A 978,224-nucleotide genomic window follows, 5' to 3' on the forward strand; every position below is an offset into this window, starting at 1 on the left:
TAGAGACATGAGTCTTTCAGTGAAGTTTTTGAAGAAATGCGCTCAACGATATACATTTGTATTAGAAACATATATTAGAGATTGAATAGCCTTGTGTAGCAAGTATTTGAGCGGCACTCATCTTTAGGGACGACTGTTCTGGCCGAAACGTCAACGCACAACGCAATCTACTTGAAATCGGATTTATATCAATATATGAGCTGCAACCTAACACTTCTAGATGGCGAATTTATAGACTACTTCTACTTTTTTGAACCCTTGGGAAATTAATGAGAAATCTCATTTTGTGCGCCATTTAGTGCTGGGATTACCGCCGCGGTCAATTTTATTTGCTAATAGTACAAAAAACTAAAAATAAGAGTACAAAAAACTAAAATTCAAATTTCTCAAATGACAGTACACGTAAATTACTCACAACTATAAAAAATTGCAAAAAAAACTATTTCGGTAAAATATGGGTTGCAACCACCGAGAACTGACATACAAAGTAAAGCTTTCAATGCGAGTAAGAAATAAAACTGTCGTTTTGAATTGCCACAAACAAGTAGCAACTTTCGACCAGCAAACGCTAAATGTATCTTGCGTGCAAACTTGAATGCAAAGGTGGTTCACGCATGCAAACCTGTATGCGATGGTGATTTTCAACGTATTTTCATTTAAATGTTTACACATGTTTTTTCGGGATAGTTTGTTCTGGCTTATGTCTCTTCTCTGTATTATAACCTTTTGGACTTTTTAGAAGATTGTATATAAATATCAAGTGCTGTCATCGGGGGCTACTTTACGCCAAAATTGGAGAACGATATTTGAGCTTGCCTTTAAACTGTTAGATTATTTTATGACTAAAGTAAAACATTGAACCACAGAATGTTTTGCTTTTGTTAAAAAACAAGATGAAATATTCACTACAAACTCAAATATTGTTGTCTAATTTTGATGGTGGTATCGAATACTTTACTCATATCATCTATATTATTTGATGTTGAAACAATCCGCGAGATAAATTTTGAAGAAATTTGATTATGGAATCTACAAAAATAATAACTTTTAGCGGTAGTGTTTCCAAATAGGCAATATTCGCAGTTTAAAATTAAAAGAGCATTCTTATCATAACACATGTATTTTTTGTGAAAATCTAATTCCATTGCATTCCCCAGACATTTTACACAAAAAGCACCTAAAACTTTATATACTTTGAGTCAATCCCGAGATATTCCGGCTTAAAGCCAAAGTTTCGCATTTTTCGTTATATTTCAGTAACCAAGCAGAATTTACAAATTCTGAAAACAACACTTTGTAGTGATTTTCCAATTGAGTAACGTGTCATATCTAATTCAGTTTACCTCAAAATGGAATTTTGTTATAAGATAGCACAACAGCGACGATATGGTATATATTGACTAATACCGTGCTGCGCACCGTTTTTAGGGATTTTTCTAGTTTTTGCCGGCTTACCTATAGATAAAGAAAGATGAAAAATTATTAGATGTGCTTCCCAGCCGGATTTTGAAAATATAAGTATATATAAGATTTGCCCCCACCGGATTTTAAGAATATAAGTAAAAAGAAGAAAGCTGTTTCTTTCATTAATACTCCAACAGGAGCCACTTTCACAAGTCTCTTGAAATTTTTGCAATTTCTATAGTTTCATTGAATTACAATGTTTTATTTCTATAAAATGTATTAAACAGTTTTATTTCTTACATGGGTGCGTTTCGAATTCGTCCCATCCGAAACCGACACTAACTTTTTGTCGGAATAGATTAGCGCCGGCTTGACGCAAATCCCTAAAACTAAAACACAAAAAATATAGTATAAAGTTTTATTTGTTTTCTATTGCATTGAGTTTTATTTATTTAAACTTTTTTTTAAAGGATGTCCCGCATCAAATTGCATCACGGAAAAACGCTGTAGAAAATAACCCATTCGGTATTTTCTCTTAAAATTTTGGGTAGAAGTAGTTTAGAGTGTATTGTTTACACTGTATTTTTATCGCTTTCAGTTTTTCGAAAATTGGAAAAATTACGTTTCGGAAATTGGAAAAAGCAAGGCCGCGAATTCATTTTGTGCAAGCATCTGGAAAATCTTCATTTCTCTCATCGGGACTTCGGAAAATCACTCGGAATCTTGCAGTCAACTTCGAGTCGTGTAATTAAACGTTACTGCCAAACTCTGAGCATCGAATGGAAGGAGAAATGCGGTAAGAATGGATGTTCTATTCGTTATCAGGATCACAAGCGTGTAGTGAAAGCATTTAAGCCGAATCCCAATGCTTCGGTCAAAAAGTTTAATCTTTCCAAGTCTTTCGTTCAGAGAGTTCATAGAAACTGCATACGTACAAAGGGCAGAAGGCTCCAAATCTTGACGAACGGCAAAATACAAAGGGAAAGTGACGGGCCTGGAAACTGTATACCCTAAAGGTAAGGAAGCCTTATTGTCTCATCATGGATGATTAGACTTACGTCAAAGCGTATTTCCGGCAACTTCCGCGACTACTGCTCTTCATCGCCCAGCACAAGTTAGTTCCGGAGGAAATAAGGAAGCTGAAATTTTCAAAGTTTGCCAATAAATACATGATTTGGTAAGCTATCTGCTCATGTGGCCAGCGGAATGCGCCGTTCGTGATTACCGAGACAGAAGCGTCTGCTTCCGGATCTAGTTTCGTGCCACTATTCAAATGTTGTCCTGGAGTGGTACGAAGCCAAGGAGTCACTTTCGTTCCCAAGGACACAACCCTCCCGCCCACGCACTGGAATTAAGGGCCATCGAAAAATACAAAATCAATTATGAAGCAGGCATTACGGAAGCATCCTAAAGAGGTCAAGTCTGAGGAAGATATGAAGAAAAAGTGTGTTTCCGTACAGAAGAGGCTGCAGTCAGATGTTGTACAGAACCTAATGAGTGAAGTTAAGCGTAAGGTGCGAGCGTACGATTATGGTATTGGAGTTGAATGAAATAAATATGCTTATAGGTTATATTTTATTGTCTGAACGTTTGAAAGGGATCGGTCCACTAGGTAATTTTATAATGCGTTTTATCCAATGGTCAAAAAGTGCCAAAAAAGCCATTTTAAACAATTTTTGAGTGTTTATCAAAGAGAAAGAAAAAAAAAAATAAACAAGAATCAGGAAACGAAGAAATTGCCCAACTATTCTTATTTGGGTATAAAGCGAGTAATTTCAGGGTTTTCCATCAAATAATTTGGCTCTTTCTGACACTTTTTGATTATTGTGCTGATTTTTTACAAACTAAGCTGGCACAGACAAAATTTTAATAAATAAAACTCAATACAATAGACAACAAATACATTTTTTCCTATATTTTATCGCAATGAAACATAAAACATCGTTAAATCAATAAAACTGTGAAAATTGCTATATTCTGAAGTATGAGTAAAAATCCCCTTAATTGGGAAAGTATCTTGAAATCTCAACGTAGGGGCTAGATATTTTATACAGAGAATGTGAAATAAATCGGTTAAGTAGTTTTTGAATAGCAATTAACACTGTAAATCGTTTTTTTTTTCAAAGATCGGTACGTCACCGAGTAACTTGTCGATAGTTTTGTATAGAAAAAATCCGAATGTGTTTGAAATGATACATTATAATGTACAACGAGCTAATCAGTTCGCTTCACCAAAATTGAAAAAAAAATCGCAAAAATGTGTTTTTTTACACTGAAACCCTTAACCGCTGCCCCACCCCCTTAACTTTAACAAGAGGTATATATTGTATCCATCTAAAAAAATGAGTACCAAGGAAAAATGAGTTTCATGCATTTAAGGGTTAATGAAAGAAACAGATTAAATTTCTTTGCAAAAGAAATATTTTTGGTGCGGAGAGGCACAATGCCTAACTCTAAAGCGTTTTGGATTCTTCTCATCAATAACTAGCACAAGCTTGGTGCGAGTTAGAGGATACATCTAAACTATCATCAAAATTAGCACTAGTTAGACGCTCAATCCTAAATCCAAAAAGTCATACATACGTCTAACTAGTGCTAATTTTGGTGCTAGTTTAGATTTAACATCTAACTGCCACCAAGATAGTGCTAGTTACTGATTAGAAGAATCCGACACGCTAAAAAACTAAGTTTAAATTTGTTGATTTTGCGTAAATTTTCAAAATTCGGTTAGGGAGGGCATTATCGCACGAAAAACTTTGTTTGGACCACTCTAATGTATATCAGAACGTCCTCTTTGGTTTAACACAGGCCACATTGAAAAAGACTAGTCTGAAGATGGGACAGGCTCTGATGATATTATGCAAAAGTGTCAACAAACGATTGGAGCTAGTAAATGTTTAATTACCGAAAAAACATCGAAAATACAGAGTAGCGTTTAAATACAGTCTTCCGGGCATAGTTTTGTTTGAAAATTTTACAGCTCGTGCTCTACAGATAGGCACGTCTCTAATGGTGTCTTTTGAATAGATTCTTTATACTTCGCTTAGTAAATGCGTCTTTCGCTAATTTCGTCAATTGTATCAAGTTAGTTATGTCAAGTTTTAATAGCTCTGAAATTTAGTCAACTATGTTCGACGTCTGTTGTGTGTTTTTTTTTATATGCGACATCTGGTCATAAACATCAAAAGTTAAAATAAAAACATTTACCTATATAAGCATTTATTCTCTTAGCGTTTTTCTGTTATCATAAAAAATCTGTTCTATAATAATGCTCACTTTACTATACACAACTACATATGCTATTTTCGACGAGTAGGAAAGCGTAGACGTGAACTAAACTTGCGTAATATGAAATCAAATCCATTTTCGTTTTTGTTTTGTAAATGTGATTATCAATTAAACCTCATTTCGAAAGCTAGCTTTGTGCCTATTTTTATTCGATATAAGTTATGAAATATGAGCTATAAAAGAGTTATGTGATTATACGTGACTGCTTATCCTTAGCAATTGGTTATGAATTTAGTTCATGTATGAGTCATGACTAGAATTCAACGGCAATGGAGTTTTTATGCATTTTGAATGATCGACATGGTACATTTCCTCGGTCTCATACTTCGTTTCAGTTTGTTTCACTCCGATCTATGTGGATATTCAAGTTCTTGTATATGAGTATTACAGTTTTAAAGAACTACCTGTCTATGGTTTCATCGAGAATCTTTATGTGGGCTGAAGAAAAACGGCTCTGTGAAGCTCATGAACAATGTGAAAGCTTGTGGTTTGTTCAAGATCAACAGATGGTGTTCACAAGTGTCTTACAGAACGTCTATCGACAACCCACCGTTGATAGAACTCCGTAGTTCAAGTCCGGTCCGTGCATGATAATGGGGTAGTGATTTGATTAATTTTGGTTGCGCTTATATATGTTTGTGTATTCCATCCAACCAACTAATGTGTTTATTTGTTCATTATTATCTATTTAGCGAAAAAACTAGTGAACTGGTAAGAGAAAATGCCTTGACCTATATGTACGTACTGCTGTTGTTGTTATTTACTTACGATGCGGATGCACGGAGGATGTTCTAGGGGACCGGTGCTATTCGGATGATAACAAGGTTGTGATATTGGTTGGCTTTGTGTCGATTCCTAGTTAGGCGCCAAAATAGCGCAATGATTTAAATATCGGTCATATGGATGGCGCCGGTGTGACCATTGCCAAGCAGCAGTCGTTTGTCATTATCCACGCCGGGTGGTGATTGTCCGGCATTTCGCGAATAGTAATCTGGATCACCGTAACTGCTATCTTCTTCTAGGATTTTCTCCAATAAAATTTCTCCGGATGCTCCTAACACTGGACGGGGGGAGATGGAGAGAAAAAAATAGGTCAATAGTCTCGCCAACAACACCAATTACAGCGAACGTAGAACACTTGGTCGAACTAAATTTAATAGAAACACATTGAGAGTTTTTATATCAATTTTATTTTATTTACGCAAGATGAGCGGAAAAAGTAATCGAAATGACATTGCAGTGCAAATAAGGATTTAAAACCAAACGTACAGATCGAAACCATATACAACTTTTCATTATGGTGTGCATTTTAATTCGCGAAACGCCCACAGAGTTTTCTTAGAAACACTCTGGAAAGCTGAATAAAAAATTATAATATATTAGTAACACGGATGAGCTTTAGATAATCCTTAAGCCACAACTAAGGATCGGAAAACTAGAACAGAACGTTTATAGGCAAAAACAACTTCAAGCTGCATAACGATTCACCCAAGGATGAAAGGAAAGAACAACAGTCATACTGTGGAACGTGATCACAGACCGGAACTCATACCTAAACTTGATCGGCATTGTTTTACACTTAGGCGAGAAATGTTAATGTTCCTTTGATGTCATCACTTTCCTATTACAGCATCGATTTATATAACTTTTACGAAACATTCACTCGATTCGAACAATAATTTCAGAGTTAAAATTTTTCAACCCACTTATAGTTACTTTGTACTCTCTGGTTGTGATTGCTTTCGTCAATGTTTACTGCATTAGCGGTTAGTAGTTTAGCATTCTTTGGTTATTGTTACTGCGGTTGGACGATTAGAACGAGACGATACGAGTAACGTGGTGGTAATATCACATCAATATCTCAAGGTGTGGTTTATAGCTCATGAGGGGTATGACAGACACTGTGGACACTGAGGTAGAGAGAAAGAAGAGGTAGGAAAAAATCAAGAAAAGAAAAATTGAAAGCTTGGGATAATACAAAAGGGTTAACGTGACAAATAAGATGAGATATCATCAATCCGACTTATGAGTATTTTTGAAACGTGTAAGTTGGTGTGAACAATGAGATTAGCAACATAAAGATAAGATTTGTAAAATAAAATAAATTGAAAGTTATTAAATGAGTTGAAACAAAATCAGGAAAGCGGAATTAAAATTTTATCGATGGTATAATCACGGATAACAGACATTTAGGCTAGGACAAAATTTTCCCTTCCCTTGCTCTCCCTGTAAAAACTTTCTAATTGATAAACGCTGGAAATCAATGTTTCACTATTGCAATCTACGCAACTGTTTGCTACACGTGTTTGACAGCTGCGCTCCAACTACATCTTCTAACCATTAGACACATAGGTCACGATACTTAATGTGCTTCTGCTTCTGTCCGAGCCAGTGCAAAGCGAACGAAAAAAAAACAGTTACTTTTGTGCATTGTCTGAAGAACAAAGGATACCGTTACTTTTATTCTTGTGTGATAATATATCATAATGACTGAGTCTCATCAACAAAACCTGATTATTCGGCCTAATAACAGTCAATGGCCACTAACTTCAGGTCTTTTCGCATAAGACCGAGTATTCGTGATGTGGAACATCTGCTGAAGGTGAAAATGCAGCTTTGATTTTCATAAGTAAATGAAAATGCAGCTTGTTTTTGACAACGCTAAAATCAAGATTCCTATATACATGGGTAATGGAAATATTGAAGTCAAATTATATGATTTGGCTCCACTTACTTGCAAAGTGGCAATCAAAAAATTCATGTCGTATTTCAGAGAAGTGGAATCTATTACGGAAGACACATGGAGAAACTGCTTCCCAGGTATGGTATGTTGTGGTGAGAATGCGGGTAGACCAACCCATTCCCTCCTACCTTACCCTGTAGTACAAAACAGAAGGGGGTGATACTATTACACAGCGAACTCTTTGTACATACTAAGGACAAACAAATACGTTCCAGTTCTGTGAACAAACGGCACATTACGGACAACCCTGCCCAGAAACCACTGGAGAAAGCACACCTGCAAAAAGAAATCCCAACACCTAGGCACCAATATTTTTTCCTGCACCACAAACGATTGCCAAGTTTGTGGCTGTTGTTTAGGCAATAATGACAACTACAGAAGCTGCGTCAAGTACTTCAAATTCAGCAGCTAATACCACCAGTGAAGAAGCTACCACCAAAGATGGAGGGTCGCACTCGTGAACCGCAAGGGCAAGAAGCCAGGAAGAACATCTGATCACGAGTATCAAGGAAGTAATCAGGATTATGATAAGGACGTAAACGACAACGAGAAAGACATGGATGACCTCGAATATTGGCAAGAAGACTAATATGTTCCCTCCTCGAAAAAATATCTCCGCTCGCACTGGTAAGTCGCACGCAGGGGATATTACAGGCTCTAAAAAATTAAAACGTATTTTTACTCTTAACATCTTGCAAATATATAAAAAACCCAAGGCTCCTCTGAGCTAACGTTTTGAGCAGTGTTAAATAAACGTACTGCAAAAAATACATTGCATCGATCACTGTGCTACTTACAAACGCTTACCAAACGTGTTTCAGACATCTAGTGTATTCAAGATGTCAGTAGCGGGTATTTACATATCGAATCGAGCCTAAACGTCTGTTATATGTGGTATAATGCTCATAATTCCTGAATTTCAGAAGTAATCATTAACTCTTCTTTATTAAAAATTATTAATGATCAGGCATGAAGTGGTCTTTGTCATAATTCGTGAGTAGCAGCACAATATTTGTAATAAACTAATGCATAAAAAGTGATGCATTAGAGATGAACATTTTATATCCGCAGTAAAGTTTCTAACACTCAAATAAATACTTGTATCATACTTTGTAGTTTTTCGTGCGATAATGCTCCAATTGGATTTTGAAAATATAAGTAAAAACAAGAAATTTAAGCTGTTTCAATCATTGAAATTCCAACTGGAACCACTAAATAGTGAGGCTTGTAAAACCCAACCTACAAAGCCGATCTAGTAGTAGTTCATTGTAATCTCGAAATCATTAAAACCTTTCTCCCGAGTCATAATTTCATTGTTACGGATAGTTGCAGCATAGCTTAGGCGTAGCGCTCGTTGAATCTTTATAACACCGTGTAACCCTTGTATGGTGTAGTAGGCAAAAAAAAATCGACTTTTTTATCCGCTTGTTAGTATTGAATCTCTAGAATAGTCTCCCGACATCTCGGTGGCCACGCTGAACTTCTTTTGTTTTGAACAGCCATGCATTACTCCTGCATTTTTGCAATAAAACACGCAGATTTCAATCTATCAGCAACAATTTTCGAAAAACTGACAGCGATCAAAATACAGTGTGAACAATACACTCTAAACCTCTTCTATCCAAATTTGCAAGAGAAAATACCCAATGCGTCCTTTTCTACAGCGTTTTTTCCGTGATGCAATTTGATGTGGGACACCCTTTAATAGCGTTTTTCTCGAAACCACGTTTTTCAAATTGGCGAACACGATAACTAATCGACGAATTGACTTGTTTTTTATGAGAATGCACAATATGTATAGCCTGCCGATGAACCACAGAAAACCGAATAATTCCCCCCCCCTATTATTTTAAAGAAAAGCGAATTTTACAGTAAAATATGACATTTTTCGGTTTTCATGGAGCCATGTTTAACAAAGAATTAATATTTGGAAATTAAAGCTTGTAATGCCAAATGATTTAAAAATGCATGGAACATCGAGATCTGATGTCAAAGCAAAAAGTTAGGTGCTGAAAAAAAAATTATCTATAATTTTAAATAAAGCTATGAAAAATGTTTTGGGGACATTTTTAAAATAAAAGTTGTCCTTGATTTCTTGAATGTTTTTGACCATCGATTTTTTATAACGAACTTTCAAATTACCCTAGTAGCTTTTGCCATATCAAAATATAAGCCCCATATTCGTACAACTAATGTCGATTGAATTGGGTCCACAGGCCGTGGTGCATCTCAAGGCGACCAACGAGCACCGACAGCAACACCATGCACCACGTCTCTGCGGCAATAGCGAGAAATATGCGCAATGAAACGCATGACGAATTTCACGCAAAATCGTGGCAGCACCCTCTCAGCTTTTATTGAATCTTTCTGTACATGAAGACTTTGTCACAAAAAGCCACTTTGCATACTTTGTTTTTCCCAAAAATGATCTAGACTGTCTTTTGAAAAGGGTCAAACTTTTTTTTACCAATTTTTTTCAAATGGCTGTAGTATAAAAATGACAAATCCTACAAAAAATTTTTTTTTGAGGAGTGATTTTCACAAAATCAGTCCAATTTCGAATAAAAATATTAAAAAAAATTTCATCCACTCCTATACTGAAAAAAATTAATTTTAAAAGTTTAAAGTCGATTTACAAAAAAAACATTTTTGATTTGAATGAAATTTTGATAGGTTTGTTCGCTACCTACCGTCAATAAATCAAATTGGGCAAATTGAAGGAAAAAAGTAATTTCAAAAAAACGTTTCCTTGGCCAAACAGAACTTTTTTTCAGTGTATTGTTATCGAAAACTAAACCAATGGAAGTCATAATCATTTCAGAATAAAATTTCCCAACTGCTAGTTGCCTGATTCATGCAAAAGGTATCAGTAACGAATTTTGTATATATTCATAACAAACTTGAATGTAAACTTTGAAACTTAAACTTGAACTTAAAAGAGTAAGAATTCAAAAAGTTTAAAGTTTAGAATTTCAAGTTTAGAATTTTCAGTTTAAACTTTTAAGTTTCGAATTTCAAGTTTCTGGTTTCAAAATTCAAGCTTTAAATTTCAAGTTTCCAGTTTCAAGTTTCAAGTTTCAAGTTTCAAGTTTCAAGTTTCAAGTTTCTAGTTTCAAGTTTCAAGTTTCTAGTTTCAAGTTTCAAGTTTCAAGTTTCAAGTTTCAAGTTTCAAGTTTCAAGTTTCAAGTTTCAAGTTTCAAGTTTCAAGTTTCAAGTTTCAAGTTTCAAGTTTCAAGTTTTAAGTTTCAAGTTTCAAGTTTCAAGTTTCAAGTTTCAAGTTTCAAGTTTCAAGTTTCAAGTTTCAAGTTTCAAGTTTCAAGTTTCAAGTTTCAAGTTTCAAGTTTCAAGTTTCAAGTTTCAAGTTTCAAGTTTCAAGTTTCAAGTTTCAAGTTTCAAGTTTCAAGTTTCAAGTTTCAAGTTTCAAGTTTCAAGTTTCAAGTTTCAAGTTTCAAGTTTCAAGTTTCAAGTTTCAAGTTTCAAGTTTCAAGTTTCAAGTTTCAAGTTTCAAGTTTCAAGTTTCAAGTTTCAAGTTTCAAGTTTCAAGTTTCAAGTTTCAAGTTTCAAGTTTCAAGTTTCAAGTTTCAAGTTTCAAGTTTCAAGTTTCAAGTTTCAAGTTTCAAGTTTCAAGTTTCAAGTTTCAAGTTTCAAGTTTCAAGTTTCAAGTTTCAAGTTTCAAGTTTCAAGTTTCAAGTTTCAAGTTTCAAGTTTCAAGTTTCAAGTTTCAAGTTTCAAGTTTCAAGTTTCAAGTTTCAAGTTTCAAGTTTCAAGTTTCAAGTTTCAAGTTTCAAGTTTCAAGTTTCAAGTTTCAAGTTTCAAGTTTCAAGTTTCAAGTTTCAAGTTTCAAGTTTCAAGTTTCAAGTTTCAAGTTTCAAGTTTCAAGTTTCAAGTTTCAAGTTTCAAGTTTCAAGTTTCAAGTTTCAAGTTTCAAGTTTCAAGTTTCAAGTTTCAAGTTTCAAGTTTCAAGTTTCAAGTTTCAAGTTTCAAGTTTCAAGTTTCAAGTTTCAAGTTTCAAGTTTCAAGTTTCAAGTTTCAAGTTTCAAGTTTCAAGTTTCAAGTTTCAAGTTTCAAGTTTCAAGTTTCAAGTTTCAAGTTTCAAGTTTCAAGTTTCAAGTTTCAAGTTTCAAGTTTCAAGTTTCAAGTTTCAAGTTTCAAGTTTCAAGTTTCAAGTTTCAAGTTTCAAGTTTCAAGTTTCAAGTTTCAAGTTTCAAGTTTCAAGTTTCAAGTTTCAAGTTTCAAGTTTCAAGTTTCAAGTTTCAAGTTTCAAGTTTCAAGTTTCAAGTTTCAAGTTTCAAGTTTCAAGTTTCAAGTTTCAAGTTTCAAGTTTCAAGTTTCAAGTTTCAAGTTTCAAGTTTCAAGTTTCAAGTTTCAAGTTTCAAGTTTCAAGTTTCAAGTTTCAAGTTTCAAGTTTCAAGTTTCAAGTTTCAAGTTTCAAGTTTCAAGTTTCAAGTTTCAAGTTTCAAGTTTCAAGTTTCAAGTTTCAAGTTTCAAGTTTCAAGTTTCAAGTTTCAAGTTTCAAGTTTCAAGTTTCAAGTTTCAAGTTTCAAGTTTCAAGTTTCAAGTTTCAAGTTTCAAGTTTCAAGTTTCAAGTTTCAAGTTTCAAGTTTCAAGTTTCAAGTTTCAAGTTTCAAGTTTCAAGTTTCAAGTTTCAAGTTTCAAGTTTCAAGTTTCAAGTTTCAAGTTTCAAGTTTCAAGTTTCAAGTTTCAAGTTTCAAGTTTCAAGTTTCAAGTTTCAAGTTTCAAGTTTCAAGTTTCAAGTTTCAAGTTTCAAGTTTCAAGTTTCAAGTTTCAAGTTTCAAGTTTCAAGTTTCAAGTTTCAAGTTTCAAGTTTCAAGTTTCAAGTTTCAAGTTTCAAGTTTCAAGTTTCAAGTTTCAAGTTTCAAGTTTCAAGTTTCAAGTTTCAAGTTTCAAGTTTCAAGTTTCAAGTTTCAAGTTTCAAGTTTCAAGTTTCAAGTTTCAAGTTTCAAGTTTCAAGTTTCAAGTTTCAAGTTTCAAGTTTCAAGTTTCAAGTTTCAAGTTTCAAGTTTCAAGTTTCAAGTTTCAAGTTTCAAGTTTCAAGTTTCAAGTTTCAAGTTTCAAGTTTCAAGTTTCAAGTTTCAAGTTTCAAGTTTCAAGTTTCAAGTTTCAAGTTTCAAGTTTCAAGTTTCAAGTTTCAAGTTTCAAGTTTCAAGTTTCAAGTTTCAAGTTTCAAGTTTCAAGTTTCAAGTTTCAAGTTTCAAGTTTCAAGTTTCAAGTTTCAAGTTTCATGTTTCAAGTTTCAAGTTTCAAGTTTCAAGTTTCAAGTTTCAAGTTTCAAGTTTCAAGTTTCAAGTTTCAAGTTTCAAGTTTCAAGTTTCAAGTTTCAAGTTTCAAGTTTCAAGTTTCAAGTTTCAAGTTTCAAGGTTCAAGTTTCAAGTTTCAAGTTATTTCAAAAAAACGTTTCCTTGTCCAAACATAATTTTTTTCAGTGTATTTTTATCGAAAACTAAACCAATTGAAGTCATAATCATTTCAGAATAAAATTTCCCAACTGCTAGTTGCCTGATATATGCAAAAAGTATCAGTAACGAATTTTGTATATATTCATAACAAACTTGAATGTAAACTTTGAAACTGAAACATAAACTTAAAAGATTAAGAATTCAAAAAGTAAAAAGTTTAAAGCACAGACTAACAGACATAACACTATGAGGGCATTCCCTCAAAAAACATCGATCCGACAATTTTCCCAGAACACTAGCTCCACCTTTTATTCACAGTCCCAAACACTCATTTACTGGTGGGTTACCCCTCAAGTTTGGGAACAATTTTTCACTAGTGGTCTATCCCCCATATGCTTGTTCATATGCCAGTGGCGCCATACTTTCAAATGTGGTCACAGTCCCAACAACAAGTATATTTAAAATGACCGTTAAAGCGGGCGAAGCTTTGTTTTTGAGTGTTATGTCTGTTAGTCTGTGTTTAAAGTTTAGAATTTCAAATTGATAATTTTAAGTCCAAAGTTTCAAGTTGAAGGTTTCAAGTTTCTAGTTGCAAGTTTCAAGTTTCTAGTTGCAAGTTTCAAGTTTCAAGTTTCACGTTTCAAGTTTCAAGTTTCAAGTTTCAAGTTTCAGGTTTCAAGTTTCAAGTTTCAAGATTCAAGTTTCAAGTTTCAAGTTTCAAATTTCAAGTTTCAAGTTTCAAGTTTCAAGTTTCAAGTTTCAAGTTTCAAGTTTCAAGTTTCAAGTTTCAAGTTTCAAGTTTCAAGTTTCAAGTTTCAAGTTTCAAGTTTCAAGTTTCAAGTTTCAAGTTTCAAGTTTCAAGTTTCAAGTTTCAAGTTTCAAGTTTCAAGTTTCAAGTTTCAAGTTTCAAGTTTCAAGTTTCAAGTTTCAAGTTTCAAGTTTCAAGTTTCAAGTTTCAAGTTTCAAGTTTCAAGTTTCAAGTTTCAAGTTTCAAGTTTCAAGTTTCAAGTTTCAAGTTTCAAGTTTCAAGTTTCAAGTTTCAAGTTTCAAGTTTCAAGTTTCAAGTTTCAAGTTTCAAGTTTCAAGTTTCAAGTTTCAAGTTTCAAGTTTCAAGTTTCAAGTTTCAAGTTTCAAGTTTCAAGTTTCAAGTTTCAAGTTTCAAGTTTCAAGTTTCAAGTTTCAAGTTTCAAGTTTCAAGTTTCAAGTTTCAAGTTTCAAGTTTCAAGTTTCAAGTTTCAAGTTTCAAGTTTCAAGTTTCAAGTTTCAAGTTTCAAGTTTCAAGTTTCAAGTTTCAAGTTTCAAGTTTCAAGTTTCAAGTTTCAAGTTTCAAGTTTCAAGTTTCAAGTTTCAAGTTTCAAGTTTCAAGTTTCAAGTTTCAAGTTTCAAGTTTCAAGTTTCAAGTTTCAAGTTTCAAGTTTCAAGTTTCAAGTTTCAAGTTTCAAGTTTCAAGTTTCAAGTTTCAAGTTTCAAGTTTCAAGTTTCAAGTTTCAAGTTTCAAGTTTCAAGTTTCAAGTTTCAACTTTCAACTTTCAACTTTCAACTTTCAACTTTCAACTTTCAACTTTCAACTTTCAACTTTCAACTTTCAACTTTCAACTTTCAACTTTCAACTTTCAACTTTCAACTTTCAACTTTCAACTTTCAACTTTCAACTTTCAACTTTCAACTTTCAACTTTCAACTTTCAACTTTCAACTTTCAACTTTCAACTTTCAACTTTCAACTTTCAACTTTCAACTTTCAACTTTCAACTTTCAACTTTCAACTTTCAACTTTCAACTTTCAACTTTCAACTTTCAACTTTCAACTTTCAACTTTCAACTTTCAACTTTCAACTTTCAACTTTCAACTTTCAACTTTCAACTTTCAACTTTCAACTTTCAACTTTCAACTTTCAACTTTCAACTTTCAACTTTCAACTTTCAACTTTCAACTTTCAACTTTCAACTTTCAACTTTCAACTTTCAACTTTCAACTTTCAACTTTCAACTTTCAACTTTCAACTTTCAACTTTCAACTTTCAACTTTCAAGTTTCAAGTTTCAAGTTTCAAGTTTCAAGTTTCAAGTTGCAAGCTTCAAGTTTCAAGTTTCAAGTTTCAAGTTTCAAGTTTCAAGTTTCAAGTTTCAAGTTTCAAGTTTCAAGTTTCAAGTTTCAAGTTTCAAGTTTCAAGTTTCAAGTTTCAAGTTTCAAGTTTCATGTTTCAAGTTTCAAGTTTCAAGTTTCAAGTTTCAAGTTTCAAGTTTCAAGTTTCATGTTTCAAGTTTCAAGTTTCAAGTTTCAAGTTTCAAGTTTCAAGTTTCAAATTTCAAGTTTCAAGGTTTAGCCTGGTAACGCACATACTGTGCACACTTCGCTTGATTGTATGGTTAGAGCTATATTTCTATGTTGGACACTAGGATCTCCGAATCAACTATTTTAATTTGTTTCCATTTTGTTATAAATTAGTTCCTGCTACATTTTTATTAAAAACAAATAGTACAAGTATCATTGCAAATTTTTCAAAAATACGCAAATTCTAATTTCATTTTTCACCCAAGACAAAATGCCCCAAAACAAAAGGATGGTATGCCCTAAAATTTTTTATCTTGCTGAAAAAACGTCACACATTGTATGAAACCACGATTTACTTAAAAAAAGCAGTATTACCGTTATTCATAATACAAAATACGCCGGCCGCGTCCGAATACATATCTTCTGAGAAAGGAAGAAATGTTAGTCCGATACATGTCGCCGATGGAGATCGAGGAATCCTCTGCATCTCCACATGTATCACGGGAAGGGGAGAGTAGTTAGTAAGTGTGCGAATAGCGTTATAATGTAATAATTACTCTGGGCAGCCGGCTGCCGAGAATTTGGGAAACTTATCATTTGTCGTATTAATGCGAATGACCAAATAAGCAAGTCCGGGTAGCTGACTATGAAGAGCATTGCTTATATTTTAATGAATCGGTAACGTTCACTTTTCTATCACGCGACGAATTTTTCGTGTTTTCTTTCGAGTCGGTGCTGATATCACATTGCGATCGTTTGAATAAAATACGGAATTTTATACAAGAGGCATTTGTACGCGTCTCAATTTCTTCGTATGCCAGATACTATTCTCTTGAATAGGATTCCCCACGCGTTTTAAGGGAGGGGGCTGTAATAGTTTCAGAGTAAAATCACTTTTTTGCGATTTTTTTAGAACTTTGCATGAAGCGAATTGATCAAAACTTTTGTACATTATAGTGAATCATTTCAATAACAGTCTGTAATTTTTTACGGGAAAATATCGACAAACGACTCGATGACGAAGCTTTTTCTAGAACGTCTCTGAAAAAACATGAGTTGCGGTGTTACCTGCCATTTAAAAACTACTTAACCGATTCCTTTCAACCTTTGCATACACATTCTATGTAAAAAATACTTAATCCCTACGTTGAGTTTTTGAGATATTTTTTCAACTAAGAGGTTTTTTACTCATTTTTATTTAACATTTCTATTTTTCACAAAAATCCATGTATGGTATATTGTACACTTTGTTGTTGTTTTAGAAATTAATGAGGCATATTGACTGAATCAGTGTTACCACGAATACAAGTTTATATTGTAAGATTTTTCGAATTTTGAAATATGTAGGACATAGAATTTGATAGAAAACAAATTGGAACATATTTTAGTAACCGGAAATCGGAAAGGAAAGGAATTTATCAAATTCTTTATATACCACAAGCCCTTAAAAGGGCCGATATAAAATGTTTGCATTCGACCGGTGCAACAGAATACGAACCGAATAATTCACAAACATGCTACATATTCTTTATATATGAGCCAAGATCGTAGATAAGATACGGGAAGTATTCTACTAAAAACATGTTTCGTCACGTTCTAGTCCCCTTTACCGTATGTTACATAATGTAACATTTGGTCAAATTACTTTACGTATTTTATAAATGGTCCTTTACCAACTTACCACTATTTTTGAATTTCCTCAAAACAATTATATAGTGTGAAAATTTATTAACAAAATTACACTGTCACGAACAAACATAGTACTCGTTTCCCTTAAATTTTAAAGTTTTATCGTCGAATTTATTCACATAATGATAGTTTAACAATGTATTTGTATAATTGATAAGATTGCTGCGAAAAGGTTGTCGTAGTAGTGACAAACAGAGCTGTAAATTTTCAATAGCTTCGTTTGAGCTTGAAGGGGGAATAAGTCTCAAATCATGCCATACTATGCTCAAACTGCAGTTATTAGTTGCATCATTCATTCAAACAGCTACGCCGCTCAATCATTTTCCATTCATTTCAAATTTCATTGGCCCTGTGAATATTTCTCTTGTGGGGTACGTACTGACCATGTTTTTCAAGCAAAACTGTCAAAACTGTCTTGAACATACTTCATACTGTTCATGCTAAACATATTCACATTTTACATAAACTGGCCATCATAGAGCAGATGATGGCTTTGGCTGGTGAATGAAAATGCATCAATTTGAAATGAAGTTTTGTCATGAAAATTTCACCAACTTGAAACTGAATGACTGAGAGAGGCTGTGAAATTTGAATCATGGTTGCGGTAGATTCAACTGAAAGCTGGTATTTGAAAATGACAATTCGCATCACTGGTGACAATATTCAATCGCGTTTTAAATATTCTACAACGAATTTCCCGTAACCCGCCGCAAGGTAAGGTAAGGCAGCAGAGGGTTAAGGCGGATCCCGTAAAAAACGGAAAGATGCAAGCCTTCATTCATTGTCTCATAGATAAAAACTAATTTGCATTTATTTATATACCTTCATTCCGCCAATCAACACATAGAGTAAAGAGCCTCTTTTGGCCCTATTGAGTAGGGTGCAGCACTATTTCACTAATTACACGGCCAACAATCGAAGGAATTCGTATAATTGGCAACAAAGTCTTTGCTTCTTTCTTAAGAACCAACATAATAGCAAAAATAGCCTAAGAATCGAATACCACAATCATCCCTCTATCACTACCGACTGGACCTGACCTGAGAGATTCACTTTACGTTCAATCAATATCGTTATCTTTCAGCCGTAGCTGGTAAGAAGTATGTCAACATACACTATATCTTCCGACTGAACCATCGCACGAGTAATATTTTCTCCGGTTAAAATAATGTTTTCATAGACTTAACACGGTGTTACTGTATTCATGACGGATAAGTGCCAGTGCAAGGACGTAATTAAGAAATACGTGCAAACTTGCAAAACATATACCGATTAATAAGCATTTTGACTATTTTCCGCTTCATATTCCATAAAAGAAACATATACTGACGAAACAACAACAAGAAAATTAGGAAGTAGTAAATTGGGTTAGGGAAAAAACTTGCCTGATTCCCACTGGATTAATATATGTAATTGAACAATGTGAAATGTGAATCCATTCGATTTCCTGGTTTTTACAAAGCGTATCCTGCATATTTAGAGGGTAGGTGGATATTGTTTTCAAATTACCAGAATCAATCAAAAGGGAAAATAAAAATTCGATGAAACCATCAATTTGTAGAAATGACAAACAGACAATTTTAAAACTGGCGGACATTCAAATGGAATAATATAAAACGTACCAACAGATGCATGACAAAGCAGCCAAAACTTAAACTGATTTATGTTTGTGTGGCTTGATTTGTTTTATGATGAGTGTTATAATACACGAATTGTCGATTGAAAATGGCTTTTCGATGAGAATGGATGTAGGAAGAGCGACATGAAATGCTTCAAGTGGTATTTTGCCTCTAAAGTTATCGTTCATACGGGTAAAGTCGTTTCCATTAGCATAATGCAAAGGAGTGTCTGTTCTGGTGGAATTCTGTCAGTGCCAGTGCCACAGGTGAAACAAATCGAATTGAACAGGATTTGTTAGGTTTAGGTTAGCTGAGACAGCAAGCATTGAACACCTCTGACATTAATTTGGCATGTTGTATTTAGGATCAAATTCAAGGCTTTGTTGGAGCAGTCGTTAGGTGAGCGTTGGTATCGGTGTTGAATTTCTAAAAAGCTCATCAAAGTATGGTATATAATTTTAAGATTGGCTCATCTCACCAATAACTAAAATAAAGGAATTTCCTCTTTTTATTCCATTTGGTATAGAATTAACAAAAAAGTGTTTTCACATATTTATGAATCCTCTAAATACTAAATAATCTAGAATTCTTGTGCAATTAATTATGTTTCATTACTGCTATTATTTTCCGACGCCCGAATAGAAAATGTTGCATTGAAGTGAGTTTATACATGCACCACTTACAATACAAAGTTACAGCTCTTTAGAAGCAAAAATGCAAGAAACGCTAATCGTGCTGTGTTTATATACATGTATAAAAGTAAAAAGAAATAATTATCCTTTTCATTAATCCCCTGTCCAAGGAGGAAATTTTTATCGTTTCTCGAATGCCATTAGTGGTTGATCTTCACTTTTCTAATATCAGAACGGCGCAAAATGTATAAAGTAAGATGCCACGAAAGCATAATAATATCAGACTGAAACCGAACGGAAAATTGAAAAAGCTTGAATGACATGTGCCATGGTGAAAAGATTAGGAAACAGTTCAAAGTATAATAAATGAAATTGATGCGTCCTAGAGAATGTGATGGAATGCAACCGTAATGTGTGTATGTACAGGTATCATCTAAAAAATAGTTTACTACAAAAGGGACGAAATGAATGGACGAGTAGATGTGACGGGGGGTTTATTAATTCTACGTAACATGTGATAACCATACCTCCCGAAGGTGTTGTTGGAGTCGCCCCTTCGCTGCTAGTTGGCGTTAGAAGAATGTTCGAGTTTGATAGATCGTCTAGACCTCTGTCGGCAGCACCTTTCTGTATTTGCATAGCCTTGCGGTGATGGCGTGTCGTAAGGCCACCAGTCTCGACATCACGCTCCAATCGATGACCTATTTTCGATCAAAAAAAGAATAAGAGAAGATACATTATTGTGGATGTAAAAACGCCAGTTTTGAGGCAAAAGCTAGTCATCGCGGAATTCATCCTTGTCATTTTAAACAATTGGCGGGCATTTTTATTAACAACATATTTAATATAACCTCACATAATATCGAATTAAATTAATTTATGCGGAATGAATCTGTAACGCAAAAAGTCATCTTCGTGAAATTGAATTATTCATACCGAGCCAGGATGGACTCTGTCTTATTCATCTCATTAGTCTGGTGTTTTCAGTTAATCAGGGCCGGCAGAATGCGTGGGTAGTATGGGTAGTACCAGAGTCGGAAAAAGTTTTTTTCATTTGCCAAAATCAGGCGAAACTAACGAAAGAACGAAGCTTCTTTCCATACCACTAGCACTTTGCGAAATCGAAAATGAGACAACGGGCTAGGACAAAGCAAGCATGTAGCAGAGCGTTTTCATTATTCTCTCTGCACGCTCGTTTTCGCTTTGAGATTCAGAATGATATTGGTAACTTAGATATTGACCTTACTGCTGGAGAAACGAAAATACACTAGCAATGATATTTATTTGTCGATGCTCGATTCTGTAGATTTGCGAGCTAATGATGGTATTGCAAGACGGAAGCCTGATCGGTGTGCATTTTTCTCATTTTAACTATGTTCTAGTTGCATTGTTAGATGCACATTGCATTAATTTCATTTAATGAATGAGAATCGCAAAATAACAGCATGCATCAAAACGAAATTGCAACTTCAAATTGTCATAGGAAAAAATTCATTGAAATTGTCGCGAATATCATGCAGTAAGATAGATCGGTTTTCAGAATGAAGACAAAACCATGGCATTTCGTTCTAAAACCAGTTGAGGTGCGATGTATATGGAAACAATATCAATAAATCTTTGCTATGATTCGGATTTAACAAACGACAACTTCAATAGCTGGTGCCGAGAAAATCCGATAGAAATAGAAGCACTCCTCAATATTGTTTTCTCGGCCATGGCGAATAATGTTAAAAATGTGCAAGATCTACGTCGAAAGTAAACAAGGTTTTACACAATGCAAATGTGTAAAACCTAAGAAAATAATAGGACTGAAATATAGAGATAGAAAATAATAGGACTGAAATATAGAGATACTTGGAGTTTTGGATGTCCTATGTGGACTTTCCGAAACCAGGAGCCACTTTCTTCGGTTTTGTAGTAGCCCACATCCAGAGACACTTTCAGGCCTTTCCGAGGAAAATTAGGGGAAAAAATGATTCTCCTCTTTCGAACACTTATAGGCAGAAGATGTTCCTTCGACGGGATTGTCAGAATGTCGCTCTTCAGTGAACAAGGAAGCGTAGAAATTAGTCGTGGCCGCTGCTTTCTTTAACATTTCTTCCAAGCGTTTCTCAAAAGAATGCTTTAGTTTTCCCCCTATAATTAATGTGCGGGATATGTCGACAGTTCATTCGGAGTCTTTCCACAGAAGAAAAAGTTTACTTGGTCCTCCGCATTTTTCATACCGTACTTAGTTACTACAATGGGCTCATTGTTTGCAACGACGGCAGTTCATGTCCCGTGGTACAAAAGGGTGAACAAGTAGACGATCCCCGTTCAAAGGAACAAATTTTGTAAAAACAAATCCGACGAAAGGCTCGAAATGAAGCTGATGGAAAATAAGTTTTCTTATACTTCTCGATTTTTGCTGAACGCAATTGCTTGCATACCAGAACTTTCACTGACTGACGCTCAGGAATTTGGAAGAAACCACCCGCCTATTTCGCAATTATGGCCCTTCTCGGAAACTACACCACCAATCTCTACTTTCCAGGCGGGTACATAGACGAAATAAATTTTCGTACACGGTCGAGTGTTGTTTGGTTAGATCACGTGATATATCGATGCTGTTAAAAGGCTTGCTTTTGGTCCGGAAGTAGACCATCCAGGGGCCGGTTGTATTAGATAGAATTTGTATCGAAAATGAGACTTATCGGCATTATTATTGCCATCGAAGAAATAGTCAAATCGACCTCCACAAAGCCTGAAAGGATGTCGGTCGTCGGAGATACTTTCCCATTAGTCAACACTATCATGCGGGCTTCAGTACTCGCGAAAGGAAGGTTACTTAGCAAGGGAACATTTGTAGTATTTGTATTCAACAAACACATTTTCGCTGAGAAGTCGGACATACAGCCCTGTTAATAAAGGGTGTTTCCAAATAGCCACCAGATATTATGAGGGAATTTTCATTTACACACGCCATATCAGAACTTTCATCAGTCCGTAGAGAAATCAACGGCGAATCTTGCTACCCACTCGGGAAAAAGGTGTTCTGCCGGCCCTGCAGGTAATCTATATACAATGCTCAAAAATTAAATCTACATTATTAAAATCGCTAAATAATATTTTGAAATTATGGCCATATGGTTCTCGAACTCGTTTCAATGGGTTTCAATCATGTCAATCATGTGTATTTCTCTCGTCTACCTTGATAGCACAGTGCTGAATGTAAACTCAATTTGCACACAAAACCAGTATTACGTTGCACTATGCTACATTTCTCCTTAGTGGAGAAAAATTTAGGCAAAAACTATTTTTTCTCCAATTGGGAGAAAATTGTTTAACCATCTTTACGCGTGAAGAGCACAAATTTTATAACTAAATTAGTTGTGGAATTTGCGTCTCGACTTCGTCTCATCAGAATCCGACACTAACTTAGTGTTTTCGTCAATGCAGCGCGAGTGGAACGAATGAGAGTTCAACATGTGTGTACGAGGGGTGACTGCATGGTATAATTTTCTTTGTAAGCTATGTTGTGAGTTTTTCGTAGTCAAACAATTTTGATAGTCAGAAATTCTCGCTTCGTTCGATTCGCGTTTTTGGATTATTGTGAACGTTTTTTTCTGGAAAACTGCAGAGTAGTTCATTATAACCGGGAACAGACCTATTTAAACTATGTTTAGCTGAATCTGTTTTTGTTGATTGTTACTCCGAGGTCCGGATTTCAGTAAACATACTAGTATTTTTCACAAAGTTGAAGGTTTTATTGAAAAGAACGTATTTCGTTTCTTCGTGTTTATTCTGAGGGAACGAAATGCGTGTCTTAATTTTGACTAGATATGCATTGGAATATTACAATTATAGTCGAATATTTATGAGTGAATGTCATTGCCAATGACCATTAATCAAAATTTATTGGAAAGTTCAAGTAAAGTTATCAGTTGTTCATAATTAGCATAGAGATATGCATATCTTTGTTAACTTTCGTTGACTACCGCTTGAGACCGGAGTTGGAAAACGGTGATGGTCAGTAACAGCAAATGTCTGCAAATAGATGAGCAAATTTTTGGCGATGCCTCGTATGATCCCGGCAGTCCACATTTATGCAATTACAAATACAAATATCATTCGAAAACTTGATTGGTTTTTAACCAATCAAATTTTCGAAAGCAAAGTGGGGACTGATGTAGCATGTACCTAATTGACACGAAAAGTATAGCTTTTAATGTTTGTTCAAAACAATCAAACCAAGAGATTTCTAATTTACATAAGTATAACTTCAACATGAATCTAAAAAACTGAAGAAAATTTCGAAATCACAATTTTTGAGGTTTTCTAGAAATTGTGTTTTTGGGATAAAATTTTGACTTTAACGTGCTTAATAGCTTAATATAATCGGCTTTAGTCAAATGGTAGGCTCATATAGAAGAGAATTATATTCTGAATAGAACAAATCTTGATTAGTTCCAATCCAAACTGGAAAAAATATTAAAAAAAAAACGTGAAGACACCGAGTGGATCAATGGCATTCCCTACGACCACGTTTGTCCGCGCACTAGCATATTTCTGTGGCACTTCTCTCCTTCTATATCTTCGAAAATATTCTGTCAGGCCCGTGCGCAAGAGGGGAAGGGGGGGGAGGTCAGGGGCTCAAACCGCCTCCATGAGGGTTTTGAATTACTTGTTAAAATTTATTATCTTCCTGTTCAGGAAAAAAATATACTGCAAACCGTTTTGACACATAAAATGTCATTTAAGTTCGGTCACTCTAGAAACAAGCCAATGAAGAAACTAAGGACGAGACTTTGCGAGGGTGGCTGGGAAGGGATATATGTCAAGTTGGACGGCTTCTCTGAAGAATCGGTTCACGTTTCGACAAGCTACGATATTAGCAACAGTAGTGAGTAGACAGCAGATGTCAGTATGCGGGCTAGCAACGGCAGCTAAGAAGGAAAAACACGATGATTATTCCGTTGGAGTTGCAGCGAAATGGATCGCGAAAATGGACATCGGTGTAGGGTGAAATACCGCTGCCGAGAAGTTCTCAGTACCAGGTAGCAGATAAATAAGAACGACTAGCACCAAGAAGGATAAGAAGTCCGGTGAAGGTGGTTGTAAACAGATGCAAATCCTTATGGTCGACACCTCTGGATCGGTTCATGTCTCAACAGGTGACGATGTTTGCAGTGGACCTGAGCAGATCAGATATATCGCGAAGGTTGGATAGCAAGTAAGGAAAAGTAGCTATGTACATAATAACAAGAACACAATCCCTACTAAAGCAGTAACGGTTGTCCCGGATGGATAAGGATTGCGAGATACAAGAAGTTTAGGTTTAGTCGGTCGGTTTAACAAATACTACAAACAAATTCGAATCCACCACTAGCCAGCAGGCAGCGCACGGTGGTCGGAAATGTCAAAAACGTGAACTTAATTCACTACAGGCCAAACCATCGAATATATTCACAGGGTATCTTTGGACGAATTGTTCGTAAGAATATTCCCCACATTCTGATAAAAAATAAGTTGAGGCATGGCTTACTATGATTGAACTAGAAATATTAATTTTTTATACTGACGAGGTAGAAAGTTTGTGTCTTCGACGAAGTTTTAGAAATGCTAATAATGAAGAATTTTGTTGAACAACTTGAACTTGTAGGACAACCCCCTTAAATTTCGTTTTTTAATATAACTTTTTTCAATGTGACTTTTCGTGCAAACGATGTTCTAGACAAATGTTGAGGTATTAAAACCATATAATATTGTTGAAGACTGCATGTAAAAATTAAATTATTGTTGAAGACTGCATGTAAAAATATGGTTGAAGACTGTATGTAAAATTTTTACCTGAAATTGAAATCGGCGGCGCGGCGCACCTCTTGTAAAAATACTCATTCGTTTTAAAATTATTGAAGAATTCTAAATTTTAATACCCCAATTTCAGCTGCCTATAAGAGAGAAAGGTGCAAACTAAAATGGGCGAGCAGGCACTATTTTCAATGTTCAGACTACGCTTAATAAAGGTAAGAAGCAGCAGCGGATTTAGAAAAAAAATTCGGAGGGGGTCCGAAATTTCGATTTTAAAATGTTCATTGTAAAATACGTAATATGTAATACCCTCATTTAATTAACATCAGTTTTGGAGGTCTAATCTAGTTTGGAATGGTTTTGAGTTTAGAACGGATTTAAAATAGAAACAATTTCAAAATTTCTCAAGAAGTTAAAAAATTTCGGGGAGGGGGGGGGGGTTCCGGACCCCCAGGACCCTCCCCTTGGTTCCGCCACTGGTAAGAAGGTTTGATGCGTGGGACTCTACACACAAAAAATAATGAAATTTAAACGACATGTAAATCAATACGAATGTAAACATACAAAGATTGAATCAAAACTTTGAAAATTACGCTAAAATCAATGCACTCAATTGGAGCATTAAAAATCATACAATTTTACACTTTCATTCGTGTAATATTACATGTCATTCATTTACAGCAATAAACGTGTAAAAAATACATTGAAGTGCATTGGTTTTTCGTTCGAAGAAACTGTAATTTTCAATCCACGTGTAGTATTATAATAAAATTCGTTGAAGAAAGCACGACAAGTCGTGTGGACCTTTGGTGAAACTTAATTTTACATTTATATTCATGCTCCAAGTATGTGAATGAAAATAAACTTAAAATTACAAAGTATTTGTTTCTGTGTAGAACCCTATGAATAGGGTAAGCTCACTTTGTAATGTTTTTTTTTTTACTTTTTCCATATAAAAATCAACGAAAACAATTTTTTTCGAATTTTTTCGTAAAATTTTGCAATTAATGTTTTAACATTCTTTTGTAAGCATTAAATTCATTATGACATGTGTATTTGAGTAAATATCAGTTTGGGATAGCCAATGATATAAAAAAACTCCATATTTTTGCTCCCTCGTTTATAAAATCGGAAATAATTGCGTATAAATGAAAATCATTCTTGCAATGAATATCGAACTAATAATTACTAAAATCTACGAAAAAATGCAAAAAAAAAATGTTTTGCTGATATTTGTAAGGAAAATGTCAAAAAATATAATAAAGTAGCTTACCTTTCAAAGGATTCTAGAGTGGCACGAATCAAACTTTCTTGTTTTTATTGTGCATAGTCTAGACATTGAAAAAAAGTGCCTGCTCGTACATTTTGGTTTGCACCTTTCTTTCTTTTACGTTGTTGAAGTTGGCGTAAAAAATGTTAAAATCAATAACTTTGAAAGGAATGAGTATTTTTACTGACAGTCTTCAATAATATTATGTGGTTTTAATCCTTTCATGCCCCACTTTTTTCTCATGCATGTATGGTTTCAAAACTATTTTTTCTTGAAAACGGTGGGGTCAAGAAACACGAAAAGCCTTTTTTCATAAAGATAGCTGCTTCCCTCGCAGTGCTAGAAGCTGCTCAATTTTTACCTTACAATGCTAAATACAATTCTTGTAGAATATTTACAATAGTCCAATTGCGTGGAAAATGTAGCCAAAGGCAGTCTAAATTGATAAGTTTTATCAATTTTCAATAATATTGCAACATAACGAATATATATGAAAAAATCATTTTACGTCGTCAACATAAACTATTCCTGGCAGCACTGCTCCATCGGGATCCAATCAGACTAATTGCAATAGCTTCAGTTCTAGGGCTGGTCATTGAAACTATTAATACTCAAATGAAAGTCAATAGTCACAATTTATTAGCCTTTCTCCTCTTGAAATCACTTTGAACATCGTCAACCTAATCCCGGCCATCTGTCATATACCATTCGACTCAGTTCGTCGAATTCGGCAAATGTCAGTGTGTGTGCGTATGTATGTGTGGGTGTGTGTATGTATGTATGTATGTATGTGACCAAAAATATGCACATCGGTTACTCGGAGATGGCTGAACCGATTTCATCAAACTTAGTCTCAAATGAAAGGTACAACGTTCCCATAGGTTGCTATTGAATTCCATTAAATTCCGAGCTCCGGTTCCGGAGCTACGGGTTTAAGAGTGCGGACACACAGCAAATTCACATTTTTGTCTTTCTCCTATAGAAAGGTTATGCAATCACTCTGAACATCGTCAACCTAATCCCGGCCAATTTTTTTTACTTACATAGGTTTTCTCTATTTTAACAGGGTCGTAGTTAGGGGGATTCGGTGAGGGGCACCCCCCACATCTTTCACCACCCTTCCCTAAACCGCCCTTCCCTCATCAAGTACCCCTCCAGGCGATTAAAATTTTCTAATTCCTCTATAATAAACTTTCCTAGTGGGTCTGAAAAACCTGTGAAAAAATTGGTTTGAAATGATTTTGAGTTGAGCGACTAATTTAAAATTTCTTAACAAGTTGAATTTTTTTGGCGGAGTCCAAACCCCCGAGCCCTCCTCCTGGATCCGCCGTTGGTTTCAAGTGTTTCTGTGTCGACATATAGCAACTCAAGTTCGTAGCTGTCGATTCATTATACGTATGTGTAAACCGCACTGAATATCTAATAGACAGTTCCACCATTATATTATACATAACCAGCCATGGAATCGTAGTTTGGATAAATGAGAAAAGCACAATTGCACCACTAGGTGGATTGAAACGGGTTTTGGGGTTTCCGATCACTATGCAGCGGTGTCTTTTGATGACTCCTTCTCGATAAAAAACATTTACCCAATTTGTTGAGCTGAGTCGTTTGGCTCATAAGACTGGGTCCAAGCCTCTGAAAAAATCTTTAAAGTTTGAGGGTTTCTGTACGTTTCATTTAACCCATTCATGCCCATGTTTTTTGTGAACAACAACGTTTTTAAACAGCTATAACTTTTGATTGTGACAAGATTTGCTCACAAAAACAAGTAAGGCTAATAAATGTGACTATTGGCTTTCATTTGAGTATTAACAGTTACAAGAATCAGCTCTAGAACTGAAGTTATTGCAATTAGTCTGATTGAACTCCGATGGAGCAGTGCTGCCAGGGACCGTTTACGTTGACGACGGAAAATGAATTTTTCATATAACTTCGTTATGTTGCAATATTGGTGAAAACTGATAAAACTTATCAATTTAGACTATTTTTGGCTACGTTTTCCACGTAGTTGGACTATTGTAAATATTATAGAAAAATTTTAGTGAGCATTGAAAGGTAAAAATTGAGCTGCTTCTATCACTGCAAGGAAAGCACCTACCTTTATGAAAAAAGGTTTTTCGAGTTTCTTGACCCCACCGTTTTAAAGGAAAAATAGTGTTGAAACCCTGCATGCACTAGAAAAAATTTGGGCATGAAAGGGTTAAAATAAACGTTAAAAAATCAAAACCCTCCCCTTGAGAATTTTCTGCGCACAGGCCTGTCTGAAATTGTTATGTGTATTCTTGAATCGGCTATCTATTGATGTAGACAATAAAAAACCCTGTTGAGGAATATATTTCACTGCTTAACTTGTTGATTCAGTGGCCGTTATGTTCCTTGCTTGAAGTTTGAATTAGAGCGTGTCTACCCTGTCACAATAGAATACGATACGCGTCGTCGCTTCGTGGTTCATTGAAGTAAAAACAAATGCACAGACAGTAGATAAACTTACCCGATCTCGATCGTGTGAGCTGCCGTTGGACATAATCTTCGAGGTCCTGTTCCTCTCGATTGCTTATCACACAGTTTAATATGATGAAAAAAAGTCCGAGACCAATGGCGAATAGTCCCGTGCATACTAGTTCGTTCCACCAGGATCCTTTTCCTGCAATTAAGTGTCAATGCGATAAACATACATAATCATAATAACTCGAGTTTAGATTGATTTCTAGTCTGATTTATGGTAAAATGCGTTACTGTAGAGACTTGCAAAATTAAAAACTAACGTATAACTCGGTATTTTTTATGCTTATGTATGTCAAAGATTATAATCGATTCAAACAAGTAGTTGCATTGTGTCGAAATTTATGGAGATGATTGTAGTTTGTAATCGCTGCCAAAACCAACTATTAGGCATAAATTCATTTGGCATACGCGCGTAAGATATATGTACATTAGGCATAATAGACGTTAGTCATAAATACATTGAGCATAATGAACGTTTGGCATAATGATCGTTAAAAATAAATAACCTTCAGCAAAATAGACATTAGACATAAAATATCACATTTCTGCGTAGATATCGTCGTATGTTAAAACTTGCGCTTCGGTAGAAGTCCTTGTGAATTCTAATTATCGTGCATTATGTCTAACGTACATTACGTCTAACGTCGCGTTCCTGTTTATAACTAAGATTAATCAATTTGGTAGTGATGATATAAGGCATGTCTAAGGTCTGTGCAACTATAATTTAGTACTTACCCAGCAAATGCCACGATTGCGTTGGTTGGTTCGTTAAATTGGTCGGAAAAAATCCAGCCCCTAGTAAAAAGATTCCGAATACTACGAATACGACTCCTATGTGCATCATACCAATGGTCGTGACTACCTGTGAATTGATGTCAAATGAAAGGATGAGAAGAAAGCAAACTCAAAGCGTCAATCCTAACTTTTCCCGGCATAACGAATAAACAACTTCCCACTCTACGCGGTCGTGCCAAGCTATCAAATCATCCGTCATCCGTGATTTCCCTGCAGTCACTATCTGCAGTACACGCTCAATTCACACGCATGAAATAGCAAGCATGATGACAACCGATGTGGCAGTAGTGACGTGTAGCACCATCACTCCCCGAATGGATTCGCAATGATTGAGATTAGCACGGGCGTTCTGAGTCCAATTTATCCTGCAACCCTCGGATGGTACTTACTTTTGTATCTAAAATACTTTGATCCTGGACGTGCACTTTGTGCGGGTGGAAACTTCGTCGCGTCGAACCATGGGGCGAATGCGTATCGCCACTCTCCGAGCTCTGTATACTGTAGCGGCGTTCGCGGGCTTTCCGCTGGACGTCCCTTCGCTTCCGCTGGCGCTTGATGGCCAGCGCCGAATGAATACCGACCGCGTGCATGTTGACGGGAGATGGTTCACGTGTCGATTATGCTGTTAAGAAATGGAGAAGGTAGACAGAAGTAGAGCAGTTGTTGAGCTGTGCTGGTAGATTAACAAAAGTGAGGTAATGAGGCACATAAAGAATATCTGAATGTTTTCAGATTCAGAAATGAATGGAATAAAATAAAATAAATAAAATAAAGGAAATAATAAAATGGATAAAATAAATGAATTTAGTAACATGAATAAAATTAATTAAATCTATAAAATAAACAGAATGAATTAGAAAAAATGAACAGTGAGATCAATGACTTGAAATATAGAGATCGGAAAACTGGAAGGTCATTAGGACAAGGCTTAACATCTTATCTTTTGCTGGTAGATAGACCTGTCCTTCTATACAATGAAAATCGACGGTGAACAAGATTATGTATTTAAATTTAGTTCGTTGTTCAAAACGGATAAAATAAACAAAACGAATAAAATCCATGAATTAAATAAACATAAAAATGGATATACGTTATGAAATTTAACACAAAAATGCTTAAAGTAAAGCAATTAAATGATTTAGGGGAATTTGAGAACCATTGTTTCAGAAAGCTCTGGACTGTTTGAGAAAATCCCATTATTTGCAGAATGTCCAATACATACAAAACCCTTTCTAGTTTGCCATTTTCTGTTTTTACCTTTTCGTTGGGTAGAGGATATGTTATTATCTTTAACCCGATGTGGTGAAGAGTTCATGGTATTTTATAGTTTTGTGTTGCGATTGTATTGTCTTACAATTCCCCTGCCTTTCATTTCTCCCTTTCCTGTCCCATCAGAAGAATGATTGAGTCAATTTACTATGATTATTAAGGGGGTCTTCTACTCTCATGATTTCAAAAAATCGATTTTTTTTTGTTTAATTTCAATCTATATGTATCTGAGAATATTCCACAGAAAGGATTTGGTGAAAATCATATTCCTTGGCATGTTTCTGGAAACCGAAAGGTACCCATCTCCGGCCGTTTCTAAGATACTGAGCGCCGCGCACCACGATGGCGCTTGTCTATGGAAAAATCATTGTTTAATGAATTCACCGATCCATTCTTGACGGTTTATGTATATGTGAGCGTCTGTAAATGGTTTCTTCTTTTTTTTTGACGAGATTATCGTACGGAAGAAAGAAAGCGTCGGACATGTTAAGAAGCGTATGGGAACGAGATTACGAAAACTGAAGAAAGAATACAAAAGGGTGGTCGAGAGGGATTTGCAAAATGTCAATTTGTTCCATTTTTATGGCTCATAATAGGCAAAAAAATAACGTAAATATTCGAGATTTTTCGTCTAAACATAGCCAACATGACTATGATTATAAAAAATATGAGTTTTCTGATTTCGGATTACCCAATTCGCCAAAACTTTACTTAATCAGGACCCATGCAGTTTCAACATCAATGTCATGAATGAAGTTTCAAGGTCGCGAGATATTTTTCTTCTCATCTTCAAAAGTAAAATTGGAAAGTCAAAGCATGTATCTTCAAAATAAAAGAAAAGTTTTTGAATCCATTGAGTAGATGCTTTACAATTTTAATCTGGTAAGTCACAGCTGTCGATTGACGGCCTATGTATTTTCTTTGCTGTGGTGTGTGCAATGGTGGGGTCCTGATAGCCCAGTACGCCCATTTAGCACAAAAGTGGTGAGCGTCTCGAAAATATCTGTGTAAAATCGTTATGTCACCTCTGTTTTTCAGAGATGGCTGAACCAATTTGCACAAACTTAATCTCCAATGAAAGGTACAACCTATCCATCTGCTGTTGTATTTTTCGTTGATCGGAATTCCGGTACCGGAGGTACGAGTTAAAGAGCACGATCACACAATAAATTCCTATATGACCTGGTAACACCATGATGTCCAAATGATACAAAATGATGTTAAAATGTATACAACATTGCTTGAAATTCTAGATCACTAATGACCAATTGAAGAAGATTTGACCACATTGGCCGCCTATGATGGTTCTTGATGCCTATGGTGACCTTTCCAAATTGCCAAGCTAAGGTCGCATCTATTTCTTAGCGAATTCAGGAGCGATTCTTATAAACTTGATTTCAATTGAAAGATTTGACTGCTATTGAACTTTGTTCATATCTGATTATTGGTTCCGTAGTTATAGTACGGTCACAGGAATTTTTCATAAAAACCGTTACAACCATAATACCTCAGAGGCTCAAAATCTATTGAAATGGACATCAAATTACTTCGATTCGTAAATTTAGATCACTGATGGCCAACCAAAGATTCTTTGAAATTGTCGATCATTATCGACAATTCGAGAAGTCCCGGGTCTCGAGCAGATTCCCAAATTACAGTCTTGTCGGTTATTCGGTGATGACTTAAACGATTTTCAAAAACCAAGTATCAAATGAAAGGCGGTTGGGTGCACCACCCAGCAACCCTTCTTCGCCCCAGGGCCGTCGAGAGCCGCGCCGGGCCCCGGGGTTCGAAGTACTGACGGGCCGTACCATATATGACTTCTTATTTCAACATCGATTAGAGGTACGATACAAATGCAACCGTTTCAATTAAATTATTTTTTATGAAAATTGTTTATTTGATACGATACGATTCAATGCGTTAGCTTACCAGAGTCGTCAGTATTTTAAATAAGTAATAGATGAAAAAAATAAAAATAATAAAGGAATATTTGTTTGTGGCTGGCCATTAGAATGGCTTGCGTCCGATTTGCCATTGCAATTGGAAACCTTTTTTGCGACATTGCCATACAGTCCATATCGCCATCGTTCATGCTCCCTTGACGCACGTTAATGCTACCATCGTTAATGCTGCTCAGAATCCGAGCTTAGAAAAATTGACATCCCTTCGTGAGCTTGAAAGAGAAATAAAATTCTATTTATACCCGCCGCTATGAATCGAAGGTTTGTTTGTTTTCCTCGTCCGTCCAGAGACAAAAGACGCTTTGGCCACATTGCGGCGCAAAGACAGTGTTTCAAGACCAATGAGGTTGCAACGATCTTCGTATCTGGGCAGATTGTAGGGATCGCTCCAAGGCAGGTGGCGCAGCGCAAAACGCACAGATTTACGCTCAATACTCTCGATGCGTTGAACGCTGTTCTTGTAGAAAGGAGCCCAAACAACGGCGGCGTATTCCAGTGTGGAACGAACGAGCGAGCAGTACAACGTTTTTAAGCACTGTACGTTAGTGAAATGCTTAGTAACCCTAAAAATAACTCTTAGATTACGCGAAGCCTTAGACGAGATAAAAGCAATGTGATCCTTAAATGTAAGTTTTGAATCCAAAAGAACCACTAAATCTTTCACTGTAGTTTCTCTTTTTAATTTGTTTTGCAAGATAGTGTAGTCGAATGTTACGATGGAGCGTTTTCGTGCAAACGTAATCACAGAACACTTCGAGGCATTCAAAACCATCCTGTTAGTCATGCACCAATTAGCGAAAATGTCTAACTGAGATTGCAAAAACAAAGCATCAGAGTAACTTTTAACTATATGGAATAACTTATAATCATCGGCATAAGACACCTTGAAGAACTTAATCAATGAATCCAGATCGTTTATGTATAGAAGGAAAATATAAGGACCGATATGGCTGCCTTGAGGTACGCCGGACGTTACGTCGAAGGATGAGGATAAATGATTCCCGATTTTAACAGACATTTTACGGGCTGACAAGTAAGATCGAAGCCATTCCAAAAAACTGCCGCAGAAACCGAGACGTTCCAGTTTCGCAATCGTAATTTGATGGTTGATTTTATTGAAGGCGGCCGACAGATCGGTGTATATTGCATCAGCCTGCAATCGATCCTGTAGCGAGCGAGCGATAAATGAGGTGTAGGCTACTAAATTAGTGCAAGTAGATCGCCTGGGAATGAAACCGTGTTGAGTTTCTGAGATGTAGCTAGAACAACAATGTGTCAAAAATTCGAGAACGATGAGCTCCAATAATTTCGATAGTGCACATAAAGATGCGATTCCTCGGTAATTGGGAACTTCGCTTTTGGATCCTTTTTTATAAACCGGAAAAACGTAAGATGATTTCCAGATGGTAGGAAACACTCCGGAACTTAACGACATATTGAAAACGACGGACAGAGGTAGGCAAAGCGACGACGAGCATTTTTTAATGATAGATGATGGGATTCCGTCAGGTCCAGGAGTGTTAGAACACTTGAGTTTTGTGCAAGCTTTTTGTACAATATCGGAAGATATCGTGAAATGAGGTCCGATACTAGTCCTACGGGGAAAGTTGTCGGCTGCTGCGGAGACTTGTTGATTATTAAGAGTATCGTTGGTAAAAACACTGCTGAATTGTTGGCGAAACAACTCACAGATGTCCGGCAATGAAGTCGCTTCTAAATCACCCACCCAGCGACATAGAAGTGGGTAAACCTGATTCATGCCTCTGTTCATGCCAAAACTGTAATGCCAAAACTTTTTTGGATTGTTACGAAGGTGGCTCTGAATACGATGAAGGTAGGAATTGAAGAGAGACTTATTAAGTCTCTTGTAACAATGATTTAAGAAGATTCTGATTCTTTAGCATATCGGTTCGGTATTTCGAAAACTTTTTTAGAGCTGACCTTTTGATCGATTTAAACTTTTTTAGTGTACGATTCGACTATGGAGGATATTCACAGCCATGATTGAGTTTTTTAGGAGTAAACTGGTCGATAGCATAAATCAGTAAGTTCGAAACAATTTTAGCCGCTGCGTTTGCATCAAATTGTGGCAAGATTTCATTCCAATTTATACGAGACAAGAAAAGGTGCATTCCTCGAAAATCTGTCTTGCGATAGGCATATGTCAGTTTCTCAGTGGTATCTTCGAATGTACAAGGTACACATTTTCGGAGAAAACAATGAAGAGCAGGGTGGTGTTGGCATAGTTTAACGAGAGGAGCTGGAGCACGACAAACGGCAAAGTGATCGGAGAGCTCCTGGCTTCCAAAGCAAAGATCCAAAATACAGTTGTTGTCATTAGTGACGTCAAATAGTTGAACTAGCCCCGCGGTGCTGTAACCGTCGAGTAGCTGAGTGATACACGTGTTAGTTGATGAGTGTGATGAGTCTGGGTACAGAAATGATGTATTATTGCGAACCCAATTAATGCCGCTAAAGTTGAAGTAGTTGATTGTAATATATTTGCAGTGTCGACAGAAACAATAAATTTCATCAATTAAATTAAAATAAATTTAATTCAGTTAAAAATGCGGGCCCCCAAAACAGACCCGGGCCCCAGGGTAGTTGCCCCCCCCTGACCCCCCTCTCGTCGGGCCTGTTCGCCCCACCATTTCGGAGTCTCGTTGGCCACATATACCACCATAAGAGGCTTCGGTAGTCCCGGGAAATTACTAAACTTACATTAGTTTCTCGGAAATGGTTGGCCCGATTTTCACAAAATTAGTCTCAAGTGAAAAGGATTTTATACCATAGACTGTTCGTACGGATCGGTTATATGGTTCTGGAAATATGTGCGGAAATATGTCACATATGAAATTCTTATATAAACCGAAACGAAAAATTTGTTTCTAAACGGGGCACATGAAATTTCAAAAATCGAATTCGTATTTTTGTTGCCAAATGTCTTTAAAATGCGTGAAACGCACAGATGCGTAACTACTACCAAATCCTTGCCAAAATAGCAAAAAATGATTTTTTGTGTTCTTACCATTTTTTTTCGAGAAAATAAAAAAAAAATAAAAAATAGGTTTTTCGGATGATAATTTAGGTATTTCGAAAAATAGGGTTTTCGAATGATAATTTTTGTATGTGAGCATTTGAAAATGGTCAATTTTTAATGGCTTTTTAACGTTTTGCCTTTCTCATATAAAGAAAGGCTATGCAATCACTGTAAAAATCGACTTTTTACCCGAGGCCCGGAGGGCCGAGTGTCATACACCATTCGATTCAGTTCGTCGAGATCGGCAAATGTCTGTGTGTGTGTATGTATGTGTGTGTATGTGTGTGTGTCATTTAAACTCACAATTTTCTCAGAGATGGCTGAACCGATTTTCGCAAACTTAGTTTCATCTGAAAGGTGCAATGCTCCCATAAGCTGCTATTGAATTTTTAGTTGATCCGACTTCCGGTTCCGGAGTTACGGGTTGAAGAGTGCGGTCACACAGCAAATTTCTATATAAACTGGTACCACCATGATGTTCAAATGATGTAAAACATATTAAAATTGATGTAACATTACTCTAGTTTGCGGGTCTGGATCACTAATGATCAATCAAAGCAGCTTTGACCACATTAGCCACCTATGACGGTTCATAAAGCCCCCGGGGAACCCGCCAAGTTCCTAAGCTAATATCACACCCATTCCCCAACGAATTCTCTACCTATTTTTACAAACTTGATTTCAAATGAAAGATACAGTAATACCATTGACTGCTGCTGAATTTCATTCGGTTCTGGCTCTTGCTTCTGGAGTTACAGGGGTGTTAGTAAAGATACACTGGAATTTCCCATATAAATCGGTGCAATCGTAATACCTCAGAGGCTAAAAACTATTGAAATGGTCACCAAATTACTACTAATCGCAGATCTAGATCACTGATTGCCAATCAAACATTCTTTGAATATATTGTCCACTATCGACGATTCCGGAAGTCCGGAATTCCGGGCATATTCCACAATTAAAGTCACATCGATTCTTCGGTGATGACTGAACCGATTTTCTCAAACCAATTCTCAAATGGAAGGCAAAATATGCAGTTGAGTATTGCGTCGCCGCCCCTCCCCCCGCCTTGCCCTTACACCTCCCTCCTTCATCACTCCCCTTCCCTTGGACCACCCTCACGCCCGTACTTCCTTCATCCACCCCATATACCGAAATAAGATGAAGGATTTCTGACGCATCCTCCACTCCCACTCTACTAACCCCCCATTCCCTCCACTTTCAAACCCATTCCACCAACATTTCAAAATATAATCACATGAAGATAACATTGAACTCATGCTGATTAAGCTAATTAAATATTATTCTTTTGCCTTTCTAATATAGAAAGGTTATGCAATTGCTCCAAAAACCGACTTTCTAACAGAGGCCCGGAGGGCCGAGTCTCATATAACATTCGACTCGGTTCGCCGATATCGCAAAATATCTGTGTGTATGTATGTGTGTATGTATGTGTGTATGTATGTATGTATGTATGTATGTATGTATGTATGTATGTATGTATGTATGTATGTATGTATGTATGTATGTATGTATGTATGTATGTATGTATGTATGTATGTATGTATGTATGTATGAATGTATGTATGTATGTATGTATGTATGTATGTATGTATGTGCGTGTATGTGCAGATTTGTTAACAAAATGTCCACATCGGTTTCTCGGAGATGGCTGAACCGATTTTTACAAACTAAGATTTAAATGAAAGGTATAATATTCCCATAGGTTGCTATTGAATTTCATTTTCAACCGACATCTTGTTCCGGATTACGGGTTGAAGAGTATGGTTACAAAACAAAATTTGCTGATTTGTCCACATCGGTTTCTCGGAACTTTCTGAACCGATTTTGACAAATTTTAAATGAAAGGTCCATGCAAGTGTTGAATTTTAGTTCTGGTTCCTGAATTACTGGGTGATACGTACGATCACGCAGCAAATCCCGATTCTAACGAATTCTGCGAAGAATGTAAAAAGGCGAAATTTTTTCCAAAATATAATCACAACTGTTGAATTTGTAGATCTAGGTCACCAACAGTCATTCAAAGTCTCTTTGGCCACACTGGCCACCATCGACGGATCCGGAAGCATCCAAATTTAGAATAACGGTTATATTGGTTTCTCGAAAATGGCTAGACCGATTTGATCAACTTAGTCTCAAATGAAAGGTTTTGCGTCCCAGGAAACTGATATTAAATTCCATCTCCATCCGACTTCCGGCTCCGGAGTTACGGGTTGTGGAGTGCGATCACATAGAAAACTCCGATTCAAACCGTTACCGCGATGAATGCAAAAAGGTGCTCTTATTTATACTTACCAAGTGTAATAAGAATGAAAGACATTTCCATAATGTTATATTGTATGAACCAGCTATTAAACCATAGTTTGGAGAAATGAGAAAGGCACAATTGCACCTCTAGGTGGATTAAAACAGGTTTTTTTTATTCATTTCGTTTATTTGATAGGCACAAATGCGTTAGCTTGGCAGTGCCAAATTCTTTTGTTTTACATTTTGGATATCTTAAAACTTACAATGTTGAAATATATTTTTTTAATAAAAGAGAGAAATTTTACAGCTATTTTAAGACTACACACCAAAAAAATCTGAATTTTATCGTTGACGTAAATCCAAACTTGCCACAATTTAACAAACCGTAATTGACGAAATGACGAAATATAACCGTGTTCTATTTAATTTTACATCAAAAATGTACTTTCCATGCACAATGCCATAAATTTACACCCTTCAACATTTTAAACAAACACCATATGTGAAGTAAAATTACGTGACTGGTAAAATTCAACGACATGTAAAATTAAAATCTAACGTAAAACTGTGTCATTTTTGATGCTCGTATATGTCATGGTCAGGAGACGTAAATTTACACGATTTTTTCTAGGTGTGTAGAAATAAAATTCTATATACAAGAGAGGGGCCAAAGATTCTTTTTTATGAAAAATTTTAAAACAAGGAATTCAGTTTGATATACAAGTAGTTTTTTACGAAATATTTTACAGTTATCTTAAAACTAACAATATAGTTTGGTACAAAAAAGAGGGAACAAATATCTATTAGAAATTTCAGAGATGTCTTAAAACTAGGGATACAATTCTATTTACAAGATGGAGGACAATAGTTTCAACAAAGAGTAAAAATTACAGCTATCTTGAAACTAGGAATACAGAATACAAATTTGATTTTTTTTAACGAAGATGCTTGGTCAAGATATTCAGAGGGGGGCTTATTTCCACATCAGTGTATAAGCAGTTGTATCAAGGACAGGGGAGAGAAGGCGTATATGATGACTGGGAGAGAAGAGCAAAACTTGCAACTTTCGGGCAAACAGAAGATCAGCGAAACAAATTAGCACCTCAGTCTAGTAGGTCGGATTGGCGGATGGTATACTTCGGACCCGCGGGGAATCCTTCAAGAGTCATCGGACCTCGAGTCGCTCCCCCTTAGGTTTCCGTAGTGGTAAGGGCGACGGCGGTTACATAGTTGCACTCTGGAGCTGATCGGTTCCACAAGGCAGGAGGAAACTTCTAAAAACGAGAAATAAAAGAGAGGGGCTAAATTGGGATATTTATCGTTTTTATGAAAGTATAAATAAGGGACATATAGGGGAAATCGCGAATTGCCAGAATATCACGAACTGGAACATTGGGCGGTCTACCTGGGGCTCGAAGGGAATTCTTTAACTGAGACCTGGTGTCACAATACCCGGCGCACACCCAGACAACGTGCTCGATGTCGTGATAGCCCTCGTCACAAGCGCACAGACTGCTCTCTGCAAGCCCAATACGCCGCAAATGCGCATCCAATATGTAGTGGTTGGACATAAGTCGGGACATTACACGTATGAAATCTCGACCCACATCCATCCCCCCGAACCAAGGTTTGCCAACTGTTGAGTGTCCTCTGACGACATATACTAAAAAATTCTTCGAAGCAGATTGGTCTTTCGTATATGTCACCATCTAATGGCCACCTTTGCTAAAGAGTCGGCATTTTCATTGCCCGGGATAGAGCAATGAGAGGGGACCCAAACAAAGGTAATCTGGTAAGATTTTTCAGATAACTTGCACAGAGACTCCTGTATCTTCCCCAGAAAATACGGGAATTGCTTTTTAGGCTTCACTGTCTGTCCGACTGTTCGAAATGATGAAGTAGTGATCTGTGGGCAATGTGTCGATGATCCCAAGCGCTTACTGAATAGCGGCTAATTCGGCGACGTAAACTGAAGCAGGATCATCGAGCTTGAATGAAGCGGTGACATTATCATTGAAGATACCGAAGCCAGTGGACCCATCGAGATTTGATCCGTCGGTGTAAAACATTTTGTCGCACTCGACTTCTCGGAATTTATTATAAAATAAATTGGGGATCACTTGCGGGCGTATATGGTCCGGGATTCCACGAATCTCTTCTTTCATTGATGTGTCGAAGAACACAGTAGAATCAGAAGTATCTAGGAGACGGACGCGGTTGGGATTATACGAAGAAAGATTGATGCTCTGTGCCATGTAGTCGAAGTACAAGGTCATAAATCGGGTTTGAGAATTAAGCTCGACTGGCCTCTCGAAGTTTTCAATCACCAACGGGTTCAAGATGTCGCATCGGATGAGTAATCGATATGAGAGCTCCCAAAATCGATTTTTCAGCGGTAGAACGCCTGCCAGCACTTCGAGACTCATCGTATGGGTCGAGTGCATACAACCCAAGGCAATGCGCAAGCAACGATACTGGATTCTCTCCAGTTTGATGAAGTGTATGTTCGCAGCGGAGCGGAAACAGAAACACCCGTACTCCATCACGGACAATATCGTTGTTTGGTATAACCTGATCAGGTCTCCTGGGTGGGCACCCCACCATGTTCCAGTTATTGCCCGGAGAAAATTGATCCTCTGTTGGCATTTTTGTTTCAGATACCTAATGTGACATCCCCAGGTACCTTTAGAGTCGAACCAGACCCCGAGATATTTAAATGTGAAAACCTGATTGATCGTTACACCCATTAATAGAATCTGGAGTTGCGCCGGCTCACGCTTCCTAGAAAAGACAACCAATTCAGTTTTCTCCGTGGAGAACTCGATTCCCAGCTGGAGAGCCCAAGCAGACAAATTGTCCAAAGTATCTTGCAATGGTCCTTGCAAATCGGCAGCTTTGGGCCCTGTAACAGAGACCACCCCGTCGTCTGCAAGTTGCCTTAGCGTTCATGAATTGACAAGACAATCGTCAATGTCATTCACGTAAAAATTGTAGAGCAGGGGACTTAAACATGAGCCCTGGGGAAGACCCATGTAGCTAAATCGCGATGTTGTTAAATCGCCATGCGAAAAGTGCATGTGCTTTTCAGACAACAGGTTTAGCAAAAATTTATTTAAAATCGGTGAAAGACCATGCTGGTGCAGCTTCTCTGACAGAATGTTGATAGAAACTGAGTCAAAAGCCCCCTTAATATCCAAGAAGACTGATGCCATCTGCTCTTTGCTAGCATAGGCCATTTGGATTTCTGTAGAAACAACGCAAGGCAATCGTTCGTCTCTTTGCCTTTGCGGAAGCCAAATTGTGTATCTGACAGTAAGCCATTTGCTTCGACCCAATTGTCGAGGCGAAACAACATCATTTTCTCGAACAACTTCCGAATACAGGACGGCATTGCAATCGGTCGGTACGATTTGTGGTCGGAGGGTGGTTTTTCTGGTTTTTGGATGGCGATGACCTTCACTTGCCTCCATTCATGAGGGACAATATTACCCTCAAGAAACTTGTTAAAGCGCCTTTTTGCAGTGTCAGGCAGATTCTTCAACAAGTTGAATTTGATTCTGTCTAACCCTGGGGCATTATTGTTGCATGACAAGAGAGCAAGTGAGAACTCCACCATCGAAAAAGGTGTTTCGTTCGCGGTATCGGGATTAGACGCGGCGCGGCACGTTTTCTGTACAGGGACAGAGTCCGAACAGATCTTCTTGGCGAAAGCGAATATCCAACGGTTTGAATATTCCACGTTCTCGTTGGTACTGTTTCTGTTACGCATACGTCGAGCCGTACCCCAAAGAGTGCTCATCGGTGTTTCTCTCGTTAACCCGTCGACCAACCGGCGCCAATAGCTGCGTTTTTTGGCTTTCATTAGACTCTTCATTCGCCTTTCCAACAACGCGTACTGTTGATAGCTAGCGGGCAACCCGTCTTCCCGGAAGGCCTTATATGCAATGGACTTCTCCGCATACAGCTCTGAGCACTCTTTATCCCACCACAGGGTGGGAAACCGTCCATGGGTATTCGCGCTGGGTACTGGTTTAGTCTGAGCTTGATTGGCACTGTCGAGAATCAAGCCAGCCAAAAACCTGTACTCTTCCTCCGGAGGAAGTTCTTGAGTGGATTCGATTTTAACGGATATCGCGGTCGCGTAACTCTTCCAATCAATGTTCCGTGTGAGGTCATACGAGACATTGATAGTTTCTGATGGTCTTGAACCGTTAGCAATTGAAATCACGATAGGTAGATGATCGCTACCGTGGGGGATCAGGGATCACCTTCCACCTGCAATCTAACTGTAGCGATGTTGAGCATAGCGATAAATCCAACGCGCTTGCGCGTGCTGGTGGTGTAGGAATCCGCGTCATTTCTCCCGTGTTTAAGATGGTCATGTTGAAATTGTCGCAAAGATCTTGGATTAATGTTGATCTATTATCATCATGAAGACAGCCCCATACCGTACCGTGCGAGTTAAAGTCTCCCAGAACTAGCCGCGGTGCCGGTAAGGATTCCATGATATTACAAAGCGTTCGGTGCCCTACCGAGGCTCTGGGAGGAATGCAGATGGAAGCAATGCTTTGTCTTTGCCTTTGATTAGAACTTGACAAGCGACAATTTCAATGCCTGGTGTCGAAGGGAGGTTAATTCGGTTGAAAGAATAGCACTTTTTAATCCCCAAAAGTACTCCTCCGTAAGGGTTTTCTCGATCCAGACGAATTATATTAAAGTCGTGGAAGTTGAGATTTATATCGGAAGTTAACCAAGTTTCACATAATGCGAAAACATCACATTTTAAACTGTTTAGTAAAAATTTGAAGGAATCGATTTTCGGGAGGATACTTCTGCTGTTCCACTGTAGAACAGTGATCGAAACGGTGACCATCGAAGGATGCGATCGCTGCAAAAAGGGGCCATTTAGTAGTCAACTGCTTCAAAAATGTTTGCACTCTAGGGAGAAAACGTATCAGAAGGCTTTTAGGAGGATCAGTAACATTGAAAGCTGTGAAAATTAAGTCCACGATGTCAGAAAATTTCATTAGTCCATTGCTGGACTGAGTGTCTGTTTGAAAAAGAGGGACACTTGGGCTTTTTAACTTTGAATTATATTATTCCACAATTTTTCATATCGCTCAAAAACTAAGTATACTATGTTACTATGTTTTAATTGCCGCAAGGTTCTACTGTATCGATTTTGTTGGCTATTTTCGGCAAATTTGAGACTAAGAGAAACGAAAGCAATGAAATTGAAAGACGGATAGGTATTCTAGAGCGAATCAGTTATAAACTTAGAACGGAAAACTAGAACTAGGCAGGCTCATATGGGCATGATCGAAAGGAAATGTGAAGAATTCTTTGCCTTCTGCAGAGTAGGAGTTGGGCGTTGCACCAAAGTCTACCGCATGGTCTATGGTAGAATATAACTCATCATCACGTTTTACCGCCGACGCCGGCATATCTAATTGTAAATCTAATAAACAACCCGTTAAAGCAGGTGTCCCTCAAGGATCAAGTTTCGCTCCAATCCTATATAAAAATTTTACCTCTGATCTTCAAAATCCACCCGCAGGATGTAAAAAGTCACTTTTTTGTGATGATACTAGCATATCTAGTACAGGAATCATCTACAGTCGACTGCAACGAAGCTTGAATATTTTCATTGATTACCTGCTAAAATGTATTTGGCCAGATCGTTCGATTTCATATAAAAAATCAAAATGTTATCAAACATCGATCCTAAAAGATCAGATGAAAAAAATACGACAATTTTGTTCGATGAACGAAATGAAATCGTGCAACTGGCGAAATATTTGTGCTATACATAAACATTTAGTAAATAACGAAACATTTCGTTTCATTCACGAAAAATAGAACTGCCTACCACGATAAATTTTGTGCAATGTACACTTCACTGTACTGTGAATTTACGAAAATTTTCGTAAATGTTTTTAGGTCGTGAAATGAACGAACCAAACTATTTATAGTACACAAAAATGCTGGTCTTAGCGGATTAACCTATTCGTAAAGAGATTTACGAATACATTCGTTCAACGATATGTTTTTTGAGCATAATTAATTTGAAGATTTTTCGGAAAAAATGGTTCATATTACGAAAGCTGCTCGTAAATATTAGACAGACTTTCGTATATTTCATCGAATAATTCGTTTGATTAATGAAACAGATTCTTAATAAGCCTACGATAGTCGTTTCGTGAACTTTACGAAAGATTCGTATTACAAATGAAAACGTTTCCATAGAACTACAAATGATTCATCATGTGTACGGAAGAATCGTATATTTTACGAAAGCTTTTCATACGAGACTTATTCGTAGCACATTTACAAATATATTATCTCAGTGAAAGCATCGTAATTATTATTACCACTTAATTGATGGAAGAATTCGACTGTAACGTACTCAAACAGGTATTAATTTCGACTACGCAATCTCATATGGATTGAAAAACGAATTTTGTTCTGATTACTCCGACGATGTAGGGTAAGCATCATCCTCAGGGGACATTGAATATTTACGAAAAATTGTTTTTACATACATTAAACAACATTTCACTGCTTAGCCGAAATTAAGACCTGTTTATTATCACTTAACAACGTATGGTGATAGATTGTTTTACAAACTACTATAATGCAAAAAGCAGCTATAGCTTCAAAGTTGTATGTTTTTCCGCAAATATGATGTGTTCACAAGGTGCGTACTATATTTTGTATGTACAGAGAGCTAAAGTTTAGTCTTCCGGAAGTCGGATAGAGCTCATTAATACTTCAGGAGTGAATAATTCAGCCTGTTTTACTCTTTTGTGTTGTGTAACGATTTAACAGTTCCCTGCATTTTCTTCTCCCTTTTCCGTTCCAATAGGAAAAATGGTGTGATGAGACGACATGGCAAGGCACAAATTTCTGAATTACGAGAGAAACGTGCAGATTGAGTCAATTTATTCCGATTCATATTTTCTAATACTAATACTTCTAATACTTCTAATCTATATCAAATAATATAGCAAAACTATGTTTTGCGATCAGAGCTGCTAATTTCCGACATGTTTGTTTGAACTTTAAGGAGGAACTCGATCTCAAATCAGGCGCACTAGGTTCAAAAAGTCGTTGTTAGTTGTATCATTCATTCAAGCAGCCGAGCCACTCCATCATTTTCCATTTATTTTCAATTTCAATGGCCCTGCATATATCTCTATTGAGATACTGACAAGGTTCTTCAAGCAAAACTACTCTTAACCTACTTCATACTGTTCATGTATGCTTGAAATTGCTAAACATTTAACCTAAACCGTAAAGGCGCAAATGACGTCTTTGGTTGGTGATTGAAAAGCCGAATTTCGCGCCAACTCAAACAAATGTTGGCAGCACCCTCTCAGATTTTAATGAAACTATCTGTACATGAAGACTTTGTCACAAAAAGCCACTTTGCATATTTTGTTTTTCCAAAAATAATCTAGACTGTCTTTTGAAAAGGGCCAAACTTTTTTTTACCAATTTTTTTCAAATGGCTATAGTCTAAAAATGACCAATCCTACAAAAAAATGTTGTAGGAGTGGTTTTCACAAAATTAGGCAAAATTTCGAATACAAATATTGAAAAAATTCTTCATTGACTCCTACACTAAAAAAAAAATCGATTTTAAAAATTTAAAGTCGATTTACAAAAAAAACATTTTTGATTTGGATGAAATTTTGTTCCAAGATAGATAATTATGTTCCCTACCTACCGTCAAAAATTCAAGGTGGGCACTTTTGAGGAAAAAAGTTATTTGAAAAAAACTTTGCCTTGTCCAAACTGAATTTGTTTTCTTCAGTGTATTTTTATCGAAAACTAAACCAATGAAAGTCATGATCATCTCAGAATCCATTTTCCCAGCTGCTAGTTATCTGATACATGCAAAAAGTATCAGTAACGAATTTGGTATATATTCATAACAAACTTTGAATGAAGACTGGAAGATTGGAAGATCAGAAGACAGGAAGATTGGAAGGCTAAAGACTGGAAGACTGGAAAACCAGAAGACTGGAAGACAAGAAGACTGGAAGACTTGAAGACTGCAGTTCATTTATTCCTCTCAAAAGTGACAAATTTTATGAAACAATTGACAAACTTTTCTAAAATTTATTTTATAAGAAATACTTATAAGAAAAACTTTGCAAGCTTGTGTAGATTCCAGTCAAAGTATGAGAATCGCAGAATGGCATTTTGTTGCAGCATCCCATTGAAAAGGACCCTGTGATGCTATTGCTGGAACTCTCAAGCGAATGGCAAAAAAGCTAGTCTTGCTCGCGACTATGGAAATACCATAACAAGTCCCCAAGAGTTATATAACTGGACAGTCGAACAAACTAATAAAAATATCACAAAATTAAATTTCTGCTACATATTCACTGAACAGCACAACAAAATGTCAGAGGAACTCTGAGAGCTGTATAATAACGCCAAAACAATATCTGGAACATAAAAATTCCACAGTTTTGTGCCTATTCCTGGGGGCAAAGTAGAGACGAATGGTATTCTAGTTCAGAAGATGAACCGCACATACTTTCCTTGTATAGAAATAATACAAAATAGCATGTATGAAGTTAGTTTTAAGACAAATGCATAATATACAAATAAATAAATAATTATGTAAAATTCAATACATAATGTTGTGGTGGTTATTTCTTTCTCTAATTCTTCCTCAGCACTAAACAAGAAAATAAAAAAGTAATAATGGAATATTTGTTTAACGACACAAACTTTTTTAAATGGGATTCTTGATTAAGGGGTTACATACCTTTTATTGATAAAAATGTCAAGAAAGTTTGAATTTACGTAAAGAAATAAAGGAATGATTTCACTATAATATTATAATATTTTGGTAGTACACTGAAACCTCCATTTACGAACCAAACCGGAGGCTCGTAAACTGAATTAGTTCGTTAAAAAAGTGTTCGTTATTTGGAATTTAGTTCGTAAAAAAAGTTTGCTTCACATTCTTATTAATATTCGTTGGTTGAGCAATATTCTGGATAACCCTAACAATATGGGTATTTTTGGAACAGGATTGACAAGTAGATGCTGAAAATGGACAATAGGAACTGTTTTGAAATCCAAAGTGGCGACTTCCGGTTGAGCAATATTCTTGATAACGCTAACAATATGGGTATTTTTGGAATGGGCTTGCCAAGTAGATGCTAAAAATGGACAATTGGAACCTTTTCCAAGTTCAATATGATGATTGCCGGTTGAGCAATATTCATGATAACGAACAATATGGGTTCTGTTTCCGTCATGCACTCGTCAACCCCATCCCGAATATACCGTTGAGGTTATAGATGCGAATTCGATATACGAATATTGTTGAGGTTATAGAAAATTTACCTAAACCGGAAGTCGCCATATTGGATTCCAAAACGGCTCAAGACATCGATTTCCGTCATGCACTCGTCAACCCCATTCCTAAAATACCCAACTTATATTAGTAACAATTAATTAAGAATATATAAGTATATAACTTCATGCTGTAATGTACGAACTCAAACTTTCCAAAAACGAGTTCGTTATTTCGAATTTAGTTCGTAAAAAAGTTACGTAAATGGAATATTACGTAAAAAAAGAGTTCGTAAATGGAGGTTTCAGTGTACTTTTTTCAATACAATAAACAAGCATAAGATTATAAAAATAAATTGATAATAGGCGGCGTTATGGCTTTTTTCCCTCGAAACCCTTTTTTATTTAAGAGGTTTGCGGTCATCACGATTGGAGACCTAAAAACCCAAAACTCATTTTTTTATTAGTATATGAGTATTCCTCGTACCTTAACGATTAGTTGAATAAATAATATTTTTTTCCTGCATTCGAGAACGTTTTTAGTAAAAAAATCGCTGTTTTATGCTCTAAAAATTGTATTAAAAAATTCTCATCCATTAAACAAAAATTTATGAATAAAAAAGGAATTAATTACGATCAATTGAAAAAAACAAGAAAATTGATTGAATAGTTTTTCGGCAATCGTGATCACGGAAAAACCAGTTTTAGTAAAACGACATTTCTAGAAAATCGAGTTTAAAATTTCAAATTACCACTGCTCTTGGTAGAGGAAGCGCGCTTGGAAGCGCTGTAACTTTCGACTTATTTCTTGGATTTTTATAAAAATTTGGGAAACCATTCGCAAGGATTTGTACTTTCAGATAAAGTAATAAAATCGATTTCATGAAAAATGAAAAAGTAGTTAACCCCTTAATAAAAATATGCTTAGTTGCTAAATCAGACAATATCTTCTCACAAACTGAGATTCTGAGATGATCATGACTTTCATTGGTTTAGTTTTCGATGAAAATACACTGAAGAAAAAAAAATCAGTTGGGACAAGAAAAAGTTTTTTTCAAATAACTTTTTTTCCTCAAAAGTGCCCAACTTGAATTTTTGACGGTAGGTAGGGAACATAATTATCTATATTGGAACAAAATTTCATCCAAATCAAAAATGGTTTTTTTTTGTAAATCGACTTTAAATTTTTAAAATCGATTTTTTTTCAGTGTAGGAGTCAATGAAGAATTTTTTCAATATTTGTATTCGAAATTTTGACTAATTTTGTGAAAACCACTCCTACAACATTTTTTTGAAGGATTTGTCATTTTTAGATTACAGCCATTTGAAAAAAATTGGGAAAAAAGTTTGGCCCTTTTCAAAAGACAGTCTAGATCATTTTGGAAAAACAAAATATGCAAAGTGGCTTTTTGTGACAAAGTCTTCATGTACAGATAGTTTCATTAGAATCTGAGGGGGTGCTGCCAACTCTGAATACGATTTGGCGCGAAATTCGTCAAAAGCATCAATTAGAAATAAACGAGATTGGTTTTGGCATGAAAAATTTATCGGGCGGCTTTGAATTTGAATCTTGGGTGGGGATTCTTGGGATTCAACGGAAAGTTATCATTTGAGAATGAAAATTCGCATTACATACTGTTCGCGATACCTTATCTCAGATGAGGCGGACATAGCGTAGTAAGTAAATCGATTGACTTGTGGGCCGCTCACATGAGTTCGATCCCCAACCCCGCACATTGGGTTAGGGCACATAAAGATTTTGCCACAGAGATTAACCCGATAAAAGAGGCGAATGAATCAAACGGTAAAACCCATTATAGAGGTTTATAATATAAATAAAAAAAACCTTATGTCAGATGATTGATGCCAAGGAGCTTCCCATAAAAATGTGTTACTTTTAGCTACAATTTTTTCACTTACATTTTGAATTGGCATATAGTGCCAATTGGTGATTCAAGAAAATAAGTGTAAAATCATTGCAATCACTTGATACAAAATGTAAAAATCACCCACTGATAAATCTTCATGTGATAATGATTCATTTGACGAACCAGTTATCAGTGGCTTTTGACAGGAAGCTAATTGTTTTGTATTAATGCTCCAATTGCGATAAGCTGCAATCAGTTCCAAACTGTCACCGTATAAAAGCCACTAATTGGAAGCGCTAGATATCATTCAACAGTAAAAATCCTATCGATTAAATTATTTTGCTCTCCGAACCTCTTCAAACTAAAAATATGAAACTCACAGTTACTTTCGCCGTTATTGCATTGGCTGGCTGTGCCTTTGCAGGTCCTGTCGCCGTCAAGGACAACAACATTGGAGATATTGTGAACGTAGGAATCAACGTACAGGCAGACATCAAAACCGAAATCGACACCACCATCGTTAATGTGTTGGTCGCTTTGCTTACCAAGATTGGCAACCTGGATGTAGGTGCACCTGAATCGAACGTGAACGGAACGAAACCTGGACCGCCCCAACCCATGCCGTCGCCGCTGCCAGGTGTGGACGTTTTGAAGACTCTCGAGAGTTTGAAGGGCCTTGCCGCACTTGGAGAACAACCCAAGGAGGAGACGGAGAAAAATTTCAGCGAACAGGCTGAGAAGTTTATTCAGAAATTTTTGAATAAGAATTAAAGGTTCTGAGCAGTTCTCTGTGTCCTTTCGCACCTGATGCATTATTATCCAACACGTACCTGATTTCATAGTATATTAAACAAAATCTGAAGTTTGTATATAGTACAGTAATAGAAAACAAATATAACGTTTCACAAACACCACATTGTACACTTCTTACTGTTTAACGTAAGGACATTACATGTTTCGGCATGTGAGATAATATCATTGCGTGTATCATCCAATCTAAGTTTCTTAAAGTGAGCATAATATTTTTATGTTCTCAAATGTAAATTCACCTAAATTGCGAAACTTCATCCATATGCGTGTTGCAAGATGATAAGTTCAAAGATCATTTCAACTGTGTGAGTAGTGCATTTATATACGGTATCATATAACTGCACATTGAATCGCGCTTCGTGACACGAGCTTCCGAGTCGACAACTGGATAAAAAAACGTGCGTTTCAGTTGGAAAAAGTTGCTCTTTCTTAGACGTGACAAGAGAGCTAGACCAAAGGCAAGCATGAATGCCGGAGCAATAACAAACTGGAAAAGTCGTATCAAATCCTAGGCATGCGCCGTTTTAGAAAAGCATTTTTCTACTTCATACCAATAAACTAGGGTTATGAGCATATTTTGGTTCTGCTGGGAAAGATGCCGCACTATTTGCGGTAATTACTTGGGATGCATATAAACTGAATTCAATAACTTTGCTTCGTTTCTAAGAATCAGTATAATAACAAACATAGCCACAAAATGGAGAAGTTTAGCATAACAAAAATACGAATCGACTGCCCCAATTTTCATATTATTTTTGTCAATGCATTGAAGAAAGATAGCAGACGCTGCCCTAACCAATGATTTGAAATGGCCAAGGTTATAATGGGGATAGAGTGAAACTAAGCTTATTACCCGAAATGTGTGAATCTAAATCATAAAACGAAGAAACAAAGCTTATGCGAACATGTACAACAACGATTGCGGTGGTGAATGGATGATGAAACTTTTGTGGCAGCAAGAGCTAAAAACATGGAACAATGTGCACGTGCATTATGACTCACTATAGCATAGTGGTAATGGGGGTCCGACAATGTCGGTAAGCACCCAATCTCTCAAATGACCACGTTATTTTGTTTTAGTATATTTTAAGGTGCACACAAGTTTATTAAACAATTGTTTTTTCCCGTTCCTATTGACTATGCATACTATATCCGGCTAGGTTGAAATGTGGCGTTCGTTTCCACTGCGTTGGACGTTATGTTGGATGTAGAGCTATAGGACACGAAACATTCTGAATTGCTGTTTCAGTAGATAGAAATGCAATTAATTTTGTTGGTATTTTGAAATGCATTACAAATGATCTGCCCCTAGTTTTGAGCAAAAAATATGAATAGGTTTTTGGAAAAAAAAGTGTACTGTTGGGATAGGGGTGACATCAATTGGGTGAGTTAAGACTTGTGGGTCGCTGTTGCTATCAGAAACTCAACAAAAACATTAACAAACTATATCTTGCTTTGCTACTTGTTAAAATTTTCTGTTATTTTAACTACTAACAAGACCAACTCTATAACGTAAATGTTACAAAAATTGCATTCTGCCATAATCTTGTTATTTCGTTTCGGTCGGGGCTTAGATGGGGGTATATTTGTAATTGAATACGAATGTCTGGGATTACTCGAGATATTCCAATAACATTGTTATCACATAAGCAAAGCCACGGCACTACAATCCCTTTACGACATTTTTGCTTGGACATACTTCGCAGTCAATATTTAAAGCATTGTAAACAGGGGCGCAGCCACTTAATGGTTGCGCCACTGTTTACAATGCTTTAAATTTAAAATCTAATTTTTTAAATTAGAATTTTAAAAATATTTTGCGCAATACAAAATATTTTTAAAAAATATACCGCGAAGAATAATACCGCCAATGCCTCTTATAAGTAAATCGTTCAGGCTTGAGATATTACTATTACTGTTTGCTTCCCATTAGCTAGCTCAGACACCGCCAAAATTTGGTGGTGTATAATACTATGGGGAAGCATATTGAAGTCTGCCCTCAAAGCAGATGCTACCGGCAAATCTCACCGTTGATGGAATTAACATATGGGTCATTCCACGTCAAATTTACAATAAAATTTTTAATTCCTTCCAAAATGTTTTCTTGCATTCTTTAGCGTAAAATGATTGATGCGTATTTTTTGTTTTGGCTGAATTTGATATTTTTCCTAGTTATTAGTATTTGAACTTTTGAAGTTAATAAAATTGAACATTTTTCTATCGATAACTCGGAAGCGTTTCGACATATAGAAAAAATATGAAATAAAAAAAGTTTTGTTTTCAAATGAGATTACCGAATAAAATCACAATTTTTTTTAACTTATGAAATTTGCAACTATTTGAAACAAATTGATTTTTTTTAAGTTGGACCATTTTTTTTACTTATTATTTTCTTTAGATATTAAGAATCATGTTGAAAAGATTGTGTAACAATTTGGGTGTTGATATCAAAATACTTTGCGATCTATTACAATTATAAACTTAAAACAAGACTAAGACACTAAATGATCGGCCCGTTATACTTAAAATATCTCGAGTACCATTCTGAAATTTTCATGTAATATTTTTAATAGAGTCTTAAATTTGCAGAATGCGAGTCATTCCACGTCAGATCCACAACTAAAATTTTAGTTACCTCCAATTCTTTTTGCATTCTTTGACTAAAAATTATTGACACGAATTTTTGCCTTGGCTGAATTTACTATATTTTAGTCACGAGTTTTTGAATTTTATTAAAATAAAATCTTAAGTTCTATAACTTTAAGGGGTTATACACAAAGTTGTGGCGTAAAAGTGAACTAAGTTCGTGATTTTTTTAAAGCGTTTTATGCAAATTTTATTTGAAAAAGCGAGAGACAGTTCGTTAGTAGCACTATCGAAGATAGAAAAAACAAGTTGAATTTAAAAAAATATCCAAGGTTGTCGGAGTTATGGCCCATCACCCCCTTGAACGGATCCTTTTGCCAAAAAAAATTTTTTTCCTGCATAAAAAACATGTTGACCAAAAAATTTAGTTTTGTGGTGTTCAAAATTTTAAACGAAAATTCATTGCAAAGAATCGAAATTTTTTTTGGTGGAAAAGGAACCATTCAAGTACATGAGAAAATAAATGCAAACAATTGGAAAACAAGTTTTTGAAAATCGGATGACTAGTTTTTGAGATATCACGTTCATCGCAACGGTACTTTTCAAAAAAAACTCTATTCCGAGATAATTGCGTTTGAAGTTTGGTGTTAACTTCATTCGTGGCAGAACCATCGCACTGCAAACTACTGTAATTTAAAATCTAGCTCTCCGATCTGGATGAAATTCCGCACAGATATTTTCAAAAGTATGTACTTGCAGAATATTACATAGAAAAAATTCGATTTTTTGAGTTTCCACTTTGTATATAACCTTAATAAAATTGAACATTTTTCAATCTCTGATAACTCAGAAACTATTAGATTTGTGGAAAAAAGCATTAAACAATAAAAGTAGCGTTTTTGCATGATCTCACCGGATTTTTTTGTAATATTTGTTTTTGTTGTGTAACTTATGTGTTCTGCAAATATTAACAGCAAATAAAAATTTTTTGGGCAGCTCAAAAAAATTTTTTTTTTTAACTTTATCGATTAATTTATAATTATATCGAGAAGATCTTGTGAAAATTTCAGAATCGAACTTGAAGTATTTTACGAGATATTTTAATTATAACAGGCCTATCACAAGGCGTTCAGTGTAAAATTGCCTTGTTTATGTTTATAATTGTAATATCTCGCAAAGTATTTTGATATTCACTACCAAATTTTTACACAATATTTTCAATGTTGTAAGCTCATTTGAAAACGCAACTTTTTTTATTTATAATATTTTTTCCATATATCGAAACGCTTCCGAGTTATCAATGATTGAAGAATGTTCAATTTTATAAACTTCAAAAATTAAAATACTAATAATTAGAAAAAAATATCATACTAAGCCAAAACAAAAAATACGTGTTAATTATTTTTAGCTAAAGAATGCAACAAAAATTATGGATGGAATTAAAATTTTGGTTGTAAATCTGTTGTGGAATGACCCATATATTCCTTGTTTGAGGACATAGCTTGTCTCAGTGTGTCTGGAAAGGTGCATAGTCACCGGTCTTGTTCTGCCGCTTTTTATATCGAGGAATGAAATATGTAGTTTTCCATAATAAGTCTGATGGAGACGCGTGGTAGTATTTGATTACCTAGGGTGTGTAATAGAGTGATAAGAAAAAAATGACCCCTATCGGCCCACCCCTGATTCAATTCCTAGCCACGCCATGAATATTTGCTACAAATTTGAAGCAAAACGTCACAAGTCTAGCTACCGGACCAACGTGCCTGAAGTTTGTATGGGATTTTTCGACAATTCACGTGGAGAAAAACCATTAGCTTGCATTTTCGCCGCCAGGTGGCACTGTATGCATCGTGTTATCACTGTAAGTGAAACTAAGAAAGATAATTTAATTGTCTACAATTTTGTCGAAGACTGCTAGTCAATCTGGTTTTGTTGAAAGAAGTTATTCAACTTTTAACGAAGTGATGTCTGAGTCAGTTTTGCATGGGGCCTATCAATGCATGGTTGTGTATCAGTACTTGATTCCCACGAACTGTACATTTTTGTGAAATAATGGTTAGGTTTAGCTCAATAGCATATTCAGAAGAATTATAGTAAATAATACGAGTCATGTTTTGCTTAAAAGATTTTAGTTCCACATGTGGCCGCATAGAGGGCGCCAATACTAACTTTTAAACGAAGAGAGATAGAAATTTGGAGTCCTCTACAAAGTTGTAGAACAAGCATTTTTCAATATATCTTTCGAACATATTGATGTTCTATCTCTCTTCTAAGAAAAGTTAGTAGTGGCGCCCTCTATGCGGTCACACGAGGAACTAAACTTTTTTAAGGAAAACAAAGCTCGTGTTATGTACTGCAATTCTTCTGAACGTACTATTGAGCTAAACCTAACCATTATTTCACAAAAATGTATAGTTCGTGGGAATCGAGTACTGATACACAACCATGCATTGATAAGCCCCATGCAAAACTGACTCAGACATAACTTCGCTAAAAATTTAAAAACTTCTTTTAACAAAGCCAGATTGACTAGCAGTCTTCGACAAAGTTGTAGACAATTAAAATACCTTTCTTAGTTTCACTTATAGTGATAACACGATGCATACAGTGCCACCTTGCGGCGAAAATGCAAGCTAGTGGTTTATCTCCACGTAAATTGTCGAAAAATCCCATACAAACTTCAGGCACGTTGGTCCGGTAGCTAGACTTGTCCGATTTGCTTCAAATTTGTAGCAAATACTCCTGGTGTGGCTAGGAATCGAATCAGGGGTGGGCCGATTGAGTTTTCAAAAATTTATTATTTTTCTGGGCAGTCTAGTGTGTAAAAATCAAAATTATCATCAATTGAAGTTTGTTTAAAAAATCAGTTTCCAAATTAGCTATGTGGCAATAACCGAACAGAAATGAGTTGGGTTATGAAAAGCACGGAATGCTAGAATGAAGACTAGTTTATGATGTGAAATTCTAGCCAAATCGTCTTGGAGCACGACACGGTTATCTAGATGAGTTTATTGTCGCGACTTCCAGAAGGTTATTTCAATACGCGTGTTATAAATTATGACATCACATCAAGTGCAGTTTGCTATTGTATTTCTTCTAGACGATTAATATTGTGATGCTCACTAAATCATAACAGTCTAATGGACTTGTCGTTTTCGCTAAAACTCGCAAAGTTGAGCAATTTACATATTTTACTTGTGACTCATAATGACAAATTATAGTCTTTCTTTAGAGAGAAAAGATTATTATGCAAATATAATTCGCATAGCATCAACGCATCACAACGCACTAAAGCAGATGTTTAACCAGAGTGTTGGGGCAAGGACAAATTGTCCTAACTTTAAGAGTATAGTGCTTGGATGCCTCCTTGGGTGCATATGTCGGATCTTGTTCAACTCAACGCTTTCTCTAGAATGCATGATCCATCCACCTAGATTTATCGTATTGGACAAAAGTAGTTATTTCTGTGTGTCTGTTTTAGGCGTCTAGAGGCTGAAAGGTGCATTCAAAGTTTTTCGATAAAGGATTTCGAAGAAAATTCAAATGCGTCATAATATTCAGATATATACAAATTAGGACCGATTTCCTCATCCTTGTTTAACTTTTGAACCAGGCTTGTGGCTGCGATCCATTCACTCTCGCTTAACTTTTAAGCTGCAATATATCCCGTATGTATAAAATGCACAACGCCATTTTTCCAGCATTTATAATGTCCAGCGGAGCATGAGCATTGCATACACACAGTACATTTTGTGGTTAAAAAAAGAAATCATTAGAAAATTGAATTTTCGTGATGTATTTTTAACCAATTTTCAATCTATGGGTGTTTTTTATTTCGATTATAGAGGCTTTAACCTTATGGTCATTCGCATAATAGGTGTTGTAATTTGTAGGATTTGTTGGAAAACAGTGGAGATATTGTACTACAAATTAGCGTCCCGACTAATTTTGAGGCTTGATGCTAGGAGTGCTAGGAGCATTTCATCCCAGTAACCTAGAACCAAAGGAGTGACAGTGAGTGAAGAATTTAACTGCCGTATAATTTTGAATCGTCCTATCTTTGTACGCTCTCCAGTTTGCCTGACCGCTTTAAAATTTGTGTCACATACCATATGTACTACAAACATTAATATTTACAAGAAAAATTGTAGTCGAACGTTAGCAATTTTCCAGGATTCCTACATGCATTGGCTGTTTATGTGTAGACTAGACTAGACATGCCAGGAGTGTTAAGAGCATTTCATTTCCTCAGTTCATTTATTTGATAGGACACAGAGCTTGACAGTGCCAACTTCATTGCATTAAATTTTAACAATTTTGAAGCTAGACCCCTTCAATTTAAAAATATTTAAATGTGAAATTATGTTTCTTGTTAAAATTAAGGGGAACAACTATGCCGCTAACTGAAATCTTGGAATATAGTTTGATATACTAAAGATATTAAATGATTTTTTTAGACTAAGGGGAGATAAACAATTTTATCGACCAAGAATACAGTTTGGCATTTTTTTTAACAACACAGAGTGAATTGAGCAATTAAAGTCAGCAAAAGCTGTAAATTTTACCATAAATGGTGCCTGTTGTTACGAAAATCCCATTTCGCGTTGCATTGTTACAAATTGCCTGCCAAACAAGCCACAAAAGCAAAGGTAATTCGTGGTACTACATTCCGTAGAGGGACTTGACCTTCCTTATCGACACTCAAACACACGACGACTGGCCAGTTCCGTGCCCAAACCGCCAGAACAAAAATAAGTCACACCCAATGTCAACCGATCTATGAATCTTTTTAGCACTTTTGTGATTAAGAAAGTTCCAAATTATACATGTGAGTGTAGACATTTTTTCACGTGGCTATACGTGGTGCACTTCCAAAAAATTACACAATTTTATGCCATTCGTAGAACATAAACAATGCACATAAAATTTAAAACCAGTTATAAGTGTTTCGTGGTCGCCCTTTACTATGAATGTCATGCAGACACGTCATTCATTCTTCATAAGCAATTATTGTTAAAGAGCAGATAATTTTTCACATCAACGAGTAGCCCGACCTGACACTGCTCCATCGTTTTCGCCACATTAATTATTATAACTGTTGGACTGGAGCGATGACGGTGACATTGCACGATGCAATCAGCACTCCAGGGAGTGTACTCACGGAATTCTAAAAATAATTAATATTTGAAAAAATGTGACGTTCTGCATAGTTTTAACTAAAGAGACAAGAACGACAAAGAGACCCCATGTTGCGTTTGAATTTCGAATTCAGCTTTAAGCGCCAGCCCTTCTACCATGGAAGGCGTCTCTGTCAGACAGGCAGCATCACTGATCAAAACAACAATGAAATGAGAATTTTGATCGAATCATTAAATACTAAATTTGAACACGAAATGTCGATTTTTTAAACTGTATGCATAGCGCCAAAAACAATTGTTTGTTTGGGGCTTTATAGCTATAACGTCTCTTGATTATTCTAGTCTTTTTAGTTTTAACAACTGAACAGCGGTTCATCGAAAAAAACACCGGAGCGCCTCGCCAACTTTCAGGTGCCAGGCAAAGTATTATGGGGGATCACAGCACCACAGGACACAATTCAAACCACACGTTTTAATGACAGTCAAAAGCCAGATGACAGATTTTTGCTTCAAGGTATGGAATTGTTGTCCAGCTGCGCGACAAAGTAGTTTTTTATGTTTGAACGAACAAACTGCCTATGGAGAAAGCTCTACTCACAGGTTAAAATGCAAAAAATAAGGGGAGGTGTCATTCTTTCCCCTAGAGAATGAACAACATTTTCGCTGTGACCAATTTATGTCCCCCGCGTTGACACACTCAGACGCCTTTGTCTCATAACCAAAGGCACTAGAATGCTATAAATTTGCCATACAACTAGAGGTATTATACGGTCGTCTCCACGCTGAAGTCATCAAGTTCCCCTTTGTGGGCGAACTTTAGTGGAGAGCGCTTCCCGCAAAAGCAGCTCACGGGGTGGATACGGTTAGTGCAGTTTGTCGTTTGCCTAAGACGAGCTGTGAATTATACCATTGTTATGGGTGGAATACGCTTCGTACTGGAAAATGTTCCAGTTTGAGAGCAATTTAGGTTAGACCTATGACTATTATAGAGTCTTGAACCCATTTTCACCTTGTGTCTATTGTCATCCTACCAATTGACACCACCAGCAACGCATCGCGTATAGTAGGATGAAAATAGAGGCCCACGGTTTGGTTCCAAACTGTGAGTTATTATTTCTAAGGAATAATTTCTTTGAGTGATATTTTTTTATTTTTTATTGTGGAGGTTTTAACTTTAGAGTCATTTGCCTCTTTTCCGGGGTAGAGAAATCTTATTAGAAACATCTCTAACCCTATGTGCGGGGTTGGGAATCGAACCCAGGTGAGTTGCGTACAAGGCAATCGATTTACCAACTACGCTATGCCCGTCCCCTTTGGGTGATCTATTTACTAGATGTTTGAAATAAAAACAAATGCAAAATTTACTCCCAATAGATTAACAAATTGGATAAAACCAAATCAATGCATTCATAGAGAGTACAACATCTAAATTTTTAAAGTTGGAGTTGTGTGTTTCGCAATCATCTCATCAGAAACTAGCACCAACTTGGGACCAGTTATACGATAAACCCAAATTGGCAACAGTTAAACACTAAATCCAAACAGTCGCTCAACTTGTGTAAACGCCTAAATCAACTGGCTGGTCTCGAGCGATGGCATAAGTCTCGACAGTAGAGTTGTGTTTTGTTTCCTTTCCGTCAATTCACACTGGACACTCAGAAGTATTTATACGTAGGCCACTAAACAGCGATATGCAGTTTTTTTGCTTGTGTTGTCAAAGTGACGGCTAAGACCATGTGGTCCATCTTGCCAATGTGCAGTTTGTATGGGATACCCTTCTCTTTTTTTTGCGCTCTCATTCGCCTCTTCGTGGGCTGTGACTAGAGCAGAGAATTGGCACGATATTAAATTTACATACAGCAAAGCAATTGAGAGAATTTTAGCGGAGAGAATTGTACGTGGAGTTTTGTGTGTGATCACTAGAGTCCCCTGTCATACGCCATTTTCCAGCACAGCACTTTTTAAGTTCCAAATTACTGTATAAATCTTGAGGACGATTGATTGCTCCCGGATTTGCGCATTGCGCGTAAAATGTAAGGATTGTTTTTATAAAAATGTTTTTATATTTTAAGGCCAGGTTCTTCCAAAAAACCCTTTTGTTTAAATTCCATCTATTGTTCCAAAAATATTTCAAAATTAAACTTTTTACATATAATAGTACATATATTGAACAACTTTAAAACATTTTTTAATTTTTTTTTATTATGGTAGCTCTGAAAACACCTGCTCAAACTCGTCCGATTTGTTTGGTGAGTGTCATCATTTCTTGAAAACGAATCATCAGGAAAGCAAAAAGCAAAAGAGTTTCAAATTCAGTATTGTAAAAACTTTTCGCAGTCCGTTTGCTTTTGCGCGACTCAAACTAAAAATATTTTATTTTAGTAACAAGTAAACCAAACCCTTAAATCTACTTACAATAATTTTCACGGGTTATTCTACTGATAACAAGGTTATGTCTCTCCTTACGCAGTGTACCACCAATAGCAATCTATTTGCCCTATCTTAATCGCCTCGCACGAGGATCTTATGGGATATTGGCCACACGACAAATCACTTGTTGCTAAAGCTGGAATTAATTGGTGTTAACACTGTTCGATGGAATTCACAGAACACTTTCTTAAATATAATTATTACCTTGAATAATTCAATTTGTAGATTAGCACTAAACACGTTAGATGTAGCAATCAATGCAGATTAATTTCACTTTTGTTTACATCTAGGTTTTCTCTTACATCTAATGATTTCTGTTGATGCAACGCCTTATTTAGAGGCTGACTTTTTAATGAAGCAACGATTCTAGAGATCGAGGGGCTAGATCGTACCTATCTTAACACCCCGACCCGTATTGCCTATCCATGGTTGGCCTTACTATCATTTAGAACATCCAGAAGAGCCACCTTGATCACTGGTCGTTGTAATGTTCCATTATTAGTTAGCACGTCAACTTTACGTACCTGGCCGTCTAGTCCTGGGTAGGTCTTTATTATACGGCCTCGCAACCAACCGTTTCGTACAGTTTCGTCTACCACAATCACTAAATCACCTTCCTGCAATGATTTTTGTTCCGAAAACCACTTGGTTCTTCTGGCGATAGTTGGAAGATAAGCTTGAACCCAACGCTTCCAAAATTGGTTGAGTAGATGCTGTAAGAGTTTCCAGTTTGTTCTCAGGCAGATTGATTCATGTGCTGGAGATCTATTCGTGTTGGAGGCTCCGCCCGAGCTCATTAGGAGGAAGTTGTTCGGGGTTACTACTTCCTGCTCTGGCGTCTCCAAAGGTACAAATGTAAGCGGATGTGAGTTGACGATCATCTCTGCTTCCGATAAAAGCGTTGTTAGTCCCTCGTCGTCCAACTTGTCACGATGGGACAGTACTTTGAGGGCCTCCTTCACTGAGCGAACCTTTCTTTCCCATGCGCCACCCATGTGAGGGGCTGATGGCGGATTGAAGTGCCATTCTGTTTCAGCATTGGTAAATGCTGCGGCTATCGAACGGTTAATTGTTTTAATCTCTTCAGACAGTTCTCTCGCTGCACCTCGGAAATTGGTGCCATTGTCGCTGAAGATCTGTTGAGGTGTCCCTCTTCTAGCGATGAACCTTCGGATAGCCATTTTGCAAGACTCCGCAGATAATGAATGCACCACCTCCACATGAATGGCACGCACTGTGAGGCAGGTGAACAGTGCCACCCAGCGCTTATGGTTGCTTCTTCCTCGTTTCACTAGTAACGGTCCAAAGTAGTCCAATCCAACAAATGTGAATGGACGAACATACGGAGTGACTCGTACCTGTGGGAGTGGCGCCATCCTTGGCTCGATCGGCTTAGCTCGGTATACACGGCACCACATACACTTCTTCACGATCTTGTTCACGACTGACCGTAGTTTAGGAACGTGGAATTTCTGTTGCATTTCGTTCATCACTGTACTTTTGTTAGCATGACCGTATCGTTGATGAAATCGTAGAATGAGCAATTCCGTTACATGGCTCTGCCTAGGTAAAATCACCGGATTTCGGAAGTTAAAACAGTAGTATGCGGCCTTCGGATCTATGCGACTTTCCATTCTGATGATGCCATCTTCATCTAAGAACGGAGATAAACCTTTTAGTGGGCTAGTCTTACCAAGGCGTAAACGCTGGGCAATCGGCAAATCAGCATTTTGTTTCAGTACCGCAATTTCCGTCTCAAAAGCTTCAGCTTGCACCATTCTCCACAAACTTTTCTCTGCAACTATATAATCGTGCTGAGTTAGTGAAACGCTCCGTGATACTGGTAACGCTCTGTCGTGTGAACGACATTTTCTCGCAAAATGATGTAAATACGCAAGTCGTTTCAAGAGATCTTCAAAACGAGAAAACTTAGAAAACTCGACCAATTCTCGGTTTGACGTTCGCCTATGTACGTGAAGGTTTCGTAGTTCCTCCGTCGCCTCATTTAGATCAAGCTTTCTCGAAGGCCAGTTTGTTTCTGGCAAATATAAAAAATCAGGCCCACGGAACCAAATGTTCTGAGCATCGAAACTTGGTCCGCTTCCCCACTTTGTTGCATGATCGGCAATATTCATCTTAGTTGGTACCCAATTCCATTCCTCAATCGTTGTTTCGGCAAGTATCTCTGCGATTCTGAAGGCTACGTATTGACGATATTTACGAGGGTCTGCCTTGAGCCACGATAAAACAGTCGTCGAGTCTGTCCATAGAAACCGTTGCTGAATAGGTAAATTGTGATTTTCTGTTATTGTTTTCATCAGCCGAATTCCCAACACTGCGGCGTTTAGTTCATTTCTGGGAATTGTCTGCGGTTGTAGGGGAGTAACCTTGGCTTTGGAAGCTACCAGTATACATCTTGGGGTGTTACCATCTATGATACGAAAGTATGCAACGCAACAGTACGCCAGCTCACTTGCATCTACGAACACATGGAGTTGCAGTGACTGATAACTTTGTTGTCCATAATTAGGAAAATAGCATCTGGGTATTCTCACACGATCTAGTTCTGGTGCAAGTTTTACCCACCGCTGCCAGTTTGTGAAATCGTTCTCTTTAATAGGTTCATCCCATTTGATTCCTGATCTCCACACATCCTGTATGATAATCTTTCCGTGAATTGTATAGGTGGCAATTAGTCCTAGCGGATCAAACAGGCTCATGACAACTTGTAAAATTTGCCTCTTGGTTGGAATAATTTCGCCCGTTAGTAAAGGTTGTAGATCTGATCTAAACTGTGCGGCGAACACGAAGACATCTTCGTCCGGAATCCACATTATACCTAGCACTCGTTCTGCTACTGTTGTTTTTTCTGCTGAAAAGCTTTTTACAGCATTCGTCGTCTCTACACCGACCCGTCTCAGAACCTGATCTGAATTAGATTGCCAATTCCGGATTTCGAAACCAGCTTTACTGTGTACTGTACGCACATCCACTGCTAACTTTGCCGCCTCTTCGATGGTGTCTCTGCTGTCCAGGTAGTCATCCACATATGTGTTATTGATGATGGCAGTCGCTGCTTCAGGATACCGTTCTGAAAAATCTCGGGCATTTGTGTTTTTTACATATTGCGCTGAGCACGGAGAACAGCTTGCCCCAAACGTAGCCACATCCATGATGTAGATCTCGGGCGTGGAATGTTCATCGCTGCGCCACAGAAACCTTTGTGAGTGCCGATCTTCTTCTCGAATCTGTAGCTGATGAAACATTTGGCGAATATCGCCCGCAATAGCGTACTGCCTTTGTCGGAACCGACATAAAACAGATAAGAGCGGAGTCAAAAGATCCGGTCCTTTTAGCAGCTTGGAGTTAAGCGAAATTCCATTAACTGTTGCAGCTGCGTCCCATACGACACGTATCTTGTTTGGCTTACGAGGGTTACAGACTACTCCCAAAGGCAAATACCACACACGTTGGTGGTCTGTGTTGCCTAGTTCTTCTGTGGTCGCTTTGTGAGCATACCCTAGTTCTTCATACTCAGCAATCTGGTCAGTCACTGCCTTCTGCAAGTTCGAATCTAAACGTAGCCGGCGTTCTAAGCATTTGAGCCTACGCACTGCCATCGGGTAACTATTTGGAAACACTACTTTATCAGTCTTCCAGAGCAATCCTGTCTCGAATCGGCCAGATTCCGTCCTCCTTGTTGTTTCCTGCAAAATCTTGCGGGCGCGTTGATCCTCCGTCGACTCCGGTACGGCCAACGTAGTGACTCCCAAATCTTCCAGGGCAAAGTAATCTTTCACCAAATCATGAAGTTTTCGATCATCAGAGCAGTTACAGACATGAATCATGACTCTGTCGTGTCCCGCTGTTTCGTGCCGACCTCCAAACACAGTCCATCCCAATCGTGTCTTAATAGCTACCGGTTCTTCGTCTCGCCTGTCTCTCTTATTAAGAGGTAACTTAAGCCTCGCATTGTCAACTCCTATCAGGATTCTCGGTGCAGCCTCGAAGTAGCTTTGGATAGGGAGACCTCTCAGGAACGCAAATCGTTTGGATAGTTCTTGATAATCCAGATTTTGCTTCGGGAGACATAGATTGTCTACTGTTCGAACATTTTGCAGAGTATATTTAGATTGACGATCAACTCCAGATATGGTTAATTGCACTCTTTTTGAAGACGACTCTTTCCTGCTTACATTGCTAGTCCATTGGAGACAAAGTGAGCTTTCAACTCCTTCCAATCCTAATTCATCAGCGAGACCATTCTCCAGCAGCGTTAGATCCGATCCATCGTCCAGAAACGCGAATGTAGAAACAGATCTTTCGTTGTTATGTAGTATTACCGGGATAATTTTAAAAAGTGAAGAAGGTAGATTATGGCAATGTGCCGATAAAACCGCTGGAGCTTGTTGAATATTTTCTTCATCTGCTTTCGAAGTTTCTGAATGCAGTAGTTTATGATGTGGCTCTGTGCAACCGTGTACACCACATGGTTGCTTAGTTCTACAAGGCCACTTACCATGTCCGCTTAGACAACGCCTACACAATTCATTTTGCTCCACAAACTTAAGTCGTTCAAGAAGAGTAAACTTGAAGAATTTGTCACAGTTCCGGATTCTGTGATCAGTGCACTGACACGCTAGACATGGTCTCCTCTCTCTATTTTGGTTTGAATAGGTAGCTGTTAGTTTCTCGCCTGGCTCTGAGCCATGTTCATTATCGGTAGAATGAGTGTTGACAAAGCCATCCTTCTCTTTCTTTAAACTGCGACGGGAGCTGCCGTCGGCATGACCATAGTCCGTTGGTAAACTGACCTGACAGGCAGCTATTTTGATCGACGACGCATAATCACTGAATGCTCTTAATGAAGCATCGGAAATGCGCTGACAATGAAGCCCCCACTCCAAGCGCATACTAGGTGGTAACTTTCCTACTAGCTCCATTAGCAGCATCGGATTGGAGAGATGGGCTTGTAAATTGGACGCCTCGATGTATGTAACTAGGTTTCGCACCTCTCTCCCGAATGTGACTAGCGTTTCAAGTTTGTTTACGTTCGGAGAAGGAGCGGAACGTATTCTTGAAAGCAAGCAATGAAGCAGTTGCTCCGGTCGGCCGCATTCGTCTCTAAGTGTGTCAATTATTTCCGGGATTGCTGATGGAAGAGTGAGGATACTCTGGACCTTCTCTCTCGCACTTCCTATTAGGCTTTTCTGTAGCCTCGCGAGGTTTTCATCAGGCTGTATTCCACACATAGCCGTAGTTGATTCAAATGAGCTTAAAAACATTGGCCACTCTAAAGGATCACCCGAGAATTTAGGCAACTCTTTGCTGACAACGTAGCGTGCTGCAAGCTGTTGCGGACTGATGAGACCGTCTGTTGGCCATACGGTATGCGACGGTGGAATGTGTGCTGGGGCAGATTGTTGAGGCACTGGACAGTACTCCGACGGGTTTGATGGTGGTATTGGCTGTTGCACTATAAATGATGGATTCGGTCTAATATTCATTTCTGTGGGATGATATTGATTATTGGGCATCACCGGTGGTTGCCGCCTATGCATATGTTCAGGTGCGAGTTCGGGTATAGATGAAATAAAATGTCGCTGCGCTCCGTCCGATTGCGCATTTGAGGGAAAGGATACGCCCTTTGGGACCGACCCTGATGGTGGCGCTATGACTGCGTGGGAAGGCCACATAAGATATGATGGCGGAAGACAAGCTGCTGATTGTTGTAGTGTAACCGGGATATATTGTCGTTGATTTGGCATCATTATAGGCGGGTCGATTGTGTCTTTAACATCAGGCAACGACGGAAGTGTTGTTACCATCGGTATCATTGGAGGAAGCATGGGCTTCGATAAACCGAATGAAGTACTGAGTTGAAATGGCTGATTTCGAACCTGAGGCATCGGTGGCATATGAGCTTGATTCAACTGCAATGAGCCAGATTCTTGAATTATTTGATGTTGTTGGGCAGCCGAAGGGACCATCTGTGGGCGAATCGGTATCGTACCGACTGTATAAATAGGCTGTGACACTGGAGCGGTGTAGCCTAGAGAGTATTGTCCGCCGGGAAAGAGTGGTCTTGGAGCTATTCCTGCTGCTACCGAGGACGCGATAGGCGTGGAAGTACTGGCAACTGGTTGGGTAGCTTTTCCATGTTCTGGGTTTTGCTCGTTTACCCAGTGGTGCACGTCAACTTGGCTTCGCCGGCTTCTGAAACTCCTCAGACTTCCTCCTTCCTTTTCTGCCTCAGCCTCAATCTCTAACTGATGTTTCTGGGCTAGGAATTCTCGGTCCTTCTGGGCCTGTTGGTCCTCCAAGGCTTTCTTCTCCTCTAACTGTTTTAATCGTAACTGAGCACTTGTTGATCTGATCGATGTGATCGAGCCACAGAATGTCGAACAGTTATTACAGCTCCATGAACGGTTGGCAACTGATCCCGTCACACCGGCGCAGCTAAAGTGCCACCATGTGTTACATCTGTCGCAAGCAACCATATTTTCAATGTGATCCGGACGGTCACATCCTTTGCAGTTATAGGCTACTTGCTGCATTGTACCATTGCTAGAATGCATGGTGGTATTGTTTGCTCCTGGGGCGCTCATAACTTGTTATTTTTGAGTTTGTAAAAACTTTTCGCAGTCCGTTTGCTTTTGCGCGACTCAAACTAAAAATATTTTATTTTAGTAACAAGTAAACCAAACCCTTAAATCTACTTACAATAATTTTCACGGGTTATTCTACTGATAACAAGGTTATGTCTCTCCTTACGCAGTGTACCACCAATAGCAATCTATTTGCCCTATCTTAATCGCCTCGCACGAGGATCTTATGGGATATTGGCCACACGACAAATCACTTGTTGCTAAAGCTGGAATTAATTGGTGTTAACACTGTTCGATGGAATTCACAGAACACTTTCTTAAATATAATTATTACCTTGAATAATTCAATTTGTAGATTAGCACTAAACACGTTAGATGTAGCAATCAATGCAGATTAATTTCACTTTTGTTTACATCTAGGTTTTCTCTTACATCTAATGATTTCTGTTGATGCAACGCCTTATTTAGAGGCTGACTTTTTAATGAAGCAACGATTCTAGAGATCGAGGGGCTAGATCGTACCTATCTTAACAAGTATCGAATTGGCTCTGGTCGGTACAACAATGAAACATTTCCACCGAGAAAAAAAACAAAATGGCAGACTTTTTAATTTTCGACCCTTTTTTGAATTTAAAAAAAAAATTAAAAAGTCTGTCATTTTGTTTTTTCTCGGTGGAAATGTTTCATTGTTGTATCGACCATAGACAATTCGATACTGAATATGAAATTCTTCTGCTTTTTGCTTTCAGATGATTCTTTTTCAAGAGATGCTGACACTCACCAAACAAATCGGACGAGTTTGAGCAGGTGTTTCCAGAGGCGCCATGATAAAAAAATGTTTTTAAGTAGTTTAATATACCGTAAAACGGGGGAACATTGATCAATTTTTTACAGTTTTTCGAATAACTTTCTTCAGGTAGGGCAGCTGACCCAATAGTTGTGATAGCAGCTATAGTTGTGATAGTGATGAAAATTGGTTGTTTTTGATCATTTAAATAACGTAAAGGCATGAATATCAGTTTGTAAAATTCATATTTCTAGTATTACTTAGAATACTCCAAGAATTAATGCAGTAATAGTAAAATCCAATAAAATGCTTTTTCTTTGCGGACTACAATACGACGGTAGCGCGCTAACTATTTCGCTAGCAGGAGTAGTTTTTTTTATGCTTATAGCTAAGTGAAAACTAAACCGATCGTGCATATGTTTACTTATACTTTTTAATAAGAAGTTAAACTGTACTTTCAAATATCTAACGGTATTGTTTTGACTAGTGTTTCGAATAAAAACGTGTATTACAACTATTGGGTCTGGGTAACCTACCATGTCGGTATAATTGTAATAGTAGAGCTAGTGTTTTGCTAAGTATATAACTAAGTGAAAATAAAACCCAACATGCATATTTTTACATATGCATTTTAATGCTAAGTTAACCTGTACTTTCCGATATCAAAAGGTGTAGTTTTGGCTATTTTTTCGCATATAACGTGTATTACACCTACTGGGTCAATAGGTCTGCCATGTCGGTATAGTTGTAATAGTAGTAGATTTTTTTCTAACTGCAAAACTAAGGAAAAACAAAACACAGCATGTATATTTTTACATATGCATATAAATCAGTTAAACTGCACTTTCCAGTATCAAAAAATATAGTTTTGGCTATATGTTCTCATAAAAACGTGTAGCACAACTATTGTATCAAATCAGCCTGCGATGTTGGTATAGTTGCGTTACCTGTTCCATTAGTTGTACTACCATATCCGTTCATCCCAAACTGGTACGAATAGATGTTTTCTTTCCACTACTGCTCACATATTCTTATTCTGGCTCAATTTTTAATCGCCAGCTCTCTCAGTCCAGCTACCACTGATATGAGAGATAAATTCACTTGACACTTGTGTTTCTTTCTATTTTCTACATACATAGATTGGGAATAAACAACATCTTTTTTCCATCCAATATATTGGGATTGTTTTACGAGTTTGACAACGTCAAAGAAACAACAAATTACGAAAATTACGTTCAATGGAAAAAATTAAAATAAGTACGCAGGTAGCCAGTTGTTAAACTGATTAATAATAGTTGTCCTCGTTTATTATTTTTACTCTATATGACTTTTAACCAACAACAAAAAAGCACATTTAACAGGCCGACAAAGTTACTCGGGTACCCGCCAATTAAAAGGTTAAATAATATAGCGGTTTTAGCCGATTTGGACACTTTTGAGTATTTTGAATTGAGAATCTCATCATCTTTCAGATTCTGTGAAAATGAAGCTGACGAATTTGAATGATTCTCGAGAATTCGAAATCCTCCTTCAGCCCTGGTCCCGGTATTGTGACACTACCCAAGCAACATATTTTGTAGTAAAAGAATATTAACAACTAATAATGAAACCAAATCACGTGTAATAATCTAGCCGGGTGAACATGATGTCAACTGTTTCGTCACCAAAAAAGCCCCAAGGCGGAGTCTATTTGTAACATATCATGAAAACGTACGCTGTATTGCAAATCAATTTTGCCATCTAGTTTCAAATCGAGTTCAATTATGTATGGAAAATTTTCGGTGTTGGAATAATGCGATGTTATTTTGGCATGATAATTTGGAATATTTGAAAGCAAATATTTTGCTCTTCTGTACTTAAATTTCACCGGCGCATCTAGATTTACAATGAATTTTTCAATTTTACGTTTACATTTTCAATGCGCCCTCAAATAAAATCAGAAATGGATGAGAATATAACAAGAATATATATATATATATATATATATATATATATATATATATATATATATATATATATATATATATATATATATATATATATATATATATATATATATATATATATATATATATATATATATATATATATATATATATATATATATATATATATATATATATATATATATATATATATATATATATATATATATATATATATATATATATATATATATATATATAGCGCTCCAGGCAAATGACGCAGTTTTCGATTGCGCCTACCAATATACAATTCGAATATGGTGCGTAATTTATGAAAGCATCATGGCCGCCTTCTCGTTGTGGTTAATTCGTTGACAGAAGAAAAACAACGAATACAGATGCGTCGATAACGCCATCTCGTTGTTGCAAATTTGTTTTGTTAAAGTGTTGGCAAGTATTTCACAAGTTCCCAAGTGTTTTGTTCTTTATATGATACTTATTGCAAACAAACACAGACAGCTGCTATTCACTATAGCATTCAGTTACTTTCAACTAACAGTTACCAAACATTATAAGCTCCACTTACTGAATATCGTTTAGAATCGAAGTGGTAAAATGGAAAATAATTCTTTTAGTCAACAAACCCACTTTTTACGGTTTGATTAGTAGCAACAGACTTGTTTGTAGTCTATTACCAACAAACCACTATCTGAAAAAATGGTTTTATACTTGTTTACAACTGATATTCAACCAAATAGACTAAATTTTTTTTGTAGACTTGTTACATATGTTGCTTGGGTAGTTATGAATTTCAGTGGAATACTGGCAAAATGGGTATCAAAATTGTTGCAATTGTTTTAGATATCTGTTATTCATCGTTACGGGACCATGACACTTTGACCTCTGAACGGGCACCCACGGCCCCACGAAATGTTCGTTTCGGAATCAAATCACCAAATGATTTCAGGACCCTAAGATGCAGTCTTCTGAGGCTATTCCATGAATTTTGATATCCATATTGCCAGTATCCTATTGAAATTCACAAATGATCTTCCAATACCGGAACATTCCTCCGAAACATCCGAAATCCCTGCAAGCAGGGTAATTCATCTGATTCATTTTCACAGAATCTAAAAGTAGATAAGTTTTTGGCTACCCGACTACCCTTATTGACCTGTTACGGGGTAAAAAAATCTAGAAATCCTTCCTCAGACCCCCGTTTTCCACTTCATCAATTTTATTCCCCAAAAAGCTAAACTTGAGGATGTTCTAAGATGTCACTAAATACCAATCCCCAGCTTGGAGAAGAACACTGGAGTTTCACGATTTAAATATGAAAAGGTACCTGGGTACCCTATATATTCTATTAAACTATTAGAATTTGATAATGTTTAATGTTCGAATCATTATATTTGTTCAAATGGTACGAAATAACCCATGTGGATGAGCCAAAACAGATACTACAACTATAGGAACATAGACTTACAACTATAGAAACACTATCACAACTATTGGGTCATACACAGCGTTTCCAATTTTTAACATTTTGCAAAAAGTAGAGGTTTAACTTACATGTACGGATTTTTTTTAGCTGTAGAATTGAAAGCTGTATCATATAAATACAAATACAGAGCATATGTCAGAAAATCTGAGTAAGTTTACTTATAAAATTGCTTAGGCGTTGGCATAGTTCATCAACTAATGGGTCATCTCCCCTATACGTAACTGTTTGCATTTTTAAAACAAGTACTGGTACCCATAGATTGAAAACGTCCAAATTGCTTGGTAATTTATTTCGTTTTAGTGTCAAACTAAAATGTGTTTGCATTTTTTTTAGAAAATCAATTAAAAATCATTCTGAAATTTTAGAGGTTGAGCATATATATTGTTATATTTAGAAAGATGAGCTCTATCGGTTTATGAAATAAAAGGAGAATTTTATTCTTCAATTGACGCTTGTCATAGTCGTGTTTCGCTATATCTCAGTAACCCAGCAGAATTTCAAAATTGTGAAAACGCTACATGGTAGAGATTTCAAAATTCAGTAACATCTAACTCAGTTTACCCCAAAATGGCGTTTGTCATGAGACAGACACAACAGCGCCGATATGATAAATGATGCCAGAATGATTCTATCTCATTGTTAGCTGAATTAAATTGGATTTCCCGACTACGCCAATGTAATTCAGAAAATCATTTTGAAAAATTCTTTCGCAGACACAAAGTTTTTGCAATGTTCATGTTCTTAGATATTTAGGATAGAAGTTTTGGTGTTGGTGGTATAGTTTCGACTTCAATAATTAAAGGGTGGACATTCAAACAAGTGTAACCGATCCTCTTTAATAATTGTGCAAAAAGCACCTAATGCTTGATATTTTTTTTGATGAAGTACAATGACTTAGACATGGGCGCTATTTTGCAAAATGTTTGTTAAGGTTTCATCTATAAAATCAAAATTTTCGAGTGTAAGGTGTCAAAAATGGCGTCCAAAATGGGGGCTTCAGCAAAGAGTCTTTTGAAAACTGACCTCATTTGCGGGCACAATACAGATCGCGTCTACAAGCAGAAAACCAAAGTGATTAGATTTCATAGAGGCGTCCGAACCTAAAATCATGAAAAAATTCGTTATAGAATTTTGTTTTTGGCGGCCGCTTGAAAATAAGTTTTCCATTTTCGTATGATTTTTCCACTCCGGATGTAAAAAATCGTTAATGGGGAAAATATTGCGATTTTTTAGGTACAGCGCAAGAAAATGTTGTCTTCTTTTAGGCTGGTAAAACGCGAAGTTAATTGGTTGATGGTTCAAAAACGAGAATGCTCGCATATTCAAAAAATCTTGTTTCGAGAAAGCCGCCATTTTGGACGCCATTTTTGACACCTTGCACTAGAAAATTTTGATTTCATAAATGCAACCTAATAAACATTTTTTCAGGATAGCGCACATATCTAAGTCATTTTACTTCTTCAAAAAATTATCAAACATTAGTTACTTTTTGCACAATTATATAAGAGGACCCCCTTAATAAGTTTATAATAAACAAATAATCGTGAGTGTTTTATTAATATTTAAAATAAAAAAAACGAGCGTTCTTCTGTTCACCTTTAAAAAATTGGAAAGCGCGATTATTCGACTTTGAATATCAATCCTCTAATTCTCATCAAGTTAATCAGAACCCGTTTTATTGCAAGACATCACGCAGGACAAGGGGTTTGCTTAGAAACACAAATAGTGCTTTCGTCTTTAAACCAGCGTCAATCTAGCGCTAGCTTAGCTCTGTCTGCTTAGTTAATGTCGGATTCTGATGAGACGAAGTCGAAACGCAAATTCCATATCTAATTTAATGTATTCAGCGTTGGGAATCGAACTTAAGTCGAATGCATACCAAGTGAACATCTTCAATAACTACACACCCTATTGCACTCCTTTTTTATGAAATTTTACGCGTCATGCACTTTTTCTAAAAGACATTATTTTTGTAACTGAATTAACGTTCAGTTCACAAAATTGCATTCCTCTTTTCCTGATGTGTTGAGCGGCAATATTTTTTTCCGGGGAAAAAGGCGATCGTTATTCCTAGAAGTCGACGAACGACTAATTATCACCGTTATGATGATGTACAAGATGGCATGAAGACACAAAGAACTTTATTAAAAGTTCAACCATGAACAAATTTGCATGTCTCCGGAGTGCAGAGTAATTAGCTGTGACTGTAGAGTTTAATTGGATGATTTAATAGACGCGATTTAACATTCATTCATGTTTAGCGTACGTAAAAGTTATTTCAACTGGACCATGAGTGATGTAATTGCATCCTTAGCCATTATTTATCAGGACATCGTGGGGTCATTACCAAGTTTACAATTATAAGGATACTAATCAAATATGGCCCCTACTTCTAACGAGTGCTGCTGTGACCGTGCGTTTCTGTCATTTTATTTCCAAATTTGTACAAGAGAGAGAGAGAGAAAGCTGCTGAAACTTTTGATATCTGCAAAATCCTTATTTTCCCCCAATCGAATTTATGTTCTTTATTTCCTTCACCAACAAGGCTCTTGGCCCAAATGGTGGTAAAACTAATTACATTTCAAAATAGCCAATATTTTCGCTTTTATCGAATTCCGCGTCCGGTTGAAGACAAAGGCCGTCGCCACACTGTTAAAAGTTCGCTGGAGTCCGGTAACAGCGCTCTGGCAACCAAAGTTGGTTCTCCTCAACGGAACTCGCAGAAGAGAGTTATTACGTAGAGCTCGAACGCGGGCTTGAAGATCCAGGCGTCCGAGGATTGTAGGGCAATCCACTCTGGCGGAGAGTAAGTCCGAGACGAACAGGGCTCGAGAGCAGTCCCTCCGAATGCTGAGTGTATCGAGATGTATTGACTGGTAACGGTTTTCATAGCTCGGCAGTTCGAATCTGTTTCGCCATGGGAGATGTCGAAGGGCGAAGCGTATGAACCGGCGTTGGACAGCCTCGATTCTGTCAATCCCGTTTTGGTAGTACGGATTCCAAATAGCAGAACAATATTCTAACGTTGAGCGCACCAACGCGCAATAAAGCGATTTAAGACAGTATACGTCCCTGAAGTATTTCACTATTCGGAAGATTAATCCAAGCTGTCTTGATGCCTTATCTACGATGTATGAAGTGTATGGTTTGAACGTTAGTGCCGAATCCATAATGACTCCGAGATCCTTGATGTGAGAGTGTCTTGCTCGAGTCGAACAAATGGTAGTTAAACTGAGTTGGATGGCATTTTGGGATGCCAGATGTAGCGAAGAGTGGTGCAGATAGACAGTCCTTAATGCTGATTTGGAGTTGCCTTCCATCGAGGTAGGAACGAAACCAGCGCAGAAGTTGTCCATGAATACCGAGTTTGTCCAGCTTCGCTAATGCGATGTCATGGTTGTTTTTGTCGAAGGCCGCAGATAGATCCATGTAAATAGCATCGTTTTGTTTGGAGTACAAATGATGTGAACGAGAGCAGGTTGGTCGTTTTTGATCGTTTAGGCATAAAACCGTGTTGGTCGTCTGTAACGTAGTGTTTGTAATGAAAGAAAATAGGGTCTAAAAGAATCAGCTCGAATAGTTTCGATACGGCACTTAAACACGAGATTCCCCGATAGTTATCAATGTTCGATTTGTTTCCTTTTTTATGAACTGGAAACATGTGTGCTGCTTTCCAGCAGGAAGGAAATGTTCCAGTAGTGAGTGATAGCTCGAAGACTTGCCGAAGCACAGTGGGGCCGGGCCGGCCAAAACCTCCAAAATTTATTGCCGATTTTCACACCTTTTATATTTTTTTCTAAATGTACATTACCTAAAGCTGTATTCGCCTAAAGTTTTGAGTCAATCGATTGAAAAATATAAGTGCTATATTTTTTTGAACCGTGCAAGGTCTTGAAAATCTGCAAGAATTTGAATGACAAAAAGTTTTTGTTCATTCTAATTCATCTCGCTCCAATTGGTACTACAACGTTAATTTAACAACACATATAGGCGTTTCTAATAGAAAATCATCTCAGGAATTCAATGGTGTATTTCGATTTGAGAGTGTGTAAGAGTATTTAAAAAGTTACCAATAAAATCATTATAACTATGTTGTTTAACGCGGACTTCTTTACATTCAGAGTGTCATCTCTTTATCGGTAAAACCGTGTTGAAGGATCTCATCTAGTACAACTGACTTAGAATTTTATCTAGTTTTCAAAAATCATAGTGCCATCTTGCGCCGTTGTGCGCCGAAGGTTGATATTTGGACATTTGTAAAATTAGTTTTTTCGTGGAGACGCATGGTATTTTTTGATTTCATGTAGTTTTGCATTATTATTCACCGGTGAATTTCTTTTCTGAACACTGCTTGTAAATTCAGGGTTTGGGGCGATATCCTTGATATAAATATAAGTATGCCTTAACCGTCTTCCAACTATGACTCTTGTTTCTACATTTTCACAGTTATTTACAGTATAGAAAAAATCAAATAAATACAAGCCAACGAGGCAAACTAAATACAACTATTATTATATCTTCCCATGAATCCTATCTCTTTGATAGGTATTGGTCGTTAGCTTTACTGGTGACCGATGTAAAGTAAACACGTGAGTGTGAGAAGTGTTCTTTTTACCCCATTTGGTTAGTTATTGGCCAGTAATGAAACATTTATTTTCAAGTGCAAACTCTCTATTGAAGCTATCACAATCAACAATCAGATTCAAAATCTCCCTCAATAATTCACTTTCAAATTTGTGAGAGTTTCATGCAAAAACGCTCACGCCTCCATTTCAAAGCATACACATACAGTGCAAAGTATAGGCAGGAATATAGTAAAAATGCTCAGGATGTTTTTGTACGCAAAACCAAGTCAGTACTCACAAGGAGAGATATTCATATCATCATTGGAATTGAAAATCAATGGAAAAGTATTTAGCGGCTTAGCTGCAGTATGCATCGTATGAGAAACTGTGAATAGAGCATAGTAGAGCATGATTTGAGATCTTCATCAAAATCAAATAAACCTGTCATCTTTTAATAGCTTTGGCGATAACTATAAATAAATAAACCAATAAAAATTTAAGGCATTCTATCAAACACCTTGAGATATGCTATCTTTTATAACTATTCTAAACGCATACGTTTATAAATAAGTAAAAAAGAGCTATGAAGGGATTATTTTTTCTACGATGGTATTCACATTGCACTGAAGATCTACAAACAAATTTATAAAATTACATCATTTTTTATTCACCAGATTTCGATAAATTGGAACCACCCTATCTAACTCGTTACTAAGGACTACCCAAGAAAATCAAAATGTTTCTGTTCACTTACGAAGTATCTGTTTTAAGAAGTTAATAAAATTCACTTTCGCAAAATTAAAAAAAAAATCTTTTAGAACCACCCTAGGATGTCTAATTTTCATTTTAGCGTCCTAATTTAATCAAAATCGAGTTCAGCGAACCAAAATTACCCTTAGATGATATTTTCAGACATTTTAAACTACTTTTGAGGTTTTGTCCAGCTTTTGTATGGAGTGGATCCACTGTGCGAAGTGGTTCAAGAAGCCCGCTGATGCACTTTTGGACAAAAATCGAGGGAACGCCTTCTGGCCCCGGGGAACTAGATACTTTTGGAATTTGGTACAAGAATAGTAGCATTAATGACAGAAATTCGGTTAATGGCTCGTCCTAGAGAAGGAGTTAAATTGGCGGCGGAAGCGACTTGTTGTGGTGGAAGGCGTTTGTTGGAAAAACGCTTGAAAATTTGTCGGAGAATAGTTGGCAAATTTCCTTAGTGTCGGTGGCCATTAAACGTCATACAAGATGGTAAACCGGATTCTTTTCGCTGCTCGTTCACATACTTCCAGAACGACTTGGGCTGAGTTGACGCGCGACGTTTCCCTGGTGTCTAAAAAAGGCGCGTCTGCTTTGCTGTTGGTATTCGTGTTTGAGTTGAAAGTAGTGGTTTCGTAATGCAAGTGTTTTATGTTTCGAGAATTTTTTAAATGTTTTTAATCGTCTTAGGACGGCTAATTGCCAGGGAAGGTGTTGATCGGTACTAATTGTTCGTTTTGGCACATTTCGAAGTAGGTAGCCACATCAGAGAACATAGCGTAGTGGGTAAATAGATTGCCTTGCACACAGCTCACCTGGGTTCGATTCCCAACCCCACATATAGGGTTAGAGATTTATGCAAAGGGGCCGTTCATATACCACGTGGACAGAAATACCTTTGTTTTGACCTCCGTGGACAAGCGTGGACAACCTCTGTACACCGCTCCCGGTTCTGTGAGCTTTTTAACACCCATCTCAATTAACCATTTATCTCCTGTTTCCGCAAACCGTTAAGCTTGTCGCGATCGACTCTGATTGTCCTCGGCGGTGGGCCTTTCTTACTCAACGGGCTAAATGGTAGGTGTCGAGATCGGTCCGATGATTCCAGATGGAGAGTCACATGTCCTACAAACTCATGGCTACTGTGGGAAACACTTTGTGCTACTCGCATGAAGATGACTAACTGAGTACCGAGGTGTGGAAAATGTTGTGGGCGAAAAAACGAAAAATCACAACAGAAAATCCTCGATTTTTTATATTATTTCCACAAACCAGCACAAAATTATGCAGGAGACTGTCACAGTGAACAAATACCATCGACCTCAATGGTAATTTGACGAGTTGATCACACACATAGAACACACTGAATAATCAAAACAAGTGCAGTACGTTTGTTAACACGGACTAAAAAATAACGGTAAATATTTATGCTAAATTAAATCGGCAGGAGAAGTACTGAAATTCACAGCAGTTAAATCAACAAGAAATTTCTTGAAAATCAACAAATGTTACACTGAAATCACATTTCAAATTCGTAGAAATCTACAGAAAATTAATTGGAAATAAAAAAAATGCCTCGCGCGCAGATACCATATTAGTTTAAATTATCAAGAAAAATTATCAACAAATAAAACATTTAAATCAACAAAAATTGTTTCAAATCAAATGAAAGAATTTGAATTTTGAATTTGAGATAAAAAATTCATCTTCACTAAAAGATGTAGCATTTTTTGTCTGTCCACTGAAAACCCAACTAACAATTTATTAGTATTTGGGATGATAAAAAACAACTAATTCAAATTAGCAAATGAAGCATTTTTTTGTCTCTCTGTCCTCGATTCTGAGCTGAATATTCGTTCTCCGTGCAGTTTTAATTCTCCGGCTTTGAATGCAGTTAGTTTTGCAACCAGACAAAACGAATTCTATTAGGAATGGCTCCTTATCGCGGCAAGGTAATTTCGATTCTTTTTGTTACGATTGAACATTGAAAAAGATTTTTTAATTTGATTTTTTCATTTCTTGAATATTAAATTCCAAAACATCTTCAATTAATATTAAACTAACAATTGTCAATATCAACTCACAGTCTATTGGGTATCATTAAAAATATCAATAGTTATTAAACTACTTTTCTTGTTCGTTCCAAAACACATATGTTGCACAGTTATTTCAAAATTCTCGCGAAATTTTCACGGCACGTATGAAACTCTCAAATGTATAATCGATTTCTCTCACAATATTGTGCTCTCCCACCATAGATTAATGTTCTCTCGCTCAGGAAAATCACCTCATACTAGCGACCAGGAGCTTTCCGTAGTTTTTCGTTCCTCTGAAAGACAACACAAAGCTAAACAGAGGCATCGCGGCATTCCAAATTACATGTTTATTGACCTAATTATTGCTTTAATTCGAGCACATTGAGGTAAAATTGATCATAAGTAAATGCGTAATTGCTCGTTTGTCCCATGGAAAGGGGTGAACGAATAAATATAAATTGCTCGAATCTTTCTGTAATAAGCTCAACATACAAAGAAATATTACTAGGATTGCATTTTCATTGGTCATCACAAACCTGCTAAGTAAATCGACAGCAGCTACTCCCAGCGATGATCTTGTGATTTATATGGTTTAATCCAAATATGGCTTAGGAACACTAACGCACTATGCAAAGTTCATTCCTTTATGTTCTGCGATTGGCAGACCCAATTGAAATTTTTTTTTCTTTCAACCTTTTAATATAATACTGAATATCACCATTTATTATACACCATTATAAAAACTCATTTTCCGCTTAAAAAAACTCGGAAACCGGAGATATACAATCTCTTCACATTTTACAGCTTTGAATGTATAGGAAACACAAAAGCACCGCCTATATATGTTTATCCGTATTTAACACTTTAAACGACTTTCTTTAAAGTTTTTTCAAATAATTTTCCGGGCGTACATCCTTGCTATACACATTTTTTCTTCAATTTAATACTTTGGAGCTAACTTTTATGTTGGTTTCACTACGCCGACATCGAAGTAATACTAATAAAGGAAGAAAAATCACGGTAACCTAATTTCTTGTGCCTGCAGTGACTCAAGGAGTTCTACGCGCGATTCACTACTTCACACATCAAATGAATTTCACCGTATTTCTATTGTATGCACACTACATAAAAAATTGCTGTTCTAAAACCAGCTTTCACATCCCAAAAACTTTGCGAAAAAAATGCGTTTCACTTTCTGCTTGATATCCTTTCTTCAACATCCACTAGTGTAGAACGAACGTTTCAAGTCAGCTTTTCCATGCTCGCGTTATCCCTCCTGGGCTGAACCGTGACGAATGAGTAGCGGTGCAGAATCTGTGCTCCTTTTGGGGTGGACGTCAACACCAATACTGCGAAATGTTCGAAAAGCTCACTCGAAGAGTGCTTTCATGAATTTTTTTCTAGAAGTCTAATGTGCAATTCTCGCATTTTTCCTCCTTTATTCAGTGGGATCAGGAGCCTTTCGGCATGAAATTCTCGCGATTGTTGTTTATTCATAAAAGAGAGATTTAATAGATGCAACATATCGCTCTCAGTTTCCATGCGAACAGTCCAAGTCAAGACATTTTTTTTATATATAGTAGAGTAGAAAATGTAGGTATAATGTAGGTATAATTAATCTTTTAATCTTCTCCTGCGACTTTGCGCGGGATAACAATCACCAGGTTTCGAGAACAATTTTGTTTTTATTAGAAAACCGATGCTGCACGAAAGCTGCTGGCAATTGAGTTTCGAAATGTTAACCGCTTGATCACTCGATCCCATCCCAACCACTCAATTGTGTTGATGCGGCATGTGGAAAATGAGAGAGCAAAACAAAACGAAAATTAAACGAAAGTCATAGGTACGTGAGAGGGCAACTATTGTAGAGAGGAAGGATTACTAAAGAGACGGTAATTTTCTGATGAAATGGAAATTCGAAAACGTGCAACTTTCCATGAAAGCTCAAATACTATGAAGCTTTTTATCAAGACGAATGATTTAGATGGTAGTGGCCGTCGATTTAAATTTAACGCTTGATTTGCCGGCCACCCCCATCTCCGTCGGGGGAAAGATTAAGGATAGGGTAGACGGGTAGTGTTGATGTTTTACCTACTTAACGGAAGGACAATGACTCATCAGACTCTCCCATAGATATTGTTAACACCGCTGGGTAGTGGATAAACACAAATGGGGTTTCCCTCGGTCTAATTTGATTGACATGAGCAACGACAGTAGTGTTGGAAAACGAAGGTGAAGAAAAGATAGAAAACAAATAAAATATAGACGACAGGTGGTGGAAGATTATAATTTCGGATTGTTTAGAGGGAAAGTATTGCGGATAGAAAAGTGTGAAATATTTCAGAAGTTTAATTAATTCAGATATTCAGAGCACTGTGAGTAAAATTTAAATGAATTCTTATTCGATTAATTAAAAATAAGGTAGGTATTTACAATAATACTTACCTGCAGCACCGTGATTCTAACCTAAAAATAGATAGAAGAAGCTGTTGAAGGTTCGGACAAAACAGCACCGCAGTGAAAGACTAGATCTGTAGTCCGTCAAGGGTGTGCAAGAGCAGGGTTAAACCACTTATTGTAAGTTTAGTCGGGTAGGAAACTGATGTTTGAAAATATTAATCGTGAAATATATGTACAGTTTGAGCTGCACGTAAGTGGCTGCTACAGAAATTTGGAAAAAAAATCGATCCGAACAGATATCGTGAACTTGAAAGTTTAGAAGGGTACAAGTACGGTCGCGTGGCTTAAGCGGTTTTCGCGATGTTCGCGGACTTGGCGCCTTTTTTGTTCTTAATCTGACGCATCGAGCGGAATTCACGCGAATGCAATTTTCAGCTTTTAATTTATCAGAGTCTCTCCTAACATGTTCATTTTACATTTTGTTCAAGACGTATATTATTAACTTTTACTCCGATCACTTTGAAGCAACTTTAATAGCTCAAAGAAACGAGTTATGAAAATTAATTTGAGACTCCATTACACCGCTTTATGACTATTCAGGGTGATTACGAATAATAGGTTTCAGTTTTTTTTGACATTAAGATTGATTTAAAAATGTTGAAATATTTTTAGGGCATATTATTGGTGCATCCAACGTTCTGTGATTACTTTTCATTTGGATTCAACTATAAAGCTCTTACATATTCACAATCCATTCGCTGTTTTTTGATCGGTGAAGTGATCCTAGTGGTTGGTTATTTAAGCTTCTCACAGCAATCTGTTCATAAAGTGTTCATCTTGAAACCCTGTCTAAACTGTTTGAAGTTTGGTGTCTTCTCGAAATTGGTGGAAAAAGGAGCGAATTAATTCTGCCCAAAAGTAATATAATCATGACATAGTCGGGTATGAGAATCGCAAAAGAATTGAAAATAGCCAAAACCACTGTCTATGCACCTCTGAAACTTTTAAATGTACGTCTATTTCCTGGAGGATAATCAAGGCGACGGGTGTGGTTGTGGTTAGCAAACTCTGTGCTGTACAGTTCGGTATATGCACATTTGGAACGGTTTCAGAGCCGGATCATAAAGCAAATCATTACGGTTAAAATGTGGGCCCAAAAATTGTATGATCAGGTGCTTCACAAATCAAACGGATGCTTCCTTATGGACGTAAATGTATACTTGTTTTAAAGGTAGCTTTGCCAGTACGTTGTTGATCTGGCAGGAAATCTGCAGCTGTCGCCGGAAGACTGAGATGTTCATGGCAACCAACCAGAGTTTAAATCTGGCGTTTGTTTTCACGAGAATCAGATTATCGCACATATTTTTCTTCCCTGGTAGGCATATCGTCCATATGTCTGTTCAAGAAAGAGAAAATTTTAAACCCTGCAACAAGCGATAAAGGTTAGATTCTTTAGAAATATGGCACATTCAAATGCGTGGATTTGCTTAACCTTTCCTTCAATCGAATAATTTTCTAAGGATGAAAAAAGGTTTATTTTGCGAAAATAACCGAAAAGTCGTCATTTTGAAGAAATTCACGAACATTTGTGTTGATGTCGCTCTTCATCCGTCGCACACCTTTTTCAGTCACGGGTTTTGCATGCCGATTTCGCCAATTCATCATCGGATCAATGTCGCTTGAGACTGTGCTCTTCATCTTCAAATTCCGCTTCATTTTCGCTCAATACTTCGCTATTGGATCAAGCTGGGCACAATTTGGTGGATATTGATATTTTGGGATGAGCTGGACTTCATTGTCGTATCATTTAGCACGTCCTTGCTGTAATGTCAGCTTGTTAAGTCTGTCCGAAACGTAACGGACCATCTTAGGACTTAATTAAGGAAGGGTTCGTTTGTTGAGGAATCTTTTGAATTCATTATGTTATCTGTCACAAAAACGCTGGTTTTCTTGCCACAGGAACAAATCCCTTGCCAAGTCATATTTTTTTTCGTGAACTTATCCGCGAAAAGTTCGAGCCAAGGAATTTTATTGACATCGGCTATCGCATAGTTTTATCAGCAATCAAAACACAACAATCGAGTTGATATTCCAAGGCTTGATTTGCACTTAATGGCTATGTGCATACTTTTAAAAGCTTTAAAGATCTCAACATAATGCAATCATTAGTAGAAACTTTTAAGGAATCTAATCCAAGTTTTTCATATTCTTTCGTCGTGTCTATTTATCTTTCAATATAAAATCTCTTTTATAAAATTTCGGAAGAAATAGAAGGGAAAATTTTTGGGCGTTAGTAACTTTCATTGTACTGAACGGAATTACATTATATTTCACACTAATCAGTAGGAAAACTGTTCACCAATTTTGTATTAAATTTCGAAGTATGTATAAATTCTATGAATAACGCAACAATTTTCGAAAATCACGAGAAAACCCTATAGTTTGATAGCATGTTTCAGGCAAAGCCGTCAATGTGGCGCACCTAAGAGACTGAATCATGTATTTTTGTGCTTAGTGCTTCATTAGTCAGTCGAATGAGAAGCATGTGGATTACGGTGACAATAAAAGTGCCATTTTTGAAAAAAAAAACTGATGTACACCCTCGTTCTAAATTATGAAAAATGAGCGAATCCCTCCCCCAACGAGCTCAAAGTTTGCATTGGATTTTTGGCCAAAATGTAAAAACCTACTTGCAGTTCATCAAATCGCCGCTAGAGGTAGTTGTAAACATCCTAACAGGGACCTAGGAAGGAGGTTAGTTTTGAAGATATGCCGAACAAGTTTTTCGAAAACTGTAAGACAATCTCACCACTCGTTACAGAGTCATTAACGTTTAAAGTTTAATAGCGCTGCTTAACTTTCGCAAAGGGCGTACTCCGCTTATCTCATGTATGTGAACCACGTATAGGGGTAGGGCAAAGTTAGGAAATCCCATACATCTCTGAAACGACGAGACATAGAATGTTATGATGTTCCTCAAAGTTGTAAAGGCGTAAATGGACTTTAAGTTTTCACTTGCAAGTTTCGGGATTTCCCCGCGTGGTGATTGTAGTGAGCCAAACAATTTAATGGGAATACTTCTATCTGTACAACGAAGATAGACGGCCTTGTTCTGCGCGGCGTGTGACGTGAGGTGACTAAACTCGGCTCACTACACGTGACTTTTTTCACTCGATTCTTAGAGTCGACACGGGTGATGTGAGATTCTCCATTGCGGTTAAATGGGCGTCTCACATCACTCGAAGTGACTTCAGAATTGGGTGAGAAAAGTCACGTAGAGTGAGGTGAGATTGGTCGTCTCACGTCACACGCCGCGCAGAATAGGGCCGAGAGTATTTTGATGTTCTACGAAGTTGTAAAGTACTAAAAAACTTTCTTCTCTCATCTGGAAAAGGCGAAGTTTGGCCGCGTGGTGGCGCCTGTAGCATATTAAAATGGCTTTCGAATCTCGTTCAGATATTCCATTATGCCACATTTATCTGGCACAGTCAGAGTTTTTGAAAGTTCCTGACAAAAAGGCAAACCTTTCATTAAAAACTGAACTGTACGAACACTGACGAAGTTGGCGAGACGTCGGCGAAATACGTATAATAATCATATATTACTTCTGTCAACTATCCTGTTAATTTTCTATCTTGGTGGAGAGCAATGGTTAGATTTACCCTCTGTCGCTTGCTGATCATTCCATCTGCCTTCTCCTTCACTTTCGTTTGTGTCCATGTCGTCGTCGTTAGAGCATCGATTTTCGCTGTCACATGTTTGGTGATAGGTTTATAAAATATTGGCTTGAGAATACTGTGGAATATTATTTGTCTGGCATTTATTTTTGGTCGGCTGTCTGTGGTGTATCAGTAGAACATCATGGAGAACTACCGGGTGCGCCATCTGGCTGTATCCTATTTCAACATTGAACAACTCCGCCATTTCCCAGCAGATTAACTTTCGCAAAGGGCGTAACACAATTCTGAAACGTCATTTAGTGCCATTTTAGCTTTGAGTCGATTTACACCAAAAGAGCTCGCTGAAATCGTAGCGCTTTAAATTGAAAACGATCGTTCAATAGTGAAAGCTGTGCGTGCTTATCGTAAAAAATGTGGCAGGCATTCGGCGCCTACAAACAAGACAATCCGTAATTTGGTGAAGAATTTCTTTGAGTACGGATCCGTTGCAACTCCCTAGATTCCTGTTTTCAACAAGACGAAGCATCTTGCCACACCGCTGCCGCTACAATCAAGTTCTTGCAGAGCAATTTCCCAGGACGCGTTGTCTCAAAAAATGGTGATTTGGAATGGCATCCTCGTTCTCCGGATTTAACGATACCAGACTTTTTTTTCTGTGGGGTTAATTTAAAAGTAAAGTTTATTCTAGCAAACGTAAGATCCTTGACGAACTCAAAGCTAATATACGAGCTGAAATTGCTGCGAATAAGCCCGTATGTCATGCAAAATGCCCGTTAAAGAGCTTCTTTTTGTGTATCAAATGGGGGTGGTCATTTCATCGACGTTGTATTCTAAACCTGGTTTATAATGCATGGCATAAAATATCGTAAAAAAACTTGTTTACTTGTGAAAATCGGCTGAAAAATGGCGGAGTTGTTCAATGTTGATAAAGGATACATCCAGCTGGCGCACCCTGTAGTGGTTCATTTCTTTGCACCCTTCTCGACATCCGTTCACACCTGTTCAGTAATAGGGGACACGTTATTCAATTGTGCCCAGGGACCCCAAGTGGTCTTAGGACGGCCAGTTAGTTTTGTTCGATGTAACCAATTCAATATGAAGTCAAAGCAAGCGAGTTCACCTTGATAGTCGGTCGAGTGTAGTTCGAATTTAATATTGATTTAACAAATACTTCTACTCCATGCTTCTTCGATGGTGATAATCTAACATTAAAACGCCGAAAATTCCAGTCCCAACGGCTACATACGGAACTGAACAAATAACACTCGAATACTGTTAAATCCCCTCGAAAAGTGATCCATTTATTAAATTCATCGTACTTGTAACTTGTTAAGCCCGAATTCGTTCAAAGATTTGCTTTGTTCTATCCTAAGTTAAAAAAACTAAATTTTATCTTTTTTGTTACGAGAATTAAGATCTTATAAACACAAAAAAACGAATCACGATGATTTCACTCTAACAGAACTTATAGTGTGAACCTTTAGGAGTAGTGCTATAAAAATCAATCCGGCGACGATAAAAAAAAATCACAATTTGGTTTTGTCGAACACGTCCTGAATACTAACTAATCACATTATCTCGTGCGCACGTGCAGAAAATTCACTGTGTATCATGTACTGGGCATTGAAAACATCTACTATTCTGCAATCGCAAAACATCTCAAAACTTTCCTATCTTACCTTTCAAACTACATACAATAAAATATAGCTTTTACATCGCAATAAATAATTAGCGGTGTTTTTTCGTAGTTTTAATACTTTGATCTCTTTTTGTAGAAAAATGTATCCTATCAAAATATAACGTGCGTATTCTAATCATACATCTGGAATTAATCCAGCCAGCTCAATACTTAAGTACACTTATTACGACTACTAATTGCTACTTACTATCGTCTTCTTCATTAATATATGAATAAGTACGGAACGGTGCAGTGAATATCCTTTTTTTAAGCTTAGTAAATCTATTTAAGCCACTTCTTTACTTTTTAACATCGACTCTGCCTCCCTCACTTTGAACGACGCAGAACTTGGACTCTTGATTAGATGCTCGGTCACCGTGCTGTGATGAATGGAAGCTGGATTGCTCGGTGCTGTTACAGGAGTGCGCTTTTTCCCTTTCGTACCGGCGAAATACGCTTCGATTTCCGCCAGAGATTTCCCATGCGTTTCCGGCAGGAATATGAGAGCGAAAAGAAAACCAATCGCTGATACAGCAGCAAACATCCACTGGACCGCGTAGGAGCCTCCAAGCAAATCCGTCATTGATCTAGCAACGAAGGGAATCATGTAGAAAAAATGATAGGATTTCAGGGTGAAGATAGATAGTTTACCTGTAGCTTTGCACTGCCAAAAACATCAAAGTATTAGCCATCGAGTAGGAAAGTGAATGGCCTATTCCTCTGATCTCGGTGGGGAATAACTCTGCAGTCATGGTCCATGGAATTGTCAGCAGTCCCACCATGGACGCACAAACATACAACAGCAGGCATAGGACTGGAATCCAGGTCAATGTAGTGGTTCCGTCTTTTATCCACAATGTGAATAGGCCAGAGGTGAACATACAAGCTGCCATCCCAGTTGTAGATACCATCACCAGCTGCCTTCGTGGGAATTTTTTAAGAAGCCATGCATTTAGCAGAGACATCGTGAACCGTGTCAATCCGACGAAAATGGAAGCCGTGTACGCATTGACCTCGGTGCCAACATCCTTGATGAAAGTAACGGCGAAGAATAGGGTAATGTAAATACCACTGAACTGTTGGATCAGGAAGAACCAGAATAGGATGATCATCGGTTTGTAACCGGTTGGTTTGAGGAAGCCACGGAACTTTGATTTGTTAGCACCAATAGTTTTTTCCGCTTCTTGAATTTTGGCTTCGCGTTCCTTCAGCAATGCGTTAAGGTGCATCTCGGATAGAGTTTGATTCTAAAATTTGGGAAAAACATAGGTAAATATCTACACAACTGGTGCGCGGATCTTCGTTACTTACTGTGTGCTCAGGTTGGGGATAGTTTTTGTAGAGAAACTTAAGCGATCGAGCGGCATCATCAATGCGTCCTTTGGAAACCAGCCAAACAGGAGATTCTGGTACGAATAATTGAATTAACAGTACAGGAACGATCGTGTATATGATATTGATCCAAGATACCAGTCGCCAGTTTAAGTATGCACCCTTGGCGTACGCGATCACCATACCTGAAACAATAAAGATGGTTAACATAATGAATTGCTCACTTCATTAAATACTAAGAGAAACGAAAGCAATGAAATTGAAAGACGGATAGGTATTCTAGAGTGAATCAGTTATAAGCTTAGAACGAAAACTAGGACTAGGCAGGCTCATATGGACATAATCGAAAGGAAATGAGAAGAATGCTTTGCCTTTTGCTGGTAGGAGTTGGACGTTACACCCAAGTCTATTTCATGATCGTTGATAGAACATAACTCATGATAACATGATGATGAGTTATGTTCTATCAAGGACCATGTGGTAGACTTGGGTGGAACATCCAATCCTTTACATTTATTTAGTATGAAATGTGAACGTCTTGAGAATCGTTAAATACTTCCGCTTGAGCTTGAGCTTGTGCGACCACCCCTGGCTGCTACTCCGTTATCGATCTGGACTAGATGAATTTCACAGAGAATAAGTAGATAATTATGCTTGGGAGAAGCGAAACATCTTTCAGTGTGCAACTCCTGGCAATCCTAAAGTATTGATCAATACCGGCGCCGGCCAGGCCCGAACGTAGATCGCGGAAGGAAAGGGAAGGAATGGTTAGTCCGATACTTGCTTTTGCTAGAGGCCGTATATCCCAAGTAGCACGCTTTGTTACTGTATAGTATTTATAACTCTCTTGGTAACAACTATGTTATGGAAAAAGCGCACTTTGTTTGTATGTTGTGCAACATGTTCCTAAATGCAGCAAAATAATGACAATAGCTGTGCCATTTGTCGAGCATTGGGTAGTTGGACAGTTCTGTTTTAGGGTGGAATGGCAAACAAAGAGGCATTTGCAACTTGTCAGACTGTTTGTGCAAGTTAGCAAAGTTTCTGATTAGTTTCACAACTGTTATTGATGTTTGCATACTTAACACTATTACCCTGCTCTATAGTTACATAGTTGTACAATCAGTTTAAAAACCCGTAGAAATTCTTTTCAAAAAATATCCAACAATAAAAAATATTGTGTAGCAGATGTGCAACATTTAAAACTTTCAACAAGTTGCAATTGCTACTTGGGATACTATTACGCACCTCACAAGTATCACAGGAGGAGGATATTTTTGTTAGTAAGAGTATAGAAGTTGGATCACTTCTTCTTTACCGACGCCAGAGAGGTGACTTCACAATCTGGACTAGATGATATTGATCCACCAAACTCATAGACCTGGGACCAACGGTTTTTCTTCCCTTCCGAAGGAAGACGTGACCACAGATTTTTTCACCTCTGAAAAATCTCAACGACCCCGGCTGGAATTGAATCCAGGCAAATTGGAATGAGTGGCGGTCACGCTCACCACTCAACCACCGGCGCCGTCTCGTTAAATACTTCCGCTTGAGCACTACGAAAACTCGAATAAGATGCCCCAATTGTCGCACTACCATTTTAGCCAATTCGTAGAATATAGATAGCAGATGCTACTTAAACCAACGGCTTCAAATTAGTAGGGTAATGATAGATACATGGCGGAAATAGGATGATTACATCAGGTAAGATAATGTGTGTTCTAATTTTTCACTGGAAGTTTTGGATTCTAGAGCCAGTTGCTCAGTTTGCTTCCTCATCTCGTACAGTTCAGAAGTCAAAAAGCGAACCAATTGCCAGCAGTAAACAAACAAAAACTACTACCCCTGCCCGCTCTAATGTAACATATAGACTCAGCAAAGTTCTTCTGCCCCTCACTGCGAGTGAAATAAGTGAGACACAAAATAAATTTCACCCATTACGGGTGAACAGAATCGCGATAGACTTTTCGCAGACCCTTCTTAGACCCACAAAGTGCGAGGTGCAACAGTTGATCGAGATGACAATGGAATTTGTTCTTACAGAAGTTTCACACATCCAGCTACACCAGACGAGACAAGTAGTACTATTAACATTCAACTGCTTAGCCGAGGCAGAAAGCTTCGTAGCAAAGAACAACATGAAAAACACCGTCGATTATGAAAACGTCAAAAGAACCAAGATCCCCATTTATATGGACCTTGATCTTCGGGAAAGCCGCCTCCACGATCTAGCACCGCGCACCAGTACGGATTATATTAGGGACCATCCATGTACCAGGCGTACAATTTAGGAGAGGGTAGGGGTCACGAGAAAGTCCACGTTTGTCCATGGTGAGGAGGGTGGGGGTATGGGGAATGTCCAAATGGACTTTTTATTATATTTTTTGCTCATTACCAAGAAAGAAAATTAATACAAGAAGCGGAAACCCGAGCAAAGTCAAACATCAAAATTACAGCAAGTAGGCATCATATTTTGATATCAGCCATCAAATTGAAATCTTATTTTGATATCGGTTTAAACTTTTTCATAGATGACATCATATTTTGATCTCATTTTCCTTCGCACTTAAAAAAAATATTGTTTCTATATCTTTGGCAAACATCAAATTGATTACTTATTTTGTTTTTATTGAAATATTTCAACATCTTAACGAGTTTTCAATTTGCTTTCACTGATAGCATAAATAGTTTTCTATTTGATGTCGTAGGACAATGTTTCTGCCTTCGATTTTGATCTTTTAACCGTTAAAACGACCAAAACTATTGCAACCTGAATCAATTGCTACTACATCACAACATCAAGTTTAGTTGTCAATTTGATATCAGGCTCTGCTCGGGAACAGTGCGCCTAGAATAAACGTCAACAATAATAATAATTGTTTTTTTATATTATTGAAAGATTATGAATTGTAATTTATTTCCTTGAATTGTATATTATGACCCTTGAGGTAAATATACAGACAGGCAGACATACAGTTGCTCTCGGCGATACCCAGTGGTGCAAATTTTCATTTTCAAATGCCAACTTTCAGCTCAATCAAACCCAACCATGATTCAAATTCAAAGCCTCCCTTAATCATTCACTTTCAAGTTGGTGGGATTTTCATAACCAAACCGTACGTTTTCATTTCAAATTGATGCTTTTTCATTCACCGACCAAAGTTGACATCTGCTCTGTAGGGGCCAGTTTACGTTAAATAATGACATATTTTGCGTTTTCAAGCTTACATAAACAGTAGGAAGTATGTTCAGAGTAGTTTGGCTTGAAACGCCTAGTCAATATCCCAGTACAGAGATATTCACAGGGTCAATGAAATCGAAAATGAATGGAAAATGATTGAGCAGCTTGGCTGTTTGAATGAATGATGTAAACGAAAAACTGTGAATTGAACATAGTAGGGCATGATTTGAGATTTGTTCTTCCTTCAAGTTCAAAACAACCAGGGGAACATTTCCAGCTCTGGCGATACCACACGTATAATATGAATATGAACTATATGAAAAAGCTATTACCTCACTACTAGGAGGATTATATGATGATCTGTTTATGCGACGTGACCACCCCCCCAGGACCTGCTGCGAGTTGGGGAGTCTTACGAACTGGACGGCGGCTTTGGGCTAATAGGCGTGCTACTCTGCTCCTTGAGTAAGAAATGATGACCATTTAGTTGGTAGTACTAGATTCGGATAGACCATTCCCGATCCGGCTTCCAGGATGGATAGTACCGACCCTAGCATGGCCTCCTTGCTTGCATATAACCATGTGATCACAAGAAGCGACTACGTATAACGAGTGGACATAAAAAAGAATGTGATTGGAGAGGTACGCGGAGCAAAGGAAGACGCGATTGCGTTTGCAAGGAGTGGTAAGCTGCAGAGATCACAAGTTGCGCCACCAGTAGCTAGTAACGCCTTAGTACAGAGTAAGCCACGAGGAAACCAAAGGGAGTTAGGTTACTGAGTCGAGTGTTTATCCCGAGATCAAATAGTGACACCACCCAGAATGACTCACATCTTGAGAAGTTGTGCGGAAGTGAGGAATAAGATCGACGAGCTGTATGGGTTCGTGAAGGACAAGCACAATGTGCACACTAAGGTGAAGCAGCTTGTGACGAGTACTAAATCGACCGTAACAGCAGCTGGACGCGGGCAGAAGGCGCTCTTGATGAGAGCTGAATCAGCCGAAAAAGCTTTATTGGAAAGCATATAATACGTGACGGCAGAAACTGAGGTTACATACTCGGTCGAAGAAAGAGTGACGGAGACGCTATGGGATCAAGAGGACCAGGAAAAGCAGAATAGCGAGCTGGAGGGCACCAGCGACCAGATGAACGTTGGAAAAGACCGTGACTGGTGCATCGTGGGAAGCCAGCGGAACGGAAACAAATGGATTAAAAGAAGAAGGAACAAGAGAAGAAGGAGAAACGCATGCCTCCTATGGAGAGGTGCAAGAGCGATGCACTGATCATCGAAGCAAACGGTAAGACGTCCTACGTCACTCTCCTAAAAAGTGAGAGAGAATCCAGAGCTGAAGGAATTGGAAGAGAATGTTGTCAAAACGAGGCGCATTCAGAAAGGCGAGATGATCTTCGAGCTGAGGATGGATCCTTCCGTCAAGAGCTTACTGTGAGCTCGTTGTTAAATATCTTGGGCAGCAAACATGAGAGCCCAGTCGCAGGAAGCGGTAGTCGAGTGCAAGGGTCTAGACGAGATAACACTCGTAGAAGAACTGAGGGGTGCACTGATCGATCAGTGTAAACTAGATGTACCGGCGACTGTTCGGATTTGGAAATCGTATGGAGACACTCAAACGGCGGCGATTCGACTACCAGTGGCCGTTGTCAACAAGCTGGCGGAGACCGGCAAGATAAAAGGCGGATGGTCGGTGTGCTCGCTGAGAGTCGTTCCACGAGTTACCAAGTAGATGGAGCGATGCTTCAGGTGCTTGGACCTCGGATATCAGGCGAGGAATTGCAAAGGACCGGACAGGTCGGCAACAGAAACGAAGTTGCAATTATTGCAGAGCCATATCGTGTTTCTCCCGATAACAGAAACTGGGGGGTGGATAGCGCAGGAATGGCGACAATCCAAGTGATGAGCGGTTTCCCTGCCCAAGATTTGGTGGATAGCATATAGTATTTGTCTGTAGTTGTTATGTCTCCCCCCGATGGACACCAGAGCAGTAAAATCGAATGTTAGATGCACTAACCGACTCGTTAGTCCGACGAACACCGGTTGTTATAGGAGGAAATTTTAACGCTAGGACCGTGGAGTGGGGTAGCAGGGTGACTAACGCAACCGGTTACAGTCTGTTGTAAGACTTGGCAAAAATGGATGTAAGACTGTGCAACGAAGGTTCCGCTAGCACATTCCGTGAAGACGGTCGGGAATCCATCATCAACATAACATTCTGCCGTCCTTCGCTGATGGATAACATGAATTGGCGAGTTAGTGAGCAGTACACACATAATGACCACCAAGCGATCCCCTACACCATTGGTCGGTGGAATTATACTGAAACGCGGAGAGTGACTGGCGAGTGAAAGTGGAAAATAAAGCACTTCAACAAGGACCTTTTGTAAAGGCACTTCGTGTTGACAGCCTCACTCTAATTCCGAATGCCGTTGAGCTGTCGGAAATAGTAGCGAGAGCATGTGATGTAACAATGCCGAGGAACATGAAACTAAGCAACTGCCGGCGTCTGGCGTACTGCTGTAACGAGCATCTCAGCATCCTCAGGGCTGGCTGCCTTAAAACCAGAAGTCGCATTCAGAGAGCGAGATCTGAGGCAGTGAGAGAAGAGTGTAAGGTGACATTCCGAGCGGCTAGGGCCGCTTTTAAATGCGAGATACTGCTCAGCAAGTCCATCTGCTACAAAATTTGTGTAGAGAAGAAGATACCAACCCCTGGGGTTGCGCTTATCGTGTCGTGAAGGTCAAGATCAAGAGTCAAACGACGCCAGCTGAAATGTGTGCTGACAAACTGAAAATTATCTTGGCGGTTCTTTTCTTGAAGCACGACCTAACTGCTTGGCCGCCTACAGCGTACGTTGATGTAGACGGTGGAAATGCCGTTGACAATCGAGTCTCCAATGACGAGCCCCTTATAGTGACGAAAGAGCTGAAAGCGAAAAAAAGCTCCCGCACTGATAGAATATATTCGTAAATCGCTATGCATTAGTTTCGTATAGATAATTTTCATAAAATATACGAATTTTTCGTACATATAATGAATCGTTCGTAGTTCTTATGAAACTCATTTATATTTTATTACGAGTTTTTCGTGAAACCCACGAAACGACTTTCGTTGGCTTATTACGAAACAGCTTCGTTCGGCAAACGAATTGTTCGCTGCTATATACGAATATCTTTATAATATTTACAGCCCGGGGACAACTTGACAGATAGTGCTTGTTTCATATATGTACCACTAATTTGATGGTGGCGCTAGTATGCCTTCTCCGTACGAGTACCACGAACAACGAAACGAAATAGTTTCAAGAGAAAAGCTTGTTTCGTTACGTGTGTTATGAACGCCGTCAATGCAGCAAGAACAACATTTAGAAAAAGCGTATTCCAATATGTGGATAAAGAAAACAATTATTAGAGAATAAATTTATCCCTAACTGGAAACTGTCAGCAAGGTACATAAATCTTATTATAAATTTAACTGGAAGTCGTTGTTTTTTTTGGTTTTATTGTTGTGTGAAGTGTGTAATCGGTAAATCATTTGTGCTTTTTGCCCGAGAAATATGAATGAAAATCATTTTGGCCAATGAAAGTAAATCATAAAGCCTAACAATTCGTGAACATATGACATCTTGTTTCAAATTAATTAAGAACGTCAAGAATTCTAGAATGTTGTTTGGGAATATAAACGAAATATGTAGGATTTTCTACACAGTTAGCAAAATTTGTGCGCTTTCACCAGAATTCTGGCAGCAAACCGGTAGTGCCCGGTTTTAGCAAGAATGCTGCCAGGAATATACAATTATGTTCGACTCTTGCCAGAGTTTTGTTCGACTTTTGCAATAATTCTGTCTAAAAGATTTTGCGATGGTTTTGGTACGAATCCCTTCAGAATTCATTTCGCATATTACTCAGCTCCAGCCCGACAGAAAACTAATTGAACGGCGTCTACCGGAGAATTTCATGTTGGTTCGATTCTGAAGATTTTTGGAAATTTCAATATAAGTGGAAGTGGCTCGATTTTGAAACCCATCTTCTTGTATTTCTGAAAATCGATTTAGTTTTCTTGGATTATTTAGATCCAAAATGTAATCTATGTTTCTGTTAAGGTATGCACAGCTTCTAATTTGAACAGCGAAATAAATTTGGTGATAGAAATGCTTAAATTGTTCATTTTTTACAGATATAGAAAACAATAGATGGGATGCGCCTTTTTTAAATTTTGTTCCATTCGAGCCGCCATGACATCACCAAATCACCACAAAATTTGCTTATGAGTTCAATATATGGGAGCTGTCAAGTTGTCCCCGGGCTGAATATTTACGAGCACCATTCGTCGAACCGTTAACGTCAACAGAGTTTCAATAGAGGTAGAATATGGAGTCATTGTTACTATACGTCAGATAATTGTTGATGTTCACGAAGGTCTCGATCCGGCTATTTAGTAGCCGTATCCGTGTCCGCCGGTTTCAGGAAGTGTTTCTAAACCCCTTCCGCTTCTAGTTGATCCAGAATCCGGAGCAGTACGGATTCAGTTGAGCCATCGCTCGATGGTTGTGCATGAATAATTTTGAGTTTTTCTCTGCCGGAGCAATGTAAAAGAATATGCTATTAAATACGAAAACTTCTCTTAGATGAACGAAATGAATTCGTGCGACCAACGAAATTGTTCGTAATATACATAGACGTTTATTAAAATAAACAAAACATTTCGTTGCATTCACGAAAATTAATGTAGTTTTAACGACAGCATTCGTGCAATGTACACTAAATAAGTAAAATTTACGAAAACTTTCGTTCATCAAGCGACCATTTCTTCATATCGCAATAAAATCGATTTTGCCAGATCTGTTTTTTTAACTAAAAAAATCGGTGTTGTCAAACATCGATCCCAAAAGATCGAATGAAAAAATAAGAAGATAATAAATACGAAAACTTTTCTAAGATGAACGAAATGAATTCGTGCGACCAACGAAGTCGTTCGTAATATACACAAACATTTATTGAAATAAACGAATGATTTCATTTCATTCACGAAAAATAATGTCGTTATCAACGATTACATTCGTGCAAAGTAACCTAAATAAGTAAAATTCACGAAAATTTTCGTTCATCAAGCGGCCATTTCTTCGTACCACAGTAAAATCGATTTGGCCACTTTTAAATAAAAAAAATCGATGTTGTCAAACATCGATCCCAAATGATTGACTGAAAACAATAAGAGGCTAATAATACGAAAAATTTTCTAATATGTACAAAATGAATTCGTGCGACCAACGAAATCGCTTGTAATTTACAGAACTGTTTATTAAAATAAACGAAACATTTCGTTTCATTCCCGAAAAATAATGCCGTTTTCAACAATAACATTCATGTAATGTACACTAAATATGTAAAATTTATGAAAACTTTCGTTCATCAAGCGGCCATTACTTCACAACACAATCTTTTTAGTCCTCAATAGAAGGGAGCAGGTTGAATTAAAATCGATTTTGCCAGATCGATCCTTTTAGTTAATTGAAAAAATCGTTGTTGTCAAACATCGATCCTAAAATATCGATTGAAAAAATAATATGCTAATGAATACGAAAACTTTCCTAAGATGAACGAAACGAAATCGTGCGACCAACGAAATCGTTCATCATATACATAAACATTTATTAAAATACACGAAACATTTCGTTTCGTTCATGAAAAATAATGTCGTTATCAACGATTATATTCGTGCAATGTAAACTAAATAAGTAAAATTTACGAAAACTTTCGTTCATCAAGCGGCCATTTCTTCGTACCATCAATAAAATCGATTTGGCCACATCGATTTTTTCAAATAAAAAAAATCTATGTTGTCAAACATCGATCCCAAAAGATCGACTGAAAACAATAAGAGGATAATTAATACGAACACTTTTCTAAGATAAACGAAATTAATTCGTGCGACCAACGAAATCGTTCGTAATATACACACACGTTTATTAAAATAAACAAAACATTTCGTTTCATTCACGAAAAATAATGTCGTTATCAACGATAACATTCGTGCAGTATACATTAAACGTGTAAAATTTACGAAAGATTTCGTTCACCAAGCGGCCATTCTTGTTCATGAAATGAACGAAACCTACTATGTAGAATGCACGAAAATACTTCGTTGCAGGAAACGACGAATGAATTCGTGTATTGTATGATCGATTTCATTATATTTACGAATTTATATTATCAGTGCGGTCCGGAAGGTAACCTCCACGTGGCGCTGAAGACCGCGCTCCTGGCGTTCCGGACATGTTCAGGATAGTTCTGCAGAAATGCTTGAACGAAAGCTACTTCCTGGATATACAGAAGATTTAGAAGTTACTGTTGCTGTCAAAGCCAGGAAAGGGATCTCGACGGTAGCCACCATCCGCACAATCATTGCTAGTGCGGAGAAACCATCGAAGCAAAAGAGAAGGGATAATCGTTACTGACTCGTGGTAACTATCGACGTGAAGAATGCGTTCACAAATCACAGCACCAGCTGGATTGCTATCACTGTACGGCTGCACAGAATGCGGGTCCTGGATTATTTGGGCAAGGTTCTGAAAAATTACTTTCAGAACCGAGTACAGGTCGAGGAGACCAACATGGAGCAGAGGTCGATAAGGGTCATGGCGGAAGTACCTCAACCTGTCGAATATAATGCACGACGGAGTGTTAACACTGAAACTACACAACGGAGTTGAGATTGTCGGTTTTGTAGATGATGCTGTACTGATGATAACCAGCGAGACCGTTGAGGAAATAGGGATGTTGACGGTAGAGACAATAGGTACAGTGGAGGTCTGTGGAAAGCAACTAGCGGAGAAATACAAAAAATGCAAGCAGACTTGTTTGCCAAGTGGCAGTAAGAGAAAGACAACGCGGAGAAAGGAAGGTAGGATTACCAACTCATAATCAAAGTATACGCGTGGGTGCATAGGAAGCATGGAGAGGTTCCGCTTTCACTTGACGCAGTTCTTGTCCAGGCACGGGTGCTTCCGGAAGTGTCTAAACCTGTATCGGTTTGGGCATGCTTTGTCACCTTTTTGCCCGGAGTGTGTGACCGTGCAAGAGACACTGGAACACGTGACTTTCAAATGCTTTAGATTAGAAGAAATTCGAAGTAACAATCGACAATATCGTCGGAGAGATGTGCCACGATGAGCATATCTGGGATGCTCTCAACAGAATAGTGTCGAGTATACTTTCCGAGTTTTAGAACAAGGGGCGAAGGAGTCAAGTAGCGCCGTCAGCTAGAAAGTCGCCGGGAAACCACAAATCGGTTTAAGGAAGCAGATGAGGTCCATCGCCAAGGACCAGTTAAGTAGTACGTGACGTAGCACAGGGTTTAGATTGTCGGGCGCCAGCGAACCGGATGTCAGGCTCCACCGGAATCGCCGGACCGACCTCGACACCCTAGCGGGTAGCTCGTGACTAGGCCAGATCCACCGATGGGAACTTGAACGAGTAGATCGCGTCAACAACGGGTCCTCGGGCGGTAGTGAACCGGGAGCTACGCCCCATCCGGAATCGCTGGACAGACCACGACACCTACTGGCTGGCCTGTTGAGTAGGCTAGGTCCGCCGGGGACTAGATCGAGACGAAGTGTATAGCTAAATGGCTCACGTAAACGAGTATCGGTATCGGGAAAAATTCACTATCGGGGAATTCGCCGTGGAACCATCAGATTATATCGCGACAAATTTGGAAGCTAATTGGCTCACTAAACAGACATTGGTAACTAGAGGAATTTCGCCGCCGGGGAATTTCGAGTTGGTGTAGGGTAGTTTAAACGCCGGAAAGTATTCGAGTAAACCTGGATAAAATTGGGAGCTAAATGGAAGCGGATAGCGTCTCGGAAGAAATTTCTCCATCAGGGAACTCTCAGTCGGAGTAGGGTGAGTTCACCGCCGGTTAGATCGTGATAAAGCTAGAAACTGGGTGGCTCACGGAAATAGGAGCTAAAGCTAAATGGAACCAAAAATTAAACGGCTTACTGAGATCAATTGGAGAACAAGAGAATAGTCGAGAGTTAAATGGCTCAAATATCGAGACATTTCATGGAGCAAATGAGGCTCCGAGATAGCTGCGGAAAAGTCGCGAGTAAAAGAAGGAGGTGCGATGAAAGCACAACGAATCCCCTCACGGTGTAATATCTTGATGTAGTTCCGTGGCGGAGAAAGATGAAAAATAGTACGGTGTGTTATTAGTGGTTAGACAAGAAAGTGAGTCCCACACGGTGCCAATGCACTACAGACCATGTTCGTTGAACTGAGTCAAATGGAATATGAGACGTGTTCTTCCGGGCCTCGGTTAATAAGTCGAAGTTTGGAGCGATAACATAACCTTTCAATATGAGAAAGGCAAAACGACATTCAATTCGTGTCTACCGCGCTGAGTGAAATTTTTCGTTTGTTTGCCTTGTCATTCCTTCGTTCGGTGCAGCGCATTCATTCAGGTATTTTCAGTTCAAATACAACTTCAGTTGCAAACTGAATTTCGTTTCTATGCTGGCTCTGAGAGGGATTAACGACAAAAAATTCAACATAGGGTAAAGGCCTATTTTAACCATACTGATGTTGGTTCCCCACTAATTCATTAATTACTCAGCCTACAATCAATGGAATGCGTACAAATTGGCATCAACAGCTTTGCTTCGTTTTTAAGAAATGTGATAAAAACACAAATGCGCTGAAAACGGCGAAATTCTCGAGTTTGTGCGCAACGAAAACGCGAATCGATTGTCCCTATTGTTGCGCTACCATTTGACTCAATGCGTAGAACAAAGATGGCAGACACTACTCTAACCAATGGCTTCAACTGGGTAGGGTGATAATAGAAACATGGCGAAAATAGGCTCATCACCCTACATATATTACGCAGTTCACTTTAGCTAGAAAATGTAAATAAAGCTACATTCCACCTACAATTTATCCACGTATATTAAATGAATGCCTTGGTTGAAGAAAGAATTTATTTGTCTTCTGTATTGAAAGGTTCGATTCTGCGCAAAATGTCAGTCAGATTAATCAGAGAGGCATTGAAACTAAATTTCGTTCCAAGTTTCGATAAATTTCGCACCACTGACATAGGAGTAAAAGGGCATATCACAATAGTCCTAAAATGGTGACGCACACTCGAAAACATGTTGGTGACCCTTTATCCCATCATTTCAGTCGTTACATTCTAGATCCATTAGATCAGCTTCAGTATCACTAGTTGTATAGCTGAAAATCCAACTCGGTTTACCTCACTTTACCGGTGAAAACAAACTTGTTCCGAAACTAATTCATTTCATGTGTTAAATGATACTTCAATAGGGTTTGAAATTACAAACCTATACGGAATACATGCTTTTATTTTTTAAGCACCATTTTCGTTACTCTCTTCTGTTTCTCGGGCTATAATTTTATACTTCCATAATCCAGGAAAGTTGAACATTGCCAAGAAATAGAAACTCGGCTCAAGACAGTACAGACTTCCTTTCGGTCGTGCGTGTATGAGCCTGTATAGTTTATTTTCTGTTCCATGTCTATGACTGATTCATTTCTTTGGTTTTGCTTCATCATTAATTTGCCGAAAAAATAATAAACCTAAATGATAAAATATTTCAGAAGTTTCCAAATACTTACCCAATGATGCAATAGTCGGTCCCGACGATATCAATGACCCACGCATATCAGGACGCGAAACTTCGGTAATGTACACGATAGCCGGGCTCGTCCCTATGGCACAGGCGAAACCGGTCAGCACTCGGCCGACCATGATCCAGAAGAAACTGTCGGCCAATGCAATGGCAATCCAGCCAACGATGCACGGGATCGCCGCCAGCTTGATGGTGTTCAAACGGCCCAGATACTCCATCAACACACCGGCAAACAGCGAACCGATCGGGACCATAATTACAATGATCGATGCAATCCATGATGATTGTGCTTTCGTGACTACCACGTCGCTATCTGGGTCCTCCAGCTGGGGAATCAGGATCGCGGAGTACGCTAGCGAAATGCCGATAACGATGTGGAAGGCTGCGGCGATGATTGCTGAAAAAATCTGTGGCAATGCGGACCTCGTATTGGTTTCATATTTGCTAAGCGATCGACAACTGGAGATGACTTCACGAAATGCATTCTCTGTATTCTGCTCACTATTTTCTCTGTCAACAGGGAGTAGAAAAGATTAAGTCAATTAGTGTACAAGTCGTTGAACATATGTTGGAGTGAAAATTGCTTGAAATAATGACCGGTAATGAAAATTATTATGATAATGACGACGATGATGATGATGATGATAACAGTCGTTCGCCAACCGACCTAACCTAATCAATTGAAAGTGAACCAGACCGGCTTGTGCGAGCCACAGCAGTTGAACTAGGTCGAGAATAGGAAACTGTGGAAAGCTTGATTGCGAAAATGTACGACCGGTTAGGTGTAATCGGCCGAGCACAACGCCAATCACCTGTCGGTTGTAAATGGGACTCGGAAAACTGGATGAATTAGTATCAGTGTAGGTTGTACCTGCTATACGAGGTCACTTCAAGTTCAATGCCATTCAGGTGCAACAGTCGTAGATCTTCAGGGAGCAGTGTAATTATTTGTCATAATGCCGTTATGGTCGAAACCTTCGCGGTACGAGTTTGGGTGTGTCAAGAGTAATTATCGGCAGTAATCAGCTGGTTGAATGTTCAACAGCCCTGAATCTAGAAAGCTGCTGGGCTCGATTTTCAAAAGTTCAGGGTAACTGAAACAGTCTTTTGAAGATTACCTGAAATTTTACGCAATCGATTGATTTCAGAGCTCTGTTCCTAGATAAAACTTATCGAAACTAATGGATTTTTTAACAGCAGTTTTGTTTCTAGACCAACTCTAGGAATCAGCATGTCAATATTTTGTTAAAGGTAAATGTGCGTGTCAATATTTTGTTAAAGGAAAACAAGTTTTATTAACACGGATTTCAAAAACAGTACAGTAGTAAAACAAAAATCGAAGTCGTTCAAAAGAAAAGTGAAGTTAATATCGCTACATCGTATTACATCTCTCGTAAGCCGGGTATTTATACCGATTAAAGGTAGTCAAAATTTTTCTGGTTAACGCAGGCGTAATTTTAGGTAACATAGTAAGGATTAGCTCAAATATTAATTTAATATCTTACCACAAACATTAAATAAAAGGCTTTTTGGGTATTTTTAAAGTTATATTAAAGCGGCTTGTTGCATGCTGAATCTACATAAATACACGTCGAATGTCATACATGGAGGTATGCAAATAGTCCATTGACACATGACTTATATCCAACGTAGACAGAAAATACGCCGACTATACGCCATATTTGCAGAATAGTTAATCGTTACCTTCTAATGATTTCAAAAGGGTTGTATCACACTGTAACAGAAATGGGCTTCCTATCTTAATCGGTAGTCATACAAATACCAGTCACATTAATTTGAACAGATCAGATGTCCATTTGAGAGACTATGAATTGATGAAATACTTAGATAGCACGAATTTGCATATATAGAGTAGAATGGGATCAAATAGGTATGGGGGTACAATAGGTATAGGGCATTATCTTTGCTATGTTACTGCAGAAGTCGCTCATATTGTGTGAATTAAATACACGGTAGAGAAAATCGTCGATGACTGTCATTTCGGCTGTTACCGTGGATCAGCTGTATCAGTTACGGCGTCATTTATATTTTCGCGTGTTGTTCTGCGAAAACGCATTGTCTTTTGTCCTCTGTACACGGAAAAAATTCCGTTCATAAATTCATGAACAAGAGATCATGATTTCGTGAACTGAACGATTTACAAAAATCGTGACCAAATTCCTGAAATTATTTCATATTTTCATATTTATTGATTCAAATACTTGTAGAGTAAGAGTATTCTCTTATAAATTACTACAATTGGTGAAAATGTTGTTCAAACCACAAATAATGAATTTAAATAATCAAACAAAAAAAATAATTAAACTAATACTAATAAAAAAAATTTTTGTATGCTGTCCAGTTCCCCAGCCTACTGCTCATCCCAATCCATTTAATTTCCTCCACTCAACCAGTTCAAGCACTCACGATAGAATCTTGCTGTAGATAAAATAGTGTGAATATTAGCAGGCAGCTGATTCCATAGAATTATTGCACGAACGAAGAAGGTACTACCGTAATGAGAGGAGTTATGCTGCGGTACAACATAGTGTCTTACTCTAGCGCTCCTAAATGGCCGTAGTTTTTCAAGCAGATAGTTGGGACCCAGGTGGATAATTTTGAATAAGGTAATACAGCATCTTAGTTTAAAGAATTCATAAAAAGAGCAGCCTAAAAGCTGCTGTTGTAAATGTGTAACTCTGGCGTACCTTGATAAATTAAAGACCCATCGTATGCAGTGATTCAAGGCAATACGCAAACGATCCAAAATACCAGCAGATGCGTTCAAAATCAATTCAAGCCCATAGGAAAAGTGTGGCCTCAAGAGAGCATTAAAGAGCTTGATTTTAGATGATACTGGTAACATACCCGCCGTTAGTCGTAAATGACGAAGTCCAGCATAAATTTTTCCGCATTGAGAATTTACTTGAGAGTCCCACTCTAAATTATTTTGAAATATTATTCCGAGATTTGGTGCTTTGTCAACGTATTCGATTATATCGTTATTTATTATTAGATTAGGTGGTTGCATGCGTATTTGTCGTCTAGATATAAACATAGCTTTCGTTTTAGATGGATTTATGGGAAGAAGATTTCTAGATGACCATTGCGAAATATTTCTTAAATCATTGTTTATTAGACGAGCCATTTCCTCTAAAGATGCATCAATTGAACAGAGGTACAATTGAACATCATCTGCGAACATGTGGATCATGCAGACTTTAAGTACTAATGGAAGATCATTAATGAATAATGAGAACAACAGCGAACCGAGTACTGATCCTTGGGGTACACCTGACAAAATACTAATGGGAGCAGAAACATTACCTTCGATATCAACAACTTGGGTACGACTACTTAAGTACGAATTGATTAGGGAAACAGCCTCACGGCAGAATCCAAATTGATGAGATAATTTTTTCAGTAGCTTGACATGCGAGACCCTGTCAAAAGCTTTTGAAAAATCAATGACAATTTTTATCAATTATTTATCAATTTTTATCAATGACCTCGTGTATATCATCATGCACCTTAAGCAGAGAAGAGGTTGTGCTGTGCCCAGACCGAAAACCAGATTGGTAAGGACTGAGCAGATTGAATCGATGAACATATTCTTGGATCTGACATTTAAGGATCTTTTCAAATGCTTTCGACAAAGAGCATAAGATGCTGATTGGACGCAGATTATTCAAACTTGTATTTGCAGGCGTTTTCCGAATTGGAATGACTTTTGCAGTTTTCCATGCTCGTGGAAAACTGGAGGTTGAAATAATTAAATTAAACAGGTAGGACATTGGTCTTATTATAAAGGGTAAGATCAGCTTAATGAACTTCAAAGGAACACCATCCATACCAATAGCGTTAGATGAAATTGACAAAATTGCATTTGAAATATCCAATTCAGAACATGGGGAAAAACGAAAACCGTCAGAATTTAGTGGAGGGATCGTAGGTAACTCAGGATCAATCGTAAAATTTTCACCAAAAAACGCATTCACTTCATCACTGGTATTTGGCATTTTTACGCTAATATTAGACTTAGTGGCTACATTCAGATGTTTAAGTTTCCTCCAAAGCTCTTTACTAGAGTTAGTAGCCCCTAAGTTATTGTCCAAAAACTTTTGCTTTGCTTTGTTTATCAAGCTGGTTACTCGGTTACGAAGCCTTTTGAACTGATTATGATCAGATTCATTTCTAGTGAAAGTCCAAAGCCGGTACGCAATGTCTCTATTAATCATGGCATTCTGTATTTCATGGTTGAACCACAACGTATTGCGACTAGGCCGTATCTGTTGCAAAGGAACGAAATTTTCAAAAAGATTGACTATGTGTACATTCATATGACAGATGCTTACATAATCATCAAGTAATGCCACATTCATAACCGCTCGTGGTATATCGGCAATACCTTGTCCTGCTCGTGCAATATTTATCTGATCAACCGACATTGAGGAACAAAAACAAGGTCAACAATGAGAGCATGAACCGGGGAAATAGAATGGAGGAAGGGAATGGAGAGAGCACCAAATTGAGGAACCAAACAGCATAAGTTTCAAAAGATTTCGTTAATATTATACTCATCTAAATGTGGTTTTCGATCACTTATTCAATTGAAGATAGCAAAATGCAACAATGATTGCTTCGGCGATGATGGCGTAGAAGGGCAACAGGAATAACAGCAACTTAGCACCAACAGCAACTCGGCAGCAACAGCAACAGCTTAATCGATCCATCAAGGTTCGGCGATGTATGACTTTTAGGAGGGATGATATCAAGGATAACTTAAAGGAACGGAATCATGGACACACTAAGGAAGGAATAAACGATTTTCATAGGAAAGGGCGGTTTTAAATTTTTTTGACGCGATCCAACGATGCTCGACTTTTAGGAAGAAAGATAACAAGGATAACTATAGGAACGGAATGATGGGAATATAAATGAAGGAATATACGAATTTCTTAGGAAAGGGTATTAACTACTTTCACGGTGTTTGCTCCATCCGTACTCCACTAATTGGTCCACATGGTAAATCGGCAGCGCAGGAACATCGTCACGCGGCTTCACAAAAACAATTCCATCCTTGGTAAAAACATGATGAATTCTCCCAGTATGTTTCAGCTTTAAGGCAATCCCTTTGGTATGACGAGCAGATTCGGAGAGATTTTCATTGAGGAAGACACGCTTGTCCACATCGTATCCAAGTTGGTTCAGATTCAAATTCTTCTTTGCGATGTAGCGGTGAAAAAAATCATCTCGTGATGCTCTGAAGGCAAACTGGATCAGAATCGGTGGTGTCGCACCCGCAACAATAGGTGCTCGAGCCAATCGCTTGGTGTAAACAAGAGGAACATCAGCATCGCCGTATCCAAGAGCCGCAGTAATCTTCTGCATCACAATGGCTATGTTCTCCGTGGGCTGGTATGGTAACCCAGTGAGAATAAGGTCGTTTGATTTTGGCAACCTGCTAACAGCATCATTATTTTTATACACATCCAGTTCCATTCTCGCATGCGAATCATTTATCCGATTGATATCACGGGCATAATCGGCCTCCAGTTGGTGCACCTCATCACGCAGAGTAGCAATTTCACAAACAATGGTATTATTGCTGGACTCGATCTTCTTTTCAATTTTCCTATTACCGTCGTCGATCATCTGTTGTATCCGCACCAGCAGACTGTCGAAGTTTTGCACTGGATCGTCGCTCTTATCCAAGTCGTCCCTCGAGCGCTTTGTATTTTGGTTCTCACCTCTGGAACCAGTTGATGGAGCAAGTGTAGATTTGCTCATCTTAGTAGTCAAAGCACGAGTCAGTGTTCTGTTTGTGTTCATCTAGTGAGTGGTCGGGGTAGTGTTGGAGCGTTTATGAGTAGCAGGAGAACACAATTGCGGTATGAAGCCAATATGGAGTACACTTTTGAAGGCGCACTTTTGAAGGCGATTTATTTTCACTAGCGTTGATAATGTTCTTGTACTCCACACTATCCGGGTAGATTTTCACTTAATGAGTTCAAAAATCGAAGGGTAGCGTTGCTTGAGAATATATTACTAGCCAACAATCTTCGTTGAATCGCGACCACGAACAACTCACATACTACCACTACTACTACCACTCATGATGGATGTGAATTGTGAAATTGTGAATAATAAGCCTCGTATTCATGAAACTATTTGTGTTTTTAAAAAATTAGTTCACCCCATGTCGGTACATTCGAATGTTTGGTTGGATTACTGTTGTTGTTCCCTAGACATGTTTAGTTTTTGTTATGATTCGTGTTCATAATTTGGGAATACACAGCCGACAGTCAAACGATGTTCATGATTTCAGGAGTTTATTCTCGATTTTTGTGATTTTTCATCACGCTACCGGGCTATTTTATTCATGAGTTTACTATCGGATTTTTCTGTCAGACTGGCAGGATTTCAGGATCATAGTCGCGCATTTCGTGATTTTTATTCACGTTATCGTCATATTTTAGTCATGAATAGAATAATTCATGTTCATGATCTCAAGATCTTGGTCACGATTTTTGATATTTTAATCACAAGTAAGGTGGTTTATGTTCATTATTTCAGGAACTTTGTCATTATTTTCGTGATTTCTATTTACGTCGACGTGATATTTTAGTAACGAGTAGAGATTTATGTTTATTTGTGTTCTTGATTTCAGGATTTTAGTTTTAGTTTAGTTAGATTTTTGACATTTTTGTCACGAAGTGTGGTTTATGTTCATGATTTCAAGATCTTAGTTACGATTATCGTAATTTCTGTTCACGTTATCCTGATATTTTATTATAGAGCTTACTTTTCAATTTGACAGGTGGCGTAATGTGACTCATGTTCAGGATATCAGCAGTTTTATTCTATTTTATTCCAACTCGATTTGTGGTTCTCAACGCAGCTTTTGTTTGATGTCAAGACATCACACTGAACCTTATCAAATGAATAACGGTGTTCGAGGCACTAATAGTTTTCTTATATCTACTATTCATACCTATTATTGGCCGCTAGCAGCTGTTCATTTCATAAAAAAGTGCATGGACCAAAAATGATTTCACGAATATTACCTCAAATTTCATTACCATTCATTTCATTACCATGTTGCATGAAATTGAAAATGATAAGGAATATATTTTAAATATTACAAGCACACAAAATAAATCGTAAATCATGTACTATGAATCATGAACTAATTCACGAATCCATGAATAATATTTCATAATTTTGTGAACTATTTGACGAGCACGAATTATCAAACGTATACTAGAAATCATGAACCAATTCACGAATACATGAATAATATTTTATGAATTCGTGAACTGTTTCACGATCACGAATGGTAAGTCGTAACTTTTATGTTAAGTTTCATGAAACAGTTCACGAATACCTGAGCAATATTTGATGATTTTGTGAACTATTTCACGAGCATGAATGGTAAGTCGTGACTATTATACTAGGATTCATGAACCAGTTCACGAATACATGAAACATATTTAATAATTTTGTGAACTATTTCACGAGCACGGATATTGGATCGTGCTTAATATATTAGGAATTATGAATTAGCTCACGAGGATTGAAGGGATTCATGAATAAAATTCCGAGTTTTATGAACTAGTTCACAAATGTTTTGATTTTGTGAGCTAATGTTCCTAAATCTATGAACAACATCACGAGTTAACCTTTGGTTTTATGAATAATATTCATAAAGTTGTGAACTAGCTCACGTACAGCAAATCGATTTGGTAGTGACATGGCGGAAACCGTGACTGAAGTTTTCAAAACAAAAACAAATATTTTGTCTACACGTTGTTGGCTACACAGTGCAGAGAAAACTTGAAGAACACATACCAACGTCTCCATGCTCCCGCATGTGATCGCTGCTACAATGATGTGAAGTTTATATAGCTCATTCGAACAGCTACCCATCATGTGTCGCTATGGCCTATGGTATAAGTAGGCGTTTTAACGAGTAGATGTTTGTCGGTTCGGGTTCAGATGCTACCGGCTAGCTTTTTTTTCTAATAAGGCTTAGTTCCCAACACAAACATACATTATAAACAGCGGGAAAGTGGTACAAAGCAAAAGGCGTCAATGTCGATACTGAAATATCGGCGCGGCAGCGGGGAGCCAAACGATATTATCTCACTCATAGTTAGTGTGAATCGTATATATGTCATTTTACTACTCAGCGAGTACATGTCGTCATGGTACGGGTTGTAAAGAGGTGTTTTAGCGAATAGATGTTTGTCGGCTCTAATCTAGGAATCTGACGGTCGGATTTTGTACTATAAGTTTCAGATCTTGAGCTAATTATAGCAGCGGAGAAAAGAATTGAACAAAATAAAATGCAGTGCAGTACAGCAGCAACGACGAGATTACCTGTGATGGATGGGAGGGCGGGGGTTATGTAAGGTGTAAGGTGGAGAAGAAAGGGAATCTTTTGTGAAATTCGTAAGCAGCAATTTGATACGAAACCAAATACTAAAAACGGGTGTGTGTGTTATCGATTTTTTTCCTGAACGTTGCATTCGTCTCGAACTAGTTCACGGATCCATGAATAATATTTCTTAATTTTGTGAACTATTAGACGAGCACGCATTGTCAGTCGTAAACTAGGGGTCATGAACCAATTCACGAATGCATGAATAATATTTTATGATTTCGTGAACTATTTCACGATCACGAATGGTAAGTCGTGACTATTATGTTGGGTATCATGAATCAGTTCACGAATACATGAACAATATTTCATGATTTTGTGAACTATTTCACGAGCATGAATGGATAATGGATCGTGACTAATATATTAGGAATCATGAATTAGTTCACAAATACACGATCAATATTTGAAGATTTTGTGAACTATTTCACGAGCATCAATGGTAAGTCGTGACTACCCAAGTAACAATTGAAGTTTTATAGCATGCTATAAGTGCAATCTAAGTTTTATGAGTAGCTATAAAACTACCATAACACCTCAATTGTTACTAAGGTATTATACTAGGATTCATGAACGAGTTCACGAATACATGAAAAATATTTTATAATTTTGTGAACTATTTCACGAGTACGGATATTGGATCGTGACTAATATATTAGGAATCATGAATTAGTTCACGAGGATTGAAGGGATTCATGAATAAAATTCCGAGTTTTGTGAACTAGTTCACAAGAAAATATCCAGAATGTTTTGATTTTGTGAACTAATGTTCCTAAATCTATGAACATCATGAGTTAACCTTCGGTTTTATGAATATTATTCATAAAGTTGTGAACTAGTTCACGTACAGAAAATCGATTTGGTAGTGACATGGCGGAAACCGTGACTGAAATTCACAAAACAAAAACAAATGTTTCCACTAATAAAAGCGTTATGCGGGCATTACTGAAGGGAAATTGAACATAATTATAAAATACATGATTTTTGTTCATGGTCCTGTTTTCGTAACGTAAAAACGTGATTGTTCCAGAATTCATGGAACAATTTTTTTTCCGCGTACAGTACATTTGTGTTGGTTTTTCAATATTTTTGTTCTTGAAAAAAATACGGGCAATAACATGAAACATACGCTTGGGGGCACTATAGGTCATACTGATGGTCTCACAGCTCATCAACCACGGGAACCGGAATGAAAAACTTCGAAGAAGTGATTCGCAAGTACAAAGCCAGACGCAGCTATCGACACATGTTTTTTAACATATCCTACATGATTTTTCACATCATTTGCCACTTTCTATTTTCTTACCTCAACGACTTAAATTTAATTTTTAAATAATCTGCAGTATTAATACTCTTCAAATAAAAGCTGAACCGGTGATTTTTCAGGCGTGTACAATGTTTAATTTACCCTCGAATATAGTGAGTGACATATTGTACCCCCATATTTTAAAAACATCGAAAAAGGCACCTTCGCCTTATTGGATTTAGCTTGAAAAATATTTATCCAGCATAAAACCAGTATTGCCAAAACGTTGTCAGATGTATAACCTTTCGAACGAGTGCTTGTTTGTCAAAATCAGTGCAAAAATACCATCGCACGAGCTCACCAAAGAAAACTGACCCATTTGACCCTACTCTATGCAGAACACACTACTCTGATTCATGCTGAACGAGCCCGAACCGTCGTTATCTGATCAATTCGGCGCTAGCTTAGTCCTGTCACTAAGTTACTGTCGGATTCTGATGAGACGAAGTCGAAACGGAAATTCCATAATTAATGTACTTTTTATCATATAAAAATTGGATTGAAAAGAGAAACCAAATGTAAAGCAAAGTCTTTGTATTATATCGGAGAGCGGAACTTCTGTATCAGACTACAACTCGAACATACGACGAATGACTTATGAGACCAATTTTTCAATTAGTTGGACAATCTAGACAGTTTACAGAGCTTCAGCAATTAAAAATTCTCTTGCTGAATTCCTTCGGCACTCCAAGTGTATCAGATGTCATTAGCGGCTCTGTTCTCATAGTCACGTTACCTAGTGACTGGAAAAACTAGACTTTGCATGGATCCAACTCTCTCAACGTTTTGCTGTTAATACAATCAAAAAAATTTGAGTTTTGAAACAATGTATTCCAGCGCCTTCTGAAATTCCTTGTGCATCAAAACAGAAAATAGACATTTTTCAAGTGCTTGCAGTACTTCAAATGCAAAGCATTCACCACACCTTTATTTCACGTGTCTACCGAACCGCAATGAGCTATGTTAAATAAACTGATTATAAAAATGTGTCAATACCGTCTATATTTGCCAAGTTTGACTCGATTTGATTTGATTTGATACATTGGATTCAAAATATTTTTAATGTCAGTCCAATGCACTAAAAATATTCCACACGTTTCGTTGAAGTGTTCAAACTTCAAGTACCCTTGAGATCCAATGCTCTCCAAACACGACTGTTTCAAGTGCTTTTCTATCGGATTCCATGAGCTGCACACAAAAATGAGATGCCCAGACGTACAAAATAAGTCGCCGCTGGGTGACTAACATGAACTATACAGCATGAGTGGTAATTCCGGTCAGTGTTTTAAAGCGTGTATAGTTTCGAAGAGTAATTATAATTAATCAACTTAATATATTGTGCATACTTCTAGGTGCGTGTAAAATATAACATTTTGCTATTAGCTAGTAGTGTCTACAAATATAAAATAACTAGCTAATACCCATCGCGCGTTGCTGCGACTTTCAATGAAATATGAGGAAAACACAATTTGTTCCGAAGCGCCATCTGGCGGGCAGATAATCTCCAACTAATAGCACACAAACACGCCCCATACCAAATACCTACTTTGTGCAAATTTTTACGAAAATCGGTTTAGCCGTTTGGGAGTCTATAAATCATATACATACAAACTTTGACTTTTTTATATATATATATATATATATATATATATATATATATATATATATATATATATATATATATATATATATATATATATATATATATATATATATATATATATATATATATATATATATATATATATATATATATATATATAGATATATATATATATATATATATATATATATATATATATATATATATATATATATATATATATATATATATATATATATATATATATATATATATATATATATATATATATATATATATATATATATATAGATAGATAGATATGAACACATTTTATTTAATATACCATCATATATAAATGGTCATCTGAACGATGACTCCTACTGTATTCAGTTCCTATGTAATATTTCGTTAATGCTTGGAATACTGAGGCATCGGTGGGTAAGTTTGGCTGCCCATGAAAACCTACAAGGGCTACAATGCTACATGATAGACAAACTAGAAAATACCAATAAGCTAACTGTAGAAACTTTAAACAACAGTTGGTGGAAAGGCATCGAAAACCTTGAGACATACGTGCTAGCTGTAATGCTTTTCAACTACGCTGCGACTGGTAATTGAAGCAAAGGGAGAATGTTTTGAACTAGGCTTAAACAAAACAAAAAGTGCAGATGTACCAAACAGAATTTAAATTATTCATACCAGCTTCTCATTTTTATGACTATATAAATTCTTTATTGACAGGAATGTCCACTAGGGTGTCCCAAAATGACATCATGTTAAAAAAGTCATCGGGCTCACTTCTTAAATGAAAGGTTAGGGTATTGGGACCATTTTCTTCTTCGGAGTGAGTTTGCTAAAACGCTTCCTACTGGTGGCGACTTTTGATTTTTTGAAAAATGGGCCGATTTTGGATAAAATTTCAAATTTATGCCTGTTGAAGTGGTCCTGAACTGTCTTAGATTTTTTTCAGCATTTTTTTATTTTTCTGGAGATCCAAACGGAGAAGTTTGGTTAGTTAGTTTGTACAAATTTGGAATTATAAGAGCGGCAGGGCCATTAAAACTTAGTAAAAAGTGAAATTTTTGGTGTTTTTCAGTATTTTTTCTTCAAAACTGGGTATCTACAAAATTTTAAAAGTACAGAAAACACTTTATATAGTTGAGCCGAATTCAGGGGCGTAATTTTGCTGAAGAAAGTGTATTGCTACGGCCAATGGGGTATAAGTTATTTACGTTTTTGTTAAATAACCTTTTGACATTTTATGATATTCACAAAAAATAACACTGTTCTACAAAATACAACAACTTAAGTAGGCTTAGTCCGCATATTATTTTTCGGAAAATGGAAGGAAAATGATGAAAAATGGCGTTTTTCGCTTGTCTCTAGTACATCAGAATCGGTTTTTATGAGCATTTGACGATTTTTTTAAAAAATATTTTCTATACTAATAGCCACCTAGCGGGTTTGAAAATCACTAAAATTAAACAAATATGTCGAGTTAATGACAATGAATTGATTAACGTACTTACATTTTGTATATAAAGTCTTATTTTCATGTTAGGAACTTTGAAGCGGAGAAAAATGCAGAAGAGTGAGGTGAGTGTTGAAAAACTGATATTTACTGTTTAGATCACATAATTCCGAAATAGTCAAATTCGGGGCAAATATCCTCGAAAAAGTTTTACAACAGAATACTGCGTATCTTCTGATACAATCGTTTTGTTGAAGATGCCTCCTAGAAGTAATTATGGAGAATTAACTCTTCAAAAAATAATTAGAGACTTGGCGTCATTAGCAAAGTTATTATTTTTATAATTTAAGTTACAAAAAAAATCATCAGATGCTCATTAAACCTCGTCCTGACATACTAAAGACGTACAGAAAACGTAATTTTTCATGATTTTCCTTCTATTTTTCGAAAAATAATGTGTGGTCAAAGCACATTTGAACTGATTTACTTTTTGGAACAGCATTATTTTTGATAAATTGCTAAAAATGTCAAAGGTTATCTAACAAAAACTTAAATAACTCATACCCCATTAGCCATAGCTGTACATTTTCTTCAGCAAAATTACGCCCCTGAATTCGGCTCAACTATATAAAGTGTTTTCTGTAATTTTAAAATTTTGTAGATACCCAGTTTTGAAGAAAAAATACTGAAAAACACCAAAAAATTCACTTTTTACTAAGTTTTAATGGCCCTGCCGCTCTTATAATTCCAAATTTGTACAAACTAACTAACCAAACTTCTCCGTTTGGATCTCCAGAAAAATAAAAAAATGCTGAAAAAAATCTAAGACAGTTCAGGACCACTTCAACAGGCATAAATTTGAAATTTTATCCAAAATCGGCCCATTTTTCAAAAAATCAAAAGTCGCCACCAGTAGGAAGCGTTTTAGCAAACTCACTCCGAAGAAGAAAATGGTCCCAATACCCTAACCTTTCATTTAAGAAGTGAGCCCGATGACTTTTTTAACATGATGTCATTTTGGGACACCCTAATGTCCACCAACCTTGTGTATTAACAATTGATACCCTATCCACTCGACGAAACATTTCGAGGGCCATTTTTGTTAGATAAGTTCATTCGTCGAGTTAATGCTCCACATTTTTTCCAAAATAGGCTCGGTTTGAGTTTTACGATTAAGGTTTTTATCCAAGATTTTCACTCTCATAGAAATAAAGGGCCGCTCATGTGCAAAACACATAAAATTGAAGTGTTTTGTAATTACATACAATGATTGTCCGCCAAGATGTCTGAGTCTCAAGTGATGGGCGTATGAATTGGTTGAGGTTTTTTTATTTTACCGCAGTTTCACGTATGAAACACTTAACAAAAACGTGCGGTAAATTTCAGTGCATCTTTTGCGTACAATAATATATAAAAAGTAACGCTGCATGTCTTTAGCTGCCGCAACTATGACATGGAAGGAAAAAGTGAATCTTTACCACAAATGCCATCTATAGCATAACTGAAAGTCACCACACTTCCATTATGGACACGTTCCGTGCCATTGCATTCATAATTTTATCAGGCGTTCAGTTGGTACACGACATAGCATTAAAATTGACACCTACTCATCACAAACAAATAATACCACGTATTGGCGAACGACAGCTTTCTCAAAGTGCCGGTTGTGAAATGTCGACAGTGAATATTATTCTTGCATTGCACAAGCAATGTGAGGTAGTTTATCAATCTATCATTTGTCACGTGCTTTAAGTCCCAATGTCTGATAAGAGCCATCGAAACAAATATTGTGCCTATCGCTTGTCGGGGCAAAAAAATCGCTATATATCAATCAAAACCAGACCTATCCAGGTTGGTATTTTCTATCCATGAGCCGCACTACGATACCTACTTGTTCGGACAAGATTGTATATGGTTTGCTTTCGTATAGGATCAAGGTTAACGATAACGTCTTCTAGCCGTACGGACTATCAAATATATCAATTATCACCATAATAATGGATTATCTGCTGCATTTCTGTTTCTTGTATCCAACTGGAACTCGAAAAACAATTCGTGAGTCGACAGGAATTATCACTTTCATTCTATAGGGCACTACAGGCGTGCATGACGTGAACGCCTGCTGTAAATTGCTCAAAGTGGTCAGTCAGTCAATCATTTGCTTTCGATCTCCATAAACGGCCCATGTTTACACCGGTGGCCGTAGATCACAAAGCTACACGATACCAATGTACATTTATTTCGTTTTAAAAGATACAAACGTCTGACACCGGGCAGAGCCATCGTGGTGATGTCAAGGTCAAACGCAGTGCGGAGTGCAACGGCTTTCGTTGAAGACGTTTCGTTATGGTATGTAAATGAGAGATAATCAGGACCATCTTCAGATCAATGGAGAAAACTTTTTCAAGGTTGCGAGAATGGTAGTGGCAGGAAGCCGAAAAAAACCTATAATATTTTACGTATTTGTGTTACTATGTTTTTAATCGCCGCAAGGTTCTACTGTATCGATTTTGTGGGCTATTTTCGGCAAATTTAAGACGAATAGGTATTCTAGAGCGAATCAGCTGGTGTCGACGGCAAAACATGATGATGTGTCATGTTCTATCAATGACCATGCGATAGACTTGGGTGCAACGCCCAACTCCTACTTAGCAGAAGGCAAAGAATTCTTCACATTTCCTTTCAATCGTGTCCATATGATCCTGCCTAGTTTTAGTTTTCCGTTCTAAGTTTATAACTGATTCGTTTTAGAATACCTACCCGTCTTTCAATTTCATTGCTTTCGTTTCTCTTAGTCTTAAATTTGCCGAAAATAGCCAACAAAATCGATACAGCATTTAACGTATTTTCATTTCATCCATAATTTCTATACTCGTTTCAAATACATCTGAACTAGTTTATTAAACTATTATTATTATTAAGGAGCAACTGAGAAAGTGTCGAAAATTGGCCATCTTGGAAAACGAAAAAAAAGCAACGATGTGAGAAAAAACTTCATTTTTCGTTTTCAAAGATGGCCGCTTTTTGGGGCGTTCTCAGTAGAACCTTGACGGGAAATGACGGGTTGGTAAAATGCCCTTTGCTCCGTTCCTATTAGACGTATATCGCTGCCTCTCGTTGTGTCCCTCAAGTAATGTGAAACATATTACCCAATGTGTTTTTATGTCAAAACATTTCACCCTGTGCTGTGGGCGATATTGTATTCGAGCATACTAAGTAAATTTTGAACATTTTGTGTTATTTATCGTGATTCCCCGAATGATTATATTTTTCGATAGTGCGTGACAAGACTATTTGTATATATTACACCTATTCAGAAACAAAAGTTATTTTTTGAATACTTTTCTATAAAATATGCAGTTGGGGTAAATTGGCGGAGACGCTCGCGGGGCATGTTGTCGGTACTATTTACAGTGCAAAAATAGTCATCAAATATTATTGTTTCTGGAATTCACTACAAAGTAAGAAAATCTTTTACTTGTGTAGACCGTCGATTGCTTCAGTCAATCGCCTGAAGAATTTCGAAAATTTGCTCCTGAATATGGAGCACGCGCCGTAGTCAAAAAGCCGGCGTATTTTTTTCGAGAATTGTCCTGATTTTATCCAGCGTACGGTTCAGATATGTGCGGGCGTAGGGACTTAACAATCGCGCGTATCATCGCGAAAAGCTCGAGCATTTGTACGTTAACATGTTCAATCGCGTCGGCGTTTGTATGTCGCGTGTGTCTGCGTGTATAAATTCGATTTTAAACCGTGTGCCCATTCGCATATTCGCATGTGAATCTGATTTTCGCTGTACGGTTCAGATGCTAGAAGAAAGTGAGTTCTCCCATATCACTAGATCTCCCGGTAATGTCACCATGGAACGTGTTGTCCAGTGGATACGAGCGTCAGGTTTTATTGGTCCAAATGAAGGCATGGACCTACGCTGCTAGGGCCCAAAATAGGGACTTCCGCGCGTAACCGATTCATGATCGCGCGAATAGGGGCGTTTGTAGGTTCACTCTTGAGACCGCGATTGTAAATTTATAAGTGTGTGTATGAGCACGAAGAGCTCGAATACTTGTATGTTAACGTTTTTGTCGTATGTGCTAGCGTGTATGTTACTTCGCGTGCATAAATTCGAATTTGTAAACGTGTGGCCATTTGCATATTCACGTGTGCTCTTGAACGATTGTGCGCGGACCATGAATCTGATACTAAATTTTAGATGAAAGGTTTAGTTTTCAGTGTATGGTTCCGATGCTAAAAGAGAGTAAGTTTCTCCATGTCACAAGAATCATGTCATCATGGAACGAGTTGTCTAGTGAATATGAGCATCATTTTTTATTGGTCCAACTGAATGCATGAACCTAGGCTGCTAAGACAGAAGGTAAAGATTTCCGAAGGCGATCGACACATAATCGCGCGAACATGGGCTTTTGTAGGCAGTGCTGAGCTCCATCACGGTACTGATGGCAAACCTACTAGCCATAAGAGAATGAAAAGGTTAGCAGTTAAAACAGTAAGCAATGCTTATTGAGTTACGGTTCTCACTCCAATGAATTGACAACAGTAAGCCGGCTTTCTTCTGAATCTCTCACTCATTGTAAACATTACTAAGAGGAATAAAAACTGATCATTATTTTATTTACAATATAAATACGGTTATGACGGTCATCTTATTACAAACAACAAGCTAATATTAACAAACAGGCAGTTTCACTCAAATAGCTTTGCATAAAAGAAACAGAATGGTGGAGGAAAAATCAAAAAAGCCCCGCATGCAGCCTGAATACAATAGACTGATAATATTTCGTTTAACATACCAACACAAAACAAATAGTACTCAAACTGTCTATCACTTCAATGCGCTCTCTCTCGCAAGGCTTCTGCGAGAGATAGTCAACTGAAACACTATGCGAAGAAAATAGAAATGAAATAACTGTCATTTTTGTGGTGATATGGTTATTTCGTATTTACCGTCACAATTCAAAGACCATCATGAGATTGCACAGCACTGTTTTTGGGTTGTTGCTACGGACCACGCTTACTATTTTATTAGTACTAAAACATTCACTTAATCACTGGAGTGGGTTCATGTGTACGAGGCCGCGGGCTTTGGAGTGCGAGTATGATCGCGAAAGTCTAAAGTGTTTGTATGTTAACGTGCTAAATGCTAGAAGAGAGTCAGATTCTCCATATGATTGGTTCCCGGTCATGTTGCATCATTAAACGTGTTGTCTAGTGAATATGAGCGTCACTTTTTATTGATTCAACTAAAGACATGGACCTATGCTACTAGAGCCGAGCGCAAGGAGTTTTTGGACGTGACCGATTCATGATCGCGCGAACATATGTGTTCGTAGGTCCGCGCTTGATATCGCGTTTATGAGTTTAAAAGTGCTGAAACACTCACTCAATCATCGGGGTGTTTTCATGTTTGTGAGATCGCGGGCGTAGTTGTGCAATGACGAAGCTCAAGCGTTTTGTGTTAACGTGTTTGTCGCGTCTGCTAGCGGGGTATACCTTTTCGCGTGGATACATTCGATATTATAACCGTGTGGTCATTCACATATTCGCGTGACCATGGATCTGATGCTTAATTTTCAATGCGCGGTTCAGATACTAGAAGAGAGTTTTCCTCATATCACGCACTGATAATATAAATTCGTAAATATTATGAAATTGAACCTGAAATACACGAATTCATTCGTCGTTTTCTGCAACGAAGTATTTTCGTGCATTGTAAATAGTAGGTTTCGTTTATTCCATGAACAAGAATGGCCGCTTGGTGAACGAAAGCTTTCGTAAATTTTACATATTTGGTATAAACTGCACGAATGTTATTGTTGATATCGACATTATTTTTCGTGAATGAAACGAAATGTTTTGTTTATTTTAATAAACCTTTGTGTATATTACGACCGATTTCGTTGGTTTCACGGATTCATTTCGTTCATCATAGAAAAGTTTTCGTATTTATTAGCATATTTTTTTCATTCGATCTTTTGGGATCGATGTTTGACAACACCGATTTTTTTGAATTTAAAAATATCGATCTGGCCAAATCGATTTTATTGTGGTATGAAGAAATGGTTGTTTGATGAACGAAAGTTTTCGGAAATGCTACTTATTTAGTGTACATTGAACGAATGTTATCGTTGATAGCGACATTATTTTTCGTGAATGAAGCGAATAGTTTCGTTTATGTATATTACGAACGATTTCGTTGGTCACACGAATTCATTTCGTTCATCTTAGAAAAGTTTTCGTATTCATTGGAATATTATTTTTTTAATCGATCTTTTAGGATCGATTTATGACAATAACGATTTTTAAACTAAAAGGATCGATCTGGCAAAATCGATTTTATTTCAACCTGCTCGCCTCTATAGAGGACTAGAAAGTTTGTGGTGTGAAGTAATGGCCGCTTGATGAACGAAAGTTTTCGTAAATTTTACTTATTTAGATTTCGTTTGTCTCACGAATTAATTTCGTTCGTCTTAGAAAAGTTTTCGTATTCATTAGCATATTTTATTTCATTCGATCTTTTGGGATCGATATTTGACAACACCGATTTTTTATTTAAAAAACCGATCTGGCTGAATCGATTTGGTATGAAGAAATGGCCGCTTGATGAACGAAAGTTTTCGTAATATTTACTTCTTTAGTGTACATTGCACGATTATTGTCGTTGATAACGACATCATTTTGGTAAATGAAACGAAATGATTCGTTTATTTTAATAAATGTGTGCGTATAATACGGACGATTTTGTTGGTTGCACGAATTCATTTCGTTTATCTTAGAAACGTTTCCGCATTCATTACCATATTTTTTCATTTGTTCTTTTAGGATCCCAACAATGATCCATGACAACAACGATTTTTTTAACTGGCGAGATCGATTTTATTTCAACCTGCTCACTTCTATTGAGGACTAGAAAGATTGTGGTGTGAAGTAATGGCCACTTGATGTACGAAAGTTTTCGTGAATTTTACAAATTTAGTGTGTTATTGTTATTGTTGAAAACAGCAATATTTTTCCGGAATGAAACGAAATGTTTCATTTATTTTAATAAACGGTTGTGTATATTACGAACGATTTTGTTGGTCGCACGAATTCATTTCGTTCATCTTAGAAAAGTTTTCGTGTTTAATTGCATATTATTTTTACATGGCTCCAGCAGAGAAAAACTCAAACTTCTTCATACAAAACCAACGAGCAGTTCGCGATGGCCCAACTGGATCCATTCTGCTCCGGATTATGGATCAACTGGAAGCGAAAGAGGTTCAGGAAATCTTCCTGAAACCGGAGGACACGGATACGGTTACTAAATAGTCAGACCGAGATCGTCGTGATGATCAACAATTATTGACCCATATTCTACCTCTTTTTTGACGTTGACGATTTGACGAATGATGCTCGTAAATATTACGAAGACTTTCGTATATAGCAGTGAACAATTCGTTTGCCCAATTAAGCCGTTTCGTAATAAGCCAACGAAAGTCGTTTCGTGGTTTTCACGAAAAACTCGTAATAAAAAATAAAAGTGTTTCAATTGAACTACGAATGATTCATCATATGTACGAACAAATTCGTATATTTTATGAAAATTGTCTGTACGAATCTAAATCGCAGCGATTTACGAATATATTCTATCAGTTTTCCGTCGCTATGGAACGTGTTGTTTAGTGAATGTGAGCGAAGTGATCGATTCATGATCGCGCGGACGGGTGGGTTAATGCTTGAGACCGCGTTTATAAATTTACAGGTGCTAAAACGTTCATTTCATTATCCGGGTGTTTTAATGTTGGCGAAAGCGGGTGCGTAAGTATAAGTGGGTGATTACAATTACATGTTCGCGTTTGTGGCCAGCATTGTTGCTATCGCGAAGTCCACGTGCGTTTGTACATTTGAAATGAGAAAAATTGTGATGCAATACTCTGCTATGCTGACCGGGAATGGATGATTCGCGTGTGTCGGTAAATTAGTCGTACCTTAATTTATCCAATCCGATCTTCCCGAATGAGTTGAATCGAATGCACGAATTGAACACCGGAAAAAGTGACTAACGAATCCTAGGAAAGATTACCCACTGTTCTATCATATACGCCAGTTCTGCATCCATTCCCCGAGAAAGCTTTCACAAATACTTAGACGAAAACATACACAGATAGACATTAGGGTGGGACAAAAAATGGAATCCAGCTCCGAGCAACTTTTCAGGTACCATTTGGGTCCTAGAACAACTGTGCAAATTCTTAGCTCGATCCTTGAAACTATATTTTTGCGCCCACTGTTTAAAGTTTACATGGGATTTTGTATGGAAAAACTAACTTTCACAAAATAATTCCTCCGGAAGTCGCCCATTGCTTCCTAAAAATAAATCGTTATGTGGCTTTTATGGGAAATTTAACAAAGAAACAAAGTCTCGAAAACCACAAAACGATCTGACGCTTGAGAAAAAAGTTATTAAGCAGAAACCGATTGATGCTCTGACGATTGATAAAATACTCATTTTTTCTAGCACCACTACTGGGCTGTCCAATTAAATGCAATTTTGTTTTGATCTTCTCTTAATGTGTTTAAATCATTTATCTATGCTGTTTGGCCACTTCGCAAGGGTTTTGGGGGATAAATTGAGGCTTCTTTTGTACATTATAAGAGAAAGTTAAAATTTTTGTATATTATTCGACCGTCAGCAGCAGTGATGCTATGAAAAGTGAAATTTTCATCAATCTTCAGGGCATCAATCGGTTTTTGCTTAATAACTTTTTCTACAAGCATCAGATCGTTTCGTGGTCTTCTAGACTTTGTTTCTTTGACAAATTTCCTAAAAAAATCAGGCACCTATTTATTTTTAGGAGATAACGGGCGACTCTTGGAAGAATTATTTTGCAAAAGTAGATTTCCCCATACGAAATCCTATGTAAACTTTAAACCGTGGGCGCAAAAATATAGTGTCACCGACCGAACTAAAAAATTGCAGAGTTGTTCTGGGAGCTAAATGGGACCTAAAAAGTTACTCGGAGCGAAATTTTATTTTTTTTCGTATAACTCTAATAGACATACGTCTAGCACATAACGATTACACACTAGTACCAAACCTTATTACAGTGAAGACCCGTTTTTATCAGACCCGTGGTGAATTTTAGGCTGATAAAACAAGGATATTGACGAAATCGAGACATATATTTGTCTTTCTTTTTAAGAAACCAAAGTTCTTAAAATATTCTTCTTTAGATATAGCCTCATAACCCTTTCTGATTATTTAGTTTAAATTTACCTTAAAGTTGTAAAATAAAAAAAAATTACATTTTTGGGATCTCTAAGATAAGAAAAATATGCTCAAGAAAGGATGTACTCGAATTCAACTTGGTTCATCTGCTAGAGCTCATCAAATTACCAACTATTAATTTTCATATGAGGCTGACAAAATCGGGTCAAAAAGCTGATATAATCGGGGGCTGATAACATCGGGTGCTGATAAAATCTGGTTTTCACTGTACTAAATTAACACTAATGGGCTTCAACTGTAAGGCTTTCTTTGAACATGTATAAGAATTGAACGTTTGATAGTATGTCTGGGAAAAATTGTGTACTGCTTTGCCACCGGCCATATATGTATTCAAGTATAAAATAAGGATACATGTCATTCGTTTTCGAGCTCTCCATCGAGACAGAGGTTGTTTTTTCTAGTCCGTAGTGCTGTGTGAGGCGATAAAGAATAGTTTTAATCCGCATTCAAGGTTATTTTGCCAGTTCGGTTCGGTCCTCAGTCTTTTGTTCGCGTGTGAGGATTAAACAATAGCCAGCTGTATAAGCTGGATCGGTTCGTCGTTGGACACCAGTTTAAAGCTAAGTGGTTTTTGTCTTTTGTAACACATTTATTGCTTTCTTCCGTCTGCGCGGGCGCTGACCCCGTGCGTTGACGTTTTCTATGGTTCCCTCTCCGGATGGTCAAATGGAAGTTGAATCGGGTTCAACTTCTAAGGCTCCCCCCCGGCCCAAATGCTATCCAGAACTCTCAACTGGTCCATTTGTGGTCTTCTTTCGGCCCAAGACTAAATCACTGAATCTTCTTCAGATTTCTAGAGACCTGACGGAACGGTTCTCGGCTGTGACCGAAATTTCAAAGGTCCGCTCGGACAAGATAAGGGTGTTGCTAGCCAACTCAAAGCAGGCAAACGATATTGCTTGCTGTGAGCACTTTACGCGGGATTATAACGTGTATATTCCGGCTGTAAGAGTACAATCCGAAGGCGTCGTAACCGATGAGAGTTTGACGTGCGAGGATCTGCTGAAGTACGGGGTTGGCCGATTCAGAGACCGCTTACTTCAGCCAGTTAAAATACTTGAGTGCAAACGTTTGCACTCAGTAGTAGTTGCGGGGGATGGTTCAAAAACGTACCCCCAATCAAACTCTTATCGGGTGACCTTCGCTGGTACCGCTTTGCCAAATTTCGTCCTCTTGCACAAGGTTCGTCTGCCTGTGCGTCTGTTTGTGCCGCGGGTCATGAATTGCACAAAGTGTAAACAACTGGGTCACACAGCCACCCATTGTAGCAACAAGGCCCGCTGTGGAAAATGCGGGGAGAATCATCTAGATGATTCGTGCAGTAGGCAAGCCGAAAAGTGTCCTTACTGTGCGGAGAGTCTGCATGATATCTCGGCATGTCCCGCGTACAAACTACGCGGGGATAAACTGAAACGTTCCCTTGCGGGACGATCCAAACATTCTTTCGCAGAAATGTTAAAGAATGCTACGCCACCATCCTCAGCAAACATCTATACTCACTTGCCTCCTGACGAGGGCGAGGCTGGTAACCCACAAGAGGGAACATCTACTAGGGTGCCTAGAATTTATAGGAAGAGGAGGAACACTTCCTCTCGTAAAGTTCCTTGTAAAGGCCAGAAGGTGTCCCTTGAGGGGGCTCCGAAAGTCACATCTATTGGAAGTGTTGCAACCAAACCGAAGCAATTAGCTCCTGGTCTCGGAGGATTAAGCTCAGAGAAGGAGTTCCCAGCACTTCCAGGAACATCAAAAATCCCAAGTGTTCCTTTGTTTCAGTTCGAGAGTAATCACAGCACTGGAATTATAAAACTCTCGGACATAGTGGACTGGATAATAAAAACTTTCAATATTACTGATCCTATTAAAAGTCTTATGTTAGCTTTTCTCCCTACAGTGAGAACATTTTTGGAGCAGTTGACTGCTAAATGGCCCCTCCTCTCAGCGATTGTATCCTTCGATGGCTAACTCATCGAACGAGGTCACGGATTTGATCACTGTTCTACAGTGGAATTGCAGAAGTATCATCCCGAAAATCGATTCCTTCAAAATTTTAATAAATAATTTGAGTTGCGATGCATTTGCATTATGTGAAACTTGGTTAACTTCCGACATAGAACTCAACTTCCACGACTTTAATATTATTCGCCTGGATCGAGACACCCCCTATGGAGGAGTGCTTTTGGGGATCAAAAAGTGCTATTCCTTCTACAGAATTAACCTTCCCTCGATAACAGGTATTGAAGTTGTCGCTTGTCAAGTAACAACCAAAGGCAAAAGCCTTTGCATAGCTTCCATATATATTCCCCCCAACACCGCGGTTGGGCACCGACGGCTACAAGACATCTTAGAATCCCTGCCAGCACCGCGACTAGTTTTAGGAGACTTTAACTCTCACGGTACAGCATGGGGTTGCCTCTATGATGATAACCGGTCTTCCTTAATTCAGGATCTTTGCGATAACTTCAATTTGACAATTTTAAACACGAGTGAAATGACACGGATTCCTGCTCCTCCAGCGCGCCCGAGCGTCTTAGACTTGTCCCTTTGCTCAACATCGCTGCGGTTAAATTGCACGTGGAAGGTAATTCCTGATCCCCACGGCAGCGACCATCTGCCGATTGTAGTCTCAATCAATAACGGTTCAAGGCCATTGAAATCAATCAATATTTCGTATGACCTCACACGAAATATCGATTGGAAGAGCTATGCTGCCGCGATATCCGACAACATCGAATCTACCCAAGAACTTCCTCCGGAGGAAGAGTACAGCTTTTTGGCTGGCTTGATTCTCGACAGCGCGAATCAAGCTCAGACTAGGCCAGTACCCGGCGCGAACATACAAAAACGTTCTCCCAATCCCTGGTGGGATAAAGAGTGCTCAGACGTGTACGCAGAGAAGGCCGCCGCGTTTAAGACCTTCCGGAACGACGGGTTACCCGCTAGTTTTCTACAGTACGCGACGTTAGACAAGCGAATGAAGAGTTTGATGAAAGCCAAAAAACGCGATTATTGGCGCCGGTTCGTCGACGGATTAACGAGGGAAACATCGATGAGCACTCTTTGGGGAACAGCCCGACGTATGCGAAATCGAAACAGTACTAATGAGAGCGTGGAATATTCAAACCGTTGGATATTCGATTTCGCCAAGAAGGTTTGTCCGGATTCCGCCCCGGCACAGAAGATTTACCGCGCCGCGTCTCCTCACGATAGCGCGAACGAAACACCTTTTTCGATGGTGGAGTTCTCACTTGCTCTCTTGTCGTGTAACAATAAAGCTCCGGGGCCAGACAGAATCAAATTCAACTTGTTGAAGAATCTGCCTGACTCTGCCAAGAGACGCTTGTTGAACTTATTTAATAAGTTTCTCGAGGCTAACATTGTCCCACTCGATTGGAGACAAGTGAAGGTCATCGCCATCCAAAAACCAGGAAAACCAGCCTCCGACCACAATTCGTACCGTCCGATCGCAATGCTATCCTGTATCCGGAAGTTGTTCGAGAAAATGATCCTATCCCGCCTCGACAATTGGGTCGAAGCAAATGGCTTACTGTCAGATACACAATTTGGCTTTCGCAAAGGCAAAGGGACGAACGATTGTCTTGCGTTGCTCTCAACTGAAATTCAAATGGCCTATGCTAGCAAAGAGCAGATGGCATCAGTGTTCCTAGATATTAAGGGGGCTTTTGATTCAGTTTCGATCAACATTCTTTCAGAGAAGCTGCACCAGCATGGTCTTTCAGCGACTTTAAACAACTTTTTACTAAACTTGTTGTCGGAAAAGCACATGCATTTTTCGCATGGTGACTTATCGACATCACGATTTAGCTACATGGGCCTTCCCCAGGGCTCATGTCTAAGCCCCCTTTTATACAATTTCTATGTCAACGACATTGATGAATGTCTTGACAATTCCTGCACGTTAAGGCAACTTGCAGACGATGGCGTGGTGTCTGTTACGGGACCCAAAGCTGTCGATCTACAAGGACCATTACAGAATACCCTGGACAATTTGTCTGCTTGGGCTATTAAGCTGGGTATCGAATTCTCCACGGAGAAAACTGAGCTAGTTGTATTTTCAAGGAAGCGTGAACCAGCACAAGTACAGCTTCTATTAATGGGTCAAACTATCGCTCAGGTCTTCACAGTAAAATATCTAGGGGTCTGGTTCGACTCGAAAGGTACTTGGGGATGCCATATTCGGTATCTGAAACAGAAATGCCAACAAAGGATCAACTTTCTTCGTACAATAACCGGAACATGGTGGGGTGCCCACCCAGGAGACCTAATTAGGTTGTATCAAACAACGATACTGTCGGTAATGGAATACGGATGCTTCTGCTTTCGCTCCGCCGCGAACATACATTTCATCAAACTCGAAAGAATTCAGTATCGTTGTTTGCGTATCGCCTTAGGGTGCATGCAGTCGACCCATACGATGAGTCTCGAAGTGCTGTCGGGCGTTCTCCCGTTGAAAAATCGATTTTGGGAACTCTCATATCGATTGCTCATTCGATGCGATATCTTGAACCCGGTCGTGATTGAAAATTTCGAAAGGCTTGTTGAGCTCAATTCTCAGACCCGTTTCATGTCCCTGTACTTTGACTACATGGCGCAGAATATTAACCCTTCTTCTTACAATCCCAACCGTGTGCATTTCATAAATACTTCTGAATCTACTGTTTTCTTCGACACATCCATGAAAGACGAGATTAGTGGAATTCCGGACCACATACGCCCACAAGTGGTTCCAAACATTTTTTATAATAAATTCCGAGAAGTCGACTGTTCTAAGATGTTTTATACTGACGGATCAAACCTCGAAGGATCCACTGGCTTCGGTATTTTCAATCAAAAGTTCACCGCCTCCTACAAACTCAGTGACCCTGCTTCAGTTTACGCCGCAGAACTAGCTGCCATTCAGTATACCCTTGGAGTCATTGAAACATTACCCGCAGACCATTACTTCATCGTTTCGGATAGCCTCAGTTCCATTGACGCTATTCGCTCGATGAAACAAGGCAAGCACTCCTCGTATTTTTTGGGGAAAATACGGGAGCTACTGAGTGCTTTATCTGACAACTCTTTCCAGATTACCTTGGTATGGGTCCCTTCTCATTGCTCCATTCCGGGCAATGAGAAGGCAGACTCCTTAGCTAAGGTGGGTGCCTTAGAAGGAGACGTTTACGAAAGACCAATTTGCTTCAGCGAATTTTTCAGTATTACTCATCAGAGAACCCTCGAAAGTTGGCAAACTTCGTGGAGCAGTGGAGAGCTGGGAAGGTGGCTACATTCGATAATCCCTAAGGTATCGACGAAACCTTGGTTCAGGGGATGGATGTGGGTCGTGACTTCATTCGTGTGATGTCCCGACTCATGGCAAACCATTACACGCTGGATGCACATCTCCGGCGTATTGGGCTCGTGGATAGTGGTATCTGCGCTTGTGGCGACGGCTATCACGACATCGAGCACATTGTCTGGGCGTGCACCGAGTACAGTTCCGCTAGGTCTCGGCTAATGGATACCCTGCGGGCCCGAGGAAGACCAACCAACGTCCCGGTTCGAGATGTGCTGGCAAGCCGCGATGTTCTCTATATGTCCCTTATATACACCTTTGTGAAAACCATCAATATTCAAGTCTAACTGCCCCTTGTTATCTCCTTATCATTCTCAGAACGCTCTTCCACCTGTATCAAACCATCTGTATCGAATGAGCCAACAAACACGGGACCTACGGTACGAACATAACACGCTTAACTCGAAATGTAGCCGATCCACATCTGAGCCGTACTACGAAATCGTCTGGAAAAACCCCTGCCATCTTGAGGAGGACCACCCGGCGTCCCAGTACATGATTCCCCTGATGAAGGCCACCCGAGTTTGTAATCCATCCGTTGATCTCACGATGCCTGAAACTGAAATAATTTTCTCTCCCTGCCATCTTTGTCTACCCTCCCTCCCCTGACTCTTATACCCAGAAGTAACACCCCTACCCCCCCCCCCCCCAATATCATCACGAAGCATTTAGCTCTTCTTGTCTCTTCTAGTTTTAACTATTATATTATATAATCTCGTTGAAATTGCCTGACTCTACTACCCACAAAAATAACTATAATTACGAATCTTTACAAAATTCAATCATGCCCTCTAGTTATGCCTAGTTTTAAGTTAGTCGTAAAAAATTGTCCCCCTTAATTAAACATTATTTGCTCCAATAATCTCACTGATAAAAATGTCAAACCATATTGCCACAAAAACTAAATGACCCCCCTAATCTTACGAAAACAATATTATCCCCTTGTGTAGATATATAAGATAGCTATAAAATCGCATTAGTTTCATTTTAAAAAAATCAATATGTAATCCCCTAGTTTTAAGCAATTTAAAATGTAAAACAAAACAAAATTGGCACCTTTAAGCTAACGCAACGTGCCTTATCAAATAAACGATTTGAATAAAAAAAAAAAGGATACATGTCGATTTATTTGATTATCAAAATTCAAATTATGCAAGATGATTGTTGAAAAAACAATTGATCAAGCGGAATCGCTCTTTCTAAAAATTGGCTGTAGTTTTTTCATAACGTAGTTTAGTTGCGTGCCCCAGCACAGTGTGGTAATGTGACAAAAAATCACAGCCACTTTTTCAAAACTTGCATACAGTTAGTTCGGTAGTTTTTTCAGCCACTATTGGCATAATTTGAATCATTTTGATATAATAAATCGACTGATATTCTTCCTTAAGAGCTTTGAAAGAGATTTATATCGATAAACTGGAGGCAAAGCTGAACATATCTTTTACCATTAAGCTGAGGAACCGTGTTGCAAACACGGCCCACAGCGCAAGTCAATCCACGTCGACCGGCCAGTCGGCCACGCCAGCGTGCACAGGCTAATGGCTGATCGTTAGTTTGAGCTGGCTCAAAGTATGCAAAAAACACAACACATAAAAAAGGCATATGGGTCCTCCCGGTGTCCTCGATGCACCACTAACCAGGCGTAATGCAATCTTAATTGAAATTGTCTGTTAGAGGTTCTTTAAAACTGATGCACGACTTTGCTTGATGATAATTGCAATACCGCCGAATCCATCGACCTAGGGGAGGGGAAAAACATATTTGAAAAGATTTGTTTCAAAAGAGAAAGTAAAAGGAGCCTCTAATCATTACATACAGCAAGCTTATCTTATTTTTTCTTTAATCCGTTATAAATGTGAATATTTATACCTTGATAAATTTTGAACGACACCAGATACAGCAATGGAATATTTACACATCATACTTTATAATCAAAGCGTTAAGATTTTTCGCTAATAAGTTGCATATAGCTGCGTCTAGCAAAATATATTACCATTGATTTGTCATAACAAATTTTGTTCAGAATAAGTTTTTTTGAAAATTTGTTATCAAGCAATCCGTCAATGAACGTAGCTTCCATATTTTATCGTGACCATCTACCTCATTGCATTCAAGTCGTCGTTACAGTTCGGTCGCGTTTCCATTTGCGCCGTTTAAAGTTTAACCGTGCGTGTTTTAATTTGTATTGTTTTCATTTATCATTGCTACGTAAGTAAAACATGCCGTGCGCGATTAATAATTGTACAGTGAGTGACGACAAACATGTGTGGTACTGCCATGGATCATGCGGGAAAAAATTCCACGCTGCATGCGTTGGTGCTCAGAGGAATCATGAGCAAAGAATACTAACATACATGCTGCCAATATGCTACGAGTGCCAGAAGCGTCTCGTGATGGAGTTAAATTTCGATAAACTGTACAGACAACAACAAGAAGTCATCAACCTCAACAAGCTAGTTATGGAGTCGAATCACAAACTCACATCCACATTTAGCAACTTCAATGTCCGAGATGGATTTGAATGTATCGAAATGCTCTTAAACGAGTTGAAAGGCGAAATTAAAACAACTGCAGCTAATCATAATAACGCGGTTGCACACATAGCCAAAACCTCGGAGTTGTGGAATGAGCTGGCTGCTTCCAACAAAACTGGCAAAACTGATGTCGTTGCCACAAAAAATCACTTAACATCATTATTCGACATATCGATGAAAGCTACGAAAAACAACATCGCAGCCTATGTCAATGAACTGACCACCGATATGACACGCGAGTTGAAACAAATTTGTTCAGAAATTGAAAAGGTCAGCAGCGTGATAACTGACATGGCTAACAACTGTTCGGCTCAGAATATGAGTTATGTAAACCCAATATTCACGGATGATATTATCGATGAGTTAAAGCAAATTTCTAGTGCAGTAAACTCACTGGAACAAAAGACTGCTGCTTCACCCGCAACAGATTCCTCCCCTAGTTTAGAGGCTGAGATGTCCGTCGAGGCAGCCAGTAACTCAGGCTGGCGTTTCCTTGGCGACTCTAAGGTATGGAAGGCTGATTGGTCCGAATACGACGCACGTAAATTGCGTCGTCTCAATCAACAAAAAGCGGAGGAGAAAGCAAGAATAAAGAAGAAACGGAATAAACAGAGGCCTGCTAATGCACTTGACACCACCCGTAACAGTAATAATAATACTAAGCGTCGCAAGAATCACGGTTACAAGCACCACACAAGTTTCGACAAAAATAACGGATGTAATTACAACCACAGCAGATTTGCGTACCACGATAACAAACGCCGCGACATCGACAATCTTCCGTTGGATAGAGAGCTACTGGCTGAGGCAAAGAAACGTTTTTCGAGGCCACCTTCAACTTCGTTCAGACCTACCATTGCATTCCAGAGAGGTGATGTTTTAAACCCGTGCCCTACCGACCAACCTAGCACCTCACATCGAACAGCTGCTGCCACACCTATGTACCCCTCCGGAATTGACGCCTGTCAGTGTTTTTGCCGCTATCGACGCGCTCATTAGAGCAAGATAATAATGAATTGACAAATCATATTGCGATTCAAGATTTAGAAGAGGTAGAGCTAGGTCTAATTAATTCCCATTCAACTAACACTTCTCCTAGAGAATCTCAGTCAAGAACAGAAATCTTGGTCTATTGCCAAAACTTTAACCGCATGAAAAGTGCAGCTAAGATGAATGTGATTCAAAACAAAATATTAGGTTGTCATTATTCCGTAATTTTAGCAACTGAGACTAGTTGGGACGAAACAGTGAGAAGTGAAGAAGTTTTCGGGAGCAATTACAATGTATTTAGGGATGACCGTGATTGTCATGTATCTGGTAAGAAGTCAGGAGGGGGCGCTTTGATTGCGATTTCAGCAAAACTAAATGCAGAAGTTATCAAAACTATAAAATCAAAAGAATTCGAGCATGTGTGGGTGAAAGTACATGTTAAAGACGAAACTCACGTTTTCGCTTCGGTGTATTTTCCTCCAAATTTTGCTCGAAAAACGACTTACGAAAAGTTTTATCATGCTGCTGAATGCATTATTAATAGTCTTTCCCCGCACGTAAAAGTTCACATATATGGCGATTTCAATCAACGCGGTATTGATTTCATACCAGATGCTGATAATGAGAGCATCCTACTTCCTGTTGTAGGGGAAAATGAAACTTTGCAGTTCATTTGCGATAAATCTGCCAGTTTAGGACTTAATCAAATAAATCACATAAGAAATCAGCGACATTGCTATTTAGATTTATTAATGACGAATATAGACGAAGACTTCTGTGTAACGGAATCACTTACTCCCTTATGGAAGAATGAAGCATATCATACAGCCATTGAGTTTTCTATATTCTTGCATGTTAACGACAGACCTGGTGATAGTGAATTTGAGGAGGTATTTGATTACGAGTCCGCTAACTATGAAAGCTTGAGGCAAAAAATTAATGCAATAAACTGGCAAATGATTTTAAGAAATGAAGAAAATGTTGAAGCTGCCGTAGACATCTTCTACAAAATATTATTTGAAGTCATTCACGAAGATATACCTTTGAAAAGAAGAAGGCGTCACTATAACTCAAAACATCCCATCTGGTTTAATAGAGAAATCAAAAATTTAAAAAATCGTAAGCAGAAAGCACACAAAATCTACAAAAAATACAACAGCGAAGATAACTTAACAAACTATTTAAATCTATGCGATCAATTGAACCTTGCCATTGATATCGCGTTTGAAGAATACAATGCAAGAACAGAACGCAATATAAAAACTTGCCCAAAAAACTTCTTTAATTACGTAAAAACTAAAATAAAATCGGATTATTTCCCAACAGAAATGCATCTTGATGGAAAGGTAGGCGATAACTCAGAGGAAATCTGCAATCTTTTTGCAACATTCTTCCAGGAAGTTTACACTACATTTTCAGAGAAGGATCGAGAGCGTGAATACTTTTCATTCCTCCCAGAACTTTCAAGAGATATTAACATTAAACAGATAAAAGTACATACAATCATGGATGCCTTAAAAAACTTGGATAGCTCTAAAAGCCCTGGACCTGATGGCGTTCCACCGGTGTTTTTAAAAACTTTGTCAATAGAACTAACCGCTCCTTTATTTTGGCTTTTTAACATGTCTCTAGAATCAGGTTGTTTTCCTAAAACATGGAAAAGCTCTTTCCTAGTTCCAATTTTCAAAAATGGTAAAAAATCCGATGTGCGTAACTATCGTGGAATAGCTATCATCTCGTGCATTCCCAAGATTTTCGAGGCGATTGTTAATGAAAATTTATTCCACCAAATCAAGAACAGAATTACCCATGTGCAACATGGATTTTTCAAAGGGCGTTCTACAAGTACAAACCTGCTCGAATTCATTAACTACACATTAACAGCAATGGATAACGGAAACCACGTTGAAGCTCTTTATACAGATTTTAGCAAAGCATTTGATCGCATCGACATACCCATGCTACTTTTTAAATTAGAAAAAATGGGGTTTGAGCCAGGACTTCTTACATGGGTACAATCATATCTTACAAATCGTGAACAAGCTGTTAGATTTAAAGGGATAAAATCAATCCCAATTCAAGTTACATCAGGAGTCCCTCAAGGGTCTCATTTGGGCCCGCTATTCTTTATTTTATTTGTTAACGACATTTCCTTCATTCTAAAAAATGTAAAAGTTCATATATATGCTGATGATATGAAACTGTTTCTAGAAATAAGAAATGGTGAAGACTTTCAGACATTTCAAAACGAAGTAAATATATTTTATACATGGTGTAATAAAAGCCTGCTGAAACTGAATGTAAAAAAATGTAATTCCATAACATTGAGTAGAAAGAATAATATACAGAACAATAGAATCTTATTGGGAAATCAACAAGTAGAAAAGTGTGACAGAATAAGAGATCTAGGAGTTATTATAGATTCCAAAATAACATTCATAGATCATTATAACACAATAATTAACAAAGCAAACAGCACACTAGGTTTTATTAAACGCTTCAGCTATAATTTCCAAGATCCCTACACAATAAAAACATTATATGTAGCCTATGTGCGTTCAACACTAGAATATTGTAGCATAGTTTGGTCGCCTTTTTCAGCAACGCATGCAAACCGGATAGAATCAGTACAAAAGCAGTTTTTGATGTTCGCTCTTCGTAAACTAGGTTGGACTGGACTACATTTGCCATCTTATGAAGCACGGTGCATGCTAATTGACATTCAAACCTTGAAAGATCGTCGTGAATTTTCTATGGTATCATTTGTAAACGACATTGTATCACATCGTATTGATTCAATCGAACTTTTATCGAAACTAAATTTTTATGCTCCTTCTCGACAACTACGTAACCGCAGCATCTTTTGTACAATTCGCCATCGCACTAATTATGCCAAGTTTGGCCCTTTAAACCAAATGATGAATATTTACAACAAACATTGCGAAAGCATTGACTTCACTATGTCGAAAACAAAACTTAAGCAGCAGTTTAAAGTAAACCAAAATTTCAACTAGTGTTAAGTTAGTTTAATAATTATTGTAAGAAACCGGTCTACATCTGATTGACGACTTGAAATAAATAAATATCATGTGTGAAAGGGATAATAGTTTTAAAACGGACTCTCTTCATAGCTGTTACGATCATCGGATTATGCAAATTAGAATTTAGAATTGTATTTTGTTGTATATTTTCTTCAATAAAAATGATTCAACATACGCTAAAGCTTAGTATAATTTCATTCTATATAGTACATTAGCATTAAGTTAAAACATGCCATTAATCGTATATAAGCGGTTCATGCGGGTGATGCCATATCGTCGCTGTTGTGCTATCTTATGACAAGCGCCATTTAGCACTTTTCGAGAAAAACGATTTTTAAAGTTTGAGATTGAATATCTTAAAATTTATAAATGTTAGAAGCTTTTCGGAGAAGGCATTCGATGCTTCTATCTTTTCTGAAGTAAACTCTCGATTTGTGCGAAGATCGGTTGACTATATTTACAGTTTTTGCTTAAAATGTAAACCAAAGTCGCTCACATACGTGTCATAAGTGTGTTTTGATGATAAAATATGTATGACGTGTCACAAATGTGTACAGAAGATTTCATATAAAAATGAATTATAACTGATTCGTAAAATTATGCGTTATAGATCACTATGTCCAATATCATACTTTTCCATGCGATAGCAGCAATATCAGGTTACAAAATGATGGTATTAGAACACAAAGTTTTTCCAATTTTCCTCCTTTATTCAGGAAAAACAATAAACAAAAATTGGTTTCATTGACAATTTAGAGACAATGTATATCAAACAATGTTATTGTTGACAGGTGACTAGACGAAACAAATGTTCTTCTTGCATAATTCATCACTACATTTCGGTATACTTTCCAAAACAATTGGAAATCTCAAAAGGAAATTTGTTCAATAATCATGAATATATAAGCCAACCATTCCTAGAAAAAAACTATGGTAGGAAAAGTTTTGCTCCCGAGACAAGAACCTAGCTAATGGTTATGGTTGATCTGCATAGGAATTACCTATGTCATCAGAGACATCTGTTGGCTTGCTATAAGCTTTTCGGCTTATAGCAAGCCAACAAACCTAGAATGTTGTCTCTTTTTTCTTTGTCATAAGATAGCACAACTCGATCACTCGAGAAATTGGCGCTCGTCATAATCGTGTTTCGCTATATCTCAGTAACCTTAGTAACTTAGTAACATGGCATATCTAACTCAGTTCACCCCAAAATGGCGTTTGTCATAAGATAGCACAACAGCGACGATATAGCATCATTAAAATGTGTTTAATAAGTAAAATTCTTTAACTCTATCCAATTATTCAACCAAATACATAATTTTATAACGTAATTTGGGCTGATACATATTTGTTCAAGGTATATGTTTGAATGTTATTAAGAAAAGCATAGAAAGAACAGCTCATGTTAAAAAGAAGGAAAAATCCAGATAATTAGTAACTACAAATATCGAAAATACAAGAATAAATAAACATGATTAAATTTAAGACAAATAAAACCCATTCGTTACTAATTAAGTCATATTTACGAATGCTCCAATACATTTAACCAGTCAACTAATATTTTCGAAAAAATGACATTCGGTCTAACGTCATTCGACCAAATGATATTCAACCAAATGACATTCGGTCAACTGACTCTTTCGGCCAATTGGCATTCAGCCAATCGACCGTTTTCGATTAAATGGTAGTCGGTCTAACGATATTCGGCCAAATGGCATTAGGCCAAATAACCGGACACCTAGGAAAACATTACAGGTACACGATACAAACATCTTTATAATAAAACACCAACTGATTGAAATGGGGGGAGGCACGAGCCACTGTTTCAAAATAATATTCATGTAGGTCAAGCTATTTTGACTATGCGATAAATAATTTTAAAACGGTTGTGATAAGAAATGTATAACCGCAAAGGAGAGAGAAGTGCCGATTTTTGTCCAGAAATTTTCATAAACAGGAAGCTAATACCTCCACGTTGACTCTTAAAATCAATTCGTTCATATATTATGATGGTCCAAAGGGTGAAATCAGGGTAGCACAAAGCAATATATGGCACGAGGGAAACAAATAAAGCGAATTTGACTGGTTTTACATGTAATTCACATGAATGGTTAAGTTCCCGGTTGTCAAGAATTTATTGATATTTATTCCCCTACGGCATTTACCACCTTTCACTGAATGCCATATTAACCTAGTCGATAAAAATGTATTTTGTAATTTGAGCATTTGTAGCTAAATAGAGCAAACGTGATACCACTGTGCATACATGACCAACGAAAGAAATGATTCACTCAATCTCGTAGTACAAGATCGATAATTTGTCGATTTTTCTTCTCACTTAATTGGAATACTTATTTGTATCTCTAAATACTGTTGAGCCTTCAACACAAACTTTTAACTCTCGAATTATTGATTCTTTCTAACATCTGTTTTCATCGCCACTCGAGCATTAAAATACTTCCGGATTGCTGCGGCTAATGGGTTGTTGTGCTGAATTTTAAGTTGTGCGATTTAATACACACAATTTAATGCGTTGTGTATATGTACATATCTAGCTAGAGCCTAGCCTAGTGGCAACGACCCGTCGGCTGTGCTCTTGAAAAACATTTATTCGGTCATCGATAGGTATGACATCATTGATGACGAGCGAGTGTTTCATTGTGAATGTGTAATGCTATTTTATACCCGATACACCGAACCAACGGACGCCTTTGGGGGGATTGCTTGGATGTTTTGTTGTGTCTCAACACAATAAAATAAAAAAAAAAACATCCACTGCAAAATCTAACTACTCAGAGACTAACCAACGTTATAAAATTCGACGTCAATGAGCAAGAAAATATGAAAATAATATTATGCTTCGATCGTCTTCCACCCAGCTGAGTCTGCCGGTTTTTGTCGGCGGTAACTGATCCTATCCAGTGACATTTTTTATGTTTTTGTCCTATTCTGCTTTATCCAAAATTATTGTTTTTGCGGAAGTTTGCTGAAAATTTAAATTATGCTAATCGCTTTTCAATGTCGAATGTGTCCAATCGGTGAAAAAAATGATGATACAAAGGTAAACAATTTTTTGTTGATTCGGTTGATTCTCTCAAGGTGATTATGCTCTTTTTCCAAGGAGGCACGCGTTGTTTTAGACGATTTCAGCGCAGTAGAACGCATGCGTCAGCATTTTCGTGGTGTAAACTACTGTTGCTTGTTTCTCTCAGCAAATCATGCCGTTGCTTGGCTGCGTTGATAAACAAAACGAAAACTGCAGCCAATCAGTAATTTGACGACGCATTAATGATGCAATTGAAATTAAGATTTTTTGCCACTAGCGTATCGAAGAACTTGAACTTTGATGCTTATAGAAAACGAAAATAAACACCCTTGGTCTGCACAACGCACAATTCTTCAATAAATCGATGGGTTGCACTGGGTGTATAACTGGTTGCCTAAAAAAATGAAAAAATTCTAATAATCCTATTCAAAAAGAACAATTTTAGAACAATGAAATAAGATATAATAAAGAGGTGAGTATATATACGAAGGCTGGTTGAAAATTGACACTAGTTAACTTTCAGTAAATAAATAATTCGTATGTAGGACACACTACCGATTCTACGTACATGTCGCGAACATTATTATGATAAATACATATACTAGAAATATGAACAATAATGTTTATTACTGATGGTAGATAGGATGAATAAAATGAAACATACTAAATTAATAAAAACGTATGTTAAAAATTAGAAAACATAGAATTCAAGAGATTAATTGGGAACTTTTGTTTTTTCGGCATAAAAACAGGAACCCAATGCATCAATGCATAGTTTAGCGACAATTAGCGCGGTTTGTCTAACGAAAGATAATAATGTCACCATTCTCGCAATGAATAAAATGAAATATAGTGACGACCCGTTTTTATCAGCCCCTTGGTGAATTTTAGGCTGATAAAATCGAGACATTGATAAAATCGGGACATATATTTTTCTTTCCGAAGCTCTTAAAATATTCTTCTTTGGTCCTTTCCTGATTACTTAGCTTAAACTTCCCTTAATTTTTTTGCATATTTCGGAGCTCTAAGATAAGAAAAATATGCTCAAGAAGGGATTTGTTCGGATTTAATTTGGTTCGACTGCTAGAGCCCATCAAACTACCAACTATCAATTTTCATATGAAGCTGATAAAATCGGGTCAAAAAGCTGATAAAATCGGCGGCTGATAAAATCGAGTGCTGGTAAAATCGGGTCTTCACTGCATGATGATTTGAGATTTTCGGTAAAGGTTTCAAATTTCAAAAATCGATTATGTATACCACGCTTTAACGTTGCCGGGAAACACTGACGATTGATCATGCAAAGCAAAACAAATCGGTATCTAAAGTGGAACTCTGGCCGTGATTTGGCCAAAGAACTCACTGTGGCCTACACTCCAGCTTTGTGAATTTGTTTGTGAGAAGGTTGCCAGTCGTAGTACAAGCATGACAACAAAACGTGGTTGCTCAAAACTATACCAGGAAGCAGTACAAGCATGTTCTGACCAAGTATAACGCAGGAATTTAAATGCACGTAATAATGGACTTTGGACAAATCCTCGGTCTAACAATTTGAACAAAACTATGAATATTAGTGAATTTCACTTGTATTCTTATCATATTCATTTTTTAGTTACTGCAATTTGCATACAAACTTGTTGTCAGTTTTCACTCCATGCATTTCGTCACAGTATCGGCTTATTTTCTATAATTTAGAAAAATACTATTTTTCGCTCTTTGAGAAAAATGTGCATCGGACAGCAATTGAATAATAATCGTACCGAGAGTTTAAAAGCTTTGTAACTATGTTGTATAATATTTCAAAATACATAGTTTGAAATGACTAATAAAATCAATTCTATCAAATAATAGCTACATCATCTAGACAACCCAACAAGTTAATGCGTGCAAGTTAACAAATTCTATCATTTAACTACACACTATTTAAAAATCGATACATTATAAACGTTATTGGCATACACTGGGACCATTAAATCTTCATTTGCGAAAATTTACTTTTATTTAGTTTAAAATTTCGGCCATTTTGCAACCGCCATTTTGAATTTTGAAAATCTGACATCAAAATCGTAATCTGCGCCCCAAAAAACTGCGGTATGTATCTTTGTAGGTATATCGAAACCATTTTCGACTTTTGGCCAGGTTTTTAGGGAAATCCGCCACTGTGCGTAGGTCTGCGTGATTTGTTCTTTATTTTGTTGATATAGTAAATGTCAGAAATAATTACGATCATGAATACTATTTTTAAAAGGACAAAAGTTTGCCGGGTCAGCTAGTTTTCTATACAAACAAAACATCAATTATTAACATTTATTCATATCTTCTGCATAATTTGGTCTGGAAACAATCGATGAGACGCATTTTGAAGAAAATTGGTCAAGGAATCTAGTAAAAATTGTAATTTTTGTTGCAGTGTTGCCAAACATCCAATATTTGCAGTTTAAGAGGAAAACTGCATTTTTCTCGCAATACATGCGTTTTTCTTTTGAAAATTATTGTGCGATTGTATTCCTCCGACACTTTTACACATAAAAACATCTAATACTTCAATATAACTTAAACCAATCCCAAGATACAGTGATTTAAAAAAAAATCCACCATTTCTCATCATGTTTCTCGCTATATCTGTAACGAAGTGAAATTTGGAAATTATAAAAACGCTTTATTGTAGAGATTTTTCAGACAAACAATGTTGTATATCTAATTCAGTTTACCCCAAAATGACGTTTGTCATAAAATTGCACAACATGGACGATATATTGTTTTTTCGATGTTTCAGACCATATCACATTGCCTTTACCATTAATAACATAACAAGGTATGGTAGCTGTGAGAGGCCATCAGGATACGGGTACGATTCAAACGATTTGGACAGGGAGAGTGGAAATGCCAAATTTCATTTGCTAACATTTCTTGGACAAAAGGTGAGCTCTTCTCGCCAAATATTGGGAATAATATTCACTACGGTGGTTTTCTTTGCGATTGACTCATTAGATCTAGTCATTTTAAAAAGACTCTCAAACATTTGAGAACCATTGGAATAAAACAGTTGTTTTGCTACAATAGATTGTAGCACCACATCATACAGCATACGGGTCATTCCACTTCAGATTTACAACCAAATTTTTAATTTCTTTCAATTTTTTTCTTGCAAATTTACAGGTAAAAATAATAACGTATTTTTTGTTTTCGATGAAAATGAAATTTTTCAAGTTATTAGTTTTTGAACTTTTGAAAGTAATAACTCGGAAATGATTCGATATGGGGAAAAATAAATAAAGAAAAGTTGTGCTTCCAAATAAGCTTACAGAAAAAATTCTAATAAGCTTGCAGAAAAAATTAATATTGCGTAAAAAATTCACTAAGAGTTTAGTATAAAATTACCTTGTTTTAAGTTTATAATTGTAATATATCGCAAAGTATCCACTCCCAAATGATTACACAATCTTTTTACATAATTCTTAATATTTATTGAAAATGATCAGTAAAACAATTGGTCCAACTTCAAAACACCACAATTTGTTTCTAATAATTGCAGATTTCGTAAGTTATATAACAAAAAAAATGTGAATTTTTTCCGCAAGCTCATTAGAAAACGCAACTTTTTTTATTTTATGTTTTTTTTATACATCGAATATTTCCGGGTGATTGAAAAATGTTCAATTTCATAAACTTCAAAAACTAATAACTTCAACTTCAGCCAAAACAAAAAAAAATACGTGTCAATTATTTTTAGCTAAAGGATGCAAGAAAAAATTTTGGAGGGAGATTTTGGTTGTAAATCTGACGTGAAATGATCCATATATAAATTGTATTATTTGAATGATATTTGCTAATTTAGTAGGTAATGTGAGGCATTTTATGCAAATACACTTTTCCTCTGATTGTACCATCACACATAAAAATAGTTCTGCTAGAACGCCTTAACCAAGTTATTTATTCTCGTTTGTGTTAAATGCACGATCACGTAGATATTCAAAACAGACTTGCAAAGAGCGAGCCATCCGACGCCGTTTCAGTAAAAATTGTGCACATGTTATAAATTATAATGTCGATACTCTAACAATGCATGCCAGGAAGTTTCTACATTTAAATCATTCCGAAAGAATTCAGTACCAAAGCACAAGCATTTATGCGCGTCAAGGGAAAATTTAAATCATGCTCAGCCTGTCTGTCGCCAAGAACGGTGACGATAGTGCATATAATTTTAGTTTACATAATCGCTTTTATTTCAGGGCGAGGGCCATTGAAAAGGGAAAACGATACCTCGTGTAGTAGGAAGGCGCACACGCTTTGTTTGGGAAGATGCTACTCAATCACATTTTTCGTCAATTTCATTGTATTTTATTCACCTTTTTTCCATACAGTTACTGATGTCGCTCCTTACGCTGGGAAGCAGTCCACCAAGAAGCAATGGGTCACACTTACAGAACACACTATCTTGTAGCCCTTTTTGAACCACTTTATAATTATTTTTTCCTAGGCACTGAAGTTCTGGACTGCGTCGATACGCATATCGCATAAACGCCTACTGTTCGTCCGCTGCCAGTTGTTATCGAAGAAAAATGCGCAATGGTACAATTATCACTGCACTTACAGTCGAGCTGATGCTGTTTCTGGTGGTGTGGTTATTTTTCTCCACACAGTGCAGTGCACAGGGAAATGATGACGGTGATGCTTCCTGGCTATCGACCAACAGCTGTTTGCTTACACTGCCACTACTATTCAAGTGCATCGGGCTAACGATATGGGAAAGACGGGGAATGTGCGCTGGCCTTTTGGGGTTGCTCAAATAGTGCATTCGAAAATCAATACTCTATTTAATCATATGATTGAAGGTCAGTTGAACATCCCTATTTATCTTTCTACACTTTTCAAGAAATTTCAGAGTGCAGATCTTAGACTCACTCTGCCCCAACCGGTTCAAATACAATTAACCCATCTCGCACACCATAGCAACACTTGAAGCAAGCTGGAAGGAAACGGAGAAATTTACATAAACGAATGTAAAGTAGATTGTCCTGGATGAAAGTCATCCCGTAGCTGGGTTTCTTGTCGTGCCCGTAATAGTTTTCATCACACGAGGCAGATAGAAAAATAAATAGAATCTCATCATTGGCAGCACCAACAGGCCGGCCAAACGAAGCAAAGATCGAACTGCGTAACGATATTGCTACAGTGTATCTCCAGAGGTTTCACGTTTCACCGAGAACGATGCCCAACTGACAAAATGTTTGTTTAATTTTCCGCTGGAAGAAATTTTCCTCCCACGCGACTCATAATGACTGTTCCTGACTACCGATGTGCGCGACGGCTGTGAAGGTACCCGAGCGACTGAGAGCGCCTTTCGTGTTGGATTTTCTTGATGTTGCAATGGAAATGGAAAGCTAGTACAGTATTGACTAGTGTATTTTAGTAGAAGTGAGTTGAATTATACGGCTGCATTCAATTGCCAAAATGTTCATTCGCATGCAATTGGGAAAATACATGGTTATAATCATAGGCGACTGCAGCCTGTTGGGAACGGGTTTTTTGATATTTTGTTAGGATTTACAGTATTTAAATAAATATGTCCTTGTTTTGTGCTTCCTTACTTCAACTTATTTTTTTTATTTCTCGTAACCTAAAATTTGCATAACCCTCCGGAGATAGTGAAAATGGTTCATTGAACTAGCAGTCGCTAGTGAAGACGATTTCGCTGGTTTTTCAGAGCGACGTGCACTCAGTGGCGCTAGCTCGAGTACCGAAAGCATAACAAACGCGTTTGAGTCTCAATCGTAAAAGTTGGTATGATGTTAAAACAATGTTTATAGGGTAAACGAGCCCGTATTCATCTCACTAGTCAGGATGTCACACTTTTTCGTTTGTCACTCGGTTTACAGTGATTTCCTTGTTTCGTTCTTACGAAGCAATAATATAAAAAAATTGGGTTGGAAAATGAAAAATTCTCGCATTTGAGTGAAACAAAAAGTTGAGTTCAACGCGCCCTTATTCAGATTGGACCTAATGCGTTGAATAGAGATAGCATACACTGCTCTAACTAATGTATTCAATTGCGGTGGATTAATACAGGAGCTAAGGGCACAGTTACCCTGCGATTGCGATTGTCCTACTGGAGCTGTAGAGCTAGGGTCTCGGAAGGGCTCCCCTTTAGAAGCACTTACTACAATTGCAGACGAGATGGGAAATGTGACCCACCTGCGTCACCTGCTTAAGGCCAATTGCAGCGGGCCGTGCTTCAGAATGTGATATTCATTGTACGGTTCAGATATGTGCGGGTGTAGGGACTTCACGATTGCGTGAATCATCTCGAATGGCTTGAGCGTTTGTGCGTTAACGTGTTCGATCGCGTGGGCGTTTGTATGTCGCATGTGCTAGCGTGTATATAAATTCGCATGTATAAATTCGATTTAGTAACCGTTTGTCTATTCGCATATTCGCGTGTGTTCTTGGATGATCGCGCGCAGACCGTGAATGTGATACTTAATTTTCAGTGTACGGTTCAGATGCTAAAAGAGAGTGAGTTCTTTCATATCACTAGTGTTCTGCGCCATGTTGCCATGAAACGAGTTGTCTAGTGAAGATGAGTGTCATTTTTTTATCCAAAATACGTCCTAGGCTGCAAAAACCGAAGTAAGAAACTTCCGGACGTGACCGATGCATTATTGCGTGAACGTTTGTAGGTGTTTGTAGGTTTCCACGAATATAGGCGTTTGTGGGCCGCGATTATAAGTTTATTAATGCTAAAACACTTATTCAATCACCGGAGTGTTTCATGTTTGCGAGACCGCGGGCTTTTCTGTGCGTGGATCATCGCGAAGGTCTTAAGCGTTCTTATGATATTGTGCTGAATTCTAGAAGAGAGTGAGATTCTCCGTTTCACTAGAGTTCCCGATAATATCGCCATGGAACTGTGTTTTCTAGTGAATATGAGCGTCATTTTTTTATTGATCCAACTGAAGGAATGATTCTAGGCTGATAGGATCGAGGGTATAGACTTTCGGACGTGACCGATCCATGATCGCGCCGGTTAATGCTTATGACCGGTTTAAAGGTGATAAAACGTTCACTTGTTCATCGATTTCAAATCGGCATATGACACAATCGATCGAGATCAGCTATGGCAGATAATGCACGAGTACGGTTTCCCGGATAAGCTAACACGATTAGTCAAAGCGACGATGGATCGGGTGATGTGCGTTGTTCGAGTATCAGGGACACTCTCGAGTCCCTTTGAATGTCGAAGAGGGTTACGGCAAGGTGATGGTCTATCGTGCCTGCTGTTCAACGTTGCGTTGGAAGGTGTAATAAGGAGAGCGGAGATAGACACGAGTGGTACGATCTACAGGAAGTCTGTCCAGCTTCTTGGCTTCCCCAACGACATTGACATAATGGCACGGAACTTTGAGGCCATGTCGCAAACGTACATCAGACTGAAAGCTGAAGCCAGCAGGATTGGACTTGCCATCAACGTTTCGAAGACAAAATACATGAGAGTAAGAGTTCTAGAGACGACCATGTGAACCTCCCATCCCGGGTTCGGATTGACGATGACGAAATCGAGATGGTCGACGAATTCGTGTATTTGGGCTCACTGGTAACCGCCGATAATGATACTAACAGAGAAATTCAGAGACGGATCTTGGCGGGAAATCGTGCCTACATTGGACTCCGGAGGACGCTTCAGTCAAGCAAAATTCGCCGCCGCACGAAGTTGATTATCTACGAGACGCTGATTAGACCGGTGGTCCTCTACGGCCACGAGACCTGGACTATGCTCGTGGAGGACCAATGCGCCCTTGGAATTTTCGAGCGAGAGGTGTTGCGTACCATCTATGGTGGCGTGCAAATGGAAGACGGAACGTGGTGCAGGCGAATGAAGCATGAGTTGCATCAGCTGCTGGAAGAACCATCCATCGCGCATACCGCAAAAATAGGACATTTGCGGTGGGCTGGACACATCGTAACAATGTCGGACGACGACCTGGTGAAGATGGTTCTTGAGGGCGACCCTACAGGAACAAGAAAACGGGGCACACAGCGAGCACGGTTGATAGACCAGATAGAGGAAGACCTGCGGACCCTTCGAAGACCGCAAGGGTGGCGACAAGCAGCAATGGACCGAGTGGAGTGGAGACGGCTTCTGCATACAGCAAGAGAATGGTTAGGTAAGTAAAACGTTCACTTAATTGCCGGGCTGTCATAATGTTGACGGGATCATAAATAAACGGGCGTAAGTATGTGTGGATAATTGCAATTGCATGTTCACGTTTGTGATCAAGTTTGTGTTATCGCGAAGGCCACGAATGCTTGTTGCTTGTACATTTGAAATTAGAGAGATTATGAGTTTATTGTATTAGTGAGTTTTAGTATGAATACTCATTATTGCCCAACTTATTTTTCATGCGTAACAAAAATTGAGTTTTCCGATCGGAAAAAAATGATGTGGTCATTCCAGTAAAATTATTTTTGTAGACAAAGTAGCTGATATAAAAAGGAGCAACTTGTGAAAATTTCAGATTAATCGATTAATTGGTTCCTGAGATATCGTGATCGCCGCGAAAGAATTGTTCACAAGATACAACTCCGAGGTAATCGAGTTTTGCTGTCGCTGCAGCGAGTCAACGGTCCAGCGCATCAAACACTACGCATCGCCTACGAGTGGTCAATGGGTAGCGGTCTATGAATAACTGTAACTCAAGTTGTAGAATTCCCATCTTAATCAAATTTTGAGAAAACTTTCATCAGCGAATATCTAATTTACAAAAATTCGATTTTTCTAATCCTGACAAATATGTGTATCTCTTCAAGGGAAAATTGAAGAAAACAAAACATAATCACCGGTTTAACCACTTCTCTAAACTTATTCTGCAGGAGTATAGGAACAATATTAACTCATTGATAATGCCTGTTTTGCGTTATTGCTTGAGTAATCGGAGTTATTCTTAGCACTTAAAATATATAGTAGGTTAGGCAATAATGGGTTAAGACATAGTAATAAAAAGAAAAATAGCATTCCGCATAAAGAAAAAAAACAGATGCAAAGAGATTAAGTAAAAGTGTATGAATTTGTCGATAATATTGTTGGTACACATTAGTAGTGCAAATGGAAACTACTTGAAGTACAGTAAAAACAGGCTAATGAAGTCGAAGAAAAGTACACATGAAAAAAGCAATCCAACTACTTGAACTCGTCTAAATGCCAGCAAATGATATTGAATTTACGACTATTGAATTCTGTTAGAATTTTATCATGGTATGTCAACTGGGAATGTATGATTTACGTGCGCAGGCGAACTAATAGTACCCTAATTTAGCTAAACCAATCTTCCCGAATGAATCGAATCAAATGCACGAACACCGGAAAAAATGATTTGTTGGTCGGTAGGATTACCTATTATTCCAGTTCCACATCCATCCCCTGACCGAGCTGTCACAAATACTACTATGACTATGACTAGCACATAACAATTGTACACTAGTACTAAAAACTACAGTTATTACCACACTAACACTAATAGGCTTCTATTCTACTTCTACATTTCTTTAATTAAGCGACAGAAGATAAAAGTCGCAAGGACAGAACATGCTTCGTAAAACCCGTTTCAAATATATTAGAATATAAAAACCGGATATAAACTTCAAGCATAAAAATCGGACTGGGAAATTACTCTGCAAGAATCGAATAAAAACCAGTGAAAAAACCGGAAAAAATATATCCGATTCTTACAAAGTAGTTTTTGTTAGCCGACCTTTAATCTTGAACATCAAGATATACGGATGCTCTTACGAACGATTTATTTATTTTTAAACGATTTTTATACTGTAGCGATTCTTATACTGAAGAATTTCTGTCCGATTTTTATGCTTGAAGTTTATTTCCGATTTTTATATTCTAATATGTTTGAAACGGGTTTTGCGAAGCATGTTCTATCCTTGCGACTTTTATTTTCGGTCGCTCAATTAGCCTGTGCAAGATGGTGAACTCGACCGATAAATCGACACACAATGACCCCCACTGCAAGCCGTGTCCATCAATACTGTCATTAAGCTATAAAACAATGTTTGCAAACACGGCCCACAACAAAAGGGAATCCATATCGACACCACTATCGAGGCATAATGCAATAATCAACTTAAAGCAATTGGCTGTCAGAGGTTCTTCAAAACTGATGCACGAAATACGCTTGATGACGTTTGTATTAATGTCAAACCCAAAACCTATTTTAATCCACCTAGCGGTGCATTTGTGCTTTTCTCAATCATGAATCACGAGAATGTGTGCGTTGTTTATATTCATTAAAAACTTTTTTAATGCATATATTACATTTTATTATTATACAACACATGACAACTATATACAAGAAAATAAATCATTATTCGAGTTCTAAAATTTTGAAAAAGAAAAAACAGCCATGGTAATATTGAACTGAAAAAAGGTGCGAAATCGGCAAAGTCCCAAAAAGTCGATTTTCATAAAAAAAAATTTTCGAGATAACATAAAATCTCGACGTTTCATGCATTTTAAAAATGTTTGGCATCAAAAATACGAATTCGATTTCTGAAATTTGATGGGGTCCCCCCCTTGAAAAAAAATTAGAGTTCCGACTTATATGGGAATTTCATATGTGACCGGACGATTTAGTCTATATTTCCGGACCCATATAAGCGATCCGTACGAAATTTTATAGACATCTGTGGGGATATTATAGCTATCATTTGGGACTAAGTTTGTGAAAATCGGCCCAACCATTTTCGGGAAACTGATGTGAGTTCGAAAATTTTGAAAGATGGCCGCTTTTCCCGGGCACTTCCGGAACCGTCTATGGTGGTCAATGTAGTCAACGAAAGTTTGGTTGGCCGTCGGTGACCTAGAACAGCAAATTTAAGTTGTTTGAGAGACATTTTAGCTAAATTTTTACCTTTTTTGCTTTCATCGGAATATCGGTTTGAATCACAATTTGCTATGTGATCGCACGCCACAACCTGTAACTCCGGAACCGGAAGTCGGATCGGGATGAAATTAAATAGCCATTTACGGGTACGCAATACCTTTCATTTGAGGCCAAGTTTAGTCGAATCGGTCTAGCCATCTCCGAGAAACCGATGTGACTGTTATTCTGAATTTAGATACTTCCGCCGGGGCTTCCGGAACCGATGATGGTGGCCAATGTGGCCAAATAGACTTTGAATGGATGTTAGTGACCTAATACTACAAATCGAAGCAGTTGTGGTCATATTTTGGAAAAAAAAATTCACCTTTATACATTCATTGCAGAATTTATTAAAATCGACATTTTCTGCGTGTTCGTACTGATCACCCTGTAATTCCGGAACCGGAAGTCGGATCCATTAGAAATTCAATAGCAGCCTATGGGAACGTTGCACCTTTCATTTGAGACTAAGTTTGTCAAAATCGGTTCAGCCATCTCTGAGAAAAATGAGTGACATTTTTGGTCACATACACACATACGCACATACATACACATACATACATACACACATACATACACACACAGACATTTGCCGAACTCGACGAACTGAATCGAATGGTATATGTCACTCGGCCCTCCGGGTCTCCGTTAAAAAGTCGGTTTTCAGAGCAATTGCAATACTTTTCTATTGAGAAAGGCAAAAAAGAATAAAAAGCCGATTTTCAGAACAATTTCTATATCTGTCTATCAAGAATGGCTACAAATGCGATTTTATCCACTCTGAAAAAAAATTCTATTCCTTAAGGCAGCGGTTCTCAACCTTTTTCGTATCACGAACCCCTTAGAAATCACCCTGGGTTGCTGCGGACCCCCCACGGATATTCATCGATTTTGTATGCTATCAATATGTTATGTTCAGTTTTTTAGGAAATAAGATTTGAAATTTCAATATGCACTCAGAAAATATATTTTTTCTCGCGAACACCAGGTTGAGAATCACTGCCTTAAGGCAAAACAGAATCAAATATAAACATCGATTTACCCACTATAACTTACCCTGTCAAAAAAAAATGCGGACGAACATGGTCAGGCGATATAAAAAGTTTGACGTTTAACTCAACTCGCCTGTGCTAATTGCCCCTAGGAACAAATGCAATTTGCGAATGCGATTTAAAGGCAATTTCAATACTTAGACAAATTTTCTGGCGGCTGAAATGGACTTGGTTGTTTTTTTGCGTTTTTCAAACATGGCGGTTCATGTTTGGCTTAGGCTTAAAATTGTTTTTGAACAATTGGTGTGTTCTCACTTGTATTTTGTTTGTCTAGTGCACTTCATTTAGCCAACGAATGTAGAAAATTGTGGAATCGTGTGTAAGTATAGTAGAACAAGATCTCTGACATAAAGTCTTAATGAACGTCAGATTGTGATAAGTTTTAGTGTGCAATGCCAACTTCACCTTTGATTCTTCCTATAAGTTGGTGCTGATTACCTAATATACTGGTAAGTATATGTGAGTAGATAATGAATCCGAAAATAGGTATTATTTTTAATTTTCATATTAGGCAATTAAGGGCGATTAAATGGCGCGTTTCCTGGGCGATTTAAGGGCGGGTTGGGCGGCAAAAAAATGACACCGGTAAATCGCCCAAATGTTGCATTTGAAATAGCCCCCTAATTGCTAGCAATTTGCTGGCAAATTGAAGGGCAATTAGCGCATCCGAGTTGGCGAATAGCCCCCGTGAGCCAGCAACTTGCCCTTTTTGACTGGGTAGTGACATAACTAAGCTAGCGGCGGATTGACGCCAAAAACGGAGACACTAATGGTGTTCCTGAGAAAACTCCAAGTCATGCGGGATGTCTCGCAAGAAAAGGAGTTCGTTTTCAAGCCGATGAAAACTAGTGAAATCGAAACGTTTGGTTTGACTCAGCAAACCAATACAAGATGCACTATGCTATATTACTCCTTAGTGGAGAACAATTTTGGTTAAAACTAATTTCTCTACACTCAGGAGAAAGTTAAAGTTAAAATAACATTTCCGTGTTGAGGGCAAAAAACTAGTTATGTAATTTGCGTCTCATCAGAATCCGGTACTAATTTAGTGACAAGTCTAATCAAGCGCCAGATTTCTTGCGGGGCATCACGCTTGATTGAGGGTTTGCTCAGAAACACCTTTAATGTCTCCGTTTTTTTTAGCTAGCGCCAATCCAGCGCTAGCTTAGTCCTGTCACTAAGTCAGTGTCGGATTCTGATAAGACGCAGTCGAAGCGCAAAAATTCAATATAATGTTAACAATTTATCGGATAATCCCACCACAACTATTGGTACATCAACACTAATTACGTTCGATTTTCCAATCTCTCTTCTTCAGTAATAGGTTATACAATCAATCAATTTCTTCTAGGCAATCAATGTATTTGCTAGATCTCATCTTCCACTGCAATCAACATTTCATCGTTGTTGTGCTATCTTATGACAAGCGCCATTTAGCACATTTCGAGAAAAACGATTTTTAAAGTTTGACATTGAATATCGTGAACCTTATAAATGGTATAAAAATTTCAAAGAAGACGTTTGATGCTTCTATCTATTCTATATTAATGTCTCAAATATTACGAAAATCGGTTGACTATGTTGCGAGTTTTTACTATAAATGTAAACAAAAGTCGCGCTCACGCGTGTCATAGGTGTGTATTGATGACAAAGTTTGTATGGCGTGTCATAATCGTGCATGGAAAATTTTCCATAGAAAAAAATCATCATTTATTAACTTTTATTCATATCTTTGGCTTCATTTTGTCTATAAGCAATCGGTGAAATGCATTTTGAAGGAAATGAGTCAGGGATTCTAGGAAAAATAGTTATTTTTGGTTATAGTGCTACCGAATATGCTATATTTCCAGTTTAAAACTTAAACTGCATTTTTCTCACAATTCGTGTATTTTTGTTACATAGTTTTACATATAAAAACATATTATGCATCAAAATAACTTGAGCCAATCCCCAGACACAGTCATTTGAACCAAAAACTAAAAATTTCTCAGCACGTTTCTCGCTATATCTCATTAACCAAGCAGAATATCAAAATTCTGAAAAGGCCACTTTGTAAAGATTTTTTGGACAAGTGATATGGCGTATCTAACTCAGTTTACCCCAAAATGACATTTGTCATAAGATAGCATAACAGCGACGATTTGTGCTTGTAATAATCAATCTTGCGGATTCCACCTTGAAACGTGAAAGTCATAAAAATACTCAACAGTATTCAGATCCCTAGAACAAATAGATATCGAACTAGCATCTATCAAAATATCCAAAAAAAAATTTAGGGAACCATAAACAAACCGGTGACGTTTACAATGTATTACGTATCAAACAGGGAAACCGGTTTTAATCGTTTCTATCGTATTGAGCAAAATAAACAAAGCTTACATTTGGCGATTATCCATCATTATAGACGCACGGCGTTACCATCGAATGGTCGGTGTCTGGAAATGTAGCCGGAAGATATGGTTTCTATTCGTGGGTAATACAGTTCCTCACATGTGGTCGATCCAGTCGATCAATATTTTTGTTTGCTAATAATATTTCCACATAACCTTGACAGTGAAGCGCTGAATATCGGCACTTGAGCGAGGCCAAAATAGTGCCGGATGTGGAGTGCCAATAAATCATGAACGTGGGAGGATAGTTATTTTTACCTATGTAGAGTGGTGCTCGAAAAACGTTCGGTTTTCATTTCGTTTAGTTTATTATGATATTAAGTCGCTCATTGCAGTAATATCCGTATACGCGTTGACGTCATATCATCTTTTAGATACATTACCTAATGCAAACATACTATGTGAGCTAAAAATCCACGATTTTAACATTATTTAAGAATAGTGTTTTTACACACTATTCGGTATCTACACAGGAATAGCTGAATACCATTGAATTGTGAGGTTTATATTGTTTGCATCCTGTGCTGTGGGTCATAAATAAGAAGTTGGACGACGTCCATGATAAGCATGCTATCACAATTATTCGGAATGCACGAGGCAGCTGATATCGATTAATTGAAAAATTGTTCTACACGCGCTCCTCACGCTAGCAATTTAACTTGACGTGTTTCGAAGCTACAGTTTCTGACCCTTGCTTAGAACAATTAACGTTAGTAACTATCAAATCTTCATGCCGCAGTGCGCGCAATGTAAGTAGGTTTACTGCGGTGGCCTATGATTTCAATTGTCGTTTTCATTCTACTATCTACACGAACTAGTTGCCAGCCTGTCCGATATTGCTCTATACTCAAATATTATGTAAATTTGCAGCTACCGTGCAGTGTAGTGTCTTTGATCGATTCCACTGTTCCTTGTTCTTCAAGTTTCAGCGTGCGCAACTACTATGCATCTTGTGTAGGGGAGAGTTGGTACGCTTGATCCCACTTTTGTTTTTTTCTAATAATTTTTCGACGAAATAAAAACTTTAATTGCAAAATTCGCAATCATGTAGTCAATTCGAATTGTAAGAGCTATGAATAATGTGTAAATACGAATACTATGTCCTGTCGGTAATATGAACAGTTTTGAAAATCATGTCATAGCGAGGTTTTTGTGAAAACGTGTGGTAATTTGATCCTCCGCCTTCTAGGGTTAAAGAAACAAAGCACACTATGACCTATAGACATGAAAGTTCAGCTAACCACCTGTCCTGCCAAATTAACTAATGATACAACCTTTTTAGATGCACCACATACTTTAACCACAGTAGAAAGTCAAGACGGTATTTACGGTAAATCAGGGCTGTTTAATTGGCTTTGTCAACTTTCAATAACTTATACCATGATTTGTTCACGGAAAAAACATTTTAGATCAATTAATAGTGCCCGGTACTTTATGAAAATGATGTTTTTCTATTTCTATACATTTCGAAAGTGTTTGAGAGAACTAATGATAGGGATCAAGAATATCCAGTGTTACAGGGATCAAAGTTTCAGATACCTGTTGTATAAGGTGAACAAAATTTAAATTTTTTTGTGCGCGTTGTAATTTTTTTTTAAAAAAACGTGTTTTTTCTAGACAAAAGCCCTTAGAAAGTAATCGTAAATGAAAATATTCATAAATAATTAGTTCGACTTTCTCATACAACTGCTCAAAAAAATTGTAAAAAGATCTTCGAGATGGATTTAAACACATATTTTCTAAAATATATCATAACTTTTCCAAATCAAATGTGATACATCAGATTTGTTTTTTAAACATCATAAACGAGCAAATACTTCATTTTCTTTTTATATTGTGATAACTTTATTCGTATAGATTATGAGATATGGCCAGGGAATCAAATATCCCCAAAGATCAAATGTCCTCACTCTCCCCTACAATGTAGCGACTAATGCACACTACAGTGTGTCTCACATTTATATGTTTACCATTTTTTATATGATTACACGGTGCATTGGAATTAAAAAAAAATGAATGTAGAGTAGAATGGGATCAAATAGGCATGGGGCTAGAGTAGGTATAGAGCATTATATTGGTCGCGCGTGTTGCGTGAATTAGATATTCTGGTTGCAGTTGAAGATCGAAATAGTGAACTTGCGCCTTTCAGTTTTCTCCTATTTTGAGATTGTGCAACTAAAGCGCAACTGGTGTAGATGATGCGCAAGTTGATTCTCTAACATGTACACAAGATGCGCATTAGTTGCCCACTCTGCAAATAGGGAAAAAAGCGAAAGGCGCAAGTTCAATATTTCGATTTTCAACTGCAACCAGAATACCTGGTAGAGAACATCACTGACAACTGTCATTTTGGCTGTTACCGTGGATCAGCTGTATTAGTTACGGCGTCATTCATTTTTTCGCGTGTTGTTCTGCGAAAACGCATTGTCTTTCGTCCTCAGTACAGTACATTTAATCAACGTAAAACATGTCAAGAGAACTTATTTTTATGGAAAAAATTAATGCTGAGCACGAGTTTAGTGCAATTTTTTCGATATATTTTAACATCTGCAAAAATATTTCAAGTACATAATAAATCTACATCTACAAATTCATTGACTGGAAGCTTGATTCTGTAAACGATTTGTTAAAATTCTACTTTGAACAAATCGTTCACAGAAACAAGCTAAAACATATACATAAGTTGTTGAATTCTCGAAACGAATTAATATTTCTCATATAAATTAATGTAAACCTGAAAATTTCAATAAATTAGATTCACGATAAACAATTTCAAATGACTAAAGACCCCCTGTTACACGGTATTCTCAAATACATATCTGAACACAGCTGACGATGCATGTATTCAGCAATTATAAACTTGAACTTGACTAAATGCAAGATATGATGTAAGAGAGAGGAATAGACTCCATATAGTCTATGTGAACGACATACATATCAATTTTAAAAATGACAAATTGCTTGTAGTCCGATATTATCGCTGAAGATGTGACAAATTGCGGTTGCATTTATTTTCGTTTTAATTTGTTCACGCAGCATTTTTCCAGTGCATCCCATTGGTCATATGGTACAACATTTACAACGTGACAAGCTAAAGTATCACCCACGGCCCATGGATAAGTTGAAGAAAGAAATCTCCGAGTAGGTAATTGTCAACCAATGAAGGACAAAGTGATTTCATGTTTCTTGCTGCCTTCGACATGAAACACCCATATTACCAGTTCGCGGTTGATCTGGTACAAACAGGCGTGAACCAGCTAAATCGGTCTCGGGCGGAATCGCAGTCTACCATATAGGTTGTAATTGAATTGATTTTCCGCCTCGCCTCAAGCTATGGCTAAGTTAGTACAGGTATTTGACCCAACGTGCATGCAAATCTGAAGCAAACGGTCCCTTACCGGATTGGTTTCTATATTTATACTCGCTGTATGTACTTACCGCTGATGCAGACTCAAAACGCTGGAACCGATACTGAAAAGAGTAAAGCGAAAAGAAAGTACTTAATATTGTGATTTACCAGAAAAGCCATCATTGTTATTTACTACTACGGTTCGTGTAACTTGGCCCCATTTTGTGCCATTGACATTGAATACTTGTTGGTGGGTTCAAACAGAGCCAGCCAGACTGCCGCCAAGTGTGTCATACTTCCGTGGATGCATTTTTACCCAACCATTTCTAACCTTGATCCGAAAAAAGCAGAAATATTCACGGGTTTTTTATGGAAACGAATTGCATTCGTCGTATCCTTGTGTATTTTAGGCTCGATTGAAGTAAATTAAGTTTACATTTTCCGATACACCTAATGTTAATTAAAATTGTCGACTAATTGATGTTATGTGATTACGATAAGTAGCAAAAGTTGTGTACATTACACCCAGAAAATTCTGTTTTGCCATCAAGAACTAAAAAAAGCAAATGCGGATGACGTAATTATCATGCTGCCACTGCTGGGTGAATCACCACCATGTGCAGTCCACAAACCACATTCAGCTGTGCGGGAAGACTGAAAAGTGGCAGTCCAAGATCGAGCATCCTGATAATCTGCAACTCATTCGGTGTAAACTCGGAACACCAACAAATCACTGTATGTAGTTCATTCTTTGCTCGCACATGTGGGTATATTATATGATTGCGTTCGTTCCACATCTTTGGTTGTCTGCAAAAGAATTTCAAAAGCCGCTATCTAGGATAGTCTTTTGTATCATTTTCTCGAGTATCCGTTTTGCTGCATTCAACCATAAAAGTGATTGAAAACAAAGCTATTAATCATTCCAAACACGAGTTTTTTACTATATTTTATTGCCTTTGAGAAGCCATCATCTTCGAATGAATTCAACCAGTACAAAATCTCACGTGCGTTTGCAGAAAGCCGTGCCGTTTTAACTGCCTGACAGTTTAATTGTGATTCCCCTATCAAAAAATATATCTTCAGTCGACGAATAAGGGTGCGGAGAATAATTCAGTTTGAGATTTGATAACCTATATTTTGAGGTTGCATTAGCATCAGGACAGAGAACGCAAGGAAGCAAACTAGTTTTACGTGGCATCAAAATCGATTTTCTTCGCACAAATAAAATCTAGAACGCAGTTCAAAATAAATAGGAGGGTACGCATGTGACCCGAATTCGACGTAGAACTTACGCACATAGTTTTGTTTGATCTTTACGGGGAGAATACCCAACCAGCCTTTTCGATGGTATATCCAAGTTGCAACTAAATAATACGTGTTCATGTCCCACTGTAAATATCGCACAAAATGCACAAAATCGGCATAATATGCGTACCAGACTGGACTATTTTAATGATTATAAGCGAAGATTGGCACCATTATGTAATCATATTTCATCTTCAAGTAGAGAAACATTAATCCGATAAACATACGCTATATATGCAGCAATCTCATTTCAAAAATATGAGATAAGTCGTAAGTACCTTCTCGAAATCGGTTTTCTTATGTGTTGTGATATGTTAAGTCATATCTAACTTTTTGAAGTCATTGTGATGTGTATCGAAATCGTACATATGTTTATGTTGCTGACTATTCCTGCATATAGAAGCGACCAGAACGACTTTATTAAGTTGATAATCTGACATTAATCGAAGTAAAATACGATCTTATGTAAACAAAAATATGATTTTGAATGAATTGAATGTTTGTAGCTATATGAAGGTAGGCGATCTATAATCAACACTGATCAAACATGATTTAATTGGTACATCAATGCGATTCTGAATCAAATATCGTATCATGTTTCTAGTAATATTCCATTACAAATCAAATTCTGCTGACTAAATTTGATTGTCGTAACATTTTTGACACTGTAAACATCATTACGAATCATTTTCTGCATTGTCGTACGATGGTTGGTTCACTGGGTACACTCTATATTTTCATACAGATGAATGAATAAACTTCAATTTATATGTAAACAAAGATTTTTATGTTTTTGGCATGACATACGGGAGATAGATTTCCGGCCATTCACCCCTTCCAAAAAAACCGCATTGGGGGAAAATGCTGCACAGCCCCATCATCTTGTCATGAAATTACTCGAAAAAATTAATTATTTTTTGTGATTCATTACTTATGTTAAAAATCCCATTTAACAAGATCTCGATTCATCTCTTTATTGCATCAAGAAAAATTCTCGAAATGTGTCTATTTTTTCGTGCTCTACAGTGGTGTAATCCCTTAAGTGTTTTTGCGTTTCGGGCTCTTGAAAAAGTGATTTTGATTTATATTTTACTAAATAATTCGAAACTTTGCAATCTGTTGGTGGGTTCCACGAAACAGCTGCTTACTTTTGAATCAAGCTAAACGGTTAAAATAGAGTTGTTAGTCCAATGGCGATTTCTTATCTTTTCAGGACAGGACTTCTATTTCCACTTATGTTAATCTATCGTAACTGCTAAATGAATCATTAAAGTATCTATTAGAAAAAAGAAGAAAACTCAGCAATCTTATTTTAAAGTGCTGACTTAATAAAATACGACTCGAGAAACGAATTATGAAAAACTCCATAAATCAAGAAAAAAATAAAATTCAACAAAGAAAACCATCCATAGTACTTTTTCGCATTCATCTTTGACTAACTTTCCCCATTAAATAAGTTTTTTCCAGTTTTTTAGAATTTCGTCAGAGAAATTCTATATTCTTCATATAATCTAGAGTTTTCATTGTTTTCAATTTTTTCTCTTTTTCTGTTGTTTCATATTTTAATTTTTCTGCATTTTTATTGTTTCTTTTTCCGATTCATCTATGGTTTTTTCTTCCTATTTTTTTCATTTATTCTTATTGAACATTTTTCATACATATTTTGCTCCACATTTTTTTCAAAATTCGTCAATTTTTTTTATCTGTTCATTGTTTCAATCTATCTATCTTTCTGTTTTATTTTTTTCTTCATCCATTTCTTCAATTGATTTCTTTAAATGTATTTGATTTATTTCATAAAACTTCTATTGCTTTTTCCTATTACAGTAGGATTCCGTTTTTGGCAACAATTTTATTTTTTCAGTTGCCAAAACCGGAACCGTGCCAAAAATGGAACCTGATTTTTGAAGTTTAGATTTTGAATTTACGATTTCAAAAATGTTTCAAGGATTTTTATTCATATGTGAAATAGAATGAAATGAAAGAAAAATATAAGAAAATTCAATTTTATTCATGTTTTTATCAAATTCAGACGTCGTACGATGGGGCAGAATGCTACTTTCGACACCCAAAACCTCTAGCACCCTGGGTACATATCGTGGAGGATTGGTGTCTTTAGCAAAATATCTTAGATGAAAATGATAATTATTTTGACAATTTAGGTTTTGATCTAGATAAGTAGAAACTGATTAGTTCTATCTTTTGACAGAGGTGTTCTATCAAAAAACTTTCCTCGACAAAGTTGTTTGTTTGATATTTTTAACGTATGTACTGAAGACATTTATACTTTATAACTTACTAGCTGATACCCATCGCGCGTTGCTGCGACTTTCAACGAAATAGGAGGAAAACACAATTTGTTCCAAAGTGCCATCTGGCGGGCAGATAATCCCCAACTAATAGCACACAAACACGCCCCATAACAAATACCTACTGTGTATACATTTTTACGGAAATCGTTTAAGCCGTTTGGGAGTCTATAAATCATATACATACAAACTTTGACTTTTATATATATAGATAGATAGATAGAAGATAGATAGATAGATAGATAGATAGATAGATAGATAGATAGATGTAGATGGAACTACATGACATTTAAAAAAAAATACTCGAGAAAATGAATTTTAACATTTTTTATGAAAAATAATAAATGTTTTATATCTACATCTTCGAAAAAAGTTTCAAAATGTGTTATCATGACATTCGCTCCTGGGATTGTTATCTTTTCTTTCGTGAATATTAATGAACAATTTTGTTTAAAAAACAAAGCTCTTTTAAAAAATAAATAAATTTTGTCTACTACTATAACTACCAATCGTCGATCTATCAGATGGCATTGATAGATTGAAAATCAAATTACAATGTTTGAAGATAGGTTTGAAGAAAACCTGTAAAAATCACTTTGAACTATCCAAACAAAAGGGATTAAAACATCAGTGCTGTGGTGAAAATGTGCTCCAATAAAAGTTCAAAAATCTCTAGAACAATGCATTGCAGAAATTAACACATCAAAAGATAATATAAGCAACCCTATTTTCCAAGAGCCACGCTACCTTAAATCTTAAAACAAATCATAACAAATGAACCTTTATAGATAGCCTTGTTTATTCAGTAAACTTGCTTTAACTCATTTGTGTTATTAAATTGTAGGGCATACCGCAGGAAAACTTCACACATCTAAACAGTCGATACTGTGAACACCTCAACCACAAGGACCACCCTAATTCCATTCATTTGAAAAACTCGCCAAAAAAAAACTAACAAATTAGCTAAAGACATTAAAAGGAAACCAAGCTATTTGGAGACCATCAGTTTTGTATTCCTAAATACGGCTTTGGGAAGCACCATGGTCAGCTTTCGATATGTACTGAAAATTTAGTGCCAAGTTTTGTGTTGACGTCGTAATAATACAAAGATAGAGAGGCTCGCAATGTTACCACAGAGAACAGACATATAAGCTAGAACAAATTTTCCCGAAAAACCTGTGTAATCATTTAAATGAAAATACGTTGAAAATCACCCTCGCATACAGGTTCGCATGCGTGAGTCACCATTGTATCCAAGTTTGCACACAAGCCCCGTATAGCGATTGCTGGCTGATCGAAGCGCCGGTATGTCAGTTGTCAGTGATGTTACTAAGGTTCTACTGAAAATTTTCTCCCGAACTAGTCTTATTACGCAGTGTAGCGCATTCCTCTGTACTTGACTCATAAAGGGCACAGGCTCTGGGTCTTACTATAAAAAATAATTCCGGCAGACACTAGTCACACTGCTACCAGTTATAATATACTTAAAAAATACATTTCTATACTTATAGCGATCATTAAATAAAACACGTATAGTGTAAAATATAGTTAACCCTTAAATGCATAACACTGTTTTAAAACAACATTCGAAAAGCATTTTAAAATTATCACAGTAATGTATTGAAACTATGAGACAATTTTAACATAATTTGGAAAAAAATATTAGTATTCCCTTTGAGGGTTAATATGACTCCCATTTTTGGAAATAAAGTCAAATGTGAAGTCAATTGATACAAAAAAAATATCTATTGCACATTTTAAAAAGACTTATTATGTACAACAAGAATGTTGCCAAAAATGGAACCCGTTTGTTGCCAAAATCGGAGTGTGCCAAAATGGGAGCATGCCAAAAACGGAACGTGCCAAAAACGGCATCTTACTATATATTTATATTTTCCCTTACACTTTTTTAAATATTTTATCTATCCGCCATTTTTTCCATATTTTTCATTTTTAAGTTTCTCTGATAATCAAAAAAAAATCATCTATTTTTTTCGCTTTAATTTTTTATGTTATGAATTTTTCTCTTCTCCATTTATTGGTTTTGAAATTTATTCTTTTTTGATTTTTAATATTTTCCCATTTTTTATTGCTATGATCTATTACTTTTGGCATTTTCCTTTTACGCCATTCAAACAATTTTGAATTTCCTTCTTTTTGTTCATTTTATCATTTGAACATTTCTCCTGTTATTTTATTTTGATCTACTTGCGTTTTTTGCATGTTTTCTGATTTCTATTTCACCAAATTTATTTTTTTTTCTTCGTTTGCATTATATATTCCTTTACTTTTCTTCATTGTAATATTCATGTTTCCCCAATTCCTTTAGCATTTTCATTTTACCCATTTAAATTATTTTGATGTTGCATGTTTTCTATGATATTACTTTTGTCTATTTTTGAGCTATTTGCACTTGTTCCTGTTTTCTTCTTCAATCTATTCCGTCCAATTTTTCCCATTTATTTCAATTTCTTTTATTCTATTGCGCTTGAACAAGAATAAGAATTCTAAATTAGTTCATTCCATTTACTCCATTCTTGTTCTTTATCATATCTTCTATTTTATAACCTTATAACATTTGAAAAATTTTAGTCGTAGAATTGTTACAATCGAATGGATCAAATGGACCCTTGAAAGTTGCACCGTTGAAGTCTGCGAGAAAAGACAGAATCATTCCAGAACTTTACTTTAACGAGGATATGAATAATTCAAACATGTGTTCAAGGTAGCTTTCACACGTAGTCCTACAACAGGATAAATACCATTAGTGTGACGGGCAATAATTGTAAAATTCAGAAATATGCTCTAGTCGCGTTACATATAATGAGGCAAAGAGCAGCAGACCGATCGGCCTGAGATCCTTTCTTCTCAAATCAGTGGAAGCGAGGCTAGTCTACTACCATTCCGTTATACAATGTTGTATATAGAATTGAACAAGCTTTTTTGCAGAAGCAATCAAGTTTAGCAGTTTTCTTGACGCTGAAGGTGTTTCTGACATGTCTTTAGAATCCATTTCGGAAGCAACACGAGGTCATACAGTATCTTTATATATCATGAATTGAATACAGGCGATGCTTAGCAACCGACGTCCGCGTGCTCATCGTTAAGGCAAGTAGAGAACAGCAAACTGAGTGGTGGTGCTGTCACCACTTTCATGCAATCATGTTGGATTGTTGGGGAAATTTAATGAGCTTCCCGAGCAAACGAAAAGCCCATAATACCCACATGGTCATGGGGTTTGGCATGAGTGTTTGAAATGGGTTCAAACCATGAAAACACCATCACCATGATCCGGTAGATCCCATATAAAATACCATATGTTGGTGTATTTATGGGTTATTGAGACCATTTTATGGTGTCTTTATGGTTGTGAATTTTGTCACGGACCATATTTAAGGTCTTTTCAAGGGGCTATGTGGTGTTTGAACCCATGAGTATTTCGCTCGGGTTGGCTTTTCGATGTATGTTTAAGCCATTTCTTAATTCTTTTGACATTCTAGAAAAAAGAACTATTTTCAAAAATCATGTCTAATCCAAAGCTTTAACCCACCAAAGTTTAATATTTAAACATTTCTTATTGTGCAGGTAAAATTTTAACTAATCAACAATTCAGCTTAAGTTTCCATGAACCTGCATACTACATGAGCGTTTGTGTTTGTTGTGATAATTTAAAGGATAACTAATTGTGCGAATTATATACACGACAATCGAAGGTCTCAAATAGAACTAGTCTCCACATATTTTATATATAATCGACATATCTGAAGTGCAGGAAACGATGCAGCGAATCAAATAAAAATCTATAAAACTGAATTGCTTTGAAAACTCCATAAAAGTGCGATTTCGCTGATAAAAATGCGCTGTTACATTGAGTTGTCCTGGCGAAAGAGAAGCTCTTATTATTTGATTGATAATAAATGTGTAATAGATACCAGAACGGTTCAGGGTGAAAGCGCATTTTATTCCGCACTTATATTGTGCCACCACTAGGAAACTACTTTTTAAACCCAAGCAAAACGATTTGCGGAAAGAAGTTTAATGGATACCATTAAAATAAAAAAAAAAACGTTGTCAGCTGTATTGTCAATTATTGCCTCCAGTGTATCAAATTGGGTGCCTTTTGTCAAATAAACATACTGAATAAAAAAAGAATATGATACTCTAACTTACCTTAAAGGATCCATTTCTGCTTATTTCCACTCTCCGAGAAATGTCCCCCTACTCCGACTCAAGACAGTAGCAATGCTCAATTAATCAATATTGAGTAGCCTGTTTTGGTACTGCCAAAACGTACCACCCGGCTGTTGAAGCAGAAATACCACCTGTTGATAACAGACAATACGCTTAGCCTAATCAATTTGAGGGGTCGCTGTTTTCCCTGGAACACTGTTTGTGCTTCTTCCCACCAGCAAGCAATTACTTTCTTTTTTTCGCAACCGTGCGCCTCCGTTACACGTGGTTTCAACGATTCACATAAAATCACTTCAACCTTCAACGAAACTACCACCAATCACATGGTAAGGAAACAAAACGCAACTCCCACTGTTGCAGTCGGGTGCAATATCTTTGCCGTCCTTTTTCGATGTGACGGATCAAACTTAGCGTAACGGTATCTGCTTAAATCTTCAACATCCGGTGGGATATTTCGTTAGCCCAGCACTGAACGCGTACAATTCTTAATTTCTACGCAATGCAAAAAAGACGGGTCACTACCACTAGCTCCTACTGTACTTTGATTGACTTCCGTTTCAACCCGAGTTAAATTCCACGAAAATCTAGCGCTCCGAAGAGTCCAACCATCTCAGCTGAACTTTTGCAATGTACTGAGTACGACAAAGCCAGCACGCGACAAACAAAGCGCGATAGAACTGACTGCCGACGACAACGATGACTATCAGTCGATGATGGTGGTGACGGGATCGGTGTGCTACAATGCCAGCATTATTTAAGCTACCATCGTTCGGTTAGTAGGTAACTGAACGATTTTATGGTAGGCGCGAAGCTGCATGTTTTTGGCGGGTAGAAGTTTACACCTTGCTAAGGAGTCCACAACGTTTTTACATATACTAGGTATATAAATAATGTTAAATTGTGCTATTATGTTACATGTTCATGTTCTTCATTCGCTTATGGGGCATTTCCACAGAAATTCCCTAAGTATACCTATCATGGATTCCATATTGTTGATTCAAGCGCAGAACAAATAAGCAATCTTTCTATTTGGTGCTGATACGTCGATTCTTTGTTAACAATATTGAGTATATTCATGTATTTAAATGTACTAAATTTCCGATGATACGATATAACATATTTACTATCAACAACTATCACCGTCGCCGCACGTGAACTTTTGCCGATACGCGAGCCAGCATGTGCACTAGTACACTTGCGCAGCAATGGTATTGACATTGTTGGTAATAAAGCATTGCTAACGAAGACAATGGTTATTCTTCTTAACGATATATAGACCTAAACAAGTCTAAACACATTAGCTGTAAGAAAGGAGAAACCGAAATTTTATGCTCTATACAAATACAACATAAAATCTCGATTTATTGGTGAAAACAAAATAAAGATGCATTGAAATATTTCAGACCATGCGCTGAAACATGTACGAATGAACATTTGCGGCTTTAATGAATACAGCACAAATCAATTTTACAGTGTAGGTGAAGTGTCAAAGTCGCGCCATCGCAAGGCAAGGGTGCCAGGTCTGCTGATATGTATGTTTATAAGCAGATTGTTGAACAGACAGACCGCCGATTTTTCAAAATTTTCCGATTTTTGCCCTAATTCGGATCCTACCAATCCTCGATAGCTTTACAAATGTAATATTGAATGGCGTCACTATTGCATTGCATCTTTTCATTTTAGAGGGGCAGGCATAGTGTGTTCGATTCCCAACCCGGATGGTAAGATTTTTTTCTAGAGAGATTTTTCTAATCCTAAAAACAAACGACCATAAAAGTATAAAACCTACAATATCGAAATAAAAAAAACTTTGGTGTTTACTCTGTTGTTCGACACAATCGGTTAAAGTCAGCCAACATCCTTATCTTTAAATCTAGAATTTGTCAATAGAAAGCATCTTAATAAGTCCAGCTGGAATCCTGGCTGGTTTTAGTTAGTATTTCGGATCTAGTAACACAACCTATTCTAATTAGAATCGGTGCTGTCACTGGAGCCGGATACTAACTAGAGCTAGCCAGAATTCCGTTTCATTTTCCGAAGAAATTTAATGTGGTCGTTTTCCACCCAATCGGTTGGGATCACTTTGTCAGTTTGACATAATGAAAAAAAACATTAACTAGCAAAACGTTTTGGGGTTTCAGTTTTCATTCATTCATGGTGTTAGTGTTGGTTACGATAGAATGACTTCATGTTACTTTCATAGTTAAAGATCCTGTTCGTTCTAGCAAATACAAATTTGTATTTGGTTCTAGTAATCGCTGTCTCACAACAAATTAGGTTTTTGATTCAAGACATTTTCTTAACTTTTGCATCAACTTTTGCGGCCATTTATTTGAATAAACGGCTAATATGCATTTTCATTCAATTTTATTTCTTTGATCTTCATCTTTTCTGTATCGATTTTTTAGGCCATTTTCGGCAAATTTAATATTAAGAGATACGAAAGCTCTAAAATTGAAAGACGGATAAATATGCTATAGAGAATCAATTATAAACGTAGAACGGAAAACTAGAACTAGACTAGCCCGTATTGACACGATCGAAAACAAATGTGAAGAATGCTGATAGGAGTCATGCGTTTCACCCGAGTTAGCTCCATGGTTGATGAGAGATAACTCATTGTCATGTTTTGCCACCGACAACGGCAAAAGAATCTTCACAAATTCTCTCCTCCAAAGCATCAAGCCATGTGCGCAAGCATTAGAAATGCGAGGGTATGGAATTTTTCGTACCCGGGCCTGACCCGAGCACGAATATTGTTTTTGCTAGTTTGGCCGAATCTGACCCCGACACGTACCCCGAAAAAAATCCAAACCCGAAACCGACCTATACTGCCCATACTCGCATATTAGTCCCATATGATTGTCCATCATTTTTGAGTTATCGTCACAAACAATGCTTATTATTACTATACTTCGGAAATCAAAGGAAAAATGATGAGTTTGATCGGCGAAATGCGAAAAAAATATCAAACCATGTGTGTCACATATAAAAAGTACTCATATGTTATTTCCAAAGAAAAAAGTTTTTTTTCGTTGTAATAATAAAGTATTTTTGTATTACGGCGTTTATGTATTAATACAGTTATTGTACTGTAATTTAACAGCAATTTATATTTAGAAAATCAGGCTTTTTGTTAATTATGCTTAACAGGCAAGTTTCTCCAGAAGAATTTCTGCTTCTCTCTTATAAGTGGTAAAATTACACCATTCAGCGCATCTTTTCGAGTATTCTCCAGACCAACTATGTGTTTCTGATACTTCAGCGTGCTTTCAAAGCAGAATCCTTCAGCGGTAACAAGCTTTAGTTGCTTTTTGGAAAACAACATACAGTTTTCCAATAGTCCATCGTCAGAGACAGTACCGTTGTACTGCAATCCCAAACTTCCTTTTCGCACAATTATCCGCCTGATTTGGTCAATGTACGGGCGATTTTTGCATTGGTTCAATGTATATTGGCTGACACTAAACGTTGCTTGGAAGAAATTTTCCGCTTGCATGTCCAAAACATCAACATTTTTCTTCGCTATTGAAACAGTATTAATAAATTCCGGGAAAGTAACTGGCGGATTTTTACGCATTGCCTTTTCTACAGCAGCATGGAAAGAATCGGCTGCCATAAATGTATGTCCGGATTCAAAAAATTTGAGGACTATTTCTTGCACATGAACTGACTTGGAGTTGATTAACAGAACCAAATGAAGGAATAGACCCCAATTTTTATTCTGAGCCGCGCAATTATCCACCAAGAAAGTAATTCTGCGTAGACTATCGAGGTGCCTAATACCCGATTAAAACAGCTGATGATATCATTTGCTGATCTGCCTGCAACTGCTTCATTCCACAGGCATGCTATGATATCGTTATATCTAGCGTAGTTTCCAACTGGAGCAAATGACTCATTAAACGCTAAAAGACGTTGTGAAAAACAATGGTCTTGAAACCTTCGAGGCGCGGCAGCTGGATAACTTTTAAAGAAAAAAGTTATAAAAACTTTTGATATCTACAGACGAATCAAATGATGCAAACCTTCTGTAGATCAACAGCCAGCACTATTTCGTTCGGCCTTACTATATCGCTATCCGTGCGATATGCATCACGTGACTGCTTTGCAAACGCCAAATGCTTCACGTACCTTTCACAAACAGAACAACCAGATATCGAATCTCCATCGTTGTGACCAGAATTATTTCTATGTTGCGTGGCTATAGTACACGTTTCACATTCCTCATGCCCAAGCTTTACGAGTGAAATGTGAAGTTGTTTCAATATCCTCTGCAAAAGAATGTGTAACTAACCCTCAACATAGGGTGCGCATCTTGATATTGGTCGTACATTTCTTTTACTGTTAGGTCCGATGGCAAATAAAGCCTGTTCGGAGCATGTTCACGGCGGTAATGCGAAATCGTCGGATTATACAAAAATATATGTGCTTTTACAGCATCCTTTTTATCGGTGTTCCTCTGGTATTTACCTCGCTTTTTAGACCTAACTAACCCATTCTTATCTGATTCAAGACACCGATATATTATATTTCTGTGAATAAAAATTATCTAAATAATGAAATAAACATCTATAAGAACTATTTTACCCGCAGTCTTTTCCATAGCCAATAGTGTTCAAAAAAATTTTCTGCAAATTGCAGCTTACGAAGATCGATCAGTTTATGAAAATTTTTGCTTCTTTTTTTAATGGGCACCCGATGAACCCTTTCGCGGATAAAAGTAGTCTGTCCGAAGTAGTCCAGCTTCCAAAAAGCTCGATGGATAGTTGTGCGATCGTTTTTCGATATTATATTGGTACATTCCTTCCGGCATTCACAAAGGACGAGCTTTGGCGGATGCAAAATACGACGGTTCTTCAAGACACCAGCCTGACGGTGTTCTTATTTTGTTATTCTGCGTTTTCTTCTACGTACCTCTCCAAAATAGCTTCCTTCCGAATCAATCGATTCACTAGTAGTGCTTGCATTGTCCATCGAAAGATCGTCGCCGTCTGAAAAAGTTCCGTGTATTTCTCTGTCATCAACCTGACTAAAAGTGCCAAGCATGGAAATTTCCGGGAACTTCTCCCAAGTGTTGATCGAATCGAATCCACCAAAATCCGAATCTGAACTAGCTTCACTACCAGATCCACTTTCGTACACTTTAATTGCGTCAAGAGCTGACATACTTAAAGAAGTTGTTATTATTTACACCAGATATTTTAAAATCAAAGCACGTGCAATGTGCCAACGGACGAGAAAAATTAAGCATACTAGATGTGAGACTGATATGCGGGTACATTTGAGTTCGTCAACAGAAGTACCCGCATATGAGTCCTATCTAGTTTTATCAATGATTTAACAAAAAAAGTAATTTTAATTATATTTCACTATGAAAGAAGTGCATAGGTCTCAATTGAAGTATATAGTACAATAGCATAAAGATTTACTTCTGAGAAGTGTGAAAAAAAGAAAAGTAATGCAAAAGCATAAATTCGCCTTTTTCTCGCCATGGTGATTTTTCATATGGGACTGATATGCGAGTATGGGCAGTATACCTGCATTAAAAATCTTAAACGCTATATACAACCTTAACCCGAAAATGTAGGGGAGTTCAAGCCTAGTTGGCAGTGTTTATTTTTATCTCTTTGATTCAGGGTTTAACCTTTAATCTCTTTATCTTCTATAAATCGTGCACTATCGAAAAAATAATCAATCATGTAATACATTAAACCTCACGGTAAATTAAAATTTTTAAAATTAAGAGAATTATTAGAGGATTATTTTATGACTGATAATGTGACGTGACGTTACAACGCGTCACAAATTAGAACTTTCAACGTATTTCAATTAAAGTCAAATCATCAAATTCTAGCATATGCAGTTTATGTTGATTGAATCTTTCATAAAATTTTGTCTACTTTCCGAATATGTAATAAGTTTTGATGTGGGCCTTTATTTGATAAAGTTAAAACATATTTGTCGCATGAAGATTCGTCAAATCGTTGTAAACGTCACGAAAGAGCATCATTTAACTTTATATCCATTTTGTGACAAAGGGAATGGTAGCAGTTGTGCGACGTAGATGCGATTAAGCTTAAAGTTTTTGACGGCCCCTTGTAATATACTGATTCAACAGAACAATTTTATGTTATCCAAATGCCCAGGAAAATATACCAAATAAATCAGAGCGGTCTCTGCCAGAAAATTTCGTGACTGAGAGGGCTTTGACGCCTTCAACGCAACGCAAAATACATTCTAAATTTCATACATTTCAAATTTGAATGCAAGAAAATTCATTTAATATAGTTGATTTTTTAAAATACATCATAAGTAATCGCCGCACTAGGGGCAGATCACTCTAGGAATGTATAACAAATTTGCATCAACTTAGAAAAGATGCATTTAATTTCCATTTTTGCATCAACTTTGCACTCCCTCGCAGAAAAAATTACTTAACAATCGTTCTACGCTGATCCACTTTGTTCGATGTTTTATTGAATGTAGGGCTGTTTTTGTAGGGTTTTGACGTCACGACACGACACGCAACGTAAAATACATTGCAAGCAACGCAAAATGCATTACGAATTTCTATTTTGATGGAAAGAAATGCATTTCATTTCGTTGATTTTTAAAAATACATCACAAGTGATCTGCCACTAGTCGCCGCATCATAAGTGATCACCGCGGTGATCGCCTGAAAAATCAGCGAAACTAAATGCATTTCATTCCATTAAAATAGAAATTCATAATGTCGCGTGCATTGTATTTTGCGTTGCGTGTACACACAGAAAAAAAAAATTGGTGAAAGTAAGAGTGTTCCGCTCTTAGTAAAAAACAACCAACGCCAACTATTAGGTTGAAAGTAAAACTTTTAAATTTATCAAGAATAATAATCAAAGTAAAAGTTTTCCTTTTATGCAAATGAAGAATAGTACTCAAAACAAAAGTTTTATATTTAAACTAAGAGTATGCGTTGGTTGTTTTTGCTAAGAGTGAAAAACTTTTATTTTTGCCAACATTTTTTTCTGTGTGTAGGACGTCAAAAAACTAGCCCTACATTCAACAAAATTTCGAACAAAGTGGATCAGCGTATGGCGTTTGTTAAACAAACTTTTCTGCGAGGGAGTGTAAAGTGATTGCAAAAATGGAAATTAAATCTATTTTTTCTAATTTGATGCAAATTTGTTATACATTCTTAGAGTGATCTGCCCCTAGAATCTGCCCCTAACCTTCACTTCTAGTCCGTAAATTGCCAATGGTAAACAAACCGGGTTTATTTGAAAATGATTTCAAATTTCGCGAAAATTTTACTAATTTCAGATAATTATGATTATTATTGATATTCCAATAGTTTAACGTAGAAAAACTCTAATAAGAAAACTGCGGAGAGAAAAACAGCATTTTTGGCAACGTATGCCCCGGCATTGTATGGCAACACGTCCAATGTTATAAGGATAGGCAATGTTCGATTGGATTCGTTTTTTGACAGCTAAACGCGAATCCAATCGATCCAAAATGGAGTCTCCGCAGTTCTCTTTCTAGAGTTTTTCTAGTTTAACGGCCAATTTCTTCACTTGTATGAAAACCGGTTTTGGTTGAAAACCGGTTTTCGGCTAATTGGCCAACACTGGATGAAAACTGGTTTTCAGCGAAAACCGGTTTTCATCCAGTGAAGAAATTGGCCGTCTATTTGAAGAAATTGGCCGTCTATTTGTATTCTTACAAAACATTACAATTTTCTGGTTTCCCTGTTCACCTATTTGCGAATGTTTGCGGATACACCATTTCAAAAAAGCAGTTCATAAAAATTCACATTTATTTTGCAGGGGCTGGCATCCCTGTTGCAAGTGAACTAAACTGAGTTTTACAAGATGACGACACGAATGAACTCATGATGAATGAAGTTCATGTTTGACAATTCTCGGTGGTTTGTTTACTTTGTCAGTTGCGTGAGTTCGAGGGCAACGGGTGCTCATCTGTTGCATTTGCACTCACGTAACTCCCATGTAAACAAACCACCGAGAATTGTCAAACGAAGTTCATCCGGCTCATTTTGTTGGGTTATGTCGGTTGGTGTAAAACCTAACTTTACCAAACAAACCAGAGATGCCAGATTTGCAGACAAGTCTGCAAATTCGCAGACTTTTAATTTAAGCTGCAGATTTTTTCGATGACGCAGATATTTGCAGATTTTTTAGTTTGGTTGCAGATATTTGAAGATTTTTGAATATAAAGGCTTTTGGTTACACTAGCTTTCCTGACATTTTTTGTTCTTTCCAGACTTTTAAAATTATTATTGCAGACATTTGAAAAAAGTACCTGGCATCTCTGAAACAAACATAACCTTATAAAACGTAAAACGTCGAAGAGGTGGTAGGTTCTTGTTTTCCGCTAAGCTGCTCTTCCGATAGTTTTCCGTATGGTTTTTTCCTGTTTTACTGGAAAATTGGTTAGAAATCAACACCTTTGAACGTTTCCAGGTAAGAATACATATTTTTTATACAAAGCCGAAACCATTTCATGATCTTTGTTACGTTAGTTATTTTTTGATCGCTTATGTTTGAAACTCTACCATCGTAATGCGTGTCTGCTACTTTCGTTGCTCAATAAATAATAATTCATTATTAGTTATCAACTTATCAGAATTATTCTACGTTTTGATTAAATGGAAGTTTTCCAGAAAATTTTCACCTCGGTTACCATGGTTTCTTAAGGTAACACTTTATTGTTGCAGATTCACCTAGGAAACGATGGCCGAATTGGACAAGATTGAAGTCCGGGATATAACCCGTATCGAACGTATTGGTGCCCATTCGCACATCCGGGGTCTAGGGTTGGACGATGTTCTCGAGGCTCGTGCTGTTTCACAGGGAATGGTAGGTCAGAAGGAAGCTCGCCGTGCCGCTGGAATCGTAGTGCAGATGGTTCGTGAAGGAAAGATTGCAGGTCGGTGCATTTTGCTGGCTGGGGAACCAAGTACGGGAAAGACCGCGATTGCCGTCGGGATGGCACAAGTAACTATTATGAAACTTCGTTTGTATTGGAATTTATTCAAACATTTGTTTTTCAGGCTCTTGGTAACGAAACTCCTTTCACCAGCATGTCTGGCTCGGAGATCTATTCGCTTGAGATGAATAAAACGGAGGCACTTTCCCAGGCGCTGCGCAAAAGTATAGGGGTGCGCATCAAAGAAGAAACGGAAATAATCGAAGGCGAAGTTGTGGAAATTCAGATTGACCGACCTGCTACCGGAACTGGGCAGAAAGTGGGCAAAGTGACCATAAAAACAACAGATATGGAAACCAACTACGATTTGGGTAACAAGATTATCGAATGCTTCATGAAAGAAAAAATTCAAGCAGGTGATGTCATTACTATCGACAAGGCCTCTGGTAAAGTTAGCAGGTTAGGAAGAAGTTTTACCAGAGCAAGAGATTATGACGCTACTGGAGCGCAAACTAGATTTGTTCAATGTCCCGAAGGAGAGCTTCAAAAGAGAAAAGAGGTGGTACATACCGTGACCTTGCACGAGATAGATGTAATCAACAGCAGAACGCACGGGTTCCTGGCTTTGTTCGCTGGCGATACCGGTGAAATTAAACAGGAAGTTCGCGATCAAATCAACAGTAAAGTCATGGAATGGCGTGAAGAAGGCAAAGCTGAAATTAATCCAGGAGTACTATTTATTGACGAAGCCCACATGCTGGACATTGAATGTTTTTCATATCTTAACAGAGCTCTGGAAAGTGATATGGCCCCAGTAGTCGTGATGGCCACTAACCGTGGAATCACAAAGATTCGCGGAACAAACTATCGCAGTCCGCACGGAATTCCGATCGATTTGTTAGACAGAATGATAATTATAAGAACGGTTCCGTACACCGCAAAGGAGGTCAAGGATATTCTTAAGATTCGATGCGAAGAGGAAGATTGTCAAATTAAAGACGATGCTTTGATGGTGTTGGGTCGCATCGCTACTGAAACTAGTCTTCGCTATGCCATACAGTCTATTACGACAGCACACTTGGTGAGTAAACGACGCAAAGCTGGAGAGATCACAGTGGAAGACATCCGGAAAGTTTATTCACTATTTCTGGACGAGAAACGCTCAAGTCAGATTATGAAAGAGTATCAGGATGAGTATATGTTCTACGATGATGGATTGGCAAAATCAGACCAGGCTATGGAGACGAACTAGTTTGTAAGGTGAGTTAAACTACGTGCTTAAAGACATATTCCATGATTGCTTCATAAAAACCTACTTATTCAAACGCGCTGATCAATATAAGAAGTTGATAAACCAAACGGTGTTTAGCAGCGACCAAAAACTTAGTCCGAAACGCCATGCACCACTAGGTTTTACTCATAATCGATTCAGCACAAATTTTTAATTTTCTTGACTTTTTTGTTTTTATTCTCGTAAAATCAGTACGAACAATTTTTCATACCTACTAAAGTTAATTGATACGAACGACTGATTCGTCGTGGAAGGTGCACGCTATCTTTAATGATACGAGTTATTCAACAATGATAATGTTAGATAATAGTATATCATCCAAAGTCAACGTTGCCAAGCTAGAAAATATTGCTAATGACTGCTTGTTTGATTCTAAATGGTGTTCTAGACCACAAAATGTCTTAACGCTATACATCAATACTAGGATTCATACTATCATTCTACTAGCTTCTAGGTACACGTTTCTAGGATTTTTCATACACATTACGAAATTACCATTTCTACGTAGTTTATGGTATGTTGGACACAAAAATTCTATTATTGACCCTCAAAATGCGGTGCAAAAATTTAGTTCTTATTTGGATAAATGTGCCTATCAACCTGTAATAGTTCAACTAGATTTAATGAAAAATGGAAAACATTGAGCAAAACTAACAAAAACAATTCTTTTGTTACATCAAGTAACTGAATCGATGTTTCGAAGAAAAAAGTCTCTTTGGAGGGCATTATCGTTGCGTTCTATTATAAATAGGATTTAACCTACTGCAATAGCAGTAGAACCGAGCGCTGAATGCGCCCTGGAATCTGTCGAAGCTCCTCGTACATTTCGTTCCGCAGAAAACGATTTATCGAGTACAGCACTATTTGCTATCATTCGCACGCCACCGGTTTCGGCCCCCGGCCGGAAGCTACCTTGCACACTTCGCCGAACAAGTCCTTCAGGATGGAAGCTTGTCGCCCCTGCTGTCCATCGAGGGTGATGGTTGGAATAAATGAGACAGCCGGGCGCAGTGCGTGTGTAGCTTCGCCATGCAGCTTGAGCAATTCCGCCCCGTGAGGGCTGTCATAGCATTTCTGGATTGATTCAATTTCAACGGAGTATTCCTTGGCACAGCGATAGAAAGCGTCCTTCGGTATCATATTATCACGAATCATGCACGCAACCATGTTTAGGCGCGTTCTGGCATCGTGGACAGCTTCGACGACGCACGCGTGAATGATGTTGGACTCGCACTCAATCGGCCCATGCTGACAATCGAAAGCTAGGGAACCATCCGAATTCGTACTGGTCTGTAAAATAAATTGCATTAGTAAAGCTACTATTTAATTATGTAATGGTTATCATAGTTTTTTTTATTGAGCTTGAAACTGACGTCTAAATCCATCTACAGCCACTTTTTAGGAAAATAATTTGGACTCAAAGTTCGTAAAAATTAGACTGAAAATCTTGTTCAAACCCGTAAAAATATATAAAAACTTCTCCCAGTTCTAAAAAGAATCTCAAATTGAGGTGACGCTGCACCAATCACATTAGGCTCTGTACCGGTGCGCAATCAGCTCAATTGTTGTTGTAATTTAATAGCCATAAATAAAAGTGTGACGTTTGACTAATTTAATAATCGCTCTAGCTCACAATGTGCTACCACGCGTTTTATGACCCTAGCAGTTATTCAACCTGCCAACCAAATGATATTTGAAGACATACCGTAGCTTTGCCGTAGGGCACGAATTGGATTTCTATTAGGCTTGGGGCACGCACAAACGTTGGATGTAGTTGCTTAAGTATGAAATTTTTAGAATCTGGACAGAGTGCTTCGTAAAACACCATGACATATACGGGAGCATCAGATGGCCGCAGCATTGTTTCATCCTGAAATGTGGAAAGCCAATTGATTATTGATTACTTATACATATGATTATGAACATCATCCAGTCTGCCGTACCTGTATCTCATTTGTCGTGCCCGGTGAATTTGAGAAACTTTTGTAAAGAAGTATCAGTACAATCATAAAAATAAGCAAATAGATGATTCGCATCAAACGTTTTTGATACATTTTACGTGTTTTCAAGACTAGAATTGGTTACAGAGAAATGGAATCGCACTGAGCTGAATTCGTTTTCGATTTATTACTGCCTAACTAAACGTTTTACGATGTACTCAGTTTCGATGGATGTTCATAATTATTGTTGATTTGGCACTTGCAGCTATTTTGTGAAACGCAAACAGTTTTCAGCGTAGTTGCAATAACAGCTATTGATCAGTCACTGGGAATGTAAAACGCCATAAATAGCACATCACAATATTCACGTTATTTGCGTTTTCTGCTAATTAAAACAAAATAAATTTACGATTAAGTCCAACCAGACGTTCTGCAGGCTCCTGAACAATTTTAAGTCTTGGATAGATATCTATTGAACGATTAATCTGGAAAGATAAGGAACATCTACTAACACTCCTTATCAAATTGTGTAGTGCTGTTTTACCTCGAATTCAATACGTTTCGCTTTACGGCGCTCTGGAACTAGCTAGATAGAGATTGCAGCTTGCGAAACCCTGGAAGTGCGAAAGAGATACATGATGTGTCACTTTTGTTTTGACGTCGCGACGAGGATCATGACATTTATGTCAAACAGCAAAGTGACATTGCATCAAACACGGAGAAATTACAAATGCCAAAAGCAGAAGGAAGTTTATGCTTTTAACATTCTAATTTCTAAAAATTGTGATGCAAAAAAAACAAATCTAATTTTTATGTGAAATGGCCATGTCTTATTCATAAAACGTATGTGTCATATAAAATGATATGTGAATAAATTTATTTATTAATATTTAAAATATTTTTAGAACTACCAACCTGATTTTGATCCCTACATATTTTGGATCCTTGTAATGCAGGCGTGTAGAGTGTGGTTGACCGGGTTGGCTCACGCCAAGGGTGCCAAACTTAGAAGGGGGGGGGGGCGTGAAGAAGGGATTCCAATGTTGTTTTATAAAATAAGGCATGATAAGAGTGCCTGCTGGGAATGTCAGTTCCAGTTCTACATTGATACTCGCACCCTAATAAAAAAAATATTTTACGCGAATTTTAACTTATATAGTCCAACGATTCCATATATTGTTTAGATACCCTGAACAGGTTGTTAGGCTCTTGAATCATAAGATGTTTATTAGCGTATATGACATAAAACGCTCTATGAACATGCCCTAGCACTAAATTATTGGACAACTTGAACATTATTTTAGGGCGCATAATTTATTTTTATGCACCAACTACTAAACTTTTTTTGATAAGTAAAAAGTAGATACAGTCGTGATTCGCTGGTTGGACACTTTTTAACTGGACCACTTTTTAGTTGCACCTCCGCTAGTTGGACCATTGTTCAACTAAAAAGCATCTGAACGCCAAACTCTCGTGTCAAATTTACTTTGACAATCAATTTGACAATATTTAGAGATGTGAACAGATGCATTTACACTGCCAACTCTCCTTTGGAGAGTTTTTGACATTTGCCAGTCGGTCCAACTAGCGTATCAAATTCGGTAGTTGGACAAGGCTGTGGCCCAACCAGCGAATCACGACAGCATAACTTTTTAAAGAAGGAAGCTATAGGTTCAGTATATTAAGACAAACTGTATTTTTTTCAAAATATCTGAAAGTACTTCCAAAGATAGGGGCAGATCTTAGGGGCAGATCACTCTAAGAATGTAAAACAAATTTGCATCAAATTAAAAAAATGCATTTAATTTCCATTTTTGCATCAACTTTGCACTCCCTCACAGAAAAGTTTGTTTAACAAACGTCCTACGCTGATCCACTTTGTTCGACGTTTTGCCCCTAGGGCAGATCTGAATTTTTAAAAATCAACGAAATTAAATGCATTTCTTTCCATCAAAATAGAAATTCGTAAAGGATTTTGCATTGCGTGAAATGTATTTTGCGTTGTGTGTTAGACGTCAAAACCCTACAAAAAATCAGCCCTTCATTCAACAAAATATCGAACAAAGTGGATCAGCGTAGTACGATTGTTTAACAATCTTTTCTGCGAGGGGGTGCAAAGTTGATGCAAAAATGGAAATTAAATGCATTTTTTTCTAATTTGATGCCCCTAGTTCCAAATTCATTTTAATGAAAAATCATTTTTTGGTACATTTCTTGTGAAATGAAAAGTACAAGACATAGAATTTCAGTGACTTCGCCCAAAATTCTCAAAATTTGTTTGTCTTCAATTTTGTGGAAGACTGCGAAACTCTATCTCGAACCATTAAAAAGTTAGGCTTCTGATTTTTATAAATTTAGAACCACCCTATCCACTATTTAAAATAATACAATAGTTTTGCAAATACAGTCGTGATTCGCTGGTTGGGCCACAGCCTTGTCCAACTAATGAATTTGATTCGCTAGTTGAACCGACTGACAAATGTCAAAAACTTCAAAGGAGATGTTGGCAGTGTATATGCATCTGTTCACATCTCTAAATATTATCAGCTTGATTGTCAAAGTAAATTTGACACAAGATTTCAGATGCTTTTTAGTTGGATAATGGTCCAACTAGCGGAGGTCCAACTAAAACGCGGTCCAGTTAAAAAATGTCCAACCAGCGAATCACGACTGTATCAAAATTTTATCATGAAAACGAAACTGTATCTTATATATTGCCTACCATGAAATTAATTTAAACATACTTCCAAGGGTCAATTCATGAAAAACCAAATTTTTAATATAACTTTTACAGTTTTCATTTTTTTAACATATCATGTAGATGTTTTTCTAAGTTTTTGAAGACAAACATTTTCTTCTAATACATCAAAACTCTAGCTTCTATTATTCAAAAGATATAAGTACACGCAAAACAAAGTTTATTTACGAGTACTTACGGATGACTATGATGAAGCTTGAGCTCAAATTCCAGAGAGAATTCAACTAGTCTGGTTTATGGTCATCCCAAAAGAGTCAATTACATCGATCGTTTGTCATACCAATATTAAAATTTAATTTTAAACTTACCACTAGACTTTCCAGCAATGTTTTCCGGACATGTGATTGTGGGATGATAAATTATATTTATTTTGTAGAAAATTCGTTCTCACAATAAAATAAGCAATACAAATTGCAACGGAAAACAAAAACAAGTTGATTGGATCGAAATGGCGCACGTCAAGATTCCCTTGACATTTAGAAGTACTATGTTTCTAGTATATTTAAACGGAAATCATAGTCAGCTGAAATTTGTCGGTAATTGATGTATAGTCCTTTTTCCTATTAAGTGGTTGTGTTGACTTAATTTTTCATTATTTTTACCATTTTGAATCATAGTAAATTTGAAAACGGATTTATTGTAATGTTTACAAGAATATTATTTTCTGTGTACTTGTAATATCCAAAATAGATGTTTTGAAATTTTAAATATACCGTATTCGCCTTTTGTGCCCCATTATACCACGAATCATGACCTCCCTCTCCTAGGTTGAGGAGTTTGACGGTATTGCAAACATCATCAAGCATATTTGTGCATCAGTTTAAAGAACCTCTGAGAGACAATTGCTTTAAGATGGTTATTGCATTACGCCTCGATAGTGGCGCATCGAGGAGACCGAGAGAGCTTATGGGCCTTTTTATGTTTTGTGTTTCTTTATACTCTGCGCCAGCCCATACTAACACTCAACCACTAGCCTGTGCACGCTAGCGCGGCCGGCTGGCGGGTCGAAGTGGATTGACTTTTGCTGTGAGCCGTGTTTGATGACATTGTTTCACAGTTTAATGGTAGTGTTGGTGGTCAGGGCTCTCAGTGGGGGTCATTGTGTATCAATTTATCGGTCGACTTCTTCATCGTGTACAAGCAAATTAAATTAATTTAGTAATCAAATTAATTTAATAAATACATAAGTAGAAACCTATTAGTTGTCGTTTTGTAATAATTGTAGTTTTTAGTCCTAGTGTGCAATTGTTATGTGCTAGCCGTATGTCTATCTGTGCATGTGTTCGTTTGAGTGTTTGTGACAGTTGTCAGGGAATGGATGCTGAACTGGTGTATATGATAGAATAGTGGCTAATACTTCCAATGTTCAATTTGTGCATTCGATTCTGTTCATTCGGGAAAGTCGGATTGGATAAATTAAGGTACAATTAATTTACCGACGCACGCATTTCCGGTCAGCATAGCATGATGATCTACTTCATTAGTCTGTTTCTTTTGTACCTCTATTAGTTTGCTTTTCCATTACTCATGTATACCAAAATAGTATCGGTCAATTTATAAACTTCTAATCAATTTCTTTGCATCTTTTTTCATTATTTGGCAGCGAATGATTCCTTTTATTAGTATATCTATACTATACTCTATCTATACCTATATAGGTACAAACATACAAACGCTCGTACCCTTCGTGATAACACAAACCAGGTCACAAACGCAACCATGTAATTTCAATCATCTACACATGCTTACACCCGTAATTTCGCCAACAATAAAGCACCCCGGTAGTTAAGTAAACACTGCTGCACCTAAAAACTTACAAACGCTGTCTCAAGCATTAACTCGCGCTATCGTGAAATGGTCTTGTCCGGAAGTTTAACCTCGGTCGTACACCGACGTGAAATAACTATTGAAATCCATAAGAATCGCTTATGACTTTGCGTCACAGGTATCTCATATGAAAATCATAAGTTTGTCTTATGATTTGGCGAAGAAAATGGCCATCTAGCCACTTACGGATTTCATAAGATATACTTATAAAATTCCTAGAACGTTCTTATGATCTTCATGCAAGTATGCTTATATTAATCATCGTGTTCAAATATAAATTATAAAAGAGATTTCTTGTGAAGTTCATGAATGTTATGCGCCTGATATAATAAATCTCGACAAACATGTCAAATGGTCCTAAGTGCAAATGAGAGCCTCTCTTTGTTTACTTTCTCTTTAGATTATTACGGCGTCAGCACAAAACTTTTCAATATTGTTTGAGGATCTATCGAAAAACGCTGATTTCGACTAGCATATTATGCTAAGAGTTAATGAACAAACATATAAACGGATTAGTTATTAGCGAAAGAGAAAGTAAACAAAGAGAAACTGTCATTTTCACTTAGGACCATTTGACATGTTTGGCTAGAAATAAGAAAACATTTTTTATTCATTTTTTCATGTCTTCTTTTAAATTTTAAAAATAACTATAATTACCCTTATATTCAAAAGTCTCCAATTGGAAAAAGATTACGTATTGGGAAGCTAGATGTTTCCAGGTGGGCTCACAATTGGCCAATAACCTACGGTAGAAACTTCTGTTATTGCACAACATTGAAGAGATACTGTAAAATATTAACAAAAAAAATTGAGGCAATAATCATTTAACAAAAAAATACTTACATTTTTTTAAAGCAGAGCACCATATCAAAACTAAATCCAACAATGTTTTCTTGACTTATGGCATTTTCACAATAATATTTTTATAATAATCTTAGGACACATGTATGAATTTTATAATCCAAACGTTAATTCTATTTGATTCAAACCGCTTAAAATTCATGTGAAGAAGAAATGCTATTATTATCACGCGCACACATACCTTCTATGTGTCAACTGTATAATCTATGTATGCAAACACATAAGTTGTATGTGCATATTGTTATAGAATGGGGTTTTATGTGCCTAATAGTTATGAAATGTGAATGTAAGATTAATATTTCTTGTAAATACACACATTAGGTTTATGTGCCAGCAAATAGTGTCTATATGCCTCCGTTAATTGCAAAAATCTATGTGTAAAATCAATAGGCATAACGTTTACTTTTTTTTGAGTGTGCTTATGTAATGCATAAGCATCTAATGGAATCAAAATTATACAGGGTCATAAGTCGAAACTTATAAAATTCTTAAGTTCTTTTTCCTCGGTGTATGGGAAAACTGACCCGGTCAAACCATTCGGAATTTTATTCGGAATCCTGAATGGAGTCATTATGGATTCCAAATCAAATGCAACAACCGATTCTGAGCCGGAATCGGTTGTTGAATTTCATTTGGAATCCATAATGACTCCATTCAGAAATCCGAACCGGTTCCGGAATGAGTTTAACTGGGGACTCTCTTCTACCACAGACCTACCAGACATGACACTGAGAACAGTTAATTGAATAAAACGTGATTATCATTTCAAATTTAAATGTGCATTGTACTCTATCGCCGCCTCGTGGCGATTATTTTAACTGTATCATCTGTCTGACACATTTGCTAATTTGACATGACGGTACATTGGTGTGCGTAAGTAGTTATTATGGACAAATCAACCTAACAGCAAATATCCATTAAACGGAAGTCAGCCTAGACCTTTAAATTTGTGTTTCGAAATGAACGAATTCAAGGAAAGGTACCCAGTTAAGCTCAGCCGGTTCGTACTCCGGCTCCAGTGACACAACCGATTCTAGTTAGAATCGGTTGTGTCACTGGAGCCAGAATACGAACTGGAACCAGCCAGAATTCCAGTTCATTTACGGCTGAACTTTACTGGGTAGATGTTTCTTTACGGGCAACTGCACTATGTGAGGAAACTGAGCAATGGGTGGTTATCTTTAACAGAGCAAGCGATGAGGACAATGATCTGTGCTGTGATGTGGACTGTTCCCCACAAGTTAGTTGCTGAAGATACTGGAAAGTCCTTTTCTTAACTGAAATGAAATTGAAGAATTTTTTCCACACAATGAAATTTGTTGTTTATTATTGTATTATCATCTGGATCTCTCATTTGATGGCCAGCAGAAAAACATGCTGAATTCATTGTGAACTCTTTGCAGTGCATTTTGTTGTCCACTGCTTCCTGCACATATTGCTCCTCTAACCATTCTCTTAATTTTTCTCTAACTCACAGAAAGCACCTAAAAGTCTTGATTTCAAGACGAACGGTACCATCAATTGTAGATCCCCAGTTTATTCTTGCTTTTTCCTAACGAAGTTCATTTGACACAAGGATAATTTGGCACAATAACGACAACAAGAAAACGCGGACGCTTGACGGTGTGTGTTTGGGTATTTTTGTCAATCATGTCATACGGTTGCACGTCTCTTGCGTTGAGCACGAGTTATGGGCATGATAATCTAACCTTTGAAAATGCCGTTAAATTTTTGCAACACTTTGGTGACCTCGAGTGTCATGTCTGGTAGGTCTGTGATGCACGGTCCCCGTGCGATCATCCAAGAACACACGCGAATATGCAGAAAGCACACGGTTATAAAATAGCATTCATACACGTTAGCACACGCGACATACAAACGCACACGCGATCGAATACGCTAACTTACAAATGCTCGAGCCCTTCGCGATAATACTCGCGATCGCGAAGTCTCTACACCCGCTCATGTATGAACCGTACAATGAATATCACATTCAGAATCACGGCCCGCTGCAATTGGCCTTAAGCAGTGTTTTATTAGGCGACATTGCCTGTCTCGTCTGCAATTGTAGTGTCTGATTCTGACGGGGAGCCCTTCCGAGAATCTAGCACTACAGCTCCAGTAGGACAACACTCGAAAAGAAATATATGCCTCGAATCATAACCTCATAGGCAGTTGACGTGACGAATGAAAAAAATTTAGTCACGTAAATAAAAAAAAACAAAAAATAGGTAGCTGAAAAATAATTATATTTATTAAGCTGAAAAATAATTATCTTTTATTTTATTTATTTATATCATCTTTTATTTTTTCGAGGATAATAGATATGTGATGTGCCACCACGAAACAAATTATTCTCCTTGAAATAATCTTTGAAGTTGTTTGAAGATTACTTCAGTTTTAAATCAGTATCGCAAAAGCTATTAGAATAAAACAGCTAACCTTTGATTTTAAATTTGTTGTAAAATTAAAAGTATGGTAGATAGAGTTTACATGTCTTCGGCAAACTTATGCGGTTCCTGCCTAGGGTGCGGCGCTGAAAACCAAGCGGAACCGCGAATAGCTGAACAGGGCGTTCCGGCTGATGGCCGTACGAGTCGCGAGAACGTACAGAACAATATCGTCGGAGGCAGTGTGCGCTATCACCGGGATGACCCTGGCGGAAGATATCGAGTGCTTCAAATAGAGAAACACCAGAAACATGAGGAGGATGGTGAAATTCGTTTCGATGGCGAGGTGGAAGGTTGAACTACCGGTTCATCCCAAACCTGTCGACGTGGGTCAATGGAAGGCACGGAGAGGTGAACTTCCACCTGAGACGGCTCCTGTCAGGCCACAGTTGTGTCAGGAAGTATCTTCATAGGTTCGGACACGCAACGTAACTGGTGTGGCCAGAGTGTAAGAACGTAGAGGATACACCGGAGCATGTGGTCTTCGAATGCCCGAGGTTCGAAGCTACACGCAGGGAGATGCTAAGCGGTAGGACCCCGATCAGGAGAAAATAACTGGCCAATAACCCGAGCATACTATTTTCTGGTATCATACCAAAACCTGGTATTAATTGATTATTAATACCTCTTTGAGGTATTAAACGGGTATTGAAGAAACATTTTCCAATACCTGCCTAATACCTCAATAAGGTATAATACTTTATTTTAGTATTATTTATGTATTCCAGTGATTTTTACAAATTCCAAATCAATACCTTATTGAATACCTCCATACAGTGAATTTTGTTATTGGAAGGTTGAAAAGGTTTTGTTATTATTCAGGTATTATAATAACTCGTTTTATTATCAACTAGTTATTCGTAGTATATGTCTCAGTTATTATTTTCAGGTATTTTACCTCTTATTCAAGCCTCCTCAAAACCTTATTGTGGTGTACAAGTATTGGGTACAGTATACCTGAATTTAGTATTCCGAAGTTATTTTCTTCTGCTCGGGACAGGACATCAACCCGGATAATGTCAACAGAAAGGCACGTGGAAAACAGTCAACAGAGTGGTATCGCACATCATGACCGATTTACAGCGGAAATGGTATGATGAACAGCGACCAAGAGTATCGCGAGAGCAATCACAGCCGAGAAACACCGCCGGAGCAGGCTAAATCCACCCCGTAGACTGCGACAGTGCACCGGGTATGGGTTGTCGGGGTGCCAGCGAAGCGGGCGTCACGCTCCACCCGGAATCGCCGGATCGCCCAAGAGAAATATAGCGAAAACCAAAGAAGAATCGGTATCGGGAGAACTTCTTTCGACGGGGAATTTTCCGTCGACGTAAGCTATATTCACCGCCGGGGACTAGACTGCGTCCACCGGAATCGCAGAAGTGACTTCGGTACCTGACTGGTTGGCTCAGTTCGGGAAAACTTCTCTCGCCGGGGAACTCTCCGTCGGAGTAGGCCAGGTTCGTCAACAAGTCGAGAGCTCGGCGAGGAAGCGGTGCTAAATGGCTCGAGAAGAGAACCAAACGGCCTAAAGGAGTTACGATGCTAAAGGACACCGGCTAGGGAACCAAAATGCTCAAGATGTTGCGGTGCTGAATATGTCTCAAGAGAGTCGAAGAGCTCTGTAAATTAGAGAATCTGGAGTTTGCCGCCCAGCTTGTCCTAGTAGGGAAAGAAAACTAATTTTTGTTCCACAGCTAGTTTCCTAGTGCCACAAAGAAATTGCCACTTTGTGTAGATGGTCGAAAACTGGCAGTGTGTCGAGAAGTGGTTCTGTAATCCTACTGAAGGAACTATCTACTAAGTAGTTGGATTAGAGTTGGTGCTATGCTCATGAAAAACCACTTCCTGGAAGTAATGCCGTGAGGTAGCGCCAGATTTTGGGCAAGAGTAGTTGTTTTAGCGGGTCGGCTGCCAAAACCCGTTTCCTGAGTTGTTGGTTTTTGTACATTTTTTCCTGCTTTGAACATTTGAACGCACATACACCATTTTTCCAAATGTTTACAAATTCTGGCTTAATTCCAAACTTTGGCAGATTAGGCTTAAACAAGGTTTTGCGACAAACCTCATTAGACAGATTAGTATGGCGCTGGATAGTTAAAAATCAAGCGTCAAAATAGTCGTAGACATCCGACTTGTTTGTGACGTTGGCTGGATTGAGACAGGGCGATGGATTCTCTAATCGAGTGTTTAACATAGCGTTCGAATGTGCTATACGAAGTTCGGATGTACAAAGAAACGGAATCATCACATGATCTCACATGCTTTTTGGCTTCGCGAATGACATCGACATCATTGGCCAAGAATAGGATGGTAGCGTAGTCAGCTGAAGTCCCGTAGCCTACAGACACGCACAAAACTTACTGTATACAAATTGCTGATACTCCCTGTTGCTCTGCACGGCCATGGGTATTGTATCAAGGACTCCATCGAGTGCTCGGTGTGTTTAAGAAAAGAATGCTGCATTCAATACTGGGCGGCATAGTAGATAATTAAGAATGGCGCAGACGCATCAATATGAGCTGTATCAAGTATACGAACATTGCATTGTAATTTATTAGGGCTTTAACCTCGATGGGACATTCGCCCATAGTATACAAACATGCTAACATCAGAAGGCCGAAAAAATACAGCAAGCTACAGTACGTTGGACATGTATCACTAATGCCAGAAGAGATATCAGACAACGGTGTTCTCAGCAGAGAACCTTAAGCACGTCGTTTTTTGGAGTATCTAGATTGTTTGACCACGGTGTTGATGATTTTTCTAAACTCAAGGTATTAATTTATAGTTGTTCCACATTGCAAACTAATGGGCAATGAAATTTATTTGAAAGCTATCATTTCTGTGTTTATTTGCCCCATTTTGATATCGCCACATTGTTCACTAGTAGGCATAAGTAATAATTACTATTGTGACTTAAACTGGACAACGGGTGGATGAGAGCAAAAACAAAGAGTACCTATCGAGATAATTTTACCTCGATTTCTACACTTCTTTTGAAAGTTGTAGTAGGCAGCTTAACCACCACTAAGTTAAGGAACCTCTATAATAATACTTTCGGCCACTACCCAGAAAATTAAAACAGGAACATAATTTTTATTAAACGTTATATCGTTTTATTTCTGATATTTTTTCTTCTTTTTCCATATTTCAAAAAGAGTACATTTTCGCTTATACAATCTTCTTTTATACAAATGAATAGCTAATTGTGTTTTTCTTTGAAATTTCTTTACTTTCATTCGCAGGCGATGACAGGCTTAATTTCCATTCAATCTATTCAAGTTTTGATAGATCGAAATCTACTTTTTACATTGTCGAACACTCCTCAAGATAGTTGTTCAGTGACGTTCGATTTGAAACAACCATGGAAATAGGGTTGCGAGCCTAGCCTTAACCTGTGCTGTTGTATATCTCGCTCTTTCTCGCACTTGTGCAACTTTTTCGTTCTGTTAGACAAAAACATTTTTTTTACTGAAGACTTGAATTGCTTTTCGGGAAAAATATGTTCATATTAGGAAGTAACCTACTCGGGAGATCAGAGAAAAGCAGGACAGACAATGACCAACTCTTTCTCTGGCCTCGCAGAGGCTAAAGGCTTACAAAATTATTAAGGTTTCAATTTATCTACTTTACAAATAAATTATTCGTTTGCGTTGGCTTAACTAAATGCTTTAATAATAGTAATATAATTGCTGTTGCTGCTGACTTGTCGTGAACGGACAAAACATTCGAATTAGGAATTTACGGTAGTTGATTAAAACAATTAAAAAAATATTTAAAAAAAACAGATGGCGTAGTTGGTTGCGTGTCGCGTTTACAAAGTGGAGGAAGTCAAATTTTAAACTATGTTCTATGCGTTGGAAAAAATCATTTAGGAATCATTCAGCGTCTAAATTTACACGTTTTATGCTAAATTAAATTAAAAAGTGAATCTACAGAATACACTTCAATTCCAATAAAATAGTTAAGATTTTCAATTTTTTTTTGCGCATCTGTAGACCGATATCCATTTTTATATCAAATTAAATTTAGCTTATACAATAGCATTTAGACCTCTGTCTCTGCTAGCTTATAGATTAATCATTTCTTACTATTTAGATAACGAATGCAGCTTTTAATTAGTTTCCAAAAAATCGATCATCTCTTTTAATTTTTGCGTACATATTTGTCTATTTAATTAATGATATAGTTTTATGAAAATGGAGTTTTTGTTCGTTTTTACAGTTTTTGTTCACACGATTGGTTGAAGCTTTTGGGTTTTGTGTTCCACTCTCACTCAATTGCTTAACGGCAAATTGATGTAGCAAGAAACTGACTCTTTTGTTTTTGAATTCCTACTATTACCATTTATACCTAGTCCGGATAAACAAAAATAATACACGAAATAATTATTCTTGCGAGCTATAAAAATTGCTTCGTTTTCTTCGTCTATAAAACATGGGCACATCTGTTACTGCAGCAGTACAATGGTAATTAACTTAACTCCAGTGCTTAGTACTTATTGAAATAAACTTACTCGGTAGTAAAATGGATCGCTTTTCAAATTTTAAAGGGAAAACCTAGAGAAGAGTTTTTGCTTGCTAAAATGATACTGCCGGTTGTTGACCTAAGCTTTGCTTGGAACTGAACACAATGTTTGCCACTGCCTTTTCTTTACAGATAATATGCGTAATTTGCTGCTTGTAAAAAATGATGCCTTACTTAAAGTACAACAAGCCTAATCATAGCTAACTTTTCCATCATTCACCACTAAGTTAAATGTTGTTTTTATCATGCCAGCTTTGACTCTTCGTTTGTTTTTCTATTTAGCCTTAAACATGTTCGTTGATTTTGATTTTTTAGTTCTAACCTCAAATACCTAAGACAAAAATTAGGAAAAATGTCTCCAAAATGGTTAATTCTTCGATTCGCGCGCCAAACGGGCTCTTGGAGACATTCACGGAAAATACTAAATAACAAATTTGTGACATAGTTCGATGATAAGGGTGACATCTATTGAGCGTGTACTTTGATATAAAATGTCTGCTTTATGCACAGTTACAAGACTTTGACCATCTGCCAGCTGCTGCTTTGCCATCTATTTCCCATATGCGCAGACACTCGATAGACCGGGAAAAGAAGCTCCGATCGACGATATCTATTTACATTTGATCGTTGATGTAAGCTCCGAAGCTGCCTAATCCACCGGAGGCAGCGGTCGCGACCACACTGTTACCATTTGTCATTCCTCCCCCTAGTCCAGTCCCAAAACTTGCCAGGGCACTGAAACTGCTACTTCCACTACCCCCTCCGATTCCCGATCCACTACTGCCTCCACCCCCGCCATGATAGGATGTTGCCGCGGCTGGCGTTTGGTTATAATTGTTATAACCGTAGTACAACAAGTTTCATTCGAACGGTGTGTTGAACATGTGAATGTTCAGATCTTCGAAGGAGGTTGCCCCGCTCTGATCTAGCATCTGCAGCATATCGGACAGCTCATGTCCCTGACCTGGATGCTGTCCGGGATGGTGCCCCGGGTGGTGCACCTGGTGCGGATGATGCTGACCTCCAGAAGCATGGTGCGGATGGTGTGGATGATGCTGCGGATGAGCCGCATGATGGCCGTGGTGTTGTTGACTGTGGCCATGCTGCAGGGCGGAATGATGTTGCTGCATATGTTGAGCGTGCTCCGGAGGCATGTCCTGCGGCTGACCGATGTGTGCCGCCGCCGTACCGACCGAACTGTTACTATTGCTACCACCTCCTACTGGACCACCACCTCCACCACTACTGCTGCTGGTCTGCATCGGTTCCGGTGCGGGCGGGTGGTGAGCCTGCCAGCCGCTCCAGATGGCTGTGTAAGAAAAAGTAAGAAAAAAAAATGTCAACCTCGAGCCCATCGTCGGATTAGGTTCATTTTTTGCTTTAGAAGTCCAATATGGCAAGAAAATAAGGTGTCTGTCGTAGTACCGTACCACGTTCCCATCTACGAGAAGGCAATCCTTTTTTCGTTACTTCAAAAAAACGAACCGGATGCTAAATCAGAAACTAGTGACCAAACCACGCGTTTGGAACTTGCACAATCAGGTTTTTTTTCCTAAGTATTAACCATGCCTGGTTATGTACGACGGAACGAACTTAAGGATGGATTTGGAGTAGGGCGAACATTGCACAGAATCTGGCAAGAAATTTGCAACTGTGGTTAGAAAACCAAAAAATTAAAATACCTCAACATTGACTATTTAACGTTTTCTGCTGATTTATTAAGGGTGACCAAAGCAGACCAGTAAACGGTCGTAAGAATACTAAAGCACCCCTCCCTCTCACCCTGGCAAAATTTGTCAACGAAAAAAATCGCTGGGTGACTGGTCGCTAAAATGTCGGCAGAAATGCAACAATGGAAAAAGAAATCACGATTTTCATGGTTTGTTTTATAGGATGTTAGCTTGAACAAAAAGGCAGTCTAACAGAAGACAGAAATTCATAAAAATGGGTTCATACCAAGGTTCAAAACCCTACAAGAATGGAAAAAAAATCATTCGACCGTATCGGATACCACGATCCAGTTGTAGAGACTTACATGTAAATAAAATTCAATCCCAGGATCTGTCATGATACAAATCCATATATCCACATTATGATTTATTATCACACACGATAGAAAAAGAACATACTGATGATAACCAATATTACAATCGCCAACAGCATAGGTGTAAAAACATCACAATCCCACATTTCATTTTCTTGAGCAGTGCGCAATGGACATACTGGGGGAGCAGTCGCCGGGACTTCCGGGCTATGCGGATAACAGAACTGGCATCGATCTGGATCACAGTTCCCGCTGCTTTGTATCATACGGGAACTGGAAACGAATTGATACAGTGAGATAAAAATAAACCAATGGCATGAGGCAAAACACCCGAGTCAAATTGCGACAAACTTACCGGAGCCAGGTTGTGCGGAGGACGGCGTGTACGTCGATGTCTGGCGAGATCCGGTCGCACTGAGCTGAGTGTACGTGGGCCCGGTCGGGGACCGATTCGGGCTGAGTTCACTGTACTGGTAACCTTCGGTAACGGGTTGAGGCTGCAATATATGCTATGTTAAAATTCCGTGTGCGTTTAATGACAGATTGTGAAATGATTACCTGTCGTAGCGACCAGGCAGTCGCAGCAGGCGTTGGCGAGGTGTTGTTTGTTCTGGAAATGTGCCCCAGCGAACCGGAAGCACCTGGAGTACCAGGGGAACCGTATCTGCAATGAGCAGGAAAAGTATTGGAATGATGAACCGAGTGCGTTACGTTTTGAACAGATGTACTTACTGAATAGGAGAGGGCGTTGGATTATAGCTATATTGCACCGGGTTATGCGCACTGTCGGGCCGCTGGATTGAGGCATTAGCTACCACGGCGGCCGCGGCTGACGCTGATGGCGGTTGAGATGGCAAGTGTGAAATCAAGTTGTGAGGATTGTATATACTACTAGAGGGTGTCGTTTCGCGTCTACTTGGCATCGAGTAGTCCAGACCAGGAGCCTGATAGGAAACAGGAGCATCAACGGGATCTGTAGGACCCACGGCGTCGTGACTGGAGTGCAGGGACCTTAAAGGAAATGGCAAAGGTCAACAATGAACATAGTTACGATAATGATTGTTTAGCAAGGGGATACTCACTTTGCCGAACTGTTGGTACACACGACATACTCGATGTCATCCGTGTACGGATTCAGAAAGGCATAGGCTTGCGTTCGCATCCACACCCATTCCTTGTTTTTCGCCCGGAACCTGTACATCACCGAAAACATCTGACCTTTCTGCTTTAGCACTAGAAGTAGAACCAAAGTTTGTTAGTTGTACCAGATTACTTTAGAGCGCAGTAGCAATACTTACCTTGCTCAAAATTTTCCTTCATATGCGCGATGTCATCCGGATGGAAGAAATCGTAGCAACTTTTGTTGAGTAGGTCCACCGGTTGATAGCCGAGCACTCCAATCACTCGCTGATCCACAAAGGTGAACTTCCCGCACATCGCGTGCCGCGTGATAAACTCGTTCGGGTTATTGGCGTTCAGGTCGTTGGCCGTGGTCGAGGAGGTAATCTGTAGCCGCGCAATCGCCACCAAACAGCAGTGGGTGTTGTGCAGGTCGTCGTCTTGGCCTCGGTCAATCGTTACACCTGGAAACATATCTAAATTGACGGATCATAATCACAGGTTCCGGTTTGATTCAAAATGGAATTTTTCAGAAATAAGCTAACTGCAATATTCAGATATTTTTTTCAACGAACCAAACAAGGACAGTAGAGTGAACAGAGAGCTGTTTACTTACCAGTCGGTGGCCAGTTCTTGATGTAGCCCGTACAGTGCATCACTGCGTAGTTATGCCCATCGGGTGATGGTCCTAGGGAGTTTTTCCTTCGTAACCTATTCAGATGCCCCAAGGCCATGGCCTCCGGTGACACGGGACCGATTCGCATCCGGCAGATGAAACCTCGCCTCGATCCCATACATAATCTCATTGATGCTGCTTGAAAAGAAGTAGAGAAAATTTTTATTATTATAAAAATGTTTGCTTCAGTGAGGTAGGTTTGATTAAGAAACAAAAACACCTACATTGATGACCTTCCTTTTTCACGGTGCCCGTTTTGAGATCCAATATCCGCCCGCTGTTTGCCGGTTCTTGCGTCGAGAGTTGCTCCCGCACCTTTTCGATGTCGTCCGGATGTATGTGGTCGAAAAAGCTCCCACTGTACCACTCGTTTTGGGAGTAGTTCAGCACCGGTGTTACCGAATCGGACACGTAAATGACACGGCCCGTATCACAGCTCGCCTGCGAGAGAAATAGAATCGGGAAATCATGAGTTATACTAGAGTTCTATATTCTAAGCTGGAGTAGGACAGCATCCTTCTTTGATTAGAAGATTGCATTACTTTCCTATCCGAAAACAACTTCCAACTGTAGATATTGTCAGACTTCGTCTTCAACTTCGGATTTAATGACGAATGAGTATCTTGCCTTACCCTGTCAAGCGGGGTTCTGATAGGGTTGATTTTCTTTCCCTAGCTATTCGTGGGAACAAAACGGAAAACACTAAGAACACTGTTAACAACAGTTTGGAAGAAGACTGCGGCGATGGAGGCGGAAGAAGAGCTGCTGAATAGTGGCTCGTTAGAGGATGCACTTCGTCCGTTCCCATCTCTCCAGCTAGAGACGAGGATCGGACAGTGGCCAAGGAGGACACAGACCAGTTCGGCGGAGCAACCGGTGGTTCGGAGGGCTCAGAGAATAAATCAGCCGATAGAAATCAAGGGGCAGAATTAAGACCGACACAATAGCTGTGGGAAGGCGCTTCATTGGAAGCCATTGAAGCATCGCAGATTCCATAAACAAGCGCAGTACAGCGGGTATATTCCAGACAGTATAGACATTCTCCGACTGGTGCAAAATCAGAATGACAATTCCTGCACAGAACGCTCGTGCACGGTCCCCAAAATGGTAGAGCTCCTGTTGGCGGTAGATGAAGCTTCAATGAAACTAAAAACCTCCCAACACAACCAGTTGAACTACGTATTCGGAAAGGCTAGAATGGGCCAGCTGAAAAGTGCCCGGTCTTCTGAGGGTGGCACAACGCGAAACACTTCACGGTGGACTTCTGATCATAGCAAGCCGGTAGCAACGGCAACGAGCGCATCGGTGACAGCCCGTCTCACAAGCTATACACCAAAGCACCCGACCGTACGCGGCTCACGAACTGATACGAAAGAAGAAGATCGAAAACCCCAAGTAGGCGAAGGTGCGCAAACGGAGAGAACCGAGCACATATTGGACCAAAGAAGGCCACTGGCATCCAAGTGAACCTTCATTACGCAAAATGTGCCACAAGCATCCTTGCCCGGAGGTTCACCAAAGATCGCCTAGACATCGCTATTATACAGGAGCCGTGCGGAAATAAACATAAAATCTTTAGTTTAAATTCCTCAGCTCACAAGTTAGTAAATTCTAAAGGCCAGCCAATTCCAAGAGCTGTAGATTTGGTAAACGGAACAATAAAGTTCTCTCTAATTACAGGATTCATTCAACGAGACGTCGCTACAGTGGAGGCAGCAATGGCTAGGGGAAAGCAGGAGATTGTGATCGCATCTGCCTATTTCCCTGGCAATGCGGCCACAACACCACCTTCTGAAATCGATGCCCTCATAAAGTACTGTAGAAGCATAAACAAGCGCGTTATCATTGGATGTGATGGCCCAATGCACATCACACAATATGGTGTAGCACGGATATAAATACCAGAGGTGAGTACCTACTAGAAGATTACCTTTCGTCAAATGTTGTCAATGTATTTAGCAAGGGATTTGAACCTACATTTATGAACGCAGTTAGGAACGAAGTACTGGACCTCACATTATGCAGTGCTCAAATATCGGAATAGCTAAAGAGTTCAAACATTTCTAACGAACCTATGTTAATTTCGTTTTACGATCAGCGTCGTTGTAGGTTCGCTCGGAACAGCAGAAGGCGGCATTCGAGGTGTAGTTAGTGAGTTTGACATAAGCAAGTCAGGTTTTTCTGTGCGTTGCAGTCCCGGTCGGTCGAAAGAGACCAGCAGCATTTTTACCCAGCAGCGGAAAATCAACAGCAGCGGCAGTGAGGAGGATTATACTTTCATTAGTTCATATACGAAGATTCGAATTTCTTGGTAGATGCATCTAGGTCACTCTGTCACTTAGGGTCTGCTGGCTGGGAAGATATAAAAACTCAAGTAGTGGGTAAAGCCCTACTTACAAATTGAGCTAATCCAATGTAACATAAAAATGAAAACTTTCCTTTTTAATTAAACTGATCAATCAATATTTTTTAGTAAGAGCAAACATTTTTGTCAATAAATCCAACACAAATCTACATTTTTGTTGTTTGGCGGTTAGTTTCGATTATTCTCCTCAAAAAGTTCGATAAAAGTCATATGTATCTTTCCCATTGTTTTTCATTATAAGCGTGTTTAAATTGAATTGTGAAATATCAATATATCTCCTTTTGGTTCAAAGATGTTTCTGAACAAAATTACCCCGAAACTTAAGAAGGGAAATTTGTAATAGAAATACTTCAAAAATTCCCGAGAAACTTCACCAGAACTGCCAAATGTTTTCTCGTTTAACAGTACATCAAAATTTTCCACTGCGAAAGTTTCTAAATGATTAACTCCGAGTTCAAGATCTACGTATTGTGCTTGTTTTAATAATTTTCTACGAGCGTAATCTATTTCATTCTGATATTTATGGAAAGGGCATCCAAACATTCAAAAATATACGGGTGAGTGCGAAATATTACGAAAAAACCCGCATCCGAAATCAATTGTTTTAGGTATCCGACCCGATCCTTACCCTGCGATAACAAAACACGAACGGAGGGGGGGGGGGTTCGGGTCAGGTATCGGGTAAAAATACCCGTACCCTCGCCCATCTTTACTAAAAAAAACTAACAATGTGCGAGATTTGTGAAAATATCGGTAATTTTCTAGAGGTCGTTCGCCTTCAAAAAGCCCTATAAAACAATCACACACATGGCCTAGGGCTAGTTAAAAAGGCGATGGTTATCTCATTGGCAATAGTGAAAAATTGGATGTTCTAATGAACACCGAGTCGGTTGTGAAAGACGAGAATTCGACATGTCAGGATCGTGATGGACTCCGTCCTAGCAGGGCTTGTGAGGCGTCACAGAAACTGGCTTGGCCGATTTTCACACCATTTCTAATTAGATGAGCTGTTAACACCTTCGAACCCTACAAATTCCCCGGCCCTGAAAATATTCTCCAATATTTAAAAAATCGGCAGACATAATTCTTCCGGATCTACTAAACATCCTGATATTCAGTCTTATGCTTGGGCACACACCTATAAACTGGAGAAAGACCAATATTTGTTCCAAAAATAGATAAAAAAAGAGTTGACACTACCTAAACAAAGTACCAGTTTGCATATCAAAAGGGCAAATCTACGGAAACAGCCTCACATATCTTAGTGACACTTATTGAGAAAACCCACCCACTGCGTTTTTTTGACACCGAAGGTGCTTTTGATAATACGTCCTACATATCATACCCCAAGGCACTGGTAAAAAGGGGAGTGGAAAAATGGATAGGGGACTGGATTCTTGCAATGCTCAAGAGTCGAGAAATCACAACAACGTTGGGAGACACGAAAGTAATTCTAACAGCCAATAGAAGCTGTCCCCAGGGAGCTGCTAGCTTATTCCTGTCACTAAGTTAGTGTCGCATTCTGATAAAACGAAGTCGAAACACAAATCTTATAACTAATTTAGTTATGGTGGTTTTAAACAATTTTCTTCCTATTGGTGTAAAATAGTTTTTACTTAAAATGTTTGTCCACTAAGAAGAAATAGAGCATAGTGCTAAACTTTCAGCTTTGGGCAAGAGACCAACTACTAAGCGACTGGTGCAACGTAATAGGCGCTCGACAAGCTAAGAAATTCATACATCCAAATTCAACAAATGCCAAAAAACTAATGGATCTAAAAGTAAAAGACTTACATATAATCACAGACCTAGTTACAGGACATTGTCCTGGCAAGTATCACCTGAAAAAATGGCAGAAGTCAAGATGACATTTGTCAATTCTGTGACTACGAGCCCTAGAGCTCGGAACATATTCTCTACCATTGTGCAGCATTATTTCTTCAAAGGAAGTGAAACTTCGGAAGGCATCTTAGGATGCCTCGCGAGGTATGGCATACCTGTACCAAACGGATCCTTAGCTACATTAAAAATATAGTGTCCGATTGGGACGACACATATGGACAAACAAACAACTCGCTTCGTACCAAATTGCATTCAGGCAATTTGTAACATGTAGAGAATACAAGGGCAGCCACAAAAGATAACCTGAATAGTGGTCACAGTGGCAAAGTTTCCCCTAACAAAAAAATCTTGCTTCTTACCTTAACCTTCCGGAAGTCGCGCAAGTGCACTGAGTGCACGCTGCTCTGAAAATCTAGCGAAATCGTCTTAGCGCACCAGCGGCTGCGCGTTCAGTGGGCGATTTGCGCGACTTCCGGAGGGTTAATAATAACACAATAAACTTACCACAAATAGAAATCCATCTGCAGCTTCCAGAATCAGGTGCTTTAGCTCCTGATCGGTAAGAAACGAAGGTTTATAGGATCCATCGGTATTGGTATTTCCGGTTCCTGGAAGCAAAAAACAAAGTGGCAATGATTAGAACCATATTTTTCCTCAATTATGGGTAGGTATACATTTTTTCAATATCAAGCAACAACTCTATACGCAGTTTTATTTGTAATTATATGCTGAACAGATTTCCAGGTGTTCAAAGCTATGCTGTGTATCGTTATCATAAATAAATCGTAGTGCAGTCCGTGTTCCTGAACAATTGGATTAAATCCTTCAGGCATCATGTAAAACACAAATGCGCCATAGACTATGACTCATAGCCTTTAAGTACTAATTTCAATAAATTTATATATCTTACAAGCTCAGTTGGAGACAGCCGCTATGATTCCATTTTAATTAACATATTGGTTATATCAGCTTTAAGTGGAATTTCTACGTAATTCGAAAATCATGTAATACTTTCAAGTTATTTTTAGCACGAAATAGAAATAGAATAGCATTTTTAGCACGAAATAGAAATTTTAATACTTTCAAGTTATTTTTAGCACGTAACCAATTTCACCGTCAAACAAAATGAAATAGAAGGTGTAAACATGTATTGATTTTGAGTGTGTTGGCTATGGAAATAAAACATCTACAAAATCGACCAATAGAAACGAAGCTTACAAGCACGTTGTGCAAATAAGTATGGCGATCCAACCCGCGAAATATTGACATCACTGACCTATTGGAATGATGTAAGGTACCAATTGTTTTCTACTTAACATCTTCCTCTTCTTTCGAAGAAAAAAAGATAACTTAAACTAAGACAAATGTGGCCACCTTTACTTCTTGACCGTGAAAGAGGTGGTCATCTTGATTACCAGCAGTGAAAACATTTAAGTTGATATCTTACCATTTTCAGAATACCATAAACAACCAAATCAAAATGAAAACGTGGAAGAACTCGTCGGTGAAATCGCCAAAACCTTTAGTTAAACAGATAAAAAATAAAATATTCGTGAGCGCGTCTATCAACTTTTGTCTTGTTGGTTTGTTTTTTTTTGACAATTAGCGTAACATGTACGCATTGTGTTGTTCAGAAAAGTATGTACTATTGGTAAAAAACTGAAATAAACCAATTGTTTTACAATTTTTTTATTTATTGGTTGCGCGGAGTCCTACGACGCGCTTCCCCTACAAATACCCCCCTTTTTTACACGAAGTGAATGAATTTAACGCAACAACGGCAGTATCAGAAGAATGAATGAATGACGGACAAATAAACAATCCGAAACAAATAATGACAAGCTCATAAGTTCATTCAAATTCATCATCACTTGGAATGGTAGGAAATCATGGGAACCGAACCGAAATTTTGTGCAATGTCAATCATATGCATCGTCAGCTAATATAAGTTGATGACAATGTACGTATTTTTGCGCATTGTTCCTTCATGCAGATTACTCAGCTCTAGTGAATTTAGTTCCTACCAAGTCAACCCGTTACCGATCTTCGATAGTCGTGCAACTGCAATAAAATAAATCTTGGAAACACCAGCCAGGTAGGTAGGTACCTAATGAATGTTTGGAACAGTTTCCACTAGGTAAACCTTGGTCGATACAATCTACCACGTGTCGGCTCGTGCTGGTAACTTAACGATTGGTGACGCGAGAAACGCCACCTGGAAACGAAATATGACGCTAATTGCGCCTGAAAAAATGTCCGCTTCGATTGCAGCAGTGGGAATGTGTCACTGCAGATCCGTTCCAAATCATATAAAGCAGTGGTTTTCAACCAGGGGGTAAATTAGACTATTGTAGGGGGTGAATCATGCGGGATAAATGTTAACATATTCTAAAATTCCTGTTTACGTTTACTGATGGCGATTTCGCTTGAACCTGAAACTGAGTCAGGTTCTAACCCCAACCGCTGTCAGTTCATACATTTTGACAGTACTTGGGGTTAGGAACTGACTCAGTTTCGCCTCAAACAAAAGCCACATGAAACTGTCCAGGAACAGGTTTCCAATTGGAAAGTTATGGTTTTCATCCAATTGCAAATCATTTGATTCTGACAGGGTGGGTAATGATGGTATGTAATTTTCATAAAGGGGTACAACATGGGGATCTATATTCGGAAAGGGGTACATGGAATGAAAAAGGTTGAAAACCACTGATATAAAGCGTTTTTCAAAGATGTAGCACTTTCCATAGGCGGCTTCAGCCTGTTGGCAAAGGGAGGGGAAACGTCTTTCTGACAAAAAATGGGTTTTTAAAATTTTGTTGGCGATAAAGAGATTTGGTTGTCTATTCAGTCAATTTTCATACAATAATCCAATATTTCCCAAATTTTCATTGCGAACCATTGAAAATTGAACAAATCACACAATCTCCGGAAGTACCATGAAAAAACTCAACATAACTCAAGACCTGCTGGACCAAATGTTATAAAAATTTTGCGCAGCACTTTTTCAAATGCATGCGCCAGGTAGCGACAAAATTATCATTATTATTTTTACAATACCATTTTATTTGGATAAACACTGTGCAAAATTTCGAAACGATTGGTCCAATACATAACTCAATTATAATTTATACCGCAAAACAAGTTTCTTTTTTGTGAGGCGCCTCCGGAGATTCACTGTCATTCGTTAAATTTTCAATATTTACAAGGAACATTCGAAAAAAAAGAATGATCTATATTGATCTTTGTCCGTTTTTAGATATTTGGTGATCAATTCAGTCGCTCGGTACCTTCAAAGTACTGTGAATAATCCTATCAGGACTGCATTCTAGAGAATCGAGTATATACCCCTCCCCCTGAAGCCGCCAATGGTACGTTTAGTTCCCGATGGGAAGGAGCTTCGGAGTGGAGGTGCAAAGCGCAATCCTCGACCCAGCGGCGACAACAACGACGACATCAACGACGGTTGGCAAAAGATAAACAAAAGCATGATTTCAACTGCAGACTACAAAAAAAATCTGCTGCTACTGCTACTCCTATGTACAGTGCCGTTGTTGCTACATCGGTTTTCCTGCTGTGTAATTATGCAGATAGAGTTCCGTTGTTGCCATTCCCCTGCTCACCGGTTATGACTGCTGCATGGAAGTACAAGTTAGACCCGCTACCGGAGCCTAAAATCGTTTGTCCCTGCTCTCCGCAGGAATGTGTAATTGAAGGGACAACATTGAGCAAAGAGAATAAATCACCCTTTTGCTGATTGTGGATAGAGGAATTGTGTTATTCTTTAGCTTGAAACATTTAAATTTGCATACGTTTTGTTATCATAGGCTAACTTTATTGAGCAGTTAATCGAGAAAATGCTATGTTCGCTGCACTTCGGGATACATTTTAGACTGATGGTTTTAACAAATTGTAGAGTGCGAAAACATTTGAACAGACCAAGATTAGAAAGATTAGACATCTTTCAGAAGATGGGTCTTGTTTCGAAATTTCGGAATTGAAGTAGCGTCGTATTTTGAGCGGGCTTAACAGCCGTAATGACTTTTTTGCATTATTACCACAGAGAACAGACATATAGGCTAGAACAAACTTATCCGAAAACCTGTATAGGCATTTAAATAAAAATACGTTGAAAATTACCATCGCATACAGGTTTGCATGCGTGTTGTATCCAAGTTTGCATGCAAGACGTATAAAGCGATTGCTGGCCGATCATAGCGCTGCCTAGTTTCTACTTGATGACCTTTCAAAACGACAGTTTTATTTCTTACACGCATTGAAAACTTTACTTGGATGTGAGTTATCAGTGGTTGTTGCGGCGCGACGCTATTCTTGACCGCACCCCAGCCTACAATTTCATTTTGGTCTGTCGCATTAGTTAAAACCAACTTGCAAATTTGTGTGCGTGTATAGTGTATAGCAGAAGCAAAATTTGCAATGATGTATAGGATTAAGTGTAAAGCATCTTAGAATAAAATTGCTCAGTTCAAAGCCGATATCCGCCATGGGCGGTAGACTGTTTCACTCGTCGTTTTCTTAGGAATTCCTGATGGCATTCTCCCGTCTTCATCACCACAACGTAGGGACTAATTGCTGGCGCGATCATAATGGTGCCGTGACCAGGATCAACAGGGAAGTGAATCGATAATGCGCACCAGGAGTCCTGTACGACTAGCCGAAGCAGAAAGGTTGCGTTTTAGTCATCACGAAAATAAAGCCCTCATCATACAGCGGCCATCGACAAAATTCGCAGTCAGTCAAGAAAGGTTACATCAGCGCTATTTTGTAAGCTGTACGATAAATGCAGGTGAAATGTATTTAATCCACGACCGTAGTGGATGCCTCGGAGCACGGCCTTCCACTCATCGAAACTTGTTTCATCCATAGGAGCGCAGTATAACACCGTAGCATTGCTCTCCATTCACGACTCATCTAAACTGGTGTTCATCATCCATCGTAATCTAACCTTCAAATCGTCGGAGCACAGTCCTCCACTATTTGGAGCCAAGTCATCCATCCACCGGAGCATAGCCCTCCATCAAGCGGAGCCTAGTTTATCATCCACCGGAGTGCAGTCCTCCCTCAACCGGAATCCAGTCCTCCAACACGACTCACCTGTCAGATCAGTTTAGCAATATCCTACTAGGAACGCAAGTCTCGGACTCTATGCAGTCAGACTTGGGATGCCTCGTGCGCATCAGCGAGCAACCACCGTATACCGCGTCGTCTCTTAGCGTCAGGATGTGTGCAAGTTATTCTGATTAGTGTTCTACTTTTCCATTCGCTTCTAACGAGCTACACTGCATCAGTAAGCTGTTCAATCATGATACTCACCTTCATTCATCCTGGAGAAAGTTCCACCAAAAGGTATACCTGTGTAACGACTTTGCAGAGTACTCATTTCGGCAGCAAAAGTATTCATCAGGACAATCAACAAAACCTTAAATCATTTAGCATAGTCATAGCAACCACCGGCAGTAGGCAATCAAACTATCAATTTCAGAAACGTCAACAATTGCCGACAGAAGTGAACCAGAGCCACAATTGCAAAATCTTTAAGCCGGATGGCGTCCATGACCTCCGTATCGAAAACAATGGAAATGTATGCTGTGATATAGGTATTAGGATACTAGTGATAAGGTGATATAAAACCGTCGGTTTTGGCGGGGGAGTATGTTGCGGCGCGACGCTATTCTTGACCGCACCCCAGCCTACAATTTCATTTTGGTCTGTCGCATTAGTTAAAACCAACTTGCAAATTTGTGTGCGAGTATTAGTGTATAGCAGAAGCAAAATTTGCAATGATGTATAGGATTAAGTGTAAAGCATCTTAGAATAAAATTGCTCAGTTCAAAGCCGATATCCGCCATGGGCGGTAGACTGTTTCACTCGTCGTTTTCTTAGGAACTCCTGATGGCATTCTCCCGTCTTCATCACCACAACATAGGGACTAATTGCTGGCGCGATCAGTGGTATTATATGAATCCTAGCATTTCGATCCTAATATATATTCTAGTTTAACTGAAGTTTTGGATAGTCAGTTCGAATTGGATAAGGACTATTCTTTGGAGAAATGCAAAAATAGCTATAATTAACTATTTTTTTGCCGAAACATAAAACTTATTGCACATGTGGTGTGCTATAAAATTTTTGCCGGTTGTCACGGTAAAGATAGATACGTCTACCTTTATCAGGACACATGTTAGTGAACTCGGGTGATTCGTAGTTATTCTGCCTAAGCTCGACCCTCATTAACAGAAGGCAAAAATTAAGCCCGTACGATATTAAGCCTGTTCTAATGACCCTGCCACTTCTAGTTTTCCGATCTGTTTACTTCACATCCTTGCTCTCACTTGAGTACTATGGCTCTAAGTTTCATAACTTTGCCTATCCAGTAATCTCTAGCTAATTGAATGTCGTTAAAACGTAAAAAAGAAAATGTGACTAACATAGTCGAAATAAAAAAAAGGAAAAATATAAAATTTCTATTGTTACTAAGGGAGTAGACTATTGATCGACTCAAAAAAATTGAGATTTCTGGATATTTTGATTATCAAAAGGCAAGCGTTCAAGTGATGAATAATCATACGAAAACTCATAGCTATGGCTATGATATATACTTATAGTTAAGCCACAGTGAACAGACAGGCAAGCTAGAACAAAATATTTTGGAAAACCTGTGTAGACATTCGAAAAAAAAACACGTTACAAATCACCATCGCACTCAATTTAGTAAACGTGAATAACCATTGCATCCAAGTTTGCACGCAAGATCCGTATACCGATTGCTGGAAATCTGCTGGTTGATCGTAGCACCGACTAGTTACAAGTTGTTACTTGCTGCTGTCATTGAAAAACGACAACTTGCACACATTGAAAACTTGACTTGTTTGTCAGTTATCACTAGTTAAGCTACTCGCAATTGATTTCTACGGAGTTGCTTTTCGCAACATAAAAGTGTTGAATCGATTTCCGAAGGTATGGTTAAATGATGTTGTCAATGAAAGGAATAATTTACGGATCCAGAAAATTTATTTTGATTTGATTACAGTCAGTTTATTGAATCATCTACAGTACGCCATTGTAGCCAGTTTTGTTTGGGGGTGGATGTTAGTGTAATTTGCTGTATTTCTCAGAAAATGCTAAAAACCTTAAAACCCAAAGAATAAATATAGAACTGCTCTTTAAAGAGACAACGACCTTCTCTCATATGTTAGTTAACTCGAAAAACATATTCTCAGATGATAAACTGAGGTATAGAAATATGTATTCAGTAAATAATGTTTTAAATCAAAAAGCAGATTTTTTTGTAAAAACCTGTTTTAATCCACCTAGCGGTGCAATTATGCCTTTCTCATTTCTCTAAACTATGGCACGGAGGCTTTTTATGTTCAACATAATTGTCGAAATGTCCATTACATTCTTCTTTGCACTTATACACAATGGCATGCCAGCCACGAACTTGATGAGCTACGTGTCGACGGTGAAACACTTGAAACAAAAAAATATCATACTCCATTAGCCTAATCAGCATTAGATCAATGTTATCTGCTTGCTAACTCATTTTGTCATGCGGGGGTGGGTATGTGAGGAGGGCGAAAGTCCCATGAACGAACGACTCCCCAGCTTAAATTGGTATGCTTTGTGATATAAAGGTGGTTTAAAGATGATGGATTTGAAAGGGAGGGGTATGAGGGCTGGATGGGGTGGTGGTCTGAGGGGTGATTTAAGGAGATTTTTGAAGGAGGGGAGTGAACAGTAGAGGGGGGGGGGGTAAACCATCAACTACGCCCCTGTTAAAATCCAGAAATCTTACGCGAGTAGAAAAAAAAAATTGGCCGGGATTAGGTTGACGTTTTTCAGAGTGATTGCATAACCTTTCTATATGAGAAAGGCAAAAATGTGCCAAAATCCAAAAAAGTGAATCGTCGTCAAATTTTTTTTCGAGTTTGCATCAAATCTCGACGTTTCATGCACCTTGAACACAATTAGCATCAAAAATAAAAATTCTATTTTTAATTTTTCCTATAGTTTATATGAGAAATTTCTGTGTGGCCGCACTCTGAAACCCGTAATTCCGGAACCAGAATTCCGATCGATCCAAAATTCAATTGCAGCCGATTGGAAGCACCTTTCATTTGAGACTAAGTTTGGGCAAATCGGTCCAGCCATCTCTGAGAAAAATGAGTGACATTATTTCCGATCTCGACGAACTGAGTCGAATGGGATATGACACTCGGCCCTCCGGGCCGGGATTAGGTTGACGTTTTTCAGAGTGATTGCATAACCTTTCTATATGAGAAAGGCAAAACATATCAATATATCAGCAATATTCCTGCTTCTATCCTGCGAAGACAACAGTCATGAAAAGTTCGCAAAACAACCAGTACCTTGTTAATTGAATGTCATTAGAACATATAAAAAGGACAATTATAAAGTTTATACAATTCAATTCCACCATACAATATTGAAGCGATACGATTCAACGGTACAGTGTGTAATTATATCGTACACCACAAAAATCTATTTCTGCGGCCCAAATTTAAATTAAATCTAGTTAGTGTGCGAAAACATTTGAACAGACCAAATCCTGAGATAAGCCAGTGAAGAGAAAGCGGACAGCAGCGCACAGTGTTCCAGAATGCAAATTTAGCAGGAATTTTGAAATTTTGCTAAAACTAAACAACTTAGCCTTTTTAAGTCTTTGGAAAAGTTTTCGTATATTGTGAGCGCCTTCTTTTTGTTAAAACAACAGTTAGGGTGGTTGTAATTTTACCAAGATCAAAAAATTTACTTTTTAATCATTCTAGCTAGAGCCTTCAGCGAAGTTGTAGAACAACAAATTTTGGAAAAGTTTGCTGAAGACATGTAAGCTCTATCTATTATACTTTTTTATTTTAAAACAAATTTAAAGACGGAGGTTAGGGTATTTCTTAGAAAAACTGTTCTATTCAAATAAATTTTGCGGGATTGATTTAAAACTGAAGTAGTCTTCAGTCAACTTTAAGATTGCTTTAAGGCGAATAATTTGTTTCATGGCACCACATATCTAACTATTTTTGTTGAAAAGTTATGAGCACTTTTTCGCCAAAAATGGTTTTTTTGGAATAACAATATCACTCATTGGGGCAAACAAAAGATAATTCTGTTTCAATCATAAATAAGGTCATGATTAGGGTTATAATTGGGCAAAAAATGGTGAACAAGAATTTTTTTTTAAAATTTCATAAAATTGATTCAATAAAATCTATTTTTGATAAATTAAGTGCTTATATCTTCTGAATAATAGAAGCTAGAGTTTTGATGTATTAGAGTAAAATGTTCGTCTTTAAAAACATTGAAAAACATCTGAAGAATAGGATGGAGAAAAATGAAAACTGAAAAAGTTAGATTCAAAATTTGATTTTTCATGATTTGACTCTTTGTAATATGTTTAAATTACTTTTACGGTGGACAATACAAAAACTATAGATTCGTTTTCAAGATAAAATACTGCACTTTACAATACTTTTCTATTTTTTAAAATAGTTTTTTTTAAATCAGAAAATTAACTTTTTAATGGCTCGAGATAGTTCGCTATTTTTCAGAAAATTGAAGAAAATAAAATTTTAAAAAACTTTGTCGAAGACACTGAAACTCTATGTCGTGTATTTTTCACTTTACTAGAAATTTACCAAAAAAAAAAATTATGGTGTATCTTAAAAAATGGTTTTCTTTGTATAACTTTTGCAGTTTTGATTTTTCATTAAGATCACTTAAGAAATACTTTCAGTTACTTTAAAGGAGAATAATTTGTCTTAATATACTGAACCTCTAGCTTCACTCGTTAGAAAGTTATATACACTTTTTTACTAAAAATAAACTATTTTTTGAATAAATATTGCAAGATATAAAAAAATAACGCGTTTGTAATTTTTTGGTGATCTATACTACAAAGCATTCTATTTCATATGACAGCAACGGTATTTAATATTAAGTGCCCTAATCGAAGATAATGCTATTTGAAAAAGTTATATTTTTTATATAAAAGTTCTCATAACTTTGAAACGAAAAAAGTTTAACAGTTCGTGTTTTAAAGCAAACTATGCGCCCTAAAATAATCTTCAAGTTGTCCAAAGGGTAATTTAGTGTAAAATAAAAACTACAAACGTTATAGAAATAAAATCGTTTTTTAAGGAACACCTTAAAGCTTACGTTTGAATTTTTCGGGCAACGGAAAGTATAAAAGCTAGAGCTGAAGCTAAAGTTGCTCTACAACTTCATCGAAGACAGTCAAGCTCTATCTCGAATCGTTAAAAAGTTCAATTTTAAATATAAATTAGAACCACCCTAGCATCTGTTTAAACAAAAAGAAGGGCCTTGCAAAGTACAGTAACTTTGCCAAACATGTTGTAAGACTAATTTATTTAATTTTAGCAAAAAGTTGAAATTCCTGCAAAATTCACATTCTGGACCACTGTGCAATGGATGCGCTGGAAACTCTTTTAGAGCCATATTTTCAGGTAATTGTTAGTATATCAACCAAAATAGAATAAATAACTAAATTTGGATGTTTAACGCGTTTAAAAATAGCATATAGGGGAGATCGCGGATAGCCAGCACATCTCGACCTGGAACGAAGCCGAAGCCGTTTAGCGGAGATCTGGCACCGAAATACTGGGTGCACGACCAGACAGCATGTTTATTGTCGCAGAGACCACTCTCCATGACTCCAATACACCGAAGATGCACATCCAACGTGTAAACATTGAACATGACCCGAGATATCACCCGAATGTAGTTGCGACCATCCATTCCCTTGAACCACGATTTGTTGATACTTTTGGGATTCTTAAACTTTCATTGTTTCACGAAATTTGCCGAAATTTAAGCGTCCTCAGACAATAAATACTGTCGTTGAAGCTGAACGATCTTTCATCCATATCACTTTCTTATGACTAAGTGTCCGTCTTCGCATTACCCGAAATAGAGCACAGTGAAAGAACCCAAACTAAGGTACGGAGAGCCTCCATGTAACTGTAATGATGTGAGAATGGTCGTTGATCCGTAACTATAAAACCATCAGTTTTGTAAGGAAAATGTTGCAGCACAGACGCTTTTACGTTCGCCCTTACAACTACTGTCACAATAATTAGCATATAAGCGATGCATAGCTGTCATCATCTCACGAACGTCACAGTTATGCGTTATGCATACTGGAATGCTTAGCGCAAGCATCTTTGCTGTCAAATAAATTCCTGTGTTTAAAGAACAATCATTACGCTTACATTCAGTGTTAACTTTTCATCGCGAAACGTCGATTATTTGAATGTGTATCTACATGGATTGTCGCGGAAAAAAGTATTCTTGGCGGAAAAAAGTATTCTTCCGATTAAATGTTGATTCGAATGTACAACGTAGGGCCTAGTTACCAGACGAAACATTGTTTCTCTCGTTAATCCGTCGACGAACCGGCGCCAATATCCACGTTTTTCAACTTTCAACAAGTTTTTCATTCGCGTTTCTAACATCGCGTTTATTTGGAATTATTCGGATGATCTGACGTTTAAACAGCCTTCTTTATATGACATTTTCGCGTTCAATTCTGAGCTCTCTTTCTCTCTCTCTCTCTGTCCCACAGCGGAGTGGGAGCCGTCCACGGGCGCTCTCGTCGGGTACTCGTTGCGTCTACATATCGTGGGAGTTGTAGTCTTCTAGAACCAGCGGCGGTGCGAGTAGGGTTTAGTTTCAGACCGGCTTCGGTGGGATGTATATAGAAGCAATGCGAAAATATTTGCCTTTGATTTAGACGTCATAACTCATAAGCGATAACTTCAATACATGGTACCGAGCCAGAGTTTATTTGTTTGAAAGTATAGCATATTATGATCCCCAAAAAACACTCCTCCATAGTGTTTTCTCAGTCCTGGCGAATAATGTTAAAATTGTGGAAGTTAACATCAACGTCGGAAGTTAACAGTTAACTGTAAATTGTTTATTAAATGTTTCAAAGAATCGATGATACTTCTGCAAACAGTGATCAAATCCGTGGCTTTTCTCGATAAATTATTTATCGAAGGATACGATCGTTCAGGGAGGGTCATTTAGTATAAAACTATTTGAAAAATGCTCTCATTGTTGAAGGTTTTTGATATCCAATTCACGATATCATGTAATTGTTGAATCTATGGCTGAAATGTAGGGACACTTGCGGTGTTTGATGTCCCATGTGAAAATTTCTGCTAGGTTCTAAGATTTTCGAGACCAGGAACTATTTATTTCGGTTTTATAACAGCATTTCCTCGAGTAATTATATTTCAAGACCCATAATCTTTAGAGATTTACGAGGAAGCTTAGGAGAGGAAATATTTTCCTTCTTTAGAAAATTTATAGGCACATGTTGAAAATTTTCTCTTAATGGGATTGTTAGACACGCGCTCTGTATTGAACAAGGGAGCGTAGAAATTTCTTCTCGGATCGGTCCTTAAATTAATGCCCTAGTTTTACACGGGATGCTTCGTGAGATCACGCGGAGTCTCCCCACAGTAGGAATCATTTTTCAACCTGTACCTTATTTCTATGATGGGTTGCTGTATGGTCCAATTGTTTGCAACGGTGGCAGTTCATGTGCCGCGCCACAAAAAGGCGAACTGCTAGACGAACCCAGTTTAAAAGAACAAAGTTTGGAAGAAGTGAAAGGGTAACAATGAGGCTAATGAAAAATACGTTGTTTTCATACACTCCTCGATTTGTTGAACGCAATCTTTGCAATTAAGGCCGAAGTCAGAGACTACACCATCAATCTCTACTTCCCGGGCGGGTATGTATACAAGATACTTCTTCGTAAAACACTCGCAGCGAGAAATCATATTTACCTGATCAAGGTCGCTCACAGATAATCTACGTTCATCTGTTCGGACCATAGCGATATCGGTCACGGCCGTGTATTATTCAGTGAGATCATGCGATGAATCGATGGTGTTAAATCCCGATCAGAATGAAATAACAAGATTATAACAGAACCCAATTTTTGTAACATATTGTGTTATAAATTAGGTCTCGTGAGTTAGTTAGTTAGTAAAGTGCGAGATATAGTTTTGAAATATTTCTGTAATGTGTTTCTGATCGGGATGGTTTACCTCTAGTCCGAAAGCAGACTATCTAGGGGCCGGTTGTGCTCCATCGTCTCGGTCGAGATCAAACACGTTTATGACGATTTCATTCGAACAAACGCTTTGCGAGTAATTTTATGTGTCTGTAATGCAAGCGTGCATATTGCGAAATTGCGACTAATTTCTAGTAATACATAGCCCCCAACCTATGCTAATCTTGCTACCCACTCGAGTTAAAAGTGTTACGCCGGTCCTGCCCAAAACCCCCTTTGACTATGCCACTGACAGTGAGACATTTTACATTTTTGTTGGAAATATTGATTGATGAATTCATATGGTTTAATAGTTAAGAATACTTCTATAATCCAATTTTTATACTAATTTAAAAATACCATCAGGCATCCAATTCGGGTCGTTGTGCACCTGTAGAAGGAGTCGCTCTGTTCATGTTCATGGTAGCACAGATAAAGGGCGAACACGAAATTATTGCGACACCGAAAATGTCATGCCAATTTTCTTATAATGTTTAAAATCAAACCAAAATTTTAGGGTAGTTTTATACATATATTTACTTCAAAAATCAAAAGAAAAGTTAATCGATGGAGCCTTGAGTGTAAAATTGAACCCATTTTCGCTTGATGCGCCTCCATCAAAGTCTTTACAGTGTCATCCGGTACCAGTTTCTCAGTTTTTTTTCCATTTTCTTAACATGTCCTTCTCGTCTTTGACTGTCTTCTTTCTCTTCCGAAGTTCCCGCTTCATCATTGCCCAGTACTGCTCCACCGGGCGTAGCTCCGGACAGTTTGGCGGATTCATGTGCTTTGGAACAAAATGGGCAGAATTGGCCTCATACCACTCCAAGACACTTTTAGAATAGTGGCATGATGCCAAATCTGGCCAAAATAGCGGAGCTTCGTCGTGCTGCTGCAAGAACGGCAAAAGGCGCTTCTCGAGGCACTTAGATTTGTAGATCTCGCCATTTACTGTGCCCTTTGTCACGAAAGGCTCACTCCTCAGTCAGCTGATGACCTGCCAAATGAGATATTTGGAGGCGAACTTCGACATTTTCTTCTTCTTAAATTTGTCGTCCACATAGAACTTGCTCTTGCCGGTGAAAAACTCCAACCCCGGAATTTTCTTAAAATCGGCTTTTATATACGTTTCGTCGTCCATCACACAGCAGCCATATTTTGTCAGCATCTTCTCGTAGAGCTTCCGTGCCCGAGTTATAGCCGTCGATTGTTGCCGCTCATCGCGGTTTGGGAAGTTCTGTACTTTGTATGTATGTAGTCCAGCTCTCTTCTTTGCATTCTGGACGTAGCTCTACGACATGCCGATCTTTTTAGCCAAATCACGGCTTGAGACGTTGGGATTTGCTTTAATCATCCGCTTCACCTTTCCCTCCGTCTTTTTGTTCTCCGGTCCCGGTTTTCTTCCAGCTCCTTTGCCGTGGTCCAACGTCAACCGCTCCTGGAACCGCTTCAACACTCTGGAGACGGTTGAATGGTGAATGTTCAACATTTTTCCCAACTGCCGGTGCGACAGGTCAGGAAATTCCAGGTGTTTGGAAAGAATTTGTTCTCTCGACTCGCGTTGGTTCACCTCCATTTTCGTTGAATCGAAAAACACGACTTCGAGTTTGACAGCATGTAAACAATACACATCAATGAGAAAGTGTGCAAAATTTGGTTGATTTTTACCCAATGGTAAAAAAGTTATGCCCTGTTGAATGTGTCGCAATAATTTCGTGTTCTCCCTTTAGTAGTAAAATATTGTTAGTTCATATCTGCCTTAATTCCACTATTTTACTTGTACTGGTATATCATCGATTGTTCATACTGAAAATAACAAAGAATCCTGCAGTAGTTACTTGGAGAATGATGGATTGTGTAGCGACCATATAACTTACAAGCAAAATATGTATTTAAATGAGTTAAACTGCTAGAGTTAATACTTATATAAGAAAAGCAAGCAACAAAATTCGAATATTCACTAATCTCGGATGCCAAAAGTTGACAATCAAACGTAAACATAAATATGAAACTAATGAAAAGTTTTCTGTTCAAATTTATTGACACACATGTCTCAAAAGGGGTTTAGTAACTGACAGGAAATCCTGTTCCAATAGATGTTTATTTATGGAACGACTGCTAGCATTGCTTTGCAGTGGCAACTTTTCCTAGAATTTCTCCGCCGTCCACCTTTTCGGTTTCGTCACAGTGTGAACAACACCAAACCACGCGTTCGATTGACCCGTTCGCGTTTGCTGTTTGTCATAAAATCATTGTGAATGCCATCGGTCGGCCAAAGCCACGACGATGACTATGACACCAGGAGGAGTGCCAAGTGTCACCAAGTGAGCTGTTGGCCAACGGTCTATTCTGTCGCAGTGAAGGGCACTTTATTCATCGCCCAGAATGGCTCCGGTCCATTCACTTAGCTCAGAGATTTTATCCTGACCCAAGCCAGAGCAATGCGTACTGCTTGGTATATATTTTTATTATTATTATTGTCATATTGTTATGTAAATTAAAATTGTAGGAACGCTAAACGTCGTTTATTTTTATGTTACTGTCGTCTTCTTTAACTTGGTGCTCGGCAGCTTCCCGATGAATACAGAAAAAAAAGTCAGAATGGAGAGCAATCTAATTTTCCATATCCTTCTCTGACGTACGCCAAGCGTTGGGGCACAGAACGTCGGATTGCGTTCGTAATCGATCGGCTGTATCGAAAGTGTCTTTTAAAGTGTCACTTTCTTCCCGCATCTGCCTTTCAGATAGGAACGATAAAACTTTTAGTAATGTGCATCGGTATCAGCACCTACCAACAAGTGTGCCTTGTATTGTGACATGAACATTGAGCAAAAAGCGGAATCTAAAAGTGCCGGGAAATGGCTTGCTATAACACTAAAGCCATTATGAAACGGGACGACTATTACGGAGCGTATCTTTAGTCGCGAATGAAAATTTAAATTTTCCAATTATCTGTGAAGAAAGATCAGTAGCCCGATTTGTGCTATTCTGGCTGGAATTTTAGCTTTTTATTCATGTTTATTTCCCGTCGGCCTATTACCAACGCCAGAGATGTTACTCTACCGTCTAGACCCTAGATATCGGTTAATCAACCTGGACCTGACTAAACGGCTTTACTTCACTTCCGAAAGAAACCGTTACCACAGATTTTTCACCGCAAAAATTAAAACGACCTCGTCTGGGATTGAACCCAGACCCACTGGGGTGAGAAGCGATCACGCCCTTCCGCTCAACCCGTGGTCGACTTCAGCTTTTTGTTTAATCTCGAAGAAAATAAATTATTACAGAAAACTGATTCCAATGATAAAGAAACTATAACTCTTCAGTATTATAAAAAGTACACGTATTGATCTATTCATTGAAAAATTGAGAGCTGTGATTGATGTCATTCTTTATCACAATTCACAACAACGTGACAGTTTCGACGAAAACACTTTCAACATTGACCGAGGGAAGATATATTTCTCAGCAAATTATCGATTGATTCCTAACGAAGTGAATCGAATGGAGACGAAACAATAAAAAATCAAGCACATACGCCGCAATGTGAGCATAAATAAAGATGTCAGCGTTCTGTAATTAACAATATAATAGAGATTTCGATACATGACATGAATATCTAACTAAACACACTCAACAATAATAATAATCCCTGACACCGAGCTCAGTCGAGCCACAATAGCTCGCCTCGAATGGAGCTAGGGGAGAATGGTTCCAACAGGACATCTCTAAATTTTTCGTTAATGAATATTCTGAACTCAAGGGAAAAATAATCCACTTCTACAGTGATTGGCAATCGAAATTCTTCGGACGAGCGATACATGCAGGCTCGATCTCCTCTATGCAGCTAGCTAGCAACAACCAACAACGAACAACAATAGCAGAGCAGTGACTAATAAATAATTTTAATAAAGCAAAAGCTTCACCCCGGCTTCATTCAACCCCTACCCGGGTGTTGTGGGGTGGCGGATGATAATCGCAAACCAGCAGCCCCCAAACACCGTAATAATAGCTATAAGCCATAAATAATCAATGTATCAATATGTATATTAGCCGGTATATTGTTTCCATTCCGTATCGTTGTCTCGGATCTTTCCGAGACAAGCGCTTCGGCAGGATCCTGATGCCAATGAGCGCACGACACACTGCACCGATGGGGTGGGGAGCGTTTGTGCTCAGGGAACTGGCGACAGTGCGATATCGTTTCGGTTTGGAGATTGTTGAAAATGTAGTGGCAAATAACTGCAGTAAGTATTGGCAATTAGAGTGGTGCGAAATTGTTTTTTTTTGTTAGCAGAAAATGACTTGCACGGAAAAATACGTTATCAAATTTATGAACAATTTGCTATAAATTATGTGTCTTTTCTCGTTACGAAAGCGAAACCGTGGACAAGATACATGAATTTGAAAATTGGGTTAAATTTGTTCTTATTATGTTTATACAACATTCGTGTATTCCCAACAAACAACGATAGCTGAACAAACTTATACCTGAGAATAAGCTGAACAAGAGCTGTTTAAGCAATAATTCAGATAAATTGTTGTAAGTTCATCCGAATTGGTTCGGTTTTTTACGCCGACTTTTACATTCTTATATAATTTAAAGGGGTTTAAAGAAGCATGGTCCGTGCTTCCGATTGTTCTTTTCTTTAACCCAATTCGGGTTGTAGGAATTTACGAATTGTTCACTGTGAAAAGCATCTATGAATGTTTTACAAATGATTGGTTTAGATAAAATAAACTTTAGATTGCTTATTTTTCCTTTGGGTGAATGACCCATCGAGTTTAAAGCCCAAATAAACAATACAATTCAATACAATTATTTTTCCCAATTCTCCTGAATTTTATTTAACATCGAGAGACTAAATATTTTTTACCTTCAGGTATTATTCAAATTTAACACATACAATAACACAAGAATCTCCACATAGGAACCGAACCGGGAGTTCTTGAATTGAATTAGTACTGAAAAAAAGTATTCGTTATTTGGGATTTAGCTCGAAAAAAGAAGCTCGTCTCACATTCTTATTACTACTCGTTTCGTCGAATCAGTTCACAAAATTCAATGACTATATCATAACATGGATATTTATGGAACAGAATTGACGTATAGACATTGAAAATGGATTTTTGGCACCATTTGGAGATCGAAGATGGTGACTTCCGATCCTGGATAACCATAGTAATATAAGTATTTTTGGATAACCCGAACAATATAGTTATTTTTGGAACGGGCTTGACGAGTAGATGATGAAAATAAATTTTTGGAACCATTCTGAAATCCAAGATGGCGGCGAAATATTCTATAATCATAACCATAAGAGAATTTTTGAAACAGGCTTGATGAGTAGATGACGAAAATCGATGAGTGATGCCATTTTTAAGGTTTAAGTTTTCTATGACCATATCGCTATATCCTTCCTTTGTACAATTTGTAATCATATTTGTAGAAATTTATTCATCTAACATTTATTGCCTTAATAAAATCAACTATCATGCTAGTTGATTGAATGCGTCTTCGAAATCCAGATGCTGTGAGATTAAAATCAAATATTTCGGAGAACTCGTTGAACCTCCGAAGCGACGAAAGGACTGTTGGCAGCAATGTCCGTTGGTCTCATTTCAGGAAAAAGCATAACTCGTTGGCGAAGAGTGTGAGGTGGCGCATGGAGATGCATTTGTGCTAGTAGCTCCTAAACATCGTATTCACTCAGCAGTGTTTTGCCCAGAAAGACTGCATGCGATGTCATTCTCCGTGTCTCGAGCAAACGAAAAGCCCATAATTCTCCCATGATCTTGGTCCAAATTCACCCCCGCTGCATGGTGTTTTGAAATTGTTTGGAATTGGTTCAACCCATGACAATACCATTCGAAAACCATATTATGGTGTATTTATGGGTTTCAAAGACCATTTTATGGTGCTTTGATGATTGTAAAATTTGACGTGGACCATGTTCATGATATTTTTATGGGGTTGTATGGTGTTTGAAGCCATGAGAATTTGCTCGGGGTGCATGCATAACAAACGACAGCGATCTTCATACCGTGGTAGGTTTTGTGGATTCCTCCATGGCAAAAAACGCAGTGCGTACCTGACAAACCGTCTCTGAACACCTTCGATCTTCCAAAGAGCATGGAAAGTATTGCAAACGACATTGTCAAATTCTATTCACTCAACTCGAGTGCTTTCAGAATTGTGCTCCAATTTTCAAAAGACGCTTGCGTCTTCGTTATCAGCAGAACTTTGATGCGTTAGGTGCAACAGCTTTAATTGAAACGTTTTCTCAAATTGTGGAAAAATAAACCTGTAATTAAACAGATGCACCCGAATGGCGAAACTTGCAATCAAATAGACCATGTCCTGGTAGACGGCCGAAACTTATCGGATGTTATAGATGTGAGGACCTTCAGAGGACAAAACATCAACTCTGATCACTATCTCGTTGTCAGTAAGATTCGAGCACGGTTATCAACCGTAGCGAACTCGAGAACTCAGCGACCGTTGCCTTTCAATATCCAGCGCTTCTCAGTAGAAGGTGTGACGGACGAGTACCGCCAGAAGCTTGATGAGCGGATAAGGGGAATCAACGTAGACGACAACCTCAACAATCCGTGGGAGTCAATCCACGGAGCGGTGAGCACAGCAGCGCGAGAAGTAATAGGTACTGCTCAGAGACGACCCAGAAACGGTTGGTTCGATGAGGAGTGTTAGAGAGTGGCGGATGAGAAAAATGCTGCCATAAGCCAGATGTTAGTGTCTGGTACCCGGCAGAACAGAGAGCGGTATAAGAAAGCAAGAGGAGCCGAAAAAAAATTCACCGAAGAAAGAAAAAGCAGTATGAGGAGAACGTCATTACTGAGGCACAAAACAGTATGGAACAAATTTTATGAAACTGTCAATGGCGTACGGAGAAAAACAGCGCCGTCTCCCGTCATGTGCAATGACCGTGAAGGTAACTTGCTGACATAAAACTATGGTAGCAGCCAGGTGGAGAGAGCACTTCGAGAAATTGTTGAATGGAGAGAATGTTAGCGCGTCAACGATCAGAATAAGGATAAGTGACGATGGACAAGCTGTGGAGCCTCCGACACTAGAACAGGTGAAAAAGGCAATCAAAGAGCTGAAAACTGTAAGGCTGCTGGAAAGGACGAGCTCCCGGTCGAACTTTTCAAACACGGTAGTGAGCAGCTGCACGAAATACTTCACCGTACTCTTTTGAAGGTATGGGAAGAAGAAGACCCAAGTAGCAATTGCAACTTGTTGAAAGTTTTAAATGTTGCACAACTGCTACACAATATTTTTTATTGTTGGATATATTTGAAAAGAATTTCCACGGGTTTTTAAACTGATTGTGCAACTATGTAACTATAGAGCTGGCCAATAGTGTTAAGTATGCAAACATCAATAACAGTTGTGAAACTAATCAGAAACTTTTCTAACTTGCACAAACAGTCTAACAAGTTGCAAATGCCTCTTTGTTTGTCATTCCACCCTAAAACAGAACTGTCCAACTACCCAGTGCTCGACAAATGGCACAGCTATTGTTTTCATTATTTTGCTGCAATTAGGAACATGTTGCACAACATACAAACAATGTGCGCTTTTTCCATAACATAGTTGTTACCACGGGAGTTACAAATAAGTAACAGTAACAAAGCGTGCTACTTGGGGAACTACCTGCTGACTGGCTAGAGGCTTCATTTATCATTAGAACATGGTTTTCCGACGAAAATGATTAGGCTGATTCGTGCAACGCTGGATGGATCGAAATCAAGTGTTCGGGTTGCGGATGAGATTTCGACGTCCTTCGTAACCTTAGACGGATTGAAGTAGGGTGATGCGCTGTCAAACTTGCTGTTCAACATTGCTCTTGAAGGTGCCATCAGGAGAGCAAGCGTGCAAAGGAACGGTACCATCGTCACTCGGTCGCATATGCTCCTAGGATTTGCGGACGATATTGATATCATTGGAATCGACCGCCGAGCCGTGGAAGAGGCATTCGTGCCTTTGATAAAATTGAAGTAGTGGAAGAATTTATGTACCTTGGAACTCTAGTGACGTGCGATAATGATGTTACCCGCGAGGTGAAAAGGCGTCTTGCAGCTGAGAATAGGGCTATTACGGACTTCGTAGCCAGTTGAAGTTCCGTACTTTGCAGACGATGACAAAATTCGCGTTGTACAAGACATTGATAGTTCTGGTTGCCTTGTACGGCCATGAAACGTAGACGTTAAAGGAAGTTGATCGTAGAGCGTTCGGTGTCTTCGATCGTAAGATGTTGCGAACAATACACGGCGGTAAAGAAGAAAATGGCATCTGGCGGCGTCGCATGAATCACGAGTTATACCAAGTATATAAAGGAGTGGATATTGTCAAGCTAATAAAAAACGGCAGGCTGCGGTGGGCTGGTCATGTGGAATGAATGCCGGAAGAACGACAGGCGAAGATAATATTCAGTAGAGAACCGGGAAGAGGCCGACGACTCCGTGGCAGGCCGCGTACACGATGGCTGTTTGCAGTGGAAGCGGACCTAAAAGCACTTACTGTCCAGGGTGACTGGAAGAGATTGGCCCAGGACCGGATCCAGTGGAGGAGAATTATTCACTCGGCGTAGATTCAACAAAGCGAATTGTTGCCCATCAAGTATCAAGTAAGATGATTAAAACAGGAAAAAAATCTGTGATAAATTTCCAAAAAATCTGTGAAAAATCACAATATTTCCATTTTTCACAAAATTGTGAAAAAAATCTGCGACAGTACAGAAAAATCTATGAATATGGTAACTGGTTGCTAGTTGTTTTGATGATGTCATCAATGACACATTTAACAAATTTTACGTAAATTAGAAGATAGTAGTAATCAGTGTTAAGTGATTTTCTTTCCATTTGTGGACAATTTTTTTAAATTAAATTCTGGGTAGTTTATTTTAATTGATTAAATCATTTAATATATATTTTAATTCTTTTGATCACCAAGAATCTTTCCTGGCCGCCCTCTGACTGAACCGTTTCTGTGCATCTACAAATCGCTTGCTAAATCAGTAGCTTTAGTGTAAATTTCGTCATTCTATTCGTTCGAATATTCCAACAATATTTTCCACTCATTTCGATTTAGCGTCTTCTATACTTTGCAAACGTGTAGTTTAGAATGTTTTGCATTTTCTAGCTCCGTCTACGACTGCGATATTCGGTTAGCTTATAAAAACTTTGAATTATTGAGTATCCGTTGTTGTAACGAGAGTAATTGTAAATAAATAATAAAAATCAAATTCTACATGAATAATCCGTCGATGTGCTGTAGCCTTTCCTGTGACAAAGAACATGATTTTAGGATTTTACCCAAGTAACAATTGAAGTTTTATAGCACGCTACAACAGGGGCGGCGAAACACTTTACGCCCGAGTGTGTAGAAAGAATAGGGTGAGGGGTCTATTAGTAAGGATTGATTCCATTTTCGCAATGCACACGCTTACATTACATTCACATTAAATCACGTTCGTTTATGCAAATGGAATTGTGGTACATCAATGTTTTCAAATGTGTGTAGTGCGAGATACATGCGTTGCGCATCTAAATTTTTTGAAATGGTTCAAAATTTCGTGTGGGTAATTACCCACTCGGTTATTTTCGAGTGGGTAGTACTACCCATACTACCCACGCTTTCCGCCGGCCCTGCGCTACAAGTGCAATCTAAGTTTTATGAGTGGCTATAAAACTAGCATAAAACTTCAATTGTTACTAGGGTAGTTTCTATTGTCTTACATTTGGAATTGTTTTCATAAGGAACTTCTTAAAATTTCATCAGACCAAAGAAAGAAAGAATTATGCAATAATTTTCAAGTCACTCCCGGAACAAAATTCTGGGTACGGGCTTTATTCTTTACTAATATGAAATATTCTGCAATTAATGAATTGGCTTATAATAATGTAATTTTTTCATCAAGCTGTGTAAGGATAGACCTGCTGCAGGGTTTTGTTGTAATGCTCATGTTTCACGTTATTCCTTATGAAATAGTAAACTTATTTTTCATAAATTAGAATAATAGAATAGGGCGAATTGTCTAAAAATCTTTAAAATCGTGACTATCATCGATTCAAATGTAACTTTACACGTTCCACCGGCATGGAGGACTAAATATTTTACAGTCAATTTTGTCATTTTGATTCAAGAGCATTTTTAAAAGAGCGTAGAAATTTCTGCATGCAACATTTTCAAAAAAAATCTTCGATTACTGTATTTTCTACAGCAAAACTATCCAAGAAAGAGTTATAAAAAATGAATACTTCTGCGCAAAAATATATACAAAAAATAAAAATAGTTACATTTCTAGATAAAAGTTATGTTAACATATTGAAAATCTATGCTTTAATTTTTTTCTTGGGGCGGGCATAGCGTAGTTGATAAATCGATTACCTTGTATGCAGTTCACCTGGGTTCGAATCCCAACCCCGCACATAGGGTTAGAGATTTTTCTTAAGAGACACGTTTTCAAATTTCATACTAATTGACAAAAAACCGTATTTTTATTACAGTATATGATTTTAAATGTCATTTCAAATCAAAATAATTTGAATGGAAATCTTCTAAAATGTGATAGTTTTTACGATATTTAATATTAACTACGGAATTTATATTTTGACTTCGTCTCATCAGATTGCGACACTAACTTAGTGCCAGGAATTATCTAGCGGCGAATAGTTCCAAAAACGAGATACTAGTGTTCCTGAGCAAACTCCTGTTTTTGACATTTTGTATTTCATAAACTATAGCAGATATTTTCGTTCATAAACTATAGCAGATATTTTCGACATCTTTTAGTAGGAGTGTAATGATTATTATCCATAGTGTTATCCAAATACCACACTTTGTTCCACTATCATGGTCATTTGCAGTAACCGTTCCGCAGTGATACTACATTGAACCGGAGAGGCCATCGAAAAGAGCTGTATAATCATGTATGCTACTCGTAAGCCCTGCGCGAAATCATCACTGCAAAGTGTTTTGCAAAAAAATGATTTATTTCCAGAGATAAAGTACATTTCATTTACGTATTCCGAGTCACTTACTCTGTATGAAGAAAACCCGGTGAACGCTCCTGCGGCAGACGCGGCTACCTGAATTCGTAGCTAGATTAATTTGTCTGTACAAGCCCAACGACGACCACGACGACGACGACGACCTTATCAATTTCTATCTCATCTTCTCGCGGTCGTGTCTTCATTGCCAACAGTAGGGAGTAGGGATTTCAAACGCCCAAACATTGCTGATGTAACGGAAGATGATAGCGGGTGGATGCCGAGCGAGAGGAAGAAAGTGGAAATTTTTCATAACGTCTCAGACGAAACGGAGAGTTCCAAAACAACAGGAACAAAACAATCACCTCTACCGGGGTGGTAGCGAGCGGTGAAAAAGGTGATGAAGATGATTATCGTCCGTTGAAATCTCGTCGAATATGACGAGGTTGTCGGGTCCATTGGGCTTGAGCTGGTATCGCTATATCTATATAGTATAGTGGAAAGATGAAATTGGAGAAACTGAAAACGATCTGACACATAATTTTCATTAAAAAGCGATAAAACGATAGTGTCGACTCGGGTTTCTCCTTCCATTGAACTGTTGTAGGTTGGATTGTTGTAGCCATGATGTCGAGATGAGGTGAGAAACAGAGGAAGGAAATAAATTATTATTTCAATCTACAGATTCGTTATTACTTCTTGGCCCCTTTTTTCTCGGTATCAACAGTTGAAGTTCTCAACTACTGTGTACTGATGTTTACTTTATCACTGTATTTCTTTGGACATTTGTGAGTGAATCTGACAATATTTTCAATAGTTAGCCACGCAGCTGCACTCGACAAAAGCTCCACGCGAACATCTTCCAAACCGGAAAAACGGTCAGGTTCCTGATCGCTTTGAACCAACTCCCCACATCTATCCGTGTTGCTGATCAAACAAAGAAATGCGCTGATAAATTTAACCCATAAAGAGCACACAGAACCCGTTGACAAGTAAATGAAACGCTCGGTAATTTTATTTCATTTTTTATATCTCTCCAGAAGCTACTTTACGCCTCCCGGCTAGCTCGGCACTGCCGCAGAGGCCTCCAAAGGAACATTTTTATTATTTATGATAATTTGAAAATTATTCCAAAACCCCCGAACCCGCGACTTTGAATCTCGTTTATAAAATGTATTCCGCACTTTCTTATCGTCTTCCCATTCATAACCGTGCTGGACGCCTGTCTGCCCCGTACCGAGCCTGGGCCAGGGACAAATCCCGGCGCGAATGGAAAACGATGATCTGGACGAAAGAACATCTCCATATCTTTATTTCTTATTCAACGCTTCGGTTTCCGTGGGTCGAGCCGGAAGGTTGCCCACCGTGAGCCCCACTATAGCCAACCAGCAATACACTTATGCATCAGGAACAACCAGTAGCAAAGCGAACCGTTTTTCTGCTGCTATGCCTCGGCGGAGTTCTGCTTACCCCCTCCTGCCTGCCCCGGTCGGACGGACCAACACAAAAAAGCGAGATATCAGATTTTGATTAATATTTAAATAATTCCTACATCTTGTGTTTTTGCTTCTGTGGTAGTTTTGCTCACCAGAGGCGGCAATTGTGCAGAGGCTAAACTCGCAAAAAAAACAGTCGAGACGATTCATCCAGACCAAGCAAGCAAGGGGCAATCGGAGTGATCAGCAACAAGCCTAACAATGCTCTGGAACAAAACAATGGAGCATTTTGTAAGCGAGAAGAGGGGGAGTGAAAATGCAAATTAATGTAGTTATTTTCGGAATGCTTGTTTACAAGCTGAAAAATGTGAATATCTACCGATAAATCGTTGATTTTTTAGAAGATTTCTTGTTTCGCTTCCATGTCGAAAATTTATTGATTGTGTTTTACATTTGTTTGGATACATACGAGTACTAACGAGAGTGGGAATGCTGTAGTATTAAATTTCAGCCGATTACTTTGGACATAATTGCCTTGAAATAGTTTTTGATGGAAATGACTCCTTGTGTTGAAGCCATCAGTTAGGTGGTCAACTGTAAAAAAAAATCGAGATGGATTCAAATCGCTTCCGGAGCTTCAAAGGCTTGAAAAATTATCCCGAGAAGTTTAATTTTCTTTTCCTTGATACTTAAAGTAGATACATAGTCTGCTTGGCGACCTGTAGCTAGGAGTCTTTGGGAGATGTACAGAGTAGCAAATTCTGAATCGCTGAGCTTTTGTAGTCTTTGGTAAGTTGCCAATGAAACTGTAAGGTCCTGCACATGTTCTAGACAATGAGGCAGATTCCATTGAAAAACACCGCTAGTAAACGGAAATGAAAGTTCAACACTGACGTCGCTAGATCGAGCATAAGTCAACTGCATAATGCACTTTTATTATCTATAAATGATTGATAATCCAACTCAAAACGATAAGTTTATATTTAAAGAATATATGTGCAAAATTTGTGCGGTGTGTTCCAATTTTTTTTATTTATTTATTAACAGATTAAGGCCGAAGTGGCCTGTGCCGTATACATTAGATTCCTCCATTCCACTCGATCCATGGCCGCGCGTCGCCAGCCACGCAGTCTGCGAAGGGTCCGCAAATCGTCTTCCACCTGGTCGATCCATCGTGCTCGCTGCGCGTCACGTCTTCTTGTACCGGTCGGATTGCAATTGAGAACCTTTTCACCGGGCTATTGTCCGACATTCTGGCTACGTGCCCGGCCCACCGTAGTCGTCCGATTTTCGCGGTATGACAGATGGGCGGCTCCCCCAACAGCTGATGCAACTCATGGTTCATTCGCCATCTCCATGTGCCGTCTTCCATCTGCACTCCACCGTAGATGGTACGCAGCACTTTCCGTTCGAAGACACCAAGTGCGCGTTGGTCCTCCACGAGGATGGTCCAGGTCTCGTGCCCGTAGAGAACTACCGGTCTAATCAGCGTCTTGTAGATGGCCAACTTCGTACGACGGCGAACTGTGTTCGACCGAAGTGTCTTGCGGAGGCCAAAGTAAGCACGATTTCCTGCCACGATGCGTCTACGAATCTCTCTGCTGGTATCATTGTCGGCGGTCACCAGTGAGCCCAAGTACACGAACTCTTCAACCATCTCGATTTCGTCGCCACCGATGCAAACTCGAAGCGTGCGGTTCTCATTCTCTTCTCGTGAACCTCTTCCTATCATGTACTTTGTCTTCGACGTGTTGATGGCAAGTCCGACGCGCTTGGCTTCTCTTTTCAGTCTGATGTAGGCTTCCTTCATCTTCTCAAAGTTTCGTGCAATAATATCAACGTCATCGGCGAAGCCAAGTAGCTGAACGGACTTTGTGAAAATCGTACCACTCGTGTCGATCCCTGCTCTTCTTATTACACCTTCCAGCGCGATGTTGAATAACAGACACGAGAGACCATCACCTTGCCGTAACCCTCTGCGTGATTCGAAGGGACTCGAGAGCGTCCCTGAGACACGTACTACGCACATCACCCGATCCATCGTCGCCTTCACTAATCGCGTCAGTTTGTCCGGGAATCCGTACTCGTGCATAATCTGCCATAGCTGATCTGTGTTCCAAATACCTCACATGTTTTACCTTACATGTTTTACCTTTCAGGGAATCTATAGCCTGAATAAAATAATATATTCAACATTTTGATACGATTTATGGTTGATGAAGAAGAAGGCAGCTAGGAACCGAAAAAATGTTATTTTTACGATTTTTTTAGGGTAACTATTTGGAATTTTCAATCTGAAGTAACCACATTCAGGATATCATTTGAAAGTATTTACTTCTTTGAAAATTGAAAGCTGTTTTCCAAACTCAAGTCTCCCTCAACTTTTTTTTGATATCTATCTATCTATCTATCTTCCTCGACATGATACTGTACAGTGATTATATCACAGAGACTTGGGATACGATTATTTTCTTTTTAGCAACATTGTGATCATTTTTAGTACTTAACTTGGCGACCTTTATTATCCATTGCCATGGTCAAATAATATACAATGTGGGTTAAGGCCCAGTTCTCTCTGGAAGCACCCTTCTTTTATTGCTATATTTTAAATTAGATCCATGCTAACACTCACTAACATAAATTGCTTATTCTCTCATATACAATCACAATCTCTCATTCCGAACGTACAAACGTGGCCTTCGCGACAACACAAACCTGGTCACAAACACGAACGCCCGCGATCTCGATAACATTCAAACACTCCAGTAATTAAGTGAACGTTTGCACCTAAAATTTACTAACGCAGTCTCAAGCATCAACCCACGTTCGCGCAATCATGAATCGGTCACGTCCGGAAGTCTCTGCCCTTGATCCTAGCAGCCCAAACTCAATCCTTAAGTTATACCAATAGAAATAAAAACTAGACAAGACGTCTATGCGCGATAATTGAAGAACACGCGAACATGCGAATGGCCACACGCTTATAAAAATAATGTGTCCCCGCGAAGTTACATATACACTAGCACACGCGACAAAAACGGCAACATACAATCGCTCGAGTCCTTCGCGATCATCCACGCATAACCACACCCACGATCTCGCAAACAGGGTAACACCCCGGTGACTAAGCGAACGGTTTAGCACGTATAAATTCACAAACGCGGTCTCAGGAGTGAAACTCCAAATGCCCGTGTTCGCGCGATCATGAATTGGTTTCATCCGGAAACCCCTATTCTCGGCCTTCAGGTGGACCAATCAAAAAGATGATGCTCATATCCACTAAACTACCCGTTCCATGGCGACATAAAAATCGAATTTATGCACACGAAGTCATATACACGCAACAAACAAACATACAAATGCTTGAGCCCTTCGCGATCATCCACGCAACCTACACCCGCGCTCTCGCAGACATGATGATATCCCGGTGATAATATGAACGTCTCAGCACTTATAAACATTCAAACGCGGTCTCAAGCGTGAACCTACAGTCCCCCGCACTCGCGCGATCATGAATCGGTCACGTCCGGAAGTCTCTATCCTCGATTCCAGTAGTTCAGGTCCATGCCTTCAATTGAATCAACTAAAAAGAAAGCTCTCATATCCACTGGACAACATGTTCCTTGGCGACATGACCGGGAACTCTAGTGATATGGAGTCACTCACTCCCTGTCAGAATGTGATCCGTACACCGAAAACTAAATATCAGAATGACGGTCCGCGTGGCCATCCAAAAACACACGCGAATATGTGAATGGCACCAGGGTTACAAAATCAAATTTAATCACGCAAAGTCACATAGCACACGCGACGAACACGTCAACATACGAAGGCTTTAGCTCTTTGCGATCATCTACGCACACTTACGTCCGCGATCGCGCAAACTTTATAACACTCCGGTCACAATGTGAACGTTTTAGTACTTACGAAGTTGCAAACGCGGTTTTTCAAACGCTATTCCGCAAACGCGTGCGATCATGAATCGGTCACGTCCGGAAATCTTTACCCTCCATTCTGGCAACTTAGGTCCATACATTCAGTTATACCAATCAAAAAATAAAGCTCATATCCACTAGATAACACGTTCCATGGCGACATGACTGGGAACTCTAGTGATATGGAAGAACCCACTTTGTTCTGAACCATACACGAAAAATTAAGTATCAGATTCTTGGTCCGCGCGCGCTCATTCTAGAACACACGCGAATATGCGAAAGGCAAACGGTTTTAATATAGAATTTATACACGCAAAGTTACCTACACGGCAGCACACGCGACATACAAATGCACAGGCGATCGAACATGTTAACGTATAAATGCTCGAGCCCTTCGCGATGATACACGCGATCGCGAAGTCCCGCGAAGTACAATAAATATCACATTCAGAAACACGGCCCGCTGCAATTGGCCTAAAGCAGTGTTTTAGTGGGCGCCATTACTTGTCTCGTCTGCAATTGTAGTGTGTGATTGCGATGGGGAGCCCTTTCGAAAACCTAACTCTACAGATGCAGTTGGACAACTCTCGAAAAAAAGATATTCTACATATCTATCTATCTATCTATCTATCTACCTTCTATATATAAAAGTCAATGTTTGTATGTATATGATTTATGGGCTCCCGAACGGCTTAACCGAATTTATATGTAGTAGACAATTGTTATGGAGCGTGTTTGTATGTTATTTTTTGGGGATCATCTACCCGCCAGATGGCGCTTCGGACCAAATTGTGTTTTACTCCTGTTATGTATTATATTCTAAGACATTTGACGTAAAAAATGAAATCGATTTTTGAAATTTCGAATTCGAATTTTTGCATAAGGACTTTTTTCGATGTGCTAAAACTTTTGAGGTGTGTCTGGTTTGAAAATTCTAGATTACCATAAATATTGACACCCTAATAGTTTTCCACTGTTAGTTTTACGATTTTTCTTCCTTGCCAATTTGATTGATCTTTGCTTCAAAAACTTCTATAGTCGGGTAAACGTCCGCCATTTTGTCAAAAATAGCTATTTTCAAAATTGGCCGTAACATCTAGTGCGTTAAAGGTAATATTTAATTATATTTGTGGTATTTCAGCTTTCGATAATTTCTGAGGAAACGCCAGTAGCTACCGATTACACAGATGTTAGTATGTCGCTCCAAAAAATACCACAACTTCGACAATTTTTGATTTTTTGCAATTAAAATAATAAAATAAACTAATTTATTTAAAACTTAAACTTAGACAATTTTTGATCTCTTGAAATACAATAATTAAACATTTTTTGAATGTTTATATTTTGTTTCAGACAGTTAACCTTGAAAAATCACAAAACTGATTTCATCTCAAACTCCTTGATGCCGATTCTCCGAATTTCGTTATTGTTAGGGGTAACTTTGTCATTTCGACCACTTTGATAGACTATTTTTAAATATTTCATCTGTTTTCTCCCTTCTCAGCTTATAGTCATATCTCAACTTCTCAAAATTCATCTCAAACCAATCGTCTCCATTATCTCACCGTCCACTTCACACATCTTCTCACATCTCTAATATCTCATGTCTCACTTTATAGATCACACTTCTCGTAACATCCTTTATTTCGAACTCGCGTCGCTTTCCATATTTAGCTTGAGCTTTTGCGATAACCACTGGCTGCCCGTTCCCCAGAACATAAAATACCGAAGCTTTTCCCCCAGAAATATAATTTCCCAGAAAGTACCAAATCCCAGAAAACTTTTGCCAGAAAGTACCAACACTCAGAAATTTTTTTGGGCAAAAATTTCATTTTCGTAAATAAATTTGTACTAAATTCTGAAATTTGGCCAACATGTACGTTTATATTACATAAAGAAATGTAATAATACTGCTAATGGCTAATGCTGCTAGTATTGCACTCTTCGAAGGGAGAAAAATGGCCAATATTCTGAATAAGATTATTGATTTCCATCAAGATTTTTTCCCATTTCAAAGCAATATGGGTGCTTTTTGCATCTTACCAAAAATGTCTGGGAACTGGTTATATCCGGGGAATGAACTTCTGGATATTGGTTCATTAGGGGTAATGATTTTCTGGAAAAGGGTACATTGTGGAATATTGTTTTCTAGGAATTGGTGCTTTTGAGGGAATGGTTTTCCGGAGAACATTTCTTTCTGAGGAAAAAAATCTTGGCGCTTTAGTTTCTGAGAAATTATTTTCGAGGGAAAGTGCCCCCTCATGATGAGAATATGATATAATTTTGAGCGGCCTGAAATAAGCATTGACTGTACCGAAAAACTTACTGTGTATGATAGACATACTATCAATTTCAAGCGTACGTACTGTATATGAACAGTACGGTTTATCACGAATAGATAAGAAAAATGATCAGCATTAATTTATTAATTCCGGAGTAAGATAATAGTGATATTAACCGCTTAGTGGACCCTGAGGATACACACGCGTGTTTTAAGCTAATTACTAGAATAAGATTGAAGACAAAACAAGAACGAGAAGAAACTAATTTTAAATAAAAATGTGCTTAAGCCAGCAAATGCAGATGTAGGAAATAATGAAGGAGCTTCTATTGTATTGTCGCAATTGTATAGTGCACGTTCAGCTCTAAAGTATATGAAAGTATTCATTACAATAAGGAAAATTACTATAATGAACTTGATTTAACGTGCCGCCAAATGGTTTTCGCTTCTTCTCGCGAACTGACAATTCTCAATCCTCATGCATGATTCAACAATCATCAATGCACTCAGACACGACCATGCGTATTCCTCATGCACATTTAGTTCCCTAGTTGATCAAATAAACACTAAACAACCAAAGAAATTAGTTAGCTCAGTCAAAAAAAATATCAGCTCGATTGGCATCACCTGATGGATATCTGTTCCCTTAGTTTTATAGTGGCCACCACTTGGCACGTTTATCCAAATTTCTACCACTTCCAGAAATGTCCGTTTGAGGACCGCAGTTCTATTGATCTAATTAAGGCAAAAATGGTCAGATTAAATAGATAGGGGACCGATGCTATTAAGACCGTGGGGATAATTCAGACCCCCTCGATTTTTTGGAAAATCGTAAGACTTCCTGACTGTCGTACATATTTGCGGAAGTGCCATTCTCAAACATTAATTTTGAGAGATAAATTTCATTCTTCAGTTTTTTAGAAAGGAGATACAACGTGTTTCATTTGTTTTCCATCCTCAAAACTCATTCTTGTGGTAAAACCGTGATTAAGGTAACAAATTAAAGTGAAAAAATAACAGGTAAGTATTTTGGAAAGCTTGAGTCTCTTATTTTATGGAAAGATTTTCGTTTGGACGAAAACATAGATATTTTCAAGACGCTCACCACTTTTGTGCAGTATGAGCGTACTGGGCTATTCGGACCACCTATTTCATCAACCACTGTTCAGTGGCTTGCGACTGCGCACAAAATTGCAAATACCACAGCAAAGAAAATGCATGATGCGTCAATCGACAGCTGTGAGTACCCAGATTAATTTTTTTCAACACAATTAATTTTTTGTTTGCTACTTAAGGAGTTTCCCCTATAACGATTTCATAGGTACACACAGTCTTCCCATTGCTCATTGTAAAAGGATGGGAAAACGTAGAGTTTTGCAAAACGTAGCCTAGCGCTGCCATGGAGTTGTGTAAATCGATTTTTATGGCACCAAAATGTAGCTGAGATTTCAAACTAACACTTAGAACCAGGGTTGCGAGCGGCACCGGTAAACTACATAGTTTCCGATACATTTACACTACAGCCCACTACAGCGACGCATCACTACTGCTCCTGCCAGAACGGTAGCCAAACCGAGTACACTTTTCCGTACAGCAGTAAAATACATTTTTGTTTTGCTGCTGTACTCCGACGGATCGGTACGAGTGTGGCGCAGTAAAGTTTGCCCTCTCGTTTTGTACACAGTTCTCTGCACATTCAAAGAGAGAGGGCCGCACACGAAAGCGTTGATGCCGGTCGTGGCTTAAATGAACCGCATTCATTGTCGTTGTTTGTGATTAAAAATATTAAATAGATTAAAAATATTAAAAAGTTTAAAATAAGGAAAGAGAAGCTGTACCACTGTACTAGGGGTAGCATTTTTGTTGTAATGTTACTGCTTTGCACACAGGCTACCGTACAACGCTTGGTGTCCTGCTGTAGCGAACCACAGCAGCGTTGTATGACAAAGGAGAATGTAGGCAAAAATATTATTGCCGTAGTCGTATTGCATCTATACACGGAAAAGGGCGATTTGCTTAGGTAGGCCCGAATAGCCCCGGGTTCTCCTATGATTTGTCAATTGAAGGAAAATACTCATGACTCTTGTGGGAATCTTATGTAATGTAAGGAGCTGATTAAAAATTAAAAGGACATGATAGAGCCACCTTCAAACGGGTCAGGTGTATTCGTGTAACTTTCTTGAAGCTCAGGGGTCGATACAGAAAAAAATTTTGCAGGGGGTCTCAAATTTCGATTTTTAAATGTTCATTACAATATGTAATAACGTCATTTAATTAAAATCAGTTTTGGTGGTCGAATCTGGTTTGTAATGATTTTGAGCTTAAAATGAATCTAAAATTGAAAATAATTCAAAAATTCTCAACAAGCTAAAAAAATCGGGGTATCCGCCACTGTTGAAGTTACAAGCTTAAAGTACGTCGCTTTTGCCATATTTTGCAGAGATTTAAACACATATTTAGGTTCAGAAAAAAGCAGTTAAAGTATTACAGAAGTTTTTTATTCTGATAATCTGACTCGATTTAGAAGATTATAGATGTTAGGGTTCCTAGCACCGACTATTTTTTGCGAGAACGGACGCTATGGCACTGGAGCCAGAGCTGCTAATTGGTGCCAAGTTTGTATGAACTTGAAGAAGGAACCTATTTTATATCATGTCCTACTATGCTCAAGTCGCGGTTGTTGGTTGCACCATTCATCCATATAACCTTGCCGCTCAATCATTTCCATTTAAATTGCCGATTTCAAAAAATCAATTGTCGATGTGAATATCTGTCCGTTGAGGTAAGAACTCGGTTTTTTCGAAACTTACTTCACGATGCTCATGTATGATCGAAATTGCTAAACATGTCAACATTTAACCTAACCTGGCCACTACACAGCAGGTGACGGTTTGGGTTGGTGAATCAAGAGGTATCGATTTGAAATGAAAGCGTTCGCTTTTGCATAAAAATCCCGCCAACTCGAAAGTGAATGATTGAGGAAGGTTTTGAATTTTAATTGTAGTTATGGTAGATTCAACTGGAAGAAAATTATTGCCACTTTTCTGAGGTATCAATTGAAAACAATTACTGACTATTCGCCTTTGCGGAAATTACCAAACTGAATTGAGTGCATATAGTGTACTAGCATGATTGACGAAAGGTAGTATGTTGATAAAACATAAATACGAATTTGCAGTATTGAAACATTCAAGATATCTTTCAATTACAAGTACGATAGCATCACTCAAAGACGGATCAACAACTTTTTTTTCCCGACAGCAATCCGAAGAAGCATGACCAGAACAAACGACACATCCAGCCAATTTGGATGCAAGATCCTTCGGCAACGATAGCGGTCACGAGCGCTGTTCACTTTTCGAAACCCTCATGCGGATGACAAATCACAGACTCAACTTTGCCGTAGTATGTACATCATTGCTGCAGCAGTTGTCACAACTTGGGCACCCGAAAGAAACAAACTTAGTCTCAGATAGCGGATCTCGCCACGGTTCAAAAGTGGGAGTGTGAAGAGCGAAAATAAAAACTTCCGAAGCACTTGTCAACCCAGGTTTTGACACTTTATGCAGCCAGCGAGTGGTAGTTGTTTGCGCGACGCTTACCTCAAGGGGAATAAAAAAACAGCGAAAATTGTGAAATAGTTCTGAATTTTTAAATGTTTTAACTGTTTAGGTGTGTGTAAAGATTACCTAGTACCAAAATAAATCGACTTAAATAGCACAATCCCTGTATGTAGTCGGAAATTTATGCCTCCAGTTGAAAATTTAACTCTATAATTGACGAGGTCTTGTTCCACGTTCCATTCAAAAGAGTAAATCATCGTCGGAAAGAAATAGTGCGGAACTTGTCCCTTTAATAGCGCTTTGTTTTGGCATCTGATGCTGGGTTAAACATTTAAATGCACACACTGTAAACAGTCTGTCAGGCTGCTAACTCACTGTATTCACACAAAAAAAAATTGTCTCATCTACACATCGACACTTTGGAATTATTTCTGAAGATTATATTGCTATTGTCAAGTATGTAATATTTCACTGGAGGATCATAGGCACAGTCAAAAAATATCAATTTTGTCGATGACATAATTCCAAACGTACTTCACGAAATGACGCATCAGTACCAGAGTTAAAAATATTCAATTTCATTGAATGAAAATTGATCATATTCAGCCGCATTCATTTTCAATATTCAGTGACGCAGCTGAAAACGTCAAACGAACAAACCGCCCATTCATCCATGCAGATTTTCATTCGTCACCGATTATTACACGAAGCAGCCGTGCAGCACCGAATCGAACACATCAAAGTAGGCCCTGGCAAAATGTAAGCGATGATGATCATTGTTTCATATGCTTTACCGGCATTTGAAAACATTTTCCTATATAATTAGTGAAATGAATATATTGTACGATATTCAACTGAATGAATAACATAGATATTTGAATGAATATTTTTTCTATTCACCGCGAGTCGCATCAGGTTCATTTTCAACCGTCAACAAAGAGCTTCGATTATTTTTAACTCTGATCAGTACTACAGTTAAAACTTCACATGAATAAGGGCGAATGACGCATCGAGGTTAAAGCCCCAAGAAACAGTACAATACAGTACTTCACATGAAAATACAGAAAATGTTTTTGTATGTATAAAGTAACATTAATGGTTCGCGAAATTTCATCGTTTCCAAAAATTAATGCAAAGCTAAAAATATATCACTTTTGACGCTTGTATATGTCAGGTTTTAGGACACTCAATTTCACATGATTTTTTTCTAAGTGTGTACTTATTCCTTCCACCAGCCAACACCCCCAAAAGCCTTACCCTAATTTAGTCATTTCAGAGCCCGCACCTGGGGCCAGACAAAGCCATCAAACAACCGGCGGCATACTGCCCTGTCATTTTGATCCTCTTGATATGATTATACCTGTATCTGCAATATTCTACGCGGCTTACAACCATTGCACCCGTGAGTTTTTATGTTGCGTCCGTGGTGCGACAATGTGTCACATAAATTAAACTTCACACCTCTCCCATTTGATGTGAACCTAACTTGAGCTACGCACCTCTTTTTACATTATCATTATTTTGTTCATATGTCCTCAGTTCGCTAATTTGCATAAACACCCCCATCTTCAGTTAACCGCTACCGGCTGATCGTATGCACGAAATGTATTTGACGCAAACCTACTCGTATGAGTTAGCAGATTGAGGGTACATTTAAATCAAATTACATGCAACATTCGCTCGGTCACCCCAATTTTCCCCTTTTGTGGTTTTGCATCCGTCCAGCTAAGAAGTAAATACGCATTTTTTTCCTTGTCTCAGTTATCTGGAAACGGACCGTGAGGGTTATGTGGGATAAAATGCTCATTTGTTTTGTTTTTCAAACGTATTGAATGACGCTTCCGTCCAAAGAAGTAATACTGTAATTTTCACTTACCGGTGCTCGCCATTTTCGAAAGGGTTTGAAAATCTCTACGATCTTGCGGCAAGTCATTATAGCGCTTGTGTTTAATGTATTTATAATACTCGATGCATGCGTTCAGCTCAGCTTTCTCAGCACATCATTTGGAGACTATCAGAGAAAAACAGTGCTTCACCATGCGGGGAAAGCCCAGCCATGCCAGAAAGAGAAAATTGCTCAGAAATAATTAAAATAATACATGTTGGGAATATTAAATAAGGTTTAATTTAATAAAATGACCATTAAAGCTCGGGTCTATTGTGGTTGGTGGGCAGGAGTTAACCGTCCAACGAAGCATACCGATATCCTATGTGCTTGCTTGCTTTGTGGCTTACAGCCGAGAAGTCATTTAAACTCATGTGGAGTTGGGGGAGAAGGGTGTACCATAGGGTTTTTTTGGGAGGTGGAGACAGTAAATCAGTAAAAACCGCTGCGCTGTTGGACGGTAATCAAGCGGGACAAGAGACAAACGAAAAAAAAAGTACAGTAATCTTGCCCCTGAACGCGCGGTTTATTCGGCTTGATGTTTTTTTCCTTATTCTTTTGAGGCTTGGCCCTCGAACATCAGGGCGTAGCATATAGACGCGCATAAATCTACGGGGATTGTTTTTTTTGGGAACCACAATGACAATGGCCGTAAATAACGACACCGTATACGGGAGGACACATAAATTACATAGAATATGTAAATAATTTCGTATGTGATTTAATTGAATTAAATCTTCCCGCAGTACTGTTACTGCTGGCGTCAGCTTACTTTTTACGGGGATGAAGAAACCTATACTCTTTCTGTTATAGCGTATCCTGGTCGGTCATAGGCTGAATGAGTTTCTTGTGTTATTTCTAAGCTATTGTATTACTTAAGGTGAAAAATGCACAACTTTTTCACAAAACGCGATATTCTATTACTGATAGAACGTTAATCGTCGATCTAAATGCTGGACGGCAAAATGTTTGCACACAAATTATTTGCTGATGGTCAAGCAACCATAATACAACGGCATATTTCATAAATCTTTACTATTAGTCAAAGCATGCTATACACTTAGACCACGACAGTAACATATGAAAATCAGATCTCAGTATTATAGAAGATATGACTTTTGCAAACAAGGTATTAAGGGGTTATATACCTTTTTGTGTGAAAAATGTCAAGAAAGTTTGAATTTACGTAAAGGCATAAAGAAATGATTTCATTACATCAAACTTATAATATTTTGGTAGTACATTTTTCATTGAAATAAACAAGGATAAGTTTACAAAAATATATTTATAAATGACGGAGTTATGGCTTTTCCCCCGAAACAATTTTATATTTAAGAGGTTTGCGATGATCACGATTGAAGACCAATAGATCAACTAAAATCCCAAAACTCAAAAATTTTTATTAGTATATGAGTATTTGTCGTACCTTAACGAATAGTTGAATAAATAATATTTTTTTTCTAAAAAATCGCTGTTTTAAGCTCTATAAATTGTATTAAAAAATTCTCATCCACAAATCAAAAAATGTGCATAAAAAAGGAATCGTTCAAGTGCGAGAAAAATTAATTACGTTCAATTGAAAAAAAAAAATGAAGAAAATCGGGTGAGTGGTTTTGTGGCAATCGTGATCACGGAAAAATCATTTTTTGAAAAACGACATTTCGAGATAATCGAGTTTAAAATTTCATGTTACCACCACCACTGGTAGACGATGCGCGCTTGGAAGCGCTGTAACTTTCGATCTATTTCTCGGAACTCTATAAAAAATTGGGAAAATATTCTCAAGAAGTTGTACTTTCAGATAAAGTAATAAACAAATTTCGATTTTTTGAAAAATGAAAAAGTATGTAACCCCTTAAGTTCATCATTAGGAATACATTGAGAAGTGAAGTGAGGTTGGGTAATGAGCTTATTTTGGCACCATTGGGGAGAGCGGCGCACTATTTTTCGAACAACTTTAAAAGAAGTTGTACTACCTATAATCTTTCTCAGAATAAAGTATCAGTGTAATGTTTCTTAAACATCTATATAATGTTTATTTTGCAGAATTGTCAGCATAAATGGAAATAAATGTTCTATTCTGTGCATCTATTCTCACCTCAACGAGCCAATTATCGCCTCCTGGGCGTGCCAATTTTTACCTCATCGAAAAACAATCTAGTTGAAACCAGCCCGAGGACAACTTGACAGCTCCCATATATTGGAATCATAAGCAAATTTTGTGGTGATTTGGTGATGTCATGGCGGCTCGAATGGAGCAAAAATTGAAAAAGGCTCATCCCATTTACTATTTTCCGTATCTAACAAATAAACAATTTAAGCATTTCTTTCACCAAATTTATTTCGCTGTTTATGTTAGAAACTGTCCTCATTCCCCCATACCCAAACAGAAACATAGATTCCATTTGGAATTTAAAACATCCAAAAGAAAATAAATCGATTTTCGGAAATGCAAGAAGATGACTTTCAAAATTAAGCCACTACCACTTATATTGGAATTTCCAAAAATCTTCCGAAACTAATCAACATCTTCTAAGGCATGAAATCCTCCGGTAGAGCCGAGTAAAATGCCAGAATATTTCTGAAGGGCACCATACCAAAACCATCGCAACATCTTCCGGACAGAATTATTGCAAAAGTCGAACAAAACTCTGGCCGCAGGTGAACAAAATTTTATATTCCTAGCAGCATTCTTGCTGAAACCGAGCACTACCAGTTTGCTGCCAGAATTCTTATAAAAGCACACAAATTTTATTCAAACCCAATTTTGCTAAATGTGTGGAAAATCCTACATATATTGTTTATTCTCCCGATCAAGATACTAGAATTCTTGACGTTCGTAATGAACTTGAAACAAGATGTCACAGGTTCACGAATTGTTAAGCTTGGTGATTTACTTTCATTGGCCAAAATGTTTTTCATTTATATTTCATTTATAACACTAATGATTTACCGATTACAAACTTCACACAACAAGAAAACCAAAACATTTTTAGGAAGGAGGAGAGCCGTTTGCTAAAAACAACGACTTCCAGCTAAATTTATAATGAGATTTATGTAACTTTGCTGACGGTTTCCAATCAGGGATAAATTTATCCTCTAATAATAGTTTTCTTTATCAACATTTTGGAATTCGCTTTTTTCTAAATGTTGTTCTAGCAGCATTGACGGCGTTCATAACACACGTAACGAAACACGCTTTTCTCTTGAAACTTTTTCGTGTCGTTGTTCGTGGTACTCGTACAGAGAAGGCATACTAGCGCCACCATCAAATCGGTGGTACATATATGAAACAAGCACTATCTGTCAAGTTGTCCCTGGGTTCGTTGAAACGCAATGCCTTATATTCTATATTATTTGCGTCGATTCTAACTAGGTATCTAAATCATGGGCGCTAACGTGTGATTTTTTTTATTTCAATTATAGAAGTTTTAACATTAAGGTCATTCGCCTCCTCGGGTTAGAAAAATCTCTTAGCAAAAATTTCTAACCCTATGTGCGGGGTCGGGACTCGATCCCAGGTACGCTGCGTACAAGGCAATCGATTTACCAATACGCTACGTCCACTCCCACGTGTGATTTGTAAAACGAATCATTCTGCTTTTTCTACCGATCAAAACAAACGTAAATATCACGCACGTGAAAGAGCCTCATCAGCTGTTAGTAGAAGAACGCCCAGGATTGTGTTCGCAGGAAATAACCATGCGAAGGTTAACAACTGGCATAACAAGTTTCACATCGCACATTGCTTTGTGATTGTGATAGTGTGTCGGACAAAACATGGCGATAATATGAATCCTCGTATTTAATAATAACCTATTATAACACTAGGCCTATCCTAGTGTTTAACGAGTGCCTTTAAAGTGTAAAAAGGTTTTCCAGCTAAAATAAAGGTGCAATGTTTAATATATTTGTGCCGGAATAACGAGATATGAGGCGGTAAATGCTGAATTGTAAGTGTTTATTTTATTAAATGCTGTTGCGTCATGCATTTTTTCTGTAATTTACTTATTGGTCTTAAAAAGCCACCAATCTAAAAAAGGGCGGCAGTAAGCTATTTTCGTCCGAATCTCACCTATTTGTATAAGGTGATTCATCAATAATGCTATCTTTGAAAATGAACCACCTTGATTATGCTACTTTATTGCAAATAAGTAGTAATATTCATTTTATTGTCCTCAAAATTGCATATATTTTGTCGTAGATAGTTTTAAATGTTCATTGATTCGATAAAATTGTGCCATTTCTTTGGATTGAGCCACCTAGTCAATAAATTATTCGTTATCAAACCAACTAGGGTACTAATCCACAGGGCATTAAATGCGTAGGGGATACGCATGGTATTGTCTGAGAGGAATGATGATTGTTTCACCATATATGAGGGTTGAAAATTAACAATTCGCGAGAAGGATCGAAAACCAGTTACTAATTACGTAGTAGTACGCACGACTTGTAACAAAAGCAAGTGTCGGACTACCTTTCCTTCCCTTTGCTGTTACGATCTACGTTCAGGCCTGGCTGGTGCCGGCATTGATCAATAAACTACTTGGGATTACCAGAAGTTATACATTGAAGTATGTTTTGTTACTCCCTGGTATTATCGCCTCTGTGCAGTTTCGGCAAGTCCCAATGAATAATGGAGTAGTAACCAGGGGCGGTCGCACAAGCTCAAGCTCAAAAGCTTCCCATCTAAAAAGTATACAACTTATATCCATTGTTTTAGATCCACTACACGGAAATACATATGTTTCCAAATGTGAATAAATTGCCATGAATTCTGGAATAATCATGAAACACAACTGTGAATAAAATTGTGTTCAATTTTTATTCCGTAACGCCTTTATTTATGGAGATACACTCAGGTTTTTTTTTACGCGGGGGATACAGGCCGCGTAAATGAAAACCGCCGTACTCCCCTGACATCGCCCCTTCAGATTTTTACTTGCATCGATCTATGCAGTCTGCGCTTTCTGGAGAAAACATCGAAATGTGGCTAGAAAATTGGATCAAATCGAAAGATTCAGATTTTTTCTACAAAGGAATCCATTTATTGCCTGAAAGATGGGCGAAAGTTGTCGCATCTAATGGGGAATATTTTGCATAAAATTACTTTTTTTTATATTATTTTCTATTTGATTATATTGTTTTGTTTGCATTACATTTCTAATTTAGTATATTGGGTGTTCAGCCAGAAGTGGTGACTTTTCATCCCTATTGTTTACATGATTCAGATAATTATTATTAAGACATAATATGCTTTCGCAGTTAAATATTTTTTTTGAGTAGGAAGTTTTGTCTTAAATTACTTAAATTACTTTGTAAGCATATGTTCAAATAAATAACAAACTTGAAGAAAAAAGGCGGGAACTTATTCCACTATCCAATATTATTATAATATTTATTTATTTATTTATTTATTTATTTATTTATTTATTTATTTATTTATTTATTTATTTATTTATTTATTTATTTATTTATTTATTTATTTATTTATTTATTTACTAATTGGATCTTTTCATCTGACCTGCATTGATCTCCATGAAGGATTATTAAGTGGCGACAAGCGCATCTGAAGATGATCTTGAAAGCAATCTTTGAATGCGCATAAAAACAAAAATCATCTTTTCAAACATTACAAAAGTTTTAATTACACATTAAATAATATTACAACAACACTACAGAACATATTAAAATTACATATTATTACACATTCGGTACGCTGAAAATCGAACCTCAAAGAGTTGGATAGTCCCAAGCTTCTGAGGGGAATATTAATCCTCCGGAAGTCGCGCTTATGGCCCACTGAATGAGCAGCCGTTGGTGCCCTAAGACGATTTCGCTAGATTATCAGAGCAGCGTGCACTCAGTGCACTAGTGCGACTGCCGGAAGGTTAATCTTATTTTTTAGAGAATATCTGGGGCATTTGATCAGTCAGTAGTTTTTCTATGGAAATATGGAGAATATCCTTATCGCGCAAATAGCAACGACCAATGTATGGTAGCAGCTCCGTCAGATTGCGCCACGGAAACGATCTTAGAGCAAAACGGATAAATTCTGTTAGTCCAAACGATCTTATAAGGACACCGGATAGATGATGAAATCCAAGAATAAACCAAACAAGCAAAAAATACAGGGTTCACAAAGAATACTTTTGAACCGAGGCTTCTATTCGCTTTCGTTATGACATGGGAGTATTGATTTCTTAATGACAATTGTGAGTATAGAAGAACTTGAAGGTCTCTGACGACGGATACTCCCTCGAGTGGGTCCCCAGAAACAGTATAGTTTCAGAGTATTGTTTTTTTTTTTGTGTGAGTGTAAAAAATCACAGCGCAATTAGATGCACAAAATAGTAAACCAATTGCGATAACACTAATCGTAGAAATTATCTATGTGTTGCGGTAGATCAACACAATTTGTTATGGACCGTGAGAAACAATTTAAGATCGTTAGCATATATAAGGATACATTCTGGCGAAATCGCGTAGGACACGTCATTGAAGAACAGCGAGAACAGTAAAGGTCCTAGGTTGCTTCCTAGAGGCAAACCCGAAATGATTATAAAACTGTATGCATAATTATTTTCCAGTTTCACATATAGTGCATGAACTATGAGAAATGACTTAAGCCATCTAGTGAAAGCAGTGAATTATGACCAAGACCTCCATCAAACCCTATTAGAAATTAGTTGTACAAGAAGATCAAATGTTCAGAACACAGTGCACGTAGATTGTGGTGCTAACCACGCTTCCCGCTCATGGAGAAACGAAGGAATTTATTTGACCCTCACTCCCATGAATCTACGTGCTTTATGAAAAGCCCGCTCTAATGTTTCGTGATTTGCAGGTTGAAGTGCAAAATTCGATGACAACAAAGTAAACATTCATCCAAACCGTCATCAAAAATTGAACACCCAACGTGTCCTTTCCGTATATCGATTGCGATACGTGCGGGGAGTAAAAAACCATGAAAAACGAGAAGATTGATAGAGTTAAATGATCGTGAAACAACGATAGGCGTATACAGAACGAGAGAAAAAGCGGCGCGTGTGTGCGAAATTCCCTACCAGTGAACAGGCGCAGCATGAATCTCGAATATCAAAGAGATCGAAGACCTACCAATTCACAAAAAGTACAAGCACTCAAAACTCTCAACCAGTGACGCCGAAGATGGTTCATAACTCAGTCAGGAGCAGTGACTGTTCTGTTACTCGATGCGTTCATCAAATTTGGCTCGTTACCCCACGTATTGTTCCTGGCTATACACGCTTTCACACGTGTGTCACATTTGCAAGCTTTTCATATATTAAGATGTCACTTTGGCTAACCCCTTTGTCCGGCGCCACTCTCATCATTCCCGTTGTGACATCACGGTTATGTATTAAGTGCAGGTACACTGCTGACTGCAAAAAAAAAATAAAATGAACGAACTGGGACGCGAGACATTTGTCAAATACAATTTATTCGATTTATTGATCACAGCTCCGATATGAATTTGCACGACGAAGACGGCGTTGACAGACGCGACAGCAGCTGGTGGAAGGTTCTGTCTGTTTACCCTGCTGATTGATGTGTTGAAGGAGAAATCGCAATTCAAGAGTGAATTTCAATGAGCGCGAAGCAACCTTTTTCTTAGCTTCGCTATTAAACGAATTGCGTGCGTGAAACCTACGAGGCAATGAACGGAAATTAACTACCTGGAAGCGAAATTGATATATTCTTTTGCTAAATTACTTTGAAAGGTACTACTGTTTGGTTTCACAGCAACAAGTGTAAATCGGACACAGAGTGTGTATAATTTAGCTCTCGAATAGTCAATGTTGGGTATCATGAGCAGCCAGCGAGCGGGAAGGGATCACATGAAGGCTGTGGTGGGCGGAATGGCAGATGTGTTGATGAAATAAACACTCAATTAGATTCAATAAAAAAAAAAACAGGTAGCCGCCGCAATCCGAAACGAACGGATAAGTGCAATCAAAAACTAATGCTCTGTAGCTCGGAACGCTGAACGGCACACTCAACTAGATGCATTTAGGGTTGAGGTGGTATTGTTCGTTCTGTCATTAACAGGCAGTGATGGACATTCATCAGTTTCTGAATTCGAAAAAAATATACAAATCGATCACAATACTATATTATAAGATAGGTAAAACAGAGCAATGCTCATCATGGTGGAGTATAATATGATAACTCCAACTATTTGTTGACTTCTAATTTCCAGATCAGCTTTTTCGAAAAAGGTCGTGATTGTGTGCTGCTACCTTTTACAGCGTAGAGATCGGATATAAGTGCTCACTGAACCGAGAAAAAAATCTTTCACTCTGCCAGACGCTCGGCAACATAAGCGGACGAAGGGTTCCGTTCAATTCACAGAGGTATTCAATTATCAGTTTGTAGGAACTCGTTAATTCGCCAACTTTACTGCTACTGGTGTTCGGTCTGAAACCAATCTTTTCAACAAATCGTCAGAACGTAGAAGATTTACACATCGAAATGATATTCCTCGAAACATCGTAATCAAGTTATCGTTTTAATGGTTGCGTCTATCATTATGCCTCCTTCCTACTATATTCAATGAATAATGCCTACAAATTCTATCCTCCGGGTGTAGGAATCACCAAGGCTATACGATCACAAAGAAACATACGTATGCCTTCTGAGAAAAAAGGCGTGTTTCTCTATCAATCAATTGGCTGTGATCGGTAAAGCACCTCCCTGTATCAGTCACCATACTGTGACTGGTGTTGTACGTTGCATCCGGATCTCGCGTCGCTGCCAGTAACGCGGAAATGGGTGATGATTTGACAGGATTTTCCCAATTCGGCTCGAAAGTAAAATAAATCCCTTCCGTACTAATCCGGCTTGGACGACTCATCATCCGCTTGTTCGAATGAGGGTTCCTTCAGTCGAAAGTTGAAATGACATGAGTTTAATACTCAGTCTATGGAAGCAATGTGGGTTTCTCGCTATATTTCATCCTTCCCGTTGAAGTTTTTTAAAAATTAGTGTGCATACCTATATTACCGACTCAACACTACGAGTTATATGCTACTAGGATTAAGAAGATGCTACTTAATGGATTGTTATAAAAACACAGATTACTATCAAAATTTGGTCAAACAAGTATGCGTGTAAATTGATTAACTTTTTTGTTTAAAAAATCAACTTATTTGTCTGTTTGATGTCCTATTAGTATGAATACAGAAAAAGTGTTCAGATAAGCCTCCGGTTGACCGAATCCGATTTGCCGGAACATTCGTAGATCTCCTGTCATCATATTGCCTTATAAGACTTCTCACTTCCAACAGTTTTTCGTCTGCAATATTCCACTTGATATTCATCTACTCTACAGAGCTCTGACCTATTGGGAGAGCTCTCGTCTTTGAGCACTATCTGAACGTTGTTGGAAGAATACCACTCCATGGTGTTTTTCCCGCAATGGCAGGTTGCCGAATCCACTTCCTGACACTCGCTCACGTAAATTGTCTGGTTTGCGGTTCCGGTTGCAATGAAAGTATCGATTATCAAGCCACAGGTACATATCGCTTGCAAAACCAGAAATTTCTTAGCGAACTTCGACTGTTTCATATGCTTGAAAATGTCTGCCACTTTTCCACATATGGTCACCGTAAAAAGGCCGAGGAAGCTGCTTGAAGTATACCTTGAAGTAGATTTCGTCACCCATTACCACGCAATCGAACTTCGTCAACATCGTCGTGTACAGCTTTTGGAATCCTGTTATGGCTGTCTTGCTTTATTTATCGTTGCAATTTGATGTCAGTACCTTCTTACAACCCGTCCGGACAATTTTTAGTTCGATGATCGGTTGTAACTTTTCTGCTATATCGCTGAGGGAAAGGTTGGGATCCCGCTTAAAACTACTGGTCACTCTATTCCGTCGTGACTGCAATTTTTGTCTTTTGATTTTCCCCGATCTATACTACCTGACAAATGTTTCTCGAACACTTTTATTGCGTTTAGTATTTAGTTTTCGATGTCGGATTGAAAGACAAAAATATATATTTTAGGGTCACAGCTGAAAAATCCCTTGGAATATCATTAGATTCTATTCACATTTAATAAATAGTAAGGCTGGAAGCCTTCGTTTAGAAGACTTACTCGCACAGTTGACTAACTTGAACTGTATCTTTTGCCTAGATCACACCAGGATTGGATATTGCATACTTTAACAACTTTCTTCTCAGCACTTTGTCTGTTTTACCACTTTGCTGAACCGTTGACCGCTTATAACAAGTCAAACTGCATCATGGAAAAAACGCTGTAGAAAACGCCCCATTGGGTATTTTCTCTTGAAAATTAGGGTAGAAGTAATTTAGAGTGCATTGTTCACACTGCATTTATGTCGCTGTCAGTTTTTCGAAAATTAGAAAACGTCGCGAACTAATTTTACGGAAGCACCTGGAAAATTCTCAAGTCTCTCATCGAGACGTAGGAAAACAACTTGGAATCTTGCAGTCAACGGTGAGTCACGTGATAAACCGTTACTACCAAACTCTGATCATGTCGAACGAAAGGAGAAGTGCGGTCAGAATGGATGTTCTATTAGTGATCAGGATCAAAGGCGTGTAGTGGAAGGGTTTAAGCGGAATCCCAATGGTTCGGCAAGGGAAGTGGCCAAAAAGTCGATTCTGTTCAAGTCTTTCGTTCAGAGAGCCAAGGACCGGGAGGGACTGCATACGCAAAAAGTGCAGAAGGTTCCAAATCGTGATGAACGGCAAAATACGGTGGGAAAGTCACGGGCTCGGAAACTGTACTCCCAGATGTTGACGAAGGCTCTTTGTCTTATCATGGACGATGAGACTTACATCAAGGCGGACTTTCGACAGCTTCCGGGGCTACTGTTCTTCACCACCCAGCACAAGTTTGATGTTCAGGAGGAAGTAAGAAAACAGAAACTTTCAAAGTTTGCCAATAAATATACGATTTAGCGAGCGATCTGCTCATGTGGCAAACCGAGTGCGCCGTTCGTGAGTAGTGGGACTGTAAACGGGAAAATCTAATTCAAGGAGTGTCTACAGAAGCGTCTGCTTCCTCTGCTGAAGTAACACGTGGGCCCTACTATCTTTTGGCTGAATCTAGCCTCGTGCCACTATTTAAATGTTGTCCTGGAGCGGTACGAAGCCAACTGGATTACTTTCGATCCTAAGGACATGAAACCCCCTCTCCCCAATGAAGGCCCATCGAAAATTACTAGGCAAATATGAAGCAGGCACTACGGAAGCATCGCAAGGAGGTCAAATCTGAGGAAGACATGAAGAAAAAGTGGGTTTCCGTATAGAAGAAGCTGCAGCCAGATGTTATACAGAGCCTAATGAGTGGAGTTAAGCGTAAGGTGCGAGCGGTTATGGTATTGAGTTTGAAAAAAATAAATATGCCAAAATCTTACAAATGGGTTCTATTTTTTGTCTGAAAGTTTTAAAAGGATCGGTTCACTAGATAATTTTCTACAGCATTTTTCCGTGATGTAATTTGATTTGGGGCACCCTGAAACAACGTTTGTTACACTAACATTCCTTTCCTTCCCCGATGACTGTAACGAGGTGGTCAACGCCGTTATTGGCATTTTAAAGCATATTAAAAAACGTCCACATTGAGGATGGATAGTTACTCCCAGTTCCCATTCCTTGGTTTTCTGTGCAATTTTGCTTGTTTTGGTCTATCACAACTACAAATTTAACGGTCATCGAGCTTATGCTCATGCTCATGCTCACCACTCGTAACGATATTGCTCGTTTTTATGAATGACTCCGTTATAGCGAATTATTTATAACTTCTTTAATATTATCCTGACAAGTTCAGTATGTTCGGTAAAAAGGTTTGTATTGTCAAAATGGACAACCTTTTATATTTCAACATTGCACAGTGGTTTTTTTTCGCCAAAATCATGCGATCTATTAACCCTTTCATGTCCAACTTTTTTCTAGTGCAGCTAGGATTTCATATCTATTTTTTCTTGAAAGCGGTGGGATCAAGAAACACGAAAATTCATTTTTCATAAAGATAGGTGCTTCCTTCGCAGTGCTAGAAGCTGCTCAATTTTTACCTTCCAATACTCTATACAATGTTTACAATAGTTCACTTATGTGGAAAACGTAACCAAAGGCACTCTAAATTGATAAGTTTTATGAGTTAATATTATTGAACAATAACGAAGATATGTGAAAAAATCATTTTTCGTCGTAAACGTAAACTGTCCCTGGCAGCACTGCTCCATTGGAATCCAATCAGACTAATTGCAATAACTTCAGTTCTAGAGCTGATCCTTGTAACTGTTAGTACCTAAATTAAAGGCAATATTCACGTTTATTATCCTTACTTGTGAGCAAATCTTGCCTCAATCAAAAGTTGTAGCTATTTAAAAACGTTGTTGTCCACAAACAACATGGGCATGAATGGGTTAATTACGCCTAAATCGTTAAATTAGGATCAATGACGTCTTCGGAGGAATTTATCGACACTGTAAGCCCTTTCATATGGTGTTGTTATTTTAATGATTAATCTCCCTAAAAGTGAGATATAATTACCAACTTTCTTGCAAGTGCCTATATCAAAATTAGGCAAAGTTGTAGAGCAAGCCTTTGCCAATAACTTTGCTGAAGACACTAAGTCTTTATCTTTGGTATCTTCGACATTATGGCTGGCTGTTTGTGGATGATCCCATTGAAGCCAAATCAATAATATAACGGGAAACGGCTGAGTTTACTTCAATAGGGTTTAGTACTACTCGTCAAAAATAGCAAGGTTTATCATTTGCTGCTAAGATTTTCGTGATTAACCCTCCTATAAGTGAGATTTTTCAACTATTTTTTTACTGAAAGATATGGTCTAACGTCTTTGGAAAAGTTGTGAAGATTGCTTTTACGAATATCTTTGCTGAATTCAAGAAGTCTCTTCTTTTAATGATTATGAGTTATGGCTCGTTATCTTGGGAATTTTTTTTTTTAGATATCTGTTTTATTATTATTCCTACGGGTTTCATATATTCTACGAAGTTATTCGTCAATCGCCAAAATACACATTTTTTATTAACGCATAATTTTTCTTATCTCAAGTATTTTCGGAGATATTTGACATTTTTTGAAAAGCAATAGTTTTTTTTAAAATCCTCTATAACTCTACTGGAGACAACGATAGACAAGTGAATTCTATTGAATTTCATAGTCTTGATGTAGCATTTCTAATTCCAATTAATGCTGGCTGCCCGTTTTTGCTAGTTCAAAAGTTATTGCTTTTCAAACTTCTGCTAATTTTACCAAAAAATGGTAATTTTGGTAACTTCTAAGTCGCAAGAGATTGACCAATGATCTCTTCTGAAAAGATATGTATCTTAATAAGACGAACAACTTTTTTGAACATGCTGAAGCTCCATCTTCGATATTTAAGAAGTTATGTTGAATAAAAGCGTTTAAGGTGTCGTTTACAAACAACTTCGAGTGTACTATAAATAGAGATTTTTGGTCTTTAGTAAAAATGTTCGCTAAAACAAGTTTTTTGACACTTCTGAATACTTTATCTTGTTTTTCATACTTTGAAATTTTTTGTTTTGCGAATATCTCACTTCAAGGGGGATTAATCACTATAACTATATCGTCGAAATAAAGGTCTTGGATCATCATAAAACATCCCAGAAGACATCATTACTGTACGCTTTACTGTTTTCGAGTGAATAATTTTTCGCACGTTTTTGGCGAAAAAACCACTGTGCATTGGTTTATTTCGTGTATTTTCGAAGCAATCCGGCAATTTTTCGAAAATATGGCAATACAAATTCAAGTTGAACCTGCGCAGTATCTACTTATCAAATATAGTAAGGTTTGTCATATAATACGATTAATATCCTGTTTTAGCGATTAATCCTCCTAGAAGTGAGATTTTTCAATTGGATTTCTATAGGAAGATGAGGCAAAGTTATGGAGATTGTTTTCCAGAATATCTTTGCTAAATACCCCAAGTCTCTTTTTTAATACTTAAGCTGTTACATATTTGGGTGATCCCTAAAAATTATTCATTTTAAATACCTGTTCAAATATTATTCTTAGTTTGAGATGTTTGATAAAGTTGTCCCAATCGTCTAAATACACAACTTTCATAAATTATATATCTTCCTATCTCGAGTATTTTCATAGAAATTGAACATTTGAGTTTTATTGTAATAATATACCGCTGAATTGACTTTTATTGTAATAATATACCGCATCAAATTACAACTGGAACTCTCTGTCCGTTTTTTCCATTCCAAACTTATTACTATTGAAACATCAGCTATTTATCCAATCAGTTTGAAGACACAACAGAAAGATTGATGGACTTTTCTGTAAATATATGTACTTTGGTACGATGAACAGCTGCTTAGAATATTTTGTTATTTATTTATTAAGGCTTTAACCTCGAGGGTCATTCGCTGTTTTTAAAACAATAAATATTTAAAAGATACAATTCGATTTACAATTCAGAGTAGATAAAGAAAGATATATAAATCGAAAAGTATTTCTGTCGACAATACTGGGCGCACTGCTTTCCTCTTCTTATGTTAATTTTCTTTCTTGGTGAAGAGCAATGGTCAGGTTTACCCTCTACCGCTTGCTGATCATTCCGTCTGCCTTCTCTCTCGCTCGTGTTTATGTCCATGTCGTCGTTGTCGCAAGAGCTTTGATTTTCGCTGTTACTTGTTTGATACTTTTTGTGTTTTCGAGTGGCTCTAGTATAGCCGTCTTCTTTCTTGTTTATTTCTTTTCTAGGTGTGTTAACTATTGACATAGGGATACTTTTTGGCTGGCCGTCTGTGGTGTATCAGCGGATGCGGAAGGCTGGTTGATGGTGTTGGTTGTAGTAGATGAATTTTCTTTAGATGTTTTGGTGCATGTCTTACCGTATTGTGCCGTTTGATTACAGAATTGGCACGTATGCGTCTGGCCAGGGTATGTGCACAGGGATCTATGTATGTATGTAGTTAATGCCTTGAGATGATCTCGGAGGCAGAGCTCAAAAAATTGATATCCCTGCGTGAACTTAAAGGCGTGATGAATGAAATGTTTGGTTCGTTTCCCTCGTCATTCGTTCTCCCGACACAGCGTATTCAGGTTCGGATATGTTCGGCTTCAGAATTAAACTGAATTTTGTTTCTATGCTAGCTGTGAGGGGGATTATTGAGCAAAATTGCACCAGATATAGATTACGCAGTTCACTTATGTTCGAAATTGTAGAAGATGCCAACTTCTGCTTTGAAGCTGTCCACATAATAACAAATGATTGGTTTGGTTGATGAAGGAATTTATGTTTCCTTTGCACTCAAGCATTCGATTATGTGTAAATTTCAGTCAGTTGGAAAGTTCTTGAATGAGGGAGGCGGTGAATCTGAATGTTGGTTTCGGCAAATATGTGCAGAAATAGGTAACTTATTTTGAATTTTCGCAGCACTGCTCGGAAGTCTAGTAAGACTGTATAGGTTGGTTCAACCACATTCGCACCACAGAACACCGTCGGGAATGCCAGCGAAAAAGTTTCTCCAAGTGTAGTTTGTGATGGATTCCACTTCTTCATACTTCAACATGAATCTTTTAATATAATCAGTACTAGTACGAGGTGCCAAATCGTATAGGCGAATTTCAGTTTGATCAAGTCCATATACACGGGTAACTTGATTTTGACATTTTCATATTCGATGTACTGTTGCATATTGTTCTTCGTCACAAAGTTTTCTGCCTTGGCTAAGCAGTTGAACGCTGTTAGTACTATATATCGCACATGATGTAACTGTATGTGTGAAGCTTCTGTAAGAACAAGTTCCATTTTCACGTTGATCAACTGTTCCACTTCACGCACTGTAGGTTTAAGACATATCTGCGAAAATCAATCGCGATTGTGTTCTCTCAGAATGGGTTAAAATTATTTTGTGATTCACTCATTTTACTCGCAGTTGGAGCAACGGAACTTTGCTGTGTCTATATGCTCCTCGTACACGTTAGAGCGGCGCCGCGCGGATAGTATTTTTTGTTTGTTTGCTGTTCGCTTTTTGACTTCTGTTCTGTACGAGATGAGGAAGCAGAATACTCTTAGAATACTCTGAAACTTTATGTGCGATATTTAAGAAGGCACGCTTAATTTTTTAAACTGTCATTCTCAAAGAAACACCTATAACTTCTTGAGTATTACAAATAGAGACTTTTGGTCTTCAGTAAAGATATTCGCAAAAGAAACTCTACAACATTTCCGAAGTCATCATCTTATTTTCCACACTTAAAAAACTTGTAACAAATATATCACTTCAAGGGAGTTAATTACTGTGACTTTATCAACAAAATGAAGGTCGGATCATCATAAAACATCCCAGAAAACATCATTGTTGCACACCTTACCGTTTTCGCAATAATAATTTAACGCACGTTTTGGCAAAAAACACTGTGGAACGACGTGATTTGTCCAAGTATTCGCTACTCTCTACGTATGAACCGTTCTAGAAAAGCAGTAATAAGAAAAGCGAATTTTTTTTTGAAAGGTGAATAAGATATTTTGTGTCAGGATGGCGTCCCCTCTTTTTGCCCTCCTCCTTTATCAACGGGCTGGAACCGCCTATGAGTAAGACATAAACAAACCGAACGAAGACAATGGACCTAACGCACGATGTTGACCGCGAATAAAGATTCAGCTCCGTTTAGCGCAAAGGCTGTGTAGAAACGAATGAAAAGTTATGTTGAAAGAATGAAAATAAATATAAACGTTATTTACCGGATGCCACCAAATGTGTACCTGAGTGGAATTTCTAATGACACTCATTCATTGAAAGAAAGCCTACCGAGCGCAAGCTGCCGGTCGTCCATTCGATATGTGTCATATGGTAACCAGCGCCTCTAGTGCCGTTTCCAAGGATCGAATGTCATCGCATCAGATCATATGAAAAACAAATGGGCATATAGCGTTACATTGAATATTCACTCGATTGATAGGGTCCTCCGAATAGATCGGATTTTACGTGGTCAAAATTGTTCATCTAACGAAAATGTTCTCTCTCAAACCTAACCCTAATTGTCGCATTATAATTACATAATTATCATAACCTGTTCATCTCCTAGAAACTTTCTAACGACTTGCCGCTTAACAGAGATTTCTGCTCAACCCCCACACGGAGCTTTCATTCTTTACTGTTATGTATTGCTGAAATTTACACAAACCACTGGAATTAACCGCCACAACGTCGTGCTTCCTTCTTGAGTCGGTTTTCCAATCCACCTCGCCACCTATACAGCCCCCCTCCAATCCTACGCTGATGGAAGATAAATGATTATGATACACCTTTTTGCGATGATCCCCGCCTTCTTCGCGCCTTCCACCACCAAAGGTTGCTCCGTTTTTCGGCTGTGCTGAGAACCGAACCACTTTGGCCTTTGTTTCCCAAGATTTTTACGTACGGTTGCCGCCCCCCAACCTTCTGCCGCGAATTCGTCTATCTACACGTAGAGCGAGTTTATGTAAACAACACCCGCCGCTAGTGAGAGAATCGCGTGCAAATCCCCCCAAAACCCAGCATTTTCCCGGTCTCTGTACGTTCTTCGTACTCACAAACATTAATCTGCTGCAGCAATGTTGTGATAATGCTTTGCACCTTAGCTTTGGATCTGGCTGCTACTAGCGGAACAGGTAGCAGCGAACGGAGAACGTCCCCACACACACACACCCGTACCGATTTACATATGTGCATCACTGGGAAAATTTTAGGGAGACATAAATACGCTCGTAAAGTAGAAAATCACCGCCGGGGATTTTACGCTATCTAGCTTAAGAGCTGAGAAAAGTTTGTTTGTGGCGCTCCGGCGATGGTGTCTTCCGTAGGAAATTTGAGATATTGTGGAGCTTTTAGAATGAGCATGAAATTACGAGTAGAGTTACCGAAGCAACTAAATACATTGGAATTTTGACTATTTGCCGAATATACTATACATTTGGGCTGCAGGGAGTATCAGCATAAATAATTGAAAATTATAGTTCTCGATTTTGGCGTAAGTGCCTTTGTAGTTTTGTAGTCATCACATTTTTGTCTATCGATCATATAAAAATTTCATTATTCTAGATGGCTTTACCCAACACATCGCATTTATTAAAATCAAATGCAGGGGCGGGCATAGCCTAGCTCACCTGAATTCGAATCCCAACCGCCCATATAGGGTTAGAGATTTTTCTAGAGATTTCTCTAGCCCGAAAAAGAGGCGAATGACCTTAAGATTAAAAACTCTGCAAGCGAAGCAAAAAATCGAATACAAATAACTCAAAATTATTATGAATACATATATACTTGAAGTCGTAGGCCTTTGCGTACTTTGGACACTTCAAAGAAGGGGAACAATAAGTCATATAATACAAATATGGTAAGCCCTAGATGGCTACCCTGTGCAGTTACGAAAGTCAGCGAACCAGTGTCTTAAATTCTGATGGAGAGTTCACCATCAGTTTGGTTATTTTGTGACGAATTTTTGAAACTTGACAATATTTATACGATAATCGGAATTCAGATGGAATTAGTGTCCAGCTAGTGGCACAAAAATCCAACTGCATCTAATTAAAGTCTGTACTTTATACATAAATACGAAGCTTTATCCAATTCTGTTTCGAAAGGGAGAATCAGCAAGTATAAAAATGTTTGCTGCAATATGGCAAAAAATCATAAACTCAGAGGATTAATTAAGCGATATGAGAAATAATTGAAAATACTGCTTCAACTATGCTTTCAGAATATCCACTTCTAGCCGTCTATCACTCAACTATTTCCACCAACCAATAACCCCTCCCAATGGATTCATCAACGAATTAACATGCTAATGTGTGTATTTTGCGTGAGACTATACAGAATACACAAACTGGGGGGCAAAAGATGTAGCACACGTAACTTTTAAATTCCTATCGCGGGAGCGATATCAGTATCATAACATAACTCCAGAATATACTCGACACAAACTCGCATTAAGTATGAAACATTCTAACACACCCTGGTACCGGTGCCTGGCTGCACACCGTTCGACAACGACGACGACGACGATGATCTGGCTGATGGTGATGGTACCCGATACGATACCGTACCTGGTCGGAAAGTTTGCCGAAAAGATTTTCGTCATTACCGTGTCTCACTGGCAGTTCAGAGTAGAACAGAGTGGTACCCGGGCGGATGTGGACCAGAAGGCGGGGGCGAGTAGCGGAGCATACACTCATAAGTAAATTTTCACCCCGTACGTGTTCGATATCGCTGGGAAATATTTTAAGCTTTCTTCTTGATACGATCGTACGGAGCTCATAAATACAGTTGTTTCTGGATTCATGGGGACACATTCTTGGCTTGTTTCTTGGCGGGGGTTTGTAATGCTGAGCTGAATTTGGAAACTTTATTCCGGGACATGCTTGAGCAACAATATAAGGCAACAACGTACCACGGCTTTTGGGAATAAACTAATCGCCTTTTAAGAGCAGCATCAAGTTATCCAATATGCGTTAATCAACTATAATATACATACGAAATAGGGTTCTGGAAACAGCAACGATTGGTATCTTAATGGGAAATATCTAGAATTAATGGCTTAGAAAAATAATTGAATCACAGTTTCAATGGAAGAAAGTATTGATGTTGTTATTGTTGTCATTTTTAATCCTGAAGATTAAGACGTAGACCGTCGAAACGTTGATATAGGATTCATTGAACATAAAATTGTAAATAACGCGTAACGCAAAACGCCATCTATTAATATAAAAATATTAAGTGACCGTAGATTAAATTATATATTAAGTTGAATTCATACGGAAAGAAATGTTCCCATAATCGTGGAAAGTGCCAAGAATTCTTGAACGATTCCGATTTTACGTTACGAAAATAAGACCATGAGCAAAAATCATGGCTTTTGTAATCATGTTCAGTTTCCCTACAGTAACGCCAGCATAACGCTTTTATTAGTGGATATATCTGTTTTTGTTTTGTTATCTTCAGTCTTGGTTTCCGCCCTGTCATTATCCAATCGATTTTTTGTACATGAACTAGTTCACAACTTTATGAACATTATTCAGAAATCTAAAGGTTAACTGGTGAATTCAGTCATCGATTTAGGAACATTATTCACTGCCCGACTATACGAAATGAACTCATGATCTGATTTTCGTAGTTGTGAATTAGTTCACAAAATCAAAAGTCTGGATATTTTCTCGTGAACTGTTTAACGAAACTTGACGCTTTATTCATGAAGCCTTTCAATCCTCGTGAACTAATTCATGATTCCAAATATATTAATCACGATTCAATATCCGTGCTCGTGAGATAGTTCACAAAATCATAAAACATCATTTATGTATTCGCCAATCGTTTCATGATTCCTAGTATCCGTGCCCGTGAAATAGTTCAAGGAATCATAAAATACTATTCATGTATTCGTGAAATAGTTCAAAGAATCATAAAATATTATTCATGTATTCGTGAACTGATTCATGATTCCTAGTACAATAGCCTCGACATACGAATCGTGCTTGTGAAATAGTTCACAAAATCATGAAAAATAATTCATGCATTCGTGAACTGGTTCATGATTTCTAGTACATGATCTATCTTGTGGTATTTAGCAGACACTTCTGCACGAAAAAAAATGTACACTGAAAAAAATGTGTCATTTTTCACAAAAACAAAAATTTATGATAAAAATTCAAATTGCTGAAAAACCCATTTTTTCTAATTTTTTATATTTTGTCAACAAAAACCTAAGGAGAAAAGAAATATTTTGAAAGTAATTTCATGATGGAGAAATTATCAGAAAATTACCTCGATGCCAATGGGAAAGTTACAGGAAATGTTATGGGCCTTACAAAAAACTAATTGCTGTTGATGGAGAAACGAGAATAACTTCTGAAAAGGTCGTAATAAAACAAAATAATTGTCTTGTTAAAACAAAATTTTAAATTTCTCGAGAGCTACTACATTTCAGAAAATTTTTGTTATAAGAATTTTAATTAAAATGGCGTTTAGAATCATATTCAAAAATAGAATTCTACTTTTGACTGCAAATAGGATGAATTATAAAATTTTGTCAAAAGTTGTTGTTAGGAAAACTTTTTTATTTAAAGCTTCTCCATGCTCCAAATACACTGAAAAAGCTTCTTTTATGTCTGTAAAACGTTAAACATTAGACTTTTGACAATTTATGATAGGGAAACGCGAATAACTTTTAAAAAGGACATAATTACATGAATTAATTGTTTTTGTTGGGGCAAAATTCCAAATATCTCGAAAACTGTCGCATTTTGGAAGATATTTGTTCAATGCATTTTGATTTAAAATGATACTTAGAATTATACTCTGTAATAAAACTACAATTGTATGTCAATTAGTATGAAATTTAAAAACATTTATAAAGTTATTGTTGGAAAAACTTTTTTGCTGATAATTTCTCCATCATAAAATCGCATTCAAAATGTTACTTTTCTCTTCAGGTTTTTGTTGACAAAATATAAAAAATTAGAAAAAATGGTTTTTTTTGCAATTTGAAATTTTATCATGAATTTTTGTTTTTGTGAAAAATGACACAAAATTTTTTTCAGTGTATATTTTTTTCGTGCAGAAGTATTCATTCCCTGTAACTCGTTCTCAGATAGTTTTACTGTATAAAATAGTGTAATCGAACAATTTTTTTTTAAATATTGCGCGTAGAGACGTCTACGCCCTTTTAAAAAATTGCGCTTAAGTCAAAATAATCTTATTGACTGTGGAAAATGTTTAGTCTTCCATGCCGGTTAAACCTGTAAAGCTTTATCGAAATCTAAGATGGTCGGTCACGATTTTAGAGATCTTCGGACGGATCTTCGTGGAATTCCTCATTACAACTGCTGATATCATGAATATGACTAACATCACTCCACGTGTTAAATTCGAAACTAAGCTCAAGCATAAAATATCAATACATATAAATTACGAAAATCGTGACAAAGATCATGATTTTTTTGTGAGAGTTGTCCTACTGAAGCTGTAGAGCTAGTTTCTCGGAAGGGCTCCCCGTCAGAATCACACACTACAATTGCAGACGAGACAGGCAATGGCGCCCACTAAAACACTGCTTAAGGCCAATTGCAGCGGGCCGTGATTCTGAATGTGATTTTCATTGTACGGTTCAGATGTGTGCGGGCATAGAGACTTCGCGATCGCGTGTGTCATCGCGAAGGGCTCGAGCATTTGTACGTTAACGTGTTCGATCGTGTGTGCGGTTGTATGTTGCGTGTGCTAACGTGTATGTAACTTTGCGTGTATAAATTCTATTTTATAACCGTGTGCCTTTCGCATATTCGAGTGTGTTCTTGGATAATCCCACGCGGCCCGTGAGTCTAATACTTGTTTTTGGTATACTGCTAAGATGCTAAAAGAATGTGAGATCTTCCATATCACTAGAGTGCCCGGTGATGTCGCCATGGAACGTGTTGTCTAGTGGATATGACCTTTATTTTTTTTGGTCCTACTGAATGTATGGACCTAAGTTATTAGGACAGAGAGTAATGGTTTCCGGATGTGACCGATTCATGAGCGCGCGAAAACGGACGTTTGTAGGTTCGTGTTTGAGAGTGTTTGAAACTTCGTGAGTGCTAAAACGTTCTCCTTATTACCGGGGTGTTATTAAGTATGCGCGATCGCGAACGTAGGTGTGCGTTGTAAATCGCGAAGGGCTTAAGCGTTCGTACGTTAACGTGTTTGTCACGTGTGCTCGCGTTCATGTTAATTCGCGTGTACAAGACTGGATTTTGTAACCGTGTGGCATTTCCTATATACGCGTGCGTTCTTGGATGGTCACGCGGACCTTCATTCTGATAGTTTTTGGTGTACAATTCACATTCTAACAGGGAGTAAGTTACCCCATATCACTAAAGTCCTCGGTCATGTCGCCATGTAACGTGGTGTCCAGTGGATATGAGAGCTTTCTTTTTTTATTGATCCAACTGAAGGCATGGACCTAGTCTGCTGATATCAAGGATGGAAACATCCGGAAGTGACCGATTCATGATCGTGTGACTGCGGGAGTTTTTAGGTTCACGCTTGAGACCGCGTTTGAAAATTTATAGGGCTCAAGCATTTGTATATTAACGTGTTTGTCACGTGTATGTAACTTCGCGTGTATAACTTCGATTTTATAATGACTTAGTGTGTATTTTTGTTTGATCGCGCGCGGACCGTGAATCTGATGCTTAATTTTTAGTGTATGGTACAGATGGTAGTCCGTTTCCCTATGGGGAAACTTGAGTTCCAGGTCATGTCACCATGGAACGTGTTACTTAGCGAATATGAGCGTCACTTTTTTGATTGGTTCAACTGAAGGCATTCGTCCAGACTGATAAAACTTTCGGATGTGACCGTTTCATGATCGTGCGAGTGGTGGGTTAATGTTTGAGACCGCATTTGGAATTTTGACGTTTACTTAACTACCGGGATGTTTTCATGTAGGCGAAATCGCGGGCGTAAGTATGTGGATTATTGCAATTGCATGGTCGCGTTTGTGGCCAGGTTTGTGTTATCGCGAAGGCCACGAGCGTTTGTACCTATATGAGTATAGATAGCGTGTAGTAGAGATATACTAATACAAGGAATCATAACATGCTGAATAAAGAAAAAAGATGCAAAGAGCTTGACTAGAAGTGTATAAATTGAACAATACTATTTTGGTATAGATAAATAATGGAAAAGCAAACTAATAGATGTACAAAAGAAACAGACTAATGAAGTAGATCAGAAAAACATATGTAACATGCAATCAAACTCGTCTAAATGCAGCAAATGTTGCATATTTATCATTAACGACTTTCATCATGCTATGCTGGCCTGGAATGGATGACTCACGTGCGTCGGTAAATTTATTTTACCCTAATTTATCCAACCCGACATTCCCGAATGAATAGAACCAAATGCTCAGATTGGTCACCAGAAGCATTAGCCACTATTCTATCATATACGTCAGTTCTGCATCAATTCCCTGACCCAACTGTCACAAATACTCAGACGAATACATACATAGATAGACATACGACTAGCACATAACAGTTGTACACTAGTACGAAAAACTACGATTATCACAAAGCTACAACTAATAGGTTTCTACTTATTCTACTTTATTAAACTAATTTAATTATGACGAAGTCGACCGATAAATGGACACACAATGACTCTCTCCGTGAGCTCCGTCCACGAATACCACCAATAGAACAATATTTGCAAACATGGCACACAGCAAAAGTCAATCTACGTCCATCCGCCAGTCGACCACGACACCGCGCATAGCCCAGTGATTTAGCGTTGACATGCGCAGGTGCAGAGTATGAAGAAACATGTAACATAAAAATGGCGCATAAGCCCTCTCGGTCTCCTCGATGCACCACTATCGAGGCGTAATGCAGTACCCATCTTAAAGCAATTGATGCTTGATGATGTTTGCAATACCGTCAAATCCCTAAACCTAGGGGAGGGAAATATATTTAGAAGAGGATGCTAAAAAATAACAAATCATTAAGGGGTGAGCAATGCTCACTAAGCATGGTGTAGTTCGTAAGTGCGCAGCTCATCTGAGTTCGATATCCAACCCCGCATATAGGCTTAGATTTGTTTCTAAACCGTTTAGAAGAACCACCAGGATTTATCTATTCAATAAACAATGAAATTCAAAGGATTTACCACCTTATTTTAACTACCTCTTTTGTTACAAATAAACATCAAATGATGTTATAATTTTGTAATGTTGCAGGATGTATTTTGGCTTCCTCCGCATAAGGTTTAATTTCAAAGGTACCAATATCATTCACAATCTCAAGACGAAAACAAATATGCGCAGGGGAATAAATAAAATACTCTATTCTGATTTTACACGTATGCTTTGTCTTAGGCCGTTGTTTCATTTTCAGTTTCACAAAGTTGTGGTTATATGAACAGTAGCGTCGTTTTTTCGTCATTTTCGCCGGGTTTTGGCATATGAAAAAGGAATTTCTCAACTTTGCATGCGACCTTAAGACCCACCTGCAAAACTGGAAAAAATAAATATGCTAATGTCTCAATTCTGTCAAGCCCATAGAATACATCGTTCGGAAAAAATTTGATTAGTTATTGTTCATTATCTTAATGTAAACCCAAATTTAATGTTTAGAAAGGCTTGTGGCTACCTAAATTATAAAAAAAAAAACGATTGAACCAAGAATAGCCAAATTGCGACCTGCCAAAATCAAGGCATTACTGGTTTAACTTGATTTTTCAACAAAAACATTAATTTTCCTTTTTAAATTCCAAATGCCCCTTACATACTGCTCATGTTAGTTGAGAAAATTCTGACTAGTGGATTGGCGGCCTCGGTTAGTGGGGGAGACCAATGTTGCCCCCGCGCGAAAATTATTTATCTTTCTTATTATTATTGCCATTATGCAAGAGAGAGAAGAGGACAGACATCCAGACAATTCAACGCAACAGCCAGGATAAGCCAATTCGACTACTCATTGCTACTGCAAAGCACAGCAAACGACAGAAGCCTTATTGCAGCTAACAGCAGCAGCAGCAGTCAGCAAAAGGAAAAAGAGTTATTATTTATTTGCCATTTCTCCTGCCTGCCAAATGTGCCTTTTTGCATACTCTTAGCGCCGCGGCCGGCCACTTGGTTCCTTCGGTACTCTGAAGCGTTTTGATAGCAAGCGACCGTCGTCGGCATGGTCCTTGCTGCGCGGTTCTCGTTGGGCCACAAGATTTATGATGTTTCTCGCATTATAATAATTTTAATATATAAATAATTTTATGAAATTATTTCTACTAGATTGGAATTTTATACTTGCTCCCTGTTCTGGTGGTGATGATTGGTGGAGGAAGGGGGAAGGAAAATCATAAAGTCGCGCCATAGGCAGTGCTATTTTTCCACTCGAATGAGGCCAACTGGTGGGAATGAATGATAGCCGCCATGATGGGATGGTAAATCAAAATTGAACTATTTTATTATGAACAACAATAAATTAGCAGAGCATAGGTGAGAATGGCATGAGTAAAAAGGGGGCAGATAAAACAGTGGTGTCTAAATGAGTGAAAACATAAATAGAGAAAGAGCATCAGTCTCAACTAAACCAAGCTATTATAAATTAAAATTGGTTAATGAGTGACAATAATAATATTAATAATCTACAACTTTACAATTCGTGTATCTTGACTTCGAATTGAATTGCATTTACCTCAATCAATCTGGTTATATTTGAAGATCGATTTTCTTGTGAAAACTGACTGTATGACGATCATCATAACGATTGATGAACCAAAGAAAAACAAATTAGCTAAACTCCCAAACATTCACATTTGTCATCTGCAAAGAACTAATGGACTGCTGAAACTCTTCAGCTCGGAAAAAGCAAGAGCGTGGTGTCATTCTGCACTCATAGAAGGGCCATTTACACTCAACAGTTCTGTGCACGGTTTAAGTGTTTTTAGGCTTGCCTTCAACGGATAACGGCACCACTTGGTGGTTCGCAATCAGTGGAGCGAGTACGCATTTTTAATGCGGTGCAAAAATGGCACCCAGCGTGCGCAGGGAATGTCGTCCACCAATGTGTAAAGTGGCGCGAGTGAATGATTAATAACCTTATTTACATAATGAGTAAATAATAATAAGTTCTTTCGCTCGTGTCTTTCTTGGATGAGGTTCCAGCCGTTTTTTTTCGGAAATTGATGAGTAAATTAGCGAGAGGAAGAGAGAGAAGCTAGGGGAACGGTAATGGTCTTATCTTGCCCACTTTGATGGTCATAATCCATAAATTAATTGACTCTTTCTTGTTGAATGATGAACGATCCTGGAAAAACCCTAGCACTGAATATTAAAAGACAAAAACAAATAACAAATTTTTAAAGACTTCAACATTAATTCTTATTTTACAGAACTAAACCACATCAAGCCTTTTCCGCTAAATTGTGATTATAAGATTGTTGCAAAGAATGATATACAGTTATTAGACAAAATGATCGAGAAATATAAAATTTTGTTAAAATTTAAATTGTAGCTTAGTACAAACCGAGCCTGTTTGTAGATTTCTCGAAGTGTCTGGTGATTACTAAAAATACTTCTAACGTTTCAATTCTGTGTTCTCATTTAAAAAAAATTCTGCAGAGATAGTTTCCCAGTTTTTAAATGTGAATAACTTCCATTAAACCGAACGAAATCGCAGTATTTGTGAACTATCTGATCGGAAATATGTGCACGCGATTTGTGTTCAATTTCGCAAAATGTACAACTAATATAAATAAAGCAAAACCGAAAATGACGAGGAAAATGCGAAATTTGCAAGCCTATTATAGCCAGAGCCGTTAAATGGGACCATCTATGCCAAACGAATATGTTAACTGTATTGTTCGGACGGTACAATAAGCGGTAGACGCGATGGATTTTCGACAACGTTGGTATTTGCACATTTTCGCACCTAAGTAACTCAATCTATACCTCTCATTCTGCCACATTTTTAAATTATAGAAGTTACCACAATAACATTGACGGTGCCGGTGATTGAGTGGTAAGCGTGACCGCCACTCATTCCAGTTGGCCTGGGTTCAATTCCAGCCGAGGTCGTTGAGATTTTTCTGAGGTGAAAAAATCTGTGGTCACGTCTTCCTTCGGAAGGGAAGTAAAGCCGTTGGTCCCCGGTCCATGAAATTGATGGATCGATATCTAGTCCAGGTAGTTGGAATCACCTCTCTGACGTCGGTAAAGAAGAAGTCTTACTAACAAAAATATCCTCCTCCCGTGATACTTGTGGAGTGCGCAGTAGTATATACGGCCTTCAGCAAAAGCAAGTATCGGACTAACCATTCCTTCCTTTTCCTTTCGCGATCTCCGATCGGGCCTGGCCGGCGCCGGTATTGATCGAAAACGCTATAGGATTACCAGGAGTTGCACATTGAAAGATGTTTCGCTACTCCCAAGCATAATTATCTACTGATTCCCTGTGGAACTTCAGCTAGTCCCGATGGATAACGGAGTAGCAGCTAGGGGTAGTCGCACAAGCTCAAGCTATAGAAGTTACCACAAAAACATAATCATGTAACTAAAACGAATGTAAGTCAACTTTTAATTATTTGGAGGTCGTTGTCACTTTTGCCAGATTTTGCCAGACATTTTTACTTGAACTTTTCTTTCAAAGATAGCCGCAACCTTGTGTACACGAACGAGTATGCATGATGAGCTTATCACTGAGACATCTGACAACATGTCTCTGTAGGTGTTTCAGAAGCACGGGCGGACTGAACCGGATTTATACGTACTGAAGGGTTGGAGATTTTGGTGAGCGAGGAGATTGTGTTAGATCACTTTCAGTTTGTTTCAAAAAGTTGCGAAGCCAATCTGTAGTCAACCCATGGGTGATGCCATCTGACCAAGATAAAGAACTGATCGGTTTTTGTTGTTATCACAGGTTTGCAACCATTAGTTTCTGTTCATTGCCATTTAGCGTCTTCTACACCTTGTCTAGAATACCTAACATTCTCTAGCTTCATCAGGGATTGTAATATTCGGTTAACTCTTGAATACTTTTGCATATCTATTGTTTTAACTATTGTAACTAGTAAATAAATAATAAAAATAAAAAAATCGGCGATATTCTTGTGACTGCGAACATATTTTTTGGATAATTGTTTCTAATGTTAGAATCGTTTTAATTAGGAAATGTTTTCCTTCCCTTTTAAAGTTTTAGTGACTATCTCCAGTCATCAGAATTAATACATTATTGCATTTATTTTTAAGCCCCTTCTGAAACAAAATCCTAGCCACGGACCTGCTTCGGTCTCGCTTCACGGTATTATGAATGATAGTTTTATTCACTTACGCACTTCTGAAAAAGTTGTTCAAACATTGTGTTACCTGTAATGAAAAAGAAGAAAAAGTCCGTTAATAAATTATTATATTTGAAAAAAGTTGGCTAGTTGTACATGTTAAGGATTAACTCTTTTTTCGATGATTTAATTTTGAAATATTTATTTTATTCCAAACACCCATACTTGTCTGGTAAGCTCATCTAGTCTAGATGGCTTCAACCAAATTTTCGTCGAATGCATTTCAATAATTGTCATTTGAAGACTTTTCCGAATAGATACTTTTATCATGACTCAACAATTTTGTATGAGTCGAATTTCTGAAATCTTTATGATTTTTTTTGACAATGCCATTCACGTAAAAATTGTTGGGAAGAGTCTACTATAGAAACTGAGTCAAATACCCCCTTAATATCTAACAAAACGGATGCCATTTGTCGAAAGCAGTGCAAAGCAATCATACATCCCTTTACTTTTTCGGCATCCGAATTCTGTATCTGACAGTAAGCGATTCGCGTCGACCCAATTGTCTAAATCATTTTCTCGAAGACTTCTGAATTTCAATCGACCGATACGAGTTGTGATCGGAGGCTGATTTTCCTGGTTTTGCCTCCAAGGGTAAGGAATAATGTTACCCTTTAGGAACATGTTGATTAAAGACTACAAGCGATTATTATGCTGAGCCAGGTGCATTTCTCAGCAAGCTGAAATTGGTTCTGTCTGGTCCGGAGGTGATCTTGTTGCATGGTATGAGAGCAAGTGAAAACTCTCCCATCGGGTCGTTTCGTTCGCGGTTTCGTGGGATGGCGCAACGAAATAAGATTTCCGTTTCGGAACAAAGTCTGGCAGACCTTCATTGCGAAATCGAATATCCAGCTGTTTGAATATACCACGCTTTCGTTAGTATGCTCAAGAGAGTGCTCATCGATGTTTTTCTCCTAAGACCGTCGACAAACCGGTGCATGTAGCCTTTTTTCGGTTTTCTTAGGTTTTTCTGTATCTTTTCAGACGCCATGTATTTCTCGTAATCGTCGATTTTTCTGTTTTTCTCGAATGCTTTATATTTACACACGAGGTATGCTGTCTCCTTGTAATTGTTTATTCGCCTACGCTTGAATCACGACATCGAGAATCAAGTCAGCGAGGTGTCTGTGTTCTTCTTCCGGGGAAGTTCTTCCACCGTATCGATTGCTTCGACTAACGCGGTCGCGTAGTTCTTTCAGTTAATGTTTTGTTTGAGGTCGGACGACACATTGATTGGTTCCAACGATCTTGAGTCAGCGGCTATTGCAATCACGATCAGCAGGTGGTCACTACCGTGGGAATCTGATATTACCTTCCACTTGCAATCTAACTGTAGCGGGGTCGAGCATGTTGAGCGCACTTGGTTGCACTGTTGGTTTAGTAATCTATGACGTTTCCCATGTGTTCAAAAGTGCCATATTGCAGTCACAAAGATCTTAAATTGTCGAAGGTCGATTATCTCCACAGTGGCAACGCTATCCTGCACCGTGCTAGTTGAAGTCTCCGAGAAGCAGCTTCGATGAGATCATGCCGGTGAGATTTTGGTATTCCATCACAGCCTTAGGAAAAATGTAAAAGGCAGCAATGTAAGATCTCTGTGTTTGATAGTGGCTTGACAAGCGACTACTTCAATTAGTTGTGGAATTTGCCACTCGACTTCATTTCATCAGTATCCGGCACTAACTTAGTTAACAGGCTTCACGCGCGAAGATTGTTGTCAACATTTTTCTCTTTAATGTAGAAAAAATAGTTTTGACTAAAATTGTTCTCCACTAAGGAGAAATATAGCATAGGACAACTTCAATGCCTGGCGCCGAGGAAAAGTGGATTCGATTGAAGGAATAGCACCCTTTGATCTCCAAATAATCCCACTCCATTGGAGACTACTCGACCCAGACGTAAAATGTTAAAAACGTGGAGTTTGAAGTTGATATTAGTAGTGAGCCACGTTTCACACAGGAAAAATGCATCACAAATATGACAATGATAGCAAGAATTTGAATGAATCATTTTCGGGGATATTGGAAACACGAATCTGGTCAGAGTTTTAAAGAGCAATTGAAGAAGTATTTAATTCCCCTGTAAAACAGTGACCAGATTCGTGTTTCCGATTGGAAAGCTAGCCATTGAATGATAGGATCGTTACTATGAGGGGCCACTGTTAGGTCAGTGTTGGTAGGAACAGTAATCAGTAAACTTTTCAGAGGATCAGTAACGTTGAAAACTGCGAATATCCAATCCACGGTGTCAGAAAATTCAAGTTATCCCATTTTGAGCTGAGTTTCTGATAGTAAATCAGGAGCCAGTGGGATTTTCCCCCTTATACCAGGATCCGTTTTGTAGTAGCACTTTTTATTGATGTATGGTTTTTATTTGGTACCCTTGTTCGGATAAGCTTGGGCTGCTACGAGGAAACTCAGGTTAAGTCAGATATGGTCCCAGCGCTTTCTAAGCGGGGCCGAAGAATGCCCCTCGCGAGGGTCGTTTGAGGTCATTGTCAGTTGGCAAGACAGTGCACAGGTTTTCGAAGGTAAGAGGACGAGCTCTTTTAAGCGGTTCTACATAAGACCGCATGAAGCGATATTTGGCAGATCATATCAGTTTACCCACGCGTAATTAGTACATTGGGTATGTCGAAAGTTCATGCGGATTCTCGCCACAGTAAACACATTTGACAGCGGTTTTCCTGCAATCAGCGTCCGAATGACTTTCCCCAAGTATACCGTTTATTGCTACACTAGGTGGCCATAAGATCTAATTTCTTGGAAAAATTCATGGGCAGCGGTACAAACAGGCCTACAAACCAACAAATCCTTTTCACTTCATCGTGCCTCTGTAGATCGAAGGTTATGCGAAACCAGTCTGACGGGTATCATTTCACATCTTCGATAAACATTGAGTATAGTTGCTTGTACTTCAATACCTTACCTGATTGAAGGACAAATTTCTTAATATGGTCAACTCCCTCCTTTATCAGATCATCGACGTTCAAATCCGTGTTGCTAGCTACACCGTCAATCTTCACATTGCGAGAAGGAATGTAGACGCGTTACTCAAAATTACATTTTACTGCTTGTTTCAAGTTAGTGACGGCTACGCGTTATTTATCTGACTGAACCATTTCCATTTTAATCACAGCTGTTCAACGGTTTATTTTTTAGCTTAAAATATACCACCTAATAACTAGAGCATCCATTTTGGTAGATCTTGATACATCTTGTATCTCGTTGCACATCCTCACAAACCATCTCATCTTCCGAATATTACCAGCTATCCCCGGGTTTCAAATTTCGAAAAAAAAGTTTATTGAAGGAAAAATATAAAAAAAGAAAAAAGAAATGCGCCATCCACTATGCGTATGCTGCGTGGCTTTGACAAGGTTGGGTTGTTAATAATGCCACCGATGTCGCAAGAGTGAATTGTGCCAAAAGTCGCACAGATAGAATATCACTCAGTACTTTACTATAGCGTCTGCTAAAGACGAATTTCGCGCTAAATCGTATTCAGAGTTGGCAGCACCCTCCCAGATTTTAATGAAACTTTCTGTACATGAAGACTTTGTCACAAAAAGACACTTTGCATACTTTTATTATTTTTTTTTCAAAAATGAGCTAGAAAAGGGTCAAACTTTTTTTACCGAATTTTTTCAAATGGCTATAGTCTAAAAATAACAAATCCTACAAAAAAATGTTGTTAGAGTGATATTTACAAAATTAGTCAAATTATTGGCTAAAAATATTGAAACTGGAGACTCGAAGACTGGAAGACTGGAAGACTAGAAGACTATAAGGCTAGAAGACTAGAAGACTAGAAGACTAGAAGACTATAAGGCTAGAAGACTAGAAGACTAGAAGACTAGAAGACTAGAAGACTAGAAGACTAGAAGACTAGAAGTCTGGAAGACTGGAAGACTGGAAGACTGGAAGACTGGAAGACTAGAAGACTAGAAGAGTAGAAGACTAGAAGACTAGAAAACTAGAAGACTAGAAGACTAGAAGACTAGAAGACTAGAAGACTAGAAGACTAGAAGACTAGAAGACTAGAAGACTAGAAGACTAGAAGACTAGAAGACTAGAAGACTAGAAGACTAGAAGACTAGAAGACTAGAAGACTAGAAGACTAGAAGACTAGAAAACTAGAAGACTAGAAGACTAGAACACTGGACGACTGAACGACTGGACGACTGGATGACTGGACGACTGGACGATTGGACGACTGGACGACTGAACAACTGGACGACTGGACGACTGGAATTCTAGAAGACTAGAAGACTGGAAGATTGGAAGACTGAAAGACTGAAAGACTGAAAGACTGAAAGACTGAATGACTGAAAGACTGAAAGACTGAAAGACTGAAAGACTGAAAGACTGAAAGACTGAAAGACTGAAAGACTGAAAGACTGAAAGACTGAAAGACTGAAAGACTGAAAGACTGAAAGACTGAAAGACTGAAAGACTGAAAGACTGAAAGACTGAAAGACTGAAAGACTGAAAGACTGAAAGACTGAAAGACTGAAAGACTGAAAGACTGAAAGACTGAAAAACTGAAAGACTGAAAGACTGAAAGACTGAAAGACTGAAAGACTGAAAAACTGAAAGACTGAAAAACTGAAAGACTGAAAGACTGAAAGACTGAAAGACTGAAAGACTGAAAGACTGAAAGACTGAAAGACTGAAAGACTGAAGGACTGAAAGACTGAAAGACTGAAAGACTGAAAGACTGAAAGATTGAAAGACTGAAAGACTGAAAGACTGAAAGACTGAAAGACTGAAAGACTGAAAGACTGAAAGACTGAAAGACTGAAAGACTGAAAGACTGAAAGACTGAAAGACTGAAAGACTGAAAGACTGAAAGACTGAAAGACTGAAAGACTGAAAGACTGAAAGACTGAAAGACTGAAAGACTGAAAGACTGAAAGACTGAAAGACTGAAAGACTGAAAGACTGAAAGACTGAAAGACTGAAAGACTGAAAGACTAGAAGACTGAAAAACTGAAAGACTGAAAGACTGAAAGACTGAAAGACTGAAAGACTGAAAAACTGAAAGACTGAAAGACTGAAAGACTGAAAGACTGAAAGACTGAAAGACTGAAAGACTGAAAGGCTGAAAGACTGAAAGACTGAAAGACTGAAAGACTGAAAGACTGAAAGACTGAAAGACTGGAAGACTGGAAGACTGGAAGACTGGAAGACTGGAAGACTGGAAGACTGGAAGACTGGAAGACTGGAAGACTGGAAGACTGGAAGACTGGAAGACTGGAAGACTGGAAGACTGAAAGACTGAAAGACTGGAAGACTGAAAGACTGGAAGACTGGAAACCTGGAAACCTGGAAGACTGGAAGACTGAAAAACTGGAAGACTGGAAAATCGGAAAACTGGAAGACTGGAAAACTGGAAGACTGGAATACTGGAAAACTGGAAGACTGGAAGACTGAAAAAAATGGTCAAAAAACTTTGATTCTTTTCAAAAGACATTCTAGACCATTTTGGGACCATTCATAAATGACGTAGCATTATATGGGGGAGCTTTGTATTTTGTGATGATGTGTGACGACAGGGGGGTAGGGGCTCATGTCATGCTACGTAGCTTTTTTAAAGAGGAATAACTAACATCGTTTTTTCATTTTTTTAAATTTACGGTGACAAGGGGTGGGAAGAGTTATCGTCAAGCTACGTAATTACTAGGGGGTATTTAGAGGTTTGTGACGAAATGCTACGATGGAGGTGTTAAAAATCACACGAAAAATGCTACGTCATTTATGGATGATCTCTTTTGCAAAAAAAAATAAAGTGTGGAAAGTGGCTTTTCGTGACAAAATTCTCATGTACAGAAAGTTTCATTAAAATCTGAGAGGGTACTGCCAACATTTGTTCGAATTGACGCGAAATTCGTCTAAAGTAAGAACCTTCACACAGTCGAGAAAAAAACCGCAGCGAAGCGAACAAATGGCCCTTCATACTCCGACCAAAGCTCAGTTACGAATGAAGCTTCACTCTAGTTCTGTCGTTTTATTGCTCAAAATTCCTACTTATTATAATACTGTGTGTAGGTTATTTATTTAAAACGTAGAAGGCAGCAGTGTGAACCGCTAAAACGTAAAATAAACGAATAAAGCAGACACAGTGAAATTGTCAAATCGTGCATATGCAATAGTAATCGAAATAAAGTACTGCTTAGAATTTGTGCAAGGTAATTACACTATTTTGATTTGTGGAAATAATACAGTTCGTAGAACGAGTAAACAACGTGATTTGTCATATATCGAATATATAATAAAACAGCCTTTAAGAACAAGTTTCTAGTTAAAAAACACTTTCAGCCAAATAGCATGACGGCGACGGTGTTTGAGTGGTAAGCATGGCCGTCACTCATTCCAGTTGGCCTGGGTTCAATTCCAGCCGGGGTCGTTGAGATTTTTCTGAGGTGAAAAAATCTGAAGTCACCAGGCATTGCATTTATCGCTCATATGAGTAAATGCGTCCGAATAATTTGCTACTGCGCCAATAAAAACTCACATTTTCACACGAAAAGTTGTTGGCACTCACACAACTTCTCCGGATAAATACAACGTGTTATTTCTCCGGATAAATAAAACCGCCGGAGAATGAGCGAATGAGTTTATCACGGTATCCTTTTTGCGCTCGCTGCCGTGCTGTCGCTATTCCAGAACACGAAAAAACAAGTCTATCGTACTTCTTTGCCGCTTTTCTTTTAAATTAAGTGTATATTTTGACGCTTTTATTGATGTCCACGAAATTAAAATATTATCACCTTCTCCGGTGAGAAGGAAAAAATCAAATAAATTTTATCCGGAAAATTATTCTCACGCTATTTGTGGAGACGGAGAATTTTGCGACTCATTTTATCTCGGAAAAGGTGGGCGTCGGATAAGCTTCTTCTCGCGTGAGTGAGAGAGAATTACAATGCCTGGTAGTCACGTTTTCCTTGGGAAGGAAGTACCCAGCAAACCAGCAATCGTATATAAAAGTTTACAATAAATTACAAATAATGACAGACTAAATCAAAATTACAAATAGTGCAAGTAAAAATTATGTTTTGTTGTAAAACGTTCACATAAAATGCAAATCTGTGATCGAAATACAATGTTGACTTGAAGTTATTAGTCCACTACAACATAAAACAAAATTGTACATGCGGAATAATAAAGACAATTTTGAAACATTGTATAGAAATTAATTTGCAATTGGATTAAACTGCAAAATCGTTCAAAAAATAGTCACCTCCTTATAGCACTTCGCAAATCTCTGCCAGACTAGTTCAATATTTGAGCAATAAAAATGGCTTGAGCACAGAATGTACGTTGTGATTTGACAGGTATAGAACGTATCATTGGAGTGCCATATTTAGGATGGATTATGGTATTTTTAGATCGTAATCACAAAGCGATAAAAATGATCAAATATAATCGTTGCTTGACAGTGTATAAATAGATAAGCACATAGCGGCTATGCTGGGAATACGAAGATCTCAGGTTCGAAACTGGAAATAAATTCGTAACAGGCAATTTTAATAATTGATGTTCCTGTAACTCCAACCTCACCCATGAAAAACATATCTACCAGTGTGGGCGTAACTGTGTCTTATAACAGAATTATAGAAATTTCATCCTGATTTTTTATTTTCATAATATGATTTAAAAAAAAATACTTCTTGTTACCACATTGGGGACCTTAAGCTGCATAAACCTTCATGTGTGATTGTAAAGTTGATCATATATAAACTCAAAATGATAAGCTAAATGATTGTATAATGCTTCTGATGAGATCAAAATTCGTCGTAAATCACTTAGTTCTACTATACCGATTTGTTGTACGTATATGGCCTCCACTTTTGTTCACATAGAAGAGATCTGTGCATTTTATACAATCAATTCATATCGTTGAAGAGTACAGTTAATCAAATTGAAACTTATTAAAGTGAATCAAAATGTTGGCTGGGTAAAGCCGTTGGTCCCCGGTCCATGAGTTGATGGATCGATATCTAGTCCAGATAGTGGAGTCACCTCTCTGGCGTCGGTAAAGAAGAAGTAAAATCCAACTTCTATATTTACTAACAAATTTCCTGGCCAATTGATACTCATTGGCCAATGGTGTTAACCAAAATGACACCGTCCAGATTATATCGAAAATTTGCTTGCGTCAGGAACGTGGAAATTTATCGAAATAGTTAATATTTTGATAGAAATGATACAACCAACATTTGAAAATAATGTAAACTCGAAGGAGCTGCTCATGTTCAAAAGTTTAAAAACAGCTCATGTTCAAAGGAAGGAAACGACGGTATTCAGCATTATGAAATTCGTAGATAATATTCGGAGTAATGGATCATTCGGGGCAATGAGTAATCCGATGTGATGGAATTCGGTGTAATGGGGCAATTTAAACTTTTCTAACCATGATGCCAACAAAGACGCCCTTGTTCTGAGAATGTGCGGAGTTCTATTTGATACCTTGCTGTAATCATCACAATAAGAAATACAATACCAATTCATCCGTATTCTAATCGAACACGAAACGCGAAATCCAATCCGTCAGTCAGATTCAAGGAACTACCCTTCCCACCATGGGAAGCACGCTAGTCAACCCTCTCCATGGGAGGATAAAAAATAGAAAATAGTAGACCCTCGAAGCGTAGCGACGAATTGTCGAGCCGAGTGGAATCCGAATCGGTGTTGTACACCTGGAAGCAAATGTGCTGAGGCAGCCCCAACCGGATCGTCGGCGGCAAGTAAATCGACAACCACCAAGTTGATTACTATTAATAAATTCGCTTTCGTTTCTGGAAGTGATTAAAAGTAAACAAATCCTCTCCGCGTGCTCATTAGTAGTTAATGCGCGGCTCGTCATCCGTCGTTTTGAGCTTCGAAGGGGGACCACCGCGACGCGGAGAGCTGCGATAGATGAAGGCAGGTAGGTGCTCGACCTTAGCTCGGAACTCCAAATACTCCAGGAAAAGCTCGCCGCGAGACTTCACTCCCGAGATGTTCAATTAGTTGGCGCTAATGTGTTAATTTGCGAGGCCCGGTTAAGATATGGGCTCGTGGGTTATTAGAGCAGCAAATTGAATTTAAGGGAAAATAACGCCTTGTCAGGCTATGCTGCCATGGTGCCGGTCGTCGGTGGCCACTGACTGTAGCGACGACGCATGGGGAGACGGCGGAGGCGGTAAGCGTGTCTTATCTTGGGAACAACATAATCGCGGGTAGCTAGCTTGGCTGTGTGGCATAGCTGGCAAAGGGGATTCGGCATCATTTGTCAAGTTGTTTAGTAGACTAAACATGGTCATATTGATAGGGTGTCGGTGCATGATACTAGGTAATGATTGACGGCCGTGTTTGATACGATAAGTGATTCGATTGTGTTCACATAGGAATACCATATATGAATTACCGGCTAATGGAAAGTCGTTAGTGATAATCGAAAATCACTTGAGCGTAACGAGCGCCCTTTTTTGCCGTGATGAATGGTATTCAACATGAATGGTTGGATGACAATGTCCGACTAATTGTTTGTTTTGTGGTTTATTGATATATTTTCCCACCATAGAAATTGATTAATTGATTGTTTTGACTTCTTTTGACTCGTTCCTGATCTAACCATGTAATCTTTCACGGCTTGAAGCTGATCATAACGCAGAAAAATTTGTCGTAACACTATCCCAACTAATAACTGTGAAAACGAAATTAATTATTCTGATTACTCTAAATCCAGATCGCGACAAGCTTTGGTATTGACTAGAATATTAAATTCAAATTGTCATTCGTCAAAAACATAAACGCCGTCTGCCGTGTTCTATTTAAGACATTTCCGGTTGACCTCTTCAAAAATTCTCCACTTCACAAGCGATGTCGGTCATCCATCAAGAACTCACATAGACCTACCAAAATATACCTTTGCCTTCCTATACTTTAGAAAAAATATATTCTAATGGTACATAACGTCACTTATGGCTCCATATAAACGTTCACGTTCCAATTAAGGCTCAACGTTTGTTTTGCGTAGAATTATTATTAACTGACGATTTCTCGCCGCGCTCGTCCCTTCGTATATACATATCTGCATCAAATGCTTGATTCTAGCCCCAAAGTCGTAAACTCCGAATGGCTGCGCACACGGTGGTAGTCCTCCAAATGCAAGACGGTAATTTATTTAATTATCCGCGTTAACAGTTTGCATTCGTTTATGTACTATTGCGCGCTCGCAACAAGAACTTTTGCATGGAAATGAACTTTTATTGGAATTGCAGATTACGGACCGAAATCTCGTTATATTAAATTAAAACATAATAATTAGAGAGCTGTAAAAATTTTAGTACTGATCATTTGGTTGGTTTATAGACCGAGCTGCGCTACCGGGAAAATGGATAGTGATCAGGATCGTGCTTTTATTAAGCAATGAAAGAGTAAAAAAAATAAAACAAACAAAAAGCAATTTATCGAGGAGAATTTGTGTGAATTTTTGCATATCAATTGAGTAGCATATTACAATGCATAAAACATAAACCCATTAAAAAATGCAATGTGATATCGGTTGCGAACATTAAACTTTGAATGATTTATGCTATGTTAAGCATTCCTCCGTTTACAATTTGAAATCATCTGCTGTCGTTTGCGAAATACGATGGGTCACGCAATGGCATGATCACTCTTTTACTGCAACTATTTAAGGGTGCTCCCGTTTAGGCACTCATTTTAATGTGTTTTGTTGTTGTTGAGGAGGTCGCTGCATGTTTACTTTTCGCTCGTTGAGCAGCAGGAACTTGAATGGTGTACATTCATTGAATAATATGGAAGCCGGAGGAAGTGCTGATATAAACTGGCTTGGAGTGCTGATCAGATGTTATGACAAGTACAGATTTGTGTGGAAAAGTACAGAGGGGTGTAGGTCTCTTAATTGTCAACAAAGACTTTATTTGGTAGTTCAGGTAGTGTAACACATTTCTCGAGAAAGTGTTTTCTGGCTATGAAATGCTTTATGACGTACCAATGGATTGTGTTTCGATTTCGTTTCGTCAGTATTTGACACTAACTTGGAACGGGATAGATGATCGCTCAAATTTCTCCGTAAAGAATAATGTAGCGTATGAAAATTAGTGGGGTATAAATTTTACCATTGAAATGGGATCTCTCTAGACAACTCCAAATAAAAATAATTACGAAGCGAACGAGCTTACATACGGTTGAAAGTTTACTAACATAAACAAATACATTAACAACGGCTTATTAGCCGAATCATGTTTCCAACTGTATGACCTTATTAGAATTAGAAGTTCTTTGCTAGCGGGACCTGGTAAGTTTTTCTATTCCGTTCTCTGACGCGATGTTATCTATTGTAAAGAGCCTTTATTCACACTATTGCTATTACCTCACATGCGGTCTTTTTTTGGAATTCTGTCGGACTGATCAACCACTGACTGATTTGTTCCAGCATCGAGCCATCTGTGCAGCGTCCTGAGTAGTGTTCCCAGTTTTTTTTACTTCCACTAAATAAACATTCCAAAGCACGAGTACTAGGGTCGCGGTAGTAGAATATATGGTTTCCGGACTCTATCAGGAATCAGAATATATTGGCTTATATGACGCATTCCCCGTATGTTATCGGAGACTTGTACCATGCCGTGTCTTCCCATCATATCCGTGATCGGAATGAAAGGAGAAGGAGCAAGTCGTATTGGAAGGGTGGGAAAAACGGCAACACAAAAACAAACAGCAGGTAAGTTAAACTCACAAATAGTTCAAATCGCCTGCGAGAAAGACTAAAGCTCTTTACCGCACTGGATTGAAAACTTTAGTATGTTGCTAACTTTCAATCGCCTAAACACAGCTTCGTATATGTAAGGAAAGCCGAAAACTCGAAATTGTAATTGCGTTGCTGCTGGGTAGTGACATATCTGGTGATATAAGGTTCCGTAGTCGGATTCATATGAGAATGATTTCGCTAGCTGAATAGTAGCCACGTCATCATTGAGTTTGCAGTGGCCGCTTAAAGAACTGATCAGCATGCGCCAGTGTTGTTTCGAAAAGTGTAAGAGGTTTTTCGAAATCACTAGGCACGCTTTTGTTTGATGACAAGTTTGTAGATTGCGCCAATAGTTGCAGTGCTCGATGGAAGCGCAAGACCGAATATTTTTTTATGCAACTTGTTGAAATAGGCAAGACCAACACAGTCAATCTATGGGCCTGCTCTGGTCAATTCGTAGACTCATTCATTACCAGTATTATAGGAGTGTCCGGGCACCCAAAAGAGGTTGATAGTATTGTCGATGCTAATTTAACTTGTCGACAGCACTTAATGAGTGTTGCAAAGAAAAGATTCAAAGATTCTTCCGGTACAGAGTCCAGTAATCAGAATTTGGTAATCGTCAGTCAGCTCACAGGTAGCAAATCCAAGCTCATTGAGTTTCCTCAACAAGCTGCCGGCAATCAGGTTCCATAGCAAAGGTGACAGAACGCCACCCTGATGACAACCACGGCTACTCCACTTCCTTGTCTCTGCCTGTTTCAAAGACGAGCAAAGAATGCGGTTACTAAGCATTGCGTTTATCCAACTCGAGATGTATGCAGATACTCTATGATCGCGCGTCGCCTCCAGAATAGAATGCAAGAACACATTGTCACAAGCACACTCGATATCTTGGAATACACCCAAGCAAGATTGTTTGAGCGAAAAGGCCTGTTCAAAGCTGTAAACAACATCGCGAAGCAGAGGAATCGTGGATTTCCCACAGTAGCATTTTGTGCAGTGAATATTACACTAAGCTAACGTTTCTGATGTGATGATCGATTATCCGTTCCAAAACTTAAAAAAAAAAGAACTTGGACTTAAAACTCTTGGCTTCTTCATAGCTTGAGCACCCCATTTGGGAATAAATCTAACAGTTATTTGACGCAATGCTGTCGAGATACACCCGTTAGCAAGACTGGTAGGTACAATCTGTTTCAAGACATGTTTGAGAATTACAAATTTCTTTTATAGCAGCATAGAAAAGATTTCATTTTCTACGATTTCATGTTGAAGGGAACTCAATTTTGAAGCGAAAAAACATTGATTTGCTCTAAACGGTCAATAACTTTCTTTGCAAATCTGAAAGAGCTCAGCTTAGCTTAGTTGACGTCCCGTGAGTTCCCCGTAATTGATCAAAGCCTGTTGAGATTGCCAATAGAACCAATTGTATGATACTTGGGAGTAGTACATCATACTCAACGTGCAACCTAAAGCAACTAAGATTATAGTATGATCAATAGAGTGACAGGAAAACAATGACCCCTATCGGCCCACCCCTGATTCGATTCCTAGTCCCACCAGGAGTACTTGCACCAAATTTGAAGTAAATCGGACAAGTCTAGCTACATGACCAACGTGCCTGAAGTTTGTATAAGATTATTCGACAATTTACATGGAGAAAACCTACTAGCTCGCATTTTTGCCACTAGGTATCACTGTATGCATCGTATTATCACTGTAAGTGAAAATAAGAAAGATAATTTAATTGTCTACAACTTTGCCGAAGACTGCTAGTGGATTCGGCTTTGTTAAAAGAAATTATTATACTTTTAGTGAAGTGGTATCTGAGTCAGTTTTGCATGGGGCCTAGCAGTGCATGGTTGTGTATCAGAATTCGATTCGCACGAACTAAACATTTTTGTGAAATAACAGTAAGATTTAGCTCTATAGTATGTTCAGAAGAATTGTAGTAAATAATACAAGTCATGTTTTGGTTAGAACATTTTAGTTCCACATTTTACCGCATAGGGGGCGCCAACACTAACTTTTCAACGAAAAGAGATAGAAATTAGGCGTCTTCCACAAAGTTGTAGAACAGGCATTTTGCAATTATCTTCTGAACATCTTGATATTATATATCTATTCTATGAAAAAATTGTGTTGGCGCTCTCTATGCGGTCACAATTGGAACTAAAATTTTCCAACCAAAGCATAGCTCGTAATATAATTCTTCTGAATATACTACTGAGCTAAACCAAACGATTATTTCACAAAAATGTATAGTTCGTGGGAATCGAGTACTGATACACAACCATGCACTGCTAGGCCCCATGCAAAACTGACTCAGACATCACTTCATTAAAAGTTTAATAACATCTTTTAACAAAACCGAATTCACTAGCAGTCTTCCACGAAGTAGTACAATTAAATTATTTTTCTTATTTTCACTTACAGTGATAATACGATGCATACAGTGCAACCTAGCGGCAAAAATGCGAGTTAGTGCGTTTTCTCTACGTAAATTGTCGAAAAATCCTAGGCAAACTTCAGGCACGTTGGTCCGGTAGCTGGACTTGTCCGATTTGCTTCAAATTTGATGCAAGTACTCCTGGTGGGACTAGGAATCGAGTCAGGGGTGGGTCGATTCAGTTTTCAAAAATACATTATTTTCCTGGACAGTCTAATGATGAATAACGTAGATGGCCACGCCCATGCAGGTCAATTTTGGGATGGGAAGGAATGTTAGTTCAACACTTGTGATCATTATGAGGAATCCTCTGCATCATCCACAAGTGTCGCAGGATAGAATTGGTGTTAGTAGGTAGGGAGATGAGTCAGGATATATCTTGGTAGCTATTGTTATTTAGCTAAGTACTCACGCGATTTGTCTTTTCAATTTAGATCAAAGTTTTCAGGTGTGCGACCTCCAGTAGAAATATGAATGCCGTTCGAATAGGCATTTTAATAATTATTCTTCCGCGGGGCGTTACATAAAAGGATAAAGCCCCGTGGAATATAATAGAGGTATATTCAACTATAGACAATATGAACTTAGCAATATGTACGAAGTCGCTCGCGATAAATTTCTGAGAATTCGAAACGAGCAATTTGAACTCCGAACAGCTTGCCATTGGGAGTATTGCTTGTTATTAAAACTTCAATGATTATTTCCAAAGTTTGCAGTACAAAGAAAGCGTACAAAAAGCAGATATAAAAGATATCCCAAATGAATGTGAAGAAATTCACTACGAAATGTTAATGACAAGTTGGCATCTCCACTCTCCCTATCAGACACGTATCCATCATTGGGTTGAATGACAAATTGACAAGGGCTCTTGATCCATTGGCGGCCCAGAAGAAGAATGGATGGGAGAAGAACAGTACTGGCAAAGACCGACTATCATGTGAACGGTTCAAACTCGAAAGAGTGACGCAGAGTACTGCACTAGATGGGTTTGAAGAAAGGGCCAGAAGTGTGATTTTGCGCAGTTTTAGCTTCCCTGTGGTTTCTGACAGAGTAAAGTTCAAAAATGTTGAAATTTTTCCACTGTTTAGAAAAGCAAAAATAGAACAGAGCTGCTGTCAGACCTTCATGATACCTCAAGAAGTCACTTTTGCAGGTATTCGTCAATGTAGATTTGATGACAGACAGTTCCAAATTTAATAAAAAAGGCTTATTTTGACACATCTACAGATCGCTTGACACACATTTTTTTTGTGCAATTCGGCAGCTTCATCTTAAGCTAATTCAATAAATTTCCTACATGAAAGTTTACTTTTGTTTAGCACGGTTTTTAAACCAAAGCTGTGAAAGTTATACCTTGGCGTGGAAGAGCCGGTATATTAATATGCATGTTACTTAGTGTAGAATTTAACTTCATCCTTTACGGCTATTGTACAACCGTCAGAAGAAACCTGAAACGTTGGTGCACAAGCGGGAATAGCGAATCAGAAAAGGTGACTATATGTCGGTGATTCACTAAATACAGAATAGACAAAGGCTATGATGCAAAACCTTTAGGTTCGTCCAGGTTAAGTCTTCTGTACGGAGCAATACCTTAACCGAGGAACTCCTAGCATGTTGTCAGTCGCCTCTTACGACATACGCGCAAGTTCCCAGTGTTTCTAGTCTTGACTTAAATAGCCCGCCGGACACCACACGGTTTACTTTCTTTGCCAATTTGTTGGTCGTGCGCTCGTATACCTATTTGGCACTCCTATGTGTTCAGCTCTATACCTTGTATGATGAAAATGCTTTACACCGAGTTCTAGAACTTATATTCTTAGATAGATAGATCTGTTGATATAAGCAATAAAATATCGATTTCGATTTCTTTCAACCTTGTAAATCAAACTATCACTTAAATTACAATGCAAAAATAAAACTATTAGCTTAATTTACAAAATATCATAAAATATATCAAATTGGGTTGTCACATCCATAAGTCTTTATGAAAAAGTAAATCTTGAACAACGTTTTCCTAGACTTTTTCATGAGACCTATAAGAATTTATAGGCGAAATATGAGACAGAAGGTCGAATGAATTTTTTTTCCATTGCTTGGCTTGCTGCATCTAGTTCGGGCAGAAGTAGAAAACTGATTGATTAATGAACTGTTATGTGTCGTGAACAAAGTAAAGTTCCTGACACATTTTTAATTATTATCTCGTAATGTTTAATACATTTAAGGCCAAGAAAATAAGAGGGAATTCATCGCACAGTTTTGTGATATACATCCAAGACGAATCATCAGGAGCGTAAATGCATCTGTTTTTTCGCTCTTGAACTGCGAGAGAGAAAAGGTACCAAACTTCTCCATGCTTGTCCCACTTGTGATCGCTGCTGCAATGATGAGAAATTTCAATAGCTCATTCCAACAACTAGTAATCAAGTGTCGTTATGGCCTAGGGTGTAGATTGACCGTTAAATGAGTACATGTTTGTCGGTTCTAGTCCTGATATTAACCATAAGATCTTGTTTCTAGTATGAATTAGTCCTAAACAAATACATATAAATGAGATATTGATAACAATGGATAGATAGAAAAATTCAAAAAGCGTCGATAACATAAAAAAACAGCATAAGGGCCAGCGACGGGGAGGCAAACGAAATCATCACACTCATCGTGACTGTGAAGCTTATGTATGACATTTTACAACTCCAATAGTGTATGTCGTCATTGCACGGTTAGTAACGAGGTAAACCTTTGCGACGCGAATTTTTTCTTCATTGTTAATGCCGTTATTTTTAGCTTTATATAGGTTTTCGAGGACGCTGATTCTGATTCTGACGTCAAAAATGTAAAATTCAAAATGGCTGATTCAATATGGCGACTGTGCTTGGCTAAATTTCATCTTTTTTAATGTTGGCCTAGAACGTCTAACAACCCGAGCAAACGGAAAGTCCATAATACCTCATGCTCATGGGGCTTGACATGGATGTTTAAAATGGTTTCAACCCATGAAAACACCATTACCATGGCCCGGTAGGTCCCATATAAAACACTATATGTTGGTGTTTTTATGGGTTATTGAGACCATTTTATGGCGCCTTGATGGTTGGGAATTTTAGCACGGACCATGTTTAAGGTCTTTTCAAGGGGCTGTGTTGTGTTTGAACCCATGAGTGTTTGCTCGGGAAGGGGGTTTTCGGAGCTGCTGATTCTGATTCTGAAGTCGAAAATGTAAAATTCAAAATGGTGGATCCAGTATGGCGAACCCCTTGAATCGAGTTGTAAACTGACTGGAACAAAATTTGCCAATTTCGTAAAAAAATGATTGCCATTTTGAAGGCGCCATTTTGAATTTTCAAATTCTAAAATAATAATCGTAATTAGCGACCCCAAAAACTCGCGTAAATCGAATTTTATGCTCATTGTAACAAAATTAGCAAATTTCGTGAAAAATGGCTGCCATCGTGTAGCCGCCATTTTGAATTTTCAAATTCTGATATCAGAATGGTAATCAGCGACCTCAAAAACCACATAATCTTTTTTATGCTGGTTGAGAAGTTATCCCTGTCTCTCAGGATCTTTTATAGACCAACATAATAATAAACTCCATTTTGGCATATATTGATTTTTTTCGAAAAAATTGATCTACGACAAATTCCGCAAAAAATCTATTATTTAGTTCAATCTTTGAGATACTTGCACAACAATTTTTAGATCTCTAGTACTTTTAGTTCAGGTCCAGCCGAATTTATTGTAAAAAAACGAGATTTTCGAGTTATTACTGTTTATAACTAATAAGTAATTAACAAATTCACATAGTCTTGTGTGCTAGTTATACTCCTTACATCCCTAAGAGTTGATTAAAAGAAAGAATTCGTATTTAGATGTAAACGCTAACTATAAATCCAAAAAAAAAACTTAGAAGAAGAAGGTGGAACGTATACGTCCCACTGCGTCGCAAAAGGTTAACGAATAGATGTTTGTCGGTTCTAATCTAGGAATATGATCACCGGATTTTTTTTAAAGTAGAATACTTCTAACGTATCAATAAAGGGGCGTTTCAAAACTTTCACCTTATTTTTTATTTCTTTTTTTATTCCTCTGCCGTTATACTGTATGAAAAAATAGATTTTTTCGCTATCTGATTGGAGGGATGTACAATAATTTTGTAACTAATTTCGAAGAATGTACAATTAGTGCAAATATCGGAAATAATGGTTTTTGTGAAGGCAGTAAATATCTGCATCATGATTGGTCCGTACTATTCGACCGAGCGAGCTAGCGTTGTTAGCACAGCCCCTTTGTCGTCAAATGAACTGCGACACACGTATAAGATATGATCTAGAAGAAAAAATCATCAGTTTGCTTTTTGACGCCGTAGGGGCGGCAACTGCAATGTCCGTGAAACGTAGATCGCTCGATGGTTAGCCAGAGTTGACAATATGAGGGATTAGGCTCCTGAGAGACTCAATCAAATACGTGAAAATACAAATAGAAGTGCCGCGTATCCGAATCATTCGATGCTTGCCTGCCAAACGAGCAACATCATGACTATAACGTCCGGACGGTACAATAAGCGGTTAAACATTATTAGCCGTGTTCGAATTTCGGTTAAACACTGTTAACTGTGTTCGAACATGCAATAATAATTTATTGTTATGATTGTGTGGGCGTGAAAAAAAAGCTTAGACGGTTTGTAGGCACAGTCGGATCTCATACTACGCGAATTTCTACTACGCGGATTCCTACAGCGCCGTATCCACCTAGTAGGAATCCCATAGCTTATGTCATTCTAACTATTTGGGGCTGTAGTCGAATATTTCGTCAGCGTTAACATTTAGCGCCATACTTTCTTTGGCAAAATTGGATATCCATTTAGTTGAGAACTGTGCCGCCAGAAGTGCTTTAAAAAGAGAGTAAATTAATCGAAACTCTCGTCGTAAATGTGACTGTCATTGAATGGGTTTAACATAAAATATATCATTGATTACCTTGAAAGGTGATGTCTCAAGGAGATTTGTCCAGAACGTCAAGTGCATCTGGATAGTGGCAATAACTCGGAATTGTCCCACTAGGCGGCACTAGTACGAATGCAAATGTTCAACTAATGTAAAAATCATTCTTTATCTCAATAACGAGAATATTTAGAGGGGTACTGTCTTCAGTAAAGTTGCTCGAGAAATCAAAGACTACCAGATCGTGAGATTAGTTTGGAATACTCTACTTATGTGGCGCTAGTGAGTGTACCAGCTTACAGCACATTATAGAAAATGATACATCTCAAACGTCTAATAACATAGAAAGATTTTTGTTTTCGGAGGGCTACGCGATTTTAATCAAATCGAATTGAAATACAATCGCCAGGCGGCGCTAGTGAACATGTACTATTTTTCAAAACCTATAACTCGAGATCATGATAATTTACAAGTGTGGTGTCTTCGGTAATATTCTTCCGCGGGTCGAGTGCTGCATGACGGCGAATAGATAATTTCAGAATTCTGCCTAGTGGCACTATGGAGAATACAACTTCAAGTACATGTTAGGTAATGTTTTATTTCGTTTAATAATTTAATAATTTAGTAAAATAACGTTTTCAGTAAAGTTTCTGAGGAATACAAGGGCTGATTGAAAATATAATTATTAAATTGTATATTACCCGCTAGGCGACGCTAGTAAGCATAGTTGTCTGAATAAAAACATCCAAGCAGGTAAAAATACATATCGCTTGAAAACAAACACATTCATGTAACTCTGTTATATCTTTAATTGCAATTGTGAAAAATTTAATGGCGAAATTTTCCTTCCATTGCATTGCTAGGACATTTGCATATTTCGGATTCGAAATTTCCAATTACCAAATTAATCTCCCCACAGCAATCTACAGCCAGCGAACCGTTACGCGCCGTCCGCCGCGTTTTTGCCAATCCCAACCGAACCTCCAGCACCGTGTGACTATTCTTTGCACACAAACCCTACCGTTCCGTAAACCACTTAACCACTTAATAACTAATATGAGAAAAGAGCAGGCAGCGAAAAAAAACACACACCACACAAAAATTAATATACGATCAACGTGAGGCGCCTTCTGTGCTCATTGCATTATGCAAGCTTCGACTGTTCTTGGGAAGCGTCGGCAAGCCGACTAGAATTAAGTACCGAATAAAAAAGCGATTTAAACGCAAGTGCAAAGCAATAATTGAACCTGGTAAAAGAAAAAAGGCAGTAGCGGCAGCAAGAGGAAAGGTTTTTAAAATTTTACCCATTTTAAAACGAATTAAATTATGACTAACTCAAAACGGTACTCAATCGATGAGAGCGTCTAGATATGGCCGATGGAGCCCCGTTAAAGTGATCCTGATATATGGAACAATTACTGCCTGACGAGAAAAATACAACCGCTACGCGAAACGCAAAAACAACAAATGCACTATTTTGCGGAGTTATTATGCACTTTTATTCCAGGCCCTTCTCCTGTCTTGCACCCAAGCTACAGTAACTACCACTGGAAACACTGTGCCAACAAGCAGCCGACCCAGCAGCGGCGCAAAAAAGCTGAATAATTTATTTATGCTCACATCCGTCGAAAATATTTATGTTCACTCTCGTGTAGGTTTGCCAAACGGCGTGCGGAGGCCCCCGCGTGCGCTTTATAAAACCTACTATTAATGATGTGCACCTCTCCCTGGACACCGAAAGGGCCAACAAGGTTCTGCTGCGAAAAAAAAAAAAATGCACCGCACCGAGCTATTATTAATGCATTCAATACCTGGACGCCTAACGCCTCTGCACGGTGATGCCGTTCCGTTCCTGCGAAAAGTGGTTTCCCAAACCAATCTTCGGATCCTGTAAGTACACTCAAATGTCGAAACCAGAATTTGACCGTCCAGCTTGAGTTCCTGATATTGAATCATTAAAAAAGTTTATAATAACATTAGCATTTAACGATATAGGCGCGAAGCCTATCGATTACTGGCGATTCTGCTCAAAGGATCAAATATCACCTGTTGTGAACCTTTGGGTAACATGATTCCGGACGAAACGGTCCTCTAGCGAAAAAATGCAACAATCTACCTTCTTCGTAGGCCAGCATTACACATTCCCTTGCCGAGGACCAACGAAAGGGTTCTTTTTGGTTTAGCAGGTCCTGTCGTAGTACTAGTTGGCTGGCGAACGGAATGTGATAATGCCGTGTAAACTAACAATTATCCTGCGGCCAGAATTAACCTGACCCGGTAGCGGAGAAGCAGGTGGGGCAAGCTCCGCGCTGACTGAGCCGAGAAAAGCGCAACCAGCGAATGTTTATCGTCGAGGTCGGTTTTCCCGGAAAATTTGCGCCTTATTGAGGCGATTCACGAAGCCTAGCACAACTATCGGCGGTCATTCGTCGAGAAGGTTTGCTTGGGGCCTGCGGGGTTTTGCAACTGGTGGCTGCTAGGGAATAATTTCGTTCTAATACATAGCTCACTAAATCAACAAGCGGTCTAACAGGTGTAGTAGAGTCGGGCGCGTGAGAGTATTCTAAACTCAATTTATATCGGGGTGGTAGTGTGAGTAAATCTATGAAGCAATCTACGAATTCCATCATTGCCATCTTGATGCATGGGAATTAAAGGGACAATAATTTATATGAAAAGAAAATTTCACAACTTTCCAAATCAGGAAAAAATGACGTCCAAATTTGGGCGAAATCGTTAATCCTAACCCCTCCCCCAAAGAGCTTAAAATTCGTATCGGATTTTTAACCAAAATGTATGGGGAAACACTAGCAGTTCACAAAATCGTCGCTAGAGGTCACTGTAAACATCCTAACACGGACCTAGGAAAGAAGTAAACTTTTGAAGATATGCCGAACAACTTTGTCGAAGCCTGCAAGACAATCTAACCAACCGTTAAAGAGGTAGTAACGTTTAAAGTTGAATACTGCTGCTTAACATTCGCAAAGGGCGTAATCCGCTTATCTCGTGTATGTGAACTACGTGTAAGGGTAAAGTAGAATTTGGAAAAAAAACTCACATATCTTTGAAACGACAAAAGATAGAATGTCAAAATGTTCCATACACTTGTAGAGGAATAAACGGTCTTTCAGTTTTCATTTGAAAGCTTCAGAATTTCCACGCATTGTGGCCGTAGTGAGCCAGGCAATTTGAATGGAATAATCCTATCTGCACAACGGCGACAGATTGAGCAGTTTGATGTTCTACGGAATTGTAGAGTACCAAAAAAAACTCTTCCTTATTTGATCCTATTGAAAAATACAAAATTTGTCCGCATGGCATCGGTGAGCAAAATTAAGGTAATACGCCTATTGTACAATGTTAAGAGATATCGCAATTTGATGTTCGACGAAGTCGTAGTCGTCGTGTCTCGTTAAAAAATGGAATGGTGGTGGGTATGGAGCTAAACAAAGCACTTGCAGAGAATTTCTGTTACAAGCAAATTGACAGTTTACGTCGTGTTAAAAGAGCAGCTATTGGAGACATATCGTTGATGACTTGTCTACCGAAACATCAATGAGTACTCTTTGGAACACAGACAGAAGAATTCAGAATCGAAACGTAATTAATGGTAGGGATGAATTCTCGAATGGTTGGGTGTTTCAAGTTTGTCCAGATTCTGATTCATCCTTGACAATGATGGAATTTTCAGTTAAACTCTTCCCATACAACAATACAGCTGTTCGCACACGAGGCGACAGGACACACGCCCTAAAAATATTCACTGTGCATTCTGTTCTACCTATTCCAACACTGTTTCGGTTACCGCATTGGAATATCTTGAACAAATTCCTTAAAGAATATTATTGTGGCGTGTGTCCTGTCGCCTCGTGCTCCGGGTCCAGGTCCGAACAAAAATTAATTTAACTTGATGAAAACTCTGTCTGACTTACCTTACAAAAAGACGCTAGTTGAATGTATTCAACAGGTTTCTTGAACAGAATATTGTATCGTGTAACTGTAGACAAGCGAAAGTTATCGCTATTTCCAAACCAGGAAACAGCCGCCGATCATAACTCGTATCGTCCGACTGAAATTGCGATTGTTGGAGAAAATTATCCTACGAAGTCTCGACAATTTGTTTGTGGCGAACGGCTTGCTATCAGATACCTAGTTTGCTTTCTGGAGAACAACAGGAACGAAGCACTACTCTCATCAAAAATCTAGCTCATTTACGCAAGAAAAGACGAAATAGCGTCTGAGTTCTCAAGCATAAAAGGGACAATGACTCAGTTTCCATTGATGTCCTTTCGGAGACGCTACGTCAGTGTGGGCTTTACCCAAATATGTTATTACGAGAGTTGTCCTACTGGAGGTGTAGAGCTCGGAAGGGCTACCCGTCAGAATCACTCACTACAACTGCAGATGAGACGGGAAATGTCACCCACAAAAACACTGCTTAAGGCCAATTTCAGTGGGCCGTGATACTGAATGTGATACTCATTGTTCGGTTTTAGATATGTGCGGGCGTAGATACTTCACGATCGCGTGTATTATCGCGAAGAGCTCGAGCGTTCGTACGTTAACGTGTTGGATCACGTGGCCGTTTAGATGTCGCGTGTGCTAGCATGTATGCAACTTCGGGTGTATAAATTCGATTTTATAACCGAGTGTCTATTCGCATATTCGCACGTGTTCTTTTTTCGGTGTACGGTTCAGATGCTAGAAGAAAGTTATTTCTTCAATATCACTAGAGATCCCGGTCATGTCACCATGGAACGTGTTGTCTACTGTATATGAGCGTCATTTTGATTGGTCCAACTGAAGGCATGGATCTATGCTGCTAGGGCCGCGTAGTGACTTCCACACGTAACCCATCCACGATCGCGCGAACACGGGCGTTTGTCGGTCCACTTTTGAGACCACGTTTATAAGATTACAAGTGTTAAAACATTCACTTAATCACCGGGGTGTTTCTATAATTGGAAGGTCGCGAGCTTGGTGTGGGTGGGTGATTTTGATGATCTTAAGCGGCCTTGTTAACGTGCTGCATGCTAGAAAAGAGGAAGATTCCTCATATAACTACAGTTTCGCTCATGCTGCCATGGAACGTGTTGACTAGTGAATATAAGCGTCTTTTTTCTGATTGGTCCAACTGAAGGCATGAGTCTAGGCTGCTAGGACCGAGGGTAGGGTCTTCCGGATGTGACCAATTCATGATCGCGTGAACACGGTCGTTTGTAAATCCACTCTTGAGACGGCGTGTGTAAATTTATAAGTGCTAAAACGTTCACTTTGTCACCGGGGTCCTTTCATGTTTCGTGGGCGTAGGTGTGCGTAGATGATCACGAAAGGCCCGAGCGTTTGTGTGTTAACGTGTTTGTCACTTATGCTAGCGTGTATGAAACTTCACGTGCATAAATTCGATTATTTAACCGTGTAACCATTTGCATATTTTCATGTATTCTTGAATGATCGCGCGCGTACCGTGAATCTGATACTTAATTTTTAGTGTATGGTACAGTTAGAGCTTCCATTTCCCGGCGATTTTCAGCTTCCCGGGATTCGGGAAATAAATAATAAATTTCCCGGGAAATCCCGAGATCCCGGGAATACAGAAGAACAATAAAAAGGTGAAGGATTTTCTTGAAAACAATAGAATAAATTGAAAAGTTTTCAAACCCATTTGATTGCATGTATATCTGCCCTAAAAGCAGTTGCCAGAAGATGGCGATTTGGTGTCCTACACATCATTCAATCATTTCATAACTCGTCAATAAGTTTACGCAACATTAACTTCTTTCGATGATTTTTCTTGGCTATATGTTATAACTTAAATTTTGGTAATTGCGATTACGATTGAGCGCATATACTATACGCAGTTGCTGGAGTTACTATCCAAAATTGGAATTCGTTGTTCTGATATGATGGAATGTGATCAATTTAATGCAAAGCACCTTCTTTGATAATCTGGAATGAAAAGATTGAGCTGCTTCAGGGTAGGGTTCCGATGAAATGAGAAAATGTGATATATGGAATCCATTTCCGTCACAGTAGGATCACAATCATTCCGAATTAAGTGTGAATCAAAATCAAGCAGATAATGGACGAACTGTGCAGCGATGGATAAAACCTACCATCGATTTCTCGTTACGGGCGAGTATCTGAATTGCTTGATCGTATCCCTTTAAAAATACTGATACGCATGATATTGGACAGATACAGCGTTATGTATTTCTTTTCATACATCCAAAAATTTACAGATATTGCAGTTACGGTATAACAAATTAGACGGAATATGCATTCGATGAACCGACCAAACAGTTTTGCAGACGTTCTAGAAACATTGCTTATTTTAAATAGCGTTTGCGTTAAGCATGATATCACTACAATCCATCCCAAGTTTTGAAAGAAACACTCATCGATTTTTTAAGAAAGTACCGCCATTTCCATAACTAATTTGATTGCAAGCCCTTTCATTCAAGATCTAATTATTAAAATAAACTATTAAATGAACTGTTAAAAAATGTCAATCGGCTTATCGGTTGCAGAGATATAGTGCGCTTCACTAACGCTACTGTAAGGAAATGCTTCGATACAACGGCCGGCAAATTAATCCATTTTTGCATGAAAATATCAACATTTTTAGCAGTGTTTTGAGTAAGGCTTGGACTATATACCTAAAAAATCATGAAAACATATCAGCGAACCTAAAGATATATAGTCCATTGAACTGCAAATCAGTTAGAAAAGCATTCACTACTCACTCTAAACGATTGTCGGGAAAGATATTTCCTACAGAATTTCTTTCGCAGAACCTAAGCCTTTTGGTATAAATTAAAAATCTTTTTTCCCGGGAATCCCGAATCCCGGGAATGAGGAAACACAATTTCCCGGGAATCGGGAATCCCGGGAAATTCAAAAATCCCGGGATTTTCGGGAAATACATTCCCGGGATGGAAGCTCTAGTCTTAACAAACTGAATACTAGAATACATTTCCTCCATATCACAAAAGTTCCCGCTCATGTCGCCATAAGCATGTGTTGTCAAGTTAATATGAGCGTCGTTTTTTGATTGGTCCAACTGAAGGCATGGATCTAGGCTGCTATGACCGAGGGTAGACTTCCGAACGATTCATGATCGCGCGATAGGTGGGTTAATGTTTGAGACCAAGTTTGTACATTTATAAGTACTGAAACGTTCAGACAGTTGCCGGTGTATTTTAATGCTGGCGATTTTAGTAAGCACGTGCGGATAAATGCAATTGCATGTTCGCGTTTGAGACCAGGTTTGTATCATCGCGAAGGCCACGAGCGTTTTTACATTTAGGATGTGAAAAATTGTGTGTGTAGATGAGAGAATATGCACTTGATTGTATTAGTGAGTGCTAGTATGAATCTAGTTTAAGTTATAGTAATTGAAGCAAACCTAGCAGTGTATGAATTGATCGGTATTATTTATAGTATACATATGTAGTGGAAAAGCAAACTAATAGAAGTACAATAAAAACAGACTAATGAAGTAGAAGACAACAACACATGTAACATGCTATCGCTTGAACTCGTTTAAATGCTAACAAATAATATTTATTTGCCATTAACGATAATTGCGTCCTATTATAATTTTATCATATTATGCTGACCTGGACCTTAATTTATCCAAAACGACCTTCCCGAATGAATCGAATCGAATGCACGAATTGAGTATCGGAAAAAAGTGACCAACGAATCCTAGGAAGGATTACCCTCTATTCTATCACATACGTCAGTTTAGCATCCATTCCCTGACCCAGCTCAAACAAATACTTAGACGAACCCATACACAGATAGACATACGACTAGAACATAACAATTGTACCGTAGTACTAAAATCTACAATTATTAAAAAACAACCACTAAAAGGCTTCTACTTTTACATTTCTGTAATTAGCCTGTGTACGATGACGAATCCGACCGATAAATCGATACACAATAACCTCTTATTATCCACCAACACTGTCATTAAACTGTGGAACAATGTTTTCAAACACCACATCAAAAGCCAATCCACGTCGACCCGCCAGTCGGCAGCGTCAGCGCGCAAAGGATAATGGTTGATCGTTAGTTAGGGCTGGTGAGTATGAAAAAACAGATCATAACAAAGGCGAATAAGCTCTCTCGGTCTCTTCGATGCACCACTATCGTAGCGTAATGCAAAAACCATCTTAAATTGTCTGTCAGAGCACTGATGCACGAAATATGCTTGATGATGTTTGCAATACTGTCAAACCCCATCCTTGGGGAGAACACTTCCTTAGGAAAAGTTGATGAACTTTTAAAGATGTGATGTCTGAGTCAGTATTTGCATGGGACCTAGCAGCACATGGTGGCGAATCAGTAATCGATTCCCAGGAACTTTGTTTTCCCCGAAATAGTAACTGGGTTTAGTACATGATATGAGTCATCTTTTGAGTACAAAATTTTAGTTCCATATTTCACCGTATAGATGGCGCGAACATCAACTTTTAAAGGAAGAGAGATAAAATATGGACATGTTCACAAGAATTACAGGGATAGGCTTGTTCTACAACTTTGTAGAGAACTGCTAATTTCTATCTTTTTCCGTTGGCATACGTACATTAGGTATACTGGACGTTAAGCATAAAGGGCCCATTGTCCATTCTGTCCATAATTCACAAAAATATAAGGGTAATCGCCGAACGCAATTATGCCTAACGTATTTATGCCTAATGTCGCGCAACCACTCTACACCCAGGTTGGGAAGGATGGAACTTTGGCAGAACTTCCAAAAGTTGGGACTGGTCGACAGTACAAAAAAAATCACTGCGGGATCGGAATCATCTGAGTGTAAGAAGAAATGTCTGCAAACTAGCTGGATAGCCTCATTTGACATATCTAGCAGATCCACAAATCCGAATGCAATAATGATCCTCATTACCGCCTAACAAAACTCTCTCGTATTCTGTTTAGCATACTGTGCCCATTTGCTGAATCGTTTGTCCGCATATTTCGAGAAGGACAATCAACGACGGACCAGATATTCTAAATAAACACCGAGAATGCAACTTTCGGATTAATGGTTTGTTTGTGGATTTTAAGGTAGCGCACGATGCAGTGAAACGAAATGAACTTTGACAGATAATGCTTTCAAACAAAATGGATTAAGCAAGCCAAAGACCTGTAGAAGCGCTAAATGAGTTTAATTCATGCATACAAATAGCCGGATGGACTCGTATGTGGAGTTAGATGGCTTGAAGCAGGACGATGCACTCTCCAATCTATGCAAAGGAGCCAGTGGCGGATTCAGAAAATATTTCGGGAGGGGTCCGAAATTTCGATTTTAAAATGAATATTGTAAAATACGCAATACGTAAAAACCTCATTTAATGAATTATAATATTGGTGGTCCAATTTGGTTTGAAAAGATTTTTTGTTTTGAAACTAATATAAAATTCAAACTAATTTAAAATTTCTCTACAAGTTGAAAATTTTCGAGATGGCTCCGGGTCCCTAGGACCCTCCCCCTGGATCCGCCTCTTAAAGGAGCGAAACCATCATCACAGGATATCACATACTACTTGCCTTCTCAAACGATATCGGGATCATTGACGTTGAACGCAGAGCAGTGGCAGAGGCATTTGTGCCTTTTGAAAGGGTAGCTGGGAGAATCGAATTGACTACAGATTCTGACCAGACAAAGTACAGAAAAAGAGGCAGTCCGAACGATATAGAAACACTTATTAAGCTCATCAAAAAAAATCTGAAAAGTTTATATCGGCCAAATGAAATTCAATTGGAATTGAAAATATGTAAAAAACTTCTTTCTCCTAGCACCCGATGACAAAGCACACTCTCCCAGCTTTCCTCGCTGCCATTAGCTTATTAGCTGTGGTCACAGTAGAACAAAGCAAAACCTAAACACATATTTTATGTCCTATTTACATTAGCAATCTCGTATTTTTTTCCTACTCTCGCCACACTTCACCGCTATCGTAAGCCGTCCGTGGAAACTCATTTTCCGCATCGAAATGGCGGTCTCTAACCCGAAGAAGTCCACATTGGAGCACCATTCCAGGCTGCAGTTAAATTATTCAAATTGACCATTTCCAGTGTTAGTTTTTCCCTCCATCTCACACCGCTCTTCTCTGCATTGTCCAGGGTGGGGGGTACCGTGCATATTACAGTCCTGCTGCAGAAGGAGGACGAGGTCTGCATCCCCGTCCAACGCAGCCTGCCAATTTCTCCTAATTTAGCGTCTTTATTACGTTCAACTTTCTTTATGAACAGTACGATCGTTGTATTTTAATCCTGCAGGGGCCACAATGCCGCCGCAACAAGGAAAAGGCACTAGATTATATAATTCATGCCGGAGCATTGGAGTGCGGATGGTTGTGCGATGCATTTCATCAGCCTACGCTGGAGCGGAAAATAATTGAATTTCACTATTTGCATAAATCTGAATTTCTAATTTCTCCATCGGGCTCTAGTCTGCTCTCATCCTGAGTATGGATCCGTTCGTGCTGTCGCGTCTTATCAATCTTGAAGATTGCTTGCCAGAACGAACCATCATTAGACGTAGTAGTAGCCGAGCTGCAAGGGGTTGAACCACTTGGCCATCCAAAAGAAAAGTCACCCCATATTGGAATGTGACAAAATCAACAAAACAGACTCTAACGAACTGGCTGACTGACTGACTGACAGCAGTTTGAAGCAGCAGCTCCAAAGATGATTGTTTATGATGTGATCATTTGTTTTGTGACGGAGATAAAATTGGATTAAATTTGCATAACTCATTTGTCAGGGATTTTTATACCATCGGCAGCAACATCAGCTCAATCGGGACGATGGAAGAAAATGAGAATGACTCAATCGTTCCGCTCCGGGTCCGAGATTTCCGATGCAGGGATTTACTCACCCTCACTCGCTTGCATCATGTACGGCAGTGCTGCAGGGCGGATGTGAGAGCCATCGGGTCATCGGGAAAAATCGACAGAAGGAAAGTCATGCGTGCATACACAATTGATGAAATGAGATTGAATATTTAAACGTTTCATTTTCACTCAGTTGGCTGCATTTTTGTCCTTCTGGGTTTATCTCCCCCTCTCTGCTTCCTTCAGCAGGTTCATAAACGGGCAGAAGTCGAGAAGTTCGAGTCAAACGGAATGCAATGAAATTTACATCAGCTTCATTGGAACTGGGGAATGTTGGCTCTGTTCCTTATTTTTTTTTGCCCTACCCTGGCGGGCTTCCATGGATCCGGAGAAGATCGTCCTTCTTCTTGTCGCAGTACGGGGGGAAGCATCACGAGAGCATAAATTACCCAGATGACTAGGAATAGGCTCTTGGGATGGATATTGAAACGAGCAACGATTCCGTCTTCTATGAGCAATTTATCAGCAGCTGATAGGAATGTTTGCTCATCCGGAAATGCGATGTGAACAGGTAGAAGAAGGCAGAGCACTTGAGATTATTGAAAAAAGAAAACGAAAAAGTGGGTAATACATTTTATTCCGATCGAAAGTGAACTTCGTTTTTTCGTTGGGAGGTACGTTTGAATAAGAGTCAAAGTTAATATGTTTTCAGACTTTACTGCAATAAGTTAGCATTTCCTAACAAATTCTAAGGTATCACCCGTATAGCTACTTAATTATTAAAATGCCACATTTAAAAAACGATGATTTTTACCGAATTTGTTCTAAAACGGTTGTATTTAGGAAGTTATATTCCATGATCTATCTTAGACATATATTAAATTGGGCATCTTTTGGACAAGATTCTCTTTCTGAAACGTTTTAATAGCTTTTTTTATTATTGAATGTTTTTCTGGAAATAGAGATCTCATTTTTAACTTTTCGAAAAAAATCTCGCGTTTTCTTTTCAGTGTATATTCTATAGATTACATTTTGTGATTTTCTATAACTTCTTCTAAGCGCCATTTTATTACAACTAGTAAAGTCATGAATGTTCGAAAAGCATTCTCTTTTCTAAAGTTGTTCTTGAGCCGAAAACTGGAAAACATAAATGTATGAACGGAACCAAGAATACAGAAACAAAAAAGTCGTAACACCGTCGCGGTTGTCTTTTGGTATTACAGTATCCGTCCATCTGTTCGCGAGGCGGAACGTTTGTTGACAGTAAAAATAAAACTCTGTTTAGAACGTGTTGGATGTCTTTTCAGTAAAGCAATGTACCAATCGCTATTATTTTTCCGGCCAATAACCCCGCAGGTTGACTCCTAGGCATACCGCATATTCAAAGCAAAATTTTGACAATATTTCGACAAAAGCCCGAAGTAGATATTGCTTTTATTGTCGAGAAACATAAGAGAAAGATTCTCTGATGTTGGCGTGCATTCTAGAACTAAAAATAATTGATGACTTTAAAAATGTATAGCGATAATCACCATCAAATTTCCCCGCAAAACGTTGAACTAAAGAAAATTTACTTATTACGCGCCCGTATAACCCACATATAGGAGAAAATATTTTTTACATTACTTGAAGTACACAACGATAAACATCGCCACATGGCTAATTTGAATTAAGAGAAAAGGCCCCATAAACTTACACTTGCTCACCAACGCATAAGGCTTGCTGTATCAATTCAAAAAGTATGTTAATGCAAATACCGGTGATCACTTTATGACAATCATCTGCGAAACCATATGTCGGAAACCCAAGCTCATTAGGTTTCTTCAACAAACCATCGGCGACAAGGTTCCATAGAGGTGGTGACAGCATTAGGACATTAGCAGGCATTCAGTTTCTTTATCTATACTTGTCTTAACGATGAGCACTGATGTCGGTTGCTAAGCATCACGTGTATCCAGTTCGTGATACATGAAGGCACCCCATGACCTCGTGCTGCTTCTTAAATGAATTCGAAAGACACTTTGTCAAAAGCACCTTCAATATCAAGAAAAACCACCAGCAATTCTAATCGAACTGACATGAAAAAACCGTCTATTTCGAAAGTAACTTATTCAATCTGACAGTCTCGTTGAGACTGGAGACACTTGAGGTAAGGCTGTTCCAACCACTTGGCTCAGAGATGACGATATCTAGTGAGGAGTTTAAATGATCAAAGACGATGTACTTATGATCAGATAATAACGGTTCGAGCTCGTTGGTTAAGAGCCAGTTTCCCATCTCATGCGTAATACTGTCAGAGCAGGAAGTTACATCTAACAGCTCTTCCCTATCAGATCGTGCAAATGATGGACGATTTCTCGCATTAAGTGTATGCAGATTTGAACTACTTAAGTACACGGTTTTGCGTGCACGACTTTTGAAATTAACGTGGTTCTTATCGCACGGTTTTATCGAAAATATGCAAAACACTTGAAGAGTGAGCCATCCATCAACTCGGCATCTCTCAAATTTATATTTGAACCGCTCAAAACTATGTATTGGGCATTTATATCTCTATCGATTATGAGTGGAAACTCATTTTTGCCATAGTATGATACAACCCTTTAAAAATCATCAGAAGGTGATGATTTATTATGCGGCAAATATGCCGAACAATAGACGCATTTCCTGTTTATGTTATCAAGAATCATATGGACTGTTGCACAAATATCGCGAGCTGTGAGGTCGGATTATTTTGTTGGAGACGAACCACTGCGACCAGTGAGTCGAATATAAGACATGCGTCAATAGCACTATTCACAAGTACACATGCACGATGCATTTGCAATTTGAAAATGAATATTACGTAATATTTCCTGATTTTGTGAACTATTTCTTAAGCACGAATGGTAAGTTGTGATTAATATACTAAGAATCATGAACTGGTTCACGAATACATAAAAATATTCCACGACTATTTCACGAGCACGAATGGTGAAATGTGATTAGTACACTAAGTAATGTGAGATGGCGTTTGGTCGCGGGTTTCTTACAATAATATTTTATTGCGTCTATCATCTACGTTTCGATAGTAAAACGCAATCGTTGGTGTCGGTCGCAGAAAAATAGTTTTTCGAGTTTTCATTTTCGCGATATCCAAAGTTCCCTACAAACCCGTTCATTTCGCGCGCGACAGCTGAAAGTGCAGTGGATGCAGAAAAAGTCCTGATTCAGCAGGTGAAAACGGCAAAAACTTTCTAAAAGATCCAGAAAGTAAGAAGAATGGTAAAGTGCGTGAACATAAATTTGGTGCCTTCATCTTTAGGGCAAAAAAGAAGATGGAGGCATAGACCTCCGAAACGTAGGTAATAGAAGCAATAAAATATTATTGTGAGAAACCCGTGACCAAACGCCATCTCTCATTATTGAAGACAAAGGAACACGAACCAGTTCACGAATACATAAATATCATTTTATGATTTTGTGAACTATTTCACGAGCACGATTTCGAAAATTTTACAAGTTTTGGTAATTTTTATAAAATTTGGTGAATTTGACAAAATTTCGTATTATTTACAAAATTGGTCTACATTATAAAAAAGTTGTGTTCGATATTATTTATTGACTGAAAAGCTGAATATACCCCTCTGTATCGTCTACTACATTTCGTAACTTGCGCAAAATTTCGTAAATTGCACCAAATTTCGTAAATTGTCCAAAATTTCATTAATCGTTCACAATTTCGTTAATTTTTCTAAATATAAATTGCTGAGAAATTTAAAAATTGCGCAAAACTACGAAAATTGTTCATTTGTTCCAACTTCGTAAATTTTACAGGATTTCATAAATTGTTCACAATTTCTCAAATTATACATAATTTTGGAAATTGTCCATTCGATCCAATATTTTGCAAATTTTGCAAAATTTCGTGAATTGCACAAAATATTGTTGATTTTACCAAATTGCGTTAATTTTTCAAATCTTCGTATATGTTACAAAATTTCGTAAATGTTACAAATGTTTGTAAATTTTACAAATTTTAGTAGCTTTTTGCAAAGATTTGTAAAATTTCATAAATTTTCGTAATTTTCATAAAATTTAAATTATTTTACAAACCTTCGTAAATTTTACAATTTGTCGCAAATTTTGCAAAATTCAGTAAATCCTACAAATCTTTGTAAATTTTACAAAATTGCGAAGATTTGTGAAATTTCGGATAATATTGCCGATTTTCGTATTTTTTATAAAATTTTACAAATCTTTGAAAATTTTACAAAATTTTGAAGATTTTACAAAAATTTGTAAAATTTTGAATAATTTCGTGAATTTTACCAATTTTCGTGATTTTTATAAAATATAGTAATTGTTACAAAATTTCGCAAATTTAACAATTTTTTGTAAATTTTACCAAATTTTGCCAATTTTACAAAATTTTGTCGCTTTACAAAATTTCGTAAATTTTCGTACTCTTCATTAAATTTAAAATTTTAACCTCGTAAATTTCACAATTTTTTGCGAATTTTACAAAATTTCGTAAATAGTACAAATCTTCGCAAATTTGCAAAATTTCGTATATTTCACAAATATTTGTGAAATTTTGAATAATTTTGAAAATTTTACCATTTTTTGTAATTTTCATAAAATATAGTAAATATGACAAAATTTCGAAAATTAATCTTATAAATCAAATTTCGTAGATTTCACAAAGATTTGTAAAATTTTGGATGGTTTCGAAAATTTTACTGATTTTCGTAAATTTTATAAAATATGTTTACCAAAATTTGGCAATTTTACAAAATTTGTCGCTTTACAAAATTTTGTTAATTTTTACAATTTTTTGCAATTTTTACCAAATTCTGCCAATTTTACAAGATTTCGTCGCTTCACAAAATTTTGTAAATTTTCGTAATCTTCATAAAATTTAAAATTTTGCAAAACTTCGTAAATTTTACAATTTCATGCAAATTTTACAAAATTTCGTAAATCGTACAAATCTATGTAAATTTTACGAAATTTCGGAGATTTTACAAATATTTGTGAAATTTTGGATAATTTTGAAAAATTTACCATTTTTTGTAATTTTTATAAAATATAGTAAATAAGACAAAATTTCGTAAACTTACCAAATCTTACAAATCAAACTTCGTAGATTTTACAAAGATTTGTAAAATTTTGGATAATTTCGTAAATTTTACTAATTTTCGCAAAATTTTATAAAATATGGTAGATGTTACAAATTTTGTAAATTTACCCAATTTTTGCAATTTTTCAAAATTTCGTCGCTTGACAAAATTTCGCAAATTTAACAATTTTTTGCAAATTTCACAAAATTTCGTAGATTTTAAAAATTTGTGAAATTTTGGATAATTTCGTAAATTTTACCAATTTACGTAATTTTTATAAGATATAGTAAATACAGTAATGTTTCGATTATATCACTATGCGTTTATATCAATACTCGTTTATATCACCCTCGAATATATTCACGCTTTTTGAAAAACAGATAAGGCACACTACGTTTTGATCCAATTAAGATATATGTTGTGTCCTGGCACTTTTAGGGTTTTTTTACAATTGGTTTGCTTATTTACATATAGGGTAATGGAACTATTATTAGGTTTCGGACTATTTCGTTAAGGGTTTATATATGATGAGGTCGGTCAAAAAGTAGAACTTTTTTATTCTTTTATCTTAAAGTATAGATTCTTAAGAAAGTATCTGAAATTTTTATAGAGGTATAAATAGTAGAAGCAAAGTTATAGTGCTGTTTATCTTGTTCCTTTAAGTGAAGACAGGGCGTGGCGCGAAACTTTAAACGTGAATAATCTCGAAATCATGTTTTACCAAGACGTTGTTGCAATGACTAGGATTGCCGAAATATTCTTCGACCGATTTCAATTTTAGTTTTCTCGTAACTTATTTGCCGTGTCCTTAAGGGACCGTCTGGAGGGACCGTTTGGTGTAGCAGGTAAACAAATCGACTTCTTTTTTAAATTGTTAGTTATCCGCAAGAAAATCTAACAAAATAATGAGAAAAACAAATTACGCAAGATATGGTAGGTATGCCTAGATATGCATTTTCTCTTGAATCGATGTGAATACTTTTCTTTTGAAAGGACAACATCAACAATTGGCAATGGGACTATTTCTATGGATGTTAAAACAACGAGAACTGAATCGTAATCTCTTCGAATACACTGATTTTAATAGTCAAGATATTTGTCCAAAAGCTTAATGTGGCAGATTCCTTCAAGTTTTGGGTGGTTCAAATATTTTAAGAAACGGTATGTGCTACGTAAGGTGAAGCTGTGTGGGGAAAAATTATCCACTGATGCCATACCGTTTTACCCAATGCGTTGAACAAAGATGGCAGACGCTGCCAACGGTTTCAAATGGGTAGTGTGATTATAGAAGCATGGCCAAAATAGGCCCATTACCCTACTATGATTTATTCTTTTGACTAATTTGACCTTTTCATTACTTTTTGTTTATAGAAATACATGGATTAATGCTTGAATGTAATTTTTGGGTTTGTTTTGAATATATCACGCTTCAAATATATCACGCTAAAATACAGACCGACCGTGATATAATCGAAACATTACTGTATGACAAAATTTCATAAATTCACAAATTGTAAAATTTTAGGATAATTGCGTAAATTTTACCAATTTTCGTAATTTATATAAAATATAGTAAATTTTACAAAATTTCGTAAATTTATCAAATTTTGCCAATTTTACAAAATTTCGTCGTTTTACAAAATTTCGTAAATTGTTCAAAATATTGTAAATTGTTTAAATCATTGTGAACTGTTCAAAATTTAGTAAATTATTCTAAATTTTGTAAATTGTGCAGCATATCGTTAACTTTAGAAAATTTCGTAAATTGCGCAATATTTCGTAAATTCCACAAAATTTTGTAATTTGTCCAAAATTTCATAAATTTTCCGAATTTTCGTAAATTGTCCAATAAATTGTACAAAATTTCATAAATAGTACAACATTTCGAAAAATGGTACAATATATCGTAACATGAACAAAATTTCGTAAACTGTACAGAAATCTGTGAACTGTACGAAATTTCATAAACTGTACAAAATTTTGTTAATTTAAAAACGATTGGTCCAGTAGATGAGTTATGATGTACACCGTATAACATGTTTTGGATGAGACACCCAGTTTTTAGTTACATCAAAATATAAAGCCTGTTTGGAGCCTTTGAATCGACATAATCAATATGGTCCTTAAATGTCAACATGAGGTGAAATATGAAACCGTACCAAACTAGTTTGTGATATTATAAAAGTGTAAGAATGTAATTATAGTCGTTCTATTTAAGCACCTATCGTTCGTGAAAAATATTTAAACGGCTTAATAGAATCTGGTAACCTAAACTATAGTCGTCAACATTGGAAAAATTACAGCATTAGAGCGAAAAGTTAACATCGTCCAAGTAGAGTAGGAATATGTACGGTCTTAAGTGACTACCTTGTGGTTCACTGGAGCTAACGGAGAAGTAGACCAAAGTATGGGTACCAATTTCAACAGTAATTGTAATGACCGTAATGGCAGTAATAAACGGAGCCATTAGTACAAAACCTGATCAGTTTAAACTGGTGTAAGTGTAATAGCAGTCGGTGGAAAATTGTTAGTTATTTAGGAACAAATCTATGAATTCAGAGATACAGAAAGTGCAATCGTGTTTCATTGGATGCTATCAGGTCCAAATTTAGTCGAGATCTTTAAATATTTCAGTGGAGTTTAATATATGTGGTCCAATAGTTAAAATGTAGGAAAATTTAGAATCAACGTGTCAAATATGTTTGAGTCTAGACAATCACTAATATAGACGATACAAATTATGAACGGAAAAATACATAAATGTCAGGCGAGTAGTTTTATTTTCACCGGTATTCTTTAAAATGGCAAACAAGTCGCTGTGATGTATTGGTACTCGTTTCTCCATAATATAACGACATTTAAAATGTTTCTTTTCTCCTCAGGTTATTTCAATAAAAGCCAAAAAATTAAAAAAAGGGTTTTCTTGTAAATTAACTTTTTTTACGAAATTTTTTTAGCGTTTATTTTTTTGCACAAAAGTTTTTATTTGTTGTAGCTTTTTCTCAGATAGTTTTGCTGTACAAAATACGCTATTGAAACAATATTTTTTTGAAAATGCTACAGCCTTTCAAAAAATTGCTCTTGAGTCAAAATAATCTCATTGACTGTGAGAAATGTTTAGTCTCTCATGCCTCATGAAAAGAGAAAAGTTTCATTAGACTCGAAGAAGGTCGGTCGCGATTTTAATAATTTTCGGACGAATTTTCGTGGGATTCCTCAGCTTAAATCTGGTTACCCACCCCGATGTAACCCGTTGTTTAAAGAAAAAATGACGCCTTCATTATACAAACCGCCATTATTGTTAATTTATTCCTATGTACATAATTCCTTTCACAGGTGCCCACTTTAAGGAACATGTCCCAGTTTTATTGTACAAATTTACATATGTACAGGAACTCCATCATAGCTACCGGCAAATGACGGAGAGAAAGTGCAGCAATGATAATGAGAAACAGAGCAAATAAAAACGTAAACATGGTTCTACAAATATGCTACCGATTCGCCTTCACCGGAGGAAAGATTAAGTTGCAACCGAATCGGTTGGCAGTGGAATTATCCGAAAAAGAAGGGGGGAAATTGCGAACTGCAGGTTTTAATGTGTTCTTGTTAATTTAAATTTTGTGACGCTGTAAATTATTTTATAGCAGTAGCCAGCGGCGGTTCTCGATTTTCTTTCTGTAAGACATTCAGCATTTGACTGGAAGAAAAATTGTTGATTGCTTTAGTGGTTAATATTTGTTCTGTACTTAGGAAGGGGTAGAGAGTTGGGTCCTGGCCAAAAAACGTCTGTTAACACAAAAGGTGAACAATCGGTAACGGGCAATTAATGAGTGTTATTTGGCTTTTGCTTTATTTAAGGATCAACGGCTTAGGACAAACTTTCATCAATACTCTCATAACTTTAATCTTTACCTAGAAGATCAGTACCGTATCGATCCTATTGTGATTGAACTACTTATTGATTTTTATCATTCCGCACACACGAATGGCCGAAAGCAACTCTCGACAAACATATGATTACGGCCTAAAAGCCAACTGTCAAAATCCACTTTGAATGGAAATTCCAGACAAACCGTTACTAGTCAAACACAGTTCACAACAGTTTATGAAAGAGAAAACTTTTCTCTTTCATTTACTACCAACATCTGTGATTGGCGTGTAACGGTTTGTCCGGATTTTCCATTCAAAGTGGATTTTGACAGTTGGCTTTTAGGCCGTAATCATATGTTTGTCGAGAACTAATGGTAATGACACAGTTAAGCTAGCAGAAATCGATCTCGTTTTTAAGTTCATAACTGATGCTCTCTAGAATACCTATCCGTCTTTAAATTTTGTTTCTTTTAGTGTTAAATTTAGCGAACATTGCCAACAAAACGTTACCATTTGCATGTGATTTATTTCGATACACCATCAATAACAAACTTAAAACCTCTTCCATTTGGCCATCAAAATCGTGTCCGCACAATTCTGCTTAAATATTTAAGATATGACGGTCATATCGCCAAATATAAAACTCCTTCTCTGTCCAGATCCCGGAAAGAAGCTTTTACACGCCTTGTCACACACACACAAGATAAATTCCCGGGGAAAAAAGTGCGACCGAACATAATGTTTACACTTTTTCGCCAACCATCACTCGGTGCGGCGACGGTGGCCGTGGCGGCACGGCGACAAGCGTAACGTCGGTCGGTCGCTTGTTTTAAGATTTTATACGAGTTTTACGTCTCACTTTATCAAATTACCGAATCCACAAACGATCCGGGTTTTTGCAGTGCAATTCGTTAACGTAGCTTTTGCCAACTGATGATGCCTTGCGTTGTCCCTTTTGTGGGATTAGTGGTGGATGGGGGTCTCAAATAAAATAATGCGACACTATTTTTTTCATTTCGATTCCGACAGCAGCCTGCCTGGCAGGGCCTCCTGTCATCCTCCGGGGAACGACGCAACGTCTTATCTGGCCCCACGTTGGATTCCCATTTGTAAATAAAACATTTGCCCCACCCCAGAATGAGACATTTCACTTTCGGATCAGTTTTACGAATGTTTTATGAACTCTTACTTATTCTGATTTCGAGCGTTATTTACGGCGCGGGTATTTGCCGTAGTATCGTACGTCGTCGTCTTGCCTTCCTTGCTCCGTTGATGAGGGTTTTACTGCCTCAAGCGGACCCCCTAAACAGCAGCCTCCACTAGGCAGTGGCTGCGCAGAGATGAATGACATAACCATTACTCCGGGGTTATGATGTGATAAATCTAAATTTGACTGTTTGAATTTTATGCATGGCTATGGGATGGGGTCGGAATGGTTCGATACGGTAGCTTTAGTTTAAGTTGTAGAGTGTCAACGAAAACTTTGTCACCGATGTTGGAGCAGCGCATTTTAAGTGATCGTTGCAATTATTGCGCATTGCCTGTACAACTAAACGATTGCTGTTAAGTAAAGAATTATACCAGTTTTAGGGTTGCATTAGAGGACTGATCTTAATTAATTGGTCAAAAGTACTGTTTACAATTTTCAACGCAAAGCTGCAAGAAACAACATGTCTAAAGCCGCCGAAAGCGTGGCGGCGATAAGCTGAGCTGAAACTGGCCTGACACTAGGATGCGAGAAATCTGCTAACAGCAAATTAAAGGCTTCCTGTCAAAGTAGATACCAGCAGGTCGTAGCGAACTGCAGACTTATACTTTGACAAGTACCCTTCGACATGCTGCAATTCCTCGAATCTCGTATCCTAGTGTCAGTGTCAACTCCAGCGGTAGAAAACAAACAGTTGGGATTCAGTTTACTTTCTTTTGAGTCTTCTGTCTGAGCTGGAGCTACAACCGAATAAAGTAAATGACAACTAGCAGCTTCTCAGTCTATTGTGCACGGTCGCAAAAACAAAGGGGCCTTTGTTCTTGCTGTCATGGGTGGAGTTGATGAAAAAGCGCTGCAACGATCGAATACCGCTATCGTTGACTTCAAATTGTATGCTATATGACCGAGCCTTCGTGAGGTGGAAAAATTTCTGAAGGTGAAAATAAAGTATAGTCTTACATAAGTCGCAATGATCCAGTTCCATCACCTACGCTATTCAGTAATATCATGCAACACATTAGCCCAAGCAGACGTTTTACAGAGCAACCGAAAACACGTGGTTCAATGTGACAGCGTAGAAGTTAGTATTCTCGTGTATATAGAAGATTATTAAATAGAGGTTGGACTACACGATCTATTACGTACTTGCATCAAGTTAATAAGAAATAAAGGAATTTTACTTTTTTTAATTGAGATTTTTTGGCACGTTATTTTTTTAAATTGCTTGATTGCGCTTCAAAAGCGTCTTCAAATTTTGAAAGTGTATATCAGAATAGACTATTCGGTCAAGCTAACTTTCCGCAGTTATAGTGGATGATCTATTAGTGATCAGGATCACAAGTGTGTAGTGAAAGCGTTTAAGCGGAAATCCAATGCTTCGGTCAGTGATGTGGCCAAAAAGTTGAATCTGTCCAAGTCTTTCGTTCAGAGAGCCAAAAACTGGGTGGGACTGCATACATACAGAAAACAGAAGGCTCCAAATCGTGACGAACGGTGAAATACGCTGGGAAAATCACTGTACACCCAGATGCTGGCGAAAGCTCATTGTCTCATCATGGATGATGAGACTTACGTGAAGGCGGACTTCTAGCAGCTTCCGTGGTTACTGTTCTTCCCCGCCCAGCACGAAGTTTGATGTTCCGGAGAAGGAGCAAGAACTTACAAAGTTTGTCAAATAAATACATGATTTGGTAAGCGATCTGCTCATATGGCAAAAGGAGTGCGCCGTTCGTGACTCCCGAACAAGACTACATAACAAAAAGATTTCAAAACTATATCTCGTGTTGTTTCTGGTTATAATTTTTTGTTACACTGATAGAATATATTCGTAAATCGCTAGGAATTAGATTTGTACAGAAAATTTTCATAAAATATACGAATTTTTCGTACATATAATAAATCGTTCGTAGTTCTACTGAAACACTTTTATTTTTTATTACGAGTTTTTCGTGAAAACACGAAAGGACTTTCGTTGGCTTATTACGAAACGCCTTCATTTAGCAAACGAATTCTTCGCTGCTATATACGAAAGTTTTTATAACATTTACGAGCATTATTCGTCAAACCGTTAACGTCAACAGAGGTTCAATGGAGGTAGAATATGGAGTCATTGTTGCTATACGTCAGATAATTGTTGATCATCACGACGGTCTCGGTCTGACTATTTAGTAGCCGTATCCGCATCCGTAGATTTCCTGAACCTCTTTCGGTTGATCCAGAATCCGGAGCAGTACGGATTCAGTTGAGCCATCGCGAACTGCTCGTTGGTTTTGTATGAATAAGTTTGAGTTTTTCTCTGCAGGAGCAATGTCAAAATAATAGGCTATTAAATGCGAAAAATTCTCTTAGATGAACGAAATGAATTCGTGCGACCAACGAGATTGTTCGTAATATACACAAACGTTTATTAAAATAAACAAAACATTTCGTTTCATTCACGAAAAATAATGTCGTTTTCAACGAATACATTCGTGCAATGTACACTAAACAAGTACAATTTATGAAAACCTTCGTTCATCAAGCGGTCATTTCTTCATACCACAAAAAATCGATTTTGCCAGATCTGTTTCCTTAATTAAAAAGAATCGGTGTTGTCAAACAAAGATTCCAAAAGATCGACTGAAAACAATAAGAGACTAATAAATACGAAAACTTTTTCTAAGATAAACGAAATAAATTCGTGCGACCAACGAAATCGTTCATCTTATACAAAAACATTTATCATCAACGAATTATTTCGTTTCATTCACGATAAATAATGTCGTTATCAACGATAACATTCCAATGTTCATCAAGCGGCTATTACTACACACCACAATCTTTCCCCAATAGAGGTGAACAGGTTGAAATAAAATCGATTTTGCCAGATCGATCCTTTTAGTCAGTTAAAAAAATCGTTGGTGTTAAACATCGATCTTAACTCATCGATTGAAAAAATAAAATGCTAATGAATACGAAAACTTTCCTAAGATGAACGAAATAAGTTCGTGTGAGCAATGAAATCTTTCGTAATATACAAAAACGTTTATTAAAATAAACGAAACATTTCGTTTCATCCACGAAAAATAATGTCGTTATAAACGATTACATTCGTGCAATGTAAACTAAATAAGTAAAATTTATTAAATTCGTTCATCAAGCGGCCATTTCTTCGTACCAAAATAAAATCGATTTGGCCACATCGATTGTTTTAAATTAAAAAAAATCGATGTTGTCAAACATCGATCCCAAAAGATCGACTGAAAACAAGAGGCTAATAAATAGGCAAACTTTACTAAAATAAACGAAATGAATTCGTGCGACCAACGAAATCGTTTGTAATATACACACACGTTTGTTAAAATAAACAAAACATTTCGTTTCATTCACGAAAAATAATGTCGTTATCAACGATAACATTCGTGCAGTGTACATTAAATGTGTAACATTTACGAAAGCTTTCGTTCAGCAAGCGGCTATTCTTGTACATGATATGAACGAAACCTTCTATTTACAATGCACGAAAATAATTCATTGCAGAAAACGACGAATGAATTCGTGCATTACATGATCGATTTCATTATATTTACGAATTTATATTATCAGTGTATATTAATTACTAACGAGACCAAATTTATAACATAGCTTACTACGTAAATTGCGTCCTATTACAATTGTGTTACTGCATTCTGATCGGGAAACGGGGAGATCTACCTCAAGGAGTGTCTACAGAAGTGTCTGTTTACTCTGTTGAAGCAACACGAGGGCTCTACGATCATCTGGTCGGATCTAGCTTCGTGCCGCTATTCAAATGTTGTCCTGGAGTAGTATGAAGCCAACGGGGTCACTTTCGTACCCAAAGACATGAATCCCTCCCCCCCCCCCCCCCCACAACAACGCACCGAAACTAAGGCAAAAATACTGGGCAATTATGAAGCAGGCATTTCGGAAGCATTCCAATGAGGTCAAATCTGAGGAAGGCAAGAAGAAAAAATGGGTTTCCGTACAGAAGAAACTGCAGCCAGATGTTGTACAGAACCTAATGAGTGGAGTTAAGCGATTAATAACTCTTCGTAATAAAGTGCTTTGAAAATCTAGTGAAATCGTCTTAGGGCACAAGCGGGTGCTCGTTCAGTGAGCCATTTGGGCGACTTCCGATGGGTGAAACAAAGTTGTACGCAATAAAATTATCTTTGGGTGGGATTTCTCCACTAAAATTGTCGTATCACATACAAACTGCAAGTAAGTTGGTCCAGTAGCTAGCACTAGGAACCTACTTAAGGGTAGGCCGTTTAGAGTAGTATTTTTCTTGTCACTCTACTGTACACCCATCAAGGACATATTTCTTCGTACTAGTACTGCAATCAAACGACACACCATGGAAAACCTTGTGCGGTAGATATTGAGGAACACGCATCACAACCGGTTTCACATTTATCTATTGTAAACAAATTCAGAATTGAGCCTTTAATAGATCGTCTGAACCACAAACGATTGCCAAATTTGTGACTTTTGCTCAGGGCAGATCATATTGAAAACAGCGTCCAGCACCCCCAAATCATCAGCCAGTACGAATTCAGATATCTGGAAAAATTAGTATTAACGATGGCAGCAGTGAGATGAAAAGGTGTGTTGCGGCTGTGAATAAGACTTTCTATCGCTTGCACTAGCTAAAGTCCCGTGGGCGCTGATAGAAGCAAAATATCGAATATTTGATGAGTTTGAGAGAATTCTGCGTTCAGTATTCGGCGGCACAGTAGAAATTCAAGAATGGTGTATATGCACGAGTCACGTGCGATACCAAGTGTATAAACATGTTGACATCGGACGGCTGCTAGTATACGACATACTACAGCGGGCTGGATATGTAGCGCGAATGCCGTAGAAGAGACCAGTTGAAACTAGATTCAGCAGAGAATCTAGAAGAGGTCGTCGACACTAGCTGGCTGTGCGCAATCAAGAAAGATGAGCATGCGACGGTTGATCGGAAAATGGCGGCCCAAGATCGGGTAATCTGGACGTCTGTGATGCATTCGGTAATGATTCTGAACAGTCAGATTGTTCGGCCACGTTGATACCGAAAAACCCAATTATTGCGTTATACCGATTAATAGTGACTAACTTTATTATTGCACATTACTGAAAATTTGACTATAAAACTTTTTTCTCGGTGATTAATGTTTTGAAAAATGGTAAAGTCTATTTTTGAGTGTTGTGTTAAAATGTTGAAATGTTGTACAGTCACTATTTTCTATTCTATTATATTCTAATCCTTACATAGCCAGTATTGAAAAGCATCCTGAAAAACACTGCAGTTATATTTTAGTGTTTTTCTTGTTAACATTAACATTTGAAGCATATTATGTGTAATATGCCGCAAATATTGAAACGGCCAGGCCTACTGTGCAGAGTTTGTGTTTAATGATGTTTCAAAATTATACGGCAATTAAATTATTCATTTAATGAATAATCTAGCTAACGAAACCTTTTGAATCTTGAAGCAGGAAGAAACGAGGACAACCGTACCGACCGTTTCAGTTAATGAAATGTCGTACAGTCACTGCCAAAAGCTTTTTTGAGTCTTTGTCACGGAATGATGTCCAGTGAAGTATATTTTGAAGTGTCATGTCATGTTTCAAAGTGAAGACAAATAACTTTCCAGGATAAAGTTTCCCGTTCGGTAGGATAAATTAAACGATAGAGCTGAGTTTTGTCAGTTCCAACTTATCTAGATTAAAACCGTCATATTATACCGAATTTGTTTGTCAAAGAGATCAAACCTGACAGAATACATAACCCAGTTCTGTTCGTCAAAAGTAGCTTTCTTTATATGTTATACGAAGTCGTTGAAAAACCCTAACTCAGAAATTGAACTGAATCGATATTTGTAAAATGTGCTTGATGTTGACAAACTGAGAAGAATTGTTATTAATTTGTTCCATTGATGCGATTAGGATGGCTCAGATCGTTTCAATCTCGAAATTAAGATCTCAACTAATGTGCTCAGCTCTAAATATAAACGTGGAACGGTTTAAATTACTGGAAAGCGCCAGTTACGTCACCTATTGTACCTAACGTCAGCCCGCTGCATAGCAAATGATGACCGTGAGGGCAGCCTGAGGAAACTCAAGTAAATAGAGTACTTAAAGCATTACATTGTTTGTAGGTTCCGTGATTATTGTTTAGCATAAAGCAAAGCTTCCAGTTTCGTGCGCGGGGGGAGGGGAGGGAAAGTCGTTACGCGACAGACCGTATGACACATTGGGTGTGAAATCTATTCAGCCCCGTAATGCAGCCCTCAAACTGGTCGCACAAAAATTTGCATAATGGTTTTAGTGTTGCGGAGGTAAATTGGAGGAGAAAGCTGTGACGCACTCTATTTTATGAGTGGCAGAAAATTGAATTAGGAATTAGGTTAATGCGCTGGTCGGTCCAGGAAACGATCACCTTGAATCTGATTATAAAGGAATACATACAGTGTAGCGACTAGGAGAGACGAATTTAACTTATGGTAAAAGTAATCAATCACTGCCTAGTTGAGTAAGTTAGTGATATGAAAGCGAGATTTTCACAGTTTTTGGAACAAAGCAAAATATTTCAACCTATACAGTCAATTATGATTTGAATTAGGATTGTTCCATTATGTTGAACCAAATTAGAATATCACGAATGTCAATCTAAATATTTACATCACGCATATTGTTAGACTGAAAGCAATTAACGCGAAGTTATATTTTTGACTTTATGGATATTGGATTCTCGATACCAATCGGTTATTTTTATATCAATTCGTTCTGGCGCACCTTTTGCAGAAGAAGGATAGAATTTAATGAAATACTGAAATTAATGATTCCTTTCTCTATTTGGTATATATTTTCACACAAAAACATACAAATTTGTGTGGGTAAAACAGGAACAATGAACATATTCTACATAAGGTTTGTGGATCCCATTTCTTTTGATTGAATTTATAATTAATGAATAGGAAAAATGTTTTATATCAAATTTCAATGACAAAAACTCCGTTAAAATACATGTTCAACCTTACTAGCCACAGTAACACCACCATCCATCCATAACGACGAATGCAAAAAATATAACAACAGTTTTTTTTCTACCAAGTCATCCATCCAATCAGTGTTGTCTCGAAATAGAATCCATGGAGCAGAAATCAATTTAAAAAATCTCCCTTATCAGCAATAAATCTTACGCCGGAGGAAGATTGGAAGGAAACGACCTCGAGCAGAGCAACAAAAAAGCACCCGTTTTCGTTCGCATCGACAACAAAGCTTACCCCCCCCCTCCAGCTCGTTCCAGTTCCGGTCGCTGTAAACTACACACTTATCGAAAATAATACACAGCTACTTCTATGTTTATATGCTTCGCTCGATTTGATCGAATGTAGTTTTACTCTATTTTTCCCACTTTCTTTGGTGTTCTCCGTAGGGACACGACTGGGAGCTTTTTCCGACAAGGGGGGCTCTTCAACCCGGGCACTGGTACAGGAGAGACGAGGGTTAAAATCTTTTCTTTCTTTTCTCCTTACAACAAGTCCTCTGAAGTCTTCCGTTTAACTATCGATTGAAGGAAAACGACTAGTCAGGCGAAAAGATAATTTATTCACTGAATTCCTCTAACTATACATATGTAGATGAAGACGGGAGGGTCCGCTGGCAGGCTTTGTCAGGTGAAAAATTCTTCTTAGTTGTCAATGGGGTTGGAAGTAAAAAAAATGTCTTCCACGGGCATTTGTTCGCGTTGCGCTAGAGGTACCTTACCTTTACCACGTGGTGTTAGTGGTAACCTAGGCAAAGGTAACAACTAGTTTCGTCGAGAGCGAGGAAATATGTTTGTTTGAGTTAGAAACTCAAGCTTAATACTATGTTTTATCAAATTTGTAAAACAGCTTGGGTTACGGATTTGTTTAAGCTTTAAGGGATTTTACTTATTTGACAACACAATTATTGCATTGATTAAATTTAACCAAAGACTCTCGAGGTTTCGTGGGATAGTCCAACATTTTGGCAAAATGTCCCGCGTCAAATGCCCCACATCATTTTAAACTATAAAAATGTACTGCGATTTAAAATAGGTGGTAATTTAAATTTATAATTTGTTTTCAGAATTGTATTATCTTTAAACTCGAATTACGCTACTTACATGACTAAATTGATTGCTTTAAGTACGTGAATCTTAAAACCAATATTAATTGGCAGGTGGGGGATAAATCAGCAATGTTTTGGATAGCACATAGTACAGATAAATAGGTTCAAAACAAACAAGTTTTTCATTATCATATCTATAAAAATCAATGTTTGTATGTATGTGTCAAAATTTATACATAGTAGACATTTGTTATGGAGCGTGTTTGTGTGCTATCGGTTGCGGATTATCTGCCCGCCAGATGGCGCTTCGGAACAAATTGTGTTTTACTCATATTTCGTTGAAAGTCGCAGCAACGCGCGATGGGTTGACACTAGTTATTCATAACAATCAGCGATGCCAGATTTACAGACAAATCTGTATTTTATAGACTTTTGACAGTCACTTAGAGACATTCTACCAGATCCAGACATCTACAGACTTTTGAAACAGTAATAGACTGTTTAGCAAAATTACACGCTAAAATAGAATACGCTTTTTTCAAGGTTTATATTATTAACTATATTATGTTTTCAATCTACCACGTTCTAATGTAACTAGGCCCTACAGAACTATCTACAGACTTCTACAGAGATTTTAAATATTATTTTACAAACATTTCACGAAAATATGTAGCATCCTTATAACAATTCAAATATGGTTGCATCAATAATTCATAAAATCATATTTTTTTGTCTATTTTAACGTGTGTAAAAAATGAACATCCCGTGATTGCGCTCCAATAATGTGGTTTGGCGATAGGGGCAAATCATCAAAAACAGTCTGAGTAAATATCGATACTGCGCACCGACATACGATTATGAATCTTTCATACTTTTAATTATTGATGGTGACCGATTTGGATTAATTGTGTGTTGCAGAACAATTTCCATTCATTCCCAGATGATATATTTTTTGATGAGTTGTTCTTCTTTTTTGGTTTATTTATATATTTATATTGTTGATACGGCTTAATACGGTAGCATAACGGAGCCGTGGGACTTTTTTGATTTATACAATTTTGTACAAAAATAAAAGTTAGTTATCAAAATGCTGGTCCATCGGGGACCCTATTCTAACAGTCACTAGGTGACGTGTTTGTGATAATAGGTCCCCGGGTCCTGTTGACACAGCTTGCTGGTCTGTGTTGAGTTTCTCTTCTTTGACAATGAACCATTCACTGCGTTGTCTGCCGCAACTTGAGGGTCATTCATTTTCTCTTGCTTTTTCGTTCACGTCCATGTCACCATCAGTAATGCATTAATGTTGCTCACGGTCGGATGTTCTCATTTGTTTTTTGTGCTTACGGATCACTGTTTTCGATCGGTCTTTATAGACATCTGATTCTTTTTTGGTGGTTTTCGTTGTTGGTTTGGAAGTATTTGGTGTAACGTTTCGTTGTAACTTCACTGTTCGTAACGTCAATTGCTTTAGTAGTACTGGGCCCGATCGTTGTTGAATAAGTGTCTGTTGATGCGCGATCCACAGTCGTTGGTTTAACAACCGGTTGTGGTTTAGCATACGTCGACTGTGTACCGATCTTGGTCCTAACAGCTGGGATTCCTTTAGCAGCCTTCAAGCAAGGTTTACCGTGGTGTAGCGGTTGATTATAGAACTGGCACGTAGGAATCCACTCTGGGAGCGTGACCAATCTTCCTTGTGATTTGCATTGAATAGTCAGATATGAGGGGGTAGGTTTTGTCGGAAGCATTCTCATCACACGAACTCCATTGCAGAGACCTGGGAAGAAACTCCTCCGAGTATCTTCCCTAACGGTTTCCACTTCACCGTATTTTGAAATGAGTTGTTTGATAGCGGCGGGCTTAGTACGCGCTGCCAGGTTATGTAGCTTAACTTCAATATTGTCTATTGTTTGTTATTGTCTATGTATGTTGGGATGCTGTATAAAATGTCATTACATTCGACAACGTGTTTCAAGTTGTTCTGCGCAGCAAAGGGTTCTGCTTGGTTAATGTTTTGAACATAATCAGTACCTCATGACGTAGATGGTGGAATTGCATACCCGATCAGAAATTGACATCAAAATTATATCAAAATAAGATATTATATCACGGCAAAATATATATCTCAGCTTGGTATAAAATATAGCTGGATAGTTGTTAAAATATCAAGTTTTTATACCAAGAAAATGTATCGGTTATATCATATTATATCTCAATCTATTTTAGTATAAAGTATGTTGGTTATATCTTGGTTTGATAAAAGAATTGCACCACACAGACGGATATTTAAGATATTTTATATCTAAATGAGTAAATATATCTGAAAATATCAGAATTATGTCACAAAAATCCATTTTTTAAATTATCTTTAATGGATAAATCAAATATTTTCTTGTGTAAAATAATTCATTATTCTCATTAGTACTAGTGGTCGGTGTTAAGTCCGACCGGACTAAGTCGCAAAACATCAAAAAATGAGATAATGATAGCACTGTATAAAGAATTTCTTCAGCTAAATTCGACTTTCTACAGATTTGAAATATGTAACAATAAGCAAGAGTTCTGACAAAAATATGTTTTCATTTATAATGTAAAGGATGCTGCGATGAAAACTTTAAACTCGGTGTTCTCGAAATCAATAAATTGTCACTTAGTCCGGTCTGACTAAACACCGACCGAGTATCTCCCTAACATGTGTATTTACTTTCCCTGTGTTACTAATTTTATTTTTTATTACCATCGAATTTACTTGTTAGAACTCGCAGTTAGCTCAGCATATCATTTTAAAATTTGTTCATTTGTTTTTTTCTGAAAGCGTTCCTGTTTTTCACATCACATCCTTTATAGTTTTAAAATGCTTTTTTCTATTCTTTCGTATGTTCTTCTCTCTTTTAATCTTCTTTAATGGTTTACCTGTACTTGATATAGGTTTTGCTTCCATTCCTCTTCAAGGCTGTCCGAGTGTTGCTCTTTCGGCTTGTCATATGCCGAAACCCATCTAATCAAATCTTTAAAACTACTTGTTGCTTCGTGGCACTCCATCGAAACATTTTCTCTGTTGTGATCTGTAATCAGCGAGTAACTTTACAAAACGTACATTTTCTTATGTATTTACATTCAAACATATTACAAGACAAGACCACTAGTAATGCGATTTGGAGCCAGTTCTTGGGAAGATCCATCACTGGTGGCATTGTTATAGCTCTGCCAAACTGTCTTGGAAATATAATATTTTATTGTACTTACTATGTTGAAAATACACGATATGGTTGATATAAATAATATATATTGTTTGATATCATTATTGACGAATCAAAACATGATATATTTTTTTAAATCTTAATTCGTTCCAAACGACATATATCAAAATTATATGATTATTTGACATAAATATCAAATCGAGAAATAATTTTGATATATTCTTGATATGGTTTTCTGATCGGGATAGCATTCACTTCTGCTATGTTGAGTTTCGTGTTCACCTTCAACAATTGCTCCACTTTAGGAATCGTATTTCGAAAAGTCACCAGAAACGCAATTCGACCCAATAGGGGAATAAACTGGCTTGGCATTGCAACTCATTGTTTGTTCACGTTTTACACCTTAGGTAGTAGGAATCGAATTTTGCTTTTGCAATTAGACAAAGCGGTGCACGGGTAAATTTGATTGCCTGCCCTGCTGCTATAGCAGCGGAGCGATTTTCAGCTTCTGAACTGTGCAAGATGAGAAAGCCAACTGATGATGAGTTTTCCTTTCTCTGGAATATTACACAGCTATAGCTATAGTATTAAAGTAGTTACTATATATGTTATATTGTTTATCCTATTCATATTTCAAGTATACTTACATCAATTACTCTAGTAGATTTAGGCAAATCAATTTATTTGGGCTTACCTAGAAAGAGAAGAAATAAAAATAAATTATGATTTGAATAATGCTGACATTATTGATGTAGTAGCAGAATCGGGTGGGTGGAGCATAGCTGGTACCCCAGCAATCAACGAAAGCTGAACAAGCCTTTATTTAGAGGGAACAAGCTGAACAAAAACTGAACAAGCCATTATCCAGCATAATTTTTTGCGTGGGTTCGGATCTGCACACAAAGTTTTTTAAGATTTTTTTCAGCCCAAAAAAAGAGGCGAATGAGCCCGTAAAATGAAGCGAAGGCTAACAATTTCTATAATCAAAACAGGAAGTGGGATAGCGTTAATGTCTCCATGGTTGTAGGGGTTCTATACTTGATAGAGAAGCGCTTTTTTATTTTAGCAAATTAGTTGTCTGAACTAAAGGCCGTGTGGTGGAGTAAATTACTTCCATTAGATCCCAAAAGAGTTTTACATAAAATCACCATAATTCTCTTGGTCTCATCCAAAAAGCCACTCCAAGAAAAAATACCAGTTCTTCTCGCCCAGAGATGTAAGAGAGTTAGATTATTAACTAGTTGCAATTTTCAGATTAGGAATCGGCGTTTCAGTCTTTCGTAATAAAAAAAACTGCGAAATATTCTCTTCTTCCTACGTTTCGATCCTTATTAGACCTTTCTCAAGCAATCGAAATTTTGTTGATCCCTAGTCGGTTGGTTATTGCTAAACGCATAGTCATCAATATCTGCTGAACTCTTCCCTAAAGAGAATATTGATTTAAATCCATTTTATGCGTTAACGGCACAAAACCCTACTATAAATTAGATTGGTACCGTAAACCGGGGTGAGATTGGTCACTTTTCGAAGCAATCATTACATATTTTTGGACGCAACACATTTTTTTTTTTCAAGTATAATATTTTTAAACCATGTACTGATGTACATGTACATGGAGAACAAGCTTGGATGGTTTTACCTAAAATTGTCAGCTTACAGCATTTTTTTCCAAAAATGATTTCAAGTTCGTTTTCGTGTTTCGGGGTGACTTTGATAACCTGCATGTTCACCCACATTAAGTTATTGATGTCAATGTTTTTCATTCAAATGTTTGATTAAACTAATTCTGAAAAGATACTCATTGTTAAATAGATGCTAATTGGTATTATACAAAGTATTTCAATGTACTGTAAAATTCGAGTAACCAAAATTCGTATAATTTGTGTCCAACTAGAAGAAAAGATCCCGAAAACCTTTAAAACTGCTAAAATTGTTTTGTTTCAGTGTTTTATCAATGTACAAAAAGTTTCATCCATTTTAACACGTTTGAATATTGAACAATAAAAAAATGTTACGAATTTTAGCTTAAAATAATTTGAAATAATTGCCATCTAGTTCCACAAGAAATGTATTAAAAATAAACAAACTCTTAAAACTAAATTTAGTATATCCCAATCTAAAGGAAAATAAAAACTCGCTTGTACCTAATTTATTACTCTTGCTCAAATCTGAGATTTGTTTTATAAAAAATAGACACTTTACGAAGCTTTGTAAAAATCAGGTAAAGCCAAATTTCGGTTTTTTGTATTTTTTGTACCCAAAAACCGAACAATATACTAAAAAAGTACAACAAATCAGTATTTCATAAGTTTAGAGTAAAAATCATTTCAAATTAAAATGATTCGGTAGACTATTCTGGTTTAGTAAGCGATCGAAGTCACCCCGGTTTACGACATCTGGTAGCAAAAGCCAGGAATCGATCCACTAGCTTCCTACTTTTATATCGTAAATAGCGACAAAAACAGGATTCACTTTTACATTTCCTGCATGTTTTAGACTTTCTAATTTTTTGTTTTAATTTAGTAAATTATTTTTTATTATTTTTCTTATCTATTCATAATAAACCTGTTTGCTTCTCATTCTAGTAGTTAGAATAATAATTAACGACGTGCGCGTGAAATTGCTAGATTAGGTGGTCATACAAAGTATGAAATATTTTTAGTACAGTGCATATTTTGGACCGCTCAAAATTATTTCATATTCTCGTCTCGAGTACAGTCGATAACTTTTAGTTGTAGTCTCAGTTTGATTATTACTCCCAATTGTTTTCGGAGTTTTTTAGTGCTTTTCCTTTTGCTAGTTTGTCTTCTGTAAAAATCATATTTGAATTGGGTATGTTTGTAGATATTTTCTTGCCGTTACTCCTGATGGCCGGACCAAAAACTCCCAAAATCTTGAATCGCGCGCGAATTGCTGCACCATTTTTAAAACGAATCCTTACCTTACTAACAATCTCTCTCCCTCCGTGACAATTGTGAAGTGCGCAGTAGTATATACAGCATCTAACAAAAGCAAGTGTTGGACGTTCGGTCTGGCCGGCGCTGGCATTGAACAATAAACAACTTGGGACTACCAGAAGATCTACATTGGGGGAGGATTTGTTACTCCCAGGCATTATAATCTATTGTTTCAGCTTTGCCCGCTCGACAGAGTTGCAACCAGGGGTGGTCACATACATACACACACGTACACATTTTCCGATCATGATAAACTGGATCGAATGGTACATGAGCTAGTGTCAAAAGTTGTGCGTAAAGGGCACAATATCCACTTTCTCTTTTGAGAATAAATATTTCATAGTTCCAAGCGTTTGATTTTCTAGCCAAACAACAAGAGTTCGTTTTCGCTTTCTCATAAGCAAACCAGAGCTCCCGCTTAATTTCCACGGGACAGTTCTCAGCACTAGCTAGTTGCTTTAGTTGCTCACTTGTGCCGTGCGAAAGGAATTAGTGTCTTACTAGTGCTAATTTGGGTACTAGTTTAGATAGATCGTTTAACATGGCCCCAAGCTTGTGCTTTTTACTGACGAGATTAAGTTGAAACACAAATCCAACTAAATTTAAGTATACAAACATAATATAAACAAAAATAGCTTACAGAAGAAATTTCATTTTGAAGTATTGTTCAGTTCTGCGACACTGTGCAACTGTACACTGCGCAAAATATTCTAAATAAGGCCACTGCTGCAGAAGAGATCTTCACGCGTTTTGACCAATCAGAAAATATAGAATTTCAAAATAGAAGATGCATGAAAACCACCCAACTCAGTCTTCTTGCCGAATACATCATCTTTAAAGCTATCTTGGAATTTGCGATCAAGTGTTCTTTCTTGCCTATTGCACTTACGCGTGTATACCTACCGTCATTGTTATTAGCTTCCTTGCTGGAGAGGCTGGCTTTTGATTTGGAGATGCTGGACGCTGCAAAGTTGTTGCATAGTATCTAGCGCTTAATTTGATGGTTTCGTATCATTTCTACATGCAGTCGCTAGGGCGGCGCTGTTATCAAACTTTTGAATGGTACTAGATAGAAAGATGGTGTCTACGACCAAGTTGTAGATTGGGTAATTATAAGTATATCTTGTAAAGATACTAACTTCGTAGGTCCTACAAATTTTGAAATATGGCGCATTTTTGAATATATGATCTGTAAGATAATTTTTAATCCAAAACATGCTTTTAAAAAATGGAAATGGAAACTTCTGTTTTGAAATGAACATTGTACAATACGTGATACGTAAAACCTGACTTAATGAAAATCAGTGAAAAAAATAGATCCAAATAATTTTGAGTTTGAGACCAATTTAAAACAGAAACTAATTCTAAACTTCTCAACTCGTTGAAAATTCTCGGAGGAGGGGTGCGGACTCCCAGACAGAGTTACCACATTCACAGATTTTGCTGTAAAATCACAGATTAATTTTAAAATCTTTGGTCATAGATTCTGTTCTACAGATGACAGTTCTTCTAAATGAGACCACTGCTGCAGATGAGATATTAACTCGTTTTGACCAATCAGAAAATACAGAATTTTAAAATAGAAGATGCACACCATTTATTTATTGTTGCGCATGAGAACCACCCAACTCAATCTTCTTGCCGATCAGGTCATCTTTAAAGCTGTCGTGGTATTCGCGATCAAGTGTTCTTTCTTGCCTGTTGCACTTACGCGTGTATACCCACCGTCATTGTTATTATAGCTTCCTCGCTGGAGAGGCTGGCTTTTGATTTGGGGATGCTGGACGCTGCAAAGTTGTTGCATAGCATCTAGCGCTTAGTTTGATGGTTTCGTAGCATTTCTACATGCAGTCGCTAGGGCGGCGATGTTATCAATTTTTGAATGGTACTAGATAGAAAGATGGTGTCTACGACGAAGTTGTAGGTTGGGTAATTGTAAGTATATCTTCTAAAGATACTAACTTCGTAGGTCCAACAAATTTTGAAATATGGCGCATTTTTCAATGTATGATCTGTATCTGAGTTGGAAACCAATTTAAAACTAAAAATAATTCTAAACTTCTCAACACGTTGAAAATCCTCGGAGGAGGGGTGCGGACTCCCAGGCAGGGTTACCACCAGAGTTAAAAACAATTGAAGCTCTTTTTGACGGCTGAAAATGAACCTGATGCGACTCGCGGTGAATAGAAAAAAATATTCATTCAAATATCCATGTTATTCATTCAGTTGAATATCGTGCAATCAATTCATTTCACTTATTATCTAGGACAATGATTTCAAATGCCGGTAAAGCATATGAAATAAGAATCATCATCGCTTACATTGATTTATTTTAACATTTAACAGCTTACACAGATTTATTTTAACATCTTTGGTCAAAGATTCTGTTGTACAGATGAAATATTTTTGGCATTTTGACGAAAATTTCACAGATTTCCACAAATTTTTAGAAATTTTCTTATTTTTCAGATTTTTTGGAAAATATGCACAGATATTCACAGATTTTCTGCTGTTTTAGGTATCACAGATGTTCAAAAGATTTTTTTTGACTGAAACAGATTTCTTTGTGGTATCTCTGCTCCCTGGGCGCATCCCCTAGATCAGCCCCTGAAAAATATTATCAGTTTTAATAGACATAATTTATTTACGAAATAGTCATATTTGGTGTAGCAGAGGTTGCACTCGATTGGGAGATGAGCATAATATAGCATAAGATCGTTGAATGTTTTGGTAACATTTTTGAGTACAAATCGAAGGAAAAATACTGCATTTTCGGGCTTTACTGTTAACGGACAAGGTAAGCAGAACAGCTGCATATAAAGAAGAAATGACCCAGGAATGGAAGAATTATATAACTAACCTCGAAAGTTAAAATAAGAACTTTAAACTACTTTTTCATTTCAATATTTCTATATGGAATCCGTAACAACAAGTCCAATCAACGAGTAGAATCTATGGCATCAAGTATTGGAAGACACGTAGTCAGATAAATTTTCGAACATTTTTCAAAGAAAACATGTATTTCGCTGACTCTTAACAAATTTATATCTCATTTGATTTGAACAAATCAATCAGACAATGTTGAAGACAACGGTGACGTTAAAACAATTTCTGTTATATTAGGAGCCTTGTCTTAAGAAAAAAAAAAAAGAAACTGGTATTTTAATTCTTGTCCATGGAGATCGAGATGAGCGAGTCGCAGAAGCAAGAAGTGGTGTGCCGGCCAAATACGGTAGCTGTTGACCCAGTCATTTCGCATAGGACCGACCATTCATGATAAGGAACTTTTGCTCAAGCTTACGCCTCTATCAAGTTCTACTATGTCATATATTTAGTCCTGATAACGTTCAAAAATTGACCAAGGTGATATCATTAATTTAGCATAATAACATAAAATACGGGATTGTGTGTGACAACGCTATAATCAAGATTCTCATATACATATATGGACGATGAGCACATCGAGGTTTGACTACAAGATCTGGTACCACTTACTTGCACAGTAGTCATTAAAGCATTCATAATAAATTTGGGAGAAATAAGTTCCATTACGAAGGATACATGTAGGAACTACTTCTCAGTATTTGAAATCTAGAGAAAATTTTCAATAGGACGTAAGTAACATTGAGAGCCTCTCTTTGTTTACTTTCTCTTTCGTTTATTACGACGCCATTACAACACTTTGCACTAATTTTCCAGTACATATCGAAAGCCGACGGTTTTTACTAGAATATTATGCAAAGAGTAGAGTAGTAAATGTTGAAATGGCCGAGTAATGAACAGAAGGGAAAGACCCCAAAGAGAATCTCTTATTGTTACTTACGTCCTATTGAAAATTTTCTCTAGAAATAGCGTTTTTGTGGTGAGTGGACCAACCCATTTCCGCCTACCTGCTACTGTAACACTAACCAAAATGCGAGAGCACCATTACAATATGATTTTTTTCTACATATCAAAGAAGAATTAATACGAGCTAGTTCTGTTAAAAGAAGGTATACTACGGACTACTCTGCTCAGAATCCGCGAGGAAAGCCTGTCTACGGAAATAAATTCATGTCCACAGTCAGTCAATTCATTAAAATTATGCATAATTTTTTAAGCCCCTCTCGAAACAAAATTCTGACTACGGGCCTAGAGGCAATGCAAAACCAGAACCTTTGTTCTTAAAAATCCATCCGATGATTACTTTTATCAGCAAACATCCCAACTAGACACTGTTCTAATCTGTACTATTTAGCTTAACATGTCACAACCGCACAATCACCAACGATATTACTACCGACGGATGTACAGATACGACAACACGCGGCCAAACGGTAGTTATGGGCTCAGTCTATGGGGACACTAACGTCCCCACACACCGCACCATAATCTGCTGTTGCAACATGCGATAGGAAATAGCTTTTACATCGATCCACTTCGGCTGATAACATCCAACACCGATATGGTTCGCTCTATACCTAATCCCGGTAATGGGAATCCTTTTGCGATGAACCGTGTGGGTGTGTGTGCTTTGGTGGTGCTGGTGGCGCGGCGGTACGACCGACGTCTAGCAGCGATAAAGGCTATTCCGGCTCAACCATCCATAACAGGTGGTGTTCGGTATCCTTTGCCATCGCCGATGGCCAGTTTAACCTTTATCTCTTGGTTGGCCATACCACTCACTGTACAGGAGCTCTTTTGTACTACGCTAAAGAATGGTTATACGAACAATTCTCCATTCTGTACAGATGAACCCAAAACGATTCCTTTGTACAGGATGCGTATATACACGTTGCACGATATAATCACTGACCGCTCTGTTGCCTTCCTTGGGCAGAATAATAGTACTGCACCGCCACCCACCGCCACATACACACACGCCCTTCTATTGTAATGTATCCCAGGATGAATAGCTCCAAAGTAAAACGGAGACAAAACACATTTTGCTAGAAAGGATCATTTTTCACAGCTTTTTTTTTCTTCTCATTCTTTTCGGACGCCTCCCGGTCGTCGGTCGTAGTGTCTGATTCGCCCCCTCGCAATACCGTCCCAGTCCACCTTCTTCGCACCCGCAACCTGGGCACTAATAATGGTTTAATAAAAATGGAAAGAAGGCAATCTACTATACACGCGGTGAACCAGTAGCCAGTTGTATGGGATTGGAGAAAAGACGAGTGATACCAATAAAAAGGACCATCCTTTGCTGGGCTGGGAAACGAACAACCGGCGAGCTGTTGTACGCCTCCGGCCAAGAGAAAGTGTGTGATATTACAGGCTTGGTCCGGGGCAACCATGTTGGAGAAGATAAGAACTAAACTTTTCGTATGTGTGCGCTCGGAACGACTTGCCCCGAAAGAAAGACACTCTCGCAAGACTACTGACTAGCTTTGGTTGGTGGAATAAAAATAGCTGTAGGATACCCCATACCGCAAGAGCGTAGAAATGGATCCGAACGCCGGTGGTCCTAATGGAAAGGATTACGAGCGCAGCATGGACGGCGCGGAAAGCCGGCAGCATAAGCTCTGTGGATGTCTTTTGATATCATAAATCTTGGTGCTGTTAGATCCACATGACACCTATCGGGCAGTTTGAGAAATGTTTTGCTAGGCGTTTGCTTTGGCGTGTTGAAACGGGAGGGGGTATGCGGTGTGGTAGCGGATCTTAGCAAAACAGTTCTCTGCGAATGAAAGCAGCTTCAACTTGTTTCGAAAATGATTCAAACGAAACAAAATAAGATTTTCGCGACAGGCGCCGAATCCTCTTCATTGGTACCATTTCAACTGTGAATCACCTAGCCATAAATCTATGAATCAATGTATATTTGTCATGTTTTTCAAGAGCGACCGTACTATAGATCTAGCATGATTTTATTGCAATTCGATTCCTCGTTTGTTGCAATTAAGTTGCCTTTGGTGTAATTTATTCTCAAATTGTCTGTCTGTAAATTTAAAGAATTAATCTTGAGCAGTTTTAAACTTCCAACAATTGTTACCATAACAGTGTCTGATCTTCTTTCGGATCAAAGATATTCCGCTAAGTACTTTAAAGATTGCGAAAGAACTGACGCAAAAATATTCAGTCGTGACAGCTACTTCAAAAGTCTGCCCAGATAAATACAGAATAGCGATATTCTGCCTAAAACAAGCACGTGACATTACTGATGACAAACTTTCTACGGCGGACTACCGCATCTACATGCCCACTCACAACGTTGAGATCTACGGTGTAGTCAGCGGTTCGAGTTTTCAATGCGGAGATCTTCGAAGCACTGGGAGTGTCTCGAATGATCTTTGTTGGGACTGCTTTGCGCTTAATTACATCTTCTTCAACAAGGATCATCTGCATGTTCAGTTGCTTGTACAGCGCGTCTTGCATTGCATTATTACTTTAAATACAGGTCAATGGACCATTGTGCGACAATTATGCCGAGATTGCATTGCAAATGCCAAAAAGTGTACCTGTTATGGGGAGAGTCTACATGATTTATTAGCATGCACCGGGGACCACTACTTCCCGCGCAATCTGAAGGTTTCCTTTAGACATCACTCTAAGTACTCTTTTGCAGGAATACTAAAAAGAGATTCGCCACTCACCATGACAAATCATTATACTCCCTTGGCTTAGGGAGAGTGTATCACTGACATCATTTACTGCTCCTTAAAACTATAGGCAAGCAAACAGCTTCTGGTCTTGGAAATTTGAAATCAAACAAGTAGTTTCCAGCGCTTCCAGAGACACAAAAATCTTAAGCGACGTTTCAACAAGCGACGTTTCAACAAGCGACGTTTCAGCTTAGTACAGCTCTGATTGGGACTGGATCGGTCACCGACAACTTTGTGATATTGCTGAATTCCTGGCGTCACCAAGGCGATTTTAATTCTACAATCCTAGTTACAGCTTTACAGAGGTCTGTTCCACTTATGCACCTTGGGTCTCAGTCTCATGGAATTTTCGTTTTTGACAGTGCACTACACCGGTGTAGTCGGTGCTACACTCAACCAGACTTGGGTGTAATCAGTCTATCTCTTTCTCGAATAAAAATGAACTGACCTACCGTCACGCCATTCGTTCTCGATACAAGGAAATATAAGCAAATTAGAAATATTTCTTTCACACTCTATTTCTATCACTAAATCTTACGCAACTCGCCACGCTTCGTCAAGCGTATTCGACTGTTTTAATATTCATTCGTTAGATACAAGTATAAAATCAGCTGAACAGAATAATGGTTAATGTAGAGAAGTGGAGCACTCAATGAAGGATAAAACGAGAATATAAAGTTCATACAATTCAATTCCACCACATACGGAATGTTGTACTGATGTCATTGAAGGGTAACGGGGCAACAGAAAGCTTTATTTTACGTAATAACATGAAACACTTTGTTGATTTTAGCGATATTAGAGTAAACATCCCTGTGTACATTGAAGATAATGCAGTCGAGATACGACTGAACGATCTGTCACCGGAAACACCAGATGTTGCTATTTCCAAGGTTATTTCGCAATATGGAGAAGTTCCCTCTGTTAACCCTTTCATGTCCAACGTTCTTCTATCATATATAGGATTCCAAAACTAAATATCTCTTACTGCAGTAAAATTTCAGATTATTCAACTGATACTAAACGAACGCAGCCAATCAGTTTGCTATGGCTGCATTCAAATTTAATTTGCAATTGAACTGATGTTTAGTTCATGGTTTTTCATTCACCGTCGCTGTCAAATGAGTCGCAGTTCATATTCAACTTCCTTCCGATTCCGATACTGCCGAATGATAAGATACCGGTTTCAATTGACCAATCAAATTAGATTGGGGTAAACAGTCGAACTGGTCCAAAGTCCAATGTGACATGTAACGGAAATTGATGATTAGTCATTCCTAAATCCAAGATGACGGCAATAATAATATCATTTGAAAGGGGCGGGTCAAGAGAAACCCGAAATTGATGTTTGATGCCATTTTGAGATCAAAGATGGCGACTTCCGATTACCACAAGACGATGAAAATCACCATTAAATGGGTGTTATTTAAAAGGTGGTTGTTATAAAATCACGGGAATTGACGATAGAAGCCAATTTAAAATACAATATGGCGATCTCTGGCAACCATCAAAAAAATGACATCCATCATCAATATGCCTGTCATTTGAAAGGGACTGCTCAATATGAAACAGTAATTAATAATTGATTACATTTTTTTAATTCAAGCTCCGTTCAACACCGTCAATATGGGTGTCATTTGAAAGGAGGTGGTCAGCACAAGCCGAAAATTGTTCAGTGAGGCCATTTTGGTATCCAAGATGGCGGATTCTGGTAACCAGAACAAGTGAAAATCATAGTAAATATGAGCGTCATTTGAAAAGGGCTGTTCGGTAGATGGCGATAATTGATGATTGAGGCCATTTATCCATCTGAGATGGCGGTTTCCGGTTACCACAGAACAGTGAAAATCATCATCAATATGGGAATCACTTGGAAAGGGCTAGTCAGTAGACACCCGAAATTGATTACTGAGGCCTTTTTGAAATCCGAAGTTTAGTTAACACAAAACTGGGAAAACCTCCATCAATATGGGTATCATTTAAAAGGGACAGGTCCGCAGATGATCGAAATTGATAATTGAGGCCATTTTAAAATCCAAGACAGCGGATTTCGGCTACCACAAAACTGTGAAAACCTACATCGGATTTCGGCTACCACAAAACTGTGAAAACTTCCATCAAGACGGGTGTGATTTGAAATGTAATAGTCAGAAGATTACTGAAATGGATGAAGCTAATTTCAAATCTAAAATGACGACTTTCGCATTTAGTAACTTTCGAAAACCTTATAAATCAATGAGGTTCTTTTGAAAGGGGAAGAGCGCAGATGATGAAAATCGGTGTTTAAAGCCAATTGACTATTGAATGTCAAGATGATGACTTCCGCTCATAATTCGTAAACGTTTAGTCCTCAACAACTATTTTGATGTAACCATTCTGATTACGTTCAAATCAGTACATGCATATGTTCATTGGTAAATTTTGCTTCATCTCGCAATTATATAAAATATGAAAATACTAATTACAAGCATAACTCGAACCGAATAAAAACTTAGGGAAATGTTCAGAAGTCAGATGCACGTCAGATACTCATACTCGAAAAATAATGGCAAACTATGATATTTACATATTTCTACCAAAGACCTTCTCTTCAACTTATTTTCAAATGATAATGTGGTACAATATGGTAACCAAAAGATTGTCAAATAGCGAATTTCCGTCAACTACGTATCATCCGATTTCAAGCGACACCCATATTATTGAGCGCTCTAAAGTTTTGTAGGAATCGAAATTTGCCAATTTAGAGTTCAAGTGCTAACAACTCCCTTGTAAGAACATGAAAGTTGATTAATACCTCAAGTGTTTCGTGGTTATCAAATGTTTAATATCATAACGGCCGAATATACCATTTTTTGTTATCTACTCAAGTTTACCCTTTCGTATGACACCCATATTGGTAATAGTTTTTATAGTTTTGTTGTAGTGGTCATCTTGGTTTTCAAAATGTCGTCAATCATCAAATTTAATCACCTACCGGCTACTACCTTTCATACTACACCAATATTGACTATGGTTTATTCTATTTGTGATAACCGGAAGCCTCCGTCGCGTCAATCATCAATTTCCATTACCTACGCACTACCACATTCTATATGGCGCCCTATTGTTGGTGATTTTAACTGTTTGGTGGTAGCCGGCAGTCACCAATTTGCTTTTCAAAATGGCGCCAATCACCAATTTTCATCGCCTACTGACCACCACCTTTCAAATGACATCCATGTTGGTTATTATTTTTGATTTGGAAACCGTAAGTCTCTAGCTAGGTTTTCAAAATGACACCAATCATCGATTTCCATCACTTACTGACTACCACCTTTCATATGGTACCCATATCGTTAATGGTTTTTGCTGTCCTGTGGTAACCGGAAGTCTTCATCTAGGGTTTTCAAATTGGTGTCAATCAGCAATTTCCATCATCTACTGACTACCACCTTTCATATTACACCTATATTGATGATAGTCTTCATGATTTCGTAGCACCTGGAAGTTGTCATCTCGGTTTTCAAAATGGTCTTAATCAACAACTTTCTTTCATATTAATAAACTTGCCAACAAAATGGCGTCATCACATTCAAAAAAATAAACTACATGATATACAGCATCCAAAATTAACTCTACCCTGTGTACATTTAGTACCTTGGCTTTTCATTTGGATGTGGTTCATTGGAATGGTCCACCTTCATAAGCTGAGACAGTGCTAATGTGAGGTTGGTTTGCAATTGAAACTAAACAGGTAAAAAATCAAGTGACCAGAAACTGTTATTCAATTTGAACTCAATATTATTGCGAGTGAACTCCGAATGACTCAAATGAAAACGGTAGAAGTCAACTGATATACTGGCGGTAAGCTTATAGTGAATGACTCGCAGTTTTACTTTCAACTTTTTCAACTAATTTCGTTTGAAATTGACATTTTACTGCACTGACCCTTAATACTAAACCACGAAAATCTACTTTGCTTAATATAGATGCTAAACTCCTGAGGGTCAACACTCCATTCCTTCTGTCGTGACCCTGCAACTTGGATTTGTCTATTCTCAGACCATGCTGTGTACTTATGACAATCAGTCTCCCTTGTGTTAATATTATAAACAATCTGCCTACTATCGCGTCGGTATACCAAAGGCATGGTATGGATAAAAGCATATACACCAGGGGCGTCATCAGGTGATGCTGAAAACGCTTCACCGTTGCGGACAAACAAATTTAAATAAACGTCAAAAGTTTGTCCAATTTTTTTCATTTTAAAAATTTTATTGAAAATCACTAAAAATTTCTCCAAAAAAATTCAATTCGATTCAAACTAGTTTGAATTTAGGACAATTTCTCAGAGCACACGAGCCAAACACTTTTAAAATACTTGTTTCATAACATTTGGATTTAATAACTATGAATTACGAAAGATGATTTACAACTTTCTCCGTAGTGCAATCGTTTGGTTGGCAAAGCTAAATCATGTGCAAGGTGAAACCTCAGAGAAGGAGATAACCGTCGTCTGTTCTCCATGTGAGGAGCAGCTCCAAATAGTGTCTGTCCTGAAATGGGCGACTGAAGGAGTAATGCCGTGCCTCATCAACTATATCCAAGATGGCAGCATCATCATGGGACTAAGAGTCGCAGTTGTGTTTGAGAGAAGAATTCTGCCTTCAATAGAAAACGGCACAGTAGAAAATGGCACAGACGCATGAACTACAAGCTGTTCCAATTATACAAACATGTGACACCGAAAAACTGACAAAAGACAACAGACTACAGTGTACTGAACATGTAGTGCGAATGCCGAAAGAAAGACTAGTTAAAGTTACCTTTTACAAAAAAGCCGGAAGATGTCGTCGACTTAGGAGCAGACTCCGCAATTCGGAATGTTGGATCTATGTAGTTTTACATCTTTGAATGGTTGAATCATTGCAATTTGGCATTTTGGAGGCTTTTCACATTTATAGTTTTGGATCATTGGAACTATGAATGTCTTAGATGTCTCAAAACTTGAACTTTGAATCGTTGAATCGTTCAATCTTTGAATCCGTGAATCTTTGAATCTTTGAATCTCTGAGTCATTGAATTCTTGAGTCATTGAATCTTTGAATCTTTGACTCATTGAATCTTTAGATCTTTGAACTTTGAATCTTTGAATACGTGAATCTTTTAATCCGTGAATCTTTGAATCTTTGAATCTCTGAATCTTTGAATCTTTGAATCTTTGAATCATTGAATCATTGAATCTTTGAATGTTTGAATGTTTGAATGTTTGAATGTTTGAATGTTTGAATGTTTGAATGTTTGAATGTTTGAATGTTTGAATGTTTGAATGTTTGAATGTTTGAATGTTTGAATGTTTGAATGTTTGAATGTTTGAATGTTTGAATCCTTGAATCTTTGAATCTTTGAATCTTTGAATCTTTGAATCTTTGAATCTTTGAATCTTTGAATCTTTGAATCTTTGAATCTTTGAATCTTTGAATCTTTGAATCTTTGAATCTTTGAATCTTTGAATCTTTGAATCTTTGAATCTTTGAATCTTTGAATCTTTGAATCTTTGAATCTTTGAATCTTTGAATCTTTGAATCTTTGAATCTTTGAATCTTTGAATCTTTGAATCTTTGAATGTTTGAATGTTTGAATGTTTGAATGTTTGAATGTTTGAATGTTTGAATGTTTGAATGTTTGAATGTTTGAATGTTTGAATGTTTGAATGTTTGAATGTTTGAATGTTTGAATGTTTGAATGTTTGAATGTTTGAATGTTTGAATGTTTGAATGTTTGAATGTTTGAATGTTAGAATGTTAGAATGTTAGAATGTTTGAATGTTTGAATGTTTGAATGTTTGAATGTTTGAATGTTTGAATGTTTGAATGTTTGAATGTTTGAATCTTTGAATCTTTGAATCTTTGAATCTTTGAATCTTTGAATCTTTGAATCTTTGAATCTTTGAATCTTTGAATCTTTGAATCTTTGAATCTTTGAATCTTTGAATCTTTGAATCTTTGAATCTTTGAAGCTTTGAATCTTTGAATCTTTGAATCTTTGAATCTTTGAATCTTTGAATCTTTGAATCTTTGAATCTTCGAATCTTCGAATCTTTGAATCTTTGAATCTTTGAATCTTTGAATCTTTGAATCTTTGAATCTTTGAATCTTTGAATCTTTGAATCTTTGAATCTTTGAATCTTTGAATCTTTGAATCTTTGAATCTTTGAATCTTTGAATCTTTGAATCTTTGAATCTTTGAATCTTTGAATCTTTGAATCTTTGAATCTTTGAATCTTTGAATCTTTGAATCTTTGAATCTTTGAATCTTTGAATCTTTGAATCTTTGAATCTTTGAATCTTTGAATCTTTGAATCTTTGAATCTTTGAATCTTTGAATCTTTGAATCTTTGAATCTTTGAATCTTTGAATCTTTGAATCTTTGAATCTTTGAATCTTTGAATCTTTGAATCTTTGAATCTTTGAATCTTTGAATCTTTGAATCTTTGAATCTTTGAATCTTTGAATCTTTGAATCTTTGAATCTTTGAATCTTTGAATCTTTGAATCTTTGAATCTTTGAATCTTTGAATCTTTGAATCTTTGAATCTTTGAATCTTTGAATCTTTGAATCTTTGAATCTTTGAATCTTTGAATCTTTGAATCTTTGAATCTTTGAATCTTTGAATCTTTGAATCTTTGAATCTTTGAATCTTTGAATCTTTGAATCTTTGAATCTTTGAATCTTTGAATCTTTGAATCTTTGAATCTTTGAATCTTTGAATCTTTGAATCTTTGAATCTTTGAATCTTTGAATCTTTGAATCTTTGAATCCTTGAATCTTTGAATCTTTGAATCTTTGAATCTTTGAATCTTTGAATCTTTGAATCTTTGAATCTTTGAATCTTTGAATCTTTGAATCTTTGAATCTTTGAATCTTTGAATCTCAAAAAATGAGTTTTTATCCGAGCTCAAAAAATTAGGTAATACAACACACCACGCTATGAACAGAGAATCTGCAAGCTGCAAGTCAAAACCCTTACTTCCAAAACATAGTTCATTCCATACGATTCGAAAATTTCGTCCACGCTATAATAGCATCCCAAACTTCAATCGGTCCATTCCCCCAAACTGCAAAGATTAATAACATACCATAATGCATTAATTTCGCGCCTCGGCTCTTCGCTTCGCGCCTTCGGCAAATATTTTAGAAATTTAATTACTCAAATGCCTAAGCACTGTTTTGCTGCCTGTGGCCCACATCCACCGGAGCACAACATTAAAATACTCTGGCGCAATTTTATTTATTCCTCCTCCAACAAAACATTCCTGGCCGCATCCCAATCGGGCCGGAAAACATAGCAGGATAGCAAACCGCCCAACCCAGCTCCGCTCAGCCCACAGGGTAGCAGCGCAGGTCAGGGACTGTGCCTCCGGTTTATGTAAGTGTGTGTAGGTGTATACCGTTCCGTCCGTCTACCACGGTTCGAAGTTTGGTCGAGCAAGAAGTGAAAATTAAAAATAAAATACTTGAAATCTTTCCGTCCATCTTTAACATTCCGGGCGGGAGTTGTTTGGCACTCTGTGTCTATGTGTTGTACTGCAGACCGATTCTACTGGTGGAAAATGCTAGCAACGAATGCTGTCCTCACCGGTCTTCGTATAGCTCTATCTCTCTTTAATGTAAATTATGTTGAATTCGAAATGTGTTCTGAGCATCCGAGACTGGCTTCGTTTGCCGGTGGTGAAGCTCCGTGTACCCAGGCCAAGCCAGGCAAACCGAGCGATGGTCATAAATCATTTGTGGGGGAATTTTTTATTATTTTTCTATGTCCTTCGTCTTTTTTTTTGGAAGAGAGTTGTGCGATCCTTGTTCCGTTCGGAAGCAAATCTACTGAGCTGGTGCTACTTTTCTGCGGGTCCGTATTTTCCAGTTGAACGAGGAGTTGCTTTCCTCACTTCTGGATCGGGTGAGCGCTGGTCGCAGAGTTACCAGCCAGGACAGAAAATGGTTTCTTAAGAAATACTACTATTTTGATGCTGTTTGTATATCACCATCGAATGCTGTTGGCAACATTGATGCTTAGGGATGGGACAGTCGTTGGAGTAGGGGACGGAAAAAGATAAAAATAAAATTATGATAAATGAAGGTACACTAATGGTCACATTTAATGATTTCTCCTTTTCGGCTCAAAGGATAACCCTGTGTGTGTGCTTGTGCAAAGACGAAACGTTGATGTACTACCGCAACCCTTGAAGTCACACGCTGGACATCCGCAAGTTAATCCAAGAAACATCCCCTCTGCCTTCGCCCACGGTTGGACACATCTCACACTGCAATCAATGTAATGGGTTTCGAAGAAGGAAAAAAAAACCTCAACCGTATTTTCCTGAGTTTGTTTGTGTTTCCTGTCACCACCCTATATCCCACACCCCATCGAGACACCCACGCACATACATATTTGGGAATAGCTCTGCCAAGTCAAGTCGGTTAGAGGAAGATTGATGAAATATTTGCCATTTTCTAGAATTTACTGCTTTCGCCATCCGGCATCGAATCGCTTCGACGTTTGCCCTGACCATAGCTCGCTGCTCGTGGACACACGACCAGAAACCGTAAATAAACAATCGCTTTTCTTTGGGAAAACAATTAACTTACTTAATGACATTTTCTACTTCCTTTGCTATCTAGCTATTTTCACCTCGTTTTTCCCCCATGCCGAACGCGTTCGGTTCGGTTCGTACGCAGAAATTAATTTGCCCAGAAATGCGCTTCCTGTACAAGCATCATCCGGTGTATCCTCTGCTATAATGAAGGAGGGTTCACAATTCGGCGCCCAGTGAGTCAACGGTCGACGGTTTAATGATTAAGATGGTATAAATTGCTTTCATTTCTTCGGTTTTTTTCCTTCTTCTGATGAACTACAACAGTCGGCGCGGTGTGGTCGACTGGAAAAGTTTTCCGCATTGTTCGTGCGCTACTGTCAGATCCGGTACAGTGCGGTGTCATTTCAGTCGTTGAATTATGTCAATTGGAATCAGGTAATTAAATTTGCGATCTCTAGTCCGCACAAGTTGTTTAATTACTTGAGAGAATCGGATTGTCAATGTGTCGTATGGGTCGGAGAATATTTGAGAAATAAATGATTCGCCAACATTTTTTAAAGGTTTTTCCGCAGTTCCATTTGAAGTGCACTGAAGCTTGAGTCGGTTTGAATGCGGAAAAGTAATGTATTTCAAACTAGTGTCTCCAGTGAGATATTTCCAGTAAATACATGTTCGTTTTCCCAGAGAAATTTTCTACAGAACTCCTATCTGGCAAGGGATTTGCAGACGTAGGCAGAAAGAGATTTGCTATTAACAATATTATATATACGAAGTAGCAAAAGGAAAAGTGACTGAAAAAACGAATTCTTTATGTCCTTCGCACTGCTTCAAAATTGGCAACCCCGGCCAAATTTCATATACCATTCGACTCAATGAGACGAGTCCGGAAAATACCAATTTGTGATTTGTTTAGTAAGGTTTAAAAATCTTCAAAAGCTTGGCTTGTAGCGAATTGGCACTGTTTAGGACTCACGTTTTTGCCTAACCATACACTCTTTCAGGAATCAGAATATATTGGCTCGACTGGCACGTTCCCCATGTTGTCCAGATATTTGTGCCTTGCCATGTCATCTTATCACTTTCCTGGTGAAAAGGGAAAGGGAGATGAAAGCAAAATGAAAGGGAACTGGAAAATGACAGCACAATATAATCACAACACAAAACAGTAAACAACCTGAATTTTTTACTTCCGAAGGAATAATGACTATAGCTCTTTTCCACACTGGGTTAGAAACAACAGTACACCCTTGAGTAAAAGCTCCCTGTACAATCATATATGAAGAAACAAAAAAATCCGTATACGCAATTGCATTAGTGCAGAGCAGTTACATATTAAATCATATGAAGTCGCGTAATCGGATTCACAAAGATCACACGAATAATGCTCAGCGAGTAGAATAGTAGTCACGTGATAATTGAGTTTGCAATGTTTAGTCAATGCCCAGTTCCTTGACATTTTCGAACTGACGTCCGACAGAAAAGTTTTTGTTTGAACGCAAGTTTGCCAGCTACGCCAATGGTTGGCATGTTCGGATGCAGCCCAACAGCGAATCTTGTGCTATATTCAACTTATCAACAGTGGTTCTAGACTAACAAAGTCAGTCACAGGGCCCGCTCTATCCAATTCAACCGCCAATTCATTTCCAGTAATACGAGAATGACTGTATACTCATAAAAGATAGATAGCATTCGAAATGCTAAGTTCTTCGATTTAAGTTCAGCATGGGACTACTAATTTCGATCTCTAATCTGGCGAACTAAGTGCTTTTGGGAATGCCTAACTGTCAGTGTAAAAATAAATTCTTTTACCGCAAATTCCTTGTTGAGGTGTCGATAATACGCGACATAGTATCGCGAAGATTTCTGCTGGGAACACAATACAGTATCTACCAAGCGAATGGGTTTGGTATAATCTCATTTCACGATAATAGACTCCGGGACCGCCCTCCAACAAATAACCGTCAGTCTAAAATACTACAAATTCATCAAGTTGTCGCTCTACACAGCCATTCCTCGCGAGGAGGAATTCTCACATTGAAAGTTTTTAAAAGTTATCAGGAATCAGTAGCGACTGGCTCAAATGGCACGTTCCTCATGTTGATCGGAGATTTGTGTCTTGCCATGATTTGTCTTTTCGTCATTTCCCTGATGGGCAGGATTGGTGAAGTAGTAAGTTTAGGGATAAAGAAAATAACGTCCCAGAGAACATAGACAATACGGAAGTATGTTTCATTCCCCAGGAAATAAAAGACACCTCGATTTGCGGATATATGAACACCCCCCAAAGGATATTGAGATGATAGATCGAAAACAACAACAAAGAGATATTGTCATTCAAATTCGGCTTAAACCGATTTAGGTTTATAAACTATCGTCGTGACATTTGAAAGCCATAGTTCAGTTTACAACGTTTTTTTGCTAGAAATTCCAGCAAACGATCGTTGATACTGCAAAAATACTGCTGTATTTTCTCTGTAAGCGACTTGATTCTCAGAACCTCCCATCAAACTGCCCACGAACCAGGATTATTTAACTCTAGCCTTATCAAAACATCAGTACTCTTCAAACATACCGTGGGATTCCACGGAATGCAAAGGAATACCTTATTCTAGTGAAGATTATATGGTTTGTAAAACGGAAGTCCCCTGCATTCTCGCTTATCTCCTCCAATTTCTATTTCAGCCAGGTACAGCTTTATTCGTTATCCGGAGAGAACCAAACAATACCATACCTAGCCAAACTCACTGAAACTGGGGAAAAATGAGTTCGGAGGGATTGAAAGGAGACACATGTGAAAATCTTTTAACAGATCATCCTTCAGCGCAATCGAAAAGTGACCTTTCTCCAACCTTGCTTGCACTCGATAAATATTGAAACTCGAAGACTCTATAAAATCAGTCGAAGCATTGTTGAAGAGAGCACCTCTCTGGTTGTGCTTCTTTTCATTAATTTTGAACAATTTTTTCCTATTTTAAGGTATTAGAAGGAGCACGTCTCTCGCAACTACCAGTATTAACACCTGATGTTGTGGGAAATGGCTCAATTTTCGATTCCCCGAAAATATAAAAAGGATCTACACGCATCAACCGTTTTATCAATACGATCAATACAATCTAGCAAAGTCCAGAGAGTTACATCTAACGCCTCTTCTCTGCCAGGTCGTGCAAATGTTGGATGATTTGCTACATTAAGTATGTGCAAATTTGTGCTGCTTAAACAGTCCAACCATTAGGTGCCTATCAAATTGATATCTGAGCTGCCTCAAATTATGTGGTGGGTATTTGCATCTCTACCGATTATGCGTGGAAACCCATTTCTGCCACAGTATGTTACAATCCATTTGAAATCATCAGAAGGTGTTGATTCATTATGCGGCGAATATGCCGAACAATAGAAGTAATTCCTGTTTATGTTATCAACAGTCACATTGACTATGACAGCACAAATATCACGAGTTTGAGGTCGGATAAAAGATATGCGTCGATAGCACTATTCACAAGTTTACATGCACGTGGCATTCAGCGTGGATTTATCATGCCATTTTGTTGTAAGCTACGAAGACGGGATTAAGTAGCTTTCCAACATAGAAGTTTCCTTCATGGAAATACCGTTCTTGAACCTATGAAAACTTTTGCTTCAGTTTCCTCAACAAACCATCGGCGACAAAGTTCCATATAAGTGGTGACAGCACACCACCTAGCGGGCATCCGCAGACATTTGGTTTCCTGATCTCCACTTGTCTTAACGACGAGCACAGATGTCGGTTGCTAAGCATTGCATGTACCCAGTTCGTGATATATGAAGGTACTCCATGACCTCGTGCTGCTTCCAAAATGGATTCGAAAGACACTTTGTCAAAAGCACCTCCAATATCACGAAAAACTCCTAAGCTAGATTGCTTTTGCGAAAAAGCTTTTTCAATGTTGTAGACAGCATTGTGAAACAGGGTGGTAATAGACAAGCTAACATCCCAAATGTAGTGGTCGATTAAACGTTCCACTGATTTGAGAAGGAAGGCGGTCAGACTGATCGGTCTTTGCCTCCTCATAGGTAAGGCTGCCAACTTTGGGAATGAATTTTAAAATTATCTCACGCCACGCTAATGGTTGGAAGACCACAAACTAGAACTTTTTATTCAAAATATACTTGAAGTATTCATATACTCTTTGAAGCAGAACAGGAAGAATTCAATTTTGCCGGAGACTTATGCGGAGCAAAACTTTCAATAGCCCATTTCATCGATTCGGTTGTCACAATTCCATGCGCAAATGCCCAAGATTCAGAACTACTTGAAAAAAGCTCAGGGGAAGTAGTCACAACATGCAGTGCCTAGGAATCCACAGAAGCGGACGATTCCTTATACCAAGAGGAGAAACCAACAAATTAATCCTTGAAAGACAGTCAACATTGTTCAACAACACATCGAAAAAGCAAATTCTTTGCAGGAAAGTGCGACTAGACTCGAGCGTTGGCAAATCTACCAACATGCAACTATTATTATTCGGTGGGAGAGGAATAGGGTCGTTCCAAGGCAGTCTTCTTAGAGCGAATTACGTATAAAGCTTCTTTGAACGCGCTCCAACCGGTTGCTTTGAACGAAGTTGTATGGTGCCTATACTTGTAACGCATACTTCAAGATACTCCGGACCAGTGCGCAGTATATTGATTTTAGCGCGTAGAAATCCACAAAATCATCAGTGTTTCGTTTGAGAAAGCCCAATGTTGTAAAAGCCTTCGCCGTTGTTGCGGTGATGTGGTCGGCGAAACGAAGTTTTCTGTCCAATAATACTTCGAAATCACGGATAGAATCCACCCTTCCGACGACGCAGACTTGGAGGGTATATTCGCAACGCCTTGGAACTGTCGAGCGTCCAAGACTTATCACCTCACCTTTATCGACGTTGATCTACATGCCTTTCAGCGAGCACCACTCCTCAATACTGTCTATATCCTTTTGGAGCGCAGCAGAATCGAGTCCCGAAGCAATTGAACGAAAGATTTTCAGACTTTATGCAAGTACAGAGATCGTTGATGAATAAGATAAAAATAAGTGGCCCTAGGTGACATCCTTGAGGACGTTTCAAAGACGCTTAAGCATGTGTTGCCAAGTCTAACAAAAGTTGATCGTTTAGAAAGGTAAGATTGTAGCCACCTGGTGACCCAAGAAGGAAATCCTAGTCGCTGCAGTTTCATAATAGCAATATTGTGCGGCACCTTGTCGAGGGCTTTAGCGATATCAAAATATATTGCATCAACTGGCTGACGCTATTCGACAGCTGGAACAAGAAAACTTGTGTACGTCATGGCCGAGCGTTTTTTTCTAAATCCGTGCGGACGTTCATCAATTATGTCGGAAGATGCAGCGTACAACGTATTGTAAACAAACTTTTCCATAAGTTAAGTCAGACAATTCAGAAGCGAGATCCCTCTGTAGTTTTTTATATAATGAGCGTTTCCAGCCTTACTAAACCGAACTAAACCAGCTTCTTTTCATACACTTGGGAAAACATTTTCCGTGATCGAGCGCTTAAAAACAATGCTTACTGGCGCTCGGGCGCAATGTTTTACGAACAAAAGAGGCAAGCAATCCGGACTCAACCCTTTCAACGGATCAGCGCTGGACGAAGCTCTCAAAACATCGGCATCGTTTACGTTAAGGCGGGGGAGGCTGATATTAAAAGTTGACAATGTTTCAAGGTAGTTTTGCGTTTGGTGGACAGGGGGGTGGAAAATACATCTCGGAATCTGCAAATAGATCCACCGACTTGGCTGAGGACTGTGAGCATTTGCCTCGAAGATAGTCATTTTCAGGAATACCGTCGGAACGTCTTTTGCTATTTATAAACTTCCAGAATGTCAAGGGATTAATTCACAGGCTGCATTGGACTTGGTTAAGATGCTTACTGAAAGCACTGTTACGGGCAGTTTCGTATTGCAGTTCAATTAGTAGACGACTAGTTTTGTTGATGTTAGTCGTAAATATCGCTTTCGTTGTTTCCGGAGCACGTTGCGTAGCCGACCAAGCTAGGCGTTCCACCATGGATACTATTTTTCTACTGACACGATTTTTTGGTAACATTACGGCGAAGAATTCGGCCTCGTGGAACGCTGCAACTGCCTGATCTACGTCCAGCATATCCTGCCAATTGACTGCATCAATGGCTGTTGAGATTTCATCGAGGTTGCATCGAGTACAGCGTTGACAATGTTCCAGATTAATATGGAATCTTCCAGATTTTTCCAAACTAAACTGATATTCGTCCAAGCCAGACATTTCGCCAGCTTTTTTAAATTTTGCCAAATTTTCCAGATATTCTGAATTCTGCGATACACCCCAGCGGAGATGACATTATGCCAGATTTTTTTTGGAAGAGTCAGAGTTTTTTGAAGTTTGCAGCAAAAAAGACCAACCATTTGAATTTTAGGAGTTGGAAATCTGGGTCATATTTTCCCAAACAAAAATCGATCAATACACGTTCTATGAAGACCAAAATGTATGTCGAATATCAATGACTTTGAGGTCGCTGTAAAGTGACAGATTTTGTCAGACATTTTCGTCAGATGTTGTTAGAAAAATTGTGGAAACCCTGATCGAGTAAAATTGCTGTTGAGGTCGTTATTGTTTGTATTATAAATGTCGCCAGAACGCGTGTCAAATCTTAAAACGAAGGGCTTATGGTAAGGGTCTACCTCGAGTATAGATATCGGAGGTTCAATCAGTTCGAACACTTTCCTGTCATTGACGAATGCTAGATCGAATGTCCATTCACTTTGCTAACAGAGCAGATTTGATAGAAACCATCAGCGACCAGCGTTTCTGTGGTGACCGTCTCTTGCTCCGATGTCGCATCTTCAAGGATGTAGTAATTAAACTTATCATCGAAAGACCACCGCATATGAGAGAGATTGTAATCACCTACAATATCTACATTATCTCGCCTACTGGCTTTGTCAGTAATGCTCTGGACAAAGAAGAGGAGAACATTATACAAGTCAGGATCACTATTGGAACTCAGATAAATGAAACGAAATGAAACGACCTGGCAGTGAAACACGTACGACAACATGTTCCAAGCATTCACATGCAGGTATTTTTAGTATATTCCCAGTTAGATGTTTATTTATTGTAATAATAACACTACATCCGCGCCCTAGATCACTGGTTAAAGAATTGCGATCGCATCTATAAATTGCGTAATTCGTCATTAGCTCGGAGTTTAATATATCACGCGTAGCCGTAGGTGAGATCAATAATGTCAAAGTCGCAGGAGATAAGAGCAAGCAATAAGGTCTGAGTTTTTGTTTTCATTCCGCGTACGTTTTGGTAGTAGACGGATAGGAAATCAGGTGTTGTATTCGATAAGCGACTTCAATTAGTACTGCATAATAGGCGTCTACATACGGGGAACGTGTCATTCAAGCCAATATATTCTGATTCCTGATTCGTTCAAATAATGGAAGATTGCACGAACGTATTGAACCCTAGCGAACTCATGTAAAGCAAAATACTCGCGTGCGAAGGGAGTTCAAAAGGCGCCCTCCGAAAGCAGGGCCGGGAGGACTAAGTTGGACGCTGGCTGATAGCACGACTGAATCGGAGCGCTCGGAGGCTTCCGTCATACTGTATAAAAAGGTGTCCCGGTGATGGCAGCGCAACATGGATTGGTTGAAGCAACCGCAGTGGTGAATATGAATTGAAGCTTCGTTCAAAGAATGTACCCAGTGACGTGCAGCAAACCAAAAGGTTTTCAGGGATCGGGTGGCCATTTAAAGCAAAATACGCTTCTGAGAAGGGAGTTCGGAAGACTGGTAACACGACTGCATCGGAGCTCTCGGGGGTTCTTCGTGGAGGTCCCAGTTCGTAGATTTGGGATTACGATATGTGACGATAACTAGCGAGACGTTTAATTGATCAAAGATGATGTACTTATGAACGTATAACGACGGCTGGAGTTCGATTTGTCAACTCACGCGAAATCCAGTCAGAGCAGAAAGTTACATCTACCACCTCTTCCTTGCCAGATCGTGCAAGTTTTGGGCGATTTCCTACATTAAGTTCAAGCAGATTTGTACTATTTATGTATTTCAACAATTCAGTGCCTTGACTCACATGGTCTCTAGGCTGGTTTTGTTCGGAAATAGATAACAGACCTACAACTACAATTTGATGGGGATTTAAACCTGAGTATAATAAAGGAACTCAAGCTAAACCCTGTCTTGACCACAGTTCAAGATATAATGGAGGCTAAACCGAACCTCGACATCCCGCATGAGATCCACATAGTGGATCGTTATATGTGAGATGCACGGGGTCACGTATTACCTCAAGGTACAATATCATTCTATACGGATGCTTCTAAAATGGGTAAACTGACCGATTCGAGTCTTCGGATCAAAAATTAAAGAAGCGGGAATGGGAAAGTGGCCTACAGTTTCTATACCTGTTCGGATGTCTGTTGGAAGCGAAACTACAGACATACAAAAATCACAATATTCACAGACAGCCAAGCAGCATTGTTGACAATAAAGTGATTGAAATGTAAGTCTCAACTTGTTTATGAATGCATCACAACTAAACAACAACTGTCAACCTGGAATAAAGTAATGATATTCTGGGTACCTGGCCACAATTAGCCAGATGTGGTTTATCAAACATGTTGTGGACCAGACCCATTTCTAGGCATATCTACCTGTGCCATCAAACTAAACGACTGACCTACTCACGTCAAGCTAAGAAATTCATACAACCAGATACAATGAGTGCCAAAAAAGCTAATGCATCTAAAACGAAAAGACTTACGTCTAATCGATCGCAGGTCTATTTATAAAACATTGTCCTGCTAAGTACCAGGCAAAAGTCAAAATGACATTTGTCAATTCTGTAACTTGGTTTGGAATAACTTGGGAGGTTGAAATAACAAACAAACAACTCGCTTCCAACTACAATGGATTCGGACAATTTGTAACATATAGAACAAACAGAAGCAACTACAAAAGATAACATGAATAGTGGTCGCAGTGGCAAAGTTTCCCCTAACAAAAAATTACTGTGACGTTTGTAAACATTCTCTGAAATATCGGAATGTATACGAAAATCCGAAGAAATATGCAAATTAAAAAAAAAAAAAATGCCGCTGTCATCTGTATAAAGAGTAAAATTTGTTAAGTAAATACCTGTTAACACACAAACATGTGAACGTGGCAACCCCGGCTGGAAGCGCAAAATCAAAACCGCAACGAATGTGTACCGCCACGGGGAATTAATTTGATGCTAAAATAATAATAGACCACCTCACACACAGTAGCGTAAACATCGAAGCGTAGAGGCGCAAAAACTGCTCATCATTTGAATTTATATCCCCCCATTAATCTTTCCCAGACGCAGCTCAGGACCCCGAAAATGCCAACGAAGATATCAACGATCGTTCGTTGGATAACACCGAACTTAAGACCAGAAGCTATATAGCGACCTTATTCAGAGCCCGGTGCTGATGATGATAGTGGATCTCAATCTAACCGGTATGCCCTTCGGCATTTCGGGACCTTCGGCGACCTTCACAAGTGGGTGAGGAATCGTTCGAATTATGGCGCTACTACCTTGCAGCAGTAGAAGAATGGGGTGCTGTCAATTGATTAAATTATTATGATGGGAAACGGTAAAGTTACTGCAGTAAAACTTGTGAGACACACAAACGCGAGTATCGCCCAGACAAAGTCGTTATTTTAACTGGTGTAGAGATAACGATAATAATTAGAAAAAGAGTTTCTTCTATCGTAGGAAGGCAATATGCCCTGTACCATCGCTACCGCACCCCGGGTTATAGGAGCCGCGTAGTTATAAATTCTTCGCTAATTATTTGAATAAATTATCCATTTCTTATCCCTCTTTCGAGGGCGCGTCTGTACTGGTCTGGGGCGGGAGGATGTCTCCTGGCAAAAAAATAAAAGTTCAGCCCCACACTTTGCAAGATGATAGGGGACGCGCGGGCGGCAGCAGAGTATACCCCAGAGCACTGCGAAGTCAGAGGATAAAGTTATCGTCAAGCTGAGAGTGGAGCTAGCTATAGATCCGGAGGAACGAGCCGACCTACAACATTCATCTGCACATTTTAATTTCATAAAATTCACCAACATACCGAACCATAGCAACAAGGACAGAACGGAAAGTTCCGAGAAGGGGCAAAAATAAATTATGTGAAAATAAATAACAAAAGTTTTTCTCATTTTCACCTCTACTTCGGAAGGCCCAGCCCCGAAACTGGAAAGCTTTTTTTTCTTGAAGAGTACTAGGCTAAAAAGCGACACAGAGTGCTTTGGGAGTGATAGCGAAATACTTTCGACGGGTTGCAGTCACAACAAATTTCATTTTCGCCCTCCTGACGAAAAAAAAACACATAACATAACTTTTCCACCCTGACTCCCACTGGGGAGTGGGAAACATAAAAAAAAAAACAAGTGGAACGGAAAAAGAATGCAGTAAAGTCTTCGGTCACTGCTCGTATACGGACGACGATGTACATATTTTTTGTTATAATCACAATAATTTTATTGCAGCATTTCTGTATAATTACAGTTTTTTATGTGCCGCATCATCACTCCACTACTGGCACCGCCCCGCTGGTACTGGTACCATCAGATCCATCAGCCCCAGTCGTCCGCAATCGTTTCGTTTTGGCCTACTGACTAGAACTGAATAAAGCACAAGTTTGTACAAGGTCGATAAGAATAATAGAACAGCGTGAGGTGACCGGTGACAGTGTTTGGTCATTACAGCTCGTAAAAAAAACCAGCGCAAAACAAGACCGCGTGGTTCACCATTAGCTAATGGGTAATTTCACTTAGCCGAACGAAGGTGATCGCGGGTGATAATCAGTCCGAAAGTATCTGGCTCGGATATATGGTGGTGTGTCTGTGGTGAGGATGATTCGATAAGTCGATTACTTTCCCTGTGGAAAAGAAATACGATCAAAAATTATCCTCAATTGATCGTTCGATGAAGACGTTTGGAGAGTTATTACGATTCTTTTTTTGCCAAAATAAGAAACAAGTCTAATTTAATCGAAGCCAATTCGTGAATCTCTTCGTTTTTCGTTCTCACTTAATAGACTAGAAAAAGCCGAAGAAATAAAGTTCTAAAAGTTCGTTTGATTTCCAGAATTTTTGTACCGCTATTCAATGTGTTCTTTTCTCGACAGAGCTATAGGTTTCATCAGGAGGGTTTCTTATTTCTTCGGGAGTGAAGAATTCAGACGACTAACTCTATGTGTTATGTTTTGATTGTCTTGTTGTATCACTTCACTTCCCAAACCTCTACTACTTTTTCTTCTCCCATTTCCTGCAAAAACAACATAACAAAGCACAAATCTACGAAGGTTGTGGGGAACGTGCCAACTGAACCAGTTTTGTCGGTTGTACTGTGGAGTCACTTTTTTATATCACGATTATTGAGGTTATTGAGTAACCTGGGAAAAGGACGGTTTCGCTACATAATCTGGATCATTTAACAGGTTGTGACATTAGAGCATCTCATCTCCATGCTAGGTGCGGCTCTAAACAACGTTTGTTCCGTAACTGGCGGCTGAAGGAAAAATGCAGTGTCTCGTCAGCTATATCCAGTCCCATCATGAGGCAAGGCGGAATGCCGAATAAACAACCAAATAACCCCGAAACAAATTATAATGGATAGAGTATGGAACAATCGGTGAATGTCTAACGGAAACTAATTGGAACTACTGCAAATGCTAGAAAAATATTGGAAGTCGTCATACCTACTGCAAAGAGTGAAATGAAGCGATCGCAGTCTTTCAGGAAGTTCCATGGTGCGGCACAGGAGAATGAAAGTTCCACGCAATACTAACTGCGGGTATCTCGTCCAAGTACCATATCTACTGCAATGAACGTCTAGATAAGCCTTACGGAGAGTGTCCAAAACATAACGTAAGACTCATCATCAGGTACACAAATGCACTGTCAATTCTGTCGGCCAGTTATTGGCATGAAGAGCTTCCACTCAACCACCAACGACTAGGTCCTAAAGTTGACAACTATCGCCGCAGCCAGAACATTGCTGCCTGTAGCATCTATTTTGCACGGAAAATTATTCGAAGCATGCATGGAAACACCCGAATAGTGGGACTTGCTTGCAAATCGATCATGTTTTGATAAACGGTAGATATTTCTCCGAAGTCATCTATGTCAGAAGCTTCCGAGGACCGAACGTCGACTTTGACCATTATCTAGTGATGTGTAAGATAAAGGGTAAGACTGTCCAGCATAATTGGTTCCAGGCGTGAGAGAACCATGCTACTAAACATTCAGCGGATGTCGACTGAGCGTGTGGCCGGGAAATATGCCCGAAAGTTCAATGAACGAATCAAGGATCGGTTAACAAGAGATAACTTGAACGTAGGATGCTAGCAGGTCAACGAGATGGTCAGTATAATAGCCACAGAAGTGCTGGGAAACCAGTGAAATTGCTGGTTTGATGTTAAGTGTCAAAAGGCGACAGACTAGAAAAAACCAGGCAAGAAAATGTAAGCTTGCAGCGGCTAAACGTCAGAAAACGAAACGGCGAGTTGACGCCAGCCGAGAAAAAACTTCATCGACGAAAGAAACCTGAGCAGGAGTGGCTACCCGGTGGAAGGAGCATTTTGAGTTCTCTTTGAACAGAAAAATGACTAATGAAGGCACAATGGATGATGGACAAGCTGTGGATCCACCCACGATAGACGAAGTGCGGCAGGCCAATCGAGAGTTGAAAAACGGTAAGGCCGTTGGGCTGTGGTATCCTAACCGAACTTCTAAAGCTCGGTAGTGACCGGCCGTACGAAGCAATTCACTGCATGATCGGGATGCTCTGGGTGGAAGAATATCTTCGGACTGCATAGATGGCTTCAGATTGGTGGGTTCATGTCTTTCTGCACAAAATCCACAGAATTAGCCGCACACCACCCTTGCACAATTTTTGGAGTAGTGGGCAGTAAACCAAATCGGTCTAAAACAACAGTTTTTGATCGTACTGTGTTAAAAACGACAAAAACCATTTTTAGATGGATTCAGATTTCATCATACTTCGTTGATCAAGATAACAGAATATTTTCGGACTGGTTGGATAACCTCATATCCCCTTTTCTCAAGAATGGCCTAAGATTCGAGTGCATTTAATATCGAGGCATAACGATGCCTAAAAGCTACTCTCTAGAGTTCTGTTTAGCAGACTAGGCCCTTTGGCTGAAACCCTTGTTGGCGAAAACCACAGCGAGCTCTACAGATGTTCACCGTTCACCCAGCGATACATCCTGGATAAGTTCTAGGAATAAAAGCGTTAAATACACTAGGTATTGTAGATAATGGAGAAAGATGCAGACGCATGAACCACGAATTGTACAAAGTACACAAACATGTTTATATCCGAGGCCTGATAAAACACGGTAGACGACAATGGGCTGGATATGTAGTGCGAATACCGGAAAAGGTGTTAGCTAAAGTTATACTCAACAGAGAACCAGGAAGAGATCGTTCAAGAATATTGGAGATTGGCGAGATCGAGTAACCTGGAACTCTGAAAATACATTCGGCCATGATGATGGTGATGAAGTACTACAATTACTTCGCTGAATTTCTGTTTCAACAGATTTCGCAGCCTATTATAGGAGCGTACAGGGTAATTGGGGGGCCAAGTGCGAGGGTTTTGACGCTGAGAATTCTTCATGTTTGGGACTCGAATAGGGGATGAGAATAGGGCTGGATTTAGTATTGCTCCCAATTTTTGTGGTCATGACCATAAGCCGAAACTATTTGTTCGGCGAAATATCTCATTTGACGAAATTATCCATTTGGCGAAATGGGGATCGACTAAATGACCCGCTTCTGGAAAAAAAAACAAATCTTGGGCTTTAAGCAACTAATTGAAATGGTTTTAAGCAACGAAGTCAGCTGTGCCTGATCTAGCCAAATCGTCTACCAATGCATTGCCAGTAATTACCAGAAAGATTCAAAACAAGCATTTGAAATGCTGAGCTCTTTAAATTGAGCTCGAAACGCTATTTAAAAAAAAAACTGGCTAACCAAGTGCTTTGAGGGCAACCTGATTGGCAGCAAAATAAATTCTACCCTGCACTCTAACGGGTGTATGCTACCCCGAAACGCTAAAATTCCCGTTTGAAATAACTGTGCAGTGTCTACCAAGTAAATGAGATTGCTCTAATCTCATTTCATGACAGTAGACACCAGCATCGGTAAAGGTATGCCAATATTGATCTAACATTTTTTCTTTTGCTCCGATCTATGGTTTGAGTCCCCATGATTTTTCGAAAGCTCGTTTGCATGGACTGAAGTATATAGACATATTGAGTTTTGTATCTAGAATAACTCCAACGTACTTCACTTAATCTGCGACATAATTACAGGGTCAAAGAACTGTACCGGACGAGATTGTATTTGAATTAGCAGATAATCTATCAAAAAGAGACCAACAAGACATGAGATTTGCTGCAACAAATCAAAAAGTCTGGTAAGCAAATACCATGAACCAGAGCCACATTCGAAAATTCAAGGTAATCTAGATTCGTCAACAAGCCAACGACGACAATTTTGCATAAAAGTGGTGACAGTGACCTTGAAGGCATCCGCAGCCAATCAAGTTCTTACTTCTCTATTTATCTTCAATATAAGCACAGATGTAAATTGCCAAGCACTTGGTATATCCAGGTGGTATGGGACCATTCATAAATTTTAGAGGGGAGGGGGTACGATAAGTTGTGACATGTTGTGACATAGGGGGGAGGGGGAGTTAGATCGTTACGTAACATGTTTTCACCGAAGAAAAAAAAATTCTAGGAATCTGTTACGTAATAGCCCTAGTAACAATTGAGGTTTTATGGTAGTTTTATAGCCACTCATAAAACTTAGATTGCACTTGTAGCGTGCTATAAAACTTAAATTGTTACTTGGGAGGGGAGAGGGGATGGAGAATTTTGTGACAATTTGTTACATGGGGGGAGAGGGGAGTCAATTTTGGGCAATTTTTGCGTTACGTAATTTATGAATGGTCCCTTATATATACAGGTACTCATGATACGGGTGCTCACCGAAGATAACATCCCGAATGTGTGGTCGATTAAGCTTCCCAATGATTTGAGAGGAGATTAGACTTATCGGTCTAAAGTTGTATGCCTTCTTGCAGATAACTGGAACACATTTTTCAATTATTTCTCACAACTCCAAAATGTGTTTGAAGCAGCCATGGATAGAGAGGGAGAGGGGCTAGGGGATAAACCGAGATACACAACGACTTTCTACAAAACGTGTCTCTCGTGAACACGCTAGAATAAGTTTAAACAAGTTGATGGGAATGTTGAAGAAGGTATTAGACGTAGAAGACTAAGCAGACTCCAAAAATCAACACTTCCTCGCTAGTGATTTAAGTTTCGATCAACTCACACACGGAACTTAATGTTGTAACAATTAGCAGCATGTTAGCCGCTCTCTATGATAACCAATTGATGCAAATGTATATACGACGCGGTGAAACAGTAGTGAGACATTCATAGATTGTTTCGAAGAGCGACTAAAATGTTGCGACTGGTTGCATTTCCCAGATATTCAACACGTAACGAAGCATTGTCTCCCGTTCTTTTCTTTTTGGTGTTCATTATGGAGAGAAACGATTGGAAATTAGATAGAAAAGACGAAAAAGAATAAATCATGGGAATTGACCCAAGAGCGTTTCTTTCAATATAAGATCGTTCGAGATTGCACTCCGATGCTCTGATGTCGGTTCAATTAAAGCGACATTTTTGAAAGCTCTTCGTATAAAGCCTTATTTTTTAAAGTCTTCGCAATTCGTACGACTTTGGTGCGTTACAAAATTATAGCTTTCCGAAGAGGCCGAACATGACTTTTTTTTGAAGGTGTGAAAAAACAAGAGTTATATGGGCGTGCATAGCGTAGTTGCTAAATCGATTGCCTTGTACGGAGCTCACTTGAGTTCGATTCCCAACCATGCACATCGGGTTAATTTTTTTTGAAGATATGATTCTAACTCGAATAATATGTGAATGACAATAAGTTTAAAACCTTTATAATAAGGAGCAAATTATTTTTATTCAAAAAAACAATTTTTTTGAGAATTTGTTTAATAAAATGCATTCTAAAATTTTCCTCGCTCCCAGTTTTGAAATTAATCAACACTTAAAAAGTATAGTGATCATTTCAGATCTCAACAGCATCGAAAGTGTTCAATAGTTCCAGATCTGAATAATACTATTTATATAAGAATATAGAATAGAATAAGTTTAGGGTTACGACGAAAAATTCCAAGGTAAAAACGCGTCCATCCTAGAATCGGGTAATGTGCGATAAATATCTGCGAGCTTGATACGACTACTCGATGGCATGTAAATCATATGATAGCAAATTAAGCAGCCAAAAGGAACTGAAAGTGGCTCACAAATTCACCAATATTGTAAAAGTTTGACATGAATGGGTAAAATTTTATCAATTTGAAGACAGATTAAGCAAGTCTCCTTTGCAAAAGAGAAGAACGAGCCATAGTGACACGATGTGTTCTCGTCCATATGTCGGAAGCGAATGATGCTGAAATGATTATGCTCAACCATATTTATAGTTTCGTGTCAATTTGTTAATGAGTCTATTGAACTATTTAACAAGTTTTACGTACATTTTGAAGTAACAATACATGCTTTCATGATCACTGTTATGCATAATTTTTTTTCTGATAGAGTACAACGCATAATGGAAAATATGAGCATTTCTTTGTTTTGCTATCTTCAACAATTTCGGAATTAAACTATTTTTAATTATATTCACGCATACAAAATCATCAAAAGTTCTACACAAAGACAGTTCACAGCTAAATCTGGGCCCAGTTGTAAGAATATTACTTAGCCAAACTACTGGTAAATTCGATTATTTTTTTTTTATTTTTGACCAATACATGTAAAACTGCAAATGGTAAGCATTGTTTGGACAAGAGCTTTCAGTTTTCAAGATGGCGTCGTCTGAGTCAGTATGTAGAAAAGCTATCTTTCACAAATGTTTAGTAAATCACAAATTCGCTATAAAACATACTGCTTCGAAAAATTTAAGTACTTTTTGGACCCGAATTTTACACTGCAACTAGTCAAATTGATGCTCCTGAACAACTAAAACGCAAATACAAAGCAGAATTTTTTGAAAAGTATCTTATCTGGCAAGCTATATGTTCTTGTAGTCTGAAATTTCAGACATTCGTAACAATGGATACCGGAAAAATTTATGAACAGCAGTGTTTCAAAAATCGATTGTTGCCTTTTCGAATTAAAATGCAACTAAAACATTGTCCTGGCCAAATTTAGCCAACTGCCATTACGCTAAGGACACGATTGCTTCATATGAGCTGAATCATATTGTATGTGTCTTTAAGGATTGTAAACCAACAACTTTGAGAAGCTTGGTGGGGAAGTATCATCGACCCCAGAATTTTGTTTCCAACGTCTTAGTGCTTTTTCGGTGTGAACGGTCTTCATTCGAACAATTTCAAGTACTTGGCGGTTTCCTTTAGCAGATTCAATCATTGAAATTTATATATTGAGCACCACGCAAATGTCCAATTCTGAAAAAAAAAATTGTCAAATATGTCCGAATCAAATCTAATCAAATCAAGCCCTAACGGTTTTATAAGACACTTTAAAGGCTAAAAAGCTATAGTTCATATAATGGCTAGTCTACAAAATTTTCTATTCGTTAGTTCAATGATATAATCTGCACAAAATTCACAGATCTAGCCGCATACCACTCTTGCACGATTTTAGAGTAGTGGAAGCAACTATGCTATATTTCTCCTTATTGAAGAAAATTTAGGTAAAAGACTAGTTTTAAGAAAAAATGTTGTAAATGGCATTTGCGCGTAAAGAGCACAAAACCTATAAATAAATTAGTTATTGGAGAGGCGTTTCGAGTTTCCCTTTTCTTGCGGGACATCACGCAGGACTAGGGCTTTGATCAGAAACAAAAAATGTGTTTTCATTTTTTGGAGCTAGCGTCAATCAGGCACTAGCTTAGTTCTGTCACTAAGTTAGTGTCGGATTCTGATGAGAGGAACTCGAAACGCATCTCCAATAACTAATTTAGTAGAAAAGGAGCCAAATGGATCTAAAACAACGGTTTTAGACCCATTTGGCCCCAACGTTCGTGCAGTCTTAATAACAGCAAAATCTACCTTTAGAGGGATTCATTTTTATAAATCTCAGCGTTTATGGTGCTGGTTTACTACGTTTACCACGAGTACATATGGCCTGCCAAATCAGGTACTTCGAAGCGAATTTCGACAGTTTCTTCCATTTAAAACGGTCACCCACAGCCAACTTATCCTAGCACTTCAAATAATCTTGTTCGACCAACTGCTTAAAATCCGCTGTGACGTATGCCTCATCATCAACGACGTGTAGAGTAGAGTTTCCGGATGCGCGTTTTAGCATATCTCTGCTGGCGTTCGTCCCGATTTGAGAAGATTGTGATTCTAACTTATCCAGGTGTACTATCATGAGGTTCTCATGGTAAAGAGGAACAAATCTGTCTTTGCCGGGAGACATGTTGGTAGACTTGAGTGATTCGTAGTAACACTGTCTAAGCTCGACTCCTGCCAGCAGAAGACTAAAGATTAGTCTTTTAGGATTTTAAGCCTGTTTATAATGACCGTGCCACTTCTAGTTTTCCTATCTGTGTATTTCACACCTTTGTGCCTTATGGAAATTCGAGTTTTCTCGTTCGTTTTCCGAGGTTTTAAGAAAAAGTAGTGTAACGATTCACCACACTTCATGTTATGCTCGCATATCGGTGAAATTATCGGCTCAGCCTTTATGTAGTTTTATTTTTAAATTTTAAAAATCATGAAGTTGATTAAGCTCAAATTCCCGTCATGTTACAGAACTGTTAATAGTGGCAAGACGCCAGGTTAGGCTAACAAAAAAGTTTAACTGTTTCACCACATCCATAAATCGTCCGCCAGATCAGAAAATTCTGGTCAAATGTTGATATCCCTTTCTCTTGTATCTATTCTTAGACGGTAAATCCAGCCAAGGCTAAACATATTCCTGTCCAGGGAGTTGTCCTAAGTTTCGTCATCCATAACGATACAACAAGATTTAAAGGGGCAACTTCGGGTAGAGTTTTGTGGGACAGGTTTTTGGCTTCGACACTTTTCCGCTCAACCCGATTTGGTGTCACCTTGCAAACAGGTAGTCTAGAACATCTGGCATTATCTAACGACATTAGGGATTGGCCTAATCAGTTGACTTTAAACTCTTAAATATCCATCTAATTACTTTTTTTTGATTATAGAGGTTTTAACCTTAAGGTCATTCGCCTCTTCGGGTTAGAAAAATCTCTTATGAAAAATTTCTAACCATATGTGCGGGGTCGGGACTCGAACCCAGGTGCGCTGCGTACAAGGCAATCGATTTACCAATACGCTACGCCCACCCCCCCAATCTAATTACTTTGTTTTGGAATCGATTCACTATTAACCTTTGAAAATGTCGTTCAGTTTTCGGTGACTATCAGTTCATTTATTCAATGAATTTCTATGCCCTTCTCGAAATAAAATTATGTCCTCGAATCAACTATAATTTTATGGCAGTTCTATAGCCATTTATAATATAATTAATTCATTTTTTGGGTTTTTTTTTTCTTAAGTGCTAATACCTTACTTAAGTCTTTTTTGGCGATATCAAACGACGAAAACAGATGAGTTATACGAAAGCAATTATCTGACAAAAAATTCCCTCCTGGAGGCAGGATTCGAACCTGCAACCCTTGGGACTCTGGCCTAATGCACAAACTATTATACTTTCACGGCACTATGATGACGTCCCAGGAAAAACACATGATTATCGCATATCTCTATTAACTGGTTACAGACCAGAAATCGACAGTCTCCATTAGCTTCATCATCCACCGTAGTACGATGGATAATGAACAAATATCAGACATCAGACGATAACAAACACCCCGTCCTTGGTATCTAGCTGGTGGCAGCGGTTGTTTGTGATATTACTCTAGAGACAATGCGGTAATCATGTATTCTTCCTGGGACGTCATCATAGCCCAGGGATAGCATAAGGGTTTGTCCATTTGGTTGGAGTCCCAAGGGTTGCAGGTTCGAATCCTGTCTCCGCGAGGAATTTTCTCAATTTTTTTTAACTTACCATTTCGATCAGTTTTTTCAGTTGAATACCACCAAAAAATCATTTACAAAACAAATACAAGTATTTACTGAGAAAGCACATGTAGCGGTCTTTAAAACTTCAGTTGTTACTCGGGTGGATACGGGCCTGGCTTGAAGAATCCATATCATCTTTTAAGTAAAACTAGAATTAATTTATCTTCTCGGAGACTTATGCTGAGCAAAGCTTCCAACTGCCACTGTGGTAGATTCGGTTGTCACGACTCTACAAGGAAATCCCAGGGAATCAAAACTATCTGACAAGAAATCAGGACAGTCGTCAGTTACAGCTCCGCACTATCGCAATAACTCTAAACGGTATCTTGAGATTTACGAATCTGTAATCGTATTGCTTAATCCGGCCATAAAACTGCTACTTATATACATACAAATACATTATGTGATGCAGGCACAAAGAAATTTGATTGCATCAACCAGTTTTATTACCGTCCAACCGGGATTTAGATTAGATGCACAGATTTCTGTCTCTGTCATCAAACTTGTCTAGTTTTATGATCCCCCGCTTTTCACCATTCTCTTCCAGCCATGAAATAGAGGGTAAAAACACGCAAAAACTTTTGTTTTTTCATTTTCCGGAGAAATTACTTTTTTCTCCGGCATCCCTCTAGCATCTCTAGGAACGCGAAAAAAAAACCATCATACCGAAGCGTAAATAAACTTTAACCAGATTATCATAATTCTTTCGGATGCCGGCGTCAAAAGACTGTCAAAGTCGTTAAAAATTGTCACTCTACACCATCAGGATGACGCGGGGTCTGTTTATGACTGCGCGCGGTCGTCACAATTATGGCGTTGATTATTATTATTCGCTCGGTGGTTTGAGCTCCGAGAAGGTCCGACCGAGCAAGAGCAGATTTGCGCCGCATGAATTAAGGACACAGACAAAGAAAAAAATCACAAACAACACTTACCTCTTAACGCCTTCATGTGCGCCACCGCCATCCGCAGAATCGTCAGCTTGTCCGGCTTCCGGGCCAGGGCACTACAGGTTGGGACCATGTCCGACAGTTCCGTGATGTAGGCGGTCATTTTGTTTCGCCTCCGCCGCTCGATCTCGCAGTGGTTTTCTCTACTGCAAAAGGGGATAATAAAATATGACCTGCGTTACAAAACAGTAAGTGCTGGGGGTGCAATGTGCGATTGTTTTTTGTTTTGTAAATATTTTGTTTAAGTGGGATAGTGCTAGTATGGAGGGTGTTTTGAGTTGAAAAATAATTATATTTGTAATTGTTTATCAGAATTAAAATTGAGCAAAACTGAAGATTCAATTGTATCGTAAAAGCGCAGTTCCACGGCTTACAAAACCCTTGCAACAATTAATGATTTTGAACACGTTTCAACTACATAGTTTCATTGTTTTATAAAAGCATTTAATAACCCTCAATCATCGAAGGAAATTCCCCAAAGGAAGCTGCCTCAACTGGAATGCCTTGAACTGCTCAACGCCCCACAATTCGACAGACAATCAATTGCGCAAAACTGGTCGCTCTGGGCAATTCATCGTCCTACGGCCTGTACCACACAATTCGCTCCCTAATTAACCTGCATAACTCAATAATTTTATTCGATTGCGTGTCACACCTTTCCGATAGTGAAACGAAGTCGTTTTTTTTGTACTTCATATGTACCAACCGCAAGCATCAAGCGCAAACAGCTCCCGCGAAGGCACAATGGATACTTCCTGGCGTGTGTGCATATGGTCGGGTCGATTGTAAATTCTCCGTTTTGATTGTTTCGATTGCGAAATCGTTTTCCCGCCAAAGGCAACCCCTTTGTCAAGAAACGGAAAACGGAAAAATGCTTCCATGAGACAATATCGATGACGGCTCTCGTTCTGCACATTCATGTATTTTTTTATGCGAAATCAATCCTTTCCCAGCTTTATTTTATCTACTATCTCGGTTCGCTTCTCCGCGCGCGCGCTTCTTTTCAAATCGTTCCGCAATAAAAAATAAAGTAAAATAACAATAATAATAATTGTTATTATTATTACGATACACTGCGGTCTTTTTGATATCGGTTGCCCACGCCCCCAACCCTTCTCTTTCGAACCACTTTCTGCGCGAGATTACGTCATTTCTGTGCTTTATTTTCCCACATACAGAACGTTGCTTTTTCCTTCTTCCGCCGAGCTGAATCAAGCTAGAAGGTTCCTTTACCCTTGCGCTTGCAGTTTTCCCTCTTATTTTTTACGATTATGAATTCCTCTATATTTATGATTCATTTCGGGCTCTTGCCCCACACACACAGCCCTTACGGGGCACTGGAACCCTTTTCCATTCCATCATCAGGTGCTCGGGCAAAAAGCCCCCAGACCCAACGAATCACTTTAGATTCAATTTCCCCCGTTGTGCCGGTGGGTCCGTAATGGAGCCAACGGGGGGACGCCCTTTTGAACCCATCTCAATTTCTTCCCCCTGGATAACACAACCCAGAGAGAGAGGGCAGGATATTTATAGGTATGTCGAGACGAAGTTACGGTTAGGAAATTAAGTTCAATTTATGGTCATTATGTTTACAGAACAATCACTGGCTGGATGGCTGGCTGGTTGCGCATGGCCACAGCTCGGTTTAGGTTAGGCCGGCGAGAGTTTGCGCAAATTATGATGTTCGCACATTTTAACATCGAACTAATGTGTCGGTGATTGTTGGGTGTCGCGCTGCTGGTTTTGTGGGGAAATTTTTTTTTTTGTTCATCAATATTATCATGCGTTGTATCATTATCTTTTATTTAACTGACTCTTGGGGACAAGCTTGTTTGGATCATGAAAAAGCAGTGTAGGCATTAATGTTGATTTGGCATAATGGTCATTTGGTATAATGGTCATTTGGCACAATGATCGTTTGGCAAAATGGAATTTGTGTGCAATACTTATGCGGTTCTATAACATTCACCGGCATGTCATTCGCTCAAAAATCATTTACCCGAATAACGTTCGCCCGAAAACCATTTACCCGAATGGACCATTTACCCGAATGCCATAAATCCGAATAGACAACTCGTTCGAATGTTATTAACCCGAATACCGCATTCACTCAAACATAGCATAAAATCAAATGCAACGGGAGGTAACCCTATGCTTAGAAGACCATTTTCAATTGTTACAATTCCAACAAGTTCTCATCGCAGAGTCTGGGTATTAAGGGGTTACATATCTTTTTGAGAGAAAAATGTCAAGAAAGTTTGAATTTACGTAAAGGCATAAAGCAATAATTTCATTACATCAAACTTATAGTATTTTGGTAGTACATTTTTCAGTGAAATAAACAAGCATAAGTTTGTAAAAATATATTGACAATTGGCGGAGTTATGAGTTTTTCCCTGAAACCCTTTTAAATTCAAGAAGTTTGCGGTGATCACGATTGATCACGATAAATTACTAAAATTCCAAAGATGAATAAATCATATTTTTTTCCTGCATTCCTAAAAAATCACTGTTTTAATCTCTAAAAATTGTATTAAAAAATTTTTATCTAAAAACCAAAAGTAGGGTGATGAGCCTATTTGCGCCATGTTTCTATTATCACCCTACCCATTTGAAGCCGTTGGTTAGAGCAGTGTCTGCCATCTTTGTTCAACGTATTAAGTCAAATGGTAGCGCAACAATAGGGGCATTCGATTCGAGTTTTCATTGTGCTCAAACACGAGAATTGTACTGTTTTCAACGCATTTTTGTTGTTATATTGGTTCTTAACAACAAAGCAAAGCGGTTGATGTCAATTTTTACGCATTCCGTTGATTGTAAGGCAAGAAATTACCGATTTATTGAGACACCTTGCTTAGTATGGTGAAAATAGGCTCATCACCCTATATGCCAAAAAAAGAAATCTTTAAGGTACGAGAAAAATTAGTTACGATCAATTGAAAAAAAAAATTGAAGAAAATTAGTTGTGTAGTTTTTCAGCAAACGTAATCACGAAAAATCGATTTTTAGAGAAACGACATTTCGAGAAAATCGTGTTAAAATATTTAAATTACCACTGCTCTTGGTAGACGACGAAGCGCGCTTGGAAGCACTGTAACTTTCAATCTATTTCTCGGATCTCTATAAAAAATTGGGAATACATTCTCAAGGAGTTTTACTTTCAGATAATGTAATAAAAAAATTCAATTTTTTGAAAAATAAAAAGGTATATAACCCCTTAAGCACATCATCATCATCGTCATCATCATCGTGGTCTGCTGTGATTTTCCAGTTGCTGTCGGCTGAGAGCAAAAGATCACACCGTCGTCCGTGGAATAACATTCGTTCGCGGCATCGACATCAACAGCTGTTTGCCACAAACATAAGAGTCGATTCTTTCTTTCAAACATGAGCAGTTCTTTGAATTGGTCTACCAAACAGCCCTCGCAAGTAAACTGGCAATCCACTCGTTTGCACGGTTTACTCAAACTTAGGGGTTGCTTGCTTCTATCAAACAAGTGCAATTCTTTGAATGTGCATACCAAATAAGTTCGCAAGCAAACTGTTGATCTGGTAGTTTACCCGGTTTATTTAAACATATGGTTTGATTCTTCTTTCAAACATGAGCAGCTCTTTGAATCTATATACCAAATAGCCTTTAGCTTTGTCGCATTACTGAGACAATATGCGATAATCATGTGTTCTTCCTGGGACACCATCATCGGCTAGGGGTAGCATAAAGGTTTGTGCATTGGGCCGGAGTCCCAAAGGTTGAAGGTTCGAATCCTGCCTCTGGGTGGATATTTCTTTCACATAATTGCTATCGTTCAGCTTACCATTTCTATTTGTTTTCCTCGTGAAGATATCACCAAAAAAGTCTTTAAAAAGTTTTCGCATGAGCTTACCGGCAAAAAAATAATTTATGTATTCTGCCAATAATATAAGCCAATAGAATTTCTTTAAAGTTAGTCCAAATTTTTTTTTGGCTTTTTTAATCATGTTAAAAATTTTGGAGTGGACCTCAAAATACTATGAGAGATATTACAATTATAACATTAAAACAAGACAATTTTACGCCAAATGCCCTGTAATAAGCCAAATATAATTAAAATATCTTGTGAAGTACTTTGAAATCCAGTCTGAAATGTTTACACAATCTTCTCAATATAATTATACATGTTTTAAAAAAAATTGAACAATTATTTTTGGCACAACTTTAAAAAAAAATTAAATTGCTTCTAACATTTGCAGAATACAGAACATAAATAGCAAAAACAACTATTACAAATCTTTTTTAGTGAGATTATGCGAAAACGAAACTTTTATTATGTAATATTTTTTGCAAACATCGAATAGTTTCCAAATTATCAGTGATTGTAAATGTTTAATTTTGTACAATTCAAGAACTCATAGCTCAAAAAATACGTCATATTCAGCGAAATTAAAAAAATACAGGCCAATTATTTTTAGCTATAGAACGGAAGGAAAAAAATTGGGAGGAATTAAAATTTTGGTTGTAAATTTTGCGTGGAATAACCCGTATTCTGTGAACGTAAGAACAAATAAAAAATTTCGAAGCTCAGCTATTTTTTGGAAACATTTTTTAATTATATTGAGAAGATTCAGAATGGAGTTCGAAGTACTTTACGAGATATTTCAATTATAAATAGCCTATCACTGGGCGTTAAGAGTAAAAGTTCCTTTTTACTGCTTAAAAATTGTAATATCTCGCAAAGGATTTTGAGATCCACTCTAATTTTTTTACAAATCTTTTCAATATTTAACATATTAAAAAATAAGAGAAGAAAATTTGATCCAGCTTAAAAAAATAATTTTTCGTATAATAAGAATACATAGCTTATATAACAAAAACAAACTTGTTTTATTTAACTGTTATTTATTCCATTTTATAAACTTCAAAAGTTAAAATACTCATAACTTTAAAACAATATAATATTCATTAACCCACGAAATATATACATTACTATTACTAATTTTGCTTATACGAAAAAAACGTACACAATAACAATAGGACTAACAGTAGTGATTTGGTGCTTTCGTTCAATCGGATGTCAATTGCTGCCAAATCACATATTGGTCAATGAAATATAATTAATTCAATGTTGTAACCAGTAGTCACATTTTAGTCGCTTGCTATGGTTTCCAATTAAGGTGCATGTCAGTTTGAGTACGGCGGGACAACCAATAAACATCGAAAGGCAATCACCGAAGCGACTAAAATGGTGTGACTGGTTGAATCTATAAGTCAATACATAGGTTTCATGTATTGACTTATAGATATAGATTTCATGTCTTCAGTATGTGACAGTCTTTCGTTCTTTTTTGTTTTGTTGTGAAATACAATGAGAGCGATGTACAGGCATCACGAAGAAAAGGGAGGAAAGAATCAATTGGAATCGACTCAAGGTCACCATTTCTATCTTTTCTATAGGAGTGTTTTGGAATTGCGCTCTGATCGTCTCTGACATCAGAGGTGTCATCAACGAAATCAGTCTGTGATATTTTTAATTCGTAAGTTCAGTGACATAAAAACTATCAATTTCGCGAAAAAATAAGCTCTATAGAGAAATCTGAATATTGCAAAAAAAAAGAAATAAATAGTTGTTCGCATCTGTCTGACAACATTGCCGAACATATTATGTGAAAGTACACGAAAACTTTAATGTAAAAAAGCAAAGAAAAGCCTCGATACTACGTCATTTGGCGCAGCTTGACCTTCTGTTTCAACAGGCTTCGCAGCCAATTCTCAATGTAAAGGACAATTGGACAGCTAGTGAATTCAAGGAAATGTTCTCTTCTACAACCTTCTCGAAGACACTCATGCGCATTTTGTTTAAAAGTTAGATTTTCTAGACCCTAGTATGATCAATTTCTTAAAAAAGGAATATCGCCAAAAGGTGGCACTGTTATCACACACAAACATTGTAGAACATGTATATGCGCAAATATGAATACTTTTAGCTCTATCCAATTAAGTTCCTCAAAAGCATGTTTTGCTCCACTGTGCAGCGCCGCCGTCGTAAAGAAAAGTCTAATCGGCATAAGAAACGTGGGCACGAGGTGGAAGGACCATTTTGAGTTACTATTGAACGGACAAACGAGTAGAGAAGAAACGATCAGAATGAGGAATGTAATATGATGGACAAGCTGTGGACATACTCACGCTTAATGGAGTGCAAAAGTCAATTTTGAGGGCTAAAAAACTGTAAAAAAAAGTCGGGAAGGACAGAATTTCAACCGAATTTCTAAAAGTCAAGAGTGACCGGCTATACGAAGCAATCCACTGCGTGACTGGAAGGATCTATGTGAAAAAATTGCCTTCGCATTGGCTGAATGGTATATGCCTGGGCACCTTATCTACAAAAAGAGTCACAAAATGGAGGGTAAAAGTTATCGAGGCATAACGAACCCCAATACAGCCTATTAGGAACGCCTTTTGGTTAAATCCTTTATCGGTTAATACCAAAGCCGGCTTTGAGAAAGACGATCAGCAACAGACTGGATGTTCAGTCTGCGACAAATTCTGGATAAATCCCGGGAACTTTTGGAATTATCCTCTTATTTTTGATTTCAAGGCGACGTATGGTTCAGTGAAACCAATTGAACTGTAGAAAATAATGCATGAAATAGCCTTCCGAGCAGTGTTTAAAATGTTGGACTTCCGTCAAGTGTTAGAATCTGTGGAGATGAAATTGAAACGCAAACCCCTGGGCTTATATAATTAGGTTTTGTACCTTAGACACATAAAGAGTTTTTCCACAAATTATACTTTTGAAAATGAAAATTGCATACACTCAGGTTTTTTTTTACGCGGGGGATACGAGCCGCGTAAATGAAAACCGCGTAAATGAAAACCGCGTAAATTTCAAAATCCGCGTAAATGAAAACCGCGTAAATTTCAAAATCCGCGTAAATGAAAACCGCGTAAATTTCAAAATCCGCGTAAATGAAAACCGCGTAAATTTCAAAATCCGCGTAAATGAAAACCGCGTAAATTTCAAAATCCGCGTAAATGAAGACCACTTAAATTTAAGAATCCGCGATAAAGGGAACCTCATTGATGGATACCGCGTAAATTCCAAAATCCGCGTAAATGAAAACCGCGTAAATTTCAAAAACCGCGTAAATGAAAACCGCGTAAATTTCAAAATCCGCGTAAATGAAAACCGCGTAAATTTCAAAATCCACGTAAATGAAAACCGCGTAAATTTCAAAATCCGCGTAAAAAAAACCGCGTAAAAAAATACCGCGCAAAAAAAAACCGCGTAAAAAAAACTTGAGTGTATTTCCGATGATCTTATTAAGGTGATTCATACGCTGCTGAATGGATCAAAATCAAGCTTCAAAGCAGCCGGAGAACCACCGAACTTTCAAAAAACGAACGACAAAGCGTCGATCACAGACTAGTGGAAGAGACAATCGGATCCACTACAAATTTTGAGAAGATAAAGTACATGGTTACTGAAAGAGAGCAAGGTAGTCCGAGCCATCCAAGGGGAAATTATTGGGGTACAGTATGAGGTAAAAACAAGTATTGCAGTTACGAATATGACTTTTTACGGTTTGCATAGTCATATAAACTACCGTAGCCAAAAACACAAAACTTGCTCCATTCAAATTGCTGATACTCCCTGTTTCTCTGGATGTTGGCGTTGAAGGAAGCAGACTGTGGAGTGTACGGTATGTTTGAGAGTAGAATTCTGCGTTCAATACACGATGTCACACTAGAAAATGGAGAATGGTGGAGACGCATGATCCACGAGCTGTGCTAAATATACGAACTTGCTACCATCGATTGATATTGATATAGTGGAGACCCGTTTTATGAATGATGTACAATTGATATACAATTCATGAAAGAAACAAATATAATCGAATATTATTGCTGTCGTCTATCCTGAGTTCACTGCTTTCCGCACCTTGCATTAATTAATTATTAATTAATTAATTAAATTAAATTAATCTTTTAATTAATCATTCTCGGAGGTGAGCAATGGCCAGGTTCGCCCTCTGCTGCTTACTGATCGTTCTGTCTGCCTTCCCCCTTGCTCGTGTTTGCGTCTATGTCGTCGTCGCTGGAGCAGCTTTGATTTTCGCTGTTAGACATTTGGTGTATTTTTGTGTTTTAGAGTGGCTCTGGTACAGACAACTTCTTTTTATATTTATTACTTCCCTAGGTATGTTAGCTATGTTTGGGGATACCGTGGAATATTGTTAGTACGGCATTTGTTTTTTGGCTGTCTGTGCAGATGTCAGATGTCGAAGGTTTGTTTGTTAGTGTTGATTGTAGAAGATTAAATTTCTTTAGTTGTTTCGGCGCATGGTTTACCGTAGAGTTTCGTAGAGTTACAGAACTAGAACGCGGGCGTCTGCCCAGGAAAGGTGCATAGCATTCTTTGGATGTAATTAAAACCATGAGCTAATCTTCCCTCAAGTAAGTCATGTAAGAAGTAACAGGTCCATACTTTGTGACATGAATCTTTTAATACAATCCGTGCTAGTGCCCAGATCGTGTATGCGAATTTCCGACGGATCCTTGTCCATATAAACGGAGATCTTGATTTTAACCTTTTCATATTCAGCGTCGTGATGCAAATTGTTCTTCTCTACGAAGGCAAAGGAATGGAACTTATTAGTACTACTTGTATCGTATGATGTAGCTGTATGCGTTAAACTTCTGTAAGAACAAGTTCCATTTTCGCCATGATCAACTGTTTCGCCTCGCACACTGAAGGTCTACGTAAAGTCAATCACGATTGTGATCACCCGTAATGGGCGAAATTTATTTGTGATTCACGCATTACACTCGCTGTTGGAAGCAACGAGACATTGATGTATCTATAAGTTACACGTACACGGTGGAGCGGAGCGGCGCGGGTATGATTTTTTGTTTGTATTATTTACATTACTGATTGTCCATAAATGTCCAGTCTAATTTAGTTCCAAGAATATTGAAGTGCTTAATGCAAAACAAGTTAACCAAACATTTTAATGATTTCTACCTAATTCGATTTACGGGCAAATGACCTTGAAGGTTCAAGTCCCAAAAAACAAGCAAATTCCACCTGTATTTGACAAATTTCGTTCAATCGTCCATTTCACAAACATGCATACCCCTCATTTTGTATGTGTGCGTGTAGAATAAAGCCTTCATTTTAATTTTGAGATTTATTCTTTATTTTTCAAAATGGCGCTCAAACAGGAGGAGCAACACATCAAAATTTCGCTCGTGCATCGCGAAAATTTGCACTAAATCGCCCGCCGGATTAGCGAGATCGTTAAGTGCCAAAATCATTTATCACTAAGTCATAAAAGTGTTCGGGGAACGTATGTCGACAGCAAGAAAGCCTGGATCGGGAAATACTCAAATTTCGGAAGTCACAGTGACTATAGCCAATGGTTTCCATAAACTATTCGTGGAAGATGAAAACAATATATAAATGTTCAAATTTTCAATTCTGCCACAACGCCTCTTATGTATACCCTAAGTGTACTGAAAACTTTACCCCTTTTTCTCGAAACCATATTTTTGAGCTACCCGGAAATAGAACTTGAACAAATGATTTTTGAACGTTTTGAAATTTTCACAGTATATTAGAAATTGCTTTCTCCAGCGACGTACGCAGGATTTTAGTTTTTTATTGCTTAATTTTTTTTAAATAAGCAATTTTGTGTCGATTTCATGACATTTTTCCACTCATCAAAAGTACATTATTTTGTGAAAAATCAAAATATCGAAAAAATGCGTGCATCGCTTCCTATTGTTATAAGGAATCAGAAAAACATTAGTTTTTGGCTCTAGGTCAAAAACTATGGGAGATAGACTTCCGCCATCTTGTATTGAAATAATTTGAAAAAGTTATTTTTTGTGATTCCTTACTTATTTTATAAATCCCAATTAACAAGATCTCGATTCATCTCTTCATTGCGTCAAGGAAAAATCCCGAAATATGTCCATTTTTGCGTGTTCTACAGTAGTGTAACCCCTTAACGAAGTTCGATTGCGTGGTAACGGACGACGAAACCTACATCCAGGTAGACGGTCTCCTGGGCAGAAATTTTATACAGCAAACCGGAAGGGCCGAATGTTAGTCATTTCCATGTATATAAAATTGTCGAAGATCGCTAAGAAATATCTGGTTTGCCAAGCGTTCTGTACCTGGGGCTTTTCATTACAACCTACTTCCAATAAGTAGATTTTTTGTAAGACCAGGATATCCTAAATGTTAAACAGGAGCTTTGAAAAGCCGTTTCAGGGTTCTTTTAGTAAATTTGTTGTAAACAGAGCAGCTTTACTTGTTATATTTCTTCTTAGTGGAGAAACATTTTAAGTAAAAACTATTTATTCTCCATTAAGGTGGATATTATTTAAAACCATTTTTGCGCGTGAAGAGCACAAAAGCTCCCAAGTAGCAATTCTGATTTTATAGCACACTACAAGTGCATTCAAAGTTTTAAGAAGGGCCTCAAGAGTGTCATAAAACCTCAATGATTACTAGGGTTATAACCAAATTAGTTATGGAATTTGAGTTTCGACTTCGTCTCATAAGAATCCGACGCTAATTTAGTGACATGACTTAGCTATCGCCGGATTGACGCTAGCTCCAAAAAAACGAAAACACGAATTGTGTTTCTGAGCAAACTCCTAGTGTTTTCGTTTTTTGGAACTCGCGTCAATCCGGCGCTAGCTTAGTCATGTCACTAAGTTGGTGTCGGATTCTGATGAGACGAAATCGAAACGCCAATTCCATAACTAATATAACGGCTTTATGCATTCAGTATTTGGAAAAGATTTTTAAGAACCAGTTAATGACTGTACACTACAAATTCTGCACCACATAGCTATCGGTTTGCTTACTGAATAGAAAAGCCTTGATACCTAATAGTGTAACGAATTTCGATCTTCTATTTCGAAATACTTCGCAGCTAATTATATGGCAAAAATATCTATTTCACTTCACCAGCTATCGACCTGACTTGCAAACAAATCGGAACGTACCACAATAACTAGCTACCGAATGGTAAATCAATTATGATCACCAAACGAGCCAACCAACCGCCGAAGCCGAACGCCCCAAAAATGCAAATCATGCTGCTCCACATTATGTGTGTTGGCGTTTTTCGAAAATTAATTAAATTAAGTATCAGCGTTTCTTCCTTCGCAATCTTATACCCGTAGGGATTCGACCATGAAGAAAGAGAAAAAAACGACGAACCCAGAGAGAGAAAGGCCCGAAAAGCCCGGCAGGAATGCTGCACAAATATTCGCCTGCATTTAATAACACATAAATAATTATGCTCTTTCTGGCCTCTTCATCTCCTTCTCACGACACAATGCTTCACGTCCGACGACGGTGCGATGGAGTTTAAGGTCTGTAGACCGTTTTCAGCACACGTCCCACCACCGCCGCCGCCACATAGCGCTGCGCAATGACCGGACTACTCTTCGAGGGCTTCACTTGATCCGCACAAGGATGGTTAAGCAAGCCCCGCGACCGGCGCGGTGGCGATCATCGAAAGTGCTCGCAATTTTGCGCCTTACTTGTCCAGTTTGAGTTCACCACACGAGAGACGTAATACTAAATTGCGAATTTTAACATTGTATTACACCTCTCCTACCCCACTGGTTCCTCCAAGGAACGGGAGAGATCGCGGATTGTTGGGTGTAGTTTCGAACGTTCTTAAATCTGAAGTCAAATGTTTTACACACTAATAATGAAGAGAGGGCAAAAGGCGGTGTAAAATTGAATCAGATTTCGTTTCGTCCCGGGGAGGCCTTGTTTATTTTCTCGGCAATTTGATCTCTCGGAGGTTGAAGAAATTGGAATATCTTACATTTAGGATCGTGTGACTTGAGACTGGAGTGGTTCAAGTGCACGTCACCGGAGAATCACACACCAATCAACAAGGTTTTCGTCCTAATCCAAGCTTGTCGAAAATCTATTACATGTTCATTTTCAAGGAAATAATTACTGCCTGCAATCAACCTGATCTATGAAGAAGATGAGCCAAGTCAGCAAAGAAGGAAAATTAAACAAGATCAGCGAGCGTAGAAAGCCGGTCGGTCCCGCGGTCGCTTCCAGCAGCACATGAATCTCCGCACCAAGTTGCCTTTCTTCGGGGAGCGAAACTGAAGAAGTTGTAATAACCAATAAGGTTCGCTTCGTCCATGCGCAGCGGGCTATCCGCCGGTAGGTAGATTGGGTGAGCTCGCGCGCGCACATACGGGAAAATTTATTGTATTTGCCCGGAGGCAGCTCGTGCTCGTAATGCCGTGAGAATTTCGCTGCTTACGCGACTTACACTGCGGTGATGGTGCTGTCTGTGGTAGTTATTTTCTTTTTTTTCTCGTTTCGAGTTCCTTCTGCCTGAATTACAGTCAGCCGGTAGAGGGCGGGAATAGTAACCCGAGATGAAATCAGTATCATTCATCGATAATTTTAGTCTGATATTCTGTTTTGCTATGACGTACATATTTGAAACATCAAACATAATAATTGAAAAAAATAAAATGGTTATTTGACACTGCCTAATGCGTTAATTTGACGGAGCCGTGATTTTCTTATATATTTGCAATACGTTAAAAAACCTGTTATTATTCTGTCAGAACCCGCGACATTCAATTACGAGTGGAGATCATTTTTCAAAAAAATTTTTGTTTCGGTAATCGCTTGTAACTGTGCAAACAAAAGAAATAGAAACTTGATCGTTTCGGCAAAACTATGCCTTTACAAAAAAATCTAAAAACCTCTAGAACAAAGTATTTGCAAAAAATTGACGCAACAAAAATATTAATGGAAACCATTTTTTCAAGTACCACCCTATCTTAAATATTTAAAAAATCATGACGCATGAACTATTAGAGATAACCATATGGTTTATTCAGCAAACTTGCTTTAATATAATTGTTTTATAACTTTGTAGAACATTACGTAGCATAATTTCCCAGCATTATTTAAAAAGTTGATACTTTGAACACACGAACCATAAGGACCACCCTAACTTAACTAATGCAAAAACAAATCGACGAAAAAGTTCTAAGCAATTTTGCCGTAGACACCATGGGCGCAGACAGTTTTGTCTTCCTATATACGACTTTGGAACCATAGTGAAATGCACACAAGATAAAAGTTGTTTTGTCGTATACTTTGTGCTGGCTTGAGCAGAGGCAGAAAGCACACTTAGTATCGTAACTGATGTCTTTGGTGAATGGAAACAGACTGAGCAGTTTTGGTTATGATACCTGGCTACTCGTAATGGATATTCATATAGTAAGACATCACAGTTAAAAAAGTAAAACTTTCTAATAGATCCACAAAAAAATCGACGTTATATGCATTTCTACGCAAATTGGCATAAAAAATACCAACTCGTTTTTTTTTTAAATATAAAAAGGTAATTTTTCAAAAGTGATTGAACTTGAATTTTCAAGGTGCTAAAACTATTGTACAATACCCGTTTTTACAATTCAGGATAACAATTCTTATTGACACCCTAGTAAACATACCTTCACATTGCCAGCTCGGGATCAATCCTGAACCACTAGATCCAATTTCGTTGTACTTATGGAAATGTTGCTGATTCGGCAGCCTTTCATTTAGTAAGTACCGTTGTAACATTCGCCATTTCATGTAAAGTAAAGAAATGTTGTCCCCGGCGGCGCTGACCGTTATCATGCAATTAGATTGCTCAGGTTGGAACTTTTGAAAAATCTTTGCGAAATGAGAGTCAGAAAAAATGATAGAAATGTACGGTCAAAGGATAAATGGCAAAATGCGAACGCAATTTTACTCAACACAGTGGCTGTTGATGTTAAATATTGTTAAATCCGCCTTTCTATTCGAACAGTGGAACACTTATTGAAGCTGTAAATGTAATTATAGCTTTCAGAAGTCACTTTCACACAGCTTCATCATATACGACATTCTGTTTTAATGACGTTTAATAGTAGAGTATAGGATTTTTTTCGGTAAAATATTTATATTTTGCAATATCAATACACTGACAAAATCGGAACAAATATTTTTCTTTCCTTATAAAAATCAACGTTTCTCGATATTCTTTCTTAGCTCCGAGACTTAACCTCACAACCATTCCTTGTTAATTTGACGACCCACAATGAAAAATAAAAACCACTTTTAATTCACCTAGTGGTGCAAGGAAGTATGATAGGAATTTGATGGGCTAGGAATAGGAAGCTTGGTGTGATATGTGGGGGTAGCCCCTCGTTACACACCACCACATCAATTTGCCACTCCGGAATTAGGTTGACGATTTTCAGAGGAATGACAAACTGTGGCAAATCAAGTAAATTTTTCCTAATTTTTTTTCAGAGTTATATTAAATTTCGACTTTTTACGAACTTTAAAGACATTTGGTATCAAAATTACAAATTCGATTTTTAAATTTTCATTTAACCCCCTCTTTGAACATTTTCCAGGTTCTGATTATATGGCATCAAGAACCGTCGTAGGTGGCAAATGTAATCAACGCGACTCTGGTTAGTCGTTATTGACCTGGAATGACAAATCTAAGCTAGTTATTTTGCACCCATTTTAATAAAATTTTAATCTTTGATAGCATAGTGGTTCCAGTTTATATGAAAAACTGTTATGTATCCACACTCTTCAACCCGTAACTCCGGAACCGGAAGTCCAATCGATAAAAAATTCAATAGCATTCGATGGGAAGGTTGTACCTATCATTTTAAACTAAAGTTGTGTAAATTTCCAACCATCTCCGACAAACAGAGGTAATTTTGTTTGACACATACACATATACATACACTTATACATCTATACACATACAAACAGACATTTTCCTATCACAACGAACCGTTGAATGGTATGACAATCGGCCCTACGGGCCGGGATTGTGTTTATGGTTTTCAGAGTGATGTATAACCTCTCTACATTAGAAAGGCAACAAACATTTTGTTTCGGTTTTCCATATTTGAATTGTTAAAATGTGTAAAATGTTCTCAAGACAGGATTCACAAGAATTTCGCTTGGTTGATCAGGTAAAGTGCCAGGAGGAAGATATACGATTTTTTACACAACATCGGAGAAGAAATATGACGTTTCGAAATATTGTGAAATGTTCTGTGCTTAAACTGATTGAATAAACAGTTCTCGATTTTATCACCCAAAATTGCTAGCACTACATATCAGAGACTCAACATGGCTTGACGTCCAACCAATCAACTGTATAGGCTTGGATTTATTGGTTCTTTTCTGAATTGGTCTCATACTTGACAGGTCCCTAAACGACAGAAAAAAGAGTGAACCCTAAATCCACTTTCGCAGTCAGCTCTGGAGTTCCTCAGGGTAGTCATCTGGGATCCTTTATATTTCTGCTCTACCTTAACGAACTAAACTTTGCAAAAGATTATTTAAAATCATCTTTCGCCGATTATTTCAAACTATAACACCTAGTTAAAATAAATATAAATATAAATATAAATAAAAATATAAATATAAATATAAATATAAATATAAATATAAATATAAATATAAATATAAATATAAATATAAATATAAATATAAATATAAATATAAATATAAATATAAATATAAATATAAATATAAATATAAATATAAATATAAATATAAATATAAATATAAATATAAATATAAATATAAATATAAATATAAATATAAATATAAATATAAATATAAATATAAATATAAATATAAATATAAATATAAATATAAATATAAATATAAATATAAATATAAATATAAATATAAATATAAATATAAATATAAATATAAATATAAATATAAATATAAATATAAATATAAATATAAATATAAATATAAATATAAATATAAATATAAATATAAATATAAATATAAATATAAATATAAATATAAATATAAATATAAATATAAATATAAATATAAATATAAATATAAATATAAATATAAATATAAATATAAATATAAATATAAATATAAATATAAATATAAATATAAATATAAATATAAATATAAATATAAATATAAATATAAATATAAATATAAATATAAATATAAATATAAATATAAATATAAATATAAATATAAATATAAATATAAATATAAATATAAATATAAATATAAATATAAATATAAATATAAATATAAATATAAATATAGATATAAATATAAATATAAATACATAAATATAAAAACTCTGAAGAAGCAGGAATCCTACAGTAACAGTTGAATTTGTTTTCAGTCTGGTGTAAGGTAAATAGTATGGTATTAAACGCTTCAAAGTGTTCCGTCATATCTTTCACCCGCAGACGCGCAGTAATTACATACAGCATTTCGCACACTGTTCTCAAGTGAGAAGGTTCTGTGAAGGATTCTAGAGTTATTCTAGTTCGCAAGCTTAGCTCTAAGGATCATATAAAATATGTTATTTCTAAGACATCAAAACTTTTAGGATTCATTTTTCGCGTTACTAAAAATTTCGTCGATATTCATTATCTAAAGGCGCTGTATTGCGCCTTAGGCTGCCAATCAAAATCACTCACTACAATTGCAAGCGAGATGGGAAATGACACCCACTAAAACACTGCTTAACCAATTGCAGCGAACCGTGACTGACTGTGATATTATGTGTATGGTTCAGATGTGAGGACGTGGAGATGTCATGATCGTGTGGAAACGAGCGTTTATATATTATACGGCTCAGATGTGAGGACGTGGAGATGCCATGATCGTGTAGGAACGAGTGTTTATATATATTAGTCCTTAAGATCACGTTTATAAATTTACAAATGCTGAAACGTTCACTTAATCATCAGGGCGTTTTCAAGTTTTCGAGATCACTTTGTGTGTCTGGATAATCACGAAGGGGTTGAGCGTTTGTATGTTACCATTTTTGAGTGCGTGGGCGTGTGTAAGACGCAACTACTAGCTTATATGAAAATCCAACCGCTCGGCCATTTACATATTCAAGTGGGTTCTTGAATGTTCATGAGGACTGCGAGTCTGATGTTTAATTGTGTGCGTGTGTGTACGATTAACATTATAAAGGAAAATTCTCACATATCACTAAAGTTGCGGACCAATATCGTCCTGATACTTATTATCTAGTGTATATGAGTGCAATTTTATTGAGTTTGGTCCAACTGAAGACATGGACCTAGGCTTCTAGGACCGAGGATAGGGGCTTCCGGCAGAGACCGATTCAGGTGCGCGTGGGAGCTCTCGGGGCATTCTAATGTTTGCGCGGGGTGTACACCATTAGACATACATACATACATAATGGACGTTAGGCCCAAATTATGATGTTGATGTATCTCTTAAAGAAACTCATTTTTCGATGGGAATGGCGTCAACTGGTAAGAGCGTGAACATTTGCACTTTTTTGGATCTTGTAGAATTACGGTGGAAGCTGGTTAAATTTTATCAGTATTTTTTTATAAACTTGAAAAAATGTTCAAATAAAAGAAGCAGATCTAACTTCAAACATTGGGAAATTTATTTGTATTTAGCTACGGACAAACACATACGTTTTTATTAGTGCTCATATACACTTATTACCATTGTGCCAGAAGAAAATATTCACCTTGAAAAACAGCTCATGAAATAAAGAATGACCAATTATATTAATGTTTATTCAACGAATATATAAATAATTTGTTGTAGCCGAACCAGCTTAACCCTTTATAAGGCTGTGGCAACTATATTGCCACCTTTTCGTTTCGATCATAACGCAGGAATATGAAGTGAGAAGTGTTTCAATCTTATGGAATCTACTTGTTAGGAGTCTGGCAACTCTTCTTATTACTATTTATTGAGATACAGTGGAAAGTGTCAGATTGGCGAAGAGTTTTTTGAGAAAAATATGGCGATTTTCTTTTGGACAATAAAATCAGCTCGATTTTGAAAAAATACTCTAGACCGTATAAGTTGGTGATGCAAATTTGTAAAAATAACTATTTTTAATCCGAAAATTTGGTTTAAGGATGGTAAAAATTGCAAAGAAAAAATAAAATGAATAAATGAACGTCTGTAATCTGTGGTCTCATTTTTCAACTTATCCTCAGACTCCAGGGGTTATTTACTGTTAATCTGGTAATAACCAGTAACCCACCTTAATTTCTTTCCGAATTTCTGATCCAGCTCAATTTATCTATATATTTGAAAATTCATTAAACATTACGAAGATTGATTTTTCCTAACGGGCTTTGAATAGTATATTTTCAAAACAGCTTTTATTATGAAATAAATGTAAATAGTTCTAAACTAAGTGAAAGAACCGTGTTTCTATTAATATAACATTCATTAATAGCCTCAAACTCTGGACCTTATAAAGGGTTAAAGTTAGTCACTAAAATATAAACAATTTTTGTTTTGTTCGTTATTGTGTATTATTCATCAAAATTCGATTACGGGTGTATCGCTAATACTAGGCTTTAACTATACACTAAATTCGAGCAAGCAATGCAATAACACGGAAAAAATGGAAAAACAATCTTTTCAAGGGTTAAAAACTCTCCACGATTTTGTTGAACTTACAGTCTCTTGTTGAAAATATGGGAGTGCCCGAAAAAAACGAGGCTCAGGTTAATTTTTTTGTTAATTGTGCTTTTCGTCCATTATGGCAAACGCACATTATGCCAATCGTCCATTATGCCTAACATACTTATGTCTAACGTCACGCTCCCTTGGCGAGATAGCGGGCATAGGTTTGCGTGGATGATTGCAATTGTATATTCGCGTTTGTGACCAGGGTTGTATTTTCGCGCAAATATCGAGCGATTGTATTTTAACCAGCCCCCTGCTAGGCAGCCATTTTGTCCTAGCCAACATCTGCCTTTGTTCAAATCAAAACAACCCAATGCTATTGCACAGGCGACACGGGCCTAGATGCGGCTAGGCCCACATATGTTGACTACTGACAAAGTCTGTATATCTCCATAGAGGATGACAGGAGTGACACCCTCCTGATTTTATCGGGTTTGATCATCGCGAGGGCCTGTGTGTATCGCGTGTGTGTATCTTTGCGTATATAAATTCGCTTGTATGACCTTGCAACCGCTTGTATATTGGTGTGCTTTATCATTTTCGCAGGAACCGCGGTTTGGAGTGTACGGCTCACATCTGGAAGGGAGCGAATTTCCCCATATCCGGTCATGGCGCCTGAGACTTCTGATGTATTCGTGGTATGCACGGATGACTGAGATTGCAGGTATGCATGCGTGACCAGAATTGAATTATCGTGAAGGATACGAGTGATTCTATGTTATCCTGTTTGATCGCGTGAATGTTTTTATGTCACTTATACGATACATGTATAACTTCACGTGTTTAAATTCGCGTACATAACTGTATAGCCGTTTGCATATTCGTAAGAGCTTTAGATTCTGATGCTCAATTTTGTGTATACGGCTCAGCTTAGGGAAGAAAGTGAACTATTACACTCACTGGAGTCCTGAACTACGGAGTTTTGAGATTTGTTGTCTTGTTGCATATCTGAGAGTGGGAGCTCCTAGACGAACTGGACTCATGAGCGCGCATTTGTACGTTGACACGTGAGACCGCGTCTATAAAGTCGTAAGTGCTACCACGCCGACTTAATCACAGGGACGATTATATCATCACGACATCGTTGGCGTACGTATGCGTTAATGATCGCGTTTGCGACTGGGTTTGTATTGTCGTGAAAGACTCGAGCATTTGTATGTTATTTCGCGTTTCAGATTTCGCGTATGCTAATCCGTGTATATAACAGACGTCTCTAAACGTCCAATGAAGGTCCTTTGTAGGACCAACGTTCAACGAAGTCCTTGAGCATGCGTTAATTATTCGACCCGTGTTGGACAATCTTGAGACATTTTTTTTTTGTATTTCCCAGTAGGTCCTCTTGGAGATAGGTATTTTCTAATCACAATCAAACAAGTAACTTTTCTATTTTTTTGCTGGAACGCATTTTCCAAAAAATAGAACTGATCTGGTTCAGTTATTATTTATCTAGATCAAGAACCATGTTGTCAAAATAATACTTAATTAACCCAACATATTTTGACACCAAACCTCTAGGATATATTCATACCGCTAGAAGTTTTGTTCCTCGAAAGAAGTATCTAAAAGGGCAACTTCGTTCGTACCTAAAAGGGCAACTTCGTTGACGAATGTAATCACACCGGGAGGGAAATAATGGTTATATCAAACTAATTACGATTGTTGTTTCATATAAATACTACCCTCCTGTGCCCGGTTTCCTTGAATTTTGTACACTACCCTTTCCGAGAGTACACTATTGGGAAAGAGTATAATCATTGGTCTGCCAAAGCTCTTAAAGTAAGAAAAGCATAAAATACTGTAATACTCAAAGCATCGAGGCAATTAAGCCCAACAAGATGCCAATTATGATCCCTGCTAGACAGAACATCAGTTGCGGAAATCCGCGACCGAACAGTTATGAAATAAAACATCAAATACCTAGTTATTAACCCCCAGCAAGGTCCAGTGCCAAGGATACACACCACGTTCATCGAAGAAGTGGCAGTTAAATTGTGTCCCTGTTGGATTACATCAGCACTTACTTTATGGATATGTGGGGGGACGGATCAAACTTATACGGAAACAGGGGCACGACGCCGGAAGAGGAAATTTAAAAAGGATGTTCATTGATGTGTCTCTCATACTTAGTCTGGTGTGTGTGTGTGGTTGTGACTCTAGAGTACGCTAGCAAAAGGCTGATGATTATGATGATGATGATGATGTGCTCAAAACGTGTCAGTAACCGACTGACTGAGTTCGGAACGATCCAACCCCTCGTTTGCGAATCCGTTTCCTCCCACCCGTTTCGCAAATGTATGCCGAGTATTAAGGAAGTAGATCCTCTTATAATAGCTTTTACTGTGACTACGTGTGTCGTTCGCCGGTATGTGTATGTGTGTGTATGGATCAAGAACGATGTTATGGTCTCTTCACAATCAAACTTTTCCGTAATGAGTTTGCTTCCAGATTAATTGAAAGTAAAGATAAATAAAGAAATTAGTATGCATTGTCGTGGCTCTTTTCACTCTACCTGTCCCTGTAGGCAGCATCGGACGACAAAGAAAAGGGAGGAAGTGACCCAAATTTCCTGCCCTCTTCCGGCAGCAACTGCCTCAACAACAGCAGCAGCAGCAGAGGCAGTCAAAAATAATCGTTGTCATTAATTTATGGCCACTTTCGAGGCCTGGCACTGCACCGGAATACATGAATCAGAACTTAGACCTCGTGTCGTGAACCACCATCGCCCACCCGTCAAATCAATTACTACCGGTAGTGACCACTGGTCACATCAGCTACTAGGCACACACTTACGGGAAGAGGGTTGATGGTGGCAGAGGTTCCAAACATGCCAGCGAGTGTGATTATGGTAATCACTGCGATATGCATTTCTGGGACTTGTTCTTGTTGCATGTGTAGTGTGCACGGGTGCTGGCTGCACCACACAACCACCACAGCCGGCGATGGTGACGCGCTGACCGACCTCGTCCTACCGACCGGGCGGCGGTGATCCTTACACGGACAAGCGTTGCATGCGAGGGTATTTATTTTTCACCTCGTTCTCCAGGATCCATGCCATCGCTGTACCAACCTACAGGTAGTAGCGTTCCTCATGATGGGCTAGGAAAAATAACAAATAGTTGCACTATGCGGAAGGAGCAGGGGGTTCCGTTTGTTGCTGACGGAAAGCGCAACAATGCAATCAAATCGGGATTGCAGCAGGTGGGGGTTAGAAACTCTGAGATCGAGGGGTGCTTCAATTTTTATTTATACCATCCCGAAATGTCAATCGAAGTAAGTTATATTTCTTTCTATTTTTTTACAAGAAACGAACGTGCAAATTACACTCCAAGTTATTCCCAATGGAATTTAAACGACAGGGACGCCGACAGGGGGAGAGGGGGTGGTACGGTATGTTGTGTTTATTTTATCCCCCGTTGTAATGGATCAACGGATTATATGCTCCGCACCAAGAATCTCAAAAAACACTCCAGTGTGATTTTCCGCACCGTGTTTGTTTACTGTGGAGCAGATCAATGTTCGCTTGGGTTATCCTTCACAGCGAGAGTGGCTAGTGCTTTTAGATTATTTGCGGATATTGTACAACTCGAAGTTCTATACCCACCAAAATCAACAAAACTTCAAAAATGCGTAAAAAATATGTTATGTTTCCTCCTACTGCTAAGAGATATCTAAGATATAAAACAGAGCATTCGTATAAAATGCTGTCGAGTAATCACTTTGATTCGAAATTCTGACTGATTACAGCGCATACCCATGTGTCTCTGGAAGTCTATCCCCTGGTCAGCAAAAAGCCTCCTGGTCAAAGTACCACCAGAGGCGGCAACCCTATCTCTATTTAAGAGCTCAATTGGCCAAATCGGTCATCCAAAACTCTTGATATACTGATCGAATACGATAACTCTAACATTTTAATAAAAGTTTTAAAAAATCCATAATTTGCTGTTCATTGCTACAAAATCCATAAGTAAAATTATATTCCGATACGAGATGCTACCTAAAGTTTTTGTCTAAACTAATGGAACATGCGTATTGGCCAATGTATTATACTTTAACGTATTTGCCAAATAATTCAAATTTGCGTCGATACACAACTTTTTAGACAATTTTTTTTTTGAGAACAGAAAATATTGGGTTTTCATTTATTGTATAATAGTTATCATTATTTGTAATTGATTGATGTACAAAAATATGTACTATTTCAAAAGGACAAAAATGCAAATATAACATTACTAGTATACATTTTTTCTTAAATCTTATCATGATTTTTTTATGAAACACGAAAATCAATTTTTTTTCAAGGACCGCATTTAGGTTTTCACTTTTCAGAATGTTTGTTTTTCGTTTCACTTTCATTAAAAAATCATAACTTTGATAGTTGCCAATTGTACCATTACTAGATACTTGCTTAATGAACTTTGCGTATAATTTCAATAGCTATGAACCCATCTTTCGCCAAAATCTCGAATTCTTCAACATGTTAAAGTAAATAACAAGTAAAAGATATTGAAGAAAATTCTACAACATTTGATTTGAGTGTTTGGTGCAATCGGATAATAAAAGCTTGAAATTCATGCGAAATCTCGAAAATAATCGAGAATTTAAAACTCGGAAACGCCTCCAGGAAAAAAGTGAAGAATGATCATGTTCGTTTGGTCAAAAGTCATCGGAAAGTCGGATCCGTGTTTTGCTATTTTTTCTATTTTTTTATTATTATATGGATTTTTTTATCCTGTTAATTTTTTTTGCGCATCTGAAATTTTTATTTTTTGTATAACTGTAATTTTTACATTCTACCATTTTAACCTATTTTCCATTGTTACAATATTTTCATTTAATTCATCCTTGCATTTCTTTTTCATTTTTGCATATGTTCATTTTCTTTACTACCACTTACTTAAATTTATTGTATTTTCTTTGTTACTCATTTTTTGCAATTTTACGAAGGAATTTTTTTTTCTATTGTTCATATTTTAATCCCCTGCTTCAATCATTTTTTAAATTTGTCTGTTTACTCCATTCTCTTTTTATTTTTTCTCCATTTTTTGCATTTCTACAAGCATTTTTACTCTTAAATTCTTACAAATTTGTCATATTGTTCCTTTATTTACCTTATTCGATTTTTTCCACGTTTTCGAGTTTTTAGCTTTCCAATTTTCTGTAGTTTTATTTTTTCCATTGATAAATGAATATCATTTTGTATTTTTTTAGATAATTGTCGTAAGCTTTCTTTTTGTGCATTATAATTATTACTTTATTATTTCCATTTAACTTCTTTTGAAAGTATTTTTTCCATTGTCCATTTTTCTAAATGTTTACTCTATCTTCCTTTTATCTTTATTCTGCCTTTTACCTATTTTACCATATTTTTATTTTATCCATCCCTACACTTTCTTCATTTTTGCATTTGTTCAATTTCTATTACTGCAAATTACTTTAATCAATAGTCATTTCTTTGTTAGTCCATTTTTGCAATTTTTCAAACGAATTCTACGTTTCTTATTTTATTTTTTGTATTGTTTCTTATTTTAATACCCTGTCCTTTTATTTGCTTCTTTTGTCACTTCAACCAATTTTTTATATTCGTCTTCTTGCTCCATTTATTCTTATCACACCGGTGTTCTTTTTACATTTTTGTTAATTTCATGCAAATTTGTCTTATTGTTCCACTATTTACCTTTCTCTTATTTTGTTTGTACATTTTCTAGTTTTTAGCTTTCCAATTTTTTGTAGTTTTATTTTTCCCATTGCTGAATGAATATCACTTTGTTTATTTTTTTAGATTTTAGTCTTAAGCTTTCATTTCGTTCATTATTATTTCCTTATTTTTCCATTTAAACTATACCATTTTTTACTTTATCTTTTTTTCAATTTTACTAAAAATCGTTTGATTTATCTTTTTTGCCATTATTCGCACTTTACCTTCATTTTGTGTTTAGTCCGTTGTTTCAATTTATTTGCAATTTAATGTCTTATGTGTTTTCCATTCCATTATTTATTTAAGTTTAATGCATTTTTTTCATTTCTTCTTTTAATCTTCTCCATTTTATGTGTTGTGAACCCTTTTTATTTTTCTACTATTTTTTGTTTTCCATTTTGTCCGTTTGCTATTTATTTCTTGTTCAATCCATTCCTTTAAAATTTATTTATTATTTCGTCTTTTCATGATTACAATTTGCCATTTTTATCTAATTTGTCAAACTTTTCAGCTGCGTCCATTTTTCATTTTGCATGTTAATTTTATTTTTATCTTTTAAAGCTATTTAATTTATGCATTTTTTACGTTTTAAAGCTATTTCAACTGCTTTAAATATTAATTCTTCTTAATGTTAAATATTTTATACTATTTTTCGATTAATAGAGTTTTTCAGTTTATGCATTTTTCTATTAATGCTTGTATTATTTTTAGTAGTTTTTTTCTTAATTTTTATGGATTATAAAAATATTCCTATATTGACCGATTTTTTATTATTTTCACCACATGTTCAATAATTTTCAACTTCTTAAATCTTGGCAATTTGTCTAGTTTCCTGTTTTTTCATAATTTTTTTACCGTTTCTGTTTCGATTTTTCAAAATTGTACATTTTTGGACAATTGACTTTGGATAGTTTTCTTAATTTTATTTTTTGTGCATTCTTTCAATATTCAGTTTTACCATTGTTTTAATTTTTCTTTTTCCATTGATCTCCATTTAAATATTTTAAATTTTTGAAATTACTACATTTTTTATCTCTCCTTTTCTCCACTTTTACTAATATTTTTTCCGTATTTTCAGTTCTTTAGTTTTTTTGTTTTATTCATTTTGGTGTTTATATATTTTTTCTCTACTTCTAGTTAGTCCTCCTTTTGTATGTATGTTCTCATTATTTTTTAACCTATTTCATTTTGATTCTTTGTACTTTTTACTATTTTTATATTTATACAAAAAATCAGCTAGAATAAGCAACAAATAAAACGCATTATTTTCACAGAATGTCAATCTATTAGACTCTTTGACCGATCAGGCCAAAAGACGAAACCATCGCACAGTGGCCCAGACGCAGGAATTCCGAGATTTTACTAAAACTAAACCACTTAACCCTACTATGTCTTTGGAAAAATTTTCTTAGTTTGTGAGCCCCTTCTTTTTGTTAAAACATATGTTTGGGTGGTTCTAATTTTATCAAGATAAAAATTTTACTTTTTAATCTTTCTAGATAGAGCCAAACGACCTTTAGTGAATTTGTAAGTCGACAAATTTTAGAAAAGTTTGCTGAAGACATTTAAGTTCTATCTGCCAAGTTTCTCATTTTACACCAATTTTAAAATCAAAGCTTAGAGCCTTTCTTAGAAAAAACTGTTTTATTTAAATGACTTTTACGATATTATGCTATATATTACGATATTGATTTGTAGTCTTCAGACAACTTTAAGATTGTTTTAAGGTAAATAATTTATTTTATGGCAATACATATCTAACTATTATCGTTTAAAAGTTATGAGCGCTTTTTCGCCAAAAATAGGGATTCTTTGGAATACCAATATCACCCTTTGGGGCACACTTAAGATAATTCTCCGAGCAACACCAGATGTTGACTAGCAGTTTCAGCAACATAATTCGTTACATAAAGGTATATGGCAACCATTATTGCGCTGGTTTAGCAACCCAAAAAGCGGACGTGTAAAAGCCTTTGTTTATGCAACTAATCGCTGTCGTTTCTTGTTACAAGTGCTGCTTGGGTCTTATCCAACTACATATAAGGTCATAACTGAGCAAAATAACGGCGAGCACAATTTTTTTTAAGATTTCTCAAAATTTATTTCAAAAGCTCAATTTTTAATAATATAAGTACTTATACCTTTTGAATAATAGAAGCTAGAGCTTTAATGTATTGATGTATTGGAAGAAAAAAAAACTCTGAAAAACATCTAAAAAAAACTCTGAAAAACATCTAAAGGATATGGTAGAAAAAAATCAAAAGTTCAAAACATTTCATAGAAATTTGATGTTTCATGAATTGCCCCTTGGCAGTATGTTTAAATTACTTTCACAGTAGACAATATAAGTGATATAGCTTGGTTTTCATGATAAAATTTTGCACTTTACAAGACTTTTCTATTATTTTAAATAGCGGGTAGGGTGGTTCTAAATTGATTAAAGTTAGAAAATTAACTTTTAAATGGTTCCTGATAAAGTTTCGCAGTATTGAAGAAAATCAAATCTTAAAAAACCTTGTCGAAGACACTGGAACTCTATGCCTTGCTCTCTTCATTGTACAAGAAATGTACCAAAACATGTGGGTGTTTTTTAAGAAAGTGGTTTTATTTGTAAAACTTTGTTTAGATTTTTTATTAAGATGACTTTAGAAATACTTCCATATATATTAAAGGAGAATAGATTGATTATACTGAACCTTCTTTTGTTTGGATGATACACACTTTTTACTAAAAATGAACTATTTTTTGAGTAAATATTGCAAGATATACAAAAATATCATATTTTTCATTTTTTGGGTAATATATACTACAAAAATGATATTTCATATGACAGTAATGGCATTTAATGTTAAGTGTCCTAATCGAAGGTAATGCTATTTGAAAAAGTTATATTTTTATGTAAAAATTTTCATAACTTTGAAACGAAACGAGTTTAGTAATTGGTGTTTATAATAAATTATGTGCCCTAAAATTATCTTCAAGTTGTCCAAACGGTACTTAAGTGTACAAACAATTACAAAAGTTATAGAAATAAAACCGTTTTTAAAGAACACCCAAGAGCATGCAATAGGATTTTTTGTGCAATGGAAAGAATAAAAGATAGAGCTTGCGTATCTTCATTTTTTTCTTAAATTTTTCTAAAATGTGTTGATCTATAACTTCATCGAAGGCAGTAAAGCTCTATTTCGAAGTTCAAAAAGTTTAATTTCAAATTTTGCTAAAATAAGAACCACCCTAGCTTCTGTTTAAACGAAAAGTAGGGCCTTGTAAAGCACAATAACTCAATCCTAAACATATTGCAAGGCTAAGTAATTTAGTTTTAGCAAAAAGTTAAAGTTCTTGCTAAATTTACATTCTGGACCACTGTGTATTTAGGTCCGGAATAAACTAATGCAAAACCCCAACCTGGATATTTATGACAAATTGACAAAAATGGATCTTTTGAAAGTCACCCAAAATTTCGAAGAGGTATTTATAATTATTTTTTCCTTTTTTATTTCGACTATGTTAGTAACATTTTCTTTTTTACATTTTAACGACATTCAATTAGCTAGAGATTACTGGGTTGGGAAAGTTATGAAAATTCTAGCCATAGTACTCAAGTAAGAGCAAGGATGTGAAGTATACAGATCGGAAAACTAGAAGTGGCAGTGTCATTAGAACAGGCTTAATATCCTACGGGCTTAACTTTTGTCTTCTGCTAATGAGGGTCGAGCTTAGGCAGCATAACTAGGAATCACTCGAGTTCACAGCATGTCTCCTGGAAATGACCCTGCCACTTCTAGTTTTCCGATCTGTATTCTTCACATCCTTGCTCTTACTTGGGTACTATGGCTCTAATTTTCATAACTTTCCCTACCCAGTAATATCTAGCTAATTGAATGTCGTTAAAATGTAAAAAAGAAAATGTGACTAACATAGTCGAAATAAAAAAGGAAAAAAAGAAAAAGGAACTGATGGGAATCCATCGGCAGCGGTGGGTAGCCGCTGTAGACACAGCAACCACCTTACACGATGTACCAAACCCACTACAACTGGAAGCGCAGTGACAATAGTCTAATAAAAATCTATCCCGGTATTTATAATAATCCAATGTATTAACAGCTCTACGTTTATTCTGACATTGATACTACAAACAATAAGAGTAAAAAACTGGTGCACAACTATAAAACTTCAGTATATCATACGTAATATTCGTGAACTCAAATGGATTTCAAACTTCAACTTTTTGGTACTTGGGCAATATACAGTAGTGGAGGCCCGTACGATAGACACTCCTGGTCCGTATTTTCTCTCTACGGCCCTGATAAGCGATAATAACTGTTGCTTACACTTCTTGCAAAAATCGCCCTAATAATTAATTCAGTTCCTTCAATTGAATGAGTCCCACGAAAATATTAATAAAAATTTATTCCATTTAGCCTCTTTACAAACTCGTTCTCATCAGACCAATAAAAGCATTGATTTTTTTGCAACTTTGTTGCTGACACTTTACATCCGAGATTATTAGTATAATCTGCCACTTAACATTCAAATGCCCCTTACACCGCTATCTAAACTGACCATTCGTTAAAAACTGCAGTCAAATGAGTGGTAGTTTCCTTTCTTGAACCCATCGCTGGAACCACTAACAATGGCGCATTATCGTGCGCGCGGGGGTAGCACAAGCAGCCAGCAGTAGTAACAAGAGACTTTACGAACTGCAAACACACAAACACATACGTGTTAGCCGTGGTCGGCTCGTGTGTTACAGAGTTGCCGGCCGGCGGAATGTTTACACCGCTGCCTGCCATCGTATGCACTGTTTTTGTTGTTGCATGGCACATGCATGTCCGTTTCGAATTCACCAGCCGGCCAGTTCCCTGGGCAAAAGGTTGCATTCATTGCAGGGTGGATTTTCAATGGCAATTGTCGAGCATTGGTGTTTGATTACTTCCAACCAACCAGCAAACTCACGCCCACCGCTCCGATCCGGGGGACCCGGGGACCACGAAAGCAGCACTGCCTGCCTACCTCCAGGTCAGGCTGGTGAGTGATTTCGCCCGAGATGCGATTTGTGGTGCTTTTTTGAATAATGGATATTTCATGTTACCTTATGCAAATCACACGTATTAGCCGCCTTTCGGTGATTATGTACGACCGGAATAAATCCGATGGGACGCTTTTATGAACAAAGTGTAACATTCTGGCTCTATGAACATAGTTTCAGCAGTGAAACAAGCGTTCCGGGCCTGGAACGGAAGGGTTCAATATCGTAAGCACGGATTGGCATCGCTAATCCGCAATCATAAAAAAGGTAATGAATTGCTAGACCAGTTCTGCCTATTTTTTTCGATTTCTAGTTCAAATCTGGACCTCAATCTAATGATTGGAGGTCATCAGATGTCAATTGCCCCACACGAATTCCGTCAGTATAGATCACCGAGCAGCGAAGTCTGCTGGCACACACGCCCGTATCTCTCGCTTTCGAAGTGACCAGGACTCGGCAGAAAACATACTTGCCGCGTGACGGCAGGTCACTTCCAAAACAATCAATTACAAGTCTCGTTTCGCCAATTGACACCCGATTGGTGGGGGGAACGGTACCTCGGAGCAGTAGGCCCGCCGAAGACCATATTGGTGGAAAGGGGGCAAGCTTAAGCTCCAGTTCGAAATGAGCCATCAAGTGGAGCTTGCACGCGAGCTATTTTCTCTGACTGATGTGTACTCCAAAGTAGTGGAGGTAGCGGCGGCGGCGACGGCGTTGGTGGGTTGTAGCACGTGATGGAGGGAACCCAGAGGAAAGCAATTAACTGTAATGCACCGGTGATTAATGCTAATAGGATCGTCCATTACAATCCATTGTCTGACGGATGACGACGACGGTGCAGGACAAACGGTTGGCTGCGAATATATTCGGTTGGGTACAGCAGAAGCGTGCGCTCAATTTCGGGAGGGTGATGTCTTCTAGAAGTCGGATCTATTGAATTTTTTGTTGGGTTGGATTGAAAGGTGTTAAAATGTTTCCTCGGCGTAGAAGCAAAAGCTGTATAGCCTACAGTTTTTCAAAAAATAAAATAATAATAATAAACCCTGCACAGATCATAATGTTGTTTGGCTAAAAGATGACAAGAATGACTGAAATAATTGAAGGAATATTATCATATTTTGGCTCCAGAACATTAATCGTGAAAACTTGATGAATAATATCCATAATTTTACTCTGTAAACAATAGATTCAAGCATTTAAAAATATTCAATTCTCTCCAACTTGATGTTTAGTGGGTAGCTATCAAAATTCACTTTGAGAGGAAATCGCGAACCAATCATTCGCCGAAGGGATATTTTGGACGAACCGCTGTTGATAGCCCTTTCGTTGATTGCTGTGAACTGTGCATAACCAACAGTGAATTTCCATCAACGCATATTTTGACAATTGTCTTTTAACTCATAATTCTAATTAGTCGAGAATTATTGAAAAGCATGAGAAAGTTCTACACAGAGCTGGGGTGAAATGCACCTTTGCATTTGTACGGTGACTCTCGGATCGTCAAGACGATCTTCCCAGTTCGTGTAGTGTAACGCTATAAAAAATAGTGCTAATTCGCTTTCAAGGTTATTTTGTGCGTTTTTCGCTTCTTCGAGGTTTTGTCACTTTTTATTCCTCGTTTGGGTGTGTACCTTAACCGTTATTCGACCAGAAGAGCAGTAGCAGTGTTTCGTTTCTTGTAAGCTTCTTGGATACCGCTATTCAAGGTAAGTGTCGCTATAATATTACATTCCCTACTTTTGTCTCTCCTGTAAACTTGCACCGAGCAATAGGCCCGTAAAAATAATAGGTCGCCAGAAAGCGAAATGGAAGTAGAAATATAATCGACTTCCCGACTGAAGTTATACCCATCCTCCTCAACCGGGCCCATCATGATCATTTTCCGGGTCCCAAAATAATGTTTTTTAAATCTATTACAGATTTTTCATGTTCTGACGGAATGATATTCGGTTGTAATATTGTTGGCTACGGGCTTTTGAGGAAGAAGTACAGAGTATTGGTACCAACTAACCAGGTTGAAATAGATGGAGTCGTTTCCGAATAGAGTTTGAATTGCGCGGATCTGCTGACACAATGGGTTGGCTGTTTTAAAAATCCCAGGCTTCAGCCAGAAAAGATACTGGACGGCAAACGTTTGAGATCAGTATTAGTCGCAACTAACGGGAAGAGGACATTTCGTCTCCTAAGCCTTCTTGTTAAGGCCAGAAGGTGCAAAACAGAAGCGAGTAGCTCCTGGTCTCAGCAACATGAGCTCAAAAAAGGATTTCCCAGCACTTCCAGGGACACCAAAAACTCCAAGTGTCCCCATATCTCAGCCAGAGTAAGAAAACAGTGCTCTGATATTGTGGACTGCATCTTAATTAGCTTTTTCTCCGTAGTCCTTCCAGCGGTTGTATTTTTTTATGGCTAATTCATTTAACGAGGTCATGGATTTGATCACTGTTTTACAGTGGAATTGCAGAATCATCATTCTGAAAATTGATTCCTTGAAAAAAATAATAAATAATTTGCAATGCGATGCATTTGCATTATATGAAACATGGAGGAGTACTTTTGGGGATCAAAGTGCTATTTTTTCAATCGAATCAACTGCCCCTCGACACCAACCGTTGAAGTTCGCGCTTGCCAAACTAGAATCAAAGGCAAAGACCTTTGCATTGCTTCCACCTACATTTCCCATAGAGCTTCTGTTGACCACCGACGGTTTTGCGATATTGCGATACTTCTCCCCGCACCGAGGCTAGTTTTTAGTGATTTTAACTCCTACGGTACGGCATGGTGTTACCATCATGACAGTAATCGATCTCCCTCACTTGAACAACAACTGCGACAACTTCGATATGACTATTTTTAATACCGGAGACATGTTTTGGTTGTAGTTGACATTAAGTTTTTGAAAGTTTCCGCGTGCGGTAGTCCATTGTATGCAGTTTCTTCACAGAACTGGGACTGACGCAGAAATGTTATCGAGATATCTTGAAAGTTCGCCCAGATGATCTCGCAATTGTGTTTTTTTTTGTCTAAAGCAAGCAAATGACGTTACTGGTGGCAAGTCTTTTATGAAGGGCTACCGCGTCTACATGCCCGCTCACAAAGTTGAGATCAACGGTGTGGTCATTGATTCGAGTTTGTTGGATTTTTCGTAGATTTACTGAGGCACGGAATTGGCTGTTTCAAGGACCCCTTGTCTCAATGATCGAAGAGTTTGCATGGCACTCGCACTAGACGGGACTAAATCGTATGTTTCTTCAAACTCTTATTGGGTGACCTGTGACGAGACAACTTCGCATTTAATTACGTCTATTTCGATAAGGATCGTCTGCCTGTTTACCTGTTTGTAATGCTTGTAAATGGTCCATTGTAGCAATAAGACTCTGTGTGATAATTGCGTAGAAAATCGCGAGGATGACTCATGCATTGGGAATTCCTGTTATGGTGGGAATCCATGTGATCTATTGCAATACCCTGCGTACAAACGGTGCTCGAGAAATCTGAAGCGTCCCTAATAAATATCTTATGATTCAAGAGTCTAACGACCTATTCAGGGTTTCATCCAAACAATATGTAGAATCGTAGGACTATATAGGGTAAAGTTCGTGTATAATATTTTTTATAAGGGGTACCTTTATAAGACGCTCTCAACACTGCAGAAATACTAAAAAGAGCTACGACATTCACCACGACAAACCATTATACTCTCTTTATTTCTCTCTCTAACGATCCTCATGCGGTTGCATCTTTTCTTGCTCAAAAAAAATATAAACAGATGAGAGTCCTTGTAAAGGCAGTAATTTTTCTTTGGAGAAGCCGCTGAATATAAGGAGTGGAACGAATCCATAAGTTGAGATAACAACCCCAAATCCAACCACCTCTAAATGACAGCACCCTAAGAAGAAAATGATTATTGCTGAGCAATAATGCCAATAAAAATACATTAATATTAAATAAAAAGCTGTTGACTGCCAACGAAGGCCAAACAGAAAAGGGAAGAGAGCTTATAACCGCAAACCATTCAAAAAGGGGCAGGTCATCCGCGTACCAAGAGTAATCAAAGAGTAATTAAAAGCAAAGTTAGAAGCGCATAAAGTTTAATTAGAAACTCCCTAACCCGCTGCCATGTTGCCAGCATGGCAGAGCATAGACGCAATCAGGCAGGCAAGCAAGCTAGCAATAAAGCAGCAGCTGTTCGGTTGGTGGTAAAACTTTTTCCCGTATCCCAAAAATCCTGACAGTTATCCGGAAATAATTTCTTCCATTTCGATATCCCTATTCGCAAAAGGCCTTTTAAATTACCCTTGCTCAGGCTCAACCAGTCGGTGCGACCATTGGTCATTGACACGAACCGGGTTTTTTCAGTTTTTGTTTTGGTAGGCATCACCCGCTGTTATCCTCGCTCGAACCATTTTCGTGAGGCATCAGACACATTCATTATAATACCGCAGCCAACTTTCGGGGCAACTCTGCTAGGGAGAACCGCTTTTGCTGCATTTTTATCAGTTTAACGTTTGGCCACGGTGGCGGTTTGAGACTTGCGCCGGAAAGGTGCGATGGCTATACGTTCGTTAAATTTTATTCGTCTTCGCGTAAGCTGTTCCTTTGATCTAGTAGCATAGAATTTAGTCAAGAGTATTTGCAGTGAACCAAGCACATTTAATCCCATCCACCCTCTAGTAGCATCAATCGTCGCCATATACACAAGCGCAGCAAAACTGGATCATCCAAACCGACGACGTTTACCAGCAGGCGGTCATACACGCTCATCTCCCCGCCACCGCCCTAACCAGCCGCCTGAAGAAAGAATCCTCGAACGCTCTTCTCGTGCATTCTGCAACCATAGCTTTCAAAGCTCAGCAACACTTCTCACTATCATATCATCGAGCTCCTTACTCAGAACAGAACAGAACCTGAGCATCGGCAGAAGTACAACTCAGGAGCCATCGCATAGCACACAAGGAAGCAGCAGGCACAAAAAAAGTGCATCAGCAATGTTCTCTTCCGAAAACGGTTCCGCGAAACCGTACCCGTACCGCGCCTGTATCCTGCTGCACTCGGGGGGTTCCCATCGGAAGAGGCACATACTTATTGTTATTGTTATATGTACTTGCAGCGCGCGGTCCTCTACGCCGCGCCAGCCTATACATATATATGTGTGTTGTCTAGATGCATTTGTGCTACTCTGGCAATCCTCCCGCGTTGATCGTGGGAAAACTTCATTCCTTCGCTGCGCGCCACACGCCCTGGAGTTTTGTGCTTACGCTGCTGGCTGGCTGACTGGCTGATGATTTGGTTCAGCAACGACGAACATCTTTCGGGACCTTGTGGGGATGCCTACTGATGACGATGATGATGCTGATGATGATGATCATGGTTCTCTCTTGGGGTGTTTTTGTTGTTGCTATCTGCTTCAGCCTGATGCTGGAAGCCTACGTCTGAAGTTAGCTTCAGTTACAGCGTGTATAGAACTGGTATGTGTAGCGCACTCTCGGAAGATGCTCGCAGCGTAAGAATATGTACGTACATACAGCAGCAGCAGTAGCCGAAGTAGTTGCGGGGTGAGGATTTTGCATAAAAGAAAAGCAATCGAAGCCAGCAAGTACGAAAACAAAAGAATCTAATGCAATCCTGGGATCAGCGTTCCAACGCCGTTGGTCGGGGGTGTAACGTGTGGTGGGTTTGCTATGTGGCTACGACAGAAGGAGTCTGAGCTACTTGACGCTATTGCGCCAGAAACGGTGGAGTTGCTGGAACAATTTTGTGTGAGGGGGATCCACCGTGTATTTCTATTTTTTGAGAACTGTCGCACCAATTTCACTGCCTATATTTATAGATGCGGATGATGGAAAACTTTACAACAAAAGTTCATTCCAGAAAATGCAATCTTTTGTTTATTTTCTGATGATTTTCGAAAAATTTGACACTTTTGGATATTTTTCTAATTTATTTTGTAAAAATTTGCTACACTTTTCTGATAATTTTCCAAAAGTTTGTTATCAATTTTCTGACTATTTTTGCGATAATCTAGCAATCATGTAGAAATTTTCTCTGACATTTTCGGTAAATTTTCTAACGAATTTCGGACAATTTTTTAAAAGTTATAGTTTTTTTTTAAAAATCTTGTGACTTTTTTAATAAAATTCTGACAATTACCTCAGTTCAGAGTCGTAACCAAGGGATCAAGCAAAATATGCTGGAATGAAGAAAAACGTTCATGGATTGCGGATTGCATTTCGATTTAGCGTCATCAGTATCTGGAACCGACTTGGCACCAGATAAACGCTAAACCTGAAAGTTTAACGCACCTAACTTGTGTTGAATTAGCTTGAGTGAGATACTGAAAGCACATAAGTTCTGATTTGTTTATGAAACAGAGAAGATACCTTGTGTTAAGTCGGTACCAAATACAGAAGTGACGAAGTCGAAACTCAATATATGACTTACTTAGATACAGACATTGTGGCATTCACGGGCAAAATAGTTTTCACTCAATTTTCTTCCTTGGGAATAAATTAGCATAAAAAGTATGGGCGATATTGTTACTCGTGACTGTTTGCTATCAATGTTTTGCAATGCTGAAACATACTGTTGAAGCATCATGGGAAACTTTGAAAAACTTAAGGAATATATTAAGCTTCAAAACCGTGTTATTACCACGAATCGCTATAGATTAGCTTCGCGAACTGAAACTATCCTAACATAACTCAATCTGCTCTCCCACCAAAATCTCAAACTAACCCCCGCCTTTACGTAGGCACAGTTAAGCCCGCCCGTGCTTTCGAAATACCTACAGAAGCATGTTTTCAAATGCGTTAGTGATAAAAACGCATCACATATATCCGACTACAGTATAGGTAGACCCTACGTATTTCCAAACCGTTGAATCTAATTTTTTATTTTGAATCCCATTATTTCAAAATTAAATCAAATAGAACAATAAACTAGTATGTGAGATTTGCAGAACCTACAGACAAATTCCCTCATTTAAGTAAGAAACAAAAAACAATGACGGGGTTGTGTTCAGGACACGACCATGGTGACATTAAAACTTTAAAACTAATCGATTTGAATGAATCAACTATCTCTTGATATTAGTCGATTACAATTAGCAATTGTTTCGATGAATCGAAAAATGGCACCATTTGGCTGATCCAGCCAGCAAAAATAGGTCTGTTTCGTAATATTCAAAACGAGCAACATCTTTATTGAGGACTGTGGTGTAGAAGTACACACTCGTTAAAAGAAAAATATTCAGCTCTCCCACGAAATATGAAATCTTATTATCCAATTTTTTTAGTAATGTTCTAATGAACTTAGGTAAACCATCTTTAGATTAAGTATTTCTTATTCGATTAATGGCAAATAAAGTTAGTTAACAAATTACAGTGTTATTACCGTGCAAATCTAAAACTTTGACCATTTTGGAACTAAACCGCATCCAATTTGAAACAAATACATTGAACTTAGTACGGCGTTTTATTGTATATAATTGTTTCAATGCGGAACTAGAACTGAAACTTTCAATCCCTAGTTTGGTTTTATAATTTCAAATAGTTTTGTTTTGGAATTTAAATTAATGTACGCCGCCGTTCTATATGTTGTTTAAATTGAAATATGTTCAAAACTGTGTCATTACCTTTAGGTTTCATGCCACGAATTGCTATAGATTAGCTTCGCCACTTTCTACCACCAAAGTGAAACTGTCCTAACATAACACAATCTGCTCTACCACCAAAATCTCAAACGAATCACCGCTTTCACATAGGCACAAATCCAATTGAGTCCGCTCGTGTTTTCGAAATACCTATAAAAGCACGTTTTCAGAAGCCTTAGTGATAATAAACGCATCACGTATATCCGAAATATGAATCGTGTGTGCCAATAAGCTCATTACCCTGCGTATCTGCAAACCACCAAAAATCTTTTGGCATTAGAATCACTCCCGCGTCGTCAACTTAATGTACACACACAAACATAACAATAAAATAATTTGTCCCAACGCAAAACCCATAAGCAGCGCACACACGTCGCACCCTGCAGCGTTGAACTCAATCCGAACCTACTCTATCAACCCACTTGGCAAATCATCGGGCATACACGACTTGCACCTATCGTATTTCTATATTCTCGTAGGTAAGCAAAGATTTCAAACGCACAGCAGAGTGAAGAGCACACGATAAACTTTGCATACAACGAGGAAACGGGAACAAGTGGTATGGACACCCGAAAAATTTGTACACAGCTTAACTGTGTGCGGGTTAATGTCATCACTGACGAAAATCCAAAACGTCTACCGCTTATTATACCGTTCGGATGTTATAATCGCGATGTAGTTCGCTTCGCATGCGAGCAACAAATGATCGATACAGATACACGGCACCTCTATTTATAACTGTTCGTATTTGATTAAGCCACTTAGGTGTTTCCTATTGACGGCTCGGCCTGAAAAGGCTGCTTCATGAATGGTAATTTTCCCATTTTTGTGATCTTTTCAATTTTATCGATTTTCAATAGACTAACTTTATTGTGCTGATATTATATTACCTATCTAGTAATAGCGAAGTTAAGACTGTGCAAACCTTACATAGTTTCGTTACATAGAAGAAATGTAAGATTTTATAATGACACCTAGCCACAGATAGTGGAATACGATATTTTTAATGTCAAAAAGATCTGAAAATTATTTTGAATTTTTGGAAACAATTATTTTATGACAAATTTCTAATAATTTTCTATTACAGGAATATGGTCTGACAATAATCACACTACTGACAGAAAATGAACAAAATATGGGCGTAAATTGACCTGCAATCATCAGAATCTCGCAATGATCCTATTGGAATCAGAACTTCTTTGCTGAAGGAACATCATCCGTGACAAGCCCGTGCGCAGAAGTAATATTTTTTTGTACTTAATGTACGAATTCAAAACGTTATTCCTAACTAATCCTAACTAGCGCCAATTTAGTGCTGGTTTAGATTTATCTAACTAGCATTCAGTTGGTGTTAATTACTGACGAGGAGAATGCGAAACACTAAAAAACCCTTTTTCAAATTTTTTTGAAAGCATGTCTTCACAATTTTTATAAACTTTTAGAAATTTTCGAAAAATTACCAAAAAACCTTAAAAAAATTGCCAAAAATTTAGGATAATTACTAAATAACCAGAAAAATTGTCAGAAAATTGACAGCGAATTTTTGAAAAATTGTCAGAAAATTTCCAGAATGTTTTTAGAAAATTCTCATCAAATTTTTAGAAAAATGTTATAAATTATGAAACCTAGAAAAGTATTATGGTAACATAAATTTGAAAAATATCAGAAAAGTGTAAAAAATTGTCGTAAATATTCAGAAAATTAACAAAAAAATGCAAAAAAAATTCTGGAATGAATTTTTGTCGTGCTAAAAATTCTTATTTTTTCCGAGCGCATTATTCAATTCGTGCACCCCTAAAACAGGACCGTCTCAAGACCACTCGGAGTACTGGTCACTATTGTACTGAGAGCCCCCTTCAAAAAAAAATAATAAATGAATATGAAAACCTTTTATGCTAAGCAAAATTTGTTTATAATCGCTTTCACAGTTAAGTTTCAGAATGACTCGAATCTATAAATATAGGCTGTACATATAACTTATTTAAAAACCAATCCTGTAGGACAACCGGAATAGAAAAGACATCAAATGTATCATGTTGTGTCTCATAATTTGCTGTAACGTTTGTTCGCAAATAGGTTTTGCAATTGAACATTTTTTGGTAGCCTCCGATGATTACGGCGTCATTGTAAATCATCCGATTATTATGGCGTAATTGTAAAACTTTTCGCTATGTTTCCAGTACAAATCGAAAGACGACGGTTTTGTCTTGTGTATTATGCAAAGAGTAAATGTAAACACGACCGAACTGTTAACAGAAGAAAATCCCTCATTGTTAGGTTGAATGGAATTTTGTTCCCGCATTTTTTTAAAATTCCAAGTTTAGCAGGAAACTCGTACCAACGCATTTTTATAAAACAAAAGATAGGTTAGTTGGTCACGGATTTCTGGCAAAAATATATCTTTTGCGTCAAATGGTCAACGTTTCGAAGGAACATTCCGTCATCTCCAGGGCAGTGCTCTAAAGACGAAATCCGTGACCTAAAAGGCCATCTTTTATTTCGCTCAATTCTATTATTTACTTTTTTACGTTTTAACGACATTCAATTACCTAGAGATTACTGGGTAAGGAAAGTTATGAAACTTAGAGCCATAGTACTCAAGTGAGAGCAAGGATGTGAAGTAAACAGATCGGAAAACTAGAAGTGGCAGGGTCATTAGAACAGGCTTAATATCGTACGGGCTTAATCTTTGCCTTCTGTTAATGAGGGTCGAGCTTAAGCAGAATGACTACAAATCAGCCGAGTTCACTAACATGTGTCCTGATAAAGGTAGACGTATCTATCTTTACCGTGACAACCGGCAAGATTATTTACATTCTTTTGTTTCAACAGCAAAATAACGCTTGTGTGTGGCACATTTTAATTCCGGCATACCTAGAAGACAATATTGGGAGGTACACAAGGATGGATTGTTTGTTGTTATATCAATTAATGTGTTCCATCCTATGCTTATAGCAGACTCCATTTGTAGTACCAGATGAATGATTTTTCTTTTGCTGCGGAATCAATTCTTTTCCTAAGATCAAATGGTCTTTCAAGAGGAAGAATACAAGTATATAAAGATTGTATTGGAAAATATTCTACATTAGCAACAATGATATGTATTTTCAATGGTATGAAAGAATCTGGCAAAAGTGGTAAGCGATACCCATGTTCGATTTGTTGCGAACAAGGCGATAGAAGGCGGTGTTTGAAACGTCGTGCAATCAATCCTTTCCCTGATAACAAAATACTTTTCTTTTCAATTAATGCAAGGGATTTATGTTTGAGGTGTAGTGTGGTTTTATTACTATCCTTTGTGAAGGGTCCTCTTCCACAAAGTTTCGTTTTTTTTCCTAAATCTATTTAGGCTATCAGATAAAAAAGGATAATTTTTTGCGGATATTTTACGACCGGGCGAAAGAATAAAATGACATAAATGACCTGCGTTAAGCCAAACCGAACTAAGCGCCATATTTTTCCCTGGTATTGCCATATATTTAATGCCAAAATCCATTTTTCAAAATTTACCATTATCATAGAAAGATTAACGGTACTTAATTGCTCTCAATTTACTGTTAGAGTTCTCAGATATAAATTGATGTAGGTGTTTCCAGTGCTACATTGGATGCAATAGCAATTTTTGGCAGGTACCTCAAAATGACGTTTGGTCCTGTTTGGCTTAACACAGACCAAATGCGACCTTTAGTAAATTGCAAGAATTTTTAATATAGAATGGAACAAAAAATTGCGTTTCTTCACTAGAAAAATCACCTTTTTCCGAATGCAAGGTCATGATGCACAGTTCCGCAGCAGACGCTAAAGCGCCTTCAAACTACTTGCAAACAACGAATGATGGCGCATGCAAATATTCAGTAGACCAATACTTGTTACATCACAACATTTCGGTCGTAAAAACCTCCCTCACCCCCCAAAAATTGCGCAGTGCACTGAGTGAACAAAACTCTGGAATTCGGGAGAAATCCTATCAGTTTCAGGCGGTCGCCTAAATGTAGATAATGACGCGACTGCCAGAAAGTTGCCAAAATACATAGATTTCCAAATAAATAAAAATCTAGCATTGACTTCTATTCATGTTATTTGCTTAATAACATTCTAAATAATGTTCGAAGAAGATCTATAGTTTTACGTTTTTCTTAGAGTTCAGCATGGATTTCAGGATGTATATTTTGACGACTTTGATCAATTAATCAAATAATATATTGTAAATGATATAATACATTTTCGAAGACGTCGAGAATTTTGTTAGTTAATTAACTAACAAAATTCTCTACGTCTTCAAAAATATATTATAAAAATAGCATTTATATTTGACCGAAAAAATATTTTTTTTAATAAAAGTTTACCAGTTTAGGACATCACTATAGAAACTTGAAAAACAATTTGAACCAAATACCCCTCCGAACCACATTGCTGGCTACGCCAGAGGCACCGTCTCTAGTAGCAGTAAAGGGAATCTTCTACCCACTTATGTTGCTCTTCTCCTTATGCATAAAACAGATGAGTCTGTATGCATAATGATTTTTAAACAGTCATTCAAGCCAAGTCTTTGATGCTGGAGACTGGGTGAGATATCCCAACAGCATTAATACCACCGTTTCGGATTACCCAAAAGGTACATTTGTTTAAATTTCATTCTCTTATCAATCACGTCCAATGTTTATATCAATGCGACTGTTCTAAACGGGTGGCTTTTAAGCTTCTACAGACAAATAGAGCTCGTCTCCCGTCTCGTCACATGGGAATTCCTTAGAACGCAGCACTCTTAAATGCTTTCATTGGCGCAGTCATTAGCCGGCGATCGCATCAAATCCGCTTAACCGCAGTCCGGTTGAATGATTTCGTTCACTTTCCCATATGGTGTGTTTGATTGAAAGCCGATCACATTTTACTTTTCGGCGTTCGAGCGCTCAGCAACAATCTTTCACTTTAAATCATTCCCCTCCCCTTTCACATTAGACTTGCGTGGAAAAATACACGAAACCCGTCCACACATACCGCCATATGATCCACAAAACCAACCGAGGCGCGCACGGGGAAGGAAAACAACGTGTGAGAGATTTTTTGCGCTGCTGCCTAGTCGGATTGCGGTCCGAAAAAGGAAAGTTCAACCGATCAATACAGGGAACACGGTGCGCGAACGCATCAATACCTACCCCAAAACAGTTATGGGCGTGGAACATAGAAAAGTCATCAACAATAACACTTCACACAGGTCAGATCGCACACGCAGCCGGCCGACCGCCCGTATATTGGCCATGATTTAGCCCAATTTCTCCGCGATTCATTGAACGGGATCGCAGCTGAAGCTGCTGCCGATGACAGAGCGATCTCAACGAACTTGAGAACGTCGGTCGTACCTACGTATATGAAGGAGGAGTTCTGCCGTTCCTTTCCAAAGGTAGACGAAGATGATGGAATGTTATGAGACGATGCTAATCGCTTGAACTCGGTTGATAGTGCGATGACGATGTGAAACTCGTCCACGACGGAGAACTTGATGAGTTGGATATGTATCAAGAATGTGGATTATGGTAGGAGTGTGTAAATGTCTGATTGCAATTTGCTTTATTGGGGTCAACTTGTTAGGGGGACAGAACTCTGCGATTTAAAAAAAAAAGATTTTTGACATTCCGAAAAAGCTATTATATGTGGAAGATCGCGTGTGAGAATAGAAACCTTATTAGTATGCGTGTAGAATAAATATGGTATGCTTCATCTCGGTTGGATTAATATAGAACTTTTATTGAACTACAAAAGAAAAATATAACTCGATCCAACTGATAATCGTGATACGAATCATGCAATAATTGTTGGAAAAATTAACGAAAATTGTTGGAAAAATTAATGAAAACAGCTTTTGAGAAAGTCTTCAACAATAATGCCTACGACTCGATTCAAGGTACCACTGGATCACAGAGAATAGAGTTGTCTACTGTCGAATGTATTTCTGAACTGTTGTGTTGCCGACTGTGACAGCTTCGATGTTAGGTGAGACCACTGAAACCTCTCCTCAAAGAGGAGTGCTGTCACCCTTTCTATGGTCCCTAGGTAATGGACGGCTTCCTCAACGAACTGGAATGTTTGGGATTTGAGGTAATGGGTTACAGAGATCATACTTTTATTATTGTTAAGGACAACAACGAATCTACTATTTCGAACCGCATTCAAACTGCTCTAAGCGTAACATGACGATGGTGTATCTTTGCACAAATCTTCACATCTCAAAGCAGAAGATTAGAGAATTCTGCGCCTTACCTATACTAGCGGTAATCACTGACCTATCAGCTCTTGGTGGAACCAGAATGAGCTCTGCGACCAATGGAAAATGATTTCCAGACCCTACAGAGATCAGAGGAAACTTCCCGCAAGATATTAGCGTTTTTTTAGGAACGCCATAGGCTGTTATTGTATTTCATTTGGATCGGAGTTTAGATACCGGAGCTAGGGGTTGAAAGATGCAGTCACGCAGAAAAACACATATTTTCAGGGAATCGTCATTTCTCGTTTGCTTTAATTATTACTGGAGTCTGTACATCACTACTGGAATCTGTAATCTGCAAAAAAATCAAAAGTAACAGTATCTTTCGAATTTAAATATCTCTGAATCTGAAAATTTGTTGCTTGATCTTTATACGAAACCCATTCCGATTAATTATTAATAAACCATATTTTCAAAATATACACATGGGTTCATCGCCGGCGGTAAGACATGATGATTAGTTATGTACTATCAAAGACCATGCGGTAGATTTGGGTGCAACGTTCAACTCCTACTTAGCAGAAGGCAAAGGACTCTTCACATTTCCTTTCGATCATGTCCATATGAGTCTACCTTGTCCAAGTTTTCCGTTCTAAGTTTATAACCGATTCGCTCTAGAATACCTACCCGTCTTTCAATTTCATGGATTTCGTTTCTCTTAGTCTTAAATTTGCCGAAAATAACCAACAAAATTGATACAGTAGAACCTTGCGGCTATTGAAATATAGTAACATAATCAATTACATCCTGTAGTATTTTAGTGAACAAAATTAATTTCGGCGTATCGAAGCATTTTCGAAAAAAATATGGAGCATAAAATCCAGGACGGAAAAACGCAGAAATTAGGTGGTATTTTTCTAACTGAACTCCACTTCACCATTGTAGTTCGACACTAAATACAAACAGTCTCACGACATATATGACGCCAAAAGCAACTGGCTAGTCCCGATTTTGATAAAGAACGATAACTTATTACCCTTGAAAAAGGCCATACTCAGTGGCCGAAACGTCGTTTTTAGTGTTTTGAAAATTTTCCGATTTTGCCTTGTTTCATTTTTTGAATATATTTTACTCTATCCATTTTTCTACTTTTTTCCATGTTCTCATTTCTTATTTGAGACTGTTAAATGTTTTGTTCTTATATCTTCTTTGCTTAAATTTTGTCTTCTTTTTAATACTGTGTTTTCTTCATTTGTCTCTTTCGTTTTCCAATTTATATTTATTTTATTCTTGTATCCCCTTGACATTTATTTTTCACATTTGTTCTATTTTTTCCATTTTTTTTGTTCCTTCATGTTAAATATTTCATTTTTGCTTAAATGGACCTCTTGTGCATATTAAACAATTCATTCAATTTTTCCGTGCTTTCCATGTGATTTTTTGGTCTAATTTCCTTTCTTCATTTTTTCCTTTTGCATTATCTAATTTCCATCTTTGATGTTTTGCAACTCTCTTTTTAATTTTCGGTTTCTTTCAATTGTTTCTTTACCAATTTATTTTCGCCTTTTATCTGTTAGTCTATTTCAGTTTTTTCAATTTTTTTTTCATTGCCTGTTTTTTTATTTTGTCCATTTCGATTTCGCTTATATATTTTTAAATTATGGTAAGCAATTTATCTGTTTCTTGAATTCATTAAATTTAGATTTTTTCCATTTAAAATTATTCATGCTCTAAATTTTCCTATTTCCTCTGTTTATTGCGTTTAGTCATTTGTTTAGTCTGTCCCATTTTTATTTTATTGGTCTTTTTTCTTTTTTTTCATTTTGGTTTAGTCCATTTCTTGTGTTTAATCCTATTTCATACTTTTTTTCTAATCTGTCTACTATTCCGCTTTTGCCAATCAAAATTTTTCTATTTTTTTGTTTCTTTCCTTCAAGTTTCATATTTTTTCTTTATTTCAATTCCTTCTATATTTTCTTTTTTCCGCTTACTTTATATTGTAAATATATTCAGTTATGTCCTTCTCTCTTTTGGTTTAGCTGTTTCCATTTGTTTTGTTTTATTTCATTTTTCTTGAAGTTCTGGTATATTTTTATGTACAATCCATCATTTCCATTCGAATCAGTTGATATTGTGTCAATTCGTTTTTTTAATTTTTGAAACCGTTTTCTATGCCTTTAATTTTTGTAATTTCTTGGTCTCGTTTTCATTCTCCTTTTTTCCTTTTCGTAGTTACTTCTTTCCAGTTTTGATATATATCACCTTTTCTTGTTTATTGTTGGTTTATTCTACTTTTCTCTTTACCTCATTACTTATCTGAGACTCCTAAATGTTTTTGTTCTTATATCTTCGTTACTTAAATGTCTTATTTTTAATTCTGTGTTTTCTTCATTTGTCTCTTTCGTTTTCCAATTTATACTTGTTTTTTTCGGTATCCCCTTGACATTTATTTTTCAAATTTATTCTATTTTTTCATTTTTTTGTTCCTTGATATCAAATATTTCATTTTTGCTTAAATGGACTTCTTGTGCATATTTTTCCGTGCTTTCCATGTGATTTTTCGGTCTAATTTCCTTTCTTCATTTTTCCTTTTGCATTATCTAATTTCCATTTTTGATATTTAGCAACTTTTCTTTTTAATTTTCGGTTTCTTTCAATTGTTTCTTTACCAATTTATTTTCGCCTTTTATCTGTTAGTCTATTTCAGTTTTTTTTTCATTTTTTTTTCATTGCCTGTTTTTTTATTTTGTCCATTTTCTGTCGATTTCGCCTATATTTTTTTTAAATTCTGGTAAGCAATTTTTCTGTTTCTTGAATTCATTAAATTTAGATTTGTTTCCATTTAAAATTATTCATGCTCTTAATTTTCCTATTTCCTCTGTTTATTGCGTTTAGTCATTTGTTTAGTCTGTCCCATTTTTATTTTATTGGTCTTTTTTCATTTTTCTATTTGGTTTACTCCATTTTTTGTGTTTAATCCTATTTCATACTTTTCATACTTACATACATACTTTTTTTCTAATCTGTCTACTACTTCGTTTTTGCCAATCAAAAATTTTCCACTTCTTTGTTTCTTTCCTTCCGGTTTAATATTCTTTCTTTATTTCAATTCTCTCTATTTCTTTTCTTTTTTTACCACGTACTTTATATTTAAATTATATTCAGTTAGTTATTTATTTTGTTTTATTTCATTTTTCTTGAAGTTCTGGTATATTTTTATGCACAATCCATCATTTCCATTCGAATCAGTTGATATTGTGTCAATTCGTCTTTTTTTTATTTTTGCAACCGTTTTCTACACCTTTAATTTTTGTAATTTTTGGGTCTCGTTTTCATTCTCCTATTTTCCTTTCCGTAGTTACTTTTTTCCAGTTTTGATATATATATATATATATATATATATATATATATATATATATATATATATATATATGTATATATATATATATATATATATATATATATATATATATATATATATATATATATATATATATATATATATATATATATATATATATATATATATATATATATATATATATATATATATATATATATATATATATATATATATATATATATATATATATATATATATATATATATATATATATATATATATATCATCTTTTCTTGTTTATTGTTAGTTTATTCTACTTTTCTCTTTACCAATTTCTTTTCGCCTTTTATCCGTTAGTCCATTTCAACCTTTTTAATTTTTTCCCACTGTCTTTGTTTTTTTATTTTGTCCATTTTAGTCGATTTCGCTTTTATTTTCTTTACATTTTTACATTTTTGTTAAATTTTCATTGTTTTTTCGTATTTTTATTCTGTTTATTGCTATATTTCTTTCCTTCCAGTTTCATATTTCTATTTTTAAATATCTTCTCCTTTTTTCATTTAGTCTATATTTTAATAATGTCCAATTGTGTCCTTTTCTCTTTTAGTTTAGTTGTTTGCATTGATTTTGTTTTATTTTATGTTCTTACATTTCACGTATACTTTTATAGACATTCGAATCAGTTGTTATATTGATTCAATTAGTTTTTTTTTCATTTTTGCAACATTTTTGTAATTTGTTTCTCCAGTTTTTTCTCCTATTTTTCTTTCTGCAGGTTCTTCGTTTCATTTTTGATATATTTTAACTTTTTCTTTCTAATTTTCGGTTTCTTTTATTTTTCTCTTTATTCTTTTTTTCCGTTAGTTGAGTTAAATTTTTGAAATTATTTTTTCATTATTTTTTATTTTTTTCCATTTTTAGTAAATTTTGCTTTAATATCTTTATTCTTTTCTGTTGTTTAAAATATGCAATTTTCTATTACCTGAATTCATCTAATTTTATTATTATTTTTTAAATTTTGTGTAATTCATGTTTTTCATTTCCCCATTACTTCTATTTATTTTGTTATTTACCCAGTTATCTGTCCCATTGTTTATTTGATTGCACTTTTTGAGCTCGAATTTTCTTTGTCTAGAAAATATAGGTTAGATTCGGTAGCCGGCTTTCCAGAGCTTGAAAAAAAAACTCGAAAACTAAACAAGATCTTTTCTTTTTAGAGTGACCATATATAAGAAGACTAACTAAACAAGATAACAAACTATACTTTACAGGTCGCCTTGCTTGCGAAATCTAGACCTTATAACTTTCAACTTCATGACATCTATGGAAAAGTCGGTTGAGCCATCATCCTTCCGTTAAGTAGATGAAGCATCAACACTTCCCATCAACCCGCTGACAATGGAGGTTATCATGCTATTGAGGTTATAATATTCTTTTAATATTAAGTCAGAATTAACGCCGTCTAGAAACATTGCCCTCAAATTATTTAAATTAAATTTATCTTAGTTCATCCAACTTTCAACAAATTTCCACCACATTCCAAGTCGGAAACTATGATGGCGCCCAGTGAACCAATCAAAGAGCTGTTATTATGATCGCTTTGATAAACCTCCAACAATCCATAAAGACACACACACAAAATAAATCCTCCTCAGACAATTCCCATTAAAAGTTCAATTATCAACCGGCATCTCCGGACTCTATATAATGCCCTACTCATCAGCGGTAACTAAAAACCAATATTCCCATGGATTGGAAACCGATCCCGACACACACCAGCCCTCGGTGCCAACTGTGCCAACAAAAGCCTCGATAGAAAAGAGTAGCCGAACCATTTCTTTTCCAATTCTCTGTTTTTATTAACTCTGGCCAGCCAGCAGCGGAATGACGCAAAAAAGCTTCATCTACTACTCGTCGCTCGATACGTACACGAACTATACGTACACATAGGACAGTGATTTTGCTCCAGTAACGTGAGCAGTAAAACCCGGTCCCAGTTGAAAACCAGCAACGCATAAACTTGTGCAAGCCGTCGATCGGTCATAGAGTTGGTGGTATGCGGCGGAAGGGGGAGAAATTTCTTTTATTTTTTTTTATTTGAAACTTCAGTCACGACTAAATTGTAACCAGTCAGCAAGCGCAGGCCAAAGCCGCGGAGCGGCGCGAGAATCTCTCGGTCATTGCCAAACAAAACGAACGAACGGATGGACGGACAAACGACGACGAAGTGCCGAGAGGTGCCTTTAAGCTGCAGAAGCAGGACTTTAGTTTGTGTACTGATAGTGAATTCCGGGGTACAAATAAAGTGTATTGGCTGGCTGCGCAGTTTGACCCCTTCAGTCGTGGGTTTTGGATGCACTTTTTGCTACTAAATTACTTTTTCATTTTTTTACGGATCGTTGAAATGTAGCTAATGCTCATAATTGGGAACACATCTCTTGGAAAAAAATTCGAAGACTTCGTCTATAAATAGCGCAGAAGATGCCATCACTATACAAGGATAGTGATAATACTTTTTGAACTAAATTATTCAAAAATACGTACAAAAACTAGGTGTGAGCTTCTAAAGATACTAGCAAGCTACAGAAAGACACTGCAGGGTTATCGGCACATGCTCAGATTGCAAACATGGCGACATTGACTGTTCCCCGAGAACAAATAGCAAACAAACAAATGTGCAATAATCGTAAAACCAATGAGTACAGACATTTTACATATTTTATACCCATATATTAAAAAAACAAAAGCCATCATAATAAAAGAAAACACATTCAACTCGAACCATGCTCGGTTGGAAGCAGCAGCAGCAGCAGTGAACGATGGGAAAATTGTATGCTCCAGAAAGTAGAATTCATGACCCGCGAGAGTCCCCCCTCCGCCTGTACCCAAGCAGCACATGTAGGATCGGTTGAAGTAAATCAATTCTGGTCTGTATTGTTGCGCTGCAGCAGTACGGCAGGCAGACCCACCCTCCGCTCGACGAGTTCAAGACAAGCGAGCGCAACTTTTTAAAACAAAATAAAAAGATTTCATAAAATATTGTGCTTAATCTTTTTACAATATTTATACAGCAATCTGCTCGTTCCCTTCCATCCAGTCGACTGGGCTAAAGCAGAGGAGACATCCAGAATGAATGAGGAACCGACCGAACCGTGTGGTTGGTTGGTTGGTTGAGGAACCGATTCCCATTTAGCGGAATCATTTCGAATAGCACCACCCGGGCGCACATACGCTGAGTACTTACACCCCCATATAAAGTACCTACTTGTAGAGGGGAAAAAAGACCGAGCCATAAAACCAGTGAGTGCAATTTACTTTCAAAGTAACATAAATTTCCACCACCCCCAAACCCGGGTCCGGTCCGATTTACCGCCCCGATTTACTCGCGTGCATTCTATTCTAGCTGCTCTACAGTGTAATAGTGAAAGAAAGAATCATTGAAAACTTTCCCATATTTTTCCCAGGATTCCCACCATTTGTCTTCCCGTACGGACTCCGGTTGTACTAGTCTTAAAAGCGCGGTCCAGGTTCGGGTGGCAGCGCGGTCGGTGGATGAAAAGATTTGCCCCCATCTCTTTGTTTCCCTTTGTGTTCTAGGTTTTGGATTTTATTTCAATTTTCCTCTCCGGATCCTGGGCCTGGAAAACGACGACGACACACGGTGCTATGGCGTATCTCTGCACCGTTAAATACTATAAATCACCTCGTTGCTAGGTTGTTGGGTGAATCGTCGGTATACGTAGTGGTGTTGAATAGATACAACCGGAACTAATATATTGATAGGATTGTCTTACTAGTTGGAAAGATTTTTATTATTAAATGGGGCCAATTGTGGTAGCAAATGAACTCAAGAGGAAACTGTGTTCAATCAGTTGGACCTGTCATGACGTTGGTACCATTTAGAGTTTGGTGGCTTTTTAGTCACTACAGCGACTTTATTCATCGTAGCGAGAAACTCTTTTTTTTATTTTGATTATAGAGGTTTTAGGTTAGCCTTTTCGGTTTAAAAATTTCAAGAAAAATCTCCAACCCTATGTGAGGGGTTGGGTCTTGAACCCAGGTGAGCTGCGGACATAGCGAGAAACTAATTTAGTTATGGAATTCGCGGAAATTGCGTCTCATCAGAATCCGACACTAACTTAGTGACAGAACTAAGGTAGTGCCGGATCGAAGCATACAAAAACAAAAACACTATTTGTGTTACTGAGTAAACCCCTAATCCTGCGTGATGTCCCGCACGAAAAGGAGTTCTCAATAGACTGATGAGAATTAAATGAGGTCGAAAGTTTGTTTGGCTTAGCAAGGCAATGTAATAATATATAGGGTAATTTGGGGAAAGATGCCGCACATTTCTTAAAATGAAGTAATCCTTATCTATTCATTCAATGTGATTACACTGGTTTACAGTATTTCTGAACTAAATAAGCTAGTGGTCATTTTCAATGTGAAATCGTGTGCTGAATTCGAAAATGAGGTCAAAAAAATTTACAATAGAACAGTTTTCGATTTACAGTGAAAAAAAGAATTTCACCAATAAAATTAAAAGTACGTTCAGTAAAATCCAAATATCTTCGGTTGTAGTGCATCGATATGAAAGATTATTATATTTAATTAAAGGTAACTGAATGCACTTTCGATCTTTAGAACATTTTGTTTTAAAACGACTACTGGTTCTGACGTTATTTACGAATATATTAAACTTTTTCTTAATTTTTCGTCGTTTTTTGAAGAAAAATGAGTGTGCGATCAATATTTTCGGCAAGATAAAGTAATCCTAAAAATGATATTTTTATGGGAAATCAAAGCCTAATTGCTAATAACCAATGAAAATAAGCACTTGTTAGTTTAAATCCGATGAAAATTGCGAAAGTTATTAATTTTTTGTAAAATGGCAATTTTTGTGTTTCTCTGGGTCAACTTATTCAACCGTCTCGATTCCAATTTTTTCTAAGGCTTGTTTAATAATATATGAGGGACTCTCTGTCAGAATTCTGTTAAACAAGTAAATGGAAGAATTTTGAAAGAATTTGAATTTAAATTTAAATTAATTTAAAGACTTCTGATAACAATAATTTCAGGCTCAGTGGAGCAATGTCATCAAAAATTCGGCATTAAAAAATACGAATAATATTTACATGTACAGAATCGTATATGTACAAAATACGTTGTAAACTGCACGCTCCGCAAAGCCTTGATACACACATCGGAAGCTTATGACTGCAAAATGCTAAATTCGGGCTCTAGCTTCACGAATGATGACTTATCCACCTATTTCGTCACGTTTTGGTCTACTAACAATTTATTTTACGCTATTAAAACGTCTAGATGTTTATGATTTGAAATTATATTGGATTCATATTGGCTTCTATGATGTACCGATTTTACTGTACTGGTTCACAAAACTTCAACATACTACAATATATTGCGTATAACATCTAAGTGCAATTACAAAATATTTTACGTTCTTCTAATCATTATTAAGTTCAGATTTTGAGATTTTAAACCTAAAATAAGTCTTGTTCGATGTCCTACATAGTTTCAAAACACGTTTTACAAATTATTAATTTTATAATACTTGACGTATGTAGTATCACATATTTTTACGGATTCGTATAGTTTGTATTAACATTGTACAAAACCCAATTGAGCAGCTAACGTTTCAAAATACGAATTTTATAACATGTGTGGGTTTAGTTTACAACGAATTTTATATCATAAGAGTTATATTTTATGTAATACACTTGTAAATTGTACACACAGTATAGCATGCCAATCATTCGATGACTTATAATTTCATGGAGCCTGAAATTATTGTTATCAGGAGTCTTTAATCATTTGGATAAACGAGTTCGAATATTACCCCACAATAAATTCTTTCAAAATTCTACCATTTACTTGTTTAACAGAATTCTGACAAAGAGTCCCTCATATATTATTAAACCAGCCCCAGAAAAAATTGGAATCGAGAAACACAAAAATTGCCATTTTACAGAAAATTGAATAACTTTCGCTATTTTAACCGGATTTAAACTAACAAGTGCTTATTTTCATTGGTTATTAGCAGGCTTTAATTTCCTATAAAAATATAATTTTTAGGATTGCTTTATCTTGCCGAAAATATTGATCACACACTCATTTTTCTTCAAAAAATGACGAAAAATTCAGAAAAAGTTCAATAGATTCGTAAATGACGTCAGAACCAGTAGTCGCTATAAAATAAAATTTTCTAACGATCGAAAGTGCATTCAGTTACCTTTAATTGAACATAATAATATTTCATATCGATGCACTATAACCGAAGATATTTGGATTTTACTGAACATACTTTTAATTTTAAAGGTAAAATTCATTTTTTCACTTTAACTCGAAAACTGTTCTACTGTAAATTTTTTGGACCTCATTTTCGGGTTCAGCACGCAATTTTACATCAGAAATGGTGTTCGAATATTGAAGTTCAGATTTTATTTTTATTTTGTAAAATAGTGTTATTAGCGCCGAATTCGATTTTGACATAATTATTCCTTCCAGATGGTCATGGAGTGGATTTTGTGCATGATGTTGGGGATTGGTAGGTACTTGAGCCGAGGACGGGGAGAGTGGGGGGGGGGGGGATTTTTTTTTGCTATCAATTTGGCATACGTATTTCTTCCATTAAGAATATTGGCACGATTAATAGTTTCGGATCCTGAAGGACAGTGAGGGTTTCTGAAGCAATATCTATCATATATCAATTGATATGAAAATCTAAAATTTTATTGCATTTAGGCTTACCAGCACATAAATGGCATGGCAAAAAATTATTTGATAGAGAACTTTTACGTGAATGACAATGTACAGTGGTCCAGAATACAAATTTAGCAGGAATTTTGAGATTTTACTAAAACTAAACAACTTAGCCTTATTCAGTCTTTGGAGAAGTTTTCGTAGTTTATGAGCCCCCTCTTTTTGTTAAAACAACAGTTAGTGTGGTTCTAATTTTACCAAGATCAAAAAATTAACTTTTTAATGATTCTAGCTAGAGCCAAACGACCTTCAGCGAAGTTGTAGAACGACAAATTTTGGAAAAGTTTGCTGAAGACATGTAAACTCTATCTGTCATACTTTTTATTTTACAACAAATTTAAAGTCGGAGCTTAGGGTGTTTCTTCGAAATACAGCTTTATTCCAATAACTTTTGCTGTATTCATTTAAAACTGAAGTAGTCTTCAGACAACTTTAAGATTGTTTCAAGGCGAATAATTTGTTTCATGGCACCATATATCTAGCTATTTCCGTTGAAAAATTATGAGCACTATATTGCCAAAAATGGGGTTGTTTGGAATAACAATATCACTCATTTAGGGCAAATAAAAGATAATTCTTTTTAAACTATAAATAAGGTCATTATTAGAGTTATAATTGAGCAAAATATGGCGAAAACGATATTTTTTAAAATTTCATAAAATTGATTTAATAAAATCTATTTTTGAAATATTAAGTGCTTATATCTTCTGAACAATAAAAGCTAGAGTTTTGATGTATTAGAAGAAAATGTTTGTCTTCAAAAACTCTGAAAAACATCTGAAGGATAGGTTGGAAGAAAATGAAAACTGAAAAAGTTATATTAAAAATTTAGTTTTTCATGAATTGACTCTTTGTAATGTGATTAAATTACTTTTACGGTGAAAGATATAAAAATGTAGTTTCGTTTTCATGATAAAATATTGCACTTTACATTACTTTTCTATTATTTTAAATAGTGGGTAGGGTGGTTCTAAATTTTCAAATTCAATTCAGAAAATTAACTGTTTATTGGTTCGAGATAGAACTTTGTCGAAGACACTAAAACTCTATGTCGTATACTTTTCATTTTACAAGAAATTTACCAAAAAAATTTAGGGTGTTTCTTAAAAAATGGTTTTCTTTGTATAACTTTTGCAGTTTTGATTTTTCATTAAGATCACTTTAGAAATACTTTCAGATATTTTGAAGGAGAACAATTGGTCCTAATATATTGAACCTCTAGCTTCGCTCGTTAGAAAGTTATATATACTTTTTACTAAAAATAAACTATTTTTTGAGTAAATATTGCAAGATATAAAAAAATATCGTATTTGCCATTTTTGGTGATCTATAGTACAAAGCATGCTTTTTTCCATGAAAGCAACGGTATTTAATGTTCAGTGCCTGAATCGAAGATAATTCTATTTGAAAAAGTTATATTTTTTATATAAAAGTTCTTATAACTTTAAAACGAAAAAAGTTAAGTAGTTGGTGTTTTAAAGCAAATTATGCGCCCTAAAATAATCTTCAAGTTGTCTAAAGGGTACTTTAGCGTAATATAAAAGCTTCAAAAGTTATAGAAATAAAACCGTTTTTTAAGGAACACCCTAAAGCTTACATTTGAATTTCTCGTGGAAAATATAAAAGCTAGAGCTTGCATGTCTTCAGCAAATTTGTCCAAAATGTGTTGCTCTACAACTTCATCGAAGACAGTAAAGCTCTGCCTCAAACCGTTTAAAAGTTCTATTTTAAATACACTCAGGTTTTTTTTACGCGGGGGATACGAGCCGCGTAAATGAAAACCGCGTAAATGAAAACCGCGTAAATTTCAAAATCCGCGTAAATGAAAACCGCGTAAATTTCAAAATCCGCGTAAATGAAAACCGCGTAAATTTCAAAATCCGCGTAAATGAAAACCGCGTAAATTTCAAAATCCGCGTAAATGAAAACCGCGTAAATTTCAAAATCCGCGTAAATGAAGACCACTTAAATTTAAGAATCCGCGATAAAGGGAACCTCATTGATGGATACCGCGTAAATTCCAAAATCCGCGTAAATGAAAACCGCGTAAATTTCAAAAACCGCGTAAATGAAAACCGCGTAAATTTCAAAAACCGCGTAAATGAAAACCGCGTAAATTTCAAAATCCGCGTAAATGAAAACCGCGTAAATTTCAAAATCCGCGTAAAAAAAACCGCGTAAAAAAATACCGCGCAAAAAAAACCGCGTAAAAAAAACTTGAGTGTATTGCCAAATTTAGAACCACCCTAGCATAGGTTTAAAAAAAAAGAAGGGCCTTGCAAATTACAACAACTTTGCCAAACATGTTGTAAGGCTAAGTCATTTAATTTTAGCAAAAAGTTTAAATTCCTGCTAAATTCGTATTCTGTATGATGAATTGTATGAATTAGTCGAAACTTAAATTAGGTTGAAAATTGAATTGAAAATTGCAATTGCGATCGCTTCTGAAGTAGACTCAACATTGCTGGATGATGGACGAACATCTCTGCCCTAAATAGCCACTAAATCTTGCGCTTACGGAAAATGCTACTTATTATATCAATTAAAAATCGGGTATAAGAAAAGTTCTGAAAGAATGCAACATTGTTTTATAGGACAAATTCATGATGACACACAAATGGTACCAATCGAATATTTGGTAGCGTGGTCGGCGATCTTCACCAAATTTTGCTCATTGCTCCACACCTACTGATGAAATCAGTTCTTCCTTAAGTGGGTAGGTATTTTTGATGAGAAAATATTGCTCTCGCAATTTTTTTTTGCGGTGCCGAGACTATTCAGTCAATAATGCAAGATTTGAGCATAATTTTTCAATATTTTGCGGTGAAAATTCCTAGATTTTTACCGCAAAATATTGAAAATTACAGTGAATTTTCAGGAGACATGGATGTACACCGTAACTCAAAATCTACTAAACCAAATTGTTTGAAATTTTTCATCGTTGTTCTTCTCATCATTACATCATTAATTATTATTTTTACAAATTGCTTTTTTTTGACGAAAATTACATTTTAACTTCAGAATGCTACGAAAAATTCTAATATGCAAAAAAATAAAATCTTCGATAAATACCTGGGGTTGTGCAAAAGAACTGTGCAAACCTTGAAAACGATTGGTCCGATATATTTTGAGTCATTATGCGCAAAACAAGTTTTCAACGAGACGCCTCCGGAGATTCGCGAGTGCGCGAGGGATCAAACTGCTACTGAAAACTGCGAACTATCAAAACACATGTATTTCAAGTGATAGAGATTGTACTCTCATAGACAGGCCAGTTGAAATAACCAGTCTATGAGAAGAATTTATGAGAAGGATGTTGTGTTCGCAGTGCGGTTCGAATTCAGTTTGTAGTGCCATAAACAATAAAGGAGCAGATGTACTGCTACCATGAATTCGAATGATACCAACGGATTTTCAACGATTGCAAGTAGGAAAACCGACCAATTTATTTAATTATGCTCCAGTTGGTCAAACCAAGAACATTGTCAATCCACGAGAAATGCTATAAGTTTCTTCTTTGTAATAAAAAATATTTGTAAAATAACAAATATTTTTTTATTACAAAGAAGAAACTATATTTAATTATAGGTATATTTAAGCTTTTTCGATTAGTTAGTTCCGATGGGTGTAGCAAAGCGCACCAGATTACAGCTAGTCTTCAATTAAAAAAATCGATGTTGTCAAACATCGATTTTGTTCGGTGAACGAAAATAAAATCGTGCGACTAACGAACTCCAACAATATTCGTACTATATACAAACGATTAGTAAAAGAACAAAGCATTTCGCTTCTTTCACAAAAAAATATCAAGACGCCTATTTTTCAGTTAGTGGTATGAACGAAACCAACTATTTACAATGTACGAAAATGCTTTGTTGCAGTAAACGACGAATGAATTCGTGCATTGTATGATCTGTATTGTTCTATTTACGAATTTTTTTTTTAGTGGAGTTAGAAAAATCTCTAACTTTTTGAGCGGAGTTGGTAATCGAACCCAGGAGAGCTGGGTACCAGGCAATCGATCAACCAACTACGCTATGCCCTCAGACTGTATTGGTCATAAGAATCTAAATATGTCAGCTACCGATGAGACGAAGTCGAAACACAGAGCTCCGACTTATTGAAATATTAAGGTCTTATGCTCTCATGTATAAATTTGGTTCATTCCATTTTGATTTCTAGGGAGAAACTTCAAAGAATTTTAAACCCTTCAACCCACTATCGCCTAACATGTATCAACTGATTCGCGTATTTTTATCATTACTTGCAATCTTCATCAGTCAAAATGAAAGGCTTCATAAGACATTGCTTAATTAAATCACAAAAACCAATTAACAGTTTCTGACCTAACAGTTCTACCCTGATTTACTCCTGGCGCCAACAGAGATATGATCTAAAATCCAAAAAGCTCTGACCGATGCCACCAACAGTAGCTGAAAAAGATGATTTACGAACAAAACCGACCGACAGAGAAAAAAAAATATTATAAAGTAGAAACAAAACATTTAAATACATACACCTCCGGGCAAAGAGACCAGGTTTCTCGGAATTCCAGCCCCGCCTTAGGAGCTCCCTGTGTTTCTGACCTACTAATTTGCCACCCTTTTTTCCACTTCAGACTCCAACACACTCGGGAGAAGAAAAAAAAACCTAAAGAGCTAGGGATCTATCTAATATCATTATTAGTTATTAAATATTGTTATTCCTTCGTCCGCCTTTATCCTCCCTCAACTCGAGAGAGCTCAGCAATAATAGGCCGGCCGTAAGACAACAATGACAGCGGTACAAGAGAATCAGCCGAAAAAAAAATTTCTGAAAAAGAAACAAACCGAAACAATCCCCGAATTCAAATGAATGAACGAATGAATGGAAAATGACACAAGAGTAGACGGGGAAAAAGGCCCATATTTATATTAAATTGGATCAAACAATTATCTGTAATTTAGTAATTTTGTGATGTTTTGTTCGGTGCGGCTGCAAACGGCGGTTCCGCGGTTTCAGTTCCACCCTTTCCTGCTGCTTGTTTGCGTTGTTTTCGTATGTGATACCGGCACGTTCGGTGAAATCGATACACTCCGCCACTTAGAAGCGGTCGACCGTATGTTATGGTGAACTGAGAGGTCGAGGTGCTTTGAAAAGGTTTTATTTGTGTTTAGAACAAAAATGACCACCGAGTATAGCTATACCTTCGACCCTACTTCTAAATACAACAAAGTTGATTCCCCTATTATGACCAACAACTGGCCGACAGTCGAAAATACGACCAAAATGACCCAAAGTTTTGGACAGTATGTTTCCGAGTCTAAAGTATATTGCAGAGGCGCTGGACGAGCCATTTTTCAAACGCTCGTTGGTTGGTCGTTTTTTTGTCCGGCAGCTTCTATCTCCGCGCCTGGCTCCCAAATGTTGACTGATGGGTTGGTTGGCGCGCAAACGAAGGCGGAGACGGGGCGACCCCGAAAAAAAACCACCGGCGGCCTCTAAAAGGTTTCTAATCCCTGACAATTTGTTGTGATTATCGTTATTATTATGAGTGGTTCATTTTTTTTCGTCTTTCTCTACACCATCATCGTCTAGCTTTAACCAGCCAGCCGGCGGAGCACAGTGATTGCATAGGTAGCTTCTCTGATGCTGATCCGGCTGGTGGCAGAGTTGTTTTTTTTTGTTACTTGCGGTTATTATTTGTCATTGCCATCCGGTGCCATTGTTGCTGTTGCTGAGCGGTATAAAATGATTCATGTTTTGTTTGTGTAATTAATAAGGTAAATTTTGGCAACCAAAGCTTAAAGAAGTGGGGGACAAGTAAGTGCCTACAAAGTTCTAATCGACAAATATACACTAGCCGGCAAAAGCGGGATCAATAGATATTGCAACACACATACTAAATCTTCCAATACCCCACGTAAACATTAATTCAGGATGCTGTATTTCGTGATCCTTTTTATCTATATACGTGCATTCTTCAGCAAAGTTGTTCAGAAGTCCTATGGGGTCCGGAAGGTGCACATATTGATTTGATTCAAAATTCCACTACTACATGCTACTAGTGTGTATATGAAGTTGTATAATTTTAACTTGTTTCAATTCCTCTTCCCAACCACCTCTCCCAATCACAATCTATGTCTTCGGCAAAGTTGTTTAAAATATTATGTCCATCCGGATAGCAATCATGAAAACAATCATTTGTCGGAGCTCTGTCGTCGCCACGTGGCGCTACTGTATTACTAGGATAATTAGTATATTCCTTGTTTGGACGTGTCTTTGTTTTTTTCTTATTTGACCGGAACGGTGAGAATGAAGAAACGGTGAAAATTCATCTTCATTGGAAACACTGAGAAAAGTCCTCCTATGTCCTCAAGCAGGAATCGAACCTGCGATCTCCCAGTCTCTAGTTGGGTGCGTTAAGCACTCCGCCATCGAGGAACTGTGATGATACCATCACATGTTCCCAACAGTTTCGTGACCACCACCGCAGCCATCACCCTCCTAATTGACCCATCGACCCCCAATGTCTACTACAAGCAGATCGTCACCTCTCCCTCTCATTAGTTTTGAACAAACATCCTTAAAAACATTAAAATTTATGTTTATATTCATGCAAGACGTATGACTTTTTGGATTTAGTGTCAATTTTGGTACTAGTTTAGATTTAGCATCTAACTGGTACCAAGAAGGTGCTAGTTACTGATGAGGAGAATCTGAAACGCTAAATACTAACTCAGTTAGGTATTGTGCGCCTTCGCACTAAAACTGGGCCATTCCAAGAAATTTTTATTTTTTGCATAAAAATTTGTTGTTAATGTCCATGTGGAATATGATCTGTTTGAAAAAGAAATCTGTCACCAAGCAGAGCTAGTGCATATGTAGAATTATGCACGTTTTAAATTGAATTGTCTGATGATTCTCACTACATAGACCATTTTTGTCTTCAGCGAAGTTGATTAAAAGGACATGGCCGTATGAGTAGTTATCTGTTTGATTAGAAGCTCTGTCAGGGATGCCATTATATCAGATTTATTTGACGATTTTCAGACAAAAAGGCAAACCTCTCATTCTGACAGATTTTTTTATAAGAGAAATTGCTACACACAAATTAAAATATAACTAAAACGATAGTATACATTTTGGAAATTTGAAATATATTTTCCCAAGTTTCAGAAAAATCGATTTTGTGAAATCTAAAATGTATGTCAAAATTTGATGGTATAGATGTCGCTGTGAAGCGACAGATTTGGCCAGACATTTTAAGTTGAAGTGCCATCTTTGAAAAATAATGGAAACCCTGTTTGTCACTACGTGGCGCTGAGTGCATTTGGAATAGTGCATCTGAAATAGTGCATTTTGAATTTGTTTTATATGGTGATCATGAGCACCCATAATAACTGTGTCTTCAGCGAAGTAACGATTTTATAAAGATTGAACAACTGCTTCGCACACCGTGGCCATGCTGTTGATGCCCTACATCGAAGTTCTGTGGTCGCATTTTTTTTACTTCGCAATCCAAGGTCATTTACATAGCCCCGACGTGGAAAAGTATTTTCAAACAGCATGTAAAGGACGAACACGAAATTATTGCGACACCGAAAATGTCATGCCAATTTTCTTATAATGTTTAAAATCAAACCAAAATTTTAGGGTAGTTTTATACATATATTTACTTCAAAAATCAAAAGAAAAGTTAATCGAGCCTTGAGTGTAAAATTGAACGCATTTTCGCTTGATGCCCTCCATCAAAGTCTTTACAGTGTCATCCGGTACCAGTTTCTCAATTTTTTTTTCCATATTCTTAACATGTCCTTCTCGTCTTTGACTGTCTTCTTGCTCTTCCGAAGTTCCCGCTTCATCATTGCCCAGTACTGCTCCACCGGGCGCAGCTCCGGACAGTTTGGCGGATTCATGTCCTTTGGAACAAAATGGACAGAATTGGCCTCATACCACTCCAAGACACTTTTAGAATAGTGGCATGATGCCAAATCTGGCCAAAATAGCGGAGCTTCGTCGTGCTGCTGCAAGAAATTGCAAAAGGCGCTTCTCGAGGCACTCAGATTTGTAGATCTCGCCATTTACTGTGCCCTTTATCACGAAAGGCTCACTCCTCGGTCCGCAAGAGCAGATGGCCTGCCAAATGAGATATTTGGAGGCGAACTTCGACATTTTCTTCTTCTTAAATTTGTCGTCCACATAGAACTTGCTCTTGCCGGTGAAAAACTCCAACCCCGGAATTTGCTTAAAATCGGCTTTTATATACGTTCGGTCATCTATCACACAGCAGCCATATTTTGTCAGCACCATTTCGTAGAGCTTCCGTGCCCGAGTTTTAGCCGTCGATTGTTGCCGCTCATCGCGGTTTGGGAAGTTTTGTACCTTGTATGTATGTAGTCCAGCTCTCTTCTTTGCATTCTGGACGTAGCTCTGCGACATGCCGATCTTTTTAGCCAAAGCACGGCTTGAGACGTTGGGATTTGCTTTAATCATCTGCTTCACCTTTCCCCCTCTTTTTGTTCTCCGGTCCCGGTTTTCTTCCAGCTCCTTTGCCGTGATCCAACGTCAACCGCTCCTGGAACCGCTTCAACACTCTGGAGACGGTTGAATGGTGAATGTTCAACATTTTCCCAACTGCCGGTGCTACAGGTCAGGAAATTCCAGGTGTTTGGAAAGAATTTGTTCTGTCGACTCGCATTGGTTCACCTCCATTTTCGTTGAATCGAAAAACACGACTTCGAGTTTGACAGCATGTAAACAATACACATCAATGAGAAAGTGTGCAAAATTTGGTTGATTTTTACCCAATGGTAAACAAGTTATGCCCTGTTGAATGTGTCGCAATAATTTCGTGTTCGCCCTTTATGCCTGAAGCTTGGTATCCGGTTCGTTTAAGTGTCTCAACCAAAAATTGATCCGAAGTATAGCTCCATGCCAATGGTTGTAGGGATTAAAATATGTCAGCCGCAAACGGTGTAGTACAGGTTTTGGCCTTACTATGTCAAAGAGAAATTCATTTAAAGCAGTGGACGTTTGATTTTTTGTAAATCGTGGAACTTAAATGATGGTCAAGCGCTTAATACCCCTTTCAGGAATAGCTCTAGGCTGTTGTGCAATTAATACAGGTGATGGGATCTATAGTGCTCAGGCCTATAGTCAGGATTTTGTTTCGGGAAAGGTTTTAAACATTTAATGTATAAATCTTTTAATACTGATGACTTAAGATAGTCACTAGAAACTAAACTAAATTTTGAAAAGTTCTCAATGAAAACAATTCCAAATATAAGAGAATAGAAACTAAAAATCCTAAATACCTGTTTTTTGTCACAAGAAAGGCTATGGTACATCGAAGCTTTAATTATGTTGAATTTGATTTTTATTATTTATTTACAAGTTACAATTTATTCTCATTCTAAACTACACATTTAAAAGGTTTAACCCACACATTTAAAAAGTTTTAGATGAAGTTAAATCGAAATGAGTAGAAAAATATCTATTAAATGTTCGAACGAAGAGAATGTCGAAATTTGCACGAAATATTGATTTAGCAAGCGATTTGTAGATGCGCAGAAACAGTTCCCTTCTATTTTCTTCATCTGCCGTACTGCAACTATTACCAGTTCTAAGGCATCATGCTAACACATTTTTATATATTCTTTTTAAATTAAACTATTTTCCAGACTGGTCTTGGCCGGGCAGATCAGAGCCCCAGCCCGGAAGGATTCTTGGTGGTCAATAGCATCAAAGTGTATATTTGAATGAATTGATCAACTAAAGGACACAACTCAGAATTTAAACTATTATAGAAAATTGCCCAGAAATTGGCTACAAATCGAAAGAAAATCACTTAACAGTGATTACTGATAGCTTCTAATTTACGTAAAATTTGTTAAACGTATCATTGATGGCACCACCAAAATAACTAGAAACTATAAATATGCATAAGCTCAATAATTTTAGCAACTCTTGCTTCCGACACATGGAAGGGAATGCATCGCACTGACTTCCCCTTTGTGGAAGAGTAAGTAAGGTGTAAAGCCAACTGTCTATGATGATTTCGGTTACACTTTCTAAGTCAATTCGTCACTTAGTTAAATAATATTGACACAGTTTTTCGAATAAAATTGATTTGCTCTGATTTTTTTTTTCACAATTGCCATAAATATTGCAAGACAAAGCTGTAGTGTCTGTTTGATTATAGGTTTTTTTTGCCACAATTTGAGAAACAGTTTCAATTAAATCAGTTGCACCTAACGCCTCAAAGTCCTACGGATAAGGAAGACGAAACCGTCTTCCGAAAATGAGAGGATCAGAGCGCAATTCCAAAAACACTTGAGTTGAGTTTATAGAAAAGATGGAAGAAGTGCTCTTGAGTCGATTTCAATTGATTGGCTCATTTTACGTGATTTTTGATCATTTCTCTCATTTTATTGCACAACGAACACAAATAATACAAAAGACTGTCATATACTGAAAACATGAAATAAAAACAGTAATGCACAATTGACTTATAGAATCAACTAGTTACAACATTTTAGTTGCTCTCCATGATTGTCTACCGGTGCACAGTGGTCCAGGAAGCGAAATTAGCGGGAAACAATTGTTCAGGCATTCATCTTTAGGTTTAGAGATTTGGTGTCTTAGAAACATTTATTGTGCGTGACAAACTGCATCTTTTGGCTGAAACGGTTTTAGGGTGGTCCTTAAAATGTCAAAGTTGTAGACATACATTCAAATTCTAGTTCAGACAGAATGATACTTTATTCTACAATATTCTAGAACAATCAATTCTGAGCAACTTTGTTTAAGATTCTTACTTTGTATCTCAAACCGTTTTCATTTTATAGTCAGTTCCATATCATAACTTAGGGTGTCTCTCAAAAAAGCAGTTTTCTCCTTACCGATTTTTAATGTCATTTTTCTCATAAAACTACTCTTCAGCGTACTTTTAGAGCATGATCAGATGCAACTTTTGCTGAAGGAAGAAATTTTATCTTGTCTGGTTCAAAAGTTATATATAATTTTCTCTTAAAAATACGCCCTTTTCAAATGTCGATATCTTTAAAGGAGGCAAACAAAAATTGTCAAATTTGATTGCATTTGAAAGGCTGTACTTTTGTCTACAATATATTGAAAAATTGGAGAACACTTTTTTGTTTTCCTCAAATAAATCAAATTTAAGTAAAAGCATTTTTGCGTATAATCCTACAGCGCTCATGTTAAAAGGTATTAGTTTTATTGCGGATTCTGTGAATTCTTATCAAGACTTTTCAAGGATCACATACATTTGCAGACTTTTCATATTGCAGATAGGGTAATGACCCTTTGTTGGGCCCACTCGTTAGGGTGGCGCACTATATCATCAATAACTCGACCTATTTACAATCGTTGAAATGCATATGAATTTTGATCAATGTGTTAGGGTCAATATATTTGCTTTATTCCTGAGAATCAGTATATTAAATAACTTGTATACGAGTGCAATAGAAACTAGAATCGCTTTTCTCTTACTTCCACCCTTCCACGCCACCAACAAACATAATGGAGGCATCGAAAATGCAAATATACACTGCAGTATTTTACTTGCGTATCCCCTACATAAAGACGCCTAACTGCACAGTATGTAAAATAATTAAAGACACCCTCGTTCTTTTCTATTTAATCCAATTACTTTGATCATACCTATTAATTTTTGTAGTAGAGGATTAGTTTGATGATTTAAAAACCACAATAAGCGCGTCTTTTACAGATGGCAGCTAGTGTGCGTAATACTGGAAATCGTTACCAAACATCTTAGCTGCAATGAGTCGAACTCTCATCAGTTCCCCATTTGATAACCAAAATCATGCTTAGTTCCTGGGTTTCAATATTGTACTTGATGTACTCAATTAAGGGCTTTGCAGAGTGGTCTAATGAATCTACGACAGTCGTTTTAATGTCCTTGAACGATTCTCTTATTTCATTTAAAAATATTAAAAACTATTTTAAATTATTTCTTGCGTTTGTATAACAGAAGAATATTAGACTTTTTTTACTTAAACAATGTTATATGAAGGTCAAATTTGTTTTTTGTTTGAAGTTAGTAAATTACAGATCTTGATACTGCTACCCAGTTAAACTCATTCCGGAACCGGCTCGGATTCCTGAATGGAGTCATTATGGATTCCAACTCAAATGAAACAACCGATTCCGACTCAATCGGTTTCAGAAGTTGGAAGTTGAGTTGGAAGAACGAAATCGCTTGTAAATGTGTGTAGATTTTCGGAAATCTTGGCAATAATTGGAAGTAAATTATAGGTCGAGTCATTGGTGATCGGTGGTCATTACCCTATCTGCAAATTTGTTTTAGACAAAAGTACAGACTTTCAAAAGCAATCAAAATTGTCAATTTTCAATTGTCCACTTTTGAGATATCGACATTTGAAAAGGGCGTATTTTTAAGTGAAATATATGTATAACTTTTTAACGAGACAAGATAAAATTTTTCTTCCTTCAGTAAAAGTTGCATCTAATCAAGCTCTAAAAGTATGCTGAAGAGTACTTTTATGAGAAAAATCACATAAAAAAACTGAACGGAGAAAACAGCTTTTTTGAGAGACACCCTAAATTATGATATAGAATTCACTATAAAATGAAAACGGTTTAAGATACAAAGTTAGCATGTTCAATAAAGTTGCTCAGAATTGATTGTTCTAGAATATTGCAGAAGAAAGTATCATTCTGTCTGAACTAGAATTTGAAATAATGTCTACAACTTTGACATTTTAAGGACCACCCTGAAACCGTTTCAGCCAAAAGATGCAGTTTGTCACGCACAATAAATGTTTCTAAGACATCAAATCTCTAACCCTAAAAATGAATGCGTGAACAATTTTTTCCCGCTAATTTCGCATCCTGGACCACTGTGCGGTGTCTGTTCGCTGATTCGTCACATTGATTTCAAACATATTATTATTTCAATTGGAATCCACAGAAAGCGACTAAAATGCTGCTGCTGGTAGCAACATTAGGTTCATTATGATTGGTTGACTAATGTGTGATTTATCAATTCCCGATCAGAATGAAGTAACAAGATTATAACAGAACACAATTTCTGTAACATATATTGTTATAAATTTGGTCTCGTTAGTAGTTAAAATAACAGAAATTTATAACAAGTAACAATGCGAGATATAGTTTTGAAATATTTCTGTTATGTGTTTCTGTTTGGGTTGACATCCAATGGAAAGTAAGGACAAAATCACGACGGTTAGTACTACCACTATTGTCTCCATATCAGCAAATTTAGTAATATACGAATGTATATAATTCGTGGGTATATGAACATCTCGGTAAAGCCGCTGTTTTACTCCTTTTTGGCTTGTTTACTTTTACAGGTTTTTCTTACTTATTGTTCGATTGTTAAATGCATCAATGTTTTCCGGATCCAAATTTAAATGTTTTTGCCAAGCAGGCTTGAGTGAGACGCCTGGTGTTTATACAACGCGTATACATGTAGCCTATTACAGATATGCAATTTGCGTATTATTTAAAAACTTATCATTTAAATAACTATCTTTATTCTGGACAATATCTAGCATAATATTTCAGATTTGCTAAACGTGGCAATCATCAGCAATAAAGTCTCATTTTATAGAGTTTACGTGCTCAGTATCCTATAAAACTTTTACTTTTTTATTATAAAATTAAATAATTATTTGATTCGGTTCAACGCCATCGAGAACCGTGCGTCTTTTATAAATTTCCATGGTGCAAACAATATAAATAATACAACGTTAATGGTTGTCCAACAGATCTCGTGCAAGCAACTAGCGATTGCGCGTGGAGACCTGTTTACAAGGCTGGGAAATATTTTGCCTAACCAACAGTGTCTTAGTGGTCATTCATTTCAATCTCGAACACTTGTCATGTCATCATCATGGTTACTGCCATGTTCATGTTCGCGAACGTCTGATTTCATTCTTATCACTTGCTCTTACGGGACAGGACTATTTTCTCAACAGATTTTCTCTATGATGGTGCTAGTTGTTGATTTTGATATACTTGATGCAACTTTTGCCGCCAATATTACCTGAACAGCAGCCACAAATTTAGCAATTGTTTGTGATTCAGGTGATGGTATTAGAGGGATTCCATGAGAAACCGGCCAACCACAAAATATGTCCATCGTCGATTCGAACGAAACTTTGAAGTTGTGTTTGGTTTATGAATCCCCATGATTTTCTTGGCGTAGACATTTCTACGTGCAATAATTTCAAAAAATTTATGATCGACTACTGTATTTTATACAGCAAAACTTTCTGAAAAGGATTTACATGGAATGAACATTTCTGTACGAAAAAAATATACACTTAAAAAAATATTGTGTCATTTTTCACAAAAATCAAAAAAAAAATGTTAAAGCAAAAAACATTTTTTCTATTTTTCTATATATTGTCAACAAAAATCTAAAGTGAAAAGAAACATTTTGAATGTGATTGTATGATGGAGAACTTTTCAGTAAAAAAGTTTTTCCAGCAATAACTTTATACATGTTTTTAAATTTCATACTGAATGACATACAAAACTGTAATTTTATTACAGAATGTAATTCTAAGTACCGTTTTAAATTAAAATGCTTTTAACGAAAAAGTTCCAAAATGCGATAGTTTTCGAGATATTCGGAATTTTTCCCACCAAAATAGTTAATACGTGTGATTATGATCTTTTTAGAAGTTATTCGCGTTACCCCATCATAAAATGTCAAAAATTTTATGTTTATCGTTTTAAAGACGCAAAAGAAACTTTTTCAGCATATTTCGATCATGAAGAGCCTTTCAATAAAAAAATTTTCTTGCAACAATTTTTGACATATTTTTATAATTCATACTATTTGCAGTAAAAAATGCAATTTTCATTTCGAATATGATTCTAAACTACATTTTAAATCAAAATGCTGAACGGTATCAGCAGTGAATGCCTGATATGGTAGAACTCGATAAAGGCGACTTCCGTAAGCATAACCTCCATTTACACCCTCAGCAAATGTTTCACATCACGATAATCTTATGCATCTTATGCGAAAAGACCGGAAGTCAATAGCTTCTGTATTTGGCTGGAGCACCATCTCTTGCTTCTGCGGCTCACTCATCTCGACAGATCACCACACCAAGAATGAAAGTAACAGTTTCTTTTGTTTTTCCAACGAGTCATACAATGTGAAAGGAACTGTTTTTGTCACACTCAGCATACTGAGTAGGTATCGTGGCCGGTGTCTTTGGTGCTTGGAAATAGCAATCTTCCTCAACATTCTCTCATTAATTTGCTCAAACCAAACAAGATACAAATTTCTGAAGAGTCAACGAAAACATGTTTTTTTCTTAGATTCATTTCTAAAAAGTTTCTCCTCCTCTTCCGTACATGCCTCCCCCGAAGTTGCAATCTGGTAACCCAACACCTCAAACGTTACATTCGCGGGAACCGGCCGGCAAGTAAACCTAAAACAGAAATAATTACTTCTAATCCCCGCAACAGCAGCCCCTCTAGGCAGACAATTATTTTCAATCATCCCTCTCCGCCGGACGTGGCTCATCCAACCGGGGTGACGGCTTATTAAAATCCGACAAATAATAAAGGAACGAAAGGAAGAAAAAAAGCGAACCATTTCCTCTACTTCTGCAGAATTACTACTACTACTGCTCCAGAATCTCATCCGAAACCCGTCAAAGTCAAAGGATGAACTTTTTTTTTCTAACTATAGGTGTCTTCAAAAATCTGTCAATAATTTCTGTTCGACTCGATGATTATCTTATTATATTTTTTATTTCATTCTGTGCGAGTCGGTGTCGGTTTGTCTTCCTGTGGCAGCGATCTCTGCCGGGCAGAAGTTCAAAAAAAAGTAACCGAAAGGTAGGTGATGGCTGATATTGTGGCGAAAAACTGCCCCTTCCCATCCCTCCTGGCACACAAGTCGCGCGCCAGTTTGCGTCGTCTGTGTCCGTTGTCTGCTGGTACGAATCGAATGTCAAAACCATTCAAAATTCGATCAACTCTGATTGATTGATTTGTTTTCCGCGGGTGTACCGGTACCGGACGGGGACGGGGCTTTGAGGTAAGCGTCCAAGCGTAGCCCTTGCTGCGGAGCTGCTCCGAAAGGATAATTGACGGGAAAGAAATTATAATAAACACTGGTCCAAACTGTTACTGGTATTTTGTTTTCGGTTGTTATTGGAAGGAACCAAATTGGCCCGTTGGCTAAACGAAGAACAGAAGAAGAAAACCCAGCGAGACAAAAGGCTTGATTTCATGCTAATTATTGTCGGGCTGTTCCACCTCGCTCTGTGTGTGCATACCTACCCACCAGTAACCCACCCAATTGATTGGTAATACTCGGGCGGGATCCTTCTTCCGAATTGTTTTCGGACCAATGCAGTGCTCATTGAGCCGAAGGCGATACTTGTCAGATTGAGGGGGTCAATAATTTTTCAATCAAGGGGCGTCTCGCATTAATTCGATCAGTGCCAGCAGTGCGTAGCAATTGAAGTACCGATAATTACTACTACTGATTGAAGTATCGGTCAGAGTCGCAGGAGGAGGAGGGGCTGTCGATTGTAGGGTAGTTGCAGCGGTCTGACTATCGGTTTCTGCTGTAATAGCCTCGTTTTGACAACCGATACTCATTGCAAAATTGAGTGTTCCGGGAAAATTACTGCCGGGCAAAATTGGGGCAAATTCGTTGTCACCTGGTAGTTTGGTAAATTTGTTTGTTTTTGATGTTGTTTTATAGCCCAGCAATTGACTGGTTATCTCGATGAATTACAATAAAGGATTGAAATTTTTTTTGATGGAGGTGCTGTTTTCTTCTTTGTCTTTGCACACGTCAAAGTATCAACCATCAATGCAACGGCAATAATACGTTCGCATTAAAATTTCCTCCACCGAATTCCACATCCTGAATTCCCGACCATGCACCAGCTATTTAAATTGCGTTCCCCAGCGGTCATTAAATTCAAATAAATCTCGCTTAATAAAATTGATGTAATTACCGCTCGGTCACTCAACCGCGCGCTTTCCTGCTTTCCTCGAAGCAATTTCCGAACGGCAGTTGGACGAGGAATCTGCTGCTGATGGATAATTTAAAATGACCTCTCTGGTATCGCGCGGCAAGCCAGCCAGCCGACAACCGTCATCAATCCATCACAAATCATCGCGGAATCAGTCTGCAACATGTCAGCTACCACAGGTACTACCTGACAGGCTGACGCGGCGTTCCTTATGGTTCAGCTGACGTTCAGCGCGGTGAGTAGGAGCAGCTACAGGACAGCAGAAGGCGAAGAAAAAAAGGAGCAAAATTACATCCTAACCGTTCCGCCAGTCCACTACCGCTCCGAAGGCCACCACAGCACATTGAAGTGATCCGCGCAGGCGGCAGAGCAATGTCGCGCCACCGAAGCCAATTTGATCCCAGGCACTTTAAAAAGTTAAATCAGAACAACAAAAAACTATGTTTTACAGCTCCTGGCTGAATGCTTCCTCGAGGAAGCGGTGGCAGTACATAGTAGCAGAAGCAGCAGCAGCACCAACAGCGGGTACAATGTTTACATGTTGTTCTCTTCGTTTTGTTGCAATCCAACCAACCGACGGAGATGGCATCGAACCCTCGCGGGAGTTGAGTAGCGGGTCTCCTCTACAGTATGTATAGGAATCTTCGCTGGAAGTAGGTGGATGGCGGCGGGGGCGATGGAAGGGCAGACCTCTGTAAATGACATTTAATTTAAAATCAATCAATAACAGCCAGTTCGAAAAAAAAATGAAGAGGAACCGCAAGCACGAGCAAATGCAGCGGAGCAATAAAAACCATCGATGAGCCGGGACAAAAACCAAGTGTTTATTCTCGTATAAACACAAGCGGCTCGTCGTTTTGTATCGTCGTTGCTTTTTTGTCTCCTCTCTGCATCATGAGCACGATCTTGGAGGTGGACTGGCCTACATATGACGACGACGACGAGTAGGAAGCTGCGGGACAGGGATTTGGAATAAATGTTTTCCAATTGCCATGCAAATTGAAGAATGTCGACTGCATCGGCGTTGCTGAGTGGTGCTGAAAAATATACTAAATGAATTAACTATTATTCCGTGAAACTATTAGAATCGATGCGAGATTGAACGATTTTTCGTTGAATTGAAGAAGTTCACAAATTCACACTGTTTCGCACGTTCAGGGCCTTCAATTAGCTCTACGGGGGTTGATCTTGTTGAAAATCATGGCACAGATCGCTTTGAAACAGGTTGCCCAAAGACGTTGATTGAATACGAAAATAACAGCAGTTTCAAGTTGCTGCCTTGTGAATTTCGTCACAGTTTGAATGAAGTTTCCAAATCAAATAATCCGAGCAAAAAAGATCATATAATCATGAATGAAGACGCTTCCTCCAAAGCACACAATCAATGATGGTATCAATTCGTCCAAGGGTTTTTTTTCATTACTTCCATGTGAACACTACATAGCAGACGTTCAACACGGTTTTATACCTAATCGACAACGACCCACTCACAGTGGGAAAAAGTATGAAAAACCGCTACTTTACTCATTAGCTTTAAAAAAAAGATTCCGTGCGGTTCTTTAGAACGTATTCTTTATTTTAAAAAATATCAGAAAAATTAGTCGCACACAGTCACAAATTTATTAATCCCCTCTCACCTAGTACGTAACGTATTAGATTTTTTTGAAATTTTGGTTTATTGAATTACGTTCTACCCCGCCCTCACAACAAGGTCCCTGAGTTTATCTCCAAGACTGGCTGTATAACTTGAAAGAAAGCCTCATGCGGTTGATAAACATTAACATTGCTTATGTAAAAATGTTCCAAGGACCGATATACGACTTTTCTAGATAAAAATTTGAAGTTAATTTTTTCTCACAATACGCATGTTTAAATTTTTAAAATTCTACTGTCATCGTATTCCCCAGGCATTTTTACATAAAAAACACTTATAATCTCAATATAATTTGAAACAATCACTATTTACACGCGGTGTATTTGGTAAAACAAATTTATTCGAAAAAATTCGACATCGCTAAAACTTTCTGCATGTGATAGAATGGGCTTTTCCTTTTCATTTGAAAGTAAAATTACGGTTGTCACGGTAAAGATGGACAAGTCTGTCTATGCCAGAAGACATGCTGGTGAACTCGGGTGATTCCTAGTTGTGCTGCCTAAGCTCGACTCTCATCAGCAGAAGACAAAAGTTAAGCCCGTAAGATATTAAACCTGTTCTAATGACCCTGTCACTTCTAGTTTCCCATCTGTATACTGTATACTGTATGTATCACATCCTTGCTCTCACTTGAGTAATATGGCTCTAATTTTCATAACTTTCCCTACCCATTAATCTATAGCTAATGTAATGTCGTTAAAATGTAAAAAGTAAAATTAAAATATTCTGTCGGGGGCTCCTGAACCACTTTTTATTTTAATTTTTTTTGCTTGAAAACTTAGGTTTTTCAATCATTGAAACTGGTTCACATTTTTGCCACTAGGTAGTACTGTACTGCCGTTCTACGCATAATTGTTCCATTGTAGACATTCAAATATTACCAAAAGTAAGAATCTGATAGACAATTTCATTGTCTACAACTTTGTTGAAAACTACAATTTGATTTTAAATCGCCAGAAAAAACTATCAAAATTTTATCAATGTTTCCAGATTCGCTCGGGGCTAAGTACTGATTAAGAAGTCGATTTCCAAAAACATTTTCCTTTGTAAAAAAATGACTTGTCGTATTTTAACAGAGGAATCTGAGTACTGACAAAGTCCCACCTTAAAGCGGAAAAAACCAAAATTCCAGATTCCACCGGTTTTTGTGCACCTATGATATCTTATTACCAAGGCGATATAGAGAAGAGTAGCTAAAATTTGAACGAAATTAGTACTCTTTTTCTGTCACAGATATATTTGTTTCTTTTTTATTTCTTCACTCATTTTGGAGTATGCTTGATGTAATTTTGAATCAACCTCCTTTCTCGTCAGCATCTTGTGACTATTTGGCTTAAATTTAAACTTTATATTTGATCAAACTCGATTAGATATTCAGTCATTTGATTTGGTTTCGATAGAGAATCCTGATTGACAGTTTCATGAAGAATAGAAAAATAATTCGATGAGATTTATTTGTTAACTTTGGTAACTTTTGGGATAAATTCAAGGACTTCTGTGCATCGAACGATACTGTTGCCAGGTACATTTACTCAAATCACACGTTGTTTCAAAAGGAACAAATTTCACATAACTTAGGAAAAAGGTGCCAAAGCCTACTGTTATTATTTTCTTTGAGAAGAAATTCCGGAATCGCTATACACTGAACAGAAATCGCAATAGTAAATGAGATATAAAGGTTTTGTCTATTGTACGAAGATAGCGATCTCAATAAAAAAGTAAATATAGAAAGTATTCCCTTAACCCGAAAGACGTGTTACTGTTACTGTCTCCAGATTCTGAACTGAACTGGCAACTCTGTTTTCTTCATATGTGATATTTGCTCTTATCCCACATTATGAGGGAAATCTTCAATAAACAGACTTACATTACTTTGAGAATTTACTGAATGTACGTTCCTGCCTGACATTTTCTTCTTTGTTTTCTATTGAGATCCGTGTTCAGCGAGTAGCGACTCCGGAATTTCTTCTTCAAGGAAATTTTAAAACTTGGTTTTGTTTCTTTTTCCTAAAATTATGTGAAACAAGTTTGATTTGGAAATAAAACGCAATTTTAGGGCAGAGGCATCTATAAATTCTGATGAAATGAATCTACCCCAAAAGATAAAAAACATGGATCCAAAACGAGCTTTTTTCTCTTTCAATCATCCTCTTTTAATGTTGAGAAAGACAAACAGGATTCTCAATCTAAAGTTGCAATGAAATTCGTCGTTTATAACAATGACTCGAATTGTCTACTTTAGTTCATTCAAATCTAAATTTTTTAATTAGAGCCAATTTTTTGATTCGTGTATTTTACCAGGCAGGCTGGATCAAGAAGAAAGGTCATTCTAGATTACATTAACTATCTCTTAGAGCTAGAAAAGAAATAAAAAGGCAAGAATACATGATAAAATCCGTTACTACAAGATGAGAATATCGAATAAATTTGGTCAGCACCTTTCCACACCACCTTGTTCATAAAATGTCATTAGCGACCAAGAACCGGAGAAATCTGAAAATATATTTTTTCTGCTGAGAATAGGACTTTGTAAATATTGGAATTTATCAGAATATACTGTTCATTTAAACCCAACATTTTTTTGTAAGTCCTTGTTAATCAACTTCCTAATCAATAGGCCTCGTGCACATCTAAAAACTGAAATTTTTATTGCTTTCTACGAAATTGTAGACAATGAGATTGTTCATCAGATTTTCACTTTTAGTATTTTTTGAATGTCTATTTCATTAAAAAACTTAAGTTTTCAAACAAAAAAACTTTATAATAAAAAGTTGTTCTGGACACCCCGACCGATTATTTTGCCTTTAGTTTTAAATGAAAGGGAAAATATCGTGAAGTTTTACAGATGCCGAATTTTTTTTATTATAGTTGTTCGACAAAGACACCGTGTACAGCGTTTTGAAGGGAAAAACTCATTTTCCCATATAAAATTCCACATTTAGAAAAATTTCGAAAGGGTCATAAAAACCGACCCTCATCTGCTAGAGGCAAACCAAAAACGTAGGCTTTCATCATTTATTGTCTACTTCACGACAAATTTTGTGTGAACTTTGTATAGGGGAACTTGGGGAGACTTGACCAAGCGCAAGATCCCTATTATTGGCTATGACGTGTTCTATTAGGTTCATAAATTTAAATTGAAATTTAAAAATAACTTTGCACATTATATTTAAATGACTTTTGAATGGTTGAAAACTTTCTTAGGGATTTACGCAGGTTTTGCTGAAAACTTGGTCAAGTTTCGCCATGTTCCCCTACTCAAAGTTTTTTTGTCTTTGTGAGCTTGAGATTTAAAATGAGAAATATGGGTTTTATTGTTTCAAAACGGTCTATCTCAGGGTAGGCTCAAATTATATTGAGATTATAAGTGTTTTATGTAAAAATGTCTGAGGAACACGCTGACATTAGAATTTTCAAAATTAAAGTATATGTAATGCGAGAAAAATAACATTTTTATTTTTAACTGGAAATATCACATAATTGGCAGCATTACCGCTAAAAGCTAATATTTTTCCTAGACTGAACAATTTCCTATATAATATAATATAATATATATATATATATAATATAATCAAAAGAATTCAAGGGTCTTGGCAGTTCGTCAAACGGGAGGGGTGGCTCAGTTGACACAAAAATTTGGATTTTTATATTTTGGCCCTAGATGAACAATTCTTCCAAAATTGGTACAAATCCGTGAAGGTCCATTACATGTGCCTTGATCACTTTGCGCGGAATGATCATAGTTATAGTGATTGATCCCCTTGAAATAAGATATTTGCTACAATTTTTTCAAAACATGAAAAAGACGATGAAATCTTTAGAAATGTTAAAGAATTTGTTTTTGTGAACATCTTTACTAAAGACCAAAAATCTCTCTTTTTAGTACACTCGAAGTTGTTTACCGTTGTTTGTGAATGACCCCTTTAAAACTTTTTTTCAATATAACTTCTTAAATATCGTAGGTAAAGCTTCAGCATGTTCCAGAAAGTGGTTCGTCTTATCAAGATGATACATATCGTTCCAGAAGAGATCATCGTTCTATCCTTGCGATTTAGAAGTTATTGTGTAATTTTTGGTAAACGGGCAAAAAACGGGCAACCAGCTCTAGTTGCAATTGGAAATGTTACATCAACACCATAAAACTCAATAGAGTTCACTTGTTTCTTGTTGTCTTCAGTAGAGTTATAGATGATTTAAAAAAAACTTTTGCTTTTCAAAAAACGTCCAATACCTTCGAAAAAACTCGAGATAAGAAAAATTATTTGTTAATAAAAATTATGTATTTTGACGATTCAAACAACATCGTAGAATATATAAAATCCGTAATTGAAAAGATATTTAAAAGAAATATTTTTGGAGGTCATCCAAATATAACGAGCTGTAACTTCTTAAGTATTTAAAAAAAGACTTCGTGTATTCTGCAAAAAGTTTCCAAAGAAGTTAACTCATTTCATTTATCAAAAAAATTAGTTGAGAAATCTCACTTATAGGAGAATTAATCACAAAAATCATAGCAGCAAATGACAATTAAAACTTAACTTTGGTGAGATGTTTTATCAATTGGTTATTTACATTACACTGTCAATTATCAACAATAATAGTATTGATTGTGTAAGGACAAAGATTAGAATTCAATTGCTAGCCCTGAGTGCAGTCATGATGCATCGGTTATGTTCCAGATATTAGCCACCTGTCTTTTTGCCTTCAGTTTGTTTATTTGATTCGGCCCAATGCGTTCGTGCCATTTTTTTTTGTATATTTTTTTTAATTTCTTGAAACTAATTTGAATTTATCAATTATTAGACTTTAAACTAACTAGGCAATCATTTATTTGGGACTTAATGTGTATTAGATAAATTGAAGGACTAAAATACTTGTTACCATCTTTTAAATAAGATTTGAGTTGAATAAGCTAGAAGAAAAAAAACCCAAATATGATTTTTCTAAGAGAGATCTATTGTGCATGGAAAAGACATTGCAATAGTGTTTATACTTATTTATAAAGGTTTTAACCGCATGGGTCATTCAACTTTTTCAGAAACTATTTGGGTACATTGCTGCAAAAGATTGTTGCAATTCAGAAAACAAAACAAAAGAAAAACAGAATTTATTGCGATCGGACTGTTGCGCGTGACCTTCTCGGGGGCAACTCGTTATTACCATTATTCCTTTTACTTTTTGTTGCTTGTAAGTTGTTCTGTCTGCCCTCTCCCTCGTCCTCGTTCATGTCGTTGTCGCTAGAGTAGGTGTAGTTTTCAAGTCCCAAGTTCATATGTCCCAGGTTCTTACGTCCCAGGTTCTCACTATTGGTTTTCCTATGCCTGATTCTCCGATGGGCTCCCTGTCAGAATCATTCACTACAGACGACACGGGAAATTTCACCCACCAAAACACTGTTAAAAATCAATTTGCAGGCCGTTTAGTAAATTACCGAGCCGTTTTTTATGTTTTGTTCGAGGTCGCAGGCGTAGGTGTGCATGGATGATCGCGATTGTATGTTCGCTTTTGTAATCCGGCTTGCCTCGTCGCAAAGGATTCGAGCGTTTGTATGTCGTGTGTGTGTAATTCGGCGCGAACAAATTCGTTTGTAGAGCCATAAGAACGTTTGCATATTCGCGTAGGGTCTTGAATGTTCGTGCGGACCGCGATTCTTATGTTTAATTGTGAGTGCACGCTTCAGAACCTAGAAGAGAGTGAGTTACCCCATATCACCAGAGTATCCGGGGCCCTGAAATTTGGCGTCTCAAAGGCATAGGATGCTAAAACCGATGGAAGATGCTTCTGGGTGTGTGGGAATGGGCGTTTGCATAATCGCATTTATTAGGCATACCTGAATGATTACTAATGGCAAGAAAAAAATAACCACCAACAGGCTACACCTGAGTCGATTCCTAGTCCCACCAGGACTTCAAATTTGAGACAAATCGATCAAGTCTAGCTACCGAATCAATGTGTTCGAAGTTTGTATATTTAGAGCTATATTAGTAGATGATATGCGTCATCTTTTAACTACAAAATTTTAGTTCCAAATTTTACCACATTGTAGGCGCTAAAACTAACTTTTAAAGGAAAAGAGATATAATTTGGAAACATCAACAAGAAGCACTGGTGAACGTGTTTTACCATAACTTTGTAGAACACACCAACTTTTCATCTCTTTCCGTTGAAATATTAGTGTTGGCGTCCTTTATTAGAGGAAATGTGGAGCTAAAATTTTGGAGTTAAAGTTTTTTAAACCCTCCGGAACTCAAACTCAACGATTATTCCACAAAAAAAAAGTTTGTGGGAGTGGACTACTGATTCATCACCGTGTGCTGTTAGGCCCCATTCAAAACTAACTCAAACATCACTTCGTTTAACCCTCCGGAAGTCGCGCAAATGGCTTACTTAACGAGCAGCCGCTGGTGCGCTAAGACGATTTCGCTAGATTTTCAGAGAAGTGTGCACTCAGTGCACTAGCGCGACTTCCGGAAGGTTAAAGTTTGATAACTTCTTCTAGGAAAGTTTGGTTGATATTCAGACTTCGACAAACTTGTAGGCAATAAAATGATCTCTTTTATTTTCACATTCAGTGATAATCTGATGTACACAGTGGCACCTGGCGGTGAAAACGCAAGTTAATGCGCTTACTAATTGTAGAAAAATCCCATAAAAACTACGAACACATTGATCCATTAGTTAGACACGTCCGATTTGATTCAAATTTGGCGCATTCCTCGTGGGACTAGCAATCGACCGGGGATGGTACTATAAATCGACTCTGGAATTGGTTCGTTTGCTTTCGATCACACCTGGTTTGAATAAACGTTAAAAGCTCGGGCGTTTGTATGAGAAACTATCACGGAATCGTAGTTTGCATAAAAGAGAAAAGCAGAATTACATCACTAAGTCGTTAAAAACAGATTGATTTCTTATTTTTATTTTAGTTGGACTAATTACTCTAGAATCACCAATAATCAATATAGAGAATTTGAAATGTAGCTCAGCTGGATTCTCAACCCTGCACATAAAGAGGCGAAAGACCCTAAGCTTTACATTAGAGGAAAAAAGAAAAGGCTCTTGCATATCTATGTCTATGTTTCAATTCGATTAAGGGGAGGTTCGCATTCAAATAGCATAGCATATACGATTGCACAAATCGTGGGTGGCTGTACAATGATCAGCTAATATTTACCAAGATATCCACCATATCGTGTCGCAAGAAAAAACATTTGGGATTAACGCTTTTTCTTCATAGTGGAACAAGCATCACAGTGTACACCTGGCCACGTCCTTACAATCGTCGAGGAAGGGAAGGAATGTTAGTTCAACATCTACTTGCGAAAGTGCAGGGAACCCATACTACTTTCATAGAAGTTTCAGGAATAGGAGTTTTTGTTAGTAGGGCAGGTTATTTTTGAGGAGCTTATACGACAACATTTCAGTGCAAAATTGATATAACTTACCTCGTTTAGCCCGTATTTATTATAAAAAATTAATTGGGTAAAATATATAACATTGAAAAAATAATATTAAACAATTGCACCTGCTCTCAATTAATTAGGGCGCAAGTATTCCCCTTCATCATCAGTGAAATCGTTGCATGAACTAGTCATTTATAGATGGCGCTACGCTGAACGAGCGGGTGTACTTTTGGCGGCTAGATTCACGCGCATGCATTCAAAGTTATCAGAATGTGACAATAAAATCACTACATAAAATCTCTCTATTTTCACGCTATTCACACCTATTAACACGTAATATATAGAAGAAATGACTATGTGAATGATTGACTTCGATTTTCCGTCAAACACATTATATAATATTGGAAAACTTTGGAAAATATTACACGAACAGGAAGACACGTCCGACCGGTTCGACAGTGCTGCCACTTCTCCGATTAAGGGGAGGTTCGCATTCAAATGACCAAAAAATAAGCAAAATTTTGAATTGTTGTTGGCTAATGAAAAAACATAGAAGGAAATAGAATTCAAATAAGCAGTTCGTTTACAAATTTGTTCAAGGCAAAAAAAACATAATGGCGCCTGTGGTGACGTTCTGTCAGTTCTGTGCACGTGAAATTCTAAAACTGCGTACAGTTTACTGCCTTATCATCGATCTGAAACACAAAACTATTAATATGGCTCTACAGTAAACTAAATTTATTGCAGGAATGACCTAAGAACGGGTAAAAACTTTAAATTTGACGAAATGGTGCGATCTCAAACTTTCAGATCGATTTTTTAGTCCTTTTTTCTACTTAAGGGTCTCGCTAAAAATAGTGAACACAAAGAATTTGTAGATATTATAGGTCATTCCTCCAATGAAAAATGTTTAATCTTTAGAGAGGTCAAAAGATGAAGTCTTTAAATTGAACCGTTTTAAAATGAGATTGTACGCAGGTTTGAAAAATCATGTTTTGAAATAAACACGTATAAAGTTTTGAAAATACTTTAGATTAATTATTCATTGTAGAATGTCAATATTTTGTAACAATTACATGGAATTATGGGTTTTGGACGCTGACTACTAATCTGAAGTCAGTATTTCGAAATTCAAAATGGCCGATCCAATATGGCGAATCTCCATAAGAAAAATAAATGGTTTGAAGACAAAATCGAAAATCGGTTTTGTGATTTATAAACACGGATTTGAGTTAATATGAATCAAAATAAAAAAGGCTATTCCAGTATGGCGGACTAAAATGAGACTAACAATTTTAACCAAAATTTTTCGTTTTTTGCCATTTTTTGTGGTTTTCCATAACTCATGATTGGTCTGCGGTGTCTTTACAGATCATGCCGTGAAATACTTTCTCGAGACCTGCACACATGTACACTGCAACGCAAATCATTCTGGGAACGTGCCATGAAATGGTTTCTACCTGAGGCGCCCAGAACGTCCCAAGGCAGCCAGGATGCCGCTTCGGACAATGGCTTGTAGAAACTTTTTTGATGCGCGGATAGACAAACTCGTTTAACACAATATAGTAGACACTCATACATTTTTGAAAATATTGAATAAGAACTTCCTTATAAAGTTCAACTGAGGAAACTTTGAAAAAGCGGCCATCTTGAAAAACTAAAAAGCAGTTTTTTCTCACACAGTTGGACAAATCTTCATGAAAATGAATCAGTAATACTCGCCCAATGCACCGAATACATTGATTCATGTTCATTAAGATTTTCCTAATGGTGTGAGAAAAAAAAGAAAAAACTTTTTCCTTTTTCAAGATGGCCGCTTACTGAGGCATTCTCAGTTGAACCTTAACTCGAAACAAAAATTATCATTTGCAAAGTTTCTTTGAAGCGACCACGATATCGCAGAAACCAGTTTAGAATATTTTCAATAAATCAACAATAAAGATCCGTCCATCGAATTCTTCGCACGCAACTCACCAGTGCGTGCGGAGATTTGTTTCAGTGGGTAGGAGCATTTTGAGCGTCACCTGAGAGCCTGAGGGCCCTTCGATCTGCTGCATTGATGTCATTTTCGTCCATACTGTCTTCACTGCTGCTGTCTTTAAGGTTGTTAATTTTTTTTTGGTTTGCGGATTACGGTAGCGAAACCATTTTCCTCGTTTCTTATCTTGTTGTTGACGGAGTCGTTTGTTCTTTCAGATGGGGTTGCTGTAGTGCCATATTAAGCGTTGCTGTAGTGCCAATTAAGCGTTCATTGATGGTGCAACGTGTGTTGGTAGTTGGACAACAATTTGTGAATTAATTGAAGATAATGAGACCACTGTATTTGTTTTAGTTGTTGGAGGCGTTTTTCCTTTGGTAGTCCAGCACAGGGTTCCCCATGTAGCAGATTATTTGCAGTAGTGGTAAGTGGGAGACTGATTTACATAAGTACACAGCGTATTCTGGGCACAGGTAGAGCCAGGTTGCAGGGTCACGAAGGAGGGAATAGGGTGCTTCAGCCGCATTCTAAGTACGCGAAAACCGTTGGTAATGGCTGGGAAAAAGTTCCTACACTTTTCATCTCTTATGGGAAGAACGACTACGTATTACGACATGAATTTGCGAATAGCGCTATCGGTTGTGTGCGGGGACAAATCATGTACTCGTACCCCGATTGCGTTATCTTCATAATACACGGGATCTTCACTCTAACATTTTCACACTCACCCTATGTTGTGAGTGGAAATGAATTGTTCGGTTAAGAGATGACTTTTGAATCCTATCAGTACAACATGACGTACATGGTGAAACTGAATAGAAAGAACATCAGTTTGCTTGGGACACATTGTATCTCTCAGTAAGCGCTCCATTTCTCGTATGGGTGGTCTAACTTTTGAAACACGAAAATCAGTACGGCTTTTAACTTTTGAACCACAAAAATCCACTACACATGTAACGAGAACGGTTAATGTTTAATTCTCCGGTTTGCTATTTGTGACTTCGCTGGATGGAACCAGACTGACAATTCATTAGTTGGGCAATACAGGTATACCTCGATTTAACATACTCACGATTTAACATACCCTCGATTTAACATATTTCGATTTAACGTAATTTTTGCCTCGATTTAACATACATGCAAAAAATTTTAATTTTTTTTCATTATCAATGTTATTAAAACGAAAGGTTAAGAATCAATATCAATTTTATTCTATGATCCGCTTCCAATGCTTAAAGAAACATAATTTATTTTCGTTTTTTCTCTAGATTATGTTTAAGATACTGAGATACAAAAACATTCTTATTTTGATACCGCACAACAAAATGAATACATAGTTTTATGATAATAGTTTTATGGGTTTTTATGTGTAAGCTAAAAATAGATAACTGGAACGATATGGTTGATAGAATGTATAGGGCGGTGACGAGATATTGGCGGACGGTGAGTCCCACTAATAGGCATTGGGGCTGTAGCGGTTATTACGAAACTGTTTGTAATGTAATTTGTAATGAAGTCATGGCAGTTCCTCGATGGTGGAGTGGTTAACGCACCCAACTAGAGCTTGAAAGGACGTAAGCTCGATTCCTGCTTAAGATAATATCTTTTCTCAGGCTATATTGAACAGGTGAATTTCTCAGTGAATGTGGACATTTTTCAAAAAAACTTCGCTATGGATCGACTCCTCTTGCAAAAAAATACAATAGACGATAATGGTGGAAGATACAAGTCTTCCTTCAATGTAGGACTCCTGGTAAGCTCACGGTGTTTATTTATCAATACCGGTGCCGGTCATTACGTAATGTAAATAGAGGAAGCACACAAAAGCAATGTTAGTCCGACACTGATTATGATTATATTCTTTTTATATTACTGCGTATTCTGTATATCTGTATATATTACTCTCAACAACTGCAACGGGTAGAGAATGGTCGTTAGTAAAGATTGGGATTCGAATAAACTGTACTGGCATTTGCGTACGATTCAAGATGATCGAAGACTCTGGATACATGGTCCCCAGGAGTACCATAATAAAGGCTCACGTTTAAATAGAAATCTAGGAGATGGATCCAATAAATGAAAAAGGAGATAGATCCAATAAAATGAAGAGAAGATTTCTGTCTTTGTCGCCTTTTACAATGTGGGAGCAGGAAAGCAGTGGATCAATTCTTGGCTTTAGCCATTACATGCTACGCGGCTACTTTGGAGATCGATAATAGTGACATCAACATTCTAGCGAATTCCACCTCCACGTACATAAGGATTAAACAAAAATTTTAAATATTTTTTTGTATTGTAATTAAAATGTATCTGTCGTGTACAAAATGATTTAATCAAACTTTTTCTTTAAGGAGAACTACAGCGCTACAATGGCTCGATTTGGTTGTTTTTTCAGCCAGTAGAACTCCTGAGCTTACAAAACTTCGTGACTAGTCGTTTGCTCGTGAACTCAAGTAGTGTTCTCTTTATGAATTCTGCGATTATCTGACGGACAGGTTTGTCTACCTAGATAAAGATGAGACAAAATAGAAACACAAATTTTCTTACTTACTAAAGTTAGGCATTGTGCTCTTCATGCACACAATGGTTAATCACTTTGTTGATGTTAGAAAGAATCTAGTGAAAAAAATTAACTAATACTGCTAATAACACTATTCCTATAAGTTATCCTGAATTCTGAGAAAAATTTGCGACGAACTTTATAATATAAATATCTGTTAGAATTGGCGAATACTTGGCAAGGTTAAGATAAATATATTGTTTATGTTCAGAAGAGCAATCTAATTGTTAAATTATGAATGTGGCTTCTATGTCACTGTTAGGTGGATACAATCAGTAATATCCTCGTAAATATTTCGTATGATGAACAAAAAAAATAATTCTATTCGAAAACAAATATTTCTTTTGTGTTTCGATTTAACATAAAATTCGATTTAACGTACATTATTGAATCGGAAAATGTATGTTAAATCGAGGTATACCTGTATTGGGTTGCTATGAAAAACTTTCCAGAACTAAATGGGAATAGGGAAAATACGGGTCATTTGTCGTCGATGCTAAATCTTTCCTATTCAGGGCTCGAACATACGGCAACTGATTTATGAAACCAACAGCACCTATCCTCCAGTGCCACCAAACCAAATTGCGAAAGAGCATGAGAGACACATTAATACAAAGTTCATAAAGAAAGGTGATCGAAATTCTTACCAAACAATGCGCATAAAAAAATCACAAGTGTTACAGCCAAAACATAAGCAACACGTATCGGACACAGATCCGTTCGAAAACAATCCGCAATAACTATAAATATAAATCAAACGAAATTTTATTCACTTCTAGATATGTTCGAAGTATAATTACAGCAATGTTAACAATATTGTTTTATAAAACAATCAACGAATACCTTGGCGCTGCTCGATGGCACAAACCAAGATTTTTACCGCCTCGCTTTCCCAAGCCAGTAGTAGTTCCCATCCAGATATGGCGTAAGGCTTCAGGACATGGGCTGTTGCCGCAGCCGCCGCCGCCATGAACCGGCCAGCGCGGCGGCGTTGTTGTGCGTGTGTGGGACAGAGCAAAAACATTTTCCCGCTTCTTGCTTGAATTCCACCAGCAACGGCATTGTTGTAAAGCATCATTTAATTCGTTGTGATTAATGCTGAAACATTTCTTCTTTCACTGCAATTCCTCAAAACAAAACAACGAACCAGAAAATTCCCCCCCTTTTTGTAAATCGACCAGGAGCAGAGAAGTAGAGGGCGCCGCCGCAGCTTTACTTGGCCTTCGGGGGATCTCTCAAAAAAAAATCGAACGAACGAAAACATAGCGATAATGATGATGAGGTTCAGCACTGCGCGTCTTGCACCAGATCCCGGTACGAATCCTCCGCCGCAAACTTGGGGCAAAGTGTCTTCATCAGTGCAAAACGCACATAAGTACTTCGGCATCATTATGTTTTGATTTTTTCGCACACATTTTGTGCTTTTTTTGTTGGTTGGCATCCATAAGCTCGAATCGAGCACAGGACAACCACCAACCACGAGGAGTTTGGTGCTGCCGGAAAAAAATAAATAAAATGCGGGCCAGGTTGAGGATCCGTACCAGGAACGTTCTGCCGGGCGGAATATTTGCCTCGTTCAGGCGCGCAGAACCGGGAGAGATAAAACACATGCCCTATAATTGCTCGGAAATGTTTGTAATTAAAGAATTCCTTGCTGTTTATTTTTTTTGTTTGGTTTTCGTTAGCAGATGCCGAACTATTGTTTGTTGGATGGGAAGGCTGTTCGCCTGCCGTGGGATCTCATACTGCAGTGTACATTGAATCCAATCAATATCAAATCAACTCGACTGCTGTCTAGGTCGTAAACAATTTTGACTGCGGAATCAAGTTTGGGCAGATTATTTTCGGGTTCGTGTATGACTGTACAACCGATTCGTTATTCCCCCGTTAATCCCAAGCGATTATCGCTTACTTTAGTGATTTTTGTTTTGCCCATTATACCACAGCAATGAAAGCCAAGGATTGGATTAAACAGTGAAAGGGACATAACTGACAGGCGTATCAAAACTTACCGCTCGTTCGAAATATTTTTTTTTTCGAATGTTGGAGGACTCAAGCTTGAGCGTATTTTATTACTAGACTTTATTGGCTTTGAAAACCCCTTCGTTTGCCAATGACACCCACTCTGCTAAACGTAAATATAACTTATTTCGCTCCATTTGTGTTTCATTCCGGCACTACTAGGGGCCCAATTTACGTCGTCTGGCGTACTGCGGTAGCAAGTCTGCTGCGTCTGTTGGAAACGAACCGGAATGATTGATTGCCCGGTAGTCGCCATCAGTCACCATCCGATGCACGTTTAACACTAGAACAAATTACAATCGTGTAGGAAGTGAGGTGTTGAAGAACTATTCTCCATCCCTGTTTCATTTTTTCTACCATCCAGAAAGGTTTTCATCTCTACTAAGATTGCTCGAGTCCTAATACTTCACTAGGAACCCACTCTGATTCATAGCAAAATGCTTGTATTTTAATTAGACGTCTTTATACTAATTTATTCTCCTACCCATTTAGTATTTTAGAGAAGGACACCAAGACAGTTTAAACGATGTTGATCTTGACGTGAAGAATAAAAGATAAGTGACCTTCATAATGTAGCAGGCGAGGAGAAAAATGTTTCTCCGCCACGAAAGAAGGACTGCACGTGCAATAGAAAGTTGCGTGCACGAGACACAACGTACAATCAATAATATATGTTTTAATTTATAGTTTTTGCCTTAATCATAGATTTGTGCAATCTACACTACGAAAATCGACTTTCTAACCGTGGCCCGGACGGACGGCCAAATCTTATATACCATTCAACTAACTTAATCGAGATCGGCAAATGTCTGTATGTTTGTAGTGTTTTATAATATCATTCTCTTTTCTCAGAGATAGCTCATTTGCAAAAAATAACGATAAAGGCTGCTATTGAAATATTTGTTAATCGGACTTTCGGTTCTGGAGCTACGAACTCAAGAGAGCATTATGATGGTAAATTAACAAGCGCAAAGTTAATACATGTTAATAAATTTCTAATTCAATTCTTTTCCTTTATGTACTCGTCCTGGTTTGCTGATAACTATGTAATACGGGACAAGAATACTTTTAAAAGATTTTAGACTTGCCTGTACGACTCATACGGACGGTATAAACCAGCAATTCGCCATCTTGCCTCTGTTCCGCCATCGTCGCTTGGAACTGCGAGAAAAATCCTTCCAGTGTACACAGACAAAAGTTCTCCTTTCGGAGCTCGTGTCAAATGAAAGATGTTGCAGCTATCCTACCAGCAGCAGTAGCGATAATCTAATCTCGTTCTGCCAGCAGAGTAGGCAATTAGGCATAGCAGTGAAGGAATTCGGTCAGAAACATTCCTTTTATATCACGCGATTAAATGTGTAGGGAGCTTATGAGTGTAGAGATGTGGTCTGTGTTGGGGATAGTCTTGCGCAAATTTGTTTTCCTTATACTTTAAAGATTTACGGATTTTCAACAGTGTGCTAAAAAACAACAATTTCATAACAATTTTTTACTGGCAATTTCTGAAACGATTAGTGTTCGAATCATGGAAATCCATAAACAATTAACAAAACGTAAGCGAAAACTTTACCTGTTTTATTACATTCTCACAATGTTTTACAATAATACGGATTTTCCAATAGTGTACAGTTAAAATACCAATTTAAAGTTTCAATCAATTTTTAAGTCGGACTTTTCTGAATCGATTGAAATTTAGAAGAAATTCATCAACAATTAACAGTCGTTTAAAACATTTTCGCGGATCGTACATCGAAATACCTTATTTAGCAGGCAATTTGCACCTGTGGTAAGCAAAGTAATTTTTTGTCATCATCAATCGTTGCAATTTACAAAACGGAAAATCTGTCGTCTGTCAATGTTTGGGCAATATAGCGAAAAACCTCTATTTAGCCACATTTAACTTTTTGTTACTATTCCAAGAGCGTGCTGGAATGATATGTGGCTAAGCCTCTACTGTTTGTTCCCAAGGACATGAATGCGTTGCGTTGTGACGATGATTTTGGCGGATTGCACACTGACTTCATCATGTTTGACTGCTGATTATCTAATAAGAGTTGCTTAGGAAATGGTAAGTAGGAATTCATACCAATCCGACCCATATTAAAACCTCAACAGCATGATAGCCATCATTGCCGGCCGCCCCCATCTCCATCGTTCACGGGGAAGGATAAAGGATAAGGTAGACAGGAAGTGTTGATGCTCCACCTACTTAACGGAAGGACGACGATTCATCAGACTCTTCCATAGGTGTCGCGGAGTTGGTAGTTTGGAAGGGTATCAGGTCTAGGATTCGCTCCAAGCAAGCGATGCGACCTGTAAAGCATATTTTATTAGGTAGTAGTTTAGTTAGTCTTCGAGTGCACGATCACTCGAAAAAGATATCTTGTTTAGTTTTTGGTTCTTTTTAAACTCTGGGCAGCCGGCTATCGAGAGTATACCATGTTCCCTAAACAAAAGCAATTTGAACTCCACACAGCCGACCGTGGGAGTATTGCCTAGAAAAGCTAGTCTTATCTGCGTAATGGGCCGGATCACTATTTATTGCAACAGTCTTTGGACAGAATTCGTTACTTCTTCTCTACGATAAATTTGTTGGATAAATTTATTGGATTGAAAACTACCGAGTGATAACACATTATACAGGCAAAAATAGCGCGAGATGTTATAAATCAAGGAAAGTATTTCTTATTTTCCATATCGGATTGTTTGTGGAATACAAGTATACGAGCGATAATAACGAACACTGAAGGGAAATATAAAGGACTGTTAACCTGATGCACGGGCTTGTTAGCAATAACGGAGCTTGAAATTAGGTTCATAAAAACAGACGCGGCGAATTTTCAATACGTATTGACCCGTGTTCATAGATACTAGCCAGATTAGTCGTATTGGGGCTAAGTTCCGATCAACTATTCATTTTTACGGCAATGTTTTCTCGACTAGATCTGTTCGCACCCTCTCATTCTGCTACTATTTGCAGAAGGCTGATAACACCCAGTCGTCGCTGGTCTAAGGACCAAATGTCATCAATAGAATGTTTTGCGTTGTGATTTTTATCTAAGTCAACTGTAGTTAGCATCTTTTACCAAAGCCAAACCTCATATCTACACTCTCGGTTGAAATAAAGCACATGAAATACATCACAACTACAGGCCCGTCTGTCAAAACGTCACAGTAAAATGTGCCATCACATATGTAGAAGAGCATAATAGCAAAAGTGATCGGCAAAATGTAATAAAATAATAATTATCAATTATCTCCCTATTATCTTCGCGAAAAACATGTAATATGCTTGTACGATCCTGCAATGAGTAAATGCAGACGTGGTAGTAGAATAAATAGCCTTCTGTGTGCTTTACTTAAATAAATTTAGAAGTTCCAAGGAAATTTTTGCACGCGATTTTCTCCGTTTGACGTTTTTGTGAGATATGATGTAATGAAAAAAAGCTCTAGACTTGACCTAATGAAGAATAATCAGCATAAAAATATCACACGCAAACCCTAAAGCATGCACCGTTTGTTCCACACCAAAAGCGGAAAACTCTCGACGCCACCAATACATTTTACTGCCTGTATATAATGGATACACACCATAAAGCCACTGATCTCTGCTTGTGTAGGATCCGCTGTCTCTGCTGCCCGCTGTCTGCCCTACTCACACAACATACCATTGTCACCCGGCTTGCACCAAAATAGCGCATCAGAACGACAGTAAACAAAATGAAAAAAGACATGCAAAAAGTTTGTCCACAATACCATTATCAGTTATCACAACAGAGCAACCAGAGTACAAAATTTGATTTGATCTGCTTTAAGGAAGAACACAAACATCGTTTGTTCCCAAGGACATGAATGCACCGAATTAGTCCAATCGAAAGTTATTGGGCCATGTTAAAGTGAGTACTTAGATAGATCAAGGAGAAAGTAGAGTGCTAATGACAAGATTAGGAGAGGGAAAAAATGCTCCATACGCTTTAAATTATCAGAATCACGGCTAGCTACAATTGTCCTTAAACAGTGTTTTAGTCGGTGACATTTCTCGTCTGGTTTGCAATTGTAGCTAACCCTCCGGAAGTCGCGCTAATGGCTCACTGAACGAGCAGCCGCTGGTGCGCTAAGACGATTTCGCTAGATTTTCAGTAAAATTTTAATACAACCATTACGCCTAAGATGGACCCCATAATTAAGGCATTCGCGTGGTTTTCTAGCACCCTTGGCGAAATCTCAGTTTTGTACCCTTCCCGACTAGGAGAAAAAAACTGAGCTATAATCCGAGCATACTATTTTCTGGTATCATACCAAAACCCAGTATTAATTGATTATTAGGGGGCATCTGGTGTAAAGTGCTCAAACCGAAAGTTATTTTGTTATGCGATTTTGAAGGCAAGGCAACAATGGTTGTTTTGTTTAATGTTAAGTTTTATTTATACATTCATTGTATATGAAAAAATAAGCTTTTCAGCCATGCAGAGCCATCATTTGACGCCAGGTATTTGAAGGCGACAGAGGGAGCATCTATCCCCAAAGATTACATACTAAGGTGCCATCGAATATTATAACCACTTATAACCTAAACCGTGAAAAAACATCAAAGGACGTACAAAAATCGATTTCGTATTTTTGATGTCAAGTGTTTTAGAATGTCATAAAATGTCAAGGTTTAGTGTCACTTGCACAAAAAATATTTAACGATTGCCTTTAGGAGATATTTTGAGTTGACTTGAGCCTTGGGTTTGTAATGTAACTTTGTCTTAGAAATAAATAATAAAAGTAAGTCCCAGAAAGACAAGTTTTACATAAATATTTTTTTCGAGATTACTGCCGATCAATATTCTGATTTCTGAGACAATTGGCATCAAAAAAACATTCGATTTTTAAAATTTCAAAGGGTTGTCAGTACTTACGGGTGACAACTTTTGAACTTCGATCGTTTTGTGCGACCCCTTAGTCAATTTTGGCAACGGTGACTTTTTCGAGGTGGAAAAACTTTTCAGGTGTGGCCAGTTTAAAAATTCATGATGACTAAAAACTCTACTGTATAAAAAGATTAGTACACTAAGAAGTCAATTTTTAGAATAAAGGGCGAACACGAAATTATTGCGACACCGAAAATGTCATGCCAATTTTCTTATATTGTTTAAAATCAAACTAAAATTTTAGAGTAGTTTTATGCATATATTTACTTCAAAAATCAAAAGAAAAGTTAATCGATGGAGCCTTGAGTGTAAAATTGAATGCATTTTCGCTTGATGCCCTCCATCAAAGTCTTTACAGTGTCATTCGGTACCAGTATCTCAGTTTTTTCGATTTTCTTAACATGTCCTTCTCGTCTTTGACTGTCTTCTTGCTCTTCCAAAGTTGCTTCATCATTGCCCAGTACTGCTCCACCGGGCGCAGCTCTGGACAGTTTGGCGGATTCATGTCCTTTCTAACAAAATGGACAGAATTGGCCTCATACCACTCCAGGACACTTTTAGAATAGTGGCATGATGCCAAATCTGGCCAAAATAGCGGAGCTTCGTCGTGCTACTGCAAGAACGGCAAAAGGCGCTTCTCGAGGCACTCAGATTTGTAGATCTCGCCATTTACTGTGCTCTTTGTCACGAAAGGCTCACTCCTCAGTCCGCAAGAGCAGATGGCCTGCCAAATGAGATATTTGGAGGCGAACTTCGACATTTTCTTCTTCTTAAATTTGTCGTCCACATAGAACTTGCTCTTGCCGGTGAAAAACTCCAACCCCGGAATTTGCTTAAAATCGGCTTTTATATACGTTTCGTCGTCCATCACACAGCAGCCATATTTTGTCAGCATCTTCTCGTAGAGATTCCGTGCCCGAGTTTTAGCCATCAATTGTTGCCGCTCATCGCGGTTTGGGAAGTTCTGTACCTTGTATGTATGTAGTCTTTTCTTTGCATTCTGGACGTAGCTCTGCGACATGCCGATCTTTTTAGCCAAATCACGGCTTGAGACGTTGGGATTTGCTTTAATCATCCGCTTCACCTTTCCCTCTGTCTTTTTGTTCTCCGGTCCCGGTTTTCTTCCAGCTCCTTTGCCGTGGTCCAACGTCAACCGCTCCTGGAACCGCTTCAACACTCTGGAGACGGTTGAATGGTGAATGTTCAACATTTTTCCCAACTGCCAAGTCAGGAAATCCCAGGTGTTTGGAAAGAATTTGTTCTCTCGACTCGCGTTGGTTCACCTCCATTTTCGTTGAATCGAAAAACACGACTTCGAGTTTGACAGCATGTAAACAATACACATCAATGAGAAAGTGTGCAAAATTTGGTTGATTTTTATCCAATGGTAAAAAAGTTATGCCATGTTGTCGTGTGTCGCAATAATTTCGTGTTCGCCCTTTACGTTGGTTGGCGGATTGTTGCCTGCATACCAAAAAATAATGAAATTTAAACGACATGTAAATCAATACGAATGTAAACATACAAAGATTGAACCAAATATTTGATTGAAAATTACGTTAAAATCAATTGGAGCATCAAACAGCATCGTGTAATATTACATGTCATTAATTTTTAAGCAGTATTCAAGTAAAAATACATTGAAGTGCATTGGTTTTTCGTTTAAAGTAACTGTAACTTTCAATCCACGTGTAAAATTATAATAAAATTCAAGAAAGCACGACAACGCGTGTGTATTTGTGGTGGAACTTAATTTTACATTTATATTCATGCTCCAAATATGTGCATGAAAATAAACTTAAAATTACAAAATATGTTTTTCTGTGTGGTACATATTATTAGATTTGAATTACCAGTCAAACTGCCGTCACGACATTTCGATTATGTCGCAGACATTACTCATCTTTGTGGTACACACGTACAAGTACTTTGAAGGAAATCGGTGGCACTCACACAGAAAAAATATTATGTAATTTTAAGTTTATTTTCATGCACATATTTGGAGCATGAATATAAATGTAAAAGTAAGTTCCCCACAAATACACACGATTTGACGTGCTTTCTTCAACGAATTTTATTATAATTTTACACGTGGATTGAAAATTACAGTTTCATTAAACGGATAACCAATGCACTTCAATGTATTTTTACTCGAATATTGCTGTAAAATGAATGAAATGTAATATTACACGAATGAAAGTGTAAAATTATAAGCTTTTTGATGCTCCAATTGCATTGATTTTAACGTTATTTTAAAGCATATTTTTTTATTCAAGCTTTGTATGCTTAAATTGATTTACATGTCGTTTAAATTTCATTATTTTTTGGTGTGAAATCGTGCATCAGATAACTGACCATACTTTCGCTTTACTATCCTCTGACTTATCTTTCAGTTTATTCTATTTCCCCTAAATTCTGGCTCTCCCTTCGTATTCTTTAAATTATCATTTTGCGCAGAGTTCCAGGTCCGTACATAAATATACTCTTCTGATGGTAGAAAGGATGTCAGACAAGTTTCGTCATCAAAGACTCCGACTTCCCGTTTAAAATCATACATAGCGAACTCCTTGACTACCATGTCTACATGCCGGCTGATAAAGTTGAAGGTGACGGTGTAGTTCCCGATTTGAGTTTATCGTGCATGGTGCTGAATGGTGTGTCCCTTTACAAACAGTTGGAGACATAACGAAGCCGCTCGGTATGAAACGAAATTTTGTCTGGTGATGCAAGAAACGATTGGAAATGAAGCATCTGGACGTCCAGAATCGAAATGGCCTTGTTCTAAAGGGTAAAGGGATTGGTTAAAGCTGTGATCACTAAAATACGTCACAATCCTGCCAGACCCATGAACCTAGTAAATAAGAACTACAATGTATCACGCAAAACGATCCTAATTAAGGTGAAAAGAGACCTTGGTTTGTTTCCATAAAAAGTCCAATAACATCAGCTTATTTCTGAGGCAACGAAAAAAATAGGCTGGAAAGATGCAAAATGCTAAAAAGTTGGTTCGCAGATCATCATAACGTCATCGTTATCTATTCGAATGAGAAATTATACGATGTAAGCCGCAAATTGAGCTATCAAAACGATAGGGTACTGGTTGATTTTGATTCCATTAGTCTCAGCGATAAATGTATTGGACAATAAAACCGGATTCAGTTATGATATGAGCTGCAGTAGCTTCAAATGGTAAAAAATCTCCTGTTTTTCCGATTCCGGATGGCATGAAAATCAACCAGTACGTCTACTTGGAGTTTTTTTGAAGGAGACGAATTACTGCGAGGTTACACAGCAGAATGTTTTGCCATGGAATGAAAAGAAGTTTTCATATGTTGAAATTTGCTTTACCCGCAGCACCTGCACAGGTGGTAAAAGTGGTACAAACATGGTGCCACCATAATTTTAAGCATGTTTGGATAAAGGAAATGGCCTCCTTCATATCTGAATGGCAACCCCCTCGACTATGCAATATAGAGTATTGTTGAGAGAGTCGCCAATGCTAAACCAATACGTAAAAAGAAAGCTCCAATGACTGCAATTGAAAAATCATGGAACAATATTCCAGAAGAAACCGTGCGAGACACCTGTTCCAGTGTCACTAGAAGATTAAGACAAAAGACTCCCATTTCGAATAAGTTTAAAGTAAATAATTCTGAACTATGCAAGAAATATTTTTCCAAAGTTTCCGATTTTTTTTAATAAAATAAATAAAATATTCAAAAATCTTTACAGGACGGTTTTATGGAGCCACCTTGTATAAAGATACCTTCAAAATTTGAAAGTAAATGATAAAAATTCTTCGCCGCTACCGGTTCGCTCAATTCGAGTAATATTTTTTTAAAAGACGATCAGTTCGAGATTGTTTCTGACCACGAGAGAGTATTATTTTTATTGTGGAGGGTTTGAGAACGCTTTAGGCTGCTTCAAAAGTCGATGCTTTGAAAAATTTCATAGTTGCCTTAATAACTATTGTGCACTCGTCCAGCTTTTGATAGATGAATTATTACATGCAATTTTCTAGTACGACAAAGATATCATAAAATCAAAAATTTGTGCTCTCCTTCGAAATGGAAGTATTGCCGTTTGGTACCAATCCATGCGTTTATGGGCCGAATTCTAGGAGCCAAAGGGTGGAATCACTTCTCCAGTGTCAGAGATAGTCAGTACGGACATAGGGCGACAGAAAATAAGCAAGAATAGGGATAATGAAATTACCCGTTTCCAGGACGTTTTCTTATTGCCATCGACAAAAGGAAGCATTTCTTGGTATCTTAAATGATACCATAGAAAATTCTGACCAGTCCTTCTCCGCCGCTCAATTTCCGCTCCAGTCCTTCTCCGCCGCTCCATATTTCCAATTTCTCTCCCCAAACAGTTTCGGTTCGTGTTTCGGTGAAAGGTGAAAATCATGTTTTCCCCTGGTAAGCATAGCCACTCGACCATATAGAGAAACGATTTTCGAATATCACAATATCCATATAATTGTTGGTTTTAATTGAATTTGTTCCACCAACTGTACTGTACATATTGCGTTCCGACATGACGATGGTCAAATTTTGCCACAAACATCAAACCTCTCGAGGATGTGGAGGAAACCGCGTCCCAAAGGGATTCCTCTCATCATGTTGCAATTGTTTTAAAATGTTTCAAAATGTTTCAGCTTAACGCTAATTGGTAGGTAAGGCGCAATTTCTTCACTTGTTGTTGCATTATTTTATTTTCTCCGGGACCTCACCGTTCGGACACTGCATTTACTCTGTTTCATGGGTTCGACGGACCACAGCAACTATTGCGTCGTCGTTCTTGGCCGAGACAGAGAGAGATAGAAAGTGGTTAATTTACTTTAATGTTTAGTTACATTCTGATCACCTGGACGCTCTGGTCGATGCCTCGGGGAAAAAGTGCTGGGGAAGATAACAGCGAGAGACAGAGAGCATAATTTGTTGGTAAAACTTGTCGAAACTATGCTGCTATTTGGGCTGGTGTGCTTATTGTCTGCTGTTGTCTGCGCTTGCTTGGTTCAGCCTGGCCGGGCATCAAGAACTGCTACACGGAATAACGGTACAGGAAGTCTTAATGATCCGGCAAGCAAAGTAAACGGTAGCTTTACGCTCTACTGGCACGGTTCCGGAATCGGTAATTATCACATATTGCGGCTAATGGTTGGCAGAACTAAAAGTGCATGGCCCCGCAAATCTTCCCGCTCCCGACGGAAAGGGGTGCACGGCGATCCGGGAAGGCTGCTATTGGAGTCTATTTTAAAACGATTGAGGAAGGATGTTTCGATCATGTTTTGGTTTTAGGCATCAATTTTTCAAAATTGAATAGACAAACAATAGATATGTATCTGCAACATATTCAACCTTTCAATTTTTGTTGAAAAATATAAGAAATTTTGACAAAATATGACAAAAACTGTTAAAAAAATTCTCATGAAAAGTAAAATATGTATGGAAATTAATAACTCACAACACCGACACTCAGTAGAATGAAAATTGATCTTTGTTTTGCTCAGTTTTCCTCCTTATAGAAACAATTACAGATTCTAGCGTATTCTACCAGAATCAAGGTGCAGCGAAACAGACACATTCCGCGAAAAATCAATTCAGCTCACCTGGCAAAGCGCTCCTTGTCTTGAACGTTGTCCTCTTCCATTCTGTTGTATTTGTTACCACTGGCACTCTCCTCATCAGATCTGAAAGTGAAGCGAGAAGGCAAAATATTGATTAGACAAAAGCGGTTTTCAGGATACACACATATATACACATTCTATCAGCGGGGTGGGAAGAAACGGATCCTGAACGGGGGAAGCGGGATCGATTATTCCACTTGCAGGGTGTTGGGGCGTGAGATCACTTCGGGGCTCGGACGTGTGCTGCAGACTAAGAACAACCGACCGGTCGGTTGCAGAAGCACCAGCAAGCAAGTGTTTTTGTGTGTGTCATCCTCGAACAGGATGGCGGCGGTTGCTGACCTACATTTCAGTTTGCAACCACCAAATGAGTTCAGTCAACACACCCGTTTCGATCAACCACCGGGTGGTGCAGACCGACCGATGGCGTATAAATAAACAATATAATAACAGTACGGGAACAGACACAAGCGAAGAAGTCCCCGTGTCCCTCACGCTCACGGTCACGCTCGTTCATTCAAGCAGCCGGTTCTTGTGTAAAAGTGCAGTGAAGCAAATCCGGTGGTGATTTTTAACCCACTCCACCGGCGACGACGGCAGCAGAGGCACCGGCAAAGGGCAGCTTAAACGCGCGCCGGTCGAGTACGTGGCAGACCTGAGCGGAAAGTCAAAACCGAGCCAATTGAGAGTCGGAACAGCTTAGACTGGCATTGCCGGAGGACGACGAGGAGGAGGCGGCCGCGGCAGGGAGAAATTTGCCAGTTGAGGAAAACGGACATTTTGAAGAGTCTGAAGGGATGCCTGAGAATGGAATCGATGGGGGAGACGGCGTTGGATGGAAAAAGATGCGGGAAAACAGCAGCCTCGTAGCGTCACACTAGACTAGTCACGCTTGCTAGTCACCCAGGAGAAACTCTTCCGCCCTCGTCATCAGCATCTCGATCACAACCGGGCAATAACAACGGTTAGCACGCATCGTGGTCTGCATGGAAGTCATGAACACAAACACGCCGTCGTTCTGGATGTCACTTGTTTGGCGGAACGGTACAATACCGGTCAAGGTCGAGGGTGGATGAGTAGTAAACGATGTTCTTTTGTCCGAATTTTGAGATTGGAACGTGACGTTCAAAAAATGATTTTTTTTCATATACCTGACAGCACCATTGGGGATTGGTTTTCATCTTTCATCGTTTACAATAAGATATCACAACTATATGCTGGGTTCAGGTTGGGTAGCAATTTTTTACTCGATGTCGACGTTTTTTTTCTCGTTCAGGACATCATTATGAAGGTAGGTAATGAAATAAAAAATAAATATCAAGAAGTTTAGCCCAACAACGATCTGTTGCTTGGATTTTTATGTAAACTGCTTTTGTCTCTTTTTATTACACTATGCTGTGACATTTGAGGGGAGATTCTCATTCAAAATATTCAAAAATTTGATTTTTGTTTCTTCGCATTTATTGAAAGGTATAAGTGTCTACTATACTGTGTTAAATGTTTTTTTTTAATTTGTGCAACAAAAAAGTTTCTGCAGGCCATTGTTCGAAGCGACGTTCTAGCCGCCATGGGACGCTCTCGGCGCGAGACGTGCGCCACAGGTAAAAACCTTTTCATGGCATTATGTACGTTCCTAGAATGCTTCACGTTGCACTGTACATCGGGGTTACCATATTCACAGATTTTTCTGTAATGTCCTAGATTTTTTCACAATTTTTGATCAGGATCATTGATAATGTCACAGATTTTTTCACAATTTTTGATCATAGATTTCTTTTTAGACCATTACTCCATTAAATTTAGTTAACTTTAGAGCCTTATCATTAGCTTTGTGTTTCTGATCGATCCTGAGGCAGGCACTACGCAGTTTTGGAATTCTTTGCTCACCTAACCTTAGACAGAACCTCACCACGGGAGCCATTTTGTATTTTTCAATTAGAAAAAAAATTGAAATTGAAGACGAGAATATAAGCTTTTCGAAACCTAAAACTTTTTCCTTCAGTGGTTTTTCATTGGCCCACAAAAAATTCCAAATATTGCTTACTTTATGGTCATTTCAAAGAGAACCTCCCCCTTAATCAGAATTTTTTTATTTTTTGCAGGAAACGGGAAAAAAATTCCGCATTTTCAAATTAACTTTTTTATTGCGAAAATGCATTATTCTGTTAGTAGTTCATTGACTCATGTTGTCTAGAAAAAATAAGAATTTCGTGAGGGGGGGGGGATAATGAAGGTACCTGGTGTCCAAAATTGGGTAATCCATCTTTCGTTTTAGAGTTATGATTTCATTGGTAAAGTTGTTGCATAGCATCAAGTGCTTTATTTGATCATTTCATATTAGTTCGGAATTCAGTCGCTAGGGCGCTGTCGCCGTTATCAACTTTTTTAATGGAACGAGATATAACGATGGTATCTACGACAAAGTTGTACGTTACGTCACTATAAGTATATCTTCTAAAGATACTAACTTTGTAAACCCTACAATTTTTGGAATATGGAGCATTTTTGGAAAACATCTATAAGTTAAATTTTTACCCAAAAGATACTCTAACTGAAAACATAGAGCACCTATAAAGTATGCGTCTTCAGAAGATATATTTAAAAAAATAGGACCTATAACTTTCTCGAATACACCATAGCTTTATTGAAAAAGTTGATAACAGCGCCGACCTAGCGACTGAATCTCGAACTAGTATGATGCAACCAAATAAAGCGCTAGGTACCATACAGCAACTTTTCAGAAGACACCATTACTCCGGAACGAAAGATAATAATTGACACCACGGTTTTGGTTTTCTCCCATAGAAAGGCTATGCAATCACTCTGAAAATCGACTTTTTAAACGAGACCCGGGGGGCTAAGTCTCATATACCATTCGACTTAGTTCGTCAAGTTCGGCAAATGTCTGTGTGTGTATGTCTGCATGTATGTATGTGTCCAACAAATCCACCTCGGTTACTCGGAGATGGCCGAACCAATTTTATCAAACTTAGTGTCAAATGAAAGGTACAACGTTCCTATAAGCTGCTATTGAATTTCATTCAACTCAGACTTCCGGTTCCGGAATTACGGGTTGAAGATGGCGGTCACGCATGAAATTCCCATATAAATCGGAATCAACATGTTATCTAAAAGATGCAAGACTCCATAAAATGTGTTCTAAATTGCATGGATTTATAGCATCAGCACGTTGATGCCCACTCAAATCCAACTTGGACCACTCTGGGCATCTTCGGCGGAACCGGAAGCTTAGGTAAAGTGGTAGAGTTCCTGTATTGAATTCACATCTGCTTCTCAGAAATGTCTTATTCGACGTTCACAAATCTAGTCTCAAATGAAATGACTGCTATTACATTCCATTGGAATCGGAGTTTTGGTTCCTGTGTTACGGGTTGAAGTATGCGATCACATGCGAATTTACCATATAAACCGGTATAATCATAATATCTAAATGATGCAAAACTAATTGAAATGAGTTCTAAATTGCTTGAAATTGTTAGTCCAGATCACTAATTGCAAATCAATGTCTCTTTAACCACATTGATCCTAACGGCTTCAGGAGATTCGAGGAAAGTTAGTTCCGAAATTAGATTCACACCTGTTTTTCATATATTGCTGACTAGATTCTTATAATCATAGACTTAAATGAAGGGTATACACCTCACATTGATTGCTGCCGAATTTCATTTGATCAAAGTATTGGTTCCGAAGTTACGAGTAATAGATTCCACTAACAAGAAAATTCCCCATATAAACCTTTTTGTCTTTCTGTTATAGATAGGTTATACAATTACTCTCAAAATCGACTTTTTAACAGAGACCGGAAGGGCCGAAACTTTTATACCATTCGATTCACTTTGTCGAGTTCAGCAAATGTGTGTGAGCGTATGTGACCAACAATCGCACATCGGTTACTAGGAGATGACCGAACCGATTTTCTCAAATGTAGTCTGAAATGAAAGGCATAAGTTGCTATTGGATTTAATTCTGTTACTCCCCCACGTATCGCACAACCATTCACTCGAAGCCACCCCCGCCACCCATCAAACCCCCTCAGATCCCTCAACATAACACTCCCCATTAGACTACCACCCTATCCCACCTCCGATAACTTTCCCATTTCCATCGCCTTCATTCACATGGTATACCAAAATAAGCTGGGCTGTGGGTTGTAGTTTTTTCAGTCCCCTCACACAACATGCGAAAATAAGCTAGCAGGAAGACACCATTGAACTAATGCTGATTAAGCTAATTAAGTATGATATATTCTTTGTCTGAAGTCGACAAATAGCTCAACAAGTTCGTGGATATCGAGCCAATGTATACAAGTGTTCTAAGAATGTAAAAGACATTTCCATAATTATATTGAACATAACCTGCCATGGAATCATTGATTGTAGAAATGAGAAAGACACAATTGCACCACTAGGTGGATAAAAAAAGGATTCATTCATTTTCCGACCGGCATGTACCGTTTTTCTCTTGATCTCATATTTCTCCGGCAACTTTCAATGTAGAGACATGACACTTCCACTGGAATTTTCGAAAAAAAATATGCTAAACAATATACGTTCGTGCGAGAAATATATATTTGATAGAATATGGCCATAAATAGCAAGAATGTGAGCGGAACTCACCTTCAGAAAGGATTGTTTTGAGCCGAAACGTCAACATACAACTCAATCCAACTAAAATCAGTATTATATCGATTTCACCGAAATATATGAGCTGCAACATAACATTTACAGACTTTTTCTTAAAACTTCTGAAAACGAACGAGAAAACTGGAACTTCCATTAGACATAAGGTGGGGTTACCCCCTTTTCGATGCCAGTTAGTACACGGTCAACTTCAACTGCTAATAGCAGAAAATCTGTAAATTGTTTTCAAATTTTTCAAAAAAAATGTGGGTTATCCTCTTTGGACGCCAGCCATTCATTTATTAACAATAAGGTACCTAAAATTGTTTAACAACTGTTTAAAAAAATTGATTACTCAAAAATGTGAAAATGCGGAAATGATTTGGGAAGCCATTTGTGTATTTGGCACATTGAGCATACAATTGATTTCTATCGGAAATCTTAACGACACCAACATGCTGTCAGTTAGACGAACTACCGAAATTAACATCAAATAGGCGTCAGTTATACACTAAATCCAAACAGTCCACACAACATGTGTGAATGCCTAAAGCAACTGGCTGCTACCGAGTGATGTCCCGGTTAGCCAAGCACTGATGCTCTTGGTCACTGACGAGTATAGGGAAACGAACTGTTTATAGCACGATGGACAAACGCCTGCAAGTATGCAACCTGTATTTTTTCCATAGGAAAAAATGGATTCATCAATTTGCACATAAGGGCATAAGACCTAACTTTGAAAAGTTAAATTTTAATGTTTCGTGTTCCACTCGTCAGTAACTGACACTAAATTCCCTTAACTGACATCAATATGGTGTTATGAAGGGGTTTACCGCATTAGGCATAAATACGTTAGGCATACGGACGTTTGGCATAAGTACGTTTGGCATAATGGACGTTAGGCATAAAGACGTTAGACATAATGAACATTGGGCATAATATATGTTAGACATAATGGACGTTAGGCATAAGTGATCATGTAACACTTAGAGGGACTTATTTTTCGGTGGTGATGGCCTCGGGTGGTACGAGCCTGTATGTTTCGTTTTTTTTGACGATGTAGAATTACACTCAACCAATAAATCACTTTGATTAAAGGATTATTCACATAAATGAATAAATTTCACCTTTCGAAAGACATCACGTGGTTCTTGTAAACCACATCTGACATCCTATAGAACCTATCTGATTAGGTAGGTAAATCAATTGCCTTGTACGCAGCGCACCTGGGTTCGAGTCCCGACCCCACACATAGTGTTAAAAAAAATTCATAAGAGATTTTTATAACCCGAAGAGGCGAATGACTTTAAGGTTAAAACCTCTACAATCGAAAAAAAAAAAACAATCTGATTGAGCTTGAGCTTGTGCGAACACCCCTGGCTGCTACTTCAATATCGATCTGGACTAGCTGAAGTTGCACAGGGAATCAGTAGATAATTATGCTTGGGGGTAGCGAAACATCTTTCAATGTGGAACTCCTAGTAATCCTAAACTGTTTTATTGATCAATACCGGCGCCGGTTAGGCCCGAACGTAGATTGCGGAAGGAAAGAGAAGGAATGGTTAGTCCGATACTTGCCTTTGCTAGAGGCCGTATATACTACTGCGCACTCCACAAATATCACGGGAGGAGGATATTTGTTAGTAAGCATAGAAGTTGGATTCTATTTCTTCTTGACCGGCGCCAGAGAGGTGACTCCATTATCTGGGGACGAGATATCGATCCATCAACTCATGAACCGGGGACCAACGGCTTTACTTCCCTCCCGAAGGACGTGACCACAGATTTTTTCACCTCAGAAAAATCTCAACGACTTCGGCTGGAATTGAACCCAGGACAACTGGAATGAGTGGCGGTCACGCTTACCACTCAACCACCGGCGCCTGCTGCTCACTCCACAAGTATCACGGGAGGAGGATATTCGTTAGTAAGTATAGAAGTTGGATTCTACTTCTGCATTACCGATGCCAGAGAGGTGACTCCACTCTATCTGAACTGGATATGGATCCATCAACTAATGAACCGGTGACCAACGGCTTTACTTCCCTTCCGAAGGAAGACTTCACCACATATTCTTTCATCACAGAAAAATCTAAACGACCTTGGCTGGGACTGAACCCAGACCAACAGGAATGAGCGGCGTTCACACTTACCACTCAACCATCGGCGCCGTCTAATATCCTGTAGAACCTATCTGATTTACACATAACCCGTAAGTGATGCGACGATGAATCGTGAAACGCAGTTCAAGTGAATTTGAAAGCAGTGAAATATATTCCAATCTGGTAAATTTATCAACGTAAGTTTTGCTTTTTGTTCAATTCTACGATGGTGGAAATTGATGTTTTTTTGGATTTCGGAGATTCTTACTTGTGTGGATTTGATAGAGTACAAAACATCAGGGGCAGCTTCAATATTGTAAATCTTAAGGTAAAAAGTACCATATAAGATAATTTGTTTCTAAACCACCTTGAACGATAAATTTAGCATCTTAATAAATTGATAAAATCAGAATAATCCGTGTTATATTTAGAATGGAAAATATTCGAAAATGCTTAAATTGAGACGGCTATGATAAACCTAAAATCTATGATATCATGTGATTGTTACGTTTAGGTTCACATATCGTCGCTGTTGTGCTATCTTATGACAAGCGCCATTTAGCACATTTCTAGAAAAACGATTTTTAAAGGTTGAGATTGAATATCTTGAAACTTATAAATGGTACAAACAATCCAGAGAATACAATTGATGCTTCTATCTATTCTGTATTAATCTCTCCAATATTACGGAGATCGGTTGACTATGTTGTGAGTTTATACAATAAATGTAAACAAAAGTCGCACTCACACTTGTCGTAGGTGTGTATTGATGACAAAATTTGTATGGCGTGTCATAACCGTGCATGGAAAATTTTCCATAGAAAAAAATCACCAATTATTAACTTTTATTCATATATTTGGCTTCATTTGGTCTATAAACAATCGGTGAGATGTATTTTGAAGGAAATGAGTCAGGGAATCTAGAAAAAATAGTTATTTTTGGTTACAGTGTTCCCAAACATGCTATATTTCCAGTTGAAAACTTAAACTGAATTTTTCTCACAATTCGAGAATTTTTCGTTTGAAAATGATTATGCCATTGTGTTTCTCAGATAATTTTACACATAAAAACATCTTATGCATCAAGATAACTTGGGCCAATCCCCAGACACAGTCATCAGAAACAAAAAATTAAAAATTTTCTCAGCTCATTTCTCACTATATCTCAGTAACTAAGCTGAATATCAAAATTCTGAAAACGCCACTTTGCAGAGATTTTTTTGACAAGTGATGTGGCATATCTTACTCAGTTTACCCCAAAATGGCGTTTGTCATAATATAGCACAACAGCGACGAAATTTGTCACATTCTGCTCCATATAATTTTTACGTGAATTTAGGTTAGTAAGTATGTTAAAACATGTAATTTGTACCTGGAGAGTCACTCTCCATATTTTACGATGCCATCCGGTATTATTTACGTGAGTGAGGTGGATGAAATCTATGAAATAGCATGCTATATTTTTTCAAGGTGCTCAGCGAGCTGATCAAACTCGATCAAAATTTTGTTTTGCTGTATATACTTGAAGAACTGTTTGCTCAAATAAAGCAAGCAAACCGGATTCTTAGCATGCGAAAATTCGGCTAATTTCACGACACATAACCGATAAAATATAGATGACTAAAATAGACTTAACACTCTTGATTAAAATATATCTTATTTGTATTAAGATACGAATAACGCACATTACCTTAGATTAGTTCTTACACACATGGATGGTGCAATTGTCCAAAAAGAAAATATATGCCTTGAAGAACAGCTCATGAAAGAAAGAATGATGCATTTTATTGCTCATTCAATGAATACACGAATATTGTTGCTTCCATATTGATTATCTCCAATACTATTCAGTTAAATGATTATAGTTATAGTTAAATAGATAAGGTATCGTCACAAACAAAACATTTGTAGCTTAAGGCTGATACTGTCCGCAACACTCCAAGCTTCCATAGGTTCCAAAACTTATTTTTTTCGTTATTTTGCTTTATTTTTCAATATTTGGATACAATTGTATTGGAAATACATCTAATTGGCTTGAAAGTGCTTGAACCAAAACTGTTCACTTAAATGAAGAAAGCATCCAGCTCATCCACGTAAGAAGTAAAAATAATCATTCTATTTTATTTTTCATTTTGCAGTCTCTTGTTGAAGTTATACGAAGGCATGTCATAGCAAAGCGAAGATTTTTTCTAGATCGAAGAAACGAGCGTAAGGTTAAAATCTAAACAATAAAGAAAGCTTTGCGAAAACTTTAACGTTTTTGTGAATTAGGAATAATTCGTCGATTATGCCTAACGTACATAAATACGTTAGGCATAATTAACGTTAGGCATAATGGACGATTGGCCTAACGTATGTATGTCAAACGTATTTATGCCTAACGTCGCGCACCCGTAGGAAGCTATTTTGATCCAAGAGCAATTCTTAAAAGAGCGTAGAAGTTATTAAATACAGTGCTTTCGAAAAAAAAGTCGATTACCATGTTTTATACAGCAAAACTATTTGAGAACGAGTTACATGGAATAAATACTTCTGCATGATAAAAATATGCACTGAATAATATGCTGTGTCATATTTTACAAAAATAAAAATATAGGTATGTTAAAAATTTAAATTGTAAAAAAACAGTCTTTAATTTTTTTTATTTTGTAAACAAAAACCCAAAGAGAAAAGAAACATTTAGAGTGTGAATGTATGATGGAGAATTTATCAGTAAAATTGTTTTCTGAAGATAACTTTATACATGTTTATAAATTGGCATCTCAAATCAAAATGCATTTAAAAAAAATATTCCAAAATGCAATAGTTGACGAAATAGTTGGAATTTCGCTACAACAAAATAAAATAATTTTAAAAGTTATTCGCGTTTCGCCATCATAAACTATCAACAATCAAATAATTATCTTAAAAAACTCAAGAAAAACTTTTTTAGTAAATTTGGATCAAAGAGAAGTTTTCAATTGAAAAGCTTTCCTTAAAACAACTTTCAACATATTTTTATAATTCATGCGCATACTGCTAAACTTGAATATTGATTCCATATTGCATCATTTTACAACCATGATTGAGGTCAAAATATCGATTCATACACAATATTGTTTTTCGTCAGTGAAATCTCTTTCGGAAAACAATCATTCTATTAAAACTAAATTTGGCTAAACGTCACATTAGGCGAAATGATCTTCGGCGAAACGATATTCAGCGAAATAACCCAGATCCGTAAAATAAATGATAACGATGCCATTTTAAATATTTCCCTAATATTTTGTATATTTCACAAAGTCATTCGAACGGGGAACGGCAACCCACCGGGTAAGCTAGATTGATTCCAATGTGGTATTGATCGGTAGATTAGAACGAGTCAAAGGTGGTGCCGAATGCCAACGGGAATGGATCTTCAACGCTTTTTGCAATCGTGCACACAAACAGCAAAGTTGGCGCGAGTAATTCAGTCGGTTGCTTGTGCCACCTCTAATTATCGCTTACCACACACAAGTCACCCTGCCGCCGTTTGCCCGGGGGCAATGATGTGTATCTTTTTCGCACTGTTTAATTCAATAGAAAAAAAATACACTTAGTTGGAATCAGTTACGCAATGGCCTCCCCTCGTTTTTTTGTTCATTTTACGATGCCGGTGCGGTTTTTTTTATATGTTCGCAATATTTGAAATTTAAAGGAAAAGCAAACACTTGCTAGTGAGCCTTCCAGTTCTCCGCCCTTTTGCTGCTTCTGATTCTGCTCAATTAACCAATTAATCATTAGAAAGTTTGTTTTGCGCGGTAGCTAAGGTCTACCGGTCGACCGGCTGGCAACCCGCCTCTAGCGTTCTCTGGCTGCCGTGGTCGGTGTGTAAATTGCGCGGTGATAGAACTGACCAGGCCAGCGTGTGTTATTATTCAATTTGGTTTGACCAACGTGGCGGCTAATTTGGGTTCGACGTTGGCAATTGTTGGCCAATCCTAGTTGCTTTTGGGTGGTGTAAATACTATTGCAGGTGTGCAGTAACTTCAGAAGTTGATGCAAACCTTTTCCGGTTCATTATTCACAACCCGTCGCATTTAAGTACAACACAGGATAGTGTTGTGAATCACGAAATTCAGAACTGAAAAAAGTTTCCATCAACCTTTGATCGTATCACACATAGACAACATCATTTTTTCCACCCAGAAGCTCTTAGGATTGGCCATTCGGTCAACAATTGACGTCTATCCAGATAGCCGCCACATTGGCGAAAACAAATGGAATAATAGAACCGGATATGAACACGGAAATTGCAATATGGATTGGATATCTAGCATTTCTCTTTCAGGTTAGACTTTTCCTGCTAGTGAAAGAAACCACAAGGCAGACACTTATGTGTTTAAAGAATTATGAGTAAACCGATTTCAGAAAGCATTTCAATTTTGCTGTAGTACGTTATAGCCAAATAAAGCAAATGTCATTGAAGAACACGGAAAAAAGCAAAGGTCCTAGATTGCTTCCTTCTGAAGCTAGGCAAATTCATAAACAGGAAACATAATGATTTAAACCATTCAATAAAACAAAAATGATACGTTCAATCGATCGATCTTTCACGGCAGCAGGGTATGATCGGCACAAGTTATAGTTGGTAATTTAGCCCCGTCGTACGCTAACGCTCACAGCTGTGAACTCTGGGTTGATGTTTCTGTCCTCGAAGCATAAGTTCTCTTCTGCTTGAACTCTCACCAAGCGGTCTCGATTACTGACTGATGAATTGATGCAATTATTTGAAATTGGTTCCCCTCGAGTCTGCTCGCGTCCCGTTCTTCGCCTATCATCTGGACAGTCCTTCTGCTCTCAATTTTCCCAACAATATTTGCACCTTCCGTTCGAACGTGAACGCGCGCATACGCGTGGAAAATAGAATGAATTATTGACGGCCGGCATTTATGACCACAAGTTTAGTTTCCCCCATTACCAGAACTCTCTAACGAGCTGAATATATTACTGATTAATGTGTATAGTTTGCTGCTTGTTCATCTGACCAACTGTATAATTGTGATTTTAGCCCTCGATTCTAGCCCGGCAGGCGGTTCTCGCCCGAACAGACAGAGTCAGTCGGAATCGTTCCAGGTACGGTAATGATATAAGCATAGTAACAAACCCTACTGCGAGTAAACGAGAAAGAGAGCGAGATAGAGAAGGCGCGCACCCGTACATTTAAAGGATGAGTCGGATGTTTTACTTTGACGGTCGCACCGTAAGCTCTGTTGGTACCCGTACCCAGCCTAGCATAACTAAATTTAACGGACTGTTAGACGCTCAGCACCATCGCAGCTAAGCTAAGCTGGACTTGGAGTTTTGGCCCTGCTTGAGTGCTGCGCGATAATGGCAAAGCAAATTGGTTGGACGAACCATAAAAAAACCAGCAACTAGCCAGCTTGGTGGAAAGGTCGTCCCGAGCTATAATTTTTTTTTGGGGGGTACCAAACTAACTCGCCGGATGATGAACGATGTGATGAGTAGACATGTTTTAATTAGAGCGTTTTCACGGCGCGTTTCATTTCTGGTTGTAAAACTTCTACTTAATAATTCAGTGGGCTGTGCCGCTGATTGCGGGAGTTTATGGTGTGATTCTTAGAGGTCAGTGAGGGAAAGCTTCGTCTCGGCGGTAGGCGTAGCATCAATTTTTAATATAATGCTAGATTTAATTCAAACGGGAGCTACGAAATGGTATCATAGTGGCAATAGTTATCAGGAAGTAGGAAGTGATGGATGTTTTAATGTCGCTGCTGTAGGTTTTGATTCGAATCGCACACATTTTTATTGTTAACCTAACCGCTAAATCCAACGAAGCGTAAAGGTTCAATTTTCTATAAAAATAAAATATACTCCGATAGATTGACGGGTTTCACAGTATTGCGAACATCATCAAGCATATTTCGTGCATCAGTTTTAATGAACCTCTGATAGACAATTACGCCTCGAAAGTGGGGCACCAAGGAGGCCGAGAGGGTTTATGGACCTTTTAAATGCTTTGTGTTTTTTCATACTTTGCACCAGCCCAAACTAACGGTCAACCATGTATGCATCGTATTGTCACTGTAAGTGAAAATAAGAAAGATAATCAAATTTATCTATAACTTTGTTGAAGACTGTCAATCCAGCTACGTTAAAATAAGTTATTAAACTTTTAACGAAGTTAAAAGTTAAAGCCAGTTAGAACTCGTGTTACCTCCATGGTTAAATTTGACTGCTAATAGCAAAAACGCTTTTAATCCACCTAACAGTGTGATGAGACATTTCTTATAACTCTTATCACTCTCTTCGGATATTATATCGTTTGAGAACATTTAGAACTTGATGCTTCGCGATGTTTTTGATAACACATACTACATGGGATAGTGGCAGGACTCAGAGAATCGCTCAAATCAGCATAGGACAACATCAGTGCTAGAAATCTCAAACCAAATCAATGGGAAGGCGAAAAAATGGCCCATAAAATAGACATACAAACGAATTATTGTTAATGCTCTGTTAATAAAATATCTAAATTCCTAAATCAATGCATTGTGGTGGGAAAACTGATTTTTCTAAAGGGGTTATGTATATTGTACTGAGCCAAAAAAAAGTCGAATTTTTTTTTAATCGATTTGAAGTTTATACTTTACTCAAATTTCCAACGCGACTGAGAATTAAGAAATCAACGCTTTTTCTGGAAAAAATCCACCATTCAAAGAAAATCAACAGTGCATATTTCCAGACTTGGTTTTATTTCCGATTTAAGAACTATTGTGTTTTTTACATCCTAGATTGCATGATTCAGTGATCAAAACCCAAAACTTCATGAAGTATTTGAAATTATTAAATTAAAATTTGTGTTTGCTATTGAAATTGACAAAATGATTGTATATATAGTATATAGTCGCTTTGGCGATTGTTTACTTTTTCGGTCCCACCTATCAGCATTGAACTATCGCCCTTACGTTTTTTTACAATACCAATTTTACAATTGGTGGGGGTTTGGTGAAAATCGATCTTAATGTCTAAACGGCATAATTCCGAAACCGTAATTTTTGAAGTTTTAAAATTTAAAGTTTTAAATTATTCAGAATTATTTTTTCAGAAAATAGTAACAGAGCAAAAAAGTACCAAAGTCCAAAAAATCAACTTTTGTCAAACGTTATTTTTTCGAGTTTACATCAAATGTCAATGTTTCATGCATTATAATTTTTCATTTCAGTTTATATGAGAATTTGCTGTGTGATTGCACTCTTCAACTCGTAACTCCGGAACCGGAAGTCCAATCAATAAAAAGTTCAATAGCAGCCGATGGGAAGATTGTACCTTTCATTTGAGACTAACTTTGTGCAAATCGATCCAGCCATCTCTGATTAACAGAGGTCACATTTTTTCCCACATACACTCATACACACACAGACATTTTCCGATCTCGACGAACTGAGTCGATTAGCATATGACACTCGGCCCTCCCGGTCGGGATTAGATCGACGAATTTTAGAGTGAATGAGAAAGGCAAAAACATTTTTAGCAAATGTTGAAATTTATGCATTTTTTGGTGAGCAGTTCTATGTTTCATAGACATTAAATCAATTTTAGCTTCGCTTCCTATTAAATAAAGACCCTTATTGCAGTACATCTCTACAAAAAACGAGATTAATTTGAGGATTATGATTAATTACAGAACTCTGGAATTTTCTATTGGAATGTTTTCAGGCAGGAATTTGATATTGATGCTATTAGACAACTGTGAAATCAAGACCAAGAGATCAGTTACATATCAGGACCCCATTCCGACAATTTATCAAAAGTCCTCATGATGTTTACAACAACAGGTTATCAATCTACGGATCAGATAATTGTTATTGTAATATTGAATTAAATCAGTCTGCATCAATAAATTTTCAACTTCAATCCAATATTTTTTTTGGGTGTTGTGGGGGGGGGGGGGGGGGTTGTATGGTGTTAAACCACAAAATCTTCTCTTGGCTACGCCGTTGCTTGGAGTTATTTATTTCGCTTTTCATTTTCCGATATGTTTCAGATCGCTCTGATGGTTATAAGTTAGAAAAATTGCAGTCAGAAGGTTCGCACAAATGAACATTTTTTTACTGATAAGTTATCAAGTTCCTTCCAGACAACTTGGAAGTGTTCGGTGATTATTTCTAGCGGTTGTAGATAGTAAAATGAAATACAAAATTCGTTTTATCGAAATAATGTTTGGCTTATTTCAATGGATTATTACTATATTGAACAATAAATAGGCGACAAAGAGTAATCAACAAACAACAAGCCATAACTTTTAAAGTATTCAAAATAGATGTTTGAAGTCTTCAGTAAAGTTATTCGCAAAAGTAAGAGCTACAAATTTGCTGAAGGCATCATTTCGATATAATCACTTCCAAAAAAATTTGTGAAAATATCTCACTCATAGGGGGATTAATCAGCAAAAGCACAATACTAAAAGAAAGGGCATATTGCCTCCATTAAATTCTCCGAAGATACTATTGACCTAAAATAAGCCGTTTTGGCGTTAATAATAGATTACATGTTTTTGGTCATATTTCTGGCTATGGGAAATGATAAAAATCTTTCGTACGCATTTAATGTTAAATATCTCTATTGATAATAGTCCGATTTCAACAATCTATAGCTTGTACGAAAGGTATTCGTTAAAGCTGTCTAAAAACATATAAATTGTTAATCTATATTGTCAATTTCGGCAGATAATTTAAAAAAAACTGCAAAAAACCCCATTTTTGCGCATTCAAACATTCATATCTTGGAAACTAAACATCAGAATCAAAAAAAAAAATTAATAGCGTTCATACTGTTTTTTAGTTCTTTCATTTAAAATTGGTTTGGATAAGATCGGTTCAACCATTGCTGAGAAACACGAATGAGAATTTGTCCGTTACATACACACACACAGACATTGTCCCAAATCGTCGAGCTGAGTCAATTGGTATATAAGACTCGGCCCTCCGGGCCTCGGAAAAAATCTTGAAAGTTTGAGCGAATTCTATACATTTCTTTTATAAGAAATGTAACAATATGAAAATTGTTTTAAAATATCGCAAATGACAGTACACGTGGATTATCAAGAACTGTTAAAAAATGTGAAAAAGTCAATTTCTGAAAAAATGTCGGTTAGCTCCTTTTGGAATAAAGTACGTAAAAATTGTTTAACGACTATTTAAAAAAAATCTGGAATAGATCAGTAAAATAACGTTGACTTTTCAGTTGGCTGTTCTAAAAACTTATAATCTGGCAAGCCATTTGTGTGTGTGTGTGGCACATTGAGCATACCATTGATTTCTATCGGCAATATTAACGACACCAATTTGCTGCCAGTTAGACGATGTACCACAACTAACACCAAATTGGCGTCCAAACAGTTCACACAACATGTGTGAACGCCTAAAGCAACTGGCTGCTACCGAGTGATGTCCCGGTTAGCCAAGCACTGAAGCTCTTGGTCGCTGACGAGTGTAGGGAAAGGAACTGTCTTTTGTTATGAGAGCCAAACATCTGCGAGTATGCAACCTGTCTTTTATCCCAAAGGAATACAAACTTGATTCACATGGGGGTGGGCGTAGCGTATTGGTAAATCGATTGCCTTGTACGAAGCGCACCTGAATTCGAGTCCCGACCCCGCACATAGGGTTAGAAATTTTTCATAAGAGATTTTTCTAACCCGAAGAGGCGAATGACCTTAAGGTTAAAACCTCTTCAATTGAAATAAAAAAAACTTGATTCGCCAATTTGCGCATAATTCCACAAGACCCAACTTTGGAAAGTTGGATTTTACTGGTTCGTGTTCCACTCGTTAGTAACTCACATCAACTCCTATTAACTGACGCCAATTTGTTATTTCGACTCAAGAGCAATTTTTAAAAGGGCGTAGAAGTTGTTACACGTTATTACAAATGTTGTGTCATATATTACAAAATGAAAATAAAAATTTAAATTGTAAAAACCCATATTTTAAATTTTAAACATAAAGCAAAAAGAAACATTTTGAGTGTGAATGTATGATGGAGAATTCATTAGTAAAAAAGTTTTTCCAACGATAACGATTTATTAAGTCGGTGTTAAGTCAGACCGGACTAAGTGACAAAATAATGATTTCGAGAAAAACGAGTTTAAAGTTTGAATAGCAGAATCCTTTAAACTTTTAACGAAGTGATATCTGAGTCAGTTTTGCATGAGGCCTGTGTCAGTTTTGCATGGTTGTTTATCAGTACTCGATTCCCACAAACCAAACAATTTTATGAAATAATTGTTAGGTTTAGCTCAATATCATCTTCAGCAGAATTATAGTAAATAAGACGAGTCATATTTTGGTAAGAAAATTTTAGTTTCACATGTTATCGCGTAGAGAGCACCAACACTTACTATTAAACAGAAAGATAGAAATTAGATGTCTTCTACAAAGTTGTAGAACGTTAACGTACAAATGCTCGCGCCTTTCGCGATGATACACGCGATCGCGAATCACCGATGCCTGCACATATCTGAACCATACATACACATTCAGTATAAAGGCCCGCTGTAACTGGCCGTAAGCATTGTTTTAGTAGGCGACATTGCCTGCAATTGTAGTAAGTGACTCTGACGGGGAACCCTTCCGAGAACGTAGCTTTACAGTTCCAGTAGGACAACTCTCGAAAAAAATATAAATTAGTTTATAGAAACGTTTTGTCTAAGTTGTTTCAAGTAAATAAAAGACAGAAAAATAGGCATTTTAATGCCCTAGGACCGTTTCAAAAAATAAACAAGATGATGCAAAAAAACTGCATTATGTTTGACGAATTTCGCGCCAACGCGAACAAATGTTGGCAGCACCCTCTCAGATTTTAATGAAAGTTTCTGTACATAAGAACTTTGTTATAAAAAGCCGCTTTGCTTACTTTGTTTTTTCAAAAATGATCTAGACTGTCTTTTGAAAAGGGCCAAACTGTTTTTACCATTTTTTTTTTCAAATGGCTATAGTCTAAAAATGACTAATCCTACAAAAATGTTGTAGGAGTTATTTTCACAAAATTAGTCAAATTTTTGAACAAAAATATTGAAAAAAATTCATAATTGACTCCTACACTGAAAAAAATCGATTTTAAAAATTTAAAGTCGATTTACAAAAAAACCCATTTTTGATTTAGATGAAATTTTGTTCCCAGATAGGTAATTATGTTCCCTACTTACCGTCAAAAATTCAAGTTGGGCACTTTCAAGGAAAAAAAGTTATTTGAAAAAAACTTTTCTTTGTCCAAACTTTTTTCAGTGTATTTTTATTCTAATTCAGAAGATTAACCAAACGTACTTTCCTTGTATAGAAATAATACATGCATGAAGATAGTTTTCAAACAAATGTTATATATAAAAATAAATAAAGAATTATGTTCAATGCAATACATAATGTTGTGCTGGCTATTTCGTTCCCTGATCCTTCCTCAGAACTAAACAAGAATATAAAGAAGGAATAATGGAATATTTGTTTAATGACATAAACTCTTTTTAAGTCTTTTCAATGGGATTCTTGATTAAGGGGTTATACATACCTTTTTGTGATAAAAATGTCAAGAAAGTTTGAATTTACGTAAAGGCATAAAGCAATGATTTCATTACATCAAACTTAGTATTGGTAGCACATTTTTCAGCGAAATAAACAAGCATAAGTTTTTTTAAAATATATTGATAATTGGCGAAGTTATGGCTTTTTTTTAATTTAAGAGGTTTGCGCTTTTCACGATATAAGACCAATAGATCATCTAAAATCCGAAAACTTAAAAAAATCCATTAGTATACGCGTATTCCTCGTATCTTAACGATTAGTTGAATAAATAATATTTTTTTCCTGCATTGTAGAACGTTTTTAGTAAAAAATCTCTGTTTTAAACTCTAAAAATTGTATTATCCATGAAAAACAATTTTTTTTTCGAGAGTTCGTCAGAATCACATACTACAATTTGCAGACGAGACAGGCAATGGCGCCCACTAAAACGCTGCATTAGGCCAATTGTAGCGGGCCGTGATTCTGAATGTGATATTCATTGTACGCTTCAGATATGCGCGGGCGTAGGGACTGTATCATCGCGAAGGGCTCGAGCATTTGTACATTAACGTGTTCGATCGCGTGTGCGTTTGTATGTCGCGTGTGCTAACGTGTATGTAACTTCGCGTGTATGAATTCTATTTTATAACCGTGTGCCTTTCGCATATTCGCGTGTATTCTTGGATAATCGCGCGCGGACCGTGAATCTAATACTTTAATTTTTGGTGTACTGCTAAGATGCTAAAAGAGTGTGAGATCTTCCATTTCACAAGAGTGCCCGGTGACGTCGCCATGGAACGCGCTGTCTAGTGGATATTTGCTTTATTTTTTGATTGGTCCCACTGAATGTATGGACGTAAGTGAATGTATGGGACAGAGAGTGATGGTTTCAGGACGTGACAGATTCATGAGCGCGCGAAAACGGACGTTTGTAGGTTCGTGCTTGAGACAGCGTTTGAAACTTCGTGAGTGCGAAAACGTTCTCCTTATTACCGGGATGTTACTAAGTTTGCGCGATCGCGAACGTAGGTGTGCGTTGTTAATCGCGAAGGGCTTAAGCGTTCGTATGTTAACGTGTTTGTCACGTGTGCTCGCGTTCATGTGACTTCGCGTGTATAAGACTGGATTTTGTAACCCTGTGGTATTTCCTATACGCGTGCGTTCTTGGATGGTCACGCGGACCTTCATTCTGATAGTTTTTGGTGTACAATTCACATTCTGACAGGGAGTAAGTTACCCCATATCACTAGAGTCCTCGGTCATGTCGCCATGTAACGTGGTGTCCAGTGGATATGAGAGCTTTCTTTTTTTAATTGATCCAATTGAAGGCATGGACTTAGTCTGCTGATATCAAGGATAGAAACATCCGGAAGTGACCGATTCATGTTCGTGCGACCGCGAGAGTTTTTACGTTCACGATTGAGACCGCGTTTGAAAATTTATAGGAGCTGAGACATTTACTTTATCACCGGGATGTTACCATGTTTACGAGATCGCGGGTGTAGATGCCGGGGATGGTCGCGAAGGGCTCAAGCATTTGTATATTAACGTGATTGTCACGTGTATGTGACTTCGCGTGTATAATTTTGATTTTTTAATGATGTAGCGTGTATTCTTGTTTGATCGCGCGAGGACCGTGAATCCGATGCTTAATTTTTAGTGTATGGTACAGATGGTAGTCCGTTTCCCCATATCACTTGAGTTCCAGGTCACGTCACCATGGAACGTGTTGTTTAGTGAACATGAGCGTCACTTTTTTGATTGGTTTAACTGAAGGCATTAGTCCAAACTTGGAAAACTTTCGGACGTGACCGTTTTATGATCGCGCGAGTGGTGGGTTAATGTTTGAGATTGCGTTTGGAAGTTTAAAGATGCTACGTTTACTTAACTACCGAGGTGTTTTCATGTAGGCCAAATCGCGGGCGTAAGTATATGTGGATTATTGCAATTACATGGTCGCGTTTGTGACCAGGTTTGTGTTATCGCGAAGCCCACGAGCGTTTGTACCTATGAGTATAGATAGCGTATAGTAGAGATATACTAATAAAAGGAATCATAACATGCCGAATAAAGAAAAAAAAGATGCAAACAGCTTGACTAGAAGTGTATAAATTGAACGATACTATTTTGGTATACATAAATAATGAAAAAGCAAACTAATAGATGTACCAAAGAAACAGACTAATGAAGTAGAATAGAAAAACACATGTAACATGCAATCAAACTCGCCTAAATGTAGCAAATGTTGTATATTTATCATTAACGACAATTGCATGCTGTTAGACTTTCATCATGCTATGCTGGCCGGGAATGGATGACTAACATGCGTCGGTAAATTTATTTTACCTTAATTTATCCAACCCGATTTTCCCGAATGAATAGAGCCAAATGCTCAGATTGATCACCAGAAGTATTAGCCACCATTCTATCATATACGTCAGTTCTGCATCCATTCCCTGATCCAACTGTCACAAATACTCAGACGAATACATACATAGATAGAGATACGACTAGCACATAACAGTTGTACACTGGTACTAAAAACTACAATTATTACAACACAACACAACTAATAGGGTTCAACTGTTATTTTTTTTAATGCGCCTGTGCACGTTGACGAGGTCGACCGATAAATCGGCACACAATGACTCCCACTGCAAGCCGTGCTCAAAAAGACAGCCGTTGAGCTGTTGAACAATGTCTGCAAATACAGCCCACAGAAAAAGTCAATCCCGACCGACCCGCCCATCGGCCACGCCGGTGTGCACAGGCTCTTAGCTGACTGTTAGTTTGGGCTGGTGCAGAGTATGAAATAACACAAAACATAAAAAAGGCCCATAAGCCCTCTTGGTCTCCTCGATGCACCACTATCGAGGCGTAATGCAATAATCATCTTAAAGCAGTTGTCTGCTCAAATATGCTTGAAGATGTTTGCAATACCGTCAACCTAGGAGAGGGTCTTATCCATGAAAAAAAAATTATGCATAAAAAAGGAATCGTTAAAGTACGAGAAAAATTATTCACGATCAATTGAAAAAAAAAAAAATAAGAAAATCGATTGAGTAGTTTGTCGGCACTCGTGATCACGGAAAACCCATTTTTAGTAAAACGACATATCGAGATAATCGAGTTTAAAATTTCAAATCAGCACTGCTCTTGGTAGACGAAGCGCGCTTGGAAGCGCTGTAACTTTCGATCTATTTCTCGGATCTCTATAAAAATTAGGGAAGATATTCTCAAAGAATTTTACTTTCAGATATCTTCTCAAAAATTGAGTTTTATTGGATTCTGAGACGATTATGACTTTCATTGGTTTAGTTTGGACAAGGAAAAGTTTTTTTCAAATAACTTTTTTTCCTTGAAAGTGCCCAACTTGAATTTTTGACGGTAGGTAAGGAACATAATTACCTATCTCGGAACAAAATTTCATCCAAATCATAAATGATTTTTTTGTAAATCGACTGTAAATTTTTCTAATCGATTTTTTCAGTGTAGGAGTCAATGAAGATTTTTTTCAATATTTTTATTCAAAAATTTGACTAGTTTTGTAAAAATCATTCCTACAACATTTTTTTGTAGGATTTGTCATTTTTAGACTATAGCCATTTGAAAAAAAAATTGATAAAAAAAAGTTTGGCCCTTTTCAAAAGACAGTCTAGATCATTTTTGGAAAAACAAAGTATGCAAAGTCGTTTTTTGTGACAAAGTCTTCATGTGCAGAACATTTCATTAAATCTGAGATGGAGCTCTAACTCTGAATACGATTTGGCGCGAAATTCGTCGTTTTTATTGCAAAAACTAGACGCAAAAAAGATTAAAAAACTCTGAAACTCAGTTATAAAGTCGAGTTTAAGTTTATTCACGTCAGCTTCAAATATTTAACATCTTCCACGGCGTCATTTTGACAAAATATTTGTTGAGTTATTTTTACGATTCGGTTTTGGCACTATTCTTAATACGTGAAATTACGTTTTAATCTAATGCATTTTTCGCATGCCAGTCCAAATAGTAACAGTGAAAAGTGAAGGTCCCCACTCGGGGACCCTGGGCACTACGAGCCTAATGCCAGCTACCTCCTCGGATCCCACAGTTCCAAGAAGCTTCACCTCCATCCACCGCCACCAGTGATTAATGGCTTGCAAACTGTCATGATTAATTCCTACCTCGGACTACTGTCAGGTTACGACCGGAGCATTTGTTTGTACCTTCTTTGTTTTCGCTCATTAAATTAGCACATTTGTACAAAAACCAGTACACTGGGAAATTGCTACCACAAATATCATAAGCGCCGCCGACCGCTGCCTGCGAAAGATGCACCTCGGTGGAGAAAAATACGCGCGTGTGTATCTGCTTATGTACACAAACACGCGGTTTATATTCATAATTGATGCAGTTCTCCATAACCTCTCCCAGTTCCAGGGAAAGAGTCGCAATAAGACGGAAAGTCAGTGCGAGCAGCCTAATAAGAGCGCTACCGACTACCGAACGAGCCGCGCGCGCGTTTGTTGCCGCCGCCGCCGCCGCCGCCGCCGCCGTCGGTTGTCTTTGCCGTCGTCGTTGTCGTCGTCGCCATCAATCACCATAACTAGCAGTTTCCTTTTTCGTTAACCTTGTCCTTTTACTGTACGGCGGGCGATACCGCCAAAGTACAGCCGAGTGAAGTGCATCTTCTTTGGTTTCATTTCAGGTTGCGCGAATGCAATCAGGATGGTTCTCGCTTTTTTTCCGCGGGTGCGCCTCGCGCTTCAAATTTACCGCTGGCCGGCCAGTAGGTGTAAGATCGGTGCGCCGTTTTGTCAGTTATTCATTCATATTCATGGACATACATTGGGATTCACACAAGCGGGTTCGATTTAGGTTCCTGGTAAGGAAAGGTCGCTTCTGAACTTTCGTTTGAACCGTGGACGATGGCGCCTGCCACAATTAGCACTGTTCATTTGATATTTTTGCAGTCGGTGTTTGAAACGATTCGTTCATCAATCTACCAGATCAACAACTCATTACTCGCCGCCTTCCAGATTCCCAACGACGTTTCGGCGAACTGAGCATAAAAATCGTTGTAACTACCTGATGATGGAATCGTGACTCTATTCATTCAATAAAACAGCAATAAACTGACAAACCTGTCAGCGCAGTAAGCAGTTATCTACCCTGCTTCTTAATGGTACCATATGACACTCTTTCCGCCCAATGAAACCCGCGATTATTTAAGTGTCGGCAGCCGGCGATGGAATGATACTTTCACATTCCGTCAGCAGTAGCAGCAGCAGTAGCAGCGTCAGTGGGGCCCAGCCAGCAGCGGTAATTACCCTTTGTTTAATATCTCACCGACGCTGGAGCATTTGTTCATCCGCCGAAAATAACACACAAAAAACACCAACTCCACTCCAGAGGTAAGCATATTTTCCTTGGCGGCAAGCATTCGTTTAAAACGCTGTTCCGCCCAATCGTGGTCCTGAATTCGAAATTAGCGGTGTTGGGCTTTCGGCTTGGCGGTCTCGGTTGGCTCCGAAAACCGGTACAGTACCGGTCGGTCGGTTGGTAGGTTGGTTGGTTAATCGGACGTATCCACTCTCATCACACTGACTGATTCGACATGGTAGACTGCTGGTGCCTTGTTCGTCTTGTGAGATTGGTCCTCATGTGAGGGTCCACGTTCGGTTAGTTCTAGGATATCCAACGGTACGTACAGTGGCGAAGTGAGTGGGTTAGCTGGAGGGTTACAGGGCCGTTTAAGGCCCACTCGGGGACCCTGGGCACTACTGAGCTTAAGTGTCCTTTTAATTCAACAGGTATAAACTGCTAAACTGCTGTAGAGTAGGATGGTCAAAATGATCTCCAGCGCCACGGAGCCATTTGTACTCCATGCCAACGTAAGATTTGTTTTTAATCCGAATCAATCAACTATGGCGAAATTATAAATATATATATATATATATATATATATATATATATATATATATATATATATATATATATATATATATATATATATATATATATATATATATATATATATATATATATATATATATATATATATATATATATATATATATATATATATATATATATATATATATATATATATATATATATATATATATATATATATATATATATATATATATATATATATATATATATATATATATATATATATATATATATATATATATATATATATATATATATATATATATATATATATGTATATATATGGAGAAAATCAGATTTCAGATTTTATATTTCCATCACTAGATGTAATTGTAAATATTCTAGTACTGAAGAAAAACGCAAGATGATTTGAGTAAATTCTAAAAAGTTACTCGCTAGAAAAAGCTTACCGAACCTTAAAAAAGCGCACTAATGTTTATAATTTTTCGAATACTTCATGTTCACTATTTCACAACAAACTATTTCTAACCTAACTAACTAATAAAACATGTTAATGCCACGAAACAGCACTAAGAGTACCACAGTTACATTGGTTCGTTCAAAGTTGTTCTCAATTCCATGATGTTTCTGATATAATGAAATTGGATAAAGTCGATTTCTAATTTTGGAAAAAGCCACATTTTTTCCTTAAATCAATATTCCACTTCGTTTACTGATGGTTGACATCAATCGAAATTATCTTGAATCCAAGCACACAAGTCGCCTTCGTCAATGTTTGATGTTCGCATTCCTTACTGCAGGATAAGAACCCACGCTTCTTTGACACATTGTCTCATTTTGCATTTTTACAAGTCAAAATGTTCAATATCTGATTAGTAGATAAAGTTTGTTTAAAAATACTTTCATAACGAAACATCGAAATTACTCGAACCCATTAATATAAACGGTACAATTCATTCCAAAACCAAAAATACATCGATAATATACCGTTTCGCTCGTCATTTATTCGTAAACTGAATTTAGCAACACAAAACTAAGTTTTGAAATTTAAAAATAATTTTTTTGGACCGCACTAAAATGTTCTGCTTGTGTTACTCATATTTTGATTAGAAACACCCCACAGTACAAGAAAGTTCGAAAAAATGTTTTTCGCTGCAAAAATATTGGGCCCAATTGGAAAAAATTGTACACAAAATGTAGATCACCAAATGTCCGAGATCTCTCAAATATCGTTAAAGGCACGCACATTTGTCTTGTCTCTTTTAATCAGATTTCGGACAAAGGTAGGGTGGATTAATGTAAACATTTTCGCCGACACTTTTACAAGGGCAAGAATCATTTTTTTTTGGATTTTACGAACAAAAGTAACGTTGTTGGTTTTGTACCAGTCTAAGACGGCATACTGAAAGAAACCAAATCTGGCCGAGAAAGTTTTCATGCTACATCAAGAAGTGCAGTAGTCATTTTTGGCGACTTCCATGTAAATTTGCCCGTTGATGGTCCCAGATGTGATATAGAACTGAATATTTGCCACATCCGCGGATCGCTTGCCAAATAAGGATTTTGTAGCGGATTTTGAACTCTTCTTCTTTCGCATCATGCATATACGTTCTGTATACGCAACATCGGAGCGCTGAAATCTTGATTTGCTTTATAAAATGAGCGGAAGAAGTGGAATAATATAAAATAAGTCATAATATGTGTGCCATTTGAAGACAAACACTCAATTATTGTCCGAAAGTCGAACTGACAAAGAAACACCAAGGAGATGCAAAATTGCGACTCAACCAAAGGCGCCAGAAAACAACGCCACGGCCCTGTCAGTCCCATTCATATTTATACTAAACAAAAAACGTTCGAGAATGAAAGTGGATAAAAAAAAATTAATAACGAACGGAAATGTTTACTCAAAGGCTTCACACTAAAAAAATAACGAAAATTATTGCAACCTTGAATCTCTGATTTAAATGTTGAACCAGTAGACGTTTTGCTGTTTCTGGAAGCGCTGAAAACTCCGCGTTTGATCACAAATTTCTAAAACCACAGACTGCTTCAGCTTTGTGTCAACGCTTCCCCGAGCTGATGTATTTGGGGCCTCTCAAGAGAATAAATTTAGCCTTCACAAGATGTCTCATCTGCCTCTAGTTTTCAGAAGCACTAACACGGGGATCGTCAGAATTAAACTCTTTCTAAACCAAGAGAGCATAATGATTTTTGCTGGAGAATAGAATAGTTTTCTTTAGTATTTCTACAAAAGAGCGTTTAAGGCGTATTTTAGGGGAACGCATCAGATTAGCCGGGCGCTATTTGTCCGCGGGCATGGTGTCTCCCCCGAATGTGGACACTCCTTACAATAGGGAAATCAAGGGGCATTGAAACACTTAATTTCGTGCAAGTAGGTACACATCGGTAACCACACCGTCGATCTCAACTTTATGAACTGGCATGTAGGCGCGGTAATCCTACATAAAATAATTGTCGCCAGCAATGTGAATTGCTTGTTTCAAACAGGCTATTACAAATCTGAGATTATCTGGACGAACTTTCGAGATATCTGCTACTTAAGGAAAGATTTTTGATCCGAAAGCACATCAGATATGATCCGACGGAGTTCAATGTGTAGGATTTTAAACGGGAAATCGGAGTTTTAGATAACGAATCTTGTTCGCGGGTTGTATTCTATTAGGGAATATTAGGGAATCGTCTGCTCAGTAATCTGATCTGCAATACTCCATCTGCTGTTTTCAACCACCTCGCGTCAACTGATTTCACAAAGTACGAAAAAATGCTCCGCCTATCGCCTTCAAACCCTGCAATGATGATATTCCAAACAAATCTTGGTAGCGAATTTATATTAAAAATTTCATAAAACTCCATGTTAGTACTCCATAATGATGGCTTTATCTGAAACAGGCTGGAAAATTTGGGTTTTCCACATTCCTTTCGAAAGGCTTTCTGAAAATTGGTTACCGTGTTTTTATAAATAAAATTGTTGTTTTATTATACTTCGAATTTGAATAAAAATTTATCGAAATTTCTCCGACCGATGCGTCAATTCTGCTCAATTTTATATCGATCTATCTCGCCCTCTGTTCACATTGTATGAGAAAAAATAACCAAGCTTCTTACGTGATTACTTATAACTCCTAATTCACGAAAAAAGTTGGTCATATGTAATTGTTTTACTTTTAATTTTACACATTGCAAAAATACAATAGACTCATGGCTCAGTTAAGCTCATTGAGCCGTGTCAAATTAATTCATGTAGGGGGTGGGCGTAGCGTAGTCGGTAAATTGATTGCTTTGTACGCAGCGCATATGGGTTCGAGTCCCGACCCCGCACATAGGGTTAGAAATTTTTCATAAGAGATTTTTCTAACCCGAAGAGGCGAATGACCTTAAGGTTAAAACCTCTATAATCAAAAAAATGATTCTAGCGATTTTGGGCAGTCGGGAGGTGAAAGAAAGAAGTTAAGTAAATGGAAAATGACAACACAATACAATAACAACACAAAACAGTAAACGGTTTGGATTCTTCACTCTCGATGGAATAACAATGAACCCTACTGATAAATATGAAGGCCGTGGGTTAGGAACAATAACATATCCTGGAGTTTTAGCTTCCTGTTCACAGGCTCGTATATGCATGGTAAACCAAAAATCCGGACACGCAATTGCATTACTCCAAGACAGTTACTAATTACATTAATGGTTTGAAGTACTGTAATCGGATTCACAAAGATCACACGAATAATACTCAGCACACTGCATAGTAGTCATATGATAGTTGAGTTTGCAATATCCATTCAGTGTCCGTTCTAGAATACTGCAATTATGCTTGAAATATTGCAAAAAAATCTTTGATATTTGCGAGCTACTATGCGGCAGAAAAGTTTTTGTTAGCAAACTACGTCAACGAACAGTGGTTTTTACCAAATTCGTGGGATTTATAAATTACGCCTGAATCGTTGAATTTGGGTCAATAACGCTTTTGAAGCAGTTTGTGGACATTACAAGCTCTTTTGCATGGTGTTATGGTTATAATGATCAATATCCCCAAAAGTGAGATATATTTTCAACTTTCTTATAACCACGTATACAATTAAGATTCTGTCATCGATAAAGTTGTAGAGAAAGATTTTGCCAACAACTTTGATGAAGGCACCCGAAGGTCTTTATCTTTAATATCTTTAACATTTTTGCTTATGGTTCGTTAATGACCCCTTAACCCAATTCTTTTTTTTTGAGTTGTCCTACTGGAGCTGTAGAGCTCGGTTCTTTGAAGGGCTCCCGGTCAGAATCACATACTACAATTTGCAGACCAGACAGGCAATGGCGCCCAATAAAACACAGCTTTAGGCCAATTGTAGCGGGCCGAGATTCTGAATGTGATATTCATTGTACGGTTCAGGTATGTGCGGGCGTAGGGACTCGCGATCGCGTGTATCATCGCGAAGGGCGATGTTAAGGTGTTCGATCGCGTGTGCGTTTGTATGTCGTGTGTGCTAACGTGTATGTAGCTTCGCGTGTATAAATTCTATTTTATAAAGGTGTGCTTTTCGCATATTCGCGTGTGTTCTTGGATAATCGCACGCGGACCGTGAATCTTATACTTTATTTTTAGTGTACGGCAAAGATGCTAAAAGAGAGTGAGATCATCCATATCACTAGAGTTCCCTGTTATGTCGCCATGGAACGTGTTGTCTACTGGATGAGCTTTATTTTTGGATTGGTCCTACTGAATGTATGGACCTAAGGACCGAGAGTAATGATTTCCGGTCGTGACCGATTCATGAGCCCGCGAAAACGGACGTTTGTAGGTTCGCGTTTGAGACAGCGTTTGAAACTTCGTAAGTGCTAAAACGTTCTCCTTATTACCGGGGTGTTACTAAGTTTGAGCGATCGCGAACGTAAGTACGCGTTGTTAATCACGAAGAGCTTAAGCGTTCGTATATTAACGTGTTTGTCACGTGTGCTCGCGTTCATGTGACTTCGCGTGCACAAGACTGGATTTTGTAACCGTGTGACCATTCCTACATACGCGAGCGTTCTTGGATGGTCACGCGGACCTTCATTCAGATAGTTAGTTTTCGGTGTACAATTCACATTCTGACAGGGAGTAAGTTACTCCATATCACTAGAGTCCTCGATCATGTCGCCATGTAACGTGGTGTTCAGTGGATATGAGAGCTTTCTTTTTTAATTGATCCAATTGAAGGCATGGACCTAATTTGCTGATATCAAGGATAAAAACATCCGGAAGTGACCGATTCATGATCGTGCGACCGCGGGAGATTTGAGTTTCACGCTTTAGAACGCGTTTGAAAATTTATAGGAGTTGAGGCATTCACTTTATTACCGAGATGTTATCACGTTTACGAGATCGCGGGTACAGGTGCCGTGGATGATCGCGAAGGGCTCAAGCATTTGTATATTAACGTGTTTGTCACGTGTGACTTCGCGTGTATAATTTCGATTTTATAATGATGTAGTGTGTATTCTTGTTTGATCGCGCGCGAACCGTGAGTTTGATGCTTAATTGCTTTAACGCTGATGCACGCAATATACCTGATGATGCTTGCAATACCGTCCAACCCCTCAACCTTTGGAGGAGATTTTTCATACTTTAAGAAATTTATAACAAATATCTTACTTCAAGGGGCATCAACCACTATAACTATATCACCAAAATAAAGGTCTATGATCATCATAAAACATGCCAGAAGATATCATTGCTGTATGCATTTCTGTTTTCAAATTCAAAATTTTCCGCACGTTTTTGGCGAAAAAAAAACAGTGCGCAACGGTAGGAAAATACATTATGCCACCGAATCACATTCAATTGGGAAAATATTGAGCAATTGTCAAGAGAAAGTTTAACAGAAGTGATAATGTGATGGGGAAGGCGTCGGCAATGAAGAGAAGGTAGGATCAACTGGCCGCTGAAGTTGACAAGCCGACTGTGCAAATTTTGATGCGAGGAATCAAAACTTTACATTAAAGAATTATCTGACAGCGCGCCTTCGAAATTCGTGTTGGCATGTGATTTATGAATATTAGAAAAAACTAGATCTGTTCTATAGACAAACTTCTTACGTTTCAGTTTACCAAAGGTTCCCTTTTGGCAGAATAAAAAAAGTTTTTAAAACAACTTAACAGCAGTAAACCATCTGCACTTTTCCCGCGCAATTTCTTATCTAGTTCCACGCTGAAACTTCATTTCCTGCAAACCCGCCCGCTACGCCACTGAACTCAACCGAAACTGACCCCGAAAACACTATTGCTTTTGCTTTCCTGGTGAAACAAACCAGCGTGGATCATGTCAGCAGCTTCCTCTCTCTACGCTATTGTTGCGCTGTATTTTCCACACCGACACGGTAGAATAATACAGCGTACACGGGACGTGCCTTTATTCGTAAACACACGTACCCGGGCGAAAGTAGCCTTCATAATGCTCTGCGGCGAAGAAGAAGGAACTCATCAACACCGTCATTAGACCGCGCAGTCAGTCCGAACCGGCACCGCACCGACGGGCGGCGGCAGCGGCTGCCTCAACCGGCACTGACAGGAAGGACTGACTGGTCCGAGGAGAAAGAATCCGCCGAAAAATGTTTCCTCGCTTATTAGCCTTTTTCTTCCAGTGCAGCGTGTATTGAACCAACCATTTGGTCAATTTTCCCTTTTTCCACGACCGCAAGCAACTGCGCCCACTTTGCGGTGGCGGGCGTGCTCCTTTGCCCGGATCGGACGGTACGGGAGGAGAATCGGTCGACGTTTCTCCGGTCGCTTTTCGAGGTTAGTAATTACATTTTAAGCCGATTGTTATTATTTATACTACAATTAATTTGCTTTGACTTATGTGTGCAGTCAGTCGGTTGGCCGGTGGTTGCTTTGGTGGTCACTCGAGCGCTGGATTCGCTAAATAAGACTCGCTATCCATCATCACAAGTCCGGAGCAGCAGCAACAGCAGCGACGGAGTGTTGAAGTTACTCTCTACAATGTTGTGTTGATGATAGGCACGTTCTCATTTGTCATCGGAGAGAATGAGGTCAGACACGTTCTTGGGAAGGCGGTCAGTAGTTGGACACACCGGGAGAAAATGAAGTTTTCCTATGATTTACTTTGGAACTGCAGCTGGATGAGATATCGAGGTTCGTTGGATGAATCACCGAAGGTTATTTTAAGCGCACATGTAATGCGTAAGCGAGTTATCCAGGAACTTCAAAATCAGTTTGGCCATTTGATGCTTGACGCTTCATTCAATTTGTCAACCCTGCTGCCATGGGCAAATTTGTCACATTACAGCATTCAGCTTCAACCTTCAATCATGTTGCATCCACCAATTTACCTCCATTCAGGTCCCATAACTCCCGGAGCGCTTACAAATTAAATTCCATCCGTCCAATTAACTTTAACGGATCGCAAATTGGTTTATTATTCACATTTTGTCGATATTTATTATCATTACATGTGCGGTCAATTCCACCGAGTGAGCGACGGCGAAATCGGGTTGCTCACGTCCACCGTATGCCGCAGCAGCACCAGCAGCAGCCGCCGAGTGGGAACCACGTCATTTGTAATTTGTAATTTTGTGCAATTTTTGTAAATGCATAATCGTTGCAATTGCTGCACAGCGGCTGCGACAGATGATGATGATGATGATGACGACGACGTCCGACGACGGCGACGACAATGATGGACCCATATTTACCGTGTATGTCATTCGCGTATTTAGGCTTCCCGCACAGAGACCATTTGGTGCAAATCTCTTTTTTTTGTTGCGTGCCCCAACCCCACCACCAAATACAACCGGGGGGTCTATAACTGATGATCACGAGATAATTTGTCCGCGGCTTGAATTATTGTCTTCGATCGTTTTTGTTATTTTGCTAACTCACGCGCATTTTCGCATAGCATCCGCGGACCCCTCGAAATTTTGCAAATAATCCAGTTCCGCTTGAAGGTCCCGCGGTGCTCTGATGGCCGAATAATGGTGCGAAATAATGTCATATTGTAATAATAATTATTAAAATATTTCGCACATGTAATCAGTTCTGTTCGGGTGCCGGCGCGAACGTAAAAAATAACACCCGAAATTGGAAGATAATAATAATGAAAACAAGTGGCCCCCATCGACCCGACCACCATCGTCGAGTTGCATCGTACCGTGGCTTACGCAAAAGTTGGCTCAACTGAGTCACGTCGTCGAAATATTCACGCGATGTTCTGAGTGGGTGAATTCAGGAAATTGGCCAGTACCCACGACTGTCTGCTAGCTGTGAGTTTTCCTGGATCTAACACGTGTCCATTTTGACAGTAATTAGACTGGTGGAAGCCCCGGCGGGAAGGCTTTCGTAGCTGTTGTAGGTATTATTAGATTTTACCCGCGCCGGAATAATAATCGTTGTCGGGAAATTGGAAATAGACAAGATTGAACCGATTCTCCCACAAACGACGCGCATCAGCAGTTCCCACTCGCTCATCCCCGTCCGCACCGAACTACCCATCAACAGTAACCAATTTCTTTCATTTCACTTAGCTCGCACATTTCGTCGGATGAGATGTGGGATTTTGTGCTGTTTCGGGGGAATTTTCCCTTCCTCCTGTTCCCCTCCTCGAACGGACTTCGCAGTGTGCATGTATCGAGAGTTAGACGTTCCCGGAGAATGGCACGGAACGATCAACCGAAAGGACCTTATGGGATTCCACTGCCGGCGTAACTATCCGAACCGAATCGGGTGAAATCGAAATTTGTACCAATGAACTCCAGGTCCAGTATTAGCCGACGACGGAGATGCAATTATGCTTTATCTCTGCCGTTCGTCTTGGACCCCACTTTGCGGTGGAACACTTACTCGCATCACATGTATTTTTCCTTCTATTATTTCGAAACGGTTCTGCTTGTTTTTTTGTGCTCTCCCGTCCACTGCGAGCAGCTTGAAATCGATTCCGAGATATCATCATTTTTATTAGTGATTATCTGTCTATATGTGAGATGTTTCTTTTGACGGCTCGGAGGCCATCGGTCGCTGCCTGGGATCTCGGGAACTGTGCTCTGCTGTCATTCTGCTGGCTGCACAGTGTGCGGCGGTGGTCACTCGTTTCCGAGGAACATAATTATGAATTATTTTCGCTGTGTTGGCTTTCGATTTGCGGGGAAATTGGATGTGTTTCTATGCTGGGTTGCGATTTGGTTTCATAAGATTGGTGGCAAGGGTCTGCGGCTATTCTTTCGAAATGACCCAATCTGTTCTCCGGCTTCGGATCAAACTGCAGCCTGATGGAAAAATTTAAATCTTTGAAAAACGTATATAGCGAGCACCTATACTAGTAAACTACACTCGTGTAAAACTCCAATCGTATCCTCCCGTACAATTATTGAAGTTCAGTACTTCTACCCGAGTTACAACAAAGTAAACGATAACTAGCTTGAATTGTCTCAAGAACAGAGGAACCGTTACTCTTACTTTTGCCGCCATGGGTGAAGTAAACGAAAAAGTGCTGTTCCGACTCAATATCGCGGTTGTGGATTTCAAACATTGTGGAATATTTACTGAAGGTAAAAATCTAGATTAGATTTATGGAAGTCACCTTTATCCAGCTTCATCATCTACGGCACACAGCAGTACTGATATCATTAAACATGCTAAACGCAGAAAGTTTCGTTTTGCAGAACAACTCGAAACAAGTGGTTGAATGTAGCTGCGTTGGAATTAAGTTGGTATGAGAGAGATGACAAAATAGAGGAACGACTAAACGACCTGGCACTGAATATTCGCCAAGTAACAATTGTAAAATTCATGTCGCATTACGAAGAAGTGGAATTCGTCACGCCTAACTCTTGGATGAACTTTTTCTCAAATATATCCAACAGTGGGGATGCGGATATATCTTGAGGTTGGGATGCGGATGGAGAGCTATTACTGTTATATCAGTACAAAATGCGCTAACCACGCATCAAGACCTGATTCCTACATGCCAGTTCGGTAATCAGATGGAAAATCATGGAAAATCCTGCGCCGAAGTTTCAAAACAAAATTCGTCTACTACAATTTCTTTATTCTACTCGTCAATAACTGACACCAACTTGGGGCCCATTAGACGATAAATCCAAACTAACACCAAATTATGCCCTCATGCATCATCATTCAATTTTTATTTCGTTTAGGGAGTAAAAACAATATTGCATAGTCCCAGGTATAAGATCCCGGACCCAAAAGACAAGAGTTCGTTTTCGCGTTCTCGTCAGTAAACAAAAGTTTCTGTGCTTGGCTATCCGAGACATTACGAGACTTGGGTGTTCACATACGTTATGTGAACTGCTTGGATTTAGTACCAAACTCGTGCAAGTTTGGATTTGTCGTCTAACTGGTTCTAAGTTAGCGTCAGTTACTGACGAACAGAATACGCAAAACAAAAATCAAAAACTATTCTCTCCAAAAAGGCAGTATCAACTGTTTTTTCAACATTTAAGTGTTACATAGTCTGATTATGGATAATGCCATGGGATAGCCAAGGGGGAAGGAATAAGATGTGCCAGACGCATTCGCACCACCTGATTTCCTTGGAAATGCCTGGGAAGAAATTTGTCCAAGCATCACTCGTAACGGATTTCATTTCTCTAAATTTCGACAGAATAGTTGCAATACTCTCGGAATACAAGGTGCCAGATCGTGCTGCCGTACTTCGATTGTGTCATCTACTAAGCGTTATTATGATGGCCAAAATGGTACTTCAAGTCCTGGCTAATGAAGTTTTCTGCTACGGCTGACTAATTAACGGGGGCGTCTCGTGTAGCGGGTAAAAAATCGGCTTAGTTCGTATTGAGCCTCTAGAATAGTCTCCCTCAATCTCGGTGGTCACACCGAACTTCTTTTATTTTAAACAGCCATGCATTCCACGCGCGTATTTGCTATAACACAGGCGGATTTCAATCTACATATCGGCAACAATTTTCGAAAAACTGAGCGATAAAAATACAGTGTAAACAATATTCTGTTCTATTCTTATCTAACCCTTACACAGTCAGTATTGAAAAGCATTCTGGAGCATTTAGTGTTTTTCTTGTCAACATTAATATGGACAAAGCATGTTATAATATGTTGCAGATTTGGGTTTAAAGATGTTTCAATATTATTCGGCAATTGAATTATTCATTTCATGAACAATTTAACCAACGAATCGTTTTGAAACTTGAATGAGGATTAAACGAGGACAACCGCACCGACCGTTTCAGGTTGTAGGGGGTTGGGTTAAAGCGTTGGGAGTGACTGGGAGGTTAATGTCACTACTTTGGTCCTTTTGGATGGGACATAGGTATTTACACCTTGCCTTGGCTAATGAGCCTAGGTTAAATCGTCTTTTCTCGCTCTGATAAAAATACAGTGTAAACAATACACTCTAAACTACTCATACCCAAATTTTCAAGAAAAAACACCTAGTGGGTTATTTTCTACCGCGTTTTTCCCGTGATGCAATTTGATGTTGGACACCCTTTAATAACATTTTTTTCTCGAAACCGCGTGGCGTGGCGAACATGATAACTCAAAAACTAATCAACAAATTGGCTTGATTTTTTTACGAGAATGCACAATATGTGTAGCCTGTCGATGAGCCACAGAAAACTTAATAAATTTTTTTTCTTCCTACTATTTTGAAGTAAAGTGAGTGTTTCGACATTTCTTATAAAAGAAATGTATAGAATTCGCTTTTTTCGTACTCAATGAACGCATAAATAAATCTTAACATTACACAAAAAATCCAAAAATCGTGAAACAAAAAAAAACTTTCGGCTTAAGCACTATACCAGAAGCCCCCTAAAACGTTTCCGGAACTGCACTCCGCACGTGGTGAAGCTGTACTTGGGTGACTTCCAAAAGCTTAAGCTCATGTTCAGTAACTGTCCCACAACATGGTTCCACCCTAACTTTTCGTAAAGTCAATCACAATCCCACAAGGTAACTTTTTACTTCTACGCATCTATCAAGTTCACAGTCGTGGGGCAACAATACGTTAACCCAGTTTATAACAGTAGATAAACAACAAATCAATACATAAACTGATCGTTTGCTATATTGATAACTATATTTAGTCTATACTTCGAGAACGATGAGAAGGTAGACTGATTTCCTGTTCTTTTAATTTTCGCGCATATAACAAGGCTTAACAAAAGCGGCTCAAGTGATCAGTTGATGTTGTTTCATTTGTGGTTTTTATATATAATTTTCTGTAGTGTATCGTCTTGTTACAAAACTAGCACGTAGGAGTCTGTATTTCATATGTACACAGTGTAATTTGAGAATTTTTAACGCTTCCTATTTTTAATTAAAAGTGCTGGTAAGAAGAAGTAAGTTTAGTCAAACTCATTCTTACAAACCAGGTTGAAATTTTTTACTATTGTTAACAGAAATAGACGGTATTTTACCTACTACGACCAGCATAACAAAAGTGTGCATGAAATGTAACGTTTTTTTGCTACCCGTCTTTTCACAAGATAAAATCCGATTTCATTTTTTTGCGGTATAATATGAGATCATATTTTCGAACCGAAAATAAAATGTGGAATAATCAGCATCTTTTTTTTCAAAGTTGTCCTACTGGAGCTGTAGAGCTAGGGTCTCGTCAGGGCTCCCCGTCAGAATCACTCACAACAATTACAGACGAGACGGGAAATGTCACCGACTAAAACACAGCTTAAGGCCAATTGCTTCAGGCTGTGATTCTGAATGTGATATCCATTGTATGGTTCAGTTATATGCGGTCGTAGGGACTTCGCGATCGCGTGTATCATCGCGAAGGGCTCAAGCGTTTGTACGTTAACATGCTCGATCGTATGGGCGATTGTATGTCTCGTGTGCTATCGTGTATGTGACTTTGCGTATAAAAATTTGATTTTTTTTAACCAGGTGTCCATTCGCATATCCGCGTGTGTTCTTGGATGATCTGGTGCGGATCGTGTATCTGATACTTAATTTTCAGTGTACGGTTCAGATGATAGAAGAAAGTGATTTCTTACATATCACTAAAGATCCGGCCATGTCGCCATGGAACGTGTTGTCTAGTGGATATGAACGTAATTTATTTGATTGACCCAACTGAAGGCAACCTGGGCTGCTAGAGCCGAGAGCAGGGACTTCCGGGCGAAACAGATTTATGATCGCGCGAACGTTGAAGGTCCACTCTTAAAACCGCGTTTTCATCAATGCTGAAACGTCACTTAGTCACCGGTATATTATTCTGTTTGCGAGATCGCGGGAGTAGGTGTGCGTGGATGATCGCGAAGGATTCGAGCGCTTGTATGTTAACGTGTTCGTCGCTTGCGCTAGCGAGTATATAGCTCCGCGCTCATAAATTCGATTTTATAACCGTTTGCATTCTTTTAAGATTACGTGCATTCTTTTAAGATTACGCACGGACCGTGAATCTGATGCTCATTTTTAGTGTTTGGTTCAGATGCTAAAAGTGACTAAGTTTCCCCATATCACTAGAGCTCCCGGCCATGTCGCCGTGGAACAAGTTGTCTAGTGAATATGAGCGTCACTTTTTTATTGGTCCAACCGAAGGCATAGACCTAGGCTGCTAAGACCGAAGGAGAAGATTTCTGGACGTGACTGATGCTTTATCGCTCGAACAAGGGCTTTTGTAGCTTTAATAGTGCTAAAACATTCACCTAATAACTGGAGTGTTTTCATGTTTGCATGATCGCGGGCTTTGGTGTGCGTGGATGATCGCGAAAATCTTAAGCGTTTGTATGTTAACGTGCCAAATGCTAGAAAAGAGGTAAAAGTTACAGATATCTAAAGTTCCCGGTCATGTCGCCATGAAACATGTTGTTCAGTGCATGTGAGTGTCATTTTTTCGATTTGTCCAACTGCATGGACCTATGCTACTAAGGCCCAGGGTAAGCAACTTTCGAGTGTGACTAATTTATGATCGCGCAAACACATGTGTTTGTAGGTCCACGCTTGAGACCGCGTTTATGAGTTTATAAGTGCTAAAACGTTCACTTAATCGCCGAGGTGTTTTCATGTTTGTGCGAGGATGAAGCGCAAGCGTTGGTATGTTAACGTGTTTCTCGCGTCTGCTAGTATGTATGTGGCTTCGCGTGGATAAATTCGATTTTATAACACTGTGGCCATTCGCATATTCCCGTGTGTTCTTGAATAATCGCGCGGAACGTGAATCTGATGATTAATTTTCAGTGTATGATTTAGGTACTAGAAGAGAGTTCCCCCATATCACTAGAGTTCCTGATCATGTCGCCATGGAACGTGTTGTCTAGTGAATATGAGCGTAATTTTTTATTGGTCCGACTGAAGGCATGAGTCTAGGCTGCTAGTACTTCCGGACGTGACTGATTCACGATGGCGCGAGCGTTGGGTTTATGCTTGAGACCGCGATGGTAAATTTATAAGTGCTAAAACGTTCACTTAATTGTGTGGAGTGTTCTAATGTAGGCGAGATGCCAGCAAATAATACTTATTTAACATTAATGACAATTGCATTCTGTTAAAATTTTATCATGCTATGCTGACCGAGAATGGATTATTCAGGTGCGTCGCCAAATTAATCGTATCTTAGTTTATCCAATCCGATCTTTCGAATGAATAGAGCCGAATGAAAGAATTAAACACCAGCAAAAAATGACCAATGAATCTTAGAAAGGGTTACCCACTAATCTATCATATACGCCAGTTCTCAATCCCTTTCCTTACCTAACTGTCACAAATACTCAGACGAACAGAAGAACAAAAAACACTAGCACATGACTATTGAACACTAATACTAAAATCTACAATTATTACAACACAGCCACTGATAGGATTCTAAATTTTCCTTTTTTACTGTGCATGATGACGAAGACTATCAGTCAACACACAAAGACCGCCATTGCGAGCCTTGTCCACAAACACTGGCATTAAGCCGTTGAACAATGTTTGTAAACACGGTCCACATCAAAAGTCAATGCACGGGAACCCGCCAGTCAGCCATGCCCGCACGCACAGGCTTGTGGTTGGTCGTTAATTGGCACTAGTGCAGAGTGTGAAATAAACAAAACATAAAAAAGATCCATAAACACTCTCCGTTTCTTCGATGCACCACTATCGAAACGTAATGCAATAACCATCATAAAGCAGTTGTCTGCCAGAGGTTCTTTAAAACTGATGCACGAATATGCTTGGTAATGTTTGTAATACCGCCAATCCCGTCAACCTAGGGGAGAGGACCTTCACTTATGAAGCTAAACATAAAATAACAACCGTTGACGAATATCCTATTCCCCCAAAAAACTTACAAATACCCGTATCCCTTTAAAGAGGTTATGTCAGAAACAAAAACTTTTAGAATTGGGCATAGTGATAGAATCCTGGCCATTTTGCATCGTGTTCCTTCTACTTGAAAAAAAAAACATTATGCGGTCACAGTCACTCAAGTTTGTTCTTTGTCGAACAGGGATAGAATTCATTGAATTCACTCTTGATTCATGCTGGAACAACATACATCGGGGTGAGTTATTGGCGCAAACATGATTCGTTTTACAATTCTCGTGCATGATTGTCAATACGAAGTCTACATCTCCATCAACACGAACACAAAATTTACTCGTGTAAATGAGCCAGCCCAGTTCATAAAAATTAAACCCTTCACGTCGGTACGTCTATTTCTAGCCGACTGGCAGCCGTCGGCCGTTCATTGTAAACTACAACGGCAACAACAGCTGCCTGAGCAGCCTTTGACAAGTGAACATTTTATTAGCAAGTATTATGATTTACACACGTCGCCGACGATTAAGCCGAACGAGAACGGTCGTTCGGTCGGATCGAGTCGAGCCGAGCAAGCCAAGCCGTCAAGCCGCACCAACGTCGAGGCACAACAAAAAACTATCCCCCACAATTGCACGCTTCACGGTCAGCGTCCGGCACGGTGTGTCGGAAGGATCCGGACCCTACTTCTTCCGAGTCAACGAGAAAAAAATGCAGCAACACCTCAGTATATGCCGTAGATGCCCATATCTCATCCGGAGCAGATCGCTATGGCAGCAAAGGCGACTGAGACTCGGGCTCGGAGGATAATTACTGCAGACAATAACAGCATTTTTCTCCTCTGTTGAACATTCAAATAAACGCATAAAAGTCTGGAAATAGGAAGGGGAGTTTTTTGCTGCTCACAGGTTCAATCGGTGCCTCTTACCCCCCGTTGACCAGGCAGGGCGTGTGCAACTCGGCACACTTTGGAAAATCTCGCGCAACCGAGTGTCTTGGTGAAAAAAAAAACCGGAAGATATCGGCACAATAAAACCTTAATGAGTTAATAGTTGACTCCGCCCACCCGCTTGGCGTGCCCTTAATCGATTTGACGAGTAAGGGGCGCATATAACACATGTTTCCGAGAGAATGCGTCTCTACACCGCTGCTGCTGCTGAAGCTGCTGGTGGTCATCGAAGAGCTGCACACAAAAAAGTGACGGATCATGAAAATTGAGTTCAATCTCAGCAGCACATGATTGACAGTGTGGGAACTTGAGCTGAGCTACCGCCGCTGCCGTCGTCGCCTTAATCGCTAACGAAAGTGCCATGGGAGTGGGTCGCATTTCCGCACGAATTCTGTGTCAGTCACCGGCCGCATCCGCCGTGCTGCTACCGTTACCCCACCGCTTACCCCATACTACGGTCAGTCAACATAAACGAGCAAACGAGCTACGTCAGAGTATCGTCTTTTATGTAGTCTGTCGAAGAAGAGAAGTCGCACACGTTTGTATTGCTGGTCTAAAAACGGTTGAAGGTACAGTTAATTCGGTATGTGCCTCACTGCTGGAGAGCTGATTTCCACACAAATGCACTCCGGTCGGGTTTGCTCGAGTCGAGAGTGCGGTTTTTGAATACAAAATAAGACCTCTGGGATTGTGGACAGTGGTAGGAGCTGTTCAGCACGCAACAGCAGCGGCTTCTAATACGTATTTAGGCGACGTATGTCAGCCTAGGACTTAACCGATGCGTTTTGTTTTTGGCTGGAGAGAAACAAACCGGGGTGGCGCTTGTATGGGTACTGACTGCGCTCATCAGTTGCCAATCGGACGCTGGAAAAGGGGCAAAGGCTTCACTTATCGTCCAACATAATCCATCACTATAAGCTAAAAGAAAACCTTGGATTGATGTGATGGTAATAAGGTTATACTTTATGTGGAAATTCAATACTCAATGGCATGCTTCCATCGCAACAATAATTGATGAAGCGCTGTATCACAGGAATGATATTTACGGAACCCATATTGTTCACCCAACAGAATACCATCACTATCCACATAACCCACCAATTGTTCTTTAACGACCGTCTCTAAAAGTCTAAATAACCTTGATAAGCGGTATGATCCATGAAATTCTCAAAAATGTTGTCACGTACCAATTGATTTGGGCAGCCAGCTGCCGAATATTTCGGATGGATTTATTATTTGGTGTATAAGTTCGAAAATTCTCGCTTCGCAAAATATACGCCTTAGCTCCAGACAGCCAACTGTCGGGAGCGTTGCTAACATTTACTATATTTGAATATTTTTCAAACGACAAGTGAAGAACATTATTATGTTTTCGGTCCTTAATTCGTCAATGGTCCATGCAGCAACATTTTCGCTCTCGTAGTCATCGATCCTGCAAAAAGTTTAAACAAATGATTTGTGCTCCGGTGCTCGAATTGAGGTTCGATGATCATTCAACAGGGCGGTGGAGTGCACTGGAATAGCATGTCCGAGGAAAAGTGCAAAAATCATGAACAAATGACACTTTTGTTCACAAGAACAATGCCAATTCACTTCACCACCCGCATAACCATATTAAATACTGCTATTTTTCACACAGTTGCTATTCCTGCAAAACTCAAAAATGATCAGATGATCTAAATCTGATCATCAATCTATCAATGTACTGTAAAATCCGCGTAACCAAAATTCGCATAATTTGTGTCCAACTAGAATAAAAGATTCTGAAAACCTTTAGAATTGCTGAAATTGTTTTGTTTCAGTGTTTTATCAATGTACAAAAAGTTTCATACATTTTAACACGTTGGAATATTGAACAATAAAAAAAATGTTACGAATTTTAGCTAAAAATAATTTGAAATAATTGCCAACTAGTTTCACAAAAAATGTATTAAAAATAAACAAACGCTTAAAACTAAATTTAGCATATCCCAATCTAAAGAAAAATAAAAACTCGCTTGTAATTTATTAATCTTGCTCAAATCTGAGATTTATTTGTTGTATAAAAATAGGCACTTTACGAAGCTTCCTAAAAATCAGGTAAAGTCAAATTTCGGTTTTTTTTTTATTTTTTGTACCCAAAAACCGAAATATATACTAAAAAAGTACAACAAATCAGTATTTCAAAAGTTTAGAGTAAAAATCATTCCAAATTAAAATGATTCGATAGACTATTCTGGTTTAATAAGCGATCTACAAAAAAAGTTTCGAGTGATCAAAGTCACCCCAGTTTACGGTACTCAATATTACAAGGAATGTTATTATAGAGAAGCAAGATTTAACATGCCGTTAATTGGTAACTCGTTCCTTCTCGCGAGTTGTCCATTTGCAACCAGCATACGTGATTCAAAAGTCATCATTACACTCAGTAACGACCATGCGTATTGCCCACGCACATAGAAAGAAATTAGGTGCATAACTAGAGTGGCTCATTTTCAGTGTTGTGCTGATGAATCACTTCATAAAAATAGGTGATGAGGAATGCGGACGAAAATAGCTAGCAACCACCTAAAATTGATTGCCGAAAGTTTTGGCAACAAAACGGTAGCAACTTTGAACTGAATAAATGCAATTTGTTTCTATCACGAGTATTTTTTAAATAATAGATTGGTTTGTTTTGCTACGATTCGTTTTTGTTTTGGTGACACATATTCTAAGGCACCCTGTAATTAACCAATATGAAATGACCAAATAAGATCACAAAATGATCATCTAAAACAATACGTTTGGGAACGCCATATCGTTCCACACTGTGCAAACAGCATTGTTTCCTGCCAGCTTATAGTCCATGTTATTTTAATAGACCGAAGATTTATCTGCATTTCCGCATGCATCCCGGGAAAGAGAATGTTTTAAAAAGTAAGGAAGTTGTGGGCAACTCGCCATTTTTGACGTATGCGTTCTCTACTAGCATTGTGAAACTTTGCACAGCGTCACATCTTACAATAAGCTAGTTTTTGAGTGCACCATGCACCGAATATATCTGTTCTCAGTTTATTTGCTGAGAACAGTCTTGAAAAATCAGTCGGTAAATGATTTTCCAAATTTCAGCGATTGGTTTTTCCCAATGCGAATTTTGTTATCCCGTGTTTATTGCTCTAGGCAGTCGGTTGCCGAGAATTCTTGAATGATTTGAAAAAAACGAAGTATTAATACTAAAAATAAATAAATCGATCTCCCAATGCACATCACAGATATTAAGTTTCAAGTTAAGTTTCAAACTAATAGATAAGTTAACAATTACACACAGTATCTCGGCGCTATTAGACGACTCATTATTTGTGTCCTCTAGGGACATATTCTCACAGACACCTCACTTAGTTACGTTCAGACTTAATGTATTAAGTACAAAAAATTCTTTTTTTGTATATTCCTTGTTTGGACGTGAGTCTTTGTTTTTTCCTTTCTTAAGGATTTTTTATGAACGTGTCCACTGGAAAACAGACAGAGAAAGAATGACCGGTGAAAATTCACCTTCATTGGAAACACTGAGAAAAGATATGTCCTCAAGCAGGAATCGAACCTGCGATCTCCCAGTCGCTAGTTGGTTGCGTTAACCACTCCGCCATCGAGGAACTGTGATGATGCCATCACATGTTCCCCACAGTTTTTGTGATCACCGCCGCAACATCCAATGCCTCCTAACTGACCCATCGACCCCCAATGTCTCCTATAAGCAGATCGTCACCTCTCCCTCTCACCGATCGGACCAAATCTCTCTCGTTATCTATTTTTAGGTCCAGTGGATTGCGCTCAAGGATTGAAAAAAAAAATTTAATTTTTTTTATAATTATTAAATTTATTTAGGCTCAAATGCGGTAGCTCGACGAGGTCGATTGTTCGTTTTTTACAATAAATAAAAAAAAACAACTAAGTTACCTTTTTTGTCTCGTTCGGACGCAGCTTTCTGCTGCGTGTTGAGATCCTTTTTCTAGGGGGCGAAATATTGCCAGTGTTGTCCACTGCAATTTGAGGTTCGATCCGTTTGTCTTCTTTCGCATTGTCGTTCATGTCCATGTCCTCATCCGTACTACTTTCCTGCTGCTCGCGGTCAGATGTTCCAGTTTGTGTCTTACTCTTATTGGTCGTTATTGTATGTTCGTATTTTTCGGCATTCGTTTCGTTGTTATTGTTGCTGGTTGTTGGTGTTTGACGTGAGTCTTCGTTTTTGCCTTTCTTAAGGATTTTTTTTTTGGTTTTTGACGTAAGTGCCAATACCTTATTTAGGACTTTTTTGGTGGTATCCAACGGGGAAAATACATCAAAATGGCGAGTTAAACGAAAGCAACTATGTTAACTAAATCCCCCAGAAGGCAGAACTTGAACCTGCAACCCTTGGGACACCGGACCAATGCATAAACACTTATGCTATCCCTAGGATATGATGACGTCCCAGGAAGAACACATTATCAAATTGGCGACCGTGATCGTACCCTGCTTCTAAAGCGAGATCACACATAATCGCAGCTCCCGTGAAACCTCTGTTAACTGGGCAAGGGACCACCTACATTAGCTCTGTCACCCCACCGAAGTACGATGGATAATGAGCTAAAATTAGACACCAGACTATAACTAAAACCCGGCCCTTGCTATCTAGCGGGGAAATTATATAGATCAAATATGTTGGGTGGCAGCTGCGATTTTGTGTGTGATCTCATTTTAGATGCAACGTACGATAACTGTCGCCAATGCGATAATCATGTGTTCTTCCCGGGACGTCGTCATAGCCCATGGATAGCATAAGAGTTTGTGCATTAGGCCGGAGTCCCAAGCGTTGCAAATTCGAATCCTGCCTCTGAGGGGTTTTTTCACATAGTTGCTTTCGATTATCTCACCATTTCGATCTGTTTTCCACGTGGGATACGACCAAAAAAGTGTATATATAGTAACTAGATGAGTTGATTGGGAAAATAGTAGAGCCTCAGGGGTTCAAATGTAAGTTTTAAAAATAGTACTTTTTGAAGGAGCATCTACACAAATACAAGTAGTCGCTACACGGAAACAAATCCTATCGTTTTCATGAATAAAAAATCATGAAACCAAAAATTTTGTCATCCTTAGAAATCATGAATGTGGTTCATCATATCATAATGAAAAAGACGAATATCACGTACTATAACAAGCACTGCCATGATTACTGATCATGGTTGCTACTTGTGTAACACATACCGGCAATGTTTGCCATGTGAGAGCCTGGTTGCCGATATTTAGGGGTATTCAATCAACTGTTTCCCTTCAGGACATCATATTGAATGAGTCAAATTGAACAAATGCAGTCCGAGTCTTTGCGAGACGATTAGAAAAAAATTAAAGTCGCTCCAATAAAAAAAACTCTGAGTCTTTCCCAATGAACAAAGAACTTTAAAATCACGTAAATAAAGCAAGTTTGAGTTCATTAACTATAATTGGTTTCTAGGCCCAAACCAAAGTTTATAATCGGAACTGGCCATTGGCGTTTATTCGAGGCTAAGTGGATTTGGACACAGTTGTTATACTATGACGATCAATATTACAATCCTGTTTTAAAGCAGCTCACAAGCTAATATGTTTTGAACATAGGCAACTTATCGTGAATTTTTAGCACTAATTTACGGAAAAAAATATTTAAAAATTACGAAAGTTCTCCTCATGGTGTTTTGTGTTATTTAGAAGTGAAAATTTTCTCGCATGCCAAATAAGAAGCCATAAGCCATATGTTCCCGAACCAGTCAACGGAGTAAAAATAGCAACAGTATTTAGGTTATCTCTATCCTATGCTGGTGATGCAGAAGTTAAGGCATTGATCTCACAAGGCCCTTCATTTAGGAAATATTACCAGTACGATCAGCACTAAACCGCAGTTGTCCAATTGCGCGTTAGAAATCGGTTGCGAAAGCTGACAATGACGATTGTTTATAATGGCCCATTTCCCAATTAACTTGAAAATCAAGCGAGTATTGCTTTTTTGTGTGCAGACTATTTAATAAGCACATTAGGATCTCAATAGTGACAGGTTTGTTTAAACACGAAGAACTATTCTAAAATGTTCGAACAGCAGCTATTCGTTGCATCATGCATTATTTATCATACAATGCATCAATACTGCAGCTCAATCATTTTCAACATAGCGATTTTAAAATCTATTCTCTAGGGTTCTAACACGGTTTTTGAGCAAAAACCCAGGTGAATGAATAAATTTCGATTTGAAATTAAGGCTTTTGCATGAAAACTGCCAATTTAATAATAGTAATTTTGAGAGGTTAATTATTTTAGTAAATAAATTATAATTGGATTGATAAATCCATAATTTATTTTCAATTTCATAAAATAAATTGACAATTTTCAGAAAATTAATTCATGAAATTATACTCGCCGACAAAAAAAGAGTAACGCATATACTGCGTTACGGACAAATAGTTCATGATATGATGCACAGAAATCATGGTGTATTTTCATAGCATGAAAAAACACTATATTCCGAAAATCATGAGTCAGTTTTCTCATTTCGAGGAACGGATTTCCTCCCGTGTACGCCCTGAGAAGTTTGCACTTGCACTTAAGAACTTACCTTAATTTATTTACTGAAATACCGAAGTAAAAAGAAGCAAAATTAACAAAAAACAAATTCTATGCGTTTAGTTCTTCTTCTTTTATTAGGTTATTGCTCCGCCCATTTTTCGATTTATTGGGATTACTGGATAAGCTAGCGACTCTCATTGGTCCATCGAATACTTGTTCATGTGTACATAGATCATTCCGGTAATAGAAAAAAATCACTATTTATAGTATTTGGGTTGCTTGTTTATATGCTTTCAATGTAAGCAGATAAGTCCAAACAAATGCTTTCAAAAACTTTGTATAGCGCTGTCACTTCAGTGAACGTAGGAAATATTTAATTGAATCAAAAAATGCGTTTCATGTTCGTAAGAATTGTATTTAATTAAGGAAAAATTCTTTCAGTGGGCAAAATTCCAAAAATCGCTCGTTCATTTTGTAGAATATAAACTTGTTGTTGCATAGAAGCTCAATACTTTTCGGATGAAAGATTATATTTATTTGAGTGTCAATGAATTGATAATGGCTGCAATTTCCGTTTTATTATGAATAAATATATTTTTTGTTCTGAAATTCCTATAAGCACACATTAGTTTTGCTAACACTCTTCGTGCTCTATTCACATGAACCGCGAAAATATTTCATTTTCTCGTGTTTTTGTTGTAAACATGTTGATGAAGACTATATAGAGCTTGGTATGAAGCGATGATTTAACAAAATTTTCAAGAAAAGCTTTTAGGCCGGAATTTTTTAATGCTATACATATGAGCATGCATTTTAGAGAACGGCACAAATATATGATTTGGCAAGCGATCTGCTCATGTAGCAAACGGAGTGCGCTGTTCGTGACTATCGGAACTGTAAACAGGGAGATCTACCGCGAGGTGTATACAGAAGCGTCTGCTCACTCTGTTGCAGCAACCCGAAAAACATGATTTGGCAAGCGATCTGTTCATGTGGCAAACGGAGTGCGCCGTTCGTGACCATCGGGACTGTAAGCGGGGATATCTATCTCGAGGGATGTCTACAGAAGCGTCTGTTCACTCTGTTGAAGCAACCCGAAATACATGATTTGGCAAGCGATCTGCTCGTGTGGTAAACGGAGTGCATCGTTCGTGACTATCGGGACTGGAAAAAGGGAGATCTACCTCAAGGAGTGTCTACAGAAGCGTCGGCCGGAGCTAGCTTCATGCCACTATTCAAATGTTATCCTGCAGTGGTACGAAGCCAACGGGGTTACCTTCGAACCCAAGGACATAAAAAACGCACCGGAACTAAGGCCCATCGAAAAATACTGAGCAATTATGAACCAGCCACTACCGAAGCATCCCAAAGAGGTCGAATCTGAGGAAGACATGAAGAAAACGTGGGTTTCCGTACAGGAGAAGCTGCAGCCAGATGTTGTACAGAAGCTAATGAGTGAAGTTAAGCGTTAGGTGCGAACGTACGCTTATGGTATTTAAATTGAAGGAAATAGATATGCCAAAAGCATACTGATGGGTTTTATTTTATCGTCCAAAAGCTCAAAAAGGATCGGTCCACTAGTTAATTTTCAACAGCGTTATTTCCGCGATGTTATTTGATGTGGGACACCCTTTAGATATAGATGAGTGATAAATTCGGCTACATGTAAAATAAAAAAATAATTTTCCAAATTCTGGGTAGCCAATGTTAAATTTACAGAATACATAAGATGTACAACTTTAATAGTTGTTAAGTAATTGACCATTTTTGTTGACTCTGGGCAGTCTTGCCTTATTTTTTAACATGTCGTAATTCTGATTTAAATCATAGTTTTTGCACAGAACTAAGTTTCTTACTATCTGGTACTCGAATGTCGACAATTTAATTATTGTTTTCAAACGCTTACGTGGATTGCTTTGAAAGGGTGTACCCCATTAGGCATAAATACGTTAGGTATATGGATGTTTGGTATACGTACGTTAGGCATAACGGCCGTTAGGCATAATGTACGATTGGCTTAATGGACGTTAGACATAAATTATTACGTTGAAGTATGACTTTTTAAATATTTGGATACATTTGTATTTGTATTTCAAAATTTTGATCAATTTGTATTGGTAATACATCCAATAGGCTTGAAATATATAGTGAGCCGATAATTATTGCGACACTTTCAAACATGCATAACTTTTTGACCGAAGTTAACCAAATGTTGCCCAGGTTCTTTTTAGAGTGTATTGTTTATATTCGTTCAATTGCGCAGATGTCAGTGAGATTCCAGTAGAGATTGAAGACAGTTCGCGAAAGGAGTTTGTTCATTATTAAGCTCCCTTAAATAAAAAGGGCAGTCCGAATGCTTGGTATGGGAAAACTCAGCTTGCGTTAATTTCTCGACGTGCAACCGATACATTGCACGTGACTAACATAGGCTTATTTTAAAATCAATTTCATTTGCATCAATGAACGGATAATGCCCATTAACTTAGATTATTTCGTACGTACATGCATGGTGCAGTTATCCAAGAAGAAAATATATGCCCTTAAGAACAGCTCATGAACGAAAGAATGATGCATTTGCAGCTTTTGAATTGATTATCTCCTATATGATTATATTCTTGAGGCCATCAAAAGAATTACGGGAACTGTCTGATACAAGTGAGAGTTTTTTTCGTGTACTGTGACGAGTTACCGAAACAAAAAAGGAATCGTCACAAACGTAACGTCCGTACTCTATTGCTGAAGCTGTTCATAACAGTGCAAGTTTCCGTAGGTTCCAAAACTGAATGTTTGTTCATTATTCTGCTTAATTTTTCAATATTTGGATACAATTTTATTGATAATACCACCAATAGGCTTGAAATGTGCTTAAATAAAAACTATTCAATTAAATGAAGAAATAATTCAACTCATCAATGGAAAGAATAGAAGAAAAATCAACCCTTGTAAGGAATAAATATCACACATGTTGTTTTTCTTTTGCAGTCTCTTGTTATAATTAATTGTATAAATCAAAGTATAAGGTTGAAATCTCTACAATATAGAAAGCCTTGCGATTATTCTTATTTTTGTGAATTATGCCTATCGTCCATTATGCCTAACGTACATTATGTCTAACGTACTTATGCCTAACGTATCTATGCTTGACGTCGCGTATCCGTTTTGAAACCTAAAAAGTACTCATTATATAGTGAGTCGATAATTATTGCGACACTTTCAAACATGCATAACTTTTTGAAAGAAATTAACCAAATGTTGCCTAGGTTCTCTTTAGAGTGTATTGTTTATATTCGTTCAATTGCGCAGATGTCAGTGAGATTCCAGTCGAAATTGAAGACAGTTCGCGAAAGGAGTTTGTTCATCCACCTGCGAAATTCTGGGTTGTGTATGGCGCCTTAGGGAAACTGACGGATATAAATCATTCGACCAGCTCAAAGGTCCTCCAAAGGTTCCAGGAACGGATGACAGTGGACCACAAGCTAGCAGTTGGATGAAAGCCGTGAACGAAGCTCGAAAGAGCGCTGATTGATTGAAAGTACAAGGTACTTCCCACATCGGGACCAACGCTATCAGAGTGTTGTCGAAACACGCACCCGCAAACTCTAAATGACGCCTCTAACGAAATACCGGTGCTGTGTCATTAATGAAGAGGCTTACAACATTTTAAGCAGTTGCCTGGGCAGGAATATGTTACGAGAAAGGACAAATTTGCTGTGGATGACCGTTACAAACGGAAGCTGTGAAAAAATCCCCCCAAGGGTAGGATTCGATCCTGCAACCCTTGGGACTCCGGCCCAATGCATAAACGCTTCTGCTATCCCTGGGCAATGATGACGTCCCAAGAAGAACAAATGAATATTGTATTTGCGACAGTGATCGTACCCTGCCTCTAAAGCGAGATCACACACAGTGTTGACGAAACACGCGCCCGGGAACTCTACATGACACTGCTAACGAAATACCAGTGCTACGTCATTGATGAAGAGCCTTATATCAAAGTGGTTTTTAAGTAGTTGTTTATACAAGAATATGTCACGGGTAAGGACACATTTGCTGTGGATGACCGTTAGAGACGGAAAAAGCTTTCGAAAATCGGTTCGAAGTACCTGATTTGGCAAGCCATATGCACTTGTGACAAACGTAGTGAACTATTTGCGACCAAACGCACCGTGAACAGTGCGATTTACAAAACAGAGTGGAAATCCAAGAACTGCTTTTGCCGGTTTATCAAGATCATTTCGATTTGAAATTACTTCGTAGCTATGCTTAATTCATCCAAATAAATTTTATTTGCAAATAATACAAAATGTCTAAAAATGTATTTATTTCATAAAACTTCTCAGCTTACAGACAATGCGACAACCGTTCAAAACAAATTGAAATTAGTAATTTTGTTTAATGTTTTCGATTTGCAATTACTTCATTATCACATCAATCTTCAGTACAGTAAGATTCCGTTTTTGGCATGTTCCATTTTTGGCAACAAAAAAGTTCCGTTTTTGACAACAGATGGGTTCCGTTTTTGGCAACATTGTTGTTGTACATATTAAATGTTTTAAAAAAATCCTATACACATTTTGTTGTAATAATTGATATCACTTTTGACTTTATTTCCAAACATGGGAGTCATATTTATTATATTTGATGGGAGCGGGCATAGAAAATAAAATTGATTTTCTTCTATCATTTCATTCCATATCACACATTCTTACATAATTGATGTTCTTGTAACATTTATGATGTTTTGACAACTGAAAAAATATATTGTTGCCATAAACGGAATCCTACTGTATTACAAAGATATAATCTTAAATGTTTAATTGATGGTCAATTTCACTGAATACCAAAAGCAATTGATTGATACCAAACAAATACATTACAAAACAGTATGACACTTTACAACACTTGAGACATCGAATTAGCACCGCTTCCAGAGGACCTTTCGCCTGCTACCTACCTGTAATCCAAACAAGCGGAGCAACTAACAACCATCCAACTGCCCTAATCGTCTCCGTCTGTGTCCGTGTGCGCTTTGTTTGCCATTGTTATGATATTGTTATTCCTACGCAAACAACTTCATACCTCTAGGTTTCTGACGTTGGTTGTGTGTGACGCTAAATCTGCCATGCGTTTGTAATAATTTCTCCCAGACCCCAGCCCAGACACGGCTCGTCACGCATCACGGCGCGCTGCTGCTGGTCAATCGGTGAGTGAGCTTTGAGTGTGAACCGAGTACATGACACAGGCAATGTATCACCTTTGGCAGCACGAGGCGAAACTGCGAAAGACAACCTGCCAGAACTGCACTACAACCGGTCTAGTTCCCTGCGTTTAGGCTGTCATATTCGTTGCAGGGATAGGGGAGTAGGGTAATGCCGTCAGCTCAATACAAGCCGGAGCCACGATGGACGACCAAATGGACAGATTGGGTGACGACTAGCAGTCTGACACGTCACTTAGATAGGCGCCCGCACAGGGCAGCGGGTGCGGGGTGCCGACTAGTTGTGATACTTGTATCGTATGTGCGAATGCAAACATGCACGGATGAATGCAGCATGCATTCATGTTGTCATGATGATAGCAATAGTTATCGTTTGTTCGCTCGGCATGCGATATGGTTTAACGCGGATCGGCAAAATACAAACCGTGGTGCGTCCAGTGATCGGCGGGCATTGTGGCGAACAGTGTTATTATGGGAACGATTTCAGTGGCTATCTGTCCTTCCGAAGGAACACAATGTATTAGAATAGTTGGTTCCTTGAGGGATGGGTGAACAGTATTTAAATCGCTTGTTTTTATAATTCACAATGTTTGAGGACTCATATCACTTGTTTATACACCGGAGTTTAGCTTATATAATATGAACTGTTCTAAAATCCTTTTTCAAATCCCAGATAGTATCTACCAGCCCCTCGAATCCTTGAGAACAAACGCTCCTGCCCGAACGTTTGATACAATGCAATCCATGTTGGAGCGGGCGGTACCTGGCAATGGATAGGACCTAACATGGTCATTTTACAAACAGCAAACCAAACAACCGTATCGAATGAACCCACCCGGCCTGGGACGTTAACACCGTCATTGGGAACAGGTTCCGTCCGAAAGGTACACTCACAAATCCTATAGACGTGATAATAGCGTTGATTGAGGACTCATTAAAAATGAATAGCAATGTTGTTGCTGAATCGGAATCAAAACGAACATTCGAAGTTTATATAGCGATTACCACTGGGACGACCTCTGCCGACAAACGGGGGAGATGCAATGTTGATATCGACGAGAGCTGTCCCTTCGGGGGATAACATCGGGTCTGCCATTGTCCCGTATCCCGACCGCGTTGTTTGCCAGTGGATAAAAGCTGTGTTTAGAAGCGAACGATGCAGTGAATATTTCCGGCCCTGATTGCACACTGTGCTCCGAAAAGGATAACAGGTGTCACTCTCAGCGGTCGATCGCAAAATGTTCCCAATACACAGAACACCGCTCAGGGGTCCGTTTCAGCCTGACTCATCAATATTTGTTTATTTACGAACCATCAAAGTCTGACAAATTGGATGAATTTAAATGATTAAAGAGCAACTTCCATCCCCCAGTCGAGAAGTTCTTGTTCCCCCTTCGACAATGACAAGGTAGAAAAACCTTCGCCGCTACCGCACACAGAATAAGTGACTCGGGAGAAAATCCAATAAATATTAGCATAATTTCAGAAATCCCTCCTCAGCTAAGACGAGCTCAAGAGACCTGACGTATAAAAATGGGAAGAAGCAAAAAAACTAAAAGAAAAGGTGAGCTGCTTCGTCTGTCAGTCTCTTCATATAACTTTTACTCTGCCTCTCCTTACATTCGGTGGGCTGCCTCTTTATATGTTGTGGATTTCCAGCAGTAAATATGATTTATGATGCCGTTCTTTACCCGCCTTCTTTTCGCACCTTTTTTTTATCTCGACATCCCCGGGATTGAATGGGACACCCGAGAGCGAACCGTCACTTGCTTATTATACGTCACTTAGCGTAGACGTCGTTCTTGACAAAATGTGAAAAGGAGTAACAAAGCTAAAGGAGGGAGATTTTAAAAGAGATTTTTCACTCCTACCCCAGATCAGACGTGTGGTGCAGCGCCTCCAGGAGTTTGTCAGTGCCAACGGCAAAAACTGCTGCGCCCCTCTTTAACAAGTTCTGCATTGTTGCGTTGCGTCTCGTCGGGGCGATTCGTCGTGGTACCTGCGGCCAAGTGTAGGTGGTGTCCGGAGGGTGTCGTCGGGCGGACGGTCAGTCTCACACACGGTGCGGTGCGGTGGTGTGTGCTGGATGAGATTTATTAGATGGTGCTTTAAATTGTACGATCCACATTACTTGTCGGACCATACAGCAGGCTCTCTCGTCGCCCGCTGTTTGCCTGTACCGACCGTCGCGACGTACACGAGCAGATTCGTGTCTCGTTGAGGAGAGCGATTCTTTTGCTTCGGAACCCGCAAATGAAGTCTGCTAGTACAGACAGAGCACAGAAGAGAATGATAGGTGACTCAGACAGGATCCCGAAATTACGCCTGCAAATCGACCAAGCAAGAGACAATGCCAACCGAAGGGCAATGGGGTGCTTCGTAACGATGGGGACACATTGCTCTGGAGATCTCTTCCAAGGTGATAGAGGTGTGGTTTAGAAAAAAAATCGCATTTCTAAAATTTAAATTAATATTTGATGGAAACAAAATTAGTAAAAAACTTTCATTCGTACTGACGTCGATTGACTTCAAGCTGCTACAGCGTTTCCCAAGTTAGCTTAGTCCTGTCACTAAGTTAGTGTCGGATTCTGATGAGACAAAGCCGAAACGCAAATTCCATAACTAATTTTGTTTCCCAAGTACATATTTCAAACTGGGCTCCACCCTAGCGACACACAATTCCGGCAAGATTTTAGCATTCCGGGCTCGTTGTTTGTTCTACCTAGTATCTAGTTAGTGTGAGGCGCATATGAAGCTTATAAAACGGGATTCATAATCTGAGTCATAGTTTGGTCAGTTCCCCTTCAATCGTTCTTAGCTGCTACAGGAGATCAAGAAAGAGAAAGAAACGGAGGAGATCGAGATAGACAATAAATACTGCAAGAAGACGACCAAAAATGTAAAATAAGCTATGAATATTTTTAGGAAACTATGTAAATTTACAGTAGCGCCAGTTTTTTTGCAGAAATAAAACCATTGAATTAGAAATTAGAACAAAAATATGGGTGGGTAATGTTAGAGACATAACCGCAATGAAGTAGAACACACTTAAGTTTTTTCCTAATTCCTTCTAACTTGTGCCGTAAATTGCCTTTGGAAACTAGAAATAACAATCTATTGCACTATCGCATTCAGTGTTCTGGAATATGCAAGTTCATTAAAACAATGAACATTTTCTCCAGGACGATATTTGCAAGGAATGCACGTATTTTGATATCAATATTATTTACTGCAAAAAACCTTGAACTGAATCACTCCAAAACGTGTCCTTCGGTCATTACTTGACTCGAAATTATTTTGCCAGATCGATCGAATCTGAGTGTAGTATGCTGAATACTCTTTATTCAGAACATAGTTCGCAATGTGTTTTAAAACTGTTCGAAAAACTAAATCAAATCGCTCTGCTGGAGACGTGATCATTTTCATTACAATTCCACTTTGAAACTCCTATATAAATAGCCACGCTACTAAATTTGCTCTAAGCAATTTGATCGGTATAAAAACAAAGGTTTGCAGGCCTATGACAAAAATAAAAACCATTCTTGGTCACTGCTCTAACATAACTCAATCTCCTCACCCACTAAAATTTCTAACTAACCCGCGCTTTTAAGTAAGCAAAGTCCACCCGTACTTTGAAAATACCTACAGAAGTATGTTATCAGATACCTTAGTGATAAAAACGCATCACGTATATCCGATATATGAAACTTATGTGCCAATAGGTTCATTACCCTAGGTAACTACAAACCGCCAAAAGAATTCTGACATGAGATTTAGTTTTTTGCCAACGCTAACAACCTAACCACCAGCACATACACGCCGCATCCAACAGTGTGCTGAACTCAATCCAAACCCACCCTACCAACCCATTTTGCAAATCATCGAGTGTACACGACTCGGACCGTACCATAGCATTTTTTTACTCGTGCGTTTAGAATAGTGCGAACAATAAGAACAGCAAAGAAACGAGTACAATTTCGAACACGGTTAACGGCGCTTAACCACTTATTGCATCGTCAGGACGTTATAGTCATGGTGTTGCTCGTTTGGTAGACGAGCGACGAATTATTCCAACCCACGTATCTGATTGAGTCTTTCAGGTGCCACATCCCCCTATATTGACGGCTCTGGCTAAACAAACAAGCGATCTGCGTTTAAAGGGCAACTGCAATCATGCTGTTGCTGCTACGGCTTCAAAAAGCCAATCGATTATTTTCTTCTAGACCATGACTTATACGTGAGTCGCAGTTCATTCGACGACAAAGGGATCGTGCTTATAACACTAGCTCGTTTCGTCGAATAACACGGACTAATCATGCTGCAGACATTGCACAAAATCCATTATTTCCGTTCTTCACACTAATTGTACATTCCACAGGATTAGTTAAAATTTTTAAACGGGGCCCCTGTACTGAAACGTTACAAGTATTCTATTTCGCAAATTAATCTTGAACACACCCATGTTAGAAAACCCGTGCCTGCATGCTCCCGGACAAAACTTTTTGGCTACAGATTGTTTTCTGAGCTTTTTCTTTTATTTTTTTTTTCAAATTTGCATTATTACAAAACTTACTGATTTTTTTCTAACCCAAAACACGGGAGTTTTGGTTTGTTTAAAGCATAACTGCATCGTCCGGACGCTATAGTCATGATGTTGCTCGTTTGGTAGACGAGCGACGAATTATTCCAACGGACATGCGGCACCTCCATTCATAACCTTGCCAAATTTTCGTATTTTGAGTTGTGTCAGGTGATAGCCAAAGGGATACAAAAATAAATTATTTTTTAATTTTATGTTTCAGATGAATTGCATGAGCGGAATCCTGTCAACCGTGTTAAAAGTTCAACAATAAACGATTCGAACTCAAAAATCTCATCCCATTCGCCTTAATGATGCTCCTGCCATCCATCTTGAAAAAAGATGTTAAAAAGCGTTACTTGTAGAGAACCCCTTTAACTTAGGGAAACAGTCACTTAAAGCTAAAAGAATATTACTCCATATCGTGTTTCCAAAAAAGGGTAAATCGACAACTAAAACAGGTCTCGGCTTGCCAAGATGTTAAAAACTGAAACGTTCTGTGATGCTACTCGGGCCTGCAGTGAATTTTCCAAAACGGCAAGTTGAGTATTTGCGGTTGTTCTCAGGGTTGCGTTCTTTCATGGAATCTGGCTGCCGATGGCTTGGTGAGGAAATTCAATGAGCTTGGATTTCCAACCTACTGGATTGCTGACGTGTAACAAATACTTATTACTGGACTTTGAATCGGAACAATCTTTGACTTAAGATTCAACTAAGAAATCCTTAAAAACTAAAAAAAGCAGTTTTTACCCACACAGCTTGCAAAACCTAATATGGAACTACCCAGCAACAACGAAATTGCGAATTCAGCTGCCCTTACATAGACGAAACTGTGTTTGGCTGACTGGAACTTAGTAACATACTGAAGTTTTTAATCCAGTGCATGCACCTTGTTTTGTGCTTTATCATTTATTCCACCCTTCTGATTCTATTTTTTAATTTTTTTTTTTATTTCGATTATAGAGGTTTTAATCTTAAGCTCATTCGCCTCTTCGGGTTAGAAAAATCTCTTATGAAAAATTTCTAACCCTATGTGCGGGGTCGGGACTCGAACCCAGGTGGGCTGCGTACGAGGCAATCGATTTACCAACTACGCTACGCCCACCCCCACCTGCTGATTCTACTTCCTCCCTCATCTTTCTCCTTTCCTTTCGCTCAGGCAAAACGATGAAAAGACACGGCAAGGCACAACTACACACGGGAAACGTGCCATATGAGCCAATGTATTCTGATTCCTGATGGCAGGCCTCGGTTTGCTAAGATGTCAATAACTGGAACGTTCGGTGGTCTTCCTTGGGCCCGCAGGGAGTCTTCTAAAAGAAACCTAGCATCACGATGGTCAGTACACCACCAAACAACGTGCTCTATGTATTGGTAACTCTCGCGACAAGGGCAAATGTTACATGAATAAAATTCAATCACTTGAAACATGCTTTCGTTGATATCTTTGAGATCATGGAATGTAGCCACTGTCCCTGATCTTCGTTGATCTATTAGGTTTGGCAATTGTTGAGCGATCTCTGAAGAGATATACTAAAATATTGAAAGCGATAAGTCAATAGAAACATAACCTTCCAAAGCGCCCATTTGAGAGAGAGAGAGAGAGAGAGAGAGAGAGAGCGTCCGCATTCTCGTTTTCTGGAATTGAAGAATGAGTAGGAACCCATACCATGGTCAATTGATGTGATTTCCCCGCCAAAGAACTGAGAAATTCCAGTATATTCCCTAAGAAATACGGGGAGTGCTTGGCGACCTTCATTAAACGAGAAGACTCAATTTTTGCAGGTTTTCGAAAATTTCAATAACCACTGAATTCATCCCAGAATCGTATTTTAACGAAATTACACCCACTAGTACTTCATCTAGTTTCATCGTATGGGTCAAATGCATGGGATCTGTGACAGAAACCACGCCATCATCAGCATGTTGTCTTAGTGTACATGTCGTTGACGTAGAAATTGTACAAAAGAGTTAAAACATGAGCCTTGTAGAAGACCCATGTTGCTCATTCGAGAAGATTAGTTGAATAGCCACGAGAAAGGTTCATCAGTTTCCTGGTAAAACATTATATAAATAGTTAAGAATTGATGAAAGGCCGTGTTGAAGAAGATTATCCGAGAACATCAGTTGATACGTCATCGAAAGCCCTTTCATGTCTAAGTCTATGTCATTCGAATTTCCAATGAACGGCTCGCAAGACAATCGTTCCTTTCCCTTGCCCGAATAATAAGCCGATCGACTCAAACCAATTATCGCGGCCAGGTAAGAATTTTCGAATACAGGAAAACATTTCAATCGGTCGATACGATTTGTGGACGGAGGCGAGTTTTATCGGTGTATGGATAGCAAATTGTCTCCAATCATGTGAACAATGTTTTGCACAAGAAATCTATTGAACCAATTCAATAAGTTGAACTTTATTCTGTCTAGTCCAGGAGCCTTATTCTTGGATAATTGGAGTGCAACTTACAATTCCAACATCGAAACAGGTGAGTCAATTGCGTATTCTCCCGACGATACGTCGCGCACAATTTTCTGTGTAGGAACATAGTCCGGACGAAATAAAAATCTTGTCCGGTTAAACATGTTTCGCTTTTGTTCCAATTTATTATAACAGTGTTTCATAGAGAGCTCATCAATGTTTCTCTCTTTAAACCTTTGACAAACCGGTGTCAATAATCGCCTTTTTCTCGCTCGAAGCAAGTTTTTAAATTTGTGTCTGAAGCCGTAAACTGCTAAACTTCCCTTTCCCCGATCGGTCTCTACTTCTTCCCTTTCCCCTGAATATAAGTTTCATCTCTCGTTTACACCACGTGTTATCCTCGTGCCTAAATGGCCGAGGGCGAAATAACATTGGATGGGAATGATATTCCCATGGATTTACCGGATAAACCCGAAAATACTCCCTCCCCTGATTCCCCCAGTCTTCCCCGTATTAAAACATACCCAGCGAGTTCAAATGGACACTGGGTGGTGTATTTCCGGCCCAACACCAAATCGCCCAATATTCTAGAAATATCACGGAGCTGACTGCTAACTACCCGTCCGTAGCTCAGATAACACGTGTTCGAGCTAATAAGATACGCGTTATAGTAAATGACCTCGACCAGGCAAACCAGATTGCTCGCAGCGAGCGTTTTACGAAGCAATTCAAAGTGTACGTGCCTTGTAGGGTTGTGGAGATCGATGGGGTCGTCGCCGAACCGGGTCTAAAGTGCGAAGACCTGTTGAAGTACGGGGTTGGCTGCTTTAAGAACCCTTCACTTCAAATTCCTTTGCTCTTTTGGCTGGCGTTGAACAAGAATCTGACGACCCACAAGAGGGAACATCATTGGTTAACCCAGGGGAATCCAGGAAGAGGAGAAATCTAGCCTCCCCTACATTGCCTCGTAAGGGTGCCAAGGTGTCGTCCACTCAGAGTGCGCCAACTACAATCAATAAATCCAACGGAAGTGATGCACAAAAGCCGAAGCAATTTGCTCCAGGACTTGGAAATATTAATTCTAACAAGGAGTACCCACCACTTCCGGGGACACCAACAACCCCAAGTGTTCCCTTTTTTCAAACAGATACTCAGTCCAGTAGCTGACTAATGAAATTTTCTGACATAGTGGACTTAATTTTCACAGCTTTCAATGTTACTGATCCTCTTAAAAGCCTTCTGATACGTTTTCTCCCAATGGTGCAAACATTTTTGAAGCAGTTGACTACTAAATGGCCCCTCCTTGCAGCGATCGTATCCTTCGATGGCTAAGTCATCGAACGAGGTCACCGATTCGATCACTGTTCTACAGTGGAACAGCAGAAGTATCCTCCCGAAAATCGATTCCTTTAAATTTTTACTAAATAGTTTAAGGGGCCATGCATAAATGACGTAGCATTTTGGGGGGTAGGGCGGGTATACTAAATTTGTGACGAAGTGTGACGAGGGGGAGGGTAGGGTCAAAAGTTGTGCAACGTAGCATTGAATTTAAAACCCATTGTTTAGAGAAAATAATTTAATGATCCTCCAATCCCAAGAGAAATGAATTTAAATAAATAAGTTACTTTTGATGCGGTTTTTCATGAGGTAAATTTTACGATTCGCGGAATTACAAGTTCACAAAAATACGAAAAGATTTTGTATGCGGATTTAACTTGCTACATTAGTTAGTTAATGTTGCTAACTAGTAGACTTAGTTTGGAAGCTGAATTAAAATTTCACTTCGGATTCAACCAAACAAAATTTAGTAATTTAGATGAACGTATGCTTCTTAGAATCATTGGTAGCTGCAGGATTGTGAACTGAGAGAACTTTTCTTTATGCTCCCCTTGACATATAAAATTCAAAACAAAACTATCAACACAAAATTTGTGATGAAATGGGCTTATTTTGCACGCAATTTGCTGTTATAATGAAAATGTTGATAAAAGTCGTCAAACATTTTGAAAGGACATGTATTTAAAATAATTGAAAAACATGTAATTTTTTTCATCACCCGGGTGCTTTGCATGGGACGGGGGGAGGGGGTAGGTAAATGCTACGTTATTTACGAGGGGGAGGTTAGAATTTTGTGACCAAATGCTACGAGGGGGGAGGGAGGCGTCAAAAATCTCCGAAAAAAAGCTACGTCATTTGTGTACGGCCCCTAAAATGTGATGCTTTCGCATTATGTGAAACTTGATTAACTTCCGATATAAATCTCAACTTCCACGACTTTAATATAATTCGTCTGGATCGAGAAAACCCCTATGGAGGAGTACTTTTGGGGATCAAAAAGTGCTATTCTTTCAACCGAATTAACCTCCCTTCGACACCAGGCATTGAAATTGTCGCTTGTCAAGTTTTAATCAAAGGTAAAGACCTTTGCATTGCTTCCATCTACATTCCTCCTAGAGCCTCGGTAGGGCACCGAACGCTTTATAATATCACGGAATCCTTACTGGCACCGCGGCTAGTTCTGGGAGACTTTAACTCGCACGGTACGGTATGGGGCTGTCTCCATGATGATAATAGATCAACATTAATCCAAGATCTTTGCGATAATTTCAACATGACCATCTTAAACACGTGAAAAACGACGCGGATTACTACACCACCAGCACGCGCAAGCGCGTTGGATTTATCGCTTTGTTCGACATCGCTACAGTTAGATTGCATGTGATCCCTGATCCCCACGGTAGCGATCATTTGTCTATCGTGATTTCAATTGCTAACGGTTCAAGACCACCGGAAACAATCAATGTCTCGTATGACCTCACACGGAACATTGATTGGAAGAGTTATGCGACCGCGATATCCGTTAAAATCGAATCCACTCAAGAACTTCCTCCGGAGGAAGAGTACAGGTTTTTGGCTGGCTTGATTCTCGACAGTGCGAATCAAGCTCAGACTAAACCAGTACCCAGCGCGAATACCCATGGACGGTCTCCCGCCCTGTGGTGGGATAAAAAGTGCTCAGAGCTGTACGCGGAAAAGTCCACTGCATATAAGGCCTTCCGGGAAGACGGGTTACCCGCTAGCTATCAACAGTACGCGTCGTTAGAAAGGCGAATGAAGAGTCTAATGAAAGCCAAAAAACGCAGTTATTGGCGCCGGTTCGTCGACGGGTTAACGAGAGAAACAGCGACGATCACTCTTTGGGGTACGGCTCGACGTATGCGTAACCGAAACAGTACCAACGAGAACGTGGAATATTCAAACCGTTGGATATTCGCTTCCGCCAAGAAGATCTGTCCGGACTCTGTCCCGGTACAGAAAACGTGCCACGCCGCGTCTCCTCCCGATACCGCGAACGAAACACCGTTTTCGATGGTGGAGTTCTCACTTGCTCTCTTGTCATGCAACAATAACGCCCCAGGGTTAGACAGAATCAAATCCAACTTGCTGAAGAATCTGCCTGATACTGCAAAAAGGCGCTTGTTGAATTTATTTAACAAGTTTCTTGAGGGTAACATTGTCCCTCATGAATGGAGGCAAGTGAAGGTCATCGCCATCCAAAAACCAGGAAAACCAGCCTCCGATCACAACTCGTATCGGCCGATTGCAATGCTGTCCTGTATTCGGAAGTTGTTCGAGAAAATGATCTTGTTTCACCTCGACAATTGGGTTGAAGAAAATGGCTTACTGTCAGATACACAATTTGGCTTCCGCAAAGGCAAAAGGACAAACGATTGCCTTGCGTTGCTTTCTATAGAAATCCAAATGGCCTATGCTAATAAAGAGCAGATGGCATCAGTCTTCTTGGATATTAAAGGGGCTTTTGACCCAGTTTCTATCAACATTCTGTCAGAGAAGCTGCACCAGGATGGTCTTTCACCAATTTTAAATAACTTTTTGCTAAACCTGTTGTCTGAAAAGCACATGCACTTTTCGCATGGCGATTTAACAACATCGCGATTTAGCAACATTGGTCTTCCCCAGGGCTCATGTCTAAGTCCCCTACTCTACAATTTTTACGTGAATGACATTGACGATTGTCTTGCCAATTCATGCACGCTAAGGCAACTTGCAGACGACGGGGTGGTCTTTGTTACAGGGCCCAAAGCTGCCGACCTGCAAGGACCATTACAAAATACTTTGGACAATTTGTCTGCTTGGGCTCTTCACCTGGGTATCGAGTTCTCCACGGAGAAAACTGAGTTGGTTGTTTTTTCTAGGAAGCGTGAGCCGGTGCAACTCCAGCTTCTATTAATGGGTGCAACGATCAATCAGGTTTTCACATTTAAATATCTCGGGGTCTGGTTCGACTCTAAAGGTACCTGGGGATGTCACATTAGGTATCTGAAACAGAAATGCCAACAAAGGATCAATTTTCTCCGGACAATAACTGGAACATGGTGGGGTGCCCACCCAGGAGACCTGATCAGGTTGTACCAAACAACGATATTGTCGGTGATGGAGTACGGGTGTTTCTGTTTCCGCTCCGCTGCGAACATACACTTCATCAAACTGGAGAGAATCCAGTATCGTTGCTTGCGCATTGCCTTGGGTTGCATGCACTCGACCCATATGATGAGTCTCGAAGTGCTGGCGGGCGTTCTCCCGCTAAAAAATCGATTTTGGGAACTCTCATATCGATTGCTCATCCGATGCGACATTCTGAACCCGTTGATGATTGAAAACTTCGAGATGCTCGTCGAGCTTAATTCTCAAACCCGATTTATGTCCTTGTACTTCGACTACATGGCACAGAGCATTAATCCTTCTTCGTACAATCTCAACCGTGTCCGTTTCCTAGATACTTCTGATTCTACTGTATTCTTCGACACATCCATGAAGGAAGAGATTCATGGAATCCCGGACTATATACGCCCGCAAGTGATCCCCAATATATTTTATAATAAATTCCGAGAAGTCGACTGTGACAAAATGTTCTACACTGACGGATCAAATCTCGATGGGTCTACTGGCTTCGGTATCTTCAACAATACTATCACCGCTTCATTCAAGCTCAATGATCCCGCTTCAGTTTACGTCGCAGAGTTAGCTGCAATTCAGTACACCCTTGGGATCATCGACACTCTGCCCACAGACCACTACTTCATCATTTCGGACAGCCTCAGCTCTATCGAGGCTCTTCGTTCGATGAAGCCCAGCTCCTTTCAATTCCTCTTATCTCATTCATCCCCAGTTTTAGTGAGTTTTACTAAGTATGCCATTGTTTGGTTCTCTCCGCATAACGAACAAAGCTTTACCTGGTTGAAATAGAAATTGGTGGAGATAAGCGAGAAGGCAGGGGATTTCCGTTTTATTGTCGAACCATATAGCCTTCACTAGAATAAGGTATTCCTTTACATTTAGAGTTCCATAATCCTGGTTCGTGGGCAGTTTGCAGGGAAGTTCTGATAACCAAATCGCTTACGCTTTTTGCAGTATCGACGACCGCTCTCTGGAATTTCTAGCGAAAAAGGGTTATAAACTGAACTATGGCTTTCAAATGTCACGACGATAGTTCATAAACCTATATCGGTTTAATTCGAATTTAAATGACAGTATCTCTTCGGGGGTGTTGTCGTTCTGTTATCTCAATATCCCCACGGGGGTGTTGATATATCCGCTCATCGAGAAATGTCCTTATTCCCTTGGGAGTGAAGAATACTTCCGTATTGTCTATGTTCCCTAACCTTACCACTTCCCCAATCTTGCCCATCAGGGAAAAGACGAAAAGACAAATCATTGCAAGGCACAAATCTCCGATCAACACGGGGAACGTGCCATTTGAGCCAGTCGCTACTGATTCCTGATGACTGACTGTAAAAAATTTGCCAATTTCGTAAAAAAAAATATTTCAAGTGTTAGTACTTGTATTAAAACAATTACATTTACTTAATTTCAAGATAGTTATTCGATTTTTTTTGAAAAGGTGAGGGAGCATTGCCTCGTTTTACGCTATATTGTTTTTCTATGTATATGTACTAGTTCCGTTTATCTCTCTACGAGTATGAGCGGTAGTCGCTACTTGCGAGTTCCGAGGATCAATTCTAGCCAAAGAATAATAACAAAAAGGGTACCCAAAAGATAAACTTGCCCGAAACAAGCACACTGCAAAAACAAGCTGGTCCAGGATAAGCTCCGGGACGTTTCGAAGGTTCCTAAATTCAACTTGTCAGATCGTTCTCGGTCAATGCATACGGACTGGCCTCGATCGTTCTGAAATAAACGTCGCACCACGTGCGAGTTAAGGGCCTCGCAAAGCCCCAGTGTCATCGTACTACAACCTTACAGTCATCCTCGTTGTCCTCGCCGAACGAACGCGATCAGATAACGCCAACATGAAGTGTAGAGGTCAATTGCACCACATAAAGCGAGCCATGCTTACCTGAAAATAAAACAGAGAAGGAGAGAAAAAAACCAATTAGAACCTTTTGTTTGCCACTGAAAGATCAGCTTAAGTAAATGATTAGCACCGCGGAACGGAAGCTGACTGGTAAGCTTCCAAGCAAACACACGCTACCACGTTAGTGCCAGCCCATAGCCAATGGAAACTGGATCAAACAGCAGCGCGAACTTGCTAATAGACGAACACATGTGTCAACATGAGCACCCAGTGACTGATGAGTGTGGTGTTTGTTTAAAATATCTCACCCCGAAAAATCACAAATAAATAACAAATTTCGTCGGATCCCCGAGTACGCGAAGCACCAAGAGATCAGGCTAGAACCCTCTTCTCAGTTCCAGCACGGCCCCGGCGGGCACAGGGACAGGATTAATGTTGGATAAATATTATTGTTTGTTCGTTTCTTCAAGTTTTGTTCACACAGTGCGCGTTCCACTGTTTATGACTGCAAGGCGCGGGTTCATAAAAGCGCAGCCACCACAGCACTTCAACTATTGCAATGAATGCCGAATAACATTGAAAACACCCGGTAGCAAGATAAAATAAAAAGAGTCAGCGACACGGAATGACCGCCAGTAGCCACGATCGGATGTTGGAGGGGCCACTCACACATACGCACTCAAATAACGACAGATCAAATATTGATTTTGACAATTACTGTTTGCAGAAGTCCAATCGTTATGTCGGAAACCCTCTCTCTCCCTGTGTCATTCGATGTGGGTGTGTGTTTGTATACGGATGAATAACGTACGCAGACATACATGCAAACAAAAGCCGATAAATGCGAACACGAGCAAAGCAATGCAATGGGGCAATTGAGATCGTGTGTTGTTTTATGAGCTACCGTTTTATTGCTTTGTACGGTTGCTCGGCTGGTGTTTACTTAGACTGGGGAAAATATTAAACGGCTGTCGCAGCTAGTACTAATGGAGCTGTGATTTTACGATTGTTTCAAGCTCACACCAAGTATTCAAATGTGGATCAGCGCTTGAACTTGGTAGATTTAGACTTCAACCTGATTTCTTTGCGCACAATGATGAAGTTTCTGAAGCGGTTCCCATTCCCGTCTATATGTAGTCTTAAAACAAGTACTAACGCTCATTCTTCACTGTTTAACAACGAACATTACCGGAAAAAATGCGTAAAATTAGTATCGTAATGAAGCGAAGATAAACGATCAAATCAAGATTAATGTCTTCCCATTACAGACACTTCATGCGTTCAGTTCATACATGTTGTCGAGTACACACACCCAATCGGAGAAGGGGAGTGGGTCAACAAATGTATGCCTTCACAACTTTATCGCCGAACGTCGAAAAACTCAGCCAACAGCAGTGCCATCGTTTGTAAGAGCCTTATACCAAAAGTGGATCCCAAATGAACACATGTATTTATGACAAATGTTTCATTATCATAAAAATAATATTTGTTAGGCTTTTTTCTCCGAGCGCACATATTGTGAACGGTCTCTACTCCATATGTACACATATATGTACGGTGTCGGTGCGTAACGAATTCGTTCTGAGAGTTCCTCCAACAGCCTGCGTCGTCCTCGTCGGTACATTTCCCGAACGGAGGGAGTCAGTCCGCGAAAGAGCAGCAATACAACATATTTTCGCACCGCAAGATGAGCCGACGAGCAAGCCAACAGCGTGTGTGCCGTGTGTTGTTTGTGCGGATTCTGATGCGGTAACAAGATTATTCCAAGGAAGAAACAAATAATGATTGTCAAAATCGATGATAAACAACCGCGCTACGATCTTAATAGAGTGTCAGGCCGCCCTTCGCTGCCTGGGAGCAAATTATGTTCCAGAGGGGGAGGCGCACCCGGTGCCGCAGGGGAAACAGCGGCGGACATGGCAAGGATGACGATGATATATAGACAGCGGGATGAAGGCTGCTTGCTGGCTGCTCTGTGCGCAGCCTTTAGCCACTGACTGAACGGAGCGGCGAACGTCGGGATATGGTCCGGCCAACCAAGACCAAGGAGCGATGCTACGGCGAGAGAGATATTTCTTCGCAAATTATATCGGATAATTTATACTGTTGCATGTGTATTCGTATTTTCACATTTTCCCCCTTTAAGGATGGTTTGTGGATGCTACTATCATAACCACCGCCGCCACCAGCACCGTCAACAGCCACCCGCGGAAACCATCATCGTCGTTTTGAGCGCCGGCCTTGGTTGTTTTTCACCGGCATTCTTTTTGCCTGTAGCACTGTTACGAAATAGAACAATATTATGCGGAAGTTCAGCTTGAAGTTATGTCATTTGTTAAGGAAATCTAAGACAGTGAAAAATTAAAATAGTTTATAAGGGCTTCAAATTTTCTTATTTTAACAGTTTTTTATATGCAATATTAAAAATTAGATTTGAATGTTTCGTGTTCCACTCGTCAGTAACTGACACCAACTTGCTGCCATTTAGACAGTATATCCAAACTAACACCAAAGCTCTGGGTCGCTGACGAGTATAGGGAAACAAACTGTCTTTTGAAATGAGAGCTAAACGCCTGCGAGTATGCAACATTTTTTCTCAAAGGAATATTGTGTTGTGTTTGGATTTAGTGTCTAACTGGCGCTAATTTTGGTGTTAGTTTAGATCTGTCGTCAAACTGGCAGAAAGTTAGTGTCAGTTACTGACGAGTAGAACACGAAACATTCCAATCCAACTTTTCTACGATAGGACTTGTGCCCTCATGCGCAAATTGATTTATCTAATTGTTTTCCTTTGCGAAAAAATGTTTCATCCTCGCAGCCGCTTCGCTCTTATGACAAAAGACAGTTTGTTTCCCTATACTCGTCATCAACTCGGAGCTTCTGTGCGTGGTTAACCGGGACATCATTCAGTACGATCCAGTTGCTTTAGGCGCTCACACATTTTGTGTAAACTGTTTGGATTTAGTGTCTAACTGGCGCCAATTTCGTTAGTTTGGATATATCGTTTAACTGACAGCACGTTGATGTCAGTTACTGACAGCACGTTGATGTCAGTTACTGACGAGTGGAATACAAAACATGAAATCCAGTTTTTTCTAGCGTTCACAAGATACAATCAACCATATTTTTTCATTGACTAACATTTTTTAGCACCGGATTCATCGTTAATTCAAAAAAAATCTCTCACTTTTGTGTAGATTTCCGCTCATCAACCGGCGCAAATCTTCTTCAGTCAACAATTATTCACTCGATAAATGTCGCTAGTGACTGCTTCCTTCACATTTAGTTTATGTTTCATTATCGTCCAATATTTGTCAATGCCTGAAATGGTAGCTGGTTAGATCTGGCCAAAAGTAATTGGACCATTATGGGACTTAATGAAAGCTGAAATCCCTTAGTTGAGGAATTCTTTTGTATTCTTCCACATTCATAGTCTTATATGCCACAAAAAAGCTCGTTTTCTTGCCTCAAAAACAGATGCCTTGCCAAACCATTTTTTTTTTCGAAAACGTATATGCAAAAACCAAATTGAATCTGCCAGGAACCTTGAACCTCGGGATTTGTTTAAAGACGGCTTTCGCACAGATTTCATCGTCGATCAAAACACATCCATCGATTTTCGCCAGCACCCGGTAGCAAAGCATACGGACACTGTTTGTTGTTTGAGGCTTCGGTTGTGTTATTTATTTACTCGGTAAAATTCCACCAAGATTCAATCAGAAATCTTTAATATTGTGACTGGCCATCTTATATTCAGATGAAATTTTAGACTTTTTACCAGTACGGGAGGTTAACCTTTACAGTACCATGTCAAAATTTTCCGGACAATTTTATTTTAGTTTTGCTCTCATTTCGTCAATTTTTGGTCGATTTGAATTAGAGGATCTGGAATTTAGGCCAGTTTCTGTGTCTTCATTAGCGTTTGAATCCGTTGGCCAGTTCCGAAATGATTCGGAATCCCCGTGGGGTATATCCTGCATTCAAGTGGAGAGACGGACGAGTTTTAAAGAAACATCTTATAAAAGATTTTTTTCGAATTGTCCTATATATGACTATTTTCCATAGATCTTTCATAATGGACATGAATTGGACCAATCTTGGCCACCGGAAAACTATTCCCGGAGAACCTTAGAAAATTTATATACTTTTTTATCATTATTTTGACTCATAGATTTATACGAAATACGAAGTTCTTCAATCTTGAATATCATTTGAAAGGGGGTGGTCAGTAGAAAATAGTAATAAATTTTTGACGCCATTTTGGACACCAAGATGGTGGTTGCAAATAACCACAAAACAGTGAAAACCCTCATCAATACGGATCTCAATTGAATGCGAGTAATGAGTAGAAAACTGAAAATGATTATTGATGCAATTTTGAAAACCAAGATGGCGGCTTCCGGTCATCACCAAATAGTAAAAACCATCATCACTAATTATGTCATTATAAAGCGGCTGGTCAGCAGAAGACGGAAAATGGTGATTGACATTTTGAAAACTAAAATGGCCGCTTCCGTGTACAACAAAACAGTGAAAACCATCATCAGTATAAGTGTCATTTGAAAGGGGATAGTCAGCAGAACATTGCAATTGATTATTGATGCAAATTTGAAACCCAAGATGGCAGCTTCCAACAATCACAAAACAGTTAAAACCATCATCAATAATAGTGCAATTGTAAAGCGGGTTGTCAGCAGAAAACGGAAAATGGTGATTGATGTCATTTCGAAAATCAAGATGGCGGTTTTTCTGTTACCACAAAACAGTGAAAACCATCATCAATATGGGTATCATTTGAATGCGGGTGATCAAAGGATAGAAATGGACCATTGTGGCTATTTTGAAAAACAAGATGGCATCTTCTGATAAGGCATGTATGTTGCCGCGCAGCCGCATGTAATTTTTAACATACGCTGACGTCGAGCGTTAGGCCGGAGGCGCGTCGCCTAAACTTTTTTCCACGTCGATTATTTACGAACTCGATATTACCAATATTCTTGCTTTTACCAAAACAAGACAAACTACTATGATATAAGTTCACTCAGTTTCCGATTACACACTTTTCATCTGTTGGATTTATATTGAAGACAACGCACGGAATTTTTTCTCCAATTCGTGACTAAAATGCTATAAACTCTAATTAACTTTTAAGTGAGGAAGACAGGACCATGAACAAAAATCATTTGTTTTATAATTGTGTTCAATTTCCTTTTGTGACGTTTGTCTAATGCTTTTATTTGTAGAGATTATCAGTTTTTTAGTGAATTTCATTTCAGAAAAGTCATTACTAAATCGTTTTTCCATGTTCACAACTAGTTTACAACTTTATGAATATTACTGGTAACCTAAGTTTTATTTCCTATTTCCTATTCTCTCTGGACAACCCTATTCCAGCACATGGAGTTTGAAAACGCACTTCATGTATCCCAGTAAATGGTTGGCAAAGCTGTATTATCGTGCAATATGAGGCTAATCTATGTCGCCATTCACCTCTGATACAGAATTCCCATACCTTCACGTTTAAGACCACATAGTAATAAAACGTTCACCTTATTACCGAGACACAAACGTACAAAAAAATTCACAAAAAAATCTTTTTTTGAGGGTGGTCTAACTGGAGCTGTAGAACTTGGAGACAGAATCAATTGCTACAATTGCGGACGAGATGGGAAATGTCACTCGCTAAAACACTACATAAGACCAATGGCAGCGAACCGTGACTCTGACTGTGATATTGAGTGTACGGTTCAGATACGGGGGCATGAAAACTCCATGATTGCGTGGAAACGAGCGTTTGTATGTTTACGTTTGAGACCACGTTTATGAATTTATAAGTTCAGTGGCGTTCACCAAATCACCGAGGCGTTTCCATGTTTGTGAGATCACAGGCGTAGTTGTGCGTGAATTATCGGGAAAAGCTCGAGCATTTGTATGTTAATGTGTTTGACTGCGTGGACGTTCGTATGACGCGTGTGTTATTTGAAAATTCGCGTATATAAATGCGATTATGTAACTGTGTGGCCATTTGGCCGTGAGTCTGATGTTCAATTTTGAATGCACGGCTCAGATGTTAGATGAAAGTGAGTTCCCCCATATCATCATAATTCCCGCATGCCCTCAAACTTGTTGCCTATTGTACGTGAGCATATTTTTTTAAATTGTCCTACTCAAGGTATGGACTAGGCTTCTAGGATCGACGGTAGGGGCTTCCGGTAGTAACCGATTCAGGTTCGCGTGGGAACACGAGTTTGCATAATTTCACTTGAGACGGCGTTTATAAATTCTTAGTTGTTAAAAGGCTCACTTAATCACAGGTCCATTTTTATATTTGCAAAATCGTAGGCCAAGGTTTGCGTAGACTATCGCAATTGCATGTTCGCGTTTGTGAATTATTGCACAGAGTTCGGGCGATTGTATGTTGACGGGTTTGATTGCGAGTGTGGTTTGATCACCGTAGCGTTTTATATACGCGATATCGCGTGCGTAAGTGTGCGCGATTTACTTTACCGTTAAGGGCACACGCATTTCTATGTTAACGAATTTGATCGCATAGCCGTTTTTATTTTGCGTATTACCATTAAATAACTTGTTTGAATTCGTTTACATAACCGAGTAGCAGTTTGTACATGCGCAGGGGCTTTCGAATGTTCGTACGGGTTGTCATTATGATGTTTGATTTTGATTCTACGGTTGAGATGAAAAAAGAAAGTAAGCTCCCTCATCTCACTGGAGTCTATGACGCCCTGACACTTGTGGTCAAGTGTATATAAATTCCGTATTTTAGAGAAAGGAGCTCCCGACGAGTAGGATTGATGATTGCACGAAAGTCGGCGTTTGATGGCGATTGAGACCGCGTTTGTGCAAATACTAATACGTTAATGTACATGCTAATACGTTAACTTTATCTCCGGGACGTTTATATGATTACAAGATCGTGAGTGTGAATGATCGCGTTTGAGACCACCGTTGTACTTTCGCGAAAAACACGGGCATTTGAATGTTAGTGGCGCGGGAAGCTTAAGCTAAATAATCAGGAAAGGTTATGATGCTATATCTAGAGACTAAAGAAGAATATTTTAAGAGCTTCGGTTTCTTAAAAAGAAAGAAAAATAATTGTCTCGAATTTATCAGCCTAAAATTCACCAAGGGGCTGATAAAAACAGGTCTTCACTGTATTCACACAATCGGGCCACATTTTTTCTTCTTTTTTATTAACCGAAGCTGTTGAAATATTCTTTTACACTCCCTAGATGGAACCCCATAACCCTTTTTGATTATTTTTTATATTAGAGATCCGAAATATGCAAAAATAAAAGGGTAATTTAAACTAAGTAATCAGATACGGTTATGAGGCTATATCTAAAGGATCTATAGGAGAATATTTTAAGAGTTTCAGTATTTTTTCAAAAGAAAGAAAAATATATGTCCCGATTTTGTCCGTTTTATCAGCCTAAGGTTCACCAAGGTGTTGATAAAAACGGGTTTTAACTGAATTTTCATAAAATCATATTTTCCGCTATTTGAAAATCTAATACAATGTTCGGGTAATTAGCGAAGAGTCGATAAATTATAGAAACATTAACAATTAACGTCCAATTTCTAACACTGTACCTAACTGGGTAAATTTTGAAAACGATTATTATTATTAAAATACAAAAGACAAAACCATCGATACGAAACATTCATTTTTTGCAGCATGAGTCAGTTAATCACGAATTCATTTTCCTACCACTAACAGGTTTATTCGCGAAACTTTACAACAAGAATCGGTAGTTTTTTATCAGTGCCACCGTCTCTCAGCGAAGATATGTTCCCCAAACCGACAGTGACGATTTGTTAACACTGCTGGTGGCAGCGATGGTGTCGGTGGTGAACCGGAGTAGTCCTTGAATCCCAAAGCATCCACCAAATGAACAGTGTGAAACATCTGCAACTGTTCTCAAAGGGTGCTTCGTTCCATCGCGCTAGAACACTTGCGAAAGCAACGATTCATCAGAGCAGAGAATATCGTTCCCCTGGCCCGTCCGACCGTCCGTCTGTCCTTTCGTAGTCAGCCGAATCCGTGTGCTGCTACGGACGTCATACATTTTCTCTCACTCTTCCGTTTATCCCGTTCTTTTCCACAAGGAAAAAGGTAGTGCAAAATAACGGCCTCGAACCAAGACGAAAAAAAGCATTTTTCAGAGAAGAGAAATAGTATGTACCTTCTGCTAGACACAGCTAGCTACCAAATCGGTAGGTTTAGAAGAAGACTTTCCAAGCGCGCGAGGGTGGAATTGATTTATGCTTTTTATTGTAGATATATATGCTTCGCTTATAATGTATATCATTCGGGTTTTCTTTCCTTCGCTCGTGTACCACCTATACGCTTGTTTTCGCTTCCTCAAGGAGCTACCAATGTTTTGGTGTGCCTCCTTTACCAACCTGAAAATGATGTTCGGTTGGTTGGAAGGGCGCGCTTTCGCTTACTATCATTGCTGCTGTCGTTGTTCGACGAGAGGCCGGATGAATCAGGACGCGAACGAAACCGATAAAGATCGATAGCGAAAGCGAGCGAAGAAGTGGGAAATATTCTTGAAATAATATTGGAAAGATGTTATTCGACGTACCTATACGCTGCTTGGGCTGGCAGGGAAAATATGTTTTTGGGGGAGAAACCGGCTGGCAGCTAACCATCTGACAGAGAAATGTCTATCATTTATTGCGCTATACCGGGACGACGAAAGGGAGCTGTAACGAATAATTTGGAATCTAATAAAATATACCGTTCGAAGCGAGGTGATGTGGTTTTGAACTGGAGGTATATAAGAGAATCTAGTTTTTTCACAGCTCAGTTTATCGCCAGCTTAACTGCCAACGCCCAGGTACCGAAATATTTTCCGGATTACTTCGAACCTCGCTCATATCTAACAGAACAAAACAGCAATTAATTTAAAATTACCATCGGTCATGTCTAAACCCACTATATACTCCCCACCCCCTCACATTCCCCTTACTATTCCTAAGCAGGAGGAGCCCACAATAAAATGGGAAGAATTCAAATATTCAAATTAGTTCCCCGCGCGCGTAAGCCACCGCAGTCGGTGCCATTACTCCTACGAAGCCATTCCAGTTTCGGAAGCCGCTCGACTGTCAAAGTAATGACAGTTGTCTCCCGATGCAACCAAATCACCATCCCTCTCCAACAGTACCAGTGTAGTGTAATGGAAGCCATATCCACACTCACACACATATACTATAGCTGCTGATGATGATGTTTCTGCCGTGACCCGCTCGCCGTTTGTTTATTATGCAGCTCACACATTGGCAATAAAAACTTTTTTGTAGGTATTTTACAATTTTGTATTTGAAATTCAAATTATTCCGAATGAACCTAGAAAGTGCGCCCGCAGGCCGGCAGTCAAAGTCAGAATGTTGTCCTGGCTGCCCAGCAATGGGCTGTGCGTAAGCCAGCCAGTCACCGGTATGCCCCTCGGGATTTCAGCTAAATTTCCATACTTGACTGATGCATTGGACGGTACACTGTGGGATACAGTGAATCCGGTGTTATTCAAAGCTCAATTGAAGCCTAATCAAGTAATAAGCTAAATAGTAATTGTATTTATTCATGGTAGTTTTATCATTGAGTAACTGCGTCTATATAGTTTTGTCACTACTTTTGCCAAGTAAATTTTGTCTTTAATTACTGATAGTCATTGAAACAAAAATTTTCAGTTATATCAAAACATTATTGATTCAGGCGATACGCGCTTACCAATTACACCGCATTGATGTAGTAAACGAAAACTGCACGAAAGCGTTTTGAGAACCCATTCAACATTCTTAGCGATGTTCAAATGGAGAAGGATCACACAGGCGCATCTGCTGGGAAACTTCAAAATTCCTTAGCATATATAAACTACAAAAAAAAATCCTATTTTTCAATTACACAAATAATTCATAGCGCCTTGAACAAATTCCTAGACTTGGCAAAGACAATTTCTTGGCATTTTAACAATGATCAATTGATAGCTAAATTATTGAAGCACAATCTAAAGCAGATTAATTTTAGGACATTTATAATATAGCGTAACGACTTAAGAAAAAAAGCCTGAGTTTGAAATACAAAATGCTTATCCTTACTGAATTTTATAACCGATTATCGTTCACGTCCATTTTGGTTAAAAAAAACTTTTAAAATCTGTGAAAACGACGCACACAATTGAAAGAAAAAGGTGAAAAATCAAAAGTAAAAATTAAAAAAATAACAAGCAAAAAATTAAAAATAAAAGGAAAAAAGTAAAATATAAAACGTAAAAGTAAAAAGTAAAAAAAAGCAAAACGTAAAAAAAGTACAAAGTAAAATTTACAAAAAAAACAGTAACGGTAAAACAATAAAAGTAAATATCTACAAGTAAAAAGATAAAATAAAAAAATAGTAGAAAAGAAAAAATAGGCAGTATAAAGCAAAAAATAGAAAGCTAAAAATAATTTGTAAAAAGTGAGAAACAAAACGTAAAATATAAAAAGCAAAAAGGAAACCGTGAAAATTAAACAGTAAAAAATTAAAAGAAAAAAGTAAAAACTGAAAAAATGGTAAAAAGTTAAATGTGGAAAGTAAAAAGTAAAATATAAAAAATGAAAAGTGAAAAAAAAATGAAAATTAAAAAGTAAGATGTAGAAAGCAACAAGTGAGAAGTAAAAAGCTGAAAGTAAAAAGTAAAAAATAGAAAGTAATAAGTAAAATAAAAAATAAAATGTTATAAGCAAAAATTTAAATATAAAGAAAAATAAGTACAAAACAAAAAGGTAAAAAGTAAAAAAACAAAAAATAATAGATAAAAAGTAAAAAAAAGTAAAAGGTAAAACTTACAATGTAAAGAGAAATAAGTACAAAACAAAAAGGTAAACTGTAAACAGTTAAAAGAAAAAAATAATTAAGAGTAAGAGTAAAACGTGATAAATAAAAGGTAAAAAATAAAAATGAAAAGTAAAATATAAAAAGTAAACAGTAAAAAGTAAGAAGTGAAAAGTACAAAGTAAAAGGTAAAATGGAAAAAATAAAAAGTAAAAAGTTGAAACCAAAAATTAAAAAGTAAATAGTTAAAAATAAAAATTAGTGAGATGAAACATTTCTTATACATGTCACCGTTGGGTCATTCATGTGATTGCAGAACTCATGGAAAGTAGGCCCCCCACTAGAGGTAGGATAAACATAGTTGCTAGTCCCACACGAATAGCTCCTCGAATAAACTGATTAAATTGTAGAATATCAATGAAACTAATGAAATTTAAAAAAATAAAGCAAAAGTGTAAAAAACATCAAATGCATTAAATGAGGAAAAAGATCCACGCAAATCGAATGTATAAAATGAATAAATTAGGATACTCAAGTGAAAAATTTGAAAACTTCAGAAAAAGTTGCAAAATTTATAACTTAAATTAAATTTACAAATTAGATAAAATGAACAAAAGAGATGACTAAACAAAATTAATAATATTAATTAATTAATAATTAAATATTATTAAATAAATTAAATGGATTAAATAAATTTTAAAAAATTAAATAAATTGAATGACTAATTGAACCCAATGAATCAATGGCCTAATGAACTGAATGAATTAAAATAATTAAAAAACATGAATAACATTAAAAAAATCAATCAAATAAATAAAATTAATAAAATCAACAAAAATAATGCAATAAGTAAAATAAATTATATGGATGAATTGAATTATTTAATAAATAATAAAACTAAAAAAATAAGGTTACTAAGAAAAATAAGTCATAAAAACAATAAATTTATTAAAATTGATCAACTTAGTGAAATGAACGATTAAAATGAATCAAAACATTAATATGTGAATTAATAAAAGAATTGAAAAAGGGATTTAAACAAGAAAACGAAAGTGAATAAAATGAATAAATAAATTAATAAAATAATAAAAAATATGAAATTAGTGAAATCCACAAAATCAATAAAGATAATATAATGAATATAAAAGAAAAATGAATAAAATGATTTAAGTTAATAAAAGTAATAAAAGTAGTGAAATGCAAAATGAATGAAAAGGATAAAATTAATCCAACAAATAAAATGAAAAAAATGAAATACACGAATAAAAATTTAAAAAAATTCAATAATATATAATTAAATAATTAAAATTAAAATAATCAAAAAATGAACAGAATAAATAAAAAATGAATCGTATTACCAAAATTTATAGAAAAGAAGAAATTAAACAGAATAAAATGATTAAATTGAAAAGTTGAACAATATTAAAACAGCAATAAGATTAATAGAATAAAATAGTTTTTGTCAAAATAATACTCTGGCTGAAATGTTCAAAATGAATCAATGAAAAAATTAGTAAGATTATTAAAATAAAGAAACAGAATATAATGTATGACCTGAAAAAGTTAAAGTTGATTGCATAAAATGGAACCAATGAATAAAATAAGTTAAATGCATGAAATGAATAAACTGATCAGAATGAGTCCAAAGAATGAAAGGAATACAATAGATGAAATAAAAAAAGTAAATAAAAAAATAAAAGGAAAACTGAATGAAACGAATTATTTAAATAAAATGATCATGTATTTAAAATTAGTGCAAAATGCAAAATGGATAAAATAAAATATCCGAAAAAAATCCATAATATTAATAAATGGAAGAAATGAATAAACGAAATGAAATTTGAAATAAAAAAGATTTAAACAAAGTAAGTGAATGACACGAATACGACGAAGATGAGAACCATTGTTTCAGAAAGCTCTGAAATGATGTTCATGAAAATCCCATTATTTGAAAAATTGGTTTTTAATGTACATACACAAATTTGGCTAATTTTTTAGTGACAAAACGGGGACATTCTCAAAATCAGGAAACAAGAAACAAAAAACTAAAAACAAGAAACAAGATGCAAGATGCAAGATGCAAGATGCAAGATGCAAGATGCAAGATGCAAGAAGCAAGAAGCAAGAAGCAAGAAACAAGAAACAAGAAACAAGAAACAAGAAACAAGAAACAAGAAACAAGAAACAAGAAACAAGAAACAAGAAACAAGAAACAAGAAACAAGAAACAAGAAACAAGAGAAACAAGAAACAAGAAACAAGAAACAAGAAACAAGAAACAAGAAACAAGAAACAAGAAACAAGAAACAAGAAACAAGAAACAAGAAACAAGAAACAAGAAACAAGAAACAAGAAACAAGAAACAAGAAACAAGAAACAAGAAACAAGAAACAAGAAACAAGAAACAAGAAACAAGAAACAAGAAACAAGAAACAAGAAACAAGAAACAAGAAACAAGAAACAAGAAACAAGAAACAAGAAACAAGAAACAAGAAACAAGAAACAAGAAACAAGAAACAAGAAACAAGAAACAAGAAACAAGAAACAAGAAACAAGAAACAAGAAACAAGAAACAAGAAACAAGAAACAAGAAACAAGAAACAAGAAACAAGAAACAAGAAACAAGAAACAAGAAACAAGAAACAAGAAACAAGAAACAAGAAACAAGAAACAAGAAACAAGAAACAAGAAACAAGAAACAAGAAACAAGAAACAAGAAACAAGAAACAAGAAACAAGAAACAAGAAACAAGAAACAAGAAACAAGAAACAAGAAACAAGAAACAAGAAACAAGAAACAAGAAACAAGAAACAAGAAACAAGAAACAAGAAACAAGAAACAAGAAACAAGAAACAAGAAACAAGAAACAAGAAACAAGAAACAAGAAACAAGAAACAAGAAACAAGAAACAAGAAACAAGAAACAAGAAACAAGAAACAAGAAACAAGAAACAAGAAACTAGAAACTAGAAACAAGAAACAAGAAACAAGAAACAAGAAACAAGAAACAAGAAACAAGAAACAAGAAACAAGAAACAAGAAACAAGAAACAAGAAACAAGAAACAAGAAACAAGAAACAAGAAACAAGAAACAAGAAACAAGAAACAAGAAACAAGAAACAAGAAACAAGAAACAAGAAACAAGAAACAAGAAACAAGAAACAAGGAACAAGACACAAGACACAAGAAACAAAAAACAAGAAACAAGAAACTAGAAACAATGAAACAAAGAAACAAGAAACAAGAAACCAAAAAAATAAAAACAAGAAAACAGAAACAAGAAACAATAGGTAAAATGAGCGAAGTAAAAAGAAAGAAAGGAAAGGAAGAAAGACGTAATCGGAAGAATAAACGGAAAAGGTAAAAAAGAAAAATGTAAATAACAAGAAAAACAATACGAACACAGAGAACGAAACAGAAGAAATATGAGATAGGAAAGAAGACAATAACAAAGAGTGTAGAAGAAGAATGGGATAGAAGAAAAGTGAAAAAGATAAAAGAAAAAAAAATGAAGAAAGAAGGAAAAAAGCAGGAAAAACGAAGAAAAGTAATGAGAAATTAAGAAAGAGGAAATAAAACGACAAAAAAGAAGAGGAAAAATGAAAGAAGAAAGACAAAAAAGAAGAAAAACGAAAGAAAAAGGAACGAAGAAAAGATTAAATTATAGAGAAGGAATGATAAAGTAGAAAAATACACTTAAAAGAACTAAGAATAGAAGAAATTATAAAGAATCAAGAAGAATGAAACTAAAAAGATAGTGGAAATAGGAAATGAAAGAAGAAAGAGTAACAAAAAAGGAGAAATGAGAGCAAAGAATGAAAAAAAGAAAGGAAAAACGAGAAAGTAGAAAAACGGAGAGACAGAGATAGACGGAAGAAAAAGGTATGGAGATAGAAGGAAAGTAAAGGAAAAAAGACGAATGAAAAAAGGAGAAAGGAAAACGGAAAAAAACAAGAAAGAAAAAGAAAGGCGATAGAAAAGGGAAAAAGAAAGATGAAAGATGTTAAAAAGAAAGTAAAAAGTAGAACAAAAAATGTAGAAAGGAGAAAGAAGGAAGAAGAGCGAAGAAAGATAAAGTAGACATAAAATAGTATTTTTCTAAAGGGGAAGGGGAAATGAAGAAGGAAGAAGAAATAAGCGTAGAAGAAATAATAATAGTAGAAAAATTACAACAATGGAACAAAGAAGATAATGAAAATAGGAAAAAAACAGAAGAAAGTATAAAGTAGAAAGAAGAAAAGAAAAAGAAAAAGTGAATCAAAAAGAAACCTCAGATTGCTTACGTTGAAATTTGGATTGCAGAAATTTCAGATCACAAATCATTCTCAGCCCACAGTACGCTGGCGGTCAACCGGTGTTTATCGTCAAATCTGACAGCGGAATCCGTCCCCCATTCGGCGCTCAATCGAACGTGGCACCCACACCCCATTGGAACACCAATCGCTGTCATCAAAGCTGCTGCTATTATTGCTGATGCCATTCCGTTTCCTATCCAATACGAGGTCATGTAAATTGGCAATGATTTAAATGAATTTATTTGTAAACACGTCCCACATTTTACAGGCCACGCTCCGTGTTAGTGCGGCCGCAGCCGACCAGCAACAACAATTACGGACCATTTCGAATTGGCGGCCGTTGCAATTTGACAAGCTTCCTCGGATCTGTATTGCGATTTTACTGTAATTAGTGTCCTCGGTATGTAGCTGACCGGTGCGATTGGGTGGTGTAATCAGTTGACCCCACCACCACCAACATCACTAAACTACTGATGACGGACTTGTGAGCGGACAAGAGCACAACACACTACATAGCAAGGGAGCTGGTAATGGGACTAATGGGAATTAGTATTCAATTCAGGTAGGTACGCTTGGACTATTGGAAGCCCGGACCAGCCAGCAACCACCCATCAATGATTCATGGATATTCATGATTTTTGTTTTGTTTTGGAATGTGCGTGAAAGATTAGTCACGATGGCGACTTTCTGCCAGCAGGAGCCACCCGTTGCCTAACTGGCCAGCTCACATGGGGGTACGCTTGAACAATCAAGAAAACAACCGTTTCTTCAAAACTCTTGCGGTGCTCTACACTTTTGGTACCTACATACTTACACGTTGTACAATCGATATCACGGTCAGCAGTTTGGTGCCGTAGCAGCGCGCGGCCGCGTAATTTTCGGCTAATCAAATAATTAATTAATTACTTATTCATTGCTTGCTCTCGTGCAATCCACTGATTTAGTCACCGCCCAACACCCATATTGCCAACTAATTTCGACTAAATACGAGGCGACCGCACTGAGGTTTGCCCAACATGGGGTGAAAACTATAGTACAAGCGCCATGCACACGGTCTTTAGCGCGTAATCGAAAGTGTACGGTCCACCGAAGCAGCCGGTAGCTAGCTAGTTATGTGGTATGTGTATCCGATTACAAATTGAAGGGAAAGATTAGACAAACGGCTTTGCTAATTTACATCGGGGCTTTGTCCGAGAATTCCGGATTTAGCGCACCGACACGTCATCGGTTCGGTTGGTCGGAGTTGTAAGTGGATTACCCACAGAAATCGTACCGCAGCCACAAAACATGGGAAACCTGACCTGGTGAAGTAATGCTGTGTGACATCAGATTTACCACCGCCCCGCCCCATACCACCTCCGCCGATTGACACCCCAGGGCGCCAGACGCTCTAATCAGATCCAAATTTAAAGTCCCGGTCATAGCCTCTCGTTTCCACCAGCAGTGTGATGGGGACAGGAAAATTAGGACAGCCGGGGTGGTGGTTATGTACCTAGTAGGAGGAACAGGTGAATGTAGAAAGAACGATAAAATTCAAACAATATGCTAAAATTAGTTGATTCCCAGGAATCCTTGTTGCGCTTTGTAACCTAGACCGATTGCGTGGCGTTAGGAAGTGTGGTGTGACGGGTGGAAGGGAGACGGGCTGTTTGTTAAAGTTGACTACCCTTTCGTGTGTATGTGGTTGTGCAAATTGAAGCAATGTTCTGCTGACCCTCGCCGGGCAACGGAAAACGCGCCGGTTGGGATTGTAGCTGGAGAATTTGCGATAAGTACTGCGAGGAAAAACTGGGTAGAGCTCTAAGCTGGTTCAGTTAATTATATTACAACTAATGGCGTATTACAGATTTACAGTACGGTGACCACAAATCTTGATTTTTTGCAGCATTGCAGCGATAGGTGTCACTTGTGTCAAATACCTTCAAAACTAGTGTATGATTTGCAATGCAGTAGCAATTTTGATTGTTGGAGAAGAGTCACTGTGCAAGAAAAGTCGTGCGGATACTGAAATCTGTCCATTACTATTGGTAACCTTTTGCAGGCAATCTCAACCGTCCTCCCGGCCAAAGGTTTTCGATCTACCGTCTACTATGCGGCGCTAGAGAGCGTACAAGTCTCCAGTGCATGAAAGAGTGTAACTTAGTGTAAAACCAATTTTACAATAAGGAGACAATTTTATAAAGGTTAGCAAAGTTGTATTACTGTGTAACATGCGTCCACACTATGTCGCCATTCACCTATGATACAGAACTCCTATTCCTTACATCCCCGCGTTTTTGCTCGAACCCGGGGCTGGGTCGGGTTCTGGCCCAGACCACTGGCATTTGTGTATCCGTCATACACATTAAAATTTTCGGTACTGTTAATACTTATTTTAGACCGCTCAAAACCATTTCATATTTTTTTTTACAAATATAATCGAGTTTTCCATTGTAGCTTTGGTTTATTTACTACACTCGGTTGATTTTTTCGTGACTACTCCGTTTTTTCCTCTTGTTAGTATTCCTTCGGTCAAAAATATTTGTAAAAAATCCAACTGAGCATGTTTTAAGACATTTTCTCGCTATTTAATGCGAAGTTCAAGTTCAAGCTTAACGAGAAAATTTTGTAAACGGTCATTGAAGTATAAATAAAAGGTAACACTTCGGCCAGCTGTCCGAAGCTCAAGTTGCACTAATGAAGTTTTCGGAAATCTGTCGCGAACGACTTCGTGCATGTAGCTAAGATCATATTGTCTACAAAGACATATCACCTGATCATATCCCTTTTCTACTATCACAATTCCTTTCCCGTGATGCTCGTGGAGATGCGGAGGTAGTCTCGGTATCTATCAACAGTGAGTGTCGAACTAACATTCCTTCCCTTCCTCGGTAGAACAGTATTGGTCGTGGCCGGCGTCGTTATTGACCATTTTTATGAAAGTTTTAAGTCATTTGATCAATCACGAAGTGCAACTACGGGCAGTCTACTTAAGCTAAGCTATGCTAAGCTAATTAGGAGGAAATAATTGTGAAACCACATTTGCGCGTAAAGGGCACAAAACCTATAATTTAATTACTGTCGACTTCGTCTCATCAGAGTACGACACTAACTTAGTGACAGGACTAAGCTAGTACCAGATTCACACTAGCTCCAACAAACCAAAGACACAACTTGTGTTCCTGAACAAGCCCCTAGCTGTTCGTGATGTCCCACAAGAAAAGGAGTTTATTTTAAGCTGATGAGAACTAGTGAAATCGAAACATTTGCTTTGGCTTAGTTAGTGTCGGGTACTGATGAGACGAAGTCGACACGCAAATTCAATAACTTTAGCCCTTTACACGCAAATAGGGTTTTACCCAATTTTCTCCTTGAAATTGAAATTGATTTTCACCCAAATTTTTCTCCTCGGGGGAAAATTTAGCAGTGCATCGCTTAACCCATTCATGCCCATGTTGTTTGTGGACAACGTTTTTAAACAGCTATAACTTTTGATTGAGCCTAGATTTGCTCACAAAAACAAGTAAGGCTAATAAATGTGACTATTGCCTTTCATATGAGTATTAACACTTACAAGGATCAGCCCTAGAACTGAAGTTATTGAAATTAGTCTGATTGGATTCCGGTGAAGCAGTGCTGCCAGGCACAGTTTACGTTGATGGCGGAAAATGAATTTTTCATATATCTTCGTTATGATGCAATATTATTAATAACTGATAAAACTTATCAATTTAGACTGTCTTTGGCTACGTTTTCCACGCAAGTGAACTATTGTAAATATTCTAGGAGAGTTGTACTGAGCATTGGAAGGTAAAAATTGAGCATCTTCTGCGAGGGAAGCACCTATCTTTATGAAAAAAGGCTTTTCGTGGTTCTTGCCCCAATCGTTTTCACGGAAAAATAGTTCTGACACCCTACTTGCACTAGAAAAAAGTTGGGCATGAAAGGGTTAACTAGAGGTTTACTCAGGAACAAAAGTTGAGTTGTGTCCCCGTTCTTTGGAGTTAGTGGCAAACCGGCGCTAGTTTAGTCCTGTCACTAAGTTAGTGTCGGATTCTGAAGAGACGAAGTCGAAACGCAAATACCGTAACTAATTTATTAAGTTTTGCTTTTTTGTGTTTCGAATTCATCTCGTCAGTAACTAGCACCATCTGGGTGTCTAGCTAGACGATGTATCTAAACTAGTACCCAAATTAGCACTAGTTAGACACTAATTGTGTTACTGACGAGATGAATTCAAAACACAAAAAAGCAAAACTTAATTTATATTAGGTCTTGTGCCCTTAATGCGCAAAACGGTTTAGTCCAATTTTATTGCATAACTAATTTATATTTTAAAAGTCTACTCATTTGGGAAGTTAGTTTTTGGTAAAATTCTTGAGGAGGGACACATTTTTTTTTTTTTTTTTTTTCGAGAGTTGTCCTACTGGAGCTGTAGAGCTAGGTTCTCGGAAGGGCTCCCCGTCAGAATCACATACTACAATTTGCAGACGAGACAGGCAATGTCGCCCAATAAAACACTGCAATAGGCCAATTGTAGCGGGCCGTGATTCTGAATGTGATATTCTTTGTACGGTTTAGGCATGTGCGGGCGTAGGGACTCGGAATCGCGTGTATCATCGCGAAGGGCTCGAATATTTGTACGTTATTGTGCTCGATCGCGTGTGCGTTTGTATGTCGCGTGTGCTAACGTGTAACTTCGCGTGCATAAATTCTATTTCATAACCGTGTGCCTTTCGCATATTCGCGTGTGTTCTAGAATGATCGCGCGCGGACCGTGAATCTGATACTTAATTTTTTGTGTACGGTTCAGATTCCAGAAGGAAGTGGGCTCTTCCATATCATTAGAGATCCCAAACATGTCGTCGTAGAACGCGTGGTCTAGTGGATATGAGCTTTATTTTTTTTGTTGATTGGTCCAACTGAATGTATGGACCTAAATTGCTAGAATAAAGGTTAAAGATTTCCGGTCGTGACCGATTCATAATCGCGCATTTGCGGGTTTGCGTTTGAGATCGCGTTTGTAACTTCGTAAGTACTAAAACGTTCACACAATTGCCGCAGTGTTATCAAGTTTACGCGATCGCGGGCATAGGTGTGTGTAGATGATCGCGAAGGGCTTAAGCGTTCGTATGTTGACGTGTTTGTCCCGTGTGCTCGCGTGTATGTGACTTCGCGTGTATAAATTCGATTTTGAAACCCTGCGGCGATTTATATATTCGCGGACCGTCATTCTGATCTTTAGTTTTCGGTGTACGGATCACATTCTGACAGGGAGAGTGTTACCCCATATCACTAGAGTTTCCGGTCATGTCGCCATGGAACGTTTTGTCTAGTGGATATGGTAGTTATTTTTCAATTTTATTATTTTTTTAATAATTAACAAGGACCTAGATTGTTTGTACCGAGGATAGATACTTCCGGACGATCCCGATTCATGATGGCGCGAGCGCGGGAGTTTGTAGGTTGACACTTGAGATCGTGTTGGTAAGTTTGAGTGCTGAGATTTTCACCTTATCACCGGGGTGTAATCATGTTTGCGAGTTCGTAGGCTGCTTGGAAAATCGCGAGGGGCTCTAACGTTTGTGCGCTGACGTGATTTTGTAACGTGTGTTCTTGAATGGTTGCGCGAACAGTGAGTCTGATATTAAATTTTCAGTGCGCGGTTTGAATTCTGGCAGAGAGTGGGATCGTTTGTATCGATAGGGTTCCCTGTCATGTCGCCATGAGACGTGTTGTCTAATAGGTATGGGCGTATTTTCTTAATTGGTCCAGCTGAAGGCATGGACCTAGGCTTCTAGGATCAAGGATAGACTTTCGGACGTGACCGATTCGTAATCGCGTGCACGATGGCATTTTTGTAGGTTCCCGCTGAGACCGCGTTTGAGAATGTGTGAGTGTTAAGACGTTCACTATCACCATCGTTGTTGATTCAGCTGAAGGCGGGTGTAGAATGGCAGTATAGGACTCGAAAAGAAGAAATAAAAGACAATATATGAGAGACGTAATAGATTAGATAGGTACAAGATACAGCTGAAGTTATGATCATCACATGAGACATACATTAGTACTTCAAACACTACTAATACTTGAATAGCCAATCACCACACATAGCACATCCTTTCTCAATTATCTATTTGTTACTGGTTGATTGTTGGTTATGAGCTGGTGAATAGAGGAAAGGTATAGAACAGACAAAAGGCTCATATCAGCCCTCCCGGCCTCCTCGACACACCACTATCGAGGCGTATTGTAATCAACATCTTGAAGCGGGCTTCTTATATAAATCAAATCCTCAGTAGTCATAATGTTTGGTGGATTATTAACATGAGAACTAATTAACCTCTAGTAGTAGAACTTGGTGCAAATAAAAACTAAAAAGAGCGAAGGTTCTTATATTTAGATAACTCTATTGAATATATTGTGGCTTGATGATGTTTACAATACCGTCAATCCCATCAACCTGCGAGAGGGAAATTCTTGAGGAGGGACACATTATAACATTATTATTGATTCTAACATTTTGGTCTACAGTTATCATTATCATCATAAACATCGTAGCCGAACAATCGAAATGCTCCGAACCATGCCAGAATTTTAGATTACCAGGTTATTCGACCATGGGCCGCCGTTATCCAGTTTCCTAGAATGCTAGCCGAATGCTCATCAGAACCAGTGAGTGTGAAATCTGCCTCGCAGTCTCACGTTCTTTACTAACTTACTTTACTTTCCGGCATTCACGCTACATGTCCAGCCCACTACACAGACTGCAAAATGAGCAGGAATTTATTTTTTTTACTAAAGCTAAATAACTTATTATGTTTTTGAGAAAGTTTTCGTATTTTGTAAGCCCCTTTCTTTTGTTCAAACATCAATTAGGGTGGTTTTAATATAACCAAGTTAAAAAAATACTTTTTGACTATTCTCGATTCAGTGAAATTGTAAACAACTGATTTGAAGATCAGAACCGTGGCATAGTCTTCAAGTGCCCTTGGATGGGTTTTAGTTCGCACCCTCTTGTTGATTACTTTCACTTTCTTTTCAATCAGACTTTCGAACAATAATTTAGTGTGTACATGGAAATGGCACAATTTCTTTATTTTGATAATAGAGGTTATAATAGAGGTTAATCTTAGTGTCATTCGCCTCTTTTTTCGCGTTAGAAAAAACTCTTTAGAAAAATTTCCAAGCCCTATGCACGAGGTTGGGAATCGAACTCAGGTGAACAGCGTACAAGGCAATCGATTTACCCGCTCGCTGAATAGAAAGCGTATCCTGACTTCTTTTACGACTTAACCTCACATGGTTTATAAGCCAGATTAAGATTTCAGCGCTCTCCTCCCAAAGCTGGCGGCCAGACTTCCCATGCACATAGTCAAGTTTGTACCAATGTACAAAATTTCGTGCACGCATTCAACCTCAAACATGCATCGTCGCGATGTACAGGTTCGCCTCGAACATCGAACTCAAGCAGAAGGATGTGCAAACTCTAGTTCAAACATCCGTGTACGTACACCGGGTGCGTACACGAGAACGATTCTCACAAGGCAAAAAGAGTCAACGCTAGTGATGATGAAAGTGAAAAAGAGAAAACTGGTGCCACGAACTTGTGTGTATGTACGTACATGGGGTTCGGTTGTGCAGGCGAACATGTGCACGTGTTTAGGTACGAAATAGCGTATTCGAGTTCGTACACAAAATCTGGGTGCAATATGAGCACAGAATCTGAGCGAACATTGTGTACTATGTTCATTTGGGAAGACTGCTGAGTTTAACGGTTTATTGGGCAAACGATGTAGTTAAAAATTACACCCGCCTCTATCATAGAACTATCTGAAGAATTTATTTGAATATTTATTCCTTTACCAACGGTTATAATTGTTTCCGATAGTTGTAAATTTGTTAAAAAACCAAAAAAATCTGATTTAAAAAAAATTGATCAAAGTTTACTCGAGTTAGATTGTCGCTCATTTGCTGTAAATTCCTGTCGCAAATCTTGAACTCTATCTGATCGAAGACGAGGATCTGTTTAGGAGCTTATATATCAAGATTCTTAAATTGAGAAGACAAGTTCTGAGTTCTGGTTGGTGAGTTATTGATTACAGTGCGCATCGTTTAATTTGCGTTTCCAGTCCAAGTTCCGACACGACATTCCGATTTTTTCCCAGACATTAGTGAACATGCGAATGAAACAAAGATACTTGTTCGATCTATTGCCGATCAAAGTTTTTACACATTCTTCGTGCCAGTTGCCAAGAAAATCGACAGCATTCAGTCATACATTGGGTGAAGGTAGGTGACCACATTTTTGCTTCACTTCTGATTAGTCCTTCTATTTATTATATCTCCCGTAGTTACTGTCTGCTCCTTCGTTTTCCGAGCTCGGGAGCATATATAAATAAAAAAAACCTTTAACCCATTCATGCCCATGTTGTTTGTGGACAACAATGTTTTTAAGCAACTATAACTTTTGATTGAGGCAAGATTTGCTCACAACAACAAGTAAGGCTAATAAATCTGACTATTGGCTTTCATTTGAGTATTAACAGTTACAAGGATCAGCTCTAGAACTGAAGTTATTGTAATTAGTCTGATTGAACTCCGATGGAGCAGTGCTGCCAGGGACAGTTTACGTTGACGACGGAAAATGAATTTTTCATATAACTTTGTTATGTTGCAATATTAGTGAAAACTGATAAAACTTATCAATTTATACTAATTTTAGCTACGTTTTCCACGCAGTTGGACTATTGTAAATATTCTAGGAAAATTGTAGTGAGCATTGGACGGCAAAAATTGAGCAGCTTCTAACACTTCGAGGAAAGGACCTACCTTTATGAAAAAAGGTTTTTCGAGTTTCTTGACCTCACCGTTTTCAAGAAAAAATAGTTTTGAAACACTTCATGCACTAGAAAAAATGGGGCATGAAAGGGTTAAAGACTCAGATGATGGTCAAATGGATGTCGAACAAGATACGTCACAAAAGACTTTAACTTCCCGTTTAAATTCAAATACATTGAACTCGGTCGGACCATAGCTAATCTTCTTTTTGATCAAAGATAATCTACTAAATATTCTAAACATTGCGAAAAAAACTGACGCAGAAATATTCAGCCGTAACAGATATATTGAAAGTTCGCCCAGCTGATATCAGAATTGTGGTACTCTGTCTAAAGCAAGCAAATTACGTTCCTGACGACAAGTCTTTTATGAAGAACTACCGCGTCTACATGCCTGCTCACAAAGTTAAGATCGACGGTGTTGTCATGGATTCGAGTTTGTCAGATTTCGCGTAAGTCTACAGAAGCACGGGGTTGGCAGTGTCAAGGACCCTTTGTTTCAGTAAGCACTAGACTGGACCAAATCGTGTGTCCCTTCAAGCTCGTACCGATTGACCTTTGACAAGACTATTTTGCATTTAATTACGTTTTCTTCGACAAGGATCGTCTGCCTGTTTGTACCGCGCGTAGTAACAAGGTTCGGTGCGATAATTGCGCAGAGAATCATGAGGATGACTCTTGCATTGCATGACCTCCTCTGTCGAAAAAATCCGTAAACCATGCGGACTGTGTGCCAGACCGTGGCGAACGATTGCGCTTAGTTGCAGAATGGTGTACGGATTTTTTCCTCAGAGTTGATCAGCTTAGATGTGCCTATTATGGGGAGAGTCCACGTGATCAATTATCATGCCCCGTATACAAACGGTACCCGAGAAATCTGTAGCGTACCCTTAAAAGATGCTTTGTGTCAACGGTAGTATTTAAAAATAGGTACGACATTCACCATGACAAAGCATTACTCTCTATCTCTCTCTTTCACATTCTGTCCTCTTTTCTCTCTCTCATTTTTTCTTTCTCTTTCTCTCTTTTTCGTTCTCTCTCTTTCTCATTCTCTCTTTCTCATTTTCTCTCTTTCTTTCTTTCTTTCGTTATCTCTCTCTTTCTCTCTCTCTCTCTTTGACGACCTTTATGCGGAAGCATGTTTTTTTGTTCCTAAAAACCAGACTTCCCAAATGAACATCGTACACAATGTTCGCTCTGGTTCTGTGCCCATGTGAGTTTACATTTTGTGTATGAACTGAAAGACGCTATTTCCTACTTAAACACGTGTACATGTTCGCCTGAACAACCGAACCCCATGTACGTAAACGGTGTGCGTACACATAGGTTCGTGGCACCAGTTTTCTCTTTCTTACTCTCATCATCACTAGCGTTAACTCTTTTTGCCCTGTGCAAATCCTTCTCGTGTGCGTACCCGATGTACATACACAGATGTTTGAACTAGAGTTTGTACAACGTTCGCTTGGGTTCGATGTTCGAGGTGAACCTGTACATCGTGATGAAGAAAGTTTGAGGTTGAACGCGTGCACGAAACTTTGTACACAGGTACAAACTTGACGATGTGCATGGGAAGTCTGCTACAAACAAAAGGTAGACGAAATTCCTTGTAAAGGCCTTCATCTTTCATTGGTGACCTCTTACACAAAAACCGAAACGAACCGCTCCTGGTCTTAGAAATTTCGCATCAAACTGGATGTTTTCAAAACCAGCTTCTGCCAATGTAACTACTTTGAGAGTGTGCTGGGACGGTATGAAGCTTCCACCGAACCATACACGTCCAACCAAAACCTATTGAGCCACGATGGACTAACTGTTTGAGGATATGTTTCGACGTCCCAATCTCAGGAAATGATTTAACAACGGACGTTTCGGCGGTATGTATTGCTTCTAGATACCTCTACTTATTTCTTTGTCTATGGGTCCACGTCAGATTTACACCTCATTTTTTCTCGCACTCTAGTAAAAAAATCGATGCGTTTTTTTCCATTTGATATATTTTTTTAAAAAGCTCCGATTTATTATCTATTGAAGTTATAAGTTATGGCATTCTTCAATTAATGATTCTTCTTTATAATTCAATGCTGTTTTCGTTTACTCTCTAATGCAGCTTTGGCTTCTCTAAGTATTAATATTTTACTTGAATTATTCCAAAAAAAGACAGACTAGCTAGCATTTAAAACCAAACTAGATAGAAGGTAATATTTCTAATTTCTAACTAATGGTGCAACGTTAAAGCGTCTAGAAAAGCATCGAATTTTTTTAATGTCTATGACAATTCGTAAACTATTCGATCTTATTTTAAAAATAAATGTGACCTTTGCGTATGGACTCATCGGAAAATTTAATGATTTTTTTGGAAATAATAATAATGAAATGCAGTTACATTAAATAATCTAGAATTTTAATAAGGACGTATAGTCTTCTTCGATGTTCATATTTGTCTGATGTGAACACTTAAAATGTTTTATGGTGGAAGGAAACTGCATATTATTATTATTATAGTGACATTCCACCGACACATCTGTCTTAATAGGTCGTCTTCAAAAGCCAGTAAACAATGCTGTACGAAAGAAGAATCTGTCGAAAATCTGACAAAAATACTTGTTTGGCAAGCGATCTGCAAACTCAATGTAATAAAGCAGCCTTTCATTACATCTGGGACCGGCGGGGCACATATACATGGCCAATTGCAGCTAAAAGCTACTTGTACTCTTCGTGAGGTCTCACGAAGACCCAGATTTGGGAACTTTCCACTATTCTATTTTTGTATTGTATGTTTACATCAATTCAATTCAATTCTCCTCGATCAATTAAAATTTTCAAATCTTTCGGCTTTCCGCTCTGGCTCTCACTGTTAACCCATCCACTAAGCGAAGGAAAGCAACAGTTTTTCCACATAGTTGAAACGCTGATATCCGACCACAATCAACATGCAGTACATTTTCCCTGCGTCCATCCCATAGGGAAAATACGTACCTACTAGTCTGCAGCGACACCATCGCCATCATTAGCCAGCCGCCAGTCTGACCAAATGGCCCCCAAAAGTACAACCACAGCAACGGGCAACGGTGAGCCGTTCACTATCCAAGCGAACCGCACCCCTTATGACCAATATACAAATTTATTTCCTGATCCCATTCATTTTCCTAATACCCGGAATCGTTTTCGGCGTCTACCGTCCGTCGGACGGTTAGACCACCTTCGGTTGGGACGAGATGGCAAAAATACCCAGGAGTATCGGGTTAAATGAAAAAGGATAAACTCACTTACATTGTACACCTCGTATTCGTTACCTACGTTCCGTCCGTTCTCTGTGCGGATCAGAAGGTTCGCTGCCGCACAAGCAAAACAGTGAGTAGGGGACGCTAGGAAAAGGGTATACAATGGTGCTGTGATGTAATAACACACCGACCGACAATCGGTCGCGCACAAGGATCATCGGGGGAGGCGAGTTCAAGGCTACTCTGTCGTGCTGGTTCATCGATGGCAGCGTAACAACAATAGCTGTTCCTGCTGGTTGCCAACGTGGAACCACGTTGTGCGACGACGCGCACCGCAGTGAGCCAACGAAAAAGTTCTCATAAAACCGGAACCGAAATCAATTTCTCATAGCCTTCGTGGGAGCAAACTAAGCGAACCCGGCGTACTCGTCTGAGCGTTGTTTTATTTCCTTCCGGTTGTTTGGCTAGCACTTTAGCACCGCATAAATTCACTCCTAATCCCTGAACACACGCGTACGCACGCAACCTCTGGGACCGGTTCGATGATGTCTTTATTGTTTGGTTCTACGAACCTTCCAATCCATTCGATCCATCGAACCCTGACAAATGACCCGTATATCAATGTTTTTCCTCGGTAACAATGGCTTTTGGGCCGCCGTTCTTCGAATGTTTACTTTCTTTATCTCCATTGAGTTCTTCAACTCCCTCTCCTTCTACTACCAACGCAGAAATCGTACGTTACATATATCAACGCACTCGCAGCATCAATTCAATAAACTTTTCAGCGCGGCTAAAGAGGCCATAATTTGTGACAGCGGAGGTCCGGGATTTTCCCCGGCCCAACGAAGCATCGTAAGCAGTAAGGATACAGTCGTATAAATCTTTTATTTCATCGCGTATTTTTTCACCCGCCTGAACCGCCGCCGTTTGCCGTCCGGTTGGGTGAAATGATCAATTTGGAGATGTTTATCACTATCATTCGGCGAGTTACTGCCGAAAACAGAGAGCCATATAAAGATCAGAATGGGGGTGAACAAGGGAGATTTGAAGATCTGTCATAATAATCACGACTACCTACTACTGCCGCAGCCAGCGTTCTCCACCCTACACGCATATAAAATGGACACATCGAAGTGCGTGCCATTTTTATGGGTCGAAAATAAGTGTTATGACATATTGACATGTTAAATATTTAGACCACTCTTTGGCCGTGCGAGCGCACGCCCCCCCCCCCCCCCTTCCCAACCAACGAACTCGTCCTTCCTGGTGGACCGGTTTTACGACTAGGACTTTTGAGATGATGCGATGATTTGTGCGAGGGTTATTGAAAATAAAAATAAAGAGCTACAAAATGTCACAGACAACCAGCGATGTGGTTCGCTTGGATGAGGTGGGGGCAGGTTGGAGTGGGATGCAGAATTTGACACTGCTACATTATCTCTACGAGAAAAACGAACGCAGTCATCAATTTTTTACTGCTGTCAATCCTTCGTGTATGATTTTCAAGCGATATACAGACAAATGGAATGGGTATATGGAATGATGGCTACCTGGTTGGTCGTAAAAAACTGGGTATGTATTTTAACATTGGATTGCCAAGAAGTGTTACACATAAGAGTCCCATATGGATTTTTGTCGAAAATAAGTTATCTGTTGGATTGTATTCTGTATCATCACTGAATCACAATGCACAAATAAGATTACCATGTTTGTTTACAAAATATCGGAAAAATACCAAACTTTGGTTGTCCCATTCATAAACCTCAATAAAAATGTAAATCTTGAACAGTGTTTTTTCGGCTTATAGTTTTTCAATATGGGACTCTTATGCTTTTATGGGCAGTGTATCTTTTGCAGTTTTGTCATCATGTTTGGATACCTTTCTTCGTTCGGAATCATTCAACGGAGGATTGATTACAATGCCCACAAATGACAAGGATAAGCCGTACAAATTACAGTGACGACCAGTTTTTATCAGCCCCATGTTGTATTATATGCGGACAAATTCGAAAAACATTTTTTATCTTTTTAAGAACACCAGTATAGTTGAAATATTTTTCCCTTATTCCAAAATTTAACCTCATAACCATTTCCTATTGTTTTGTGTTAACTCGCTTTTCAAAAAATTAAAATAAAAACCCTTTCGACATTTTAGCATATTTTCCATCCGTGGGACAATAAAATAAACCATGGATATGAAAATGCAATAAAAAGATAGTTTGAAATATGATAGTTTAAAAATCAAAAAAAAAATATTATTCCTGTCCACACTGCAAACATATCACGAACCTAAACATTGTTCCATAATATTTAAATGTAGCTTTCAGATGATTCTATAATATATTAAGAATCAGAAAGCTACATTTAAATATGTTTATAACCTTCAAGTTTTGAGAATTCTAAAGCGTACAAATATCACCCGTTTTAAATCCATCAAATTCCTCTCAATAACAAACAAAAAGCAAAACTGCTCCCCCCTCATGTATCAATTTTAATGAAAATTCAATTGATCCCGGGAAATCACGCAGGGCTAGGGGTTCGCTCAGAAACACAAATATTGTTTTCATTTGTGGAGCTAACACCAATTCGGCGCTAGCTTATTCCTGGCCCTTAGTTAGTTTCGGATTCTGATGAGACGAAGTCGAAACGGTAATCCCATATTTTTTTAGAAAGAAACCTAATAAAATTAACAGGTTAATAGTTCGCATGCAAGATTTCAAACCGACACTAAAAATATTTTCTGATCGGAATACGAATAAATGACGGCTTACTTTGGTTTCTTGACGGTTCAACCATGTTTATGTAATCTAGAAAATCATCCTGAAAATACTACTCAATAAATTTCTGCAATCAACTTGTCCATTCTATCTGAAAATCGTAATAATATTTCTAGAAAAGATCCTAGCAACTTACTGTTTTCGGTAAAGTTGTCAACTACATTATGGACAAAGATTTAATAGGATTGGTTTTTAAATTTGAGTGAAAAAGTGATTTTAATGTGAATTAATTTCTCTCCTACTAATTTCCATACAACTGTAAATGGTCGTCAAACAGCGAGATAACATGGTTCTCATGAGTCTCCTACCTCAAGCCTCCACGCGAGTCTAAGTCTACTGTTGATACTAGGCCTTAGACCGGCAACAACTGGGTGCCGATAGTAGCAGAATGAGTGGGTGCGAACGGGTGAAAAGGTGATCGAAGACCAGTCCCAATATGACTTCAATCGATGATCACGGGTCAATAGCAACCCAAGATTAGCCGCGTCTGAATTTTTAATCTAATTTCAAGTTTAGTTATTGCTAACGATCCCATGAATTAGGTAATTAATTTCTTGTATTTCAGAGGAGTCCACAGCATATAAGGTCTTCCGGGATGACAGGTTACCTGCTAGCTAACGGCAGTACGTGTCGTTAGAAACGCGAATGAAGAGTCCAACGAACGCCAAAAAACGCACTTATTGGCGCAGGTTCGTCGACGAGTTAACGAGAGAAATAGCGATAAGCACCCTTTGGGATACGGCTCGATGTGTGCGTAACCGAAACAGTACCAACGAGAACGTGGAAGATTCAAGCCGCTGAAAATTCGCTTTCGCCACGAAGATCTGTCCGGACTCGGTCCCAGTACATAAAACGTATCGCGCCGCACCTCATCACGATACCGCGAACGAAACACCGTTTTCGATGGTGGAGTCCTCACTCACTCTCTTGCCATGTAACAATAACGCCCCGGGATTATACAGAATCAAATTCAATTTGCTGAAGAATCTGCCTGACGCTGTGAAGAGGCGCTTGTCGAATTTATTTCACAAGTTCATCGAGGGTAGCATTGTCCCTCATGACTGTAGGCAAGTGAAAGTCATCGCCATTTCAAAACCAAGAAAACCAGCCTCCGACCACAACTCGTACTGACCAATTGCAATGCTTTCCTCAATGCGGAAGTTGTTCGAGAAAATTATCTTGTTTCGCCTCGACAATTGGGTTTGAGGCAAATGACTTACTGTCAGATACACAATTTGGCTTCCGCAAAGGTAAAGGGACGAACAATTTCCTTGCGGTACTCTCTACAGAAATCCAAATGGCCTGTGCTAGCAAAGAGCAGACGACATCAGTTTTCTTGAATATTGAGGGGGCTTTTGACTCAGTTTCTATCAACGTTCTATCAGAGAAGCTGCACCAGCATAGTCTTTCACCGATTTTAAACAATTTTTTACTAAACCTGATGTCTCAAAAGCACATGCATTTTTCGAATGGCGATTTAACAACATCGCGATTTAGCTACACGGGTCTTCCCCAGAGCTCATGACTAAGTCCTCTACAATTTTTATGTGAATGACATTGACAATTGTCTTGCCAATTCAGGCACGCTAAGGTAACTTGCAGACGACGGGGTTGTCTCTGTTACAGGGCCCAAAGCTGCCGATTTGCAAGGACCATTGTAAGATACTGTTGTATGGGAGTGTCAGTGAGTCGGGGCCTTTCGTTAAGTATGTACCACATCAACACGTCCTTTCTATTATCGGAAAAGATGGTTGTAGACTGCTATGGTGACTCTCAGGCCAACTTCTAGCTTGGACTGGGAATTGATATTCCCATAAATTGTTCCTCAAGTAGTCTGTGTGGGAATGAGAGTCATCAGTCTGCAATCTACAAAGTATACCGTGCTACAAACTTTAAACGTATGTAATGCGAAAATCCAGGAAGCAACCAATCGCTCCCAAAATTTTCAAATTTGTAATTTGGGACCACAGAGCGAACACAAAAAAGCACTCAAGTGATCAGATTGCTTCAAAATTCGTTCCTAACTTGATTTGGCGAAGGGGACACACAAAGTTATGCATTTGCTTTATCTCGGTTTTTCGGGCAAGTTCATATCTTTAACAAACTTGTTTAAAAGGCAATGCCTGTGCTGGAGATAATCATTTTGATTTGGAGTTATTCCGCCGCATGGTACTAGTTTCTTCGTGAGGTAATACATTTTGTAATTTGTTCTCGAATGCTAGCCACAAGGAAAGTGTTTGTGTTAAAATGGCATTGGGAATGAGAATGAGAATCGGAAAATTAAAAAAAAAAGCGGACAACGGAAATAGCGATGTGTATGGGAATAGGAACTAAAATTACAATGGGAATACGAATGGAAATGGAAACAGTAATGGAAATGGGGCTGACAATGGGAATGAGAATGAGTAAATGAATTTCTAGTAGAATACAAATGGAGATGAGAATGAGACTGGAAATGGGTAAGAAAATGAGAATTAGAATGGGAATTGAAATAGTAATTAGGAGACTGGGAATAATAAAGGAATGGCAATGGGATATACACTGGGAATGGAAATGGGCATAAGGGCATAAGAATAAAAAAATTGAAACAGGCTGGGAATAGAAATGGAATTGGAAACTGGACTAGGAATTGGTATGAAAATGAAAATGTGAAGTTGAATGCAAATGGAAGACATAGACATAGAAAAAAAAAATGGTGATGAGAATTGAGATGCGAGTAAAAAAAATACGGACAGGAACATTAGAGTGACAGGAAAAAAATGACCTCTATCGGCCCACCCCTGATTAAATTCCTAGTCCCACCAGGAGTACTTGCATCAAATTTGAAGCAAATCAGACAAGTCTAGCTACCGGACCAACGTGCCTGAAGTTTGTATGGGATTTTTCGACAATTCACATGGAGAAAACCCACTAACTCGCATTTTTGCCGCTAGGTGGCATTGTATGTATCGTATTATCACTTTAAGTAAAAATAAGAAAGATAACTTAATTGTCCACAACTTTGCCGAAGACTGCTAATGAATTCGGCTTTGTTAAAAGAAGTTATTAAACTTTTAGTGAAGTGATGTTTGAGTCAGTTTTGCATGGGGCCTAGCAGTGCATGGTTGTGTACCAGTACTCGATTCGCGCGAATTAAACATTTTTGTGAAATGGGAATGGAAATTGGATAGAGTAACAATGGTATTGGGAAAAGAAATGGAAATAGGAATTTAGAAAACAAAGGAAAATGGAAAAAGTTAGAAAAGGGATTGAGAATTGCATTGAAATGGGGATGATGACAGAAACGAGAATTAAAATGGGTATCAGAATGCGAATGGGATTCAGAATAAAAACGGAAATGAAATTTTTTTTTTCCATGCGCAAATGGAAATGAAAATGGGAATAGGAAAGAAAATAAAAATAAACATTAGTAAGAGAATGGACAGGAGATGGAGATGGTGATAGGATCTGGAAATGGAAACAGATATTGGGAATAAAGATAAGAATGAGAATTGAAGCGGGAATGGTAATTTTTATTGAAAACAGGAAGGAGAATGAGATTGAGGAATAAAATGAGAATAGGGATGCGAATGAAAATGGGAATATGGTAGAACATAATGGGCCCGAAAATGGGTATATGAATGAAAATAGAAATGTAAATATAAGGCCATTACAAATATTTTTTAAAAATTATGTCACCCCCCCCCCCCCCCTTCAAAATCGCTGAAAAAAATCAGGGGGCAAATAATTTTTTTAAATTAACCAGAATTCAAAAAATTGACACGTTTTATAGAACAACAATAGCTTCCATAGAGTTTTGCTTTTCGTAACTGAAAACTATTATGGTAGTTTTAGAAATTACCATCCCATGATAATTTTTATTTTGACCATTCTCGGGTAAATGTGAAGTTTAAAAGAGATCATCGATCCAGTCCAACACCAAATGAAACGTTTGCTGGTCGCGGAAGGAAGGACCCATCTGTGTATTATCAAACAAACATCCCGAGCAGAGTCTGATAACAAATTGAGAACTAAACTTGATGTTGTGATGTAGTAGGGAATGATTGCTCAGGTTGTTATCATTTTGGTCGTTTTAACGGTTAAAAGATCAAAATCGAAAGCAGAAAAATTGCACTATGACATCAAACAGAAAACTATTCATGCTATCAGTGAAAGCAAATTGAAAACTCATTGAGATGGTGAAATATTTCATTGATAACAAAATAAGTAATCAATTTGATGAAATAGAAACAAACATTATTTTGTAAAAATGTAAGCACATCAAAATGAGATCAAAATATGATGTTATATCTGAAAAAGTTTAAACTGATATCAAAATAAGATTTCAATTTGATGCTTGATATCAAAATATGTTGTCTATTTGCTGTAATTTTGATGTTGCACTTTGCTCGGGATCTCATGGAAAGGCTAATACAGACCGACTTCTGAATCGATTCCATTTTAAACGCAACAGTCGATAGAGACATAATCGATCGTTGCATTCGAAAATAATTTCGATAAGGAAACAATCTGAATTCAAATCAAACTCCTGGAGATTTATATGTGGTTCAATATTCAATATACATGAGCTTTACCGAAAGGTTTTTGACATTTAAAAATTTCATATGGGATCGTAGTATTCATACCGTATATCCGCAGCCATATGTGCGATTCTCATGAACTTGATCAGATCAAAATCTGCTACTAAACCTTCCATTTAAGGCTAAGCTTGTGAAAATCGAATAAGCCGTTTTCCAAGAACTCGAAGAGACATTAATTCTGAAATATTCCAAGAACCAGAAACATGCGAAATTTTCGAGATAGACGCTGGAATCAAAAGAACTTTGTCTGGCCATCAGCGATCAAGAATGCTCTAGCAAAGCTAAATATAAATCTTACAAATAATGGTATCATCGGCACTTACCGCAGGAAGAACCGGGAATCCATTATCGATGTCAATTTTTGTAGCCTTGGAGTAACCGGAAAGATGGACTGAAAAGTGTGCGAGGATATATCCACAGCGACCACCAAGCGATTTGGTACAGCATTGATAACAGGACTATGAACTACACATGTATATGAATATGTAGGAGATATATAAACGAGAAAACTAGAAGTGGCAGGGTCATTAGAACAGGCTTAATATCGTGCGGGCTTAATTTTTGCCTTCTGATAATGAGGGTCGAGCTTAGGCAGAATAACTACGAATCACCCGAGTTCACTATCATGTGTCCTTGATAAAGGTAGACGTATCTTACTCAAGTACTATGGCTCTAAGTTTCATAACTTTCCCTACCCAGTAATCTCTAGCTAATTGAATGTCGTTAAAACGTAAAAAAAGAAAATGTGACTAACATAGTCGAAATAAAAAAAAGGAAAAAAGAAAAAGAAACTGATGGGAATCCATCGGCAGCGGTGGGTAGCCGCTGTAGACACAGCCATTGCCTTACACAACGTAGCAAACCCGCCACGACTGTAAGAACAGTGACAATAGTCTAATAAAAATCTATCCCGGCATTCAAAAGGCATACAGAGATGAACAGCAGCAATCATCATTCAGATTGATGCTAATCGTCGACAGGTTTTCAGTGGTGATCTTGCGTGGCTTAATTTTTGCCGGTTGTCACGGTAAAGATAGATACGTCTACCTTTATCAAGGACACATGATAGTGAACTCGGGTGATTCGTAGTTATTCTGCCTAAGCTCGACCCTCATTATCAGAAGGCAAAAATTAAGCCCGCACGATATTAAGCCTGTTCTAATGACCCTGCCACTTCTAGTTTCCCGATCTGTTTACTTCATATATAAACGAGTGAAGATGGAAAACAGCGATTTTTCACAGGAACGTGTCCGTCGAAGAACTTGAATTTGAGGGTATCCTTTTCAACCTAAATGCGAACGAGTTCACGGCACTACTAACAAGGGCGTATAACGCGACCATACCAAGGGATGGGAAACCGAAACGGTCGCCGGGTGCAATACGACGATTATCGATCTACGTATAAGTTGCCTCCGAGCTTGAAGAAGAAGTCGGAGATCACTTCGGTTTCTCATCTCGCTCAATTTAGAAGCTAGAAATCGCTCCGCTGCAATAGCAGGGCAAGTAATCAAATTTATCCGCGCGACGCTTGACAAAAATTGATTCCTTCTGCCTAGTGTGTGATACGTGAACAAACAATGAGTGATAATGCCAAGCAAAAGTATATCACGATGCGGGCAAACTGTGTTGCTGTTGACTACACGAAATATCCGGTAATAACATCAATTCATGAAGGGGAGCAAATGTTGAAGGTGAACTTGAAGTTCAACGTAGCTTGCGGTACTTTATGTGGTGCAATTCCACCATTTACGTCGTGCGGTACTGAATATGTTAAAAAATATTAGTCAATCAGAATCATTCGCCTCCCAGAACAACATGAAACACATCATCGAATGTAATAACATTTTATACAGTATCCCAACGTATATAGATGTTGACAGCATTGAAATAAAGATACATGACCTGGCACCACGTACTAGTTCCTTCGCTTTCAAACAAATCCTGTCAAAATACGGAGAGGTGAATAGTGTTAAGGAAGATAGTTGGAGGAACTACTTCCCAAGACTCCGCAACGGAGTTCGTGTGGTGAGAATGCGTCCGACAAAACCTATTCCCTCTTACTTGACTTTCACATGCAAATCACCTCATGGTGTTGAATATTCTCAACGAACACTAGTCACGCACCCAGGACAGATTCCTACCTGTCAATATTGTAATCATCCGCTACACCACGGGAAACCTTGCGCAGAGACTGCTAAAGAAATTCCACCTGATACGACCAAAGCCGGTATACAATCATCGTATGTTAAACCACAACCAGTTGGTAAACCAAAGACTGCAGACCGGAAATTCACAAACACTCAACAACGATCGGCCCCAGTACCACTAAACCAACTGCCATTACCAACATCGAAGTAACAACGATTACAGCAAATGTTTCCAAACCAACAACCAACACCACCAATAAGGAATCTAATACCGATGAAGAAGGATTTACAATAGCGACCCGTAAGCACAAACAACAAATAAGAACATCCGACGATGAGCAAGATGAATGCAGTACCGATGATGACATGGACGTAAACGAAAACGCGAGAGAAGACGGACCAAATGACCCCCAAGGAGCGCTCCACGGCTCAGTTGTGCTCACGCATTGTGCCGTGTCAAATATATTTAAAATTAAAAAAGAAGTCAGAAAGCTCTAGGGAAGCGAGCTGCAAGAACCGCTCTCAACAAAGCAGTCAAGCTGTACAAGAAAGCCTTGCCACAAAGCCAACCCGAATTTCCTTAGGAGAGACCTACAAAGTTGGCATAACAAAGATAAAAGGCTCAGTTGCACCACCTGAAAGGTGCCCGGAAAAGATGGAGGTCACCATCGAAAGGTTTTCCCCCACAACATGAATCTATTTACGCTGTACAGTGAGGAGGATGATCACAAAGATGAAGATCGATTTACCAACAAACAGCTTATCGAGATGGCGAAAGCCATAAAAGTGAAGCGATACATAAGAGCCCGGATATGTTCAAAACGATCCGATAATTGGAAGCGACAAAAGCTGATGTTGCTTCCGATGCCGGGACAACATGGAAATCTTTCAGCGTAGTCAATATATCCCTTGGTAATGTTAGAGAGAAGGAGTAATCCTGAACAAGCTAACGAAGTACGCGGACCGTGAGAACGGCATCTCATGTAATTCGGCTTCCTTATAGACAGGTCTACAGTGAAATCCATCCAAACGGTTGTGGGAGCTGTGGAGACAGCAGAGATAAGGATATCTTTTTTGCGTGGTGGTTCCCTTAGGTGTGAAGAATGCTTCAATAGTACTAGCTGGGAAGCAATCGCCTATTCGCTGTACAGCATGAGTAACTCTGCAGGATATTATAGAGCTACTTTCAGTACCGAACACTGATCTACGAGACAGATAAGGGGGAATCACAACTACAACTGACGTTCCTCGACTCGACGCTGTGGAACGCAGTGTACGATGGAGTATTGAAGCTGAACCTTCCCAGAGATATAACGATTTTCGGCTTCACGGATGATGTGGTGTTCCAAGTAATCGGACAATCGCTAGAAGAGGAGACACTCGACACGGAGACGATTGCCCATCATAAAACAGAGTTGGTGATGACTAGCAGCCGAAAGACAGCGCGGTCGGAAAATATATCATCGACTTGAACTTTTAAAGTCACGACGATTATGTTAAGGGGAAGGCTGTGAGAGCAACCACAGCTTTGCTTGAGGCGCCAGTGTACTGGGCACCACGAACCAGCGGAAATCGCTGGACCGAAGCATGTGAGCAGACTAGTTTCACCGTCAGGGACAAGATCGAGTAGGTCGAGTGAAGCACCAGCGGTGGGTCGTCGAGTTTTCAACGAACCGGAAGCAGCGAACCAGAAGCTACGCTCCATCCGGTATCGCCGAACCGTCCTCGCCAAGTACTGGTTGGCCCTTTGAGTAGGATTTATGGACTATGCGAGTAGATTGCGACAAAACTGGGAGCTAAATGACTCGCGCAACAGGCATCGGTATCGGGAGAACTTCCGACGAGGAATTGAGATGGCTCGCGAAAACAGGAAGTAAATGGTTCACAGAAACGGGTGCCAAATGGCTAACGGAAGTTCACCACTGCGATTAGCCGGATATGTGTTCGGAGCTAAACCGCTCTAATGTATCATTTTGTCTTAAGACTGAATCAGTCTCCCCACGATATTAACGCTTCGATGCAGTCTCGTGGAACAAAAGGAAGGAAGAAAAGTGAGGACTGTTAGTAGTGGTTAGGCACAAAAGTGAGTCCCACCTAGGGCCAATGCAGTTTTGAAGCTATTTAACCATACTATAAAACATACAGACATTTTCAGATATCGACGAACTGAATCTAGTGGTATATGACACTCGACACTCCGGGTGTAGCTTAAAAAGTCGAGTTTCAGAGTGATTGCACAGTCTTCCTTATATGAAAAACCTTTGACCGATTTTCATGCCTTGTGTGTACAGTCGGTCCTTGTGCCGCCACAACGGAACGAAAACTATTCAAGCTACCAAAAGTTAATACCTTAATGTACTCTTAAATGTTTACATTAAGTTCATAGAGAACTTTCAAGCTTTTATTGGGAATTTAGAAATTGCACTGTTCGGAAAATTATTTAAAACGAAAACTTTAGCATCCCTTTCCTATGTGAACTTTTGATTGATTCAGTAATGTTTGCTTGAATTTTTCTAGTAAAACAAATAGCTCAACCCCGCTATACGAAATCACCCTGCGGAAACGTCCACGAGAACAATCGAAAGAAAATGTAAAAAAAAAAATTGTGTTTATTAAAATAAATATTTATTTTTTGTTTGCCCCCCCCCTTCAGAAAAAAATTTATACTTGGACATAATTTTTAAAAAAGATTTGTAATGGCCTAATTAGAAATAGAAATCAAAATGGAAATGAAGATGGAAAAATAAATAAAATTGGCGATGAAATTGGAAATAGGAATAAAACTAAAAATTTAAATACAAATGCAAACGAAATAGTTATGGGAAAGGGACGTGCATAGCGTAGCTGGTAAATCGATTACCTATACGCTGCTCACCTGTGTTCGATCCCCAATGCATGCAGGGTTAGAGATTTTTGCAACCCGAAAATAAGCCAATGGACCTAAAGTTAAAACCTCTAGAATCGAAATAAAAAATATTAAAATAGAATTAGAAATAGAGATGAGAATAAAATAAAGGATAAGCGTGGAAACGGAAATGGGAATGAGAATATGAATGGGAATGCGTGTCTATTTACCACGTTTTCAGACCGGTTGAAACCTTGTCGTGTTCGACAAAATGTCGGACGTTGTTCTGATTAATGAAACTTTCTGCTCCGACTCAACTCATTGAACGTTATCGGAACAGCACTGCGTACGTATTGGATTTGAACATGGGATACGTCTGCAAGTTTAATTTCCGTGTTTACCTTTAGTAGCTATTCCAACATGCAAATCGTAGGCCTAACGTGAGTTTTTTTCAAGTCAATCACAGTGGGAAAACGATTCACAAGGACATTCTATTCTACTGTGAATTAATTTCACTTCACACGATACCGTACTGATTGTACAGTGGATAAGCAACAAAGCATACCATTTGTTTCACAAGATATACAGTTCAGGACCCTATGGAAAATCCACCCCGTTGACTTCTTTTAACAAAGCTGGGGTGATTTGCAGTCTTCGGCAGAGTTGTAAGAAATAAAATTATCTCTCTCATTCACACTAGGTGTAATACTTTGATGGCCATAGTACCACCTAGTTGCGCAAATGCGTATAAGAGAGTTTTCTTCATGTACATTATCGAACAATCTCATACAAGCTTCAAGCTTCCAAACCAGTAGCTAGACTTGTACGATTTGGTTCAAATTTTTGGAAGGCACTCCTGATGAGACTAGGTATCGACTTGAAGTTGAACCATTTCGAAATTCAGCATTCGAAATTCAGCATTCTAAATTCAACATATTCTCTCTATCCTATCTTTTTTCCTTCCCCGTGAACAATGATGCTGTTGAGGCATTTATAAGGTTGGGATTTGTAGTCACTCGCTGATTATTGTATCCCAAATTCTGATGTGCTTATGTACTAGCGGATCCAGGGGTAGACAGGGGGTACGAGTCCCCCGTCTACACAACCAAAAAGTGTTCTAGTAGAAAAGCGTCTGCATACAATGGTTTGGCAATTAAATGCTTTTGCTAATCGTTAAGAAAGTTGTTTGCTTGGATTATTGTACCACTTATTGCACCAATACCGTAGATTAATAGAACAAACAGCAATGGTCCTAAGTGGCTTCCTTGAGGAACATATTAAGTAAATCGAGCTAATATTGTACTCACTCTAACGACAGGCGAGTCATTTCAAAAGAAAGGGGATAACAATCAACTGTTCAATAACTGAAGAACCTCTAGTTCCTGGCGTAACCGTTGCGACATTGTTTTTAGAACATAAATAACAGGCATCTCAGTCGTAGTTCATACGATGAGGTAACACTAATTCTAGCGTAGTGATTGATTTCTAGGACTGTATGATTTGTAAAACTCCTCTCCCCTTTGGTGAGGGCTGGATCCCCCGTTGAGTACGTTACAATGCCTTACACATCATTACGCACAAGGTGCGTCATATGTTGCGATAAGCAAAGACCTATAACCATCCCAAATCATAGGGCATAACATCTGAGGGTGGTAATTCGTCGTAATGCTCGGCGCCATATAAGCCTCCTAGATTTTATGATTTAGTGGTTTATGAGGACTGTGTTAGAATATCTAAAAAAGTTATGATGAAGTCCAAAATCCCCGGATAAAATGACCATACAATAGCCTAGAGGTATGGTGCCATAATCAAGTAACTTTTAAGTATGACACCAGCTATTTTCTGTCCAGTTCACATCGAAAGAGAGGAGAAATTTTCGCATCTAAAATTTGTCGAGATTATCAATTTTACAATAGATCATATCAAATTGCTATCACGGCACCTCCGCAATCATACGTATCGCGTGAATGCGCGTAGCTGTATCTGCATATGGGTCCGTATATAGACTTCTAACGGCATTTCACATTAAGTTTTTATGCTCCTAGACATAGGGTTTTATAATTTTTTTTAATCAAGGAACAAACTGGAAATCTACAATACATACAGGTGAGTGTTACGATGATCATGATAATCACTAAAACTCTCTAATTCACAAGCGAGTCGATATATCGAGCAACGATATGTTTGCTTTGCAAGGCTAGGTTGTGGGTGATCCAATGTAGCTTCCTTCCCTTTTCGAATGAGAGAAATCCGCTGATCTGATACAAACTATTTCGTGACGCATGGAACACGGAACACTAGAACGGGATTCACCAGAACATATCACTTCGATCCCGACGACCTTGTCGTGCAGAATGGACTCTAAAGCAGCTGCCAAAAACAGACACTCCAGCTAAAAAACTTTGAATCGTCTATTCAATAAAATAAGTCACACCACCCCGCCGAACAAGTATCGCCGTCAGGCGTGTTAAATTATGGGAAAAGCGGCTGTAGTCAGGCAACTTTGGCCTCGGGGGTACCATAATGTAATAACAACGGCATGCATGCGTGCGTGTATGGTGGCAATTGAACTACGGGATGGATCGATGGATGTGTGTGCCCCGATATGCTGGGATAGGGCACGACTACAGGCAAGATTGCGCTCGGAGGGCGCTGCAGCACGATATAAACAGAATTAATTTCGCCAATCACAACCGATATTGTTGTTGTAGGGCTGTTACATGCGTGGTGTAGCGGCACTTGTCGCGAGCTGTTCCGCCCTTACTTTTCACCGTTTGCTGTAGAAGGGATGGGCGTGATTTTTGACGCTTCGATTGATTCCGATCATGGTGTATGCGTGTTGTGGGGTGGTAAAATTTTATGGCGTAAACAATAAAAGAATCCGCTGGATTCTGTTATTTATAGTTTCTCTGTAAAAATGTGACTTTGCGCCAAATTGTAATCATTTCTGGATATTTATTCAACCGAGAACGAACGATTTCATTGTTTTGTTGTGACAAGATTCAGCAACCTGTGCAACCACTGAAACGTTGGCCGAACCCGACATTAAATATTCCGGAGTCTTTTCCCCGGTGACCAAACGACCACCCTATATACTGCATGATTTATGCGAAGAATTTAAATAAAGCTGGCCAGGCTGAACTGGGCTGGGTTGATCGATTGTAATCTGACTGCCGATGGTGTCCGTTATAATGAGGGATGATTACGTTGATTTCCATTGTCACACAACTGGGCGCGCAATTAGCTGTTGTAACAACCGGACCGGACTTAGCTAACCGATGCTGGTGGCGGCGATGGCGTTACTGGTTTGATCAGACAGGTTGATAACAGTGACCGATAGTCGCTGCACGTTTATGAAACGGACGGTTGACATACTTGACAGTGCACATACTCACCACACCAGCCATAGATGTCACACTACTATTAGGACAGCAGTAATATAACTATTTATTCCACATATTGTAATTCTTCAAGCAACAAATATGGCTTCTACCTTGTTTCCGATTTAACAATAGATATAGTCTCGTTAATAACACCGAAAGGTGCCAGTCCACCGGACCGATCACCTCTCAGTGTGATTATATTGATAAGTAATAAAAAAGCGAGCAAATGTAGGCATATTAATAATGCTATTGAAGGGGAAAAAGCCTGTGAGTAGCCAACCGCTACATCGAATTGGTAGGGGCTATTGAAGGTGATGCGCATCAACGGTGGTGGTGAGCGGTCGGTCGGCAACGATGATGACGTTGATAATACAGCCGATATGTAAATTGGGTTGGATATTCAATTATTGGATTTCTATGTAAATGTTTCAATTTTGTGGAATAATTACAGTATGCAAATTATGCAGTGTTCGTTTGCGGCCGACATTGCGTCCAAGTCAAGTTGGCTGATGTGTTGTCTTTTTTGGAGCAGCTTGCTTTTTCGTTCGGTATATGGAATCGCAATATTTGCGGGAAGGTGTTCCAAACTTGACACATTTTCTGGCAGGATGGCAGAGGTATGTTGGCAAGTTCTCGAATCGGACTCAGCGACTGGGGGTACTCGTTCTAGTTTCTTCAGCAGGTTAACACCTTTTTCCTCACACGGAAAAAAACCACTTGTATTTTCGTAGTTTTTTAACATAATAGAGCATTATTACGAAAATCGCGATGACCGTGCCATACCTCTCCGCAGCCGAAAAGGACAATGAAATAGAATGTAGTGGTCAGAGCAGGAATCAGAGGCAGGTAAGATATGGATTTCAGACAAGTGTGAGGACAAAAGTGAGGACAACATGGAACGATGTCCCCAGCGAATTCGAGTTTATTTTCAACAATAAATTCGCCTGCAAAAAGCTGCTGATCTGGAAAGAGATTTGCAGCAGCGGACTCAAAACTAAGCTTCTCATCGAAACGATGGACTAGAAGTTGTATAAACAAGAGTGCCCAGATAAATGAAAACTACAATTCATTAAAGTTCACAACGGTCCACTGCAGTTCTGTTCAAATTTTGTAAGCTTGCTCTTCAACCGGGGTGAGCTGCAATAAGGTGGATTTCGTGGACAAAAGTGCACGGATAAAAAAATTCTCGAAGGCCCCCCTTCATATATTGACAAATGTCAACGTAAACTCGGATGCCAAATTTCACTTCATTTGGACATTTTTTGACTCCGTCCACTTCAAATGAAGTTTTTTCTATTATCACCATTGAAAAATATGAGAGAAAAATACATTAAATGCTATAACTTTTGAACTAGCTTTCAGATAAAAATATCTTATACAACCTTAGTATTTAATTGGAAAATTACGGTAATGTGAGGTTTTTGATTCTCAAAATCCTCCATTTTAATACTATTTCTGCTCTATGCCTCACATTATACATTTTTCGTATTTCTTCTAATGTGAAAAGATCTCAAATGGAATACGAGATGTTGGGGTTCTAAGGCATTTGGTCATATGATATCAAATTTTATCGTTTTTTCTGTGCGTTCCGTATATGTTGCATCCATAAAATGAGAAAATTATGCTTAAGAAATGATTTACTCGAATATCTTGGTTCGTCAGTTAGAGGCCATCAAATATGGTGCCACGAAGAAACTTGTATTGGGTTCGGCCATTAGGCCGAAGCTCACTAGGCCGAAGGCAAGTCGGTCGAATGGACATTTGGCCGAGTAGGCATTAAGCAGAATGGACTTTCGGCCAAATGGATACTAGCCCGAATGGACATTAGTTCGAAAAGACATTAGGCCGAAGGGACATTAGGTCGAAGGCATATTGGGCCCAAGGTACATTAGGCCAAAGGGATATTAGGCCAAAGGGATATTAGGCCAAAGGGACAACTGGTCGAAAGGACATTAAACCGAATGGTCATTAGATAAATATACATTAGACCGAATGAAAATTAGGCCGAATGGATATTAGGCCGACTGAACATTAGGCCGAATGGACAATAAGGTATATGGGCATTAGGCCGAGGGCCAAAAAACCGATTATTTAACAAAGGAAGAAATTCGTTTTATTTTCTGTACGTATAATGTTATTCAAATTGTCTTTATCTACGCTGTGCCAACTTCCAATAGTAACAAACTAGTGCGAATTTGACACGAAAACTTGGTGACTTTTTATTCGGTTCCGATTGTGATCGCTTGTGTTGCATCGTACAAACGCCACGATTTGTACTCAGCTTCTTTTAAAGGTAAAGCTAATCAAATATTACGACGTCATTAAAACGCTTGCAAACACATTTCTCTACACACCCGGACCTTTCCGCCAGTGAGTTGTCGCTTTTCAATACAGCGTTTCAATAATAAAATTTATTAAAATAATCCTTCTTTTTATCATGAGCTGTTCTTTCAAATTGTGTAGAATGTAAAAAATTCTACGATGCAATTTGACCCATACGATAATTAACAGCTCTATGATTTCTGAATATCTGGAAGAATTAAAAACGACATTCTTTTGAATTTATTCTTCTGGGCCATTGATTTCTACACTGCTTGGGTCTTGCGGCGAAGCTAGTGTAATGCCACTTTGCCGCATAATCGAGATGAAGAATTCGTAGCGGCGTGAAGCCGTAGCCATAATGTTTATTCCATTACGTCAGTAACAAAAAATCAAAAGAATGAACAACATAGCACCACAAACATTTTTTCTCGGAATCCTAGCAGCAGTCGTAATCACACCAATATCAATAAATCAACACCTTTTGAAACTCCTTGAACAACAAATTTGATCGATTTCAGTAAGCTGACAAAATTGGGTGTAGACAAAAAATTTGGTCACCACTGTAGTAACTACCAAACAAATACGAAATCATTCGAAACATTTTTTTAGCAGCATTATTTATCATTATTCATCAACATGACACTGTTGCTAGATCGCAGACATTATACCATCAGGTGTCAGCACGGATACTGCCCGGTTTGATCAATTTGGACGAATCTGCACACTTAATTTTTTCTGTCGAATCTCAGCTTTTTTCCATTGTTTTGCCGAAATCTCAACAGCTGAGATCTCAGTAAACATTTTTTTGCTGAGATCGCAGTAAAAGTGACATTTGATAGCTGAGACTCGGATTATATTTCATCGAAAATCAGCTTACAAATCTGATTTTACTGAGATATCAGTTGTAAAATTTTCTGACCACACGGTTGTTGGGAAATTGCCGATACGAATTGAGTGCGTAGTGCGGATTGAAGTATACACATACAAGTCTTAAGATTTTAGATACACCAAACACTTGATAAAGTTGACCTTGAGATATTGTTAACTAAGCTTGCCAAACCAGAAAATTCTAGTAGAATCTGCTACTGACTTCAATTGTACATTGTAGACCGTTATTCATGGTAGTACACTAGACCCAATACTCTTCTCGCTGCTTGTGAATGATGATGGTTTTCGTTGTAAGGCTGATTTTCTCCACTTTCGCCATTGAAATATTTCTCGTTATGCGGAAATAATCCAAATAATATTCAAGAATTACAAAGAATTCCGTGATCGTTTGTGTTTCAAAGCATTTTATTTCACATTTAGCAAATCAATCCGCTGAAACAAAACATAGAATATTAAGACCATGGGTTCTCGCAAGGGCTCCCTGTTAGAATCTCTCACTACAATTGCAGACGAGGCGGAAAATGTCACCTAACAAAAAACCCTTTAAGGTCAATTGAAGCGGATCGTGATTCTGATTGTGATATTGAATGTACGGTAGATGTGCGACGGTAGGGACTTTACGATCGCGTGGGAATTGCCGTATATTTGATCGCGTTTGAGACCGCGTTGATCAGATTATAAGTTCTATAGTGTTCACTAAACCATTGGGGCGTTTTTGTGTTTGCGAAATCTTGAGCGTTATGCGTAGAAGATCGCAATGTGCGTTTTTTTGGTATAACAGCAAAGACTCGAAGATCGCGTATAAGCAAATTCGCGTGTATAATTTCGTGTTTGTAATCGTGTGATTATAAAGTAGAAGCTTCCGGACGTGGCCGATTCATGATCGCGCAGCATAATAGCATTTGTAACGCTATCAATCTCTGTACAGTAATAGCACAATATTTTGCCTCTTCGACGTAATACCAGTATTATATTAGAATATAGGGCTAAACGGCTCTTTAAGACTGCCCTAGATTCAAATCTGAAAATCAAAAATAGATATTAGGCTACGTTATAATGCTTATTGGTTTCTTGGGAATATCGTTCGGACTGCCTCGTTCTCTACTTGATACCATGTCTTGGTTATAGTGAGCTCAATTCTCACAATCTCGCGCCACTCATCCACTGCTCTGCGACCAACGTCGTTCGAGAAGTTCGTCCATCTGGGCTTGTGGACTCATGTTTGAGACCGCATTTGTAAATTTATGAGTTTTTTGTCATCGTGAGCGTGCATAATAGCGAAGGCCTCAAGCGTTTGTATGTAAGCGGGTTGTTCGTCGGTATAAATACGATTTTGCATAATCGCGGTGGTCTTGACTGGTCGCGCCGATCGTGAACACGACACTTAATTTTCAGTGTGCGCTTAAGAGTGAGTTCCTTCGTATCACCCAATCATGTCGAGGAACGTTTTCTGGTGTATATGAGCGTCATTTTTCATTGGTCCAACTGAATTCATGGGCCTAGACCGAGGCTATAGATTGCCGGACGTGATCAATACATGGTCGCGCAAACACCAGCTTTTGTACATTCACGTTGGAGAGATCGTTTGTAAATTTATAAGTGATAAACGATTCACATTATCACCGGGATGTTGTCATGTTTGGGAGATTGTGCGCATAGGTATTTGTAGGTGATCACTATGGGCTGCCAAAGATCATCTGGTATATTGTCATCTTCGGAAGTCCTCCAAGTTTAAAAGAGCCGCAAATCAGGGCTCATCGCCAAGCCCATGGAACCTCCAGAGGGAACTTGGCCCTAAGCCTAATTTGTACATTATTTCAACCATGGCATAAGTGGGTAATAAAGGTCGTCAAATTGAGTACTAAATTTGATAACAATGTAGCTTAACTAATGATATAGTAATCGTAGCCTAAGTTTCTATGTGTGTTTCTATAAGCACTGTAGTGCTGCTTTAGTGGAAAATACCCCGGATCACGTCAAGGTACAGTATCTTGATGAGGGATATGCATGCATACTTCAAGGATCTTTAAAGCATGTATGCTTTACATATACGTTTAGTGCTATTGTAGAGCAAATATAAAGCCAATATAATGCTAAAGCGTTGCTGTGGATAGATTCGTTATGCATTCGGTATATTTCAATGCGTTCGAACATATGCATTTGCCGTGTGAATGACGAGGTAAGGTAATTTTCGTAAAACATTATTCATGCCGTGTGAGAAACAAATTCCGTTAAAATTAAAAATATTCATCACATATCATTAGACGAGAGTCAATTACAGTTATAAACTGTATTTGCATTTTCCTCCTTTTTGTTCATCATACCGAAAAGGAATTGCAAGAAAGCGTTGCAAAAACATTGAGGAACAGCCAATTGAAGTTTTCTAATAGAATGAGTAAAGCCGATAGCAGGCTTTCTAATTTGACAATTCTTTATTGGCGTTATACAATAGCATTAATAATGCAGAAAACAAGATCTATGGCTCGAGTGATTAAAAAGTACAAGGAAACTCTCACAATGGCCCGTCAAGTGCAAACCAAGCGTCGGAGTGAAACCGTTCATCGTCAACTGCGATTCAGTCGAATTCGGTCATTCGAAAAATCAAGGCTGATCCTAACATATCTGATTGTGATTTGTACTGTGCGTAGAATACGTCACTGAGAAGAGTATAAATGTTTCTGGGAAAGTAAACAGCCCTGCTAAAGTCTCAAACAACAAACACTGGCCAGAAGCCGACCGTACGATTAGGCACTAGCAGATGTCGATGTGTTTATACAAAAGCTAATTTCAACCAAATCTCATGATTCGAATTCTTCAAGCCTTCCACTGCTCCTATCAAATTCGAGCTTGTTTTCGCGGATAAGTCCGCGAAAAAATATGTTCTGGCAAGCGATTTGTTCCTGCAACAAGAAAGTTAACGTATGTGTGACGGATAAACCTATGAATTCGAAATGCCTCAACAAACGGATGTTACTCTTCAATAAATCCCGTGATGGTTGTTTTGACCAGATCTAGCCAACTGTCATTACTACAAGGCCGTGTTCCAGTGGTACAACGACAATGAAGTCCAATTCATACCAAAAGAGCTGAATCCACGGTTTCGTCCAACAGAGAACTATTGAGCGATAATGAACCGGAAACGGAAGATGAAGGAGGTAGTCACTAGCGACATGGGATGAAGAATTTTTTCATCCTTGGAAAGATTTTTCGATTGAAAGAATGATTTTAAAAATATAAGCAATTGAAAATGCCCAGTTCTCCAATGATCGGACCTTTATGCAGAGGAGATATTGGCGTTACATTGTTTCCAGATTTTGACGGAGTTGCCAGCCTTTTTCAAATATTCATATACTTTGCTTAAAACGATCTTAAAAATATGACCATAAAGAATCTTACGCAATTTCGAACACGTCTCACTAGCCTCTGACGTTTTGCGTTGTATCACACTACATAGAAATTTTTGAAGATCACATGAATCTGATTTTAAAGTTCAGACACTGTATGTAATTTATATTAATTTTAGGTACCAGCTGATGTGTTCGCGGAGTAATTCGGGGAATTTGATGGACTTCGCCTGGCAAACGAAATCTTGCTGCTTCACATACAATCGGGATTCATCCCGCTGTTTGGCGCGAAGTGAAGGCAGTTTTAACTCCTGAAACCCGGTTCCTTCAGTTACCCGTTACAATACATACAGATATTCTACAATCTCGACGAACTGAGTCGATTTGTATAAGAAACCCAGCCCTCTAGTCCTCGGTTAAAAAGTTGAAATTTCGAGCGATTGCATAACTTTTCTATATGAGAAAGGTAAAAAGTTTCAGAGAATGTCATGTGTAACCGCACCCTCATAACTCATAACTCCGGGACCAGAACCCCGATTTAAATGAAATTCGATAGCAGGTAATAAGGACTATACCATTGATTTGAGCTTAAGTTTGTGAAAATCGAGTTAGCCATTCCGGAGAAAGAGGTGTGTATTTGATTCAAAGATCATAGGTAGCCAAAGGGGTTTAAACAGGGTTTGATTGGGCGTCCGTGAAGCAGAATCACGAGTTTCAGCAATTTAGAAAATATTCAAAAAAAAAATGTGTGCCATATAGATAGCAACGTAATTTTGGTTTATTTTGGAATTTGATGTGTGATCGCACTCTTCAATCCGTAACTCTGGAGCCAGAACTCCAATTCAAATCAAATTCAATTTTTTTATACGTTTATTTGACACGGCATTTTCGAAAGCTTTTTACGCCAAAGTTTCTTTTTTTACGTAGCATGTTACAAAAATCCTTAAGACTAATTTTAACTATACTAGTAATTTGTCTAAAACTAACACTGTAATCACTTTAATGTTTACTTTTTTCTTAGATTCTTGTATTTCATAAATATCTTGTAGTTTCGTATGTATTTATTTACATTTTTCTGCTATTGTCTGAACTTAAAACAAAACTGAATATTTTAGGACACTTTAATTAGTGAATGATTAGTCATGAGGAGATGAACCTAATTAAATTTTACAGACGCTGTTTTAGATGATGATAGATAAGTTCCACGTATAGAGGATCGCGGTAAGCCAGGATGTCTCTAACAGAAACATGGATTGGTCTTCGTCGGACTTGTAAAGAATCTACTAATTGTGATCTGGCTTCACGATATTCAGTGCATGACCAAACAAAATGCTCAATGTCGTGGTAACCCTCTCAACAAGCACAATGATTACCCTCTGCCAGCCCAATACGGCGGAGATGCGCATATAAAGTATAATGATTGGACATGAGCCTAGACATCCCTAGTAACAATTGAGGTTTTATGACACTCTTGAAGTCTCTCTTAAAATTTAGATTGCACTTGTAGTGTGCTATAAAACTTGAATTGTTACTTGGGATAACAAGGATGAAGTCCCGACTTACATCCGACTTACATCCAATTGAGTGTAGCCATCGTCCCAGATCTACATTGTTTCAAGATATTTGCCAACTAGAGAGAGTCCTCTGATGAGAAGTGCTATAAAACTCATTGAAAGCGATGGGTGTTGCATATATTTCGCCATCTAATGTACCAATCTAAATTATCAGTTTTCTCATTGCCCGCAATAGGGCAATGGGCGGGGAACCACACTAGGGTAAATTGATAATATTTTCTTGTTAGGTTACTCAGAAATTCTCGTATCTTGCCCACAAAGAATGTATTGTGATTATCTACCCTCTTTGAGCGTAGAGGTGCAATTGTGCTGAAACTATCAGGGAGGATAAAGTAATGGTTTGGGGGTAATGTATTAATTATTTTCAAACTAAAGTGAACTGCTGCTAGTTCCGCTATATAAACAGAGGCGTGTTCTGCAAGTTTAAAAGAAATTGAAAAAAATATTGATGAAAATACCGAATCCAGTGGCCTTATTGAACAATAATTTTAGGATTTTATGGTGGTATCCAACAAGGAAAGCAGATCGAAATGGTGAATTCAGCGAAAGCAATTATGTGAAAAAAAATCTCCCCAGACGCAGAATTCGAACCTACAACCCTTGGGACTTCGGCCCAACACACAAACCCTGGTGCTATCCCTGGGATCGCATGGGCGACAGTGATCGTACCCTGACTCTAAATCGAGATCACACACAACCGCAGCTGTAATCCAACACAATTCATCTTTTCAATTTCCCCCGCTAGAATAATTTTAAGTTAATTAATAACTACATACACTTGTATATCTTTTAGTCTCCAAAATATAATTTGAATCAAAAATTCTTCAACATGTTCGTAAAAAGCAATGTAGCCATTACGAGCATCTTCACAATTGAACCACTAACGCAACCTACCGTGTGAAATTAACGTACTGAACAAGAAAAAAAAAGTGAACTACCGTTGCACCTAATATCCTAAGCAGTGAGTAATATTGACATTTCATTTAACATTTTGACCTCAATTTTCGCGTCAACCGTTTCACATAAACAAATACAATGTACTACAAAGTTGTCCATTTCGCCGCGTAGTCTGGCGCGCACATGTTGACCCGGGATGGGAGTGTGTGTATGTGCTTGCCGAGTTTGCAGACCTGGAATCACCACCTGGAGGAACTGAACCGCGTCTCTGACTGCGTTCCATATGCTTCGACGGGTTTCCTCCTCCTGCCGTCAGTGGTAGTTTATGCACCGCGAGCCGAGAAGGAAGGTGGGAATGTTAATTATTTTCATTTTTTCCTCACCCTCGGGTTTGTTGTTGTCCACTGCGGATATTTGTTTTTTTTTTCAACCGTAGCTTACTCCTCGGGATAGATTTCCCCACCCCCCGTTCCGTCCTGTCGCGAATGATAGCCGCTCAAGGGAGTAAGCTACGGTTTGTTCGAAACCTCCCCTGTGCACCACCCCTTACACCCCTTCGGTTTCTTTGGCATTTCTAAATGATTATATTTTTTTCTTCTTGTGCCTTTTAGCTGTCCCTTTCAATCGTTCGAATTGTACCGCCACGCCGCCGTGCGTCTGTCAGTAATTATAACTAATTAAACCCTTGTTTGCAATAGTGTTGCGCGTCGGAACTGTATGCGAGGCGTTCTCGTCCCGTCCCAACCTAACCGACCGACTGGCCGACTGACAGCGAGCTCTGAGGGGTCGCTTTCCAGTACTGTGCTCGGACTGAAGCCCCCTTCAACGCCGCAGGGACAACTCTGCGAGTGCGAAAAAACAACGAATGAACTCCGGGGGAAAAATTGTGGGCTGTGGAAAAAAAAATGAACGAATGCTTTACGAACCTAGACTCGTCATCACTGTTGGTGAAGTGTGCATTCGTGTGTGTGTGTGTGTGTGTGTGTATATGTGCGAGAGAGAGAGAGAGAGTATCAGCTTCTTAGTAATAATGTCGACCACTGGAGCGAGTGTTATGATGATAATGATAATGAGCCGACGCTTCTGCATACATTGTGGGCTTCTCGTCCCCAACGCACACTTAGGCGGTATGTCAAAAATATTCAGCAGACTACGACAATAACAGTGTTGATGATAAATTGAGCAGCAATTAAGTTTTATTTGCTATTGTCCGAAAGTACAGAAATGATGGAGGCATATTTTCGGAGTAAAAAATATGAGGTAAAATGAATCAATTTATTATGATTGTGTCAACGGAATACAACATCGCCGTGCTGACGAGCGGGCGGAAGTGTCACTGTACTATCTGATGGACTGTTAACAAGTGAAATCATGAGAGTACAACCGTAGGCGGGATGGGTATAAATTATACATCAGAAAGTAATACCAAGTATAATTAGCCCCGACACTATGATTCCACCTGACAGCGGTGTTTCGAATAATTATCCGTTACATTTCCATTCAGCGGTCGCCAGTCCGCCAGTGACGTTGGCAGTAAGGTTCGAGCTGAGTGGCGAGAATATTTTCGCAACAGAAACACAACCACAAAAACTAGTCATTATACAGTTTGTTTGTCAGCTGGCAATTGATTAAAAAATATTGGAAGAACAATCCGATTCTAAGGAATGCTTCCATATCGGACAAGTCGAAATCCTCGCCTGTTTTTCCGCGAACCCACTTCTCTTGACAGTTCTGATGTAGGCATCTCCCGTCACCGACAACGGCATCACCGTCATCAACCTATTAAGATTCATTAGCACTGTGTAAACAACGACAACAACACGATTGCGACAACGCGACGAGGATGCCGACTGCACAAAAGCTATCCTACATATCAACATAGAAGAACTGCTGCAAAGCTAGCATACGATTGTACCGGAGATGCTGATCCGCTGCTGCCGTGGGTTGGCGAATCTGACAATTCCAGCGGAGCCTTGATGGGACTGGTACATATGTACATATGTACAAGAAGGCAGGAGGGTGCGCCCGCTTGTCGCGCCGCTGCCGCGACGTTTGTCAATTTGACAATGATTTTAATTTATAATTTCAACGACAATCAACGACATCATCATCAAATCCTCGTTCCTTCCAAGATCCGAGTGCGGCTTCCCAACCGCCACCGACTGAGGAGGGTGGGTGGTGCTGGTGTGGTAGCTCGTTGTAATCAAATCTTCAAAGAAGCACTGCTTCCAGCTGTTTGCTGAAGGTAGTCGGCCCGAGTTCCCATTCTTTGTCTTGTTACTGCCATCGCCGTCGACGTTCGCGTTGTCTGCATAGACCGGTGGAGAGGAGGGAAAAATCCGACGACCCGGATTTACATGGATCCCTTCGCTGCGCTCTGCTGTTACTGAATGGTGGTTGGTTGGGCTGCCCGGGGAAAACAAATGCGCGAGCGTTATCATAACAATTTGTGTATGCATGCATACATTAGCATTGATTATTCGCCATGACAACCGCGTTGGCAACCGAGCGGTGTATGTCATATTTCCCCACACAAGCAGGATCGCCGTTTCCATCAGCAGCGATAGAGCTTGGCTACCAACTAGGTATGTACTAGCATTCGGCGTCGGCTCCTACCGAGCGACTGCTGTGCTATATGGCGGCGTTGGCTGTTGGTCTTTAACGAGATTCAGGAATTTTCGCCACGAGAACAAAGAAACATTACCATTGACGCGTAGCTTTGATTTGGTGGCGATGTTGTCGCGGGAAGCAAATCGACGAGCGAGCGCCCTTCCGAGATGGTGACACTGAATGCCGTGTTCGTGTTAGGTGCAGCTGTCGGCGCTTCGCAGCTTGTCGTTGTCGATGTAGGAGGTTGGATGGTGTTTTAAAATTGAGTTGTTTTCGTCCTGCTATTTGCAATTCAGAACATGTTTAAATAAATATTGGGATTTCATCAATGTTTGCCCTCTATACATTTAATCTTGAAAATTCAGATAATTTACGGGAAAACTTTTTACTACGGGAAGTTACAATGTACGAATAAAGCTCCGTTTAGAATTTGGCAACACACAAAAAAACTTTACAAACGCTAAGGGCCTTATTTTGCAAGTTTCTTATTGGGTTCTATTTACGCTTGAATTTATAAAATTTTTACATTGAAAATTTCTTATTGCACTATCTGGGGCTGCGTGTCATTCTAAAATCTATCGACGTCACGTTTTTCCGTCCCCTATTTTTAACAACAATAACTCTATTATTTATGGATGGCTTTCGGTATTTTAATCGCCAAACAACTCCGAAACAACTGAAATAGAGTTTTATCGCTATTCTGTTACTTTTGTGTTTCAATTGCACACTATTGAAAAACAAATAAAAATGTATAGATTTCGGAAAACGTAAAAACTTCCATTCTTTGATCGTTTGAATCATTTGTTGCCTGCATGCCAAACGAGCAACATCATGACTATAACGTTCGGACGGTATAATAAGCGGTAGATGCTATGGATGGCAGTGATGGTATCAACCGGCACACAATTAAGCTGGGTATGAATTTTTCGGGTCGATGATTTCACAAGACATAGCATGATGCCGAATAGATGTTAAATCATTCATTTGACACGAACTGCGAAAGGGGAAAGTTCGTCGATGAGTGATAGGACAGCAGCTTATAGCTTAGGGGATCTCGATCCGTCCCGCGAGACAAAATTTGCAAAATCGTACGAAGTGGCAACTGTCTGCCAAGTAAACCATGGTTCTCCTGTTTGTCTCAAAGTGTGTAATGTCAACTCCTCTATTTTGTCTAGTCCAATACATCATGTTCCTAACAACGCGTGCTACGTTGTTAGTGATGCAATTAAAATTTCACACTGATTCCGCTTCTGTCTTCCACCTGATCTCCTCTTGGGTCCCATAGGACTGAAGCGGATCAATCGATTATTAAGTAAATCGGAGTGCGCTGGTAATCGTAATATCCCGGAATACCTAGTGATTTTCCTGCAACAATTCTGCCAGTTTTTATTCCTGTTCTAGTGTTTTAATGATTGTTTTGTTTGATAATCAGAAATAATTTAAAATTTCAATATGTTACAACTAAGTCACAGAGAACAAACATCCAGGTTAGAACAAACAAGTTTAAAATACTAAACAGTGTTCTGTCATTTGATGGTCGTTTGGACACCAACTGTGAATTAAGTAAAACTCACGCACTATACGAAATAACGACAAAACCATCTGGTGGTAAGATCACAATTACCTTTGGATGAGCCGCAAATATTTTGCTCAACTTTTACGCTGGAGATAGACGTCAGTTCTCTGTACCAAAATTGATGTTGCTTCTCAGTATTGCACGACTCAGAGGGAACTTGGCCTTAATCCCACTGTTCTGATATCAATGTTACGTGATATTCTTTATGAAATATGGCTTGCTTGGAGCTATTCATAAACAATGTCTCGCAAAAAAGGAAAAAATAGCCTAAAATACACTTCTCCTCCAAGCAGATTGCACTCCACTTGTACGTTTAAAATTCAATTGAATGGGATTTAAAAGCAAACAAATCGTTTTAATCCACTAAGGACTGTAAAAACGCCGTTCAAATTTCTAGATAACAATAATCCAGTCGAAAGTCCACAAAATTGCATTCATTTTTAGTTTCCATCTCGGTAATTCGTGTTACGTCATGCTCTTCCCTAACTGTCAATACGCGACATCATTTGTGAACGGCCCCTTGGTGATATCTTTAGAGCAGACTATCCATTGAAAAATAGGATTGCCAGGATTTTAGTACGCTTTAAGCACCTTATGTTACATTCTAAGTTTGTTATACATACTAAGAATACCAAATCATGTGATGTGATGGCCGGATAATTAGAGAAGCAGTCCCCCCCTTCACCTCTAATACATAATGGAAAAGAATTAAATTAGAAAATCCTCCTATTAACTTGATTTACCTTTGCACTTGGTAATGATCGATTCTATGCCTTCACCAGTGAATAATAACATTAAAATCAAATATTTTTTTGTTAGGGGAAACTTTGCCACTGCGACCACTATTCCATAATTTGTACAAACCCGAAATTTACGAAAATATCACAGAAAACAGTGAATATTGCAAACCTGTCACCAAGCGAAAACTACACCAAAAACCTGTTTTTATCCATCTAGTGGTGCAATTGTGCCTTTCTCATATAAACATTGATGTTCATTTCAATAGATTTTTATCCGATGAGGTATTACGTCTGTACCGGCATATATGATAAATTAGAGACCATCCATAAATCACGTAGCATTATATGGGGGAGGGGGAGTTCTGTATTTTGTGATGATGTGTGACGACAGGGGGTTGGGGGTCTTGTCATGCTACGTAGCTTTTTTAAAGGGGAATAACAATCATCGTTTTTTTATTTTTTTTTAAAGATTCTGCGTGGATAAGGGGGGGGGGGGTAGAGTTACCGTGAAGCTACGTAACTACCAGGGGGGTATTTAGGAGTTTGTGACGAAATGCTACGATGGGGGAGGGGTGTTAAAAATCGCTCAAAAATGATACGTCATTTATGGACGGTCCCTTGCTATGTGACCGCAATAACCAACCTATAACTCCTTGTTTTTTCGTGTTTTGGAATAAAGACAACAAGGCAACGAGCGTGAAAAGGATACAGTTACAAACTCATTCGCTCATTCTCCGGCGGTTTTTTTTATCCGGATAAATAACACGTTGTATTTATCCGGAGAAGTTGTATGAGTGCCAATAACTTTTCGTGTGAAAATGTGTTATTGTTATTGTCGCAGTAGCAAATTATCCGGACGCATTTACTCATATGAGCGATGAATGCAATGCCTGATGATTGGTTATTAGTGATCTAGATCCGTAAATCCAAGTAATGTTGCATACATTTCAATATGTATGTCATCACTTGGACATCACGATGGTACTAGTTTATATGGGAAATTGCTATGTGACCGCACTCTTCGACCCGTAACTCCTGAACTGGAAGTCCGATCAAGAAAAAAATCAATTGCAGCCGATGGGAAGATTGAACCTTGGATGCAAATCGGTCCAGCCAGCTCTGAAAAACAGAGGTTACATAATTTGCCACATATACGCACAGACATTTTCCGATCTTGCCTAACTCTGTCGAATGGTATCAGAAACTCGGTCATCCGGGCCTTGGCTAGAACGTCGGTGTTTGTAACGATTGCAGAAAGGCAAATGATGAAAATATGTTCGTTCGTTGTACAAAACGTGGATCTTCCATCTGCATTGCAAAATTGATGAAAAATGTTGCCGTGTTTCAAACGTCTTCATTTGACATGAGCCACAAAAGTGGAATATTGGTCGATATTTGCTAGAAGTGTCGCTGTTTGTAGGCCGAAACTGTGATTGTACAATGGATGGCGAGATTTCCAATTTCTAGTTCATACCGTGCGTTTGAGCCGTGCTGACAATGTTCCATTCATTTAGTAGGATACTCGACCTGCGTCACAAGACAGTCACCCCTTCTTATTAGGACGAATACACAATGGAAAAGAAGTTACATTAGAAAAATCTATTTGATTTGCCTGGGTCCTTGTTAATGATCAGTTCTATGCCTTCATCTTAAAATTCAGATTTTTCTGCTAATACCATTCTATGAAAACCAGACTGCAATAGCAGCTGATTACATTGGGCCAGAACATCATGGTATCAGTTGTCCGTCCATAGCCGTTTCGCTGAAAAAAACCTTGGTTTTTCTTCCACACTAGCAGATTCCTTTCCAAATCGTCAACTTGCCAGCGTATTTAGCTACAAAGACGAATTTGACGCACTCTTACTTTTAGAAAGGTATACTAATGTTTGACCTGGGATCCTTGGATATCACTGATTCGATGACGCTGCGTTTTATCACGAAAATCATATCGCATAATGTCGAAAATCTCAATAAATGTCGACTTTTCTAAATATCGGATCACCCTAATTACATGATGGGAACCCGATTGAACGGCTCTACCCCATTTGGCATAGTGCCATTTTGTATAATGATCATAATGAATGATAGCGTAATGGAAATTTGGTCATAATGATCATAGCGTAATGGAAATTTGGTCTAACAGTCATTTGGCATTATAGTCGCATGGCATAAAGGTCATTTCACATAACGAACATTTGGCATAATGGTCATTTGGCATAACCATTTAGAATCCCGCATTTGCTGCATAGGAGCAATCAGTAAAATGATGATTGGCAGTCGAAGAACGACCGGCCTGGATATTTCGATACATTAGATCATTATCAGGAATCCGTGGATTATTCAATCGCGGTGATGAATAAGAATGTCACTTATACGGCCTATAACAATGTTACTCCTAAATTTGAACTTTGATTTTTATAGCTGAATTTTATATCCGATTTTTAAATCCTTATATATTTTAAGTGGGTTTTACGAAGCATGTTCCGTCGTTACGACTTCATTTTCGGACGCTGATATTTTATTGAAAGAAACAAAACAAACTTTTTTTATATTTGGATCCTCAACACAAAACACTTAGTGTCCTGAATTTATCTGGACAAGAATGTGAAAAGTCAAAAATCATAGATTATGCCAATTAAGAATTTGGAAATTTTAGCATTAAACTCATAGGTACAAAAACTAACGAATTCTCGGTACAGTATGTCAATTATTTTTCAGTGATTAGAAGCAGTACAGACTTATATTGGTATTTTCCCTTCTTTTAAACATGAGCTGTTCCTAAGGAGGTCCTCTACCCTGGAGGCCTAAAATTGAGCTAATTTAGGGAACAAATTGCAAAATATCTACTGAAAAGATATTTAAGTTTTATTTTTTAGTTTGAAACTACAGGTTAAGACCAGAAAAAAACATTGGTGACCTTGAAACTGCCGAGTAAGACTGTTTAGAGAAGTATTGATAAGATTTCAATATTTTTTAAACTGTTCAGTGACGGTATGCGTTATGTCTTTCCCCGCACGATTTGCAAAATTTTATTTTGTTTTATTTTTATAGTGTCGCAAAACAATAACGTAGAAATTAAAAAAAAAAAATGACAGCTTGTATAAATTCTACAATTCGCCTTTGCAATTCATTCCTCAGAGAAATAGCTTAATTTTGGCTCTCGAGGGTAGAGGATCCCCTTAAATAGAAGAGATATAAGAATCACTATTTTAAATTTACATGTGTAAATTAAAATCGTTAGATGCTAAATTGTCATTAGTATAATGTCCACAGTTATTTCAAATGATCACTATACCGAACGGTTTTTTTGTCAAATGATCTTTATGCCAAAAGACATTATGCTAAATGGCATTGTTCCAAAAGGCTCTATGCCAATCGGCCATTATGCCAAATGATCATTATGCCAACTGTTTGCCAAATTACTCTTGGTCGTTACGCCAAATGGCATTATGACAAATGGGAATGAGCCAGATTGAACTGCTGTGGGAAGAACTCGATAGAGATGTCAGAAAACTGCAGCCAAAAAAGTCAAACCGACCCTTGGAACTTTTTCAAATCAATGTGAGATTATTTCAAACTTGAAAAACTTTAGAAAATTGTCGATTGTGTGGGACGCCGGATTCGAATTATCCCGGGAATACCGACCCCTTGTTGGTACCGAAATAACAGCATTGAATAAAAATGAGTAGCCCCCCTTTATAGTGAAACAAATAAATCAAACAAAAAATCCTCATTTTAAACAATCCATTTCACTCTGAAGTGCTTTCCACTTTATTGAACATTCGTTTTCGGGTACCGGTACTTAGAACTTCCGGTACCCTACACAGGACCGATTTTGGAAACATTTACCAACATAAATCCATCGATGTCTTATGTTCAACCGAAAACGGCTGCTCATCTAATTATAGCGAACAATATCCATTGCATTTCGACTGCACCCGGTTCCTCAAAACCAACAGCCAACGAAAAAACCAAACGCTAAAGAATGCGGATACACAAGCGTAAAACACAATAAAAAAAGCAGACAGAAACATCGTAAGCAACAGTGCAACAGTGTCGATGACATGGACGTGTACGATAATGTGAGAAAAATCAAAACGATGCGCAGTGGAAAAGAGCGCGCCCAAAATTCGAATATTATTCACACGTTGAAAATGCATAAAAACCCACGGCTCAGTTAAGCTGATGCAATGAACCATATCAGATAAACGGAGATAAAATCATACACATTAAGAGTTGGATTTCGGTGATTTGAATTCATCTCGTCAGTAATTGGCAGCAACTTGGGCCAGTTAGACGCTAAATACGAACTAGCACCAAATTAGCACTAGTAAGACACTAGATCCAAACAGTTAGCACAACTTATGGAAACGCCCAAACGCAGCAGGATTATCCCGATCGATGTCTCGGGAAGCAAGAACAGAAGCTCTAGTTTGCTGACAAGAAAGCGAAAACGAATTTTTTTTTGGCTTGGAATCTAAACGCCTGGTATTGTGCAAAATTTTATGTAAATTTGAAGTTGATGTCAGTTACTGACGAGATGAATTCGAAATACCAAAATTCAGCTTTTCAAAGTAAAGTTAGGCCCTCTTCAACAAATTTTAGAGAGTAATAATTTGGCATAGTTACTCATGAACCATATGGCCAAAAATTCAGCTCCCTGCCAAAGAACCATTTTTCAATCGATATCTTGCGATCACTGGAAAGGAAAGAATTTCTAGAAACACACATTGTCCTAATTGTTTACGAATTGTTCATTTTTTGATACCGAAGGGAGTATAAAACCAAGTATGGACATGTGTGAGATTGATTGTCATACGTAAACAGTGTGGTCTGAGAATAGGCAGGTCTAGGTTGCAGTGCCACTAAGGAAGGATACCGGGTTTTTTCAACTGCATTCTCGCTACTCGAACAGCGTATAGAATATCTTAGACAAATCCTATTTATATCCTTGCAATTCAGTTCCATCAGTTGAAAGGGATTGGTAAGCAGATGACGTAAACTGATAAAATGATGAATGCCATGAAGCAATTAGACCTATCTTGGATTTCAAAACGGCGTCAATCATGGATCTGTGGCATCTACTCGTCAATACCAATCTCAGAATTCTCATATTGGTTGGGTTACACATATTAGAATTTCGCTAAATCGAAAGCAATCATGTTGGATTTCAACGTCGCGTCAAACATCGACCTGTGGCACATACTCGTCAAGCCCATTCTCCATACATAAATTTAGTAATGTTTTCATGTAACTGAAAATGTAACGAATCGTTCGGTGTTTAAAATCAATCGCCACTATTTCTTTTGGGTTTTATTATATTCATTTCCGAACTCCTTCTTACATTCACTACTGTCCACATACTCAAGACCTCCTCATACCTGACTGAACATTTCACACGCACCCTAAACCCCAACTGTTATGCTTTCTCCCAAAGTAAACCAGTACGCCCGTTCCATCCCCCGCACCGAACCAACATTTTCGTACATATATTAATCCAAACTCATTTTCCTCAATTTTCACGGTATAATAATTCTTTTGTGCGCCTAATTATACTGTTCTTAACCTGAGAATTACGAATCTTAAGCTTGGCTACCGCTACCGAGAACGGTGGACGTGTGTTTCCCACCCGGCTGGCACCGCCGCCGTCGACCGAAACTGCAGAAAACCGGCAGACGGTGGCGTCGCGCTAGAAAAATAAATTGTTGCAAATTATAATTTACACTTGCTGCCAGTCAGTGAGTCTGCGGTTGAGGTTGATGCGCACAGTTGCTTGCGCATAAGCATTCAAACATTTGCGTACCACCCGACGGGGGCTGGCATCGGATGTGAATGTATGTGCACCGGCGTAATCCATTAGAGAATTATGAGCAAACAAGCCAATGAGTCAATGAGTCAGGCAGTCCATCAGCAAGCTAGCCATTGAACCAGGTACCGGCTTGGGCGTCAAGTGCATCACCATTGCATTGATTGCCTCCGGGTTGCCATGCCAGAGCGGGTGGGGGTCTGGCATTTTTGAATATTCATTCCGGTCGAACCGAGTCGAGCCGGGCCAGGCTAGGCCAGACCAGGCCGGTACGCTAACAAGAACGCTTTTGCAAATTATGTGTAACTCCGGGGCCCCGTCCGTCCGTCCGTGCACCAGGTGTACAAGGTGCAGCGAAAAAAAATATATATATAGTGGAAAACAAACTAATTAGAGATACACACCCCCGCGACGGCGCATTTGTCTTAATCAGCCCGGGAAGATTTACAATGTTGTGAATTTTTCGTCAAGATTGTAAAGTTCCCATCAAAACTGCCGACATCCATTGGCGTAAGGTGCTGGGAGATGTGCACTTGATACGGGCAATGTGAGCTTGACAACTCAATGAAGGTGAGCTGCTTAACGTCTGCTGAGCTTGGGTTATGGGAAAAAATGGTTTCTTGCGGGACGACGACGGATAGATACTTGAGTCTGCGTTATTATTCGGCTCGGGAAACAATGAGGTACAAAAGCTAATGGATGTTCTAACATATTTACAGGGTCGTGTCGATAGAGTAACAAAAGAACGATAGTTTCGAACACTGAACAAAAGATTTCCAGTCGAAATAGTGGATGAAATCTTACTGCCAGTCGCAGATACATGAAAATTTCGGCGCTAGCTTAGTTCTGTCACTGAGTTAGTGTCGGATTCTGATGAGACGAAGTTGAAACGCAAATTCCACTAACTAATTTAGTTATGAGTTTGAAACGATTTTAAACAATTTTCTCCTGTAGAAATAATTGTTTTTACCTAAATTTTTCTCCAGTAAGGAGAAATATAGCATAGAGCATATTGCATTGGCTTGTTTCGATTTCATTAATTCTCGTCAGCTTCATCAGAACTCCTTTTCTTGCGAGACATCACGCAGGACTAAAGCTTTGCTCAGAAACACAAATAGCGTTTTCAGTTTCAGTGTGTCAACTAGTGTCAATCCGGCGCTAGCTTAGTCCTGTCACTAAGTTAATGTCGAACTCTAATGAGACGAAGCCGAGACGCAAATCCCATAACTAATTTGATTTCGAAATGAGACCTGACCGATAATTTGCTTTGGTCTCAAATAACAGAAACTTCCAATATTTCGTAGCATGAGAAATTAAATTTGTTCTACAAAACACATTTTGTTATGAGTAGGCAAGTTTGATTAACTAAGGAACTTGTCCATATCGCACAATCTGTCACTACACAATGAGCCATTCTAAGAAGAAAACATTTGTTTAAGGACTAATTAATAAAATCAATATTATCAGAACGTAAATTCTCTGTCATCCGGCATTGTTATTAAAATGAGCTTCAGCCGCAAGATCTTTCCAACCGCTTCGGAATGGAACTACTAGCCAATGAATAGTTGGCTTGACATTCCTTGAATGTATCTCGCGTGGAAATACATAGAAAGCCTTTCCTCCACTCCGCTTCTGACACATCGACAATTCAGATTGGAACACTTCACCACGCCAACGGCATGATTGCCGGAACCAAAAGGCGGATGGTGGTAAGGACAGGCGCTGGGGGTGGCTGGACTGTGCACGGAGAGGTCGAGCCAAAGCGTCTTAGCTTGGCACCTCCAGTATTTATGTCTGTGAACATTGAATATTAAATTGCTTCATTTGCTATCCGCAAAATATCCTCATATGCATACCTAATTATCGTCTTTATGATGTTGCCCCACTAGGACCCGGCAAATGGCGGTGTTCGAGGTGTAGCACCTTTCTCCAGCTGCCGCTCGCTGTCGGTGGTGGAAGGAGCCAAGTAAGAAACCGAAGAAATGGGGAGCAGATGAGTAAGTACGTTGAATATATACATCACAAGTAATTATTGCTTTATATTTGGGATCTTCCGAACTGGCTAAAGACACAACCGGCTGAAAGGGGCTGGTAGGGGCAGGAATCAACGAGGGGTCCAACCGGTCCTGGCAAGAGCTGAAGAACACTACATTGTGTCGGTCATTGTCGCACCCCTTGCACACGCAACACAAAACTGGCATTAGTTTAAGAACTGACAGGGACGGTAGGTATCATGTTTGCCCAACTTATTAGTGTGCCATTGTGAAGAGCGCGCGCTTCAGCCAGCCAGCTGACTGCCAACCTGATGATAATATAATACATTAACAAACGAATGAAAATTAGACTGTGACAACACAACGTCACGGGTTGCGTTCGATACCGACCGGCGGCGACGGGATGAAGAGTCGACCCGGCATGTATTTGCTCGGTATCATCACCGGTGCCGATTACCTCTGTGTTATCGGAAAAAGCGATACACACTTTTCGGCGGAATTATTCTGACATGATTGAGATGGATGTTTGTTAAACGGGTTTATTTTTTGTCACACCTTGACAGCTAATTTGATCGAAACGGAATGATTGTGCCTGGAAATGGCGACCGTGGAAGTTGTGATTAGTAGGTAAAGCAAGGTGGCATTTCGTAGAATGTTTTCATTGGAAACTTCCCTCAATACCAAAAAAGGATTTATGATAATCTTGCTGTTTCTCAAGGTTAACAATTTGTTGAATTTATTGTTACCTGATTAATTAAAAAGATAACGATGGTAATTTCACATATATTACGGTGATATTAATTACATTTAATTAAATTTATATTGGGGCGCGTATTCGTATAAAAGCCATTCCAATTTTGTCCACATCATAAAAAGAATAACACGAGTGAAAATCAGAAAAATTGAGCAAAACTCATTGAAGGTGTATTTCTAGTTACGTAACAGTTTATACAGTACTTTCAATCGTCGTCAAAACAGCAAATCTTCCGTGATTCAATTTCGCACATTCACAGTGAAAATCCACCAACTAAAATGATTGATTTGGCAAGCGATTTACGGGTGTGGTCAAATTAGCGCTCCCTACAATTCCCTTCTAAAGTTATAAATGGTAGGATAATTACAAGGGGAAGAGTGCGTCCAAAAGTGGCTCTAGCTATTTAATGAAAAGAGCAACTCTTTTTTGTTTCGCAAACCTTTTGGAACAATGAGGAGCATAGAAGATGGCTACATTCTACTATCCCGGAGATATCGACGAAGCCTTGGTTCAGCGTCAAATATCGATCACCTCCATCATGCATATATTGTGCAAACCCCAAATGAATAATTCTACGGTAATATGTTTAAGCTACGTCATAGAAATGTCGATTTACATGTTGGTAATAGATTCATAAATGGAAAATAGACTTATACTATCCCAACCTTTTTTTGAAGCAGATATTTTAAATAGATTGCTTTTTAACATAAATTTATTTGACACGGTTCAGTGCGTTAGTTTAAATTGAGTTGGTACTCTAATGCTTTTACAATAATTAAGATAAAAAACCACGAAAATGCAGAAACAGTTTGCAGCATTTCTAGGCTGCGAAATATTATCAGTGATATTCACTGCAATTTGAGGTTTGGCTTCTCTCGCGTTATTATATGCATAATATGTATTACATATAGTCATTGGTACAGCTTCCTCGATGTTCACGACTGGCTGTTCTCGATTAAGTTTATTATTCTTACGGATCGCTGTTGTATATCCGTTTTCGATTACTTCTTTATTTACGGTGCTGGTTGTTGGTTTGGAGGCACTAGGTGCAATCGGTGTTACTTCAAGGATGATAGTGGCAGTTAGATTCGAGATAAAAAGCATATCAGTTATTTATTTCATGGACTTGTTGACATTTCTCGGTGAAAATGAAAATTCATTTTCACCAAAAAAAGTCAACAAGTCTATGAAATATATATGTTGCGGTGACCATAAAATCTCATACATATCATTTATTGTTTGGCTACTTGATTGTGTTATATCAGCTTATGTCGAGTGCTATTTGATGGTGTTTACAAAACTAGCTCACAGGGGTCTGACAAGTACCTGATCTCACCGTGTTATTTGCTTATAGTTAATTTCTTCCTCTTTTTTGGTTTCAAAGGTCATATAGGAGCGGATATGTTTAATCAGCCGCATTTAGCTACACGAACGAAACTTCTCCATTTTGTGACATGACCTCTTCTCCATTTTGTGATACGACTATTTAATAACGTCTAATTAAGTGCGCGATGCTAGATCGCAAAACCGTACTTCCATATTATTATCCATATACCTGAGCAAACGAAAAGCCCATATGTCACCATGGTCATGGTCCAATCTCACCCCCGCAGCATGGTTTTTTGAAGGTGTTTTAAATGGGATCAGCCCATGAAAACACCATCACCGTGGTCCGTTTGATTCCATAGAAAAACCTACATTGGTGTATTTATGGGACATTCAAACCATTTTATGGTGTTTTGATGGTTGTGAAACTTGGCACGGATCATTTTTGTAGTCGTCTTAAGAGGCTGTATGGTGTGTAAACCCATGAAAATTTACTCGGGTATACAAGGAACTTGGTTTAAATGTTGTCATATTCGATGGTCACAAGTTGTCTGCCTGCCCTAAACATTATCAGTACACAATTACAAACCTGATGTACCTGTATGTAGGTCACTTTCTTGAGATTAAGCTCAATGATCACTTTTAATAATTGTTCCACTTCGTGAACTAACCGACTAATACGGGTTTAATTAACCCATTCATGCCCATGTTGTTTGTGGATAACAACGTTTTTAAACAGCTACAACCTTTGCTTGAGGCAAGATTTGCTCACAAAAAACAAGTAAGGCTAATACATGTGACTATTGTCTTTCATTTGAGTACTAACAGTTACAAGGATCAGCTCTAGAACTGAAGTTATTGCAGTTAGTCTGATTCGATTACAATGGAGCAGTGCTGCCAGGGACCGTTTACTTTGACGACGAAAAATGATATTTTCATATATCTTCGTTATGTTGCAATATTATTGAAAACTGATAAAACTTATCAATTTAGAGTGTCTTTGGCTACGTTTTCCACGCAAGTAGACTATTGTAAATATTCTAGGAGAATTGTATTGAGCATTGGAAGGTAAAAATTGAGCAGCTTCTAGCACTGCGAGGGAAGTACCTATCTTTATGAAAAATGGCTATTCGTGTTTTTTAACCTCACCGTTTTCAAGGAAAAATAGTTTTGAAATGCTACATGCACTAGAAAAAAGCTGGGCATGAAAGGGTTAAAGTCAATCGAAATTGTGCTTTCTTGTTGTTTTCTTTGGCAAACTTATTTCACCGTGCAAAAGGGGAAGGGAGGGACGATACTATAAAGTTTTCCCATTGAAGTGGATGATATTTGCGTTACTAATAATTTACAGCTTCTGTTTTGTATGAGATGAGAAGGTAGACTGGCTCGGATGTTCACCGTGTATCAATACAACTTTAGCTTTTCAAACTATGTGAGAGAGTGAATATCAAAAAGATCTCTGATGACATTAGTCAAGTTAGTTTTCTTGAAAATATCAAGATGATCTCATTATAGGCGAAATTTTGGAGATCAATTGTGTATGTGCTATTTTGTACGAATACACCCTTTAAAAGTACAGCTTAATGTAACTTACGGATCAAAGCAGCAGGTCATAACAAGTAATGTAAATTAACGCTTACCTGAAAAAGAGAAAAAAGAAAATGTGTTAAAATATGATTTTCAAATGAGCGACCGAAACTAAAAGTCGCAAGGACAGAACATGCTTCGTAAAATCCGTTTCGAATATATTAGAATATAAAAATCGGATATAAACTTCAAGTATAAAAATCGGACTGGGACATTTCTTTGTAAGAGTCAGATAAAAAAAACCATCAGTAAAAAAACCGGAAAGAAATATATCCGATTCTTACAAAGTAGTTTTTGTTAGCCGACTTTAATTCTTGAACATCAAGATATACGGAGGCTCCTAAGAGCGATTTATTTTAAAACGATTTTTATACTGGAGGTTCATCCTTGCCGAGTTTTATGGGTGAACACTTTTTAAGCGATTCTTATTCTGAAGGATTTCTGTCCGATTTTTATGGTTGAAGTTTACTTCCGATTTTAATATTTTAATATGTTTGAAAAAGGTTTTGCGAAGCATGTTCTATCCTTGCGACTTTTATCTTCAGTCGCTCAAATGCTTCGTGACTGCAAACTATAAGAATGAGTTATAAATATTAGAGTAGAGTGGGGTCAAGTAGGTCGTTTTTTTTCTTTGGCGAGCTTGTGCAATAGTATTTTTGCATTTTTTTTTGACAAACAAGCTCTCGTTGGAAAGGTTATACATCCGGCAACGCATTATTTTATGCATGGCAAATATTTTTCAAACCAAATCCAATAATGCGAAGGTACATTTTTTCGATGTATTTAAAAACTGGGGGCACGAAAGGTCACTATATCTAGGTTAAATAAAACAATGTACATGCCTAGAAAATCAGCGATCAACGTTTAGTTCAAGAGTGTGATAGATATTTTAAGAATTTATAACACTAACAATAAATGCAATCAGGTAAGAAAATGAGGAAGTGACAAATGATGTGATAAATCATGAAACCACGCCAGGAAATGTTGAAAAATGTGTTTTTTCAGCAGCTGCGTATGGTTTTGTACTTGCAAATGACTGTTTTCGGTGTCCTCGTCGTCGCCAGAGTGTGGAATTGAAGTTGTGCATTCCGGCTCACGTGGTTGCTTAGCTGTGCGACGATGATCTGGATTCGACCTCGATGAGCGATACGATCTATGAAACTCTCAGTAGTGATATCATGCGTTAAATGCTCTGGGCAGCCGGCTTCCGAGAATTTAAGATATATTTATCGTTTATTGAATTGATTTTGAAATGCTCGGTTTGTAAAAAAAAGCAACTTCCGCTCCTGACAGCCGACAGTCTGACTGTGTTGCTTATGTATAATTGAATCAAAAGGCAGGTGAACGATTTTTGTTATTCCATGCTCCTTCATTCGAAATACGGAATTCCACAAACAATACAATATAATAAAAAGTGAGTACTTCTAGTGTCTTGAGACATTTGTCGATATAATGTAATGTAATTAAAGGTTGCGTAATACAGGCATTATTTATCGTGTATAAATTTTGATATTATTATCAATGACAATTATGTATTGGCTTCTTTCTCCGCGAATGATTCATTCTAATGCTAAAATTATTCGTGTGCGTTGCTATGCTATCTAAGGCACATTTAAAACGGTATAAAATAAGCTCTACCGAAATACCTGAATCGACTAACTTTGTATATCGGACCGATCACATGTGCGCGATTTTTTATGTTAGCTACTAGAACAATAAAAACGAAAAGAATCTAACTTGTCACCTTTTGAATTAATAAAAAGCTAAAATATGTTTATACTCATGAAGATATATGGTTAACATGACAATAATAAAATGAATGTACACTCCAAATCATATGCAACTACTCAATACAATAAGAACAATTAATATAATTGATTGACTAAAAGTAATAAAATAATAATAAAACATTTGTTCTTCGTGCTGATATGACTTCCGAAAATTGGAAACTGGTTTCGAGTTCTTCTAGCGAATTTTCAATTCTCAACCCTCATACATAATTCAAAAATCATCATTCACTCAGACCATGCGTATTCCCCACGCGCATTAAAAACCCAGTGGATTAGTTTCCTAGTCGGTCAAATAAATGATGAATCACTTTTCAAAAATATGTGATAAGAAACGCATAGAAAAATAGCTGACCACCGCCCTCTGCGTCTATTAGCCAGAATTTATAGAAAAAATAAAAATGTATTTTTCAGTTTAAAAAAGGTTTTAGATTTGAAAATATCTCTTTGTCAAAGCGATTCACAAGCAATATAACGTAGTTATGGACTGTAATTTATTCATTTTTCATTTACCTTGTAATGCATGAATGAAAAATAGCGTATATTATAGTGCTCTCAGATGGAGAGGAACGTCGGATAAGAATTTATGAATGAGTTCAACATCTGTCACAACATTGAGCTGGAGGTCAAATACTGACTAGGAAGTACATAGTTATAGAAAAAAAACGTGTTCAGAAAAAAACATGTTTCATTCATTAAAAAACCGCAAACGCCATCCATGGGAACTTCTCGCTTAAAATGGGCCGCTAGAGTCCTTATAATGACAACAAGCATTAACTCTTCGATAAACGAAATGAAGTGTGTTAATTATATTCCTTCATACATAATCAACTGGTCTCCGAAGGACGACCTCAGTGACCTACCGAAGCCATATACCGCAACACTGCACGATTCGCTTCGTTGGAAACGATGAATGAACGCGCATCGTCGAGGAGGTCCGACGGACGACCCGTTCTGTTCAATATCCGAAATTTATACGCACAACAATGTTAATTAGCAGTACACGAAGTGTTGTGCTGAAAAAAAACATTCGACTACAATGACCGAGTAAGTGTTCAGTTTTAGCATCCAATTTGTAACTGACTTTGTTCCGCGCGGCGCAGCATCTGCCCTCCGGGTCAGCTGTTTCACACCTGTTGAAAAACATTATCGACCAACAATAAGGAGAAACGGGCAGCAGGAGGTGAGAGGCAAATCACTCATTACCGATCGTTTGCTGGAAGCAAATTTCAGACAGTCAGTGGCATGTCACCCCGGCGCTGAATGAACGCACCAATTGCAGCCCGGTTTTCCCGCAGATTTTCTGCACGTGAACTTCTCATCAATTGCCGCAGACGCCGGGCGACACGCGCAGCAACAAAACATGCAACATCTCCTGCTTCGACACTATGGCCGGTCGCTGGTTCAAGTTCGCCCCGGCTAGGCCGGTTATTCTCTCGAATCAGTTGTGTGTGACTCACAACGGTCGTGCGTTTCGTGGACGTGTGCCGGCTACAATCAGCTGATATTGGCAAACGCCAACGGTATACTGAGTAGCTGTTAGGTAGTGTGTGGTGAAAAAAAACCGGGTGGAGGGAACAAAAACACACCTCCGTGTGTCCGTGTCCGTGCAGAGTGGTGGCTGATGATGTCCATTGTGCGAAGAAACGCCAATTCGACACGCCACCCTCTCTCTTCGATGTGCGCCGATTGAGACAAAAAAACATGGCGAATCCATTCACAGTTCGTTTTCGTCCCGCGCAGGTTTGGGGAAGAAAATGCTTCTTCGATTTCCTTGCCGAACACGAACTCTGTTGAGCCGCCGGTTGGCGGAGGACGACGGTCGGTCCGGATGCGTGTGATCCGGCGATTTTAATATTCTACCACAGTCGATACCATTAACGTGCTACGTGGGTACAAACGGAATCACGCTTTCCTTCCTGCCGCGCGCCACATTACTATAGGCCCGTCTTGGAAAAAGGTTCCACCGATTCGGTGGGGGGGACCCCGAACGGGGAAGCAAGTAGTGAGAATGCACACACAACCCCAACCCCTCAACGAAAAAAAGAAACCTCCAGAGGGCAAATTGCGCCAACTCATACCCGCGTGGAAAGCTTTAGAAAGGAGGAGGTGGGCGGCGCACCAGGAAGAGAAAGGTGTTGTTCTGAAGTCGTCGCGTGAATTCATGAGTGGCACCTTCCGCACGACGTTGCACATGGAAGAAAGCGCGCCAGGTAATAATTGACCACTTGTTGTAACCGGCGGCGGTGAGTAGCTACTTTGCTCACGTACCGCCATTAGTTTCGAGGCAGGTAGTGGGTCCCGAAAAGCTTCCGAAGAATCGTGTGTGTGCATGTTCCGAAACAGAGAAATGAGACTTTTCCGGAACTTGACAGCCTACCTCAACAACAACAGGTTGTGACCGCAACCGACCGACCAACCGACAATGGGGGGACGGTATAGATTTCTAAGGATTCGAGAGCCGGCGGCCGGTGGATGCAATGAATTGCACGCGAGTGGATGAAAAGCGCACTTTCTTCATGCTCATTGATATGCAAATATGTAATGTGACCGCAGGTGTTTGTGTGTGATGCCGCGTCACGTTGGCATAGAGGTTCATATCGTACGCTGTCGAAGAAAAGTTCTGGGGGGTTGTTTGCGCCGAGCGTTTGAAGGTGCTGCAGCACAAAGAAAATGGGAGGAGTTCTCGGCTGATGGATGTTGTGAGTGTCCTTCAGTTTCAGTTAACCCCACGGTAAGTGTAATTTATGCGCCACTGGGGGGGGGGGGGAGAAACGTTGCCGGGTCCGTTAGGTATGGGTGCAAATTATCATAAAACAATAATTTTTGTGAAAAATTATCGGTAACTACGGAAGGCGTAACAGGTTTCAGAATAAATTAAAGTTGAATGAGAGAAAACTTTTGCGTTTCACACAAATTAGTGGACGCGTTCAGAAACACAAATTCAGGCGACCTCCATCGATGGTGCGCACGAATCATTTGAAGTAAGCGCCTGGTGTTTTACGCGGGGAAATGTAACGTATAGAAACTATGCTATATTGCTCTTTAGTGGAGAACAATTTTGGTAAAAACTATTTTGTCTCCATTAAGAAGAAAATTGTTTAAAACCATCGTTACGCGTGAAGTGCACAAAACCTATAACTAAATAAGTTATGGAATTTGCGTTTCGATTACGTCTCATCAGAATCAGGCACTAACTTAGTTACCGGACTAAGCTAGCGCCAGATTGACGCTAGTTCCAAAAAACGGAAACACAATTTGTGTTCCTGAGCAAGCCCCTATTCAAGCGTGATGTCCCGCAAGCAAAGCAGCTCATGTTAAGCTGATGAGAACTAGAAGATCTACTGATCTAATGTGAAGAAGATCTACTATCCCATGTTTATCAATGCCGTCGTGCGGGGCTAATTTGGATAGGCGCTCGGGGCTACTTTGCACACTCCAGTTTTTTAATATTTTCTAACAGACACACTTTTATTAGTATTATTATACTTTTGACATTTGTAGAACCATATCTTTTAACCATGTTGCGTATGCCCTTTGTCATTTTTCTTAACCCTGTTCACCAAAACAAACAAAACACTTCACGGACCGATAAAAGTGATTGGAGGCTCGTAACATGGTACTGCTCGACAAAACAGAAAATCTTCTGTGTACTGAGACCACATATAGTATATTGGAGAGAAGAAGAAAAATGATGGAAAATGGCTTTTTCCGTTTGTTTCTAGTACATTAGGATTGATTTTTATGAGCATCCGAAGATTTTTGTAACTAACCATTCTTAACAACTTTACCAAAGATTTTGTTCTAATATCATTCTCAACAACTTTACCGAAGATACCAAGATCTCTAAATAATGTTTTGAGTTTATTCTCTATGCATTTTCCACGAGGATTGATAACCACAATAATTTTATGCAAGAGATGCTCAGAACACTTAGGTTTTTTCGCGCGGTATTTTTTACGTGGTTTTTTTACGCGGATTTTGAAATTTACGCGGTTTTCATTTACGCGGTATTTAAAATTTACGCGGTTTTCATATAAGCGTATTTTTTAATTTACGCGGTATCCATTAACGAGATTTCCATTAACGCCGATTCTTAAATTTACACTGTCTTCATTTACGCAGATTTTGATAAATTTCAAAATCTGCGTAAATGAAGACAGTGACGCGGTTTTGATTTACGCGGTTTTCTTTTACAACCTGAGTGTATTGTATTGTAAAATTTCTTCGAAGTCCTTGAACCTCCAAAGTTAACAGTTGCGAAATACTGTGATCATGGCCGTGAAAAAACTGGTTTCGAACTTTTATTTCTTGGCTTAAAAAGTGCATACCTTGAGAACGTGACTTTTTGTACTAATTATGGCATCAAATTAGGACTCAAATATACGTCATAAATAGCCCTTACATAATTTTTTTTATGTTTCGAATTTTCAATCCCGCAGTGCGACTATATACATTTCTTACAAAAGAAATGTATTTTTATAATTGATATTGCCAAAAATCTTTAAATGCTCTTAAAACCAATTTTGACATACTAGAAACAAACGAAATAACCTAGAAAATGTTAAAATGATTCCCTCGATAAATGGGTGATGCTTAATTGTTGAAAAACATCTGATATGAGTATAAATTAATTATATTTCAATAAAAGTAAATAACATTGGATAATTTTCATTTTTATATCGAATTCAAGAAGTGTGCAAAGCAGCCCCCAGCTCGTTCATATATAATATTTTACAACGCCATGTGAACAAATTTTCTAATTGTGAACCAATTCTACTTATATTTGGCACAAATTATACATATACGTTTACGATAAATCTAAGCTGATATGATTTAAATCAATCCATTATTAATTCGTCAAAATAGAAAAAGTGATAAAAAGTGCGCAAAGAAGCCCCGCACGATGGTAGTTCCATAACCTAGTAAGTCTCACTCTCATATTAACCCATTCATGCCCATGTTGTTTGTGGACAACAACGTTTTTAAACAGCTATAACTTTTGATTGAGGCAAGATTTGCTCACAAAAACAAGTAAGGTTAATGAATGTGACTATTGCCTTTCATTTGAGTACTAACAGTTACTGGGATTAGCCCTAGAACTGAAGTTATTGCGATTAGTCTGATTGGATTCCGATGGAGCAGTGCTGCCAGGGACAGTTTACTTTGATGACGGAAAATGAATTTTTCATATATCTTCGTTATAATGCAAAATTATTGAAAACTGATAAAACTTATCAATTTAGACTGTCTTTGGCTACGTTTTCCACGCAAGTGAACTATTGTAAATATTCCAGGAGAATTGTATTGAGCATTGGAAGGAAAAAATTGAGCAGATTCTAGCACTGCGAGAGAAGCACCTATCTTTATGAAAATAGGCTGTTCGCGTTTCTAGACTCCACGGTTTTCAAGGAAAAATAGTTTTGAAACCCTACCTGCACTAGAAAAAAGTTGGGCATGAAAGGGTTAATTTCTATTGCATACACTTTTAAGTTCTTGATATTTCATTGAAATGCTCGAATGCTTCCAATTTTTTTTTGCAATTCCGCTGTGCTAACGATGCAACTTAGTGACTGATGAAAAGATTCGTCAAAATTCACCCATTCAACAGATCGATTTCAAACTTTTATGGAAAAAAAATTAAACATGTTCTTATTTTTCCATGTTTCTTTTATTCTAAATACACGTATCGTCCTCTTAAACACTGGCCTTAAGGTCTTGCACAACACTTGGGCCTACTCGTTGTTGTGTGAAAATCAATTTCTTCCCCATATCTGCTTCTGATTTCACTACCTTAGGATTTTTCCGGATTGCCTGGATCATGATGGATGACCCAGTATTTCTCAATTGGACGCAATTCTGGTACGTTCGGGAGATGAAGATCCTTTGGCACGAAATTAACCTCCAACTCCAGAACATCTTTCGAGTAATGGCACGAGGATAAATTCGGCCAGAATAGTGTAGGGCCAACGAGGCGTCAGAAGTGGAAGTAGACGCATTTTGAGACATTCTTTCAAGTGAACCTGCCTATTCAACGTTCTAGTCTTCAAATTGCTTGTTAAATCATGTCTTGATTTGGTAAATCTAGACATGTTCTGTGTCCTTCGCGTTTTTTGCATCTTGCACAGAAGTTCTACTTGGATGCTTTTTTTTCGCCACGTCTCTCACTAAACTATTGAGATTATTTTTGAATGCTTCGACTACCCAAATCTGATCCTTTATGGAATTCCATTTTTTCACCACTTTTTTCCTTCCAATCAAAATACTTCATGCGAAATAAGTTACTACAATTTGAAAGTGATGCAATTTGCACACCTTTATAAAGGTATTTATGTTTTGTAATTTCGTATAATTGACAAGACACGACATTATGCGTTAGCTTAAGAGGGGCGTCAAGCGTAGTGAATAAAAAATTGATTTCTTTATTAGCTTATTTATTAGTAATGAACCTTTAGAATATTCTCTCGTCATCTCGGTGGTTATGCTGACCTTTTATTTGTTATTCTGCCATGCACTCCTCGTGCGTATTTGCTGTCACCAAAGCTGCAAATTTTCACCAGGTTGTTTTGAACTTGAAGGAAGAACAAATCTCAAATCATGCCCTACTATGTTCAATTCGCAGTTTTTTGTTTGCATGATTCATTCAAATAGCCGAGTTGTTCAATCATTTTTCATTCATTTTCGATTTCATTGACCCTGTGAATATCTCTGTACTGGGATATTGACTAGGTTTTTCCAGCAAAACTACTCCACTCTTCATGTATACTTGAAAACGCAAAATATGTCAACATTTAACCTAGACTGGTTTCTACAGAGCAGATGACAGATTTGGTTGGTGAATGAAAAAGCATTAATTTGAAATGAAGACGTACGGTTTGGTTATGAAAATCCCGCCAACTTGAAAGTGAATGATTATGGGAAGCTTTGAATTTGAATCATGGTTGGGTTTGATTGAGCTGAAAGTTGGCATTTGAAAATGAAAATTTGCACCACTGGCTGTCACACCCGCAGATTTAAATCAATCGGGAACTTTAATAGCGTTTTTCTCGTAAAAGCATTTTTCAACTTGGCGGACACATTAATTCACAAACTATTCAACGGATTGACTTGATTTTTTATGAGAATGCATAACATGTGAGGAATTCCACGAAGGTCCGTCCGAAAATCTTTTAAATCGTGATCGACCATCTTAGATTCCGATGAACCTTTAGACGTTTCACCGGCATGGAAGACTAAACATTTTCTAAAGTAAATAAGATTATTTTGACTCAAAAGCAACTTTTCAAAAGGGCGTAAAAGTTTCTACATGCAGTATTTTAGAAAAAAAAAAATGTTTGATTTCTATCTAAGAACGAGATAGAGGGAATAAATCTAGAGAAAATTTTCAATAGGACGTAAGTAACAATGAGAGATTCTCTTTGAGGTCTTTCTCTTCTGTTCATTACTCGGCCATTTCAACATTTACTACTCTACTCTTTGCATAATATTGTAGTAAAAATCGTCGGCTTTCGATATGTATTGGAAAATTAGTACAAAGTGTTGTAATGACGTCGTAATAAACGAAAGAGAAAGTAAACAAAGAGAGGCTCTCAATGTTACTTACGTCCTATTGAAAATTTTCTCTAGAAATACTTCTGCGCGAAAAAATATACACTGAGAAAAATGCGTCATTATTCACAAACACAAAAAATTGTGTTTAAAAATTTAAATTGCTAAAAACCTATTTTTCTATACTTTTATATTTTGTCAGCAAAACCTATTGAGAAAAGAAACCTTTTGAATGTGATTGCATGAGGGACAACTTACCGGTAAAAAGTTTTTCCAACAATAACTGTACTTTTATTACAGAATATAATTCTAAGTATCATTTTAAATCAAAATACATCTAACAAAAATCTTCCAAAATGCGAAGGTTGTCAAATATATTGGTATTTTGACCCAACAAAAACAATTAATTCGCCCTTTTAAAGTTATTCACGTTACCCCATCATAAAATGTCAACAATCTAATGTTTATTGTTTTAAAGGAATAAAAAAAAACCTTTTTAGTGTACTTGGATTAAGGAGAAACTGCCAATAAAAAAGTTTTCCTAACAGCAGCTTTCGGCATATTTTAATAATTCATATTATTTGCTGTCAAAAATACAATTTTCTCTTTAAGTATTAATAGCTCATAACAAAAAATTTCTGAAATGTGGTAGTTCTCAAGATATTTTGAATTTTGTTTTAACAATACACAATACATTCTTTTCTCTTTAGCCTATTGTTGACAAAATATGAAAAAATTAAAAAAAATTATTCGCAAATTAAAATTTTTTTTACAATTTTAAGTTTTTAACATAAACTTTTATTTTTCTGAAAAATGATACAACTTTTTTTCAGTGTGTATTTTGTCTCTCAGATAGTTTTGCCGTGTAGAATACGGTAATCGAACAAAACATTTTTGAATTTAATTCACGTAGTCTACGACCTTTTGACAAATTGCTCTTGTATCATAATATTGCAATTGCCCAAGAAAATCATGAAGATTCATAAACCGAACACAACTACAAAGTTTCGTTCGAATCGACGATGGTCATATTTTGCGGTCTGCTGGTTTCTCAGGGAATCCCTCGTGTGTAGCCGATGTCGTTGAACTACGGAAAACAGAATAACCAAATTTTCTCCATAATTTTGAAGAAAAGTGAGCGAATTCTACTTAAAAATATTGAAAACAAGTTTGGTTTATGCAAAGTCGTCAAGAATTATCAATAATTCTGAAGATTCGTATACCTTTACAGGCTTTAAATTTTTATATGGACACACAATTATTGCAACCTGTTGCTCTTGATGGAGAAAAGCGAATAGCTTACAAAAAGGGCATAATTTCACGAATTAATTATTTTTGTTGAATCTGTTATATCTATCTCGAAAACTGTCGCGTTTTGCAAGATTTTGGTTGAACGAATTTTGATTTGAAATTTAAATTTGAAATCATATTTCATAATAAAATTATAGTAATGATAAATAAAAATTTTTATTGATAGTTTCTTCATTCCACAATTAAATGTAGATCTCTTTTTTTCTCAGGTTTTCATTCACAAAGCATAAAAAATTTAAAACAATGAGTTTTTTTGTAATTAAATTTTTAACATAATTGTTTGTTAGTATGAAAATGTTACATTTTTTTCAGCGCATTTTTGTCGTATAGAAGTAATTCCTTAACTCTTTCTTAGATTATTTTGCTCTATAAATTACGGTAATTGAATTTTTTTTTTGAAAATGCTGCATGCAAAAACTTCTACACCCATTTGAAAAATTGCTCTTGAGTCAAAATGATCTCATTGACTGTGGAAAATGTCACGATTTTTAAGTCGAGAAAATTTAATCGGCAGGATGACATAAAGGGTGTATTTTTGAAGCCTCTACTCACTGCTGACCCAATCATTTCGCAGAACATGTACTATCCGAAACTTACACAAGTATGAATAAGCAGAAATGATTAGGAAAATTTGTTAAAATAATATGAACAGAATGCCTTTAGTGAGTATAGAGACAGTAGTTTGTACACTTGCTGTATGATAACATGGAAAAATGAATTCACTTAAATTTGATTTATTTGAGAAAGACAAAAAGCGTTCACTAATTTTTTCACATATTGTAGAGTAAAGTACAGCCTTTCGAATGCAATTAAAGTCATGCATTTTTGTTTACTGATCCGCCCCCCCCCCCCTTTTTTTAAGATATCAACATTTGGAAAGGGCGATTTTTTCAGTGGAAATCATTCAGAACTTTAGAACCACACAATGGTAAAACTTTGTTCGTTCTTCAAAAGTTGCCCCTAATTAAGCTTTTGGAGTGTTCGGAATATTATTTTAATAGAAAAAATCACATTGAAGAATTGTTCTTGAAAAACTGTTTTTAAGAGACACCCTAAGTTATGTTATGAAATTCGCTCTAAAATGAGAACGATTTGAGATACGAATTTAGCATCCTCAACAAAGTTGATCAGAATTGATTGCTCTAGAAGATTACCGAAGAAAGCATCGCTCAAACTCCATCAGATCTTGAAATAGTTTTTGTAATTTCGTTTTTTAGGACCACCCTAAATTCAATTCAGCCAAAAGAAGCAGTTTGTCTTTATAAACAAATCAAGGCAAGGAATCTAAAATACAAAGATGAAAGCGTAAATAAGTGTTTCCTGCCAATTTCGCTTCCTGAACCACTCTGCAATGACCAAAGAGTCTCAAAAATAGCTATTTTTAACATTTTTTGAATCTGTATAAAAAATTTAACTAAAAACACCCATTGTTTTGCCTAATTTCACATGAATATTCATCGATATGCATCATAAATTCATACTAGAGCGTCCCCCGTGTTTACTCTAAAAGTCGTCATTTTCAGCATTATTTTATTATCTCAGTGTTGGTAATTTATGTAATTTAATGAAAAAAACATGAAATTACAAATAAACAGCGTTAGATAATTTCTCCACATGAACTGCAGCTATGTATGTTTTGGTTATTCAATATGGTCAACATATTGAGCATATACATTTCTTACGAAAAATAACCCCAATTTCCTCTCATTTGGCTTTAAATTGAGTAATTTTATGTTATTTCACTATATTATTCTTCAAAAAATAACAAACAGTGAGAATAAAAATTTAAAAAAAATGCTGTCTATTTATTGGGTGTATTAAGAAATCATCACTGAGGAATTTTGCCCTCTAATATAAATGCATATCGATAGATATGAATAAAAAATCATGATTATGGAAAACAATGGGTATTTTAGCTGAGTAAAGCCATGTCAAGTGATCCTCGAATTTTTCGCAAAATCACCGATCTTCATGAGGAATACTTTATTATATAGGGATTATGGTGAAAAGCTTTTGGTATAAATATTTCGTTAAAATTCCTTTTTTTCTTTAAGATATTAACCCTTAAACTTTGTTGCATCATAGAATTGTAAATTTTATATCTCAAAAACTACTGAAGATAATTTAATGAATTTTTGCACACTTATGGAATGATACTTGCACTATCTTATAAAAATGTTTTTATTTTACAATTGTGTGAATAACGGTACTTTGAATCTATTTAAAATTTTCAATTGTATTTTTTCTTGTGTTCTTCACGCAAAAAAATTTCAAAGCATATATTAAATTATGCGGCAATCTTTCACCTTTAATAATCTGTATTTATAATTTTTCATTTTTGTTTCTATCGCGAGCTATGAAGGATTTTGTAACAGTGCACTCTTTCAACGCACGGCCCACCTTGATGCAGCCCGCGAGAACGTTCATATTGGCAACGTCGCACGTCGCTACGTCAGAATGCGCATCGCGTGGGAAGTGCGCTTCGCATGTCTAAAAGAAATCACATCTCTTTATTAGCGCAAAAGGGCAAACTTTTCTATACGGATTATCGAAGGTGATTTTTTCCGGATATTTTGAGATGCGTTAAATTTTTTTGACCGAAGTGCACAACAAAAATTATAGTTGTGTAATTTATTTTTTATTATTATAATTTAACGTTACTAACAATTAATATCTTTAAAAACACTTTTGTTAGTCAATAGCATTTTATTTCACTTTTTTTCACCGAGTGATATTACCTTTAAACAACGATGTGTCTTTTGAAAAAAGTTTACATAAAATCTGTTGTTCAATCGCATTGATGTTGGGGTTTTTTATCACTATTGCTTCTGTTAATTCTTTTAATTGGTGGTTCTCTAAGCTCTGGTAAGATATTATTTACTTTATCGAATTTCAATTAATCATCTACGATTTTTATTTCAAAATCATCGTTACAATTTTCCGCATGTACCTCTTGACTCATCGAATATTCCAGTTCCATTACTTTGGCAAACACTATAAGAAGGAAAATTAAACGAGTAAATTTTCCTATATTTTAAACGCACCCATTACTATAGACATGGGATGTAAAATTGAAAATTTAACGAACATTGTGTTTTTTTCATGTACATATTTATTTTCGTTGTATTTTTTGCGCCCATTACGACATATGCTACACATGTGTTGACCAATATAATTTTAAATTTATCACTCCACATGGATGCCACAAAAACAAGATACGACGAACATACTGATGACATTTTTTAACGGAATACATCATTCGTCTGATCGACCCATATTTATAACATAAAACAATCGAATGTTTTTTTTTAGCAAATATTGTCTATCTTGAGATAATATAGCATTTCGTCGAGTTGTCTCTATATGGGAAACACTCAAGTGCGATCGAAACCAAAAACAAACGTCAAAACGTTTCCTCACTCGCACTGATGCAAATCAAATGAGCGCGTAATTTAACGCACGCCCCGATGGCGCATGGCTGAAAAGTCGCAATGTGGATTTAAGAAAAGATTCGCAATATACCTCTCAGACGAACCAACTGAAAATAAAACGTGACGTATGTCAATTTGCGAAAAATATGTCAACGCAGGTTAAAACATGCCCACTGCTCAACTTTGCTCATCGGCTGGCAACATCAGAGCGCTTGTCCGAGGTATTGGGTGACAGAAAATTAAATAACTCCTGAACAATATAATAACGCTAAAGAGCATGCAAATTACTCAGAAAATATTCACTGTCAATTGTCCATAGAGAAAAGCTTGCCTTTTTGCTTTAATCTCAAAGATGCCAATTTTGAACATGAGATACGCTTCTTCAAAGCGATGCGCATTAGGACGTTGCGACGTGCGGCGTTGCCAATATGAACGTTCTCGCGGGTTGCATCAAAGTGGGCCATGCGCTGAAAGAGCGCACTGTTACAAAATCCTCTATAACTCTCGATAAGAACAAAAATGAAAAATTATAAATACAGATTATTAAAGGTGAAAGACTGACGCATAATTTGACATACGTTTTGAAAATTTTTAGCGTGAAGAACATAAGAAGAAATACAATTGAAATTTTTAAATAGATGCAAAGTACCGTTATTCACACAATTATAAAGTAAAAATATTTTTATAAGATAGTGCAAGTATCATTCTTTAAGTGTGCAAAAATTCATTGAATTATCTTCAGTAGTTTTTGAGATATAAAATTTTCAATTTAGTCATGCAACAAAGTTTAAGGGTTAATATCTTAAAGAAAAAAAGGAATTGTAACGAAATATTTATACCAAAATCTAATCACCATAATCCCTATGCAATAAAACATACCTCATGAAGATCGGTGATTTTGCGAAAAATTCGAGGATCACTTGACATGGCTTTACTCAGCTCAATTTTTTGTGGGTAGGGTTCAAAAATTGGTACAAATGGCATCTTTTGTGATTTTTTGGCCATTGAAAAAGTTAGCATGAAAAAAGTTGTAGATAAAACTCAAGGCGATAAACACCATTACAACTTTGTTCGATATGCTTGACCGAAAAAACATTGTTAAATCGGTGAGACAGTGATAATCGGAATAACTTCAAGTGCACAAGTGGTTCCGGTTGAAATTTTAATTAAATAAACAGCTTTAACGTCTTATTTTTGCTTATCATATTTTAACAACCCGGTTGGGGCATTATTGCGCACACAACTTTTTTTACCACTCATAGAAACCTTCATCACGTATGCATAGCTCATCACTACTGAATATTTTAGCTTTTTCGTGGCATCGACGTACCTTTCAATATTTGGCCCCCTTTTCAAAATTTCGAAAGAAACAGCAAGTAGAGTTTTTGAATGCTAGTAACGTAAATTGTACTGAACGGAATTTCACTATATTTGCAATAACCAGTCGGAAAAATGTGCACTATTTTTGAATAAAATTTTGAAGTATGCATGATTTTTATAATTAATGCAAAGCCCGATATGCTGAAAAACTTTTGAAAGCGACGTGGAAAAATGAAATTTCCCTGTCTACTTCAGGCAGAGGATTGAAATATAGGTCACGCGTGATTGTTTTTTACGATTCGTTGCTTGGGTTTTGAACGAGCAACATATAGATTGGAATGTACCCGGTTCCAATCTGCGTGCAATAGCGCACTCTTCACTCTGCTGTGGAGGTTAAGCTTTGCACACACGGACAAATTCGGTGGTATAGGGAAGTAACATAAAGAAGTCTTGCATATTCGTTTGCTATCATTCGTTGCTTTGATATTGATCGAGCAACATATAGATTGAAAGATGCGGACGGTACAGAAAAAGACATTTATATCATAATTACAAATTACGGTTTAAAAAATAAGCTAAAGTAAAAAAAACAGCCATAACTATTTACAAATAAAATCATAGCTATTTGGTCTTGCAGTGTTTTCTAAGGGTAAAAAAACACCTTTGAAAACTGTTAACCCGAAATATCAGAATCAAATAAGTTATAAATTAAAATATGAATTCAAGGAGTTCATCATAGAAAGCGTCTCATAACTCGATAACTGTGAGTGTCAGAGACAGCATGTCTTCTGCAACATTTATAAAAATACTGTCCTGTACAATTTTGTCGAAGACAGCCAAGCGTTGTCTTTATCGGTTTATAACTTACTATGATTAAATTTTAGAAAAATAATATTGCCAAAAGATGGCGCTTTTTACACACACAAACATGGCGGAATATGTAAAATCGCTGATATGGACAGTTTTGACTCCAATGAATTAAGTAACCTGTTTTGAACAACCGTGGACTGGTTGGATTCCTAAAAAACGTATTTACCATACAATGATCAATTGAAATAATATGTCCTATCATCTAAGGCTAGAACAAAAGCAAAATAACAATTGCCCCCAAAACCGGGACAATTAACCCGAACATAGACCGAAACCCTCCTTCCAAACCACCGGAGTTGATCGAGCAAACCAGTCAACTGTCAAACCGACCGGAGAAGAGCATATTTCGTTAACTGCAACAACAACAACCAATGTGCCAATAACGCTAAAACAGTAACAATACCATCAAACAGATATAATGAAGCGAACAACAACAAAAAATGAAAATCCCAAAAACGGATGGGCGGAGTTTCGGTTCGAGTTCGCACAGCTTTCGCGGCTGATTGAGCTTCCCGCGCGCGTGTTTCCCCACACACCAGACCGAATCCGGACGGGCCACGCGCGCTCTGCTCTGGTGGTGTTTGCTTTGCGCGCACCGTCCGTTCCATCATCATCATCATCAACAGCAACAGCAGCAGCAGTCGCAGCAACAGCAACAACAACTCAGTCAGTGGTAGTAGTCGCCGTCGTTCGTCCGTCCGCAGTGTCGGGCGCGGTGGGTGGAGCTTATACTGGTGGCACAAAATCGCTGATAATCAGTCGAATCGAAGCCGGGCAACTACTACACTATAGCTGCCTCCGTTGCTGCTGCTGCTGTTGTTGTTTATAATAATAATAGTGTGGTGCTTTTCATTACGCCGCTAAGTGAGTGTAATTAAAATCGCGTTCCTCGCGCGTCTGTGGCTGTGTGTGCACTTGGGTCCGTTTGGGAGCGAGCGAGCGAGAACGAGATACCTTTGGGGAAGCGCACTCATTCACCACTTGCCGCTAAAACGAAACGAGACACGGGAGGGGGTTGGTTGGGGGAGCATATGCAATTTATGTACCCTGTGGCGCTCCCGTCATCGGCCGCTGTTTGTTGACGTTGCTTATGTTGGTAGTATTGTTGTTGTGCTGCTGCTGCTGTCGACAACGCGAAAGTTTACCGGCCCGGTGCTGCAGCTTGGACTGTTTTAAACTGCTTTCAAGCTGAAATTTATCGTCGTGATTCTGGAATCAAAACGGAAAATTTATGACTTTTTTAGATTTATTTCTCCATTAGTGGTGACTCGGAAGGGTTCGCAGGGCAGCAAGAGCAGAGAGGAGAAAAGAAGACTAATGCGGGATTTTTTTACGGGCTGGAAGCGTGTCCTGTGGCTGAGTTGAGCAGGTCCTTGCAGGTTAAGAAACTGTGCGAGCTGGGAAGTATTTTCTACCGCACTGAACCTGCTGAACAAACAGTTAAATATTTTGATACCGAATGGTGGATGAATTATGACCGCATGGAATTATGCTTTCACCGCGAAATACGAACGAACGGGATGAATATATTCGACAAATTTTACTTCTTGTGCGAATTTAATGGTTTGCTGTACAATGAGCTGTGAGTTGCATTTAGAACTACAGAAGAAGTAGCAAATGTTTGATCCGAGCCTTCGTTGTCAGGATGATATAGTGTTCACTTGATGAGCGAGTGATCGTGATCGAATCTCAGCAGAACTACTAAATATGTCAGTGATTGTTATTCCGTGGGTCCTTAATTCATGATTCTTCTTCAGCCCTCGTCACAACTTATTAGATCCACTCAGTAGGAAAAAATTATGTTGGATTCAAGGGCTCGGCGAAGTTAAAGTAAAATTGATTAATATAATAAGCTGGTGCGTATCAATACAGTAGTGAATGACTTCAAAGAGCTATTAGGCCTATCGTCCACGAAATTGAAATACAACTGTACAAATGCATAAAGTACAAAAATTGAGTCGGGTTTGAGGTTCATAATTGCAAGAAATATTATAAATTTTAATTTACACCTTAAGGAATTTCTCCTCTGAACCAGCGTTTATCTCGTCCTGTTTCATCATTCCTCTCTCTAGCTGAGGACGTCCTTCTGCGCTTAGACAACACTGCATACCTACACAAATCAGATAGCAACTTGTCAATTCTGCGAACCGATGGCTCGCTTCAGAAAATTTTAAATGAAAGCAATGAAAAACAACGAAACTTCTTCAAACCAAATTCGTCATCTTCAACCAAAATACCAACTATGGCAATAGAACATGCAGCAATAATTCTTAGGTCGGATTCACAGAAATCGTCGTGAACGAGTAGGGCGCAACGTGTGCTGTGCTAAGAAAAACAACGATTTGATACTACGATCCACTTGCGATTTTTATGGCTTTCTATTTTAAAAGATTTCATTATGTTTTAATCATTTATTTGTAGTATTATTCAGAATTATTCATTTTGAATTCGTTTCAATTTTTATACGCCGTTTTCAATTTCCTTTTAATTTTATAAAACTTCATTCCATTTTATTTCATGGCATACAATTTCGCACAGTTTTTGCAATTTTATTTATTTTTTTCAGTTTTATTCAATTCTATTTATTATATTCTATTTTATTTAATGGTATGCAATTTTAGCCGATATTATTTAATTTTATTCCGTTTTCTAAATTTGAATTTTAATTTATTTAGCTGTAGTAAATTTTGTCAGGTTTCGTGCAATGTTATGCAATTTAAATTTATTATATTCATTTGAATTTTCTTTCATTTAATTTTGATCAATTCTATTTCATATTCAATTTCACTCAATTTTATTAAATTTGATATTTTCTAAAATTATTAATCTTATATTAGTTTAACTAAATTTTATTCAACATCATTCACCGAATTCAATTTCTTTTCAAAGGTTATTGAATTTAATTGCAGTTTGTTGAATTTCACTTACTTTTATTTAATGAATAGTTTCAATAAATTTTATTTTTACAGATTTCTTGAGTTTTATACAATTTGTTACAAATTTATCAAATTTAAGTAAATTGTTTTCAGTTTTATTCTATTTTCCTCAGTTTAATTAAAATATGTTCAACTTCCTTCATTTTCATTAAATGAATTAAAATATTAGCACAACTTTATGCTATTTACTTTTATTTTATTCAATTTAGAAATATTTCATTCATTTTTTCTTCTTATGACATTAAAGTTTACTCAATTTTGTACAATTTTAATACGTTTCCTTTTCTCAATTGTATTAAATGAAAAAATGTAAATTATATTCAACTCTATTCAATTTTGTTAAATTGCATTCAATTTTGTTGAGTTTCACTGTTATGATTGTCGATGAAAAAAATTAAGTAAAATTTAAGAAAGTAGAATAGTGTAGAATTTTTTTTAATAAAATTTAATTACTGTGATAAATTTTTATTAAATTGAATAAAATTTTATCAAGGTAAAAAAATTGAAGTTCAATGAAACTGAACAAAATTGAAAAATATTTGAAAAAGAGAATTGCGTTCAGTTTTATATAATAGAGTGAAATTTAATTATCATAAAATAAACAAAATTGAAATAAATCGTATTGAAATGAAAAAATTAAATTAAATAGCAAAGAACATAAAAAATGTAATGAATGAAATTGAACAAATGGAATTAAATTTATTAAAATTGAATAGATTTTAACAAATTGATAAAGTCGAGTAACACTGAAAAAAATAAAAATTCAAGACTGTTTGGTGATATTCAACGGAGGAAAAGGATCGAAATAGTTAAACGAAAGCAATCCTGTGAAAAAAATCCCCCAGAGGCAGGATTCGAACCTGAAACGCTTGGGACTTCGGTCCAATGCACAAACCCTTATGCTATCCCTGGGCTATTATGACATCCCATGAATAACACATGGTTATCGCATTGGTGACAGTGATCACTACCACTAGCGAGAGATCACACAAAACCGCTGATGCCACCCAACACATTTGATCTATTTGATTTCCCTACTAGAAACCAACGCCGGGGTTTTTATTATCGTCTGATGTCTGATTTCAGTTCATCACCCATCGTACTTCGTTGGGTGCCAGAGCTAATGGAGACTGTCGATTTCCGGTCCCTTGCCCAGGTAACAGAGGTATGACGGGAGCAAACTCGCCGTTCGAATTCACAATTAATTCATTTTTTTTGGGTTTTGAGGTATGTGCCAATACCTTAATTTAAGACCGTTTGGTGCACACCAATGCGATAATCATGTAATTCTTGGGACGTCATAATAGCTCATGGATAGCATAAGAGTTTGTGCATTGGGCCAGAGTCCCAAGGGTTGTAGGTTCAAATCCTGCCCGTTGGGTATTTTTTCACATAATTGCTTTCGTTTAACTCACTATTTCGAACCGTTTCCTCTGTTGAATACCATCAAAAAGGCTTGAAAAAAGGTATTGGCACTTACGCCAAAACCCAAAAAAAAATTAATTACTAAACCAAATAATAAAAAAATATTAAGTGGAATAAAAATGAATAGAATTATAAACTAGTGAATAAAATTGATTGCTCAATAAAATTGAAAAGAAATTTATTAAAGAATTTGCTATATATCACCCTAAGGAGGAAAATTGGGTAAACACCAAAATTTCTCACCAGGGCGAAATTTTTTTGGTAAAACCAGTCTTTGCACTTGAAGGGCACGAATCCTTACTTGTTATATGGGTGCGTTTCGGCTTCGCCTCATCAGAAACCGACACTAACTTTTTGTCGGAATAGATTAGCGCCGGCTTAAAAGTTAGTGTCGGTTTCTCATGAGGTTGTTGGAAGCCGAAACGCACCCATGTAACAAGAAAGGATTTGTGCCTTCAAGTGCAAAGAATGGTTTTACAAAAAAAATTCGCCCTTGTGAGAAATTTTGGTGTTTACCCAATTTTCCTCCATAGGGTGAAATATAACATAGTGCTTTCGCATAGGCCTGCTAAGCCAAGACAAGTTTTGGCTTCACTGTGTCTCATCGGCATAAACAGAACTTCTGCTCGGACGGGACATCACGTTTGATCAGTTGTTCGACTGAAACGCAAAGTGTTTTAGTTTTTAGGGATTTGCGTCAAGTCGGCGCTAATCTATTCCGACAAAAAGTTAGTGTCTGTTTCTGATGAGGCGAAGCCGAAACGCGCCCATGTAACAATTTATTAAGCTTGAATAAAATTGAATCAAATTTAATGGAATTAGATAAAATGGAACAAAATTTATTAATATTGAAAAAAATAAAAATATAAAACTTAAAAATGTTGAAACAATATACGAAAGAGACGAAATAAAACTGAACAAAATTAAATTAAAATGAAAAAAATAGAAGTAAACTGCACAGTATCCAGTTAGGACCAAAAATTTAAGACAAAGTGAGAGAAAATTGATCCACCTACAATTTTTCTCCCTAAGAATAAAATGCATTAAACTATCATTTTGCATTGGCTTGCTGAGCCCAACCATCTTATGGATTCACTAGTTCTCATCAGTTGCACAGAACCATTTTCCATTTCTTGTGGGACATTACACTTGACTAGGGGTTTGCTCAGAACACCAATTGTTAAGTTCTGGCACTGAGTCAGTGTCGGATTCTGATGAGACAAAGTCGAAACACAAATTCCATAACTAATTCAAATCCTTTTTTTATTTCATTTATTTTTTTCGATTTTACTCAATTCTGTTTAATTTTATACAATTTGTTCAATATTTTACAATTTATATTTCGGACATTTTTTTTAATTTCAATAAATTTTCAGAAACGTAATTTGATTGCTTTATCATACGTTATTATTTTCGCCTGATTATTCAATTGGTTTATTTTCTTGATTTTTCCATTTTAGTTTTCTCACAGTTTTTTTATTCATTTGTCAATCATTTTCATAAAATGTATTTGTTCAAAAATTGTAAAAAAAAATAATTTTATTCTTGTTTACAGTATTGTTCCTTTTCAAATATTTATCAATTATTTTCATTTTTCAGAATAACTTTTCATTATTCCTACTTTGAATTATTTTCCCGTGGTTCCATTGTTTCCATTATTTCCATTTTTTTTAGTTTCAAAATTTCACAGTTCTTTTTAAATCTTCCATTTTGTCGTTCATTACCCAATTTTAGCATTTTATTCTGTTCTTGATTTTTACAATACATTCTTTTTACAAGTTTTCTAATTTTTCAAATATGAGAATTTTTGATTTTGTTTAGTGCGTTATTGCTTACTTGATTTTTTTCTTTGTGCAGCTATTGTTCCATTGGTTCGTTGTTTGATTGGTTTACTGCTAAAGAGTTTTATTGTTTTTTCCTTATTGCTTATTGAGTTATTGCGTTGCTACATTATTGATTTATTGACTCGTGGCATTATTACCTTATTGCTTTATTAAATTATTGCATTATTAGTTTATTTCTTTGTTGCTTTAATAATCTATTGGACCTTACAGTTTGTGTTTAGGCTTTACAGCTTCATAATTTTATTCTCTTGTTAACGGGTTATATACAAAGTTGGAAACAAAAAATCGAAAAAAAAAATTGAATTTATTCTGAAAGTACAGACTTTTGAAAATATCTGTGCGAAATTTCATCCAGATAGGAGCACTAGATTTCAAACTGCAGCTATTCGCAGCGCCCTGGTTCTTCCGCGTATGCAAGTAACACAAAACTTTAAACGCAATTATCTCGGAATTAAGTTTTTTGAAAAGTACTGTTGCGGTGAACGTAATATCTCAAAAACTATTCATCCGATTTTCATATTTTTTTTAATTGTTTGTATTTACAATCTCGTGTACTTGAACGGTTCCTTTTTCGTACAAAAATGTTTGATTCTTTGCAATGAATTTTTGTTTAAAATTTTGATCACCACAAAACTCAATTTTTTGGTCAACATGTTTGTTTTGTAGGAATTTTTTTTTATTGGAAAGCCGATCCGTTCAAGAAGTACACCATAATACATTTTTCTTCAATAATCTTTTTACTTTTTTGATTTCAGTTTAGCGGCTCGGCTTGGAGAGCGTTCATCGTAAACCTCTGCCAAAAACACGCTTCGGGGGATGGGCCATAACTCCGCCAACCTTCAATATTTATTTTTAATTAAGCTTGTTTTTTCGAACTTCGACAGCACTGCCAACGAGCTGTATTTTGCCTTTTCAAATAAAATTTACATAAAACGCTTTAAAACAAATCACGAACATAGCTCACTTTTTCGCCACAACTTTGTATATAACCACTTAATATATTGCTTAATCGCTTCATTGTCTTATTGCTCTATTGCTTCAATACTTTGTTTCTGTATTGCTTTATAGCTTTATTACGTCATTGAATTATTCCTTTGTTGCAGTATTTGTCTGTTGCTTCATTTCTTTATTGCTTCATTGCTTTTTTGCTGGATTAATTCACTGAACCTCACAGATTAATTGCGTTTGGGCATCATTACTTTAGTGCTTTAATATTTTATTGCTTGTTTTTTTTTTTTGTTGCTGGTTTATTGCTGGTTTTATCGCTTAATTGCTTTGTTAATTGCTATAGTGTTCCGTTGCTTTTCTACTAAAGTGATTTATTGGTCTATGTTTCCATAACTTAATTTCTTTTTTACTTGATGACTTGATTACTTCATTGTCTAATTCAAGCTTTGCTACTTCCTTGTTTTAATACTTTATTGCTTCGAGGCCGCATTGATTTTTATTGTATTGCTATATTGCTTTCGTTTATTCAATCATCCTCAATTCGTATTCTGTTGTAGCATTGGGTGATGGACAAGCTGTGAATCCAGCAGCATTACAAGAAATGCGAAAGCCTATTCTTGAACCCCAAGGCCTTTGAGAAGAACGCATCCCGGCCGAACTTCAAAAAATCTGACTGACAGTACGAAGCAATCCACTGCGTGATCGCGATGATCTTGATAGATAAAGAAATACATTCAGTTTGGCTGGAGGGTTGCTTCAAGAATGGCCACAAACTCGAGTGTAATAACTATCGAGACATAACGATCATCAAAGTCGCCCATAAGGTACTCTCTCGTGTTCTGTTCAGCAGACCTGCGCTGCATCGTTTGTCGACGAATACCAAAGCAGACGGGTTTCGATAAGGACAACGGATCACATGCTCACTCTGCGAATAGTCCTGGATATATTTCGGAAAAAACAACCTGCGGACTTATCATCTTGTTGAGGATTTCAAGGCTACGTGCGATTCAATGAAACGAAACGAACTGTGGTGATAATGCTTGAAGATGGTTTTCCGACAAAACAGATTCAGCTGGTTCTTATAACACTGGATAGGTCAAAATTAAGCCTTAAAGTAACCGGAAGAATATCTGGCTCGGTCATGGCGATAGATGAATTGAAGGTGGGCGATGCACTCTCTGCCCGAGCAAACGAAAATATACTAAAGGTAATTGACATGGATGCATGAAAAAGGCCAAACCCATGAAAACACAATCACCATGGTCCGATCGATCCTGTATATAATCCATATTTTTATGTATTTATAGGTTATTAAGACCATTTTGTGATAATTAAATTTGACACGGACTGTATTTAAAGTCTTTGATTTTACGGTGTTTAAGCCCATAAGAATTTACTCGAAAGATCCTATTTAAAGAATCAATACCGATTGCCTCCTTTTTCGGGTTCGAGAAATCTCTTATGGAAAATCTCAAACCATATATCCCGAGCAAACGTAAAGTCCATAATACCCCCATACTCATGGGGTTGGACATGGGTGTTTGAAATGGGTTCAACCCACAAAAACACCATCGTCATGGTCCGGTAGATCCCATAGAAAAACCATGCGTTGGTATTTTTATGGGTTATTGAGACCATTTAATGGTGTTTTAAAGGCCGTGAAAGTCGGCACGGATCATGTTCATGGTCTTTTCAAGGAGCTGTGTGGTGTTTGAACCCATGAGTATTTGCTCGGGATGCGAGGTTGGGAATCGAACCCAGGTAAGCTGCGTATAAGGCAATCAATTTACCAACTACGCTAAATCCGCCCCAGGTTACTCTATTGTTCAACATAGCGCTCGAATGCGAAACGAAGTTCTGATATGCAAAGGAACGGAAGCATCATTAGGAGATCTCATATGCTTCTTGGCTTCGCGGACGACATCGACATCATTGATGTTGATCGCAGAGCGGTGGATGAGGCAATCATGACACAGCGCATAGTAGCAGGTGCACATCGAGGCAGTCAGACCGGAGTTAGTTCCGAGGTGGCAATCGATGCAGTACATCCACTCCAAGCTGTTAAGCCCACGCCAACGCTCAGCATGGTTTTCAGTTGTGCATCGCAAAGTTGTAACCAACGAATTTTTATATAGGGTGAATAGGAGAGCTGACTCAAATTGCAGTATTTGTTCTGGTCAGACGGATAGCATTGAGCACCACCTATTCCAATGTACCGAAAATAAGAACATATGGACTTATCAGCGAAGCGTTTTTTTGACTCTGAATCGACGGCTCTCATAGATACATCACGAGGACTGGATATACTCGACCTTTCAGCATCAATCTAGACGGACCCGCCAACAAATTATCAAAGAATTTTCATCGATGATATGCTATATCGTCGCTGTTGTGCTATCTTATGACAAGCGCTATTTTGCACATTTCGAGAAAAACGATTTTTAAAGTTTGAGATTGAATATCATGAAACTTATAGATGGTATACAATTCAGAGAAGACAATTGATGCTTCCACCTATTCTGTATTAATCTCTCAAATATTACGAACATCGGTTGACTATGTTGCGAGTTTTCACTAAAAATGTAAACAAAAGTCACACTCACACGTGTCATAGGTGTGTATTGATGAAAAAATTTGTATGGCGTGTCATAATCGTGCACGGAAAATTTTCCATAGAAAAAAATCACCAATTATGAACTTTTATTCATATCTCTGGCTTCATTTGGTCTATAAACAATCGGTTAGATTCATTTCGAAGGAAATGAGTCAGGGAATTTTGGCAACACTGTAACTAAAAATAGTCATTTTTAGTTACAGTGTTGCCAAATAGGCAATATTTCCAATTTAAAGCTAAAACTGCGTTTTTCTCCCAATACATGTATTTTTCTTTTGAAAATTATTATGCCATTGTGTTTCTACGACATTTTTACACATAAAAGCAACTAAAACTTTATTATAACTTGAGTCAATCCCAAGATATAATGATTTGAAGCAAAAAATTCACAATTTCTAATCACTTTTCTCGCTATATTTCAGTAAACAAGCAAAATTTCAAAATTCTGGAAACGCTATCTTGTAGAGATTCGTTAGACGAGTAATATGGCATATCTAGCTCAGTTTACCCCAAAATGGCGTTTGTCATAAGATAGCACAACAGCGACGATATGACAACTGTACCCGCAAACGAGAAAAACGCAGAAAATTATGTTTTATTTAACATGTAACTAATAATAAGAAACTGGACAACAAATGTTTTACAAAAAAAAACGGATTCGTATATCAAGTGGCATATGATGATATACCTAGTAACAATTCAAGTTTTATGACACTCTTGAAGCCTTCCTTAAAACTTTGATTACACTTGTATTATGCTATAAAACTTGAAATGCTACTTGGGATATAATGACGAATTCAGCTGCAAGGTAAAAATGGCATTTAGGCAACTAGTGTGTTTGAGAGAAGGCTATGTTGAATATTCGGCGCTAAAAATGGAGAACGAAGCAGACCCATAAACCACGAGTGGTACCAAATATACAAACATTTTGGTATCGGGAGGCTGCTAAAACACTCATAGGGGGCGGCTGGGCATGTAGTGCAAATGTCGGAAGTGGAACCAGTTAGCAATTGCTTTTCGATCTAAAGACTTTTCGGTGATATCCAACGGGGAAAACAGATCGAAAAGATGAGTGAAGCGACAGCAATTATGTGAAAAAATTCCCCCAGAGGCAGGATTCGAACCTGCAACCTTTGAGACTCCGGCCTAATTCCAAACCCTTTTACTATCCCTGGGATATGATGACGTCCCAGAAAGAACCTATAATTATCGCATTGGCAACAGTGATCGTACCTTGACTCCAAAGCGAGATCACAACCGCAGCGGCCACCTAACACATTTGATCCACTTAATTCAACCCACTTAACCCGCTAGATTCCATCGATCTTGCTATTCTTTCGACTTGTATTTTCGGGGAGAACAATCATATTTCCACCACGTCGCGAATTGTGTCAATCGTTGATGCGATATTTCGGGAGATATACGTGGTAAGCGTTATCCAAACATTGTCGTTTTGTTTCCAAAATGTTAAAGTACCCTGCAGCTCCATCAGAATTCCCACTAGTACAATCTGCTCAAAACTAGAATTGGGATGTGGCCAAAAAATTACTCACCAAAGTCTTTACTTTCCTACGGCACATCCACGCCTACACCATTAAACCAGCGATTCCGGTCAACCCTCGGGTATCAATTACCAGCAAGCGTGAATTTATGAGTCCCCATCAATTTCCCGATTCGGACGCACAGCATGAAAAATCCGACGCACTAATTTCTGCGACTAGTTATAACTTTTCGCGATCAATTTTGTAGGACGGTTCCGGGGGGCCGGGGGACGCGAAAATGCGCGCTCTCGCAACTGCGTAACTTAATCCTGCTGCTGGCTCTCGACGCTGAAACACATTAACATGTCCGATGTTCAATGTTTTATTCGCGTATGAAAGCATTTTTATACACTCACTATCTGAGCTGCGCCAGTTCTGACTGGCTCACAGCTACACTCTTAAATCTGCAATAAATTAAATTTAATGTTATGTTATCTTCGGGGCTTCACGGGAATCTGCCGTAGGGGAATGATAGAGCGAGAGAGACGAGACGCGACTGGATTCCGAAGCTTTCCGCCGACCACGGCAAACCGATCAGAACTGTGCTGAGTGCTGGGTGTAGGAGGAGGGTACTGACATTTCCACCGTGTGTACGAACGCGCGTATCCTGCTGGCAGAGAGCCCTGGCGTTCCGCTGAAAACCATCCTTCCCGGCACCGGGCATGCGGTGGATCGCTACAAGCGTGTGTGCACCTATGTGTGTGTGTATATATTGGCAAAGCTGCCGCGAAACTGGGACTTGTAAATTTTTAATAATTTTCGCAATATATCAACGTTTAATTTAAAAAAATGACATTGCACGACGTGGTGCACAGCAGCACACAGGGCCAATGGGATAGAAGCGAACATATTGTGGACTGTTGCATCCTGCAGAATCGAGGGCTTTTCAAGGATAAAAATCAGGGTTGGTCGAAGAAAACGATGGTTGCGGAAATGATTGATAAACACGCTGATGGGAGCTCAAATGAAATTCAGACCAGAATTAGCGAATTTCTTGGTACGAAATCTCTTACGGTACTAATAGCTAATCACACGAGTTCGACTAGATTTATATAAAAAATAAATAATATATGTGCTGATTTTTCTCAAAATGCGAAAGTCAGTAATTTCTTTGATTGTAAAATATTGACCGTATCGTTTTTTAAAGCTGCGATTATTTCAGCTAAGCAGTTTTTATACAATTGGAACAACTTAAACTGTGCTTATTACATTTCATTTTCAGATGGTTAACGAATGAAACAATTACAAATTTTCTTGCTTGTAAAAATTGTAATTTTTTCAGACGTGAAATTCCATCAATATACAGTGTCCCTGAAGATTATGCAAATAATTACAACTTAAACTATTTCAATTGAATAAAAACTACTTAGACTGAAGAATTGCAGCTAGAAAAAAATAATTTTAAACATGTCATTGGCAATTATATGTTTTTTTCCACTTTCCAGAACATGTTTCGGACATTTTCAGCAAGAAAAAATGATCTCTGGCGGTGAGCTTGTCGTTTCTGATTTGTATTCTATTTTCGAAGTGATGCATCGTTATGCAGAGCTAGGTGCTGTAGTTTGGTACGAACAAAGCACTAAGAACATCAAGAACGATTCGAATAGGGAGAGTGGAAATAGAAATGTAAGCCATTTACGCAGAAGAACCATAGTCAATGAGTAACGATTGCTCAACTAGTATTACGAAGCTTCAGCTCATGACCATCGGAAGGCAAATCAACGATAAAAGCAGATGTCCGTATCGACCATCGGATGACTCGTATCTCGGTGACTTTTCGCCATCAAACATTTTCTGCGGATCAGCCGTAAAATAATGAGTCGCGTTGAAATAAAAATCTATCAAAACGCAAAATGTAGCCTCTAATAAGCTGAAACGACTTCGCTGCCGTATCTTATCAATTAATTAGATGGCGTCCTACTTAAACAACAGATTCGTTTATGTAAAGCTTGTACATATAAGTTCAAATGTGAGTGCAAATTACCGACATTTAACGCGTTCGCTAGTTGCTGTTTACTACTTCATAGCTAGAATCAGTTTGAAGTTTGATCCAAGACGAAATTCATTTTTATTTTGCAGAAAATTTCAAAATGGCACAATTGTTTTTATAAACAAGTAGGGGAACATGGGGAGACTTGACCAGGTTTTCAGCTAAAACTGCATAAATCTCTAAAAAAGCCTTCAATCCCCCAAAAATCATTCAGATATAATGCACAAAGTTATTGCGCGTCTTCATGATTTTTTGCAGAATTTTTAATTTAATTTTTGAAAAGTTACAAAAGTTTTTCTGTGATCGTTTTTTCTGGTCAAGTCTCCCCATTGCGGGGAGACTTGACCAAGGCGTGGGGAGACTTGACCAAGAGAATTTTGGAAAATCATAACAAAAAATAATGACATAAAACATACTGTAATTATTTTTTCCCTATTGTCGAGATCCTTAGGTAGTAGTAAAAAATATAAAAGGGTTGCATTTGATAAATTTTTATTTTTTTAAATGCATTTCTTTTTAAGGATTAACTGTACTGCTTGCATTGCATGTTCACACGTCACGAAATCAGTTCTACTATTGCTAATTTTGCTTACAAATTTAAAAATATAAATACTGATGTTTGGGGTGGAATTTTTTTTATGGCGTGATTAACATTAACAGTAGATACCAAAGCATAATAAATATTAGGAATTTTGTATCTTTCTTCAGCTGATCGCCACTTGGTCAAGTCTCCCCATAAAATCTTGGTCAAGTCTCCCCAACATGAGTTATTGCGTTCAATTTCATGCGAATTCTAGTAATAACTATTCCAATGTTCTAGTTTATGTAAAATCATTTCACTGCTTCACAAGGATTAAGATGGTATATTAGTCCTTTAATAGTAATTAGTAGTCGATTAGATATGTCCATACAAAGTTTGATAAAAAATTACATCATTTAATGCAAATTTATTAATCACGTAATATTTTCTGCAAGGAAAGGATTTTTTACTCCAAACTTTCAAAATTACCTCAAGGGATCGAAACAAGTATAAAAATATTTTCGAAAAAAAATTAAGAATCGAATAGAAGACGCCATAGCCGAAAAAAGAATTTTGCGCTTGGTCAAGTCTCCCCATGTTCCCCTACATTTGATTTGTTTTGGTTCTCTCTTTTCGTCTTGCTCTCGTTGATCGTATGAAGAACACTAGCATAACCTACATGCAGATTGTCTGTGTCCGTACGCTTGTTTACTGTGTGTTGTTTGTTCCTAATGTGGCAACAAAAAAAATCAAGAGTCAACAACATGTTTTATCAAATTTAGCGTCATCCCATAGAACGCGAATGAACTGGAGGTTAAAAACGTGGATGAAAAGTGTTAAATAAGTTCGAGTGGTTGCTGTACATGGATAAGGGTAAGGGTCTAGTGGATAGCGCTAAGGGTCTAATTTTTTAATAACTGAATTGATAGATAAATCATCAAACACTGTACCACTAAAATGGCGGAAGCCAATTCAAAGCACTTTCAAGAGAACAGAACCAAAAACGGAGCGCAGAACAAATAACCGTTTACTCTAAAAAAACCTGATAATAGAGAATGCGTCTCACTCGACCAGTATTTTCGCTGCTCGTTCACATTTCCAGAAAATAACAACAAATACTATTAAGGGGGTCTCCTTATCAGTGGCTCAAAAAAGTTGTTTTTTAGGATTTTTTGAACATGAAAACAACAAGAGAAACAAATTATCATTTGTATGCTTTTTTTCGAGAGTTGTCCTACTGAAGCTATGGAGCTAGGTTCTCGGAAGAGTTTCCCGTCAAAATCACATACTACAATTTGCAGACGAGACAGGCAATGTCTACCAATAAAACACAAGGCCAATTGTAGCGGGCCGTGATTCTCAATGTGATATTCATTGTACGGTTCAGGTATGCGCGGCCGTAGGGACTCGCGATCGCGTGTATCATCGCGAAGGGCTCGAGCATTTGTACGTTAACGTATTCGATCGCGTCTCCGTTTATATGTCGCCTGTGCTAACGTGTATACAACTTCGCATGTATAAATTCTATTTTATAACCGTGTGCCTTTCGTATATTCGCATGTGTTGATCGCGCGCGGACCGTTAATCTGATACTTAATTTTTCGTGTACGGTTCAGATTCTAGAAGAAAGTGGGTTTTTCCATATCACTAGAGTTCCCAGTCATGTCGCCGTAGAACGCGTGGTCTAGTGGATATGGGCTTAATTTTTTGATTGGTCCAACTGAATGTATGGACCTAAGTTGCTAGAATGAAGAGTAAGGATTTCCGGACGTGACTAATTCATGATCGCGCGCGTTTGCGGGTTCGCGTTTGAGACCGCGTTTGTATCTTCGTAAGTACTAAAACGTTCACATTATTACCTGAGTGTTATCAAGTTTGCGCGATCACGGGCATTGGTGTGCATAGAAGATCGCGAAGGGCTTAAGCGTTCGTATGTTGACGTGTTTATCCCGTGTGCTCGCGTGTATGTGATTTCGTTTGTATAAATTCGATTTTGAAACCCTGCGGCCATTCCCATATTCGCGGACCGTCGTTCATTTAGTTTTCGGTGTACGGTGTACATTCTGACAGGGAGTGAGTTACTCCATATCACTAGAGTTTCCGGTCATGTCGCCATGGAACGTTTTGTCTAGTGGATTTTCATTTGTTTATTAATTAACATGGACCTAGACTGTTGGTACCGAGGATAGAGACTTCCGGACGATTCCGACTCATGATGGCGCGAGCGAGGGAGTTTGTAGGTTTACGCTTGAGATCGCTTTGGTTAAGTTTATGAGTGCTGTGACGTTCACGTTATCACCGGGGTGAAATCATGTTTGCGAGTTCGTGGGCGTAGTTGCGAGGGGCTCTAACGTTTGTATGCTGACGTGGTTTTGTAACATATTTACGTGTGTTCTTGTATGGTCGCAAGAACCGTGAGTTTGATATTAAATTTTCGGTGTGCGGTTAAAATTCTGGCAGAGAGTGGGATCCCTTATATCGATAGGGTTCCTGGTCAAGTCGCCATGAGACGTGTTGTCTAATAGGTATGAGCGTATTTTCTTAATTGGTTCCGGAGTTACGAGTTGAAGACTACGGTTACATAGCAAATATTGTTATTTGTCCACATCGGTTTCTCGTAATTTTCTGTAATTTTAAATAAACGGTACAACGTTCCCATCGGCTGCTATTGAATTTATTTCCTGAATTGCAGGGTGATGAGTACGATCACGCAGAGATTCCCGATTTCAACGGATACTGCGATGAATGTATAAAGGTGAATTTTATTCAAAAATGTGACCACAACTGTTTGGATTTTTAACTCTAGGTCACTACCAGTTATTCAAAGTCTCTTTGGCCACATTGGCCACCATCGACGGTTCCGGAAGTCCTAGCGGAAGTATCCAAATTTAGAATAACAATTAAATTGGTTTTTTTCGAGATGGCTAGACCGATTTGACCAAGTCTTAAATAAAAGCTTTTACAACAGCGCTATTAAATCTGCAACAACCGCTTTTAAATTTCATTCCGATCCGGTTTACGGTTCCGGAGTTACGGGTTGCGGCGTGCGGTCACATAGCAAATTCCGATTTATATCGATATCGCGATGAATGCAAAAAAATAACAATTTCGCTAAAATGCGTATCAAACAACTTGCATTTGCAGTTCTAAGTCACGAACAGCAAATCGAAGTTTTGTTGACCACATTGACCATTATAGACAGTTCCGGAAGTCCCCTTTTTAACATGTTATTTTGGGACACCTTAGTGTGTATGTGTTGGCCCTCTCTCTGCTAGTATTTTTCTTTTGTTTATGCTTGATCAGTATTGCTCAAAATGCCGTCGAAACAAGAAGAATTTACTGGCGCGTTGTACAATTCTACGAACTGCACAGAAATCTCGACAAAAAGTATAAGGTACAGTATTTTTAAAAACGAAAATGTTACGACATCGACTTTTAACCATATCCATAACCATATCCTAAAATCCCCAACAACTACTCGCAAGTAGCAGAAAACCAACCAGAAGTATGGACGACTTCATTCTCTTTTTGGAGCATCAATAAGAAGATTTCACTGAGCCAACGGGATGCCGCAAAAAAGTTCAACTGTTCTCACCAATACATCTGCAAAACATTGATAAGAGTTGAATCGAATGCCGAAAGAAGACAAGAGCCCCGGAATACACTGAGCAACAGATTTCGACGCGGATATCTAAATGCCGCTGAATGTTAAAAATTATTCCGGTTAATATTTTGTTCTGGATGACGAAAGTTGTTTCCCTCTTTCGAAGACATGCATTCTCGGAAACAATCGATACTATTCCAACGATAGTTCGACTGCATCTACCGAACATAAAATATAAGTTTCCGAGAGAGATTTTTCTAAGCCATGATTCAAACCCTCTGATTTGGCTATCAATCAAGATGTGTACCAGAACGAATGTTTGACGAAAATTTTGATCCCGTTTCTATAAAAACATCATACAGTAGGACAATACGTGTTTCGTCCGTGTAAAGCGTCATCGTATGACACAAAAAATACAATCTTTCCTGAAATATTCGATCCCATTTGTACTCAAAAACCACAACCCGACTGATTTGCCTCAGTGTCGCCCAATCGAAGATTTCTTCGGGATTTTGAACTCCTTGGTGCACAATAAGAATCATGAATTGCAAACAGTTGATTGGTAGAATCAAGAGATGCATTAGCAAAGTTGACGTGAAGTCCGCAAAATGCTCCTGTTCCGATATCAAACGAAAGCTGCGCCAAACAGTCATTTACAGGCTGTTTTCGTTCGTTCACTATTTTTTCAACAATGGAGAACGTATCTTTAATTTCAATAAATCAGATCAGATCAAGTTTGCTTTTTTTGACAACTTGAGAAAAAACTTTCAAAATTTTTGTTGCCACCCGTCATAATCAACATTGGATCTATTTTTCCATCTTTAGACGTTTGTACCTTGGTTTTTTTACACAACATCACAAGGTTGCCGATGATCAACGAGTCCTGACTGAAGTTGATTCTGTGGTTGAGATGTCACATGAGATTTTTGGTGTTGCTTGAAGGGTTGAAAACTCCTTATTTCATCAAAAATTTGTAGGACCAAGAGTTGCTTACTTCGGCATTGTGACAAAGCTTCCTCGAGCTGCTATATTTAGCAGCCCCTCAAGAGAAAAAAATAGCCTTTAGCAATCTCATCTGGCAATGGTATTTGGGAGCAATAAAAGATGTCCCTGAATGGAGATCACTTCTGAGCCAAGAGAGCACAATTTGTCGATATGAGTGACGTAGCTCTGTTCTGTAGTTTTGCAGAAGGGATTCCTCGGTATCCGACACGTGTTAGAAAAGATACACTATTTTGTCCCGTTCAGTGCGATTGTCATTCAAAATCTTTGCACGCAGGAGCAGCAAACCTTTGGAGCTAACACTGTGCTTCAGCAGATCCAAGTAATACTAACTCGAATTGGTAAGTACACCGTCGATCTCAACTTTGTAGGCGCACGGTAGTCCTTCATTAAAGGTTTGTCGCGAGTAACGCACTCTGCCTGCTTTAGACAGAATATCACAATTTTGAGCTTATCTGGGCGAACTTTCGAGATATCTGTTACTGGAGATAAAACAAATTGAAAGACAAATCAGAGGATAGTACGCAAAATTGTGGTCAGCTATCATCACTTGATGTATGATTGGATTGTACCGATTTTCTTCGAAGTACGTGTAAGAACCTTTGTCAGCAATAGATCATAAACACACCTTTCTTTCGCTAGCATGTGCACAACATGGGTGGGATATAATCGGAATGTCGTGGTGATATTTGGAATGTTGATTCAAATCTAATGATATACATCGTGATCAACAAGACACCAACCAGATCAGGTTTTTCTCAAATTGTCCCTTCAAGATACTGGTATTGATATACAGATAGGGTGCATTGAAAAAAGTCCCTATGCAAATTTTGACGTTAGTCGGAAAAAACATTACCAGCTCGCAAAATTTAAGTACATCCAGACATAATAAATTAAGGGTTCGTGCTTAACGGTCGAAGTGCAAACATTTTCACCCGTGAAAAAACACCATTCTTTGAATATTTGAAAATCGAATTTGTATTTTGTACGCTAAATGTCTTATAATGTCATGAACGGTCGAGATCTGATGTAATCTGAAAAAAAAAACCTTTCTAAGACATTGGATTTTGTAAGGAGATACGACTTGAATTTGGAATGCAGCTTTTACTTTTTTGTATGGCTTAGAAATGTATGGAACGTTAAGATCTGGTATCAATTAAAAATAATCATTTTTTTGAAAAATTTCAGTTTAAAAATTAAACGTATCAGAGAGACAAATATAAAAAAAACTATTTATCGTTACAAGATCCGACGTTTAAAACATGCAACAAAAATAAATTAAAAACTGCCTTTCACACTCCAAAATTTTTCAAGTTCTATAACCGTCGTACATGAATGGTCACCCAAACAATGCGTCTAACTATATCCTGTTGCTATGTAGTATTAGTTTTATTCTACGAAAAATAGAGTATTGCAATAGCCAAAGCTTGGCTGCACAAAAGTGCACCTAAAAACAGAAATCTTTGATGAAAATAGAGTAAATTTATATGAAAAATAGTTTTAGAAGCCAAAATATTGATTTTATGTTATTAGTTCCTCCAACAAAAAGTTGTATTTTAGTGTTACCTGCAAGTTTGTAGAACATATTAAATTAATCAATTAAGGTTTTTAGCATGGAAATATCGAAAATCTGATTTTTTGATCATATTTACAAAAAACAACAATTTTGCCTCGAATTTGAGGTCTGATGTCTGTGGTATCTTAGAAGAAGTTATTCAAAACATAATATTCTACAACTTTATCGAAGACATCGACCCTCTAAAACAATTTTTTGAAAAAATTTTTTGCTCGGGTACTCTACTTTAGTCCAACAACAAAATATTCTATTTAAAAAGTTGCAGAATAATATTGTGAACATATCATACGAAGAAATGCTGGTTCTAAAATGACATCTAAGGCCTCAAATAGGTTTTGTCCCACCTTTTTTGGATTGGTCCCACTGTGCAACGTACGCGCAGCATCTTGAAGCAGCGCTGCCTTTGAGGACTGCTGGACCAGGACTAAAGCAGCCATAGGCAGCACTGCGGAGAGCGTCCTGGGATACGTACAAAGGAGTCGACGGAACGTTTGGTTCGATGGCGAGTGCCAAGAGATATTGGACGAGAAGAATGCAGAACGCGCAGCGATGTTGCTTCAAGCCACTCGTCAAAACGCGGAGTCATATCGACGGAAGCGAAAACAGCAGACTCGTCTTTTTCAGAACAAAAAGAACTGCCTGTAAGAGTCTGAGAGGGAGGAGATGGAGCTGCTGTATCGCTCTTAGGAAACGCGGGCGTTCTTCAAGAAGCTGAATGATTCTCGTAACGGTTTAGTGCCACGGGCCGAATTGTGTAGAGACAAGGAAGGTGGAATCTTGACGGACGAACGTGAGGTGGTCGAAAGGTGGAGGCAGTACTACAATGAACATCTGAATGGTGCGCAGGCGGACAATCGGACGTTCGAGGAGGACGATTATGTCAGTGTCGCAGCCGACAGGGATCTACCGGCGCCCACTATGAATGAGGTTAACGAGGCTATTCAACAACTCAAGAACAAAAAGGCAGCTGGTAAGGATGGTCTAGGAGCGGAACTCTTCAAGGTGGGTCCGGAGAAACTGACGGAATGCATGCACCGAATAATCGAAAGAATCTGGGACAGTGAACAGCTACCGGAGGAGTGGAAGGAAGGGGTCATCACCCCGATATACAAGAAAGGCGACAAATTGGACTATGAAATCTACAGAGCGATCACAGTAACAAATGCCGCTTACAAAGTGCTATCCCAGATTTTGTTCCGGCGCCTATCACCGCTGGTAAATGGATTTGTCGGGAGATATCAGGCCGGTTTCATCAACGGCAGATCAACAAACGACCAAATACCAGGTAGGTAGGTGAATACCAGGTCCCAAAACATTACCTGTTCATCGACTTTAAAGCCGCATATAACACGGTGGACCGTGTGGAGCTATGGAAAATGATGGACGAGAACGGCTTCCCTGGGAAGCTGACAAGACTGATTAAGGCTACGATGGATGGTGTAAGGTGTTGTGTCAAAATTTCGGGCGGCCTCTCGGATCCGTTTGAAACACGCAGGGGACTAAGACAAGCCGATGGGTTGTCCTGCCTGCTGTTCAATGTAGCGCTGGAAGGTGTAATGCGAAGAGCGGGGTTCAACATGCTGGGCACGAACAGTTCGTATGCTTCGCTGACGACGTGGACATAATCGGTAGAAACAAGAAGACGGCAGCAGATCTGTATACCCGACTGAAGCACGAAGCAGCACGAGTAGGACTGAAGATAAAAGTGTCTAAGACGAAGTACATGCTGGCTGGCGGAACCGATCGCGATGGGGAACGCGTGGGCAGTAGTATTACGATCGACGGCGACGAGTTCGAGGTGGTTGACGAGTTCATCTATCTAGGCTCATTGGTGACTGCAGACAATAACACCAGCCGGGAGATCAAAAGGCGTATTATCTCTGGAAGTCGTGCTTACTGTGGGCTCCACAAAACTTTGAAATCCAGGAAGCTTCACCACCGCACGAAATGCGCCATGTACAACACACTGATTAGACGGGTGGTTCTCTACGGGCACGAAACGTGGACAATGCTCGAAGAGGATCTGCAAGCACTCGAAGTCTTCGAAAGAAGGGTGCTGAGAACGATCTTCGGTGGTGTGCAGGAGGATGGCGTGTGGAGGAGAAGGATGAACCACGAACTTGCGCGACTCTATGGTGAGCCAAGTATCCGGAAAATAGCTCAAGCTGAAAGGGTACGGTGGGCGGGGCATGTTGTGAGGTTGGTTTCAACCTCCTACCAGGCAGGTACAAGACGGAGAGGAGCGCAGCGTTCCCGGTAGCTGGATCAAGTGGAGCAGAACCTGGCGAGTATCGGGCATCTGAGAGGTTGGAGACTGACTGCGTGACGTGGCGGAATATTGTGGAACAGATTAAATCATTATAATATTATAATATAATAATCAGGAAATATAAATATATAACGGATGAAAATGTTTGCACTTTAACCGTAATGTGCGAGCTGAAACTTTGCGCAAAGGCTTTTACGAGGCGCTAATGCTTTTGAGGTGTATCAGGTTATAAAATTCGATGGTTACTTTATTCCCATACATGCCATTGGCACCCTAATATACAATGTCCTGAATAGATGCTCCCTCCGTCGCCTTCAAACAACTAGCGTCAACAGATTTCGTTCAAGATTTAAGACTGGAATTTACATGAAAGTTTGCAGCCAACGATAATAAATATAAACAAATATTCACAAAAAGTCTTCGTATTGTATAAGAGAGGCTGGTTGAGTTCCCAAATAAATCGTCAGCTCAGTAGACAGATCCACACATAGATATTATAGGGTTCCGTTGCATAAAAATTGACTTCCTTAAGTATTTTTAAAGGAAAAATAATTACAATAACCCTTTGTCATCCAAATATATAATTCCACAGTTATCGACCACGACTTTCTTACTTACAAAAAAATATCTGAAAATTTAAGCTTGAACCTAGATTAAAATCCTACCTTCTTCGCTTCGTTATCCCCAGCTGCGGGTTCATCTCCGTCAGCAGCGGGTCGGTCTGCATCGGGCTAACTCCGACCGCGGCAGCTGCGGCGGCTGCTGCTGCTGCTGCCGCGGCGGCCGCCGCCGCCGATGCCGAGGTGTGCGTCGCCGATGGCATCGGCGGAGGCGGAGGTGGCATATGATGCGGTGAGGCATAGTGGTGGTGACCCAGCAGGGACGATGGCCCCGGTACGTTGTTGTACGAGGTGATTGTCGACGGGGGCGTTGAAGGACCCGCATGGTACCCTGGGTGATGGTGGTAGCCCGGATGGTGCGTCGCCTGCAGGTACGCATTGCTCGGTGTAGCGTAATGGGGTGGACCTTGCGATCCACCCTGCGCATACGCGTACATCGTGCTTACGTCATACGGTTCCAGTTTGCAGAATTTTTGTGGAACCGTGCGGGTGTCGAGTAGGGCGGAAATTTTCGCGGCGTCGAAATCCGCACTTGGGGTAACCGATCGAGAGCACCGCTCCCGAAGCGAACCTGGTTAATTTCGCCGTACAGCGCCGCCAGTAAACGCTAATCTGATTTGCCCCGATAATTAATCTGTTTAACTCTTCATTTGCTTTATGCCTTTTTTCCGAGCTGGCTCGTTTACTCCCGGTATATTTATTTATTTTTCTTTTCGTTCACAGCACGCAGCAGTCATGAGCCGAGCGATCCGAACTTGATAACAATACAATATTTCGCAATAAAAATTTATTATCAAAAATTATACCCATGAAATCATAGCTTCGCACAATTTTCTTCTGCACTGAATATTTCTTTCTCCCACACTCAACGATAGGTTCCTGTTTAATGTTCACTTGTTCTGCTCTTTATTAATATTTAATATTATGATAACTATTTTGATTTGAGCAGTATACCTATTTCCTTCTTGCACTTTTTTTCGCTACGAATTCACTTGTGAAATCTTTATTTCAGATAACACATAGGCCCTTGGACGCACAAATGATCGTAAAAATACTTATTTTTCTTCTCTCGCTTTGATGCAGACTCTTCTTGCCGTTAGGCCCACCAGACATTAGAGACGTCTGCGGCTTGGTAGCGTGCTTAGAACCTCCGGTGGTTGATCACACTCGACAGGGCCCGGATGGCGGATGGGTGCCCCAATTGCCCCACTTGCAGTGCCCATCAACGAAAAAAAAGAAATACAGCACTTCACTCTACTAATAGGATTTTAAGCTGTTCTTCTCCGCTCACACATCGAAACCGTCAGACCGTCGTCGTTCAGTTTTTATTCGCTTTATTTTTCTTCGTTTGCGTTTTCTGCTATTATCATAATTGCATTTTATTTTAATTTTTCCATCATTATTATAATCTCTTCTTTCGTATTTTCCTTGGAGCCGCTCACACACGGCCACAACATATCACTCTCGCTCCGGTGCCTTTATTTTTCCGAAGCCTTTATTTCTCCGATTCAGTTTTCATCGGTTTTCTTTTTTTTTTTGCTGGACCGGACCGAATCGAGTTGAACTGCACAAGCTGGTGGCGACGGTAGAGAGGTACGTATGGAAGTTTGTTTGTAGATGCCCGATTCTGCACGAAATACGAAACGAAAAGCTTTAGCGCGAAGAAATCGACACATTATACTTCTGCTTGCCTCTTTCTCCGATTTGATTTATGATTTCGGAGCAGAACTGCACCACCGCCTAGACACGGTATAAGTTTGCTTAGTTATTTTTCCACTGCTACTACTACTACTACTGCTACTATTATTATTATTACCACCACTTGAATCGACACTGTTCGTTAGAGCTCTTTGCACAGGAGTAGAACCACGGATCATGGATTGAACTTTTCAAACCGTAGAGCAGTTCCTAGAACCACGGCGAGGTGACAACATTTTCTGCGATTTCGTGGCAAGAGAAGGTGTAGGGAACGAGTGAGCTAACGCCGGTGTGACATTGCAGTGCCAGCATAGTCAGCTACCGTCGTCGCTAGGTTATGTTATTTATTTCACTCCGATGTTTACTAAAGTTGGCCCCCAAAAGATGGCAATCGAAATGGCCGTATAAGGCGTAAGGGGGTGAGGGTATTTGGCATGATGGTGCGGTCCGGTGGGGACGGTACAATTGTGAAGAACGCCGCTGTCTGTAAACATAGGGCACCAAGCCAGCAAGCGCCAACAAGCGCTAAGTACAGTGAATTTGTTCTAGTATTTGCCACCGAAACACCGTATGCCACAACAAGCGGGGTCAAACCGGTCTCGGTTTGCCCCCTGGATGCGCTGACGGCACGTGTGTCATTCGTGTCAATTCGTGTATGATTGCGGAATTGGGAAATGAATCAGAACAGTACTGTCACTGACTGGTGGTAGCAAGTGTCACTTATTGTGATAACTTTGAAGTTTTCAGAGAGATTTTCTTTCAATTCGATGCCAGTTGAAAGAGACTCCTAATGGGTAACTTAGAGTGGAATTAACCGTTATGTGTTCAACAAAAAACACCTTTAACAGGCCGACGAGGGTACCCCCAAATTTAAATGTTCATAACTATGGCTTTCTTTAACCGATTTGGACACTTTCAGATGTTTTGGATTCAGGATCTTGTTTACTTTTTGTTTCTGTGAAAGAGAACCGGATGAATGTATCTGGTTCCTGGTAATCCGGATTTTTCGGAGTAATGTTCCTGTACTAAGACTTGAGTGGCAAATTTTAATAATGTCCTAGCAATATGAGTATCAAAACTTATCAAATTGTCTCGGAAGTCTGTTATTTTCTTATGCGGGACCATATAGCAATTTGACCTCGGAACGGGAAACTGCTCCGGAATGTCCACTCCGTGGTCAAATTACCAAATGGTTCCAAAACCACCAGATATAGTCTGCTAATGCAATTTCAAGAATTTTGATACCCATATTTCCAGTATTCCATTGAAATTTACAAAAAGTGTCCTGGCACTGGAACATGCTTCCGAAGATCCAGATTCTCGGAAATCGTATGAATTGCTCCATTCATTTTTATTATTTCTTAAAATGGATGAGTCGGGTCGAAATAAGTTTGAAATTACCTTAGTTATTGGCATTTCAGTTTTGTGGGTAGCCGGGTACCCTCGTCGGCCTGTTACGTAGTAAAAAAAATCAGGAACGCCCTCACACTTGTCATTATGCTTATCGATGACAAAATATGTATAGCATGTTACAATTGGGCACAGAAGATTTCATATAAATTCGTCTTTCAATAAATGATTTGTGGGAATCGGTGGAATCTTTGGTGGGAAGAGCGTCTGTTCGCCTTGTCAGAAACGACTTAAAACAGCATCTGTCCTAAAACAGACGCGGCTGAAAGAGAACTGGGGTACCTCGTCAGGCATAAATAGACAATACGGAATTATTCTTCACTTCATAAAAGACACTTCTCGATTAGCGGATATATCAACACCCCGAGGGAATATTGAGATAACAGAACGAATACATCCCCGAAGGGATATTGTTACTCAAATACGACTTAAACTATAGCTCTTTAGAAAACTGGGCTAGGAACAAAAGTATACCCTTGAGTTTCAGCTCTATGTACATTGCATTACCAGAGAACCAACAATCCGGATACGCAATTCCAATCCGTAATCGGATTCACAAAGATCACACGAACAATACTCAGCATGCTGAATAGTAACCATGTGATAATTGAGTTTGCAATGTACAATCAGTGCCTTGACTAGAATACTGCTATTGTGCCTGGAAAAATGCAACAAATTCTTTGACATTTTTGGACTCACACCCGGTGGAAAAGTTTTTGTTTGAACGCAAGTTTGCAAGCTACGCCACTGGTTGGTATGTTCGGATGCAGCCCAATCTTGTGTTCTGGACCAATGAAGTCAGTCGCAGTGCCCGCTCTAGCCAATTCGTCGGCCCATTCATTCCCAGTAGTACAGGAATGACCGGGAATCTATAAAAGGTAGATAGTATTTAAAATGGTAAGTTCTTCGATTTGAGTGCGAGATACGATTACTAATTTCGATCTCGAATCTGACGAACTAAGTGCTTTCAGGGCAGCCTGACTGTCAGAGCAAGAATAGATTCTTTTACCACAAATTTCCCGTGGAAGTGCCAATTGTACACCACACAGAATTGAAAGGATTTCTGCTTGAAATACGATGCAATATCTATCAAGCGAATAAGATTGGTGAAATCTCATTTCACAACATTGGACACCAGCGCCTGTTCGGCCCTCCAACAAAGAAAACTACGTATTCTTCAAGTGGGAACTCCCTACAGTCAAATAACCTTTTCACGCTAGGAGGATTTCTCACATTGACAATTTTAAAAGGAAAACTGCATGTAACTGTAAGGCAGCAGTAGCTGTTATCATGAACGCACCAGTAATAGTCATCGAGACTATTATCTGAAAATGGTTTAAATTTGAATGGATTGTCGTGACTTCTTCCTTCTACCAATACACAAGGCACCCGTATTTCAGTAATGCTCTAATAACTGTTGCGTAGATCCATTGGATGTACTTGGGTTTGAGTCCTCAAGATTTGGCCGAAGCCCATCTACATTGGTCGAAGGTTATGCCAGCTCTCTTGATTTTGATTTGCGACAATAGTTTCAAAGTCAAAAATCGGTAGCTAACGAACTCTGATTGTAATCCTTCGTTGCGTGAAAAGCACCATTGATATTTTATTTGGATTCACTCATAGTCCAACATGAAGGTACCATCACTCAACAACACATAAGGCTTGATTAATAAAATCAAAGTGTGTTAATACTAGAGTTAAAAATATTCAAATTCATTGAATGAAAATTGATCATATTCAGCCGCATTCATTTTCAATATTCAGTGACGCAGCTGAAAACGTCAAACGAACAAACCGCCCATTCATCCATGCAGATTTTCATTCGTCTCCGATTATTACACGAAGCGACCGTGCAGCATCGAATCAAACGCATCAAAGTAGGCCCTGGCACAATGTAAGCGATGATGATTGTTGTTTCATATGCTTTGCAGGCATTTGAAAACATTTTCCTTGATAATTAGTAAAATGAATATATCGTACGAAATTCAACTGAATGAATAAGATGGATAATTGAATGAATATTTTTTCTATTCACCGCGAGTCACAACAGGTTCTTTTTCAGCCGTCAAAAAAGAGCTTCGATTATTTTTAACTCTGGTTAATACAAATATCTGCGCTCACTATATCATCATTATATAATCATCATATAATCATCGGCAAAACCATATGTCGTCAACCCAAGCTCATTAACCCTTAAATGCGCAATGTTGTTTTAAAACAACATTGCGAAAACCATATCAAAATTATCATAGTAACGTATTAAAACTGTTAGACAATTTTCAGAAAATTTGAAAAAAAAATTGCTTTGCGCCTTTAAGGGTTAAGTTTCCTCAACAAGCCGTTGGTGACAAGGCTCCATACAAGTGGTGACAGTACGCCACCTTGAGGGTATTCACAGACACTCAGTTTCCCTATCTCTACTTGTCTTAACAATGAATACAGATATCGGTTGCTAAGCATTGCGTGTATTCAGATATCGTGATATATGAAGGTACTCCAAGACCTCTTGCTGTAGTAGAATTGGATTGATTCCACCTTTCCCCGGAAACTCACACGGAGCAAAACTTTCAATCGCCCAATTGATTGATACGGTTGTCACAATTCTACGAACAAATTCCCAAGTATCAGAAATACCTGAAAATAACCTGGGATTACGATATGTCACGATATCTAGCAAGACGAAGTGAATGTTTCGACTGGACGGAATCTAGGGTAGAAGATAACAAGTAATCTTCGCAAATGATTTATGAATGCATTGCCGAATCCTACCCTAGATTCTAGCAAGACGTTTGAATTATCAAAGACGATGTACTTAAGATCAGATAACGACAGTTCCAGCTCGTGTGCCAACTAATGCGTAATATCGCCAGAGCAGAGAGTTACATCTAACACGTCTTCTCTGCCAGATCGTGCAAATGTTGAAGGATTTCCTACATTAAGTATGTGCACATTTGTACTACTTGGGTATTTTTTATTTATTTTTGACGGCTTAGTCAGGCTTTAAAGAATTAGTAGAACGTATTTTAATATTTGTTGACAAAAATTAAAATACGTTCAACTAATTCTTTAAAGACAGTCAGTCTTTAAAAGCCGTCAAAAATAAATAAAAAATTACAGTAAACCGTCACAGTCGAACTTTACATATAATATACTACTTAGGTATTCCATCAATTCGGTACCTCTCAAATTGATATTGGAGCTGCTCCAAATTATGTGGTGCGCATTTGCATCACCGCCGATTATGAGGGGAAACCCATTTCTGCCACAGTATGATACAATCCTTTTGAAAACATCAGAAGGTGATGATTCATTATCAGGCAAATATGCCGAACCGTATTTCTTGTTTATATTATCAACAGTCAAATATCGCGAGTTGTGAGGTCAGATATAAGACATGCGTCAATAGCACTATTCGCACGATGCATTTCACGTGGCTTGTTATGCCATTTTTGTTGAAAGCTACTACCCCGTGAACCACGAGACGGGTATTGGGGAGATGATCGTCAATTGAATTCCACAATTTGCGAAGAAAAAACTTAAGGACTTCTGTTTCTAGTCGCCTCTTACGACATGGGAGCAGGAACCTAGTGGATGAATTCTTGGTTGAGATACTTCAACCCGTCGGATGCTACACGGCCTCTAGGCTGGTTTTGTCTGGAGAAAGATAATAGACTGTTATAAACCTCCCAGTGGACCAAAGAAAACGGTAAGGCTGTGAGAAATGACAGAAACTCGAGCAAACCTAAAAAATTCGGGATCGATCGGTTGTTCGAAGCAATCCACTGCCTGATCAGAATGATCTAGGTGCGAGCCTTCGGATTGATTGGATAACCTCGTAAATTCAATTATAATAATTATCTAAGTATAACAAGTCTCTTAATAATAAGCCCATAAGATTCTCTCCCGTGTTTTGATCGACTAGCACGCTAGAGTCCTAGGAAAAAAAATCCGGAAAATAAACTTGTGGACTTATCATCTGATTGTGAATTTCAAGGGGCGCACGATTCAGTGATACGAAACGAAGTGTTACAGATAATGTTTCGACAAGGTTTTCCGACAAGACAGATTAGCTGATTTATGTGACGGTCAAAATCAAGCATGAGTATAGCTGGAGAGCCATCTGTAGTAAGGGTGGTGTGCTCTTTAATTTGTTAATATAGCGCTAGAAGGTGCGATGCGAATTGGCTTCGCGGTCGACGTCGACATCAATGAAGTTGATCGCAGAGCAGTGGAAGAGGGGTTTGTGCCGTTAACCCTCCGGCACTCGCGCCGTTGTATTTTGTGCAACACCTTCAGAAACTCTAGCGAAATCTTCTTCCAACACCAGCGGCTGCTCATTTGGGGAGCCATTCGCGTGAGTGCCGGAGGGTTAAGAAGAGACAGTGATAATCAACGAGGTTATAAATTCGGATAGGATAAAATACAGTGAACAAATCACTGACACTTTCTGTTGCTCTGTACGGTCATGAAGCGTGATCATTGAAGGAGACAGACTGTCGAGTGGTTGGTGTACTTGAGAGACGAATTTTGCGGCCAGCGATCGGCGGCCCAATTGGGAATGGATAATGGCACACGCGCAAGAATAAACATGCTGACTTTGGCAGTTTGATGAAAAACGGCAGCCAACTAATGCTATGTTCAGCAGAGAACTTGGAAGAGACCATCGACTTCGGGCAGATTCCACACTCGCTACCTGTGTGCTATCAAGGAAGATACGCGGGCGGCGGGTGTTCAAGGAGACAGGCGACCCAATATCGAGCAAACTAAAAGTCTGACAAACATTCGATTATAATTCGAAACATCCGGATAGTCACGGTGATGATGATGACGACGCTTAAATAGACTGCCATTGATTTCTTTTTTTCGATCGGAGTTTCGGTTCCATAGTTATGGGTAGAAGAGTGAGGCCACACAGTCAATGTCTTGAAGGAAGATGAGGACAGGAGGCATATAATTTCAGAAACCGAATTCGTAATTATGATGACAAATATCTAAGTTTGGTGTTATCTGGTTTTTTGCAAACGTCTACTTTCGGTGACAGCAGATACGGCACTTTTTACCGTCCTCATAATTTTCATCTTCCTCTTAATACACATTTGGAATATTGAGCGGCTGGTTCGAAACATTTCTCTAACGATGTTAGCTATTTAGGGCAACCATAGGGTTCCTTCCTGTTCCTGTCCATAAGAATCATTCCTGTCCGTGGCACAAACTATTCTTATCGTACCGGCAGACCAAATCGCCGTCACCGGTTTGGCTTTCTAATGTAAACGTAGCATCGGAAACTACTAGTAAAGATCATTAGGGTAGTTCAAAAACCACTGCAGTGTAAAATATAATACGGCGAATTTGTATGTGAGGTCGTGTCAGCAAATCTAGGGATGATGCTGAAACTGGACCGGATTACCAAAAACCGCGCAAGGATGCTGCACGAGCAAGTATTGACGATATGTATTTTGAAGTACTGTTTTGAATAAATTCCAAGGCAACAAAATTACCTTGCTCAGGGTGAGTTCATACGTAAACTTGCTTAAAACTGGATGATTTGGCAAGGCATAAGCAGTTGTGGAGGAAAAGCCAAGCTACCATTGCTGGGTTGCCTATGAATGGATACAAGGTGGAGTGTCTCCAGAAGGGAATTTTGCCATTCATTTAATCGCACGAAGGTCCCGTGAAGTTCTTGCCCGACCTAGCCAACTGCCATTACAGCTGTTCAGGAATCAGAATATATTGGCTCAAATGGCACGTTCCCCGTACATAGTCGGGGATTTGTGCCTGCCATTACAGCTGTTGTTGGGCAATCAAACATCAAACGTAAATGGAAGGCATGTGGCGAAACAATAAAAACCAATTTTTGAAATGAGCGAAGATTTGCAATCGTTGGGTTTTCCACGTGAACGTCCAGGGAATTTTTACGGCCCTCGCGTTCTACGTGTTAATAAAATCTGTTACAGATGCCAACAAATGCACCTACAACAATCTGTCGATCCAATCACCGCGACGTACGACGAATATTTTTATTTTCAGCAATTTGTATGACTACGACATAACAGTTGAACGAATTGTCAATTTTTGTGCTTTATTCAATAAGTATTAGAATAAGTTCCAACAAGCTATTGCGATGCAATTGCATACGTCATGCCTGATGAAGGTATCGGAAAAAATTCGTTCGTTCTTAAATTCATGATAAAAAAATCACGATTTCGTGAACAGAGCGATTTACGAAAATCGTGACCAAGTTCCTGAAGCTTTGGATTATAAAGCTCGTATTCATGAAACTATTTGTGTTTTCAAAAAACTAGTTCGCACCAAAAATATACATGGCGGTTAATTCCAACGTTTGGCTGGCTTACTGTGGTTGTTCCCTGGACAGATTTAGTTTTTGGTATGATTCTTGCTCATAATTTGGGGATACACTGATATTTAAATGCTGTTTATGATTTCAGAATCTTTGTCGCAATTTCTCAATTTTCGTTACCGTGACATTTTATTCATGAGTTTACTGTCGGATTTTTCTGGCAGAGTAGCGCGATTTATGTTCATGATTTCAGGATCTTAGTCACGATTTCTGATATTTTATTCACGAGTAGTGTGATTTACGTTCATGATTTCAGCATCTTGGTCACTATTTGACACGTGGAGTATGACTGATGTGTGGAGTGTAACTCATGTTCACAATATCAGCAGTTTCATCTGATATTCGTAATTTCTCTTCGTGTTATCATGATATGCTATTTTTTTTTAATTACTATCCGATGTTTTACTCGGAGTAGGTGACAATATGAACTGGGTCATACAAGTGTGATTGATTCGCGGTATCTTGTTTTGTGAACTTTATTACGAACACGATTTGTGTATTTTTGGTGCACAGCGAAATTTTCTTGGTTTCTGTTCAAATATCACATTGAACCTTACTAAAAAAATAACAATGTTCGATGTCCTAATAGTTTTTTTTTGTTTGATGCTCGCATCTAGTACTTGTCGCTAACAGCTGGATACAACTATTTGATATTTCATGATAAAACCCAGATTTCGTTAAATAGTTCAGATAAAACTTCATGACCATGTGCAGAACTGCATGAAATTGAAAATGATTGGTGATATCTTTTAATTATCAGAAACACTCAAGATATATTGAGAATCATTTACTAGGAATCCTGAACCAGTTCACGAATACATGAACAATATTTTATAATTGTGGAGGGGAGGTTCGCATGGTCAGACATGACTTTTGTACCAGGGATCGTGAACCAGTTCACCAGATTTCAAGATTTTGCGAACTATATCACGGGCACGCATGGTCAGACGCGACTTTTATGCTAAGAATCGTGAATCAGTTCACAAATACTTGAACAATATTTTGTGATTTTGTGAACTGTTGCACGAGCATGAATGGTCAGTCGTAACTAATGGAATAATATTTTCTGATTTTGTGAACTTTTCACGAGCACGAATGGTCAGTCGTTACTATTATGCTAGAAATCAGTTCAAATATTCAGGAATAATATTTTATAATTTTGTAAACTGTGTCACGAGCACGGATATTAATCGTGTCTAATATATTAGTAAACATGAACTAGTTCACGATGATTAAAAGGGTTCATGAATAATACTTCGAGAAATACTTCACGGAAAAATATTGATTTTGTGAACTATTTCACAACCACGAAAACCAGATCATATTCAACATGTAATAAATCATGAATTAGTTCACGACGTATAGTCAGATTCTGCATAAACTTTCTAAATGTATGAATAAAATGAGAAGTCAACTTTTGGTTTTATGAACAATGTTCATAAAATTGTGAACTAATTCACGTACAGAAAATTGATTTGGGAATGGCAAGGGGACAGCTGTGAATGAAGTTCATAAAACAAAAACAAATAGCTCCACTAATAAAAGTGTTATGTACGCGTTACTGAATGGAAATTGAACATAATTATAAAACACATGATTTTTGTTTATGGTCCTGTTTTCGTAACGGAAAAACGTGAATGTTCCAGAATTCATGGCACTTTATTCATTTATTTATTTATTTATTTTGGAAATATTTTTTTTGTGTGGAATCACAAAAAATTTCGATACTTAACAGTACGCTGAGTTGTGAATCCACTGTTAAGCCTACCGACAAACTAAGAATCTCAGTTACTGCATTACATTGAACTTTGGGAGAATCTTTTTTCCAAAAGCCAGAGTAGACAATTGGTGCATATTTATTTTTACTTTAATTCCAAAGCCCCTCGCAATGAACCATATCAAATGGTTCTCTTCCTTTCGGCATGTTCTGTTTCCTTTCGGCATGTTCGGAAGAATTTCCTTTACAAAAGGCAAAAATTTAAATTATGCTAAGACTATTAAGACGACGACGCTGATGATGATGATGATGATGCTGGTCAGGCAGGCAAGCGTAACTTTGTTTAATACTGTCGACCCTGCTCCGCCTTTTCGTCACCTTTTGCCAGCCGATGAAAGGAATGCCGGAAGAAAAGAGTGGGAAGGAAGAAGTTCTAAATATTCAAGGGTTCAATTTCTTCAGTTTACACTTGGCAGGTCTGTTTTCGAACTACACACTATTTATGAGCGCAACCGGCTGCGTTGATGTGTCAAGTTTGTCACTTTGTCCTTTTTAGTGGATAATTTCGTTGTCGACGGTGTTATGATAATTGTTTACTAGCCGTACTAGTTTCAGTAGGGATCTTGAAAGACACCGTAGATCTTACTTATTTGACGGTTTACATGATTTTTGGAAAATATTTGCTATTCGCTTAAAACACAGATCAGGAATATAATTTTTGGAGCCAGCAATAGGCAATCAGGTGAAACGATAAAAATGAAGAGCGCCATCAATCATGGAAGTAAATAATGATGCAATTGCAATACCCTGCAGTACCGATATCATGCCACGGTATATTAGTTTTGCCGACGGCCGATCAAAGCGGACACCCAAAGCAAACAGAGTCGCTTGTTCTTGCTTCCATCCTCGTGCCATTCAACCAACCAGCTGCAAAACATTCTACATTTCAGCCATCGTCAAAACGAACGACCTCAGGATCCCAATTAAACTTCATCCAGCGACCAGCGGGCACAGCCTGATGCTGATAAGCATTCTGACATTTAGCAATTAGAACTTGCAGAAAAAGTAATTTCGTAAAAAAGTTATTTCTTTGCTGCAGCTTTCCTTGTCAGCCGCCAAGGACATCTATATCAGCCGTGGAGGAACTTCCGAAATTCAAAAAAAAAAATAACAGAACTTTTACCCATCCATTCAATGTACACTTAGGCAAGGTAGCTATATGCCAGAACCCATATTCACAGATGTGAAGAAAGACAGCTGCTGCCACTGCTTCGGCTTCTACCCGGTACAGTGCGCCTCGTTTTTGGAGCCTCAACTGAAACTGAAACAACAGCTGAAGGATTTCCCCTCTTCCTCCCAACAAAAGTCCAGGCAGCAAACGATCGACCAGCGAAACAGCCAGGCGGAATACCGACGGTTGTCCGGTTCTTGAAAAATTAATCCTTTCAACACAACACAACAACACATAACAAGCAAGCACAGTTTATATCCAGCCACTGACTGATACAAAACTGTGTCTTTTTCACCGCTCCGTCGACGCTGCAGGGAGAGTTTCCTCCACTACAGAATAGCAGCCAGCGAAGAGATACTTTTCACTTTAAACTTTGACTTGTGTTCAAGTTTGCACAAAGGCACATGTCACAATCACTTTTCAGCTGCTACATTTCGGATATGTTGTTTCTATTCCACTCAGGGATGGGAAAATGGAAGGGGTCCCGGATTTCCTCAACGATAACACAAGAGTAACTTTGTTCGAGTTGAAATTAAGCTCGGGTTCGAACCTAGTTTCATCGGTGCATTGGGGCTTTTGTTGGAACGGTCACATTTTTTTCCGCTCAGGTTCCTCATTCCAAAACAATCGACCGCACTTGTGTAAGTGTACTACCCGAGTTGCAATTACAGAGTCGATATGCATGAAATTGACAATTTCGATTTCTCGGATCGTTCATTTTCTGCCCGTTCTCCTTCGGCCCTAAATGCAAGTACCCACACTTTGTGTCCGTCGCTGCCGCCGTCAACACAACCTCCTATAGACCAAGTTCGATTGACGCGCGACTTTGCGGCCCTCGTTCGCCAATCCCTCCCTCCCTGTTACATTCATCGCGATGCACCGAATGGCGATCGTTAAATGGTTCTCCAAAAGGCAGTAAAATCTCAATGCTTCACTTCGTCACTTTTGCATATATGTATGACTGTGTGTTCTTTGTACGAGTGTTCGATAGGATGTTCCATGTGTGCAACTAGCGGCAACTGCCGCGCCGCTGCTCTGGAGGAATTCAATCACTGACTCTTCACACTCCTCTCGTTCCACCAACCACACCCACAGTCACACTTATTTTCCCACCAGCAGTTCATAGGATGTAAAGTTGCATTACACTGCACTTTTTTGCATCTCTGTGTGTCAGGGTGCGAGAGGGAAAACCGTCCTGCTCACTCGCGTCGCGCACATACACACTCACTTGCCCGAGCCGCCAGCTCGCCGCCGCCGCCGGTGAAACATTTTTCTTTTACAAGCGTTTGTTTTTTTTTTGTTGTTGCTTTTTTCACCACTGTCTGTCTGCTCTCATTCTCGTTCCAGAAGCTCGTTTAGATTATTGCAGTCGTTTTTCGTACGTCCCGACACTCGGACCTCTGATAAGAATTTGAGATTTGAATTCAAATTTAACACTTTGCTACCGGTTTCGCGCGTTCCTTTTGACTCGCCCGGCCCAGAGTGATGATCCAAACTGTGTGTGTGTATGTATATATGTGGGAGCAATGCAGGCGTAATGGGATTTTATTGGAATTCTGCTGCCCACCCGCTTAAGCTCCTTTTCGGTGCTAAACGAAGCTACGAGATCCATTGGCCCGTGAAGCCCGACGATAATGCTCCAAAGGAATGGAATTATTGTGTGAAGGAGATGGCGGGGGGTGGTCGTGGAAGGGATGGAGAACGCGCCGGAAAAATGCTAAATAGAATGGCAGCTCTTTTCGCAAATGATATTGTTTTAATTATGCTGCTTAATTGCGACCTGTAGCCTTGGAGTGACAGTACTTCGGATCCAGACGCAGACGTGAAGACGTCGGAATGGAGGATTCGGTGGCCGGGTAATGGCAATAGAGGAGAAAAATGTGGTGGAAAAGATCTGCCATTTTGCGATTGCGATGTAAGTGGGAATATGAATTTCGGTGAATTGATGCAATTGAGTGGGTTGGCACGCTATTCTACAAGATGGTGTTGGCTTCCAAGGAAACGTTTAAATCTTGTTAAACAAAGCAATTTTAAGACACTGCAAATTCAAGAATCAAAACCTACGATTTTGACAAGCATTGGATTTGTTCATACTTAAAAAGTATGAATCAATAATCAGAAAACGCAAATGCGCTCCAGTCCTTCAACTTTTTATAATATGACCGAAAATCATTTGACTGAACGATATTTAGGTCAGATAACAAAGATTCGAACTCTTGAACATAAGATAATTAGCGCACTGTTGTGTAATACTGTCGGAGCAAAGAGTTAAATCTAGCACATCTATCCTTCAAACGGGTTCAAATGTTGGACGCTTTTCTGCATTGAGCATCGATTTAAAGTCTCTCAAACTGATATCTGAGCTGTAGGAAACAATGTGATTGGCATTTGCAGTACTGCGGATTATGAGTGGGAAGCACTTTAAAAATCTTTAAAAATACACGTCATGTAAAAATATTGTCAATAAGGACGTATCTACTGTTTATGCTATCAACAGAACAAATACCCGGAATATTGAGTTAGGATATTAGACATACGTCAGTAGTAATGATCCCAAGGAGCGCCTATCGTTTTCACAACAAGTAGAAAATACCATTGGCATTGCAAAAAAAAGTTTTTTTTTAATTCTCTCATGTTGTGACAAATGTCAAAGTAAGCTCAGATGTCAAATTTCACATCATTTGGACAATTCTAGACCCCCGCCCACCTCGCTTGAAATTTTTAAAATTGATACTGTAGGAAAAAATGGAGGAAAAATATATTAAATGCTATAACTTTTAAAATAGCACTCAGAAAATTACAATTCATACTTTTTTTAAAGGAAATAAATATTTGAAGGGAGATATTTTTGTTTCTCGAAAAATACGGGAAGTGGGGTATTCGGCCATTTTATCCCCAAAATCCACTATTTTCAATATTTTTTCTGCTCCGTGATGCAACTCATACATATTTTGCAGTTTTTCTAATGTGAGAAAATCTCAGAAATCGAACGGTAACTTTTTGACCTTTGTCCGAATACGGGAAGTTGGGGTTATAGGGCCTTTTGTCATTCATATTAAATTTTATCATTTTCTATTGCATATATCTCTATTATTTTTCATTCAATTTTGATGAACTGTACCTTGTTGAACGTGGAAAAATCTTAAGAACAATATAAAAATAGATTCGTTACCGGTAAAATTCATAGACATCAAATTTTCTGACATTTAGTCTCGATTTCACAAAAAAAGGAGGAAAAATATATTAAATACTATAACTTTTAAAATAGCACTCAGAAAATTACAATTCATACTTTTTTTAAAGGAAATAAATATTTGAATGGAAATATTTTTGTTTCTCGAAAAATACGGGAAAGTGGGGTATTCGGCCATTTTATCCCCAAAATTAACTGTTTTCAATATTTTTTCTGCTCCGTGATGCAACTCATACATATTTTGCAGTTTTTTCTAATGTGAGAAAATCTCAGAAATCGAACGGTAACTTTTTGACCTTTGTCCGAATACGGGAAGTTGGGGTTATAGGGCCTTTTGTCATTCATATTTAATTTTATCATTTTCTATTGCATATATCTCTATTATTTTTCATTCAATTTTAATGAACTGTACCTTGTTGAACGTGGAAAAATCTTAGGAACAAAATAAAAATAGATTCGGTACCGGTAAAATTCATAAACATCAAATTTTCTGACATTTAGTCTCGATTTCACATTTTTATCATTATATCGCTCATATCAACTCCATTTAACAATAAATTATTATTTAATTTACTACTTTTAGTGTGAAATATTCTTAGAAATCACATGAAAATAGTTTCATTCCTGGTAATATAGGGGAAGTTGAGGTATTAGGACAAAAAATGAAAAAATGTGATTTGTAGAGTTAATGTCAAAATTTTTTATGTTTCTGAATTTTACCGGTAGTGAATCTATTTTTGATTTATTCCTAAGAATTTTTTACGTTCAACAAGATACATTTTATGAAAATTGATAAAAGAAGGCCAGAGATATATGAACGAGAAAATGATCAAATTTAATATGAATAACAAAAGGCTCTATAACCCCAGCTTCTCGTATTCAGACAAAGGTCAAAAAGGCTCCGATTTATCCCAGAGATTTTTTCACATTAGAAAAACTGCAAAATATGTATGAATTGCATCACGGAGCAGAAAAAATATTAAAAATGGGGGTTTTTGGGGACAAAATGACCCATTATCCCACTTTCCCGTATTTTTCGATAAACAGAAATATCTCCATTCAAATACTAAGGTTATTTCCTTCAAAAAGAGGTATGTAATTTTCTGAGTGCTACTATAACATTTAATATATTTTTTCCTCCATTTTTTCCCATAGTATCAATTTCAAAAATTTCAAGCGATGTGGGCGGGGGTCTAGAATTGTCCAAATGATGTGAAATTTGGCATCTGAGCTTACTTTGACATTTGTCACAATATGAGAGGGGGGCCTTTGAGAATTTAAAAAAAAAATTTTTTGCAATGCCCTATTGTAACTACATGTAGCGAATTCTGAAAGATTGAGTAGGATGAATCCCACACTTTGCTAAAAATCAATCTTCCTCTGGGTTAGAAACTCTTATGAAGCAACAGTCTCATCATCATCATCATCATCATGAACACATAGCATTTAGGCTGATTTGGGTAGAGAAAAATAACAGTGTTATCAACCACCTAGTTGATCATAGCCATGCATACGACCTAATTTCTAATTTGATCGAATGTCATTTAACCAAATGATCCCTTTTATCAAATGCCATGCAACCTATTCCAGCTGGCTGAACGTCTTCGGGCTGCATGGCATTTGGCGGAATGCTATATGATAGGATACTAACCTCAATTCATTTCGCATGAACCGCTTTAAAATTCACTAAGAAAAATCAGGCTATCTGTAGCTGTAGCTTGAAAAGCGACGTATTCATTAAAATAGGGACCTTCAACCATGTAATTTATGTAAACCAGTGTCTGAAAAAAAAGTCTGATGCCTTTCCTGAATTAACACGATTTTGCTTAGAGGGAGTTTCGAATGTTTCGATAATAGTTAAATTAAAGGTATATTTCATGATATGTTGACGAGTCAACAACAAACAAAATGGGTGTCCCCCCACATTTATCGCTGTCAGTTTTTCGAAAAGTATTGAACAGAAGAAAAAATCGTGACGAACGTCAAAGTCACGGGCCTGGAAACTGTACACTCAGATGCTGACAAAGCCTCATTATCTAATCATGGCGGCTTCCGAGGCTACTGTTCTTCACCGCCCATCACAATTTTGATGTGCCACAGGAAGTAAGAAAGCAGAAACTTTCAAAGTTTGCCAATAAATACATGATTTGGCAAGCGATCTGCTCATGTGGCAAACGGAGTGCGCCGTTGGTGACTACCGGGACGGTAAACGGGGAGGTCTACCTAAAGGAGTGTCTACCGTGCTGCTTTGCCGAATTTGAAAACCAGAAATTACGTGAAATATGCCCTGGAGTGGTATATTATATTGCAGGTGCAGGTACCCAGGGACTAGAACCCTCCCTACATGTCATAGCTCCGTCCATTGAGAAATTTTGGACCATTGTAAAGTGTTATCAGTAGACGACCATAAAAGCTTTTAGAAACAAGAAGCAATTCAACCCATTCCACGCGAGAGGCAAACAAAAATCTGTTTATGAAGCACAAGAACCAGTTCGAATATATTCTAGCAAGCTATTGCGATAAAATAACCCAAGTCATGTCTGGTGATGCCATATGGCATCACGCGCTGGGAATGGGTTGAGGCAAACTGACGTTCAGCGATGGACAAAAATTATACAGAACCTGATTGCAGGAGTTAAACGAAGGGTCGGCAATTCGAATTCGGTCAACCGAAAGCTTAGTTGATTTACTAATACTAATAAATTTTAAAAATAAAAATAATTATTTTTTTCTAATAAAATTTAAATTATATTTACTCGCTTTGTTATTCAATCAAATTCTGTTCGTAAACCCGATAGTATAATTCACCTTTATTCGGTTTGTTACTGATTTTTATCTATAAAAGAACGAACACCGACTCGGTTACCATTCGTTTTGCACCGAACAGGAACAAAAATCGCTTCAAGTAGTGGTCATTTGCTGATGAATGGAAGAGGAGCCTTCAGCGGGGATATGTTACGTTAGGAGAGTTGCAAATAAGCTTTGCTGCTGCAGTAGACCGCTAGAAAATTAATTGAACGGATCTGAAATCGATAACAAATGATGACAGGACAGAACCAATTCGCCACAGAGCGAAGATGTAGAGATAAACTGTGCGTAATCCGCTCGAATTCTGCTGACAAATGATGGGCAGTAAGAAATGAACGCTTTGATTCTAGAAGTTCCTTAGGCCTCAAAGATAAGGAGGTAAACACATCAAAATTCAGTATTTTTCATGCATAATGCATCTTGCATTGACTAGCTAAACCGAACCAAATGTTACAGCTTATAATGAACTGCTGTTCTAGCGGGACATCACGCTTGACTACGAGTTTGCTCAGACACACATAGTGTTTTCGTTTTTAGAGTTAGTGTCAATCCGGCGCTAGCTTAGTCCTGTCACCAAGTTAGTGTCTGGATTCTGATGAGAGCTCGAAACGCATCTTCATAATTAATTTAGTTATAAGTTTTGTGCCATTTACGCGCAAATCTGATGTAAAAAAAACTTCATGTTGGAGAAAAATAGTTTTTCTTAAATGTTTCTTCACTCCGGAGAAATATAGTACAGGAGTCGTTAATTATTTTCAGCGTGAGCGCGTTATCAAGCCGATTGTATTTTATCAAGAGAACTTTCCTACTAAAATAACTGGTAAAGGAAAGGAAAGTTTGGATAAAATAAATTCCTTTTCATGTTCAAAAACTTAACATTTGCAATCAGAAAAGTTAATTTTTCAAAGTCCTCGCTACTTGCATAATTTATTATTACTTTAAAAGGGCTTCGTTAAAAATCGGACGTTTTAAGGCAACAACCACAGCCCCGCAATTTTCTCTATTTTGGAAAGAATTTAGCATATTGCTACGCATTGGTTTGTTCAATATGTCTTATCAGCAAACATAACTTCTTTTCTTGCGGGACACCGCAAATTAGAAATCGTTTAGTGTGTTCACAAATATTGATTCTTATTCTGGACTAGCATTAATCTGGTGCCATAGTCAAGAGCTAGATTCTGAGGAGACGAAACCGAAACGGAAAATCGGAAGCTGGTTTGTGTAATACCAACTAAGCACTTAAAAAGTCGCGAAAATCTCTTTATTTTGCCGAGTACGAGGGCCAAAAATCAAGCGCAACAAAATGAGATGTCATAGTGCAAGACATAAATGACAAATTTACAAAAAAAACTTTGCATTTCGAAAGCCTTTTTCCTTGACCAGACTAGGTGCTACGTGGATAGGAGTTAACAAATAAAATTCTTATTTTGAACGCTTTCACTCCACTTTAGAGCTTTTATATCATTCAAAAATAATCTCCTTTTTTTCCGGAATTACAAATATTGAGGACCTAAGTACCGCATTACTAAGACTCGCGGTAAAGGGATGCTGACCGTTAAAGGGTGGGACCGTTATTCAATATAAAAACAATAAAAATAAAAACGTTTCGAAAAAAAAAATCCATTTGTTAAACACTTCCGATTCTTTTTAAAATGTGCATTAAATGCATCATTTTCTTTTATTTGTTTATCCAACACGGTTTGATGCGTCCCATGAGACCATCTAGTCGGGAAATAGAACTACAGAAGTTAAATCTGAAGCATAAATTAGCACAGTGCAATTTCATCACATACGCCATTCGACTTTTAATACGTTCAAAACTATTACCCAAGCAGAAAATTGGCTTCGAAGAACGTTATTACGTTTTATACAAAATCCGAACGACGATGACACTATTGAAGTAAGGTTACATGGCCTGACACGGCGTACTTATACTAGCGTCATGTCAAAGTATGCAGAAGTGACGCTTTAACGAACTTCTTGCCGGCGCTTTGCAACGGTATTCGTGAGGGTTGAATGTATCGGACAACACCTGTCCCCTCCTATCTGAGCTAAGGAAACTCAATCCATAGTTTTTTTCTTATAATCACAAAGCGTTGATTACGCACCCAGGGTAGATCCCCACTTACCAATTCTGCGATCAGTCGAAACACCAAGGATGCACAGAAGCTGCTAAAAAACCCCACCTACTACAACCAAGACCGGTACATACCACAATAGATCTAAATACTGGTCACAGTGGTTCGTCTCCAACAAAAACAAAGACCGGTACACAGTCGTCTTATGCTAAGCCACAAACGGTTGCTAAGGGAGCATTCATTAATTACGTAACACTTTTAGGGGAGGGGGTGTACGACAAAATGTGACATATGGGGGGGGAGGAGGAGTAAGCCAGAACGTTACGTAACAGGTTTTTACTGAAGATAATAAATTGTTTAATGAATTTGTTACGCACTAGGAGAGGAGGGATAAAGAAATTTGAGACAATTTGTTTCATGGGGGGAGGGCTGAATCAATTTTGGGCAATTTTTGTGTTACATAATCTATGAATGGACCCTAATCCAGACTGCAGAGCGAACTGTTTCAACTATGGAGGCCTTTTGAGGAGAAGCCTCCTCCCCCCCCCCCCCCCTAATACCGGGACTTAACCTATACCACAAGTAAGCTGGGAGTGCCGTTTAAACCGTGCCTCGAGCTTAAAAAACTGGTCGGACTGTCGACTTACAAGAAAGGGGCGACTCCATATCTTGGCGATAAGCAAAACAAGTCGGTCAGAGAACGATCGCAAAAGCTGTACATGAAAATGCCGACTAAGTTCGATTACGTGGCACAGGATGGCAAAACCTGCGCCAAGGAAGACTTTGAACAGCTTCCTGGACAGGAATATTGTACGTCGACTGGAACAGGAACGATGACAGAGATTTTCGTGCGGCAGGCTATTTTCAATAAGTTATGGAGTTTGGATTTCGTCTCATCAGAATCCGACACTAACTTAGTGACAAAACCGGATCGACACTAGCTCCAAAAACAAGCGAAAAGCCCAGCAATTCCAATTCGCTAAAAAAGGAAGATTGAATGAATATTTTTCCTTTATTCTGTATCAATTGAATTCACAAAAGATGCATCATTTGATTGTTTAATAAAAAGTTTAACCAAACATTCTTGTTCGACTATTTTTTTTATTTCGATTATAGAGGTTTTAACCTTAAGGTGATTCACCTCTTCGGGTTAGAAAAATCTCTTAGGAAAAATTTCTAACCCTATGTGCGGGGTCGGGACTTGAACCCAGGTGCGCTGCGTACAAGGCAATTGATTTACCAATACGCTACGCCCATTCCTGTTCGACTAATTATCGATCGTAACATCCTATATTTTGCTCAATTGTTGGGCGGCTAGCATTTAATTTGACCAAAAAGCATATTGATCGTGTCGCTTCGCTTGCATTACTGTTTTCTTCCTAATGCGACATCTTTGTTGAAGTCGAGATATAGGAAGTTTTTGGAATCAATTACTTCCTAGTGACGAAACTTTCTTCCACTTCGTAGGTACAAGAAATCCCATTTTTACAGTAAATAAAAGCAAGAATGTCAGTAAAAGCCTAGTGGATTTCTAGCATCTACTACCTAACGAACTCAAATCAGTTTAATAATTCACTCCACGGTATATAGTTACCTTCGCTGCTCAACTCCTTTGAACACCAAGGTTCGCCAACAATTGATCATGCAGCGTATTTCAGAGCGATTCATGCAACTGCCAAGACCAAAATAGATAACAACTTAGCCGGTGTTCGTTCTTTCATAGATAAAGGTTGAACAGAACTAATTATTTCAGCACACAACGTATGATGGGAATCAATCAGAGCGTCGCTTTTAAAAACTCAAAACAAAACATTATACAATATCTAGCCACACATGTCAAATGGTCCTAAGTGCAAATGACTGTTTCTCTTTGTTTACTTTCTCTTTTGCTAATAACTCGGCAATTTATACGTTTGTTACTCAACTCTTAGCAGAATAAACTAGTCGAAATCAGAGTTTTTCGATATATCCTGAAACAATACTGAAAAGTTTTAAGATGACGCTGTAATAATCGAAAGAGAAAGTAAACAAAGAGAGGCTCTCATTTGCAGTTAGGACCATTTGACATGTTTGTCGAGATATATCTGAAACTCATGCTAGTTGCACATATTTTTAAATAAAGGGGGCGTAAGTTTTCTTTCTTGAAGAACACGATTTTTGTATATTTCAATATATTAAAGATTTTTGGCATTTTCTAAAAGTAGAATATATCAAACGATGGCTTATTAGGCCGGTGTTCGTTCTTTTATAAATAACAATTTAACAGAATTAATTATGTCAGTGCTAGAGTGACAGGGAAAAAATGACCCCTATCGACCCATCCCTGAGTTGATTCCTAGTCCCACTAGGAGTACTTGTACCAAATTTGAAGCCAATCGAACAAGTCTAGCTACCGCACCAACGCGTTTAATAAATTCTTTTAACAAAACCGGATTGACTATCAGTCTTTGACAAAGTTGTAGACAATTGAATAATCTTTCTTATTATCACCTACAGTGATAATATGATGTTTACAGTGCCACCTAGCGACGAAAATGTGAGCTAGCTAGTGAGTTCTCCATGTAAATTGTCGAAAAATTCCATACGAACTTCAGGCACGTTGACCCGATTGCTAGACTTGTTCGATTTGATTCAATTTTGGTGCAAGTACTCCTGGTGGGACTAGGAATCGACTCAGGGGTGGTTCGATTGAGTTTTCATAAATTCATTGTTTTTCTGAGCAGTCTAGGCAGCACACATTGAATAATAGAAATCAATCAGAGCGTCGCTTTTTAGAAATCCACAAAACACAATAATTATGCTAGTGGTACGTATTTAGGTATTAAGAGGACATACGTTTTATTTCTTGGAAAAATCGTTTTTTTGCATATTTCGAAATCTTTTCTAAAAGTAGAATATTTCAAATATAGAAAGAAAATTACTGTAAAATGGATATATAAAAAACTTTGAAAGGAGCCGTTTTTTATCTGCATGCAAATCACTCGATATCCAATCATGAATATCTCAAGAACTCGATACCCTATCACGAATATCTCAAGAACCGTTAAATCAATCTCCTTTTGTTTGTAATTTTTGTTAAATTACAAAGATTAGATAGTTTAACAAACTTATAATCAAAATCGCAGGAGATTGTTTTCGTAAATTTCAAACCGTCAGCATTTTTTGATGCACCTCAAGGTGATTTTTTTAAATAGACATTGTCCACCATTTTGGAAAAGGATAAGTCACAGACCCATATGAAATGAATTTTTTATTTCCGAATTAATCCTTGGTACCGCATTTTATCTATTTTTAATATGGCAATTTTAAGGAGCCGTAGGGGAACAAAAAAAACATGACAAAAAACTCCTATGCTGCCATAAATGCAGGGTAGTTATAATTATGTTCGACTCAAAAGTGCAACAATTAACACATTTCGTCCAGTTTTACAGGAGTAATTAAAGGGTAAATTTCTGTTCTGACCAATATTTTGAACTGGGCTACTATGTTTAAAGTTTAGAACCATTAAATATTAGAATATTTCTATAAGACAGAAAACACCGGTTTTATTACCCTCATTAACCCTCTGCTACCCAAATTTGTAAATTTTTTTTGGTAGTGAGAAAACCGAAAAATATATTGCCAGCTCACGAAAGCTATGAATTTTTGATTTAATCCTCAAAAATGCCCAACACTGCCATTTGACGAGTCAATAGTTTATTGCCAATTATTTTTATTTCCACATCGTTCGCAACAGATTTTCCCAACTACAGAGGAGTATTACAAATTAGCAACTTAAAAATATTTTTTTTATTTTCTTAACCCATTCATGCCCATGTTGTTTGTGGACAACAACGTTTTTAAACAGCTATAACTTTTGATTAAGGCAAAATTTGCTCATAAAACAAGTAAGGCTAATAAATGTGACTATTGCCTTTCATTTGAGTATTAATAGTTCCAAGGACCAGCTCTAGAACTGAAGTTATTGCAATTAGTCTGATTAGATTCCGATGGAGCAGTACTGCCAGGAACAGCTTACGTTGCCTACGGAAAATGAATTTTTCATATATCTTCGTTATGTTTCAATATTATTAAAAATTGATAAAACTTATCAATTTAGACTATCTTTGGCTACATTTTCCACGCAATTGGAATATTGTAAATATTCCAGGAGAATTGTATTGAGCATTGGAAGATAAAAATTGAGCAGCTTCCAGCACTGCGAGGGAAGCACCTATCTTTATGAAAAAAGACTTCTCGTGTTTCTTGACTCCACTGTTTTCAAGGAAAAATATTTTTGAAACCCTGCATGCATGGAAAAAAGTTGGGCATAAAAGGGTTAAAAAAGATAAAAAATATAAATATTTTTTAACTAAATTACGCTGCCATGTACAAAATAGTGATTTCAAAATGCAGACAATGTATTTGAATGATTGGTGGCAATGTTGTGAAGGGGTTTTCATAGTGGTGACAACATATAATCGTGTTTTGAATATTCTATAGAAATTTTCCCGTAACCCACCAAAAGGCGGAGTTGGGCAGCAGAGGGTTAATATCAATAGTAGGACGCTATTTGCAGGATTTTCGGTACAGCGATAACTTATCGACTCGAACTTTGAGGCCAAAAAGATGACCAATCTAAGTATATGTTTTGTTCAGAAAATAAGTAAAAATATGCAAAACGCAAGGCAGCTTTACACCAAATAGCATGTTTCTTTTTTATGAACGATCAGATCTACATCAAGACGATTTTTCGTGAGTGGTTGGGATAGGAACATCGCTTTGCTCTTTCTAAGCCCTGTACATTTAAAATAATAAACGTTGAAAATTGCAAAAAAAAACTAACATGGCAAGCAATTTGAAAATATAGCCAAAAGAGCGTACCTTTAATCACTTTCGGTACTATTAACACATAAATCTATCAGGTGGATTGCCATCAGAAGCGATTCCTTTTGCTGAAGTCTCATGAAGGTCCCATATTGTTTTGGCCTGATATGGCTACATTCCATTATGCCCGAAATGTGTAGACAATTGAATAATCTTTCTTATTATCACCTACAGTGATAATACGATGTTTACAGTGCCACCTAGCGACGAAAATGTGAGCTAGTGAGTTTTCTCCATGTAAATTTTCGAAAAATTCCATACACACTCCAGGCACGTTGACCCGGTAGCTAGACTTGTTTGATTTGATTCAAATTTGGTGCAAGTACTCCTGGTGGGACTAGGAATCGACTCAGGGGTGGTTCGATTGAGTTTTCATAAATTCATTGTTTTTCTGGGCAGTCTAGTCAGCACACATTGTATAATAGGAATCAATCAGAGCGTCGCTTTTTAGAAATCCACAAAACACAATAATTATGCTAGTGGTACGTATTTAGGTATTAAGAGGATATACGTTTTATTTCTTGGAAAAATCGATTTTTTGCATATTTCGAAATATTTTCTAAAAGTAGAATATTTCAAATATAGAAAGAAAATTACTGTAAAATGGAGATAAAAAACTTTGAAAGGAGCCGTTTTTTATCTGCATGCAAATCACTCGATATCCTATCATGAATATCTCAAGAACTCGATACCCAATCATGAAAAATTTCGCTTTCGCTGCTTTTTTAAAACATTTAGTATTGTGCTTTACCAACCCAGCCTGTGTTTGAGCTATTGATCTTAATACCTGACCGGTAAGAGATTGAATCGGCGTGATAAATCTTATCTTGTCATTCAAGAACAAATCCGTTCATCGTTAATAGGTTTATTATTTCACTCGTTCTAAGGCGGGTCTCCATACACACAATTTCCCCACTAAAGAAGAGTATTACAAATTAGCAAACTTAAAAATATTTTTTTATTTTCTTAAAAAAGATAAAAACTAAATTACACTGCCATATACAAAATAGTGATTTCAAAATGCAGACAATGTATTTGAATGATTGGTGGCAATGTTGTGAAGGGGTTTACATAGTGGTGACAACATACAATCGTGTTTTGAATATTCTATAGAGATTTTCCCGTAACACACCAAAAGGCGGAGTTGGGCAGCAGAGGGTTGATATCAATAGTAGGACGCTATTCGCAGGATTTTTGGTACCGCTTTTACCGGTACTACAACCCTAGCGATAACTTATCGACTCGAACTTTGAGACGAAAAAGATAACCAATCTAAGTATTTGTTTTGTTCAGAAAACAAGTAAAACTATGCAAAACGCAAGGCAGCTTTGCACCAAATAGCATGTTTCTTTTTTATGAACGATCAGATCTACATCAAGACGATTTTTCGTGAGTGGTTGAGATAGGAAAATCGCTTTGCTCTTTCTAAGCCCTGTACATTTGAAATAATAAACGTCGAAAATTGCAAAAAAAACTAACATGGCAAGCAATTTGAAAATATAGCCAAAAGAGCGTACCTTTAATCACTTTCGGTACTATTAACACACAAATCTATCAGGTGGATTGCCATCAGAAGCGATTCCTTTTACTGAAGTCTCATGAAGGTCCCATATTGTTTTGGCCTGATATGGCTACATTCCATTATGCCCGAAATGTGTCGGACTGCTACAAAGTGCAACGATTTCCATGTGAATCACAGCATTTAAATTTTCCAAATTCGTCGGAACTGCGCTTTATTGTAATAAAAACACGGTGTCTCTGGTAGAACAAAACTTAGACAAAAAAAACTCAGTATCGCTGAAATATTCACTAATTGAATGCTTAGATACTCCTCTTTCATCTGAGACTAAATTTGAAATGTTCTATCGGGGGTTTAGAACAATAATTTGTTTTTTAACATTTTGATGATTATTTTTGAAGATTGCGTTTCAATGAAAAGCTCTCAGAAGATATATCACTTTTAGGGGGATGTATCTTTGGACATACAGTATCAGAAGGAGGGGCTTGTTACGTTAATGAATTCCTCCGAAGACACCAATGTCCGATATTTAGGCAATTTCGGGCTTATTTAAATTTAAAATTTGAATAATATTTTTACTCGGGGCATTTTTTTGTCTCTGGCAGAACAATATTACCACAAACAAATAAATATCACTGATGTGCTCACTATCCGGAAACTTGCCTCTATTTTAAACGAGACAAATTTTGAATTGTTTTTCCTAAGGTTCTAGAACTTTTTTTAATATTAAAAAATAAATATCTATGTTTATGCACATATGGACACTTCATTACTCGTTTATATGTCAATAAATGAAACTAACTTTTTTTTTGAAAATTGATGAATAATTAGTATCAGATCAGTATAATAATTTCTTAGTTTATGATTTATTTGCGTTCTTTGAATTCAATTAGTCATGTGTATGTATTGTTTAATACTTAAATTTAGAGCATTTTTCACAAACGTCATTTTGATGTGTATCTATTTTACTGATTACAGTGTTCGTTAGTACACTTACTATAAGTACATTGGCCTAATATCTGCTTCCTATTTACTACTATCTGTTTCCATCTTCCTTGGTAAGTGATATTAAAAACTGTTTTTGTAGATAAATCTTCTGAAATTGGCTGAAATTTTGAATACTTTCTTTTTGGATTTGCGATCAATGCACTAAATATTACTTTATGTAGCCTTAAAAATGCTACCATATAGAAAACGTTACATTTTTTCGCATCTACCAAGTTGTGAAAATATTTAAATTAATTCTTTTTTAATTTATTTATTTTACATAATTGAGTTTTTGGACCAACATAGGGTTTAAACCTGTTAGAATAACTTTTTAGAATTCAATCCGCAAAATTATATTTTATGATAATAGAATTTTTTGCTCGGGATTCTTTTCCGACACTTTTCTTGCTCAAAATTATATCATTTTTGGATTCCTCAGAACATTTTACCTTTATTTGATGTATTTAGATCCTTTGTTTCGATGACTATTCAAATCAAAATACTTGATAAAGTGCACTTAAAAATTTCAATTTTCCCATATTTGCTATAATATAATTGCTACTTTGAACCAATAAACAATCCCTAAAAACACCCTACTGCTTTCAAACATTTTCTCGCCCTCTGCAAATCAGATAGTATGAAATGATTTTGCGGAAAATATAATTTTCCGCTAAAATGTGGACCACTGCTGCTATGTGTTTTTAAAGGGAGAGACTGTCGATCGTGTTTAAACTCGTAATTTTCAAGGAAACTAAAAAGTAAAACAAATCAAATTGAGCCAAAATTATTCAAAGAAACCATAGAACAATGATAGAATTTTGAATATAAAATTAGTTGCAAAGAAACCCCGAGCAAAAATATATTCCGAAGAAAAATAAATTGAAGGAAATGATTTGTTTTGCAAATTTCAACACCCCTTAACACCAATGCGAAGATAGCTAAATGGTGTCTTCGAAGCATTTCATTAACGTCACAAGTCCGTTCTTCTGACAGTGTGTTAACCTCCTAAAAGGGAGATGTATGTTTTGAGCTACTCATTGAAAAATTATCTCAAGAATTCATCAAAATGTTGAAAAAAAATAATAAATGTTCTAGACCCCCCGATAGAACATTTCAAAGTTATGCTCAGATGAAAGAGGAGCTTTCGATTAGTGAGTATTTTGGCGATACTATTTTTTTTGTTTTAATATTTTCTACCAGAGACACCGTGAAAAAAGAACATTGATAAATCACGACTTCAAAAAAAATCAGCAATAATTCAAACTGAACCTGATCTATAGATTTGTTTGAATTTAGTTTAAAAAAACTAACGAATGAATTAGAAATTTGTCTACAACACTGTAATACTCATATCTTCCTCAAAAGCAATAGCAAATTAACTAATCACAGAAAATCTTCTACTTGAGCGCTTAATACGACTTATGTAGTATAGTATTTGCTTTCAATCAATTTGTCACTTATATCATATTAATCACAATTAATGAGCTTAGATATCACATGGTTCCACCAAATGTTTCGACTTCATTAATTCTCATCAGCTTAATCAGAACTCCGTTTCTTGCGTGATATAACGCAGGAGTAGGGGTTCACTCAGAAACACAAATAGTGTTTTCGTTTTTTTGAAGCTAGTGTCAATCCGGCGCTAGCTTAGTTCTGTCACTAAGTTAATTTTGGATTCTGATGAGACGAAGTCGAAACGAAAATTCCATAACTAATTCACAAGTTTTTGATTTTCATCATCAGGGTTCAACAAGTAACATCAAGAGATAGCTTGTAAACGGGACCAGCACAACACCGTTCTTCACTCATATCATCGGATAACATAAACTTTGAGATATTAAATAACATTTTCGGTCCCATCTTTCAAAGTAATTGAGATTGAAAAACGTTTGAAGAATAAAAGGTTTATTAAGATTATTGTTTTCAGACATGAGAAAACTACCGATCGCAATCAGCACTTATCAGGCAGATTAGAAGGTACTAGCCGGGGTTGCTTGACGAACCCGTGAGTCATGTCGTGTGCATCAATGCAATTTCCTCGAACTTTCAATTACAGATTTCACGATATCATGTCAAACACACAACTCATTTAATAAATTAAGTTGTTTTTATTTAACCCAACACGATATTTACACCCAGACCCTTTTATTCGAGAACTCACAATCAACAATAATTAATCTTTCCTTATTTCTTTCTCTGACCACCGAACTCCCGAAGCACAACTAACTCACGCAACATGCACAACTTGTTGATGATGGAGCATAAATAAGTGCACCACTGCCGTAGCCGGTAATTCCTCGATCAACTTCAGCAAACTTGCCACTTTCTTTATCACACACTCAATGCCCCTGACATCCGAGGCGATCAATTTCTTCCACCAAAAGCTTTCCTCATTATCAAAAACACGGAGTTAGGCTGCACGGAGTAATAAAATTGATATACATTTTAATTTAAAATTCATTAAACCCATTGCCAATGGTTCTTCTTCTTTTCATATCTCTGTGCGATTGTGCACTTATTCAAAATATGCAAAAGAAATATAAATTAAAATAAAAGCAGATAAAAATTCCAAGAGTAATGCGAATAGAAGTGCAGCGCAACAGAAAAACGGAAGATAAATAAACTTTAATATGTATTATTTTCCGGCTTTATTACTGCAACTGCTCGAGTTGCCAGGGAAGCGAGAAGCAATAATTATGCAGAAATTTTGCACCGAACCAAGCATTTGGGCCCCTTTCGTCTCCCGTCTCCACCATTACCGTTTCAGGTATAAAAGTGTTCTTCTATTTTGTATGGGAACCACCGTTCAGCGATTCAACCATCCAGGCTGCACTGCTTTAGGAATTGAAAAATGGTTCGCCAGAAAGAAAACTCGGAAAATATTTACGAGGCTGACTATTTACTTTAATGTTAAGGTTACTTCCACCCAGACAACGGAATGAAAAAAAGACCGCATATCCTTTCTATGTTGTGCACCCGCCGCCGACAGACACGTGTTCCACGTAAAACTCCACCGAAATAAACGATAGAGCGCACTACCGCTGTTGATGCCACCATACTATTCCACGAAAAAAATAACACACAAAAAAACTATTTCCATTCTCGGTCGCCACCAACACACACAGTGGTTATACTCCTGTCAAGGACCTCCGTAGTAGTAGCAGGGAAAAAAAACGAGCTATGAAAAATCGACACCGCGATTTTCCTCTATCCAAATTCAGACACCTTTCGGGTCGAAACACACCATCAATTGAGTTACCGAGGCATATTATTTGCACACACTGTATAGCTCTTCCACCTACGTCAAGCGGTGAATGGGTCACAAAACAACAACACAAAACTAACGCAAAAAAACAGCACACCGATACGCGAATTAAAACTATCAATCGCGCGTTTCGAAAAAAAAACTGTTTTTTCCTCACCACACGCGCGTGGATCAGGATTGACGAATTTCCCGACAACCGACAACTACTGACAGCGAGAGTTTCCTAACAACACCTAACAACGTCCGCTCACTCTCGCAAGACTACAACCCTACGCTCTCAAGGAGGAAAACGTCCGTTCACGACGAAAGCTTCAAACTCACTGAAAAGCCATCCGTCAGCGAACGATCGCCCCCACAAAAGCGCAGAGTTTACAACACATTTGCATTCTCGCTCCGTTTCGCTCTTTTTCCTTTTCAACCTTCATACTCTCGCACCGTTTATAGCAGACGTTTGCAAACAGACCGAGCTCCCAGAGCGGGGAAGGGCGCTCTCAGTTAAAAGTGCATCCACACACCATGATCCAGCGCATCCTCATGACTCGATTGCAGTAAGTACAAAGCAAAAAACCAACAACCGTCATCGTAAGGCGATCCTCGTTACTCACTCTCTCTTCGCTGAACCCAACTCATAACTCATTTTCATCACCCCGGCTTGTTTCTCCCATTTCCCGCTCACTCTCTGCCTGGTTCACTCATTCTCCCAACTGCACTCGATAACCCACACCCAGTATAGGCGATGGCACGGTAAAGTGAGAGAAAATTCGCTTTCCCGACAAACGAAACGATACATTCAGGTGTTCTCAGCCGGTATCCTGCTCCGGTTTCGGTCGGAAAGTTTTCCCAACCCACACCCATTCACGCGCACACACTCGCTCACTGTCGCCTGTTAATACTGCCAGTTGTTTGACGGTCCGCACTCTACATATTTTGACGTCTTGGTGGGACTGTTTGCTAGCTATCCTTTCAAGTTTGAAAAATAATGTCATTTCCGATGCTTTTTTCTTTCGCTGTGAGGGTGCCTTCATGTGTGTTGTATGATGGGAAAACTTGCTGACAGGTTTTTTGGCGAGCGGAGAGACAGATTGGGAGAGGGCGAGAGAGAGAACGAGGGTCGGTAACTAGTAGCTTTTCACTTATACCGTTAAAAAATCATTGAAGCGTTCGATGTAATGTGCATTCTGGAAGGGTAGAATGAGGAGTTTCCTTCAGGTTAGGCGGGGGTCTCAGGGGGAAAGATAGTAATTTGGGTATGACCTACTAAGCGGGTTGTGTAGTCTAGATTCCGATGGTGCGATAAAGTTTAAACTGTAATTACATTTGCATCAGAATTAGCCGGAAGAAAATTTGGTACTCGAATAACAGTGTGCTGGTAGCGGGTGGGTAGGGGGTGGAGGGTTCCAACCACGAAACCAAATGCTTACGAGTTATATTTGGTCTTTGGTTACAGTTATTTTGGTGGTTGTGTGTAATGTGTAGCTATACCTCTCTAAGGGTGACTTTTGCTCAATGAGAATAAAACATTCTAAATCATTCAAAACTCGAAAATACACGACCACCAATGTCAACAAACAATAGAAAACTGATATTCCGCAAGCAGTAAATCGAATACTTCCAACACACAGGTCTATAGTTATTTATTACAAAGATCTGAAAATCGAAAGATCCTAAGATCCAATCCAGTTATTCAAAACATCTAAGAATCCAAAGCTTCAAAGATAAAAAATTCAAAAATTAGAAAAAAAAAAAACAGAAAATGCGCATGAAAGCTTTCAACACGAGAATTTATTTCCTAGGTTTTCGTGTTTTGTTACGATTGAATATGATTTTTCAATTTATTCCAAAAGATTATTGTACATCAAAAGACATTCAGCGGTGAAAACCTTTATATTTAAAATAAAAAACAAGCTTGAATAATTGTTTTTCGAGTGTGATTCAACTTGAGTTGTACAGTTTGGTTCTCGAAAGGCTTCCCTGCCAGAATCACTCATTACAATTGCGGACGAGACGAGAAATGTCACCCGCGAAAACGTGAAGATTTCATGATTACATGGAAAAGAGCGTTTATATTTTCGCATTTTTGACCGCATTTGTAAATTCATAACTACTAAAACGTTCACTTAATCAGGTGTTTTAATGGGCGCAGGTACGTATGGATGATCGCGAAGGTCTCGAGCGTTTGTATGTTGCGTATGTTAGCATGTATAAATTTGTTTGTAAAACAGTGTGGCAATTCACATATTCGCGCAGACCGTGAACCAATGCATTGCACTATTGCGGCTTTTAGTGCCAATATCTAGTTTAAGATTTTTTTTATTGTATCCAACGGTGAAAACAGATCGAAATGATGAGCTAAACGATAGCAATTATGTGAAATAATAACCCCAGAATCCTTCCCCAATATATTTTTATAAACTTATGCTTGTTCATTTCACTGAAAAATTTGCTACCAAAGTACTATAAGTTTGATGTAATGAAATCATTGCTTTATGCTTTTACGCGTTGTTTATCATCAAAAACCATAAACAAGGTATGGGAACGGACGTCACACTATGAGTAAATTCCTTTAAAACAGCATCGCTCCGCTAATTTTACACCAGAACACTAGCTCCACCTTTTTACACAATCCCAACCACTCATTTGCAAGTGGGTTATTCCTCACGCTCTGGAACAATTTTTCACTAGTGGTATACCCCCGGTATACTTGGGTATATATCAGTGGCGCTATAATCGCATATGCGACCACAGTACCAACTAAATTTTTTTTTGAAATGACCGTTATTTGAAATGACCGTTAAAGCGAGCGAAGAATTTTTTACAAGTGTTATGTCTGTTAGTCTGTGGTATGGGCACTTACGTCAAAATTAAATTAGTTATTGGAGAAGCGTTTCAAGTTCCTCTCAACAGAATCCAAGGAGAAATATAACATAGTGCATATTGCATTAGCTTGTTAAACCAAACCAAGTTTCGGTTCATTAATTCTCATCATCTTAAATCAGAGCTTCTTTTCTGACGGACTGGGGTTTGCTGAGAAGCACAAATTGTGTTTTCGTTTTTTGGAGCTAGCGTTAATCTGGCATTAGCTTAGTCCTGTCACTAAAATAGTGCCGGATTCTGATGGGAGGATCTCGAAACGCTTCTCCAGTAACTAATTTAATTATAGGTTTTGTGCCCTTTAAACGCAAAAGTGGTTTAAATCAATTTTTTTCTTAGTGTAGAACAATTATTTTCACCCAAATTTTTCTCCACCGAGGAGAAATATAGCATAGTGCCTAATGAATGAATTAATTGTTTAATTTGAACGACAGGTTCGTTCCCGTCATACCTTTGTTAACTGCCCAGGGAAAGAAATCGACAGTCTCCTTTAGCTTTATCACTCAACGAAGTCCGATGGTGTACGCACGGATCTGCGCTGTCCGTGTCCCAGTTGGGTCCCAGATGGAGGTATTAGCTGACAATTAAGGTCAGCGACGACAGTATCAGTAGATGTGATGTAACAACGAATAATCACACGAACAGAGCTGCTGTTCACTGTTGGATATGGCGAGTATCACGAAAGACAAACGCACTGCTTGATAGTCGAAATTAAACTGAATTTATTGGCAGGAAAAACTAGCAGAAGGCTAGTGAAAAAACCTGCTTCTTTTCTTCGCTTTTTGTTTTGGTTTTGTGTGTGAGGTGTGCTGATAATTCTGACTTATCAGTGTATGGGTTTAATTGGGGTTCTCAATGCATTTTGTGTAATGGGGTTGTGTAGTGAGTTAAATTTTACATGTCATTTAACAATTTGTAATCGTAATCTATTTTATATTTCATTGTAAGATTGTGCTGTTGTAGAATCTCGTGCTGGTCGTGATGATGAATGATGATACGGACGGAACATGCCGCCCCCCTTGAAATATCAATTTCAACTGGAACACTGCTCGCCGCCAGAAATCTTTCCCCATTACTGCCACGGAGGGTTATCAGTCGGGTACTCGCCGCGCGTTCCCATCGTTGCGACTGCCGCCAGGGACCAGCCGATCATCTAGATGTTTCACTGATATCGCGTGTTACGGCAGTTGTGTGCGATCTCGCTTTAGAAGCAGTGTTGCGATCACTGTCGATAATCATGTGTCCTTCCTGGGACGTCGTCATAGCGCAGGCGTACCGTAAGGGTTTGAGCATTGGGTCGTAGTCCCAAGAGTTCAAATTCTGCATCTGGAGATTTATTTCACATAATTGCTCTCGTTTAACTAACCATTTTCATCTTTCCCCCCCCCCATTGAGCACCACGAAAAAATGAATTTGATGCTTAATTTTGAGTGTGCGATGGATGAAGAAAATTAATTCCCTCGTATCACTACCGTTCCCGGTCATGTCGCCCTCAAATTTGTTGTCTAGTGTATATGAGCGATTCTTTTGGAATGGTCCTACTGAAGGCATGGACCCAGACTGCTAGGACCGACGCCAAGGGGTTTCAGACGTCACGGATTCATGATCGCGTGGGAATAATCGTGTTCATAAATTTGTAGGTGTTAAAATGTTCATCTAATCACTGGGGCGTTTTTATAATTGCGAGATCACGGGCATTGGTTTGCGTGGATAATCGCAATTGCATGTTCGCGGTTGTGATCAATGTTGTATTATCGCGTAGGGCTCGAGCGTTTGTATGTCATCGTGTGGGTCTGTGTTGCGCGTATATAACTTGGCATGTATAAAATTTGTTAGTATTGCCGTGAATGTTCGCGTGATCTGTGATATTGAGTATATGAGTATTTAGATCGAGAAAGGGAGAAAGTTTCCCCATATCGCTAAAGTATCCGATTATGGCGTCCTGAGATATCTAGGGCATACACGGAAAAAACTTGTTCCCAAAATTTTGAATAAAGTGCCATCAGTTCTGGAACAATAACGCTTCGCAAACAGGACCATGCAAAAAAAAATTTAAAAGTTTACAAAATCACGAAATATTCATGATTCCTAGTACGTAATTTACAATCTATTTTGCATGTTTGTGATATGTATAAACTATCCATTGTCATTTTCAATTTGATACAACAAAAATATTTCATGACATTTTTGCGTGAGCTATTTCACAAAATTTGGAGTATTATTCGAGGAATCCTTTTTGTTATTTACACTATTTCATAAACTGGCATATTATGTCCAGCTGCTAGCAACAAGCAAACTATCAGGACCTCGAATATCGATATTGATTTGGTAAGGTTCAGTGTGATGTCCGAACAGAAAATGAAAACTGCGATGAGCACCAAAATACATTATAGCAGTACACATCGTGTTCGTGATATAGTTCACAGATCAAGATTCCGCGAATTAGTCACACTTTTATGATCTAGGTAATATTGTCACGCTATTGAAAGTAAAAAATCCGATAGTAACCGAAAAATAACATATCGCGATACCACGAAGTGAAATTACGAATATCAAAATACAACTGCTGAGATCATGATCATGAGTCACATCATTCCAAGTGTCAAATTCGAAAGCAAACTCAAGAATAAAATATCACGATAACGCCCATATAAATTACGAAAATCTTGACTTGAATCATGACATCATGAACAAAAACTCGTGACAAAATATCAAAAATTGTGGCTAAGATCCCGAAGCCATGAACAAAAACCACTCTACTCGCGACTAAAATATCACGATATCGTGAATAGAAATTACGAAAATTGTGACTAAGTTTCTGAAATCATGAACATAAATCACATTAATCGTGATTAAAATATCAAAAATCTTGACAATGATCCTGAAATCATGAACATAAATCAACTCACATTTAAAACATCACGATGGCGTGAATAGAAATTACGAAAATCGTGACTAAAATTATGTTATCATGAGCATATCACGCTACTCTGAAAGAAAAATCTGATAGTAAACTCAGTAATGTGATGGGAAATTACGAAAATTACGAATAAGCTCCTGAAATCATGAACATCGTTTACTATCGGCTGTGTATTCCCAAATTATGAACAAGAATCATAACAAAAACTAACCATGTTCAGGGAACAACTACAGTAACTCAATCGAACATTTGAATGTAACGCCATGACCATTCGTATAATTTCATGTATACGATGCTCATTATTCATTATTTCTAGAACTTGATCACAGTTTTCATAAATCGTTCATTTCACGAAATCATGATCTTTGTTTCATGAATTTAAACGGATGTTTTTCCGTGGAATTTGAGACTGAAGGCTTCCCGAAGTGACATGCGTTACCAGATTTCTATTATCGCGAAGGGCACAAACGGTTTAAGGTTAACGTGTTCGATAGCGTGGGTGTTTTTACGGATGTCGGCGTGTGAAAAACTTCACGTGTTAGATTTCGTTTTCTACATTACGGGTTTTTGAACGTGCGCACGGGTAGTCATTCTGATGTTTGATTTTGAGGGTATGGTTCAAATGAAAGGATATGGCTAGTACCCTGTTCTCACTGGAATCCCCGGTTATTATGGCTTCAAGAAACTTGCTATCTATCTGCAGATAGAAACCTCAGACCGCATTTATAAATTCGTAAGTGTAAATACGTTGATTTAATCACCGGAAGGATTTCATGATTGCATCATGGAGGTAGGAATGCGTGAATTAACGCGTTTGAGACCGGTTTTGTATTATCGCGAAAGCCTCGAGCATTTGTATGTTATTGTGTGTGTTCTTTTTATCGCGTGTATGCCGCGTATGCTAGCACGTTTATAATTTGGCGTGTACTAATGCGTTTCTATACACGAAACAAACAAACCAGCATTTTGTGTTTGATCTCGCTGAATGGGTCTAACTTTTTTATTTCAATTTACATAATATGCAATTTACTTCAATCCCAACACTGCTGTGCGCATACCACTCGCATAAAAGGAAACTTGAAACGGAAAATGTAAAACAGATGCGTTCAAAGAGATGAATAAAAGGTTACATTGTTGAGCCATTTATACATAAATCCTATATGTTTAAAGCTATTGGGCCCTTCACGCGCAAAAGTGGTGTTACCCCATTTTCTCTTTAGGTAGAAAATTTGATTCTAACCCATTTATTCTACTCTTCGAGAACAGTGCTAACCTTTATTGACATCAGAAAAAAATGTTAAGAAAACTTAAATTCAGAACAAATTTGATCGAAAGAACCTGTTTGAAAACTTATTGAATTGTCCACGACGAGTAGGATAAGGATTCACAAATAGAGCCCCTTTTTTCTCATTTGTTTGTGAAACAGTTACTTAATGAAATTGGGATGGCTGGACTGAAAGTACAAATCGCGTTTGAATTCATCTCTCAATTTGCTCTGAGGTATACGACATCCCTAAATTCCGGACCCAGAAAAGTTGAAAACAGTCGCCAAATATAAAATATAATCCTAACTCAAAAAGCTTTGATTTGATGGAATTGTAAGGAAACACCAATCAAGCTGACATTTCTTTGCACTGAGCAAACTAAGTTCTTTGTTTTATTAGTGTTCATTTGACCAACTAGGGAACTCATACACTGGGCATTGACTGTGCGCATGGGGAATACGCATGGTGTTGTATGAGTCGAATGACTCGAATGTTGAATAATATCTGAGGGTTGATAATTGACAATTTGTGAGAAGAATCGAAAACCAATTACCAATCTGCGACAGTAATATTAGCACGAAAAACAATCGATTTATACATCATATTCATTGGTTTACTTCTAGTTCATTCAATTGGTGATATATACAGTTACATTAATTGTTCTCATTGTATTTAGTGCTTTCATATACTTTGAAGTAGGCATTATATTATTGATTGTCCAGTTAAACACATTTCTTCATGAATGAAAAAATATTATAGCTTGATTTTAAGCGTGAAAGGTGACAAAATTAGGACACCCTTCTTTATTTCTTGCATCTGCTTCATTTTCTGGGCATTGTTGTTTTAAATTAAATTAGTTTCTTTTCGTTCTTATTGTCGCTTGTTCTAGTAATTAGCTTAAAAACCCGCGCATGTCATCGGTTATACATTTGACATACAAAGTCAGATGTGTCAGGTATTTCGGTAGTTAGCAGAACAACGCGCGCGAATAATAATAACTCAAGAATCGGCGCCATATTCAATCGTTCGCGGAAAAAGAAACCAATAGATAATTGTCATTTCATTTCTTATAATACCAAAGTTTATACATGATTCGTAATGCTTGTATTACGAAATCTTCACTTACATAAGTATTAGCATATCGTTTTCGACAAATGTCTCGAGACAGTTTGGGTGGCTTCGTTTTTCATCATATTGCATTGTTCTTGGAATGACGTGTTTCGCCGGAATAAAGAAACAAGGAATAATAAAATCGTTCATATGCCGTTTAATTCAAATAAATATAAGCAACACTCCCGACTGCTGTCCGGAGCTGACGTTACTTTTTTACACGCCGAGCATTTTCAAATAAATTTAACAAACGATCAATCTTTTATAGATTCTCGGCAGCGGGTTGCCCAGAGCAATAAAAACATGATAACACTTCTAAGAGTTGCATAGATCGTATCACATATTAACGTGAATAGAGATTTGTGTAACTCTTCACCCCATCCTATTAACAAAAACTCCTTCCCGTGGCAAACGTAGAGATGCAGAGATATACACTGTCTCCATAATAAAGTTACACTAACATTCCTTTTCTACCCCGTAAGGGCCCCGACTATAAGGATGTGGCCAGCTCCGTACTTGGCATTTCAAGGTATAGAACTCTAGAAACGTGCCCATCGAGAATGGTTAGCTACTCCCGAGCCCCATTTGTTGATCCTCTGTGCAATTTTTGCTTGTTCTGGTCAATCACAGATTTATGGATGTCATGTTCATGCTCATGCTCAAAATACAATAGCAGAACAATGACATTTGTTCAAATCAGTTCATTGTTAGAAAAATGGTGTTTCTAGATTCACAGGATTTTCCAGATTTAGATTCAAGGATTACGACAAAATAACTTAAGAGTTCAGGTTGCTCCCTAACCTCAATCAAACGAAATTGTGTATTGGAACACAAGTTGTTGTGAAGCAACTTAAGAAAAATATCATTTAAGCAATGATACCTGCATTATGCAACTGCAAGAAAGTCGAAGTGCTGATTTTGATAATTCCGGTCACAACTGTTATCGATCGTGTTTGTTTGACCAAAAAAAAAATCGGGCGAAATCGTTAATGCTTGAAAATATGAATCAAATTTTGATCGGGACGAATTTTGACGGATCAGCAAATTACTAACAAATATGGTCATTCTCATTCAATTAGGCTGAAAACAATGTTCTACAATTCTATACTCAAAAGGTTGATACAAGGAGTAAATAATCACAGCAGCATTTTGCATTATGTTAAATCTCTCTTCAAAATTAGATATACTAATATTGTTATTGTTAGCTCATTTCGAATGTGAAATTATCAAATTGCTAAACACCAATTCCAAGACAAATGACGAAAAAGGCACCCAAGTTCGTTACTATTTAAGTTTTCTAAAAAATGTTGTTTTTCAACAATTTTAAATATTGTTAAATATGAGGAAGGCAAACAATGTTATTTTTATGTTGCTTTCGTGAAGTATGTATTATTCCACATTCCAAAATCAAGTTGCAACTTCTAATACTGAACTGTGAAATGTGTTATTTTTTATAAAATCAACAATTTTATTCAATTTAAAGCACGATTATTCTCTACCACCAACAACAATATTGTCAAATGCTATTTACTCTCGCTTATTCCTAAACACTTTCATTAGCAGAACCGTCACCCCCTCGAACGCGCCAAGTTTACTCTCACTCCGGCGGAACACGAAAGATGTGTTTTGCCAAAATATTTTATGTCTTTTCACTATTAGCTAACGACCGTTGCGGTAGACCGGGACCACAAAAGGGAAGGAAACCCATCAAGACGAAATGAGCTGAAGAGTTCTTCAAAGATATGGCGCGTCAATGCGCTGCTGTTGAGAACGAACCAACCAACCAATCCACAACGATAGACATCTCAACCCCCCCTACCTAACACTCGTAGCGATAGGAGCAAAAGCAACAGACAGCAATGCTGGCGCATCAGAGCCAAGTCCGACCGTTTGCTCCCTGGTGAGTCATTAAACGCTGCCCTTTCTAATGTGTGACGGTGGTCCAACTTATACCGATGCCAATTGAAGCCAATTTCCCACTACACCCGTTCCCGTTGTAGTAATCACTCTCCCTGCATCCCATAACCCCTCAACCAACATGAAGACGGTCGCATCAGAGCATATCACTTAGCACTTTTCACCACTCTCTACTTGACCACCCTACCCCCAGGCTGGATAGGAGCTGTCCTTGGAAAGGAAACTTCAACACTATAACATTGCTCCGGCGTCAGTAAAGTATCTTCAAAGTTGGTTAGGACAAAAGAAAGGAAATATACACTATTACTTTACTGTTTTTTCGAAACTTGTGGCAGGGCAAGTTAGAAAGATTACCCGAGGAAAAATTATCCCTGTTGTGTTGAGTACTGTAACCGTCGATGTGCCAGGGTTAATGTATGGATCACGAGAATTTTCGCGACGAGCATAATTACATGGAAATATTTCCTTCCGGTATATCTTTCATCAATTCATAATAAAGAATTTCAAAAGTTCGGTTGGAGGTAGCTATCACAAAAAAATCACTATCTGTTATTTAACATGTTACAGTTTACGGTCACCATGCGTTTCCTCCATGGAGTGCTTTTTCATCGCGGGACAGCATTAACTGAGTGGTTGGTGGCCGGACAGCCAGCTTTAACAGCATCCTTGGACTTTGGTAGCGAACCGTGGCCTCCTTGTCCCGCGCTGATGCGGGAAGAACCATTTCTCTTTCTCGACGCCGGATGATCTTCCTGCCGCAACAAAACGGCAAAGTTGAACGCCATCAGCTGTACACAGCCAACGGTCCGAGTGAGTTTGGTCGTAGGAGAGCAGTTTTTCTTCTGTTTCTACGACTTGACGAAAACAGCTTCTGGATACAGCACTATAAACCATAGGAGGAGGGTAAGGGTGCCGAGCGTTAACCCAACCCCAACGACATGGCAAGGAGTCAGAGACATCACAGGGCACAGGGGTAGGTGGAAGGGAAGGAATAGCAAACGAAAGCAAACTGCAGAAGTGACTGATGGAAAGCTGGATTCAAAGTAGGTTAAGTGATGGGGAGATGGAAGTTGAGTTGGCTGGTGGGGGCAAGCGGTGGCAGTATAGCTACAACACATATATAGTGTATACTCTGACCGTGGAGTTCAGCCCCTGCCGATCCGGGAAGACACACCACACTCGAACGAAAGAAAACAATTTTCCTCCATTAGTGAAAATAGATGAAATTTGCACACATTAAATGAAGAATGGCAGTTGGTGTAGGCTAGCGAGCCGGTCCTAGCTGACTGCTACTGTTACACGGCGATGAAGTTGTAGGAAATTGAATTCAGGGAAAGAAATGCGTTAATGTTTTCTTTAAAACTTTTTACGTGGAAATTGTTTTCGTTTGTTCTTTCTTGGGAGAGATAGTTTACCAAGTTTTAGTCACTGTTTCGTTCGACATAACGTCGATTAGTTACTATACGAAGTTCCCGTTAAAAGAACACCTCGTTTTAAGGTAATTATTGCTCAATAGTGATGCACTCCTTAGTCGCTTTCATTATGTCGCTTGTCATGTACATTAATTCAAATATGTACGCAAATTGACACAGGATTTACTGAACTTACCAAAGCACAGTCTTACTACGAATCCTACCGGGATCTCGAAATTCCATTTTGACAGACTTTTGGTGACTCGTGCCAAATACTCCACCTGGCTCTATTGTAACATTTTGTGATGAAGAATATTCTTCTAAAATAAATGTGCTACAGAATTTAAAACAAAAACTCAATTTTAACACTTCCTTTGCTCTATGCTATATCATCGCTGTTGTGCTATCTTATGACAAACGCCATTATGGGGTAAACTGAGTTAGATATGCCACATCACTTGTCTAAAAACTACAAGGGGCAGCCCTATGGGTTGCACGAACTGTAGACGTAGGACTATACTATTTAATGTAAAATATTTATTTTCTTAGCACATATAATAATAATAAGTCAAATATATTTCTTACGTATAGTTTAGGCACAACCAATCAACATCGAATGTTACATATTGAACCAAACCTTCTTGGTTATCAGATCATTTCATTTGTAGTAGGTGATCGAATCCGATTAAACTTATTTGAGAAGATCTGAAGAAAGACGACAGAAAACCGTAACCGAACTAATATCTGGAACTAAATCTTTATAGCACAAGATTTGCTTTTAAAAATTGTAAATACTTTTCGATTGTGTGGGGTAAACAAAATCCGGACCAGCGAAGAAAAATCAAAGTTTAGACAATATATATTTCATGTATAGACCAAGCATTCTAGTTATATTTTGCCATTATTGTAACTTTCCTAAAGTACGCATATAAATGTAGCGAATGCAGTGGTCTTTATCATATATCGAAACTATAAATATACAAGAATCGACAACAATTTTATATGTATGGACTTTGACACGTTTTTGCAAAGGTTTTTTAAAGGGCAGTGTATTCATTCATTAATAGGCTTTGTACTATGTACCTATTAGCAGAATCAAATAGGATAGGCTGAGTGGAAATGAATCAATGAATTGATCGAACGAAAATAATAAACTTTCGTTGATCTTTCCATCGATCCGCGTAATTTTGTTGCTAAGAAAGATTTAGTTTTTGCGCAACGAAAGCGCAGATTGCTATCATGCAAGTTACGCAGGCAACCGCTAACAAACAGGGATGCCACATTGAAATCTGTGTTTCGGTCAAAAATATATTTTTACCATCTGTGATAACTGAAACAGGAAAAAAATCTGTGATAAATTTCCGAAAAATCACAATATTTCCAAAAATCTGTGAAATTTTCATCAAAATGCCTAAAAATCTGCCGTCTGTGAAAAAGAATCTGTGATCAAAAATTGTGAAAAACATCTGTGACATTACAGAAAAATCTGTGAATATGGTAACCCTGCTAACAAATTAGATATACCTTCCTACACATTCGACTCAAACATTGAACCCAAGCGCACAAAGCAAAATGAGTCAACGCTGATGATGATGGGTAGAGCGAAAGAGAGAACTAGTACCACGACACTATGTTAAACGTGTTTTGCACATAGAGCTCGAATGTACAAGCGATTTTATAAACGAATAATTGTGTTCGAGATTTAAATAAAAATGTGCTGGAAACGAGCACAACACAGAAGAAAGCATAGTGTTGGAACGGACAAGCTCAAACATGACATTGGGTAGCGTACCTCCACAGCTAGTGTAACGGACTTCTAACTCAGCTACACTGGCTGTGAAAACACGCAGCGCAGTAATCTGCTCCGTCTACCGTTCAACAGGCAACTGACCTTGTTCGGCCAAATCCGTTCTTTAAATAGTCGATGATGACGTCATGCATAGAAGCGTAGCGCGCTAGGTACACAAACCTGTCGTGCCAGACTTGGGAAGCGCTACTTTCTGTGTGTAAATGCGCGATATTTTGACTAGGTTGCACATTATTTAAATTTTTAATGTCGTGATATCAAAAATCTTTGGGTTTATCTATTGGAATCTATTCTTAGAAGTATTTCGGGGCGATATGTGCAAAAAATTTGAAAATTTATCGTGAGATGGTTGAATTATATACGTTTAAAATTGTACCACTTTTCGTTGCATACCTTTTTTTTTTGAATTTGCAAAGTGCACCCCCATATCGAAAACAAAGACGTAGTCCTTCGTCAAAAATCTCTACAATGTGGCGTTTTCAGAGATTTGACATTCTGCTTGGTTACTGAGATATAGCGAGAAAGGCGCTGAGAAATTTTTAATTTTTTGCTTCAATTGACTGCGTCTGGGGATTGACTCAAGTCATCTTGATGCATAAGATGTTTTCATGTGTAAACTATCTGAGAAATACAAGGGCATAATCATTTTCCAAGCAAAAATACACGAATTGTAAGAAAATTGCAGATTAAATTTTAAACTGAAAATATAGCATATTTGGCAACACTGTACCCAAAAATAATAATATTTTTTCTAGAATCCCTGACTCATTTCCTTCAAAGTGCATCTCACCGATTGTTTATAGACCAAATGAAGCAGGAGATTTGAATAAAAGTTGATAATTGATGATTTTTTTCTATGGAAAATTTTCCATGCACGTTTATGACACGCCATACAAATTTTACAATACACACCTATGACACGTGTGAGTGTGACTTTTGTTTACATTTATAGAAAAATCTCGCAACATAGTCAACCGATCTTCGTAATATTTGAGAGATTAATACAGAGTAGATAGACGCATCAATTGTCTTCTTTGTATTGTTTATACCATTTATAAGTTTCAAGATATTCAATCTCAAACTTTAAAAATCGTTTTTCTCGAAAAGTACTAAATGGTGCTTGTCATAAGATAGCACAACAGCGACGATATTTCTCCTTAGTGGAGGAAAATTTAGATGAAACCTATTTATTCTCCACTAAGGACAAAATTGTTTAAAAACATCTTTGCACGAGAAGAGCACAGAACCTAGAACTAAATTAATCATCTGCTGCCCAACCCCGCCTTTTAGCGGGTTACGGGAAAATCGCTATATAATATTCAAAAACCTATTGTATGTTCTCACCACTATGAAAACCTCTTCACAACCTTCCCATTAATCATACAAATACATTTTGAAATCACTATGTCGAATACATTGAACATTCAAAGTAGAAAATTTTAAGAAAACGAGAAAAAAAACTTTGTTGTATATGGCAGTGTAATTTAGTTAAAAAATGTTTGTGCTTTTTAAATTTTTTGGAGAAAATAAAAAAAATATTTTTAAGGTGCTAGCTTGTAGTACTCCTCTGTAGCTTTAAAATTATCTTGTGAACGATGCGGAAATAAAAGTTATTAGCAATAAAACTTTTTACTCGCATAATTGCCAAGTTGGACATTTTTGAGGGTTCAATGAAAAATCTGTAGCTTTCGTGAGCTAGCAATATATTTTTAAGTTTTCTCGTCTCAAAAACTATCTACAATAGCATTTTTGGGCAAAACAAAAATTTGGGCAGCAGAGGGTTAATTATGAAATTTGCGTTTCGACTTCGTCTCATCAGAACACTAACTTGGTGATAGGACAGGTGGTTTTAAAAAAATGTTCTCCTTAGGGGAGAAAAAATAATTTTTTCACCACTAAGGGGCAACTAAGTTTGTGTCGGATTCTGATGAGACGAAGTCGAAACGAAAATTTCATAACTAATTTACTTCCCTTGCACTTTTGTTGTATTCATTAGTAAGCCCCTATGTGGCTGTAAAGAAAGAAAGACACTGGTCTAATAAGTATATTCGAAGAATTCTTAGTAGAATCGTAGCCCTGCTATCGCCCTGTACGCCAAGAATCGGCTGCGGAATTTGCTGTAAGGGATGGCAAAATTCTGCAAAGGATTTGTTGTGCCCAATATTTGGTTTGCCGTTTGCCATTTGCCTAAGCAGAACCGTATTGACTTACCTGCAAAGAAAAGAAATAGAAAAAATGCAATAATTAACACAAATTTTATCGCAAGCTATAAATTATGTATGTATGAAGAGACTCGTAGTATATGGGTCATTCCACGTCAGATTTGCAACCAAAATTTTTCCTTTCAAAATTTTTTCTTGCATTCTTTAGCTAAAAATAATCGACAGGTATTTTTTGTTTTGGCTGCATATGATATTTTTTTCAAGTTATCAGTTTTTGAACTTACAAAGTTTATAAAATTGAACAATTTTCGATCTCTGAAAACTCGGAAACGATTCGATATATCGAAAATATATTAAATAAAAAAAGGTTTTCAAATGAGCTTACCAAAAAAAAATCATATTTTTTTTTTGTTATATAACTTATGAAGTCTCAAATCAGGTTCATCAACTTTGCCAGAAAGCCATGTTCGAGCAATATTTGTCTCAGTTCGTTTCGTTTCACTGAATCATACGCTGCGCTGAAATCCACAAACTAATAATGAATCCGAAAGTTGTATTCCCGGAATTTATCCAAGGTTTGTCGCAAGGTAACCATCTGATTCATCGACTATCGTCGTTCTTGAAACCAGCTTTATATTCGCCTAAATAGGGTAAACCAACGGGCGCAGTCTGCTAAACAGAACATGGGAGAGTTCCTTATAGGCGGTATTTAGGAATGCAATTAGTTTGTGACCTTTCTTGTACATAGTATGCCCTGAGGCAATCCAACCAATCCGATGGATTTTCTTCTTCCACCCGGATCATCCCGGTTAGATAATGGAATGCTTCGTACAGCTGGTTACTCCGGACTTTCAGAAGTTCGGTTGGAATTCCGTCCTTCCCAACGGCCATATCGTCTTATCAGTCTCGAATAGCCTTTCCCACTTCGCCTAACATGGTGGATCCACAACTTATCCAACATCTACAACCCCCATTCTGATTGTGTCTTCAACAGTAACTCAAAGTGCTCCTTCCTCCTGACACCTGTACGATCAATCAACTGATTCCTGTCTCGGTCGTTAATCATTACCGACGCCGCACAGTGGTCAAAATATGCTTTTGAGGAACTTAATTGGATGAAGCTAAAAATAACCATATTTACGAATTCACATGTTCTACAATGTTTATGTGTATAAAAAGCGCCATCTTTTTTGCATTATTGTTTTTTTTTTTAAATTGATCATAGTAGGCCATAAAAAATCCAACTTTAAAAGGAAAAGAAATAACGCATGAGTGTTCAGAAACGTTTGTTACTGCGACAAAATACACAACTTTGCTGAGAAGAAAAATCGCTGTGACTTGTTTGAACAGAGTTGTGACAGATTTTGTGTTTATTTCTACCTGTTGTTGAACCTACCTACCTACTTTGTTTTTTTCTTTTTTCCGTTTTTATTTCGACTGTTAGTCACATTTTCTTTTTTACATTTTAACGACATTCAATTAGCTAGAGATTACTGGGAAGGGAAAGTTATGAAAATTAGAGCCATAGTACTCAAGTGAGAGCAAGGATGTGAAGTAAACAGATCGGAAAACTCGACGTCAACATTTCATAAGGCATTATATACAATATGCTCATGTTGAGAAAATGGCGTCTGAAAAATTACCTCGTACTTTATATTCCCATTTATGAACAGGAGCTTGATTTAAGTACCAAACAACTCAATGCCGTGTTAAATTAACCATTTGTTCCGAATAATTTAACAGATTTATTAAAACAATTGTATTTTGAACGTTTTTTGTAGATAAATGTTTTGGTCCCTTTTGAAACATCGCACTGGTTTTGTGCCCTCTCCCATAATCCCTTTTCGGCGAGACGTTAGCTTATAGTGCGTGCGGGTGAGCCCTTTTGTTTACAGCAAATGATTATGTGACGTTTATTTTGATCCCTTTCTTGGTGTTGCGATGTTTTTGTTCCCTTTTCAAGTATAGTCTTTTTCATTAAGAAAAGGGCCCATAAACAAATTTTTCCGTTTTGTTGTTTGGTGTTTATGAGCCGTTAATTTTTGAGGGGAAGTGAAAGGGAACATAAGCAAAACAAGTTATTTTGCTTATGTGCCTTTTCGATAATCCATTATTTCCCCAACAGCCTGGTTTCAGAATCGGCTTATTTAAGGTATGTATAAAGCTTTGTTAGTGTCCATTTGAAGTAAGTATTAACCGGAATTGTTTACGTTTTGTTTATCGGCCCATTTGAAATGTTCTCGTCGAACTATAAGTGGCAGGGTCATTAGAACAGGCTTAATATCGTGCGGACTTAATCTTTGTCTTCTGTTAATGAGGGTCGAGCTTAGGCAGTATAACTACGAATCACCGGAGTTCACTAACATGTGTCCTGGTAATGATAGACGTATCCATCTTTACCGTGACAACCTACTTTCTGGAAATGATGTGCTTTACAACTTTTTTGACGACACTCATGCTCCATCTGTTTAAAAGTTAGATTTTCTATAACCTACTAGGACCAATTTTTTAAAAAAAGAAAAAGACTGTGCTTTTTATGCATATAAACATTGTAGAACATGTCAATTCGCAAATATGCCTACTTTCAGCTCCATCCAACTAAGTTTCTTAAAAGCATATTTTGAACCACTATGCGACGCGGCATTTTTTTCTGCTCAGCTCACCATATCCTTCCCTGTTCTGACATGTAGCCGCTGCAAGCATACAACTCATAGCCTGGTTTTTCTCTTTGGTACCCATAATCGAACTCACGATTTCATTGGTTTCCCTGTGTTGTATGTGTTGTACTGACCGTCTTATGGTCTTACTGCCACGCTGAGTTTAAGTGCTGTCATGTCTTCCGATTTTCGATCCGTTCGACGAATTTTCGGACATATTTCTCGTCAACACGCTCAGCAGGCAATCGCAGTATATTCTGTTGCCTGGTTATCTTATAGCTGGAACCGGTTATGTTGGACTATCTTAAACGAATCTAGATAATGGTCAGAGTCGACATTCGGTCCTCGAACTGTCCTGATATCAACAACATTGGAGAAATGTCGACCGTCTATCAAACCATGGTCGATTTGCGAGCAAGTTTCGCCATTAACCCGTACACAGGGTGATAATATCTCGGTTCTATTCCAAGAAGTAAGAACCAAAGGATTAACGTTCATCTTCTTAGCTAAGGGACTCCCAACATTTAAACAAATCCTTTTAAACTGAAACGATTGGTAAAGTTGTCCCCGTTTATCTCGTCCTTTAAGATTCAAAATTATACTTTGGTTAAATCATCCATTAGATGAATAATTTATATGCCATATAATTTTGAATCACCCTGCAACCCAATGCACATTGGACAAAGCAATTGTAATATTTATATCTTAACCCTTACATGTCCAACTTTTTTCTAGTGCATGAAGGGTTTCAAAACTATTTTTCCTTGAAAACGGTGGGGTGAAGAAATACAAAAAACCTGTTTTCATAAAGATACGTCCTTCCCGCGCAGTGCTGGAAGCTACTCAATTTTTACCTTCCAATGCTCAATACAATTTTCCTAGAATATTTACAATAGTCCAATTACGTGGAGTACGTTCTCAAAAACAGTCTAAATTGATAAGTTTTATCAGTTTTTAATAATATTGCAACATAACGAAGTTATATGAAAAATTGATTTTCCGTCGTCAATGTAAACTGTCCCTGACAGCACTGCTCCATCGGAATCCAATCAGACTAATTGTAATAACTTCAGTTCTAGAGCTGATCCTTGTAACTGTTACTACTCAAATGAAAGGCAATAGTCGCATTTATTAGCCTTACTTGTTTTTGTGAGCAAATCTTGCCTCAATCACAAGTTATAGTTGTTTAAAAAGGTTGTTGTCCACAAACAACATGGGCATGAATGGGTTAAAATAATATGCGGTAAATGATAAAGTTAACAGGCACAACACTAAAGAATCACTGTAATGTATTCCAGCGATAGAAAAGAAAGAAAGCAAATTTTAATATTACCTATAGAATAAAACACAAACAATTTTAACGATTTTCTCCCAAACATTATTAAACAAATACTGATTTCGCAGAGGGGTAGATAAACTTTTATTGTATACTGTATATCAGCTGGACCCCTTCAACTCAACGCGAAACTTCCGAAACCCACCGAGCAGCTCGAGACATTAGCGGCCCAATTTATAAATCACTCAACCGACACAGCGCAGAGGGCATAACAATAAATACACCCATAGCCCATAAATATACCCTTTCGTAGTAATTGCCATCAAATATAACGTACACAGAAAGCAACCAACAAAAAAAAGTCCAGCCAAAGAAAGGGGGGTATTCGAAGTTTCCTCCTGCAAAGCAGTCGGTGTGAAGCTGCGGTATAATACCAAACAAGGTGAAAAAAGTAGAGAACTGTATACGATGGTCGTAGCGAACAGAAAAAAAAACATCGACCGCGCGCACTTCGGACATGGCCTTACCTCGAATTAGCGAAAGTCTGCCATCGGAACCCGGGCAAAGAATTCCAAAAACGAACTCATAAATTAGCATAAATTCTCCACTCTCCGGTGCCACAGCTAACCTACGCTTCCAACTTGAGGGAGTTCATGCAAATTCCGAAAATAGCGTTATGCGAAAATCGCACCCCGCTTCGAAGGGTTCACTTTGATTCGCATCGTTCATATATGCGTTAAATGGAAATTAATTTAGACCCAATCCAACAGGCTGTCAATCGGAGCTCAGATTGACACTTTTTTTCTACGTAGTTTAAGGTGTCTGCCATCAGCGTTGGGTCCGATCAAGGTCCGACAGAAAAGCGATAAGACACTCGCAAATAAAACCGGTAAGACTTGAACAGCTCCGGCAAGGGACCACGGGCAAAAGCAACTGAAAAGTGTAATGCATTATTTGTTTGGAATTTAAATTCTATTCCTTGTTGCATCCGCGTCCTACTTCGTCACCTGGCACCGGAAAGAGATAGAGAGAGAGGGGAAAAGAACACATAAAAAGACAAGTAAGACCATCTTGGTGGCAAAAGTTTTTCTCCCCAGTTTCCTAGAAGCATTGCACCATTTTCCACAATGGGAGCAAACTTTCGTTCACTTTGTTATGTGCCAAGTTCTGGACTCCGGTAGGTACCGTAGCATGGAGCCGGGTGCCAATGGAACCTGAACCGGGGAGTCACTTGCTAGTAGTAGCCGATGCCGTAGAATAATTGACTTTGCTCCGATGTTTCCCCGCACAGTTCTGACGGTGAAGTCTATTTGTTTTCCGACTGCTGGGTGCTGGCTGAGTGTCGTGCCGGTATGGGACTGATTTGACAAGTCCATTATTTGTTTTGAAGTATTTCTAATGAAATCTCGCGTAGCAGCATCCCTCGGGACGGAATGATGGCAAGGATTTCAATTAGGAATGGAATCCGAATGGGGCAGTAATCCTTTCTGCTCGTCTGTTTTCATGTAGAATTCGAATAGCCTAATAGACAATATAGCGCTATAATAATTATAATAAATTGTCAGTTCTAAACGAACGATGTATAATCCTTGAAATAATGCTGTTTGCTAGATAATAGAAAACAAAATAATGTTTTAATAATCAACGCAGGTGCCGTGAATTCTGGAACAATTACGTTTTTACGTTACGACAACAGGAACATGAACAAAAATCATGTGTTTTATAATTATGTTCAATTTCTCTTCAGTAACGCCTGCATAACGCTTTCATTAGTGGAGATATTCGTTTTTGTTTTCAGGTACGGTTTCTGTCATGTCATTACCAAAACGATTTTCTGTACCTAATTAGTTAACAACATTGTGAAATTATTCATAAAACCAAAGGTTGACTCATGATTTTATTAATAGATTTAGAAACATTATACAGAATCCGCGACGCGAACTGATTCATGATTTATTACATCTCTTTTTACTTCTAATTTATTTGACACGGCTCGATACGTTAGCACACTGAGCCGTGGATCTTTCGTATTTTTACAAGATGTAAAAATAAAAAATAACTAAGTTACTGCTTGTCCGTCGAGTCTTGATGACGCAGCTTGCTGCTGCGTGCTGAGATCATTTTTCTTGGCGGTGATGCATTAGTTGCATTACCCTCTGCAACTTGAGGGTCAGACCTTCTCTCGTGTTGCCATTCACGTTCATGTCGTCATCAGTACTGCTTTCATACTGTTCATTGGCAGAAGTTCTAGTTTGTTTCTTGTTCTTACGGGTCGCTGTTGTAAATCCGTCTTAATCGGCATTTGTTTGTTCATTGATGGTGTTGGTTATTGATTTGGAGGCATTTGATGTAATCGTTGTTTCTTCGCTTTTGTTTGAAGCAGTTGGATTACTGGTACTAGGCACAAGCATTATTTATTTAGTGTTTGTTACTGCCTGATCGGCAGTCGTTGGTTTAGCAACCAGTTGTAGTTTAGCAAACGATGACTGTCTTGCCTGTAACAGATGGAATTTCCTTAGCATCCTCTGCGCAATGTTTTCCGTGTGTAGCGACTGATCATAGAATTAGCACGTAGGAATCTGTCATTGATACGTGACTAATGTTCGCTGACTATATGTGATACCTTGGGTTGATTTGCATTGGATTGACAGGTAGGAGGGGATAGATTTTGTCGAACACATTCTCACCACACCACCCGCCGTTGCGAAGACCTGGGAAGAAGTATCCAAGTATCTTCGTTAACGGTATCCCCTTCTCCGTATTTTGACATGTGTTGTTTGATAACGCTAACATTAGTACGCGGTGCAAGGTCATGTAGCTTTACTTCAATAGTGTCATCGTCTATATATCCTGGGATGCTGCATAAAATGTCTTTACATTCGACGACGTGTTACAAGTTGTTCTGCGAAGCAAATGATTCTGCTTGACTAATGGCTTTGAACATAATCAGTACCGCGTGAAGTAGATGGTGGGATTACACAGCATTAACTTCTGCTATGTTGAGCTTCATGTTCACCTCCAACGATTGCTTCTCGAATCGATGGTCCTACTGTACATTTCGAAAAGTCAACAGCAACACAGTTTAACCGCATCGGGGAATAAATAAACTTTGCATTGTCACTGTCACGTTTACTATTCACACAACAGGTAGAAGGAGCGAAATTTTGCGTTGGCCAATAAACAAAACAACACACGGCCAAATTTGATTGCGAGGCCTGCTATAACAGCGGAGCAATTTTTAACTTCTGAGCTGAGTAAGAGGAGCAACCAGATTGATTTAGTATTTCTTGAGCATGATCTGCTTTTCGCGGTTGTGAATTAATTTACAAAATCAAAATAAAGTTTCTCGTGAAATATTTCACGAAATTCGGAATAACATTGAAGAATTCTGTCAATCATCGTGAACAAGTTCATGATTCCTACTATGTTAGTCACGAATCAATATCAGTGCTCGTGAAATATCATATATTATTCATATATACGTGAACTTATTCAGGATTCCTAGTGAATTAGTTATGACTCATCACTCGTGCTCGTGAAAGTTCACAAGATCATAAAATATTACTCATGGATTCGTGAACTGGTTCATGATTCCTAGTATATTAGTCACAATTTACCATTCGTGCTCGTGAAATAATCCACAAAAGCATAGAATATTTTTATGCGTGCAATAGTTCATGATTCCTAGTATAACCACGACCAATCATTCGTGCTCGTGAAATAGTTCACAAAGTCCGAAAAAAATATTAAAATATACGTGAGCTGATTCCAGATTCATGGCGAATTAATCACGACTGACCATTCGTAATCGTGAAATAGTTCACGAAATCATAAAATATTATTCCATATATTTGTTAACTGGCTTATAATTTCTAGTATATTGGTCACATTCGTGCTCGCAAACAGTTCAAAAAATCATGAGCTATTATTATTGGAAACGTGAATTAGTTCATGATTCCTAGTATAGTTGTATTTATGCCTGGCCATGCGTGCTGGTGGAATAGTTCACGAAATCATAGAATATTATTGATGTATTGGTGAACTGGCTCATAACTCCTAGTGTAATATTCACAAGTGTAATATTCACAACTGACCATTCGTGCTCCTGTAATAGTTCATAAAATCATAAAATATTATTCATAGATTCGTGAACTGGTCCATGATTTCTATCACATGATGCATAATGTATCTTAAGTGCTCCAATTTCATGCAACTCTGCACATGGTCATGAAATTTTCAAGTGAACTATTTCACAAAATTTGAATTTTTTCATAAAATATCATATAATTATATCTAGGTGCTAGTGACTAGTAATAGGTGCGAGCACCGGGTGCGCGATGTTACGCATACATACCGTAAGCTTAAGTAGGTTAGGCATAATGGACGATTGGTATAATATACGTTAGGCATAATAGACGACTGGTATAAAGGGTGTCCCACATCAAATTGCCCCACGGATTTGGGCATTTTCTCTTAAAAATTTGGATGTACGTAGTTTTGAGTGTATTGTTTATACTTTATCGCAAATTGATTTTGCACAAGCAACTAGAAAATCCTCAACTCCCATCATCCCATCAGGACATCGGAAAACAACTCGGAATCGTGCAGTCAACGTGAGTCGTGTGTTTAAACGTTACTACCAAACTCTGAGCATCGAACAAAAGCAGAAATGCGGTCAGGATGGATGTTCTATTGGCGATCAGGATCATAAGCGTGTAGTGAAAACGTTTAAGCGAAATCCCAATGCTTCGGTCAGCGATGTGGCCAAAAAGTTGAATCTGTCCAGATCTGCCTTTGTTTCGGAGACCCAAGGACCCGGAGGGGCTGCATAACTACAAAAAGACGAAGCATCATTGTCTCATCATGATGAGACTTACGTCAAGGCGGACTTCCAGCAGCTTCCGTGGCTACTGTTCTTCACCTCTCAGCACAAGTTTAATGTTCTGGAGGACGCAAAGAAACAGTAACTTTCTGCAGCGGTTTCCAAATCATGTCTGCCAATAAATACATGGCAAGCGATCTGCTCATGTAGCAAATGGAGTTGTCAGAAGGGCTCCCCGTCAGAATCACACACTACAATTGCAGGCAAAACAGGCAATGGCGCCCACTAAAACACTGCTTTAGAATATTTATTGTACGGTTCAGGTATGTGCGGGCATAGGGACTTCGCGATCGCGTGTATCATCGCGAAGGGCTCGAGGATTTGTACGTTAACGTGTTCGATCGCGTTTGCGTTTGTATGTCGCGTGTGCTAACGTGTATGTAACTTCGCGCGTATAAATTCTATATTGAAACCGTTTGCCTTTCGCATATCCGCGTGTGTTCTAGAATGATCGCGCGCGGACCGTGAATCCGGTTCTAGAACAAAGTGGGTTCTTCCATATCACTAGAGTTCCCAGTCATGTCGCCATGTTGTCTAGTGGGTATGAGTTTTATTTTTTATTGGTATAACTGAATGTATGGACCTAAGTTGTTAGTATTTGTCGTTGCTAGTCTTGTTGCTATGTTGACGTGCTTGTGGCGTGTGCTCGCGTGTATGTGACTGGCTGCGCATGAATAAATTCGATTTTGTAACCCTGTGGCCATTCACATATTCACATGTGTTCATGGATGGCCACGCGGACCGTCATTCTGATATTTAGTTTTCGGTGTACGGATCACATTCTGACAGGGAGTCAGTTACTCCATATCACTAGTGCTCCCGGTCATGTTACCATGGAACGTGTCTAGTGGATATGAGAGCTTTCTGTTTAGTTGATTCAAACGTTTGCGAGAGCACGGGTGTAGGTTTCGTGGATGATCGCGAAGAGCTCAATCATTTGTATGTTTGTTGGCCGCGTGTATGTGACTTCGCATGAATAAATTCGATTTTGTCGCCATGGAAGGTGTAGTTTAGTGGATATGATCATCACCTTTTTGATTGGTCCACCTGAAGGTATTGGACTTATGCTACCAGGATCGAGAATAGGGGTTTCCAGACGTAACCGATTCATGATCGCGCGGAGGCGCGTTTGTGAATTTATAAATGCTAAACCATTCACTTAATCACCGAGGTGTTATCCTGTTGGTGAGATCGTGCGTGCGGTTATGCGTGGATGATCGCGAATGATTCGAGTCATTGTATGTTGACGTTTTTGTCGCGTGTGCTAGTGTGTATCTAACTTCGCGTGTTCTTCAATGATCGCGCGTGGACGTCTTGTATAGCTTTTATTTCTATTGCTCCAACTGAAAGCATGAATTTGGGCTGCTAGTACCAAAGGCAGAGACTTCCGGACGTGACCGATTCATGATTGCGCGAGCGGTGGGTTGATGCTTGAGACCACGTTAGTAAATTTTTAGGTGCAAATGTTCACTTAATTACAGAGGTGTTTGAATGTTGGCGAGATCGCGGGCGTTCACGTTTGTGACCGGGTTTTTGTTATCGCGAAGGCCACGTTTGTACGTTTGGAATGGGAGATTGTGAGTGAATATGAGAGAATAAGCAATTTGTGTTAGTGAGTATTTGCATGGATCTAATTTAAAATATAGCAATAAAAGAAGGGTGCCCCAGAGAGAACTTGGCCCTAAACCCACATTGTATATTATTTGACCATGGCAGTTGGTAATAAAGGTCGCCAAGTACTAAAAATGATCACAATGTAGCTTAACTAAAAAAACGTATCCCAAGTGGGGTTAGGAATCGAACCCAGGTGAGCTGCGTACACGTCAATCGATTCACCAACTACGCTATACCCGCCTCCACTAGGAATACTAAGGCAACGGACTCACAGTGGTCCAACTCCTCAATTGAAACACTCTCCGCATGCTTCGACCATTGAAGTGCATCAAAACATTAGATTGGCCAGTACCAACGGTCGTAAAATTTCCCATGAAAATGGATCGCACACATACATTTAGCATCAAGCGTTAATAACTTTCCGGCGCCACGCACAAGGCCCCTAAAGTTAGAATTTCTTTTCCAATTTTCACCGACTTTTGGCCTCGATGGGCGCATTCCGGCAAATCATATCGATAGATGGAGAGATTTCTAGCTAACCACAACAAAACATCGCACATCACCAACAGCACAAGGAACACAAAGTCGTAGAATAATAAATTAGCGAAACTGGTGATAGTAGCAGCATTTCTTCTTTATTTCATTCTTTCTCTACGAAGACCGATGGTGAAACGATGATCCGTCGTCGCATAATAGAACGGCGCATACACTGGAGGGTGAGTTCGGAATATGTACGGGTATCCGGCATCGTTGTCGCCGTTTGGATCCCTCCCCGCGATGAGCGATGGAGTGGCCTGGTTTGCTGCTTGCGGCATTCTCGGTTTACGACCGAAAACTACACTCATAAAAATCCCTATAACTAATGAATATTTAAGTATATCAATTTGGTTTTTAAAGCGATGCTTTTATGTGACTTTTCTCTGCTTTCTTTCCGTTGCTTGTCTAAGTGCTCGGGTGGTGGGGTTCGGAATTTATTGACGATTACAGGGAATTGTTTTGGTTTTAGCTTTTGCCTGTTGGCATTCCGATAATTTAGATCATCAAATTTTAGGCATTCGTTGAAGGTTAAAAATAACGTCAAGTTGAAAAGTTATACGGAAAAGCTAACATTCAAATCAACACTTTATTAGGAACACCGTCTTAATTCAATAACAATTTCGCCATTTTGGTGCAGAATCCGACCATAGTGTATAACCTAATTTGAATAATCATATTGCACTTCATGAGGTTCCGGATTGCTTTGATAACTTTTATAGCTGTTTGCTCATTTCAGCGACCAAGATTTTTTATGGCAGATTTTTGATTACCATTCCCAGTAGCGAAGTGTCCCTATTTTTATTAGCTACGCTGGATGACGTGCTGAATCCGTGAAGAAATTTCGCTAGGAGGTTACAGCTGTTATGTATAAAGTAGTGTTTTGACTTTCTCATTTATGATCAATCACTCCAAAACAGGTAATTTTTTCGACAAATTAGAAACATGTGAGATTTACCAGGCAGAACGATTCTCAATTTTGCCTTTCCTGTATTCTTTTTTCTACTTCTGTTAGATGAATCCTTTCTCGGCTAATACCAAAACAGATTTCGAGAGTTTAAAATACTTCAAATCCTGGAAGAAAAAATTAGAATAGAACATTCGGACTCATGATCTGTTTTGAGGATTTCAAGGCAGCGTACGATACAGTGAAACCAAACGAACGCGATAATGCTTGAACATAGCTTTACGATAAGAGAGATTGGGCTGATTCTTATCATACTGGATGGGTTAAAATCAAGCGTCAGAAGAGACATATGTCTCGTTTGTGACCTTAGACGAATTGGAGCAGGCAATTTACAATTTTGTTATTCAACATAGCGCTCGAAGGTACGATACGAATATCCGATGTGCAACAGAACGGAGCAATCATCATGAGATCTCATATGTTTCTTGGCTTCGCAGACAACATCGACACCATTGGAGTCGATCGCAGAGTAGTGAAAGAGGAGTTTGTACTTTATATAAGGGAGGCTACGAGACTCGAATCGATTATAAAATATGACAAGACAAAGTACATGGTAGCTGGAAGACAGCTAGGTAGTGGACAAAAATCCCGAAAGGCTGACAAAAAGTCGTAAAATGAAGCTCTTCTTTTACAGCTTTTGATTTTTTTTATGTATATCATTTAGCTTCCCATTGCACCATATAATGATGTCAGTTCACCGTAAACGGCTGCTATTATTCATTATTTCTTTAAAAATTCATTGTGCGGCAATTAATTAGCCTATGATAATTAAGAATAATGATCTCGCACGTAGAAGGTATGTACTTATATAATGCACCATTCTGCTTTTTTACAACTGACATGTGCGAAAAACTTACAATCCCGTACTCTGCAGTGGCGCACAAAACTCATGTCTAGCTACCGGACCAATTTGCTTGAAGTTTGTAAGGCACATTTAGACAATTTTCATCGAGAAAATTCACTAGTTTACTTTTTCACCACTAGTTGGCACTATATGCATGAGAAAAGTCACTGTAAGCAAAAGTAAGAAATATAATTTTATTGCCTGTAACAACATCGAAGACATCAAATCAAGCCAATTTTATTTGGAGAAGTTATTAAACTTTTAACAAAGTGATTTGCATGGAATCTAATAGCGCATCGTGGTGTACCAGTACTCAATCCCCATGAACTTTATATTTTTGAGGCTGTAGTGGCTTGCGAAATCTACTCAGGCCTTTGTGAGCCTTAATGAAAAGTAGCATTCATTTCTCTAAGTTCATTTGTTTATATAGCTTCAAGCTCATGGGAGTTTTCTAGCTGATAAAGATTGGTTTCGAATCCGCAGCAGCAAATTCCTTGCCAGATCATCAGTTTCCGGAAGAATTAATCGGAAAAACACATTTGAATTTTGTGCATCACCCCGTGCTGTGAAAAATAGAAGTTATCCGGGAACCTGCCTGAAATCCTCCTTGATCAGTTTTTCGCGATAATTCGAATTGACCATGTGCGGTTTTCGACGTGGGTGTGCTGGATCAGTATTCTTTGCTCGCTTTTCAGCTAGCACAACTTGATTAATACTACACGTCTCACGACGAAACTTTCACCACTGAAACAGGGGCACTTTTTGAACGAATCGCATTCAAAATACGACCACCAAATACTTTACAGAATAAATAAAGTGTCCGAATTCTAAACGAAACAGACTTTACTAACGGTAAATGGGCGATATACATATCAAATGATATCAAGTTCCGTAATCGGATTCACAAAGATCACACAATACTGCAATTGTGGCTGGAAAATGCAGCAAATTCTTTGACATTTTCGGACTCATATCCGCCAGAAACGTTTTTGTTTGAACGCAATTTTGCAAGCTACGTCAATGGCTGGCATGCTCGAATGCATCCCCCCCCCCCCTCTGCTACCAATTGCAGCGGGCCGTGATTCTCAATGTGATATTCATTGTACGGTTCAGATATGTGCGGGCGTAGGAACTTCGCCATCGCGTGTATTATCGCGAAGAGCTCGATCATTTGTACGTTAACGTGTTCGATCGCGTAGATGTTTGTATGTCACGTGTGCTAGCGTGTATGTAACTTTGCGTGTATAAATTCGATTTTATTACCGTGTGCCTTTCGCATATTCGCGTGATCTTGGATGATCGCGTGCGATACTTAATTTTTAATGTACGGTTCAGATTCTAGAAGAAAGCTAGTTCGTCCATATTCATTCATGATCGCGCGGACACGGACGTTCGCGGTTGCGCGTTTGTAACTTCGTAAGTAAGTTCACCTTATTACCGGAGCGTTATCAAGTTTGCGGGATTGCGGACGTAGATGTGCGTAGATGATCGTGAAGGGCTTAAGCGTTCGTATGGTAACGTGTTTGTCGCGTGTGCTCATGTGCATGTGACTTCGCGTGTGTAAAACTCGATTTTGTAACCATATGGCCATTCACATATTCGCGTGTGTTCTTGGATGATCACGCGGACTGTCATTCTGATATTTAGTTTTCGGTGTACGGATCACATTCTGACAGGGAATGAGTTACCCCATATCACTGGAGTTCCCGGTCATGTCATGGAACGTGTTGTCCAGTGGATATGAGAACGTGGATGTAGGTTGCGTGTAAGATCGCGAATAGCTCAGGTATTTGTATGTTAACGTGTTTGTCACGAGTATGTGACTACGCGGGTATAAATTCGATGTTCTGTTGCCATGGAACGTGTTGTTTAGTGTATATGAGCATCATCATTTTGTTTGGTCCACCTAAAGGCATTGGACCTAAGCTACTAGGGCCGAGGATAGGGACTTCCGGACGTAACCGATGCAAGATCGCTCGAACGCGGGCATTTGAAGGTTCACTCATGAGACTGCGTTTGTGAATTTATAAGTGCTAAACTGTTCACTTAGTCACCGGGGTGTAATCCTGCTTGCGAGATCGTGGGCGTAGGTATGCATGTATGATCGCGAAAGATTCGAGCGTTTGCATGTTGACGTTTTTGTCGCGCGTAATAGCGTGTATGTAACTTCGTGTGCATACATTATTTGTTATAAGCTTGTGGCCATTCGCATAATCTCGTATTCTTGAATGATCGCGCGTGGATCGTGGATATACTTGATTTTTAGTATATAGTTCAGAAACTAGAAGAGAGTGAGTTTTCCCATTTCACAAGCTCCTAGTCATTTCGTGTTGTCTATTTTTTTCTATAGGTCCAACTGGGTTGCAGGGATCGAGGGAAGAGACTTCCGGACGAGACTTATTAATGATTGTGCGAATGGTGGGTTGATGCTTGCGACTTTTTTGGTTCACTGTATTCCTACCGATTAGTTGTTTACATAAATCGCTCCAACTATTTTTACTTTTTGACGAGATTTGTGAAGTTTTTATCGTTGTTTGTCGTGTTAATCGACTCAGTATTTTGTTTTTAACATTGTTATTGTGCAGTGTGAAAGTGTCTCCTGTTTGCTTTTGTGTTGCGAAAAAATCAGCGAAGAACGTAATTGAGTGAACTTCTGTGATTTAACCACCAAACTTTCCACCGACCGCAGCGCCATCTATATTTCATTGTTCGCATTCTCAGATCGGCACGCATTATGGCAAGTGCATGTGATCACTGCGCGAAAACCGTCAAATCGGATGACGACTTTATTGAATGCATGGGTTTTTGCAAAAATGTGGTACATATGCAATGTGGGAAACAACTTAACAAGCCGTTTTTGAAAAAACTTGCGGAAAACCCAAACTTATTTTGGATGTGCAATGAATGTGTCAAGCTGATGAAGTTTGCTCGCTTTCGCGACACCGTTTCTTCACTTGGATGTGTTATCGCTGCTATCGCTGGGAAAACGGATGACGTCTGTGCTGAGCTAAAGGCCGAGTTATCCAAAAATAACCAACAAATTTTGCGCCTGGCTAGAAAGGTTTCAACAGCTACTCCAGTCCGGCCAAACTCCGGTACCTCTCGACCACCTCAGAAACGTCGTCGCGAGGATGGCCCTGATCCGAGCAATATTCTTGTTGGTAGTCGAAAGCTAGTCGATAATAGCAACATTTTTACGGTTCCACCTCCCGCGCCGTTGCTCTGGATGTATCTTTCGCGCTTTCATCCTAGCGTTAGCAAAGAGACTGTCGAAAAAATGTCTAAAGAAGGACTAAATTGTAACGAGGAGATAAAGGTTATTCCGCTTGTTAAAAAAGGCATAGACGTCAGTACTTTGAACTTCATATCCTTCAAAGTTGGAGTTCACCCAAAGTACCGTGATGCAGCTCTTAATCCTGACACATGGCCGCAAGGCATACTGTTCAGGGAATTTGAAGACAGCCGTACCCAGAACATTTGGAGTCCGCCGACTGATTTTCCACCGCCTCCAGAAGAAGCATGTACCTCTCTAATGCAACCTGGCCCATCAATGGTCCTGCAGAGGACTCCGCAACGATTGGCCATGCCACTATACCAAGCCACACCGCCCTTGTGAGGGAGTATCGATGCCGATCGCATACTGGGATGCAACGCAGTTGGTACTATGGAATCCCTCGATCCCCCCGCTACAGTCGAGCCCTTGCCGCCAGCGTTCATCAGTCGTCCCGGTCCTGTATGTGTGGGTGGGGAAAGGGTCTTCCAAGCCGCCTTTCTCGGCAAGTATAATAAAAATTGTAACGATACAACGGTTGAACCGATTCACGCTTCTAGCTCATCGTACGAATCTCGCCGCAAGCTGCTACCACCCCGTTCCTGCTCTCCGCATTCCGCCATCGGGTTCCAACGCATACTGGGACGCACCGCAGTTGGCACTATGGAAGCCCTCGATCCCCCCGCCACAGTCGAGCACTTGCAGCCAGCGATCATCAGTCGTCCGGCCGGCAAATGCCTGGGCAATGCGCAATACAGACCCGGTGGTTAGCCACAGTGGTCCTTAGCCTCTTGCCCAGGAACTCCTATCTCTACCTCCCCGCGGAACCGGCTGGGATACGAGTAGCCATAGGAATGTTCGGGTAGCCAACTCGTTGGGACTATGGTCGTATGCTGACAGGGAAGGGGGGCCGTGTAGTTGCCGGCATACAATAGCGCTATGGACCACCCGTTCCGATGATATGGGCCCACCAAACGGGGTAACCCCAATTCCAAGGCGTGAAGCGATCCGTGCCGAGGGATGAATGATCGGGGGGGGTGAAAAAGATGCCCGATCGTTAACGGAGCCTGTGGGGTACCTGGGCACCCCCCACAGTAAGTGTCTCTTACCACGTTAATGCGGAGCTCTAGCGTGGCGGACCTATTTTCTCGCGCAACTCGTGGGTCTTAATATGAGTCTTTGCAATAACAATAAAAAAGTATGCGATAAGGAGGCGGAAGCGTTTACGGCGCTGAACCCCTTTGCCAAAGGGGGTCTGGCGAGGTCTCCCCCAACAGGGGCTGACAACGGAGCGAAGGTGGCCGCAAATAACGGCACCAAAGGTGAAATGGATGTGGTAGGAGATGATACTACCAGCACGCTTGGCGGACCACTACCTGCGATGCAGGAAGTGGTCAAGCAGCTGGATAGTATCATCGAATTCACAAGCGGGAGGAGTAACATCAGCAAGGATCTAAAACAGAACCTGCTGGTGCTTCGCCAGGCTGTTCGAGTCGCAAGACAAGAACAAGTAGCCTACATGAAGAGGTTGACGGAAAGAGAGAAGGCCGACCGCGGTATCCAAACCGAGGCCTTCTCCTTCCATGGCGGAGCGACGATGGCGCAGGAGGCGATAGATTTCGCCTTATCGGCCACCAAACGCTTAATGGAGGGGGAGACTGCGAAGCGGCCTAGGCCTAATGTAGGCACGCGCAGCAATGCCAAACGACGGGCAACCAACAAGGCCAAACGTCGCTTGGGAGGTGCGGATCCGGGTGCGAAGGATCCCGCAGGGCGGCGTCCCGAGAAGGCGACTTCCCAGCCTAAAAGGCGAAAGCCGCCAATCGGGCGCGCACTGCGGAGCGACCTGGCACCAGCCTGCCGGCGCCATCGGTACAAGATGGCGAATGGCAGGTGGTCAGCAGGGAACGGAAGTCCAACGCACCTCGACCCGCTAAGAGGAAGGCGAGGGATAGAGGAGAGGCCCTGCTGGTGAAAACCAACGGGGGCAGCTATGCGGATGTCCTAAAATCGATGCGGGCGGCCGAAAGCCTCTCGAATTTAGGACAGGATGTGCGAAGCGTCAGACGCACCAAAGATGGCGAAATGATCTTGGTGTTGAAGCGTGGATCACAATCCAATGGAGTAACGTATAGGAGGTTGGCCCAAGAGGTCTTGGGAAACGGCGCTCAGGTGAGGTCGTTGGGAGCGGAAGTGACTCTCCAGTGTAAGCAACTGGACGAGATCACAAACGCAGAGGACGTCGTCTCGGCCGTTAAGCAGCAGTGCGGCGTCGAGATCGATCAGAACTCTGTACGTATCAGGGAGCGGTTGCTTGGCACGCAGGTAGCTTACTTCAAGTTACCGGCCGCGGAAGCCAAGAAAGTAACCGACAAAGGGAAGTTGAAGATCGGATGGTCAGTATGCCCAGTTAGCATACTCCAGCCGCCTTCAGTGGACCGATGTTTTAAATGTCTGGAGCCAGGCCACAAGTCATACGACTGTAAGGGCGCAGACAGGAGCAAGTTGTGTCGTCGCTGCGGCGAGGAAGGACACAAGGCGCTGAAATGCGAGAGGGCACCCAAGTGTCTCATCTGCGCTAGCAAGAAGCAGGGCCGCAACCATGTTATGGGCGGACCTGCTTGTCCCTTCGGGGAGGCGGGAAAGAGGAAGTAATGGCAATCGTCACACAGCTGAATCTTAACCACTGCGCACCTGCTCAGCAGTTACTGTGGCAGTCGGTATTGGAGTCGGGGACAGATGTCGCCCTTCTATCCGACCCGTACAACGTCCCTGCCGACAACGGCAACTGGGTGGCGGACGGGTCTGGAATGGCGGCAATCTGTGCAACGGGTCGGTTCCCGGTCCAGGAGGTAGTACAGTCCTCTGCGGAGGGTGTCGCGATTGCCAAGATCAATGGTGTGTTCTATTGTAGCTGCTATGCCCCACCTATGTGGCCAATAGAACAGTTCAACCAGATGATCGATAGGCTCTCGTCTGACATGGTGGGACGAAAGCCGTTTGTCATAGCGGGTGACTTCAACGCTTGGGCGGTGGAGTGGGGCAGCCGCTATACAAATGGTAGGGGCCAAGCGCTTCTGGAGGCGCTTGCGAAACTCGACGCAGTGCTAGTCAATGATGGTTCCGCTAGCACATTCCGTAGGAATGGGGTCGAGTCGTGGATTGACGTAACGTTTGCCAGTCCAAGTTTGGTCCCAGACATGGATTGGGGGGTAGACGAAGGCTACACCCATAGTGACCACCTAGCAATACGCTTCAGGATCAACTTTGGTGTGCAGCATTCTAGGGCGGGTAATCCCTGTCAGGTACGCGGGTGGAAGACCAATCACTTCGACAGCGAAGTTTTCACCGCGGCCCTGGGACTGGAGGCCAACACCGACAGTCTAAGCGGGGATGCGCTGGTAGCTGTTCTATCACGCGCGTGCGACGCCACTATGCCGAGGAAGACCCTGCCAAGAAATGGCAGACGCTCGGTATATTGGTGGAGTGCTGAGATCGCAGCCCTACGGTCAGCTTGCCTACAAGCTAGACGTAGGATGCAGCGAGCCCGCACTGAGGAGGGTAGAGTGGAACGACGTGAAGTGTTTCGTGCTGCGAAATCGGCCCTTAACAAGGCCATCAAGCGCAGCAAGAGAGCGTGTTTTGACAAATTGTGCGAGGAGGCCAACGTGAATCCGTGGGGCGATGCCTACAGGATCGTGATGGCAAAGACCAAAGGGGGCTCCTCACCTCCTGAACGGTCGCCAGAACGGTTGGCGAGAATTATCGAAGTACTCTTCCCGTCCCGAACCATAAGTCCCTGGCCCCCAGCGCCGCAAGGCACGGCGGGTACGGACGACATGGTGGCCCCGGTGACGAACGAAGAGCTACTTGCAGTTGCTAATTCTCTAGCGGTGAATAAAGCTCCAGGGCCTGATGGAGTTCCAAACAGCGCTCTCAAGTCAGCAATCATGGCGAACCCGAACATGTTCAGGTTGGCTATGCAGAGATGCCTTGACGAGTGCCGTTTTCCGGATAGATGGAAAAGGCAGAAGCTGGTACTGTTGCCGAAGGCCGGGAAGCCACCTGGCGACCCATCGGCGTACAGACCAATCTGTCTGATTGACACGACGGGCAAATTGCTTGAGAGGATTATCCTCAACAGGCTAACTCCATACGCAGAAGGTATGGAGGGCCTGTCAAGTAATCAGTTCGGTTTTCGAAAGGGAAAGTCCACGGTGGACGCTATCAACTCAGTGGTAAGGACTGCCGAGATAGCGATCCAACGGAAGAGGCGGGGCATTCGATATTGCGCGTTAGTGACACTTGACGTGAACAACGCATTCAACAGCGCAAGCTGGGATGCCATCGCGCTCTCGTTACACCGGCTTGGCCTGCCGGTGGGCCTGTACCGGATCTTGGAAAGCTACTTCCAGAACCGTGTACTATTATACGAGACCGATGCCGGTCAGCAAAGTGTTCTTATTACCGCAGGAGTTCCGCAAGGTTCAATCCTGGGCCCGGTACTATGGAACCTTATGTATGACGGGGTTCTGAGACTAAAGTTCCCTCCGGGTGTGAAAATAGTCGGTTTCGCCGATGATGTCACCCTGGCGGTCTATGGGGAGTCAATCTCAGAGGTAGAACTAACGGCGACACACGCAATAAGCATAGTGGCGGAATGGATGAGCGCGAGAGGCCTAGAGCTCGCCCATCACAAGACGGAGGTGGTTGTTGTCAATAACCGCAAGTCGGCACAACAAGCAGTTATCCAAGCGGGAGAAGTTGAGATAACTTCTAAGCGGAGTCTGAAGATTCTTGGGGCCATCATAGACGACAAGCTGACCTTCGGCAGTCATGTCGACTATGCGTGCAAGAAGGCTTCGGTGGCTGTTGCGGCATTATCGAGGATGATGTCCAACAGCTCCAAGGTGTGCGCCAGTAGACGCAGGCTACTGGCCGGTGTCGCCGTATCTATTCTTAGGTACGGTGGACCGTCCTGGGCGAGGGCACTGGGAGTAACCAGTTACCGTCGCAAATTGGAGAGCACCTATCGCTTGATGTGTCTCAGAGTGATATCTGCCTACCGCACGGTATCACATGATGCATCCTGCGTGATAGCGGGTATGATGCCAGTCGGGCTGGTCATCCGGGAAGACGAAGATTGTTTCGAATTGCGTGGCAATAGGGGAGTCCGTGAGCGTGCCAGGGTGACCTCGGTCGCCAGATGGCAACGCGAATGGGACAACTCGTCGAGAGGTAGGTGGACCCACCGGCTGATACCCAACATATCTAGCTGGGTGGGAAGACCCCATGGGGAAGTTCACTTCCATCTGACACAATTCCTGTCAGGCCATGGCTGTTTCCGACAGTACCTCCACAGGTTTAGGCACGCTGAGGCCCCAGTCTGCCCAGACTGCCCAGGTGTCGACGAAACTGCGGAGCACGTACTATTCGTATGTCCCCGCTTCGACGTCGAAAGAGGCGCTATGCTAGGCGTCTGCGGCTTGGACACAACCCCTGATACCCTTGTACAGGGGATGTGCCAAGCGGTAGAGAAGTGGAACGCAGTTTCGACTGCCACCACTCAGATTGCCTGCCGGCTGCAGAGAGCCTGGAGCGCCGAGCAGCAGGCGAGGAGTTAGAGTGAGTGAATTGGCGGATGATAGACGAAGGTATGGTCTACCCATGCCAAGATGAGAGCGAGTGTGCGAGAATGTAAGGCACGAGTGAGAGCGTACGCTAAGTACGGCCATCCCCCCAGAAGTAATGCCGAAAGGTAGTTCCTGGGGATGGATGGCGGAGCCCAATGGAGTTTAGTCGGTATTAATGGCTGGTCACCATTCGAGTCCGACACGCCCCCAGTGCACCCCGTGCGGTAGATTGGACCCTACCAATAGCACGTGTACTGGGTTAGGACATAAAGGTCTTCTCCATTGTTAAAAAAAAAAAAAAAAAAAAATCATCAGTCGTCCCGGTCCTGTGTGTGGGATGGGTGAAAGGGTCTTCCAACCTGCCGCAAATGGCAAGTATACATCTGTTCCGAACACTTCAAGCGCTGATGTACTCTTCGCTTCCAGTTTTTTGCCTTTTGCTCCGACATCTTGTTATCAGATGCCAACCATTTCTCTCGACGACGACGATAGTCGTATTTTGGGGCGCGACGCTGTTGATTCGGGATGCCTCGAATCCCTCACCCCAGTCGACCAGGCGACCGTGAACCGTTCCGATACTGTTCGTGAGATTGACGAAAGGATCTTCCTACACGGCAACATGGCTTCGCTCTCTACTGTACCTGATCCGTCCTCCAACAACATCGAGGTTTACTACCAGAATGTTGGTGGCCTAAATTCATCAACGGACAGCTATTTGCTCGCGACCACGGGTTGCTGTTACGACGTTATCGCCTTGACCGAGACGTGGCTCGACAACCGTGCTCTGTCTCGCCAGGTCTTTGGTTCAACATTCGATGTCTACCGCTGTGACCGCAATGCCCTCAACAGCCACAAGACATCAGGCGGTGGTGTGCTTATCGCCGTTCGGCGTGGTATAAAAGCCCGAGTGATCAACGATGACCGGTGGGCGTAGTGATGTCTGATTTTTGCAAATAATCGATTATCCGTTAATCGAATAATATTTGAGAGATTGATTAATTCATTCGATTAATCGACAAAAATAATCGATTAAAATCAATAATCGATTACTTAGTAAATCCTAGTTTGTCAACCAAAAAAAAAGGTCGCTCGACACATTTTGAAAAATTTGGAGAAGTCTGGTCATATTTTTTTGCTCTGCGACTTTCGTTTTGAATGCCACCCTTCATTAATTATGCTCTCGATTAATTGATATCAGCTACTCGATTTGCTCGATTATACCGAAAGCTTGTAATCGATTATTGATTTTTCGATTATTTTAGAAATTAATCGATTATTTGTGTTAATCGAGTAAAAAAAGACATCACTAGGTGGGCGAGCTCCGAGCAAGTGTGGATATCAGTGAAACTTGCCGATCGCAATCTGTTCCTGTGTGTTGTGTATTTTCCACCTGACAGAATTCGTGATTCCAGCCTGATCGATGTACATCTTTCCTCCGTTTCTTTTATCGCCTCGATCGCTGCCCCGTCTGATGATATCGTTATACTGGGCGACTTCAACTTACCTGGCTTGACGTGGTGCCAAGCAAGTAATGGTTTTCTACGATTGGATATCGAAAAATCTGCGCTTATTAACAATGCCAGTTGTATTTTGGACAACTACAGCAGCGCAACTCTTCGGCAAATTAATAATGTCACCAACGAGAATGGACGTACATTGGACCTCTGCTTTGTAAGTGCCCGGGACTGCGCTCCGTACTGCTGCACTGCACCGACTCCTTTAGTCAAGCAGGTGCGTCATCATCCCCCACTACATCTTGTATTCGCTGGTAACTTAGGAGTGAATTTTGAAGACGTCTCAAGCTCTATCGTCTACGATTTTAAAAACGCTGACTACGACAGCATCGTTAGCACGCTGTTGAATATAAACTGGGACGAAAATATTAACAATGACGACGCGAACGAAGCAGCGATGACGTTTTCTAGTATTCTTAACTACCTTATCGACCGCCATGTACCAAAACGAACAATTAGTACCGATGAACACCCTCCCTGGCAATCAACCGTCCTAAGACGTTTAAAATCTGCCAAACGAGCTGCATTTAAAAAATTCTCGAAGCATAAGACACTTGCATTACGAAATCACTACTTTCAACTCAACCACGAATACAAACAACAAAGCAGACGCACCTTTTTTAGACACCAGCGAAACGTCGAGCGTCAACTGAAATCCAAGCCCAAGTCGTTCTGGAAGTATGTTAACGAGCAGCGAAAGGAATCCGGTTTGCCATCTTGTATGTCGTTTAATGGAGTTTTAGGCACCGACACTAAGGAAATTTGCCAACTGTTCTCCGACAAATTTTCAAGCGTTTTTTCCAACGAGCGCTTGCCACCACAACAAGTCGCTGCCGCCGCTAATTTAACTCCTTCTCTAGGACGAACCATCAACCGAATTTGTGTCGATAATGCTGCCATTCTTGCAGCAAATGCCAAACTGAAAGCATCTTGTTCCCCAGGTCCAGATGGTGTTCCCTCGTTTTTTGTCAAAAAGTGCATCAGCGGGCTTCTTGAACCACTTCGGCGAGTCTTCGTGCTATCACTCACTACTGGTACATTCCCTTCCTGCTGGAAAGCAGCGCACATGTTTCCAGTTCATAAAAAAGGAAACAAATCGAACATTGACAATTATCGGGGAATCTCGTGTTTAAGTGCTGTATCAAAACTGTTCGAGCTGGTTGTGTTAGATCCTATTTTCTTTCATGCCTAAACGATCGACAACGACAAACCTGCTCTCATTCACAACATATGTAATGGATGGATTCGCTGACGGATTGCAAACCGATGCTATTTATATGCGGCCTTCGACAAAATCAACCATGATATCGCAATAGCGAAGCTGGACAAACTCGGCATTCATGGACAACTTCTGCGCTGGTTTCGTTCCTACCTCGATGGAAGGCAACTCCAAATCAGCATTAAGGACTGTCTATCTGCACCATTCTTCGCTACATCCGGCATACCACAAGGAAGCCATCTCGGTCCAGTAATATTCCTCCTCTACTTTAATGACGTCAATTTCACATTACAAGGACCCCGCCTTTCTTTCGCCGACGACATGAAAATTTTTCAACAAATACGGGATAAAACCGATGCAGAGCTTCTTCAGAGGGATCTGGACAGCTTTAGCACGTGGTGTGATCAAAACAGAATGGTTTTAAACCCGAGCAAATGCTCAATCGTTACGTTCACGCGGAAACGCCAACCGACTCAGTTTAACTACCATTTCTTCGGCTCGAGCATCCCAAGACACTCTCACATCAAAGATCTCGGAGTCATCATGGATTCGGCATTAACATTCAAACCACATACGTCATACATCGTGGATAAGGCATCACGACAGCTTGGGTTCATCTTCCGAATAGCGAAAAACTTCAGGGACGTATATTGTCTTAAATCGCTTTACTGCGCGTTGGTCCGCTCAACGTTAGAATATTGTTCAGCTGTTTGGAATCCGTACTACCAGAATGGGATTGACAGAATCGAGGCTGTCCAACGCAAGTTCATACGCTTCGCCGTTCGTCATCTCCCATGGCGACACAGATTTCAGCTGCCGAGCTATGAAAACCGTTGCCAGCTTATACACCTCGATACACTCAGCATTCGGAGGGACTGCTCTCGAGCCCTGTTCGTCTCGGACTTACTCTCTGCCAGAGTGGATTGCCCTACAATCCTCGGACGTCTGGATCTTCAAGCCCGCGTTCGAGCTCTACGTAATAACTCCCTTCTGCGAGTTCCGTTCAGGAGAACCAACTATGGTTGCCAGAGCGCTGTAACCGGACTCCAACTCCAACAGTGTGGCGACGGCCTTTGACTTCAACCGGACGCGAAATGCTATAAAAGCGAAAATGTTGCCAAATTTAAAATGTAATTAGTTTAAGCAACCACCATTGGGGCCAAGGGGCTTGTTGGTGAAGGTAATAAACATAAACATGACCGACGTTTGACGTAATTACCGGGGTGTTAGCGAGATCGCATCGTTCGCATTTGTGTTGTCGCGAAGGCCATGTTTGAACGTTTTAAATCAGAGAGAAAATAAGCAATTTAATGTGTTAGTGAGTGTTAGTATGGATCTAATTTAAGATATAGCAATAAAAGAAAAAAATAACATTCTGAATAGAGAAAAAAGTAAAGAAATTCAATGGAAGCGAAATTGATCGTTATTATTTTTCGTACACAAAAGCAAACTACTGTAAGTACAAAAAACAGACTAATAAAGTAGAAGAAGAGAACAGAATCAGAATCAGAGAAAAGCCAGCAAATGATAATTATTTACCATTAACGACACTTACATTCTGTTAGAAGTTTTTCATGCTATGTTGACCGGTAATTAATGATTCACGTGCGTCGTTATATTAATCGTACCTTAATTTTTCAAATCCGCTTTTCCCAAATGAATCGAATCGAATGCGCGAATTGAACGCCGGTAAAAAGTGACCAATGAATCCCAAGAAAGATTACTGACTATTCTATCATATGCGCCAGTTCTGTATCCATTCCTTAATCCATCTGTCACAAATAATCAGATGAACACATACACAGATAGACATACGACAAGAACATAATAATTGTACACTAGTACTAAAAACTATAATTATTACAACACAACACAGCTAATAGGGTTCAAACTGGTATATTTTTAGCGCCTGCGCACGTTGACAAAACCGACCGGTAAATCGACACACAAAGACTACGAACCGTGCTTACAAACACTGCCATTAAGCTGTTGAACAATGTCTGCAAACACAGCACACAGAAAAAGTCAATCCACGGTGACCCGCCAACCGCTGACCGTTAGTTTGGGCTGGTGAAGCGTATGACGAATTTCGCGCTAAATCGTATTCAGCGTTGGCAGCACCCTTTCAGATTTTAATGAAACTTTCTGTACATGAGAACTTTGTCACAAAATCAGCCACTTTGTATAATCATAACCATCTCAGAATCCAATTTCTGAACTGCTAGTTGCCTGATACATGCAAAAAGTATCAGAAACGAATTTGGTATGGACTGGACTAGAACGAGGCCGAATGGATTCGTTTAACGGAGATCTGGTACTAGAAATACTTAGCGCACGACCAGACAACATGTTTAATATCGCGATAACCGCCACCACAAGTGCAGAGACCGCTCTCCACGGTCTCAATACGCCGAAGATGGTCCATGTGAGCCATTTACGCGACTTCCGGAGGGTTAAGGAACCATTAAATATAACAGTTCGAGATAGCGCTAACATAAAGCCGAAGCAAGCAGCCTGTGGTCTTAGAAATTAGAAAGATCAAACAAAGGAGTTTATAGCGTGACTTATTGTTTGACTTACCCGCGCAAAGTTTATAAAGCAGATCAACACCAAGGACATTATTGTGAGCTCGGATATAAGACATGCGTCAATAACACTAATCACAAGATTACACGCACGAGGTATTTCACATGGATTAGTCATGCTGTGTTCGTCGAAAACTACGGGGTTAAGTAGCTTTCTATCATAGAAATTAAGTAGCTTTCCAACATAGAAGTTTCCTTTATGGAAATACGGTTCTTGAACCAAAGCTTTTCTTTCTGGACTAGGCGGGATAGGATGTACGTCTATTCTGAAGATTAATTTGTGCTACTCTAACCTTGGTCAATCAAAGCCCTACACATTTCATCACCAGTACCTTGTTCCACCTCATGTACTGTAGGTCTGAAAACTCCTTTTCTTGTGGGCTATCACGCAGCTTAGTCCTGTCACTAAGTTAGTATCGGATTCTAATGAGACGAAGTCGAAACACAAATACCATAACTAATTCAACATTATAGATGATAAAAATAATGCAGGTCGCAAAGTTATAGTGTTTATTTCAATTCAATACAAGTGACATCATGCGACAAATGATAATAGCTGGATAGGGTATGTACAATATATCTTATTTAACTATCAGTTTAAAAACATTTAAGCATTGATTTGTGTATTATGAACAGCTGTCATATCAGTCGCCAGATGTTCGATTTTCAAACGCATTGCTATTAGACAATTCTCGGCAGAACTTACTCCTAGGTGACTGTAAAATAACGTTGGTTCAAGGATTGTGAACGGTCGATTTTTACTCCTGTAGAACTCCGTGAACACGAAATAAGTACAACAATTCAGTCTAGCAGCTACAAACATACCGACTATTTTGCGCCGAAAATGGTGAGGTGAGACACCAAATGCTTTACGATGTGCGTGTTACAATTTTTATCGGTTCGGGGTCTATTCCGTTTTATGACGTACACAAATGGAGACTGTCTACCCCGTACCGCACTACACAACCTATTTGACTGACTTGGTACGAACGATTCCACGATTCAACAAAGGGATTTCCATGAATCCGACGACACATTGCCGCAGCGGGTTGTTAAGTTTTCTCTATCGTACCTCATTTCGGCATCCAAATTTTTACCATTTTTTCCTCCTCATAGTAGCAGGATTCCGTGCAGTACACCCCGCCCCACGCACGAGGCGAGTTGTGCGATGAGCAAACATTTACGTTCTCTTCAGCGTAAGTATACACAAGTTGTCCTTTTCGACAAAACGGAACGCTGTCCTAGAGCAGTGAGTCAAACTTCTTTCCGACTACTACCTCCTACAGCTATACGCATTGGGACGCAACTACCCACACAAGCAGTGTTGTCTTTACTATCTCCGGCACTAGGCGAAAGGTAAATTTGATCAAAATGTTTTAGTTAAATATTTACGCAATAAACATTTCAGATGGATGTTCAGATAAGTTTGCCCCGTTGTCGGCCATGGCGTTTCCCGGAAAAGACATATCAGCCAAGGAAGGACTTTGCGGGATACACTTGTTTCGTCGTAGCCAGTCAGGGGGCTTTGTACGGTAGGCCGATTTTCGGAAAGCGCTGCATATAGGTACTTAACGCTAAGGATGTAAATAAATTAAGCGATTTCTGAGAATTTTTGGAACAGTTCTTCGTAGGAAGTAAATGCTACTAAATGCCGAAAATCGATGGGGTGTGTTTCACTTATGAAAATTTGTGCTGTGGGATGTACTGGAGACGCCCCTTTCGCACTGGACCAATCGCGCCGGATGAAATAAAAATTACACATTCATGCCATGCGAGGCATCATAAAACTGACGACTGGAGTCTCGTTGAGTGGGTTCAGGCCGAATTCGACCAGCCTTTTTCTGATTTTACATTTTGGTGCATGCTCATTCTGAACTAACAACACACAGAGGAAGGGTTTTCTTCGCCAATCGTAAAACTATTTATTACAAGCTGCAAAATTTTACTAGACATGCAGGCGCCCCAGAAAATGGAATTAACAATAATTTACTGTATTCTCAAGTATACAAAACGAATATTTAATTGCAAAACTTGATTGATGGTTTGGTCGAAGTGAATTTCTTATTGAATGTATTTTAAGATTTTATTGAAACTATGAACATTTGACAGCAATTGTTTTACATAATCATGTCAGAGTGAGTCGTTAACCAATATAGAGCGGATACATAGGAATCAACGCGTGCGGTTAAACTTTTATTCAAAACAATACATTTTCCTTCCGTTTCATGCAAACCGAAATGGTTAAATCCGGAAACTCTCACATCTTGAAAACTCAAACTAATTCGCCAACTTCATTTCCGTGAGAATCTAGAATCCTGTTTTGCTTACCGTGATGAAACAAAAGCAAAGATCAGCGTTTTAAATTTCCTTCCACGGATGCCCTCATGAAAGTAAGTGCAAAATTGCGAAAAACGGAATAGATCATTCTCCCCTCCCGTACCTTTAGGCGTCGCCGATGGGTTCGTTATGTAGGTCCCGCGAGACACGATGATTTTGCACGTCATGGAAGAATCACACTCCCCCAATTCAAGCTCGTACCGTGTTTATGAGCGTTCCAACGCACTAGAGGAACCATATGTTGCTAAACTAATTTATTGTCAAAATGGTAACCAGCCCATTTCGAATAGATCAATCATTTCCAGTTTGTGTGTACACATACATAGTAAAATCAACCCTCAAACTGCAGTCTCTCGATGGTCCGTTGTTCTAAGCGGAAACGCCCTCGCATGGTTACGCACTTTTCCGCATCTCTGGCTGTCCGAAATAACGCAGTTTATACGCAACCTAATTATGCAGTTATTTGCCTTCTGCTGGCAGCTTGCCTGCCTGCTTCAGAGCTTGGTGGAACCCGTCGAACGACGCCCTACTCGATTTGGGATACAGCGAAAGATTATTCGATACGCACATTTTCGAACGCATTCCGCAGCCTGTACACACGCCGCCTTTCTCGAACCACATGTACACCTACTCCGTAAAGGATATTATATTGAACGGTTCGGGATCCCTTTCGGTTAGGCGCCGGGAAATGAACAATGCGGGAATTGTACAAATGCCATCAATCAAATGATGTTTGAGTACGACGATGATTGACTGGTTTATATTATCGTGGCGAAGGAAAGGGACCGAGCTGGAGACAAGTTGATGGTTCTTGTACGCCAGTTGAATGGTTCATTAGTAGCAAAACTACGGCTAATTAGTCGCGTATTCGACAATAATTTGTTTGTTTGTGCTGAATTACGTAGAATACTAGCACATGTTTGCGTGAAATGGTGATAAATTTTAAACTTATCACCAACTGATCAGAAGATCACAACATAATGTTAATAAGACTGTATCTTCTGTTGATTTCACGTCCCATACCACCTATTTTAATTAGGTGACTCATCAACAGTGCCATCTTTGAAAATTAACCACCTTGGCTATACAACAATTTTCCCATCTTATTTTATTGCAAATAACTAAGTAGCCTTCATTCTACCATATTCAGAATCGAACCTATTTTGTCATGTGTAATTTTAAATCATTATTTTTTTAGCATTGTAAAGGAACACGTATCCGACGGGTGCTGCAACTCTAGCTGATATTTCTTTGGACTGAGCAAACTAATTTTTTTGTTTGTTTAGTGTTCATTTAATCAACTAAGGAACTAATCCGCTGAGCATTTAATGTGCATAGGGAATACGCATGGTCTTGTCTGAGTGGAATAACTACTGTTTTTTTATTCATTTCGTTTATTTGATTTCATTTCGTTTATTTGATTGGATTTCAATAGTAATAGTTTTTTAGGAAATATTTACAGTTATCTTAAAACTAACAATATAGTTTGGTACACAAAAGGGGGAACAAATATTTATGAAAAATTTCACAGATGTTTTAAAACTAGGGATACAATTCTATTTACAAGATGGGGGACAATAGTTTTAACAAAGAGTAGAAATTACAACTATCTTAAAACTAGGAATACGGAATACAAATTTGATTTTTTATCGGATACTTATGCTTGGTCATTTCCAAAATCGGTGTAGAAGTAGTTGTATCAAGGACAGGGGAGAGAAGGCATAGATGGTGACCGGAGAGAAGAGCAAAACTTGCAAGTTTCGGGCAAACGGGAGATCAGCGTAACAAATTTGCGCCTCAGTCTAGTAGGTCGGATTGGCGGATGGTATTCTTCGGACCCGCGGGGAATCCTTCAAAGGGAATCCTTCGGACCTCGAGTCGCTCTCGCTTCAGATGCCGTAGTGATAAGGGCGACGGCGGTTACATAGTGGCAGTCTGGATCGGTTCCACACGGCAAGAGGAAACTTCTAAAAACGAGAAATAAAAAGAGAGGGGCTAAATTGGGATATTTATCGTTTTTATGAAAGTATAAATAAGGGATATATAGGGGAAATCACGATTTGCCAGCATATCTCGGACTGGGACATTGGGTGGTCTACCTCGGGCCCGAAGGGAATCCTTTAACTGAGACCTGGCGTCCAAATACCCGGCGCATACCCAGACAACGTGCTCGATGTCGTGATAGCCCTCGTCACAAGCGCACAGACTACTCTCCGCAAGCCCAATACGCCGCAAATGTGCATCTAAGGCGTAGTGGTTGGACATAAGTCGGGACATTACACGAATAAAATCCCGACCCACATCCATCCCCCTGAACCAAGGCTTCGTTGATACCTTTGGGATAATCGAATGTAGCCATCGACCAAGTTCACCATTGCTCCACGAGGTTTGCCAACTGTTGAGTGTCCTCTGACGACAAATACTAAAAAATTCGTTGAAGCAGATTGGTCTTTCGTATATGTCACCATTTAATGCGCCCACCTTTGCTAATGAGTCGGCCTTTTCATTGCCCGGGATAGAACAATGAGAGGGGACCCAAACAAAGGTAATCTGATAAGATTTTTCAGTTAACGTACACAAGGACTCCTGTATCTTCCCCAGAAAATACGGGAATTGCTTTTTAGGCTTCACCGCACGAAGAGCCTCGATAGAGCTGAGGCTGTCCGAAATGATGAAGTAGTGATCTGTAGGCAGAGTGTCGATGATCCCAAGGGTGTACTGAATTGCAGCTAACTCTGCGACGTAAACTGAAGCGGGATCATTGAGCTTGAATGAAGCGGTGATAGTATTGTTGAAGATACCGAAGCCAGTGGACCCATCGAGATTTGATCCGTCAGTGTAGAACATTTTGTCACAGTCGACTTCTCGGAATTTATTATAAAATATATTGGGGATCACTTGAGGGCGTATATGGTCCGGGATTCCACGAATCTCTTCCTTCATGGATGTGTCGAAGAATACAGTAGAATCAGAAGTATCTAGGAAACGAACACGGTTGGGAGTATACGAAGAAGGATTAATGCTCTGTTCCATGTAGTCGAAGTACAAGGACATAAATCGGGTTTGAGAATTAAGCTCGACGAGCCTCTCGAAGTTTTCAATCACCAACGGGTTCAGAATGTCGCATCGGATGAGCAATCGATATGAGAGTTCCCAAAATCGATTTTTTAGCGGAAGAACGCCCGCCAGCACTTCGAGACTCATCGTATGGGTCGAGTGCATGCAACCCAAGGCAATACGATACTGGATTCTCTCCAGTTTGATGAAGTGTATGTTCGCAGCGGAGCGGGAATAACTACTGTTGAACTATGTACGAGGGTTGAGAATTGACAATTCGCGAGAAGAATCGAAAACCAGTTACAAATTTGCGGCAGGCAAAGAAGTAGCACGAAGAACAAATGTTTTATTGGAATATTTATGGTTCACTTTTAGTCCATTAAATCAGGAATCAATTATATTAATTGTTCTCATTATATTGAGCTTATGTTTTGGAGTAGTACATGTACTATATTATTGAATGTCATGGTAATCATAGTCCTACATAAGTATAAAATATAGTTTGATTATTGACGTAAAATGTGACAAGAACAGGAGTCCCTTCTTTATTTCTTGTATCTGCTGCTGTTATAAATAAAATTAGTTTGGTTCTGGTTCTTTTTGTATCCCATCTTGCTTTAGTAAATAGCACAAAACGTGCGCGGGTTCATCGTCATCAATTATATATCATACACACAAAGTTAGTCGTTTTCGTTATTTTGATAGTGATTCATTTACATCGCTAAAAATGCGCTTCAGTTAGCACAACAATGCGGCATCTCATTTAATCGTTCGCGGAGAAAGAAACCACTACATAACTGTCATTGCATTTTTTCTAATAATACCAAAGTTTATACCCGATAAATAATACTTGCATTACGGCATATTCAGAGATTGCCTATTTTCTTTTTTCTATTTTCAACAAATGCCTCGAAACAGTAAAGGTATCGCTTTTCTTGATATTGAATTATTATTGGAATGTCATGTTCCACCGGACTAAAGAAACAAAGAATAATAAAATCGTTCCCATGTCCTTTGATCGAATGAAACATAAGCGACACTTCCGACTATCGACTATCCGAGCATTTCCCAATTAAGGGGTCTTCTACTCGCGAGGCCTACAATTTAGCACTTTTTTGGGAATAAATTGGAATGGATTTAGAAACTTTTTCTTATTATTTTGAAGATACATGTTTTGATTTTTCAATTTTACTTTTGACGACGAAAAGAAAAATCTTTCACCACCTTGATTGATGACATTGATGTTGAAAGTGCACGGGTCCCGCTTAAGTAAAGTTGTGGCAAATTGGGTAATCTGTAATCAGAAAACTCATATTTTTTATAATCATAGTCACGTTGGATATGTTTAGACGAGAGGGATTTCTTTTATGATTTGTAAAAGCTATGTAACGATTTGTGAAAATTTCCTGAAAAAATGATAATCCTTAGTTGAAGATACTGACTGCCAAATAAGTCACAACATTGATCACCGGCCTACCAGAATTTGTGTATGTGTTTTGGCGCTAAGGAACAGATTCCACTATTCAGAGACTCATTGATGTTTTGGGTGTGAGCTCCTAAGCATCTTTCTAATAAATCATTAGATGATAGACTTTCGATGATCTTGACATGTTCGAAAGTTTCCAAACTTTCTTTTACTTCAGTCTGACGCCACTTGCACCAACTGTCCTCTCCGGGTGAACACTTTGAGTGTTGGGAATTTTCGTTCGATGACGAGCAGTGTTTGAGGAAAGCCCAGATTGCATTTCGCATATGTTATACAGAATTTGAGTTTCTCCGAATCGCCAGCCCATAAAATTTTGTTAGCTGGCCGATTGATTTGTCTGTCCACTTTCCCTTTCCGTTCCCACCGATACCATTGTTTTCTTTCTTCAGTTTTCGTAATCGCATTTCCATACGCTTCTCAAAATGTCCGACGCATGCTTTCTTCCGTACGATAATCTCGTCTCCAAAAAAAGAACAAGAAACCATTCACAGACGATCACATATACATAAACCGTTAAGAATGGACTTGTTTAAACAATGATTTTTAATAGACAAGCGCCATCTTGGTGCACCGCGCTTAGTATTTCAGAAACGGCCGGAGATGGGTACCTTTTGGTTCCCAGAAACATGCCAAGGAATATGATTTTCACCAAATTCTTTCTGTTGCGTATTCTCAGATACATATAGATTGAAATCAAACAAAGAAAAAAAAATCGATTTTTTGAAACTATGGAATTAGAAGATCCCTTTAATTCACCAAAAACAATAAATCTATCTTACACTCTCGGCAGCTGGCTACCCAGAGCAATAAACTTGTGCTCTTTAAAAATAATGACAACATTTCTGTGATTTCTCGTTTCTAGAAGCTTCCTGACCTACCTTGTAGACCCGACCAGTGCCACTATTCCTGCATAGAAGGAAACTGAAGCGAGAGCGACTCGATGTTCGATGACTCTTGAAAGATTCCCCGCGCGTCCGAAGAATACCATCCGCCAACCCGGTACCTACGACGACCTACTAGACTGAGGCGCTAATTTGTGTCGGTGATCTCCCGTTTGCCCGAACGTTGCAAGATTTGCTCTTCTTTCCCTGTCATCTCACACGCCTTCTCTCCCCTATCCTTGATACAACTGCTGCTAGACCGATATTTGAAATAAGTCCCCCTCTGAATACCTTGACCAAGTATAAGACCCCGTTAAAACAACTTTGTATTCTGTATTTTAGTTCTAAGGTAGCTGTAGTTTTTATTCTTTATTAATACATTTGTCCCCCACCTTCTAAATAGAATTGTATTCCTAGTTTTAAGATAACTGTGAAATTTCTCATAAAAACTTTTTCCATACCTTTTGTATACCAAACTATATTTTAGTTTTAAGATAACTGTGAAATATTTCGCAAAAAACTATTACTCCCCCTCGTGTATATACCTGGATTCCGTTTTAAAAAATTTCATAAAAAAATCTTGCATATCGAATTGTATTTCTAGTCTTAAGATAACTGTAGAATTCTTCCTCTTAATATAAAAAATATCTGAACATTGTAACCTCCTAGTTTTAAGAATTTAAAATGTAAAAACAAAAGAATTTGGCACCGCATTTGTGCCTATCAAATAAACGAACTGAATAAAAAAAAACAACATTTCTGAAAGTTACATGGATCGTATCAATTATTAACAGGGGGTAGGCGTAGTGTAGTTGGTAAATCGATTGCCTTGTACGCAGCGCACCTGGGTTCGAGCCCTGACCCCGCACATAGGGTTAGAAATTTTCATCAGAGATTTTTCTAACCCGAAGAAAAAAAAATTATCAACATGAATCCAGATTTGCATAACTCTTTACCCCATCCTGTTAACAGAAAACTCCTTCCCGTGGCAAACGCGGAGATGCAGAGCTATACACGCCCTCCATAACGACCTTTCTTACACTAACATTTCTTTCCTTCCCCGATGACCGTAAGGACGTGATCGGCGCTGTTATTGGCATTTCAAAGTATAGAACTTTCGAAACGTGCACATTGAGGATGGAATGCTACTCCCAGATCCCATTCGTTAAGGGTTCGCAATTCCGCTTGTTCTGGTAAATCACGGAGTAGCAACTACGGATTTTACGGTCATTATGTTCATGTTCATACTCATTGCGTACAAAATTACACTGACGGCGTTCGGATAAACACGCAGATTTTTTTTAAATCCTATAATCACCTGTGGCACACATTGGACTACTCAACATCAGCTTGTCACATCTCGGCTAAAAGTCACTGAATCTTGTGAGCCAGTGGCTGCAAATTCCTTGCCTGATCATCAGTTTTCGAGTGAAACTATCAAGTAAAACAAATTTTAATTTGCTGGGGAAATCACATCGTGTCAGATAAAACTTTTTTGTTTCCTTTAGAGAGGTTTCAACCTTAGGATCATTCGCCTTGTTTTTTCGGGTTAGAAAAATCTCTTTAGAAAAATCGATGGCATTGAACGCAGCACAACTGTACGCTTCTCAGATGAAATTTTACTCCGGAAACGTTTGCTGTGAGCTTTTGGGCGATCATGAAGCCACTTGAAAACATGGTCTACGGTACTTTCATCTACTTTTCGATGTTTCAATTTCATCACGTTAGGTTTATCGACGCTGTTGTGTGGTAGGGCAGTGGAAAAAGTACTCATTTTTAGATTCTCCTTCCTTCAATTTGTGACTAAAGTCATCTGTCGAGGAGAATCCGAAACACAAAACATCAGACTTAACTTTCAGTTGGTTTGTGCACAAATTGCATAAATTCGTGGGGTTGCTCTAATTAAGCTCCTTAGAGTGTAGAAGAATAAAGAGTTTCCCGGAGCGGTCGGTGACCATTCGGCCGAGTGGACATTTGGCAGAATGGACACTAAGCCGAATGGACATTGGGTCGAATACACATCAGGCCGAATGAATATTAGACTGAATACCAAGAAGCCGAATGTTTACCAGTGAGAGGGAAAGAAGTCGAAGCTTATCCTGCCGGGCTTTCGGGTAATCTCGACTAATATTTGCTTTGCTTGCTTCTCCAATATTTGCATATATCCTTCTTTTACTCATGAGCTTTTTTTTTCGAATTGTATACAATGTAAACCATTCTATCCAGCCAGCATATTATATAATTATCAGTTTTATGATTTCTGCACTGCTCTAGTTTTTGCGGTGAAGCAAGTATAATGCGGTTTTGCTGCATGACCCAGACCAAGGGTGCAAAACCGCTGAGAGTCCATCGGGTGAAGAGGCAACCGAACCGCCATCGGAAACGGCGGCCTCTCGCAGGTAAGCCTGTAAACCACCAGTTTACCCGTATTATTAAAACATAAGGTCTACAAATTATATCAAGTCCGACGGAGCGGCAGCGATGTTGTACAGCAGACAACTTGAAGCGATGTGGCGTAGCCAAATTAGGAGACAACTCTATTTATTTATTCCATTACGTCAGCAACTCAAATTTTTAACGAATAATAAACTAAATAGTTCTGGTTTGCTTGACGCCCAAATATAAATATACCTTGTGTTCAGTTTCAACTACTCTATTTGGTTCTCTCTTTGTTTTATATTGGCTATTCGGCGTAAGGACCGTTTGGCCTAATGTCCATTCGGCGTAATGACCATTCGGCCTAAGGACCATGCAGCATAATGTATAATTCGACGGTTGAATTCAAATAGAACAAGAAACACTTGGTTTAACCTTATAATTTTTTTTAACGTGGTCCAACTAGTGCTTGGTTTTCGAAAGGGTTTCCTATCACAATCAATCATTATAAATGCAGACGAGGAAATGTTGCCCACCAAAACATTGCTGATTATAAGTGCTATACCGTTCATTAAATAATCTCTGTGTTTGTGAAATATTGTGCGTAGTTATGCGTGAATGATCGCGATTGCATATTCGACTTTCTGTATCATTGCGAAGAGTTCGAGCGTTTGTATGTCAATGCGTTCAATCACGTGGGCGTTTGTAAGTCGCGCGTGCTAGCTTGCGCGATACTTAATTTTCTATGTACGGTTAATATACTGGAAGAGAGTAAACAACAACCCCAACAAAGAACATTTGCATTGGTACTTAAATTCCCCACCGATTCAGTCAAATCAAGGCTTCTCGAGACAAGTTAAAACATTGCGAATATCTTTTCCAACACATCCTTTTATCCCTCACGGTTAGGTTCGTTTTCCGAAAAATTTGAATTGTCTCGTGGTCTGGAATTTTACAGTCGGGACATACAAACAAAAAAAAAACATAATTAGCGTTACATAATCATTTTTCCTGCTCACTGTTACAACTGGACAACGGGCTTGAAATTACCATTAATTTGACCAAGCCGTTCTTTTACAATCCTGAATGCCAACTGAAAAAAACTTATCACCTTTGCGCGTTAATATCTCCCAAATGAAGAAATATAACTAATGTATCAAAAACCAAAACAAATAAGTGTTTATCATGGAAACTTTTGTGTTTGCTGGTAGTACATCGATTGCCTTGTACATAGCTCATCAGGGCTCAATTCCCATCTCCGCGCAAAGGGCTGAAGTTTTTTTCTAACAAAAGAAATTTTTCTAACCCATCAACAAGGCTAATGACCCCAAGATTGAAACCTCTATAATCAAAATATAAAAAGAAGAAAAAATGTCGAATTACACATCCAAGTACCCTATTTGGCAGGCGATCTGTACCTGCTGAAAGTGATGTAAAATTATCATCATAAAAGGCACCATCAACGGTGAATGTCTCCAAAAAACATCTTTTTTTGGGGAACCACAATGAAAAACCACTAGCCTTTCCTCACTATTCCAAGAGTGTGCTAAAATATTATGAAGCTAATCTAACATTTTGTCCCCAGAAACATGAATACATCGAATTAACCTAAACTTCGTCTAAGAGTAATCAGTTGGGCCATAATGAAGCGAGAACTCAGAAAGACCAAGCGAAAAGCATAGAATGCAAATGACGTCCTTGGAAAAATGGTTTTAAATGAGAAAATGGCACCGGATACGACTAATTAACTAAAGCATTTCGTAGTTTTTAGTGCAGGTCTGGTGGTACCGACATAAACCACAAGCCTCATAATCCAATCCACATAGATTCAAACATATACGATAATTCGTGGTGTAAACAGAACTAATTCTGAAATTAACCTGTACGATTAGAATCGGAAATTTAGTTTATCGTAAAAGAAGGTTACAATCCGCAAAAAGCTATAGGTTTGGCTTAGGCATGATATTTTTAGTATTTTCTATAACTCAAAAAGATTGGGTTGGGCACTGTTTTTCTAGGAAAACGAAAAGCAGGCACGAAGAGGTTGCAAAGGAAATCGAAAGTGCACAAAAAATGACTTCAACGCATCAATGTTTTCAGAGATCAGAGGTTTTTTCAAGTTCAACCTGTCAACACTAGGTACGCTACATGTCCTTTATAAAGAACGAATAAAAAGGATGTGTGAGTTGATCAAAGAATCCAAAGCCACGTTTGAAAATATGAAGAAAAAAAAACAAAAGAAAGCAACGGTGCTCCAAACATCCTTTACTTTTATTTTTTGTGCACAAGAGAAATAAAAAAAAAAGCGAAAGCATTTCCAACAATCCTTGTTGAAGCACTTCACAGCAGCCGTTCCTAGTCATCAGCAAACGAATATAAAACCACCATTCCTCCAGCTCCAACAGCACCACCAGTACTAACGTCATTCTCAACACTCCAAAAGTGACTACACCTGAAAGAAAACGATCAAGGACTCTCGTCTGACAAAACGTGAAACTGCACCCGATACGCACCGAGCAACGAGTTCGTCACAAAATGTGTGTTTTTTGTTTGCAATTCCAATAATAATAATCGGGTTGTTCTCCAACGCCAGAGAGTGACTCACTCTGAACTGAAGGAGAATGAGCTACGTATCCTGGCAGTGTTCGTTCTTTGCCGTGCTGGTAACAGCCCAGGACATGCGTAATAGATACCTACTCGTCTCGACTCGAGTACCCTCAAGCTCTTGTATGCGATTGAGAGTTTTACGCTGTTCTGTGAATGATTGCCACGAAAAGGGGCGGCTGGGGCTGTCAGTGGCTGGCGGGTGGTTACCGGCCGCTGTGTAGCGATCATCAACCATAAAGTGTTTCCACCACTACCAACAACGACAGGCACTCCTGTTGCAATTGTAGTCGTACGACAGGAACGTTTTTCCTTACAGAACCACGAAAAACCGCTGCACTACTGGGCCGGTTGGCGGTAGTTGGCAACGCATGCTTTCCTACTCTCATATCATTCACCCCTATTATGACGCGAGACAATACGACATATGGTTATCATTGGATTTCAATCATCATCAAATCCATCATCGTCGTCGTCATCCTAGCAGCATCGAGTTGAAGTTCCTACCAAAAAAACAACGCCAGCCAGTAATAGAACAAAGATTGAAGAACGGAATGATGTGGATTACCTTTATACCAACACCGTTGCAAGGTACAAGACAGTCGGAGGACTCCCACCCCAAAAAGCAAGCTCAGGCGTAATGTAGGTGCACCAATGAACGACTCAGTGTTATTCCGAGAACTTGATCCGTTTGTTTGCCACTGACTGGTAGCAATTCTCCCTGCTCGCTCACGTTGAATAAATTAATTAACTTATAATCAAAATAAAGGCCAATAACAATGAAATCGGGAAGAGTGAAAACGAAACTAGAAACACACCAATACTAATGGTGCGATGTATGCTGGTTCAACGTCGAAAGTATGTTGTACTAGGTAAAGGAGATGTTTCTATAAACTTTGTAATGTAGGTATTTTCCATAGATCATAAAACCTGGCGAGGCGACTCAGTATTATATGAGATTGAGAAAAGGTATTCTCTACAACCTTTTATAGAAGAGTTGCAAATAGCTAGTTACTACATTATTCTACGATAAACCAGAGCGATTGTCTGTTGATACGATAGATACAGTTGATTTTAGCGAACCATTCTAGCTTCGATGACAACCAACGCCCGCGGTAGGACCGTATACCCTAAACCGACTGAACCTGCTAGAACCTGCCGGTGAGCTGTAATGAAAGGAAGGATATAATCAAGACGAAAGGAAAACATATATCACTCGACGTAATGAAAACGAGGCGAAACACCAACAGCCGGAAGGTTAGCTCTATTGCCATAAGCTTTCTCTCAGCCGGGGCAAGCGAAGTCGGACAAAGGAAATAAAGGAGTAAAACACAGAACATACACACAGGTTTTTCGGGACTTTAATTTGTTGAATGTGTGCTCTGCTGGGCGAGACTTTCTGGAAATTGTTTGGTGCAGTAAATAAAACTGAGTGGGATACTAATAATATGGTTTTGGATTGAATAACTGAACTAATGTTGATAAAGTCTGCTTCCCTTCGAATTCGAACACACTATTCTATAGCAGCACTCTAGTAATCCAAATTCTAATTTTTTTGTCGTGACTAACGACTTACCTTTAAATATAGGGCCCCCTTTTCAAAATTTCGGAAGAAAAATTATGTAAGATTTTAAACGCTTATATCTTTTGTTGTACTGAATGGATTTAATCAATTTCTTCGGCATTTTGTCGAAAATATTTGAACCAATGTTGTATTAAATTTTGGAATATGTAGGACATTCATTATCAACGGAAAAATAGTGTTTTGAAAAATCTTTCGAAAACGACTCGGAAAAGTGAAAATTTTCAGCCCATCCCGCACAGAGCCGTCAATATGGTGTTATGATTATTCGTATTGACGAGAGCAGTTGGTGGGGGAAAGCCGGCATATTAGTTTTGGTTATGCCATTAGAAGCCGAACGGAAAGGAAAAGCTCATGCACGCCACGAGAACGAGCGAGAAAGCGATAGTAGTGCATATTAGCGAAAGCGTTACGTACATTTTGAACCTTAATAACTTTTTTTCTACTAAACGGATTACCAATCTTGTTTCATAAATCGGAAGGAAAACGTTCAACGCTTGCTACCGATACGTTGTTTGCTATATGAAATTTGTTTAAATAGTTCAAAAACTACTTTAAATGAGAATCAACATTAATGATAAAACCTATAAATAGGGGTGTCGCAGCTTTTCTCAAAGCCAGACGTGTGTAAGACGCAGTGCATAACAGACGTGCGTGGTCGTGAGAAGCTGCATTGGACGACCAATTAAATCGGCTACCACCGGAGAGAAGAAAAACGTTGGTGGCGGTGAGAAGGCCAAAAAGCCAAAGGCTAAGAAACGCAGTCACTGAAAAGGCTGTAGTAACTGCCACTAAAAATGCCACCAAAACATCGAAAACTGCAGCGAACAAGCCAAAGAAGGCCGCCAATCCTGCCAAGAAAGCTGCCCGAACAAGATAAGTAAATTCACGTGTCTCTAATGTTGCCAACAGTCCTTTTCAGGGCTAACAAAATACTTGTAAAGAATAAGTGGTGCTTATTTTCCGTTAGTGCTGTTAATTGTAGATGGATTTGTGTCATAGTTGTATGCCAACCGTCCTTAGGATGAATATATAATGGAAAAAGAATTTTAATAGGAAGTTCCTTTTATTAATTTGTATAATTAAAAATAATTATATAAGAAAATATTTTTCAAACTCATCTACAAACCCGAAGGTTTTTGCAAATCCTTCCAAGAAAGTCAGTGAATGTGGCAACTCTGCCACTAAGCGAAAACTACACCAAAACGAATTTAATCATCATATTTTCATTTATCGCACAAAAGGATGGCCTGCACCGAAAAGTTAATAAATAGGAACGCCTTGATGCAAAGCGTACTCATTCGGTGTGAGCTGCGAAACGGGAAATGATCATATGTGTGTACGCAGTACAAACAAATCGTCGACAAGGTTTGAATTGTTTCAAAAGATTCTCGTCTTGTATCAACATAGTTATCTACAAACCGTCCTTATTAGGACGAATGAAAAATGGAAAAAGATGGGTTGGTAATCTATATGACATAACAGGGGTGTCATGACCACACTTCGAAGTTATTTCAAATCTTGCAAAGCATAAATTGACATAATTTCAATGATTGTTCCTATATGAATAAAATGACAATTTTTCAGGTCAACGCGGCAATAACTTTGCAATTTATAGAACAATTTTATATTTTTTGTTATATATTAACTGTCATCTCTTCCAAACAACTTAACCCTCTGCTGCCAACCCCGTGGTTTTGCAGGGTTAAGGAGAATCATTGTAAAATATCCAATACACGATTTTATGTTGTTACCTCCACTAAAACACTTCAGAACACTCCCACCTGTCATACATGTACATTGTCTGCTTGTTGAAATCATTATATGCAATTATTGACCTGTAATGCGGAGAACTCGGCAATAAAATTGTTTTGCTGAATATACTAACGAACGGGATCCCCAGGAAAATTTCGCTGAGCCCGGTAAATCGAACTTAATGCGTAAAATTTAGCCATTTGAAAGAGATACAAGCAGAATTTTAGGAATATGATCATCGCGGTTATGTTCCGGACATTACCCGCCCATAGTTTTTCGCTAAGCGTGATTCATTGCTGTACGCTAGGAACAAGATTCCGATTGTCGTTTCGAGAGATTACATTGATATTTCAAAGCAAGAAAATATAAAATTTGTTCATTTCATTAATGAATGTCTCAACGAGCTTAGAATCCAGCGCATCCCCTATCAACCCAGACGCCAACAACAAAGGTTCTTTTCAGAACCACCATAATTATTATAAAGAATAACTTGAAACATTCCCACATATTTCATTGAGTATCATTCGATTTGAATTACAAGTCAAACGAGTAGTCACGACACTCCGGTTATGTCTTAGACATTACCCACCCAGCTTTTATGGTTTTTATGGTGATAAAAGGTTTGGTTTTGAGTCCGCAGCTGCAAATTTCTTGCCAGATCATTAGTTTCCGGGTGAATTTTTCGACGAAAACAACCTTAAATTTGCTGGAGACTTCACCCCGTGCTGTGACCAGATAAAAAGATGGTTGGGTAATGTCTCAGACATAACCGGTGTGTCGTGACACTGCACTTAGGGTTGGCAATTGAAGTCTAATAGTGGCCCTTACACGATCAATACTGTTGTCAACTTCATTACTTTCAATTGCTGGGTTTGCTGAGGTAATGAACAGTCAAATACGATGGGCGATAGGCATAATTTTGTTGGGCGAGAGTTGTCCTACCGGAGTTGTAGAGCTAGATTTTCCGATGGGCTCCTCGTCAGAATCACTCACTACAATTACAGAGGAGACGAGTTATGTCACCCACTAAAACACTGCTTGAGGCCAACTGCAGCGGGCCGTGATTCTGAATGTGATATTCATTGTACGGTCCAGATATGCGCAAGCGTAGAGACTACGCGATCGCGTGTACCATCGCGAAGAGATCTAGCGTTTGTACGTGAACGTGTTCAATTACATGTGCGTTTATATGTCACGTGTGCTAACGTAAGTACGCGTGTATAAATTCTATTTTATAAACGTGTGCTTTTCGCATATTCGTGTTTTTGCAATGATCGCGCGCGCACCGCGATACCATTTTTGGTGTGCGGCTCAGATGCTAGAAGAAAGTGATATCTTCCATATCACTAGAATTCCCGGTCATGTTGGCATGGAACGTATTGTCCAGTAGATATGAGAGCTTTCTTTTTTTAATTGGTTCAATTGAAGGCATGGAGCTAGTCTGGTGATACTAAGGATAGAAACTTCCGGAAGTGACCGTTTCATGATCGCGCGAGTGGTGCGTTAATACTTGAAAACACGTTTGTAAGTTTATAGGTACTACAACATTTACTTAACTACCGAGGTGTTTTAATGTTGGCGAAATCACGGACGTAAGTATGTGGAGATGATTGCAATTGCATGGTCGCGATTGTGACCAGGTTTGTGTTATCGCGAATGCCACGAGCGTTTGTACGTTTGTACCTGTATGAGCATAGATAGAATATAGTATAGAGATACAGTAATAAAATGAATCCTACCATGCCAAATAAAGTGATTGATTAGAAGTGTATAAATTGACCGATACTATTTTGGTATACATGAGCAATGTAAAAGCAAACTAATAGAAGTACGAACGAAACAGACCAATGAAGTAGAATTGAAAAATACATGTAACATCCAATCAAACTACTTTAACTCGTCTAGAATTTCATCATGTTATGCTGACTGGGGATGGATGATTCACATGCGTCGGTAAATTAATTGTAACTTAATTTGTCCAAACCGATTTGCCCGAATGAATAGAATCGAATGCACAAACACCGGAAGGATTACCCACTATTCTATCATATACGCCAGTTCTGCATCCATTCCCTGGCCCCACTGTCACAAATATCTAGACGAACACATACAAAGATAGACATACGACTGGCACATAACAATTGTACACTAGTACTAAGAACTACAATTGTTACAAAACGACCACTAATAGGTTGCTAATTATAATCTATTTAATTAATTTAATTAACCGGTGCACGATGACGAAGTCGACCGATAAATGAACACAGGATGTTTGAGTATTGTCCACATCGTGAGTATTGTCCACCAACAATGCCATGTGTGAGCATTGTTCACCAACAATGCAATTAAACTGTGGAACAGTGTCTGCAAGCACGGCTCACAGCAAAAGACAATCCACGTCATCTCGCTTCCCATTATTCGGCATTTCACTACATAATTAGTTTATGGCTTAAGTCACGTGTCTTTACTGTCAAATATTTACCTATAAAAGAACGAACACCGGCGTAGTAGGTAAACATGCTGGATTTGGTAAGCGCGATTTAAAACTAGCGGAAATAACAAGTAAATGAGCAGTCAAATCGTATTGGAACATTAGGCCACTGTAGAATGAATTACACTGAATTGAGCATGCAATATACATTCCCGAAAGGAAATTCGGTTAAACCATTTTGTGCATTAAGGACATAAAGCCAAATTTAAATAAAGTAGGATTTTTGTGTTTCAAATTCATCTCGTCAGTAACTAGCACCAGCTTGGGGCCAAGTCTGACGACGTATCACACAAACACTGGTACCCAAATTAGCACTAGTTGGACACTATATCCTAACAGTGACACGACGTACATGACGCCTAAAGCAACTGGCAAGTCCCGACCGATGTCCCGGAAAACAAAGAAGGAAGCTGTGGTTTGCTGGTGAGAAAGCGAAAACAAACGCTTGTTTTTTGACTTCGGAACGAAACGCTTGACACTTCGCAATAGTCATTCCCGAAAGGAATAAATTGAATTACGCAAATTTGTGCATTAAGAGCAAAAAACCAAACTTAAAAAAAGTTAGTGTGTTCCGAATTCATCTCATCAGCAACCAGCACTAACTTAGGGCCAAGTTAAGAACAAATTCCATCCAATTTTTCACTTCCTGGAATTAATAAAATCGCTTTCTCGTCAGCAAACTACAGCTTCTGTGTTTGTTTCCCGGGACATCACACGGGACTTGCTAGTTGCTTTAGACGTCATATATGTCGTGGGACTGTTTCGATATAGTGTCCAACTAGTGATAAAAAACTGCAGATTTTTTAGAACCATATTTGATTTTTTATATTGTTAGCATATGGCCTACAATTAAATGTTTTAAAATAATTTGATATGTTGATATGCCAACTCCGTCATAAAAAATTATAAAAAAAACCATTTATAACAAACTCAGAAAATTTGGTGTAGTTTGTTTGAATAGAAATAAATAATTAAAAAAAGAGGATGAACGTTTAAATAAGGGACAGGCTGTGTACTGACTTGTTTTTAAGTTTCAAAAACCATGAAAGAGCTTTATTTTTTTTGCGGCATTTTAGGAAAATCTAATGAAACCTAATTTGATGGACAATATATTGTAAATAAAGAATGATTTTCAAATTCATCTCATCAGTAACTAATTGGTACCCTGTTGGCAATCAGAAGAATCCAAAAAGTCACACGTCTTGAGCGAAATGCGTAAACAACTGGCTGGCCCCTCGTTATATCTCGACCCTCATTTGCTCAGCGAAACCGAAATCTTGTTTTTGGCTTGCGAACCACACGCCTGACACTATGCAAAAGATTTTTCCTAAATAACTAGCTAGTTCTGACTGATGTTTCGGGAAGAAGAACAGACGCTCTGGTCGTTTGGTATGAAAGCGAAATTGAAATCGATATCTTGTTTTATATGCTTTAAATTTGGTTTAATCCCGTTTTGGAAAATCTTTGCGCAGTACCATATTTTGGTTCGTAAGCCAAAAACGTTTCGATTGTTTTCTTATCAGCAAACCATAGCTTCTGCGCTTGCTATGCTTGTTCGAGTGATTACGTAAAAGATGCGACTTTTTGGATTTGGTATCTAACTGGTTGCTTCCAACTGTTCTTTTTATGAAAAAGCTTTGCATATATCAAAAATGTTTGGGTCTTACGGATTTCATCCTATAATTAAAACTGTATTTGACTAAAATATTACAATATTACAGTAAAAAAGGACAGCGTTGTTCATTGTAAATGGTACAGCTTTGATTAATTAGCTTATCTAATTGCAATTATCATTCGATCAATTTGGTATCTGCTCAATACAAAATATTTTTGCATGCATGCAGCTTCATGAATTTGCCTTAAGCCACCTGTCCCGCAGGCAAACACTAACAAATTGAATAAGATCGAATCAATAATAATGCTCAGCCATTCGGACAATGTGATACCATCACACACACGATGTTTTATGCCTTAATTATAAAGGCTTATGGAGCCCTTCGCGTCAAACAATTTCGATGAACAATTTAAATTGCAAAAAAAAGTCAGCTGCTACACGGGTAAAGTGCGAATTTTCTTTATCAACAATTCAGTTATCGTTAATTTGCCGAAAACTTGTCAATATGATGGCGCGTTTTCTCGCTCATAAACACAGGCCTCACCCGAAATTACGTCAACTATGTTACAAATAACCTGAACAGCCGCCGTGAGACCCGTCTGTGTTTGCGAACCGTTGTTTCCTAACAGCACTGAAATTTTATTTTTATGAATATTATATGTATGCACTCATCGAATGGTTATTCAAATTTAAATGCGCTATTCATCCACTGTACTGCCACAAAGAAGCAAAGTATATTATTTGCGAAAAATGTGTCGCACAAGTTTTCACCTCGCTGCGATGCTCTGCAAGCTGGCCGTTCCGCTACCTACCTAACCAACATCCGGCATGAAATGAGTACTGGTAGGTACTGAGGCAAGCGCAATCAATGCGCGCGCCCATAAGCGGTATGTGCTGCCCTCAAACCTTCCATCAAACTGGGGTGAGTCTCGAGTCAAGCCTCTGCCCGGTCGCAAAGGTGTCGTTTTCTCCCCGCGGGAACACGAGGAACCCTGCCACAGTATAGTAGCCCGCGGCGGGAAAAGGTGTCACACACTGCCACCACCATTCCACCTCGCGAGAAACGGTGACCAAATTAAACTCGGTAGCAATTTACCATGCAAAGCCGCGCGACAGAAAAATGTTATCTGATTCAATTATAAAATAAAATGTGTAGGTACAACAAGAACATATGCGCGCTAGGTCCGCAACAGGAGGTGCCCCGGCTTGGTTTGGTTCGACGCGGCGAACAGAGTGCCGCTTGCCATTCCGAGCCCATCGTGGAACAAAGGTTGCAACGTGGTCAAGTACTTGCTGTGAATCTTCAAAGAAAGTTTACAAATTTTTCACCACTTTGGCTGTCAGGTCTTCCAGCGGTACCGAACACCTTACCGTTGCCGCGAACGGATTTGATGGCTTTCCGAGAAACATCTACATTCAAATTTTATGCCTCACACTTATGGTAACTACGGTTCGGTGGGGAAGGGGAGAGAGGGTGACCGCAACGGTTCCGAGGATGGTGCTGAGTAGCAACAGTTTGCGTCTTTGTTTCGAATAAGCCTGAAGGTACTTACACCTAGAATTGAGACAGGCAACGGCAACAACAAATAAGTAGCACTAACGGTAGTTATGGGCGTGGGGCGTTCGACTGTTTGAATAATGTGGGATCTTACATTCGTCGCCGGTTTGGGACATTTCGTTGACAGACGCAGGTGATGCGGTGTCACTTATGGGGAATGGATTGGCATACCTTGGTTGATTCGTTGGAGATCATGTTTCGCCCAATGCAAGGTATTGTAGTCACTAGCTCGTGAAAGTTTATATCGACTATAGTGGAGACCCGATTTTATCAGCCCCCGATTTTATCTACCCCCGATTTTATCAACTTTTCGACCCGATTTTATCAGCTTCATATGAAAATTGATAGTTGGTAGTTTGATGGGCTCTAGCAGACAAAACAAGTTGAATTCGAGTAAATCCTTAATAATATTTTTCTTATCTTAGAGATCCGAAAAATACAAAAATAAAAATATTAATTTTTTTATAAATTTTGCGCTGTCGGACCCCCTTAAGAGGAACTTAAAATAAATAATCAGAAAAGGTTGCGAGGCTATATCTAAGGACCAAAGTAAAATATTTTAAGAGCTTCGGTTTATTAAAAAGAGAGAAAAATATATGTCCCGATTTTATTAATGTCCCTGTTTTATCAGCTTAAAATTCGCCATGGGGCTGATAAAAACGGGTCTTCACTGTATTTCCTTCAAATTTAGAGATACAGTGAAAAAATATAACACAAATTTTACAAATTTAGTACATTTATGGCACTATTGGTATTTCAATAAGTCTTATCAGCAAACAGAACCTCTTCTCTTGCAGAAAATCGAAATTCTGTGTTTCGACTTTTAGACTAGCGTCAATCTGGTGCCTGTTGTGAGGAGACGAAGTCGAAATGAAAAATTCTTGACTTATTATAGCGTTTTGTTACGAAGGCATAGCGAGTTCCGGGTACTATTCGTTCTTTTTTAAGAAGTTGGCAGACCTGAACGCAGGACTTAATATTCACCAGTTGAATCAAATATCCATTACAGAACTACGAAACATTAATCCACAGTAATAGTCAAATGCCGTCAACCTATGAGAGTTACAATGACCTAAGAACACATTGAACAATGAACGCAGCCTTTCTCCTAAATTATGATTCTATTCAAACAAAACATATTTCTCAGATATTCTACGCTTTCATTAAAACAGTTTTTAATTATGCATATATTATTGTAATAGTAATCGAAATTTTGTAGGATTTTTGATAGCATCCATCGAAGATTAATATCAAAATATTGAGTTGAATGGAAGCTATTCGGCTAAAAAAATCATCCGAGGCAGGATTGAAGCCTGCAACCTTTGGGTATCCGGCCCAATGCACTAGCTCTTATGCTATCCCTGTGCTATGATGACATTCCAGCAAGAACACATGATAATCGAATTGTACATTGTTAATAGAAACAATTAAACAAATAAAATATTTTAGATGCAGCTAGATTTAGTTTTGGCATTACTGTTGGAGATGTTGAACTATCACCACTGGCTCGTATACCATTCTATCTTCAGCATAAAAGAAATTATATACCAATATGTATATACAAGCGCACATCCTAACGCTAATGAACGGTGTCGTATCAAGAACAAGCTAGCCTACATTGATTGATACTGTAAGTTCAAATGATTCTATCATTTTTCAATGAGCTTAGGATCGAGTTCTGGTGGTTTAAATTCAAATATCGAAATTTTCATATGTTCTTCACATTTAACAATTTCTAATACGAGCCTGGCTCTTAAATTGAATATTTTTTCGGGTTCTCCCAATTTTAAACTCTCGGGTTTACGTCGGTTTCGAGTTTTCCAAAAAAAAATTATTATCCGGCTCGGATATTTTCAATTTTATTCGGGTTTTCGATGATGATAATGTCGGGCTCATCGAAAACAAATGTGAAACAAATGTACGGCATCGCGATGGAAATTTTGTTTCGTTTTTTCAAAAACCATTTCTTTTCTTTATTTTATAATCGTAAAAATATCATGCTGAAAGAGGGGATGGGGAATCATTTCCCCCATTCATCAAATCAGTACACAACAAAACACTTACCCTATGCCAGGAACGCGACGCTTTTGCTGCGCGACGACCACTTGATTGGGGTCTGCCACTGGAATACAAGAAAAGAAAAAAACGGTTATGTTACGTATGAAGATACAACACGAAAATATGTATTGATTTACAATCCTTTCGTCACAAAATAATACAGGTTGGAGACACGAGATTGAACTTTAGGGTCCTTAAAGCTTTTAAACTTTTAGTCTGATAAATATTATTATCTAACGAGGTTTACTCAAAAATATTCTACAAATTTGTTGTTACAATGCACGGTTTACATCCTTACTTTGCAATTATACAACTCAAAATCACTCAAAACAATCACATACAGGTCAGTTACCAAAAACGTGATTTGATTCACTGGGGAGTCAATGTAAAGTAACCTGAACAGCAATCCGCCACCAATGCACTGTGGGCCAAAATGCAAATTTAGCAAGAAGTTATGCTCTTTTTCGTAAAAACAAAATATTTTTTTACTCCTAATATCACTGATTAAGACAAACGAAACATAATTTTGTATACATGTAAGTTATAATTGAGGTAAATGACAAATTTTTTTAAAATATTTATTTCAAAACATCAATTTTAGAAAAAAAAAATGCATTAGAAGAAAAAATTTCGACTTCAAAAACTCCACAGATCATTTTAAGGACACGTTAAAAATGAAAAATGAATAAACAGCAAATTTCTTTGAGAGTTGCCCTGCTGGAGCTGTAGAGCTAGATTCTCGGAAGGGCTCCCCATCAGAATCACACACTACAATTGCAGACGAGACGGGTAATGCCACCAACTAAAACACTGTTTAGAGAAAATTGCAGCGAGCCGTGATTCTGAACGTAATATTCATTGTATGATTCAGATATGTGTGGGCGGAGGGACCCCGCGGTCGCGTGTATCATCGCGACGGGCGCAAGCGTTTGTATGTTAACGTGTTCGATCGCGCGTACTAACTTGTAGGTAGCTTCGCGTGTATAAATTCTATTTTATAACCGTGTGTCTTCCGCATATTCGCGTGTCGTCTTAGATGATCGCAAGCGGCCGCGAATCATTTTTGGTGTACGGATCAGATGCTAGAAGAAAGTGAGATTATCCATATCACTAGAGTTCCCGATTATGTCGCCATGGAAGGTGTTGTTTAATGGATATGAGCATTATTTTTAGATTGGTCCAACTGAATGTATGGACCAAAGCTGCTGGGACGGAGAGTAATGATTTCCGGCGTGACCGATTCACGAGAACACGGACGTTTTAGACCGCATTTGAAACTTCGTAAGCGCTAAAACGTTTACCTTATTACCGGGGTGTTATCAAGTATGCGTACCAGGTTTGTGTTATCACGAAGGCCACAAGCGTTTGTACGTTTGCGTCTATGTGAGTATAGATATATTATAAAGATACAATAATAAAAGGGATTATAACATGCCGAATAAAGCAAAAAGATGCAAAGAAATTGATTAGAAGTGTATAAATTGACCGACTATGTTGGTACACATCAGTAATGGAAAAGCAAACTAATAGAAGTAGAATAGAAAAACACATGTAACAAACAATCAACCTACTTTAACTCGTCTAAATGCAGCAAATATTGTTTATTTACCATTAGCAACAATTGTATTCTGTTAGAATTTCATCATGTTGACCGGGAATGGATGATTCACGTGCGTCGGTAAATTAATTGTACCTAAATTTATCCAATCCGACCTTCCCGAATAATTAGAATCGAATACACAACTTGAACACCGGAAAAACTATACTTGTATTAAATTCGTTTATTTGAAAAGGCACGTACATTAGCAGTTTATTTGAAAAGGTACGTACATTGGACACACAATGACCCCCACTGTTAGCCCCGTCCACCAACACCAACTGCCATTAAACTGTGCAACAATGTCATCAAACACGGCCCACATCGATCCGCCAGCCAGCCATGTCAGCGCGCTCAGGCTAGTAGTTGGGCGTTAGTATGGGCTAGCGCAGTGTACGAAAAAAACGCTTTTAATCCACCTAACAGTGTGATGAGACATTTCTTATAACTCTTATCACTCTCTTCGGATATTATATCGTTTGAGAACTTTTAGAACTTGATGCTTCGCGATGTTTTTGATAACACATACTACATGGGATAGTGGCAGGACTCAGAGAATTGCTCAAATCAGCATAGGACAACATCAGTGCTAGAAATCTCAAACTAAATCAATGGGAAAGCGAAAAAATGGCCAATAAAATAGACATACAAACGAATTATTGCTAATGCTCTGTTAATAAAATATCTAAATTCCTCAATAAATGCATTGTGGTGGGAAAACTGAATTTTCCTAAAGGGGTTATGTATATTGTACTGAGCCAAAAAATTGATTTTTTTAATCGATTTGAAGTTTATACTTTACTCAAATTTACAACGCGACTGAGAACTAAGAAATCAACGCTTTTTCTTGAAAAAAGCGATAGTAGCAGTGATACCATTCAAAGAAAATCAACAGTGAATATTTCCAGACTTGGTTTTATTTCCTATTTAAGAACTATTGTGTTTTTACATCCTAGATTGCATGATTCAGTGATCGAAACCCAAAACTTCATAAAGTATTTGAAATTATTAAATTAAAATTTGTGTTTGCTATTGAAATTGACAAAATGATAGTATATATAGAATATAGTCCCTTTGGCGTTGGTTAATTTTTCGGTCCCACCTATCAGCATTGAAGTATCGCCCTTACGTTTTTTTACAATACCAATTTAACAATTTGTGGGAGTTTGGTGAAAATCGATCTTACTATCCAAACGGCATAATTCCGAAACCGTAATTTTTGAAGTTTTAAAATTATGCAGAATTAATTTTTCAGACAATAGTAACAGAGTTCGTGTCTTTAGCAAATTTGTTGAGACTTTATTGTAGTCATGAATATTAACCTGAGAAAATTCACCATAAATACTTCTTGGACGATATACCGTCAAAATTACTTTATCAAACGATGCGCTGTTCGTTAGTAAAACTCATCGAAGATACTAAACCTCCGAAATTGGCGGTTTCAAAATGATGCTATCTTGACCTTAAATTATTGTTTTGGAACATTTGACCTACACATATAATTGGTCATACAACAAAAATCAAATTCTCATCAAAATCGACCAGGACCTGCTAGAGTCGAATGGAAATCGTCATTTTTCATAAATTTCGCTCTACATTCGGAAAGTGTTATCCTCGTTATTAATCATATTACGTTTTCGCCTCAACTCGACGCATTCCCAAAATAAAAACCTATTTTGATCCACCTAGTGGTGCAATTGGGCTTTTCTCATTTGTCCAGACTACGATTCCATGGCTGGTTATGTTCAATACTATGGTGGAAATGAATATTACATGTTCAGTACGATTTGCACATACAAACAATGGATCGACAGCCACGATCTTGAGATACTATGTGATACTGAAACATCGCTTGACCGCCGCTGGTTTCAAGCGATGTTTCAGTATCACATAGTAAGATCCGGGAGGTCCGGGTCCTGCCGAAAATTTTCAACTTGTTAAGAAATTTTAAACTAGTTTTAATTTTAAAACAGTAACCCCTCACTGCATACTCCCTCCGGGCCGGTATGATTGACGATTTTTAGAGTGATTGCATAACCTTTCTATATGAGAAAGGCAAAAAAGTCCAAAAAATCAATTTTTTTCAAACATTATTTTTTCGAGTTTATATCAAATCTCAATGGTTCATGCATTATAAAGTCATTTGGCATCAAAAATACAAATTTGATTTTGAAAATTTTTCATTTCAGTTTATATGGGAATTTGCTGTGTGATTGCACTCTTCAACTCCTAACTCCGGAACCGGAAGTCCAATCAATAAAAAAAATCAATTGCAGCCGATGGGAAGGTTGTACCTTTCATTTGAGACTAACTTTGTGCAAATCGATCCAGCCATCTCTGATTAACAGAGGTCATATTTTTTTTCCACATACACACATACACACACATGCATACATACACACATACATTCTCCTATCTCGATGAACTGAGTCGATTGGCATATGACACTCGGCCCTCCCGGTCGGGAATAGATTGACGAATTTTAGAGTGAATGAGAAAGGCAAAAACATTTTTAGCAAATGTTTCATAGACATTAAATCAATTTTTACTTCGCTTTCTATTAAATAAAGACCCTCATTACAGTACATCTCTACAAAAGCGAGCTCAATTTGAAAAGAAATCTGAGGATTATGATTGATTACAGAACTCTGGAATTTTCTATTGGAATGATTTCAGGCAGGAATTTGATATTGATGATATTAGGCAACTGTGAAATCAAGACCAATAGATCAATTACATATCAGGACCCCATTCTGACAATTTATCCAAAGTCCTCATGATGTTTACAACAACAGGTTATCAATGTACGGATCAGATAATTGTTATTGTAATACTGAATTAAATCAGTCTGCATCAATAAATTTTCAATTGCAATCCAATATATTTTTTGGGTGTGGTAGGGAGGGAAGTTGTTAAACCCCAAAACCTTCTCTTGGCTACGCCGTTGCTTGGAGTTATTTACTTCACTTTCATTTTCCGATATGTTTCCGATCGATCCGTTGGTTATAAGTTAGAAAAATTGCAGTTAGACGGTTCGTACAAATGAACATTTTTGCACTGATAAGGTATCAAGTTCCTTCCAGACAACTTGGAAGTGTTCGGTGATTATTTCTAGCGGTTGTAGATAGAAAAATGAAATACAAAATTCTTTTTATTGTAATAATGTTTGGCTTATTTCAATGGATTATTACTATATTGAACAATAAATGGGCGACAAAAGGTAATCCACAAACAACAAGCCATAACTTTTAAAGTATTCAAAATAGATATTTTATGTCTTCAGTAAAGTTATTCGCAAAAGTAAGAGCTACAAATTTGCTGAAGGCATCATTTCGATATAACCACTTCCAAGAAAATTTGTGATAATATCTCACTCATAGGGAGATTAATCAGTAAAAGCACAATACCAAAAGAAAGGGCGTATTGCCTCCATTATATTCTCCGAAGATACTATTGACCTAAAATAAGCCGTTTTGGCGTTAATAATAGATTACATGTTTTTGGTCATATTTCTGGCAATGGGAAATGATAAAAATCTTTCGTCCGCATTCAATGTTAAATATCTCTTTTGATAATGGTCCGATTTCAACAATCTATAGCTTGTTTGAAAGGTATTCGTTGAAGCTGTCTAAAAACATATAAAGTGTTAATCTATGTTGTCAATTTCGGCAGATAATTTAAAAAAACTGCAAAAAACGCCATTTTTACACATTCAAACATTCATATCTTGGAAACTAAACATCAGAATCAAAAACAAATTAATAGCGTTCATACTGTTTTTTAGTTCTTTCATTTAAAATTGGTTTGGATAAGATCGGTTCAGCCATTGCTGAGAAACACGAATGAGAATTTGTCCGTTACATACACACACACAGACACACACACACACACACACACACACAGACATTGTCCCAAATCGTCGAGCTGAGTCGATTGGTATATAAGACTCGGCCCTCCGGGCCTCGGAAAAAATCTTGAAAGTTTGAGCGAATTCTATACATTTCTTTTATAAGAAATGTAAAACAAACCATTAAAAGGGCCCATAAGCCCTCTCGGTCTCCACGATGCGCCACTATCGAGGTGCAATGCAATAATCATCTTAAAGCAAAAGTCTGTCAGAGGTTCTGTGGCACTGATGCATGCAATATGCTTGATGATGTTCGCAATACCGTCAAACCCCTCAACCTAGGGGAGGAAATTTGGTGCCAATAAGTGATTTTAAGAACTAAGTTCCGATTCCTCAGGTTATTGGAAATCTGCATGCTCATTAGGGCATTTCAGATTTTTTTTAATGCTCGAAGGCCCCCCCCCCTCTCATATTGTGAGAGATACTTCCGTTCCTAGAAAAATACAGGAACGTGGCGTACAGGGTAATTTTGGCCCCAAAGTCCCCTATTTTTAATAATTTTTCTGCTCCGTGATGCAAATCGTACATATTGCAGTTTTTCTAATGTGAAAAAATCTCAGAAATCGAATGGAACCATTTTTACCTTTGTCCGCATACGAGAAGTTGGGGTTATAGCGCATTTTATCATTCATATTACATTTTATCATTTTCTCGTGCATATATCTCCTTTATTCTTCACTCAATTTTAATAAATTGTACCTTGTTGAACGTGGAAAATCCTTAACAAAATAAAAATAGATTAGTTACCGGTAAAATTCAGAAACATCAAATAATCTGACATACAGTCTCGATTTCACATTTTGATCATAAAATCGCACATATTAACTCCGTTTAACAACAAAATTCTTATTAAATTTACTACTTTTAGAGTAAATTACACTTGGAGATCACATGAGAAAAGTTTCCATCCGGGAAAAATAGGGGAAGTAGAGGTATCAGGACATTTAATGAAAAAAATGTGATTCGTAGAGTTAATGTAAAAAAATGATGTTTCTGAATTTTACCGGTAACGAATCTATTTTTTGCTGCATTCCTAAGAATTTTCCACGTTCAACAAGGTGCAATTTATTAAAATTGATTTAAGAATAATAGAGATATATGCACGAGAAAATGATAAAATTTAATATGAATGATAAAAGGCCCTATAACCCCAACTTCTCGTATTCGCACAAAGGTCAAAAAGATTCCATTCGATTTCTGAGATTTTTTCACATTATAAAAATTACAAAATAAGTATGATTTGCATTACGGAGCAGAAAAATAGGAGATTTTGGGGCCAAAATGACTAAGTACTCCACTTTCCCGTATTTTTAGAAACAGGAATATCTCCATTCAAATACTAAGGTTATTTCCTTTAAAAAGAAGTATAAATTGTAATTTTCCATTTGCTACTTCAAAAGTTATAGCATTTAATATATTTTCCTCCATATTTTCCCATTATACCAATTTCACAAATTTCAAGCGAGGTGGGTGGGAGTCTAGAATTGTTCAAATAATGTGAAATTTGGCATCTGAGCTTACTTTGACATTTATCACAATATGAGAGGGGACCTTTGAGGATTCAAAAAAAAAAATTTTGCGATGCCCTAATGCTCATAGTATTCAACTTCCTAAATGCAGCCAGTTTCGAGATATTTTAAATTTTGTTTACACAAAAAGAGTTAATTCGTGATATACGTCATTTTTATAAGTTATCCACGTTTTTTCCTCAACGATCACAGGTATTTTATAGAAAACATGAAAATATGTAACTCATATAGCGCTATTGTATCACGGAGAAGCTATCGATATAAAAGTTTTTCTAACAACAGTTTCAATACAATTTTTGAAATTCACACTACTCGGAAGAAAAAATACAATTTTCATATTACATATCATTTTAAATGTCATTTACACTCAGAATGTTCATCACAAAAATCTTCCAAAAGGTTGTCATTTTCAAGATAGGGGAGGCTGGGGCTCATTGGTGGTATTTATTTTTACAGGTTTGATTTAGGTATATCGCGCAAAATATAACGCGTTGCATAAAGAGACAGACTGTTGGCAACGTTCCTAAAGTTACTTTTTTCCACTTAGGGTAAATTGTTTTAAACCCCATTGCACGTTACGGGAGTCAAACATATAACTAAATTAGTTATGGAATTAGCGCTTAAATTTCGTCTCATTAGAATCCGACACTAACTTAGTGACAGAACTAAGCTAGCGCCGGATTGACGCTAGCTTCAAAAAATTTATGTGATTTCTTTATCCTCGCTTAGCGCCTAAGCCAGGTTTAAACGTACTGGTGAACCTGGTTCAAAAGTTAAGCGAGGGTGAAGAAATCGGCCCTAAGCCTGCGTGATATCCCGCAAGAAAAGGAATTCTGATTAAGCTGATGTGAATTAATTACGTCGAAACTTGGTTTGGTTTAGCAAACCAATGCAATATACACTATGCTATATTTCTCCGTAGTGGAGCGTCAATCCGGCGCTAGCCTAGTGCTGTCACTAAGTTAGTGTTGGATTCTGATGAGACGAAATCGAAATGCAAATTTCATAACTAATTAAATAAAAGTGTTTGATGAAATGCCTTTATTTTCGTAGACATAAATATGTCGGAACCTCGTTAATGGATACCGCGTAAATTAAAAAAATCCGCGTAAATGAAAACCGCATAAATTTCAAAAACCTCGTATGTTTCCAAATCCGCGTAAATGAAAACCGCGTAAATTTCAAAATCAACGCAAATGAAAACCACGTAAATTTCAAAATCCGCGTAAAAAGCGCTTAAAAAACCTGAGTGTATTATAAAATTAGTATGTATTTGTTTTTTGAAGTTTCGTTTCCCTACAGCTTCTTCTCAGAAATGAGTGCAATGCAACCAAGGGGTTTTCAAGTTAAGCTTTTTTTTTAAAATATGTCAAAAAATATATACACTCTTTCCGAAACTTAGTCTGAGGTCCTCATCTTTCATATCGCAGACATGTGGCCAATTTCGTCAAAATCGAATAGGGTCGTGCCTACCAGTTATCAGTATATATTGGCTCAAATGGAACGTTCCCCGTATGTAGTAGGGGATTTGTACTTTATCGTGACATCTCATCATTTCATGAGCGGAAGGAAAGAAGAAGAAGAAGAAGGAGGGAGGAAGTAGAATTGGAAGGGTGGAAAAAATAACAGCACAGAAATAAACAGCAGGTATATTGAACTCACTAGTAGTAGGGCTAAAGTTCCTTACCACATTGGATAAGAAACTTAAGTATGTCCCTGAGTTTCAGTCGTCCAAACATGGTGTCGTTTATGTAAGAAAGGCCAAAAATACGAAGTCGCAATTGCGTTACTGCTGGGCAGTTGCGTATCAGATGATATGAGGTTCAGTAGTCGAATTCACAAAGATCACATGAAAATGACTCCGCGCGCTGAATAGTCACCATGAGGTAATTGAGTTTGCAGTGACCGGTTAAAGCCCTGGTCGGCACACTGCAGTTAACAGATTTGGCACGGAATTGCTCAACGTCAATTATGAAAAATGTATCCTATTAACTGTTAAGCCAGCTGTTTATTTATTTAAACTGTTTTACTGTGTCTTCATAGAGACTTCACAGTAATAATCGAACATAACACAACTGGTTAGTTAGACTAGAAGGCCAAGTTAGGTTAAATGGCATTCAAAATTGTTAACAAACTTAGTGTGTTTCCCAGATTGAGACAAAAAATAAAAAGGTAGAATAATAATATGTACAGATACACGCAATACTCTAAATAAAAAGCAAACCCTTTCTATTAAAATTTGTGCACAATACAACCCTACTAAATACTAAGAATTCTCTCTGACTGTGACTCAAACATACCATGAACGGCTCATGAGACATTTGCTAGACCACAAACCAGGGCACTTGCTTCAATTGGTGTCTTTAAAGAACTGTACACTTTAATCGAAAACGAACTATAGTGAATAGATACCCTAAGTTGGACACCCAATCAGTTCAGGCAAAACAGTAGAATAAGAAAAAGGTGCAACAGAGATTGACAAATCACGGTGTCCACGGTGATGTTTTTGTTTCGCCCACACGGGACACATCAAAAGCCACGAATGCCGCTTGCAATCCTTTAAACCTATAGAGGAGTTACAAAATATCATAGCTTATCGTAGGCAAGGGAAAGGTATTTCCACTCTTGGGCTCTAGCTTGGTCCAGTCACTTCAGCTGTGCATTTACATGCGGATTAATTCGCATCGGTTAACATATTAAAATCGTTATTTGCCGTTGAAGTAGAGTTGACTCAGATGGCGAATATAATTTTGATAGCAAAGCAGAAAGTTTGTACGTTTCCACATAAACCGTTTCTTAAATTCATTATTTTCCTTTTTACACACCATTCATCATTCGTCTCTAAGAAATCGGTAAAGAACTGCCATCGAAAATCATCATAAATGGGGAATGAATGTTTTCAAATTAACGACGTTAATCCTCTAAGATACATTATGATTATTGACACCCAATAATTGGACAACGATGCGCTAAAAAAGCAATATTGAACGAAAGGGAATACAGACTAGATTTTATCTTCGCCCTGTTTCAGTAGTCCTGCACCGTGTTAAAGTCGTCCAACGTTTCGATCGGGTCATTTAATTTTCTTATTCTTAAATGTACAACATAAATTTCATTAATCAGAATCCTTACAAGTACACATCTCGAATCCATAAAATCCGTAATTCCACATTGCTGAAGATTTGCTGCTGCTCCGAGCCGAGTACAAACGAATACAAATCCAAAAGAGACTCCGTGTTGTGCACCAACCACCAGTATAATCCTTTCTTTCCGGAAAACACCTTAACGCTCGCCACGAATTTACGAAAATCCAAACGAAGAAAATGAGAAAACTTATCACAATCACAGTACTCGTCGCAGTGCACTGTTGCGAACAGGAGGCGAGAAAACCACAGCCACAAAGCCACCCTTCTCGGGGCTAATTAAAAGTGACTCGCCTGAACCTGACGTAATAAACACCGTCTACCGAGCCAGGGCCTCTTCGCAGTTCCTGTGGGTTTAGGCACCAACTTCGAAAATCTACGGCTCCTCGGAACGAGGCCCAACGGGGCTTCCAAAGATAAGACGAAGATGAATCCTTTCAGAAGACTGCTGGTCTGGCTACCAGTTGGAATTCAGGAGATGAAATTGGACAGATAAGGCTCTCGCATTCTCATCGTCATCATTATCCCTCCGAAACCAGCAGCGGCGGGCTCGACACCGAACGAATGAGTTGGTTCTGTCCCTGCTGATCACCACTCACTCTCAGCTGCTGGATGCTCTCCAGAGCATCTACCACCTATCCAGCTATCATCAGATCCGTCCAACACCTTAAAGTTCCGACTTTTAGCATCGCTGTTATTGCTGTTGTCACTCCGAATATTACTGCACATTCAACTCTCATGAAATGCGCATGATCCTCACGCGGAGCATCAACATTTTCGGAACAACGTCGTCGCCTCCACCGCCACAAATTCACCGCTCAGTTCACCTGCCAGCTGTGGACATCCCGATACCAGAGCCCGTGGCCGGAGTACGAACTCGTACAGAGTATGGCACTGGCGGAACAGCTACGATGCCAAAGACGATGGCAACGACGACGACGACGACGGTTGATTAGATTAGGTCTATTAGTATGCAAACGTTGTGCACTTGAATCCCCTTGCCGCTCCTTAACACCATCGAAGCAGCAACGCCATCCAACCAACCCACCTTACATCAAAAACCTTACCAGCAGCAGCAGAGGACCTTCTTTCCCGCTAGCATGCACACAGATCGATACGTATCCCCCGGAACGGAATGCAAATTGTGTGCACAGGCTGGAACCAGCAACGACCACCGCAGGAAAAAAAAGAAAAGTCGCACACAAATTTGGATCCAAGCCGCTACGGATAATCCTATACGTGGAGTTCTATTGTTTTTTTTTATTTCGAGTCAGTCTGCTTTGGGACACATTTTCAATTACTCTCTTTCGAAGTTTCTATCTATGGAAATTACTTTCCGGTGACTGGTCCAGCAAACGTAGGCCAACGAGCAAAACTGTCAAACTAGTAACACCGGATCGGAATGGGAATGAGAAGATTTTCATGGTTTATGTTGCAGTTCGATTCATTTTCCACCGAGTAACTCTCGACGGTACCCAGCGCCTGTGAATAGTTCGTATAATTTAGACCAAATGGGGCTACCGTGTCCGGGACAACTGTACGCCACTTTTCGTCCAAATTGATGAATATTGGTTTTGATTATAAAGATTAAATTTTGCAATGCTTTGAGATTCTAGCAATAGGTCGTGTTGTTGCGTCATTTAATGTAAGTCATTGTATTGAAAATTTGATCTACAGAGACTTCTTGACCATTGACTAAAGACTATCGAACAAAGACCGAAAGGCTAATTAAAGCCTTTTACATTTTTATATGAAAATAACGGTACTTTAAACTCGCCACATTTCCATTGTTTCCTGCATTATCATAAGCCAACCAAGGTTTGAAAATTTGTTATCTGTTGAATTTCTAGACTTTACCGCAATTTTACCAAATTATCCGTAGTTTCAAAGAAACTTTTTTTCCAAATTATCCGTAGTTTCAAAGAAACTTTTAAAATAATTTGAACATTTGATTATTCCAAAGTTAACGAATACTTGTTGTCAGTTGTCTGCTACTACGATTTCCCGAGTCAGAGCTATAAGAGAGCGGAGTTTTCTGCTCTTGCAACTAAGATATGTTCGATCTATTTAATATGCATTTTCTCAAGAACAACAGAACCATTATTTTCATTCCTGTCATCATGAAGAAAGTTGACAAAAAGATCCACTCTTGTCAAATACCACAGTGGTGGATCGAGTATTCCCGAGGTTTAAATGGAGCTTAGGCTTACGGAAATCGCCTTCATCCAACTCCACCACGTTATACACTCTGAACTAATATTGTGCATTATGCATAAATAAATTCGACATGTGTACGTTAGGCATAATGAACATTAAAACATGAATACATTAGCCATAATTAAGCTGACCAACCCTAGCGGAAAAATCCGTACACCTTTCATCAACGAAGCGTAATCGTTCACCACGCCAAGCACACGGTTCGCATAGTAAAAAAAAATTAGTCTAAATTTGTGTTTTTGCCTTTCTCATATAGAAAGGTTATGCAATCACTCTGAAAAACGTCAACCTAATCCCGGCCCGGAGGGCCGGGTGTCATATCCCATTCGACTCAGTTCGTCGAGATCGGAAAAAGTCTGTATGTGTGTGTGTATGTATGTATGTGTGTGTGTGTGTGTATGTGTGTGTGTATGTGTGTGTGTATGTGTGTGTATGTGTGTGTGTGTATGTATGTGCGTATGTGTCAAATAATGTCACTCATTTTTCTCAGAGATGGCTGGACCGATTTGCCCAAACTTAGTCTCAAATGAAAGGTGCAACCTTCCCATCGGCTGCTATTGAATTTTGGATCGATCGGAATTCTGGTTCCGGAATTACGGGTTTCAGAGTACGGCCACACAGAAATTTCTCATATAAACTATAGGAAAAATTAAAAATAGAATTTTTATTTTTGATGCTAAATGTGTTCAAGGTGCATGAAACGTCGAGATTTGATGCAAACTCGAAAAAAAAATTTGACTACGATTCACTTTTTTGGATTTTGGCACATTTTTGCCTTTCTCATATAGAAAGGTTATGCAATCACTCTGAAAAACGTCAACCTAATCCCGGCCCGGAGGGCCGGGTGTCATATCCCATTCGACTCAGTTCGTCGAGATCGGAAAAAGTCTGTATGTGTGTGTGTATGTATGTATGTGTGTGTATGTGTGTGTATGTGTGTGTATGTGTGTGTGTATGTGTGTGTGTGTATGTATGTGCGTATGTGTCAAATAATGTCACTCATTTTTCTCAGAGATGGCTGGACCGATTTGCCCAAACTTAGTCTCAAATGAAAGGTGCAACCTTCCCATCGGCTGCTATTGAATTTTGGATCGATCGGAATTCTGGTTCCGGAATTACGGGTTTCAGAGTACGGCCACACAGAAATTTCTCATATAAACTATAGGAAAAATTAAAAATAGAATTTTTATTTTTGATGCTAAATGTGTTCAAGGTGCATGAAACGTCGAGATTTGATGCAAACTCGAAAAAAAAATTTGACTACGATTCACTTTTTTGGATTTTGGCACATTTTTGCCTTTCTCATATAGAAAGGTTATGCAATCACTCTGAAAAACGTCAACCTAATCCCGGCCCGGAGGGCCGGGTGTCATATCCCATTCGACTCAGTTCGTCGAGATCGGAAAAAGTCTGTATGTGTGTGTGTATGTATGTATGTGTGTGTATGTGTGTGTGTATGTGTGTGTGTATGTGTGTGTGTATGTATGTGCGTATGTGTCAAATAATGTCACTCATTTTTCTCAGAGATGGCTGGACCGATTTGCCCAAACTTAGTCTCAAATGAAAGGTGCAACCTTCCCATCGGCTGCTATTGAATTTTGGATCGATCGGAATTCTGGTTCCGGAATTACGGGTTTCAGAGTACGGCCACACAGAAATTTCTCATATAAACTATAGGAAAAATTAAAAATAGAATTTTTATTTTTGATGCTAAATGTGTTCAAGGTGCATGAAACGTCGAGATTTGATGCAAACTCGAAAAAAAAATTTGACTACGATTCACTTTTTTGGATTTTGGCACATTTTTGCCTTTCTCATATAGAAAGGTTATGCAATCACTCTGAAAAACGTCAACCTAATAATTTTTTTTTCGACTCGTTTAGGGTTTCTGGATTTTAACAGAGGCGTAGTTGATGGTTTACGGAGAGGGGTTACACCCCCCCCCCCTCTACTGTTCGCGCCCCTCCTTTAAAAATCTCCTTAAATCACCCCTCAGACCACCACCCCATCCAGCCCTCATACCCCTCCCTTTCAACCCCGTCATCTTTAAACCACCACTGTATCACAAAGCATACCAATTTAAGCTGGGGAGTCGTTCGTTCATGGGACTTTCGCCCTCTTCACATACCCAGCCCCGCATGACAAAATGAGTTAGCAAGCAGATAACATTGATCTAATGATGATTAGGCTAATGGAGTATGATATTTTTTTGTTTCAAGTGTTTCACCGTCGACACGTAGCTCATCAAGTTCGTGGCTGGCATGCCATTGTGTATAAGTGCAAAGTGTACTAAGAATGTAATGGACATTTCCACAATTATGTTGAACATAAAAAGCCTCCGTGCCATAGTTTAGAGAAATGAGAAAGGCACAATTGCACCGCTAGGTGGATTAAAACAGGTTTTTTTGCTTCGACCAATAGAAACAGTAAGGGAGTATCCCCGGATGTGGGCCAGCCGCCACTTTCGATGTGTGCTTTTTGCTTGCGCTTAAAAATTTTACACAGCGTCAGTCCTTAATACAAACTAGTTTTTGAGATATCAGCCGAAAAGTGATTTTTAAAAGTTTAGTGACTGGTTTTTCCCATTGAATCATCGAACGACGGTGAGTAAAGAATGCATACAACTAAGTATTAAAGGGTGTACGGAATCAAATTGCATCACAAGAAAAGGTTCGTCAAAATTCCGATCGTTTTCAAACTTTCAGAGAATGAAATAAAACATAAGTACGAATTAATAAACTTTTTAAAGACGTACGTACCTTCCTCTTAACACTGCTCATAGGTTCTTGTGCAATGTTGGGGCCCTCAGTCTATTCTCAACCACCAAAGGCATCAGTCACAATACCAGTGTGCTCTCTGCTGGTACACAAGCCAGCGCAAAAAGATGCTTTTTTCTTGTGTGCATTGTCTCAAGAACAAAGGGAACCGTTATTATTATTCTTGTGTGGTGATCTATTAAGATGACTGAGTCTCACAGACAAAATGTGATGCTTAGGGCTAACACGGTGGCCATTGACTTCCGGTCTTTCCCCATAATACCGAGTATTGATAATGAGGAACATTTGCTTCATCCAGTTGGAGCACGTAAGACCCGCGCTGTGCTGATAACGTTCTACAAATTCGCCCAGGTCAAATGATTCATTTTGTAAAACAACTTGAAACACGTGTTGGATTGTGACACTGCTAAAATCAAGATCCCTGTGTATATGGATCACGGAAACGTTGAAGTCAAATTACATGATTTGGCACCACGTACTTGTACAATGGCCAATAAAAGATTCATGTGAAAGTGGAATCCATTAAGGAGGACACGTGGAGGAACTACTTTCCAGGTATTTCAAATGGCGTTTTGTGGTGAGAATGCAGGTAGAGCAACCCATTCCCTCCTACCTTACCCTGCAGTACAAAACAGAAGGAAATGATACCATTATACAGCGAACTCTATGTACATATAAAGGACAAACTAACACATACCAGTTCTGTGAACAAACGGCACATTACGGACAACCCGACCCAGAAACCGCTAAGAAAAGTTCATCTACAGAAAGAAATGCCAACACTCAGCCTCCAATATCATTCCATGAGCCACAAACGGTTGCCAAATTTGTGGCTGCTGTTCAAGCAATAATGACAACTGCGAAAGCCGCATCAAGTACGACAAACTCAATATCTATTACCATCAATGAGGGAACTACTAGCAATGACGGAGGGTTCACGCTCGTGACCCAAAAGGGAAAGAAGTTAGGAACAACACTTGATCGCGAACATCAAGGCAGTAACCCCGATGATGACCCGGACATGTGCGACGACGACAGAGATATGAATGACCCCCATAATACAGTTGACGTGAATGTAAATATTTCTCCGACACGAAAACGGATCTCCGCGCGCAATGGCAAGTCGCGCATACGGAATCGGATAGACTCTTAGTATTCATTGTTTATTCTTTTTATTTTTTACACCGTGTAAATATATAAAAAAACCACGTCTTCGTGAAGCTAACGCCTTGAGCCGTGTCAACTAAACGAATTTAAAAAAAAAAATGTTTCGGCCAACTAATTTTCGTATGGTAATCCATTTTTCCTCATTTCTGCGTTCGATTTCACTACCTAAGGATGCTTCTAGAGTGCCTGATTCATGATGGTCAAATATTTTCCAATTGGCCGCATTTCAGGTTGGATTGGATCTCACGAAATTGACACCTTTAGCCATACACACCTCCAGAACATCTTTAGAGTAACAGTGAACAGGGACAGTGAACGGAGAGATCTATCACAAGGAGTGGCTACAGAAGCGTTTACTTCCTCTGTTGAAGCGAATTTTCTTGCTGGATCTAACTTCGTGCCACTACTGAAATGTGATCTTAGCGTGGTACGAAGCCAACGGGGCCATTTTTGTACCCAAGGGTATGAACCAGCCCCCCCCCCCCCCAAGTACCGAAACTAAGGCCTATCGAAAAGTGCTGGGAAATTATGAAGCAGGTACTACGGAAGCATCCCAAGGAGGTCAAATCTGAGGAAGACATTAAGAAAAATGGGTTTCCGTACAGAAGAAGCTGCAATCAGATGTTGCACATGACCTAATAAATGGAGTAAGCCGTAAGGTGCGAGCGGATGGTTATGGAATTAAAGTTGAAAGAAATAAATATGCCAAAAAGCTTACTAATGGGTTTTATTTTATTGTCTGAAAGTTTGAAAAGGATCGCTCCAATAGGTAACTTTCTACAGTGTTTTTCCGTGATGTGGGACCCCCTTTATCTGTGTCCCCACAAAATTAATTGACTTTAAACACTACAGGGCATTACACTCGAATATTTGGTTTGGATGCTAGAGTTGTTTCATGAACATGTTTAATTTTTTATGATTGTTGTTCCCAATTTGTACCGATTTGTATTAAATATATCGATTGGAAGGCATACAGGCTCGACGTTAGACATACATGCGTTAGCAATAATGTACGTTAGACATAATGAATGATAGGCATAATTGACAAAAATAAAAATTATCGTTGTAGATTTATTGTAGACATTTTATCCTTAGGCTCGTTTTTTCGGTTTAGTAAAATCTATGCCATGGTACACCATCCTCTCGTATAGCTTTAACGAGAGACTGCAAAATGAAGAATACCATGCAATCAAGTTAACCCTTATAGGCGTAGAATTCCGTGTTATTGCCTTGGTAGGGCCGAAAGGAGCTTCATTTAAGTAAATGTTTTTGGCTCAAACACATTTCAAGCCAGTTGGATGTATACTGTTACAATTATAACCAAATATTGATTAATAATGCACAATAATGAATAACAAAAATACCATTCATGTTTTGAATTTGAAGACTTCAGTTGAAGAATTTAACCTGGTCGGCTATGAACAAACATTAATTTTCGGAACTTGTTTTGGACAGGTAAAGTACGCTACGGCTACGGATTTTCTGTAACACACACAGATTTCAATCTATTGGCAACAATTTTTGAAAAATTGACGGTCATAAAAATACAGTGTACACATCCTAAACTACTTCTACACAAATTTTCCCCAAAATTTGCAAACACGATAACTCAGGAACTAATCAACGAATTCAATTGATTTTTTAAAAGAAGCCTGTCGATGAACCACAGAAAACAGAATATTTTTTTATGCTTATTATTTTGAAGAAAAATGAGCGAATTTTACAGTAAAATATGAGATTTGTCGGTTTTCATGAAGCCATTTTCCGAAACTCGATTTTTTTCTATTTTTTTTTAGTTCATGGAGTCACTACAAGTCTAAACTTTACAAATCTTATTGGATTTCCTGTGTCAGACAATTTTATCAAGAGTTATCATGTTCGCCGCGGTGCTCCTCGACGTGGAAATGGTTGGACGTCTACACTTGGAACACTCGTATGTGTGGTCTGCGTGACTAAATTTTTTTTTCATGCGCAATGAATGTATAAATAAATCTAAACATTACACTAAAGATACATTGTTGCCTTGCCTTCAAAATCGTAAAACAAAATATCTTTTAGTTTGAGCACTTGATACCAGACGCCCCCCTTAAACTGAATTTTATCAAAAATCATTTTAGAAGCACCCATATGTGTCTATTCTTCGAATGAAAAATGATAAAATTTATCATTCTTCATTTCATGAGGTTTTTAAATCAAATATTTTCTTATTCGACGATTGCAACATGCATGTATGTAAGCATTTCTTAATGTAAATGTGTATTTTTCATACCTGAACACAAATGAGTTCACTCATGCTAAGCGTTCAGTTCTTTTATTAAAGCAAACATTTCTTCAAATTTTTACAGGAGAATAAAATGGTGATCGAGTTTGGCAGGCGCGCAGCGTATTTGTACAAGATCAAAAAAGTGCAAACATTCATGCTCTTACCACCCGACGCACAGTGGCGGATCTTCGAACAAAAGTCGGACAGAACCGAAAATGTACCTAATTTGGCTAAAAATCACAAGTTAAGCTAATTTTGAGGTACTGAGCTCATTTTTGATGTCAAAAGTCAAATATTAGATGCATTTTTCCATACAGTGTCATTAAACTATTGTTATGACAATGATCCCATTTTTCTGATAGATTTTCTGTTCTTGTTCATCAATATCAACAATATCATAAAAAATGAATAACACTACTTTGAATCCACTGTAAAACGTATTGGTTTGCTATAGATTGTGTAATTATCTTGCACAAAACACCATACGCCTCCATGTCAGTAACAAAACTTTAAAATCTCCTTAAACCCATTTGCGCATCTATGCGCAGAACGAGAAATATTCGAAAAGCAGAGGTAATTTCCCATAGAATGTATATTCCGAAATGTCTCGGCTGATTGTACAGAACACATCAGTTAAAAAAGTATTTTAGATTTAACCACCTCAAACATAATTAAACGAAAAAGTCATAGTTCCAACCAAACTTAGTAAAAATATTATAATAGCAACCCAAGCTCTTTCGTTTCCCTATAAAATGAAACTAGTTGTGCTGAAATCGAACCAAAATCAAAAGAGCAACAAGCATTTGAAGTGAACATAGAAATTGCAGTTTTATGAAATGAAAATCATTAAAAAGTCCGGACCATGCTGCGTTGAAACTGTAACGTATATATAACATATAACGTTTATATATCCAATCATCATAGAATTATTTTTTTAAGAGAGTGTTGTCCTACTGAAGCTGTAGAGCTAGGTTCTCGAAAGGGCTCCCGGTCAGAATCACATACTATAATTTGCAGACGAAGAGGCAATGGCGCCCAATAAAAAACTGCTTTAGACCAATTGTAGCGGGCCGTGATTCTGAATGTGATATTCGTTGTACGGTTCAGGTATGTGCGGGTGTAGAGACTTCGAGATATCGTGTATCATCGTGAAGGGCTCAAGCATTTATACGTTAACGTGTTCGATCGCGTGTGCGTTTGTATGTCGCGTGTGCTAACGTGTATGTAACTTCGCGTGTATAAATACTACATTAAAACCGTTTGCCTTTCGCATATTCGCGTGTGTTCTAGAATGATCGCACGCGGACCGTGAATCTGATACTTAATGTTTCGTGTACGGCTCAGATGCTAGAAGAAAGTGAGATCTTCCATATCACTAGAGTTCCCGGACATGTCGCCATGTCGTGTTGTCTAGTGGATATGAGCTTTATTTTTTTTATTGGTCCTACTGAATGTATGAAGATGCTAGGATAAAGGGTAATGGTTTCCGGACGTGACCGATTCATGATCGCGCCAACACGGACGTTTGTAGGTTCGCGTTTGAGACAGCGTTTGAAACTTCGTAAGTGCTAAAACGTTCACCTTATTACCGGTACCAAGTTTGCGCGATCGTGGGCATAGGTGTGCGTTGTTAATCGCGAAGGGCTTAAGCGTTCGTAGGTTAACGTGTTTGTCACGTGTGCTCGCGTGCATGTGACTTCGCGTGCACAAAACTGGATTTTGTAACAGTGTGGTCATTCCTATATACGCGTACGTTCTTGGATGATCACGCGGACCTTCATTCTGATAGTTAGTTTTCGGTGTATAATTCACATTCTGACAGAGAGTAGGTTACCCCATATCACTAGAGTCCCCAGTCATGTTGCCATGTAACGTGGTTTTCAGTGGATATGAGAGCTTTCTTTTTTAATTAGATCAATTGAAGGCATGGACCTAGCCTGCTGATATCAAGGATAGAAACATCCGGAAGTGATCGATTCATGATCGTGCGAGCGCGGGACTTTTTAGGTGAAATGAATCCGGGATCAGTTCGCGGTGTATAATAGAACCGCAAACAGCATCCCTAAATCTATGAATACAATTACGAATCAACAGAATTGACTATTGTTAATCAGGTTGGGTACTAGTTCACAGTTACCAAAAAGGAATTGATAATAATATAGCGGAAACCATGACTGACACTCCAATATCTTCAAGAATAGACGCGTTATGTAGGTGTTTCTGAAAAAAATTGAACACAATGCTTTGTAAAGCACATTATTTTTGTTCGCGGTCCCGTTTTCGCAACGTAAAAATTCATGAGTTCATGTAAAGTTACATCGATTAGACCAATTCATTCAGCAACGATGTCGCTACAGTCATTTTATTAGCGTACGAAAAATTGCTTAGTTACCAAAATTGCAATATTTTCAGAAGAAACGACATGTTTGATGAAAAAATTTAGTTTAATAACAGCAACGGGTTTTTCAAAAACCTTCGACCTACCATTCTTGACAAAGGATTAAGAAGATAAAATAGGAATTTAAAGTTTTCCTACCAACCATCTTACGATAAAAAACTAAGTGTCCAATTATAATCTAATTTCATAATACATTTGTGTAGGTAACACTAACTTCACTGGAATAAATAATAATCTTTAAACAGCTTAAAGCAATCAATAGCTTTCAATCGAAAACCCCGCTTCTCAAGTCGAACAAAACATCACAATAACAATCAAACCTACCACGTATGGCATTGCATTGAATACAATTAAAGCTAATTATCATTTCGCGCCACATAAACCGCCTTCACTGGGATCGCAAATACGACCCCAGCGTCGATGCAACAGTTCGATTTGAATTGAATTTTGGACTTGTGTTGGCATGACTCGACTCAATTGGTCCTCTGCCTCCGCTTCTCGCTTCCTTTTGCTGAACTAGCAACCATTTTGGTGTATCCAACCACTATCGCTTTCCACTCTCGGCAACCGAAACACTTTCACGACCTGCGACAAAACCGTGCACCCAAAATAGATCGGCCAACTCATTGTCGCAGCTATTCATTCGGCGGAACTTCAGACAAGCCACTAGTGGGTTTGTGAATGAAGTCCAAGTCTCTTTCCCCTGTTGGCAGTTTTGCGACGGCCGGCCATGCCGGAAATATGATTTCATATGCAGTTCAATATAGAGATGTTGATTGGACGTGTTTCCACGTTTTTACTATGACTACATTTTTTACCTACAGCTCCTTCGGTTCCTCCTCCTCCTTCACCCGTGGACGTGTCCAGACTGGCGCGTGACAACCGATTCTCGGCACTCGGTACTAGGTACGTATAGTGTTGTCCACGTCCACTCGTCCCATTCGTTCCAGTACACAGGGCACATGATTGGAATTATAATAAAAATTAGGTTGCTCGGGATTCCTTCCCCGATCTCACTGCAAAGCAGCATCAAGTAGTTGGTTGCTGCAGCCTTCATCAGCCTTCTATAATCAGGAGGGATGGCAAAAGTGCTCCTTCTCTCTCTCCATCTGCTCTCAGCTCAAGTCCGTGACGATTGAATTTGGCATGTACACGTATCATCATCCGGTTGAGGCAGCCTCTTAACCTCACATTGCGGTGGCGAGAGAACCGGTGCTAGAACGTTTTCGTTGGACCGACTTAGTTTATCTCACTTAATATGTGTGGCATGCTTTGTTTTTTTTTTTTGTTGTTGTTGTGGGAACGGGAACCCGTCGCGCGACCTGGCTTCGGGTACGTCACGATGCTCTCCTTTAAAAACCAGGCCTGAGCATACCCGGCACACGAGGGGGAGGAAAATTATCGATTTCATTAAATTTCCAGGCAGGAACGGGGCAGGATCATCATCAGCAATAGCACGATACCTACACGTTCCGGGGGGAAAAAATGCGAGAAGCGACCGCACGTTCCGATCCCGATGCAACGGCAGGTTCAACCTTTGCGGACGTGGTGAATCCAAACCGGGTAGACGGCGATGTCGAATCGAAATGTGGTTCAAGGTCAGGTACGGCAAGGTTCTTCCCTGCGCTACGCCGGCCGCGCCCCCAAACCGATAGCGATAGTTAGTTTGTTGGAAGTCAATTTTTATTTTGCTGTCATGCTTCACTCACATTCACATTCAGCACGCGGCCGCAGCGGATGGTCCACGTCCGCCGCGAAGTCTGGAACTGCGGTGGCGGCGGCAGCGGTTCGGTCAGGTCGATGGCGTGTATTCCGAAACGGAAGAATGAAAGCGAGAGCACATGCAACTCTTATTAATAGATATATGGGAAACGGTGGCGGCGGCGGATCGGCAGTGTCGTCAGACGGTGCGTGCATATGGACAATGTACGTGTAGTCACGCTTTCTCAAAACGGAACGGGTAGAACGGATTGATTTTTTTCATTCATATTACATATATTTGAACCAGAGACCTGGCTGGCACATTCGAGATTTGTGGAAACGTGGTGATGAGTACGGAGATATGACGTACCAGAATGCGTAGATAGTATGCCCCTGCAAAGGACACTGACCAGGCAGCTTGAAAAAAGGGCAGCATATACTCATTTGAGCTCGGAAATTTCTTGAAAAGTGTAGTAAGCAGCAAATTTTCAACCTGAACTCGGAAAAGTGTTATTTGTTGGTTGATATTCATCGAAATATTTCCCGAGTCTCAGCAGTCTTCTATGATTTACTAAGATCTTGGCGAAAAATGTGAATGCCGAGGCTATTTAAATCTCGGCAAAGATGCAAAAAGGCAGAGACTTAGATCGTCAAAAGGTGAGGTAGTATAGTGCTCACAAGTTTTCTATCTCATGCCGGCACGTCAATATAAGTCCATTGACGACATTTGGTCCTTCGACTTACGTCGACTGGGTGCTTTCAACCTTTTGCGTCAATAACTAATTGAAAGAAAATCAATGGTCATGGACAAAAAAAACCCATACCGTAAAATGTGGGCAGCTAGGAATTTGACAACAGTCTATTTTCTTTCTCCGGATAAAAGCAGCCCAGACGCGCGCCCTGTAGCGTCGGCGAGTTGAAGAATCTCAATCAAGAATTGATCCACTGGGTTCCCGCTCCCAAGTCATTTGAGACGACTGAAAATATACGTCATGGTGTATCTCCGTGCAGGAGACTGAATGTGTGGTGGGACCAAAGTATGCCAGTAGCGAACGGAGTTTCTTACTCTTGTTGCGTCAGGTGAATCTCTGACACAGTGGAGGTATGTTTATTCGCGAATCGTGGGATCCAAATGATTGCCATGCCCCTAATACCCAGGACATGCAACTGGCGATATTACTTATATTATGCTATATTTCACCCTAAGGAGGAAAATTTGGTAAAAACCAAAATTTCTCACTAGGGTGAAAATTTGTTGGTAAAAACCAGTCTTTGTACAGGAGGGCACAAATCCTTATTTCATACTATGTTGCGTTTCGGCTTCGCCTCATCAGAAACCGACACTAACACATTGTCGGAATAGATTAGCGCCGGCGTTTCGGCTGAGGCGAAGCTGAAACGCAACATAGTATGAAATAAGGATTTGTGCCCTCCTGTACAAAGACTGGTTTTTACCAACAAATTTTCACCCTAGTGAGAAATTTTGGTTTTTACCAAATTTTCCTCCTTAGGGTGAAATATAGCATAGTGCTTTCGCATAGGCCTGCTAAGCCAAGACAAGTTTCGGCTTCACTTGTGTCTCATCGGCATAAACAGAACTTCTGCTCGAACGGGACATCACGTTTGATCAGTCGTTTGATTGAAACACATAGTGTGTTTTAGTTTTAAGGGATTTGCGTCAAGCCGGCGCTAATCTATTCCGACAATGTGTTAGTGTCGGTTTCTGATGAGGCGAAGCCGAAACGCAACATAGTATGATATTACTTATAATTATAAGGTAACTTGTTTGGTATCTAATAGTTGCTGTAAAATACTTGCTGGCGATGAAATGTGTAGCACTATGATTGCCAAAGGCTATAATAACAATAGTATTGTCTCGAATGTCATTGCTCCGAATACTCCATCACCTTGAATGTTTGATTACTCCGAACTCATTACCCCGAATTCCCACAAAAATGAGTTTAGTCGTCCAAAGATTTTGATTTCAATAAAATGTTAATTACTATCTCAAGGCAAAGCCTTAATCGTGTTCCATTTTAGTGTCAACTATTCATTTTGTTAATATGCTGTTATCTTTGGTAACGGTACAGATTCTTGAGTTTCTTGCCTTCTATCCAAAAAAGTATTAAAGAATCAGAACTAAAAAAACAACAGTCTATGTACATATTTTTTCATTCCCTTTTGTCGTGATTAACGACTTACCTTTCAGTATAAGGGCCCTTTTCAAAATTTTGAAAGAAAAGTCGTGTGAGGTTTGGTACGTTTACATATTTTGTTGTATCACATGTAATTAATCAATTTTTTCGCCATTTTGTTGAAAATATCTTCAGCAATGTAGTATTCAATTTTAGTGTACTATTAACTAAAACACTGTGTTTTGAAAAATCTTTCGAAAACTATTCGGAATGCAAGAAATTTTTCAGCTTATCTCGGTCAAAGCCAACCTTGGTGGTGCACCAACCGAAACAACAACGATGCAAAGTTTTAAAAATAAGTCCGCTACAGATTTGTTTCTATTATCATTTGTATAGAGCTGTTTGGAGCGAACGGAGAAACTCTTCAATTGCCCTACTGCACAATACCGAGAAGGAAATCTTAGCGAGCTGTACCCGGCTGGTGGATGAATCAGTCGTTACGTGCTACTAGCAGAGGCAATTATTTTCATTTCTAATGGTTGGAAAGTAGCATACACAACGAGAAACCGGATTTTAAAACATCCGACCGAAGCTCGTTCGTGACTGGTTGCCACTAATTTCATGTACCGAGGCACAAATTTTGAACAGAAAGAATTGTGATTTTGGTTTATTTCTACCAGTCAACCAAGTCAGATAACAGGAGACAACATTTCAACATCGGGAGGGAAGGTGATTATTAGCATTTGGCCGGCTCCTGAATAATACACTAAGGTTTTTTTTAACACGGGGGACGTGTATCGTGTAAAAAACTGTGTAAAAAAACCGTGCAATAAGACCGCGTTAATTCCGAAAACAGTGCAAAAAACGCTTTTAATCCACCTAACAGTGTGATGAGACATTTCTTATAACTTATAACTCTTATCACTCTTCGGATATTATATCGTTTGAGAACATTTGATGCTTCGCGATGTTTTTGATAACACATACTACATGGGATAGTGGCAGGACTCAGAGAGTCACTCAAATCATCATAGGACAACATCAGTGCTAGAAATCTCAAACCAAATCAATGGGAAGGCGAAAAAATGGCCCATAAAATAGACATACAAACGAATTATTGCTAATGCTCTGTTAATAAAATATCTAAATTCCTCAATCAATGCATTGTGGTGGGAAAACTGATTTTTCTAAAGGGGTTATGTATATTGTACTGAGCCAAATCGATTTTTTTTTGAATCGATTTGAAGTTTATACTTTACTCAAATTTCCAACGCGACTGAGAATTAAGAAATCAACGCTTTTTCTTGAAAAAAACCACCATTCAAAGAAAATCAACAGTGCATATTTCCAGACTTGGTTTTATTTCCTATTTAAGAACTATTGTGTCTTTTACATCCTAGATTGCATGATTCAGTGATCGAAACCCAAAACTTCATGAAGTATTTGAAATTATTAAATTAAAATTGTGTGTTTGCTATTGAAATTGACAAAATGATTGTATATATAGTATATAGTCCCTTTGGCGATTGTTTACTTTTTCGGTCCCACCTATCAGCATTGAAGTATCGCCATTACGTTTTTTTACAATACCGATTTTACAATTGGTGGGGGTTTGGTGAAAATCGATCTTAATGTCTAAACGGCATAATTACGAAATCGTATTTTTTGAAGTTTTAAAATTATGCAGAATTAATTTTTCAGAAAATAGTAACAGAGCAAAAAAGTACCAACGTCCAAAAAAATCAATTTTTGTCAAACGTTATTTTTTCGAGTTTACATCAAATCTCAATGTTTCATGCATTATAATGTCATTTGGCATCAAAAATACAAATTTGATTTGGAAATTTTTCATTTCAGTTTATATGGGAATTTGTTGTGTGATTGCACTCTTCAACTCGTAACTCCGGAACCGGAAGTCCAATCAATAAAAAAAATCAATAGCAGCCGATGGGAAGATTGTACCTTTCATTTGAGACTAACTTTGTGCAAATCGATCCAGCCATCTCTGATTAACAGAGGTCACATTTTTTTCCACATACACACATACATACACAGACATTTTCCGATCTCGACGAACTGAGTCGATTAGCATATGACACTCGGCCCTCCCGGTCGGGATTAGATCGACGAATTTTAGAGTGAATGAGAAAGGCAAAAACATTTTAAGCAAATATTGAAATTTATGCATTTTTTGGTGAGCAGTTCTATGTTTCATAGACATTAAATCAATTTTAACTTCGCTTCCTATTAAATAAAGACCCTTATTGCAGTACATCTCTACAAAAACGAGATCAATTTGAGGATTATGATTAATTACAGAACTCTGGAATTTTCTATTGGAATGTTTTCAGGCAGGAATTTGATATTGATGCTATTAGACAACTGTGAAATCAAGACCAAGAGATCAGTTACATATCAGGACCCCATTCCGACAATTTATCAAAAGTCCTCATGATGTTTACAACAACAGGTTATCAATCTTCGGATCAGATAATTGTTATTGTAATATTGAATTAAATCAGTCTGCATCAATAAATTTTCAACTTCAATCCAATATTTTTTTTGGGTGTTGTGGGGGGGGGGGTTGTATGGTGTTAAACCCCAAAACCTTCTCTTGGCTACGCCGTTGCTTGGGGTTATTTATTTCGCTTTTCATTTTCCGATATGTTTCAGATCGATCCGATGGTTATAAGTTAGAAAAATTGCAGTCAGAAGGTTCGCACAAATGAACATTTTTGTACTGATAAGTTATCAAGTTCCTTCCAGACAACTTGGATTATTTCTAGCGGTTGTAGATAGTAAAATGAAATACAAAATTTGTTTTATCGAAATAATGTTTGGCTTATTTCAATGGATTATTACTATATTGAACAATAAATAGGCGACAAAGAGTAATCAACAAACAACAAGCCATAACTTTTAAAGTATTCAAAATAGATATTTGAAGTCTTCAGTAAAGTTATTCGCAAAAGTAAGAGCTACAAATTTGCTGAAGGCATCATTTCGATATAATCACTTCCAAAAAAATTTGTGAAAATATCTCACTCATAGGGGGATTAATCAGCAAAAGCACAATACCAAAAGAAAGGGCATATTGTCTCCATTAAATTCTCCGAAGATACTATTGACCTAAAATAAGCCGTTTTGGCGTTAATAAAAGATTACATGTTTTTGGTCATATTTCTTTCAATGGGAAATGATAAAAATCTTTCGTCCGCATTTAATGTTAAATATCTCTTTTGATAATAGTCCGATTTCAACAATCTATAGCTTGTACGAAAGGTATTCGTTAAAGCTGTCTAAAAACATATAAATTGTTAATCTATATTGTCAATTTCGGCAGATAATTTAAAAAAACTGCGAATAATGCCATTTTTACGCATTCAAACATTCATATCTTGGAAACTAAACATCAGAATCAAAAACAAATTAATAGCGTTCATACTGTTTTTTAGTTCTTTCATTTAAAATTGGTTTGGATAAGATCGGTTCAGCCATTGCTGAGAAACACGAATGAGAATTTGTCCGTTACATACACACACAGACACACACACACACAGACATTGTCCCAAATCGTCGAGCTGAGTCGATTGGTATATAAGACTCGGCCCTCCGGGCCTCGGAAAAAATCTTGAAAGTTTGAGCGAATTCTATACATTTCTTTTATAAGAAATGTAAAACCGTGTTACATTCAATGCAAAAGACAAAAGACGATTTTAGGAAAAGGGGTGATTTCGGAGTTTTATCAAAAATGTCCTTTTGAAGGCAAAAATAGACGATTTTTGAACAATTTTTTTTGCACGGAATATGAAATATTCTAATTCATTAGAAGAGTTTTGGAAAAGTAGAATCGTCGGATCTTGAGGTTTCCTTGTTTCTTTCCGGAAACACTTCCTAGAGCGCTGCGCTGGGTAATCGCCAAAATTTGGGAGGAGAAGATTCTTCCGGAGGAGTGGATGGAGGGTGTCGTTTGCCCAATCTACAAAAAGGATGACAAGTTGGATTGCTGTAACTACCGCGCGATCACACTAGTTAGCGCCGCCTACAAGGTCCTCTTTGCTGCCGATTGTCACCATTTGCAAGGGAGTTCGTAGGGCACTACCAAGCGGGATTCATAGGTTCCTGCGCCACCACGGACCAAATATTCGCGATTCGGCAGGTTCTGCAGAGGTGCCGCGAATACAACGTGCCCACACATCATTTGTTCATCGATTTCAAATCGGCGTATGACACAAATGATCGAGATCAGTTATGGCAGATAATGCACGAGTACCGTTTGCCGAATAAGCTAACACGACTAGTCAAAGCGACGATGGATCAGTCCCTCTGAATCTTGAAGAGGGTTACGCAAGGTGAAGGTCTATCGTGCCTGCTGTTCAACGTTGCGTTAGAAGGTGTAATAAGGAGAGCGGGGATAGACACGAGTGGCACGATCTTCAGGAAGTCCGTCCAGCTTCTTGGCTTCGCCGACGACATTGACATAATGGCACGGAACTTTGAGACGATGTCGGAAACGTACATCAGACTGAAGGCTGAAGCCAGCAGGATTGGATTTGCCATCGTTTCGAAGACAAAATACATGAGAGGAAGAGGTTCTAGAGACGAGATGGTCGACGAATTCGTGTATTTAGGCTCACTGGTTACCGACAATGATACCAGCAGAGAAATTCAGAGACGGATCTTGGCGGGAAATCGTGCCTACTTTGGACTCCGGAGGACACTCCGGTCGAACAAAATTCGCCGCCGCACGAAGATGATTATCTACAAGACACTGATTAGACCGGTGGTCCTCTACGGCCGTGAGACCTAGACTATGCTCGTGGATGACCAACGCGCTCTTGGAGTTTTCGAACGAAACGTGTTGCGTACCATCTATGGTGGCGTGTTGATGGAAGACGGAAGGTGGCGCAGGCGAATGAACCATGAGTTGCATCAGCTTCTGGAAGAACCATCCATCGCGCATACCGCAAAAATAGGACGTTTGCGGTGGGCTGCACACGTCGTAAGAATGTCGGACGACGACCCGGTGAAGATTGGTTCGACCCTACAGGAACACAGCGAGCACGGTGGATCGACCAGATAGAGGACGACCCGCGGACCCTTCGAAGACTGCGAGGCTGGCGACAAGCAGCAATGGACCGAGTGGAGTGGAGACAGCTTCTGCATACAGCAAGAGACAACAAGGCTCTAGCCTGAACGCTAAGGTAAATAAGACTTCCGGATTCGCAGAATTCTCTAAAACCTAATCAATGTGGGTATTTTTGGAACGGGATTGGCGAGTAGACGCCAGATATCGATATCTGAAGCCATTTTGAAAACCAAGATGGCGACTTCCGGTTCAGTGAAATTCTCTAAAACCTTATCAATATTAGTATTTTTGAAAAGAACTTGACGAGTTGACGCCAGATATCGATGTTTGTGGCCATTTTGAAAACCAAGATGGCGACATCCGGTTCAGTGGAATTCTAAAACCCATCAAAATGAACATTTTTGCAACGGGCTTGACGAGTAGACACCAAATATGGATGTCTGAGGGTATTTAGAATACCAAAAAGGCGAATTTCGGTCTGACGGAATTTTCAGTATGCATATTTTTAGAACGGGCCTAATGAGCGCATGATAGAGATCAATGTCTGAGGCCATTTTGAAATACAAAATGGCGACTATGGGTTTAGCGATACTCTGTATAACTCAGCCAACGTGAAGTGTTTTGGAACTTGCTTGACAAATATGCAGTTGTCAGAGATCTGACGTAATTTGCATTTATAAGATAAGAAAAATGTGCGCATGAATGGATTTACTCAACTAGCAGTGAATTTGAGTTGATTCGTCTGCTAGAGCTCATCGAGCGGATTTTCATGCGAGGCTCAAAATCGAATAAAAAAAAACTGACAAAATCAAGGAGAATAATATAATCGGGTCTTCGCTGTCTTATTAAGATGAATGAGATGTCTACTAAACTAGAAGTTACCATCTTTGAATAAAACATGACTTCCGAAATAATTGACATTCGTTATCTATTATCATAGTTTTGGTAATTGTTAATTTTACTAAACCGAAGTGGCCATCTTGGTTTTCGAAATGGCCTCAGACAGCAATATTTGGCATCTACTCGTCAATCCCATTCATAAACACCCAAGTTGATAGCGTTTTAGAGAATTGCACTGAACCGGAAGTCGCCATCTTGGTTTCTAAAATTGCCTCTGACACTGATCTCGATCATGCACTCATTAGGCCCGCTCTGAATATATGCATACTGATTGGGCTATAGAGGATTTTGTTGGACCGGAAGTCGCCATCTTGGTATTCCAAATGGCCTCAGACATCATATCGATATTTGGCGTCGCTTCGTCAAGCTCGTTGCATATATGCGCGGATTTTAGAGAATTCCACTGAACCGGAAGTCGCCAGCTTGGTTTTCAAAGTGGCCTTAAAAACTGATATCTGACATCCACTCACCAATCCCGTTCCAAAAATACCCACATTGATGGGGTTTCAAAGAATTCCACTAAACCGGAAGTCGCCATCTTGGTTTTCAAAATGGCCCTAAACATCGATATCTGACATTCTTTCAAAAAATACCCATATTGATGGTTATCTTAGTTTTCAAAATGCTCTTAGACTTGCACATTTGGCGTCCATGGCCAGATTGTTGAAGTGTGGGCCAGAAGGAATATTGCCTTTTCCACTTTCCACTTGCATAAAAGTGATAATGTTTTCGAAATGTGTCTAGTTATAAAATTCGATTGTTATTTTCCTTCCATAGCTATTGGTATCCTAATATATAGTCTCCTGAATAGATGCTTCCTCTGTTGCCTACAAACACCTAGCGTTAACTAATTTCATAAATATACAGATTTATGACTGGAATTTACATGAAATGAGCGACCATCAAACACGAACGAACGTCGATCGAATCTTTTGAACATCGATTTTTTCTGTATTTTTGCCAGCTTCCAAATAATTCCAACGAAAATATATGTCTGGCTTGGTTGATCGAAATGTGTTGTAGATAAATAAATATACGTCAGTTAAATTTCTACGGAATCAGTTCCCGTAATTTCCGTTGTAGTAAAAGAAATATGATATGCGAAATTTGAGGTACGTGGTTCTTACCATCTGCCGATTCATGTATTATAAAACATTTTGTTAATTTTCAGGATCAGTCCAGAGCCATTTAAATAGATGTATATGTCTGAGTTAGTGATAATGGATAACAGAAAATTGTTGATCAAAGAAACTAATTTATCGCTCTGAAGGGACCACCGGACACACGATTATCGCAACCCACCGCATGTTGATATCGGCGAAAGCCCATGATAATCGCATTATCATTTCGCGCAGTCAGAAGTCCATAACTGAATTATGTTCGTAGTGTAGCGCCCCGAAAACATACCCGCGATCAATTGCGCACATGACAAATAGCATTTACGTATGAACAAAAGTTTCACCTTCGATCCACCCGTCCGAGTTCGTCGTGAGGTCCGGGGCAGATAAATTAAAAGCTACTCCCATTACCTGTATCGTCGTGCACCTCATAAATAACAAAAATTGCGTTTTTTTTCGCCGCCTGTACGCTGATCCCCCGTTCGTATGTGGAAGGGATCTGCTAGGAGGCAACAGCCCAGAACTCTGCCCGTTCAAATGTATTAAGGGAAACACAGAAAACGTGAGCACTATTTTTCGGAAACGAGAACTGCGCGCTGACCAACAAGTTCCTGTTCGGCAGCAGCGCCAGTGTGGTATCAAGATCAATTATTTTGATAAAACAGAGCCTGACACTTTTTTTTTAATTTATTGCTCTCCCTGGTTAACAGGATCGCAAGATAGGCAAAAACTATAAATTGCTTAAAATACTACGTCGAAACATACATGAACATAATTGGCAAACAAAGAAAATGTTACTTAAATATTATTGATTTTTTTTCCCATGTTCAATCCTTTTGTAGAAAATAAAAATCAGCTTAACTCACAGGTACCATAAACATTAAGTAATGCCCATGTGCAAAAATTCAGCTATATAGTTTGACCAAAAAATAAATCAATTGGTAAAAAGAAAAAGTTTAGATACCTACTCAACATTTAAAGTAACATTTTGTCGGATGGGTGGATCGAACTTGATCTTAAACGTCAGATGATCTCAAACAAAACAAAAATACGGCAATTGATAGAAAAAAACCAATGAACCAATCACATGCTACCCATATAAAATATTAATGATCCGCATGTGCTTCGTGCGATTTTCAACAACGGCATCAATAATACTATATACCTGAACAAGTCATGCAACATAGATCCCAGGTACGAGGAACAAAGTGGACGGCTCAGCACATCGCTTATCAGTGTTTACTAAGAAAGAAGTAGCAGCAAACGACGCCAGAAGATTCCAATTTTCTAGACATCGTTTACAGTACCAGTGTTGCCTAATCTATACTTTTCCCCATTATTTCTCCCGGATATGTACAGTGAAGTACACTACTTGTTACAATTTCCAGCTAACTGATTCTGTTATTACTAGTTACTTGAGAACTTATACCTATTTTTAAAGGACCTAATTGTGGACGTGCTGACCGGCATGTTGTTTGCTTCGGGAATTGTTTTTCCCTGAAATTTTTCTCTAAACCTCGGTCCCGCAAAGTGGTTCAGAATGATGCACGAAATAAAAAAAAAATCAATTGTTAAAAATACTATTCAATACTGTCTGGCCACCACCAAAGTTTTATGCTCCTTGAACAGTAAACTCATGCTGCAAGGGGAACAGCACGAAGCACGACCAAACAACACGTAGCTAAAAGAGAAGGCATATACGAATACAAATAAGAGGAGCGAAGAGCAGCAACAGCAGAAAAAAACCAGTTGGAAGCACCAGTTGTTTACATAACAAAATGCTCGTTTTGCACAAATTGCACAAAATCTCAGCGGTTAGCAAAGCTCTACAGCCGAAACTAGGCAAAATTCACCGACTTTTGGTCCCGGCCAGGGCATCAGTCAAAGCAATGCGACCTATCTAGGGATGACATTTTCCATACATCACCTACCACCCCCTCCTAATCCATACTTTGCGTAAAAAATCGTTTGTTTGTGTATGTTGTACGATGGCTTCAAGGAGAAACATGAACAAAAAAAGTCCCAAAGATTCTCTCCTTACCTGAAGAGTACGTCTGGTGTGAAGCTATCGACATATGCTGGAGCACAAAAACACCGCACCGCACTAGCCTGTCCACTGGGGCAGCACAAATCGCACCGTTTACACCGATAGTCACGAGATTTCACTGAAAAATTTCACCCGAAAAATCGCCAAAACTCTACCGCGCACAACCTCGAGCTGAGATTCACGTCGAATCGATTTTCACGACCGTCGCGGCGACAGCAAGCCAATATACCCACATCAAAAGAATCACACACGGATGGATCAGTCCGCGAATGTAAAGCCGCGACAATGAAACACATACGCACCCTGCATGTGTACGGACACGACACAACCAGCATCGGTGATTACCAATACCAGTGCACGGTTGGTGTTTGGTGCTACTTGTCACTTTCGTGCTTCTCATGCAGAAATTTGTTTACAGATTTTTAATAGCGCCATCTTGAACGGACTGGTTGGTGTGGGTATACAGAAACACGCACACAAGAGAACCGCTTCCCTCGTGGTCAAGAGTCTGACGTCAGAGTATATATTCGCAAAGCAGTGTCTGTACCTTATCGTGAACATAGGCTGACAGTTAAACTTGTCTAGATAAAAAGTGTTCCCAGATAGTGAAACGATTCATAATGCTTAGTTCGGTGAATGAAAAACAATATTCATATTATTAGTTAAAATATTTCTGTTGAACTTAATAAGGTACTTAATGTAATTAATGTCGATGTGCAAGTACTTATAGTCTTTAAAGAACATATTGGTGGTAATTTAAATATTTTGTGTATTTATTTCAAGGTATTCAAAGTAACTAAGTACGTCTATTCGCACTGCGTCGTATTCCAGATTTAGTGCTTGTCTCTCAGTAGTATTTCTGTTTAGTTATTGATTATTGAGTCTAGCAATTAAAACTGAAAAAACACTATCAAATTTGTTTTTGTAAGGACGTGGGAGCTCAAAATCAACCTTAACGTATGTTTCATCGCCCAATTTGAGACCATCAAATTTGGTGAACAATGTTGTGTACAACTTACACCCTCTTGATCGAGCTTAGTGTGACAATATATCCTGGTTTCCCAGGATATGTCTTGACTGTGCTGGTATCCTGGGATATCGAGCAAAAGGCTTGATTTGTTCTGGTTTTCTCATCTAAGCCTAAATTATTTATTTTCTTTAGCCTTCGCTTCATTTACTCTGGTCCAGGTCGCAGTAACGGCCGACCACAACCATAACTGCAACGTAAATTCAGTCTCAAGCAGAGTACGAGTAACAAAGCAGAATGCACTCGAATCTCCCAATTGGGCGTTATGTCCATTTAATCTCTTAGTAGTGCCTCGTTATTTTTCCTTTCAACAACTTTATCTTATATAGAAATTGAGAAGAAAAACTAGACAATAATACAAACTGACATATGAATTAGCTATATCCGCTTGGTAGAAAATCTGGCAGCCGGCAGATTTCCGTAAATATTTCGTACCTGCCAAAATTTTAAAAATTGCGCTGTCAGAATTCTGTAATAATTCCGCTAGCTATATTTCTCTTCGTTTGCGTTTCGCAATGTTTACGTTTCAGACGTTGAAACCAAAAATAGACAAATATTTTAGTTTGAAATATTGCGAAAAGTATAGGGAACTGGGCCAAATCGGACCTAGTAAGGGGTTATGAGCCATAGAACTTAAACGTGTCAACCGAATCACAAATAAATTTTTTTTTTTCTAAAAGCCTGATCAATTGCGCACATTTTTTCTTAGAGACTAGAACAACAAAGAGACGCCATCTTAATTAAGTGAAAACAATTGAACTAGCAACCAAGCTATGGGTCACAAGCAACACTGCAAATGTGCAAGCCCAGGTAACTGGCATCCCTATCTCTACATACAGAGTTTGACAATAGGCATCATCGTTTTTCCACCGATCGATGGGGGTCAGTTTGACAACGTCAAAATCGCTTAAAATGTCACCAACAAACAATAGTAGCAGTAAACAATAGAAAACAATGAAAACTTTAACTGATTTGATGTAAACTAAAGTGCTTCTCGTTCGTATTTAGAATTAATTTCGTTCATTTTGTTACAAGCAAAGTTCTTATGTTGGCTACGAAAATATGACGTCACGTCACCCTCTTGTGCAAGCCTCAAAACTTGTTTGTTATTATTCCGTTTGTTTCTTCTAGCCAAAATAAAAATCTGCTGCAACTTCTGGTCTGCTAAGTGTTTCGACCAGCTGAAACATAGTTATATCCGCAGAAATGGCATTTTGCAGCAGCAAAACCACATTAGGCCAAATACAATTGCGATTTTTTCGATTGCAAACGTGGCGTGGTTGAAGTCTTGTACATATGTTCATGTCTTGTCAATTTGCGGGAAACGAAAGAGCTGTGCTTTTTTGGCTCAATCAGACCCAAAACAGAACGACTTTCATTTTAAATGTTTGCATAGATTGATAATTGTTCGTTTGGAATGACATTGACAGTAAAATTGGAATTCCAAACGAAACATTGCGTCTCTTTGTTATTCTAGTCTCTTTATTTTTTCTAAGGCGATTTTTTCCTATCTTTTACTGTATTGTGTATAAACGGTTCTGCGCAAAAGTACATGAAAGGTTCGAATTACCCCAACCCTGTTCCAATTAGGACCACTCATTTCTTTTCGATTTCTTGCAATAGAAACGAATTCCTATTTTGACCTAAGTAATAGCTGATAGTCTCGCCCAAACCAAAATATAAATAAAAGATATTATCCGCCAGATCCAAATCAAGATAACGCCTTTGATTTAATTAACTCTTGTTGTCAACAAAAATCTTGTTTTTCTACTTACACATATTTCAAAAAAAGCGCTCCAAAGCAATAATCGCTCCTATCGCACGCACACGAAAACTGAGAACCGCAACATTTTGTGAGACAGAACAGAGCTACATGACAGCCATAAAAATGATATATTCGCTTTTCATAATATTACCATAGCTGAGAAATAGCTGGGGTACGAATTGACCAGCGGTCCGAATTGTCCCACTTCCCCCTACCATATTTGAATCAAGTTCGTATTATATGATTTGTATTCATGTTCCTATTATATCATTGATCTCTCTGAAACAATGAAGAGCTGGTAGAGCTTTATCTCGGCTTAAATTTGTAATGGTTGTCGTTGGTCCAGACACTCACATTTACTTCTACGTCAAGAATAGTCCAGGGAAGCTACTTGGGATCGTTGATGTTCCTACTTTAAATCAATGACGTGTATTTAGCGCTGAAGACTCCTTACTAGTCCTTCGCAAATGATCTCAAAATATTTGGATTCATGCGTTCAATTGATAAATTGCAGATTTCTCCAATAATGGCTTGAAGCCGTTGCTGATTATGGTTTAGCAAGAATCGCATGTGCGTAAATTGGAAGAAGTTCTCGGTCATTGAAATCTCACGAAAGCCATACTGGCAAATCTCTATCCGTCAGACTCTCAGAATTTTTTCATGACTGTCGAAAAACTAGGGATTATTTCGCCTTGCATGTTCGTGAGAGGTTCCAATCACCGTGGAAATCTGATTTCGGTTTCTCTAGCAGTCGTCAGACTCCAATCACTAATAAAGTTTGTCACAGTCGACTTTAACTTTGACAAATCCGCCTGGCAGTATTCTGTAATTTTCTTTTTTTGCCAATAAAATTTTAATACGCTAAAATAGTCAAGGCAAAATAGAGCCAAACCAGCAAAATGAGGGATGAACAAGTTATTTTTAAATTGGACATTATAGCTCCTACGCCACACACAACCCTCTCCCCTGCCGAACCATGTATCTGACATTGGCAAATATAAAAATACGTTTCTCAATACACTAACCTTGCCAGTTTGCCACGAAATTGCTACTAGAAGAAGCTAGAACATTTTGCTATACAATCCACCCGAGTTTTTGACGGAATGCCACATGTAGCTCTTTTTTTTATTTCGATTATAGAGGTTTTAACCTTAAGGTCATTTGTCTCTTCGGATTAGAAAATTCTCTAACCCTATGTGCGGTGTTGGGATTCGAACCCAGGTGAGCTACGTACAAGGCAATCGATTTACCAACTATGCTATGCCCGCTCCCATACGTAGTTCTTAGTTTGTGCGAAAATTTCACCCCTCTGCACTTGTGGTTTCTTTTCGAAACACTGTTATTTTTCATTTCTCATTTTTATTGCACTTTTTCAAATGCACTTTAATCTCACACCACTGCAAAAAACACCCGCGAAACTTTAATCGTTTACTAACAACACTTCAACTTTTCTGTCGCTGTGCAGATGACCGAAGGAAAATGTGCGAAAACTTTGATTTGTCCGTTTGAATTTTCGCTTCAAATTACCTTTTTTCTCAATGTAAATAAGCAAGTCGATGCCTAGCAACAAGCGTGCGTTCCTTCACTAAATACACCAAATTTAAGTCGACCAATTTTCGATCGTTCCACCCTTTATACAACCCCGTAACAGCGCACCTTAGCTATTAAAACTCAAGAAAACCAATCATCGACAATAAAAATTAGAGATGAGGTTGTCGATTTTCTAAATAATTGCATAACCTTTTTGTATGAGACAGTCAAAAGGGTTCAAAATTTACAGTCAATTTTGGTCAAAAAGTTTTCAATATAAAATCAAATTTCGACTTTTCAGAACTTTTTAAGACATTTGGCACCCAAAATTTGAAAAATCGTTTTCTTAAATCTCATTTACTCCCTCTTTAATTTTTTTAGTCTCTGCTTATATGGGATCAAAACCGTCGTAGCAAATCCAACAAATTTTGCACCAATTTTAAGAAATTTTTGCTTCATTTTGATATCTTGGTGGTATCTGTAACTTCGGAACCGGAATGCTTGACAGACAAAGTTTTGTTGGCCACTGTGTTCTGTTTGTCCTACGGTTTGATCCCTTCCGAACTATGTAGTCCATATCCTTGTGTGGCTCAAAACGATATTCTCCGAGACCAGCCCGGATCGAACATTGCAAAAAAGTTGTAGAATTCTTCAAAGGTTGGCCAAGCGACGTAAAGGCTAGTTTACAGTTCGGAAAACGTGTCACGGGATTTGGGTCCCTGTGCATTTTAAACGGAGCTCAAATCCCGTGACAGGAAATGAGTCTACACAAAAATGACAGTTTTCCCGAAGTGTAAACCCAACCGCGGGAAACATCACGGGATTTTAAAACTCTCCACACCGAAATCCGGCCGGGAACAATACAACACAAATTGTTTTCGACGGGGAAAATAGTATTTTATAAGGTTTGCAATTCGCTGCAAGTTTGATACTATTTGTATTTTTAAGAGGCAGCAGAGTTTTTGGTTTGACAGTTTGGAGAGATCTCGGCGGGAAATTTTCCCTGATCAAATCCCGACGCAAATCTCGTGCGAAATCCCGTGATCCATTTCCCGTACCGTACACTAGCCTTAAAATAGCACGATAGTCGATGCGGCATCATGGGCCCTATTCCCACAGTTACGTCACTTAGTGACTGAAGAAAATATCATTCTAGTCACTAGATGACGTGACTATGAGAATAGGGACCCATATCGCTAGAGGTTGCTGAAGGATGTTCCAATATTTGGCCTTCTGTAATGCTGCCCTTAAACAACTTATGAACACAGCAATTGATTAACATAAAATATCAAAGAAAACAGACCATTGTCCATTGCGTATTTGAAAAAGATCATTTTATTATAATTGGTTGGTAAGGACGGGAAATACTTTCATGGTTTTACATTACGGACAGTAATTTTTGACGGTTTTTTCACCAGGGAGGGATAATCACTAATTTCGAAAATGTGTAATATTTAAAAGTCTACTGTCTTAACAAAACATTCTATACGTCAAATTGTCTTTAGTTTTCAATTGCTTGATTTGTTTAAAATTCTTGTTTAAACTAGACTATAGGTTAATCATTGCACTAACAGTTGGTACTATTTTAGCAGACATCATTTACAACAACTCTGCTTGTTTGATTAGTCAAAAATTTACTATCAAAAATCTAGAGAAAATGTAGTTGCCATTTTTCGATGAGACTATCCACTTCTAAATGTGAAAAAGTGAGTTAAAACTTGCTCGTATGTGTCGGTGCTGCCTGATTTTTGATCGAATTTTGATTGAAAAGTCTATCTATTTGCCACTTCTGAATTTATGAAATGTTTAAATTGGACATTTAAAAGCGTCGCTAGTTTCATTTTCTGCTTTTGGCAATGAAGCGCCGGCGTATGCATAAGAAATAATTCTGTAAATCAGTTGACCATTTTTAAACCTTAGCACGTCTACGAGAGTTTCCCAAGCAACCCGAACGACTGAGTAGGTGACGTTTCCATCCACCGTCCAAAGGCAGCTGCACGTCGTCATGACACAGTGGACAGCGAGCGGCACCAGTTGTTAATTCTAGAAACAAAACGAATTACCTTTTTATCGTAATACACGTTAAATCTCTAATCACCTCGACAAAAGTCCTCCATCATGTGGTATTCGTACAGATCTTTATGAACCGATTCTGTACAACGTTCACAGGTCACGTAGCTAGTTTTCGCTTCGCATTCATCTAAGACAGAAAAATAAAATTAATCAGCGATGAATAAATTCAAAGTTTTCTTATCCTCTTACTGATTAGATGAGCTGTTACAGCTGCTACTTCCAGTATCTGACTGCATTGTGGACACTTAGTCAGCACTGGACATGATTTCCAATAGTGTTTATCAAGCTGTGTCGGATCACCATGACAGATCCAATCGCAGAACGGGCAACGGCTAGAATACACCAAAAGTTATATTGCATTTCTGAGTTAACAACGATTATATTCCACTTACATCTCATTATCGCTCCCTTCAAACGAATCCGAGTTAGAACTCTTTCTTGAGCTCACGCCGCCATTCTCAGAACTTAAGAACCCCGCCGTACTGTCATAGATCATAGTTTTCGGTTGACTCAAATTTTGCTTCCCTCTACCGTCCAAATCCTTTCCGTTACAGTCCGGTTTCTCGTAGTATGAACTCTCGAATCTATCCTCCCCGGACCAGTGATGATGGTGTCCAATTGCGTGGCCACTTTTGCTCTTGATAATTCCGGCCGAATCTGGGCGTCGTACCGGGCTCGAATTGGAATCCTGCAATTTCAATGAGCTGAGTTCTGATTGCCAACTTGAGTGCGTACCGTCGAAAAAACTGACAATCGATCGACCGCCTCCTCCAGCACCGTCATGCCGTAGCCCTCTACTGCGTACTTCTACCGGGGGTGAGTTTTTCGAACTATTCGACATTGGTGGAGAACATATGCCCGCAAATGTAGTCGGGCCGCTGAATTGTTTACTCTCTAGCATTTCCTTCTTCCGCTGAAAAGAAAATCGGTAACAAAGTAGCTAAGATGACGTGAAAGAGAACCTACCTGTAGATCTATTTTATCGAACTCGGTAAACAATTGTCTATAGAGCAGGTTTCTTCGCGTGATATCATCGTCTGGCGGTAACTGTTTCCTCACCAGTCTAGGGTTTACCTTGTAAACCAAGAGAAGCACACGTTCAGCTACTTTTCGAACCGATTCCGCTGGATGGTGGATTCCGGAACAGCCTGATTCAGACAGTGTCCTGCACGCCAAACCACTCTGTTTATCACTGGAGATCCCCTGACATAGTACTAACTGTTCCAACATCTGCATTCGACTGAGGGCCAAACGTGGATGAGTTCCGCTTCCGACTGGTCTGGATAAGGCTGGTGCAATCAAGTGCTGATCTCTCACCTCCTGACATGCCGCGATGCTTAAGATCGTATGCTGAGCTAGCGTATGTACCCTAGCCGATGGATCCCCACTCTTTGATAACAATTCTGGCAGAAGCCGATCAACCGATCGTGATACTTCGCTTGGAGACACTCTGAAGAGATGAAATTGAAATTAGAATCAAGTAACCATCCTGCTCCTGAGGTACTCACCGATTTGGCACAAATTCCATGAATAACATTCTCACAGTCTCTGTCGCCTGGCTAAACACGGAGAACACTGCATCTCTAACTCCACGATGAAGCAGCAGCGTTGCACTTCGACATATCTTACCGGGACCCGCCGATTGATCATCCTCACTATCTCGCTTCAAGATACTTCGCAGCCTTATAAGCCCTTCCTCGCGATCGGTAAACTGTCGCGAATAAATCAGTTCCACTAGTTCCATTCCGAAAATCAGAATCGGAAGTGCAGCTTGTCTTTTCTCTCGATCATTCAACTTTGATCGTATCTTTCCGGACTCGCTTTCAATCATTGCTGTTCCCTGACATTCTCTCAAAAAGTCATTCGTATGTGAACTGTAATATCAGAAAAATAGAAACAAATACAAGTTAATGACTACAATCCAATTTTCGGAGGAAAATTACTGCCTTAGAGTAGAGATTGCTCGTTCATCGTAGTCTTCGTAGCTGTTGCGTGGTACACTTTTGTTGCGTCGACGCAGTGATCCCGTATTGGTAGGTGAACGCATCGGGCTGCGTCCCTTGTGACTCAACAGCGGAGAGTTCGGAATATCCTCAGGTCTGGAAAGATTGTGCTGAGACCTACACGTCGCAACCTCCACAGGTCTACTCTGCGCTGAAGTGGAGGAGGTGGAATGAGTGGTCATTGAATCGATCGTATCTAGTAACGTTTGCTGTTTAATGGCTACCTCCGCCATTATCGGTAAGGAACTTTCAGATAAAGCACTTGCAACATCTTGTAAGCTAGGAGGTGAAGGCAGCGTCGGTTTCGATGAATACAGTTCCGAACAGGAATCGTTACTGGTTATGCTCTTGTCATTCCGCAGCAAAGTGTCAACTTTCAACTGATCAAAAACGGCTTTCCTATACATTTCGATTTGCTCCTTGCGAAGTCTTGCCGTACTGAAGTCCTCCTGCTGAACTGCCTGACGTTTGGCTAGAGCGTATCGACCGAGACGTTCACCTGCTGTGCGCAGTGCTGTCATACATAGCTTCAGCTTCCGTGCGTATTCGAAGCGTTCCTCTAAAAAGTTTAAAAGAATATGTTTTTTTTCGATTATTAGGTGGTTAGTTCTATACAAACCCTGTACAGCTTGCAGTTTCAACGCCTCCATCTTTCGTACTACATCGCAGATGCTCTCTTCTACGTACATCGAATACGACAGATCATCGCATGCTGAAGCTAATGTACTGGTCAACGCTTCAATATTTGCTGGTATAACGCTAAGAAGTGCCGTATTAGATTGAATCGACGCTAGTTCATCGGATGACAATTCTTCGCCAAGAATGTTTATCGCCAACAGCGCAACTAGATTATCTTTGTTGAACTTGTTCTGATAGGGAGGCCCAAGCCGTAACTTCAGATGGGAACCAACTTTCGGAGCTACCGTAACGCTTTGTAATTCTCGCGAAGCATAATTGGTGCTCGAGTTGTCCGACAATGCTACGAATCCCATGTACTCGAAGCTTTGACTAGAGGGAGTACTCGGTGCGCTTCTGCTCGAATAGTGTAACCATAGTTCGATGCGTTCCGCTGAAATGATATGTACAATAGTTTATTTAAACAACACAACACAACGAGTTTGTAGGCATTTCAATGATAAAAGATCTTACTTCATTGTCTGTGAAACAATATCTGGAGATTGGTGTCATTCCAAAATTTGAATATTCTACTATGTAACGAAACTATGAAAGTTTCGCACGACTATAACTTCATAATTGATCGATGGATCTAAACCATTTTTACACCAACTGATTCAAAAATACTAGACTTGAATATTGTTAACAATTCCGTCTGTACTACAGGAATATATACGTTGTGCACCATCATTCGTTGCTTGCTGATCGAACGAGCAACATGTAGTGTCTACGTTAACGCGGTTCAGTAAGAAGATATTCGACCTTATTCTGTGCGGCGTGTGACGCGATACGACTAAACTCACCTCACTCTAGGTGACTTTCCTCGCCTGATTCTGAGAATCGACCCGAGCAAGGTGAGATTCCCCACTGCCGTTTAATTGGCGTCTAACGTCACCCAAAGTGACTCTTCAAAATGTGATGAGTCACGTATCGTGAGGGGAGATCAATCGTCTTACGTCACACGCCACGCAAAATAAGGCCGACTATTTGAAGCTGTAAGGATTTTCGGTATTCACAGATTAACAACGACTTGTTCTAATGGGATATTTGATGGAATATGGGCAGTACTCTTCAGTCGTGAAATGGGTGGATAATTGTGATACAAAAATATTCTTTCGAAAACATATTTCACGCTCGCGAGAAAAGCTGCTTTTCAACGTCGCCGTGATCGTCTGTTGTAAAGAGTGTCCCACATCAATTTGCATCAAGGAAAAAACGCTGTAGAAAATAACCTATTGGATATTTTCTCTTGAAGTAGTTTAGAGTGTATTGTTTATACTGTATTTTTATCAGTTTGTCGAAAATTGGAAAAATGGCGTCATCCGAAAAGCAACTTCAAGAATTGGTATTGCGCAGGCACCTGGAGAACCCTCAACCCTGTCAATGGGAGATCAGAAAACAACTCGAAATCGTACAGTGAAAGGTGAGTCGTGTGATTAGAAGTTGCTGCATCGAAGTCGAAGTCGAAGCATCGAACGGAAGGAGGAATGCGATCAGAACGGATGTTCTATTAGTGATAAGGATCATAAGCACGTAGTGGAAACGTTTAAGCGGAATCCCAACGCTTTGGTCAGGGATGGGGCCAAAAAGTTGAATCCGTCCAAATCTTTCGTTCAGAGAGCCAAAGACCGGGAGGGACTGCATACGTATAAAGTGCAGAAGGCTCCAAATCGTAACCAACGACAAAATACGGTGAAAAAGTCACGGGCCTTGAAACTGTACATCCACATGCTGAAGAAAGCCTCATTGTCTCATCATGGATGATGAGACTTACGTCAAGGCGGACTTGCGGCAGCCCCCGAGCTTGTGTTCTACACCGCCCAGCATTAGTTTGATGTTCCGGATGAAGTAAGGAAGCAGAAATTATCAGTGTGCCAATAAATACATGATTTGGCAAGTGATCTGCTCATGTGGCAAACTAAGGTCATCTTCCGTGACTACCAGGGCTGTAAACGAGAAGATCTACTTCAAGGAGTGTCTACAGGAACATGTGCTGCCTCTTTTGAAGCAACACGAGAGCCTTATGATCTTCTGGCTGAATCTAGCTTCGTGTCACTATTCAAATGTTGGCCTGCAGTGGTACGAAGCCAAAAGGGTCACTTTCGTACACAAGGACATGAACCCCCCCCCCCATACACCGGAACTAAAACCCATCAAAAATACCGGCCAATTATAAGACAGGCACTACGAAAACATCCCAAGGAGATCAAATCTGAAGAAAATATGAAGAAAAAGCTGGTTTCCGTACAGAAGGAGCTGCAGCCAGAAGTTGCTGTTGACTTCTCTAGTTGTCCGGTAAGATCCTCGACTCATGAAGTGGACAGGTTTGTTATTTGCTCACACAATGTGCCCCAAAAAGCGAACTACACCGATGAAAAATAGAGCAGCACAAAAACACTGCCATGTGCAGTACGACCGCACAAAGAGAAAATTGAAAACGAAAAACAGAAAGATTTGTGCACCAAGAGCTGCACAATTTCGTTCAAAGAGTCACCTTGAAGAGGCACTTTTTTGTGGCTCCCCTCACTTGCAAGCAGGTAGGAATGCGAATCAACCTACAATTCAGATTAGGTTTGATCTGAAGAACGTTTTTAAAATGTTTTTTGGTTGCCTTCTCTGCTTCAGTGCGCGTTGGACCAAGATTCACATTGAAGAGCCTCTTTGAGGTGTACAGCCATGGAATAGAATACACGTATGGGAGCAACACACATCGGAGTGAAGAGGTTTATTGTGAAAGAGAAGAGCGGTGGTTCGCATGAAAAGTGCAAAGAGCGTTTTTTATTCTTCTCTATATTTGCTCTGAGGTGCATTACATCCCTGGAAGTGGAGCAATTGTTATAGGTAACCACGAATCTCAACGTAGCAGAAGTTAATGCTGTGCAATTCCACCATCTACGTCATGCGGCATTGATTATGTTCGAAAACATTATTCAAGCAGAATAGATGTGGATAGTGTTAAGGAAATTACTTGGAGGAACTTCTTCCCAGGACTTCGCAACGGCGTTCTTGTGGTGGGAATACGTCCGAAAAAACCTATTCCCTCCTACTTGACCGTCCCATCCAAATCAGCTCAAGGTATTGCATATTCTCAACGAACACTGGTTACGTATCCAGGGCTGATTCCTAAGTGCCAGTACTGTGATCAGCCGCTACACCACGGAAAACCTTACGCAGAGGCTGCTAAGGAAATTCCATTTGTTACGACCAATGACGATATACAGTTGTCCTATGTCGTATGCCGTAAATCAACTGCGAAGTAACAACGATTGCACCACCACCAATAATGATTCAAATGCCGATGAAGAAGGATTTACAACAGCGACCAGTAAGTACAAGAAACAAATAAGAACATCCAACCGTGAGTATCATGAATGCAGTACCGATGACGATATGGACGTGGGCGACAAGAGAAGACGAACCGAATGACCCCCAAGGTGCGGCAGACATCGAAACTAAAGTTTAACCGCCGAGGAAAGAGTTCTCAAGCTGCGTCTACAAGACACGATGGACAGGCACTTTGAAAGTTAATTTTAATTTCAAATTGCAAAAATCCTAAAAGACCCACAGCTCAGTTATACTAACGCATTGAGCCGTGGGAACGAACAATCGAAATGATTTCCAACCAGAAAAGATTCATGCACTGGAGGGATTCCAATTAGTACGATCTCTCGTCCACCTATATGTGAAATATGCGAGACCGTAACAACGATACCAACACGAATTCATTGTATAATGTCTAGCTAGTCATCTTCATAGCTTCCAGCAGCATAGGTACCTACACCTGATAGTATTTTAAAAATCGAAAAACTCACGCCACGTGTTGATCTATATTGTAAACAGAATATCATACTCAAAACAGAACTGAAATTCCTGCACAGATGCGTTCATCGATGAACCCCAAATGAACATCCATTGATTGCGCAGACTCGTAATTATAATTCACCTTTCTAGTGAACTGATCATTCAACATTCATTAACCTGTCAAATCAAGTTCATCAACTTACGTATATAGTACTGATGGGCCAACACCTGGATTCGCACTATCCGGGCTGGGTTGAAGAATCGCAGGACAATCTCCTTCGGCGAAACCGGACTGCTGGAATTGGAGCGCCATCCGTGTACTGTTGGACTGTGACTGTTCAACTCACTAGCAGGATACTCAGAGTCTTCATCTAAAACAAACGCGTTACATAAATTATCCATCCATAACACAGTTAATCCGACTACTAAAAATCTTCTCTTTTCGAACCAATCGACGATAACCGATACGTATCGTTTAATATTGTATCACTTACCAGAGGCAAACACAACCTTGAAAGGTATCTTCTTAGCCATATTTCAAATTTTCAACTTATTATTTGATGCAACTTTCCGAATAGTTTTCAAAATCAAACTCCAAATTTGAATTTTGTTATACAACTTTAGCAACCAATAATAATTTATGTGACACCCTTATGCCAAGAACATTGCACTATACAAACTGTGTTCAGAGTATAACACGACAACGATGGGGTTATAACGATTTTTACGGCTTTACTTTTCGTATCATCTCTACATGATTTATGTCACGCTGGCCGTCGTTGTGCTATTTCACTATATTTATGTATAGCAGTCTGGCTGCGCCTGGAAGGTATGCACTGCAGCAGTACCAAAGAATGAAGGAACAAGATGAACAATTTCTATGCGAAATTTTTTTCTTCGTCTCGATGATATAATGCGGAATATCACATTTTTTCAGCTTTGTACAGTCAGTACAACATTCGTTTGAGGTCCAATTGACATAAGGTATTCTTAAGTTCAGACTTTCCAGATTGTTGATAAGGATTAAGTGGAAGCATAGCACTTGAATATTAGATTACATACTGAAAAATTACGGAAAAATACTTCGTTTCAAGGGTTCAAGGCTCAAGTCAAAAATAACCAAAACGAAACTTGCACTTTGAACTGATCCCGAGCGTGTTGCAGATTGGTACGGAAACGCATCAAAAACACTTTTTCGCTAATTTTATAATGGCACTATTTTTTCTCATTCTGTAATTTTAATTCGATGACAGTCCTTTCTAGTCGGTGGCTTGCAGGAATCTGTAGGATTCCTAGTATCAAGCACAGGAGTGAAAATTTTCTGTCAAAAATGTTCATTTCTTGTATTCACGAGGCACGCGTGCGCCTGGATGGTAGGCTACACGTCCACGAATTGTTTGTTTACTTTCATCGGTGGTATGCGTCTCCGCCTGAGCACATGTTGATGAATACCGATTCATGTTGATTATTCATGCATTGTAATGCACGTGCATTAGTGTTTATTGAACAGCAAGAACCCGGAAAGCACGAGTGCCGGACATCGTAGTTGCGATGGCAACGCTTGTTGCTTGTTTGTAGCATTAAGTAAGAGAATGTTTTTCTCACTTGTAGATTCAGCTTGTAAATTCTTAAGAGCGCATGGATCGAATTAGGTTTGATTACTGCGAATTGATACGGAAAATGGTTTGCTCCTTTCTCATATTTGTTTACGTGCCGTTACATGTAAAAGATGATTTCTTTTATGTTTAATTTATTTTTATTAGTTTATTTTCCACGGAAAATTACGTTGATTCAAGCGAAATTTTGATTCATCATTAAGAGCCGACTTTTTTACTCACGCCTAGCTTTCAAGCCAGGTTGAACGCACCGGTAAACCTGCTGTAAAAGTTAAGCGTGGGTGAAAAAAATCTGCTGAAAATAATTCTGTCTTTAAGTTGCACAAAAATTAGCATCGTATATAGCCTTTGCATAGTCTAGTGGCGTTTCGACAAGTTTCGATCTTGGCAACAGTCGTTAGTAGACCAGTTACACAGCAAAGGTCGGTCAGCGGAAGGTAAGAGGAAATATACGAAGTCGAAGAATATCGGGATATTATAGGCTGGAGAAATTATACCGCCGATGACCTCATCGTCGGAGTGGCTGACAGCTCGCGGAAAAGGGCATCGGTGTCGGAAGAAATACCGCCTCCAAAGAACTCTCAGCACCAGCTATCAGATAAACAGGAACGTGTAGCGCCAAGAAGGATAAGAAACGCTGCGAAGATGGTTGTACAAAGATGTAAACAATGTCGACAACTCCAGATCGGTTTGTATCTCAAAAGGTGACGATATTTGCAGCAGAGCTGAGTAGGTCAGATATACCACGAAGGTTGGATAGCAAGCAAGAAAAAGCAGTAATGGAAAGAAACATGAACGATCGCCACAAAATAAAAAGAGCAATACAGTCCCTACTAAAGTAGTACCCAATTATTGTCCCGGATGGATGAAGACTGAGATATACAAGAGGTTTTGGTTTAAAGCGTGTCAAATTGAATCACGGAAATTGACCTCCATGGGATGCTTCCGTGGTGCCTGCTTCATAATTGCCCAGTATTTTTCGATGGGCTTTAGTTCCGGTGCGTGGGGGGGGGGGGGCTGAAAATCGTAGGTTGCTTCGACAGAGGAAGCAGACGCTTCTGTAGAAAAACCTTGAGGTAGATCGCCCCGTTTACAGTCCCAGTAGTCGCGAACGGTACAGTCCGTTTGTCACATGAGCAGATCGCTTGCCAAATCATGTATTTATCGGCAAACTGTGAAAGTGTCTGCTTCCTTACTTCCTCCGGAAAATCAAACTTGTGCTGGGCGGTGAAAAACAGTAGCCTCGGAAGCTCCCGGAAGTCCGCTTTGACATAAGTCTCATCATGCATGATGAGACAATGACACGTCAGCATACGTTATGATGAAGAGCCTTTTGCACTTTGTACGTATGTAGTTCCTCCCGGTCCTTGGCTCTCTGAACGACGGACTTGGATAGATTCAAGATATTTACTCAGTGTTTTGAGCGGAATCGATTAGTGCACAAGACTTGGCCTTTGAGGCCTCAGCAAAAATTTTCAAAGTTTGAGGGTTTCTATGCCTTTCTTTTCTGAGATGTGAACAAATTAAAACCCTCCCCTTGACAATTTTCTGCGCACGGGCCTGGCTCACGGGGACGAGAGCTAAACAGCGAAGTAATAGATGGAGACAAGAAGCAAGAGAAGAGTCGAGAGTTAAATCAAAGCTCAAACATCGAGCCATTTCATGAACCAAGTGAGGCTCCGAGATAGAGCAGAAGAAAGAAGTGTGACAAAAGTACAACGAACGCCCCCACCAAGTAATACCTTGACGTAGCTCCGTGGGAAAAAAGGGCGTAAAGAGAAAGGAGTTAGGCGGATAGGCACGAACGTGATTCGTGAGTCCCACACAGTGCCAATACACTACAGGCCAGGCTTTTGAAGCTTTTTAAACCTTACTATAAAACACACACACATTTGTCGTGAATTTCAGAAGTTCGCTGCAAGCACTCTATAAAGATGGCGTCCTTTCGCGGCAAACCTAATCAAGCGTCTGAAGCACGATGCTAAAATTCTTCGCTCACTTTTTCGAAGACTTTTTCCGATCTCGACGAACTGAGTCGAATGGCACATGGCACTCGGCCCTCCGAGCCGAGATTAAGTTAACGATTTTCAGAGTGATTGCATAACCTGTCTCTATGAGAAAAGCAAAAACATTTAATTTAGGTAATATCTAAACTAAATCGACCAAAACATAGGCGGTCGGGTTTAACCCACCATTTTCGAAACTAGCAAAAATGAACTTATTCGCAAAACGCCGGTTTCCATGACTTCAAAGAGGACGAGAACCTCGCCGGCAGACGAAAAACTAGGGGTGGCATTGCACATCTCGAAACGAAAGGTTTATTGTATGCAAGCTTGTATGAAAAAGTCGATTCGAAATGGTTCCATAATGTCGCCCTAGGCGGGCCCAAGAGACAGATGCTCGAGGAAGCTGTTGGTGTTGCCGAAGAAAAGGACGACACCCAACAGGAGAAAGCTAGAGGACCGTTGTAAATCGGAAGGAAAAATACAGTGAAAAGCGAACTTTACGACGTCCTAAGCCGCTCTTCCCAAGAAAGTGAGACAGGACCCAGGGAGTTTGCAGAGAACGTTGTTCGAACGAGGCGCGCTCCGAATGGCGAGATGATCTTCGAGCTGAAGAAGGATCCTTCCGTCAAGAGCTCGACCTACCGCGAGCTCGTTTCTAAATCCTTGGGCAGTGAAGCGAACGTGAGAGCCCTGTCGTAGGAAGCCGTAATCGAGTGCAAGACGAGATAACGACCGTAGAAGAACTGAAGGGTGCACTGATCGAGCAGTGCAAGCTGGATGTACCGGTGACTATCCGGATTTGGAAATCGTATGGAGACACTCAAACGGCGGCGATTCGACTACCGGTGGCCGTTGACAACAAGCTGGCGGAGACCGGCAATATAAAAGTTGGATGGTCAGTGTGCTCGCTTAGAATCGCTCCGCGAGTTATCAAGCAGATGGAGCGATGCTTCGGGTACTTGGACCTCGGATATCAGGCGAGGAACTGCAAGGACCCGGACAGGTCTACACTGCGTATAAAATGCGGAGAAAAGGGGAACTAGAAGCTAGAAACTGCACGAAGCAACCAAGGTGCATGATCTGCAAACCGGAGGAAGGAAACGATTACACGACGAGAGGCTTCAAATGCCCTGCGTATATAAAGGCGAAGGCAGGACAATATTGATGGAGATAGCCCAGCTTAATCTCAAAAAATTGCGACATTGCACAGCAACTGTTGTGGCAGCCGACAACAGAAACGCAGTGCGACGTTGCAATTATTGCAGAGCCGTATCGTGTTCCTCCCGATAACGGGAACTGGGAGGTAGATAGCGCAGGGATGGCGGAAATTCAAGTAATGGGCGGGTTCCCTCTCCAAGAGGTGGTGGATAACACACACGAAGGCTTTCGTAATCGCCAGGATCAACGGTGTATTCGTCTGTAGGACGTTGTTATAGGAGGAGACTTTAACGCCTAGGCTGTGGAGTGGGGAGGCATACTAACCTACGCAATAGGTTACTACAGCGTATTGTAAGCCCTGGCGAAGCTGGATGTGAGACTATACAACGAAGGTTCCGCTAGCACATTCCGTAAAGACGGTTGAGAATCGAGTTAGTGAGCAGTACACACATAGTGACCACTAAGCGATCCACTACACCATTGGTCGGCGAAATAAGACTGGCAAGCGGAAGTAGAAAATAAAGGACATCGACAAGGACCTTTTTGGGAAAGCGTCACTCCAATTCCGAATGTCTATGAGCTGCCGGAAACAACCGGCATCCGGCGTACTGGTGCAATGAAAGGCTAAGCTTCATCCGGGCTGCCTGTCTAAAAGCCAGAAGACGCGTTCAGAGAGCAAGATCTGAGGCAGACAGAGAAGAGTGTGAGATAACATTCCGATAAATTCCAAGAGTATCTAACAGGCATCTAACCGGGAAGTAGCCATCGTCCAGGCATTTCTGTAGGGCTATCCTGCTACCCTGTAGGGACAACGCGGAGAAAGGAAGGTGGACCCACCGATTCATGCCAAATGTGTCTGCTTGGGTACATAGGAAGCATGGAGAGGTGAACTTCTATTTGATGCAGTTTTTGTCCGGGCATGGATGCTTCCGGAAGTACCTGCATGTCACCTCTTTGCCCGGACTGTGTGAACGTGCAAGAGACACCGGAACACGTGGTCTTCGAATGCCCTAAGTTCGAAGAAGTTCGAAGGACTGGTGTGACAGCGGATAATATCGTCGGAGAGATGTGCCACGACGAGCATATCTGGGACGCTGTCAACAGAGTGATTACGAGCATACTCTCCTGTAGTGTATAAGATATTGTTGGAAGAGAAATAACTTATCTAAAGCCGAAAATTATAAGAAATATCATTCCAATATTAGAATATGTGAGTAAAAAGTATACATTCCCACCTTAATGAACCATGTATATCGGTATGAATGTGCATGCAACAGGGTAAGAACATGCAGCAGTCTCATTGATGTGTGAGTTGCTCTATATATGCCTTGTGAGAAGGAAAGGGATTGACTGGTCGACAGAAATACAAGAGTGAGTACAGCTGTGTGTGTTGCAGCGTGTCATGCAATGACCACAGAAATCGAACACACGTAAGCGAGTGTGTGGATGTATTTTGCGGCAGGCAAACCGACTGAAGAGCGAATCCGATTCAGTCTGTTGAGAACTATTGATAGGAGAAGACGCTTTGAAGCGAAAAATACTCCGGACATGGATACGACATCTCCGAGCTGCAGAGAAAGTGGCGAAGAGACCAATAAAGAGCACCATTGGCTAGAACGCCGCTGTTGCGTTGCGTTGCGTTGCGTTGTGACGATGATTTTGGCGGATTGCACACTGACTTCATCATGTTTGACTGCTGATTATCTAATAAGAGTTGCTTAGGAAGTGGTAAGTAGGAATTCATACCAATCCGACCCATATTAAAACCTCAACAGTATGATAGCCATCATTGCCGGCCGCCCCCATCTCCATCGTTCACGGGGAAGGATAAAGGATAAGGTAGACAGGAAGTGTTGATGCTCCACCTACTTAACGGAAGGACGACGATTCATCAGACTCTTCCATAGGTGTCGCGGAGTTGGTGGTTTGGAAGGGTATCAGGTCTAGGATTCGCTCCAAGCAAACGATGCGACCTGTAAAGCATATTTTATTAGGTAGTTGTTTAGTTAGTCTTCGAGTGCACGATCACTCGAAAAAGAGATGATCTTGTTTAGTTTTTGGTTATTTTTAAACTCTGGGCAGCCGGCTACCGAGAGTATACTATGTTCCCTAAACAAAAACAATTTGAACTCCACACAGCCGATCGTGGGAGTATTGCCTGGAAAAGCTAATCTTATCTGCGTAATGGGCCGGATCACTATTTATTGCAACAGTATTTGGACAGAACTCGCTACTTCTTCTCTACGATATATTTATTGGCTTGAAAACTACCAAGTGACAGCATATTATACTGGCAAAAATAGCGCGAGATGTTATAAATCAAGGAAAGTATTTCTTATTTTCCATATCGGATTGTTTGTGGAATACAAGTATACGAGCGATAATACCGAACACTGAAGGGAAATATAAAGGATTGTTAATCTGATGCACGGGCTTGTTAGCAATAACGGAGCTTTAAATTAGGTTCATAAAAACAGACGCGGCGAATTTTCAATACGTATTGAGCCGTGTTCATAGATACTAGTCAGATTAGTCGTATTGGGGCTAATTTCCGATCAACTATTCATTTTTACGGCAATGTTTTCTCGACTAGATCTGTTCGCACCCTCTCATTCTGTTCGCACCCTCTCATTCTGCGGTCTAAGGACCAAATGTCATCAATAGACTTAGAATCGCGTGGAGGCATGAGATAGGAAACTTGTAAGAATTTTGCTATCCCACCGTTTGACTACCAGAATGGATGGGAGAACAGTAATACTAGCAAATACCGACTACCATAAGAGCGGTGCAAATTTGAACGAGTGAGGTAGAGTACTGCACTGAAAAAAGGACCAGGAGTGCGATTTTACGAAGTTTTAGCTTCCGATGGCCCTACATTTTCTGACAAAGTGAAGTTCTTGAATGTTGAGATTTTTATTACTGTTTAGAAAAGCAAAAGTATCATAAAGCTAGTGTCAGGCCTTCATGAGACCTCAAGAAGTCACTTTTGGAGGTATTCGTAAATGTAGATTTGTCGGTAGACGGTTCCAAATATAATAGAAAAATACCTAATTTAACACAACTACAGATCACTTGCAACATAAAAAGCTTTTTGTGAAATTCGACAGCTCCATCTTAGGCCAATTCAATAAATTTCCTGCATGAAAGTTTCCATTTTTTAAAAACGGTTTTTAAGCCAAAGCTTTGGAAGTTAAACCTTGGCGTGGAAGTGCCGGTATATTAATATATTCTGTTACTTAGTGTAGAATTAGATTTCGTCATTTACGGCTAATATACAACCGCCAGAAGAAACTTAAAACGTTGGTACACAATCAAGAAAGGCGAATCAGAAAAGGTATATGTCAGTGATTCACTAAATACAGACTGGAAAGAGGGTAATATGGAAAACCTTAAGGTCCGCCCAGATTAAGTCTTCGGTACGGAACAAAACCTCGGCCTAGGAACTCCTAGCCTGTTGTTAGTCGCCTCTTACGACATGGGAGCAGTTCCCAGAGGTTCTATTCTTGGTTGAAATAGTGCAAAAAGATTTCAGCCCGCCGGACACCACACGGCTTCCATTGGCTAGAACGCCGCTGTGAAACCACAAACCGGAATTCGAACGACCATTAGTATAGGGAGAAATCTACTGCTCGATTTCGCATCAGGAATTTCGTTCACCTGGAAATTCTCCGTCGGAGTCGGCTAGATCCATCGTTGGGGACCGATTGGTTCGCGAACAAGCTTTTAGTAAAGTCGGGATCTGAATGGCACATAGGGAAAGTTGGGTAAAATGGAACGAGAGGGGAACCAAAGGGCTTAAAAAAGTTGCTGTGCTAAATGGCACCGGACAGGGAGTCAAAGGGCTCAAGAAGTTGTGGTGCTAAAACGAAAGAAGAATCGGAGTCGGGAGAACTTTCTTCGCTGGGGAACTCTCCGTCGGCATAAGCTAAATTCATCGCCGGGGACTAGACTGTGCAGACCGCGACGAGACACCACCGGGGCCCTTGCTCCACCGGAATCGCCGAACTGACCTCGGCTTGGTTTCGGGAGAACTTCTCTCACCGGGGAATTTTCCATCGTAGTAGGCTAGGTCCATCGTCGAGGTGTAGACCGAATAGTTTGCGAACAAGTCGGGAGCTCAACGAATAAGTGGTGCTAAACGGCACAAGGGAGCTTAAGGGATCGGTAACATAGACAATCTGAAGTTTACCGCCCAGATTGTCTTCATAGGGGAAAACACGACCCACAGCTAGCTTTTTGGCTGCCATGTAGAAATTGCCAGTCTGTGTTGTGGTGGTGGTGTGTCGAGGAATGTTGCTGTAACCCTACTGAAGGAACTAACTACAGTCGTGATTCGTTGGTTGGGCCACAGCCTCCCAGTTAAACTCATTCCGGAACCGGTTCGGATTTCTGAATGGTGTCATTATGGATTCCAAATCAAATGCAACAACCGATTCCGACTCAGAATCGGTTGTTGCATTTGATTTGGAATCCATACTGACTCCATTCAGGATTCCGAATCAAATTCCGAGTGGTTTGACCGGGCTATGTCCAACTAACGAATTTAATTAGTACCCTGGAAACCAGTGTTAATAATGCTCGTTTGACACCTGCGGTGTCTCCCCCCAGTCTGATGGACGAATTGACCGTCGTTTCAAATAAAACTGCTATCTCAGGTTCGCAGCATAATCAAGTGGCAAAAGATGGATGGCGCACACTTGGTTCGAAAAGAGTGTGGCGCTCCGACTGGTCAGAATATGACTTACGTAAACAGCGTCGCATTAAACAACAAAAAGAGAAAGATAAAGCAGCAAAGAGTAAAAAATCGAGAAGAAAACAGGGTACAAGATACAGCAATATCAACAGTAATAACAATAACAACTACAACAACAAAGATAGCAAGTGCAATAAGAACAGGAACCGCAATAAGTACAACAATAACAATAATCACAACTACAACCAAAATAGAAACAACAACAATAGCAACAAAAACAACAGCTACAAGTCCAATAATACCACCAACAATTTCAATAGAAACAGGCACAACATAAACAATAACGACCACAACGGAAACAGAAACAACAACATTAACAGCAGTAACAACAACAACAACAACAATAATCACAGAATAAGCAACTACAACAAAAACAGCAACAACAACTACAACAGAAATAACAACAACCACAACGAAAACAGAAACAGCAGTTACAGCAACAACAACAACAACAGAAACAGCATTTGCAATAGAAACAACAATGGTCTTAACAACAATCACCATAACAATAAACATCATTGTTCATCTTGCTCCTGTGAACGTTCGTGTTTTCGCCAATTTTAACGCACTTCTCAGAGGCAGACCAGGACAAGCATGACGCAACTGGTAACAGTACAATAGTTTTAAACAATATTTTTACGAATAACGAATCACAACCAACTTCTTCGAAAGCCACTGAAATATTGGTTTACTGTCAAAATTTTAATAGAATGAGGAGCGCCGTAAAGATGAACGAAATCCATAAGAATATATTAGGCTCCTCATTTTCGATAATTCTAGGTACCGAAACAAGTTGGAATGAGGATATAAAAAGTGAAGAGGTTTTCGGTAGTGACTATAATGTTTTTAGAGATGATCGTGATTTACGACTAACCCAAAGAATGTCAGGCGGAGGAGTTCTCATCGCAGTTTCATCTATATTTAATTCCGATCTTATTGTCTCACCAAAATTCAAAGAATTTGAACATGTATGGGTTAAAGCACATATCGCTGATGAAATCCACATTTTTGTCTCAGTGTACTTTCCACCGGACCTAGCTTACAAATCAACATATGAGATTTTCTTTCAAGCAGCTGAAGAAATAATCTCTAATTTTCCTCCAGAATTCAAAGTTCATATTTATGGTGATTTTAATCAGCGCAACTTAGATTTTATTCCTGACTCTGAAAATGAGAGCATTCTACTTCCTGTCGTTGGTGATAACGAAACATTACAATATATGTTTGAGAAAATTGCATTGCTAGGACTCAATCAAATAAACCATATAAAAAATCAACACAATCGTTATTTAGATCTGCTATTAACAAACATTAATGAAGATTTCTGTGTTGATGAATCTCATTCTCCCTTATGGAAAAATGAAACGTTTCACACAGCAATAGAATTCTCTATTTTTGTGCACAAGAATCATAATTTCATTGATTGTGACTTCGAGGACGTTTTCGATTATAGAAAAGCAAATTATGAAAATATTAAATATAAATTAAGCAGTGCTAATTGGCAGTCCCTTTTAAAGAATCAAGTGAACGTTGAATGTGGAGTGGAGATCTTTTATAATATTTTATGGCAAATAATACAGGAGGAAGTTCCACTCACGAAAAAACGACGAAATCATGCATCCAAAAATCCAGTTTGGTTCAACAAGGAAATTATTAATTTGAAAAATCGGAAGCAAAAAGCTCACAAAATTTACAGAAAACACAATAATCAGGATAATTTGGAAAAATACCTTAACATTCGTGACCAACTAACTTTGGCGATTTCTTCGGCACTAACTGTATATAATGCAAAAACTGAAAATGAGATCAAGTCATGCCCAAAAAACTTTTTTAATTACATCAAAACTAAGTTGAATTCATGCAACTTCCCATCAAAAATGTCTTTAGATGGGAAAGAGGGTGAAACTTCAAAAGATATTTGTAATCTCTTCGCAACATTTTTTCAAGAAACTTATTCTAACTATTCAGACAATGATCGTGACTTTGAATATTTTTCTTATTTTCCTGATTATTCAAGGGATGTTGGTGTCAGTCACATTAATGTTCAAGATATCTTGTCTGGTCTCAATGATCTAGATGCCACTAAAGGCTCAGGACCTGATGGAATTCCACCTGCTTTCATAAAGAATTTAGCAACTGAGCTTACGTCACCTTTATTCTGGGTGTTCAATAAGTCACTAGAATCTGGTATTTTCCCAAAAGATTGGAAAAAATCTTTTTTAATACCTATTTATAAATCGGGTAAAAAATCTGATATTCGCAATTATCGTGGAATTGCCATTCTGTCTTGCTTTCCCAAACTTTTCGAATCCATCATAAATCAAACCATTTTCAACCAAGTCAAACATAAAATAACAAATTCACAACATGGGTTTTTTAAAGGCCGTTCAACTAGTACAAACCTTTTAGAATTTGTTGATTACTCGTTAAATGCCATGGATAAAGGAAATCATATAGAAGCTCTTTACACTGACTTCAGCAAAGCTTTCGATAAGCTGGACATTCCCATGTTAATATTCAAACTTGAAAAATTGGGAATCGAGATGAGACTCCTCAATTGGATTAAGTCGTATTTAACAGATCGTCAGCAAATAGTAAAATTCTATGAGATGAAATCTGATATAATTAAAGTTACTTCGGGGGTTCCGCAAGGTTCACACTTAGGACCTCTTCTTTTTATTTTATATGTCAACGACATCTCTCTTATTTTAAAAAACATTAATATTCTCATATATGCGGATGATATGAAGCTATTTTTAGAAATCAGAAATAATAATGACTATAATGTTTTTCACGATGAAACACAAATCTTTTATACATGGTGTTGTAAATGTTTACTGGAGTTAAATGTTAAAAAATGTAATCTCATGACTTTTAGCAGAAAACAAATCACGGCTTCCGTGTCAATTACATTAGGTAATCAAACCGTTCAGAAATGCGATAAAATAAGAGATTTAGGAGTTATCTTAGATAAAAAATTAAACTTTGTGGAACATTACAACACAATTGTTCATAGAGCTAGTAATATGCTTAATTTTATAAAACGCTTCGGATATCACTTTCAAGATCCTTACACAATTAAAACTCTTTACGTAGCATATGTTCGGTCTATTTTAGAATATTGTAGTATTGTTTGGTCACCATTCATAAAAAAACACGAAGTGAGAATTGAATCAATCCAAAAACAGTTTCTATTATATGCATTACGCAAGTTAAGATGGACAGTATTCCCTCTTCCATCTTATGAAGCACGTTGTATGTTGATAGATATTCAAACATTAAAAGAACGTCGGGACTATGCTATGATCTCGTTTCTAAACGATATCGTCATGCAGCGTATTGACTCATCTTACATTTTGTCAAAATTAAATTTATATGCTCCTACTCGTCAATTACGCAATAGAAATTTGTTCGCGATAGGTCATCACCGTACAGACTATGCTAAATTCGGACCACTAAACCAGATGATGGCTGTGTATAACGAGCATTGTGAAAGTATTGACCTTACCATGCCCCGAACAAGTTTAAAACAGTTTTTCAACTCTTTACGGCATCATAGTACATAGAAATAGTTTACAGGATAGTATATAAGCAATTAATATTTATATAATGTAGTCTACATTTGATTGACGAAATAAATAAATTAATAAAATAAATTCGCTAGTTGGACCGACTGACAAATGTCAAAAACTCTCCAAAGAAGACATTAGGTCTGTTCCAGTACCAGGAGAAACTGGAAGTACTCCGGAGAAAATCGTTCCTGTACTCTCTTCTTCTCTTTTTTCTTCTTCTGGTAGCAAACCGGAGTAAAAAGGAGCAAAGATTTTTTGCTCCTGTTTACTCCGGAGTGACTTCCGTGTACTGGAACAAACCTGTTAGTAGTGTAAAAGATTGTTAGATAGACTGTCAAAGTCAATTTGACGTGAGATTCAGATGCTTTTTAGTTGGACAACGGTCCAACTAGCGGAGGTCCGACTAAAAAGCGGTCCAGTTAAAAAGTGTCCAACCAGCGAATCACGGCTGTATTCGGAAGCAAAACCACCTTTTTAATACCTCAGGGTAGAAATGTGCAGAACAAGAATCTTGCAGCGGCTTCAATAAATTTGCGAAAATTCTTCATTCCATTGATTATAATTGTTGAATAATTGTACGCTTTCGTAATTTCTGGTCACCCTAAAATAATTTACCTGCATTTAGAAATCAAGCTAACTACAAACGAATAATTCAAGAGTGCTGATTCAAATGGACCTTAGTGACAAATGTAAACAAACTGAGTTATTTGCAGCACAGCATGTGATTACAACATAGCTAACGAATACCGAAAACCAGGATTCATTACACACAGTATTTATCAAAATAACAAGCATTATATAAAAAGTCGCAAAGTTTTCATGATCATATTTTGAAATTTTGCACTTGAGACCTTTTAAAATAAAAGGACCTATGCGCGAAATATTTCAAAACCTCTGCAACTGTTCATAGGCGCCATGCAAAAACGACGCAAGATTCATTTCATTCCATGTTTTCCCCACTGCACATAGGTACTTAGTAAAAACGTCCTAAGCATCAAAATAAAAGAAATTATTTTCTTCTGTTCATGCGACTTATTTTCGAAGTTGAATTTAATAAGTAAAATAAATTAAGTGATAATTGGAAAGCTTAGTTATTCTAAAGTAACATGCCATTCGTTGGTTTTAACCACTTCCAGCCAATGATTTGTTAATATAAACTAAAGTTTCCCGCATTTTTTTTCTGCAAGACTTCTGTTAAATCCAGTGCAACTATTTACCATAGTAATGAAGAACATTCGTATTCCGGTGCTCATTTTGTCGAAAACTTTGAAGAAATTCAATATTCGTCGTAAGAGCTACCTTTGCTGAAAAAAGCCGTATGTGCAGCGTCGTATGATTCTTGGGCCCGAAAAGAAGACCTATGTGAAAGGTCCTATAATTTTCAAAAGGACGCATCATTCTAAAGCGCTTAAAAACTACATTAGCACTAAACATTTCATGTTTTTAGCATTATTTACCTAAAGAGCATAGTCCTTAGACTATATTGGCATAATTGTTCCATCAAAACGCATATTTGTTCTCTAATAGGGATTTGTTTTAGGTCCATGAAACTTCAGCCTCGTTTTTCTCAGTTCGAGCTCAATGTCACTTAGGACCTTTTGAATAAGTACTCTTGAATTGTAGCACTGATACATGCGAGTAGTCTATTGTTCACATCCATAGCACAATAGGTCTGTTCCAGTACCAGAAGAAACTGGAAGTACTCCGGAGAAAATCGTTCCTGTACTCTCTTCTTCTCTTTTTTCTTCTTCTGGTAGCAAACCGGAGTAAAAAGGAGCAAAGATTTTTTGCTCCTGTTTACTCCGGAGTGACTTCCGTGTACTGGAACAAACCTAATATTTAATCCCTGGACGCCTGTTGGGTCATCATTTGACCAGTATTACTACACCAGTTAGCATAGTCGTTAATATAAACTGAGGACGTTAAGAACATTTCGATAGAATGTCTTTGTTTGACGAGACTAGCTCGGAGGACGAGGTAGCTCAGCTTCCGAAATTGATCGAGGTTAGAGATGAAGCGACAACCCCGCAGCCCTCTGGTATCCACGATGTCGACAAAAGCTTTCTAGAAAAGATAGTAGAAGCACTACGTAATTCACCTGCCGATCCCGAGAAGGGAACGTCTATCGTTCGTATCAAGGCATACCTCAAGGAAAAGTACCGTATTCGCAAAGCGGAGATGGGCAAGATGCTGAAACCAGCCATGGAGAATGCCATGCAAAGGAAGATAGTAATAAAAACGACGGGAAACGGGCTTCTGACTGGATCTGTACGATTGAATTCAAACTACGCTGTAAAAAAGGAACATTCTCACGCAACCCTTAAGCAGCAAGGATATCTAAGTGATTCTGCATTGAATCAGGCCGTGGAAGTAGTTACCACTAGAAAGCGTAAAGCTACCGTGGATACTGACAGGCCAATGAAAAAGCGGTTAGTTATCCAGCGGCTTGGTTAATTTGTTATATGATTCAAGTTGTCTCCAGAGCTCCGAGTTTATTCGGAGTATTTGCTAGTGAGGCATTTGTTTACTGTTTAATTATAATTGCTATTTTTTGTTGAATATAGTATACCCGTTAGATTATCTTGTTTCTACTACGATTATATACAATTGTACAATTTATGCGATAGGTCATCAATGAAAATAAAACACATTCGGAAAACCGAGTTGATTCTAAACAATTAATATCTGTCTATTCCTCGACGAAAGAAGCAGTGTATCGAAAATATTGATGGCAAATTTCCCATTGCTCTCAATGGTGCGAATCGGTAGTTGAAGCTTTGCCATACTGCTTTTCCCACCAGGTTACGTATTCTTGTTTGCGTTTCTCGCGGCGAGCGAAGTATTCCGGAAACTGGGCCTTCTCCAGTGGATGCCAATAGTCCAGGACCCAGTCCGGTGGGATAACCTCACGCTCGAAGGCAACCCCTCCCGGGGACATGGCGACTGAAATAGAAAGAGGATCGATTTTTATTACATGGGTAGTTGTTTTCATTTATCCTAAATTGCCTAATTTTATTGGTTACGATAGCCCAACAGTAAAATTTGGACATCAATCAACGAAAGGTATTTTAGAGAATTACGCGAAGATATAAGAGCTGTAAAAATTTTTCTTAGATCTTGGCATTACTACTACCAACATTACTACACAATAATCTTAGAACATAACTTTTCTGTGAGAATTAAAACAAGTGCACTTCGTATTTGACCTGATATACTGCATAAAAATGCAACCAACAGGGCATCGTAAGTTAACAAATTACAGATCAACTTAGGCTAACAAAGCTGATATCATGAGCGGAAGTATTATCAACAAATCGATTATTTATCAATACAATGAAAATATTGATCATGTAGAAATCGAATATGGTTAACGTATTGAATGGTTAACGTATTTTATTGGCAATATCCCTATCTCGTGTAAGGTCTGCCTCAGAATGAAATCGGATCAATTTAAATTGCTGGAAAAGAAACTATTACTACTCTTCTGTTCATTTGTACTATTATTTAATTGATAAAAGGCGAAAGCCGATAAGGGTACCAAGATTCATTTTACTGGAGCGTTCAGTAAGTGCTTCTGCGTTTTAAAGCGTTAAAGCAGTTTGAATAGGTGTAACACCGTTCGTGAAAAGTCAAAAACAAAAAAATGTAAAACTTCGCAATATCGTTAAGCTTTTGATCGGAATATAAACAAGATCTCAATGCAACCTACTGAACCGAACAAGTAGTTTTCATTTGACATGTTTAAAATCGACAAATAAAACCTTCCGATCAGTTCTAACTTACATTTCTTCGGTTGAAAATGCTGCTTTTCGAACAGCTCTCGCTCTCCGTCAGCCACTAGTTGGGCAATTTTGGTTGGGTCCTTCTCGTTTTTATGTTGATCGAAACGAGCCCGCATTAGAACAGCTTGATAACGGAATATATGTCTGGAAGTGAACCGCAACCAAGAAACCATCAAATGAATGTCGTGAAATTACATAAGCTAGCAGAAGTTCAGAATTTTACCTTCGGTCATACCACGATTCCAGACTGCGCAGTGATTTTTTGTACAGCGAGCAAACTCGCTTGGTGTGTGCCAATGCCGCAGCCGTTGGTGCCGACATGGTTAGGCGCTGAAATTTCTAGCAATGCAATGTAATCTTCAATCCGAAACAAATTTTCGCCAAACAATTTTTACCTGTTTCAACCAACTTTGACTTCTGTGATTCAAAGAGAATAGGGAAAGAGACGAATAGAGTGAAGCCACAAATACCTTATTAAGCAGACCAATCGTGCAATGTAAATAAACATTACTCATGCCTGAGTTGGAGGAGATAAGTATTGTACATCTATTAAAAAAGAAATTTCAATTTTCGTCAGAATTTGGTTCAATCGTGATTGTGAGGTGCATTCTAGAATATATGTATGAGTAAAAACAAGCTTTAGAATTATTTCATCTCTTTGTTTCGAAATGCGCATCGTTTGATAAACAAATCCAACGATCGACATACGGTTTGTTTTCAAAATATAATAGGAGTCATGTAAAGTGCTGCCTGTGGAAGCGGTTGCCAAAATACTAGTGTTGAAATCATCATAAAGGGAGTGTTGCCGTTTTGACTGATTTTCACTCTTCGTCTCTTTCACTATTCTCTTTGCTGTGATTGTGATTTTATGATGACAGTTCAAGGGGTATTGAATATAAACGCAACCCAATGCGTTACGACCACCCTTGATCCGCACTGCAGTTACGGGCTACAGTTTCGATATCTAGCCATTAGCCGGTATATAAAGCTGTCCTATCCCTCTAACAACAACTTATTTATTTTGACGTGGAACTTGCTTGGTCAGAAAACAAAACGTCCATGGAGCCAGTGTTACTGTAAATTCATTCCTTCAGTTTTAATTTAATAATATAGTGAAAATCACCTAAGCATCACATTATTTGTATCGACCTCGGAAGTATTATGTCTACTAATAAATACTCGATACTTCTACCAACGTACAACGAGAAAGACAATCTACCCATCATCATATGGTTGATCGTGAAGTATATGAAGGAAGCGTAAGTTCTGCTAAGGCCACATACCGAGCATTGCTAATCAAAATCAAATCTTCTAGAAACATTGATTATGAGGTAATTATTATTGACGATGGAAGCCCTGATGGCACTCTGGACGTCGCCAAGCAGTTGCAAAAGATTTACGGTGAAGACCGAATTCTTTTGAGACCACGGCCCTCCAAGCTGGGTCTTGGAACTGCCTACATTCACGGTATCGAGCATGCCAATGGAAACTTCATCATAATTATGGATGCTGATTTAAGTCATCATGTAAGAAATCAGCGAAAACTTGTGATCTCTAGTTCTAAACCGGTTTTTCTATTTTACACAGCCAAAATTCATTCCTCAGTTCATCATGCTCCAGCAGGTGACAAATTTCGATATTGTTACCGGAACACGCTACAAAGGTACTGGCGGCGTTTACGGGTGGGACTTCAAGCGAAAGCTTATTTCGCGGGGCGCAAATTTTTTATCTCAGGTACTACTGAGACCGAATGTGTCCGATCTAACCGGTTCTTTCAGGCTGTATAAAAAAGATGTGCTGAGTGAGCTCATTTCGCGCTGCACCTCGAAGGGGTACGTCTTCCAGATGGAAATGATCGTGAGAGCTCGGCAGCTAAACTACTCCGTAGGTGAAGTGCCGATCTCGTTCGTGGATCGTGTGTATGGACAGTCCAAGCTAGGTGGGTCAGAAATTGTTCAATTTGCGAAAAATTTGCTGTATCTGTTTGCCACCACATAGTTTTAATAAACGGTTTTTTTTCTCGATGTGACCTACTAAAATAAATTGTTATTGGAGAGAGGCGTATAGAGCGTTCTTGTGATTTTGCTACGAATAAACTTTTTTCAATTTACCTCACCAATCTATCAAAAAATGCGTTTTTTAAATCCCATGAAATTGCATTCGTTAAAATGTGTGAAGTTACCTCCTTGATCTAAACAATAGCTTCAACTGTCCGGTTTTCGATTACGTGGCAAATTTGTCCGCCACGGTAGCTGTTGGTCACTGCACAGTGACGTCATGCATTAAATGTCCTGTTGATTATATTTTGAACTTAGAGATTATCGTATTCTCAAAATGATATATTGGGAAACATTTGAAATATATTGGGAATCATGTTTTTGGAAGTATAGATGTACTCTAGAACGCCTCACAATTAAATTGTGCTATTCCCTATTGTGAGGAAATCTATATGAAAGATCTAATAAGTGAGCTACTTATTTGTTTATCAATAACTTCTAATGTTCGCTGAATCGGCAAGCAGTTTTGCGGTAGAATTTCTTGGGAATTGATTATTAGGACTAAACTTATTTTAATGGAATTAAAATTTGTTAAGTCCAAACTGTAAACAAAAGGACCAGCACTTGTCAAATTTGTGAGGTTAAGGCATTTCATACAATGGTCAGTTCACGACGTTGTCCACCGTGTACGCAAGGAAAGAAATTTAACACATGTTCACGTTTGCTTTTCAGGGAGTCTATCACCCTTATTCTTGTTTACGACGAATGCGAGATTAGTTCGAAAGTGGTTTGTATTCCCGTTTACGACAGCAAAATCAAATGGGCTTACTATTCGTTCGAATCGCTTTCGAACGAATCTTGCATTCGTTGTAAACAAAAATAAGGGTACATTCGTTTGTTATTGTTTTGATGTGTGTTTTTGTTTTTTCCTTTCTTAAGAATTATTATGAACGTGTTCACTGGAAAACAGACAGAGAAATAATGACCGGAACGGTAAGAATGAAGAAACGGTGAAAATTCACCTTTTTGTTTTTATATTGGAAACACTGAGAAAAGATATGTCCTCAAGCAGGCATCGAACCTGCGATTTCCCAGTTTCTAAGTTGGGTGCGTTAACCACTCCGCCATCGAGGAACTGTGACGATGTTATCACAAATTGCCAATAGCATCGTGATTACCGCGGCAGTCCCCAAATTCCTCCCAATTGACCCCTATCGACCCCCAATGTCTCCTATAAGCAGATCGTCACCTCTCCCTCTCATCGATCGGGCCAAATCTCTCGTTATCTATTTTTAGGTCCAGTGGACTGCGCTCAAGGCTTGAGATATTTATTATCACTGTTTGCCCCCGACCTTACTCAGTAGCTGCCAGACTTTGGCAGTGGGTAGAAGCCGGATTGACGCTAGCTCCAAAAAAAACGAAGACATAATTTGTGTTCATGAGCAAACCCCTAGTCAAGCGTGATTTGGGTCCCTGTGTATTATAAATGGAGCTCGGGATTTCAAATCCCGTGACGGGAAATGAGTCTACACAAAAATGACTGTTTTCCTGAAGTGTAAACCTAACCGCGGGAAACATCACGGGATTTTAAAACTCCACACAGAAATCCGGCCGGGAACAATTCAACACAAATTGTTTCCGACGGGGAAAATAGTATTTTTATAAGGTTTGCAATTCGCTGCAAGTTTGATACTGTTTGTATTTTTAAGAAGCAGCAGTTTTTGGTTTGACAGTTTGGAGAGATCTCGGCCGGAAATTTTCCCTGATCAAATCCCGACGCAAATCCCGTGCGAAATCCCGTGATCCATTTCCCGAACTGTAAACTAGCCTTCAGGGTGAAATATAGCATAGTGCTTTCGCATAGGCCTGCTAAGCCAAGACAAGTTTCGGCTTCACTGTGTCTCATTGAAACAAAACAGAAGTTCTGCTCGGACGGGACATCACGTTTGATCAGTCGTTCGATTGAAACACAAAGTGTGTTTTAGTTTTAAGGGATTTGCGTCAAGCCGGCGCTAATCTATTCCGACAAAAAGTTAGTGTCGGTTTCTGATGAGGCGAAGCCGAAACGTAACCGTATAACATTTTTTCTCCATTAAGGAGAAAATTGTTCAAAAGAAGCTTATTTTAAGCTGATGTGAACTTGTGGAATAACTCATAGAATGAGTAACATGCAGAATGAAAATCGTATTGACATTTGTCCAATATCTCGAACAATGACCAGTCATTGGATTATTCTGATTTTCACTACTCAGTTTCTTAGTAACTACGGTTTGTACAGTCGTGATTCGCTGGTTGGACACTTTGTAACTGGACCGCTTTTTAGTTGGACCATTGTCCAACTAAAAAGCGTCTGAACGTCAAATTTTACACTACTAATGTCTTCTTTGGATAGTTTTTGACATTTGTCAGTCGGTCCAACTAGCGAATTAAATTCGTTAGTTTTGCTGTGAACAGCTGATCAGAAATCGTCGCTGTTGTGCTATCTTATGACAAACGCCATTTTGGGGTGAACTGAGTTAGATATGCCATGTTACTAAGTTTTAAAATCTCCATAAAGTCGCGTTTTCAGAATTTTGAAATTCTGCTGGGTTACTGATATATAGCGAAACACGATTATGACAAGCGCCAATTTCTCGAGTGATCGAGTTGTGCTATCTTATGACAAAGAAAAAAGAGCCAACATTCTTAGTTTGTTGGCTTGCTATAAGCCGAAAAGCTTATAGCAAGCCAACAGATGTCTCTGATGACATAGGTAATTCCTATGCAGATCAACCATAAGCATTAGCTAGGTTCTTGTCTCGGGAGCAAAACTTTTCCTACCATAGTTTTTTTCTGGGAATGGTTGGCTTATATATTCATGATTATTGAATAAATTTCCTTTTGAGATTTCCACTTGTTTTGGAAAGTATACCGAAATGTAGTGATGGATTATGCAAGAAGAACATTTGTTTCGTCTAGTCACCTGTCAACAATAACATTGTTTGATATACATTGTCTCTAAATTGTCAATGAAACCAATTTTTGTTCATTGTTTTTCCTAAATAAAGGAGAAAAATTGGAAAAACTTTGTGTTCTAATACCATCATTTCGTAACCTGATATTCCTGCTATCGCATGGAAAAGTATAATATTGGACATAGTGATCTATAGCGCATAATTTTACGAATCAGTTATAATTCGTTTTTATATGAAATCTTCTGTACACATTTGTGACACGTCATACATATTTTATCATCAATACACACTTATGACACGTATGTGAGCGACTTTGGTTTACATTTTAAGCAAAAACTGTAAATATAGTCAACCGATCTTCGCACAAATCGAGAGATTACTTCAGAAAAGATAGAAACATCGAATGCCTTCTTCGAAAAGCTCCTAACATTTATAAATTTTAAGATATTCAATCTCAAACTTTAAAAATCGTTTTTCTCGAAAAGTGCTAAATGGCGCTTGTCATAAGATAGCACAACAGCGACGAAATAGTAATCAAAGAGCGCAGCAAACAGCGTGTTTTGTCTCACAGATACGGTTACTTACCAGCCTCTATCTAATAATCCGACAATGTTTATCGAAAATCTTGAGATTTCTGACCAAAGCTCAAAACCATCATTCGATTTCGAATCTTGGTCTTTGAAGACAAATGGAGACATTTTTTCATTATATGTGAAGACATTTAAAAAACATAACCTTTCTATATGACACTATGACCACCATACCACAGACTAACAGACATAACACTCGAAAACAATGCTTCGTCCGCTTTAACGGTCATTTTAAATATATTTGTAGTTGGGACTATGCCCACATTTGAAATTATGGCGCCACTGACCTATGAACAAGCAGATGGGGGATAGACCACTAATGAAAAATTGTTCCCAAACCTGAGGGGTAACCCATCAGCAAATGAGTGTTTGGGACTGTGAATAAAAGGTGGAGCTAGTGTTCTGGGAAAATTACCGGATCGATGTTTTTGTGGGAATTCCCTCATAGTGTTATGTCTGTTAGTCTGTGACCATACTAGCATATCCCAACAAGAGATATTATAGTGTCGACCATTTTTTAATCTCCATACACAGAAAAAAAATGTTGGTTAAAGTAAGAGTGTTCCGCTCTTATTAAAAAACCACCAACGCTTACGGTTGAAATTAAAAATTTTAAATTAATCAATAATAATAATCAAAATAAAAGATTTCTTCTTGAGTTAATGAAGATTGGTATTCAAAATAAAAGTTTTATTTTCAAACTGAGAGTATGTGTTGGTTGTTTTTTGATAAGAGTGACAAACTCTTATATTTACCAACATTTTTTTCTGTGTGCATGTGAGCAGCTGTTAAACTCACCCGCAATACAAAAGGGAAACAGTAACGTTCCTGGTGGTGGTGATGGATAGACCTTTGAATGGCCCATTAATTGGATCATTCAATGAAGAATAAAATTCGTCTTTTATTACATAAACCGATAGAGCTTATTCTAAGTATAGCAATAAATATGCTTATCCCTTAAAACTTCAGAATAATGTTTAATCTTTAATCGATTTTCTAAAAATATGTGAACACGTCCTCGTTTGACACTATCGTTCGTCCTTGACAGTGAATTTATCCACGTGGGTTAGCATTTTTGACAGTTATCCCAGCAAAAGGATAGGGATCAAGATAGTTCAAAGATAACACAGACTAACAGACATAACACTATAAGGGAATCCCCTCAAAAAACATCGATCGGAAATTTTTTCCAGAACACTAGCTGCACCGTTTATTCACAGTTCCACGGACTTATTTGCTGATGGGTCACCCCTTAGGTTTGGGAACAATTTTTCACTAGTGTCATATGCTTGTTCATATTCCGGATAGAATTTTACAATAGCACTTACCCTACAAACAATCATAAAAACAATAAATATTATAGTTATTACTGTTTCAACATTGTTCGATGCCAAGTTCACACAGTAGATTTACAATAAAATTTCATGTAACAATAAATTTCACTGTTCAGCAAAAAACGGATACAGTGCATTCACATTAAATTTTACTGTTTTCGATAAAAAAAATGTATGGAGAAAAATTGATTGTTTTAATGTTAAGATACATAACCACTAGAAAAACTCTAGATAGAGAACTGCGCAGACTCCATTTTGGATCGATTGGATTCGCGTTTAGCTGTCAAAAAACGACTCCAATCGAACATTGTCTATCCTTATAACATTGGACGTGTTGCCATACAGAGCCGGGGCATACGTTGCCAAAAATGCTGTTTTTCTCTCCGCAGTTCTCTTACTAGAGTTTTTCTAATAACCACCCCCCCCCCCCCTTTTCACTGTAAAAGTCCATTTCACATTGAAATTTACTGCATAAACGTTAAATTTTATTGTTTTTGTATTGTAGCATAACACTAAAACCAACGTCGTTGTTAAAACTTACTGTAAATTATTGTAAAATTACTGTACTGTCACAGTGAAAATCATGGTTTTGTTACTGTACATTTCTATTCGGGTATGTTCAATCAACTAAAATTTGAATTTTTTACGTGAGATAAGCGGACCCTACACGTGTAGAAATATTGTCAATAAATCGATTTTTGATCAATATATTGATCGTGTAAGGCTATCTTGAAAATATTGATCATGTAGAAATCAAATGGGATTGACGGATTGAAGGAGCCTTGTCAATAATTTTATTGGCAATATTCTTGTCTCGTGTAGGGTCTGCTATAGAGAAAAATTTTAATAAGCTATCGACGGCTAAATAAAATTTTCCGTGTAGTTTATTTACGCACCCCTACTGTTTCCTATCCCTCCTCTGTTTGAATGACGGCTGAAGCCGAACGGGATCTTTTTCGCTTACGCCTTTCCACTCATCAATCGAGCAACAAAAACTCACGATCGATGCGTCATTTTTTCGACATTTTTATTTTGATTGGCAGTGACCGTTTTCCAAATCCATTGCAAACGACAACTAGTGGAGTTGATTTTCCACTCTCTCCCATTCATTTTCGTTTTGTTCATTCCGTCAGTCGGAGCGGAAGGAATAGTTTCTGTGACCCGTGGCTACGCGTAAGAAAAGTGCTACCGTCGCGAAATAGTGTCAAACGTCCGAGGGGAGAAAATGCCATAGAAACTGTAGCAACATTTGTACACAGAATCGGATCTGTTATTGTAGGAATTTTGTTGAAAGTTACTGCTGGAGATCAGGTACGTTTGGCTTCGGAAAATGAGTTTCCCGGATCAAGTGTAAAAAAGTGCATTCGTTTGTGAAAGTAGAAACCGCTACCTGGCTGTGGTCCAGTGTTCCGATCGAAACGGTAATAATTGTTGGCGGAGGAGTTTGTTCGGTGTTACTCCTGGAAGATCGAACCTACTTTGGACAGCTATGAGTGATTATTGTGTATTTTCCATTCGCTGATGGAGGCACGAAAATCATACAGCTAGCGAACAAGCTGTCGGTCGGTCGGTAATAAAATCCGCAATTGGCAATTTTGTTTCTTTTTCCGTTTTTCGAGAATACGTGCATACACAACAGAAAGCAGCTTGACGGCCACCGAAACCGAAAAAAAGTGAGATCGAATGTCAAGCGGCATCGGCGCATAGCAGAAGTGCAAGTGTGTGCAAAATTAATGCCGATTCTACGGAAAGTTTGCAGTTCTATGTGCAGCACGAAGAGCGACCGCGAAGGCGATCATCGCACATCGAGTGCCTAGCGAAATTGGTGTCGTGGCGACGACCACTGTTCTATGTGGGATCAGTGTTTTGAGTACTGGAGCCGGAAGTAGTGGCAGCAGCAGATCAAGATGCCGTTCAAGCTGAAGCTGAAAAAATCCCGACACTACAATGTCATGTCCAAGAGCTTGTTCGTGATTTCCGTTGATCATCTAGGTAGGTAGAGGGTTGTTATTGTTCTGGATACAGGTAGTTGACTGGCAATCGGCCTGGTTGTCAAGCCGATGGGGAATTGTGTCCTATACACATTATGGTCCAATGGAATTGTCTAGAACATAGAGTATTCCTTGTGTATAAGCTATCCAAGAAATTGTCTGATTCTGAAGCGCAATTATGCTAACAGTTTGTTTTGTATGACTGACTTTTCATCAGTCAAATTTAACAGATATTTTTACTGTTACACCGAAGACCCGTTTTTATCAGCCCCTTTGGTGTATTTTTGGTTGACCATATGGGGACAACGGCACCACATATTTATATCCTGTAATAACTGTCAGTCGGTTAAAGATGTCGACTATATTAAGTATTTCACGAGGCCATATTAAACAGTATTCACTAGAGTCTAGAGCCGTTAAACTAATTCGTCTGCCATTGGGCCGATTCAACTGTTTTGTCTAGCAACGAACTGTGCCCAGTCCAACCAAGGAACGTCCGTAGAGATGAAAAATACCATTGATTGCCTATTAAGATTTCAATTGTCTAATGCTCAGGGTGATGGCAAGACAAAATGACCAGGACGAGAGACGTTACTTTAGCTTCCTAGTGGATCTTAACAAATTAATGCAGCACCTACTAGGGAAGCGGGACTCAAACATCGGAGGACATTTCAATATATAAAAGATTGACCGCTCTACTTTCAAGCCTATTATACACATCTTTGTCAAAGTCATTACGACCGGCTCTGCCGTGGTTCCTCATCACCAGCAATAACGTCATCATTAGTCGTCGATGTGATCGTGTGAAACTGCAAACCGACAGCGGCTATAACATTTCTCAGGCGGGGGCGAATAAAGTGAGCTAAAAATTGGAGTCTGGTCGTCCATAAAGCTTGAGGTATCAATTGACCGTTCACCGCCGCTCCGGTTTGAGACAAGCGCCATTAACACGTAACGTTGATCGGCCGATAGGTTGGGATAGGATATACGGAGAGAAAAAAAAATTACATCATTTCTGTTTTCATCCGGAAAACGCACTTTCTCATGTCAGTTATGACCGTCCAATGAACTACTAAAAGTAATCTTGTTATTGATGAGAGCACTAGCTTCTCGCCCGCCCCGTTGTCTGCTAGGAAAAAGTAATCAATCCGAAAGAGAATGTAGTTAGTAAAGTTTGGATTCGTATCATTTGTCAAAAGGATAACTGGGGTCGAATGGAATGCGATGAAGTTTAAGCCGGGTTCCGATGCTCCAACAATGATGGAACATCCTCTTTGACCCTTTGATCATTATAGTGTTAGTCGTTCATTGGTTAAACTGTTCAAATGCTGCACACGTCCATGTTATACGTAGTCAATTCAACAGTTTTCATATTCCATTTTCTAACAATGCGAAATCCGTCACGACACAAGGGTCAATTGCTGAGCCGGCTCGGGGGGTCTATTGAAAGGTGGAACATTAAAACGTGTATCTGTCACACGCCGCACAATCAAAATATCGTCGGTTGCATGCAACAGGGGCCCTTTTTTGTGGAATGGTCAGAATAAGTGCTTGAAAATGTTTATCCCTGAACAGTAATACATATCAGTGATTCACATCATTTAAATATTGGTATTAAAAAGACACAGGTAATGTGATCATCTAAAATTTGGAAAATTCGAATTCTTTTCGGACCATTTCATATAAAGTCGTATATGCAAACATGCCTTTGAAAAGCGTTTCTTATATCGCTTTGGTTTGAAGCGAAACTGTGTCAGATTCTAACACCAACTGCAATCAAATTGTTTGAACTGAAAATTGGGATTGCAAACCTGAGTCAGTTTCGGGATCAAGTAAAAACGGCATTAATGAATTCCGAAACGGGTATCGTACGTGTCTCAAAAATAATTTTGGGTCGTATCTCCCTGTTGCACGAAACCGACGATTATTGAAAAACAAGCGACGCAAGTCGAGACTCGACTCGATCCATGAATGGACAACATTCTTCAATGCTGATGAATAAATCCAGTGCGCAAATTGAATCAATTCGATTGAACCTATATGAATAGGGAACGGAAGGAACTTTTGCACTGACCGTTGTATGTATGCATGTATGTATGTGTTCCATATAGTTGCGCGGCGATTACGAATGCGAAATTGGCGACAACGACAACAACGGTGACTTTGTAGGTGGATAAATATTGTAGAGACAATAAGCGGCACACGTTTTCATTGATGACGATGACGTCGATGCAGAGACGCGCGACACCAGCACAAGCGGCGTGATTATCGTCGCTACTTTACCTGTTCTGTCTACCGTCCTCCGGCCTCGCGTGTGGCGGTTCGTGGCATCACTTCTCTATACCATGTTTGCACCTTTTTCACAATAAATACTTTGGAATTTGTTATTTGACATTGATTGTGTGCTTGGGGAGCGATGCCAATTTAAACGCCACGGCGAGTTCTGTCTGTGTAGTCCGATATGTTGCGTCAAATTATGATGTTGGAAGGCACGTCGGTATGGCAAAGATGAACCGATACTTTGAAGTTGGTTTTCTAATCCTTCGGACAGAAAGTTGAATGATAACTGCGTTGTTGGTAATTAGGCTTTAAACAGATCCCTATGCACACATACATAGTTCTATAGGCGATGCCGCGAAATTCCTGTCCGCGGAAGATTGTAATGGTGAAAATCCTGCTGTCGCGAATCATCATCTGAGACACCATTAAAAATGGTTTTTTGGTAGGAAGTTTTTGTTAAATGCATAAACCATTCATGTTAAAAATTATCAAAGTGAAGCAATACAACCACGTTAACAAGAAAAAGCCAGATTTTTTGTTAAAATGGTTTGAAATTTCTTTAATTTTTTTATTTATTGATTTCAGTGGCTCAAGCAATAGCACTTAATTACACTGATTTCAAAAACTTTAAATGCGTGTTAAAGTTTACGAGTTCACCCGGCACAACTCGATGCAAACCGGCTTTACCCATCTTCAAAAAGTATTCAAAGTTTTGAAACTTTGCAATGGTATTCTCAGGTAACATGCATATTGAATGCGTTGCAAAAATATAGATTTTTTTATGTTTTGGGTAGTGTCATTCTCTTAATATAATATGGTGATTCAGATTATTCAATTAACTTGGGAATTGAAATTTGTTCACAATAACTGTAATATTTGTGCAGATTTGGCTCAATATTTCAGGCTAGATAATACGAAATAGCGACAGTATAACTTCAAATTGTTTCTTGAAGCTTATCAATCTCCAGTAAGGCTCAAAAAGTGTTTGCTATTTTAGCAATTCTTCACAAAATTAGTTATTGGAGAGGCTTTTCGAGTTTCTAAATTAGTTATTGGAGATAGACGTGTTTAAATGTTGAAGACCACGAACGGAACAATATGCTTCCGAATTCTTGAATAATGTGCCATTAATTCTGGAACAATCACATTTTTACGTAGAGTAAACAAAATTATGAATACAAATTATATTATAATTGTGGTCAATTTTTCCGTAACGCCTGCATAACTGTTTTAAGTGAAAAGATGTTTGTTTTGTTTATGAACATCAATCTGTTTCTGCCAAGTAATTGCCAAACCAGTTTTCTAGAACTAATTCACAACTTTATCATTTTTATTCATAAATCAAATGTTGACTTGGTTTATGAATAAAAATGATAAAGTTGTGAACTAGTTCTAGAAAAATGGTAATTTTATTAATTTTATCGCAACTTAAGAACATTGTTTATGGTTCGACTACACTGATTAATGATTTATCACATTATGATTATGATTTGGTTTTTAGTGATTGTGAAATGGATCACAGAAATAAGAGTCTTGACATTTTCACGAAAACTATTTCGAAAAACTCGCGAACTGATTAGGGTTCCGACCATTGTAAGTAAGGGGCACCATTTGTGCGCGTGAAATAGTTAAGGAATTCAGACTATTATTCATGGATTTGTGAACTGTTTCTCGTGCGCTTTTGAATAAGTTCACAAATTTAAAAGATATTCCTAATCATGTGCGATTTTATACCACTCTGCCATTTAGTGTTGGAAAATATTTGAAACTAGCTAGCACCCATCGCACGTTGCTGCGACTTTCAACGAAATAGGAGGAATACACAATTTGTTCCGTAGCGCCATCTAGCGGGCAGATAATCTCCATCCAATAGCACACAAACACGTTCCATCACAAATACCTACTGTGTATAAATTTTCACGGAAATCGGTTAAGCCGTTTGGGAGTCTATAAATCATATACATACAAACTTTGACTTTTATATAGATAGAAAATAGATAGATAGATAGATAGATAGATAGATAGATAGATTGCTTCTACGAAGGTTTCATGAAATTTTACTCTGCAGTGGAATAATGGAATCAGTAGCGACTGGCTCAAATGACACGTTTCCCATGTTGATCGGAGATTTGTGCATTGTCATGATTTGCATTCTCATCATTTCCCTGATGGGAAGGATTGAGGCAGTGGTAAGGTTAGGGATAAGGAAAATAGCCGCACAGAACAATTAAAACAGAGCATTCTGTACCCCCGGAACAATCTGCAGGTGCTGCAATAGCAGAAACATAACCCACTTTATTTGCAACCAAAAGTAAAATAATCGATCGGTGGCTCCAGAACAACTTTTTATTTTAAAGATTTTTTGTTTGAAAACTTAGGTTTTGCAGTGAAACTGTTTCATATTTTTGCCACTAGGTATTGCTATGAACATTCAAATATTACTAAAAGTGAGAATCTGAGTTTATGAACATCAATCTGTTTCTGCCGTGTAATTGCCAAACCATTTTTCTAGAACCAGTTCACAACTTTATCATTTTTATTCATGAACCAAATGTTGACTTATAATTTTATCCACAACTTAAGAACATTGTTTATGGTTCGACTATACTGATTATTGATTCATCACATTATGATTATGATTTGGGCAATTACACTGTCTGTAATTATGTAGAAAACTATAAATCGATCCAAAATCGTCCGGGAAAGTTATTCAGACTTCGTCAAAGTTTTATATTTGCGCGGAGCCTATTGGTTAATAAGCTGATTTCGAAAAATATTTCCATTCTGGAAAAATGGTTTGCTTTAATTGAACAGTGTATTTAGAGGAATCTGAGTGTTAACGAAGTCCCACATAATTCCAGATTCCACCGGTTCTTGCGCACCAATGATATATTATGGCCAAGGAGGTATATAAAAGAGTAGATAAAATTTGTATTACACTGGTATACTTTTCAAAGAAGCTGGGTAATGTAGTAAAAAGGAACAGTCTTTTCTCTCAAAACTACATTCATTTCTTCTCTTGTTCTGGAGGGTGGTTTATCAGATACTTTTGGCTAAAATCTTATTAGATATTTTTGGCTAAAATCTAAACCTTTGTATTTGAACAAGTTCGAGTACATATTTAGTCATTTGATAATCCTGATTGACCGTTTAAAAATTAGTATATAAATGATGAATAAAAATATAATTCTATGAGATTTAGGTTCAAGTTTGTTAACTTTTTGGAATAATTGGAGGATTCCTGTTCATCGAACGATATACGCACAAGGCTTTTCTTGTACTCCTATCACACACAGGAACAAATTCACACAACCTAGAAGAAAGGCTTAAAGCCTAGTGTCATATTTCTCTTTTTTTTTCGAGAGTTGTCCTACTGGAGCTGTAGAGCTAGGTTCTCGGAGGGCTCCCCGTCAGAATCACATACTACAATTTGCAGACGAGACAGGCAATGTCGCCCAATAAAACACTGCATTAGGCCAATTGTAGCGGGCCGTGATTCTGAATGTGATATTCATTGTACGGTTCAGGTTATGTGCGGGCGTAGGGATTCGCGATCGCGTGTATCATCGCGAAGGGCTCGAAGATTTGTACGTTAACGTGCTCGATCGCGTGTGCGTTTGTATGTCGCGTGTGCGTTTGCATGTCGCGTGCGCGTTTGTATGTCGCGTGTGCTAACGTGTATGAACTTCGCGTGTATACATTCTATTTCATAACCGTGTGCCTTTCGCATCTTCGCGTGTGTTCTAGAATGATCGCGCGCGTACCGTGAATCTGATACTTAATTTTTGATTTTTGGTGTACGGTTCAGATTTCAAAAGAAGGTGGGTTCTTACATATCATTAGAATTCCCATTCATGTCGCCGTAGAACGCGTGATCTAGTGGATATGAGCTTTATTTTTTTTTGATTGGTCCAACTGAATGTATGGACCTAAATTGCTAGAATGAATGCTAAGGATTTCCGGACGTGACCGATTCATGATCGCGCGCGTTTGCGGGTTCGCGTTTGAGACCGCGTTTGTAACGTCGTAAGTACTAAAACGTTCACACAATTGCCGGAGTGTTATCAAGTTTACGCGATCGCGGGCATAGGTGTGCGTAGATGATCGCGAAGGGCTAAAGCGTTCGTATGTTGACGTGTTGGTCGCGTGTGCCCGCGTGTATGTGACTTCGCGTGTATAAATTCGATTTTGAAACCCTGCGGCCATTCATATATTCGCGAACCGTCATTCTGATCTTTAGCTTTCGGTGTACGGATCACATTCTGACAGGGAGAGAGTTACCCCATACCACTAGAGTTTCCGGTCATGTCGCCATGGAACGTTTTGTCTAGTGGATATGGGAGTTATTTTTCAATTTTATTATTTTTTTATTAATTAACAAGGACCTAGATTGTTGGTACCGAGGATAGAATCTTCCGGACGATCCCGATTCATGATGGCGCGAGCGCGGGAGTTTGTAGGTTGACGCTTGAGATCGTGTTGCTGAGTTTATGAGTGCTGAGATTTTCACCTTATCACCGGGGTGTAATCATGTTTGCGCGTTCGTGGGCGTAGGTTGCTTGGAAAATCGCGAGGGGTTCTAACGTTTGTGCGCTGACGTGATTTTGTAACGTGTGTTCTTGAATGGTTGCGCGAATCGTGAGTCTGATATTAAATTTTCGTTGCGTGGTTAGAATTCTGGCAGAGAGTGGGATTGTTTATATCGATAGGGTTCCCGGTCATGTCGCCATCAGATGTGTTGTCTAATAGCTATGGGCGTATTTTCTTAATTGGTCCAGCTGAATGCATGGACCTAGGCTTGTAGGATCAAGAATAGACTTCCGGACGTGATCGATTCGCAATCGCGTGCGCGAGGGCATTTTTGTAGGTTCCCGCTTGAGAATGTGTGAGTGTTAAGACGTTCACTATCACCATCTTTGCTGACCCAGCTGAAGGCGGGTGTAGAATGGCAGTTTAGGGCTCAAAAAGAAGAAATAAAGGACAATATATGAGAGACGTAATAGATTAGATAGGTACAAGATACAGCTGAATTTATGATCATCACATGAAAGACATACATTAGTACTTCAAACTCTACCAATACTTGAATAGCCAACCACCACACATACAGATCCTTTCTTTTTTTTATGTCGCTAGCCGTGCATTGAAGAATGCCTAAAACTCTGAACTAGGCCCCGTCAAGTCCTGTCCGTCATCTGTCCGTCTCGTCCTGTCGTGTCTGGGGCTTCCAGGTTATATGCATTCACCAGACGAGACTAGCTTAAATCAGCTTAATTGTGCACTGGTTTGGTAGAATCGAGGCGATCATCGAAATGATAGATCCTACGAGTGAATACACTTGGCCCAGTCACCTGTCGAGCATTTGTATATTTGCGAGTTTGAATATTTACGTGTGTATGGAAAGTATTGTGTGTTGAGATATGTGTGTTACCTGTAAATAATAAGTTAATACAAATAATATTTAATGTGTTAAAATAAGACACGCTGTAATATGCTACTTGCAGTTTTTGGTCGTTCCTACTTATCTGATTCAATTGAGTATGAGAGTACATCTCAATTCTTCTAAAACCTGGCGACGTCTGATGGTAGCGAATAGTCATTGTTGGCAGCAATGTTACCCTTTTTTGATGAATGAACTCGGAGAGGTCATCATAGGAATGTGACGCATGAGACCGAAAATAAATAAAACAAAATGAAATAAAGAGAAGAGTTAGTATTATTATTGAGTATTATTTGAACACCACACATGTAACATGCAATAAAACTACTTGGAATCGTCTAAATGCCAGAAAATGATATATATTTACTATTAACGACAATTGCATTCCGTTAAAAGGTTCTCATGCTATGCTGACCGGGAATGGATGATTGATGCGCGTCGGTAAATTAATCGTACCTTCATTTATCCAATCCGAATGAGTCGAATCGAATGCACGAATTGAACACCGATAAAAAGTGATCCAAAGAAGGATTACCCACTATTCTATCATATAAGCCAGATCTGCATCCATTCCCTGACCCATATGTCACACATACTCAGACGAACACATACACAGATAGACATACGACTAGCACATAACAATTTTACAATAGTACTAAAAACTGCAATTATTACAACACAACACAACTAATAGGGTTCAACTGTTATTTTTTTTAATGCGCCTGTGCACGTTGACGAGGTCGACCGATAAATCGACACACAATGACTCCCACTGCGAGCCGTGCTCAAAAAGACAGCCGTTAAGCTGTTGAACAATGTCTGCAAACATAGCCCACAGAGAAAGTCAATCCACGGCGACCCGCCAATCGGCCACGCCAGTGCGCACAGGCCCTTAGCTGACTGTTGGTTTGGGCTGGTGCAGAGTATGAAATAACACAAAGCATAAAAAAGGCCCATAAGCCCTCTCGGTCTCCTCGGGGCACCACTATCGAGGCGTAATGCAATAACCATCCCAAAGCAGTTGTCTGCTCAAATATGCTTGAAGATGTTTGCAGTACCGTCAAACCCGTCAACCTACGACAGGGGGAAAATATGTTTCTGAGGTATTGATCAATTACTGCAAAAAGTGCTCAAAAACACGTTTTTCAAAAAAGCTCAGAAATGATTCTTTGAAAAAGAAAATAGATATGATTCTCGTGTTCAGCGACCCAAAATTAACTTTAAAAATACATTTTTTCTTAACTTCATGCAATCACTTTAAAATTTGTAAACTAGTGTTGAACGGATTAATTACTATACAACCTTGATTTTATTTTCATACGTAATTATTGATTGATTTATTATTGATTATTGTTTTCATTAGGGAGTTATTTATCATAATTATTATTTGGTAAATGCAAAAACTGAACAATAACAAGCACAAACATAAAAGAAGTGCATAGAATGGAAAAGAACTTTGTCGGCACGGCTCACATACACGGTATAAACCAGTAATTCGGGATCTCACATTTGTTGTGCAAACGCTGTTTGAGTCTACGAACAACGCTTCCTTCCAGCAAACATTGACTAACTCTCCCGTTCCGTGGCTCATGTCAAATGAGGACTTTTAAAACACAGCAGCTTCTTTTATCAACTTTGCGAGGCAGATGGAAAACCCACCTTATTTTGAACAAGCGAAAATATTTTCAGCATTCTTTTGGTGTGGCTTTCGTTTAGTGACAGAACGACCGACAACCGGTAAATCGGTAATTCGCGCGAACATAATTCGGAATAGCTCCAGGATTGTTTACACATATCGATTCTTATATAAAAGTTGATCTAATCGCATTGAGATCTCAAAGCAAGTCCTTCCAGTGAATTATCTGAATCCCAACAATTGGTATATTGTCCATATATGCCAGATGCCTCACCTCACAACATTCATGCACATCATGAAGGTTACACAGTGCCCACCTTTATACAGGCGAGCTTTTGCCTTCCCGTTGATTTATTCGTTGTCGTCGCACACAAGAGTAACTGGGGTAGAATCTGGGCCAAAATGTCCTAATGCTGCTATTAATATTTTCATATAAACTAAACTCAGACAATACTTGAGTATTTTTTCAAATAGACGCATCTGACAATGAGAGACTATCTTTGTTTACTTTGTCTATTATTACGCATTTTAAAGTACAGATCGAAAAACAGCGGTTTTGACTAGCAAATTATGCAAAGAGATAAGGGTAAATGTAAAAGCGACCGAGCTATTACCAAAAAAAATAAAATAAACAATGAGAGTCTCATTCTTATATAATTTTACGTACAGTTCTGTACCTAAGAACTACACGCAGAAAAATAATTATTAATCTCAAATAATATGAGGGTTACAACAACAAATTTTTCAAGTTGTTCTGTGTTCAATAAAAAATGTATGTTGTTATAAATAAAACAATTATTGAAATAACTTTTACCCTCCCCAAGCTTTAGGGGTTTGACGGTATTGCAAACATCATCAAGCATCAATTGCTTTAAGATGGGTAGTGCATTACAGACCGAGAGGGCTTATGCGCCTTTTTTATGTTATATGTCTTTTCATACTCCGCACCAGCGCATACCAACGCTAAACCACTGGTCTATGGGCGGTGGCGTGGCCGACTGGCGGATCGACGTAGATTGACTTTTGCTGTGTGCCATGTTTGCAAATATTGTTCTATTGGTGGTATTCGTGTACGGGGCTCACGGAGGGAGTCATTGTGTGTCCATTTATGGGGCGACTTCGTCATCGTGCATATACCAATTAAATTAATTTAATAATTAAATTAATTTAATAAAGTAGAATAAGTAGAAACCTATTAGTTGTAGCTTTGTGATAATCGTTGTTTTTCGTACTAGTGTACAACTGTTATGTGCTAGTCGTATGTGTATCTATGTATGTATTCGTCTGAGTATTTGTGACAGTTATGTCAGGGAATGGATGCAGAACTGACGTATATGATAGAATAGTGGCTAATACTTCTGGTGATCAATCTGACCATTTAGTTCTATTCATTGGGGAAAGTCGGGCTGGATAAATTAGGGTAAAATAAATTTACCGACGCACGTGAGTCATCCATTCCCGACCAGCATAGCATGATGAAAGTCTAACAGCATGCAATTGTCGGTAATGATAAATATACAACATTTGCTGCATTTAGACGACTTTGATTGCATGTTACATGTGTTTTTCTATTCTACTTCATTGGTCTGTTTGTTCTGTGCATCTATTAGTTTGCTTTTCCATTATTTATGTATACCAAAATAGTATTGTTCAATTTATACACTTCTAGTCAAGCTCTTTGCATCTTTTTTTCTTTATTCAGCATGTTATGATTCCTTTTATTAGTATATCTCTGCTATACGCTATCTATACTCATATAAGTACAAACGCTCGTGGCCTTCGCGATAACACAAAACTGGCCACAAACGCGACCATGTAATTGCAAAAATCCACATATACTTACGCCCGCGATTTCGCCTACATGAAAACACCCCGGTAATTAAGTAAACGTGGCATCTTTAAACTTCCATACGCGGTCTCAAACATTAACCCACCACTCGCGCGATCATGAAACGGTCACGTCCGAAAGTTTTACCAGCCTGGACTAATGCCTTCAGTTGAACCAATCAAAAAAGTGACACTCATATTCACTAAACAACACGTTCCATGGTGACATGACCTAGAACTCAAGTGATATGGGGAAACGGACTACTATCTGTATCATACACTAAAAATTAAGCTTCAGATTCACGGTCCGCGCGCGATCAAACAAAAATACACAATCCGTCATTATAAAATCGAAGTTATACACGCGAAGTCACATACACGTGACAAACACGTTAATATACAAATGCTTGAGCCTTCGCTATCATCCCCGGCATCTACATCGGCGATCTAGTAAACATGATCGCATCCCAGTGATAAAGTGAATGTCTCAGCTCCTATAAATTTTCAAACGCAGTCTCGAGCATGAACCTAAAAACTCCCGCACTCGCACGATCATGAATCGGTCACTTCCGGATGTTTCTATCCTTGATATCAGCAGACTAGGTCCATGCCTTCAATTGAATCAATTTAAAAAAGAAAGCTCTCATATCCACTGGACACCACGTTACATGGCGACATGACTGAGGACTCTAGTGATATGGGGTAACTTACTCCCTGTCAGAATGTGAATTGTACACCAAAAACTAACTATCAGAATGAAGGTCCGCGTGACCATCCAAGAACGCACGCGTATATAGGAAATGCCACACGGTTACAAAGTGGCCAGTCTTGTACACGCGAAGTCACATGAACGCGAGCACACGTGACAAACACGTTAACGTACGAACGCTTAAGCCCTTCGCGATTAACAACGCACACCTACGTTCGCGATCGCGCAAACTTAATAACACCCCGGTAATAAGAAGAACGTTTTAGCACTCACAAAGTTTCAAACGCTGTCTCAAACACGAACCTACAAAAGTCCGTTTTCGCGCGCTCATGAATCGGTCACGTCCGGAAACCATTATTCTCTGTCCTAATAGCTTAGGTCCATACATTTAGTGGGACCAATCAAAAAATAAAGCACATATCCTCTAGACAACATCTTCCATGGCGACATCACCGGGCACTCTAGTGATATGGAAGATCTCACACTCTTTTAGCATCTAAGCAGTACACCAAAAAAATAAAGTACTAGATTCACGGTCCGCGCTTGATTATCCAAGAACACACGCGAATATGCGAAAGGCACACTGTTATAAAATAGAATTTCAACACGCGAAGTTACATACACGTTAGCACACGCGACGTACAAACGCACACGCGATCGAACACGTTAACGTACAAATGCTTGAGCTCTTTGCGATGATACACACGATCGCGAGTCCCTACGCCCGCACATACCTGTACCGTACAATGAATATCACATTCAGAATCACGGCCCGGTGTTTTAGTGGGCGTGCCTGTCTCGTTTGCAAATTGTAGTATGTGATTCTGACGGGGAGCCCTTCCGAGAACCTAGCTCTACAGCTCCAGTAGGACAACTCTCGAAAAAAAGAAAAAGGATCTTGAAGAGATACCTTCTGGCCTTTACAACAAAGTTTAGGCGAGAAATTGTTCCTCCTTTTTCTACAGCTTCTAGCTGCAGCAGAAGATGTTCCCTCCTGTGGTTCACCAGAGTCGCATTCGTCAGTAGACAAGTTATTATAGCTATTTGTAGAGATCGGTGGCAAAGCTATCTTTAGCATCTCTGCTAAAGATCGCTTAGAGCGTTTCTCAAGAGAACGCTTCAGTTTCTCCTCGTGCTGATTGTACGTAGGACATTTCGGGAGGTCATGTGTGTTCCTTTCGCAGTATACACACTTTTTGACATCTCTTTCACGGGAGTTATCCACATGATTCACACCGAATTCCAACATCGAACCTCATTGCTACAACGGGTGGCAGTATATCCCAGTTTTTTTTTTTTTTCAATTCGTTTATTTGATAAGGCAGGTTTGCGTTAGCTTAAAGGTGCCAATTTTGTTTTGTTTTACATTTTAAATTACTTAAAACTAGGGGCTTACATATTGATTTTTGAAATTAAACTAAGGCTAATTTATAGCTATACATATACACAAGGGGGTAGTATAATTTTCGTAAGATTAGAGGGGTCATTTAGTTTTTATAGCAATATGGTTTGACATTTTTAGCAATGAGATTATTGGAGCAAATAATGTTTAACTAAGGGGGAAAATTTTTACGACTATCTTAAAAGTAGAAATAATTAGAGGGCGTGATTAAATTTTGTAAAGATTCGGAGACATTAATTAGAGTTATTTTATGTGGTAGTAGAGTTGGGCATTTTCAACGAGATCATATAATATAATAGTTAAAACTAGAAAAGGCAAGAAGAGCTAAATGCTTCATGAAGATATTTGGGGGGGGGGGGAAGGGGTGTTACTTCTGTGTATAAGAGTCAGGGGAAGTAGGGTGGACAAACATGGCAGGGGGAGAACATTATTTCAGTTTCAGACTTCGGGAGATCAACGGATGGATTACAGAATAAGGGTGGTCTTCATCAGGAAGAATCATGTACTGGGACGCCGGGTGGTCGTTCTCGAGATGGCAGGGGTTTTTCCAGACGATTTCGTAGTGCGGCTCAGATGTTGATCGGCTACATTTCGAGTTGTGCGTGTGATGTTCGTGCTTTAGGTCCCGTGTTTGTTGGCTCATTCGACAATCCCTGTCCCTGTCCCAATGTGTCGCCTTGGAGTCGCATCAAACCATCGTGGGTGTATGGTACAGGTGGAAGAGAGCGCTTCTGAGAATGATAAGGAAAAAGGGGCAGTTAAAGTTGGATATTGATGGTTTTTATGAAGGTGTATATAAGGGACATATAGAGGACATCGCGGCTTGCCAACACATCTCGAACCGGGACGTTGGGTGGTCTTCCTCGGGCCCGGAGGGTGTCCATAAGCCGAGACCTGGCGGAACTGTACTCGGTGCACGCCCAGACTATGTGCTCTATATCGTGATAACCGTCGCCACAAGCGCAGATACCACTCTCCACGAGCCCAATACGTCGGAGATGTGCATCCAGCGTGTAATGGTTCGCCATGAGTCGCGACATCACACGAATGAAGTCACGACCCACATCCATCCCCTTGAACCAAGGTTTCGTCGATACCTTAGGGACTATCGAATGTAGCCACCTTCCTAGCTCCCCATTGCTCCACGAGGTTTGCCAACTTTCGGGGGTTCTCTGATGAGTAATACTGAAAAATTCGTGGAAGCAAATTGGTCTTTCAAAAACGTCACCTTCAATGGCACCCACCTTAGCTAAGGAGTCCGCCTTCTCATTGCCCGGAATGGAGCAATGAGAAGGGACCCACACCAAGGTAATCTGGAAAGATTTGTCAGATAAAGCACTCAGTAGCTCCCGTATTTTCCCCAAAAAATACGAGGAATGCTTTCCATGTTTCATCGAGCGAATAGCGTCAATAGAACTCAGACTATCCGAGACGATGAAGTAATGGTCTGCGGGTAATGTGTCAATGACTCCAAGGGTATACTGAATAGCAGCTAGTTCTGCGGCGTAAACTGAAGCAGGGTCACTGAGTTTGTAGGAGGCGGTGAACTTTTGATTGAAAATACCGAAGCCAGTGGACCCTTCGAGGTTTGATCCGTCAGTATAAAACATCTTAGAACAGTCGACTTCTCGGAATTTATTATAAAAAATATTTGGAACCACTTGTGGGCGAATATGGTCCGGAATTCCAATAATCTCATCTTTCATGGATGTGTCGAAGAAAACAGTAGATTCAGAAGTATTTATGAAATGCACACGGTTGGGATTGTAAGAAGAAGGATTAATATTTTGCGCCATGTAGTCAAAGTACAGGGACATAAAACGGGTCTGAGAATTGAGCTCAACAAGCCTTTCGAAATTTTCAATCACCAACGGGTTCAAGATATCGCATCGAATGAGCAATCGATATGAGAGTTCCCAAAATCGATTTTTCAGCGGGAGAACGCCCGACAGGACTTCGAGACTCATCGTATGGGTCGACTGCATGCACCCTAAGGCGATACGCAAACAACGATACTGAATTCTTTCGAGTTTGATGAAATGTATGTTCGCGGCGGATCGAAAGCAGAAGCATCCGTATTCCAGTACCGACAGTATCGTTGTTTGATACAACCTAATTAGGTCTCCTGGGTGGGCACCCCACCACGTTCCGGTTATTGTACGAAGAAAGTTGATCCTTTGCTGGCATTTCTGTTTCAGATACCGAATATGGCATCCCCAAGTACCTTTCGAGTCGAACCAGACCCCTAGATATTTTACTGTGAAGACCTGAGCTATAGTTTGACCCATTAATAGAAGCTGTAGTTGTGCTGGTTCACGCTTCCTAGAAAATACAACTAGCTCAGTTTTCTCCGTGGAGAATTCGATACCCAGCTTAATAGCCCATGCAGACAAATTGTCCAAGGTATTCTGTAATGGTCCTTGTAGATCGACAGCTTTGGGTCCCGTAACAGACACCACGCCATCGTCTGCAAGTTGTCTTAACGTGCAGGAATTGTCAAGACATTCATCAATGTCGTTGACGTAGAAATTGTATAACAGGGGGCTTAGACATGAGCCCTGGGGAAGGCCCATGTAGCTAAATCGTGATGTCGATAAGTCACCATGCGAAAAATGCATGTGCTTTTCCGACAACAAGTTTAGTAAAAAGTTGTTTAAAGTCGCTGAAAGACCATGCTGGTGCAGCTTCTCTGAAAGAATGTTGATAGAAACTGAATCAAAAGCCCCCTTTATATCTAGGAACACTGATGCCATCTGCTCTTTACTAGCATAGGCCATTTGAATTTCGGTTGAGAGCAACGCAAGACAATCATTCGTCCCTTTGCCTTTGCGAAAGCCAAATTGTGTATCTGACAGTAAGCCATTTGCTTCGACCCAATTGTCGAGGCGGGATAGGATCATTTTCTCGAACAACTTCCGGATACAAGATAGCATTGCGATCGGTCGATACGAATTGTGGTCGGAGGCTGGTTTTCCTGGTTTTTGGATGGCGATGACCTTCACTTGCCTCCAATCGTGTGGGACAATGTTAGCCTCAAGAAACTTATTAAATAAGTTCAACAAGCGTCTCTTGGCAGAGTCTGGCAGATTCTTCAACAAGTTGAATTTGATTCTGTCTGGCCCTGGAGCTTTATTGTTACACGACAAGAGAGCAAGTGAGAACTCCACCATCGAAAAAGGTGTTTCGTTCGCGTTATCGTGACGGGACGCGGCGCGGTAGATCTTCTGTGCCGGGGCGGAATCCGGACAAACCTTCTTGACGAAATCGAATATCCAACGGTTTGAATATTCCACGCTCTCATTAGTACTGTTTCGATTTCGCATACGTCGGGCTGTTCCCCAAAGAGTGCTCATCGATGTTTCTCTCGTTAATCCGTCGACGAACCGGCGCCAATAACCGCGTTTTTTGGCTTTCATCAAACTCTTCATTCGCTTGTCTAACGTCGCGTACTGTCGAAAACTAGCGGGTAACCCATCGTTCCGGAAGGTCTTAAACGCGGCGGCCTTCTCTGCGTACACGTCTGAGCACTCTTTATCCCACCAGGGATTGGGAGAACGTTTTTGTATGTTCGCGCCGGGTACTGGCTTAGTCTGAGCTTGATTCGCGCTGTCGAGAATCAAGCCAGCCAAAAAGCTGTACTCTTCCTCCGAAGGGAGTTCTTGAGTAGATTCGATGTTGTCGGATATCGCGGCAGCATAGCTCTTCCAATCGATATTTCGTGTGAGGTCATACGAAATATTGATTGTTTCCAATGGCCTTGAGCCGTTATTGATTGAGACTACGATCGGCAGATGGTCGCTACCGTGGGGATCAGGGATTACCTTCCACGCGCATTCTAACTTTAGCGAGGTCGAGCAAAGGGATAAATCTAATGCGCTTGGGCGCGCTGGTGGGGGAGGAATCCGTGTCATTTCACCCGTGTTTAGAATTGTCATGTTGAAGTTGTCGCAAATATTGTGAATTAAAGAGGAACGGTTATCGTCATAAAGGCAACCCCATTCCGTACCGTGAGAGTTAAAGTCGCCTAAAACTAGTCGCGGTGCAGGCAGGGATTCTATGATGTCATGTAGCCGGCGATGCCCAATCGCGGTGTTGGGGGGAATATATATGGAAGCTATGCAAAGATCTTTGCCTTTGGTTGTTACTTGACAAGCGACAACTTCAATACCTGTTATCGAGGGAAGGTTAATTCTGTAAAAGGAATAGCGCTTTTTGATCCCCAAAAGCACTCCTCCATAGGGGGTGTCTCGATCCAGGCGAATAATATTAAAGTCGTGGAAGTTGAGATCTATGTCGGAAGTTAACCAAGTTTCACATAATGCAAATGCATCGCAACTCAAATTATTTATTAAAATTTTGAAGGAATCGATTTTCGGGATGATACTTCTGCAATTCCACTGTAGAACAGTGATCAAATCCGTGACCTCGTTCGATGAGTTAGCCATCGAAGGATACAATCGCTGAAAGGAGGGGCCATTTAGCAGTCAACTGCTTCAAAAATGTTCTTACTGTAGGGAGAAAAGCTAACATAAGACTTTTAATAGGATCAGTTATATTGAAAGTTTTTATTATCCAGTCCACAATGTCCGAGAGTTTGATAATTCCAGTGCCGCGATTATTCTCGAACTGAAACAGAGGAACACTTGGGATTTTTGATGTTCCGGGAAGTGCTGGGAACTCCTTCTCTGAGTTTAATCCTCCGAGACCAGGAGCTAATTGCTTCGGTTTGGTTGCAACACTTCCAATAGATGTGACTTTCTGAGTCCCGTCAAGGGATACCTTCTGGCCTTTACAACGAACTTTAGGAGAGGAAATGTTCCTCCTCTTCCTATAACTTCTAGGCGCCCTAGTAGATGTTCCCTCTTGTGGGTCATCAGCCTCGCCCTCGTTAGGAGGCAAGTGAGCATAGATGTTTGTTGAGGTTGGTGGTGTAGCTTTCTTTAGCATTTCTGCAAAAGAACGTTCGGATCGTCCAGCAAGGGAACGTTTTAGTTTATCCCCGCGTAGTTTGTACGCGGGACATGCCGAGATATCATGCAGATTTTCTGCACAGTAAGGACACTTCTCAGCATTCTTACTGCACGAATCATCTAGATGATTCTCCCCGCATTTTCCACAGCGGGCCTTATTGCTACAATGGGTGGCTGTGTGACCCAATTGTTTACACTTTGTGCAATTCATGACCCGCGGCACAAACAGACGCACAGGCAGACGAACCTTGTGCAAGAGGACGTAATTTGGCAAAGCGGTACCAGCGAAGGTCAACCGATAAGAGTTTGATTGGGGGTACGTTTTTGAACCATCCCCCGCAACTACTACTGAGTGCAAACGCTTGCACTCGAGTATTTTCACTGGCTGAAGTAAGCGGTCTTTGAAACGGCCAACCCCGTACTGCAGCAGATCCTCGCATGTCAAACTGTCATCGGTGACAACGCCTTCAGACTGTACTTTCACAGCTGGAATATACACGTGATAGTCCTTCGTAAAGTGCTCGCAGCAAGCAATATCGTTTGCCTGCTTTGAGTTAGTCAGCACGACCCTCAGCCTGTCTGAGCGGACCTTTTTTATTTCGATCACAGCCGAGAACCGTTCCGTTAGGTCTTTTGAAATCTGTAATAGATTCAGCGATTTTGTTTTGGTCCGAAAGAAGACCACAAAGGGACCGGTCGAGAGCTCTGGATATTGTTTGGGTCGGGGGAGAGCCTTAGGAGTCGACTCGATCTCCATTTGGCCATCCGGGGAGGAAGCCATCGACACCGTCAACGCACGGGGTCAGCACCCGCGCAGACGGGAAAAAGCCGTAAATGTATCAAAAAGGTTGATTTCACTTATCTGTATACTCGTTTCCCACGACGCACCAGTCCAGCTTAAATAGCTGGTTATTGTTCAATCCTCGCTTTACGAACAAAAGGTTGAGGAATGTGGCCTAACGGTTAACACACGCACAAAAGAAAATAAAAGTCCAAACCTCGAAGAGGCAGAGAATGGCAAAATAACCTTGAACGCGGATTACTGCACTGTTCTTTTTCCAACAGACCGAAAACAAAACACTTCTATCTCGATCGAGCGATGCGTAGAGACTGAGTATATCCCAGTTATATACAATTAGAACAGTTCATGACCCCCGGCCCAAAAAAAGACAAACAAGTAGACGAAACCTTGTCAAAGAGGAGGTAGAGAAGACCTAGCGTAGGTCACCCGATAAGTGTTCGAGTTGACCTATGTCCTCTTCTCATCAGCTGCGACTGCTGCTAAATGTTAATGTTTGTAGTCCAGTATATTCACTGGCTGAACTCGAATTGGAGAAAGCCCCTGAGAATTCAAACCGATTGAATGGTATTTATACTCTGTACTCTTTAGTAAAGCGCCCGTAACCAGCAATATCATTTACCTGCCTCAAACGATTTTCCACCCTCCTAAGCTTATTAGGGCGAATTGTCAGTATTTCTGTCACGGTCGAATATTGTTTCGTCAGTACTCGAGAAATCTGCAATAAATTCAAACAATTTGTCTTCAGCCCGGATAGCGACTATATAGGGGCCGGTTGAAGAGTGTCGGTACAATTACAGTCCGTGAGTCGATTTTATTTCGACATCCATATCACCTTGAGGCGAATCATTGTCAGAGAAATTAATTTTTGCACGGGCCTATTGCTCATAACATAAAACATAACGGAATGTTCCGTGCGATATGGAAATTAACTGACCTCAGCGTCATTGGCAAAAGGCCATTGGCAAAACCTACATTTGAAGTGACAATTATTTACTACTGAATACGCTTGTTAATTAACTGAGCCACATCTATTCGCAGATCATTAAATGGTTTAAACAAGTAAAATTATATAGTCAGTGAAAAATTTGACGATATATATTTGACGTTAACTGCAATATTAACATTTTCAGTATGTATTGTTTTTGTTAGGGGAAACTATGCCGCTGCGACCACTGTGTAGGTTATCTTTTGTGGCTGCCCCTGTTAGCTCTACATGTTCAAACCGTCAATTGAAGTAGGGAAGATACTCTATGACTCAGTAGTTGCCCCCCCCCCTATGGTGTATGGTTCGCAGGTATCAATTTTGATCAAAAGGAACCGAGTTTCAATGAGAAACTATGAAAGGCAGATAGTGGAAGAATTGGCGTCCTGCTGCGTGAACCGTGATGGCAGAGTATTCATTCCTATTGCCTTTCATTTGAGTATTAACAGTTACAAGGATCAGCTCTAGAACTGAAGTTATTGCAATTAGTCTAATTGGATTCCGATGGAGCTGCCAGGGGCAGTTTACGACGTTTACGACGGAAAATGATTTTTTTCATATATCTTCGCTATGTTGCAATATTATTGAAAACTGATGAAACTCATCAATTTATGTTGTCTTTGGCTACGTTTTCCACGCAATTGGACTATTGTAAATATTCTAGGAGAATTGTATTGAGCATTGGAAGGTAAAAATTGAGCAGATTCTACAACTGCGAGGGAAGCACCTATCTTTATGAAGAAAGGCTTTTCGTGTTTCTTGATCCCACTGTTTAAAAAAAATGGTTTTGAAGCTCTACATGCACTAGAAAAAAGTTGGGCATGAAAGGGTTAATGTAGATGAGGATCCTTTTTGGACATGTATGGCATACTTCGTGAGGCGTCATCAGATCCCTTCCGAAATATTGCTTCCTTCGAAGAAAAAGTGCTGCACAATGGCAGAGAACATGTTCCGAGCTCTCGGGCTCGTAGTTAAAGAATCGACAAATGTCATCTTAATTTTTGCCATTTATTCCCGATGATACTTGGCAGGACAATATCCCGAAAATAAAATCACAGATACATACATAAGTCATTACGTTTTACATCTATTAGTTTTTTGGCTCTCGTTGTACCTGGATGTATGAATTCCTGGTATCTAGAGTACCATTACTTTATTTCGCGTTGCCAGTTGTAAAGATGTGATGCACTGCCAAACCAGTTTGGACTCACATTTCGACGACCGTAATGCCAACAGTGCTGCTTGGCTGTCCGAGAAGATTACGGTTTTTGCATGTCTTTAGTTTCGTTTTCTACAGACCTCCGAGCAGGTGTTTCATATACCTCTGCCTGGAAAACTGTAGGCCACATTCCCATTGCTATCGCTTCTTTAATTCTTGGTCCGCAGACTCCCGAGCCAGTCAGCTTACCCATTTTAGAACCCTCCGTATATAATGATATTGTACTTTGAGGTAGTATGGGACCCCCTACATCCCATATCTGACGTGAATCTCATATGAGATATCGTTAGGTTTAGCCTCCATTTTATCTTGAACTGATGTCAAGACGGGGTTTAGTAAGTTTCTTTGTTATACTTAGTTGACCATTTAAATCCCCACCAAATAGTGGTTTACCCTTTAGCACTCTCAGTAAGCCAAGTCTCGCCTCCCTCATAACATGTTTGTGCAATGAAGGTAGATGAAGCATGGCTTCCATAGATGTGGTGGGTGTTGATTTCATAGCGCCAATGGAGGAATAAGTTAGTTGTGGTCTGGCGATGGTCGTGTAGTAAGCCAACCTCGATTTGAAACCCAAAGTTTTCCCGGAGAGTTTACTGCACGCCCACAATGCTGTTGTTGTTTTATCAATGGTGTGTGTCAGGTGCGAGTTCCAATACAGTTTTTTTGTCTAGGGTAACAGCTAGGTGTTTCATCTGCCTAGTTCATTGTAGTTCCACTGAGAGTTGGGGAGACAAATTTTAGTTTTTTCCCATTGGAAAACGGTACAATGACCGTTTTTTCAGGGTTCCCGTTGAGTTCCTTTTTGGAACACCATGTTCTGATGAAGTTCAGGGCTAATTAAATTCGATCGCTTAGTACACATTTATGTTTTCCCCTCTTAATTAGGAAAATGTCATCTGCATTGTGCATATCCAACCATCTCGAAACCGATTTAAGTCAGATCAGTCACCGGAGGTGATAGCAAACCTCCCTGGGGACAGCCTCTATTGGCTGTTATAGTTGCTTTCGTGTCTCAACGTTATTGTCATCTCTCGACTCTAGAGCATTGCAAGAATCCAGTCCCCTGCTGATTTTTCCACTCCCCTTTTTGTCAGGTCCTTGTGAATTGATATGTAGGACGTATTATCAAAAGCATTTTCGTATTCAGTATGTATGGCTGACTCAGGCTGTTTCCGTGCATCTTTTGAGGTGGCCCACAATTGAGTAATTTGGAAATATGTAGTTCGCCCCATCACAATTCGGACCAGGTTCTGAATTGTTCGGATCTGCATGGAAGTTGTTCTAACCATATTGAGATTTCAAAATATGTTCTTCCAGTGAATTATCTAAATTTCAACAAATAGTACATTACAAGGGGTAAGTCGCTTAGAACAATGTGCCATACACACTGTATTTCTTACGATAACACGATATAAGATTACGATTCACAGTAATACACGATCATTTCACTCGTTACCACAATGTGTGGCACACTGAGGCACACTTCTGACAACTCAAAAACTGTCAACAAAATGTAGTTAAATAAACATAGCAACCATTGCTTTTGTTTTACGGAACACCATGGCACATTGTGGCACAAGCTACCACGCTGTTTGTTTGTGGGCACAATTCGATTTGTGTTAAGCGACTCACCCCTTGGTATATTGTCACTTGTTCATAGATGCCAGATGCCTCACATCACAACATTCTAGGCACCAGTTGAAGGTTACACAGCTATAATCAGTGCCCACCTTCATACTGACGAGCCGCTTTACTATTCCTCGACGTCGCACACAAGAGTAAATAAGGTAGAAACTTGGCCAAAATGATCTAATTTATTCTATTTGTGTTATTATGCTTTGATGTTAACTAAACATTGACATTTCGTACATTTCTGTATCTAATTAATTACTAGTTCAGTTTTTTTTTTTATTTTAGGGGTTTTAACCTTAGGGTCATTCGCCTCTTAAACTAGTGCAGATGTTGATTTTTGTATTCTTCTGATTGTATATCATTTATTTTAGAAGCTATTGCCCAGAAAAGTTCAGCCGTAAATTAACTGGAATTCTGGCTGATTCCAGTTAGCATTTTGGCTCCAGTGACAACCGATTCTAACTAGAATCGGTTGTGTCACTCGAGCCGGAATGCGAACTGGAACCAGCCAGAATTCCGGTTCATTTCCGGCTGAGCTTAATTGGGTAGATTTTTGACCAATTTCGCTGTAATATATGCGAATACATACATTTATCCAGTTGCACTGGCAGGAGATCAGTTCGAGAGGGAAAGGGGAAAGTACGCCTGCGCTTTTGTCAATCGAAATTTTTCAAAGATAGTGTAGTTGGTAAGTCGATTGCTATGTACGTAACTCATCTGGGTTCTATCTCCAATCTCGCACATAGGGTCGAAAAAAGTGACGAATGAACCCAAGGTTAATACGTCTATAATGGAATACAAACTCAAACCTAGTATTTCAACTTATAGCACTGATGAACCTCAAATTGAAAAAAACAATCACTTTTTTTTCTTTCAAATAATGACATAACTCAAGCCGAACAACATCGGACGAGTTTGAAAATGATTTAAGCAGGCTATATTTTGAAATGTAATACAAATTCAGTAACCTTGTCTAGTATCTCCGCCTAAAATAAATTTTAAGCATTAAAATTTGACATTCTCTCAATGCTGTCACAATATGCCTAAAGGTAAGCAAACTAAACCAAATATTACAATTTTTTGATTTTGGGTTTTGGCCACGTGCTTACTCCGCTATGCGTAGGTCGTTTCTGCAAGTAGGATGGTAGTACCTGATCTAACATGGTTGTTAGTCATCACCGTCAACCCACACATTAATTCTTCGGAGAATCTCAACGCAACACTGTTAGGCGGAGATTCTTCACATTTAAACAGTTGGGTAGAACGGGGCGAAGCAGTCAAGGATGCACATTTTAATTTTTAGAGCATTAAGCTGAAAATATATCGTCAAGCTCGTTAAATTTGAATAACTTTGTAAAAAATCCTTAATTTGAATTCACGCTCGCTAAACGCTTAGAAGCTTATTATAACATAGGTGATGAACTAATTTCACCGTTTATGAACTGTGATAGAAAACAGCTCCTAGCTAATTATGTTTTATTTCTTTGATCAAGGTAAGCTTATCGCAAACTACTATCTCGATTATATAAAAGTATAAACATAAAACGCTGTTTGCCGATTTAACGTAATTTTCCCTTACGTTTGACGCTATTGTTGAAATTCATCTTAGGCTTATGAAACTGGCACCATTCCATTTTATCGGTTCTCGTGGCAAGGAGGGACAGACTTCCATCCCTTTGCCGTGAGGCATATTGGTAGAATCAAGCCATTTGTAGTAACTCTAAGGCTCGATCCCTACCAGGAGAAAGCAAAAGTTTTGTCCGTAAGATTTTAGGCCTGTTTTCAATGACCCTGTATATTTCCCATCCTTGCTCTCATTTGTGTACTGTGGGTCTATATTTTCAAAGTTTCCCCGACTTAAATTATTTATGAAATTTGCGTTTCGACTTCGTTTCATCGGAATACGACACTAGCCTTGGTTCTAAGTTAGTGTCGGATTTTGATGAGACGAAGTTGAAACGCAAACTTCATAACTAATTTAGTTTTAGGTTTTGTGCCGTTCATGCGTAATATTTGTTTTACTCAATTTACTCCTTAGAGGAGATAAATTGGTTTCGATCCGTTTTTTTTGTTTCGGAAAAATACAGTACAGTGTTTCCGTACATAGTAATTTCTAGGTACTTGAATGTCGCTAAACCAAAACAAAAAAGAGAAATTGCGACTAAATTTTAGTCGAAATAAAAAAATGAAACAAGTTATCTTGATCCATAAAAAAGAAAATTCGACAAATAAACCTGTCGACGAAACGACATTGGACCTAATTACGTTTGCCTGAAAGGCGTTCGGTCAAATGACCCTTTTGGCCAAATGACGTACGATCAAATAGCACTAGGTGAACCGGAATTCGGCCAAATAACCAGACCCTTCACAGTAGGTAGTGGTTAACGTCAAAGCAAGCACCTCAGTCCCACAATCTGTGCCACTTGAGATGCGTTAGAAAACCCTGAATTGGGCAAACGCTGCGAAAATGTTCATGCCCCGTTCTACCCTATTCGTGTTAGACTGTATACAGGTATCAATCAACCTGCGGTATCGACAAGCGTCGTAAAGGTGGTGGAATCTATAACGTCTCAGTTGTAGTTCGAATCCGTACCGGCCGCAACGGGTTCTCTGCTTCGGCTGCTAAACTGATAAGAACTGGAGAAAAACGCGTCGATTTGTTCTGATAGTACAACAAACAGAGCGATAGAGAAGAAAGAGATGTTTTGTGGAATGTGTAACTTGTCGATGTCGGCGGCTATCACCAAGTAGGGGGCGTTGTGTTTTGTACAACCGTGAAAAACGCAAAGCGCCTTGCGCACGATTGTAAACCGATTGCCCCGCTGTACCTCCACCCCCTCCTTGTGGCCCTGCCAGGTTGTTTACATTGCTCGGGTGGGTGAAATTGTATTCTCCAAATTGCGAAAATCGCTTGGCTTGCGCCGTTGCGCGGCGATGTGTGGAACAAATTGTGCTAGGTATGTGACTGATAAGGAGAGGTGCTCTGGTGTGCTCACAACGCGCGGTTAGAAGAGATTTGTCGCCGGAAAGTAACAAGCTAGCCGTTGTCTTTTTTGGTTTGGACGTGCAAACTTTTGTGTCGGTGTGTTGAAGATAACTCGTTTACATATTGTACTTCGGTGGCGCTGGACCGTTCACCGGTTTGGAGGATTTAAGTTGTGAAAGATATTTTTCGGTGTGCAATTTGTGACTGGTTTGCTTCCGCAGCAAATAGAAGGGATTAGGCGAGTCGCAAAAAAAAGCAATTAACCGAAATATTCACGTATGAGCTCAAGGGAAAGCGTCGATAGAGTGCAGTGCGATAGTGTACAAGTCGTACGTGAAGAAACTACCCGAAATGTTGGAACTGGTCGTGGTTCCTTTGAGTAAGTAATCAGTTAATAAGTGAATGAATTTATGTGCACAATTGTTGATTAAGTGTTAATCATTTAATACGTGCGGCTTGGGAAATACACAGTACATCATAATGAGTTTGTATAGATGACGTAATACACCTTAGTTGAAATTCAATCACAAAGCTACTAATTAGGCCTAGACTAGAATGTTAATCGCAGGGCTGTAAAGATATAAAGTGTATGATTCATTCGCTGGGCCTGTTCTCGGTTCGTTTTAGTGCATATTTGCGGAACAAATTAGAACACCCTCGATTATATTTATTGGTTCAAATTGGGGGCAGTGACTTTTAATAAAACGAATGGCGTAATACATATTTTAAGAATTTTAACGACGTACTGTAATTGTGACCCTATTTCGCACCTTTTGGTTTTGAATTAAGCAATGACAATATCTATTTGGCTAAAAAAGGTGTGCAAGAATAAGTTCAAGTTATATTCTTCATTAATTGTGCGCATATAAATTCAAAACTATCGGTTATATAGGTTTTTCGATGCGATTAAATTTGGCACGCCAAGAAGGCGATAACTGGTTTGTTGCAATGAGAATAGATGCACAAAATAAAACATTTATATTCATTTGTGCTGAATGTGTATACATTTTTGCTCAATAAGTAATATTTAGCTGTTTAGGATACAGTTCCCGGTACATTCTTTCGATTAAGGTTATAGATAATAATGCTTCATTTTGTTCCCTCCCCAAGGTTTAGGGGTTTGACGGTATTGCAAACATCATCAAGCATCAATTGCTTTAAGATGGGTACTGCATTACGCCTCGATAGTGGTGCATCGAGGAGACCGAGAGGGCTTATGCGCCTTTTTTATGTTATATGTCTTTTCATACTCCGCACCAGAGCATACCAACGCTAAACCACTGGTCTATGGGCGGTGGCGTGGCCGACTGGCGTATCGACGTAGATTGACTTTTGCTGTGTGCCATGTTTGCAAATATTGTTCTCTTGGTGGTATTCGTGGACGGGGCTCACGGAGGGAGTCATTGTTTGTCCATTTATCGGTCGACTTCGTGATCGTGCATATACCAATTAAATTAATTTAATAATTAAATTAATTTAATAAAGTAGAATAAGTAGAAACCTATTAGTTGTAGCTTTGTGATAATCGTTGTTTTTCGTACTAGTGTACAACTGTTATGTGCTAGTCGTATGTGTATCTATGTATGTATTCGTCTGAGTATTTGTGACAGTTAGGTCAGGGAATAGATGCAGAACTGACTTATATGATAGAATAGTGGCTAATACTTCTGGTGATCAATCTGAGCATTTAGTTCTATTCATTGGGGAAAGTCGGGTTGGATAAATTAGGGTAAAATAAATTTACCGACGCACGTGAGTCATCCATTCCCGGCCAGCATAGCATGATGAAAGTCTAACAGTATGCAATTGTCGGTAATGATAAATATACAACATTTGCTGCATTTAGACGAGTTTGATTGCATGTTACATGTGTTTTTCTATTCTACTTCATTGGTCTGTTTCTTCTGTGCATCTATTAGTTTGCTTTTCCATTATTTATGTATACCAAAATAGTATTGTTCAATTTATACACTTCTAGTCAAGCTCTTTGCATCTTTTTTTCTTTATTCAGCATGTTATGATTCCTTTTATTAGTATATCTCTGCTATACGCTATCTATACTCATATAGGTACAAACGCTCGTGGCCTTCGCGATAACACAAAACAGGCCACAAACGCGACCATGCAATTGCAATAATCCACATATACTTCCATACGCGGTCTCAAACATTAACCCACCACTCGCGCGATCATGAAACGGTCACGTCCGAAAGTTTTACCAGCCTGGACTAATGCCTTCAGTTGAACCAATCAAAAAAGTGACACTCATATTCACTAAACTACACGTTCCATGGTGATATGGGGAAACGGACTACTATCTGTATCATACACTAAAAATTAAGCTTCAGATTCACGGTCCGCGCGCGATCGAACAAAAATATACAATCCGTCATTATAAAATCGAAGTTATACACGCGAAGTCACATACACGTGACAAACACGTTAATATACAAATGCTTGAGCCCTTCGCTATCATCCCCGGCATCTACATCGGCGATCTAGTAAACATGATCGCATCCCAGTGATAAAGTGAATATCTCAGCTCCTATAAATTTTCAAACGCGGTCTCAAGCGTGAACCTAAAAACTCCCGCACTCGCACGATCATGAATCGGTCACTTCCGGATGTTTCTATCCTTGATATCAGCAGACTATGTCCAAGCCTTCATTTGGATCAATTAAAAAAAAGAAAGCTCTCATATCCACTGGACACCACGTTACATGGCGACATGACCGAGGACTCTAGTGATATGGGGTAACTTACTCCCTGTCAGAATGTGAATTGTACACCAAAAACTAACTATCAGAATAAAGGTCCGCGTGACCATCCAAGAACGCACGCGTATATAGAAAATGCCACACGGTTACAAAATCCAGTCTTGTACACGTAGGACCAAAAAAAAAAATAAAGCACATATCCACTAGACAACACGTTCCATGGCGACATCAGCGGGCACTGTAGTGATATAGAAGATCTCACACTATTTTAGCATCTTAAAAGTACACCAAAAAATAAAGTATTAGACTCACGGTCCGTGCGCGATTGTCCAAGAACACATGCGAATATGCGAAAGGCATACGGTTATAAAATAGAATTTATACACGCGAAGTTACATACACGTTAGCACACGAGACAAACAAACGCACACGCGATCGAAGACGTTAACTACAAATGCTCGAGCTCTTCGCGATGATACACGTGATCGCGAGTCCCTACGCTCGCACATACCTAAACCGTACAATGAATATCACATTCAGAATCACGGCCCGCTACAATTGACCTAATGCAGTGTTTTATTGGGCGACATTGCCTGTCTCGTCTGCAAATTGTATGTGATTCTGACGGGGAGCCCTTCCGAGAATCTAGCTCTACAGCTCCAGTAGGACAACTCTCGAAAAAAAAGATAATAATGCTTCATTTTGTTGTTCAACAAATAGCGTATCTCTCTCCCTAATAGAGGTAAAATAAGCCCATTCCCATTTATGGCTACTCGACCAGAAATTTTATTGTTATTTTTCCGGATATAAAATATCCGTGGGCTTGGCTTGGTGGTGGACTCAAGACGGCAATTTTTATGCTTAGAGATTTGTAGCTTGGAGACCTTGCATTCTCTTGGTCTCTAGAATCTAAAAGCAACACGGTGCGTGCTTCAGGTGGTGGATAAAACCGGAGGGATACCCTGACAGCTGGCAGATTGAATTATTTTTGCTGTCAATTCAACTAGATCCAAACCGATGCAGTATCCTATGGTTGTTGGTTCATTACATATAATTAAATATCATTCAATTTGCACAATGTTTTAAAACTGAATTAGGCAAAGTATTAGGCTTATAACTATTCAAACCTAAATCTAAACTAAACATCCTTTAATTGCACAATATATTAAATTTAAAATTGAGTTTTCGAGATAATTTTGTGCTAATAACTTCAGCTGTATCTTCTACCTGTCTAATCTATTACATCTCTCATCTATTGTCTTTTATCTCTTCTTTTCAATTCTTATACTGCCATTCTACACCCGCCTTCAGCTGGGTCAGTCAAAGATGACGCTCATATCCACCAGATAACACATTCCATGGCGACATAACCGGGAACTACAGTTGATACGAGAGAATTCACTCACTTCTAGAATCTGAACCGCACATTGAAATTTAGTATCAGATTCACGGCTCGCACGATCGTTCAGGACCACACGCAAATATGTGAATGGTACCACGGTCACAGAATCCAGTGTGTACACGCGAAGTCACATACACGCTAGCACACGCGAAAAACACTAGACAACATCTGCCATGGCGGCATGACTGGGAAATCTAGTGATATGAAAGAACCCACTTTCGTCTAGAATCTGAACCGTACACGAAAAATTAAGTATCAGATTCACGGTCCGCGCATGATCATTCTAGAACACACGCAAATACAGGTCGGACTTGATTATCCGGGGATTCGATTATCCGGGTGTTTCGAAAGAAATTCAAAATTTCAGCTAGAATGTCTGATTACAGTACAAATTCGATCATTGCAGTCAATAGGACCTTTTTTGGGGAATGGGGGGTCTAGGGTTAACCTCCTCTCAAATTTTGGCCTGCCTCAAAAATAGCTTATATATGGGTTACTCCGCGTAAAGTGACCAAAAAAAAAACAAAACTTGGAATCGACCTTCCCGGATTGGAACCAGTTTACAAGAAATTGTTCATCTAGAGCCAATCCCTAGTAACAATTAAGGTTTTAAAGTAGTCTTATAGCCACTCATAAAACTTAGACTGCACTTGTAGCATGCTATAAAACTTCAATTGTTACTTGGGATATATAATAAGTTAAATTTATTGTGTCATTTGAACCACCCCCCGGACCATGGGCACACTCTTAATCTAAACAAATTGTTTAGAAAAATGGTGTTCTTCGGATTATATCTCTGGCACTGTTTGCATTAGAGCGCGAGGTTATTGTTGAAGGATTTGTTCAAGGAATCTAGAAAATACTAATTTTTAATAGCAGTGTTACCAAATATGCAACTTTTTAATACATTTTTCTCCTTTTACACATATCGGTTACTGCAGGCCTTACTGACACATAATATGTCATTATACCTACTTTGATCGGTCGGTTTCTGGCACTAGCTTGGAATCATGAGCACTTGATTCTCAGGATCCTGTTTGGATACGTTCAACGACTCTGATCGAAGTTTTCTTAGCATTCCAATGTCCAAATCGATTGAATCCTTATCCGTATTTTTACGATTTTTTCTCTGAATTTTGATGCAGGATTTTAGAGAAAAGTTTCTCAGAGGTCTGGTGGATTCCTTTTCAAGATAGAATTCGGTTGAAGAATATGATTTATTCAAGATGCTGATAGAACTTTGTTTCTATTTTCAATAAAATCCTGTGCAAAATTCTGATGAATATGTTGCTCAGATTTCCAGTGAACTTTGACACAATATTGCTCTTCTCCTATTATCCCCTTTAACAACTGATCCCTGCTCAGAATTCCAATGGCATCTTTAACCCCTTCATGTCCATGTTGTTTATTAACAACCTTGTTTCTAAACGACTATAATTTTTGGTTTTTTCCTTTTTTATTTCGACTATGTTAGTCACATTTTCTTTTTTACGTTTTAACGACATTCAATTAGCTAGAGATTACTGGGTAGGGAAAGTTATGAAACTTAGAGCCATAGTACTCAAGTGAGAGCAAGGATGTGAAGTAAACAGATCGGAAAACTAGAAGTGGCAGCGTCATTAGAACAGGCTTAATATCGTACGGGCTTAATCTTTGCCTTCTGATAATGAGGGTCGAGCTTAGGCAGAATAACTACGAATCACCCGAGTTCACTAACATGTGTCCTGATAAAGGTAGACGTATCTATCTTTACCGTGACAACCGTAATTTTTGGTTTACACATCATTTGTTTACAACGACAAGTAAGGCTTATGAGACTAATATTTTTCATTAAACTTTCAAATTTTGAGCACTAACAGTTATAAATATTATAAGTTGGACAGAAGTTATCACAATTAATCTGATTGGGTTCCGCTCAAGCAGTGCTGCCAGGAATAGTTTCTGTTAATGGTGAAAACTTTGGAATATTTTCGTAGCCTGGCAATATTATTGAAAACTGATGAAACTTTTTAATTCAGACTGCCGTCCACTACCTTCTTCATATAATTGGACTAGACCAGAAGGTAAATATTGACCAGCTTCTATCGCTGCGAAAGAATAACCTATCTTTATTAAACCAAGTTTTTCGTGTTTCATTGCGCCAACAGTTCTAAGGAAAAATAGTTTCGGAACCGTATACGCGGTAGAAAAAAGTTGGTCAAGAAAGGGTTAACAAGAATCTAATAAGAGACCCGGCTCTCACTTGAGGTGATTTCAATTTTTGGGTACTTCAAGTAAAGTTGAATGTTAGCCTATGTAAAGATGGCGCCAGCGGTACTCTCGCTGAGGCGGCCAGGAACTCATCTTCTACGTAACCTTTGGTAGTCCTTCGCTTGTGACAAACAAGATTGGTAGAGTTCACGAAGACTACTTGCGTACAATCCGGTACGGTCAACTAAATAATGCTACAAGGACAAGGACAAGAATCTCTTTGTGGAGGCACAACATGCACACTTCTAACTAGAATGAAGGATGAAAGAAACGTTAGCTGTGATATGTGACACCACCAATTAAATTAAACTGGAGTCAATAAACAGACGACCCCCAGCTTACTTACTTACTTCATGTCGAGTCATTTTTCCAGGAAAATTGAAGCCCCGGGTAATCGAGTTTGACCTGTATTGCAAGACACACACCTTATTAAAAAGCTTACCTTAGAATTCCTGCACAAATAGCTATAAACAACTGATATATGCCGTTAATTCGTTACCAATATAAATAATAATTGAAATCCAACTGAGAATACAAATTTATTCTGACCATTTTATCTCCAATTTCTTCTTGAATGAAGTTAAATTTAATAAAATAACATAAAAAAAGTTTGATTCGATTATCCGGGGTGAGATCTTTTTAAAATTCCCGGATAATCGAGTCCGACCTGTATGTGTATTGCGCACGGTTTCAATATAAAATGTATACACGCGAAGTTACTTACACGTTAGCATACGCGACATACAAACACACACGCGATCGAACACGTTAACGTATAAATTCTCGAGGCCTTCGCGATGATACACGCGATCGCGAAGCCCCTACGCTCGCACATTCCTGAACCGTACAATGAATATCGCATTCAGAATCACGGCCAGCTGCAATTGACCTAAAGCAGTGTTTTTGGTGGGCACCATTGCCTGCCTCGTCTGCAATTGTAGTGTGTGATTCTGACGGGGAGCCCCTCCGAGAACCTAGCTTTACAGCTCCCGTAGGACAACTCTCGAAAAAAAAGGTCTGAAAAATTGATTGCTACTATTTAGAACGGGCATACGGTACGGTATCATGCCCGTTTTGCCCCAATACCCCCTTTTGTTCGTTGTTCAAGACTGAATATATAACTTGGAAGAAAGTTGAATGCGGCTGACAAAAATCGGTATCTCCTATCTAAAAAAAGCCCAGTGAATCAATTGCAGATAATTAGATTAATCTCACGAAACGTATACGCCTATTTTACCCCAATTCTTCGCACAACTAAAGTTTGAAGTTATTCCTGGTTTTATATTTCGGTGAAAGGGTATATGCGACTGATCAAAAGTGGTAATTGTCATGTATAAAAGTCCAGGTTATGGTTTAAATATTGTTAGACTGACCGCCCTAAACGTGTATGCTCGTTTTACTCCAATTCCTCCCATAACTCAAGCATCTGGTATTGCAGAAAGAGGCTAAATGCGGCTGATAAAAAGTAGTATTTCTTAATGCAAAAAATTCTAAAGAATCGATTGAATATAATCGTGGCTGAATGGTGAACAGTGAGTCTAGTTATGTAAGGTATGCAAACTAGACTGGATGGAACTATCCAAGTCAGTCTTGGATATCACATACATTTGGAGCAGATGTTTGCTTCACGTTGTTCTCAACTCCTATTCGGCAGTTTTCACGCCGCCACCCGCGTTGCGGCTTGGTAAGGCCAAACTGGTGTCGAAGGGGGTCAATTGAGGTTGTCTGACATATTCTTGATGGTCACATCATTACCATTTCTGCGCTAGAATCGACAGCCTTAGTTGATTATAAGATTAGGAAATGGACCTGTGGCCTTCGACTGGCATGGTCCATTCTCATTGATTCGCTGGTTGGTAGATATGTGCTCCTACTTGCAAATTGACCGCTTGGGTGGGGGACATGTGGATTCTACTGGTTGGCGACTCTTGATCGTGGGTATGAGGCTAGTTCAGGAAAGGAGTGCAGGACTGACACTTAAGAGATAGTTAATTATTCAGGACTTGTTCTTATGATTATTAAACTCGACCAAGCACACCGGCTCTCAGAAATGATAAGCAACCCTTTCGGGTCGGTGTGGTCTATTCGAGTCGAACCATGCGGACATTCGGTTCGAGCAAACTTTATGGGGAATAGTGGATGAATGTTTCTTATCCCTTTATGGGCAGAGATTCTTTTTGCGAAATCCTAAAATACCTTCATTGGTATAGCTACTCAGGATAATAATAGAAAAATTGAGGGTTTGCCTGGTTCATAATACGTATATTGATGAATGAATACATATATTGACTAGAACAGGGATAATCGAATTATGTTATAAGATAGAGATGAAACAGCACAGTTGTAGGAAAAGGATTCGCGAGTAAGTACCAATACTGCTAGTATGTTGAACCTACCAAAAACTAAATATATGCTGTTTCGTTCATCTAGAAGAGCTATAGGCGTGCATCCAGACCCGAGAATGGGACAGTCTGTAATTCAGGAAACTAATTGCTTCAAGTATTTAGGACTTCACTTAGACCCCACACTCTCCTAGATTGAGCATATAACATCTATAGAGAGAAAAGTTGCATCGTTATGTGGGGCTATGCGTAAAGTATGCTCTTTTGTTCCCCAGCATGTACTTCTAAAATTTTATTATGCGCACATCCGCTCATTGCTGAACTACCTTGTATCTGTGTGGGGCCGTGCCAGTATCTCGAATCTGAAAAAGCTACAAACGCTTCAAAACAGATGTCTTAAAATTATTTATAAAAAACCATTTATGTACCATACTATTTTGTTATACAATAATAATGCCCATAACATTTTACCTTTGCTTGGGTTGACTAACTACCAAACAATAATATACATCCACAATGCTTTGCATAATACTATTGCTCATAATAATCTAGAATTTACAACAGGCATTCGAGCTCACAGCACTAGACAAGCCAATCATTTATTATACTCCAGAGTATCCACGAACCTTGGTCAAAGACGCATTTCTTTCATCGGACCTAAGTTATTCAACCAGCTTCCTACTGATTTAAAGCAAATAACATGTCGCACTCGTTTCCAAGCAAAATTGAAACTAATTTTAAAAAATAAAATAGGAGAATTTTTAATATAAACTTCGTTCACCACCAATCGAGCTTATTCCTTTTGCTATAATTGGTTAACATTTTTTTTAATAAAAACAATTGATAAATGCATTTTTTCTAGCAATAAGTAATAAATAAATTTAAATTATTATGAGCTTCCTGCAAAGCTACGATGGGACCCTTAAAAGGATTCTTTTCCGCTGGGTACTCGCCGTAGCTTCTTGTCAAATTTTGTGTTTTGTCGGTCTCGTATTGTTTTTTTTTGTTCTCAGCGTTTCCGCGATTCGTAACTTTGTTTTGTTGTGCTGACCTTTTTTTTGTACGCTGAGAACTGGTGTGTCCACTACCAGGGGGCTCCGTTTGTGAGCTTTTTGGTGTGGGGGTAAGAGGCGGGCTATTATTAAAAAAAATATTCTACTGAAAAAAAAATGTTTACCGTTTCAATTAATAGTCGATTGATCCGCTTCGGACCTAGAAGACAGAAGCGGATTCAATGCGAAATTTGCCAATATGACGTTGACCCCAAGGCGACGGTAGGATGATTTTCCATAGGATGACAGACTAGATGGCACGACGTTACACGCTCTAAACTTGTGTCAAATAGTTTGCATATATGTATGAATGTAAGCCCGTATGTATGCCTATATGCATGGATGTGTATAGGAGCAATGTATCCCTGAGCAACATGGAAGGACAGCCTCTGAGCCGCCAAAACGCTCATGGGAAGCCGGGTGCGCGGTCGTAGGTGTGACCATAAAGCACTGCACACACTGTCAAGTGCAACGGTGAGACGGTAGGTGTACAGTTAATGCACATAGGTTGCAGAAATAGGTTATTGAGACAGCCCGATTGCACACTGATAAATAACAATAACAAGAATCGATTGAATATAGTTAGAATGACAGCACGAAACGTGTGTACCCGTTTTACCCCAACTCTTCCCATATCTCACATGTGATGTTAAACCTGGCTGTTATTCTCGGAAAGAGGCTAAATGTGGCTGATGAAAAGTAGTAATTCTTATGTAAAAAATCCGGGGAATCGATTGGAAATAGTTGGAATGACCTCACAAAACGTTTGTATCCGCTTTACCTCAATTCTTCATATAATACAAGTGTGAAGTTATACCTTACTCGACATTTCAGAAAGAGGCTGAAAGCCGCTGATGAAAAGCAGCAATTCTTATGTAAAATATTCAGAGGAATAAATTGAATATAGTTAGAATAACCGCACGAAACGTGCCGTGCATCTCAATTCTTCCCATAACTCAAGTGGGAAGTTAAGCCTTACTGTGCTTCTTGGAAAGAGGCTGAACGCGGCTTTTCAAAATTAGCTGTTCTTATGTAAAAAATTCTGGGAAATCGATTGAAGATAGAATGACCGCGCGAAACGTGTATATCCGTTTTACCCCAATTCTTCATATAATGCTTACGTGAAGTTATACCTTACTCATCATTTCAGAAAGAGGCTGAAAACGGCTCACCGAAATGTTTTTTTTTCTTATGCAAAACAATTGAGGGAATCCATTGAGCATACTTGGAATGACCGCCCGAAACGTGTGTACCCGTTTTACTCCAATTCTTTCTTCTATACAGCGGGAAATTATTCCTACCCCACATTTCAGAAAGAGACTGAAAGCGGCTGATAAAAAGTAATTTGTTAAATAGTCCAGGGAATGAACTTAGAGTAGCTAGAATGTCCGCACGAAACCTCGTTTTACCTTAAGTTCCTCTCATAACTCAAGTGTGAAGTTAAACGTGGCTATGCTTCTCGGAAAGACGCTGAATGCAGCTGATGAAAGTAGTAATTCTTATGTATACAAAATTCGCATTCAGCCTGTTTCTGAAATGTAGTCAAGTTTAATTGAAAACATGGGATAAGAGCAGAAGTGGGGTAAAACTGGTTCGCACGTTCCGCACAGTCATTCTAACTATCTGTAATCAATTTCTCGGATTTTCTTAAATATGGAGCAAAAATAAACTTCAATTTTACATAAAGAATGTACATTTTTGATATTCCAACTTGGCATTATATCGCGCTATTGAGTAAAGTCGCGTTTTTGATACTTTTTTCCCATTGTGCATTGGTCCCGGTATTGATGGGCCGATATCTAGGGTTCAGATAGTGGAATCGCCTCTCTGATATCGATGATAGGCACTCAGTGCGGACAGAGGCAGACAAAAACTGGGGTCATCACTGTATTTACATAACACAGTCTTTAAGAAACCTCAACAATCCGTTTTTTTTAAATTATGTTTTCACCCACGTATATTTACTGTTGGAACATCAAAGTCGTATATACAACTCTTTGTTACTTGTCACGCAATTTGTAAACAATCTTTTCAAATCACTGTAGTTGGCTACCTGCGACGAATACGGATCTAACAGAATGATTACTCTTCGATGGTTCACCTCTACAGATTGCATGCAATTTCCGGTTCCCAAATTCAACCCTCATTATATTTAATGACACTAAGCTGACACTTGTGCAAATATGACTGATGCTCAACAATAAGATAACATCATTTGATAAAAGCATCCAACAACAAGTTTGTGCATATTTGACTTAGAACAGTAAATGGCCCCGATTCATCTCGTTATTCAGGGTGCCACACAATTTCATTGGTTACTCGGCAGCAGACACTACTCTAACTAATGTGTACAAATCGGTAGGATAAACCTTGATGCTACCTTTACCATCGGCAATGTTGCGATGGAAACACCCGATATAACTAGCTATTCTGCATTCCTCATAGATTTTGAGTCCAAAACCAACGCTCAAATCGATTGCTGCCGAGATACCGGTGTATCAATCAGCTGACCACAGCACTGTGTTTTCACTTTTATCGCCTGCTCCAAGTTCGCTCAACTCTTCTTCGTTCTACGCAATTTCGGTCTTCATCAATCATTGCTGTAGAGTTCACTGTTATCAGTAGGTACTCCGAACGTTACGGCCTAGAGGAAAGAAGAAGTTCATACAAACAAATGGTTTGTCAACAGTATGTTTATTTCGCCCAAGTACGCATGTTTGGCGAAATAGCAGGGTGTGTAAAATAATTAGGCAAGGAATTTTATCTTTTGATTCGCATTCATAAAACATTGGTTTTCAGGGGAGATAGCGGGGGGAACGTATTATCATATAGGAATTAACATCTAGCTAGTAACGGAACATTCTTATAATCCTGTTGGTGAAGAAATTCTAACTAGTTCTGTTACACGTTTCCATTGCAGATTCCTCTACGAAGATAGACTGTACGCTGAGTTCGGAGAGTACCGGTCAGGAGTGTCTGGAGAATGTGTGTCAACGGATATCGATTCAGCAGCCGGAGTTCTTTGGACTTCGGTACGAGGTCAAAGGTAGTACCACTGGCGAGATGCGTTGGGTCGACTTGGATCGACCGATCAGTCGACAATTGGAGAAGTTCTCTGCCAATATGAAGGTGCTGTACCTACGGGTCATGTATTACGTGTTATCCGGGGTGAGTTTGATCCACGATGAGGGCACTAGGAATTATTACTTTCTTCAGCTGAAGCACGATGTGGTGGAAGGTCGAATCAACTGTGATCCGAAGCAAGCAGTTATACTCGCTAACTACAGCCGACAGGCAGAATATGGAAATCACCAGGATCGACATACGGTGGATTACCTGAAAACTCTGCTATCATTCCCGAGGGAGATGATCCAGGCGGATTTGCTAGAAACTTTAACCGAGGAGGTGATTCATCAAGCGTTTGAATTACACAACGTGACCCAGGGAGCGGCGGAGAGCTTGTACATTTCCGCCTGTCAACAGTTGGATGGTTATGGACAAGAAACGTTCGGTGCCAAAGACGATAACGGGGCTGACGTTACCCTGGGAATCTCGGTTTCTGGCATCATCGTGGCAAGCGATGCGAATAAATTCTATCCCTGGCGTGATATTAAAAATGTGCTAAATCATAAAAAGTATTTTAATATTGAGTGTTCGGACGCGAACGAAAACGTTAGGTTCACGGTTTGCGATTCGACGACCGGATCCTACATCTGGAGGTTGTGTGCATTGCAGCATCGGTTTTTTGCGAGGTACGAAAAGAACCAGACGCAGGTGAGTCAGTTGAATCTGAATTTATTTCAGAATGAAAACATCAACGACAGTCGGGACGATCTGCTAAGTGAGAGTCAATATCAAATTTCGTCGGCTGCGATGGGACACTTGATGGGCTCAGCAAACTGGCAGAGCAATAACGAGCTGGCAGCTCATTCTAGTATCTGGAATAATACTGGACAATCAGCAGGAATGATGGTAGAGTCTCAACCCTCACCCCTCGCTGCATCGAGCACGAATATCGGTAGTGTAGGTAATTTGAACAACAATAATCTTATGAATGTCAATGCCAACGTCATGCAGTCACGATCGTCACTGCAGACCTCCGCTTTAGATATCAATCTAAACTCGACCTCTTCGGTGCCATTGGAATATTCGAATCACGGTTCAAACTGGGCCATTAATCCAGCTGGTTCGAACGCTTCTCTTGTCAACCGTGCGCAGAGTTCATCGTGTCTGGACCTGAGCAATAATAACAACAGTCAAGACCGGGAACGTCTGAAAGCACTACTGCCAACATATCGGCCAGCTCCGGATTACGAAACTGCCATACAACAAAAGTATAGAAACAGCTCCAACGATGTCCGCTTGAGTAATGGTAATCTATTACATTTGTCTGCATCTCAAATGTTGTCCCAAGATCCAGGACATATAACCGGCAGTCAGCCAGACGTGTCGTACTATAATCAATCGATGCAGCATCAACCCACTGTTCATCAGCAGCCTTACCCGGATGTGACTCATCACACCACTACGCATATGATCGGCCCGCACTACTCGGATGCATCCGATTATGGTCTAACACATAGATTCAAAATGATGAGATTAGTCAAACCACCGCCACCCTATCCTGCGAACCGACTCAGTTCGACATCTACTCCGGACTTAGCTTCGCATCGTGCCCTACTCGGTTTTCGGGGCGCTCATGTGTCCGGATCTAGTCCCGATTTGGTTTCAACCCGTCCACCAGTGAACCACCACCACGCTCAATTCATGCATATGTCTCAGAATAACCAAATCTTTTATCCCGGTGCGCATCAACTACGGCACTCGCAGAATATAGTCCCCCATGGAACCTACGAGAATCTAAACTTTGTCGAACCCAACAAGGCAGGTATGCTACCTGCAACTCAGGGTGGTAATCTGATCTATTACGTGCCTCGAGAAGTGGAACACCTTCTGATAACCGAAGGAACACAATACCATAATGGAGCGATCGGCATTGGACCGAAACCTCATCTCAATCGCTCTTCCCAGCATATCAACGGATCTATCGAACCTATTTACGAAAACGTTCCACTACCTTGGAAAAACGAAAACGAATCCCTCGGTGAAATACGCAACCGAACGTCTAGTGTCCAATCAGCTCCTGGAAAAAGTCGACACAACCAGGAGTCACAGCAGGCAGTCGCACAACAACCGCCAACATTTTCCGTCCCAGAAAAACTCCCACCCGTCCCACATCCACAACCTACCCCAGAGGTGACCAATCACGTGCTTGTTGCACATCACGAATCATTCACGGTTCCACCGAGTCCAACTCATCCGCAACACCAGATTACTCTACCTCCTCCTATAGCAACTATCCCGGAACCTATCAACCGATCACACTCAACCAACATGCTCGACTCATCCACCTTTTCTAACTACACACTGGACACGACCAGCTCTGTGGCGCCTAGTTCCGCAAGCAATCAGAACCACCACCACCACCACCATATATCGCACGGAAGCACCCACAACGATTCCGGCATCAGCTCAATTACCGCCTCATCGCACGTTGGAAGCCATAATATTAGCACATCAACGTCGACCTCAACCGCGTCGGTCAAGGAAACGAAGCGAAGAAAGATCTGGGATATTTTGGGTGGTCGATCGCGGAATTCGGCCGACAAACAGAAGAGTGCCACACTGGGAAGGGAAAAGGATCGAAAAAACAAAACGGCCGCAACCGGTGGATCCGGCAGTGGCGGTAGTGCCAACAGCTCCATCAACGATGCTGGCCAATTGAAGCATCGCTGGTCGACGGGAATGCCGCGGCAACAACCACTGCCCGCCAACATTAGCAAGGAGAAGCTGGTGAGTAATTTTATGTGTTGCTAAAGGGTTTCTAATCCGGAGTACAGCTATAACTTCCACGATAGTCTCAAATTTATTAGTATTGAAACATTGATTAGCTTTGCTTCAGCGAGTAACACACAAACCGACATCCTTGATTTTTCTTCTTTTGCAGTGCTCGCTGCTGGAAACAAAACTGGCCGATCCACAGCTGTACTGCGAATTCGAACGGATACCGAAGCGAGTGGATAATGCCAAATACGACTGCGCCCTGGCGGAGGAAAATAAGAATAAAAATTTCGATCCCAACTTTCTGCCATACGACAACAATCGGGTTCGATTGACACCGACGCGGGATAATCGGATGGGATATGTGAATGCGTCGCATATTACGGTACGACTGTTGTCGTTTTTCATTATTATTAGTTAGGGGATCATAAATTTTCTGTTGATATTTCATTCTAGAGCACTGTTGGCAACAAGCAACGGTTCTACATCGTAGCGGAGAGTCCGAACGATGCTTACACAACCAATGTTTTCTGGCAGTGTGTTTGGGAGGCGGATGTGTACCTGCTGGTTCAACTATCCAACGAGCTAAGCTATATTCCGCAGACAAGTGAACGCTGTTTAGAGTACGGCCAGGTAATATTGTCAACGCTTCGGATTACAGACAAATATTAACTGTGGTATGATCATCATTTTAGTATCAAGTCTGGCGCGAGTTCTCCCAGGAAACGGATAGATGTACAACATCAAAGCTGCGAGTGTATCACACACAATCTAGACGGTACAGATCGGTTTGGCACATTTCCTACAGCGAATGGGGTGATCAAAACTGCCCTCGCGATGTTGGTCATTTCTTAGGTGAGTCAATTTAAAAAAAACGAATATCTTCGTCTATGCTGAATATTTGCAAATTTTTGTAGGATTCTTAGAGGAACTGAACTCCGTACGGTTAGCATCGGTAGCGGAGGTACCTCCCTCACACAATACCAACCCACCGGTTTTGATTCATTGTAACGAAGGCGGTGGTCGAACAGGAGTTACTTTGGTTGCCGATTTGCTCATGTACACGCTGGATCATAATCAGGTAAGCTTGCTTTTTCGTTGTTTTTCTTTCTCTTGATCACATCATAATTGTATTCATGCTTTCTTATCCGTTTCAAAAGGACTTAGATATTCCTCGCCTAATAGGACAGATCCGGCAACAGCGGGACAACATTATACCATCACTAGCACAATACAAATTTATTCATGCGTTGCTCATCCACTATTCAAGGCAGACGCGGCTCATTTAATCCACCAAGGGAACGTGGCAAATCCTAATAATTTTGATTGGAAAAAGAGTTTTTATCGCGTTTTGTCAAAACTTACAAAAGTATTCAACAGTACAGCAAAGAAAAGTATTTTCGTAGCTAATATTGATTTTTAAATTGTAAAGTTTCGAGTCGAACTATGTACATGTAGGATAGCCAATAGGAGAAAAGTTTAGGATATATGTTTGTATTTAAATAATCGTGAGTGCCTTATGAGGACAATTGCTCTTCAATGGAACAGGATTAGAAAAGTAGTAGTAACACAGCAAAGGCTGAATGTTTGTATATAAACGTTGAATATAGATAATGCCATTTTTAAAACATTGTACCATTTTTATGCTGTTTAATTTATCAAGTGGCAAACGTGTGGCTAGGTAAGAGGTGTTAAATTTTGAACAAACGAGTATTTTATTGTATTTTACTATCTAACAAATTTTAGATAACGTGTTTATCCCGTTCCCAGGAGAAGTTAGAGTAAGATAAAGATGGCTCAATTTATAAGCGAAACTCACGTCCAATAAAGCTTCCCAGTTTAAATGGTTCATAGAAATGCGTGCCTGGACTCTTTCTCAATTGGTCCGAAATGTAAATAGAGCTTGGAGCTTTGCATATTGTTTTAGGCATTTTAGACCTTCCTCGGCGCAAAGAGAATAGGAAAAGAGACGAATAGTGTGAAGCCAAAAATACCTTATTGAGCAGACCAATCGTGCAATGTAAATAAACATTACTCATGCCTGAGTTGGAGGAGATAAGTATTGTAAATCTATCAAAAAAAAAATTGAATTTTCGTCAGAATTTAGTGCAATCGTGATTGTAAGGTGCATTCTAGAGTCTATGTATGAGTAAAAACAAGTTTTAGAATTATTTCATCTCTTTGTTTCGAAATGCACATCGTTTGATAAACAAATCCAACGATCGACAAAAGGTTTGTTTTCAAAATATAATAGGAGTCATTTAAAGTGCTGCCTTTGGAAACGGTTGCCAAATTCTAGTGTTGAAATCATCGTAAAGGGAGTGTTGCCGTTTTGACTGATTTTCACTCTGCGTCTCTTTCACTATTCTCTTTGCCTCGGCGGACCTCCATGTTCTTAGTTTATATCAGAAGCTCTTTAATTTCTAAGATTATTTCCGCAACGTAGCATTTGAATCTACCTTTTTGAATTTTACATTAATGATTCACATGAATGGCCTGGCTGACATGAATTTCGGGATTATTGGGTATGCGTATGATGTGGGGTACGTATTGTGAGGGATACAAATGGTCCTGAACGTGTGCATCTTGAAGTACTGGGTCATTTGTTCAACATGTAATTAAGCGCAGCATGTGACGCGGGCCGACCAATCTCACTTCACTCTACGTAACTTTTCTCATCCAAGTATAACAGTCGGCTCGAGTGAGGTGAGATTTTCTGTTGCTTTTGCAAAGAGCAGTTGGGCTGACTGGCGATGCCCATTTGGGTGAGGTAAGTCGTAGGCAGTGAAGTAAGATTAACCGTCTCTCGACACACGCGGTGCTTAATAACGGGTGAAACAGTATGTTCCGCCACTGGCGGAGTGTCAATGCTCCATTGGAATAGATTGTCAAACCATAGAAGCGGTGTTATCAAAACTTTATCGCTATTCAATTTATAACCCAACACTATTTTCAATAATAGTTCAGTTTAATCGATCACAAGGTAAAAGTTCAGGTAATTTTTCGCTCCTACGAGAATCGTTTTTGATTTACACATTAGCGTAGACGTTTGTCAGATGGCTCGAGCGAGCGAAGAGCGTGTGAGTTAAAATATCGCAGGAAAAACACGTCGCAAAATAGGCATAATTTTAATTTTCCCCTTAACCATAAAACTGATATTAGAGACTTCGAAAATGGGGCTCCCGGGTAAGTCTAACCATGTTACCTTTGAATCACAACCAGATATTCGTGTCCCAACTGCTTTCAGACAGCCCACCACATGGTCCCTCCAGGGCTTACTCCGGACCATCATCAGATAGCGAGCTCCCCAGTCACTCAGCCAGCTCAGCTGGGTGTCGGGCGTACACGACCCAGGCTATACAGTGGAACATCAACGGACTGGCAGCCAACTTCGGAGACCTGGAACACATGGTCTTTGACTCCGATCCTATCTGCCTGGTACTTCAGAAGACCCACCTCAAACCTAGGTCGGATCCAACATGCTGGTTAGGCACCTGCTTTGTTTGGATAACGAGTATTTTCTAAACTAATTTTGCGTCGCTGAACACGAAAACAATATTATTTTTTTGTTCAAAGAAGCGATTTTGAGATTTTCTTAAAAGCTTGTTTTTGAGTATTTTTTCAGGTTTTAATCAATATTTCGTGTGAAAATCATCCAATTAGTTCAATCAATATGCAGGTTGAAAGGTGCCGAGGTTTCCGAGAACAGATAACATGTATCGATCATATCTAAAAATTTTAGTGTTGAAAGCGACCCAAGTTAAAAAAGTGAATTTTTGGCCATTTTTAAAAGTTAATCATTTTTGTTTTTTTTAATTAACAATATTTTTTCGGACTTTTGAGAATCTAAGATGACAGAGGCCTAAAATCACCAACATCGGATGGAAAATGTTGATGCTAAGGCGCATTGAGCGAAATTAAAATTTTGTGATTTTTGCAGACCCTACCCTGGCGCGGCGGTTCAGAGGCCGGTCGTCATAATATATTATATTCTAATCCCTATCGGGAAGAAGTCTCAGTGGGATTGTAGCACTAGCCACGTAAAGTTTTGTAAAATAAGAATCGGCTACGGAGTCCTAAATTCCTCTAAGGGATTGGTCTGCCAAGACTTTGTAATAGCAAGACGTTGACGAAATGTGTATCTGCACAGTTCAATAAATACCTACCACTTAATGGAATCACTGAGAACTGACATACAAGTAAAGTTTTCAACTTGTGTAAGAAATAAAACTGTCGCTTTGAAATGACAACGGCAGGTAGCAACGTGCCACTGGCCGGCGCTTCGATCGGCCAGCAATCGCTATACCCCTGTCAAAAAAAAAATGCGGACGAACATGGTCAGGCGATTTAAACAGTTTGACGTTTAACTCAACTCACCTGTGCTAATTGCCCCTAGGAACAAATGCAATTTGCGAATTCGATTTAAAGGCAATTTCAACACTAAGACAAATTTTCTGGCGGCTGAAAAGGACTAGGTTATTTTTGCGTTTTTCAAACATGGCGGTTCATGTTTAGCTTATGCTTAAAATAGTTTTTTTAAACGATTGGCGTGTTCTCGCTTGTATTTTGTTTGTCTAGTGCACTTCATTTAGCCAACAAATGTGGGAAATTGTGGAATAGTGTGTAAATATAGTGGAACAAGATATCTGACCTAAACTCTTAATAAAAGTCAGATTGTGGTAAGTTTTGGTGTGCATTGATTTGATTCTTCCTATAGTTTGGTGGTGATTACCTAGTATAGTGATAAGTTTATGTGAGTAGCTAACGAATCCGAAAATAAGTAATATTTGTAATTTTCATATTAGGCAATTAATGGCGATTAAATGGAGCGTTCCCTGGGCGATTTCGGGGCGATTTAAGGGCGGGTAGAGCGGCTAAAAAATGACGGCGGCAAATCGCCCAAATGTTGCATTTGAAATAGCCCCCTAATTGCCAGCAATTTGCTGGCAAATTGAAGGGCAATTAGCGCATCCGAGTTGGCAAATAGCCCCCCGTTAGCCAGCAACTTGCCCTTTTTGACTGGGACGGGACTTGTGTGCAAACTTGGATATAATGGTGACTCACGCATGCGAACCTGTATGCGATGGTGATTTTCAACGTATTTTCATTTAAATGTTTACACAGGTTTTTCGGGAAAGATTGTTCCAGCTTATATGTCTGTTCTCTGTGATGGAATTAAAAACAAAATCTTGTTTTTATTATCTATTAATATACCTTTGTGCTATTCACACAATCACAATTCCGGTCAAAAAAAAATTCCCCTGGAATGCATTCATTTGTGTTGGATAGAGTTTTCTCGGATTTGCATCCAGCAATAGCCACCCATTATGCCCCCGTCCTAGAAGCTCTCATATCGCTTGATCTACGCATGATATACCTACATTTTCGGAAATGGCACGTCAATACCTTTCGAGAGTTTGTTTCGATCGGATCCTTTTTGAACGAGATTTGACAAATAACTAAAAAATTCCCAAAAATATCTTTTTCAAAGAAATCTCGTATTCAGCCACCCAAAATTGACTTAGAAAACACCTTTCTTCCTAGCTTATCGCGATTACCTTAAAATTTGTAAAATCTGTCACATTCATTCATTCATTTAGTTCAACATCAATTTCATGATAACACTGAATCAACAATTTGCCTCCACAATACTCGATTTGTAGCTGCAGCTCTCCAACGTCGGTAACGCCCAACACTCGCCAAATCACGTTCCACCTGGTCCGCCCATCGTGCTCTCTGCGCTCCTCGCCTTCTTGTACCAACTGGATCATTAGCGAACACCATCTTTGCAGGATTGTTGTCCGGCATTCTTGCAACATGCCCTGCCCACCGTATCCTTCCAGCTTTGGCCACCTTTTGGATACTGGGTTCGCCATAGAGTCCTTCGCCGCCACACACTGTTCTCCTGCACACGGCCGAAGATTGTCCTTAGCACCCGAAAACTCCTAGCGCTTGCAAGTCCTCCTCGAGCATGGTCCATGTCTCGTGCCCGTAGAGAACCACCGGTCTTATAAGCGTTTTGTACATGGTACATTTGGTGCGGGGGTAAATCTTTCTTGACTGTCTTGCGTCTTCGGATTTCACGGCTCACGTTATTGTCAGCCGTTAATAAGGATCCTAGGTAGACAAAATCCTCCGCTACCTCAAAGGCATCCCCGTCGATCGTAACGCTGTTTCCTAGCCGGATCCTGTTGTTTCCGGTTCCGCCTACCACCATATACTTTGTTTTGGACGCATTAACCACCAGTCCGACCTTCGCTGCTTCGCGTTTCAGGCGGGTGTACAGGTCTGCCACCGTTTCAAATGTTCGGGCGATAATGTCCATGTTGTCCGCGAAGCATACAAATTGGCCGGATTTTGTGAAGATCGTGCCCCGGATGTTGAGCCCGGCTCGTCGCATCACACCTTCCAGAGCGATGTTGAATAGTAGACACGAGAGTCCATCACCTTGTCTTGTCCTGTCGAGATTCGAATGGACTGGAAAGTTCACCCGAAATCCTTACGCTGTTTTGTACACCGTCCATCGTTGCTTTGATCAGTCGAGTCAGCTTCCCGTGAAAGCTGTTTTCGTCCATGATTTTCCATAGCTCTACGCGGTCGATACCGTCGTATGCCGTCTTGAAGTCGATGAACAGGTTGCGTTGGGACCACGGCACATTCACAGCATTTCTGGAGGATTTGCCGTACGGTGAAGATCTGGTCCGTTGGCGACCGGCCATCGATGAAGCCGGCTTGATAATTTCCCACGAACTCATTTACTTTAGGTGATAGACGACGGAAGATGATCTGGGATAGCACTTTGTAGGCGGCATTCAAAATGGTGATCACTTGGAAGTTCTCACACTCCAAATGGTCGCCTTTCTTGTGAATGGGGCAGATCACCCCTTCTTTCCACGCCTCCGGTGGATGTTCAGTTTCCCAGATCCTGACTACTAACCGGTGCAGACAAGTGGCCAACTTTTTCGGGCCCAACTTGATGAGTTCTACTGCGATACCATCTTTTCCAGCTGCTTTAATGTTCTTGAGCTGTTGAATGGCATCCTTAACTTCCCTCAACGTGGGAGTTGGTTCATTCCCGTCCTCAACTGCACTGACGTAGTCAAGCAGTTCCATTTCCTCGCACTCCGCTTCTTCCAGGCGGCGTTTTATCTCCCGGAAGAGGCGTGTCTGCTGCCTCCGCTTCTGTTTGTATCGTTCCACATTCTGTCGGGTTCCATGCTACCGTATGACCGCTCGCGCTGCATTCTTCTCCTTCAAAACCGCTCTGCACTCCTCCTCTAACCAATTGTTCCGTCGTCTCCGTTCCTCGTACCCGACAATGTCCTCAGCTACGTTGTTGATGGCTGCTTTTACTGTTCTCCAGCAGTCCTCTAGAGGGGCCACGTCGAGCTCACCCTCGTCCGGCAACGCTGCCCCGAGGTGCTGCGAGTATGCAGTGGCGACATCTGGTTGCTTCAGTCGCTCCAGATCGTACCGAGGCGGCCGTCGGTACCGTACATGATTAATGACGGATAGTTTTGGGCGGTAGTGGTCAGAGTCGACGTTAGCGCCACGATAAGTTCTGACGTCGATAATGTCGGAGAAGTGCCGTCCATCGATCAGGACGTGGTCGATTTGCGATTCCGTCTGTAGCGGTGATCTCCAGGTGTAACGATAAGGGAGGCTGTGCTGGAAGAAGGTGCTACGAATGGCCATGTTCTTGGAGGTGGCGAAATCAATGAGTCGAAGGCCGTTCTCATTCGTCAGCTGGTGAGCGCTGAATTTTCCAATCGTCGGTTTGAATTCCTCCTCCTGCCCTACCTGAGCGTTTAAGTCCCCAATGATGATTTTGACGTCGTGGCTTTGGCAGCGGTCGTATTGTCGTTCGAGCTGCGCGTAGAAACCGTCTTTGTCATCATCGGTGCTTCCGGAGTGAGGGCTGTGCACGTTTATTATGCTGATGTTGAAGAAACGGCCCTTGATCCTCAACCTGCACATTCGTTCGTCGATCGGCCACCAACCGATCACGCGCTTTTGCATATCGTTCATCACAATAAAAGCTGTCCCTAGTTCATGTGGATGGTATGATTACCTCTAAACGTTCGCACCATGGATCCTGTCTAACACACTTCCTGCAGCGCTACGATTCCGAACCCGCGGTCCTTGAGAACATCGCCGAGTACGCAGGTTCTCCCGATGGAGTTGAGAGATCTGCAGTTCCACGTTGCGAGCTTCTAATCGCTAGTCCCTTTTGGTCGCAGTGTTCGTCGCCATTGGTATCGGTTCGCAATCTTATCTTGTTGACTTTTCGCTGCAATTAGTTTTTTACGGTTGGCTCGAGCCAACTCAATAATCTGTCAATCTATCTATATCAACTTTGTGTTATTATGATGACTCTTTAAAACGTAAATCTAATAGATTACAATGTCGTTCAGAAATGAGACATTTCCATGGAAATTTCTCGAAGATATTCTATATTCTGTGGATAAAGTTAACACATTGTGAAATTTTCTCCCGGAATTGAAAATCTTTTTCTATTTATGAAGCCACCCAAATAAAATTTTGGAAAGTCCACGTGGACATCGTGGGAAGGAGGTAGTGGTACAAGAATTGTCCTCGCTTGTCCATGGTGGGGAAGGAGTCAAAAATGAAAATTTTATTGGTCACGTGGTATATGAACGGCCCCATACTGAAAATACTTCGAACGGAGATTGGACCACATTAATTCAATAAAAAAAATGCATGTATCGAATAGTGAACATTATAACTGTAAAGTTGGACATGATGTACCATCAAATCGTTTTAAATATTCTGTGTGTAAAAGCCTTTATGTAATAAAAATGTGTACTGTACAAAAGTCGTAAAAATTACTTTTATTGCCATATGTAAAATTACTTATCCCTCAGCAGGACTAAAAGACCAAAAACGGCCCAATTCGACTTGGGCCGATCTTCCTTTTGAATATTTAAAGATTTTTTCTAATGCTAAACAAAAATTTTATTCAAATAAATACCTTCAAATTGTTTTGGCCAGAAGTCGGTGTCATTGCATGCATTACATAATAACATACAATAATTTGTGATTAACCCACTTTTGATATTTTTTGACTTGGGCCGTTCTTGCACTGAGCCCTTCAAATTAAGTTTTATGACTTTCGGGAGAGTATGGAAAACAATATTCACATGACTAACATTTTTGCGTTGATTTTTGAAAAAATCCATTGTGTATAACAGTACCGATCATTTCTGTTTTATGTTCCTTTAGCAATACCATTTAAGACGGTACGTTCCATTTTTTCGAGAAGCATGGTGAGAACAAAATTTAACAGATTGCAAACTTGCCTAAACGATTTGATTAATTAGTTCCGTTTCTGTGCTACTCATTTCGATCGATTTTTCAACTCTTCAATATACCGTTTGGATACACCAATCGAAATACATATCTTCATCGCGAGAGAAGAAGGCTGCAATCAAGTATAATAATTATCCTACATCCTAATAGATTTGCTTGCTGGGTAGCATGAAAAGCCGCCAGAGTGCATGTATATATTTATCTTGCCTACTTTAGCTCAATTACAATAAAATTTTAGCTTGCTCTCTCGTTCTCATTTTGCAGGGAATTACATTGATGGGACATTAGTGGATAACCATGATCTCGTCTCACTCAACCCAATCGATGTTCTTCTGTGGGCAACTTCTCCCCACCCAAAATGGCTTTGATGTCCTCTGCGTCAAGCGTTTCGTACTTAAGCAACGCTTCTGCCAGTGCCTTATGTTCTTTGGCATGCTGTTTAAGAATTGCTTTTGCCCGTTCATAGCTGTCACTGAGAATTTTCTTGATCTCGTTATCCACGCCTTCCACTGTTGACGGCGAAAGCATTTCTGAGGGGGCTCCGAACCCTTTGGACGTTTCGATGGTACGTAGGCCTACCTTATCGGACATGCCCCAGTCACGGACCATATGCGAAGCGATCGATGTGGCCTGCTTCAGATCGCTGCTAGCTCCTATAATGAAACGATACAAAGAAAAACGATGCGAACTTGTTGTTTACAAAGATAAATTCAATTTCACATACCGGAGGTAATTTTGTCTGCTCCGAAAATCAATTCCTCTGCTGCTCTACCTCCCATCATGGTATCCATCATGGCCAAAAGTTGCTGCTTGGTGACATGATAGCGTTCCTTCTCCGGAATATAAGCAGTATGGCCAAGTGATGGACCTCGTGGCATGATTGTCACTTTGTGCAAAGGATGCGACTCCTGAATGGAAAAGTTCGATATTTTAGTTATCAATTTGTTATTGAAGAAAGTAATAATATTCAGATCAGATTGCTAGGCCCTACCTTTGTATAATAAGCTACAATTGCATGTCCGCCCTCATGGTACGCCGTAATCTTATTCGCTTCCTCATCCGGCAGGCGAGATTTACGCTCCGGTCCCATAAGTACCTTATCTCTGGCATTCTCCAGATGCTTCATAGAAACCACTTCTGCCCCGTCGATAGCGGCTCTAAACGATAAAATAAACGGTTTCAAAAGGCTTGCGATAATGTATAGCGCACGCACCTTAGAGCAGCTTGATTAACCATATTTTCGATGTCGGCGCCAGTAAAACCGGTTGTACCCCGCGCCAATTGATCAACGTTGATTTCCTTGCTTAAAATCTTGCTCAGATAGTGGGTAAGTATCTCTTTCCGTCCGGTGAAATCCGGCGTTGGAACGACAACTTCGACGTCGAAACGACCCGGCCTAAGGAGCGCTTGATCCAGATCATCCCGTCGATTTGTAGCCCCCAAAACAATAACACCCTCGTTCTGCTGGAATCCATCCATCTCGGATAGCAACTGATTGATGGTTTGATTAGCATAGGGATGCAGCACGGAATTGGTACGCTTTGCGCCAACGGAATCGATTTCGTCAATAAAAATTACACACGGTGCTCGCTCCTTAGCAGCCTCTGTTCCGATAATCGAAAGAAAACTTTGTATCAAACGACCTCTATCTATCAAAATAGTACAACTTACTGAACAAATCCCTCACTCTACGAGCGCCTTGACCGACAAGTACTTCATCAAACTCTGGTCCTGCAGCGTGAAAAAATGGAACTCCAGCTTCACCGGCTACTGCTCTAGCCAGTAACGTCTTTCCAGTACCAGGTGGCCCCACTAGCAACACTCCTTTGGGTAGCTTACCGCCTAGGTTGCTAAACTTATCCGGGTTCTTAAGGAACTCAACAACCTCTTTCAGTTCCTGCTTCGCTTCGTCGCAACCCTTGACATCTTCGAACGTTACGGATATGTCTTCAGGGTCCACCTCGACCTGGTTGCCGATTTGTATTCTACTGAAAATAGTAAAGCATATTTTTTGCAACAAATAAATATCATCAATTCAGTTCTACTGTGCAAAATATAAACAAAACACAATGTGAACAAGCATAGCTAAACAGGTGGGATAGCAGACCTAAAAACGGACCCGTTGGTCGAAACGAACAGACTAACAAAGATTCCGATGAACACGACGATAATCAGCAGCTGTTGGAGAACCTTGAGGTAGCGCATAGCTTTTCCAGAACGGTTAGCATGATCAGGATGCGTGGCAGTTAGATAACCCTCGGCAAAAGCAATCTTCAGTCGTTGCTTATGATCGTCCGGTATTGTAGGATCATTCACGTCACTTAGCAATTTGTTGAATGGTTCGCTGTATTGCTGAGGTGTAATGGTCTGTGCGTTGAACGGTACTGGCTCATATTTATGAGATATGGGGGGCGGAGCTGGGGCAGCTATAAAAAACAAACATTATGGCTATTTTTTAACATTCATTCCTACTCTTACCCAGTGTGTCCTTCACTCTGGTAAAAAGACCGGGATTTCGCTTCATCTCGGCACTGATTGACCGTACAGTTTTGAAGCCTCGCTGTTGCACGAGCGCAATCCCGCTCGGTTGCGCAAGCAAATTTCGCACGATTTTTTGAATCGCTTGTCCATTGAAGACCACCGTTTCCTGTTGCTCCCTGTTACCCTTTCCCTTGCGAACCTTAGGTGTGAGTTTTAAACTCCATGGAACCTCTTCACGGTCACTGGCCACTACGCGAATGTTACTAAAGTGCTTCAGCAAGCTACGCTCAATCCGACGAGGTAGTTTCAGTTCAAACAGGCTGGCTGCATCCGGTTTCGACAGGGGGACTGCCAACGGTTGTTCAACCGATTGCCGGAAGCTATCTACGTAGAATTGAACCAGCGATTGCTTCAGCCGGGGAACATAGTCTTGCTGTGCCAAGTAGGAGGCTTCCTTTCCCGGTTGCTGATTAGGAGACGGATGTTTGTGTTGTTTCTTGAATGCGATATTGCTGTGTCGCGGAGTAAACTGTGATAGATGAAACAGCAGTTGCTAGAAGTAAAAAGAAAAAAAATCGCTTTTAGATGACGTCGATCCAATGTCGATTTGTGAAATCGTGAGTCTCGACTTTTTGACCTACGTGCTGATGTGTGTTTACTGTAAACATTTTCGACTATCTTTTGCAGTGGGGAATGCAGAACGACACTATCCGGAGTTTGATGTACTATTGCGAAGAAAGATTTTCACTAGTGTTGGACAATTGGCAATTTTTTACCTATTTATTCACTATTTTACTCCACTCACAGTATTTCACGATCACTTTTTTCGTCTTCTTCGTAGTGTTTTAAGACACTCGTGTTGTATAATGTTGACAGTTTGTTTGACGTATTCGTTTTGGTACAGTGAATCAAATCTAATTCGATAATCACCATTGACGCCACCCAGTCAAAAAAGCGGACGAATTAGAGCACTCTACCCGAACAGAAAGTAATATCGAAATTTATCGTAGAAACGTTGAATTTACAATAGTTTTATTTGTTCACGCAGAAAAATAAATTTTAATATCAAATAATATGTGGATTAAAATAACAAATTAACCACGTTGTTCTGTGTTCAATCGAATATTGTCGTTGTTTCTAATAAATTAAATGTTGAAATAAATTTGAAAAATTGATTGGATCAAACTTGAAAAACGATTGAATCAAAAAAATATTTTGTTGATCACATTATAACAACAATCTGAAACTAAAAAAAAATATTGTTGAATCAAGCGGAATGTTTTATTGCTCCAAATAAAATAAATATTTAAATGAATATATTTCAAATGCAAAAGCAAATAATATTTTGTTAATCATATCATGATAACAAATAAAAATTTTGTTGATTCTAGTCGTATTTTTTATTGTTTTAAACATAACGAACGATTGGGATCAATGCATTTCGGACGTTAAAGCAAAGTAAATTTAGTTTATACCTGTATTATAAATATACATTTATTTAGAATTTTACTGTAAGAACGATCCTGAAAGCACAAATGCATTGCAGCAGAACGGTAGCGGTTTTGATAGATAATGTACAAATTTCGATTCGACAAAACCTGAAATTCCGTTCATCCCTAAGTTGTCACCAAGAACGAATCCTAATGCAAAATAAACACGTTTATCTGTACCATTACAATCTATGCTCAATCCATTTATCTCTAAATTGATAATAACATCTACTAGATGATGGAATACTTTATCGTTTTCAAAAAGCTTCCTGTCACAAGACCTTACATAACCTGCTGTTAACACATTTTCTAACTTAGACAAAAAGTATGAAGGTAAACATGGGATATTGTAGTATATTCCGCAAATCGATGTTGCAGCCAGGATACAGTGTCGCTGGTGTTGAAGTCACCGAAATAAATGTTAATGGGAATCACTACTCTATCGACGAATGTACTTATCCTTGATTGCCAAATAGTTCCGTCCACTAATGATCTGACAATTCCGTCATTGGATGGCTGAAGATGTTCGATGATGCAGTCCAACATACCAGGTGATTCCAAATATTTCTTTAACTGGAACTTGATAGGCAGCAACACACCCTGCACCTGGTCTTCTACCTATACGTTGAAGAAAAATCAAAGAGACCTTAAAATGCTGCACGTTTGAAGATTGCTAAATATACCATTTCGTGGACTTCACGCGAAACTCTGGTCTTAACTGATTGTTTATGGTGTACACCACAGGATCATCATAAATCTGGTTCTCTTTCAAACGTTGGATAAACTTATACTCTGTTTGTTCTTTGAACATATCGAACATATTTTTAAGTGCAATTTTAGAATCGTATGATATACCTTGTACTGCAGATAATGAGGTAACTGCTTGTCTTATCGGCTGAATTAATAATGCTGCGATATCTTTTCGTATATCAAATACTATTTTCCTAGGTAATGAATCCTTACTTATCCATTTAAGTGTGAAACCAAGACTTAATGCAATTATATTTGGAATTAAATTGTCTACGTCGATAGCATTTTCAATCCCATGCATCTGTGCATTTTCAGGAATTGAAACGACCGTTTTTTCATCCGTGTTAGTGTGTACTTCACTTTTGTTCGTAACAGGAATTCTCACTGCAAGCTCATAATTGTGAACATTTTCGTTTTTCTCTAGTGCAATTTCTCGATTACTATCGATCGCCGGGTGCTGAACAAAATGTTTTTTAAATGATGGTAGAAAGAAGAGTATGTTGATAAGATGCGACTGCAGTTATTTTGATTACATCGATAAAACGAAAGATTACTGTGCATTCTCTTTAAATGTACCAATAACTGGCAGCTCTCCAGTTGCAGTTTATTACTATGCACGTAATCATTGTACTGCATGAATCAAGTTTGAAATACGAGAAATTTTCAATTTATTGTGGTCGATGAGAAGGTCAAATTCATAAAGAATGTGGCTCACAAGATCCCATGGTCCAGAGCATTCGCGTGGGAAACGCAATTCGTAGGTTTTAAATATTTTAAAACATGTCAAGCGCCTTCTGAAAGCTATGAAAGCGATAATATACGTCGCCAAAGTATACCAGATATTCCTCTATCCGTACGATCTCAAGACCCACGACTACAATGAATGGTCGCTTCGGCTGTTTCTTTTCTGAGTAACGTATGTTGAGTCGGCCAATTCTGGTTTCAATATCCGGAAAGCACTTAACATGCATCACACATGCTTCTCGTGATTCCGCAAATGAAGGCTTCCATCTAATATTGTCTTTGAAAAAGATTTTTGAAGTGGGTAGTATATACACCAACAAGACAAACGTTAAGCAATCTTGACTATCTGGAAGTAAAAGACAATTTTATGTGCAGATATTATCAATATGACACAAAATTGAACAATCACACAAATATGCGCAATCCTTGAAAAGAAGAAAAGTGTACATTCACGTTGAATCGCTTGGGAATGTTGGGATAACTGGTCTCTTGATTTATGACATATAGCGAATCGACGTAAACGTGCGTTTGTATCTTACTTACAGAGGGTGCTATTTAATGTGATAATTCAACTTGTTTTGAATGGCATAATAAAACATCTATAAATACCTTCGTTAATATCATCATTAAGTAAGTGTTTCAAGAGGGCTCTACCTCCAGGATTGGCGATATCCGCTTCAAAAGCTGGCAATATGTGCTCACGAAACTTTTTCCAGTATTCAAACAGCGAATCTTCTTTTCCCGAAAACTTATACTTAAAATCTGATTGAATCAAAGAATAACCTTGAGGATTACGAAGAGCAGGATATTCCGATAAAATATTGTCAATTGTTCGATCCGGAAGGGTTTTGATTTCATTCAATCTGTAAGGTGTTAGCTCGCTCCACTTCTGTCTCAATACCTCCCAGTCATCATCGTGATGGCGCAGCCAGGACTTTATGGCTTCATATTCCTCTTCTGTAATTGAAAAAGTAAGAAATATATTATATCAATCATAAGACATTGCTTTAAAAACAAACCTGCAGCAGGAGCGAAAATTATTTCTTCGCTTGCAGTCTCAGCTAGTGCTACTGAGATTTTGTGGTCGATATGTTTCGAACTAAAACTTACAGCAGTTTTGGGGCAGTAGTTAATGTTCCTGTCGTATAAACAACCTTTGGGATATTTTGACACTCGAACTCGCTTTCCACTAACATCAGTAGAAAATGTTGGTTGATACCATTGCAACTGAAATATTAAGTTTGAATTAGAACTGAATAAGTAGTATTATGATTAAATATATTACCTACCTATATATTAAATTTTGAATGATAACGTTAAGAATGTAATCAAACTTTACTTGTTTTTTTCCTCGAAACTGGTAAAATATTACTTATTTGAAGCAAACTATTGTGACAAGCAGTGTTTATTTTGGAACGACAGGAATGGCCAAATCGCAGAGTTGGATGCTTTATTTTAGCTGGAATTCAAACAGAAATTAAATTTTCGGAGTTTGGATTCTGAATTGAAAACTATTATTGCATTTGAACTTGAATCGGGAATAAAAGTCTAAATTCTAGCTAGTTTGACTGGGTGTAAACATTCGTCGAATAAAGCAACTTACCTAGAAAATTCCCGATACTTTCATCCGACATACCGAAGGATGTTAAAAGCTGGTAGAGCTCAATTTGGCTTTCATTGAGATCATCGAATTTTACCTCTTCGATAAGGTCTTCCATTCCATGCATTTTATGTTCTACTACCTCGGTCCGCAATTCGTTAGTAAACGAAGAATGGATTAAAACACAATCCCCATAACCTCAAAAAAGTTTTATACAACTATACTAATGAACATGCAATAAACTATACTAATAATCATGTAAGTACTTTCGAAACTTGTAAATATATAAATTTATAAAATAAATCGGTAAATTATTTAGCATTAGTATTTTTTCGAAAATTTAAGTTAATTTTTCAAATTGTTAGTGACGAAACAAATGGCAAAGTGATACTTACACGACGAAGCTTACGATGAACCACGCACTACAATTACACTACAATCGTCACTTAAATAATTAAACTTTTTTAGCCGCTTACCACCATCGGGATTATCACAAACTTTTCTGCACCGCGTGAAAACCAAGAATGAATCGTTGGTACATCCAAAAGCAAAATGGGTGGCACGTGTAAGCAACTTTTAATTTTGTTGAACTGTCCCTTTATTTTGTCATGTCAGTCTACTAAGTGTTGCCAGAATAATGCTGTCAGTTATTTTGAATCAATTGCTAGCATTTTTTGTTTGAACCACACAATTGTTTGGAAGGAAAAATAAATTTGTTGATTTTCGAAACGCAGATAATAAAATTTGTAAGATTGAATCAATACTTTATTTTGGTTGATTGAATAAGAAATTTTAAATTAATATAACAAAAAATTCAAGATTAAAAATAAAGAAACAAATTATTGAAACAAACATGGATAATTCTTTTGCGTGTTAACAACAACTTTTCTTGTAACATCAATGTACTTATGATCCAGTCCTTAATGCCTCCAAAATCTACAACGGAAAAACAATGTAAATCGATGTTTTTGATATAAGAATGTATGGGAAAAGATCATTTTTTTCATTGTTACATCCCTTAACGACCCCCCTTTTTCCATGTAAAAATCTGGTTTACAATAAAATTGGATGTAGAAACAACAAATGGTATTATATTTCCATTGTAAATTTTCCAGAATAGCAATAAAAAAATGCTGTAATACTGTTGTGCATTTCTATTCGGGTAGTTCCCAGTTAAACTCATTCCGGAACCGGTTCAGATTTCTGAATGGAGTCATTAGGTTTGTTCCAGTACACGGAAGTCACTCCGGAGCAGGAATGCCAACGGTACCGGTAAACTACATTTTTTCGGTATATTTACATTTGCGCAAGCCGTACAGCCCTCTACAGCGACGCATCACTACAGCTCTTGCCAGAACGGTAGCCAAACCGAGTACATTTTCCCGTACAGCAGTAGAATACATTTTTGTTTTGCTGCTGTACTCCGACTGCTCGGTGAGAGTGTGGCGTAGTAAAGTTTGTTCTCCCGCTTTGTACACTTTTCTTAGCATAGTCAAAGGGGGAGGCCCGCATACGAAAGCGTTAATGCCGGTCGTGGCGTAAACGAACCGCATTCATTGTCGTCGTTTGTGGTTAAAAATATTGAATAAATTAAAAATATTAAAAAGTGTAAAATAAGGAAAGAGAAGCTGAACCGCTCGCGTCTGGTGGCTGTATCTGGGGCAGTATTTTTTTGTCATGTTACTGCTTTGCTTACAGACGTCCGTGCAGTGCTGGGCGTCCTGCACTAGCGAACGGCAGCAGCGTCGAAAGAGAAATGAGAATGTAGGCAGAAATATTACAGCCGCGGAAAAGGTAGGCATTTTGCATCCTTGCTCCAGAGCAAACAGAAGCTAAAAATACTTGCTCCTTTTTACACTGGTTTGCTACCAGAAGAAGAAAAAAGAGAAGACGAGAGCACAGGAACGATTTCTCCGGAGTACTTCCAGTTTCTCCTGGAACAAACCAATTATGGATTCCAAATCAAATGCAACAACCGATTCCGACTCAGAATCGGTTGTTGCATTTGATTTGGAATCCATACTGACTCCATTCAGGATTCCGAATCAAATTCCGAATGATTTGACGGGGTTAGAGTGTTGCCAAGAGGCCATGACGTATCCAAACGAACATGAAATTTGACGTATTCACAATAGAAATACGTCAGATTTCTGCTCGTTTGGATACGTCAAACGCGTCTTGGCCGCACTCTAACTAGAGTGCTCTAGGACGAACATGGGCAGGCGATTTAAGTACGATTCACACGATACATCAGGCTTCCGTCACCGGTTAGTTACATGCAATTAACATGCAAGATTAGTTACATGCAATTAAATGGAAGCATTCACACACAACATCAACGGCACGAAACTCGACGGAATGTTTTGACGTACGGCACGTTTGAACGGGCACAAGGGAAAAGTATTAAACTTATCCTGACGGAACGGTGACGTTTTTACGATGCACCTACACGCAGAAAAAAGATTTGTAGGTTTAATAAAAATGTGGATTAATTTCTGCCCTCTAAGAACGGTTGGTTTCAAAATAGTCCAATGAAGAACGTCCGTTGGGTCAATTTGGACAACGTTCAAATAACCGTTCACCAACCGTCCATCGTTGGACCCGTGTTGAACGATTTTGAAACAATTTTTTGGACGTCTCAGTGAGTGGCAGCAGCAAGAAGTAACTTGCCGCTGGCCCCCAGTCACCGTGGCAAGCAGAAAGTTAGTAAAAGTTGAGCAAAGCGAAATTGATGTTGGCAGAGTTTCTGCGAGCATTTTGTACGATTTGTGCGAGAATTATGGCAAAGAATTTGCTCAAATGCAACAACCATTTCTGACAGAAGCGGTTAAACCAACCGACGCTGCTCACTTTTATCACAGAGAACAGACATATAAGCTAGAACAAACTTTCCCGAAAAACCTGTGTAAACATTCAAATGAAAATACGTTGAAAATCACCATCGCATACGGGTTCGCATGCGTAAGTCACCATTGTATCCAAGTTTGCACACAAGTCTCCTATAGCAATTGCTGGCCGATCGAAGCGCCAGCCAGTGGCAAGTTGCTACTTGCTGTTGTCATTTCAAAGCGACAGTTTTATTTCTTACACAAGTTGAAAACTTTACTTGTATGTCAGTTCTCAGTGCTTTTATCCAGAATCCAGCCAGGAATGTACACTGAAAAAAAATCCACACGTTAATTTTATTTACTTCAATCCACTTAAAATCCATATGAAGATGAAATTCTAATGTTATCTCGCGCACAGATACCTTCTATGTGTCAACTGTATAAAATATGTATGCACACACATAAGTTATATGTGCGTATTGTTATAGAATCGGGTTTTATGTGCCTTATAGCTATGAAATGTGAATGTAAGACTATAATATCTCTTGTAAATACACGCATTAGGTTTATGTGCCAGCAAATAGTGTCTATCTGCCTCCGCTAATTGCAAAAATCTATGTGTAAAATCAATAGGCATAACGCTTACATTTTTTTGAGTGTACGGCCAAGATCTCTGTACGCTTCCTGCCACATCTTTGTCAAATGCTTTGCTCGATTCGTGCTAATTTCTACCAGGTAGGAATTGCCAGGATCTTTGCACATTTTATGTCCGAGTTATGCCAGGGTTTTGCTCGGTTCCTGTCAAAATTTGCCAGAAAACGCGAGCGAAACCGAGTTCGCTCTAGCTCAATTAACCCAAAGAGAATAGTGAAAGAGACGAAGAGTGAAAATCAGTCAAAACGGCAACACTCCCTTTATGATGATTTCAACACTAGAATTTTGGCAACCGCTTCCACAGGCAGCACTTTACATGACTCCTATTATATTTTGAAAACAAACCGTATGTCGATCGTTGGATTTGTTTATCAAACGATGCGCATTTCGAAACAAAGAGATGAAATAATTCTAAAGCTTGTTTTTACTCATACATATATTCTAGAATGCACCTCACAATCACGATTGAACCAAATTCTGACGAAAATTGAAATTTCTTTTTTAATAGATGTACAATACTTATCTCCTCCAACTCAGGCATGAGTAATGTTTATTTACATTGCACGATTGGTCTGCTTAATAAGGTATTTGTGGCTTCACTCTATTCGTCTCTTTCCCTATTCTCTTTGAATTAACCCGACAGAATACACTCAGAAATCTGACAGGGCTGCCAAACCAAGACTTACAGAAATCTAGCAGAGCGGTCTCTGCCAGAAAATTTGGTGACTGGGCCGGTGCTACAATCGTCCGGCAGACTGATTCCGAAACCGATTGAATCGGAATCGGTTGTTGCATTTGAGTTAGAATCCATACTGACTCCATTTAGAAATCCGAACCGGTTCCGGAATGGCTTTAACTGCCCCAACCCCCTGCCCTCATTTCGGATTTCTGAATGGAGTCAGTATGGATTCCAACTCAAATGCAACAACCGATTCCGACTCAATCGGTTTCAGAATCGATGCCATCTTCCACATTTTTCATTTTACAAGGAAAATAAGGCTAATGTGGCGATACGGGCGATACTGATCGTTTTAGAGCTATGACCACTGAGAACTGACATACAAGTAAAGTTTTCAACTTGTGTAAGAAATTAAACTGTCGCTATGAAATGGCAACAGCAAGTAGCAACTTGCCACTGGTCGGCGCTTCGATCGGCCAGCAATCGCTATACGAGACTTGTATGCAAACTTGGATACAATGGTGACTCACGCCCGGTCAAACCTAAATCCTAAATGGACTCAGAATGGATTCCAAATCAAATGCAACAACCGATTCTGAAACCGATTGAGTCGGAATCGGTTGTTGCATTTGGTTTGGAATCCATAATGACTCCATTCAGAAATCCGAACCGGTTCTTAAATGAGTTTAACTGGGCGCATGCGAATCTGTATGCGATGGTGATTTTCAACGCATTTTCATTTAAATGTTTACACAGGTTTTTCGGGAAGGTTTGTTCTAGCTTATATGTCTGTTCTCTGTGGTATGACACTGATGGATTAAATATTAATCTTTCAAATTAACAACTTCTGAACAAATGTACGTAAATAGATGACCAGCATAGATGACGTTAAATGCGAAAACTTGAATGGTATTGTCAACTGGCAGATTAGTAAATAACATTACAAATGTCATCATTATCGAAATTCGAGCGTAAGCGTAAGGTAATGTTGTAAAAATATATCTATTGCGATAGTTGAGCATCCATTCCACATTCAAGCTGTACAAGATAGGTTAGTATTTTCATTTTTGCAATCGCTCTCTTTTCCGGTGACAATCGTTGCAGGGGTCCTACTAAGGACAATGCAAAATACTCTTCTTCACTCATCCTACCAGTGGTACTAGTGGGAGGTTGTACGTGTCGTACCTCTTGTTGCTTGGACTGTTCCACGATAGGTGATTTAGAACCAGATATCTCTTCTTCTGTCGCTGATGCACTACTGCTGGTGACGCAAGTTTCATTCCCAAACTGCGGATCTATGGTTTTAATCTTTTTGTTGTTTTGTTCGGCGATTGGCTCGTTTATGTTTCTACTTGTTTCTCTATCGTTTTTCCGTTTAGATGGTTCTACAAGCAGTTCAGGCGAACTTCTGCATGAACCTGGTTCCGATGTTTCGGAGTGAACTATCGATTCTACATCGACGCAATCATCTGCTTGTACATTGTCCAATGATTCTATCTGAGGACTATCGTGCGCCGTTTCATTTTCGACAACTAATTCGTAGTCGGCTTCTACGATGGTGTAAATCTCGTCAGCGCTGTGAAAACGACGTATGAAAATTAGATTTTACTAAGTAAGCTAAGTAAATTGCAAAACGTTGGTACCTGTCCGTAGGCGCACTTTGATTGATGACCGTTGTATCCTGATTTTTTTCTGCTGAAAAATTGTAATAGTGATTATTTTTCGACGACTTGTTAGTATAAAATATATATTTTGTATCAGGCATAATTAATGTTGAAATATCTTATATAGAACACACAAAATATAACGACTATTCAATAAAAGCGAATACAAAATTTGTATTTTGTAATCATTTAATGATGCGGTACATATACAAAAAAAAATGAAACCATCAAATTGGCCACAAACCATCGAGAAGCTTTTTTCGTAACCGGTAATCCAACGGAACGGCATCTGCACTCAAGGTAGTCCGATGGAATTGGCGCCGCAAATGTGATTCCTCAAAATGCACCTCACACACCAGCGATCGAGCGCTGGGCACCAGATCCTCACTACCGGACCGGTGCAGCCACAGTTCACGTCGTCGGCCATCCTTGGGCAGCTTGAAGAACGTTAAACTGGTGAACGGAGATGATCGATTGAAGCAGTCCTTAAATAAACAACAGGTCATCACGAAAAAGCGAGCACTAAACGTTACTAACAAGGGTTTCTGGCGAGGTTTATCGAATTTGTTTACGTTTTTTGGTTGATGAATGCAAACAATAATGAAAATAACTCGATGCAGGTAGGTGGGACACACCAAGAAGAGCGAAACTCTTCAAATCCATCAAGAAAATTCATTCATGCCAGCCATTCAACAAGCGAGTAATAGAAAAAGTCTCCAAGTCGCCACCCTCTCCAGTCATAAAATTTTGTGCGGCGAACTTGTAGCCGAGCCTTTGTTGGCGAGAGAAAACCTGATCAGTGTTCAGTTATCGTTCTGCTCGCGCACAGTGCTGTTGTGTGCACGCGTTGCTCCCGTTGTTTCGCAAGATTTACTACCTTTCTGTGTGTTGTTCCTGTTCATTGAGTAACCGATTACCACAAACTATACAGGCAAAGAACGCATAGTCGGTGCTGGTGGTGTGCGTGCGTGTAATTTTTCATTAGGATAGGCACTGCTGCGCGCTTGGGTGAGCGCAGTGGAATTGTGTTGGTGTTTTGCCGTTTGAATAAAGTACGTACATCATCAGCAATCATCGCCACACAGAGGAGATATCAAAATGGCTACTAGTGATGATGAACATTACCATCTCTACGAGGTGTTTCAAAATTGCTTCAACAAAATCGCCAACAAGCAGCCTGGTAAGTCTACGGGCGGAACCGGAAGGGTCTGCCGTTTTCGCTGTCGATGAAAGTGGACCGCAAAGTGTGCTGTGAAAGTTGTAAATTGCGTATGCGTGTTTCAAGCTTTTGGAAGTGGAGATTTTTTTTTGTCATCCATTTCCATTTTTCGTTCGGAGCTCGGTCCGATGCGTCGGTGTTGGTGTGTGAGGTGGTGTTTCACAAGTTGCTCGCCTGCTGGTGTGCGGCGCCAAAGGAGTTTTAGCTTTGCGTACGTGTGTTTCTCAGTGCTGATGACGGCCGCTGTTGGGATTTTTTTTTGCTTTCATGTGTGTGCCACACCAAGAGCCGTTCACGTCTCGTGTCGTGTGTACAAGTGCACAGTGGTATCAGTGCTGGGAGGAAGAAAAACGAAGCTGAAGAAAAGCCTTTATGTCAAAACCTTTCTATAAATATTATGATGGCAAATACTCCCGCTGAAACTGACCCGGAAGAAAAACTGGAGGACTCCTGGAGCCTAACTTAGTGCAGAAAGTGGACTGCTTCGGCCGATGAGGGGACCGTTTAGTAATGTGATGCAAATCGGAAATTTGCGAATATGGTTTGTGCTGAAATCTCTCGCTGAGAAATGAATTGGGTTTGGACATGCAATGTATCGGTAAGCCAAGGTTGCCAGTCGCTTTACTACTATATGTTTCATAACTAATTTTAAATAAGGTTTCTAAGCTCCAAAAAGATTCTTATTTTTTATGTGATGACTATGGTATTTTATATTGTGTAAAACTATAATACGACTTACTTTAGTTTTACTGATCAAAACAAGTATGCATTTTTAACGATCACATTTTACCAGAGTTGCAATTTGTAATTTATTCAGGTCTAATTTCAGATGTGCTATAATTTGATGCATTAATGAAAAAGGTGATGCCCTTAAACACCCTTCTGTACAAAAAACAAGCCTTCTTGATATCGTACCTTCAGATTTCTTTTATCTAACGAGAAGAAAAAAAATCTTAACAGTGGGCTGATAGTAAATAATAGGTTTGTTCCAGTACCAGGAGAAACTGGAAGTACTCCGGAGCAAACAGGGAGAAAATCGTTCCTGTACTATCTTCTTCTCTTTTTTCTTGTGGTGGCAAACCGGAGTGAAAAGGAGCAAGAATTTTTTGCTCCGGAGCAACGGAGTAACTTCTATGTACTGGAACAAACCTAATATTTTAAACTGGAAGTATATCTTTCATCTTTCCAAAATCACTGTCACTACCTGGTCGATGTTAAGTCAGACCGGACTAAGTCGCAAAACTTCAAAAAATGAGATAATGACAATACTAGATAAAGAATTTCTTCAGCCACATTCAACTTTTGCCAGATTTGAAATATGTAACCATAAACAAGAATTATGACAAAAAATATTTTCCAATTATAACGTAACACCGACCACCTCATAATCATGACAGAAACTAAAAGAAAATTAAATAATATTGTGAAGATCTGTTTTTATCAGCCACATGGTGAATTTGAGGCTGATAAAACGGGGACATTGATAAAATCGGGACATATATTTATCCTTTTTTTAAGCTCTTAAAATATTCTTCAGTCACTAGATATAGCTGAATATTTCGAATCTCTAAGAACTACACTGCTGGCCAATAAAATAGGTGTGTGGTAGATTATTTTGTTTTTCTCTCAATTACGCATACCAAGTTGCACCAGTCTCAATCACACCTACCGCACACAGAAGCCTTGGGATCTGTCAAGTTACTAGTGGGTTGTTGGCACAGATTATATTTGCAATCTTTGTCAAGATGCAAAACAAGACTACCGCAGGCTTTTTCGTGTGGTCAATATAATAGGTGTGTAAAATATATTAACGTGTTATTACTTTGCATAATTCCATTATACGTTTTATTTGGTGAAGTTTGAATTCTGCGTGTTAATAAATGTATTCAAATGTTGAATAAATCAAAGATTTGTTATAGAATGGGTCGAGCATCTCACTGTACTCAAGTGGAACGAGTTTTGCTAAGAAATTTTGTTCAAGAAGATAAGACGTATAAATAAATCGCGAATACACTGCGGCGTTCCGAAAACTTCCTTACAAAGGCCTTAAAACCTTCGAAAAAAGGAAACACGCAAAAAACCCAAGAAAACATCTACAGCAGCTGACCATCGTATTGCAATTTTAGCGAAATCTGACCCATTCGCGTCATCCAAAACCAATTCAGCACAAATTGGAAAAGTGGCAGGTCCGAGAACAGTTCGCTGTAGGCCGTAAAATTTCAATCTTCCAGAAAGAATTACTAGGAAGGTTCCACTATTTCGAAGCCAAAGCCTTTGAAGAAAAATGCAATTTGCTTTTCAACAGCGTTAATGGGCCTGGTTCAGAAGGAATCATAAAATGGCGACATATCCTTCGGAGGGACGAATCAAAGGTAAACCTGTTTTCCTCCGATGCACAACGAAACGTTAAACGTCCAAAGTGCAAACAGTTTGATCTGCGACACACGCAAAATATGGTAAAGCACGGAGGCGAGAACAATGAGGTTTGGAGCTTGCTTCTCGTGGAATTGCGCAGGTCCTATTCTTCGCAACGCCACTATAATGGCAAGATTCGAATGCAAGGCTAAAGGATGGACATCCTGAAGGATGTCATGCAGTCCTATGCCAAAGATAACGTGCCTTTACATGACAGTTTCAGCAAGATATTGACCAAAAACACATCGAAGTATGTAAAGGAATGATTTCGGGATAGTAAAGTGACTATAATTTCGGACCATGCCAATCTCCTGTCATCAATCCCGTAGAAAATTTACGGAATGTACTTAAAAAGAAGTTATTCGATCGAAATTTCACAAATAGGGATCGTTTGTAGGAAGTAGCTTAAAAGGAATGCTAACCTATATCAACGGAAACTTATCAGCGTTTGAATGACTCAATGCCAAGACAAATGGATAAAATTTGGTTGAATAAGGGAGTTTACACAGGTTACTAGTTGTTAAAAATGTTGAAGCCTAAAAATCATTGGATTTGAAAATTTTTATTGCAATGGATTACAATACACCTATTTCATTGACCAGGTACTTTTTTGGATTTCATGGAAAAGAAAGAGTTACGATAAAGCATAACATTTAATTTACAAATAAAAGTGTTCTTTTTCATTATCATGACTGTGCCTAACTACAAAATATTTGAATATAAAAATATTTTTAGAGAAAACTCAAAATTTCATGTATTTTTATCTCACACCTATTTTATTGACCAGCAGTGTATATGCTCAAGAGAGGATTTACTCGAATTCAATTTGTTTCGGATGTCAGAGCCCATCAAACTACCAACTATCAATTGTCGTACGAGGCTGACAAAATAGGGACAACAAGCCGATAAAATTGAGGGTAGATAAAATCGGGGGCTGATAAAATCGGGTGCTGATAAAATCTGGTTTTCACTGTAATTAGTAATGTGTCTAATATTCGGTCATGATTTACTGGTTGACCTAAGAGTCGATTTCTTCACCCTCGCTTCACATTTAAACCAGGTTCACCAGTAGATTAAAACCTGGCATAAGTGTTAAGCGAGGGCGAAGAAATTGGCCCTAAGAGGTCAAAACTTGCTGGTTAAACCAAGAGGTGTCAAATGCTGTCAAAATAGATCGTAAATATATTTAAAGCATCTGGTCACATCTTTCCTGTTTGATTAACAAAGTTAATTTGATATGATATTACAACATCCAGCTGAATTTAAATTGACGGTTTACCAAAATAGTTTTTTGCTAGAATCAAGCACGTGAATTCGGTTACGTAATATTGGTTTAACTCATGCTATTTTGCAATTTAACCTTTTTACAACGAAGAAAACACGTGTTGGAAAATGCAATCAGCTGTTTGTTGAGAGTTGTACTTGTATGCGTACGCTCTCCTATCGTAGAGATGTATTACAGCATCACGAAAATAACCAAAACTTTGTACTTATACCAAAAGACAGTTTCGGTTCATATTCCTCGTCGGCAAACAGAACCTCTGTGCTTACTATCGAGATATCACTCGGTATAAGCCAGTGGTTTAGTGTTCACGCAAGACGTGTGACTTTTTGGAATTTAGTGTCTAACTAGTGCTAATTTGGGTACTAGTTCAGATACATAGTCTAACTGGACACCCAGATGGTGCTAGTTACTGACGAGGAGAATCCGAAACACTAAAACAAAAAAAACCATACTTCATGTAAGGCATGTGCCCTCATGCACAAAGAAATTGGTCTTGTCCAAAATTTTCCCACTTGGGAATTTTGCACAAAACTTTGTTGTTATTCTAGTATCGCGTCAACTTGAACATTATATCTCAACCGTGCTGAATCCGATTCTCAAAAATATATCCATGGATTTCTTGAACTGTCAGTAATGCACCTGCATGACCTTTATACGTGGTATTATACACTTACAGAAAAACCAATAACAGGGTGCCGATTCCTGGAAAATCAGAGAATTTCATGTGACCCTGAAACTTTCGGAGAATTTACATTCAAATCAGGGAAAAACGTCAAACAGATTTTCAATTGCATTACAAGTACAGTAGGATTCCGTTTTTGGCAACAAATGGGCTCCGGTTTTGGCAACATTGTTGTACATAGTGAATCTTTTGAAAAACACTCAATACACATTTTGTTGTAATAATTGATATTTAATTTTATTTTCAATTTTAATTTTATTTTCAAACAAGAGTCATATTTCCTATATTTTTGGGTAGGCATAGCGAATAAAATTAAGTTTGCTGATTTTTTTCTATCATTTAATTCCATTTCACGCATTCTAATGTTATTAATGTTCCTGTAATATTTATGTCACAAACTGAAAACTGAAAGATTTTAAAGTATGCTTCTATTTTTGGCATGGTTTCAGTTTTGGCAACTGAAAAAAATTGCTGCCAAAAGCGGAATCCTACTGTAAAAAACTAAACAGTTTCTACAAAACTTCTTTGTTGGCGATTATACTCCCCAAAAAAGATATTCTACCAGGGAATATCTGAATTTAATCTCTGATATGTACAATTTCCCACAATACCATAAACATCAATTATGTAGAAGACAGATAGGAGAAAGGAATCGCGTAGTTGGTAAGTCATTTTCTTTGTACGTAACTAACCTCGTATACCCATGAAAAGATTCGTATGACCCGTTAGTTAAAACCTCTATAATCGAAACAGATAAAATCGAGGTAGACGTTTAGGCGGTAAACCTGACAGGAATCTGCGTAGGCAGGATGTGTATTGTCTCGTTTTATTTCATCGGCATGATGCTTGCAATCAATATAACGGAAGCATGCAGTGGCAGAGAATGTATTAGTACCATTTGTTGCAGCTTGTTAGGCACAATCATGTTTCCTCCTTCGGCTAAAAATCAAAATCACTAGTCGTACAGAGTTTCGCGTATAATGCAACTGTGAAAGGATAAATTCTTGAAGCTTAAGCTCCGTTTTTCATTGAATAAATGTTCTATCTCGTGCACAGTATGAGAGGAACGGTCATATACAAAATCAATAGCCACTGTATTGCTTCACAGCTCAACCAATCGAACAGATCATCAGAGTTATAATGAATATAACACTGCCTTATTTCACATCAGATCTAAACAATTATTATTTGTCGATTGCTTTGTTTGTTTATAACATAGACTTGAGCGGAAATGGAAAACTACTCTGCGCATTGTTGGTTGTGCATATTGACAGCTCGTACGTGTAAATACTTTTTGGAATGAATTAAATCTCATTTCAAACTTGCTGTGAGATACACGTGCTCATTCGTTATTCAGAATTTTTTTCGAATCATAATTTCTGTTTTAGAGATTCGACGAAAGAAATATGATTTAGTGTTGATAGCACAATCAATCTGTATAATGGTTGTAAAGAGAAATACGTGATCCAAGAAATTGTTTATGCGATTATACCTACCAATATTATTGTAATTATTTAATATGTATATTAAACTATCCCGTAGCGAACCACGGTAATTTTCATTGATCGTAGATTGATGATTACCATGATCCTATAAATAATCCACCTCAGATTGCTTGTGAGCTTTCGATCGCTCCATTCCAACCGTCAATTTTCTCGCTATCGTTTTGTAACGACCAGCTTACTATCTATGTTGCCGCAAACAATTTAACAGAATATAACCATCAACAGCGGTTACGACTATCTTTATTGATAGGTGGAAGAAAATAGCAATGCTTCCATCGGTACCTCGAAGTTGGATATAAGAATGGACGTTTGTTCTGATTTCACTACATTCAGATAATGTAACCTTGGAAGCATATTTATATCTAGAGGGTAAGTTAGTCTTCGAACATGTGGTAACTTGATCTTGCTCAGATTGAATGGTATATAGATTGTAGCAATGTTAACAGAAATAGAGTTATTGGAAGGAAATGCAACACTAATTGTAAACTTAATATTTTATTAATTTATAAGAAGTCCTGGAAAATCAGGGAAATACATTTTCGGGAATGTGTTGATACCCTGAAGAAGACAACAGCGATGCTTATATTTTTTTGTGGCACAAATTTTAAAGTTATGCCACACCATTCATGCCCATGTTTGTGGACAACAACGTTTTTAAACAGCTATAACTTTTGATTGTGGCAAGGTTTGCTCATAATAACAAATAAGGCTAATAAATATGACTATTGCCTTTCATTTGAGTACTAACACTTACAAGGATCAGCTCTAGAACTGAAGTTATTGCAGTTAATCTGATTGAATTCCAATGGAGCAGTGCTGCCAGGGACAGTTTACGTTGACGACGAAAAATGATTTTTTCATATATCTTCGATATGTTGCAATATTATTGAAAACTGATAAAACTTATCAATTTAGAGTGCCTTTGGCTACGTTTTCCATGCAAATAGACTATTGTAAATATTCTAGGAGAATTGTATTGAGCATTGGAAGGTAAAAATTGAGCAACTTCTACCACTGCGAGGGAAGTACCAATTTTTATGAAAAATGGCTTTTTGTGCTTCTTGACCCCACCGTTTTCAAAGAAAACTGTTTTACAATGCTACGGGCACTAGAAAAAAGTTAGGCATTAAAGGGTTAAGATACTATCGTTTAGCGGAAATGTTATAAAAAACGCGACAAAAAATAGGAACACATTCGTAATCTGATTAGAATTTCGTTATTTTCCAATTCTACAAGTTTAAATACTCAGTATGCTCAAATTAGAAAAAAAATATGGACAACTGCATTAAAAGTAAAAGATGCAATTTCGAATAAATGACAAATTTTGATAAAAGACCTGGTGAACTAGGGAAAATCGCAGCGAGATATTACTCTCGTCTTCTAGAAAGGCCAGCAACCTGTTTTCAATATTCGTCGTGACCCGAAACCAGGGTTTAGTTTAAATAATCAGTGTCACCTAGAACTTGCGGTATGTGGAACGTAAAGTTGTTGGTAGGACCCCCAGGGAAGTCCTACTGGAACCGCTAGACACCTGGAGACTCTATTCAAGTTCGCCAAAGAGCGATTGAAGTGGGTTGGATAAAAAATTAGAGCGACGATATCAATGGGAGAGTAGCGTATAGCTTTCCTGTTTAAGGTATAGAGGTATATACACCTGCTCTGCAGGAAACGAAACTACAAGTATGCAAAAATCGTAATGTTCTCATATTTACTCCAACTGAGACTCGGAATGAAATAACGATATTCTAGATACCAGGCCACCAAGAAATCGTTGCTAACGAAGGGGTCGACGAATTAGCCAGGTGTGGTTCACCAAACATGTTTGCTGGACCAGAACAATCTCTAGGCATACCTATGCATTCAAACTAGAACTTTCAACTTGCGCAAGAAACCAACTATCAAACGACTGGCGTAACGTCGTAGGTGCTCGACAAGCTAAGATATTCATACATCCAGATACAACGGGAGTCAATTAGCTAATGAATCTAAAACGAAAAGACGTATAATCCCAGGTTTATTTACAGGACATTGTTACCTGAAAAAATTGGCTAAGTTAAGATGACATTTATTGATTCTGTAACTACGAGCCCGAGAGCTCAGAACACATTCTCTGTAATTGTGCAGGATTACCTTCTCGAAAGAAGCAATACTTGAGAAGGCATCTTGTGATGCCTTACGAGGCATGGCATACCCGTCCCAAAACGGATCCTGAACTACAATCATAATGTAGTACCCGGTTGGGACGGTGCATATAGAGAATCAAACAACTCGCTTCTAACTGCATTGGCTTCGGACAATTCGTAACATGTAAAGCAAACAGGGACAATAACAAAAGATAACCTGAATATTGGTCGCAGTGGCGAAGTTTCCCGTAACAAAAAAGTGGGATAGAGGGAGACACCTATGTTCAGATAAGACAAAGGTGGACCATGCAGGTTTAGAAAAAATCGAAACTTTTTTTACGGCTGAAAATGAACAAAAAAAAAATTCATTCGAACATGCCTGATATTTATTCAGTTGAATATCGTACAAATATATTCATTTCACTAATTGTCTAGGCAAGTGTTTTCAAATGCCGGTAAAGCATATTAAACAACAATTATCATCGCTTACATTGTGGCAGGGGGGCCTACTTTGGTGCGTTTGATTCGTTGCTACACGTTTGCTTCGTGTAATAATCGGAGACGAATGAAAATCTGCATGGATGAATGGGCGGTTTGTTCCCTTGACGTTTCAGCTGCGTCACTAAATATTAAAAATGAATGCGGCTGAATATGGTCAATTATCATTCGATGAATTTGAATATTTGTAACTCTGATGCCATAATTTAGTTTTGTGGGAAACGCGTAGATTGAAGCTCAAAATACTGTGCATGTTGATCACAGTAATATTCAAATATGCAGGAGAAAATATAGTAAAATAGTTGCATAACGATAACTCGATATTCAACGATACATACAAAAAAATCTGTATTTGGCCAATCTATACATATAAAAGTCAATGTTTGTATGTATATGATTTATGGACTCCCAAGCGGCTTAACTGATTTCCGTCAAAATTTATGCATAGTAGGTATTTGTTATGGAGCGAGTTTGTGTGCTGTTGGTTGGGGATTATCTTCCCTATTTCGTCGCAGCAACGCGCGATGGGTACTAGCTAGTTACCAATAAATTCCAATATTTTATTAGCATAGTTTTAGATAAGTTGGATTTCAGTGGCTTGAATTAATCTCATCAGTAACTAACACCAACATGGAACCAGTTTAACGCTAAATCCAAACTAGCATCAAATTGGCACCTGTTAAATTGCATTAATTTTGTTTGAACAGAATTTAAAACTCGTTTTCCTGGGTTGTGCGGTAGTAGAATATAGGGAAATAACTGAAAATTCTGCCACTTTTGACTTGGATGTATTTGTTATTGCTACTTTTGCCTCAGTACATTCCAATTGTTCCTTTACAAAACGAAAAACAGTTTTCTTTCTGGGGCTGGGCATTACGTGGTTGTCTTGCACGCAGCTCACCTGAATTTCCTGGTTTCCTGATGTCCGCACATGTAAATAAAGATTTCTAGTCAGAAAAACTCGGTAAAACCTTCATAATCGAAACAAAATATCCCTCCTTACTCATTGGTTTCTTCCAGAGGTAACGAATTAAGTCCGAATACGGATATATTTTTCTCTTTCTGATTCCAGTATATCCTGGTACTAGAGCTAAGCTATTATTAACTCTTTATCTTTTTAAAGGCACTTGAATTACTATTAATCGTTAAAATCTTCGATCAACTCACGTGAAAAAGTTATGTAGCAAATGTTTCAATTTCACGGTCTACCAACGCGTTCCAATCAGTCGAGTAAACAAATAGAGGCAGAATACAAAACTAACAAAGAAAGGCAAAAGCTGAAAAATCAGCTATCCGTCAAAACATGTATTTCATTGCCACTTGGCAACCCTTCTTCGTTGAATCAGAAAAAAACAGCTCAGCCTATACTAAGAACCGCACACAGTCACACTAAAAATGACACTTTTTGTTGCTTTACCATCATTGCTGGTGAATATTATTTTGTCACTTCGCCTGACCTAATCCGCAAAATCTACACACACAAAGACACTGCACTGCCGTACTGTGAGCGCACTTTTCCACACTATTCACTGTTGTTCTTTTCGCCATCATCAGTAACATCGTGTATAGGTACAGCACAGCTCATTCAGATAATATACGCTACCTAACAGCAACAACTGCACCAACACCAGTGGACCAATGAATCTAACGTTGCGTTACGTTTCCCCGTGTCATTCCCGAGCGGCGCGAGGCAGTGGTAAAACCTGCGGAACACCCTAGCTAGCTAGCACTCTTGTCTTTTCGGTCGCAGGCGAAACAAAACTTTTGTCCTACTACTATACTCCCCCTCTGCTTTACCGAAGCACCATCGAAAGGGAAAAAGGGCATGGAGAGTGTATTATTATGCATGCTTCCCTCAAAACTGAATTTATTGTTGTAACTTGTTCGACCTCACTTTTCGATTTCCCAATCACACCGTCGTTATAAACATACACGGAGGATTTTAGGCAAAAGACGGTATCACTTACACTATCGAGTTGGCAGTTTACGGTGTTCAAATCTGCACTGGTGTCTAGCATGAGGATGCACTGATAGCAAAATGCATTCGCATTCGGGTGGTAGCGTGTTTTTGATGAACTTCAGAGATAACAGAATACATTATAAAAAAAGTACGTTTCTTAGAATCACGAATTTTTGTTTGTTTTATTTTTGACTACCTGTGTTATGGGAGCACGTCGTTTGACATAAGTTCGTTTGGCATAAGTTCATTTGGCATAATGTTCATTTGGCATAACAGTAGGTGACACATGCGTTCGTTTAGCATAATGTTCATTTGGCATAATAGTCATTTGGCATAATGGTCATTTGGCATAATGGTTGTTTGGCATAATGGTCATTTGGCATAATGGTCGTTTGACATAATTTAAAAAAATATATTGAATTTTCTGTTACTAGGCGTTGACGCCTAATGTAGCTACGCCACATCGCTTTAAACCCGGTGCTGTTAAACTAGTTTATGCCCCTATGTTTGAGTAATCCGGGCAAACGAGTGGATCACAGGTTTGCTCGCGAGGGGGCGCCGACGCACCATCGGAACCCGGAGGATTCCGCTTCGGATCCTTGGTCTCAGTTATGCGGCGATACCAAGGGTTAATTGGTATATAGGTTCAAATAACTGCTCATATTTGAAAGAAGAATCATTCCTTATGTTTAAGTAAACCGGGCAAACGAGTAAATCAACATTTTGCTAGCGAACTTATTAAACATGCAGATTAAAAGAGCTGCTCATGTTTAAAAGAAGGAGTCAACCCCTAATTTTGGGTAAAACGAACAACGAGTATATCACCAGTTTGTTTGCGAAGGCCATTTTCTACACAAATTTATAGAACAGCTCATGACTGAAAGAAGGAATCAATCCTTATCTTTCTGGCAAATATACACATGTATATATATATTTGCTAGAAACAAGGATTGATTTCTTCTTTAAGACATGAGCAGTTCTTTAAATTTGTATACCAAATAGCGCTCGCAAGTAAACTGGTGATCCACTCGTTTGCTCAAACTTAGGGGTTGATTCCTTCTTTCAAACATGAGCAGTTCTTTTAATCTATATACCAAATAGCGCCCTTGGCAATATCGCATAACCGAGACCAAGGGGGCGAGGTGGTCATCGACCCGCCGTCAGAAGCGGCGACCTCTCACCAGCAAACGTACGACCCACTCGTTTGCCCGGGTTACTCGAACATCGGGGCTATCAACTAGTTTATGTACCATACTTAAAGCGATGTGGCGTAGTCACATTAGGCGTCAACATTAAATATAACAGAGATTTCAATGTATATTTCAAATTATGCCAAACGACCATTATGCCAAATGACCATTATGCCAAATGAACATTATGCCAAATGAAAGCATGTGTCACCTGCTGTTATGCCAAGTGAACATTATGCCAAATGAACTTATGCCAAATGAACTTATGCCAAACGAACTTATGCCAAACGACGTGCTCCCCTGTGTTATTATTATTACTGTTTGGGTTACCGTTCGTGTAGACACATTTTCTTATTTTGTATTCAGAATAGAATGCAAAAATCATGAGCTGTATTATTGAACTGCGTGCCAGTACAGTATCGAAAATTAAAATATATTAGATCGCATGAGTTATACATAATACTGATAATTATAAGAATATTTTATAACAGAAGCTGTATGTGTTTGAAACAACGTGAGATTCGTATTCCAATTCCGTATTGCTTTTGAGTTGTCTTTGATGAATACGGCCATGTATATAGTTTCCGTAGAATCCCGATGAGTATCTGGGTATCAAAACATTTATGTAGAATTAGATCCAGTTGGCCTGGGTTCAATTCCAGCCGAGGTCGTTGAGGGTTTTCTGAGGTGAAAAAATCTGTAGTCACGTTCTTCCTTGGGAAGGGAAGTAAACCTTAGTCCCCCGGTCCATGAGTTTGGTGGATCGATATCTAGTCCAGATAGTGGAGTCACCTCTCTGGCGTCGGTAAAGAAGAAGGAGATCCAACTTCTATACTCTTACTGTTTTTGGCGTTCAGATGATTGAGTGATGGAAACACAAATTAACACAACACAAAAGTTCATAAATTCAAAATCATTAAATTAATTTTTGTTCAGACTGTTCCGGAAGCCCAGTGTGGTCGTTGAATTACAACTTCTTGTATTCAGTCCCATATGCATTCTCATCATATTTGAGTTAGTTTCAGGAAAAACGTCTTGTTTCACAATATTTCAACAAATTATAATACCGCGAGTTTGTTTGGCAAATTGCAGAACAATTCCAAATTCTCGTGTACTTTTTTCCAAAGACGTAGATGTATTTCTTTGCTGTTATGACGTCGGTAATAATGTGCAATTATTTTGATGCCAAAGAAATATCATTGTGCGGTATAATAACAAAAAGAAATCTTGTTTTCAAGATTCCAAATATGTAGTTTTAAAGAGAAATCTCCGATCAATTTGAACAAATCTTGTGAATGCCATCACTAACAAAAAGCTTGCTGGGATACAATCCCAAATGATTACTTGATACGATTTTAAGTTGTAGAATCCTCAAGCTTCTTCGAATTGTTAACGTTCATTCAAAATAAATTCCTCGAATTTAATACGATGAATACAGACAAAATCAGCTTCTAGGCTATCATCAAATTGAAGATCGACTACCCTACAGTTCATGACATCAAGAGCAGGACAAACATAGTTGCACAAATGTACAGTAGTTGCACCGTGAAAACTTGTTTTTCAAGAAATACACATTATATCACCATACTAGAATACAAAACACGAAATAGGAACTGGTGAGGCTGATATAAATCCGAGTGTTGTCACTGATTTTGTTGCTAAAGAACTGAAGTTTCAATTATATCTTAGATGCACAGATATATGTACGTTTCAATTAAAGTATTTCGTGCAATAGCGGCGTTAATTGTGGCGGAAAAAAGGCTGCAATAAATGGAAATAAAGAATTGTTTTTTTCTCGATATGGCGATTTTTCATATGGATCTGATTCGCGAGTATGAGTTGTACACTCTATCAGTATTTTTGAAACCGTATGTCTAGATAATACTGTTTGATTTATGAATAGTGAAGCAAATTACTGTGCCATTAACTTATACAGAGTGGTTGGTTTCGGACCATTGTTATATTTGAAATTGATAGATGATGCGTGAAAATAGTCCTACAAAGCGTAACGGAACAAGCGATTGGAAATTGAATGCGTAAGTTAAACCTACGTGTCAATCGCAATACATATATAATCTATCTATCTATCTATCTATCTATATACATATAAAAGTCAATGTTTGTATGTATATGATTTATGGACTCCCAAAGGGTTTAACCGATTGCCGTCAAAATTTTCACGTAGTAGGGATTTGTTAAGGAGCATGTTTGTATGCTATTACTTGGGGATTATCTGCCCGTCAGATGGCGCTTCAAAACAAATTGTGTTTTCCCCCTATTTCGTTGAAAGTTGCAGCAACGCGCGATGGATATTAGCTAGTATAATATAATTGTGATATAAGAATAGATGCATCCCTAAATAAATCCACATATTATAGAAGCTAGATAATGGCGAAAACAAGCACTACCCCAGTTTCGCAAAATGGCGTTTGGAAATTCCTAGGGCTTCCCTTAAGTTATTTAAAAAGTATCCCGAAGGCGGTAAAACTTCCTGAATTTGGCAAGAATTTTCCGAGTTTAGCTTAGATTCTCGGAGCCTAGTAAAAATTCATTGAAAACGTGGAAACGCAGAGGTATACACCTGAACAATGGTTATCACACACTAATATTCCTTTCATTCACCTATGACTGAAAGGACGTGACAGGCGTCATTATTGACATATCAAAGTATAGAACTATCGAAAAGTGCACCCTGAGAATCGATAACTACTCCCAGGCTCGATTTGTTGATTCTCTGGGTAATTTTGCTTGTTCTGGTCAATCCCGAAGTAGCAACTGCTTTCAGATCTTCTAGGCGTTTGTAATACTTTCTTTAAGTTTGTGAGTTCTGCCGTACCTAAAACTTGCAGACCTTTCTTCGTATTCCTTATACTATCTAAGATTGTACGGTTCTCTACAAGTTCCAAGTAATTCGTTAAAATTCGTAAAAACTGAGCTTCATAGTATTTTCTTAATGTTTGAAGATCTTCTGAAAATTTTTCACAAATTCGTTGAAGTTTTTAAGACTTCGAAGGATTTCGTGAAATAGGCATGAAGCTTTTTAAGGTTACCCTCATGGTCGTTGGCTTTTTTAAATCATTCTGAAGTCTACACAATTACTCTGAGCTAGGTGTAATATATCTGCAATCCATAGAAATTGTCTAAGTTTATAGAATTGGTCTGGAGAGTTAACGATTTTCCTCTCATCCTTGCGATCTTCTTGAGCTGTCTGTTGCTGTGCTTTCTACTTCCGCCGAGTCAGTGTTGAGCGAACGACAAAATCAATTACTTTTACCTTTTGCGCATTGTCTGAAGAACGAAAGAAACAGTTAGGAAGCTTAGCCTGTTTTCGCCACGTTTCTATTATCACGCTACCCATTTGAAGCCGTTGGTTAGAGCCGCATTTGCCATCATTGTTCAACACATTGAGTCAAATGGTAGCGCAGCAATAGGGGCACTCGATTTGAGTTTTCGTGGCGCTCAAATACGAGCATTTGACCGTTTTTAGGGCATTTGTGTTATTAGCTTGTTTCTTGACAACGAAGCAAAACCTTTGATATCAATTTGTACGCATTCCATCGATTTTAGGCCGAATAATTAATGAATTAGTGAGGCACCCTCCTAAATATGTTGAAAATAGGGACTTTACCCTACTTTTATTCGTGTCGTAGTGATCTATCAAGATGACTGAGTCTCAGAGACAAAACCTGGTCACGGCCAAACACGGTGGCCATGGCGGAATTTTGGCATAAGACCGAGCGTTTGTGATGTGAAACATTCGCTGAAGGTGAAAATGGAGTTTAGACTTACGGAAGTCGCCTTCATCCTAATGTTTCTACAAATACGAAAAGATTCATTTCACACAATTTAAATGTGCTTGAAATCATATGGAACATGGGATAGTCGATATCAAACTACACCACTTGTTTGGCATAACTTGCATTGTCTGATCTCAGGAACTCTCTGAAGTTTGCAGAAATTTACTTCAACTCGTAGCACATCCGTAAAACTAGTAGAATTCTCTTTGATGTGCTTATAGTTTATTTGAAGTCCGTAAAACGCCACTGAATTGCATAGAACTCCTGAAAACGGTTGTTGTTGTTAGTTTGAAGCTAATCAAACCTTCATTAAATCCATATTATTTTCTTAACGACAACAAAAAAATAGTGCGTATTTGTACTATAGGAGTAAAATTTAAGTACTATCGAGTTATACACGTAGTTGTACTCAAATAGAGCACATTTTCATTTTATTTATATTACCACCTTAACCATTTGAAACCGTTGAATAGAGTACGAGGCAACAATTTTTACAAAAGTCCGACAATTGTATTACCTCTTTCATTCCCATGTTCTTTATAAACAACACCGTTTTCAAACAGCTAGAAAATTGCTCAGAAAAACTGGTAAGGCTAATAAATGTGACTATTCCATTTGAACACTGGCAGTTACAATTATCAACTCTAGAACTAAAGTTATTGCAATTAGTCTGATTGGATTCCTATGGAGCAGTGCTGCCAGGGACAGTTCACGTTGACGACGAAAAATGAAATTTTCAATTACCTTCTTTATTTTGCAATATTATTGAAAATTGATAAAACCTATCAATTTAGACTGTCTTCGACTATGTTTTCCACGCAATTGGATTATTGTAAATATTCTAGCAGAATTGTATTGAGCATTGGAAGGTAAAAAATGAGCAGCTTGCACAGCTCATTAAAGCATAAGAGTCCCATATGGATTTTTGTAGAAAATGAGTTAACTGTTGGATTGTATTCTGTATCACCACTGAATTACAATGCACAAAAAAGATTACCAGGTTTGTTAAAATATCGAAAAAAATACAAAAACATGGTTGTCCCATCCATAAGACTTAATGAAAATATAAATCTTCAACAGTGTTTTTCTCGGCTTGCTGTTTTTCAATATGGGACTCTTATGCTTTTATAGGCAGTGTAGAATTTTTAATTAGTTTAGTAGAGCTTAACGGAGCCGTGGACCTTTTATATGTTCACAATATGTAAAAAATAACAATTTGAAAACAATTTTATCCATTGGATCTCGTGCGCGCAATTTTTTTGCGCGCAGAGACCTTTTATCGCGGGGGCGAAACATTTGTGTGCTCGCATGCTGCGTCAGGGGGGTTGTTCAATTTTCTCTTGTTAGTCACGTCCAGGTCATCATTGATGAGTCTATCTTGGTACCAGCAATCAGATGTCCTTTGCTTTTTGATCTTACGATTGACCAGTGTAAACCCGTCGTAATTGTTAATACCTTCTTTGCCGATGCTACTTACAATTGATTTTGACGTCTTTTGCGGTTGTCATAATGGTCTCAACAACTGCCACAAATTTCGCCACCATTTGTAGTTCAAGCATTGGTACTGAAAACTCTATTTTGGCTTCGTTTTCCATAGATGAGTTGGCGATCGGTTGAGATGCATTCTCCTCTACATCTTCCGCGTAAGGTTTTCCATGATGTGCTGTCTGATTACAGTACTTGCACGTAGGAATTTACCCCTCATAGGTGCATACTACACGGCGTAGTTTGTTTAATTGTAATTCCGGGAGTTTCGACCCACATCCTCACTACAGAAATGCAGACATGACATGCGACATGCATTTTGCAATTCGTTTAGAAGAGGTACGAGGTGATAGGTCATGTAGCCTTACATCTATATAGTCATTTTCTATATACAGGGGAATCTTTTCAATCGCGCATTTTAAGTTGTTCGGCAAAGCAAATTGCTCGATTTTAGCTAATATGTAGAATGATATTAATACTGAACTGCGAAGAGGATGGTACTGAAGGTACGTGAGTTATGCATTTTCACCTTCAGACGGTATCGGGTCGAAGTAGAGCTTTTTCATAAATTTTACTCATGGCAATAATTAAATGTTTCTATTGCTCTCGAGACAATTTATGCACACTAGATTGACAGGCCTCCAGGGGTTGTTCAGTTGGTTTCATTGTAGGTCTGACTCTGGCAGAAGTAGAAAGTAGACTGGCATATCAATAGAAAAAAAATTGAAAAAGGCTCTTTACAACATCCGGCCAGTAAGACAAATTCGTCCTAGGTTAGGCAAATGTTCAATGTGCGCCGAATATTCCTAATGGGACGTTGTTGCTAAACCAGCATAGACAAGTCAAAACTGTTCCAATATTACGAACAGTACACAACTGACTGCCACTATGCTTTGTAAAAAACTGGATACAATCGTCTGTTAAAAGCCTAAGAAGGGGTTCTGATTGTTGTAATGGTTAAATGAAAACTACCTTCAAAGTGGTTTATAGGAATTTACCTGAATATAATGCAATCTTTTAGAAAATAGTAAAAATTGCTGTTTTCAAATGGCCTGCGTTAAGCCAAACCGAACTGAGCGCCATATTTTTTTTTCTAGTATTTTTCATGTTAAAATGCATTTCTAGATAACTTATAATTAACATAGAAAGTTAAGGAACACTTATTTGCTTTCGTTTACTATTTGTGTTCCCAAAAATAAATAGATGTGGGTGTTCCTTGTGCTATGTTGGATGCGATAGCGTTTTTAGAGCATGTATCGCAAAATGGCGCTTGGTCCTTTTGGCTTAGCACAGGCCACATTAACAGCCTAAGGTTTACCCTAATACACTACGGTTATGTCTTTGCCACAGCCCACCCATTTTCTATTCTATAAATCATGTTGAAAATTATGGAAGACTTGAATAGTCATCTGAATATCCTCCATTAAAAGAAAGGGGTGGGCGGTAATGGCTTTAGTGTATTTTTAGGGTTTTTTTCAGAAATTTGGATGAAGCGAATTAATCAAAGCTTTTGTACATTATATTGTATAATTTCAATAACGTTCTGTAATTTTTCTATGTAAAACTATCGACAATCGAGTTTTAGAGATAATTTTTTTACTCATAAAATAGCGGAATTGCTATTTTTCTCGGAAAATTCCACCATTTTATGAGTAAAAAAACCCTCAATTAAAAAAATATTTCGAAAACTCAACGTAGGGGTTAGTTTAAAATAAATCATTTAAGTAGTTTTTGAATGGCAGTTAACATCGCAAGTCGTGTTTTTTGTTTTATATTATTGAAATAATACATTATAATGTCCAAATGTTTTGATCAATACGCTTCACCCAAAATTTCTACAACAAATCACAAAAAAGTGTTTTCACGCTGAAACCTGAACCCTCTCCCACCCCTCTTGAAAAGAAATTTTGGTTAAATCACTTTTGCGTCTTAAGGTCCCAAAATATATAACTAACTTAGTTATGGAATTTGCGTTTCGACTTCGTCTCATCAGAATCGGACACCAGGACTAAGCTAGCGCCGGATTGACTCAATTTGTGTTCCTGAGCAAACCCCAATTCCAGCGTGATGTGCTGCAAGATTTCACCAGTCCTCATCTGCTTAACAGAAATCCTTTTCTTGCGGGATGTCACGCTTTACTGGGGGTTTGCTCAGGAACACAAATTGTGTCTTTTTTGGAGTTAGCGTGAATCCGGCGCTAGCTTAGTCCTGGCACTAAGTTATTGTCGGATTTTGATGAGACGAAGTCGCAACACAAATTGCAGAACTAATTTTGACGATACATGCCCCCAAGGAATATGTTGTACCTTAACAGGCCGACAAGGACAGCAAAACGGAAAACTATGGCATTGTTTAGTCAACTCAAATATAAATATGAATATAAATATTCATCTGGCCTCTAGGAATCTGAATTTCCTGAGGTATGTTGCAGCACTGGGATACTATTTGTGAATCACAATGGAGCTCTAACAATATGAGCGTCAAAGTTTATGGAATTGTCTCTCTCAGAAAAAAGTGTCTCATCGTTATGGTTATGATAAAATCGTCATTTGGTTTCGTCGCGTAAAGAGATGATTCCAAGAATGTTGATACCCATATTGATAGGATTACAATGAATTTTGATCAAAGCCGCGAAGTTACATACACGTTAGCGCATGCGACATACAAACGCACATGCGATTGAACACGTTGACGTACAAATGCTTGAGCCCTTCGCGATGATACACGAGATCGCGAAGTCTACGCCCGCACATATCTGAACCGTACAATGAATATCACATTCAGAATCACGGTTCGCTACAATTGGCCTTAAGCAGTGTTTTATTGAGCGCCATTGCCTGTCTCGTCTGCAAATTTTAGTATGTGATTCTGACGGGGAGCCCTTCCGAGAACCTAGCTCTACAGCTCCAGTAGGACAACTCTCGAAAAAAAAATGCATTTCGATCAAAGCATCCATTAAAAGGGAGTCAAAAATACCTAACATTCCGTCGAAGAAAGTATACTGATTGCAACGAAAAAGTTATGAGCAATTTTCGGAGATGGCCAAAAAAAATTAAGTGATGCTAAAAATATGAACATTTTCAGTGATAAAAACGCCATACGTAATGATTTGTAGGGGGCCACAACTGGATACAAAAAGTGACTCATAATCGGGAATGTTGGCACACATCCGGGCAACGGCATCAAATTTTTTAAACTTCAATGATATCAACAAAATTTTCTTGGTAGGATAAACTAAACTTCTAACACTTAGATTATGCACTCATTTTGTTACGATGATGTTATGGGGAAAAATATTCACTCAAATAACGTTGAGAATGGCGGAAGGCTCACAACCGGAGACATTCTCTTACTGAAACATACCTCCCGGGAAACCAGACCAATTCATCCCATTCCTTTTTTAAGGAATCTGAAAGTAGATGAGTTCCTGAATCCAAACTATCAAGAGATGTCCAAATTGGTTAAAAATTGCTATAGTCATGATCATCAGGGTTCTATGTCGCACTGAGGTGTTTTTATGGATACATAACGTTTAAATGTTCGATATGAGAGTCCTAAAATCATTCAATAATCACATTTCTTTGGGACATTATTTTTTTTACAAATTTATACTTCAACTTTCTATAAAATGGTAGGCTATATCAAGTCCATAAAGTTTTATTGGATTCTGAGTGGGTGCTGTTAATTTCTTAGACGAGCTACCACGGAATATAACTTTATTGCTCTACCTACTAAGTACCCACATAGAAAAGTGTATGAGAAGGTGGTTTATTTTAAAAAATGTCCACAACAAGATTAACCGATTGATCTTTTCTGTTTGCACAAAGGAAATATCATATTGCTCAACGCACAATTACTGGATAAATAAATCGTTCAATCAAACGGCAATAATGCGCTGTCCCCCAAATTTGGAGCTGCCCAAGAACAGCGCTTCGAAATTAAATAAGAAGCAAAGTCAAAAGTTGCAATTTTAATATCTGTCTAAAATTACGAATGACCTAAAAAACGAACCATGACAAAATATAAAACCCTTCTCGCCGCCACCTCCCTTACCCTCCACTTCTTTCGTGAACGCTCCACCACCGGGCGGGTACGCAAAACGTGGCTGGAGCTTAAAAGTATAATAAAATTTTGAACTGTTATCCCCGTTCCATGCACTTTTCGGCTGCTGCTGCAAACCTGACGACTGTAGGCACCGTATAATTTTATATGCTTCTTGAAGAAAGGAGCGAAAGCCTCTTTCTATAACTTTTCTTATTTTTTACTGCCTTTTTCTGCTACTGCTGTTGGTTTTAAGTCTTCCAGTCCGCAGTCTCCCTCTGCATACATACGTATTCATGTTTTTTTCCCTTCCTTTCCTTGGTCGCAACTTTTATGCTGCAGCACCACCAGCCAGCATCAACAGCGGCAGCAGCAGCAGCAGTACTTAGTCAGTAGGGCAGACTGGCAGTGTCAGTATGTGACCACCTTCACCACCACCATACAGCGAAATACACACCGGTGTGTGGAGATTGCCAGAAAGTACACGCCACACATCGGCACCGATCCGGCCAGACCCGAACCATGTCGCTCGAAAGTCGCGCTGTTTTGGCCGTCCATCGCATGGCTGTCGTTGAAAGGGGCGCACAACATATATGTTTTTGTGCACTCTGTGGAAATGTGCGAGAAAGAAGAGGAGAACCGACCGACAATCCACTCACGCTTAGTTGGCAATAAAAGGAATATCGAATCGAGAGGCCCTGGCTTGGCTGGCTGGCTGACTGGTTGGTTGGTCGATTGGTTGGTTGGTTGGTTGGTTGGCATGGAACCGGGGGCTGGAAAACCCGACCGATCATAATTTTTTTTCCTTCATACGTCTTCCGCGCTCCCTTCACCCCGGGCAGTAGTTCAAGTCAAAATCGTTGCCGTACGAGAGAGCTAAAACTAGCAGATATGATTTGGGATTTATTTAGCGTTACAAAACTCGACGATTTTACACAGCCAATCAGCGGCAAGGCAATGCCCACTGGAGCAAATCAAATCAACATAATGTGTATTTTATATTCTGTACGGTTTGTAATCGAAGAATGGGTTTCGGAAACAAAGTATGTACATGTATCTAGGCGATTGGAAGTTGTTTGGCTGCATTGCCACCGATCTGTTGTAGTCACCTATCTGCAACTATGACCACGGTGAGTTTTAATCTCCCGCTCTGCGCCCAGCACCGGTTGGAACAACACAATTTTTAGATTGATGCTGATAATTTGGACACATTCTAGACAATTTCTAACTAAAAGTTGCTCGATACCTGGGTGATGACCATGCTTCATGTCAAATAGATACTTGGCTTAGGTTATTAGGGTAATCGGTTTGTATCTCGTTAGTTTTTTCGGTTACTTCCCCCGGTTATTCCACATGTTCAAGATAACCAAAAAACACAATACTATAGTCGTTGTGTGCTGAATTGGTAAATTAAGCGATCTTAAATCTTTTATAAAACCATCGTGGGATAGAATCCGACATTTTTTTCGGGTTCTGACTATTGATGTTTAAATTCTTTGGTAGTTATTTTGTGTGGTTCCTCCACGATAATAGCTAGTTTTCAATGTCGAGCTAAATATCCTGTATTTAGGCTAGTTTTCAAAACTTGGAAATAATCATATGCATATCGTTTAAATTATCTAAACATTAAAATAGTTTCTAGTTCCATATTTGAATATTTTAGTAACTTTTAACAACATAAAAATGCAAAGGATTTGTCAATGTCGGCTCGTGCTTTGGTTGAATAAGAGGGACCTCACATGTCGACAAGCCCCGGAAGAATAATATGAAATTAAGATTAACGAATTCATTATTGTTTTTTCATTGCATTTTTTATAAATAAACGGGCGGGGTTTTCTACAAGTTCTACATAGTTCGCGACTGTGATAGGAGATTGTCAACGCCCTTGAATAAAGGAATAAAAACTCAGCAAAAGTGGGAAATCAAATCGAAGAATAAAACACAAAACACGTTCGGCACTTTTATCGGATGTTAGTTGATTAGATTGGATCTAGTTCTTTTTCTTCGCATAATTTTCACGTCCCGAGATGGGATCAGCGGATTTTGTTTTTTTTTTCATATATATTTAGCCACGATACCTTTTGTTGCGCACTCTCGCAGGCGAAAGGTGGCCTTGAGCCAGACGACTGCTGCTGCTGTCGGTCGGTCGATTTGAATAAGTAATCACCAGCCCACGAATTACTTAGTTAAACAGCACCAGTTTTGCGGTATGGGTTTAGGAGGGGGTGGCGGAGTCGATCCGATCGCTTCATTTGCAATGGTTCACACTGTTTCGACTGGATTGCAGACGAAGGCGGCTGAACGCATAAATTGGTTCTAATGATTAGCTTTGACTGGGAATGTTTCGTTCAAAATGTCGGTTTTCCTGAGTGCGATTATATTTAGTAGGTTGTGGGTGTGGTCTGCTCTACAAGAACGAAAAAATTGAGTTTTTTAGGACTACTAAAATTTTACAAATCTATTTACTCACTTATACTACGTTCACACTATGAGTTAAAACGTGTTTTAACGCTATCTTGATGACGTTTTTCTTGTCGCTAATTATTATAACGTGTTTTAACTCTGTAGTGTGAACATAGTATTATCCTTAACAAAGTAACTTTCTCCTTGTATTACATGTCAAAATGTAATTCTAGGTTGAAGAGATGTTCGAAATGTTTCCCTTAGTCTTTACAAGCCTACAATATTGCTAGTCGTCAAGTTTTGAAAATAATTTCAATCTGTACACCATAAATCGCTCACGTTCGGAAGTCTCTACTTGGCCCTAGCAGCGTCGGTGTATGCCTTCAGTTGCACTAATTAAAAGCTCTCTCATATCCACTAGACAATCCGTTCCATGATGACATGACCGGGAACTTCAGTGATATGAAGGAACTCACTATATTCTAGTATCTGAACCCCATACTGAAAATTAAGTATCAGATTCACAGTCCGCGAGAATATTTATGAACACATGCGAATAGCCACACGGTTATAAAATCGAATTCACCCTCGCGAAGTTACCTGCACGCTAGTACACGCGAGATACAAACGCCCACTTGACATATAAATAGGAACATTGCATATAAATGCTCGTGCCCTTTACGATGATACACGCGATCGTGAAGTCTACGCCCGCACATCTGAACCGTATACTCAATATCACCTTCAGAATTAAGGCCCGCTGCAATTGGCTTTAAGGTGAAGCGATGCCAAAATCACAACAAATGTTCGGTTATGCTCGGGTATGTTCCGATTACGTTTAGCATTTGTGTTCGGCCAAAAGGTGCTATACCGATAGGAGGTGGCACGCACACAAGCGTACCGTTCAGCAATCAGCTGACTGATTTTTGTACCACGTGTTTCATTTGTCTTGAAAAATAAAAAACTACAAATTTCCTAAACGGATCAAAATTCCGCGAAGAGAATCAATTCATCTGGATGTGCTAACGTGCTTACATACAGTGATACAATTTCTCAGCAATCTGAGATAAGACGTTTAAGTTATACACTATTTTGTCTTGCGCGCCAAAGCAATGTTTTGATTTTGACGATGAAATAAAAAGAAGAAGCAGAAACGACGGCAGCCATTTTAGCTGCCACCTTGTGACTCTATTCAGCATGTCCTTAAGCAGTGTTTTCGTGAGTGACATTTCCCGTGTCGTTTGCAATTGTAGTGAGCGATTCTGACGGGGAGCGCCTCCGAGAGCATAGCTCTACAGCTCCAGTACGACAACTGTCGAAAAATAATAATTTCAATCTGTAGATCCCTTGTTTGAACTTCTTGCCCATGTTTGTTTATATGCAATTTTTATCAGCTATAACTTTTTGTTTACGACAAATTTGTTTACAAACACAAGCAAGGACAGTAACTGGTCTCTGTAGAACAAAAGTTGTTGTCAGAAGCCTGATTGTATTACGCTGGTGCAGAGCTCCCAGGGGTAATCTCAGTTACTTATGAAAAAGTAAATATTTGATGTATCTTTGTTGTGTTGAAATAATATTCATCGCTGCAAAAAACTTACAAATTTAGACCGTCGTCGAAAAAATTTTGCCATACAATTGGAATATCGTAGATATGGGAAGGTGAGAATTGAGCAGCACTCTTTCATATAAATAGTTTGATTGGCAGAAACAGTTGTAATTTCACCACATGTGAAAATCGCTTGTTATTCAATATTTCGTAGGAAGCTGAACTTTTACAGCTTCAACTTATATTGAACCGATCCTTTCTGGTAGATTCTACAAATGGTGACTGTTCATAAAATTATGATAACTGCAAAAACTGCACCTAGTAACACCAAATGATCACGGAGCTCACGGTCACTTGAAATAGAAAAGATGTTTAGTTTTTAAGTTTTTTTTTAAACTCTGGACAGCCGGCTACCGAGAGTAATCTATATTTTCTAAACTAAAGCTATTTAAACTCGCGAACAGTCGACCGTGGGAGTGTTGCCTAGAAAAGCTAATCTTATCTGTAAATCTGACCGGTTCACTGTTTGTTGCAAAGATATTTTAAACAGATTTTGGTTATTTAGTTCTACAATATAATGAATGACAGCATGTAGTATGGACAAAATGTTATGATAGTGCGAAATGTTATAGATCAAGGATAGTACTTACTATTCTCCATACCGGATTGTTAGTAGAATACGCGTATACGAGCAATAATAACGACCATCGAAAGGTATTAATATCCCAATACAGCGAGCTTCTTATCCTTTACAAAACTTGGAATCGGATTAATAAATGCAGACGAATTTTCATGACCCGTTATCGTCGACATTAATTAGACTAAAGTCGTATTTGGATTGATCTATGATGAATCATTTTTACCGTATATTTTTGATGCAATAAAATATTTACTACATACCTTTAAACAAATTCAAACCTTTTTCAATTTTTCTCGCTAAAAAGTATGGGGAGCCCCTTAAAATACCCATCTGTCCTATTTGGAGTTACCATCTTATTGGTTAGGGCATAAGAGAACAGAAGTGCTCATATTCCGGTTGTTTATGTCAAAATATATGGTGAAATCATGAATCTGTACATTCTATTTCGCATCAAATATACAGTTCACATTTATTTATTTGTTCTGTCGAATTTCAAAACCTCGATATACCTAAGTAACCAATAAGCATTATAACGTAGCCTAATATCTGATTTAGATCTACATAAAAGGCAGTCTTAAAGAGCCGTTAAGCCCTTTTTTCTGATATAATGCTGGTAAGCTCCCAGAAAAAGTGAAATATTGTGCTATTACTGTGCAGAGATTAACAGCTCGTTTTAGCATTACTAATGCTATTATATAGCACCAGTGCACAAATGTCAAATTTGAAAGCCTGATATTGGCACTACTCATGCTATTAGAAAGCTTCAATAGGCTGTCATTTTTCGCAATAGTTTTGCAACGATTTCCTATGTTTCCTATTTGGTATGATAAAGAAAAAGGAAAAATTTTAAAATGCTGGTTAGCACCGTAATTGACTTCCTTGTAATGCATTGTGATGAATATTCTTAGCGGAATTTTGACTCAGACGATATGAATAATGTTTCATGAAAGTTATCTTTAGTGATTCTCGAACAGAAGTACCTTGTCCCGCCGTTCACGGCAACCACGCTGCTTTTGCTGCCTATGCTATATTGCATATGTTCGAATGAAATGAAATATGACGAATATAAATTTCAGTAGGAGTTGCATAACAAATAAATTCACAGCACTAGTACTATTGCATTATATCGGCTTTTTGTTTGCTCTATAGTTGCGCTTAACGCATATGTAAAGCATACATCCTTGAAGTATGTACGCGTTATATCAGATTTGTATATGTATACAGAGCAAGTTACAATGCTGCCAATATAGAGCTTTATTGCATTGTTAATGCTACAATGGAGTTACAATGTATTCAATGCATATTTTTGATTGTATGTTGAGATGGAAAAAAATATAAATACCAGCTCCAAGTAACTTTTTAGGTTCTCTTTCGGTCCAAAAATACCTGTGAAAAATCTCAGTTTGATTGGCGAAACTATAATTTTTCGGCTTATAGTTTATGTGACCCATCACATCAAATTGGTGATAGAAAACATTGTAAGCATTCTGGGTAAAAAGTATAGTACTGCTATACCCACACCCAGTAAACCTGATTTAGCAATAATGGGGATGAGTGATCGGTAATTTTCGGATGTTTTCATGGATCTATTGAGTATTGAGGTTGTTCCAAGATGTTAAATTTGTTGCAGATTTCGAAAATGTACGCTTCAAGTATAACAAATACATCGAAGCTAATGGAGACACTTATAGCGGCTTGATCTCAATCCGTACGGTGAACATTGGGTGGGATAAGTATTCTGTTTCAACGTGTTGAGCTGTTTCAAACGTAGAAAATATGGTTATAAGAGTACGGGATGCGTAAATTAACAAATATGTCTTAGATGTAATGAAGCACATAAATAAGCTTGAACTAATTTTAAATGCGTAAATTGTATAAAAAAGAAACGTACAATGCCGCCGTAAACAGTCTGAGTCGCCTAAAAACAGGAGTCCTCAAGTCAAGCTGTTTCTCCAGTCCGAAAATTTAATGGACGACAGGATTAAAATAAGTTAGTCGAGCAGAAAGTGTCGTGGGTCTTACCCTTGCTGTATGAAGCGAATCTCTGGCATAGTGGACGATTATTTCTTCGCTAATCGTAGGATTTAAATGATTGTCATGTTCCCAAAACACATGTCGGGGTTCGTTATAGATGAAGATGACTATAAGCCAACGTGTTTGGTATCTTCTAAGTGTACAACAAATGCTGATGATGAAATGTGTAGTGCTGTGATCGAGCATTGTTAGAGTAACACAAATTAATCTTTAGCATAAATGTACAGCAACTATGAATCTATCCCGCCTTGTGCAGGAAGGATAAGCCCCAATACCTTTGGTTCAAGAACCGCATTCCCGCGAATAAAACTTTCATGTTAGAAAACTACCTAATCCCGTGTTCGTAGCTTTCACTAAAAATGGCACGACAAATTTACGTAAAATGCCTCGTGTATGTATTCTTGCGTATAGTGCTATTGACGTATGTCTTATATCCGACCTCATAACTCGCGATATTTGTGCTATCACGGACAATATGACTGTTGATAATAAATACGTCTTTTGTTCGGCATATTTGCCGCATAATGAACCACCTTCTGATGCTTTCAAAAGGGTTGTATTATATTGTGGCAGATATGGGTTTCCCCTCCTAATTGGCCCCATAATTTAAAGATAGCTCAGATTGACTTTTGGACGAGTTGGCAGAGAAAAGGTGTTAGATGTAACTCCCTGCTCTGACGGTACTACGCATCAGTTAGCAAACTGGCTCGTACCCAACGAGCAGGAACCGTCGTTGTCTGGCCATTAGACCTCTCCACATTTTGAAAAAGTTTTGAAATATACATGGGTCAGCTCAATTTTTTGTTTTAGGTGTGAATTTAAGAACTTTCGCCAAAAATGGCTTCATTTGAACATGATTTAGAGGTGTCTCCAATCAAAAATCGTGTTTTTGCTATGTTTCCATAGGAAGATCACTCACAATCTACTTTAATAGGTCCTGCATGCCCACAAATCATCAAAGGTTGTTCCTTAGACATATCTTAACATGTTTTAACAGGTGAACATAGCTCTAATCGTAATAGAAAATTTGTTAACTGGATTTTCATATAGAAAAGTTGATCAAAACCAAGGAAAATTAGTAGTATTTTTTCTTGGTTTGGGTATTCTTTTCTAATTAAAAATCTATATTCATCTGTTAAAACATGTTAAGATATGTCTAAGGAACAACCTTTGATGATATGTGGGCATGTAGGACCTATTAAATCAGATTGTAAGTGATCTTCCTATGGAAACATAGCAAAAACGCGATTTTTGATTGGAGACACCTCTAAATCATGTCCAAATGAAGCCATTTTTGGTGAACATTCTTAAATTCACACCTAAAACTAAAATTTGAGCTGACCCATGTATATTTCAAAACTTTTTCAAAATGTGGAGAGGTCTACTGGCCATAAGTACATCGTCTTTGATAATTTAAACGTACGCTGGATATTTTCACCTATCGTAATTAGGGTTCGCAGTACCGACCCATTTTGGCGAGAGCCGGTACTGCGGTACTGAAGCCCCCAGTACCGGTAGCACCGGTAAAGTACCGGTACTGGAATATTTTTTTCAAAAGATTCGAGAAACGCTTCAAAGTGAAATTGAATGCTCAAACTGATGTCTTATAGTAGCAGAAGGTATTTTTCGAATGCGGCACCTTCTTGTATTTCGAGATCTAGGCCACTTTGAATTCAATAACTGCTAAGCGGTGCGACTTTCGTCGACTTCAACAAATGGTAAATGTAAGAATCCCCATTATCATCAGTAAATCGAAATGAGAATGTAAATCCGTGTACGTTGGCCGCATTCCCTTTCGAAATTATCGCTTTGCTGTAAATTGGTGCTGACTTTTATGCAAAATAAGGCTCCTAATTTCCTGTCAACTATGGAGTTTTAATGACTTTTCCGATCACCGAAAATTACGAATGGCACCATTCGAAGCAGTGCATCAACTCTCAAATTCTAAGCTACTAAATCGCTGTTCGTTCTTTTATAGTCAAATATTTAAGCGCAAACCAAATACAGACTTGACTTAGGCCACAGTCTTATTACACGCCACCTAGTGAATAATTCGAACCGATCAGAATGTCACTAATAAAACAAAATTCAACAAAAAATTTCGCGTCTTTTATGTGAATAGTATGAAATTTAGTAGAAGCTAATTGAAATTTTATTTCGACCAAATAGTGTAGGAATTTAAACATATCGGGAGTTAGTAATGTTTAACTTCTATAGAATTAGTATGATGATGGCGCCACCTCATTTCCCACAAAGGCGTAAGCTGAACGATTTATGTAGAATTAACAGCCACCTTGCAGACCGATATTTGGAAACGGGTCCACAAATTGAGTCTACATATATTCCATAAAACATTTTGTATGATACCGAAAATACCGGTACTGGCTTTTGTTCAGTACCGGTATTACGGTACCAAAAATGGGTCGGTATTCCCGAGTTTTTCTTCCGACGATGGGTATCTTCCGACGATTGAATCTCCAAGTGACTTGGGTGAGATCGTGGATAACGCAAACTCACTCATAGTAACAGTATATCAAGAGGTTTGTCCGATTCTAATTATGCGTGCGTCTAGAGGAACCTCTTGGTGGACTGACGAACTCGTTCATCTCAAAAAGTTATGTTATGTGGTGGGCCTGGAGCGCAGATGGTGAGATGGATCGAAAGCATTTAAGTTGTCTCGCTAAGCATACAGAAAAGCTTTTCAATCTCCTAAACGAAGTAGTTGGAAAAACCTCTGTCCAGATGTCTCAACAATCTTAACGATACTAGTAGATTAAATAAGCAACTTTCAAAATAGAAAGAGCTTCATATCAGTTCCATTAGAACTGCTAATGGTGAATACTCATTTGACGAAGATGTAGTACTCGACTGTATTTTTGCGACACACTCTCCGGGCTGTGCGGAGCCACCACCGACACGACTGCTCCTAAGTCCTTATCAGGTAGTTCTGATTCTTGGGCATAATTGTGACAACCGACTCGGTCAAATGGGCGATTGAAAGTTTGGCTCCGTATAGTCTACGGGAAAACATGGAATCATTACAGTTCTACTTCAAGCATATTTTGAAAAAAGTTTTTGCTTGCATTCTTGCAATTGGATTAGCTTGGATTCCATAAGAGTGGCGGTAAAATTCATTCTCAACGGTAGCTTTAGAGTAATCAGTCTGACCTTCTTTCTTCTCAAATCAGTTCAACGTTTAATTGACCACTACATTTGAGACGTTAGGTTGAGTTACATATCAGCGGGGGAAGTTTATTACCACTTTGTTACACAATGTTGTCTACATCATTGGAAAAACTTTTTCGCAAAAGTAATCAAGTTTAGGAGTTTTTCTTGATATTGAAGGAGCTTTTGACAATATGTCTTTCGTATCCATTTTGGAAGCAGCACGAGGTCATGGAATACCTTCATATATCACGAACAGGATACACGCAATGCTTAGTAACCGACACCTATGCTACCCATGACTGCATATTTGTCCCATTTTCTATGTGATTTACTATCTTATGGGACTGACTTGCGATCATAGGCAGTATGCTCATCGTTAACAACAAGTAGAGATAAGGAAACTGAGTGTCTGAGGATGCCTTCAAGGTGATGTATTGTCACCACTTCTATGGAACCTTGTCGCCGATGACTTATTGAGAAAGCTTAACGAGTTTGGATTTCCGACATATGATTGCGTTGATGATTGTTATATAATGATCACCGGTATTTGCATTACCACACTTTTGCAGCAAGCTTTATGTATTATTGAGCAATTCCTGTTGGACTATCAGTTAATCCAAGTAATCCATCAATGGTGCCTTTCCCACAACAAAGGATTACAACCGGAACATAGATAAATAACCAGACACTAAAGAAAAAAAGAAAAATCTTCATAGACTTCAGCTGGCTCCCCAAAAATTCATTACAAAAGGATTTGAATGTTTGAACTCGCCCGTGAGAAACCAGGAAGCCAAAAATACTCTCACAAATCAAAACACTCCGAACATTGGCTTTGCCGCTTTCAACTTAGGAGAAAACTGCGAACTCCACAACCGAATACCGACAAGCAATTTCACGATAAAATCTCCCAATGATTTCCGAAAATAGTATTCGTTTCTCCTGCCAGATCCCACCTTCCGATTCGAGATCCCTCTTCGTAAGCAAAGTATGAAGTAAAAAGCAATTAAAAAAGGGAAGATGATTTTTACCATTTATTTATGATTTTATCGTTTTATGGCTTCTTATTCCAGTGAGTTTTCGGTTCGGAGCGTCGTAATGAATCCTCCGCTTTGCGGATCGCCAGCCATAAGGTGGTGGGCTGTGGCGGGGCTAAAAGAGAGCTCATCTTTTCCTATCGGATCTTCCATAACTTCATGGGTAGTAGTGCGCAGTAATAACCATCTAAGGCAGGGTTTGCCTAATCATATCTAACGGCAATGGAAATTACACGGCGTGATCTCAGTCAATTTGACTCCCCGGCTCTCTGTTTTTTTGCGGGTTGTGAAACATTCCCAGCCAGCGTACATGATTGCTACCGAATCGCCAGCTTATAAAAGTGCTTTCAGTGCTCGTCTCTAGTTCCGAAATCTAAACGAATTAAGCTTAATCTCTGTCTTAAATTCGATTAGCTCTTTATTCACCCGTTTGTAGCTCAGACCGTAATGAGCTGTTGGTTCTGTTTGTTTTTGCTGTTCTCTGTCTGTATTTAGAACATTGAATCCCCCCGGCGAACCAAGAGAAGAAATATATACTAATAATCAGCCCACTCAGTCCAGCAGACCTCGAGAAAAGGTCAGATATCTTCCAAGATCACTATGGCTGTGGTGAGCGGCGCGGAGCGGAGCGGGCACTAACTTGATTGCGGTATGTTGCTAAGCGCGGCCATAAACGCACAGAATGTAAAACTAACAGTGCGAAGAATATGAAGGTCGAATTTACATACCTACAACTACTAGTAGTAGGTTACAGCGACTGTCTGTCTGTCTGTCAGCCAGTCCATACACCTCGACTCAGAGCAGCAGCAGCAGTAGTATCATTGAACTTCCTGTGCGCGGAATGTGAAGGTGTGCGCGAGATGCATAATTTACTAGATGTGTTTATTATAGAGCAAAGGTAGGCCCGCTACGAGTGAGAACTTGATTGATCTTTACACGTTTGGGATACTTTTTTTGTGGGGAAGTGATCGCGAGGTGTAAGTGAGCGGATAATTCTCTGATGCTTTCACGGTAATCACTCGGCAATTTTCCAATATCTATTTTCCAGTCTTTTACGCTGGAAGCTCGCTGAAATGGGCCATAAGTGCTCCAGCGCGATAAAGCTGATTGTTTGCTTCCGAATTTCTCGCTCTGGTCTATGGATTGCGGTGTTGTTTCGATTTGTACGAGATATTCCATGTACGCAGGAAAAAATGTGGAAGCTGCAGTGTGTTCGGGCTGGGGGTTGTTGCACCAAGGTTCAGGTCATTGCCGAAATAATTACCTCCGTCGGTTGGTGGTGTTTTGCAGTACGTACGTAAAGAGCGGAAAGCTCATTCTGCGCTGGAAATACGAGTAGATCAACGTATCGAACGGTTCTTGTTATTTGGGTATTTTGGCGAGGTCGTAAAACTTGTGATTGCGTCGGAAGTATACGTCCGATAAATGTTTGCTCCGCTCTCGCTATCATGCTGTTTTGTTGGGCTAACGGCTTCTGGAACCGTATGTCAAAAGGCTGCTGGTCTGTAATTGTTTTCGTGGGAATACGCGGAAATGCAACATGCAAGGCAATTTAGTGCGAAGTAGTGGAGCAATGTAGTACTGTTAAATTAATTGTAGTAAATTGCTTTGAATGGTAAAATTCGGCTTAGGGCAATCCTGCTCAATTTGGGTTTGAATGCTTTGATCGCTGTGGTTTTAGAATATTGCATTTGTGATTTTACGAGCCTCAATTATCAACCTCTACTGCTCTTTAATTGCAAACATGTGCATGCCAAATGATTCATTTGTTTTCAAATACGATAATCACAAGGCAGCATTTATAGACAAAATTCGTATCTGTTTTTTGTTTTTTTTTTCATGATGAATTTCAAATTATCTACTATTGTCTATTGGTGCTAATTAATGCCGGATGCTAATTAGACGAAGTTGATACACAATTCATGACGTGCTATGTTATAGACATAACATACACATTCTCGGAAGCTCCCGAAAGTGACCACATACGAACCTTATCATAACATGCTAATGTTTTTTCTGAATCAATAATGCTAAGCAGAACATGGAAGAGTATTAAGGTATTAAGGATCAAATTTTGTCCATTGCCGGCCATAAAATTCATCAATGTACCGAAAAAAACATTGGGAAACATTTGAGCGAAATTGGACCAATGCCCTTGAAGTTTTATTTGCGAAATACATGTATTTTTTTCGTACGTTATGAAAATATGAAAATTCAGAATTTTTTCAACACGATCGAAAAATTTTGAAATTTGGTGGAGTTTGAGCACGCTTAAAAAAGTTATTTTTCAGATTGAAAAAATTATGGTTTTTTTAATGCTCAGATTTTGATTTTTTTTATTCATGTATTTTGTTTAAAACTCATGTGCTAGAACCTTACAAAGTTTCAAAAAAACTAAAATGTTCAAGCAATATTACGTGTATAGGTTTGAATCAGGGTTGTTAATACGATACATTTTTCGCGATAATTTATCGGCGTTACTCGTTAACGATAATGTATCGTCATCGAAAACTCCGTTAACGATAATGTATCGTCGCCTTCATCGTCATCGTCGATAATTGTATCGTCGTATTCATCGTCATCGTCGGTTCATCGGTTATCGCGATACATTTTGCGTTACTTTCCCGTTTATTGAAGTTGAAGTTGATGCGGTTAACTTTCAGTTGTTTAGAAATAAATACCTATTGAAGGACATGTTGTTGGCAGTTGAAAATCAATAGTTTTGGACATTTTCTATGCACAGCGGAGTCCGACGATGCGTCAAAGTGATTTTTTTTTCAACTTTTCGGGAAAGTGTATTATACTGAAGGGAAAGTTGATGGCAGTTGAAAATCAATAATTTTGGAGATTTTAAATACGCAGAAGGGTCCGAAGATGTGTCAAAATGGATTTTTTTTAATTTTTCGAATAAGTTGGTGCACAGAAGAGTCCCAGGTGCACAGTGCGGCAAAAAGGTGATCAAAATTGTTTTGACCTTGAAGAAAACAAATTTTGAGCTATTGTGTAATTAGTAATTTTTATCACGCAAAGACATATATTGAAAAAACTACTAAACCACTATTATTAGAACATTCACAAATTATACTACACATTTAAGTGGTGTGGTGATTAACAGATTTTATTATAATTTTAATTTAAACTAGAAGATTTTGAATTTTAAAAAGGAGAATATACATATTTCCAATGTATATTTTTTTCTAGTTGGGAAGCTTTTAGCCCCCTCCTCCGTTTCTTCTCTCCACTATGTAACAAGATGCTTCATGCTTCCTTCTTTTACCCTCAAATATGTAGTGTAATTTATGAACGACCTCATAATAGAGTTTTAGTCGTTTTTGAATACAGTGAAGACCCGTTTTTATCAGCCCCTTGGTGAATTGACATTGACTAAATCGGCACATATTTTTTCTGGTTCTGAAGAGACGATGTCGAAACGCAAACACCAAGACTAATATATTTTTTTCCTTTCTTTTTAATAAACCGCAGTGGTTAAAATAATCTTCTTTAGCCCCTCGACAAAGCCTCATAACCCGTTCTTATTATTTAGTAAAAATTTCCCTTAGGAGGTCTTACAGTACAGTAGTATTATTTTTGTTTATTTTGCAGTATATATAGTGTTTGTTTTACAGATTCGTCTTGGTGAAGCTATACCTGCGGAAATTTGTGGCTTCCATACCAAAACATTGCTTTTTGGACACTAAATCATTCGATAACTTCTAAGTTGTAAGAGATACAAATAAACTAACATTACAAAAATTTTGTATTTTCTTATGTTGAACGAAATCTTGGAACATTTTGAAATTCTACAAAATTACCTGGAAAAGTATTTTGAAATAAGCAATTTTGTGGGGTATATCAAAGAAATCTTCGCAAACGTATAATTAAATCGACAGATAGACACATAGTCTCTTCAGCAAAATTAATACTAAAGATATTCTCAACAACTTTGCCAAAGAATTTTTTTTTTATTTTCATTTAAATGACCAAACAAAAACTTGCTTCTCAGCTTTAGAGGGATTAATCACCTAACTAATACTTTTTAAATGCAAAAAATATAAATAAACATTGCTGAAGACACAATAGCTAAAAAATGTTTTTCGTGATTCAAAGAACTTCTTTCACCTTTTTGCCATTTTGGAAACACTGTGCACTGGTGGATTCTCCTGTGAATTGAAAATGTCCAAAACTATCGATTTTCAACTGCCAACAACCTGCCCTTCAATAAAAAAAGTTCGCGAAAAGTTGAAAAAAATTCTATTTTTACGCACCGACGGTACATGTCCAAAACTATTAATAACATCTTCAGTATAATAAACTTTCCCTAAAAGTTGAAAAAAATCCATTTTGACACATCGTCGAACCCCTTGTGTATTGAAAATGTCCAAAACTATTGATTGTTAACTGCTAATAACTTTCCCTTCAATATAAAACACTCCCGAAAAGTTGAAAAAAAGATTCAATTTTGAGACATCGTCGAACCCCCCTGTACATAGAAAATGTCCAATACTATTGATTTTCAACTGCCAACAACATGTCCTTTAATAGTTATTTATTTTCAAACAATTGAAAGCTAACCGTATCAACTTCAACTCCAATAAACGGGAAAGTAACGCAAAATGTATCGCGATAACCACCGATGAATTATCGACGATGACGATGAATCCGACGATACATTATCGTTAACGGAGTTTCCGATGACGTTGACGGGTGGTTAACGTTATCGACGATGACGATTAATTATCGATTAACAACCCTGGTTTGAATAAACTTAGTGCATCAATTTTCAATAATGAATACTGGTTTGTTGCTAAATCTCCATTTAAAGTGTCAACAAGGAACATAACTATTCATATTCAATTGAATATAATTGTAGGTTATCAAATTGACCTATAACAGAACGTTAAGAATTTGGTTGCAATACACCTCGATAGTGGTGCATCGAAGAGACCGGGAGGATTTATTGTGCTCTTTCATGTTATATATTCTTTCTACTCTCATCTGCTCAAACTAAAAGTTCTGTTCATAATTGTAACACTATTCAATGTCTTGCTCTAATATATTGTAGTATACAAGTCGTAACTCCATCTAACCTTTAATGAATGAATATCTAACTAATGTGTTATTTCTTTTCGACGACACTCAAAAGTACACGGGAATATGCAAGGGAGCACACAGATAAAGTTTTGATATTTTTTTGTTATGAGTGTCTGATCGGGCATGCCCACGATCTCACAATCGTATGAACGCCGTGGCGATGAAGTCAACCTGGTAACACTTTCGAAATTATAAACGCCGTCTCAAGTGCGATTATACCAACGACCGTTCCCGTGCGAACATGAATCGGTCGCATCCGGATAGTTCTCTATCTTTGGTCCTAGCATGGCCTTAAAATAACTTGTATACAGGAGAAGTCTCAGGGTGGTTTACACGAGTATACAAATGAATTTATACAAACGAAGTTACATACACGCCACACACATACACCTATGTGATCGAACCCGTTAACATACAAATGCTCGAGTTCTGCGTGATAACACAGCCCTGATCACAAACTCGAACATGCAATTGCGATCATCCACGCAAAATTACGCCCGCGATCTGGCAAGCATCTTGTGATCAACTGAACTATTTAACACCTACAATTTAAAAATGCCGTCCCAATTGTTATTATACAAATGCGCGTTCCCGCGCGATTATGAATCGGTCACGTCCAAAAACACCTACCCTAACATCTGAGTCGTACACTAAAAATTAATCATCAGATTCGCGATTCGTGCGAACATTCAAATCCACGCAAATATGCAAATACACGGTTATAGGATAGACGATCCCTCATTCGTCTCTTTAGTCAAGATGTCACACTATTTCGTTGATACACGGTAGCACACAGTGTTTGCTCTTAAATAGGTATCAACATCCTTACTTCGTTTGTACGAAGCACTGACATAAAAAATCGGATATGGAAAATGTAACATACTCGCGTTTGAGTGAAGCGAAAAGTCGTGTGTAACGTACCCTTATTTATCCTAGCGTTTGAGCTAATGCGTTGAATAGAGATAGTAGACACTGCTTTAACTAATGTGTTGAAATGGTGTGACGAACGGAAATGCTAAGATGAATTAGGGCACAATATGCACAAGAAGTTACATACACACTAGTACACACGACATGCTCACGCAATCAAACGTGTGAACATATAATCACTCGAAACCTTCGTGATCATTCACGTACATCTAGGCTCGCAAACACGAAAACGCCAGGGCAAATACCTTTAAATTTATAAACGCGATCTCTAGCGCGAACATATAAATGCTCGTTTCCACGCGATCATGACATTTCCACGTACCCATATCTGAACCGTACACTCTATACCACAATCAGAGTGATGGTCCGCTGCATCCCGAGCAAATACTCATGGGTTCAAACACCACATAGCCCCTTGAAAAGACCTTAAACATGGTCCGTGACAAAATTCACAACCATCAAGACACCATAAAATGGTCTCAATAACCCATAAATACACCAACATATGGTATTTTATGTGGGATCTACCGGACCATGGTGATGGTGTTTTCATGGGTTGAGCCCATTTCAAACACCCATGTCAAGCCCCATGAGCATGGGGGTATTATGAACTTTACGTTTGCTCGGGATGGCATTAAACAGTGTCCCGAGAAAATTCTCATGGGCTCAAACACCATACAACCCCTTAAAAAGACCATGAATTTAATCTGTTACAAGTTTTACAACCATCAAAACACCATAAAATGGTATCAAAAACCCATAGATACACTAAAATATGGTTTTTACATGAGATCTACTGGACCATGGCGATGGTGTTTTCATAGGTTGATCCCATTACAAACGCTATCAGAATACCATATAATGGGGGTGAATCTGGACCATGCGCAAAGGGGCTTATCGCTTCCTCGGGTTTTAGTGGGAGAAATTTCCCGTTTCGTCCGCAATTGTAGTGAGTGATTCTGACAGGGAGCCCTTCCGAAAATCAAGCTCTACAGCTCCAGTTCGTTTATTCTAAAAAAAAATTGCCATATAAAACATGAAAAAATCATGCACGCGCATAAAATTCAACCGCTGGAGCACGTCAATATGGTTCAATCCTGCCTATTTTTTTTAAATTTTTGTTTGATTTTATGGCCGATAATGGACAAAATTTCAACATTGCCAAAATAACTGCCACCATAGACCATAGACCATCCTTCCAAATTATCCCAATCACAAAGTGATCGATTAATCGATCAATCAGATTTAAGTATACATTTCGTGAATAACACTGGGTGACTCATCGTCTATCGGTGGATTTCAAGACGGTGTACGATTCAGTGAAACGAAATAAACTGTTGCAGATAGTGATGAAGTAACTGAATTCGCAACAAACTTATTCGTACGATACTGCGTGGGTTAAAATCAAGCATGAAAATAGCCGGAGAGAAATCCGACTCGTCTGTGAAGTTAGATGGATCGAATCAGGGTGGTGTACTTTTTAATCTATTGTTCAACATAGCGCTCGAAAGTGTGATACGCAGATATAGTGTGCGAAGGGAAGGTACCATAATCACAAGACCTTACATATTTCTTGGCTTCGCAGATCGGATATCGACACAATTGGCGTTGATCGCAGAGCAGTGGTAGAGGCAGGTGTACTATTAAAAGGGAAACAGCGAGAATCGGACGGACTATGAACTCTGACAAGCAAAGTATTTGGTATCTGGTAGGCAGCAAGGCAGTTCAAATGGTATCGGTTCCGAAGCGAAAATAGATGGTGTACGGTATGAGATCTTCGACACGTTCATGCATCTAGGAACACTAGTGACTACGTCAACGGAGGAGGTACGAAGAATTTGAAAATTGGATCCAATCATGGATCGCGCTGAAAGGCGCCTCCTTTTTGAGATATGGGATCTGAAAATTACCGAAGAGATGGAACACTGTAAGTATTAGGGTGGCAGCTATTTTTGCGATGCTTAAATTTTGTCCATAACCGGCCAAAAAATAAATCAGGATATCAAGAAAAAATTAACGGGATGGACCACTCTAACCCGTGCTTACAAGCGATTTAAGTTTTATATTGGGAATACATGTAAATACATAACTTTTTTCAAAGCAATAAAATTTTTTTTGAAACTTAAAATATGCCCAAACAACTTTTTGACCCCTTGATTCATTTTTTGACCGGAAATAGACAAAATTCCGACATGACAGAAATAACTACTTTGTTGATTAAAAAAAGCTTTGAATTCTCGAAAAAACACCGGAAGCAACGTTGTACGCTAGAGTGACAAGAACAAAATGAACCCCCATCGGAATACCCCTGAGTCGATTCCTAGTTCCACCAGGGGAATTTGCTCCAACTTTAAACCAAATGGGACAGGTGACCAACATGTTTGATGTTTATATGAAATTGAAATGGAGAAAAGTCATATGCTCGCGTTATGGCCGCTATATATACCAAAGGTTCGATTCAAAAACATACTTTATTTTCTACAACTTTGTTAAAGATTATTCGTCGATTTTGCTTCAGGAGAAGTTATTAATCTATTGAAGAAGTTATCTCTGTGTTAGCTTTCAACGGGCTCTAACAACACATGGTAGTGGATAGCTGCATAAGAACTACTGAAATATGTATGTTCTAAAACTTTACAGCAGAACCAATTTATATCTCTACCCGTTAAAATAATTGTGTTGGCACTCTTTATGAGATGATATATCAAAATTAAAATTTTCGAGCAGGGCGCATCTCATGTAGTTGATATAGGAATCCATTCTCAGTGAATGGAATACTCCGGTGGCTGTATGAAGAGTCAAAATCGGAGCGGATCCATAAACAGAGTCATTTACTCGCGATTCGAAAGAGCAGAGTGTCGCCTTCTGATGATTAGATCTTGTCATTTGAATAACGCAATTTACAGTACCTGTGAAGGCATCGTCTGGTGGTTTGTGCGAAAAAAGCGCGTCAATCTTCACATAGTCCTGTCACTAGGTTAGTGTCGGATTCGGATGAAACAAAGTTGAAGCGCGAATTCCATAACTAATATAAGTATAGGTTTTGTTCTCGCAAGAATAGATTCAAACAATTTTTTCCTTAATAAAGAAAAAAATTGCCTCCAATTGTTCTCCACTAAGGAGAAATATAGCATAGTGCATTTTGCATTGGCTTGCTAAGCCAAACCAAATGTTTTGATTTCATTGGTTCTCATCAGCTTCAAATGAGCTTCTTTTCTTACGGGACATCCCGCTTGACTAGGGGAACACAAATCGTGTCTCCGTTTTTTGGAGCTAGCATCAATCCGGCGCTAGCTTGGTCCTGTCACTAAGTTAGTGTCAGATTCTGATGAGACGAAGTCGAAACGCAAATTCCATAACTAATTTAGCGTCAATTTTATTTCCGCTTATCATATAAACACGGTAACAACAGCTGCAGAATCCCGAGAAAATCTTTGATCTGCGACTAGAAGCTGGCACATATCAACGCTAAAATATGATTACTTTCAACATATCAATGCTAAAATATGATCACTTTTCTACCAGACCAACATTTGAAACGAAAACCACCAGGTACTAGGGAGAAATTCCCGACCATTTATTAACTTTGTAACAAAAAGTAAACCAATAATTATCCCAGTCGCCAGGGAGTGATAAGATAGCGAAATTGGATTATACTCCCAATACGATCGCTTGATGTCCTCCGGGGGCAGAATTAGCGTTGAGGGTGGAACTCCCCACCTTAATCAGCTATCGACAGATTTGCTCAGTATTGTGCTTATTCGGTCGTACCTTATCAAATCAATATACTGATTGATTGTAGGCCTTCACGCGAGTGCTATCTTCCCGCTAACCCTTCGGTGGAAATAAATATCGATTGGGATGTATGCAGTTATTTAGCACAAAACTAGCAAGGAAGCTCAATCGGCATTTGGAGTAACTTTTAAAGCTTTACGCACAAAATGGAATCATAATCCAATAAAACGTCGGGATAAACTTATTTTGGTACTGCTCTTCTAGTGATTTTTTTCTTGAAGGGTTATATGATTAGTTTTTTTTCATAACAAATTTTCTTTTTTATAACAGTTCAAAAATTATTCACCCAGTAGTTAACCTCTCCCAACCCGACGACGCCCCAGTAGGAGTAAGAAGGTGTGTGTTTAGATAGTAGTTCAGCGAGAAATTCATAATTCAATTAGTCACCAAAAGTAGACGCCGGGGACAATAAATCCATCACATAATCTAAGGAATGGGCGATAAAAAAGCGAAACTGTAATCATTGAACGAAGTGTGTAGCATGGTGTGACTCTCAAAGACTGTGTGACAATTCGGTTGCGTCTAGGGATGGTCGAGCAATTCAATCGGCTGAGATGTGGTCAAATAATATATAATCACAGCTTGTGCCGAAATGTCTATATTAGAGCTCGAACTGGTGAGTGGCACTAAAATTAGGCTAAATTTATCACCAAGAAACTTCCAGCGCCACCACCCAAAAGGAACATCCCAAGCTGGAGTGGAAAAAAGAAAAATCCACTCGCAACGAACGCAAGATTACGATTTTCTGCTCGGGTTCCACACTCCTTCCCACCGTACTGAATCAAACCCATCGTTCGCAGTCCGTGCCGAGGCTGGCTGGCTTTCCGTGAAATATGAATAGATGACTCAGATTACTGCTGGCAGCTTTATTTTGCCTTCCAGAGCTCCGTCTCTGTCAGCTCTCTCGGTCCGGTCATATTTTATTATTTTAGAGATTTTTAACGCGCGCATTCCCGTACACGCGCTCTTTCCACTCTGCAGCGACTAATCATTCAATCCCAAGCGCGGCGAGACTGGCCCGATGATGTCCATCGCACAGAGTAGAAATAGCTGACTCTACTATGGCTGGGAGGTGGTTCACAATCATTCTCTCGGAGTGACTGGATTTTCTTTTCGCTAATGTTTGTTGTTATTTTGCCTGCCCACTTCTCCGTCCCCACTGGGTCATCTTCCGCATTGTATACTTGCAGTGTCCTAGAATTTCATTCTACTGTTTGGGAATCGTTTTCTTGTTTTAACGCCGATCGACGAGACGATGGTCAATCTAAGACCAGACCTGATGACTATGTTGTGGAGGATGGGTTCTGCGTTCTACCAACACTTTCCAAGACGAACAAAATAAAGGTAGGCGCGATCGGGTTTTTATGCATACATGCAAGACAAGTTGTACATATAGATAGATAACATCACTAGTAGCCAATCTATTTTTACGGCCGTTTCAATCTTGGATTTGCATTTTCTTATCACGCAAACACCTTTTGAACAATTATCTTGAGTGTAATCATCATTCGCGTCGGTGCATCAGCAAGATTAAGAGCGAGGGATTAAGAATAAGAAACATAAATAAAGAAGTTATAGCCTTTTTATGGATTATATTTTTGGAATAGAAGTTTGAGTTCTTCGTTCTACATATTTTGCTATAGACATGTTTCGATACAGTCTACACTGTTGACAGATTTGGTAGTGTTTATAGCTAAATCAGTTAATGTATATAGTCGTATTAAATTCGATTTCCCTGGATAACAAGTACTAGTCATGAAATTTCGAAGCCTCGAGAAAATTTCAAATTGATCACTTATGGCGTATTGGAAATAAAATTTTTCGTTCGAGCAACATCAAGGTTCATTATTAGGAAACTCATAGGGAGAAGACACACCAAATTTTGCTAGGTGTTCGTGGTAAGATGATTCGACTGTGTTGACTCTCTTACGGAAGAAGCCGCACTATTCCGTTAATTACTCGGTCTACTATCGAAGGAATGATACATCGTATCAATACCAGTATCGTGCCTAGGAAACAGTATAATAGCAAAAGTAACGCGATACACAGAGTATTAAACTATTCCGTGTGCACCAATTACAAAAAAGATCTAGTTTCTGGTGTAGTTCAATGCAAGTCATTGAAAGTGTCCAAGAGCTTTTGTTAAGCTAATCAATACCTGATGCACTTGACGATCATGTATAATTTATCGTCATCAGTGTAGATTTTATGACACCCCAGTAGAATAAAACTGGGGTTGCTTTGGATGCATAGTCGTTGAATGGAAAAATTTACTTTTTTTATCCAAATTCGTCTATCTTTAAAAAATTGATAACATGTTTAAAGCCCCTTCCAGGTACTTTTTTATGACGAATTTATAATTTATACGAAAAATACAAATGGCGGTGATCAGCGTCCTCGTCCCTTATCACTTATTTTTATAAAGTGATTCATCAGCAGTGCTATCTTTGAAAATGAATCACCTCGGTTATGTAACTATTTTTTCCGCAAAATATAGTGCAAATAATAAAAAAGTCGTTATATTCTGAGTTGCACACATTTTGCCGTATATAATTTTAAATGTTCTTTGATGGCATTGTAAGGGAACACATATCCGTCGGTTGATGCCAATAGAGCTGACATTTCTTTAGACTGAGCAAACTAATTTCTTTGTTTGTTTAGTGTTTATTTGTCCAACTAGGAAACTAATTCACTTGGCATTTAATGAGCATAGGAAATACGCATGGTCTTGTCTGGGTGAATGATGACTTTTGAATTATGGATGAGGGTTAAGAATTAACAATTCGCAAGAAGAATTCAAAACCAGTTACCAATTTTCGGCAGCCATATCAGCACGAAGAATAAATGTAATAAATGTCATATTCATTGGTTTACTTTTAACCAATTAAATAATCAATGAATTATAATTATTGTTCTTATTGCATTGATTACTTACATATGCTTTGGAGTAGTACATGCATTATAGTACTGTCGCGTTAACCATTACCATCATGAGTATAAAATACTGTAGCTTAATTATTGACGCAAAAAGTGACAAGTTACTTTCTTTTCGTTCTTATTGTTTTCAATCTTGTTCTAGTAATTGGCGTAAAAAACGCGCACATGTCATCGGTTGCATATCCGCCATACAAAGTTAGTTGTTCCAGGTATTGCGGTAAGGCTTACTTTATACCGTTTAAAATGTGCCTTGATAGCACAGCGACGCGCGCGAATAATTCGGACGTTCGGAGCTGAAGCTGCTTTTTTTACAAACCGAGCATTTCAAAATTCAATAAACAATAAATCTATGATAAATTCTCGGCAGCCAGCTGCCCAGAGCAATAAACACATGATAACACTACTGAGAGTTGCATAGATCGTATCACTCATCATGGCGAATCCAGATTTGTGTCTGCTCTAAGCAGTAATCTTTTGCAGGCAATCTCCGTCATCCTCCCGATCACAGGCCTTTTATCTTTAAGTGGCATTCACTACTTGTTTGTCACCCGCTCATGTATCACACTATTTTGTTGACTAAAATCCCTAATAATCCTGCTTCTTTCAAATCTACCACAATTTGTGAATAAACTATTCAAATACCCAACAAACTCTCCAGAATCCAAGTAACAGTTTATGGTTACACCAATTTCGCCAATCTTTGAATACCTTTTGAATATCCGTTTTGCTAGAATTCAATAGGCTGACAGATCAAGCTGACACAATCGGGGCTAGACAATATCTGGCAGGGAAAAAAATAGAGGCAGATAAAGTGTGTGTACTGAAAAAATCTATAAAACCATAAAGGTAAAACCACCATCATAGCATAACGTTGAAACAACCATCATAATAACAAAGTTGAAGCAATTTATGGATTCGATGATAGGCTAGTTTTCCCTTAATATTCTGACATGTAGTTGCAACATTTTAAAATCAAACGTTGACTGCATAATTTTACTTGGTAATTTGCTCAATTATTTCGTTTTTTGGGTTTTGACGTAAGTTCTAATACCTTGTTTAAGAATTTTTTGGTGGTATTCCAAGAGGAAGACAAATCGAAATAATGAATTAAATGAAAGCAATTATTTGAATAAAAAATCCCCCAGAGGCATGATTCGAGCCTGCAACCCTTGGGACTCTGGTATATTGCACAAGCCATTGTTTTTTGGCTTTACTCACTATTACGATCGGTTTTCTCGTTGGTACTACCAAAAAGTCTTAAATAAGCATTTAGTTCAAAAACCAAAAAATGAATTAATTGGCGGGTTCGCTCTCGTCATACCTTTATTAACTGGGCGACAGTCTCCTTTGGATCTGTCACCACCGAGTTACGATGGTTGATGAACTGAAAATCAGACATCAGACGATAATAAAAAAGCCAGCTTTGGTATCTAGCGGGGAGATTAAATAGATCAAATCTGTTGAGCGGCAGCAGCGGTTGTGTGGTGCATACGTTCTAGAGTCAGTGGTACGATCACTGTCGCCAATACGATAATCATGTATTCTTCCAGGGACTTCATCATAGCCCAGGGATAGCATAATGGTATATGTATTGAGCCAGAGTCCCAAGGGTTGCAGGTTCGAATCCTGCTTCAGGGAGGATTTTTTCATATAATTGCTTTCGTTTAACTCACCATTTCGATTTGTTTTCTCTGTTAAATAGTGGATACCACCAAAAAAGTCTTAAATTTTCAAAGTTTTTAGTGAAATATAGTGTATTTAACAGAAGATCGAAACTAATTGCTCATTAGGTTGTTCTAAACCGCTAGCTTTGCTTAGCACCATCTGAAGGCGGCGCGCCAACGTTTCACATTATTTTACGTTCATGATTATTTTGAAATGTACATATTATTTATATTTGCACTAAATTCATTTTTACATGTATTTAATTAAAAAACCTGAACATTCTGGACAACAAATCAAAAAAAAAGAAACACGGATTGACTCCCTTTATGCGCAAGCCGATCCAAAAAAAGGTTTACAATCCTGTTCCAATTATGGCACCCCACCTGAACCAACCAACGTCGGAAATAATGCATCTCTTCCAGATTCTTTGCAAAGCCTACAGACAATATCGAACAACAACAATATATCAGCTAGCGAACGTAGCACATATTATGTTACAACCTGGATTGGGCAACTCAAACGCCACCCTCACAAACTGGGTACCTGTTTTTCGTGTGTTCACCCACGTTGAAGGTAGCCTCGTTTAATACCCATTTTTTTCTGTTGTTGGTCCAGTCCGGTTCAACACTGTTCATTCCAAACACACACATACAGATTTTGTGCTCGCTTTGGTTGTTATAATTGACTCGCATGGACTGCTGCTGCATAGTTGAACTGATTATACTGGGTAACGGAAAGAAAGAGATAGAAAAAGCGAAAAAAACGCGGTACAGTTATTGGAAGGAAGGACACCCGATTGGTCTTAATAGACGGGGTGGGTAACTGGCGGTCAGGCAGGGTTCAGCTTATCCTTTGTTCTATATTTTTCATTTCATTAATTTTTCAACTTTTGTTATTGCCGGCTCTTACACACACCCACTCTCACTCACACTTTTCGCTTCGTGGGTGGATAGGATGTGCTTATTTGTATTTGAGTATTTTGCTCTTCTGACATGGATCGAACTTCACAGAGGGATACGTATGACGAGTTGCCGGTCTCATATGGTTGAAAATAGGTTACCTAGAGATCCTAAGAATATTGTTTGGGCTCTAATATTGTTTAATTCTCAAATGCAAAATTGAGGAATGTGCAACTGTGTTTGTCAACATGAGAAAAACCTATTTAGTCTATTTGAAATTGAGTTAATGCGTGTGATGATCAGTTCCGGTTTGAGATTGTAGCACATCGGCGTGAGTTAAACAATGTGCTGCCACCCACCCTCCATACGAGTAGCATACCCGGTTGAATTTTCCATGTTCCATGCCGAATTTGCTGCGGGCACGAAATTCTGGCTCTGTTCTCGTTAAAAATTCCATTATAATCGTTATCTGGACCACAGATTGTCAGATGTTACATTCAGTGTGCTTTCAGAACTGAAATATATGTTCAAATCCTACAGAAGATAGAATGCCATTGGGTCAATTTACATTCTTTGACCACAGTTCAAAACCAGACGGATGAACTGCGAAGTGTTTTGTCTGTTTTCCAGTGTCGAGTTCCTATATGTGTATACCATAGAGTACCGAATCGAGTTCGTGGGTCTAGGCTATATTTACTTTTTTTTCGTTGAGATCATATTTTTATATTTTCACTGTTTAGTTATTTATTGAATCGGAATGGGGTTTGTTTCTGAGCCGCCCTCGAATCCTTTTGAAGCTTTTGCCTGTTTTCGAAATGACATCGGTGGTTTGGCGAGGAGATTGTCCCGAAGGGTGTGTGTGTGGGAAAATATGGTTTGAAATGAAATTAACGGGAATGAAAAATCATTTTATGAAGCCTCGTTTGCTGAATAAACTTTACTCTCACCGATGCGTAACGCGGGGCCCATTCGCGTGAGATTCATGGCATTATTGAATGGTATGGAGCAATGATAATAAACTGCGTTCGATAATGGTGTCTATATTTTGTTATTTGAAGCGAATAAAAGCTTTCTATTGTTCGTTCAATTTTAAACTTTCGACATTTTTTCGACGAATATTTTTATTCCTTGATTTATGCATTGCACGTATATTGAATACAGTGTTATCGTCTTTATCAGCCCCATTGTGTATTTTAGGCTGACGAAATGGGGACACTGATGAAATCGGGACATATTTTTTTCTTTTTAATAAACCATTGAATTATTGTTTTCAGCACCCTAAGCCTGATTACTTTTGCTTATTATTTAATATAAATTTTCAGTTTAAAATGAAAATTAAATTGGATGTTTTGATTTTTGCCTATTTTGTAGAAAAGCAGACAAAATGAGAGGTCTAAATTCACCAAGGTGCTGATAAAAATGGGTCTTCACTGTATTACTTGACACTTCATTTTCTAATCTACTAAATAGAATAGGAGCATGCCATTAATTTATTATTAATCAACTATCAAAATAATAGTCCTGTGTTACACTTTGTTTACTATTTATTCAATGGACTGTAACATCTGTGCGGAATAGGCTTTTTCCTACTGCTAAGCGCACAAGCACAAAACTGCCAACAAATGCACTGATTACACGCAACTGTACTTCTATTGCACAGTTTACCTTGAGTTGTGCACTTGTTTACAAACAAAGTGTTGTGCGAGCTGAATTGGATTTACATAAATCTATCTCCAACCTGACAACTTAGTGCATAAGAAATTCTTCGTGTGTTCAAAGGCAAGCCAATATCACGTGCAACTATTTTCAATGTTTTGAAAGATTGTTATAATGACAAAAAGCGAAAATAAAAAAAATGCGTTAGTCCACCAAAAATAAGTACCAGAACAAAGAAAAATGTTCTGTCAAGTCGATCATGAACCGACCAAAGGGCCAAAGACGCAATGATATCGAATCGAGAAAAATAGCTTTGAAAATTCGCTTCAAAAAATTAAATCGTATTTTAACAGTGTTTGCATACTGCGCTTTCAAATGTATTGAAACACTTTAAAACAATACTAGCTTTCGGAAGCATTGCTAAAATATTTTAAATAATAACGTTATCGTTGATAAAATTGAAAAAAAAATATATTTCGCCGAGTATTGTTATGAAATGTTGATTAGGCCATTTTTGAGTCGCCCTCTTACTTTGATCACTCACAATTTCGCCCTGCAGTGTCGCCAGAAAACAAAAACCAAATGTGGCTTTCGCCGTGTTTGTTATTCCCCCCGGGCGTATCAATCAGTTGGTTTTTGTTTAGGGCGACTCTGTTTACGGGCTTTGTAAACAATGATGCTGTCAATTTCGCCCGTTCACACTACCTTAGAAATGCAGAGGCGTAATCCGCCTGGCGGCTTGTTTACAGTTGAAAGTCGGATCCACCGTTTTGTTTTTTATTGATTTTCATGAAGTGTAAAACATTTATAAATGAGTTTTTATATTTATTATGAAGTATTTTTACTCCTCTTTAGGATATTACTCAAATCTCCGTTTGTGTACATTTGTTATATAGGCCCATTTGTGGGTTCACGATCGAAGTGCAAAAATCAAGGTTGGACAATCAACACGCAAATTGTTATGAAAAATTCGTTTTTCAAGCTTAGCGGAGAAATAACGTAATTTATTACACACGTAAGCATGTAGTGCTCGCTATACAGCGAAACAACGCGAAAAAACTCGAAACAACTCGAAAAAATACCAATTTGCTGCTGTACACCACACCGTAAACACTTTGCAAATGAAAAAATCATAATTCTAGATGATTACCTTTTCGTATAAAAAATTATGACTATTGCACTGACAATATTGAAGCAACACCAGACGATGTTTAATATGCCGGCAAATCGAAATTCGAAACAATAGTATTGCTCATGGTTCCATTCATGGCTCGTGCTCTGATGTTTATGTATATTGATCATGATTTAGAATTCGCGCACATGAAATATTTCACAAAACCATAAAATAGGTTTACATTTTCATTATATAGCTCATGTGGTATGTATTGGTCCTAATGCTTTCACGTGAATTCAATTCCACTGAACTTAGAATATCATTCTTGAATCAATTTTGACATCGTGAAGTGGTTCTTGGTCACGATATCAGGTTCGCGATCCATAGTATAGTGATCAAGATTTATTTCATGTTGGTTGGTGACTGCCACGATTTTGAGATACTATGTGTCGACACTGAAACATCGCTTGAAACCAGCGGCGGATCAAGGAGGAAGATCCGTTAAGAAATATTAAACTAGTTATAATTTTAAAGTAGCAACTCCTTACTGCGTACTCCTACCTAAGCCAACACAAGCCAAAAAAATTTTGGCCCTCCGGGATTAGGTTGACGATTTTTAGAGCGATTGCATAACCTTTCTATATGAGAAAGGCAAAAATGTGCCAAAGACAAAAAGGTCAATTCTCGTCAAAAATTTTTTTTTTCGAAATTACATCAAATCTCAACATTTCATGCATTTCAAAGTTACTGCGCGTCCGAAATACAAATTCGATTTTGAAATTTTCCCTTACTCCCCCCTTTGAGAATTTTTCATTTCAGTTTATATGGGAATTCGCTGTGTGGTCGCACTCTTCAACCCGTAAGTCCGGAACCAGAAGTCCAATCAACAAAAAATTCAATAGCAGCCTAAGGTTGTACCTTTCATTTGAGACTAAGTTTGTGCAAATCGGTCCAGCCATCTCTGAGAAACAGAGATGACATTTTTTTCCACATACACACATACAAACACACAGGCATTTTCCTATCTCGACGAACTGAGTCGAATGGCATATGACATTCGGCCCACCGGGCAGTGATTAGGTTGACGATTTTTATAGCGATTGCATAACCTTTCTATATGAGAAAGGCAAAACTAGTGCCATCCTATGAAACAGAATATATTTTTCCCAGCTACTAACAGTCAGCGACAGTCTCTAAAATCTGTGTGAGGTCCGAAAAGAAAACGAAACTTTTGCTAAGCGCCAAAAACTCGTTAAAGATTTGTAATTCGTGTTCTTGAAATGGTTTATAAAACCCTTAGATAGCATCGATTTCACCTTCATTATTCAAATGATATTGTAGTTTCTGCTTGTAAAAATTAATTAGAATACAATATCAGAAAGACATTACGAAAAATGTGATTGAGCTCTTACTCAGGAATGAAATATCACGATAACGCAATGAGAAATTACAAATATCATGAAAAAGCTCTTGATATCGTAAAAATGAGTCACATTACTCCACGCACATAATCCGGTAATTAACATAAGAACAAAGTATGACGATAACACGCAGAGGAATGACAACAATCTTTACTGAGAACATGAGTAACATTACTCCGCAGAAAATTTCCGATATTATCTGAAGAGCTCTTGATATCATAAAGACAATTCACATTATTATACGTAGGAAATGCGATAGTACCTCACAAATCAAATGACATGGCAACGCAAGAGGAATTATGAATAACGTGATTTAGATATCATGAACATCGTGATTAAGCTCCTAAGATCATGAACATGAGTCACCTTTTCTTGAAAAAAAAAATCGACGGTAAACTCGTGAATAAATGATTACGCACAGAGAAATTATGACAAAAAAATTATTAATTTCAAGAAATCGCGAACAACGTTTAGTTCTTTTCTCTTTTAGTCGATGTAGTTTATTCAAATCAGTGTATCTTCAATCAAGAACTATGTTTAACTTATTTTTGGCGTGAGCATAGTTTTGTGAAAACACAAATAGTTCACCGTTCATGATTTCAGTAGCTCATTATTTCGTAAACGGTAAATTTTACGAAATCGAGACTATTATACTTGAATTTATGAACAAATAAATTTTTTCGTGTGGTTAAGTCTAAATGCTTACTACTGCTTCAGTGTGTCTAAGGTCCATTCCAGCAGAAGGTTGTTCGGATTTGCTGAGATGATAAATTCCTCTCTTCCTTCGGAAGGGAAATCGTTGGTGCCGGTCCATATGTTGATGGAACAATATTTGGTGTCCAGATGATGGATTCGCTTCTCAGTTTGATGATTGATATTTTATACTTTCAATCAAAGTGACCTTCAAACCAGTTCAGAAGAACAGATTTTTAAAATTTTTATTCTCAATAGTACTCAATAAAATTACAAATAGTTGATTGTGTGGACTGCTGCGATTAGCGATTCTGTTGAACTGTGGGGCTGGTTCAAAAAATAAGTGTAGTACTGGCAGAGGAGATATAGTCAATTGTTGAATTTTTTTTGTTAAACTCAACTAATCACGTGCCTAGTTCCAATCTTAAAAATCAAGGTCAAGAAAGCATCCAGAATAGTTATACGGAATATTTTTACACGAACAATACTGCTTCTACTGTATTCTATCATCACACAATATAGCATAGTATACCATGCATTACCATGTTCATTGTGGATTGATTCGCTAGGTGAGTCAGTGATTCAAGCTATGGTGACTATGGGAAAACCTAACAACGTTTGTTTAATGCTGATAGAAGCCTATCACAGATCGTCACATTTTTTATACATATTGGAAGAATTCCTGTTACATTTTTTTGTTATTTTAACTTAACACGGCCAGCGTTATTACACAACTTGTAACGAAAAGTCTTCATAACAAAATAACGCATTCTGTAATAGTGTCTAATCTCGTTCAAAGCAGAAGCAAAAAATTGTTCTGTTGTAGCTATCAATAAAAGAAGTAATCAATTTGCAGCGCTTTGTTGCATGTCCACTGCACAAACAGTATGGTATCGTTCACCCGACTGCGCGGTGGAATGGAGAAGTCACAGAAGTGAAAAATGTCTCTACTACAAGAATTATCATCGTGATTGACTTTAAACAAACTCGTATTAGAGCAAACGTGTGCTAAGTGGAATAGTTACAAAGGTGAAAGCGGGGTTTGTCCTCATGGGAGTAGCTACATCATGGGCGTTGTATGGCACTGATAACGTTCAGAAGTTTAGCCGAGGCTGGCAGCATCATTGTGGAGAACATCACGCAGCACATCATCGAATACAACAACGTTTGAACCAAGATTTTCGTGTATTAATTTATTTATAAACGTAAATCATACGCAGACCGCAATCGGCCCCAATAATCATGTCTTAATCTAAAAATTCATAAAAAGAAAACAAGAACTTCCCCCTTATCCCATTACGAGTCAAATCAAAGTCGAACAGGTGTGTCATACAAATAAAAGTTCGTTGTAATCCTGTGATGGCCGCATTTGCTGTGTGGTTGAGCCACCGAAGAGACACTCTAAAAAGATTATTGCTGCGCAACGCCCTATTTCTAGCTTGGACGTTTACCCGTTCGATTAAAGCTGGAGCTATGGGGAGCTGTTACTGTGTCTGCGATACTGGAGGGTGTCGCGTTGAATAAGTTGGCAGCGGTTCTCTAGGTAATCGAAAACGATCCCGCCATGGTAGCTGTCTTAGAGCGAATCGTATAAACTTGCGTTGAATACCTTCAATTCGGTCACAACTGTGTATATAGTGCGGGCTCCAAATCCTCGAACAATACTCGACAGATTACTGGACTAGGGAACAGTACAAACTCTTTAGGCAGTATATATCCGTGAATGATTCAGCAGGAAGAAAGGTGAATTCCAGGTTTCGTGATGCCCGGCCAACTACATATGAGATGTGTTGTTGAAAGTGAGTTTGGAATCTAACATCACTCCAAGATGCTTCACGGAACATTCTCGCGGAATAAATAAATATGAGAGATTTCAGTCGAAATTAATAGATTCTCTTTTCCTCAAGAAGGTGATTGCAGAGCATTTTGCAGAATGTAGAACCATTCGATTATCGATACACCACTCGCTGAAGACATCAAATTGTTTCTGTAGGATGTGAGCGTCTGTCAAAGTCTTGATACGGTTGAATATCTTGACGTCATCGGCGTACGACAAGCGTGGTCCACTAAGTCTGTAATTCACATCGTTGAAGTAAAGTAGTAAGATGAGTGGTTCGAGATGGCTTCTTTGTGGGATGCCAGACGTAGTTGCAAGCATTTCAGAGTGGTAGTTGCCTATATTCAGGCTGAGTTGAGGGCCTACCAGATATGATTGAAACCAACGGAGAAGATGTACGTTGATTTGCATCGTATACTCCGAGCTCCTTAAAAGAATCATATCCAAATATGGAGATGTGGTATCCATTATTTGAAGAAACATTTTCCTGTGCATTTCCAAAAGTTCGTGTTGTGTGAATTCAGATGACGAAACATATTCCTTCTTACCTGACTTTGAATACAAATAACATATAATCAAACCACGCTCACCACTAACTCAGATCAGATTTGCCCTGTTTGGATCGAGGTTGGGTACTAAGTTCCTTCTAAAGATCTATCTTCTTTTTTCTATAGAATATTTAACAGCAAAATAAAAACAGGTGTGACTTAGGTCACAAACTTATAATGTCGGCATACTGCGAATAATGGAAATCAATCACATTGTCGCTTATGGGAGATCAAACAAATCAATTTTTATTTTATGCATGCTTGTTCTAAATACACAAATGTAATAAAAAGTCGTAGTTATTTTCGAATATATGATTAAAATACCCAGTTGCAATTAAGATATATTCGGTTATCTACTAATTTTGCAGGCCGATGTTTTGAAACAGGCTACTATATGTACTGAAAGGTTGGGTTAGTTATATATCTCATCAAAAACTTTTGGTACCAACAAAGGGTAGGTATTTCCAGGATTTTCGGTACCGGCACTACTGCTACCACAACCCTAGTTTGGATAGACAGAGGCATGTCTACCTGCATGTAGGCTGTAAAATAACAATGACACAAAATCAATATAGATTATGTGTTTGATGTTTGACGTTATCCCATAAGTAGCTTACAGACCGCCTTGACCGATAGCGCTGATATCTTGCGTCCGGATTCAAACTGAGGCAAGCTTTATTTGCTGTTTTAGTTTTATTATTATTTTACTATTAACCGTATTAGCACTGAAAATTTTTTCTGATCACCAATAATAATAGGGCCTGAGGGTGTCTTTCGGAATTGCATCTTTCAAGAAATACCTTCCTTCACTCTAGTCGTCCAAGTAATTTGAAAAAAAAATCGTCAAATAACAATTCCCGATGCTTTTGCTACCTTGTTCTGGTCAACCTCAGACTTGTTTACTATGCATGTTAAAAAGCCGTGCAAACACCGCACGGAAAACTTCTCGCTCATTAAACACACTAAATCATTGACCTACGACAAACCACTTGTAACTCACAGCTCCCAAATGTTGCCGGCAGCGAAACCCAGATGTGCGTCTGTCTGTCGATGTTTTCGGTCGGCTCACGTGTTGCCACCTCGGCTGGGCGCCCGAGCTTAAGTACACACACGGACATCTGTAATATATTTTCGTTCGACAGTTGGTCGTACGTCACAAGTTTTCCACGGGCTGTGTGAAACTGTGTCAATCTATCTAAAATCTGAAATGTCCCCTCCTATATCGGATCGGGATCGAAATTCATGACAACTATATGACAGTGAATTCCAACTTGGTAACTTGCTTTAGGCAATTGATTATTACTAGTTCAAACGAAAATCGGGTTCACAGTTTTCTGAGGAGTGCGTTTCTGACTGTACCTAATAACGTTGCTCCTTGAAAAACGCGGTCATTATCCTATTAGCCGGTACGTAAATAATACACCCTACTATGTATGTTCTTCCCGTCTCAATGTTTATCCTAGGCATCCTCCATACTTTTCATCATCATCGTGCGTTTAGTTGGCTGTGGCTTTCCGAGGGAGGTTTACATTTCCATGCTTATTTTCGTGCACACTTACCTACACACGTCTACTTGTGCCGTTCACTATCGCCGCTGCAGGTCGTGCAGTAAGATTTCATTCAAAGTTACATCCGGCTGGCAGACTTTTCGGGAATACTTACTACTTCAACGTTTATATCCGAACGAATGGCGAAGGAGCGAGAAGCCAGTGGCAAAACATTTTCGATATCCGCAGCCAAAACAACCACCAAGTGCATGTCAGTGCACGGTGCAGCGTGCTGCGGGTCGCTACTGACGAGGGTGGTCCTTATGGAAGGTGGTAATAAATTGTTGATTTGAAAGAGTATCTGACAGTGATTTAAATTTTCGAAAAAAACAGGTCAAAGAATCACATTTGGAGCTTAGAAACGATCATTATGAATTTAAACATAAGTATTCTTAGTATGCGTCTGGCAATCAGTGCTTAACCGATATATTCATTCCAGGTTTTAAACCTCTCCTGCGTAAGCTGCATCAGTCATCGGTACCCCAAGCAAAAAAAAACACACATACACACAACATATCGCACCGCTCCTGATGGTTTACTCGACCAATTTCATTTAGCAAGGATGCAGCAGCAACGAGCAAACCATGCCACCAAAACGCACAAAGGAAATCGAAAAAAGAAGCGAGCCACAGGTTCCTCTTCCTGTCAGGTTTGCTTTATTGGTGACTTCAGGTTCGGAATCGCGTCTGGCCCGTAGCGGAAAGATACATCAACGCACAGAGAGCGTTCGTTAAACCCGCTGCAATCGTCCGAGCACAGTGGAACATGTGTTTGAGTTTTGGTGTTTCTATCTACGGTACCTCTAAAATAGAGAGGGTGAGCCAGAGCGGAGGTTTTCCGCTGTCCGATGGGTTTGTCCTGTTCTTATTTCTGCATTTGTTGGTGAATCTGTTCACCCCGCAGCAGGTTCCGTTGGATGTTTTTCATACTGGGATCTGAGTTTGTACCGCTTTAAGCATCCACCGTTATACGGGAGGGCAGTGATCCTTCCGGGAGCAGTAGAGTTGTTCCATTAAATGAGTTATTATCGTCAAGATGCTTGTCAGCAGAATAACACATCAAACACAGACGTTCAATTGTTTTGCTTAATTTGTTTAAATTGTAGTTTTACAATTTTGTTAATTTAAAAATATAACACATCAATTGAATGATTTAAGTCCATGAGAGGGCAACTCACATTTTTCAGGAAAGCGGAAAAACTTCCACATTATCAGTTAACAAAAAAATTTATTGTAAGACTACATAAATTTTTTAGTAGTTAATCCATCATGAATCAATGTTTTTTTGCGAAAAAAGGTCATTACATGTATACCTTTTCATTTAACGAGCATTTTTGTAATGCAGTGAGGTAACTCCAGGGGTACTGACCAAAATTGGATAACGCGTGTCCTATTTTATCTTTGGTTTTAGAATCCTGATGCACCGTTGATCGTTTCGAATTACATTCAGGTTTTTTACGCGGTATTTTTTACGCGGATTTTGCAATTTACGCGGTCTTCATTTCCGCGGATTTTGAAATTTACGCGGTTTTCATTTACGCGGATTTTTAAATTTACGCGGTATCCATTAACGAGGTTCTCATTAACGCGGATTCTTAAATTTACGCGGTTTTCATTTACGCGGATTTTGAAATTTACGCGGTTTTCATTTACGTGGCCTGTATCCCCCGCGTAAAAAAACCTGAGTATTTCGAAATTCATATATATGTCTTCAGAAAATGCAACTCTATAGGTCTTATACATTACGAGATAAGGTAAATATTTTTGAAAACCATCCTTAAGTGAAATTTTTACCCAAGACTTGCTTATTTTTTAACATAATCGTGTATCATTGTATGGCACATTTCTTCACTGCGTAATTTTAATGTACTGTGATGAGAAGAACAACAAAAAGTTCATCGAGAAAAATATAATTTGAACTCTCTATTAAATAGATACTACAAAACACGCAGCGCATTTGAGTAACGTGAAAGACTTTCTGTAACTAAATATGCATTAGACGAGAAGGCCTTGGTTGTTGCGACAGACAATCAAATTTCAGCTTTTGGAAAAAAGTTGAAGAGAACGGACACAAGTTGGAACTAAAAGGTTTCGGTCACGACAGAAAGTTGCAGACAGAGAAACCCCAAAATATTAATCCAGAAGAAATCTGTCTGGAAAGAAAGTGGAGGTAGAAAATATTCGAATTAATTTATCTATGGCTTTATGAGTTAGAAAAATCTTTTACTTTAACGACTTTGAATCAAAACTGTTCTCACATTACTTCACTTCATTCTTCGGGATCTAGTGAAGAAATATTCTGAACAAACCGCAAGATGAAAATAAGTAAGCTTTTGGTAAAAAATCATATCATATGTCATATTTTCAAAACATACTCCCTATCTCGAAATGTATAGGACCTATGAAGATCGTATTTTCAGAAAAATAATGATAAGGCAAACTGTAGAATACACCATCTTTCTATCTAGCATTAAACAAATTTTTAACTAATTTCATACAACCAATTAAGGATATGAAGGGAGTCACAAGCTGACACCTAAAATGGATGCCGTCGTTTCTGCTACTTCTTTGAATTCCATCGTCAAAATCAAAACTATGATGACAATCTATCCAAGCTTGAAGAACGATTTTCATTCTACCGGGATGGCATACGAACTTTAGGATTACGAATTTCAGTAAAATTTTACAAACATCTGGAGAGATTTACGAACTTTAGAGAGATCCTACGTAGTTAAAAAATCGTCTATCAAATGTAAGGTAATCCTACTGATTTTAGAAAATCTATACGAAACTGAAGGAGGCTTTCAACATATATTTCGGTTTTTCGGATGTGGATATGGCCAATATCTTCTCTCTTCTCTCGATGCTGTTCATAATATACGCATTCGGGAAGATTTTTTTAAGTATCGCGTTGCTATGTAACCAATGTTGACAAAGAAAAACAAACATTTCGGCCTAAATGCAGGTCAAATGCTGATTAAATTCAACGGATGCGTCCTATATGGAGGTTGAACCGTGTGTCAATTTCGATATCAAACAGCTTCCGGAATAGAAGCTTTGTTTTACTCGGACTTTTTCACATCCGACCGATCATTTTACGAGCAACTTTTTGAGTGAATTATTTCAGTAAAGCCTTTTGTATAATTGAATTCGGACCTTTAGCGACACGTTCATGCGTATTTGACTCACCTTTCTTGCTCTACTTACTTTACAAAATATAATTTTTTAGACATTTGTAACGTAGTATTCAGAGAAGTTATTTAAATTAAAATTACAGTTTCAATGCTTTAGTAAAAATTACCTCACAACTAGACTAGTTGGCAGTTTAAAGTGGCAGGTGCTACTGAACCGGAGAAACGGTTGATAGAACGTACACTGAATGATGTACAAGTGTGCATTATATCGAGGTATATCAGAATCTGGAACCTCACTATTTAATCCTTGGGTTTTGATTCTCAATAACAAGGTTTTAGTGATTTGTATGCGCTCCGAGTTAGAATTCCCGAACTGGATCTCTAGTTTAAAATCAGAAAACTCTGGAAACTCGAAAGACGACGGATTGATCCGATATGCGCAGAATAGCTTCCAAACTGTTGCAGCTTCCAGCCGCAATTTCCAAGTAGCATTCCTAGTTGTAATTCTGAGAACTCGGTTTCCAGCTACAGATTTCTATAGAAATCCGAGGAATCCAGGATAGAAATCTTGTACTGAACCCTCTGTGACTCGGGATTTCTCGTACGGATTTGTGGGTGTGGAGATTTCTAGAGATTCTTAAAGGATCCGTACCAGATTTCTAGGTTAAGGAAAGGGAGGTTCTCATTCGAAATTTTCAAAAATTTGATTTTCAGTTTTTGAAAGGTTCAAGTGTTTACTATATTCTTCGATACGCACATAAAAAATATTCTAAACACCATTGTTCGAAGCGGCGTCCTGGACGCCATTAGGCGCACTTGGCTCGAGACGCAGGTAGAATCCTTTTCATGGCATTATGCACGACATTTCCAGCATATTTCGCCTTGCACTGTACATGTGTACAGGTCTACTAGAATGTATTTCACGGCCTGATCTGTAGATGCATTGCAGACTAATCGTGAGTTATCAAATAATCACAGAAAGCGGCTCAAAACGAAAATTTTTGATTAAAATTGTTAGTCACGTTTTAATCCGCCATATTGGAATCGCCATTTTAATTGTTTTGTCTTTAATACATGCTAACCCAAATTCGTGTTTATTAATCACAAAAATTCTTTTTCTCGATTTTGGCTGAAATACCACCTATTTTAGCATCGGTTCGCCAACCTCAACAGTATGATAGTCATCATTGCCGGATTCGCTCCAAGCAAGTGATGCGACCTGTAAAGCACATTTTATTAGGTAGTTGTTTAGTTAGTCTTCAAGTGCACGATGACTCGAAAAAGAAAAGATCTTGTTTAGTTTTTGGTTCTTTTTAAACTCTGGGCAGCCGGCTACCGAGAGTATCCTATGTTCCCTAAACAAAAGCAATTTGAACTCCACACAGCCGACCGTGGGAGTGTTACCTAGGTAAGCCAACCTTATCTGCGTAATGGGCCGGATCACTCTTTATTGAAACAGTATTTAGACGGAATTTGTTACTTCTTCCCTACGATATATTTATTGGCTTGAAAACTACCGAGTGATAACACATTATACAGGCAAAGATAGCGCGAGATGTTATAAATCATGGAAGGTATTTCTTATTTTCCATATCGGATTGTTTGTGGAATACAAGTATACGAGCGATAATAACGAACACTGAAGGGAAATATAAAGGATTGTTAACCTGATGCACGGGCTTGTTAGCAATAACGGAGCTTGAAATTAGGTTCATAAAACAGACGCGGCGAATTTTCAATACGTATTGACCTGTGATCATCGATACTAGTCAGATTAGTTGTATTGGGGCTAATTTCCGATCAACTATTCATTTTTACGGCAATGTTTTCTCGACTAGATCTGTTCGCACCCTCTCATTCTGCTACTATCGGCAGAAGGTTAATAGCACCCAGTCGTCGCTGGTCTAAGGACCAAATGTCATCAATAGACTTAGACTCGCGTGGAGGCATGAGATAGGAAACTTGTGAGAATTTGGTTATCCCACCATTTGACGGCACTCCCAAACTATTCTCAGTACGACTATCAAACTTCAGGATTATATTTTCGGACAGTATCGCTATCGATTAAAGGGAATTTGAATTTTTTGAACGTTGTAAACAGTGCGCTTACAATCCCGACTTGAACGGATTTCTTGAAATTATCCTTTAGAATCAGAATAGGTACAAATTCCCAGCTTTATATCCAGTTTGAAATTTGGTAAAATCTTGGCTACGGATTTTTAAAACTTTTCTGATTGATGAGAGATACTGAACCTGAGCAAAGTTCCAAGGTTTCTAGCTGGGAACTCGAACCAGACAGTAAAGACGCCCGATACAAATTGCCTGTCGGGGCCTAATATTGAATTCTGGGATCCTTCTTTCAGCTTCGCATTTCTATAGATTCTCGAGAGAAATTCCATATCTAATGTCCAGCTCAAAATTTCAGAACTCTACCGTGTACCGTGTCTCTGCTAAGGATTCCTAGATATCCAAAATTTCTTTGTGGAATTTGAGATACAATTTGCGCTCCGGATTTCGAGCCTTTGATTTCGACGGTTGCAGTACGACTATCAAACTTCAGGATTATATTTTCGGGAATTTGATTTTTTTAACGTTGTAAATAGTGTGCTTACAATCCCGGCTTGATAGGATTTCTTGAAATTATCCTTTAGAATCAGAATGGGTACCCAGCTTTATATCCAGCTTGAAATTTGGTAAAATCTTGGCTACGGATTTTTAAAGCTTTTCTTATTGATGAGAGATACTGAACCTGAGCCAAGTTCCAAGGTTTCTAGCTGGGAACTTGAACCAGGCAGTAAAGACACCCGATACAAATTGCCTGCCGGGGCCTAGCATTGTATTCTGGGATCCTTATTTCAGCTTCAGATTTCTATAGATTCTCTAAAGAAATTCCATATATGATGCCCAGCTCAAAATCTCAGAACCCTACCGTGTACCGTGTCTCTGCTAAAGATTCTTAGAAAACCTTGGGGATCCGAAATTGCAATGCTGTACCGGTGAACTAGTTTCGAATCTGAGAATTGTTCGATTCGACCACCCAATGGAATTCTGGAAATTTTCCTGTGGAATTTTAGACAGAAATTCCGTGCCGGATTCCGGATCTCGAACCTTTGATTACGACCGTTATAATTACCTGATGCATTAGTGTTTCAAATAATACGTGGCAGTTGAATCTAAGTGTTGCAAGATTTGGCCTTCTGTTCGTGAAATGGAAAATGTATTCAACGAAAATTGTGTTCTAGTTCTACAGAATCATCTGTATCCAGTTATAATGTAAAGAATGTGGCATTTATTCGATTCAGAAAGTCATAACAACTTCAAATACCACATTGAGCGCGAATGTGTCAGGATTTCTGTTCAACCGAACAATGACATAATTGAGGTGTGACTGCACGATCTACTACTACTTATCTCCGCAGAATCAATTGCAAAACTGAAGTCCAAAAACGCTAAAGTTACAACTGAGGTGAAGGTTTTTTTTTGTCCATTGACAACGGAATTCGTTTCGAGAAAATTTGTTGATTCCCCGTCATTTCATTCCGAATGTATTTCAGCATCCAGTACTAAATCCAAGGATTTTTTTTATCAACTTTTAGACTGCACTATCATTGGATAGTGTGGAGTGAAATCTTAAAGGTGATCAAAACCCTTATTGGGAATCAGTGCTGCAGTACCAAGTTACAACCAAAACTCGGAAGACAAGCAACCTCTCTAATGCTCTCGATAAATGCTTCACGGCCGATAAAAAACCAACTGCGCGCATTAGAATACTGCGCGCGCAAAATTTAATAGACAATTTTTTTTCTGTAAAAAAATGGTTAAGTTAATTCAATCCGTGTTCAATAAACTAATTTATAAGAAATGCGATTCTGTAAAGGCAAATTGTCGAATATTGATATCAATTCAGTCAGATATAACTGAATATGAGGCGCATCTTTAGGCTAGACTTTGGCTAAAAATCTGAACTAACCAGGGCTAGTTAATTTTTTTTTTATTTGAGCCCCAAACGTTTACTTCATAACTTATCAGTATACCCGTTGTTCCGGCCATAGGCAACTAGTAATCGGGGCCCATTCGCTTGCTACAATACGTTGTGGAACCATGTTCGGCGGTAACTCTCGTTCGGAACCAAGCCTTGCTAAACGTTTCAACAAACCATCCTTCCTATTTACATACATGTCATGTTTTGGTTCTGTTTTGCATGTTCACTAGTCCCCAAAAGTTGAAACATCCACGGTAGCAACCGAAACATGCCAGAAACCACACGCAATCAGCTCTCTCTGATGTTGGAAAGCGTCGATCGAAGTCAGGCTTGAGTCTGATGAAAAAAAATGCACTATTACAAACTTGTTGCACTTTCTGCTGCAAACAGACTTCCTCGCTTCGCGGATACGGGTGAGGTCAGCAACAGTTTTCCTACCCCTCAGTACCAACAATAATCGTTACACCGTCCGAGCTAGGGTGTTTATTTTTCGACAGTGTTTAATTTAGAACTACATACGGACACAGTATGAGAGAGGTGTCAAATCCTTACTTGAAAAGGAGGGGGTGGGGATCAGGCAGTCAAAGCACATTCAACTGGTGGCAGATCAATTTGTGTATCCGTTCAAGTTAGGAAGAGTAAAGCATGCTCAAAAAATATCGCAAATTCAAGTTTTTCGGTCCTGCGGGTCTCTTTTCTCCTTTCTGTCGACCCGGGCGTCCATCCCATGGTGATGGCGATTCCAGTTGTACAGGTGGTACTATGCAATTATTAACATATTTATGGTTTCACATTGGCGACGGGGACGGCTACGACGACGAGGCTGATGATGATGATGCTGATTGGGACCGGTCTCCTTCAACCTCTCACAGTCGCGCAGGGGTATGCTCCGAAAAATCTCTTGTCCTCCACCCCCTCCCGGCACAGGTCACATTCGGCACTGAGATAGTATGAGTGGTGTTTTTATGTGTCTGCTGTGTATGCCAGTGAGCAGATGGCTTTTCGGAGGCTCCGCTGAACGTCGAGAATTGATTTTTTTTTAAATCGCCCTGATGTTGATTGTTTTGTTTGTGGATGATAGCGGACTACCTGTATGCGTACGCGTGTTTTCGAATGTGAATATGTGTATATGCAAAAGGTGTTTCTTGTGATATTTTCGAAATGATTTTAATTTCTTTCTCCTTGTCCTTTTTTATCATTTCCAGAAAAAGCAGGCTATCAGTCCCCATATGGCGGTATGGACAATGGCGTGGTAAGTAGTGTTCTTTTCCCTTTTCTTGTTTTACAACAAAACTGTTCATTACGGGATTCGTTTTTGGGGCTGGAGCCCGGTTGGCCGATGCAACTGGCCAGAACCAGCGCAGCGTGCAATCAATTTTGTAGGTTAAGTATAGGTTCACGACGAAACAATTCCTGCACCGGGCATAGGTTCGATGAGGTGGCTATTCCCTTAAGATAGTGGTCCCTAATTGAACCCATAATGCATGGAAGCTGGAATTCGGCGAGGGACATTGAACCCAGCGGTGCTAATAAGGAAAATTATGCTCATTTTCATCGACGAGAGAGGGGGCGGGAGGTCGAATGATAACGCGGGGGTTTATTCCTTGTGCATATTCGATCTTGTCGAACTGCAAGTGGTTTTCATCTGGCGCCAATTATTGTTTTATATGTCGCCAATCTCGTCTCGCGCAGCCGTAGGCGTTCTTTTGGCAGACTTTGCGCCTTGCGAGCTGAAATGAACCGCTATCTGGCAAGCGTTTAAATGCGGATGTGATACATTGAAATTCTGAGATTAGTAGATTTAAACAAACTACAAAATGGATAGCCATTTGTGAAGTTGGCCTTCGACATAAGGGACCTAAAAGAATGAATGCTGAGAAAATTGCTTCAGACTGCAACCCATAAAAAGATCATAAAAAACTTCGGTTGAGTTCAGCAACAGCGAGAACACAGCAGGAAAGCAATGCAACCATAACTGAAGAGACATATTGTAGTCTTTCTAATAGGAATGTTTTTAAATGTACGTAACTCGAGGTCAAAGGAGGATGAGTACTGTCAAAGCTATCGAATACTCGCGCGAAAGATCCTTAGTTGGAGAGGACAATGTCGGTTGAATGATAATGAATTCAATTCTTTGGTAAAGTATCGACGGAAAACGAGGGTTACTTTGAACTATATCTCAAAGAAAACGGAAGGGCAGGTTGCGGGATAATTACGACGCTACCTACTTGAATTTCGTCTGCTTCTACGCGTAAAAAAAAACTCCACCAGATAATGGAAAGGGGTTCGTGCCTCTTTCGCCTTTGGTTCGTAGTGGTTATTTAAATCTAGATTTAAAAAGTAGGACGTTACTTCCGGAACGGGTACGAAAGGAAGATGCATCATAAGGAACTTGTTTCGAGTAGTGTAACCAATCTCTATTCGTTGATGCGTTTTTATTTATGCCAAGAAAACCCCTTTCTACATGCAAAGATATTGCTTTATCATCCGTGCTAGCTTTGACAGTTAACGGAAAATCGTGATATAGGTATTATATTTCGATTTAAAGTCCACTTCTAGAGCGTTTGAACTTGAAAAATGTGTGTTGTAAATGTAAAATAAGTTAGTCATTTTTAAATAGTTAAATGTGCTACGTGTATTGTATCCTGATTAGGAAAGTGTGATATTATAACAAAGCTTGAATTTTTAAGACTGTATAATGAATAACAGACGACTACGTTGAGACAAAGGAATGTTCTTCTTGTATGTCATTTGCATACTTTCAAAGTCGATGTTAATTCTTTCAAATGGCTAGATTATTCGATTTTGTTATATTCATGAGTCGAAGAGTTTTACAAGTATCTCCACGACATCTGAAATGTGTTACAATCAAAATTTGACCAAATAAGAATTTGTAAGTTGATTACATTGAAAAAAATTGAGCTATTTTTTAAATTCAATTACTGTATATAAGCTGGTTTAACTCCTGCCATCAGATTCTGTACAGAAACCTCGTACAATTTGTTCGTCGCAGAACGCTAGTTTACCTTGATCTCCAACAGTTGTTTTATCTTCAGATTCAACTTAGCGATAGCCCAATATTTCCCGAATGAGCAAAGTTCTGTTATATTGTGTAAGTTCTGATTTGAGCACCACATTGTTCTTGGCATGTCACTTTATGGTCTTTTTCTTGTAATGAAATCGTGCCAAATCTGGCCAAACCAACACAGAACAGTCATTTTTCCAGACACTCGTTCACGTGAATTTGCTGATTTAAGATCTCGGTTGCAATTAAAATGTTGCTTTGGCGAGCCACAGATACAGATAGCCTGCTAAACCAGATATTTCTCAGCGAATTTCGACAGTTGTATATGCTTTAAAATGTCGGTCACCTTGCCTCTTTCAATTTCCGTATAAAACTTCTGCCCAGAACGCATTTTGAAATGTGCCATCACGTTCATTCATTGCCATGCAATCGAGTTTCGTATTTTGGCAGTTTTAGCATTGAAAATTAAAAATTTTGAGCCTAAAATTCTATAAATCATTTCAATTTATTTTGTATTCAGCTTTCAAATATGAAATGTATTGTTCACTTCGAAGTATGTATAGTAATACAGATATACCTCGACGGTATGTATCCTCGTTTGTACATACATTTTGCTCCAATAGAATGTCCCATTGTAAGCTACATAGTTATTAGTTCTATTTTGAGAGTTTCTGAATAAACCTGTTTTGATTCTTCTAGTGGTGCCATTGAACCTTTCTCATTTATATAAACGATCCCATGGGTTGACATTTTTAATATTAATTTGAAATGGTGCAGCCAACCACGAAATTATGATTTTTTACTACTATTATTGTAGTCATTTTGAAAAAAATAATTTGTACCATCCGCGTTCTCCATTAGAAGGCACAGCGCGCGTTACAAGCTATTGAACTAGTAAGGTATGCTGAAACATACTTCATGCACAAATGTCTCAATAAGGACAAGACGAATTTAAGATTTTATTCCAATCAAGTAATCAGTGTAGTAGTATTGAAGGTTTAAACTAGTCCAACTGAGTACACAAGTGCAGTTTCGATCCGTATTTATAAACACCCGACTGTTAACCCCGATTTTACGAACTTTTATACCCGACTTCATAATATCAAAGTTTCAAACTGAAAATTCAGATCTATTATTTAGTGTTCAGCTTATGGTGATTACATACTATCAGAATGTAATTAAAATTTATATTGCGTGGAGGTCATTTACCAAATAATAACCCAAAATTTGAAATTTTTGTAGCGTGTAAAAACAACTAATTTATTCTTCGTAGTTTTACTTATAAACTAACAAATTTTCTCAAGTCCTTCAACATCGTTATTGTAGTACTAAACGAAAAAAAAGCTTCAGAGAATACCATGCGTAACCGCACTCTTCAACTCAAAACTCCGGAACCAGAATACCGATTCAAATGAAATTCTACTGCAGTTTACAAGGATGCTAATTTGAAACTAAGTTTGTGAAAATCGAGTCAGCCACTTCATGGAAACTTCCGGTTTCATCGCATGTGACCAAAGTCGTCTAAAGGGTTTAATTGGGCGCCAGTGAACTAGAATCACAAACCCAGCTATATACAAAATATTTGATAAATTTTTGCGTCATTTTGATAGCATGGTGATACCGGTTTATATGGGAATTCGACGTTTGACCGCACTCTTGCACCCGTAACTTTGGAACCAGTGCTCCGATCCAAATAAAATTCAATAGCAACCTATGGCGATGTAACATCTTTCATTTGAAGATAATATTGGCCCAGCTATCTCTGAGAAAAATAGGCGAGATTATTTGTCACATATGTATACAATACAGACATTTTCCGATCTCGACGAACTGAGTCGAATGGTATGGTGGAGTCGAGAAACACTAGAAAACATGGACTGGTGGTATCCAACGGGGAAACACGATCGGAAATGGTGAGTGAAGCTAAGCAATCATGTGAAAAAAATTCCCACCCAGAGGCGGACTCGAACTCGCAACCTTTGAGACTCCGGCCCAATGCACTAACCCTTATGCTATCCCTGGGTATGGTGACATCCCAGAAAGAACATATGATTATCCCATTGGCGACGGTGATCGTACCCTGCCTGCAAAGCGAGGAATCACACACAACGGCAGCTGATCACCCCAACACATTTGATCTAATTTAATTTCCCCGCTAGATACCAAGGCCCGGGTTTTTTATAATCGTCTGATGTCTAATTTTTAGTTCATTACCCATCGTACTTCGGTGGGTGACAGAGCTAATGAAGACTGTCGATTTTTGGTCCCTTGCCCAGTGAACAGAGGTATGACGGGAGCGAACCCGTCCGTTCGAATTAAACTAATAATTCAATTTTTTGGTCTTTTGGTTTAAGTGCCAATACCTTATTTAGGACTGGTGGTATCCAACGGGGAAAAACGATCGGAAATGGTGAGTGAAGCTAAGCAATCATGTGAAAAAAATTCCCACCCAGAGGCGAGACTCAAACTCGCAACCTTTGAGACTCCGGCCCAATGCACTAACCCTTATGCTATCCCTGGGTATTCCGGGCCTTGGTATCTAGCGGGGAAATTAAATTAGATCAAATGTGTTGGGGTGATCTGCTGCCGTTGTGTGTGATTCCTCGCTTTGCAGGAAGGGTACGATCACCGTCGCCAATGGGATAATCATATGTTCTTTCTGGGATGTCACCATACCCAGGGATAGCATAAGGGTTAGTGCATTGGGCCGGAGTCTCAAAGGTTGCGAGTTCGAGTCTCGCCTCTGGGTGGGAATTTTTTTCACATGATTGCTTAGCTTCACTCACCATTTCCAATTGTTTTTCCCCGTTGGATACCACCAGTCCTAAATAAGGTATTGGCACTTAAGCCAAAAGACCAAAAAATTGAATTATTAGACTAGAAAACATTTTTCATAACGGGTGCTGCTTCCCTCGCAGTGCCAGAAACTGCTCAAAATGCGTGAAAAACGTAGTCAAAAACAGTCTAAATTAATAGATTTTATCAGTTTGCAATGAAATTGCAAAATACCGAAGATGTTACAAAATTTCATTTTTTGTCTTCAACGTAAACTATCTCTGGCGGCACTACTTCTTGCGGAAATCCAATGAAGCCAATTGCACTAATTTCAGTACTAGAGATAGTACTTGAAACTGTTAGTGCTTGAAAGAAAACTAGTGACCACATTTATCAGCCTTACTTGTTCCTATGAGCAAATCTTGCCTAACCCAAAAGTTTTAGATATTGATGGACGTTGTTTATAAACAACATGGGCATGAAGAGGTTAAGGGAAGGTGATCCTATGAATTCAGAAAATTCGTCTAGAATTTAGGTGAAAATTTCAAACTGCACAATATTTCTCCGAGAATCAAGAATCGTTACCCATTCCAGGTAAGAGAGAGAGAGAGAGAGAGAGAGAAAGAGAGAGAGTCTACAAAAGTCAGGCATATCATATCAAGCTCGCAGTACTTCTGCAAACTTCAGAAATGAGAAGTCCTAGAATATTCAGCAACATCATTCGGAATCTAGGAAAGCCTTTCAAGTTTCAAGAAATTTATTTTGATCTATAAGAGTATTGCTACAAACTTCAGGGAAATTATTTAAAGTTCAGTGAAAGTTCTGGAAACTTTAACGAAGTATCCAACCATTTTTTTAACTTCAAGGGAGTCCAACGAATAACAGTAGAGGCCATGCTTTACGTTAATGTGTATTTCAGGGAGTTTCTAAGAAGTTCCCCAACTTCAAGAATGCATTTCGACTTTCTGGAACGTCTATAGGATACCATGGAAATACAACAAACTTCAAGAAAGTTCTACACGCACCAATACAGTCTTACAAGCTTTAACTCCAGAGAGATGATTTATGCGAATTTAAGAAAGTTCTAGGAACAGCGTAGAGATTCTACAAAGTTGAAAAAAATCCTGAGAAATCGAGATAAATTCAATTGAATTCAAGCTGATGTTTTTGCATCATTGTCAAGGAATAGGTTTAGCGTTGTCTTAGCGATGAATTTTGGAACAAAAATTTGTTGATCCTGCAGTTTTCGACAAAACTGTAGTCAATAAAACTATCTTTCACTCTCCGTTTCAATGATGTTTGGATATCTAGACCGTCTAGACCAATGATGTTTAGATCTAGCTCCGCATTACAAGGTGTGAAGTACACAACATGGCAAAATACTCTCATTTGTGATTAGAGGCTTAGTACAAAAAAATTTATCTGTTCAGTAGAAATTCAAAGTAGCTGGGATGGAATTAGAAAATTTGGCCCAATTGGGCGATTTTTAATAGTTGAAATGCTTAGGTACTCAAATCTTAATATAGTTTGAGAAATTTTAAAACCATGAACAGGAGCATTTTTTACTCCATCAAATGTAATGTTCCTATACATTATTAAGAGAGAACACTCCTCTACTTTCAACAGACTATTTTTGAACAACAAATTTAAATCTCTAGTATGCTTTATTGAAATCAGATATATAAAATCGCAAAATCACATAAAACTAAGAACGGCTAACTCTGCTAAGTGCATCTGTTGAATTTCTTCAATTTTGTTGATTGCCAGGTTCTATTCTGTTTTTTTTAATCCATTAAAAAAGAATGCGCATGTGCGAAACATAACTACTATAATCAAACAAAACTATTATAAAAAAGGTGTTTTGCACTGTTTTGAGGATTGGGTAAGTTTGTGCGGATAACATTAAAATGGTTTACGAATGGTTCAATTCCTTCAGGGGGTGGATATTTCGCGAGTTGGTAGGGTAGACGAGCCCTTATTCATCTCATTAGTCAGTATGTCACACTATTTCGTTGATAACTCGACTTAGAGTGACTGGATTGCGGTTAAATAGGTGTCATCATCTTTGCTACGTTCCTAAGAAGCAGAACAGTTAAAATTTTTGCCTGGAAAATGTGAAATGCTCGTGTTTGAGCGAAGTGAAAAGTCGAGTACAACGTACCCTTATTCATCCTACCATTTAAGCTAATGCGTTGAATAGAGATAGCAGATACTGTTCTAACTAATGTGTTCAAATGGGTGAGATGAATAGAGGAGCTAAGATGAATTACGGAGCAGTTACCCTATATCGATTGCCCTGCACGAATATCACCTTGATTCCATTTCCAACCCCGCACTTAGGTATATAGGTTTTTCTAATCCTAAAGAGGAGAATGACCTTAAGGTTAAAACTCCTATCAACTAAACCCAAAATCCCCAACATCATTATAGGGTCGAGCATGGAGTAGTCAATTTCCTTGTACAACACTCACCTGGATTTGAATCCCAACCTCGCACATAAGGTTAGCAATTCGTTTAAACGGAGAAGAGGCGAATGACTCAAAGTGCCATACTTGATATACCACAAGGAAGCCATCTTGCACCTTACCTTTCCTTTTTCCATTTCGATGGTATGAATTAACTGCTCGAAAAATTACTGCCGTCCAAGCCCATCTTAAAATCATTCTGGATCTACGCTAGCCTAGTTTATAACTAGATAAAATCGCTTTTGAAGTTTTAGAATTTCTTTCAAAAACAGTTTTTGGACCCATCCTTTCATTTTTCCGTTTCGACGTTCTGTTTAACCCGCTCGCCAGAAAGGTGGACATTTCAAACGATTGGATAACTTGTGTCGTTGCTGGTTGCTGCTTATGACATTGATGAAGTCATGGAGAAGGCCTGAGTTTTTGTCAGCAATGCAGATCCGATTGGGCGACAGATTTATGTGTCCAAAACGCAATTCATGCTGGTGGGAAAAACGGATCGCCAGCAGTTTTGCAAAACAGCTACGATTACGTATGTTGCCCATAAAATTCATTCCAAGACTCGAATACTAATTCTTAGTGAAAACAACAAAAAAAAAAATGGACCGATCACGGAAATAAAAATCACACCTTGCCACAAAAGGCGTATAGTAACTATGGCCCAGCTGTGTATAATCAAATGATTATTCACCTTTGAGGATTGAAATGAAGCGTGTTTCATCTCATAAAATTAGCTTGACCGCCACAAAGATTCAACTGATAAAGAAATTAGGGTTTGGAATAGATCGATTTTATTAGAAGCGTTCACATTTAGAAGTTTTATTTTTATTAGCTGAGATAAGCCGCCAAATGGCTATAGGAAGAAGGTTACATGTTTCCAAACATGTTCTTTTTACGCCCAAAAAAATAAATATTCTAATTCAAATACGACATTTAATTCCATTTTAACGATCTAATATCATTGGGATCCTATGCCATTAGCCTTTTTTTTATAAACCAACACATTTGATTTGATTTAGATGTTTTCGTATCGTATTATTGTACACAAGTTACAATGCTACGTGATCCTACAATACAACTACTTTACGCTTTTCCTATCGATGCTAGCTTATCACATAAGTTTATGATTATATTCCGCGCATCATCAAAGATATCCATCAAAAGTTTACCATTCCTTGCTGGGGTCTCGGTTTTATGCTTGTAATTTATTGGGTTCAGTTTTTTTTTTCGATCCCGGCTCCATGGTCATGTATGTGTGCGCCTGTCAGGCAATGCGCCACCTCGCCTATACGTATTTCACTATATGATTGTTGGTGCCTCTGGTTTGTTGGCTTTCTATAAGAAAACATCTGTTAACCTAAAATGCGGGCCCTTCAGCTTTTCCACTTTATTTTATTATTTTCGTTTCTTTTTTAGCCATTCTCTGTATCTTTACCGCATACACTCATACACATACACATCCACGTACGCTACCTCATTTCCAGCTTCCCCTAACCAAACCCGCAGTAACGTCATCCTACTACTTTCTTGTCCTTACAACTCCTTCTACTTTTCCTGTCCTGTGTTGTTTTATGTTTTGTGCTGTGCGCACTTACCTACAGAGTACCACGCGTTCCGTTTCTACCATTTCTTCGCCCTGTTGTTCTTGTTGTCGATTCGGTATATCTTTTTCCCCCTCTTGCTCAGGTTTCAGGTTGTTTTTTGTTGTTGTTAACCGTTGTTTCACACTGCCGCTTCCCCGTGCCATGGAACGTAGTGAAGCGCGCGCGGGGTCACTACAACCCTGGTAGATTAGTTGGTCCATTCGAATTGTGTTACTAACTCGCTTTGCTGACATTGTTGTTGGTTATTGGTGTTACTGCAGTTTACTAACGTACCATAGCGTAGCCTCCCGCACACCGGTTTCGCGAAGTTCCTTCTGTTCAAGCCAACGAGCAAAGGTGTAGGTAGGTGTACGGTTGCTATTTGCTTTCTCATTACATTATCCGTTCTCTTGCTTTGGTACTGTTTAGCGATTATGCTACTGGCTGGCTGGCGGCGCACTCGGTGGAGGAGAAAAATCAAGCCATAAAAACATTTTATAGGTTTTGCTCTCGTTGGACTAGAACAGCAGCAGAAGCCTTTATACTGCTGCAGTCGGCCGTGCCGTTGGACGACCTTCTAGTTTGCATGTCATATTTGGTTTGGTATAGGTTGTTTACACCAGAAATTCGCGGATTCTTTTCGTTGAGGTATCAGGGGAAGGGCACAATGTGCAATTTGTTTATTAACGTCGTCTATGAACGGGGACGATAGTCGATAGCTCTTGTAGCTAAGCTTTGTGAGAACAATCTTATATCTATTGTTAGTGTAAGTTACTTCGAAGGCATAGTAATGGGTCAGATTGGAGCATCCAGCGAATCCTTAGAGCAGTAACTCCATCTCACAAACCGCAAAAATAAGTTTCATGACTCATAAAATAGCTATAATAAACTTGTATAAATTAGGAAAAGGTTACAAGGATTGCTAAGGTAGCGCGCATGTCGCATTTTTTGCAGATTTGACGCATTTTTATTATCAGTTATGAAACTTTCCGCAGATTTCCTCAAAATACCTATAATTTAAAACATTCATCTCCGTTCAAGATTTGTTGGTAATTTTACATAATTTGTTGGGCAAAATTATTAGACACATGAGAAAATTTCTTAATATTGCTTAAGTAAGAACTGAGGTCATATGGTACGTAACAACTATTGTGTCTAATCCTTGAAAAACCGAGAAAAACTTGGGAATAAATTATACACATTCTCTATATAATGTATACATTCTCTCTCATATACTGTTCATTATAAAACACAAGCGGATGTACAGATCACACTATCACACTATCAAGATAACGCGCTATCTACATACAAACACTCGATCTTTCACGATAATACAAATCCGGCCGCAAGCTCGATAATCCATGTATACATTGCCCACAATCTTGTAAACATAAAACCGCTTCGGTGCTTAGACCAACATGATTCATAAACACGGTCGCAATCGCGAACATGCAAACGACTGTTCCAGGGTGACCATCATTCGTTCACGACAAGTTTCGGGGCATCGTAACTGAATGTTCTAGAGTGTTCTATCGTTTATATCAAATGTTGTCATTATCATGTATATATCTATTATCTTTTTAATTCACTATGCACTTGTATCTGCGACAGATACGCGTATTTGACACACTACATATGTGCATCATCATGTCATATTTCAGATAGTCGGCGGCCCCCAGCATATAATTTGGGGCAGCTCAGATATCAATTTGAGAGGCACTGGGTTGATAAAATAGTTAAGCAGCACAACTCTGTGTAGTAGGGAATCATCCAACATTCACACAACATCAGTAGGGAATCATTCAACATTTACACAATCTGGGTTTCATAGGTTTTTTTCCATAGTTTATGTGACACGGCTCAATGTGCTAGCATAACTCAGCCGTGGTCTTGATTTTTACTACGGGTAAAAATTAAAATTTACTTTCGACTGTCCATCGGGTCTTATTGACACAGCTTGGTGCTGCGTGTTGAGATCCTCTTCCTTGACGGTGAAACATTAGCTGCGTTGTCTGCCGCACCTTGGGGGGTTCTGTATTCATGTTTCTCACGGTCGGATATTCTTGTTTGTTTCTTGTACTTGTGGGTCGCTGCTGTAAATCCTTCCTCATTGACATAAGATTGTTTATTGGTGGTGTTGGTTTGAAGACATTTGGAATAATCGTTGTTACTTCACTGTTGGTAATGGCGGTTGGTTTAGAGCTACTGGGTCCGATCGTTGTAAAGCTGGTTTTTGTTACTGCCCGGTTCGCAGACGTTGGTTTAACAATCGGTTGTGGTTTGACATACGACGACTATATACCAGCTTTAATTGTAACAGATGGAATTTCTTTAGCAGTCTCTGCGCAAGGTTTTATGTGGTGCAGCGGCTGATCACAGTGTTGGCACGTAGTAATCTGCCCTGGGTACGTGACCAGTGTTCGTTGAGAATATGCAATACCTTAAGCTGATCTGCATGGAACGGTCAGGTAGGAGGGCATAGGTTTTGTCGGATACATTCTCACCTCACGAACGCCGTTGCGAATTCCTGGGAAGAAGTTCCTTCAAGTATCTTTCTTAACACTATGCACCACTCCGTATTTGAATGTACTATACTTGGGTAGTTTTATGTGAGATTCGCTAGAAAAAGCGGGTTGGTTGCACGCATACATTCATATAAGTATTGTATATGCGTATTATATTGATATCCTCAATTCTATAGATAAGAAGACAAAGAAGCCAGACGGGGGCCTTAATATCTAGAACATTTACGTATCCTACAGTCAATAAACTATTCAAGCTTCTTATGCACGAAAATATATTCTCAGTCGCATCGCTGCTTGCTTGAGGCGAATCCTGACTAACAACCCACCTGTGGTACTGAGTCGGGGCCTTCCGTTAAGTAAGTACCACGTCAACACTTCCATTATTATATCCCAAGTTACGGTAAAGATGGTCGTGGCCCGCAATTGTGGTTCTCAGGCGAAATTTTTGCTTGGACTTAATCAATTTTTATTCCCAAACAATACTTCTCCGTATTTTGACATGAGTTGAGTTGAGTGGTGCCAAGTCATGTAGCTTTATTTCAATACTGTCATTATCTATATAAGTTGGTATGTTGTATAAAATGTCATTACATTCGACGACGGGTTTCAAGTTGTTCTGCGAAGCCAATGATTCTGCTTGACTAATGTTTTTCGAACATAATCAGTACCGCACGACGTAGATGGTGGAATTGCACAGCATTAACTTCTGCTACGTTGAGCTTCATGTTCACCTTTAACGTTTGCTCCACTTCACGAGTCGATGGTCTTACCGGACATTTCGAGAAGTCAACAGCAACACAGTTTGCCCGCAAGGGGTATAAACTTGCTTTGCATTGGTACCCATTGTTTGTTCACGTTCCACACTCTACACACCAAAATTTCGGGATGAAAACTCAGCAATTTAATTTCAGCCATTTGACAGGTACTTATTGCTAAAAATTCAGCAATTGGTTTGTCAAAATGACAGCACGGTGGCCGAATTTTCAGTAATCTGTGCTGGATTGCAGAAGCGTCGTTGATTGTGCTGTGAATTTAACAATTAAATTGCAGAATTTTCAGCAAAAGAATCTGTCAAAGGGTTGAAATTAAATTGCTGAGTTTTCAACACTTTCATTTGCTGAGTTTTCATCCCAAAATTTTGGTGTGTAGGTAGAAGGAATCAATTTTTGCTTTTGCAAATAGACAAAGCGGCGCACAAGTAAATTTGATTACTTGCCTTGCTAGTTTCTGAACTGAGTAAGATGAGAAACTAGACTGGAAGGTTGCGTAGTTATTTTTTTAACGATTGAATCTTCAAGTGACTATGACGGAGTTGGATAAAACACTCATTTCTAGTAGCGGAATACAAAGAGGCTTTTCGCTTCGAGTTATGCGTGCTTTAAGAGGAACCCTTTGCTGGAGTGTCGAACTTGCTAAATGTTATGTAAAAGAGCAGACGGAGAGACAGGTCGGAGGCATTTAAGTCGGCTCCCAAAGCTTACAGAAATGCAGTATTTTTTCCATAAAGGAAAAAATTGCATTAACGAATTTGCGTATGAGGGTATTACATTTAACTTAGGAAAGTTGGATTTGAACATGCCGTGTTCCACTCGTCAGTAACTGACATAAACTTGCTGTCAGTTAGAAGATACACTCAAGTTTTTTTTTACGCGGTTTTTTTTTGCGCGGTTTTTTTTTGCGCGGTATTTTTTTACGCGGTTTTTTTTACGCGGATTTTAAAATTTACGCGGTTTTCATTTACGCGGATTTTGAAATTTACGCGGTTTTAATTTACGCAGTTTTTGAAATTTACGCGGTTTTCATTTACGCGGTTTTTGAAATTTACGCGGTTTTCATTTACGCGGTTTTCATTTACGCGGCTCGTATCCCCCGCGTAAAAAAAAACCTGAGTGTATATCCAAACTAACACTAAATTGACCCCAGTTAGACACTAAATCCAAGCACTTCATAGAACATGTATGAACATCTAAAGCAGCTGGCTGGTACCGAGTGATGTCTCGGTTAGCCAAGCACAGAAGCTCTGGGTATAGGGAGACGAACTTTGTCTTTTGGCAGGAAAGCCAAACGCCCGATGTTGTGCCCTCGAGAGCTAATTGCTTAATCCATTTGTTATTATTTTATGGAAAAAATGTTGCTTGGCCCTAGGCGCTTGTATCTCATGCCAAAAGACAAAGTTCGTTTCCCCGTTTCCTCGTCAGCGACCCAGAGCTTCGGTGCTTGGCTAACCGAGACATCCCTCGGTAACCGGCAACTGGCTTTAGACGCTCACACATGTTGTGTGAACTGCTTGGATTTAATGTCTAACGTGCGCCAATTTGGTGTTAGTTTGCATATATCGTCTAATTGGCAGCAAGTTCGTGTCAGTCACTGACGAGTGCAATACGAAACATTCAAATCCAACTTTTCTTATAGGAATGCCCTTCGATCCTCTGAGCGAAGTGGTTTTGAGAAGCCTTCGCCCAAATATCTCAAATCTCAATGAGGCTAGTAGATTGAAAAAGTTACTTTCGACATCGAAAGGCTTTCATGTCAGTTCAATTAGAAATACTAATGGTGAATACTTGTCTGACTAAGATGAAGTACTCCACTCAGTCTGTTTGACGCACATTTTCCTGACTGTGCGGAGTCATCACCGACGATTGCCCCTGAATTCTTTTCTGGTGGGCCTGAAACTTGCTCGTCGAAATGTGTTAGCCGAATCGATCAAATGGGAACTTGATAGTTTTACTACGTATAAGTCTCCGGGAAAAGAGGATATGAACACTTCAAGCATATTTTTAAGAAAGTTCTTACATGCAGTCCAGCAATAGGATAGATTCCATTAGAATGGTGGGTAATAATTGGCGTTAGATCGATCAGTCTGACATCCTTCCTTCTAAAATCAATGGAACGTTTAATCGACCGCTACATTTGGGATGTTAACTTGGTCATGAGGATGACACATGTATATCAGCGGGAGATCTCTACTACCGCTGTGCTACACAATGTTGTCTACTAAATTGAAAAAGCTTTTTCGCAAAGTAGTCTGGCTGGAAATGAGTCATCAGTCCGCAATCTATGAAGTATACCGTGATTATGCAACGCAACGCAACTATTCACCATTCCGTATTTTGACATGAGTTGTTTGATGGCGATGGGACTAGTACGTGGTGCCAAGTCATGTAGCTTAAAAGCAATCAAGTTTATACATTTTTGTTGACAGTGACGGTACTTTTAACAACGTGTCTTTCGAATTCATTTTGGAAGCAGTTCAAAGTTATAGAGTATTTATATATCCAGAAATGGATATACGCAATGCTTAGCAACCGACATCTGTGCTTATTGTGAAGACAAGTAGAGATTGGGAAACTTAGTGTTTGTGGATGTCCTCGTGATGGTGTGCTGTCGCCGCTTTTAGGAAACCTTGTCGCCGACGGTTTCTTAAGGAAACTTAATGAGCTTAGATATCCGACATATTATGTCGCCACTGGTTATTATGGTATGAAGATCACCGGTATTTGCATTAACACAGATTTTGATTTCATGAACGAAGCCTTATATGTAGTTGAGTAATGGTGTCTTCGTGTTGTCTTCAGTTAATCCAAATAAAACATCAATGGTTCCACGCAAAAAAGATTACCACCAACGCTCGTCCGTTGCAGTTCTTTGACTCTGAACATATTCAAGATTGAAATAAGTTATTGTACGTCGAACTCAAATCGGAGAACTCAGAATTTCAAATGATACCTATTTTTATGGGCACCCTGTCAATCCTAGTAATACTAGAACTGATTTAACGGAAGAATTGGATAGGGCGAGCGATGCGACTGACTTCTTTGGTTCAGAGCCACTTTTACCACTTTCAATTCATTGGATAAAGCACACGATTCGCTCTTGGGCTGTATACGAACATGCCAACCATTGGCGCAGTTTGTAAACTTGCTGTCGAATGTAAGCCTGTAAATGAATTTGTTGCATTTTTCCAAGCACAGTTGCAGTATTCTAGTAAAGGCACTGAGTGGGCATTATAAACTCAATTATCACATGGCTACTATTCAGCATGCTGAGTATTATTCGTGTGATCTTTGTGAATTCGATTACCGATTACTTTATATTACTTGATATGTAAATTCCCTGCAATAATGCAATTGTGTATCCGGATTTTTGGTTCTCCATGCATAGAAGAACGAAAAATTGGTCTCGTAAATTTTAAAATATGACGTACACCACAGTTTTCGAGGTATCTCCGGAGCTTCACTGTCACTTACACAATTTGCAATATTCTGCAAAGCAATTGAAAATAATGTTGTTCTAATGCATCGAAAAAAAAATAATTTTGGGCTATTTTTTTTCACCAAAAATACAACTAAAATTTAAAAAATCCTTGCTTGTTTACTATTAAAACCGCTTTAAACCAATTCCAAATCATACATTCTTACTGGTGTATGTTTAGCGCAGGAAAGAACGCACAAGGTACATGATGTGAACTTCTCAACTTTTGTCGCAGTCAAAAAAATACGTATCAATAATTGTTCTTAGGATGGAATGAAGATAAAATATAATCAAAAGATTCATTTTCTAATAAGAATCAGCATTTCCGTTACGTGAAGCTGCACGGATTCGATATTTAAAATATATGACATAGCTTCAGTATCTTTTAGGGTAAGTTCACATTATTGATCGATGTCCTCAGTATATTGTGGCACTACAGATATGTAGACACTTTTCTTCTAACAGCATGCGAAAGCTAAAAGAATTGCTAGTGCTGGTCGATTTAAAACTGAAAACAGACACACTGGCACACTAAGTCTTGTACCTCCAATACACCCCTTCTCTACCCAGCAGCTCAATCGCGTTCCGACCGTGTTTCTGCCTATTTTGCCATTATTACTGCTTTTATTATTATATTCCTTATTTTCAACAAATGAAAGTGTTTATAGTCACTACCATGCCATACTAGTGGAATGGAGCGAGTGGAATGTCGGCGAGAGGGTCGTACGAACGTCTCATTGCCGCCACCGCGGTCGCTTCGGCGGCACCCGTTCACCCGAACGTACGACTCCGCGCGCTCGCTAGGAACGGCGACCGTACGCCGTATACAGTTTAATGTGCTCACAAAACAACATACTCCTTTTTAGCATCCGCGTGTGTCGCGTGGTTTTTGTTTGGACCGCGCGCCATCATCTCTCTCTCTCTCCCTTACGCACACACACTCTCACAATCACCAGTCAGTCAGTCAGTCAATTGCAGGAACCGGGGGTCGCAAACCGACCGACCGACCGACCGTTTTGCTTCAATTTCAGAATGGAAATGTAACCGTTCCGATAATTAGATTCCACGGGGAGAACACGATTCAAGCTTGTCGCTTTATTCGGTCGAGTGGGCCAAATGCGATTTTCGTTGGCAGGATCTATGGGAACGAGTGAGGTGATCGTGGGTGTATGAATTGGGTTTGCTGGGAAAAACTGAACGTCGTGTGTTTCCTATGTACCTAACTGGAGCGAAGTTGGTTCAAATAGGGCGATTCGAGGTTTCTGACATGTAATTAGTTTCAAATGTGTATTTGTTATGGGCCATATAGGACTCACTTGGGATTACATACTTTCACCGAACGTTTGGAACGATGCATACGAAATGTATTTGGTAATTTTCCAAAGTACAAATTTGTTTATACTAAAACATTTCTTAACAACTTATAACTCAAACTAACATATGATAATTATCGCCACCTTCTTATGACTTGGCTATGCCGGAAGATGAAATCGTTACTACATTTCACCATTTTATAAACACAGTTATACTTTTATTATGGTAATAAGTTTGCTACATTTGGTTGTATCGTTCAAATATAAATTGCTAATATGTAAAAGAATCATAAACCGTCAAGAATTTATGGATTTCGGTCGGTTCGAACCTCTCGTTGTTATGCTGCTCTCGGGAGTATTCTTTTATTCCTCCTCCTGTATCAAACCGTAACGGTTAAAGGTGTTTGCTCCTTTCTTTGTCCTAGTTTTGCCAACAAACTGTTTCCAAATACATTTCATTATTTACATATGAGTCATTTCATGATGGGTTGCGAAATGGTACTGTTCAATCGTTTCTAGTGGAGCTGAATATTTGTGCAAAATTATCTCGAAAACGTCTTGTTTTATTGAAATATACTGCCAACATTTTTCCTTTGATATTATATCATATTAAAAAATGAATAATTTCGACATGTGCATTTTTAACCATCGTCATTTTTCATTAGACACAAACCATCAGTCAGTGCCTTAACGAGTAATGCAAATGCCGCAATTTAAACGTCTGGATTTTATTATTGGAAAGAGATTTTTTGTCCCTGTGAAGCGCGCATAAAAACATCTGCTTATGGATCCAACCCTTTTTGGCCCTTCATACAGCGATACATGGAAACTTTGTTTTTAAAAATTACTACAGTCACATGCATAGCCCTTGCACTAATGGTGGGTTCACTACATCACATCACACATTGTCATTTTTCGTAGGGAATAAAGTTCATTTTGTTAGATTCTATCTGTAAAAATTCGTCATGGAAAACAATAAACAAGAAATTATGATATTTTGAACATTGATTTTTTCATAAAGATTTATAGTGTTTATCATTATTGTTAACTTGTTTGATTGGTATGTTATGAGCAGAAAAGAGTTCAAAATCATTTTGAGTACATAACTACACTCGCTTTCTAGAACGTTGAAACTATTGTTGATGTTGATCACGTAACGAAATTAAAGTGCGTAACTCGATACCACAATAGTAATCAAAGTGAATTATCCCACTATATCGTATTTCATTGCACAAATATGGATTGATAACAGGTACATTGCCCCTGTCAGCGATCATCCACGTTTTCCATGAAACCCCTAGCCGTCAGATTTTGCCCCTTCGCTGAATAATAAATGGGACAACGAGCGAGAGGGTGAGATGGTTCAATTTTTTTCCTAGCTACCATTTCTGCCGCCTTTCCTATCTTTTGCCAGTGTTTTTTTTTCACTTTTTCACAGCGCTAACGACCCACAAAAGTTGGCTGGTTGGAGGGAAACAAGCAACAGTGAGTAACCAACTACGTGTTGGTGGCGGGCGGGTAGGCGGTGGTGATGTCGGTAGTGGTACCCGACGAAGAAGATTTTTCGCTATTGAATTAAATATGCGTCTTCGCCAAACGAACCGGGGACTGATGGTGCTTCTTTACTTCTATACACTGGCTGACATTGATGTTGCTGATGATGACGATGATGACGACGACGACGACGAGGAAACGTACTGGCTTTCGTTCTAGCTTCCGTCTGATAAAGGGAGAAAGAAATGACGGTTCTTATACCCGACAGTTGATTGCAAGGGTGGCGTATGTGTGGTAAATGTACTCATAACGATTGCATTCTGCGATGTTGTCTAGGTTATGACTGTCGGTTGGAAGTTTATGGTGGATCTACTTTTTCAGATCGCTACTCATAGTGATCAACTGTACAAACCGTATACGAAAGTTGAGCTTATTACGGCAGTATTAGTTAACTCACAAAAATTCTTAAAATTCTATATAAAAAATATGGAATAAAATATTCAAAGTTCATCAAATAATTTCAAAGTTACTCTGAATTCCTGAACTCATCAAGTCGCATAGTTTATATTAAGAACCGATTATTGGAGGGACAAGAAAAATGACCCCCATCGGCCCACCTATAAGTTAATACCAAGTCTCACGAAATCGTACAATTCTAGGACCAACGTGCTTGATGTGAATGTTTTTTTTCGACAATTTACATTGGAGAAAACCCAGTATCCTTGCATTTTCACCACTAGGTGTCACTGTATGCCTCAGATTATAACTGCAAGTGAGAATAGGGACTGTATCAAAAATAGGTTATCCACACATTTTCCTATGAAATCATATAAAAAATTGAGCTTTATTCAAACAAACGCGTGATTCTTTATTGTGCAATATTGAGCTTAAACATTGTGACGACTAAATGAAATTAATGTTATTCCTTTACGAGTTTACGTATGCTCGATCGAACAGTTTTTATAAACTTCCGGACAATTAAGGCATTTTTAAACGCTTCAGACCAATTTATTTAATTCTTGCATATTTCCAGTTGCTTTACCAGTCTTTTCAAAGACCCTCTTTACAAGCTCCCAGTCACGTGGAGTTGGTGGGTTGATGTTTTTTTCGAGAGTTGTTTTGTTTCAATAGAGGTTGATGGTGTTCTATGTTAATGGGTATGACGGTATTGCAAACATCATCAAGAATTTTTCGTGCATCAGTTTTAAATTATCTTTGACAGAAAATTGCTTTAAAATGGTTATTGTATTACGACTCGATAGTGGTAATGGTGCATCGAGGGCTTATGAGCCTTTTTTATGTTTTGTTTTTTTGAATTTTGCACTAGCCCAAACTAACGATCAACCATTAACCTTCTTTAGGTGTTGGGGTCAATATGACCCCAAATGAACTTTCAAAATGCGATAACTTTTTAAGTTTTGCACCTAGAAGTTTAGAATTTCTTGACTTTCATGGAGAGAAACGATTTTCAATAGAGCTCAAAATTTTCGCTCATTCCTGAAGGGCTGTACAAAAAAGTGTTAGCGGGTAATATTGACCCCGATTTAGAACTCAGTTTTAAAACACATTTTCAACAAAATCTATATGAATTAGTACTTAAATTGTTTGTTAGAGTGTAAATTTTCAGTTTCCGGTAAATATTACCGTTTTTCACCTGGTTGGTCAGTGGGAATCGGTGCCGAATGGGGTCATGTTTGGCATCCATAGATGTATGCAGAATAGGGTGTCCCATCATCATGATAAAAAAGTCATCGGGCTCACTTCTTAAATAAAAGGTTACGGTATAAGGACCACTTTCTTCTTTGGAGTGAATTTGTTAAAACGCTCCCTACTGGTGGAGAATTTTGAGTTTTTGAAAAATGGATCGATTTTGGGTAAAATTTCAAATTCATGCCTGTTGAAGTGCTCCTGAACTGTCTTAGATTTTTTCAGCATTTTTCTATTTTTCTGGAGTTCCAAATGGAGAAGTTTGGTTAGCTGGTTTTTACAAATTATGCATTATAAATGCGGCAGGTCCATTAAAACTTGGTAAAAAGTGTAGTTTGTTGGTGTTTTTCAGTAGTTTTTCTTCAAAACAGGGTATCTACAAAATTTTAAAACCATAGGAAACACTTCAAATAGTTGAGCCGAATATAGCAGCGTATTTTTGCTGAAGAAAGTGTATAGCTGAGGTATGAGTCCTTTAAGTTTTTTTAGATAATCTTTTGACATTTTATGCTATTCATCAAAAATAACACTGTTCTAGAAAATAAAACAATTTTAGTGTGCTTAGTCCGCATTTTGTTTTTCGGAAAATAATAAAAAATGGCGTTTTTCGCTTGTCTCTAGTACATCAGAATCGGTTTTTATGAGCATTTGACGATTTTTTTAAAATTATTTAGTATATTAATAACCACCTAGCGGGGTTGAAAATCACGAAAATTAGACAAATATGTCGAGTTAGTGGCAAGTTTTGGCGTATATTTGAATGCCGAATTGATTGGCGTATTCAGATTTTCTATATAAAGTCTCATTTCTATGTGAGGTAACCTAGAGTGAAGAAAAATTTAAGAGTGAGGTAACTGTTGAAAACCCTATCTTTACGGTTTAGATCACACAATTCCGAAATAGTCAATTTTGAAGGCTTTGTATTTTTTTAAAGGTTTTACAGCAGAATACAGCGCATCTTCTAATGCAATAATTTTGATGAATAAGTCTCCAAGAACTAATTAGGAAGATTTAACTCTTCAAAAAATAATTAGATACTTGGCATTATTAGCAAAGTTATCATTTTTTTATAATTGACGGTACAAAAAATCATCAAATTCTTATTAAACCCGATCCTGGCGTACTAAAGACAAACAGAAAACGCAATTTTTCATCATTTTCCTTCCATTTTCTGAAAAATAATATGTGGTCTAAGCACATTTGAATTGTTTTATTTCTTGGTACATTATTATTTTTGATGAATTGTTAAAAAAATTCGAAGGTTATATAACAAAACCTTAAATAACTCATACCCCTTTTGCCGTAGATATGCACTTTCTTCAACAAAATTACGCCCCTTTATTCGGCTCAACTATTCGAAGTGTTTCCTATATTTTTAAATATTTGTAGATACCCTGTTTTGAAGAAAAACTACTGAAAAATATCAAAAATTACACTTGTAATTAAGTTTTAATGGACCTGCCGCTCTTATAATCCATAATTTGTAAAAAACCAGCTAACCAAACTTCTCCATTTGGATCTCCAGAAAAATAAAAAAATGCTAAAAAAAATCTATGACAGTTCAGGAGCACTTCAACAGGCATAAATTTGAAATTTTACCCAAAATCGGTCCATTTTTCAAAAAATCAAAAATTGGGTTTTATCAAATTTAGTCCGAAGAAGAAAGTGGTTCTGCTACCCTAATCTTTCATTTAAGAAGTGAGCCCAATGACTTTTATAACATGATGTCATTTTGGGACACCCTAATGCAGAACCGTCCTCATAAATCACAGGTTTATTGACAGAATACTAATAATAAACACATACGAAACAAAAATGAGAATTTATATATTAAATTTGTACATGATACGACCGATCTTGGATGTCCCGGATTCCGATTCCGATGAAGATTCCGGGGGTACAATAATATACCGCCGGAATCGACCAAACATGACCCCATTCGGCACCGATTCACACTGGCCAATCAGGTGAAAAACGGTAATATTTACCAGAAACTGAAAATTTACACTCTAACAAACAATTTAGTAATAATTGTTGTTTTTAGTACTAGTGTACAAATGTTATGTACTAGTCGTATGTCTATCTGTGTTCGTCTGAGTATGTGTGATAGATGGGTCAGAAAATGGATGTAGAACTGGCGTATATGATAGAATAGTGGGTAATTTATTGTCTCGCGCACAATTTTTTTCCTTGCTAGGATTCGTTGGTCACTTTCCCAGTGTTCAATTCGAGCATTCGACTAGATTCATTCAGGAATATCATATTAAACAAATTAAGTTACGATCAATTTACCAACGCACATAAATCATCCATTCCCAGTCAGCATAGCACGCACAATCCTACTAGGATATAGTGGTCGATTATGGTAAATAAATATCGTTTGCTGGCATTTTGACGAGTTCAAGTAGTTTTATTACATGTTACATTTTTCTTTTCTACTACTCATGTATCGCAAACATGAGAACACCCCAGAACTGACCGTTTTAGTACTTATAAACTCATAGCCGCGGTTTCAACCGCTGACCTACAAACATATGTGTTCACGCCAATTGGTCACGTCCGAAAATCCCTACCATTGGCCCTAGTAACATTGGTCGATGCCTTCAGTTGGACCAATAAAAAATTACGCTCATATTCACTAAACAACTCATTCCATGGCGACATGACCGAGAACTCTAGTGATATGGGGAATCTCGCTCTCTTTCAGAATTCAGCACGTTAATATACAAATGCCTACAACATCTTCACGACCATTCACGAACATGAAATACCGCGGTCTCGGAAAACATCCCGGCAATTAAGTTAATGTTTTAGCACTAATAAACTTAAAAACGTAGTCTCAAGCGGAAACCTACGAACGTCCCGGTTCGCGCGATAATGAATCGGACACTTCCGGAAATCTCTACCTTCGGTCCTAGCAGCCTAGGTCCATGCCTTCAGTTAGACCAATCAAAAATGACGCTCATGTACATATAGGGGAATTGTGGGAAAAACCGACACTGTGGGTAAAACCGACACCCCACAACTTTTCCTAGAAATCAAATTTTTATTCATTTCATAATGATACAATATTATTAGTACGTTTATTTCGAGCATTTGAAGAAAAATTGGATTTACGTTAGTGCGCCGAATGTCATAAAAATTAACAAAACATTCGACAGCAGCGTTCATACTCGTCTGGATGTAAAATTTCGTTGGTAGATTTTAAGGTTTTAACCGAACGAAAGCTTTTCAAATCACCCCATTTTTCAGTACCTATTATTATCGGCCTGTCCTATGATCAACTAGGTGCATTGAAGACGAGTTTGAAAAATTCAATATTTTTAATTGCTTTCATAAAAAAATGTGCGCTGTTGGGGTAAAACCGACACCCTATGGTTAGGGTAAAACCGACACCCTGTTAAGATGGTTGTGTATAGTTGCAATTCATTTCAAAATACTGGGGATCTTTGTGACACTTCAATTAGCCTATTAGAACACTATAGTATTAGCAGAAATACACAGAAATACTTTTATTGTGTTTATTTCTTGTAAGTCTCTTTAAAAATCAAAAATTGGAATTTTTGCTTATCTGATTCTAACGAAGCTTTTGCTATTTCTGCAAAAAGGTCATCAAACCGAATTTCTAGTGTTCTCTTGGTTTGTCATAGACGAATTTTATCACAATGAGACAATGATATTATGTATACTCCAATAGATCGTTGATGATCAGAGTCCGAAAAATCAAATCTGAAAAAGATAGTTTTACTAAGAAGTGTGTGTGTGTCACTTATAAGTGAATGAATCCAATTAGCAGAACGTAGAACGCTTGAAAATCTTCTCTTATGAAATAAAATGACACTGGAGGTTGCAATGATGTGCGCAAGGATTATTTGGAAATACTCATATCAATAAATAATCTTATAGCATAAAATACTCTTATTTATAGTACTACGATTTCGAACTTTCTTCCCCTCACTACATGATGAAGCAATAAAATACATACTCACACTTTATTAATCACGCATATATCTCATTTTTAATAAAGATAAAGATTTTAATAAAGTGAAGAGAAAATAAATTAAAGGGGGTGTCGATCTTACCCCTATGGGGTGTCGGTTTTACCCGCAGTGCTTACAAAAAGTCACTTTGTTTTCCAAGTTTTACAACCAATATTTTTTAATGAAATTAATTTTTTGAAGCGCTGAAAAAATTAAGTCTTGTTAAGAATTTTCTGAAGAAGAATTCTGCATAAAAACTATAATTTTATTGGTTTTGTGGCAACTTAGAAAAAGTGTTAAGCTTAAGGTGTCGGTTTTAACCATAATTCCCCTACTAGACAACACGTGCCATGGCGACATGACCGGGATCTCTAGTGATATAAGGAAACTTACTCTCTTCTAGCATCTGAACCGTACACTGACAAACTGAGTATCAGATTCAAGGTCCGCGCGCGATCATTCAAGAATACACGTGTATATACCAATGGTCATACGGTTATAAAATCGAATTTATGCACGCAAAGTTCCATACACGTTAGCACACGCGACAAACACGTTAGCATACAAACGCTCGAGTCCTTCGCGACCATCCACGCGAACCTGCGCCTAATGGCCAGCTTACTTACATAAAATCGAAAGCCATGTATTGCAAAAGACACACCTTGTTAGGAATTTTGTCTTAGAATTTTTACACAATTAGCTATGCAAAACGGATATTTACCGTTAACTCATTACAAATGTATATAATAAATGAAGAAATATAACTGAAAATACAAATCACACTTTGAAATTCTGAAAAACCGGCTAGGGCCACAATATATACCTGACAGAAAAAATGACCCTGCCCATTTTATAGCCCATTTTTTAACGAATGAAACTAAAATTCATGAAATAGTTCTAAAAAAGTTTGATTCGATTATCCGGGTGAGATTTTTTTTAAATCCCCGAATAATCGAGTCTAACTAGTATTACAATCTTCTGAGGCAATCCCAACAATTTCGACATCCGGCAATCTGATTTTCCAGGAACAAGACGATCTCCTTCGATTTCTTATAGCAGGTTTAAAAAAAGTGAATGATCCCTGATTTCAGAACATCTCTTTTTATTTATATATTCTCCTCAGGCTCACACTTAGAACATTTTGCAGCATTTGGTAATTTTTTACTGAACTTTAAACAAATTAATTAGTTACAAAACGTTTATAATTGGATTTTTCTACTCATCGGTCAAAAACTACCTATTAGTTCGGTAATTTCCGGAAAAAAGTTACCGGATTTTTTCAATAATTCCAAAAACCAATAAATGAGTAGCGTCATGTCACCAGTCACCGTGCGTTTAGGCAGATTTGACGTGACTTCAAGTCCTGTTTTATTTCGAAATGATAACCGCTCTCATAGTCATCATAAAATATCTTCATCATCCGTCACAATTTAGAAAGGAAATAAAACTATTAGCAACAAAACGAGAATAAGGAGTTGAGGATATTTGTTTGGAACGTGTCATAGTCACCAGTCACCTTTATATGTCACCATTAACTGTGCATGAAGGGATCCATTTAACGTGTACTTAAAATTTTGATTCAACTTTACTTAGAATGTTTCAATAAAACGATGAAATGAGAGGATTTGTGGATTTGAAACCGTATGAAGTGAATGAAGCACGCACGGCGACTTGACGGTAGTTACGAAAACGTAGGATGAGCCGCTTATTTTGTTCCTTCTGTTGCTTATTTTCCAGTATCCACCCAATATCAAGACGCGGTTACTAGCACTGAATAACAGAAACAAACGGTTTCTACAAAACAATTTTCAATCCCTTTAAACCCTTAAGTATAAAAGTTGCCGGGTGTGCCTGTACGTCGCTCGTGAAATATCGTAAAATTCGCCGTGCCAGCGTTGTTTCTAGTGAAGTTGAACTCTCTAAATATCGTAGGGAGAGAGGGTAACGGTGGATCAGCACGAACTATGAAACAATCGCAATAAAATCATAATGCATGAACATAATCGTCTGATTCCCTCATATTTCATGGTTTCTAATTCTTTACACGTGTTACTTTATTTTGGAAGATTTCTGATAACTCTATCTCTTTTAATGGATATTTGTTTGTTTTATAACAGTCAGAGTAAATTTGCAATAAAAATCATTATTCCATTTTTATGAGATAAATGTTTATTCTACTGATATTTGTTGCAAATTTAATGCTGAACATTTGCCGCGAACTAAGTTTTTTGGTAACTTGTCATGGTTCTGTGTAATTTGATAATCTTCATAAATAGACCAATTGGGTAACTGTGAAACGATGATATATGGGGAACAGTGAAAATTTCTTTTTTTGTGATCTTTATTAAATTGTGAATCGTTTCCGATTTTCCACAATAAATACAACTCAATTAAATACAATTAAATGGAAAGTTTGTCAATTTGAGCAAGTTTTGTAGAAATTATCGCTTCTTTCAGGATTGCATCTTATATGCATATATGGTGGTGCGATATTACGCGTTGATATAGTGATACCTTGCGTAAACAAACGATTTGCGTCTCAAAATAACTTTAATAGGAAGCTTTAGGATCTTTATTCGTCAAAACAAAAGAATGAAATTTGCAAGTAGAATATTTCACTGTAGACGACGTCGTATTTCATAGTTCCTACCCATGGGGATCACTGGTACATTTTATCACCGACTGCTTATTACCCAAAAAAAGTTATTTCCCGTGAATTTTACCAGCTGGAAAAAATATATGTATTAGTTAGCAACAGAGTGAAACTATGTATCACTTTTGGCTACACAAATAACATGTATTATCATCAAAATGAAATTTTAGAAAAAATGTCTTTCATTGTTACCCCCTCTCCCCTATTAATTGCACTACAATTCGATTATGAAACGGCTGACCGTAGTTTTGTTGAAAGTAGGAGTAGTGTGGTTACCTAAGGGTTAAGCACAATCATACTTGCAGCTTCAGCTTATTATTGAACGTTATCAGTATTTGATTTCGTCTATTATGGAACTGTATGAAGATGTCTTCCGCAAGCTCCAGTTTAATTTTCACCTTCCGCGAACAGAAGGACGAATACGGCAATATTGAAAATCAACAGCTACTGTAATGAACTGAAGATTTTCTCCCGTTTTGCTGTGAAGCTTTACTTACTCATCTCGAACAACGCATGAGAAATAGGCAAAATAAAAGCAGTTTTATCGCTCACGTCAGACCGTGGCGACTGTTATTTGTCTATTGCATTATTTTCTTATAGAACTAGTAAGAGTAGAGGTAGAATGTACACTGCAGTGTCCGTTGTTGTTTGCTCCTATTACCAGTTCGCATTTAGAAACGCAGTTTGTATTTGTATTTATTATAGTTGGACTGATCTTTTTAGAGCGTACTCAACCTCTGCAATGACGAATTGGTGGGAGAATTGTTTTGTCAAGTCCAGCAATTTTATCAAAAATCGTTGCTCACTGAAAAAATTAAGCGAAAAATTTCTTTAATTTGTTAGCCGACTAGTACAGGTTTTCTCGTGATTATTCCTTTTTTAATCATTTTGCCGAACTATGACCCTATGTACAGTTGTGAAAAACTCGATGGAATTCTAGGTGATTGTGTTTTGACAGCACAATTAATATTAAAAATCTTGTAAAGTGGATAATACATTCTAAGAATATATTATTATCACCTAAATGAGAATATTTATTCAATAGGTGGCCAGACATGCAAACCGGCAGAAGATCGGGTTTGGAATGAGAGAAAGAGAGAGAAAGAAAGAAAGCGAGAGGAAGAAAGAAAGAGTGAAAAAAAGAAAAGAGAGAAAGAGTTTGAGAAAGAGAGAGAGAGTGAGAGAGAGAAAGAGAGAGAGAGAGTAAGAGAGAGAGAAAGAGAGAGAGAGTGAGAGAGAGAAAGAGAGAGAGTGAGAGAGAGAGAGTGAGAGAGAAAGAGAGAGAGAGAGTGAAAGAGAGAGAAAGAGTGAGAGAGAGAGAGAAAGAGTGCGAGAGAGGGAGAATTTGTGAGAAAAAGAGAGGGAGAGTATGTTGAACCGGTTCTTAGTTAATGGAAGACCCTGACTCAACATTTCCATAGGCACCTCGATATCGGATCTAAGAGTATGAATTGATTCAGGGTTCGTCACCAGCAGGTAATACGATTCAAAGAAAAAAAAATTCTTTAGTATTTAAGGGGTCATTGTAGCATTTTTTCTCGAAACAGCGTTTTTCAAATTGACGAACTCGATAACTCAAAAACTAATTAACGAGTTGACTTGATTTTTTATGAGAATGCACGATATGTGTAGCCTGTCTCTGAACCACAGAAAACTGAAGAAACAATTTTTTCTCCCTATTATTTTGAAGGAAAGTGAGCGAATTTTACAGTGAAATATGAGATTTTTCAAGTTTTCGCCATTTTCCGGAACTCGAACTTTTTTCTATTTTTTTGGTTCATCGAGGAAGTACAAGTCTAAACTTAACCAATCCTATTGAATTTCCTGTGTCAGACAATTTTATCAAGAGTTATCGTGGCCGCTCCTCGACGTGGAAATGGTTGGACGTCTACTCTTGGAACGTTCGTATGTGTGGCTCTGCGTAACAGAAAATTTTTTTTTTCGCGCGCACTGAATGTATAAATAGACCTTAACATGACACAAAAGATCCATTGCCATTCTTGCCTTGGAAATCGCAAAACAAAATTACTATCGTTTTCAACACTTTACACCTTAAGGCGAATGAAATACTTTGTTTAGAGTTTGAGATATTTAAAGTGCATGATTATTAAGAGGGCAAAAGTGGTTTTATTGATATAGAAAATACTCCCATTGCAAAAAACATATGTTTAGAAAATAATTACAAATGCAACTACATGACTACATCTTTTAAGCTCAAGTCATAAACTTTGAAAAATGTAAATTTAATGTGTTTGCTTGAGTATTGAAGGGACGCGTACATGTATACAGGCCGTACTCGATTATCCGGGGATTCGATCATCCGGGGATTCGATTATCCGTGATTCGACTATCCGGGATTCTAGAAAAAAATTAAAATTTCAACTAGAATATCTAATTATAGTGCTAATTCGATCATTGCAGCCAACAATTTTTTTTTCGAGGGGTCTAAGGTTAACTTCCTCACAAATTTTGGCCTACCTCAAAAATAGCTTATATAGGTTATTCCACACACAGTGGCCAAAAAAAAAACCAAAACTTGGAATCGACCTTCACGGATTGGAACCAGTTTTGAACAAAATTGTTTATCTAGAGCCAATATATAGTATCCTAAAGTATTGATTCATTATTAACCAACCCCTCGACCCATCAGAATATTCCTAATTTTAACAAGTTTAACAAGTTGTTCTTCGGATTATATCTCCGATACTGTTTGCACTAGAATCAATCAGAGGGATGATTTTTGAAGGATTTATTCAATGAATCTGGAAAAAAATGCTAGTTTTTACGTCAGTGTTGCCAAATATGCATCTTTTTAGTTTTAAACTAAAAGTACATATTTCTCGTAATGCACATATCGTAAAATGTCATTATGCTTATTTGGTCGGTTTCTGGAGCTCCACAGAGGAGTAATTGGGGTCGAATCCTGGCCAAAATTGTTTGCTGCTGCAATTGTTGTTATTATGCCTTAATAAGAACTAAAAATAGACAATTACTAGATTTGGAACAATTTGGCATCTACCCACCTACCAGTGCAGAGGCCAATTTTCTATATCCTTTCGAATACTAGTAATTTCTAGGTGATCTTTGTGAAAACATTTGTTTTTTCCAGTTGCATAAACATTTAATCAGTGGGAAAGGGAGAAGAAAAGAGACGCCTGTGCATATATTCATAGAGATACATTTTGGCATACATAATATTTGGCCCTACAGCATTTCGGTGCACCTGAAATTAGTAAAAATTTCAATATTTTCAAATCGCTTGGGATTGGTGGATCGGACAAGATCGGAAGAGTTGGAATATTTTTTGTATAGCTGAAATCTTGTTTTGTAATACCGTTTCAGCAAATTTGCCGGATCTGGCCGTATTATGTATCTTTTTTATCATTCAAATTTGGAATAAAATGTTTAAAAAAGGTATTTTTTAAAGTTGGTGCAATACAGAGCAAGTCTACTATTTTCAGTTAGTTTTAAGTTGAAGTTAAACAAACGGTTGTGTTTAACTTCGTTTGTAATAATATTGTCTTATTTAATACAGTCATCATTACTAGAAAGCGATTTTGCTGAATATATAATGAAAATGACTAAAATATCCCATGAAATATCACCATTGGGCATCCATGCAAAAATTCTTTAACAATTTTTTATATAATCCTAATTTTGCCACGTTATACAGTTGGTTCTTCGGTATGTAAAAAAATAACGAAACAAAAAAATCGAAAAAAAAATATTTTGGTTATTGGCCAAGAATTTTTTCTAGTTACTCCTCTGTGCGCCGTAAACAGTTGTGTTGAATTGTTCCCGGCCGGATTTTTTCGTGTAGAGTGCTTTAAAATCCCGTGATGTTACCCACGGTTGGGTTTACACTTCATGAAAACTGTCGTTTTTGAGTACTCCTTTCCCGCTACGGGATTTGAAATCCCGGGATCACGTGACACGTTTCCTGCCACTAGCCTTAGCTAGCCTTAATGCTCAAACAGAATGCTCTGTCACCGACGGAACGTCACAGCTCGGTTTGAAAAGTCATGAATTACTTTCTGTAGTAAGCACTACGATTTTGTCATAATAACTTTAAACTATTACTTAAATTGGACCGGATTGCATGATGACATCAGAAAAAATAATGACTGTTCAGTGAGCTGTTAGGTGGTGTTAGAATTTCAAAGCGAGTTAAGCGCAGCTTCTCCTACTGAGGTGGATCCAAAAAATGTCTAAGTTCATGTAAACAGCTCTCCGATCTGTCAAAAAAGTGAGGTCAAACATTTTCGTGCAATGTTCCATTTTGGTGTATAGGACACATTTACGCTCTTCAACGTTTATTACCCGCACCGTCTGTACACACTAATCGGTTTAACCCCGCTGCTCTTCTCTGCCAGTTGGTTGTACTACCAACCGTATCATCACCACTTGTGCGTGTGCCCTGAAGTAAAGGGAGAAATTGTGGAGTCAAGGGGACAGCAGGCGGCTAAGTGTGATAATACTTAGCCGAAGAGCAAAGCATGTATATCTACATCGCAACCGAAGACAAAGCATACGTATAGCTTTAGAATACACGCGAAAAAGTAATCTTTTCGCGCCTGTTTTTGCTTCCTTGGCGTTTATTGTTTTGGTGTCGCTCCGACTTTCGGTTGATGATTAAAATGCTGCATTTGGAGATGGTTGGGATAAGAAAAAAAAACAGAAACTCATATCACACATTCGATGTCAACGAAAATCATCACGAGAATCGAACAGGAAGTAAACCGAGCGGTCCGACAAGACCATCCATTACGTGTTTAGCCGATTATGGTGATAAGCTAAAAGCAGAAAATATCCACGAATTGTGTTGATTTGCTTTCCGTACACGGTTTTGATTAATATCTGAAATTTGTCGAATATGAAATTAGCTTCGCCGTTTATCATCATCACTGAGGAATAGGATTTCTTGGGAGGGGGAGGGTTAATGGAGGTAGACCAACGGACATTCTATAGCATCCACGCCCTATCGTTGTTGTTTTAATGCCCATTTTCTCGCAGCTTCTTTATCCAGACTAAGAAGAAACTCACAAACGGTGGCTTATGGAGCCAAGGTTTACTACTTTTGATGGGTGTCTGTGTGTTTTCGCGCCGCAGCAATAACTTGGTGATGGTCTAACGCCGCCGCGCTTCTCGCACCATCCCCGCCACACACGAATAGAGGTTTGCTATAGGGATTTATTAGCGCGATGATCTTTTCGCAGCTTTTTCATTCTTTGTTCCAAGAAACGGTTTGATTCGTTAGCAATTCCGTGAGCTGTCGGTGGACTGCGAAGCGCTAACAACCGATTGACAGCGCGCGGTCCGCTTCAAAGCACCATTTACGAGAGTCCGGTTCGAAAGCGATACACGATACACGACGTGGCCCTTTGAGTAATGCTTCTTTCATCAATCAACGTGTTAGCGTTTTTGGAAAGCTTGTAATATGCTTATAGGTGGCAATTTTTCAAAATCATGGGCTTAGTAGTTCAATGTCGTCGTTTGCTGAACAGGACGTGGAATTGATGAGATAGTGTCTGCGAATCGATTCAACTGTTTATTTTTTACCGCGAACCGTATGGTTTTTTTTCAGTTGTTTGGGCGACAGATTCTAAATTCCTGAGCGGCTTTGGAGCCTGTTTTTCTCTTTTACAGCGAAAGCAATTTGTGTCCGCGAGAATTTCACGAGACTAGTATTGAAACCCTTTCGTCATTTCTGAGTTCTGCATTCTGTTTGTCTCGTCTGGCATATTCTATACGTAAAGACTGATTGATTACTTTCATCTGATACACACAAAAATTCACAAAGAATTCATCTCGTCAGTAACTAGCACCAACTGGGTGTCTAATTAGACGATGTATCTAAACTAGTACCCAAATTAGACACAAAAATTTCAAACACATCAAACGACACAGGTGAACGCCTAAGGTTACTGGTTTGTCCCTAGTGATGTCCCGGTAAGCAAATGGAGAAGCTCTGGTTTTCTGACGATAATATTGCACAATAAAGACTACTGAAATTTTGAACAATATCTTTCCTTACGTGTTTGATTTTTGGGATTACTATGCTATCAAGTAGTCTTCATGACATTTTCTAACTGGATTCCTATTTTAGACCAAAAATTGTACAATATTCAGAGTGGTCAACCTATAAACTGCCGCTATACGCATAACTGCCCCATGTGCTATTGTATTCTCCATATGCTTCGGACAGATATGCGTATAGCGGTAGTATATTAGTTAAATAGTTAAAAATAATCAAATATTGCCACTGTTTGTAGTGGTCAAAACATTTTCAACGTTACTTTATATTAAAAACTAACACAGTTACCCTTCCTGAGAGTATGGTATTGTTTATAGTCTGCAGAAAACGCGATACACGGACGACCATAATAACATAACGCCAACCAGCGTATTTTGTGAAGCGCGATCAGTAGATCGTAAACGCATCACCCATTGTAAACTGTTTCCCTTAAAAAGTAGAGCATCTTCCTTCTCCACTTTACAGATAAAACAGAATGGAAGAAAGGAAAACGGTTAGTCACCTTTTTTCGATGCACGCCACGCACACATCTGAACGATTTTGTACACTCGAATACGAACGTAGGTGCAATGGCAAAATGACGAGAAAGGGTTGAAGGACCTTCGAACTTTAGGACGTATACGTGTAGAGAAAAAAAAACTGTACAGACAAAACAGAGAATGAGCGTAAAAGAAGACAGGAAATTTGATGATCGTAAGAAGAGGTTTCCGAGGTTCTGATTAGTTGCAGCAGACAACGGAAGAAGGGATGAAGATTGCAGTTTAAAAATGTTAGTCTGGCTCAGTCCCCAAACGTGAATGAAGCACATATCAAATTACACTTAAGCAAGATAAGCAAACTATTAGCAAATGGAATCAGTGAGTCTGTGATTCGATACCTTATTTTGGGATGCTGTCATCACCCGATATGATGATGTTCGACCACCCGGGTGTATTTGTGGAGCATACTAACTGAACTATCACTTTTTTTATTCTTTCCTTCATTTGCAGTACACACCAGAGGAATATACTCATGAAAGCCCAGTGTCCGGAGGCCAAAGGTACACCTCGCCAAAGGCAGGTGGCGCCCTCTATCAACCCGATGCGTACTATGATGCCCCCGGCGGGTCCTGGTACCCGTCGTCGTCCAGTGGTGCATACGCACCTCATTCCGCCGGCTCCGCATATCATAATGTAGGTCATGGGGCGCATCTCGGCGGGCCACAACACAGTCACGACCAGTACGCGATGTCACCGGTCGGAGTTTCCCACATGGATGGACACCTAAACCAAGTGAGTATTCTGACGGAAGAAGTTACCTATAGCAGCTTCAAGCATATCATTAACCACGGTCACGTTCGTATTCTAGAATCAAACACAAGCACTTCCACCGATGAGTTCGTTCAGGGGAAATACTGCTCAGATACCATCAATCGGTCCCCAGGGACAAAACTCACCCGCAATCTACAACGCAATCGCTGGCCATCACAATCAACATGCACAGCATAGTCCAATTGTACAAAACGATACACTCGTCGGCAATGCACTGAAAACGGTCAGTTACTAATAGTCATATAAAATCTTTCCCAAACGGGGACCACTAACTATTTCTTTTCCGCCGTCCGGATGGCACACAGATGTATCCCACTGATCAGAGCATCAGCAGTTACGGCTCGAACCCAACGACACCAGTGAATTCACCTCCTCCGCTAACATCACAGCAGCAACAGGCGGCGGCAGCAGCCGCGGCCGCCGCTCAACAGCAATCCTCCGTTGGCAGTTTACACGGAACCGGCGTGCCAGGATCGTCTAGCAGTTCTTCGGTCACGGTGTCCTCCGCAGCAGCAGCGGCCGCGGCGGCAGCGGCAGCAGCTGCAGCAGCCGCGGCTGGTCCCTGGCAGCAAATCAACCCTGTGATTAACAATGGTCCTGGAACGGCAGTCGGCTCAGCGGTTGCCGCAGTGGCAGCGGCGGCGGCCCTAAACGGTCTACCGAACGGTTCCTATGCCCCGGAGCTGGTGCATCGAGGTCTACAGCACATGGTAATTGTTGTTCAACATACATTAGCTTAAATAGTGCGTGCACAGTGAATGCTTCCCTTTTCTGTGTCCGTCTTCTTTCGGGTACCGGTTTGCTATTTTGTCTGCCTCTCCATATAGCGTTTGTGAATTTGGCTATACATATTTGGCATAAGTTTCACTTTCGTTGACTCTGTCTTTTTGATGGCCTCGCTTAAAGGTGATATTGTATGTTGTACTGTTACACGTCATATCGAAACCATGAACAAGCTCGATTCACGTAATATCGTCCAGGGCAATCGATTCGTTTCCTGTTTTTGCATCTCGGTCCCTAGTGACATGAGGTTTGGCTGAATCTTGAATGCATCTCTTACTTTCGAACAAATAAATGTTGTGTCTAACTTCAAATGACCATGGAAAATTTTGCAAAAGATTTTCATTGTTTACGCAAATAATCGTGAGGAGAGAATTGAAACTCAACCTCCCCTCTCATACTCTACTTACCTAGCGGGTGTCGTTTTGTTTTGTGTACATTGATCGCCCTCGCACTTTTCCGTCGTTTGTTTGTTTTTGTTCTCCTATTACGTTTTGAATTTTGTTCACTCAACATGACTCTGGACATTATTTACGGAAACTTCGTATGAGTGTACTTCGTATAAGGTATCTGGCATGTTGGGATAGGTCGGCAACAATGGTGCCACTGTTGCAATTTTTTGAAACCATATCCGTGACTGTGTATCGTAGTAACTCACTAAAACCTGCTCGTTTAGTGTCGCACCAAAATTATTTCCCCTTTGCTTTTTGTTCTATTTTAATGTCAATATTTTTTCTATAATCTTTTTGTTGATGCATGTTTTTTATTTCTTTTTTGTGTTTCTTTTTTTTCGTATCTTCACCAACAACCATCCAACGTCTAGGCTAACTCACCCGAGATCCAACCGTTGGACGATGCAATTGTGTCGCTGCTTAGAGAACACTCTGAAAATGGAACGGTAAGTGAATTTGATTCTGCTGGACTGATAATAAGCCCATAATATCCAAAGTCCTATTCGTTTAGGATTGTTGGGCAGACAAACAAACCGACTATCTCGTTGCCAGCATATTCTGTGAAATATGAAAATGATCGCTTATTATTGTACCATACCTAACACTTTCCCCGATACCATTCCATTCTTCTTCCAGGGCACCCGCATGGAAGAGCGTCTCGATGATGCGATCAACATCCTGCGGAATCACTGCGAACCGCAGGTCGGTGTATCGCTCTCTTCGCTCGACGGCAACTCCCCGTACGGCAATGCATCCGGTGGTGCTGGAGGTTCATCGCTCATTGGCCCTTCCGGCAGCTCTCAGTTGCACCAGGACGCAACCAGTGATTTACCACCATCGGCAGCGGCAGCCGGCGGTCTAGTACCAGTGAAAACGGAGCGATTGCCGAACACTCCGATGGCGGTCAATACCAGTCAGTTAGCAAACAATGTTGTTTCGAGAATGTTGAAACTAACGAATGACCTTCATTTGCTTTCTGCAGAGAAACGCAAGGAGCCGCCAGATTCGGATTCGAAACCGAGTAGTTCAGTAACAGGCTCGTCTAAGGGCGCAAAGAGGCAGCGTAAATAGTAAGTTCATAGCTTTGCCGGTATATTGCCTAGTAGGTGGTTAGTTAGATCGCAATGATTGACTTTCAGTTTCATTCTGTTTGATTTGAAAACAGTAGATGTAATTCATTGGTTTTTCTTTGTTTTTTTTTCTTTCTTTTCATTTTATCTATTGTGTGTGTTCGGTATATTTCTGCTTGAATTATTCGTAAATACTTGAACATTACTAGTAAAACTTCGCGTAGTTGTTCTAGTGCTGATGACGATGACGATGATGATATCGATCCAGTCACTAAGGATCGTAAGGAGAAGGAGAGGCGGCAAGCTAACAACGCACGTGAACGGTAAGATAGTTTATTTAACATTACGTGATAAATATGTATGGTGCGTTTCCATTAATAGAATTCGTATAACTTATTGGTACCCACGAACAGACTATAAATCCGTAAAAGTTATTCCCCAAACAATTCAAAGGTTTGTCGTACTTGTCGAATTTTCCTTTGTGATTATCTGCAACAAATAGTTCTGGCAATGGGCGTAAGCTGTCTTGATGTCTTATCCACGAAGCATTAATTATGTGGATTGGGCGTTCGTGCCGAGTTCACGATAACTGCGACATCCTTAACGTGCTTTGGAACACTCGAGACGAACAAATGATAGTTAAACTGATTCGTATGGCGTTTTCGCGTGAAAGCTCGGGTATAAAACCAATCTGTTTAGATCATCACGCACTAAAGCTCTCCAGTTAACTCTGATGAAACTTGGCATCGGTTTTATCCCGTATTTGCCGAAAAATGTTCATATCGTCGGCGAAAGATAGGCGGGGTCCTTGTAATTCATTATTGACGTCTTTAAAGTTGAGGAGGAATAATACTGAGCCGAGATCGCTTCCTTGCGGGATGCCGGATTTATTGGAAACATGTGGGCTGCTTTCCAACAGGTGAGCTGAGTGATAGCTGATAGCTTGAGAGCTGAGAGTGAGTGATGCCTCAAAGACCCGCCGAAATGGTTCAAGAATCCCGCTGTTTCACTGCTTGACAAAAATCGAGGTAACGCCATCTGGGCCCGGGGAACTAGATGCTATCAGCTTGGAAATTTCTGCAAGAATGACGGCATTATCGATGCAAATTCAGTTGATGAGTTGTCATAGAGAAAAAATGATATTGACGGCGGTGACTTGTGGTGGAAAGAACTCGTCGAAAAAAACGCTTAAAAATTTGTCGAGCAGTGAATTTCCTTAGTGTCCTAAACTCCATTGAATGTCATACAAAAACCGGATTCTTTCTTAGTAATAGCCGCGAAAACACACCCCCAAGCGCAGAAACAGTGTCCGCCATCCAGTCCAGCATAAGCTAAACTCACTTTTGTCTCTTGGCTTACTAAGAAGTCATTAAGATTTGGATCACAGAGAATAAAATTGCGGTGGCACAACGTTCATAAGTTTATCCAAGGCAGAAAACTTCATTTTGTAGAGCAACATCAAACACGATATTCGAATACAACAGTGTTAGAGCCAAGACACCATATATTTGGATAATGATAAATTCGAGGCGCGTCTACACGATGTGACACCGCGCACTAGCTTACCGAGTTCATTGAGAAATCATGACAGAATACAGAGCAGTGGAATCCGCTACGAATGGGACTTCGTTAAACTTGCCCAGGTATTTCCAACCTCATTTGTGTGCTGAGTATGCGACTGACCCAACCTAGAAGCTGCCCGCTGGAGGTCTCTGAACGACTCAAAAATCAAAGTACATCTCGTTGGCAAAGGCAGTTCCACACATTTTCGGACCAGACGATTCTTCCGGCGACGGCAACGAGTACGGAATGTGGTGTATGCCGTGGATTGTCGACCGATTGCCGGTGGCATGAGACGAGCAACTCGCAAAAAAGGCAGTAATCGACGCATGAAATAATCAAGCCTTGAACTTTTTGGATTGAAAATTGGTAAATAAATTCATGTAACAATGAACTTCTTTGTCTTGTCGGCTGCAATTCCTTGAAACAATGAGCATTTCTTATTTCAATTTCTTCACGTAAGTGAAATTATATGAGCTGCCCTCGATTCGACTCCACTCTAGATTTTTCAAGGCTACCGTGTATATCCTTATTTCTAATTCATCACTAAACTTTTCCAGCTCATGGTGTCAGTTTTCGAACACAACTTGAAACTGATTGAAAATAATAACATTTCTTGAGTGTTTTTTCAAAAAGACATATCTGCAATGAGTTACTCTCTTTGTTTACTTTCTTTTCTGTTAATAATTCGGTCATTTTAACATTTATCCCTCAACTCTTTGCATAATATGCTAGTTAAAACCACCGTCTTTCGATCTGTACTTTAAAATAAGTGAAAAGTGTTATAGTGACGCCGTAAAAATCGAAAGAGAAAGTAAACAAAGAGAGTAACTCATTGCAGATATGACGTTTTGAAAAAACGCTCAAGATTTGCTTAATTATATTCTTAACTCTTCAGCAGCGTCGAGCTAATCGGTTCGTTTCCACCAGGTCATTCCGTCCCTGTGTATTAAAAAGAGATTGGGTACTCGAACCATCCAACAATCGAGTCATCTATTCAACGATGGCCCTTCGAAAAGTTACTTCGGATGTCTTACTCTGGATTTCAGGTTTGGGGACGGAAATCCTCCGTTTGTCGGCTCTACTAGCAAATGTAACGTCGCGCACACCACATGTCGATGAAATTGGCACTATGGAATGCGGCCGCGCTCATGGTTTTGTACACGATTTTCACGCATACTTCAACCAAATCATCTGATCTTGAAACAGAGTAGTAGAATAGGTCGTCTGAATACCACGTTCTAAAGACTAATATTTCTAGTCTTCCTCATTGAACGGAGGTCCGTTATCGGTCCTAATTGTTTTGGGGAATCATTTCTCGAAATTGTATCATTTTCGTATTCTCTAAAGAAAAGAATTTTAACTGTTTTCGCTATCAGGTATCGAAATCGATGAGCAGAATAGCAGAATAAGGCATATCGTGCCTTAAAATCTGATGTCCATCGCAATCGTATCCCAGACAACATTGGGACATAGATACACTGATCGCACTAATTCAGCACGAGTTAATCCAATCTTCTGCATCACCTGGCATCCCAGGCCACCAAGCACGCTGTCGTAATATCGTCTTCATTTTTTGATACAAATGGATGATCAACAGCTTTCTTCCGCATTCTCGCTGCCAAGATAACACATCCAGTTTTAATAATATGTTTATTCCTAATCGATCAATTTTGCTGCAGAGCTGGTGAAGATTAGCATCTTGGGATGCTTCTCCCTAAAGCTAATTTACAATTAATAATTTATGGACTTGTGCTAAGAGATAGCTGTAACATACAAAGAGCTATCGATAGTATGATTCGAAGCTTGTCCGATTTGGGCTTGGAGGTGTCTCCAACTATGAGTGTTACGGTTATCTCAAGAAAACAAATGGAAGAGCAACCGTCAATTCGTATCAATGGTTCAATCGTTACATGTGTGGACTCGATGAAACTATTCGGAATGCATGTAACTGCAAAATTGTCCTGGAGTCTTCATATTTCTGAGCTGAAGAGGCGTGCGATGCCATATGTAAACTTTCTGCGCAGGGTAGCCTGTCAGCATTGGGGTGTGCATCCTTCAGCATTACTAAATATCTACAAATCATGTGTGTTAATAATTAAGGGCAAGTTCTTCCACTACAACCTGATCAGTATTTATGCGCCAACTAACGAAAAGCCCGATGATATTAAGGACGCGTTCTATGAGAGCTTAGATAAAGCCTACGGAGATTGCCCCAGACAAGGTGTTAAAATAATAATTGGAGATGCTAACGCACTGGTTGGGAGGGAGCAGTTCTTTCACTCAATTATTGGTACGCAGAGCCTTCATTTTGCTACCAATGATAATCTCGTGCGGCTTGTAACTTTCGCTGCTGCTAGGGGGATGGCAATCAGTAGTTCCTATTTTGCACGTAAGCATATCCGAAAGCACACCTGGAGACACCTCCAAGTGCCAGTACTTGTTCCCAAATAGACCACATACTGGTAGATGGACGATCATTATCTCGTAGAAGCAAAGATTCGTGCACGATTATCCAGCGTCACGAATTCAAGAAACAACAGAACAATGCGATTCAATATCCAACGTCTTTCGACTGAAGGTGTAGCAGCTGAGTGTCGCCTGAAGTTGGATGAGCGGATAGATGAGACCAAAATGTAACTGGCAATGTCAACAGCATGTGGTAGGCTGTCCACGAAGCTGTGACTATAACGGCACGAGAAGTGATAGGTACGGCTCAACGGCGCCAACGAAGCGGATGGTTCGATGAAGAGTGCCAGAGAATGACGAACAAAAGCACGGACCGGATTGGTATGCGGAGATTTTATGCAACTCTCAACGGTGCGCGGCATAAATCAGCGCCAGTGCCCGTTATGTGCAATGACCGAGGGAAATTCGCTGACAGTCAAAACAACGGCGGCTGCCAGGTGGAAGGAGCATTTCGAGGTTTTGTTGAATGGGGGATGTGAAAGTGTATCTAGGAACAGAATAAGCATTGAAAATGATGGACAAGCTGTGGATCCACCAACACTAGACGAGGTTAAGAACGCCATACATGAGCTGGAAACCGGTAAAGCTGCTGGGAAAGAGGAGATTTCGGTTCAACTTTTCAAACACGGTACTGAGCAGCTTCACCAAATAATCCACCGCATTGTCTAAGAATATGGGCGGACGTAGAATTGCCTCTAGTTGCCACATCTACCAGAAAGAACACAGACTGGAGTGCGCGAATAACAGAGAGATATCTCTCCTGAACTCGGCGTACAAAATACTGTCGCGTTTAGCAGACTGAGACCGCTTGAGGAGTTCTTCATCGGCGAATCCGGCAATCAATGGCGGATCAGCTGTTCAGTCTGCGGATGCTCCTAGAAAAATTCCGGGGGTACAACTTGCAAACCCACCATCTGTTCATTGATTTTAAGGCGGCGTACGATTCAGTGAAAAGAAATAAGCTGTGGCATATTATGTCAGAACCTGGTTTTCCGGTAAAACTGATTAGACTGATACGTGCGACGTTGAATGGTTCAAAATCGAGTATTCGGACTGCAGATGAGATCTCAACCTCAGTTGGACTGAAGCAAGGCGATGCAGTTTTAAAATTTGCTGTTCAATATTGCTCTTGAAGGAGCTATCAGAAGAGCTGGCGTGCAAAGGAACGCAACTATCATCACAAGGTCGCATATGCTTCTTGGTTTTGCGGACGATATTTATGTAATTGGAATCGATCGTAGAGCAGTGGAAGAGGCCTTCGTGCCTTTTAAGAAGGAGACAGCGAGGATAGGCTTAGTCATCTACTCAGTCAAGGTAAAGTACATGGTCGCAGGTAAAGAGAAGCAGATCTAGTGGTGTTGGTTCCGGTTTGTTTGAAGTGGTCGAAACATTCGTTTATCATGGTACACTTGTGACTTGTTAAAAAGGCGTATTGCAGCTGCCAACAGAGTCTTTTACGGTCTACGTAACCAGCTTAGATCCCGCAACCTGCAAACATCAACAAAATTCGCCTTATACAAGACACTGATCCTCCCTGTCGTTCTTTATGGTCACGAAAAGTGGACCTTGAGAGAGGCACATAGTAGAGCATTCGGAGTCTTCAAGCGTAAAGTGCTGCGGACAATACTCGGCAGGATATGCGAAAATGGAGTACGACTGCGGACGCATGAATCATGAGTTGTACCAAGTATACAAACCTGCGGATATTGTTAAACAGATAAAATATGGCATACAGCAATGGGCTGGTCGTGTGGTACGAATGGCGGAAGAATGATATATGAAGTAGGGAGAGGACGCCAACTTCGTGGGAGGCCAGGAACACGTTGGCTATACGCAGTGGAAGAGGACCTGAGATCCCTGAACGTGCGGGAGAACTGGAAGGAAGCCGCCCAAGACCGACAAAGATGGAGCTCTACGATACGCCCGGCATTGGAGGGATGACGCTGCATCCAACATGGTATCCCTTCGAAAATAAGACTGAAGAGACTGAATGTTGATTTATCCATCAAGAATCAATTTTCTCAAGAGCACCATGTAGCTGGATCTGAAATTGTTAACAAAAGAAGAATATGGAAATGTCAAAATCTTTCCTACTGATGGATCCAAAGATAACAAGGATGTTGGCTATACCGTAGTGAATGACTTCGGTATTCAATTTATAAGGACAAAGCTTTCTTAAACAGTGTATGTGTACATGGTTGAACTACAACAGGTTAGTCGAAAAGTTGTCCAATAAATCGCATCGATCCCTACAGCGCAGTACGTTGTAAAGACGGACAGTTTAGGCAATATAACGAGTAACAGTAAAACAAGTTCGACGATTCCAGTAGCATGGTTCGATATATAACGCAGTTTTTTCAGCTTTGTGCTAAAGAACGATGGCAGGCAGCGTGAATGGCCAAGGAAAAAGAACGTTTCTGTCAGCATACTATCGACGATTTCGTTTAAATCATGGTAATCCTCTGCAAACTAATAAGCAACGATTCGAGACTTGCACATTTGTTTCGCAATGGGATAACCGACGATGACGTGTGTTTCTATGGGTCAGCAGCAGCGGTGTCGAATCTAATAATTAACAATGGACAACGAAAAAAATTATGATAAATTCTTCCTAGAAGGTACATTGTGCCAGACATACAACCAGTCTTAAAAGCGAACGATGCAGAATTATTCGTGACAGTTGCCGATTATTGATCTATAAACAAGATTCGGTTAGTCCCTATGATATGTTTCTACTTGGCGGGGATCGCTTTCAGATAATTAAAAAAACACGTAATCGCTATCATCGACAATCTAGCTGAAGGAGTTGGGAGGAAAACTTTTACAATATGCCTAATCTATTATTTTAAGAGGCCCTACCTGAAGTTAGTGGCGCAAGTTTTAAGTTAACTTCTTACTTTTCTATTCAGTACTGAATTTGTTGTTTCCATGAAATGGACTAATCGATTAGATGGAAACGCATCATACTGCCGGAACTAGTGCAGTCATTTTCAAATATTCGTACATGGTACTAATTGCTTACTTTCGCAGAATTCGCATCCGAGATATCAACGAAGCACTCAAGGAACTCGGTCGCATGTGCATGTCCCACCTCAAATCAGACAAACCACAGACCAAGCTCGGTATTCTGAACATGGCCGTCGAGGTGATTATGACGCTCGAGCAGCAAGTGCGAGGTAAGAACTTTATTACTGTTTGCATGTTCAATATGATGAATCCATTCGATAACTATGAAATCCTTTCAGAACGCAACCTTAACCCGAAAGCCGCCTGCCTGAAGCGGCGAGAGGAGGAAAAAGCGGAGGACGGTCCCAAACTGCCCCCTCACATACTGCACCAGACGCCGTATCCTTCACTACCCGTAAGTAACCTCAAGCAAGAGCGAGAATGAGAGCGGTCCTTTGAGCGGCAATCAAGATCAGAAATTGAAAATTTTCGCTTAATTTGGCAGTAGACAGAAAACCACTAGAGTGACCAGCAACTGTGTGAAACCAGCGTTACAGAAAGCAAAAAAGAATCGTATGTTAAAAGCATAATTTTTCTTCTCTAATTTCTTCCAATGTCTGTGTAATGCGTACCCTCCCACGTCAAAAACTGGCTATTGGTTCGGCTGTGCTGCTAACCAACCAACAACAATGTGCATGCAATCGACTATCTACTATTTCTATTATCACTACCACCTCTACTACTACTATTACAACTACTACTACTACTTCGACAAAACAAACCGAACACATCAACAATCACATGCACACATTCGAAAAAAATCTATTGTGTGATGGGGTGTGCGAAACAAATAGGGTCCACCGCCAAATCTTCCCCACAACCCTGGGCCACCACAATAGCATAATAACTTAAATAATTTAATTCGAAGATAACACAGTAAGCAACACACATGTACATATTCGACAGTAGGTGAATCGTTCGAGTGCTCGGACTGGTGGATGTGGCTGTAAGTGAGCGAACGTTTGTTGTGATGAGAGTGCGTGTGTTGAAAAAAAAATCATGAGGCAAGTCTATACGTTAGTGTGCGGCGTGTGTCAGAAGCAGCAAATAGAAGGTTTGTGACACTGATGAAAAAAAAATCTGTAAACTTTTAGTATTCTATGTACTGTAAAGCAAATTACGAAACGGTCAGATAAATGGGGACAAAATCAAAGCTAGACGGAAACGATAGGGCAACCCCCGAGAAAGGATAGGTTTTTTTAAAGTATTTATTTTTAAACGAATGAAATTCTGATACTTCCTAGCCCCCCACTATATAGCAAACAAAAATCAAGTAGAAACAATTTTACTGGTGGACAGGTGCTCATCGAGAGGGGCCTCCAAAGTGGAGCAATTGAACCATTGTTTTGAGAGTGTAATTTTCGAAGCTGGAGAAGAGCATCCTTACATTCAGAAGCGAAGCGCTTAATTATTTGCAAATTGTCTTCTTTTTAAATTTTTTGCTAAACGCAGGCAAATTTTTGATTTGGTCAGGAAAAGAGTTTGGTTTTGTATTTAAATTTCTACAGCAATCGTGTAATACTTTTTCTCTAAGGGCATCAGCCAAGGCTATGATTTGCGTTCTTTTTTAAATAATTGCGCGCAAATAATTCGAAAAGGATTCGTTTTTGCATATCAGTAAAAGTGGTAGACTCATCATTACTTTTAAAATAAATTAAACTTATTAAGGTGAAGTGACTCTACCGAAAATTTCGACTGGATCGATAATTCATTTTTCATTCGGAAAGTTTACATGGATCAAGTTTTCGAATAAAAATTAGACTTGTTCTCTCAAACATAAGGATCCTTCTATTAACTGCGAAAGTTTCACTCACAGTAGGTCTGCGTTATTTTGGACTGAATTCAAAACGAATATGTTCATTTGTTTCCATTTGGCTTAAAATCGACTGTGCAGCCCTGTCCCTAAAAAAAGTTGATACTAATTAACCGAAAATAACAGTATTGTACTTAGTCTCCTCATTTGAAACCGAATGTCCGATTAGCTCAATGAATCAAGTAATCAGTATAAGACGGCACTTCTTTTAAACAATCAAAACATCTAACAAAAACAGTGGCAAAGAAATAACGAGTATTGTAACAAAATTATTTTTATTTCCGTTTCCATATCATTCACTGGCGCTCTTTTGGTTCTGATTGTTTTAATGCTTAGCACTAACACAGACGCAACGAACAGATTTCATACAAACAAAATGTGAGTAGCTACTTACTGAGTTTACTTAATTGAAAACAAGTACAATAATTCATTACAAACACCAGCTTAATGTGTCGAGTAGAGGAGAATAAGTCAAAAACAGCATAAACGGAGACTGGTTTTCTGGTAGATTATGCTTCATTTACAGCAAGTGTTAATTTTTACTTATCCTCAATCTTGATCGATTGTGTTTACGTAATGGAATCTAAGTCAAAATCGTGCGAGACACTTCTCATTTTCAGTTTTTTCAAAAGCTCAATCATGGGATTTTTAGTATTGCAATCTTCTCTATTTCTTTTCTCGCTCTAATCAAGTGAGATTTTAGTAAACACACTTCATAGCTGTTGGATCCATGTGAGATGGTATCATAATATCTATTAAGATTCAACTGAGAAAGCCTGCAAAAGCAGCCGTCATGGAAAACGAAAAACGTAGTTTTTTCACACATCATTGGAAAAATCTTACGTGCTATTCTACTAATGCCCCGAATACATTGATTCATTTTCATAATGATTTCCTCAACAGTGTGAGAAAAACTGCTTCTTTCGTTTTCCAAGATGGCCGATTATTGAGGCGTTCTCAGTTGAACCTTAAACATAGCGTTAGACTTTGCAGAGCAGGTACCTAATTGGGAAGTGAAACGATAGAAAAATTGCTTCTTTTTGTATTCCCAGTAGAACTTCAGAGAATCGAGTGGAATAAAAATTGTTCGCTTATCGCGAGGCTCTTAAAATACTGAAAATTCTTAAATTTTCTCTAACTTATGCCGTTTTTCATTGAAAAACACCGGGGTAGTGGATTGCACTGGTATTGCACTTTCTGGCAGAAGTCGGAATGGAACATGTCTACTGCCCCGAAGTTTTTCAATGAAGAACTCCATTAGTAAATTTTGCACTTTGGGATCAACATAAGGAATAAATTACACCAGACTGTCAATGAGCCGAGAGATTAGTGTATAGTTTGTGCGGGTTTAAACTTCATTTGGTTGGTGAGTTTTTCTTCTCCCCGAGCAAATCAAATGGTAGTACTTATGATTCCTGTTCATGTTTAGACAATCGTGATGGAAAATTAGAAACATATTAGTTTTCATTTTCTTCCTCCTGATTCGTAAGCCGTTTTAGCGTTTTTTTACCATCAAGCGAAATGATTTCATGTGATATATTAAATTAAAAAGGCTCCGGTCCGATATTTACACAATTACACTTGTCAGAAGATTGAGAGTAAAACATACTTACAGTTGACAGAAAGCAGTAGGGCACGAATCGAGTAAACAAAAAACAGACCATTTCTCAGGGGGGAAGTATTGTCATCGGCTATTCTCTATACCTTCAAACAACCAGACAAAAAATGGTAGCTAGTACTAAAGCATCACAAATAGAACTAAAGATTTCAAACCTCTTTTCAATGGTAGGAGATGAGTCTGCCCCGCTGAAGTGGTTAGCTTTTTTTAACAGAAAATTTACTTAATATTTTTAGTTAGATGGCTAAGTAGATGACAGGAAGCAGAAGAGTTATATTATTTCAATACTGTAAACCGCAAGCAGCAGAAACATAGAAAAATTTTATCATTAGTTATTCTTAATTTTATTTTAGTTTTCTTTTTTTAAAATCTATTATTATTAATTGTATTTTTATATGGTAGTTTTATTATATTTTCAAGAGAAAATCGTACCGTAAAACGTACGTGAAATATGAAAACCAACAACGTGCTAAAGTTAACGACACGAAAAGGACGGAAAATCAATATGTTTATGTGTAAGCTGACAAATCACAGAAAGAAAGAGTTTAAGATAGTAAACTGTATTATTCATTGTATAAAATAAACTAGAAAAGAAGTAAAGCAAAAAATCACACAAAGCAAAACATTTCTTTTTTGTTCCAAATAATTTTTAAACGTTTATTTTTATTAACTTAATTTTAACGCAAAATCAGCTGAACTGTGCAGAAGGCAACGCAAAATTGCAAGCAAAAAGGTATTTTTTATGGGAAAACTATATATTTTATAACGTTTTATATTCGAACGTGCAGTTAGAGTAAATATTCCTTGAAAGGGTGAAGCTTTTACGTCCCCTTTTTGGTCTTACTTCCAACACCGACAAGAACAAGAAAGTGCACATAAATTCCTTTCACTCTGCTCTCTGCTCCACAGTAGAGCAAACCTAAACAGGCACAAATCATCCCGGTTGGCATTTATTTTCGCATTATTTTATATTAATTTTCCTACGTTTCGTTTGCCTTTAATCGTCATCAGCAAGAAATGAAAATACAAAACAAAACGGCCATCACGGAAGTGAACTACTAATCTATCTAATGTAAGCCAACAACCAGTGACAAATAATAATCAAAGTAACGCAGCAAAAAACATGCGCGATGGAAATTGTTCAATATCACACGTATAGGCAAATAAGCAAAAAACAGCAAATATTTCAATTGAAATCTCTTTTAAAAATAAATAGAAACAAAGCAAGGACGAAATTTAACTCTATATAAAACGAAAATATGAAGTCAAATCCAGCTGAAATATTTATCGTGAGAAATTGAAAAAAGTTTCTGTGTTAATACCAACTGCAAGTAAAGAAAAAAACAATGAAAATTAGTATAAAATGATGATTGGAAATGAAGGAGAAATTGTAAATGCCACAAAAAGAGTAAGAAAATCAGACAAAAGAAAAAAATCACAGTGTATATTATGTTATAAAAATAAATGTGCCATTTTTCCATAATAATTCGAAGGTTGAAACGTGACTGATCCGAACATTTCCCGAGATGAGAGACAACAGGTCATCTGTCAAACCGACGTATATTGTAGCCTCAACATCATATAGCGTAGGAAGGGTATAAAAGTAGCGATGGGATGGTCTACTTCCGATTATTATTCTTGAGTTCATTTGTACCGCGTACAGGATTATACGGTAAGGATCTGTCTTCATGTGGGCTGTTTAACCGTTATGTGTCCAACAAAAACACTTAACAGGCCAACGAGGGTACCCGGGTACCCATACATTGAAATGCTCATAACTATGGCTTCCTTCAACCGATTTGGATACTTTTAGATGTTTTGGATTCTCGAACTCTTTTTGATTCTGTAAAGTTGAGCCAGATGAACGGATTCGGGTCTTGGTAATCCGAATTTTCTGGTACTAGGGAATGATTGGTAAATTTAAATAATGTCCTAGCAATATGAGTATCAAAACTCTTCATATTTTCTCTATTGTTACGGGACCCCATGGCAATTTGAAAAATGGATTTGGAATCGGTCCCACAGGAACCTGATGCAATTCCAAGAATATTGATACCCATATTGCCAGTATTCCATTGAAATTCACAAATCCTGGTCTATTCGTCACGGAGTCTGTTAGATATGGATTCAACTCGAGCTAGGCCAAATTCCAATCTAGGGTAAAAAGGAATATTCCTCAAAATTTTCAGTTGTCAGTAAAGTTCTTTGAGGTGCAAATGGATTTGCCGTAAACGGATTTGAAAAAACAAAATAATTCTAAAAGTTGAAAGATTGGTCTAGAAACGATATTAACCCTTTCATGCCCAACTTTTTTCTAGTGCATGTAGGGTTTCAAAACTATTTTTCCTTGAAAACGGTGGGATCCAGAAACACAAAAAGCCGTTTTTCATAAAGATGGGTGCTTCCCTTGCAGTGCTAGAAGCAGTTCAATTTTTACCTTCTAATTTTCAGTGCAATTCTCCTAAAATATTTACAATAGTCCAATTGTGTGGAAAACGTAGCCAAAGATAGTCTAAATTGATAAGTTTTGTCAGTTTTCAAAAATATTGCAACATAACGAAGATATATGAAAAATTCATTTTCCGTCATCAACATAAACTGCCCCTGGCAGCACTGCTACATTGGAATCTAATCAGACTAACTGCAATAACTTCAGTTCTAGAGCTGATCTTTGCAACTTCTAATACTCAAATGAAAGGCAATAGTCACATTTATTAGCCTTACTTGCTTTTGTAAAGAAATCTTACCTCAAACAAAAGTTAAAGCTGTTTAAAAACATTGTTGTCCACAAACAACATGGGCATGAATGGGTTAAATGGAATTTAGATATTTTTGAAAAAATGCAATTTTTTGGAAGATTGAAAGTATAAAAATCGGGTTTTGGAAAATACCACTAAATGGGGTGAAATGAAAAAAATAATTCTGAACAGTAATACGTTGGTAACACGCAACGTGACTGTTACAGCAGTTACTGTGCGCAAATTATACTTGTGTGCCAATGTTTTGAAAAACTATAAAAAATAAACAATACAACCATTAACAATCAGCAAAAATGAGAACGATTTTTTTACTTTAAAAATTAAATTAATTGAATAAATGATTAAAAACGTTTTTATAATACTAATTGTTACTGACGTAGTAAAATAACCAGTATTTAAACTGGTATTGTCACGAGTCACATTTCCACTGACAGCACGAAACCTGACGAAACGCTAACGAAAACCGAGATATGTATTTAACCCTAGAACGTTGCACTGGGGTACAAATGTACCCCACGCCAACTTTGACGCCTGATTCCACGAAGGCTATAAGCACCTTTTCCTACTCTTACTAGCAACTCTAAATTGTCGGTAAATGCCGAATTCTCACCTTCACACGGCTTCAAAGAAGGTGTGGGGTACATTTGTACCCCAGTGCAACGTTCTAGGGTTAAATACATATCTCAGAAACGACCATCTAGCTTGGGGCATTGTTACGCGGTGAAGAACGAGAAATCTCACGCTTAAACAAATCCCTTAACACTAAAACAATGCATATGAAATATAAATTAGTATTACTACAATCATTTACCACTACCTTTCAAACGTTTATTTATAATTTTCAGTCAATTTTCTCGTCTACGCGGATCTAAATGATAAGAAAAAGTAGATCTACATCACACTCACACGCACTCCGTAAATACTGTCGCGACCATCACTCGATAGACGGAAGTGACTGAACCTTTCGTTGAATTCGAATCTTGTCCTTAAACACTGGCGCTTCCGCCTTTATAAGTTTCCCTTGCAGTATCACTTCGTTGCTGTTGCTTTTACTAGACCTATCCTTTGTCTCTTCCCGACTGAACAGTTCATCTCCGAAAGATGCTGACATTGTTTTCATTAGAACTGTTGAACGAAGAACTGGTTTACGAGGTAAACGCTGAACAATGGGTCTTCTTGGAGTCACCTGAAACAATGAATTGGTCGTTGGAAAGTTGAAACGTCCGATGTTACACGGAAACAGGGCGGACTCAGTGCCACTATTGTAGTCCAGCGGTGGCTTGCAACTGCTGGGGGTTTTGGCTTTTTCTTCGGCGTTTGCCAGGGCACGTCGTTTTTTCTCCTGTTTGATACTTTGAAGATTTTTGATAAAATTGCGTGTCGACTGGGAAATTATTTTACCGTCCAGCAGCACTGAAATATCATAAAGTCATGTAAAAATTTTACACTGTGTTAATGCAGAACAAGTCAAGCTTAACTAGACCTACATAATTTATGACCCGCGGCAGCAGTGACCTTCTCTCGATAGTAGATGTCTTTCTGGGCGAGACAGCCTTGAAGATCGAGGACGCGAAGTGAGTACAGAGCGCTGATCGCCGGAGTAATTTCGTCGGTAGATTTGAAACTATTGTCGGAGGCAAGTAGTACTTCCAGTTTCCAGAGTGGTTCCAAGGAGTTTAGGTGAGTTAGCCGCAATTTTTTTACGTTCAATACCTTCAGGTGGTTCTATCGAATAGATATTGTATTGGATTTTGCAATAATCACAAATGTACAGTTTAAACTCACCGCCAAAGCCTTCACGCATTCTTCGTCGAATTCGAACTGTGTGGTTCCATCCAACAGTTGCCGTTCAATGTGGATCTGCTCCAACTTTTTCAAATTTTCCAAATTTTCCAATCTGCTGATCTTATTGTAACCAAGGTACAACTGTTTGAGATTCCTCAGAGCGTCCAGATTTTCAATCTTCCGTATGTTATTCCACTGTAGATAGAGGTGTGTCAGATGCACAAATGCGTCCAGTTTTTCGATGCGACATATTTGATTGTTGTGCAAGTAGAGTACTAAAATTCGTTTGGACGGATAAATACTGGTCTAGAAAAGGTAACGAAATGTAGATATTGGGAGGAAAGTAGCTCGTGTAATTAAGTACACGAGGAAGTTAAATTCGATCAATAGCAAAGAGGCCAGAGAATCGCTCTTATAGATTATCTCATCAAAACTATTTGAAATGTTTTTCTGTACATAATGCATAGTATACGCCGTTGTAAGCAGAACTCTACTAGAGGCTTCTGAGTGTTGGTATGGTTTATAGATATGTAGATACTATGCCCTAATTTTATGATACTCCAAGATAAATTGCGGATACTATCAATTATATGTTTTAAACTAAATTGAAAAGCATCCTTGTAGTCGTTCAACCAATTTTCCACATTGCGTTGCTTATCGCTTTATAATGTTCGAGTTTCTACTGTATTACTATTGATGATACAACATATTTTTCATTTGAAAATAACACTGATGTTATCACAAATTTTTCTAATGTATGTTTGGACATAGATGCCTCGTTACTTTACACTTTATAATAAGTTTTTTGTTATCTGGACTGCCTATTCGGAAGTGGTGTAATTATCGCTTACCCAATTCGTTCCATGGACTCTGTTTACTTACGATTTGGGTGATATTCTTATCGTTCAGATAGATGTGAGTTAAGTTGCTGCTCGCTTTCTTGGCTGATTTTTTAAGTTTCATAATCACTTCACTGGAGTTAAAAAATTTCCAGTGGAAATTGTCAAAAAATCTGAACGATAAACCAGAAAGCGGTTAGCTGGGTAGATTTTCTCGTCTCGTTGGTCGATTTTTCCGAAAACAACAGTAAACAACGGTTTCAAACGCACCCCTAGAAACGGTTGCTACGTTACAGCTCTATATTGCTGTTGGTCTTTCGTCGTTCATGTGCTTTATTGGCTCCAGGCCTTTGAGCATAGGCTGGGCAGATATAAATAATAAAACTAGGGTTTGTTCAAATATTCAATTCTTACTTATGTTTATTCCGGTTTGTTATAGCATATGATACATCAGTAGAAAATAAAAGAGAAAGCGAATACAGGAACGAGTTTCTTCCTGTTTTCTCCGGAGTACTTTCAATTTTTTTGGTGATGGGGGAGGCAGACTGGGGAAAACCTATAAATAGTTTACTAAATATTACTTGACATACAAAACTCGAACGATTTTATGATAAACAAAAACTCAAATATGTTAAATTTGAATAAAAAATGTGCATTTTTGAAATATTACTTTATTTTTTTGGCTAAAATTATAAAAAAAAACCTTTAAATTCCAATAATTTTATTTTAATTTCAATAAAATAATTATTAAAAAAGGGAATGATTTCAATAAATAATTAGATGATCTCGGGACCATTATTTATTGAAGTTAATTCATAACACTAGTTTACAAATTTTGGGATGATTGCATGAAGTTAAGAAAAATGGTGTTTCCTAAGTCAATGTTGGGTCGCCGAACACGAAAATCAGATCCATTTTTTTTTTTTCAAAGATTTATTTTTTAGATTTTTTGAAAAACGTGTTTTTGCGCACTTTTTGTGGTTTCTGATCAATACCTCAAATCTTCCGAATAACACAATCAACTCACCAACCGAAAGGTGTTGATGTGCCCATTCCAAAAATGTATAACATGTTTGGATTAAATATCAAAAATTTTAAAAGCAATAAAAGGCAAAAATAGTTCTTTTGTACAACTACTTTTTGTTGATTTTTCATAAGAAAATAATTAAGCAAAAAATCTTTTAAAATCATATGTGACAGACCAATTTCTCATGTGATTTTAAGCCTACGATCACGAAAATCCGATAAAAACTGTTGATGTTAGTAAGGTTCAACTGAGAAGGCCTCAATAAGCCATGTCGGAAAAAATCAGTTTTTTCTCACTCCGCAGAAATTTTTTTCAAGAAAATGAATCAATGTAATCGAGGATTACTGATTGCGGTTTTCCGTTTTCCAATATGGTCGCTTTCCCAAGCATTGTCAGTAGAACTTTAAGCAACGATTGAAATTTGTTCTGTTTTTCACATATCTTAAATAAGATTACACTAGTTTACAAGAAAAATGAAGTTCCTAGAAAAAGTGTTTTCTAGATTAATTTTGGGTCGCACAATACGAAAATCATACTCAATTTCTCTTTCAAAGAAATTCGATTTTTTTTCAAAAATCTTTTTTTTTGGTTATTCTTTTACATAAGTTTTTAGCCAATGGTCACAAAAATCGGATGAAAAGGTAGATGGAATGAAGCACTGAGTGAAAATTGTAACTTTATATTTTTCGCACAATCATACTTTCGGCTGAAATGATCTTCTACACCTTATAGTTATCGTTTGTGTTGGGTACAGTTTTCTCGAGCTTGCATGCAGTAGTCACTTACCATGTGCCCGTCCCAAAAACCCTGACAGCGCATTTCATTAACTACTGGACCCTAACGGAATTTATCTTTCACAAAAAATACACACAGATTTCTCATAGTGTTGGAACAAGGGGCTCTCAAATGAGTGTATCATTACACGTTGCCACCCTGTATAGCGTTTTTTAACTGCAGCATTTGAATTGCTTCAGATTTTTTTCATTGTACAACTAAGTGCTCTGTTTAAAATGTGCCAATATTCGTTGGAAAAGTTTTGTTTTGCCTGTGTTGATGACATATTCAACAACCGTCTCAGAAATTGGTTGACCGAATATGCTCTTCCTACTTATAAACATTATTTCTGATTCTAAGCTAAATTCGTGATTGTATGAATAGCACTAAGGCATATTAATAGATAGTAGGAAAAATTCTTTTTAATTCCATTAAGTGGCAGGTATTTATTGAACTGTACAGATACACATTTCATCAATGTTTTGATATTACAAAGCCTTGACAGTACAATCCCTCAGAGGATTTTTTTCTTCTGCTTCAACAGGCTTCGCAGGCGATTCTTAGTTTACATAACATTACGTGGCTAGTGCTACGACCCCACAGAGACTCTTTCCCGATAGGAGCTCGAATATTTGACGACTGTCTTATGAAACCAGTGGTCAAAAATTCACTTTTTTTAGTCGGTCGCTTGCAACACTAAAAATTTTGCATATGATCGACACATATTATATCTTTTTGGAAAGGGCATCTCCGCACCTTCAAATCTGCATATTGATTGAAATAATTGGATGATTTTCACACGAAATATTGACAAAAACTAGAAAAAGTACTTAAAAACAAATTTTTTGAGAAAATCTCAAAATCTCCTCCTTGAACAAAAAAATGAATATTGTTTCTGTGATCAGCGAGTTAAAATTAGGCTAGAAAATACTTTTTCTCGAAGCTTAATTTTTCTTATAAACTAGAACGGTAAGCCTGACCGCCACTCATTCCAGTGGGTCTGGGTTCAATCCCAACCAAGGTCGTTGAGATTTTCCTGAGGTGAAAAAATCAATGGTCATGTCTTCCTTCGGAAGGGAAGTAAAGCCGTTGGTCCCCGGCCCAGTATCAGCCTGGCCAGCGCCGGTATTGATCAACGAACACTTTAGGATTACCAGAGGTTGCACATTGAAAGATGTTTCGCCACTCCCAAGCATAATTATCTACTGATTCCCTAATCTTATCGGAATCATGGCCGACGAATGGGGTTGAACCGACGACTTTGAAGCTCACGGGCCCTATTCTCACAGTTAAGTCAACTAGTGACTAGAAGGAAATTTCTTCTAGTCACTAGGTGACGTGACTGTGAGAATAGGGCCACATGTGGAGTAAATGAGTGATGGTCAAAAAGATGAAAGGGTGAGGGTCAAAGGAAAATGTAAAATCAGAAAAAATAACCTCTTATAATTAACTAGAATTCACTGTTATATTATTATATTTGAACTAAGCAAAAGTTGCAGTCGTTTTTGAAGTTTTCACAATGAATCACAATTTTAAAAAGAATGTAACTACGAACACGACGAATTTTGGCCTAGCAATCGCCCGAGGAGGTCACCCTATCTACTGCTGGCTTTAGTAGGGGGAACAATGTGACCGACTGAAGGCTGTTCTGGAGGCTGATTCACGAAAGCAAATTCTGAGTTCTTAGTGGACTTCATTTGGGTTTCTTCTTATGGGTGGACCGTATATGATTTTTTAATTTAATTCTTGGATTAATTCCATAACTTAACGGAGCCGTGTGATTTTTATATATTTACAGGATGTAAAAAATAAAAATAGAAAAACAATTATTGGTGACAGCCTGTCAGATCTCGTGCGCGGAGATCGGTTTGTGCAGCGGGAAAATCTTTTTTCCTTCCCCAAACTGGATGTTGAGGGGTTATTCATGTCTCTCTCGTTCTCTTACACGTCCGTGTCATCATCAGGGGTTTTTTTTTTGTTGAAGACGAACCACTGCGACCAGTATTTAGATCTATTGTGGTATCATCAGGGTTACTGCCTAAATGTACACTTCGTCTTTGGTACAGCAGTACCACAATCGCCCAGAAATACTGCACTATGACAAAAATCAACGAGAGAGTTTGAGAGTTTTTGTAATGGTTTAAGAGCTGAGCCGAGTTGTTTTGTGTTCTGTGTTAAATTTTGAAAAGTTTATGTCATGTAGTTAGGTATAGAGTATTTGAACAGCTATGTTAACGTTTCCTAAATAAATGTTTGTGAATCTCGCAAATGCATAATTCGAATTTCCGGTGTGGAATTTCATGCGCGAATTTTTTTCAGGTATGGAGTGTACTACCATCTGAAATTGAAAATATTGATAGGGGAAGGGGAAGGTATTTTCTCTGCTATGTCGTGGCAATCGTGTGCGCAGACGCAAGCCGCTGAATGATGGTTTATGGAATTGGCGGTCTTAACTAGGCTGTGCACTAGACTGTCCAGAAAAATAATGAATTTTTGAAAACTCAATCGGCCCACCTCTGACTCGATTCCGGATCCCACCAGGAGTAATTGGACCAAATTTGAAGCAAATCGGACAAGTCTAGCTACCGGACCAACGTGCCTGAAGTTTGTATGGGATTTTTCGACAATTGGAGAAACATGGAGAAAACCCATTAGCTCGCATTTTCGCCGCTAGGTGGCACTGTATGCATCGTATTATTACTATAAGTGAAAATAAGAAAGATAATTTAATTGTCTACAACTTTGTCGAAGACTGCTAGTGAATCCGGCGTTCTTAAAAGAAGTTATTAAACTTTTAACGAAGTGTTGTCTGAGTCAGTTTTGCATGGGGCCTAGCAGTGTATGGTTGTGTATCAGTACTCGATTTTCACGAACTATACATTTTTGTGAAATAATCGTTAGGTTTAGCTTAATAGTATGTTCAGAAGAATTGTAGTAAATAATAGGAGTCATGATTCGGTTAGAAAATTTTAGTTCCACATTGTACCGCATAGGCGCCAACACTTACTTTTCAACGGAGAGAGATAGAAATTAGGTGTCTTCCACAAAGTTGTAAAACAGGCATTTTGCAATAATTCTCTCGAACATTTCGATATACTATCTCTCTTCCATGAAAAGTTAGTGTTGGCGCTCTCTATGCGGTCACAGTTGGAACTAAAATTTTCCAACCAAAACATAAATCGTATTATGTGATATAATTCTTCTGAACATACTATTGAGCTAAACCTTACGGTTATTTCACAAAAATGTATAGTTCATGGGAATCGAGAGCTCGCACTGCTAGGCCCCATGGAAAACTGACTCAGACATCACTTCGTTAAAATTTTATTAACTTCTTTTAACAAAGCCGGAATGACTAGCAGCCTTCGACAAAGTTGTAGACAGTTAAATTATCTTTCTTATTTTTACTTACAGTGATAATACGATGCATACAGTGACACCTAGCGGGAAAAATGCTAGTAAATTCATGTAAATTCTCGAAAAATCTCATACAAGCTTCAGGCACGT

General features: G+C 38.5%; 16 protein-coding genes, 1 long non-coding RNA gene and 1 other non-coding gene across 39 annotated transcripts; 6 read left to right on the plus strand and 12 right to left on the minus strand.

Annotated features, from left to right (window-relative positions):
• Positions 1 to 3,746: 3,746 nt before the first annotated feature.
• LOC131685111 (uncharacterized) lies at positions 3,747 to 79,581 on the minus strand. Of its 4 annotated transcripts, none has more exons than XR_009304735.1 (7): positions 78,836 to 79,581; positions 29,817 to 30,049; positions 29,368 to 29,494; positions 28,619 to 28,771; positions 19,592 to 19,765; positions 5,461 to 5,752; positions 3,747 to 5,400 (listed from the first exon to the last, which is right to left on the minus strand). XR_009304735.1 is itself a non-coding variant. In XM_058968567.1 (6 exons), the coding sequence occupies exons 2-6, from the start codon at positions 30,015 to 30,017 to the stop codon at positions 5,577 to 5,579; spliced, it is 831 nt and encodes a 276-aa protein (XP_058824550.1). In that variant the 5' UTR covers positions 30,018 to 30,049; positions 78,836 to 79,581; the 3' UTR covers positions 3,749 to 5,576. The 4 variants fall into 4 exon arrangements, 1 of the variants encoding a protein (XP_058824550.1); XR_009304736.1 differs by lacking the exon at positions 3,747 to 5,400 and adding an exon at positions 6,245 to 6,602 and having other exon boundaries at positions 5,619 to 5,752; XR_009304737.1 differs by lacking the exon at positions 3,747 to 5,400 and adding an exon at positions 18,199 to 18,281 and having other exon boundaries at positions 5,624 to 5,752.
• On the minus strand, positions 60,538 to 66,696 carry LOC131679471 (uncharacterized). The gene has a single exon (XM_058960201.1). It carries the CDS (start codon positions 66,694 to 66,696, stop codon positions 60,538 to 60,540), a length of 6,159 nt encoding a protein of 2,052 aa, XP_058816184.1.
• A 961-nt stretch (positions 79,582 to 80,542) lies between the features above and the next one.
• LOC131685115 (uncharacterized) lies at positions 80,543 to 81,045 on the plus strand. Its single transcript, XR_009304741.1, has 3 exons — positions 80,543 to 80,674; positions 80,751 to 80,876; positions 80,938 to 81,045. It is a non-coding gene; the product is annotated as an uncharacterized LOC131685115 (long non-coding RNA).
• A 4,604-nt stretch (positions 81,046 to 85,649) lies between these two features.
• LOC131685100 (facilitated trehalose transporter Tret1-like) lies at positions 85,650 to 163,437 on the minus strand. 4 transcript variants are annotated; one of them, XM_058968550.1, is made up of 6 exons: positions 162,798 to 163,437; positions 155,103 to 155,135; positions 100,226 to 100,749; positions 87,369 to 87,574; positions 86,709 to 87,304; positions 85,650 to 86,644 (listed from the first exon to the last, which is right to left on the minus strand). In XM_058968550.1, exons 1-6 carry the CDS (start codon positions 162,809 to 162,811, stop codon positions 86,344 to 86,346), a joined length of 1,674 nt encoding a protein of 557 aa, XP_058824533.1. In that variant the 5' UTR covers positions 162,812 to 163,437; the 3' UTR covers positions 85,650 to 86,343. The 4 variants fall into 4 exon arrangements, with proteins under 4 accessions (XP_058824533.1, XP_058824531.1, XP_058824530.1 ...); XM_058968548.1 differs by lacking the exons at positions 155,103 to 155,135; positions 162,798 to 163,437 and adding exons at positions 141,641 to 142,260; positions 142,466 to 142,609; XM_058968547.1 differs by lacking the exons at positions 155,103 to 155,135; positions 162,798 to 163,437 and adding exons at positions 141,641 to 142,260; positions 142,414 to 142,609.
• A 7,690-nt stretch (positions 163,438 to 171,127) lies between these two features.
• Positions 171,128 to 173,108, plus strand: LOC131685107 (ruvB-like helicase 2). The gene is made up of 3 exons (XM_058968560.1): positions 171,128 to 171,283; positions 171,538 to 171,817; positions 171,874 to 173,108. The coding sequence occupies exons 2-3, from the start codon at positions 171,554 to 171,556 to the stop codon at positions 172,999 to 173,001; spliced, it is 1,392 nt and encodes a 463-aa protein (XP_058824543.1). The 5' UTR covers positions 171,128 to 171,283; positions 171,538 to 171,553; the 3' UTR covers positions 173,002 to 173,108.
• A 79-nt stretch (positions 173,109 to 173,187) lies between these two features.
• On the minus strand, positions 173,188 to 175,599 carry LOC131685112 (GILT-like protein 2). Its single transcript, XM_058968568.1, has 4 exons — positions 175,525 to 175,599; positions 174,984 to 175,465; positions 174,746 to 174,910; positions 173,188 to 174,330 (listed from the first exon to the last, which is right to left on the minus strand). Exons 2-4 carry the CDS (start codon positions 175,092 to 175,094, stop codon positions 173,911 to 173,913), a joined length of 696 nt encoding a protein of 231 aa, XP_058824551.1. The 5' UTR covers positions 175,095 to 175,465; positions 175,525 to 175,599; the 3' UTR covers positions 173,188 to 173,910.
• A 10,370-nt stretch (positions 175,600 to 185,969) lies between these two features.
• Positions 185,970 to 753,291, minus strand: LOC131685098 (aryl hydrocarbon receptor nuclear translocator homolog). Of its 9 annotated transcripts, none has more exons than XM_058968545.1 (13): positions 753,036 to 753,291; positions 719,060 to 719,117; positions 448,688 to 448,768; positions 352,278 to 352,438; positions 195,957 to 196,060; positions 191,470 to 191,686; positions 191,186 to 191,383; positions 190,749 to 191,045; positions 190,533 to 190,683; positions 190,183 to 190,461; positions 190,009 to 190,114; positions 189,806 to 189,947; positions 185,970 to 188,715 (listed from the first exon to the last, which is right to left on the minus strand). In XM_058968545.1, exons 1-13 carry the CDS (start codon positions 753,067 to 753,069, stop codon positions 188,267 to 188,269), a joined length of 2,277 nt encoding a protein of 758 aa, XP_058824528.1. In that variant the 5' UTR covers positions 753,070 to 753,291; the 3' UTR covers positions 185,970 to 188,266. The 9 variants fall into 9 exon arrangements, with proteins under 9 accessions (XP_058824528.1, XP_058824527.1, XP_058824522.1 ...); XM_058968544.1 differs by lacking the exon at positions 753,036 to 753,291 and adding an exon at positions 729,219 to 729,646; XM_058968539.1 differs by lacking the exons at positions 719,060 to 719,117; positions 753,036 to 753,291 and adding exons at positions 621,709 to 623,290; positions 652,831 to 653,120.
• On the minus strand, positions 492,636 to 492,708 carry Trnaa-agc (transfer RNA alanine (anticodon AGC)). Its single transcript has one exon. It is a non-coding gene; the product is annotated as a tRNA-Ala (tRNA).
• Positions 753,292 to 758,668: 5,377 nt separating the features above from the next.
• Positions 758,669 to 767,206, minus strand: LOC131685116 (centrosomal protein of 104 kDa). 4 transcript variants are annotated; one of them, XM_058968574.1, is made up of 11 exons: positions 767,047 to 767,206; positions 766,410 to 766,976; positions 766,119 to 766,286; positions 762,059 to 762,508; positions 761,380 to 761,998; positions 760,945 to 761,310; positions 760,403 to 760,886; positions 759,829 to 760,349; positions 759,626 to 759,768; positions 759,462 to 759,563; positions 758,669 to 759,406 (listed from the first exon to the last, which is right to left on the minus strand). In XM_058968574.1, exons 2-11 carry the CDS (start codon positions 766,447 to 766,449, stop codon positions 759,273 to 759,275), a joined length of 3,027 nt encoding a protein of 1,008 aa, XP_058824557.1. In that variant the 5' UTR covers positions 766,450 to 766,976; positions 767,047 to 767,206; the 3' UTR covers positions 758,669 to 759,272. The 4 variants fall into 4 exon arrangements, with proteins under 4 accessions (XP_058824557.1, XP_058824559.1, XP_058824558.1 ...); XM_058968576.1 differs by having other exon boundaries at positions 759,829 to 760,124; positions 760,188 to 760,349; positions 766,410 to 767,206; XM_058968575.1 differs by having other exon boundaries at positions 761,383 to 761,998; positions 766,410 to 767,206.
• Positions 767,207 to 780,751: 13,545 nt separating this feature from the next.
• Positions 780,752 to 781,702, plus strand: LOC131685123 (uncharacterized). Its single transcript, XM_058968586.1, has one exon. The coding sequence runs from the start codon at positions 780,962 to 780,964 to the stop codon at positions 781,472 to 781,474; it is 513 nt and encodes a 170-aa protein (XP_058824569.1). The 5' UTR covers positions 780,752 to 780,961; the 3' UTR covers positions 781,475 to 781,702.
• On the minus strand, positions 781,685 to 783,371 carry LOC131685122 (NADH dehydrogenase [ubiquinone] 1 beta subcomplex subunit 9). 2 transcript variants are annotated; one of them, XM_058968584.1, is made up of 4 exons: positions 783,198 to 783,371; positions 783,026 to 783,141; positions 782,804 to 782,946; positions 781,685 to 781,963 (listed from the first exon to the last, which is right to left on the minus strand). In XM_058968584.1, exons 1-4 carry the CDS (start codon positions 783,315 to 783,317, stop codon positions 781,770 to 781,772), a joined length of 573 nt encoding a protein of 190 aa, XP_058824567.1. In that variant the 5' UTR covers positions 783,318 to 783,371; the 3' UTR covers positions 781,685 to 781,769. The 2 variants fall into 2 exon arrangements, with proteins under 2 accessions (XP_058824567.1, XP_058824568.1); XM_058968585.1 differs by having other exon boundaries at positions 783,026 to 783,242.
• A 441-nt stretch (positions 783,372 to 783,812) lies between these two features.
• Positions 783,813 to 784,914, plus strand: LOC131681853 (dolichol-phosphate mannosyltransferase subunit 1). Its single transcript, XM_058962917.1, has 3 exons — positions 783,813 to 784,061; positions 784,118 to 784,328; positions 784,390 to 784,914. Exons 1-3 carry the CDS (start codon positions 783,964 to 783,966, stop codon positions 784,798 to 784,800), a joined length of 720 nt encoding a protein of 239 aa, XP_058818900.1. The 5' UTR covers positions 783,813 to 783,963; the 3' UTR covers positions 784,801 to 784,914.
• A 5,719-nt stretch (positions 784,915 to 790,633) lies between these two features.
• On the plus strand, positions 790,634 to 835,014 carry LOC131685126 (tyrosine-protein phosphatase non-receptor type 21). The gene is made up of 7 exons (XM_058968588.1): positions 790,634 to 791,669; positions 830,237 to 833,169; positions 833,324 to 833,542; positions 833,614 to 833,790; positions 833,853 to 834,012; positions 834,075 to 834,238; positions 834,318 to 835,014. Exons 1-7 carry the CDS (start codon positions 791,585 to 791,587, stop codon positions 834,444 to 834,446), a joined length of 3,867 nt encoding a protein of 1,288 aa, XP_058824571.1. The 5' UTR covers positions 790,634 to 791,584; the 3' UTR covers positions 834,447 to 835,014.
• Positions 835,015 to 842,313: 7,299 nt separating this feature from the next.
• LOC131685128 (ATP-dependent zinc metalloprotease YME1L) lies at positions 842,314 to 845,838 on the minus strand. Of its 2 annotated transcripts, XM_058968591.1 has the most exons (9): positions 845,774 to 845,832; positions 845,610 to 845,693; positions 844,966 to 845,521; positions 844,595 to 844,913; positions 844,159 to 844,475; positions 843,701 to 844,091; positions 843,479 to 843,644; positions 843,212 to 843,395; positions 842,314 to 843,140 (listed from the first exon to the last, which is right to left on the minus strand). In XM_058968591.1, the coding sequence occupies exons 2-9, from the start codon at positions 845,634 to 845,636 to the stop codon at positions 842,800 to 842,802; spliced, it is 2,301 nt and encodes a 766-aa protein (XP_058824574.1). In that variant the 5' UTR covers positions 845,637 to 845,693; positions 845,774 to 845,832; the 3' UTR covers positions 842,314 to 842,799. The 2 variants fall into 2 exon arrangements, with proteins under 2 accessions (XP_058824574.1, XP_058824575.1); XM_058968592.1 differs by having other exon boundaries at positions 844,159 to 844,472; positions 845,610 to 845,838.
• Positions 845,839 to 846,485: 647 nt separating this feature from the next.
• LOC131679472 (uncharacterized) lies at positions 846,486 to 849,679 on the minus strand. The gene is made up of 5 exons (XM_058960203.1): positions 849,650 to 849,679; positions 848,972 to 849,179; positions 848,562 to 848,909; positions 847,142 to 848,298; positions 846,486 to 847,076 (listed from the first exon to the last, which is right to left on the minus strand). The coding sequence occupies exons 1-4, from the start codon at positions 849,677 to 849,679 to the stop codon at positions 847,982 to 847,984; spliced, it is 903 nt and encodes a 300-aa protein (XP_058816186.1). The 3' UTR covers positions 846,486 to 847,076; positions 847,142 to 847,981.
• Positions 849,680 to 854,696: 5,017 nt separating this feature from the next.
• Positions 854,697 to 855,958, minus strand: LOC131679473 (uncharacterized). Its single transcript, XM_058960204.1, has 3 exons — positions 855,622 to 855,958; positions 855,357 to 855,408; positions 854,697 to 855,289 (listed from the first exon to the last, which is right to left on the minus strand). Exons 1-3 carry the CDS (start codon positions 855,881 to 855,883, stop codon positions 854,716 to 854,718), a joined length of 888 nt encoding a protein of 295 aa, XP_058816187.1. The 5' UTR covers positions 855,884 to 855,958; the 3' UTR covers positions 854,697 to 854,715.
• A 223-nt stretch (positions 855,959 to 856,181) lies between these two features.
• Positions 856,182 to 965,791, plus strand: LOC131685138 (protein daughterless). 3 transcript variants are annotated; one of them, XM_058968610.1, is made up of 12 exons: positions 856,182 to 856,557; positions 920,859 to 920,905; positions 954,445 to 954,726; positions 954,803 to 954,988; positions 955,071 to 955,475; positions 956,369 to 956,443; positions 956,634 to 956,910; positions 956,980 to 957,067; positions 957,277 to 957,390; positions 964,127 to 964,272; positions 964,342 to 964,457; positions 964,897 to 965,791. In XM_058968610.1, the coding sequence occupies exons 1-12, from the start codon at positions 856,476 to 856,478 to the stop codon at positions 964,939 to 964,941; spliced, it is 1,863 nt and encodes a 620-aa protein (XP_058824593.1). In that variant the 5' UTR covers positions 856,182 to 856,475; the 3' UTR covers positions 964,942 to 965,791. The 3 variants fall into 3 exon arrangements, with proteins under 3 accessions (XP_058824593.1, XP_058824595.1, XP_058824596.1); XM_058968612.1 differs by having other exon boundaries at positions 957,292 to 957,390; XM_058968613.1 differs by lacking the exon at positions 956,369 to 956,443.
• A 5,319-nt stretch (positions 965,792 to 971,110) lies between these two features.
• LOC131682382 (protein phosphatase 1 regulatory subunit 42-like) lies at positions 971,111 to 973,146 on the minus strand. Its single transcript, XM_058963817.1, has 4 exons — positions 972,960 to 973,146; positions 972,078 to 972,383; positions 971,780 to 972,017; positions 971,111 to 971,705 (listed from the first exon to the last, which is right to left on the minus strand). Exons 1-4 carry the CDS (start codon positions 973,038 to 973,040, stop codon positions 971,227 to 971,229), a joined length of 1,104 nt encoding a protein of 367 aa, XP_058819800.1. The 5' UTR covers positions 973,041 to 973,146; the 3' UTR covers positions 971,111 to 971,226.
• Positions 973,147 to 978,224: the final 5,078 nt, after the last annotated feature.

The sequence above is a fragment of the Topomyia yanbarensis genome, chromosome 2 (assembly GCF_030247195.1).
Source record: "Topomyia yanbarensis strain Yona2022 chromosome 2, ASM3024719v1, whole genome shotgun sequence".
Taxonomy (NCBI): domain Eukaryota; kingdom Metazoa; phylum Arthropoda; class Insecta; order Diptera; family Culicidae; genus Topomyia; species Topomyia yanbarensis.

Excerpts from the sequence above, each read along its gene's own strand:
- LOC131685111 (XM_058968567.1), bottom strand. The coding sequence starts at position 30,017 with ATGCACGCGGTCGGTATTCATTCGGCGCTGGCCATCAAGCGCCAGCGG. Across the intron at positions 28,772-29,367 it reads GCAATCGTGGCATTTGCTGG|GAAAAGGATCCTGGTGGAAC; the intron begins GTAAGTACTAAA and ends ACTTAATTGCAG. Across the intron at positions 5,753-19,591 it reads TCCAACAACACCTTCGGGAG|TGTTAGGAGCATCCGGAGAA; the intron begins GTATGGTTATCA and ends CCCCCCGTCCAG.
- LOC131679471 (XM_058960201.1), bottom strand. The coding sequence starts at position 66,696 with ATGCATTCTAGCAATGGTACAATGCAGCAAGTAGCCTATAACTGCAAA.
- LOC131685100 (XM_058968548.1), bottom strand. The coding sequence starts at position 141,810 with ATGCGATATGCGTATCGACGCAGTCCAGAACTTCAGTGCCTAGGAAAA. Across the intron at positions 100,750-141,640 it reads AGTAACTGTATGGAAAAAAG|AGAAAATAGTGAGCAGAATA; the intron begins GTGAATAAAATA and ends CCCTGTTGACAG. Across the intron at positions 87,575-100,225 it reads ACCGACTATTGCATCATTGG|GTATGGTGATCGCGTACGCC; the intron begins GTAAGTATTTGG and ends TTATTGTTTCAG.
- LOC131685107 (XM_058968560.1), top strand. The coding sequence starts at position 171,554 with ATGGCCGAATTGGACAAGATTGAAGTCCGGGATATAACCCGTATCGAA. Across the intron at positions 171,818-171,873 it reads TTGCCGTCGGGATGGCACAA|GCTCTTGGTAACGAAACTCC; the intron begins GTAACTATTATG and ends TTTGTTTTTCAG.
- LOC131685112 (XM_058968568.1), bottom strand. The coding sequence starts at position 175,094 with ATGTATCAAAAACGTTTGATGCGAATCATCTATTTGCTTATTTTTATG. Across the intron at positions 174,911-174,983 it reads GCACGACAAATGAGATACAG|GATGAAACAATGCTGCGGCC; the intron begins GTACGGCAGACT and ends TCCACATTTCAG. Across the intron at positions 174,331-174,745 it reads TGCCCTACGGCAAAGCTACG|ACCAGTACGAATTCGGATGG; the intron begins GTATGTCTTCAA and ends TTTATTTTACAG.
- LOC131685098 (XM_058968539.1), bottom strand. The coding sequence starts at position 622,100 with ATGTACGCGTATGCGCAGGGTGGATCGCAAGGTCCACCCCATTACGCT. Across the intron at positions 191,384-191,469 it reads GAAAAAGGAAGGTCATCAAT|CAGCATCAATGAGATTATGT; the intron begins GTAGGTGTTTTT and ends CTTCTTTTCAAG. Across the intron at positions 191,046-191,185 it reads CAAGAACTGGCCACCGACTG|ATATGTTTCCAGGTGTAACG; the intron begins GTAAGTAAACAG and ends CCGTCAATTTAG.
- LOC131685116 (XM_058968574.1), bottom strand. The coding sequence starts at position 766,449 with ATGGCTAAGAAGATACCTTTCAAGGTTGTGTTTGCCTCTG. Across the intron at positions 762,509-766,118 it reads GGCCCATCAGTACTATATAC|CGGAACGCATCGAACTATGG; the intron begins GTAAGTTGATGA and ends ATATCATTTCAG. Across the intron at positions 759,407-759,461 it reads GATGGAGGACTTTTGTCGAG|AATTAACAACTGGTGCCGCT; the intron begins GTGATTAGAGAT and ends TTTTGTTTCTAG.
- LOC131685123 (XM_058968586.1), top strand. The coding sequence starts at position 780,962 with ATGTCTTTGTTTGACGAGACTAGCTCGGAGGACGAGGTAGCTCAGCTT.
- LOC131685122 (XM_058968584.1), bottom strand. The coding sequence starts at position 783,317 with ATGAGTAATGTTTATTTACATTGCACGATTGGTCTGCTTAATAAGGTA. Across the intron at positions 783,142-783,197 it reads GTCAAAGTTGGTTGAAACAG|AAATTTCAGCGCCTAACCAT; the intron begins GTAAAAATTGTT and ends TTGCATTGCTAG. Across the intron at positions 782,947-783,025 it reads GAATCGTGGTATGACCGAAG|ACATATATTCCGTTATCAAG; the intron begins GTAAAATTCTGA and ends GTTCACTTCCAG.
- LOC131681853 (XM_058962917.1), top strand. The coding sequence starts at position 783,964 with ATGTCTACTAATAAATACTCGATACTTCTACCAACGTACAACGAGAAA. Across the intron at positions 784,062-784,117 it reads GTGAAGTATATGAAGGAAGC|AAACATTGATTATGAGGTAA; the intron begins GTAAGTTCTGCT and ends CAAATCTTCTAG. Across the intron at positions 784,329-784,389 it reads ATGCTGATTTAAGTCATCAT|CCAAAATTCATTCCTCAGTT; the intron begins GTAAGAAATCAG and ends TATTTTACACAG.
- LOC131685126 (XM_058968588.1), top strand. The coding sequence starts at position 791,585 with ATGCCGTTCAAGCTGAAGCTGAAAAAATCCCGACACTACAATGTCATG. Across the intron at positions 833,543-833,613 it reads TGAATGCGTCGCATATTACG|AGCACTGTTGGCAACAAGCA; the intron begins GTACGACTGTTG and ends ATTTCATTCTAG. Across the intron at positions 833,791-833,852 it reads GCTGTTTAGAGTACGGCCAG|TATCAAGTCTGGCGCGAGTT; the intron begins GTAATATTGTCA and ends TCATCATTTTAG.
- LOC131685128 (XM_058968591.1), bottom strand. The coding sequence starts at position 845,636 with ATGTTTACAGTAAACACACATCAGCAC. Across the intron at positions 845,522-845,609 it reads CAGTAAACACACATCAGCAC|CAACTGCTGTTTCATCTATC; the intron begins GTAGGTCAAAAA and ends TTTTACTTCTAG. Across the intron at positions 843,396-843,478 it reads TTGTAGCTTATTATACAAAG|GAGTCGCATCCTTTGCACAA; the intron begins GTAGGGCCTAGC and ends TTTTCCATTCAG.
- LOC131679472 (XM_058960203.1), bottom strand. The coding sequence starts at position 849,679 with ATGCATGGAATGGAAGACCTTATCGAAGAG. Across the intron at positions 849,180-849,649 it reads TGGAAGACCTTATCGAAGAG|TTGCAATGGTATCAACCAAC; the intron begins GTAAAATTCGAT and ends TTAATATTTCAG. Across the intron at positions 848,910-848,971 it reads AATTTTCGCTCCTGCTGCAG|AAGAGGAATATGAAGCCATA; the intron begins GTTTGTTTTTAA and ends TTTCAATTACAG.
- LOC131679473 (XM_058960204.1), bottom strand. The coding sequence starts at position 855,883 with ATGACCTGTTGTTTATTTAAGGACTGCTTCAATCGATCATCTCCGTTC. Across the intron at positions 855,409-855,621 it reads ACGAAAAAAGCTTCTCGATG|CAGAAAAAAATCAGGATACA; the intron begins GTTTGTGGCCAA and ends ACAATTTTTCAG. Across the intron at positions 855,290-855,356 it reads CAAAGTGCGCCTACGGACAG|CGCTGACGAGATTTACACCA; the intron begins GTACCAACGTTT and ends TCGTTTTCACAG.
- LOC131685138 (XM_058968610.1), top strand. The coding sequence starts at position 856,476 with ATGGCTACTAGTGATGATGAACATTACCATCTCTACGAGGTGTTTCAA. Across the intron at positions 856,558-920,858 it reads AATCGCCAACAAGCAGCCTG|AAAAAGCAGGCTATCAGTCC; the intron begins GTAAGTCTACGG and ends TATCATTTCCAG. Across the intron at positions 957,391-964,126 it reads GCTAACAACGCACGTGAACG|AATTCGCATCCGAGATATCA; the intron begins GTAAGATAGTTT and ends TTACTTTCGCAG.
- LOC131682382 (XM_058963817.1), bottom strand. The coding sequence starts at position 973,040 with ATGAAACTTAAAAAATCAGCCAAGAAAGCGAGCAGCAACTTAACTCAC. Across the intron at positions 972,018-972,077 it reads AATGCGTGAAGGCTTTGGCG|AACCACCTGAAGGTATTGAA; the intron begins GTGAGTTTAAAC and ends TCTATTCGATAG. Across the intron at positions 971,706-971,779 it reads TGCCGCGGGTCATAAATTAT|TGCTGCTGGACGGTAAAATA; the intron begins GTAGGTCTAGTT and ends ATGATATTTCAG.